A 1003677-nucleotide genomic window follows, 5' to 3' on the forward strand; every position below is an offset into this window, starting at 1 on the left:
TAGTTCCCTTCGAGTGCCTCCCCCTTTAAAAAATTACGTGTATTTAATTTGTATATATTTTACATATAAAATGATATGATATAAGATTATATTGTCTCCCTTGATGAAATATAGACTCCCTGAGGTAAGGGACCATTTGATTTTATTTTTTAATCTTTATATCCCTAGTGCCTAGGAGTTTTAATAAGCCTAATAATGTGATAACTTAAATTACTGTTTAAATTTTAAATGAGTAAGGCACCAAATGGCAAGAGTAGGACTTGAACCCAGGTCCTCTACTATAAAACAAGGGCATTGGATTAGTCGGCATATTGGGTCCCTTCTAAGATTCTATGTTGCTGTAAAACGTTAGCCATAGTTCTAGCACAGTTTAAGGGAACTATGGCTGTGAAGCTTCTACTTGCCACTAGAGGGCATTGCAGTGCTAGTCAGAGGAACCTGGCCACTTGTATGATGGGATACCTATTACTGCAGAGCAGGTGTTTTTACTGAAGCTTCAAGTCACATTTCTTCTTTTTTCCAAAAATCCACAGGGACACATGGATGGGAATACGGATCCCCTTGCTCTCCCTACCACCCAGGCAGGTGTATACCTGTAGATGCCATATCCAGGGAGAAGGAACTGTCTGACACTTAACACCTGGGACCTAGACCAATTGACTGTGCTTTTCAGGTATATGATTCCTTATTTACAAAAAGAGACGGTTGCATTAGATAGCCTTTAAGATATCTTTTCACCCCAAATGTATGATTTTGTGCCTGTTTTCTTCCCACTAGAAGGTATTTCTTTCTCTATTTTCCTGCTAAGCTGAGCTAGCTACTAAATTTCAGTGGTGCAAACTAGCATTTATATGACACTCATTTTAGCCTCACAATAACCCCATGGGAGAGATACTGCAATTATCTTGATGCTCCTTTTGCAGATGAAGAAACAAATATTCAGACAGGAGATGTGACTTGCCTACTATTTGAACATAGCACCTACCTATTTCCTGTGTCACCTGCTTTTTCCACAAAGGGAAAGTGGGAAAACATTCAGGCAATATTTACAAAACAATACTGGGGTGTGCTGGTAATATTAAACAACCAGATTCTCAGGGGGGGGGGGGAATGAATACATGTGCACATTTTTAAAGATTAAAAATGTATAATCACATGAAACGTATTTCCACATTAGTCATGTTACAAAAATAGAATTAGAACAAAAGGAAAAAACCATAAGAAAGAAAACAACAACAACAAAAGCAAAAATGGTATGCTTAGATCTGCGTTCAGAATCTATAGTTCTTTCTCTGGATGGGGATAGCATTTCCATCACAGGTTTTTTTTTTTAATTGTCTTGGATCACTGTATTTCTAAGAAGAGTCTATCAAAGTTCATCATCACATAATGTTGCTATTACTGTATACAATGTTCTCCTAGTTCTGCTCACTTCAGTGAGCACCAGTTTATATAAGTCTTTCCAGGTTTTTCTGAAACATGCTATAGAATACAATAGTATTCCATTACATTCATATACCACAACTTGTTCAGCCATTCTCCAATTGATGGACATCCACTCAATTTCCAATTCTTAATTCTAGCTGATCAACAAAACGCTAAATCAAGATCTGATTTGTAGTAGATTGCTAGTTACTAAGGTATAAATGTATACACTGGAAAATTTAACAATGGACTCTTCTGGGTTCAAGCTGACTCCAGCTTTAAACTCCTGCTTGAATCCATCCACTGAGTGGAGGCAGGGCAACCCTTTAGCTCCTGGCTTGTAATTTAGCATAACCAGTCATTATCATCCACTGTGGGATCAATAGAATAAATCTTTTCTTTCCACTAATAGGTGTAACCTCAGAAAGATTATTTGGGAAGGGTAGGGAAGGAGGAGTAAAAAGGGCTGAATGTCTTAAAAGTCACCCTAGCTGTAGCATTTAGCTAACATTTATTGTTTTGCAAACATTAAGATATCATTTAAATGAAAGATTGTTGTTGTTTTTGTTGTCATTATATGGAAACAAGGGGAAGGAATCAGATTTTAGCTTGGAGGAGGAGCTGTTGCTAAAGGAGAAGAGAATCAGAGAATTCTAAACTGGAATTATTTTTGTCTAGCACTTTTGTCTTTCCAGAGCAGCCTCAATGGACCAGAGGTAAGGGATCTAATGAATGAGGGCAAATGGTTTTCCATTTCTCATTCAGATTTCTTTAATTCCATGGCACTTTGGAGTGGATGAATGCTGCTTCTCTTCAAAATTTGTCCTGGTTCTCCTCCCAACCCCTCCACATTACTTCATCATCAGTTACCAAAGGAACACACAGGTTCCATCCCAGTTCTAAAAATCTACAATTCTATATACAGAATTGGAAAATTACTATTAACAAAACTTTATTGATCAATTTTTAAAAAGACTAAATTACAAATTGCTATCAATGGATAGCAGAATTCATACCAGAATTTCCTCATACTGTTGTGCCACAGCTCCCATTTATTGTCCTGCCTCAGTTTCCCTAGTTGTCCTGCCTCAGTTCCTTTCATTGTTCTGCCTCAATCCCCCTGGCTGCAACCCTCCTTCCTGATCATTAGGACTAAGATAATTAAAACTTGGATATCTGGGCACTCTGACATTCCAAAAGAGTCATAAAACTCCAAATGGCCTATCTCAGATACCTAATTGGTATTCTGTATCTTTAAGTCCAGACTTCCTGCCTCTAGTTTGACTGTCTCCTTTACTCCCAATTAGTAAGAATTTATGGTCCTACCCCCAACTTGTCAGAACGAGATTGAGGGTCCCCTTCTTGGAAATTCCCATTCTCAGAGTTCTGATTCCACCACTGCCTCTATCTACCCTGGTAGCTTAGAACCATGGGAACCTCACATTGGCTGCTGGATACTTTGAGATTTATTCAGCCCTGGGAGCAACATGGATCCTGTTTTGCCCCCAGCACAATCTCTCCCTCTCAAATAAAATATTAAAAACTCTCTAATCTCTATCTTGCCTCAGTTTCTCAGGTGTTACAATACTGGTAGAATCACAGGTCCAAATGTAAAACACACACAACATATTATACTGGAAAGCACACTGAATTTAAAGTAAGTGGGCTTTGATTAAAATCTTAGTTCTGATTTACTGTTTCTTCATAGATTTAAACTAGAGTATTACTTCTAGCTTTAATAAATCCCAAATCTAACCTATCCTCTCCATTTCCATGTCCTTTCCCCCACCCCTTCCCCCATTCAGGACAAGTTAATCTTTTTGAGATCAGGAATCATTTTGTTTTGTCTTCATATGCCCAGTGGCCAAAAGCACTGTACCTGATATATTATAGCCATTTAAAAATGTTTGTTGATTTGGATGATTATCTGGTAATTTGCTTTCCTCTCCTGAAGTGTAAGTTTGAAAAAAATCTTGGTTGCCTTTCTTTCAGAATTAATCAAGGTCCAAGGTTTTTTCCATATCTTTAGTGTCTTTCCCTCCTTCAGATATCTTGTATATCGATTCTTCAATACTCTTACAATTGTATTGCCTCCAGAACAAATTTCTTTCTGTACTTTTCCAATCCAGTTGCTTTTCTTGTCTTTTTTTGTTTTAGTGTTATTTCCACATGTCTATAAGAATTTGTAAGATTGTGATGCTACAGTTCGAGTGTAGTAGTTGCCTTGTCATTAATGGAGAAAAGTTTGTTAAGATGATTTTTACAGATCTTTTCCTCTGTTGTCCTATCTTTATACTTATATGAACTGGGAATGATTTTGCTTAGCTGGGTATCTTTGCAAAGTTTTCTTTAAATTGGCTTTTTACCTTCCACCATTTTTCTATTTTATAATATGATATTGATCATAATCATCTATCAATTTTGGAGGGTAAAACTTCACAAAATTCTAATTCCATGTTGCCTTTGGCAACTATCTTGACTTTTTGGACTTTTTTGGTGGTCTTGTGGCAACTAATATATGTTGGTTAAACTTCTTTATAAAATCATTTTTACTAATACTAATGTCATCTTTGTTGTCCATTTCCTATTTTTGAGAACAATTTTAATTTAAATATTAGAGGGTTAAATTGTTTCCATTGTGTGTGGTATATTTTTTTATTACTACTTTTTTTGTTTGCTGAAATCAGAAGAAATGACAGTGTATATGAGGAATAGACTTGGGAATTCCCTCTCAGGGGAAAATGCCCAGGGCTAGCCCTATTTCTATAGGCCAGATGTGATTTCTTTCATTCTGGGTGGACCACCTTTTACTAGAAAGGAATTTTCTAGGTTACCAGAGAAGTTCTAATAGCAAACTGATGAATCACTGGGACATAGCACCTGTGGGTGTGGTCAAATGGAACTAATTCATAGATTCTTTGCAGAATACTTTTATAGATTTGGGGAACTTTGGGAGGACTTATTTCTACAGACTCAACTCAATTCCCTTTATTGGATCCATAGTTTCCTTTGTGGAGTCATACTAAACATACTACTTCTCATTCCTTTTGGGGATATTAAGAAATAATATTAGGACAGAACTTTTGTCTAAAGCCCTTAGTCTAATCAGAACTTTATCAGCAATAATCAATTCAGTAGAATTTTTATTCAGCATCCCTAAGTGACATGTGCTTGGAAATCTCCAGTGATGGATAACTTACTACATTCTAGAGAAGTCCATTCCAATTTTGGACAGTTCCAATTGTTCAGAAGTTGTATTTTATGTTGAGCTAAAATCTGCTTCTTGGTAACTTAGTATCATAGATTTAGAGCTAGAAAGGATTTCAGATGCTCTCTAAGCAAAGCACCTAATTTTAAGATGAAGAAATGAAATGCCAGAGAAATTAATGTTGAGGCAAGATGTTCAGTAGGATAACAAGAATGACAAGCCTTTTATTGAAGAAAGATGAAAAGTTTCAGGAATAGTCCCTGCAGTGAGTGGGAGAATGAATTGAGTAGGGAAGATTATCTTGCTGTAGTGAGGGCTCACTTGAAGTTACATTGCATGGAGCTTGTAGGCACAGTTTTGCAATTTGTTCCCCCTCCATTTAGTAGAATTGAATAGGAACAGAGGTGGTAGATGGTAATAGTGATATGATAGTAGAATTACAGTCTAGGAACCAGGTGACCAAATTCTAGTCCTTTTCCACTAACTCATTCTATGACCTTGGGCAAAATACAGTATCCCTCTCTGGGCCTTATTTTACATTTGATTTCTGGGGTTCCTTCCAGCTTCAACATTCTACACTTTTGTGATTATGTGTTTATCATGACATTTTCTCCCTAGGGTGGTGGCTATTGATTCTGTGGAGCCTAGTAGGGCTGAGATTTGAACCCTGTTGTTCTGACTCCAAAGCCAAATAAATTCCATTTCCACTCCACTCTATTACTTCCCATCCATTGTTCTAAATTATGTTCTCTGCAGACTATCAGAACAAGAATTTGAAGATAGTTTTCATATCTCTTCCTCTTGGATCTTTCAAAGAATTCTTACATATCAATTTCTGACCCCCTCTATATTTTAACTGCCCTTGTTTGGAATGTTCCAGCATATCAATATCTTTCCAAAATGTATCCACAGAGAGCACAATACTCCTATAAGATAGAGTGCATTAGGGGTTACCCCCTTCCCTGTTCTGTATACTTTTAGTTGCAATTTCAGACTTAAAAAGCTTTTTTTGGCTTTCAGTCACCTTGGTGACTCATTGAGCTTGTTCTTTGCTGCTGATGTCTTCATGCTTCCCTGTTCCATTTGGGATGGGCAAAGTTAAGATGACACACATCTGTTGCCAGAATGGAAACCCCTAAGGTTGGATTTTTACTTTAGTTCTCTGCTTTTCACCCCCAATACCCTGTTATACAGTCCCAATCTCTCCATCTGTCAAGAGTTCTCTTGGGAAATGGGGCAATGAAGCTGCCATGCTCTATAGGTGTTAAAACTGAAGCTGTAGTCTCTTTGGGGGAGGACAGAAGATATTCTAACTTAATTCAGTTTTGCCTCATGCCTGTTTAAAACAGTCTGGGAACTTGACACCCTATCAAGCCCACATGGCCTTTCCCACACTCTTCCTGCACTAATGGATGCTGTCAGTAGCCTCTGAGCTCACTACTTTTTGCTTCCCTGCCAAGAGTGGCCCCACATTAGGAAGCAGGGATTGATTTTGCAGAATCCTGGCAGCCTAGAGCAAATAACAGTGGAAACTAGAATTTGTCAGCATCCTGGTTACCTGGAAAACCTTCTTCCCCAAGGAATAGTTTTGTCTAGAATGGCTGGCACCAGTCTGAAGCTGCAGAGGATGTGTGGGGAGGGCATAAGAGGTAGAAGTCAGAGGATCGTAGATTTAAAGCTGCAAGGAAATTGAAAATTTACCTAGTCCAACTCTTTCATTTTATGTGAGTCTAACTCACTTTTCACTGAGGTGACTGAAGCCCTGAGAAGGGAAGTGATTTGCCTAAGGTCAAATAGAGAGTAAGATCACAATGGATAGAATACCCAGAATGACTCAAAAAGATCTGTATTCACATCTAGTCTCAGATACTTACTAGCTGTGTGACCCTGGGGAAGCAACTTAACCTCTATCTCAGTTTTCTCATCTGTAAAATGGGGATAATAATATCATCTACTTTTCAGGGTTGTCATGAGGATCAAATTTGTGAAGCTCTTAGCACAGTAGCATGGTGAATAGTAGATTCTGTCTCAATGTTAGTTATTATTATTATCTTCTGATTCTAAATCTAAGAAACTTTCTACCATGCCCTACTGGCTGACTGGACAAAAGGAGTACCAGAGATTAGGGAGGCAGCAACGTGATGTAATAGAGAATGGTCTTGTTTTGGAGTCAGAAGATTTTGGTTTGAGTGTCTGCTCTGGCATGAATTGATAAATGAATGAAGGGAAGGGACAGCTTGATGACATAATGAATAGAGCATCAGCACTGAAGTTAGGAGGACGTAAGTTCAAATCTGGCCTCAGATACTTAACACTAACTTTGTGACTCTGGGCAAGTCACAAACTTAATTGCCTCACTGAAAGAAAAAAAGAAAAAAATGAATTAAAAGGTATTTATTAGGTTATTACTATTTGCAAAACACCTTGCTAAGTATTGGGGATACAAATAAAAAATATACAACTCTGTCTTCAAGGAGCTCACAGTCTAACAGGAAGAGACAGCACATCTAAAAGTCAAATGGAAAAGTACTTAGTTGCAGTGTGGCTCTAAGCAAGCCTCTTAACCTCTCCATGTATGTTTCTTTATTTGGAAAATGACTGTAATGATTTTGCTTTACCAATTGCTTTACACAGGTGTTGGGAGAAAAGCACTTTGTATATAAATACTTAAAATGAGAGAAAATTATGAACTATTTTTTCATAAAGAATAGAATCCTAAGGAGATAACCTAGGTTAATACTACATGTAGTAGTTCAGGTCTGACCCAGGATTGCCTAGTACTTCAGATTTGATGTTGAACAAAATGAAACATTCCTAAGAACATCTGACAGTTAATTAAAAGATTGATTTAGCTCTAGCAGTGGAAAGCTATCCAAGGCAGAAAAAAGATGTTCCAAGAGGTTCCATCCTTAAGTTAGATGAGTTCAGCTTCCTGGTCCCTGGCTTGCCCATGTTCTGTCTGCCAGAATACTTGTAGAGAAGTCCATTCCAGCTTTGGACAGTTCCAATTCTGAGCTGCTACTTTTACTCTGGTTTTTGTATCTTTAGTGCTTAGCACAGTTTCTGACACATAATGACTGCTTAATAAGTCTTTGTTAAATGGAACAGTTTACCTTATATTTTAGTATGGTCCAGTTTTGAGAAGATAGGTTGAGGAGGAAACAGTACTGGCTTCTCTGCTTCTGTTATTCAATATACAATATATAGGATTAAGAACAGCACCATGGAGAGGGATCTCAGAGAAAGCAAGCAAGTGGCCTGCAAGACTAAGATTTTGCCAAGACTTTTTGGAAGTGGAAATAGACTGTAAGATAAGAGCAAAGTCTAAAGGGATCAACTTTTCCAGAGGCTTCATTCTCTTCTCTTCATTTTTTTTTCACTGTCAGGTATTTTTTTTTCAGTTTGTTCAGCAGCCAAAACATTTATTTGGTGCCAGGTTCTAGCCTTATGAATTGGAGACATTACCTTTCTCCCTGGAGGAAAGAGAGCCCAGAGGAAGTCCAAATGTTCTCAAAACTGTCTTCACAATATCCTATTATAATAGACTGGGCTAATGAATGTGATAGGATGTGATTTTTGCCATAAAAATGATGAAATTCTGGAATTCAGAGAAAAAAGCGAAGACCATGAACTGAAATAAGTAAGCAGAACTGGGAGAATAATATAACAATAATTATGATAATGTAAACAAAATAACAATAGAATGAATAAAATGAAGTTTGATCCTGTCAAAATTGGCTAAGTATGCTAAGTTCTAGGGATGCTAATACAGAAGCAAAAAGAGTTCTTGCCTTCAGTGAAGATAGCATGAATAGAGGAAGAGTGGCCAGAAGGGAATATTTTTATTTGGAAAGATACTGGAATCTGTAAAGCTAAAGTGGAGAAGATTATCATATCTTTCCCAATAGCAACGGTAATATTATGGTTCCAGACTTTAAAAGTAGTAAATGGGGAAAAGGTTGTAGCTCAAAGGCAGCAAAGCAACTAGCAAAAAGAAGAGAACACTGGGAATAAAGTGAAGCATTGCCAGTAGCCTGACTAGACATAGCAGGTCACTCAAAAAAGTTGGAAATTGATAAGTTTCTTAGACCAGTTTCTGGATTAAAGATCTAATTGTGCATCAATTCAACCTTGTATTAAATTTTGACCCATCTTTTATTGATGTATTTTATGTTCCCAATTAAGCCTTGAAGCTACATGTGAAACTGAATTACCTGCATACTTCTCTCTCCCATCTCTCACACCCTGCCCAACTCACTGCTTCATATCTAGGCTCCCCTAACTCTGACTGTTGTCATCTTTACAACCTTAGGATGCAGGATCTTTTGATAAGTATATTAAGAGAAAGAGCTGTCTTTGTTTTTATATCTTCAATTGTATCCCAGTGTCATTTAATATATGCTTACTAAATTAAGCTAAATTTATCTTGAGGGAAGGGATGAATCTCCCCTTTGGCTCTTTGCATTGCTCTTCTACTCCTCCCTCAATTTTCTAAGATACACAATTCTATTGGTTTAAAATTTGTTATTTGTTTTCAATTGACAAAAATCTATTTTTTCAATCTCCCACATCTCTCACTCCCACATTGAAAAAAGAAAAAAAGTAGAAATTATTGCAGCAAATATGTAGAGCCAAACAAAAATTGACTTCACTGGATTGGACAAGCCCAATTGTATTTGTTAAAACTGAATCACTTTTCCAAGTCCCTAGAAACCTAACACCTGCCTTCTTTTTTCTTCCTCCCTATAGCACACATGGATCTATAGAACAAAAAGGATTTTTTTGGCCTGCTGTCACATCTTAATTAACTCAGCAGGTGAATTGCACTATAAAAAAATTCTGTTGGTTCAATAGAACCAGCTAAGGCTGATTCTTTGAAACCCAGCCACATTACCATTTGCTTCATGTGAGAGGAAGAGTTTACCACCTTTCTTTCAGATGGGATTCCTTCCCCATTTCCCCCCAAACACAGCTAAATGTTACACATTCCTTTTGATTATTTTCCTCTCTCTCCTAACTACCATTCATAGGTTGTGTCCCTAGGGAGAGGACTACTACATATTACAAGATACTTTGGGGATTCACTGTTCTAAAACTACAACTCATGAGTCCCTACTAGGGTATTTACATTGACTCGAATCTATTGGGGGACATAATTAGTTCAAAATGCAAGCATTTACTGAATGGCAAATTAAGAACAGTAGCAACAAAATATCTTCCTTCTTCTCCTATTCTTGGAGCACATACTCTTACAAACAATATCATTGAGAAGAATGGATGCACAAAAATTTCACAAGTAAAGATGCAAAACTTGCATGATGGCAATTCACATTCCAAGTGCTTTCAGGCCATAGGATTGTTGATGTCCTCACACTGCTCCTATCAACCATGCTCTCTATAGCTGCCAGATTTTCTTCCACTGGTTGCCGCTGGATGCTACTCTCACTAGATGTCCATATGCTGCTATTTCATTAATTGGTTGTAATCACCACCTCCAGCTTTGGGCTCAGCTACCATCCTGGTCTAAGATACTATTATACTTTTTTCAGAAAGAATTGAATCCCTTATATCCCAAAGAGATCTTAAGGAGGGAAAGGGACCCGTATGTGCAAAAACATTTGTGGCGGCCCTTTTTGTAGTGGCTAGAAACTGAAAATTTAATGGATGCCCATCAATTGGAGAATGGCTAAATAAATTGTGATACATGAATGTTATGCAATATTATTGTTTAAGAAATGATCAGCAGGATGAATATAGAGAGGCGTGGAGAAACACACATGAACTGATGCTAAGTGAAATGAGCAGAACCAGGAGATTATATACTTCAGCAACAATACTATATGATGATCAATTCTGATGGATGTGGCTCTCTTCAACAATGAGAGGATCCACATTAGTTCCAAATGATCTATGATGAACAGAACGAACTACACCAAGAGAAAGAACACTGGGAAATGAGTATGGAGCATTTCCACTCTTTCTGTTATTTTGTTATTTTTTGCTTGCATTTTTGTTTTTTCTTCTTGGGTTATTTTTACCTTCTTTCTAAGTCTGATCTTTCTTGTGCAATAAGATAACTGTATAAATATGTATACATATATTGAATTTAACATATAATTTAACATATTTAACCTGTATGGGATTACCTGACATCTAGGGGAGGAGGTAGAGGGAAGGAGGGAAAAGTTGAAACAACTTTTTTTTTGCAACTTTTGCAAGGGTCAATGTTGAAAAATTACCTATGCATATGTTTTGTATATGAAAAGCTATAATTAAAAAAAAAATTGAAGCCCTCAGGTTGGCAAGGGTTTCAGCTCTAGACCCACCACTTCCAAAGCAGGAATCCAGTTCCAGACAACATCCTAATGTCCTCCATTTGCCCACCAGTGAGTATTCACAGAATAGCCACTGGTGGTCTGAAAAGGGCAAAGTTTGAAAGAGACTTTATCCCACTATGATACCAGTATCTCCAACCCCAAATCCAGTTCCTTTTCTCTCATACATACCTTTACAAAATTGTTGTTCAGTTATTTCAGACTCTTTGTGACCTCATTTGAGGTTTTCCTGGCAGAGATACTGAAGTGGTTTGTCATTTCCTATTCCAGCTCATTTTATAGATGACGAAACTGAGGCAAACAGTTAAATGACTTGCCCAGGGACATACAGCTTGTAAGTATCTCAGGCTGGATTTGAATTTAGGAAGATTAATCTTTCTGATTATAAGGCCAGCTTGCTATCTGCTTTACCACTCAGCTTCCATCTCCAAAATTATACAGATATAATCCTCTCCTTTAGGGAGGAGAATAGGGCCAAACGACTTCTATCCAATAGTCTGGATATATTCCTCTGGTGCCAATCCATAAAGAGAAGTATACTTGGATGGCCCTGCCCCATGATTTATTCAAAAACCATTTATTAAACTCCTACTCTATATGTAAGGTACTTTGCTAGGCATTAATAATTAGCATAATAATAGTTAGCATCTGTATAGCACTTCAAACTTTGCAAAGTATATTACATATATTCTCATTTGATCTTCCCCCAAACCAGGGGAGTTAGACATTATTATCTTCCCTTTACAAATGAGGAAATCAAATGTAGAGATACAAGGACAAGAATCAGATCCTTCTCTCAAGGAGTTTACATCCAATTAAATCAGTAGAGTTCTGGGGCAGGATTCAATTAGCCACCAGTATTTTATTTCTTCTCTTCATATATACACTGCAAAAAGTTTAGATTACCCTGTATGCCTTCTGGGGCAGTCTAAGCCTTAGACTGGATCAAAAACCTTTAAGGGTGAGGGAAGGCATTAGAGGATTTGCTGGTACTCTCAGCCAAGGTATTTATTCTCTGTTTTTTCAACCAAGATCAGGCAGCTTAACTAAGTTTATTGAAATGCTGCCAGCAGAGGAGAGAAGGAAGGGGAAGGTCTATTACTGCTGGCACTTGTCTTAGAAGCAGTGGCTTCTTATCTAGTGAAGGGTGAGTCATTGCCATGTTTCCTTTAAAATGTCACTGTAGCCCTCATTAGAGAGTAAAAAGTTTGCTTCTCCTAACTGCCAAAGAAAGTGATGAGAGCTTAGAGCCAATGGAGACATATACCTGACTGCCTGCAGGGGGAAATTGATCCTTTATTGTCCTGAGCTGGCCTATGTGTGAGCCAATAATGGGCCCAACAAAAGCTATGCATTGCATGGCTTCCAGATTAGGGAGTGATTTTCCTTCAACTCTATCTAGAGCCACAACTGTCCTGGGGATCCAGATTTTTGCCTTGACTTGGGGTTGGGGGCCAGCTACTAATTCCTCTCTATAATAACTGATATTCTAGCTCCTCACCTCAGAGTTCTTTATTGGCCTTCAATGTCTCATGATGCCTTTAGGCACATGCTTACAAGGTTCAGTCAACATGAGACCCTTACCCTAAGACCAACCTTTTTGCTCAACTCCAACTGACACTTATGGATGTGTCATTCCTCTATATACATATGCACACATACTTTCACACAAGTAAATCTGCCACCTATACATAACTTCCTAAAGATAACTTTTCCCAGTCCTCATTTGTAAAATGAGGGGATTTGCCAAGAATGATCTCCAATTATTCCTTCTAGAATATATTAATTAAAAGTAAATGATATTTAATCAAACAATTTAGCAAATAAAGTGATTTTACCCACAGTGGGTAGAGCCTACATGCAGAAGATGTGACTAGCCAGCATATGTGGAGAACATCCATAAGGGGAAGATGTGAGACCAAGGCACATATATGGATGGAGCATATGTATATATGTAGCAGAGACCTGTAGCTAGAACAATTGATCCCTCAGATCCTACAGAGTCACCTATGAAGGTGTCCTATGAAGAGCTTGCACATAGGATGCAAGAGATACTATATAATAGCTTGTCAATAATAGTAATAATAATGATGATGATAATAGCTAACACTCATATAGTGCTTATTATGTACCAAACTGTTCTATCTCATTTGATCCTCACAATCACTCTAGGAGGGAGATGCTATTATTATTATCTCCATTTTACAGTTAAGGAAACCAGAGGCAAATTGCTTGCCTAAGGTCACAGAGCTAATAAGTATCTAAGATCAAATTTGAACTCGAGGAGGATTGACTCTAGCCCTGCATTGTATCCACAATGCCATATGGTTATTTTTCGGATTGACAAACCATTTGATTTAGGATTAGAAAAATTCTTGTATATTTAGACAGATATTTTGTGCCTCCAAAAGAAATTTTTGGATCTTGCCAAAAAAAGATTCCATAGAGTCTGGGTTTAGGAAGATTGACTTGCTCTCCAAATCTGAAAAAGGTACACAAATTATATTGAGAAGGCAAAAACCAAGCAAAGAAGGCAAGATCATTTTTCTCCACATTCCAGGTTCACCTCCCTGCCTTTATTATGAAAGTTATCTTCCTAACTTGCCTGAGAGATGAGATCCTGAATGGTGTGCTGGACAGAGAGAAACTAAAGAATTAACCCCTGAGGCAAGCAGAGAGAAGGCACAGAAAGAGATCAGTTTAGCTCCATGGTCCCATCCTCTGAGAAGGTCATCCCGTCAGTCATCCAAGTTATATCATACTCCTGAAACCCTTCTCTGGAAGGATCTCATGCAGTGTCACCTTGCCATGTCCTATCAGAAATCCCAGTCATGTCCCTCAGGTTAAATTTTCTCTATAAAATCTACTTATGGTCCATCCCATGTCTGCTGCCTTCCTTTGGGTCAGTCTATCATGGCATTCTGCCTCATGGTATCTTTCTCCTTACTCCTCCACCCCATGCCACATGGTTTCCCCCCTAACTCCACTATGTTTCTCAACCCCTCTTCTCCTTACAGCTAATTCTTTTTGAATGCTAAGTCCCTTTCAGAATTTACCTTGTTAGCATGCCTCAACCTCATGGGTTGCTGCTCCCTTTCCACTTGGTAATTGTGAGTTCCACTGAGGAACTTGCTTTTCATATACTCTCCCATTCTATTTCATGTTTACCATTTCTATTGTATCCCTTCATTTTGTCTGTAACCTCTTCCCCTAAATGAATTTACCCTTTGCCAAAGAGTATGGCCATTGTGAATTCTTCACACGAGCAAACCCCAACTTTTGGTGCCTATGATTGTTGGGGTTCAAAGAAGAACCCCAAAGATTGGGATTCTAGACTGGTGTTGCCAGGTGTCTCAACAAAATTTGCAGGCTCAGACTCATCTCTAAATCAAGGGACAAAGTTTATTATAATTGTAATGCCAATTGAAGCAAGCTAAGTTCCAAAAGAATTTTGCAAAAAAACAGGAGCAAGAAGATAAATTTATAGAAAAAAATAGAGATCATGTGCTTCATGTCACTGATATGCTAATGTAATTATGCTAATTCTACCTCTAAGGTAGAATTGAGGAGTGTTTTTTGAAGTAAAGTTGAAAAGTCTTGAAATTTATGGCTTAGAGGTGAAGTTGCACCCCATAATTGAATTCTATAGCTTAGATTGTCTCAGAAACCTTATTAATGACCAACAGATTGTTATGTGACAGCCAGAATTGTTTGTGGAACTAATAATCCCAAGGCCAGGTGATTTTAGGCTTATTGCTAGGAACTATACTACATCACCATCATCTGGAGTCTTCCTCATCTACATCACTAGGAGCACACTTTCCCCTAATTTGCTTTTGTTCTCTAGATCAGCTAGAATTGATTCGAGGGATAAAACAAGAATGGGCTCCTCCTGCTGCCTTGACTTACTCCCTCTTTTTCTTACCTCCTTGTTCTTTTGCAGAGCTACCAGGTGGCAACAATCATGACTGAGGCAGAACCCCTACTTACATTAAGTTTCAGCTCCCCTGCTGAGAGGAAGGCTTCCAAGTGTTCTTCCTGCCTAGAACAGATGCAGCTCTCCCTTCCCCAGAGCATTCATGTTGAGACTAGGTACCTTCATTCAGGCTATATTTTTTACCCAGGGAGTGGGAACACTGACAATTTCCCTTTCCAAGAGAGTCCCAGTCACCACCTTATTTGTGCAGGAGCTGACAGAACACCCCATTTCTCCCTAATTATCTATCTTAAATTCCAAAGAATCTCTCTGAGGCAACTGAATAAGATTATTCAAATCCCCCTAAGCTATTACCAGCCTTACCTAAAATGCGTAGGTAAGAGCTAGTTATGCATTCTCCTGACTTGCTCCAGGGGCTTAACTTGTTGGGGGTTAGAAGGAACAGTCCTCATAGATACAATTATGCTACACAGGGATTCATGAATGAATGAAGTACCCCTGAACGCTGAATGAATGAATGACCCTTCTCTGAAAGCGTATATGTAATGGTGGATCTGGTCCTGGATACTGTTCCTTTTTTTTTTTTTGCTGTTATTGTTCAGTTGTTGAGTGACACATCACTCTTTGACCCCATTTGAGGTTTTCTTGGCAAAGGTGGTAGAGTGGTTTGCTATTTCCTTCTCCAGCTCATCTTATAGATGTGGAAACTGAGGCAAACAGGGTTAAGTGACTTGCCCAGGGTCACACAGCTAGTAAGTGTCTGAGGCTGGATTTTAATTCAGGAAGTTGAGACTTCTGATTCTAGGTCATGTGTTCTATCTACAAAATAAACAAGAATTCAACAACCACTGATAATGTTAATATGTAGTATTCTAAATTAGTTCACAAGGATCTTTATAAATAATTTAGTGGCCCCTTTTATATTTGAACTTGATACCAATGCTCTAGAAGATCTCCCACCATTTATACAGATCTAGAGCCAGGATGGGGCACCTCTGATCGCAGGGACAGAAGAAGCCTCTGCTAGACAGTCCTGCAGAAGGAATTGAGAAGGGCAAAAGAAAAAAACAAAAACAGCAAATAAAAGAGCTGGAATGCCAGCTAGGCATCCTCCAAAAGAAAAAGGTCAGGAGAAGATGCTCTATAAGATAGTTCCTTTTGTTGTGCCACAGTTCTCTTTTATTGTCCTCCCTCAGTTTCCCTAATAATTGTTATGCCTCAATCCCCTTAGTTGCAAATCCCCTCTGGTTCATGAAGACTGATATAACTCAGGGCTATTTACTCTAAGGTTATAAATTGTCAATGTGTAAACTCTGAAAGGGGAACTCCAGACATTGTGTCTAAAGTCTGACACTTTCTTAACTCCTAGATTGTTAGAATTTATGGTCCCCCCCCCCCCCCAGCAACCTGTCAGAGACAAGTTGATGATTCCTGCCTGGAAATTCCTGCTCACCAGAGTTTGGACTCCATCCTCCTGCCTTTGTTTAGCTACTGTGTATAAATATGTCATTGAGAACTCGAATTGGCGGCTAGATGCTGGATTCTTGGAGACAATAGTTTCATTCAACCCTGGGACCAAACCATGGATCTATTTGGTCCCAGTAAATCTCTCTCTTTCAAATAAAATATTAATAACTCCCTAATCTCTATCTTGCCTCAGTTTCTTCAGTATTAAACTTTCCTGTGTGGGTTTACATTCTGAGAGAGAAAGAGAATACCCAGGGTTAGTAGTGGACAGGAAGAAGAGTGTTTTGGTCTGGAAGTCACAGATTGGTGAGCCATTGACTGACAAAGTCCTTTCTTGGAAAGGAAGGGTAGATTTACACTTGAGCTTTCACCGACTGGCCAATAATATCTTCAGTTCAAGCTCAGTTCTTACTATTTGTTTGAGTTTTGAAGACTGAGTGTAAATAGCAATTGTTTCTGTTATTGCCAGAAACTCTAAGGGTCTTCTCCCAGACTGGTTCTTTTGGGAAGGCAATCTAGGCCATCTTTTGCCTCACTTCTTACTTAGTTTTTAATTAATTAAAAACTGAATGGTCATTGCCTCAGGAAAAACTAAATCCCGGGAAAGACCTTAGCTTAGAAAGGCAAGGTCTCCTACTGCCTCCCAGGCAGTAGCTATAACTACATCTATAACAAGCTATACCTGTCACTGGACTCTGATAACTGGAGAGAGAAGTTTTCTCTCACTTAAATCCAATTCATTTGCAAGTGAAGACATCAACCTCCTGATGTCATTGGTCCTCCTAGAGAATGAAAGGATGAACAGCAAGTGTTGATTTGATCATGGTTACAAGAGCTAGAAATGGAAAGACTGGGAAAGAAAATGCACATGAGTAGTAGCTTAGTGTGACCATGGTCAAGAGGAAACAGCATTTGGATCAGACTGTTAGATTTGGTGAAAACCACCCAACCAATAGCCTACTGACCCAGGGAGAAAGCTACAGTACCAGGGCAGATATGCAGGCTAGAGTACAAGAGAGCAGCATGGAGATTGTCAAGGAGCAATAGCACTTTGGCAAACTCAAAAGTGTAATCCACATTTTGGGGCTCCTCCAAAAGTCTTGGACAAGGAGCATGAGGAGATGAGTGGCAGGTGGCCCCTTTCCCAGCATTCCTTCAGCTGAACTTGACCCACTTTATGGGTAAAAGATGTCAGCCCTAGCAAACAAAACACAAGGAAGCAAACTGAGAGCAGATGCCATCAGGAGTTGTGAAATTAGAGGCATGAATGGCCAAGATTTAAAGCAACTATTAAAGGTGCTAAGTTAGGGTGGTGAGAATATTTAAGGCATGAATTATATCTTTGGCAAGTTGAAAATTCCTTGCTGATGACCCAGTTTGGGCTGAAAAAAAAAAAAAGAGAGATGGATGACCTTCCTTCCTGCTTCCCTTTTCCTTCTCTCCAGATAGGGTCAACAGAACTGTAGCTCATTTCCTCTTTCGGTTCTTGCTTCCCATATCTGATTTATTTTTTCAGCTAGCAAATATGATGAAACTGTTGATGAAATTCAAAGGTGAGTGTTGTGTGTCTTAATGAATACTTACAAATATAGAGCTGGAAGAAGAGATAGAGAATGTTTCTTATGTTAGAGATACAAAATATTTGGTTCAGACTGAAACCAAAGGAAAATAATTTAGAAGAGTTGAGTAAAGTAAGAGGTTGGTATTGAATACATTGCCTGGCATATAGTTGGAGCTTAATAAGTAGATTGATTGTGATGAGCCCAGCAATGAATTCAGAAATAAAATTGTGGATTGTTAAGAAGAGCCGGTGCAAGAAAGCAAAAGATAAATACATTTCTTTTCCTTTTCCATTTTCTTGGCAGATAGTTGATATCTGGGCCTTGAAAAATCAAGCTCCCCAGGGGGAGGCAGTACCTTGGAAAGGGAAAGCTACACTCTTGAAGAGGAGTGAGCTTCTAAGGAAGCACTCCTGACATGAAAGGAAGGGAGGGAGCTGTACCATAACCCTCAACAGGATTCTGCTGAAAGAGATGCTCAGAGTATCTAGCTCTGCAGGACCACTTGATGCTTACAAAAGGGCTATAAAAGCAGCTGGGTGGCAAAGTAGGTAGAGTGCTAGGGCTGGAGTCAGGAAGACCTGAGTTCAAATGTGGCCTCCAACTCTGTGATCCTGGGCAAGTTATTTAACCTCTGTTCGACTCAGTTTCCTGGTCTGAAAAATAGAGATAAAAAATAGCTCCCAGGGCTACTGTGAGAATCAAATGAAATAATTATAAAGTGTTTCGCATAGTGCCTGGCACATACTGAATGTCATATAAATATTAGCTATTATTGTTATTATGAATTATAGGATAGATGTTCCCTACAGAATTCTTTCTGCTCATAGGCAAGTTCTTACAGAACAGGAAGGGCCCTCTGCTGAACTATACTTGCAGATGTGGATTCTAATACCAAAGCCTTTATTTTGCTTGCCTTAATTGAGAATCAGAGTCATAACTAGTACTAGTAGAGTGTTGGACCTCAGAAATATATTGGGATTACAGGCTGGTGCAGGTATCTCAAAAGAATTTTAGGCTTAGATATTATCAAGCCCTTACGAGCATGGCTAAATCCATATGGGCTTCTTAGCAAAGAAAAGAGGTGTTAGCAACCAACAAGGAAAAGACAGGAGCTAAGTTCTCTAGCAGAACTCACAGTTAACCAGGAGGAAGATGCCATTAGGGAGAAGCCTCCATTAAGGTTTGGCAAATGTCATTGAGTAATGGGTTAAATTCCTAAAGAAGTTTAGCCACTGTGTTGCTTAGCAAATGGACTAACCCTAAAAAGAAGTAGCTGGAAATTACTATACAGTGGTCTTTTATAGGGGAAATATTACCTCGGGCAGGGATTGATAACAGAACTTGGCTTTCTGATTGGATATAGTAAAATTGTGGGGGTCATAAATGATGTTGTCCATGAAAGGACAGAAGTCCTGAAGAACTTTTAAGATCCACTTAAAGCTGAGATGATGATTCTATCAATGTTTTTCTTTGCTAGCATCAGGTAATTACTTGGCTTCTAGATAGTTTGCAGTAATTCAGACTTTCTCCAGATCCTAACTATGTAAGTTCTGGGGTCTTCATCCTCATCAGTACCTGAGGCTTTGCCACAGGACACAGAAATATAAAGGAGACTCAATGTCCTTACACTTCTTTGGCAGGTAAAAACCCACACTTAGAATGTTAGCAAGATTAATTAAGTAAAAGCAAGCTACTAAATGTTTCACTTTCTCTCTGGCATGACTCTTTTTTTTTTTTTTTAATTTTAAATTTTATTTTATTTAATAATAACTTTGTGTTGACAGAATCCATGCCAGGATAATTTTTTTACAGCATTATCCCTTGCACTTGCTTATGTTTCGTTTTTTCCCCTCCCTCCCTTCATCCCCCCCCCCAAGATGGCAAGCAGTCCTAAATATGTTAAATATGTTGCAGTATATCCTAGATACAATACATATTTGCAGAACCGAACAGTTCTCCCGCTGCACAGGGAGAATTGGATTCAGAAGGTAAAAATAACTCAGGAAGAAAATCAAAAATGCAAATAGTTCACATTCGTTTCCCAGTGTTCCTTCTTTGGGTGTAGCTGTTTCTGTCCATCATTTATCCATTGAAACTCAGTTAGGTCTCTTTGTCATAGAAATCCACTTCCATCAGAATACATCCTCATACAATATCGTTGTCGAAGTGTATAATGATCTCCTGGTTCTGCTCATCTCACTTAGCATCAGTCCATGTAGGTCTCTCCAATCCTCTCTGTATTCATCCTGCTGGTCATTCCTTACAGAGCAATAATATTCCATAACATTCATATACCACAATTTACCCAGCCATTCTCCAATTGATGGGCATTCTCTGGCATGACTCAATCTGCCTGCTCCTAGCTCCTCTTTATCTTGCCCTGTGTTGAACAACCAGCATATGGTAGTTAGGATTGAGGTCTGGGGTCTTTCTCAATCCCCCTCCTCAAATTCACTCCTCTACAATTGAATTTATCTTAAAAATTTGAAAATTAAAAGAGAATGAAAGGAGGTGCTTTTGACAAGTATGACTCTTTGGCTAAGGGAAGAATTCTTAACCAAACAAAAGAGAAAAGATCATTTTAAAAATAGACAATTCTGATTATATAAACTTAAAAAAAAAAAAAAAGAGAAGAAAACAACTTTGGCACTCCCTCCAGAGACTCATGCAGGTAGGCTAATTAAAGGATGTGTTAGTAGGGGAGGGGTAGGGGGAATGGGGAAATCTTTGCATCAAATATCTCAGATAAATGTCTAAGATCTAATCAATATATGTTGGGAGCTTATACAAATATATACCTCAAGATTTATTCCTAAACAAATGATGAAAGGATATTAAGTTTTCAAAAGGATTGTAAACTATCAACAATCATATGAAAAATTGGAACAAATTGCTTATGCCAGGAGAAAGACAAAAGACAGAATGCTCAATGTTGGAGAGGTTGTGGGAAGATTGTACACTCATACACTGTTGGTGGAACTATGAATAGGTCCGATTATCTTGGAAAACAATTTGGAATTATGCACTTAAAGTTATAATCCTATCTAGTCATATTGTTTAACCCAGATATCTCACTACTGTGTGCATATACTCAAAGAATGTCAAAGACAGAAAGATAGGTTCCATATATACTAAAATATTCATAGCAACTTTTTTTTGTGGTAGCAAAAAACTATAAAGTTCTGTCAAGCTCATGTAACCTGCCTACATTCTCTCCCCACTTAATTTCCCTCTAGCTAGAGACCAAGTGTCCAGACAAAAAGTGCATTCAGATAGTGGCCTGAGATGTTGAGTAGAAACTCAGTAAAGGGATGTCTGGCATCCCATCTTGCTAGTTCCAGCCTGTGGTTATTAATTCTTCATTTTTATGGGTACCCCATTTGCATTCAAGATTTAGGGACAAAAGAGAATTGATTCTAATGGGAAAAATATTATCCCTTTCAACTTTAGCATGCACCATACAATCCTGCATAAAATGCAATTGTTACTTCTTATTTAAAACAAAGAATAATTTAATACAGTTGTTTTGGCTGATTAGACAATGTAATAACACAGTTGCACCTTCAGGGTTACCATGACAACAACTGCTCGTTCCTTTTTTGCCAAGCTCTAGCAATCTACCATGTCCATAAATCTTAAGCAGGCACGGTTGGCTTTTGAACATTCTTCTTCAGGTCTCTTGGTGCTGCTGAATTTCATGGAATTCAATTATTGACAGACAAAGCACACAAATACTGACAGGATTCTCTTTGGCCCCCTGGCATATTCCTGGCAATCTAAAGTCCACCGAATGGTGATAGATTCACAGGCCAAGGGGTGGCAGTCTGCCATACCTCCAGTCACCCCTAGGAAGATGAGAAATCATTTGACATTAACTGCCTGCATTGACCCTATCCAAGCAAAGCCAGCAGATGTGACAGCAGGCAATTTGAGAAAGTTTGGCATCTCACCTTTCATCTGATTTTCTCCTCCTCTCTTCTCTTCTCCTTCAAAGTAGAGGAGGAACAAATTGTTTCTCACCCCCAGTGTCACCAGAACAAATCCCTAGACTTTGATTTCAGAACTTTCTTGTGGAAGGCTCAGACTGTGTCTGGAAGCTTGTGGACTCCAACCTGCTTTTACATCAGAATCTGTAAGTGTGGTGAACTTCATTTGGATTACATTGTGTTCTTCTCAAGGACCACATCCAAATACATTAAATAAATCATATCTTGACTCACACTACCTATCCAATTTTACTTACTGCTCCCTAGTCTAAAGCAGGCAGTTCTCCTTTCTGTTCCCATCCTCCAATTCTTATTCAAAATATCACTATTTTCTTCTTTTGGTCCTACTCCTCCAGAATTCTTTCTCTTTTGTACTTCTTCAATTCTCTAAATCCTACCAATTCTTTTCATTCATTCATTTATTTTAGTTTTTATTTTGTTGTGTACTTGTCCATATAGGTTTTTTGTTTTGTTTTGTTTTTTTGCTGAGGTAATTGGGGTTAAATGACTTGCTCAGGGTCATACAGCTAAGAAGTGTTTAGTGTCTCAGACCAGATTTGAATTCAGATCCTCCTGATTTCAGGGCTGGTGCTCTATCCACTGCACCAACTAACTGCCTCCCACATAGATTTTTAAATACAAGGGCTAAAGAAAGTATAAAAAAATATATTTTAGAAAAGTGATTGTAAATAATTGTACATGCAACAGTATGTTTGTTATTTACTGAATATTAAATAAAAGCTATGTGTGATATTTATATGGCACCAGTTTTTTGAATGCTGCCTTCTTTTAAAAAAAAAAAATCCATAGTTGTAGCCAGTGTGTATACTAGTCATTGATTTTGCTTGTTTTACTCTATATATCTTATCAGTCTTTCCACATTTTTTGAACTGTTCATATTTGTGGTTTCTTACAGCATGACAATTTCTTTACATTAATGCATTCGTGATTTAGTCAATCATTTTGTAACCATTAAGCATATAGCAATAGCCTCCTCAGTTGTCTCCTTCTACGTGATTTTTCCCCTTTCCAATTCATCTTTCTCATAGCTGTCAGAGATATTTTGTGCAGAACTGGTTCTGTTATTTCTCTGCTTAAGCAGTATCAGTGACTGCCCATTGCTTATAGGATAAAATATAACTTTTCTGTTCAGTATATAAAGCCATTTGCAAACTGCCTCTAGCCTCTCACTCATTCATTCAAGGTTCCAGTCAAACCAGCCCAGTTATTATTCCCTATATATAGAGCATTCCACCTTCTACTTCCATGCCTTTGTAAAGATTGTCTTTCATACCTTCAATGTTTTACAGTTATCCTTTTCTACATCATGGCCCATGTGATCTAGAAAAATCTGTGTAAAAAAATTTTACCCCTCCCTTTAAAACTGAGAAGTCTGAATTATTATGCATTAAAAGAAAAATATGTTGCTATTATACATACTCTCCATATATTTTATGCATTTCTGAGTATCTAAACTTTTTCTGTTGTTTTTCATGTGTTGTCTGCAGATTCTGCACAGCTCTCTCCAAATTTCCATTTCTTATACCAACCTGCAATATATGAAGACTATGATGGGGAAAGTCATGATGTGGAAAGGATAAATGTAGTTCTTTACTCTGCCTCTCAGAAGCCCCAACTCCCTTCAAGATTTAGTTCATTTCCTTTAAGGTTCTTTTCTGATTCTTCTACTGTTAGTACCCAATCTATTTGGGGGGCTACATATTCCATATCTATCTATCTGGAGAGGGAGAGGTGATCAAGGGACCCCTTATCAATTGAATCTCTCAGGAAACAGACAATGAAGTATTAAGGTTTTCCTCCTTTTAGACATTAAATGCTTATGATTATAGCTTGTAAAAAGTATGAAAACTTGATGGGCTCACATCCTGAGTGGCCTGTTCCCAGGTTTTAAAGGTAGAAAACCCATTCACAATTTGTGGAAACAACCCATTCAGTTTACAGAGAAAATAATGGAGGGGAGTGAACTCTGAAACTGTGTCCCCTTTAATCTGTAAAAAAAGGGAGATTTGGGGTCTCAGATTCCAGAGAGTCTGGGAGGGGGCATACTTTCCAAACAGGTCTTTTCCCAGGTAAGTGGCTCATTCAGTTGGAAATCTTAGTCAAAACACCACCCATTGATCTTTGGGGGTAGCCGGATCCCCATTCAGGAAATTCCAAATTCTGGAAAAAGCCTTCAAAGTGATTTCATTCAATTGGGAGATCTTGGTCTGATAATCAACTCAAACTGCTCCCAACCCCCAAGATTTGCTCATAAAATAGGTTTCTGTTAACACATTCTTTGTGAATTTCCTTATTGAGGGATTTGTCCACTAAGAGAGAGCTTCTTAGTGAAAAATAAACCTTCCTTTTTGCCACTGATTTTGGAGTTTGGAAATTCTTTCACATTTGGACCTGCTGTTATGCCACAGTTTCCTTTGATTCCTTTGATAATCACTAAAACCATACAAAGAATCTCTGGAATTACACATTCGATACTGGATACTTGGAGACGAGAGTCTGATCCACTCAATTAATTAAGCTCTCCAGGAAATAAAATATAACTCTCTAATCTCTATCTACGGCATTACACTGTGTCTCCAAGTAGAAGGGATCTCTCCTCCCTTGTTACCACACCGCATCAGTAAGAAGATAAAAAAGTGCAATAAAGTTCCTTAACCAAATTTGATAGACTTGTAGGGCAGCCAGTTTATTGGCTCTCCTCAAAGGCATCTTGTGGAGGAGAAGCAGAGATACAGCAGGGAGCAGCCTCAGAGGGTTTCCTTTCAGAGTCAAATGGATCTGTGATGACTTGCCTAGGAATGCCCTGGATCATTTCAGTAAATATCTTTGCTTCCAACAAATTGTGTGCTCTAGCTGCTTTCTGAAAGTCAGTGGGGAGTGTGGGGGGGAGGATTTTAGATGTGCAGACCCACAGGGCACCTTGGATCTGGGGTAACTGTGTCTCTTCCCCCAAACCTATGGGTATAAGTTGAAAGTGTATACCAGAATGAGTGTGAATGTGACATCCTTAGAAACATGTACCTCTAATGGAATTTAAGCTTCTTGAGGACAAGGACTTGCTTATTTTTGAATTTGCCCATTACCCAGCACAATACCTAGAACACAATAGGTACTTAATAAGTGTATGCTGATTTATTGATTGATAATTTGTTTTCAGTTTTTTTGCTATTACTCATGATGCTGCTAGGAGCATTTTTACAGATCCACAAAGAAGTCATTTTCTCCTCTATCAAGAACATTCTTATGGTATAAATCTATCTGGTCATAAGGTATGAACATTTTATACTTTTATTGCATGATTTCATAGTATTTTATCAAAAGACTGAAACTATTCACAGCTCCAATAGTATGTCAATTTTCTACAACTCCCACAGCAGTGAACTTCATTGTCTTTTAAGATTTAAGAAGCCTTAAAATCCCCACCCTCCCACGAAGCCTTTACTGGACATTCTTTGGACTTGTATACTTACTGTTATCATGATTCATTTTTATACACATATGAGACTGGCAGGACTGTCTTGTAATGTAATGTTATTCATCTGATTTGTGCCTCTTCTCTACTCTCTTCTCTACTACTAGTTCATATACTTCCTAAGGTTAGATAGCATGTCTAAATTTTTTTTGGCATCCTTGGGGCCCCACAAAGGGCTATGTAGATAGTAGGTGGTAAGTAAATAGCTGTTGAAATTTGCATTAGGTATGACAAAACCCTAGATCAGTAAAGTCAGATGAGCTAATGGATATCAGGTCCTTTGAAAATTTTAAAATGCATTGTAAATGGAAGCTATTATTTTTTCTTGTATCTGAAAAGATGGCTCATTTTGCACCTCTAATATCTCAACTCTCAGCCAAGAAGTGGGACTCATGATTCATCTTCAGTCTTAAGTCTAAGTTGTTTTCCTTTGCATTATTGTAGTTATTGCATAAATTGTTCTCTTACTTCTTCTCACTTCATTCTGTTCAATAGTCTCTGAATCCTTTCTTTTCATCATTTCATATGGTACATTAACATCCTTTTGTATTAACAGGAGTGGCAGTGTAACATAGCAGATAGAAAGCCGGCCCTTTTGTGTAAATTTTGTGTTCAAATACCACTTTTGACACATATTGGCTTACCAGGTCTCCAGGTAACTTCCTAAGACTTGAAGTTGCAGAGAAGGTGTTGTGCCAGAGTTTCCCTTTTAATGTCGGGACCCAGTTTCTCCAATTGTCCTATTTAGTTACTCTGCCTCAGGTTATAACCTTTCCCTCTTAATGTTTGAAGAGCTAAAGGTCTACCTCAGTTGCTCTGCCCCAAAATTCCAGGCTATAATCATTCCTTCTTAAATGGTTGATGGTTTTATACCTATAGGTTATAGACATTCCTTCTTAATGTTTGACAGAATAAAGGTTTATCCATTTTAGATGTCATAAGAATATCAGTAACCTCCCTCCATTGTGTCATCCTAGGGGCCTCCCCCACCATTAGATTATCCCCATCTAGGTATTTCCCCATTATGTCACTGTTCTTGTTATCTCATGGCTAGACTCTTTGAGATGATAGTCTCGTGTAGCCCTGGGATCAAACATGGATCCATTGGTCCCAGTATATATCTCCATTTAATAAACTATTGAATTGGTCTCTAACCTCTGTCTTGCTCAGTTTCTTCGGCATTACAATGGTAACTGTTGCACTGAGAGGGGGAATTTTCTCCTCTGGGAGTTTCCTACATCAATGAAATCACAGGCTGTATTCCTAAATTTGTTCTTGATTCTTTTCTAACCTGTACTTCTGTGACTCGCCTGGTTTTTCTTTAATAGTGCCCCAGAAACCTGGAAGCTCACTCTTCCTCGGGACTTCACACAATGGAAATATCCTCTGCCCCTTGTCCTCTCCTTCCATTTAGCTGGTTCCTTTGAGAACCTCCATTTTTAGGAGAAGGCCCAGGTCAGCCAAATCTTTATTCCTCTTCTGTTTGCACTCCTGACTGTTCTCCAGGCAGTTATTATTGTTTTTTTAAGCTATAGCATGTCACAAGACCAACTGTTTAGGAACAAAGTTGCAATTTGTATCAATGAAAAGGAGTATATACAGGAATGAAACTACATATTTTTGAAGACATTTACCTAAGTATAAGTTTTAGACAATTAATAAAACACTGTTAACTTAATTGATTTACTGAATCCATTCTATAAGAAAATCCACTAAGAGTGATGAGAAACCATTTGTCTAAAGAAGAGGACTGGCTACGACAATCAATAGATTAGGGTTGACAAGTGTTTAAGGACGTTAGCTGGTCTATGAATTATAGTTTGCAGTATGTTCTTACAGGTATGAGGTAAAATGGGAAGCATAGCCAGTGCTCTAGCTCGGGCCCTTATCATCCCGATTGTAATAACTTTGTTGTCCAACTATTTGGGCAATTTTTAAAAATGCTTAACAAAGTATCCTTCTGCTTTAATATATATATATATATATTATTAATGCCAGTTGAATGGGAAGCCTGAAGAAACTTTCTCAAGGAGAAAGCTACCTTGAACTTGACCTCCATACCCCACCCAGACAAACCTGATAACCAGCCTCATTCTGTAATCCCAGAGACCAGCCCCTATTGATTGATAACACCCACTACTGGTTTAGCTTTCTATAGAGTTAAACAGAAACCTATTCAATTCCAAAATTCCCCATTGTTTCAATAGTCCCAAACTCTAGGATCTTCCCATAAAACTAAATACCTTCAACAAACCTCTTCACAAAATCTCCTGATTGTATTAGGGTCTTTTGTCCACAAAGGGAGTCTCTTTCTTAGTGATATTCAGAAATAAACTTTCCTATTCTTTTCCACAGAGTGAATTCTTTCACAAGAACTCTCGCCTTTCTTGCCACATCCCATCATTTGGTGGCCTGCTATGGGGACTTCTGACAGAGCCTGTCCAACAGGTAGATAAGCCCCCCTCCTCTATAGCTGTTGGCAGCCAAAAATCCGGATTAATTTGGCCTGCTGGAGCTCTACGATCAAGCAGAGTTTTTTGGGTGGGGACGCTCATGGCATTAGACTCCTGTGATTTGATTTTCTCTCTCTTAAGGGACACCTTAGAGAACGAAAAAGCTATAAAATCAGGGAAGTCTGGGGCCTGAAGCTTGTGGCAAGAATGGGGCAGCTTATTTCATCTATTCCTAAAGATTCACCTTTAGGCTATCTCTTAAAAAACAGAGACAAATTCAGTTTAGGAGATCTCAAAACCAAAAAGCTCATTTATTTTTGCAATACGGCCTGGCCTAAATACCTCTTAGAAAACCAGGAAAAATGGCCAATTCATGGCTCACTAAATTACAGTACTATTAAGGAACTAGACTCATTTTGCAGAAGACAAGGGAAATGGACTGAAGTTCCTTATATTCAGGCCTTCATGACTCTGGCACAAGGCCCCAAATTAAGATTAAATTGCAGAATGCTGCTTGTCAAGTTTAATGGAGAAGAACTGGAGGTAGAAACTGACCTTTTAGATCATCCCCTTTTTTCACTCCTTTAGGGGCGCAAGAAGCGTCTGCCCTGCCCCGCGGCTCTCAGCAGAACCCTTGTACTCCAGAACCACCCCCTTACCAAAAACAGGACCCTGGGTCTCCAGATATATGACTCCCCTCTCCTCTGGAGTCAAGTTCTGGGATTGCCCAGCCCCCACTTCTTAGCCCTTCTCATACATGAAGTGGGCTCTCTTTTTCCTCAAACCAATCCCCCCAGCCTCCCTCTGAGGGCCGGCCATCCCCAAGGCCTCTGCCCTTCTCTTACCGAGGTTGGAGCTCCTCTTTCTCCTCCACTGGAGCCTGATTCAGCCACAGCTGCTACTCAGGACCCTGATTTGGGTACCTCTAAACTCTTCCTTTGAGGGAAGTTGCTGACCCTGGTGGGGGAGGGTGGGAAACGACTCTTAGAGTGCAGCTGCCCTTTTCCACGTTGGATCTCTCCCAAATTAAGGTGAAACTGGGCAGATACTCTGAGAACCCCACATATTGAGGGGTTTAAAGCCATTATCCTCCAGTACAATCTGTCCTGGGGAGATATTCACATCATTATTTCCTCTTGTTGTACCATAGAGGAGAAGAGGAGGGTCTGGGACCTGGCCCAGAAGTTTGGGGACATGGCCGCCTCCTCCCCTGCTAGATACCAACCAGGGGCCACAGCCGTGCCAATCTTAGACCCCTCATGGAACTACCAGGAGGGAAGCAGGGACAGGGAGAGGGGAGATCACCTACTGAACTGACTCATCGAGGGCATGAGGAAGGGAGTTAAAAAGCAGGTTAATTACAACAAACTAAGGGAGATTACTCAAGCAGCTGAAGAGAATCCTGCCCATTTCCAAGGCCACTTGGTAGAGACTCTGAGGAAATACACTAATCTGGACCCCACCTCTCCAGAGGGGACCACTGTCCTCGGCATGCATTTTATCTACCAGTCTGCCCCGATATAAGACCGATTACAGAAATTAGCTCTGGGGCCCCAGACTCCCATGACTCAATTACTGGAAGTCACTTTTGGTGTGTTCAATAATGGAGACCAAGCAGCAGCAGTGGAGGAGGATTGCAGGGCCAGAGAGAGAAACAAAGATCAGGCCCAACTTTTAGCTGCCGCAATTTCCAGAGAGCACAGGGATTCGTGCTTTAGATGCAAAGGGCAGGGGGTCATTGGGCACGAAGATGCCCTCAGAACCCCCCACCTTCCCCTCCGCCCCTAGCCCGGAATGCAACAAGGAAGGGCACTGGAAGAGGGACTGCCCAGAGAGAGGTAGAGCCACTGTCTCGGACTTCGCCCTCTGCTCTCCTCAGGACCAGGTTCAGTGAGGCCCCCCCTTTCTCCATCAGCACCACCAAGCCCACGGTTACTTTGGACATAGCAGGTAAGCTTATCTCCTTTCTTTTCAACACAGGGGCCTCTTTTTTGGTTCTGCTATGGCACTCGGGTCCCATTTGCCCCATAAAGTAATGGGGATTGAGGAAAACCTCCAGATTTGCTTGGAAACTCTCCCCCTGCCTTACAGTTTGGGGACTTGTTTCCACATTCCTTTTTAATTATTCCTTCCTGTCCCACCCCATTATTGGGGTGAGACTTGATGGTGAAGCTGCTCTTCAATTCTCCCTGCTCAAACCTCCAATTGATCTTTTTTGTGCTCCTTTCAAGACTCTCCCACATCCTATGAAATCTGGGAGGACAGTGACTGCTCTGTGTGGGACCAGGGCATCCCAGGAAGAGCCATGCATGGGACCCCAGCCCTCATTAAGCTGCGGGATCCTAGTATATTTCCTCTTAGATGCCAATATCCAATTAAGCAGGAAGACAGGATAGGATTGCAGCCTCTGATTGGCAAGTTCCTTAAGTTTAACCTCCTGATCCCCTGCCAGTCTCCTTGTAATAGGCCGATTCTTTCTTGTTAAGACAGCGAACAGAATCTCGGGGTGATTAAGGAAGCAGTTATCTCAATCCATCCCATAGTGCTTAATTCACATACGATCTTCACGCAGATTCTGGGAATGCACAATGGTTTTCCACCTTGGATTTTAAGGATGCCTTTTTCTGCATTCCTTTACATACAGACTCCTAATTTCTCTTTGCATTTGAATGGGCTAAGCCAGGGAAACTCCCCCACCAGCTAACTGGACTCTTCTGCCTCAAAGCTTTTGGGATAATCCACACCTGTTTGGGCAAGCATTAGCCAAAGATTTAAGGGAACTAAAGCTGCCCGGGAGCAGCCTTATCCAATATGTGGATGATAGTTTGCTCTGTAGCCCCACCAGAGTGGAGTCCCTAAAAGCAGCCACAAAGACCCTAAATTTTCTAACCCTGAGAGATTACAGGGTCTCCCTACCAAAGGCCCACATAGCCTGCCAGTCTGTCAAATATGTGGGCCACAATCTTACCCCCACCTCTTGCTCTCTAACTGAGGAAACAGGCTATCTTTCCTAAGCCTGCCAGACCCTGCCTCAAAGAAGCAACTGCGTACCTTTTTTAGGCATGGCTGCTTCTGCAAGATCTGGATTCCCAATTTTGGGATTATTGCCAAACCTCTCTATGATTCTATTCAGGGTCCTGATAACCTTCCTCTTGAATGGGGACTTGAATTGGGCCAAGGCTTTTAAAACCCTGAAAGCCAGACTGACTTCTGCCTTCGCCATTATCCACCCTGACTTACAGAAACCTTTTACTCTATATATGGATGAGAGGCGAGGGCAGGCTTTGGGAGTCCTTACTCAGCCTCTAGGACCTGATCCCAGACCTGTGGCTTATTTCTCAAAAACACTGGACTCGGTTTCCCTAAGATGGCCTTCCTGCCTCAGAGCAATGGCTGCCACAGCCCTTTTAATTGAGGAAGCCTCCAAACTGACCCCGGGTCAGGCATTAGAGATTTTAATCCCCCACAGAGTCCAAAGCATTCTAGAAGCCAAAGGGCATCAGTGGCTCTCCAGTGGGAGGCTTACTAGGTACCAGGCCCTCCTGCTAGATAAGCCTGATCTAACTCTTCAAGTCTGTCACACCTTAAATCCTGCCACCCTGCTCCCTGACATCTATCAGCCAGAAGAGATTGTCCATAATTGTTAGAAAGTTATAGATTTTGTCTACTCCAGCAGATCTGACTTAAGGGACATCTTCCTTGAGAGTGCAGATGGGGAGTGGTTCACAGATGGATCTAACTTTCTTGAAAATGGGGAGAAAAAGCAGGCTATTTAGTGGTATCTCTTCATAGCACTCTGGAGACTAAGCCATTACTTCCTGGGACTTCTGCTCAAAAATCGGAACTCATAACGCTGACCAAGGCATTAGAACTGGGGAAGGGGATGAGAGTGAACATCTATAATACTGACTCCAAATATGCTTTCCATATTTTACATGCTCATGGAACTATTTGGAAAGAAAGGGGCTTGTTGACAGCAAAAAACTCTTCCCATTAAACATGTGGGGAAAATTCTGCATCTATTGCAAGCTGTCCGTGAACCCAGAGAGGTCTCTATTATATTCTATAAAGGACACCAGAAGGGAGATTCACTTCAGGCTAAGGGAAACAGGCTTGAAGATTCAGCTGCTAAAGCAGCTGCCCTTTTGCCACTGACTGTGGCACCTTTAATCCCCCAGCTCCCTGATTCTTTTATCCTTTCCTATAGTTCACAGGAAAAAGCTCTTGCAGAGGAAAGGGGGTTCACCCTTTCTCCCTCTGGTTGGTTTCAAACGCCCTCAGACCACCTCTTAATCTCAGAGGCAAGTCAATGGAAACTGATCTCTGATCTGCACCAGGCAACACACCTGGGGAGAAATGCTCTCCAATCCTTGGTAAAACGCGTTTTCATAGGCCACAAGCTGTGGGCCTCCCCCCCCCCCCCCCTTCCCTCCACTGCCTCCAGATGGCAGGTTGACCAATACATGTTAAATATGTTAAAGTGTAAGTTAAATACAACATATGTATACATGTCCAAACAATTATTTTGCTGCATGGCACTCATTTTAGTACCAACTCAACTCACTTTCCAGGCTACTCTATCTCCCCACCAGCTGCTGGCTCTCATCTCCACTGCCTTCCTTTATTATTCCTCCTGATTTCTAGTTTGATTTTATGTTTTGTCTTCCCCTACTAAAAGCAATCTCTTTGAGAAGGGACCATCTTTTCTCCAGCATTTAACATAATTCTTACTATGTGTTATGTGCTTAATAAGTACTCTCTTATCTCTAGCTCTCTAATTTAATCTCCCCTTAATAGAAGGTAAACTTCTTGAGGGCAGGGATTCTCTTGATTTTATATTTTTATAATCCCCAATGTTTAACATAGTTCCTGACCTGTGCTTTTCATTCATTTTTTCATAGTGGAGAAAGAAGTCCATTCCAAATACTGAGGAAGGAATTGGCAAAGGCATAAGTTGAGAGAGTATTGTGCGGATGTTTGACTGATGCAATTTCCCCACATGGAGAATCTGGGAGATGGCTGCAAAAACAATTGTGATGGACGTATGAGGGAAGTATTTTGGAGAGTCTATGGAACATGTATGGACATTCTATAATTTGTTACAATTGGCTAACCATGGAGGTTGGGAGATTTTTTTGTTTGTTTGTCTGTAAAGAACTATCAGTGTCTTCAAAGAACCTTAAATCAGCCTTGGCTATCTCTGTTTCATTTCCTTCTGGGGGAACTCAGATTTTTCCATGTACAGCTTCTAGTGACAGACTATGTGGTGAAAAGGCCTTAGGAGTTCAGCCCTCTGAATCTATATGACTCTTAAAAATGGGCTTGGGGCTTCAGCCTTTTTGTTCTTTGTCTGTTTTAGGTGAAGGAAAGCAGAGCTTTGTGACCTCCTGAGTTTGAAAGCTCAGCATGAGTGAACTCTGGCATACTGAAAATTAAGATCCCAGGATCCAAGATTCCAAGTATTGCATCTAGCAGCTAGCCTAACATTGATAATACTATGAGGGGCAAGAAGCAATCTGTAGAATCGACTTTTTGGACCCATGCCAGTAATAGCCAAAACAAAGATGATGCTACCTTTGGATGGAAATTTGTAGGACCTGTGCTCTAGAGGAAATGAGCTAAACTTTGAGCCTGTACTTTCAGAGACATTATATTTTCAGTTTCAGTTATATAAGAAAGAGTGTACATTGGAACTATGGGAGAAAATGTTTATATATTCAACAAGTCATGGAAACAATTACTTGTATGGAGAGAGAATCTTTATAGGAAGTTATTCTGATATTAAAAAAAAATTGACATACACTTATCAATGTATTTCCCAAAAACAAGAGATGCAAATTAAAACAAGTTTTGAGGTGTAATGCGTGTGTATACTTTGTGTATACTTTATAGTAAACATCCCTGCCTCTTTAACTTCCTATTTCAGTGGAACTGGTGCTGGTTGCCAGTGATTTGCACTGGTCCCTAAGAAATGAGGGGGAACATAGCTGGGGAGTATAAGTGTTAAGGGACAGGTCAATTCGCCTAGAGCCTCCACAGCTGTGGATCATAGCATCTGAAAGAGTTGCAGGGCAGCCTTTGCTGACACAGGTGTTGCGGACTAGGAATGAGATAAATTGGAGGCAGAGGGAAGAGGAGAAAGGTCAGACAATGTAACTGCCTCTCAGTCTCCTTGTATTAGCCTTTCACAAGAGGAGATCCATTCTGGGTTGGATCTCCAGCAGCCACTGTCAGGGGGCTCCCGTGTATTCCAACATGTAAGCCTCTGATAACAGAGACATTCCAATCCTTCAGACTACCCTACTTCTGAGTGGGAGATATAGCAGGCTTGGCCCTTAGATTAGAGCCCAGAGTACACACAAAGCACTTCCTTTTGTGGAAATTAATTTGTTAAGTTTATATCACGCCCTTGGTCCTTCTGGTGGCAAAAGTTCCATGCAGAATCACAGAATCTTGTGATTGAAAGGGACCTCAGAGGCCATCTAATTCAGTGGTTTTCAAAGTATAGTCCACAGAATCTTGTGTGTCTCTGAAACTCTTTCAAAGATCAACAAATTCAAAACTACTTTTTAATTTCTAATATGGCAAATATCTATAAACATACTACACATAAGCAAAAAATCTTTGGATGAATCCTTAATAATTTTTAATAGTATGAAGATACTGAGAACAATAGTTTGAGAATCACTTGATCTAGTTCAATTTGTACCTGAAGCAAAGATTCTCTCTCCAATGGGTCTGAAAAATGGATACCCAGTTTTTACTCAAATGCCTCCAATACTAGGAAACTCACTGCTTCTTTATACTATTGAATGAACTGTGCTTTTAGCCTACATGAATAATTAGAATTGTTTTCTTTGGCTCCATAATTTTTTCACATTTTTTTTTTTTTTCATGTTGCTTCTAGTTTTGTTCCTAGTAGGGAAGAACAAATGAAACCAACGGTCATTTTTCTTCAACATCATCTTTGCTAAGTTGCTAAATGTAAGATGGAATTTCAGACTTGTTTTAATTTGTATCTCTTATTGGGAAATATAATCATAGGTCAATTCCTTAACTTGCTACAAAGATTCTTTCCTCATACAAGCAGTTGTTTCCATGACTTGTTTAAGCTATTGTCTTTTAATAATTATTGCTTCTAATTTTAAATGTCCACAGACTATTAAGAAACTAATATCCTAACAAGTTTCCAGAAATAAAAATCAAGCTCATAGGCTTGTGATTTGAAGACCAAGTGGTCATCTATTCCCGCCGCCCCCCCCCAAAAAAAATTGGGGAAACATTTGCTGGTCTTAAGTCTTGTGATACCTTTTTGTCCTTGATTTTTCAAAAATCATTGACAATGGTTCAGCCATCACTTCTACTTAGAATTTACTCAAATTCACAGTTCTTTCAGCATTTTGGAATGTAGTCCATCCCAGCCTGCTGACTTTAACTCATTGAAGGTAGTGAATTTTCTATTACTAATACTTTACTTACCTTCGACTTGGACTTCTTGCTAGCCATTTTTGTTTTTTTCCTTAGCAGTAAAATTATTTCCACAGAACTTAGCATGGTGCCTGGCACATTCTAAGTGCTTATTTATTGAACATTATGCTGATTCAGTTATTCACTGTTTCCAGACCTACTTGTTTGGGTTGGAAAGAGGTGTTTCCAGTCATCTCTTTGCCGTGTGGTCGTCACCCCCTCCCTGGAAATTGTCACATACTCCTACCTTGGGGAAGAACCGATTTGCAAGGGCTCAACCTCTTTTTCTAACTGAATTGTCTATCTCACTTTAAAAACCTGGTTCAATCAGGTAGTCAGTGTGTTACTTACCTCAAAGTACAAGTACAATAAACTCCTTTTAATTCTCTATCCTGTTTTGCCTCATTAATCAAGGGGAAAAAACTAAAGAATTTTCCTTTCAACATGTTGAGTGATTTTCATTAAGAAAATAAGAAAAATAAGAAAAGAATCAAAATAAAAAAGTTGGATGGTCCTATCAATTACTTTGACAGTCTTCTGACTGAAAAGTTTAAAAGTCCCCCCCCCCCCTTTTTTTTTTCAAAGTGATGCTCTTTGGCAGTCATCATCTCTATTTATTCTGAATTTTGGAATTTCTGACTGTATTCTTATAGGAATGATCATACTACCATTTTATATTCACGCTCACCTGCTTCTTGCTCCCACTGTCTATACATGCACTGTTAATTTAAGATGGTAGCTATGTATCTTTTGCAACCACTTTGGATTCTTTAGATATTACCTTTTTTTTTTCTAATCAATCAGAATTATTTTGGATTGGCTTTTCCTGTAGAACTTCAAGCACTAAGATTCTATTTCTCCTTTTTCTGAATTCTGAAACCCATTATCCCCAAAGCTGAAGGTTCTCTTAACATGTCAGACTTTTCTCTTTTGTGTCAAGAATTCCAAGAGGTAAAGATCCCTTCCCAGGGTTCCAAACATATTTACTTTAGCAAATAGTGTTCCTCTTATCAGTCAGAATCATAGGTCCAGAATGGCAGTTCCCTTGTTGGTCCCACATTTTGAAGGATGAGATCTACACCTTTCATCAAAGCACAGTAAATGATAGCTGGTTTGCTTTAAGCAGAGACAGCAAGAAAGCAACAATAGATGTCTGGAGAGTTGAAGGTCCTCATGCCTCTGGGACATATTTGTGATGTTTTCTTGACTCCTTCTCTATTGCTTCTCTGTGTCCTCATGACTTATAATGCTCTCATGCAAAATTGCTTTCCTTTCTCTTTTTAGTGATCCTCATCTAATTGTTTTTCCTTTGGTACCTGAATTCCTTCACAATTCAATCTTTCTAATATACAGTGTTACTCTACTGATTCTTTTACTTGTTATTTTAAAATTAGGCATATTCTTTAAAAGATATTCTATTAATGAGTTCCATCTCAAGTCTCAGTGACATTTATATGGTAGAATTATATATATATATATGTGTGTGTGTGATTATATATATATATAATAATAATTAACCAGTTTACAAGCATTTTCCAAAAGGCAATGGGATCCAGAAAAACTTCATGTAGGAGGTGGTGCTTGAGGTAAGTCTTGAAGAGAAGCATGGATTGTTTTCTGCGGTTAGGAAAACAAAAGCTAAGACAGTCCTTGTCTCAAATATTGCTAAAGAAGAGAGCTATAGTATAGGGAAATAGAAGTCAGGGAGGGAAATTCTGGATTTATAAAGCTACTGGGGGAATGTGACTAGAAATCCAAGAGTAGATTGACATGCCCTTTTTAAGTGTAAAGAATTTTTTGCTTCAAGAGTTGGCTCAAATAAGAGAGTGCATTCTAGGCACTGGGACAGCCAGCACATAAGCTTGGAAATAAGTTGTGTTTTATGTGAGGAACAAGAAACCCAATTTGGCTGGATTATAGAGAGCCAGAAGGGAATGTATGATGAGGTTGGAAGGGTATGTTGGGGATAGGTTGAACAGGGATTTAAAAGCAAAACAGTAGTTTATATTTAATAGTGGGAGCAATAGATTATCACTAGAGTTTGTTGAATAGGGGTGTGACATTGTCTATAATAGATTAGAATGGAGAGACACCCCTGAGGTAAGAAAATCAATTAGAAAGCTATTGCAATAGTCTAGACAAGGTAATATGGGACTGTTCCAGTAGTGAAAAGGGGATGCAAGAAATATGGTGGAAAAATACAAAAATGAATGAATGGCAAAACTTTAAATTCTTACTATGTGCCAAGCACTAGAGTTAGAAAATAAAAATCAAAAAAAGTGTTTGCCCCCAAGGATAGTTAAAGGGGGAAGTTCTGCTTATAGGAAAGGATAGCCAGGGAGGGGTGTTGTGGATTGGAAAATTACTGGGGAAGGGTGAGTGGGAATAGTAGAGCAGTGGCAGTGTTGAACTGATTAGGTTACAGTTCTAGAATTGAAAACTTTGGGAGAGGAGGGAGGAAGATAGATAATAAAGTGAAGATAGTTGGAGTAACTGGTTTCTGTAGGGAGCTATTACATGTGAAGCATTCAGACCTGAAGGCCTCCAAGGTAGGAATTTCACAGGTGAAAGGCTTTAGTTTTTTTAGGACACAAGGGAGAAGGGAGAGGAAATAAAAACCATCAGATTTAGCAAGTGCACATCTCCTATAAAGGAGAAATAAAAAATCTTTTCTGCTACATCCATTAATGGAAGTATCTCTTGAATTCATCTTTGACCAGCTGGAAAAAGGAATCCTCAAAGGAAGTGGTAAGAGGGATTGAGTCATTTTAGGAAAATTATTCTCCAAGGATGTGACAAAATATTTAGTCACTTGTTCTGTCAGACAAAGCAAAACTGTTCTCATTGGGGAATCTGGTTTACTGTTCTGCATAATCTAATGAATTTGGAAATGGCTTTGTATTACAAAATTTTTAGAATCACAGGATGACTTTACCTGTCTTTGGTTCTCTTTCTAAATGGAAGTACTTACATTAGGCTAATCTCAATGAACAAAAATTGTTTCTGGCCCACTTGTGCCTAAAATAAAGAGCTTTCTTCCACTTTGCTCCCATGTTTCCAAATATTTTGAAGGAGCAAAAAGCTGTTGTGTTTACCATCCTAGACTAGTTCATAGTCAATAATTTAGAAATGAGGTTTTTTTTTTTAAATGATGATGTTATATAGTGAACACCTTTTGGAACTTGAATTTCCCAAATAGAGGGCATGTGATTATTTAAAAAGGTCATTGTATTGCTGGGGTCTACCATCCAATATAAGGGACTTCTTTTTGGCTATCTGCCATAGCACGAGTCAGGGAGAATCAGCACTGCCTTCTTAAGATTTCTAAGCATCCAAGGAAGACTTGTAAAGACTTTAAATAAAAATTGTAGTATCATGAATTGAGGGAGAATACAATGTTATACCCAGAATGACTTTTATGTGTCTGATGAGGGGAACCTAAAATATAGCTCTTTATTGGCATCTGTTGTTTCATTCTTTGATGCATCTGTAGGATGTTTACCCTTGCAACAGCCTCCCATTCCCACTCCAAACCCCAACCCCACCCCTAATATTGCTTTGTCTCCACTGTTCTCCAATAGAGTTATTTTTGGACAAGTCTATGACCCTTTGCTTCCTCATCTTGTAAAATGGGCACCATCATAACTGTACTGATTCTCTTATGGGACAATGAGGAAAATGTCATAAATTTCCAAAGAGAGATTCCTTGATGATATTATGTTATCAAGCAATTCTGTCTCTTCCAGGAGAAAACTGATGACCAGCTATTTCTGCATTTTATTTTTTATTAACAGTTTATTCTTTGTCATTGCTCTTACTTTCACATTACAAGTCCATTTTTAAAAGTCTTTTTAATTTTAATTTTTGTAAAATAAATAGATAAATGAACCTTTAGGTAGGATGCTCTCTAGAGCCTTGGTTAACTTCATGATTGAATTTTCGCATCAAACCTCTGAAAATACAGCCCACGTGCACAAGCACACACACGCACACACACGCACACACATGCACACACACACTAGATGAAAGCTAATTGTAAAAGTTACTTACTCCTGGCTGTGCCAACTTGTAAAAGAGTTGGGGACTGCAGGCAGGAGGCGGAGAAAAATCTTTTTTCTCCTTCTGGTACTATCTACATTTTGCCAGGTAATGGTTTTGTCTCAGAACAAAGAGAAATGCATATAAGGTTAAAAATCTCAACTTTGTTAGTCAGTTATTTGCAGATTAGAAGCTGTATTAACACCTAGTGGTGGATCCCCCTCAGGACTTTCCCTGAACCTCTTAGTTCAGTAGAAGCTGGTGGGTTCAATGCTAACTTTGGACAAAATGAATGAAGACAAGCATATTAGCCTGATAGACACATCATTCGTATAGGTTACCAACAGTCTACCAGCTACTGCTAAATTTATCACCTACATTTAAATAAAGTTCTACAATGTTTGCTATTTGTCCTTCTCCAGCCATGGAGATGAGTGGGGAACCCTACAGCCCTCTTGATACCAAAATGATTTTATCCCAAGCTGATCTAGTCTTTCCTATAGAAGGTCAAGGCAGTCAGGAGGATGAACTGGATTCTGGGTAGGGAGGCAGTCTCCCTCCTCATGAATTTCAGCATCAACATCTTACAATCACTTTTCTTTTAGCAGGTACGTATTTATTACAGGGTGGCTAGAAGGGGCAATTCATTTGCCCTCACCTCCCCAGGAGTACCCTCATAGCTAACTCACCAAGGGACAACACAAGACAAGGAATTTCCTTGGCATTTGACCCATGACAATAGAGTCATAACTCCATCAGACAGAATCCTGCAGGTGAGGTTGAACTGCCTTCCATAATAAAGAGAACAAAAATATTTCATCACTTTTTTTTTTTACCACTATTATTGGTCTCATTATTGGCAGAATTAATTAGGCCACTACACTAGCCTATGAATAATCGTGATACCCAAAGAAAAATGGAAAGAAAAAAACCAAAAAGTTTTTCAATATATCATCATTGTGGTTAAGTTTGGCAAATGCCATTTTTGTTCTCAAACACTGCTTAAGATTACATTTTTCTGGCACCTAACAGGGGAAAAAATTATCTTCATACTTGTATCTCTTTCTCTCAGGCTTTGCACTTTACACCCACACACACCCATACCCACACACACCCACACACACCCTATACAACCATACTCTAAAGCAATCACCCGGGAAGTCTCTTTTGCATTACAGACTGCAAGATGCATATCTTAGTTATACCGGGATATGGGAGAGAAGGACCAGGAACAAGGGAATGTGTTGTCCTGAAAAAAAATTACCCATCATTGACCCACTGTGACTCAAGAGTACTGTTGCTCTTCTATTCTTGTACACATAAGCATGCATACGTGGGCACACAAGCTGATAGGCATGCTCCTGGGCATATAATTACCGAGCCTGCCAGTAATCTGAATATTAGCACTTCTGCAAGAAATGAAACCCAGTGGTTTAAGGCAGCAGCTATAACAACCAAGGGATTCTGTCATCTGTCCAGAGCCAGCAAAGCGCCTTGCGCTGATGGGATTTGTTTGTGTGAGGAAGGAGAACGACTTTAAAAAAAAATTCAACTTGATAAATAACAGAGTCAGAGTAGAAATTTCAGAAAGGTGGAAGGTGAACAATCCTGTCCCTCATCATGCCCATACAGGTAATCCCACCAACAAGGGAAAGTCTTTCAAATACTCATTTCCATTTCCTAATATTAAAGTAGCCTTGCTTGGGGTTCCCATTCATATGCATAGTGCAAGTAGGATATTTCCACTTGATCCTTTCCTTGGTCTTTCCAGCCTCCTACCCTGAGAATCTTTATTCTCAGTAAGCAGAGCACATTCCTGACTCTAGGAAGGGAGAGAAATGAGCAGAAGCTGCATGGATGGCTCATGCTCTCCTTGCTTCATCAGAACTGCCCAGTTTCTGGGGCTTATTCCACGGATGGCCAAATCAGGTATTACTGTCCGCAGAGACAAATGGGAGGGCATGTTTGCTCTGCCCTTGCATGTGAGCCCCTGGCCATTCTGGACTTCAGTCTTTCAGCTATTTGCTAGCTAATATTCTAGCAAAATAAAAATACACAAAGCTAATGGGATCCTCCCCCCTCCCCACCCTAAAAAACCCAAACACAACAAAAATCTCAACCAAAATGGTAACAAAAACAAAACAGGTGTGGTTTGTCCAAGTCCTTGGAACCCGGAAGTTGTGTTCTTAGCAGAGAAGCAACCATCAAAAACAAAAAGAATAAAAATCCCCTTCCTTTCCTGTACTTTCTAGATATTATAGCAAAAACAAAAGAAAGCAGGCATCTGTCTCTCCTCAAATCATCAGTAGCTAAGTCAGAAGAAAAAAATGTTCAAGTTACAGGTTGCAGCAGCAGCCAACACTAAACATTCAAGTCGATCATTTCACTATGTACATGACAGGAGAGATACAGCCCTGCCTGGGAGGGACTTCCCCATCTCTGGGGAGACTGCAGGCTCCTGTTATCTGATGCGCTTCTCCACGGAGTACACCGAAATGTAGTAGTCATTGCTTCCAACTGCCAAATGAGGCTGTAGGAGAGAAAGCAAATGAGAGAGGAATAAACAGCTTGCTCAGCCCACGCCTTCACACATGAGCCCATGCCCAGAGATGCAGAGGACAAAAAAGCGCTATGGGCAGCAAGATGCAAATCAGTCATGAAGTCATCTGGTTACCTTGATCCTCAATGGAATTGAGAAGGTGCAAATTGCCATGGTGTGTAATCTGTCTTTCACCTAAGGGTTTTCGTTAATGCTGCTATTCACATTGCTATTCCAAGCAGACCCAGAAATGATGGTGGGTATTAGCTGCCAGCTTGTAGTTGGGACAATGCATTACCTGTCCTCCAGTAGAGGAAATTTGCATATTACCCATACTGCCTAGCATTTTTTTTCTAGGTTAATCCAATGGGGACAAATTTCATGTATTTCATCCAATACATTTCAGCAGAAATCTAGGGGCTAGAATCCTCCAGAGTAGGGGTTCTCAACCTGAGTCAGTAATATTTCAAAAACATTATGATAATAGTACTTTAATACAATTAATTTTCATTGTAATACTTATGTATTTTATTTTTGCATTTAAGAACATTATTCTAAGAAGGGGTCCATAAACTTTGCCAGATTGCCTAGCGCTCATGATACACAAAAAACCTGAGTTTGAGTTTCAAGTTGGAAGAAAGCAACTTAAAAAAAAAATACAAGATGTGACTACATGAATGGATTATTATTAGCATCAAAGCTAATAAGCTACTGATTCTGTTGGGTTGCTTTTATAAGGAGAAAGAAGGACAGGGAGATAGTCTAATATCACTTTGCTGAGGGGATTGATTTTATTTCATGGGAGGGCCAAGTGAAGCTGATTTTTCTGCTCTTGAACCTAGGTCAATGTAGTCATAATAGTGTCTGTCCTGAAGAGCTCTAAAGATTGTCTTTTATCCAATAATATAGTCAGCTTCTTAGGATTCTCAGGAGGTAAATGGGAGCAGGAGAATATGGATACAGATCATGCCCTAGAACTCAGGGTATGTGAAGCTAGGGTTACCCCAGGAGCAAAGGTGAATGGATGTTGCTGATTATTACAGGAAGAAAAGTGTTAGTTCCATTCAGGGGGTCAGCACTGGTAAATTTAACAGAGCAAAGCATTCACTAAAACCACAGAAATCCCAATATAAGATACAGACCCAGTGCGGGTGGAAAGCTAAACAGCTGATGGCTCCAACTCTTTGTCCCATAAACCCATCATAGTATTTGATGTTGTTGATCAGCTCTCCATTCCCATTGTAGATAGCCGTGAACTGATTCATTGAGCCACTGTAGATCAGGAAAGAGAACATGTATAAACCGAGATTGTTTATTTTTATTTTTTGCAAGTGTGTGTGTGTGTGTGTGTGTGTGTGTGTGTATATGAAGTTGGAGCAAGAAAATTCCTTTTCTCCATGTCTTGCCTCAGCCATTCCTAAAAATGGGGTTTGTCTTTAAAATTGGGCAGAAGAGGTGAACAGCAAAGCAGATAAATAGATCTTTCCAATTCACTTTGATACTGCTGGGAAAAATATACTGCTGGGGCTAGATTAAAACTGCTTTTCTTTAGAATAACACTGTGCAGTACAGAAGACCAGAAGATAGACTTTTGTACCTTTTGTTGATACCTTGCGGACTTTTGAATAAGATCTCTCTATATAAAGGGTCTAAAATTCAATTTCAGTGGATGGGGAACAAAACCAGAGAGGCCAGGCTTTAACTGACTGCTCAAAAACTACTATTCCCCCAAACTCCCATCCTAAGTTAGATAGAGGCATTTGGTTACTGTTTTTGTCATCTATCATTTCTTTCTTCTCACCTTTGAATTTGTTAGGATGCTTAAATTCCTAGACCTTTTTTAGGGCAACAAGGAAGTAGAGACTTTACATCCCTAATTCATGATATTATTTCCTTGTTAGTGCATCTTCTATTTACACTGAAGCAATGAAGGCGGAGTCCATGATATATAGGAGCTCTGCATAAAGTGGGACACAAGGACTCCTCTTTCTCTTCCTCTTGGGGACTTAACAGTGTGGGAGTATGTGGCGGGAATGGGAAATAGAATGATAACATTTTTTTCTCTGTCTTGTTGGGGAGGGAAGAGAGAAGACTGGTACCTACCATGCAAACAAATTTGCCTGTGGGTGAATGTCAAGGGCCGTTAATCCTTTTACTATCTGGAGGACATTCACAGATTCAGGCATCCGGGGGTCGAAGAAACGTACATCTCCATTGACACTGCCAAGAGGGAATATTTTCAATTATTAAGATTTAGACCAGTCTGTTGAAAGGGATCCTCTTGACAATGGAGCTGACTGTGGGTACTTTTCTAAGTCAGGACACTTTACCAAGAATTAAGAGCCAGGACTGCAGGAATTCAGGTGCAATCTCAAATCTGGAATAAGACCCTTCATTCTGTCACTTAATTCTGGTACATGAGAAAAAGACTGATTCTCTTATTTACATATATATTGCACAAGGCCAAAATATCCTGAACTCTGAACAGCATGGAAAATTTGGCATTCTTTTAAACGCTACTTCTCCGGGAAGCCAAGGGTGAATTACTCATTTTTTTTTTCTTCTTATTTAAGAGAAAGAGGGGTGGGGTGGCTAGGGAGAGCCACTATCATTGTCCCTTTAGAAAGTATCATTCCCCTTTGGTTCTGGAAAAATACCAAATAAACTGCCAGGCAGAAGCATGAATTATTTTTCTTATATTTTATAAGAAGATTAGATTCTGTGGGATTGGGAGCAATGATATGACAGCATACATCTGACAGCTATGGTGTTAAGCCCCCTTTCCAATATAGGAGAGTTTTAATACCCACCTGCCTTCCACAAATAAGAAAAAAGAACAACTCTGTGAAGAAGGTGTAGTGGCTTTGTGATAGTAAATTATATTCTGCTGTCCCTTTAATGGGCAAATAAATATTCACTGCTCTCAGCACAGTATTTACCAAGCAACAGACATGGATTTATGAGCAGAAAATTGCTATATGGTGAAGTAATCCTGCACAGCAATATGCCCAGCAGACATGTACTGCTCCTTCTTCTTCCTTATAGTCTGTCTGCCTAAAGTGTGGAAGGGAAGAAGGGCAGTTTTTGAGAAAGGGGGACATTTTACCTGCTCCCTTGGGGTTCTCTTTACTGTTTGCAATGAAGCTTAGCCAAGGAAAATGCCTGAGAATTGGATAAGCAATTCTAACCCAGCTGAAAGACACATGGTTTTCCTCACTAACCTTTTGCCCTCATCAGTGACCCTTTGGCCAGTCCCAAGCAGAAGTTAATGACTGCCCTGAAATGCCAAAATGAAGTGCTATCATTTCCTGGCTGCTTAAATACCAGACTCATATTTTTAATGGAAAGGAAAATAATGTTTTTACAGCCAAATGTCTCATAAATATTCCACCCTCATTACCTGACGCTCATGATGTGGCCCTCGGGATGTTTCTGGAGGTGTGCTTTCACCACCCAGGCAGTATGCTCACGGTAGGTCATAACTCGGCTAGAGAAAAAGGAGAAGGTGAACTCTTGACATTTAATTAGCAGTTAGAATACTTGGGTACAATTTAGGAATACCTAGGCTCTGTCTAGACTTGTGGTTCTCAGTCTTGAGGGATACAATGAAGAGGCTTTTCATGGAAAAACCACCTGAGCATTTCTTCTTAGCATAAGAGTTTGGGAATTGCCTAGTAAAATATCATAGGAGAAAAATAGATGTATACTTTTCCCTTGTTACCCAAGGTTCAGGAATTGAAATGATATGAAACTCTGGATAGTTCCTTGTATCTTAACTCCATTTTAAGGGTACTGGAGTAACAAATCAGAAATAAAAGAAATAAGCATTTATTGAGCACCTACTATATATCAGTCTTTGTGCTGAGCACTGTGCAGACATCTCATTTGATCTCTGAGACAACCCTGGGTGCTACAATTATCCCTGTTTTACTTTTAGTAAACTGAGACAGGCAGGGGCAAAGTGACTTACACAGTGTAGAAGGCAGGAACACTGAAAAGGTATACTTAAGGCTTAGTATGATTGATTTAATCCTACAACAATGGGTTAACCATTGATGAGACAATGGTTATCTAGTTTACATATACTTAGTACTTAGCATGGTGTAATAGAGTATTTAAACTGAGAACAAAGTCAGTCACATACATTCCATCTTTGATCAGCTTTGTGATGGCTCTCCTGCCTCTTGCACTTTGAGAGATACTGGTTCAGACTGGGAGACTGAAGGAGACAATGAAGACATTGGACTTTATCCCTGACTATTCTCATAGTGATTATTCTACTGAAATCAAGGCTCATTCCAGGAGACCTCCAGAGAGCTAACTAGAACATTACATTTTGACACCCAAACCTGGACTAAAGGACCTACATCCAACTGACAAGATCTTGAGTTCAGTGGAGAAGTCTCTGTGACCCAGAAATAGGGCGAGTACAAACATAGACAAGCAAGAAACTTTACTAAGAACTAAACTAGTGTTTCAGCTGAAATGGGTCTGATGCTTAGAAAAGAACCTTCCTCACCTCAAGGGAAATGTGTAGGGTGTAGTTAAGTTAATAAAAAATACCAAGGTTTTATTGTAACTTGGAAGCAGATCAATGAACTCTTAGAAACTTTACAGTACATGTCTCCTTAGTTCTCTAAGGAAAAAAATTTAGAGCCAGATAATGGAAACTAGTAGGAGAGCAAATAATTGAATATTACAATGATAATGGTCCTGATTCAATTCCCCAAGAAACTTTCTCTATATACAACATAATACAATTGGCTTTAGGGAATTACATAAGTTTTAGAATAAGAAAAAAGAAGAAAGCTGGGGGGGAGGGGATGATACTGACAAAATAGCTGAAAAGCATGAAGAATTAGACAAGAAAGCAGTTAAGTACAGTACTGATGAAATTAAGGAATGTAGTGCTGCACAGCAGGAGCCATTAGAGCATTCCTCATCCCTTAACCCTCCCCACTCAATTTCCCTTTGTGGGTGGAGAGAGGAGGAGGAGGGGGAAGGGAAGTGACACAATCAGCACCACCCATGAAGCAGCTTTGTACACCCCCTATAACATGATTAGAAATGGCACTAATTAAAGCTAAAAAAAAAAAAAAGGACAGGATATATCTAATTTAAGAATAGAAGCATATCCTGTGATTGAAGAGTTTGATTCTTCAGGTCAAGCCAGGAGAAGATACACTCCTTTAGATCTGGAAATTATCAAAGACTTGAAAAAGGGTTGCACTCTTTATGGGGCTACATCGTCTTATGTTAAGATGGTATTGGAGAATTTGGCTTTTGATTTTAACCTCTAGTGATTGGAAATCTATAGCAAGGACATGTTTAGAACCTGGAAAAAACTTGTTGTGGCTAACTCCATGAAAGGGATTGGTCTAAGCAGTTATTCTAATGAGTCACTGGGGAGCTGATGGGTAGCATTCTTTCCAGCAGGCCTGGGCTGGTTAATGAAGTCTCAGGATCCTCAACTTTCTCGCAAATGGAAGCAAGGCTTTGACTATGGGGTATGATACATAGAGATTTAAGTAATGTCCTTGCTATAGATTTCCAATCACTAGGGGTTAAAATCAAAAGGGCAGTCCAGTGCAAGCAGCTCCAATATAATCGCCAGGTGATGTGGAGCGAGCCAGAAAGTGGTGAATGGAAGGGACCAGATAGGTTAACTACTTGGGGGAAAGGGTTTGCTTGTATCTCTACAGATGGAGAAGGAATCAGATGGGTGCCAATGAGCCATATTTGCCTTGTCCTTTGGAGAGAGACAGAAAAAGAGAAAAAACCTCGAAACAAAGGAGAAGACCTAAAAACATCTGACACTGAAAAAGCATGGTTGATAATGAGACTGTTGCAGGACTTTAAAACCAGCAGGAATCATTGGATTCCATAACGCATGAAGTAATGGACAATAGATTGGTTTTAGACTATCTCTAGGGCTTATATGTAAAAGTGAGAGAAAGGGAATGACAGAAGGAGCAATCTACTAGAGGAGAAGAAATGGGATCAATTATGCAAGTAGAAGGGTCACTTTGTGTGAAATCTGAGGGAAGGAAGAAATAGTGGCAAAAGATAACTGTATGTGAGATAGAAGTGAGAGGGGAGACATCTCTCCCTAAATGGACTAATTTTTTCAGTGCAATATGAAGCAAGATTCTTAGGGTGAGGAGAGAGGGAGCCAAAGGTACTTGAGAAGGGACAAAAGGTTTGGAAGAGATGCTGCAGAAAGTGGGATATTGAGTCGATAAGGTAATTATAGTAAGATTACAGCAGTGAGGGCCCAATTGAAATTGTGTAACATAAATCTGTAGTGCACCCAATCATGATGATTGTGCATTTTCCGCAGCTTTGCTCAGCAGCGCTTGTACAGGAGTGAAAGCAGCAGATGGTGGAAGTGAGGCCTGGCTGGGTGTAATCCATGATATGATAAGGAGGCCAGGAAGAGATAAGAACAGTATAGAACTGTACTGGTTCCCTAAGGATTTAGGATGGGCACTGTGAGCAGCAGTTTTACTATTTTTTTCTTGCTCCCTATGCAAAGTACCATAAGAAAACCCATCTTACCCCACTACACATTCATATGACGTATTAGTTCATTTCCCACTGACAACTTGGCCTACCTTCAGATTGGCTCCAGTTTGCCCTATCTTAAAAATCCCTTGTCACTTGGCACTGCTCTTCTTCCTAGTTCCTGTCCACACTTGGTTGGTCCTTCCTATCACCATCTAACTTCTTGAACCTGCCTATTAGCCTATTACTTCTAGGCTCAAATACAAAATTCTCTGGCTGGATTTGAAAGCTCTCTACTACTTACTACCAACATAGCCTTCTCTCTTTATCATATATTCTTCTCCTTCCTAGACTCTACAATTCCAATTCATGAAAAATCAGTTACTTCTCATTTCCAGGACTTTGCACAGTCTGTTTCTCAAGCCAGGTATGCACTTTTTTCTCTTTTGATCTGCAGTTTCATAATGTCACATTCTACATTAACCCTTTCCTAATTCTTCCATTTGCCAGTAGTTCTCTCCAAAAATGTTTTTCATTTATGTACTTATTTTAGACATATTTATATGTAAACATATGCTGTCTTCCTTATAAAATGTAAATTTCTTAGAAATAGAGACATTTTTGAAATCTTCAAAGCCTAGCACAGTGCATGGGATAGTAGATGTAATAAATACCTTCTGAATGATTGATTAGCAAGGCATAGAACGGATATACCAATCAACAAACTTTTGTTAACCGTCTATTATGTATCAGGCATTGAATTACTGAGCATATGAATAGAAGAATGAAACCAAGACTTTTTATATGGATCTTGCATTCTAACAAGAGACAATTACATAGAGTATAAAAGTACATAGAGAATAAATATAAAGAGAATAAGTACAGAGTAGTTAATTATAAAGTGGTTTGGGAAGCAGTTTGGCAGCTAGGTGGCTTTGTGGATAGAGTGATGGGCCTGGAGTCAGAAAGATCTGAGTTCAAATTCCAACTCAGATACTTCCTAGCTGTGGGAGCCTAGGCAGGATACTTAACTTTGTTTCCCTCATTCACTGCAGAAGGAAATATAGCAGACCACTCCAATATCTTTGCCCAGAAAACCCCCTGAACAGTGTGGCCCATGGAGTCAAAGAGTTGGACATGATTGAGCAACACGTTTGAGAAGGAGGGTATTGGCGGGGGAGGGATTGGAAAAGGCATCATGTAGAAGATGGTGCTTGACTCCTAATTTTAATTAATCTAGCCTGAATTTTTCTTTCTAATCATATGAACAATCAATGTCAGTCCAGTCTACCTGGACTCCCCCATTAATTCTCCATTTTCTGTCTGTAGTTCTACTGATGCTCCTGTAGCAGGTACCTTCTGGGGAAACTCTCCTCCTCCACATTCCACTTTTTTGCATCTTGTTTTCTTCCACTAGATTGTTAAGCCCCTTGAAAGCAAGGACTGTTGGTTTTGTTCTTATTTTTATCACCAGGGCTTAGCACAGTGCCTGGCATATAGTAGGTGTTCAGTAAATGTTTACTGAACTGAATTACTGAATACAAATAGTTTAGCACTGAAGTGTTACCAAATGTTTTATTTCTCCAGTTTGATCATAAATTTCTGACAAGACATGTATGAGATCTACCTCTTTACCATTTTACAGTAGTTTTCTTACTTCACTACATCCTCTCTACCGTAGATATTGGAGCTTTTTTGCATTTTGCTTCTTTTCTCTACTATCCCTTTGACTTTGTAACTTTTATCATGCTCCTTTCCATAATAACATATTGGGTACATCCTCTTATGGTAAGTAAGGAATTAGGTAAGTTCCTACAAGAAAGAACTCTTTTCTTGGGATCTGTGTATTTACAGTTGAGCACATGGTAGGTTGTTAAGTGCCTTGAAATGAATTTTGAATTGAAGCTCTTATAGTTTCTATGAGATTTTTTAGTCCAACATTTATTTCCAGATACTCTAGAGAGTTGTGGTGCAAGGGGTGCATTCTATTGGCAGATCTCTGCCAAAAATGTATGGAGTCTTTTTCAGTGGGAGAGGGGAGGGAGGAAGGGAAGAAAGAGCAGTAGCAGAATAAATATCTGAAGTTCTGACCCCTTGGACATGGAACCTTCCTAGTCAACTTTTTGAACATTGTCCTGTCTTTCTAAATATCCCACATTTAGCAGTTGTGGGAGGTTGTAAAGTGAGTACAAGGAAAGCAGGCCCTAAAAATACAAAGAAAAACACTACTGAACTGACCCTGAATTTCCATAGGACCAGCTGGAGTGAGCCTAGCAGGAAAACCACTAACACTTGAGGGCAGGAGAATGGGCAGGCTCTGGTGAGTTACCATTCACTGAGTGCCATTCTCCTATCATAGACCCGAATAGAACCGTCGCCAAGGCCAGCCACAATGAGTGAGCGGTGAGAGTCACAGGAGAGGCTTGTCACACAGCTGTCTGCACCAGTGGGGATATCCTAAGGCACAAACAGAGAGATCACAATGTAGAAAATCGCAGAGCATCTGAGTGTAGTCTCATAAGTCCTCTTGTGAGAATGCTGAAGGAGAATTTTGAGCTGATTGATTCCTTATCACACTTTCCAAAAATAACCTGACATTGTATTTATTGATAAAACCTATCCTCCTCCTCCTCCCTTATGCGATATTCAGGACATGTAGATATGTCCATCTACAGAAGTAGTCAGAAAGTCTTGAGGAACCTCGGGGTAGAAGGGAAAAGTAAGAAACTAAGAGTACAGAGGAACTTGTCCCCACAGTATGAATGATAGGTCAATTGTACCTCAGCTTCTACCAGTCTGGAAAGGAAAAGCTATAAACATGCATCTCCCAGGAGGTCACAGAGCTCACAGATACAATTTAGTAATGACTGTCTTTCAGGTCCAATTAAACTTTCCAACAACACATTCCCGTCTTTCTAAAAAGAAAGACAAAGCATATTTGGCAGGGAAGAAGCCTTGTTATATCCCTCCTAAAACTTCTAATTAGTTAAGGAAAATCTCCAGGAGGAATTTTTCTTCTTATAAAGCATGCCTCCCCCTCCTTTCGTGTTGGTCATAAATGCTGCTGGAAGAGCAGGAGTGCTGATAAATGCTCTGTAGGAAAGAGCAGAAGACAAAAAAAATGGGTCCCGGGAGAGAAAAATGCTTTCAGGAATATAAAAAGATTTTGCAACTAACAGATATATAGAAAAAGAAATCCAACATATATGAAAAACAAGAGATCACCAATTTAGCCAGGAGCTTTCCATTAAAGAATACTATTTTTTTTATTCATCAACCCACAAAACAAATCTGTAATTAGTATCTTTATATCTGCATGAAAGAACATACTATCAGGGGACAGGAAGGGAAAACTCAAATAGATAAAACCTCTTTTCTATCTCTCTCGATCTGTTTTTTGCTTTAGCACAGGCCTTTCAAAGAAAGAAGAAGAAGAAACAGAACCTCTAGGGAAGTCAAGTTCTCTCTCTGGTTGAGTTCTACTTTCTCAGTATAGGAACTGTATTTACTAAGAAAAAAAATCTGTCATGGGGTGGGAGGAGGAGAAGAGACCTTTTTCTAATGAAAAAAACAACTCCCCTCCCAATTAGAGCTGTGCAGTTCCATTGGCAATGATTTAATACCAAGAGAGTGTGGGAACCAAAAGATGACAAACTTCAAAATAGAAGGCCAAAGATATTCAAAGGAAGAGAATGCAGAGTGTAAAGATGGTGCTATCAGGCCAGTGCCCCGGGTGGTAATTCTGCAGGTTGCAGCTCCCCACCAGGTGCACATATGGCCACCAATGAGAGTACTGCCTGCCACAGAAAGGAAATAATGGTAAGAAAGAAAAATAGTTTTAATTTAACAGCTACAAAAGGAAGGGCAGCTTCTAACAACTGGGAAATAATCAGGCCCTCCTCACTGCATTAGCTCACTTCACACTTCCTTTCTATTTTGGTTTTGAGAGCACATGTGCTACACCCTTCTCTCTCTGACAATGTCAGTTTTTGTCTAATCAGCCATCTTAGCTGGGGATTCAAGTCAGTCAAGGATGTAAGTTGGGGGGGGGGGGGAAGACTGGAAAACAACTATTTTCTCCTAGAAAAAAATCTCATCTCATAGAGTTCTGGGGATAAAGAAAACGGAAACCTCTGTATCCTAAATCCATGTCAAACACTGTTCTAAGAGTAGCATCTGGCTCCCCTCCCTCTGCTACTTCTGACCAGACCTGCATTAGCTATCTTCCCTCCCTTCTTGGACCTCTGTCAACTTTCCAGGGTGTCTTGAACAAAACTAATTTACTTCTCTCTCTCTCTCTCTCTCTCTCTTTTAAAACTGAAAATAAATGTTTTCAGAAGCACACAGTCAAATAATTAATCATTCTAATTTAAAATATTTTCACCCTACTGATTTCTGATGTTCCCTAATTTATACAGATAAAATAATATTTGGAAATAATTAGGATTAGCAGAGGCTTAATTATGCTGCAATGCAGGGTCAAAGTGTCATAATTAATGTTCATCCAAGGGTAATTAATTTCTAAAAGCTCTGAAGTCTAGCTTTCATTTGTCCCCAGGAAGGCTTTCTTCTTGTAGATCTTGCCTCCTCCCCTGAAATAATTTAAGTTTTACCACAATTCCCTTACTGATGATACATTACTTGGAAGGGTAGAATCTATTTCTCTATAATCACAAATAGAAGAGGGACCTTAAGAGAGTTTTGAAGGTAGAGTTGAACTTTCAGGAAATAAAGAAGAAAATGGAGATGATAATGGTACACATCACCTGTGAGGTATAGTGGGAAAAAGGCTGGATTTAGGAACAGAGGATCTGAGTTCAAATCCTGATTCTAACACTTGGCAAAGTCCCATCAACTTCTCAGGCCTCACATTTCCTCAACTATAAAATAGAAGAGAGAATGACTTGAAAATTCCTTCTATAGGAAAGAATCTATTATCCTACAACTGATGACCTAACATACTGCATCTGAAACACTTAGGTGTACAACTGATGTAGTTTCTTTGGCAGCACTAGGTTGAGGAAAATTGTCAGGGTTATAAAAGAATGACAAAAGGAGGAGGCTTACATGTTTCATGAGTCTTCTTGTTTTTGTCTTTTTAAGCAGAATGTTTTTTTTTTTTTTTTTTTACCTGCACTTTCATCTCTCTATCTGTGTCCCAGATTCGGATAATCCGTACATCTCCTGATGTCATGAGGAGGCCAGTCTCTTGCTCCCAGTCTACTACCATACCAGCTCCTAAGTAGAAACAAAAAATAAGTATGTGTTACATGAAGAATTCATTCAGCTTTGATTTGGAGAATCATTGCAAAAGCAAGCCTTGTGAATGCAATTAGGACATTCAGTTAAACACTTCCAAAAAATTCATCAAACTGGCCAAAATGACATTTATTCTCTGAGCTTAGGATCTAGATTCCAAAAAAAGGACAAGAATAAGCTTTTAAGGGATCCTTTTTCAAATTATAAAAAGTAACTTTGAGTCCTGTTTGGACTCCTATAATGCACATATCAAGTCAACAAGTATTTATGAAAAGTTTACAATGTATCAAGCATTGTGCTAAATATTAGAAACAGTTTGGGATAAATAACTTAAAAGAGAAAAAAAAATGCAATGACTTTGCTAGACTTTCAGGTTCAAGGATGTGATAGAAAAAATGGACTAATTTAAGAGACACAGCATTGGATCTGATACACTGATGAAACTGAATTGTCTGTCATGGATATAGAAACTTTCTCCAGTGGATCATGTTTTATTTATACCTTACCAGCATGTGTGTTAACATATTTTAAATACATTAAAATTCTTCTTCCATAAGTCCTCTGCTGTTGGTTTCCCCACATTTTGGGGCTCTTCCTTTTTGACACAATCTGTCCCATCAGTTATCCTTCACTTTGAACTCATGACTGACCTGCTTTCTTTTCTGGTCATAGACTTTTTCTTGGATAATAAATTTTATAATGCTTCCCTTTATAGTTCTTTGTGGGTAATATGTTGCTGCCTTGTCTCAATCATGTCAGCCAACACAAAATAATACACAAGTTTTCCATTCTCATGGAGCCATGGATTGGCTGGTCTGGGAACTCCAGAAAATATTATTGAACATTCACCAAATGAATTTTGGTGTGTGAATGAACATTAAAATACTACATTATTTCTTCTGAAGTATCTGATCTCATAGCATACTCTCTTTTAACTCTCCAGAAAACAACAACAAACTTTGGAATGGAATTTCAACCTTTGTGGGTAATCAAATGAGAGACCAACAAGGATTTATTAAGTGTTTATTCTGTGTAGGAAACTGTGCGTGGTACTGGACACACACACACACATTTTTGAGGTGGTCTGTCCCCTCAAGGAGCTTATATTATACTAGGGAATTACAATACGATCAAAGACAGTAAAGGTAATCAATTTGCTTGGAGGATAAAGCATGTGAGGGAGAGTAATGTGCAATCATCTTGAAAAGTTGATGGCTGGCAAGCTCACTTTCAGTGGTACTTAAAGAACTTTAAGTGCTACAACTATGAGACTGTATTTTAACCTCAAGACCTCTTGAACCAAGTGTCAGACCTAGTCAAACATAGTCAGACCTGGACTTTTGTACTATAATACCACTTTTGCAACTGTGTAGAAGATGGAATGGAGAAGTAAGAGAGCAGAAGCAGGGAAACCTATCAGGAGGCCTCTGCAATTATCCAAGTGGGAGGTAATAAGAACCTACACTAGAAAGGTTGCAGGATAATTAGAGAGATGTTAAAGTGATAGAACTGAAAAGATGGAGCAACTGAGTAGATATGTCATAGAAACCATTATCAGCAGTCTTTGAAGAGGTAGAATGTACTGGGATGACATCTTGCTCAGGGTAGATGTACGGGGAGTACTCACTTTTGGATAGCACCTTTGATTTGATCCATTTCTGATGTGAGTGGATTAATTTCTCTTTAAGTGATCTGGTGATCCTCTGCTCCCAGAGGAGAAGGGAAGGTAATAAGCATTGAAATGACTAACTACCATGTGTCATGAACTGTGCTAAATGCTTTACAGATATTGTCTCATTCGTATCTAATACTCCTCGGAGGTAGGTGTTGTTTTTATCCCTACTTTATAGTTCAAGATACCAAAGCAAATAGAGGTCAAGTGACTTGCTTAGGTTCACACAGCTGGTTCGTATCTGAGGCTGGATCAGAACTCAGATTTTCCAATTCCAAGCCCAGCATTCTAGCTATCTCTATTAATGTCCAATTTAGTGTAGATATCTGATTGAGTTAGTCCACTGCAGCTCACCTCATCATCAACTTATCCTTTCCAGGAAGCAAGGATTACAATTACCATTCCTGCCAGGAGACAGAGTATTCATTTATAAAACATTTATAGAGTGCTTACTATGAACAAGGCAGTGATGCGACAGACAAAAAACTATTGCAATCTGGGACAGCATTAATAGAAGCCTAGTACTGACACCAAAGTAAGTTATAGTCTCAATCTCTAGCTATTCAACAATGGAACAGTCTGCCCAAGAACTAGAGTAGTTGTCTGAGGACAGATGACCTGGACAGTCAGGAATGTGAGGAAAAGACACATAGGGGTGGAGAGGGGTAACTTTGGAGTAGATGACCTCTACCATTGCTTTTACCAATTAAAATCCTATAATTCTAACTCACATGTTTTCTTTATTATTATTATTATTATTAAAGCTTTTTATTTTTGAAACATATACATGGATAATTTTTCAACACTGATCCTTTCATATTTTCCCTCCTTCCCTCCACCCTCTCCCCTAGATGGCAAGTAATCCAAAATATGTTAAAACATGTTAAAATATATGTTAAATCCAATATATATATACAATTATCTTGCTGCACAAGAAAAATCAGATCAAAAAGGAAAAAAATGAGAAAGAAAACAAAATATAAGCAAACAACAAAAAGAGTGAAAATGCTATGTTATGATCCACTCTCAGTTTCCACAGTGCTCTCTCTGGATGTAGATGGCTCTCTTTATCAACAGACCATTGGAATTGGCTTCAATCATCTCAATGTTGACAAGAGTCATGTCCATCAGAATTGATCATCATATAATCTTGCTGTTGCTGTGTATAATGTTCTCCCGATTCTGCTCATTTCACCCATCATCAGTTCATGTAGGTCTCTCCAAGGCTCTTTGAAATCATCCTGCTGGTCATTTCTTATAAAACAATAATATTCCATAACATTGATGTAACTTATTCAGCCATTTTCCAACTGATGGGCAGTCACTCTAACTCACCAAGCTTTCACCAAACTTTTGGTGTGGGTGAATTCTTGGGTATAAGTGCAAGTAGAATTTGGTTACAGAAAAGTAGAACTACTTGAACTTATGAAAACTCAACTAGTATTTCCTAATTCCCCTTGTAAAAACCTGGATCCTACCAAGGTGCAGAATCAATGTCTGTTTCTTGCTAGGTTCTTAAGTAGTTAATGTTTTATTGGTTTTTGAATAGAATCAAAGAAATGCAAGTAATCAAGAAGTACAACTAAAAGTATCAAGATTATACTTTGGATAACCCACAGACATCAAAGAAACATATATTCACATGAAGAAGTAATAAACTGTCAACTATAAAGTTTGGATTACAAGATGAGAGGACAGGAATACAAACTGGACCATGCAACTCCTTTCTTTTTTAAAATACAGAACCCATAAAGCCTATACAGGCATTAAAAGCTAAAACAATACTTACACATAATTTATAGAAATATAGATCAATAGAGTTGAGCTAGCCTTTTGGACAAATGAGATCTCTTCGTACTCCTGAGTGGAAAACAATTCCTAAACACTTAATGGTTCTTCCTAGTGGGTATCCTATATCAGCAATACCTTTTTTTTTCTTCTTATAGGCAGGAAATATCTTTTATAATCTCTGCCCATCGAAATTCTTCAAGATTCAATTCATATTCTACTTCTCATTCCTAAATTTTCCAAGCCAGAATTCTTACATCTCTCAAACAATTCTAGCACTTTTTATTTCATCTTATGCCCTCTATATTGTGTTCATGTCTTACTTATTCTACTAGATAGTAAACTCCTTGAGAACAGAGACTGTATTTTATTTATTTTTGGATTTGTTGCCTATTAAAGAAGAGTAGGACTATTATAACCTTCCCTGTAGATACTATACTTTTATTAATTCAGCCCAAGTCTGCATCAGCTTTTTGGAGCCAAGTCATGACTCATATTGAGCTGGAAGACAACTAAGATTGCTAAATGTGTTTTTTCCCCATATTAATTGCTAAGTTATATGGGATTTTGCATTTGTTTGTATTACATTTCATCTTATTAAATCATCATTCCAGCCTTAAAGTTATTTTTTTTATCCTGAATCTTTTACCATTTTACTATTCTAACTTTGCATCATCTTTAGATTTACTAAGCATGTCACCAATATTTTCATCCAATGAAGAACATATTGGATAAAGTATCTGAGGATAGAACCTTAAGGCACACCTCTTATATAGGTATATATATAGTATAGGTATTCACCTATACTGACAGTGCTTCATTACTGATCATGATGAAGTTGATAGTCAGCATTTATATAGTGCAAAGAAAGTCTGAAGTTGGCAAAGCTGACATAACAGGAAAATGACAAATGTTGGAAAAGATGTAGGAAAACAGGTGTGTTCAGGGAAGATTAGTACCTCTGGGTGATGGCTGCCAAGCCTTTTATAGGGCTGCTTTCCACCTTTGGCGTCCACTTGATCCACACAACTATTATCAGTGGCTCCAAGAAGCTAGTATGCACAGTGGCCACACTGTTTAAGCAGATGGGTTAAACCAGGTTGAGGGTAACCAAGGGGTCTCAAACCCTATGGTGAATAAGGAGGTGTATGTGTTCATCCCAAGTATATGAAGACTTCCCCTGGTAGGATGGGTGGATGAGAACAATTTGTTCCAATGGCCACGAAGGCAGGGGAAGCAGGCATTGTGGAGCCCTTAGAACTTGGTTAGACATCAAAGATATCAAAGTCATCCACTGCATTTTAAGTCATCACCAGACATCTTATACTACACTTGATCTTAGCCAAAAGGCCGAGAAGCGATTATCACCAGACATCTTGATTCTGTGCAACCACTAGTCAGTGATGACTCTGGAAGAGAGAGAAAGGCTGACACCTTCATGTAACTCTGCCTCACTAAATCCAATTTACATAGATCAAAAGACATCCACCAAACCATTTTTCCCCATTTCTATCTATCTCAAAGTCCTGTGGCGATGGTCAATTGATGAAGCAGCAAGTATGCATATACTGGGAGTTATAGTCAAAATCCTGCACACAGGGAGCCCAGGCCATAGGGCCGTCTTCTCACTAGAAGCAGCAGTAGGATTTGGCAGCTCCTTGGATGTCTGAGCAGCCTTTTAAGGATTTCATTGCTCACCTCCAGGTGTGAGAAAGGGGCTCAGAAAAGTTGCCCTAAAAATCGTCTGGTTATCTAAACCTGGTTGGATTATGTGGCAGGTGGGGATCTTTCCCTGTGGTTGAAACATTAAAAAATGTACAAAACTTCTGCAAAGTTGATATTAGTCCAATGTTGGTGCAGTAGTGAATTTGTATGACCATTTCATATTAATTTTTTGTTGTTGTTGTTGAGGCAATTGGTTAAGTGACTTGCCCAGGGTCACACAGCTAGGAAGTGTTAAGTGTCTGAGGCCAGATTTGAACTCAGGTCCTCCTGACTTCAGGGCTAGTGCTCCATCCACTACACCACCTAGCTGCCCCTGTATGACCATTTCAAGAAGCAATTTGGAACTGTGGCCCCCAAAATTACTAAATTGTATATATTCTTTGACTTAGAGATACTATTACTAGATCTACACTCCAACGAGGTCATAGAAAGGGGAAAAGATCCATATGTACAATATTCTTTACAGCAACTCTTTTTTTTTTTTTTATGATGAATTGTAGACAATGAGGGGTATTTATCAATTGGGGAGTAGCTAAACAAATTGTGTCATAAGAAATAATGAAAGGGTCAGTTTTGGTGAAACCTGAGAAGACTTGTATAAATTGATATAGCCTGAAATGAGAGGAATTAAGAAAATAATTTATAAAACATCACCACCATTGTAAAAACAAAAATCTTCAAAAGACAATATGGTAAGTCCTAACATAGAAGATTACAAGGTTGTATAAAAAGGAGTGAACTCATCCAGCTTGGAAATGGAGCAGATGGGATTGGGTCCTTAAATGGGTGCTGTACTTCCTATGTGGGTGAATAGGGGAATTCAATTTTCAAAATTAATGAATAAAAAAGCAGTCTTCTTGACTCTTAATGTCAGGAATTTTTCTCTCCATGGAAAGATCTATTCTGATCTTACCTATTATTCTGTGATATGCTTTATTTCTCTTTCTGGTAGTATAGTGGAATGAGAATTGGTATTGGAATCAGAGGCCTTGGGTTTGAGATCTATCACTCAAGCTCACTTTCCTAGACCTCAGTGCCCTTCACCTGTAAAATGATGAGGTTGGATGGGGTAGCTTATGAAGTCCTTTCCAGTTCGACATCTTCCTATGATCTTTGAAACAAAATACTAGAAATGGGGAGATCATCTAATTTAAGTGCCTCATTTATAGGGATAAGGAAACCTTTTCCTAGAAGATTATCTGTCAGGCGCTTTCATGAACTTTTCCTCTCCTGGCTCTCCCCATGTTTGAAGCAAACTCTTTTTCTCAGTCATTTTAATCTTCACTAGATCTTCCAAGTAATCTTGAAAACTTTCTTAGTAGAAGTGGCAACATCAACAAATCAAGTTTCTAGGGGAAGAACATTGTAAAAAACAAATAAAAGTGCTCAGAGATGTACTACTGTAGTTTTCTTGAAAATCTTATACTTTATCTTTCTATTGCTCCAATTTATACTGAGAACTCTTAAAACCAGGAATATGTGTTCTTTCTTTCTTACAGACCCTGGTGTATAAACAGTTGTCAGTCAATCAATAATTGTCATGATAATAGAAGAGAAGCTGTGTAAAGGGAAAATAAAGTATTAGGTTGAATCCAAGCACTTCATTCCCAAGCCTCAAGATTTTTATTACCAACAAGAGTAGGAGGGAAAAAAGGAGCCTTGGCTAGCTGGAAAGCCTAGGGTATACTTAGAACTATCTCCTTGTCAATCTAATGAATCTGTCTTAAAGGATACAAAAGACTTATTTTCAAAATCCTGAATTTAATTTAAGTAGAGAAAAAAAAAGTGTCTTCAAAATATTCAACGCTTCTCTATTTCCATAAATTAAACAAAATGGCAGACTTTAAGAGAAAAAAGGAGGGCATAAAGAAAGGCATCTACAAAAAATAAACAGAAGAAAAATTCAGAAATGTTCATATGTGTCATTACAACATACACAAAAAGGCTTGAGAAGATTTTATTTTAGATTGTAATCTAAGTTACATGCCCAAAGCTCTAAGTCTATATGACTAAACTCCATTCTCTCTTTCATTTATGTATACATCTAGATTGATTGGTACATGGGTATGTGGATATAAAGTGATATCTAATAGGATCTACTCGGAAAAATGGCTTCATGCTTCTTAGATACAAAAGAGTAAGCACACTTTGATAGTGCACGTCAAGAAAAATCAAGCATTAAATCATTCCTGTCACATATAAAATAGAAAGCAAGGAGTTTAGCAAATTCACCTATGTTTTGTTGGGAATGTTGAAACAGTCATGTTGACTGAGTGTTAAACTGGCTTGGAATCCTTACTAAAGTCCCCTCTCTAAACCCCAGTAATGGCAAGGCTCAGAGCTTAATCTATTGTTTCATTCTGGAGCAGGAAATGCTGGGCTTCACAGCTTAGCTGACAGCTTATATCTTTATCTTGTGAGTCAAACTGATTGCTATTTTAGACTGCCTGGCACCTTAAAGTCTGCTACAGAACAGGAAGTAAGCAGACTGACAGTGGTGTTGATGATAAATGCCCCCAAAGTGTTTACATTTGTCAACTTGTTTATGGCCCATGAGACAAGATAACGCTGGCAGGCCTTAGATGGATATTGTCATTACATCACTGATTAAGTTAGGTGGACAAAGCTCTGTGTGGTAGTTTGAAAGCCCTCAGTTTTCTAGTTAGATTCTTTCACTTGAGGGCAATGATTTTCTTTAGTCTGATATGCTGTAATCATCACAAAAAAACATTTATTTTTCTCTGCTGGAGGATAAAAGGAGGACAAGAGAAGAGCCACAGGGCACATATCCTCTTCCTGGCTTATGGGGAGGGGCATAAACACTGAACAACCCATGAAATCATGGGTAAGGAAAGACTCACCCCTGGGAAAGTGGCCTAGGAAGGACTGTAGCTCTGGAGGGAACTCAGGCCATGATTAAGAACAAGCCCACAATATTTTGTAATCCCTAGGCTTGGCCATTATAAGAGTGGTCTTCTGAATTCCCAGTATAGTGGGGGATGACAGAATAATGCAGGGTCTTGTACCTTGTGAGTCAGGGATGCTAATCACCTTTCTGTTATCCAACTTGGGTATATACTTTGCCAATAACACAAATAATACCTATTAATTTCTGAACTACTGGTCTCCAAAAGAAAAATAAAGAAATTATTAAAGAGGCTATATGAATACAAACAGGGCAGATTCACTAGTTATTTAGTTATTTAGACTACTTCTGAAATATTATAGATAGCCAGTGTGGTGAACAGAGCATTGGAATGAGTTCAAAATCTATACCTCACATTCTTAGTAGCTGTGTGATCAACAAAAAGTTACTTAACCTCTTTGAGGCTCAGTTTTCTTATGGGTAAAATGGGGATAACAATACTTAGTACCTAACTTCAGAGTTGTAGAGCTCAAATTAAATAATGTTTATACTTTGCAAACTTCTGAGTGATATATGTCAGTTTTTATTCCTATTATTAATAGTAGCAGCCTTTATATGTGACACTGAAAAACTAGAGTTTCCAGAGAAAGTTGACTAATATAGCAAAGGGTCAGGAAAACATAAGATGAAGAAGAACAAATTCAAAACAAAAGTCAAAGCATCAAAGTGTTTTCCTCATAATAACCTTTTCTTCTGCCCATAATAATACTACTAACTGGGAATCATATCAGTTTAGATCTACAATGATTGCCATCTACTATGCCATGGAAAAAAACAGTTATGTGAATATAAAGGGGAACCTTTGTATTTGGATTGTTGAGAGTTTGCAGAAACATAGCTGAATCTCAAAAGAACAAATTTAGAGAGTATGAAGTAAACTAGGTCACTGAATTCTCTGTGTAGTTCCACAAGGGAGAACAAGTATCAATGGAGATAAGTTTATAAGAAGGTCAGTGTTTGGGTCAATAAATAAAAAAGAAGAATGAAAGCTGTCCAACAAAGGAACTGGCTGCCTGGTAAGATAGTGAGAGCCCAATTTCCAAAAGTGTTCCCTCAAAGGTCAAATGAATACTTATCAGAAATGCTGGATAGACGATAGGTTACATTAGATGATTTTTAAGTTTCCTTCCAATTTTAAAATCCTATAGTTATGATTAAGTTAAAAAAAAAACCTCGATTTCTAAAGTTATTAGCTAGGTCTTTTTTTGATGTCATTATAAATACATTTTTAATACTTTACAGATTGGAATATTCACAAGTCAGACATAAAGGCAAAGGGGAGTCAAGTTGAAGCTAATATTTCATAAAATAATACCTTTCATCAAGGTTTATAAAAGAGAAACTATTATGAAGTCTGCTCATCTAGGCAAAGACTGTTATGGGAAATTTCTCCAATCAAGAAATAGCTTAATTTCAGAATGAAAATTATAAATGTTACTCCTCTCAGTGGTGGAGGAAACCAACTGGGGAATGGTTAAATAAATCATGGCATATGAATGTAGTAGCATGCTGTTGCCCTATAAAAAGTGATGACATGGATAGATTAAAAAAAACCGAGGAAGATTTGTATTAACTGATGTAGACTGAGGTGAGAAAAGAATTATGATCAATGAAATAAGCAATTATGATTCCATAATTGATGATAAATTAAGCTTCTCACCTTCTTGCAGAGAGATAGAGATAGATACACTGGACATACAAAAGATGAAAAATACATTTTTAGAAATAACTAAGGTGCTACTTTATTTACCTTGACTAAACTTGACCAATCATGATCCTAGAGGGATGATGATGAAGAATGCTTTCTACCTCTTGACAGAGAAGTGAAGTTCTAAATATTCAGAATGAGACATCCATTTTTGGATATGGGCAATGTGAACATTTGTTTTATATTTTGTTTGAGACTTTCTTTCCCAGCCTCTTTCCTTCTCAGCCATGGCCATGTACCAAAAAATATTTTGCATTTGTTATAAGAGTTTTTTGTTTTTAAAGCTGGAATAGGGTGAGGAGAAAAAAAAATAAATGCCCAGTTAGTTGGGGCAAAAAACCCCAACTTAAATAAATAAATAAAAGTGAAAATGTAGGCAAAAGAGGAAACACAATAAAGGTAAAGTGCTAAAAACAAATATATTAAACTTAACATGTTCTATACAAAATCAAGCAAGAGGGGAAAAATCCAATTTCTTACTTAAAATTAAGACTATAATTTACGAATCACATGGAGCTTCTTTTGTAGAATTCACTAAGAAAATTTACCCTAGGAAGTGAGATCATTTCCTATATCAGATTTAAATGAATACCTACCACCAAAATTCTCTCCCATTTTCAAAACATGTACATGTGCATGCATGCTTGTATGTGTGCACACACACACATCCATACACCATTACAAAAAAAAAAAAAAGCAACAGCTCAATTATAAGCAATAAACAAATATATACTTAATTTTTTTTTTTTACTCTTTCTTAGCATATGGTCATCCCTGCTTCTGACATTCTGAGTTCTATCGTGATGATTTCAGGATATTAGCTGGTGCTTACAGAATAGAAAGAAAATTCAACCAGAGCTAAATAGACAAATTGTTATTCATTTCAACTGAGTCTTTCTCTCCTTGACCCTCTTTATAATGAACACTGCACTATACCATAGATTTAATTACTGAAATTCTGTAGATTAATTAATTGACTTGTCAGGAATATATGCAAGAAAATTGAGAGTGAGTAAATGGAAGACTAATAATGCCTATGATTTTACTAAAATACAGTTCTGCAAAGCAAATGATGTTGTTCAAAGGTTTTTACTATTCCATTTCCAAAAAGAGTTAAATGTCACTGTTTCTTTGTCCTTAAGTGAATTATTGTTGACCAGGGTGGGAAAAACTGGGTTTCATTCCTTTGTATTCCTTTGATTTTTTCAGATGAATTATGCTTGTTTTAATAAAAGGTTAACTCATATCTGACAAGCAAAACTTCATCCTTTCTTACTTCTGATTAAGATGGCTTTGTGACTGGGTCCAGAGAAACTCAACTTTCTCACATGTATTCTACTAAAAACCTAAGAAAAATGATACTGAAGAATGATCAAGAAATCTAGGTATGATGGTACATGTCCATAATACCTGCCATTAGTTGGAGTGTATATGGAAAGAGAGTCTGAGGTGGATGAATTACTTAGATTCAGGAATTGGCAACAACAAACAACATTTATATAGGACTAACTATGTGCTAGGTACTGTGTTAAGCATTTTAGAACTAATGCAGATTTGGTGTCCCCACTAAATCTGGCACCAGTTATGGTGAATCTTCAGGAAAGAGGAGCCACCAGGCTGTCTGAGGAGAAAAATACCAGATTGGAGAAACGCAGAAAATCAAAGCTTCCATCAAGATCAACACAGAGGTTAGCACACTATATACTTTTAGTTTGGGAAAGACAGGGAGACCTTGTCTAAACAAACAAACAAAACTCTTAAAAAAAAAAAAGGGAAATGACAGTAAATAACTTTCATTCAGTCTAGGATTGTAAAGTAAAAGACAGCCTTCAGGCAAGCATTTTATCAGAAAAGCCAATGTAAACAAGTTAGAGTCCTATAGGTATAGCATTTTTTTAAGCAGAAATCCATCCTTGGGTTTGGAAAAAAAGAACGTTAGAAGGTCTTGTACATATATGGAGAGGGAAACTTAAGGAGGCTTAGAAACTTGAAACTACTTCATCACTCCCACTAAAGACACATAGGCAGGAACCACCATTTTTAAGATTAAGATGCTCAGAGGTAGCAGTAATCTATCCAATAACATTCTACAGGTCTTTGAATATTATAGTAGTCTGAAACTGTCTGATCCAGAGGACAGTCTGAATCCTAGCAATATTATAAATCTAGTTATAAAAGGAGAATGGAAGTCTATAGCAAGGGTTACGGTAATTAAGGGGGGGGGGGAAGCAATTAAGCAAGGCTGGCCATTCTATCCAGAAGCATGGGGAAGAATGGAGCCTGACCCTGGCACAAGTCTCAAATCAGCAACTAAGACATGAGATATGAATAAATAAACAGAAGAAAACACAGAAAACAAAGAAGAAATATGGATCCAGAGACCGCTAAGAGGAAAAAAAAAATAGAAAAGTTATAAGCAGAATCACAGCAAAAAAAGGGCCTTAGACACAAGGACTATAAGAGTACATGAAAAAAATAAAGCAAGAAATGAAAAATAGAATTAGAAACTAAATAATAGTTCTGGATGAAATAATTGAAAGGAGAATAAATGCCTTAGAAGGTGGTAAAATTACCCAAATAACACTAAAAATTAAAATGAGCCAAATAAGAATTAATACTAACCCAATGGGAAATATGTAAAGTATTTACTATGAGAAGTAACTGATATGGAAATATGTGAAGGAGAGTAAGAATCATTTCATTGAAGACGCACATGAACTCATGCTGACTGAAGTGAGCAGAATCAGGAGAATACTCTACACAGTAATATTATGAAATATTGTGATTTAAGACAATTCCAATAGATTTGTGCAGGAAAGTGCCATCCACATCCAGAGAACTATGGAGACTGAAAGCAGAGAGAAGCATACTATTTTCATTTTTTTTTTTTTTGGTTTTGTTTCTTTCTTGTTGGTTTTCCTCTTTTGTTCTGATTTTTCTTTCACAACATGACTAATATGGGAATATGTTTAAAATGATCATACATGTATAACCTATATCAGATAATTTACTGTTTTGGGGGAGGGGAAGAGGAGAAAAATTTCAAACTCAAAATCTTATAAAAATGAATGTTGAAAACTATCTTTACACATAATTGAAAAAAAAAATCATTTTATTGAAGTCCCCTTCCAGTAACATTGACAACAAAAAGTCTGAGTATCCTTTTTTAAGAAATCAACTGATTAGAAATTATCATTAGAAAGCAAAGTGAAAATAGAAACTATTAGTCATGCCCTGAAAAACCTCAAAAACAGAACTTTTAGGAACATCAGTCAAGATCTAGCACTTCCAGGACAAAGAAAAGATTCTACATGCAACCACAATGAAAGAATTTAAATAACAAAGAATTAAAGTCAGAATAAAGACTTGGCAGCTAATACCATTTAGGAGAGGGAATTTTGGACTGTAATAAAGGCTCATAACCAGGAATTACCCTATAAAATGGAGTACAATTCTAAAGATAGAAAAATGGACTTTTAAGGAACAGGGAGCTTTAAAGTGTTCTTGAAGAAAAGACCAGAACTGAGTAGAAACTTTGAAAAGCAAACATAGGAGTCAAGAGAAGTCTTAAGAGATAAAAACATCTGGGAAATTAGCAAGAGTTAAAAACAGTGATGAAGCACTTACAATCTATGGGATCCCTAAAGCCTTTAAAGGTTACAGGTGAGTCATATGCACAACAAAAAGAGAGGAACTGGGGATGGTTTTGTTCTCTTTTGATGCTTTTAGGAAAAGAAAGAAAAAGGGAGGGAGAGAGGAATTATTTTAGGATTTGGTACACAGTAAAGAATAAATGCATATATCCTTCCTGCCTTCTCAGAAAAGAAACAAGGGGAAAAAAGGGAGCAGAAATTATTATTTTTTCTAACTAGAATAAGAGAAGGATAGTTTTCCTCTTCCTCTTTCCTTTCCTCCCTGACTCCCTTCCCCTTATCTCCCCATCTTTCCCTCCCAAGTTGATACAGAATTACTTTAAATTCAACAGAAAGCTTAAGATTTCTTTGTTGCAGTATTTTTCCTTGAGCTAAACACTCTGCATGTTGACTATGACATTCTTGGAAATTTTCATTTTGAGATTATTTTCAAGAGGAGGCCAGAATATTTTTTCTATTTTCACTTTGTTTCCTAGTTCTAATAGATAAAGTGTTCTTTTATGATTTCTTGAAAAATGATATTCAGGGATTTTTTTTGTTGTTGTTTGTGAAAGTTTTTAGGGACTCCAATGAAATAATTCTTAAATTATCTCTTTATTTTTTTCCCTCCATATCAGTTATTTCTCATAATAGACATTTTATATTTCCTTTAATTTAAAATTTTTAAAAATTTTCTTTTAACATTCCCCATTGTCTCATGGAGTCATTACTGATTTCTATTTGATTCATTATAATTTTCTGGGTTACTTGGGCAAAATTTACCACCTATTTTTAAAAAATGCAAATTTATTCTATTTGTTCTAATTATATGTGAAGACCATTTCAACATTAATTTTTTAAGATTTTGAGTTCAAATTTTTTCTCCTTCTGTCCCTTCCAGATGACAAGCAATCTGATATATTACTGCTTTCTATTCTAAGTTATTTATTTATTCCCCTTGGAAGTATTTAATACAGAGCTATTATTTTGCCTATAAATCTATTTATTACTTTTTGCTTCATTTATTCTAGATAATCTTGAAATCCAAAACATTTTTTCCCTCTCTTTCGCTCTCCTTGTAATTTCTATGGAGTTAGCCTCTTCTGAGTTTTTCCCTTGGACTTCTCTAGGTCAATATTGTCTTGTGACTTTTGCTTACTTATATCTCTAGTTTCAGTTACTGATTTTGGACTTTGAACCAAGACCAGGTTCTATTTTCTCCCATACTACTGAACATACTACTGTTGTGATCAGGTTCTCTTTGGTTCGTGTCATTGATTTCTACTTCCTTTGGTGTTTTCACTAAGAGTGGCAGTCTTCAATATCCCTGGTTAGAGAGGTGATTGGCTGTTGCTATAGTCTTTATTTCCCCTGGGTTTTTCCTAGGCAGGATGCTGCCATTTCTCACCCATAGGCTTCCCAATTTGGGATGCTGGTTTTTCTGTCTCTTTTGAGGTATTGCTGATTGGGTCATTAGAGATGCTCTTGTTAACTTCATTTCCCAGATCAGGATAGGTGGTTTTCTATCCCTACTTCAGTTTTCCTGATTATAGTGCTGCCATGGATTTCTGATTTCATTCTCTGGGCTCAATTTGGCTTCTCTTTTAGTATCTGAACTACAAAAAAAGGAAGGGGGGCTTACTGGTATTTCTTTTAATTTCTTGGTAACTGTTTCACTCGATACTTGTTTTTCTAGATCACTGCTAGAGAAAGAGAGAATTGGTCTAGTTTTTGATGTTTCATGTGGTTATCTTAACTTCCTTGCTTTCCTCAAAATTCATTCTCATCCCTCAATTGTTAGTGGTCTTCCCCTAAATTACTGTGTAACTACTTGGTAGATAATTTGTATTTATTTTTCTTTGTATATTTTGATTTCACTGAGTAAAATCATATAATCATAAATTTAAGGCTTGAAGGGATTTTGGAGGTCATTCAGTCCAACCTCTTATTTTAAAACAGATGAAAACAATGAAATAATTTGCAGAAGCTGGTTTCAAAATTAGATCTTCTGGTGTTTTGCAGTCTCTGGGAAAGATGGTGGCAGCCACAACCCATGGGATTGGTTCCAAAGTGGGCCAGAACCAGAGGGAGATCCGGATTCACTTGTGCCAGTACTTGGTCAGCAGTTAAGGAGTGAGATTTCAGTGATTAACACTATGTGGAGCTGAAGAAAGTGAATTCCTACTTCCCCTACTTTTTCATCTGTGAGTGCTCCAAGATGCAGCCCAAGCTATGAGTCTGTTCTGCTTTTGGCCAGGAGAAGAATATCGCCTTGAACAACCTCAGTAGTAAACAAATGGCTATAGCTCTAGTGAACATAAAGTCTCAAGAAAACATTAACAAAAGTTGCCTTGGAGCTTGGACTCTGATGGACTGAGAATGCAATATCCATATATTTTAAAATAATCTTTCCATGCAAATCTTATATTATAATGAACTATAACTTTTCTGAATGTTCCTTTTACTACTTCATCCCTAGACATATGGAGTTAGCCACCAACATTGTGATTGAAGAAATTTAATGTAATACAACTTTTCAATTCTATGAAGAAAAAAAAGTTAGATCCTCTGATTTCAAATTTAGTCCCATTCCCCCTGTGCTTTGATGTTTCCCACTTCTTGTGGAAGCTCTGTGGGGACAGGTGTGAGTTTCCCTTTTGGCTTTGTCAGTGCTTAGGCACTTTATTTTATTTTATTTTTTTTGGGGGAGGCTGGTGATTTTATTGGTGAAGAGAATTCTCAGTGAGGAAACTCAAACTATGTGAGCAATGTCTCAGTAATTTAATCATCTCAGAGTGTTGCATAGGGCATGGAGAAGTTAGGTTAAGGGATTTGCCCAGGGTCACACAACCAGAATGAGGAAAAAGCAATACTTGAACCCATGTTTTCCTGACACCAAATTTGTATAGTCTATATCACGCTGCTCCTTAAAACAAATGGCCCTAAATAAATACTTGTTGAATGAACTGAATGAATGATATATAAAAACAAAAGCCAATAATAATTTTTTTAGATAGAAGAAAAAAAAGATCCCCCAGGGAGAAGTCTCTTGACTACTTTTCATAAAGAAAACTGCCTAATGTCTGAGCACCAAGGTGCATTACTGATTGACTATTACATGACTACCGTGTTTCCCCGATAATAAGACCTATCCCGAAAATAAGCCTTCCCCTTACTGTGTAAGATTCCTCTAAAATAAGCCCTCCCCCGAAAATAAGCCCTATTGAGATTGCTACTGTAGTGAAGGTGACCCCCTGCGCTACACGCTACATTACAGTACCCTCTGTATGCACCCCACCCCCACCCCACCCCCGCACGCTGCGCTCCAAGCTGCATCCAACCAGAGCTACAGCAGTGAGCGCGTCATCCTGTTCTTCCCCAGTGATTTGCTTGCTGGCGCCATTGAGAGAAGTGCCGTGGAGGAGAGCTGAGGCAGGACAACATAAAAACCCGGTATGTAAGCGGTAGTGAGGGGGACATGATGGAGGATAAAAGGGGCATGATGGTGGATAAAAGAACTCAGGGGGCATGATGGAGGATAAAAGAACTCAGCCAGCACTCACTGTGCTAAAGAAATGAAGAACTTCCTTGCAGAGAGAAGAATAGATCAAGTAATGATTCCTGCAGGAATGACTGCCTATCTCCAGATCCTTGATATTGCAATAAACAAGCCATTCAGGGACCATTTGCGCTTGGAAGTCAATGACTACATTGAAAATAGAATGGAAAGAAATCAGCGTGGAAACTTTGTGAAGCCCTGTCTGCAAGAAGTCGTGACTTGGGTGAAGAAGTCATGGGATAAAATTACTGACAGCTGTGTCGCCAAGGCACTACGAGCAGGTTACCTGGACAAGACATGTTCATTTAAAGAGAGCTATATTGCTGGACATGACAGATTGGGTCCACTTCTTCTGAAGGAAATAGAGGCGCAAGACATCCAGGACGGAATTCAGGGTATGGACATTTATGACGATGTTGTTGAAGAAGATGACATGATCATTATTGAATAAAGGTACTTTTTTTTTGTTCACATTTACCTGTTTATTAAAATTGCTGTCAATGTTCATTAAAATAAGCCCTCCCTTGAAAATAAGCCCTCTGGTGTTTTTCTGTCCCCCCCCCCCCCAAAATAAGACAGTGTCTTATTATTGGGGAAACAAGGTATAAGCATGGGGTAGAGTTCTGGCCTGTTTGGCTTCAACAGCTTTGATATTACAATACAGTCAGTAGTAAAGGCAGTAGAGTTGTCCTCAACTTGCTCTGATTTCCTGCTCATGGAGCGGGGAATTCCCTTTGATCAGGTTCTGATAATTTTAGACTTTATATTTGCCTATGAATTTCTTTTTTTTTTTTTTAATTTTTATTTAATAATTACTTTATATTGACACTCGTTTCTGTTCCAATTTTTTTCCCTCCCTCCCTCCACCCCCTCCCCTAGATGGCAAGCAGTCCTTTATATGTTGGATATGTTGCAGTATATCCTAGATACAATATATGTTTGCAGAACCGAACAGTTCTCTTGTCGCATAGGGAGAATTGGATTCAGAAGGTATAAATAACCCGGGAAGAAAAACAAAAATGCAGATAGTTCACATTCGTTTCCCAGTGTTCTTTCTTTGGGTGTAGCTGCTTTTGTCTGTCATTTATCAATTGAAACTCAGGTCTCTTTGTCAAAGAAATCCCCTTCCATCAAAATATGTCCTCATACAATATCGTTGTCGAAGTGTATAATGATCTGCTGGTTCTGCTCATTTCACTTAGCATCAGTTCATGTAAGTCTCGCCAGTCCTCTCTGTATTCATCCTGCTGGTCCTTTCTTACAGAACAATAATATTCCATAACATTCATATACCATAATTTACCCAGCCATTCTCCAATTGATGGGCATCCATTCATTTTCCAGTTTCTAGCCACTACAAACAGGGCTGCTACAAACATTTTTTGCCTATGAATTTCTAAAGAAACAGAAAGTGAGGAGGATAATAGTCCACCAGTAAATTCCTATAAGCTTCCTGATAATCAGAGGGAATGCAAAGGTTTCAAATTAAAGGATCCTGATTCATAACTTCCTTTTCTACTATATATTCTAGCAATCAGCACTTTTCTGGTAACCACAGTATTTGCATTTTAGTCCTCAGTTAATGAAGATTAATCAAAGATTTAAGATTTATCTTACTATATCACAAAGAGAAAAGTTTAAACAACTTCTTTAATGCACAATGCCATAATTAAAAGAGTAGAAGAACCCTTTATTTCCTTTAGGTCACGTATGTTTCAAGATTTTTGCTTTTCAAGGAAATACTGGGTACTCCTAACAAAGTAGTATTTGATTTAGAACTGGGTATTAAAAGGTTAGCAAAGATTAACACTATGAATTTCTTTTGAATTTACTTAGGGCAAACAATTTTGACCTATTGAAGTCACCATAATTTCATGCCTGCCCCCTCTGGCTTCCTATTACCAAGAATTCAATCAATTATTGAGCTGAAAAGGTCATCTAGTCAAGTTTCTACATTTTACATAGAGGTATGATTCAATACCTGAATCAAGAAATATAAATGTATTCCTTCAACAATGCTTTGCTACATGCTTACTGCAAATTAGGTACTATGGGTAGGCACTAGGAAAACAGAGCATAATTCCCCAAAGAACTTATTTCAGTGCTTAATCACACTTTCTGATTTAAAAAAATGCTTTTCTTTTGTCTAATTTAAACCTTTCCATGACAACGTAAACCTTTTTCTTAGGATTTTTGCCTTTGCACATGGTGATTCAGTGGTCAATATCTTTTTTTAGAACTTTTTCTATAGCTTAAAAATTTTAGATTTTTTTCACTTTAAACAAAATAATCCTAACTTGTAATGTTCTTCTCTAAAATATAATCTCCTCTGGGAGCAGGTTTCTTGGGGGGCTTCTGGGAACAGCCTTAAGTTCAGCTCAGTGTAATAATCACCTCAAATGCAGCCAGGAGTTAATGTCCAAATCCTTTATTGTCTCTTTTAAAATCTTTCTGGAGGCCGTCTGCCTCTTGGTTTCAGTGTTCTCCACAAGACAGCCTGCCACCACTTCTCTGTCTTCCTTAGTTCTGCCCAACTACCATCTCTGCCTTGTGAATCTCCTTGATTGAATCCTGGCTTATGAATCTCCCGGAGTGAATCCTGGTTGAGGCTCCTACCTTATATATGCCCTCTTAAAGGTGTGAATCTTGTGGAACTGTAGTACCATGTTTCCCCGATAATAAGACCTATTCTGAAAACAAGCCCTCCCCTTACTGTGTAAGATTCCTCTAAAATAAGCCCTCCCCCCAAAATAAGCCCTATTGAGATTGCTACTGTAGTGAAGGTGATCCCCTGTGCTACACGCTACATTAGGTACCCTCTGTAGGCACCTTCCTTCCCCACCCCCCAACCGGGTGAAACGCATGCCGCGCTCCGAGCTACATCCAATCAGAGCTGCAGCAGTGAGCGCGTCATCCTGTTCTTCCCCAGTGATTTGCTTGCTGGTGCCACTGAGAGCAGTGCCGTGGAGGAGAGCTGAGGCAGGAAACCCGTTATGTAAGCGGGAGTGAGGGGGCATGATGGAGGATAAAAGGGGCATGATGGAGGATAAAAGAATTCAGGGGGCATGATGGAGGATAAAAGAAGAACTCAGCCAGCACTCACCACGCTAAAGAAATGAACTTCCTTGCAGAGAGAAGAACAGATCAAGTAATGATTCCTGCAGGAATGACTGCCTATCTCCAGACCCTTGATACTGCAATAAACAAGCCATTCAAGGACCATTTGCGCATGGAAGTCAATGACTACATTGAAAATAGAATGGAAAGAAATCAGCGTGGAAACTTTGTGAAGCCCTGTCTGCAAGAAGTCGTGACTTGGGTGAAGAAGTCATGGGATAAAATTACTGACAGCTGTGTTGCCAAAGTACTATGAGCAGGTTACCTGGACAAGACATGTTCATTTAAAGAGAGCTATATTGCTGGACATGACGGATTGGGTCCACTTCTTCTGAAGGAAATAGAGGCGCAAGACATCCAGGACGGAATTCAGGGTATGGACATTTATGACGATGTTGTTGAAAAAGATGACATGATCATTATTGAATAAAGGTACTTTTTTTTTGTTCACATTTACCTGTTTATTAAAATTGCTGTCAATGTTCATTAAAATAAGCCCTCCCCTGAAAATAAGCCCTCTGGTGTTTTTCTGTCCAAAAAAATAATAAGACGGTATTTTATTATTGGGGAAACACGGTAAGTACGAAGTATATCTAGAGAACTGTTAAGCATCCTGCTAAATAACCATTGTCTCTATCAATTCTACTGACTTAGCATCTTGTAAGAATTCTAACACTAATCCTGCTAGTCATGCTTTATTTCCTATATTCTTCACCTTTTCAGCCCTAAATGCTTTACAAAATGTGGTTTCAGCATGTCTGTAGAAGTTTTTCAGTTTTCAAGTCTATGATTCTCACATCCTTAATAATTCTGAGAGTATAACTGAAGCCTAGAGTTTCCTTGGTAATCTTGCTTTAGCAGTCACACAGCTGGGAATATCATTTATGTCATTAGAGAGAAATGACCAACTAAAAGCTAGTCTATGACGAAACAGTTTACTTGAGGGATGATCACACAGCTCTGAAAATTAAAGGTGAAAGAATGTATTCATTCTCTTTTTAGTGAGCCTTAGAAAAAAGAAATTTTCTAAAAAAGTTTTTCTAAAACTTTCCATATAAATGAAAAAAGAACTCCTGTTTCAAATAGAAATGCAGTAGTTAGAAAGTTAAATATGTAAAATCAGTCAAACATAGAACTCTCTAACCAGCTATGGCTATCACTCAGATGTTCTAGTAATTTAGAATACCATTTATTTACAAATTCTGAGTTTATATGTGAAGTTTTCTGATAAAAACAGGTATTTCAAATAGCATAGAGTTTAGTTTAATGATACAGAGCCTTCTCAAACAGGTGGAAAAAAATTAGAATCCTTTCCAGATATGTTCCAATGGCTATATTCTTCCTAGTAAAGCATATCTAAAGCCAATCAGGATATTACATTCACCTGTAAATCATTTTACAAGAATATAGTCATAATGAAGTCAAGATTATTGGATTTAGATTTGGATTTTTTTTATGTTCCAATTCAAAAGTTAAGGGAAAAGGGTCTTGGGGAGATGAAAATAACATGAACTAGTTTCCTTCTATATAGAAAATGCCCAGTGGTTGGAGAGATTAGGCAGGAAAAATGTGAGTCACACACACGAGTAGTTATGAAAAACTAAAACTTTGAGCCCAAAGTACAACTTTTAGATGAAACATTTAAATCTCATTTTAAAAAGGTGGGTTTTCTTCTCAGTTCCTTATAATTATCCAATTTCTCCACTCAGACATGTCCTATCTCTTCTGTTCACGTAATAAAAAATGAAGCAAAAGAAGCAAATCTAAATTCCTTAACCTTGTCTCCCTGCAGCAAAAGAACCTAGAAGATGTGAAAAGGAATAACAACAACAACAACAACAACAACAACAACAACACTTTAAGAATCAACAAAATGAAGGCAAGTGTCGACAGTTCCATGGATGGTTGTAGGTAAGAGGAAAGAAAACACTCACCTCCCTGCTTACTTCGGTCAAGATAGATTGAAACCCTTCGGGCCAGACCTGTGAGGAAATAGGGATTAGGGGATTGGTGCTAAGGGTAAGCTGGTCAGGCAAAGCAAAATAAATTAAAACAAAACAAAGCAAGATTAGAAAGAAAACTCAAAAGAGAAAAGAAAGTGGAATGAGTGCAGAAGAGAATGTTCAAGTTCATAACATGCTTCTATCCAAAGGGAAAGGAATGACTTGGTTGTAACAACCTGCCTATAAAATCATTCTATTTTACAAACACAAAAATAATTAACACTTTCTGGCTAATAATACTGGTTTGATATCAAGTATTTTTCCAATTGTAAATGCCCTGGGTATCAAAGCTATCTGTGCAACATGTGTCGTCTAACTGCAACGTAAATGATCAATCTAACTAACTTTAATAAAATGTAGCATCAAGTAAGCCACATTTGAGGGTGGACCAAAGGCCAATAAGGAGCTGAGGGGACTGAGCAAGTTCTTTGGTAGAAGACAAGATAAGTAATTAGCATGTCCAGGGATAATCAAATTTATAGATGCTCTGTTTTGAGGGAATAAAACTATGGTGAGAAATTAGTAATGGAAAGAATTAAGTTCAAACCATAAAACAACAACAACAAAACTTCTCCTAGAAAGCAGGACAAATGTCAGAATGGTAGAAACTGACTGCAGTATAATGGAGCTCTGTTGGGATACATAAGACTTGGCTTGGTAAGGAAATGAAGTTGCTCCTTCTGCCAAAATAAATAGCTTTCTGCAGGCCAATTTCTGTGAAATGAGATCTTCTTTAGGAGTTGGAACAATAATAGATGGTAACCCAAGGGAATTCAAGTCAGGTTACTGGTTTCCAAAATGACTCTTTAGGTGGTCTCATCAACCATTTCCATTTCTCAATCTGGGTATCTAAGGAGAAAGATCTTGAACAAAAACCTCTTTTGATTTTCTGGTCACTTCTTGATTTTTGTAAGTAATTCAAGAGTATGTGAGAAAGTATACACAAGACTATGTCCTCATTGTGCACATGTGGTAGGAGTTGCTTCTGTGATGATGTAGAGGTTCTGTACATCTTTTGCATTGAAATCAAAGAACCAGAGGACCACTAGAAGAGAGTGTCACTCTTATCTCAGAGATCAATCTATCAAATCACTTTTTGAAATAGGCTACCTAGTGAGTAACTTAGAAAGCAGTCAGAAAGCTAGAGAATCTTTAAACTCCTGAAGACACTGCCCAGGGCAAACAGTTTTATTCCAAGCATATTCATGAAGAAGCAAGAACAAGGAATGAAAAATGGTATTTGGAAATCCTATCTCCTCCCTTTTCAGCTAGTTACTGTATGTTTATTTTCTGCCTTGGAGTATATAAAACTTCTATTTGAGAATTCTTCAGATTTGCACACTGATGGAAAATTTTTCTTATGTTATTTCCTGGAATATTGAGACAAAGACTTTTAAAAAACATTTTCTGAGAAACCAATAATTCTTACCAAGTTTGTTTGTCTGGCTCTGCTATTTTGATTTGTAGAAGTCTGTAGTCTCCCACTTTTGACATTCTGGTTTGATTTTATTGTTTGATCTTTTAATTTTATCTATCTTTTTTTTCTTACCATCTTTGAACCCCTGTATTCTACTATTTCATTAAGATTTTCCCACCATCAATAGGCATAACATTTTTTTTTTTTTTTTTTTTTTGCCAATTCTCCTGTCTGTGAATTCTTCTATCAGGGTTGTTATTTCCAGTGGTTTTTCCTTTATATCTCTTATTATGCCTCTAAATCTATAGGTTCCTGGGGCTTGTCAATTTTCTTTTCTGAAGGCTTATGGCTCTTAAGAGTTTTGTTCTTTCTTTCTGAAGATTTCTTCTGGCTTTCTTTTATTCATTACAATGGTGACTTGTTTGACGTACTCAGTCTTTATATTTTCTGTTTGTTTTCCTTTCATTCTTTCTTTTCTAATAATAGCTTTTTATTTTCAAAATACACCCAAAGATAGTTTTCAACATTCATCTTTGTAAAAGTCTTGTATTCCAAATTTTTCTCTTCCCACCCCTAGAGAGAAAGTAATCCAATATAGGTTAAACATATGCAGTTCTTCTAATCTTTGTTCTTTTTCTTATAAGACACATCTTAGGGAGTTGGGCTTAGTATACCATCTTGCTGAAGGAAGGTTTTCATATTCTCTCTTCTTGTTAGTTAATAAAAAAGCATCTATTAGGCACCAACTATGTGTCAGGCATAGACACTGCTGCTAAATACTGAGAAGACAAATACAATAAATAAAACTCTCCATTCACAAGGGATTTACATTTTAACATGGGAGAAAGCGAGTAAAAAAAAAAGCATATTCAAAATAAATGCAAAGAGAATAAATACAAAGTAATTAAGTACAAAGTGTGGCAAGATAATGTAGAAGGTGGTGTTTGAGCTGTGTCTGGAAGAAATACAAATGATGAGGTGCTGCAGATGTAGATGCAGGACACAGTTAGCAGTGTGAAGACATGGAGACAGAAGAGGGGTTGTTGTTCCAGTCCCTCTGTTTAGTTTTAAAACTCCTTTTTCAACATGTGTACAATCTATATTTCTAACCTCAAGAATTTTCATTCTTAGCCCAGCCCATACCTCTAGCTTCACTGTATATTAAAGAGGAAGGTCTCTGCAATATACTCAAATATCAGAGTTTAAGAAGGGGAGTAATGAGACAGAAATAAAAGGTTTGAGGACATGTGGTGAAGGGCATGGAAAGCTAAATAGAAGATAGTATATTTTCTCTTAGAACTAATAAGGATCCTCTGCAATTGATTGAGCAGGAGAATCATAATCAGATATTTACCTGAGAAAAATCATCTTGGCAGTTATGTGGAGTATAAAAGGATGAGGAGAGATTTAAGGTAAGAACAGCAATTAGGAGATTGAAATAATAATGAAATAAGTGAGAGATGATAAGGACCTGAACTGGTACTTGGTAGAACAGTAGATACTAGTAGAATAGAAAAAGGGGGTTACATGTGAGAGATGATGTAGATGTAGAAACCTCAAGATTTAGCAAATGACTAGATATGTGAGGTGAGAGTGAGGAGTTGAGAGTAACATCAAAATTACAAACCTGAGAGAAATAGTATTTATTTTATGATAGCTTAAAGGGATGAAAATTTCATCTTTTGATCTACTGAAATTTTTTTTTAAAGGATGGGCTACAGTTGTGACAAGACTGAAGATTAGAAAGAGTATGATTGACATTATAATTGGCTGGAGAAGATGGCAAGGGATAGGTGCAAGGACACATGTAGATAGCTCTTGGCAAGCGTGAGAAGTATTTTAATGTCAGAACCTAGGGATACAAAAAGAGCAGGAAATAAAACCTCAGGGTTTTGAGATGAAGATAAAGGGGAAAGAAGGAGCTTGTGTTGAATAACCTCAACATTTTCAGTTAAGTTAAGAAGTGAGGTCCTTTGCTGAAGGAGAGAAGAAAAGATTTGGAAAAGTTTTGATAAGGAAAGAGCTAGGGAATAGGTATGGGTGGAATTGCCTCACCAGGGGCCCAGTTGAAGTTGGATAACAAGAATTTATAATGTAATCACCATGGTTGTATGAATGGAGGGAAGAAGAAAGAGGATGGGAGTAATCCAAGGGTGAAGTTTGGCAAGGCATATATGCTAATAGGCAAGAGGACAAGGGATCTGAGTGTAGAAGACAGTGAAGGGTCAAAATTGGAGAGAAGAGAAAATGAAGATTAGGGCAGGGTTGACGTACTGAGGGGTAGCCTGGAGATCCTGAGGGAGGTGAAGAAGAGACTTAGAAGAGGTGAGACATAGGGAATGAAAGACTAGGAGGCTCAGAGAAATATCAGTTTTTGATTATGGAGGGGGACACTTGCTGAAAATGGTGAGATCCTAGGTGCATGAGGAAATGGCATGGGTCTCTATAGATGTAGAATCTTTCTGACTCTTGCCACTTAATCTCTTCCTAGGACTCAGTGATCTTGATGAGTACAGCTTCTAGAGGTACATCTAGAGATGAGGTACATAGTAGAAAGGAGATTCCCTGACCTTAGAGTACTACCGTTCTGACAATCTGTCTGTCAATGGTTGTAAAAATCTTCTGGCCTAGAAATATAATAATATTTCTTCCCTTAGACTTTAGGGAAGATATATTAGTCATCCTGAGGTCTTCTGACCAAAGTGCTATTGTTCTGACAGTCTGTCAATAATTCTAAAGTCTTCTGGGGTGGTCTATTCACTATTGTCTCAGGAATTTAGTTATCACTGACCAACAGATTATCTATCTGACAATCAGTAATGTTTGTAGGACTTTTCTAAGGCCAGAAGACTGGAATTTATTTGTGTGCCGCAAATTTCTTCCTCTCCTCCATCTAAATCCTTCTTTTGTCCATCCATGAAGTTACAAATCTTCACCTGTGATTTGATTGCTATGAGATTGTTGTGGTTCAGAAGGGACCCCAAAAGGATAAGGTTGCAGATCAGTGTCGTGAGGATTTGCAGACTTAAACCCATATCCAAGTAAAGAGACAAAGTTTATTGTAATTATAATGCCAATTGAAGCAGGCTAAGTTCCAAAAGAATTTATCAAGGAATCAAGATAAAGAAGATAGATTTATAGGACAAAGTTAGACAAGAGCTAACTTTATCCTATAAATCTATCTTCTTTCTCTTGATTGCTAATTTTATGGCTTACAGGGAAGTTTGAGGGGTGGTCTATTCACTATTGTCTCAGGAATTTAGCTATCATTGACCAACAGATTATCTGACACTCAGTAATGTTTGTAGGACTTTTCTAAGGCCAGATAGAGGAGAGGAAGAAATTTGTGGCACACAGAACAGAAATTGAGAACAAAATAATGTTGCTAATATTACTGTCCTTTGGAACCTAAGGAAAGGGGAGCATCACTATTACAAGACTTTGAATTACATTTATTTATTTTCATTAACTGAAAGTATTCTACAGAACATAGGCAACATGAGACTGTGAGAGGATAGAGTAGGAAGAGTGTTGGATTTGGAATTAGAGATTCTGGGTTTGAATTCTAGTTTGTGTGATTATGGCTAGGTCATTTAATATCTTTGGGCGTCTGATTCCCTTTATTTACATCTGCAAAAAAGAAAAGTGCCTTTCAGATTCAAATCTAAGATTTAATATTGTATTATCATCACTTTTAGTCATGGAATATTAGAATTGCAAGGGATCCCAGGGATTTAATCCAGTTTCCTAATAATTTTGCAAAAGAAAATGGGAGTCAGAGATGTAAAGTGAATTGTCTGAGGACATACAGCTAGACAGTGGCAGAGACAGGGAGGAATCCCCCATCTCCAGAAATCTAGATGATTCTTCTTTCTGCTCCTTCTAAAATGACTAGGCCGAGCTTTCTTAAGAAGATTTTTTTCAGTGTTTCAGAAAGGTTACTTCCTGGAACTTTAGTAAAGTTCCTTAAAGGTCTGTCCTTTCTTGGAAAACCCTATTATGATATATTTATCATACCTCTACCCCCAACAAGAGAAAAGTGTGTGAAAGATGCCCAAGATCAGAGATGGCTCTTCTAAGCATGGCTGCCACTGTACTTTATCCTACTCTATGACATTCCTAGATAATCTTACTCATCTCATCAATGACTTTGCCACATCAAGCTCTGTTTCTTCGTTCACATAATAGGCAGATTTTCGGAAAGATAAGGGAGGGTGGGGCTGTTTGGATGAAAAGGAGATGAGTGGCATAAAACTGAAATTCTCAGTAATTATTACCTGCTCTGAATTCTTGAGTTCTTCAAGAAGTAAGATATTAATGGGAACTACTGTTACTTGATCTTACTGGCTTAGGTAAACTTCATAAAAAATATATCTACATATCTCTATATATCTATATATCAGGTTAGAAAAAAGCACCAGATTTATTGAGGAGGTCATTGCTTTTTAAAAGTACCTCTCAAAAGTCAACAAAACTTAAGGGATGGGAGTCTTAAGACAAAACTTATTACCTTTTCCCTAAAATCTTTCCCTCGACCAAGCTTTCTTCCTTTGGTAAAGGGTACTTCTATCAATCTCATTTCCCAAGTTTATAACTTCATTGTTATCCTCATTCTCTCTTGGCCAATTAAGCACAAATTCTTGCCATCCTAACATCTCTCCTTTCTGACCTCTTCTCTTTATAAGCAAAGTCACCACTTGGTTCAGGCTTGCACTGTTTCTGGCCTCATAATTAGTCTCCTAGCCTCAAGTCTCCCCACTCCAATCTATTTTTCATATAGTTGCCAAGATAATTTTTCTTAACTGCAATTCTAACTATGTCATTCCTCTGGACAATAAACAGGCTCCAAATCAGGACCATGGGTCCATTGCAAATTTATGTTACATAAACTCATCTGAGCCTTCACTGCAGTATTATAATTCTTTTACTCTTCTATTCTTCAAAATTGTTCTTTACAAACTTTTTCTTCTGTCCTCAAAGTCCTCATTCACTTTTCACTCCCCTCAAATATCTCTCAAGGTGAAGTTTTGAATTTTTTCCAAGAAAATCAAGGTCATTGACCATAAATTCTTTAACATTGTCATGACACCCCAAACTCAATATCATTCCTTAAACTTTCTTTCACTCCTGTTATAATGAAGAATTAGATTTCTTTCTTGACAATTTCTCTACATGTACCCTTGATATTATGTCTTATTAGCTGCCTAGAAAATTGCTCTAACTTGCCTATACTGTCTCTTAGTAGTCTTTAGTATTTCCTTATAAATGATTTTTTCATTGCTCTTTACAAACATGCCCAAGTCTATTCTGTCATCAAAAAACTCTCACTAGAGCAGATTACGCACCTCTCCTCCCTCTTCCAGTCAAAATCCTTGAAAATAGTTATTTATCCCAGATATCTCCATTTCTTCCCATTTTCTTCTAACCTACTAAAGTTTGCTTTTGCCCTTATCATTCAACTGCAATGGAACTCTAGTAAGTTATTAATGATCTCTTACTTGTAAAAATCTAATTAACCTCCTCCCCCTCCAATTTTAATAGTTCTTGACTTGTCTGACTACTTTTGACAAGCCTCTCCTCCTGGATATTTTCTCATTTCTGGATCTTTATCTTTATTGAGCACTCTTCAGCCTCTTTTGCTGATTTATCATCCACATCACATTCCTCACTGAGGGCCCTCTTCTCTCTATATTCTTTTATTTCGCGATCTCATCAGTCCCATTGCTTCAATTATCAACTCTATGCAGATGACTCCCAGATCTAGCTTTAGTCTCTCTTTGGAGCACTATTCTAGCATCAAAAACTGACTACTGGACATCTTGAATTGGATGTCCCTAAGGTATCTCAAACTCAAACAGAATTCATTATCGTAGGATTTGAGAATTCAAATCAAAATCCATATGGTTCAATCCAAACATGCAAGGAATGCCTATTATAACATAGCCAATATGTATCATCTGGCTTCAGTTTAGAGACTAATGAAGGGAAACCCATCATCTCTCAAGGCAAAGTATTCTACTTTTGGATTGTTCTAGTTGATGGGAAATATTTTCTTGATATTAAGGCTAAATCTGCAACTCCAGGTTCTGCTCTCCATGATCAAGGAGCAAACAGATCAAACAGAACAAGTTTGATTCTTGTTCTCTATGACAAGCCTTCAAATACTTGAAGACAGCAATCATATCTAATATGGGTCTTCTTTTCTCCAGATTAATTATGCCAAGGTTCTCCAAATGATTCTCATGACAGACTTAAAGTCCTATGCCATCCTGTTGTCTTCCTCTCTTGAACTTATCAATATCCTTCTTAATTCCCAAAACTAAACATAGTAATCTAGAGGTTCTGATGAGGATAGAATAGAATAGAAGATAAAATAAAATCACTTTCCTAATCCTGGAAAGTAAATTTCCCTTAATGAGAACCAATTCTGCATTAGCTGTTGTGGCTTATATCAAACTGTTGTTTTATGCTGACCTTGCTGTCCAATAAAGCTCTCAGATCTTTTCAAGTCTAATTTTCTTTTCTTTCTTTGTTTCTGCTTTTTATTTATTTATTTATTTAGTTTGTTTTAATTTTTTAAACATGGTAAAAAGATATAATAATTATATGTTAAATCCAACATATGCATACATATTTATACAATTTGTACAACTTATACAATTATTTTATAATTACAATTATCTTTTATACAAGAAAAATCAAATCAAAAAGAAAAAAGAAATGAGAAAGACAATAAAATGCAAACAAACAATAACAAAAAACGGTGAAAATGTTATATTGTGATCCACACTTAGTTCCCATACACACAGTTTCATTCCCTGGGTGTAGCTCATTGGAGCTGGCCTGGATCATCTCGTTGTTGAAAACAGCCTCAGTCTAATTTTCTACCTAATTATGCCTTCTCCATCATATGCATAAGTTGATTTTTTATACCCATGGGTAAGACTTTTTATATTTATTCCTATTGAATTTTACCTTATTAGCTACATAACTATGCTCTAGCCTAAAGTTTTAAAGACACTTATGACTACTGATTCTGCTATCTAGTATTCTGATTTAGTTTCTTTTAGGAATTATTTGTTCTTCCTTATAAACTGGAATGTATTTAGGTATTCTTTGAGTCCTTTCACCTTCTTCAGAAGGGAGTTCTGTTCTACCCTTGCAACACAGATGAGGGTCATTTGGCTATGGTACAAATACCTAAAGGGCTAAGATGGAGTTAGGGTAAATTGTGGGATCAAAAGTGTGATAAGGACTTCTTCATAGCATCCTAAAGGTTAACCAGCCTGTGCAGTTAGAAATTAAGTAGGCCAATTCAAGTTTTCTGTTCTATTACTTCTGCTGGTTTCAAGTTCTTCAACAAATATATTTGACTATTACTACTTCCAATATGCTTTTAAAATCTCTTTGCAAAGGATATTGGTTGGGAGTGGATATAAGGAATCAGATAATAGATGTGAACATTTTCTGATTTGCAATGAGGCACACTTTGGAAAGATTCCCCTTGATTGAGAAGGCCCCTGGCATCTGGCTCTTTCCATCAGACATAAGAACAAGTCAGAACAGCACCCTTTAATATCAAGATTTCAAAAAAATAGAGAGAGAATCTACTAAAAAAGCATTCCTTTAATTAGATGCAAGAACAATACCTGAAAGAGGAAAGCCATCAAAGAAAACATGTTAAAGGTAAGACTAAATATCAAATCTGGTTACAGAAATAAATTATAAATGAATAGAGAGAATGAAAGGGAAAAGGAAAAAGGTATTTTTTTGGGAAATGTTTTTTAAAAACTAGGATTAAATCTAGAGATCATCTTAAAAAGAAAATAACACTCAGATTTCAATTACTTTAATCTAGTAGATGAAACCTTATTAACAAATAGCTTTAGTCTTAAGTTCTAAAGGAAATGCTGCTAATGCACACATTTCTTATTCTTTGAACAAAGAAAGCAAAGAAAATATCACTTACGTCCTAAAGCAAGAGTTGCAATTGTTCTTGTATGCTAAACTTTGTTGTAGCCTCTTCTAACTGAGCTGACAGCATTTTATTTTCTTATCTAAGCTTCCCAGTCTAGTTTTAGGTGAAAAACAGACTAGAATTATGTTGTTCCTCTATATCTTTAAACCTGAAGAGAATAGCAAGCAGATTAGAAATGACTAATTCATGTCCAAACTGGAGACAGGCAATGAGCCGAAAGCAGCAATGCAAAGCTGTGCAAAACATAGACAGGTGATCCAAAATGATGGTGAAAGTAAACAGTTGTAATCACACTGACTAAATTCAGAGAACAGGAATACTGTTCCCTATTAGTTCAAGCTGGGCAAGTGGTCAGTAAACTTATTCTTTAGGTCTCAGAGAGCAAAAAGAGATACATCCAGGATAATCATTTTGCATTCTAGTAGTACCAAGATTGTTTTCTAAAAATGGGAACATCTAGATATGAATATTTGTAAAATGGCTTATGACTCCTCCACTCACATGGAGATGGTTTGGAGTTTTTAAAGTCTATTCTAGTGAAGCATAACCAAGGGAAAGGTCTTACCAAACAGGAAAGGCTTTGGGTGGGTATAAGTCACATAACAGACTACTGTCTGAAGTCCAATCTAGTCAAGTTTGGAGAACTCATTATCAGAGAGTTGGCTAGTAAGTGGTGAATATATTTGGATAGAGAAACTCATGGAACCATCTAATAAAGAATAAAGAGATTGTCATCTGTATCAATGGAAGCAATAACCACATTGCTGAAATCACTGCTCTTTTGAGGTACTAATAGAAATGTTCACAACACGTTAGGCATCTGTGAGTGACCAAAAAAAGCATAATCTAAAACTGGAAAAGCCTGATTCTTCTCTCCGTCTTAATCATCAATCAGGAAACATTTTCTCCTAGGAAACATCCATCTCAGTTTTAAGCTACACTAAAGATAATGACATAACTTCCCACATATCAATGAAAGAGGCAAGTAAGTACATAAATGCTAAAGGGTTGAGATTCTGACACTACTGACAGAAACCACACCAAAACACTCTTATGTTATATTTATCAGATACTATAGTGTTTTTGACAAAGAACCAAGTTAGTTTTGTGTTACCAGGAAATCCCAAAATGAAATAGACACTACTGACACTGCTGGAGGAGGAATGGAGCCATATGGATCACTTCATCCAATTCTGGAAAGGCATCCTTGGGTGATATGCTTCAGGCTCTAAAAAAAAATTTGATGTAGACCTACCTCTTGTTGTTGGTAGCATGTCTGAAAGCCCCTGCCAGGCAGTCACCATTTCAGGGTTCTTTTCTACATCTGCAAAATTTTTCCACACCCTGATGGCACCGTCATCTGGAAAAGAAAAAAAAAAAAGGCTGTCAAAGACACTGTCTCTTTCAGACTCTATTCAGGAGTTTGGGGGAGATAGGAAGTCAAATGACCTGCATTTGATTTGCATTTGACCTGCAAATGAACTGCAAAAGAATGAATATGTTGCCTCATTTGGTAGTCTGACTGATAAAGAAATGGACCTATACTTCTTGATTTGTTCCTTTTTTCTTTTTCTTTATGCTCCTCTTTTTGCAACCCAAATTCCCCCCCCCCCCCCAAAAAAAAAAAAAAAAAAAGAAAAAGAAACGAAGGCAGGCAGGCAGGAAGAAAGAAAATCATGCAGCAAAGAGCATGTGAGGGTGCATTATTATTTTCCTTTTCATAGGCAAACATACGTAGTTAACTACTGAATAGGTTCTTGAAACAATTTTAGCTTCTCCAGGACCTGTGATTTATTTCCTTTTTATTAGTATTGAAGTACTAAGTGTAAAATGCTTCAACCTGTAAGAATAACCATGATAAAGCCCAGACTCTGAATATACTCTTCACTTTGTCTATTCTGCTCCTCTATGATTTATTTTTTTCTTAACAAAAAGTTAACAATCATTTCTAAGGAAAAAAAAATCTTGATGCCCTTTCACATCCCCTTCCTACCATTGCTTAATTATGGTCAATGCACAAACTATAGTTTCAATAATGGAAACAACTGAAACCAGCTGGACTGTCAAGATTAAGAAACTGAATTGAGAAAACTATTGTCAGTTCTCAAAGTCTACTAAGCAGAGAAAAGCAATTCTTCATGAATTTTATTAAGGGAAGACATACGTTTGTCACTATAATGAGGTGGGTTGTGGTCCTTTTAAGAAACTGTATTTCCTATTGATCTGTGATTCCTTTCAGATTCTCAGCCCCTCCTGGCTGAGGCATATCCTCCCCAGACAAGTTGTCACTTTTGACCAACTAGCTGGGGAAGGTCAGTATAGAGAGTATTCAGAACAGATTTATTATCCCATAACAGTGTATGAGCAAATTTCTAAGGCTGCAATAAAAGTTTGGAATTCTCTTCCTGGACAGAAAGATGGAAATAAAGCTTTCATAAAAATAGAGCAAGGTCCCAATGAACCTTTTGCAGATTTTGTGGGATGTTTGTCAAAAACACTATAGTATCTGATAAATATAACGTAAGAGTGTTCTGGTATGGTTTCTGTCAGTAGTGTCAGAATCTTTGATTCAGTTACATATCTTGGTCAAAAAGCATCCCTTTGAATTCCAATAGGAAATCCAGGCTTGTCCCAGCCCCCATTCTGACTTACTTGGGCCATCCAACCCCCACTAGTTCTGATCTGATCTGGCTTCCCAACCCCCACTAAGATACCCAATATAATAAGCTTACATGAACTAAAGTCTTTGCAGATGGACCTTGGTAGCTCCCTTTTCTGCTAGGATCTTCTGTCCACTGAGAACTGCATTCTCAGAGCAAAACTCCATTTTCCATAGTTCTGCCACTGTAGAAGTCAGTCTCCGGGTAAATTGATTTCTATCTAAGAATAAACTTTCATTTTGCAACCAATATTCGAGAATGAGTGAATTTTTTCACTCATAAAACCTGCGGCCTATTTAAAGGGGATTCTTAATAACTTTCTTATAGCCGCTAACCTCTAGATCACCAGGAATCTAGACCTCTACACCTCATCAATTTCATTTTCATAGAAGCCCACCAGAAGAGTGAGGGGAATGTCTGCCATGGCCTAAGTCTGATAGCCAGCCTTTAATGCCAAATAGAACACTGAAAAATAAAACAAAACCTCATATGTGTGTATTTCTTTCAGCTTCTCATCTGTTTATTTTGACTCATTTTTCTCTTTTTGTATTTGCATTATTCAGAGCTCATTAGTTTCCTCACCAAAACCTTGATGATTTCAGTACCTTGAACTGTCCAAGGGATCCACAGATTGTAGCTTACTTCATATTTGGGGAAAAAAATAGTTTATGCAGTGGGCACTTTTAGTAAATTTTTGTTCAACTAGATGAAAAATTCTCAATTTAATATTAACTTGATCTTCTTCATGTCCTTTCCCTTTCCTTTGGTTTTGACTTTTCAGTGATTTCTCTTTCAATTTGAATTTTTCTCCTTACTTTCTTCCTCATTAGCCAAGAACATTTAGTTTATCCTGTCTTTTTTTTCTCCACCCTTACTATTAATCTGTCCTCTTGAAAGTACTTTCTTGATTTCTAAAGGTACATTCCAGTCTCACTTACACTAAAGTACACTTTTGCTGATATGACTGTCTCTTCTCTACATTGAATTCTTGAGCAATTCCATTCTACATAATACTCTATATTCAAGACCTTCGACCTCTCATCCTATTATTGATCATGTCTTGCTAAATCCCAAACCTGTTTTACTCTACTCTTTACTCCTTTGCTCATATTTCATGAACTATGGAATGAAGTTGGAGAAAGGCACAATACTGTGCTGTGTCCATTATAGATTTATGCTATATAATATCAACTGGGATGCCAATATAACAAAAGGCAATTATTTTATGCCTTCCTAACCAATTTGTTCTCCTTTTTTATTTTATTTTGTTTTATTCCTTCTTAAACTTCCTATGACATGCCTCCTATCTTCTCAGTTAAAGAAAAAAAAAAGAGGTTAGCTTTTCAAACTGATAAACTTGAGACCATTTGCCATGAGTTTCCTCTTCTTTCATTTCAGGTCAAGCAGATGATTTCCACCAGTGTTGGAATCTTTACAAACTGCTAACTCATTAGAATTGATGTTTTGGGCCAGAACCTGAAACAAGGTATTAAGTAGAACTAATTGATACAATGCTTGTGTTCACATCTTTACTCATTGGAGTTCACACGTTTGGGAGATTTCAGGATTTAGTATGAGATATCCGAATTCATACTTCCCTTGAAGCTCTTAGGGCCAGAGAGCACCATGGGAGAAAACCCATAATCCCTCTCTCTCGTATCCCACAATTCCTCTCTCTCATATATAAGAAACAGACGGAGAGAGATTCATTCCATTTTCCACTTGGCTGGCTGGTGGCAGAAGAGAGTTCAGCTGAAGATTGAGAAGGGAGCATCAGTTCAGTTGAGGAGAAGCACTCTCTCGGAGGCAAGACAGATTCAACTTGGTGCTGGCTTTGGAGGCTGAAGAAAGCAGAGGCAGAAGCAAAGGACAAAGCTGCAAGAGCTCTTAGAATCAAGGAGAGAGAGAGACCTCTTAGAAAAGCTAACCGGGCTATATTGGAGATTGAGAGCCAGAAGCAATCTCTCTGAAGCAAGAGAGATCCATTCCATTTTCCACTTGGTTGGCTGGAGGACTGGAGGGCAAACCTTTGGATTTGAAGACATTTGGAGGGAGCTCTTGGAACCAAGCAGAGAGATAGGCCTCTAAGCTAACTGGGCTATATTGGAGGCAATAAAAGATTTGAACTTTTATCACCCTGGCTGCATTTTTGGTGATTATTTACTCTTAACTGATACTAAGACTGCCTCCAGAAAACCTCCCTGTGAAACCTGCTCTCTCCCGGGGAGAACCATTATTTTATTTAAAAGAAGAAAATCACCATACACCAGTATCTCCTCTTTTGCTGATATCTCATTTAGAGATAGTCCTCCTCTTTGTCAAAACTCTCTACATGCATGAGTGATCTCATTCTACCTCAGTTTCTCCAGCAGATTGCATCTACTATGATCCCCACTCTCTATCTTTAATTACTTCCTGCTCACTGGCTGTTTCCCTGATACCTAAAAACATGCCCATGTCTCCTTCACTCTTGAAAACAATAAATGAAAAACCCTCACTTTATCTGAACATCCTTGTTTTTTTTTCTCCAATTTTTGCTAAAAGTCTTGAAAAAGTCATCTATACTCAGTGCTTCTACAGTCTCTTCTTTCTTCTACACCTTTGTTAGTTGAAGTTCTCACCTCATCATTCAATTAAAACTGCTTTCTTTAGTCACTTCTTATTTGCCAAATCTAAAGGCCTTGTCTTGATCTTTATTCTTTTTTTGACCTCTCAAAAACCTGCTATATTTTCTCCTTGGCTTGATACTGTTTTCTTCTGGTTCTCCTCTTATCCATCTGATTTCTTTGCTAGATCTTCATCCAAGTCATAGTGACTGACTACACATGTCTCCTAAAGTTCTGTCATGGGTCTTCTTTTCCTTTTCTTTCTCTATTATCTCAGGTAGGGTTCTCATCAGCTCTCATGGATTCAATGATCATTTCTATGCAATGATTTTCAGATCTACTTATCTCATTACACTTCTCTCCCAACCTCCATTCATATATCTCTACCTTCTCAATGAATATCTTGAATTGATATCCTATGAAACATCTTAACCTCAACATGTCCAAAATAGAAATCATTATCTTTCCCCTTAAGTTACCCTCCTAACTTCTCTATTGCTGCCAGTATTACTACCATCCTTTTGGTCATCTAGGCTCACAACTAGGTGACATCTTGGACTTCTCATTTTCACTCATCCAACACACTGAATTTGTTGTTGCCAAATCCTGGCATTTCTACCTTCCCAATATTTCTTATATATGTCCACTTTTCTCTTGCTGTTTAGAGCCTTTCCCTATTCCAGTCTAGTCTCATACTCAACTGCCAGCAATCTCAAAGCACAGGTTTTATCTTATTCTTCACTCTTAATGCTCCACACTTGTCACACCTGCCCTAAGAATAAACTCCAGTGAGTCCCTGTTATCTCCAAGATCAAATGTAAAATGCTTTGTTTTTAAAGCCCACCAAAAGCTAGCCCCTTCCTATTATTCTAGTCTTCTTTTTTAAAAAATTGATACAGAATAAGAAAAAGAAAAACAGAAAAGGAAAGCAAAGCAACATTGTCAAGTGCTAAGCTAAACCATCAAGGAGGATTCAAAATATATAACAATAAATTACCAGTTCAAGAAAGGCTATATATAGGTAGAAGAAATTATATTCATGAATGTCCTTTTTTTTTTTTTTTTTTGCTTCCTTGTAGGTTATTGTTTTATTCTCTGCTGTGCACTTTTTTAACCTTATTGTTATTTTCCCCCTTTCATCACTCCCACTTCCCCTAAAGCTAGAGTTAAGCACAGATATATGTTATATGCATATACAGATATGGACATACATATATATACGTACTCATACACATTTATATGTAAACATTCACATCAGCCCACAGATGCACTCATATACATACAGTTATATACATACATACATAGAGCAACATGCCTATATATCTACATATAGTCAGACATATATAGACACACACAATTATCCATATGTAAACATGCCTCTAAAACAATATTAATATTGTTGGCATATAATGTAGATTTCACTCTTGATTGAATGTTTGTCTAAGATCAATGATTACTGGCCCAACTTTTTTTTTTTTTAATAAATTCTATTCCTGATCCTTGTTATAGTGTTTGTGTATATCTCTTTTTTCCTATCCCTGCTAACTCTTCTGCTTTAATTCTGCTTCTTAACTTGCCTTGCTATTATTTAACCTCCTTTCACTCATGGATCTCTCCCTTGTTTTCTCCTCCATGCTTTGCTTCCTCCTTCATTCATCTCCCCTTTCTTATTTCTGTCTAGAAGGAGGATCTTTCATGGTATATATGTAGTGTTGCCTATTTAACCTTTTCATGATTAGTGAGTAGGTTTTCAGAACTTTCTTCTTCCCACTCTAATGCTTCTGTATCTATTCTTTCTCTGCACCTCATTTGCTTAACATAATTATTATTTTTACTTTTTTTTTTAGGTGGCTTTGCTTTTTAGAGACAGATCATACTCAATTCTGCCCTAATCTTTCTTTTAAGTTATCCAATCAGTGGATAGCAATATATGGTATACATTTCCATGTAAAACACATAAACAATTTGTCCATGTTAAGTTCCTTGAAATTGATCTTTGATATTGGTTCTCATAGGTTAAATTTTCTATTGAGTTCAGGTTTTGTTGAAAGAAAGTCCTGAAAATTCTTAAGTTTGTTGAATGTCCATTTTTTTTTTAAATTTAATTTTATTTAATAATAACTTTGTATTGACAGAATCCATGCCAGGATAATTTGAATGTCCATTTTTTTCACTCAATATGAATAATTTTGCTGGATGATATTTTTGTCCACAGGCCTGGTTCTTTTGATTGCTGGTATGTAAGATTCCAGGACCTGTAGTCTTTTATTGTGGCTGCTGATATGTCCTGCATAATTCTAATTGCAGCTCCAGTGTATTTGAATTGCTTTTTTTTCCTTATTTTTTGCAAAATTTTCTCTTTGATTCTGGGGTTTTTTGAAATTTTGGCAATAATAGTCCTTTATGTTTTCTACAAGGGATCACTGTGAGGTGGTGATCAGTGAAGATTAGTGGACTTTTTCTATTTCTACTTTCCCCACCTGCTCTATCACTCCAGGACAATTTTTTTTTTTTTTGTACCAGTTTTCAATTATTGTTATATTTTTTTCTTTATGATGTATTCTCCTGATCTGTTGTTTTTCTTATGATGTTTCACATTCTGTTCTATTATTTCATTCTTTATATTTTGTTTTGTTATTTCTTGATTTCTTATAGTTACACTGACTTCTCCTTGCCCAATTCTAATTTCCAAAGAGCTAATTTCATTTTTAAGATTGTGTATCTTCTTTTCTAGTTGGTTAACTTTTTTTTCATAAGCTTGTTTTTCTATGATGGTCTTTTTTTTTTTTTTCAATATCTCTCATTTAATTTTTAAATTCTTTTTTGAGTTCGTCTACAAATTCTCCTTAGGGAGGGAGCCATTTAACATTACTCTTTGGGGTAAAAGAAGCTTTTTTACTTCATTGTCCTCCTCTGAAGATGAACGAACTCCTATTTCTATAGTAGGTTTCTATGATTTGGTTCTTTCTTCTTTGGCCTCCAATTGTAAGGTGGGGAGGATGGTGTCTTTTAACTTTATCTCAGCTCTCCCCTCTGATCTGGAATCCCAAACCAAGAGCTCCTCCCTCCTATAAGTACTGGCAGTCAGCAGCAACCCTGCCTCATTGCCTCTGCACTCACTGGTGTGCTGGTTCCTTTTTGCCTAGAGCTACACCTCTGCAGCACAACTGAGCCTGGTGTTCCTAATCAGTCAAAGTTCCCTCAGTCTTCCCGGACTCAGATTCCTGACTCCTCATGCTGTGGGAGAAGTAAAAGTTTCTGTGATTCCTTCTAAGGCTCCAGCCAAACCCAGCTAGTCTTCCTACTGATTAATCCTCAGCCTCTGATCTTTCTTTGGATCTTCTTGAATTGTGGCAAGAGGACTCCTGTTGTGGCCCAAGTCTTCTTGACACTAGTCCATATTCACTTTGAGGCACAAATTTGTTTTGTTTGTGGGGGAAATCTTGAGAGCTTGAAATTTGCTGACCTACTCTGCCATCTTTCCAGAATCCTCACCATTCTAGCCTTCTTACACTTTATCACCTTCATATACTTTACAATCCAGGGACATTGGCTTTCTTGCTTTTCCTTTCATAAGACCCAATCTCTTGATTTTGTTACTTTTCCTAGGCTGCCTCAAGGCCTAGATTACTCTTTTATCACTTCTGCTTCCTGGCTTCCTTCAAGACTCAGATCAAGTTACATCTTTTGCAAGAGGCCTTTCTCATTCTCCTTTCGTGTTAGTAGCTTTTCTCTGATATTACCTGCAATTTATCCTGTATATATCATGTAAGTCCTTAGTCATTTGCATATTGTCTTTCTTCTTGGGCATGTGAGTTTCTTTGGGGGGATAGGACTGTTTCTCTATTTCTCTGTATCCCTACATATCACTGTGCCTGGCACGTAGGAGGCATTTAATAAATGCTTGCTGACTTGACTGATCATTTTCTCTAACCAGCCCTTTGTAATCACTTTCATTTCCTATAGCAGGAATGGGAAAACTTCAAAATGTAACCTCAAGCTGATTACGAGGTGAAATTGTTCTGATCATGCTTGTTATAGTCCAGAGAAAAAGTTCTCTTATGGTAATAGACTATTGTGGTTAAAGATTTCATGGCAGAGCCTTAAAAGGTTCTTAAGAAACTGAAGAGCAATGAATTTGAGTTACTGTTTAAATATCCAATATATTATGAAGCACATAGTCCAAATCAGCAAAAAAGGGTAGTTTTACCTCCATCCCATTTTGTTCTCATTCCCACAATCTCTTAATGATTCCTTTTTTCTCTAAATATTCACAACAAAATCACCAAAGTTTTGAAAATATATCTGAATCTCAACATGTCCAAAACAGAACACATCATCTTTGAACCCAAAACCTCTTCTCCAAACTTCCTTATTTTTTATAGACATCACTATTCTCTAGTCAACCAGGTTTGTAATCTTGAACATTCCCTCTTCCTCACACTTTATTTACAATTGCAACTCCACAATGTTCTCCCCTTCCTTCTCCTTTTCTCTTTCATGGCCACCACCCTTCTCTCCCTGTGGTACTGCTGTACAAAGCTTCATAATTGGTCTTTCTGCTTCTATTTAACTTATCCACATAACAATCAAAATAAGATGAATCTGATCATATTACTCTTAAAAACAACAAAACATTAAATTACTTTCTTGCCACTAGTATAAAATTAAAAATTGTCAAGTCTGGCATTTAAGGCATCCTACAATCTGGCCTCAGTTTACTTTTCCTGATGTATCAGATGTTATTTCCTTTCACATGCTCTGTGCTAAAAGTTCCTGTATGTTTCCATAAACTGTCTCCTGTACCTAGATTGAACCCCTACCTCAGCTCTACCTGTCAAAATACTTATTTCTTGAGATCCCTCTTAATTAGTAGTTCTTTCTTATTTTTCAATCTGCCTCATAATGTAAGATTATACCTTTCCAGGAGAATTAAGATTCCTTGAGGGCCAGAACATTTTGGTTTTGTCTTTGGTCTTTCTGTGTGTTAGTGCTTATAAACATCTGTGGAATAGAATCCCACCTCATCATCTTCCTAAATCTGTGCCTTCTTTTGACTTAATCATTTCTGTTAATAGTACCACTATTCTTCTAAAAATGTATCCTCAAAACTGTAGTTTGTTTCCTCTCCCTCCATCCTTCAATATTTTTTTGGGGGAACAATTTCAGTTATGTATTAAGTGGTTTCTCTGTTCTAATCTATCCTTAATCAAACACTAATAATCAAACTTTCCCAATATATGTGATGATGATGAGACTTCCTTGCTCACAAAGAATCAATGGCTTCCACTGCCTACTGGATAAAGTAGAAACTCTTTGTCCAGATACTCACATCTCCCTAGTTAAGTTTCAGTTTACCTTTCTATCTTATTTCAAATCATGCAGCTTCATCTACTCTCTACTTAAGTAAAAATGGAATTTAACAAATTCCATGAGTATGTCTCATACTTTCTCATTTCTAATCCATTGTTTCTTATGCCAGAAATTCCCTATTTCCATCTCTATGTGTTAAATCCTATCTATTCTTTAAGATGTTTTTAAAAGTTCTCTTTTCTCATGAAATTTTCCTGATAATTCCAGTTAGAAATTATTTTTTTCCCTTTCAAACTCTTATAGTACTCATGGCACTAAATTGTTTCTCTCATGCATATTTGTTAAGGGTCTTGCAAAGCTGGAGGTGTTAGATATAAGGGTTCGTTGGCTAGTTATTATTCTCATCAGGTTATGTTTGGCATTAGTTAGTTGTGTATAGCTCAATTCTATCACTAGAATATAAATTCCTTGAGGTCAGCGACCACTATCTTCTGTATCTTTCTTAGTTACTAAATAGTGCTGAACACTTACTGAGTGGTTCAGTTTTTAACTTAAAATGTGAGTGAATTAAGCATCTTATGTTTCTCTGAGAAAAATTAAAATAAATTGCTTTTTGTGTCTTGTCCTTGATTTTTAAAAACTTCTTTGCTCTGTGAACTTTGATAGAAAAAAATGTCTTCTGTTAGTGTGCCAGAGTATGCATCCATTCCAACCTGATTTTAATTCATCTTCTTAAATGTCTTCCTAGATCCCTTTCCAATTCTTCAGTTAAGGTTCTTCATATGACATTTTACATCAATAACCCTTGTCAGGGCCAATAAAAACATCTCCATGATTTGATCCTTGGTTGTTTTTTTCAGTACTTCTTTATAATTTTCAATATTATTGTCTCACATGTTTCTTATCTGAGGTATGAAATATTTTCTAACTTCATATAATCTTTGTTTTATGCTTTTTCTCTGCAGCTACTTTTTTTTCCCTTCAATTTTATTTCCACTGAAAGTAAACATTTTTCCAGATTTCACTTTTTTTTTTTTTTTTGCATTACTCTTGTGTTTTAGTTCCTGTTCCCAGGAACAAGAACTTCTTCTACTCTTACGGTTTCTAATACTAAAATCATCCCCATAAACAAGTACTTATTCATCTTGTCTAGCCAGTAGCTTAATCCGGTAGCATAGAAAGAGTATACATTTCTCTTTATACCTATTAACATTTCACTATATTGAATCTGCTCACAACATTCTTGGTCTTTTCGTCTGCAAGCAATTCCCCCTCTAATCCAGTATAGAGGACTACTTATGAATGACGAACAAAATTCAAATGAAGCTGTACTTTCTATTTCTGGATGATGACATGAACTGGTATTGATGGTTCAGCAGAAACATACTATTGGGGAAAGTCTTCTTGCTCAGTCATTTCAGTCATGTCCAATTCTCCATGACCCTATTTGGGGTTTTCTTGGCAAAGATACTGGAGTGATTTGCCATTCCAACTTTTTAGCTCATTTAACAAATGAGCAACTAAACTAAATAACAAAACTAAGCTAAACTAAACTAAACTAAACTACACAGAACTAAAGCAAATAAGGTTAAGTGACTTGACCAGGGTCAAACAGCTTGTCAGGGCCTGGGGCTAGATTTGTACTTAAGAAGGGAAGTCTTCCTGACTCCAGGTTTAGCATTCTGTCAACTGTGCCATCTATGCCCTGAGGAAAGTCTTACAATATTTCAATCCCAGGGCAATTAAAAAAACATACAGGCTATGTTTCTGCCTTTTAAATGATATTTAATATTAAGGTCATTTCCTTCATAATTCTGTGGCATTTTATGATGACCACCTCCAATCAAAGATCTTTTTTTCATTAGGAAGAGAACAAACATAAACAGGACAAAAAGTATCCTGAAATAGCAAGCATGGCTACCATTTTAGCTCAGGAGTCCCAGGATCCCAAGTCTACTTGTTAATGTTCCTGATGTAATACTTCCCCCTGCTTCCATTTCTTTGACCAAGTGGAATGCAGCTTACCTGTGGCTGTCAGTAGCAACGAACAATCCTGGCCATTCAGATACTCCATGGCAGTGACTCTTGTATAGCGAGGATTTCCATTGTGAAAGTAGTCCAACTTTTCCCCTTTTTCCCAGTCCCAAAAACTTGAAGAGTTTAAGGATAAAATAGGAAATGAAAATGAGAACAGTATCTTTTTTATTAGCAGTACAATGAAATCTCTATTAAATCAGTACCTTCTCAATTATAAAGGTTTATACTTATTACACATTAAACTTGTTTTTCTCCTTGGAGAATTTGAATGTTTGTTTGTTTGTTTGTTTGTTTTTAATTAATGACTTTTCATAACATCTCTTGCTTTTGAAGAGGAAGTAATAAGATTAAATCTCCATTACAAGTCTTTCCGTTACAAATTTAGTTTTGATGAGAATATTATATGCACACTAAAATCAGGAAATTGCTTTATCTTTATATACAGTATAAAAATAACACGTCAAAAATGTAACATCTGATTCACTGTCCATTAACCTACAATTATTACTTTGAGACTTCATCCCTTTATAATTCAACAGTAGTCAAGAGCTATAGAAAGGATGCTTTCAACCTTCAAGAGATTAGAAAAGTAATGAAGGGTATCTCATAGTCAATTTTTGGGACCTCTCTGTTTGAAATAAAACAAAAGAGCCCTACATTCAGAGATGTAGATAGAGTATACAACACTTCAGCATCCTTCAAATGTTGAAGAATCAGTATTTAAATCAGCAGTTAAATCATGAAGAAGTTAATATTTAGTTAATACTTGATGACGTCAGCAGAGTAGTTATCATAACTCTTACCAAATGCTGTCTTTATCAGCTACAGCTATGCAAGGAGTGAAGGGATGGAATTTGACCACTGAAGGAACACCAGGATTCCTATTAAGGAAGATCTGATCATCTAGTCTTGTAATACCTACAAAAAGAAATAGAGAAGAAAGTATTTGGTAATTAATCTGAATTTCTATGCTTATATCTAAGAAATTGAATATAATACCTTAAAGAAAATACAACAGAATTTATGCTCATACATGAATGAAATGTAAGCATATCTGAATTCTATAGCAATAATAGTATATGCTAGTATGATTGTATGTGATATTACTCTTATTTTTTATTTATTGCAAAGCTTATTAGACTATAGATTTCATGAGGTCAGGAATTATGTCTTCTATTTCTTCATATAGGAAATGTCCTCTGGAAAAACCTCACTACATGTACCTTTGTTCCATCCCATCCCACTTTCTCTAGCATATTACACACATTATCATCCCTATTCTCTAATTTATCTTCAATCTCTCTTTGACCTCCAGCTATTTTTCTGGTGCCTACAAACATGTCTATGTTTTCCCAAACCTCAAAAAAAACCCTCCCCATATAGTTAGCTATTGTCCTATATTTTTCCTCCTATTCTTGTCTAAACTCTTTGAGAAAGCTACCTATACTTAGTGCTTCCACTTCCTCTCTTCAATACTTCTGGGTGTCTTTCCAAGCTCTGAAACTGTCAGTCATCCTCTGTTCTGGGAAACTTTTTCCTCTTCGTGCATTGCTCTTTCCTGGTTTTGCCTCCTACCTGTCTGAACACTTCTGAGTCTCCTTTAATGTGATGCTCTCTCACCTCATCTAACCCTGATTTCCTTCTAGGCAGAATAAATAGCAACTTTTGGTTCTGTCTTTCCTCTCCACTTCCCCATGCCTGTCCACTGAGTTTATTTTCCATTTACACTGTATGTATCTTTTTCATATTGTCTCCCTTATAGTCATTTTAGAATGTGATCTTTCTTCATATCCTGTCTTTAGTTCTGTGCCTGGCATATAGTAAGTAATTAGTAAATGCTTATTACTTTAAAAATGCATGGAGGGGAGATTAAAAGTGTATAAGAAAGAGAAAAAAAAAATCCAGAATCAATAAAGGGAGGTGGGGGAGGAAAGAGAAGCCAAATAAAATGTGGTGTAAGAATGTAATGGAATATTATTAGAAGAAATAATGAAAATGATGATTTCCAAGAATCCTATATAGCTCAACTTCTTAAACTGTAGCTCAAAACCCTAATGTGGGGGATGAAAAATTATGATTTATTATCAGTATAAATGTTTGATTTCTGTATCTATTTTAGATAACTATACATCCAGGGTCATAAAAAAGTTTTTTGGTTGAAAAGGGATCATGAGTGGAAAAAGTTTAAGAAGCTCTGCTATGTAGTATTAGGAAGTGATACTGAATGATGTAAACAGAATCAGGAAAACAAGAATAGCAATGTGTTGAAGAAAAACAACTTTAAAAAACTTTTAAAAACTCTGATCAATGCAATGACTAACCTTGAATTCATAGGATATATGATGAAGGATGTTATTTCCTTCTTAAAAGAGAGGTGATGGACACAAAGAGACATAACATTTTGGATTTGTTTTGGTTAACTATGCTGATTTGTTGAAAGGCTTCTCCCCCACTCCCTTCTGTGAATTTTTAATAAGGCAGAAAGACTGGAGAGAAAGAAGTTAGAAACAATTACTCAGAAGGTAAAGAAAGAGAAGGCAGAGGAAGAGGCCACTGTAGCAATGAAAAATGTACAGATGAAAACAATGAAGTTCCAAAAGAAACATAAAAAAAATAGGACAGTTTTGAAAGTAAAATGTAGAATATATGTGTGTGTATTTGTTAAAAAGCAAGTATTATGCGTGATTTTACACCAAATCCTTTTGTTTTTGTTATGCAGAAATGTTAAAAAAATTTTTAATGCCTCAGTTCAGAATAAAAAAGGTCTTGAACCATTAGAATTAGAAAGAATTTATTGAAGTTACTTTTCAGAAGTACAATGGTTGTGAAACAGATAGACCTTATTACTTCAAAAAATGGCATAGGCTGATAATTTAAAAGAGTTCAAAAAAGAGTTGGATGTGGTATTATTATCCATGAAATGGTCAATCATACTTTATAGCAGTTCTTTCAGATTCAAATAGAAGCAGATCCTAGTAGCTATATACTGACTTAGAAAGCCACAAATTAACATTATCTATGTAGCATTGTATTTTTTGTTTGTTTGTTTTAAGGCTTAAACATTAATGTTTAAACACTACCTACTTATATTTTAATCTGCTTCTCACAAAACTGTGGATTCTGGCCCACATTGGACACTTCTGCTCTTTAGGATGCAAGATGATCTGTTTGGAGATCTCGTATGGGATACAGGCTAGTATTTCTTACATTCAGAAATTCTCTTGAATATGAGACAAATTTTGAGGCAATGACAAAATAATGAAAATATTTTACTCTTTATTAATTCGCCCTTCTGAATTCTGAGATTCCAATATGGTATGCTTGGAAAACTTTTGAGACATTTAAGCATCTCCTATGCAGAAGAATGAACTATACTCTCTATTATTTGGAAATCAATTTACTTTTAGAGCAGAAGACCAAATAAAGGTTCCAAAAGAGAATTGGCCTAACATGCAGTACTAAGTAATACTTGCCACAGTAATGGTAACTTGAAATCCTGTATGAACCAGAACTACATAGACAGATGTCTGTAAATCTTTAAAAAACTTTAAAAATTCATTTTAATTGATGATAAACATTTATTTTCACTTCCTCCCAACTTTCCCTTCCCTCCCCTTAAAACAAAACAAAATGATTAGTAAAGTATAAAAAATTTCTATGTTGTCTTTATTCAAAAACAGCTGTCACTTTCTCATGTGATTCCATTACTTCTTCTACAGGAGACAGGTAACATTCTTCGTCACCAAGGCAGTTAGGTGGCACAACATATAGAGAGCTTGGTGACAGCAAGAACAGAATTCAAATCTAACCTCATACACCAGTTGATACTGGGCAGGTTAACTTTTATCTATCTCAGCTTATTCAAATATAAAATACAAGTATTCCTAGGTTTCTATGAAATCATCCATTGTTATTTCTTATAGAATAATACTATTCCATTATATTCCTATGCTATAAGTTGTTCAGACATCTTGCCAATTAATAGTAAGTTTCCACTAGTTTTGCTACTATAAAAAGAGTTATTATAAATATTTATATAAATATGTGTCTCTTTCTTCTTTCTTTAATGTCACTTTAATAATAGGAGTATAGGCCTAATATTCTTGTTAATTAAAAAAAAAAAAAAAGTACTGACAATTTGTTTACTTTCATTTCCAAATCTCTCTCACCTCAGCTCTCAACCCAGGGAGCGATCCTTTATGACAAAGGATTAAAAAAAAAGTGAAAATACTATTTAGCAAAACTAACAAACATATAAAATGAGTCTGACAATATATGTAATATTCTATACCTATAGTTCTCTACCTCTATAAGGGAGGGAGCTGCTTTTTTCGTCTCTTTAACGATAAGCTTGGTCATTAAAATTTCTTACAACCAGGATTTTTTTTTTTTTAAAGATCCTTTTTATACTGAGAGTCACTATGCTATAAGTATCTCTGCATTTATTTCTAAGTACCACTAAGTGGTGATGCCTGGCCATAAACTAAAATATACACACACACAGACACACACAATCACACAAGCACGTGTTTTTATATGATGTCATCCTTATGGTATGTAAAAAAAATACCTATTCTTGAAAGCATTTAAAAAAAATTTAGCATTCTTTATTCTTTGTACTTAAAGAGGCCCAATGACATCATGATGTTGGAATCAAGGTTCACAGTATTTATATATATTCATTCTCAAAAGTACTTGAAAAAAGCTGGCTAGATAAGGGTATGTTAAATGGTGTTAAATGGTTTTGATAACATTATTTTTTTTCTTTAGGCATCTAAAGTAGCATATATTATCATCAACTTATGAGCATCCATCCTAGTCTCATTTCATCCTTATGACAAAGAGGTTCAAGTTGATCAGACAAAGGATAACTAAATTATAAGGTTTCAATTATTTAAGCTAATCAGTACAGTTTTTGTGTGCTCTTCATTTTCATTTTAACATTTTAGTGGTAAGAACTCTAGATATAGTTTTGATGTAAAGAAATTAAAGAGAAAGGTGATACTTTAGTGATACTTCAGATTCTCAAATTATTAAGAAATGATATGTACATTTTGGATGTTTGCATAAGAGATCCACTGACATTGAGGATGCAGCTGAAGGATGGAGCAAGAGGGAATAAAGGGAAATGAATCATGGAATAAGGAAAATGTAGAAAATTAACCACCTGGATATATAACTGTCATTGATAAGAATGCTCCATTTGCTGATAACAGATTTTACTTATTTGGTTAATCTGGTTCAAAGTATTAAATTTTGCTTATTTCAAATAAAGGTATTACTGAACCCAGACTCTGAATATGATAAATATCTGAAAGAGGACAGACTTAAAATTAGTGTTCAATCCTTCTCAGTTTTAAGTATACATGTGTTATTTTGACATTTTACAATCTCTCATTTGCTTATTTTTATAGCAGTTCAACAGTCCTCCTGACAAACACACCTCATCCCATTTTATTAAGTCTGAGAAAGTAAATCTAAATCTGGTTTACACAAAGATGGCCTAGTCTGTTTGCAAAATACCAGTTTTGGTTTCCTGACACTCAGCTCTGATTTTACTATTTAATTCAGACCTAAAACATTACAGTAGACATTCTTTTTTAATGTCATAGGCCCGGATAGCCTCTAACTATTAATTGTCCAAGGCAGACTCAGCAGTAGATTGTCTTGAGCAATAGGTTAACCAATTCATTTGAGGAATCCAAACTAAAAGGCTGAGGTTTCAAAGAACTTCCATTCTCCAAGGAAAACAATTTCTAGAATTCAGAAAAATAAGGTGTTGAGCACTAGTTTCAGAGAATGGTCTTGTTCTACTTTACCTGGAAGGATATGGAAAGGTTTTCTGGAGGAAGTGACACCTGAGTTTAGACTTGAAGAGAAAGATTTTAATAGGTGAAGATGGAGACTGTATTCAAAGCAATAGAGGATGGACTTTCAAGTAAAAGATGGCAGAATTAGATTGGCTACCATCTAACTTGGCTGTCATATAGAATGTGTGAATATGAATAATGTAAAATAAAGCTAGAAAGGAAGATTGGAGGTAGATGGTAAATGGGATCAATGGGGTAAAGGGGAGAAAAAGCATATTTATTATTTCACCACATGCCAGGCATTGTGCTAAGCCCTTTTTATAAATATTATCTTGCCCAAGGTCACACAGCTAGTAAGTGTCTGAGGTCAAATTTGAACTCGTGTCTTGTGCCGCTTGGCATAGCATCCTATCCACTGCACCACCAGCTGCCTCTAAGATGATAAATGTCCAAACATTTGTGAGCTTTATCTAGTTTCCTGACTGCTACCTCATAAAGACATGAAAAGTTATTTAAAAAACCAAGATTAGCTTTCAATAGTGCATGAGTATACCTGTTAATGAAACATGAGCCAAAGATATAATAAAAAGAAAAAAAACTATAAGTGTAAATGAGACTATACATAAAAATGTTTCGGAAATGTCACTGAACTTGAGAAGTAAACAATCATTTGTTATGCTCAGTGGATCAAGGGTGTATACTAGAGCCATTTAGATGGCTAGTGAATATTACGAGATCACATAATTCAGTTTAGCTAAATAACTTGGTTTGGAGGGATGAATAATTGGAATGACATTTGACAAAGGCCCCACTCTGACTACCCTTTTAGCTCAGTTAAGAGCGACAAGAGTTTATCTTATTGACCCCTTCTTATGGCTTTAAAGAAGTAACACATATTATTCATCAGAACCTTATGGAACAGGAAGAAAGGTCAAAGTGGTAAATCAATAGAATCTGTTAAGAGTTTCTAAATTATTCATTTTATGCCAGATCCTTTGGCAGTGCTGTACCTATCATCTATAATCAGTATAGTTCCTGAAAGTTTTGGCTGCTGACTTGCAAACCAAGGCCCTTTAGAGTTCCTGCATTTGCTTAAAATGATACAATTGTATTATTTCCCAAAAGGGGAAAACCCACTCTTAATTTACTAGCTCACAGTGAAAAAAAAAATTGTAACTTTTATTTTGGTGCTTATTCTGATTAAATCAGGCTTTTTCATCATTAGATTTTATTGAGTGTACTGTATTTCTCTGCAAAGAATATTTCTGTACTTATGATGGTTATGGCTAACAAATCTGCAAATACACCATGCTCTGTAATGTTCAGGAATAATATATATCATTTGTTCTCCCCTCCCCCCACTTATTTCTGATGCTTACCTAATGAAAAGCTGTTCGATATAGTGTAGTGCTATATTTGGAGATAAGAAGAAACTGGATCCAAATTCTTCCATAAACATGTCCTACCTGGATGATCTTGAGAAAAGTCATTGGTTCTCTATGTGCTATAATTTACTTGTTTAGAATATGGGTAAATGACATCTATACTAATTCACAGGAAATGAAGGTCAAGCGAGATAATATAGAATGGATAACATTTGGATAAAGATCAAAGAAGGCAGCAACAGAGATGATACTGTTAGCAAAGAATACCACAGACTACCTAGATAGAAGGAGAAAACCAAAGAAGAGTTTAGGAAACTTCCCAATCTTGGCACAGAGCCTTAGTGAAGGAGAATTTGAATTCTCCAGTTATATATGGAAGCACCCTGGGAAAAGCAGAGTAACTAATAATTTTTTGGTTCTCCTTAATAATAAGTCTAAATTTCTAAAACTAGAATCAATCAGAGTCAATAAACATTTGTTATGTGTTAAGTACCATGCAAAGCCCCCCAAAAATTATTTTTACAATTCACACATAGAATGAGTGACTTGCTTGGGGTCGTCCAGGTAGAACATATCTGTGGAAGAATTTGGATCTAGGTTATTCCTGATACAAATACAGCACTCGCTACACTATAGCAAACAACTTTTTATCAAGTAAACATCAGAAATAAGTATGGAGAAAAGAACACATGATTTATATCATATCTATATTATTCCTGACCAGCACAGATCATAGTATATTTGCAGATTTGTTAGCTAAAGACATTTTCTGCCCTCAAGGAGCTTACAGACTAATGGGAGAAGACAACACAAAGAAAAAAGTTCAAAAGTCAGAGATAGGAAGGAGAGGAAGCTACCCAGCATGTGGTCAGGGCAGAAAAGATCTGAGTTATGAGTTTCAAAGATCACATTTTGCAGAATGATGAGATTCTGGCAATTAAAAAGAAAGTGACTTCCCTGAGTGCTTGCCTCAAAGTGAGAACTGGAAGCAGCTCTCACAGGTCAATCCCCTACTTTCTCCAGGCAGAGGGGAGGAGAAGCCCCAAGGGAGAAATTGTGCATTTCAGAGTTGATTTCTTTTTGAAGATGAGAAAACAATGAACAAAGTGATTACTTAGAATCACTAAGGAGTTACAAGTTGTTGAAATACAAAGGATGAGAACTCTAGGAGAAATGATGGAAGAGGAAAGGAAAGTTGGTCATAATCTGATATGCACCCTAGATTTTAGAAGAGTAGATTTTAATGGTTTCAGAGAGGATATATATGATCCTATTAGCTCAGAAAGACTAGAAACATATTCTACAATATGTAATTCTAATGACACAAGAAAAGCAATTCCAATGAGAAAGGGAGAGTTTTTTTCTAATAGGATTGCTGTGAATGCACATAGAATTTAACAACCAATTTAGACTTAAAAGATATGTATTACTGTATCATAGTACTAGACAAGAACTATTGCTCCAACTTTCAAAATATGAGAAAAGATATTGCTAATGATAAGCTAGAAATTTTGATGTGGATGTCTGGCAAAATGTAAAATGTATTATTAAAGAGAAAGGTTGGACTAGATCACCTTCAAACTACCAAATTCTGTGTTTAGTGCTTTGAGAACAGGAAGCCGTGACCATCAACAGCTGACATGGGCTTATTAATAAAATGAGTCACATCAGACTAATATCATTATTATTATTATTATTTTTTGGACAGGATTACTTGATTGGTAGAACAAGGAGCTGTAATATTTAGAGATTATCTAGATTTTAGTGAGATACTTTATCACGTTCTCATGTTATTCTTGATCAAAACAGGGAATGTGGGCTAAACAATAGGACAATGAGACATTTAGAATTGATTGAATGGTTTGGCACAAAGAGTAATTAATGGGTTCATTGTCAATTTGTAAAGCAGTAGCTAGTGGATAGATTCAGGGATCTGCAGTAGATTCTGTGTTTTTTAACAAACTAATCAATAACTGAAAAAGGTAACATGTCATGCTTACAGAATGAAACAAAGCTACAGGGGATAATTAACATGTTGGATAATAGATTCAGAATTGTAAAGTGTTTAGCACAATGTTTGGCACATAGGAAACATTATATAAATGTTAACTGTTATTTTATAGCATTTCAACTGGCTAGAACACTGGACAGAATCCAAGATTCTGGGAGAAACATAAAGTCTTACACCTTGCTTTGAGAAACTCAGTTTTTCAAATATAATACAAGAAGGGTATAGCTAGAGAGGAATTTTTATGAAAAAGATGGGAATTCAAATATAGTGGCAAAAACATGGAAACTACAAGAAGGCTATCAATTGGATAATGGCCAAACAAGTTATGGTATATGCATGGAGCAGCACTCTGACATAAGAAATGATATAAGGAAAGCAATTTACTTGATATTAACATTGTAGAGACAAACAACACTGAAAATTTTAAGAACTCTGCAGTGCAATGCAATGACTAATCACAATGAACGATATGAGGTGAGATCTTTTAAGACAGTTGTGAAAATCGAGTAAGGCTTCATCTACTTCAGAGTTTGAGTAGGCCTGAAGGACTTAAAGCATTGAGTTAAGGGTATACTTAAATCCCCTTGCTGCTATCCTCCTATGACATCAGTGTCTCCCTATTTCAGTCAAATATGGGCAACTATGTACTTATTGGTGAAGTTCAATTTCTTGGGTAGTTCCCTCGTTTAGAATGTAAGATCCTCAGCCAATAAGGATGAGGGTCAGTGGTGGGAGGGGGTATTTGCGTTAGGGATTAAAAGTGTTGACCCTGTTCCCAATGGTGCTTCCTATTTTTGACTGTTTGCTGGAGGGATGGGATGCCCTTCTAGCAAGAATGTATAATAAACTTTGCTTTGCTTCTAGCGATCTCTCCAGCTTTTTTTTTATTAAATGGTGACCCCTCATCATTTCTGAACCATACACAATTATGGAGGCCTAATAATGAAGCATGCTAATCACCTTCTGTGAGAGAGGTGAAATCGATAATTTTGGATAAAGCTAGTGTAGGAATGTTCTGCTTGACTATGTGTATCTATTATAATTTTTTTTTTTTTTTTTTGGTTTCTTCTCCCTAGCACAGGTGGAAGTGGGAGGCAGGAGAAAAAAAAGTTCATTAATTAACAAAGAAATCTAAAAACCCAGAACCAAAACCAAAATAGCATTTATGGTTGTAAGCATTTGTGTAAAATTTTAAAGTTTGCTGAACATTTTACATGTTATCTCATTTGATCCTCATAGCAACCCTGTCAAATAAGTATGAATAATATCCCCATTTTGCAGATGAGGAAATTGAGGCTCACAACAGTTAAATGACTATGGGCAGGTAGTTGGTGTAGTGGATAGAACACCAGCCCTGAAGTCAGGAGGACCTGAGTTCAAATCTGATCTCAGACACTTAAACACTTCCTGGCTATGTGACCTTGGGCAAGTCACTTAATCCCAATTACCTCAGCAAGAAAAAAAAAAAGTAAAATGAATTGAGCAGGGCCATAAGAGTCAGTATAGAGTGACAGACTTGGACATACATTTTCTCTGATTGCAAATCCAGCACTCTACACACTGAGACATCCAGTCATCTTAACATCTTAACAAACCAAAAAAAAAAAAAAAAATAAACTGGTGTTTTAGATCATTGCAAACTCAATATAAATTAATAGCAGCAGCCCTGAAAACCTCATCATGATGTGGCGGTAATCCTGGTTTCTTGAAGACTATATCAGTGGTGAGAAAAACCCTGGCACCATAGGTCCTAATTATCCCATTCTATGCATGAGGGACCCTAGGCCCACATTTGGGGATGGATTTTCTTATTTGAGCAATGGCAAAGAAGCCAGTGTCACTGAATTGCAGCGTATATTAAGGATGAAGGTGGCAAGGGGGTGTAAGGTTTAAAACTGGAAAGATGAATGGGGGGAAGAGTTATAAAGGACTTTGAACACCAAACAGAGGATTTTACATTTGATTCTAGAGGTGATATTAACTTTAGCAGAAGTTGACTAAGCAGTAGGGTGATGTGATTAGACTTGTACTTTAGGAAAATCACTTTGGAGTGAAGGATGGATTGGAGATTTTTCCAGAGGAAAACTGTTACAATGGAGAAGGTACAATATCATAAGAAGATTGGCTGAAATCTTGTGAGGTTTAGTCTAGACAGAATTTGGCAGGGGAAAAGAGAAAGGAAAAGGAAAGGAGGGATAGGGAGCCAGAGTGGTCATGTTAAAAAGTCTTGAAGTACATAAATGACCATGACAGTTTAGACCTATTTTGCGTGGTCCTGCAGGACCAATCTAGGAACAATTGTTGGGATTTTTAATGAAGGAGATTTAGAAATATTCTAAATTAATACTGAGTGGGGAAAGGCAAATTAAAACAACTCTAAAACATTTTATCAGACTGGATAATATGACAGAAAAAGAAAATGACAAAGGCTGGAGATAATGAGGAAAAATAGGGACACTAATGTACTATTGGTAGAGTTGTGAACTGGTCCAACCCAAAGAGTTATGAAAATGTGCACAAAATATTTTTTATCCAACAATACCACTGCAAAGATCTGTATCCCAAATAGATCAAAGAAAAGGGAAAAAGATCTAGAGATACAAAAATATTTATAGTGGCTCTTTCTGTGGTGGCAAAGAATTGGAAATTGATAGAATGCTTTTCAGTTGGTGAATGGCCAAACAAGATGTAGTATATGATTGTGATGAAATATTACTGTGTATAAAAAATGACAAGAGGAATGATTTCAGAAAAAAACTTGGGAAGCCTTAAATGAACTGAGAAGGAGTGAAGTGAGCAAAATTAGGACCTCATTGTGTACAGTAACAGCAATATTATAATGATGATCAACTGTGAAAGACAGCTACTTTAATACAATAATCCAAAACGATTCTGGAGGAATGCTATTCACTTCTAGAGAGAGCTGAGTATATATTTTTCATTTTCTTAGTTTTTCTTATGATTTGGCTAATGAGGAAATGTTTTTACATGATTTCACATGTATAATTGATCTCATATTGTTTACCTTCTCAATGAGTGGGGAGAAACTGGTAAGACAGAATTTAGAATTCAAATTTAAAAAGAAATGTTAAAAAAAATGATTTTTTTTAAAGGCAAAAGGAGATTTAGGAAAAAACTCTTTAATAATTAGAGCTATCCAAAAAGGAGAATGAACTGCTTCAGAGGAAATCTGTTTCTCTCTCCCTGGAGATTTTCAAGCAAATACTGAATGAATAATTATTGATCATTTTATAGAAGCAATTCTTTTTCAGGCTAATCTAAATGACCTCAAATCTCTTTAATCTGAGATTCTTTGATATTCAGGAGTTAGGGAATTTGCAAAGCAGATGGACAAATTTCAATGGTACTAAAATCATTGAGGAAATCTCTTAGGGGTTCTGTATACTTCTGCTCCTGCCCATTCTGGACTATGAAAAGTACATACTGTCATAGAGGTTTAGAGGGAAAGGTCCAATTTTCCTCAGTGATCCATCTCATTTGTTTCCTAATCATATTACAATGATGCTTTATCATAGCATAAAAATATTTATGGTTTCTTAAAGACTATATCAGTAAAGTGCAAGATGTGGCATATTATACCTAGTTCATGATATTTCAAATAAAGATTCAGTGACTGAATGTTGATCTATTTCAAATAGATCAACCTAAATCTGTAGGGATTCAATAGCAGATTGGCTACATGGTGATGAAGTTCTTGGTCAAAGCAAACCATGAATGTCATTTATGAAAGCACAAAGAGCTTGTGATCTGCATTAGTTAAATAAGCATCCATACCAAAGAAATAAAAAGATACTTAATGGGTGGCTTTCTTCAACAGAAAAAAAAAAAGTCTCCTTTACATTAGAAAAGAAGCAAATCAAAGATAGCATTTAAAGTATTATATGTATGGAGGCCCCACTTACCCTTCTGGATGATCTGCTGTGCTTGCTTTCTTACACGTGTATTGCGTAGAAACCGCCACTCCCGTTCTTTTCGGATTTGGCTCTCCAGATCATGTTCTTCTGGGATCTTTGAACAACAACAAAAGATGAAATCAAACTCAACTGCCTGAAGGAACATTAAAAAAAAAAGTCTTCTTCCTTCAAGTCTTCCATAAATGCTAAAATAAATGAGTTAGTCTGGAGAAAATGGCATTTTGGTCAGGACCAAATGTCTTGATGTGTAAAAACAGATGGTCAGTATTTAAAAGGCTTTACATCTTAAAGTCCAGTGAGTAAGTAGCTAATGGAGAGCCATTATATTGCAAAGTGGAGAAAGAGGAAAGTATACATGGAGCTAATGAGAGCCATTATATTGCAAAGTGGAGAAAGAGGAAAGTATACATGGTGGGCAGCTAGGCAGGGCACCTGAGTCTGGTGAGTACATGCAGTAAGTAATGCACTTTGTAACCCGGGAACTGGGTTAACATTCTAGCCTTGAATTGCTGTATAACACTGAGCAAGTCATTTTACTTTCTGGTTGAGAATTGTCTCAATTAGGGAAAATAATATTTGAACCATCTACTTTCCAGGGTAATAAGCACTTTATAAACCTTAAAGGGCAATACAAATTTGAGTTGATATCACTATCAACATTATTATTAACTCCTCTCATCTTTTTGAGGGACTTCAGATAGAAATAGCAAGGAGAAGTCATTACTACTATTCTTTTATATTTGACTTTTGGGAGGATACTATTATATACATGGATAAAATATCTACTTTTGAAATTGAGCTAAGTGGCATGGTGCATAAAGTATTGGACCTAGATTCAGGAAGGCTCCTCTTCCTGAGTTCAAATCTGGCCTCAGACATACTTACTAGCTGTGTGTCCCTGTAAGTTTCCTAACCCTGCTTGCTCTAAATCACTATTGATTAAAGAAATGCAAAGTGAGGCAATTCTGAGGCATCATTTCACATCTAAGATGACAGAAAAAAGTAATGATGAATGTTAGAGGGGATGTAGAAAAATTGGGACACTAATGCCTTGTTGGTGGAGTTGTGAAATGATGTAACCATTCTGGAGAGCAATTTGGAACTTATGCCCAAAGGACTATAAAACAGTGCATAATCTTTGATCCAATAGTTACAATTGAGCCTATATGCCAAAGACATTATAAAAGAGGGAAAAGGACTCACATGTGCAAAAATGTAGTAGTTCTTTTTGTGATGGCAAGGAACAGGAAATTGAGTGAATGCCCATGAATTGAGGAATGGATAATATATTATGGTATATGGATGTATTGGAATATTATTATTCTATAAAAATGATGAGGAGGCTAATTTTAGAAAAGCCTGAAAAGACATACATGAATTGATGCAAAGAGAAGTGAACAGAACCAAGAGAATCTTTTATATAGTAATAGTAAGATTAAGAAAGACTTAGCTCTTTTCAACAATCAGATGATTCAAGGAAATTCTAACAGACTTTTGATGGAAAGTACCATACATATCCAAAAAAGGAACTATGGAGAATGAATGTGGATGAAAGCATAGTATTTTCACCTTTGTTACTGTTATTTATTTGCTTATTTTTTCTTTCTCATGTGTTTTTTTCTTTCCATTTTGATTTGATTATTTTTCCTCAATACGATGAATATGGAAACATATTTAGAAGATTTGCATATATGAATTGCTTGCTATCTTGGGGAGGGGAGAAAGGGGGAAAATTTGAACACAAGGTTTTACAAAGTTGAATGCTGAAAACTATCTTTGCATGCATTTGGAAAAATAAAATACTACTAAAATAAAAAAAATTAAAACATATATATATGTATGTATTTGTAAAAGAAAAACATAGCTTGAAACAAGAGATTCCAAACTACCCTCTTCTTCTTTTTCTTCTTCTTCTTTTTTTTTTTTTGAAAAAAAAAAATAGAAACAACACTCAAAGTGGAGTTGGGAGAGCCTGAAGTATGAATCTTGCCTCCAGTACTTACATACTAGATAATTACAGGTATATTATTGCAGAAAGACACCTCTGAAGCTGATGAGCTTAGTCTTCTTTCATCACACAGACACAGGAAGGACTTATGACCTCTCTATAGTCACATGAGTAATAAGTATCAGATAAAGGTGGGATATGAAGCCAGATCTTCTGACTCCAAAGCCAGTGAACCTTTTCCAGTGTGTCACTTGAGCCTGATTCTTCAACATAAAATGGGGATAACAATACCTCACAGGATGCTACTGAGGACAAAATGAGATAATGTATTGAAGATTAAAAATTTTTTAAAAAATACTCTTGGAATATTATTAATGTCTATGAACTTAACCCAGAGAATTATAATCACATATAACCACTGTACACCTTTATTTCTTTAATTATAATAAACTCTCAATTCCTTATTTTTCATTTTTGTAACTGGGTATATACATCATTGCAGGCATATGCTAAGTCTATAGAATGGATGTTAGCTTCTGAAAAGGATGGATGAAGTCAGTGTCTTCCACAGAAAGTACAATCATGAATTAGAATTTTGTTATATTCTTAAGGAAGATCATCTATGGCCAGAAAAGACAGAAGGCAGAGTTGCTCAGTCTTTATTTTGCTTCCATTTTCTCTGCCAAGGAGAATGACTTCGCACAGGAAGGCAAAGCAAAAATGATTAACAGGGAATTGATATTCAAGATAAATAGGGAAATAGTAAGAAAATACCTAGTTGCTCTTGATGTATTCAAGTTAGTTGGCCAAAATGAACTACATCCTTGGATCCTGAAAGAATTGGCAGATGTCACTGCTGAGCCACTGTCAGGGATATCTGAAAATGTGAGAGGTGCCACAAGATTGGAATTGGGAAAATGTCCTATTGAAAAAAATTTAAGAAAACAGAATCTGCAAACTATAACCTAGTAAGCTTAACCTTAATTACTGAAAAAAATCTAAATGGTAAGATATAGATTAGATGATTAAAAAAATTTAGATTGATTTAGAACTGGATGAGTAACCAGAATTAATGATTTAGTATCAATGAGGCAGGAGATTTCCAGTAGAGAATTCAAGGGGTTCTGAACTTAACCTTGTGTTATTTACTACTCATAACAATGATCCAAATAAAGATATGGATAGAACACTCATCAGAACATTGATGAAAAGCCAGGAGGGATAGCTAACATATATGATAAAGATGTTGACATTGAAATGGGCTAAGTTTAATAAGTGGAAATTAAATAGAACTGAATTTAAAGTCTTACATAATAGTACAATAAATTAATTTCACAAATATCAGAAGGGGAAGATATGTTTAGAAGCAAGTGTTCTGAAAATGAGCTGGAGGTTTTAGCAGAATGAAAGCTCAATGTGAAAGCAGTGTGATGTGCCTGCCAATTAAGCAAATATGACTGAAGGCTCTTTTAAGAGGCCTTGATTCCAACCAGACCTCAACCATAGTATTGTGTTAAGTTCTAGGCCCAATGATATTAAAGACATTGATAAGCAGCAAATCCAGATTGAAAAAGGTCTTTGTACCTAAGATTGGGTGAACAAATTGGACATTTTTAGCCTGGAAGTGAGACAAGATAGCATTGTTCAAGTATCTGAATGATCTGATTGTCATATGGGGGAGAAATCAGTTTTGTTTTATTTGGTCCCAGAGGGTAGAATCAACAGGAATGGATGGAGCTGAAAGGAGGCAAATGTGGATTAGATTTCAAGAAAAAAAGTTCTTAAAAATTAGAACTGTCTAAAAGTGGTATGTATTCCCTTGAGAAATGGTTGAATTTTCTCTCTTTGCATGTCTTCAAGTAGATGGTCACTGATCACTTACATGTTACCTCATAGAATTCCTTTTATGACTTCACTTCTGACCACTCTCATGCTATTAGAATGTCCAGAAACCAAGTCCTGGAAGATATAATCCTTTCGACCCTGGATAAACTGCCCAATTGAGCGTGGCCTCAGTCATCTAGGACATCTAGCTAAGATTCTAATTACACCGCGCTCCTGAGCTATCTCCTCACTTACGTTCCATTGCATACACTTGCCTTTTCCTGTACCTTTCTAGTTATTGAACCATAAATAAGTTATTCCTAAAATGAATGCCACTCTATTCCTGCTATAGCTCTATTCATCATCCCTGTAACTTTCATAACCAAAATATCCTTCCCTGGCCACAATACCCTTTTGTCTTATTTCCCTCCTTAAAAGCAAGGAGTGTCTTTGTTTTTTATATTGATATTTTCAGCGCTTAGCACAGTGCTTGATAAAAAGTAATTGCTTAAAAATGACTTTTAATTAATTAACTGATTTATTCATTTCTTTAGGAGTTGAACTGCACATACATAAACACAGACACAGACATATAGACACAGACACACATAGAGTATTGCTTGACTTTCAATATTTTGGGGAGATGTTGGATGGTGAGAATTTAGAATTAAAAATAAAAAAAAGGTACCTTTCTGTTTACACACAAAGCCACATATATAGAACATGTATATACACATATGCATATATTACACATGTATGTACCTATGCTTGTGTATGCATGTGTGTGTGTGTGTGTGTATACATACACACATATCATAGTTTTTAAAAGTTATTTTTGGTTCCAAATTCTCTCCTTCCCTCTAACCCTACCCCAATCCACGAGAAGGCAAGCAATATATGATATTCATTATATGTGAAGTCATACAAAACATATTTCTATATTAGTCATGTTGGGAAAAAAAAGGTAAGAAAAAGTGAAAAAAATATGCTTCAGTTTGCACTCAGTGTTGATCAATTCTGTATCTGGAGGGGTATAGCATTTTCATCATGAGTCCTTTGGAATTGTCATGGATATTTATACTGATCAAAGTAGCGAAGTCTTTCACAGGTGTTTATCATTACAATATTTTTATTACTGTGTACAATGTTCTCTTGGTTTTGCTCATTTTACTTTGCATCAGTTCATTTAAGTCTTCCCAGGAAAAAAGATAAATATTTTGAAAAAATAAATCTTAGAAACCATCTGATCAAATTCCATTCTACAAATGAGGAAATGGGGCTACAGAAATTAAATGACTTGGTCAAGGTCACTATCTCTATCCTTTGTATTATGTTTATATTGGGTAGGGATTATATGTGAACAACTATGGTTGAACTGTTGTCCTTTTTACAATTTACATCGTTTCTTTGCAGGTGGCTACAATCTCAGTTCTCAAATTGACAGGTGCATGTCACTCTGTCCCTTTACTTTTGCTTTGTAATTGTCTTTGCTCCAAAATCACTACATTTGATTTTTTTGTTTACCAGGTTGTTCTGTTTGCTGCTGTTTGAACTCATTTTGCAAAAATGTTCAGCATTCCATGGCTAAGCTATACTTAAAAAAAAAAAAAAAAAGTTGTGTCAAAAACTCCATTGAGAAATTTATTGATTAAGAAATATCCCCAAGTGGAACATGGAGGCAGAGTGTGGATTTCTAACCACTGATTGTATTTTGTGACAATCTAGTGTTTATCCAAAAAGAAATGACAAATGACCAATAGTGGTACAAAAAACAAACCTGGATAAAAAGTATTAAAGCATGTGTAGGAGCTAGGATATTGAACTTTAATGGAAATCTGGTTTCTACAAGAATAAATTAGAGAAAGAGATCTAAAAGGCTGTTTCAACTAGGAAAGGGAGAGGGACATGATAAGAATTTTAAGTTATTGGATCAGCATTCCCTGATGGTCCCAAAGCTGGATTATGCAGAGCATGTCTCTCCCTGATAAGAGGGCAGAGCATCACAGATGGTACAGAAAATTCTGAGAGACTTAGTTTTTAGCTCTAAAGATAATGGAGTCAACATTTTTTTTTTTCCTGAGGGATGAGGGACATAATATTGTTTGGAAGATATATTCTAGATGGGAGGTAGTAGACTATGACAGAAGTCTGTGGTCAGAGATGAAGTGTCTGCCTGTTCTTGTCACTGACTGCCATGGAGGAAGGAGTGGGGGGAATAATTCTCCCAGGGTTATAATTCTAGGTAATCAAAAGGGATGGGGACAACTATTGGGGGAAGAGGAATGTAATAACATTCTCATTTGTCTTTTGTATTTGATGCTGTGGGACTGAGTATGTTGACAAAGTAAGACTGCCTATGAGGTATACCTTTCCTCACTACTTGGAGAACTGCAGGGTGGGATCTGGATGCGTTCTTCTTTTTTGGCTTTGCTAAACTGATAAAATATACTTTTACAACTGGAATAATAAACCTGTTCTATGCTTTCAGGATATGACTACTATTGGTCAAAGTCTAGTTTGAATCAGATGAAACAAGAAAAATAGGAGAACCAAAGGGGGAGGAAATAAGGAGAAGGAAAGAAAGGGGAAAGGAAACAGGAGAGGGGGAACATAGAGAAAGTAAGAAAACACATGAGAGAAACAGAAGACAGCAGACACAGAATCATTAGGGAGATGATGTTATTGAACAAGATGAAAAAACCCAATGAAATTATTTAACCACATATTTCTGTCCAACAGAATCTTTTAATCAAGCATTCTGGTTCCTCCTCCTCTCTACGCTATTTTTCTTTGAGCTTTCCAGTAAACAAAAATCTAGTTTCAGCTTTTGCTTAGCTTTCCTCTAACCAGAGCTCCCGGAGGTATGTGGGTGTTTGTAATAGTGTTACACGATTAGGATCATGACACTCCACAGATTTCTAACACCTTTTGGCTTCTACTCAGACAGAAACCAATTATTATTCTGAAGTCCCCTACTGAGACACATCAGTCGAAAGCCAATGAAATTCATATCCTTTAATTCTCATGCCTGGCTCAAAGAACAGTTTGGGGTTTAGGAAAAAGAGGAAAGCTGGCGTCTCCCCAGAGGATTTGTGGGGGAACATCAGTTCCCTATATGTTTGCTAAGGAAAATATGCTGCATAAGATGAATTTGTGAGTCACAGAAACCAATTCTCAGTTAGTTCTACCATTCTAATATTTGAAGAAGTTCAAAGGGCATGGAAGTAAGAGGTATGACTAAGGTACATGGATATTAGGAATGAAAAAGGCCCAGTTCCTCATATGTGCCAATGCCAAGATAGTTAAACATCAAGGTCTACAGAACTTTTCAAGATTGTTGCTGTTCATCCTCCTAGCGAGCAATGTTGTTTGTACTAAATGGAGAATGATTGAGTATGGTTCTAAATTCACTCAAAAGACATGTATTATTTTGTTCCTGAGAATTTAAATAAAAACAGGGATGAGTTTGCTAATTTGCTCATCATGGCTCTGTACAGTGCAAATATCTTCGAGGATTAACATTCTGTGTTTTTGTATGTCCATGCTATTGTTGACTGTATATCAGGCAACAGAGATAGTCAACTACAGGCATTTTTTTGAGGGCAGTAACCTGCATAATCATCATTTTCATTTGCTATTTGGTGAAAATGGTGATTTTAATGTAACAAAAAAAAATGCTTCACAAGTCACCAACCAACTACAATAGCAGGATTACAATAACAGAACTTTAATCATTCTTCAGAGAAGGATAATTGGACCCTTCAAAACAATATGTCAGGTTATAACCTGGAACTGAAATTAGTTCTTTTGACTCTCAGATCAGTGCTCTGATCTGAGAACATACTGATACAAAACAGGCACATTTCTGTCCCCAATACTGTAGCTGCTTCTATTTTCCCTCTTTTTCAAGCATTTCATCAGAATTAGAGGGAAACCCTGTAGGAAAAGTGGGGAGAAAGGAAGGCCATGTTGCTAAAGTTATTTTCTGACAGACTAAGGCAAACATTTGGCAGACTTTGCAGCCATTATTTGCAATTTGTATATTAGGCCAGAAGTGACTCACTCACAAGGACCTTTCATCACATTGCATATCAAACAGAAGGAGGACAAAACTTTTCTGGAATGTAAAATATTGCTGTTCTGCAGCAATTTGTTAATAGACCACTGAGCAATCACAATAGAACCTGCTCACTCTAAATGTATTTGATTTAATCACCAATAAATCAAGAGAACTCTGACTGTCTAAAACAAAATCAGTAATTCCTAAGAAAAATTAATATTGACATAATTGTGGAGTACATGCTACCAGATCCTTTGCAGGAGATGGCAAGAAGGTGATGCCAGACAAAAGAGTAGCAGTTCAGGGTGTGTGTGTGTGTGTGTGTGTGTGTGTAAGAGGGAGAGAAGAAGGGAGACAGAGGAAGGGAAAGACAAAGAGAGAGGAAGAGGGAAGGAGGGAAAGAGAGAAGGAGGGAGGGAGGGAGAGAGAAAGAGAGAGAGAGAGAAAAGTGTGTGTGTGTGTGTGTATGTGTGTGTGTGTGATGATATCCAATTTGCCTCATAAACATGAACAAGAATGTATTTCTATAAAAGAATGGTAAGTCAGCTGCTAGTGAACCACTGGCATGTGTGTATGTGTGTGTGTGTGATGATATCCAATTTGCCTCATAAACATGAACAAGAATGTATTTCTATAAAAGAATGGTAAGTCAGCTGCTAGTGAACCACTGGCACTGTTCAATATGAAATCATGAAGTAGTAGAGTAAATGAGCACCCCTTTCCTCTCAATTTCTCCTTGGATAGCATGAAAACAATATTCTAGCAGTTTCTCTCAAGCCTTCACCGAACTGTATGTACACTAAATAAGTTTTCATCAGAAATATTTTTTTGATGCAAAAATTTTTTTTTTTATTGACAGAACATATGCAACAATTTTTCAACAATGACCCTTATAATCACTTCTGTTCCAACTTTTCCCTTCTTTCCTTCCACCCCATCCCCTAGATGGCTGGCAGTCTCATACATGTTAAACATGTTAAAATATATCTTAAATACAATATATGTGTACATATCAGAAATATTTTTTTCTGTTTCCCCCTCCACCACCACCACTGGGCAAAAAAGAAATTGGGTCTGCTTTCTTTCTGAACTGTTCGAGAAAGAATCAAAGCCTGTATTTTTGGAATATAAAAATAGGGTGACATTAGTTGGGATAATTAATATGATGCTGAAAATTCATAACTAACTGAACTGTTATGAAACAGTCCTGACTTCCCTCAGTCTGTCACTGGCACCACCATTCACTTATCATTAAACCTGAGTCAATTTTGACTACTTTCTTTCAATCAACTCCTCTATTCAAGTAGAGATCTTCTAATTCTGCAAAACCTCTTGAATCTGAACATTACTTTTCATTCTCACAACCACATCAACTTAGGGCTTCTACTTTGAATAAGTTACTACTCTTGTCCTCCAAGTTTATTTCACTCCACTTTAGTCTTTCTATTTTTGCCAAATGAATCTTTATTATTTGATCTTGTCATTTTTATACTAAAAATTCAAGAATAAATTCATTTTTTAATTGGCTTTAACTTACACTAAGCCCTAACACATAATTTACCCCAGTCATACTTCTTTACTTGCTGTCCCCTGAATAATCTCCTTATTTTCCTCTTCAAGCCTTTGCTCCTGGATTACCTTCTTCTAAGAACCATCTTTTGAATTCTTCTGTATTTTAGAAGACTCAGTAAAATGTCATCACGTCTATGAAGCCTTTCCTGACATCCCTCCAGAATTAGAAAATAACTTTTCATTATTTTTGCAGATCAGGCTGTTTTTTCCCCCATCATAATTGCTTGTTTTCTCTCTTACTAGACTAAAGTGCTTGCCAAGAGGAAAGAGTTGTGTAGTATGAAAATAGCAACTCAGATTTCTATAGCACTTTAAAGTTGAAAAAGTCCCATTTCTCACAGTGACCTTTGGAGATCAGCTATGAGGAACAACTAGGTAGAGTAGTGAATAAAATGCTGATAGGACTCAGGAATACTGAAGTTCAAATCTTGCCTCAGATTCCTAGTGGGTGTGTGATCCTTAAATAGCAAGTCATTTAAGGTGTCAGCCTTAACTTCTTTATCTGTAAAATGGGGATAATAATAGCACCTACCTCATGGAACTGTTTTTAAGTTCAAATAATTTAATTGTCTAGAAAGTGCTTTAGAAAGTACTTGGCACAAAGTAAGTATTTAATATTGTTCCTTTTATCTTTTCCTTCCCTTATGAGATAAAAAGGGGTGTTTTAATCTTCATTTTATAGATGAGTAAACTGAGACTCTGAGAGGTTAAATGCCACTCACATAGTTTCTAAATTTTAGAGGTGGGCCTCAAACCTAAGTGTCTTGACCTTAAGTTTATCATGCTGGCTCTTAATGATTTTTATACTTCTCTCAGTTTGTGCACCAGTGCATGCGCCCATACACACCCACCCACACACTCACACACATGACTGACTTTGTACCCAGTAGGTCCTTAACAAATGTTTGCCAAAATTAAATTAAAATAGTCCATTGCGATTTTACGGTTCTGACATATCAGAACTTCATGAACTAATAACTTTCAAGTTTCCTAATGCATGTATCAGTTACATAAATTAGCTGGTGATAAGCCTATAAAAAACTTAACAAAAAATGGGAAATACTGAAGTACAGAGTTGTGGGGGAGGCATGAGCAAACAGGTCCATCCAGCCCAACCTGTAAATCAAGAAGAATCTCTTTCCCAACACATCCAAATAAATGGTTATCTAATCTTGGCTTGAAAATTTCCAGTGAGGGAAAAACCTTTAATTCCAGAAGCAGCCCATTTAATTTGGGGAATTGCTCCAGCCATTAGGAAGCCTTTCATATCATAAAGCTTGAGTTTGTTGCTTTTTGATTTCTGCTCATTTTTCCTAGTTGTCTTTAGTAACATAACCTATGTACAAGTTGTGATTGTTACTTTCTGAGCAGCTTTGTGTTTCTAGGAGTGCTCATCCTTTTGGTCATTAGAAGATGCAACTTTAAGAATTTTTGGAAAAATTTAAACATTTATTAAGAATTTCTGTGATCTGAACATCAAACTACTTTCAGGCTTGTTAAGTGTTTTGGGATTTTCTTTTATTTTCTGAGAGTACTTTTTTTTTTTTTTTTTAAATTACCAACTAACTTGTAGGCTGGATTGCCTAGTAGTACAGTGGATAAAGCACCAGGCCAGAAAGACTCATCTTGCCAAGTTCAAATCTAGCTACTTACTAGCTATGTGATCCTGGGCAAGTCACTTAGCCCTGTTTGCCTCAGTTTCCACATCTGTAAAATGAGCTGCAAAAGGATATGTCAAACTACTTCTGCCAAGAGAACTTCACCAAATGGATTCTCAAAGAATCAGATATGACTGAAATGACTGCGCAACCACAAACAAACAAGCATGTAAGTTCACTGAGCATAGGGACTTTGTATATTCCTCAATGTCTAGTTCAGTGTTTTGCAAATAACAAAGATTTAGTGTTTATTGAACTGAATCTAGATTATTTTTATTTTACATGAAGAGAAGCTTGATCAAAATAAGTTTATGATATTTCTATGCAATAAAATACATAGAGGTTTTTTATTTGTTTTGGTCAGCTTCCACATGAAAACAAAATTAGATTGATAAGTATCTTGATGAATAGTCAACTCATGGAAGTACAAACATATTTTTAAAGACAGAAAAAAAGCCTTGCATATTCCGTGCTTCATTTCTTAACTAGAAAAAAAGAAAAAAGAAAAATTGTAAAACCCCAAAGTACCCCAAAAGTTATCATTAATAGTGGAGACATAAGCACATTTTTAACTATAGCCAAAAAATCTAGGGCTGGCTAGATTTAAACTAAAGGTCAGAAACAGATTATTTTCTAAAATGTATCTAATTGAATTTAAAAGAAAAAAGTAATATATTCTTTTAGTTGTAAAGCTGACAAAGCATCAGTAGATTTTTTTTTCCCCAACCATGTTTTCCCTTCTATCATGGATACTAGATTTAATGGCAAAATTAGGACCTCTCAGTAGTGGGGATCAACATTGCCTTGAATGTAGGGAGTGGTAGGTTCTAGTCATATATGGTAAGACAAGATTTACTAGGGTCCTTTTACATAAGAGTTGGCTAATTTTTCCTAAAGAATTGCTACCTTGGCTAGGATAACTTTTTTTAAAGGTTCTACTTGCCACAGGCAAGGCTACTTTTCCTTAAAAGTTTTGAAATCCTCCTTGAAACTTAATTGGTCCAGGGGTCCTAAGTACAAAAGAAGGTACAAAAGTACTACATGAAGAGTGAGGCACAGCATCATCAGATTTGACAAGTGCACCAGGATGGCCAACAGATGGGCAGAGAAACTGTGCTCAATGAAATCAATGCTCTATCCTGACTTATCTTTTTCATGATAAATATATCACCTTTTAATATGACATAGTACTGAGTGTCTCATTTTGTTCCAGTCTTGAACATGTTGTCACTAGACTGTCTTGAAGTAGACTTGGCCAACAACATTACAGTTTGGTCACTGAATAGTTGTATTGGACAAGTCACTTAAATTCAAAAACAAACATTTAATAAAACACTTACTATGTGCCAGTCACTGTGCCTTAAGCTCTAGCTACACAGATAAAAATGAAAAAGGGAAACAACATGGCCACTATAAATATACATATGATATATACAAAATAAATAAGAAATATTTTTTTGGGGGGAGAAAAGAACATTACAAGAAAAAATGGAGGAATGAGAGTACTTAATACTTGGAGAGACCAATACAAATTTATTAAGGAACAACTGTGTGCTAGGTGTGTGAGGTCCTGTTCTGGGCAATGGAAATACAAAAACAAAAATGAAAAAATAGCTTTTATCTTCAAGGATTTTATGTTCTATTGTGGGAAACAGCAAAAAAGTTTATATGATAATTTGAGGAGAGAGCAAGCAGTGACAAGATTATCAGAAAAAGATTCATGAGGGATGTAGGAAGAATAGAGCCATGAAGGAAGCCATTTTATCCTTTTAAATTTCACTAGATTAATTGGTAAAATGAAGGGATTAGACTAGCTGATCTGTAACTACTAGATGGCTCAGTAGATAGAGCACTGGACCTGGAGTCACAAAGGTCTGAATTCAAATTCAGTCTCAAACACTGTGTGACCCTGAACAAGTCATTAAACCTCTGTTTGTCTCATCCACTGAAGGAAATGGCAGACCATTCCAGTATCTTTGCCAAGAAAACCTTATGGAAGTATGGTCCATGGGGTCACAAAGAGTGGCACATAACTGAGCAACAACAGCTACTTTCCAGCTCTGACCTTTTTTAAAGAAGATCAGAAGAGATTTTCATGAAATGCTAAAAGGTCACAGATGTGTCATTTTGAACTGACTAGCACTTAGTATATTTAACATTAAATTAGCATTTTGGTGTCTCCTCCCTTTTAAAAAAGAGATAGCTTTTTGATAATAGCAACAACAAATTGTTCTCAAAATTATTGCTGGGACAGGGACATACAGTACAAAAAATGTGCTTCATAACTGGAAGAAAAAAGAAAAAAGGTGTCCTGTCTTTTACTAACAAAAAGAGGACCCTTGTGCTTTTTTCCTTGTAGCACAAAGAATCACAGAATTGTGCCAACTAATTCAAATCCCCTTTATTACTTTAGTGCTCTGAAAACAGTTTTTCACTAAGAAAGAATGCACCAGCTCCAGAGGCAATTTCATTTGGGGAAATTTCTGATTTTTGAGGAGTTCTTCCTTATATTCAGGGCAAATTTTTCTCTGCAACTTCTTATCCACTCCTCCTAGTTCTGCTCCATGGTATGTAATCTATATGGTAAGCTGAGATGGCCTGTATTTGAATCTAGTTGACACTTGTGCTTCTAAAGATGAGTTTGTAAATAGATGTTTTGTTGAATAAATTTGTCCCTTTTTTAGTGCTGTTGGCATGGATTTATCTCTCTACGAGAAATTCTAAACTATCAGCTTAGAGATCCCCAACCTGGGAATAGCTATCTGGGCACACTAGAAATTTGTCATGGGAGAACAGTACAGGGAATATTTGATAAATGACCATATTATCCAACTGCAATATTCCCAAAGTAGTAAAAGTAGTAAAACATTCTGTAGAGGGAAAAGGAAGAAGTGCATCTAAAAAATTGGAAAGATATAGTTGAAAGAATAAACTCTACTGACCAAAATCAGATGAATGTGGGATTTAAAATGAAACCCTTTTTATATTGAGTTAGGACAAAAAAAATCAGCAACAACCCAGTAAAAGTTTAACCAACCAGAAACTATGAACTGACTTCCAATTGATGAAATTACAATACTTTTAATGTACTTTTGGAGAAACATCTCATTATTACTAATGTGCTCAGAGGTTCTAATTCTATTTATAACAACTTATCTTTGTGAATCAGGATTATTGATCTTATTCTCAAATCCAAAGAAACAACTGCAGGTTGAACATGATATGCAGGAATCTCCCCCCAAAAATTAAGAGTAAAATTGCTTGTTTACAAGAAACAGAATCAAAGGTCTCACTATTATTGGACTGTGTTCTAATAAACATTTTAAAAATTTAAGATACAAAAAATGTTATATACAGAATAATTTTCTTCTTGAAAAATTAATCCTTTTATTTTATCTCATGTACTGCTGCATATTCTTTTCATATTTCTTAAGAATTATGAAAAGGTTTGCTGAAAACTAAGAAGTCTAGGAATTAAAAAATGCTAGCCTCTATCCTAGATAAATTGAGTTTCATCTTGTGAATATGTACTTGTGCTTATCTCATCAAGCTACAGTTGTCTTGTGAGGTAGTGACTGAAAGCTAGCTCATCTAGGCTTACCATAGATGAATTATATTAGAACAAATCTAGTCCTTATTCCCTAATAAAGCAGGAATTGGTAGATGAATACTAGGGACACATTTATCTCCCAATCCAAAAGCCTAATCAGGCTCAATAGCCAGACCATTTAGCATGTACATAACAAAGGTAACCTGTCTTTATTTTGCACAGGGCTTTGATTATCAGAAATAATACATTAGGTTGCAGTAGAGATCTCTGTAGATAATTCTTGATCCTCTATGATAAAGTGGGATGTATGTGGGTATAGATTTCTTCTCAAGCTGCCAGCTAATGTATGCTTAAGAAACGCATCAAATTTCAGCCCAACTAGAATATATTTCAGGAAGGCAAATCTGCTTAAAAACTTACTTAAAAACAAACAAACAAAATGTGATTCATGCTTAATTTTTAGATTATCAATACCAGTGGACTGCAGGGCTTTAAGAGAGTCCATCAATAACTGTTACTTGAAAAAAATATAGACACTTTGGGGCTATAATTTTAATGAGAAGTGAAAATTAATTAGCAATATTTTTTTTTTCCTCTTCATATTTACCCATTAGTTGCAAGTGCCTAGGTAAAAGGTGAGACAAAACGTTAGTCATATTAAAGCTAATCACGTTTAGCTTTCAAAACATCAAAGTTAAAAAATTGTCTTCCCATCCATAATACTTAAGATGGTTCAGGAGCCCTCTGTCTTTTTTCTGTTATAATTTAGGCAATATTGGTTCTCATCAAGCAGAATTTTACTTCCCCCTTTTTAAGAGGAATTAATCTACTTGTAATTGAAGAAAGATTCTCTTTTCAGTTGCTAGCTCTAAATCTTTAACTCTAAAGTTACCCAAAGATCAACATAATGTGGGGTGGGAGAGATAGTGCTGACCTTGGGACTGAATAGCCATTATCTATACAGTTGACTCAGAGATTTCATTGGGCTTGTTTTAAAACAATTCATTAAGAAAATGGAAAACATTACTGAAAAGACCTGCTCCTCTTACTGAGCAAAAGGAATCTGATAAAAGAGAATTTAAAAATTTTGCTAAAGACTATGACATTTGGATTTTTTCTCAATAAAAAATCATTTACTGATAGTTGAGAGAAGCATAGGAAAAAGAAACAATGATTGATTCAAATAAAATTTGAATGACTGAATTTTGAATCTGGATATAACAGATGGAAGTATACATAATGTAAATTTTAAACTGACAAAGGGAAAACTAAAAGGAATTCAGTTTGCAGATTCTAAGAAAAGTTATCTGATTGTACAAATACAAGTATATAACATTTATTTTCAGATTGCAGCTGGGGATATTGTTGGGGAAAATGAAAGTTTTTTTTTTCTTCTAATTTTAGGAAGGAACTTTAAATTGGGTAAAAATAGTATGATATGAAAGGATTCATGACACAGACATTTCTTTTTTTCCTGGGTTTCTATTCCAAGGAGACTGGAGTAAGAGGTCTTCTAGTAAAGTCCAACCACCTCCTGCTTTGTCTTGCAGGGATGTCTGTAATGGACTGAAGTTCTTGAAGCTCTCATTACACTGAGGTCCCAAGCACTTGAGGCTAATTAGCATTTGGAAAATACTCTATTAATATATGTTTGGAGAAAGAATGGCCCTCCCCACTCTACAAGTTTGATGTGTTGTATAGGAGATTGCGTAGAGGATTTGGGGGGTGGAGTGTGAGAGCCAGAGTAACTGCTGGCCGGATTCTTGTCGAGATTGCTCTCACTTTGTATCGCCATTCCCCTTCACCTCTTCAAAGAATAAAGATCAGGGATTTTCCCTTATCCTGACTTACTGACTCCAGATGATTTAAAAATACAAGATCATCATATTTGATGTCCATCGTGGAACCAAGCATCCTACTTTCACTGAAGAAGTCTCTGGTGACCAGAAAATTAGGTGAGTATTTTAAAAGACAAACAGGGAACTTACTTTGTTAAAGGCTAAACTAGTAACCTTTTCTGGCTGAAATGGGGCAGATGTTAGGAAAAGATTCTCCTCCATCCCCACCCCCAATCCCACCCTGAAGGGGCGCTATAGAAAGCATGCTTAAGTTGATTGAGGGACAAGGCTTAATTATAACTTGGGAACAGATCGCTAGACTTCTGGGTACATTAAAATGCACTTCCCCTTGGTTCTTAGAGGAAGAGCAAATCTCTCCAGATAAATGGAGATTAATAGGACAACAACTCTTGAATATTACAACAAAAAAGGTCGTCGTTCAATTTCCATCGAAGCATTCTATGTATACAAAATAATATAGTTGGCTTTAAAGAATCCTGCAAGTTATAGAAAAAAGAAAAGTTCTATGAATAGCCAGATGAGGAGTGGGGAAAATGAGGAAGACAATGAACAGATTAATGACCATATCCCCACAGGACACAGAGATTTAAGTGAGGCTCAAGGTTGTGGTGACTTTCCATCCCAAAAGGCAGCTTCAATACAGCCTATGGAGCAGATAATTGACTCTCCTTCATCAACACCACCTTCTGGGATGGAGGGAGGAGGAGTAGTGGGAGAGATACCACCAGCATTTCCCCCCCAGCAAGCACCCCCTATGAGTAGATTGCAAAAGGAACTACACAAAGCCGCAGAAGAAGGGAAAGATGTAAGTGAGTTACAACCACACATTTTTCCTTTCTTCAGGTCAAAAAAGTAGAAAATATGCTCCTTTTGATATAGAAATTCTCAAAGACCTGAAAAAAGCTTGCACTCTTTATGGGGCTATATCGGCTTATGTTAAGATGTTATTACAGAATTTGGCTTATGAAATCTTAACCCCTAATGACTGGAAATCTATAGCAAGGGTATGCTTAGAACCTGGCCAAAATTTGTTGTGGCTTTCTGAATATAGCGAGCTCTGTAAGATACAAGCCCAACAAAATAGTCAAAGTGGAGTTCATGCTGCAATCACCAATGACCTACTAACAGGTATAGGTTCCTATGCAGACGTCGCAGTACAGATTAATTATTCCATAGCAGCATATGAGCAAATTGCTGCTGCTGCTATCAAAGCATGGGCTTTTCTCCCCAGTAAAAACGACAAGATTGAGGTCTTCACAAAAATAACACAAGGACCAAATGAACCCTTTGCTGATTTTGCAGCAGGGACGTTTGCAGACAGCTATCACACAAACTAATGGTGAAAATGCAGTAACAGACATTTTGATAAGACAACTTGCTAAGGAAAATGCTAATGAGGTTTGTAGAAGAATTATACTAGGACAGCACAAGGATGCTCCTTTAGAGATCATAAGACGCAATGCCACAGTGGGCACAAATGCCTTTTATAGCCAGGCTATGATGCAAACTTCTTAAGATCCCAATATGGAAAGATAGGGTCCCTTTTGGCAAGGGACTTCCAGGGATACTTGTTAATGCTTTCAGTATGGAAAAGTAGGGCATCTGAAAGCTCAATGTTGATATAGAGATAGAATGGGAAAACAAGGTGGGAGAACAAGACCCAATACCCCATGTCCAAAATACAACAGAGGCTTCCACTGGGCCTCAGAATGTAGACAGATTCAGGAAAATGGGATGAGGGATCCAGCCCCAGGGTCCAAGGCAAAAAACACTTGGGGCACAATGGTAGCCGATGGTGTACCCAGAGAGTGCCTAGAAGTCCAGTACCCAGACATGACCAATCAGCCAGGAAGCCATATGATGGGAGAAGGGGATTACACAATCAATCAGCCAGGAAGCAACCCGATAGAGCTGTATGCAGCTGGGACAACTGAGATATCCCCTGGAGAAGTGAAATCTGTTCCTTTCCAGCCTATGGATCCCTTGCCTCCAGGCACAGTAGGCTTGACCATTTCATCTCCCAAGAGTACATACAAAATAATGTCCATGCACACACTGATATGGGAAACTCGGGAATGTGTAGATAATATCCCAGTCACTAATACAGGTAGACAATGTGTGACTTTTCAACCAGGAGAAGTAGTAGCATCAGGTTTACTGATATAGACTTCTAATAATCAATCTGGTGATAGTCACTCAGATTCTGACTCCAAGCCACAAAATCCAAGAATATACTGGACAGCAGCTGTGACAGCTGACCAATCTATGCTTACGATCTATATAAATGGCCCACCATTGGAAGGATTGGTAGACACTGGTGTGGATCGTGCAGTCATTAGAGGTGCCAACTGGCCCAGTCACTGGCCAAAGATTAAAGCAGACACCTACATGTCTGGAGTAGGGGGATCAATAGCAGCTGAAGTTAGTCCTGCCCCTATGAGATGGACTTTTGAAGGCAAAACAGGAGTTTTTACTCCTTTTATAGTTGAAAAAATCCCCATCAATCTGTGGGGAAGAGACGCTTTACAACAATTAGGGTTAAAAATGAGTACTTTGGTTTTTTAGACAAGGCTGCTGTTGAAGGCCTGCTAACACTTTCACCTGTTCCTATCCAATGGAAAACTGATATACCAGTGTGGATAGAACAGTGGCCCTTAGGTAGCAATAAAATTCAGGCTTTATTAGATATAATACAGGAGCAATTTGACCAAGGACACTTACAACCTTCTCTAAGTCCTTGGAATTCCCCAGTATTTGCTGTAAAAAAGAAATCTGGAAAATGGAGGATGCTGACTGATTTAAGAAAAATAAATGAACAGATGGAAATTATGAGAACTCTTCAGTCTGGGCTTCCATTTCCTACTCAATTGCCTAGAGAATGGCCTCTTTGGATTATAGACATTAAGGATTGTTTCTATTCTATCCCTCTGGATAAGGAGGATATGAAAAGATTTGCCTTTTCAGTGCCCAGTGTTAACTTAGCTGAGTCTTATAAAAGATATGAATGGACAGTTTTGCCACAGGGAATGAAAACCAGCCCTAGTATGTGTCAAATGTATGTTGCTGCTGCTCTTACTCCAGTAAGAAAAGCATTTCTAAAAGTTATATTATTACATTACATGGATGATATAATGGGATGCAAACCTGAGGAATAAATATTAGAAGCAGGTCTACAAAAGACCATGGAAACACTAAGGAATTACAAATTGCATATAGCTCCAGAAAAAATTCAAAGACATGCTCCTTTTAAATATTTAGGATATGAAATATACCCTAAGGTGCTTATAGTACAAAAACTTTCCTTTAGAACAGAGAAGCTAAACACCTTAAATGACTTTCAGAAATTGATAGGAGATATCCAATGGATGTGTCCAGTGTTAGGCTTGACTACCTATCAATTACAACCATTATATGACATTTTAAGGGGAAACAGTGCTTTAAATTTACCACGCCAGCTTACAAAAGTAGCTCAAGAGGCTTTGAGAGAAGTTGAAATGGCTTTATCCAATGTGGTTGAAAGAGTCAAAAAACCCTTGGAAATATCAGTTTTTGCTACACAAGAGGCACCCACAGCAGTCCTTCATTAAGGAGATAGTGTGATAGAGTGGGTGAACCTCCCAACACAACCAGAACAAAGCCTTACCCAGTGTTTATGGCTAGAATTTTATTAAAGGTCATTAAGTGAATAGTACAATTATCTGGAATAAGACCTGACAAGATATACACCTTTAATACTAATGAACAAATTAACGTATGCTGTGAAACCATCCCAGAGTGGCAAATTTCATTAGCCATGGCTCCAAATTTTACACATGGGTCTCCATTAAAGATAACCAGACTATTACATAATTGGAGATGGATTCTTGAAGAAAAGGTTTCTAAAATTCCTTTTAAAGGACCAACTATCTTTACAGATACATCCAAATATAATATTTGCGCTGTATACTCCCATGACTTAACTATAAAGAGAGTAGTCAGAACTCCTTTTCAGTCCACTCAGCAGAATGAATTGTATGCAATCATTCTAGCTCTTTCTTATTATCCAGGAGATATAAATATAATATCTGATTTGGCCTATTCAGTAGGTGTGGTACAAAGTATTGCCACAGCCCAAATAAAATTTGTAGCTTCTAATATATATCAGCTCTTTAAGAAACTTCAAGAGCAAGTGAGAAAGCATCCAGGTACAATTTATATCTTGCATGTCCACTCTCATAGTGGACTTCCAAGTCCTATTTTTGATGGAAATTCAAAGGCAGATTGCCTTCTAACTATGTTGGTTAATACTCCTTTATTTCAAGAACCCCAGGAATCTCATTCTAAATATCATCAGGCTGCTTGAGCTTTATGTTTATAATTTGCAATAACAAGAGAGGAAGCTAGGAGCATAGTAAAAGCCTGTACAGCTTGCCTTCCTTTCCATGCTCCTATACTGCCTCCAGGGAAGAACCCTAGTGGTTTAAGACCCAATGAAATCTGGCAAATGGATGTAACCCATTATAAATCTTTTGGTTGCCTGTCTTTTATCCACGTTGTGGTAGACACTTTTTCAGGATTCACCTTTGCAATACCAGCAGCAAAAGAGACAGCCTGAGCGGTCACTGAGTTCCTTATTCAAGCATTTGTAATTATGGGTGTGCCACAAGCAATAAAAACAGATAATGGGCCTGCATATACTTCTAAACATTTTGTACACTTTTGTGCACAGTATCAGATTTTGTACACCACTGGCATACCTTTTAATCCTCAAGGACAGGCAACAGTAGAGAGGAGACATTAAGACGCTCCTCCAAAAACAAAAGAAAGGGGGAGCCACAAGTAACCCTAGAGAACTTCTAAATCTAGCCCTTTATACTATTAACTTGTTCATTTTTGACAAAGATGCACTGGCTCCGGCAGACAGGTTTTATAACCCACCGGAAGGGCAGCGTCCAGTGTGAGTGGCTCCACTATCTTTAGATAATCACCAGGAGATGTGGAGAGACCCAGAAAGTGGTGAATGGAAGGGACCAGACAGGTTAACTGCTTGGGAGAGAGTGTTTGCTTGTATTTTTACAGGTGGAGAAGGAATCAGATGGGTGCCAAGGAGCTGTATTCACCTTGTCCATCGCAGAGAGACGGAGCAGACCCTTGAAACGAAGGAGAAGAAACATCGGGTGGTTTCGTTGCTAATTGTGTCCACCACTGAAAGAGCATGGCAGTTATGGCATTTGACTCATGGACATAGAAAATTGTTGACTTGAAAACCCTCAGGAATCACTGGATTCTCTGAGACATCATAAGATTGTTGTAGGACTTGAAAACCCTCAGGAATCATTGGATTCTCTGAGACATAAGACTGTTGTAGAACTTGAAAGCCTTCAGGAATCACTGGATTTTTCTGCTACAGGACTTCAAAATCTGCTGGAATCATTGGATTCCCTAACACATAAAAAGACTGTTGCAGGACTTCAAAAACTTGGGGGGGATCATTGGATTCCCTGACATGTGAAGCAAAGGACAATAGATTGGTTTTGGACTATCTCTTGGCTGCTGAAGAAAGTGTATGTGTGACTGTTGTTTACATACACTCCTTCTAGGACTTCTGGAAATATTTTACAACACCATGTTGATTTATATTGTTTGTTATACCGCTACTTGCATGTACAAATTCATGTTTGTTACACCACACAGAGCCTGCACTGGTTGTGGGGAGAGTCATCACTAATGCTACGTTATTGCTATGTGCTTGTGTAATACCTCCCATGCTGATGGGTTTGTGCATACCTATTTCTAATAAGACCCTTCAGCCCAGAAACCCACTAGCAATCCCCACTTCCCTTTGGTGCTTTTCATCTCCCTTCCTGAAATGTCAGGGAGGGCGTGATCATCTCCTTTTTAGTGCTTTCACCTCCCTTCCTGAAAAGTCAAGGGGGCGTAATCACCTCCTTTTTGGTGTTTTCATCTCCTTTCCTGAGAAGTCAGGGAGGGTGTGATCACCTCCCCTTGGGGGCTCTCACCTTCCTGAGAGGTCAGGGATGGTTGTGTTCTAAAACAAAAGAAAGCAGAGATGTATGGGCTGAAGCTCTTGAAGCTCTTGTTGCACTGAGGTCCCAAGCACTTGAGGCTAATTAGCAACTGGACAATACTCTATTAATATATGCTTGGAGAAAGAATGGCCCCGCCTACTCTCTGTGCAAGTTTGATGTGTTGTACAGGAGATTGTGTAGAGGATTTGGGGGGGGTGGAGTGTGAGAGCCAGAGGCACTGCTGGCTGGGTTCTTGTTGCGATTGCTCTCACTTCGTATGGCCATTCCCCTTCACCTCTGCAAAGAATAAAGATAAAGGATTTTCCCTTATCCTGACTTCCTGACTCTGGCTGATTTTAAAATATGCGGTCATCACAGATGTCAACAATCAGAGTTTGTCACATCCATTTCTGAATTTCTGAAGGAATTATTATGGCAGGAAAAATCTCCTATTACGATTACTGCAAAATTAGAACAGAGTGAAAGACAATCTGGAAGGATAACCAAATGCTTTAGAAATTGGTCCCAAAGAAGATGTTCTCCAAAAAATTGGCAAAGTTTAATGGCCCCAATAGGGTCTAAGTGGACTGGCCTAAGGCTACTCAGTGCTACTTTCATAAGTGATGAAGACAAAGCATTTGACATCAGCAAGAACAAGAATGGCAAGATTGTGCATTTAGATAAGGCCAGAAGGTAAAAATAATGACACTCTACTCCCAGTGTAGAATATGCATGTATCCCATAACTAAGAAATAAATGTTAAATCATGCTGGACACAATAGTATCAGCGTTAAATGCATTAATTATTTTTTTTCACTTGAACACCACTCCCACTCTCCCATTCAGGAATGTAGCATTAGGACTCCCATTGCTTCTCCCTTCCTGACCCCACAGAAATTGATCATGGCCCTCCCTGATGAACAGGCAGAATGGCCAAGCTAAGAGGGAAATGGGAAACAGATCTAAGCTGGTACTTTGAGCATGGGATATTTCATGTACATAATTATTCTGTTAAGAATGAAAAAGAGCCAATAACTGAATAACACTGGCTCAGAGGGATAAGGTTTTAAATATGATTTTAACAAATTTTAAAATATAGTTAAGAGATCCACACTTAAAAGTGGCATAAGATTTGGGGTTAGGGATATACAGAGGAAAAAAAGGAAAGAAGCATCATGAGTATTAAATGCATCTTTTTATGTTAAGTGACAGTATTTGCTGACATGGGAATCTGAGAGGAACAGAATAGGACCAGGAATTTAATGCAAATCAGCAAGACCAGTTACCTTCATTACTGGCTGGGCAAAATATTTGGCACTCCAATCACAGAATCCTGTCTGCATTGTGGCTGAAATGAAACTTTTGTGTCCAACAGTGTCATCTGCATCATCAGTGGTCTTCCAAGAGGAGAGAAAGAAAGAATAAAGAAATAATTTTCAATCTGGCATCCAAGAAAACCATTACTATGTGCTTCTTTCTATTATTTTATGTTTCATTTCTGCAATTAAAAATTCGGATATTCCTGAATCTGACTGTAACTTCTTATTATTTCATCTTTCCCTATGCCTCAACTCCCGTAAATCCATTCTTTGCCCTTCTTAATGCCTTTAATCCATTCACTCCTTGGTAGGTTGAAAGGCCATTATCCTTTTTCTGATTCATTTTCCTCTATTCTTGAATCCCTTGGTTGTATTACCATATATCCCTTGCCAAACCTCAGCCCTGAATTATTCTCACTATCTAATTCCTAAACTATTATTCACATGCTGCAGAATAGAGGTGATGGAAGTCATACAACTTCCTCTGAAGAGATACATTATACATGTATGTTGTTCAGCTCCATCTGGCTCTTACTGTGGTAAGGAAATCCTCTGAATTTTCTCTAATTGTTTCTCGATTTCACTTTTTACAAAGGCTATTTTAAACTTTCTCTTCTTTCCTCAAATCCGAATATCTCTAACCCACTCCTAACCTCTATAACTGAGGACCTGTCCTTTTCATTTATTGAGAACATTGAGGACATCTCAGATAAGCTTCCTCTTCATTTCAAAACACTCTGACATGATCCTCACTTCTCTTGCCTTTCCTTCAGGTTCTAGCAAAGAAGACCACTCTTTCCATGTACCCTTGATTATATATTCTTTCTATTCTCCATGAAAATGAAATTTTATTAATGCTTCCCCTCAATATTTTTCTACCTACTGGTTCCTTCTCTACTGCCTTCATTCATACTCAAATCTTTCCCCTCTGTCTATTCTTAAAAAAAAAATCTTCATTAGACCCCAATTTCTTAAGATATCTCTTCTCATTCTTAGCCAAGTTCCTAAAAATTATTTCATGAACTCTGCTTTTATTTTCTCCTTTCTCATTCCTCTACCTTTTGTAATTTGGCATCTAAACTCATCACTTATCTGAAACTGATTTCTCCAAAGTTCTCTAAACTATAAAATCTGATGGCTTTTTCTTAGTCTTAATTGTTCTTGATCTACTTGATGTATCTGACAGTGTTGACTTCCTTCTCCTGGATACTTTCTCTTTTCTCAATTACCGTGACTCTATTCTCCTGGTTATCATTACACTTATATGACTGCTCCTTCTCAGTCTCTGTTGCTAATTCATAATCCATATCATTATCCTGTCTGTGTGTTCTTTTAATAATCTATCCTAGGCTCCCTACTTCTCTTTTTCTATACTCTCTCTTACTGAACTTACAGATTTCCACGGTTTAATTATCAGTTCTATGCAGGATACTCAAAGATTTCTACGCCCAGCTCTCTTCTATGAGCTTTAACTACACAACAATAATAGCCTATTGCACATTTCACACTATGTGTCAGAGAGACATTTTAAGTACCATAAATCCAGAATTGAACTCTTTACTGATCTTCCCAAACTTTCCTTTCTTTCAGTCTCCCAGGTTCATGACCTGAACATTATCTTTACCTACTCCTTCTTCACCTTCTTTTCCACCTATATCATCCATTTCATCTTCAGTGACCAAATCCCTTCCACATCCCTTCTACCTCTGACCCTTTCTTTATTCACATAATTACTATGTTAGTTCAGGTCCTTCACACACTTAGATGACTGGAACTGTTTCAAGTCTCTCTCTATGTCAGGCCATTTTCCACTCTTCTGTCAAGTGATTTTCCTTAGGTATGAGGTGCTGACTATATGATTCCTCTACTCAATCAACTCCAGTAGTTTCCTTTCCCTTCTTATCCTTTCTTTCTAGTATTAGTAAACATCACTATTCTCTCACATGACATGATCTAGCCAAACTAACTTTCCTCTCTGTTTTCACTACCTTTTACTTATTCTTTATATTTAATCTGTTTCTATGCATATACATGCTGGTTGCTACCATATTAAAACATAAGCTTCTTGTGAGTACAGATTCTTTGCTTTATTATATGTATATCCCCAGTAGCTAAAACTATGTTGCCTAGAACATAGTATTGCTTAATAAATACTTATTGATTCTTTAATGATAAGCAACTAGACTTGGAAAATACACAAGAGGGGGTAAAAAAAAAAGAACAATTTTTTTCAGGTAGGATTTGAAACTCAATTATGGCAGCAATTTAGGGATGTGTTTGTGTTGGAACAATCAAACAAAATGTCTGTTGCTACTCATGCCAAAATTGGAGTCCAGAAATGTTAGCCAATGATAAATATAAATACAAGCTTACATCTGGCTTGATTTCTTGATGAGATGAAGCAGCAGCTGCCATTATGTCAGGTTTTTTCCTTAGGATAGCTAAGCCTCACACTTGGTGCTATTTGGCAATCTACTACTGAGCAGCCTAGGATTGAATAGCAAGTGGTACTTTTAGTTAGGAACAAGGTACAGTTGCTGCATGACATTTGTAAAATTTTGTCCTGCCAGCATCATGCTTAGCTGGTATGATAACCACTTTTTAATCTACTGAGCACAATGACTCTCTTCACAGTTGTTTTCCTTCTCCCCCTTTCATCATGGACTCTGCTAACTCCTACACTATTCAGAGATGCAGAATGCATCTCACAAATATGACCATGCTATAGCCTCACTCAATTTACATAGATGCATTTGAGATAGCCTGAAATCTCATTTGTCCCAGTGATCTTGGCATAGGAAGCCAGAAAAAGATCACACATATTTGTCAGGAATCATTTTATGATCATGTAATAGACATGATCCTGACATGTTCTCACCATGTGAATTAAAACATGAAGCTGTCTTTTCGGAATGTCTTTTGAAGTGTGTTGAGAAGGAAATAGCATCAGTTTATGCAAAGCAATTGAATGTTTAAGAAAAATATGCAGATTAAATGATTCTATTCAATGTTAAAATTGTCCCATCAAGTGTTGTAAAATATTTCTTCACAAAAAGAAAAATCATTTTTACTATTTGGCTTACTTTATAGAAGTTATTAAGAAGAGAGCTGGACTAGTGGCAGCAGCATTAAGATAAATGCATAGTGCAATATAATATTTATAAAGGATATGATGCTTCAAAAAATAGGGCAAGATGTGTATGTATGCAAAAGACAAAGAAAGGAAGGGGTAATCTGACTAAATGGACTAAGCAACAGAAAAGACTTGGATGAGTTGTAGGAAATATGTTAGATACAAACTGAGTGATGTGAAGTTACTTATATCCTAATGCCCTTCTTTTAAAATCTGAGAAAGAGGGACATCAATCCTTGATTATGCACTAATTAGAATGGATCTAAAGGACTTACAGTAAAATAATGAGTCCTAAGAAGGCTTTGTCAAATAGTAAAGGTGATTGCTGATTGTTGTTTTTTACCTGATCTGGGCCCTTGTCAAACATTTTTCGTGTCCTGGGGAATTGGTGGGAGTGAGGTGTATATTGTACACCCATGGCACCCACATTAGCTGGTCTTCCTGATGGGATGTCCCGACTGCCTGGCTGCTTAGTCACATCATTAGTGAGGCTGGAGCTGCTGGTACTGGATGTTGGAGGGGAGCCTCTGCCAGAGGGAGAAATGTAAGAAATGAATATGATGTTTTACATAAAACATTTTACTTAAAAATAAAACCTTTCATTATACCCCACCTAGATCTCATAGAGAATCTAAGAGGTCATTAGTTTAGCCCCTTGTCTCTAAATTGTTGAATATTACTATGTAGTGTAACAACTTAATTCCTTTCCCAACTAAGTCTTTTTCATAGAAAATTAGTATAGCAATATATAGGCAAAGAGCAACCAAATTAACAGCCAAATGAATCTTCTATTTTTATTAGTAAGAAATACAGAATAATTTATGATGTTTTATCTGCATCTGTCATTCAATTAAATTACTCCATGAAATACATTATTGTCATAGGGAAAAGTCTTGCCATAAGATTTCTAACTGGGGGGTGTTACTATTGCCTTTCACAATTTTATAAGAACACTAAGGACGTATTTTACTATTATATTATGTGCAAACAATAAACTAACCTCAACTTGGAGAAGACCTCTGGGAATGAGGAAAATGTATTGGTGGGAGAGAGAGGAAGGAAGATTATGGAAGATGGAGATGGGGAAGAAATAGACAGTATAAAAAGAGATCACAGAAAGAGAGGAAATACTAAGAAAAAAATAAATTAAGGGAGTGAAAGGCTCTAAATCAGTAAAACAACTTACCCAACTTGGTGAATGTGCATGCCCTTGTTGGTAGGGCTAGCTGGGGCAGACTGAGTAAGAGAAGAAGTGTCAAGGATGCGCTGAGGACGGGCATTGACAGTGGCCTGTAGAAAAAAGGAACAAATGGCGTTAAAGGCTAATCAATCAATGTGCAAATATTTATTAAGAGCTTTCTAAGTGCCAGGCACAAATATAATGAATCTTTCCTCCCAAAGAGTATACTTACATTCTAATGGAGGAGATGACAAGGATAAGCAGAGGGACTAAGATAGGGACTGGACCTATGATTCCATTAGTGAAGGAAACTTCCTATACCTACCAATTCAGGTGGTACCTTCTTAGTACTTTCAGTCTTTTAGAGTTGCCTGAGGAATTTGAAGGTTAAATGAATAGCCCAGGCTGATGCAGCATATGAAGATAAATCCAGAATAAATATAAGGATAAATATAAATTAATACATAATTATTAAATACCATGTAGTTTGGGAAGGAAGACACTAACAGTTTAGGGAATCAGAAGATTTCATATTGGAGGTGGTGCCTGAGCTATGTTTGAAAGAAGAGAGGGAAAGAAGAGTAACAAGGTCATTGGTTCCATTATATATCTCTACAATTACAAACTAATAAGCATTTTTTAAAAAGAATTTTGTCTCTAATAATACATGAGCTGTGAACAAGGTGCAATTCTTGATTTTCACTTACTTTATTATTTTCAAATTCTAAATCAATCTGATTTAACAAGTATTTACTAAATGCATATTCTGTGCAAGGTCAAGTACTAAATACTCTATACTAAGTACTGGGGATACAAAGATAAAAGGAAAACCAGTCCCTGTTCTTACAATTTACTAATTTTTCAGTTGGGATCCAATAAGTTTTAATAATAGCAATTATTTGAAAATTGTTATATACTATTTTAGTTTAGACTTTTCATCACCTCGTGCTTAAACTACTGCAATGGTTCCTAAGAAACATTCCACTGCTCTCCTTTCTGAATTCTATCTTTGAAAACAATATTTCCAGACACTGTTACATTGTTGGTAGAATTGTGAATATATCCAGCCATTCTGGAGAACGATTTGGAACTATGCTCAAAAAGTTATCAAACTGTGCATACCCTTTGATCCAGTAGTGTTACTACTAGGCTTATATCCCAAAAAGATCTTAAAGAAGGGAAAGGGACCTGTATGTGCACGAATGTTTGTGGCAGCCCTCTTTGTAATTGCCAGAAACTGGAAACGGAGTGGATGCCTATCAATTGGAGAATGGATGAATAAATTGTGACATATGAATATTTTGGAATATTATTGTTCGGTAAGAAATGACCAGCAGGAGGATTTCAGAAAGGCCTAGAGAGACTTACATGAACTGATGCTGAGTGAAATGAGCAGGACCAGGAGATCATTATATACTTCAACAACAATACTATATGATGATCAATTCTGATGGACGTGGCTCTCTTTGACAATGAGATGAACCAAATCAGTTCCAATAGAGGAGTAATTAATTGAGCCAGCTACATCCAGTGAATGTAGTGTGGGGGATGAGTGTGAACCACATAGAATTCCCAATCCCTCGATTTTTATCTGCTTGCATTTTTGATTTCCTTTACAGGTTAATTGTACATTATTTCAAAGTCCGATTCTTCTTGTGCAGCAAAATAACTATATGGATGTGTATACATATATTGTATTTAACATATACTTTAACATATTTAACATGTATTGGTCTACCTGCCATCTGGGGGAAGGAGGGGAAGAAGTGGAACAAAAGGTTTTGCAATTGTCAATGCTGAAAAATTACCCATACATTTATCTTGTAAATAAAAAGCTATAAGAAAAAAAAAAAAGAAAATAATATTCCTAGGACAAAGGCTGAAATATGTCACTTCCCTAAACACACACTCTCTGGTGGTTCTCTATTGCCTCTGGCATAAAATTCAAACACCTTACCCTAGAATATGAATTTTCTACCATTTGGTTCCCCTCTACCTTTCCTACCTTTCATTCATGATATTACTCATTACACTCTCTCTTTTTCCTGAACTTGGCTTCAAACCAGTAGTAAATGATCTTTCTTTTCTTAAAGTACTTTTGCATTTACTTATTTGTGCATATGTAAGTTTCCAGAAATTGTTTTGTTGGGTATTGGGTATCTCCTACACTAAGCACAGAACCTTGGACATCCTATTTATAGGATATGTTGAATTGGAAAAATAAAGTTACAAAATGGTTAAAAATGAAACAAAGAAAAAATTGCAAGGGTGGTAGGAAGAGTTTTAACTTCTGGAGCAATAATGAGCTGTTCCTTCTCAAATGCAGCAAAAAGTATGTCATATGTCCTATCACATACAAGCATGTGTTATAATTATTTATTTTGTAGGACATGTCTTTGTCCATCCTCTTTTCTTCCTCTACCTATGTGTATTAGAGTGTATAAGAGATTGGAATAGACACTAATTATGAGACTATTATAATGACTTAGCCTAAGGTAGTAGTCTTGGGGGATGCTAGGGAGATAGAATTGATGAGTTAGGAAGTAACTGGATAGGGAAAGTAAGGTTAAGGCAGAATTGAGAATATTTTTGAGATTGAAAAACTAGGTGACTAGAAGAATGGTGGTATCCATAAAAGAAATATAGAAATATCTAAATATAGAATAAGAAGAGAATATAATGGAAAGCATTGAGAGCAAAGCTCTGTTTATGCACTCACAGCCCACTGGAACACACAGCAAAAGGCAGTAGCTGTATTTAAGACTACTTTCTATCCCTACATTTCTCAGTTCTCTGAGACAAATTCTCAATTTTCATTTCTCCTCTTTTTTCCTCCTCCCTCAGATGCCTAAGCTCTCATATCACTTTTGCTTTCAGACAAATCCTCTTGAATATTGTGGTTCTCATTTTAAGAACATATGAGTAGAGGCAGAGTCATATAATATATCGTGTATTACTCAAAAAGGAAAAAAACAGAATGTCTATGCTCTGAAGAACAAAGTTGGGCACTTGAGTTGTCTTGCAAATGTATTATCTGCCTCTGTTCTTGTTTAAAGCCATTTGAATATGATATCTTTTGCTCCTTCCTAAAAATATAGTTCTTTTAAGAATTATTTTGCCTTTTCTGTGAATGGGAAAGTTTAGTATGGCACAGAAATAATTATTTGGGAATACAAAAGAAAATACATATTGGAAATAGTACCTAGAACTATAATTAAGTCAGAAATTCAAGGCATGGGACCCATGTCCCAAGCTAGATCTCTATCATTTAAGGTGGTTTATATTCATTTTGCTCCCCAAGAGATTTACAAAATCCTTGGAGAATTTGGTTAAGGCAAACAACTATAATAAAGAGTTTTCTACTATTTTTTTCTTGAAGAAAAAAAGAATTCATCTGCAAAATAAGCTCTCGTGTCTCAGTTCCGTGACTTAGTGAGAAAACACTTGTTCATCTTAAAATAATCTATTTCATGCCACAGAATTTTTTTCTTTCTGCATTCTTTCTTCATTAAAAATATAATTTTTGCCTATAATGCCTGAAATAGCTTAAAAAAAAAAAAACCTCTGAATACCTGCCCCAGGTTGATATAGTATAGACCAGGAATTACTTGTGAAAGTTCTGATCTGAATATGTGCAATATGTAACTAGGGAAGTAACTGGAAGGGTAATTAAGCCCCAGGACTTTTGAAGGAGCACATTGATGGAGCCATTCTGGGAAGTTGTTTCATTAATGAGTCAAACCCATGAAGTTCTACTTAAAGAATCTAAGGCTTTCTATAATTGTATCCAACTGTGTTGCCATTAGCATTTGGAAAAACTAGAGAAGACAATCATTTTCATTTTTGTTTTTATTTTATCTATTTTATGGATTTAAAATGTTTTCTTCAGATTTACTTTAATGCTGAACATTGTGAATGACAGGAAAATAGTCAATATTGTAAAGCTTCCTTCTTCTGGAGCTTGCAGGATTCAAAATTCCAATACAGAAAAATAATCTATGCCAGTTTAAAACTTGACATTCAGGAGGGCAGGACTTCTTTGTTTTGGAATTTAGTACAGATTTGAAAACTTGAAGTCTGCTTTAGGGTTTATAAATGGTAGGGAAATAATAAATAAACAGGACTGTTTATTGGCAAGTGGATTGCTTTTATTTTTAAAACATTAAAACATTTGCAAAGTTTTTTTTTTTTTTTTTTTTTTTTAAATAATCAGCCAGCACAGTTTTAAGGGAGAAGCTCAGATCCACTCTGGATATCCAAAGTCATTAAATTTCAAGGACTCTCATGACACCTGCTTTTAAGGGACACAGCTGAAGAAACAATGTCAGATTAAAAAAAAGAAAACCCCAAACCAAAACATCTATTTAACAAGACCTTTAACTGGCAACTTCCTACATATCTCTATGTCTTCATGAATATATAACATCTTCCAAGTAATCTAATTTTTCATTCACAAGTGTCAATTAGTAGTTAAGAACTTTGGAAAGGCAACCAGGTTCATTTTAAAAAAGACAAATTAATTACAAAATTCTTCATTTAAATAGCATCAGAGCTTACAGGATTCAGTTTAGCAAACATTTATTAAGTCTACTTGCTGTGTACAGAACACTGAGTTAGTCAGAACTGGAAAGAAAATAAAATTAAGGTAAGACAAGGTCCCTGGCTCACAGGACATGGCATATACACAAAATGCTATAATAGAAAAACAATATATGAGAGGTACAAAAATGCTATTTTGGCAGTAAGGTTGCTATGGCCAAAAATGAAATAAGATTCTTTAATATAAATAAAAATCTTTTCCTCTGTAGAATGTAAGCTCCTTGAAGGCAGAGATTTTAAATTTTTGTCTTTGTATCCTGGGTTATTAACATAGTGAGAGACACAAAGACACTAAATAAATGTGTATAGAATTGAATCCTTGCCATAAGCCTGGAAACCAGGATTTAACAAAATAACTTCATCTCACGCTCCTCTCCAAAGTCTAAAGAGAAATATATTTCAGATATAGGGGAGAAATTTAAACTAAGAAATTGTCATTTCATCTCACATTGATCATTTGGGAATAATTTTTGACTGCTCTTCTCCACACTTACAAGAAAATAGTTAAAGCCAGAGGAGGAATACTTTGTTGTTGAACTGCAAGACTTCACCAAAATTCAGCAACCTTTCAATTATTTAGGGAATATAAAAACTCCAACAATCACTGCCTTAGACAATGACTCACTACCCAACTTCTCAGACACTCAAGAGATGATCCCCTTCTTAATGCGCAATTCCATTCTACTCTGTGGATTCATCAGCCCCACAAAATCTACAATGAAATCCCAACAAAAAAAATGAGTGGGAGGTACCAGGTTCTTAACTCACTTTTCTACTTCAGGGCTTCCCAACATCACTAAGGAATAGGATTTCAGCCTTGCGTGAATGGATTTTTGTTTTTTCCTGGCTTCTACCTTTTCTGGATCATTACTATTATTTTAGAAAGTAAATTATAGTAAGTTTGCTTTTTAACTTATCTGACTTCTTTAATGACGTCTTCTGATTGATCTGACAATCACAGACTGACAACTAATTCTTTACTGGTTCAATTAACATTTATTACTTTTTTACTTAAAATAGTGATATCAACCTCAAACAGAAACAGGGTAACTAAACTATACATAAGAATTCCTAAATGCTACATATTGACTCAGAAAATCACAAATTAACATTATTTTTGTTTCACTGTATTTGTATTTATTTTATGAAATATTTTCCAGTTACATTTTAATCTGTTCCATGATGGGAGTGTCAAGCTTTGTGTGTGAAACCTCTGACTTGCATGTAATTAGGCACAGAAGACAACGATTAGGTCTCAGAACCACTAAAACTAGGTTTTATACCTCTGACATATATTGCTTGTGTGATCCCATATAAATCACTTAACTTTTCAGTGTTCTAGATAATTCCTTAATATTTGAAGTTTCAGAGAAGGTGGTAAACTGCATGATAGAAGAAGTTACTTCATTTGGGAGTTTCCTATACCAATGAAATCACAGGTTCAACAAGGCTATGCAAGGATCAGTGTTGAAAAATTATCCGTGCATATGTTTTGAAAATGAAAAGCTTTAATAATAAAAAAGAAATAAAATAAAAATTCTTAGCATTTTCTTTTTCACCAATTATATGTAAAATTATTTTAACATTCATTTTTAAAACTTTGAGTTAGAAATTTTCTCTCTCCTACCTTTCCTTCCCCACTCTTTTCACTGAGAAGGCAAGCAATTTGATATAGGTTGTACATGTGTAATCATACAAAACATATTTCCATAAGTTATATTGTCAAAGAAAACACTAAAAAAAAACTCTATAGAGCTTAAATACTATGTCATTATAATGGCATAGTAGAAAAAGTGCCAGATGAGAAATCAGTAGACCTTAATATAAACCTTAGTTCAGATATTCATTGGTTACTGATGATGAACAAGTCAGTTATTTTCTTTTAATCCCTATTTTCATCTGTGAAATGAATATAATAATAAATGTTACTTCACAGAGTTGTAGGGATTTGTGAACCCTAAAAAAAAGAATTCACTCAATCGATATTTATTATGTACTATGTGCTGGGCACTGTTCTAGGTGTTGGAGATACAATACAAAGAATAAAGCTGGTTCTACTCATAAGAGCTTCTATAAAAATAGAAAAATAAAGTGTTTTTTAAAAGCAAAAAAAAAAAAAAGAAAAAAAGAAATCACAGGTTCAGTTTCTATGCACATTCAGTTTCTACTCACAAGGAGTTTCTATAAAAATAGAAAAATAAAGTTTTTTTTAAAAGTGAAAAAAAAAAAAAGAAAGAAATCACAGTTCAGTTCCTATTCCTATTCTTTTTATCAGTCTTTTAGATGAGAAATACTTAACTATTGTTTTTATTTTAGGGAAGAGCTAAGGTGAAATATCTATTTCAAGAAAGAAATATAAATAAGGAGGAACTTTCCAGGAGATAATTTCAGATTCTAGAACTCAGTAGACTAGATGCTCCCTGAACCTAAACAGATAAGGACTTATCTATGACATATTCTCCTTGTCAATTCTTGCTTTTGCTTTTCTATGTATACTTTATCCTGGATTTAGCCATCTTAATAAATGGCACCATAGAATTCTTTTAGCATTTTGTGGCTATAATCCATACTTTTCCCTATGTAATAAGCTAACTTCCCTTTCTGATCAGATATGTCCTTGTGAATGCCTTGTTTTTCTTATCTCCCACAAATCTTTATGGCTGTCACTTACTTATACTAACACTGAAATTTCCCATTTTAATTTGGGATCATTTGCAATCTTTTTTTTCTTCCAAGAATGATAATCATTAAAAGAATATGGTAGTAATTGAAGGGATGCCCACCAATTGGAGAATGACTGAATAAATTGTGGTATATGAATGTTTTGGAATATTATTGTTCTATAAGAAATGACCAGTAGGATGAATACAGAAAGACTTGGAGAGACGTACATGAACTGATGCTCAGTGAAATGAGCAGAACCAGGAGATTATTATATACTTCAACAACAATACTACATGATGATCAATTCTGATGAACATGGATCTCTTCAACAATGAGAGGATCCAAATCAATTCCAATTGATCTGTAATAAACAGAACCAGCTATACCAAGAGAAAGAACACTGGGAAATGAGTATGCACCACAACATAACATTTCCACTCTTTCTGTTACTGTTTGCTTGCATTTTTGTTTTTTTCTTCTCAGATTATTTTTACCTTCTTTCTAAATCTGATCTTTCCTGTGCAACAAGATAACTGTATAAATATGCATGTATATATATATACATATACATATATATATTATATTTAACATATACTTTAACATATTTAACATGTATGGAACTATCTGCTTTCTAGGGGAGGGGGTGGGGAGGAGGAGAAAAGTTGGAACAGAAGGTTTTACAAGGATCAATATTAAAAAATTATCCATGCATATGTTTTGTATATAAAAAGCTATAATAAAGAATACAATTTAAAAATAATAATAATAAAAAAAATTATGTAATTGAAATAAATGTAAAATGATGTTTTTTCAAAAAAAAAAAAAAGAATATGGTAGTTAAATTGATTATTGAACATTTTTTTTTCATGGTTGGATTGCCCATGACTTTTTTGTGTGTTTGAAAATCTCTAAAAATATGTAGATATAGATCTAGATCTATCCAAATATAAACACAAAATACATTATTTTAAGACTGTATTTTGTTTGAGTCTAAAGTTTTTTCTATATAGTACTATCTTATATTTTATGAAAATGGATCAGCTATGTCTCCTATCAAAGTGCATGGTATTTACCTCTCAATTTTAAAATAAATCATGAGCTATTATAATATTCCATTATATGGTATAGTGGAAAAAGTCTTGAAGCCAAGAGGACCTGAGTTCAAATTGGTCTTAGATATTTATTAGCTATGTGACCCTGGACAAGTCACTTAACCCCAATTACCTCAGCAAAAAAAAAAAAAAAAAAAAAAAAAAATTTAAAAAAAGCAATAAATTAGGTCTGTTGACCCAATAACCCCTATAAATCCCAGAGAAGGCCATCAATCAGAAGGGTGAAACTTACAGACTCAAAAATATTTAAAGAAGCATTTTTTTTCCAGTAGCAAAAAAGTGAAAACAAAAGATGCCCATAATTGGGAATTGGTTGAACAATTTATGCTATGTGAATGTAATGGAAAGTTATTCTATAATAGTACGTAACAATATAATCAAATCAGAGAAACCACAAAGAGGTAAACTGATGCACTATGAAATGAGTTGAAGCAGGAAAACAATTTATATAGTACCATAAGAAAAAACAACTTTGAAAACATATCAGAGCAATCAATCATGACTAGAGAAGAGTAATGTTGTTAGTCACAAGTTGGAAAAATGATGATGGAGTAGAGGAACAGAATTAAACAGATTCTGAAGTATATACAATGTAGTGAATTGTATGGCTTGACTACATTTATGTGTTGCAAGAGAAAGTTGCTTGGGGGGAGATAGTGGGGATTGTGACAGAAATGAAAAAAAAAAAACAAAAAGAAAAGAAAAAAAAAAACAAAAAAGTTATTTTTAAAAAATCTGTTAAATTTAAAATAACAATAAAAACCAAATGAACAACTTTATAGTTTGCTGTACAATTTTTTTTTTTTTTTTTTTTTTTTTTTTGCTATTGTACTCTGGAATGTTTAAGTCTGCTGGTCATTTAAAAATTTATAAAAAACATTTAAATTTAAAACAGAAGGTATGGAATCAAGATTTTTTCACCTTTGCTTAAGAAATCTTCAGCCTCTTTCATTCTTGGATGTCGAAGCACATATTCCAGATTGTTGCTGCTGTTGCTATATTCCCTTGGTCCTAGCTTCTTATTGAAGTCACAGAGTATTAAAAGTAATTCTGACTTAGTTTGATGAGTTATATCAAGGTGCTCATGTAACTTCCCTACTTCTTTATCCTCTACAATAGATGTTGGTGCATTAGCTGCAATTGTCTTCATGGAATGTTGATACCAGTTAGCATTTATATAGCACCTTAAGGTTTGTTTGTAAGGCATGTTATATATTATCTTATTTGGTTCTTACAATTAGGTAGGTTAAATGTTTTATCATTATCCCTATTTTAGAGACGGGGAAAATGAAACCAAGAGAGTGGATAAGGGATTTGCCCAGGGTCACACAGCTAATAAGTGTCCTGTTGAAACTCAGTTCTTCTTGACTTCAAGTGTAGTACTCCACACTATCTAGCTACTTATAGTCTATATGAGAAATGTAAAGTGGGAAGAACAAATGTATCAAGAAATAATCTTTATTAATACAAAATAAAAAGGCACAAGCCTTTGGTACAAAATGAAACTACTAACTCCTTTAGCAGTTCTCTGTCCATTTAATTGTAACTTTTTTATGTCTTCTGGTTTCATTTATAATAAGAATGTCAATAGTGGTATGCTTCAGTTCCTTCAGAAACTGGACAGTTTTTCCTCTCACTGGTTGTAAGCAACTATATATCAAGAATATGGTTAAAATGATGCTTTTTTAAGATTCCTGTCATTCTTAATATCCTCTGTCAATTTTCAATCACTCTGCTATTAATAATGTAAATGTGAAGAGGATGCTCAGGTCCGGGACTATTCTGTACATTTGTCCACTTCATGGGTTTCCTTGACCAAAAAAATCCATCACTTAGTGATGCTAAGCTGCATCATATTTAGCTACGTTAACCTTGGGACAGTAAATACAATCTAATGTATACTTGAAAGCTTTCCTGTTTGTGTTCTCTTGATAAAGCATTCAAGACTCAGGGTCACTTCCATATTATTATAAAAAACTAGAGTCGGGATTTTGACCAATTACAGTGATTAGGTGTGAGGAATAGTGTGTTGTATGAAGTGAGTCTTTGGGTCAATACATCCAAATATTCAAATATAAATGCAAAAATGCTTTTTGAAGCCAAATAAATTATACTGTTTATTACTGACTTCTTGAGAATATACCACAATTCAGCTCTCTTATGTTAATGAAGACAATTGCAAGTGAAATGGTGTACATTCCTGTTTAAGAAGTAATACTAATTCTACTTTCTATGTTTCCCAATTCTTCATAGTAGTCAATTCAATGTGGAATGGCTATCACTAGGATAATATGTTATCACATAGAAAAAAATATAAAGGCTATATGTCTAAGTCCAGCAGCAAAGAGAAATAACAAATCAATACCACTGAATGGGTCTGAGTGAGCACTAGATTTCCTGTTGGACAAACGGAAACAGTCCATTTTTAAGCTACTAAAATAAGCTTTTAGCTATGTTGCCTTAAAGACAGCAGGTGTTCCAGCACAGAGGAATCAAACATGAAGCCCATAGTGCTCATGAGTGCAGCCTAAAACAAACTTTCAACCAAAAAAACATAAATAATGATTGGTTTTCCAAGTGAATATGAAGCTTGCAGGGATCTTTTGTACAGTTTAGTGGTTGCCAGTTTTATTTGAGTTTGTTCTATTAGACTTTCTAGTTAGTTTTTTTAAATTTAGGATATGTATTCACTATATTGATTCCTGAAGGGAAAATAAAGGATTTATCTTAGCTTGCATATACTAGTAAGAGTAATTGTAATGCCTCAGACAGGCAGCATTTACACAGGGGAGAGAAAGGGAGTTGTAAAGCCAGAAGACTTAGATTCAAGTTCCATTTCTGATACATATCAACTGATTAACCCTATGCAAAGTCATTAATCTCTCACTCTTATAAGTTGCTGAGATATAGATGATGCACAATGGCAAAGGTGTGCATCACCAGAAATTCCCCATATTAATGAATCATAACCATAACACTATATAATAGCTAACATTTACATAATGATATAAGAATTTTAAAGTGATTACATTTATCATCTCATGATAACAGAAAACAGAAATGGAGGAAAATGTTTACATTTGAAAAATGATGGTGTGAGAGAGGTTTTGGATGTAAGGATACTTTGAATGCCTGGTGAAAGAATGCATATTTTCTTTAACTAATAAGAGAGATGTGGAAGGGTTTTGAGCTAAGGAGTAACCCAGTCAGATGTGTTTTAGAAATATTATTTTTGGAAGAAGTGTGAGAAGCAAACTGATAAAAAAAGGATTGTGCCTAGAGAAAATTCATTGGGAGGTTACTATTAGTCCAATTGAAAGGTAATAAGTATTTGAAATACAGTAATAGCAAAGAGGATGGAAAGAAGGGAGGGGTAAACTGGAGAGGTATTTAAAGTCTTTGGCAGGACATAGGGCTGAAAGAGAGAAAGATCAAAGTTGGTTCTAAAGTTTAGACTCAGAGTAAGTGTAAAAATGGTGATACCATCAAAAGATAATTTTGTTTAGAGATATCATTCTGACTGCATCCAGCTCTTTGCTTACTGCAGCACTTCTTCAAAAAAATCCAAGGCCACCCAAAACAAGATGAGCTGAGCAATTCACACAGAGAAAACTGAGTTGAAGGAGGACACATGTTGCCCAGATTATGACACCATGGATAGGTACTGCAGATGAACAATGAGATAAACCCAGAACTGAAGAGGAAGAGAGGGGAATGGGTTAAATTTGGGGAATTACACAGCACTTTCAATCATCCCAAATTGTTGTTTGACAGCAAGGTCTAATTTTCTAAAACTAATATTCACTTGGTGATGCTAGTAGCTTTGCTGCTAGCTAAAAGCTGCCAAATTAGCATGAGCTTTCAAGTTGCAAAAGGATCAAAATTTGAGGTGACCTAAAGATTAAGAAAAGGATGTATGATGGGTATAAGTAGAATTTTGCAAAAAGTGAGATTTTCAGGATAAGTGGTATAAAAGATCATTATAAATATGGCTGCCTGAAAGAGACGGTGGGGCCTATCACGCAGGAAGAGAGAACAACAGACAGAGACTCAAGTGTTACACTGGCATTTATGAAATATAAGAAGACTTAAAAAATAGTCAATAGAAGAATTTCTAAACAATAAGACAACAATCACACATATTGAGAAGGCATGAATGTGTAAAAATTGACACGAGAAGAGCATCCCTACATCTATTAGGTCCTAGACCCAGATATGCTTTAGGATTAAGATGTTTCTATCTCACAATCCCATTATGTAGGTGAATCTCAAAGATGGCAAGATTGTTGAATGATAAACTGTGCAATAAGGACTGAAAATAGCATTGGAAAAGGAATATAATAGCAATAAAAAAGGAGTAATGGCTTAGGCGTATATTCTCCTAATAATAGGCAGGGGAATTAGGAACACAAGAGATAGAGCTTTCAATTCTAGTATCTCTCTCTTGTATTGGACTTCCATGGCCATTCTTTTAGATACTGTAATCATCTTCTGGCTGGTTTTCCTGTCTCTACCTTTTAGAATCTTTCCCTCACTGCCAAATCAGTCTTTTAAAAATTTTTATTAATATCTTTTGTTTTGGCATCACCTTCACCTTCAAATGCATCCCTCCATAATCCCTTCCTCAGAGGGCCATTGCTGTAACAAAGAATGAAAAAGAGGGAAAAAAGTGATTGATTCAGCACCTAAGCCTGACAATATATGGTACTTCATACCCATACTTCCTCATATCCAAAGCAATTTTTCTAATACTGAAATATTTTGTACTAATTCAACTGTTTGTTGAATTAAAATAATTCAGAGTTCATCAAACCATAGATATGGAGTTAAAAGTGAAACCAGAGGTCATTAAAAAAAAAATCACCTCAGTAACTGATTCAGTAATTGAATCACCAAAATCATATAATTTTAGAACTTGGAGGACTTGAATGTTCTAACTCTCTTAGAGATGAAGGAAAGTTTGATTTAAAAATCTTAGTAGCTTCCTATTGCCTAAAAAATAAAATACAAAGGATAGTTTAGTATTTCAGGTATTGCATAATCTGGTACAAATTTACCCTTTTAGATTAACTTCACATTCTCCTTTTAACCTCCTTTTAAACATTCTATATTCCAGCTAAACTCCCTGATCACGTCCTGTCTTCTTCTCTTACCTCCATGTTTTTGTACTAGCTGAACAACATGCCCCTGGAGCTTAGCCTGCTGAAATCCTCCAGCTTCCTTTAAGGCTCAAGTCAGGTGTCACCTTTTCTCTGAAAATTCTTTGGTCCTTTCCAGCTAAAACTAATCTTGGCCTTCTCAAATATTTTTTATCATACTTGTCTGGATTTTTCCTATGATCTAATCACATTATGCAAGCATAATACAGAAGTATCATACTTACTTTTATATATTTATATATGTGTTATTCTCCTGTAAGAGAGTATAAACTCATTGAGACCAGAGATTGCTGCTTTTGCACAAAGGGATAAATTGAATATGCTTAATTGTGAAATAGAATTATAACAAACCTTCTAAATTAGCTACAAAATTTTCCTTTTTTGGCATAGCAATGTGCAAGCTGAAAAAAAGTAAACTTTGTAGAAAAACTATCCTTGTATTATGATATAAGGAGAAATGATACCCACGAGGAGCATATCTTGAGGTCAATAAGCTCTAAGATCCATGCACTTATTTTTAAAAAATAGGTTGGTCTAGGTGGGGCTAAAATAATTTGAAATGAATATTAGTTGGATTTTACAAAAAGATTTTTAAAATATAATTTGGCTGAACCAACAACAACAATCTGGGTTTAATTAATAAAAAAAGTTCAAAACTACAAAGCTGGTTTGGTTTCAAATTATAATTTTTGTCACCAAATTTGCTCCTCTTTCTGAATTCTCATTTTTTGTTAATAATTTCATCCTTGCAAGTCAGTCACCCATTCTTCAAACTTCAGTGTCTTTCCTCTTTCTTATTACATACATTTAATCAGCTGTCGAATGCTATTGATATTACAATCATCATGCTTTTCACATCTATCCTCTCCTTTCCTCTCAGCTGCCACCGTTTTCATTCAGACCCATCATAACCATGGAACTGTACTACCAAAATATGGCTTCTAGCCTTTCTAAACCCTTCTATTAAAAAAATTTATTTTTTTTAAATTATGAAAGTGACAAACATTTGCAAACATAAACATTTCAATATGCAAAAATGTATTTATATATAAACTACGAACTTCTATAAGATAGTGTGCTTTTTAAAAAAGTATATTAAATTTGATGTAATAATGACAAATTGCTCTGTTTCAGTATGTTCTCTTTTGTATATTTTAAATGTTTTGATCTTCCTACCTTCCTTCCTTTCTTTCTTCCTTCCCTCTGAATCTGTCCCTTTAAATAATTTTTAATAGTGTAATAACATCCCCAAATTTTTATGTATAAGAATCATTTGGCTAGTCTTCAATTAATAGGTACTCCCTTTATGAGTTATTTGCTTTCACAAAAAAGGACACCTATAAGGTTTTGTTTTTTGGTAATATGGGTCTCTCTCTGTCTTTGAATTCTGGGTGAATAAGCTTAGTAGTGGTATTGAGGGATCAAAGTTTAGTGACATTTCAGGATATAGTTCGAAATTGCTTTCAAGACTCATTGGATCAATTCATGGCTTTTATCAATCCCTCCAACAATTGTGATTTTCTTTTTCTGGCCTTTTTGACAATTTGATGGTTCTGAGATGGAAGATCAGAGTTATTTTAATTTGTATTCCTATTATTATTAATGATTAGTGGCATTTAAAATAGTGGCATTTAAAATGGTGCAGTAGATAGAGCACCAGCCTTAAAGTCAGGAGGACCTGAGTTCAAATCTGGTATCATACACTTAACAATTCCTAGCTGTTTGACCCTGGGCAAGTCACTTAATCCCAATTGCCTCAGCAAAAAAAAAAAAAAAAAAAAATCTTTAAAAAATTAATTTAAAAATTTTTATTTTCTCTCTCTTATATCTCTTTCTCCCTCTCCCCTACCAGGATACACAAAAAGAAAGAACAACAAAACCCTTGCAACAGATATGCATAGTCAAGCAAAATAAATTCACACATTAGCTGTGTCTAAGAATGTGTGTCTCCATCTGAATAATCTGTCCACCTTTGTTCAAAGATGGGTATCATTTTTCATTAGTTCTCTGGAATCACTGTCGGGAATGCATGGACCAAAGTTCTTAAAGCAGCTACTGTTCTTGATTGTGTAGATAAACATATTTTACATATGAGACCTTTAGCAGAAAAATCTGATGCAAAGACTTTATTTCCAGTTAACTGTTTTCTTTCTAATTCTAACTGCATTGGTTTTGTGTATAAAAGCTTTTCAATTTTATGTAATCAAAACTGTCCACTTTATCTTCTGATTAGTTAAGAACTTTCTATATAGCCAGAGCTTTGAAAGGTATTTACTTATCTTCTCTAATTTATTTATGATAAGAGTTTTTATTTTTAGGTAGTGGATCTATTTTTTACAATACATCTTTCACACTGCTGCCAAAGTCATTTTTCAGATTATTATCAGCACATAGTCTTACTCTCTTGCCTAAAAACCTTGAAAACCTGCCTAATTCTTAGTGAATAGAAGTTCAAGATTTTTAGCACTGGTATAAAAAGAGCCTCCAAATGTTCAGGTTTCAGCCTATTCTGGGAGCTTTTTCTTATATCGGACCACTTCATATTTTTTATTATTAAGCCAAATCAAAACACGTGCCATAGATATACCAACAACATTGCCTAGACAGCTAAGACATAGTGTTGGACTTGAGGTCAAGAAGGTCAAGAAGAAGTTTGATTCTTAACTTGGATACTTTATTAGCTGTGTGACTTTGGAAACATCAATTAACCTGTTTTAGTCTTATTTTTAAAATGGGAATAATACTAGCATCTGTTTTGGAGAGTTGTTGTGAGTATCAAATGTGATTTTACATATTATATATTAATTATATATTAAGTTTTGTAAACTTTAAAGTGTTATATAAGCTTGCTATCATTGTTATATTATATATGTAGTATAATTATATTCTACACTTTTCCCTCATTATGCCTTCACTAACATTGTTCTTAATCCCTGGCATACCATTCCCCTATCTTTATCTGCTGAAATTGTATCTATCTCTGCAAGCCTAATTCTAATGCCATCTAATTCCATGAACAATTTTCTAGTGTCCATAAATAGAAGTAACTCTTCTCATTTCAAAAGTTGTATAACAAATGATTTGTACCCTTTGTAATGAGCTTATGTTTTATTTTGTTTTATGAGCCAATATGACAGATATGTAAACCATATGGTTGTTCTTGATCTATGTGAGACTTGAGCTAAAATCATGCTTTGAGACTTTTCTTTCTAACTTAGAACCCTTAACTCTGTTCTTTGTTTTAACTATTACTTTAAACCCCTCCTTCTACTTCTCTAGTTTTTTCCTAAGCAATCTTTCTCGTACTGATTACACTCTCCTTCTTCTCCTATTCTAGCACTTGGTAAATCAGTTATACTCTATATAATCCTCTGTGCTTGAATTCTTTCTCCTTTGTCTTATTACCAATTAGACTGCCAAACCTCACCTTTCAATTACTGCCTTTCCTATTCCTGTGCTGTTGAATGGAGCTGAAGAAAATCTCAAAATCAAGCCAACTGGGTCCATTACAAATATATATTACACAATCTCAATTGGACCTTCTTTGGAGAGGTAACTCATTTGTGTTTCTGGAATCAGCTGATTCTTCCACTCTCCACAGAGGAATTCCAAACTTATTTATTTCTTTTCAAGGGCACTCATGGCACCTACTTCTGCTACCTTCTCAGGTAAGGACCTTGCTTTATATTTCACCTACAAAATAAGATTCAGCTCCCTGATTTGGTCTACCAAACTTTAGTGCTTCTCTTACCTCCAGGATCAAATATAAAACCATTTACAACCTTACCCCTTCCTATTTTTCTTAATTATGTCTTACTTTCTTCCCTAGGCTTTCTTGTTGTTTCTCACACATGGCATTGTATCTCTTGGCTTTTCATTGACTATCTTCCCGTGTCTTGGAATGTTCTCTCTCACTTCCATCTCTGGTTTCAAGACTAAGCTCAAAGTCTGTCTTCTGTAGCAGGCCTTTCCAAGTCATCTTTCCTTCCCTACTGTTTTCCTTTTAAGATTATGTTCTCTATAAATGTCTTATGTGTAAAATAATTGTGAATATGTTTTCTCCTCCAGAGCTGTCGGAGGGCACAGACTGTTTTTACATCTCTTAATAACCCCAGTATTTAGTACAATGTAATAGAATGCTTAGCTCAAATAAAAGAGGCTTGTTAACTAACTGAAAGAGAAATACTAACTCTGTGATGCTGGACAAATCATTTAATTTTTGCCCCAGGCAATTCCTTTAAGACTTACATAATAAATATGTCACTCACCAAGTATTTTGGGCAAAACTAGTCCCTGTCCTAAAGGGCTTGTATTCTACAATGGGAGAAAAACATGAAAATCACATACAAGATGTATAGAGAAAAGATGGAGAGTAGTCTCAGAGGTACTAATAAGAAGGGAGGGAGAGGACTATGAGAGGTATCTTGTGAAAGATTAGACAAATTTAGTCTTGAAGGAAATTAGGGACACTAAGAAATGAATTAGAGAGCAAGCATTCTCAGTCCAGGGGGCAGTCAATGCAGAGGAATCCCAAGTTGTTCAATTTGGTTGTAGAGTATGTAGAAGGGAATCAGGATCAATTAAGATGGAAAGGTAGGTTTATAAAGGGTTGTAAATGATCTTCTGTCATAAGATCTTTCTTTTGATCTTTGAGTCAACTGGAAAACATTGGATTTTATTGATTATGGGGGTATTAATATGGGAGGTATTCTAAAGTCAATACTTTGAGAAAATCACTAGGGTTGTGGTGGTGAGCACAATGGCATAGAGTGGTGAGCAACATGTGGTAGGGAAATCAAGACAGGTTTCTATATCTATTTAGGCAATAAGACCTGAAGTACAGCAATTGCTGTGAGAATAAAGAGAAGGGATGCATCTATGAAATATTATGAAAAGATGACAAAATTTGGCAAAAGAAGAAGAGTCAATTGGAGAATGGCTGAATAAATTGTAGTATGTGAATTATATGGAATATTATTGTTCGGTAAGAAATGACCAACAGGATGATTTCAGAAAGGCCTGGGGAGACTTACACGAACTGATGCTGAGTGAAATGAGCAGGACCAGGAGATCATTATATACTTCAACAACAATACTATATGATGATCAGTTCTGATGGACCTGGCCATCTTCAGCAATAGGATGAACCAAATCAGTTCTAATGGAGCAGTAATGAACTGAACCAGTTACATTCAGCGAAAGAACTCTGAGAGATGACTAAGAACCATTACATTGAATTCCCAATCCCTATATTTTTACCCGCCTGCATTTTTTATTTCCTTCACAGGCTAACTGTACAATATTTTGGAGTCCAATTCTTTTTATATAGCAAAATAATGGTTTGGACATGTATATTTATTTTGCATTTAATTTATACTCTAATATATTTAACATGTATTGGTCATCCTGCCATCTAGGGGAGAAGGTGGGGAGAAGAAGGGGAAAAATTGGAACAAAAGGTTTGGCAATTGTCAATGCTGTAAAATTACCCATGCATATAACTTGTAAATAAAAAGCTATTAAAAAAAAAAAAAAAAACGAGGGAAGAGTCAGACCAATAGTGCAGCAATATTCCTGGGAGACTGGGAAGATGGTGGGGAGCTATCAGTAATAGGCAAGTTCACAAGAAAGGGTGTGAATTCTTTTCAGTAGACAGAATCTGGATTAGTAAAGGGAGCTTCCACATGGAGAATTCCTTAGTCTAATGGAATCAAAGGCTGAGAACCCAAGTTAATTGTCTTAAGAGTTATTTGATTAGATGCAAGTATTCTCTCTCCTACTATAATGTTAGCTCCTATAAGTAAACTATTTATTTACCTTTTTTAAAAGCTCTCAAAGTGCTTAGCACTTTGGTGTATAGTTAATAAATATTGACTAAATAAGTGAGGTAATATTCTAATCTTTCAACGGACAATAATAAGGCAGTACAAAAGGTTTTATATGTCAGTGATTTGCACCCATAGTTTGTAAATTTGCCAAGCACTTCTAAATTTGGAATGTAAAATTGAAAAACCTAAATCATTTTTGTATATATGTGTAAAATTTTGACACATACAAGAAAAATTATTTCCAACAAATTTGAAGAGTAAAAATAACAATGGGAAAACTGTTTCCAAGTGCAGAAGGATCCAATTAAGATTATTAGAGGTTCATTAAAATTTCTAAGTAAGATGATAATAGGTGCTAACTTGATTTGAATGTCATATTGTAAATAAACAGTAAACTATGATGTGAGCACATTTAGAACATATCCTACTATGCATTTATTTTTTTTTTCTTGTCTTTTCCCTCCTTAACTCTAGCTTTGCTCACACCAGTTGTGTAGCCATTAATGTCTACTTGGCACTATGTCTATATTTCTCCTAAGTGTTTTTTTGTGTGTTCTTGTCTCTGGCTCTTTTTCTTCTCCTTTCTTTCTCTTTCCCACTCTACCATCTGTCTTTCTTCTTTAATATGCCATTATATGAAACTGAAATGTATTTTTCATTATTTGCTTTACTTGATAGATTTTATGTTTTCAACTCTTAATTTGAAAAGCTGAAGAGTAGTATGTTTTATATTTTTCTCTTTGAAAAAGAATTTCTTAATGCTGGAATAGAAAAAAAAATCACCTCTATTTGGCTGTTATTCTTCATATAATTTTGGCTTTTCAAGTTACTTAATTTTCTTTCACTTAGATTGATAGAGCAGAAAGATGATTCTCTTAAGTGTTCTGGGTGGGAGGGCCCATCTGTGATGAAAATATCAAGTACATATAATCCATAATGGAAATTTCCAGGTTGACTTATTATCAGATATTTTAGAAGAATGCCATCTTTTTGATGGCAAGGGATTCAGAGAAAAACGTCCTGTGAAAGCATTTATTTTCTGTTTCTAGGATGCAGTACCATCTCTCAGAGGATCCTAAAATTTTATGCCCCAAAGGGGTCATCAAGGTTATCTGGTTCAAGCCTCTCATTTTACTGGTGGAAAAACTAAAGTCCAGAAAGGGTTTGCCCAGCCTGAAGAAATCAGAATTTACATCTGCATTATTCTTATTCTTTTTCTTTTTAAATGGAAAGAGAATAATTGCTAAGATAAGATATTAAAACTTGGTTCACAATCCTGCATGTGATGCATAAGTTTATTTATGCTTAATAGTCAGAAAGCTAAATAATTAGCATTATTAATCAGAAATGAAAAGCCAATTTTCATTATGCATGCTCATTTAAAAAAAACACAGGGGTGCTTATGGGTACACAGGATGCCACTTTAATTGTAGATAATGCAATAGTTTTCTTGCAACAACTAGTTCAGGCTGACTGCACAGTTTTATATGCGCTGATATCATCTGATATAGTACTGAAAAACATGGGAACTCCTCCTTCAGCCTTACTTCTTGTCTGAACAACAACAGTATATCCTTCCTGCTGGAGATAATCTCTATATGAAATATTTCTTCCTCCCATTTTTCTGATAGGAGCTGAAACTGATTTTGATCTCTGAACAGTTGGAAAAAATGGCATGCAGGAGACTGGGCAGAACAGAGACAATAGAACACAAACGTAAGCTGTGGTAAGTCAAAGTCACAATGTCAGTGTGTGTAAGAACATAGAATCACAGTTATTGAGCTAGACCCAGGGGCCCTCTACTCTCTTCTCCCTCCCCTTCACTTCTGCTTCTTCCTTTCTACAATTAAGGATTCATTTGTAAAATGAGTTGTGGGAAGTGGATGAGATTTTGAATCAGGGTATTTAACTGGGTTTCAAATCCCATGTTATTAATTATATCTGTGTGACCCTGTGTAGTTCATTCAATTTCAACCCTGTGCAGTTCATTCAATTTCTTTGGGCCTTAGTTTGCTGGGTAAGACCTCAAAAGTATTTCTAGCTCTAGTTTCTATGATCTCATATATCACCCACTTGGTTTGTAAGCAATGGGAAGGTAATAGGAAAGTATTATATTCTTATATTGATAAATTATTGATAAGATTGTATAAGTATATTGATAAGATACTGAAGTTGTTAGCTATCATAATGAAACTGAAATGAAACTCTATAATTAAAAAAAAAATCCATATAAAAATCTTTCTTAACTTACTAAAGGGATGACTCACCTTAAAGAAATTGCTTTCTTACTAAAGTAGGCCATAACTATGTTTTATTGGGGAAAGGTAATAAGCATTTATATAGCATCTACTATGTGCTAGGCAGTGTACTTAAGTCTTAATTATTTATAATATTTCCATATCTCAGTTGATCTTCACATTTTTTTTTTGGTTATTCCATTTTACAGTTGAAAAAACTTAGGAAGACAGAGGTTAAGTGACTTCCCAGGATCAAACAGTTGGTGTTTGAGGTGAAATTTGAACTCAGGTCTTCCTGACTCTAGTTGTGCTATCTGGCTGTCTAGAATGTTAAATGAACTTCTTGAAGGCAAGAACTACATATGTATAATGCAGATGCCAACAGCCATGATTTATAATGTTAAAGGCTTAGTCATTAAAATCCATTCACCTAATTTTATATTCTACTTCTGCTGCACCCATGATGATCACACCCTTCATTTGATCATCACCAACAAAATATCCCACTTTCATGTTTAAGAATGCTACAATTCCTTTTTATGATCATAACATTTTATCAGGCCATCACTTCCTAAGGTTTATGACCTCTAACCCTGTTCTTTTTCTTCCCTATGACCTCTAATCCTTCAAACTCCAGATCTTTTCTAGGCTATTACCTTTATTATACTCTCCATATTTTCTTAATGATCCAATGGTGAAGCAGCTGATTTCTATGTTATTCTCTATTCTTCAAGCTCTTTCTTCCTAATCCTGCTACCAACCATTTATCTGCTGCCAATCATTTATTGAAAAACTCTGATCTTGGGTTCCTCATGCCAGGATGATGATTACTCATCATGGATTATGCTGCCTCCTTGATTTCTATTAACATGTTGTGGAATGGAGCTGCAGAAAACCACAAAACCACTATATGTTATCTGTCCTCAACTGCAAAATACAATACCTACTTCCAGGTACTGCAAAAAAGCAATCCTACACCTTCTTCATTCATGAACCACCTCATCCACTATTCCAAATACAGCTATTCCAGACTTTTTCATTCTTTTTCAAGGTACCCACAACACTCTCTCTTCCATTCTCTTAGCTGTGAACTTTACTGGATACTTTGCCTCAAAATCTGAAGCTGTTTGCTCTTTCTCCTCTCATCCAAAATCACTCAGAACTCTTCCCTAACTCTTAATTCCTCATTGACTCTTAGGAAGAGGTAGTTTTCAGGATAATGCTCTCTCCCCCAACTCTTTTTTGCTGGATCTTTATCCAGATTATTCTCCATCACCCATGGGTGTTCCCCAGTGCTCTCCCCTGGCCTTTCCTCTTTTCTTCTTTTATTTTATCTCTTTTGATGACTACATTTGATGACTGGTCATTTGGTGACTCTTATTACCATATCTATGAAGATGATTCCCAGCTCTAATTTCCTGAGCTCCAATCCTACATCTCCAATTTAATAGTAGACATTTCTTATTGTCTATACCGTAGGCACGCCAATCTCAAGATGTTTAAAACAAAACTCATTATTTTTCCCCCCTATACTTAAGTTCTCTATTACTTAGAGAAATAACACTATTCTCCAAGTTAATGGGTTTAATGATCTGGCATCTCAACTCCTCACAGTAATTCATTTACATGGCTAATCTGTTGCTAAATTTTGCTTTGTGTGTAAAATTTCTCCTTTCTATACATACAGCTACCACCTTAGGTCAAGCACTTATCATCCCTCAACTAGACCATTTTAAAAGCTTTCTAATTCCATTCAAATGCCAAAGTGATTTTCCTAATGAATAGAAATATACTAGGAATAGTAACTATGTTACTCCCTGTTACCTAACCCTTCAAGAAACTGTGTGGCTCCCTATTATCTATGGGATCAATTATAAAATTTTCCTGGCTTCCTCTCTTCTGCTTCTCCCCTATTTATGATCCATCAATCTTGAAAGTTCATGGTACATAATCTCTTTGATTAGAATGTGAGATCTCTGGGGGCAGGTATTGCATTTTTCCCTTTCTTTGTATTCCCAGCACTAAGGACAGTATCTGGCCCATATTGCTGGTTTAATAAATGTTTGTTGAATATTTACTTATCCTTCTAACATGGATCAAAATATAATTTGGTTAAGGAAAATTAATTTGGTTCAAGAAGAATTCAAATCACATTTCTTGCTTCTGTTAGATCTGGCCAATGAATGATTATGCTTCTTATCAGGGAGGGATCTAGATTTGGTGGAAGAAGGTATTGAAGGATTGGAGTGAGACAGGGGGAAAGAGGAGAAACAATGAGTCACTGAGAAATAATATTTAGTAAGTATACAAAAAAGAAAAGAGAATCTTTGGATTCACAATGTCTGAGTCAGGATTTTTACCCATAGATCACTACTTAATTTTATATAGGCCTCAAGTCTGTTAATAAAACACTCACAAAAACATGAAAAACAGAATTCAAGATCTTTAATAAAAGTAATTCTGGATCAATGGGCCTACCTTATAGGCGATGCTGTTGAGCACTTTCATAGCCAAATCTGAAACATCTGGATATGGGTCAGCAGCCAGATGTAGTAGGACTCTCCAAATTTGTGTGTAAACACTATTGAAGGAAACTCCTAATTAAAAACAAACAAACAAAAAAGAAATGTTGGAATTAGATTACTTCTTGGTAGTTCCTTTTCTGATGTCTCTAGGGAAAGTAAATTTCTTGCAAAATGACAATATTGGAAAGAGTCAAGCAGTGACAAAAGATTTCAGTATTATGTTCTTGAATAGGGTTTGGGAATTAAGAAATCCCAAAGCAGCAAGACAGCATAGTGTGAAACTGGCTGATGCAATCTATTTGCTAAGCTTGTATTTGATTTCTTAAGGTTGAAAATTTAGGATTAAAAAGCAGAGAGAAAAAAGAAGAAATATCCTCATTTTATAAGATAGCTTAATTTTTCTGAGATTGATAATGACAGGAATAATAATTTTACTATATTTTATATATATCTCATCTGATAAGGGTAATTCCATGGATTAAAACATGCTCTTTAGATGTCATTATTTTGTATACCTCAATGCTTCAAATTTGTCCTTTACCCTTTCAAAACAACGAGCAGATTGTTTTCATGAAGAAGAAAGGAAAGAATAAGAAAGAAGACAATCTTCCCTAGGCTCCAATTTTTGGAGGCTGTGCCTTGGTGAACTTAGACTGTACCTTGGACAATAGATGTTTCTGAGGTTCTACCTGAAGACTTTTGGTTTGATAGGATCAGCAAGAACTGATACCTCTATGGGAAGAGATTTCAAAGATGCCCATTTATTTCTACTTCATGATGAAGCATAGGAATGAGATGTTGAACATTTCAATTTGTTAATTTAAAATGCATTTATTCTCTTTACTTAATCCAACTAGTGTTACAAAGTGTTATCAGAAAGGAAAAAAGGAGTAGAAGTCATGGTTACTGCCTTTAAGGTGGACCTGTTGGGAAAAAAAGAAACTCTGAGTTTTAATAGGCTAAGAGAGGAAAGGGCAATTCTAGGAAGGAGCAGCAATTTAAACAAAGAATGAAGCAGAAATGGATTTGGCCTTTTCACAGAATATTTACAGACCTATTCACATGATAAATTCATCTTGTTGGAGTAGACTGCAAGTTGGATTACAGTATGAGACAAAGTTGAGTAGACAAAATGTACCCTTTCTTCTGTAGCCCACTGCCTAACTTGGGAGATAAGCAATTTACCTGTTGAAATGAAGAGCTCTGGTTCATTACTAAAAAGTATATTAAAACGAAACTAAAAATGTGTGATATTAAATGGATAGCTAATTAGCAGAGTGCTAGTGAATCTTTCTGACATGTTTGGTAGATATTTAAATGTAATAAGTTTTTTAGCAGATGTTATCTTGAATGGATTCTACACCTGTTGTTCTCCAACTTTAGCCTATATTCAACAATTTGTAAACTCAACATTACCATCCTGTTTTCAATCTTACTATAATAATTTTTATGTACAAGGTAGGACAATAATGGACTGAGATTAAGTTTAAAAAGTAAGAATACCAGAATTTAAGCAGGCAAATTAATATTTTCTCTCTTCAAAGTAGACCTTGGAAACTATGCATTTATTTCAATCATTCTTCATTGATCAAAACATTTTTGGATTTTCTCTATTGCAATTATCATTAGAGTCTGAAGCAAATCCCTAATAGTGGGAAACTGTTGTCCTTTTAGGGTAGATTTTATGTTTGAAAATCATTATTTTGAAAGCAAATACAGAGACTAAGGTAAACAATTAAGCTGGATAATGACATTTGGGCCTCCTGGTCAATTACTATTATGAGGACAGATGTTTATATGTAGTATAAACTGTGTCACTAATATTCCCAGAGTTGATGTTTATTTAATCACTGAGAGGTTAAAACTCCCCCCCCCCCCAACAAATCCCAACATTCATTTTGAAGCTGACATACATTACTGTTTTAATTGGTTATATATCTTGCATTCAAATTTTCTCCCTAGTCTTATTATATAAGTATGTTAACTAAGCAAAATGCATTTTTTCCAGCACTATGATACATAAATATGTAAAATGCTTCAAAAGAATTAAACAAGAAACTTGGACGTTATTGAAGAAATATTGAAAAATTTCTCCCTAGAAATTAGAAGATATTAAGCTATATTGAAATTAATCAATTTGAATAAATCACTGCATCATTTACTTTCCACTAATCCTTTGATATAGTCTCAATTTGGGAGTAAAAGGTAGTTGGAAAAACAGGAAAAATATGTGGAAATATCATCATCCTGAAAGTTATCCAGCTCAAAGAATTTTCCTGAAAAAAGAGAAAAATAATCTGTCAAAACAGTTAAGAAACCATTGGAAAATCCTCTAAAATCCACCTTTCTCTCTTAGCAGGGGGTCTCTCAAGGTGTCTGGTTCTGTGATACAAGTTACATTAAAACCACCAGGAAACTGCTACATTGTGATTTCATTTAAGAAGGAAAGACAAATATAGGGAGGAGAGAATCTACTTCTTAGAATTACCTATTATAATATACAGAAAGGATGGGGTAGGTGAATTGGATTATACATGTATTAAGTATAGTAGTCAATCATCAAAAATAAAAATAAAACCAAAAGACTCAGTTATTTGATTCTTCTTCACTATAAGAACATAAAAATTATTTTTAAAGGATGTCTCAAACTCATTAGAAGTGTTGCTTTAGGTTTTACTCCCCTCTTTCTTTTCTTTCTTTTCCTTTTGATTGAAAATGAAAATGTGGTTTATAGTCCTGATTCAGTTCAGTGATGTATCTGAAGCAGCATATAGTAAGCCTGTATTGCTATGACAGTGAAAATGTTGTAAGGAACAGCTCACATGCTAACAATCGCAGTTTGACTTAACATAATAAATCCTCTGCTTTTAAAAACATGGGAGAGAGGGAAAGACTAAGAAATAGATAGGATTATAAGAGCAAGAAAAATGAGGGGTTTAAATTAGATGATCTCTATGATCCCTTCCAGTTTAGAAGTGTTCTATAACTGATGGTATATGTGAATAAGCAAATTTAAAATAAGCACTATCAATGGAAGTGAACAGTTTGAAAAGTGTACTAAAAAAATTGAGATGATGATGAGGGGAAAGACAGTATAGTTTTAGTGACCACTGGAAGACACTGACTTTTCTTGCAGAATATTCTGAGTTTTTTTTTTTTTTTTAAACTTTTTATTGACAGAACCCATGCCAGGGTAATTTTTTACAGCATTATCCCTTGCACTCACTTCTGTTCCAATTTTTCCCCTCCCTCCCTCCACCCCCTCCCCAAGATGGCAAGCAGTCCTTTACATGTTAAATAGATTACAGTATATCCTAGATACAATATATGTGTGCAGAACTGAACAGTTTTCTTGTTGCACAGGGAGAATTGAATTCAGAAGGTATAAATAACCTGGGAAGAAAAACAAAAATGCAAGCAGTTTACATTCATTTCCCTGTGTTCTTTCTTTGGGTGTAGCTGCTTCTGTCCATCCTTGATCAATTGAAACTGAAGTAGCTCTCTTTATCGAAGAGATCCACTTCCATCAGAATACATCCTCAAACAGTATCATTGTTGAGGTATATAATGATCTCCTGGTTCTGCTCATTTCACTTAGCATCAGTTCATGTAAGTCTCGCCAGTCCTCTCTGTATTCATCCTGCTGCTGACTTTCTTTATTATGGAAAAACTCATAATTCAATTCAATTGAAATAATTAGCACAAAACAGAAAATTTTGATTTTTAAATCACTTTCCCTGACTACAGTGATGGGCACAGCTGTTCATTATGATAAGATATAAATGAGGAAAATGAAAAGGAACTAGTATCTAATCCTTTTTTTTTTTTTTTTTGCTGCAACATTCTCACTCCCTGGGTCACTTATAGCAACTATCATGAATTAAAATATGGTGTTTCCAAAAACAGACATAATTCATATCACACACATCAGAGCAGCAGCAACACAGATTGGGAGCTAGACATAACTAACTCTAGTCTTTCCTAAGTGGTAGGAATTCTTAAATGCTGCCTTGCACACACACACACACAAAAATCCAACAACCAGGATACAAGGATGGATATGAGCTGCTAGATGTTAAGAAAGGGCTTTGGTATCTGGAAGTAGTTGAAACCCCTAAGTGACCTGAAAGTTCTGAAAACATTTCCATGTTTAAAGTGATACAAGATCCATCAGATGGTTTTTAGGATTATGCTTGAGAGCTTTGGTCAGAAGTGTTTCAGTCAGCTGATCTGGAACTATTTATCACCAGAGAATTCAGGGAAGTGCAAGGGGGCTGTCCATTATTTTTCTGAAAAACAGATGATTCAGATTCAACTGTTGATAGACATCTACAAATTTATTTGGGAAGAAATATAGTACAGTAGAATGAAGGTGGGGTTGTGCAAGAATCTCAGTTCAAAACCCATTCTATCACTTTTAGGGCAAGTCATAGTTCCTATTTAGGCATCAGTTTCTTAATTTATAAAATGAGGAGTATGTATTAGGTGACCTCTAAATGACTTTTTTAGTTGTAAATCATTAATCCTAAGTGAAGGGTTTTTCAATTCCTCAAAAGAATTAGCAATAGCTATTTCCCTTTGAGATTATGGTCCTTAAATTGACATTTTTCTCTGCTTCCATGAGGTAATCAGAGTGATAAGGTATTCTTTCTCCCACCTCAAATTCATATTATAGAAAGCTGTAGGATCTGGCTCTGGCTCATGGCATTTGTGTTACCATTTCCTAGTTCCTGGATTTTAGGGAATATATGACTTGCTTCCTCCTCTTCATAGGGTAGTACAAACTTTATTCCCAAACTAGTTCTTTTATCAGGAAGAGATGATGTCTGACAGTTTATATTCTCTTACTATTCGCTACCTGCTGGGAACTACTGTCCCTTTTCAATACATGGAAGAATTAAATTGTTCACATGGGGAATAGAATGTCTTCTATTCTCTCTAATCACAGACAGCCAACGTGCCTCACATAATCTTTTCAGCAAAGATCTTCAGTCTCACAATGACATGCTTAATGATGGCCTTTAATCATGGATTTTTGCTATAAAAACATAATTAATCTTGTGGCATAGGAAAACAATGTTGTTCATTTTCTCAGTACTTTTTTCCGACATGAAGAGATCAGATTAATGGGTTGTAAAACCTTCCCTTCAAATATTCTTCAGTTCCTTCTATAGAAGTACTGGTTATATTCCTCCTTAGTGAACAAGCATTCCCTTCTAGAGGCTAGAAACCAACATCTTTTATAACTGGAGCAAAATAAGCCAGTAATTTAAAAAGCACAATTATAGGACCTCTAGAATTATAGAATGGTTTGGCATTAACATAGCTTAGGGTCTTTTCTTTAAAAAAAAAAAAAAGTACCCATGGAAGTTTGAAAAGGAAAAAAAAAAAGGAACAGTGCTATCACTATGGTTTCAAATATTCATTCATGTTAAAATAAGACAAGACACCCAGCAAGTAGAAAACTGAAAGAAGGCTGACTTGGGGTAGCATAAAATATTTAAGGAAAAGGATTCCATCTGCAGGTGGTAACTATGGAGATTTAAAAAGAAAGCTTTTTATTATAATTATTATTGTTCAAGAGTAAGATTACAGATAAGGGAGTGCTAGAATTTCCTTGCTCTTTTACAAAGATAGAAGGAAAGGATATGAATGGTGGCAGGAAGTATGGGAAATGGTGGGTATTTAAACATGATTCCTTATAGAATCTCCAAAAGATCATGCTCCTACAAACACTATTCAAAAATCAATCTGATGTAGTTATAATTTTAGAGTTCTTTTACAAAGTCCTTCTAGGGGAAAATACTTGTAGTAGCAAATTAAATCCAATGGCTTATTCTAACTAGTCTATTGTAAAATATGTTTAAATAAATGTGCCATTTAAAATGGCATTAGATTCAGTACAAAGTCATTTCATTTCATCCTACTTCTATCCCATTATTTCTTGGACCATCTATTTCTGGACAAGGATTTTTATTTATGAACAGTATATTTAACTGTTTTTAATACTGTCATTCATTAAACAAATCCCCAGAAGTGGAATTAAAGTGATTTGTTAGCATCCATTAGGGAAAGGTGAGGAATCATTACCAATAAACATTTACTGAGCACTTGTTAATGAAAGGCATTGTGCTAGTCAATTGAGCCTACACTGAAATATAAAATAGAGACCCTTCTCTTCATGAGCCTGAAATATAATTTGACCAAACAAAAACCAACAGACAACATATGCTCAATGTTAAATGACTGACAGTAAGTAATAAATCATTTCAGAGGAGAGAACACAGTGGATTGGTCAGCCAAAAAAAAAAACAAAAAAAAACAACAACTTCACAAAAGAAGCAGGAATTGAGGTGGACCTTGAAGGATAAATAAGAGGGGAAGAGGATTTTACAGAGAAAGAAAAATGACATGGGTTCACCAGACAAAGAGTAGGCTTAGTTTCATTGTAACATTAAGACTATCTAAGAGAGTATGGATAGATAAAATTGCAGGGAACCAGAATGTGAAAGGTCTTAAATGCCAAACTAAAAGCATTAGGTTATGAGTAGTAGTGAGCCACTGAAGTTTTTGGTGCAGGGAAGTGATGTACAGAGTTGTATGGGAGGAGGATTAATCTGGTAGTGTTGTATAGGAGGGATTTTGGGAGGGGGTGGTAGTGATTAGAGGTAAGGAACTAGTTGCTAGATCAATGTGAAGTGATAAGGGGTTGAATGAAACATTAGGAATTAAAAGCATCACTTAGAACTGAAGCATCAATGTAGAATGTGGGGAATGGGTATTGAAAATGAGGGAGAAGAGGTTAAAAAAAAAAACACAGAGACTGATAGGCGCACAGCTTAGTGAACAGAGAATGTTGCTACTAATAGTAATAAGAAGCTTACCATGAGGAACTTGCTTTGTTGATGGCTGAGGGAAAGGGTATGTAGGGAAAGAAGAAATGATAAGTTTGATGGGATGTTCTAGGGCTACCAAGATTTTGAAAATCTTTCTTAGCACATTCAGTGAACTAAGCTAAGGAGATTGCTATTTTTTGGTTGAAATGAAAAAAAAAAAAGACTTTAAACAAGCAAATGGTGAAGGTAATGGAATTCTCTCTAGGTTATGAATTTTAAACACTTACATAAGCACTGTCATTTACAGGTAGATATGAGCTCTATCTGATTGAATATGAATGAGGCGAGCTTTGGAGAGTAGCTACTTTGTTTTCTTAAGTTTCCTTTCCTTACCTCTACTATATTTTGGGACATTTCCTACCAACTGTTCTAAAGCTTGTCAGAACCATAGATAAAAGAGTAGTTTTCTCCAGCACAAATGTTCAAAGAATCATATTCAGTGAGGAAGAAATGATCAGAGGTTTGAATCTTAGAAAAGGGAGGAAAAAGTAAGGAAGGGCTGGGGAAAAATAAGTAGTGTTGTAACTTACTTAGGCAATGAGTGATTAAACTCTAACCTCTCTAGCTTGGTTGTATGATCCTAATTTCAAAAGCAAAGATAAACATTTTGTTTTTGAATCATTAGGGATAAACATTAGGGAGAAACCCTAAAAAAAAAAATAGGGTTTTATTTACATTTTGGTCTTATTCCTCTATTTCTGTTCATCCTATAAGCTCTTTTCCACCTGAAATGTTACTGGCTAAACAAATCTCCAATGTGTGCAATACATACAAAAGCACATCATTCCAGAAGATTAGTATCTTCAAACTACACAAGAGACTTCAACTTACAGTAATCCTCAATCTCTGTAGTTTCTACAGGAGAAAATCATATCTTTCTGAGCCGTGATTGTTTCTTTTCTATGAGTAAAGTCATTTGGTAGAGGTTTATAAATTAGCTCTAATGACATGGATTCAGAACAGGTCAGGATTGGATAGTATTTCTTACAGGGTGCTTAGGAAATCAATGCATATGCAGTAATAAGTATCAGAATTCCTCCCCCCTCATCCCCCAAAGAAAACAGTTTGGGAATAACGAATGTAATAAGATTTGCTACTATGTATTTGAAACAGATTGGATTGAAATCTTATAGGTTAGATTTTTTTCATTAAATACTTACATAAATTTGCATGGAGATTCAGCTGAAAAACTTATCAGTACAGATGAATAAGTTTTAAAATCTGAATTGGAAAACAAAGGATGGAAAATAGTATTCCAATCTTCCTTTTTTAGCAGGGAGTTTAATTTACTGATCAAAAGCTGACAGAAGGCAGAATACTTCAAGAAATATTTCCAAATAAATGTTCACAGGCTGACACCTAGATAAGGAGGGCCCTAGTGGCTAAAAAATTGTGACTCAAAAAAAATTTTTTTAAACTAATGGCTGTATCTAGGAAAGCTGTTAAATTGTCTTAGAAAAATTTTCACCTTTTCATTTTATATATGCAGAAACAGAATGATCTTTGGATTATTTGTTAATGATCATAGAATGAGACAATAGCCAGGACAGTCATAGGATCTCTCAGTAAACCAGGCAACTCTTTGATACTCACTGTTATTGAACAGATGTCAATCTTTTCTGGTAATGAGAATTTCCAAATATCATTATGCCCAAAGGGCTATCAAACTGTGCATATCCTTTGATCCAGCAGTGTCTCTACTGGGTCTCTATCTCAAATAGCTCATAAAAAAGGAAAAAGGACCCACGTATGCAACTGAATGAATGCCCATCAGTTAGGGAATGGCTAAATAATCTATAGTATATGAATATAATGGAATATTATTGTTTTATAAGAAATGATGAGAAGGCTGATTTCTTTTTTATAATTTTTTTCTGGTCATACATGTATATTAACTTTTTAAATACACATTTCCTTATGAATTGTGTTGGGAGAAAAAAATCAGAACAAAAGGGAAAACCATAAGACAGGAAAAAAAACAAAACAGAAAAAAGAAGTGAACATAAGATTTGTTGATTTACACTCAATCTTCATAGTTCTCTTTCTGGATGTAGATGGCATTTTTTATCCAAAATTTATTGGGGTGCCCTTGGATTACTAATCCACTGAGAAGAACCAAGAGCTAATTATTGCACAATCGTGTTGGTACAATGTATTCCTGGTTCTGCTTGTTTTGCTTAGCATCAGTCTGTGTAAATCTTTCCAGGCCTTTCTAAAACCAGCTTGTTCATCATTTTTTATAGAACAATAATATTCCATTATTTTCATATACCATAACTTATTCATCTATTCCCCAAATGATGGGCATCTCCTCATTTTCCAATTCATTGCCACCACAAAGAGAGCTGCTACAAACATTTTTGCATATGTGGATCTTTTCCCCTCTTTTATGATTTCCTTGGGATACAGACCCAATAGTGGTACTGTTAGGTCAAAGGGTTTTATAACAGTTTTATAACCCTTTGGGCATAGTTCCAAAAATAGTTCTCTAGAATGGTTGGATCATTTCACAATTCCATTAACAATGCATTAATGTTCCAGTTTTCCCATATCCCTTCCAACATTATCTTTTCCTGTCATCTTAGTCAAATTGAGAGGTGTGAGATGGTACTTCAGAATTATTTCAATTTGTGTTCCTCTAATCAATAGTGATTTAGAGAATTTTTTCATGACTATTAGACGGCTTTAATTTCATCATCTGAAAATTGTCTGTTCATATCCTTTGATCATTTATCAACTGGGGAATAACTTGTATTTTTACAAATTTGACACAGTTCTTCATATATTTCAGAAATGAGGCCTTTATTAAAAACACTAGCTGTAAATTCCCCTCCCCCCATCTCTGTACTTCCCTTTTAATCTTGTTTGCATTGGTTTTGTTTGTGCAAAACCTTTTTAATTTAATGTAATCAAAGTTGTTCATTTTTCATTCAAAATGTTCTCTAGTTCTTCTTTGGTCATAAATTCCTCCCTTCTCTAGATATCTGACAGTTAAACTGTTCTTGATTTCTGAAAAGCCTAGAAAGACTTACAAAACTGATACTAAGTGAAATGAGTAGAACCACAAGAACGTTGTACACAGCAACAAGATTATGTGATGATCAACTGGGATGGACTTGGCTCTTTTCAAAAAATGAGGTAATTCAAAGTAATTCCAATACACTTGTGATGGAAAAAGTTATCTGCACCCAGAGAGAGAACTATGGAGACCAAATGTGGATCAAAGAATATTATTTTCACTTTTTGCTGTTGTTTGCTTGCTTATTTTTTCTTTTTCATGGTTTTTCCCCCCCTTTTGATCTGATTTTTATTTTTTGCATAGCATGATGAATACGGAGATAGGTTTAAAAGAATTGCATATGTTTAACTTATAGTGTATTGCTTGCTGTCTGGGAGAGGGAGGAAGAAGGGAAAACGTTTGAAACACAAGGTTTTGCAGAGGTGAATGTTAAAAACTATTTTTTCATGTATTTGGAAAAATAAAAAGCTATAAGAGAGAGAGAGAGAGAAAATATGAATGTTTCTGATATCATGGAAATTAAAGGTCTGGAAGCTCACATCACCTTTACAAAAAAGGCTAGAAATTAAGTCTAGTGTTTAAGATCAGGGAATTTAACTTATTATGCCAAGAAGAGTCAAAGATTCAATCTTTTAGGTTTTAGGGAGAGGAAGGATTATTTGTATGAAGCAATCAATGGTAGCAGAATGGCAAATCAACAACAGACTAGACTTGAGTTGAGGAAACTGCAGTTTGTGTCCTGACTCAGACATTAACTGTGTGACTTTGATTATATTAATAGGTTTAAAGAATTTTAAACTGGGAAGAACTTGAGAAATAATCTAGTATTACTCAAGTTCTGACTCTCTTTTCCAATTAAGCCAAAAGCTGACCTTTTGTATAAATGGACTTTAACCTCAGTGAAAAGCCTGACTATGACCTATAACTAGGAATTTCTGGATAGGAAAGCATTATGATGTAGATTTACAAAACACAGTTCTCTAATTTTTTTAAAAAATACAAATGGTATTCAATATACATTATGTATTAGAAAAGGTTTTTAGTGGGCTAGAAAAGTTATGTATATGCATAAAATATATGACAAATGGTCATTCAACATTTGCTAGCAGACCTCCAATGAGGAAGACACCTTTGGAGGCAGTCCAAATCTCTCTTGGACAGCTCTAATGCTTAGACTCAATTGACCAGAAATTTATGAATTTTTCATTTTTTTCAGGGATAATATTTTTGTCTTTGACTTTATTTCTTTTCAAGCAATATTAGTAAATGTTTTGATTGATGTTGAATTGTTCATTTTGATCTTTGTATTCCTTGATCTCCTTGTATCTTTACTTTTTGACTTTTGATTTCAAAGAATCAATAATTTCTGTCATGGTTTTGTATTCTGTATTCATTTCTGCATTTTTTTTTCTTTATATTGCCTTTAATTGGACATTATAGCATTTTCTACTAAGAGAAGTATCTATGGGCTAGATACTGATATCTTCTTTCAATTTCTTACTATAGATTCTCAATAGTTCTTTCAAGTTGCTTCTGCCATGGTAGTGTTTAACATCTTTCCTAAGGAGTATTACTTTAATAGCGCCATTTTTTCCCCCCCTATAGTTCTCCACAGCAATGGCTCTATATAGACTATTATGTGAAGGACCTGAAATGTTTTAATGCTTTCTGTCAAGTACTGTGCCAGAAAGTGTTTGTTCATGATGATAAGAACAGATACCAACTTAAAAAAACAAACAAACACTATTTTGGTAAAAATCAGTTGTCTATATCCATTTCCTTTGCAAAATCATTGGAAATAGTGTTGGTCTTTTGATCATGAACTTTATTATTAGGTATAATTTCTGGAGTTTGAATTAATGGAAAATTTTGTATAACTTCAGTGTCTTCATCTTCTCCTTCTTCAGATTTTAGATTCTCTTATTGTTATCTCTCATTCTGTTTAAGCTAGTTTTAGGGATAAAATTATTTCTTATGAGTGATTTGTCCTGGTCAGTAAAATGCTTCTGTGACTTGAAGCTTAGAGGACGGTGGATAAAAAGCAAGTTTGAAGACTTTGCCTACAATTGACGAAATGTATTTTCATTTTGATATGATATAGTTGTATCACATAATAATAAGTCTATTTCATGTATAAATGATTTTACTTTAATGATTAGAGTCATCAGAATCAAACCATTTCTAGCAGGTGGGGTATTGATGTTTCTGATTTGTTCCACTCTATCTTCAGTTCTAGTGGTATCAGAACATAAAAGAGCATTACTTGCTTTAGAATCTATTGTTTTAATCTGATCATCCTGACCATTTTGAGTAGGGCCAGCCTATGCCACCTGATCTATTTTTTGGACTCATAGAAGTAATTTCATCACATATCGAATGGTATGCTAACCTAGTTGATAATATCACTATGACCTAAATGGTCAGAATTTTAGAAATTAATTTAATAATTTAGAATTTATTGTCACAGCTGTAGGGCATATAGAGTTCTTAATGGAAATCATGCTGGCTAATAATACTTTTTTGACCATTGAACTTCCTTATAATCCTTTACAAATTGGATGATGGGTTATAATTTGAGGGGGTTGTCCATTTTATTATCTTTCTCTCATTTTTAATGGGTTCAGATAGATATAGTTCTAATTCAAGGAGCTTGCAGGAAATATTAAAATAACCAGCTATTTTAAGATGTGAGTTGATCTTCTGAAGGTTTGCTGAAAGCACGCACACACACACACACACACACACACACACAGACACACACACACACACACAATGATACTAGCTATACACTGGACAACATACATTATTTCTCTTCTTCTTTTCACCTGAATTTGATTTCCTTGTGTAAGTCTCTATATTTTGAAGCTTAGAGCTATTGAGTATATGATATAATGACAACTTTTAACAACATTATTCTTATCATGTGTTACAGAATTTCTATCATTACATTAAATAATCTGAATTCCTCTAAAAAAGTATGAACCTTCTCTTCTTAAGCTTCTCACATTCTCTCCTTTTCCCACTCTTTGAGCTGAGAACCATATTTCTGAGTTGAAAAAAACGAAGCCATAAAACATGGCTGCCCTTTCCCCCTTTTCTCTATCAAAATTCTATACTCCACACTCTCCTCTTTTTTTCTAATCTCTTGACTGTGAGGTAGTACTTTGCTAATATCAAATCTTTTACATATATCCTCGATCACATGTCCTCTTAATTGCTCTATAAGACTGAAATCTTCTATTTTAACTTCTCATGTCTTAGTTCCTTCCTTAATATTTTCAAATATGCCTATCTCTTCCATCTTTAAAAACCTTCACTAGACTCTATGATTCCCTCAAGACACTGTCCTGCATCTCACTTTTCTTTCTCTGACAAACTTTTAGAAAACCCCCAAAGTATTAATATTTACTTCCTCTCACATCTCAGTTCTTTGTAATTTGTCTATCATATCACTCAACTAAAAATTCTTCTCTAAAAGTTACATGTGAGCTCTAAATTGCAAGCTCTGACAATTTTTTCTTGGTCCTCATCTTTCTCCACCTGTTGTTACATTTGATACAGTTGACTAGCCTTTCCTCCTGAATGTTCTCTTCTCTCAATGTCTCACAATGCCACTCTTTCCTACCTGTCTAATTTCTCCGAAAGCTCTTTTTGTTGGCTCATTATCTATATAATACAATTTTTAATTGTGTCTGTTTTCTAAGGCTCTGTCCTGGTCCCTTTTCCTTTCTCTGTCACTCACTCACTCTTGGTGTAGTTATTACCATGGATTACAATGGATTTTAATGATCACTTCTATTAAGATGATTGTAGGATAACTAGGTGGCACAGTGGAAAGAATGCTAGGCCTGGAGTTAGGATGAGCTGGTTCAAATCCAGATTCAGACATTTACTTAGCTTTGTAATGCTGGGCAAATCAGTTGATCCTGTTTGCCTCAGTTTTCTCATCTGTAAAAAAAAAAGTTAGTCAACCAGTCCAGTATCTTTACCAAAAAAACTTTTATGAAGAGTTGGACACAACTGAAAAACAACAACCAATCTACACAGGTGACTCATATATCTATATAGAGATACTGACTCTTTAGTATTGTATCAGCATGTGTATTGGACTCAAAATCAATATAACCAAAACAGAATTAATATTCTCCCCCTAAAACCACTTCTTTGGGGAAGGCAACATTATTCTTTTAGTCTCTCAGGTTTATGATCTTGGCTTTGTCCTCAAATCTCTTTCCCTCAGTCAACATATCTAATTGGTTGCTAAAATCTCTTGTGCCTGACCCCTTCTCTGAACTCAGAGCAGTGAACATTGTTCTTCAGACCCTAATTACCTTTCATCTATATCAGTGGTTCTCAGCAGGATGACCTCTTTATACTCTGAGTTCTCCTCAAAGAGCTTTTGATTATGTGGACTAAATCTAACACTATTTACCATACTAACATCATTATGAAATGAATTAGCATAATTATGAAAATAGTTTTTGCTTTATAGACCCACTCTATCCAAAAGAATATGGGTGCCCAGATCACATATTAGGAACTGCTGACCTAGATTATGACAATGGGCTCCTAATTAATCTTCTCATCTCATCTTTCCCTATTGCAGGCCACTCTCTCAACAAAGCTATAGGAATGATTTTTTAAAAAATACAGATCTGTGTATAAAACTTCGTAACTTAAGGTTCTCCCTATAGATTTTAGTATAATAATAGAATCACAAAATTTGAGAGATGGAAGGGATTTTAGTGGCTATCTAGTACAGTCCAAAGAAGATGGAATCCCCACTGTAACATACTTGACAAGTAGTCATCCAGTCTCTGTCTGAAGACTTCCAAGGAGGGGGAATTCATCACCTATACAGGAATGCCATTCCACTTTTGGACAATAATAATTGTTTAGATGTTTTTTCTTCCCCAAACCCTAAATTGGACTCTTTATAGCATTAGATCCATTGCTCCAATTTCTTCCCAAACAAAAACAATTCCAGTAACTTGTTTACATGATATTACTTAAGAGATATCATGTCCATTCCAAATCTTTTTTTCACTAGGCTAACCACTTCTCATGTAATGGACTCAAGGCCCTTCATTAATCTGGTTTTTGTCCTCTGGACTCCCTAGCTTACCAATACTCTTAAGCCACAGTAGCCATAACTGAACACAAAACTCCAAAGCTCTAACAAGGACAGAATACATTAAGATTATCACCTCCCTATGCCTGGAAGTCAAGTCCCTCCTAATAATCTGCTGTTTTGGGCTGTCGTATCACACTGCTAACTCATGTTGAGCTTGTGATCTACTAAAAGCCCAAGATCCTTTTCAGAACAATTGCTGTAGACGCATGTATCCCTTAGACTGTACTTGTGAAATTGATTTTTTTGTGCCTAAGTGCAAGACTACATGATTTCCTATTGAATTTCATCTTATTAGATTCAGCTTGATGACGGAGCCTGTCAAGAGCTGACTTATTTAGCACAAAAGCTTATTCCTTTCACTTAAAATAAATTTCTCTGTTTAGTCTTTACAACCTTCATAATCTAATCTCACTCCAACTTAACTTGTGCATCTTATTATGTTTTATTCCCCCTTTGATATTCTGACACCCCTTGGAAGATTGGTCTTTTTTTCCATTTCTAGGACAGGACATATCTCATTTCTTTAGGGTTGCCTCCCATGCCTCTTCTTCCTATTCTCTGCCTCCTGGTTTGTCTTGTTCAATTCAAAAGAACAAAATTCTACCTTTTACAGGATACCTTTCTTTTGTCTCTTTAATGTTAGTGATTAACCTTTGAGATAAACTCAAATTTATCCTGTGCATATCTTAATTGTTTAAGTTGTTTGCAGGTCATTTCTCCATTAGACTGTGAGCATCTTGAGGACTGAGATTGTTTTAGCTTTTTAAATTTTTTTTGTATCCTCAGTGTTTAACACAGTGCCTAGCAGATGATGAATAAATGAATGTGATTGAAATGACATCTAAATGAGAATGTTTTCTTCTGGATTGCATATATAATAATAGAATTCTTAGAGGCAATTATTTTGAACACAATAAAATTTAGCATTTCAAAAATTCTCAATCAGAGCATCAAGGATAGGAAAAAAGTCAATCTAACCTTTGTAACTTTTATCTGGAAGATGGAAGATTTCAGTATACTTTTACAAATTAAATTCTTACATATCCATCTATCCTGGTCATCCTTGAAATTATATGCTCAACTATAAATGTAAGAAAGCAGGTAGGAAAGCATCTTTACAAAAAAAGGGGTTAAAGTATATATGGGAAAAGTATAAAGAGAAAAAATACAGGGTATTTAAGGAGAGGGCAATGAAGTATATTGTCCATTTCAATTCCTGATTACTTCCACATAATGCTTGTTCATTTCTCCAAAATGAGAGAATTTGAGGAACTGATCTATTCAGTTGGTAAACTGTCTAATGTGGAAGTGCTGTGGAAAAGTTTGGTTTTGCTCTACAGGGAGTATCTTCATAGTAATAAGAAAGCACAAAGAATTAAGTTGGAGAAGAGTTACAGAATCACGAATTTCTGAGATGTAAGGGCTCTCAAGAGAAGAAAGCAAACACACAGCTTACCTATAAGTGAGTTTAGTGAGGAGTAAGAGCTGACTCTTCTCATCTTATCGATTGTCTCGAATGAAAGGATGTATTCTTCGTTTTCAGGGCTGCCCAGGGTGCTGCTAGCACTGCTACTGGTGCTGAGATTGCCTGGAGAAAATGCAACAGAGCTTCCAGCTGTTCAAAAGCGAGGCAGGAGAGAAGGAGAAAAAGTTAAGTTTTATTCTCTAGTAGCCAGACACTTGGTCTTACTCAATTGCATGCTTTTAAAATATATAACTCATCTAAAAGAGGGAAAACATGCATACATACATACATACATACACACGCGTGCAGAAACATACAAGCAGAGGTTATGCTTCTTTTGAAAAGAAATGTACTCCTAATAAATATTGTATATACTTAATGTCTACTAATTATAAGTTAGAAGGTATGGATTATCCACTGGTGGTTAAAATGTGTCATCAAGTTGGATTTGTTTGCTGGCTGTATACGCAGATCATCCTAGAAGTTAACTATAATTACTCTGGAAAAAACGTATAGTCAATAACTGCTAGTAAGATACTGTATATGTGAGCAGTTGGCCAATAATAACAGCAAGTGGCATTTCGTGTCATATGTATACCAGTAGAGAAGATAAATATGAGGGGCTATATATAGAAAATATAATAATGATAAACCCCTTTTCTACATAGAAAATTATATTATCTTACATTCTTCTGTCAAGCTCAGATTCTGCAAAGACTTGTTCAAACTTCTTGCTGTGGTAACTGCTCTAATATTTCCATAGGAGCTGACTGAACGAAGTCTAGGTGTACATGGACCATCTCGCACAGGTGTCAAACTTCCCCCCTCTAGTTAGAAAAAAGAAAAAAAAAACATACGAGAGAAAAAAGTGTAAATTGCAGACTTAAACACAGTGAAGTAACGTTTTCCAACTTGTGAATTAGGGGGCGACAATTGTAAAAACAAATGATTTCTGAAGCAAAAGGTCAAACAAAACAAAACAAATGGCTATCAATGCTAGATTCCAGTGTTGGAAATCAGGTATTTCCTGATGTAGTTTAACAAAGCAAAAAAGCTCAATGATCAAGATAAAAATGGAACAAAATGAGAAGACAAATTTTGTAGCTCAGAGAGATGTATATTATTTTACTCTAATGAGAGTTGGTCATAATTATTTCTGGAATGGATGACCTCTAAGAAAACAGTATATGATAGGAATGCTATTAATAATGCAGGTAATGGTTCATTTCCTTCTGACTCACTTCTTCAACTGTGACTCAGCAAGGCATATAACCCTGGTATTCTGGTGGGCTTTCAAGTTTTGCTAGTTGTAATCTGCCTCTTTAAATTTCACTGTCTGTTTTCACTAGACAAGTTTATTTGTCTTCTAATTCCCAGAGTTACTAAATGCAATTGTACTGGTATAAACAGCTGGTCATCTTCACGAGAGTTGGATTTTAGAAGCAAAGAAAGTTCTACCTTTCCTTTGAGTTTCTTTTAGGAATGAAATGTAAATGTTAAAGATGACTACAATTTGCAGTTAAAAGGACAAATAGAGGAAAAAGATAGCTTTCTAACATGATTCACAGTTACAGACAAAGGAATGATTAAATCACTCATCACAGGGAAAGTTCAATTTTCTCTTCCTCAAGTTCCTGTTGTGGCAGTTGTTATCCTTAGAGATTTTTCAACATATGCAATTTCCAAAATGACATTAAATAAGGAAAAAAAAAGCAGGTCAGTGGCAATTCCTTTTTCTTCCCTAACTGAAGCCAAACACAGAGAACAAGGGAAAAAAAGAAAATAGCATATGGAACAGTTGGTGAATACTCAAAGTGAGACAAATAATCCAAAAGCCTGTGAACACACCATTCTCTCGAAGGAGGGGTTAGGAAAATTAAAAAACCCACAAAGAGGTAGCTTTTTTGGAAACTAGCCTTACTGTTTCAGAATAACCATTATTCTGGGTAGGACAGAATTTTTCCAGAGTTATAAAAAGATATACCTGTGGCAGCTGGAGAAGGCAGAGGGTAGTTCTTTTCTTCTTCAATAAATTGCAAGGCTACTGTGCAGAAATTACTCTCATACTGAACCACAAGATGACTCAGAGCTACCACCAGTTCCTGAAGAGAGGGAGAGGGAAAAAATAACACTTATCTGTAGCTAAAATGATTGGCTTGCAAAAAACTCCCATTGTGGAACACCAACCTAATTTAGCCAATAGACTAGGCTAGCTTCTTGACCTTAAGAAGCTGAGGAAGTACCTAGAAACAAAATTAAGATTAATACAAAATTCAGTTTGCAGTTGAAAAAAATAAGACTCAGCCTTTACATTGGAAACAACTCTGTTACATCTTGCAATAGTTGTCATGAAAAGGAATATCTGAAAACCAGAATATTATTGAGATAATGTAGTTGTTTCCACAGAAAAAATCTCCATTGAGAGACAATGGCATCATGTCCAATTTAGAGCTCACCTATTAGTAGCAGGATATGATTAGCAAATTCTAAATGGAAATATTAATGAGTTATATACATGCGGAGAAGAAAAGGAATTTCAGAGCTCAATGCTTGTTATCACCCATACTATCACTCAAACTGCAAAGCTTATCTATTTATTAGAAATGATGTTTATTGTATTCATTTTTATTTTTACTAAAATCATATCTGAAACAAATAGTTGTATAAAGACAATATGTAATTTAATCTTTAAAATTTCCTAGAGTTTCAGGGCAAAGAAGCCCTGGAATAAAAAAATGTTCTTTAAAGTTCAATAACTTTACTATCAAGGAAAAGTATCTACTGTATCTATCTACTTTAGAACAGAGAATACCACAATAAGGGTACTTCAAGATTTGAAAGTAGAAATTTTGTGATACTCTTGCTTCTTTATTCATTCAAGATATTAATCAAATTTCACCTATTTTTTTTATTTAATAAAACACAAAAAATAGGTTCTTTAAAGCAAAACCTTCAAGAAATAACTTAATATCTGTGAGAATAACTAGACAAAGAGTTGCAAGGTCAAGAGAAAACTACCATCACATTAAGTTCTTGTAAGTCCTTGAAAAAAGCAAAATTCAAGGAGTGATCCCACTCCACTGACAGTCTTTAGTTATCTATGTCAAAGGCACAGCATGTTAAGTTGCAAAGCCTGAAAGAATTTTGCTGCCAATGAAATAGCTGGTAAGACAAGGTTTATTTGACACAAATTCTGAGTAATTAATCTAATAACTCATACACTGCAGCAAGGTTTGGTAAGTGCTTTTCTTATAACAATTTTATTAGGTAGGTAGTATAGAAGTCATCTTTAAAAATGATAACGTTAGAGGAACAGGAGTTACTTCTAGGGTTTCTCAGGGAGAGAGAATGAAGCTCTGGTGAAATGCAATCTGTGACAAAGTAAATATCTACCTGCAAGTATAAGAAAGAGAAAGAGAGTGTGTGTGTGTCTAGATGTGCACTTAATCATATTTTCTTCTATTATCTCAATCAGATTATATCCTCAATCAGAGCTTCTCTTATATGATTTATTATCAGCTCTTTTACAGCCTTTTTTCTCTGTTTTCTTTAAGCATTCACGCCGATCTTTCCCATCTTTAAAAATATTCATGAAATCCTATCATCTTCTCAAGCCATTATCCTATATTTCTACTTTCTAGTCAATAGTCAGCAAATATTTATTAGTATCTACTCTGTGCCAAGCAATATGCTAAAAGTTGGGGATAAAAATACAAAATGAAAAAGATAGCCTCTGCTCTCAAAGAATTTATAATTAATTGAATGAGGGGAGCCAAACAAAGGAAGCTAGCGGGAAAAAGGGTATGTAACTAGGAGGCATAGTGGACAAGTCAGACAGGGAAGTCTCAAAGTTAGGGCAGTCAGGTGAGAAATAAGGGGACTTTGGAGCTAGAGCTCTCCTCTTAACTTCTTAAAAAACCCAATTTCTACGGCCTATCACTTTCATTAGTTCTTCATAATCTATCTTCCTACTGCATCATTTGATAGTTCTTTTTTGGGGGATGCTTTTTAAAAAAAAGTAGTAATTTATTTCCCTCCCAATTACATATTAAGACAATTTTTAATATTCATTTTTACAAGATTCTAGAGTTTCAAATTTTCTTTCACTGTCCCTCTACTCCCTTCTTCTCAAAATGGAAATTTGATATAGGTTATACACATGTTATCATGTAAAACCTATTTCCATATTGGTCACAGTTGTGAAAGAAGAAACAGATCAAAAGGGGGAAAAATATGAAAAAGAATAAAGTAAAAAAATATGCTTTGATCTGTATTCAAAGTTCATCAGTTATTTTTCTGAATGTGGGTAGCATTTTCCTTCATGAGTCCTTTAAACTTATCTTGGGTCATTGTGTTGCTGGGAAGAGCTGAGTCATTCATAGTTGATTATAATAGAAGGTTTTCCCTAGTTCTGCTCCTTTCACTTTGCATCAATTTATACAAATCTTTCCCGATTTTTCTGAAATCTGTTCATTATTTTTTATTGTACAATAATAATCCATTCATATAGCTTGTTCAGCCATTCTCCAATTGATGGCCATCTCCTCAATTTCCAATATTTAACCACTACAAAAAGGGTTATTATAAATATTTTTGCACATGTAGTTCCTTTCTCCTTTTTAAATGATCTCTTTAGGCTATAGATCTATTAAAATAGTATTGTTGGATCAAAGGAAATGTACTGTGACTGCCCTTTGGGCATGGTTCCAAATTGCTCTCAAGAATGGATTGGATCAGTTCACAACTCTACCAAGAGTGCATCAGTGTCCCAATTTTCCCACATATCCTCTAATATTTGTTATTTTCCTCTTCTGTCATATTAGCTTATCTGCTAAGTGTAATGTAATATGTCACACCTAAGTTGTTTTAATTTGCATTTCTCTAATCAATAGTGATTTAGTGTATTTTTTTCATTTGACTATAGCTTTAATTTCTTTACCTGAAAACTGCCTGATCATATCCTTTGATGTCAATTGAGGAATGATTTGTATTTTTATTGTTTACAATGGAATGGAATTTTGCTTTCTATCTCTTGCTGCTAGGCTTTTTTGATCATAGAAAGAAGTGGTTTATGTGGGTTTATCTTACATCCTGCAACTTTACTAAATTTGTTAATTATTTCAAGTCATTTTTTTACTTGATACTCTAGGGTTTTCTTAGTATAAACTTACCATCTGCAAAGAGTGATAAATTAGTTTTCTCATTGCCTATTCTAATTTCTTCTGATTTTTTTCCCTCTTATTGCTATAGCTAACATTTCAAGTAGTATACTGAATAATAGTGGTAATAATGGGCATCCTTGCTTCTTCCTGATCATATTGGGAAGGATTCTAGCTTATTCCCATTACAGATAATGCTTGCTAATGGTTTTAGATAGATATAGCTGGAATGCTCCCTTTATTCCTATGCTCTCTATTATTTTTAAATAGGAATGGGTGCTTTATTTTGTTAAAAGCTTTTCTGCATCTATCTATCCATTTGTTTTCATTATTGATGTGGTCAACTGTGTCAATAATTTTCCTATTTTTGAACCAACCCTGCATTTTTAGTATAAATTCCATTAGGTCACAGTGTATAAACTTTGGGATATATTGCTGTAATTGCTTTGCTAGCATTTTGCTCAAAGTTTTTGCATTGATATTCATTAGGCAAACTAGTTTATAATTTTCTTTCTCTATTTAGCTCTTCCTAGTTTAAGTATTTATAATTCTGTTCTTTTTTTATGTTGCTGACATAAGAATGAGAAATAAAACTTCCCTTAAGTACTGCTTAGGTTACATTCCATTAATTATGGTATGTTGTTTCACTGTTTGCATTCCTTGATGAAATTTATTTTATGTTTTGTTCTTTGACCTACTTATTCTTCCCCAATATTTGATTTATGTCTTGTTGGCCATTTGCAGTATTGTTCCTTGACCTGATAGTTCTGAAATTTCATTGTAAGTTCCTCGGGATTTTATTTTGGGATATCTTTCCTGCATTGATAGGTGGATTCTTTCAATACCTATTTTGTCTTCTAGTTCCAAGATATAAGGACAGTTTTCCTTGATAATTTCCTGAAAGATGTTGTTCAGGTCTTCTTTCTTGATTATGGATTTCAGGTAGTCCAGTGATTCTGACATTGTCTCTCCTGAACATATTTTCCAGGTCAATGGTTTTTCCTGTGAGGAATTTTACATTTTCTTTTATTTTTTTCATTCTTTTGAATTTGTTTGATTCTTGAGGTCTTAGAGAGTTATTAACTTTCATCTGCCTAATTTTAACTTTTAAGGAGTTTTTTTCCTTAATTAGTTTTTATATTTTCTTTTCTATTTGGACAGACATACAAAAAAAGTTATTTTCTTCAATGGATTTTTGTATCTTCTTTTTAATTTGGTGAATTCTATTTTTTAAGTAGTTTTCTTTTTCCAAATTGTTGACTTTTAAAAAATTTTTGTGTCACTCTCATTTCTTTCCCCAATTTCTTTTCTGCCTCTCTCATATGATTTTTAAGCTTCTTTTTGAACTCTTTCATGAGTTCTTTCTGGATGTAAGACCATTTCCTGTTTTTCTTTGGGGCTTTGCCCATTGGCGTTTTGATATCATAGCTCTCTTTTGGGTTTGTGTCTTGATCTTCCCTGTCACCATTATAATTTTCAGTGGCCAGATTCTTTTGTTGTTGTTGTTGTTGTTTTTTGCTCATCTTTTTTGGCTTTTTTTTTTTTTTTTTTTTTTTTTTTTTTTTTTAATTTTAGCCCTGTTCCTGGGGTGGAAGGGGCACTGCCTCAGGGTGTAGTCCCTGGCTATTTATTTAATGCTGCACTGATGTTGTCCTGAAGCCAAAAGAGACCTTTGTGTTTGGTGCTATGCTGAGGGGATGGAATGGAGGGGGTGGCTGGTACTGCAGTTCTCTTGAAACTAAGCTCCGGTCCTGGTGGTATCTGGTGTGTGCTGAGGCTGGGGGGATTGGGGGTTGGAGAACAAAAGGGATTTGCATTTTCCTGCCAATCTCCCAAATTTGTTGGGCTCAAAGATTGTTTTACCCCATTTATTTTGAGGCATGATTTTATGGTTGTTTGAAGGTGAATGTGGGAGATTTACTGCTTACTTCACCATTTTGGCTCCCTGAAGTGTGAAGTACTTTTCTTGATTGAGTTTTCTCAGTTCTCTATAGGCTCATTCTTACTTTTATGTAAATATATGTATTTAGCCTGCCTCTATAATTTTTAGTATTGCATATTGTCACCTTTTTTTTTTTTTTAAATAACTTTTTATTGATAGAACCCATGCCAGGGTAATTTTTTACAGCATTATCCCTTGCATTCACTTCTGTTCCAATTTTTCCCCTCCCCTAGATAGCAAGCAGTCCTTTACATGTTGAATAGGTTGCAGTATATCCTAGATACAATATATGTGTGCAGAACCGAATAGTTTTCTTATTGCACAGGGAGAATTGAACTCAGGAGGTATAAATAACCCGGGAAGAAAAGCAAAAATGCAAGCAGTTTGTATTCATTTCCCAGTGTTCTTTCTTTGGGTGTAGCTGCTTCTGTCCATCTTTGATCAATTAAAGCTCTCTTTATCGAAGAGATCCACTTCCATCAGAATACATCCTCAAAGAGTATCGTTGTTGAGGTATATAATGATCTCCTCGTTCTGCTCATTTCACTTAGCATCAGTTCATGTAAGTCTCGCCAGTCCTCTCTGTATTCATCCTGTTGGTCATTCCTTACAGAACAATAATATTCCATAATATTCATATACCACAATTTACTTAACCATTCTCCAATTGATGGGCATCCTTTCATTTTCCAGCTTCTAGCCACTACAAACAGGGCTGCCACAAACATTTTGGCACATACAGGAACCTTTCCTTTCTTTAATATCTCTTTGGGGTATAAGCCCAGTAGAAACACTGCTGGATCAAAGGGTATGCACAGTTTGATAACTTTTTGAGCATAGTTCCAAATTGCTCTGCAGAATGGCTGGATGTGTTCACAATTCCACCAACAATTATCAGTGTCCCTGTTTTCCCACATCCCCTCCAACATTCCACATTATCTTTCCCTGTAATTCTAGCCAATCTGACAGGTGTGTAGTGGTATCTCAGAGTTGTCTTAATTTGCATTTCTCTGATTAATAATGATTTGGAGCATATTTTCATATGTAATTTCTTTGTCTGAGAATTGTCTGTTCATATCCTTTGACCATTTATCAATTGGAGAATGGTTTGATTTCGTATAAATTAGAGTCAATTCTCTATACATTTTGGAAATGAGGCCTTTATCAGAACCTTTGATTATAAAAATGTTTTCCCAGTTTATTGTTTCCCTTCTAATCTTGTCTGTATTTGTTTTGTTTGTACAAAAACTTTTCAATTTGATATAATCAAAATTTTATATTTTGTGGTCAGTAGTGATCTCTAGTTCTTCTTTGGTCATAAATTCCTCCCTCTTCCACAGGTCTGCGAGGTAAACTATCCTATGCTCTTCCAACTTATTTATAATCTCATTCTTTATGTCTAGGTCATGAACCCATTTTGACCTTATCTTGGTGTACGGTGTTAAGTGTGGGTCAATGCCTAGTTTCTGCCATACTAATTTCCAATTTTCCCACCAATTTTTGTTAAATAATGCATTCTTATCCCAGAAACTGGTGTCTTTGTTGTCAAACACTATATTATTAAAGTTATTGGCTGTTTTGTCCTTTGAACTTAACCTATTCCATTGATCAACTAGTCTTATTTCTTAGCCAATACCAGATGGTTTTAGTAACTGCTGCTTTATAATTTTAGATCTGGTACAGCTAGGCCACCTTCATTTGATTTTTTTTTTTTTCATTAATTTCCTTGAAATTCTTGACCTTTTGTTTTTCCATATGAACTATGTTGTTATTTTTTCTAGTTCATCAAAGTAGTTTTTTGGGAGTCTGATTGGTATAGTGCTAAATAAATAGATTAATTTAGATAGTATTGTCATCTTTATTATATTTGCTCCCCCGATCCAAGAGCATTTAATATTTTTCCAGTTGGTTAGATCAGACTTAATTTGTGTGGAAAGTGTTTTGTAGTTTTGCTCATAAAGTTTCTGATTTTCCCTTGGCAGATAGATTCCTAAATATTTTATACAATCAGTAGTTACTTTAAATGGAATTTCTTTTTATAACTCTGTTGGGTTTTGTTAGTGATATATAAGAATGCTGATGACTTATGTGGGTTTATTTTGTATCCTGCAACTTTGCTGAAGGTGTGGATTGTTTCTAATACCTTTTTGGTAGAGTCTCTGGGGTTCTCTAAGTATACCATCATATCATCAGCAAAGAGTGATAATTTGGTTTCCTCATTGCCTATTCTTATTCCTTTAATCTCTTTCTCAACTCTTATTGCCAAAGCTAGCATTTCTAATACAATATTAAACAGTAACGGTGATAGTAGGCAACCTTGTTTTACTCCTGATCTTACTGGGAATGGTTGCAGTTTGTCCCTGTTACATATGATGCTTACTGCTGGTTTTAAATAGATGCTACTGATTATTTTAAGGAAAAGTCCATTTATTCCTATACTCTCAAGTGTTTTTAATAGGAATGTATGTTGGATTTTATCAAATGCTTTTTCTGCATCTATTGAGATGATCATATGGTTAGTTTGATTATTAGCATATTGCCACCCTTAATGTACCTTTCAAACCAGTTATCTTGAAGATATTCCAAACATGTTCAAACATTTGTTTTCTAAACCTCTCTTTTTCATGGAAGGCATTATTTTTCTTTAAGTTTCTCAGGTTTGATATCAAATTTTCCCTCTTCTTTAGCATACTTCTTTGTTCAGGGGCCAAACTTCGCCAGGTTTTCTATCTTTTTTTTTTTTTTTTAAATCTGATCTTCTCTCTTATCACATAAGAGCTCCTCTTATTTCATTTCAGCTCCTTTTCATCTGTTGTTTAAACTGTTACAATGTACCACTTATTCATCTTCTTGCCTTATATTTCCACACTCAAGCATGTCAATTATACTACTGCCAAAGTGAATTTCTGTTAGTGTAGAATAAAAATGTTATTTTATTATTCAAAAACTTCAATGGTTTCCTATTATTTCTAAAACAAAGTACAAAGCTTTTCAAAAACCTATTTTTTAATCCTCATTATACTTCTCTTCCTGTATTTTAGAACAGTGCCAAATTGATCTTTTCTCTATTCCTCAAATAGGATATTCATTTCCTGTCTTTCTGCCTTTACACCAGCTCTCCTCTCAACCTAGACTGCTTTCTCCTCTCTTTGCCTCACTTCACAGAATCCACCTCTTCCTTTAAGATTTAGCTCAAGAGATTCATCAAAACCATTTGATACTGGTTAAAAAATATGAGTCAATCAATAGAATAGATTAGGTTCACAAGACACAATAGTCAATGACTATAGTAATCTAGTGTTTGATAAACCCAAAGACTCCATCTTCTGGGATAAGAACTCACTATTTGATAAAAACTGCTGGGAAAATTAGAAACTAGGCATTGACGCACACCTAATACCATATACCAAGCTAAAGTCAAAATGGGTTCATGATCTGGAAAAAAAGAATGACATTATAAACAAATTTGGAAAAGCATAGGATAATTTACCTCTCATACTGTGGAGGAGGAAGGAATTTATGACCAAAGAAGAACTAGGGGTCATTATGAAATGCAAAATGGATAATTTTGATTATACTGCATTAAAAAGTATTTGTACAAACAAAGCCAATGCAGACAAGATTAGAAGAGAAGCAATAAACTGGGAAACATTTTTTGCATTCAAAACTTGTGATAAAGGCCTCATTTCTAAAATATATAGAGAATTGACTCAAATTTATAAGAATTCAAGTCATTATCCAATTGATAAATGGTCAAAGGATATGAATAGACAATTTTCAGATGAAGAAAATAAATCATTTCTAGTCATGAAAAGGTGTTCTAAGTCACTACTGATCAGAGAAATGCAAATTAAGGCAACTCAGATATCACTATACACCTCTCAGATTGGCTAAGATGACAGAAAAAGATAATGATGAATGCTGGAGGGGATGTGGGACAACTGGGACACTAACACATTGTTGGTAGAGTTGTGAACTGATCCAACCATTCTGGAGAACAATTTGGAACTATTCCCAAAGGGATATCATACCCTTTGAGCCAGCAGTGTTTCTACTGGGCCTGTATCACAAAGGGATCATAAAAAAGGGATTCTTCTATATATATTTCCACAATTATCATGCTGTATATGAAAGATCAGTTCCAAAAAGAAAATAATGAGAAAAAAATACAAACAAACAACAAAACAAGTGAAAATATATGTTGCAATCCACATTCCGTCTGCACAGTTCTCTCTCTCTAGGTGCAGATGGCTCTCTCCATCACAAGACCATTAGAATTGGCCTGAATCATCTCATTATTGGAAAAGAGCCACTTCTGTCAGAATTGATCATTGCATAATCCTCTTGTTGCTGTATACAATGTTCTCTTAGTTCTATTTACTTCACTTAGCATCAGTTCAATATAAGTCTCTCCAGGTCTTTCTGAAATCATCCTGCTTATTGTTTCTTTATAGAACAATAATATTCTAAAACATTCATATATCATAACTTCTTCAGCCATTTCCCAACGGATGGGCATCCACTCAGTTTCTAATTCCTTGCCACTATAAAAGGGCTGCTGCAAACATTTTTGCATATGTGGCTTCTTTTCCCTTTTGGTGATCTCTTTTGGATACAGGCCCAGTAGAAACACTGCTGGATCAAAGGGCATGCACAGTTTGATTGGTTGGATCAGTTCAAAATCATCCTTAAATATCTTGTCTTTATTCTTTCTATGCTTATGCCATACATTCTTACATATATACTTGTTTCCATTAGAATGAAAGCTCCTTGACAGTAGAGATTTATTTGTATTTTTAATGTTCACTACAGAGCTTAGCATATAGTAGATGCTTGAAAAATGCTTTTGAATATTGATTAATTGAAGCAATGACCCATTTGTATTTTAACACTAATATGTCCTATAAGAAAAACAACTCTTCCAAACAAAAAGGCCTGAAAATTTTGAATAGTTTTTATCCTACTTCATTCAACTGCACTACTGTCAAACTGTTGTGCTTCCATTATCAGAAAAAAAAGTAAAGCTTTCTCTTCAAACACCAATGTCATGCAATGAAATGATTTAAAAGTTCACTGGTATTTAGCAACAAGTGGCTTCTGTTCTTGTATATTTACAGGTCACTTATACATTTATATACCTTGGGATGAATTAAAAGTTGGGATGAATTTACTAGAGTCTTTTTCTGGGACTCCCATATTAAAGATCAAAAGTTGGTCAACATCATAGATATATTATGATTTTTTTAAGATTTAATTTTAAGGTTTTGCAGAGTTTTAGTATATGTAATACGTTTTTAATTACATGTTTATTATCTTTGTAATCTAGTAGCTTGAAATGTATATTTGGAATCTGTACTATATAATTTTTTCAATAAAGATGATTGATAAAATTAGTATTATTTTTCTATTAACTTAAAAAATAAATTTAATAAGATAAATACATATTCAATTTAGGGAAAAATAACAAATGACAACTTAAGATATACTCAGCCTCAAAAAGTCAAGAGTACTTGAGTTCAGTTTCTACTTTTGATAATACTAACTGTGTGACTATGTGACTATGTTCAGTAACCAAATTAACTTTGTAAATTGCAATCGGTAAAGAGAGGTTCCTTAAAAGGAATGGTGTAGTCAAATAATAACACATCAGGCCAAAAACAAACAAACAAAAAAACTTTTCTCCAACTTAAGTGAGGCAGTATCTATTCTATGAGAAGGGACAACTATAGATGTGCCTATTAGCATAAAACTTTAAATTAAAGGTCTACACTTAATTTAAACTCTTTGGCTTAAAAAACCAAAAACAAATGACACAGATGTAGCAAAATTCTTTCTTTCATTTTTTATTTTTGGTTCCATGACTCGTCCAAGGTTATATAGCTATTAAGGATCAAGTGTCTGAAGCCAGATTTGAACTCAGGTCCTCTTCATTCCAGGACTGGCATTCTAGCACCTATTTGCCCCCAAATGTGTAAAATTCTAATTTAATGGAGAGGGTTTAATTCATTAATCATGTTTCATGGACGCAGAAAATAGCTGGCTTATAGCAGGTAGACTGCTACTATTTTCTAGACCAAATCAGGAATGGCAACTGTTCAAAACATAAAGGAGAAGAGTCTGTACACACACACACACACACACACACACACACACACACATCATCATCATCATCATGAACTGATTCACACACACACACACACACACACACACACACACACACACACACACTCACACACTCTCTCTCTCTCTCTCTCTCTCTCTCTCTCTCTCTCTCTCTCTCTCTCAGTCTAGTTCCATGTCCCAACAAAGAAGACTAACTTAGACTATTATTCTGGTAACTGGGATACTAAAAATATCCTTTTAACATGATTATGGAGAATTAAATATGTGCCCCTGAAGGGAGTAAGCAAACTGGAAGCATACTATCACAGTCTATTTTCCTTTCATAAAGATTGGGAAAACGACTAAATATTTATTTGGTGAAGTTATCATGTTTCTTCCCCTATTCCCCTAATGCATTTCCTCCCTAAAGGCTGTCACAAACTTCCATGTTTCCAGTAACAAATTAATATTTAGCATTTAATTTATAATTCAAGACTTCCTAATGTAAAAGTGTGCCATCATAATAGAGATAAAACAAAACAGCATAATGGAGGAAGGTGAATATATTTTGTTTCTAAGAAGAGTAACACAAAGTTAGCCTTGGATTCCTAAGAGAATAGGCTCCGACCTAGTGATTTGACTCAATTGCTTTGGTTTTTTTAATCTTCTTTGTAGCAAAGACATCAGTTTCCTAGTACTGAAGCAAAGGACAATTTCTTTGTACTTTTAATCAGTTTGATTCAAGGCAGATATTTAGTTAAGGGAAATAAAATTGTGCTCAACTTCTCTGCTATATTGCAATATTTATTTCTGTGGGTCAAGATGAAAACCAAAATTAAAAGAAAAATGACAAAACTGCAAGGAAAGGAGGGAATGGACTATATCTAAAATCATTCCCTCTTACTTTTAGGATCAAATATAAAATCATCTATTTGGGGTTCAAAGCCTTCATAATCTGGTCCCCACATCACTTTAAGTACTTCCCATTCCTTCAAGTCTTTTTATACCTTTTTTGTGGACTCAATGATCTGATGACACTGGTCTTCTGGCTCTTCTTCCCACAAGACACTCTTCCCAAACTTGGAAATTTAATTGACTGTTGCCCATGCCATTTTTACCTCCTGGATTCCTTTAGGTTGCAGCTAAAAATTTCATCCTATTTTATAGGAAATTTTTCCTAATCTCTTACTCTCTCCTTGTCCCCAGATTCCTTTCCAGTGGTGTGAGGTTTACAGAAGTGGAATAGTGTATACATTTTCAGACTTTTTCCATGTATTGATTAGTTTTGCTGATTGTTTTTCTTTTCTTCCTCTTCCTCTTTCTTTTTTTTTTTAAATTTAAGGGTCTGAGGGAGTCACTTTTCCTTTGAAGCAGAGAAGAAAGGTCTAGGGGTACATGGCAATCTTATTGAACAATTAAACAATTCCAAACAACTTTAGACACCATTCCTCATGAATCCCTGCTCTTAGAAAAAAGTAACACAAGTTTGAATATATATTACTTAATCCCAATAAATGAGTTATTATTTTATAAAGAATATAAAATGTAAGGGATAATGCACAGGCTAAGGTCACAGAATATTATAATTAGAAAAGACCTTAGAGAGGCTTAGAATATAAAACTCCTTTTACAATTGAAAAAGTTAATGGAATAGAAAGATAAGGAAGTCTAAAAATGAAAAATGAGTTGGCAAAGGTGACATGGCTAGTTAGTGTTGACTAGGCCTAAAAATAGTGATTTCCCTAGTTAGAGTCTTGGGTTCTTTTTTCACTACTAAATTGCTCTTCAAAAATGCAAGCTAAGTGCTTTGGGGAAAATTCCCAAGGTTATTTTCATTAGAATCTGAAATGTTAAAACAAAATTTAAATTATTTATTGATTTAAGCTGAAATCTTAGAATAAGATATACTTTCTTTCAATTTAAGTTGACACTTAAAACTAAGCAGTTTTCATAAAACTATTGCATCTCACAAAGGAGGGGGTTGGAAGGGAAATATTTTTCTATTTTCTATTTTTTATTGCTCGTCTGAAACACAATAATGTGTTTACATGTTATTCCTAGTCAGGAAAGAGTCTACTATAATTATAAACTGCTAGGAGATGCAGCCTATCCAAATGTTTCTAAATGAAACAAATATGTCTGTGCAATGAAGAAAAGGAATTTAGAGGAATTTTAGAATTAAAAGATCTCTTTCTTAAATGAGGCACAAAGACAGAAAGTGAATGGTTTTTGTTACTGCTAATGGAACTACCAAATCTCAAATCCCTACTGTGTTGCTGAAAGGCTGTGGTACAATTCACTTACCTTTCTAACCATAGGGCTTCCATCATTGATAAGCTGAGCTAACATCATAGCCACATTGTGATCAATTGTGGTGGAGTGATCAGTCCTCTCTGTAGAGTTACCCACAAAAGTGCCAAGGGCAAAAACTGCAGCACAACGAACCTGAAAAGCAGAGGGAAATCATTGAGACTACTTTCTGCTGTTCCCTAATTTCTGGATTTGGATCTCTTTCGAAATTTTCTTTCAAATTTAATTCAACTCAACTCAATATGTAGTCAATGAATACTATTTTATGTTCTGATCTATCCCCCCCCCCCAAAAAAAAAACCTCATATAAATAGTATGATCTTTGTGCTCAAGCACTATAAAATCTTGTTATATACTCAGAAAAATTAAATAAATGATTGCAGTATAATATTAAATGGAAAAATGTACAGTACCTATAAGCACTAAGGAAGTTTGGACAAGGAATGAATAGACTGTGTGGGGCAGGACTTTATGGGAAAACTGTAACTTGACTTTGAAAGATCAATAGAAATCTCAATAGGTATAAAAATGAAAACAGAATACTTCCGTGTGTGTGTGTGTGTGTGTGTGTGTGTGTGTGTGTGTGTGTCTAACAACACACATATAAATGGGGAATTCAGAATGATCTTAATGTTCCCCTTTCTTTAAGAAACTTCATTAACTCCCTATTATCTTTTAGAAAAAATACCAACTCCTCAGCTTAGCATCTGAAGCCTTCACAATTTGGCTCTAGCTTACCTTTTCAGGTTTCTTTCATGTCATACCTCCTCCCCACCTCTACTGTGTCTAAATTCCAGCCAAACTGGCTAAGCTGTTGTTTCCTGAGCTCAGTCTTTCATCTTCTATTTCCATTTTTTTTTTTTTTTGGACACTAGCTGGGCAATTCAGAATTGGCTACTATCCTATGTGCCCATGTAGTTTTAACTAGTAATCACTTCTGCTTCGATAATAGAAAACAGTCAAAAAATGTCTTCCTGTTTCCCCAATTGTAAATTCAAAGATTGTGTGTGCATGAAGACCCAAATAGCCCCAGAGCACCTGGGATGGATCAGAAGAGGATAAGCTCCTTTTCTTCTCATGTGATAGATATTCTGAAGTAGAGAAATAAGTATTTCAGTCCTATACTCTCACTCCCTTAAGACAATTATTGCACTCAAAAGATCCCAAAGGAAAGACATGGAAGCAAAGGAATTATAAGCTGCACTTCAGTCTGTTCATTTTGGTAGTTCAGATTCTGAATAGAAATAAAATGAAGTAATGCAGACTATCTGACAATAAATAAAAGGAACTTGATTTAATATGGAAAGAGTATTCATCAAGGATATTACATTAATTCAGTTGGGAGATTTTCTCCTTATTTTTCTTTTGCCATGAAGGCACATAGGACAAAAGTACGTGTGAAGTCTCTTTGTGTATGTGGGGGAAGGGGGGAGAGAGAGGGTGGGGTAGAGATACTCTATGCTCTATATTGATGAACAGGGAGTTATAGAAGTAGTTAAAGCTTTAAAATCATAAAAAAATGAGTTTTGAGAACTATAAAACCTTTTAAAGAAAAATTTAGACTAGTTTATATGAGACAAATATTACTCTAACTATAGAAGGTAATAGAGAATACCTTAATTCTCACCAATCACCATCTGTAACTACTGAAAGGGGAGCATCTTTAATACATGTAAGAGATGGGATTTTCCTATGCAGAAAAGGAAATCTGGGAAGCGATCATGGGAATAGCACTAGGTGGTGCAATGGGCAGAATACAGACTTGAACTCAGGAAAATCTGAGTTAAAATTCTGTCTCAGATGCACACTAATTGTGTGACATTTAACCAAAAAGAGATTTAACCTGTTTGCCTCAGTTTCCTCATCTATAAAATGGAGATTCTACTTCCTCATCTATAAAATGAAGTACCTACTTCCCAAATTTATTGAGAGGAAGAAATGAGACAATAATTGTAAAGCACTCAGCAAGATACCTAGAACAAATTAAGTTCTGTATAAAGGTTAGCTATTAGTTATCATTGTCATCAACTCAATTTGGGTGTAGATTTGGAAATTAACTTCAATTCCTCTGAGGTGTACAGAATATCCTCTATTACATTCTTTTCATTGAATAAGTCTTGTATGTGGGCTTTCAACTTCTTTCCTTTCTAGTGCAGATGCTGGGCTATCACATAATCATTCATTTGGAGAGGCATTTGCTGCCAAATGGAGGAAGCAAAATAGGCAAAAGAAAGTGATTAATTTTTCCTCCCATTTAAAAAATCTTCAAATTCACATATAGATTTCACATTCTAACTACTGCAATAAGTTGTTTTAGTTTAATTTCCTATATCAAATGTCTTTCAGGTCATGTACAAATTACACAGATAGCTCTGAAGTTTATGCATAAGTCCTCAAAGATCAGGCTATATGGTATTTTTTTTGAAAATCTCTCTCTATATATTTAAATTACATTTAAAACCAGTTTTTAACTTTCATTTTTAAAAACGGAGTCCCCAATTTTTTCCTTCCTTCAGAAAATAAGCAATTAGATCTAGATTATACATTTTCAGTCACGCAAAATATCTTTCTATATTAACCATGTTGCAAAAGAAAACAAACTGAAAACAAAATAAATAAACAAAATAACTTTCAAGAAAAATAAAGTAAAAAAAAAAAGTGCTCTGATCTGCATTCAGACTCCATCAATTCTTTTTCTGGAGGTAGATAGCATTTTTTGTTATCTTTTGGAACTGTCTTATATCACTGATTTCTGAGACTAGTTAAGTCATTCAGAGTTGATCATCATATACTATTGTTGTTATAATATACAATGTTCGCTTGGTTCTACTCACTTATTTTGCAATACATTTTCATGTAAATTTGAGGGTTTTCTGAATGTGTCCTGTTCATCATTTTTTATAGTACCATAGCATTCCATCACAATCATATACCAGAACTTGTTTAGTCACTGCCCAATGCTCAAGAGATTCCAATTCTTTGCCACCACAAAAAGAACTGCTATAAATATTTTTGTACAAATTGGCCCCTTTCCCCTTTCTTTGATCTTTTTGGGATACAGATCTAATAGTAGTATTACTGGGTCAAAAAGTATGGGTGGTTTTATAGCCCTTTGGGTATAGTTCCAAATAGTATATGATATTTCTGATAAAAAAAATTTTGGATACTTTTTCTGAAACAGCTTAGTAAAAATAGTAAAAATATGGGTGGTAAATGAGTGAGAAGTTTGGAGTATAACAAAGCTAGAAAAGGGTGATAAAGATGGCATCTATAGACATAAAAGACTGTGAGAGAGTATGTCCTGTTACTCAAGTTCTAGTAGAGAAACAGGATCAGACATTGTACCTTTCTTTGTAAGTGTAAAAATAATAACTTTTTATTAAGTATGGACACACACCAATCTTTTTTTTAGTCAAGATTTCCTATCATCTTTAAGTTTTCTCTTTCTAGATATATTGATTGTTCTTGAGTTGCTATCACTGAATGTTTTAGTTATCTTTACAAGAAACATTCATTTGGGGGGCTGATCTGTCAGGGAAATAAAATATGGCTTCATTTGGATTTCTCCAAGGTCATGTCAAGTTTGCTGATTTAGACAAATGACACTGAAGAATTTTTACTGAAACATTTGGTAAATCCTGATGAACAGACACAACATTTTCAAGGGCTTAAGTCAATTTTGTTCTATTGTAATATAAATGGGATATGTCTAAACAACCAGAAATGTTAAGTCAAAACTATAAAAGCTTAAACAGTAATCTTATCTAGAAAGGACTGATTTTTATTTTTTCCCTTAACTGAAAATCCAGATAGCTCTATAATTCCAAATGTAACCAAGAAAAATACTTGTAACTTTTTTTTTTTTTTTTTTAATATTAGAGAGCGATCTGGAAAGTTGAATTGGTAATACTGGCTCTTAGTAAACTGGATGAAACATTTTATGTTATATTTGTAAAGATAAGTAAGAATGGAGACCATTCTTATTCATTTCCTTTCTAGAGGAAAAGTAATTATGTGACCTTCAGTATGTTAGCTCAGTTTTTTCATATGTACAATGGAGATAATTCTTCTTCCTCCCTTCAAGAAACATAAATTAGATGTTTTTAAAAGAACATTGAGTGCTTGGGGTAAAATCTAAATCACAGTTATAACATTATGTTACCAGTACCCAAATGAGTAAAAAATTTCTGGAGTATGCTCAAGAAATCACAAGAATTGAGGAGAAAGCTATGTGACCTGAAATTTTTATTATGAGAAGTTGTTTGCTATCTCAAACATGCTAAATTAGCCTTGTAATTCCTAAATATCACTATTGATCTATGACTTTTTGTATAAAATTGAACTAAACCTCTCTCTCCTTAACTTCTTCAACTATTTCTTAATCTTCTATTTATGATATCTTTTCTGTAGTCACTAGAATTCTGAATCTTTTCTCTAGATCTAATTTTATAAATCTCCCTGCTTCTATTTTCTTCTCTTCCCAAATGACTCCACATAAGAACGTCCCAACTTTTAGTTGCTGTTGTCCTGAACTTCAATATTAATGTGGTGAAAACTATGGAACTCATTTCAGGAAAAAAATAAAAATACATGGACTCATAGGATAACATAGGATACAAGTGAAAGGAGTTATATAAAAATAACTATCAAATTAGAAAAAAATTTTAATTAAAAAAATTCACAGGTTAAAAGCTTTACTACTCATTACTTCCAGATAAATCTTCTTAAAATTAAAGCAGATATTATCATTTTATATCCACTGCTCAGAAATCCCAAGGTTTCTATTTTCTATAGGATAAAGGTAATACTCTTTGTCTTGACATTATTAAGACTTAATAAAGTCTCAACCTAGAACCCAACCATATGTGTTTTTACTCCCTAATGTTTGTTCTTGAAATGCAGTCCAAACATTCTATACCATCCCAGAAAAACAGGTACCCCTTGCCTGTGTTGGTTTGCTTGCATATAATGTTGGAAAATATCACAGGCAAAGAGAGCAGCCCATGCTAAGGTCCAATGATAAGATGGACTGTCTTATATGAAGAACAGCAAGATGAATTTAGATGTTAGAATTCAAGAAGGTGAAAATAAATAGAAAAAAGAGAGCTATGTATCACTAAGAAATAAATGCTTATGGCTATTATTAAGGAACATAAAGCACATGATGCAGAATCTAAAATGATCTGGCTCATGAAGAGTAAAACAAAATATTGTCGTTTAAAAATATAATAGTTTACAAGGTGGGAATCCCACATGCAACATCTCTAATAGTCAACCATCCTTTGCTTGAAGACCTGTACTGTGAGGAAGATCTATTACATCTAAATGGAGATTTTTCCCCTTTAGCACTAATTGTTTATAAACTTGTGCTTATATTATCAACCGTCTGCTCATGTACAGAAATAAGCTAGCAGAAGTCACCCAAACAAGCTGAACATATTTCCCAGAAATTTTCTATGTAATCTCAATGGGCCCTCACTAACACAAAGCAAATCTCTTTCTATAACCTACTCCACTTAGGACTTCACTTCATACATTACTGAGAAAGTACAAGTGTTTTGCTAGGAATTCCCTCTTTGCCCTTTCTCTACATGCCATAACCCCTTCACATCATACTCCATTCTCTCTTCCTCTACTCCTCATCAAGGAGGGAAGGAGGGAAGGAGGGAAAAAGGAAAAGAAAAAAGAAACCTATTTGTCTGGAGCAACTCATGACTTTATCTGGCAGGTTGTAACATCCTGGGCCTTTTTAGAGACAGTGATATTATGACCCTCATGGAAACCATGAGGAAAACCACTTCTCTATTGTTTGGCTTCCCTTGCGGCCCCAGGGCGCCGTAGCAGTAAAACAACTGAATCACTGAACTAGTGTCAGTTTCTTTTAATATACAACAACCCTTGGCAAGATGCTGAGAAAACGTAAGGCTTTTTAAAGAAAAATATATCACCTATGTACAAAACAGTTTCAAAGCATGTGTTTCGCTTTCTCCTTCCCCATTTCTTAAGCTACAGAGAATAATACAGTACAAAACAGTCACCAATTATAAAGTTTCCTTCTCAGGCTGCAGATGACAACAGAAGACAGAAAGCCAAGATGGATCTTGGAAGCAGGTGATGCTGATTTCCTCAAATCGGATCCCAGCAGCTGCAGAACCAATCTGGCTTCACTCAACTCTCTCAGCCAACTCAGCCTTTTTCTAGCCAATAAGATCTCAGCAAAGCAATGTCTCCCTTCCATGGCTCCCGGCAAAATAGATGCTTAATTTGCCTGTCAGCTCAACTCCTATAGCTATATTTTGTTTTTTAAACAAATTCTCCCTTTATCTTCTGTGTCTTCTATTCCCAACTCTATCTTCTTTTATATAACTGACTACTACATTCCTCAACAGCAGGGGTTCTTAGCTTACTTTTTCTTTTGACTGTGTCTAATCTTTTTGGCAATGTCTAGTTTCACTAGAAACTACAAAACCTTTCTCAAAATAATGATTTTAAAAGCATAAAATAAAATATGGAAATAATTTATATTACATATAAATATAAGATATACAAATTTTAAAAAAAGAAAAAAAAGGAATCCTTGCAGTATCAATTGTAGTAGCTCATGTCAAGGTTTCTTCACTTATAAATAGTAACTCATTTCTAACATGGTAAACTCCAAAAGACTATTTTCTTTCACATGTGATTATCAATTGGCCTTCTATAACCATCCTAGATTCTCTAACATTCCTCAACCTTCCCCTGATCATAAGTCTCTGTCTTCTGAGGAAAGGAAAGTACAGATAACTTCCATCTGCCCCACAATGACTCTCCTTGTATTCAAGATTTCTACTTCTTGCTGTGTCCACTTGATCTTTAGCCTCAGATTAAAAAAGAAGTCAGTCTTTTCAAGCTCCTCATGTTCTTCTCCAAGGGAAACTAGTCAAGGACCAGGCTGACTTCCTGACTTCCAACAACTCAATCCCTTTAAGAGTCTTTCACTTCTTGCTGCCAAATCTCCTGCCTGTGATGTGGAAGACTCCTTTGTTGAGAGAAGTAATCTCCCTTTTGACTTTGGGCCTTCCACAATGCTGCAGTCTCCTGACTACTTTTGAAGTTTCTGAGGAAAGAGTAGTAACAAAACTGGGCCTCTTATCTGATCATCGGACTATACCTTCCATCTTGTGCTGAGCTTTTCTCCTGATTGATCTCCAGCCTCATCTGTGTAGATGAAAGCTGTCTTCTACTCAATGGTTGAATTTAGGTGGAGAAAATCCTGCAACTATTCTGACTGGCTCTACTACAAATATATGATATACAACCACAACTTTGTCTCAAGGCAGTCTATCTACTTCTCCTTTATCAAATCACTATCTCACTCTCAAAGTGGTTCTTCCAAACCTTTTCAGTCCTTTTCAAACCTCCCAGGGCTCTCCCTCCCTCACTCTCACAGCAGAGAACTTTCCTCTTATTTTACAGGAAAAACGGAAGCTGTTTGCTGTGAACTCCCTCTTTTCTCCTCTTCCTCATCTCCCAAGGGATGCTTTCTGCCACTGTTTTTTTCCTTGAATTTTGTCTCAGATGAAGAGCCGGCTTTACTCCTTACTAAGGCCCAAGCCTCCACCTGCACAATGAATAACAACACCATTCCATTCCATATTCTCCAGCAGACTGCCCCTCTGTCAGTTTAACTATTAAATTATTGTCAATTCTCTGTTTACTGGCTCCTTCCCTACCCCCTAGAAACATGTCTATTTCTTCCCCATCCTCAAAAGATCCTCACTTGATTTTTCCATCCCTGCCAATCATTATCCCATAGCTCTTCTGCCCTTTGTGGACAAAGTCTTTCAAAAAAACGATCTACAAGAGATCCTTCCATGTTCTCTGCTCTCACTTCTTAATATGCCTTGCAATCCAGTTTTCCACATAATTTTACCAACACCACTCTCTCCAGTGTTACCAATTACCCCTTTTTAAAATAGCTTTCTATTTTTCTAAATATATGCAAAGATAGTTATCAACATTCACTTTTGCAAAACCTTGTATTCCACATTCTTCTCCCTCCCTTCCTTTAGACAGGAAGCAATATGATATAGATGAAACATATGCAATTCTTCTAAACATATTTCCATATTACCCATAACCTCCTAATTGCCAAATACTATGGCTTGTTCTCCCTCCTCATTCTTCTTGACCTCTCTGGAGCCTTTGACATAGTTGATCACACTATCCTCCTTGACACACTCTGCTTTCCAGGCATTCAAAACAAAATTCTCTCCAGATTCTCATTCTACTTCTCTGAGCACTCCTTTTCAGCCTTCTTTGCTGGGTCCTCTAACCATAGAAATTCTTTAGGGATCTGTCCTGAGCCTCTTTTTACTTCTATATACTTGGGTGATTTGAGCTGTTCCCATGGATTTAATTACCATCTTTTAGACACTTCAAATTGAATGTCTGGCAGACATTTAAATTAAATACATTCCAAACTGAACTCATTACTTTTCCTCCTGGATCCCCCTTCTCCTTCCTACCTAATACATTCTCCCAGTTCTTTAGGCTCTCAACCTAGAAATCATCCTTAAGGCCTCATTAGCTCTCATTCCCCCACTCCCCAAATTCTACCTGGTGCCAAGGCCTATCAGTATCATCCTTGCAATATCTCTCCAAAACACTACCTTTCTCTCCTGACTCTGCCAACATTCTAATACAGTCCTTTATAACCTCATGTCTAGACAACTGGGATAGTCTGCTGATGGGTCTCTCTGATTATTTAGCTACTGAAGTGATTTTCCTAAAATACAGGTCCAACTATGTCACCTCCTCTACTCAATAAATTCCAATAGCTACTTAGTGCTTTGAGCATCAAAACCAAAATGTTCAGTTTAGCATTCTAAGTTCTTTATAACTTATCATTCTCCTCGACTCCTAGTTTTCCAGGCTTCTTATACCTTTCTTTCCCCCATGTAGTCTTTGAGCAAGTGATACTGGTCTCCTGGTTGTTCCATGAACAAGATATTTTTTGGCTCTGGACATTTTCTCAGGCTGTCCTTCAAGCCTAAAATGCTTTTTCCCTTATCATCGTTTGTAATGCGCTGAGGCTCGAGTTGATGTACTGAGGTCCCAAGCATGTGAGGCTAAATAGTAATTGGACTATACTCTATTAATATATATGCTTGGAGAAAGAATGGCCCCTGCCCACTCTTTGTGCAAGTCCTGATGTGTTGTATAGGAAATGACGTTTTTGGTGGGTGGAGGCAGGGGAGTGGAAAGGGAAGCAGAAGAGAGACTGCTGGCTGGCGTCTTGACACAATTGCTCACAGTGCTATCGTGACCCTCCTTCACCTCCAATCCCCCTTTCACCTCTGCTGGCTGACTTCCTGTTGCAGCTGTCCATATTGCTATCGCAATCCCCCTTCACCTCAAAAAGAATAAAGATTGAAGATTTTTCCCTTAACCTAAATTCCTGACTCTGGCTGATTTAAATACGCGGTCATCACAATCTTTATCTGCTGACTTCTTACAAATCCCAATTAAAATTAATTTTTCTACAGAAAGCCTCTGATTTCTACTGTCCTTTTTCTAGTTATTTCATATTTATCACATGATATATATGTATAGTTTGATTATATACATTTATTTTATATAATATATTATGTATGTATATAATTTGTTTATAAATATTTGTATGACTACATCAGATTACCTTATGTTTGGGAAGAGGGAAGGTAAGGAAAAGAGGGAGAAAAATTTGGAAAAATTGAAAACTATCTATATATGTATTTGGAAAAATAAAATACTATTTAGAAAAGAAAATATTTGCATGACTCTTGTCTCCTTATTTAGAATGAACTCCTTAAGGATAGTGACTGTCTTTCTGCCTCTTTTATATACCTAATGCACAGTACTCTGTGCATAGTAGGCACTTAAATAATCACTGGCTGATCCAAAGAGTTAGTTGATTTGTAGTTTATCAAGTACATTCTCCAAAACTCTGAAAAGTTATATATAAATAAACCAATAGGCCACAATATATTGTACCTATTATTTATGTAGTCAGTGTTCTGGCCTGAAATAGGTCTCTCCATTATATTTAGCTGAGAGTAAAGGATAATTTTCTCTCAGTTCCTCAGTTTGTATCTTTATATAATATTTTAATATAAGGGGCTGAGTTTTTTCTCAGTTGATTTTCCTAGAATCCTTTATGCAAATATGCTTTTTTTCATTCTCTTTCAAAATTTAAAATATTCATATAAAAAGGGAAAATACCCAATGTTCTACCCACAAGTAAACATTTGCATACAATTGCAAATTTAAAATTCAATATAGGAAATATATAAACAAAACCCAAATACACAGAAAGTCAAAATATAACCAGATCCAGCAATGTGACTACTGGGTCTATATCCCAAAGAGATCATAAAAGAGGGGAAAAAGAAACACAAGTGCAAAAATGTTTGTAGCAGTTCTTTTTTTGTGGTAGCAAGGAACTGGAAATTGAGGGCATTCCGATCAAGTGGGGAATGATTGAATAAGTTATGTTTTATAAATGTAATGGAATATTATTATTCCATAAGAAATGATGAACAGTCTGATTTCAGAAAAGCCTGGAAAGACTTACATAAAATGATGTTGAATGAAGTGAGCTTATAACTAAGAGAACACCGTATACAGTAAGACTATCTGATGATCAACTATGATAGACTTAGCTCTTCTCAACAATACAGTAATCCAAGACAATTCCAATTGACTTGGGATGGAAAATGCCATTTGCATTCAGACAGAGAACTCTGAAGACTGAATGTAGAATGAAAGATACTATTTTTACCATTTTTTAAAAATCTGATTTTTTCTTATGTTTTTTCTTTTCATAAAATGACTAATATGGAAATATATTTAAAATGACTGTACATCTATAATATAAATCAGATTCCTTGCTGTCTTGGGGAGGAAGGAGTTAGATAGAGGAGAAAGGGAGGAAAAAAAAATTGGAACTCAAAAATCTTTAAAAAAAATATCAAAAACTTTTTATATTTAATTGGAAAAACAAAATACTACTGAGAAAATTAAAAAAAAAAACAATTAAAAATCACAATCAAGACATTTTTACATTGAATCAAGACAAGATAAAAATTTCTCATTCAGGATACTGAATATATAAAGATACATAAAAACATTTCACATAAGCCACAGAAATTATTCTTATTGATGAAATATATAAGAAGAAATAAACAATTTTATTCATGAACATCAAAATATATGGCACATAAAGAATAAAATGTAGAACTCAACTGTAGTTATCTAAACATATACTATAGATATGAAGAGGATTACAAAAAACACACACATAAGCATTTTATAAACAGTTAAAAAAACCCAATTTTTATAACAAGTTCTATTAAAAATTGAAATGTAATTGTTTATATTATATACATACCATTACATAATCTATCTTATTCTATGAATAATCATATCTCCTGCTTTACCTAATGCAAGCCTAATGACTATTCATTAATTTAATGCTTTTAACATTCGAAACCTATATTTCTAAATTCTAGATCACTGATTATTAATTATTGTTTAAAAATGTGTTTTTAAATAGCTCACCTGATTATTATAATCTTTAGAAGGTGTACTATGTTCCCTGCCTTAAGCTTTAGCACAGGGAAAAATGTGAAATAGATTTAATTCTCTCATCATTTGAATTGGCATTCCCCTGTGAAAATGACAAATGTGATGCAACTATCATATGTACAGCATGATGTCAAGGGAAAGGAGCAAAAGAGATGGGGACTAATATGCCACTCTTATTGTCATCTAAATTTGAATACTCTTCACTTCAAGGAATATTTGGGGGTTTTTTGAAAACTACATTTTCATTAGTTCTATATGTTGACTTTTAGAACAAGCTGAGTATCTATAGTCTTGGGATATTACTTCAATATATCAATTCCCTATGTTGTAGCTAAAGAAATTTTAGCCTTTTAAACCCATCATTTTGTAATCTACTCTTTAACTGTGATCTCATTTGAGCATTTCTGCTTATTTATTGTTTAATCTAATATTTTCTGAACAACAACTCAATCTGTCACCATGAGAACTTGGACCATATATAGAAACCCATTACTTGATACAGGTTCAAAGGGCATATTTAGATAGAAGTGCACTTAAAAAGTTTATGAACAGCTGACAAACAGTTATAACATAAGATAGTTCTACTTCTTATGGTATTTTGTCTTGCCTCAAATCATAGTAGCTTAATCGAGGATAAGGTAATTTTTAATGTCTTTGGGTCATGACAATCTTTCTCCTGAACTACATTTTTATTTCCTGAAATCAACACTTTGTAATTCAATTTTTCAGAAAATGCTCTGAGACCAATAAAGTATACTTTCAGACCTTAGAAATGTATTACACTTGGGTACACCATCTTTAGCCTAAATGTAAATGCTTCCTCATGTTTTATTGCTCCTCTAGATATCAGTCTTTGTGGCTTTATCTCTTTGGGCATATCACAGTGAAAGAAATTTGGTTATGCTTGTTAAGTTGTTCCATTCACACCAAATTGCCTTTTGTAAGTTTTCTGATCAGGAGGCTATGAGGTATGTGGTTTTTATCCTGAACACAATTCTAAAAACTAAGTTTTTAAGATATTCTAATGATTAACTTAGTTTTTTTCTACTTTATATATCTGCCAATATTGTATAGCTTGAGTTACATTTCTAGCCCAAATATCTTGTTTCTCCTCCTGGAAGGGTCAAGGATCCTTCCCATAGAAAAATCAGAATCTAAATCTGTGATCCCACAGCAATGTATTATTGTATGGTATTGGGAAAATCAAATGTGCTTATAATTTTTTGTGCTATTTCAAAGAGATTTTCCTTTAAAGTTAACTCAAGGGGTGTGAACCACAACATAGCATTTCTACTCCTTCTATTTTTGTCTGCTTGCATTTTTGATTTCCTTCTCAGGTTATTTTTACCTTATTTCTAAGTCTGATTTTTCTTCTGCAGCAAAATAACTGTATGGATATGTATACATATATTGTATTTAACATATACTTTAACATATTTGACATGTATTGGTCTACCTGCCATCTAGGGGAGGAGGTGGGGGGAAGGAGGGGAAAAGTTGGAACAGAAGGTTTTGCAAGGGTCAATGCTGAAAAAATACCCATGGATATATCTTGTAAATAAAAAGCTATAACAAAAAAAAAATTTAAAAAAAAAAAAAAAAAGAAAGTTAACTCGAGGGGAAAGGGATAAGACAATAGGGAGGGTGGAGCCAAGATGGTAAGTAAAGCCAGGAAGCTGCTTGACTTCTCCCAGGTTCCCTTGAAACTGAGCCTTGGAACAGAGACTGACAAAGTGAAACCTCTCTCCAACTCAAGATAGGTTAGAAAAACTTCAAGAAAACTCAGTCTTGGGCTTATATCTCAAAGAGATATTAAAGAAGGAAAAGGGACCTATATGTACAAAAATGTTTGTGGCAGCCCTCTTTGTAGTGGCCAGAAACTGGAAACTGAGTGGATGCTCATCAGTTGGAGAATGGCTGAATAAATTATGTTATATGAATGTTATGGAATATTATTGTTCTGTAAGAAACGACCAGAAGGATGAATACAGAGAGGTTTGGAGAGACTTACATGAACTGATGCTGAGTGAAATGAGGAGAACCAGAAGATCATTATACACTTCAACAACAATACTATATGATGATCAATTCTGATGGACATGGCTCTCTTCAACAATGTGAGGATCCAAATCAGTTCCAATTGATCAATAATGAACAGAACCAGCTATATCCAGTGAAAGAACACTGGGAAATGAGTGTGGGCCACACATAGCATTTATACTCTTTCTGTTATTATTTGCTTGCTTTTTGTTTTTCTTCTCAGGTTATTTTTACCTTCTTTCTAAATGCGATTTTTCTTGTATAGCAAGACAATTGTATAAATATGTATACATATATTGTATTTAAAATATACTTTAACATATTTAATATGTATGGGACTGCCTGCCATCTAGGAGAGGGGATGGAGGGTAGGAGGGGAAAAATTGAAACAGAAGTTTTTGCAAGGGTCAATGTTGAAAAATTACCCATGCATATGTTTTATCAATAAAAAGCTATTAAAAAAAAAAAAAAAAAGAAAGCTCAGTCTCACTGAGGTGAAAAAGGTGATTAGCCCAGATCAGACAGACTCTGGGAAAGCCAGTGAGAGGGTCTTTATCACAGAACATCAGCAACTAAGATCCTCAGTCCTGGCTCAGTAAAGGAGCACAGCAAAGGGGCAGCTTCCAGTCCTGGCTCAGAAGGCAAACTCTGCAAACACAAGGGGGTGCTGTGTTCAAAGCCAAGGCTCAGAGTTACACAGGAAGCTTGACAGTACCCCCTGAAACCCAGGAGCAGACTCAACCACCAAAGTTAAAAAAAAAAAAAAAAAGGAAATGCTAAAAAGAAAAAGAAAGAAAATGAGCAAGGAACAGAACAGACCATGGAAAGCTAGTAGGGTGATTGGGCAGACCAAAACACCAACTTAGAGGAGGAGAAAATGTCTGCAAAGGAAATCTCAAATAGTGATATGAATTGTTCTCTGACCTAGAGAAGCTTCTTGGCAATGTCTATGAAAGGCTTTAAAAGGCAAGTTAAGGGGGGGCAGAGCCAAGATGGTGGAGAGGACACATGCTTCATTTTTAGCTCCCTTCTATGCTCACTTACTAATTACCCCATTCAGCCTCAAAAATAGTGCTTGACTGGTAGAATGCATGAATATTGGGACAAAAAACTGCCAGCTGAAGATAAATTGGAAGATTGCCAGAAAAGGTCTGTCTTGATGAGGGGGAGGAGGAGACTGGTACAGGCAGGGAGGCAGAACACAGAGGCTAGCCCACACTGAGTGGACCTCGGGCAAGGTGTGGTCTCCACAGTGGGAGAATTTTCAGGGAGGATTCTCCCACAGGTTGTCTGCTCTGCTTTGATTGCAAAGCAGTAAATCAGCAGAGAAGTTACACAAATGCCAAAGGTAGGGTGTACCCCAAAATGCCAGTGTTTAACAGGACCTGGCCACCCCCACCCAGCACTGGGAGTGACTCAGCACAGACCACAGCGGCATTCCAAGCTCAGGGCTCTGCCCAGGGCAGTGACACTTCCGCAGCAATGTGGCCACTTTTCACAGCCTTCCCAGGACAGCTACTGTCTGTCCCTGTTCTGTAGAGGAAACTGAAAATCTTCTTGCCCTGAAGGCAGACCCTAAGGGCTTTTAAAAAAAATGAGTAAAAAAGCCAAGCCAGCTCTAACTATAGCTTCTATACAGAAAGAGAGCAGATTTCCAACCCTGAGGAGACTAATAGCAGACAATCTCCAGACAAAACCCCAAAGGGGGGTATAACCTGATCCCCATCCCACAAGGCTATCCTAGAAGAAATTAGAAAAGATCTTAAAAGAGAGCTAGAAGAAAAATTGGGAAAGAAAAGAGAAGCTTTGCAAGAGATTATGGAAAAGGCATATATATAATTCATTAAAAGAAAGATTTGAAAAAGAAAGCAACTCCCTGAAATATGAAATGGAAAAAGTAAAGAACTTCCAGGGAAACAAAATTTGTGAATGGAAAGGGAAAATAACTCATTAAAAAAAAAATTAGTGAAATGGAAAAAAATTCCATAGAGCAAAACAACTCATTAAAAAACTCAATTGGACATATACAAAAAGAAGTAAAAAAAAAGTTAATGAAGAAAATAACTCATTAAAAATCAGAAATGAACAAATAGAAATGAACGATTAGTTGAAATATCAAGAATCAGTCAAGTAAAACCAAAAAAATGAAAAAAATAGGAAAAAATGTTAAATCTTCTTGGAAAAATAACAGACCTGGAAAATAGATCTAGGAGAGATGATCTGAGGATTATTGGACTTCCTGAAAATTATGATGAAAAAAAAAAGCCTAGACACTATTTTACAGGAAATCGTCAGAGAGAGCTATCCAGATATATAGAATTAGAAGGTAAAATAGTCATTGAAAGAATTCATCAAATACCTTCTGAAAGAAACCCCAAAATAAAAACTCCAAGGAATATTGTGGCTAAATTTCAGAACTATCATACCAAAGAAAAATATTACAAGCAGCCAGAAAAATAATTAAAAAACCAAGGAGACACAATAAGGATCACTGAAATATGATATTCCGGAAGGCAAAAGAACATGGAATGCAGCCAAAAATAAACTACCCAGCTAAGCTGAGCATTTTCTTCCAGGGAAGAAGATAGACATTCAATGAAACAGGTGTATTCCATTTATTCCTAATGAAAAAACCAGAGTAAACAAATTAACAAAAACCATATGATCATCTCAATAGATGCAGAAAAAGTATTTGATAAAATCCAAATCCATTCCTATTAAAAATACTTGAGAGAATAGGAATCAATGAGCTTTTCCTTAAAATAGTAACATCTATTTAAAATATTAAGCATCATATGTAATGGGGATAAACTGGAACTATTCCCAATAAGATCAGGAGTGAAACAAGTTTGCCCACTATCACCATTACTATTCAATATTGTATTAGAAATGCTAGCTTTGGCAATTAGAGTTGAGAAAGAGGTTAAAGGAATTAGAGTAGGTAATAAGGAAACCAAATTATCACTCTGCAGATGATATGATGATATACTTAGAGAACCCCAGAGATTCTACTAAAAAGCTATTAGAAATAATCCACACATTTAGCAAAGTTGCAGGATACAAAATAAACCCACATAAATCATCAGCATTCTTATACATCACTAAAAAAATCCAACATTAGAGATACAAAGAGAAATTCCATTTAAAATAACTGCCAATAGTATAAAATATTTGGGAATCTATCTACCAAGGGAAAGTCAGGAACTTTATAAGCAAAACTACAAAATACTTTCCACACAAAGAAAGTCAGGTGTAAACAACTGGAAAAATATTAAGTGCTCTTGGATATGCCGAACGAATATAATAAAGATGACAATACTACCTAAACTAATCTATTTATTTAGTTTTATGCCAATCAAACTCCCAAGAAACTATCTTGGGATAGTTTTTACTGATCTGGAAACAAATAACAACAAAATTCATCAGGAAGAACTAAAGGTCAAGAATTTCAAGGGAATTAATGAAAAAAAATGTCAATAATCTTGTGATGAAGAGAACCATTTATATCCAGAGAGAAGACTGTAGGAACTGAGTGTGAAAACACTCTTTTTGTTGTTGTTTGCTTGCATTTTATTTTCTTTCTCATTTTACCCCTTTTTTGATTTGATTTTTTCTTGTGCAGCAAGAGAATTGTATAAATATGTATACATATATTGGATTTAACATATATTTGTGCCATGTTTAACATATATTGGATTACTTGTTATCTAGGGGAGGGAATTAGAGGAAGGAGGGGAAAATTGGAACACAAGGTTTTGCAAAGGTTAATACTGAAAAATTATCCATGCATATCTTCTGAAAATTAAAAAGCTTTAATAAAAAAAGTTTAACAAAAAAAATAAAGTTAACTTAAAGAATTTATCTACCAATAATCTGCATGAGATGGCAATATTTTTACTCTATTAAGTATATTTTCATTCTTTCTGAAAGGTATAAGTTATCAAAGTTCACTTACTTTTTGAAAGTCCTATTCTACTAGGAATTTTGGAGGTATCTACAACATTAAGTAATTTGGAGAAACATATATGGTTTTATTTTTTCCCCTTTATATCTCTTGTTCTCCAATTCCCTCTATTTCCAAGAGTGTTTTATAAAATATCCTCAATATCCTGCATTTTCTATATTTTCAGGAGAATTTTATAAAGCATCCTCAATATTTTCATTGCTTAATAGGGTATTCTCTTGAGTATAAGTCCTCAGTGTGGCTTTATCTTCATTGTTAAGCATTTACACATTAGACATGGTAATCATTTTTACTCATGTTAACCTGTATATTTAATAATAGGAGCAGTAAATCATTTGATATTAATATATTAAAATAATCAAAATTATATTGTAGAAAAAATTGCAAAAAAAAAAAAAAAAAGAAGAAGGAAAACTGTTTAAAAATACTGCCAATTTTTTTTTTTTGCACTAGTTGATCCCTGATAGACATTAGGATTTCAGATAAATCTTGGAGAGATAATCTCTCCAGTAGATGCCTGACAATGCAAAGGGCATTTTAATAAATCCTTGATAGAGCTCTATAATTCAGTGTAGCTGTAATGCTGATATGGCAAATACAACTTCTTTTGCTGTTTGGTTTGGATTCATTATTCCAACCTGTGCTCAGGCTAGTAGGTAGCTGGGAGGATATGGTGGGAAGAGGTTGGCTTTTAAGGTTGAGAGGAAGTGGCCACTGGCATGATTATGTCAATCAGGATAGTATGGGGAAGCTTGGGGTGTAGGGGATACACTTATACTACTATATTAGTGAGCTTCCCATTTACACAAATTCAGTAATAATATCCTTGAGTGTTAAACATAAAACATTTATGACACAAAAAGGTAAAAGGAAGAAAAAGCCCAACATTTACCCAATTGAAAGTAAAGGCAATAAGAATCAAAATATAACATTTCAACAATAAAACTGGTTCATGTTCTCTGATTGATGTACAATTTATCTGTAAAGAAAATGAACACATGAATAAATCTCAAAAGAAGGCATAAAAGTAGGTAAATGTATAAGTTTGCAGCTGAGAACTCTTAACAGAATGCTCTAGCAAAATAGCCTCCTAAATTGTTCTGCCTCCCTACAGTCTTGCTTCTTCTAATCTATATTACAAAAACTGCTAAAGTGATTTTTCAAAAGCATAGATTTTATAATTTATAATTTAATAAATTCCATGACATTGAAAGGTTTATAAACTCCTTTGTTTAGCATTTATTTAATGACTTTTTTACAAATTGGACCTGCAAGGCTGCCTTTAGATTTCCACTATTCTCACACTCAGCAGTCTTTTCTGATCCTTCTTACACCTCCTCACTGGCTGTTAATAGCTTCTGTGCAAAATTACCTTGCTTTTATCTACCATAGGTGTTAAACCTCTTATGGAATAAAAACTGCTTGTTAGTAGGTATTATTTTGTACGTTCTTATTTATATACATGGCAATTGGTATGATGCCTAACATATAGTAGGCATTAAATAAATGCTTATTGACTTATTGTATCCTAATTTGTCTCTCTGCACTTCCTTACATTACTACTAGTTCTGATTATTGGAATACAATTACATATTGAGAAATCAATCAGTAAAACTCAAGGCTATACACCTGAGAGGTCCTTACTTTTTAGGCAGACATCTGGTTCTAGGTAGTTTTGTTGCATAAATAATTTAATCCTTAGTTAAATGGAAAACTTAACTGAGAAAATCTCCATACTAGTTAACTTATATATAATTACTTTAATATTACTATAAGACTTTGTACATTTTCCAATTACTAAGACAACAATCCTATATAGAATAGGCACTTGATGAAAATATGCTGAATTGAACTATAAGGCCTAAGATGATGGGAATTCTTTTTATGACACTTTCTAAAAATCATAGCACAGAATTTAATGTTTTTTCATAATGACAGCTGAATCTATCAAATCATTTAACACTTGAATTTTCATATTCACTAATAAACAAACTTACTTCAGGAATGGGATCAGAGAGAAGACTGTAGAGTTTCTCATGGGCACTGTCTCTTACACCACACCATCTTGCTGAATCAAAATTTTGCCAAATTCGTCCCAGGCAGATGGCCACCCATTGACGCAACAAAGGGTGAGGATCATTCAGTTGCTCCAGACAAATGGCAATCAGGTTGCCTTGAAGACAAGCTTCCTAAAAAAAAGACAAAATAATGATTTCTCTTTTTTATGTAGGAAAAATTGTGAAGAGGCTTTATATATTATTTCCCTAATACTAAAAATTTTGGCTAATAAAGCTTTCAAGGTCTGTTTCTTATGTCTTACTTTAAACTGTGACATTCAAAATAGTGATCTCCATGTTTTAAATAAAGAGAAAGGAGCAAGTTTAATAAAATTTTCTAGTTTCTTTTCCATGTCAAGTTATTATTCTTTTATAATACTAGCACTCTTTTGGATATGTGACTGTTTTATTTAATGTCAGAGCAACAGTTTTACCTAATCACAAAACAAGATAGCTAATATTATATCTCTTTTTCTGCTTGTTGATCCTAAAACTATTTTGAAATTATTCCGGGTCTCCCCTGCAGCTAGTCCCTTCCCTCTGAGATTACCTGCCCTTTAAACCAGACATATCTTGTAGGTACATTATTATTTGCATGCTGTCTTCCTTGTTAGAATACAAGTCTGTGAAATCAGAGACTATTTTTGCCTTCTTTGTACTCCTAATGTTTAGCACAATTCATATTAAGTGCTTACTTGATACCTGAACATGAAACATTTGACAGAATAAACCAAACCATATAGCAAATTAATTTATTAACTGTGATTCTTAACCTGAAAGTGACAAACCAGTAGGGTAGCTAGAAGAAGCAAGCTTGTTGATACTCACCTGTCCTGTGTTATAGCTGTTGACAATCACAGCCAGAATAAAAGCTGTCATGGTCCTATGTTCAGCCTGAATGAAATATAAGATATTTCGTTTTAAGTCATGCATTTGTTTCCTTTTGGGGTAAAACTCCTCCAGTCCTATAGCTGACCAAAGCCATCCTGTCAAAACTTTTATGATACAGTTATGGTTTTTGATCTATTCAAAAACTAAACAATAAAACAAATAATAAACATGACAGCATTATGAGAATACCTTCATTTCTAAAAGGAGAAAAGCTGTCTCCCAGAAAGACTAATAATACAGAAGAATAAGGAAGTTGATATCACAAATTATCTTGATTAAGTATGAGATTTAGTAGGTCTTTTTTTCTGTCCCATTATATAGCAGTATGCTCTCATATTTGGGTATAATGTTCCTAAAATGCAGAATTAGCATTTTTCCTATTTGTTTTAATGAATTCTAATATGTGAGATATAAGGATAGTGATTATTTACAAAGATAAATTAAGAATATACTAATCTTGTTTATAAATTAACTATAAATGATATTTTAATTTAAAAATTGAAATTAAAGAATACAAGTAATTATTCTCAAAAAACTTATTTATAATTCTTTCTTTCCTTGGAAACATTTGTCAGGAAGCATACAGTATAAGGTTTCTATTTTCTGGAATGATTACAGTAATGGAGAGTTCTGGTTAATCAAATATTTTAGTTCAACTAAATACAATTTAATAAGTATTAGATTAAGTATCTACTATATACTAAAAATTGTATTAGGAGTTTCAGGAGAAATGCAAATATTATAAAACATGGTTAATAGTTACCATGTGTCTAACACATTGAATGATCAATTTTCAAAGAAATATAGTCCAGTCTTTTGTGATGACTCTGGAAATAATTAATGATATAAAATATCTCTAAATGTAAATATCATTTTGTTGTAGATGTACAATTGCTATTTAATAGAGTTCTGTTGATAAAATTCTAGATGAATTACCTTTTCCTACATTGCAATGAAAATGTTAACGAGAACAGATTTTTTAAAAGAAACTCATTTGTCCCATTTAAAAGCAGAGATGAAAAAGTCATTGGCAAAACATAATATTAAGCAAAGAGTGCTGTTAATAGTAGCTTGGATTTCTTGTGGCTAGATATGAAAACCACCAGATCTTTTTCTTTGATGAATGAGTGATTTGAGGTCTGTAGTCCTTACAAAACCAGATATTGCAATTATGTAACATACAGTCAGAGAAAAAACACACTAATTTTTGAGAATATCTGAAAGAAAAATGATATTTGTTTCTTACTGGCATATAAGGGTCTGCCAAGACAGAAAGGAAATATTTGTGACCGTTGTCCTTCACGAGATCAGCTTGGCATGACTAGGGAGAAAAAAAAAAAGAAAGAAGGGAAAACAGTGAGCACAGTTACCTGAAGGGAATTTCTTTCTGCTTCTCATGATATATGAACGAATGAATGTACCATGAATATTTTATGGCTTAATCATTTTCTCCCCTCAAGTCCAATTTTCATTTGAAAAAATAGTGAAAATTGTTGCTTGCAGACAAATTCTCTGTGGCTATGGATAAGTGACTAGGATCTTATGTGTTCTCAGAATTGAAATGGCCCTGTGCTATATTCTCTGGAAAACAACAACAACAACAACAAAAACGACACATGATCTTTATAAAGGAAATAGGCAAAGGCATGAGAAATTATTGGGAACAGCTTAATGACTGGGGGACAATTTGAGAGATGGCATATTGGCAAAGAATATCTTTAGAGATATTCTTACTTCCTATATAATCAATTAATCAACAAGCACTTATTAAAAACTTACTAAAAACCAGGTATTGGGCTAAACCTGGAAGATACAAAGAAAAGCAAAAATACTGACTGTCCTGGCCCCTAAGGAGCTAACATTCTAATGAGGGAGCCCACATGTAAATTACTATGCACACACAAAATATCTAGTTATAATTAGGAAGTGATCCCAAAGAAACTGGGAGAGGAGAAGAGACAAAGGATTTGGAAAGGCCTCTTGCAGGACAGAAGATCTGAGCTAAGTCTTGAAGAAAGTCAAAGAAGCTAAGTAGTAGAGGTTGGAAGGAGAGCATTTGAGGGATAGGGAGGACAGAATTAAGAGATGAAAGAAATAGCAATAAGACTGATGTTAATTGATACAAAATTAGGTGGAAGGGAATAGAGAGAAAAAGACTGAAAAATTAGGAAAAGGCCAGATTGTAAAAGACTTTAAAAGTCAAAGAGAGAATAAGCCAATAAGTCCCCAAAAAGAACAATGAAAAAGGGAAAGGTATTATGTGAAAAAAAACCCAAAAAACTTATTGTCACTAATTAATTGGAGAATGGCTAAACAAATATAATGGCACATGAATATAATAGAATACTATTGTGCTGTAAGAAACACCCAAAGGTCCAGTTTTGGAGAAAGGGAAAGACTAATAAACTGATGTACAGTACAGTGAGCAGAACCAATCAATATAAAAACAACATTCTAAAAATCAACAACTTTGCAGGGCTTAAAAACTCTGATCAATGCAATGATCAAATAGGATTCCAGAGGAATGATGATAAAGAAAACTACACAGTTCCAAATTGAAAGATGGCCAAACTAATCCAATTTGATAAATATTTATATAATTATAAAACTACAGATGCAAAATGAATCCCATTTTTTTTGACATGGCCAATATGGAACAAAATTTTTTTTTTCTCAAAATTTTTACCTTCTAAGAACACAGGACCCCCAGGCTTCTTAATTTTGGTTCCTACCCTTTCTAAAAATATTCAGTGTTTTATATTCTGCTAAACATGGTTGGCTTACATGGTAGTTCAGTAAACTAATAAAGATATTAGATAGATGGTTTTTAATTTTTTTCTTATAAACTTGATACAAATGTCAATAAATACAATCACTTTCACATATAAAGAACAGAAAAAGAGATTGTGACACCGTAAATCTTTACTGAATGTAGCATTTTAAAAATATATATAATAAATTGAACACAGAAGTTACAAAACCATTTTGGTTAACTGCCATTTGTTCTTGATAGTACTTATTAAAAATTAGTTTTCACAGTTGGATTTTAAAAAAAATAGAATTTTATTTATATTTTCTGTTTCTTATATCACCCTATTATCTATTTAACCTTCCCTGCTATAACTATTGGTATAAATATTTCTGTAGTACCTATGAGGTCCTTTGACTGTTTGAATTTCTGGGACAGGTACCAGGTAGATGCTATTATTAATCCATGTTAGAGATAAGGAAACAAACTGAGGAGTTGAATTATTTATGCAGGATCATAAAAATAGTAAATGTCTACAGAAGCATTTGAACTTGGGTCTTCCTACTTCAAAGTTTTACATTACATAGACTATTCCATCAAATGAATTTTATGGTATTAAAGAAAACTGGGTCTACATTGTACTGAAATCTGTCCTGCAGAGAGTGATGTATGATATGATTTAGACAAGATTATGGCAGTATATTCCTGAATCTTAAGAAGATGCAAAACAGTGACTTATCTACATATTCTACTTTAAAGTACACATGAATATCATTAAAATAGTCTAGTTCTAAACTACAAAACTCTAAAACTATAGCAAAAAAATTGTTCTCAATTATGGAAAGTTTTGTTTAGCTATGATCCAAGGCAGTCTATTCATTTCATTTTTCCTAAATTTACAATGTATGACATACTTATTCTTGTGGTTCATCCTTAAGACCGGTTTTTTTGGGAGGGGGGGGTGGGGAGGGAAGGGGAGGAGAAAGGTGATGAATAGGTGACAGATTTTAAAGTCATTCATTTATTAATATGTGAGGTTATTTAAATATTCATTTATTGTATGTGTATGCCTATGTACCAATATATACATGGATTCAAATATATACATTCTAATGTTTTACCTGGACTTGTATATCAAAGATCCTAGAAATAACTATTTATTAAATGCTTATGTGCCAAGTAATGTGCTAAATATTGAGGATACAAAAAAAAATCATTAAAACAACAACAAACCAATGTCTATCTACTCTCAAGAAGTTCAGAGTAATTAGAGAGAAAACATGCAAATAAGTATGTACAAACAAGATATATATGGTATAAATTAGGAGTAGAGAAAAAGCATTTAAATGGAGGACTGGAAAAATTTTCTTACTAAAAGTGAGATCTTAGCTGATACTTGAATGATGCCAGGGAAACTAGAAGGAAGTGATTAGGAAAGAGAGAGTGCTAAGCACTGGAGATAGTAAAAATATCCAGAATTAGGAGATGAAGTTAAAAAAATTACATCCATGATCCTCTCCAAAACTACTATGTTTACAATGTCGGTTCTGAAAAACTTCTTATCAGATTCAACAAAATGTCCTTAGTTAAGACTATAAATTGTGTACAGGATACAATTAGGGTTTCAGGGAAAAGTGAAAGAAATGTTTTCTTTAAATTTTTTACATTCTATTTATATGTGGACACTAAAATTAAAAACTTTTTCAAATCAAGGGCTAAAATATTAAGATATCTTTCAATATGTCTCCTGTTTCTAGGTCAAATTTGTAGAACCAAAGACTTAAGAGTTGGAAGAGATGATCAAGTTGAACACCTTCATATTACAGTTAAGGAAATTGAGGAACCTGGTCAAAGTTTTATAAGCAACTGGGATTCATCATTTGACTTCAAATCCATCTTTCTTCCACTATATCCTACTGCTGTCAATTTACTTTTAAGGGATTTTTATGTAGATAACAAGGTTGTGATAACAAATAGGTTTATTCTGAAGTATTATTTGCTAATTTATTTTCACTTGAATGATCAGGTATGTAAATGATCTTGGTTTGATAACTATGTGTACTTGAAAACTGTAACAACTCTATTTAAAAAATATATGATTCATGCTTCTAAGTCAGAATGTCTTCCTTTCTTTTATTCTAAATTAGTAAAATAATTTCACTAAATTAATGAAATAATATTATACTATATTTCATATAAATAGTTAATAACTTTTTCTTTATGCTGCACAATAATGGCATGAAAAAAGCACTAAACAGCATGTTTTGATTTGACTCCTTTATTAAAAAGCACCATACCCTTATTTCTACCTATGATACTTGCCTATTAGGAAAAGAAAACAAACCTTCCAATGGAAAAAACAAAACAAAATAAAAACATTCAACTAGCATCTGACATTTTATAAAACACTGGGTCCACTAGAGACTTGGGGGTTCAGAATAAATGAAGCAAAAAAGCCTGGCGGTTTTATCTGCAAAGAAATCTTTTTTCTTAAGATTTTGCTTTTTCCAGATCAAGATTTAGGCATGGCATACTAAGGTCAGAGTAAGAGAGAGAGAGAGAGAGAGAGAGGAGAGAGAGAGAGAGAAGGAATCTGATTATGAATGCACATATTACTGTTTTCCTAAAACAAAAAGCAAACAAACAAACAAATAAACAAAACTCTCACTTAGGTTTTGGCTCCATGGCCAACTGATTCTTCTCTGTGTCTTAGGAGACTTAAAGGAATCACACTTTAAAAAAAAAAAATCAGAAATGGGGTTGGGGTCAGGTTGGGAATGAACAAAGGCAAACTATGAGAGTAGAAAGATAAAACACATTGGGGTTCTAGCAGTTAATGATGCAATTTGCAAGTAACCAGGTACCAGTAGGCAATGGAATTGAGGCCAAGTGAAAACTGAAAGTTTGAAGGGCCTTTTTATTCTGCTACTAACATAAAAAACAAATTTTACTATTTGGGCAAAAGAAAAAAAAGATAAACAAAGACAAGGGGAAATACTTAAATCCCTTTCAGTTTATTTAATATCAAAGTGATACAACAAACTATTCTATTGGCTCTGGGCATTTTTTCTAGTTGCCATCATGCATAGAAGATATTCCCTTTTTTCTGAATGGTTTCACTGGCTTTCTTCACATCCCAACTAAAATCCCATCTTCTACATATATTCTTTCGCAACTCCTCTTAACTCTAGTACTTCTCCTCTTTTAATTGTTTTCTATTTATGTAGTTTATGGCTTTTTTGCATATATCTGTTTATTTGTTGCTGCCTGCATTATACTGTGAGGGCCAAAAGGGCAGGGATTGTCTTTTGCCTCTTTTTGCATCTCACTTAGCACAGTGCCTCGCACATAGTAGGTGCTTAATTTTACATATTTATTGACTAACTCATAATTGTCAAATTTGGCAAGATGGTACAATTTTAAAGAAATTGTAGGCATAAACAATGACTCAATTTTTCAAATATCACAAAGAATACCGAACAAAAGTAGGAAATAACTTTATTACACTTTGTCCTTAGATAGGTCAAAATATTCAGTGAGTACATTTTAAAATTAACAAATTTGCTCTAGAGATACATCTAATTTGATCTTTTTAACCAACAGAAGAATCACAAAAGCAAAATGATATTTTTAGTGGACTGTTACTGAGTGAGTTTAAAAACAGATGTATGGCTATGATGAAATGGCAGTTGCACATCCAGCTTTTTAAAAAATATATATAACTCCTAAGACTACTTTCTGTGAAAAAAAAAAGGTATTTATTGCAAGACTTTTAGTTGTACAAAGAACTAAGAATAAAGAGGACATCTTAAGAGGGTATGGTTGAACAAATTATGTTATATGAATATAAATGGTTATTATTGTACCCTAAGAAATGAAGGGATGGGTTCATAGAAACCTGAAAAGACTTATATGAATCAAAGTGAAACGAACACAATATTGTAAAGAAAAATTGTGTTGATAGACTTAAAAACTGATTAATATAATATCTGACAAGGATTGCTGATGATTGTTGCTTCTTTGCAGGTAGCAGAAAAACAGCAAGCTATTAGAAAGATTATTTAGAAGAAAAAAAAAAAGAGAATGATTGAATGGGACAAAATCCTGGAAAACATGGTAAGAGATGGGATCAGGAACACAAGGTGGGGGCTTATTTTTGGTGAAGAAATAGGTCATCTTTTCATAAATGACTGGGCTAAAGAAGGATGAAGTTGTAGAAAGGTTTTGAGGTGTGGTGTAGTATAGGGAAGATGACAAAGTTAATTCATTTTAGAAGGTCTAAATTTTCTTAGAAAATCTAGAGGCCTTGTCATCTATTGAGATGGTATTGAGACTTTAAGGAGATGAGGAGGCTTCCAACAGCTACTGTGAAGAATTACATATCAGTTAGAGAAGAATATAAGGATTGTTGAGCAGTAGAGAGCAGTTCAGATCAGATAATTAGAATTGAAAGTGGACTGGAGATACAGAGACTGTGGTACAAGTTTCATGGGAGTTTGCCTGCTCTGTTTAATAGTGATAATCTGACTTTGATTGTACAGTGATTCAACACCTGTCATTCTGGTAACTTATTCCACATTATTAATATTAAATTAATAATTCCATGGCCCAAGCTGCCTGAAGTAATATTTGATATTGGAACCACAAAAAGAACTTGAAATTCTAATTTCTAATCCTCTCTAAGAGTCACTAACTTTAACAGCTTTCAATATATGTTAAATCTGCTTAGGGTCATCAGGTCAAATATTACTGTTAGTGAAAAATGAATGTACTGAGGATAAGAATGCAATAAGAAATAATATCTGGTGCTGCTGCCTTCAGAGCTATTCAATATGATATCACTTTTTCAAATCAATTGTTCAGTTTTAAGTCACTAGGAAATATAAAAAAAAAGGCATAAATGAACTAGTATTAATATGGGATGGGGAAAGAAAGTATTTTTTTATGTTGCTACTTAAAAAATGGGTCTGTTTCTGAAGGCAGGATCTAGATAATTTATAGAGTGCTAACATACTAAATATGTCTAGTGTGGGAATATACTCAAGAGCTGAGCAGGTTCCTACTTCTCTCCCTGCTCTAGTTCAACACTGCAGTAATAATGATTCAGTGCAGTCTAACCATTAATCATTATACCCTTCAGTCAACACTGAAAAACAGCCTCCCTTGATTTCCCTGAGCATCTAGGATAACATTTTACTTACATTTACAGGGCAGTCATTGTTTCTCCCATTAATCAAAAGGAAAATCTATAAAAGCACCACCACAAACTAAGTTACCTGTAGAGGGCTGAAACTCCAAAAAGGTATGCTTGAATCAGATAACCAGAGTACTTAAGGCTAACTACCTATTCAATGTGAGACAATGGCTCTATATACATATTTAGATGAGATGGTGATGTGATGGCTCTCCTCATCATTGGTGCTTACTGAATGTTTGGTGTTGAGATAATCATAGGCAAGGATTGGAGGGCAGAGGGAGAGAAACCAGAGTCATTTGGCGGCAGGATGAGGAGGAGAGAGGCTGGAGACTCCAGATTGCAGAATCCAGAATACATCTTTGGCAAGCTGCCTCTTTCACTTCTACCCCTAAAGACCAAGGACTTTGATTTATCTTGACTTTGGCTGACCTGAGGCCCTCCAGGGAGCTAGTCCATACTTTACAATTACCATTTAGACATAGTGGGTTGAAATGGACAAAAGCAGCATTACGCTGATGTGGCCACTACATTATTGTAGTCTAAAGACAGCAATTTATAGAGCTTCTGCCTCTTCCTCCTCTTTTGGCTTTTCACTTTAGGAAGGTGTTGATGTTTTTAAAACTTCATATTTGACAATCCAGAAGCTGAAAACAAAAAACCTTTAATATTGTACTCTTCATTTCTCTGGGTATATCTCTGGTAAATCATGGCCCAATATATCCAAATGATATTTGGAAGAAAAGTGCTTGGCTGTTTTTTTTTCCCCTTTTCTCTAATATATCACAAATTCTCAGGTTGCCTTTCTCCAAGCAGGCTTTTTCTTTGTACAAAACTACAGTGTTGGGAAAAATAGTACAAACCCATTCTATGTTTCCGCAGATGTGTTACTGAGATATTGGAGCATCTGCTTTGGTGTGTATAAAACATGATACATGCAAATATCTCTCTTAACTGAGAGCAGGAAAATCTACTTAGGGGTTCTTCAATAAACAACAAGCAACCTTAACCAGTATATTATAGCTTACATTTCAATGACCAACAAATGAAAAAAAATTGCAAATAAACAAATATAATATTCATTCTAGATTATGTAAAATTGTTTCAGAGGTAAAATCAGGAAATCTCCAATGGGGTTCAACTAACTTTACTACAATACACATTCTAAATGGAGCAAGGAGATATTATAGCAAGTTAAATAAGTTAACAAAAAAGAGCACAAATTGGAACTGCAGACCAGGTAAAATCCTGAGCCCTGAATACCCTGAGGATAAGTGACAATCAAAAGATTAAAAAAGGTACTGAAAGGTGATGAAAACAACAGGATATTCTGATGGTTATAGGGATGGAAAAAAGATAGGGATGAGAGAAGAAAAGAATGTAGTCTCTCCCTCACAATTGCAAAGAGGAGGGTAATTCATGCAGGATCTAGCAAAGGTTCCATTGATTTCTATGGCTTCTCTCAATACCATAGGCTTTATATCAGAGGTTTATTATATGAAGCTGTTTTGATGAATTCAAATTTTGCTTAAGGGAGTCATCATAGGATGCTAGACAATAATTCTGAAGAATAACAATCTGCTTTTGTTTTTAAGTTGGTTGGTTGTTATCCTTCATTCTTGAAGAGGAACAGGCTAATCAGACCAATACAAGCTCGGAATGCTCTGCCACAGGATGGAAACAAATAGTATCTATGAACATCTGGGGTGGCTTTTTAAACTATGCAGCTTGTGTCTCTTCTGAGCTGCTTCAATTCTGCTTTGCTTATAGAGAACAGTATCTTCCTTGATGAGGGCACACCATGTTGGGTGATCCGGTATTAATGTATTTTATGTCATACAATCAATTCTAAAGTTTTTAAGAGAGACCTTGAAAGTGTCCTTTATATAGCCTTTTCTGATCAACTAGCTAATACTTTTATTGTGTGAGTTCTTTATAAAATAGTCTTTTTGGCAAGTGTATGTTTGGCATTTGAACTCTGTGACCAGCCCAATGGAGTTGTGCTCTCTGCAGCAGAGTTGGGATGCTTGGTAGTTTAGTTCGAGAAAGGATTTTAAATGTCTGATGCTCTTCAGAATGTTTCTGAAATAAAAGCAATTCGGTTTCCTGGCAGGGCACTGGTATGCTGTCCAAGTTTCACAAGGATGCAAAAATGAGTTCAGAACAATGGTGCTGTAGAGCTTCCGTTTGGGAGTTAGCCTAATACCTCTCTTCTCCCACACTTTCCTTCAGAGCTTCTCCAACACTGAGCTAGCTCTGGCAATGAATGTGTCAATCTCATTATCAATGTGGAAATTATATTGTCAAGATAAGAGAACTTATCTACAGCATTCAAAACTTCTCCATTTGCTGTAACTGATTGTTCTACATATAACATGATGTGGTGCTGGCTGATGGAGTACCTGTGTTTTCTTGGTGTTAATTGTTAGGCCAAAATTAGTATAAGCAGCAGAGAATTGATCCATAGTTTGTTACATCTTGACTTCAGAGGCTGCATTAAATACAGAATCATTTGCAAACAAAAAAGCATACAACACTCCCTCCACTTTAGTTTTGACTTGTAGTCTTTTCAGGTTGAAGAATTTGCCATCAGTGTGGTAGGTGACTTTGACTCTATGTCAATTACCTCATTGAAGGTATTTAACTATGTGGCTGAAAACATCACACTAAAAAGCATGGGAGCAAGTACATAGCCTTGTTCATTCCATTGGTGACTGGGAAAGTTCAAGAGCATTGTCCATTGTTCAGATGTTGGGCAAGCATCAAGAAACTGGTGGACTATACTAATGAACTTCTCTGGGCAATCAAACGTTGATATAAATTTCTATAAGCCCTTATGACCGACAGTAACAAAACTTTGGACAGACCTATAAATGTTGAATACAGACCTTTGTTCTGCTCCTATGATTGTGACAGGACAATCTATTCCCTTTATTTTTATAAAGATGAACAATATAGGCATCCTTGGATCCCTAGGCATAACCTCCTCTTGTCATATATCAGGAAAATTTTAATTAGCTCTTGAATGAGCAAAGGACCTCTCAGTTTATAAATCTCATCTGGAATAGAATTAGTACCAGGTACTTTGCCACATAAAAGAAGCCTAATGATCTCAAACCCTACAGTGAGTTGGGGAATGTCTATTCTAAGCATGTAAAGACTTCTACTGGTGTAATGGGCAAATGAGAACAATTTGTTCAAATAGCCATGAAGGCAGATGAAGCAGATGTTGTAGAGCACTTAGAGCTTGGTTACAAATTGGTTAGACACGAGAGCATCCACTGCATCTCAAGTTATCAGCAATCATTTTGACTCTGTCCTGCCATTGGACAGTATTGATTCTAGAAGAGAGTGAGGCTGATGACTTTGTGCAACTCTGCCTCATTTAAATCCAGTTTTTTATACAACTCAAAAGAAATCATCATACTGTTTTACTATTTCTACCTATTTCATAGACCTGTGGCAATGGGCAAGTGACAAAGCAGCAGGTGTGGATATACTGGGAGCTGTAGTCATAATACTGCACAGAGGGAGCCCAAGCCATATAATCACGTTCTCATAAAACCAACTTTTAGTTTTATTTGTTAATTCAATAGTTTTTTTTTTTTTACTTCCAATTTTATTAATCTCTCCTTTTATTTTCAGAATTTCAAGTTTGGTATTTGAATGGAGGTTTTTAATTTGTTCTTTTTCTAGCCTTTTCAGTTGCAAGCCCAATTCATTGATTTTTTCCATTTTATACAAGCAAGCATCTAGAGATATAAAATTTTCCCTTACTACCCCTTTGGCTGCATCCCACAAATTTTGATTTGTTGTCTCATTATTGTCATTCTCTTGGATGAAATTATTAATTGTGTCTATAATTTGATGTTTCATCCTTCATTCTTTAGGATATGATTATTTAGTTTCTTTTTGGTCTATTTTCTCCTAGCCTTTGTGTGATTTTTATTGCATCATGATCTGAAAAAAAAATGCATTTACTATTTCTGCCTTTCTGTATTTGATTTTGAGATTTTTGAGATTTTTAATCCCCTAACATATGGTCAATTTTTGTATAAGTTCCATGAACTGCTAAGAAAAAAAGCAAACTCCTTTCTGTCTCCATTTAATTTTCTCCAAAGATTTATCATACTTAACTTTTCTAACATTTTATTTACCTCCTTAACTTCTTTCTTATTTATTTTGTGGTTTGATTTATCTAGTTTCTAAGAGAACAAAGTTGAGATTCCCCCATTAGTACAGTTTTGCTGTTTATTTCTTCTTGCATCTTTCTTAACTTTTCCTCTAGGAATTTCCATGCTATAACCACTTGGTGTATATATGTTTAGTATTGATATTGCTTAATTATCTATGGCAATCTTTTGTAAGATATAGTTTCCTTCCTTATTTCTTTTAATCAGATCTATCTTTGTTTTTACTTGATCTGAAATCAGGAATGCTGCCCCTGCTTTTTCTTCCTTACCTGAAGCATAATATATTCTGCTCCAGCCCTTTACCTTCATTCTGTATGTATCACTATGCTTTAAATGTGTTTCTTGTAAACAACATATTGTAGGATTCTGGCTTTTAATCCAGTCTGCTATCTGCTCCTGTTTTATGAGGGAGTTCATCCCATTCACATTCACATTTAAAATAATTCTGTATTTTCTGCCATCTTATTTACCCTAGGTTAATGCTTTTCTCTTTCCTATCCCCCTTCCCTTCTCCCCAGTATTTTGCTTTTGATGATTACCTCCCACAAACAGTCCTTCCTCTTTAGAACCCCTCTTTCTTTTTTACACCTTTCCCTTAATTCTTTTGTTTTCCTTTCTGTTAGTCTTTCCCTTTCTTTTCCCCCTTTCTCTCCAACTTCCCTATAAGGTGAGACAAGTTTCTTTTTTTTTTTTTTTTTTTTTTAATTTTTTATTTAATAATTACATTATATTGACACTCATTTCTGTTCCGATTTTTTTTTCCCCTCCCTCCCTCCACCCCTTCCCCTAGATGGCAAGCAGTCCTTTATATGTTGGATATGTTGCAGTATATCCTAGATACAATATATGTTTGCAGAACCGAACAGTTCTCTTGTTGCATAGGGAGAATTGGATTCAGAAGGTATAAATAATCCTGGAAGAAAAACAAAAATGCAGATAGTTCACATTCGTTTCCCAGTGTTCTTTCTTTGGGTGTAGCTGCTTTTGTCCGTCATTTATCAATTGAAACTCAGGTCTCTTTGTCAAAGAAATCCACTTCCATCAAAATATGTCCTCATACAATATCGTTGAGACAAGTTTCTTTATGAAACCAAATATATCTAATATTCTTTCTTAGAGCCAAATTAGATGAGAGTAAGAGTCACACAATATTCATCCCCCTCCCTTCTTTCCCTCAGTTATAATAGATTTTCTTTGCCTCTTTGTGAGATGTAATTTCCATTATTTTACCTCCTTTTCCCCTTTTCTTCCAGTATAATTCCCTTTTCACATCTAGTTTTTTTTTTCATATTATCATAATAAAATCAAATTATACCTGCATTCTCTAAGTATATCCATAAAAGAAATATAGTTCTCAACTTCTTTCCCTTTTACCTTTTTATTTTTCTCTTGAGTTCTGTGTTTGGAAATCAAATTTTTTGTTCAGTTCTGGTCTTTTCATTAGAAATAGGTGAAATTCACCTATATCATTGAATGTCCATCTTCTTCCCTGAAAAATAATGCTCATTTTAGTTGGATAGCTTATTCTTGGCTGTAATCCCAGTTCCTTTGCTTTTTGTAATATCAGATTCCAGGCCCTTTGATCCTTTAAGGTGGAAGCTGCTAGGTCCTGGGAAATCCTAGTTGTGGCTCCTCGGTATTTAAATTGTTTCTTTCTGGCTGCTTGCAACATCTTTTCCTTGGTCTGATAGTTCTGAAATTTAGCTATGATATTCCGTGGGGATTAAATTTCGGGGTCTTGTTCAGGAGGTGATTGGTGGATTCTTTCAATGCCTTTTTTATTTTCTGATTCTAAAATATCAGGGCAGTTTTCTTTTATGATTTCCTGTAAGATAGGTTCTTTTTTTCATCATGTCTTTCAGGAAGTCCAATAATCCTTTGATTGTCTTTCCTAGATCTATTTTCCAGGTCAGTTGTTTTTCCTAGGAAATAATTCATATTTTCTTCAATTTTTTCATTTTTTGTTTTTGTTTTTGTTTCATTCTTGAAGTCTTATTAAGTCATTCATTTCCATTTGTTCAATTCTAATTTTTAGTGTATTATTTTCTTCAGGTAATTTTTTTTAGCTCCTTTTGCAATTGCAAATTGCATTTTTTGAATTTGGCCAATTAAATTTTTTTGTTCATTGCATTTTTCCCATTCCTTCTTGCAATGATCTCATTTCATTTCCCCATTTTTCTTCTAACTTTCTTTTAAGATCCTTTATGCAATGTTTGAAGAGAGCCTTGTGAAATGGGAACCAGTTCATGTCTCTCTTTGGGGCTTCTTCTGAAGTTGCTTTGCTTTTAGGAACCTCAGAATTTGAAGGCTGTTATTCTCTCTCTCCATAAAAGCTATCTATGGTAAGAGTTCTTTTTTTGCTTTTTATTCTTTTTTTTTTTTAAGGCTTGAGGTCTGTTCAATGCAAAGGGCAAAGGAGAATGTCCTGAGGCAGTTCTGTTGATTGATTTCCAGTGCTGGGTAATGGCGGCTAGGTCCAGGACAGAGTGGCCTAAGAGGCTCACAGAATAGTCTCAGGTGTGTGAAAGCTACAACACTCTCTCTGTTCCAGCTTCTTGCCCCTGTCTCTCTATGCTGCAGTCTAGTTTAGCAAATTGTCACTCTGCCTGATTGAAACAAATCTCTTCTGAAGTTCTTCCAAGGTATCTTCTTCTAGAAATATATTGTACTCCAAATATTTGTGGATTCCTTGACTTCAAAACCAATTTAGAGGCTAAATTTGCTGTTGATTTGAGAGAAGGTTAGAGGAGGTTACAGAGAGTTGTGTCTGCTCTCCACCATCTTAGCTCTGCCTCCCATAGGAAGCAGTGGGATTTGACAGCCCGGTGGGTATCTGAACAGCCTTTTAAGGATTGCATTGCTCTCATTATTAATCAGAGAAATGCAAATTAAGACAACTCTGAGATATCACTACACACCTCTCAGATTGGCTAGGATGACAGGAAAAGATCATGCTGGATGTTAGAGGGAATGTGGGGAAACTAGGACACTGATACATTGTTGGTGGAATTGTGAATACATCCAGCCATTCTGGAGAGCAATTTGGAACTATGTTCAAAAAGTTATCAAACTGTGCATATCCTTTGATCCAGCAGTATTACTACTGGGTTTATATTCCAAGGAGATCTTTTTTTTTTTTTTTTAATTTTTATTTAATAATTACTTTATATTGACAGAATCCATGGCAGGGTAATTTTTTTTTTTTTTAACAACATTATCCTTTGCACTCATTTCTGTTCCAATTTTTTTTCCCCTCCCTCCTTTCACCCCCTCCCCTAGATGGCAAGCAGTCCTTTATATGTTTGATATGTTGCAGTATATCCTAGATACAATATATGTTTGCAGAACCGAACAGTGCTCTTGTTGCATAGGGAGAATTGGATTCAGAAGGTATAAATAACCCGGGAAGAAAAACAAAAATGCAGATAGTTCACATTTGTTTCCCAGTGTTCTTTCTTTGGGAGTAGCTGCTTTTGTCTGTCATTTATCAATTGAAACTCAGTTAGGTCTCTTTGTCAAAGAAATCCACTTCCATCAAAATATTTTCTCATACAATATCGTTGTCAAAGTGTATAATGATCTCCAAGGAGATCTTAAAGAAGGGAAAGGGACCTGTATGTGAAAAAATGTTTGTGGCAGCCCTCTTTGTAGTGGCTAGAAACTGGAAACGGAGTGGATGCCTATCAATTGGAGAATGGCTAAATAAATTGTGGTATATGAATGTTATGGAATATTATTGTTCTGTAAGAAATGACCAACAGGAAGATTTCAGAAAGGCTTGGAGAGACTTACATGAACTGATGCTGAGTGAAATGAGCAGGACTAGGAGATCATTATATACTTCAACAACAATATTATACGATGATCAATTCTGATGGATGTGGCTCTCTTCAACAATGAAATGAACCAAATCAGTTCCACTTGTTCAATAACGAACAGAACCAGCTTCACCTAGGGAAAGAACTCTGAGAAATGAGTATGAACCACTACATAGCATTTCCAATTCCTTTGTTTTTGTCTGCTTGCATTTTTGATTTCCTTCTCAGGGCAATTTTACATTATTTCAAAGTCTGATTCTTCTTGTGCAGCAAAATAACTGTATGGATATGTATACATATATTGTATTTAACATATACTTTAACATATTTAACATGTATTGGTCTACCTGCCATCTGAGAGAAAGGGTGGGGGAAGGAGGGGAAAAGTTGGAACAGAAGGTTTTGCAAAGGTCAATGCTGAAAAATTACCTATGCATATATCTATATCTTGTAAATTAAAAAAAAAAAAAAAAAAGGATTGCACTGCTCACCTCCAAGTGTGAGGAAGAGACTGGACAAGAAAAATTGTCTGTTTATCCTAAATATTATCTGTTTGCCCAACCCAACTCAATTATCACGGCAGGCTCTACACGTTTTGCTTGTATGAAAATTTCTGCAAATTTGATTTTGCTCACACCATTGAGCATGAAATGTGTGTGTGCTTACAGACAACATGAAATCCAGTAGACCTGGAAAGAAAGAACAGCTCTTGTAAGAAAATTCAACAGGTATCACATCCAAATAGCATCACTGAGTGAAACAAGGCTAGCAAATGAAGGCCAGTTTACTGAAGTAGGAGCTGGATATATGTTTATTCTGGAGTGGCTTCAGTGAAAGGGAGCACTGTGAAACTGGTATAGGTTTTGCACTCAAAAACAATCTAGTGAACAAGCTCAATGCTTTTGAAAAAGAGTGAATGACAGGCTCATGACAATGTGACTGCCACTTGCAGGAAAATGCCACGCCATGTTTTCACCATGACAAACCTTGATGAAGTCAAAGAAAAATTTTATGAAGACCTGGAGACCTTTATCACTCATGTGCCAAAAGAAGACAAGCTTAAAATTTTGGATGACTTTAATGCTAGAGTAAGCCCTGATTACCAAACATGGGAGGGAGTCCTTGGGAGTTGGAAATACCAATAGCAATGGTCATTTACCACTGAAGACTAATCTCATCACCTAAATGCAATAAAATTTCATGTTACACTCTTGCAGCAAACATAGGTATTTAATAGACTATGCGATTGTAAGGAGAAGAGACAGACAGGGTGTCAAAGTGATGAAGGCAACGTGTGATGCAGAGTACAGGGCTGCTCATAGACTTATCCTCTTCAAGCTAAATATGTGCATTCAACAAAAGTTGAAATCCCAAGGCAAAAAGACTAGTAGAAGAATTAATGTCAGCAGATTAGAGAAATTTTCTAAAAGGGAAGTCTATTGTCAATTTGGAACATAAGTTGAGCCAATACAGTTTGGCAACATCAGAGCAGTAAAGGAGTGGGCAAACTTTCAGAAATTCAGGATATATTACTGCATTGCTCATGTGGGTCAGAACACTCACAAACATTGGACTGGTTTGGTGAAAATGAAGGGAAAATTCAAAAGCTGCTAAATGAAAAATAAGAACTCCACAGGGTGTACCAGCTAGATAATTCATCCATTTCTAAGAAGGCAGTATTTAATTCCATCAAAAGTAAAGTATAATCAAAACTTAGAGATGTAGAATTCTTGACTCAGTAAAAAAGATGAAATTCAGTTTTATGTTGATAGTAACAATCCAAAGTGTTTACTTACAGGCCAAACACTTATGGTGCATTTCAACTACTCAGTACTGGAGGAGAATCAATAGATAGGATACCACACAAGACAGAAGTAGGATATTTTAAATTTCAATATATATCTCCACAATTCTTTAATGGACTACCAGATGAGGTCTTGGGGTGAGAGGGTGGGTGGGCAGGCAGACAGGCTCTTGAGTAGGGAAGAAAAAGCTTGGAACAACACTTGTGGAAATTGGGATTGCATCAAATTAGGAAGAAACAGATTGAAGCCCCAGTTGAGATTAGATAACAAACTTTTCTTCACTTACTGATTCTCTGTCTGGACTTAACAGCCCAGTGATTAGCATATTCCTCTATAGTATCCATACTACAGTGGCAGTGCCAATTGCCTATATCTCTCTTTTGCTAAAGGTTGTATCTCACTCTTTCTTTAAAAAAAAAAAAAGACCATATTTTGTGAGCTTCTCTTCAATACTACACATTAAACCATTAAAGCATCGTCTCATGTCCTCTCCTTTGCTCTATCCTCAAAGGATGAGATATCTGTGTTAAGGACCATGCCTAAGTGAAGGGGCAGGTCAATTCTCTTGTGGATCATTACACTTGAAGAAACTGCAAAGCAGCCTTTACTGATGCAGCTATTTGCTTGTGTATTGGGAATGAAATAAACTGGAGGCAAGAAGGAAGAGGAGGGAAGTCAGAGAACGCAACTGCCTCTGTCTCCTTTGTATCATCATCATCCTCTCACATGAAGAAGTCCATTCTACAGGTGTGAGTCAGACCTCCCAACAGCCACTAGCAAGTGGCTTCTGTATCACAACATATCTGTTTTTGTGAACATTAATCCCTTCATCTGAACCTTTTAACTCATTCACTCTCAAAGTTTTCTTCTTAAATCAACTCCTTTCCTCTCCCTAATGTCCAACTTTTCCTTATGCACTAGGCTTTTTCTCTCCTTGCCTATAAATAGTACCAACTCTCTTTGATCTTTATTGGAATCTGTCCGTCTGAGTTCAGTAAAACATGATCCACAAAAACATGTTTTCTAGTCCAGGAACCCAGTGCTGTTGGCTTATCTATCTGTCTAATATCACTCCTGCTGGCATCAGCCCTGGATTTCTCCCAGCATGCGTGTGACTGACTTTCATTCTGTCTATACCTCTCCTGTAATGTGTCTTCTTTTTCCCCTTTTGGAACAAGAGGAACTAGTTTCCATAAGGACTTGATTAGAAGAAATTTGAGGAATTCCCTAGTTACTGGTAGCTTGTTAGTCTTCAGAATTCTATAAAAATTACTTAAGCGTTGTGGAGAGAAATAGAAGTGATAAGAAATTGGATTAGATACATGACACAGTATCCTGGAAGCCGAAAATATTGGGGATATCTTGTATATATTTTTATTTCAGCAATACATTTCATCATTCATAGACTCAGTCTTCTCATTGATCTCAGTCTTCTAATTAAAAAGAATCCAACGGTTTATTATTTTTATATCTTATTATATTTTATATCTAGTATGTACTATGAGGAAGTCCATAAGTAAAATCTGAATTTATCAAAACAGTCTCAGATAGTCTTAATATCTTTCCTGCATATACTATCACAACAATTGATCATCCTGTCTCAGTGCAATTATTTACAACCAAATTCCAAGAAAAAACTGAAAACAAGTATTTTCCTTTGTCATTCCCATTCACTTTTTAACTTTCTATAATCTGGCTTTCCTCTTTATCACTTTAACAAAAATGATCTCTCTAAAGTTATCAATAATATATTTATCTCTCTAAATAATGGCCTTAATTGGGGAGGAAATTTCATATTGAAAAATATTGAAAATATTGAAAAATATTGAAAAATAAATTCATTCTTTGGCATTCCCATTCAGACTATGCCATAAGTCTTTTTAAAAGCATTAGCTTTTCCATTACATTTGTTCCATTCTAAATTTTCCTGTCTGTTCGTCTTTCTGTTAGATTTGTCCAAAATTAGGGACATTAGTCTCCTATGACTATTGTAATACTATCTATATCTTCTTGTAATTCATTCACAAAAATATAGTAAAACATCCAGGAAATTATTCAGTATGACCAAGTTTGATTTATATAAGGGATGCAAGGACAGAAACATTAGGAAAACAATTAATTTAAATAAAGATATTAAAATCACATGATAATCTCAAGAAATGTAGTAAAAGCCTTTGACAAAGTAGAAGATTCAGTTATGTGAAAAACTCTTTAAAGTATTTTGATGTTATTTGATATAGTTCTAGAAATTTAGCAATATTCATAAGTGAAAGAAATTAAATATGTAAAAATAGCTAAAGTGGAGATAAAATAATGATATGATGGTTAATTAGAAATACTAAGAAATCACTGATGAAAAGACAACTTGCAGTGGTGGATGAATTACCTATGGCTACATGATCTGTTAGTGGAAGGATCAGGAATAGAACTAAAGAATAGACTCCACTTAGAACTCAAGATAAAACAGCTAAGAAAGTAGGATGGCCTGGGATTTGGAGACTCTGGCACTTTTAGAAATTTGGCACTACTACATCTTACTCTGCAATAGTAAATTGAAACCCAGTGATCCTAAGGATGATATTTTTTTCTCAATAACGATGAGCTGATTTGGAATACAACTCTGAAATTTACAACATGTATATACTACTCAAGTGTTAGAGAACCAATTAAAGAACACCAATTATGTATCACATATTGTGCGAAGATGTGAAAAAGTGCAGGGAAAGATGAGTACTCAGAGACAAAATCAACAGCAAGTAAGGCAAAGGAAATTATGATTATAATCAGAAATAGATGCAGAAAGAGGGGAGGGACTCACAGGGCTCAGTTTGAAATAGGAGAAATTTCAAAATTTTTATTGACAGGAAAATCTTTTAAATAAACAAGTGTTCAAGCTGGTTAAGAAATCAAAACTATCTAAAGTAGCTCATAGAGACTTAGAGAACATTATAGGCTATGGCATTTCCAACCAGGCTTCAAAAGTAGTTCTTTAAGCATGAATAAATATTTCTTTCAGTATGATGAAAATATTAAAGATAGTGCCCTTATATTTTCTCACATGGAGTCAAAAATGAAGGAGTACTGCAACATATCACTTGAATATTTTGGTCCCTAGATATAAACAAGATATAAGATACGTTGTCTTTAAGACAAATGAAACCAAGAGGTAATTTTAAATCAGATTTCTTAAACTAAAATATCTTCATACCATTGCAATGGGACACTAAATCCAAACTTGGTAAAAAAAAGTGCCAAGCATATATAAAGGAAGAAAATCTTCAGCTTGGTTTAAAGAGAGGTAAAACCAATATAAGCATAAAATTAAAAGCCAAAAACACAAACTATACTCAAAGTATAGAAAAGTGAGGTTAGCAAGTGCTTAGTGGTATCATATTTTAAAAAAAAATATTGTGCTTTGTTTTTGCATTACAAATATTTACAGATTATCTTCCCTGACTTCCATGAAAGGTCTCTCCTAAAAAAACCAATATATTAACAATAGTGAGTTTACCTAAAAGTACATTCCATAGTCTTTCCACACTTAACTATTCTTTAAAAATTTTTTTATAAATTAACAGAGATCTATTTTATCTTTCACCTATCCTACATATCTTGAGAAATAAGAGAAAAATAAATCCATAATATAGGTAATATTATCATAATTTCTTATCTGGAAGGTCACTGTCCTCATCATAATTGCTACAACTTTTAAAATTGCATGATTTTGTAGTTGTTATTGTAGGAAATGTTCAACTGGATCTGTTTATTTCATTTTATGAAAGTATTTAATAGTATTTTATATTATTATTATAATTTCTTCTGGCTCTACTTACTACATTCTAAAGAGCTGCTATTAAATACTTTTTAAAATATAGGATTTTCCTATTTCAAATTTTGCTAATTTAGTGACGTTCAGGAATTGTTTCAATTAATTTTTTAATTGAATCATTAAGGTTCTTTAAATATACTATTATATCATTTGCAAAAAAAAATGATACATTTGGCTTGTTCTTTACCTATGCTCATTCATTCAATTTCTTTTTCAGGTCTTATTGCTATAGCCAGAATTTCTAACTATGTCAAAGAAGAAAATAATGGACATCTCTGTTACATAAAATGGTAGCTCTTTGTTTCAAATAAATGTATTTATTACTATATTTTATAGTGTTGTTTTTTAAAATAGAAATTGGAGTTGTATTTTGTCAAAAAGCTTATCTGCATCGATTTCTGATTATAATCATAGGAACATTTTTCATTATAACCACAAGATTTTTGTTCATTTTCTTAATAATGTTTTAAAATTAATATTTAATTAACATGATTAGTTAAGTTTGTAATTTTTCTAATATTAAAATATCCCTAACTTCTTGGTACAACTCCTACTTGGTAACAGAATTGGATATAATCTTTGTGGTATTTTGCTTTAGCCTCTTTGTACGCATTTTATTTAAAGTTTTTACATCAATGTTCATTAGGTATGTTGAACTATAGATTTCTTTTTTTTCTGTTTTAGCTGTGTCACAGACAAAATGTGGTAGGATAACTTCTTTGGCTGTTTATGCAAAGTTTATAAAATATTGGAATTGTTTTTTGAATGTTTGCTAGAGTTCACTTGTGAATATATATGTGTTGCAGTTTTAAAATTTGGAATTTATTTAAGCCCTGTTCAGTTTCTTCCTATGAAATCTGTTTGTCCAAATTACCTATTTCTTGTTCAGCTGATTTATATATTTTATATTTTTATAAATATTTATTTTAAGTTATCAGTTTTAAGGCACAAAGATGGGTAAAAGAGTCTCTAATATCCATTATTTCTTCTTCAAAATGAATTCTCTTTTTTTCACTTCTGATACAAGTAATGTGGTTTTCCTCTCATTTTTAAAAATAAAATTAGCTAAAAGGTATTTGTCATTTAAAAAAATGCTTCTAATTTTATTTATTTGTTTTCAATTTTTAAAAATATCTTCTTTGATTTTCAAGGTTTCTAATTTGGTGTTTAATTGGGATTTTACAATTTGTTGGTTTTCAAGTAGTTTTAGTTTACTCTTACTCTTTCTGTCTCTCTCTCTCTCATTTGGCTATAAAGTATTTAGAGACGTAAATTTCTACTTAAGAACTACTTTTGCTATATCCAACATTAGGGCAAACTGTCATGCTTTCATCTTCAGTGAAATTTATCTATCATTTCTCTAATTTGTTTTTTCACTTGCCAACTTTTTTGCATAAAGTTCTTTAATTTCCAGTTGATTTTTAGAACTTTTTTTCAGCAGTCTTTTATTTAATAATATTTGCTGCACTAAGATAATTGTAACCTAAGCTATGATCAATTTCTTTAAGCCACAAAGAAACTCTCAAGAAATATGCATACTCCTTCTAATTCTATGCAATAATTTAATAATGACCTGACACTGAAGGAGCTATATATACAATTCTGGTTGCCACATTTTAGGAGAAACATTTTCAAATGCACTAATCAGGATCGTCAAAGCTCTAAAAAACCCATTCCTTGAGAGAGCTGGCTAAAGGAACTAGGGATAAGCATGGAGACTTAGTTTAGGGAGAACTACATAGTGGTCAAGTGGTCTAAGGATTATCCTGTGGAAGAGTCATAAAGACTTAAACTCCTAGGCCAGAGGTCCTAAATTTTCTATTCTCTTCCTTAACTACTTTTTTTTTTTTTTTTAATTGGCTGTTTTAAAATTAAAAAAAAAAAAAAAAAAAAAAAAGCTGATTGAGGTAAACTAAAGTTCCCCATTATTATAATTTCTGTGATTGTTTTTCATAAATTTTAAAATAATAAAGTCAACAGTTATCATTAGTTTTATAACACTTGCTGTTACCAATCAAAAACATGTCTGTGTATTTGACTTGAACTACTAAAATTGCTTCCTAACTATTCTCTCAAACTCTCTGTCTTCACTTAATCTAGTAGTATATGCAACAAACCTAGATTAAATTTTTCCCCAAAGAAAACTCCTCACTGCCAACCAAATTATAAAACTCCTTGGCAACTATTCAAGGCCCTTCATGCTGCATCCAATCCTGACCTACTTTTCTAGCCTTATTTCCTGTGCTCTAGCAGTGTTCCCCAAATACACCAACAAACCTTATTTTCCCAGAACTGGGGCAATCATTGCTCAAGATATACCCCCTTCTTTGAATGTTCTTCCTTAAAAATCAAAACCCAAACATACATGAAGCATTCACGTAAATTCAATTTTCTCCATAAAATCATTCCTAATTTCTGACATCTTTTGTCTTTCACTATTTTTGTACTTAGACCTTATGTTATAGTTGTTTGTACACTTTATCTCAACTAAATTATAACTAACTTGAAAGCAGAAAACATTATTCATGTGTCTAACTACTTTTCCCAAGTAGTTTCTCTTCTTCTAATTCAAATTTTAATACTGCTTTCCTCCTTCTTGTCTCTCAAACAGTCATTTCTGGATAGATAATCCCTTCCTCCCTTATAGTGATATTTCTCTTATAACAAAGAAAAACAGTTAATCAATCATTGCAATGGCCATGTATGAAAGATATGTAACATTCTGCATCCCTCTCCTTTCACGTCCGTAAAGAAGGAAGGAAGGTATATTTCATCAACCCTCCTCCAGTGCCTAGATTGGTCAATACATTTACATAGAATTTGAATTCCTTAAATAATACTTTTTGTCCCAATTATTTTTGTAATCTTTCATTTTATTTCCCTGGTTCCATTATCGCTCTGAAAAATTTAATGCCAGCTTTCCCATGCCTTTCTAAATTTCTCAAATCAATCAATTCACATAGACAAAATTATTTTATATTTATATAAATACATATTTATTTTGTTCACTTTGTTTCCAGATCTTTGCTAGCACAAAAAGTGTTGCTATGAACATTTTGTTATATAGTGGAACTATCTTTGCCTTTCTTGGATTACGGGATAAGCTAAATCAGTATTTCTGGAATGATTTTTTAATATAAATATTAAAAGCTATTATTTTTTATATCCACCATCATATTGCTCCCATTTCCTTATAACAAATAATTTTTAAAAGAAATAAAAATAAAGAAATCCAATAAAAATTCTCAACATATAGAAAAAAAAAAGGTGTTATTTACTATTTTCTCCAAAGGGATAAGGGGGTTGTATTCGCATATCTCTTTTTTGTGGACAAATTTGTTTTATACAATTTCACACCATTCAGATTTGATTGTTTTGTGGTGATTGTTCTAAAGAAACTTGGAAAGACACAGATGAACCAATATTGTTTTTCTTTTAATATTGTATTTTCCCCAGTTACATGTAAAACCTTTTTTTTTTTTTTTTTAATAATTGTTCTTCCTTCCTCCCTTCTCCATCCTTTCTTCTTCACTGAAAAGGCACATGTGAAGTTACGCAAAATATCTCTGTAAAAGTTATGTAGTAAAAGAAAATATAAACTCCCCCCCCAAAAAAAACCCTCAAGAAAAAATTTTAAAAAGTATGCTCCAATCTGTACTAAGATATAATCAGTTCTTCCTCTGGGTATGAATATCATTTTTCATCATAAGTCCTTCAGAATAGTTTTGGATCATTATATGCTGAGAATAGCAAAAGTCATTCATAGCTGATCATCCCACAGGACTATATTACTTTGTACCCCAGTACATTTCACTTTGTATGAGCTCATGGAAGAATTTCAACTAAGAGCATCCCGCTAATTGTTTCTTATAGAACAACAGTATTCCATCATATTTTCATGCCATGTTTTATTCAGCCATTCCTCAACTGATGAATACACTCTCAAACTTTCAATTCTTTGCCCTAAGAAAAGAGTTTCTTTAAATATTTTTGTACACATAAATTTTTTTCATTAAAAAAACCAAACAACATATCTTTTGGAATATATGCCTAGTAGTAGTATTATTAGGTCAAAGGGAATGCATGATTTTGTAGCCCTTAAAGCACAGATCTTATTAGATAAACTGATACAAAGTAAAATATGTAGTCAGGAAAAACAACAACAACAAAAAATAACTATCTAATGCAATGGTAAGATCAATCACTTCTCCAAGCAAATATTTATGGAATAAGTGAATGCTTGAAGAAATAGTAAAGCAATTAAAGACGTGAGACTGAAGATCAGAGAATAGAGCCAGAGACATAGATTACAAAATCATATAGATATCTCCTGAACTCTCTGAAACTGAGAATACAGAAAAAAATACTTATCAAATGTCAAATTCTGGGGATAGCCTATATGTATTGTGAAATGGGAAATGGATTTATTGAAAAAGGAAGAAGAGTAGGCAGAAGACTAGATGACAAAAATAGAGAGGCAATATCAGAAGAATTCCAAGAAGGAGGGGGTAGTCAATAGTATAGACTATCACAGGAAGGTCAAGGAGAATGAAGACTAAAGATGAAATCACTTTATTGATTAGGGGGCCATATTTTCAACAATGACGGAAGTCAGAGTATGGTTAAATGTGGGTGGAAATGAAATGGATACAACAAATGTAGAACATTTTTTTTCAAAAAATGTAAACTACAGAGACAAGGGATAGTTAATGAATGTAGCATAATTAAGATGAGTCTCTCCTCTCCCTCTTTCCCGTTTAAAGGACAGAAGTCAGATGTATGTTTTCAGATAAAAAAGAAGAAACCATTGGAGAAGAAAAGACTTGAAGATGGGAGAAAACAAGGGGATAGATAACTGGTAGTATAAAACCTTAAAGGAGTTGGGAAAGGATAGAAGGGAAACCATGGAAAAGAAGATAATAATGGTAATTACAAACGAAACCAATGTTTGAATATTAAAAAGTCAGAAAAGTCCATTTTAACTGAACCTATGCCTTCTAACTCTTTTATCTGACATTTTTAGGGAGAAGAAACTTAGGATGAAAAAAACCAGCAACCTAGTAAAATTCCAGGAAAATATAAACATCAACTAAAACACATTATACATAAAGTAAATATGAGATTACTCACACTGTCCACAGCTAGAATTTTGGCCCATATGAAAACAAGAAGTGGTCTTAGTTCTCTGGCTGAGCTCTGTAGCAGTTTCAGCACATATGGGAAGATGCCAACTGATAGAGCCTAGGGGCAAAACAGGAAAAAAAAAATTAAAAATTACCAATGATCTCACTGTAGGTTCTACATAGGAAGTAAGTAAGTGGCACTGGTGGCAGAACTGCAGAGCTCTGGGACACAGATGCAACATAATTTTCAGCACATTTGGGAAATATGATTAGAATGAATATCCCTGATTTACAGTAAAGAGGGATTTCCTCCAGTTTTATTCATCACTGATTTAATTCCTTAAAGTTGCCAGGTATTTACAGACTCATCTGGTCTGCAGAGATCTAGAATTAATCTAGTGGCACCTTTTCCTCATTACAATGAATGCAGCTTTGTGCCTGAAAACATGATGCTTTTCATCTTCAAAAAAAGCTGTTGGCTCTCAGTGCACTTGGGTATGTATACTCACATTACATACACACTCTCACAAACAGTGTTTCTGGAATTCTCCATAAGCATGTGAAATATTCTGGTATGCCTCTTGCCACATTTTGTCAACTATACATGATAATACACATGCAGATATTTGAGAACAATCTTGAGAGGCTGATATTTTGGGGATGAGAGCTTGATGCTCAGTTAATATGGTGCGAGGGAAAGCTGTTGGCCCTCGCAATGGCTTGATACCTCTCAGAATTTTTGGTGGGATATCCACTAGTGGGGGAGCCCCTTAATTCAAAAAACACAGGGGAAATGGGAGGATTGCAGAACCTCTGTGAGAAGTTTCATTATTTTTAATTGTGTAAGGCTTTGCTGTCATCTTACATTATCACAGATACAATATCAAACAATATCAAAACAAAACAAAACAAAACAAATTTTAAACCCCAAACACCTGATATTTGTAGTTCAAAGACATTCCTCCATCACAAAAGAAGTGTACTTGGCAACCATGAGAGATGACACACTGAGCTGAAGCCTTAGATCCAACTGTAATATTGTTGAGGGGTGGGGTAGGAGGGGTGTTGCTATTCCTATTTGCACAGAATGCATCTTTGCCTATAGGGATTTCTATTTTATTGGACAATGTCAAGGAAGGATTTTTTGCTTATACAAATAAAGCAGGCCCCTTATTTTTTAAAACTAAATTTTATGTTTAATCACTTAGGAGTGAAATCTTTCTTAAATGCATTATTACACACATCCCTGTCTTCTTATACTGAAAAGATTGAAAATAATTAACTTCAATGATTTAAATTTATCATTGTGAATATCAATGATTACATTGGGTTATATAATATAGGAATGCTTTGTGAGACTGTTAAAATATGTAGGAAAGGAAACTTAATACTAAATGGCCTAAAACTAATAAACTATTTGAAATCCTACCCACTTTTGATGTTTTTGTACTATGTTCCCTTGATGTAAGCTGTCATTTCTTATTCCTGTCAACATGCCTATCTCTTACAGTAGTGCCTCCCTCTTCCCCTGTCCTAATTTGCCCTTAATTTTCTGTGATTGTGAAACCAGACAACCAAGCTTGACTCTGGGTCTAAATTCAGAGCAAATAGGCTCAGAGTAGGCACCTAAATGGCTCTTCCATGAGTAGAGTGCTAGGCTATATTTCATGGACTTTATTATATCTAATTTGGTTGCTCAGAGGCCTTTTTTTGCTTACTTCCGGGTTCTTGGCTGTGTTCCGGATAGCTGAGATTGCCGGATAATGGACCTCCAGATAAGTGAGTAAGGTGTTACTGTACTTTCTTTTCTGCAAAGGCTATGGGTAGGTGCAATCTCAGATGGAAGAAGAGGGATAAAAAGTGAATAATGGTAGTTGCTTTGGCCCACTGAGAACACATTTCAAGTACATTTGGCAGTTTCCAAATCCTACTGAATACAGCCAGATTTGAAATTGAACTTAGGGATATAAGGCTGTGGTCAGTTTTGAGACATTCAATAAGCTCACAAAAGATTTCCCCATTCCCTTCATGTAAGAATGACTTATTATACACAGTCTACATATCAACTCATTTGAAAGGTTCTTTTCCCTTCTGTGAGCTAATGCAACAAGTACACACCAGGCTCACTGCCCAGGGGCCCAAGTCTAAAAACCTTCCCAGTAAGTCGAGAGCTCTCAACCGATGAACTTGGCTTAACAGCACCTACAGAAAGAGGAAGAAAGAAATATTATTGCAAAACCTTATAAGTCCAAACCCTAAAAAAAGACCCCCTATTCCTAAATAAGTACCTGAGTAATAAAGGCAGGAGTTTTAAATCACTAATGATTTTGATAGATGAGAAAGGGAATTTCACTCATCTCCTCTGGATCCCAGCCACTTTTCCCAAATGTACAGCTTATCCTGTTACTTTCCATCCCACTCATGTACAATTCATAGCTGTACTATATGTTGACTAAAATTTGCATTTCTTGCAGCTCAAAATTTAAAAAGATATGTAATTTATCTCTCAGAAATATTTTGGACTAATGTTTTTATTCAAGACTGCTACAATTTATTGTAACATCCTAATATTTTGACTAACATGGATTTAAAAGTCTTCAGGTGACAATGGGTAAGGGCATCTCCTGATTTCCCAAGTTTGAGCAAGTGGGAGGGCCCAATCACAGCAGTAGTAGCACAGCAATTCAAATACATCAAATTTTATACATGATGAACTCCAAGACCAGTAATATTTCTCTCATTCATCCTACTTCTTAAAGAACTCTAAATAAGAGAACTTTATTTTCCTTGCCAAAGAATTATAAAAGCACTTGAAAAAAGAAGAGATAAATCTAACAATACTCATCATCAAAACTTTGTTTACAACAGTGAAGTGCCAGCTTACAGAGGCAGCTTGGGATATTAGAGATCTGGTTTTTAAGATAGGAGGACTACAACTGATGGATACTGTTTCCTCATTTGTAAGATGGGGATAATATAATTACTTCATAGCATTATTGTGAAGATCTAATGAGATAAAACATATAAAAAGCAGAACTAAGCGATAAAAAATATCCAAAAGAAGATTCCAATAGCATTTAAAAAATAAACAAGAAAGCTAATTCACAAGGAAAAAATCACTACAAAAATAATTACACCAAATTTCTTAATGGAGAGTATCCTTTCTGTTTATTGAACAATCAACAGAAGAAGCAGTATAGAGTATTAGAAAAGAGTACTTGATTTAGAATCGGTGAAACTGGAAAAGAAAGAGATAAACTAGATAACTCTTATGATCCCATTAAACATATAGTCTAAATAGATAGAACTCTCTTAGTTACTTGACTCTCTAGGAGTTGTAGATCTAATGGTAGCATTCAAAATCTTTTGTTGTTTCTGTAATATATTTCTAAGTCAATCTTGGTGCAGAATTCAAAAAATTCCACACTAGTGATTTGATGAGTTATTCCACTAACTTTTTCCTCTGGCAATCTAAAGTAAAGAACAGATATAAGCCTGTCTGACAATTCAAATTAAAGCCATATTTGTCTATGGCAGTGATTCATTAAGGAATACCAGACTGAAATGACAACACATTGGAGATAGGAACTAGAAGGACCCTATCAGAATTAAGTAGTAGATAGCAGAACAATATTCCAGCTTTAAATTTATATTACTTAGTTTCATTAATGTTATAAATTAACAAAAGCAAATACAATTTTGTAAATAAAACTGACTTAAGCCATCTTCATGAAATAGTTATATTTATTTTTATCAACTACAAATTTTTAATTAAAGTGGGTTTTTAGTATATTAAGTTATATAGGAGACAAATTTCTTTCCTTTATCAGTTCTTTCTATTTCTATTTATCTTCCTCATTTCTGTGACTCCTTCATAAATATTACACTTGAAACAAATTAGGACAGTATCTGAAACCCTTGGGTACTGCTTCATCAAAATTGAAGAGCATATAAAAATGAGAAGTAATTTGTAGTTTTGTTCTGTAGTTAGAGGACAACTCTATAGATATGACATATAATAAACCTCCAAAAACACCAATTGATATACAAACAAATATTATCAATGAACATCAAAATTATTTTTAATGTGGATAAATGTAATTTTTTCCCCCTACATTTGACTTTAAAAGAACCCATAACATTGCATAAGGGAAAAGTATCTTAACAACAGTTCACATGAAAAAGGAATTGGAAGATTTAGTGAAATATTAATTCAAAGTAAGTCAATCATATGCTATAGTGGCCAAAGCTAATCAACCAACAATTATTTATTAAGCATAGTCAATAGGGATACAAGTAACAAAGTGAGACTATTCCTTTCTCTTAAATTAAGCTCTCTTGAACTTAATTTTTTATTAATTTTTATTGGCGAAAGGGAAGAATCCTATAATTATCTTGGTAACATTTGGAGGCAAGTATCTAGAGTAAGGGAACTGAGGGCTTTACTACATTATTCCATGGTCAGGGTATGTATAACTGGGGATTATTAGAAGGAATTTTTTTTTAAAGGAATAACTTAAGATGGACATTGATATGCTTGATAGTTTCCAGAGGCTAAAGGAGAAAAGAGGTTGGAGACTAATAGATAAAAGGATTGATTGAAGGAAGTGGAGATGTTTAAATCAGAGAAGAACACTATATAATCTATTTCAAGTATTTGAAAGTCTTAGAATACTAGAAGTATTCTGTTTGATTACTGAGCAATGAATGGAAGTTGTAGAGAAACAATTACAAAGAATAAAATCCCCTAAATCAGAACCATCTAAAACCAGAACAGATCACAGAAGGGAGGAATAATTATGTTTGAAGGTACTTCTCCCCTAACTGGAGGTTTTAAATGAGTAGCTAGATTTCCATTTTGGCTGACTTCATAGAAGAGGTTCTTGAACAGATATATATTGTACCAAAAGTCTTTGAAATTCCTAAGCAAGGGGTGTGGAAACTCTACTTCTGAAGACACTATTGACCAACAGGGCAAAATGATAATTTTAATTTGAGGGACAGTGAAGCAACTGCACATTAAAAAGATACATTTTAAAGCTGCTGACTAACCCAGGACACCCATCAACTTCTGCCTTTGGAGGTGAGGTAAAAGAAATTTTGTCCATTCATATGAAAAGAAAAGCAAACTGTTAAAAGTGAACAAGTCTCTGAATTAAAGTTTCTGTTGCGCAATATTTAAAGAACTGCCAAAGTACAGTTGGACAATTTATGGATTATAGGGTCTAGGCTTTGGCATTATAATAAAGCTTTTCGAATAATGCAAGGTAGGGGAAAAAACATGTCAATGAGACACCAGCTATATTATTACGGAATAGCAACAAATAAAAAAAGTACTTCTGTGTATTTTGTCTTGCCCAATTTCTAAATGGAATATATATTAATATTATCCATTTGTACTGGTAAAGAACTAGAAGGAAAGCCTTTAGCAAAAATTAAGAATTTTCTGTTTATGCTAGTTAGAATTGCACTGAAAACAAACCAACCAATAAACCCATTTCTTATATTTTACAAGGGAGTTTTTTTTCTTTATTTTGGCAACAAGATATTGGCTCCGTTAGGTCTTCTTCCCTGAGGGAGTGTGGATTGTAAATGGAACATTTTAAAACAAGTCAATAAAAAATTATTTACATAAGGATTCTCTAGGTTTGGTCCCTAGAAGAATCAAGTTTAACTTGTGTGGCATCCTGTCCTTATGACGTAAAGGTTCTGGTTTACTACACAATAGTATCAAGAATAACTAGAAGATTATTGTGCTGTTTCTGGATAAAAAGGTATAGTTTTCTGTGATGGAAATTTGTAAATAGAGATTCAAGAGAAATTGAACAATGTTTCTCAGCTTCCTTGGATCCTCTCCCTTTTCTTCTCTTAGAATTTATTTATTCAAATAACAATTACCAAGGGTTAGGTACAAGTGACACAAATACAAGTAAGAAATGCCTGATCTCAAGGACATAATTATATACATAATCACATTGTGTTCTATGAAGAGAGAACACAAAAATATTAAAAATTTCCATAGTCTGGCTCCAATCATCCATTCCATTTCATTTCATATTACTCCCCTTTATACAATTAATGTCCAAATCAAACTACTTTGATTCATGGTAACTGTTTACAAGGCCCAGAATGGATTCTCTTCAACCACCATAACTCTGATATACACCTGCATGCCAAAGGTTTTCTTCTCAATCTTACCTCTTGAAATCTTTTTCATATGTAAAAGTTTTCCATATTCTGAACAGTTAAAAGTGACCTTTCCTTAAAATTTTTTTTTAAAGTTTTTTGTGTTACGTGCACTCTCCCTCCTCCACATCCTATCACATTAAACGGCTTTGTTTGAATATATATTGTGTCAGCTCACAACAATCTAAATAGACTGTTAGTTCCTTGACTATAGAAATTGAATGATTTTTCATCTTTGTACCCATAGCAATAAGTTAGCGTGCTCTCTCTCTCTCTCTCTCTCTCTCTCTCTCTCTCTCTCTCTCTCTCTCTCTTTCTCTCTCTCTCCTTTCTTGCCTGATCAATGAATGGTTCTATTTAATGCTTTTATTTCTGTACTACATTTAAACTGACCCTTTCTTTTCTCTCTTCCTTGTCTTACCATGGGAGATTCTTGAGGGAGGTTCTTGTACCAGATGAAATTTCAGAGTTGCAAGATTAATTATGAATAAAATCCTTAGTTGCCAGTTAATATTATGACACACCATAGACTGAATACTAGAGAGAATACCTGCCAACTTCCATTGTAAGGAAAGAGATAAATTCATCTATTTTTTAAAAGTTCTCTTAAATACAGAACTACTGAAAAACAAATGTTTGATCTAAAAAAGACTGATAGTCCTGTTCTTTATATTGTAATTAGTAGCATTTAGTAGAGAATGCACAATTCTTTCTATTAGAAAGGAAGTGAAGCAGATATCCTTGGAAAGGAAGATAAAAAACAAATTTCTGTCTTACAATATGTAAAAGAACCAAATCACTGTACTTACAGAAAGGCACTAATTTTATTCTGGCAATTATTATATTTTTAGTATATAAAGTATATAAAGCCTTTTAGAGATGGGACTCTTCCCATTAGGCACCTAAACTAAAAATAGGTGCAGATAGAGCCCAAAGAATGGCCTTACTACAAGGAAGGAAGCAATGAAGAAGCGAAGAAAGGAAGAAATTAAGGAAGGCAGGAAGGAAGTAAAGAAAGGAAAGAAAGAAGGAATAATTAAAACAGAATGAAAGATTGGATATAAGTATGAGTTTTGGGAAAATATATAAGATATGTATGAAGGATTCTTTGAAACTGCTATAATTCTGAAATATACCTTTCTGCCAAAGAGGCAGACAGATCTCCAGCAGGAATGGGTGTTTCTGTGTTAATGGTCAACCAACAGACAATAGGTATTGTTTCCCTCTTAGAATTTAAAAAAATTGAACCTTACATTTTCTTATGAGAAAGAAAGTATTCACAAGAACTATTTGCCTCATGTGTTCAAAGCAGTTTATGGTTTAAAAGCCAAAGAAGGGGGAGGGGAAGCAACACAGCCATTAGGATACAATAAAAGAGAGTTATTTTCATATTCATATTTTCAATTCAAAGCTCATTGTGATAAGGAATTGGGGGAGTGACAGGGAAGGTAAAGATGGGTAAAATTTGATATTTTGGAACAGACTAATGGACAACTTGAATTCATATTTAATTGGGGGTAGGGTAAATTCCATGCCTCCAGGAATATACAAACAACTAGTTCTAATTACTCTTGAAGGAATAAATATAATTAATTTACCCCAATACTATCTAGCCCAGAGTACTGCAGTCAGCAGGTACATGTTTCACATATTTCACACCACTTCACAAAAACTAGACCACTGAGCTTAGAGCTATGAGTTCTTTTTTTTCTTTCTTCCCTTAGTTACATGAGGTATGACCAATCAAGCTGTGTGAACAAAAGAAATTTACCTGTAAGACTATGGGAAGCTGTTCTGGTGGATTCCTGTTCTCTACTCCCATTGTGAGCCACACCTGGAATGCAGTCAACTGCTCAGCAAAGAATGGGCTGTGCTGTGAGACAAAACAGAAATAGTGGTGAGTTTGTTCTTCTTTTACATGTGTAATAACTTAATTAAACTTCTATGTGTACCTCATATATAAATGAGATAGTGCATTTTGATTGGAACAGTGAAATATTGGTAATGAATCTTTCCAAATAAGCATTTTAAAATTCTTTTTCTCCCTTAGAGGACAGAAAAATTTTTCAGCAACTGCTTGTATTAACTGATAAAGATGAAGACTGACAATAAATATGTGGGACATAAGAGAACATACTTCCTTTTTATATAGGAAAAAGAGTTGGTCATTTTCTTAACATTTCTTCATGTAGATCAAAGTGATTTTTTTTTCTCACATGTTCAATTTTTCTTATACACATTTTTAACTTTCCTGAGCACAAAATGAAACAATAGAAGATGAATGGAAAACATACTGTTTTTCTTTTGCCAAAGAATTTTAATGCTTTCCTGGGGGATAGGGGGAAGAGGAAAGAGGGAGAAGGGAAGGAGTGGATAATTTTAAAGGCAAAATAAAGTTACCTTATCTAAAAGATAATATAAACTAGAATAGTTAATAGTAATGATTTCTATTTGCAGTCCCTAAAATTCTAAAATTGTGGGCAACATGTGAGGGTATGACTCATAGCTTAGGGAGTCATGGTCCCAAGAGATCTACTGGAATAAAGTGAGCATTGAGAATTCTGTTTCATATTTTAAAAAGAATAACTTAAGGGTATGAACAGCATTATTCTTGAATATAAAAAAAGCTTCATTAGGAAAGAAAGTCCTATATACTTTTTTTGGTGGTTTCAAAGAGCTGAAAAAAAAAAGAGAGATGCCCAAAGACTGAGGAATGGCTAAATAGTGATTTAACAATGTAATGGAGTTGTACGATGCTGTGAGAAAGAATGAATATGAAGAAATTAAGGGAAATTGGAAAGACTGATATGAATGAATTGGTGGTGAGTGAAGTTAGCAGAATACGGAAAACAATATACATGGTTTTCGATTGTATTAATGGAAATAACAAGAAAAAAAAATAGATTATAATGACCCAGCCTGGTGGCATAGAAATAACAGCAAGATATATCACCTTCTTTGCAAAGGAGAACAGTGCAGATATCAGATTTAGGTGGTGTGCTGGTTAGTTTTGTGAACTGCTTCTTTTTCAATTTCTTTGTTGTAAGAAATGGCTCTCTGGTTAGGAGAAGAGTGATGCATTTGGAAATGAAGGTAATGTAAAAAAAAAAGAAAAAAACCCCAGAAAAAATGAAAGATGATAAATGAAAAAAGGTGTCGGTATAAAAAAAAAAAATTAGGGATTAATTCTGATGGAGAGTTAGCCAAAATATGGTTAATTATACTTGAAAGGCAATTTATGATTAAGGAAAGGCAATGTTTTTCATACTTATATGAATATAAGATACTCATAAATTATTTTTAAAAAAGAAATTCGGTAAGTAAATATAAGTTAAAAGAAAACTAGCAGACTGGTTTTTCTTCAGGTATATTAACATAATTAAATCTCCCTTTCTACCTTCATTTAAAAATCAGTCTTGGTCTATGGATTTTTACATGCTGCTCCCTTTGCTAGTAATGTCTGCTGGGTCCTGTATATGGATATATAAAAGAGGAAGAAGATTGTTATCTTCAACAAGGGAACTAAAACTGGCAAAGGAAGAAAAAGCTCTCCCAGCTCAGTGTGACTGAGAGAGTTGGTCTTGTTTTCAAAGACTCAACAGAAGCTTAACATGGAGAGAAAAAGCATCTTTTAATGATGAAACAGGCTCTGGACTTTGAATTATGCCAAAACCATGTCATAACAGAGGCTCCTTTTGTCTCTCAAAACATTGCCCAAAGCAGATATTCCAGAATGACCAGGCTTCTTTTTGGTGTCATTGCAACTGAGTGTCAGGGCTAGTATCCTGTTCTTAGGTAAATACCACAAACACAATTGGCTCATGCAGGAGCCAATTCCTCTGGACTAGGAGTACCAAAAAAAAAAAAAAAAAAATGTTTACTAGTATTAAGGAATTCCTGTTCCCAATTTTTTTTTTTTGTTTGTACAAAGATGTTAAAAGAAGGGAAATGGGAGAATTCAGACAGTTTGCAAGTAATACTCATTATTTAATCAAATAACAGATTTTTTCATCATTATTACAAGAGAAAGCCACAGCACCTATTGAGTACTGTCTAATCATTCTCAGTTGCCAGTTCTTTTTTTTTTTTAATGTATTTAAAATATAAATACAAAATAGAAAAAAAAAGATAAAGAAAAAGAAAGGATTGTCTAGTGCACAGCAGAATGTAAGAGAAGAAAATGTGTTACAATAAATTATCATTTCAAGAAATTACACAATAGAACGTATATTCAAAGCTGTCCATCTTTGCTTTCTTGGTTTTTTTTTTCTTTCTTTTCATTATTTTCTCTGCTGTGTACTTTGTACTTTATTCTTTTTTCCCTTTTCTTTAACCCCAAGAAGGCTAAAGCCAATCACGGATATATATATATATATATATATATATATATATATATATATATATATATATACACACACATACACACACAGACACACATAAGCATAGATACATATAATCATACACATATATTCATATACATGTATGTAAGATTTATTATGCTTATCTGTCCTCTGTCTGGGAAGTAAAAGTTCCTGTGGCTGGGGCTAACATTACCTTCCAACTCAGATAACTCCAGAGCAGAACTTGCTCTTTTAGTCCTTGCTATTTGAGTGGAATAGCATGGAGCTGTTCATACTTTATAGAGACCAAATCTCTATCTCTATATCTTTCTTCAAATCTTCTTCGATGGTCCCAAGAGGACCACAGTTCTTCCCCAACTCCTATTTGTTTTTAATTTGGTCTGGGGCAAATCTGTGGGAGAAATCTGGAAAGATTAGAATTTTCTGAGCTACTCTACTATCTTTCCAGAATTCTTTCTCCCTATCATGTCAGTTACTAGTTCTAAACTAAAAAACTCAAATTAGATTATATCTTTCTTGACAGGGAATTGCCATGTTTGATGCATACCTTGCTACCTCAATGATGTGTAATGCATTAAATTTTAAGAAGTGAAGGTGACTAAGAAGCAAAAAGTAAATGAAGAATATTTAAATATAGATTACAAAAATTTGCTCAAGATTCTTGGCATACATATTTAAACCTACTCTTCAGTATTAAGTAGTATGCATAGGAGTCAGGAATCCTAGACTTGGAATAAGAAAACTTCATGTCTGAAACCTGATTTTATCACTATGTAAAATGTCTATAGAGAAAGCAGAATCTCTTAGGGTCTTAGTTTCCTCATTTTAAAAATGTACCATTATATATACAATATTTTTTTTATCAATATATTATTTTCCTGTCAGGGTTGTTATTTGGATGAAATGAGCCATTACAAATAAAATGTTTCAAAAACCTCAGGGTGTTGTATAAATGCAAGCTTTTATTAATACTAAGAAAAGTAACTTACTCATCCACTCTGTTGGTACAGATATATTTCTTCCCACCCTCTATGTCCATTTGATAAAGATCCACATTCAATATAATTCAAAATTTCTAAGACTGGCTTAGCTGCTTAAGTGAATTGCTTAATTTTTAGCAACGAGAAGAATTGAGTCCTCTTACATCTATGCATAGGAGATAGTCTTTTTTAAAAATGCAAATAAAAAACTTTTAGGTAATTGGAGCACTAAAGTTAAAGACGTACTATTTAGTCTTGTCCTAGGTAGGAAGGACAAGTTTTTCCCCCACTTCCCTATTTAAATTTACTTACTTATTTAATATCACTCCCCAGTTACATTCAAAACAATTTTTTATTTACATTTGTTTTTAAGATTTTTGAGTTCTAGGTTCTCTCCCTTATCCCTACCCACAATTAAGAATCACATGAAGTTATGCAAAACATTTCCATAAAAGTCAAGTTGTAAAGGAAAACATAGATCTTACACCCTAATGAAAATAAAAACCCTCAAGAAAAATTAAGTTAAAAGAGAGATAGAGAAATAGAGAATGTTTCCATTTGTATTCAGACACAATCAATTCCTTCTCTGGGTGGACATACAGTCTAAACTAAACAACAGAGGCACTCATAAAATATAAAGTTTAATCATTGTAACCACTTTGTAATATATAACAATAATATATTACTTACTAATCAAGTAACTTTACATGAAATTGAAAAGTGTCTGTTCCAAACTAATAAACCTAGCATAAGAAGGGAAGTAGTTGAATGGGAAAAGGAAAATTTTGAATCAAATTCCTTGTTAAGAGTTTTCTATGCAGATATACATACTTACATATACATATATACACATATGCCATTGCCATTCTCAAAAACAGATTAAACAGTCAAAGGACATGAAAAAATAATTTTCAAAGTAAGAATTGTGAAGTATTTACATATTTACAACTACATGAAAGAATGTTCAATTCACTAATAATTAGAGAAATTCAAATTACAACAAATCTAAAATTTCATTTCATATCCATCAAATTGGCAAAGATAAAAAATATTGGAAAGTTGGTAGAATAACAAGCATACTAATACATTATTGGTAGAGCTGTAAAATGGTATTGTCATTTTGGAAAGCAATTTGGAATTATGGAAATAAATTGATTAATACGTCTATATACTTTGTACTATTAATATTGGGATTATATCCCAAGGAATCAATAGATTAAAAGAAAGCCATCACAGACACTTTTTATGATAGTAAAGTGGAAATGAAGTGGGATATCCATTGATTGGGGAATGTCCAAATAAACTGTGGTATTTGAATGTAATGAAAAATTACTTTAAGAAAGGACATATTTGATGACTAGACATAAGAATGAAAAGACCTAGAGGAACCAATGCAAAGTGAGGTAAGCAGATATAGAGGGCTGGAACTCTGGAAAAATATACTTGAAACAAGGTGTTAACTCAGTAAATTGATGGGATATATTTAGTACTTAGTATGGTGATGTAATGGTTCCCTAAGTTCACATATAATTAGTACCCTGTTATGATGTAATTACAATAAGGTATATAAGGGCTAAGAAGGACTGGAGGATGGACATTCTATCTTTGACCAGCCTGATTGTGGCTCTCATGCCTCCTGCACTCCAAGGCTGGTCCTGAAATCCTCCAAAAAGCTAGCCCGAACACTACATGTACATTATGTACAATAATGACAACAACACAGATTAAAAAAACGTGAATTAGCAAACTTATAAAGACTGGTTGGTTGGTTGTTGTCCTTTGTTCTCAAAGAGGACTGAGATGGCATCATTATGTTAGTCAAGTTACATTGTGTCCAACTATGGCTGGTTGAGACCAATATGAACTCAGAAAGCTACCACAAGGTAGGGCATAAAGAGTCCACGTGAACATCTGGAGAGGATTCTCTAAATTTGCACATCTCACATTTCTCTTGAGCTATTTTAATTCTGCTTTGCATATAGAGTATAGCACCTTCTCTTTGATAAGTGCATGCCATGGTGGGCAGTCCTGTGCCAGTGTCTCCCATGTCACACAATCAATTCTAAAGTTTTCCAAAGTTCTTGAGAAACTTTGGGAGTATCTTTGGATTGCTTTTCTGATCACCATGTGAGTGCTTGCCCTTTGTAAGTTCTCCATAAAATAGTCTTTTTGGCAAGTGTTTATTTGACATTTGAATAATGTGACCAGTCCAACAGAGTTATATTATATTCTCTTCAGTAGTTGGAGTGCTTGGCAGTTTAGTTCGTGAAAGGACCTCTGTGTCTGGTGTATTATCCTGCCAGATGATCTTCAAAATATTTCTAAGACAAAAGCAATTCAGTTTCCTGGCACTTGAATATTGTCAGGTTTTATAGGATACAAAAATGAGGTTAGAACAATGGTTCTGTAGAGCTTCAGTCTGGGAGTCGGAATCTAAAACCTCTTCTCTCCCATACTTTTTTTGGAGCCTCCCTAACATGTCAGTAAGTGAACTTATCCACAGCATTCAAAACTTCTCCACTTGCTATAATTGACTGTGTGGTGCTAGCTGATGGAGCACTTCTATTTTCTTGGTGTTCCATCAAAATTAGGCACAAAGAACAGAGAATTGATCCATACTTTGTTGCATCTCTGCTTTAGAGGCTATGTTGAATGCAGAATCATTTGCAAACAAAAAATCATGCACCAACGCTCCCCTCCACTTTAGTTTTGGCTGATAATCTTTCCAAAATGAAGAACTGATCATTAGTTGCCATATTTGTCCTCACACAAGGCATTTGACAACATGGCTGAAAATATCATGCTGAAAAGCATGAGAGCAAGTACATAGCCTTGTTTCACTTTATTGGTCACTGGGAAAGTGCAAGAACAGCATCCATTATCCAGAACCTGAGTAAGCATGGCATTGTAAAAGCTGATATACAATACTAATAGCCATTTCTGGGCAACCAAATTTTGACATAATATTCCATAAACCCTAGCAATATAAATTGGAAATAAATTGTTCCTTGTCAGAAAATTGTTCTAATCTGCTAACATTAATTTTTCTAGTAGTGTTTTTGCCTCAGGGGCACAGCTTTTGTTGAATGAGAATATTCAGTGTGGAGAGGATAAGTCTATTATTGGTCTAGCACTCTGTACCACACACTGTCTTTGTCATTTTCACATCATATCTGTTTCTTTTCCTTACAGTCACATAGCTTATTAAATGCCAATGAAGTTTTATTGCATTTACATCCATGAAGTATTATTGCATTTACATAAACAGAATACAATGTTGGTGATGAGGTCACGAAATGCACAAATATTTAGTATCGAGAAACCACTTCTGTTGCTGTTTCCAATTCCATTTCTCCGAAGATTCCCTACCATGTTGAATAATTTCAGCCTATTACAGCATTAAAATCACCGAGAATTACATGTTCATCCTCCTTTAGCATGCTGGTGACAAGAGTCTTCACATCGTCATAAAATTTTTCTTTGACCTCAGCAGGATTCACATAGTGAGAACAAAGGCACTGATGAGGGTGATTGGTGGTGTTCCTGCAAGTAACCATCTCATTCTCACAAGCCTGTTGTTTACTCCTTTTTGGCAGACATACAAGTTTGTTGACTGGATTAATTTTGATTCCAAAACCCACACCAGCTTCATAGCGCTAACTTTCACTGCAGCCCCCCCTGAAAAATGGATATCTAAGTCCAACTTCCGTAAGCTAGATTTCACTTGCCAACCTTGTTTTACTTTCTATTTGAATGCAATACCTACCAAATTCTCTTGCAGCAAGAGCTGTTCATCTTTCCAATTTATTGGATTTTGTGTTATTTATAAATGTGCAACACATTCCATGTGCAGATGGTGAGCAGAATCAATTTTGCCCAAGTTTTTGTCTTTTTTTTTTTGGTGGAGGGAGTAAGACTGCCAGTGGGACTCCCCAAATGCTATGGTAATCAGGCCCGGATTGGATAAGCAAACAATTTTTAGGGCACCTTTTCTAGTCTCATCCTTACAATAAAAGGTAAGCCATGTGATCCTTAAGACCACTCAGATATCCAGGTAACTGTCGATTCCCATTGCTGCCTCCATTGAGAAGATGACCCTAAGACCTGGGCTGCCTCTGTGCAGGGCTGTGACTACAACTCTCAATGTACCTGCACCTGCTGCTTTGTCACATGCCCATCACCATAGAACTCTGAGATAGGTAGAAATGGTAAAATAGTATGGGTTGATGTCTTTTGATTCATGTGTAAATTGGATTTAAGTGAGGCAGAGTTTCATGAAGTTGTAGACCTCCCTCTCTCTTCCCAAGTCATCACAGTAGTAGTAGGACAGAGTCAAGACCACTGGTGATGGCCTTGGTACCACCAAGCTCTAAGTGCTCTACAGCTACAGCTGCCTTCATGGCAATTGGACCAAAATGTCTTCACATGCTTGGGGTGGACACCTCCTAACTCACGAAAGGGTTGGCGACCCCTTGGTTACTTTTGACATGATTTTGCCTGTCTGCCAAAATGGTTTACTAGGGTGTGGCCACTGAGAATGCTATAGCTTCATAGAGCCTGTCTGTCACAGGCAAGAGTTAGGTGGATCAACTGGATACCAAAGGTAGATGGGTAACTCTGAAAAGGAATTGACAGTTCTCACCTCAGAAGAACTAATCTTCCCTGAACTATACCCTTAAAGATCAAACATGATTCAAATGAAGGGATTTAAGGAAATATATTCATTACAACTTGTTAAAATCCTAGTGTTAACTCAATGGAATTGATACAATGCTTATTGGTTCATACATTAGAGCAAATTCTTACAAGGTGTTAAGTCACTAATATTGATAGAAACAATGCTTACACCTTTGGGAGAATTCGCACATTAGAGCTCACACCTTTGAGAGTTCACACATTAGCTTACACATTGGAGTTCACAAGTTCGGGAGATTCACAAGTCAGAAAACCACAATCCCACTCTCTCAGAGGAGGAGTTAACCTTTGGGTTCACACCTTTAAGAGATCATATATAAGAAGCTCTTAGAGCTTTAGTAAGGCAGTCAGTTCGGATGATTACCAGGAGTCGGAGTTGAGCTAGAAGCAGAAGCTGCAGAGAAGCAATGCTAGAGAAGCATTGCTAAAGATTAGCAATGAGAGCTCTCGGAACCAAAGAAAGCTCAAGTGAGTTCAGTTAAGGAGACTGATAAACTAGAGACTGCAATTGGGCAGAACTGGGGATTTGGGAGAGGCCTTTAAGAAAGCTAACTGGGCCCAAGGAAAGAGACAAGACTTGGAAGGAGAAAATAAACGTTTGGATTTTATCAGCTGGCTGCCTTTGGAGTGATTATTACTTTGAACTGAAACTAAGGCTGCTTCAGAAAACCTCCCCAAGAAACCTGCTCACAGAGAGAATGATTATATTATATAAAAGAAGAGAACACCACAACAACTCTTCAAGGAAGTGGGTGGCCTACAGGTATTAAGCATTGCACATATTTTTGGATTTTTAAAAATGTATCGGTCAATTTTGCTTATTTAATTTTTTTTCTTTTTTTTTACCTTTAAAAATATTGTCATATGCTTACATGAACTGATGCTAAGCAGGACCAGGAGATCATTATATATTTCAACAACAATACTATATGATAATCAATTCTGATGGACGTGGCCCTCTTCAACAATGAGATGAACCAAATCAGTTTCAATAGAGCAGTAATGAATTGAAGCAGCTACATGCAGCAAAAGAACTCTGGGAGATGACTGAACCACTACATAGAATTCCCAATTCCTCTATTTTTGTCCACCTGCATTTTTGATTTCCTTCATAGGGTAATTGTACAATATTTCAAAGTCCAATTCTTTTTGTACAGCAAAATAACTGTTTGGACATGTAGGTACATATATGTATGTGTATATGTATATGTATATATATATATTATTTATTTTATACTTTAACATATTTAACATGTATTGGTCAACCTGCCATCTGGTGGAAGGGGTGGAGGAAAGGAGGGGAAAGGTTGGAACAAAAGGCTTTGCAATTGTCAATGCTGAAAAATTACCCATGCATATATTTTGTAAATAAAAAGCTATAATAAAAAATATTAAAAAATAAAAATAAAAAAAATTGTCATATGGGATGGCTTTTAGATAGTGGCAAGAATGGTGAAGATAGCTATGATGATGTAAAAAACAGAAGATATCAATAAAAACTTATTGAAAAAAACACACAAAATAATATCAGTTACAAAAAAAAGAAAGAAAGAAAATGACTTTGGCAAGTCAAATAACAAATGTTGCCTTCTCTTTTCCTTTGTCATGAAGACTTGTGTCCAATTCTGTTTGGCCATCTTTGTCTTAATTAGAACATTTTAATTATTGTAGGTTAAAATGAAGAGTTTGTAAGAAAGTCACTGGATATATCTGAAAAGCAAAAATATCTAGAATTGCATATGAGATCTAGAATAAAAAGGTGACCAACACAAAAATATACAATTTCTTCACATGTCAGTGAAACCTTTTATGTGGAAATCAGAACAAAGACATATTTCTAGCTAAATACTGAATGGAATATGACATGAGAATAGTGTTTAGTGCTTATACTTATAAGGACTTACCCTAAATGCAGTTCCTTCCTCTATAATGGTTGGCAATTGGGAGAGACAAATATCAACTGCTAGGTCCCAAGCTTGCCTGGAAAAATAAAAAGAGGAAAACATAAAGATGATTATTTATTTTCCTTGGATAATGGAAGAAAATCCACCACAAAATGAAAGATGCTTTGATATAGTCTACATAAATGTTCTCTTTCCTTGATTATTTTATAATTTGAGAAAAGGTATAGGAGTAAAACTACTACAACAGATTTAGAAACATGATGACAAAGAACCTTTTAACCAGTGAAATGCATGAAGAGCTGTTCACCAGTGTCAAAGGTCTTAGTGTAGCTATTTACTAAATTTTGGCTTGTTTTTTGTGGTATATGAAAGATATACTAATCTCAAAAGGGGAAATCTTACCAATTTCTAAGGCAATTAGGCCACTGGAGGCAATCTAGCTAAATCATTGGCCAAACAGGATAGAGATTTACATAAGTGAATCTGGTTTGCTCAAAATGAATTTGTGTGATAATCGGGTGAATGTGGAAATATCATGAATTATTAAAGAAAAACCATATCATGGTTACTGCAGGCACCTGGACTCCTATCTAATTACTTCTAAACTTGAAAGGCAGACAGAATCATTCTTAGCCCTAGAGAAAAGCAAAATAAAACAATTCCTATGTAAGAATTTTATTGCTCTAAGGGGTCTGAAGTTAAAGCAATCAAGTTCCAGGTGGCATAAGGGCAATGTGACAACTTAACCATGTGCCAGAGTGAGTACTAAGTAGTAATAAGTATAGGTAGCACCTACCAATCAGTCACATAGCTTTAATTTCATCTTTTGCTTATAAATAGAAAATGAAGCACTGTTTATTCTTGTTTTAATGACACTAGCCTCTCTTTAAGTCAACTTGACTAAACTCTTTAGTTTCTCATCATAGCTTTATTAATAGTCAGCACCAGGTCATGACTCAACTTCTTCCATCGCCTCAAATCCTAAAACACAAATATACTATCTAAAATGTTGAGTACATTTTAAAAAATACTGAGTTTTCACTCTGTTAAGAACATTGATCTCTTGAATAAAGCACAAAGTACCAGCCAGCTAGTCAGCCTGCAATGATTATCACATCTCTTAATTCAGCTCTGAGACCAGCATTTCAATTTAACTCACTAAATAATCCTGTGTCTCAGACATAAAAACATGATGATTTCTACAGTTCCAAAAACATTAATTCTTAAAATAACTCGAGATATAGTGAACCAAATTCTCTGAATTTTTAGTTATGCCCTTGCTTATGTTTCTCTGGAAAGTAATGGTAAATAAGGTGACATTTAATTGTTGTTGTTTTTTAAAGCAGTAATTTATAAATGACCTGGAAAAGACAAAATGTCTAATTTATGAGAGAAAATAACTAATGAAGTGGAACAATTTAGATGAATCAGGGCTTGACATTTTCAGCTGTCACATCATAGATTGCAACCAGGTTGAAAATGTATGCTTAGTATCTGGCTGCTTAACATCGTTCCTACAACTCAACTGTATCTTGTATCTTAAACTATTCACTCAAACTTTCAACTGATAGGCCAAAATGAACTTCTGAGGTTATCAAACTGACATTCCTCTATGTAACTGCTTTCCTGGCATTTTAACTCACTAGTTATATGGTTGTCGGCAACTTATGTAATTAAACCTCTTTAATTAAGTTTTGTTCATCTACAAAATGAGGGTTGGGGTGATAGGATGAGATGTTTGAATATACTACTCCTTAAGCAACTTAGAGCATTTAAATAGATGATCCTATTTTATTCATTTCACTTTTCTAGTCTGTCTACCCCATTATAACTTTAGTAATGCAAATTTAGTAATAAAAAATACTGATAGTGAAAAAATTAATTTCTGGATATAAAAATGCTTACTAAGCTTGTCCTGAATACCACTATATAGATGTAATATGAAAAAACTCTCCACAAGATTGTAAATTCTTTGAGACAAAAACTGTCCAACACCTTTCCTTTCATAGCTAACATTTAGAACAGTATATGGAACATAGTAGATAAATATTTATTTACTGTTATTGTTTTACTGAATTATTCACTATGAAGTATGATTATAGAAATTATAGAACTGGTTTGAAAAAAATCATTACCAAAAAAAAATCTAGATCAGTAGTACTGTTCTATCAAAGGCTGTATTGTGAGAGGCTAGACACATTCTAGATGTAATTACTGCTAAAAATCTTTTTGAAATAATCTAAAAAACTGAAGGCAATTGTTTGCATAAGAACAATATCCACACATACATACACAAAGCTAATCACATTTATTGGGTGCACTGAAGTTGGCAAAATATTGTGACATAGGAGGTACAAGGATTATTATTCTCATTTTGCAGATGAGAAAACTATGGGTCAGAGAGGTTTGTCTTACCCATGATTATAAGCTAGTAAGTACTTGATATGAGATTTGAATTCTAGATTTTTTTTTTTACTATCTGTCCATAGCTTGATGTCTCTTAAACTATGTTAGGTCATTCTTTGGGGGTGGATATGACAGGCACAACTTATTTGAACATAAGGCTGATTAAAAAGTAAGATAATCAAGCTGAACAATATTATTTTACATTCCAAAATATGTGATAAAAAAAACAAGACTGCTTTTTTGCTCTGGTGGTAAATTGGTTCTCAAATCAATTGAATAGTCTTGAAAATATACAGAATAATGCTTACATCATTGGAATAAGTATCTAAACTTCCAAAGATCACAACTCTGAAGGGCAGCAAAACAAACATTTGAATGAGTAAGCTTTAAAAAGTAACTCTAAACAAGTCATTTCTTTAGAATCCAAGTTAGTATATAAAAATTTGGTATCTTTTTTTCCTCCCTGTTCCTGTCTATGGTTTTCCCATCACACTCCTTATACTAAGGAAACAGCTATGTGTTTCAGTGGATAGAGAGACCTGAGCTAACCATTCCAATAACAAAAGCTTACTAACACTTGGTTAAACTAAAATCAAAGAAAAGCAATACACTCATGTTGTTATTATTGCTATTCAGTCTGACTCTTGGTGACTCTGTGGGCCATAGCAGAGTGCATGTCAATACTGTGCATGGAGTTTTCTGGGCAAAGAAACTTGCCTTTTCCTTCTCCAGTGGATCAAAATAAACATCAATTAAGTGATTTGCTCACGTTCACACAGCTAGAAAGAGCCATATTTGAATTCACATCTTCCTGACTCCAGCCCCAGTATTCTATTCACTATGGTACCACCTAGCTGCCCCAATAATACACTAAAAATTATCCTGAAAAATAGTGATACCAGACAATTGAAAAGCATTAACTTTCCATTAGATTGTAAACTCCTTGAGGCAAAATTATCTTATACCTTTCTTTTTATATCTGGTGTTTTAAAAATAGTGTATGGCACATAATAGGTGCTAAAGGAATGACTTTTCCTTTTCATTGATTACTCACAAGGCCTTTGTTTTTACATTTGCAATATCATTTATAATACCTTTATATTTTCTGCACCTACTTTAATCACCTTAGTTCAGATCCTCATCTTTTCCTGTCTCCAGTAGCTACCTCTTTAATCTCAATCTACCCTGTTTACAATTCAATATGACGAATACAAAGAGACATGGGAAGACTTAAATAATTTGATGCAGTGTGAAGAAAGCAGATCCAGATAAATAACATATGACTATAATCATGTAAACAGAAAGAACAATACAGAACACAAAATTGAAACTGAATACTGCAGAATTACAAAGAAAAAGTATGGTTCCCCAAAACAGATAAAAGAATCCCTAATTTTTGCCAGATGTGAAAGGTCCACAATATAAATGTTAACTCCTGTATTTGAACTGTAAAGTTTCTACACAGTTTAGTAATGCTTAGAAGTTATGTATTCTATTGAAGGTTCATTTTACCTGAGCAGCATATTCAGTTTTGATGGTTACGTTTTTAATTTGAAGTCTAGGTTCTTTGTCTTCTGAAATAATGTATTCCAATTACTCCACTGCTTTATGGTAGGGGCTGGTGAATCTTCTGTGACTGTGGCTCTGGATACTTTCAATATTTTTTCTTTAACTTGGAAATTCTTTATTTTGGCTAGAATATTCCTGGAAATTTCCATTTCTTTCAAGAATTGACCAGTATATTCTTTCTATTTCTACTTTGTTCCAGGCTCTAAAGAATTTGAACAATTTTCTTTAAATATTTTTGAAAACTGACATCTAGGTTTTTTGTTTTTTGTTTTTTTTTTGGTTAATGCATTCAAGTAGACCATTGATTCTTAATTTCTTAATTGTTTTGTCCCTGAACATGGGGCAGATCAATTGTTTTTCCTATATTATATTTTACATTTCCTTCCCCAGTCTTTTGACTTTGCTTTAAAGTTTTTTAAAGTCTCATGAAGTAACTAGCCTCTATTTAGTCAATTCTAAAATTTTCAGGGAGTTTGTTGCCTGGGTAAAGTTTTGTACCTCTTTGCCAAACTGGTAATTCTATTTTCAATTAAAAGAATGATTTTTCTTTTCTTCTGTAGCTCTTATGTCTTTCCCTCCACTCCCCCATTTCTATTGAGTTAGTGCCAAAGCTCTATCTGTCTTTGAGGCTTTGGGAATAGATGTTTTGGAGTGATGATCTTTTTTTTGGTTTCTATCTTGAGTATCCCTGTAACCATAATTAAGTTTATAGTGGGTTATCTTTTTGTTTGCTCATTCTAAAGTCCACTTTCTGATTTCAGACTTTATGTGAGGGCAAAACCATGTGCTTTGGGGGGAAAGATCTGAGTTGGTCCTTCTGCTGTATATTTTTGGAGATTGAGTGTTATGTTCCAGAATTTCAGCGACAGCCCAGAGTGAGAAGTTACAAGCTTTCAGAGTCAGAGGTACACACCTTTATTGAGTGTCTACTGTATTCCAGGTACTGTGCTAAGCACTGGAGAAAAAAAATTTCCTGCCCTCAAGGTGCTCAAAATCTAATGGAGGAGACAATATATAAAAAGAAGCTGAAAAGGAGGAAGAGGAGGTAAGAAGTGAACTAATCTGGGGACATGACTAAGTACTACAGTTAGGATGGAGAATGATCTGAGAAGGTGTGAGTTTCAAACTTGCCTTCATTTGCTAGAATGATGAGTTTCTGGAGATGTTGAAGTCCAGGACAGTAGGATAGTGGGATATGATCAGAAGAGTTCCTAGGGTGCTTTCCTTAAATGAAGGAGATGGGAGGACCTCCCAAATGTCTACACCTCACCTACTCCAAATAGATGAAGTCCTAACATCTGTTTTAGGACAAAATCTGATTTCTGTCTCAAGACTCAAGCTCTACAAGATTCTGACCTGGATTTAGATCTAAGCAATAGTTGACTGCTACTAGACTCAGCCACTGTAAGCCAGGTAGGAATCTGCTGGTTCAGAGTACTTCAGGCTCCTCCCCCCTACTTAACTCTGGTTGCCAACCATATCATTCAATTGAAAATGATCTTTCCAAAATTATCAATGATTTATTAGCTGCCAAAACAAGTGGTCTTTTTTCAACTATCATACTTATTGACCTCTGCAGTCTCTGCTAATCACCTTTTTCTTGATATCCAACTCTCACTAAGCTTTTGGGACCCTCCTTCTTCTTCCCCCACTCCTCATCCTCATCTTCTGCTAGATTTTCACACAGATCACTGGTTACATCTCCTAAAAGTGGACATCCTCCACCCCTCTGTCCTGAACCCCCTTCTCTTCTCCCTCTATACTATTTTACTTACTGACTTCAAAACTCCCATGAATTTAATTTTCATCTCTATGCTAATGATCTTTCTCACAATGTTTCTGCTAATCTCCAGACTCCCATCTCCAATTGTCTTTCAGACAGCTCAGACTGGTATATAGCAGACATCTTGAATCCAACATGTCCAAAAATGAACTCATTATCTTTCCCTCAAATTTCTCTCTTCCCAATTTCCCTTTTATTATAGAAGGAATATGGTCCTCTTAGTCATCCTCACTTGCAATCTAGCTGTAATCACTGATTCTTCACTCTTTCTCATTCTCTAGAACCATTTTGGTGTCCAGCTAAGGTTTGTCGATTTTACTTTCCTAACATTTTTAGCTCCCTTAAGTAGGAAAGAGATCTCTTAATTCCACTAATTCTATTGCCTCTTTCTGTTAATTGTTTTCAATTTTACATATAAGTATATAATGTACAATTGTTTGGATTATGTATACATATGTATGTGTAGATTTGCATAGCTATGTATAATTGTTTGCCTCATTATTCCATGAGCTTCTTGAAAGAAGTGTTCATTTAGTATCCTTGGTGAATCTCCAGTACTTATAACACAGTACCTAGCAAATAGGACGTATTTCATAAATGTTTATTGTTTGACTGATCTTTCCCAATTCCTCCAACCTCCACCCCTAAAGCAAACTTAGCCCTGATAAATCACAAGAAAGAGAAAGGAATTAGGTTGGCTAACAACGATCCTAAAGGCAGTGGATCTTGGCCTGAGGGAAAGAGTAAGAGAAACAAAACCAGAACCATTCATTACATTTTTTTTTTTTAAGGTGAGGAGGTTATGGCAGTACTGCCTTAATGCTAAGTCAAAAATTAGGACTCAATGCAGAATAAAGAGTGTTCCATGCAAAATTAACAAAACATAATTAATAGATTAAAAAAATACAAGATGAAGAATCACTCTAAAGAAGTTAAACTACTTTTGAATCCACTTTGCTACCCTGAGTTTACCCCATTCACATTCAAGAGAATAATAACTGTGTTTTGTGTTTTTCCCTCCTTTTCTTCCCATCCCCATTCAAATAAAGAAAAAAGAAGTTTAGAAAAGATAAGAATTAACATTATTAATCTACATAACAAGTCATTTTGCCCTTTCACACTTCATCAAAGCATTGGATTCTTAAACTTTCTTTCTCTATTTTTAATGTCTCCTTTATCATTAGCTTTCATTAGATGGACTTTATTTTGCCTGATACTATTCCTTTCCCAACTCATAATGCCCTCTCTTAAGGCCTTTTAATCTCCTATATCCCTTCATATAACACTGTGTTGAATTTAATATATTTCTACATAAACTTTTTGGGTATAAAAGAGTGCCTAATCTGAATAATTAACCCCTCTTTGCCTGGCTTAGTAAAGTTAATGAAATGGTCAGTCTATCAATCCCAAACCCCATGACTATAAACTCTTTCTCTAGACTATCTAAATTATGGAAGAGTAAGTTCCTCCATTATCAATTCTTTCCCAGAGTATTCATTCTCCCCTCCCTCCCCACCCCCCTTTTAAAAAATTTCTCTCTTAAAATAAACAAAACAGAACAAAGACACACCTAGGTCCTGAGTTTGTCTTTCTTTATTCCCTCTGTGTCCCTTGAAGACAGTGAAGATAGTGGGGTTCAGAAAGTTCACCTGTCTCTTCTTTGCCTATTAGAATATAAGCACTCTATTACAACATATTGTTATGTCCATTTCTGTAAAGACCATTAAATAAAACTGGCTCAGGCCCAAAGGATTAATACTTTAAAATGAATCAATTTAGACTCTGAATTTCATGTGATATACTCAAGAATTATAACAATTTATATTTAAATAAATTGGATTTATATAACATTGCTTCATGAGATTAAAAAAAAAATATTTAGGGATACTGGCCATAAAATGTTAACTTTCAAAGACAATATATATATATTTTTTCTCATGCTCTCTCTAACTTTGTATGAGGTGATGATTTATACTTTGGATTTTAATTTTTTGTTTTAATAGCATTTTGTCCTTACCAACTAGCCTTCTGAGAGCTTAAAAGTTCTATGCTAATTTAGAGATATGAAAAAAGTGTTTGCATGGTAGAGGAAGAAAAAGAAAGCACAAAAACTTCATCTTTGTTAAATTTTAAAATGCAATCAAAATATAGTTGAAATTAAAAAGATCTGGAGAGGGCAAGGGAAGATCTTTAAGATTCAAGATGAACAAAGATGAAAAAGAAAACTACTCCATTTGTGAATACTCCAGAATATGAAATAAGTTTCATTTCTTCCACCCTTAATCCCATTGATATTCACTTTCCCATGGACAATGGGCTGCCAATATAATTAAGAGGTAATCAGGACATAATCAAAACTGCTTCAAAGTACAGCAATAAATAGTTCTCTTATGTTCAATAAATGCACTGACTTTAGGCAAAATGGTTATTCAGCACTGATAAAGGAGATATTTATTTTAGGTGGAGGCAGTAGGAAAAGTCAATTATTGTAATTAAATTCAATATAGATCCTTTAAATTTGACCAAAGTGGAGGGAAAGTTAATTTCAGGGACTGGAAGAAGAGAAAGGTGTATATAAATTAGAGAGGGCACTAAAGGATCAAGAAGGAAGCATCTTATAAACTATAAAGGTGAAACTTTGCAAGAAGCTGACACATAGAGGAAAGAACTAAGTATAATATTTAGCTGCAGTTTACTACATAAGAGAAACTCATGTCAAATTATGTTCCTCCAAAATAATATTGCATTGGTCATTACTGTAAAAAGTCATAATATTACAATGCTGTTTATTTCACCAAAGTTCATCTGAGGCAAAGAGTGCTACTGCCTGACAATTTTTTCTTTTGCATTTCTGGAAGGTCATAAAATGTTATCAGAAGAAACAAACTGTATGGGAAGAAAAATTCTTTTTATCAGAGAAGCAATAAACTGGGAAAACATTTTTACATTCAAAGGTTCTGATAAAGGTCTCATTTCTAAAATATAGAGAGAATTGACTCAAATTTATAAGAATTCAAGCCATTCTCCAACTGATAAATGGTCAATGGATATGAACAATTTTCAGATGAAGAAATTGAAACTGTTTGTAGTCATATGAAAAGGTGCTGCAAATCACGACTGTTCAGAGAATTGCACATTAAGACAACTTTGAAATACCACTACACACCTGTCAGATTGGCTAAGATGACAGGAAAAGATAATGATAAATGTTGGAGGGGATGTGGGAAAAGTGGGACATTGTTGGTGGAAATGTGAACAATCCAGCCATTCTGGAGAGCAATTTGGAACTATGCTCAAAAAGTTATCAAACTATGCTTACCCTTTGTTCCAGCAGTGTTTCTACTGGGTCTGTATCCCAAAAAGATCTTTAAGGAGGGAAAGGGACCCACATGTGCAAAAATGTTTGTAGCAGCCCTTTTTGTAGTGGCTAGAAACTGGAAACTGAGTGGATGTCCATCAATTGGAGAATGGCTGAATGAATTATTGTATATGAATGTTATAGAATATTATTGTTCTGTAAGAAACAATCAACAGGATGATTTCAGAGAGGTCTGGAGAGACTTAACATGAACTGATACTAAGTGAAATGAGCAGAACCAGGAGATCATCATACAGAGCAACAAGACTATATTATCAATTCTGATGGACATGACTCTTCAACAATGATATGATTCAAACTAGTTTCAACTGTTTAGTAATGAAAAAAGTCATATACACTCAGAGAGAGGACTGTGGGAACTGGGTGTGGACCCTAAGACAGCATTCTCACTCTTTCTATTGTTGTTTGCTTGCATTTTGTTTCCTTTCTCAGGTTTTTTTCTCCCTTCTTGATCCAATTTTTATCATAGATAACTGAATAAATGTGTATACATATATTGGATTTAACATATGTATATATAAGATGTATGGGCCTATCTGCCATTTAGGGGAGAGGGATGGGAGGAAGGAGAGGAAAATTTGGAACAGAAGGTTTTGCAAAGGTCAATGTTTAAAAATTACTCATGCATATGTTTTGTAAATAAAAAGCTTTAATAAAAAATTCTTCTTATCAAATTAAATCATCAAGTTAAATTTAATTATATTTCCCTCTATTTTCCCATCCCTCCCTCCCATTCCTACCCTTTGCACTAGACTTATGATTTAACCTGTATAGCTTCTTTTACTTGGGCAACCTGACATTTTCTTTACCTCTGGTGTACTGAGCAGTTAAATATTTAGTCCAGAAGCATTTAATCATTATATTCCAGAGAAAGGACTTGAATTATGGACCTCCTAACATTGAGGCCGGTCCTTTTCACTGTCATTTTTTTTTTTAATTGATCTCCTACAAATGGAAATATTAACATGAAACAAACTTATTGTCAGAGGATTCAAATCTTTTTTTTTAAAGGGTGACCACAGCAATAAATCTTACAAAAGTAGCACTAGATGTACTGACATGAAATGGCAATAGAGTGTGTGTTTCCTTCACTTTGATGTTACCCAGTCATTTTGTGTGAATTCAAAAGACCATGTCTTTAGCCACATTGGCTTAGACCATATACATTTATTTGTTCAGGCCAATTTGTAAAATTAAAGAACCAAAATAAGAAAATCATGGGGGCAATTAGATAGTGCAATAGATAGAGAGTTGGGTCCAGGGTCAGGCAGATTTGAGTTCAAGTACAGCCTCAGATATTTACTAACTGTATAACCTGAGACAAATCACTTATACCTGTTTGTTTCAGTTTCCTCATCTATAAAATGAAAGCAGCAAATAAAATGGCCAACTACTTCATAAAATAAGCAAACAAAAACAAAAAAGGAGTCACACAGAGTTAGACACCTGAAATAACTAAACAAAAAACAACAAAAAGAAAACAACAGAGAGAAAACCAATTGGAATGATACACACAGACTGTGATGAATAAGCAGTAGTTGAACTGAATGACTTACGAAGAATAAGAACAAGAAAATGATGTTTTCCTACTTTTTGAAAGGGGCTTGAGAGTACAGGCAGAGGAAAAAGAAAAGAAATAATTTGCCAGCTTTTTAAAAAAAACCTAGCATAAAGTGGGAAGAAAATGAATACAAAGAAAAATCAGCAAAAACATACTAAGTTTCTATTTAATCATTTGAAATTTCATTGAATTTTTTTCATGAGTAAGGTTTTATACTTGTTCCCAGCTAATTCATTTTCTTTCTACTTCATTCATTCATGATCTCATTTTCTTTCACATAAATTTCTTGAGCTTTTTCATTTGGTTTTTAAAAATAAATTTTTAGCTCTTTTTTTTCTAGGCAAAGAACTGAAAACTAATGGAATACTTGTCAACTGTAGAACAAATGAATAAATTATAGCATATGAATGGACTGGAAAACTATTTTAAGAAATAATGAAAAGGAAAAATCCCCAAAACTTGTATGAACTGATGCAGAGTGAATAGAACCTGGAGAAAATTTATGTAAAAAATGACATTGGTGAAAAGATCAAAGGCGCTGAAAAACTTAAGAACTCTAATCAACACAGTAACCAACAACAATTCCAGAAGAATCAAAATGAAAAATTCTCCCTATCTCCTGACAGAATGGGGTAGACTACAAGATTTATTATGTTTTGGGGGTTTTTTTAGTTGTAGGTTGGGGAGAAAAATAAAGTGTTTTTTAAACCCTTTTGGTTTTTTTGGGTTTTTTAAAGTTTTTTATTTTTTCTGGTTATACATGTACACTCATTTTAAAAAAGCATTTCTTTATGAATCATGTTGGGAGAAAAAAATCAGAACAAAAGGGAAATATGATGAGTGGGGGAAAAAAAGAAGAAAAAGAAAAAAAGTAAACAGAGCATGGTTTATTTACAGTCAGTCTCCAGAAAATCTCACTAGATGGGAATGGTGTTTTCCATCCAAAGTTTTTTGGGATTGCCTTGGATCACTGAACCACTTAGAAGAACCAGGTCTTTTATAGTTGATCAATGCCCAACCTTGCTGTTGATCTTTAGAATGTATTCTTCGTTCTGCTTGTTTTGCTTAACATCAGTGTAAATCATTACAGTACTTTCTAAAATTAGTTTGCTCATCTTTTTTATAAGCCAATAATATTCTATTTCTTTCATATACCACTTATTCAGCCATTTCCCAATTGATGGGCATCTACTCATTTTCCAATTATTTGCCATCACACAAAAAAAGAGCTCCTACAAACATTTTTGCACACGTGGGTCCTTTTCCTTCCTTTAAGATTTCCTTGAAATACAGAACCAGTAACAGTTTAATAGCCCTTTGGTCATACTTCCAAATTATTCTTCAGACTAGCTGGACTATTTCATCACTACACCACCAAAGCACTGATTTTACATATCTGTAACAAAAAATTTTTCCCCCCTGGCTTTCTTAATAGAGAGAAGGAGAAGGAAAAAATGAGTATCTAAATAATGACACTGAATTTTAAAAAGACAGGGAAAAGAATACATTAATAAGCAAGTCTACTGTTTACAGTAATTCCCTACACTTAACATTCAAAGCAAGAAAAACACAAGAAAAACATGTGAGGCAATGTAACAGAAGTGAAAGAAATCTAAATGAGGAACCAAGGGATCTGGGTTCTACTTTTAATTACAAATAAGTAATTTCAACTGTCATGGCCTTAGTTTCCTTCCTTTAGTAAGGCAGCAAAGTACAGTAGAAAAAGAACTATTGGAATTAGAACCCAAGTTCTCCTGAGTTGTATTGCTTTAAATTACTTAAATTCTCCTGTTTGTAGGTTCTTTAGTAACAAAATAGAAGGTGTTTATGGGAGTGGGGGAGAAGCAGACTAGATGGTCCCTTCCAGCTTCAATGCTGATCTGTGCTTAATTTATAGTTATGACTATTTCTGAACCAAATTATCATCACAGTCCAGTCTAGCTTTGGGCTATTTAGTAACATGGCAGAAGTACCTAGCTGCAAGGTCTCTAATAACAGAATATCTGCATATACAATTAAAAGATTTTCTTATCATATGAGAAACTAAATATCATATGAGACTAAATGTCTCAGAATAAATTCCAAAATTTAATTTGTGGTCTGCATATGGAATTCTGAGCTTCAGAAAAAGAAAGGGAAATGATACACTGCAAAAGTTTAGGGGACATTAAACTGGGTTTAAGAAACCAGTGCTGTGTGTTTTGGCACCTGAGGCAACAGCAGAAGTTAAGAAGGAGGTTAGAAGGTGTCTGGATTAGCACTTCCTACACATTGCTATGATACAACCACACTGTACTCCCCAGGAAAGGAGAGCAGCATGGTTACTTGTTTTCAAAATAAGATTTGGGAGGGAGGAGAGAGGCGGGATGGGAGAGGAGGAGTGACTAGATGTGACCAGAGGATCTGAAATTCTATACATATTCCTTCCCTCAACAGCTTGGAACAATGTGACTTTCTAAGCTGCTTGCAACTGTGATGACTCATAGGACCGAAAAATATGCCAAGCAGGCAAGAGCTTTGGTTTTCAGGAAACAGGCACTAGGATGGCAAATGCCCAAGGAAGAAGTCTAGAAGGAAAACAATCCAAGCATATGCAGAACTTCCATCTGCACTGATCAATCAATCCAAGGCACCCTCAATGGGAATAGAAAGTACAGGCTATTACCTCGAAGAAATGCAAGGATTTTAGGACCTGCAGAAATTGAAAGTGAAAGGGAATGACTCCCCCATGATTTTTCATCAAAAATTAACCAGGAAATGGACTTGTACTTCATCATTTATTTTTTCTCTCTTTTTTCCCCTGAGCAAAGCCTGAACATATTTTACTTTATGTTTTTAGCCTCAATTTTTGTTACATCTTGTTCATTTTTCTCCTACAACTTTCATTCCATGGACTTGCTAACATGTTTCAACTCCCTTCCCTTTCTCATTTTTAAGGGTCCCCTTTTCTGAATGGTGAGTACCTCCCCAGATTCCCATTGTGAGGAATTGACTAGACTAGTCATTCTTCATAGTCCTGAGGTCCCTAAGTAGTTTCTTTCTCCCCTCCTTTCCCACCTATTTCATTCCTTTTATATGCTGTTTTATCCCATTAGAATGTAATCTCCTTAAGGACAGAAACTATATTTCTTTTCCCTTGATTTCTATCCCTGGTATTTATTTGTACAGTTCCTGGCACTGGTGCTTGCTGACAACTAAATGTTTCATACTATCATCCTATTAAATTCCATGGCCCAAGGAATAAAATCAATTGAACTTTAACATATTAACTCTAATTTACTTATTATGATTTTTATTTTGAGTTTCTTGGGAAACTTCAAAATTTGGACTGTTTAGATTTAAGTATTATTTGAGTAGAGGGAATATTAAAAAATAGTAGAAAGTAATTAAGCTCTCTGATCACTGCAATGACTAATCAAGACTGCAGAGAACAAAAACAAACAAGCAAACAAACAAACTACACACTCCTGAAAAGGAAGATGATGGTTACTCAGGGTGCACAAAATGTATAAGAAGAGTAGCACTTCTGGTATGAGGACTTGCTGACCTCTTTTTAAGACTGCTCATCCACCTCTGGTGTCCAACTGATCCATCTAACTTTCACTTATGGCTCCAATAAGCTAAAACAGGCACAGCGGCCACACCTTGGTAAATGATTTGGGTATATGGGCTTCAACAGGTTGAAGATAATCAATAGCCCTCAAAACCATTGATGAGTTGGGGGATGTGAAGATTTTCCCTGACAGAATAGACAGATGAGAACAATTTGTTCCAATGTCCATAAAAGTGGCTGAACTAGGTGCTGTGGACCTCTTAGCTCAAAGATGCCTATGTCATCACCAGGCATCTTGGCTTTTGTCTTGCCACTGCACTTTGATGACACAGGAAGAAATGGTGAGGTTGACAACTCTGTGAAACTTTGCCTTACTTAAATCCAATAAATATACAGGTCTAGCCATCAATCATGCTGTCACTGGTCCTCTTAGAAAACAAAGAACAAACAACAATATAACCAAAATGAATTTTGTTTGGTTGACTATGCTTGCCTGCCACAAGGAAGATTTTACTTTCTATCTATTAAAAAAAAAAAAAAAACTTGAGGAGGAGGTGAAAATATACAGCAGAAGAATGGAGACGGACATGTTAAAAAAAAAAAAAAAAAAGAGGATCCTTGAAACATGTAACAAAAAGATGAACATAAAAGGAAATCCAGAGAGAAACAAACAAGCTGGCCAGCTTTAAAATCAACTAGTTGAATTGTATGCTTTAAAAAAAGCAAGCTATTTGTAATAGAGATTCATTTTCATATACACATTTGCTTTTTCTTTCTTTCTTTCTTTCTTTCTTTCTTTCTTTTTTTTTAATAATTATAACTTTTTATTGACAGAATGCATACCTGGGTAATTTTTTACAACATTCACATTTGCTTTTTCAAATGAATTGGTATTTTAAGTTCAAAGTATCCAAAATGAAAATTATTAAAAGAGCCAAACAACAACCAAAAAAAAAAAAAAAATCAGTAGAAATTCTGTTGTCAAGTATATGGAACACATTCCTTTTCCTCTTTCTCCTCCTATTTCTTTATAGGGTTGGATAAATTTCTATACCCAACTGAATGATTAAGTTATTCCCTCTTAGAGCCAAAACTGATGAGATCAAGTTTCAGAGAGTGCTCATCTCCCTTCCTTCTTTCCCTGGATTATAAGTCTTCTGTACCTCTTTATGTGAACTAATTGTCCCATTACACCTCTCTTTTCCTCTTTTCCCAATACAGACTTTTTCTACACTTTAATGATTTTTTCTTTGATATTTTCACATCAGAGTCCATTCACAAACATACTTTCATCTATGTGATGCCACCCTCTTTCTGTCCCAGTGACAGATACAGTTCTCAAGAATTACACTTATAGTTTTCCCATCAAGGGATGCAGTTTAACCTTTCAATTATACACACCCACATACACACCCACACACCCACATACCCACATCCTCCCACACCCAGCCTTTTACCTTTCTATGCTTCTCTTGAGCCCTGTGTTTATAGATTAAGTTTTCTGTTTAGTTCTGATTTTTTCAATAGAAATGATTGAAAGTCTCTGACTTCACTGAAGATCCATAACCTCCCCTTAAAGATAATATTGAATCTTGCTGGGTAGTTAATTCTTGGTTGTAATGCTAGGTCCTTTGCCTTCTAGAATATGGCATTCTAGGTCCTCCGATTCTTTATTGTAGAAGCTGCCATAGCCTAAGTAATCCTGGCTGTTGTTCCTTGATATATGAATTGTTTTTGTCTGGCAGCATGCAGTATTTTTTTCCTTGAGATTGAAAATTTAGAGTTTTGCAACAATGTTCCTTGGGCTTTTTCTTGTGGGATCTCTTTCCGAAGGTGATTGATGGATTCTTTCAATCAGTATTTCCCCTCTCTGTTTCTAGAATATTGGAACAATTTTCCTTATAGAATCTCTTATAGAATACTAACCAGGATCTTTTTTTGGTCATGCCCTTCGAATAGGCCAATAATTTTAAAACTGTCTTCTCTAGATCTATTTTCCAGGTTGGCTATTTTTCCAATGAGGTATTTCACATTTTCTTCCATATTTTCATTCTTTTTAGTTTATTTGACTGATTATTGCTGTCCTACGAAGTCATTGGCTTCCATTTACCTTGTTGTAGTTTTTAATGTGTAATTTTTTTCTGTTAGCTTTTGCTTATCTTTTCCCATATGGTTAATTCTACTGTTTAAGGAGTTGTTTTCTTCAGACAACTTTTTTCTTTCCTTTTCCAGGCTGCTGACTCTTTCATGCCTACCTCTTATTTCCTTTCTCATTTTTTTCTTCTACCTTTCTTATTTGTGTTTGAAAATCTTTCAAGAAGCCTCTTTATACTGAAGAACAATTCATACCACTCTTTGAGATTTCCTTTGTGGATATTGTACCCTCATCTGAATTTGGGTTTTGGTTTGCTTTGTCACCATAGTAGCTTTCCATGGTCAAGCTTCTTTTCTGTTTCTTGTTCATTTTCTTTCCTTTTTCTTTTCATTTCCTCCCCCCCACCCCAACCCCTACTTTGATGATTGAGCTCTGCTCCTGGGGTACAGGGAGCACTGTCGCAAGCTTCCTGAACAGCTGTGAACTTTGAATTTTTGCACAGTGCCCTCTTGTGTTTGTAGGAGGTAGCTTTGCCTGCTCTGTGTAGGAAACAGCCTAGTTTTCTAGAGTTTGTCTTCTGAGCTGAGACTGGAAACTGCCCCCCTGATCTGCTCTTGTACTGAGCCAGGATTGGAGATTTTAGTTGCTGATTTACTGTTGATTAAGAGCCTCTTAACAGATTTCTCAGAGTCTATTGGGCTGGGCTGAACACCTTTGTCACTCCAGTGAGATTGAGCATTTTTTCAGTTTTTTTTCTGTTTTTCTTGAGTTGGAGAAAAGTTTCATTCCATCAGATTCAGCATCTTGGTTTCATGTGGTTTTTCAAGGGAAATTGGGAGACCATGCACAAAAATTTATTTTTAAAGCAAGTAAACTAACAAATAATATAAGCAGAAAAGAAAATAAATAGAAAAACTCATGGTAACAGAAAATGTCTGAGAAGCCATGGATGAAACCTCATCATACCCTGTTTATAGGTTAATCATTATTTTATAGGAGATTAAATTATAGAACAGGAAACACACAAAGGGGAGATAGGAAGAAGAAAATACAGGGTAACACATGATGTACTTTAATTCAAGTTCATGGTAAATAAGAAAGTGACAAAGTTTTAAAGGTACACAGAGAAAGTTTTTCAAGGTACTTTAATGTGAGAAAGACAAAAAAAAAAAAAAAAAAAAAAAAAAAGGAAAGAAAGAAAAACATCTACTACCACAAAAAGACACAAATATTTCAGAAATTGCTTATCCACATGCATACTTTTTTTTTTTCTCTAACAGAATCTAATCCAGAATTGGTGCGGTCCTCTTGGTGTCCAGGTTGCAGCCCATTCACTTTGGTCAGTGTTTTGCATAGCCCTAAGAATGATCTCATGCAGGTTTTAAAAAGAGCAATAAAAAGCATGCCATCCTCATGCTTTTCGTTTAATTGTTATTATAGGGGGCAAGATAGAAAGCTAGAAGCAAATAAAAGAAGGGCTCACAGATAGAAAATAACAAGATGGAACACAGATATCTTGGCTTTTTTGGACAATCTGGAGGAGAGGTCATTCATTTTATAATAGAAAAGTCACAAATTTATTTTGAACAGACTTCTTTACATCCAAAATCAAATAATTACCTAAATTTTTTGCAAAGCTAGTGCAAAATTAGGCAATGGAGCATATATGAAGTACCTATACTCAATGAGGTTACAAGCTTGAAATTCAGTCACGTGTGATTCTTTTATGACGCCATTTGAGGTTTTCTTGGCAGTGGTAATGGAGCGATTTGTCATTTCTTTTTCTAGTTCATTTTACACATGAGGAAACTGAGGCAAACAGGGTTAAGTGACTTGTCACACAGCTACTAAGTGTTTGAGGTCAAATTTGAACTCAGTTTTTCCTGACTTTCAGGCCTGATGCCTGTGCCATTTAGCTGCACTAAGTTTTTAGAGCTGGGTGAGTAAAAGTACTAAATAAAGTAGTTGTAAAAGCAGCCTTGATAGTTGAGAATGTTGAGAAAGTTGAAAATGAACTTGTTTTACAATGGTTTTTAGCAACAGGCTATCCTAGCTAATGTGGTATTACCTTTTGTAGCATGAAAGTAAAATTCACTAATCTGTAATTTTTAGAATGTTTCTTACATTTATTTACATTCATGTTTCTAAGTTGTTAGCACTGGGACTATCTGGTTAAGTTACACACTTGGTCAACAGAGCAACATAACAACATGTTATTCACCATCAGCACTTCAAATGAATCTAGGAAATGCAAGCATATTCAATATAATTTCACCTGTATAACCTCTAATCTATCTATTTCAAAAGGTAACAAAAATATATTAAATCAATATGGGTTCTTTGGTATTTCCTTTTTATCAATGATTTTCAAATATTAACTCTGATTCCTAAGATAGTTTTCTGACAGTGATGCATGTAAAAGACCTCTTCAAATTATAAGAATGTGCCTTCATTACAGAGGTTGGAGGAGGAGGGGATGTTGCATATAATTTCATACAAGTAGGTTAATTTTGCTAACCTATTTCTGTATCCTCTTCTCACTGCCCCCTCTTTACCCCATACTATATTTTTTCTTAGAAGGAAAGACTGTCTTGAAAGGATATATTTGGAAATGAAGACAATGTCAAATAACTTTTTAAAGTGAAAAAAAATTAAACTTCATAATGGCATAATGATGTAGGAATTCTTTTTTTCACTGATTTTTAAATCATTTCTTAAAATAGCTTGTTGCTAAAGTTCTAATTATATAATTTAAGCCATCTTGACTTTTCTGGACCATTTATTTCATTTTCTTAATTTTTTTTTTAAAAGAAACTTTTTGCCTATAGATGTTTAATTTTATCAATTAGGTAATAAGAGTTGGTTCTTCTACCATGTTTAATCTCTGCCACAAATGCAGAATTGTTTTTTGTTTGTTTGTTTTTTGATACAAAGCATCAGTTTTTTCAAGACTTCCATCTGGTATTTAGAAATAGTTTCTTGGATTTTACAAGTTATTTACATTTTAAACTTCTTTTCTTCACCACTGAATGGCTAAAAAATTAAGTTTTCTCTATTTTAAATGAATTATCATAATAATAAATGGGCCAAAAGTTTAATATTCAAACCAAGCAAAATGAAAATAATTCAAATCACATAATTCCCTTTTGGCAACACAAAGGTAAAATCTTTGCTGAAAGGATGCTATTATAAAGGATGTTTTTATAGCATATAACTTGGTGCCACAATAATAATACTTAAGTAATTTAGTTACAAGGGATTCTCTACAGCAAATAATTCAGTAAAAAAAAAAAAAATTTTTTTTCTAGCTCAATTAACATAATCTGTCCCAAATAACCAGGACAGTGTTCTTCACAACACCTAACTGTGTTACTATCAAGGAGAAATTATATTTCAGCACTATATATTCCATATAATTTAGCTGTCCCTCACCCATCAAAACAAATCGCAACATTATAGGACAAAGGACAAAGGCTTTAGAGGTTGAAAAACTTGGGGATGAAAATGTATTTTCATTCCCTATCTTTATGTATAGAATGAAAAACACCTGTATTCATGTAATATCTTACTACAAAGAGGTAGAGCACTACTGACTTTCAGCTCAAAATGCATGGGAAAGTTCTTAATAATTCTAGTTTAAGCAGGTTCTTATAACAAAATTCCACTTCCGAGAAAAATGAAACAATTTAAAAATCCCATAGAATTTATTAAATTGGGATTTTACCTTTACTGTAATTGAAATGTGTGTTGTTACCTGCTGCAACAGGTCTACTGTCACTGTGATAGCTCTAAACAAGGACTGATGACAAGTTCTGCAAAAGCAACTAGAAAGAAAATAAGCTCTTTTGAAATAGAAAAGGAATTTTGTTTCTTGGAAACAGTGTAGGTGTAAGCTAGGATTGTGAAACATTACAGCTGGATGATTCCATTCTATTCTTCCTAGAGTCGAAGAGAGACAACAATAATTCAGTAAAAGACTGACTAGTAATTCCCAGAAAGGAAAGTTAAGCTCTAGCTTTTTACAGGGCAGTGGGTTGTAACTGATGAATCAGTAAAGTATATTTAAATCTTCATTGTGGAAAGGGACCCAAGAGGACACACAAATCAATTTGGGGAAGCTGAAAAATAATGAAATAGGAAAACTTCAAGCATAATTTTATGACTATTATAAAGCAATTCTAACTCCCTTGGTATATGAATTTTGATCACTTTCCAAAATATACTTTAACTATCACAAATTTTCATGTTATTCCATGTTCCCCAAACACACATAAAAAAGATTTACACTAGCATTATAATGCTGTGTTAAATTCTCATACTAAAATGCTGTATTCCTATTTTAAGTTGGAAAAAGCACTAGTAACACAGATAAGGAACTAGGCTATTAACACAAATCAAAATAGCATTAAAAGGATCCTAGAATTAGAAAATAGGAAAAATTCCAAATAACAGGGAAAAATATCTCTAGCATACTAAATAAACAAGAAGTTTTCTTAGTCTATCTATAACAATAGATTTTCCCCCCCATTTCCTAGCACTGTCAATTTGGTATCAATCACCTATTCCTATGCTCTAAGAACTTTTTATTTTCCTTGATTCTACTAATTAAGGGATACTTTCTATTCCTATAGGTTTTCAGTTTCATAACAGTCTATTTCTTTGACTAAGCATCCAAAGAAAATATGGAGTGAAAACAACACATTAAATGTACATGGTTTGAAAACTGAAGAAGGAATAATGCCACTTCTCTCATACTTTTAGTAGCAAATAAATAAATTTAACATTCTTCATTCCCTTCTCCACTTTGTTCTTCACTGGCCAACATAACTCCTCAAGTCTTTAGTACAAGTTTCTTTCTTGTTCAGAGGCAGCCAGTTATTATGATTATTTCCCTATCAAGTAATTAGTTTTCAGTCCTTGACCAAATCAACACTGAAATAACCCCAAGGCCATTAAAAAATTTTTGAATTCTGAAAAAAAGACTAATCTCCAATGTACCAGCAACTACTCTCTAAAGGACTCAACAACAGACAAGATTATTCTTTTATGCAACCCTGCTGGTTTGAGGTTCCTTCAATCACTAATTGTTGATTAAAAAACCCACAAAACATTAGAGTAATATTTTCCTATTATCTGGACATTTTAAAAAAGCATTCCATAGGATTCCATAACAGCTACATTAAAAAAAATTCCTTTATTTAAAGGATAATAAAAAATTAAATGAAAGAAAATAGTCAACAGTCATGGGTTCATCATCTCTGGGCTGATAAGTTCCTGATCTAGACATTCAGATCTAGTCTGTTCATTCTTACATCACTAACTAATTGCCTACTACACATTTCAAACTTGATGTCCTATGGACATCTCAAAATCAGAATGTCTAAAACAAAACTCTTTCCCAGCCAAAATTACCTTTCTTCACAATTTCCAAGTTTCTACTGAGGTCACCACCATCTTTTCATTTGCCTAAGTAGTCAGCTACAATGTCATCCTCAACTCCTGATTCTCATTCTATATCTGTTTCTAATATTATTTCTAAATGTCAGTTATTCTAATTCTGCCACATTTGTTTCCTTCTCTTCATTCATATGATAGCCAGTCAATCCCTCATCACTTTACCTATGAACTACCGTAATAGCCTTTTAATTGGTCTTCCAGACAAGAGTATCTTCCCAAACCAAACTTTCCATTCAACTATCAAGGCATTTTTCTAAAACCTGTTTGACCATGTTAATTACATCACAGAATAAGCCACTGGTCCCCTCTAACCTCTAAATCAAACATAAGTTTCTCTATTCTACACCCAAAGAAAGAACACTGGGAAATGAATATAAACTGCTTGCATTTTTGTTTTTCTTCCTGGGTTATTTATACCTTCTGAATCCAATTCTCCCTGTGCAACAAGAAAACTGTTCAGTTCTGCACACATATACTGTATCTAGGATATACTGTAACCTATTCAACATGTAAAGGACTGCTTGCCATCTGGGGGAGAGGGTGGAGGGAGGGAGGGAGAGGAAAAATCGGAACAGAAGTGAGTGCAAGGGATAATGCTATAAAAAATTACCCTGGCATGGGTTCTATCAATAAAAAGTTATTAAAAAAAAAAAGAGAGAGAGAATTGCCTCCGATTATGATTCTCATATTTTTTTAGGGGAGGAAGGGCAGTAAAAGCTCTAGACCTGTGATTTCATCAATGTATGTAGGATTTTTACAGAAAATAAATGTCTTTTGATATTCCATGTCAAAAAAATAAATAAATAAATTTCTCTATTGTATATTTAAAATTCTTTACAACACTATTCTTTTCTATGTTTCTAAACTGATTATACACCAACCACTTTTCTCTGTACATTCTATGATTTAGCTACATTAATCACCTCGTAGTTTTTTACACATGACAAATTCACTTCCTGTCTGATGACTTTGCACACGTCATCCCTCATACCTGGAATATACTGACTTCTCAATTCTATTGCTTGAAATTCTAAGATTCCTTTTAGACTCAGCTCAATCTATACTTTTTACCTGTGGAGTTTCCTGGTCACCTAAATCACCCCCAAGGCTATTCTGTATCTGTTTTTTTTTTATGTAATTATTATCTCCATGGCTATAAATCTCCTTTCTGGAAAATGTAAGTTTCTGGAGGGCATGGTAATTTTTGGCTTTATATACCATAAGTCAACAGTTTCTGATATATAGTTATATATTTTTAAAAGCTGAGTGATTGATTAATCTTTCATTTTGATAAAATATTATTTCATTCTTCTATATGGGATACACATACAGTAGTCTGTGACATCTCTTTTTGTTTGTATATGTTGTTATGTATAAGTGATCTTAGCAAGGGAGAGACTATTTCAACTTTTATTTAGGGTTCATCACAGAGCATTCTACATGTTATAGGTTCAAAATACAATCAAATACAGGAAACCCTTGGTTATTCATTTGTGAATTATATGCAGCAAAGTTTTGATAGCCACACTGTTTTTCACTGCCAAACAAAATGCTTCTGGGCTGCCTTCTATTTATTGAAAGCTGATGTATTTTCAAAGAATAATTAATTTCACTAAATTAAGATAAAACTATTGCTGAAAAATTAATCAAATAGATTCAAAAACAAATATACAAGGTCTGTACCATTTCAGATATTTTCTCTATTGTTTTATCCACTGATATATGTGCTGTCAAGATAATTTTCTTATTGATCAGTATTCAGGTTCAGTACAAAGTTATAGAACTTTGTAATCAAACTATGCAGAAGGTTTTGCTGAAGAAGGCCAGATGTCAAGAATGAAAACAAACAAAAGTCTTCAATCAAACTAACTACACTAACATTTTTTCAGTCTGAAGAAGAATTTCCCAGGATCAGGGGAAAATCAGTTAAATCAAGAAGGAATCATAGTTAAGGACTGACATTAAACCAAAATTTACACTTACACTGCAATCACAAGTACAGAGTAGTTCAGATGGTAAAGTGTTTCCCAACCCCACTTCTGCCATTCTCCAGAATCCATTTGCAGAAGGCCTAGCTCTTTTCTGGAGTATGGAAGAATCTTTGGGTAGAAACACTGAGATTCTTCAGCCTTTAAGCAGCAAATATTGAAATTATCCCAGGTATAGATAGTTCTTAGTACTTTTATAAACATATTCTTGGGTCTCTAATAGTGTCACTAAAATCTTCTTATATTTTTAATTCTAAGCAATGAAATTTCATAAATTCAAAAAATATCAATTATAGTAATCAAAAAGCAATAGACATTCAGTTGTTGAAGACTTACCACATTGCATGCATATAGGTAGGAGGTAGGCGAGGACTGCTAACGGGGGTACAGTTATATGATCTCATGATCCTTTCTGCCAACAGAAAGTTACGAAAAAGACTTGCCACCAAGAGATCCTGTCTGAAAAGCTTTTGGAAGAGATCTAGAGCCAACGAAAGAGAATAGTATAGTACTATGTTAGTCAAAATCAGCATGCAAAATCAGCTCCACACACACACACACATCATCCCCAAAACTGAACAAGCAAAATTCAACTAACTGCCCAAAAAAGGATAAACATGCAGTACCAATTTTGCTACAACACACCAGAAGAGAGCCAGTGAGTTGAGGAAAATGCATTCTGAATTTGGCAATTTCTCATTGGAGAAATACATATATACTTGCTACCTTCTCACTGCGTCTGACACTTCATTAGGTAATCTTACTTGACATCCCTTGTGACCAAATGTGAACTCTTAAGTACCTTGTGTTCTTTCAACCTAGTTGTCATCCCACCCTTATCATGAAATTATCCTCAAAGTTAATTTTACACATTCTTTATCTACTAGAGAGATTCCAATTATTCCCTGATAACCTTACCCCTGGGCAGCACATTCCAAGCAATGGTATCTGTAATTGCAGTGAATATCCAGTTCAGTTCTCCCAGAGGAGTCCTCCTGTCATTGAGCCTGCCAGGAATCCTATAAAATATAGGACATTTTCATTATTAACACAAGTTGGGGGAGGAGGAAGAGGTAGCAGAGACAACGTCACATTAAAAATCCAACAACACAGATTCAGCCCCCATCACTTGAAGCTTAGACCACTTAATCTAATCAACTTATTTCACAATTATCCAGGTTGACTAACTTGTCCAAAGTCACAAAAACAGTAAGCACCAGAGATAGGCTGGATCCTAGATCTTCTGATACTTTGGCTCTTTGAAATATCTTAGTACAGTAAATGCTGTTAGACAAAGAAATTGCACAATAAGAGATGACTATGACTTTGCCATAGTTAACTGATTGGGTCACTGTTAACAAACTAAAGAATGCAGATATTATCCTGGAGAAAGATGCAATGCTATCTTCCCAGCTTTGCCAAAAAAAGGCCCTTTGTTATTCTTGCCAAGCACCCAAACTAATTCCAATATCATACTTTACATTCTACAGATCTGAAAATGACCTTTTTCTTTATCTTCAACTGGCTGTCTAGCTTAATTTTATCCAGCTCTTAGTAATACAACCTAGTTAATTAAAAAAAAAAAATCTTGATGCTAAGAGATGAGTCTGAATGTCTTCTCAATATATTCATACTGTCCTTGCCTCCAAATTATAGCTGAAAAGAAAAATCCTTTCCATTTTCCAATTTCAATGGCACAAAAATCTAAAACCTGACAGAAAACTAAAACTCCTACTAGCTTTACCTACCTTTTTATTTTGTTTAAAGGTAAAGTTTTATAGAGTCCAGAGGCTAGAGAACAGAATATCTGCCACTTATAAGATGTAAAAAACTAGCAGCTTAATTTTACAGAGCCCAGTGGAAGTAAATTATTAATGGCAAGGACATTCCCTATGTGTTCACAAAATGGAATCATAAGAGAATGTTATGAAACTACAACAGATGGTTGCCCATTCTTTTAAAGCAATAGAATTTCTCCCATTTGCTTAGGGTTAGGACTATTCAAACAAACTAGATGAAAGGAAAAAAAAAATGTTTGGAAGGAAATGATTACATAATATAATAATGAATAATTGAAATCAAGCAGTACTGGTAGAAAGCAATTAAATAATTTTCTACATTTTCAATTTGTGAAATTTAAATGTTCTATGCTGATAGAGGTCTTGCAGCCTTGCAAGTTGACTTGCAATAGTCAACTATTAATTGTTCCTGTTAATGATAACGGCTAGAAAAAAATCATTTTACTTGGCTCTGGCATGCCTTGTGCTTACACTTGAATATGGGTATGCCCACTGCTATAGATAGGAATCCTTAAATTTTAAAATTGTTGTCTAATTCTAAATATGCTCTCCCCTTTAATTATGCTTTCTGGAATTCCATAATTAATATATTTTTCTTCACTGAAAACATCTTCCTCTCTTTGTTCTTCTTGTCTACTTTACTTTTTACTACTATATCACATCTACTAATTGTCAAAGTCCCCCAAATCCCTATGCCGAGTCTTCTTCCTTATATCCAATTTCACTTGGTGATCTCATCAGGTCCCATGGATTCAAATACCATCTTTGGGAAGATGATAACTAGATCTACCATATATAATAATAGATCTACTAAACATAACCATAATCCCCTATTTTCCAATCCTACAACACCAAATACTGTCAGACATTTTGAAATGAATGTTCCATTGGTATCTCAAACTTAAGAAGTTCAAAACAGAATATATTTTCCACTAAATCCTTTCCTTTTTCCACTCACAGAGCCAAACTTTGTTCTAACTCTTTAAATCCAAATCACTCTGGGCTTTCATGGAAAGATTATAGTCCAAGCCTCCTACTGCCCACTATTTAGGTCTTGACTGCTTAGAGTGGGCACAAAGAGCAATTGTTTTCAATTCTGGCCAGAAACTCTGAGCATCTTTGCCTCTCAAACTGATCATTTTGTGATGGTAAACTAAGCCATATTTTGCCTGGATTCTTATCTAACCCTTTGTACTAAGACCTACAAATTCTCAAAAGAATTGAAAAGTTTTTACAACCATTGAAAACTACTCCAAATCATTAATAATAAGAAAAATGCAAATTAAAGCAACCCTAAGGTTTTATCACATGCTCTGCAAATTGGAAAAATGATCCCTGTAAAAGGCTGAAACTTCTGAGTTCATGCACTAAGGTCAGACAACAGAGCACTTAAGGCTAACTACCGATTGGACAATTCTCTATTACCATATGCTTGGAAAATGGCCTGCCCCTCTATTCTATGCTAGTTTGATCTGTTGGTGTATACAGAGAATTGGAGGAGGGATTAGAGAGTGGAGTAAGACAAGCCAGAGTGACTTCTGATGGGGAGATGAAGAGGAGCGGTACAGAGATTCCTGTGCCCATTCCTCTCACTTTGACGAAGAATAAAGACCACGGACTTTTGCTTATCCTGACTCTGGCTGATTCTAAGGTATCCAGGGTGCTAACTCGGTCCTCACAGACTCCAAAATGGCAACAGGCCATTAGAAGGATTGAAAAAAAGATAAGCATATTAATCCATTGTTGGCAGAATTATGAAATGTTACAACCATTTTGGAAAGCAATTTGGGCTTATACAAATGAAGTGACTTTGGCCCAAAGGCTCCATCAATTATCAACAGTAATAAAGGATGCATAAAATTTCAAAATATTAATAATAGCATTTTTTGTGATAGATAAGTAATGGAAACAAAAATGGAATACAGAGAAGCATCCATAAAAACTTATGCATAGTGAAGTAAAAAGTACTAAGAAAACACTATGCAGTGATAGCAACAATGGAAATGGAAAGAACACACCAAAAAACCTAAAGTAAGTGTTAACAAAACTATGACCATATGAGATATGTGGAAGGGGAAAATCTGTAAGTATTACATATTGCACATGGTTTTTAGACTTTTTCAAAGTATCAATCAGGTGTGATGATAATTTTTCCTTCCATTTATATCATATGGAATGACTTCTCTAGAAGAGCAAAGTGGGGTTGGGGTGAAGGAGTAGGGACAGAATACATGGGTACAATGGCTACGTAAAAAACAGGAATTATGAATAAAAACTTATGAAAAAAATTGAATTATGCAAATTCATCTAAGTCACAGCAGTTTAGACTTTACAAGTTAGTTATATAGAAATTACTGCTTGCATCAGAGTAAAAATTATTATTAATAATCAAATTGAGGAGATCCAAAGTTCCCCTTTTTTCTAAAGTCTTGATTTTTTAAAAGTTCAGTCGTTTGAAGGACATTGCTGATAAGGAGACTAGACTAACTTTCAGATTTAAGACATCACCTCAGAGAGTAGCCAATGTGTTCTTTCAGGCTGGGGTAGGGCATAAATTCTTTGAATATACTGCCCAAGGTTGGGAGTTTTGGGTATAGCGAGATCCTCTAAAGGTTGACAATCACAACCTTTCACTGAAATATTATTGTTAACCAATCAGAGTCGGATGCCACTTCTCTTCCAAAAGAACATATATAAACCCCGAGTCCATTGTCATGACTGTGTGGCCTAAAAATGATAGCCAAATGACCCTCCTTTTATTAATAAACATGCTAGTCTTATTAATAAGATGATTGATTTATCCACAAATTATGTCTTTTGAATTTCTTTAATCACTATGAAAAAAAATTGGGCAGTTGGGGAAGAGGGATAGAAAGAGGGACAGTAAATGGAAATAGCATTATCATTAACAAGAATAGAAGCATTTATTAAATTCTTGTTCATGAAAGGCACTATACTAAATGCAGGTGATAAAAAATAAATACATTAAAAATGGAAAACTGGGGAATATTAAAGAAAAGATTTATATGAAGGCATAGGATGATCATATAGAGTATTAAACTTATGGATGAAGGGAACAATAAGAAACTTTCTAAAAATTGAATATGATGTGAAAAAACTCTTTCATACCTGTTTTATAGAATTTAAATCAAAAATGTATATTTTATTTTGCCAATGGCTATTTATGCATGTACTAAGGAAACTGCATCTTTTTGCTTTTAATAAAATTAAATATGTTATTTTCCAAATTTTGGAACCATACTTGCATCCCTGACACAAAGACAGATGTGCCAGAGTAAATAAATGACTGGACAAACTATGATAGTCTTCTTTTGTTAGGATTTTATCTGTAAGTGTTCAATCAATATTCACTAATAATATCTAAGAATACCTTTTTTTTTGGTTTTATCTTTTCCCTGTTTAGGTAACAGGTTTATTTATTTCATAAAAAGAAGTTTGATGAAATATTTTCTTTTTCAGATTTTGCAAATAATTTTTATAGTACAGATATGAATTTTTCTTCAATGTACTTACATAATTCTGCTGTAATATATGTAGCCCTACTTTTTTTTTGTAAGTGAGGGGACAGAGAAGGTAATTCCATTATAGCTAGTTCAACTCCCTTTCTTAAACTGGTATATTTAAGATCTCTATTAGATGCTGTTACCTTGGATATTTTATATTTTTATACTGATTTTTATTTTTAAAGTTTTTTCCTGTTGATTTTTCAGAGTTTACTGAAGTCATCTGTATAGTATGTTCTAATAATTGTTTTTGTTTTTTTCTGTTGTGATTATACATAGTTTATTTCTTATTTTATTCAATTTTTGTCATTCTTTTAAAATAAATTTATCTTAAATGAAAAACTTTATAGTACTTTCACAATAAATTTTCTTTTGAAAACTGTCATTTTGGAAACCAAAATCTGTTTTTTTAGCAGATTGAATGTATTTTGTAGAAGGCTGAAATTACTGAAGTCAATGCACTGAAGTCAGGACTGCTGAGCACTTGAGGCTAACTACTGATTGGGCATATGCTTAGAAAATGGTCCTTTCCACTATCCATACTGGCTCAACGATTGGTGTATAGAGGATTGTAGGAGGGACTAGAGGATGGAGTAAGACTAGTCAGGGACACACGCTTGGTGGTAGACGAGGGAGAAGGCAGTCGCTGGAAATTCTGCTTCCATCCTGTTCAATCCTGAGTCTAAGACCAAGAATAAAGATGGACTTTTGCTTATCCTGACTCTGGCTGATTCTGGGGTCTCCTGGGTGTTAGTGCGGTCATTACAGTATTTAAATATAGAAATATTCTAAACCTTCTCATTTCCTCTATTTATAATGAAAATTAAAATTAAGAGAGTTTAGAAATTGTTCTTTTCAGGTTTATTTTTGTCCCACAATCTATAGAATATCAAAACACTATCCATTCTGGAAATCACATATAATTCCTAGTACCAGTAGATAGAAACAAGATGTACAGAAGATCAAAGAGAAGAGAAACATTTCTTTTTAAAAGCTTCCTTATAAAGCGGGTTTTGTTCCCTTTAAGAAACTACATTTGTGATTATGTCTTTCTGATTCCCAGTCCTTCCTGGCTGATGTATTATCACTTCAGGAAGATAGGACCTTTGATGCACAAATCCCTGGACAAAAGCACCCCTCTGAATTCCAATAGGAGATTGAGGTTTATCCTAGCCCCCACTGGATCTGAGCCAATTTAGGACTCCACCCATGGCCCCCCTTTAGCTAAATCTCTCATTATAAAAAGCCAAACTAAAATCCTCTCTTTGCAGAAATTCCAAACATGCCAGCCCTATGCTTGGCACCCCAAGGAGCTTCTGCCCACTGGAATACTGTTTCCAGTGCCATCCTCTCTTTATCCTCACCTATTTCCTTAACTAGACTTTAACCTTACTTCCAATCCCCATAATAAACCTCTTTTATCAATATAGGTTTCGAGTCTGTAAATTCCTTTACAGAGAATTGCTTGTGCTGCTAGAAGGGAGTTTCCCAAAACTCACTACCCTTGTGCTGATCCCAAGGGGTTGCAGGGAAGCCAAACCTACTCTGTACCCCGAACTTACCACTAGACCTTATTTAACTCCCTGACCACCAGAAACCCTAATTTCATTTGGGTACCCCAAATCTAAACCTCATCACTTACACACCCTAAAATAAATTCTTTAATGTTCTAAACAGCTTATAAAATTTATATCTATATTTATTATTCAGTGGCTGAATTTCCCATAGCATAAAGTGGTATAAAATTATAGTAATTCAGACAACAAAATTCCAGCAGAATATTTTAATATCATGAGTCACTAACCCTACCCTTAAAGATACAGCATGACAAAATGAATAGAAGCCTGGGCTGGAAATCAGGAAGGCCTAAGTCAAAGATTTACCTGTGAAAAATAATGGCAACATAATCCTGCCGATCTGCATTGGTAGAGAAAGTTCTTCCCCTGGTAAAGGAACACTTTTTAATTGAATTGATACAGGTAGGTCATTTATTTGTTTTTTATATTTTGCAATTATTTTGAATAGGATTTATCTTTCTCATATTGGCTTGTGGATTTTGTTATATGGACATGCTGTTTATTTTTGTACATTTATTTTGTTTGCCTTTGTCCCAATTACTATCATTGCTAGTTCTCCAGGATTTCCAAACTATCATGTTATCAGCCAATAGGGATAGTTTTAGCTTCTCTTTTCCTAATATTCAAATTTGACTTCCAGTCAAATTTACTTCTCTTTTCTTTGCTGTAAGCTCTTGAATTCTATCAAATAATAGTGAGGAGGGAATATGTTTTACTCCATAGTTACTGAATAAATATCTATGATATTGCTTTTAATTATTTTCTTTACCAAAGCATCAATGAGCTTATTACTTTATCAAAGTTTGGGATTTTTTTTTTTTTTTTTTTTTTTGGGGGGGGGAGGGGGAGGAGGAAAGAATTAAACACTGTGATTCTGTTTTTATTTTTAATGTTATGATGTTTTCTTAATTTTGAACTCATTCTTATATCCCTGGTATAAATCCATTTTAGACTTTCCATAGTAAATAATTTCTGAGAAGAAAGGTAGATAAGTAAAATAGAAGAGAAAAAAGAGAACTAGAAATAGATGGACCTCAATAACCCAGTGTTAAAGCTAAAAATTTAAGATATTTAGGAAAGAATTCTGGATTTGATAAAAACTTCTGGGAAAACTAGAAAGCATTCAGATAGAAACATCTTATGCCATATTACATAATAAATTATTATCTAAATATTATGCAATAAAAATTGAAGAGAAACAGAAAATATGCTTTTCACTATTAAGAACAGAAATATTCTTAAACAAAGGAGAAAAAGCAATTATAAATACAAAATAGATAACTACAAATGATATTACTGAAGGATAAGAAAGCAAATGGGAAAATATTTGCATAAAATACCTCAAATTAGGGGTAAAGACAATCAAAAACATAAAATAGATAACTGATTAAAATGAAAAAAAATTGTATGAACAAAATCAATAGGACTAGGATTAAAAAGTAAAGTAGTTGAAAAGGGAAAAATCTTTGTTATTAAATATTTCTGATAAGGATCTGATATCCAAGACATAGAGAGAAATATAGGAAACTAAAAAATATTCCAATAAATAAGTAGCCAAAGAATGTAAACAGTTCTTAAAATAAAATCTGTAAACTATTAAAATCACATAATAGAATGATTTCAAATCAAGAGAAATAAAATTCAAAATAATCTTGAAGTATCAGCTTTATTTTTGCATTTCAATAATTTTTCCAGCATCTCCTCTCACCTTCTTATACAGCTATCCCATGTAACAAATATTTTCAAATAACAGGAAAAATTAATGAAACTGTGCATTGGTAAATCAGGGAAATTATTGATTTTGTATTAATTGCATATATGGTATACTTGGCTTTGTTTACTGTGCTTTACATCAAATCATATAAATCTTTTAATGCTTTTCCATAAGTCAGGATATTCATCATTTCTTACATCAAAGCATAATTGAAATGCAAAAATAAATTTAAAAAATAGTCATTAATGTGTGCAACATGCACATACAGAAGGCCAGGAGAAGAGTAATTTACCAGAGAAGTAATATAATAAGCCAGTAAAAGATTACATATTTTTTTAAAGGTAGGAAAGTTAATATAGATTTATTAACGTACACATGCCCACATTCCCACATACACTTCTCTAAACTGATTACCTTTACTTGAAAGGGACAGAAGGCTATGATGAAAAAAGTTCTGAATTGGTCATTAACTAAAATTATGTATTCCTGGGGAAAATATGCTGATAATATGTGGAATATGGGTTGTTCTTTTGCAAAATTAAAGTATTAGGGAATATCATCTTCAATGTCTCTTCCACTATTACCATTCAGTTTTTGCCCTCCAGATTTTCATTTGTTCATGGTAATTTATATTCCTAGTCTTTAATTCATAATTTGCTGGAGTAATCTTTTTAATTGTACTTTTTCATTTACATTCATTTTACTTTTTCATTTCATTTACAGAAATCCTTAACTATTTTAGAATCCTTTAATTCTATTTTGAAACTAGAGAAAAATATTAGAGACTGGAAAAAAACCCGAAAGAAGTCAATGTCACAAGATTACAAAGGAAAAGCACAGTCCTAAAGAAGAAATGTGAAAAGACATTAGCTCTACCTTCTTTTAAGAGGTTCAGGGGAAATGGAACTGGAGATAGTGTTAGATTTTTGTCAATATACTGATTGATTTTACTAAATTTTTTCTACGTATTTTAAAAAATCTTGACTACAAGGAACGGTTTTCTGGGAAATCTAAATAATGAAGGGAAAAAAAAACCACCAACCAAAAAAATTACTATTTAAAAAAAGGAAAAATAAATGTAGTTTTTTCATGGATTACAAATTTTTTTTTAAATAAAACTTACAGGGAATTGCATTATAGAATTCTCTATCAATTACAGTAAATGCCTAATTTTTAAAACTTAATCATAGTGTCATATGTGAATAATCCAAGGTCCTCAGCATCAGAATTCACTTGAATATATCATGTTATTAATTTTAATTCAACAATTATTAGGTACTTATTATATATAAAATTACTTTGGGATAATTAAAAGTCAAATGAAACAGAGCTTTTAAAAGTGACAAATATGATGAATGTAAAGCATAGAAAGATTCACACTACTTCAACAAAATAAGGCTAAAAATTATTAAATAAACAAAACAAAAAACCTCACAAGTTTGGCCCCAAAGAAGATATGAAAATGAAGGGGGAGGGAAAGTGTTCCCTTTACTGAAGCTGTATTCCCTTTAAGATTATCACTCTGAAACTGTGTTCCCCTTTGCTCTATGATCCCTTTTGGAGTCTCAGCTCCTCCTGGGGACGGCATATACCCCCAGATAAATTACCTTTCAGGGATGCCAGAGCCTTTGATTCAATTAGAAATCTTAATAAAAAATCAGAGCAGTTTCTGGGCTCACTCCTTGCAGAGGCCCAAACAGTTTGCTAGGACTCTCTGCCCGCTGAGAAGGCATTCTCTTCTTAGTGCCAGACTCCATTTCCCTAATAGGACTTTGCTACTATAGAAGTCAGTCTCTTAGCAAACTGATTTCTATCCAACAATAAACTTTCATTTTTGCCAATTAATAATTTGGGGTTTCATGAATTCTTTGGAAAAACCTGTGCTGACCAAAAGGGGATTTTAACAACTCTCTGACTGCCACTAATCTCATCAAAAAGACACCCTTATTTCACTCTTTTTGAAAAAGGGGGCAGCTCATGGGTAGGGGAAATTAATTTCATTCATGTTCTTGATCTTTTTAGAGCTATCAATCATTTTTGTAGACTGTTTTTCCTCTTTTTCAAAAATATATTATGCTGTACATGCTGGTTCTTTGAGGTGGCAAAGAAGAGGGATACTAGGAGAACATTTTACAATGTAAAGGTAAAATTTATCAGTAAAAGTTAATGTATTAAAAATATTATTTGAGAAATAGCCAAGAGAAATGAATGCAAATGAAAAATTTAGAAATGACAAGACCAATTATGAAGTTACCACAATGGTATATGCAAAAAAATCAGTCTATAATCTCAAACAAATCTGATTAGCTACTAACTGCTTCAATTTTTAAATTTTATTTTACACACACACACACACACACACACACACATATGTATGTATATATGTATTTGTTGAGACATTTGGGGTTAAGTGACTTGCCCAGGGGCACACAGCTAAGTGGTGTTAAATGTCTGAAGCCAGATTTGAACTCTGGTCCTCCTGACTTCAGGGCTGGTGCTCCATCCACTGCACCACCTAGCTGCCCCTTACTTTATTTTTAAAAGATAAACATAATTGTTTGGATTATTCTTATATAAATATTGGAGAATAAACACATAAGAATTAAATATTTTTAATATTCTGGTCACTAGCAGTAAATGTCATTTCTTCTCAGTTTCAGAATAAGTAAGGAGTTGATTTTATATATTATTTCTGCTTGAAAGTCAGATGAACTTTTTTGTAAGATGGCATCCTGTATGTGATACCTGGTGCTAACAGTCAATATGTTAGAAGACAGACCAAAAAAGTACATCTTTAAATCACATAAGGATTAGTTCTTTTTTTGAAAGGATAGAATGAAGTGATAGATAAAAGTTTTGGCTCTTAAACTTGCTATGATATTTGCATAAAACGGGGAAATAATACTTTCATTTTACCTGCCTCAGAGTATTGTTGTGAGGGAAATATTTTGTAAAATTAAGTGTGACTTATCATCATTAACCTCAGAATCCCTCTCAACTCTTAAATGCTATAATGACAAATGAATGTGTGTGTATATGATTATTATACTATTATGTTACTTTAAACCCTATTAAAATGACTTTTTAATTATACATTCACTTTCATTTGTAGTGTTTGTTTTTGAGTGTGAAGATTAGCAACTCAAAAAATCACTTAATAGATTATGGAAATATGAACTAATGAACATGCACTATTCAATTCTTTATTAGCATTTTCCAATGTAATTTTAAAATTAATTTCTAATCTGTCCTATATTTACTTTTTTTTTGTTGTTGTTATTTTATGTATACATTATCTCTCTGAGATCAAACAGTGTTTCATTTTTGTCTGTTTTCCCAAAGCCAAGCAAACTTTTAATAAATGTTTGTGAATTAAGTAAAGTATACTTGTCTTCTTGTCCCTTTTTTCCCTTAGAAAGAAAATGAGCCAATCTCAAATGCTGTGAGGAAAAGGAAAAAATCTAAAAGCTGGGTTTATAGAAATATAGTATTTAAAACTGAAAAATTATCAGAGCCATTTATTCCAATCCCCTCATTTTGCAAAGAAAAGAGGCAGGGATAAGTAAAGTGACTTGCTAAATGACACAGAAGTAGTAAGTTACAGTATTTGATCTTCTGATTCCAAATCAAGTCTGCCTTCCACCGTCACTTCAGTCTTTTGCAGACTAAGAAGAAAATAAAAGGGCAGGAAGGGAATACAAAAGAAGGAGAAATGCGTCAAGTTCTTTTTAAAAAACTGCAAAGACTCCAAGAAAGTTCAAGGGAAGGGAAGGAGAAGAGATTTAAAATATTCTTTTCTTGACTACACAGAAGATCCTCAGAAAATACTTAGCAATCATCAAAGAACAAAATATCAAATAAGGAAAAATACTGTTATAAGAAAGGATAACCACAATATGAATGGTAAAAGACATTAACAGGCTCACAATGGGAACTCTCACCTGGAAGTCTGCCTTCAATTAAGACAAGCTGTCAACAAAACAAACCAATCTGAAGGCACTGAACTTACACTGATAAAGGGCATTTGTCAAAGGCATCCAGAAGCACATATTTTTTCCAAGACACCAGGAGGGCACCATGATGGAGAACAAGATGAAAGTACTGCTACCTTATGCTAGCAATCACCTTACTAGACTTTAATGGATCTGATTTGATGACACTGGTTTGCTATACTTTTGTGAAAGAGATGGAAAAGTCTATGTGCTATGCAGTACTCTTCTTGAAGGCACTCTCTAAAGTCTCCCTTTCTCCCAACCTCTGACATTTTCACTTGTCAACTCACTCATAAAATCATCTCCCAGCTAAGTTTTCTTTAAAGTTTGTTGAGTCTGACAAATGATGAGCTGCTTTGCTACAGTGTACAAATGACTACAAAAAGAAAAATAAAAGCTCCTCCTTTTCTCTTTTGACCTTCTAATAATATTAAAGTGTTATGGAATATTATTGTTCTGTAAGAAATGACCAGCAGGATGAATACAGAGAGGCTTGGAGAGACTTACATAAACTGATGCTAAGTGAAATGAGCAGAACCAGGAGATCATTATACACTTCAACGATACTGTATGAGGATGTATTCTGATGGAAATGGATCTTTGACAAAGAGAAGATCTAACTCAGTTTCAATTGATCAATGATGGACAGAAGCTGCTACACCCAAAGAAAGAACACTGGGAAAGGAATGTAAACTGTTTACATTTTTGTTTTTCTTCCTAGGTTATTTTTACCTTCTGAATCCAATTCCTGTGCAACAAGAGAACTGTTCGGTTCTGCACACATATATTGTATCTAGGATATACTGTGACATATTTAACATGTATAGGACTGCTTGCCATCTTGGGGAGGGGGTAAAGGGAGGGAGGGAAAAAGTTGGAACAGAAGTGAGTGCAAGGGATAATGTTGTAAAGAATTTTTTTTCAAAATTAAAAAAAAATAATATGAAAGAAGATTGAGAGTGGAAAATCTAGTGCACCAGCCTTCTGTGACACTTTGCCTCCTTTCAGATGTATAAGTTAAAAGGTAACTCTGATTAATTATGACTCTAGAGGCAGAGAGGGAAAGATTTTGTTTACATTACAACATTTCAACATTTTATCCAACTTATTCATATTCTCATATTCACACCTTACAGTCTCTTTGGGTTTTACTTCCATCATCTCATTTCTAAATTAGCTTAGTGAATCATTACTCATCTTATCCATGACTGGCAGATATTAGAGAATTACTTCCTCCCCACTTTGGACCAGCCTATAATATTTACAAGAAAACACGAGTGGTTTTTGTTTTGTTTTGTTTTGTTTGATATCAGGACAATTATCCTCACTTGTTTTTCTCTTAAATTTCAAGGCATAAAGTAATATTTAGATCTGCCAATGGAATCAAATTGATTCAAATTCTGCAATAGGTAGGACCTAAAAAAGTAGGAACAATATAAGGTTTTCCAACTTCACTAGGGACCTTCAACTAGGTTCCATCATCAAGCTTTTATCAAGGAGTTATTACTTTTCTTTTCTATAGTAATTCTGTCTTTTGATCCCCTCTTAGGAGAAGTGTATAATATTATATTAAGCTCATGAAACACCTTTCTGATAATAAATACATGGACAGTCCAGAATTATTCCCTAGTGCAGCCCTAAGATTTAAGCAACCTCAAGAATATTAGAAAATGAAAAATTTGAAAAGCTTAATTTGGCAAAGGACAGAAATGTAGTCAAAAGCAGGAGCAAATCTAGAAGTCTAAGCATTAGGGTATTAATTTGCTGTTTTCCTATTAATTAAAGGCTAATTATTGTGCTTAGGTTTTTAAAATAATTTTTAAATAATCAAGCAAAATACATCAGAATCATAGAATTTAAGTTCTGGAAGAGACCCTAAAGCCACATGAAAAAGGAAATCTCCATTATAACACACAAATGAGGAACCCATTACAACTCCAGGGAATCCATTCAATTTTTGGATAACACTAATCATTGGGCAATAAAACTCAAATATCCTTCTTTGCAATGAATTCATTTTGCATGGATAAATAAAATTGAGCAACTCCGTAATTTAATCCTGCACATTGCTGAGGCTTTACAAGTACCCTTATATACTTAGCAATTTATTTTAATGTTTCTTTACTTTGTTTCAGTGCTGAAAAATACTACTTAGTTGTCAAACATGGGCACTATCTCAAAAGACTCATAAATATATGCTTTAGCAGCAACATGCTTATTGATCAGGCTCCTAGGCTAACTTGGATAATTAGGAATCAGGCTTGCTCAAAAAAGGATTTATGTCCAAACTCTGTAGCTTGAATAGAAAATAAATACTTTCTTCAGCTAAAAAAACCATCCCACAATTCTAATAGCCATATACTGCCTGGATCTTCTCTCCAAACTGGTCTTGGTATATAACAAGTGTTCTCTGTAAATAATAAATGTGACAGATAAAAGGCAGTATGAGGTTGGGGAGAAAAAAAAAAAGGATAAATGGAGAGTATTTTATTTTCTTTTTTGAAAACGTTAAGTTTTTTTGTGTAGAGATTGTCTAGGCAGTATGAAGTATACCATATTGTGAGTTTGAAGATCTTAGATCAAATACTACTTCTTATATTTTAAGACTACATACATGATCTTGGGCAAATTACTTCCATTCTTCAAGCCTAAATATGCTAAATGATAGAGTGAAGGGAGTAGAAGAAATGATATAAAAAGTCTGAAGCTCTAACCTGATGTTATGATTTGAGATAGTTTTTAACTACATAAAGCTACCTACATAAAAGTTTAAATTCAGAGACTCAGAGTAGAAAAGTACACTAAGTAGACCTGTTTGCCTTGAATACCAAATATAAAAGATCAATCGTAATGTGGAGTGTGTGTGTGTCTGTGTGTGTCTGTGTGTTTAACTTGTGACAGCAAGAACTTTCACTGACAAAAAAAATTTATGCTTTCAGTCTTACTTTCATCCATTGGTAAAGTAAATTCTGGAAATCAAAACCATTTAAAGATATGGCAGAAACATCCCCATCCACATAGCTACTGGCTCTTACCCTTCCACTTTTATATGGTGAAATATGAAAAGCAGAACAGATTTTAGAAAGCAGGTTTTTAATAATCTGAGATTTTAAAATGACATAAATGTTTATGTATAGATCAATAACATGAACAGATTCTTGTACTTTTACAAAAATCACTGAACTATAATACTTTTATAACAACCTCTCTTCACAAGTATAAGAGTGTTGGCAGATCACTTAACGATCTTCACATAGATATAAACCTGACCTTATGGTCTGGAGGTGACCTTGAATTCTGGAATACCAAGCCAGCAAAGAACAACCTCATACAAGTCTAACAAAATAACAAAAGGCTGTCAGATGGGTCACATCAACAGGCCAAGGAAAATGTGAAGAATTTTATCAAGTGAGCAGTAGAGTTATAAATTTTTGGGCCACAGCAACTTTCCAAATCTGCCTATTAAGGTGCTCTACAATTTGGGGTGATCTGTGTTGTCGAGAGTATTTACACAGATGAAATCACAGATATTTGGGGAATTTAAAAATTTATTTATATATTTTTATTGTTTGAATATAGGATGCTTTAAGTGTTTTTATGCTCAATGCAAACATTTTTGAGAATTAGTGTTGTAAATTTTGTAACTGCTTTTGCAAATTCTTGAGTATCTAAGTAAAAGTACTTTTTCAACCAAATTTTATGTTTAATTTTGTAAAATTACAGTTTAAAGATATATTTTATAAAACATTTCTCCTTTTCAGCAAAAACAAGATTATGCAATGATCAATTCAATGCAATAATATATCTGCATCCAGAGAAAGGAATGTGTGGGGACTGAGTGTGAATCACAACATAATATTTTCATCTTTTTTGTTGTTGATCTCTTGCTTTTTCTTTTTCATTTTTTTCCTTTTTAAGATGAAGTTTTATAAATAAATTAGAAGAATTTCAATTATATGTCTCTATCCTTCACATTCCTTGCAATGTTCTTCCCCTTCAGCTTTGTCTCATAATAGTCTAAGAATTCATTCAAGGTAAAGCTCATTTGTGATTTCCTATGAAAACTCTTTTGTGATGTGCCAAGTTTTTCAAGATATTAGCTATATATTTATCTGTTTATCTTTTATATACCTTCAATATTAATTGATATGGGGAAAATCACTGATAAGGGGAAAAGAGAGGAAGTGATTTTCCTTTTGGCTATTAAAAATGGCAGAAAATCAAGTATGTCCTTCTAGTTATGCCTCTCATACAGTTATGCTATAATTTGTTTACACTGGTAAGTTAGGTAATGTTAATTAATTTACAGATTTAACACAAGCATAAATGGTAGTTATTTCCCTGGGGCTTATTAATGAAAAAGAAAATTATAAGCATAATTGAGCATTGAGAATTCTTGTAAAGCTGGTTAAAGTCAATGACTTAGGAAGTTAAAGTTTTGCTAATGCTATGTTTGTATATCATATAGTTAAAATATGTTCGTTATAAATTTATATAATTTCAAAATTGATGTAGGTAGCACAGAGCAACTTTTTAGCTGATTTTTTTCTAACCACCTAAAGTATTTAAAAGTCTATTCAGTTTAAAAGATATAAAATAAAAACAGATAATCAAATAAAAACTGAACAATGCTGTATTTTGGAATTTTAGAAAACTACAATGTAGCAGGAAGTAGGTAAAGGTTGCTCTTGTATGATGTCTCGTCTATTTTATTTTACTGTGATGGCAATATCCCTCAGTAAGTTAATACCAGAGAAATCAAAATGATGGATGCCCTCTGTCAGTTTTGATTCAAGGAAATTGGAGCTCCATTTCTCTCATACAGGAGAAACATTCATTGAAATGAGACATATGGGAATATCACCAAGCCAATTATTTCTCTCTTCCCCACCCAAAATCCCAAAACTGGCTTCACAGCTATTCTGATAGCTTTATCAATAGTGTGTATGTTTGTATATAACCTATATTAGATTGCCTGCTGTCTTAGGGAGAGGAGACATAAAAGTGGGAAAGGGGGAAAGAAGAGGAAAAAATTTAGAACACACAAAAAAATGAATGTTGAAAAGTAGCTTTATATGTATTTGGAAAAATGAAATCATATTGAGAAAAAAAATAGTGTGTATGTTTCACTAAAATTGCCACACTATTCAAAATGCTATTTTTAAGAAAATGTGCTGAGGCTCTCTCAAATTTTAATCTTTTAAATAAAGAAAAATTTCCCAATTACTCTTAATCCTTAGTCCCCAAGATATCTGGACCAGGTACAAGCTTTCAGCTCTGTTACTGTGACCAGGAAAACCAAAAGAATTAGATGACATACCTGGGATGGAGCCCAAAGTCGAGTAGCCAGTTCAGGGAGTGCTAACTAGGGATGAACCTATAAACTCAAACAGGTGGGCATTTATGAGACTATACCCTAGATCAGATTGTTGGGGCTTTGTGAAAGGTAGAATATGATATTTCCAACAGCAAAAGATATAAGTTTATGACCAAGAATATCTTGGCAAGTAAAACTAAGTTTATTCCTAGAGGAAAAAGTACAATGGACTTTTAATGAAATAGAAGCTTTCTCAGGATTTCGGATAAAAAGACCAAAGCTAAGTAGAAACTCTAAAATATAAACATAGTATTCCAAGGAAATGTAAAAAGGTAAGTTATTTACAATGAGCAATCAAAAGGGCTATCAATCAAGACTTTCTTTAAGAAAAAAAGTACTTACAGGCAACTATTTTACTTATCTATGTTAATACTTTAAAATTTTCTAAGACTCAGTTATACTCATTTGCATGAATTTTGCAAAACCACTTTCTTTTTTTGAAAATCAAGAAAATCACTCTATCTTCAGTCATGGGCCATACAGTGTTTTCTATACAATTTTCTAAACACATTTCAACAATTTTTCAACACATAACTGCAAAAAAAATCCGCAAATATCATCTACCACACTTTGTTGAATTAAATCCATTAAGTTTAACAACACCATTGCCTATATTATCATCTTACTTATTTTGGGATTCTATCACATCATTTCTTTCAGTTCAAGCTCATTGTCTTTGATAAAGAAAATAGAAGAAAAGAGATCTGAGTAAGTATATCTTCCCTCCATAGTCCATTTATCAGTCTCCTAGCCACTAAAGCAGCAATCCTATGCCCTCTTTCCTGTATTCTCTAGATCATTTTAATAGTGTAATTGTCCCTACTCTGAAAAAACTTTTCTATTATTTTTTTAAAATTAGGGCATTTCCTTCCATTGACATGTTTGAGCAAGGAATCTATCAAGACTTGAGTGGGATAGATATCATTATTTTCTCATTTGTGGCTCCATTATTAACATTTCAATATCTGATTTTATGTGCCTTAAGAAGACATTATCATAATTGCTAAATTGATCTTTCCTAACCTGTCTCTCACTACTTCATTCCAAAACAATCTTTTATAGCAAAACTCTTTCATGATAAAGTAATTTTAAAAAAAAAATATCATCCTTATTATACCCTTATAATCCCAAAGAAGTAGTATGGCATATAATGGATAAACATTAGCTGGTGTGTGGAAAATCTGAAATCAAATCTCACTTTTGGAACATATCAGTTTGGTGATCCTGAACATTGCAATTTCCCCCAAGCTTCAGTAAAGCAAAAGATTAGGATTCATTAGCCTCTAGTGTACCTTCTAGCTCTGAATCTAAAATCCAATGATATAGTAAAATATTCAGACTAAAGAATACATTTTATTCATCTCAAAATATGGTCACTACTTAATAAAAGGGCTTGTACATATACACAGTACTGAATATTCCTTGAATGAGTCTCCTGTTCAATTTCAGGATATAATCCTAATTCAGGAATCCTGAAGAGAATAGCACCATTGCTGTTATATGTGCAGATAGAGAGAGTAAATTCAAAAACGTGAATAACAACTAATACAGAATGTTGCTCAAAAAAATTGAGAAAGTTGCTTATAATAAATGATAAAAAGTTATAATAATAATCTTCAGATAGCTATTTGATGAAAGGCAGCAATAGAATGCAAATCTCCCCTGTACCTAATACTGCCTTATTATATTTATTTTCACTATTTTTGAATGGGTCAATATCAAAATTAGTAATACATTATTTAAAGAATTATAATTAAAAACAGTAGGTGATCCTAAATGATGATAACTATTAAGTAATAACTTCAATTTATAAAATACTTTTCTTTCCAAAACATAAATAATATTAAGTTTATTTTATAGGTGAAAAAAAGAGAAGAGGTAAGGTCATTACCACCTTATTTTGTGATAGAGTGATATAGTGATATAGTGGGTAAAATTGGAAACTGCGATCAAGCCCATTTGACTCGAAGTATATTATCACATTGTGTTTTCTCACAAAGAAGATAAGAGATAAAACTGACAATTCAACCACAAATATTTAGTGAAGAATAACACATGAATGCATGTAAAAATGGAATATTAATTTTTTTCAGATTCTGTCACTCTTAAAAAGTATTTATAATCCTGATCCATTATATTATTCTTTCTTGATGTGTATGCATGTGTATATATATGTATGTGTATGAGAGAGAGACAAGAGAGACAGAGAAACAGAGAGGGAGGGAAGCTGTAAAATCTGCTATTTTTGCTGATTGTTTTTTATCAGATTTTGTCAAAAAGTCCATATACAAAAAATTGTTAAGTACAAATTCTTACCCACTCCTCTTGACCACAAAAACCCCAAAACAAAACAAAAAAAGCAAATTCAAGAATGATTTCAAAGAAGAGACATCAGAAATTATCAGTTCACCATTTGGCTGAGGGGAAGATCCAGGAAGGGTTATCTTGCAAATTTCAGATTTTTCATACTAATACATTGTTAGTGGAATTGTGAAATGATCAAATCATTCTGGAGAGCAATTTGGAACTATGCCCAAAGGGCTATAAAACTGCATACCCTAAAGGGTCTACATGTGCAAAAAAGTTTGTAGCAACTTTTTGTGGTAGCAAAAAATTGGAAAAGGAGTAGAAGCCCATCAATTGGGGAATCACTGAACAAACCATGGTACACAAAGGTAATGGAACATTATTGTTCTATAAAAAATGATGAACAAGCTGATTATAAAAAAGCCTGAAAGATTGACATGAATTGATGCTGAGCAAAACAAACAGAATTAGGAATACATTGTACACAATAACAGCAAAAATGTGTGATGATCAACCATGAAAGACTTGGTTCTTCTCAGTAGTTCAGTGATCCAAAGCAATTCCAATAGACTTTGAACAGAAAATTCCATCCCCAACTAGATAAAGAACTAATGAGACTGAATGTAAATCAACACATGCTATGTTCATTTATATATTTTTTTAATCTCTCCCATGATTTTTCCCATTTGCTCTGATTTTTCTTTTCCAACATAATTTATAAAACAATGTTTATTAAAAATAAACAAACAAAAATAAATAAATAAAAGAGTGAGGGGGCAGTTAGGTGGTACAGTAGATAAAGCACCAGTATTGGAGTTTGGAGGATCTAAATTCAAATCAGTCCACAAACACTTAGGAGTTATATGACCCTGGGCAGGTCACTTAAAACCAATTGCCCCAAAAATAAATAAATAAAAGAACACTTAGAACTAATTTATAAAGTCAATGACAACACAGAGAAAGGGAAGAAAGTTAGATTATTAGATTTGTTTGCAATAATATACTACATATAAATGTATACACACACACACACACGTATATCATACTATGTTGTTTTTTATGCCTGTATATGTAATTGTAGAACCAAAAACAAGTCTGCTTTTTTATCACCACTTTGATTTCACTTGCCTATATGGCAGCTGGAAAAAAAGCTAAATATTATTATTATCAAAATTTTGTTGGAATAGAGATATTTCTTAGGTAAGATATAAATATTAAAAAACTAAAACAATTAAAAACTAGATATAAAGAGCTTCTTTTATTCTTTTAAAAATAATTTAGGTAAGTATTGAATAAATTTTTTTAACTGGTAAAAATAAAACAGCTGAGAAAAGGAGTTATCACCTGTGAATATAATTAAATTTCATTTGCCATTTCTATGTGCCATAATCCAAGATCATTTTTATTAAAGTATATGGTCATAAACCATAGCAATAACTATAAGACTATAGAAAAAACAAAGGAAATTAAACTATCTTATTGGCTGATGATATGACGCTAGAAAATTCCATAGAATTCCATAGAAAAGCTTAGAGAATCAGATATTAATGGAGATAGTTAATAATTTCAACAAGGTTGAAGACAACAAAATAGATACACAAAATTCAACAGCATTTCTCCATAATAACAAAATCCAAGGGTCTTATTTAAAAAAAAAAAAAAAAAAAGGCTACAAAGATATTTGGTGGTAAATCCACTAGTGAACACAAAATATGGCTTAAGTTTCCATTACAAAGTATTCCTTATACAAACAAAAAAGAAAAAGATCAAAAGGATTTCAGGAGGTACCTCCAAAACTTCAGTTTTGTCCTATCAATTGATAGATTTAAAAAAACAAAAACAAAAGCTGTACATAAAAGAAACTTTTATGTACTTTATGGCTTTAAACTTGGTTATTATATAATGTTCTTTGTATTATGGAAATATCCATATGTTTTTCAGGTTTATAAATAAAGTGAAAACAGAAAGAAATTTTTAAAAAAGAAAATCCAATAAAATCAGTATAGAGATTGAGAAAATTAACAGCTTTAGGAGATTTATAGGCTACAGAATATATTACTAGAAAAAAGAAATCTAACCAATTTGATAAAATGTTTGTAAATTAATCAAATAAAGCTTACTAAATATTGATATACATTCAATTAAAGTGATTCTTAGGGAAATAAATAATTTAAATAGTTGGAGGAATATTCAGTGTTCATGAATAGGCCATGCAGATATGTTAAAGATGATAACATTAACAAAGTTAATTTACATTTTTAATGCTCTGAAAATCAAATGATCAAAAGAGAAAAATAATAATAAAATGCATTGGGAGCAATAAAAGTTCTTAAGTATCAAGGGAAATAATGGGAAAAAGTGAGGATAAAGGCAAATAGTATTTCCAAAGCTCAAAAATTTTTTATTGATTATAGAAAAGCAGATGAAAAAATTAAGACAAGACAGGGGAAAAACAGTAAACTTGAAAACTCAAAAAACCAAGGAAAGAATTTACTGCTGCATAAGAACTACTGGAAAAATATGAAAAGTCTTAATAAAAATCGCTAAGATCAATTTAGATTAATCCACAATAAATTCAAAATAGTTACTGAATATTCTGAATATAAAAGATCATACCATAAAATAACTGAAGAGAAACAGGTCATATTTCATATGCATATTAGAGCAAAGAAGTTATTACAAAAGGTAAAAGTAATTTTGATAATACAAAATTTTTTAAGCTTTTGCTCAAATGAACTTATACATCTGGATAAGAAGGATGGTGATCCAATTGGGGGGAAAAAATCTTTTATCATATTTCTAACATAAGAATTTGGTATAAAAATACTAAAAAACCCTAACTGATAAATACATAAAAGGCCAAAAGCCATTCCTCAGAAGAGAATTTATCAAGGGATATGAATAATTTTCAAAAGAAGAATCACAAATTAGTAGTAACTGTATGAAATAATGTTCCAAATCACTAAGAAGAGAAATGCAATTCAAAATAACCCAGACAACTGGGAATGATGATAATAGATAGGAATAATCTAAGTTGAAGGAGTTATGGAAAGATAAACTAGTGAATTGTTAATGAAACTGTGAATCACTACAAACATTCTGGACATTCATTTCTAATTATGCAAATAAAGTGTCTAAAATATTTATATCCTCAGAACTAGTTATTCTACTACTAGCTACAAACCCCAAGAAGATACATATACTATACATACCAAATTAGTTATAAAAGCACTTTTCATATTAGCAAACAACTAAAAGCAAAATAGAAGCCATCAACTGAGAAATGGCTAAACAAACTGTGGTATATGAATGTCCTATATGTGTTATAAGAAATGATGAATATGATGATTATAGAGAAGCATGGAAAAACTTACAAAATGATGACAGCAATACAAATGGAAACAATAACCACAAAACAATGGAAAGCAAATGATGTAAAATAACAAAAAACAAGCATGGATTTAAATACTTGTTTTTATAAGAAATCTCTTCCCAGTTTGCCAGCACAGGCAATGTCAATGCATATAGAACAGTGCATTTATGTTTGGTTGTTTTTTAAATAATTAATTGGGTTCTGCTGATTTTTCTGCCCTGTTCTTCCTCTAAAAAATTCATGGATGAAAATTAATTTTTTAAGTTTATGTAATATCAGGCTTTACATTAGTCTTTCTCTTCTTACTTTTTTTTTCTTGTCTGGTTATTTTATTTTATTTTTTTATTATAGCTTTTTATTTACAAGTTATATGCATGAGTAACTTTACAGCACTGACAATTGCTAAACCTTTTGTTCCAATTTTTCCCCTCCTTCTCCTCATCCCCTCCCCAAGATGGCAGGTTGGCTAATATATGTTAAATATGTTAAAGTATAAATTAAAGACAATATAAGTATACATGTCCTAACAGTTATTTTGCTGTACAAAAAGAATCGGACTTTGAAACAGTGTACTATTAGCCTGAAGAAAATGAAAATGCAGGTGGAAAAAAATATAGGGATTGGGAATTCTATGTACTGGATCATAGTCATCTCCCAGAGTTCTTTTGCTGGGTGTAGTTGGTTCAATTCATTACTGTTCTATTGGAACTAATTTGGTTCATCTCATTGCTAGAGATGGCCATGTCCATCAGAATTGATCATCATATAGTATCGTTGTTGAAGTACATAATGATTTCCTGGTCCTACTCATTTCACTCAGCATCAGTTCATGTAAGTGTCTCCAGGCCTTTCTGAAATCATCCTGTTGGTCATTTCTTACCAAACAATAATATTCCATAATATTCATATACCACAATTTATTAGCCATTCTTCAATTGATGGGTATCCACTCAGTTTCCAGTTTCTGGCCACTACAAAGAGGGCTGCCATAAACATTCTTGTACATACAGGTCTTTTTCCCCTTCTTTAAAATCTCTTTGGAATATAAGCCGAGTAGTAACACTGCTGGATCAAAGGTTATGTATAGTTTGATAACTTTTTTAGCATAGTTCCAAATTGTTCTCCAGAATGGCTGGATGTATTCACCACCAACAATGTATTGGTGTCCCTGTTTTCCCACATCCCCTCCAACATTCCGCATTATCTTTCCCTGTCATTATAGCCAATCTGACAGGTGTGTAGTGGTATCTCAGAGTTGTCTTAATTTGCATTTCTCTGATTAATAATGACTTGGAGCATCTTTTCATATGGCTAGAAATAGTTTCAATTTCTTCATCTGAGAATTGTCTGTTCATATCTTTTGACCATTTATCAATTGGAGAATGGCTTGATTTCTTATAAATTAAAGTCATTTCTCTATATATTTTGGAAATGAGGCCTTTATCAGACCCTTTGACTATAAAAATGTTTTCCCAGTTTACTGCTTCCGTTCTAATCTTGTCTGCATTAGTTTCGTTTGTACAAAAACTTTTCAATTTGATATAATCAATTTTTTCTATTTTGTGATCAATAATGATCTCTAGTTCTTCTTTGGTCATAAATTCCTTCCTCTTCTGCAGGCCTAAGAGGTAAACTATCCTGTGTTCCTCTAATTTATTTATAATCTCATTCTTTATGCCTAGGTCATGAATCCATTTTGACCTTATTTTGGTGTATGGTGTTTAGTGTGGGTCACTGCTTAGTTTCTGCCATACTCGTTAACAATTTTCCCAGCAATTTTTGTCAAACAGTGAGTTCCTATCCCAAAAGCTAGGGTCTTTGGGCTTGTCAAACACTAGAGTATTAAAGTTATTGACTGTTTTGTCCTTTGAACCTAACCTATTCCACTGATCAACTAGTCTATTTCTTAGCCAATACCAAATGGTTTTGGTAACTGCTGCTTTATAATATAATTTTAGATCTGGTACAGCTAGGCCACCTTCATTTGATTTTTTTTTTCATTAATTCCCTTGAAATTCTTGACCTTTTGTTTTTCCATATGAACTTTGTTGTTATTTTTTCTAGGTCATTAAAATAGTTTTTGAGAGTCTGATCGGTATAGCGCTAAATAAATAGATTAGGTAGTATCGTTATCTTTATTATATTTGCTCATCCTATCCAAGAGCATTTAATATTTTTCCAATTGGTTAGATCAGACTTAATTTGTGTGGAAAGTGTTTTGTAGTTTTGCTCATGAAGTTTCTGATTTTCCCTTGGCAGACAGATTCCTAAATATTTTATGCTATCGGTAGTTACTTTAAATGAAATTTCTCTTTGTAACTCTGACTGTTGGATTTTGTTAGTGATATATAAGAATGCTGATGACTTATGTGGGTTTATTTTGTATCCTGCAACTTTGCTCAATGTGTGGATTATTTCTAATAGCTTTTTAGTAGAATCTCTGGTGTTCTCTAAGTATACCATCATATCATCAGCAAAGAGTGATAATTTGGTTTCTTCATTCCCTACTCTAATTCCTTTAATCTCTTTCTCAACTCTTATTGCCAAAGCTAGCATTTCTAACACAATATTGAATAATAATGGTGATAGTGGGCAACCTTGTTTCACTCCTGATCTTATTGGGAATGGTTGCAATTTATCCCCATTACATATGATGCTTACTGATGGTTTTAAATAGATGCTACTGATTATTTTAAGGAAAAGTCCATTTATTCCTATACTCTCAAGTGTTTTTAATAGGAATGGATGTTGAATTTTTATCAAATGCTTTTTCTGCATCTATTGAGATGATCATATGGTTTTTGTTAATCTGGTTATTAATATGGCCAATTATACTGATAGTTTTCCTAATATTGAACCAGCCCTGCATTCCTGGCATAAATCCTACTTGATCATGGTGTATTATCCTGGAGATGATTTTCTGTAGTCTTTTTGTAATATCTTATTTAAGATTTTAGCATCACTCTTCCTACTTAAAAAAAAATTTTTTTTGACATAAAGGTTGGGCACTTCAGCTAAAGATGGTGGATGGATGGTTGGGGAAGAGATAGGGAGAGATACAATGTAGGCAACTTAAGAAAATTAAATTTTTTAAAAAGCTTCTTATTTGGCAGTTAAATCTCTGGGAACAAAAAGACAACAAAAATAATATTCAAGTATCTAAATCAACTTTTGTCAAGTAATATGGTAGAGTTGTCATGTAGCATTTCAAATAATCACAAAACTGCAAAAAATACTTGGGAATCATCCTACCAAAGCATATTAAATACTTAGATAGAGTGGACTATAAAACATTCCTTAAAGAAATAAAAACCTACAGAGAGGCTTGGAGAGACCTACATGGACTGATGCTAAGTGAGATGAGCAGAACCAGGAGATCATTATACACTTCGACAATGATATTGTATAAGGATGTATTCTGATGGAAGTGGATTTCTATGACAAAGAGACCTAACTGAGTTTCAATGGATAAATGATGGACAGAAACAGCTACACCCAAAGAAGGAACACTGGGAATACGAATGTGAACTATTTGCATTTTTGATTTTCTTCCCGAGTTATTTTTACCTTCTGAATCCAATTCTCCCTGTGCAACAGGAGAACTGTTCGGTTCTTCAAATATGTATTGTATCTAGGATATACTGCAACATATTTAACATATACAGGACTGCTTGCCATCTTGGGGGGGGGGGTGGAGGGAGAGAGGGGAAAAAACAAAACATAAGCGAGTGCAAGGGATAATGTTGTAAAAAATTATCCTGGCATGGATTCTGTCAATACAAAGTTATTATTAAATAAAATAAAATTAAAATAAAAAAAAACAAAAAAAATTATTATCATACCCATTTAATATATAAGGAAAACCTTGGAGAGGTTGCGTCTTGGAAAGAACAAAGGGATTTTCTGACTTTAAAAATAAAAATTGCAAAGTTCTTTTAATGATAAAAAAAAAAAAAGAAAGAAATAAAAACCACTTATATAGTTGGAGAGCTATTCTAAGCTCAAGACTGAGCTGTGCCATACAACAAAAATGACTATGTTACTAAAGCTAATTTATAGATTTGATGTGCTACCAATCAAACTATCAGATGAATACATTATAAATACTACATTCATTTGGAGGAACAAAACATTTAGAACATAAGGGAAATCATGAAAAAAAAAAATAAGAATAAAAGGAATACCAAATTAGAGCTAAAACCCTATTATAAAGCAAAAATGAAAAATCTGGAAACATTGGACAATTATATATTCTAACTTAGTAAACTAAAGAAATAGAAGTTGGTTTTACTAGAGTACTTACAGTAACCAACTATCTGGTCTACTCTAATTTAAAATAATGCATTCTCAAATGTTTATCATCTTTTAAAAAACTCACCAAATAAACTTCCCTCTCATTCCACTGTCTAGAAATTAGTTCTAGCTATGAGTCAGAAGTACAGAACCTATCCTCTTCCCAGATTAATTCTGACAACAAGCATTTCTAAAAGGCAGCAATCCCTGAAATCTGAATTATCTTTTTCAATTACTTACTCTGACTTGGATACTATATTCTAAAAGAAAGTGGCATTGCTTGGACTGAATAAAAGAAGGATCCTTTTAAAACCCATTATTTTCTCACTCTGAAGTTTTTAACTACAAAACAACAAAAAAAAATCTTTGAGAACATATAGAACAGTTCCACATATTCTTACTGGGACTTCAGGGGAAGTGCTTATTTGTTAGGTGATGAAATATGAGGACTATTAGAATAGTATTTTTTTTTAAATAGGCAAAACCAAGCATTTTTATAAACAATTTATAAACAAATTTTATAAATAATTATATACTGAAGATTTTTCTTTTTTGCCTGAAAATATTTAATAAGTAAAACTGATATAATAGTAAAACTCTCTAATGGAAATTATTAACTTCTTGCTGTGTTGCAAGATCTAAGATACAAATGTAATTGGGGAAGAAAGGACCTCAATATAATAAAATCAGAATTAGTTATATAAACTCTCATTCTAGTCAATTTGTTAAGTATATATTAGAGGGGAATGGTAATGATAAACATATATATGGTATAATACAAAATGACAAATATTCAGTGAAATTAGGGAAAACATGGTACTCATAAAAAGCTAAAAAGGGAAAAGATCTAAATTGACTGGATTAGGAGACACAAGGATCAAAAAATGTTTCATGGAAATGGAATCTTTTAACTTGGGCCTTGAATGATAATGAAGAGAATTTGAACCAGGAAGCCTATTTGAATTTTCAGCTATTCCATGAACTTATCATGCCCATTTCCTATCTGTACCAGGTCTTATATTACCATTCTTCTATCCTACTGAAATCATTCCTTTTCTTAAAGGTCCCAATATATAAAATTTCCTGCAGAAAGCCTTCTCTAATACCTCATCCCTCATGTGGTATTCCATATCAGATTATATTTTGCCCTTACCCAGAATCTAGACTTCAATAATTGGTTTCACATTCACTGCTACTTCCTAACCTTGTGATCCAAGTCAGGACTTTACCTCTGGAGCTCATTTCTCTAAACTTTAATATCTCTGCTTTAATATCTCTGACCCTAAGTAATTATTTTTGGAAAAAGTGAATGGGGAAGAAATCAGGAGGGGCATGCCTTGTACTATTGTACCTTGAGTCATCTTTCTCTGCAAATATAGTATTAAGCTGAAGCTCTTTGAGGAAAGTGAAGCTGTAATTTTCTACTTTTATATCCTAGTCCATAATAAGCACCTGATAAAAGTTTTTTTTTTAAAATTTTTCATATAAAGTGAATTGATGAAAAATACTTTAGATTTTCTGCATTTAAAAACTCTAAAATTCAGACTGATTACAGCACTCAACTTGATTCTTCTCTGTTAAGAGATTTGGGGGGTGGGGAACGAGCACTTTTATATAACACCTACAATGAGGCACTATGCTAAGTACTTTATAAATATTGTGTTTAATCTTCACAACAATTCTTTGAGGTAGCATTTATTATTATCCCCATTTTAAAGATGAGGAAATTGAGTACTAAGAAGTGAAATGAAGTGTCTTGTTCAGTCACAAAAACAATTAAGGTAAGAACTTGACTCTAGGACCAGAACTCTATTCACTGAGCCACTTCTAATAAATGCTCTCATATTTGATCCTACATGAGGTAGGTGTTACTATTATATACACTTTACAAAGGCAGCTGTTTGCTCAAATGACGACACAATGATAAAATGATGTTTTTCTCTATATATACAATCACCATTGCTGATTTCAGTTTCTTACCATTGTTTCAAATAATGTAACTCCACAAGTAATTCTCAAATCAACAGACTGAGTCATAATATCTGTCCTAAATTCCACTTCTACATTGCCAACTGTTGGGTAACTATCACCTACTAGATTTCTACAGGTGTCTTGAATAGAACATGTCTCAGTTTGGACCCATAATCTTATTCCCACAACCTCCTCTTACTCCAAACATCATTATTATTATTTTTTAATAGCTGAATTTCTTTGATGATACTCTTTATTGTTTTATTTTTTTTTTCTGTTCATACATTTACATTCATTCTTTAAACACATTTCCTTATGAATCATGTTGGGAGAGAAAAATCAGAGCAAAAAGGAAAAGCCATGAAAGAAAAAAAAAAAAAACAGAAGAAAAAGAAAAAAGTGAACATATTAATTTACATTCAGTCTCCATAGTTCTCTCCTGAAAGTAGATGGTGTTTTCCATCCAAAGTTTATTTGGATTGCCTTGGATCAATGAACCACTAAAAAGAACCGTCTATCACACTTGATCATTTCATAATTATATTGTTGCTATGAACAACTTTCTATTGGTTTACTCACTTCATTTAGCACCAGTTCATATCTTTTCAGGGTTTTCTGAAATCAACTTGCTCATCATTTCTTAGAGAACAATAATATTCCATTACATTAATACACTAGAACTTATTCAATCTTTCACTAACTGATAGGCATTTACTTAATCTCCAATTCCTTGCTACTACAAAAAGGATTGCTACAAACATTTCTGCATATGTGAATCCTTTTCCTCCTTTATGATTTCCTTGGGATATATAAACCCATTAGTGTCACTGCTGATCAAAAAGTATGCACAGTTTGAAAGCCCTTTGGGCATAGTGCCAAATGACTCTATAGAATGGTTGGATCAGTTTATAATCCCACCAATAATGTATTAGTGTCCCAGTTTTCCAACATTCCCTCCAACATTCATCATTATCTTTTCCTGTATCTGATAATATTCTTTATTCTAGTTCTGATGCATGATTCTTAACCAATAATAGATTGTCACATATTTATCACCACTATGTACCACAATATTTTTTTAGGGTTTATCTAAAACTTTAATGATTTGAAAATCATGATTAGCAGTTATATAGCATCCCTAGATGAATACTGAAATTCAAAAGATGGTACTTTTCAGGAAGAAGCTTAGGGACATTGAAAGTAATATATATTTCTCCTACTTTTTTGTAAAGGAGAGGAGGAATATCAACATATAACAATATGTATAATGTCAGACATCTTTTTTAACATTTACTAGTTTTGTGGAACTTTTTTGTTTCTTTTTCTATTCTTAATTTTTTGGAATGGATTTCTGAAATGGGAAAAGTATAAATATACATTACGTAATTTACATGAAGTATAAACAAAATATATCAATAAAAATTTTTATATTTTAATAAACCAAAAATTATAAAGAAAATCCAATTATTTATCTTCCTATTTTATACTTGGCTCAAGTCACAGTTCAACTAGATTGTAAATATAATATTTTTTTATATACAATAGTTTTTTATATACAAAACATACGCATGGGTAATTTTTCAACATTGACCCTTACAAAAACTTCTGTTTCAACTTTTCCCCTCCTTCCCTCCACTCCCTCCCCTAGACAGCAGATAGTCCCATACATGTTAAATACGTTAAATACAATATATGTATAAATATTTATAGTCATCTTCAAACACCATTATTTTTGTTGAAGGAATCACTATGTTCTAATTCATACAGTTATATAAGTTTGGCATATGACCTTAGATTCTTTTCCCAGCTCATTTTAAATTCTCTCCCCAGAACACCTAACATTGATTTTCTCTCTACTTACCTTAGTCAATGATCATAATTCAGGACCTCTTACACTCTTGCTTGGATTATAATCATGTGTTATTAATTACTTTAGCAGATAGCTTCCTGCTTTTACTTTTTCTTTTTACCCATGCTTATTTCATGTCAGAGGAGGCAGATGATGTATAGAAAAAATATAGAGAAATGTGGTTTTTTCTGCCTTGATTTTTAGTTTGAAAAATGCTAAACAGGATTCAGAGGTTACATTGTGGAGTACATGGAGAGCTGGCCTCAGAGATGGGAAAATGTGATTTAAGTTTCTCTGACACAGGCTAGCGGTGTGACATGGGCAATTCATTGAATTTGTGAGGGCTCCAGCTATGGATAAAAGAGGCAAAGAATCTACTGACTTGGACTGGTAAATAGAATTTCCCTATCTGAAAGTTCTGCATATTAATGAAATCAAAGGCCCAGGTCCAATCCCTTCTCTTCATCATAAATTGTTCTGGCAATAAATGTTAGTACTTCACAAAAACTGGCCTTAATAACACTAAAAAGAACAGGAGAACACAAATCCCCCTGAAGATGTACGAGAAACAATCCTACATCAGCAGAAAAAAATTCCTGCAAATTAAATATTAAACAATAAGAAATAATGTCCCACTTGTCTTAAAAATCAAAGTTATTCAAGCATATTAAAATCATGCTTACTTCTCTATTAAATCCAGTGTGACTCCAGGCACCAGACTGACACACTTCTGCATGCAAAACCTGTAGAAAAGAAAAGAAAACCACAATACCAGAACATTAAGTTTAAAGAAAGCAACAGTACTATGTTGGGGAAGAAGATGGGGGGGAAGAATTAGGGATATTTGCAATAAACTATTCAGATGCAAAAATGATAATCAGTGGAATTAGGAAAACTTGAATTAATATAAACAACAAGTATATATTAAAGACCAATTATATACCTACTTCAAGTCTTGTCTCAGCCACTGAGTCAATTAAAATAGGAAAAATAATTTAGGCTTTCATTGAAAATGCCTAAGTGTGAATAAAGTACCCTTTCTCCTCCCAGAACATCAGTCAAATAAGAATTCTGCATTTCTGTCTCCCATTATCACCCATCTTTGTTCCTCTTGAAAAAAAAAAAAATAAAAAAGACTGTTAAAACAGTCATACACAATTCTCTTTATGTAGCTATTCTTGGGTTCATATCAATCTTTTGACTGGTTAAGTGTCAGGCTGGTAAGTATTTCAATAAAGAGACGGGACAAGGAATTTGTAATGATGTATATTAGAGTCCCTGAAAAGGAGCACCAAGACATTAAAATGTGTGTGTGTGTGTGTGTGTGTGTGTGTGTGTGTGTTTAAAAGAATGTGGATAATCTGAGTTTTCTAAAGAAATGTAGAAATAAAATTTCTCTACAAGGAAAGTAAAACAGAAAGGTATATTTAGAGGGCTGCAGATAGTGGGGGAGCTCTGAGTAAGGTTTAAGACCCTTCAGCCCAGAGGGAACCTGACTGACAATATCTGGTTTGGCTACCCATTTCCCTTTGGTACCCATCTCCCTTCCTGAGAAGTCAAGGAGGGTGTGACCACCTGTGTTTACTTGAAGCAAGAGATACTTACAGTAAAAGGAATTCACATATCAATAGCAGGGTGCTTATAGTTAACATATGCGCAGTATGCTGTGGTGATGTGATGGTTCTATAGGTGGCACATGCTCAGTGTGCTGTAACAATGTAATTGTACTAAGGTATTTAAGGGCAGAGAGAACTTGAAATAAACAGACTCCATCTTTGACCAGCCTTGTGGGTTTCCAATCTTCTTTACTCCTCCACTAAGACCAAGAACTCGGGCTGATCCCAAGATCCTCCAGAGAACTGGTCAAGATGGTATATTTTGGCACCGCAGCCTGGGGGCTCTAGAAAGCACTGTGAATATTGAGGGAAGGAGAGACTGAACAGTACAGGTATACAGTATTCTGTGCCAAAATATATCATTAAGAACAAAATATAAAAAGCCAAAATTCTATAATATGTTGTTTATGAGAAACATATGAAACAGAGAAAATCACACAGAATAAAGTGAAAGACTGGAGCAGGTTATATTGTGCTTTAGCTGAAGTTAAAAAAAAAAAAAAAAAAAAAGCACAGGTAATGATTCTGATCTCAAACCAAGCAAAAGCAAAAACAGATCTAATTAAAAGAGATAAGAAAGGAAACTACATATTGCTAAAGGGTGCCATGTATCTTGAAGTATTATCAATGCTAAATATATATTCATCAAGTGGTATAGCATCCAAATTCTTAAGAGTAGTTAAGTGACTTGCAGGAAGAACTAGACAGCAAAACTATACTAATGGGGGATGTCAATCTCCCTTTTTCAGAACAAGATAAATCTAACCAAAAAATAAATAAGAAAGAAGGGGAGGGGAATAGAATTTTAGAAAACTTAGGTATGAAAGATATCTGGCAAAAATTGAATGGGGATAAAAAGGAATAGACCGTTTTTCTCAATGGTACATGACACCTACACAAAAATTGAGCTCATAATCAAAAGCAGAAAGGCAGAAATATTAAATGCACTCTTTTCAGATCATGATGAAATAAAAATTATGTATAATAAGGAGTCATGAAAACATGGATTACTAAAAAAATTTAATCTTAAAAAATGGGTGGGTAAAACAATAAATCATTTCACGTAAGAGAATAACAATGAAACAACATACCAAAACTTATGGGATACAACCAAAGCAGTATTTAGGGGAAATTTTATATCTTCCAGATGCTTACAAGAACACAACAGAGAAGATACAAGATCAATGAATTGTACATGCAATTAAAAAAGCTAAAAAAGAAGCAAATTGAAAACCTCAATTAAAATCAAATTAGAAATTCTGAAAATCAAAGCAGAATAATAAAATTGAAAGCAAACTATTGAACTAAAATAAATAAATAATATCATTACATAAATCTTAAATAAATACTATTTATAAATAGATAAAACTGAGTGTTGATTTTCATTTTATAAAAAACAACAAAATAACTAAACCTGTAGTTAATTTAATTAGAAAAACGAAAGAATTACCAAACATCACCTTATCAAAAAATGAAAAGGGCAAATTTATTTATCAATGAAGAGGAAATTAAAATAATTAGGGAATGCTTTGTCCAACTATAAACCAATAAATCTGACAATCTAATTTAAATGCAGATTTACAGAAATATAAATTGCCCAGTTTAACAAAAGAAAAAATAAAATATGTAAATAATTCCATTTTAGAAAAAGAAATTCAACAAGCCATCAATGAACTTTCTTAAGAAAAATTCTACATAAGCCAGATGGATTTACAAGTAAATTCTACCAAACATTTAAAGAATTAATACCAATACTCTATAAACTATTTGAAAAAACAAGAAAGTAAGAAGTCTTATCAAATTCCTTTATGGCATAGCTATGGTACAACTACCTAAACCAAGAAGAGCCAAAAATAAGAAAGAAAATTATAGACCAACTTCCTAATGAATATTGATACAAAAATCTTAATATTAGTAAAGAGATTACAGCAATTTATCACCAGGATAACATATTATGATCAAATCAATGATGACATGGATTTATACCAGAAATCCAGATTTGATTCAATATAAACAAAACTATCCACATAATCATATCAATAACAAAACAGAAATCATATATTTATCTGAATAGAAGCAGAAAAAGAATTTGACAAAAGACAGCATCCAATCCTAAAAAAAACACTAGGACATAGGAATAAACGGAATTTTCCTTAAAATGATAAGTAGCCCCTGCCTAAAACCACCAGCAAGCTTTATATGTAATGAGTATAACTTAAAAACATTGCCAATAAGATGAGAGGTGGAATAAGGATGTTTATTATCACCACTAGTATTGGTTTGTACTAAAAACAATAGCTTTAGCAATAAGAGAAGTAAAAGATATTGAAGAAATTAGAGTACACAATGAAGAAACAAAACTATTACTCTTTGGAGATGATATGGTGGTATATTTAGAAAAACCGAGAGAATCAACTAAAAAAGTACTTTGAAACAATTAACAATGTTGGAAAATTTGAAAGATTTAAAACAAACTCACATAAATCACTGGAATTCCTAAAAAACAAAGAGTAGCACCAAGAGATAGAAAGAGAAATCCTAGTTAAAATAACTGTAGACAATATAAAATATTTGGAAGTCTACCTGCCAAGACATAGCCGGAAACTATATGAACACAATCACAAAACATTTTTCACACAAAGTCAGAAATTAGAAAATGTCAATTGCTCATGAGTAGGCCGAGCTAATATAATAAAAATGGCAATTCTACCTAAATTAATCTACTTATTCAGTGCCATACCAATGAAACAAGAAAAAAAAAACACACACACACACACACACACACAAACCTAAAATTGTTTATGTATACTAAAAAGAGCTAGAAAAAAAAATAACAAAATTCACCTGAAAAAAAATACAAAAGAAGGTGGCCTTGCAGTAATGGATCTCAAACTATATTTTAAAACACCAAACATCAAAACCACTTGGTACTGGCTAAGAAATAGAGTGGTAGAGTAGTGTAATAGGTTAAGTACACAAGATAAAATAGTGAATTACTATAGTAATCTACTGTTTGATAAACTCAAAGACTTCAGCTTCTGGAATAATAACTCATTATTTGACAAAATTGCTGGAAAAACTAGAAAAAAGTATGGCAAAAAATAGGTACATACCAACATCTCACACCCTCTATTAAGATAAAGTCAAAATGGATTCATGATTTAGACATAAAGAGTGATACAATAAGCAAATTAGGAGACCAAGGAATAGTTCACCTGTCAGATCTTTGGAGAAGGGAGGAATTGATGACTAAACAAGAAATGTTTTGCATAAATAAAATCAATGCAGTCTAGATAGAAGGGAAGCAGCAAGCTGGAAGCAATTTTTACAGTGTTTCTGATAATAGTCTCATTTCTAAAACATAGAAAACCGAGTCAAATTTTAAAAAATATATTATTTCCTAATTGATAAATGGTCAAAAGATGTGAAAAAATAATTTTTAGATGAAGAAATTAAACCCATCTATAGCTATCTGAAAAAAAGCGCTCTAAATCACTACTGATTAGAGAAAGGTACATTAAAAATAACTCTAAGAGAAATGCAAATTAAGACAACTCTGAGGTACCACTACATACCTCTCAGATTGGTTAAGATGACAAGAAAAGATAATGACCGATGTTGGAAGGGATGTGAGAAAACTGGGACACTGATACATTGTAAGTGGAGTTGTGAACTGATCCAACCATTCTGGAAAGCAATTTGGAACTATGTTCAAAGGGCTTAAAAATGTGCATACTCTTTGATCCAGCAGTGTCTATTGGGCTTATATCCCAAAGAAATCCCAAAGAGAAAGGGTCCCACATGTGCAAAAATGTTTGTGGCAGCCCTTTATGGCAAGAAACCGGAAAATGAGTGGATGCCCATCAATTGGAGAATGGCTGAATAAGCTATGGTATATGATTGTTATGGAATATTATTGTTCTACAAGAAATGATCAGCAGGATGATTTCAGAGGCTTGGAGAGACTTACATGAATTAAGTGAAATGAGTAGAACCAGGAGATTATATGACAATCAATTTCAATGGACATGGCTCTTTTCAACAATGAGATGATTGAGGCCAGTTCCAATGATATTGTGAAGAAGAGAATCATCTACACTCAGAGAGGACTGTGGGAATTGAGTATGGCTCACAACATAGAATTTTCACTCTTTTTGCTGTGTGCTTGCATTTTGTGTTCTTTTTCATTTTTTCCCCTTTTTGATCTGATGTTTCTTGTGCAGCATGATAATTGTTCAAATATGTCTACATAGATTGGATTACTTACTATCTACGGGAGAACATGGGGGGAAGTGGGAGAGAAAAATTTGGAACACAAGGTTTTGCAAGGATTAATGTTGAAAAATTATCCATACATATGCTTTGAAAATAAAAGGCTAGAATTAAAAAAAAATAAATAAAGGAATAAAAAGAGAAAAAAAATAAAAATAATTCTGAGGTACCATCTCACACCTATCAAATTGGCTAAGATGACAGGAAAAAGGTAATGACAAATACTGGAAGAGATGTGGGAAAACTGAAACATTAATGCATTGTAGGTGAGTGGTGAAGTGATCCAATCATTCTGGGAAGTAATTGGAAATTTGCTCAAGCTGCTATAAAATTGTGCATACCCTTTAATCCAGCAGTACCATTACTAGGCCTCTGTCCCAAAGAGATCATAAAAGAGGAGAAAGGACTCACATCTCTGATAATAGTTTGATAACAAATATAAGAACAAAAGCTATTGCCAATTTAAAAAATGGTCAAAGGATATGCATAAACAGTTTTTAAAAGAAAAACTTCAAATTATTAATCAGCGTGAAAAATGTTCCAAAAATTAATAGTAAGAGAAATAATAAAAACAACTCTGTAGTTTGACTGATTTGCTTCATTTTCTGGTATTTGTTCCCCCCTCATTGAGTATATTTCTTAGCACAAAACAGGAGCCTAATAAATATATATTTATTGAATACTTGAATAGAAGCAGGGATAGATGAAAGCAAAGATGAACAATATCTGATCAATCTATAATGGTTTTTGTTGCATATTTGTAATACTGTTAACAAATGGCATAGCCAGTAAGTTTGATGTTTACTTGAGTTAAGATTATGATTTTTGAAACATCTTAAAAAATATAAGCAACTGCTTAAGAGAAAAGAGATTTCTATAATTCATTAAATAAATAACAATACATATAACTGAAGGAAAAAGGAAAACCCAAGACTGACTGATTAATGGGAGATTACAATTATGGGAATTAATAGGGAAATATTAAAATATATTTCTAGATTTCCTTAGATACCAGAATAATGAGAATGAATATGGAACCTAGTAGAGTAGCAGGCTGAGGATTGTGATTACCTTATGTAGATTACATAAAAATGCAGATGACTGAAATACTATTACAGAAATAATCATATGGTTTTAAATATTTTTTCATATTACTAATAAGGAAAATTGTTTTTCTAAGGGTAAACCACCATTGACTGTGGCAATAATACAACTTGATCATACTGCTCTATAGTCCTTTTGACATCATTTTATTTAATCAATACTCATTAAATATGTTTGATTTTTTCTTCTTTATTCTCAAAGCTCTGTCCTGAGTCATATCTTTTTGGGAACCTGATCTGCTGAGATGCTTAATTATTATTTCTAAGATGATGTCTCAAAGATATATATTTCAAACTCTTTCTCCTCTCAATATTTCTTTTTCCATCATTCTCTGAAACCTTCTTCACCCCAGAAAGATGCCTCCATCATCATTTTCCACCAGTCCTCTCATCCTTCCCCCCTCCATTGATTTCTCAATTCACTGCACATATTTCAGCTTCTTTTGAGGGGTTGTTTCAAAGTTTGCCATCCCACTCTACCCTCCTAATACAAGAGGGTAGAGACTCTATTTATGCTTCAATTCTATTCCCAGTAAAAATCACAGTGTCTGGTACATAATAAGTGCTTAAAAATCCTTTTTGACTTGTCTTGATACCAACTGACATAGCAACAAGAGTGGATTGGACATTTGGATCTAGTTGTCCCATTATCTCAATTAAACGTCTATAAAAATGAACTTAAAACGTTTTATACCAAACCTACCAACTTTTGGCCTCTATTTCTATAGACAACATTAACAAGTTTGACAATCTTGGTATCATCTTCAACTTCTCACACACACTCTACATTTCTACTTAGATACCAATATTTTTATTTTGATCCCTTTGACACTTGTCTCTTTTTTCTCCACTCACAGTCAACAAACTGGCTCATTTAAGCTTTCATTACATAATCTCCAGTCTGTTGTCTTACCCTTCAGTAAGTTTCTCTGTCTCAATTTTCTGTCCTTGACAATCTGTCCTTCTAAAAACTGTGAAACTGATCTTCCCAAACCTCAAATATCAATTTCACCACCAAATGCAAATAGGTTAGTGCCTCTCTGTTACTTTAAGATCAAATATAAAGTCTTTCCTTTGGTATTTAAAGTTCTTCACAGGCCCCAAACCATATTTTAATACATGTACACACACACACACACACACACACACACACACACACACTCACTATGGATTAGTCAAATGGATTTTGCTATTCCTCATATATGAATTTGAATTCACATGACTTTAGATGCAGTGTCAGTTTAGTATTAGTATTGGTATAATGTTTATGATTTTGTGCATAATATGACTGTTTAGCATTACAATAAGCAAGGAGGTATACAGATTCAACAGAATAGAAGACCATTAAAAGATCAATTTTACACATAAAAAGTTTATGCCGTAGGCAGTTAACTTCCCTGAGGAAATGAGTTCTGATTTTCAGTGAACTTTTTTCTGATGCAAGAAAAGGATGTATATGCAAGCTACAAGGTACTCAGGCTTATTCTGGATATAATGTTTGGTTTAACTCATGTTCCTAATAATATGATTTTATATTTTTTGTCTTTTGACATGAATGAAATTTCAGCTTAAAAAAAAATCACCTGGTACCTAATAAATTTTGTTTCAGCATTTGTATCATATGTCTTTCTTTTATATAACAAATTATTTATTTTTGTTTTCTCTTCCATTATGTTAATGCATTCACATTTAAAACCATGATTGTTAGGCTTGTAACACCCTCCATTTTTATTTTGTGGTTTATTTTCTCCTTTAAATCAATATTTTATTCCTGTGATAACTTTTTTCTTACACTAACAGAAATGAAATCCATCACACCTAGACCATCAGCAAGGTTGTAGTATTGATTTAATTAATTAAGTATACACAAATTAGATTCAAAGAGTAGCTACATTGGCTTTCATGTGAACAGAATAGGGATTTTGAGACCTAAGTAGAAAAGATGAGTGAAACCCTTTCATTAGAGAGGAGAAAAATGAAATTCAGATGAGTTAAAAGACATGCCAAAGTAACACCATTAGGAAATGTCTAAGATGGGAAATGAATTTTGGTCTTACTGACTCTTAAGACCAGCCTTCTAATAACTAATGGATAACAAATTTTAAATAATTGTTTAATATTTCTGTCATGTAGGCAAAGACACCAGAAACCAAATTTTAAAACGAATTTCTTATGTTTAGAAGAACTGCCCATGTTTAACCTATATTGTATCACTTGATATCTAGGGGAAGGAGGAGGAGAGAAGGGAGGAAGAAAAATTTGGAACACAAGGTTTTACAAAGGTGAATGTTGAAAATTATTTTTGAATATATTTGAAAGAATAAAAAGCTATTATTAAAAAAAAAAAAATTTAAGCAGCATTGACTTCCTTAACAGTTACAATAAAAATGACCACTTCAAAATAAGACTTCAAGCAAGCTCAGTCTCACTGGGTGAAAAGGATGTTCATCCCAGATCAGACAGACTCTGGGAAAGCCAGTGAGAGGGTCTTCATCATAGTAAATCAGCAACTGAGACCCTCAGTCCTGGCTCAGCAGTGGAGCACAGCAGGGGGGCAGCTTCCAGTTCCAGCTCGGAAGGCATACTCTGCGAAACCAGGCTATTACCTGCATAGAGCAGGCAAAGCTATCCTCTGCCAACACAAGGGGGCGCTGTGCTCAAAGCCAAGGTCAGAACTGTATAGGAAGCTTGGGACAGTGCCCCCTGTAACGCAGGAGCAGACTCAACCATATAAGTAAAAAATAGAAGAAATGCCAAAAAAAAAAAAAAAAAAAAGACAGAAAATGAGCAAGAAACAGAAAATAAACTTGACCATAGAAAGCTACTACGGTGACAAGGAAGATCAAAACACCAACCTGGGACAGAATATCCACAAAGAGGGAGATCAATTGGTCTCAAGCCCAAAGAGGCTTCTTGAAAGAGCTCAAAAAAAAAAAAAAAAAAAAAAAAAAAAAAAAAAAAAAAAAAAAAAAAAAAAAAAGGCTCATTCAAAAGCCTAGAATCCTCTCTCCTCTCATCTGTTTCCCAATTCTCTGTCTTCCTTCAAATTTCAGCTAAAGTTCCACTTCTGCAAGAAACCTTTCCTAGTTTTCTCTTAATCTTGGTGCTTTCTCTGTGAGATCATGTACATTTTATTATGTAGATACATATATAGAGAGATTATATATCTATATATCTATACATATATGTAGGCATAAGTATATGCTATATATAAAGAGAGCGATCATCTCCAATTTATCGTGTGTGTACACTCACAAACATATATACAAGATGATCTCAGAAAGTACACACACACACACACACACATATATATATGTATATGTGTGTATATAGGTATAATATATAATTGATACCTATATGTGTATGCATGTGTAATAGATCACTTCCACTTTATCTTATATATTGGATTAAATTTACTAAGAATTCTCTCCAAAACAGCCTTGTGAGGTAGGAAATACTTCTTATCCATAAGACTAGAGTAACTAGAGTAAACAGTACTACAGACATATTCAAAGGCTTTACAAGTCATCTAATCAAAACCCTGTTTTTAAAAATAAGGTAAATGAGGCACAAAATGTTTTATTTATATGTGTGTGTGTATGTATATATACACATAGGACAAAATGGATATGATCTTGGAGAGAAAGCACCAAGATATATCTATCTATATTTAAATATGTATCTATGTCTATATCCAGCTATATCTATAGCTGTAACTTATTTGTATTTAGTTACTTTGTTGTTGCTGTTCTTCCCTATTAGATTAAGAAGGCCCAGAAGTCAGAGACTGTGTAAACCTTTCTTGGAACACCAGCATTTATCACAGTACTTGTCACATAGAAGGTGCTTAATAAATATTTATTGACTGGTTAATATCTAAATGGTGTCCCATCTCCAACAACAACAATAGCATTCTGTACTCAATAAGTTGTTAATAAATGTTTAGTACTTAATAAATGTTCTGTACTGAATAAGTTCTTAATAAATGAACAGGAAAAAAATACAATTGGACAAATGAAAAAAAAAAAATCCACTGAAAAAAAAAAACAAAACCTTCAAAAGTAGGATTAACCAAATGGAAAAGGAGCTACGAAAGCTAACTAAAGAAAATCACACATTAAAAACTAGAATGGGACAAATGGAAGCTAATGACTCTATAAGACATATATATCATAATGACTAATGACTCTATAAGACATATAATCAGTCAAACAAACTAAAAAGAATGAAAAACAATGGAAGAAACTCTGAAATAACTCACTGGAAAAACAGCCAATTTGGAAAATAGATCCAAAAGAGATAATTTTAAAATTATTAACCTACCTGAAGTCCATGACCAAAAAAAAAAGGGCCTAGATAATATTCTACAAACAGAGGGAGAAAACTCATTGAAAGAAGCTATCATTGTTTCAGAAAGTAATCCTACAAGGAAAACCCCAAGGAATATTGTTGATACTACTCTAGAACTACAATCTCAAGGAAAAAATATTGCAAGCTGACAGACAAAAATGATTCAAATATCAAGGAGCGGCAGTCAGAATTACCCCAGACATGGCAGCTTCTATATTGAAGGATCAGAGGGTTTAGAATACCACATTCCAAAAGGACTTGGGGTTACAACCAAGAATTAACTACTCAGTGAGACTCAGCATCATCTTTCAGGGGAGGTGATGGATCTTCAATAAGGAAGAGACTTTCAATCATTTCTACTGAAAAACCAGAACTAATCAGAAAATTTAGTCTACAAACACAGGACTCAAGAGAAGCATAGAAAGGTAAATGGAGAAAATATTTGTTATTTAAAGGTTAATCTGTTTACATCCCTAGTTGGGAAAATAATATTTATAATTCTTGAGAACTGTATCTGTCACTGGGGCAGACAAGAGTGGGACATCACATAGATAGGGTGTGACTGTGAATGAACTCTGATGTGATATATCAAAGAAAAAGACATTAAGAGGAGAAAAAAGATCTGTACTGTAAAAAAGAGGAAAGAAGAGGTATAATGGGACAATCAGATCACAAGAAGAGGCACAAAAGACCCATTATAACCAGAAAAAGAAGAGAGGGGGATAAGGATTGTCTGAAGCTTGATCTCATCAGTTTTGGCTCTTAGAGGGAATAAACTGAAGCATTCAGCTCGGTATAGAAATTTATCTAACCTTATAAAGAAGTAGGAGGAGAAAGGAGAAGGAAAAAGAGAGTCGGACTAGAAGAGAGGGTAGAATTACTAGAGAAAAACGGTAAGAGAAAGGGAGAAAGGGTGATAGAACATAAGGTAGTGGGTGGGATTGGGTTAAAAAAACTATTAAGGATAGGATGGAAAGAAAACAAAAGTATATACAAAGGAGAAAATAGGAAGGAGGGAAATACAGAGCTAGTAATCATAACTGTGAATATGAATGGAATGAATTCTCACATAAAACAGAAGCAAATAGAAAAGTGGATAAAAAAAAGAATTCTACAATATATTGTTTACAAGAAAGACATGTGATGCAGAGAAACACATACAAAGTAAAGGTCAAAAGCTGGAACAAAATTTGTTATGCTTCAATTTAAGTATAAAAGCAGGGGTAGCAATTCTGATTTCAGATAAAGCAAAAGTAAAAATAAGTCTTATCAAAGGAGACAAGGAAAGACAGTACATTTTGATAAAGGGTACCATGAACAATGAAGTAGTAAAGCTACGAAATGTGTACACATCAAATGGTAGAGCAACCAAAATTCCCGGAGAAGATTTTAAGCTAGGTACAGGAAGAAATAGAAAGTAAAATTATACTAGTGGGGAACATCAACCATTCCATTTCAAAATCTGACAAATCTAACCACAAAATAAACAAGAAACTAAGGAAGTTAACAGAATCCTAGAAAATCTAGATATGATAAACCTCTGGAGAAAACTGAACAGGGACAGAGAAAAATACACCTTTTCCTTGGCATATACCTATTCCTACACAATAATTAATAATGTATTAGGGCATAAAAATCTCACAATCAAATGCAGAAAGGCAGAAATCATAAATGCTTCCTTTTCAGACCACAATGCAAAAAAAAAATTAAATTCAATAAAGGGACAGAAAAGATAGACTAAAAACTAAATGGAAATTAATTAATCTACTTCTAAAAATTAAGTGGACCAAATAACAAATCATAGAAACAATCCATAATTTCATCCAAGAAAATAAAAATAATGAGACAACATACCAAAACCTATGAGATACAGCCAAGGCAGTTTTTAGGGGAAAGTGTATATCTCTAAATAGGTATATGAATAAAAAAGAGAAAGAGGAGATCAATGAATTGGGCGTGCAACTAAAAAAGCTAGAAAAGAACAAATTTTAAAAACCCCAAATTAAATACCAAATTACAAATTCTGAAACTCAAAAGAGAGATTAATAAAATTTTAACTAAGAAAAGTATTGAGCTAATAAATAAAACTAAGAGTTGCTTTTATGAAAAAACAACAACAACAAAGACAAATCTTTGGTTAATTTAATTAGAAAAATTAAAGAAAAAAATCACTGGCGTCAAAAATGAAAAGGGTGAACTTCCCAACAATGAAAAAAAAATTAAAGTAATAATTAGGAACTATTTTGCCCAACTGTATGGCAGCAAACCTCACAATCTAACTGAAATGGAAGAATATTTACAAAAATATAAATTTCCCAGATTAATAGAAGAGGAAATAAATACTTAAATTTAATTAATTAATTAATTAAATGTAAATACTTAAATAGTCCCATTTTAGAAAAAAAGGAATTGAACAAGTCATTAATGAACTCCCTAAGAAAAAATCTCCAGGGCCAGATGAACTCATAAATGAATTCTAGTAAACATTTAAAAAACAATTAATTCCAAAACTATGTAAACTATTTTGGAAAATAGGCAAAAGAATCCTGCCAAATTTCTTTTATGACACAAATATGCTTCTGATAACTAAACCAGGAAGAGTCAAAACAGAGAGAGAAAATTATAGGCCAATCTCCCTAATGAATATTGATCAAAAATTGTAAATAAAATATTAGCAAAGAGATTACAGCAACTTATCAGCAGGATAATATACTATGACCAAGTGGAATTTGTACTAGGAATGCAGTTCTCATTTAATATCAGGAAAACTACTACTATAATTGACCATATCAATAATAAAACCAACAGAAAACATATGATAATCTCAATAAATGCAGAAAAAGCTATGGACAAAATGTAGCACCAATTCCCATGAAAAACATGAGACAGCATGGGGATAAAGGGAGATTTCCTTAAAATAATAAGCAATATCTATCTAAAACCAACAACAAGCATTATTTGTAATGAAGGGAAGCTAGAAGCATTCCCAATATGATCAGAGGTGGAACAAGGATGCCCATTATCACTGCTATTATTCAACATTGTACTAGAAATTTTAACTTGAGCAATAAGAAAAACAAATTAAAAGAATTAGAATAGGTAATGAGGAAATAAAACTATCACTTTTTGCAGATGATATGATGATATACTTAGAGAATCCTAAAACATCATCCAAAAATCTATTGAAAACAATTTACAACGTATTAAACTATATATTACTGACAAAGCCTATCAGCAAAAGACAGAGAAATTCCATTTAAAATAACTATAAACAAAATAAAATACCTGGGGAGTTTACCTGCCAAGACAAATCCAAGAACTATATAAACATGATGGCAAAACATTTCTCACACACAAATAAAGTCAGATTTAAACAACTGAAAAAATATCATTTGCACATAGATAGCCTGAGCTAATATAATAAAAATGACAATTCTGCCTAAATTGGTCTACTAGTTTAGTGCCATAGAAATAAAACTGCCAAAAAAATATTTTATATAACTAGAAAAAATATTAACAAAATTCTTCTGGAAGAACAAAAGGTCGAGAATATCAAGGAAATCAAGGGGGGAAAAATACAAAGTATGGTGGTTTAGCAGTACCAAACCTAAAACTATTACAAAGCAACAGTCATCATAACCATTTGGTACTGGCTAAGAAATAGATGGTGGAATGTGCAAAAATATTTGTATTAGCACTTTTTGTAGTGTCAAGAAACTGGAAATTGAGTGAACACCCATCAGTTAGAGAATGGCTGAATAAGTTATAGCATATGAATATTATAGAATATTACTGTTCTGTAAGAAATGATCAGCAGGATGATTTCGGAGAAGCCTAGAGAGACCTATGTGAACTGATGCTAAGTGAAATGAGCAGAATCAGGAAGTCGTTATATATGACAAACAGCAAGATTAAAAAGTGATTAATTCTGATGGACATGGTTCTTTTCAACAACAAATAATTCAGGCCAGTTCCAATGATCTTGTGATGGAAAGAGCCATCAACACCCAGAGAGAGGACTATGGGGACTGAGTATGGATCACAACATAGTATTTTCACCGTTTTTACTATTATTTGCTTGCATTTTGTTTTCTTTCTCATTTTTTTTTCTTTTTTGATCTAATTTTTCTTGTACACTATGATAATTGTGGAAATGTGTATAGAAAAATTGCATGTGGCTAACATAATTGCTTGCCATTTTAGGGAGGAGATGGGGGGAAGGGAAAGAAAAAAAAATTTGGAGCACAGGGTTTTGCAAGGGTGAATGCTAAAAATTATCCATGTATATGTTTTTAAAAATAAACAGTTTTAATAATAAAAAAGGGAAGAAATAGAATGATGAATCAGTGGAATAGATTAAACACACAGCACAACAATTAAGGTCTATAGTAACCTAGTATTTGATAACCCCCCAAACTCCAGCTTCTGCAATAAGAAATCACTATTTGACAAAAATTGTTGGGAAAATTGGAAAATAATATGTCAGAAACTCAGTACAGACCTATATCTCACACCCAAACTAAAATAAGGTCAAAATGGATACATGATTTTGATATAAAGAATGATAGCATAAATACATTAGGAGAACAAGGGATAGTTTAATAGATAGATTGTTGGAGAAGGGAAGAATTTATGATCAAAAAAGAACTAGAGAACATTATGAAAGGCAAAATGGACAACTTTAGTTACATTAAATTAAAAAATTTTTGCACAAACAAAACCAACAGAAACAAGATTAAAAGGCAAGTACACATCTCAGGAAAAATCTTTACATCCAGTGTTTCTGATAGAGTTCTCAAAGAACTGTCAAATTTATAGAAATACAAAGTATTTCCCAATTGATAAATGGTCAAAGGATACAAATACACAATTTTCAGATGACAATGACAACATTAAAGACATCTATTTTTATATGAAAAAAATGCTCTAAAGCCCTAAATGCAAATCTAAGATGACAGAAAAGATAATGGCAAATGTTGAAGGGAATGTGAGAAAACTGAGACATTAATGCATTGTTGGTGAAGTTGTGAAATGATCTAACTATTCTGGAGAGCAATTTGGAATTATGTCCAAAGGGCTATAAAACTGTGAATACGCTTTGATCCAGCAGTGCCATTACTGATTCTGCATCTCAAGGAAATCATAAAAGAAGGAAAAGGACCCACATGTGCAAAAATGTTTATAGCAGCTCTTTTTGTGGTAGCAAATAATTGGAAAAGGAGTGGATGGGGAATTGGAGAATGGCTGATTAAGCTGTGGTATATGAAGATAATGGAATATTATTTTTTTATTAAAAAAAATGATGAGCAAGCTGATTTTAGAAAGGCCTGGGAAGATTTACACAAACTGACACGAGCAAAACAAGCAGAACCAGGAATATATTATACACAATAACAGCAAAAATGTGCAATGAAAGACTTGGTTCTCCACACATGATTTATAAAGCAATGTATATTAAAAATAAATTAATTTAAAAAAAAAAAACCTGAGAGTTTGATTTTGTTTTGGTGGGGGGGGGGGGGGGAATCATTTATTTATTTTTGCTCCCTTTTCTTTTTTTTTTCTTTATTAGACCTTTTTATTTTTCAAAACATATGTATGGACAATTATTCATCATTAGCCCTTACAAAATCTTGTGTTCCAATTTTTCCCACTCTTCCCCCACCCCCTCCCTTAAATGGCAAGTAGTCCAATATATGTTAAATATGGTAGAAATATACATTAAATCTATTATATGCATACATATTTTTACAATTATCTTGCCTCATAAGAAAAATCAAATCAAACCAAAGGAACAAAATAAAATGCAAGCAAAAAACCCCAAAAGAGGGAAAATGTTATGTTGTGAACCAAACTCAATTCTCACAGTCCTCTCTCTTCTTCACTAAACAACTGGAACTGGTCTGAATCATCTCATTGTTGAAGAGAGCCACATCCATCAGAATTGATCATCATATAATCTTGTTGTTGCTGTGTACAATAATCTCCTGGTTCTGCTCATTTCATTTAGTATCAGTTCATGTAAGTTTCTCCAGGCCTCTCTGGAATCATCCTGCTGGTTGTTTCTTAACATTCATATGCCATAACTTATTCAGCCATTCTCTAACTGATAATCAGTTCTAGTTTCTTGCCATCACAAAAAGAACTGCCACAAACATTTCTGCACATGTAGGTCCCTTTTTCTCCTTTAAGATCTATTTGGGATATAAGCCCAGTAGAAACACTGCTGGGTTAAAGGATATTCAGAGTTTGAGAACTTTTTGGGCATAGTTCCAAATTACTCTCCAGAATGGTTGGATCTGTTCACAATTCCACCAACAATGTATCAGTGTCCCAGTTTTCTCACATCTCCTCCAAATTCATCTTCATCTTTTCCTGTCATCTTAGCCAATCTGAGAGGTATATAGTAGTATCTCAGAGTTGTCTTAATTTGCATTTCACTGATCAATAGTGATTTAGAGAACATTTTAATATGACTAGAAAGTTTCAATTTCTTCATCTGAAAATTGTCTGTTCATATCCGTTGACCATTCATCAGTTGGAGAATGGCTTGAATTCTTATAAATTTGAGTCAATTCTCTCTATATTTTAGAAATGAGGCCTTTATCAGAACATGTGAATGTAAAAATGTTTTCCCAGTTTATTGCTTCCCTTCTAATCTTGTCTGCATTTTGTTTGTACAAAAACTTTTTAAATTAATATGATCAAAAGTATCCATTTTGTGATCAATAATGATCTCAGAAACTGAGTTTCTTTAGCAACATTATTAGATTCTGAGATGCAGTAGCGATAGATTATCCAACCAAGACACATTCAGATACCAAATTTCCCTTCCAGAAAAAAATTCTATATTTAATTCCATTTTAAATGCATATGTCAATTGTCAATTTAAATGCACTCATGCCAATGCATAATGTGTACTTGAATGACTTCAAATATGTAATTTATTTTTAAAAGCACCCAAAGAAGGGATTTCAATAATTTCCTTTTAAAAATGCCCAACAAATTATAAACTTGAGATATTTTCCCTAGTTAACTGAAACAGAATCCTTTCATTCAGTTAAAACCATAGGCAGCAAAAGATAAGACTTGCTATTCAAAAGGATATCTGAATATTTAAACTATATTAATCAAGCGGGGTGCAACTGCAAGTAAACTACAAAAAATGACTTTAAACTCTTTACAATCCAAATATCAAGGACTAGAAACCTGATCTAATGAAGATATGCTCATCTCCATCCCTCCTTAGATCACAGTCCAACCATCTGAACACTCTAAAATATGACATGAAGTAAAGGGGACTTCTTATACATTTTGGGTTTTAAAAAACTGTAAAGGAGAGAGCTAAAAGTGAAATAAATAAATATTATTGTAAGGACAGAAGGAATAGAAATTAGATGAGAATAGCATTATTATAACGATGATTCTCTAGGAAGGAATAAAGTTAGAAATACCTGAGAAAATTCAAGCAACTGAAAAACAAAACATACTAATAAAATCGTTTATCATAAAAAAAAAAAAATTTAAATAGAACTTAACTAGAAATTCCTGGGATATGTCCTAAAAGCAGAATCTTCAAATTTGTGAATATTATCACTTTAAGTAACCTATTCATTTACTATATCATTTCCTAATCTGTAAAGAAAATTCATTAATGATGAACTGTATTAATTTAACACTTTTTTTTGGCGTTAATAGAAAAAAAAAAAAGATAAAAATTACTCCAAGGTGTCCTGTAATTGGGTTACAAACTATTCTAAAGATCAAATTGCTCCATTTGAATGAAATGTGGACATTTTTTATTGTTTCTTAATATGTTATGGCACAATTTTTTTTTTAGGGGGGGAGTTACTATCTCAATGAAATTTTTTTTGTGTCCAATCTGCTAATCTGCCTTCTAGGTTTAGAAACCGATTTGTCATTTAAAGACTTGTAGTAATAGACTACTTAGCCTTCCTATTTTGTCTATCATAATTTATCCTATGAAGCCTTTTCATATTTAATGTCTATAATCACACTACAAGGTATCTTTCTTAAAGAATTTAACCTACTATAATTTCTTTTTTTCCACAGCACTTCACTTTACTATTTTGCTACTATTTTCAGCATATTTATACTTCTAGAGACATTTAGGTGATGCAGTGCATAAAATGCTGTGCCTGGAGTCAGGAAGAATCATCTTCCTGGGTTCAAATTTGGCCTCTGACATTGTTTGTGTGACTCTAGGCAATCTGTTTGCCTCAGTTTTCTCTTATGTAAAAAATGAGCTGGAGAAGGAAATGGCAAACCACTTCAGTATCTCTGCCAAGAAAACCCCAAATGGGATCATAAAGAGTCAGATATAGTTGAAAATAACTCAACAACAACATAATTTTAACCAACTTTAGAAGATCATAGACTTAATTTTCTATGAGGTAAAATATATTAATCAATGACATAAATTGCTAAATTATGGAAGCAATAGATGCTTATGAACTGTTTGCAAGGTACCCATCAATTTAGTAGAATTAGATGAGTATAATTATAATTTTTAACACTGCTGACTTAAACAACTGGTGGAATTTTGTTAAGAAAATCAAGAGAACTTAAAAGAAAAAAATCTTAATGAAGAAAACAAGATTTTGAGTGTATAACTACTGCCACATCAGGTCAGAACAAGTAAATTAATTGTGGATATTGTAAATAAAACTTCCCTTCTGTAAAATGTGATAAAAAAAAAATTAACCAGAAGACAATTTATGAAACCAACAAATTTCATGGAATTTTTTGTAGTAGAGAAGATAAGCCAATTCACATGAAATTTTCAATTAATTTCAAAAAGTGAAGTCATGTTTTACTCATTTAAGATACTTCCTGCTCTATTCTGCACTAAATGGAAGGTTTGATTTCATGCACCAAGAAACATACTTACTTTAGTTACTAAGGAGACATTTTTTCTGAATGCTTCCAAACTGCATTTTAGACATCATCCTGTGAATTTCTAGATACTCTTGGTGCTGGAATACTCTCTTTAAAGACAAAGTAGATTTTTAAAGATTTCTTTTATAAGCTGGGACTGATTCAGAACAGACCTTTCTGATATTTGGAGAGAAAGGAAGTTTGACTTGGAAAGAAACAGATTCTATACAACTAACAATTAAAAAAAAGAAATCTGTTTTGTCATGGAATAAGAAATTACATTTAAATTTATAGAACTGATTCAGTTAGGCACAGCTTTCCCACCTCTATGTTGGTGATATTGGTAGCTTAGTTAATTTTGAGGGAAAACAAGTCCTGACTGTAGAAATACGATATATCAATGACATAAGCCTTATTTTCAGATTTCAACATTTTAAACAAACTAGTAATTGTAATTGCAATTATAATGGAAGACATTATTCTCAACATAATTTACTAGAAAATATGTCCTAGTGGGAAAATCTGCTGCATTATCGACCCTAGGGCAGTCAGCTAGAGGCCCTGTTGTCCTGAAGAGGAAGCCTAGGAGCAGAACTCAACCTTTATATATAAGTAAAAAAGCAAAGAGTTCTCACCATAGAGAGCTATTATGGAGACAGGGAATACTAGACCACAAGCCCAAAAGAGAACACCAAAGACAAAATGCCTCTAGGTGAAACCTCAAAAGGGAATATGAACTGGTCTCAAGCTCAAAAAGCTCTCTTGAAAGAGTTCTAAAAGAATTTTAAAAGAGAGTTACAACAAAAATGGGGAAAAGAAATGAGAGCTTTGCAGGAGAGTTTGAAAAATGAAACAGAGAAACTGACTGAAAAAAATAGCTCCTTAAAAAAATAAATTTGGTGGGGCAACCAGGTGGCATAGTGGATAGAGCACCAGCTCTGAAGTTAGGAGGACCTGAATTCAAATTTGGCCTCAGACACTTAACACTTATTAGCTGTGTGACCTTGGGCAAGTCACTTAACCCCAATTGGCTCAGGAAAAAAAAAAATAAAATGGAAATGGAAAATATGTCCCATATGCCTAAAGAATTCTTGATGCTCTTACTCTGATCAAAAGATAATCTTGATAAAACTTAGTAAAGTAGAAATTCAAAGATACATGTCCTTTATCAATAAAATCAATTAAGCACTAAACATATGCTAAGTACTGTGATAAGTGATGAGGATACAAAAGGAAGCAAAACATTGCCCTTGCCTCAAGGACCTTGATGCATACAAATATATATAAATGATATACCAGATAACCAGGAAAAGATTATTAATAGAGGGAAATTACTAGATTTAAGAGATGGGGTAGGGAAAATTAAAAAAAAAAAAAGGGAGGGGGATTTTGCTTGAGACTTAAAGAAAGAGAAATCACTGGGTAGAGTTGAGAATGGAGGACATTCCAGGCAAGGGAAAGAACTAGAGAAAATACCTGGGGCAGTCAGGAAACCAATATTACTGGATCAAAGAGTACATGGTGTAAGAAGACTACAAGTTTGGGGAGGAGGAGATGGAGGATTGGTTAGAAGTTAAGTTATGAAGGGCTTTGAATGCCAAACAGAATTATTTGATAGTGGACGCAATAAAGAGCCAGCAAAGATCACTGAGAGGAGTGGAGGGGTGAGACAATTTGACTTGCACATTAGGAAAATCACTTTGGGCTGAGTGGAGGATGGAATGGATTGGGGAGAGATTTGAAGTAGATAGATCATCAGGATTTTCCTAAAATCTACGAAGTGATGAGGGTCTGCATATTCAAGAGATATTGCTAAGGTAAAATCAACAATCCTGGGGAAACAGACTGGATGTTGCAGGGAGGAAATAGTAAGGAGTCAAAGAGGACACCCAGGTTATAAACCTGAGGGACTAGAGGAAGAAAGGTAGAAGATGGGAAAGGTTTAGGAGGAAAGATGAGTTCTGTTTTGGACATGTTAAGTTGAAGATGTCTTTTGTATCTATTTTAAAATGTCTGAAAGACAAATGGAGATGCGAAATTTGTGAGGCAGTGCTATTACAGTTGAGGAAATTGGGTCAAACAAAGCTTAAGTGACTTGCCCAATGTCTGAGGCCAGATTCGAACACACTTTAGGGCTGGTACTCTATTCACTGCACCATCTAGCTGCCCCTACATGTAATATATGTTACAAAGAAAGTTCAAGTCTTTCCTGATTCCAACTCCAAGTTTCTTGCTTTTTATTTTTCTTTTTGTAAATTAAATTGTATGTGTTGTCAATTAGCAATGATCTTTCTTCTTCCCTACGACCCCACCCCTAAATAAGAAAGAAAACTTCCTGTTAAAAATATATATAATCAAGAACAACAAATTTCTGCTTTCCTCAATCCTATTCCTCAACCTCACCCCCATAATATGTCTATATTCTGAGACTTTTGCCTATGTCTTAGGAAGTGGTTAGTGATAAAGCACTAATATGAAAAACTTAAAAGAGATTTAGCTCTTAGTCAAAAGAAGGTCCTTTATTTTGTGAAAAACACACAGGCTAACCAAAGTGGGTCTAGTGAGGGCTGAAAGTAAAGAAATACTGCTTAAAAGTAAGAGGCAGAGAAAAGGGAAGCAATTCAGGGTCTGGAGAGTTAGGAAGGATCCTGGTCAAAAGCTACCTCAGCAAGTGCATAATGAGAATCCAAGAACAAGGCTATGCTAATGTTAGATAAACAGTTGATGTTGCCTTCCTCCAACAAAATGTGTCATTGGATAAAGGTATGCTCTAGGACACCTGTTCAGGAGGAGGGAAAGTCCTTCAATTTCAGAGTCCATGCCAATTTGTGGGAAGTTTGATAATGGGGCCTAACAATGGACTGGGTGCAAGATAATGGCCCGGGGTTTTGGATGAGATATTTGATGGTCAGCTTAAGTTACAAAATAAAACAAAGACATCAGGCCCAACTCCCTTTCTTTCACACACATTCTCCAAGATTACATCCCTCCCAATAGCTATATTACTAAAGTGACTATGTCCTTGAAAAGTACTGGGGTCTCTACTGCTATTAGGATTTCTACTACATCATTCCTCAGAGCTCCACCATATCTTGGCAAGTTTCACCATAGTGTTCTGGAATCATGAACTATGATTATCAAGTCATTCAAAGTTGTTTGCCTTTACTATATTCTTGTCTTTGTAGAAATTGTTCTCCTGGTCCTGCACTCTTCAGTTCATGAATGTCTTTCCTGGTTCCTCTGAAACCATTCCTTTTATCAATTCTTAATGTACAATAGAATTCTAATCACACTAACATACAATTTGTTTAGTCATTGTCCAGTTGATGGGCACTTACTCAGTTTCTATTTCTTTTCTATCACATAAAAAATTAATATTTTCTGTACATCCTTAGAGCTTGTTTTGCTCATGACCAATGTCTTCCTCAATACACTATTCTTCTAATTCTCTGGTCTTGCTTTTGTCCCTTGTTTCCTACATTCCCATTGAGATGTACCTCTGCTCTCAACTCTGTTTGTGTGTGTGCTCCTCTGTAATTTGACCAACTGAGATGAAAATGAGGTTGCAGTGTTAGCCAGTCTCACCAGGCCCTCCATATATGTGAACATACAATTCTGAGAAATTTTATCCTAATCTTCCTTTCCCTTTTCTCTCTAAAATATTCTTCTTTCCATTTTATTTTAAAAGAACAACAATATATAACAGAAACATTCCCAGGCCTTCTGTCCAATTAGACCCCTTCTGTGATCAATGATGATGATAGAGTTCACATAGGACACGTTTCCACATAAAATATAGTTTATCCTTGCTTAGTTCTTCACAATTACTCATGCTTACCTTATTTTTTTTTTCTTAAATTCCTGTGAATTAAAGTTTCTGCATAGCTCTGGTTTTTTTAATTAAGAATGCTTAAAAGTCATCTATTGCATAAAAGTTCCTCTCCCATTCTCTCCACCCTCAAGATCATCCTCAGTTTTGCTAATAAAATTAATTCTTCATTGTTATCTTGTATTATTTAATTTTTGGAATAATTTATTTTAAGATTTCTCTTCCTTATGGTAGTGGCTGAAACTTCTTGACTGTAGCTCCTTGATACCTGAATTTTTTCTTTTTGCATTTGTTTTTTGACCAGAAAACTATGGATTTTGACTAAATATTCCTGAAGATTTTCATTTTGGGGTTTCTTGCAGGAGGTGACCCATGAATTCTTTCTTTAATTATTGGGACACAATCATGGGTTATTAGTTTACTCACTCAGTTAATGTCTGAGGTTGGATCTGAACTCGGGTCCTCCTGACTCCAAGGGATGGGGCTCTATCCTCTATACCATCTATTAGTTTCAACCAATGAATTCTTTTTATTTCTACTCCACTGTCCAGTTCTAAGAGATCTGACTCTTATTTTTTTGAAATATGATGTCTAGACTTTTTTTTAGGGGAGTGACAATGGGAGAGTCATGGCTTCCAGGTACTCCACTAATTTTTAAATTTTTTCATCTCAATCTCTTTTACAAGTCAGCTCCTTTTAGGATACGTAAATATGCAATATCTTACCCATTTTTTTCCCCAGTACTTTGACTTTGTCTTAATATTTCTTGCTGTCCCATGGAGTCACTGGTTTCTACTCAGTCCATATTAATTTTAAGGGAGCTTAGTATTTAAACAAGATTTGGTACCTTCTTGCTAAGTTGAATTCCTTTTCCAAATCTTTATTCTATAGCATATTGGTAAAAACGGGTTTAAATGATTTTTTGAACTCTTGCTTCATCTCTTCCAGGAATTCCAGCGCGAATTTTGCCTAAGTTGTATTCTTCTTTAAGTGTTTATTTATAGATGTTTTGGAAACATTCTTTTCCTTGTTGTTGTGTTTTGTTGTTGTTGTTGTTTTGTGGAGTGTCTGTCATCAACAACTTTTGTGGAGTTATAATTTCTACATATAGTGAGATTCTTTTTCTCTTCACTCAATTTTCCATTGTACTTTTTGATCTTGGACTTTATGTTGTGACCAAGCTGTTTACTTGTTAAGGTTATAGAGATCTAGATTGTTCTTTCTGCTGCTGTCCTAGAGTATTGTGTATTCTCTTATTACAAAATATAAATTAAGACTCAATCTGGGGAGCACTGAGCTTTCAGTGCTCTTAAAGTGGTCAAATCTAGGCTCAAATATTGTTCTGACCTATACAAGTTCTTGACCTATATTTGACTGAAAGCAACAAGTTTATGGGCTTGCTCATTTTGTAGTTTCAGTAAACTGTTGATGGAGTCAGCCATCTTTAAAAAAACAGAAAACTATAGTGGTTCAGAATGAGAACTGGGTTCTCATTATTCTTCTACAAGTTTCAGATTGGGCTAGAGGCTCTCTTCCTGGCCTCAAGGACACTCAAATGCCTCTTGCCTCTCTTAAAAGTTCTCATTCCACTGAATCAAAATGTCTCTTTGTTCCACAGACATTATTATTTACAAAATTCAACCTGGCAAGGTTATACAAGTTGTTCCCTTCCCTAAAGGCAGGAGAATAGCATATTTGCCTTTCTCATGACCTCAGGAATACCTCAGTCATCTATTGGGCTGTAGTTTTCTCTGTTCCACGAGGCCCCATGATTTTACCATTTTTTATCTCAAACAGAATTCTATTCATCTGTGTCTAAATGGTATAACAGGTCAGGCCAAATACTTGACTATTTTCTCTCAGTTTTGAAAAAAATTTGGGTGGATAATTAAAAATATTTCCATTTTAGTTATTCTGGAGGTTACTTTCAAAAATGTACACAAGTCAATTCTAAACTGAATATAAATATTACTTTTTCTAGCCTATTTTCCATAATCAGTAATATTTCTCTGTTCCTATGCATTGATGTTTTTGTCACCTAAGGCAAATTTATGCTGTTTTAAAGAAGATTGACATTTGACTCTATATTTTACATTCTTTTAAAACAAAATTCTAAAAGCTATTGCCATGAAAAGAAAAACTTTTAGGTTCTAAAAAATGAAATAATGTTCTATGGTTTGCCATTCTTAATTTTAAAACATATGCTTCATATATGTGTATTTGAAATATTTAGAATATTAACTGTTTAGCCTAAATATAATTTGTGTATTTTGATAGATTACTGGTTTAAGAGTTCCTGAATTAACTGACAACTGCAGTTACAAAGAAGAAATCATAGCAATTGTATTTTATAGACAAGAACATGTAATAAGAATTTCCCAAATTTAATTTTATGTTTTTCAAAGACAATTCCTAATTTATTCCCTTTTTAAACGCTACTCATCTATTTTTGTTGAAACTGTAGCTCCAAGGAGAAGCAAAAAGTATCCTGAGAGCACTCTATGGAAAATTTCACTTCTTTGACCTTGAGATTGAGTGTCTTTTTGCTTTAGCTTCCAAGTAGGAAAAAAAAAAAAAATTCCAAAAAAATTCTTTTCTATTTCTTTAAAGAGTTCTAACTAAAGAAATAATATTACTCTATTCTACAAAAAACTTCTGGGGAAACTAAAAAGTAATCTGGCAAAAATTAAGTATAAATCAGCACTATACAATACACCAAGCTCAGCTTCAAATGGGTGTATGGAAGAAATAAAGGGTGACATCATTAGCAAATTAAAAGAATCACAGAAAAAAAAAACCTGTCAGATGGAAGAGTTTATGAGAAAGTAAGAAACAGAATGATTCACAGAGGACAAAATGGACAATTTTATTTGTATAACATTAAGAAGGTCTTACGCAGCCAAAATTATAAATCAAGTAAAATTTGGGGAAATAGTTTGTAGCAAATTTCTCTGATAAAGGTGGAATCAAATTTATATGAATTAGAGCCATTCTCTAACTGATAAGTGGCCAAAGATTATGAAAAGTCAGTTTTCAGAGAACATATGGAATAGAAGCTATAAATAGTCACGCACAAAAAGAATGCTCAAAATAACTACTAATTAGAGAAATTCAAATTAAAACAACTCTGGAGGTACCAACTCATACCTATCAGATTGTCAAGACTGACAAAAATGGGAAATGATAAATGCTGGAGAAACTATGGGAAAACAAGTGCTTTAATATATTTGTTTTGTTGAAGCTATGTTGGTTCTGGTATTCTGGAAAATAATTTGGAACTCTGCCCCCAAAGTTATGAAGCTGTGCTAACCTTCAACCCCAAAAAAACCTATCACCAAGCCTATACCTCAAAGCAATCAAGCAAATAGAACAATATCTAACTGCACATAATACTTGTAACAGCAATTTTTCATGATGGTACAGAATTGGAAACTGAAGGGAAGCACAACAATCAGGAAATGGCTACCATGAACATGAAACAATGAAACAATGAAAGGCATGGTTTCAGAAAAACTTAAGAAAACTTATAAAAACTGTTACAAAGTCAAGTAAACAAAACAACGAGAAACTTTTATATAGTAAAAACAATATTATAAAGATAAACAACTATGAAAGACATAGGAACCACAATTCCAAGGGACTCATAATAAAATATGCTATCCATCTCTAGATAATTCTTTTCTTTCTTTCCTTTTTTTGCATATGGTTAATGCAGGAATTTGTTTGACTTGTCTATAAATTATTTGTAAATTGTTTTGCTTTTTTGCCTTCCAAATGCATTAGGGATAAGAAGATAAGAAAAGAATTCAAAACAGAAAATAAAATAAAATTGGGTGGGGGAGGAGGGAGAGAGAAGTAATGTGATTTAAAAAACAAACAAACTCTTAAGGTAGACTTACTCTAAATGTTAAATTTCTATCTTGCTAGCAAATAACCTGAAATTCTAATACTTGTTTTCCCAACTTGGCAGGAAGCATGATTTGAACCATTTAAAACTCTAAGGACAGAAAAGACAAAGAAATTGCCTACCAGGGTCATACACAGTTAATTATTAAATACATGTTTAAGTCACATGATCTTATAATTAGCATATTCTTCATAAGTTAATCATATAAAAATGGATTATTTGATTGATAATATACTTGAAGTTGCATAAAAATTAATTCTTATGGAAAACTCATAAGGGGATAGGTAAATTATCCCACCCATTCTTAACACCTATTTTTTCTATCCCAGTAATTCTATTTGTTTCACAGAATCCTAAATGTAAAAGAAGATATCATAGAAATAATTTGTTTTATGGACTTGGAAAGTGAGTGCCAGAGAAGTTAACCAGAATTTCCATGTCATTTCTTCAGTTTATCAATGGAGCTATGATTTTATTAATGGAGATATTCTTTCTTTGGGGCAGAGTTCAACATATCCAATTATTGCTTATGATCTTCTATGAAGAATTTTCTCACTGCACTAGAAGCCCTCTCTAGATCTATATTATCTTAGAACAAGGCCAGTAATTACCATTTTCTGATCATATTTTATCTTGTATCCTTTATACTTCTTATTCATAAATCAACCTCAAAAGTATATTTATTTTAGTCTATTGCCATCACCCATGAGACTTTCTGTCTAACTTTCTTTGGCTAATGGTAACTGATTCCTCAGAAGCTCTACTGTGCCACAGTTCACAACTTTGCACCACTTCTTAGAGAACATTTACTTTAAAAGGATGGCTTTGTGCCAGGGAACAGCTTGCCATCATTAAAAGCACTGCACAATTTTTCATATGCAATTCAGTTGCTCTCTTTTTCCTATTCAATTTTCAGTGTTCATCTGCAGTGTCTTTCCTGGATATATAATCAGTCTTCTTTAGTGCTTGATTAGAGGACAAGCTATCCAACTATATAGCATGGTTTGAACAGACATTTTTCTGTATGAATTATTAGTTTGACTTGCCTTTTTAGTCTTTATGAATGTCACTGAATATATTATTTGGAAATTTGATATAATCATTCAGGAACATTTATAGGACTTTGACATCTATGGGACATTGCATTTGAGTCTTGCTCAATCTTAAGTCACAGAAGATCTCCTTTGGTAAGTGGATATTCCTCTACTTTAAAAGTCTTATGTGACAATAGTTGTAGGTTTACATTTGCCAATGAATACTAAATGGTTTTAAATTATTCCAATGTGACTATATTTATAGACTTGCATATTTCCTCCAACAATTCAGGTTATAATCTCTACCTTCTTGTGCATCATGTGTGGTTAATTTGTTAATATATTCCCATAAGCTCACCACAGAAAATCCATCCAATTTACTTAAGACTTCCCTCACCTTTTCTGAATATTACACAGATGTAACTAAGGAGTATAGGATAGCTTATTCTTCATTCTGTTCATGTGACTATCCTACTTTTGAAATTAGTTAAAAGTATCTTAACACTCATTGAACAAACACAGGAAGAAAACTCAATTTTAAAAAAAGTCTTTGTTTTAGAAGGAAACATGGAATCATTGAAAGAACTCTGCAGTTTTCCAATGGCAATCTGTTGTTATTTACACATCAAATTCTGAGCCCAGAAGTACTGAAATACTTCTAAGTTTTCTAACAATGCTAATTGTTTTCTATCAAGTATTTTTCATCCACTTGATTTTTCTGGGGTGGAAAGTTGGGCCAAATGCTTTGATTTAATTATGAAGATTATCTGGCAGTATCTGAAATGTTTTCAGTTTCCATACAATCTAGAACATGAGTAGGTGAGAAAAATTTTTAGGGTGAGCCTTAAAAGCTAAACTAGGGATACTGGGACATATTAATAAACAAAGAGAGAGGATTTTTGAACTCCTATGATATGCCACAAAAATATGGCAGCCAGGTAAAGATGTAAAAATAAGAAAGTAGGCCTATAGAATGTTATTTACAGAACTTTTCTTGATGCATTTTGGAGTTATAATATATGTTTTCCACCATTCATTTGGTACATTCTTCTCCCTAAAATATGTTGCAAAATGACCCCTCAATGCTTTCAAGATTATGATACCTCAAAAATAGATTTCCATACTATATGCTTTGTTTGATCAAATTGTTCTCCCCTTCTTTTTCAGTACTATTTAAGTTCCAGCATGCTTGGTACTTAAGGTACTTAAGGATCAGGGTCTAACTATACAGTCAGTTGTTGACAAAGAATATAGGTTTTTATTATTAAAATGTGGGCAAATATTGTTCTACCTTTATATTTGTTATTTTGTCAGTTTCATTTATTAGACATTTCTGGAATAAGATAACTAAATGTATTCTGCTTTTTTTTTTCTACTGCTTTTGTTTCAATCCACCCATTCCTCTATACTTATATACCTTTGCACCCCCATTTTGTAAATGGTTTTTGTATTTTAAACTCCCATAAGGAAAAATGTAATTTCTTGAAAGAAATAGCTCATTTTTCCATTTGTATTTCCAGTGCTGACAAATAGTAGGTGCTAAATGAAAATTTGTTAATTATTGGTATCATCTCTGCTTTTATATTTCTGTTTGGCAAGGAGATGAAGTATTTGTTGCCTAAAGTGATTTCTGGATTACTTTTACCTTCTTGTTGTGGCTACTATTTTATATGAATTAATGGCTTTAAGGAAATGGTAAAAATCAAGATCTATATTACTTTCTTTTCTTTCTCCATTTTCAGCAGTGATGATTCATCTGAGTAAACCATAAAAAAAAAAGCTGTTGTAATAGTTCACAACATTTTGTCTTTGTCATTTTTAAAATTTGACTTTGATTTTAACTTTTTCTTTTAACTGTTGAATGCACAAAGATAATTGTTTCTGATGACTCCAAGTCTGTAACCAATTGTTTCCTACCTTTTGCAATATACTCAATTAAAATTGTGTGATAATGATCAATATTTGCTACAATCCAGATGTTTTGAATATTTTTTTCTAGAAGAAACAATTCATGATAAATAGGCATGAGATTTTCTAGGTACTTGGAGATTTCTGGCTTCTTTCACTTCTCAAATCTGAGGCCAATGTTATACAAAGATTGAAAGTAACAGAGCTGAGAAACATATATAATGTATTTTACTTCTAAATATTTTATGGTATATAATCTTTAATATTAAGGTCCCATGTCCATTTATAATGGGTGTTGGTCTAAGCCTAATTTCTTCCAGACGACTTTTCCGACTTTCCCAGTTTTGCAAAAGTAATTTATGTTTTCTAGTTTATTAGATACTAGGTTATAGAGTTCCATTGCTTCTCATTCTCCCTTGTCCAATTTGTCCCACTGTTCTATTTCTATATTTTTAATCAATACAAAATGGTTTTGATGACTGTTACTTTGTAAAGTTTGAGTTCTCAAAGGGCCATTCTTTCTTCATCCACATCTCTTTCATTATTTCCCATGATATTCTAGATCACATGATTCTCCAAATGAATTTTGCTGGATTCTGTAAAGTATTCCTTTGTTTCTTTAGTGTATTATTAATTCCATAAATTAACCTGGGTAGATTATTAATTTTAATATACTTGCATGGCATCTGCAAGAGCACGGAGAATACAAATTTAAAGGAAAAAGAAAGACAAATGCTTATGTTATTTCCAATTACTGATAATGTTGGACACAATTTTTAAAAGAGACTACAGGCTTTTTCCAAATAATAAGAGCTGTCTAAAAATGGAAAGAGCTGTGCTGGGAAATAGATTTCCATCACCAGTAGTATTTTTTTTTCAAATTTTTGAACTTAAGCATCAAATACATTTTCATTACATATATAGGGAAAAATAAACAAGAAAGGGACTTAATGAGATTGGAGTGTTTGCATTACTACACGGGAAAACTTTCTCGTTATTGGGGCAATTAAAAGGTACAGGAGTTAGTTGAATGTGAAACAATGATATCTAAAAAGATTAAGTTAAGGGGCAAGAAAGAAATGTAGTGGGAGAGAGAGAAAGGGAGAAGCAGAAATGGAGTAAATTATCACAATCATAAGAAAAAGCTTTTTACAATGGAAGTAAAGAGAAGGAAAGTAAGGGAGAGTTACTCTTATCAAAATTGCCTTAAAGAAGAAATAACATACACACTCAACTGGATAAAGAAATCCACTCTACCCTACAGGAAAGTAAGAGGGGAAGGGAATGACAGAAGAGGGGTGTGGAGAGAGAGAGAGAAAGGAGAGTAGATTGGGGGAAGGGGTAGTTAGAAGTGAAATGCTTTTGAAGAAGGACAGGATGAAAAGAGAAAAGGAGTGGAATAAGGGTGGAGGAAGGGGAGGAAATATAGTAAATTATGAGTAATTGTGAAAAAAAATTGAAGTTTCTCTGATAAAGGCCTTATTTCTTGAAACAGAGAACAGAATAAAATTGTTTAAAAAATTTTTTTTCAATTCATAACTGATCAAAAGATATGAATTTTCAGATGAAGCAATCATATGTAGAGCCATACTGAAAATGCTTTAACTCACAATTAATTGGAGAAATGGAAATTAAAACAATTCTGAAGTATTATCTCATATCTATTAGATTGGCTAATAGGACAGAAAAAGAAAATGACAAATGATGGAAGAAATGTGAGAAAAATGAGACATTAATGCACTCTTGGTGGAGGTGTGAACTGATTCAACCATAATATGGAGCAATTTGGAACTATGCCCATATATAAAACCATGTATACCCTTTGACCTAGCAATATCCCTACTAAGTCTATGTCCCAAAAGAGTTTAAAAAACAAAAAGGGAAAGGACCTATGTGTACCAAAAAAAAATTTGTATCATCTCTTTTCTGGGGATAATGAATTGAAAATTGAGAGGATGCCTCTCAATTAGGAAATGGCTGAATAGTTGTAGTGATTGTGATTGAATACTATTATGCTATAGGAAAAAATGAGCAGAATATTTTAGAAGAACCTGGAAAGACTTCAGTGAGCTGATATAAAGTGAAATATACTGTGTACGAAATAAGAGTGATACCTAAGATGATCAGCTCTGAATAACTATTCTCAGCAATTAAGAGTGTCTGAATGCAGACTGAAGCATAAAATTGAAGCACTGTTTTTTTAAACGTTATTTTTCTTGAGGGTCTTTTTCACTTTTGGTCTATTTTTTTTTAAAATAACATGACTATTATAAAAATGTAAAAAACAAACAAACAAATAAAAAATAAGAGGTCCTCAAATGAATTCTGATATTACTGTTTTGTTCTTCAAGCATCCCCTCACAATTAAAAAAAAAAGAAAAAGGAAAATTCTTGCTTTGGGAATCTGATGACACAGATTTATACTTAGGCTGAATAAGATGATCAATGATATTGTTTGCACATATGGATTACATGATTCAAAGTTTAGGAATTTTCAGGTTAATTACACAGTAGACAGTCATCACTTATGACAAGATAATACAACTTATCTGCTACAAACCAGAGAATAGTATCTAGGAGTTAAAAACTAAGGTTAAAAGTTCTAATGGCTTGGAAGAAAATCCTAAGGTCTAAGATTAGAGATGGATCTAAGAAGATATCATTAGTCCTTTGTGACTAGTCATTCCACTGATCTTACTTCTAATGTCTTTTAATACTACTTGTTTTTAAATTTACATTTATACTATATATATATATATATATATATATATATATATATATATATATATACACACACATACACACACACACACACACACATATACACACACACACACATACATATCACATTTATAGTTTAGAAGAACAGTTTACACATTATTTTACAAACATTTCTTTTCATTACTTAGAACAGCTTAATAGTACTCTATCATGTCCATATACAATAATTTGGTCAATTGAGGAGCACTCTCCAGTTCTTTGTTACAACAAAAAGAAATGCTAAAGCATATATTTTGGGACACAGATCCATGTTGCTTTCCAGAATGGCAGTTTAAAATCGAGAAAAGAGTTTAATAGTTTTATGAAATCTGTATGTTTTTGAAGATCATGAGACTACTGAGAATAGACATTAAACTCTGTTAACTACTCTGCTATTTATCACTGCAGGACTTAGAAGGAGCTCCATACTTGGCACTTCTCAGAAATTGAGCTTATGTATATAATCCTTCTGGTTGCCATCTATAGAAACTGGAAATTCACTGCTCATTATCTCTGCATGCAATTTATCAATACAATTAGGAAACCAGCCCCCTGCTTAGCCCACTGTCAAAATAAAGAGGACACATACCTGGGGAAGGGAGTCACAACATAGAGGAGTAATAGATAGTAGAACTACAAACCTTGCAGTGATAAAAAGCAGAGTTTGTAGTTTTATGATCTTTTCCAGCTACCCTGACCTCTCACACATTAGGAACAGATTAACTGTTGGTTGACTTGACATGAAATTCTAAACCTGTTTTTTCCCCCCGCAAATGAATTCTGAAATTACTGTTTTGTCCATCAAGCATCCTCCCACAATTAAAAAAAAAGGGGGGGAGGGGGGAGGATGTTTATCAGTCAAAAAGCATTAATAGAGGAGAAAAAATATACGGATGTTTCAGATTTAAGTCAGACAGAAAGACCCCAGTGGTTCTTAGGATGCAGCAATAAAGCAAATCCAGGAGCTAGGGTAGAATCTGGACCTGTGGTGTAAGGAGCACTAGCATTCTCTAGGCTTTTGGAATTACCTGTCCATCAGTGGCAGTTGGTCAGTAGTTGATACTGATGGTAGTGAGGAAGATGGACTCCTTCTCCATAGAAATTGCTTCTTCTGAAGATGACTGTGGGGGGCCAGACTAAAAATAAGGTTAGTAGTTTTAATGGGGAAGAACAATTATATACTACAGGCTCCTGAATAAATATTCTGGAGCTGTCTCCATGGTTTTCTATAGGAAAATGGTGGTCAAAATAATAACAATGATCACCTGGCACATGTGGCCTTCTCTCATTAAGGCTACCTTGCTGCTTCTGCTTGGCTAGCCTGCTTATGCCTGTGAATGGCAGTTGGTGAGAACAGCTGGCCACTAGCCCATGGAATTGCTTCACTGGAGGACAGGTACAGAGCCTAGCTGGAAGCACAACTAGCAGTTTGGTGGCATTGCGGTTCTTGGAGCTCCTGGGTTCATGTTCCAATTTTCACAGTGGGAGTTGGTTAATAATAATGCCAAAGAAGTGAACTCCTTATCAACAGTAATTGCTTTTCTCAATAATAGCTGCTGGGGCCTAGCTGTAAACAAGGATAGTGCCTGGGGGTCACTGATAATTCTAAGGGTTCTTAGGTTCAAAGTCTTGGGCTACCTACATTGGGGACTAAAGGGAAGTGATAATTATGGTAAAGTAAGTAGCTTGCTTCATTAGACACATGAAGCCCCAGTCTTTCTCTTCCTCAGATTGCCTTCTGGTTCAGTTAGGATGACTCGCCTACTCTCTGATTAGTGTAGCACCAAGTCAATAAATTTTTAGATTGCATTATCATTTTTTTATTATATTGACATGGTCCAATCTTGAGCAGTGAGTATATCTTCAATTACTAAAGTCTGTATATTTTTATTATTATTATTTAGTAGCTGTATTCATTCAACTCTTACATGTATGTTGGTAAGTTAACATCTTAATATTCTACATATTTTTTAGTTATTTTGAATAGGATTTAAAAACTATTTCTTCCTGGGTTTTTAGTACTGTAGAGAAAAATTGATATTTTTTGTTCTGCTATTTTGTTAAACCTATTGTTTGTCTTAGTTTCTTCAACCATTTTCTGACGTTCTGTAAGGCCACTATCAAATTACCTGAAAACAGGTAATTTCATTTAATCTTTGTCTATGTTTTACATCTTTAATATTATTTTGTCTTACTGCTATAATTGCACATATATATATATATACGCACACATAGATATAAGTATGTATTAATGTGAAATTATACACACATTTGAAAACTATGTAGAATAATGGGGGAAAAGGAAAATTATTGCTTTTTTTGTGCACATGTCAATTTATATAAAGCTACTGAGGAATGTTAAGAAATATTTAATTCAGAAACAGGTCAAATTAAGCTTATCCAACAATTCATTATTTTATATTTTTCTTAATATGCAATGTTTTGTTAGATTTATCAAGCTCTGAAAAGGTAACATAAATATCTTTTATTATTATTGCATTAATACAAATATTTTCTTCCAGTGGATTCACCTTAAAAAAAAAAAAAGGAAGAAAGGCACTTGGTATAGAAATACTACTATTGTCAATTGATCGAGATGGAAAGATGAAATAAAAAAAAAAAAACAATAAGAATAACACACACACACACACTAAGTTTCATCCTGTCCATTTAACCAAGTTCTTTCTTCTTCTACAGTCAGCATGTTCTAAAATATTAATAGGCTGATCATTAATATAATTGGAAAGAAATAGGTCCAATTTATTACAAAATATTGTTCTTGTGAAAACATTTTAATTATTATAATGTTCAAAACATTTAATACTGAAAGAAAGCTTAAAGTCTAAGAATACAATATCTATTAATCTGTCCTCTGTAACCTATCCAAACAATACTAAAGCAAAGAAAAGAAATCATGAGAATTGCAAAAAAAAACGACAAGATGTAAGAAAACTGACATTGAGACTGATGTTTTCCAAACTAATTTACACTATTTAAAAAACAGTACTAGGGATACTGTGTTACCATCTGCTCAAATTTAAAGAGTAATAGGATTAGATGGATCATTTGTGAAAGAGACAGCTATTTCCAAAGGGATTTCGAATGCTATTTCCCAATGTTCCCAAAGGTCTATTGGCACAGTGGGCAGGATGCAGATGTGAATGTCCTAAGCTGAATTACTTACTCTACATAATATTCAGTACCTCCCATCAAAACCCTGCTTCCCTGCTATCCTGATGACAGTGAATTCCCATTAGATCTGATGTTGTCAGTGCACCAGCTATTTCTGATGCAATGTGTACTTAATATTATTGACTCTACAGATAGTCACGAACATACTCATACACACAAATCACACAGGAAGCCAAGCTAAGCAATCACACCCTGAATGCCCAGCAGTCCAACAAAACACAAGCAGAGAAAACGATATTTTAGTTGACTTGTACGTTATAATGTGACAAGCCTCAGAAATCATTTGCAGAATGGTATGTGACAATATTAGAGTAGCATAAGTAACAATTATTCCTCTTGCACTAGTCAATACTAAGCAAGGATTTGTACATTTTTAACCTATTTCTCTATTCTAGGATTACATTAATAACTCACATGCATTAAGAGTTCCCAAGCAATTTAAATTACATATAATGTCTATTCTATTCAGACTGTCTCCTTAAAAGCCTATTTTGTAAAATAAGCTTGCTAGTTTTCCTGCATATATACTAATTACATTCAAAATCTTTTATATAAAAACAACTTTAGAATCATTTGACTGCAAAATAATATACTCTACATGGTCTCAAAAAGTAGAACTTCCTTAGGAAAAATAGGTAGAAGTAGCAGGTCAATTTAGATTCAAAGTATGGGAAATCTTCCTAATAATGAGAACTATCCCTAAGAAGTTTGGATTGTCTATCAAAGTAGTGAGTTCATTTTCACCTGATGAAAAGCTGATTGAGTACATAAATCTGGTAAGTTAGTTAAGGCATTCTTTATTAATTATAGCTGAAATGGAAGAATATTTCAAGCAAAATTAAGATGAGGATGCTAAAAAGTTGAAGGAGCAAATGATAAAACTAGGAGACTGATCAAGGTATGTAAGAAAGGAAGATAAGTGATGGAATACAAAATATTCTGTGAATTGTAATAGTTGAGAGGAAGTTTGCAGATTATCTTTAAAAGGATAAAATAATAATGTATAATGGATAAGAAGTTGTACAAGTGCTTTCATTACTTCTTTTCCTCATTGTGTGCCTGAAATAACAAAGTTTCTCATGGAAAAGTGCTTCAGGCCTCACTGCCCTTCAGGACAGCAATAACTAACCAACCCATAGTCATTTATAATAATATCAGATTTCTAAAAGCACAATAAAAAAGACTAAATTAAGAGTCTTATTCCACACATTTCATGACTTCAAGCAAAAACCAGGTAACTACTTGTTGGGTATATGATAGAGAGGGTTCTTATCCAGAAAACAGTAATTTTGATTCAGTGACAGTTTTCTCATTACTTGAATATGGTGAAGGTAGGAAATAATGGGAATAGACAAAATTACTGAGTAAAAAAAGAATCAGATGAAGCTGTAAATGTAAAAGGACTAAGTTAAAAAAAAATTCTTTTATAATGTAAAAGACATTGACTTCTGAGTAATGTTACAGAAGCAATTCTACTCTAGCTTTGTTAAAAAAAAAAAAAAAAAAAGCCACACCTCCCTAAAAATCTATAGCCTGATGAGTCAATATTTATCCACTGATTTAGTAAAAATCATATTTATTAATATTAACTCAAATGGTTATATGATGGATGAAATAAATATTTAAGTACTTAACCGTATGTCAGGCAGCACATTAAATACTTTACAAATACTATCTCATTTAATGAGGAACAGTGTACATCCTTGGGACTGAACAAAAATATGTGTTCCTCTGCAAAAGGAATATTCCTGTTAAAAGGTTTGTAATTCACATTCTTAGAAATAGCAATGTGCTTTCTCAAAGCCTTTTGTTAAAATTTTTATTTAGTGTCTACCTAAGATGTAAGACTACCATGGCTACAAATATGAAAAAATAATGGAATACCTGTCTTCAAAAAGCTTGAATGCCGTGCTATGAGGAAGGCAATGAAATGTGAAAAAGTAAATATTAAAAGTTAAAAGGAGAAGAGGAATAAAAGCTTTTATCCTGTACTTAATGAGCCATTGTAATTTTTTTTTAAGCAGGGAAGAGGCATGTTCAGACATGTATGTTAGGGAAGATTAATACGGCAGGAACATGAAGGATTATTACAGAAGAGAACAGAGGCAAGAAGATCAAAGAGGAGGAAAAATAAACCTCAGAGACTAACATTTGTTCTTTAGTCAGTCAGTTGTATTTGATTTTTTGTGACTCCATGAACACCATGGGATTCATGAAGCTTATCAGGCCCTTCTGTCCTCCACTAATTCTCAAACTCTGTTCAAATTCCATATTCCTTGCTTCCATGATACTATCTATCTACTTCATCCTCTGCTATCCCTGTCTAATTTTGCCTTCAACTTTTCCCAGTAACAAAATTTTTTGTAATAAATCCTGTCATCTCATTATGTAGCCAAAGTATTTAAGATTAAACTTCAATATTTGTCCTTCCAAGGAACAGAGTTAATTTCTTTTTTAAGTATTGATTTATTTGATTTCTTTGTTGTCAAAGGAACTCTCAAACATCTTCTCCAGTACAAGAATTTGGAAGCATCAATTTTGTGGCACTCAGCTTTCTCAAACACTTACAAACATATACTACTACTGGAAAAACCATAGTTTTGATTATATAGAGAGCTTTTTTTTTTTTTTTTTTTTTTGTCAAGGTGATCTCTCTGCTTATAAGGATGCAGTCCAGATTTGCCATAACTTGTTTTTTAAGAAGCAAGTGTCTTTTAACTTCATGGCTTTAGCTGCTGTCTAAGATAACTTTTGAACCTAAGAATATAAAATCTGATACTGCTTCCATTTTGTCTTCCTCTATTTTCCAGGAAGTGATGGGATTAGTTGCCATGATCTTAGTTTTTGTTTTTTTAATGTTAAGCCCACTCTAGGTATGGCACAAAAAAGTCAAAATTAGAAATGCAAGTTCTATACATAATGTTTTATAAAAGCATACTCTGATACAACAAAAAATTTTTTTAAAGTAGTTATTGTTAAATAGCTAAAAATACCTATGTATACATAACATTATCATATAAGAAATGAAAATTAAAAAGTGTTCATGAAAATATGAGGATAATGTTATAAACTGATACAGAGCAAAATAAACAGAAACAAGAATATGCACAATGAATGAAATAATGTAAGTTAAAAGATAAAAACTATAAGGAACTAAACAATCAAAACCATGGAAAACATAAGTTCTTAATAAATAATACATCATTCTTCCTAAGGAAGAGAGATGATGGAAAAGGCAGGGTCAATCATGCACTGTGTGTATGGGTATGGAATGTTTTTGCTTAATTTTTTTTCTCATGATTGAAAGCTCAATCTAGTGGGCTTGATGAATGTTAACTAACTTAAGGCTGCATGACTGTGACATGAAAAGGAAAAAATTTTAAAAACAAAAATAAAATTAATTTCCTAAAGGAATTGCTGCTGTCCCCTAGTCACTAAGACATAAAGAAAAAACACTTCTTAGTGAATGAGAGAGAATATGAATAGATATGTAAGACTAAAAATCATTTAGTTCAGCTAGATAAAATGATACCAAGCCTTTTCCTTCTTATACTGTACTTCAGCTCTAGGACATTCTTGCATTTGCTGCCCATCAGTCACTAAATAAGGTAAACACAAGTGGAAAACTTTCCATTATGGAAAAAAGCACATTAATACTTTATCACTAACATTTAAGCACCTTCAAATCCTTCTATTTAATTGATGGAAAGGAAACAAACCTCTTACCCTCCATCCAATTCAAAATAATAGCTATCATTTTCATTAATAGACAATAGAAATGCATATATATGCTGCAATAGACATAAATCTATTTTACAAGTACCCTAGTAAATTAAGTGCCACTGAATTGTAATTTTCTGTTGTATACAATATACACATAATAAATTCAGGATTGTGTTATACTGCTCAGAAAAATAGGAACCAGCTAGAGGAAAAAATACATTTTGAATTGTGATATTATATTGAAATATAGTGAGAAAGGAACAAGAGAATAGTGTGATCACTCAGTCCAGGGTTATTGAAACCATAGATTTCAGAAGAATAAGACTGACTGAACCCAATATTAAGCTGTCAAGGGCCTACATCTTCTACCAATAACTTTATCAGTTAACAATGGATTTATTGACACATTCTACTGTAATTTTTGTACACATAAGTAAACAGCATCTTCTTCAAGTGAAAATATAGTTGTGCTCAACAAAGATATACCCTTCTTTGATCACTACTTTCCTATCTTATTTGATAAAATCAGAATAGATGATAACTCACACACAAAACATGAAAGCATATTTATTAGTTAAGTCAGTACAAGACTTAGGAAGAGCTTCTTCATCCTGTCATAAATCAGCAATGTTTTTTTTTACATTTCACTACCTATAAAAAATGACCACCACCTGCTTCTCCTCCTGTTCATTTTTGGGGAATGAAAGACTCTTGAGATAATTTAAAAGCCCTATACATACTCATTGCTTAAAACACAGCATCTATTTATAGCTCAAATTCTGGTTTCTTATGATGAAGATAAAAGTTTCTGATTATTCATCATTAAAATGTTTACCTCAATGTTAACTGTATTCTAAAATCTCATCCTTAAAAATACTTTTCTCCCAAATTCTAATTTTGATCTCTATATTCTGAAATCAAGCTCTATTCTCTTCTTAAGCTGCATTTATTGATTTTAAAAGCTGACTCCACAGAAGTACACATTTCATTTAATTATGACTACATAAAATGTAATATATTGCTCATTTTAGGCTAATAGCATTCAGTAAGATTTATCTTTTTTCGAAGGAAAAACTTTGTCAAAAATATCCTCTTATAGGACACTGTTAAATTTTTCTGGAGAGCAGCTATTGCATGCAATTGTGCCATATTGATTTTGGATATACTCCTGTAGGGAAAATATTTTTGTGTTTTATCTATAGATGAGAGTGTCTGGCAGTGTTAAACAAGGTAGAATCAACCAGTAGTGATGTCAGGTAAAAATTCTACCACTTGGGGGAAACAAGCAAAAATTTCAGTAGGAGCCAATTTTCCCAAAGTAGTTATCAGAATGTGTATTGAGAAAACAATGAAAATAGGGAGAGATAAAAGAGAAATTCAATGAGACATAGAGATTTGACAGCTAGAATACTGAAAACAGAACTGGAATGAGGGATTATTAGGCAACATGATACATATAAAGCCTAATTTCAGGTCCTGTTTTGCTTTTCCACCCCATTGTTTCTTCCAGCAATTAGGAGATTTGTGCAAGAGAGAATACTAATCTTGTAAAAATGCCAATGCCACTGTGAAAATGAGGTAGGCTTTGAGAGTGACAGGTAAGATTGGGGAAAATAGTGGATAGACTTGTGTTGTGTGAGTATATTTTTATGGCTATAAATGATATGTGTATGATATGTTTGTGTGTGTGTGTGTGTGTGTGTGTGTATATATATATATATATACATGTGTATATATACACACACACACACACACACACACACACACACACACACACACACATATATATGTATGCATAGGGCAACAGAAAGTAGTGCAAGATCTAGAGAAGAAATTTAGAATAAATTGTGGGGCTAGAATATGCTTATCCCAAAATAGTAGTAGATAAAAGAAATCTCTAGTGTAAATCAGAACAGAACCCCTCACCAGTCTTTTTTCTATGATCTTTCAAATGTCTTGCAACAATTCAGGAATAATTCTGCCAGTCATTCAGGAAGGATCCAAGGAGGTAGTGCATCTGGGCTAGGTGACTTGAATTCAACAAATAAGGTCAGATTCCTTCTTAATATTTCTTTACTTATCAATTCCCTATTGGTTATGGTTTCTGTTTCAGGGTGTTTTTTCCTCACGACAATCATATGCAAAGTGCTTTCTAGATGACAGGCACTGTCCTTATTTTCCTTTGTAGAGAAAAATTAACATACGAATTTAGCAGCTTTGCCTTCACTCTATAGTTATCACTGTATCAAGTAAAGTTCTTATCCTTTCTTGTAAATGTCCTTTTCCAACCAAAACAGCTTTTTAAAAATGTTACACATCCATTCTGTTGTTCTTAGGAAAAGGAACATTGATGTACAGAAGTAGATGTATAAGCAATCCAATAGTTCTCAAAGTAATTTAGGATTATACTCCCAAAGTCACCAAACTGTATATATTCTTTGAATAAAACATAAGAGAACCAAGACATAGGGATATGTACAAACATATTTATGGCCCCACTTTTTCATTGTGAAGATTTAGAAACAAGATGGAGTTCATCAATTTGAGGATAAGCTGAAAAAATTATGGCATATGAATATAAATATTATTAAGATGTAAAAATAACAAAGAGATTCAAAGGATCTTAATATGAACTGATACAAAATGAACTTTGAAGAAACAGAAAATTTTATTAACTAGCTACATTATTTAAAGGGATAATTTGATCAATGCAATGACTATTTATTTAGAAGATGAGGATGAATCATGCTTCCTGCCTTTTTACTGGAGAATTAATGAACTCTCATTATAGAATGATAATATACCTTTTAAGATTATCTATTAAAAATGTTTTTTATATTAAGTATTAAAAAATGTTTATTTGATGAAATGAAGGGTTTACTTGGGGAGGGAATTCCATGGATGGGGAGTGGGGAAGGATAATTAATACACCTCAAAAAACCTAAACAAAGAAAAAACCATGAATAAAATATTTTTTAAATGTACAGCAGATAGCAGATTGAAGTTCAACCAGTGACAGACAAAAAAGGCAAGTGTCAATATTTTGATGTAAAATTTAATGAATAATGAAAAATTTGAATATAATTTGTCTTATATATCCCACAGATCTCTGAAACATCTAATATGTCCACTTTTTTCCATTTCTGCAGATACAGCTGTAAGGAATTTATCACCTCTTGCTGGACTTATTGCAACAGTCCTTTAGTTGCTTCCCCTTTCTCAAAATTTTCCTCTCCCTACCTATCTTCTCCTCAGCTGCCAAAAGAATTTTCCTAAAGAGCAAGTATAATTAAAATACCTTTACCCCAACCAATAAATTCCAATAATTTCTAATGACCTATAGGATCAAACATAAAGTCCTCTGTCATATGAAAGCTCTTCATAAAGTATCTCCTTACTACTATTTGAATCCTCTTTTATTTTTACATCATGCACTGTTAAGATACAGCTACATTTGCCTCACATGTAATGTTCCATCTTCATATTCTTATTGTTGCATGAGCTGCCTCAATACCTGAAATATCCTCCCTCTTAACCCTTACCTCTTAGGTTCCTAGATTCCCTCAAAACATAGCATAAAAATCCCATCTTCTATGAGAAGCCTTAGTTAATGTGAGTTATTATTATTATTATTCCCTTCTACTTGCAGATAACTTTCCACTATCTCTGTTTCTATGTGTAAAATCTCATATACCAAGTCATTTACATTTTGTCTACCCAATAAGAATGAAAGGTTCCTGGGAAAGATATTTGTTTTACTGTCATATTCCCAGAACTTAATAGTGTCTGCCAAATATTAAATACTTAAATGCTTCCTGACCAGGATGACTGATTTATATATGATGCCATTCTCTTTTTGTATACTTTGTATGTGGAAATGATCATGTTTGCTGATGACTATCAAGTTCATATTAATAAAAGAATTAATAGAACTACTTAAGTTCTTCCTTTATTGTTTAGTTCCTTAAGAAAGCTACTACAAATGTGTTCTGAACAAAAAAATTAACTCCATAAAAATAAAAGGCTAATTATTAAAAAGTAACACAATGGTCAAAGAAAAAGAAACCTAGATTAGAAAGCAAAAAATAGGTAACTTTGTCACTGATTTATGGAATTGTAAAGAAGGTATGCAATATTTGTAATCATCATAGGAGAAAATGTTGGTAAAATGTTCTGAAATTCTAAGAAAGGTACTAAAAATTAACAAAATAATTACCAATAAAATAAAAAAAAGTTATTCTAAATGAAGCACATATTGAAAAAGATATATATTTCACGTTAGCCTTCAGGTTTATATATAATCCAAGTTCTAAAACAAGCGTCTTTGGTGCTTATGAGTGAGCTAGAGCCCTTTTATAATGATACAAATTTATAAGGCTAAAATATATTCTTGGTGCTTTAAGTATACATATAACTAGTCTCTGAATAAACAGATTATCATAATATCTAGGAGTAAATCTCTTACTCTTGGAAAACATAAATAGCAATCTCAAATCTAAAATATATAAGGAGATATTGGCACTTTTATGGCTTTGGGTAATAAGATATTGTCTAAGCAGCATTCTTTAAAGCTACTTAAATGACCAATGCTAAGAAGCATAGTACGGTGCAAATATCTGGGTCAACAAATTCATTAACCTAGAATTCCTGTCTCACCAACTATAGACACTTACCATCTGAGCGCAATTTTGATAGGTGTTGTAAGGCATGATGTGAAAAGGTCAGCTGGAAGGTCAGGGATCATAGGTAGTAGTTCATTAGCTTCACATGCTGCTAGCTGAATGCAGTTTTTCATTGATGGGGGCAAAGGCATCTGGGCAAGTGGATGACTTGGGTTAATTGCAGCTACCTACAGGGCAGAATGTTAAAGGAAAAAAAAAATGACTCATTTGGAGAAGGATTTAGAAAATATATCTTGAGTACAAAAGAATGAATCGGCTATCACTAATAGCTTTGGACTTTTCTCTGAATTTTTTTATGTACTGATTCAGAGGTTTTTTTTTTTTTTTGAATTCTGAATTGATTTCAAGGGAATAAATAATAGCAAGACTTGCCAATAAGAATATGCCATTCCAAAATTCTTTCTTGTCAGCTAGCAAAGCTGGATTAAATTTAGAATCAAAATTCAAATATGGCAAATTTCAGTCTAGCAAACATTATAATCAGCCTTTCCAATTTGAAAAACAAGGAATAATTTACTACTTTCTCAAAAGCTAGATAGTGGAACCAACAGAAGTATTTATAACCTAAGATTCTGAAACATATATAGGTAAATAACTCATTTGGCAGTTTTATCAAAGAACAATTATTCAATTTTATATTAAGATACTTTAATATTAAAGTTAAATGCTTTTTACTAAGTATTCCAATTGGTAATTTGGAACAAGATATCAGGTAATTCTGAAGAAGAAAACATTAATAAAATAACAATCTTGTCTAAATAAAACTATTCTAGTTTCATTATATAGTAATATATTGGTTTTGCTGTACAAAAATTAATTTACCAGTAAAGCAGGAGTGTTAACTGCTCTTTAATTCAATAGGAAGGATGTTAGAAAGCATTGTGAACAGTTAGGCAGGAAAGCACTACATAAATCCAAAATATTATTTTTATTTTCTCATGATTATATGAAGTAAAATCTCCAGGTGTGAAATGAAACAATTAGTTCTCTATAACCAATTAAGTTGCTTTAAATGCAATGCTGTAGAAGGCCAAATTTCAGTTAGCAAATGAAATTCAACAAATGAATTTATACACACACACACATACACACACACACACACACACACACACACACACACACACACATCTGTGGTTTAACAACAGCAAAGTTAATATCCACCACTCAACTACCACAGTCTCAAGCTGCCAAAAAAGATGTGCTCAAAGAATGCAAACTAAATCTACTCTATGCTAAACAAAATACAATTAAGGGAGTAAATCTGCTTTGAAATCTTGCAATGCTTTGTGCCTTGTCACTCCATTATTTGAAGTATAATCAAGTATTTACTGCAATAAAAGAAATTCCATTTATCAAGTAAATAATAGTACTGTATCAATGACATATTAAAAAAATTAAATTAAACAAATTTACCAGGTAATGATTTCTGATTTTCCTTACCATTTATTTTGTACTACTAACCAGGAACAATATCTGGCAGTGCATAACAGGTTGTTTTTTGTTATTTTAATCATTTATAAAAAAGAATGAGATTCACAAGACTATATGGCATGTCAGTATACTGTACTGAGGGTTATATATGAATAATAGATTTCTAGATTGTGAAAATAATTGTGCAGAGAAAAACTTAAGAACTAGTTTTGTTGGGGGAAAAAATTACTGAACTGAATTGAGCAAAGTAGACATATATAAGAAATGATTTGCTTTAGAACTGGCCTGTGAATCACTATCAGGATATGTGGGATCCACAAAGGGAGTAATTTATGATCTGAAGTGAATACATCAGAGCTGGAAAATCCCAGGAATCACTTAAGAAAATAAATTTATAAAATACCTGCCCAAATATATGTACCATGAAATGGAAATATAGAGCATGAAATAAGTATCATCATAGCCAAATGAAGAATGAAATGCTTCAAAAAGTTAGGTCCTCTTTTATCCTCTGACACTAGACCACTGTATCAAGAGTCCCACTGTCTTCACCATTACTTATAGAATGTTCTCCCCCAGTTCCCAGCTGAAAGCTAGAACATGAAGGTATAAGCTATATAGCTAAACTTATATATCTACTGCTACATTTTTCACAGTACCTCGAAAAAGCAAAATAAAAACCTACAACCTTATTGATAATTCACAGAGCAAATATTATTTACAAAATGAAAACACGCATATTAATTTCCCCTAGAGCCAGACAATTTCAAAAGAACAAAGAACAAAAAACAAAAACTTCTAAAATGAACAATTTGGTAGGGAATAATTCTGAGATCTGTGCTCTATTCCCCTCTACCCATACCAAATGCCCACCATCAAGGATATTCAATTACTTGAATAACTAGAAAGATGTTATTATAATACCTATGGGGTAATTTTATCAAGAAGTACTTGGAATATCATGTTATATTAGCAAATATTTAACTTTTATGATGTTTCCACATTTTATACCAGTGTGCTGACATTATAGGACTCCATCACAAACAAGCAGGACATTTTTGAAACTTACATGCTAAATAAGAAGAGTTGCAATCTATTATCAATTATTAAAAAATATATATTCCAAATAACTAATAGAAGAAATGAAAACTCAAAACAATTCTGTATTTTCACCTAACACTTATCAGAGGGGACAATCAGAAAAACATGCCAGTAAGACATATATTATGGGTGGAATTGCAAATTGGTACAACCACTGTAAAAAACTGTTTCTGAATTATGCATACAAAATTACTAAAATATCATTGCATTGAGAGATATAATATATCCTAAGGAGGACATAGACAAAAAGAAAAGCTCCATATTCACAATATCATTTATACTAAGTAGTACATCTTGTTTCAGCAAAGAACTGGATACAAGGTGGTATCCAGTGGGTAGGGAACAAATACTGGAAAATGAATGTGATGGAATATAACGGTGCTATAAGAAAAGTTGAATATGATAACTTCAGAGAAGCAAAAAAAGTCTTGCATAAGTTAATGCAGAGTCAGAAAAGTGATATAAATGATAAGTATCAATGTAGATGAAAAGACCTTAATATAACTTAAAATGAATGTTGTGAAATTATATTATATATATATAAAATGAAAGAGTAAGCCTGGCCCCAAAGAAGATATATGAAGATACCTTTCTTTGTTCCTTTGCAAAGAAGTCCATTATATTCAGCAATACTGAATATAATTTTTGTCTGCATTGATTGGTCATTTCATATTTTTAAAATATTCATTGTTATAAAGGATGGCTCTCTTGAAGAAGAGAAAAAAACCAGGTGATATAAAAATTATTATTATAAATATATTTTAATAGGTATAAAATTTTAATGTTTTCTAGCTTCAAAAGAATTTAACTTATATATAAATTTCTCTAAACCTTTTTTTAAGTATCAAGTGCTTAAAATTGTTAATTTATCATAATAACTTCTTTCCTTCACCCTCTTTCCTTCTCCTTTTTCCCTACTTTCTCCCTGCCAGCCCTATACAAATACTAATTATATTCTCATAACTCAGATTATCACCATTTACTATATGAATATATATAAACAGCAGGGTGAAGTGACTTATCTAAAGCAAAAAAATTACTTGGAAAGACAAAATTAAAATCTAGGTCTCCTGTCTGTTGGGACATTTTCTATAAAAATGTGCTTCTATCTTGAATAGGGATACTATGTGCCAAGAAATAATGACTAAATACTATTGAGTATTTATAAAAAGATATATGTATATATTAAATGAATTGTACATACTCAGTAGGGTATAAATCCATATTATATTACTGTATTATAATAATACAATGTTATTAATGCCTGAACTTTCCAAACAGGGAGCACTGAACACATTTCATTAAAACTCATCCCCCCTATAAGAACAAAAATCCTAGGACACAATGGTACACTTAGAAATAAACCAAAGCTCAAAGTTTGCTATAAATTGTTTAAATTTTAATACATTTGCTTTAAAAAAAAAAAGCTGAAAGGAAGCATTTACAAAAAAAATAAGGCTCTTCTCTAGCTATACAAACTAAAAGAGCATCAGGAAATCCAACTTGTATTACTCAGGAAATTACTTCTTAGGTCCACTGTGACAACCCTACTAAGAAACAAGATTGATTTGGGCACAATTTGAGTCTAAAATCTAAAGTCTAAATCTGAGTCATGAAGAAAGCTACGTGAAGTTTAACAGATGTGTCAGAAGACGCTTCACACACAAGTATTCTGCTGATGGAATACATTCAGCCAGAGGCATCCTTGCAAAAGCATCCAGAAAGTTGCTTTTGCATAAAAACTACTCACCTCTTTCATTCTCTATGCTGTATGAAAATAAATGCCAAAGTGGCCTCCCACCAAACACAGGCAGAAAAGGCAGGAAAAAGAAATGAACAGGAAATATGTGAATGTGGAATATGAAGGAAAACTGGGATAAATCTCAGGAGAATGAAGTTTACTGGCCTCTAATCTGAAGTTGAGTCATTTTGAAATAGCTTTGCCTTGATCCATAAGGAAGCAGACTGTCATTATTAATGAAATATTACCACTACTGAGGCACAGTACTATAAGAATGGATTGCACAATTATTAAAAACTATCAACTTCTAGGAGCCAAGATGATGAAGTAAACATTAAATCACCATAACTCTCCCATAATCCCCTTCAAATAGTCATAAAAATAGCACCCCGAAACAAATCCTGGAACAGCAGAACCAGCAAAAAGACGGGGAAATCTAGTAACAAAAACTTGGGATGATTGCTAGAGCAGATGTGTCTCAACAGAGGGATCCCAGTCAAGGACAAAAAACATCCCTGCAAGCAGGCCCCTCTCAGCAAACTAGCAGTAGATTCTTGGCCCTAGGGCAATGAAGTAGGCAAAAGGTCACACCAGGCCTCTCCACATGCCTCAGCCTGGCCAGGGGAAAGGGACAAGTTCTAAGAACTGCCAGGTGCCTCAGCACAGTCCCAGCCAAACTTCTAGCAGCCAAATTTCTATGCGCTCCAATGTATCCCTGGGAAATGCAGAAACCCAGCACCTTAGCACATGTCCAACACTACTAAGACCAGAGCTCGGTGCCATGTAAGATGCCAAAGCACTAGAGCCTCCCACAGTACCAAACCCACCCACAGACCCTCATACACATCATGAGGCTGCCTTATAGGCCTCAGGTTAACATCAGTGTAGTACCCAGTAACCAGCCAGCATTTAGAACTTCTGGAATAGAAGCCTGAGGCAGTGACCCTTCCACCCCAGCAAAAGTTAATAGTCTCAAATTCATAAATAATTCATGGAAGAGCTTAAAAAGGAACTTAAAAATCATATGAGAAAAGTAGAAAAATTGGGAATAGAGTTATACAAGAGAAGGATGAAAAAAAGCCAACAGCTTGGGAAAAAAAATTGGCCAAATTGGCCAAATAGAAAAGAAAGTACAAAAATAGAAGAGAAAGTACAAAAACTAATTGAGGAAAACTCCTAAAAATTAGAATTAGACAAGTAGAAGCTAATGGCTCTATGAGACATCAAGAATCAATTGAACAAAAGGATGAAAGAAATGAAAGAAAATGTAAAATACTTCATGGGAAAAACTGACCTGCAAAATAGATCCAGGAGAAACTATGTCAGATTTACTGGATGATCTGATAACCAAAGCAGGACCTAGACAGCATCTTTCAAGAAATTACCAAGGAAAACTGTCCTGATGTCCTGGAACCAAAGGGCAAAAAAGGCATTGAAAAAATCCACTGATCACTTCAACAAGGAGATCCCAAATAAAAACTCCAAGAAAGGTTATAATTTCAGAATAATCAGGTCAAGGAAAAAATACGGCAAATGGCCAGGGAAAAAAATACAAATAACAGGGAGCCACAATTTATTAATTTTTTAAAATATAGGACTTAGGAGGTACAACATTAAAATATTATCAACATAACTAACCATATCATTAACAAAACCAACAGAAATATCTCGATGCAAAAAAAGCTTTTGATAAAATACAACCGTTTTTCCTATTAAAAAAACAAAGGAGCACACAGGAATAAAGGGAATATTGCTTAAAATGATAAGCAGTATCAATCTAAAACCATGAGCAAGCATTATCTGTAATGGGGAAAAGCTAGAAGCCTTCTCAGTAAGATTAGGTGAAGAAAGGATGCTCATTATCACCTCTATTACTCAATATAGTGCTACAAATGTTAACTATAGCAAGAAGAGAACAAAAAGGTCAAAGAAATTAGAATAGACAATGAGGAAACATTTTCACACTCTGCAGATGATATGATAAATACTTAGAGAACTCTGGAGAATCAGCTAAACTACTTGAAATAACTTTAGCAAAGTTGCAGGATATACGATAAACTCACATAAATCAGTATTTCTTTATAAAACCAACAAAGCCCAACATCAAGATAGAGAAATTCCATTTAAAATAGTGGTAAACAACACAAGACACGTGAGAGTCTACCTGCCAAGATAAACTCAGGAATTACATAACAAAATTACAAAATGGAAATGAGGGGAAAAGAGGGTTTTCTTGATAGAGAGTTACAATGGTGTGTTATCCTATGAGAAAAGAGATGATCTATGAAAGGAGATGAAGACCACACAATGGATATGGCTTAAGGGATTTGGTGCTTGAAATTTGGGATAATAAAGGAATTGGAATCCTTTGGGGTAAATGTTATCTGGGAGAATGGGAGAATATGGACCCAAGAAGGAGATTTTGAGGTAAACATTTATTTAAAAAAAAAAAAAAAGTAATCAAGGGAAGGTAGAGGTCAATGGTGGAATGCATAATAGGGAACATATACAGGAGGAAGCCTTCCATGGGACAGTGTCTTCTCTTACACCTGCAGTAATTAGCCAGTTCTGAGAGTACACCTAAATTAGGGTAAACCTAAGGACAGATACCTTGAAACTTGAAGAGGTATGAGAAGATACTTGTAGAGGGCTGGAACTATTTGAATCTAAAGACAGCAGAGCACTTAAGGCTAATTTACTACTTTTGTAATTGAATTACAATTGAATGTAATTGAAAATTACAATTGAATTTGAAAAGATTGAATTGAAAAGATCCCCCTCAATCTATGGGGAAGAGACATCTTACAACATCTTACAAATGAGTACTTCAGTTTTTTAGGCAGGGCTACTGCTGAAAACCTGCCAACACTCTCACCTGTTCCTATTCAATGGAAAACTGATACACCAATGTGGATAGAACAGTGACCCTTAGGTAGCAATAAAATTCAGGCCTTATTAGATATGGTACAGGAACAATTTGACCAAGGACACTTACACTCTTCCCTATGTCCTTGGAATTCACCTGTAAAAAAAGAAATCTGGAAAATGGAGGATGTTGACTGATTGAAAAGTAAATGAACAGATGGAAACTATGAGAACTCTTCAGCCTGGGCTTTCATATCCTTCTCAATTATATAGAGAATGGCCTCTTTGGGTTATAAACATTAAGGATTATTTCTATTCTATCCCTCTAGATAAGGAAGCTATGAAAAGATTTGCCTTTTCAGTACCTAGTGTTAACTTAGCTGAACCTTATAAAAGATATGGACAGTTTTGCTCCAGTGAATGAAAAATAGCCCTAGTATGTGCCAAATGGAGGTTGCTGCTGTTCTTACTCCAGTAAGAAAAGTACTTCCAAAAATTATGTTGTTACATTACATGGATGATATATTGAGATGCGCACCTGAGGAACAAATATTAGAAACATTTCTACAAGACCATGGAAACATTAAGGAACTACAAATTGCACATAGCTCCAGAAAAAATTCAAAGACATGCTCCTTTTCAATATTTAGGATATGAAGTATACCCTAAGGTGCTTACAGTACAAAAACTTTCCTTAAGAACAGAGAAGCTAAACACCTTAAATGACTTTCAGAAATTGATAGGAGATATCCAATGGATATGTCCAGCGTTAGGCTTAACTACCTATCAATTATAACCATTATATGACAGTTTAATGGGAGACAGTGCTTTAAACTCACCATGTCAGCTCACAAACGAAACTCAAGAGTCTATGAGAGAAGCTGAACAGGCTTTATCCAATGTGTTTGAAAGAGTCACTCAAAAACCCTTGGAAATATCAGTTTTTGCTACAAAAAAGGCACCCACAGCAATTTTTCATCAAGGAAACAGTGTGATAGAGTACGTGAACCTCCCAGCACAACCAAAACAAAGCCTTACTCCTTACCCAGTGCTTGTGGCTAGAATTTTATTAAAGGACATTAAGAGAGTAGTACAATTATCTGGGATAAGACCTGAGAAGATATAAACCTTAAACCAATGCACAAATTAATATATGCTATGAAAACATCCCACAGTGGCAAATTTAGTTGGCTCCAGCTCCAAATTTTACACACAGGTCTCCATTAAAGATAACCCAACTATTACATAATTGGCGATGGATTCTTGAAGAAAAGATTTCTAAGGTTCCTCTTAAAGAGCCAACTATCTTTACAGATGCATCCAAACATAATATTTGTGCTGTATACTCTCGTGACTTAACCAGAGAGTAGTCAGAACTCCTTTTCAGTTTACTCAGCGGAATGAATTGTATGCAATCAATCCAGCTCTTACTTATTATCCAGGAGATGTAAATATAATACCTGATTCGGCCTGTTCAGTAGGTGTGGTACAAAGAATTGCCACAGCTCAAATAAAATTTGTAGCCTCTAATATATATCAGCTCTTTAAGGAACTTCAAGAGCAAATGACAAAGCATCCAGGTAAGATTTATACCTTGCATGTCCACTCTCATAGTGGATTTCCAGGTCCTATTTTTTGATGGAAATTCAAAGGCAGAGAGCCTTCTAACCATGTTAGCCAATACTACTTTATTTCAGGCAGCCCAAGAATCTCATTCTAAATATCATAAAGCTGCTTGAGCTTTACATTTACAATTTGGGATAACAAAAGAGGAAGCTAGGAGCATAGTAAAAATATTGTACACCTTGCCTTCCTTTCCATACTCCTCCACTTCCTTAGGGAAAAACCCTTGTAGTTTGAGACCCAATGAAATGTGGCAAATGGATATGACCCATTATAAATCTTTTGGTTGTCTGTTTTTTATCCATGTTGTAGTCAAGACCTTTTCAGGATTTACTTTTGCCTGAGTGATCACTGAATTCCTTATACAAACATTTGCAATTAAAGATGTGTGTCAGCAATAAAAACAGATAATGGACCTGCATATACTTCTAAACATTTTGCACACTTTTGTGCACAGTATCAGATTTTACACATCACTGGCATGCCATTTAATCCTCAAGGACAGGCAATAGTAGAGAGGAGAAACAGAGATATCAAGACGCTCCTTGAAAAACAAAAGAAAGGGGGAGCCACAGGTAACCCTAGAGAACTTCTAAATTTAGCTCTTTATACAATTAACTTCTTTATTTTTTGATAAAGATTCACTGACTCAGGCAGACAGGTTTTATAACCCACTGTAAGGGTGGTGTCCAGTGTGAGCAGTTCCACTATCTTTAGATAATCACCAGGTGATGTTGGAGAGATCCAGAAAGTGGTAAATGGAAGGGACCAGATAAGTTAATTGCTTGGGGGAAAGAGTTGATTCATGTTATTTGTTATATTACTACTAGCCTGTGTTATATTGCTATGTGCTTATATATTTTATGTATGTAATTATGTGCAATGCCTCCCATATTGATGGATTTATGTATACCTTGTTTCATACCTGTTTCAAGTGAGCCCCTTTAGAAACCTGCTAATCTGATTTGATTTTCTATTTCCTTTGGTGTTTTCATCTTCCTTCCTGAGATGTCAGGGAGGGTGTGACCACCTTCTTTTTACGGTGTTTTCACTTCTATTTTGAGCAGTCAGGGAAGGTGTGATCACCTTCTTTTTGGGGTTCTCACCTCCTTGAGAAGTCAGGGAGGTCATGACTGCCTTATGTTCTAAAACAAAAGAAAGGGGGAGATGCTGGAATCTTTACAAACTGTTATTAGAGTTGATAGAGACAATAATTATCTAATTTAGCATGGTTCAGTATGACTGATCTGATCCTACATGGAGATGTTATGGGTCAGAAGAAAAAAGGTACTAAGTGGAACTGAGAAACAATACTTGTGTTGACACCTTTACTCATTGGAGTTCACAAGTATGGGAGATTCACAAAGTTAACTTTGTAACTTTGTGAATTCACACCTCCCTTGAAGCTCTTAGGGCCAGAGAGCACTCTGGGAGGAAACTCATAATCCCACTCTCGTATCCCACAATCCCACTCTTGGAGAAGAAGCATGTATAGAGCTTCAGGAAGCCAGTCAAGTTAGTTACTTCGGAACATTGCCAGGGGTTGGAGAGGAGCACTCTGGGAGGAAGCCCACAAACCCACTCTCAGAGGTGGAGTCAGATTCATTTTCCAACTTTCACTTTGGTGCTGGCTGGAGGCTGAAGAAAGCAGAGGCAGAAGCAAAGGACAAAGCTGCAAGAGTTCTTAGAACCAAGGAGAGAGAGAGGGGCCTCTAAGAAAACTAGCTGGGCTATATTGGAAACAATAAAAGATCAGAACTTTTAGCACCTGGCCGCATTTTGGAGTAATTATTACTTTTAACTGAAACTAAGGCTGCCTCCAGAAAACTTCCCCAAGAAACCTGCTCCCAGAGAGAACCATTATATTTTAAAGAAGAAAAACACAACAATGCAGGACTTCAAAACCCTCAGGAATCATTGGAATCCCTGAGACATGATAAGGCTATTGCAGGACTTCAAAATCTGCAGGAATCCTTGGATTCCCTGACATGTGAAGTAATGAACAATAGATTGCTTTTGGACTATCTCCTGGCTGCTGAAGGAGGCATATGTGATTGTTATATACATACCCTCCTTCTAGGACTTCTGGAAATCTCTTACAATACCATGTTGATTCATGTTGTTTGTTATATCACTACTTGCATGTACAATTCATGTTTGTCATACTACGTTGAGCCTGCATCGGCTGTGGGGAGAGTCATCACTACTAGTCTGTTTATATTACTATGTGCTTGTGTAATACCTCCCATGCTGATAGATTTATGTATACCTGTTTCAAGTAAGACCCTTCAGCCCAGAAACTAGCTAACAATATCTGGTTTGACTCCCCACTTTGCTGTCTTTCATCTTTCCCCCTGAGAAGTCAAAGAGGGCGTGATCACCTCCTTTTTGGGGTTCTCACTTCCCTGAGAAAACTGAGAGGGGATGACAACCTATTCTAAAACAAAAGAAAGCTGGAGATGTAGAGGGTTGGAACTCTGAAAAGGTGTATTTGAATCTAAAGACAGCAGAGCACTTAAGGCTAATTGCCTACTCAAGATGTGATAAGGGGTATATAAACAAATGGCTCTCCTCACAATTGGCGTTTGCTGAACATGTTGTGAAGAGGTAATCAGAGGCAAGGATTGGGGGGCTGAGGGAGAGGTTCAGACTCTCTTTGACACAGCATGCCGAAGAGAGAGAATTCAGGCTCTAGGCTCCAGAGCGCAGGATCCATCTGTGACGAGTCACATGGCAGCTTGCCTGCCTCCTTCACTTCTCCTCCTAAAAATCAAGGACTTTAACTGATCCTGATTCTGACTGATCCTGAGGCCCTCAAGAGAGCAAGCCCAAACATTATAGAAACTCCCAATCTACCCCTTTGTGGAGATGATATACATTGCACATGTCTTCAGACTTAAATGTATTGTTTATGTTTTGATATATTTTTTAAAATATCTGCCATATTGAATGATTCCTTGGAAAAGAAAGGAAGGGAGGAATATTTGGGAATATAAAAAACATAAAATAGCAATAAAAACTTATTTAAAAAAACAAAAATTAGCTTTGGTTTGCTTGTTAGATATTTACTCTTTTTCATATCTTAAGTCAATAAGTATAATTAAGTGCCCATGAAATTCTAAGGGGTACAAACAAAAAAGAAAAAAATAAAGTACTCACTATCCTCAAAAAGCTCACATTCTAATGAGGGAAGCATCATAAAAACAACTATGTTCCAATAAATCAGACTAAATAAATTGGAAATAATCTTAATAGGAAGATCCCAAGATTAAGGAGAACTAAATCACTTCCAAGTGTAGCAATTTAGAAATTCTGCATTCTGAGAAGACAAAAGGCCTTATAAGTTAAGTAGTGGCACAAGAGTAAAGGGGAAGGGAATCAAGAATATTGTTTCTTGGGTAAAGAGTTGTTGAGTAAATGAATAAATATACCAAAGGGATCATTGACAGGTACATTGATTACCTGATATTTTCCTTAAGATAAAGTGAATGTCAATGAAGAAATTAATTTTAGTTATAGTTTGTGCCTCAAGCACAATTATATGTAATTATAATATTTCAGACTAATCTAGCACCTTTCATTAAAATAACTTGAAAGTGTGTTTCTAACATTTATTCATTTCTTCTTATAAGCTATAAGGTAGACACTAGAATATAAAGCTTTATTTCAGTGATACCTGGAGACAATAATCCTTTAACATTCTGATATTTAAAGCAACAGTACTCACTGATAAATGATTATTTTTAGTTGGCTACCACTGGGTTATCAAAAATATGAGAATTCAAATCCAACTGATAGGAATTGTTGTTTATACTTTTTCTGGTTTTCTAATTGACTTACACTATTGATCATTTAGAGTAATAATTTTTTCTACATCTACTTGATCATTACTATCACAGCCTTTTAAATATCAAATTTAAAATATAATATCTGATAGTGACAAGAACAACAACATTTATGTCATACTTTAAGGTAATAAAGTGCTCTAAAAATATAATCCCAATGACTCCTTATGGAGTAGAAACTATTATAATCTGAATTTTGAAGGTGAGGAAACTAAATCCAAGAAAAGTTAAGTGACTTCTCACATAATCAATGTGTAAGCTATGATAAGAATTTGGTTCTTCTATTTCCAAGTCCCAGAGTTCTTCCGCAGCAAGATCTACCTAGTTGTAATCTTCAACTAAATTAGGGACCATAATAAATATGTCAAATATCAAAAAATATTTTATTCCTATAAAGCAGTGGTTCTCAAAGTATGGTCTAGAGAACCCTAGGGATCTCTGAAATCCTTTTAGAGGGTCTACAAATTCAAAAATAATTTTTATTTCCAATATGGTAAATGTCTATAACTATAACCCAGATAAACAAAACCGCTTTGGAGAGATCCTCATTAATTTTTAATAGGACAAAGATACTGAAAACAAAAGTATGAGATCCATTGCTATAAAGCTTACCATCTAGATTTTATGTGTGTTATAACAGACTCCTATACTGCCATTAAGAATGACAAATATGAGGGCCAGGTAGAAATATAAAAAGATCTACCTGAAATAACATAAAGTGAACAAAGAGACCTCACAATGTGATACACATTAATTATAACTATCAAAATAATGTATTTGCACATAGAATACTGAAATCATAACAGATATTAGAAGTCACTTGTTCCAATCTTTCCATTAACATAAAAACTTAAATTTTTATCATAACTACCCTAAGGAAAAAGACTAAGTATTCCAATTCTCTTAAGAGGAGATAAATTGTTCTCCAAAATAGAATTTGAGACATGTATTATCAGAAAAATAAGAGGAAACAGGAATGAATAGGAGATGGTAAAAACAAAAGGTTTTCATGTAGAAGGGGGAAGATGAAAAAACTCACTAAAAATAAAATGTTTAAATTTGAAGGACCTTGTACAAGTTACTTCCCATCTCTGGGACTCTATTTTCTTAACTGAATGATTAGGTTTTTCAACTGCTTGAGTAAGACACATTCCCACTCTTAAACAGAGGGAAAGTGCAGGTCAAAAAACACTTTAAACTCTCATTCTTTTTCTAATGTTCTATTTAAATGTTTATTTAAAATCAACATTGAGTGCAAGTAAAATAAATTCAGGCAGAATGCATCTAAAAGATTGCCAGGACAGCTTATATGTTAAGTATCCAAAAATTAATTTGATTTCAAGATGAAGAAATCAAAACCACAATTTGACAAATTCCTTCATTTTTATTAAAATGTACTATGCTATGTTTGAGTTTTTCAAAAGAAAGAGAAAGCAACATGTTTCATAAAACCTATACTCAGTTCTGCAAATTCTAATACAAACAAGAAAACCAAATGACACTGCTAAGAACAAAAACCCCAGGAGTCAAATCAAAGAGGCTGAGAATAAAAAATAAATATTACAAAAACTAGACTAAATATATAGGTTATAGGATGCCTGTAATGACAAGGAATCTATGTTTCACAGCCTCTACTCCAAAGACAACTAATCAGCTGATATACAGAACAAAAGCTTATCAAAATTACACTAGCAAATTAAATCAAATAAATTAACATTTAACTACATTCATTTTAAGAGCTCTCAGTGGATTTTCTTGAATTCAAGACTTCTCTGAACTGCATAGATTCCTCCATCTTGCAAAACTCCTTAATTAATTAGAAATTAGAGCTGCATCCTACTCTTAGAATGCCTCTCCAGAATAGAAAAGTCAGGGTTTAGATTTTGGTTAAAAAAAAAAAAAAAAAGAAAAAAGAATGATCTTAAATAATGATATTACTTTTTGAGTTCTGGTAGCAGGAGGCCAGTGTTATTCATTGGCTTATTACAAGAAATGAGACCCATTTAATACATTTTGGTATTCTCAACGTCTTTTTAACATGCTACTAAAATTTCCACAAATTTATAAAAACTTGTTATGATTTCAAGCAACAACATGTCTGGTATACAGAAAGCTAATCTCAGGAAAATGTCTAAAACATTCTTCAGTGGTCTTGGGGATTTCACTGAATTCTTTTATGTTCTGTGTGTAGCTAAGATCATTTAAGACAGAGATGGTACAGATTGTCACCTGATAATTGGGGAGATCCCTATCATTAAAATCAAAGGTGCGGTTTCTTCCATATCCAGGCCCCTTGTATTGTTCAAAAAGCCCTTTTGTTTTCTAAATGCTGTGCAGCAGAGTTAGGATGATTTTAGCTTCAGATTCTCAAGATGAGAGGGAAGGCCTATATATTTGGGGTTCTCCTTTATCCCAAAGAAGCCTAATTTACTTAGCCAATAGGAAGTTTTGGTTTCATAAATTTAAAGTGAGAAAGGGCCTTAGATGTCATCAACTATAACCCCTTTATATTGCTTGATAAGGAAACTAAAGCAAAACGAGATTATAGGATATATAAGTAATAATGAATATTTAAACACAGAGTTTCCAATTCTGATCCCATTTCTTTCACTATACAATGTTGGTTTCTCAAAAAGGGAAAGCTATGCATGCATGAAGTATGATTACTGAAATCACTAGACCTCTGGGCTGAGCATTATGCAGAAGATAATTACATTTCTGAAATAGTGTGTAATATTTATTATATGTGAAAACCAATCCAAATTGGAACAGATTTTTTTCCATAGAATTAAGATTACGTTCTTGCCCCAGAAAATGATGATGACCAACTTTATTAGAACAGTGTCAATGCTATAAATTGCAAAGTGGCACCTTGGATAGATCAATGGGCCTGGGGTCAGGAAGACTAGAATTCAAATTCTGACTCAAACATTGGCTAGTTGTATGACCTTAGAGGCAAGTTATTTAACCTTATTCAGCCTCAGTGATCTGAAAAGTGAATTTAATATTAATATCTATTTTATAGGTTTGTTTGTGAAGATCAAAAGAGACAGTATCCTTGACAATAAAAACCTTTTTTTTTTTTTTTTTTTGGGGGGGGGGGGAAGAGTCAGATGGTGTAGGGGCTGGAGTGCTAAAAACTTGCGTTCAAATTCTGACAAACATTTCTTAGTTATTGGCCTGACCAAGTCATTTAATTTCTATTAGCCTCTGTTTTCTCGACTTAAAAATGAAGCATTAATTCACAAAAATAAAAATGGGGATAATAGTAGCTTCTGTCCCTAAGGTTACTATGAGATAACATTTATAAAGAGCTTGGTAGAAAATTTGACACATAATCAGCATTTAAGAAATGCTTATCTTATTCCTCTTTTTTGAATTACATATGGAATAAAAACTTTTAAAATTGTACATAAAACGATCAAGCAAAATGCCAGTAAATTTAATCTCATCAAATTTCATGGTTCACAAAGAATATGATATAAACCAAAATTCTGAATGTTAGAATATTACAGAGAAATGTTAAAGAAATAATGTACAAAATAAAAACAGTCACTGAGTTCAACTTACAACATTTTTCACTGAAAAAATTTTCTCTTTGACACACAGAATCTTAGCAATATGTAAATAAACGAATAGAGCGTTTACTGAATACATATCCAACATCTCAAAGGATAAAACAATCTTCTCATTACTTTGAGAAATAAATATTCATTGTACATTATAAGTAAAATAACAAAAAATGGTAATTTTTTGCCACATATATAGGTGTCCTGATAAAGTAGTTAAAATAAAACTGATTTTTGACTCTTCTTCCTCTTTTTTCTTTAAAAATATTTTTTGTCATAAATGAAAGACTGATGATCAAAAAACCAAAGATATGAATACAATAAGAAATATCAATTTTTAAAAAAAATTTGTTCCTGACACAAAATTTTTATAAATGTCAATGTTGAAAATTAGGCTAACTATATTGACATTTTATTTACATGAGCTAAATCAACATGTTCCTTATTACTCATTTAATGACCTAGGGGTGTCACTCAAAGCTTTTGGCTTTATTTTTGTGCTCATTAGACAATCTATCTCACCATTAGTGACTAACTATACGAGAATCTGAAGAGGGAAAATACTGCTCTTCTTTCTTCTTGTTATAAAATGAGGGAAAAATGATTAGCAGAACCTGATGGGATTTTTTAAAAATGAGGAGCTTTATATTTGTCAGTCAACCTTATGTAATAATTCTGAATGAAGCATTAATTTACAAAATTAAAAAATGACATTTCAAAAACCTTAATTATATATATATATATGACCAAACCAAATTTCAAGTGAATAGCAGAACTCAAAAAATTCTAATCTTATTAAAAATAAATCTATCTTAATAATACATGTGAGATCATGAGTTTTTTGCTCCTAATTATGTGTGCTCTGACTACTTAGAATTCATCTATTCCTTGAGGATCATAGTTCTCCTTCTTCATGATCCTTATGGTGACAGTACTATGCATCCCAGAAGGGGAAGGTCTCTTAATTGAAACAAATTTTAATTTCTTTTTAAAATTTACCATTTAATACAGGTAACAAATATTAATTATAACAACTAAGGAAAGATGTTTCCTTATTATCAGAACACAATTGTGATTCTCTAGTCCATTTGTTAAAATCCACTAATGGCAACTCTGTGTAGGTTGGCTTTATATCATTTAATTTTTTTTTTTTTAAGGAAAAAGCCAACATATTTGGTAAAATAGCAGATATGCTAATGAAATCAGAGCATGTATCCAGACATTGGAATAGTCGTATAAAAAATGTGTCTCACACAAATTTGTGTGTGACACACAAATGTGTGTCACATTTATCTTAGTGGTATAGACCACTGAGGTACTAACTGACTCTTATGAATGCTATCGCTTAATTCACATTCAAATTAAAATTGACATTAAATACAATAGAAAATAAGTCGTATGACTCCATTTCAATATCAAAGGCTCCAGTATCAAATAAGCTTATCTTGGCACTGTGAAAATTATTAACCCTATCAAAAAACAAACAAAACAAAAAAAAAAAAAACTAAAAACAAAAAACAAAAAACAAACAAAAAAACAAATTAAACAAACAAAAAAACAAAACAAAACAAATAAAAAATGCCCCAACCTATCTCCTAGAGACCAATCAGGGGGAAAATCCCAAAAAACTTAATCTTAAGAAAAGTTTTTCTGTTTTAAAATGCCTCACCTCTAACTCTTGCTCCCTTTGTAGTGCAAACTGTTTGAAGGACTTGACAATAAGGCCAGCATTAGAGCAATCATAGACGAAAATGGAAGGGCTACCCATCCAAGTCTGCAGATCATATATGGACAGTGGAATATATTGAGTGTAGTTCTGGAAAACAAAAGAAAATAAATATACATTACTTATGCATTAGAAAAACCATAAATACAGTTCCCTTCTCCAGATCTCATTTTTAAGGGCGTCTGTCAAAATTATGAGTTTTAAATGTAAAATTTTGCAACTGTGAAAAGTACAGTACATACATATTAATCTCAATTTTCATTCATTAAAAAAAGGTCACTATTATGTTTTGCTATACTAGACTCTGGGTAGTTTTGGGGGAGACACATAAAGTAAGCAAGATACAGTCTGTCCCTGTAAGGATCTTATAATCTCACATGAAGAGATTTTTTTTTCCTGATTGACTTCTGGGAGGAGGGAGGTTGAGAGTAAGGGGGGGAAGAGAGAAGGAACCCTCCTACTCTAAAATATTATAAACTCAATAGATATAATCATAGAAGATGAGATATAAGTGTGTTACTATGAGCAAAGAAAAAAATTGCTTTGGAGAGAATTAACACTTAAGTATTCTAGGACAACAGTAGATCTAATGTAACTAACAAGGAGAAGAATGTGTTTAAAAGTGGAACTATTTACCCAGGAGATACCTCATAAAGCAATTAACAAGTCAGTTGAGAGAACATGAGATCTAGCTGAAGGAGAAGAGACACATATTCCAGCCAGACATGTAACTGGAGGCCAGAATTAATCTCTTAAGAAGACAGAAAGAGAAAGCAAAACCCAAAAACTAAGAATTGAGCTAAAGGTAGGAGCAGACTTGGGAATATGGTTAAATGACTAAGACAGCAAAAACTGTGTAAAGAGGAAAACATAGTGAAAAGTTGACAGAAAAGAAATTACTTTTAAGTCCAACAGAGCCTTAGTACTGAGTGGCCTCAGTCATATGTATTCTGTACATTTATGTCTCACAACCACACAACTGTTTATGACCATTCTTCCCCAAGATGCTGCACATATTTCTGGGAGTATACTTTGATTTATGGGTATTTTTTGCACCTATTATTTTTGCTATGCAGTATTAGTAATAAATGCCTCTGCTACTGGAATCAACTGGTAGGCTGCCAACATAAAACACTCCCCTAGGGGTTTGTCAGGGAAAGGAATCAGCAAACAATGTGCTAAACATTTTTTTACAAAAATAACTCATTTGATTTTCATAATAAACCTTGTAAAATAGGTGTTATAATTGAGGAAACTAAAGCAAAAAGATTATATGACAGAGCCACAAAGTTATTAAGCATCTCAATCTAGATTTGAACTCAAATCTTCCAGATTCCAGGTCAAAGGCTCTATCCATTGTGCCAAACAGTTCTGTGATTCACAATACCTAATAAAAAGAAACTGCACACATAGCAGGTACTTAATGAATTAATTGCAACCTAAATTATGTAATAGTATGTATTATAACACAATAATGAACTGACCTGTCCCCCTCCCCCCAAAAAATAGAAGAAATGAGAACAAAAGGCCAAATGAGAAGAAATCATCTCTTAGAAGAACAGAATTATAGAAATACAGAGTTTGAAAGGCTGCAGCTTGCCTTCAGAGAAGGCAAGAGAAGAATAATTCCACAAAAATCAAGTGACTTATCAAATTTGTTAGAAGCAGAACTAGAATTAGTCAGGTCCCATGACTATGGCTCACTACATCAGACTGTTTGTTGCTGTTCAAATATTTTCACGTGTGAGTTCTGTGTATCCTTTTTGCCATCTACCATACTGAAAACTCCTTGTAGATAAGGCTTTTTACATTAGTTCTACCAACCCTTCAATAGTGCTTAGTAAAATTAACAAATATTATTTTTGCTTATAATAAATGTAGAGAAACTATAAGGAAGGGAAACACTATGTAAAACATAATTCTTTTTTTTTAATTTTATTTTATTTAATAATAACTTTGTATTGACAGAATCCATGCCAGGATAATTTTTACACGACATTATCCCTTGCAATCACTTATGTTTCGTTTTTTCCCCCTCCCTCCCTCCTCCCCCCCCCCCAAGATGGCAAGCAGTCCTATATATGTTAAATATGTTGCAGTATATCCTAGATACAATACATATTTGCAGAACCGAACAGTTCTCCCGCTGCACAGGGAGAATTGGATTCAGAAGGTAAAAATAACTCGGGAAGAAAATCAAAAATGCAAATAGTTCACATTCATTTCCCAGTATTCCTTCTTTGGGTGTAGCTGTTTCTGTCCATCATTTCTCCAATAAAACTCAGTTAAGTCTCTTTGTCAGAGAAATCCACTTCCGTCAGAATACATCCTTATACAATATCGTTGTCGAAGTGTATAATGATCTCCTGGTTCTGCTCATCTCACTTAGCATCACTCCATGTAGGTCTCTCCAAGCCTCTCTGTATTCATCCTGCTAGTCATTCCTTACAGAGCAATAATATTCCATAACATTCATATACCACAATTTACCCAGCCATTCTCCAATTGATGGGCATCCATTCATTTTCCAGTTTCTAGCCACTACAAACAGGGCTGCTACAAACATTTTGGCACATACAGGTCCCCTTCCCTTTTTTAGTATCTCTTTGGGGTATAAGCCCAATAGAAACACTGCTGGATCAAAGGGTATGCACAGTTTGATAACTTTTTGGGCATAATTCCAGATCGCTCTCCAGAATGGCTGGATTCGTTCACAACTCCACCAACAATGCATCAGTGTCCCCGTTTTCCCGCATCCCCTCCAACATTCATCATTATTTTTTCCTGTCATCTTAGCCAATCTGACAGGTGTGTAGTGATATCTCAGAGTTGTCTTAATTTGCATTTCTCTAATCAATAGTGATTTGGAACACTCTTTCATGTGAGTGGTAATAGTTTCAATTTCTTCATCTGAAAATTGTCTGTTCATATCCTTTGACCATTTATCAATTGGAGAATGGCTTGATTTTTTATAAATTTGAGTCAGTTCTCTATATATTTTGGAAATGAGGCCTTTATCAGAACCTTTAATTGTAAAGATGTTTTCCCAGTTTGTTACTTCCCTACTAATCTTGTTTGCATTCATTCTGTTTGTACAAAGGCTTTTTAATTTGATATAATCAAAATTTTCTATTTTGTGATCGGTAATGGTCTCTAGTTCATCTTTGGTCACAAATTTCTTTCTCCTCCACAAGTCTGAGAGATAAACTATCCTATGTTCCTCTAATTTATTTATAATCTCGTTCTTTATGCCTAGGTCATGGACCCATTTTGATCTTATCTTGGTATGTGGTGTTAAGTGTGGGTCCTTGCCTAATTTCTGCCATACTAATTTCCAGTTATCCCAGCAGTTTTTATCAAATAATGAAATCTTATCCCAAAATTTAGAATCTTTGGGTTTGTCAAACACTAGATTGCTATAGTTGACTATTCTGTCTTGTGAACCTAACCTTTTCCACTGATCAACTAATCTATTTCTAAGCCAATACCAAATGGTTTTGGTGACTGCTGCTTTATAATATAATTTTAGATCAGGTACAGCTAGACCACCTTCATTTGATTTTTTTTTCATTAATTCCCTTGAGATTCTCGACTTTTTATTGTTCCATATGAATTTTGTTGTTATTTTTTCTAAATCATTAAAATATTTTCTTGGAAGTCTGATTGGTATAGCACTAAATAAATAGATTAGTTTAGGGAGTATTGTCATCTTTATTATATTCGCTCGGCCTATCCAAGAGCACTTAATATTTTTCCAATTATTTAAGTCTGACTTTATTTGTGTGAAAACTTTTTTGTAATTTTGCTCATATAATTCCTGACTTTCCTTTGGTAGGTAGATTCCCAAATATTTTATGCTATCAACAGTTATTTTGAATGGAATTTCTCTTTGTATCTCTTGTTCTTGGATTTTGTTGGTGGTGTATAAGAATGCTGAGGATTTATGGGGATTTATTTTGTATCCTGCTACTTTGCTAAAATTATGAATTATTTCCAATAGCTTTTTAGTAGAATCTCTGGGGTTTTCTAGGTATACCATCATATCATCTGCAAAGAGTGATACTTTGGTTTCCTCACTGCCTACTCTAATTCCTTTAATCTCTTTCTCGACTCTTATTGCAGAGGCCAGTGTTTCTAATACAATATTGAATAATAATGGTGATAGTGGGCAACCTTGTTTCACTCCAGATCTTACCGGGAAAGGTTCCAGTTTTTCCCCATTGCATATGATGCTTACTGAAGGTTTAAAATATATGCTCTTAACTATTTTAAGGAAAAGTCCATTTATTCCTATGCTCTCAAGTGTTTTTATTAGGAATGGCTGTTGGATTTTATCAAATGCTTTTTCTGCATCTATTGAGATGATCATATGGTTTTTGTTTGGTTGGTTGTTGATATAGTCAATTATGTTAATAGTTTTCCTAATATTGAACCAGCCCTGCATTCCTGGTATAAATCCTACTTGGTCATAGTGTATTATCCTGGGGATGATTTTCTGTAATCTTTTTGCAAATATTTTATTTAAGATTTTAGCATCAATATTCATTAGGGAGATTGTTTATAATTTTCTTTCTCTGTTTTCAGCCTACCTGGTTTAGGTATCAGTACCATATCTGTGTCATAAAAGGAGTTTGGTAGGACTCCTTCAATCCCTACTTCTTCAAATAGTTTATTTAGCATTGGAGTTAATTGATCTTTGAATGTTTGATAGAATTCAGATGTAAATCCATCTGGTCCTGGGGTTTTTTTCTTAGGGAGTTGATTGATAGTTTGTTCTATTTCTTTTTCTGAGATAGGAGTGTTTAGGATATTTACTTCTTCCTCTGTTAGTTTAGGCAAGCTATATTTTTGGAGGTATTCTTCTATTTCATTTAAGTTGTCGAATTTATTGGCGTAAAGTTGGGCAAAGTAACTCCTAATTATTGCTCTAATTTCCTCTTCGTTAGTGGTGAGTTCTCCCTTTTCATTTTTAAGACTAACAATTTGATTTTCCTCTTTCCTTTTTTTAATCAGATTTACTAAGGGTTTGTCTATTTTGTTGGTTTTTTCATAGAACCAACTCTTAGTTTTATTAATTAATTCAATAGTTTTTTTACTTTCAATTTTATTGATCTCTCCTTTTATTTTTTGAATTTCAAGTTTAGTGTTTGACTGGGGGTTTTTAATTTGTTCCTTTTCTAGCATTTTTAGTTGCAAGCCCAATTCATTGACCTTCTCTTTCTCTATTTTATACAAATAGGCCTCTAGAGATATGAGATTTCCCCTTATTACCGCTTTGGCTGCATCCCATACATTTTGGTATGATGTCTCATTATTATCATTTTCTTGGATGAAGTTATTAATTATGTCTATAATTTGCTAAAACATAATTCTTAAGGAAATATTTAATGGTGTTACTTACATAAAATAAGCATTATACAAATTATGTAATACTATGTGATCTGTGATTCTCCAATATGACATCTCAATAGTTATAAACATAGCTTCTGAGACATGGTCAAATCAATTGGTTAGCCTGAAAACACAAGTCTTTATTTCTCCTTGGTATACATTAAGAATTTCCTCATAAATATTTACACATACTGAGACCAAATGACATTTTAACATCATTGGTGTACATGAAACAATTAATAAAATACTTGGATCTAATCTTTCTATAGCTTAGGAATCATGTATATCCAAATTTAGATGAGATGATAATGGATTTCAGGATAGGCAGAACCATCATGTGCTTAAACTGCTTCCCTAAAAAACATCAATTTTGTGAATTTTCTTGACATTACTATGTTAGTGAAATTTTCTTTTATTAAAAAGAACAATTTTCCACTTAAACAACAAATACACTAGCATTCTAAAGATACTTAAGTCTACTGTAAATATCTGTGCTACATGAATAATCCATAAATATGTATCAAAGTCAAAGCCTTTACAACAATTAATAATGGAATGGAAGGAGAGTTATTATACTAATGGGCAGCTTTGCTAATAATTATGAAAGAAAAAAAACCTTTGGAACCTGTCAAATTATTTACAATATTCATTTCCCTCCTCAAATAATACGTTGCTTTCATGAATTTAAATATATTTTTTAAAAATGACAAAAATTGTGAATGCTTTGTTTCAAGTACATTTACATATAACTGGGCAAAATTTGAAAGGGCCACTAATCCTTTATTTTTTGGTAAGAAAAATGAGGACAGATTTGTATGAAAGAAAAAACTGGTAAAGTGCTTTGCTAGTAATAATCACTGTGAAATAATAGTGAATTATTTGCATCTTTGGAAATGATAATTATAGATCTTATTAAGGTAGGGTTTCAATGATCTCTCAATGCTTGCTTTTCTGTTGTATAGTAAACTAAAGGCTGTGCATAAACTTTCTATTTCTTATTTAACTTTCATTCCAGTAAACATGGATAAACAGAGATGTTCTACATCATCTTCTGGGGTTTTTTTCCTCTTTAATTTCTTCATTTCTCAAGCTTCTAAAAGTTTTTGAGAGATACTGAAATGTTACTTTGTTCTCTATAATGCTTTTATTCTTTGTATATTTAAAATTTTTGAAACTGTTACTTTCAGTAGCTGAATACAGAACTCTAGAATCTCTGGTGGACTTTTATTTTTCAAACATATTTCCATGTTTCCTTTGTTATTTGTCTCCCTTAATTGGGGAATACCACATTCGGTTTTTCTACTACATATTCCATCAGCTGGATGTGACAGTTATTAATTCACAAGGCAATACCTTCTTCAGGATTCTTCTGCTATAGTGGTGTCCTTAGGAGTATTCCATAGTTCTACCATCTTTCATGGTATGATTCTTAAGACTAAAATAGCATTTGGTATGTTAGTTGGATTCATGTTATCAAATGCAAAAAGGACTATTCAGATTTATAGTTTATGCATTTCCCCTCTTTTACAAAATCACATGCTACTTATCAGCTGATTTATTTGGGTACACTTTTTGTAATTTACATTTTTAATGACCTTAGGATCTTCAATTTTGCAGAACCCTTCAATTTCATCCCTTGGTGCAACTGAACTAAGGAATAAAATTATTACTTTATGATTGCCTTACCCTTGTTAGCAACTTCTACGAAACAGCTAAATTTTGTCTATCAGTGCATTTCAGCATCATCTCTGCATCTTCTAACATTAAAGAATTGCACCTGATTAGGTGCCCCTGCTTGTCAAGCTGCCAACTTGGACGTTTTCATCTATTTCTTAGATTTAGAACTAGCTTTATAAGATTAGCTATAGTGCTAATCCAATTAACACTAACACCTTAAATTAACTGGCTAGCATTTTAGAGTTTATACCAAATTAGTCTTGTAGAAGATAATTTTGCTATAAAAATAAACTGGCTGGCATTTTCTTACTGGCTCTTTCCCCCAACTGTGTGTGTGTGTGTGTGTGTGTGTATCTGTCTGTCTGTCTCTTTCTTCATGGACAAAAGATTGGGCTTGAGCAAATTCTCATCACTGTCATTATGCACCCATTAAAATTTAACAATATTAAAAACAGATGTTCTGAAAGATTCTTTATATTTTCAATTCCCTATGCTTCTCCTTTTCATTACTGATCTCTCTCTTGATATTGTTATAAGTATTGAAGCTGAAGGATAATCCAATGCACCTAGATTTAGATCAAAGTTACAACATGGTTTCTTTAGAAATTATTAAGAGTGGGAACATTGGAATACTAACTATAAGTAGAGTTGTGAGCTACTTCAAAAGCTATAAAACTGTGCATATCCTTTGACCCAACAATACTATTAGTTCTAGATCTGTATCCCATAGATAACAAAAAAAATTGAAAAGGATCTATTTGTATAAAATATCTGTAGCAGTTCTTTCTGTAGTAGCAAAAAATTAGAAATAAAGGGGATACCAATCAATTGGGGAATGGCTGATCAAATTTAGACATACGATTTTGATGAAATACTATTTTGCTATAAAAAAGTGACAAGCAGGATGATTTTAGAAAAATCTGGGAAGTGTTGTATGAACTGATGCTAAGTGCAGTGAGCAAAACCAGGAGAACATCGTACATAGTAACAACAATATTTTAAGAATGATCAACCATTAATGACTTAGCTACTCTGATTAAGAAAATATTCCAAGGCAAGTCCAAAGGACCTATGCTGAAAAAATCCACTTCCAGAGAGAGAAGTGACAAACCCCAAAATAAATAAATAAATAAACAAACGAATGAATAAATGAATAAATAAATAAGCAAGCAGTTAAATAAATAAATAAATGAATGGATGAATAGTACATAGCTAGATGGAGAGAGAGAGAAAAAGACAGATAAATGGGCAAGCCAGTCAATTTAGTGAAAAAAAGAAAGGCTATGCAGATTAGAAAAAATGAAGCCAGTTCCAAAGCAAACCAATGATAATATAAGATTAGAGAGCTAAAAGATAGGAAAAGTGAGTTAAGCAACAAAGTGAGGAAAAAGATTATTCAAGGACATGGTAGTTGTCAGATACTGTTTATAGTTAGTTTATTTATAAGAAGCTATCTTAAGCTAATTGAAACAAAGATTTTAAACTATTCTCATCTTGCCATATTGATATATACATAATCTTCTTACCCTGATTGAAAACAATCCAAGTTTTGTATTTCCTTTACATCCCCTCAGCACTTTGTGTGAAACAAACATGAAAAAAAAGTGTTCATTGAATGCCAAAATGCAATTCTATTTTCCCCTTTCAAATTAGGAGGAATATAGCATCATATCCTAAGAGAATAGGAATTTTACTTTCATCAACCAGATCACCAAAACCTATCCTTACCTGTGTCCACATTCTGGCCATGTAGAAGAGACTTGCTGCAAACTTAAATTGTGCAGTTATTCTCCATAATTAGAAAAAAAGAATAATAGAGCCATTATTTAAAAGACGTAAAATAAATGAAGAATATCTTCTTTTGAGATTATTAAATATTAGGCATCATATAGAATATACAAACAGAAATTGTCATCTTTACTATATTCGTCAGTATGCCTGAAAGAACATCAGAAACAATTTGGAAGAATATAATAAGCAAAGTACATCAGAGTCAATCAATCAACAAATATTTGTGCCAGGTACTATACTAAACACTAGGAGTACCATAAGAGACAAAAGGCAGTGTCTTCACTCAAGAAACTTACAATCTAACAGAACAGAACAGGCAAAAAGAAAAAATACAGACAGAACAAACTACAAATTTACAGTATAAATAGGAAACAATTTAATAGAGGGAAGGCACTAGAATTCAGAGGAATTGGGGAAAACTTCCTGTAGAAGACAGGTTTTAGTTGGGACTTAAAAGAGCCAAAGCAGTTAGAAATAAGAGGGGAAGAGAAAGAGTTTCCAGGCATGGGGAATAGTCTGAGAAAATTCTTGTAATTGAGACAGGAAATGTCTTGTTCCTTGATGAAAGAGTCCAGAGTAGAGAGTAAGGTGTAAGAAGACTGTAACAGGAGGAGGGAGATTCAATATGAAGGGTTCTCAATATTAAATTAAACATTCTGTATTCAATTCTAAGAGCAAAAGAAAGGCACTTCAATTTATTGAGTTGGGAGAAGAGGGTTATATTGTCAGAAAAATCACTTTGCTTAGATGAATAGAAGATACACTGCAGTGGAGAGAAACTGAGGCAGGTAGATCTAATCCCAGCAGTCTGTTGTGATGATCCAGGTGTAAGATGATGAGATTCAATAAATTCTAGTCTCACTCTGCAACAGAGTGATTTGGGGCAAGTAACTTCTCACTTATGAGCCTGAAGTTTCCTTATCAGAAAGTGAAGAGTTAGGATTAGACAATCTACAAATTCTCTTCCAGCTTTAATATTCTCATGTCCTATGATACCATCAAGAACTAGAATAAAGAATTTATCATTATCTTCCCCTTCTAGGATACAATCTAAATTTATTTTTTGATATTAAAAAAACCTATAAAACATTATACCAACTTTCAGAGATATCAAGTTTGGTGATTGTCCTTGTTTTTGAAAAAAACCAAAATGGCATCACTATGTTAAGAGCCACAGTGTGTCCAACTGTGGCTAATCAGACCAATGTGAGCTCAGAATGCTTTGCCTCAGATTGGACACAAATAGTCCTTGTGAACATTTGGGGTGTACTCTCTAACTTTGCAAATCTCACATTTCCTCTGAGCTAATTCAATTCTGCTTTACTAATAGAATACAGCACTTTCTCTGATAAGAGCACATCATGCTGGGTAGTCCTGTGCCAGAGTCTCCTGTTTCACGCAATCAATTGCAAAGTTCTAAGAGACCTTGAGAGTGTCCACTTGATCCATCTAACTATCACTTGTGGCTCCAAGAAGCATGCACAGAACCATGCACAGTAGCCCTACCTGGTAAACCATTTTGGCAAATGGGCTAACCAGGTTAAGGATAACTAAAGAGTCTCAAAACCTATCATGACTTGAGAAGAGTTTATCCCAAGCAAATGAAGAATTCACTTGGTAGAATGGGCATATGAAAATAACTTGTTTCAATAGTTATGAAGGCTGGCAAAGCAGGTATTTATCAAGTAATTAAAAGTTCATATACATACTAACTGTGTGATCCCCAGGCAAGTCACTTAACCCTTTCTGACAAATGAGTTTTCTTATCTGTCAAATGAGCTGGAGAAGGAAACGGCAAATTACTCCAGTATCTTTGCCAAGAAAACTCCAAATGGAATCATGATGTCAAACACAACTAAAAAAAAAATACTAATATGTATAAAGAACCCATGACAGAAATTTCCCTATGATAGGATCTTTGTTCATGCCCTGGAGTAATTTTAACTGACACAATAACAATGGGGTATGCTATGGAGTTCCTCCTCAACACTGTAAATCAATGAGACAACAAAACTTGAATTTCTGGAAGAATTTAAAGACTGCAAATCACATTTATATGGTATATCTTTTAAGCCTCACAAAAAATCTTTGAGATCAGTACCATTTTACTAATCAATTCCATTGCTCAGAAAAATTAAGGGACTTTTCAGTGGCCACAGACCTTCAATTCAGGAGCAGAATTTTAACATAGGTCTTCTTGACTGCAAGAATAACACACTATGCACTCTACCCAATGTCTCTTACTCAAAGAGAGGATTATATGTTAAGAGTTATGGAAGGCACATAATGACCACTCTGCTGGAGTTAAAGCTTCATGAAGACAGGAAAAAGGAGAAATGGTCTTTTCAAGTGACTTGCCTAATTCATTTTCTCTCATCAATTAATCAACAAAGAAGAGAAAGTGTGGTGGAATGGAAGACCTAGTTTCAAATCCTGTCTCTGACATATTTCGGCTGTGACCCTAGACATGTCTGAGACAAGATTCTATTATCTTAATTAGTAAGAAAGATCAATTTCTCACTAGAAGTAACATATAGTAAAGAGAAAAATAGACCCCAAAATGAAGAACAATTCTTGTTATTTTAGTTTATCATTTAATCTTTTCTAAGTTTGATTCAATTGCTAATCAGCTCCTTAAAAACAATCAACTTTGAACACCAAATTAACTGAATATATAAAGATGAAAAACATATCCAGGACATCTGGATGACACTACCAAGATATAAAGACCTGTGCTCCCTGTTTTAAAACAGTTTGCAAGTAATGGGATTCTGATTATTGCTCCCAGTCTCACTCTGGCCTCAGCTCCACTTCCCACATGAATAATTAATCATGTTTTTCTTGTGCTGATATTTGTGGAAATATGTATAAAAGAATTGCACATGTTTAATATATATTGGATCACTTGCCCTCTAGGGGAGGAAGTGGGGGGAAGGAAAGGAGAAAAAATTAGAACACAAGGTTTTGTAAGGGTGAATGTTAAAATTTATCTATGTATATGTTTTGAAAATAAAAAGCTTTAATAAAAAAGGGAAAATAATGATAAACTTTAAATCCAAATTAATCAATAAAAAGCTGAATTTATCAAGAAAAAAATTAAGTATAAATCTCACTAGAACAATGAATAGATCAACATATTCTATAACCACATCACCAGACTACTATGTAATGGTTTATCAAAAAACATAACATAGAAATCAGCTAATAAGAAAGCAGAATCAATAAGACGCATAACAGGACACTAGACTGCAAACCTCAATAAACCTTTACCCTGACATGGCACTTGTTTAGTACTCTCTTCTTTACATCCTTGGGTGAACATATGTTACTTATATTATCATTTCTATTAATTAATATATTAATATCCCCCCCCCATCCCATGAGCCAAGTGAGCTTTTCTAAATGCATTCTGGGTAATCATATCTTCAGTTCCACTGGGGCTTTAGGATCTCCCAATGTAAGCAAATTCCTCCTATAATCTCAAAATTCACATATCCTATGATGTAATAAGCATCATTTACCCTATAAAAATCTAAGTTACTTTGATGGGCTGCTGGCTTTCAGGAAGCTTGACCTATGCACTGAATGTGTAAATCTCATTAAAATACTTTTGTTGGGTTGCTCTGGGCTTGAATTCTTTGAGAGGAGGCACCATTATACATACCTAATACCTCAACACCACTCTCTCCTCTCTTCCATGCTATAATAACTGTAACTATCTACAAATGACAATAAATTGTTTCCCTTGAATAAAATGATTAAAAAAATCAAATGTGAATCTGTTCAGATTAGCAATGCTGTAGAATCTTAGAAGACTACATTACTTTTCTTGCTTGGAAGGGAGGAATAGTCACACAGTGTGAAGAGAGGGAGAGAAACATCTATTTCATTAATATAAAATAAGAAAAATGACTTTGGGGGCAACTCTGTTAAAAAATTGAGATATCCCAAACCATATTAACCTACCTCAAAAAAGCAAATGTTGTTTGTCAAACTGAAGAACAGAATTACAGTCATGTAATCTTCCAGTGACCTAAAGAATTACAGATTTTACCCTGCACTGAAAAATTCTCGATTTGGGTTTTTATTTATTTTGGGAGAGGAGACAGAAAAGTAAAACATGAAAAAAAAAGTAGAAAAAAAATGAGAAATGTGATTTTTCTTTGTGCTGTCTCTAAGAATCTGAAAATTCATGACACCTAACTGAAAAAAAAAATTATGTAGTATTTTTAATGTTTGACACAAACACCCAAACTTTGGAATATAGCTGCTACGAATACTTTACAGATAAAGAAAAGGAAGCTAAGATGTTTAAAGTTACTTACCTACCTAGGGTCATACAAACTAATAGTCTTGCCCTCGATAGTTTTATTTTAATTTCTGATTTTTCTCAATCTCTGCTCCCTCTTATCTCTTACTCACACATTGAGAAGGCAAGAAAAAAAAAATCCATTACAAAAAAGTATAGCAATGCATAAAAATTGCCTTTTGGCATTACCCATATCTCCCTCCCTCTCTCCCTCCCTCCACCTTTTCTCCCCCTCCCTCCCCACCCTGGCCCAAAAGAAAATAAAATATGTTTTCAATCTGCACTTTAAATCCATTTCTTCTCAACATGGAGATGGGTAGCATTTTTCATCTTGAGTACTCTGGAATTATGGCTGGTCATTGTGTTAATCAGAGCTAATAAATTTTTCAAAGTTGATCATCTTTACAAAATTGCTGCGATTGTAGAACTTTTTCTTTTAGTTCTGTTCAACTACATTACATTAGTTCATACAAATATTTCCAGGCTTTAATAAAATTATTCCCTTCATCATTTCTTTTTGCATATTAGTTTTCTATTGCATTCACATATCAAAACTTCAGCCTTTTCCCAACTGATGGACATTTCTCAATTTCCAATTTTCTGCCATCACAAAAAGAACTGCTGTAAATATTTTTGTACATGTCTTTCTTTTTTCTTTGATCTCTTTGAGACAGAGACCTAGATGAAGCATTGCTGGGTCAAAGTGTTTTCTCAGTTTAAAAGTTTTATGAGCATAGTTTGAAATTGTTTTCCATAATAATTGGACTACTTCACAGACCCACCAAAAGCACATTAGTGGATCTGGACTTGTTTTCCTCCACCCCTCCATGTGATTTTCCTTTTTGTCATCTCAATCAATTGGATGGGTGTGAGAGGGCATCTCAAAGTTGTTTTAAGTGATACTTCTCTAATTATGTATCAATCATTTTGTACATTTTTTCATATTGTTGGAATTTTTACAAAGTGTAAAGTCATTAGAGTTGATAGAGACAATAATTATCTAACTTAGCATGGTTCAGTATGATTGATCTGATCCTACAAGGAGATGTTATGGGCCAGAAGAAACAAGGTACTAAGTGGAACTGAGAAACAATGCTTGTGTTCACACCTTTACTCATTGGAGTTCACACATTTGGGAGATTTCAGGGTTTAGTAAAACATCTGAATTCACACCTCCCTTAATCCCTGACTTCAGAAGGAGGAGTCAACCTTTGGGAGATCTTATATAAAGAGGCTCTTAGCTTTGGGTTAGAGAGTTTTACTTCGGAACATTCCCAGGGGTTGGAGAGGAGCACTCTGGGACAGACACAGAGCACTCTGGGAGATTGAGAGCCAGAAGCTCTCTCTCGGAGGCAAGACAGATTCACCTTTGTGCTGGTTGGAGTCTGAATAAAGCAGAGACAGAAACAAGGGAAAAAGCTGCAAGATTTCTTAGAACCAAGAAGAGAGAGAGGCCTCTAAAAAAAACTTACTGGGTTATTTTGGAGGAAGCAATAAAAGATCTGAACTTTTAGCACCTGGCTGTATTTGGGTGATTATTACTTTTAACTGAAACTAAGGCTGCCTCCAGAAAACCTCCCTGAGAAACGTGCTCCCGGAGAGAACCATTATTATTTTAAAGAAGAAAAACATTACACATATGGCTATTAATAGCTTGGATTTCTTCCTCTGAAAACTATGCATTCATATCTCTTGAGTATTTATCAGTTGGGGAAATAATTTTTTCACGTAAATTTCACTAGGCTTTTTAAACATTTTGAAAACAAAATCTTTATAAGACAAACTTGCAATAAAAATTATATCCAGATTTCTTTTTATTTTAACTGATTTTAGCTGATTTTGTTTATGCAAAATATTTTAAATTTTATATAATCAATAGTTTACATTTTGTTAACCTTTCTGATTTCATCATAAACTCTTTCTCTATCCATAAATCCAACATTTAATTTCTACAGTTCACTAAATTTGTTTATGTCATCACCCATTACATTTAAATAATTTACATATTTTATATATATCTTGGAATATAGGGTGAATTGTTGGCCTATACAAAATTTGTCAGACAACTTTCAAGTTTTCCCAACAGTTTTTGTCAAACAGTAAGCTTTTGCCCTAAGAGTTGGGATCTCTAGATTTATTAAACACTGAACTACTGTGCTCATTTGCTTCTACATATTATACACCAAACTGTGAGTTCAAGTATTGGTAGTCTCCTTCCCTTTCCTCTTTTCTTTTTTATTGATTCCCTTGATAGCTTTGAACTTTTGCTCCTCTAAATGAATTATTATTTGATCTCACTCTATAAAGTTAATTTTTTGGAAGTTTAATTTGGTATGGCACTGAATAAGTGTATTAATTTCGCTAATATTGTCATTTTTATTAGATTAGCTTGTACTACCAATAAGTGATTATATTTTTCTAATTATTTAGATTTGTCTTTATTTGTATGAAGACTGTCTTTTTTTTTTTTAATTTTTATTTAATAATTACTTTATATTGACACTCGTTTCTGTTCCGATTTTTTTTTCCCTCCCTCCCTCTACCCCCTCCCCTAGATGGCAAGCAGTCCTTTATATGTTGGATATGTTGCAGTATATCCTAGATACCATATATGTTTGCAGAACCGAACAGTTCTCTTATTGCACAGGGAGAATTGGATTCAGAAGGTATAAATAACCCGGGAAGAAAAACAAAAATGCAGAGAGTTCACATTCGTTTCCCAGTGTTCTTTCTTTGGGTGTAGCTGCTTTTGTCCGTCATTTATCAATTGAAACTCAGGTCTCTTTGTCAAAGAAATCCACTTCCATCAAAATATGTCCTCATACAATATCGTTGTCGAAGTGTATAATGATCTCCTGGTTCTGCTCATTTCACTTAGCATCAGTTCATGTAAGTCTCGCCAGTCCTCTCTGTATTCATCCTGCTGGTCATTTCTTACAGAACAATAATATTCCATAACATTCATATACCACAATTTACCCAGCCATTCTCCAATTGATGGGCATCCATTCATTTTCCAGTTTCTAGCCACTACAAACAGGGCTGCTACAAACATTTTGGCACATACAGGTCCCTTTCCCTTCTTTAGTATTTCTTTGGGATATAAGCCCAATAGAAACACTGCTGGATGAAAGGGTATGCACAATTTGATAATTTTTTGGGCATAATTCCAGATTGCTCTCCAGAATGGTTGGATTCGTTCACAACTCCACCAACAATGCATTAGTGTCCCAGTTTTCCTGCATCCCCTCCAACATTCATCATTATTTTTTCCTGTCATCTTAGCCAATCTGACAGGTGTGTAGTGGTATCTCAGAGTTGTCTTAATTTGCATTTCTCTGATCAATAATGATTTGGAACACTCTTTCATATGAGTGGTAATAGTTTCAATTTCATCCTCTGAAAATTGTCTGTTCATATCCTTTGACCATTTATCAATTGGAGAATGGCTTGATTTCTTATCTTTTAACTGTGTTCATGTAGTTCCTAGGTAGACTCACAAGTATTTTATAATATCTATATAAAATGAAATTTTTCTAACTTTCCTGATGGGACTTGTTGGTAGAATATGGAAATGTGGATGATATATGGGGGCTTATTTTATATTATGTAAATTTGCTAAAGTTGTTCATTATCTTTTGATTAATTTTTTAGTTGATTCAAAGATTCCCTACATAAATCATAATGTCACCTGCAAAAAGTAAGTTTTGTTTCTTTGCTGCCTATGCTTGTTCTTTTCATTAATTAAAAAAAAAAAGCACAAAACTTATTGCTATAGCTAACATTTCTAATACAATATAATGGAGATCCGTGCTTGACCCCTGATCTTAATGGAATGGCTTCTAGCAGATTATTCCTAATACTCTTGTTTTTGATGGATACTACTTATCTTAAGGAAAGCTTCTCTTATTCCTATGCATTCTACTGTTTTTTTTTTTAACAAGATGGAAGTTGTATTTTGTCAAAGTTTTTTTTTCTGCATATGTTGAAATAAAGTGAATATTGTTAGTTGGTATTAATATAGTCAATTATATTTATAATTTTCCTAATAGTGATCCAATTCAATATTACTGACATAAATCCAGTGTGGTCATAAAGTATGATCTTTGTAATCTATTGCTATAATATCTTTGCTAGTATTTAATTTGGATTTTTTCACATGGATATTCATTAGGGAAACTGGTTTATAGTTTTCTTTCAGTTACTTATCAAGATGATATTTCTGTCAGAGAAGGAATGTGGTAGGGCTCCTTCTTTACCTATTTTTTTTAATACAGTTTATGTATATTAGAATTAATTGCTCTTAAAATGTTTGATAGAATTTGCTTATAAATCCATCTAGCCCTGAGAGGTTTTTGGAGAATTGATTTACAATTTGTTGAATGATTTTTTTCTAAAACAGGGCTACTGAAATATTCTGGCTTTTTGTTCTATAAGACTGGGCAATTTATATTTTCATAAATATTCAATTTGACTTAATTGTGAGCTTTATTGGAATAATGATGGGCAAAATAACTGCTAATAATTGCTTTTTTTCTTATTCATTGATTGTAAATTCATCTGTTTCATTTTTGATAGTGATAATTTGGTTTTTCACATTAAAGTGACTGGACTATTTTACTATTTCCTCTCACTTCTCTCCATCCCTTAAAGCTTCTACAATATTATATATAATTATCACTTCCACCTAGCAGGGCTTAGCCACATGGTACCTCCTACAATCTGGAAAATCTACATCCCTTCACCTTAATTTTCCTTTGGGCGATCATAAAAGAACTTAGTCTTTTCTAGTATGATGCCAAGTCTACTCAAATGTCTTTTAAACTTAATTTTTAAATACAATCCTGTATTTTCAAGGTTCTGAATTTTTCCTTATGTCATCTGCTAGCTTTCATGTGTCACCTGCAGCTTCCATAAAACTTGCAAAAATAAAATTCCTCTAAAATCTTTTATGCCTACTCACAACACATTGAAACCATGAAAGAGAAGGTTACAATGTGGAAGGAATCACTGTAATTCATTTTGTTGGTTTGTTTTACTTTAAATTTTACCATGCACAGCTGGGAAATATAGAATCTTTCCTATTCAATGACTTTTCTAAAAAAAAAAAATTCAGTTCTGTATATTTTATTTTATTGTTAGTTATTTATTTTTTAAATTTTTGCTTAGTTTAAATGTATCTAAGTCTGAAAGGGGGTAACTGAGGTTTCTCGTTAATTATAATTTTATTGTCTGTCGCTACAAATTTTTAAAACTTTTTCTTAAATTTAGATGCTATGCCATTTGGTACATGCGTTTAATATTGATATTAATTCACTGTCTGTGGTACTATTTAGCAAAATGTAACTTGTTTTACTCTTTTAATTAAGTGTATTTTTGTTTTTACTTTGTTTGCAAATAGGATTACTCTCTGCCTTTTTTCCCTTGAACTGAATGAAGCATAACAGATGTTGCTCTAGTGTTTATCTTTCTGTTTCATGTGTGTTCTTGTAAACAACATATTGTTAGAATCTGATTTCTAATCCATTTTGATATCTTCTTCTATTTTATGAATGAGTTCATCCCATTCACACTCATGGCTATGATTGCTGTGTATTTCTTTTATTCTATTATCTTATACTTATTTCTCTTTTTTTACCCTGTCCCCTCTTAAGAATCTATTTTGCTTCCAAATGATGTGTGGTTTAACCCATCTACCCTCTTAGTCTCTTTCTTTCAATTAGCCCATTTCCTTCCTATTTTCTTTTGGGTAAGATGTATTTCTTTACCCAACAGTTTGTTTATATGTATTCTTTCCTTCTTTAACCAATTCAGATGAGAGTGATTTTCAAGTGTTATGTGCTGTGGGTCCCTTTTCCCCTCCCCCTGCCTTTATTGTAGAAACTCTAGAGGTAAATTTTGAACCAAAGTGTTCCTGACTCTAAGTCTATATCTCTAACCTATTACACAATACTGTTAACAATTTTCTCAAAAGTTTTAGATATGTTATTTCTCCAGTAGTAACAAGACATAATCGATTCTCATTAAGGATATTGTTCCTTTTGTTCTTAAAAAATATACAAGATATTTTCATTCGTTCCAAATAAAAGGAAAAAGCTTTTAAAAAAAACAACTAGCTTTGCTTCATAAAGGATTCTTAAAAGATTAAACTATTCACAAAGGTAATAGTATAATAACAAGAGCTATATCTCAGTTCTAAAAAATTAAATTCAGGCAAAAATAGAAGGTTTTTCTAATATTAGGTTAATGTGACTATTGATCTATTAGCATCTTTAATCTAAATTGCTTTAGACTTTCTTAGGGATCCCTTGGGAAAATAAACCATGTATAAAACAAAACAGCTTGAGATTTGAGAGTTTTTAAGTTGAAATGAATTAGTCTGAAATAATACTTCCTGATGGCTTTATCCTTTTTAATCTACATGTCAGAATGTGTAATGCATAATCCCTCATAAATATATTACTGTCATAAAAGAGGGGATCTCAAAGTCACACAATACTAATGGAAATCTAAATGCCTCTGGCATAAAGGAAGAGAGATACTTGCTGAGTCTGGCAGAGAGCTGTAATTCTATTTACAAGTGTTACAATTAACATAGAAAAGACAATTCCTTTGTTTTTCCCAATAATCCAAATAGAATGTGAACAACTAAGAGAGATACACTAGAAAATATCCAATGTATTATTTGACCATAAGTTCCAATATGTAGTAGCTATCTGAAAATATCCAGTTGTTACATACAAGTAGCATAGATTAAAGCCTAGCCCTAGGTCAAACTGAGAAATTTGGCATCCCAGTTTCCCTCTTCTGGTGGAATCAGATCATTCTAAGATTGAAGTTTAAGAAAACCTGACCTTTAAATTTAAATGTGTATGTAAGACATACAAACTTAAAGTAATTATAAAAAATGAAAAATTAGGTGAAATCAAATGAATCATCCTGGCATCATTAGAAATTACTTTTTTCACTCCAATGTTTCTCTAGGCTCCAAGTAAGAATTTGTGGACCTCAATAATCATCTTGATATTTAATATTTTGATAAATCTAAGTTCTCTCATCTAATCAAGAAACCTCCAGATCACTGGAAAGCTCTTGGTATTTAACTTAAACGTCTGTATTAAGAATGCTTTTCTTCCCTGTCAAGGTGGGTACTGTTCAAACATTTGCTTAAAAGATATGATTATAGTTTTTCCCAATAGCAAAAAAAATATAACAATAATTAAAAAGAAAAAAATCACTACTAAAGTTCACAAAAAGACAATGATATTTAAGCAGGTGACTCAAATCCATTTTTAATCAAGAAGAGCATGCCAGTTGAAAAAAACAAGCTAAGAGATCAGGGAGAATATATGTATCATCTATGTGTACCTAATAAGTGAATGATAACACCCAACATCCAGAGTTATAAAAGTCTGGACAAAAGAAAGATGATATGGTTTTAGAGTGTGCAATCATAACAATTCAATAAATTACCTACTAAGATTTATATGAATAATAGCAATCTACATTCATGTAGAATAAAAACTGAACATTGCGTAGATGTGCCAAAAAACCAAAAAACTTTTAGTGACTTAGCAATAGGCAACATTATGTAGAAAACAAAACAAAGGAAATAAAATAGCAACCTAAGTATTTTCAACATTTCCACTTCAACAAATAATTCAACAATTTTTAACTGACTAACATATGTAGCATATAGGACACCAGAATTAAGAGACCAGAGATATCATACTTCAACAATGCAGATACTTTCTTCTCCACTGGTACTACAACCATACCTACTCCTAATCTATAGTCATTGCTACGGAAAGAATCTATGATATATTATAGAATGTATGTCAATCTGCAATCATGACCGTACTAGACTACAGAAATAGAAGGATCTTGGCTAGCTCTTTGTCACCAAAAATATCTATCTAAAAACAAAAGTAAGCATTACATGTAAAATAGTGATATACTAGATTTCCCAATAAGTAATGAGGAAAGCGAAGATGTCTGCTCTTTTTGTTATTATTTGATATAGTTCTAAAAATACTAGTAATAAGAAGGCAAGAGAAAGAAATAAGATTTAAAGAGGAGATAAAACTATCCTTATCTAAGGGTGAAATGAGATTTATTTAGAAAATCTTAGGGAAACAACAAAAACAGTTGACAATAACTTTAGTAACAATATGCTAATTACAAAATATACTCAAAATAATCAACAAGTCTCTGAATTAAAAAAAAAAAAAACAAGAAGCAATAACAGAAAGATCATTTTATTCTAAAAACATTGGGGGCCAAGTAGATAAAAGCGCATATAAGTTCAAATACAAGGTATTCCTTAAGGAAACAAAGACCAACTCAAATAGTTGGAAAAACATATAATGCTCATAGTTGGGCTATAACATAATATAATCAAAAGTAAATTTATAGTTTTAATATATTATCAAGCTACAAAAGAGATATTTAAAGAAATGCATGTAAGAAAAAAGAGATGTAGAATGTCAAGAGAAATAATGAAAAAGGATAGAGATAATGAAGGATTAATATTGCCAGCCCTCAAATTATTTTACAAAGAAGCAGTCATAAAACATTTTATTTTAATATTGTTAAAAAATAGAGAAATGTCAAAGTAACTCTAAAAAAGATAGATTCAGAAATTATGAAACTCAAAAATTCAGTGTTTAATAAACTCCAAAATATAAACTACTTTAAAAAGAGTTTCAATTAATAATAATAAAAAAAAACCTGCTAAGAAAACAATATTAAAAACCATACTGTTAAAAAATTAGAAAGGGAACAGATCATATCAGTTTTAGAGCTATGACAAGGGAAGCAATTACCAAAAAAAAAAATTTAGTTACATGATACTAAAAAAACTTCTATAAAAACAAAATTAATACATCCAGAATAAAAAAGAAATCAAATGAGAAGAAAAATTTTCATATTAAGTTTCTCAAATAGTTTATCACAGCCAAGCTATAGAAACAATTACCAAGATATATAAATAATAAACAAAAATCATTCCCAAATGTTCAAAAGGATATAAATAAACATTTCTCAAAAGAATTGTAAACTATGAACAATCATAGTGAATACTTCGAATCACTAATATTAAGAAACATGAAAATCAAAACCATGCTGAAATTTCATACTTGTCATGGCAAACATGGAAAAAAAAAAAAGATGAGAATGGTAAATATTGGGAAGGGTTAAGAAAAGATAATTTGTGAGGGTTTATCATGCACAAAAGGTTTAGAGAATAATTTAGTAGATTAAATAGTGGTAAGAGCGATATCACTTAATTTCACAATGCTAATTGTGAATACAGTTATCATCCATTTAAAGGACTTAAAATCATGACAACTTGGGCATAAATTCTAACTGAGATAACTTACTATCTATATATGCCTACACAAAGTACTTAATGTTTCAGCCCACCAGTTCAGTTATTTGTAAAATGGGAAGGGGAGTTAACAATTCTGATTTTTTAGAATGTATTGGGATACATCTGGAAGTTGCTTATTCTGGTATTTTTCAATTTTAAATGTGTAGGCTTATTCCAAAATTCCAAGAAGATAGTAAGTGACATAAATATGGGACTGCAAAAGCCCTCTGAGACCAAAACCAGGACATCTCTAAGTACAACAAAATATAAAAGCCAAAAACCCTCAGATGAAGAGAAAGAAGAAATGTCTATTGGACTTTGCTTCGAGCAGGATAGAGAAACTGAGAATGATTATGCAAGACTGACAGATAGTATACTTTTGACTATGTTCATTAACAGAAGGATTTAAAGCATTGAGACATATGACAATTATAAAGAAATAACATATCCAACCATTCTGGAGAGTAAATTGGAACTATACCCAAACAGTAATAAAATTGTTTAAACCTTTTGATCCACCAATACCAATAATGGGTTAGTATCCCAAGAAAATTATTAAAGGATGGGAAAAGACCCACATGTGCAAAAATGTTTGTAGCAGCCCTTTTTGTGGTGGCAAAAAATTGGGAAATAAGTAGATACCTTATCAATTGGGGAATGGCTGAACAAGTTGTGGTATATGACAGTAATGAAATATTATTGTTCTCTAAAAAAAATGATGAAAAAGCTGATTTTAGAAATGCCTGGAAAAATTTATGCAAACTGATGTGAGTAAAATAAGCAGAATCAAGAATACATTGTACACAATACCAATTGCAAGAATATGCAATGATCAACTGTGAAAGACTTGGTTTTTCTCAATAATTCAGGAATCCAGAGTAATCCCAATAGACTATGGACAGAAAATGCCATCTGCATCCAGAAAAAGAACTATGGGGACTGAATGTAAATATACACATGGTATGTTCACTTCTTTTTTCTGTTTTTTTCTCTCCCATGGTTGTTTCTTTTTGCTCTAAGTTTTCTCTCCCATCATGATTCATAAAGCAATGTGTATTAAAAAGAAATAAAGTTTTAAAAATAACATTTATCCACAAAGAAAAAAAGATATATTTCATGCCAATCCCCAATTTAAAAAAAATTAATTCAACAGTACTATCACATTGTAATCATTCCCTCAAACACTAATAAACAATCTACAAGTTTTAATGAAGTACTAGTTCAAAGATCTTAGATAAATATTCAAATAATGACAGCCTGATAAATATAATTTAAATCTATAGGTACACACTCTACTATGTGACTCAGGATTGCTTTTTTATACTAGTCATAACTTTTAGTTAAAAACAGTTAATATTCTGGTATACTAAATATTTTTAAAATTCATTCTACCTTAAAACTATGCATCTACCCATTCTTCTCTAACCTCTTGACAATTATAGAAAATGACATTAAGAACTTTAAATTTAATAAATAATACAAACTTAATCAAACTATATTTTTATTTTCCTGACAAATAAAAATGTTAACAAATTAATAAAATATGGATCCAGACAAGATCTTTTGGAAGTTTCTCTGCAAAAAGAATGTCTTAAATCACTAATAATAAAAGAAATGCAAATCGAGGAAAACAAGGAAGTTAGCAAAGATGACTAAAAAAAAACAACAAGAGTAAGTGTTGCACCTGTCAGATTAGCTAAGATGACAGGAAAAAATAATGATGAATGTTGGAGGGGATGCGGGAAAACTGGGACACTGATGCATTGTTGGTGGAACTGTGAACGAATCCAACCATTCTGGAGAGCAATCTGGAATTATGCCCAAAAAGTTATCAAATTGTGCATACCCTTTGATCCAGCAGTGTTTCTATTGGGCTTATATCCCAAAGAAATACTAAAGAAGGGAAAGGGACCTGTATGTGCCAAAATGTTTGTGGCAGCTCTGTTTGTAGTGGCTAGAAACTGGAAATTGAATGGATGCCCATCAATTGGAGAATGGCTGGGTAAATTGTGGTATATGAATGTTATGGAATATTATTGTTCTGTAAGAAATGACCAGCAGGATGAATACAGAGAGGCTTGGAGAGACTTACATGAACTGATACTAAGTGAAATGAGCAGAACCAGGAGATCACTTTACACTTCGACAACGATATTGTATGAGGATGTATTCTGAAGGAAGTGGATTTCTTTGACAAAGACTCAGTTTCAATTGATAAATGATGGACAGAAGCAGCTACACCCAAAGAAAGAACACTGGGAAACGAATGTGAACTATTTGCATTTTTGTTTTTCTTTCCGAGTTGTTTTTACCTTCTGAATCCAATTCTCCCTGTGCAACAAGAGAACTGCTCGGTTCTGCAAACATATATTGTATCTAGGATATACTGCAACAGATCTAACATATATAGGACTGATTGCCATCTAGGGGAGGGGGTGGAGAGAGGGAGGGGAAAAATCAGAACAGAAGCGAGTGCAAGGGATAATGTTGTAAAAAAAAAATTACCCTGGCATGGATTCTGTCAATATAAAGTTATTATAAAATAAAATAAAATATTTAAAAAATTTAAAAAAAAAAACAAGAGTAAGTGTAGGTGGGATCATGCAATGCACACTAATACACTGTTGATAAAACAGTGAAAATAATATGACCATTTTGGAAAGAAATTTGGAATCATGCAAAGAAGTGACAAAAATACTTGAAACCAGAGACCCCATGGGCCTATATGCCAAGGAAGACATCAATAAGAAGAAAGTTCCATAAACTTCAAAATATTTAAATTAAAACTTTTTGTGATAGCTAAGAACTAGAAGCAAAGTAGATGCCCATCACCAGAAGTATGCTGAAACAAATTATGGTACATGAGGAATATTACTGTGCTATAAGAAATTATGTATTTGATGAATACAAAGAAAACAGAAAAAGCTATATGAACTGATGCAACATGAAGTAGGCTAAACCAAGAAAACAATAGCATATATTAACTATCAATCAATCAACAAACATTTATTGTTATTATTGTTATTATTCAGTATTCAACAAGTACCAGTCATTATGCTAAGTTCTAAGAACACAAAAAAGATTAAAAATGCCAGCCTTCAAAGAGCTGAATGTCTAATGTAAGTCAACATGTAAACAAATATATACAAAACAAATAATATTCAGGATAAATATTGTTGTTATTGTTGTTGAATCATTCATTTGTCTCTGAATCTTTATGACCCTAAAGACCATAGCATATCTGGCCTTTCTATCTTTTACTCTCTTCTCCAAGTTGGACAAGTCTGTCCAACCTCATGTTCCTGGTTTGCAAAATCTATCCATCTCATCTTCTGTTGTCCTTTTTTCCTTTTGCCTTAAATTTTTCCCAGTATCAGTCTTTTCCAATTGAATGGGACTGATTGGATGAAGTATTTCTCAGTATTGAATTACATGATCCCTGTCCCCAGAAGGGACCTTGGGGGAGGTCATTTGATCTCTAAAGGAATGAACTTTGAACCTGGAGATACAGGAAGTTGCAGGAAGTGACCTACCTGCAAGAGTCGGCCAGCATTGGTGACCATTGGTCAAGGATGGCTACATCCTTTTAGTCTATCCAATGAGAAGGCTTGAGACTTTTGCTTTTAAACCTTGGACAAGCTGGAAGATGGCCAGGTTCCAGGAGCACATGGCGGAGTTGGGATGGTTCCCAGGTATGCCCGGGCCTCTCTCTGCAGGGATTAAAATAATGCTTTCTCTTTGTACCTGATGTTGTCTTTGATTAGTTAACTGGGAAGGTGGTCTTGTACCAGACCTGTCCCACACAATAAATACTGTCTTTTCTTAGCCTGTCTTATGTGGTCAAAGTATTTAAGCTTCAGCTTCAGTATTTGATCTTCCAATGAATAGCCTGAATTGATTTATTTAAGTTTTGGTTGATTTAATTTCCTTGCAGTTGAAAGGACTCTCACAAATCTTCTCCAGAACAATATAAAAGGGTTCATTCTGCAGCACTCACCTTTTCTTATAGTCTCTAACTCCCAACGGGAAAAACCATAATTTTGACTATCTGAACCTTGGTTAACAAGGTGCTGGCTCTGATTTTTAGAAAGCGTTCATATTTGTCATAGCTTTCCTTCCAAAGAGCAAGCAATTAATTTCCTGTCTACAATCACCATCTGTAGTGATCTTTGAGTTCAAGGACATAAAATCTGACATTGGTTCTCCCTAGGAAGAAAAGAACAGCTGCCAAATTCTTTGTTTTTTGTTTATTTGTTTTGGTATTAAGCTTCATGTCAGTTTTTACACTCTTTTCTTACTCTTTAATTTCTGACATCAAAATGCTAACATCTGCAAATCTGAGATTGTTTATATTTCTCCTGGTATCCTTAACTCTGGCTTTTGATTCAGTCAACCTGGCAGTTTACATGACATACTTTGCATATAAGTTAAATAAATAAGGTTTTAACATATAGCCTTGTGCTCCATTTCCAATCTTAAACCAATAGTTCCAAGTTCAGTTCTAACTGTTGCTCCTTGGCCCACATACAGCTTTCTTAGGGGACAAGTAAGACAATCTGGGACTCCTATCTCTTCGAGGACTTCCCACATTTTGTGTTCCACAGAATCAAAAGAGTTAATGTAGTCAATGAAGCAGAAGTAGTTGTTTTTCTGGCAATCCTTTGCTTTCTCCATAACATAGTGACACTAGTCTCTAATTGGTATCTAATTCAACATCTCTTCAAAAACCACCCTGCTTTTTGGGTAATTCTTGGTTCATATATGCGTAACTATGCATAACTAGCTATGCATAACTTTGCTGGAGGGTAAAATGAACATATTTGTTCAGTGATTTGAATATTCCTTGCCTTTCTTTAGGATTGAATTGATCTTTTCCAAAATAGTGGCCACTGTTGAATTATTCAAATTGGTTGGCATTTTGAATACATTTTAACAGCACATTTTTAGGGTTTTAAATAAATCAGATAGAATTCTATCACCTCCACTAGGCTTAATGTTAGCAATGCTTCCTAAGGTCCACTTAACTTCATTCTCTGTGGCTCTAGATCAGTAACCACACTGGTTATCAGTGATGCTATAATCTTTCTTGTATATTATTTTGTATATTCTTGCCAACTATTCTTAATCTCTTCTGCTTCAACTTTTGTTTTTTATCATGAGCATTTTCACACAAAACATCTCTTTTATATCTCTAATTTTCTTGAGGAGATCTTTTGTCTTTCTCATCCTGTTGTGTTTTTCTCTATTTCCTTACATTGTCAGTTAAGAAAATCCTTGTATGTCTCCTTGCTATTCTCTGGAATTTTGCATTCAAAAAGATACATCTTTCCCTTTTTCCTTTTCCTTTTACATTCTTTCTTTCTTTCCTCACATTTTGCTTTCTTGATCTCTTTTTCTTTGGAATGTTTTTTGTTGGTATCTCCTGTACAATATTGTGAATCTATCTATCAAATCCAATCCCTTAAATCTATTTATTATCTGATGGTTTTCCTTATTTTTTCAAATTAAGTGTAAATTTTGCAATAATAAGAAACTCATGTATGATCCAGAATTAGCTTCAGTTCTTCATTTAAGTGACTGAATAGAGCTTCTCCACCTTTGGCTGTAAAGCATATAATGAATCTGATTTCTATATTAACCATCTGATGATGCCCGTATGTAGAGTCACTTTTGGGTTTTTGAAAGAGTGTTTGCTATCTTGACAAAACAATATTAATAGTCTCTGCCCTGCCCTCATTTTGTATCCCAAGGCCAAATCTACCTGTCATTCTAATTATCTTTTGATTTCCTACTTTAGCATTCTAATCTCCTAAAATAAAAGTGACTTTTCCTAGAAGTGTTATTCCTAGAAGATATTGTAGGTGCTTCATAGAACTGATCAACTTTGTCCTCTTCAGTATTGGTATTTGGAGCACAGACTTATATTGCCATGATATTAAATGGTTTATCTTGGATTCAAACAGATATCATCCTGGCATTTTTCAGAATATATTCCAATATTTTTTTTCTCACTCTTTTAATTACTATGAGGGCTACTCCATTTTTTTTCCTCCTGAGGGATCATTGCCCACAAGAGTATAAATAGTGATAATCTGAATTAAATTCATCCACTCCTGCCCATTTAAATCCACTCTACCCAAGATGTTGATGTTGAATCTTTCCATTTCCTTTATGATCACAAGATCACTGCAGTTTGCAGTGATTCATAAATTTTGAATACACTAGAATTAAGAGGAGTTGATGGAGAATTCCAGTAAAGGAAATGATTTTAGTTCGTACTTAAAAAAAGAAAGAAAAGCAGTACTTGGAGCAGAGGATGGAGACCATTCTAGGATTGAATGACAGCCACAGAAAATATCCAGAGCAAAACAATGAACTATCTTGTTCCTGGAACTGCTAGAAGGCCAGTATCACTGGATCAAAGAATATGTGATAAGGAATAAGGTGTTAACACACTGGAAGTTTAGGAGGGCTATGAAGGCTCTGAATATCAAAGAGGGCATTTTACCTTGATTCTGAAAAAAATCACTTTAGTGGCTGAATAGAAGGATGGATTGGAATGAAGAGAGATTTTGGATAGGCAAACCCACCAAAAATAGTCCAGAGGTAAGATAATGAAGGTTTTTACTAGAATAAAGATGGTGTCATATGAGATAAGGGGCCTATTTGTGTGATATTGCAAAGGTGACACTGACAATTCTTGACAAAAGGTTAAGAAATTGGGTGTGACAGATGAGTAGGTGAGAATGACTTCTAGGTTGTGAGGTGGAAACACAGAGAATGGTATTGCTATCCAGAGCAATAAAGGTAGGAATGAGGGAAATTTTAGAGGAAAAAGTGATGATTTCAGTTTTGGACATGGTAAATTTAAGATGTCTATTGCACATCCAGTTCAAAATGTTTAAAAGGCAGTGAGAGATGCAAGACAGAAGATCAGAAGAGATCTACCACAATATAAATGGAAAGAATAAAATTAAAATATTTGTGGCACCCCTTTTTGTAGTGGCTAGAAAGTGGAAATTGAATGGATGCCCATCACTTGGAGAATGGCTGAATAAATTGTGGTATATGAATATGAATGTTATGGAATATTATTGTTATGTAAGAAATCACCAGCAGGATGATTTCAGAAAGGCCTGAAGAGACTTACAAGAACTGATGCTGGGTGAAATGAGCAGGCCCAGGAGATCATTATATACTTCAACAACAATACTATATGATGATCAATTCTGATGGATATGGCTCTCTTCAACAATGAGACGAACCAAATCAGTTCCATTTATTCAATACTGAAGAGAACTAGCTACACCCAGCAAAAGAACTCTGGGAAATGAATGTGAACTACAACATAGCATTTTACTCCCTTTGTTTTTGTCCGTTTGTATTTTTGATTTCCTTCTCAGGTTAATTTTACCTTATTTCTAAGTCCGATTTTTCTTGTGCAGCAAAATAACTGTAAGGATATATATACATATATTGTATTTAACATATACGTTAACATATTTAACATGTATTGGTCCACCTGCCATCTAGGGGAGGGAGTAGGGAAAAAGAGGGGAAAAGTTGGAACATAAGGTTTTGCAAGGGTCACTGCTGAAAAAATTATCCATATATCTTGTAAATAAAAAACTATAATAAAAAATTAAAAGAAAGAAAGAACACAATCAAAAACATAACAAAAGTATAAAGATTAAGCAGGATTTGAATGAAATAAAAAGACAGCTCTAACTTATCCCTTCAGGATCCGCTGATGTTAAACAATGCACATTTATTCTGAATTTTTCATCTATCTTTCTATATTCTAAATTTTTCATGTATCTATCTATATATACATATACATAAATAACATGTCATAAGGAATAGCTTCCTGAGAGGGAAAAGAGGATAGACAAATGATAATGCTGATGGCAACAATTGATCATTAAGGTGATATGAGAAAGACGATAGCAGTTAGGAATAAAAAGAGAAGACCAATCAGAACAATCAGTTTATAAGCCTACTTAAAATTCACCAACCTTGTTAAAGACCCAGATTTCTCCATTTACTGTGGGCCTTGGTACACCATGACCATTGTAGTGAAAGAGTACCCGCTCTTCCTTGGCATTTCGGCGCAGGGATGTGCAAAGCTTCTTGACTTCATCCACTGTTGGATCAAGACTTTGTTTGTAGCGGGCCTATTGAAGTAGAAGAAATTTTAAAATTATAATGCATTCCAAAATACATATATTACTCTATAAAACTCAGGATTCCTTTTGATATTGATCATAATTTTTTTCCAGGTAAAACTAAATAATCAAGACTATTATTCTATCAGTCTGTCATGCGGTATTCAAGTCAAGAAATGATGATGTTATTCATACTAAATATTTTTAAAGTTAAAATGACAAAAATGCTGGATTTGTCTGCTACCTTTCTACAGATGAATGTTGGAAACATATTAGTATAGAAAGTACCTGAAGCAGTTAAACACTTGAATGGTTGCAAAGGTGAGAACAGAAATTAAGAAGCATGGAAGAATCAGTTAAACACTGTAATATTTACAAAGGTGAGAACAGATATTAAGAATCATGCAAAAAAAGCCTGCTACATAAAACTTATCTTCTTTATGAGGAATTCCAACATCAATAACAATGCCAATTTGAATTCTGATAAGAATGTATGATCATACAACCATACAAGAAAAATATTAGCTGTTTCAGAGAAACTGGGAAATACTGTATAAAACAGAATAAAGTCTGAACCAGATATAACATTGTTATTATATAAAAACACAAAAACCAACAATTCTAGATGACCAATTATAATGCCAATTGACGTCTGATACATGTAATATATAATGTCCGAGCTAGCTCTCTGGAGGGCCTCAGGATCAGTCAGAGTCAGGATCAGTCAAAGTCCTTGGTCTTTTGGAAGAGAAGTAATGGAGTCAGACAAGCTGCCAACTAGCTCATTAAAGATGAATTCTGGACTTTCTAGTTTGGAGCCTGAAGTCTTCTCTCTTCAGTATGCTGGGGCAGAAAGACTCTGATCTCTCTCCCTCAGCCCTCCAATCCTTGCCTACGATTATCTCACCGCCACATATTCAGCAAGCTCCAGTCTTGAGAAGAGCCACCACATCACCATATCACCTAAGTATATGCTTATAAAACCATTATCTCTCATTGAGTAGGTACTTAGCCTTAAGTAATCTGCAGTCTTAGATTCAAATACACCTTTTCAGAGTTCCAGCCCTCTATAGTAATGGATTCAGATAATAGAATGATATATATATATATATATATATATATATATATATATATATATATATATATATATATATTTCTCGGACATCATAAAAGTAGGAATTTGTTTTTCTTAGCTATGTATATTGGGGGGAGGGGTTCATTCTTACACAATGTTAGAAGGATGAAGTAAGAAGAAAACATAATTCTTTGTTCATGGAAAAAAATTAAATTAGAAAACATCTTAAAGAAATTTTAAAGTGTATTAATAGTTAAAAGATAAACAATATTACCTATGAGTGTACTAAGACAGTTGAGGAATGCAACTGTCAATCCATGAAATACTGTATTTTAAAGTGAGGAAGACCTATATGAGACACTTACTAGCTGTGTGACCCTGAAGAATTCATTTAACAATTGTATGCTTTAGTTTCTTTAAGTGTAAAATAGGGATAATACAGCCACCAAACCTACAAGGGGGTCAGGAGGAAGAATATGAAATAAAGTATGAAAAGACTTTGAGAAACTTAAAATGTTATATAAATATTACAATTTTTTTTTTTACTTCTTAAAAGGGCTACAAATATTAAAAGTACTCTACAAATTGAAAAGTATCATCACAATGTAAAATAAGGATGTATTTTTCTCATTTTGGAACTTTTTATTGTTAGTCTCTATTTCAATCTCATTGAAAAAAATATTCAAAATTTCTACTAGATATATGAGACACTGCTTTTCACAGAACAATTACATACCACAAGTCATACATCTGAGAGAGAATCAAAAGATGGAGGCAGGATAGAAAAATCGAAGGCAACAACAAAGTTTAGGTTAAAGATCTTGCATTCAAAACAAAACTCTCCTACTTGTGATTTTGAACAAGTCACTTAACTTTCCTGCAATAAAAAGCTCTGGAGATAAGATGCTAATGCTGTTACAAGAAATGTGGTAGAAAGGAAAAAAACTTTTAAAAACAGCTGTATTAGTTTGATTTAGTTTGTTACCTTCTGAAATTTGTTAATATAAGTTATACTTTAAATTCCAGTTCTGCTGGACATGTGTGGGTTTTGTGGAGGTTTGGGTTCACCATAGGGTGAATCTTACAATTTTTTGAAGGGAAAAGGAAAGAGGAATGCAGGTGATTTAGGAAGGACTGATTTGTAAGGGAAATTAAAGGTCGCATGGTGTTAGGAAGGTGAAAGAAAGACTTTTGGAAGTAGGTGAAGAGGTGGGGGAAGGAGTCACCCACCCCCACTGCCTTCTGCTACTTTACCAAAGGAGCATCTGGGAAGGAAAGTTCTTTAAGGAGATTGTTTAAGTATGTAGTCATGGGGAAAGAGAAAGTTGGAAATGGGTGGATTTGGGAAGAAACCTGATATTGGGAAACTGATGGGTTAAATCTTGAAAAGGATCCCCATGTAGGAAATTGAGTGGGGAACCTGAGGGAAGTTTTTCCTAGGGGTCAGGAGTGGGGGAAGGGTGGCCAGGTGGAATCCTCTTCTCCCCTCTCCTCTCTAAGTATGTTCCTGCCGCTTTTTTTCTTATCTGATTGCGGCAGTGCAGCAAAGTGTGATTTTTAAGGACATGCTTACTTTAGATAATTGATTGAATATTTGTTTCTTGATACATAAATGTTTTTTTTGGTTAAAAGAGATATGGTCATAAATGTGATCCATACTTTGGTCTGAGTATTTCTAAAAGTTTAATTGCTATGTTAAAAAACCCTTGAATTCTTTTATGTGGAATTGGGTATTTTGTATAAAGTTTAAATTGATTGTATTGGGTCATCCTGAGGTTATTTAAAGGCCTCTGAACATAATAGTTTTTTTTTTTTTTTGTCCTTTTGAAAATTTTTGATTGGACAATATGCAATTTGGGATGTTTTTCTATGTATTGGGTATTTTAAAAGCAAACTGATTTGTATGTACAATGTTCACTCATGTAACATCTACTTAGATATGATAATTGTTCTAAGTTGTGAACTTAACTGAGGCGAAATTTCTTTCTGTTATTACTGTAAGTTATGATAACTGTTTAAGATTTATCAGAAATTTGACTAATGACATTTGTTATTGGAGGTAAAAGTTTTTGGGCTTAGAGTTAATTAGCTAATGCTATTTGGGAGTTTTAAAGCTCCACCCTGTGACAGTTACTGGGACAATTGATTGATAAGCTGTTAAAACTCAACTGCTTATGTTTCTTCTTGAATTTTTTCCTTTTGTAACTGATCTCTCTCTGATCAGACCAATGGTCAATAGAACTGTTATTGTATCCTAAATGCTTGGGCAACTGAGTATTTCGCCTGGTCATCTGTCTGTTACTGGATATTTGTGTTTTGTTCCTTTAAGGTTTCTACATGATAAGTGGACAATTAACAGGGGTCTGTAAGACTGCACCCATTTGCTTGGCCTGTAAAGCAAACTCATCTCTTCACATAGGAAACTGCTAGCCAATTTATTTTGGCCTCCTCATGTTTTGCAACAGTCTGGTGAACTGAGTCTTTCTATCTGAGACTGATCCAATCTTTATGTGTTAGATTTGTGTTTTTGTTCTAGATTTTGGTCAAATTACAGATATTGACTTGCTTCTGGAACCTGGATCAGCTTTGATCAGCCTTGATTGTCAGCATGACGCACCCACTCTACAAGGAATGAGAACCTCCTATCACTTCACAGCCTGAAGCAGCAGTTTTAAAATGAGACCATGGACTTCACCCTGCATCGAGTATACTTTGGACTGATATGAGGGACTTTGGGAATGGTTGATGACTGACTGTTAAACCTTACCTGGATCATCTATTACTGTGTGTTTAAGATTTGATATGGATTTGTTAAAACTGTAATTATTGCTGTTATGTTTGAGGGCTTTGAAGGAAATGCTACTGTATTAGTCTGTTATGTATAGGGATTTTGATTTGCTCTTGGGATTTATATGGGGAATGGTCATTTCATAATTCCTTTCCGTGAGAGGGGAGGTAGAGATAGAACATTGGGGAAACTGGTATATTTTTTCAAAATTCCAAAAAGAATCGGAACCCTTAGCTCCTATTCATTTTGCCTTAAGCACTTTTGCCCCACCCCCTCCTCATATCCATACAAGGTCTGGTCTCAGGTATTGCCCCCTCGCATTCAGTAGATAAGCTTTGGGTGAATCAATGACAGGATTATTGTGGCCCCATATTTCAGGATCATCATACCCTCTGGCTGCAGGAACACCCAATGACGGGATTATTGTGGGCCCGTTTTCCAGAAGCACACCCCGGAAGTTTGATGCTGGGGTGCTGGGATGGATGCCGCCCACATAGCCTAAGACAGGGGTTCTGCCCTTTTCTGGCCTTTTAAAGTCGGATTACTTGGGTACTGAATATGGATGCCGGCCACATAGCCTAAGACAGGCCTCCCACCCATATATAAATAAAGAAAGGGGGATATGCCAGAGACCATGTCCTTGGAGGCAGGAGACAAAGAGCTAAGAAGAACATGACTATGAGTAGCAAACACCCTAAATTCCTGAGATTAGATAATGTGTGTCCCAAGAAATCGGTCATCTCCGCCCAGGATCTAGATAACAGTATACCCCAGGATTTCTGCCACACCTATGGTCCGACATTCTTCTCATTGTAACCCCCCACTCAGAAATCATATTTAATTAAACCCTCTTCATTCATTAAACAGAGACATTCACCATCTTAAATCTTGAGTTGCCTCTCTGTCTCTCCGATCCCGTTCCCAGGCACATTGCGCCTTCCCAGACTGTTGTCTTACGGACCCTTTGCTCCCCCTCGGCCCCGGCTCCCCTCGATGACCCACTGTTGATGTCCTGCTGGACAGGACACTTTCCTAGGTCTTACTTTTCATATCTATAAAAATGAGTGGATTCAGTTAAGAGGACCTTTAGGGTTTTTAAATCCCAGCTCCAAAACTATGATTCTATGATCTTATCTTAGTCAGAATTTATAGCTCAAGGAGTATGTATACATCTGATAAGATCAAAGGATATAAATGCTATACCATACACTAAGTGCTTTTGAAGGAGAAGCCGAAACAGGATTTTGACATGACAAAAGGAGAAGAATTATGTCCAGTGGGGACACAGTCATATCTGATGTTAGAAGAGCTTTTTAAAAACCCTTATTCAAGGATTTTGAATAAATTAGGACTAGATTAACTTGAATAAGTTAGGACTATATGGAAAATGGAGAATGTAAGAGATAAGACATCAACTCAAATTGTATTTCACATAACTTATTAGATTATTCCATGGACCAGAATCCAAAATCCATAAGTAAGAAACATATATGCTAAGAATTTCATTATCAAATTTTTTTAGCTTTCCCATTAAAATCATACTTCAAAGTCTAATTTCCACCACAAAAGTTTGACCAACAGTTCCCCTAGGCTCCAGAAATCTAGAAAATAATTTGGCAAAATCTAATTATAGACCAATATACCAAGGGATAAGCTTTCTTATGTTCTTATGTTCCTTAAATACCAAGATACAATCAAAGTACATGATTTAGACATAAAGGATGATACCATAAGCAAACTGGGAGAGCAAAGAATAGTATGCCTAACAAATCTATGGAGAAAGGAAGAATTTTTGATCAAACAAGAAATAAAGAATGTTATAAAATGCAAAATAGATAATTTTGTTTATATTAAATTAAAACAAGGTTTTGCACGAACAAAACCAATGCAATCAAGACAAGAAGGAAAGCAAAAAGCTGGAAACAAATGCTAAAACCAGTGTTTTTAATAAAGGCCTCATTTCTCAAATATAAAGAGAACTGAATCAATTTTTTTTTAAGAATACAAGTCATTCCCAAATTGATAAATATTATGACAACACTTTTCAGATGAAAAAATTTAAATTATCTATAGTCATAAGGAAAAAAAAATGCTCTAAATCACTACTGATTAGAGAAATGCAAATTAAAATACCAATCATTCTGGATAGCAGTTTGGAACTATGGAATCTGAAGGTAATTCAAAGCATACTATTTTCACATTTTTTTCTTTCTCATCATTTTTGTCTCTTGTTCTGAGTTTTCTTTCACACCTGGCTAATGTGGAAAAATGTTTAACATGAGTGTACATATATATAACATCAGATTGCTTGCTGTCTTGGGGAATGGATGGGAAGGAAGGAGGGGAAAAAATTTGAAGCTCAAAATCTTACAAAGATAAATGTTAAGAGTAGGTAATGAGGAAACCAAATTATCACTCTTTGCAGATGATATGAAGGTATACTTAGAGAATCCCAGATAATCAACTAAAAAACTATTAGAAGCAATCCACAACTTCAGCAAAGTTGCAGGATACAAAATAAATCCACATGAATGATCAGCATTCTTATACATCATTAATAAAAATCCAACATACCATTACACACTTGTCAGATTGGCTAAAATGACAGGAAAAAATAATAATGAATGTTGGAGGGGATGCAGGAAAACTGGGACACTGATGCATTGTTGGTGGAGTTGTGAACGAATCCAACCATTCTGGAGAGCAATCTGGAATTATGCCTAAAAAGTTATCAAACTGTGCATATCCTTTCATCCAGCAGTGTTACTTCTGGGCTTATATCCCAAAGAAATACTAAAGAAGGAAAAGGGACCTATATGTTCCAAAATGTTTGTGGCAGCCTTGTTTGTAGTGACTAGAAACTGGAAATTTAAAGGATGTCCATCAATTGGAGAATGGCTGGGTAAATTGTGGTATATGAATGTTATGGAATATTATTGTTCTGTAAGAAATGACCAGCAGGATGAATACAGAGAGACTTACATGAACTGATGCTAAGTGAAATGAGCAGAACCACCTCAACAACAATACTGTATGAAGATGTCTTCTGATGGAAGTGGATTTCTTTGACAAAGAGACCTAACTCAGTTTCAATTGATCAATAACGGACAGAAGCAGCTACACCCAAAAAAAGAACACTGGGAAATGAATGTAAACTGTTTGCATTTTTGTTTTTTTTCTGGGTTATTTCTACCTTCTAAATCCAATTCTTCCTGTACAACAAGAGAACTGTTCGGTTCTACACACATATATTGTATCTAGGATATACTGCAACATATTTAACATATATAGGATTACTTGCCATCTAGGGGAGGGATTGGAGGAGAGAGGGGAAAAATCGGAACAGAAGTGAGTGCAAGGGATAATGTTATAAAAAATTACCCTGACATAGGTTCTGTCAATAAAAAATTATTATTAAAAAAAAAAAATCCAATAGCAAGAAATACAAAAAGAAATTTCATTTAAAATAGTTGTCGATAATATAAAATATTTGGGAATCTATTTGCCAAGGGAAACTCAGCAACTATATAAGCTAAACTACAAAACACTTTCCACACAAATAGTCAGATCTAAACAATTGGAAAAATATCAAGTATTCTTGGATAGATAGAGCAAATATAATAAAGATAATAATACTCCCTAAACTATGCTATTTATTTAGTGCTATACCAATCAAACTCCCAAGAAACTATTTTATTGAAGTAGAAAAAATAACAACAAAATTCATCGGGAAGAACAAAAAGTAAAAAATTTCAAAGGAATTAATGAAGAGAAAAGCGAATGAAGATGGCCTAGCTGTACCAGATCTAAAACTATATTATAAAGTAGCAGTCATCAAAACCATTTGGTGCTGGCTAAGAAACAGAAAAATTGATCAGTAGAATAGGTTAAGTTCACTGAACAAAATAGTCAATGACTACAGCAATCTAGTATTTGACATATCCAAAGACCCCAGCTTTGGGGATAAGAATTCACTATTTAACAAAAACTGCTGGGAAAATTAGAAAATAGTATGGCAGAAACTAGGCATAGACCTACATCTAACACCCTATATCAAGAAAAGGTCGAAATGGGTTTATGATCTAGACATAAAGAACAATATTATAAACAAATTAGAAAAACACAGGATGATGTACCTCTCAGTTCTGTGGAGGAGAAAGGAATTTGTGACCAAAAAAGAACTAGAGACCATTATTAATCACAAAATAAATAATTTTGATTATATTAAGTTAAAAAGTTTTTATACAAACAAAAGTAATGCAGACAAGATTAGAAGGGAAGCAATTGTGGTATTCTTCTTCTTTTGTATGACATATGATAGTTCTCTGGGAGAGCAGGTTTCTTGGGGAGGTTTTCTGGAGGCAGCCTTAGTGTCAGTTCAAAGTAATAATCACTTCAAATGCAGCCAGCTGATAAAATCCAAACATTTATTTTCTCCTTCCAAGTCTTATCTCTTTCCTTGGGCCCCATTAACTTTCTTAGAGGCCTCTCTCCCTTCTTGGTTCCAAGAGCTCTTGCAGCTTATCTTTTGGCTCTTTCACCTCTACTCTAGCTCAACTCCAACTCAATCTCCTCCACTGACTGACTGACTGAAGCTCTAAGAGCTTCTTATATATGATCTCTTAAAGGTGTCAACCCAAAGGTTGACTCCTCCTTTAAGAGAGTGGGATTGTGGGTTTCTGATTTGTGAATCTCCCAAACTTGTGAACTCCAATGTGTGAACCCTCAAAGATGCAAATCTAAGCACATATACATTGCTTCCATCAACTCTAATGAGTTAATGCTTTGTAAGGATTCTAACAAGCAATGAACTGGGAAAATATTTTTACTTCCAAAGAATCTGATAAAGACTTCATTTCTAAAATATATAGAGAATTGACTCAAATATATAATAGTTCAAGCCATTCTCCAATTGATAAATGGCAAAAGGATAATTTAAATTATTTGTAGCCACATGAAAAGATACTCCAAATCAATATTAGAGAAATGAAAATTAAGACAACTCTGAGATACCACTACACACCTGTCAGATTAGCTAAGATAACAGGAAAAGATAATGATTAATATTGAAGAGGATGTGGGAAAACTGGGACACTAATACATTATTGGTGAAACAGTGAACGGATCCAACAATTCTGGAGAGCAGTTTGGAGCTATGCTCAAAAAGTTATCAAACTGTGCATACCCTTTGATCTAGCAGTGTTTCTACTGGGATTATATCCCAAAAAAGATCCTAAAGGAGGGAAAGAGACCCACATAGGCAAAAATGTTTGTGGCAGCCCTTTTTGTAGTGGCAAGAAACTGGAAACTGAATGGATGCCCATTAATTAGAGAATGGCTGAAAAAGTTATGGTATATGAATGCTATGGAATACTATTGTTCTTTAAGAAATGACCAGCAGAACAAATCCAATCATTCTGGAGAGCAATCTGGAATTATGCCCAAAAAGTTATCAAACTGTGCATACCCTTTGATCCAGCAGTGCTACTACTGGGCTTATACCCCAAAGAGATACTAAAGAAGGGAAAGGGACCTGTATGTGCCAAAATGTTTGTGGCAGCCCTCTTTGTAGTGGCTAGAAACTGGAAATTGAATGGATGCCCATCAATTGGAGAATGGCTGGGTAAATTGTGGTATATGAATGTTATGGAATATTATTGTTCTGTAAGAAATGACCAGCAGAATGAATACAGAGAGGCTTGGAGAGACTTACATGAACTGATGCTAAGTGAAATGAGCAGAACTAGGAGATCATTATACACTTCGACAACGATATTGTATGAGGATGTATTCTGATGGAAGTGGATTTCTTTGACAAAGAGACCTAACTCAGTTTCAATTGATAAATGATGGACAGAAGCAGCTACACTCAAAGAAAGAACATTGGGAAACGAATGTGAACTATTTGCATTTTTGTTTTTCTTCCCGGGTTATTTTTACCTTCTGAATCCAATTCTCCCTGTGCAACAAGAGAACTGTTCGGTTCTGCAAACATATACTGTATCTAGAATATACTGCAACTTATCTAACATATATAGGATTGCTTGCCATCTAGGGAAGAGGGTGGAGGGAGGGAGGGGAAAAATTGGAACAGAAACGAGTGCAAGGGATAATGTTGTAAAAAAATTACCCTGCCATGGATTCTGTCAATATAAAGTTATTATTAAATAAAATAAAATAAAATATTAAAAAACAAAAACAAAAACAAACAAAAAAACAAAAAAAAGAAATGACCAGCAGGATGATTTCAGAGAGGTCTGGATAAACTTACATGAACTAATGTTAAGTGAAATAAGCAGAACCAGGAGATCATTATACACGGCAACAAGAAGACTATATAACAATCAATTCTGATGAACATGGCTTTCTTCAACATTGAGATAATTCAAACCAGTTCCACTTGTTCAGAGATGATGAAGAGAGCCAACTATACCCAGAGAGAGAACTGTGGGAACAGAGTGTGGAACACAACATAACATTCTCAATCTCTCTGTTGTTATTTGCTTGCATTTTGTTTCTTTTTCAGTTTTTCTTTTCCTTCCTTCTTAATCTGATTTTCTTTGTGCAGCAAGATAACTGTATAAATATGTATAATACAACATAATAAATATGTATTATACAACTCATTAGAGTTGACAGATTATTGATCTGATCTTACAAGAAGATGTTTTGAGCCAGAACCTCATTGGAGTTCACAAGTATGGGAGATTCACAAAGTTAACTGTAACTTTGTGAATCCACACCTCCCTTGAAGCTCTTAGGGCCAGAGAGCACTATGGGAGAAAACCCATAATCCCTCTCTCTTGTATCCCACAATTCCTCTCTCTCGTACAAAAGAAACAGACAGAGGCTCTTGGACAGATTTCAGCAGAATTATGCCAGAAGCCCTCTCTCCAAGGGAAGAGAGATCCATTCCATTTTCCATTTGGCTGGCTGGTGGCTGAAGAAAGCAGAGGCAGAAGCAAAGGACAATCTGCAAGAGCTCTTGGAACCAAGCAAAGAGATAGGCTTCTAAGCTAACTGGGATATATTGGAGACAATAAAAGATCTGAACTTTTATCACCTGGCTGCATTTTGGGGTAATTATTGATCTGAACTGATACTAAGGCTACCTCCAGAAAATCTCCCTGAGAAACCTCCTTTCTCCCCCAGAGAGACACATTATATTATATATTTTAAAGAAGAAAAAGAACATCACATTTTGGCGCCATGACCGTGGGACTGATTCAGATCCTGATCCAGTGGAAAAGCCTCTGATCCTGATCCAGTGGAAAAAACTCCTCAACCCAGAAATTAGGGTGAGTGCAACAAAGAAATTTTGTTAAAAGAGTTAAAGTAGAATTTCATCTAAGATGGGACAGATGTTTAGAAAACAGCCTTCTGTTTCTGTTCAAGGAAAATGTTTAGAGAGCATTGTCAAAGTTATGGAAAGCCAAGGTTTAATTATAATTTTACAGCAGATCACTGAACTTTTACAAACTGTAAAGCACATATGTCCTTGTTTCTCTCTAGAAAAGGAATTGGATCTAAATGAGTGAAAATTGGTAGGAGAGGATCTTTGTCAATTCTCTAATAAAAATGGGCCTGACTCAATTTCCAAAGATATAATTAATACATATAATTTAATACAATTGGCTATAAGAAGTTATTTAAGTGTTAGAATGAAGAAAAAGAAAGTGCAGGAGGAAGAAGTGCCAACTTTACTAGGTGAAAAGGAGGACAAGTCAGATGAGAATGGAGTTAATTACAATTTTGAGTGTAATACTTGGCAGCAGGAGAAATTAGATCATTCCACATCTCATGACCCTCCCCCCTCAATTAACCCTCCATGGGTAGAAGAAGAGGGGGGAGGAAAAGAGGCAGAAACATAATCAGCATCTCCTGTAAAGCAGAATATGACAAGATTAGAAGAGGCATTAATTAAAGCAAAAAATGAAGGAGAAGATATATCTGATTTTATAAATGCATATCCTGTGATTGAAGAGCTCGACTCTTCGGGTCAAAAAGGGAGAAGATACACTCAAAGATTTGAAAAAGGGTTGCACTCTTTATGGGGCTACATCATCTTATGTGAAGATGTTACTAGATAATTTGTCTTATGAAATCTTAACCCCGAATGATTGGAAGTCCATAGCTAGAACATGTCTAGAACCGGGACAAAATTTATTGTGGCTTTCGGAGTTTCATGAATTATGTAGGATTCAAGCCCAATGCAACAGGCAAAAAGGAGCTATTGGAAAAATCACTTTTGACCAACTGGCTGGTGAAGGTCAGTATGCAGAGAGTTCAGAACAGATTTATTATCCCCTAACAGTGTATGAGCAAATTTCTAAAGCTGCAATAAAAGCTTGGAATTCATTATCCCATAACAGTGTATGAGCAAATTTCTAAAGCCACAATAAATTTTGTACCAGTTCTAGACATGTTCTAGCTATGGACTTCCAATCATTCGGGGTTAAGATTTCATAAGACAAATTATCTAGTAACATCTTCACATAAGATGATGTAGCCCCATAAAGAGTGCAACCCTTTTTCAAATCTTTAATTTTTTCCAAATTAAAAGGAGTATAAAATGTATGTTGCTGCTGCTCTTGCTCCAGTAAGAAAAGCATTTCCAAAAGTTATGCTATTACATTATATGGATGATATATTGGGATGTGCACCTGAGGAGCGAATGTTAGAAGCATGTCTACAAAAGACCATAGAAACACTAAGAAACTACAAACTTCATATTGCTACAGAAAAAATTCAAAGGCATGCTCCTTTTCAATATTTAGGAAATGAAATATATCCTAAGGCACTTACAGTACAAAAACGGTCTTTAAGAACACAGAGGTTGAACACCTTAAATGATTTCCAAAAATTAAAAGGAGTGTATCTTCTCCCTTTTTGACCCAAAGAGTCGAGCTCTTCAATCACAGGATATGCATTTATAAAATCAGATATATCTTATTTCAACATACTTAACATGTATTAGACTACCTGCCAGCTAGGGGAGAGGGTGGGGGGAAGGAGGTAAAAATTTGAAACAAAAGGTTTTGCAAGGGTCAATGTTAGAAAAATTACCCATGCATATGCTTTGCAAATAAAAAGCTTTAATTTAAAAAAAAAAAGATAAATGTTGAAATTTTTCTTTACATTTTAACTGGAAAAAGATAAAATACTTTTAAGTAAAAAAAAGAAGTACACATAAATCAGATGTATATATGTACATATTATATAAAATCAATAAGTATCAAATAATTACTACTTACTATATACTGTGCTAGGCAGGAGATTTAAATTAAAAAAAAAAAATCCCTGCATTAATTTCTGTGTATACTACTATTAAGAGTCAGAGAAGACAAAGACATACCAAAAATGCAACAAGTTCCAACAAAACACTAAGATGAACAAAACTACTTTGGGAAATTAAATACTTTATAGGGTTTTAAAGTTCACTTATCTTCATATCATGAACTCTTTTCTTGAAGTTCCTCTTTCAATTAAATATCATCTCTTAGGGACTGGCATTCTTATCATTTAAGATAGCCATTTCTATTTTTAGACATCTTAATTGCTAGGAAGTTTTTGTTTTTTGTTTTTGTCTTTTAATTACATGAGCCTAAATTTGCCTCTGTAAAATCCATTGCTTCTAATACAGTTTTGTGAGGTCAGGAAAAATGAATTCTCTTTCCTCTGCCAAATATGAAGATAGCTATCTTCTTCTGTGTTTGAAACTAAACATTCATATTTGTTTGTTTGTTTGTTTTTAAAATGGATCCTCAACTGGCTTGAATCCAGATCCTTCAACATTCTGATTACTCCAATTTAAAGTTTTTTTCAGCCTCTCAATGTACTGCAATGCCCAGAAATAATAAATACAAGTAAAGCCTGAACAATAGAAATTATCAGTTCCCTCTCATTCTCTTAATGCTAACTCACATTGGGCTTGCAGTTCATAAAAACTGCAGAACTTTTTGAGGGGAAGTATACAAGCTCTAGAATTAGAAAATCTAGCTTCAAATACTGCCTCTGATGTTTTTTATTTGTACAAGTTAAGGCATTCTATGCTAGTTTCCTCAGTGATTAAATAAAAGGTTGAACTAGGTAATTTCGAAGTTCCCTTTTGCTAGATGTATAAATCAGTGAATTTCACAGGAATGTTACACATGCAATTCACCTAATAAGAGAAATGCAGAAAACCAATGTTTTTACATTCAACTTCTAATTCATTATTTTCAGGTTCCAAACTTATTAGCCCGGCTATTTTTTTTTTTTTTTTTTTTTGGAAGCAATTCAAACTGATAGAGAATTCATCTCCCTGAGTGTAGTTATATGTATGAACAATTATTAGCAAGGGGGTAATCTTAAAGCATTTTACTATATGCCACATTTATATTAGAAGTTTCCAATTACTGGAAGACATGGTAATGGGGAAAGAATAAGACCTTTCTAACTTTCATCAATATTCTCTCCAAACAATTTATCATGAAGATACAACCCAAAAGTACTTTATAGGTTTTGAGTCATGAATCATAAAAAAAGCACAATCATATTCAGCATAGTAGCTATCTAGAAGCCCTTGTCAAACTAAAGGTATATTTTTCAAAGAGAAGCCCAGAAATCAGCATTATATCTGTAAATAAGAATTAAATATAAATTATAGTAGCAGAGACAAAATGATATCTAACAATGACAGATGATGTACCCTAAATGTGGAGAACTAGCTATGCTTTACATGTTAATTCATTTCTTCCTCACAATGACCCTTAGGTAATATTATTATCCCCATGTTACAGATGAGGAAACTGAGGCAGAGAAAGATAAGAAATTTAATCACGATCATATAGCTAGTAAACATCTGGAGTGGGATTTGAATTTAGGTTTTCCTATCCCCAAAGTTCTACCTTATCCACTGAACCACCTAGCATTGCAACAATAGAAACATTTATTTTACTGAATACATCTTACCTTATAAAACATAACTTGGTTTGACTTGAATATAAGGTGTTCTGTTTTTGTTTTCATTTTTTTTTTGAGGCAGTTAAGTGGCTTGCCCCAGGTCACATAGCTATTAAGTGTTGAGTCTAAGGCCAACAATCTTATCTATTGCACCATCTAGCTGCTCCACTTAATTGCAGATATGCTACTTACTAACTGTAATTCATATCATTTATTTTACTGAATACATCTTACCTTATAAAACATAACTTGGTTTGACTTGCAGATAAGGTGTTTTGTTTTTGTTTTTGTTTTTTGAGGCAGTTAAGTGGCTTGCCCCAGATCACACAGCTATTAAGAGTTGAGTCTAAGGCCAATAATCTTTTATCTATTGCACCATCTGGCTGCCCCACTTAATTGCAAATATGCTACTTACTAACTGTAATTCATATCAAATTATAATGCTTAAATTTTAGATCCTCATTTGTAAAATCTACATAACAATAAATACTTTTACTTCCTATTCCAACAGAGTTTTCATGACAGAAACACCATGTAAATTATAGTTTTACAGATGTATATATTATTAGGATGATGATGAAATCTATCCTCACACATTGCTCTTAGCATCTGTTGTAGACCCTTGCCTGATTCCAAGCAATTCTTAATAATTACCAAATTCACAGTCTTAAAAAATACCATAAGGGCTATCTAGGCTTACCCTAGAATGTGAATCTAATCTATCTCCTAAAAAATGTCAACTAACTTATTTGAACACCTTTCATGAGTTTCAACCTACTATCACCCAGAGAGTGCATTCTATTTTGGACATCTCTCAAGATTAGAAAGGTATATCAAGCTAATTCAGTCTTTTTGCAGCTTCCATCAATTCTCTTAGTTATGCTTTCTGGGAGAAACTTGTCATCTTCTCTTACGTGGCTAGCCTTTCATAGTGATTTGTAACAAGTCAAAATGCTTCATTCTTTCTAATTGGGTGTAGTCTTCCAGACTTTGTAAACATTATGCAATTTTTATTTAATTTTTAAATTTTAGTTTATTATCAAAAAAAAAAATGGAAAGATTGTTTTCAAAATTCACTGTTGCAAAATCTTGTGTTCCAATTTTTTTCTCTTCCCCTCTTCCAGAGAGCAAATAATCCAATATATGTTAAATGTGCAATTCCTCTCTATATATTTATACAATTATCATGCTGCACAAGAAAAATCAGATCAAAAAAAGAAAAAAAAAGAGAAAGAAAACAAAAAGCAAGCAAACAACAAAAAAAGTGAAATACTCCGTTGTGATTCATATTCAGTCTCCACAATCCTCTCTGTGGGTGCAGGTGGCTCTCTTCATCACAAGTCTAATGCAATTGGCCTGAATCACCTCATTGTTGAAAACAGTCATGTCCGTAAGAATTAATCCTTACAAAATTTTATTGTTGCTATGTACAGTGTTCTCTTGGTTCTACTCGCTGCACTTAACGTCAGTTCATGTAAGTCTCTCCAGAGCTTTCTGACATCATCCTGCTGATTGTTTTTTGTATAAAAATAATATTCCCTTAATTCATATACCATAACATATTCCAGTCATTCTCTAACTGATGGGTACCATTCAAGTTTCCAGTTTCTTGCCACTACAAAAAGGGTGGTTTTAAATGTTTTTGCCATGTGAGTCCTTTTTCCTTTTTTATGATCTCTTTGGGATACAGGCCCAATAGAGACAACGTATGCAATTTTAAACATAAGCATGTTCAAAAAATGTACTTCCTTCCTCATTTATAGAGATGATGGATACTGTAGATATTGAATATTGCATATAATTTACATATTGAATATTGAGAATTATATCTGATGAGTTCATTAGTTTATTAAAGAACTTTATTTTCTTTCCTGTTTTGTTTTGTTTGGTTTGGTTTGGTTTGGTAATGTTTCTCAGTGACAAAAAATCTTAACCTCAATATATTTAAATCTTGAACTCAATACTTTTGCCCCAAAACCTAAATGAGAAATATGATAAATATAGAGATTCTGGAAAGACAGTGTATATATTTTAAAGATTTTTTTAAATGATTACTCTATTTCTTTTCTTTGAAAATATTCTTTGTACATCAGATAGTTTTTTGGTAGAGGGGAAGGAAGAGAAGATGAATACTTGATCCAGAGACTCCATTACCAGGCATATACCTCAAGGAAGTTATTAACAGAAAGACTCTACATAACACTGTCAGAAATACCTCATCTCAGAATTGAGACTATTGTATGTTATAAATTGTTTTCTTGTACATACAAAGTTTTCTGCTCTTACAGAAACATCATAGTTTAATTACAGAAAATAAAGACTCTTAATATTTTCCTATCATTCCTCAGTATGTAAGTTTCAAATTACTATTGAAGGTATCCCAAAACTCTAAGGAGAGTTTGTCTGTGGGGACATTGCCCAAAGACAAACACCTTCATTCTGTAACTTAGGTGGGGCTGGTTGAGTTCTGAACTGGAGATATCAATCCCATTGAAATGGAGAAACACCCATTCAATTCTAAGATTTTCTCAATTCCAGTTCAAGCTGAAATCCAGCTTGAAGAAAAAAGAGCCAACTTGGAACTCCACCCACTAGCCTCATCAAGAGGAACCCCCAGCTTGTAGCCAAGGCTTATAAAAACTGCAACTTGGAACAACTCTTTGCAGAGGACTTGATATGCTAGACTATGCCATGCTATGCCAAGGAAATCTCTGCCCACTGGGATGATATTCTCTTCCAGTGCTACCCTCTCTTTATCCTCACCTATTTCCTTAACAAAACTTTATGCCTCCTTGTCAGGATTTCTCTACGAGAAACTTTACTTCCAATGCCTATAATAAACCTCTTTTATCAATCTAGATTTTCAGGTTTGTAATCCTTTACAGAGAATCCCTGCACTGCCAAAAGGGAGTTCCCCCAAACTCCCTACCCTTGCGCCAAATTCCAAGGGTATGGTGTAGGGGAGTCAAACCTCTCCATTTGGTTCCCTGAACCCTGAACCTGCCACTAGACCTTATCATTTAACTCTCTGACCATCAGGAAACCTAATCTCATTTTAGTTCCCTAAATCTAGACCTCATTATTTGGTTCCCTGACAGAAGGGAACCCCAAAACCTAAACCTCATAAGTACATCTTTGGATTATATTGTATTAGAAAGTTCAAATTTTTAAACTGTTGTTATTTCCTCTTATAGAAACACAAATGTTTAATTTCAGCAAGTAAAGACAAAAGCCCGGTAATAATATTCTCCAGCATCACCACTATGTATGTATGTTAAGTGTGACATCAATTTTTAAAATTAAGTACAAACAAATGCAATTTCACAAATCAAAATTAGTATTTATTTGAGATAATATTAACAATATTTATTTCTATTTTAGGACAATTTTTTTTATTATGGATAAGTGACCAAATTTAGACAGAAGTAGTAAAAACAATGATGACAATGTGGCAGAATCTTCATGACCAGGTTGTAGTACACATAAATTGACAAGTAAAAGAAAATAAGTCAAATCAGTTTTGCAATATGGATTTACTTCTAAGAATGATATTGATATGGGAAAATCTGTTTAATTTGTAATGAAGATTTGGCTGTGGAGAGAATGGAATCAGCCAAACTAAAATAACATATTAACATCAAGCATATAGCATACTCAATAAACCAAAGGAATATTTTTAATGATTTTTAAAATTTTTAAATAAAGGGAAAAAACTATATTTTGAGAAATTTGTTAATATCAATGAAAAATATTTACTTGCATCTTATAAAATTTCTTTAACAACTAAAAAGCCATTTGTGACAGTTCTTGTTACCTCCTGCAATTTTAAAATATCAGAAATAGTCCATAGAGAAAAACATATGGGGATGAAATTAATAAAATTCCTTTCTCAAATAAAAAAAGATAATATACACAAAAATATTTTTAAAAGCACTTTTTTGTGGTAGCAAAACATTTGAAACAATTGCTGTCCAGCAACTGGGGATCATTTAAACTATGATAGGGTGAACAGAATGGAATAATAATGATCATTAAGAAAAGATGGATAGAAAGAAGTAGGAAAATGACCGGGTGCAGCTTCTAGGAGAAATATAGCAATAATTTTAAGGTTGAGTGCTTATATTCTAACCATTTGTACTTTAGAATCAGTGACCCTGACATTCCCCCAACCTTAGAGTGCTATAGCCTAACAATCAATGATTGTAAAAGTCTTCTGGCCTAGGAATATAATATTTATCCCCTAAGATTTTAAGGAAAATATAGTAAGAATCTGTCTTTAGAGTGCTATCCTTCTAACAGTCAGTGATTCTAAATCTTTTGGCTCTGGAATCTGTAATCCTGAGTTGCCTCTTCATTCTCAGCCCCTACTAGACTCCTTTTGGTTAGCTTTTGTAACTTTCAAGAAATAAAGCACTCTTTTTTGACTATGATAACTTCTTTGTGAATTTTTCACATTCCAAACCACTCTCCCAATCTAGTGTTTCATCAGTGTCCCAAGTTTTCTATATCCCTTCCAGCATCTGCCATTTTTCTTTTCTATGACGTTAACTCATCTGATAGACATAAGATGGAATCTCAGAGTGGTTCTAATTTGGATTTCTCTAAATAAAATGACTTAGAAAGATTTTTTTTTTCATGTGACAATTAATAGCATTGATTTCTTCTTTTGAAAAATCCCCATTCATGTCTTTTGAACATTTATCAAACTAGAATAGCTCTTACTGTTTGGCTCGGGTCCCTATATAATTAAGAAATGAGAACTTTATAAGAGCAAAATTTTCCTGGAAGTTTCTTGTTTTTCTCCTAATTTTGGCTGTTGCAGTTGTCTTTATGCAAAAGTTTTTAAATTATGTGTAATCAAAATTATCCATTTTATTTCCTGTAATCCCCTCTATCTCTTATATGGATATAACTTTCTCTCTCATCCATAGATGTGATGGGTATTTTTTTCCATGCCTCCCTAATTTACTTATGACATCACCCTTTATGTATAAATCATTTATCCATTTTGTTCATATCTTGGTATATTCAGTGTGAGATGCTGGTCTATCCCTTAGTTTCTGCCAAACTGCTTTGTAGTTTGCCCAGCAATTTTTGTCAAATGACAAGTTCTTATTCCAAAAGCTTCAATCTTTGGGTTTATAAAAACTAGATTACTAAGGTCAATTAATATAATAACTGTATTAAACACCTAATCTATTCCACTGATGTACCACTCTACTTCTTAGTTTGTACCAGATAGTTTTAATGATTATCACTTTGTAATATAGTTTGAAAACTGGAACTGGTAGGCTATCTTCCTTCACATTTTTTCCTTTATTCCCTTGAAATTCCTGACATTTTGTTCATCATCCAGATGAATTTTATAAGTATTTTTTCTAAGTACTAAAAAATAATTCTTTGATAGTTTGATTAATAAAGTACTGAATAAATAATTAGTAGAATTGTCAAATGTTAAATTTTGACCAAAATAATTATGAATCTCTTTTCTGGTACTGTCCCTCTATTCTAAATGATATATTATTTATGGCATTAATAAATGGCAAGTATTGCTGAAAATAGAATAAAAGATATTAATTTCTATGAAATATGTTAAATCTCTGAAATTAGTCTCTAAAAATGGATAAGCCATATGGTATTCCTCCACCACCCTCCACCCCACCCCCCAAAAAAGCCAAATACTTAGGTGAATTATTCAAGATTCAAGATATGATAAGCAAATTTTACTACTTAGCAACATAAGAGCATAGATTTAGAGCTAGAAGGGATCTCAGAAATGATCAAATACAAACTTCATTTTATATAAGAAAAAACTGACTCTAACTACAGATTAAGTGATCTGCCCAAAATCAATCAAAAAAGTGACCTACCAGAGGCAAAGCAATAATTTGAATTCATCCTGTATTCTGATCCCAAATTACTATCCATTATACTTATCCTAATTTGTTGTTTTCTAAAATACTTCCTAACTGAACTGTTTTGGGAGCGCTTATTGATGAGGACAATGCAGCCTCGCCCAGAAGAAAATCTACATTCCCTGGGAAAGACTCTATTCCCACACATTATGCACCTTTTGGATGCAAAACCTACATTCCCTGGGAAAGACTCTTTTCCCACACCCTATTTCAAGTATGTTCCTTTTGGATGTAAAATCCAAATTGTTTTGTTTCTGTATAAGAGTAAACCCAGAGAAAATGTCTTTTGGCAATTCTTTGACACTGCCCACAAAGAGAACATCTTGGTATCTCTCTCTTTAATAAAGTGCCTTTTCTTATCATAGCCTTTTGTGTAGCATTTCTCGCTGTGAACCCGCCCTAATTTGGTGATCCATATCTCATCATTATCATCCCATTCTTCGAGATTTATGGACTAGAAATGAGTGTGTGTGTGTTTGTGTGCGCGCGCCCTGTGTATACATGTCAAATGATTTGCAGAAAAATAAAGAAATCAAGGCAGTGAAGGGGAGATGATGGTGGTATTGGTGATAAGGTATCATGAAAGAATAACAACATTAATTCACAGATGACATAATGTAATTAATTCAAAGAGTGTTGCATTTACAATTTTAAAACCTGGATCAAAAACTATCTCTTTTACTTATACTGGTGAGACCTTGAATAAGTGTAGTATATAATACATATACTCTCAAATGGACTGATAACTTTGCTGATTTTTTCCCTTCTTCCTTTTCTATACTTAAAAAATATTAAATGAGATGGCTCTGTGGCAGAAAGAAAGAAAAGAATACTAGGAGAAATGTTGGTGATATAAAAAAATTTCAATAAACATGTATTTTTAAAATAAAAACAGGTCTAATTGTTGTGTGAAAAATTTTAAAGAAACAAAAGAGATTTTCATCTCATATTTACAAGTTCAAATATGACTTATGAGGAAATGCCAAGTACTTGAAACTTTGTGAAGACATTTCCAGGTAATTTACTAAAATTGAATACAAACTGACAATTTCTAAAAGGAAAGTTCTCTTTTATTTTACTGCTAAACAGGGCAGGCAGGGTCAAGGTAAAGAACTATATATCACATAGGAGACTCTGGGCAGGGTTTTTGCAAAACAAAAATACAATGAAGAGTGACTTGCTTTGCAAGATTGGCTAAGCATATGTGTTATTCAAGGTTTCAATCAAGCTTTATAGAAAAAAGGATTTTTCTTCAAGGAAGGGATATGGAGATGTAGTAGTATTCTGCTAGGCCTTGGGTCATAGGATGGAAGCAATTTTTTTAAGATTTAAAAATGGACCTTTTTCCAAGTATTAATACAATGAGGTTCCCCTTTTTCTATCTTCTAGATTGTCAGATTTCAAGAAAAACAAACAAAAAATAACATACCACACCAAATACCAAACCAAAACAAAAGGTCCTAACATTTTAAAAGTTTAAATGGGGCATTCAAGTCCTTAAAATATAGAGGGAACAGAAAAAGCCAATGTTCTGATCTATAAATCTGCTGCAACAGCCTAGTCAACTCCTAAGGGAATTCTGAGTAATAAGGTCAAGATCTAAATACTGCAATTGCTATGATAGGTACTCAAAGGAAATCACTGCTTTTGTAGCTGATACATAGCTAAAACCTCATAAAACTCCATAGCCTAGGAAAACACAAGACGACATTAAGAGCATTTCCCAACCACATTGGAAATCATCAACAAGCTCTGTTTTCTAGAAGCAAAATGCACAAAATTCCACAATCCTCATAGACCAATTGAATAGAAATCTGTGCTTTCCTCCTCTCTTTTCTTCCCTCTCCTCCCCCCATATTCTCACAGATTCTCACAATCTATAGTCATTTTGAATTGTTTGGTTTCGTTTTTTAAAAGCCAATTTTATTCACAAATGAAAAGGGTGTCTTTAAAAATGAGCCAGATGAGACCCACCATTACAAAAGTCCTATATTACCAACTAATCTATTTCCTGATTGAAAGATAGCATAAACGTCATTTACAGGTTCATTTGGCCATATGATAATCTTCTGACCCTATATGCTATTCAGGAGGCACCATTGCTTTGAACATGGAAAAAGATGCCATGAATATTCAGCTCCTGATAATCAAAAGATTATCAGTCTTTTAAAAATTCTATTCTATCTTATGCTTAATTAATTTAAAAGTTGGTTTATGTTACATAATCATTATGTTGAGGTCTAGCTTTGGGGTACCTAAATGAAATTAGGGTTAAGGTCTAATGGCAGGTTTGGGGTACAGATTCGGCCCAAGGGGGTCTAGTAGCGGCTCGAGTTCCCAATAAAAGCATTTATTGGCCCAGAGAGCTAGATTGATAAAAGAGGTTTATTATTAGATAAGCAAAGTTAAAGTATAGGCGAAGGTAAGAGATAAGGAGGGCACTGGACAGAGGGTCCTCACATGGTAGCCATGTTTGGAATCTCTGCAAAGAGGGGTTCCCAGCGTGGCCTTTTTATAATAGGAGACTTAGCTTGAGGGGCTTTCGGGTATAGCCCCAAAGTTGGCTCATATCCGGGTGGGGCTGGGAACAGGTCAGATCTTCTATTGGAATTAAAAGGGACCAGGATTTGTGAGTTAAAGGGCAATTTACATTATTAACTAGGAGAGGGTGGGAATCTAGAAAGGAATCTTTCCCGCATCATTTACATATTAATTCGCTGCATTATTTTAAATGTTTTAGGTCTTTTACACAATTTTTCAATTGTATGGATTTTTAAAAATTCTGGTTTTGCACATTTCTTTGCCTTCCTCTGAATTATTTTTCTTTCATTTTTCAAGGTCCCTTGAAATGAAAACAGCACATCCTGTTCTAGCAATCTGTTCAGCCAATTTCACAGAATCTAGTTTGCAGATGACACTAAAATTTACAACTATTTTCCTGCAAGATTTGCCAAGGGCTATGGTATCTCAAATGATGCTTTGATTTGGTTGAGATTAAGCCAACTGAATTGCTTTATTACGTACCAACCTTTAGGCATTTAGGAAAATTAAAACTGACAGTCATTTTGGCTGAAGTCAAGTCTACAAGATTTTATAAAGTAAAAAACTAACATGATAACAATAACAAAAATTCAATGAATTTAGATGGATCTGAATTTTCAATAAATATGCATCTTTTCTTTACTTCAACAAATTATTTTCTTCCCATATATAATCTTTATTATCTTTTGGGATAGATAATTAGCTTCTCTATCTGTTCTCTGAAACTAGAAAGATTATACATTTTAGAACAAGATCAAAGTGACATCAGGTAGAATCAATTATAGTATTTTGCCACTAAGTCTCTCATTACAATGTTAAAATCTATTTTCATTTTTTAAAAAAGAGAAATAGTCAGGACCTCAACACAGGACACACTGAAAGTTTGTCTCTGTTAAACCAATAACTGCTTAAGGAAATAGGTTTTGTCCTATGACACAACAGTGTTGTGAAGTCAGTAATCAAAAGTCATTCCTTACTATAAACTTTCACTACACAATTGAAAAGGCACAACTGGTAAAACTGCTCTCTTTTTACACAAAACCTGTTAAGTCTGCCAATGAAGTTGCTACAATTTTAACAATCCAAGAGGTATCTTGTTTGAGGAGAGTCTTTAAGACAGTCATTTCACTTAACCAAATAAAATATTCTTTTATAGTTCAACAATAAGCCCAGTGAGATTTTGTATTCTCAGAACCATTTAGTCACTTTTGTAACTCCCAAAAATGTGATTTGTAGTACAAATATCTATAAAAGACATATAAAAGAACAAAACCCACTCCAATAGAAGTAGTCTTGGAATATAAAAAGTTCTCAAAAGAAGTGCATACTACTACTAACTATCATATGAACAAATGATCCCAAATCACTAATAATAAGAGAAAAACAAATCAATAAAAATAACAAAAGATAGGAATAGTCACTGTTACAAGCAGATGAGATGAAGACAGCCACACTAATACTATAAAATAATATAGTGATTCTGGACAGCAGTTTGAAATTATATTGTTAGTTTTCATTACTACCAAAATATCACTTTTGATGATATGAAAAGACTGGAAAAGACTGTTATAAGTGATAGTTCTCTGGGCTAGAAAAATATAATAAATATAAAAACAAAACAAAAATTTACCAAAATAAAAACAAAACAGAAACAAAGTGCTTTTGAGAAGGCAGAGGAGAAACATCTATAATTTCAAAAACCCTTTTTTTCTTAATTGGCTCAGACTTATAATTCCATTGGTCTAGAGAACTCATAAAATTCCCTCTACAACATAGAAAAGCAATGTACTTGTCTTGAAGAAGTATCTAGGAGACTATAAGCCAAGTGTCATGATGAGAACAATAGAAACAATATGTACTTGATTAGAAGATAAACCTAGTTTTAGTCTTACTGTTAAGACTGGCTCTTTAACCATTATGCCATACTAACGCTCTACTACAAATTCTCAGATAAAGAAAAATAATAATTCACAAACCAAATTCATATTATTTACATACAAATAAATATTTAAAAAATAAGGATCAAAGAACCAAGAAGAATGGTCAGCCCCATTATACTAAATCTAATATGAACACGACTATTAAAAGGTCACTTGACATGATGAAGTTCACACAACCAATAAGTATCAAATGCAAGGGTTTAATTTGGATCTTCCTGATTCTCTGTCCATCATGGTGTGTTCTCTCTCCAACTACAGTCCAGTAAAAATACAGTAAGGAGGAACCCATGCTATTTATATAGGAAAAAATGTCCCAAAGAGCCCAAAATCTAGAAGATGGTAGATCATGTTATGCTAATTAATATAAATATCTTTTAGACTAGTATTACTATTATTATCAGATTTATGGGCAGGTATACAATCATTTACAATTTACATTTACAGAAATAATTTTTTTGTTTCATCTCGAGTGCATATTTTTCTTATGTCCTTTTCTTATCTACTATGAATATGAGTAAATGTGAATAACTATTTTTCAACTGAAATAAAAATAAAATTTTTAATGATTTACCACATGAGACACAATAATTGCAGTATAATGTATAAAGTTAGTTTACTAAAAAGTAAAAGACTACTTCTCCTTAAGAACTTTAGAGGTATGAGTATGTTCTACATCAAAATCTATTTACTAATACAGCACTCCTTAGGCTTAGCAAATGATTACAAGAGTTATTGGGATATGGCTGGATCAAAGATTGTGAATGGCTTTAATATCTTTGGGGTCAAAGAAGGAATAATGGGAAATGAATGTGAACTATTTGCATTTCTGATTTTCTTCCCGAGTTATTTTTACCTTCTGAATCCAATTCTCCCTGTGCAGCGGGAGAACTGTTCGGTTCTGCAAATATGTATTGTATCTAGGATATACTGCAACATATTTAACATATATAGGACTGCTTGCCATCTTGGGGGGGGGAGGAGGGAGGGAGGGGTAAAAATGAAACATAAGTGATTGCAAGGGATAATGTTGTGTAAAAAATTATCCTGGCATGGATTCTGTCAAAACAAAATTATTATTAAATAAAATTAAATTTAAAAAAATATCTTTGGGGTCATAACTAGTTTCAACCCAAAACTTTCCAGAGTTCTGACAACTGAACATTGGTTCAGTATATCAATATACTGATTCTTCCACAGCCTCTCCAACATTTGTCATTTTCCTTTTTGTCAACTATACTCAACTGAGGTGTGAGGTAGAAATTCAGAGCTGCTTTAGTTCGCATTTTGTTAATTATTAGTGATTTGCAGAATTTTTTCATATGGCTGGTCATAGTTAATGAAGGTTTCTCCTCTGAATCTGAATCAGTTACTTACATATTTAGGAATTTTTATTCTTTAGGAATATTTATCTGAGATACTTGCTGTAAAGATTCTCCCTCCCCTCAATTTTCCTTCCTAATCTTAGCTACACTGGATTTGTTTGTGTGATTTTTTTAAACTTTTCTGTAACCAAAAATGTCTACTTTTATCTTTTGTGATCCCCAATTTTTTATTTGGTCATCAACTCATCTTTATTCATAGATTAGAATAATCATTTCTTCCAAGTTTCTCTAATTTGCTAAGGGAATGTACATTTTGATCAATATAACAGAGCCAGATATCTTGGGGTTTAAGGACTAGGACCATCCCTTAAAACCAAATCATTAGAAGTCTCATAAATTGACCAATAATAACTAGTGCCAGACCAAGCATTACATGTCAGGGTTTGGGCAAAAATTAGTTCAGAATGAAAGTTAATAGCAATTATTTTTGTTTTATTCAGAAACCCTAAGGATTTTCCCCTTAACAATTGATATTTTTCTTCTTATGTAAAGGAGACCATTCTCAGTCTCATTTCTTACCTAGTCTTAATCATTGATTGAGCATTACTTCAGTCAAACTTTAAAAGGCCAAGTTCTCCCACATATGCTGATCTATATCTGGCCACTGGACTCAGATGACTCCAGACAACCAAGTGAGGCTAGTGACTTTGCACAGCACTCCCTCACTGAAATCCAATTCATTTGCATGTCATGGCTTCACCTGATGTCATAGGCCTCTAGAATAAAGAAGGACAAACAACAGCAATTTGCTTATCCTTAAGGAATGCTACTTACTTCTATAACGATGACATTATAAAATGACAGGAGGTGGACTAAATATGTGGCTAATATGGAAATCTGTTTTAGTTGACAATGTACATTTATTACAAGGATTTTGATTTAATTTTTCTCTAGAGGTGAGCAGAGAGAGAATGGAGAAAAAAATAATGTTTGATAACTGAACAGGATTATTTAAAAAAAAGTCATTGGAGCTAAAAAAAAAAAAAAATCCTTTACTTAGTGCCACTCCTCTCCTTAAAACTACAATAAACTTACCTTTACTGGTCCTTGAATGGCAGTTATTCACTAGGCCTTGAGTCTGGCATAATCTTTGAGAATTCATGATCACTTCTATAACACAATGAGGTCAGAGACTTTTCTAACTTAGATGATGAAAAATTATGTTTTGCACCAGAAAATCATCATATTAATTTCCATTAAACAATACAGAAATTTAACCATAAAAAGAGTAATCAAGATATTGTACCCTGAGCTCATCATATTTTTATCATCTCTGAAATGATACAATACTCACTAATCATATCATTCATTGGCAGTTATCATAAATTGCCACATATTAACTATTTATAATCTCAAAACTGTAATGTAATCTCTTTCAAAGTCAAGATTTCAGCTTCAAATTTTTGTTATATGTTTAGGAAGCAATATAAATTTGTTTTCTATTAAACTGGAAAGATGGGGGAGTAAAACAGGAAGTGTGATTCGAGAACGAACCATTACACTTAATCCAAATAAAAAATAAAAAAAAAAAATCCCCAAATCCAGAAGAGAGAAACTAATTTAAAGGACATAGTATAATATAAGTGTTATTTTTTGTTTTGGTTTGGTTTTTTGGGTTTTTTTAAGGCACTAGAATGAACAAAAGACTTAGCTCTGCTTTTTAACTAGATGCATGATGTTTGGCAAGGCCCTTAATCCCACTGGGTCTCATCTTTCCCATCTTGAAATAAATAAGTTGTGCCAGATCATCTCAAATTCCCATCTGAACCTGAAGTTCCTTCTTCTATCATAAATGCTAAGAAACATGTTATATCTGAAAAAAAAAAAAAGGTTACAAACATGGGCAAAGTATTACTAACTAACTCATATAGAAAAACATCAATTGAAAAAATATCTTCTCGGTGTGAAATTTAAACACAAGAGAAATTAAAATAGAATCAATGTCCAATGAAAGCCAGTGTCCTGCCATGCTTTATAATCATCAGTTAATCAACTGATAAACATTTATTAAAGTATCTGCCTAATAAACTAACATAGGACCTGTGTTAAACTTAGGAAATACAAAGAAAAAAAAAGACACATTTTAATGGGGAATCAATATGTTAGTAACTAGAAAGATAAAGAATAGATATAGAGAATATATAAAAGAGAAATTAAAAGAGAAAGGCAGCTAACTAAGATGATAGGAGAAAAGAACTGCTGTAGCTGGAACAAAAGATGAGTATTGAAAGAAGCAGCAAAACCAAAATTAGGAAATAAGGGAGAAGAGAATTCCAGATAAGAGACAACAGCCAAGATCTACCAAGTAGTCAATGTAGCAGGAAGCTAGGATGCATGAAAGAGAAGTTATATAAACACACTGTAGGCATATATACATACATATCTATATCTCTCTCTCTCTCTCCATACACACACACACATACACACACACACACACGCACATATATGTATGTATGTATGTGTGTGTATACATATATATATACACACACACATACACACACTTTTTGTTCCTATTTTGGTAACCCAAGAAGCATCCAGTTATTAATTTAGTATTTTTTGACCAATATACATACATACATACATACACACACTTTTTGTTCCTATTTTGGTAACCCAAGAAGCATCCAGTTATTAATTTAGTATTTTTTGACCAAGAGTTCAAGGACAGGAGCCAAGTGTGAGAAGACTAAAATAGGACAGATTATAAAGGATTTTAAATTCCAAACAAAAGACTTTATATTTGATTCTACAAATAAGAGAGAATCACTGGAACTGACTGCATAGGGTTGAGAGGGAAGGAGTAGGAGTGACATGGTCTGACTCCCTTTATGAAAATCACCCTTCCAGCTGAGTGAAAAGAGTGGAAAAGAAAGAGAAAAAGCAGGGAGATTAATTAGAAAGCTATAAAAATAGTATAGACAAGAGATGTTGAGAGAATGCAACTAAGTATGGGGTGAGTGTAGAGAAACCTGCATAAAGAAGAGTTATTATGATAAGATTTGGCAATGAACTGCTGAATGGAAGTGAGGAGGATGGGAAGATTGTGATCCTGGATGACTGCAAAGAAAATGAGGACCTCAACAATAGCAGACTTTGCAAGAGGGCAAAATTTAGGGAAAGATAATGAACTCTGTTTTGAACATATTAAGTTTGAAATGATTTTTGGTTAGATGGCTTGAGATATCTAAGCCTAGAGTTGGTTATTCACGCTTATAGTCCAGAGAGACTGCATCCGGATACACTTGTCTAGGAATAATCATCACAAGGTTGATAATTAAGCCTATGGGAGCCAATGAAATCACCAAATAAGATAGTTATAGAACAAAAACAGCAGAGGGCTTAGGACATAGCCTTGTGGGACATCATGGTTGAAATGGACATATAAACATGAAGCACGGGACCAGCAAAAGAGATAGGGGAAAACTACTAGGAGATCTATCTAGAAGGAAAACTGTGAGACACAAATCAAGAGGGGAAATCAATACTGTTAAAGACTCTAAGGAAGGAGAAGAATGAGGATTATATTGGCAATTAAGAGATTTTTGGTAACTTTGGAAAGAACAGTTTCAGTTTAATGAGATCATAAGCAGAATTTAAAAGGGAATAAGAAAGAAAAAAAAACCTTTGAAAGAAGTTTAGTCCCAAAGGGAAGGACATATAAAAGTGGATAGATGTAGATATGGATATAGATATAAAAATGATAACTATCAATTTAGAATTATGGAATCAAAACTAGACTAAACAAAGCAAAGCACAGGATTTCATTCTCTGGCATTACACCAGCAATGAGTAAAAGACAAAATCTCATGTCTAAAATGCAAAAAAAAGATGGTTTTCCATCTTTCAATTATTAAGCCTGGACTTATTAACCTAGAAATCTAATTTCTTTTCAAGGTTATATTTAATAATCCTAATTACCTTCTTTCTAAATCATAAATCTAAAAGTACCATTATATATCTTTGGGTAGTTATGAACTGTTACCTCAACTAATGCCATGAAAAGTAATGTTAAAAAATTTCACTAAACTTTAAAAATGCCGAAGAACCTACTTGAGCAGAGGTCATGTTCATGGAATTATGTTCATCTAGTTTGTTTAACGTCTTCCATGATATTTCCCTCAATACTTATATTGGCCTTTGGCAAAATTGGCCTTGCTTTTCTCAGCCTTTATCTAACAAAATAATCTGGATATCCATTCCTATGCAGATAAAAGCCAGCTGTATCTGTGGTTTCCACAATGTTAGTCTCAAAGCTATCAAACTCCTGGCTGATGTGTACCCATATTTGAATTAGAAAATGCCAGTGTCAATATCATTGGCATTCCATTTAGTTTAGTACTTTACAAGAACAAAACATCTAAAGTTTCACAAGATATATCATCCAACTGAGTACAGTGATATACACTAAATCTGCAAGTGTACTGTTTGTTTTTCTAAGAAATCTTTAGGTTATAAGGAAAGATAATGGCACAAAACAATAGATTTTCTTTTTCTAATGTTGGTTAGTTTTGTGGTTCGTGTTGTTCACTGTCTTAATCAGAAGGCTGAAATCATTTTCGTAAACATGCTTTCATGACTTCCTATAAAGTCAAAAGAAGCATTATGAAAAGAATGGATGACAGGATGAAAGATTTCAAGCACAAGATGTCCAATCAACAAAATATGCAATGAAGCATACAATTCTTTTATTTTGTAAGTCTCAGACAGTTGATCTTCTTACCACAAAAAGAGCATTTGTATATTGTTTTTCTTTTTTACCCAGAGGATTGAAACTGCTTCGACTGTTCAATGCAAAAAAAAGGGCCAATTAATTACAGGCATATATATCATAGATATACATACACTGGATTTCTCTTTATAAATATTGATTTTATGGTCAAAGGATATGAACACTCAATTCTCAGATGAAGAAATTGAAACTATTTCTAGCCATATGAAAAGATGTTCCAAGTCATTATTAATTAGAGAAATGCAAATTAAGATTAACTCTGAGATACCACTACACACCTGTCAGATTGGCTAGAATGACAGGGAAAGATAATGCAGAATGTTGGAGGGGATGTGGGAAAACAGAGACACTAATACATTGTTGGTGGAATTGTGAATACACCCAACCATTCTGGAGAGGGATTTGGAACTATGCTCAAAAAGTTACCAAACTGTGCATACCCTTTGATCCAGCAGTGTTTCTAATGAGCTTATATCCCAAAGAAATCTTAAAGAAGGGAAAGGGACCTGTATGTGCATGAATGTTTGTGACAGGTCTCTTTATAGTGGCCAGAAACTGGAAACTGAGTGGATGCCCATCAATTGGAGAATGGCTGAATAAATTGTGGTATATGAATATTATGGAATATTATTGTTTGGTAAGAAATGACCAGCAGGATGATTTCAGAAAGGCCTGGAGAGACTTACATGAACTGATGCTGAGTGAAATGAGCAGGGCCAGGAGATCATTATATACTTCAACAACAATACTATATGATGATCAATTCCAACAAGGAGATGAACCAAATCAATTCCAATAGAGCAGTAATGAATTGAACCAGCGAAAGAACTCTGGGAGATGACTATGAACCATTTCATAGAATTCCCAATCCCTATATTTTTGTCCACCTGCATTTTTGATTTCCTTCACAGGCTAATAGTACACTATTTCAAAGTCCAATTCTTTTTGTACAGCAAAATAACTATTAGGACATGTATACTTATATTGTATTTAATTTATACTTTAATATATTTAACATGAATTAATCAACCTGCCATCTCGGGGAGGGAATGGGGAGAAGGAGGGGAAAAATTGGAATAAAAGGTTTGGCAATTGTCAATGCTGTAAAATTATCTATGCATATAACTTGTAAATAAAAAGCTATAATAAAAATTAAAATAAAATAATTTTTTTAAATATTGATTTTATATATACTGAGAACTTCTGGCCAAGTTATTTATGCTGAAGAAAACCACTCAAAAGTATTAAATGTTTGTTATGAAAGCAGCTTTTCCAAACAAAAAACAAAAATATCACCACCAACAAAAAACAGCATATACAGTTTATTTGTAACAAATAACATTTATAACATAGTAACATTTTATAAAATTTTGAATTTCATATTTTTCTCTTCCATCCTCTCTCCCCCATTCCAAGACAGCAAGTAATTTGAAATAGGTCATGATATTAAGCATATTTTCACATTAGTCCTGGTTTTTTACAATAAAGTGTGAATATATTATATACACATACATATACATACATAGATATCTATAAGCATACACACACATATATATACTTAAAGCACACATGTACATTCATATAAATTTATATAAGTCTGTATTATAAGTGCTTGTCCACTGTTTCTCTGAAGGTAGATAACTTCATTCTTCTTAAATGTGAGTCTTTCCATATTTTTCTTTTTTCAATTGTAGTAAGTTTATTTTTTTAAAATACATATTGCTTTATGAATCATCATGTTGGGAGAGAAAAACCAGAGCAAAAAGGAAATATCATGGGAGAGAGAGAAAAAAAAAAAAAAAAACAGAAAAAAGAAGTAAACATAGCATGTATTGATTTATAATCAGTCTCCTTTGATCTTTTTTTGAACACAAATAGCATTTTCTATCCAAAGTCTGACTGAACCTTTTAGAAGAACCAAGCCTTTCATAGTTGATCATCACACATTCTTGATGTTATTGTGTATAATGTATTCCTGATTCTGCTTGTTTTGCTCAGCATCAGTTCATATACATCTTTCCAGGTCTTTTTATCAACAGCTTGTTTATCATTTTTGATAGAAAAATAATAATCCATTATCTTCATATATCATAACTTGTTCAGCCATTCCCCAATTGATGGGCATCCACTTCTTTTCCCAATTCTTTGCTGTCATAAAAAGAGCTGCTACAAACATTTTTGCACATATGAATCCTTTTCTCTTCTTTAAGATTTCCTTGAGACACAGACTCAGTAAGGACACCACTGGGTCAAAAGGCATACAGTTTCATAAATCTTTGAGCATATATGGTTCCAGATTGTTCCCCAGAATGGTTGAATAATTTCACAACTGTACCAACAATGCATTAGTGTCTCAATTTTCCCACATTGCCTTCAACATTTATCATGTCATTTTAGCCAGTTTGAGAGATATGAAGTATACTTCAGAGTTGTTTTAATTTAAATTTCTCTAATCAATAGTGATTTAGAGCATTTTTTCATGTAGCTACAGATAGCTTTAATTTTGTCGTTTGATAATTATTCGTGTCCTTTGACCATTTATCAATTTGGGAATGACTTGTATTCTCATAAATTTGACACAGTTCTTTAAATATTATAGAAATGAGATCTTTATAAAAAATACTAGCTATAAAGATTTTTCCCCCAGCTTTGTACCTTTCCTTTTAATCTTGTTTCTGTTGATTTTGTTTGTGCAAAACTTTTTTTATTCAAGCTTTTTATTTTCAAAATATATGCATGGATAATTTTTCAACACTAACCCTTACAAAACCTTGTGTTCCAAATTTTCCGCTTCTTCTCCCCACCCCCTACCCAAGTAATCCAATATATGTTAAACAGGTTCAATTATAGGTTGAATCCAATATGTTTATACATATTTATACAATAAACTTGTTGCACAAGAAAAATTGGATCAAAAAGGGAAAGAAATGAGAAAGAAAAAAATGCAAGCAAACAACAACAAAGAGTGAAAATGCTATGTTGTGATCTATACTCAGTTCCCACACTCTTCTTTCTGGTTTTAGATGGCTCTCTTCCTCACAAGATCATTGAAACTGGCCTCAATCACTTCATTTTTGGAAAGAGCAACATCCATCAGAACTGATCATCATATAATCTTGTTGCCATGTATAATGATCTCCTGGTTCTGCTCATTTCATTTAGCATCAGTTCATGTAAGTCTCTCCAGGCCTCTCTAAAATCATCCTGCTGATCATTTCTTATAGAATAATAATATTCCATAACATTCATAAACCATAACTTATTCTGCCACAATCCAACTGATGGGCAAACACTCAGTTTCCAGGTTCTTATCATTACAAAAAGGGCTGCCAAATATATTTTGTGCAAAACTTTTTTAATTTAATGTAATCAAAGTTGTCCATTTTGCCTTTCAGGATTTTCCCTAGTTTTTCTTTAGTCATAAATTCCTCCCTTCTCCAAAGATCGGACAGGTCAATTATCCCTTGCTCTCCTAACTTCTTTATGACATCATCTTTTATGCCCAAATCATGTGCTCATTTTGACTTTATTTGGTATAAAGTGTGACATATAAATCTATGCTGAGTTTCTTACATATTATTTTCCAATTTTCCTAACAATTTTTGTCAAATAATGAGTTCTTATTCCAGAAGCTGGAGGGTAGGGATTTATCAAATTTTAGATTGCTATACACCTTGATTGTTGTGTTGTGTGTATTTAATCTATCCTTCTAATCCACTATTCTTACTTCTTAGCCTGTTTATCTCTGTTCTATTTCATGTTTGTAACAGGAATGACTGCTGTATTTTGTCCAAAGCTTTTTCTACATCTATAAAGATTTCTTTATCATATGATTTCTCTTGGTTTTGTTATTGATATTGTCGATTATAGTAATAGTTTTCCTGACACTAAACAAGACCTGCATTCCTGGTACAAATTCCAATTGGTCACAGTATATTATCCTACTGATGAATTGCTGTAATCTCTTTGCTAAAATTTTATTTACAATTTTGCATCAATATTCATTAGGGAGATTATTCTATAATTTTGCTATCTAGACCAGACAAAAAAATTAAAATATTCCTAAAAAATGAATTTTTGATCTCTACTATTTGATGTTTTATTTAGTATTAATATTCTGTATATTTATACAATACTTTTTTTTTTTTTTTAGCAAAAGTGGTGGCTAAATACAGTTAAAATGATGAATTTATCAGTTGAAGGCCTTTAAAAGGACTAAAATTTTTCTACTTAAAAACTACACAAGTTCACATCTAAATGTGAGTTACTATTAAATTAGCTTCAATAGAATAGTTCCATTTTCAAAGGAAGATGAGTTATGACAACATTCCAAAGCTCTATTACTTCCAAATTATGAGTTTTCTCAAGATTGGTTTCCTTATTTCTCTAAGTAAATAAAATATCTATCTACAGATCCTGATTTGTGGATATATATACAATCTCTCTGAGATGAATCTTGCCATGAGAAAAATAAGTGATTTTTCATATGCTAAAGTCCGATTCACAAACCTGAAAGTGTCACCATTTATATTTTTGTCTACTTTGAAAACATTTTATCAAATATTAAAAGGGAGGTCAAATAAGATTAATGGGTGAATTCTTTAGTTATTTAAAAATTCTGAATATCTTAGAATTATCATACTCCACACACGTCTCAAAATGTAATTTCCTTAAGAGATAGCGGTTCTGCCAAGATGGCGGAGAGAACACACGTTTCTATCTGGCCTTCTCCTACAAACCTCAACTAATTAGCAAATCCACCATCTGAACAAGCTCTGGACCTGCAGAATTGACAATTATTGGGAGTGCAACAAATTACCAGCAGAAGATAATTTCAAAGATCACCAAAAAAAGTCTGTTTCAATTGGAAACAGGAGGAAGGTAGCAAAGCACAAGCAACTGAGCACAAAGGTCAGCACAGACAGCACAGAGTTCGGGGCTGTGCAGATGAGGAACAATCTACAGCAATGTTGCTCACTCTGCCCTGGTTGTAAGCTAATAGATCAGCAGAGAAGTTATAAAATATCTTACACAAACACAAAAGATCAATAGTGAACCCTGAAATGCCAGAACCTCACAGGATCTGGCCACATTTGACAAAATGGAAAAAGAAACAACTCCCAGAAAAATAGAATTTGTGAAATAGTAAAAGAAAACAAAATTTTGAAATGGAAAATGAATATAACTCCGAGAAAAACAGAATTTGTGAAATGGGAAAAAAAATTCCATAGAACAAAACAACCCATTTAAAAATTCAACTGGACAAATACAAAAAGAAGTAAAAAAAAGTAAATGAAGAAAATAATTTCCTAAAACTCAGATCTGAAGAAATGGAAATGAATTTTGTCTCAATGAGACAGCAAGAATCAGTCAAACAAACACTCTCCTCTCCACACACACACCCCCCCCCCAAAAAAAAAAGAAAAAGTGGAAAAAATGTAAAATACCTAATTGGGAAAACAATAGATTTGTTTTCCTATTCACAAAATAGGAATTTTTTGGTAATTTCTGGAAATTCCAAAAATTGGAAAATAGATCTGGAGAGACAATCAAAGGATTATGGGACTCCCTGAAACACATGATGAAAAAAAGAGTCTAGACACTATCTTTCAGAAAATCATCAAAAACAACTGCCCGGATATCACAGAACCAGAAGGTAAAATGACCACTGAAAGAATTCACTGAACACCTTCTGAAAGAGAACACAAAATTAAAACCCCAAGGAATATCATGGCTAAATTTCAAAACTATTAGACCAAGGAAAAAAATATTACAAGTAGCCAGAAAGAAACAATTCAAATACTGAGGAGCAACAATAAGGATTACTCAACACATAGCAGCTTCCATTTTAAAAGATCAAAGAGCCTGGAATCTGATATTCCAAAAGGCAAAGTAACTTGGAATGCAGCCAAGAATAAATTACTTTGCTACACTGAGTATTTTCTTTCATGGAAAAAAAAATGAACATTCAATGAAACTGGTGAATTCCATTTATTTTTGATGAAAAGATCAGAACTAAACAAAAAATTTGACCTCCAAATATAGAATTCAAGAGGAGCATAAAAAAGGTAAAAAGAAAAAGAAAAAAAAATTGTAAGAACTATATTTCTGTTATGGGTATACAGAGAGTACATGTATAAACTGATTTTACTGTTATAATATAAAAAAGAAACTAGAAATGGAAAGGGGGATTGTAACAGAAAAAAAAAGGAGAAAGTAGAAGTAAAATGAGGGAAATTACATCTCAGGAAGAGGCAAAGAAAATCTATTATAATTGAGGGAAAGAAAGAAGGGTGATGAATATTGTGGGAATCTTACTCTCATCAGAATTGGATCAAAGAATAATAAATATATTTGGTTTCACCAAGAAACTTCTTTCACCCTATAGAAAAGTGGGAAAGGAAAGGGGAAAAGAAGGGAAAACAGAAACAGTAGGGGAAAAGTATATGAAAAGGAGAGAGTCTCTAAAAGGAGAGGACTGCTTAAGGCAAGTAGTGCTCATAAGTAAAGTTCTGGGGAGGAGGAAAAGGGGAAAAGGGGAAAAGGAAAGAGAAAAGTATAATTTGGGGTTAATAAGATGGCAGGAAATCCAGAATTAGTAATTTTAACTGTAAATGTGAATGGGATGAACTCTCTCATAAAGAGGAGGTGGATAGCAGACTAGATCAAAAGTCAGAACTCTACAATATGTTGTTTGCAGGAAACACATTTAAAACAGGAAGATACATACAGAGTAAAGGTAAAAGCTGAAGCAGAATCTATTATGCTTCAGGTGAAGCAAAAAAAAGCAGGGGTAGCCATCCTGATCTCAAATCAAACAAAAACAAAAACTGATCTAATTAAAAGACATAAGGAAGAAAAACTATACCTTGCTAAAAAAGGTACCACAGATAAGGAAGCAATATCAATATTAAACATATTATTATATATTAAACATATATACATATACATATATATTAAATATATAAACATAAACACACATATATATTAAACATATAAACATAAACACAAATATATTATATATTAAACATACCAATAAACATATTATTAAACAATATTAAACATATATGCACCATATATGCCACCAAGTGACATAGCATCTAAATTCCTAAAGGAGAAGTTAAGAGATTGGCAAGAAGAAATAGACAGCAAAACTATAAAACCTTGTACTCTCAGAATTAGATAAATCAAACCACAAAACAAATAAGAAAGAAGTTAGAGGTAAATAGACTATTAGAAAAGTTAGGTATGACAGGTCTTTGAAGAAAATTGAATGGATACAGAAAGGAGTACACTTTCTTTTCAGCAGTTCATGGAACCTATATAAAAACTGACCATATATTAGGACATTAAGACCTCAAAATCAAATGCAGAAAGACAGAAATAGTATATGCATTTTTTTCAGATCACAATGCAATAAAAATTACATTCAATAAAAGGCCAGGGGAAAATAGACCAAAAAGTAATTAGAAACTAAATAATCTCATTCTAAAGAATGAATGGGTGAGACAGCAAATCAGACATAATCAATAATTTCATTCAATTCAATCAATAATGAGACAACATACCAAAATTTGTGGGATGCAGCCAAAGTGGTAGTAAGAAGAAATTTTATATCTCTAGATGCTTACTTGCATAAAATAGAGAAAGAGAAGATCAATGAGTTGGGCTTGTACTTTAAAAAACTAGAAAAAGAACAAATTAAAACCTCCCCAATCAAATACCAAACTTGAAATTCCAAAAATAAAAGGAAATCAATAAAAATTAAAATTAAAAAACTATTGAATTAATAAATAAGAGTTGGTTTTATGAAAAAAACCAACAAAATAGATAAGCCTTTAGTTAATTCGATTAGAAAAAGGAAAGAGGAAAATCAAATTGTTAGTCTCAAAAATGAAAAGGGAGAACTTTCCACCAATGAAGAGGAAATTAGAGCAACTAATTTTTTTTTTTTTTTGCTCCTTTATGCTTTGCAATTAACTACTGTAAGAAATATCCCATGACACTATTAATTTATTTGTTTAGGCAAAGAATTGGCCACATACACTTTTTGATTCCTACTATAAACCCTTCTGAGATTACAGGAGACATTAGAAGTAACATATCTTGGAAAAATCCTTTTCTTTTTGGAAAATTGTAGGTAAATTTCTCTACTTTCTCTTTTCTCCTTAAGTCTCTCACACCATTCTCTCCCCATAAAAGTCATATTTGTTTGAAAAAGTGGAGACTATTACAGCAGTTTCCCCTTCTTTTTAACAGTACTTCAAGTGTTTGAAAAGGTAGCTGTATACAGATGCCATACTCCTACCTCTGGGAATCTCTAGCTTTCTTCAAAATACAACTGAATTGCCACTACCTATTCAATTATGAAAGCTCTTTTATCTCAAGTCCTTAATTACTAGTACCTGAAAAACTTACTTATTTTAATCCAATTAATAAAGAGAACTTATACTTTATAAAAAATAATGGGAAGAAAAAGATTTAAAGGGGACCTTAACTTATCTTGAAAGGTAAAACAAAAATTATGAAGATAAGTTTATTTTGCTTTATAATTAATAAAATATAGGCTATGGTTGCAGTTATGAGCTAATTCTTAGAACAAAATGTGTTGATTGCTTTTTTTTTTTGGGTGTAATTTCGTCAATAAAGTTGTATGATAGATCAATTCATTGATCTTAGAGGGCCACTAATTCAAAAGGCTTCATCAATTTTTCCAAGGACCTTTCTTACTCTTTTGATATTCATTCTTTCAAAATGCGTACTTATACATCCACAAGAGACTAATTAAAAAAAAAAAGGTCATAGATTGGATGAGACCCTTATGTTTTGAAACCAGGAGGGATGTTCTAGAGGCAAAACTTTTGTTATGACCCCTTTTGCTTTCCTCAGTAAATGTGGCATAATGGATAAAGAACCTGACAGTCTCTGGAAGGCAGGGGTTTAACCTTGCCTGCTACACAAGTCACTTGGACAGGTAGGTAGCATAGTGGCTATAGTTCTAGGAATGGAGTTAAGAAGTCTCATCTGAGTTCAAATTTAGCCTTAGACACTTAATACCTGTGGAAGTCTGGGCAAATCACTTTTCCCAAAAAACTCCAAATGAACAGTCTAAAACAACTCAACAGCAACAATAATAACAACAACAACACACAAGGCACTTAATTCAGTTTTTTAATAACTATAAATGTCAAAACAGCTACTGAGTTTCTAAGCCCAGGGAGTTTTGAATAAAGTGGCAATACAAGACAAAATTGGGGTAACTGGTTCATACATTAAAGCAGTGATTAAATGTAATGGGCTGAGGCTCAAGTTGATGCACTGAGGTCTCAAGCACATGAGGCTAAATAGTAATTAGACCATACTCTATTAATATATATAAGCTTGGAGAAAGAATGGCCTCCGCCCACTCTTTGTGCAAGTCCTGATGTGTGATATAGGAAATGATGATTTTGGTGGGTGGAGGCAGGGGAGTGGAAAAGGAAGGGGAAGGAGAGACTGCTGGTTGGCGTTTTGACACAGATGCTCACATTGCTATTGTGACGGCCCTTCAGCTCAGACCTCCCTCTGTTAGCTGGCTTCCTGTCACAGCTGCCCATATTGCTATCGCAATCTTTCTTGCCCATATTGCTATTGCAATCCTTATTCACCTCTTCACTTCAATAAAGATTGAAGATTTTTCCCTTAACCTGAATTCCTGACTCTGGCTGATTTTAAATACACGGTCATCACAATTAAAGAGTTCTATGATGACATTGTGACACTATAAGAAAAGTCCTTAATGCAGAAAAGGCTGTCTTATGTGCATACAGTCCTTTACAACAGTCATGACAAACTATATTAAAATATTTGGCTCTCAGAAGACTGTCTGAAGCACCTGCATTCTATGAACTTAAAGGGTTCCCATCAAAATCTCTTTGAATTGTGTCCCAAAGACGATAATACGGAAAAGTATATAGTTCCTAGCCAGCCATGATAGAATTTGTGTTGATGAAGATTTTGGGAGTATGAAAATTAATACCATATTTGTTAAGCTTTTGCTGCAAGACATTTCTCTTGTCCATGAAGTAACTTTGTTTGGAAGAATTCATCATTTTAAACAGTTATTACAGGATTGGCAAGCAAGTTATGAATCCTATATAAAGCGCCTTTAAAAACAAACAAACCTTGATTTTTTACATAAGCCTTTGTTTAGATTGCTGCAAAAAGTATATAGGATGCAGTCAATGCTTTACTTCAAAGAGTTTGCTTCTCCTTCCTAAGCTGAAAGAATTTTTAGAAGTCTGTATTGATGTTATTAAGAAAAAGGAGTTAGAATTTCTAAACAAACCACTTTTAGCAAAAGAAAAGCTGACCAAATTTATTTAAAAAAAAAGAGTACTAAAAGTTCCTAAAAGATAAACAAATGAAGATAAAGGTAACAAATAACATGACAGGCAGTATGGAAGAGGAAAACCTTCAGAGAAAAGTCATCGGGATTTGACATGAAGGTCTTTGATCATTTGATCAAAGTATGATCAGGTATGGCAATTTCAAGTTTGCATATTCTGAAATAAAAATACAAAAAGCCATCAGTTCATTCCAACTACTAGCAGGAGTCCCTAACACCAAAAATTTATCTAAGAATCTCAAAGGTATAATCTTTCATACGACTTGCAGAAGAAAACAAAATGGTCATCTTCTGGTATAGAAGCAAAAAACTGAAATGTAAAGTCACCTTCCTAAGTAACCAATTTCTGAAAGGTGAAAAACTTAAGCATGTGATAAATCAATTAAACTACATAAAAACATCCATCTGCAACTGCCTTCTCATGGATAATAATACTTCAAAGTGCCATCTAAGACAAATCAGTTCACAAAGGAAGCCACAAAGAAAATTATAGCCAACTGTTTTAAAGCAAATTCTGCAGTTTCTTCATCAGATTGAGAAGGATGGGAGACTTCCGGCCAAGATGGCGGAGAGGAAATACACTTCTGTGTAATCTCCGTGTTTTTCTCTCACTATTCATTTCATTTCATGCCTCTGAATTAATGCTCGACTGAAAAAAAAACCATACAATTACTTACCAAGAGAAACCATCCTTGAGACTCGTCAAGAAAGGTCTGTTTTTGCGCGAGGGCGGGGACGGTATTTGGAAGCAGTCTGCGGGTAGCAGCAGCTGCAACCAGAGCACAGATAGCAGCTCAGAACCGGGTGGAGTGGAGAGGGGGTAGGACCGCAGCCGTCTCTGCGGTGAGAGCTTTGCTATAGGAGCAAGTCAGCAGCCCAGCAGAGAAGCTAAAAACACCGGGGGTGAAGAATACAATCCCAAACAGCTGGAGTTTCTAGGGACCTGGCCACCCCTCCCCCACAGTGTCTTAGCCCGCTCGGATCTCAGAGCGCTCGGATCTCAGTGCGCAGGCGCCATAGCACAGTAGGACCTGTGCCTCACGAATACCCTGCCCCTCCCCCAAAGAAAGCAGCCTCCATTCAAGGGGTTTTTTTTCCTTCTGTTTCTTTGATAGTTTGTCTTTGATAAATAGACAGAATGAGCAAGAAACTGAAAAAGAATTTAACCCTGGACAGCTTTTATACAGATAAAGAGCAGACTCCAAACCCTGAGGAGACTAAAAACAAACAGTCCCCAGGTGAATCCCCGAAGGAGGAGACCTTATATCCCTCAGCACAGATGAATCTCATGGAGGAAATTAAAAAGGCTCTCACAAGGGAGCTAGAAGAAAAATGGGAAAAGGAGAGGGAGGCTCTGCAAAAGGAGAGGGAGGCTTGGCAAAAGAGCCTGGAGAAGTCAGTTAAAGAGAGAGTGGATAAAGAAACCAAATCCTTGAAAAATAGGATTAGTGAACTGGAAACAGAAAACAGCTCTCTAAAAAACAAAATTGGCGAAATGGAAAAAAATTCCACAGAACAAAAGAACTCAATTGGACAATTAGAAAAAGATCTTAAAAAAGTGAGTGAAGAAAATACCTCACTGAAAATCAGGGTCGAACAATTGGAATTGAATGACTCGAGGAGACAAGAAGAATCAGTCAAGCAAATCCAAAAAATCAAACAATGGAAAAGGATGTGAAATACCTTCTGGGGAAGACAACAGACCTGGAAAACAGATCCAGGAGAGACAACCTGAGAATCATCGGACTTCCAGAAAAGTATGATGAAAAAAAAAGCCTGAACACTATCTTCCAGGAAATTATCAAAGAGAACTGCCCAGAAGTCATAGAAACAGAAGGTAAAATAGACATTGAAAGAATTCATCGATCCCCTACTGAAAGGGATCCTAAAATCAAAACACCAAGGAATATAGTGGCCAAATGCCAGAACCCTCAGGCAAAGGAAAAAATACTGCAAGCGGCTAGAAAAACCCAATTCAAGTATCAAGGAGCCACAATAAGGATCACCCAGGATCTGGCAGCATCCACATTAAAGGATCGAAGGGCCTGGAATATGATATTCCGAAAGGCTAAGGAACTTGGTATGCAACCAAAAATAACTTACCCAGCGAGATTGAGCATCTTTTTCCAGGGAAGAAGATGGTCATTCAACGAAATAAGCGAATTTCATCTATTTCTGATGAAAAAGCCAGAACTTAACAAAAAATTTGATCTACAAGCACAGAACTCAAGAGAAATCTAAAAAGGTAAAGATTAATCTTGGGAACTATATTTCGGCTGTAAAGATGTATAAAAAATACATGTATACCTTGTTCTAGAAACTAGTTGAGGAAAGGACATTGTACTAGAAAAAAGGGAAAGTGGGGGTACTACATTTCATGAAGAGGCAAAGAAAACCTAGTATATCTGAGAGAAAGAATGGAGAGGAATGAAAATAGTGAGTATTTTACTGCTTTCAGAATTGGCAGTAAGAGAAGAATTTTAGACATATTCAATCTATGGTGAAACTTCTCCCACCCCATTGAAAAGTGAGAAGGGAAAAGTGAAAAAGGAAGGAATAAGCTAAGTGGAAGGGAATACGGGAACTGGGAGGGAAAGGGGTAAGTTGGGGGGGGGGGAACTCTAAGTGGAGGGGAGGGATACTGAAAAAGGGAGGGCTGTGAGAAGCAAGGGGAGCTCACAAGCTTAATACTGGGAAGGGGGGTAAGGGAGGGGGTAAGGAGTAAGAAGGGAGAAAAGCATAAACCGGGGTCAACAAGATGGCAAGTAATACAGAATTGGTCATTTTAACCATAAATGTGAACGGGGTAAACTCCTCTATAAAGAGGAAGCGGTTAGCAGAATGGATTAAAAGCCAGAATCCTACAATATGTTGTATACAGGAAACACACCTGAAGCGGGGTGATACATGCAGGTTAAAGGTAAAAGGTTGGAGCAAAATCTACTATGCTTCAGGTGAAGCCAAAAAAGCAGGGGTAGCCATCCTGATCTCAGATCAAGCTAAAGCAAAAATTGATCTAATCAAAAGAGATAAGGAAGGGCACTATATCTTGCTAAAGGGTAGAATGAATAATGAAGAAGTATCTATATTAAATATATATGCACCAAGTAGTGTAGCATCTAAATTCCTAAAAGAGAAATTAAGAGAGCTGCAAGAAGAAATAGACAGTAAAACTATAATAGTGGGAGATCTCAACCTTGCACTCTCAGAATTAGATAAATCAAACCACAAAATAAATAAGAAAGAAGTCAAAGAGATAAATAGAATACTAGAAAAATTAGATATGATAGATCTCTGGAGAAAATGTAATGGGGACAGAAAGGAGTACACCTTCTTTTCAGCAGTTCATGGAACTTATACAAAAATTGATCATATATTAGGACATAAAAACCTCAAACTCAAATGCAGTAAGGCAGAAATAGTGAATGCATCCTTTTCAGACCATGATGCATTGAAAATTACATTCAATAAAAAGCCACAGGAAAGTAGACCAAAAAATAATTGGAAACTAAATAATCTCATACTAAAGAATGATTGGGTGAAACAGCAAATTATAGACATAATTAATAACTTCATCCAAGAAAATGATAATAATGAGACATCATACCAAAATGTATGGGATGCAGCCAAAGCGGTAATAAGGGGAAATCTCATATCTCTAGAGGCCTATTTGTATAAAATAGAGAAAGAGAAGGTCAATGAATTGGGCTTGCAACTAAAAATGCTAGAAAAGGAACAAATTAAAAACCCCCAATCAAACACTAAACTTGAAATTCAAAAAATAAAAGGAGAGATCAATAAAATTGAAAGTAAAAAAACTATTGAATTGATTAATAAAACTAAGAGTTGGTTCTATGAAAAAACCAACAAAATAGACAAACCCTTAGTAAATCTGATTAAAAAAAGGAAAGAGGAAAATCAAATTGTTAGTCTTAAAAATGAAAAGGGAGAACTCACCACTAACGAAGAGGAAATTAGAGCAATAATTAGGAGTTACTTTGCCCAACTTTACGCCAATAAATTCGACAACTTAAATGAAATAGAAGAATACCTCCAAAAATATAGCTTACCTAAACTAACAGAGGAAGAAGTAAATATCCTAAACACTCCTATCTCAGAAAAAGAAATAGAACAAACTATCAATCAACTCCCTAAGAAAAAAACCCCAGGACCAGATGGATTTACATCTGAATTCTATCAAACATTTAAAGATCAATTAACTCCAATGCTAAATAAACTATTTGAAGAAGTAGGGATTGAAGGAGTCCTACCAAACTCCTTTTATGACACAGATATGGTACTGATACCTAAACCAGGTAGGCTGAAAACAGAGAAAGAAAATTATAGACCAATCTCCCTAATGAATATTGATGCTAAAATCTTAAATAAAATATTAGCAAAAAGATTACAGAAAATCATCCCCAGGATAATACACTATGACCAAGTAGGATTTATACCAGGAATGCAGGGCTGGTTCAATATTAGGAAAACTATTAACATAATTGACTATATCAACAACCAACCAAACAAAAACCATATGATCATTTCAATAGATGCAGAAAAAGCATTTGATAAAATCCAACAGCCATTCCTAATAAAAACACTTGAGAGCATAGGAATAAAAGGACTTTTCCTTAAAATAGTTAGGAGCATATATTTTAAACCTTCAGTAAGCATCATATGCAATGGGGAAAAACTGGAACCTTTCCCGGTAAGATCTGGAGTGAAGCAAGGTTGCCCACTATCACCATTATTATTCAATATTGTATTAGAAACACTGGCCTCTGCAATAAGAGTCGAGAAAGAGATTAAAGGAATTAGAGTAGGCAATGAGGAAACCAAACTATCACTCTTTGCAGATGATATGATGGTATACCTAGAAAACCCCAGAGATTCTACTAAAAAGCTATTAGAAATAATTCATAATTTTAGCAAAGTAGCAGGATACAAAATAAATCCCCATAAATCCTCAGCATTCTTATACACCACCAACAAAATCCAAGAGCAAGAGATACAAAGAGAAATTCCATTCAAAATAACTGTTGATAGCATAAAATATTTGGGAATCTACCTACCAAAGGAAAGTCAGGAATTATATGAGCAAAATTACAAAAAAGTTTTCACACAAATAAAGTCAGACTTAAATAATTGGAAAAATATTAAGTGCTCTTGGATAGGCCGAGCAAATATAATAAAGATGACAATACTCCCTAAACTAATCTATTTATTTAGTGCTATACCAATCAGACTTCCAAGAAAATATTTTAATGATTTAGAAAAAATAACAACAAAATTCATATGGAACAATAAAAAGTCGAGAATCTCAAGGGAATTAATGAAAAAAAAATCAAATGAAGGTGGTCTAGCTGTACCTGATCTAAAATTATATTATAAAGCAGCAGTCACCAAAACCATCTGGTATTGGCTTAGAAATAGATTAGTTGATCAGTGGAAAAGGTTAGGTTCACAAGACAGAATAGTCAACTATAGCAATCTAGTGTTTGACAAACCCAAAGATTCTAAATTTTGGGATAAGATTTCATTATTTGATAAAAACTGCTGGGATAACTGGAAATTAGTATGGCAGAAATTAGGCAAGGACCCACACTTAACACCACATACCAAGATAAGATCAAAATGGGTCCATGACCTAGGCATAAAGAACGAGATTATAAATAAATTAGAAGAACATAGGATAGTTTATCTCTCAGACTTGTGGAGGAGAAAGAAATTTGTGACCAAAGATGAACTAGAGACCATTACCAATCACAAAATAGAAAATTTTGATTATATCAAATTAAAAAGCCTTTGTACAAACAGAACGAATGCAAACAAGATTAGTAGGGAAGTAACTAACTGGGAAAACATCTTTACAATTAAAGGTTCTGATAAAGGCCTCATTTCCAAAATATATAGAGAACTGACTCAAATTTATAAAAAATCAAGCCATTCTCCAATTGATAAATGGTCAAAGGATATGAACAGACAATTTTCAGATGAAGAAATTGAAACTATTACCACTCACATGAAAAAGTGTTCCAAATCACTATTGATCAGAGAAATGCAAATTAAGACAACTCTGAGATATCACTACACTCCTGTCAGATTGGCTAAGATGACAGGAAAAAACAATGATGAATGTTGGAGGGGATGCGGGAAAACGGGGACATTGATGCATTGTTGGTGGAGTTGTGAACGAATCCAGCCATTCTGGAGAGCGATCTGGAATTATGCCCAAAAAGTTATCAAACTGTGCATACCCTTTGATCCAACAGTGTTTCTATTGGGCTTATACCCCAAAGAGATACTAAAAAAGGGAAGGGGACCTGTATGTGCCAAAATGTTTGTAGCAGCCCTGTTTGTAGTGGCTAGAAACTGGAAAATGAGTGGATGCCCATCAATTGGAGAATGGCTGGGTAAATTGTGGTATATGAACGTTATGGAATATTATTGCTCTGTAAGGAATGACCAGCAGGATGAATACAGAGAGGCTTGGAGAGACCTACATGGACTGATGCTAAGTGAGATGAGCAGAACCAGGAGATCATTATACACTTCGACAACGATATTGTATGAGGATGTATTCTGATGGAAGTGGATTTCTCTGACAAAGAGACTTAACTGAGTTTCATTGGAGAAATGATGGACAGAAACAGCTACACCCAAAGAAGGAATACTGGGAAATGAATGTGAACTATTTGCAATTTTGATTTTCTTCCCGAGTTATTTTTACCTTCTGAATCCAATTCTCCCTGTGCAACAAGAGAACTGTTTGGTTCTGCAAATATGTATTGTATCTAGGATATACTGCAACATGTTTAGCATATATAGGACTGCTTGCCATCCTGGGGGGGGGGGGGGGGAGGAGGGAGGGAGGGGAAAAAACGAAACATAAGTGATTGCAAGGGATAATGTCGTGTAGAAATTATCCTGGCATGGATTCTGTCAATGCGAAGTTATTATTAAATAAAATAAAATTTATTAAAAAAAAAAAAAAAAAAAAAAAAAAAAAAAAAAGATTGAGAAGGATGTCACAGACATTGGTGCTAAAAGAATATTCTCAGTCTTTACAATTCAAGAACTGAAATTCAATTAAAAAAAAAAAAACACTTCTTATTGCAAACTAATTTTACATTGAAGTCACTGACGTTGGCCCAAGTAAAGGAAAATAGTATTTCAGAACTTTAATGATAAAGATTAGACAATTTTTCTTTCAGAGTTTAGATGTATGTATATGTGAAAATGGTTAAGATAATTTAAAAAGGAAGCACTTTAGTAGGTATGGTTGCTAGATGAGCAATGATATTGTTCTTCTGCGTGATAGGAATTCTATGTTGGACTCAAAGTTAAAGGGCATCTCCATCAATACAAAGTTGCTCCCCAAATCCTGAATTGGGAGGTCCAAATAACCCAAGAACCTGAACTACTTTAATTTACACAAAATTTAAGGACAATACTTTGAGGAAATGCATTATTTTGGAATAAATCAGTTATCTAAAGGATTGCCTTGGTCAGGATCTATACTCCCAGGCTGGCTCAAATGGACCTAGCATGTACACTGCAGAATTGGAGGATAGAGCTATCCAAAAGATTACTGTTTGATTTACTCATTTAAATATGATATAATGAAATGATCTTTTAAAGTATATTTTTCTTCTGTGACAATAAACATGTATATGTTTGAAGAATTACAGGTAGTATGTATGTTTCAGCATCTATTCAAAATCATCATGAACACGTACACAATTTTGCTATTAGTACAGTGATTACATCAAACTCTTAATTGCTTCTGACTTAGCATATGCTCTTGCACTTTTTTCAATCTATCAAGTTGTTTCCAAATCATCAAAAAGATTCTACAGTTTGAGTGTAAACACTTGAGAGTAACATTTGAGTGCAAACTGATTATTAAGAAATGGTCAGGCACATACACATACTCTCACATGCATTCCATATTTTGGGATGTGTCATCACATTATCAAGAAGTTATGAACATTTGTATTCATTTAGTGAAAATGTCAGACTTCTTGAAATTCATGTTCCTTGGACATGTACATTTCAAGCTACACTGAAACCATCATGAACCATCACAAATATTCTACAAACCTCTCATTGCAGTACTAAGGAAATTTTCTGATTTATATCTATTCTTTGCTTACTGTTAGATTGGTAAAACCAATCAGTCATTCGGCAGCATTTCTTTCAGAGTACAATCAGAATGCTAGTGGCAGAAGAGGAAGTAAACTCTGAAGAGATTCTTTTCCTACAAAGGTTTTTATATATAATGTTTATATATTGTTTATATAGTTAGAATACATATTACATATTATATTATTTATAACGTTTATATATGTTTATATATAAACATTGTTTTAAAATGAAGCATTATGTAAAATTGTGCTTAGATTTATTTCACCTATATTTTCATATGGTGCTTTTCATTAGCCAGTAGAAAAGTAAATATTTTATGGGTGGCACAGTAGATAAGAGTGCCAAGAGTCAGAAAGACCTAAATTCAAATCCAGTCTCAGATGCTGCCAGCTGTGTGATACCGGATAGACCACTTAATCTCTGTGTGTCTTAGTTTTCTCTTATGTAAAACAGGCTAACTATGGCACCTACCTTTCAAGGTTATTATGAGGATCAAATGAGATAATTATTATAAAATGCTTAGCACAGTAGCTACCATATAGTAGGCATTATATAAATGTTTGCTATTATTATATATCATAACTGCTCATTTTTGCCATTTGATTAGATAGCTAAAAATAAAAAGATACATTTCCATCTTTCAACAAGACAGATAATAAAATTTTTCTACCATTTTCACTACATAGTTTTTATCTTGTTTAAAGCAAAATAGTGAACTAAACTCAATGCAAAACCAGATTTAGGAAATTGGTATTAAGCCAAATATTGTAATTTTTTGTTTAAAAATAATCCAATATCAAATATATGATTGCTATGTTGTTGAACATCTTCCAAGTTACAATTTATTTTACTAAAAATGTTGTTTATATTCAAAAATTAATAAAATAAAGAAATTTAACATGAAATCTTGTAGATAATAAAGTATATGAAGTCTTGCTAGATTATTTCTTTTAATTCTTACAGAATGTCCCACATAAAGTATTGATAATTGCTTTATATAATTAGTTTTCATAATTATGGCTTGAATAAATTTTGTATTTTATAATTATAATTTTATAAAGCTTAATCACTATAGTTACTTAAACATTTAATGAATAAACATAAATTAAAAAATATTAGGAATAGTATATTGTTCTCCTGGGGGTTTAGCAAACTTTTTTTTTTTGGTCACTGAAAAGAGTTCATGGAATAAAAAACATTTGGAACCACTGACCTCCCCCAGTGAAATCAAAGGTCCCTCATCTTAAATAATGACTGTCTTTAATTTTATGGCATTTTTCTAAATTCATATTACAGGCTCTCCCACTGGTTATACATTCTTTGAAGACAAAAGGATTGTATACCCAGCAAGTAGCACAGTCCTTAGTAAATAATTATTGAATTTAACAAATCTTATCTAGTTACTTTACTATATTTTAAAAGTAAGGAAAATAAGACCCTGAAATCTAAAGTAACTTTTACAAGTCCAATGGAAGTTAGAGTAAGGATAACCTTTAAAGTCAAGTGCAAAAATAGAATTATCATAGGTTAAGTGAACTATAGATAGGAAATTTCTAAATTGAGGACAAAACTTTATCTTCAATGTTAAATCTATATCCTCAATCCTAATTCAAATGTAACTTTTGAATATCAGCATTTATGGATGCAGTTGTGTGTATATCTAAGGGTATACTTCAGTAAAGATAGTTTTGAGGAGGATTATAGGTCATGACCATCAAACTGGAAAGAACTTCAGCAATGAAAATTCCTCATTTTTCATTGAGGGAATTGAAATCTAGAAACTTAGTGACTTGCCTAAAGTCTATGTTAGGTAACATATATACTTAAAAAGAAATAATACTTTTGCTTGTTGGTTAAATGCCAAATGGAACATAACAATTTATAAAATATACTTTTTTGGGGACTAAACCTATGATTTCAGTATAATAAGATACATCAGACAAGGAAATTCTCTCTACTAATAGAAGTCAGTACATGCTCTGCAATTTAAAATCTTAAATAAGATTTGCCTTGAGCACAATAAGACAAGAGTGACAAGAATCACAAAACTAGTTTGGGTATCAATCACAACTTGAATGCAGACCTTCCTGCCTACTAGACCAGCTCTCTGCTCACTATACAACTTCTCTTTATATACAGATATGTAAGACCCCACTATGATAATATTACCTGAAAGCTCAAGCATAACTCCATCTATGTGGCACATGATCAAGATTACAAAGCTAACCAGTGTTGGACCAGCCCTTTTTTTTTTTTTTTAAACCCTCTTAATCAGTTCCAGTGGCCCAAGTCTCGGCTTTAGAAGCAAGACAAAAAATATTCAGTAGGGAATCAGAGATAACACCTCCCAAAAGTGATATTCCTATGTATACTTACTGGGAGAGAGTGAGGCAATACTTGTATACATAAATATGTACACACACTAACACATACATATACACACACAAAATACATAGAATGAGCATTTATTAAGCATTTAGGCACTGTAACATTCTAGGGATACAAATACAAATAAAAGCAAGCAAGATAAAACCCATCCGTAATGAGCTAGCAATCTAATGAGAGAAGACAATATATACAGATGGCAGTGCTAGAGAGCCAGGGAGTGGAGGAAGCCAAAGAAAAAGGGATGGCATGCAATTTGAGAGAGACTTAATATGATAGGAAAAGAGGGGGAAAAAAACCCTCTAGAGCAAAGGTTTCCCAAGGTGTTAATAAGGAGAAGTCACTAGTGCAGAGCTTTCTCAGGATAACATATCCTTAAATAAAGTACATCATGATTGTTCTTTAATTTCCAAGTATATGGGCTCCAGCTTATCATGCAATAGGAATTCACATAATAGGAAATGGGCAAGAAACTGACCTGATCCACAGGTTACTAGCTTCCAATATAGAAAAAGTAAAAGAACCAAAATTCAATCTTTGATCCTCTGACTCTAAATCCAGCATGTTTTCTACAAGTAATATGACTATTCTACCAATAATATAAAAATATGACAGGGTAAGTTGTTTGCTGATCTTTGAGTTTGGAAGAGGTTTCAAAAATCAGGCAGGAAAAAACCATGAAAAAGTCTAATAAGTAAACCTTGAGCAATTGCCTCATTTGGAAATCAAAAAGAAAATGTACCACTGGAGGAAAGGAAAGGAAAAAACCCATAATAAATATTATTTTCATTGAAGCCAAGAATCTTACAAAATAAGAAATCCATTCAATAGTGTCTAGTGCTTCAAGAAGATTCATAGATAGTTCTAATAGATTTGGCTAACATGAACATCAAGGTTCTCTTATGAAACACTTTGGAGGAGAGAGGGAAAGAAGGGAAGAAAGGAATTGCAGTAGGAGAAAACTAGACTGTAAGACATTAAGAAATTAAATGGAAAGAATAAGAATAGGATCATAAATCTGGAGTGGAGAAGGATCTTAAAGGCCATAGAGATGAGCTCCTAAGGAAAGTGAAGGTAAATGACTTGCCTCAGATCATAGAGCTAGCCTAGGAAAAGATTTGAATCTTTCTGACTCTCAATCCAATGCTCTATCATACCAAGATGCCTCAAACAAGATGCAGATGATAAAATGGTTTGTTTAGACAATATTTATCCAAAACAATTTGAATAACTTAAAATAGTAAAAGTGTATAAAATATACAAAAATTAGCCTTACTCCCTACTCCTTCCTACCAAAAGCAATATAGAAAAAAAGAAATGTGATTAAAAATAACTTACCAAGACACACAGAAATTATATTAAAGCAATTACAAGGTATTTTAAACAGAAGTAATGGCAAATGTAAGGACTAATGAGATATTAATTACTCATAACCAGAACAAGCCTATTTAATACAATGACAATACTTCCTAAATGATTTACTGTGACAAACCAATTAAATTATCAATGCAGTTATTTTAAAGGAATAGGGGGAAAAATCATAATAAAATTCATCTGGAGAATAAGAATCAAGAATCTCAGGAAAAATAATGATTGGTATAGCTTTAAAAGTAAAGTTGATTAGCTGAACAGGTTAGGTACTCAAAGTAACCAAAAAAGCAAAGGATTTCAAAATTTATTTTATTCTGAACTTGAGAAATAAAAAATGTATTTCCATAACATAGTAAAATAAGGGAGAGGGAGAGATCATTATACATGAAACTCCAAATCTGTCATGTAAAAATTGGTACTCCTTTTAAATATATAATAAATATGTACATAACATGTAAAATCATTCTATACATACTTCTTTCTATACTTCAGATTAGAACAAAGACAAGCACAGCAATACCAAAATTACGAAATTTGAAATATCCCAAAGAAAAAAAGTCCAAAGTTTATGTCATAAAGATAAGAAGTCCAAATTTTACTTCATAAAAATTGACAATTTCATATATAGTTTTCTTTCTATTCCATGTAAATGTCTTTATTGCTGTTTGTCAGTCATAAAAAAAGGGAAATTAAAACAAAATTAAGATATCATTGGACTAGATGATCTCTAAGGTCTTTTTCTTCCAGTATTAAAAGAGTATGATTACTAGTCAAATGAAACAGATCTGACTTCCTTTGAAGGGCAGAAATTTTGTATCAAAATAAAAATTAAGAGTAAACCTTCTTTCTGCTTTGAAACAAGAAACAATTAAAGGTAAAATAAATGCATTTGGTAAAGACAGGTGATCCCAAATCCATGAATCCCTTCCAGGAATGGTAAAAAACAACACAACAACAACAACAAAAACACACTGCTTTAAATTAAAACATTACAATCATAGAAACAATATAAATCTATTAGTTAAACCCTAAGGATGTTAAAAAACACTTTAAGATCCTTCAGTACCAAATAGTATATTCTAAATACCAATAACAAGTCAAGGTTGATGCACATGTTAACTCAAAATGACATTTTCATTTGATGTTAAATAAATCTAAACCAGTTGCCAACTTGGAAAATTAGTGGCATTTTCAGCTCTGGTTTTTGTAGTTTCTGGGATCCATGTGCACCAAATTCTTCTGTCTGAAAGCTACTTTGCTCACAGATTAGAGCTAATAAGAGCTGTCAGTGGTTGGCCAAATGAAAAGGATTTTCTTAGTAAGATGCTTTTGCAACAGATTCTTGATTTGGCTTTAGAATGCTAGATCACTGATGAGTGCAGAATGAGATTATATTACAAATTGGTAAATTTTATATCTATAGTTATAACATTTAGCCCATTCAAATTTTCCAAATCACTTTTCAGGATACTGAAAGTGTAAGGTTCATTTAATTCCTAAAACAAAGACTAAAATTCCTAAGTTCTATATTATGATTGAAATCTTTAAATGAACAAGCTACAGAAATCAAATTAGTTGGCAAAGATGACAAAAGGTAGAGAAGCAGTAGAAAGATAGGTCAATCAATATAGGTGTACAGTATATCATATACATGTGTGTGTGTGTGTACAGTTATCCCTCTTCTATACATAAACACTAAAGAGGTCAATAATAAAAAGACTCCACATATACCAAAATTATAGAAAATTATAGAAATTTTTTTTTAAAATAAACATCTGAGCTATGGTTTTATAGAAATCTTACATTTTCTAGTTAGCAAAAAACTGGAAATAAAAGTATATGCCCAATTGGGGACTATCTAAGTAAGCCAAGGGTGATGAATATAATGGGATATTGCATAAAATATGCATTAAAATGACTATAATGGATGCTGAATTTATTCTTAAAACTTAATTTCTCATTAGTAGAACTGATGTAATCTATAAGCCTTCCTCATTCTTCTCTATGTGACCACTTCTGTTGTTGGCTGAAGAAACTTAAGTTTTAACAATCAATCCTGCATTCTTTCTCATCTAAATATTCTTCTTAAAGACAGCAGGGAGAATAATAGGTAGAGCAGAAAGAGAAGAGCTTTTACCAACAAATTTTAATTTGCTGACTTTTATACAAAAATCAACTCAAATAAATCAAAATTAGAGGTTTTAAAGGAATGTCCATGTTCTATATAACTGAAGAAAGACAAGTTTTACATTAAATTTACACTTCAAGTAGAAACAAAATGTAGTATTATTTCTAAAAGGCTTACTAAAAATAACCATTTCTCCACAGAAACTGATTGGCTTCTACAATGTTAGATACCTAAAACAAGTGTATACACAAACACACACGTGCACACACAAGGAATGGAGAAAGAATAATAATTTTAGGTTTAATAGGCGAGCAAGAGTTCCTATTATTTTATATCATTCTAAAAGAAAAAAAAAAGCTGTTCAGAAATAAATTAGAGTAGTGATTTGAATGTAACTTAGTAATTAGGTTATGTGTTCAATTATCTTTCAGGCCTAACTTGCTACTTTTTAGGAGCTGCTGAAACTTTGAAGTGGAAAGCCAGCATACCTTTTAATTAGGATGACAGGCAATAATACTAAAGCATGAAAGTAGAGAAAACAAATCAAAGACATATAAAGGAGAGAGGCCACAACATCAACAAGGAATGAATGTAAAAATGGGCAAAAAGTGACAATTCAAGAATAGTTGGCTCAAGCTTCTGGCCTGATTCTAATTCAAATGAAGATAAAACATTTTCATAAAGGGAGGGGGGGGAGGAAGGTAAGAAAGAAAGGAGGAAAAAGATGAGCACTTTTGATCCCTCAGAAACTTGGCAAAGAAGAATACAAAGCAAATCAGTATTCTGAATAAAGAACAAGGAAAAGAAAAAACAACTGATGAGCCCAGAAGATCCATTAACTTGGGATCTGCCTTCCTTGAGAAAAGAAATCTCTGAGTTTTTGTTTTTGTTTTTTTAATTTCTGTACTTGTATTCATAGTACCTAGCACATTGTTTTGGCTCAAAATATACGCTTAACAGATGTTTGTTCAAGTGAACTAACTTAGAAATAGAAACCTATTCTATGTCAGCAGATCTCATATAAGAGAGATTTCATTTGGGCTTGTTCTAATGATAATAAAAACTGGATATTTTTTGTTTGTGGTTGGGGTGTGAATTAGGGAAGCCTGAGCCTATAATTTCATTTTATCCCCAGTTTTCTCATCTGTGATCTTATGATAGTATTTTGTAAATTTTATATAACTAAACAATATTAAGGATGCTGATGCTGAGGCTGCTGATTGATGATTCCAGATCACAGATATGGCATAGCACCTCTGTATCCTGTCTTAGTTTCCTTGGAACATTAAAGGAGTAAATGATTCAGAGGCAGTTTTGAGTTGATTAGTCATGCCCTCTGAATTATAACATCTATGTAATTCTGGATAGCTATGTAGGAGGTATTTAAGTAGGTAGGACCATTGATTTGAGGGCTTGCTGAGCCCTTTTCTGGATTGTTCATCCACCACTGATGTCTGCTTGACACTAACCTCTCACTTGTGGTTTCAGGAAACTGTAGCATGTGCAATAGCCACACTATAGTAAACCAGCTACACCAGTGTAAAAGTAACTGACTAGACTCAAAACTATTAGGGGTTCCCCTAGAAGTATGGGCAGATGAGAACAATTTCTTCTAACAGCTAAGAAGGCAACTGTGAAGCAGATACTGTAGAGTGCTAAGAGCTTGGTCAGACATCCAAGATGCCAAAGCTATTCACTGTATCCTGGGCCATTGCCAATCATCTTAACTTTTGTCTTACCACTGGACTTCAATGATTCTGGAAGAAAGAGAGGCTAACAATTCTCTGCAACTCTACCTTGCTTAAATCCAATTCACATAGCACATCACCTCATGATGTCATTGGTCCTCCTTGAAAATGAAGGATAGACAACAACAATCCTAGACAAGTCCCTTAAGATCTCTGAATCTGTTTTTTTAACTGCCTAAAGATGTTCAACTAGATCACCTCTAATGCCTCACTCAGGTCAAAATTTATTATTCTATGACTTAATCTTGGTTACATAACCAATATATGTCATATTCAAATCCAGGTCTTCCTGATTCGAAGTTCAGTATTCTTAGCCATTTGGAAATGCTGCCAATAAAATGATTAATGAATTTCCTCTATAAGCAAGACACAGACATGATCTCAGTAATTCCAGTCAAGTCATTTGTCTCAGATTTCTTTTATTTGCAAAATGGAAATTATAATAATAACAATAGCACCTACTTCTAAAACTCAAATTTCTAAATATAAATGAACAAATTGGCATCAAAACCATCAGATATTGATTTAAAAAAAAATAGAGATAGGAAGCAGACTAAAAACAAGAGAATCAGAAACAATGGAGCATTAATACCTCTGCAGCTACTGAGAAAATTGGAAAATAAACTATTTAGGAAAGAACACTCTACTTGATGAAAACTTCTGGGAAAATTAGAAAGCAGTATGGCACAAATTGGGCGGCACAAATTACAATCAGGGGTCCTCAAACTTTTAAAATAGGGGGCCAGTTCACTGTCCCTCAGACTGTTGGAGGGCCGGACTATAGTAAAAACAAAACTTTGTTTTGTGGGCCTTTAAATAAAGAAACTTCATAATCCTGGGTGAGGGGTTTGAATGTCCTCAGCTGTCGCATCTGGCCCGCGGGCTGTGAGGATCCCCACTTTACATCATATAATAAGACCAATATGTCCCCAAAGCAACTTTCTTACTCCCACCCATGATATGAAAAGTGGAGAAAAACTTAAAAAAAAAAAAAAAAAAAAAGACAAAGCCTCGCAGACCTAAATGCCCTATGTGATTAGCCACAGCTTCCTTGATGCAGCTTCTTCCCTCAATTTTACATCCCACACTTCCATCTTTCATCAACACAGGATAAACCTAAGACAAAACTATTCCAAAGACTTGATTCACATTGGCTTCCAAGACATTTAAGGACATTAAGAAGGGCCAGTCACCTAGAATCTAGGCCTGTTAGACCCAATGGATTTCTGAAGCACAAATGAATAATGTTTCCCTGCCATGCAGACTAGACAATTTTCATATGAAGGAAAGAGGAGCCTTGTCTAGGGAAACCAAGAAACTGTATCCTTGTTGCGTTATGTTAAATATCCAATGATTTACAAGGGCCACATTGTGTCCCAGTGTCAAACCTGAATTAAGAAACTCCTGACATTAAGAATCATACCTCTGGGACCCACACTTGAACACCGTACATCAAGGTAAGATCAAAATGGGTTCATGATTTTGGCATAAAGAACGAGATTATAAATAAATTAGAGGAACATAGGATAGTTTACCTCTCAGACTTGTGGAGGAGGAAGGAATTTGTGACCAAAGCACTAGAGGTCATTATTGATCACAAAAATAGATAATTTTGATTATATCAAAGTAAAAAAGCTTTTGTACAAACAAAACTAATGCAAACAAGATTAGAAGGGAAACAATTAACTGGGGAAACATTTTTTACAGTTAAAGGTTCTGATAAAGGCCTCATTTCCAAAATATATAGAGAACTGATTCTAATTTATAAGAAATCAAGCCATTCTCCAATTGATAAATGGTCAAAGGATATGAACAGACAATTTTCAGATGATGAAACTGAAACTATTTCTACTCATTATAAAGGGTGTTTCAACTCACTACTGATCAGAGAAATGCAAATTAAGACAACTCTGAGATACTACTACACACCTGTCAGATTGACTAAGATGACAGGAAAAGAAAGTGATGAATGTTGGAGGGGATGCAGGAAAACCGGGACACTGATGCATTGTTGGTGGAGTTGTGAATGGATCCAGCCATTCTGGAGAGCAATCTGGAATTAAGCTTAAAAAGTTATCAAACTGTGCATACCCTTTGATCCAGCAATTTTACTACTGGGTTTATATCCCAAAGAGATATTAAAGGAAGGAAAGGGACCTGGATGTGCAAAAATGTTTGTGGCAGCCTATTTGTAGTGGCTAGAAACTGGAAAATGAATGGATGTCCATCAATTGGAGAATGGTTGGATAAATTGTGGTATATGAATGTTATGGAATATTATTGTTCTGTAAGAAATGATCAGCAGGATGAATACAGAGAGGCTTGGAAAGACTTACATGAACTGATGCTGAGTGAAATGAGCAGAACCAGGAGATCATTATACACTTCAACAGCAATACTTTATGAGGATGTATTCTGATGAAAGTGAATATCTTCAACAAAGAGAAGATCTAATTCAGTTCCAATTGATCAATGATGGACAGAATCAGCTACACCCAGAGAAGGAACACTGGGAAATGAATGTGGACTACTTGCATTTTTGTTTTTCTTCCCAGGATATTTTTACCTTCTGAATCCAATTTTTCTTGTGCAACAAGAGAACAGTACAGATCTGCACACATATATTGTATCTAGGATATACTTTAACATGTTTAATATGTATAAGACTGCCTGCCATCTAGGGGAGGGAGTCAAGGAAGGGAAAGGAAAAGTTGGAACAGAAGTGAGTGCAAGGGACAATGTTATAAAAATAACCCATGCATATGTTCTGTCCATAAAAAGCTATAATTAAACAAAAGAATCATGTCTCTGATATGCCATACTTCAAAATATTCTATATAAACACATAGCCTCAAGATCAAAGACTTTATTTTAATAAATTAAAAGAGAATTAGATGATAGATCCCCTCACAGCAATGAATAGGTGATGTATTATTAACTAAGCAAGGGATAGAGGCAATTAAATAGACAAAATAGATAACTTTGATGGCATGAACTTGAAAAGCTTCTGTACAAATCAAATTAAGGCCCCTATAATAAAGGAAGAGATCAAATGCAAAAAAACTTTGTATCATATGTCAGATAAGTGAAAGTTTTAGTATTCAAAATATATAAGGATAGATTGATATGACATTTTATAAATGTATATGTAAATGTTTATGCATATTATATATATACATATTAAATATAACATAAACCATTTCTCAATATATAAGTGGTAAAACAATGGGATACATAGTTCTCAAAAAGAATTACAAAGTATTAACAACAATATGAAAAAATGTTTGAAATCAGTAATAACAAGAAAACTTAACTAAACAAATTAAAAAACTCTGAAGTTTCATTTTACACTTTAAAATTCACAAGAATGATGTGAATAGTTAATGCTGGAGGTTTATGAGACAATAGGCACACTAGTTAGTAGAGCTGTAAATCATATGATCATTTTGGAAAGCAATTTGAAATTGTGCAAATAAAGCAACTAAAATGCCCATATCTTTTGACCAAGAGATTCCATAATTAGCCTGATATCCAAAAAAAGTAATTGGTAAGAAACAAGTTATATGATAAATTTATTTTTAAAAAGGAAAAAACTCCACTATGTAACCTGATATTTATGAAATTATTATTTTTTATTATAGCTTTTTATTGACAAAACATATGCATGGGTAATTTTTCAACATTGACCCTTGCAAAACTTCTGTTCCAATTTTTCCCCTCCCTCCCCTAGATGGTAGGTAGTCCCATACATGTTAAATATATTAAAGTATATGTTAAATACAACATATGTATACATATTTATACAGTTGTCTTGCTATACAAGAAAATTAGGATTTAGAAAGAAGGTAAAAATAACCTGGGGAGAAAAACAAAAATTATGCAATTATTTTTAATAATATTGAAGAACAGAAAACAGAGTAGATACCCATTGACAAAGGAATGGATGAACAAATTATAGCATCTGAATAAAACAGAATAGTTCTGTGTTACAGGAAATGATGAATATAATGAATAAAAAATATAGAAGGATTTATATGATACAAAGTAAAGTAAGCAGAGCTAAAGAATCTGTATATTCAATGACACTACTACACACCTGTAGTAAGAAAGAAATTAAGTGGAAAGAAAGCTCTCCCCCAAATTAAAGTTAATATTATAAAATTGTCAAAAAGAAGCAGAACTCAAAATTTCTATCCCAAGCCTTTAGAGAGAAACTGAGGTCCCACCACTATGCATATTTCACTTTTTAAATGTATTTAGATGTCATCCTGACTTGTTCTTTTTCTTTTTTGACCTGAAAAATACTATTTGATATATGGAAGTGTGAGAGGAAAGAAACTTGGGGAAACCATACTGATATTTCAAAAAATAACATCAATAAAATGTATTATAAAAAAACAGTAATGATCTCACAAAAGTGTTATAAGGATTGAAATAGGATAACATAGTACTTTATTAATTTTAGCTATTATTATTAAGAAAAATAAATCATAATTAAAAATAAACAGTCAAAGATAAATATCTGAGTAAAAAATACATTCTAAGGTAATAACAAGAAGAATAATATATTTTTAAAAAGGGAGAAACATACACAATCAAATAAAGTCTTCTGAACCAAGTTTCAATCAATTTGATTTGAAGCAGGTATACAGCTTAATAAAAATGTTGAATAATATTTTATCTAAAAACAAAAGAGTAGATAAGGCAAACACTAAATTATTCTATGTGATTGCAACAAGATGACAAGAAAACCTTTCCTAACTTGCAAAGGCAATGCACAATGAGGGGTGCAGTAAACCAAAAGCATTATTAAAAACCAGCAGTCTTATTCAAGCCCTCTCAAGGATGTTGCTATGAGTACTTTGACCTTTGGGATAAGTAAAGACAGGAAAAACTGAAACTATGGATAAAAAATGAACTTCTGGCTGTTGTCATTAGTTCTTCATTTTAGAGGAGGAACAATGGCATCACAAGATGATGTTTTAACTTGCACATAAATTGAATTTAAGTAATAGAATTGCACATAGTTGTCAGCCTCATTTTCTCTCCAAAATCACTCAAGTCCAATGGCAAAATAAAAATCAATACAATTGATGATGGGTGGAATATAGAGGATCTTCAATAGCTCTAAGCACTCCACAGCTCCTCCTTTAGCTATCTTCAAGGCCACTGGAACAAAGTGTTTTTAATACACCTATTCCAGGTTAAACAGAACAAATCAGAATTCTCCCTGAACACAATGTACCTATTACACAACTCTCATGCTGCCAAAAGATGGAAAAGAAAGAAAAACACACAGTAGAGCCTGAAGTGCTTTTAAGGTCAGACGTTAAAAGACAGTTGGATTAGACACTGATGTACTTCATAGTCTAGGTAATGAGGAGTTAAATAAAAATAAGCTAAAAATGTGACCATTAACCCCAAATGATAGTATATTTTCTATAATGTTATACATTATAGAACATTATAAACAAAGTGAACTAAGTTCAATTTTAAGACCCTTTTTAAGTACACTATTTCTCTCCATTTCCAACCACTACAGTGATTTTGGATTTCTTTGGATCTTTCCATAATGTTTTCCTTTCTCAGGAAACTCATCACTAAGAAATCTCATTGGGGAATGAATCTATTTATCCACATTTAGTAGCCTCTCCAGCCTCTGATTTAAGATTGGGGTCAGTGGCTTGAAGGTTACTAAGAAAAGGATTCAGTGTTATGGAATATTATTGTTCTGTAAGAAATGACCAGCAAGATGAATATAGAGAGGACTGGCGAGACTTACATGAACTGATGCTAAGTGAAATGAGCAGAACCAGGAGATCATTATACACTTCGACAACGATATTGTATGAGGACATATTTTGATGGAAGTGGATTTCTTTGACAAAGAGACCTAACTGAGTTTCAATTGATAAATGACAGACAAAAGCAGCTACACCCAAAGAAAGAACACTGGGAAACGAATGTGAACTATCTGCATTTTTGTTTTTCTTCCCGGGTTATTTATACCTTCTGAATCCAATTCTCCCAATGCAACAAGAGAACTGTTTGGTTCTGCAAACATATATTGTATCTAGGATATACTGCAACATATCCAACATATAAAGGACTGCTTGCCATCTAGAGGAGGGGGTGGAGGGAGGGAGGGGAAAAAAATTGGAACAGAAACGAGTGCAAGGGATAATGTTGTAAAAAAAATTACCCTGGCATGGATTCTGTCAATATAAAGTAATTATTAAATAAAAATTTAAAAAAAAAAAAAAAAGAAAAGAAAAGGATTCAGTACAGACCCTTCTCATTCTACCAGGTACACTGGTTTTGAAGTCATTGAACTTAACTTATATTTAGAATGTCTAACATGTCTTCATGTTAAGTTCATTTTCCTACCTTCCCCTTACCTTTTCAGCTTCCTTTTTTGTGTTGTCTTCCCCCATTAGATTATAAGCTGCTTGAGGACAAAGACCATGTTTTTAATTTGTAATTGTGCTCCTAGCACAATTGCCTGGCACATATCAGACATTTAATAAGTGTTTAATGACTGGCTGAGCTTTGGGAAGGAAAACAATGAAGAAAAAGAAAAGGGAAGACATTAATGAGAGGAAAATAAGGCAAGAAAGACAATAGGATCATAAATTAAGAGCTGAAAGAAACTAGTGGTCACTCAGTTCTCTTTTAGCAGAATAGGAAACTGAGGTCCAGAGAAATTAAGTAATATGCAGTAAGTAAGTAAGAACATGCAGAAACATAGTGACAGAACTAGAATTTTAATGTCAGTACTTTTTCTACCATATTATGGTGACTTCTACAGATGAAAATATAGGATAAAATAGCAGATGATGAAGGCCTATTTAATGAGCTAAACTGCTCATTTTGTTTGTGGAAAAATCCAGAGCAGTTACCCAAAGTAAAATTTTGAGTTAGGTTCTGAACCTTCCAAGAAAATAGCTTGCTTTTCCAAAGATACTAAAATGATCAAAGATTTATGATCTCATCCCAGCTGTACCAGCTATGCTCATCCATGACTGTTTATATGCCTCTGTGCTTTCTCCCAATATAATAAATATACTAGTAGTGGAACATTCCACCTGTCTATCTCATTCTTGCTACTTAATAAGTCTATCTTCTCTTCTTAAAACACAAATCTTTGATGTCATTCTTTATTCCACTTTTTCTTAGTAGTTTCTTGTTGGTGATTTGCTCCTATCTGCCATGTGCATCTTCACTGCTCTCTGTATAATATGCACGTTTGGTTGCTAAAATATAGTGGTATTCTATATCTTATTGCCATATGGCAAAGACTAGTAAAATGTTATAACTAAAAGATGCCACCAATTGTAGCTACTTATTAAAGCATTGAGAGAAGTTCTAAGAAAAAAGTCTACTTTTTCACCAAACACTCCAGGTGGTTCCTGTCTATTCATAGATAACAGTATAATACAATTAACTACTTTGCTACCCAAATTTGTAGCAACCTGAAACTAGTTTAACCACAAAGAGGCTCAAGATTAACTGGAGAGACAGAATACAATAATCTAAGACAATTCCAAGTGACTCATGATGGAAAATGCTGACTACATTCAGAGAAAGAACTTGGGAGTCTGAAAAGCAGATCAAAGCATACTATTTTCACCTTTTTTGTTGTTTTTTTCTTTTTCTTTCTCATGGTTTTTCCCTTTTGTTCTGACACGTCTTTCACAATATGACTAATGTGGGAAAATATTTAACATGATTGTACATGTGTAGTCTCTATAAGATTGACTTATCTAGGGGAAGAGAAAAGAAAAGGAGGGTGGGAGAAAAAATTGAAGTTCAAAATCTTCCAAAGATGAACATTAAAAACTGTCTATGTAATTGGGGAAAAAATAAAATACTATTAAGTTAAAAAAAATACAAAGACCTGGTTTCTACTCAGTTTCTATACAATTAGAAAGATCCCCTAATAAACTCATTATTTGTCAAAAAATCCAGAATTTTAAAGACTCAATTTTGTTTTCCAAACTAAAATTTCTAAAACCAATTAAAAAAAAGATTAACTGGAGAAAGACATAAAAGTAAATCAAAACAATGAGCCAAATCTCTTTCAAAAAAAAAATGTATGGATTTTAAACAACTAGAAGTCTAAGCAATTGCAAATATACTCCTAACATTTCATAAAAAGTAAGCTCCTTAAATATTATTGTTCTATAAGAAACAAAATGCAGGATGATTTCAGAAAGACCTGGAGTGACTTACATGAACTGATGCTAGGTGAAGTAAATAGAACCAAGAAAACATTGTATACAGCAACAACGATATGATGTGATGATCAACTATGATGGACATGGCTCTTTTCAACAATGAGGTGATTCAGGCCAATAATATTGACTTGTGATGGAGAGATCCTTCTGAATCCAGAAAGAGGACTGTGGGGACTAGATCATACAACATAAAAATTTCACCCTTTTTATTGTTATTTTCTTGCCTTTTCTCTCTCTCTTTTTTTTTTTTCCTTTTTGATCTTATTTTTCTTGGGCAGCATGATAAATGTGGAAACATGTATAGAAGAATTATTCATGTTTAACATATATTACTTGTATCTAGAGGAGAAAGAGGGAAGAAGGAGGGAGAAAAATTTGGGACACAAGGTTTTGCAATTTTGAATGTTGAAAACTATCTTTGCATGTATTTTGAAAATAAAAAAGCTATTATTAAAAATAAATAAACTCCTTAAAGCTAAAGAAAAGAGAATCACATGGACCTTACAGGCCCAAGCTTATAACTACCTAATTATTCTAATAGAATGTTATATGAATGTCAAGTGAAACGAGCATTTTGACTATATTATAATGGAAAAGAGAAAAATAGATTGTACATGGAACTGCAGGATTCTTTTGTACAGTTAGTTTTTAAACATAGTGTATGAAATATAGATGGCATGCCAAGTGCAGAGTCAGAAAGAGTCATCTTTCTGAGATCAAATTTGGCATAAGACACTAGTTATTAGTTATGTGAGTCTGGGCAAGTCACTTAACCCTGCTTGCTTCAGTTTCCTATCTGTAATATGACTGGAGAATGAAATGGCAAAACTACTCCAATATTTTTGCCAAGAAACCTCTAAATGGGGTTACATAGAGTCTGACATGACTAAAACAATTCAACAACAAACATAAAATAAACTGGATATATAACATTCAATATTTTCCTAATTGCCTATTTGCTTGAAGTTTTCTTTTCTCTTTTTGTTTTTTTTTAAATACTTTTTAAAAAATTTCAATGATCTACTTTTCTTTATTTCATTTTTGCAATCTTATCATTCCTATCAATATCCAGCCAATGAAAAAGAATCTCATAATGTCTTTAGAATCATAGTTGGTCACTATATTGACCAAAATTTGTCTTTCAGAATTATGTATGTTTTTCTAAATGTATATATATTGTTTTTGTTTGTATAAAGAATGTTCCTGTGAATAGAAGCAGGAGAACATTGCACAAAGCAACAGCTTTGATATATGATATATCATATGATAATCAATTCTGATGGGCATGGTTCTTTTCAACAGGGAGGTGATTCAGGCCAGTTCCAATGATCTTCTGATGAAGAGAGCCATCTGCAACCAGAGAGAGGACTGTGGGGACTGAGAGTGGATCACAACATAGTGTTTTCACCCTTGTATTGTTGTTTACATTCATTTGGTTTTCTCATTTCTTTTTCCTTTTTGATCCTATTTTTCTTGGGCAGCATAATAATTATGGAAATATATATTAAAAAACTGAACACGTTTAACATATTAGATTACTTACCATAAAGCGGAGGTGATGGAGGAAAGGACGGGGAAAAATATGAAATACAAGGTTTTGGCAAAGGTGAAATGTTGAAAATTATTTATGCCTGGGTTTTAAAAATAAAAAGCTTTACTCCAAAAGGAAAGAAGAAAAGAAATGCAAAAAATAAAAAAATAAAAAAATCCTGGTTCTATTTACTTCACTGAAGCAGTTCAATTAACTTGGAACCATCTTTTCAGTTATTATAATGCAATATATTTCAATACATTTATATAACTTGTTCAGTTATTCCCTGATAGGTATCCCTTAATTTCTAGTCTTTCCTACAATAAAAAAGTAAGCTTTTATTTGTTATTTTCATTTTTGGTTATGTTTGTCATTCTGATAGATGTGTTAGAATGCTTTAATTTGTACTTCTATACTTATTAGTTTTGTGATTTCTAATAGCTTAAATTTCTTTATGAACTGCCTGTTTATATCCCTTTTAAACATCTATACATGGGGGAATAGCTATTATTCTTATAAATTTGAAATAGTTCTTTACATATCTTGGAAATAATAAGGCTTTTATCAGAAGGTTTTGCTGCAAAATTTCCTGCCTGTCTCTCCCCCGACCCAAGATCTCCAGTTAACTATTTCTTATTTAATTTTAATTCAGTTTTATTAATGCAAAAACTTTTTTATTTCATGTAATAAAAGTTTATTTTATCTTCTTTGATCTCTACTTCTTGGTTGGTCATTAATTCTTCCCTAATTCATAGTTGCAAAAAAAGTATTTCCTTTTATGCCACAAGAATTTATGATATGATTGCTTATATCTAATATATGCAATTGTAGCTTATATAATACATGGTATCGTACATTTATCTAAGCCAAATTTAAGTTAAAGACACAGACAAAAAAATGGACTTAATTTCCATTAGACTGCTATTTAGTTTTTATCAGATAATGAGCTCTTTCCTCAACAGTTGGAATATTTGAAATTAGTGAACTTTATTCCATTGTAGGTGATTACTTCTAGGCCTTGTGTATAAAATATGTTTCACTAATATATTATTCTTTTTTTAACCAATATGAAGTAGTTTTGATGATCTGGTATAGATCTCGTGTTGTATATTTTGTTTCGCTGGACAGATTTCATTATTATTTTAAAATAGCATTCTAAAGTAATCTTATTGGTATAGCCTTAATAAATAAGTTACTTAATTTGGGCAATGTTATTTTTATTTTATTGACATAGCCTAACCATGAGCAATTACTATTTATTTATTTGAACCTGTCTTTATTTCTGTAAAAAGCATATTGCAATTATATTCATAGTTCCTCTGTGTGTCTCGATAAATGGTTTCTCAAATATGTTCATTATACATATGTTATATTGTGATGACCGCGTATTTAAAATCAGCCGGAGTCAGGAATTCAGGTTAAGGGAAAAATCTTCTATCTTTATTCTCAGTAGGGATGAGGGGGGATTGCAATAGCAATATGAACAAGAAGGATTGCGATAGCAATATGGGAAGCTGCGACAGAAAGCCAGCTAGCAGAGGGGGATTGGAGGTGAAGGGCCTTCCCAATATTAATGTGAGCAGCTGTGTCAAGACGCCAGCCAGCAGCCTCTCCTTCCGCTTCTCTTTCCACTCCCCTGCCTCCATCCACCAAAATCATCATTTCCTATACAACACATCAGGACTTGCACAAAGAGTGGGCAGGGGCCATTCTTTCTCCAGGCATATATATTAATAGAGTATGGTCCAATTACTATTTAGCCTCACGTGCTTGGGACCTCAGTGCATCAACTCAAGCCTAAGCTCATTACATTATATAATTGTTTTAAATGGAATTTCTCTATCATTTTCTGCTGGATTAGTTGAGTATTTAGGGATTTTACATAAACCATAACATCATCTAAGTGAAAAAACCACAATAATTTGGTTTTCTCATTGTGTTTATTGCTTAATTGTTTTTCCCCCTCTTATTTTGCTATAGTTACAACTATATTAAATAACAGATCATCAAATATCTAGAACCACATTAAATAAATGGTGATAATGAATGTATTGAAAAAATCTCTATGTAATATTGGCCCTTCATTTTAGATAGATAATATTTACCAGATTACGGTAAAGTGATTCAAATGCTTTTTAGTGATTTTAAGAGGAGTAGATATTCAGTACTTTGCAAAAAAATTCTTCAGAATCTTTTGATATATTCAATCTTTTTATTTTTATCAATATGAATGTGGTGGTATATTGTGCTTACAGTTTCCCTGGTCAAAGAATAGAGTCTTTTAAATATGTTTTGTAACCTTTGTGCTTAATATTTTTGCATCAATATTCAATAGGAATGTTGGTCTATAACTTTCTTTCTCTGTATTGTTGTTCTCTGATTAAGGTATAAAAACTATGCCAGAGACCATGCTCTTGAGGATATGCCAAGAGACCATGTCCTTGAACACTGCCAGAGGCCATGTCCTTGGACGCAGGAGACAAAGAGCTAAGAAGAGTAGCAAACACCCTAAATTCCTGAGATTAGATAATGTGTGTCCCAAGAAATCGGTCATCTCCGCCCAAGATCTAGATAACAGTATAATCTAGGATTTCTGCCACACCTATGGTCCGACATTCTTCTCATTGTAACCCCCCACTCAGAAATCCTATTTAATTAAACTCTCTTCATTCATTAAACAGAGACATTCACCATCTTAAATCTTGAGTTGCCTCTCTGTCTCTCTGATCCTGTCCCCAAGCCTTGTGCTTTAAAGACTGTTGTCTTACAGAGCCTTTGCTCCTCCTCGGCCCCGGCTCCACTCGATGACCCACTGTTGATGTCCTGCCGGACAGGACAAAACTATAACCATATTATTAAAGAAGTTTGGTAGTATTTCATAATTTTCGAATTTGTGTATAAAATTTATATAATATTAAAATTAATTATTCTTTCAATGTTACATAGAATTACATATTAGTCCCACATTGTCTTCACAATTATATGATCTCTTAACACATAAATAAACCAATCCTATTCAGTTACTTTGCTTTGCTTAATGCCATCATATCTAGTATATATTATATAGATGTATATATGCATATATTATATCTAGTGTGACTGAGTATCATGGTCAAAGTGTAGTATTTCTGCTATTCTTGACGGAAAAAAATCTGCTAACTTTTTTTGTAAATCTTTTCCATTTCTCTTTTGTAATTTGTGCCTTATCTATTTTCATCTTTGAATGCCATTCAGGATAATTTTCATAGTTGGACAAGCTTTCCATAAACTTGTCTTACCCTTTATTTTTTCTTTACTTTATGAGAAAATAGTCAACCTTATAATCAACCATCACTTTTCTTTCTAAATTACTGCGCATTTAGATGGTAAATCTGTATTTCTTCTTACAGACATCTCTTTTTGTTTAACAAGTCAAGCATTTGTTAATAAAGATACTTTCTGAAATCTTCTGGTCTTCTTATGAAATTTATTTCCATTGTTTTAACTTCTCGACAAAATGATTATAACTGACACATCATTTTCTGATGTCCATTTCCCATTTTAAAAAATAACTTTTAAAATACTCAACTTGAGGCTGGGCAGAGCCAAGATGGCGGAGAAGGCACACACGACTTTCTAAGCTCCTCTCATTCCTCTCATAACCAACTATTTAATTCAGCCTCAAAAATAGCTCTTCACTGCTTAAATTCATGAAGTTTAGAAGCATGAGATAATCTAGAAGACTGCCAGGAAAGGTTTGTCCTGAGAGGCCAAGAACAGGCCAGTGCAGGCAAGGGAGAGACTAGCGTCTGGAGCAGACCACTGGCAGGGGTGACCTCTGTGACTAGAGATGATTCGCCCATAGGCTAACTGCTCTGCCTTAATTATAAAGCAATAAACTGGCAGAGAAATTAAAGCCAAAGAGAGAAGGTACTCTCTAAAAAATGCCAGAACCTAACAAGATCTGGCTGTAACCACTCAAACCAGGAAGTGACTCAGTCAGACTGTAACGCAGCCCTGCAGCCACATCCTGCAGTTCAGGGCTTTGTGGAGGTAGTTATAAATTTGCAAGGCAGGAGGGCACAGCCTAGATAGCCTCTAATCGGCACAGTGGGGGTCTCTGCCTGGGGCAATAGAACTTCCCCAGCAGACGGTGTTTCCCCGGGCAGGGACACTTCTGGTCCCTGCAAATCCATCCATTGCTCAACTGCTAATACCCACAACCTCAGGGTGGGCTTTGGCTTGGGGCAGTGAAACACTCACTGCTCAGCATCTAGCCCTAGGGTGGTCGTTATCGCACACAGCTGGGGTTCTTTACAGGGCACTTTCCCAGCTCAGCCCTGCAGAGTTACTTCTGGGTGGGGAACTCTTTTCCAGAGCACTCCAGTACCTTGCTGCTTTTTGTAGCTGGCTGGCAGGACAGCTACCCGTCCCATACACCTATCACTGCTCTGCAGAGGAAGCTGATAACCTCCTGGCTCTGAAGGCAGACCCTATAGGCTTTAACAAAATGAGTACAAAAATCCAAAGGATGATTGATAGTTTCTATACAGAAAGAGAACAGCTTTTCAACCCTGAAGAGACTAACAGCAGACAGTCTCCAGACAGTTGTTGGTCCCAATACAAAAGGCTCTCTTGGAAGAGACTATTAAAAACCTTAAAAGAGAACTAGAAGAAAAATGGGGAAAGGAAAAAAGAAGCTATACAAGAGAATAGAGAAAAGGCATATAACTCACTAAAAGAAAAATTTGATAAAGTGGAAAAAGAAAAAAACTTCCTGAAATGTGAATTGGAAAAGGTTAAAAAACTCCCAAGAAGTAAAGAGAAACAGAATTTGTGAATTAGAAAAAGAAAATAACTCACTAAAAAAAAAAAAAAAAAAAAAAAGAGTGAAATAGAAAAAAATTCCATAGAGCAAAACAACTCAATTGGACATATAAAAATGAAGTAAAAAAAGCTAATGAAGAAAATAACTCACTAAAAATCAGAACTGAACAAATAGACATGACTGATGCACTGAGACATCAAGAATCAGTCAAGCAAAACCAAAAAAATAAAAGATTGGGACAAAATGTCAAATATTTACTTGGAAAAACAATAGACCTGGAAAATAGATCTAGGAGAGATAACCTGAGGATCATTGGATTACCCGAAAATTATGATGAAAAAAAAAAGAGGCTAGATACTATTTTACAGGAAATCATCAAAGAGAACTGCCCAGAAATAATATAACTGGAAGATAAAATAGGCGTTGAAAGAATTCATCAAACACCTTCTGAAAAAGACCCTAAAATAAAGACTCCAAGGAATATTGTGGCCAAACTTCAGAATTTTCAGACTAAAGAAAAAATTTTACAAGCAGCCAGGAAAAAACAGTTCAAATACTGAGGTGTCACAATAGGGGACATGCAAGATCTGGCTGCCTCAACATTAAAGGATCGAAGGGCCTGGAATCTGATATTCCGAAAGGCAAAAAAACTTGGAATGCAGTCAAGAATAAACTACCCAGCTAAGCTGAGCATTTTTTTCCATGGAAGAAGATGGACATTTAATGAAACAGAGGAATTTCATCTGTTTCTAAGGAAAAACCAGACTTAAACAAAAAATCTGATCTCCAACAACAGGACTCAAGAGAAGTAGAAAAAAGGAACTCTTGAGAACTATATTTCTGTTGTGCATATACATAAAAACCATATGTATAGTTTGATTTTACTGATATAACATAAAAAAACTTCCATAAAAAAGGGAAGTAGAAATGGAAAGGGAAAAGGGGAGATAAAAAGAGGGAAACTACATGTGATGATGAGGCAAAGGAAACCTATCATGTCTGAGGAAACTTAGAGAGGGGAAGGAACATTATGTGAATCCTACTCTCATCAGAGTTGGCTCAAAGAGGAAATAATTGACATATTTGTTTTGCAGAGAATCTTCTCGCACCTCATTAAAAAGTGGGAGAAGAAAAGGGAAAAGGAAAAAGAGTAATAAGGGAAAGGCACAAGAAAGGGGAAGGGATTCAAAAGGAGGAGGGAAGAATATTAAAGAGGGAGAGCTGAGTGACACAAGTGGGACCAATAAGTTTAACACTAGGGAAGGGGGGAAAGAGGGCAAGAAAAAGAAAAGCATAATCTGAGGATATTAGGATGGCAGGAAATACAGAATTAGCCATTTTAACCATAAATGTGAATGGGAAGAACTCTTCCATAAAGAGGAGGCAGATAGCAGACTGGATCAAAAGTCAGAACCCTACAATATATTGTTTACAGGAAACACATTTAAAATAGGGAGATACATTCAGAGTAAAGGTAAAAGGCTGGAGCAGAATCTATTATGCTTCAGGTGAAGTAAAAAAAGCAGGGTAGCCATCCTTATCTCAGATGAAGCAAAAGCAAAAATTGATCTAATCAAAACAGATAAGGAAGGAAACTATATCTTGCTAAAGGGTACTATAGACAATGAAGCAATATCAGTATTAAACATATATGCACCAAGAGGTATAGCATCTAACTTCCCAAAGGAGAAGTTAAGAGAGTTGTGAAAAGAAATAGACAGCAAAACTATAATAGTGGGAGATCTCAATCTTGCACTCTCAGATTTATATAAATCAAATCACAAAACAAATAAGAAAGAAATTGAAAAGGTAAATAGAATATTAGAAAAATTAGGTATGATAGATCTCTGGAGAAAACTGAATGGTGACAGAAAGAAGTATACTTTCTTCTTAGCAGTTCATTGAATCTACACAAAAATTCACCATATATTAGGACATAAAGACCTCAAAATTAAATGCAGGAAGGCTAGAAATAGTAAATGCTTTCTTTTCAGATCACAATGCAATACAAACTACATTCAACAAAAAGTTAAGTGTAAATAGACCAAAAAGTAATTGGAAACTAAATAATCTCATCTTAAAGAATGATTGGGTGAAACAGCAAATTATAGACACAATTAATAATTTCACTCAAGATAATGACAATGGTGAGACATCATACCAAAATTTGTGGGATGCAGCCAAAGCAGTAAGAAGGGGAAATTTTATCTTAGAGGCTTACTTGAATAAAAGAGATTAAGAGAAGATCAATGAATTGGGCTTGCAACTTAAAAAGCTAGAAAAAGATCAAATTAAAAACCCCCAATTAAAAACCCCCAATCAATTACTAAACTTGAAATTATAAAATTAAGAGGAGAAATTAATAATATAGAAAGTAAAAAAAACTATTGAACTAATAAATAAAACTAAGAGTTGGTTTTATGAAAAAAGCCATTAAAATTGACAAACCTTTCGTAAATCTGATTAGAAAAAGGAGAGAAGAAAATCAAATTAGTAGTCTTAAAAATGAAAAGGGAGAACTTTCCACCAATGAAGAGGAAATTAAATAAATAATGAGGGGTTACTTTGCCCAACTTTATGCCAATAAATTTGATAACCTAAGCGAAATGGATGACTACCTCCAAAAATATAGGTTTCCCAGATTATCAGAGGAAGAAGTAAATTGCTTAAATAGTCCCATTTCAGAAAAACAAATAGAACAAGCTATTAATCAACTCCCTAAAAAAAAAAAAAATCCCCAGGACCAGATGGATTTAGATATGAATTCTACCAAACATTCAAAGAACAATTAGCCCCAATGTTTTATAAACTATTTGGAAAAAGGGAATGAAGGAGTCCTACCAAATTCCTTTTATAACACAGACATGGTACTGTTGAAAACAGAGGTAGGTTGAAAACAGAGAAAGAAAATTATAGACCAATCTCCCTAATGAATACTGATGCTAAAATCTTAAATAAGATATTAGCAAAGAGACGACAGAAAATCATCTCCAGGATAATAGACCATGATCAAGTAGGATTTATACCAGGAATGCAGGGCTGGTTCACTATCAGGAAAACTATCACTATAATTGGCCATATTAATAACCAAATTAACAAAAACCATATGATCATCTCAACAGATGCAGAAAAAGCATTTAATAAAATTCAACATCCATTCCTATTAAAAATACTTGAGAGTATAGGAATAAATGGACTTTTTCTTAAAATAATCAGTAGCATCTATTTAAAACCAGCAGGAACATCATATGTAATGGGGACAAACTGCAACCATTACCAATAAGATCAGGAGTGAAACAAGGTTGCCCTATCACCTTTACTACTTAATATTGTATTAGAAATGCTAATTTTGGCAATAAGAGTTGAGAAAGAGATTAAAGGAATAAGAATAGACAATGAGGAAACCAAATTATCACTTTTTGCTGATGATATGATGGTATACTTAAGAGAACCCCAGAGATTCAACTAAAAAGTTATTAGAAACAATCCATACCTTTAGCAAAGTTGCAGGATACAAAATAAACCCACATAAGTCATCAGCATTCTTATATATGGCTAACAAAACCCAACAGAGTTACAAAGAGAAATTCCATTCAAAGTAACTACTGATTGTATAAAATATTTAGGAATCTATCTGCCAAGGGAAAACTTTATGAGGAAAACTACAAAACACTTTCCACATAAATTAAGTCTGATCTAACCAACTGGAAAAATATTAAATGCTCTTGGATTGGGTGAGCAAATATAATAAATATGACAATAGTACCTAAACTAATCTATTTATTTAGCGCTATACCAATCAGACTCCTAAAAAAACTATTTTGATGACCTAGAAAAAATAACAACAAAGTTCATATGGAAAAACGGTCAAAAATTTCAAGGGAATTAATGAAAAAAAGAAAATCAAATGAAGGTGGCCTAGCTGTACCAGATCTAAAATTATATTATAAAGCAGCGGTTACTAAAACCATCTGGTATTGGCTAAGAAATAGACTAGTTGATCAATGGAATAGGTTAGGTTCAAAGGACAAAACAGCCAATAACTTTAATAATCTAGTATTTGACAAACCCAAAGACTCCAGTTTTTGGATAAGAACGCATTATTTGACAAAAATTGCTGGGAAAATTGGAAATTAGTATGGCAGAAACTAGGCATTGACCCACACTTAATACCGTACTACCAAGATAAGGTCAAAATGGATTCATGACCTAGGCATAAAGAATGAGATTATAAATAAATTGGAAGAGTATAGGATAGTTTACCTCTCAGACCTGTGGAAAAGGAAGGAATTTATGACCAAAGAAGAACTAGAGATCACTATTGACCACAAAATAGAAAATTTTGATTATATCAAATTGAAACGTTTTTGTACAAACAAAACTAATACAGACAAGATTAGAAGGGAAACAATAAACTGGGAAAATATTTTTACAGTCAAAGGTTCTGATAAAGGCCTCATTTCCAAAATATATAGAGAATTGACTCTAATTTATAAGAATTATAAGAATAATTTATAAGAAATCAAGCCATTCTCCAATCCAAAGGATATGAACAGAAAATTCTCAGATGAAGAAATTAAAACTATTTCTAGCCATATGAAATTATGCTCCAAATCATTATTAATCAGAGAAATGCAAATTAAGACAACTCTGAGATACCATTACACACTTGTCAGATTGGCTAGAATGACAGGGAAAGATAATACGGAATGTTGGAGAGGATGTGGGAAAACAGGGACACTGATACATTGTTGGTGGAATTGTGAACACATCCAGCCATTCTGGAGAACAATTTGGAATTATGCTCAAAAAATTATCAAACTGTGCATACCCTTTGATCAGCAGTGTTTCTACTGGGCTTATACCCCAAAGAGATAATAAAGAAGGGAAAGGGACCTGTATGTGCCAAAATGTTTGTGGCAGCCCTGTTGTTAGTGGCTAGAAACTGGAAAATGAATGGATGCGCATCAATTGGAGAATGGTTGAGTAAATTGTGGTATATGAATGTTATATCGAATATTATTGTTCTGTAAGAAATGACTAGCAGGATGAATACAGAGAGGAGTGGCGAGACTTACATGAACTGATGCTAGGTGAAATGAGCAGAACCAGGTCATTATATACCTCAACAATGATACTGTATGAGGATGTATTCTGATAGCAGTGGATTTCTTCGACAAAGAGATCTAACTCAGTTTCAATTGATCAAAGATGGACAGAAACAGCTACACCCAAAGAAAGAACACTGGGAAATGAATGTAAACTGTTTGCATTTTTGTTTTTCTTCCCAGGTTATTTATACCTTCTGAATCCAATTCTCCCTGTGCAACAAGAGAACTGTTTGGTTCTGCACACGTATATTGTATCTAGGATATACTGTAACCTATTTAACATGTATAAGACTGCTTGCCATCTGGGGGAGGGGGGGAGGGAGAGAAGGGAAAAATCAGAACAGAAGTGAGTGCAAGAGATAATGTTGTAAAAAATTACCCAGGCATGGGTTCTGTCAATAAAAAGTTATTTAAAATAAATAAATAAAATACTCAACTAAATAATTGTAATGTTTTGTTCTTTTTCTCACATTACTTTTAAATTTTTAATAGATTATTATCTTACCTTTCAATGCACAAAGAAGTGACTCAAAGATAACTCCCATAGGACAGGTAGGTGGTGGAATGGATAGAGAACCAGCTCTGGAGTCAGGAGGATCTATGAGTTCAAATCTGCCTCAGATATTTGATACTAATTAAATGTTTGACCCTAGGCAAGTCACTTAACCCTGATTGGTATACACACACACCCCAATAACAAAAAAAGATAACTGCTATACAAATAATAATGCAGTCAATTATATTCTTTGTTGTAAACTTCTGCATAATTTTCAAATATTTTAGCTCTTCTATTTCTTTCTCCAGAACCTACTTTCCCACATATTTCTCCCTGCTTTCTCTTTTAATCACCACTGCACTGAAGTCATCAGTGTAATTTGAAGAATCTTTATCTAAGATATCAAAATAACAATAATGGTTAGAAAATATGAATTATGGATAAGTAAAAAGCTTCTTCACGTTATCATAACTTACCCTATCAACAAGTAACTTACACAAATCTCGTGGACCATTAAATCAAACTATATAAATTTGTGGACCATTCCAGTAAAACTCTGAAATAAACCTTAGCTCTGGCTTTCCAAAAGGCAGCTAATCTGAGAAATAATAAAAGCAGCTGATATTTATACAGTGCCAAACCACTATATATTGACATTAAGTCATTGTGCTAAGTACTTTACCAATATTACATCAGCAGATCACAATACCAACGGGTAGATGTTATTAGTATCCCCATTTTACAGATTAAACAAATGACCAGAGGCAAATGCCTTGCCCAGGGCCAACTAGCGACAGAATGACTGGAATCAAATTTGAATTTAAGTCTTCCTTTCTCCAGGCTTGATTTCTCTATACATTGTATCACTTGCTGTTCCCATTAATTGTCAATGTAGATTTCTGGTCAGTCCAGAGCATAGATAAAATCTACATCTATTCTATTATCAACAGAACATGATATATCCATTATGCAACCATCAATGCAATATGATATATACATAATGCAACATTATGCAAATAAAACTATTTGAGTCCTGCAGAAATCACATCAGTAGATAGAAAGCCTAGATAGCTCTGCTAGAGCGAATCATGAATCTTAAGAAGCACAGAATACAAATATCAACCCTACACCAATACTATGACTAAAAAAGTCTTCAAGTCTTTATGCAAAAGTCACTAGTCTTTTTATCCATTTCACACCTAGAGTTAATACTCTCTGAATCATTTTCTTGAACCAGGTACACAATCAACTCTCAATTAATAAATACTTGATAATAAAGAGGATCATTAAGCAAGGGAAAATTCCATCAAGCAGATAATGTATTTTGAATGTAGCTCTGAAATGTAGCCTTGTTTTTGTTTAGGTTTTTTGAATGATTGATTTCTCTTCCTAATTATATTTTGCTTAGTTCTCATCACTAGCCCACAAAATGAGGCCTAAGCAATAAGATAGAAATGATAACAACCTAGAATTTTAAATCTGCCAAGAATAATCCACAAAGTATAAAATTCACAAGTGGATACTCAAAAATTGACTAGGTGTGCTATAATGTATTATGAGTAGCATCTGTAACCTGAAAGAGGGGTCGACTAGTAAATTGTCTGGAACCTTTCAGGATAGTGAATCACCACACCAATAGGATGAGCTGTCAAAGCTCAGAAATCTTTGTGCTCAATAGCCTCTATAAAAAACTAAAAAATATGAGATGTCTGTTCAGCATTTCCCTAAAGTCCATGGCTAATAACAAAAGTCCCAGATACATCAAAACCAGTAATAACTTGCCACCTTCTTTATTCACATACTTTGGCTAAGGTGATAATGGAATATTCCCTATATTACATACAGCATCTAAATGTCTAAGTCCCTCTAAGTGTTCTCATTTGGGAGAAACATCATATGCTGACACCTTTCTTTTGATCAATTTCCTTCATCTATTTTAGTATACTATAAATATTTTAATCTAAATCTATTTAAGTCACCAGGGAGAACTAAAATTAAACACAAGCATATGTGTCATGATTTTAGCTACATGATTTGGAACATATTTTTGGGGGGAGCCAGGTCAAAAGGAATGGGGGACAGAGGAAAGAAGAGAAGGGAGCATAGGAGAGAAGGCTTTCGCCACTTGCTCCAGCACCTAAATTATCTCCACACTGAACTGACAGAAATTCTAATCCATTAGGAACATTTTTGAGAGGGAAAGAGAAAAATTCTTTACACTGTGCCCTAGTTTTATAATCTCTTGTGCCCATCTCCCAATAAAACTTTCATTTGAGACTTGGAATGAAATGAGTGAGTTTTACTTAACTGCAGTATTGTGCAGCTGAAACAACACTGGGCATGTGTTTTTTTCCCTCCTTATTCCTCTTGCAGTATACAAATTTATATCCCTACAAGGCAATAAAACAAAACCTTAAATTTAATCATAAGTACTTCAAGCAGTGGCAAACTGTTAAATTATTTACAAAGTAGTTCAATATGGTTGGACAAGGAAATACATGCCAGAATCAGAGTCTGGGAACATTCAGAAAGGAATATGATCTACTTGAATCATTAATTTTTTTATAAATCAAAATTACCCTATAATCAAAATACTATAAGACATTAGTTATAGCTTTAAAAAGTAAGAACGTAAGGTGAGATCTTTAGTACCTGTACAGTAATAAATCTTCAAGCTTCTCTTTCTGGGGTTAAGAGAGTCAGAATTCACTGGTCAGTTTTCTGCTTATATATATTTGAAGAAGCTCTTAAAAGTGTAGTTACTTCCTAATTCGTTTCTACCTACTATGACCTTGAGGGCAAGCAACAATTTCAATATGACTAGATTGATTTTATTTTTGATTGAGTAATCTTTCTTGAACTTTTAAAATAAATAATAAAGACAAAACTAGCTCCATTAATATTTACATCAAAGTGGGAAAAGTATCAGACACAAGCTGACACTTTATATTTGATTAATTTTCTTTACCTATTTTATTTTAATGTAAGCATTTAATTTTATTTTTAAGTAAGATAGATCTAAAATCAAATCGAAGTAAGTATCATGATTTTCATCTAGACTTACATAAAGCAAGGTAGGGAAGAGAAGTACAGTGGAATAAAACATTTTTTTTTTAATGTCAACTCTACTATCTCAATTACTTCTATTCTAAACCGCCAGAATTCCTAATTCATTAAGAAAATTCTGGAGAGAAATAAATTCAAAAGGAAATTCAATAATGTCCCCATTGTTTTATTGCAGATAGTATATCAACTTCTCTTTATTACTGCAGAAAACTCAAGAGCTCTGTTGAGTGCAATAAAGTGGTACGTGTTTAGTTTTGCAATGATTCCAAGACTAGTGATTTACCATGTAGAGCCAGCACCTTGCACACAAACATCTGAGCTTGGTAACTGCCTGAAGTTTAGTGCAAACTCTATAAGACAGCAGGAGGTCTGCCCACACACTGAGTACTTGCTGCTACTGGAAGCCAGTCCTCTCACTCTGCTTTACTGTAATTAAATTGAGTTATTAAACAGAAAAAATATACTTTCTTGTGCACCAAACTATTTGTCTATTACTATAAGGGAGATACAGTTATCATCATTAGAAGAAATCAGTGTGTCTTTTTAAATGAAAGACAACGAGTATAATTTGAAGCAGGAACATTTAAAGTATTTTTTATAACTGAAAACATGTCTAATTTGTCTTCATGATCATGAAAAAAATGTAATATGGTTTTGAAATGAAGGTGAAAGATTGTACTCTGGTATATATGGACCTATTCCTAAATTCTTTACAAGATCTTCCCACAAAATAGATTTGACTGCTGTCATTAGTCGACCATGTAATCTCACTACTGTACTGATACTATTTCTAGTATCTAGTATTTCAAGTATAAAGCATACTTGAAATAGCATACACCACCCTAGAAAGCAAAACAGGCCTTTTTTGCACAAAAATCTGGCTTGTTTTATTTTCTTTTTCTAGCTAAAAGCCATTCAATCGGCACTTTCAATCTTCACTACCTATTAAATTTTTATAATTAAAATTTAGGTTCACTAGTCTAAAAGACCTATTCTACTTTGCTTGTTATAAGAGCTTTCCTTGTTGCTTTGGAACAAATTAGTGCCCCAAATAGCATTCAGAGAGAGTTTTAGTTCAGACTTGTTTAAATAGTTACACTGACTATGCATCTACATAAACATATTTTCTTACTTATTTGATTAAATTAATATTAAATCTATGACTCTATCCCAACTTTTAGCAACCTAAGAACATAGAAGATCCTAAAGAACAAAAGAAAGAATTTTGGAACAAATACCAACAGATTGTATTTTCTTATAATAATAGCAATTTAAAAAACCAGTTAGTAAAACCTTTGAGAATCATTCTCTAGAGGACTTGATCAGGAGATCTAAATTCATGGTTTCAAAAAGTTTTTTAAAGTCCTTCTCAAGGTAAAAATTGCAGTATAGAGGCATATTCTTGACAACTACTAAATCAGAAGGAAAGGGAGAAAATAGAGTGTCTATTAAGGTTAACTCCTTTAAATGTAGCTGTAAATGTTAATATACACTAAAACCACAATAATTTGAAGTGTTCATTATTATTTCATTTGTTTATAGACAAGATGAATGGTCCTTTTAGACTTAAAATGCTTTTCTAGCCCCATTCATGCTTACATTACTCTAGTCTCATTTGAAATTTCATTGCACCCTTAGAAGTTCTTCAAGAAACCACTTTCCATTGATGATAATAAGTTTCCTTACTATTTCTAGATAAATAATTCATTAAAATACTTCTGTTCACTTTACTATGTACACCCCCACATTTCTCACACCAACTGTTAAAGAATATCATAGTTAGACAAGTACATTAAACATGATCTTGGATTTCTATACGAGACACATTTCATACACAAAAAAAGTACTAAAAAGGGCATGCAAACTGCTTTTGGAAAAGCTAAAATCCATTATTATTGATTTAACAAATAACCCAAATACAAAATACAAGTGATATGTGGATTCTTACTAACCAATTAGTCTGTTATCAGTTTTGAGCAACACCAGAAAAGATTTAAGGGCACTAGAAAAAAGGCCAAATCCATCTATGACATCACTTTACTTAGCAGTAAATAAAATAAAAAAGAATTTCCTAATATCTAGGACATACTCATAAACTAACTGAAATCTGAAGCAGATATATTTGTAAACAGTATTGTAAAATGTTGTTTACCTATAGATTCACAGGACAAGAAAATACAGAAACCCTTTATCTATGATATGTAAAAAGCCTGTCACAAAAGGTATATATTTAATGGTTGCTTAAATTGGTCACTTCACAAACTCTCATTGGAAAGACCTATAATATTATAATGTGGTGGGAAAACACATAAATGAAAATGGAATCAGGAAAACAGGCTTATGGTTGGAGTTGTTCTTGATTAGCTGTGTGAACTGAAGTTAATCACTTCATTTCTCCAAATCTCAATTTCTTCACTTCAAAATGAGAAGAACTGCTGAAGTTTCTTCTGAAGGCTAAAATGTTTGATAAGTATGTGAAGATACTGCTAAATATAACAGTATTTATTTAATTATTTAATAATTATATTATTATACAAATAGTATTTATGTAATAATATTATATTTCAAAGTAAAGCTTTGAAATTTTCCACCAAATTTTTAAACCAGCTAATGAGAAAGGTGAGATGAGAGGAAAGACTTCTAGTTTCTTATAAAGAATTTAAGATCTTAAAAAAAAAAAAAAAATTTAAAATCTGGGGCAGCTAGGTAGTGTAGTGAATAGAGCACCAGCTCTGAAGTCAAGAGGACCTGAGTTCAAATCTAAACTCAGGCACTTAATACTTTCTAGCTGTGTGACCTTGGACATGTCACTTAACCCCAATTGCCTCAAAAAAAAATTTAAGATATTAAAGATAAGATGACAAAAGTATATTTTATAACATTTATCTAAAAGAACATAAACACTATAAACCATAAAAACCATGGTAATTGGTAAATGAGCCCCTCAAAAAACTTTTCTTCTGAACCAAAGAGAAAGCATCATAAGAGATGTCAACTATACAATGTTGGGCATTTCTTCATCTGCTCCCACAAAATTGTTTTGGAAAAAAAATACTGCAAATAATAATCAAGTGTAATCTGGCTAAGACTAAAAAAAAAAAAAAAAAAAAAAAAAAAAAAAAAAAACCAAAGTATCTTCCTTGTGGTAAAAGGCAGCCATGATTAAGGGGAAACACAGACCACTACAGCAATGTTTCTTTATGGAAAATTTTAAAAGTTAAAAAGGAAAATACATCAGTGTGACAACCTACATATCCTGGGTCAAAAGCAAGTTAAACCATATGGTTTGTGATTATCAAGACCGAAAAGATATGAGACCCAGTAAGCTCTAGTACTCCCATGAATAGCTGGGCAAGCAATAAATGAGCACCTTTTGCAACAGGTAAAGGAGATCTATAATATTCTCATTTAAAGTAATATTAATTAGGATCCTAAAATCCACATTACAGAAAAATGGAAGAACAAAAAAAAAAAAAAAAAAATCCAAGCTTACCCTTGGCTGCCAATTTTCATATTGTTTCTGTAAATTTGCACCAATAGTTTCCAAAGCTTTCTGAGGACCCATTGACAGAGGATCTAAGGGAAAAAATTAGGAGAAAAGAAGTCATTATATAAATCTTCATATACTAAATTGTTTTCAAAGGCAGTTTTTTAATTACATAATTAATTTCTATACTACTTTTGCACTAACATAGCCCAAGTTTTCATTATATAGCTGGCCAGATTTTTAGAGCTAACTAGTCCAAACTAGGTTCAAATATCCAAAATTAGTTTCCTCCATAAAATGTATTTTGCAATAGTTTTATTTTAAAAAATCATGTTGTGTTGATAATAGAAGAGTTTACACATAAAAAACTGACATTTACATCTTATTATATGGATGGTAAGAAAACAGACAGACAGAAATTTTAAAGTTATATTCTTTGTGGCAGCTGGAAAAAAAAGTTATATTCTCAGACATATATCTCTTCTTTAAAAGCACATTTCATAAAAGAACACATAAATGTAACTCAATTCCTTCGAGAATAACCTAAACTCTAAAATAACTGATAAAAACATAACATTTAAACTCATTTAAACTTTAAAAAAACAAACAAACAAAAAAAGATGGTACCTGCGGTAAAATGAACATTTTTTTTTTTACTTTTTATCCGTAAACATTATTAAATCTCCATTTTATTTAATCCAATGATCAAAAAATTTACACTAAAAAGAATTTCATATGGATACAGCTCTTTCTCAATAATGTGATGACATTCATATTCAAAGTTATTTCAATAGATTTGAGGTAGAAAATGCTATCCGCATCCAGAGAGAAAATTTTAGTGACTGAATATGCCTTGTAACATAGATTTTCATCTCTTTTTTGTTTGTTTCTTTCTGGCAGCTTTTTCCTTTTTGGTCTGATTTTTCTTGTACAACATATCAAAATATGTTTAAAAGAACTGCACCTATTTAACCTATAATGTTGCTTGTGGTCTTGGGAAAGGGGGAAATAAGGGAGAGAAGGAGAAAAATGAATGATGAAAACAATCTTTATTTGGAAAAATAAAACATTTCTAAAATTTTTAAAAAAGAAGAAAAAATAAAATTGGAGATTAAATATGTACTAAACTTTCTAATAATAATAATAATTTCATATCCATAATTATAATATCCTTCAACAAAATTCCATCTAGAAAGAACAAAAGAGGATTCTAATGAATCATTGGATGTAGGATACAAAATTATAATTATTTAAAATAAAAAATACCTTCTAATAAAAGTATCTCTACCTGTAAAATGTTCATGGTACAGTGCTACTAAAGTCCCTATCAAGCCATATTCTCTTTAACTAATTTGTCATTCTGCTTCCTAGTCTCCCTAAAATGGCCAGCTTAACATGAGCTATTCCGATTTAAAAAAAAAAAAAACAAAAAAGGCAGCAAAACTTAAGTCATATCTCTTTTTTAAAATAATAGCTTTTTATTTTCAAAATATATGCAAAGATAGTTTTCAACATTCACCCTTGTAAAACCTTGTGTTCCATATTTTTCTCCCTTCTTTCCTCCCATCCTCTCCTCAAGACATCAAGTAATCCAATATATGTTAAACATGTACAATTTGAAGTCATAGTTTTAAAGGGTTTTTAAAAAAATATTCTACTATGATGCTAATGTGCAGAGTTTTATTAAATTTCTTGATAACAAATATTTCCTACACTGAATAATTCACTTACAGAACCAAAACCGTTCCATATTTTCTTTAAAAAAAAAAAAAAAAAAAAAAAAAAAGTGTGCCACTGAGGCTTTCTCATTCTTTTTAATGAATGGACCAAGAATTATTCCATCAAGTTTAGAAAAGAAAAGAAAAGGCTACTGACTAGTATCTTGCTAACTCTATCTAGTATCTTGCGCCCCCCTCTCCACATATAGAATATTTACTTCAAAATCCCTTAATATCATTCCCCACTCTTTGCCTTAGACTCTGACAATGAGGCAGTCCTCTTCAACAAGGCAAACCATTCTACATCCCCTTTCACTTTTTATTCAATAGACTGAAACTTCAATCATTACTTATCTATTTCTAAGATTCAATGCTTCACTATCATACTAATTCTTTCCTTACAGTCATCAAACACACTCAATGTCTCCCACCCTAAACAAAAAACAAACAAAAACTCCATATGATCCTTCTATCAGCTCAAACTATCCTACCATATCACTTCCCTTTCTTAACCAAACTCAAATTAAAAAAAGCAAAAAACAAACAAAAACAGTCAAAACTCATTGTTTCACTTCTCTCTATTCTCAACACTTTGCAATCTGGTTTCTCAATTTTATTATAACTGAAACTCTTCATAGTTAGATATGCTCTGGTATGATGGTCTTTTCTCAGATCTCATTCTTCTTTACCAAAAAATGCTGCATTATGTGACACCATTGACTACCCTTTTCTCTTAGATACTTTCTTCTCCCTAGGTCTTTGTGACACTGATTCTATTCCTATCTATCCAATTGCTTTTTAGGTTCCTTTGCTGACTTAACACTAACATCATGTCTCTTAATCTTAAGTGCTCCCTTAAGGCTCTTTTCCCATACCCCTGCACTCTCAGCAGCAACCTCATCAGAACCCACAGGTTTAATATTAACTATGCCAGTGACTCAAAGATCTGTCAGTTAATGTTTACTTATGAAACACGTATTATCTGCCAGGCACTGTGATAAACACCATAACTTTGCTGAGATCTATATATAAAGCCCTAGTCCCTCAAAACAAATGACGGGGATGAATTATGAAACTGTGTCCCCTTTAATCTGTAAAATAATCACTCTGAAACTGTGTCCTCTTTGATCTGTAAAAGAAGGGAGATTCGGGGTCTCAGACTCCAGAGAGTCTGGGAGAAAGCACACTTTCCAGACAGGCCTTTTCTAAGGCAAATCATCCCCTCCCACCATTGATCTTTTGGGTAGGCGGATCCCCATTCAGGAAATTTCAAATTCTAGGGAAAATCCTTCAAAGTGATTTCATTCAATTGGGAGACCTTGGTCTGATAATCAGCTCAAACTGCCCTCAGCCCACCAAGATCTGCTCATAAAATAGGTTTCTGTTAACACATTCTTTGCAAGTTTCCTCATTGAAGGATTTGTCCACTAAGAGAGAGCTTCTTAGTAAAAAATAAACTTTCCTTTTTGCCACTGATTTTGGGGTTTGCGAATTCTTTTGCATTTGGACCTGCATCTTCCAGCACAGGGGATCTCTTCCCTTTCCCACACCACATCAATTTCAAACTGGATGTTCTAGAGACATCTCAAACCCAACATGCCCAAACACTGTCTCCTCTTTTCTTCCCAATTCACAACTCTTCAAAACTTCCTTCTTACTGGTGAAGGTAACCAAATTCTTCCAAATTCCCATGTTAAATCCCCACTCTTCACCCAAATAGCCAATGAATTGCTAAATCTTTTCAAGTCTGCCTCTGCAATCTGAGTTTTCCTCTCTATTCACAGAGCTGCCAATTTATTTCAGTTTTATCCTTTGCTTAATTATTATAACTGCTTCAAAACTCTCTCCACTCTAATTCACCCCCAAAACCCTGCTAATGGAAGGTATGACCAAAACACTCCCCTATTTAATAAATTCTAGTGACTTTCTTGTCTCTAAGATCAAACATAAACTTCTATTTAGCTTTAGTTTAAGCCCCAACTCATTCCCTATCCTACACTATGCAATCTAGACTAAACTTACCTTCTGTTTATTCCTCATATACAAAACTCCATTTCCCTTCTCCAGATCTTTGTATAGATCATTCATCATGCCTGGAAAGTACACCTTCCCCATTTTCAAAACATAGTTCACTTATCTCTCTACCAGTGCGTTCTCTTCTAAATTATCTTGTTATTACTTTGTATTTATTCTCTTTATAATTATATATTTATATTTTGACCTGTCTCACCTATTAAGATGTGAACTCCTTGAGGGTAGAGCATTTCATTCACTTTATTTGTATTTCCAGCATCTCCAACATTATCTGTATACAGTAGGTGCTATTTTTATTGATGTTGATTGACTGACAGATAAAAGAAGAGTTGTGGCTCTAACATATGCATATGATATGCAACTGAATAAATGATGACTTTTTCCTTAAGAGTCCCTACACTGGGAAAACCAGTGATGCTGCTACTGTTAAAAATAATTACTGAACATTTTTGGTAATTTCTCTCAAAGCCGAATTACTTGGGATAAGGGCATTACAAACATTATTTTTCTCATTCTACACATGAAGAAAATGAGGTTTGGAGAGAGTTTAAAAAGTTTCTCTATAGTTATACAATTATTAAGTGTCAAAGATAACATTCCAATCCAGGTTATTTAAGAATCATTTCTTTGAGACCTTTTTTCTTCTAGGTTCTATATGGAAAAGTCTACATATACTTAAATGACAGGCTAAAGATGTGCTCTCCATTTCCTATCAGCTATACCGTTTTTAAACTTCTTTGGCCCACTACAGCCATCAGTCTTCCCAAGGAAACTCATCACTGAAAAATCTCATTATACTGCAAGACTGAAAATGTGCTTGACCCTCACATCTCATCAGCACTCTCTGGGGCCATAGGCACCAGAATCTCTATTTAAAAAGGGGGTTCAGCACAGTTTTATCCCCATTTCCTACCTTGCCATGGGGACATCACGCCCCCATACCAGGTATTTTCCATTACTTTCCCCTCACCTTTCCAGTTTCCTTTGTGTTATTTCCCCCCATTAGACTGCAAGTTCTTAGCCTTTGTTTTCACTTGTATCCTCAGAACTTGGTAGTACCTGGAATATACTAGGCACTTAATAAATATTTACTGAGTGACTGACTAAAGAGATTATATTTTTTCTCAAAGAGCCTTCTCTGAACAATGCATTTCCTAAATAGGGGAACAACATGGTCAAACCCCTGATTTAGGAAAATTATTTCTTGTCACATAAAAAATTAGAATAGAGAGAAAAAGGAAAATTAGTAAGAAAGATTTTACAACAGTTCAGGTCAAATGTGAGGACCTGAACTGAAGTGGTATCAGTGTAGATAAGAAATAGTTCAGAAAAATTACATGATGTGTAACCAAAAGTGTTATACCACAGTTCCCTTCTAATTGTCCTGTTTTCCTTAATTGTTCTGCCTCAATCTCCCTGGTTGCAACACCACCCTTCTTTCCTGATCATTAGAACTGATATAATTTAGGGCTGGCTACACTAAGATTATAAACTGTAAATGTTTAATCCAGATAAGGAGAAAGACCTTCTATTTTAGACATCATGACTCCAGACCTGCCTCCCCCGATTCTGTCATTGCTCTTCTTGATCCCAACTTATCAGAATGTCCGGTGCCTCCCCCCACCTTGTCAGAACTGGATTGAGAGTCTATTCCAGCTCTCCATGCTCTGACTCCGCCCCTACCTCAGTTTATCCCGGCAGCTTGGAGCCGTGTGTGTGTGTGTGTGTGTGTGTGTGTGTGTGTGTGTGTGTGTATTTCATGGGAACCTCACATTCCCTGATGGATGCTTTTGAGATATCAGCCTTGGGGGCAACATGCCCCCAGCAAAATCTCTCCCTCTCAAATAAAATATTAAAACTCTCTAATCTCTATCTTGCCTCAGTTTCTCCAGTATTACAAAAGAACTTGATAACTGACTGTATGGGGGCTAGGAGGTAGGGGTGGGGGAGTGGTGAGAGCAAGAAAACTGAGATTTCAAGCCTAAGTGACTAGAAGGATGGTGCTAGTACCAACAAAAAAGGGATTCCAAAAGAGATAGTTCAGGGCAGATGATGAATTCAGTTTTACATAAGTTGTTAAATAGTTAGAGTTCAAGATCAGGGTTCAAAGAAGAGACTGAAGTTAGAAAGATCTTTAAGAAATCAAAGAGTATTCACTAAGTGATGAAGTGACTCAAGTTTGTGCTTTATGGAATCTACCAAAGATGGGGATGTAGAAAGTGGGACAGCAGGAAAGCAGAGTTATGCTACCTGCATCCATATTTAAAGCATTGTGGTCAGTTCTGAGAACTAAAGTTTGAAAGAATATTTATAAGCTTAAGAACATCCAGACGAGGTCAATAAGAACAGTGAAGAGGTTAAAGAATGGCCATGTCATGATGATCAGTTCAAAAAACTGTAAAGATTTAGGATGGAGAAGACTTGGGGGAAACATAACAGCTTTCTCCAAGTATTAGAAAAGGTCTCGTGTGGAAAAATTGTTCTGTTTGACTTAAATAGTAGAACTAGGAATAACCAGTGGAAGTAGCAAAATGGCAAATTTAGGCTAGATATAAGCCAAAATATTTAAGTATCTAAAAGTAGAATCAGGAGAGAGTGGGCTCCCTGTATCTCTCATGGTCTCTAAGTCAAGGCTATATAAATGCTTGTCATGTCTGTTGTACAAAAGATTCTTCTCTAAGCAAGGTCAGTCAACCAGCATTTTTTAAGCACCTATTTGTGTTTCAGGCACTATGCTAAGCACTGGGTACAACGAAAGACTAAATTACTAGACTACTGCTTACTGCTAAACCTTTACAATTCTAAACTCTTGTGATTCTGTGATCTCCTTAGCATCCTGATCAGTTTCTTCTGGTTATACAATAGTTTATCAAATTCCTAAAATGTGATACCCAGAACTAAACACAATATTTCAAATGTGGTCTGACCAGGGAAGGGCAGTGAGACCTTCATCATTTCCATTATGGATACTTTGCATATCAATCTTGCCTAAGATCATGTAGTGTATTTTTCTGTTACCATCTGATTAACTTGTATTGAGTTTATCATCCACTGAAGGCCCTAGATATTTTCAGTCCAGTCATTCAGCCACATGACAGTTCTACCATTTTGCCTATATATATATATATGGATCATATATATATGATCATATATATATATGCATTGATCATATGCATAAGGATAGTAAACGGGATTGCTTGGGAAAATGCTTTTATGACAGTTAGCTATACTAGACTCATTGTATTCTTATAATCTACCAGTCAAGTAACCTCATCATAAAGAAATGAAAGTCTAGGGGTATAATATACCCTCTACCCAAGATATTAGAGGAAATATTTGAACTAAATTATTTCTGTATGTTCAAAGTAAATATCTCTCTGCTTAATAATAAGATAATAGTGTTGATTGTGGTAGTAATGGTGAACATGATCAAGATGATGATGATGATGATGATGAAAAGACAATGATAATTGCAATGACAACAATGACAATGAGGAGGAAAAGAACAATATGAACTTAGTAGGGATGACTTACTCTGGATATGGTCAGGATAGAGCTCTTAACAGGCTAAATGTCCATAAATTATCTCTGTTACTAGACTTACCCACAAGAAGGAAGCACTAAATGGCAAAATATAGACATTCATCCAGGACTGACAATTACTCCAGTATTCTTTTTACAATTACTAGAGGCTCTACTAGAGCCAATGTCCTGTGGAGGGAAAGAACAAGGGGAAAACTGGAAAAATTAGATTTTCCCCACTATTAAGGCAATTAAATGTAAACTCTAAAATTCAAGAAATTAAAAAATATCCTTTACTTCTTCAACAGAAAAAAAAAGTGAATTATTAAGATTGGCATTCTTAGACAAATTATTGTATTCAAAAGTATCCTGTCCAAGTCTCCAAAAAAATGTAATGACTAAAATAAAGCTTTTTGTTACATAATGAACCAATTGAATACATTAAGAAAAATATGAGAAGGAACTGGATTTGGAAAGATAAGAATAAAGGTCAATTAAAATACATGAACATTAAGTAAACATTAAGTAAGTAATCCAGTTTTTAAAACATGAATCAATCATTCTGCCATCTTTCCAAAATGGAATTGATACTGCCCAAAAATAACAATCAAAGCTGACAATTATAAAGCACTATCAATTTGCATAATGCTTCTATACATCATTTAGTCTTTTCAATAATCTGATAAGTATTACATATATTATTATCCCCATTTTATTTATTTAAGAAATATGAGGCTCAGAATTTCTTCAATATCCTTCAATCAGTACTTGTCAGAAGCAATATTTAAAGCCATTTCTCATCTACCTCAAATCCAGATCTCCTCAACAGTGACAATGGATTTTCAATGCACCCCAAGTTTTCTAGTCATAGAATTCAAAGTTGAAAGGGGGAATGCTTTGGTCAAATAATATTAGTTCTTTTCCAGGACCCAAATAAAGAGAAGGAGCTCAAGAAGACTTTTTTTAAAAAAAGATTGTGTTTTTGTTTATGAATCTCAAACTAATTAAATTAAATTTTATATTCTCCTCACCTCCAATTAAATCAATAACTTTGTCACCAAAAATCACATAAGAGCTCTATTTTAAAAATATATAATAATAATTATAAACATTCCAGGCAGAAGGTAGAAGAAAACAAATTCTGTTTTATTTTTATAGCACCACTAATATTCTAGGTACTGTGTGAGGTATATTACAAATACACTTTCATTTATTCTTTATGATAACCCTGGAAGATAAATGCTATTATCTACACTTTACAGTGGAGGAAACTGAAGCAGATAGAAATTAAATGACATGCCCAGGGTCATATTAAGTGCTTAGGCCAATTTTGAACTCACTTCTTCCTGACTCTAGGCCAGTATTCTAACCTCTGAGACACCTTCTATAAATTATATACTCTATAATCTTCTCCCAACCATTTCCCTACAAAATTAGTTTAGCCCCAGTGATTCCCAATTGTCTATCCACATTTTTCCATCAAAATTACTACAGTAATCTCCTACATGTCCTTTCTGATGTTCCTTTCTAGTTATTTCCTCATCCAATCAACCCTGCATCTTAATACCAGATTTCTATTCCTAAAACTATGCTTTCAGGGTGGTGTGACTCCTCTAAAATCTAAAACTGGCATATATTTTATCTTATACTTTTCTCTCTTCCCACTGAACTTGGCATACTATCACATTCATAGTATCTGATTTCCTCAATAATTGACTAGCCCGTTATTAATCTTAATTCCATTACCTGCTTTTCAAGAGCTATTTTGCTAAACAGTAATGTGATCCTGAAGAAGTAATTTAACCTCTCTCAGCATGCACATGACATTCCTACAATCAAAGAACTGAATTTTAAAATAATCCCCAAGGTACCATCTAATTTCCTGAATATATTATAAATAGCTTCCATAATCCAAGTCCATTCTACCTAAACTTATTTCACATAATTCAAAGACAGTTTCTTGCTTTCCTAATCAAATATCAAATGCTGTGGAAAGAAGAAAATTAAGGAACAAGAAAGTCAGTACCATTTATGATAAATTACAAATCACTGGTACCTTTAAAGAAATCATATTCAGTAGATAAATTGGGATAGGAACCAGACTGCAAGGGCTTTGAACAATGAGTATGTGGCAAGGAAGTGGAAACCACAATTTTCTAAGAATTGTGATGATCATAGAAAAAATAGTAATTAGATGTAACGGTCCATGTGTCTAGACACAACCACATTGTTCATGTTGACAAATTAAGTTTCTAATAGACAGGAAACGATTAAAAATATAAAAAAAGAGAAATACAGAAGCTCACATTAAAAGCTTCAGAAGAGTAGGTACTATAAATTACATTTATTTTATATTCCCCACTGTACTTGACAAATAAGTAGATTCTCAATAAACAGTCATTTCTCTATTATCTCATAAATATACCCTTAATGAACTGTATGAGAAGGAAAAAAGAGAATCTGCAAAGAATAATTATTGTAAAAAAAATAATAGAAAACAACAAACAATGAAATAATACTTTGGGATAAAGGAATTTCCAGAGGTCCTCACCAACTTCAGCACTTTTACCTTTTATGATATGCAGTAATGGACACTATCCATTAAGTGGTTCATAAAAGAAATTTCAGCAAAATTATACATACCTATGTTCAGCATTTAGCTCATTTATACCACAATTTAAAATAAAAGTAATTCTCAAACAAGTCATGGGACATACATTTCTTCCACTGCAATCTTTCAATATTATTGCTGCATCATTTAATATCTAGCCATAAAACAAAAACAATCATTCCACATCCTCATCCAAAAATAGACAAGTGTCAAGAGAGAAAGAGAGAAAAGCGGAAAGGGAGAGAAAGAACAGAAAATGCCTTATTACCTAGGTTGAAGACAGAAGAGTAATAATAGTTCCTGACCTACATTTTTATTTGCCACTTTTACACTGACATTTCAAATTCACCATGTGAAAAATTTAACTCATTGAGCCATTTCTTAAGGATCTGTCTAGAAAATAAATAAAAGAAAAAAGCATCACTGTTCAATCTAGAAAAATTTCATGAGTTCTATAAGCCAGTTGCTCACTTTGCTATAATACCTGTCTATATATCTGTTCTGACCCCAATTTTCAATGCTGTGGATTCAATTTATTGAATGAAAGAAGTAGCTGCTTATAGGTAAAGTCATGAAATATAATATTTCTCTTATTGATTAATTATTGATTAAGCTGCTACCAAAGGTGCAGGTCAAAATAAGAAAAGCCTGAAGAGTTATTTGTATAACCTGATTTATACAGCTGTTCAGTGCTATGCCACTCAAAGTATAACTCTCCTGTTTTTAGGAATTCCTATGTTCAGCATTTAGCTCATTTATACCACAATTTAAAATAAAAGTAATTCTCAAACAAGTCATGGGACATACATTTCTTCCACTGCAATCTTTCAATATTATTGCTTTTTTTTAGGAATATTCCTTGCCCTTTTTTGGTATCACTGTAGAAAATACATATCTATTTACCTCAGCAAAGCTATGCCTAAAACTGAATTCAGAATCTTTTACTTTAAATTTTCCTTACTTCCTAACTTCCTTAGCACTATCAAAGGTACCACCATCTTCCCAGCCCCTCAGGTTCACAAGCTAGGAATGAGCCTTGGTTTTTCACTCTCTTACTGTCCATATCCAATGTATTTCCAAGAACTTAAAATTTCACCTTTGCAAATACACACTCTTAAAACACAGCTTTCTCTCCTCTGATAATGTCATCACTACAGCAGAAGCTATCATCACCTTATGTCTGGATTACTGTTATAACCTGCTGATGGGTCGGCCTGCTTCAATTATCCTCCCAATCAATTACCAGTGATTTTCCTAGGGCTTACTAAGTCGTCACCTACCGCAACAAATTCCAGTGGCAGCCCATTATCATCAGAATAAATAGAAAAATGTTCAATTTGGCCTTACATAACATAGCCACCTCCAACTTTTCCAATCTTATTTCCTGTAACCTACTCTTCAATCAAAAGACACTGCTTTCTTTGTTGTTTTTCAGTCTTTCATTTATGTCCAACTCTTCAAGACTCTATAGATCATACCATGCCAAGCCCTTCTATTGTCTTTTTTCTTAAAGTTTATCCAAGTTCATATTCATTGTTTCTATCTAGATCCAACTCATCTTCTGCCATCCCCATTTCTTTTTTGTCTCCCCCAACACCAGGATCATTTTTCTTTAGTCCCATTTTCTCATTATTAGGTTAATAAACTTAAGCTTCAGTTTTAGTATTTGAGTTTCCAGTGAACAGACTGAATTAATTTAGGTATCAACTGATTTGATCTCCTTGTCATCTAAGGGACTCTCAACAATCTTCTCCAGCAATACAATTCAAAAGCATTGATTCTGTGATGCTCACCTTCCCTTATAGTACAACTCTCACAACCATTGTGGTTGTTGTTTGTTCTTCATCATTGAAGAAGACTATGACATCAGGGAAGGGATGCCATGACATGCAAGTGAATTGGATTTAAGTGAGGAAGAGCTGTGAAAAGTTATCAGCCTCACTTTCACAAATCTCAGTTTAAACGGAGCAACATTCAATCAGTGATTAGGGCTAGATAAGAAATGAGACAGAAAATTTTTATGTATGTATGTATGTATGTACGTATGTATGTATATGTGTGTGTGTGTGTGTGTGTGTATACACATGTATAAAATCTGGAAGGAGATTTGTGTTTAAGGTATGCTCCTTAAGAAAAAAAGAAAAAGAGAAAGCATGTAAACCCCAAGATATCTTGTGATATTCAGCAATTTAAACTGACATTTCTTTGGGCAGAGTGCCTACAGGTAAGGGTATGATCCCTTATTTAGACAGAGGGAAGGAAAAGAAGAGTTTCTTGAAATACTGACCTGATTTGATCTCCATGGTGTCTAAAGTACTCTCAAAAACCTTCTCCATACTTACACGAACTGATGTTAAGTTAAGTGAGTAGAACCAAGAGAACACTGTATGCAGCAACAAGATTATATGATGATCAACTCTGATGAACGTGGCTCTTTTCAATAATGAGATGATTCAGGCCAATTCCTATAGACTTGTGATAAAGAGAGCCATCTGCATCCAGAGAAAGAGAGGACTATGGGGACTGAATGTGGAACACAACGTAATATCTGCACTTTTTTATTGCTGTTGTTGTTTGCTTGCTTGTGCTTTCTTTCTCATTTTTTTCCCTGTTGATTTGATTTTTTTTGTGCAGCATGATAAACATAAAAATATATTTAGAAAAATTACACGTTTAACTTATACTAGATTACTTGTAAGTCTGAGGGGAGGGGCAAGAGGAAGAGCGAAAAATTTGGAACACAAGGTTTTACAAGGGTGAATATTAAAAATTATCTTTGCATGTATTTTAAAAAATAAAAAGATATTATATTTTTTTAAAAATCTTCTCCATGACTACAATTCACAAGTGTTGACTATGCAGTACTCATCTTTACTTATAATCCAACTCTCACAACCATACACTACAACTGGAAAAATCAGTTTTGACTATACAGACTTTGTTGGTAAGGTGATGTCTCTGCCTGTTAGTATGCTGTTCAGATTTTGCTTTAACTTTCAGTCCATGGAGCAAGCATCTTTTAATTTCCTAGCTCCAGTCACCATCTGCAGTGAACTTTGAACCCAAGAATATAAAATTTGACACTGCTTTCATTTCCTCTTCCTCTATTTGCCAAGAAATGATGGGCCCAGTTGCCAAGATCTTTATTTTTTGATGTTAAGCTTCAAGTAAACTTTTACAGACTTCTTCACCCTCATCTTCTTAATTACTCTTTAATTTCTCCCATCAGAATAGTATCATCTGTATATCTGAAATTGTTTATATTTCTCCTGGAAACCTTAATTTTGGCTTTTGATTCAGCCAATCTGGCATTTCACATGATATCCTTTGCATATAAGTTAAATAAATAAGGTAATAACATATAACCTTGCTGTCTTCCTTTTCCAATATTAAACCAATCAGTTGTTCCATGTTCAGTCCTAATTGATGCTTCTTGGTCCATGTCCAGTTCTTCAGGAGACAAGTAAGGTGATCTGGAATTCCCATCTTTTTAACACAATTTGTTATGTGTTCCACAGAGTCAAAAGTGTTAGTATGGTCAATGAAATAGAAGTAGATATTTTTTTCTAAAAATCCATTGATTTCCTATAATCCAGCAAATATTAGCAATTTGATTCCTTTATCTCTTAGAAAACCAGCCTATTCTTCTTGCCATTCTCCCTTCCCATACTGCTAAAGCCTATCTTGCAGAACTTTAGTCATTACCTTGCTGGCATGTGAAATAAGTGCAATTGTTTTATAATATGAACATTCCTTGGCATTTCTCTTCTTAAGGATTGGGACATAATCTAATATTTTTTCAAACTGATGGCCACTGTTAATTTTTCCAGATTTGCTAACTTATCAAGTGCACCACTTTAACAGCATCATCTTTTAGGATTTTAAATAGCTCAGATGGAATTCCATCACCTCCATTAATCTTATTGTTAGTAATTTTTCCTAAGGTCCACTTGACTTCATTCTCTAGGATGTGTGACTCTCGATCAGTAACCACACCATAGTGATTATAAATGATGTTATGATCATTCCTGTTTAGTTGTGTATTCCTACCACTTTTTCTTAATCTCTTCTGCTTCTGATAAATCTATGTAATTTTTGTCTTTTATCATAACCATCTTTACAAAAAACATCCATTTTATGTATCTAATTTTCTTAAAGTGATCTCTTGTTTTTCTTATTTTACTATTTTCTTCTATTTCTTTGCACTGCTTTTTTTAAGAAAACCTTAGCTCTCCTTGCTATTCTCCGGAATTCTGCATTCAGCTAAGGTATATTTTTCCCTTTCTATTTCCTTCTTTCCCTAGCTATTTGTAAAGCCTCATCAGACAGCCATTTTGCTTTCCTGCTCTACGTTTTTTTGGAAATGACCGCCTCTTTGCTATTCTCAAAAAAGACACTCTATCTCTAGACTTCGGATATTTTCTCTGCCTAGAATGCTCTCCCTCAGAATCTTTAACTATTTCCTCCAATTCTCTACTAAAATCTCATCTTCTACAGGAAGCTTTTCCCAATCCCTCTTAATTCTAGTCCCTTCTCTTTGTTAAGTATCTCCTCTTTATCTTGTTTGCTTGCTATCTCCCCCATTAAACAATACATTCTTGAAGCATACTGCCTCTTTTTATCTCCCCAACATTTAGCACAGTGCCTAGTACACACAGCAGATACTTAATAAATATTTACCAATAAATATATCATGTAAAAATGATATATAAATATTGCTGATGAAAATACCATCTATCTTCTCTCCTCATCCTGACTGAAGAAATTATGAGTGAATCATTCAAATTGCTACCTAGTAGACAATATTTCACTTATAAAATAAAGTTTCAAGCAAATTTCATTCAACTGGGCAGTTATTTGTTGTGGATATTCAACCCTAATTTAATAACTATCACTTAGTAACTTTGGTTTAAAAAGGCATGTTTATTTTTCCACTTACTGCCAGCAGGCCAAGAGGTATGAAACACACATATAAACAGTAGAGTATCTAACATATTTAGTAGTGATAAAATGCTGAAGTAAACCAAGTTCAAAACCAACTTAGAATCTTAACTATCAGCTTTCCATAAAGTAAGATTTGTTAATGAGCCTGAAAAATTTTGATTTCTGGTAAAAATATAATGGTATAATGAATATTAGTGCTCATATTATTTAAAAAGAAAAACCAGAAAAGAATTAGAAAATTAGAACAGAATTATCTTTCACAGCATGGCAAGGGGGAAAAATTCTTAAATAAGGGATAAAGATTATCTTTGTAACAGACCATGTAGACAAGCAAAACAAATTGGCCACGACCAGTTTGTCTCATTCTATATCTTGATTGCACCACTGCTCTATCAGGAGAAGAAAAGTACTTTCCATCAGCAATTCTTAAGAAATGAGGTTAGTCACTACATTGATAATAAGATTTGATAAATCGCTTAAAGCTATCTACTTTTTCAATGATGATGTACAATTATTCTCTGGATTATGCTCACTTCACTCTGGCTCACTCATTACAAATCTTCCCAGGTTTTTCTGAAACTGTCCCTTTCAAAGTTTTGAATCAAAGATCTGATTATTAAGCAAATTGGTCAGTGACAAAAAGAAAGGCCCCATATACACTAAAATATTTTAAAGCATTTTTCATAACAACAAAGAAGCGACATGTGCCTACCATCAGTGATATGTCTGAACAAATTATGGAACAAGATTTTAATACAATACTACTCTGTTATAAGAAGAAATAATGAATACATACATGATGAAATATGCTTCCCACCTACTAAGAGACAAGTGATGGACTAAAAATACAAAATGAGACATTATCTTTCATGGGTAATGCAAAGATTTGTTCTGCTTGACTATACATGTTTATTAAAAGGGAGGTTTATTTTGTTTGTATGTATGCATGGTTTAATTTTGAGGGGGGAGAAGAGGAAATGGAAGGGGAGAGATAATGTGACAATAGTCATGAAAGGGACAAAAGTATCAATGAATTAGTAAAAAAAAAAGCATGAAAGAAAGAAAGAAAGAAAGAAAGAAAGAAAGAAAGAAAGAAAGAAAGAAAGAAAGAAAGAAAGAAAGAAAGAAAAGGACAAAAGATAAAAAAAAAAAGATTTCAGACAAATACCAACAAGTAGGACAGCTTTGAAATCAATTTATGGAATTTATTCTATACTTTAAAGGAAAAAAATTAGGGTGAGTGGGAAGGCAAAGGGGCAGGGCAGAGTGAAGAGCTACTATACCATATACAATCCTCTTTTTCTGGGTTTTCTTTTTTTGTATATGGAAATTCTTGTGTTTGTTAGTCTTGTCAAGTAAAGAATATCAGCAAATCAATAAACATTTATTAAGTGTTAGGCATCCCTAAGTATTAATATTTGGCACAAATATCAAAGGAAAAAAGAACATATATATGTATATATGAAGATGCATCTCTCTTCCATCTTTGCAGATATGGTGACCAACTATGAATGTGAAACATTGTATATAATGTCATGCTTAACTGATATATGCTAATTTACTTTGGTGAACTTTTTTCTCTTTTGTTTTCTATTATGTGATAGATCTCTTAGTAAAGGCGATAGGTGTTATACCATGAAATAGTATCATAAAAACAAATCAATAAATTTAAATATGTATATTATATGTGTGTGTATGTGTATAAAATTGAGAAATATTAAAATAGTTACAATATCTTGCCTACGGTGGATGGTATAAATGCAAATTAGAATTATAGATTATCGTTTCAGCCCAACCTTTATTCTATTGATCTTAGTGAGACTTATGTTAGGCATAGGTAAAAGATATTATCAATTATATCCCTTGATTAGTGCTAGAGCCTAAACTGATGATCAATCAATCAATATATATTTATTGAGGACTAACTATATGCAATTTGCCAGACTATGATCTGAGGATACAAAGACAAAAATGAAATAATCCCTGCAGACAAGGGACGTTTTAATGGCAAGAATGTTTCAAATGTCTTTTTTGAAAGAAGTTCATCTTTTTTTTACTGATGATTTCTTGCAAATGAAGAAAAAATAGGTTTTTCCAATTGTCTTTCTTCATTATCAAAAGTCTTCTTCCTGACAACTTGAAATATCTGTTATTTTTTTACTGAAATGGTGACATTTAGTTGGAATTTGAGATCTGGAATTTTTTCTATCAGCAATTCTATCAATCAGTACTTTCTGTCTATACTCTAGAAACACACACACACACATATAGATGAAAACAGTTACTTCGTTTTTGTCCCTGTTTCCCTAAGCCTAACACCGTGTACAGAAAATTGCACAAAAAACTTTGAAATATTTGTTCATATATACAGTATATGTGTATGCATACAAACATACATAATCAATAAATACTAATTGTTTACATATCAAATATTAAACACACGTGTGAATATGTATTATATATAAGTAGATATAGATAGATAGATAGATAAAAACACACACACAAACATTTCCAAAAGAAAGACTTTTAAAACTATACATGACTAAAAGAAAAAAGCAAAGCAAAATATTTAGTCTGTACATACACACACACACACACACACACACACACACACACACACACACAGCTTTTATAAAAGTACAGTAATTTTGTGACTTGCATAAAACATAGATAGGATGATCTCACATTGATTTTAAGGATAGGGGCCAAGGAACTTACAACCAAGTGTTCATCCTTGAAGTCCTCCAGATGGCCTCTTCATGACAGATGATAAGAAAATTCACACTTACCAATCCAGCACTCTAAACGGGCACAGGGAGTTGTCTTCACCACATCCGGAGGATCCACACCTACATTTAGGCACAAAACTAAGGCAACGCTAACCGTCTTCATCTGGGAACACAACAGAGAAACCAAAAAGAAAAATGTTTTCATGTGGACACTGATATCATCTGTTTTCTATAATCAGAGGACACTGCTCTGCCTTCACATTTTAGCAAGACTCTTCTAATCATCTCAAAAAATCTTTATTAAGCGCTTACCATATGTACCCATATGTACTTAGGTTTGGGGTTACAAAGGAAGGATGTTGTTCCAGTCAGAGCGCTTATAGTCTACTACATGGAATACAATTTGTCCTCAGGTAGGCATAACACAAGATAAAGTATGATAAAGGCAAAGAAATGGACAAGACAAAGCACTCAGGGAACCTAAAATAAAATACTTTTAACAAGAAAGAATCAAAGCTTTGTGAAATTGTTAGTTATTGTTGCTACTGGTTTTAATTAAAGTAATTCCATGAGGATGTATAGGAAGTCCCTAAAATATATAAAACATAAACTAATTCTGTTCCAAATGTTCACTTGTGAGATTTTTTCTTTGAAATGATATGGTAATTAAGTTCCCAGATTAGTCCATAAAAACTCATTTAAACCATAACACAAAAATGCTATATAAATGTATATTTGAAAATAAATATTGTTAGAAACACAAAAACACATCATATAGTATAATCTTTTAGTCCTGTAATTTCTGGAAATAAAGGGGAAAGTATCAGGAAAAATTGTTAAACTGACATATTTCCTGTTATTCCTGTATTATCTCAAGTAGCAACCTCCCAAAAAGACTGCCATGACAGTTTAAGTGGAAAAGAATAACAAGATTGCCATTTCTAGCCTATTTCTTTGCAATTATTTGCATTTCCAGTAGGATTAAGGTTAGCAAGAATGGAGGGGTTTAAGAGAGTAAGTTTCTTCAACAATTTTTTGAGATCATGCCACCTGCTGCCTTCCAGCCATCTCTCCAAAACCTCTTTTCTTTTCATTTGTACCTGCAGTGTATACAACACCCCTATAAGAACCAACATTGGCCTTGGTTTTCCAGAAGAAACTCTTCGGAATGAGAAAGGTATAAGAAAAGAGAAATGTTGCTTACTCTTCTGTCTCTTCTAGAAATATACAGATGCAAGCTTATCTAATATACAAGATTTTCTTTGACTTTTGAGTTCCACATTTTCCAGGCTCTATAAAATTCTCACTAGTTCCACAATCACCCCCATTCTCATCAAAAGCATGATCACAATCACGATAATTAACATTACATAAAGCTTACAGGTTAGCCAAGAGCTTCACATATATTAATATATTTAATCTGTACAACAATCTTGTGATGGAGATGGTACTATTATCCCCATATTTTAGATGAGGAACTCAAAAGTTTAGAGAAGTGGTATAGTTAGTCTGAGGAAGATTTAAATGCTGTTCTTCCTGACTACAGATCCAACATTATATCTGAATGTCTCATTCCTGTAGTCTGCTGTCTTGTGATCCAATAACAAATTGATTCAATAATTTTGTAAACTATCAAAGTACTTTACCTTCTGAGAAGAGAGAATACCAATAAGTGAATAAGAGTGAGATTGTGTTGAGAAGGAAGAGAGAGTTCGGGTTTTCTTAATTTCTTTTAACTAAACACAAATACCTCTTGGTGGAAGTATATTGAGATACAAAGCAGCCACAAAGGTAAACAACATATGGAGAACATAATTGTCCCTTCGAAATTCAAAGATAATATTTACATTTGTTACTTCCTTTCAAATTTTCAGGTCCCAAAATGAAATTAATTTGGATATTAAAACACTAAACCTGATGTTCTGGCCTCACAGTATTAAAGATAAGTAGTATAAGTATGCTCAATAACCCTATACCAAGAGCCCAGAGACAAGAGGCAGAAAATTAAAAGAAGAGAATAGAAGACTCAAAAAGGAAGGCCAAAGTAATGTTTCCATTTCCCCAAAGTATAGCCAGTAGCAAACAGCTTGCCTACCTTCAACTTTCCAGGCTTCATATGAATAAACTAGGTACCATTTAAATGATCTTCTGATGATAAACAATCTTACAGAATTAAGAATGAGAGTTAGGAGATCAACCAATGTGGAGGTCAATGAGTAGGGCATGATAACATGAAACGGAGTTTTACAAAGGATTTCACTTAAAGAATAGAGGTGCTACCATTGCGGGAAAGCTGCTGAGACAGAGGTGTAAAAATAGCTGGAAGAACAGATGCTGAGATGGATTAGAAGTATTGTCATTTTTATTCTCTTGGTGTAGCCTAACCAAAAGCACTAAATAACTATCCAGATATTAGGAAATGCACTGTTCACCTTCTCACAAAGGAGAAGAAAGAATAAGAATAATGAAGACATATTTTTGGACATGCCCAAAGTGGGAATCTGTTTTATTTTTCTATGGATATTGTTAAGACAGGTTTTTTTCCCCTTCCTTTTTTCCCCCAATGGGTGGATATGGGAAGAAGAGAAGAGAAATTCTTGCTAAATGAAAAAAGTTTTAAAATTTGAATACTTACTTGAATTACACTTTATGAATGATAATTTTTATTCCATTATGATCATTAAAGGGTATGTTTAATTATTTTACTTTTTTATATTTATTTGTAAGTTTGTTTTACCCTAGCACATAGTTAATTTTCATAAAGGTGACACACAAAACTGAGAAATATCTCTATTGCCTTCTATTCTTATTCAGTAATGATCAATGATCACAAATCTAACTTCAAAAATTCGTTCACATCCTTAACTTTTCTTACTTTTTTTTTTAAGATAAAATATATTAGATTTAAAGAACACATAGATTTTTTCTATGTCATTGTTCAGTTATTTTAGTCGTGTCAAACTCTTAGTGACCCCCATATGGTTTTTTGTTTTGTTTTGTTTTGTTTTGTTTTGGCAAAGGTACTAGAATGGTTTGCCATTTCTTCTCCAGCTTATTTTACAGATGAGGTAATTGAGGTGAACAGAGTTAAGTGACTTGCTCAGGATCACACAACTAGTAAATGCCTGAGGCCAGATTTGAACTCAGAAAGATGACTCTTCCTGACTCCAAGCAAGGTACTTTGTCCATTGTTCCATCTAGCAGCCAACTATTATAATTTTTGCTAATTCTTCAACTAAATATTTTCTTTTTTAAGTACCGTAAGTGCAAGTAATTTATGAGATGTTATTAGATGATTCTATTATCTACAGTACCTTTAAGTATAATGTAGTTACTCTACTGCATTTTTCCCTTAATCATACAGTTTTTACTTTTGCTTGAGACCACAATTGTTACTCCCTACTTTTTTTTTTAACTTACTAGAAGCATAATAAATTCTATTCCATCCTTGAATATCAACTCTCTGTAAGTCTTTAATATTTTTAGTGTGTTTCTTGTGAATATTGATAAATTCTGCTTTCTACTCCATTTTGCCAACTTCTTCCATATCTCATCACATTGATTGTTATGACTATATGTTTTCCTCTCTTTTCCTCCAAGCCACCACATCTTTGCAGAAAGAAAGAAGAGAAAGAATTTAATCAGCACAACTTATATCTTTGTGATTTATTCAATATTCCTTGGTTTCTTGACTGCCCTCTATTAAGGTCCAAGTTTTGATTTTTTTCCCTATTATTTCCAAAATGTTGTCTTGCCTCTTAAGCCCTTCTTCCTTTTTCCATTCTTATACTGTTTCTCAGTTAAATTTAATGTATTACGAACTGATGCTAAGTGAAACGAGCAGGGCCAGGAGATCATTATATACTTCAACAACAATACTATATGATGATCAATTCTGATGGACCTGGTCATTTTCAGCAATGAGATGAACCAAATCAGTTCCAATGGAGCAGTAATGAACTGAACCAGTTACACCCAGGGAAAGAACTCTGGGAGATGAATAAGAACCATTACATTGAATTCCCAATCCCTATATTTTTGCCTGCCTGCATTTTGGATTTCCTCCACAGGCTAATTGTACAATATTTCAGAGTCCAATTCTTTTTGTACAGCAAAATAACGGTTTGTTCATGTATACTTAGTTTGTAAATTTATACTTTAATATATATAACATCTACTGGTCATCCTGCCATCTAGGGGAGGAGGGAAGGGGAAGGAGAGGGAAAATTGGAAGGTTTGGCAATTGTCAATGCTGTAAAATTACCCATGCATATAACTTGTAATTAAAAAGCTATTATAAATAAATAAATAAATTTGATGTATTTCTATAGGAAACTAGATATTTAATTTTCCTTTGTCTAATTCAGATAAGAATGAAGTACATGATATGTCCACTGACCTCATTAATTTATTTTCCTTTTCTTTTTATAACCCAATTATGCAGAATGGTAAGTTTCAAAACTTTCCTGGTATATTGCTTTTTATCTGCTTTTTCTCTCTTCTCTTAAAATACTTCTGGCCAATCAACAATATAAAAACTAGAGTCTCTTTATGCTACTGTAATGCCGGAGAAAATGAGGCAAGATAGAAATTAGAGAGTTTTTAATATTTTATTTGGATTTCTGAGAGGGAGAGATTGTGCTAGGGGCATGATGCCCTCAGGGCTGATATCCAAAACATCCAGCAGCCAATGTGAGTTCTCAATGACATATTTAAAGCTCTTAGCTCATGTAGTTAAACAAAGGCAGGGGATGGAGTGTAAACTCTGGTAAGCGGGAATCTCTAGTCAGGGACCATCAATGCGGTAGTGACAGATTGGGGGATAGGTTCATAAATCCTTACAAACTGGGAGTTAAGGATTTAACTTAGAGCCAGGAAGTCTGAAACTTAAGAGTTATAAACAATGCCAATTAGGTATCTGAAATAGGACAGCTGGAGTCTTATCTTCTGGAATGTCAGATCTTCACAGCCTTAAATTATCTCAATTCTACTGGGCAGAAAAGGAGGGTTGCAACCAGGGAAATTGAGGAAGAACAATTCAGGAAAACTAAGGCAGAACAATTTAGGAAAATGGAGGCAGGACAATTAGAGAAACTAAGTCAGGATAATAAAAGGAAACGGTGGCACAACACTACTTAACTGTATTCCTCTATGACCCTTTATGACACTGAGATTTCAAAGAAACCCTTGTCTCTTCTCCCCTTTTAAAAATGTAAGACTTCATAATTTAGCCCTTCCCCAAAACTCAAAGATATTTAACTTTAAAGTTAATATTAAAGCCAATGGAAGCAGCTCAGCCCAACTTAGGAAAACAAATGTACATCCTTCTTTGTGCTAAAAAGACACAGAAAAAGTATTATATTACCTGACATTATCTTAAAGCCTACCAATGAATATGTGCTAAAATAAATGTGACCAACCAAGCCAATTTTTTTTTTTAAGCCATTCCTTAGTTGATAAATGGTGAAAGGATAAAAACAGTTTACAGAAGAAATCAAAGCTATCAATAGCTTTACCAAAAAAAATGCTTGAAATAACTACAAATTATGAAATGCAAATTAAAACAACTCTAAAATAACCACTTTACAATTATCAGATTGGCAAACCTGATAGAAAAGGAAAATGACAAATCTGGGAAGGGATGGAAGGTAAATGGAAAAACAGGGACACCAGAGCACTGCTGGTAGCTGTGAACTAGTCCAACCATTCTGGAAAACAATCTGGAACAATACCCAAAAGGCAAAAAAAACTATGCATACTCTTTAACCAACTATTTCTATACCCACTATATCCACTATTAATTCCATATGCCAAAGATATAAAAGAAAAGGGCAAAGTACCTATATGTACAAAAATATTTATAGTAGCTCTTTTTATGGTAATAAAGAATTAGAAATTGCAAGGACATCCATCAATTGGCATATGGTTGAACAAGTTATGGTATATGATTGTGACAAAATATTATTGTGTTATAAGAAATGACAAGTAGGATGGTTTCAGAAAAATCTGGAAAACTTATATGAATTGATACAAGGTAAAGTGAGCTAAAACAGGAAGACACTTCAGTAAGAGCAATATTGTAATAAAAATCAATTGTGAAAAACATAGCTATTTGGATTAAGACAATGATCTAAAGAACTAAAGGGCACATGATGAAAAATATTATCTGTCTCCAGAGAGAGAAGTGATGAACTTTGAATAGAGATTGAAGCATACTTTCTTCACTTTTGTTAATTTTCTTGCATCTTTTTTTTTTTGCAACATTAAGATGGAAATTTTTTTTTGCATCATTGTACATGTATAATGGGTATCATATTGTTTGCCTTTGCAATGGCTAAGGGAAAGAATAAAGAAGGAAGAGAATTTGGAACTCTAAATTTTTTTTTAAATGAATATTAAATAAATAAAAAGAGTGGAAAGGAAGATAAAATAAAATGAATGTAACCTAAAACTTGGTCTCTAAGTAAATTCCAAAGTTGGGCAATGATAACAATCAGTAAATAATTTAAACCAAACCCTAGTTCATTAATAGTTCTAACAAGAAAAAGGTCATTATCATAAGGAACGATATATAAATTGATGTGTGGATTTTACAAATCAGTTCATAATTATGAACTTCAATCTCTATAATGAGAGAGTTAAACTATGTAATTTCTAAGTTTCCTTCCAATTCTTATATTCTGTTGATCTATGATTCAAAATTTGCTATTCTCAAGCTGGATGGTAAGTCCTTTGAAAACAAGACCTAGTGTTGGATGGAAACCAGTTCTCAATCTGGCTTAAACAATAAAAGGTAAAGAGGTCAGGAGGAAAAAAAACAAATGACTAGTTAAAAGATTATTTATGTCTATCTCTCCCTAATCAACAGCAATAAGATTATCTCTATCTGAATGAAGTCAAGTAAATTCACTTCAGAGTTCTTTACGATTGTCTTACATTTATTTGATAAAAACAATACATTGCTTTAAAAGTAATTATTTGGCACAATAAAACCTCCCAATTTTTTAAATGAAATTAAAATTAAAATCAATTTCAAGTTTCTATTTTCATGACATTATCTAAGATCTAAGCTTTGTTCATCAAAAGTGCTTAATAAATGTTTCTTTAATGAATGAACAAATGATTCAGCACATAGAAATGACATCAATTTGGAGTCAACTGCCTTCTTTTACTTGATGAAATGATATTGTATAATTTTTTTTCCTCCCATCTTTCTACTAAGAAGTTTTCTCCACTAAATAACTGAGCTCTAGAAAGGAAACTAAAAACAATATTGTGGCTTACCTATTTATGTCCAAAGTATTCAGTATTCCCTTGCTTGTCTGAAGCAAAGCCACCCCATTCCTCAACATCCCCGGGAGTATTCATTAAGATTCAGAGCAGAAGGCAAAAAACTTTCAGCAGCACAAGCACCATACAAATGTATAATTTATTAAGTAAGCCAGTAACTAGAATATACAGCACAACATAGAGTAATGGAGGAAAGAAAAATCCCAGTTGAAAAAGATAAAATTTAGTTTGCTCTCCAATATCATCTCAAATATTGTTAGGGAGGCAAAAATTGGTAAAAAATCTAAACAAATCTGCATATCAAACTATATTTTTGCTCTTGAAAGCTTATAATTTGGAATGTTGTAAAATTTAGTTATCACCATCAGAAACTCTGCTCTACTAAGTCAGGTTTCTAATACTTAAAAGAAATATTACACTTTCTCAGCAGCCTCTGATTTCAATTCATACATGTAAACAAGAAGAGCTGTAAATGCTATCAAATATTCAAATGGATCTGTAATCTCAAAGATTTGGAAGTTTCCTCCATTGATGAAAATCAAGACCCCCCTGGTGTCCACCCATCCTGTATAAGTCTTAATTATGTCTTTCATGATTTCACCACAGAGATAAATATACTGGAGCTCTTCCTCATCTGAAGAGGATTAACAATGGTATACATTTACTTTCCATTATCTATCATGCCTTCCCTTTATTATGTGATCAATTCATGCTCTCTTCCTATTATAAGATTCCTTCATGACAATTTTACTCCTATTGTTCCTTGATATTCCCCATTGGAACAGCAAACACACCAGCCTAAATACACCATGCTTCCTTAATCCTCAGTGACACTCAGCATATCACTGCTTCAAGGCCATTGCAGTACACACCTCTCCTCTTGTTCAACTCTGAGGCTAGCTCACTATTTGACTGTGCTGTTTGTCCCCAAAAGACATATATTAGGCATGAACTATAGGTTATCCATCTAAATACATACTGTATGTAACACAGTATAATATCACATACCAGTGGCAGATATTTGTCATCCAATTGGTCTTTTTTATGTGGATAATCAGGCCACACTTCTCTGAGTAGTTAACCTTTAGAGAGATTGCAATATTCTGAGATTTAATTTAAGTTGCATAATGTCATTCACATATAGCCAACAATGAAGAATTTTTTTTCAGTTGGATTTCCTCCATCAGTGGCAAATTCCTTTGGTAAGACATATCTCTTATGTTATGCCTGACTTGATGTATATGATCAAAGGATAAATGAACAGTCATTTCTTTTGTTCTATCTTTGAAGACATCTTAAGTGACTTTTGATATATACCTAGACAAAAATGCTTAAAGGCCACATTTTTTGCTAAGATCGATTTTTTTCATAATTAACATTTTATATTTCTCTATATATTCTGGTCACCTGTAAAATAGTAATAACATGATTCATTTTTGAATTAGCTTTTATAAAAACCTGATTGGGCTCATGACAAATGTGAGAAATACAGAGGAACAAGAAAAATAATACAAAACAAAATACAGGAAAGCAAAATTAAAAAAAAAAAACCACATAATTTGGAAATAAGTATATACCTTGATTATAGTCACATAAATTGTGTATATAAATATGTTCTAATTAATAAATAATTATTATGAGCAAGTTTCTTTTAAATATGGTACTCAAAATTTACAAAGCTCTTTTCTTTCAGCAATACTGTGAAATGAAGAGTATAAATATTATAACCTCCACTTTATAGATAAGGAAAGTTGTAATGTCCAGGCTAATTATGTGGAGGTCCTCTGAAGAGGCCTTGATCTAAGCAGGATAGTCACTTAAAGGAATAGAGTCTAAGTCTTTATTGTCTCCTTCACAGTCTGTTCACACACTGACTGTGTCCCCAGTTCTCTCAGCCCTTAAATACCCTATTACAATTACATCATTAATACTAATGATATTAGTATTCACACATATACTAAATATGTGTGAACTAGAGAACCAATTCATCACCATAGTAAGTACTAAGTATATGTAAAGGGAGAGACCCATTAGTTCATCAATTCCACTAAGTTAACACCTTGTTGTAAGTATTCTTGTTTTAAGTATACTTCTCCAGAGTTCCTGCCCTTTACAGAAAATGAAGGTCAGAGGAACTGTAATTTGTACAAAGTCAGGCAATTATAGCTGGCAGTCAGGATTCAAACTAGCTAAGTAAGAATCAAAGAAATCTAAGAAATCGGTACTAAATAAAAGAGAGAAAAGGCAAAAGTCAAGAAAGACAGGAAAAAAAAAGGTAAAGATGCCCTTTTTTTTCCTGAGGCATTTGGGGTTAAGTGACTTGCCCAGGGTCTTATAGCTATTAAGTGATGTGCTGAAAGTAGAATTTGAACTTAGATCCATCGTCCTGAACTATCCACTGCACCATTTAGCACCCAAATTTAACCAATTACTTACTAAGATTGTGTTACATCTGTTTTGTTTTGTTGTTGTTATTGTTGTTGTTGTTTTTTCAGAGATAATTATAAATTATTTTGCTAGTTTCTGCCTCATCAAAACTTTTCTATATTCATAGTTGTGTTTGGTTTGGGTTTGTTTTTTTTTTCACTAAGAGATGATGTCTACACTCTATACAGTTAAGTTAGAGAGAGGTCATGCTAGAATAAAGCAATTTAATGTATTAACTATAGGAAAAGCTTTAACAAATCCAAGGGTACACAAATAATTCCATGTTGATAAGAATATATGTTTTGAGCCTGGAAGTGAGTGAAATATCTCTACAAAGAAAAAATCCCATAATATGACAAATATGGAAAAAGCTTTATTTAGAACTCAAAAATCATGACAAAGCCCATATTAAATAAAAATGTGTTAACTGTAGGGAAAGTTTCTATTAGAAATTAAATCTTTAGTACAGGATTAAAAATGCAGATTGATCTAATGGAGCAGTAATGAACTGAACCAGCTATACCCAGCAAAAGAACTCTGGGAGATGACTAAGAACCATACATTGAAGTCCCAATCCCTATATTTTTGCCCACCTGCATTTTTTTATTTCCTTCACAGGCTAATTATACAATATTTTAGAGTCCTATTCTTTTTGTACAGCAAAATAACTGTTTGGACATATATATTTATTTTGTATTAAATTTATACTTTAATATATTTAACATGTATTGGTCATCCTGCCATCTAGGGGAGGGGGTAGGGGAAGGAGGGGAAAAATTGGAACAAAAGGTTGGCAATTGTCAATGCTGTAAAATTACCCATGCATATAACTTGTAAATAAAAAGCTATTAAAAATTTTAAAAAAAAAATGCAGACTGATTCACATGCTCTCCAAAGAGGCAATGAAGTAAAGAATATTACAATTTTTTTCTTGATTAAAAGATTAATTTCATTTTAATGTAATAAATAATAACATAAAAATTCTCAATATCATCAAAATGAAAGCTTACTGCATGTCAAGTATACATTGAATTACTTATTTTAAAATTTGTCTATGTAAATTAAATGTTTGGATTACACATTATACTCAAACTTGACTATAGAGAATTTTTGTTTTTGCTTAAACTGTTTTAGGAACACAAACATGGCTATGCTTATTTGTATTTCTTTTGTAACTATATTTTAATGCTACATCTATTTAATAATTATGAAGAAAAATTAGGCATGTTTTCCAAAAGAAAGTATTCAAAAAGCACATTGATTTCCTAAAGTGAAAAAACAAGAAGAACTCACAGGTTGTAAGGCAGAATAAAGCATTCTTTAAAAGAACAGAAGAAATGCTTCAAAAGAATCCCAAATATGAAGAATCTGAGAGGAAAGGAAGAATACCATGCATAAAAGGAAAGGAATACTAAGCACTACTGAACTACTGATGTTATGAAAAAAGTACAAAGCTTTGGAGAGTAGAGCAGAAGTTTCTAAACAAGTTGCAGATAAATGTGCTCCATAAAATGAGAGAAGCAGCACAGGGGCTACCAAGAATGAAAACATCATCTTTGTGGACACACAAAAAAAGAGACAAAGATACATTATAGAGTTCAAAGGAGATCCCCTATTTGACTGGAGCAATCTGAGGTCACTGTTCCATGCATCCAGGATAAGATAAAGAGCACTACAATTGAGTCCTTAGCAGAGCAACTAAAAAGTGATTAAATAAAGACTTCTTTCTAGAAATGTGAAGCATAATCTTTTTTTTGTTGTTGTTTTTTAAAATGGGATCAATGTAAAAGAAATTTAAACAAATGATACACAGGTATAACTAGCAATTCAAATACATTTTCATTTGTTCTAAGTTCCTCAAAGTAGATCTCATTTTAAAAAATGGTTATCCTTGAAAAAGAAATACAAAAAGATCCTAGTTCATCATTTTTTTCCTAATAATTCTACCCTGCTTAAAACATTACTCAAAGGATAAATCTTCAGCTTCTGTAATGGAAATATCAATTCTCTAAGCAGCCTGGAGGAGTAAGTAGAGGAGCAAAGGAGAATTTCAAAGAAACCTGAATTACAAGAAATTGAGCTGAGTAAAGTGAACAAAACTAGAAATAAATGAACACAGTATAATAAAGCCTATACTTAGTCACTGAATGGGTGCAGCCTCAGTCAAAATGAGATCTATTGAAGACCTTAATTTCAAAAGGCGAGTACCTCCCACTGCATCCAGGGTCATCTCCAGTCATCCTGCTCTATATCTGACCTTTGGACCCACATTGCTCTGGAGGGGAAAGTGAGGCCAGTGACTCTGCACAGTCTCCCTCCCTTAAATCCAATTCTTTTCCATGTCATGACATCACCTACCTGATTGTCATGGTCCTCTTCAAGAATGAAGGACAAACAACAATAGGTAAAGTTAAACGACTATGAAAGAATTAGGAAAAGTAGTATAATTTTGGTCATTATGATCCCAAAGGATTGATGATAAAACATGCTACCCAGCTGCTTAAAAAAGAAAGGAAAGAATAGAGAAGGAAACATGTGTTGTTTTGGATGTGGCCAAAGTGGAAATTTGTTTTGTCTATATGTTTTTGCAGTAAGTTTTATTTTTCTTCAGTTTTCAATTGGGAGATAAAGGTAAGGATAAGAAAATAGATTTTACTGACTGAAAAATATTAAATATAATTTTTGGAAAGCAATAGAATCAGTGACAATGAAACCCAAAGAAAAATTAAAGTTGAAGCTAAGAACTGACAAAATATTGCTTAAAAGAAAAAAAAAAGCTAAATCAATGCTTGGAAAACAACTTCTGAGGAAACTGGAAGCTAAAGCGTGCAGGAGAATTGTTGCGGAGGAACAGGGAACCTTTTTTCTTCTAAGGAAATTTTGGATACTTATAATATTTGCAGACTATATAAAATTATTAATTTATAGAACTCAAGCAATGGGAGGTTGTCGTACCTGGCTTTCAGTTCATCATCACCTGCAATTGGTGTGTGTGTGGTGTTACACCAGCACCTCCAGTGTAAGGGAGTAACTTTCCAAGGCTGTTTTTCCACCTTTGGTATCTATTTGTCACCCAACTCTAAACAATGGCTCCAAAAAGCTATATAGTATATACAGCAGCCATATCCTTAGTAAAATTTTGCAGGAAGATGGGCTTCACTAGGTTTGGGGTAACTAACTAGGTGAGTTTAGTTTCTCATACCAATGAGAACAATTTGTTCCAGACATGAAGGTAGAGTAAACAGGCACACTGTGGAGTGCTTAGAACTTGGTCAAACAGCGAAGACACCAAGATCATCCCCTGCATTCCAGGCCAATGCCAATCATCTTCACTTTTGCCAAGGGACTTTGATGATTTTGGAAGAGAGAGAGGCTGACAACTCAGCACCTCTGCTTCACCTACATCCAGCTCATTTGAAAGTCAAGACATAGTCCTATGATGTCACTGCTCCTCTTCAAAAAAGAAGAATCAATAACAGAATGGCATATGATTCTTGAAATGTAAAGATTAGCAAGAAGACCAGAGGCAAAAAAAAAAAAACAAAAACAACTCAGCTCCCTAACTTACTATGAAGGGAGAGGAGAGGAAGCTTATCATGGGCAAGAAAAAAGAAAAACTGTAAAGAAAAGTAAGAAAAGGTCATTTTTCTTTTTCTTTTTTTTAATTATAGCTTTTTATTTACAAGATGGGTAATTTTTCAGCACTGACCCTTGCAAAATGTTCTGTTACAACTTTTCCCTTCCTTCCCCCACACCCTCCCCAGATGGCAGGTAGACCAATACATGTTAAATATGTTAAAGTATATGTTAAATACAATGTATGTATACATATCCATACAGTTATTTTGCTGCATAAGAAAAATTGGACTTTGAAATAAGGTAAAATTAACTTGAGAAGGAAATAAAAAATCCAAGTGGACAAAAACAGAGGGAGTGGAAATGCTATGTTGTGGTTCACATTCATTTCCCAGAGTTCTTTTGCTGGGTGGAGCTGGTTCTCTTCATTGTTGAACAAATGGAAATGATTTGGTTCATCTAATTGTTGAAGAGAGCCATGTCCATCAGAATTGATCATCATATAGTGTTACTGTTAAAGTATATAATGATGTCCTGGGCCTGCTCATTTCACCCAGCATCAGTTGATGTAAGTTTCTCCAGGCCTTTCTGAAATCATCCTGATGGTCATTTCTTACAAAACAATAATATTCCATAATATTCATATACCACAATTTATTCAGCCATTCTCCAATTGATGGGCATCTATTCAATTTCCAGTTTCTAGCCACAATAAAAAGGGCTCCCGCAAACATTTTTGCACAAATAGGTCCCTTTCCCTTCTTTAAGATCTCTTTGGGATATAAGCCCAGTAGTAACACTGCTGGATCAAAGGGTATGCACAGTTTGGTAACTTTTTAAGCATAGTTCCAAATTGCTCTGCAGAATGGCTGGATATGTTCACAATTCTACTAACAATGTCCCAGTTTTTCCACATCCCCTCCAACATTCAGCATTATTTTTTCCTATTATCCTAGCCAATCTCAGAGTTTTCTCAATCTGCATTTCTTTGATTAACAATGACTTAACATATTTAGATATGGCTAGAAAGTTTCCATTTCTTCATATAAAAATTGTTCATATCCTTTGATCATTTATCAATTGGAGAATGGCTTGGTTTCTTATAAATCAGAGTCAATTTCCTATATATTTTGGAATTGAGGCCTTTTCCAGAACCTTTGCCTGTAAAAATGTTTTTCCAGTTTATTGCTTCCCTTCTAATCTTGTCTGCATTAGTTTTGTTGGAACAAAAGTTTTCAATTTGATATAATTAAAATTTTCTATTTTGTGGTCAATAGTGATCTCTAGTTCTTCTTTGGTCATAAATTCCTTCCTCTTCCACAGGTCTGAGAGGTAAACTATCCTATGCTCTTCCAATTTATTTATAATCTCATTCTTTATGCCTAGGTCATGAACCCATTTTGACCTTATCTTGGTGCACAGTGTTAAGTGTAGGTCAATGCCTAGTTTCTGCCATACTGATTTCCAATTTTCCCACCAATTTTTGTCAAATAATGCGTTCTTATTCCAAAAACTGGGGTCTTTGGGTTTGTCAAACACTAGATTATTAAAGTTATTGGCTGTTTTGTCCTTTGAACCTAAACTATTCCATTGATCAACTAGTCTATTTCTTAGCCAATACCAGATGGTTTTAGTAAACCGCTGCTTTATAATATAATTTTAGATCTGGTACAGCTAGGTCACCTTCATTTGATTTTTTTTTTTCATTAATTCCCTTGAAATTCTTGACCTTTTGTTTTTCCATATGAACTTTGTTGTTATTTTTTCTAGGTCATCAAAATAGTTTTTTGGGAGTCTGATTGGTATAGCGCTAAATAAATAGATTACTTTAGGTAGTACTGTCATCTTTATTATATTTGCTCACCCAATCCAAGAGCATTTAATATTTTTCCAGTTGGTTAGATCAGATTTAATTTGTGTGGAAAGTGTTTTGTAGTTTTGCTCATAAAGTTTCTGATTTTCCTTTGGCAGATAGATTCCTAAATATTTTATATTATTGGTAGTTATTTTAAATGGAATTTCTCTTTGTAACTCTAACTGTTGGGTTTTGGTAGTGATATATAAGAATGCTGATGACTTATGTGGGTTTATTTTGTATCCTGCAACTTTGCTAAAGGTGTGGATTGTTTCTAATAACTTTTTAGTAGAATCTCTGGGGTTCTCTAAATATACCATCATAGTATCAGCAAAGAGTGATAATTTGGTTTCCTCATTGCCCATTCTTATTCCTTTAATCTCTTTCTCAACTCTTATTGCCAAAGTTAGCATTTCTAATACACTATTAAATAATAAGGTGATAGTGGGCAACCTTGTTTCACTCCTGATCTTATTGGGAATGATTGCAGCTTGTCCCTGTTATATATGATGCTTACTGCTCAGCCTATATTTTTGAAGGCAGTCATCCATTTCACTTAAGTTATCAAATTTATTGGCATAAAGTTGGGCAAAGTAATTCCTAACTGTTGCTCTAATTTCCTCTTCATGGGTAGAAAGTTCTCCATTTTAATTTTTAAGACTAACAATTTGATTTTTCTCTTTCCTTTTTCTAATCAAATTTACCAAAGGTTTGTCTATTTTGTTGGGGTTTTTTATAAAACCAACTCTTAGTTTTACTTATTAATTCAAGTTTTTTTTTTTTAAACTTTCAACTTTATTAATTTCTCCTTTCAATTTTAGAATTTCAAGTTTAGTATTTGTTTGGGGGTTTTTAATTTGCTCTTTTTCTAGCTTTTTAAGGTGCAACCCCAATTCATTGATCTTTCTCTATTTTATAGATATATAGTAAGCCGCTAGAGATATAAAATTTCCCCTTATTACCTCTTTGGCTGCATCCCACAAATTTTGGTATGTTGTCTCATTGTTGTCATTATCTTGGATGAAATTATTAATTGTGTTTATGATTTGCTGTTTCACCCATTCATTCTTTAGGATGAGATTATTTAGTTTCCAATTACTTTTTGGTCTATTTACCCCTAGCTTTTTGTTGAATGCAGTTTTTATTGCATTGTGATCTGAAAAAAATACATTTACTATTTCTGCCTTTTTGCATTTAATTTTGACATCTTTATGTCCTAATATATGGTCAATTTTTATGTAGGTTTCATGAACTGCCGAGAAGAAAGTGTACTCCTTTCTATCTCCATTCAGTTTTCTCCAAAGAACTATAATATCTAACTTTTCTAATATTCTATTTACCTCTTTATCTTCTTTCTTATTTGTTTTGTGGTTTGATTTCTCTAATTCTGAAAATGCAAGGTTGAGATCTCCAACAATTTTGCTGTCTATTTCTTCTTGCCAATCTCTTAACTTCTCCTTTAGGAATTCAGATGCTATACCACTTGATACATATATGTTTAGTATTGATATTGCTTCATTGTCTATGTTACCCTTTAGCAAGATATATTTTCCTTCCTTATCTCTTTTAATTAGATCAATTTTTACTTTTGCTTGATCTGATAAGGATGGCTACCCCTGCATTTTTTACTTCACCTGAAGCATAATAGATTCTGCTCCAGCCTTTTACCTTTACTCTTTATGTATCACCTTGCTTTAAATGTGTTTCCTGTAAAAAACATATTGTAGAATTCTGGCTTTTGATCCAGTCTGCTATCCATTTACACTTTATGGGAGAGTTCATCCCATTCACATTTACGGTTTAAACTACTAATTCTGTATTGCCTGCCAACTTATTATTCCCAGATTATGCTTTTCTTTTTCTTTTCCCCTCACTCCCATCCCCAGTATTAAACTTATGGGCACCATTTGCCTCACACAGCTCTCCCTCTTTAGAATCCCTCCCACCCCTTCAACTACTTTCCCCTTTCTTATACCTTTCCCTTTTTTTTTTTCTGTATTCTCTTCTATTTAGCCTACTTTTTTCCTTTTCCCTTTTCCTCTCCCACTTTTTAATGAGGTGAGAGAAGTTTTTCTGTAAATCAAATATGTCTAATATTTTCTCTTTGAGCCAAATCTGATGAGAGTAAGACTCAGACAGTGTTCCTCCCCCTCTCTAAGTTCCCTCAGATATGGTAGGTTTCCTTTGCCTCTTCGTGGGATGTAATTTCTCTCTTTTTATCTCCCTTTTTCTGATATAATCCCCTTTCCCCTTTAATTCCCCTTTTTTGGGGTATTATAAACAGTAAAATCAAGTTATACAGATGTTCTTTATGTATGCCCATAACAGAAATACAGTTCCCAAGAATTCTTTTTATCTTTTATCTTCTCTTGAGTCCTATATTTGAGTTGTAATGAGTTATATGTCTTTTCCATACTCTCTTCCAGAGCTTCTCTTTCCTTTCCCCATTTTTCTCCTAGCTTTTTTTAAAGATCTTTTATAATTTCTTCCAGGAGAGCCTTATGTGATGGGGACCAGGCTATATCTTCCTTTGGGGTTTTGTCTGGTACTGTCTGCTGTTAGTCTCCTCAGGGTTGGAAATCTACTCTCTTTCTGTATAGAAGCTATCTATACTTAGAGCTCACTTTTGTATTCATTTTCTTTAAATGTTCTTGGGGATCTGCCTTCAGGACAAGGAGGTTCTCAGCTTCCTCTACAGAACAGAGACAGATGGACAGTAGCTGTCCTGCGAATAGGCTGAAAAGAGCAGCTGAGCTGCAGAAGTGTGACTGCGTTGGAAAGAGCCCAGCTATGGTGGAAGTGTGACTGCCCTGGGAAGAGCCCCACCCAGCAGAAGTGCCAGTGCCCTGGGGAGAGCTCCTCTGTGCAGAAGTGTGACTGCCCTGGGCAGAGGCCCCTTTCCCCCACACTGTGTGGAAGTGTGACTGCCCTGGGAAAAGCCCCCAGCTTTAGGATGCGGTTGTGCAGCTGTGCTGTGGTCTGTGCTGAGTCACTCCTGGTGCTTGTCCAGGTCCTATTAAATTCTGGCGTTTTGGGGTACTGTTGGAATCTTTACAAACTGCTAACTCATTAGAGTTGATAGATTATTGATCTGATCTTACAAGAAGATGTTTTGGGCCAGAACCTGAAACAAGGTACTAAGTAGAACTAATTAGTACAATGCTTGTGTTTACACCTTTACTCCTTGGAGTTCACACGTTTGGGAAATTTCAGGGTTTAGTATGAGATATCTGAATTCACAACTCCCTTAAAGCTCTTGGGGCCAGGGAGCACTCTGGGAAGAAACCCATAATTCCTCTCTCTCATATCCCACAATTCCTCTCTCTCGTATAAAAGAAACAGACAGAGGCTCTCGGACAGATTTCAGCAGAATTACGCCAGAAGCCCTCTCTCCGAGGCAAGAAGAAATATTTTCCACTTGGTTGGCTGGTGGCAGAAGAAGAGTTTTCAGAGGAAGAAGCTACAAGTCGAGAGTGGAGCAGGAGATTGAGAAGGCTCTCTGTGGTGGCTGGGCTCCTGCACTTCCCCCACTGAGACCAAGCTGGTCTGAAAGACTCTCCAGAAAGCTAGCTGAGCCCCAAGTGAAGGAGACAAGAGATTCATTCCATCTTTGTGCTGGCTGGAGGCTGAAGAAAGCAGAGGTAGAGGCAGAGGCAGAGGCTGAAGGACAAAACCTTTGGATTTGGAGACATTCGGAGGGCTCTAAGCTAACCAGGCTATATTAGAGACAATAAAAGATCTGAACTTTTATCACCTGGCTGCGTTTTGGGTGATTATTACTTTCAACTGGAACTAAGACTGCCTCCAAGAAAACCTCCCTCAAGAAACCTACACTCTCCCCCAGAGAGAACCATCATCTTATATTATACATTTTAAAGAAGAAAAAAGACCACCACAGGGTACACTCTACCTTTGGCTTTTGTGTAACTTCTTTATTGATCTCCTGGTTTGCAATCAAAGCAGAGCTACCAACCTGTGGTAGAGTCCTCCCTGTAAATTCTCCACCTACAGAGACCGTACCCCACTCCAGTCTCCTCATCGTGAACTAGCCTCCATGTTCTGCTTCCCTGCCTGTGCTGGCCTCCTCCCGCCCAATCAGGACAGACCTTTTCTGGCAAGCTTCCAGATTATCTTGTGCTGGTAATTTGTTGTACTCCTAATATTTGTGGATCCTACCAGTCAAGCACTATTGTGGAGGCTGAATTTGGTAATCAGTAAATGACAGTAGAAGGGAGCTCAGAATAAAGGATGTATCCTCTCTGCTATCTTAGCTCCGCCCCTCCCGAAAAGATCATTTTTTTAATGTCAAAATTTATTTTTTCATTCAAGACAAGACTGCTATCAGAAGAAAGCCAAGTATATTTAAGATCTAGGAATCCTGATCAGACTACAACAAAATGTTTTGGGGATTTTTTTTTTCACTTGTAGTTTGCCTAGTCCTTCTGAGGACTGCTTTAATGAGGTAATTATGAATTCTGATAAATACACTAGCAAAATTAGAAGCCGAATTGTTCCCAAATTACAGAAATTTCCCAATGGAAAGAAAATATTGTAGTACAACCTCAGAACAGGTCCCATTATCACAAAATGTAAAAAAATATATAAAAGATAAAAGTAAACATACTTAACAAATTGGGAATTTGCCTAATTTAAACCCTATTAAAAATCCATAGAATTACAATTATAGATTACAATTGCTTGCATTGGAAAACAATCAAAGGTATATGCTTAATATCCAATGTAATAAAAGTGATGATAATTAGGAATTGCAGAGCATCAAATCCTTTTGAACTAAATGCCACATCACATAAAATCAGTGACTATAGTCAAAAACAAAAATACATTTCATATAGTGTTGTAAAAATGTAAAAAGTTATAAGATTTATTGTATAAATTGTCAATTTAATTATTTTATTTTGCTTCTAGTTAATTCACACTTCTGCACAACTACTTTTTTGTATTTATGTCAAAATTTCCTTAGCCTAAGTCACAGCACTCCTGAGTGTTCCTTCCAGACTTCATAGAGTTCTTCAGGATGCTACAATTAAAAATAGATGGACTAGAGTCTGATGATGGATGAAAGAATGATCCAACAGATAAATGTGACTCAATCAAAGTCCCACATTAAAAACAAACAAACAAACAAACCAAGGTTCCCATGAAAGAGACATAATCAAAGTAATGTTTTAGAAAGACTTATCTTGGGAAAAGAAATAACAATAACTACAGTTGGTAGAAAATGGGAAGAGATCAATGAAAAACATAATTAACATATGTGTTTATTTAAAAGACAACTGATAGTTGGGATACTCTTGTAAAAGAAAGAATCAAGAGTACTTGGGGAGTTTGAAATAGTTGATGGAAAAACATTAAAGATGATTCAAAAGCATTAAGCCTAGCTTTTTAGAAAAATTCTTCCAAAATTTCTTCTAAAATTTAAAAGACTATTTGTAGAAAAAATACTAAAAAATTAGTAATGTAAATTTCAATCTGCTACAACTTTAAAAGCACATTCCAAACTGCTACCATCCATCCCACTGAAAAACTGTTGATTCTTCCAAATCAGAGTAGTGTGAAAGGAAAGAAGAAAATCATAGAAATTATTTCTCATGTAACAAAATTTTACTGTTTCTCATGAAACAAAAACAGTTTATATTTATGTAGTGTTTTATGAATATAAAATATATATTACCTCTCTGACTCTCACAGGTGTGTAGAGTTCAATTTTTTTTTTCCTATTTTCCTACAGCTTAAGAAATGAGCTCAGAAAAATTTTAAAACCTAGGTACTATCATAGAGCTAACATGAATCTAAGTCTTTTCATTCCAAAACTACTGGTTTTAGTTCAGGTAGGTGGCACAATCAACCAGCCCTGGAGTCAGGAAAACCTGAGTTCAAATCCAGCCTTGGACACTTGCTAATTGTGTGTTCCTTGGCAAATCACTTAATCTCCAAAAACAAACAAAACTAGTGGTTTTTATATTAACCATCATGAATATTTCCTAGCCTCAATATACAAAATATTTTGAACTAACATGTGGATATCATGCAAAGACCATATTTTCAAGAGACATTTCCCCTAAGTATAACTAAAAACAAAACAAACAAACAAAACCCTTTTTAGCTCTGAATACCTACAGAAGGACTAAGCAATGTCACTGGGCTTCTATTCTAGCTCTAAAGTGATATTTTCCACTTCAAATTGCACAAGTTACATAAAATACCTAATTATCTACCAAACTCCTCCAATCTCTATAGTCTCATGCCAATGAATACATAAGCTCCTACTAATGGTCCAAGTGATGAGGTTTGGCTCCCTTCAACTCCCCATCAGGGAACCAAAAATGATGAGGTTTGGCACAGGGCAGGGAATTGTAGGAACCCCCTTCTGGTTGGCAAAGGTCTTTCGTAAATGAATTTACAAACCAAAAAGTTACACTGGCAAAAGAAGTTTATTATTAGGACTGGGAAGTCAGCTTTTGCGGGCTGACTTCCTTAGTGGCAGATCCCGACAAAGAAGTAAAGATATAGCAGAGAAATTCTCTAGCAGAGAAATGCTGAAAGAGAGGTGAATATGGTCCTGTTAGGGAAAGAGATGAGAGAAATAAAGAGGGAGTAATGCTGAAAAGAGAACGTCTTTTCAGAGGGCAGAGGGTCGCAGCTATGCCAAGGGGAGAGAGAGATTTCTTAGCATGATTCCTGCTTTTGGCCCTCTGCAAGGAATTGAGCTAAAGGAAGCTTGTTTTATGGGCAGCTCTTGGTGGGAGCTGGGAGCAGTTTGAGCTGGAATCAGAATAGAGAATCTTGGAGTTGAATGAGTGTTCCTGGACTAATCTCCAATTCAATAGAATTGGATAGAAATCTTGATCTCCAGCTCAGGCTAAGTAGGACTAGTCCCACCCAGATAACAGAATGAAAACCACTTAATCTTAATTCCCTGGGGGCGTATCTCTCAGAGGAGAGTTTCTCTGAGTGGGGGGAGGAGAGGGGAGAGCAAAATTATTACATATGTTGGCAAGTAAACTACTGTATTGGCTGCTTTTAATTGTTTTTCTTTCTAACAAAAGAGGTTTCAATGGGAATGAAAGTGGAAGATAAAAGAAATTTCCAGGACTTAGTATTATATATAAACAGGAGTGTGTGGGAAAAGATGAAGAACTTTACAGATTAAGCACATATTGATCAGAGACTTAGCTAAAGTAGATCAAGCCTATAGGCCTCAGCTTTGTCTTCTCTGGAGTCACGTGATTTTAGATAAGGCCCGGACTACATTCCATTGTCCTACAAAGGGAGCAGCCAAAGAAGCTGTATATCACCTTGTCTACTACTACCTTCCACTGACCAACTAGCAGAACAGTAGACTTATGTGACCAATCACAACATATAGAGAGTAGGATTTTGGAGGTTCTTTGTCTGAAATGTATAAAAGCTGTAAGCATTTTCAAGGCTTTGGCCCTATCCTGCTATAAAATTTGGTTCAAAGACCAGGATGGGGTCCGCTTCTCGAGATTCTAATAAATAATTCTGCTTTCTATGAGTGATCTCTGTAGTAGTCAATTTGGGTAGGCCTTTTTGTCCCAAACAGGAGGGATCAATGAAATTTATCTTCCCAAATGTTTTAAAGAAAAAAAGAATTTAGAAGTGGGAATATAAAGAGTAAGAAAAATGGTTTTTCTTTTCTTTTTTTTTAAGTTGAATTCTCAAAAGTAAAAATTTTATAAAGTGGGGGGAGGGGGAAAATTGCTTTCCTATATGCTTCTCTGATTGCCAATACCCTGGTGCCAACCTTCTCCACCTCACACCTGGATCACTACAACAGGATCCATAGTCTCTTTGCTTCAAGTCTTTTCCCATACTACCTTCCATTTAGCTGACAAAGTGATTTTCTTAAAGTACAAGTCAAATCATGTCATCCTCTTCTCCTATTAAATAAATTCAAAGTTAGATTCAATTTTCACTAGGTCTCTCCTGACTTTTTCAATTTTTTTTTTAATACCTTGCTCCTCTCCACATAATCTAAGATCAAAGACCCATTTCCCGTCTGTGCATTTTCACTAGCTATCTTCCAAACCTAGAATTCTACTGTCCCAAATCTTACTAAACCTTCATTGCTGTTTTCAGTCATCTCCCTCCTCATATTCTGACTTCCCTGGCTTCCCAAACCTCCTTCAAGACCCAGATGAAAATCTACCTTCCACAAGAAGCTTTTCCAGTGACTTATTAATGCTGGTAACTTCCTTCCGAAATTCAACTCCAATTTATTATTTATTTATCTTGTCTTTATGTAGTGCTTTGCATGTAATCTCAGTGAGTTCCTTGTTAAGGAGGGTTTTGCCTTTCTTTGTATTCCCAGTGTTTAGGACAGTGTACAGAGCACACATAGTATACAATAAATGCTTGATGACTTAATCAGCATGTAGGTATGGGTGACATCTAAAGAACAGATGAGAAGGAAAAAATGGGGGAAGGGTAAGAGGAAGCAAAGTAAAACAAACAGGAAAACAGAAAAGGAAAGAGACGATGAGAGCCATATACAATGGCAAATAATAAAGAGCAACCAAGTATCACAAGGAAAGCATAGAGGATGATCTAACCACAGTTTTAAATGATTCTCTTGGGCAAAAGTGACAGCGATTGTTTGTTTAACCTAAATAAAATCATCCAAAATGTACACCTAATTGTTCAAATGAACTTTCAATAAAGAAGGGCTGCAAGGCAGGGACAATAAGCAAGGAAGAATGAGGAAAAGAAATATGAAATGAAGAAATTCCAATTCCTTCTAAGCCGGGATGATCAAAGTGATAGTAAATACACATTTCCCTTGGGGAATAGTGGACTACTTAACAAATTGAACAACAAAACATAGGACACAATACAGAAAGTGCAAAGGTGCATTAACAAAATGCATTATAGCAAGGAATTTCATCACTGATTTCAAAACATAGGAACAGCTAGAACTATGTGTGAGTGAGTGAGTGAGTGTGTGTGTGTGTGTGTGTGTCTTCCTCAATATTTTTGCAAGTGAGGGTCTTAAAAATATTATTGTTTGCCTAGACCACGTAATTTGTCTTCTCTTTATACTATGAAGACTATCCAAAACACAGATGAATGTTAAGGAAAAAAAAACAATGTTGTGTTTTGTCCTCATCAGAACTAAACAACAACATTATCATCATAGCCTTGGAAATTTCCTATGCTTTTTTTCAGATAGCTAAGGAAGTACAAGACAAGTGAGTTTCTATTGGATATACAATAGCAGCTAATGTTTTCATCCAGTAGTTGGCAGATTTTTACAGCAAAAAGCACTAATCTACATGTAATGTTATCACAGAATTATCTTGATCTGTTAATAATTTCAAAGAAAAATCCCACACATAATCTTCAAAACCCCTTAGTAACAAGCCCTTTTCTAAGCAAGTACAGGCTTTAAAAAAATAAAATAAAGAAACTCAGTGGTAAAGAAAGAACTTACTCCACACCACAGCAGTATCTTCAATAACAGCCCTCTCCAAATACAATAATAAGAAATTCAATATTCTCCTATGGTGCAGTGTCAGAAAATCCACTTAATGTAGACACTAGAACTCAACAATACCTGGTTAAGAAATGAAAGCTCTGATGGAAATTTTGTAACCTTTACACCACAACCCATCTAGAACATGTACCTTGGCTCCAATTTTAATATTAGCTCAAAAAATCTTTTCAAAAGTCCCATTTGTTAAGTGATGGATTATCAACTGTACCTATTTCATTTCACCTTAAAATGACTGCATATAAATAGTTATAATGCATAGCTATAAAATATAAATGAATATGAAAATAATATAAAGTCTCATTTCAGACTGTAGGATATGAGAGTTTTGGATTTGGGTTGATGTGGGGGGTTTTCTCGCTTGTAGTTTCAGGGTTATATGACCCTAATTTTTAAATGAGTCATACTGTGAAACTATGAAACTAAAAGTAATAAACACTGTGTAATGTGTTACATTGAGTGCCATCTAAAGCCAAAACTATAAAGTTATTCAATGACCATCTAACAAATATCACTTCGTTTGTCATACAAGAGTTAGATTTAAAAAAAAAAAACTCATAAAAAATTTAATTCAGCTGTTCACTGATGGAGAACTTTTTTCCAGGTCCAAAACTAGTAATAGCAAGTATCAAGCAAGAAGGGAAAATTCTATTTTTTTTTTATTACCTGAAATTGTTGTCTTGGTAATAAAATGTTATTTAGCTTTCTGAAAAGGAAGACTTCTGAGTCATTTAACAGAACATTAGTCCCTCTCCAAAGCAAAGCGGACAAGAAATACAAGTGTACAGCAATATTCAAAAATTAATATTATTTTCACAATGACCAGCAGCTCAGTGAATAATATAACAGTGCCTTCAATAAAACATTCATTATTTGCCTATTATAGGCAAAAGGGAAAGACCATATTCTAAGGGATAGGACAATTAATGTTAGTTATTGTCTTTTGATTATTACATCTTTTGTAGCCTGCTATGATATAAAATTCACTTACATATTGCTGATTTTCCTAAAGCAAAGGTCCTGACCATGTCACTCCTCTACTCAAAAAACTCTAATGAATCCTTATTACCTCCACAATCAAATATAAAATTCAGTGCTTGTTTTTAAAGCTTTTTATAATCTGTTCCTTCCTACCTTTTCCAGTTTTCTTATACTTTACTCCCTTCAATGTACTCTGATCTATCAACAATGGAATCTTCATTCTTTCTTACAAATAATTCTTGTGATTTTTCTACTAGCTATCCTCCATGTCTGGAATGCTCTCCTGGAGCTAAGTGGCACAATGAGTTCTACTCTAGGCCTGGAGTTAGAGTTACTTACATATAGTTACTTATCATTAACTAAGAGCTCATAAAAGCTCTTTAAAAAAAACCATGGTTTTGCTTTTCTTTGTATTCTCAGAGCTTTGCACATAGTAAAGCTTGAATAAATGCTTGCTGGATAAAAACTGCTATTGTAGCAAATTCTCACAGTGGAGAAAAGCTAAACTATTATTACTTGATAACCATGAAAGGAATTATTCTGGCATGTTTCCAACAGACCATAAGGCATTCTACCCTTCTCACAAAAAGAAATTTAGTGTTTGCCACATTGAAGCCAAGCCAATTAATATTATCATTCTAACCCTGTTTTACCATGCCAATGAGATGGCAAGCAGCATTACAACCTAATTATTTTTAAATTACCATACAAGTAAATTGCAACTTATTGGTTCCTTCTTACTAACAGAAAGTTAACAGTCCTAATTCAGGCTTGCATATGTTAATGAGCTATAGTAATTGACTATAATGGCATTTACATGCAATTATAAGAACAAAATTTCAGCAATGCTTTTCTGTACACATTCTCTTTAAGTTATAAAACAGCAGTTCTCTGGAAAGCAGCTCTCCTTAACTACAGGGAAAGAAATGTTACCCAACAGGGCTCTCACTGAAGCAAGGCAATCCTTTTTTCCCTCCTCATTTAATTCATATTTCCCTCTACACCAAAGATTTCTCTTTCCTCCTTAATCTTCCCATACTTCCTCCTCTCCATTTAAGAAAGCTGAAGATTTTGTCTCTTACACTGCTGAGAAAACTGAAGCCATTACTTGAGTTCTCTCTTCCATTCTCTTCATCACAATATACCTTGATGTATCTCCCCTTCTTTCTCTGTTCCCACTCTCTAACAAAGAAATGGCCCTTCTATTAGAGCACTTGACTCATTTCCTTCCCAAACTATCCAGTAGACCAGACCCTTGATCATTCCTCCTCTCTTTTCAATCTTAAACTTCTCCCTATTCACTGGTTCCTTCCTTATTGGCTTCAAATATGCCCAAGATTTCTACATTCAAATCTTCACTTAGACTTATCATCCTATATTTTTATATTCTTTTCTCAAATAAACTCCTTAAAACGTTATCTACCTTCTCTTTCTCTCTAAGTGCACCACAGTGCCTGCTTTAGTCACTTTCACAACTTTTAGAACAGTGTTCACATCCTCATTACCCTCACCCAGATTTAGCCCATCTGCTAAGATGATGTGACCACTGTGCATGCTACAACTTCTTGGAGCCACAACTAAGATTGGAGTGCCAGCCGAACACCAATGTGGTAACCCTGAAAGGGGCTCAAGCAAGCCTTCGTATCAGAGGTGCTAGTCCTCTTAAACATCCCATATACCTTTACTTTCTCTTCTCCTCTCCCCTCTCATTCTTTCCTCAACTTTCCTCAATAATAACCAGCCCCGGATAAATCACTACCTTCATATCTCTTGAATCCAACCTCTTCTCTCCAGATTTCTATCACCTCTCCCAGAGATTTTTGCAACAGTCTCCCTTACTTCACGTCTCTTCCGACTCTCATCTATCCTCATGCTGCTAGCAAAATTATTTTTCCTTAAGTGCAAATATAATCATATAATCCTCTATTCAATCAACTTCAGTGGCTCCTTATTTCCTCTAGAATAAAATATAAAGTTCCATTTAGTTTTTAAAGACCTTCTCAGACTCACTGGGCAACCTCCAAAAGTTTGATATCCAGACAAGCTGGCTTTCTTTCACTTCCTGATACATGACACTCCAAAACCTGTCTCCATATCTTTGTATGGTCACCTTGCCCCCTTTACATAAAGGTGACTCCATCCTTACTTCCGTATAACAGAGTCTCTTCCTGTAAGAGCAGCTCTAGTTTACAAGGTTTCCTAAGCCCCAACCCACTAGTTCCCTCCTCAAACTATCATGTATTTAAATATTTTGTGTATATTTAAATTTGTCTTTATATGTATATTGATGTATATATGTATGTTCATTGTTTTACAAATTAGAATGGTAACTTTTTGCCAGCACAAATTGTTTCAATATCCCCAATAATCATAAGTAAATGTTAAACTGATTGACTATAATTTTTACTAATGAAGTCCTTGTGGGTATAATCAAACATATACTTAAAAAAAAAAAAAGAAAGCAGATAATCGAAAAGGAAAACAAGCTTATTAAGGTTACTGCAAACACCTAAACATGAAAAAAAAAAAATGCAATGCTTTTCTAAGACATTATTATTTATGCTTCCAAATGTATATGTTTGTTTAATGTGTCCATTCTCAACATACTCTTACTCAGTTCCATGAATTTCACTGTTGAAAAACTGGCTACCTTCAGGAAATAACAGAGATCAAAAGTGAAATAGTGCAGAAATACATAAAAATGTAGATCATGTACAATTCCAGTGTTGTTAAATTAGTTGTATTTTATAGCACTAATCATTTTTTATTTTAAAATTTCATTGTTACAATCATAATGTCACATTGCCTCACAATAACTTCCTTTTTAAACTAATTCTTTCTATACAATGTCCCTTAAAATACACATACACATTATTTCCCAGTATAAAGCTCTAACTGGCTCTTCCTACAGAAAAGCTTCAAATGCCTTTAGTCCTAAATAACTTACATTAATGTGAAGTCTACTCTTCTCCAGAAGATAGACTTTCCACTAAAACTGAAACATTAAACTAATTACTGTATTTCTAGGGCTGAATTTTTCCTTTCAGCAACAGCCCCTCAAAATACAAATTCACAATCTCTGAAAAATCTTCTGTTCTGCTCAAATTACAAAATTATATATTTAAAAGATACTAGTACTAAAAATGTCAAATACAGCTCATTTAATCGGGTTACTCTCACCATGAAAAAGCATTACAGAGTAGTCAAATTTACTTAATAATGTGTAAGGCCTTCCTGTAATGGGCTGAGGCTTGAGTTGATGCACTGAGGCCCCAAGCACGTGAGGCTAAATAGTAATTGGACCATACTCTATTAATATATAAGCTTGGAGAAAGAATGGCCCCCGCCCACTCTTTGTGCATTTTTTGGTGGGTGGAGGCAGGGGAATGGAAAAGGGAGGGGAAGGAGAGACTGCTGGCTGGCGTTTTGACACAGTTGCTCACATTGCCATTGCAAAGGCTTTTCAGCTCAGATCTCTCTCTGCTAGCTGGCTTCCTGTCGCAGCTGCCCATATTGCTATCACAATCCTTCTTGTCCATATTGCTATCGCAATCTTTTTTCACCTCTTCACTTCAATAAAGATTGAAGATTTTTCCCTCAACCTGAATTCCTGACTCTGGCTGATTTTAAATACGCGGTCATTACACCTTCCCCCCAAAATTAATCAAAATTTGATCCCTCAATATATCAAGGACTCCACTGAAATTCTTGAAATGTTCACAACTGGGTGCCTAGATATATTTCATATATTATGCTAACCTGGACAAAAGAGGTTTCACCCTGAAACTCTCCCCCTTCACTTTTGGGAGGAAGCAATGGGGGTGAACTCTGAAACATTCCTCTGATAGAGATCCACCCTTCAGGGCAGTTAAGTGGTTTCATTCTGTTGGAAATCTTGGCAGGGAGTAGCTACACCCTCTATTGACCAGCTGCAACCTCTATTGAGTTGAAGATTAGCCCAGGACCACTTCTAGTAGCTCGAACTTAAGTGGTCTTATTCAGTTGGAGATCTGGGCCTGATATTCCTATTGAGTGGCTAGAAACTCCAAGATAAGTATTCTCTTTTCAACTAGAAATCTAGGCCTGGGAGCATTAACTAGAAGCCTCAGTCTCAGACGTCTTATAAAAAGAAAATTCTGAACTCCAAATCTCTGCAGAAGTAGGATTATGCTTTGCCAAGGGACCTTTCTTCCTGGCACACCTGCCTGCCAGGATTCTTGCCTGCTGTGAAGATACCCTCTTCTCAGTGATAACCTCTATTTCTCTGGCAAAGCTGGCTTCTCAGTACCAATAAAAATCCCTTTTGCCATTCAGACTTTTTGGGTTCGTGAATTCTTTCATATTGGACCTGTATGCCGACCAGAGGAGATGCTAACACCCCAATTCTCTACCACTAGAACTGCAGCAATTATATTAACAACAACAATATAAAAGTATTTCATATTTCCAAGGAACTTTTCTTAAAGAACTTTCAGATACTTAAGGAAAAATCTTCCAATATACCAATGAAAAAGAAAAGGTAATAAATCATAATATGTCACTGCTAATCAAGCAACCGATGTTCATTTAAATCAACAAATTAATAGATTCTGTATATTTCTATATTCAACCTAGTGATATTATCAAAAGACTCAGTGGAACTCAGCAGGATTGGAGAGTAAGCAACGTACTTTTAGAGTGATAGAAGAATTCTTTATTCAGCAATTCTCAAGAGAAGCAGGTGTGCTTATTGGAAAGATACACACACCAAATGCAAACACAGGAGCAAGCTTTATGCTATTAGACTCTTCAAGGTTTCGACTGATTGGTCAGATTTATAATCAGAGTTACAATTGACTGGATTGACAATCCTCCTTATTCACCTATTCCATAAATCAAAAGGTCCATGTCCTTTTACTGACCCTAGCCGTTCTGGGCCAACCTGAGCACCTTTGTCAGGACCTTTCTTGTTTAGCCAGTTCCTTGATTCACAAGATGATTGATTGGAGATATCTTAACAAGATACTTCACCCCTCCCTTCATTCTGTTTTGACAATATCTGTGGAAACCTAACTTCTTATATTCCTCATATTAGCAAACAAAAGGAATGGTTTCAAAAAGGTTAAAAGGGAAATGGCATAATTCTTCTTTAGGTTCAAAGAACCCTCTTTTGGTATGTTAACTATCCCTGAAAAGAGAAGAGTCCTACCAGTTTAATCACTATGTTAGGAACACCAATTTCTACGAAGGGATACTTTATGCTATGAATTACCAAACAATCTCCAAAGACTCAAAATTACAGATGTGCCAAAAGCATATTGCCAATGATGATATATACACACAAGTGATATAAAAGCTATCCAGAAAATAGGACTGGCAAAGTATGTGGGTGAATCATGTATTTCGAATTAGGAATAACAAATAGATAGCCCAAGGGCTTCACTAGTATGGAAGTAAGCATAAGAGACCTTTTCCAGAGGAAGGCTCCAGGGCCTTATATGAAAGACACCAACAAGAATTACAAAGGATGAGAAAGTGTGGTTTGGGTTACAATTTTAACAAGGAAGAGAATACCTACAAAGATCTATAAGTTGAGAACTAAAATATTTCACAGCTAGGTTGAAGGAAGGAGAAAAAAAAGATTGAGGGGAAAGAAAAGGGGTGTGTATGCTTTTTTTTCCCCAAGGTCAAAAAGTAGGTGGAAAATACTAACACGAGTCCCAATCTCCTGTCTACCAATCAGGCAAGCCTGTCTGAGATAATTCTGGATGTTACTATGTAGTTTTATAGTGAATATGAAGACAGAACTCAATTCAGAAAACTTTGGTCAAGGATAACACAATAATTCTTTTTTCTGGCACAAAAAGTGCAAATATTCCTTCCTTGAGTGTCAAAACTAAACAACACACTAAAATTTAAAATAAGTACAAACAGTAAGCTATGAGATTCTCCAAAGAAGAACACATTGATAACTGTACCAATTTTGTCACAAAATACCAAAGATTTACAGAAGCCCACAGGTAATAAAGGAAAGGAGAGTGCTGGCAAACCTATGGTTCAAGCAAACAAGGTGGCAGCCTCCAGGACAGAAGAAAAGGGTCAGAGTGGCACGTAGCCTCATAGCATGGCTCTGCATCAAGACCCTTCCCCTATAACCCTTTAAGCCTAAAGAGATCATAAAGCTTCAGGGTAGGGACATAAGAGACCCTGGAAAGTCTAAGAGAAAGCCCAGGGTCCTGAATATAGGCCTGGGATACAACAGAAGATCCAGAAAATTCAGAGCTCTAATTTTTAAATATCCAAGATGGTTATCTAACTTCAAAAGAAAGCAATCAGTGCAGAAATCCAGTACTAGCAAAATGAAGGAGGATAGGATAGATACAACATACTTTTAAGCTTAATTTGCATTGTTAATATTTTCTCCACCACTTTTTGAGGTGTAAATGCTCACTGAAAATTTAACAACTGCCAGTTTGGCATTCCTGTACCTGATGATCCACAGAAAGACAAAAAAGGTCAATCACCTCATCCAAAAATACAAGGACCAGTCAGACAAATCTCCAATTTAGAAACGAAAGATGGTAAATAAAACAAAATGAGATACTTACAAATTTATACTTGTATACAATTATCATAGAAACAGAAAATCCCAAAAGTTTTAAACTGAAACAGATAAGCAATGGAGAAGACAAAACACACACACACTCTCTCTTTCTCTCTCTCTCTCTCTCTCTCTCTCTCTCTCTCTCTCTCTCTCTCTCTCTCTCTCTTCCCTTCCTTCTATCCCCTCCTGACCACAGGGAATGTCATAGAGAGTAGATACAAAGAAGAAGAATAACTAAGATACTCAGAACTTCACAAAGGGGGAAAAAAAATCTATAAAAGGAGCCAGTAGTAAGAGTCTTGGATTCAAACACATTATAAATAATCACAAAGTTTAGACAACAAAGTCCTAACACCAAAAAAAAGACAAATTTGAGATAATAGTATTGATGAGCCTTAACATAAAACATGTCAGGACCACAGCTCTAGTTGGACACAGTTTATTCAAAAAAATATGATAGGCAAAGGAGACTGGATATGAGGGGATGGAGAGAAATATATATTAGGAAGCTATATTCAACATAAGAAAATTCAGAACTGGGATGGAAGGAGAGCAGCAGAAAATAATCAGATAAAGATCAATGGAGAGAGAAACATGATTTTTTTCATTGGAGTATATTAGACAGATACCTCCCCCTCATTATGCAATTGACAAAAAGATGTAGAGAATGCAATATCCTACTGTTCTTATTTTTAAAAAAAAATGTTTGATTCATCTGACCAAACTGCCACCTTAAATTCTTTCAACAAGGAAATTTCTAATGAAAATCAAAATTGCATAAGATTTCTAGAAAAATATAACAGAAAACACTGGCAACCCTCTAAAAAGAGATATTAGATTCTCAAGGTATAAAATAGGGAAACACAAAAAGTTCACTACTGTCATGGAAGAAATTTGCATCAAAGTTCAAGTAAAAGAAGTGTCACCTCTGGATGTTCCAGTTAGCATACAATATTGTGCTGAATGTATCAAGACCCAAAAAAACTAAAGGATGAAGAATACCTATTTCCAGATTATAATATGCAGTTGAATGAACTAATATCAGGGTCTTGGAAAGATGCTGAAAATGGACAATGAGTTGGAACCACAATTAAAGATGTTTTTCTATATTATAAGATAGACACTATGATGATAGGGAAGAAGAAGGGAGGAGAAGGGGGAGAGAAGGGAGGAGAGGAGTGAAAAAGAAAGAGGGGAACAATGAAATAAAAACAAACAGTATCCAGAAAACTTCTCAGAGAGAAAAAAAATGCATGAGCTAAAAAGAGGTGGAGAAAAAAAAGATAAACTGACAATCTATATTCTCCATGGACATCCTCTTGGTGCCTTAAAAAAAGGAAAAAAAAAAAAAAGACAGGTAGGCAGGCAGGCTTCTATCATGTTAGATGAACCATAAGTACACTTTATAAGAGGACAAGGACTGGAACTACACAGGATGGTTAACTGATTTTTATTTGGATCACTGGAGAAGATTTCCATGGCAATATCTTGAATATTTAAATGTTTGAGGTTGTCAAACATATATTACAAAATACATTCCCAAAAATTTTCCCAATTTGGAAAATAATAGAAAAAAAAATCAAATGCAGAACTAGCTCTAGAAAGAAAATTCTATCACATTTCTAATATGTTGAGAGCATATAAATTGAGACCCTATAGATTCCATTTTTAGTGATCATTAAGTAACCTACAAAACTTCTGTTAAAATAAAAATCCCCAGAAATTTTCATATTTTTGAAACTCTAAGGGATTGCTGTAGAGTGGGAGTAGAAGACAGCACATTTTATTTCTAATGTTTTATTTTTAATTATAGATCACATAACTGACATTCTTTGGGGAGCAGGGAATATTTGTTCCCTCCTAGGTAGAACTAGTTCACTAACATCTTTACAACAATAATATACACTATATAATTAGAGTCTCATAGCAATCTATGAAATCATTACCCTGATTTTAAAGCTGAAAATACTGAGATCCAAAGGTGTGATGGAAACACAAACAGGGTAGAAAAGGGAACGAAACCATTAGTATAGGATATGATCTTTATAAGTGATTTCTAAATTTCCTCTCTTCCTTATGCTTTTGTCTAGGGCCAAGTGACTAGAATCTCAAAAAACAAAGCTATACATTTATACAATGTGGAAATCCCATATCTCTCCCTACTTTCCTGGCTAAACTTTTTGGGAAAGCCCTCTACAATAGGAGCATCCATTTACTTCAAGTAGTATCTTGAATTATTATAAATCTAACTCCATAACAAATAGAACTAGAAACTTGAAGGGAAAAAAAGGATTTTCCACAAGGAGTACGTAAATGCCTAGAAGAAATGAAATAAAAGATAGAGATAAAGGATGAAATGAAAGCTCGTGAGGAAAGAAATGGAAGGAAAATAAGTAGTAAAAGAGAGAGTGGTACAACTTATTCAAAAATGGATTCTTAGAAATGCAAATTAAAACAACTTCTAGGTATCATCTCACATCTATCAAGATTGGCTATGATGACAGAAAAAAAAAAGATAAATGTTGGAGGCGATGTGTGAAAACTGGAACACTAATGCATTTCTGGTGGAACAGTGAACTGATCCAGCTATTCTGAAGAGCAATTTGGAACTACACTCAAAGGGCTATCAAACTACACACTCTTTGATATCCCAAAGAGATCAAAAAAGAGCCAAAAGGATTCAAGCAAAAATGTTTGCACCAGCTCTTTTCGTGGTGACAAGGAATTGGAAATTGAGGGGATGTTCATCAATTGGAGAATGGCTAAAGAAGGTATAATATATGAATATAATGGAATATTATTGTTCTGTAAGAAATGATGAGCAGGCTGATTTTCAGAAAAGCCTAGAAAGACTTAGATGAACTGATAGTGAGTGAAGTGAGCAGAACCAGATTATTGTACACAGTGTCAGCAAGATTATATGATAATCAACTATGATAAACTTAACTCTTCTCAGCAACATGAGATTCAACACAAGTCTATTGACTTGGTATAGAAAATGCTATCCACATCCAGAAAGAGAACGAAGGAAACTTCTGAATGTGGATTGAGGCATCCTATTTTCACCTATTTTATTTGCTTCTTTTCCTCATGGTTTTTTCCTTTTGTTCCGATTTTTCTTTCACAACATGACTAATATGGAAATATATGGAAATATGTTTAAAATAATTGTGTGTGTGTGTGTGTGTATATATATATATATGTATATATATATAAAACTTGTATCAGAATGCTTAGTGTCTTGGGATGAGGGGAGGGAAAGAAAGAAGGGAGGAAAAAAATTTGGAACTCAAAATCTTACAAAAATAAATGTTATAAACTGTCTTTCCATGTAATTGGAAAAAGAAAATACTATAGCAAATTGCTCTACAGAATGACTGGATCCATTCACAGTTTCACCAATAATGTATCAATGTCCCAGTTTTCCTACATCCCCTCCAACATTGGTCATTATCTTTATCTGTCATCTTAGCCAATCTGAGAGGTCTCTCAGAGTTGTCTTAATTTGCATTTCTCTGACCAATAGCGATTGAGAGCGCTTTTTCAGATGACTAGAAATAGTTTCAATTTCTTCATCTGAAAATTGTCTGTTCACATCCTTTGACCATTTATCAATTGGAGAATGACTTGATGTCTTATAAATTTGATGCTTGCTGATGGTTTTAAATAGATGTTACTGATCATTTTAAGCAAAAGTCCATTTATTCCTATACTCTGGTGTTTTTAATAGAAATGGATGTTGGATGTTATCAAATGCTTTTTCTACATCTATTGAGATAATCATATGGTTTTTGTTATAGAAATAGTCAATTATGCTAATAGTTTTCCTAATATTGAACCAGCCCTGCATTGCTGTTAAAAATCCTATTTGGTCATGGTATATTATCCTGGGGATGACTCTCTGTAATCTCTTTGCTAATATTTTATTTAAAGTTTTTACATCAATATTCGTTAGGGAAATTGATCTATTGTAGAGAGCAACAGATAGTGGGGGAATTTTTGGGTGAGCTATAAGACCCTTCATCCCAGAGCAAACTTGCTGACAATGTCTGGCCCAGTTCTCCATGTCCCCTTGGGGCATCTCCCCCTTTCTGAGAAGTCAAGGGATGTGTGACCATCTGTGTTCTACTTGAAGCAAGGGAAACTTACAGTAAAGATGCATTTACATATCAATAGCAAGGTGCTTATAGTTAGCACTTGAGCAGTGTCTGTGGTGATGTAATGGTTCTATAGATGGTAGTTGCTTAGTGTGCTGTGGCGATGTAATCACACTATAGTTAGCACATGCTCAGTGTTCTGTAGTGATATAATTATACTAAGGTATTTAGGGGCTGAGAGGATTTGAAATAAAGGGACTCCATCTTTGAACATCCTCATGGGTTCCAGCTTTATCACTCTTCTACTAAGACCAAGGACTTGAGCAGGTCCTGAGATCCTCCAAAGAGCTAGTCCAGATGGTATATTTTGGCACCTCAGCGTGGGGATTCTAGAAAGCATAGTACATTTTGGCACCCCAATTTGGTTATTCTAGAAAGAACGCTACAATCTATAATTTTCTTTGTTTTCATCCTACCTGGTTTAAGTATGATGTTAGTTTTATATTCATTTTTTTTACTAAGTCCTCTAACAGATTATGTTATTGGATTACCTAGAGGAAAGATTGATCAATGTAATTTTTTTTTTTTTTTTGCTAAAGCATCTAAGAACAAACAAAAAGATCTGTAGTAGCAATACCTACTTTCCTAAGAAAAAGTAAACAACCAGGAGAGCCACCAGAATGTATAGAATAGATAATCTCCTTATATGGAGAGTTCTCAGACACTTTAATACAATTCAATATATTTTTATTAGGTACCATGAACCCCTCTGGTGATATGATGAAGCCTGTGGACTCCTCAGAATGATATTTTTTTAAACATATAAAATAAAATACATTGGATTACAAAAGAAATTAATTATGTTGAAATACATCGATAAAAACAGAAAGAAATAAAAAGCCAAAATCACAGACAACTGTATTTAAGAACTCCCAAAATGATTTTTGAGATTTCTTCCAGGAAGTTTCAAATTCTATGATACATCAATGGATTCATAAATGGAAATTTTTGTTCGTTTGTTTGTTTTTTTGCTGAAGCAATTGGGGTCACACAATTGCCCAGGGTCACATAGCTAGGAAGTGTTAAGTGTCTAAGACCACATTTGAACTCAGATCCTCCTGACTTCAGGGCTGGTGCTCTACCTAGCCTTGCACCACTTAGCTACCTCAATAAATAGAAGTTTCTTACTATTAACTCCAATCTCTCCATTTACTTAAATAAAACAAACTAAGAAACTTAATGATTAAAAACAAATACACACACACACATTCTTAATTTCTGCAAAGGCTTAGCATTTTTCCATAATCCAATAAAAATGCTTTCTGTGACTATGGAAACAAAGTTCTGGTTTCCTTTCAGAAGTTCTTGCCCCATCCCCCCTTTTTTAACCTTTGTGTTTTGTACTTCTGGCAGAAAATAGCTTAGAAGCACATTAGTTCCAAGATTCTTCCTATTTTTAAAGTTTTACTAAATGAAAGCAACTACTGAAAAAAGTTCAAGGACAATCAGTAATGCAAGCTTAGTTCTTTCTAATAAAATGGATTTTTAATGGATGGATTGCATTTTTCCTTAATGGCTATTGTGGATTCCTCTGAAAGCTACATTAGGGTTACATCAATCGTTTTATCATACAAACACAATCTTCATTTACTTCTCTGAGTAGAAGCACTTCTTCCAAATGTATAAAAGGACAGTTTTAACAGTGGACATAAAGTCAAACACTGAATTTAAATATTAAGAAAGAACTTCCAGAAATCTGGACTAACTGGCAGAACTATCTTTAACAAGATATTGTTAATAACAACTAACTATATAACACTTATATAATGTTTTGTATACATTATCCTATTTCAACTTTGTAAAAATCTTGGAAAGTGACGGCTACAAATATTATCCTTAATTCTCTCCTCAAGCATGCTCCTATTTTACAAATAAAAGGCCATTTTCCATGAGCAATATTCTCTTCTACTTTATTCTACTTAGCAAAAAAAAAGCCTATTGTCTTTTTCTTTATTCAACTGAAGAAGTAGCCCTCTCTTTGATAACTCCTCTATAAATATTTTTGATATCATCCCTCTACAGCGATTCCTTTATTTTCTGAACTTCAAGCTCTTCCCATCTGCTGACTTTCTTTGCTGCCTATAAACAAGTCTAGATCTTCCCAAACTTGAAAATACCTTGACTTGATTCTATGATATTCTCAAGTAGACATTCTATTGAATGAAGAATCATGATTATATCTTCCTTCTTAGAATCAAACTCTACACATTCTTTCCTCTCTATTTTCAGACTTTTGTTTGCAATCTGACACCTAATACCTTATCACTCAACTAAAACTGCTCTCTCCAATTTTATTGATGGTTTGTTAATGACAAATCTGAAGGACTTTTCTCAATCTCCACTCATCTTTTTTTTTTCTTTTTTACTTCTAGGAAGCACTCAGCATTCTTATATAAACTATTTGATAGGATATCCTCTCCTCTCTGAGTTTTCATAACATTCCTTTATCTTCCTACCTATGTGTCTATTCCAGTCTCTTTTTGCTTATCTATGTCCCATCCCCTATGTATTGGTGTGTCCTGAAATTCTAAATCTATTATTTCTATAGAGAGTACCCAATCTTGAATTCTTCCCTAAGTCCTCTTTTCTTCACATTACCTCCCACTTATTAGCTGTTTGGGCAGATATCTCAGAAGGATGTGTGGTATGTGCAATGTGTATACTTATCTCATTCTTCACCTCCACATCTCATAAGTTAGTCAATAAACACTTATCAAGTGCTTACCAGATACTAGATACTGTGCTAAGGTCTAGGGACAAAAAGACAGACTTTTAGGTCATATGAGCCAACAAGATAGTGGAATAGACGTTTGCTCCACTTCCCACATTGTCTCAAACATCTCCAAAGTAAAAATTACATGACAAAGATAAAGCAATCTCATCTGTTTCCATGATCTAAGACACCCAGAATCCAAAAGAAGATTAAAAAAAAAAAAAACCAGGAATGAATAGTCACTGACCCTTCACTAACTCAGTACTCCTTCCTCTCTCCTCGCCCCCATCTCTGACACTACCAGCAGCAAAACATCATTAAGCAGACCTGCAAACACAACTCAAGCATACACTTTTATACACAGCAAAGCCTAAAGGCTTTGGAAGTTTGTTCAGGGACAACCATCTTTGCCAGGCTTTAAGGAGCAAAAGCCTGCTGAGATTGCAACACCTTAGCACCAGCACTACAAAACTCTGAAGAGCACTACCAGGGATAGCAAATTCTGCCAATGCCAGGAAAAGCAGCTGCCGATACCCAGCCACAAAACTCAGGAAAAGAGGAAATGGATAAGTCACCAAGACAGGGATATATGCAGCATTCCACCAGACCTAAAGGAGAAAGTACAGCATCAAGCTAAGACCAATTCTGATCATCCATAAAACAGTTGGGGCAGACTTTTAGTAAGCTATGAATTTTCCAGTGTGTGAGGAGATTGAGACATATTTTGACATTCAGCTATCAAGAAAACCACAATCAGAGGGGAAGGAATTAATAAATTATTAATAAGAAAATATGCAAGGGGAAGAAAATATGCAGGGGAAGAAAAGAAGACGGGGTTAAGGGTCTGAAAGTACCAGATTTTAGGAAAAAGAAATCTCAAAAGACTTTGAATATAAACAAATGAATCAACTGGGAAAAAAAAAAAAGGAAATGAGTTCTCCAAAGCTAGTAAATGAATTCAGGCTTCAATAAATAAATATCTAAAATAAAAGGAAATGGGCCTAGATAAGGGAATAAGGTAAGGAACTCACTTGAACTCTTTCAAATCTACCTCCAAACAACTATAAAATTAAAACTCAAAAGAGGATAACAATGTCAAAATGTCTACATGCAATGGTCAAATAAAAATGTGAAATGGTCTCAGACCCAAAAAGAACTCTTGGAAGTGCATAATAAGGATTTTTGGCAAACAGACAGAAAGAACTAATTTAAAAACTGAGAAGTCACAAGTCAAAATTACACAGATTTTAGCAGCTTCTTCATGTCAGAATTAGAGATCTTGGAGTATGATATCAGGAAAGGCAAAAGAGCTAAAATTACAACCAAGAATCACCTACTCCAGTGAAAATAAGCATTATATTTCGAGGGGGGGGGGGAGGGAGAGGGGAAAATGGGTCTTCAACGAAATAGAAGACTTTCAAACAATCCTGATGAAAAACCAGAACTGAACAGAAAATCTTGATTTTTAAAAATAAGGCTCAAGAGGTGCATAAAAAGGTAAAAAAGAAAAGAGAAAGCATAAAGGATTCACTTTATTGAATTATTCTGACATTATTGAAAGCATAAAGGATTCAATAAAGTGAAACTGTTTACATTCCTACACAGAAAATTGATCCTTATAAATTCTAAGAACTTTATTACTATTAAGACAGTGAAGAAGTTACATAAACAGAAGATATTGACTATCATAGGACTGACCATGAATTAGGTCATAAAAACCTCACAATCAAATGCAAAAAAGCAGAAATAACAAATTAATCCTTTGCAGATCATGTGGCAATAAAAAGTATAGTCAATAAAAAGCATTGGAAAGATACATTAAAAATTAACTGATAACTAAATAGTCTAATCAAAAAGAAAAATCATAGAAATAATAATTTCACTGAAGAGAATGACATCAATGAGACAACATACCAAAATTTATGGATTGAAGCCAAAGCAGTACTTAGGAGAAATTTTATTTCTTTAATTCTTACATCAATAAAATACAGAAAGAGCAGATCAATGAATTGAGCAAGTAACTTAAAAAAAAAAAACTAGAAAAAGAACAAATTAAAAATTAAAAAAAAAAAAAAACCTTAGTAATCTAGTATTAGATAAATCTAAAAAATCCAAAATTTTTAGACAAAAACCGTTAGGAAAATTGGAAAACTAGCAAAAATGAAGCATAGAACAAAACCTTAAACTGTATACCAAGATATGGTCAAAATGGGTACATGATTTAGACAAAAAGGGTGATATCATAAGCAAATTAGGGGAACATGGAATAGTTTATTGGTCAGATCTATGGAGAAAGGAAACATTAACAATTAAATAATATAGAGAACATTACAAGATATAAAATAGGTAATGTTCATTATATTAAATTTTAAAGGATTTACATAAACAAAATCTAATGCAACCAAGGTTAAAAGGAAGGGAGAAAGCTAGACAACAATTTTACAGCAAGTATCTTTGTTAAAGGCCTCATTTCTCAATATATGGAAAACTGGGGCAAAAATTATTTTGTATGTTTATTTTTTATAGTTGCAGATATTATATTTGTATCTCTTTATATGGGTCTCTATTATTTCTCCCAAAAGAATGCACACTCTTGAAGGCATGAACCATTTGGATTTTGCTTTTATGTGAAATGTACATATTATTTGCTTTTTAAATGACTGCTTTATTGAATTTGGAAGAGAAGCTTGTCTGAGTATGGGAATCAAAGAGGAATATAGTTAAAAACAAATGTGATATTAAAATGAAAGGCTTCTCTTAGGTGTTTTTCTTTAAAAAAAAAAAAAAAATTCTCAAAGAATGCTAAAGGAATTTCCCCAGATGAATTGATCATTTTTCTACCTTTGGATCCAATTTGAACAGGGAATAATTATTTTGTTCAGATCAAATCACATCTCACATATTTTAGATGTTGCCGTCAAAAGTGTCTTTAAAAAAAAACAAAATCAGCAAACAAAAGAACATCCATAGAATGGCAAATTAGATGAGGAAATATCTTTTTTAAAAATATATTGAAAATATTTAATTAGGAGATGGGTATATTAAAAAGAGATATGATAGCTATCTTCAATATGTGATAGCTGATTATGTAAATGAGGAAATAGCTTTATATTATATAGTTTCATAGGACAAAACTAGGACAATGTATAGAAATTACAAAGTAATATTCAATAGAAGAAAGAATTTTCTAACAAAAAGAGCTATTCAAAAATTGGAATAACCTATTTTTTGAGGTCATGAATTGACCATGATTGGGAATGTTCAAACAGAATACACATACATCAAGGACTGTTAGAGAAGCTATTTTTCACTGACCGGAGGGGTTAAACTAGATTAAAAAAAAAAAAATCATAGTTTCTGCTAACTTTTGTTTTCTAAGAATCTGTAGTATGGGTATGAAGTCTATTCTCAAGCATGAAACAGAAAGTTCTTTCCTTAAAATGAAATCTAATACTGAAAGAAAATGTAAAACAAATTACTAAGTAAATTGCTTCTGGTATAAATATTTTTTATCTCAAATATGTTCTTCTTCAGTACACTTCTAAATTAAAAAGCTCTTTCAATTTCACATGTAAAGGCTACTATTTAAAATATTATTCAGTTTTAAGTAATATATAAAGTGGTGTGGTACAGTGGAAGGAAAGCTGGCTTTTGATTCAAAGAAAGAAAGAGTTAAGGCTACGTTCTGCCATTTATTATATCTGTACAGGATAAGCAAGTCATTTAAACTTACTGGGCTAGAGGTTACTCATCGATAAAATGAGGAGATTGAGTTAGATAGCTTTTAAGGTCCCTTCTAACGCTAAATTTATGATGCTATGAATACTTAGAAACAGTAAGAACCGATAAATCTAATTATAGCTACTGGAATCCATCCAAAAAAAAATAATAATAATAAGCCATTTCAACTGGTACCTCTGCAGGGGCCCAGCTACTCTTGGAGTTCGATTCTGTCAATTTTTTTTTTTTTCAGTTACGTCTGACACTGTGATCCCATTTGGTGTTTTCTAGGCAAAGACACTGGAATGACTTGCCATTTCCTTTTCCAGCTATTTTACAGATGAGAAAATGAAGGTAAATAGAGTTAAATTGACTTGCCCAGAGTCACACTGCTAGTAAGTGTCTGAAATCAGTTTTGAACTCAGGAAGACAGGCTTCTTGACCAGGCATAGTATGTTACTCGCTAGGAGCCACCCTAGAAGCCTATAATAAACTTCAATAATAACAAGAGACAAAAAAAGCAGGGCCAACTTGCTACAACACAAAAATATTTCTAAGACGTATCCAGAAAACATTGAACAAAAATCCAAACATGTTGATATTATTGCAAAAACAATATAATATTCCAACCTAGACCCTTTAAAATAAAACAAATGTATAAAGATTAAAAACAATTTTTTCAGATAAGATACTGTGTAACTCAGTAAACTTTTGTTTTTTAAGTAATTTTTTTAAAAGATAGTGCAGCCTATATAGTATCTAGAAATATGGAATACCTGGTTTCAAATTGTGCCTCTGGGATTCTAGGCAAATCATTTAATCTTTTTCAGTTCTCTACGCAACTCCCTAGAAATAAGAATAGCTAATCTGACTTAGAAGGAGGAAAGGCTGGAGAGGGGAAGAAAAAAGAAAAAAAAAGAGAGACAGACACAAACATAGATATAAGAGAGCTCATGGCTTTCATTAAATATCTGGTGCCTACCAAGGGTCAAGCACAATACTAAATACTAAGTATAGAAACAAGGTAATCTCTACAGGGGGGAAACGACAACTAAGGGAAAAGAAAAGAGAAAAGTATCCATTAGAGAGCAAGACAGCTGACCAAACCAATTTTAAAACTGGAAACCTGTTTAAAAAAACAACAAACTCAATCAGAGAAGCATGATAAGCCTTAAAGGAAATGATAGAGTGCAGTAAATTGAACCAGAAAAACAACATATACATCAATTATAACAATGAAAATAAAAATTACAAAAACAAAGCATTACATAAGCATAATGACACAGCTTGTCCCTAAAAAAGAAATTATACTTTTTTCCTTTCCTTCTTCGCAAAGGTAGGGGATTAAGGGTGTGAAACACTGTCAGCTTGAAGTGGCCTTTTGGCTAGTATTGCTGAACTCCTTTAACTTTTTTTTTTATTCCCCTTCTTTTAATCTAATTACAAAAGATGTCATGCTAAGTAGGGTAGGAGAAGATATATTAATGGGAAGGGAGTGAGGAAGGGGAGGGGTGAGAAAGGGGGAAAAGATATTTTTTAAAATAAGCAGCTAAAAAAAAAAGGCAGCTAAATTGTGCAGTAGATAGCACTGAGCTTAGAATCAGGAAGACTCCTAAATTCAAATCCAGCTTCACATATTTACTAACCTATGTGACCCTGGGCAAATCACTTAACCTTGTCTCCATCTACTGATCAGTAAAATGAGCTAACAAAGAAAGTACAAAACACCTCAGTATCTTTGCCAAAAAAACCTCAGAGGCACTAATGAAAAACAATTTTAAAAAATCAGAAATAGTTTTTAATTTAAAAAAACAAAAGTTTTACAGTACCCCTCCTTTGAGTCCTTTTTCAAAGAGTCACCACGTAAAATCAATTAAACAATCAGTAAGTATTTGTTAAGAACCTAATAGATAGTACTATGCTAAGTGTTGAGTATAAAAAGAAAATCCCTTTTCTAGCAGATCTCACAGTCTAAAAGGGGAAAACAGCACTTAAACAACTATGTACAAACTAAATAAAAAATAATTAACAAGGGGGAGATACTAGAATTAAAGGCGATTGAGAAAAGCTTCTCATTGAAGATGGGATTTTTTGCTGGAACTTGAAGAAAGCCAGAAACTCAAGGTAACAGAGTATTCAAGGCGCAGGTGACCACTAAGGAAAATGACCAGAGTCAAGATGAATTGTTCTATACAATGAGCCATTGTTACAAGATTGAAAACTACATAGAGAGACAGTACATGGTACCTACACAAAAATTGACCATGTATTAAAACATAAAAACCTCACAATCAAATGCAGAAAGGCAGAAATAGTAAATGCTTCTTTTTCAGACCAAAAATGCATGAAAAATTATATTCAATAAAAGGGTAGGGAAAGATAGACTAAAAAATAATTGAAAAGTAAATAATTTAATTCTAAAAAAGGAATGGGTCAAATAACAAATCATAGAAACAATACAAAATTTCATCCAAGAGAATGACAATAATGAGATAACATACCAAAATCTATGGGATGGAGTCAAGGCAGTTCTTAGGGGAAATTGTATATATCTAAATAGCTACATGAATAAAAAGGAGATCAACGAATTGGGCATACAACTAAAAAAGCTAGAAAAAGAACAATTTTTAAACCCCCAATTATATATCAAATTAGAAATTCTGAAACTCAAAGAAAAGATTAATAAAATTGAAACTAAGAAAACTATTGAAGTAATAAATAAAACTAAAAGTTGGGGGTTTTTTTCTTTTTTTTTTTTAAATAACTTTTTATTGATAGAACGCATGCCAGGGTAACTTTTTTACAGCATTATCCCTTGCATTCCCTTCTGTTCCAATTTTTCCCCTCTCTTCACCCCCTCCCCCAGATGGCAAGCAGTCCTTTACATGTTGAATGGGTTACAGTATATCCTAGATACAATATATGTGTGCAGAACCGAACAGTTTTCTTGTTGCACAGGGAGAATTGAATTCAGAAGGTATAAATAACCCAGGAAGAAAAACAAAAATGCAAGCAGTTTATATTCATTTCCCAGTGTTCTTTCTTTGGGTGTAGCTGCTTCTGTCCATCTTTGATCAATTAAAGCTCTCTAAAAGTTGGTTTTATGAAAAAAACAACACAATAGATAAACCTTTGGTTAATTTGATCAGAAAAAGGAAAGAAAAACTAACATAATGCTGGAGAAAGTGAAACAAGATAGAGATTAGAGTTTTTAATATTTTTTTGAAAGGGAGAGATTGTACTGGAGACATACTGCCCCCAGGGCTGATGTCCAAAGCATCAAGCAGAGTATGTGAGTTCTCAATGACATATTTTTACACAGTAGCTAAACAAAAGCGCGGGGAGGAGGGGGGGATAGAGAGAGGTAGGGGGATGGAAGGGAAGGGGTCCAAACTCTGGTGAGTGGGAATCTCCAGGCAGGAACAGATTGGGGTGGAAGGGGGGTGGGGGAAGAGGAGGTCAGGACCATAAATTCTAACAAACTGGGAATATGCAGCTTAGAGTCAGAAAGTCTGGACTCTCCCTTATCTTGAGTTTGCACATTGACAATTTATAACTTTAGAGTAAATAGCCCTGAGTTATATCAGTCTTAATGAACCATAGAAGGAATTTGCAAGGGGTGTTTGCAACTAAGGGGATTAAGGCAGAACAATTGGGGAAACCAAGACAGGACAATTAGGGAAACTGAGGCAGGACAGTTTAGGGAAACTGAGTCAGACTAACATTTAAACATCACAACACTAACATCAAAAAAGAAATTAAAGTAATAATTAGGAGCTATTTTGCTTAACTATAAAATCTGACAATCTAACTAAAGTGGATGAATATTTACAAAAATATAAATATAAATAAAATATAAAATTTACAAAAATATAAAAATAAAAATACAATATTTACAAAAATATATAAAATGTAAATGCCCAGGTTAAAAGAAGAGGAAATAAATTACTTAAATACTCTTATTTTAGAAAAAGAAATTGAACAAGTCATTAATGAGCTCCCTAAAAAAATCTCCAGGCCTAGATGGATTCATAAGAGAATTCTACAAAACATTTAAAGAAGAATTAATTCTAATATCATGTAAACTATTTGGAAAAACAGGTAAAGAAGGAGTACTGCCAAATTCCTTCTATGACACAAATATGGCACTGATACTTAAACCAGAAAGAGGCAAAACAGAGAAAGAAAATTACAGACCACTCTCCCTAATGAATATTGATGCAAAAATTTTAAATAAAATATTAGCAAAGATATTACAGCAATTTATCAACAGGATAGTACACTATGACCAAGTAGGCTTTATATCAGGAATGCAAGGCTGATGTAATATCAGGATAACTATTACCATAATTAACCATATTAATAACAAAAACCAACAGAAATCATATAATCTCAATAATCAAAAAAGGCTTTGGACAAAATACAACAACAGCAGTACCTATCTAAAACCAACAACCAGCATTATTTGCAATGGAGAGAAGCTGGACACATTTCCAATAAGAGCAGGGATGAAACAAGGATGTACATTATCACCACTATTATTTAATATTGTACAAGAAATATTGGCTTTAGCAATAAAAAAAGAAAAAGAAATTAATGGAATTATAATAAGCAATGAGGAAATAAAACTATCAAGTTTTGCAAATGATATGATGAGATAATTACAGAATCCTAGAAAATTATCCAATAACCTGCTGGAAACAATTAACAACTATAACAAAATTGTGGAATATAAAATAAAACCACACAGCATCAGCATTTCTAGACATTACTGACAAAGTCCATCAGCAGGAGATAAAAAGAAAAATTCCAATGAAAATTACTAGAACCATATGAACCCAAGTACTATATGAACATAATTACAAAACACTTCTCACAAAGTCAAAGCTAAACAATTGGAAAAATATCAATTTCTCATGGGTAGGCCAAGCTAATATAATAAAAATGATAATTTTGCCTAAATTGGCCTACTTGTTCAGTAACATACCAATCAAACTGCCAAAAATTTATTTTATAGAAATAGAAAAAATAATAACAAAATTCATCTGCAAGAACAAAATACCAAGAATATCAAAAGAATTAATGAAAAAAAAATTACCAAGGATGTTGGCTTAGCAGTACTAAACCCAAAACTATATTATAAAGTAACAGTCATGAAAATCATTGTAATGCTGGAGAAAATGAGGCAAGAAAGAGATTAGAGTTTTTCATAATTTATTTATTGGAGAGCTTAATTGATTGATTGGATCAGACTCTCATCTCAAAGTATCCAGTACTGAATAAGAGACTCCAAGGATTTTTATAGGAAAGTGAAGAGAGGAGAAGAGAAGAAAAGAGGGGAAGAGAGAGGAGAGGAAGGGAGAAGGGGAGAGAAAGGGAGGAGAAAAGGAGAGAGAAGAGGAAAAGAGAGGGGAAGGAGGGAAGAAGAGAGGAGAGGAGAGAAACAAAGGCAGATAGCAGAGAGGAGACCATAAATTCGGTCCTGACAGATTGGGGGTGAGAACTATATATTCTTACAAATTGGTACTTAAGGAGGTAGTCAAACTAAAGACAGGAAGTTTAGAGAGACAGGGGTAGAGGATGCCAATTAGGTATATGAGATAAAGCATCTGGAGTCTTATCTTTTGGAATGCCAGAATGGCCAGATCTCTACAATCCTAATTATCTCAGCCTTAATGAACAGAAAAGGGGGGGGAGGGGGCATAGCATCTTAACTCAGGGAAACTAAGGTAAAACAATTCAAGGAGACTGTGGCATAACATCATTTGGTACTGGCTAAGAAACAGTGTGGTGGATCAGTGGAATAGATTAGATACAGACAGTACAATGATCAAGGCCTATAGCAATCTAGTATTTGATAAATCCCCAAACTCCAGCTTTTGGAATAAAAACTCACTACAAAAATTGCTGAGAAAACTAGAAAATAATATGTCAGAAAGTCAACATAGACCTCCATCTCATACCCCATACCAAAATAATGTCAAAATGAGTACATGGTTTGGACATAAAGGATGATACCATAAACAAATTAGGAGAGCAAGGGGTAATTTATCTATCAGATCTTTGGAGAAGGGAGGAATTTATGACCAAAGAAGAACTAGAGAACATTATGAAAGGCAAAATGGACAACTTTGATTACATTAAATTAAAAAGCTTTTGCACAAACAAAATCAACAGAAGCAAGATTAAAAGGGAAGTACAAAACTGGGGAAAAAATCTTTACACACAGTGTTTCTGATAAAGGTCTCATTTCTAAAATATATAAAGAACTGTGTCAAATTTATAAGAATACAAGGCATTCTCCAATTGATAAAGCATAGGAACAATTTTCAGGTGACAATGACAACTTTAAAGCTGTCTATTGTTATATGAAAATATGCTCTAAAGCCCTATTGAGCAGAGAAATGCAAATTAAAACAACCCTGAGGTACCACCTCACAATTCTCAGATTGCCTAAGATGACAGGAAAAGTAATGATAAATGTTGAAAAACTGGGACACTGATGCATTGTTAGTGGAGTTGTGAAATGATCCAATTGCTCTGGAGAGCAATTTGGAGCTATGCTCAAAGAGCTACAAAACTGTGCATACCCTTTAAACCATCAGCACCCCTATTGTATCTGTATCCCAAAGAAATCATATAGGAGGGAAAAGGATCCACATGTGCTAAAATGTTTGTAGCAGCTCTTCTTATGGTAGCAAAGAATTAGAAAATTAATAGATGCCCATCAATTAGGGAATGGCTGAACAAGTTGTGATATATGAAGGTAATGGAGTATTACTGTTCTGTAAAAAATGATGAACAAGTTGATTTTAGAAAGGCTTGGAAAGATTTACACAAACTGATACTGAGTAAAACAAGCAGAACCAGGAATACATTGTACACAATAACAATAAGAATGTGCTGATTGATTATGAAAGACTTGATTCTTCTCAATGGTTCAGTGATCCAAAGCACCCCCAATAGACTTTGGATAGAAAATGCCATCTGTGTCCAGATGCTATGTTCACTTCTTTTTTCTGTTTTGTTTTTTTTAATCTCTTCCCTGGTTTTCCCCTTTTGCTGATTTTGCTCTCCCAATATGATTCATAAAACAATGTATATTAAAACAAATAAATTTACTAGAAAACTACATGGAGTAAAGGGGGAGAATTGTAAGGTGTGATAAGACTAGAAAAATAGAAACAAAGGACCAAGTTATCAAGAGCTTTGAATGCTAAACAAAAAGTTTTACATTTGATCTTAAAGCTATTAGAAAATCAGCAGAGTTTACTCAATAGAGAGAAGCTTTTAGATTAATTTAATGGTTGAGTAGAAGATGGAATAAGGTAGGGAGCAGTTTGTAGTAGGAACACTAACTAGCAGACTACAGTAATATTCCAAGTGTGAGCTGATCAGAGTCTTCCACAGACAGGGTTGGAGCTTAGCACCAGCCTAAGCTCCTCACTCAGTTCAAATATACAGTTTGCCAAAATACAAAACAGAAGAGATCCATAACCAAACTTTCTGAACACAATTTCTTTAATTAATAAAAACACAAATGAACTAAGAATAAAGCTATAAAGCTGTATAATGGATCAGTTTTGGGGAGTCTGTAGTTTTACTCAACTTAAATGGTTATCTAAAAAAAAATCCAGTTTAAAAACAATAGTAAAAAATAAAAGATTAATAACTGTCTCCCAAGTCACTCCTTTGTATGCTTATTTTTGGCTGTGCCAAGTGAGGTATTTACTGTATCTTTCTAAAATGTTCAAATAACCTTCCTGTCTTCAACTTCTGAAATATACATGATGCCAAAATAATGCAGTGATAGTTGTCAAAGGAACAGATGTTGCCGTTTTCTCTCCAAGAGCTTTATATGAAGCAGCCCACTACCATCTGGCTATTTACCACTGCACTAGAGTGCAACCACTATTTATTAACGTTTGCAATACTTGAGAAATCAAGAGAAAAGAAGAGTCACACTGTGATGGATATTTTTAATTAAAATATTCAATTTCCAGTAATGGATAACTTCATCTCTTTCAATTTCAAGAAGCTTTATTCTTACTTTGTGCCTGAAAGCTTAAGCAAAGCTTTCTACTGTCATACACAGAGGGGCATCAAGAGCTTTTTTTTCACAAGACAGCCTTGATTTAAGTAGCAATAGGAAAATACTGCAACAGTGGGTGGTTCTCATGCTGGTTTTATTTGGCCAAGGTGACTAATTCTACCCAAAAGAAAGCAGCTTCTCTTAACACATTACCTCATACATTAACATAGAAAGGAGACAATCTTGGAGGGTGGGGCAAGAAATAATGTTTTTGTTTTCTTTGGTCCAAGTTAAGAACAAAAGCTAAAATTTTCAGTGATTTTTACTACATTTCCTTGAATGTAAAGGATGTGATTTTCCATTCTTGACACTACTGAATTTTTTCCACTTATTTTTCATATTATAAGAACACTTAAAAAGCAAGTATTCTTGGAAGGTTTCTGGATGTAAGATTTTTTGGTTCTGTTAGTACACAAAATTATCACAGTAGTAAATTAAAAATCACAAAACATTTCATTGAAATCTATGTGGCCAAATAAGTGACACTGATGAGTTTAAGATATCTATAAAACATTCAACTCAACATGTCCAATAGGCAAGTGGAGATAGGAGATTAGAAATCAGACAACAGGTAAAAATGAAAATTATCAGCATAAAGATTATAACTGAATCTATAGAAGCATATGAAATTATTGGGGCTCAGGGGGACCTCAAAAATATTGGGTTTCCAGACCAGTTGCTCAGACTCATCTCCAAGTCAAGGGGCAAAATTTATTATAATCATAATACTATTGATAATGAGCTAAGTTCCAAAAACGCGCTAGCAAATAAGCAGGGGGCAAATAGCTACTTTTACAGGAAAAAGTGAAAAACCAGATGTTTCATGTCACTTATGTGCTAATTTTATGGCTTAGAGATGGAGTTGAGGAATTATCAGATTCTTAAAGGAACATGCTAGTTTTGACACTTTGTGCCCTGGCACCTAAACCATAGTTCACCCATGGGGGTGGAGGGAAGGCTATTTTTAGACCTAAAACATCACTAGGGCAAGTGGTGGGCATCCAATTTTGTACTGCTTGTATAACTTTAGGCACTTCCCTTTCCCCTTATTATTCCCTTTTCCCTTATTCTTTTCCCTATTTCCCTTATTTCCCTTAGCTGATTATATCCTAACTTTTGATCTCATCATTCAAATGAAAACCACTTCCTCTAAAAGTTACTGAAGATCTCAATTACCCTATCAGTCTTCATCCTTTTTGACCTCTAGCATTTGGCACTATTGATCATGATAGCATTCATTTAAAAACTTTCAGTTTCAAATTCTCTCCTCCTACCCCTCCCTCACTCATTGAGGGGATTCAACATCCAGATGACATAAGATAAACTAAAGCAAGATAGCCTAAGGGAAAAAATACATCATTCCTAAGTCAAGATAGCCTAGGATCTGTACTATCTAAGGCCAGGTAGTTTGGGAGTAATTACAACATTCCTAAAGACTACACCATATCAAGATTATCAAGCAGAGGAGGTCCAGGACAAAGTCCTTGGGAAAGCCAAGCTAAGTGGGCATGACTTGTTTCAAGATTCAGCAAATAAGAACAGTTAGAAAGGAGGAGAACCAGGAAAAAGCTGTGTAATTAAAATAAGAGAGAAAATACTTAATAAGAGGGTGATCATAGTAATAATGATATTGTTACAATAATCATCTGTGAAAGACTTACTTTTATCAATACAATGATCCAAAGCAAATTCAAAGTACTCATAATTTAAAATCCTGTCTACTTCTAGAAAGAGAGAACTGATGTACTCTGAGTGTAAATTAAAGTATACTTTTTTATTATCTTTATTTTTTTCTCTCTTTTTCTTTTTGCAACATAGTTAATATGGAAATTTTTGCATAACTTCACATGTATAATGGGTATCATATTGCTTGCCTTTTCAATGAGTGGGGGAGGGGTAAGAGGAGAGAATTTGCCTATGGGACTGGCCACTATTTGTATAGGCACCATGGAAGAGCTGGGTGGAGTGTGGATTAAATTTTGGAGTAGAATGATTAAAGGGGATGGAAATAAGGAATTGAGTAGGAGGTGAGAAATGAGGCTTGGAAGATAATCTACAGGAGGAGTTTAGAGTCTCTGGGAAGTAAAGGGTATGATCATTGTGAAAATGTTTCTTATTGAGTGGCAAGTGTCATTTCTTATTGTGTCATGTTGTGTTCTACACTCTGTTCCCACAGTTCTCCTCTGGGTGTAGATGGCTCTCTTCATCACTGAACAAATGGAACTGATTTGAATCATCTCACTGTTGAAGAGAGCCATGTCCATCAGAATTGATTGTTGTGTAGTCTTCTTGTTGCCATGTATAATGATCTCCTGATTCTGCTCATTTCACTTAACATCAGTTCAAGTAGGTCTCTCCAAGCCTCTCTGAAATCATCCTGCTGGTCATTTCTTACAGAACAATAATATTCCATAGCATTCATATACCATAAATTTATTCAGCCATTCTCCAATTGATGGGCATCCACTCAGTTTCCAGTTTCTTGCACTACAAACAGGGCTGCCACAAACATTTTTGCACATGTGGGTCCCTTTCCCTCCTTTAAGATCTCTTTGGGATACAATCCAAGTAGAAACACTGCTGGATCAAAGGGTATGATGTACAGTTTGATAACTTTTTGAGCATAGTTCCAAATTTCTCTCCGGATCCACTCACAGGTCCACCAACAATGTATCAGTGTCCCAGTTTTCCCATATCCTCTCCAACATTGGTCATTATCGTTTCCTGTTGTCTTAGCCAGTCTGACAAGTATGTAGTGGTATATCTGAGTTGTCTTAATTTTCATTTCTCTGATCAGTAGTGATTTGGAGCTTCTTTTCAAGTGACTACAAATAGTTTCAGTTTCTTCATCTGAAAATTGTCTGTTCATATCCTTTGACCATTTATCAATTGGAGAATGGCTTGAACTTGAAAAATAAATTTGAGTCAATTCTCTATATGTTTTAGAAATGAGGCCTTTATCAGATCCTTTGGATGTAAAATGTTTTCCCAATTTATTGCTTCCCTTCTAATTTTGTCTGTATTAGTTTTGTTTGTACAAAAACTTTTCAACTTAATATAATCAAAATTATCTATTTTGTAATCAATAATCTCTAATTCTTCTTTGGTTACAAGTTCCTTCCTCCTCCACAAATCTGAGAGGTAAACTATTCTATGTTCTTCTAATTTGTTTCTAATATCATTCTTTATGTCTAGATCATGAACCCATTTTGACATGATCTTGATATACAGTGTTAGGTGTACATGTCTACTTTCTGCCATGTTAGTTTCCAATTTTCCCAGCAGTTTTTGTCAAATAGTGAATTCTTATCGCAAAAGCTAGGGTCTTTGGGTTTGCCAAATACTAGATTACTATAGTCAATGACAAATGAATATTGTATGAACAAAATACTGTTCTGTGAACCTAACCTATTGCATTAATTACCTGCTATAATAATGAAACCAGCCTTCTCCTAGATAACACAACCTCCTTGGCCACTCTTTCCAGTATTGGCTGTACCTTCACTCATTCTCAGTTTGCTGAACAAGACAGAAGAACTATAATACTCTTGGCTCCCATTTTCAGGTTTTCCTCTTTCTTTTTCTACTCAGGAACCTCTCTTCCCTATTCATATCATCCACTCAATCAAAATCCTAGTGGTTGTTGTCTGCATATCCCTAGGTCACTCCTCTTCCTTCCTCAATGAATCTCTGGTTTATAATTTTTCTTATAGGTTCAAAAGCATTCCATAGTCCAAAGAAGTTGGAAGAAAATTATCACAAAGTCCCTGAACATCATTTAAAAATGCCTAAAGTTAAAATTAATATCAATAATTAAAAATTTTTATCTCTAACTCCTCAACATTTTTCCTAGTATATTCTTAAATTTATGAAGACTACAAATAAGAAAGCTGGGAATAAGAGAAAGAATACCTTACGACTTTGCAACTGAACCAGATAATGAAATCTATGCCAGAAAGTAAAGACTGATGCCATCACAGATTCTTAAATTACAGCTTCTCCACCCCTTCATCTGTCTAGCTGCTTCTGACCCACAGTATGATATTTAGTAAAAATGTTTCAAATATACAAATGAGAACTAGAGAGTTAAGAACATAGGATCAGAGATTTATAGTTGAAAAAAAACTTAGAACCTGCTAAGTCTAATCACCTTATTTAAAGTTATGAAAACTCAGGATCTGAGAAATTAGGTGACTTTCTCAGGACAGTATGTATGTACTGCATTTTACAACTCTAAACTGATGAATGCTGAGTAGAGTGAGATGCACTTAAAAATATGAAAAAAATTTAGAATACAGATTACTTAAGCATTTCCTTTTAATGATGCTCTCTATAAAGACTTTGCTCTCTGTGCATTAATATTAATTTGATTTAAGGAGAATACATATACACAAAAACCTAATCCACAAAATTAAAGTTCTAGCTTAAACCATATCAGAGCTCCCTATTTGAGGGGATGATTTTCTTATAACACTATCAACAATTCCCATCGTATCTCTGTTTTAATGTTTTTAAAGTCCTTTCCTCACCCTTATCTTCATTTCACTGATGAGAAAGCTGATGTTCAGCAGATAAAGTGATTTACCATGGATCAAAAAAAAGTTTTAAATTTTTAAAAAAACTTATTTATTTTTAATACACATTGCTTTATGAATCATATTGGGAGAGCAAAATCAGCAAAAGGGAAAAACCAGAGAAGAGATTTAAAAAAAACAAAACAGAAAAAAGAAGTGAACATAGCATGTGCTGATTTACATTCAGTCTCCTTAGTTCTTTTTTCTGGACACAGATGGCATTTTCTATCCAAAGTCTATTGGGGGTGCTTTGGATCACTGAACCATTGAGAAGAATCAAGTCTTTCATAATCAATCAGCACATTCTTATTGTTATTGTGTACAATGTATTCCTGGTTCTGCTTGTTTTACTCAGTATCAGTTTGTGTAAATCTTTCCAAGCCTTTCTAAAATCAACTTTTTTCATCATTTTTTACAGAACAGTAATACTCCATTACCTTCATATATCGCAACTTGTTCAGCCATTCCCTAATTGATGGGCATCTATTAATTTTCTAATTCTTTGCTACCACAAGAGCTGCTACAAACATTTTAGCACATGTGGATCCTCTTCCCTCCTTTATGATTTCTTTGGGATACAGATACAATAGAGGTGCTGATGGTTTAAAGGGTATGCACAGTTTTGTAGCTCTTTGGGCATAGCTCCAAATTGCTTTCCAGAGCAATTGGATCATTTCACAACTCCACCAACAATGCATCAGTGTCCCAGTTTTTTAACATTTATCATTACTTTTCCTGTCATCTTAGGCAATCTGAGAAGTGTGAGGTGGTACCTCAGAGTTGTTTTAATTTGCATTTCTCTAATCAATAGGGCTCTAGAGCATTTTTTCATATAACAATAGACTTACCCAACATCATAAAGGTGTCAGTGGCAGAACCAAGATTCAAATCTATCACTCTTCCTATTGTGCCTTGTATTGAAGCCAAATTGAATGGATTCTTGGTTCTACTGAATATTATACTTTCCAATAATCTCAAGATTATACAATTCATCCTTAATCATAGCCAGTCATCTTGACTTTAGTCCTGTCACTGGGTATCAATGACTTAGGAAGAGAAAGTGATTCTAAAGATTGCAACTCTGCCTCACTTAAATCTAGTCTATTCACAAGTTAAAGACATTGCCCATGATGTCACACTGGTCTTCTACCAAAAGGAAATATGAATAACCACAAGAAGACAAACACACAAAATATGTGTGCCAGTATCAGTGTGCAGTCTTCAAAACACTGCATAGAACAAAAATCTAAATTACTGGAAAGTATAATATGCAGTAGAACCAAGAACCCATTCAATATGGCTTCAATACAAGGCACAATAGGAAGAGTAATAGATTTGAATCTTGGTTCTGCCACTGACACCTTTATGATGCTGGGTAAGTCATTTAACTTTTCTGAGTCCATTTGGCAATAGGAAAGAGGGCCTACAAGCAACGTCACAGGATACCAGGATTGGTAGGTCAGATCATCCAAACAGCCTACAAAGCTCTGTGGTTTGAGTCAGTGAAAGCATAACCTTCCCCAGAGAAACCGCTGAGTTTTGGGGGGCTTCTTTGGGTGGGGGTGAGGGACAGAAGGGAAGTGGTACAAGAAGGTACAAGAGGAGCAGAAAGCAACAGGATAGGGACTCTGGAAGCCCCGAGGAGCAATGCACTCAGATCATATCTTAGGAAAAGAATGGAAAAGAAATTATGGAACAGCAAAGTCAAGATATGGCACTGAGAGATGTGGATTGAATGAAAGTAAGGAATCAAAAGTGCTGAAGTTATAACTGAGCCAAAAACAATATAAATATAAAATCTGGCTATAATCTTCTCTTTTGCGTTTCTTGTATTTAAGAAATCAATACAAAATGTTGCTCAATTTAAATGTAAAAACTTCGATAGCAACTTGCAAGTAAAATTTCTACATATCTAAGGTCTTTTTATTTCAATCAAGTTTCATGAGAATGAAAGCTGTGAGAATTAATTCAGAATTCAAAGCATAATTCTTACTTTTTCATGATAAAAAATTTCTCTAAATAAATAATAGATCAAAGTAGTGACACACTTATGGTGCACATATCCTGTACAGTCAACAAAGTAGAAATATTAATGCTATAGACATTCAGTCTTTTGGCCAAAAAGGAAATTACAAAGAAATAATGAAAGAAAAAGGCTTAGAAAAATTGGGAGTATAAAGAGGACTTTTGATTATTGTTTTTTCTTGACACAATAAAAACTACTAAGAACACAAAAACAAAAGCATATTCCCAGTGTCCGTGCCAAGTTGGACTTGAAGAGAAGGTTTCCATATTCTTCACATAAGATTCTTTTTTCTTTTAAAGGAAACCTCAAATTTATATTGTGCAGCATATTTTATCATTCTGCCCTCTCTAGAGGCATTAAATTTCTATGGTTTTTCCTAAATCAAATTAAGTTTAAACTTTTACTTTTCTTGCTGAGGCAATTGGGGGTGGGGGGTAGGGGAGGGGAAGGGAAGCAGCTAGTTGTTGCAGTGGCTAGAGTATCAGCCCTGAAGTCAGGAGTACCTGAGTTCAAATCTGGTTCTTTTTACCTGTGTGACCTAGGCAAGTCACTTAACCTCAACTGCCTCGGGGGAAGGGAGGGGAAGTGACTCTTTCAAAGACTGTTTCTTTGTCTGGGGGACAATAACTTCACCAGATTTTTATAAGGACCAGATGAAAGAAGACATAGAAAGTGCTTTATAAATCTTTATATATACTAGTTGTTATTCTTAATTTATTCCCTCCTCCCTTGTAAAAATAACTTAAAGAAGCATTATATTCAGAAAAAAAGAGATTTTTCTCATTTATGAAGGATTTGATAATATTGCCTTTATTCTAGATCCATAGCTGCAAACATTTTCTCTACTGAGAAACAACCATATTACATATCTCCAGCTACTACATTAACTTCCACTCTCCTGTTGTATGCATTAAATCAACATATTCTTTGTAATGAAAGTAATCCATAACTACTATCTCACATTAAGGGCAAGGAGAAAATGAATGGTTAAGACCTGTGTCTAGTCTTATTAAAATCAATTGGGAATATATGTCAGATTAGATATGATATGAACATGGAATAGTAAAGGAACAAGTTCTAAGGGCCTAGTAAAGAATTTTCTGGTTCCTACTCCCCCCATGTGGAAAGTAGAAACTTAACCTAAGATCTAATCTTCTTCTTCTTAGCAAAAGGTCTTTTGATTCTCCTGTCTATTATCTCCTAATTATATATCTGTGGTGTAATGAGAATCATTAGAGAAGCATATAATAATATCAAGCATTTATATAGCATCTTTTCTCCAATGAATTTATAGCACTTTACAGATAATGTCCAATTATTCCTTACCACATCTTGATTAGAGGTAGATATTATGGTTGCCATTTTACAGATGGAGACTTAAAAACAAAAAAAAGTCAATCAGTTTGCCTAATGTCACAAAAGGTAGAGTCCAGAAGAAAATACCAGATCCCCTCTCAGTTCAACAAACTCCAGACTATAATACTAGTGACCCAGAGTATGATGTATTTCAAAACAAAATGACTAAAAATCTCCAGTTCTTATTTTTTTTAAACTTTACAACTTAACCAGCAACATCCTTCAATTTCACAGAGGACCTTGCTTTTCACAATTAAACAAATGTCTAGAACCAATAATCTTATAGTTAGAAAGAACCTTGGATGTCCTCTTTCATGTAAACAGGAATCCTCTCTATGGCATTCCTGATACATGATTATCCAGCTGCTACTTGAATTCAATTCCAATGATTAAAAACTCACTACTTTGGAGACCAGCAGTTGTACTATTTGGAAGGATCTTGTTTAATAGATGTTACTTCCTTACATAAGCCAGAATTTAGGTGATTCTATTATCAAATGCTTTTATCATTCCTTAGTTGTAAAATTATGAGGGACAAAACATCCCTCCCACTTCAAGAACCATTTTCCCCCTCCCAGGTCTAAAGCTATAATCCTATTAAAGATATACTTAGAGATATACATATAATATACTTGGTATATTGAAGATATATCTAGATCTACCACAATTATAACAAAATTAGTTTGGCAAGGTTCACTCTTAATAAACCCATATTAGATCCTTATTATGAATATGGCTTTCTAAACATTTATGAATCATTTTTTTAGTATCTAAATTTCTAAAATATAAAAGAAGCAACAGCATAAACTATAACTAGTTTTCCATCCTTAGAATCATTGTATCTGAAAACTACAAAGGTTTAGAATCACAATCCAAAACTGAGAAGGTAACGTTTAGTTATCTAATCAAATCTTCCACCAAGGTAGGAATCCCCTCTATCTCATATTTATGATAAATAATGATTCAGAAATAATCTTTTTTTCCCCACAGTTTATCTATACCTTCCAAAATGAGAAACAGAACTTACACATAAACAGAACTTATACAAATAGCAACAGAATAGAGCTATAATAGATACTCTTGGTTTTAACTGTCCAAGAGCAGATTTTTCTGAAGTTATTACTAGAAGTCATATATTCCATGTTTACATTACTAATATTTCTCTTCCAACTATATTTGCATTTCAGCTGATTTTCAATAACTCTTGATGTTAGTCTCAGTTTAAACAAGGCTGACAGCCAAGTTTCTATATATAGATTATAGCATTTCTAAAATTATGTAAAAGAAAGATCAAAGATTGCCTTCACAATATTCTTTGTAATTATTAATTATTCAATATTATTGTTCTGTAAGGAATGACCAGCAGGATGAATACAGAGAGGACTGGGGAGACTTACATGAACTAATGCTAAGTGAAATGAGCAGAACCAGGAGATCATTATATATCTCAACAACGATACTGTTTGAGGATGTATTTTGATGGAAGTGGATCTCTTTGATAAAGAGAGCTAATTCAGTTTCAACTGATCAAGGATGGACAGAAGCAGCTATACCCAAAGAAAGAACACTGGGAAATGAATATAAACTGCTTGCATCTTTGCTTTTCTTCCCAGGTTATTTATACCTTGTGAATCCAATTCTCCCTGTGCAACAAGAAAACTGTTCGGTTCTGCACACATATATTGTATCTAGGATATACTGTAACCTATTCAACATGTAAAGGACTGCTTGCCATCTGGGGGAGGGGGTAAAGAGAGGGAGGGGAAAAATTGGAACAGAAGTGAGTGCAAGGGATAACTCTGTAAAAAATTACCCTGGCATGGGTTCTGTCAATAAAAAGCTATTGGAAAAAAAAAAAAAAAAGAGTTGCTAAATAAAGGATTCTTCTTTCACTCTAAAAAAAAAAAATATTAACTATTCAAAAAGGGCTTACTAATAAGCCAATAGAAAGACTGCCCTTCTCTATCAAGGAGGGAAGAGACAGAACAGGTTCCTTCCTAAGTCCAGAAAAGTCAAAAGAAAGGAAGTTTAAAGAAGCAAAGAGAAGAGACACAGACAGACTGGAAAAAATGTCAAGAAGTCAACAGTCAGAGAAAAAGCCAGCTCAGCCAGTCAAATAAGGAGATCCAGGATCTCATCAATATAGATATATCCTTTAACCATAAAGGTTATAATCTGTCCAGGTCTGGCCACCCTATATAACTTTCATCCCTATCCTCCTATAAATCTACTGGAAAGAATCCTCATTCAATATATGGAAGGTTTTTCTTTCAGATTCTTTAGGTGGGTGAAGTTTCCATAAGTCAGTGGATTTCTGTGAATGATTGACAAAATTTAACTAAGATAGAAACAAAGTCACGTAAAAAGAATTAGATTAAAAGTTTAGAATACATCATGAAGTTAGTTACACATTCTTAAAAACTAAAGCAGAATTCAACATGTAAAGGACTGCTTGCCATCTGGGGGAAGAAGTGGAGGGAGGGAGGAGAAAAATCGGAACAGAAGTGAATGCAAGGGATAATGCTGTAAAAAATTACCCTGGCATGCATTCTATCAATAAAAAGTTATTAAAAAAAAAAAACAAAACACTAAAGCAGAAAATATTTCTGTGGCTAAAAAAAAAAATTAATTACCTGTAATTTCCCAGTAGAAAAATTGGATTTGAGATCCCTAAGAAAATTATTCTCATATGCAAGACATTCAGTAGAGGGGAAAAAAGTACAATTAAAAGATATGATTTGAAAGAGATTAATAAATTAATAATGTACCAAAGAAAGGGAAACACTAAATCAATCCAAAGAGAGATTCAATTCTATGGCTCTCAAAAGAATCAGTTAATCAAAAACTGAAAAAAAAAGAATTTAAGGAAATGAAAGTATGCTTAAATTGGAGCAAAATAATCCTGAATACAATGAGAAACAGCAGTGATGTTCTTAAAAGTAGAAAACATGTGTGACTATGTGGAATTAATTGATTTAGAATTAACTTAAGCCAGTGACTTACATTTTTTTTTCTCAGCCAAAGGAAGATAAAATCAGTGACTTACTTAAACAGAAACCAAAACAAAATCCTCCGTTTTGAGGTTGTTTGTTTTTTTGGTGGGGAGGATTTTTTGGTTTTGTTTTTGTTTTTTTGTAAGAGATACATGGGTGAGCCAGTTGTGACAGTCTCAGGAAGAAGTCCAACTGAAAAGTAAACAGGAGGGCAGAAAAGATTATAGATAAGTTGCAATATAAGTTTAAGAAAGCTTCTAGACCACACTGAAATGAAAATAACAAAATGAAGAGATTGCTATGCCAATAGAGAGAACTCTATTTGAATAAATGACTTATAAATGTGGGATGCCTTATTACAGGGAGAAAGCAATGACTACCAACTATCAAAAAGTTAATACTCAAAGAATTCACAGAGAATTTTAGATTCAAAAGGGCATGAAGAAAATCTAGAACAGATTGGAAAGGAACAGTTCAACCAAAAAAAAAAAAAAAAAAAAAGGAATCTGTTACAGGAACTCTATCTTTTAGAAACAGACTGGGACAGAAGAATGTCTCTGAAATGAGATCCTTCCTGATCCCCACCTCTCAGGATTTGGATTTGAGATTTCTAATGATATCCAAGCTTAATTCTCAATAAGATCAGGGGTAAAACAAGGTTGCCCAGCATCACCATTACTACTCAATATTGTCTTAGAAATGTTAGCTTAGTAATTAGAAAAGAAAAAGAAATTGAGGGAATCACAGTAGGTAATGAGGAAACAAAATTATCACTCTTTGCAAATAATAACATGATGGTATACTTAGAGAAACCTAGAAAATAAACTAAAAAAAAAACTATTAGAAACAATTAACAACTTTAGCAAAGTTGCAATATACAAAGTAAGTCCATATAAATCATTGGTATTCCTATATGTTACCAATAAAGTCCAGCAGCAAGAGAAAGAGAGAGAAATACCATTTAAAATAATTGTAGATAATATAAAATATCTGTGAGTCTATCTGCCAAGACAAAGCCAGGAATGATATAAACATAATTACAAAACATTTTCCACACAAATAGTTACATCTAAACAACTGGAAGAATAGCAAGTGACCATGGTTAAGCCAAGCTAATATAATAAAAGTGACAATTCTACCTAAATTAATCTACTTATTTAGTGTCATACCAATCAAACTGCCAAGAAATTACTTTATAGGGCTATAATTTAAAAAAAATTCATCTGAAAGAACAAAAGGTCAAGAATTTCAAGGGAATTAATGAAAAGAAAAATGCAAAAATGGAGACCCTAAAACAACATTATAAAGCAGATATCAAAACCATTTGGTACTGGATAAGAAACCAAAGCAGAAAATATTTCCTTGACCAAAAAAAAAAAATTAATTCCCTGTAAACCTGTAATTTCCTAGTAGAAAAATTATACAATGGATCATTGGAATAGGTTAGGTTCACACAATAGTCAATGGTGTTTGATAAACCAAAGACATCAACTTCTGGGATAACAACTCATTATTTGACAAAAATTGCTGGGAAAATAGGAAAATAGTATGGCAGAATTTAGCCACTGATCAACATCTAACAACCAACATAAGGTCAAAATAAGTTCTTGATTTAGACATAAAGGATGATACTATAAGCAAATTAGGAGAACAAGGGATAAGCTACCTCTTCTGTAGGGAAAAAAGGAATTTATGGCCAAAGAAGAACTAAAGAACAATATGAAATACAAAATGGATAATTTTTTTTATTAAATTAAAAAGTTTTGATACAAACAAAACCAATACAGCCAAGATTAGAAGGAAAGCAGAAAACCAGGGAAAAAATTTTTTTTACATTACATTTCTCTGATAAAGGCCTCCTTTCTAAAATATAGAGAATTGACTCAAATTTATAATACAAGCCATTCTCCAATTGTTAAATGGTCAAAGGATATGAACAGACAATTTTCAGATGAAGAAATTAAAGCCATTTCTATGCTTATGAAATGCTCTATGAAAAAATGAAAAAAAAAATGCTCTAAATCACTATGGATTAAAGAAATGCAAATTAAGACAACTCTGAGGTACTACTATACACGTCTCAGATTAGCTAAGATGACAGGAAAATAGAAAGATAGAAAGATAGGTTAGACAGACAGACAGACAGATAGATAGATAGATAGATAGATAGATAGATAGATAGATAGATAGATATAAGTGTTTAAGGGGATGTGGAAAAACAGCAATACTATTACATTGTTGGTGGACTTGTGCTCTCCATGCTGGAGAATAATTTGGAACTATGCCCAAAGGGCTATCAAACTGTGCATACACTTTGATCCAGCAGTGTCTCTACTAGGTCTGTACCCCAAAGAGACCATAAAGAAGGGAAAAGTACCCACATGTGCAAAAATGCTTGTAATAGTCTTTTTTGTACTGGCAAGTAAGTGGACACATGAATGGATGCCCATAAGTTGGGGAATGGCTGAATAAGTTATGGTATATAAATGTAATGAAATATTATTGTTTTATATGACCAATCAGCAGAATGATTTCAAAAAGGCCTGGAGGGACTTACATGAACTGATGCTAAGTGAAGTGAGTAGAACCAAGAGAACATTGTACATAGCAACAAGATTATGTGATGATCAACTCTTTCCAATAATGAGGTGATTCAGGCCAATTCCAATAGACTTGTGATGGACAGAACCATCTGCATTCAAAAAGAGGACTAGAGGGACTGAATGTGGATCACAATGTAGTATTTTCATTGTGTTTGTTGTTGGTTACTTGCTTTTTTTCTCTCATTTTTTTCTTTTTTGATTTGATTTTTCTTCTGCAGCATGACAAATATGGAAATATGTTTAGAAGAATTGCACGTTTAATCTATATTGTATTACTTGCTGTCTCGGGGAGGAGAGAAGAGGGAAGGGAGCAAGAAAAATTTGGAACACAAAGTTCTAAATGTTGAACTCTATCTTAGCATGTATTTTAAAAATAAAAAACTATTATTAAAGAATTTTTAAATGATTTCCAAGCTTAATGTGAATTCAAATGCTGGTATATATTTAGATTTAGAAAAATATCTGAAATCATACAGCAAGATTTAGAATTGAGTAATTTTATAATTTGGATTTAAATTCAATTGGAAAGGGGCAGCTAAGTGGCGCAGTAGATAGAGTACCAGTCCCAAAATCAGGAGATCAAATTTGATCTCAGACACTTAACACTTCTTAGCTATGTGACCCTGGGCAAGTCACTTAACTCCAATTGCCTCAGGGGAAAAAATTCAATTGGATAAATTAATTGGGAGCAATTATTATTCATGACATGGTTGATCTATGTTCTGAATAATTATATCACACCTTGGTAGGTATGAGATTAAAAATAACAAAGAATACAACCAGCATAGAATAATATCAAAAATGAGAATTTACTAAGCATTATGCTAGATACTAAGAATGCAAATACAAAGACTGAAATAATCCTTGATCTCAAGAAGCTTACATTATATTAGGGGAGATAAGTATATAGAAAAATGTATACAGCATAAATATAAAGTAAATAAATACAAATATTTACAAAGTAAACATAAAATCATCTGAGAAGGAGGGCACTAGTAATTGGAGGGATTAAGAAAGGCTTTTTGCAGAAAGTGCTTATGAAAAAGTACCATACTCTTAGGAAGACAGGAATTCTTAAGAAGCTAAGAAAAGGAGATAAAGTCCATTCCCAGCACAGGGATTGGAAGCTGTGAGGAGCATCTATAGTGTGAGGAACCTAGAAAAGGCCAATTTGGCAAAATTGCAGAATATGGAAAGGAATGAATTAAGTACTGGAAGCAACAGGAAAACATTGAAGTTGTTGAATATGGTCAGCCCTATGTTTAAGGAAGATTACTTTGGCAGCAATGTGTAGCATTAACTATCCTGAGGAGAGACTAGAAGCAAGAAGCTCAATTGGGAGGCTATTGTAATTCAGACAAGACATAATAACTAGGAAGTAGCCTACAAGCTGCCTAACAAATCAATGGATAAATTAAAGAATAAATTATGTACTACTACAGATAAAACCTTCACCTTGACTATAAATGCTGATGAAGACACTCATATTTAAAATGACATTTTTTATTTTATTAATATTTTCCCCCAGTTACATTCCAAACAAATTTTTTTTTCCACTTGTCTTTAAAATGTTTGAGTTCTAGATTCTGTCTTTTATTCTCTTCCACAATTAAGAAATCACATGTGAAGTTATGCAAAACATTTCCATAAAAGTCAGGTTGTAAAAGAAAACATAGATTTCCCACCATAATGAAAGTAAAAACCCTCAAGAAAATTTAAGTTTTGACACAATCAGACACAATCAGTTCCTTTTCTGGTTATGGATAGGAGTTTTTATCATAAGTACTTCAGAGTATTTGACTCTACTACTGAGAATAGCAGTTATTTACAGCGAATCATCCTAGAACATTGCTATTACTTCATATAAAGTACATTTCATTTTGCTTGAGTTCATGGAGGACTTTCCAGGTGTGTGTTTGTTTGTTTTTTCTGAGAGCATCCTGTTCATCATTTCCCAAAAAACAATAATATTCTACCACAAGCGCAAAGCACAATTTCTTGAGCCATTCCCCAATTGATGGACATCCCCTCAATTTCCAATTTTTTTGCCCTGAAAAGAGAGCTGCAATGAATATTTTTTGTACATGTAGGTATTTTCCTTTTTGTTTTTTCTGAATCTTTTTTGGTATGCATACCTAACAGTGGTATTGTTAGGTCAAAGGATATGCTTGAATTTATAGCTCTTTGGATACAGATCATCTCTTTTGATCACTTACAGATTGGGGCGTGGCTCTTTTTATAAATTTGATTCAGTTCCCTCCACGTTTGAGAAATGAGGCCTTATCAGAGAAAGGCCTTTTTAAATTTTTTAAAATTATTGCTAACTGTAGTTACCCTCCTTTATTCTCTTTACGTTTCTCCTATCCCTCCTCAAAAATGTTTTGCTGATGACCACTCCCTCCCCCATATACCCTCTCTTTTATCACCCTCCTGCCCTTCCCATATCCCTGTTACTTCCTATTTTCCTGCAGGGTAAAATAGATTTCTATACCCCTACTGAGTATGTATATTATTTCTCTCTGAGCCAATTCTGATGAGATTCAGGCTCATCACTCATCCTCTCCTCATCTTCACTATAAAAGTTTTTTCTTGCCTCTTTTTTTTTTTTATAGAAGATAATTTGCATCATTCCCTTTCTCCTAGTACATTCTTCTATCACACCTTCATTTCATCATTTTTAAAAAAGATATTATCCCTTCATATTCAACTCACATCAGTGCCCGCTGTCTTTACATACTCTTCTAACTGCCATAATAATGATAAAGTTCTAATGAATTACAAATATCATTCTCCCATGTAGGAATGTAAAGAAATAAATTATTAAATCCCTTATGCTATCACTTTCCTGATTATCTCCTTATGCTCCTCCAGAGTCCTGTATTTGAAAATCAAACTTTCCATTAAGCTCTGGTCTTTTCATCATGAATGCTTGAAAATCCTCTAATTCACTGAATGACTGTTTTGCTGAATAGATTGTAATCCAAGCTCCACTGTTCTCTGGAAAATCATATTCCAAGCCCTCCTGTCCTTTACTATAGAAACAACGAAATCTTGTGTCTTCCTGATTATGGCTCCACTATACTTGAATTGTTTCTTTCTAGATGTTTACAATATTTTCTTCTGGAATTGGCAGTTCCAGAATTTTGCTATAATATTCTTGGGAGTTTTCATTTTGGGATCTCTTTCATGAGGTGATGGGTGGATTCTTTTAATTTCTATTTCACCCTGTGGTTCTACAATATCAGGATGGTATTCCTTGATAATTTTTTGAAAGATGCTATCCAGGCTCTTTTTTGATCATAACTTTCAGGTAGACCAATGTAAAGAGCTGAAACTCTTGAGTTGATGCACTGAGGTCAGACAACCGAGCACTTAAGGCTAATTACCAATTGGACAATAAGCATATGTTTGGAAAATGACCCTTCCCACTATTCTGTGCTGGCTCGATAATTGGTGTATACAGAGAACTGTAGGAGGGACTAGGGGGGAGTAAGACAGATAATTGGAAACTAGTAGGAGATCAATTATGTGAATACTACAATGATAAAGGTCCTGGTTCAATGTCCAAGGAAACATTCTATATATACATATATACAGCATAATACAATTGGCCTTAAAGAATGCTGCAAGTTATAGAAAAAAGAAAAATTTTAAGAACAGCCAGATGAGGAAGTGTAAGGAAAAAGAGGAAGACAAAGAACAGATTAATGGCTCTATTACTGGAGGTCATGAAGAGTTAAGTGAGGATGAAGGGTGTGGCAAAGGGTGTGGTGATTCTCACTCTCACAAGACAGCTTCAACCTCCCCCAAACCAGAACAGGTTATTGACATGACCCTATCAACTCCACCTTCCGGGATGGAGGGAGGAGGGGCAGAGATATCACCAGCACTTCCCTTCCTCTCCCCCTCCCCCAACAATCACGCCCTCTTATGACTAGATTGCAAAAGGCACTACTTAAAGCCACAGAAGAAGGGCAGAATTTAGCTGATTTGAAAATAGGAATGTATCCTGTGATTCAATAGTCTAACTCTTCAGGTCAAGAAAATAGAAGATACACTCCTTTTGATATAGAAATCCTCAAAGACCTAAAAAAAAAAGGCTTGCACTTGTTATGGGGCTACATCAGCTTATGTTAAGATGTTATTACAGAATTTGGCTTATAAAGTCTTGACCTCTAGGGACTGGAAATCTATAGCAAGGTCATGCTTAGAATCTGGATAAAACTTGTGGTTTTCTGAACACTGTAGGACACAAGTCCAATAAAATAGTCAAAGTGGAGTTAATACTCCAATCACCTATGACCAACTAATAGGTAGGTTCTTATGCAGAAGTTTCAGTACAGATTAATTACCCCATAGCAGCATATGAGCAAATTGCTGCTGCTGCTATCAAAGCATGGGCTTTTCTCCCCAGTAAAAAAGGGTGAGGCCTTCACAAAAATAGCATAAGGGTGAAATGAACCTTTTGCTGATTTTGTGGGACGTTTGTAGACAGTTGTCATACGAACTAATGGTGAAAATGCAGTAACAGATATTATGATAAGGCAACTGGCTAAAGAAAATGCTAATGAGGTTGGTTGAAGAATTATACTAGGACTATGCAAGGATGCTCCTTTAGAGGAGATCATAAGACGCTGTGCCACAGTGAGCACAAATACCTTTTATAGCCAGGTTCCCAGGCTCCAAATGCAGACTTCCCAGGATCCAAACATGGGAAGACAGGGTCCCTTTTGGCAAGGGACTTCCAGAGAGACTCGTCAATGCTTTCAATATGATAAAGTAGGGCATCTGGAAGCTCAATGTTGGCATAGAGACAGAGTGAGAAAACAGGGTAGGAGAACAAGACCCAGAACCCCATGTCCAAAATGCAACAGAGGCTTCCATTGGGCATCAGAATGCAGACTGATTCAGGGAAACGGAATGAGGGGTCCAGTCCCAGGGCCTAAGGCAAAAAATACTTGGGGCACGATGGCAGCCGATGCTATATGCAGAGAGTGCCTAAACATTCAGTACCCAGACATGACCAATCAGCCAGGAAGCAAACTGATGGGAGAAAGGGATTACAATTGGGGAGAATAGAGTTGTATGCAGATGCGACAACTGAGATACCCTCTGGAGAGGTGAAATCCATTCTTCTCCATCCTATGGATCCCTTGCCCCGAGGCACAGTAGGCTTTACCATTTCACTTCCTGAGAGTACTTAGAAAACAGTGTCCATCTACACATTGATGTGGGAAACTGGGGAATGTGTAGATAATATCCCAAGTCACTAATACAGGTAGACAATGTATGACTTATCAACCAGAACAAGTAGTAGCATCAGGTTTACTGATACAGACTCCTAATAAGCAATCTGGTGATAGTCACCCAGATTCTGACTCCAAGCAACAAAATCCAAGAATATACTGGTCAGCAGCTGTGACAGCTGACCGACCTATGATTACAATCTATATAAATGGCATACCAATAGAAGGATTGGTAGACATTGGTGCAGACTGTGCAATCATTAGAGGTGCCAACTGGCCTAGTCACTGGCCAAAGATTAAAGCAGACACCTACATGTCTGGCATAAGAGGATCAATAGCAGCTGAAGTTAGTGCTACTCCTTTGAGATGGATATTTGAAGGTGAAACAGGAGTTTTCACTCCATTTATAGTTGAAAAAAATCCCCATCAATCTATGGGGAAGAGACATTCTATAACAATTAGGATTAAAAATGAGTACGTTGTTTTTTTAGGCAGGGTTGCTGTTGAAGGCCTGCCAACACTTTCACCTGTTCCTATTCAATGGAAAACTAATACACCAGTGTGAATAGAACAGTGGCCCTTATGTAGCAATAAAATTCAGGCCTTATTAGATATAGTACAGGAGCAATTTGACCAAGGACACGTACAACCTTCTCTAAGTCCTTGGAATTTCCCAGTATTTGTTGTAAGAAAAATCTGAAAATGGAGGATGTTGACTGATTTAAGAAAAGTAAATGAACAGATGAAAACTATGGGAACTCTTCAGCCTGGACTTCCATCTCCTACTCACTTCCCTAGAGAATGGCCTCTTTGGGTTATAGACATTAAAGATTATTTCTATTCTATCCCTCTAGATAAGGAGGATATGAAAAGATTTGCCTTTCCAGTGCCCAGTGTTAACTGAACCTTATAAAAGATATGAATGGACAGTTTTGTCACAGGGAATGAAAAACAGCCCTACTATGTGCCAAATGTATGTTGCTGCTGCTCTTACTCCAGTAAGAAAAACATTTCCAAAAGTAATGTTATTACATTACATGGATGATATATTGGGATGTGCACCTGAGGAACAAATGTTAGAAGCCTGTCTACAAAAGACCATGGAAACACTAAGGAACTACAAATTGCATATAGCTCCAGAAAAAATTCAAAGACATGCTCTTTTAAATATTTAGGATATGAAGTATACCCTAAGGTGCTTACAGTACAAAAACTTTCCTTTAGAACAGAGAAGCTAAACACCTTAAATGACTTTCAGAAATTGATAGGAGATATCCAATGGATGCGTCCAGTGTTAGGCTTGACTACCTATCTATCAATTACAACCATTATATGACATTTTAAGGGGAGACAGTGCTTTAAATTTACCACGCCAGCTTACATAAGTAGCTCAAGAGGCTTTGAGAGAAGTTTAACTGGCTTTATCCAATGTGGTTGAAAGAGTCAAAAAAACCCTTGTAAAAATGTTTGTGGCAGTTCTTTTTGTAGTGGCTAGAAACTGGAAACTGAATGGATGCCCATCAACTGGAGAATGGCTGAATAAATTATTGGTATATAAATGTTATGAAATATTTTTGTTCTGTAAGAAATGATCAACCGAATAATTTCAGCGAGGCCTGAAGAGACTTATAGGAACTGACGCTAAGTGAAATGAGAAGAACCAGGAGATCCTTATACACAGTAATAACAAGACTATAAGATGTCAATTCTGATGGTCATGACTCTCTTCAACAATGAGATGATTCAAACCAGTTCCAATTGTTAGTGATAAAGAGAATCATATACACCCATAGAGAAGACTATGGGAACTGAATGTGGACCACAACATAGCATTTTTACTCTTTCTGTTGATGTTTGCTTGCATTGTTTTCTTTCTCAGGTTTTTTTTTCCTTTTTGATTCGATTTTTCTTGTGCAGCAAGATAACTATATAAATATGTATATTTATATTGGATTTAACATATATTTTAACATATTTAACATGTATTGGATTACCTACCATCTATGGGAGGGGATGGCAGGAAGGAAGGAAAAATTTGGAACAGAAAGTTTTCCAAGGGTCAATGTTGAAAAATTATCTATGCATATGTTTTGTAAATAAAAAAACTTTAATAAAATTAAAAAAAAAAAAAGAAGGGCTATCATTAAACAGCAACCCCCCAAAAATGATTATTGCCTCATTTAAAATTTAAAGAATGAACAGGAAGGAAAAAAACAGGCAGTTTTTAGATGAAGTCATACTAAAAAATGCTCTACATCATGATGAATTAGAGAAGTACAAATTAAAACAACTCTGAAATATCATACACAACTATCAGATTGGCTAATATGACAGAAAGGGAAAATAATAAATGATGGAGAAAATGTAGGAAAATTGGAATACTAATACATTGTTGATAGAATTGTGAAGGGATCCAACCATTTTGGAGAGCAATATGAAACTCTGTCCAAATAGCTATAAAACTGTGCTTACATTTTGATCCATCAATACCACTACTAGGTATATCCCAAAAAGATCATAAAAAGGAGGAAAGGACCTACATGTACAAAAATGTTTAAAGCAGTTCTCTTTTCATCAGAAAAGAATTAGAAATTGAGAGAATGCCCAACAATTGGAGAATAGCTGAACAAATCGTGATATGTAAATATAATAGAATACTATTATTCTATACGAAATATTGAGCAGGTTATTTTCAGAAAAACCTGAAAAGACTTACATGAACTGAGGCTGAGTGAAGTGAACAGAACTAGGAGCATATGGTACACAATGACAGCAACATTGTGTGGCACTCAACTATGAATAACTTTTCTCTTCTTAGCAATACAATGATTTAAGACTCACGATGAAAAATGCTATCCACATCCAGAGAAAGAACTATGGAGTCTCAATGCAGATTGAAGCATACTATTTTCATTTTTTAGTTGTTTTTTCTTTCTCGGGATTTTTCCCTTTTGTTTTAATTTTTTCTCACAACTTGATTAATATGGAAATATTTATAATATGATGGTATATGTTAATCACTGTCTTGAGGAAGAGGGAGGGAAAAATAATGGAAATAAAAATATTATAAAAGTAAATGCTGAAAATTAATAAATAAATTTTAAAAACAAAATAAAACAGTATAATTCTGTTGCTGTACAGAAAAACATTAAAATGTTTGTAAATTTCTAATAAGTTCTTTAAAAATTTAAAGACATCATAAAACATCATCATGTTGCTGAGTTAATATTATTAACATGTTTTAGTTATCTATCAGTCAATCATGTAAAAGAGACAGGGTAGCATAAATTCAAGCCAGACACCAATAAATCTTATTTTTACCAACAGTTTCAATTTCTTTCCATCAGACATTTTCTGAGAACTGTTAACAAGTAACAACTTGTTACTTATTAGATCTTTCTTTTCCTGATCTTCTTAGTGAAGATATTGACAAATGGTACAACAAAAAAAGTGAAAATTATTAATTAGCTTCATACTAACTGATGGGCTTACCATGTGAAACAGCTATTTTTTCTACTACTTCAATTGTGCTACAATTCACGAAAACTTAAATGTGACATCCTCAATTTTAACCTAGAATAGATAAATGTAGTAGCTAACAAGTGGAAAAAAGAAAGCAGAACCAGCTTGTTGTAATTTCCCTGGATAATAAAGGAAATGCAATATTTTAATTGACACACAAAATACTTTCAGGCCTTTAAAAGTGTGTACGTTTCAAAAAAAGAGGCCACTGATTGATATAATAGCTTTGACCTCTGAAAATGCAAGTCTGTGGATTGTTATTCAGTAGTATATATATTTATAATATAAAGACCTTCTTAATTTAATTACCAATGTTGTTAGAAGTATTAGAGCATAGGCGAGAGCCAGGGGTCCTCAAACTACGGCCCTCAGGCCAGATGTGACAGCTGAGGATGTTTATCCCACTCACTCAGGGCTATGAAGTTTCTTTATTTAAAGGCCCACAAAACAAAGTTTTTGTTTTTACTATAGTCCGGCCCTCCAACAGTCTGAGGGACAGTGAACTGGCCCCCTATTTAAAAAGTCTGAGGACCCTTGGTACTCAATCATCTGTCAGGGGTTGTCTTGAAGAGACTCCTGAATTAAATAAGAGGGAACTTATATCCTAAAAAGATGACATTAACTCTTAATTCAAGCATACAGCATGAGGAAGATATAGCCTAATGTACCTACATGTTTCCTATACCAAAGAACTAGCTTTTAAAAGATTCTAGAATCCATTCAAAGCTCAAGAGGTAATTTTCACAAGCATGACAATTTTTAAATGAAATATACAAAAAAAATATGCTGACATTACAACAGCTATAAGGAAAGAACTTCTGCACTAAGCACTGAGAATCAATTTAATGATCTCAGAAGTCTTTTCTATATGTTCAATTCTTGGAACTTCAAATAGTCTTCTTTACAATATTACTCAACTGTGTTTTAATAATTATTGTATTACATTTTTACTTAACTTTTCATATGACTATATATTGTCTCTTCAATTTAATTATTTCACTTATCTCTGGCCTGCCTAACAGATTGAAGCAGTCAGTCAACAAGAATTTATCAAGTTTTTACTATGCATCAGTCACTTTGTTCTGCATGTGAGTATTGCAAGTTAAGGATGAAGTATAAGGAAACAGAAAAATTCAATGTTGGGTTTTATTTTGTTTTTTCTGAACGTGATAGTTGAATTCTTAATTCTAAAATTAAGAATATCTGCATTTGGTCAATGATTTTTTTTTATTTTAAAAAAAGAGAACTTCTTTGAGAACTTTTATATTTAGCTCCTGTAAAAAATCATTATCTTCTTTTTTCAGAAAAAAATGTCACTTAAGTTGCAATGTGCATTCCTGTTCTATCTCTAACAGTTCTAAATTCTCTACAAAGGTGCAACTACCAGCATCTGATGTCAGCCAGCTCTTTATCTCTAAAAATAAAATTAAAACATTAACATTATGTCATGCTTTCACAGAAATAGCATTTCCTAAGTATCTAAATCATTCTAAAAGAAGATGTTAAAAGTAACCCCACTGGAACAAGTGCTGTGGATACAAAGTGAATTTTTGTCAATTTAAATAAAAGGTGAACAGAATAAAAAACTGTAGGTTAAGGTGGACAGGCAGCCCAGCAAAGATAACATTTGACACTAATGATCACTGTCTCCCTCAAAGAGATATTTTCTCCTTCCTAGGCTTTTATTATACTACTCTTGGTTCCCCCTTAAGAATAAAAGATGTAAAGAACAAGCTTTTTGGCACAGACAAGAAGAGAACTAGCTCTCAAAAGAGAGGACATGGAAGAAAATTCTGCCTCTAATGCTTACTACTTACTAACAGTAATACTGGGCAAGTCAATTAATGTCCCTGGATCTCAGTTTTTTCCTATGTAAAATGAGGGAAACTGGACTAGAATTTTTTCTAGCTATGATCTCATGATCCATCTATATATAACTACTTGTATTCTTATTAAAATATCAGCCTTAGAATTCTACAAAGTGATAAAGAGAGGGAAAAAATGCTCTCATTCATTTCTGAACTCACAAAGAACACTTGAGCATCAGATTTTCCCATTTTGTTTATGTGACTAGACAAAATACAACCCATGAGAGTATGGTGATAGTGAAAAATTTCTTTTTTTACTGAGGCAATTGGAGTTAAGTGACTTGCCCAGGGTCACATAGCTAGGAGGTATGAAGTATCTGAAGATAGATTTGAACTCAGGTCCTCCTGACTTGAGGGCTGGTACTTTAACCACTACACCACCTCACTGCCCTTGTTCTATTACTTTCATAGTTGTTCTACACAAAGGCATGTCTGTCTGTCAGGGATCTACATCCCACCCTGTACCATGCCATATTACTTTCCTTTCTGGGTCTTGCTGGACTAAACAGACTCTAAGGCTGATACCAACTGTAAATCTGTGATCATATGCACCTGAGTGCAGTTAGGTACTTAATAAGACTCTTTGATGAGTATAATGTTCAATTAACCATAGTGAAAGATACCTTAGAGCACAATGGAATAGTCTGGCCTGTATTCCTGGATTGTTCAAAGTTGTTTCTCTAATGAAACTTATTTAAGTTACATCCTCTCAAGTGGCTGGTGGGAGAGTAGTCATAAACCTGATTTCCTAAGACTTCTTTGAATGGAAAGATATTATTAGATTTTGTAATTACTTCAAAAGGTCAGATATGACAAATTTTCTGTGCATACTATTTTCACAGCCAGTGATCCAAACATGTACTTATCTTCTTCCTAGACTTCCTTATTCTTTTTAGTAAAATATTTAAAACTATGGATTTTTATTCTTCTTCTTGGTATTTAAAAAAGAGCTTATTAAGGAGTTTTGCCTTTTTCATTTAATATTTTAGTTTTAAAAAATCAAAATCAAAAGAAATCACATTATTTTTGGCCAGCTGAAGCAAACTTAAAGCAGTAACTACATTTCACAACAAAACTACTCATTAAGACTTTTTCTATCAAGATGTGATGCTTTTGCAGAAAAGAGCTAGATGCACAAAGATTATGCTTAAGAAATTAGATGGATTTGCTTTACAAAATATTTTTATTGAACAACTCACAGCAATCACAAGAACTATGAAGCCTTTAAATTGCATCAAGGATATACATTAACTCCACAAAATGTCCATAAATTCCTGAGATCTTTTCAGTTATACTTCAAATTATTTTCTGAATCATGCAAGACCTTTTCCACTTATTTCATAAATAAAAAAATAAAATGCCAATATTACCAATGACTAGATAAATGAAAATTTTTCCTATATAGTTTTATACCTATTTGTTGTTGATATGTTTAAGGGAATACTAAAGATTTCACCAATAGGGAAATCAGATTTAAATGAATGAGGAAAAGAAGTTGGAAAATGGGTAGTCCAATTCATCTTCTTTGATTATTATGATGAAAGTTATGAACATATGCAAAGCATATGAATATCATCAGATAGAATAGTACTAGCAAACTAATCAATCTCCTTCCCACTGGCCTCCCAAAGTCACTGCCAATACAAGTAGTTTCTTCTCTCTTCACCAGAAAATATTAGTCTGGCTCTCCAATTCACCATATAAATAAATTCCCTGTATAGAAGTCTTCTCTCCAATTTCCTGTCATGTAAAATATGGAAAATTTGGAGTCTTAACATATTAATTAGAATGTTAAAATAGATTGTCTTGAAAACAAAGAGGCTGCATGGAATGATGAATATAGAGATGCCAGGAATACAGGGGTTCAGGTCTACTACATGCTGGTTAGAGCAAGTCACCTCTCAGTGCTCTATGCAAGTTGCAGAAGTGTAAACTTGCACTGCTATATTGAATTTTCCTCAATTAGGAGTTCCCTATAGCAATAAAATCACAGATCTAATTCTTATCTATCTTGAAAATAAGTTTATCTACTAATCTCTGGCAGTGTTCTATTTTCTATAACTTAAATTTATTTGTGGCCCCATGTGATTAACCACATAATATTGACTTTTTCATTTTAATAATTAGTAAAAGTAAAAAAGTAAACTAGCCATCTAATTATAAGCATTAGTTTATAGTTTGTAATTGATTCTTCTCAGTGTCAGAATGGCATTGAATATGTTGCTTGAGATGTATACAAAATGATAAGCATAAAGTATCTTTCTATATTAATTCAACTTTAGAAAACACTGGTTTTCAGACTGATCTTTCTTTAAAAAAAAAAACAAAAACAAAAACAAAAACCTAGAGCCTGAAATACTACTAAGCAAATAGTAGAGAATATATATGAAATGTGACTGGTAGATAAGACATAATAGCACTAAATCCTGGATATTCCCTGTGACTTTACAAGGACTAAACTGAGTTCCCCAGAGGGAAAAATTATAACATTTAAAAAAGGTGCAATGGACATTTATTTACCCGGTCCTTCATCCTCCAACTCTGGGCCAAGGATTTGGAGCCTTCAATCTTCTCGCAGTGCCTCTTCTTCATGAAAGTCAAAGGCAGATTCCAGTCGGTCAGGTCGGACTCGTCCTCCTCCCCAAGTCCGAGAAGGGGCGACTGCAGCATCTCGGACTCCATGAGGGTGGGAGGAGGTGGGGGAGTCCTGGGGAGCAAACGCTCGAGAACCTCCAGCCTTAAAGAGTTGTGGGCACCAAATGGGATGAAATAGGGGAACGAGGAGTGGATGACGAGGAAAAGGGAGGATCGGTGAGGCCGTCCTAGTATGGAGCGGGGAGTGAGCCAAGTTCCTGATGCTTATCTCCGCGTGGGAATACCGAAAACCCCAGGGCCAGGAGCAAGGGGAGGTGCGCACACTGGGCCCGCGAAGCCCCACACCCCCCAGACTTCAGGTCACTCCGGCTTCTCCGCTGACTGTGGGATCGGGCTCCGAACTGGCTTAGAATAGAGCTGTCAAAAGCGTGGGAGCCCTTGGGCCTTTGGATGACCCTGCTCCAGGCCACCTCGGCCGGATCGGCCTCCAGCCGATCTCTAGAAGGCGGGCAGGAAGGTCGCAAGCTATAGCTGACTGCGGCCCGCCGGCCAGCCGGATGGAAGATACGAGCGGAGACTAGGCGAGGAGAAACGGGGGGCGGGGATCCTCTTCGGGTTGCCTCTCAACCCTGAGGACCCCGCACTCTCCGGAGCAGTTGCAGCTGAAGCCAAGATCGGCCCATAGTGTCCGCCTTCGGGAGGCTTTCCTCAAGTCTAGCCCGGGATCCCGAGGCCTGGTTCGTCTTCGCCCAAGGGCCTACGCCGCTTCCTTAGGCCTGAGCTCAGAAAGGTGGGAAACGCCAGGTACAGGACCCTCCTAGACGACTGGGAAAGTGATCGTTTGGGTTGAGGAATCTCCCCTCCTTGTCCAGAGACAGAGAGATAAACTCCGCTCACCAGCACACCAAGGGGGACGCCATATTGCCAAGGCCCACAATGCATAGCGATCTACGGAGCCCCCAGAGGTCAAAACTTTCTCAGGAAATTCCTGGAGCTGTCCGCCTCCAGCAGTAGGAAGGGAAAGATCTGTACTACTGCCATACATCATCTCAGTGATCAAGGGGAACAGTAGAATAATATTAAGGGATACATTTTCTTTTCTTTTCTCTTTTATTATTCTTTTTCTGTTGTGGGAAGACAGAAATATAGATGAATAGTAGATAGATTTTTATAAAGTATGTATTAGGTACTAAGATGGAAAATTTAGTGACCATCTTTCTACAAAACTCACAAAAAATTTCTTGAACTTAGGTAATACCCAGAATCCCATCTTTAAAGAATTCTACTGTTTGTGACCGTTTTATTTTGGGAAAGTATTAATGAAAGAAAATCAAGATATAAATGTCTATGATGACTTTCTAGTGATGCCAGTAAACCCTGGAACAATTTATTTCACCCTCCTGGAAAATTTCTTCACACACACACACACACACACACACACACACACACACACACACACGGCAGAATAATGTGTTCAAAAAAGTCCTTAATAATACAATCCCCTCTTGCCTACCCTCTCCCCATATAGTCACTATAAAGAAATAGAGTGGTTTATTTGCTTCTAAAAGGATTGGCCACTCAGACTAAGGTCAGAACACTCTTTGACTTGGACTTGGAGGGAAATTTTTTTCATCTTACATTTCAAAACTTTTTGACCTCATCTCTCATTGTCTCCCATATTTCTCCTTATTCAAGCAAGTCTAGAAACATTTGTTAAGCAAGTATGTTGGGGGTGGGGGAAAGGAAGAAGTTCACAAATGGAATACTACAAAAGGCCAAAAAAAATTGTCTCTGACCTTAAGGACAACATACTGAGCCTGAAGTCAGGAAAACTTCTCTTCCTTTAATTCAAATCTGACTTCAGACACTAACTAACTGTCTGACCCTGGGAAAATCACTTAATCCTGTTTGCTTCAGTTCCTCATTTGTAAAATGAGCTGGAGAATCCCTCTATTATCTTGGCCAAGAAAACCCCAAATAGTGTCACAAAGAGTTGTATATGACTGAAAAATTACTGAATAACATATGGGGGAAGGGAAGGATATGATTATATTTGCCCTTTAGTAAAATCACTTTGAAAATGGAGAGAAGGATGGATTGGAGTAGGGAAAACTTGAAGCAGACCAGAAAGCTCTTGCACCAATATATGAATGAGATGATGAGTCTTGCACCAGAGTGGCCAATGATATATATGATATGAAAATAGAAATGTTAGCTAGGTGGCACAGTGGATAGAGTTCCAAGCCTGGAGTCAGAAAAACCTGAGTTTAAATCTGATCTCACATACTTAGGCAAGTCACTTAATACTGTTTGCCTCAGTTCCTCATTTGTCAAATGGATTTGAGAAAGAAATGGCAAACCAAGAAAACCTCATATGGGGTTATAAGAAGTCAGATACGACTGAAAGAACTGGACAATAGAAGTGATAACATTTGGCAACAGACTGAAAAAGTATAGTGAATGCAAGTAAGACAGGTTCAGAACCTAGTCGACTTGGAAAAATGGCAGTGCCCTCAAAATTGATATGAAAGTTGGGAAGAGTTTAAGTACATAATGAGTTCTATTTTGAACATGTTGAGAGGTCTAATAGGTTATTGGGAGATAATTGGGAAAAGAACTTAGAGAGCTGAATAAATGAAGTCATTAGCATAGAGATGATAACTAAATCCATCAGAGATAATATTGCCAAGAGAAATAGTGTAGAAGAAGAAAAAGGACCAGGGCAACACCCAAGTTTAATGGGTATGACCTCAATGAAGATACAACAAAGGGGATAGAGAAGGAGTAGTCAAACAGGTAGGAAGAGAATCAAGAAAATACAGTGTTATGAAACTTTAGAGAGGAGAGAGAATGTAAGAGAATAATAATAAGCTAATATTCTTATAGCACTTTTAGTCTAACATTTTATAATATACAGTTAATGTCTGGGTCAGATAGATGATACAATGGATAGAGTGCTAGACCTGGAATTAGGAAAAGTAATTTGGTCTCAGACATTAGCTATGTGGCTTTGGACAAATCATTTAACATTGTTCACTTCCAATTTTTCACTTGTAAAATGAACTAGAAAAGGAAATAACAAACCACTCCAGTTTCTTTGCCAAAAAATCCCAAATAGGGTCACAAAGAGTAGGATACAATAGAGAAATGACTGAACAATGCTAATGTTTGAGGCAGGCATAGAGTTAAATCTATCCCAGGATCCCAAGGGCCCCTGCTACTTCCTCTGCCTGGGGTCAGAAAAGTGGAAACTCCAAGTACAGGGACCCTCCTGAATGACTGGAAAAGAAATAATTTGAGTTGAGGAATCTCCCCTCCTCCAGAGACAAAGAAATTCTGCTCTTTTTGAGTCCAAATTCAGAACTCTATCTACTGTGCTACTAAGCTATGACTGCTTTCCCCACCCCCACCCCTTGCCAATAAAAGGCAAAAAAGGAGAATATCAAAGGCATTTGAGGAAATATGAGGATTGAGAAAAGGCCATTAGATTTAGGAAGTAAGAGGTCATCGATAATTTTGAAAAGGACAGTTTCAGTTGAATGATACGTTTGTTAGCCAGACTTCAGAGGGATAAAAGAGAATAAGAGGAGAAGAAATGGAGATATTATTCTATTATAGAGAAGAAAGAAAGGACATTGAAACCCTGAAATTTCAGAGCTGTGATTTGCCTTGACCATGTGTTCCCTACACATCTTCCCTACACTTGTATTCCCATATGTTTGCACATTGCACATTGCTTTGTAGTAGTAGGAAAATGCATCCCAAGTTTGTGGGGAAATGCTTCATAGTTTCTGGCCTTACTATGCCATGTAGGTAAATGCTTTTCTTAAGAGGTAATAATAATAACAGCTAACATTCATATAGCATTTACTGTGTTCCAGGCACTGTGCTAAGAACTCATACATTGTTATCTCATCTAATTATCATCTAATTATTATCCCAATAACCTGTGAGGTAGGAGCTATTATTATCAGGAAACTGAGTCAAACAGAGGTCAAGTGGCTTGCTCAGGGTCACACAGACAGTTACTATTTGAGGTTGTAATTGAAGTCAGATCTTCATTGCAAGTCAAGCAATCTATTCACCATACCACCCAACTGCCCCCAGAAGAAAGCTGATAAAGGCTCATGAGTTATTAGTTCTAAATCTTAAAAATACTAATACTGTAGTATTATGAATAGGTGCCAACAAGATAAACCCTAAAACCCAAGGCAGCAGCTACACTCTGAGAATCTAATTTAGTTTTCCTATGCCCAATTTATTTAGGATTCTGGTCTATTATAGCAACTTAACTTTGTGAAATACTTTCTAGGCATGCATTGAATTGAAATTACTATCCAGATTAGTAGAGGGAGTGCCACAGATTGCTAAAGATTCCAGATTTTCCTGTATTTTTATATTCTTATTATTATGTATTATTTTGGTAGCTTTTCTTGTTTTGTGCCAACCTTGCTTTCCAGGAATAAACCACATTTGGTCATGGTGGAGATTTTGGGATATGTTGTACTTTGTGCTAAGATTTAATTTAGTATTTTTGCAACTAAATTCAAAAGAAAAATTGATGTATGGTTTTCATTTCTAGCATCATCTTTGTAAGATTTTCAAATCAAAAACATTTATATCATAAGAAGAATTGGATCATATACCACTGGGGTCTGTAGTCTAGAATAGTTTATATAATATAATGCAAAGGGACCTTAGAGGTCAAGTAGTCGAAGAGGAAGTGCCTTAGCCCTAAGGCACAAAAGGGATAAGTAATTTACTTAAATATTATTTGTTCTTTAAATATTTAGAAACATTCTTCAGTGAGTCATTATGTTTTCTCAAAAAATTATTTGACAATTTCTCTTCTTTCTTTCTTTTTCTTGATCTATAATTTTTTCCATATATCATAGTGGTTTGGACTATTTTAGTCCAATTTTAGACATTTTTGTTAGCCTTATTAAAATCCTAAATATATTAGGTTAGATTTGCTTCAATTGTACTTCATGGTTTCTTTTATAAAGAAGAGAGAAAGGACAATATTTCTTCTAATTTAGTATTGATTTTTATCCAATAAGCCAGTTGTCTGACCAAAGATAATTTGAAAATGATTTCCCAAACACTGATGAGTCATTTTCTTTATATTAAAAATAATTTCTCTTTTGTAATATTCTTCTATAGACTATGATATGTTTGGACAAACAACCCATAAAGTCAGTTCATCAGTTTTGGGGAAGCAATTGGAGTTCAGTGATTTGTCCAAAATTACTTAGCTAGTAAATGCCTGAGGATGGATTTGAACTTAGATCTTCCTGCTTCTAAGGCCAGTGAGCTATGTCTTGTACCATTTAGCTTTCCTAAAGATCTATTTCTATAATGCTGATATTATTTCAGTGATGCTTTATGGCTAGAATCATGCATGTCCTTGAAAAATTAAAATTGTGATTCTTGTAAAGGAAAATGGAAAAGCACACGGTTTTACCAATGAAGACTTGTTCAGAACAAATTGTATAAAAGGTATCATCACAGAAATGTATGAACAGAAGAAAAAAAAAATGCTGGATCAGCTATGTCACAAGTATGAGAGTATAACCAATGATCCAATAGCCAGCAAATGTGTTCTATTGGCATACAAGGTCAAGAAAAAGATTTCCAGCATGTTGGGTAATTCCTTGTAGACGATTAGGGGAAGATAGATGGAAAAGTCATATGGGATGAGAAGGTCAAGTGAGATTTTTATCTGTACCTTTGGAGGGAGTATTTATATTCAATTTTCAAATATTAAAAGTATTTTTTTCAGAAATAATTACAAATTTACCCACTGAATTTATTGCTGAATGTTTACATTTTGTTATAAACAGTTACAAGAAACTAAAATCTAATGAATACTGAGTCTCTTTGGGTTTGATAAGTATAATGATAAGATACAAAGTTTAAAATTCTGATAACAGAAGAAACCATTAATATGATAACAACATATTCCATGGAGCAGTTCTTGCATTTTCTACTCCTTACTGGCAAGTTTGGTCCCTACAGGACAGCTATTATATATACTTCACAAAGGTTCTTGATATTTCCCTGAGGAGCTAAGAGAAACTTTTGTTGTTGTTGCTGTTAAATCTCATAAGCCCCTACTATTTTGTTTCTACAAATGATTACCAGTTGACATCAACTAGGCAGGCAGACTTTAGTAAATACCACCTTTCCAAAAACTAATAAAGTTGTATAATTTAAACCATCCCACTTATATAATCAAAGTATAAAGGAAAATGGGCTCAAGCTTAACATTTGGCAGTGGGATAACACATGTATCCTAGTTGCTAGAAATCCCTTTTTTCTCCTTTGTGGAATACTCATGAAGTTCATTTTAGGTATGTTGTAGCTTTCTTCTAGGTTCCTTGTAGAATCTTTTGTCTGATTTATCCTCAGCTCCTAAGGCTACTTCTAATCACTATTATTCCAGGGATATTGCTACAAAGTTGATGAAGAAATCCAAATCTTCTGGTTTTTCAAAGTTCAAAGTTCACTAGGTCTTCATTTAATCAAAGATATAGGGAGAAGAGCCCAAGGATTTTTTCCTCATCTCTCCCAAGTGATTCCTCAGGGGCTTGACTGGAAGGCTTCTAACATTTTGCTTTCAGATTCTTAAATTCCCAGGTTTCGATTTTAAAATAACTAACTGGTGCAAGAGAGAGAGCACTAGATCTAGAGCCACAAAAGCCTCAATCCAAATCCTGCTTCAGACACATATAAGTTGTGGAATTGTAGGCTTTTAATTTTTGTTTATCTTAGATTACTCATTTAGAAAATGGAAATAATAACAGTACCTACCTCCTAAAGTTGTGGTAAGGATAAAATGAAATAATTTTTGTGAAGTACTTTGCAAATTTTAAACACACTGATCATCATTACTAGCTATTTTGAAGTGGCTTGCTATATGACAACACAATGGATAGAATACTGTGTTCAGGAAGGCCTGACTTCAAATCCAGATCAAACGCTTGTCTGACCCTGACCAAGTCACTTGACCTTTATCTTCCTCAGTTTCTTTAAATGTAAAATGATAATAATAATAGTACCTACCTCCCAGAGTTGCTGTGAAAATCAAATGAAATAATATTTGTAAAGAAAGTGCATTAGTATCTCAATTTCACACATTCCTTCCAATATTGTTAATTTTCCCTTTTTTGTCATATTAGCCAATCTGATAGATGTGGGGTGGTTCTAAGTTGCATTTGTCTAATCAATAGAATATCAGCTATTTCTACTTCTTCTAATGCTTCATTTTATCATCTTAATGTGCTTCAGAAAACTTTAGTTTTGTCCAGATGAAAATAAGGTTTGATAGGCTATCACATGTTAATTAATTCTAGATTTGGTGTAAATGTTGTCAAATATTGACTAATTCTTCTCATATACTGCAGAGAATAAAAACCTCCAAAGCAGCCAAGAAAAAAGAGATCTTTAAATACTGTAGCATGTGGTGTTTGCCACAATGTTACAAGATGTTTTACTTTGAATCTCTGATTCAAAACATGAATTGTCTTTTTTTTTTTTTTTGCTGTTTTTAAATAAGATCTTCCACTTTAATTTTTTTTCTGTGCTTACAGGGGGAAATGTATTATTAGAGAGATGAAGCATCGATGGTGATTATAGATTTCTCCTATAACTGGAAAGATACCCCTTGGAATCAGGAGAACCTGAGTTCAAATCTGAGAAAAACCCTCATGAATAAGCTTGCACTGAGGAAAATAGCTGTCCCCCTTTATCAAATGCAAGAAAAAGAATTGGAAATGGCCACCTTTAGATCAATTTTTTGCCCATTGGCAAAATGGATTATCAATAATAAGGTACTTCCCTCCTGTTCTTTTGGGGAGTTTCTTTGATGAGAAACAATGAATATATTTTCAGCTTTTTTTCCCCAATGTACTGATCAGTTTTGTTGACTTTTTCTCTTCTTCTTTTGATTTCTTTTTAAAATAAAGAGTTTTTTTTTGGTTGGTTTGTTTTAGCTCTCTAGGAGAGGAGAAATGAAGAGATGCACGAGAAAATTTATGCAATATAAAAATGAAAGCTATCAATACATTGTTAGTTTTTTGTTTTTTTTTTTTTTAACATACAGATCAGTTTTGCTGACTTTTTCCTCTTCTTCTTTTTTTTTACCTTGATAATTTTTTTTTCTTTTTTACATCTCTCTGGAAGGGGAAAATGAAAAGATGCAGAGATGAAATTTAGATGATATAAAATCCAAAGATATTACAATGTAAGTTTCTCTGTTATGTTACCTCACTTTCCACTGCCAAACACACATACAAAGTACCCACTTGGAACTCTGAGAGGATTGGTAGTCTCTTTTTTCTTCAAAAAAGGCTACTTTGAATTACATTGTTGACAAATGCACAATACATATGCACATGCATATTCTCATGTTATGCCAGTTCTCTTTAACTGTCCTGACTCAGTTTCCCTGTACGAGTTTCCCTTGTCTCAGTTTCCTTAACTGTTTCTGTCTCAATCTCTTTAGTTGTAAATCCCCCTCTGACCCAGTAAGACTGGGGACTATTTGTTCAAAGGTTATAAATTAGCAAGATAAACAAGAGAGTAGGCCTCCTGACTTTTCTGTCCTCAAGGATTTACAATATCCCTCTAAAATATTCCAAGATATCAATGAGATATTCAGACATCCTGTCTCTGGGTTTTCTAGGATTTATTTTCCCTCACTTCTTACCCCTTCCTTTGTTTAGAGAAAAGGTATTTAAGAAGTTGGGGTTCCTCCATTCATTGCTGGAGGCTGGCAGCTGGCGGCTGGATGCTGGATGCTGGATTCTTTGGGATGACAGTCTCCTCCAGCCCTGGGACTAACATGGATTCCTTGGTCCCAGTATATCTTTATCTCTGTCTGACTGGATAATTTGAGACAAGAGTCCTGTCCAGTCAATCTTACTCTCCCATTAATAAAATATTAAAAACTCTCTAATCTCTCTCCTGCCTCAGTTTCTCCAGCATTACACTCAGTCCCCAAAGGCAGATTCCCAGTATCTTCCACATGAGTTCATCTTAAGTGTTCTGGATTCCTCCAAGCACCCCCATCAAAAATATTAATATCTTCAACATAAATATTATCATAATAGCAATACAATTTGCTTAAAAAAAAAAAAAAAAGAAAATATTTATCAACATGCAGGCAGAATCTTCTGAAAGAATCAGGTTACCATTCCAAAAGGAAAGTACAACTTTGACTGCCAGGCTTGGCAATTCAACAACTAATTAACCATTTCATGTGTGTAGAGGACCCATACTTATTCTTAAGAAGATTCAAAATGGAGATGAAAAAGAATCCTTGCCTTCATGTCGATCATAGTCTTATGAAAAAAGTTGTCTACAATCATCATCTCCAATTTTTCTCACATTACTCAGTCATTTCAGTCATGTCCAACTCTTTGTGACCTCATTTGGGGTTTTCCTGCAAAACATACTGGACTGGTTTGCCATTTTCTTTTCATTTTAGAAATGAGAAAATTGAGACAAAAAGGATGAAGTTATTTACTCAGGGTCCACACAGCTAGTAAATGCCTAAGGCCTAGATCTATCCCTGTACCATCTATGTGTTCTTTCCTGACCCCTTTGCAATCTGACCTTTGAATTTCTCAATTAAATAAAAGTACTATCTCTAAAGTTGTCTTAATTTACAAATCTGAAATCTAATGGTCTTTTCTTAATTTTAATCTTTCTTTACTTATCTTCAACATTGGCACTACTGATATCCCTCTCCTAGATATTTTTCTCTCTTTTTTCATGATATTACTCTCTCCTGGTTCCTTTCTATTTATCTGACCATTCTTCAGTTTCCTTTGTTGTATCATTTTCTGCATCAAATTCTATAACTATGTATTTCTTTCAATGTTCTTTCTTAGTCTGACCTCTTTCCTCTCCCTCTCCCTCTCCTTTTCCCTTTCCCTCCCCCTTTCCCTCTCTGTTTCATTAATCTCATCAGCTTTCATGGGTTTAACTATCACCTCTATGCAAATAACTCCTACATCTACATAATATATAGTCCCAGATTCAATGTTGTTCTTCAGTCCTATATCACCACTTGCTTAGTGGACATTTTAGATTGAATGTCCTAGAAACATTGCAACACATTCAAAACTGAACTCTTTCTGTAATGCCAGAGAAACTGAGGCAGGAGAGAGATTAGAGAGTTTTTTAATATTTTATTAATGGGAGAGTAAGATTGACTGGACAGGACTCTCGTCTCAGATTATCCAGTCAGAGATAAGTATACTGGGACCAAGGAATCCATATTGGTCCCAGGGCTGGAGGACCCAAAGAATCCAGTGTCCAGCATACAGTTGCCAGATGCCATTCTCCAGCAATGAATGGAGGAACCCCAACTTCTTAAATACCTTTTTGGAGACAAAGAGAAAGGGAGGGAAAGTTTTTATCAGGGAGGGGGAGCCACAAAACCCTAAAAAATCCGGAGACAAAGAAGTAAAGATATGGTGGGTTATCTTGGAATATTCTAAAGGAATATTGTAAATCCTTGAGGACACAAAACAGTCAGGAATCTACTCTTTTATCTTGCTAATTTATAACCCGAGAGCGAATAATCCTTAGTTTTACTGGGTCAGAGACAGAACAGTTAAGGAAACTGAGACAGGGAAACTGAGTCAGGACAGTTAAAGAAAACTGTGGCATAACATTCCACACTCTTTCTCTCCTAAATATTCAAACCTTTGAATCTTAGCACCTTCCTCTAGATATCCAGGAGGTCTTTGTCCCACCTTATGTAAAGCAAATGAGCCAAAAATAAAACTAGAAAAATGTAAGGACTCATATGGCAAGAGCAAGTCTCTCCCTGATAACCCCAGAGTTAACAGCTGTACAAAGGCTCCCTTGTTGCAACCATGTCAGGTCCTTTCCAGTTCTGGAGCACCATCTCAGCCAGAGAATCCAGTTTTAGATGGACAGTTAGGTCTGTGGTCATTTGTGCACTTAACTCAGTCTCTGCTTACAAAGCAGCAGGGTCCAAGGCCCATTCAGAGAGGCAGCCCTCTCCATGGGGGAAGGATGAGGCTTGTAGTAGCTCCACCCGTCCCCACCCAGAGAAACAGGACTGCTATTAGAATACAGATTTCTGAGCAGATTATGCAATTAGACCATCAAGGCAGGCAAACTCCAAACTTTTTAGGTGCCTCAAGCCAAACTTCAAGGTCCTTTGAAATGCTGAAATACTTAATGAACTGGGGTTACAGGAATGGAAAAACAGATCAGAGAGACTGCCAGTGTCACAACAGGTGTCTGATTTCTAAAACTTTTCTAAAAAAATAATCCCCAAAACTGAGTCTGCCAGGGAAATTTTAACAAAATAAGGGATTCTAAAACTAAAGCATCCAAATTCAATCTGAACTAAGTGAGATAGAGGGTGGGGCAGAAATGCCTAAGGCAAAGTGAATAGGAAGCTAGGGGTTCCCATTCTTTCAGGTATTTTGAAAAAAATATACCAGTTTCCCCAATGTTCTATCTCTACCTCCCCTTTTTTTTTTCCTCACGGAAAGGAATTATCAAATGACCATTCCCCATATAAATCCCAAGAGCAAATCAAAATCCCTATACATAACAGACTAATACAGTAGCATTTCCTAAAAAGCCCTCAAAACATATCAGCAATAATTACATAGTTTTAACAAATCCATATCAAATCTTAAACACACAGAAATAGATGATCCAGGCAAGGTTTAACAGTCAGTCATCAACCATTCCCAAAGTCCCTCATATCAGTCCAAAGTACACTCGATGCAGGGTCCAATCCATGGTCTCATTTTAAAACTGCTGCTTCAGGCTATGAAATGACAGGAGGCTCTCATTCCTTGCAGAGTGGGTGTGTGCCTTGGTGACAATCAAAGCTGATCAAAGCTGATCAAAGCTGATCCAGGTTCCAGAAGCAAGTCAATATCTGTAATTTGACCAAAATCTAGAACAAAAACACAAATCTAACACATAAAGATTGGATCAGTCTCAGATAGACTCAGTTCACCAGACTGTTGCAAAATACGAGGAGGCCAAAATAAATTGGCCAGCAGTTTCCTATGTGAAGAAATGAGTTTGCTTTATAGGCCAAGCAAATGGCTGCAGTCTTACAGACCCCTGTTAATTGTCCATTTATCATGTAGAAACCTTAAAGGAACAAAACACAAATATCCAGTAACAGACAGATGACCAGGCGAAATAGATCCCCAAGCATTTAGGATACAATGATTACATATAACCAACCAGACTAAAATAGCAAGGCATTGTTGAGGTCTAGCTTTGGGGTACCTAAATGAAATTAGGGTTAAGGTCTAGTGGCAGGTTTGGGGTACAGATTCGACGCAAGGGGGTCTAGTAGCGGCGCGAGTTCCCAATAAAAGCATTTATTGGCCCAGAGAGCTAGATTGATAAAAGAGGTTTATTATTATATAAGCAAAGTTAAAGTATAGGAGAAGGTAGAGATAAGGAGGGCACTGGACAGAGGGTCCTCACATGGTAGCCATGTTTGGAATCTCTGCAAAGAGGGGTTCCCAGCATGGCCTTTTTATAATAGGAGACTTAGCTCGAGGGGCTTTCGGGTGTAGCCCCAAAGTTGGCTCATATCCGGGTGGGGCTGGGAACAGGCCAAATCTTCTATTGGAATTCAAAAGGACCAGGATGTGTGAGTTAAAGAGCAATTTACATTATTAACTAGGAGAGGGTGGGAATCTAGAAAGCAAGCTTTCCCGCATCATTCCCCCCTCAAGCAGTTGGAACTTAAATTCATTTAAGGAAAAAGAAATAGGGCAAAGTCTCTTATTGAGACAGAATTGAAGATTTTCTCCTTCCAGGATTTTCCAAGTTCAGGGGTCCCCTCTTCATCCCCCCCACTCAAGCAGTCACCTCCAAAGGCATGTGGGAAAAGGGGCGCCGATCTCCTCTTAACTGCTTCGAGCTGGCAAGGGTCGTAGAGATTTGGGGGTTCATGCCAGGAGGTGAGGCATGAGGTGTGGGGTTTGGGGATGGCAGGTGTGCATCTAAGGGGTGTGTGTCTCGGTCAGTCATTCCCAGTCAGTTGTCCCATGTTCTCCAGGCTGAAGGGCGGTTGAGAGTCCAAAGGTTGAAGCCCAGATCTTGGGAGCAGGTTAAAACCGGGGTGTCATCCATGGTGGAGATGGAGACAGCAGGAGATGCATCAGGTCCCTTCTGTGGGCTGCCTGTAAAAATGCTAATGGCCCATCTAACAAGGAGAAGTAGGAGAAAATGCTGGGAGCAAAAGATTATTTGTCTATAGTAAAAAGTATTAAGTAGCCTCGAATTTAGCCCTTTCACTCTTAATTTCCAGGAAAGCTAATTTCTCCTGGTGTTGGTCCAGGGTGTAGACTAAGAAGTCAGGGGAAACTGGAGGCCTATAAATCTAATCAAGATAAGAATGCAATTTAAGCTCTTAGAAGTCTTTTAACTGTGCTGCCTTTCTTTAGAGTTGGTTCCTCAATAAGCAAAGATCCTAAGCCTTCCCCCCACTTTCCCCACTCTTATGGGGGAGGGGTGGAAGGGGTCACAGGGAATGCAAAGTATCTCAGCACTGCCGATCCAGCTTACGGGCCCCTGAGGTGTTGGGACTATCCTGGGATAAAAAGGGAAACAGGGCCAGACCCCAATTCCCTACCGGGGAGCAGGACGCCGGGGGCCAATTCAGCCCCTGTGGTGTGACGCAGTTTCTCGTTGTTCCTCCTGCTCGAACTCAGGACAGAGACTGGGGTCTCCTCGGACAGTTTCCAGGGCACCTACAGGCCTAAGTCTGGGAGAGATTTGTATTAAACGGCGCTTCCGCTCCAAATATTTTTCAGGAGGCAGAACTTGTTCTGAGAAAAGAGCTCAGTGTCTCAGGTTAGAGTTAAAGGGAAACCAACAGCTGTTAGCAGCAGAGTGGAAGAAACATTGAGGTTTGGACCCCGAAAAAGTTGGAGGTGGTGGGAGGGTCCTAGGTTTCACTAGGCTGAGTCTTTCAGCTTTAAAAGAGACAAGAGTGCTGGGTGTGTTTTGGCTCGCTGCTTTTGCCTGAGGGCATAAGTGTTAATCAGTCCCTAAAGGATGGACTTGTCCAGAGAGATTGGGAATTCAGCTAATCTATTCAGAGTTCAGGTGTTGAGAATGAGGCATTTTTCTCGAGCCCAGTGTTTGTCTCTGCATTAAGAGACAGCTTAAAATCTCCATAGGGATGGGGTGTAGACAGGTAAAAACTTTTATTCTTCCAAATCCTTGCAGCCTCCCTCATATCTCTTAGAGATAGAGCCGACAAAAGAAGGCCTTTTGTCAATCCGCAGCAATTCTTAAAAGAATTGTGCCAGAGCTTAGAGCTCCCAACGACGACCCAAGCTGGACTGGAGGGCTTTGGGTGTCCACTGCAAGATAAGGAAGGAGAAAAAGTCTTTTACCTTGTCCAGAATTAAGAAAGCTAATTCATGGCAAAACCCCAAAACTTTCGCATTCTATAACGTAACCTTCCTAGACGTCTCTAGAAGGTGTCACAAAGGGCCCTCCCAGAGGACCGTTTGCCAAAACAAAACAGGATTTCGACCTCACAGCGTCCTATGAGCGACAAATCCCCCCAAGACTGCCAAGAGTCTCCCAGCGAGCTCAAATTAGCCCGGGCATTTGAGCTGCCCCCGTTATAGAAGCATGACATGGTGGGTTTGCCTCAGTGGAAACCTCCTAAGAGGGCCACCAACATTGAGGGCAAGGTAGCAAAGGAGAGATGTGGTAGGGGTGGGCGTGTTCTCCTTTCAACAGCTCCTCTCTTAACACTAGACAGTATGCATATTCTATAGCCCTGGGCTCCTGGAGCAGCAAGTCAGGGGCCTAGCTCTGCCTTCCATCAGCATACAGTGTAAAAGGCTCTAGGCCTAAGCCTATTCAGGGCGATGAGATTCCCAGCTTTCTCAAAAGGCAAGGTGGGAGTGGCCCCAAGTACTTGGGCGAAGTAAACCTTAAAGAAACTCTAGCCCCAGGAAGTAAAAAAGCTTAGCAGCAACCATAGTGTGGCCACAAATTACAATAGCTACTTAAGGCAGTTTTACTTCTGGTCTATGCAGTCACACCTGAACTCAAAACTCCCAGCAAATATTAGCTGCAGTCCCAAAGGATTTCATCTTCTACAATCAGTTATCATTAATCAAGGACTTCAGATGAATCTAGTTCAAGAATCACAGTAAAGGGTTTACAGCTTCTACAGCTATCTTTCTTATCTAAGTAGACAGTTTTAAATTTAACATTACACAGATCTTGAAGTTCACAAGTAATTGAACCAAACTTCATATAACTTATAATTGCCCAACAGAGATGACAAATTTTAAGGCATAACTCAGTTACAAATTACCCAATACCTCTAGAAAACACACCATCTAAGTAGGAAAGTAAACGATCCCATCTTAGTCCCTCAGCATCTCAAATGGGGGAGGGAAAACAGGGAACAAGTCTAGAGAACATAGAAAAGCACAAGGGAAAGACAGACTTCTTTCCTAAAGGTATTCACCGAATTCTTAAATGGCTTCAGTTTCTCTCATTAACTCATTTCTTGCTGCAGTCAAGGAATGAGGGGAGAAAAGAAATAAAAAGCCATCTTCCAAAGAATTTAATTTGCCTTGACCTGAAAGTTTCATTCCCAGCCATCATTCCAAAGGTCTTTCTTGAAGCTGCAACCTGGCCAGGGTTGGAGCCCAGGAAAAAACCCTTTGTTGGCAGGGACATAGAATGCCAATCCAGAAAAGAATAGAACCGGGTGTGCTAAGAGCAAAAGGTCTTAGGACTGAGAAAATTAGTAGCAAAAGAGTTCCCACCTGTAGGGTTAGGTAGGAAAGCGTGAGACAGACAGACCTAGCCTGGTTTACCTAGGTTATCTCTCCACAAGCAGCTAAAAAAGTTTTAAGTAGTGCCCTGAGGCTAAGAAAAAAAACCGAGAGCAGTTTAAAATCCCGTCTTTGTAGACAGCCGTGTGAGCATGCGAAAGCGTAATTCTGAGGCTTCTACAGACGCAGGATGACCAAATCAGGGAACTGAGTCCCGTTTAAAATATATGGGATGAGCACACGTCCTGAGGGCTGGAAGCTGTGGCTTTAAGAGCCAGGTAAAGGTCTGGAAGGGGCGCGGCTCACTTGTCCAAATTGCTAGCAAATTTCTATTTTAAAAGACAACCTTTCCGGAGATTTGAGAAGATTAAGATTGAGTCCCTAATCTCCCCACTGTACAGTAACCCCAAGAAGGGGACAGGATAGGAGCATTTAAACGGCAGGTTGCCAAGCCACATGGGAGAGGTCCGAACCAGGCCTCAAGTTCTACACTCCCCACTCCATGGAAGAAGGGGGAGAAAAGGCCAGAACGAGGGTGGGGGAGGAAGAGATGCCATCTTACCCAGCGCAGTGCATCTTGAATGGCGAGGGCTCCTCTGGCAATTCCACGCTGGAACTTGAAGGCGGGGCAGCTCATCTAAGCCCCCAAATCTTGCTGGGAGAGCAAAACCTGAAGGGAAGACCGCTTACCCCTGTCCAGGGAGTAGCTGCCGTGGGCAGAGACATTCTCTAAACTCACTCCAATTTACCCCCTTTCTCCTCGTGGCTACAGCCTGACCATTAGAGACTCCATTGCATTTAACAGTGGAGTGGGAGAAGGGCTCAAACACAGTTCCTCTTATTCTCCGGCTATCTCCCCAGAACAGATCAAAGAGAGCGCTGGCCTGGGACCCCCGAGAGGGGTGGGGTTCCCAGAACAGCCACATGACCACTCTTTGGTCTGGGGTGGTGTTAAAGAGACACTTCCTCTCGTGTCTCAACAGTTCCTGCTGGAGAGCTGGACTATCTGGTGACGGGAAAAAAGATTAGAAATGCATTGAGATGCAAAGGAAGGGCCTTTCTCTCTCCAAAGGATTTGGTCAGTGGGAGTTTCTTCAAGCAAAGCATCTGCTCCAGGAAAAGACTTTAGAGGCAGGGGAGTGTCTAGATCAAAGAAGCCTTTTCACCTGAAATGGAAGTAGAGTGAGACGGAACACAGATATTCTCCCCACTACCTTTAGAGATAGAGTGAGACCAAAGAAAGAATGCAGATTCTTCCCGGAAGAATACTGCCTGAACAGCTCAAAACCCAGATTGGTTCCGAGTGCCCCGAAAAGGTTGGGGTCCAGTTTGATCGCCAAATTATCTAGCTTCCGGTGTTCCTGGTCAGGGAACCAAATGTTGAGGTCTAGCTTTGGGGTACCTAAATGAAATTAGGGTTAAGGTCTAGTGGCAGGTTTGGGGTACAGATTCGACGCAAGGGGGTCTAGTAGCGGCGCGAGTTCCCAATAAAAGCATTTATTGGCCCAGAGAGCTAGATTGATAAAAGAGGTTTATTATTATATAAGCAAAGTTAAAGTATAGGAGAAGGTAGAGATAAGGAGGGCACTGGACAGAGGGTCCAGTGGACAGAGGGTCCTCACATGGTAGCCATGTTTGGAATCTCTGCAAAGAGGGGTTCCCAGCGTGGCCTTTTTATAATAGGAGACTTAGCTCGAGGGGCTTTCGGGTGTAGCCCCAAAGTTGGCTCATATCCAGGTGGGGCTGGGAACAGGCCAAATCTTCTATTGGAATTCAAAAGTACCAGGATGTGTGAGTTAAAGAGCAATTTACATTATTAACTAGGAGAGGGTGGGAATCTAGAAAGCAAGCTTTCCCGCATCAGCATGACATAATTGAATTGCAGTAACAGTTCTATTGACCATTGCTCTGATCAGAGAGAGATCAGTTACAGAAGGAAAAATTCAAGAACATAACTATAATATAACATAAGCAGTTGAGTTTTAACAGCTTATCAATCAATTGCCCCAGTAACTGTCAGAGGGTGGAGCTTTAAAACTCCCAAATAGCATTAACTAATTAACTCTAAGCCCCAAAACTTTTACCTCCAATAACAGATGTCATTAATCAAATTTCTGATAAATCTTAAACAAAGATTTATCATAACTTTACAGTAATAACAGAAAGAAATTTTGTCTCAGTAAGTTCACAACTTAGAACAATTATCATATCTAGGTAGATGTTACATGAGTGAACATTATACATACAAATCATTTTGCTTTTAAAATACCCAATACATAGAAAAACATCCCAAATTGCATATTGTCCATAACAAACATTTTCAAAAGGACAAAGAAAAAAAATTATTATGTTCAGAGGCCCTTTAAATAACCTCAGGATGACCCAATACAATCAATTTAAACTTATACAAAAAACCCAATTCCACATAAAAGAATTCAAGAAGGTTTTTTTTTTTTAACATAGCAATTAAACTAGAAATACTCGGACCAAAGTATGGATCACATTTATGACCATATTCCTCAACCAAGAAAACTTTTATCTATCAAAAAACCAAGTATTCAATCAATTTAACCTAAAAGTAAGTATGTCCTTAAAAATCACACTTTGCTGCACTGCCGCAATCAGATAAGAAAAAAAGCGGCAGGAACATACTTAGAGAGGAGAGGGGAGGAGAGGATTCCACGTGGCCACCCTTCCCCCACTCCTGACCCCCTAGAAAAAAAATTTCCCTCAGCTTCCCCACTCAATTTCCTACATGGGGATCCTTTTCAAGATTTAACCCATCAGTTTCCCAATATCAGGTTTCTTCCCAAATCCACCCATTTCCAACTTTCTCTTTCCCCCTGACTACATACTTAAACAATCTCCTTAAAGAACTTTCCTTCCCAGATGCTCCTTTGGTAAAGTAGCAGAAGGCAGTGGGGGTGGGTGACTCCTTCCCCCACCTCTTCACCTATAGTGAATAACCCAAACCTCCACAAAACCCACACATGTCCAGCAGAGCTGGTTTTAAAGTATAACTTATGTTAACAAATAACTCAATATATTTCAAAAGGTAATAAACTGAATCAAACTAATACAGCTGTTTTTTAAAGTTTTTTTTTTCTACCACATTTCTTCTAAAAGCTATTAGCATCTTATCTCCAGAGCTTTTTATTGCCCAGGCCAGGCTAAGCTTGAATTTTATTGCTCTTTACTCTAGTAGGCTTTTCCTAAAAAAAAAATTTTAAATCACAAGCAAATTTTCCTTAATCATTGTTCTTAAAACTTAACAAAGCTCTTAAATCAGCAAACAGACTAGGGGCTGTTTCCAGGACCTCCACTCCCAGAGAGAGGTATGTTTCACCCTGAATTCCCTTTTCCCATTCCAGAATCCAAAGGGGCTTCTGTGAACTTCCAAGCCCATTTAGTGCTTTTCTCTGCCTTCACAGAGAATGACTAGATATTCCATTCAAATGTCTTTCCTTTAAATGTTAGCATACTGCTGTATATTAACTTTCCAAACTTTCAAATCCCTTTCAATCTATTTTTTTTTTCCTTTTTTTCTTCCTTTCCCTTTTCTCCCTTTTTCTCACAGGCTGCTGCAATCAGCCAGAGACAGAGAGAGAGAGAGAAAGATTTTTCAAACTTCTTGATATTTTCTAAGCCTGCAACACAGAGGCTGAATCCTTATCTCTTACAAGCTTATTTTAACTTTTAACACAGACACACACAAACAAACGTGGAGCTCCAATTTACTATGCACAGTTGCAACGTTGTTTTCCAACCAACAACATAACAGACAAACTACACAGAACATAGAACATATATCACACAGACTACACAGTTACAACATTAAGCAAACATATAACATACCCAGAGGATATTTTCCAGCGTCCCAGAAAATACCCATCTCAAAATTTTTAAACCCGTCGGTATTTATTCTGAGACCACAGGTTGCTAGCAACAGAACAGACCAGAACCAGAACCAGAACCAGATGGTACCCCAAAAGGTACCCAGACAGACTTACTCTCCCGAATGCCGAATCAAATGCCAAATCGATTTCGTTGTCCACTGTAAGCCGGACTGAGGCTGAAGAACTGCTTCCTTTTCCTAGGAGGCTCTGGGGGGTAGCCAGAGTGGTGGTTTTTTTTCTCAAGGAACAGACCCAGGTCCTGAGCCCCCCTCAGGCCTAGATGGAGACCGAGAGGTCTCTAATCTCTAATCCAGTTCTCAGTTTCTATTATCTCGGTAGGACCTCCAAATTATAATGCCGGAGAAACTGAGGCAGGAGAGAGATTAGAGAGTTTTTTAATATTTTATTAATGGGAGAGTAAGATTGACTGGACAGGACTCTCATCTCAGATTATCCAGTCAGAGATAAGTATACTGGGACCAAGGAATCCATATTGGTCCCAGGGCTGGAGGACCTAAAGAATCCAGTGTCCAGCATACAGCTGCCAGATGCCATTCTCCAGCAATGAATGGAGGAACCCCAACTTCTTTTTTTTTTTAAATTTAATTTTATTTAATAATAACTTTGTATTGACAGAATCCATGCCAGGATAATTTTTACACAACATTATCCCTTGCAATCACTTATGTTTCGTTTTTTCCCCTCCCTCCCTCCTCCCCATCCCAAGATGGCAAGCAGTCCTATATATGTTAAATATGTTGCAGTATATCCTAGATACAATACATATTTGCAGAACCGAACAGTTCTCCCGCTGCACAGGGAGAATTGGATTCAGAAGGTAAAAATAACTCGGGAAGAAAATCAAAAATCAAATAGTTCACATTCATTTCCCAGTATTCCTTCTTTGGGTGTAGCTGTTTCTGTCCATCATTTATCCAATGAAACTCAGTTAAGTCTCTTTGTCAGAGAAATCCACTCCCATCAGAATATATCCTCATACAATATCGTTGTCGAAGTGTATAATGATCTCCTGGTTCTGCTCATCTCACTTAGCATCAGTCCATGTAGGAATCTCCAAGCCTCTCTGTATTCATCCTGCTGGTCATTCCTTACAGAGCAATAATATTCCATAACATTCATATACCACAATTTACCCAGCCATTCTCCAATTGATGGGCATCCATTCATTTTCCAGTTTCTAGCCACTACAAACAGGGCTGCTACAAACATTTTGGCACATACAGGTCCCCTTCCCTTTTTTAGTATCTCTTTGGGGTATAAGCCCAATAGAAACACTGCTGGATCAAAGGGTATGCACAGTTTGATAACTTTTTGGGCATAATTCCAGATTGCTCTCCAGAATGGCTGGATTCGTTCACAACTCCACCAACAATGCATCAGTGTCCCCGTTTTCCCGCATCCCCTCCAACATTCATCATTATTTTTTCCTGTCATCTTAGCCAATCTGACAGGTGTGTAGTGATATCTCAGAGTTGTCTTAATTTGCATTTCTCTGATCAATAGTGATTTGGAACACTCTTTCATGTGAGTGGTAATAGTTTCAATTTCTTCATCTGAAAATTGTCTGTTCATATCCTTTGACCATTTATCAATTGGAGAATGGCTTGATTTTTTATAAATTTGAGTCAGTTCTCTATATATTTTGGAAATGAGGCCTTTATCAGAACCTTTAATTGTAAAGATGTTTTCCCAGTTTGTTGCTTCCCTACTAATCTTGTTTGCATTCGTTCTGTTTGTACAAAGGCTTTTTAATTTGATATAATCAAAATTTTCTATTTTGTGATCGGTAATGGTCTCTAGTTCATCTTTGGTCACAAATTTCTTTCTCCTCCACAAGTCTGAGAGATAAACTATCCTATGTTCCTCTAATTTATTTATAATCTCGTTCTTTATGCCTAGGTCATGGACCCATTTTGATCTTATCTTGGTATGTGGTGTTAAGTGTGGGTCCTTGCCTAATTTCTGCCATACTAATTTCCAGTTATCCCAGCAGTTTTTATCAAATAATGAAATCTTATCCCAAAATTTAGAATCTTTGGGTTTGTCAAACACTAGATTGCTATAGTTGACTATTCTGTCTTGTGAACCTAACCTTTTCCACTGATCAACTAATCTATTTCTAAGCCAATACCAAATGGTTTTGGTGACTGCTGCTTTATAATATAATTTTAGATCAGGTACAGCTAGACCACCTTCATTTGATTTTTTTTTTCATTAATTCCCTTGAGATTCTCGACTTTTTATTGTTCCATATGAATGTTGTTGTTATTTTTTCTAAATCATTAAAATATTTTCTTGGAAGTCTGATTGGTATAGCACTAAATAAATAGATTAGTTTAGGGAGTATTGTCATCTTTATTATATTCGCTCGGCCTATCCAAGAGCACTTAATATTTTTCCAATTATTTAAGTCTGACTTTATTTGTGTGAAAACTTTTTTGTAATTTTGCTCATATAATTCCTGACTTTCCTTTGGTAGGTAGATTCCCAAATATTTTATGCTATCAACAGTTATTTTGAATGGAATTTCTCTTTGTACCTCTTGCTCTTGGATTTTGTTGGTGGTGTATAAGAATGCTGAGGATTTATGGGAACCCCAACTTCTTAAATACCTTTTTGGAGACAAAGAGAAAGGGAGGGAAAGTTTTTATCAGGGAGGGGAAGCCACAAAACCCTAAAAAATCCGGAGACAAAGAAGTAAAGATATGGTGGGTTATCTTGGAATATTCTAAAGGAATATTGTAAATCCTTGAGGACACAAAACAGTCAGGAATCTACTCTTTTATCTTGCTAATTTATAACCCGAGAGCGAATAATCCTTAGTTTTACTGGGTCAGAGACAGAACAGTTAAGGAAACTGAGACAGGGAAACTGAGTCAGGACAGTTAAAGAGAACTGTGGCATAACATTTCAAAGTCTTCTCTTGTATTAAAAAAAATTTAAAAATCATTCTTAGTTCTCATGGCTGTACAAAAACATGCAATGGACCTCATTTTGCCCTTGTACTTTACTCTTACCTGGCAGAAAAAAACAGTAAATCAAGGTCTAATTTGTAACAGTTACTGATTTCCATGGTGTAAATGCTCACAGTGAGAATTTAATAATCAGCCTTCCTGAACTAGCTCCAGTACCCCCTCTGGGTAAGAGAATGTAGAGTTGTAGAGGACAGTGAGATTTCCAACTGGGAGACCAGGAGGGTGGTTGTAGCCTCAGCAGTAATAGGAAAATTTAGAAGAGGGAAAGCTGATGCCTTGTGTTAAGGGGAAAAAATACATCAGGCTTGTGTCTGAATCTACAAGAAAGCTGATAAAGTGATTAGGTAGTTTTGTCCCTCAGGGTCATAGTGGTGTATGAAGATAGGGATGAAGGGGGGCAGTCTGCAATTTATTTCTCTCTCTTCTAATCAGAAAAGAGGTATGGCAAAAGCTTCACCTTCTGTATTGCCCTTTCTCTGTCCTCTGGTCCAGTCAGGAAGAGCTTTCTCTTCTAGTCCTTCCCCTTAACTCTACCTCCCTATTAAGCTAGAGATTTGGGTGGAAAGGAAAGTAAGGAATAATGTTTTATATCTGGGTCATCCAGCTTCTTTCTTTCCCAGTGGGGCCCCACCTAGTGCTTACAGACACGAAAAATGAGAGATTGGCATTCTGAGGAACAGATAGAAAACTTAGGCATGGAGCATATAAGATAAATGCTAATAAAACATACACCCAGGTGATCTTCTTGACCACAAAACTCTTAGCTTACATATTCTGTGAAATATAAAACCTTTTCAAAGTTGTCTCCTGCAACCACCCCTTAACATTCAGAGGGCATTTACATTTTTAGTTAGCAAAACAATAACAAACTCTTAATATAAATAAATTAGGTTTTGCAAAATCATTTTGTACAGTGATAGATGCATGTAAACACTATAGAAAGTTCTAGGAGGAAATCTCCCTCTTGACAAAAATAGAAGGGAAGAGAGTAGAAATCCTCAATCCCTTGGCTAAATGAAGTGGACATTTAATCTCTGTAGAACAATCTCTGTCTCTCTCTCTGTGTCTGTGTCTTTTTGTGTTTCTCTCTGTGTGTCTGTGTCTTTTTGTGTTTCTCTTTGTGTGTCTGTGTGTATCTCTGTCTCTGTCTTTCTCTATTTCCCTGTCTCTCTCTGTTAATCTCTCTCTCTCTCTCTCTCTCTCTCTCTCTCTCTCTCTCTCTCTCTCTCTCTCTCTTTCTTCCTATCCCTCACCCATCCCAGTGCCCCTAAAATTTAATGCCACTCCAGGATTATAACTCATCTATCACTATCACAAATTAGAGCCAATAATTATGAGTTTTATTCAGCCTCTAACATTTTCAGTTTTACAAAAAAAGCTAGTCATTCAGATACCTGAAAAAAGTAAGGGCTTTGTTTTTCAACATATTAATAGTAAGAGAGCCTATTTATCAGCTGATCCCTTTTGTTTAATTTCCTTTCTTTTCAGATCTCTACAATATTTTTTTTTTAACATTTAATTATTCTGTTCTTATGCTCCTGTTACTTCCTATATTATGTTAACCTTTTGGCTTTCACTTTCAATTGCAGATTTGAAGTCTCCGGTGACCAGGAACTGAGTGAGTACAACCTTTTTTGGCGAAAATGGGACAGATCCTAGGTAAAGATTCTCCATCCCCCACCCCAACCCCACAAACCCCAGCCCCACCCAGGAGTGGTGCTATAGAAAGCCTGCTTAAGCTGATAGAAGATCAAGGGCTACTTGTAACTTGGGGACAGGCAGCTAGACTTCTGGCTACATTAAAACGCACCTCCCCTTGGTTCTTAGAGGAAGAGCAAATCTCTCTAAAAAACTGGGCATTGGTTGGTCAACAGATCTCTGCATATAACAATGAAAATGGTCCTTGTTCAGTTTCCATTGAAGTATTCTATTTATACAATACGATACAGATGGCCTTAAAATACCGTACTTGTTCTAGGAGAAAAGGAAAAAACTAGGGATAGCCAAAGGGGGAAGCCTGAGATAAAGGAGGAAGACAAAGAACAGATTAATGGCCATATCCCCACAGGGCAGGGAGACTTAAGTGAGGCTCAAGGGTGGGGTGAATCTGAGGCAGCCTCAGCCCCACCTGAGGAGCAGGTAATTGACTCTCTTCCATCAACTCCACCCTCCGGGATGGAGGGAGGAGGGGTAGTGGTGGGGGCAGTGACAGCACCAGCACCTCCCCCCCAGCATCCAGCACCTCCCCCCCAGCATCTAGCACCTCCCCCCCCCAGCATCCAGCACCTCCCCCCCAGCATCCAGCTGCTCCTATGAGTAGATTGCAAAAGGGACTAATTAAGGCCAGAGAAGAAGGGAAAAATGTATCAGAATTTCAACACCACATTTTTCCTGTAATTCAACAGTTTAATTCTTCAGGTCAAGAAAGTAGAAGATACTCACCTTTTGATATAGAAATCCTCAAAGACCTGAAAAAAGCTTGCACTCTTTATGGGGCTACATCAGCTTATGTTAAGATGCTATTACAAAATTTGTCTTTTGAAATCTTGACCCCTAATGACTGGAAATCTATAGCAAGAATATGCCTAGAAACTGGACAGAACTACTTGTGGCTTTCTGAATATAGTGAGCTCTGTAGGATACAAGCCCAACAAAATAGTCAAAGTGGAGTTCATACTGAAATCACCTGTGACCTACTAACAGGTACAGGTCCTTATGCAGATGTCGCAGCACAAATTGGTTATTCTGTAGCAGCATATCAGCAAATTGCTGATAATGCTATCAAAGCGTGGACTTCTCTTCACAATAAAGACGACAAGGGCAGGGCCTTCACAAAAATAACACAAGGGCCAAATGAACCCTTTGCTGACTTTGTGGGACGCTTGCAGACAGCTATCACAAGAACAAATGGAGAAAATGCAATAACAGACATTTTGATAAGGCAACTTGCTAAGGAAAATGCTAATGAGGTTTGCAGAAGAATTATACTAGGACTGCGCAAGGATGCTCCTTTAGAGGAGCTCATAAGACGCTGTGCCACAGTGGGCACAGGTGCCTTTTATAGCCAGGCTATGATGCAGACTTCCCAAAATCCAAACATGAGAAGACAGAGTCCCTCTTGGCAAGGGACTTCCAGAGAGACTCGTAGATGCTTTCAGTGTGGAAAAGTAGGACATCTGAAAGCTCAATGTTGGTATAGAGATAGAATGAGAAAACAAGGTGGGAGAACAAGACCCCAAACCCCATGTCCAAAATGCAACAGAGGCTTCCATTAGGCCTCAGAATGCAGACAGATTCAGGGAAACGGGATGAGGGGCCCAGCCCCAGGGCCCAAGGCAAAAAACACTTGGGGCATGATGGCAGCCAATGGTACACCCAGAGAGTGCCTAGAAGTCCAGTACACAGACATGACCAATCAGCCAGAAAGCCATATGATGGGAGAAGGGGATTATACAGTCAACCAGCCAGGAAGCAACCTGATGGCAGAAGGGAATTACAATTGGGGAGAATAGAGCTGTATGCAGCTGGGACAACTGAGATACCCCCTGGAGAGGTGAAATCTGTTCCTCTCCAGCCTATGGATCCCCTACCTCCAGGCACAGTAGGCTTGACCATTTCACTTCCTTGTATATACAAAACAGTGTCCATCCACACACTGATGTGGGAAACTGGGGAATGTGTAGATAATATCCCAGTCACTAATACAGGTAGACAATGTGTGACTTATCACCCAGGAGACGTAGTAGCATCAGGTTTACTCATACAGAATCCTAATAAGCAGCCTCGTGATAGTCACCCAGGTTCTGACTCCAGACCACAAAATCCAGGAATATACTGGACAGCAGCAGTAACGGCTGACTGACCTATGCTCACTATCTATATAAATGGCCTACCATTGGAAGGATTGGTAGACACAGGTGCGGATCGTACAGTTATTAGAGGTGCCAGTTGGCCCAGTCACTGGCCAAAGATTAAAGCAGATACCTATATGTCTGGAGTAGGAGGATCAATAGCAGCTGAAGTTAGTGCTGCCCCTATGAGATGGACTTTTGAAGGCAAAACAGGAGTTTTTACTCCTTTTATAGTTGAAAAAATCCCCATCAATCTGTGGGGAACAATTGGGGTTAAAAATGAGTACTTCAGTTTTTTAAGCAGGGCTGCTGTTGAAGGCCTGCCAACACTTTCACCTGTTCCTATCCAATGGAAAACTGATACACCAGTGTGGATAGAACAGTGGCCCTTAAGTAGCGATAAAATTCAGCCCTTATTAGATATAGTACAAGAGCAGCTTGAACAAGGGCATTTACAACCTTCTCTAAGTCCTTGGAATTCACCAATGTTCGTTGTAAAAAAGAAATCGGGAAAATGGAGGATGCTCACTGATTTAAGAAAAGTGAACGAACAGATGGAAACTATGGGAACTCTTCAGCCTGGACTTCCATCTCCTACTCAGCTTCCTAGAGAATGGCCTTTTTTGGTTATAGACATCAAGGATTGTTTCTATTCCATTCCTCTGGATGAGGAGGATATGAAGAGATTTGCCTTTTCAGTGCCCAGCATTAACTTAGCTGAGCCTTATAAAAGATATGAATGTATGGTTTTGCCACAGGGAATGAAGAACAGCCCCACTATGTGTCAAATGTATGTTGCTGCTGCTCTTGCTCCAATAAGAAAAGCATTTCCTCCTGACTTCAGAGCTGGTGCTCTACCCACTGAGCCATCTCCTCCCCTTCGAGAAAAGCATTTCCAAAAGTTATGCTATTACATTATATGGATGATATATTGGGATGTGCACCTGAGGAACAAATGCTAGAAGCATGTCTACAAAAAACTATAGAAACACTAAGATACTACAAACTTCATATCGCTACAGAAAAAATTCAAAGGCATGCTCCTTTTCAATATTTAGGATATGAAATATATGCTAAGGCACTTACACTACAAAAACTGTTTTTAAGAACAGAGAGGTTGAACACCTTAAATGATTTCCAAAAATTAATAGGAGATATCCAATGGATGCGTCTAGTATTAGGTTTAACTACCAATCAATTGCAACCCCTATATGACATTTTAAGGGGAGATACTGCTTTAAATTCACCACGCCAGCTTACAAAAGAAGCTCAAGAGGCCTTGAAAGAAGTTGAACTGGCTTTATCCAATGTAGTTGAAAGAGTAACTCAAAAACCCTTGGAAATATCAGTTTTTGCTACGAAAGAAGCACCCACAGCAGTCCTTCATCAAGGAGACAGTGTGATAGAGTGGGTGAACCTCCCAGCACAACCAGAACAAAGCCTTACGCCTTACCCAGTGCTTGTGGCTAGGATTCTTTAAAGGCCATTAAGCGAGCAGTACAATTATCTGGGACAAGACCTGACAAGATATACACCTTATATACAAATGCACAAATTAATGTATGCTGTGAAACCATCCCAGAGTGGCAAATTTTATTAGCCATGGCTCCAAATTTTGCACATGGATCTCCATTAAAGATAACCAGACTACTGCATAATTGGCAATGGATTTTTGAGGAGAAGGTTTCTAAGGTTCCTCTTGAAGGAACAACTATTTTTACAGACGCAGCCAAACAAAATATTTGTGCTGTATACTCTCATGATTTAACCGTAAAAAGAGTAGTCAGAACTCCTTTTCAGTCCACTCAGCAGAACGAATTATATGCGATCATGCTAGCTCTCACTTATTACCCAGGCAACATAAATATAATATCTGATTCAGCCTATTCAGTAGGTGTGGTACAAAGAATTGCCACAGCCCAAATAAAATTTGCAGCCTCTAATATATATCAGCTCTTTAAGGAACTTCAAGAGCAAGTGAGAAAGCATCCAGGAAAGATTTATATCCTGCATGTCCACTCACATAGTGGACTTCCAGGTCCTATTTTTGATGGAAATTCAAAGGCAGATAGCCTTTTAACTATGTTGGCCAGTACGCCTTTATTTCAGGAGGCCCAGGAATCCCATTCTAAATACCATCAGGCTGCTCGAGCTTTGCGTTTACAGTTTGGGATTACAAAAGAAGAAGCTAGGAGCATAATAAAAAGCCGTACAGCTTGCCTTCCCTTCCACGTTCCTACACTGCCTCCAGGGAAGAATCCTTGTGGTTTGAGACCCAATGAAATCTGGCAAATGGATGTGACCCATTATAAATCTTTTGGTCGTCTGTCTTTTATCCACGTTGTGGTAGACACCTTTTCAGGATTCACTTTTGCCATACCAGCAGCAAAAGAGACAGCCTGAGTGGTCACTGAATTCCTCATTCAAGCATTCGCAATTATGGGTGTGCCACAAGAAATAAAAACAGATAATGATCTGGCATATACCTCCAAACATTTTGAACACTTTTGTGCACAGTATAAGATTTTACACACTACTGGCATACCCTTCAATCCTCAAGGTCAAGCAATAGTAGAAAGAAGAAACAGAGACATTAAGACACTCCTCCAAAAACAAAAGAAAGGGGGAGCCACGGGTAACCCTAGAGAACTTCTAAATTTAGTTCTCTATACCATTAATTTTTTAATCTTTGACAAAGATGCACTGGCTCCAGCAGACAGGTTTTATAACCCACCAGAAGAGCAGTGTCCAGTGCGAGCAGCTCCACTATCTTTAAATAATCGCCAGGTGATGTGGAGAGATCCAGAAAGTGGTGAATGGAAGGGACCAGATAGGCTAACTGCTTGGGGGAGAGGATTTGCTTGCATCTCTACATGTGGAGAAGGAATCAGATGGGTGCCGACAAGCAGCATTCGCCTTGTCCATCACAGAGAGATGGAGCAGACCCTTGAAACAAAGGAGAAGACCCAAGAAATATCGGGTGGTTCTGTTGCTGATTGTGCTCACCATTGAAAGAGCATAGCTGACAAAGAGACTGTTAAAAAGACTTAAAATCTTCAGGAATCATTGGATTTCCTAACACAAGATGAAACTGTTTTAGTTCTTGAAAAACCAGCGAGAATCATTGGATTCCTTAAGATGAAAAATTGTTGATGAGACCTTTTGCAGTATTTCAGAGCTTACAAGAATTATTAGATTCCTGGCACATGAACTAATGGACAATTGAATCCTATTGGACTGTTTCTAGGACTTATGGACATGTGTAAATTTTCAGGATGATTCATGTTATTTGTTACATTACTACTAGCCTGTGTTATATTGCTATGTGCTTATGTAAATTATGTATAATGCCTCCCATATTGATGGATTTATGTATACCATGTATATCTGTTACAAAGTTCTGGCCAAAATCTTCTTGTAAGATTAGATCAACTCTAATTAGTTAGCAGTTAGTAAGGATTCCAACACATATTAATAGTAAGAGAGCCTATTTATCAGCTGATCCCTTTTGTTTAATTTCCTTTCTTTTCAGATCTCTACAATATTTTTTTTTTTAACATTTAATTATTCTGTTCTTATGCTCCTGTTACTTCCTATATTATGTTAACCTTTTGGCTTTCACTTTCAATTGCAGATTAAGACTATCTACAGTTTTTTTATTATCCTTATGATTTCTAGATTTCATTTTGTCTGTTTATTTTTTGTTACTTTTAATCTAGCAGTATGGCATTGACGTGTCCTACTGCATTTATATGCTAGATATTGAGATCATCTTCTAAAGTCTTTTCACATATCTTCAGTAGTTCTCTCCTACCTATCTCTTTTATCTTGGTGACATATACCTTTCTTTTGAGTGAATCTATCCCAGGATTGAGCAATAGGCACATTGCAAGTGCTGTGCTTCAGAAATTTTTGATTATAATTAATGTTACTTTGTCATTCTCATCCTTTTGAAAGGAGTTCTGATGGAAATTATTGCAGTAAAAAGTGAAGATCCTGTTTTTATTCCTTTGTGTTGGTGATCTTTGGACTATTTCATAGATTAATAAAATAACTGTTTTTTGTAAGTCAACCAATCAGTTAAGAATATTTATTAAGTACTCACTATGCACCAGTTATGGGGGTAGCTAGTTGGCATGATAGATAGAGCACAGGGCTTAGAGTCAGAAAGATTTGAGTTCAAATCTGGCTTCACACACTTACTAGCTGTGTGACCCTGGGCAAGTCACTTAACCCTGTTTATTTCAGTTTCCTCAATTGTAAAATGAGCTAGAGAAGGAAATGGCAAACCACTCCAGTATCTTTGCCAAGAAAATCCCAAAAGGGATCTCATGAAGAATTGAAAACAACTGAAATGATTCAACAACAACATGTCATATTGTACTATGTGATGACCGCATATTTAAAATCAGCCGGAGTCAGGAATTCAGGTTAAGGGGAAAATCTTCAATCTTTATTGAAGTGAAGAGGTGAAAAAGATTTGCGATAGCAATATGGGCGAGAAGGATTGCGATAACAATATGGGCAGCTGCAACAGGAAGCCAGCTAGAAGAGGGGGATTGGAAATGAAGGGCGTTGCAATGGCAATGCGAGCAGCTGTGTCAAGACGCCAGCCAGCAGTCTCTCCTTCCCCTTCCTTTTCCACTCCCTTGCCTCCACCCACCAAAATCATCATTTCCTATACAACACATCAGGACTTGCACAAAGAGTGGGCGGGGGCCATTCTTTCTCCAAGCTTATATATTAATAGAGTATGGTCCAATTACTATTTAGCCTCATGTGCTTGGGACCTCAGTGAATCAACTCAAGTCTCAGCCCATTACAGTACTAGGCAATGGAAATGGAACACAAATACAAAGAATCAAACAATCCCTACTGGCAAAGAGCTTCTTTTCTTCTTCTTTTTTTTTTAATTTATGGGTAATTTTTCTAACAATGACCCTTGCAAAACCTTTTGTTGGTAAAATTTCCCCTCCTTCCCCCACCCCCTCTCTTAGCTGGCAGGTAATCCAATACATGTTAAATATGTTGAAATATATGTTATATCCAATATATGTATATATATTTATACAGTCATCTTGCTGCACAAGAAAGATCAAGAAGGAAGGAAAAGAAAACAAAATGCAAGCAAGTAACAACAGAGAAAGTGAGAATGCTATGTTGTGTTCCATACTGTTCCCATGGTTCTCTCTGGATGTAGATGGCTCTCTTCATCACTGAACTGGTTCAAATCATTTCATTGTTGAAGGGAGCTATGTCCATCAGAATTGATCATCATATAGTCTTGTTGTTGCTATGTATAATGAACTCCTGGTTCTCCTCATTTCACTTAGCATGAGTTCATGTAAGCCTCTCCAAGCCTCTCTGAAATCATCCTGCTGGTCGTTTCTTACAGAACAATAATATTCCATAACATTCATATACCACAATTTATTCAGCCATTCTCCAATTGATGGGCATTCACTCAGTTTTCAGTTTCTTACCACTATAAAGAGGGCTGCCACAAACATTTTTGCACATGTGGGTCCCTTTCTATCCCCCAAGATAGGAGCTTAAATTCTAATGAGGGAAACAACAAACACATGTAAAAATGTATGCAACATAATTATAAAATGAATAAATACAAATATGTGCAAATTAAATATATTTTAGTTTGAAAGGGAAAGCCTGGACAGTTAGGAAGAAGATGGTGCTTGTGTTATGTCTTGAAAACAGAGAGGAATCCTATAAGGCTGAAGTAAGGTAGGGGCTGCATTCCAGGCATGGAAGATGGGATCGAATGGCTTATATGAAGAACCAAGAAAAAAACCTATTTCGCTGGGTTTGAAATGTGTGGAATGAAGAGAACTTGGAAAGGTAGGTTGAGGTCAAGATATAGACTTTTAAAAGCTTTTATCCTAGAGAGAATGGAAGTCACTGACATCAACTGAGTATAGAAGTCATATATATGGTCAGATGCATGTTTAAGAAAAGTTACTAGGGCAGCTGTGGGTAAGATGGACTATAATGAGGACTATAAAGAGACCAATTAGAAGATTATTAAATATTCTAGGTGAGAATTGGATTCTGTGTGAGTTTGGATGTGAAAGATTTGGATTGAGAGATGCTGTGAAGGGAGAAAAAGCAATATTTGGCAACTGATTAGATACAAAAGGTAAGGGAGAATGAGGACCCAAAAATAATGCCAACATTACTTGCCCAGGAGACTGTAAAGAAGATAATATTTTTAGCAGAAATTTAAAAGTTTGGGAAAGGGGGGTGTTTTGGAGAAATAAATTACATTTGGGACATGTTGAGTTTCAGATATCTCTGGAATACCCAGTTGAAAATATCCACTGGGCATAAATTCAATATAGAGAGGATGTGGATGTCTTACAGATTTGGGAGTCATCTACATAGGCACAGTAGTGAAACCCATAAGACTGATGAAATTTTCAAAGGGGGAAAAAGTATAGCGGGATAAGAAAAGCTAGACTATGACAGATGTTGGGGAACACCCACAGCTAGGTTTTATTAAATAAATGTGTTGGGGTATAAATTTATCTTCTGTAGGCTCACCAGAAGCATATCTAGAAGTATCATGGGAAAGGAAAGGAAAGGAAAGGAAAGGAAAGGAAAGGGAAAGGAAAAGGAAAGGAAAGGAAAGGGAAAGGAAAGAGAAAAGGAAAAGGAAGGGGAAAGGGAAGGAAAATAAAGGAAAGGAAAGGAGAAAGGAAAGAAAAGGAAAGGGAAAGGAGAAGGAAAGGAAAGGAAAGGGAAAGGAAAGAGAAAAGGAAAGGGAAGGGGAAAGGGAAGGAAAATAAAGGAAAGGAAAGGAGAAAGGAAAGAAAAGAAGAAAAAAAAAGGGAAAGGAGAAGAAAAATGAATGGGAAAAGAAAGAAAGAAGAGAGGAAAGAGGAGGAGGGGAAAAGAGAAGAGAGAAGAAAAGAGAGAAGGAGAAGAGAGGGGAGGGAAGGAGAATTGTCCTGTCTATAGTAAACACAGTGATAGAAATGACATTTACTCATGAACTTTGGGTTCCTTTCACTAGATTTCTGTGTTTTGTAAGCTTTGATCCTTCATACATTAATAAATATGAGTATTTGCTATGTTGACTTCTATTAAAAATGTGGTTCTTAAATATTTATAGATCAATATTATGTTTGGCAATTGTGGGCAACAATTCTGTCTGTGATAATGTTCTTTTTTTTTTTTTTTAATAACTTTTTATTGATAGAACCCATACCAGGGTAATTTTTTACAGCATTATCCTTTGCATTCACTTCTGTTCCGATTTTTCCCCTCCCTCCCTCCACCCCCTCCCCAAGATGGCAAGCAGTCCTTTACATGTTGAATAGGTTACAGTATATCCTAGATACAATATATGTGTGCAGAACCGAACAGTTTTCTTATTGCACAGGGAGAATTGAATTCAGAAGGTATAAATAACCCGGGAAGAAAAACAAAAATACAAGCAGTTTACATTCATTTCCCAGTGTTCTTTCTTTGGGTGTAGCTGCTTCTGTCCATTTTGATCTATTGAAACTGAATTAGCTCTCTTTATTGAAGAGATCCACTTCCATCAGAATACATCCTCAAACAATATCATTGTTGAGGTATATAATGATCTCCTGGTTCTGCTCATTTCACTTAGCATCAGTTCATGTAAGTCTCGCCAGTCCTCTCTGTATTCATTCTGCTGGTCATTCCTTACAGAATAGTAATATTCCATAACGTTCATATACTATAATTTACTCAACCATTCTCCAGTTGATGGGCATCCATTCATTTTCCAGCTTCTAGCCACTACAAACAGGGCTGCCACAAACATTTTGGCACATACAGGTCCCTTTCCCTTCTTTAGTATCTCTTTGGGGTATAAGCCCAGTAGAAACACTGCTGGATCAAAGGGTATGCACAGTTGGATAACTTTTTGAGCATAGTTCCAAAGTGCTTTCCAGAATGGCTGGATGTGTTCACAATTCCACCAACAATGTATCAGTGTCCCTGTTTTCCCACATCCCCTCCAATAGTCCACATTATCTTTCCCTGTCACTCTAGCCAATGTGATAATGTTCTAATTCCAATACAATTTATTTGTTGGATTTTCAAGAATGGTTTCGGTGGCTGTATTTGTAACATGAGGTTTGTGATCTACTAGTTTTGGAAGGATAATAAACTTCTGGTATGTAAGTTTGATAGCCTGATAGCCTTGTCTTTCTAAAATTTTGGTAGATGCCAAAATTTTGCATTTGCAATGAAATTTGCATATTATCTACTTGTATACTTGCCGTTGACCAATTAATTCAGACTCCTTACAGATAATCTTTATACATTTTTTTCAGTGGTGATGAGCTGATCCTGAATTGCTATCAAACTCCTACATTGTATCAAAACAAACCATGACAGGAATTTATTTTCCTGCTTCTTTGTCAATATAGTGGTGATCAACTTCATGTGAATATCATTCATGGAGAGCCTTTTGATTCTGCTCTTAAATCTTAGCTGTTAAATAGGTGCCATCCAGAGGTAAACCACTTTTATTTAACTTGGCAAATAACAATGTAACTGCTAAATTACAGGTTGTTGTCAACCTTTGCTATTACCTTTCAAAGTGTGGCTTGTTTGTTCCAAAATAAAATTTTGACCTATTGATAGCATGCTTTGAGAACATATCAGTTCCCTTGCTCCCTTTTTCAGGAGAAATGTCGATTTTTTAAAAAATAGCTGTTTTAGGGTGATTAGTCCTATTTTTCACTCATATTGTCCAGAATTTTGTTAGAACACTTTTTTCCTTTCTTAGGATACTTCATCTCTCAGCTTTGGCAGTGTTCTCTGATTGTCCTCCATGTTCCCTCCTCTGTTCCAATTACTGGTCTCCCTGGCTTCCTTTAAATGTTAACTAAAATCCCATCTTCTACAGGAAGTTCTTTCCAACCTCTCTTAATTACAGTGCCTTTCTGTTGTTAATTATGTATTATTTTATCTTAATAAGCATCAGCATCAACAACATCAACATCATCATTATCATTATCAAAGTAGAAGCATAATTTAATGGATAGTTGACTTCAGAACCAGAAGAACCTGGATTTATCTTTTATCTCTTGCAACTCCCCATGTATGTAAAATCATTCAGGTAGATCGTTTAACCTTTCAATGAGTGGTCTAAGCAATTCTCTAACACCATGTGTTACAGAAAAGGTGCCAACATGCCCTGGTAGAAAGAGTTTCCTTACTGGAGAATTCCCTATAACAATGAACTCACAGGTTTAGTATCTATCCCTACTATCTTTAAATTCAGGGATTGGCACTGGATTTGAAGTTGCATGATCTGCATTAAAATCCTGCCTTAGATATTTACTAGCTTTGTTGAATCATTTTCAATTGTGTCTCACTATTTATGACCCATTTGGGGTTTTCTTGGCAACTATACCAGAGTTTGCCATTTCCTTCTCCAACTCATTTTACAGATGAGGAAACTAAGACAAACAGGGTAAAGTGACTTGCTCAGAATCATACAGCTAGCCAGATTTGAACTCAGGAAGAGAAGTCTTCCAGGCTCAGCATTCAGTGTCTTGCGCCATTTACTAGCTGTGTGATCTCAGGCAAATTATTTCATATAGCCTCAGCTTCTTCATCTGTAAAATGAGGCTAACAATACTTAAAATTTTAAATTTATCTTTCACTTCCCCTAATCATTGTCTTTTCCCTTGTATTAGGTCTTAGATGTGAATAGAAGGGACCATATCTTAGCAGTCATCAGCAACTGAGGAGGAGGGGATAGATATTTTCACCTAAAGTCAACATGATTCTTTACTCCTGCAAAGTCATACTGCAGCATAGCTGCTGGCCAAGACAATTGCTACACCTTCTCTGTTGATTGGCTTTGTTTTATATCTTATCAGTAGTTTAAAAAGCCACCTGTGTGTAGCAAAATTAATTTGGCCTGGAAATGACATTTTAAACCTATTCAACACTAACTTGTATTTCTTTGAGGAAGTCATTTAATCTCTCTGTGCATCAGTTTCCTTCTATATAGAGAGATTAGATTATATGACCTTAAAGGTCAGACTCTGGCCCTATAAGTATGCAAATCTATAATCAATTTTTCCATTTTAGCTCTGTGGTGCTTATTATTAAAAATGGTATTCTTAAAAATGTCATGGGAAAGAAAAATCTCTAATACCCATATAGATATTAGGGAGAGGTATTCACATAAACTGCACAGAATTAATTTTATAGATTTCCTCTTGGGGAAAAAAATGCATGTTCTTTTTTTCAACAACAACAAAAAAATCTATTTTCTCTAGTAGTGAGGTTTTCTTATGGAAACATCCCTTCTTCCTTCTAAGACTTCCATTTTGGGGAATATCCTAGGCCAGCAATGCTTCATCCACCTCCAGGCCCAAGCCTCTTTAACCCTGCAACACCTCTATTAGGCTTTTTCAATTTCTTTTTGTATGCTATTTTCCCCCATTAGAATGGAAGTAAGTTGAAGACAAGGACTTTCTTTTTACTTAGCACTGTGCTTACACAGTGCCTGCCATTTCTTAAATGTCTTAAATCCTGCTTGATTTGCCTTGCCTCTTCTTTCCACTTTTCCCCTCCTCACAATAGAAAAAAGAAAAGAAGGGGGAAAAAAAGGAAAATAGAACCCTACTAACAAATATGCACAGTCATAAAAAACTAATTTCCATATGGATCATGCCCTACTCCCACCCCAAATAGCTCCATTTGCACCAGAGTCCATCACCTTCCTGTCTGGAGGTGGGTTACATGCTTCCTATTATGTCTTCTACAGTCAAGGAGTATATTAACAAATTGATATGATGATAATATAATTGATAACTTCAATAGAGTTTTAATTCTTTCAAAGTTATTTTTCTTTACCATGCTGTTATTATATAAATTGTTCACCTGGTTTTATTTATTTAACTTTATATGAATTTTTATCAATCTTTCTTAGTTCTTATCTAATCAATCTTTCAACGGGATCTAGAATCAGAGACTTGAGTTTAATTCTGACCTTAAATACCAGACATATAACCCAAAGCAAATTACCTCATCTCTGTTTGACTCAGTAAAATTTGACATTTTGACATCTGTAAAATAGGAATAATAATAGCACTGATCTTCCAGAGTTGTCGTGAGGATCAAATGAGATAATTTTATTTTATTTTACTATAGCTTTTTATTTACAAATTATATGCATGAATAATTTTACAGCATTGACAATTGCCAAATCTTTTGTTCCAATTTTTTCCCTCCTTCTCCTCACCCTCTCCCCACAATGATAGGTTGACCAACACATGTTAAATATGTTAAAGGGTAAATTAAATACAATATAAGTATACATGACCATACAGTTATTTTGCTGTACAAAAAGAATTGGACTTTGAAATAGTGTACTATTAACCTGTGAAGGAGATCAAAAATGCAGGCAGACAAAAATATAGGGATTGGGAATTCTATGTAATGGTTCATAGTCATCTCCCAGAGGTCTTTTGCTGGGTGTAACTGGTTCAATTCATTACTGTTCTATTGGAACTGATTTGGTTCATCTCATTGCTGGAGATGGCCATGTCCATCAAAATTGATCATCATATAGTATTGTTGTTGAAGTATATAATGATCTCTTGGTCCTGCTCATTTCACTCAGCATTAGTTCATGTAAGTCTCTCCAGATCTTTCTAAAATCATTCCTCTGGTCATTTCTTACAGAACAATAATATTCTATAATATTCATATACCACAATTTATTCAGCCATTCTCCAATTGATGAGCATCCACTAAGTTTCCAGTTTCTGGCCACTACAAAGAGATTTGCCACAAACATTCGTGCACAGGTCCCTTTCCCTTCTTTAAGATTTCTTTGGGATATAAGCCCAGTAGAAACACTGCTGGATCAAAGGGTATGCACAGTTTGATAACTTTTTGAGTGTAGTTCCAAACTGCTCTCCAGAATGGATGGATCCATTCACAATTCCACCAACAATGTATTAATGTCCCTGTTTTCCCACATCCCCTCTAACATTCCACACTATCTTTCCCTGTCATCCTAGCCAATCTAAAAGGTGTGTATTGGTATCTCAGAGTTGTCTTAATTTGCATTTCTCTGATTAATAATGACTTGGAGCATCTTTTTATATGGCTAGAAATTCTTTTAATTTCTTCATCTGAGAATTGTCTGTTCATATCCTTTGACCATTTATCAATTGGAGAATGGCTTGATTTCTTTTTTTTTTCTTTTTTCAAATCTTCTTTGTTATTTTTCTTTCTTTCTTTTTTTTTTTTTTGAATAATTATAACTTTTTATTGCCTGGGTGATTTTTTATAACATTATCCCTTGCTCTCACTTCTGTTCCAACTTTTCCCCTCCTCCCTCCACCCCCCTCCCCCAGATGGCAAGCAGTCCTATACATGTTAAATATGTCACAGTATATCCTAGATAGAATATATGTGTGCAGAACCGAACAGTTCTCTTGTTGCACAGGACAAATTGGATTCAGAAGGTAAAAATAACCTGGGAAGAAAAACAAAAATGCAAACAGTTTACATTCATTTCCCAGTGTTCTTTCTTTGGGTGTAGCTGCTTCTGTCCATCACTGATCAATTGAAACTGAGTTAGATCTTCTCTTTGTCAAAGAAATCCACTTCCATCAGAATACATCCTCATACAGTATCGTTGTTGAAGTATATAATGATCTCCTGGTTCTGCTCATTTCACTCAGCATCAGTTTATATAAGTCTCTCCAATCCTCTCTATATTCATCCTGCTGGTCATTTCTTACAGAACAATAATATTCCATAACATTCATATACCACAATTTACCCAACCATTCTCCATTGGATGGGCATCCATTCATTTTCCAGTTTCTAGCCACTACAAACATTTTGGCACATATAGGTCCCTTTCCCTTCTTTAGTATCTCTTGGGGGTATAAGCCCAATAGTAGCACTGCTGGATCAAAGGGTATGCACAGTTTGATAGTTTTTTGGGCATAATTCCAGATTGCTCTTCAGAATGGTTGGATTCGTTCACAACTCCACCAAAAATGCATCAGTGTCCCAGTTTTCCAACATCCCCTCCAACATTCATCATTATTTTTTTCTGTCATCATAATGGCTTGATTTCTTATAAATTAGAGTCAATTCTCTATATATTTTGGAAATGGGGCCTTTATCAGAATCTTTGACTGTAAAAATGTTTTCCTAGTTTATTGCTTTCCTTCTAATCTTGTCTGCATTAGTTTTATTTGTACAAAAATTTTCAATTTGATATAATCAAAATTTTCAATTTTATATCAATAATAATCTCTAGTTCTTCTTTGGTCATAAATTCCTTCTTCCTCCACAAGTCTAAAAGGTAAACTATTCTATGTTCTTTCAATTTATTTATAATCTTATTCTTTATGCCTAGGTCATGAACCCATTTTGACCTTATGGTGTATGGTGTTAAGTGTGGGTCAATGCCTAGTTTCTGTCATACCAATTTCCAATTTTCCCAGCAATTTTTGTCAAATTGTGAATTCTTATCCCAAAAACTGGGGTCTATGGGTTTGTCAAACACTAGATTATTAAAGTTATTGGCTGTTTTGTCCTTTGAACTTAACCATTTATCAACTAGTCTATTTCTTAGCCAATACCAAATGGTTTTGGTAACTGCTGCTTTATAATATAATTTTAGATCTGGTACAGCTAGGCCACCTTCATTTGATTTTTTTTTTCATTAATTCCCTTGAAATTCTTGACCTTTTGTTTTTCCATATGAACTTTGTTGTTATTTTTTCTAGGTCATTAAAATAGTTTTTTGGGAGTTTGGTATAGCGCTAAATAAATAGATTAGTTTAGGTAATAGTGTCATCTTTATTATATTTGCTCGCCCTATCCAAGAGCATTTGAAATTTTTCAGTTGGTTAGATCAGACTTAATTTATGTGGAAAGTGTTTTGTAGTTTTGCTCATAAAGTTTCTGATCTTGCCTTGGCAGATAGATTCCTAAATATTTTATATTATTGGTAGTTACTTTAAATGGAATTTCTCTTTGTAACTCTAACTGTTGGATTTTGTTAGTGATATATAAGAATACTAATGACTTATGTGGCTTTATTTTGCATCCTGCAACTTTGCTAAAGGTGTGGATAGTTTCTAATAACTTTTTAGTAGAGTCTCTGGGGTTCTCTAACTATACCATCATATCATCAGCAAAGAGTGATAATTTGGTCTCCTCATTGCCTATTCTTATTCCTTTAATATCTTTCTCAATTCTTATTGCCAAAGTTAGCATTTCTAATACAATATTGAATAATAATGGTGATTCACTCCTGATCTTATTGGGAATGATTGCAGTTTGTCCCCATTACATATGATGCTTACTGATGATTTTAAAATAGATGCTACTGATTATTTTAAGGAAAAATCCATTTATTCCTATACTCGCAAGTGTTTTTAATAGAAATGGATGTTGGATTTTATCAAATGCTTTTTCTGCATCTATTGAGATGATCATATGGTTTTTGTTAATTTGGTTATTAATATGGCCATTTATACTGATAGTTTTCCTAATATTGAACCAGCCCTGCATTCCTGGTATAAATCCTACTTGATCATAGTGTAGGGGATGATTTTCTGTAGTCTTTTGCTAATATCTTCTTTAAGATTTTAGCATCAATATTCATTAGGAAGATTGGTCTATAATTTTCATTCTCTGTTTTCAACCTACCTGGTTTAGGTATCAGTACCACGTCTGTGTCATAAAAGGAATTTGGTAGGACTCCTTCATTCCCTATTTTTTCAAATAGTTTATATAGCATTGGGGCTAATTGTTCTTTAAATGTTTGGTAGAATTCACATGTAAATCCATCTGTTCCTGAGGGTTTTTTCTTAGGGAGTTAATTAATAGCTTGTTCTTTTTCTTTTTCTGAAATGGGACTATTTAAGCAATTTACTTCCTCCTCTGTTAATCTGGGAAGCCTATATTTTTGGAGGTAGTCATCCATTTCACTTAGGTTATCAAATTTGTTGGCATAAAGTTGGGCAAAGTAATTCCTTATTGTTTCTTTAATTTCCTCTTCATTGGTAGAAAGTTCTCCCTTTTCATTTTTAAGAATACTAATTTGATTTTCCTCGCTCCTTTTTCTAATCAGATTTACCAAAGGTTTATCAATTTTATTGGTTTTTTCATAAAACCAACTCTTAGTTTTATTTATTAGTTCAATAGTTTTTTTTTTTTTTTACTTTCAATATTATTAATTTCTCCTTTTAATTTTAGAATTTCAAGTTTAGTAATTGATTGGGGGTTTTTAATTTGGTCTTTTTCTAGCTTTTTAAGTTGCAAGCCCAGTTCATTGATCTTTTCTTTCTCTATTTTATTCAAGTAAGCCTCTAAGGATATAAAATTTCCCCTTATTACCGCTTTGGCTGAATCCCACAAATTTTGGTATGATGTCTCACCGTTGTCATTATCTTGAGTGAAATTATTAATTGTGTTTATAATTTGCTGTTTCACCCAATCATTCTTTAAGATGAGATTATTTAATTTCCAATTACTTTTTGGTCTATTTTTATCGTTAATTTTTTGTTGAATGTAGTTTTTATTGAATTGTGATCTGAAAAGAAAACATTTACTATTTCTGCCTTCCTGCATTTAATTTTGAGGTCTTTATGTCCTAATATATGGTCAATTTTTGTGTAGGTTCCATGAACTACTGAGAAGAAAGTATATTCCTTTCTGTCACCATTCAGTTTTCTCCAAAGATCTATCATGCCTATTTTTTCTAATATTCTATTTACCTCTTTAATTTCTTTCTTATTTGTTTTGTGGTTTGATTTATCTAATTCTGAGAGTGCAAGAGCACCAGTTTTGCTGTCTATTTCTTCTTGCAACTCTCTTAACTTCTCCTTAGGAAGTTAGGTGCTATACGACTTGGTGCATATATGTTGAATATTGATATTGCTTCATTGTCTATAGTACCCTTTAGCAAGATATACTTTCCTTCCTTATCTGTTTTGATTAGATCAATTTTTGCTTTTGCTTCATCTGAGATAAGGATGGCTACCCCTGCTTTTTTCACTTCACCTGAAGCATAATAGATTTTGCTCCAGCCTTTTACCTTTACTCTGTATGTATCTCCCTGTTTTAAATGTGTTTTCTGTAAACAACATATTGTAGGGTTCTGACTTTTGATCCAGTCTACTATCTGCCTCCACTTTATGGGAGAGTTCATCCCATTCACATAGAATTACTAATTCTATATTTGCTGCCATCCAAATATCCCCAGATTATGCTGTTCTTTTCCTTGCCCCCCTTACCCCCTTTCCTAGTATTAACCTTTGGGTCCCACTTGAGTCACTCAGCTCTCCCTCTTTAGGATCCCCCCTCCTCCCTTTGAATCCCTTCCCCTTTCTTGTACTCTTCCCTTATTACTCTTTTTCCTTTTCTTCTCCCACTTTTTAATGAGGTGAGAGAAGATGCTCTGTAAAATAAATATGTCATTTATTTTCTCTTTGAGCCAACTCTAATGAGAGTAAGATTCACACAATGTTCCTCCCCTTTTCTAAGTTCCCTCAGATATGATAGGTTTCCTTTGCCTCATTGTGGGACATAATTTCCCTCTTTTTATCTCCCCTTTTCCCTTTTTCTGACACTGTTCCTTTTCCATTTCTACTTTCCTTTTTTATGTTATATCAGTAAAATCAAATTATACATGTGGCTTTTATGTATATCCACAACAGAAATACAGTACTCAAGAGTTCCTTTTACCTTTTTCTGCTTCTCTTGAGTCCTGTTGTTGGAGATCAAATTTTGTTTAAATCTTGTTTTTTCCTTAGAAACAAATGGAATTCCTCTGTTTCATTAAATGTCCATCTTCTTCCATGGAAAAAAATGCTCAGCTTAGCTGGATAGTTTATTCTTGGCTGCATTCCAAGTTCTTTTGCCTTTTGGAATATCAGATTCCAGGCCCTTTGATCCTTTAATGTTGAGGCAGCCAAATCTTGAGTGACCCTTATTGTGGCACCTCAGTATTTGAATTGTTTTTTTCCTGGCTGCTTGTAATATTTTTTTAGTCTGATATTGGCCACAATATTCCTTGGAGTTTTTATTTTGGGTCTTTTTCAGAAGGTGTTCGATGAATTCTTTCAGCGCCTATTTTACTTTCTGGTTCTATTACTTCTGGGCAGTTCTCTTTGATGTTTTCCTGTAAAATAGTATTTAGGCTCTTTTTTTTCAATCATAATTTTAATAGTCTCTTCTGGGATAGCCTTTTGTGTTGGGGACCAACAATTGTCTGGAGACTGTCTGCTATTAGTCTCCTTGAGGTTGAAAACCTGCTCTCTTTCTGTGTTGAAGCTATGGATAGTCCTTTTGATTTTTTCACTCATTTTGTTAAAGCCTGTAGGGTCTGCCTTCAGGGCCAGGAGGTTATCAGTTTCCTCTGCAGAGCAAGGATAGGTGTAAGGATGGGTAGCTGTCCTGCCAATCAGCTACAAAGAGCAGTGAGGTAAGGGAGTGCTCCGGGAAAGAGTTCACTGGAAGTAACTCAGGTTATCTCTCCTAGATCTAGAAGTAACTCCGGCCTTCACTGCAGAGCTGCAGAAGTGCCTTGCAAAGAACCCCACTGTGCAAGTTAAGGACTGCCCTGGGGCTAGAAGTTGGGCAGTGAAAATGTTACTACCCAAGGCCAAAGCCCAATGTGGGGGTGTGGGAATTAGTGGCTAACCACTGAATAGACCCGCAGGGATCAGAAGTGTCCCTGCCCAGGGAAGCACAATCAGCTGTGAAAGTTCTATTGCTCCAGGCTGAGCCCCCACTGTGCAGATTAGAAGCTGCCCCAGGCTGTGCCCCTCTGCCATGCAGATTTATAACTGCCCCTGCAAGAGCCTCGTACTTCAGGATGTGGCTGCAGGGCTGTGTTATGGTCTGAACTGAGTCACTTCCGGTTTGGGGTGGTTATAGATAGATCTTGTTAGGTTCTGGCATTTTTTAGAGAGTACCCTCTGTTTTTGGCTTTAATTTCTCTGCCAGTTTACTGCTTTATAATTAAGGCAGAGCAGTTAGCCTATGAGAGAGTCGTCTCTAGCCACAGAGGTCACTCCTGCCTGTGGTCTGCTCCAGATGCTAGTCTCCCTGCCTGCACTGGCCTGTTTCTGGCCTCTCAGGACAAACCTCTCCTGGAAATCTTCCAGATTATCTCCAGCTGGTAAATTGTTGTACTTCTAAACTTCATGGGTTTTACCAGTCAAGCACTATTTTTGAGGCTGAATTTAATAGTTGGTCATGAGGGCATGAGAGGAGCATGTGCCTTCTCCACCATCTTGCGAGATAATAATTTTAAAGAGTTTAGCACAGTGTCTGGCATATTTTATTCTTTGAAATAGACCTAATAATGAGTGATATAACTGGGTCAAAGAGTATGCACAATTTAATAACTTTTGGGACATAGTTCCAAATTGCTTTCCAGTATGTCTAGACCAGTATATATACCCACCAATAGTTGCCAATAAGCCTATTTTCCCATAATCCTTCTAGAATTTGTAATTTTTCTTTTTTGTCCACTTTGCCAATCTGATGGGTGAGGTAGAACTTCAGAATTGCTTTAATTTGTATTTGTCTAATTATTAATGATTTGGAGCATTTTTCATATGCCATTTATAGATGGAATTTCTCCTTTGAAAAATGGCCATATCCTTTGGCCATTTATCAACTGGATAACAGTTCTTATTGTTTTAAAAAATATTTACTTAAAAAAATTAATTGCATTTAAAACAATTTTTAAAATTCTTTTAAAAAATTCTTGTGGGGCAGCTAGGTGGTGCAGTGGATAGGGCACCAACCTTGAAGTCAAGAGGACCTGAGTTCAAATCTGGCCTCAGATACTTAACACTTCTAGCTTTGTGACCCTGGGCAAGTCACTTAATCCCAATTACCTCAGGGATAAAAATGCCTGAGTTCCAAATTTTCTTCTTCCTTTCCTCCCTTCTCCTTTCTTGAGAAGTCAAGCAATTCGATAAAGATTATACATGTGAAGTTATGCAAAACATATTTCCATATTAGCCATGTTACAGAAGAAAACACATAAACATACACACACACACACACACACACACATATACACATCCATGAAAAATACAGACAGTTAAAAAAAATGTATGCATCAATTTACTTTCAGATTCCATCAGTTCTTTTTCTGGAGGTAGCATTTTTCATCATGAGTTCTTCAGAGAAGTAGATCATTGTATTGTTAAGATTTAGCTAATCTCATAATCATTCACAGCTAATCATCAAATAATATTGCTATGTACATTGTTTTCTTGGTTCTGCTCACTTCATCTAGCAACAATTCATGTAAATTTTTCCAGGTTTTTCTGAAAGCATCCTGCTCATCATTTCTTATAACACAATGGTATTCTATTACATTCATATGCCACAATTTGTTCGGCTATTCCCTAATTAACAGACATCTCAATTTCCAGTTCTTTGCCACCCTAAATAGAACTGCTATAATTTTTTTTTGTACATATAAGTACTTGCCTTTTTTTTTTTTGGTAAAATTCTTTATTGGATATAATTTTATTATATTATAATAAAGATATGTTTATTATTTCTGCTTTTTATTTTTCCAATTACTTTTTATTTTTTAATTTAATGAAAAATAGAAAGACAGAAAAGAAAAACAAAACAAAACAAAGCAGAACATTATTATGTGTTAGAATCCTAGTGTTAACTCAATGGAATTGATACAATGCTTATTGGTTCACACCTTAGAGCAAATCCTTACAAAGTGATAAGTCAGTTGCCTAATTTAGCATGGTACTTAGCACTAATGTACTTAAGTACTCATTGGAGTTCACAAGTATGGGAGATTCACAAAGTTAACTTTCTAACTTTATGAATTCACCCCTCCCCTAATCCCTCCCTCAGAGGAGGAGTCAATGTTTGGGAGATAAATAAAGAAGCTCTTAGCTTCAGGTTACTCAGTTTGGAACATTGCCAGGAATCGGAGAGGAGCACCCTGGGAGGAAGCCCACAGGCCCTCCCTTGGAGGTGGAGTCAGATTCATTCCATTTTCCACCTTTGTGCTGGCTGGAGGCTGAAGGACAAACCTTTGGATTTGGAGACATTCAGAGGGAGCTCTTAGAACCAAGCAGTTAACCTATCTAGTCCCTTCCATTCACCACTTTCTGGATCTCTTCACATCACCTGGCAATTATCTAAAGATAGTGGAGCTGCTCTCACTGGACACTGCTCTTCTGGTAGGTTATAAAACCTGTCTGCTGGAGCCAGTGCATCTTTATCAAAAATTAAAAAATTAATGGTATAGAGAACTAAATTTAGAAGTTTTCTAGTAACCCATGGGTTATGTGACCAGCAAAATGTCAGGGAGGATCCAAAATATAACAATGAATTTCCAGTTCAAGAAAGGATATATAATAGTAAAATAAATTATTTTCCTGAGTATCCATCTTTTATTTTCTTGTAGGATATTCTTTTATTCTCTCCTGTTCACTTTTTTTTTTAACTTTGTTCTCTTTTTCCTTTTTTGTCCTCTCACCTCCCACAAGAGGCTATAGTTAAGCACAGATATATTGAATAGACACACACATACACATTTACAGACCCCTCCCCACACACACTCCTACACACATACACACACAAACATATTTATACACACATGTATATACACACACATACATAGAGCAACATATTTACATATGTTCAAACATACACACAAATATATATACACACACATTTACCCATATGTAAACATGCATATAAAACAATATTAGTATGCTTGATCTATAATATAAATTTCTCCCTTAAATGAATCTTTAAGCTTGATTGTGTCTAAGATCAATGAATACTAGCTGTACTCTTTTTTCTAATAAATTGGATTCCTGATCTGTCATAGTATTTATGCACATTTCTTCTTTTTCTGCTAAAATTTCTACTTTCAAACGAAAGAGTTTTTTTTGTTGTTGTTGTTGTTTTTTACTAAAACTCTCCTAAGTTTTCTACTTTAATTCTGTTCCTTAACTTGCCTTTCTACTTTAATTCTGTTCCTTAACTTGACTTGCTATTATTTAACCCTCCCCCCACCTATGGATCCCTTCCTTATCTTCTTCCCCTTCCTTTTTATTCCCTTCCCCTTTTCCCTTCCCCCTTATTTTTTATAGGTTTTGGAGGGTGTTATACCCTTCATGATATATTTGTAGTGTTGCCTATTTAAACTATTCCTGATGGGAATAGGTTTTCAGAACTACAAGTCTTCCTCCCCCTTCTTGTTGTGCCACAGTTCTATTTTAATTGTTCTGCATCAGTTTCCCTAATTGGCCCTGCCTCAGTTTCCCTAAATTGTTTTGCTTCAGTTTCCCTAATTGTTCTGCCTCAATCCCCTTAGTTGCAAACCACCCTTCCTCTCCTCCCCCCTATTCATTAAGACTGGTATAACTCAGAGCTATTTACTCTAAAGTTATAAATTGTCAATGTGTAAACTCAAAAAGGGAGAGTCCAGACTTTTCTAAGTTGGACAGCTCCTTAACTCCCAGTTTGTTAGAGTTTATTGTCCTACCTCTCCCTCTTCCCCCTCCCCCCTCCAACCTGTGAGAACTGGATTGATGGTTCCTGCCTGGAGATTCCTTCTCACCAGAGTTTGGACTCTACTCCTTGCCTTTGTTTAGCTACTGTATAAATATGCCATTGAGAACTCATGTTTGCTGCTGGATTCTTGGAGACCATAGTCTCATTCAGCCCTGGGACCAAACCATGGTTCCTTTTAGTCCCAGTAAATGGATCCCTTTCAAATAAAATATTAAAAACTCTCTAATCTCTATCTTGCCTCAGTTTCTCTGGCATTACATTAATGTCTATGTATCTAGTCTTCCTTTGTACCTAATTTACATAAATTATTATTATGGCTGCTGGTAAGTCCCATACAATTCTAATTGTATTTCTAGTATATTTGAATTGTTTTTTGCTTGTTTCTGTAATGGGCTGAAACTGAGTTGATGCACTGAGGTCTGAGCACTTAAGGCTAATTACCAATTGGACAATACTCTATTAGCATTTGCTTGGAGAAAGAATGGCCCTGCCCACTACTCTGTGAAGGCTTGATCTGTTGGCGTACAGAGAGATTGGGTGGAGGATTTAGAAGGTGGAGTAAGAAAGCCAAAATGAAGCCTGGCTGGATTCATGTCACCAAATCTCTCACTTTATATCACCATTGTGTTCACATCCACAAAGAATAAAGATCAAGGACTTTTGCTGATCCTGATTCTGTCTGATTCTAAAGTATCCAGAGTGCTAATGTGGTCATTATATGTTTCTTGCAAAATTTTCTCTTTTATATAGGGGTTTGAAATTTGGCAATAATATCCCAATGTATTTTCCACAAAAGACCTCTTTGAATTGGTGATCAATGATTTTTTTTTTTTTTTATTTCTACTTTCTCTTCATGATTTATCACTTCAGGACAATTTTCTTGGATTATTTTCTTGCATTAATGTGTCAAGTTTCTTTTTCAGTCATAGCTTTCAGGTAGTCCAGTTATTCTTATATTTTCTCTTTTTTTCTGGTGTCTTTTGTCATTTTCTTTTTGTCATTTTCCTTTTCTATTATTTTAATCAATCTGATAAGTGTGAGGTAGTCTGTCAGAATTGTCTTAATTTGCATTTCACTAATCAATAGTGCTTTACAGCTTTTTTATATATGACTATAGATAATTTTGATTTCTTCTTCTGAAAACAATTATTCATATCCTTTGACCATTTAGCAACTAAGGAATGACTTATATTCCTATAGAAATGACTCAGTATATTTGAAAAAATGAGGCCTTTAATATTTATCATTCTCTTTATCAGGGAAACAATGCAGAATCTCTTTCTACTTCATGATGTCATATGTGGATAGGTTTTCTTTTTAAATTTTCTTTTAATTTTAATAGCCTTTTATTTACAGGTTATATGTATGGGTAACTTTACAGCATTGACAATTGCCAAATTTCTTGTTCCAATTTTTCCCTTCCTTCCCCCCAAACCCTCCCCCCGATGGCAGGATGACCAGTAGATGTTAAATATATTAAAGTATAAATTAGATATACAATAAATATACATGACCAAACCATTATTTTGCTGTACAAAAAGAATCAGATTCTGAAATATTATACATTTAGCCTGTGAAGGAAATAAAAAATGCAGGTGGGCAAAAGTACAGGGAATTCAATGTAATGGTTCTTAGTCATCTCCCAGAGATCTTTCACTGGGTGTAGCTGATTCAGCTCCATTGGAACTGATTTGATTCATCTCATTGCTGAGGATGGCCAGGTCCATCAGAATTGTTGTTGAAGTATATAATGATCTCCTGGCCCTGCTTGTTTCGCTCAGCATCAGTTCATGTAAGTCTCTCCAGACCTTTCTGAAATCATCTTGTTGGTCATTTCTTATGGAACAATAATATTCCATATTATTCATATACCACAATTTATTCAGCCATTCTCCAATTGATGGGCATCCACTCCATTGTGGATAGGTTTTCAATGGCCCATTTTCCAACCTGTAAAAAGAATTAGACTGAGAAAAGCATTTACTTACAAAATAAAATTTGTAAACAGCCTAGTTATCACCTTTGATGGTTGCCTTTCCTTTCCTGTCACATATTTACTCAGCAGCAGCTAAGTATCTATATTATCCCTCCCCTTCTTTTCACTCACAAGGGAAAATGAAATTGAGAGAGTTAAGTGATTTGCTCAGGGTCACAAGGCTAGTAAATTTGAGGTAGAATTTGAAATCAAATCTTCCCAAATTCAAGTCTTTTTTATCAATCCACTGTACTAACCAATAGTCTTACATTAAAGCAATCTATAGTTTCTGAACCCATTTTTTTCTTGTGCAACAAGAGAACTGTATGGATTTGTACACATATATTGTATCTAAGATATACTTTAATATGTTTAACATGTATGAGACTGCCTGCCATCTAGGGGAGAAGGTAGAGGGAGAGAAGGGGAAAGTTGGAACAGAAATGAGTGCAAGGGACAATGTTGCAAAAATTACCATGCATATGGTCTGTCAATAAAAAGCTGTTAAAAAAAACAATCTATAGTGACTTCCCAATATCCTCCAAAGGAAGTATAAACTCTTGTTTTAGACATGTCAACTGGAAACCATTTTAAAAATTAATTTAATATTCTAAATTCAATGATTTCCAAAATATCCAAACCAAATAGTCTGCCTCATCCCCTTGGATATCTCTCTACCTTAAGACAATTCTAAGTAGCATTTATAGGAATTTTTAAGGAGGAGAGGTTACAATGTTTAAAATTTGGGGTTTGGGCTTAATATTCCAGAATATTCTTTAACTAGAACTACTAGTTCCTACTAGAATTCTTGACCACTCCCCTCAATGATTAAAAGGAACTTTTATAAAAATGGCTATCTGCGTCCAGAGAAAGAACTAATGAAGGAAAAAAAAAGGATTTTATAAAAATTTTTGTATCTAATATTAGCAGTCTCTAGGATGAAGGAGAGAATTTTTTTTTAAAAAGGAAATCAGTTACTTGATAACTATTATATATTGAAAAGGAATAGCAAGTTGTACATAATCAATTTGCAATTTCATGTTCAAACATCTTTTTTTTTTTTTAATTCTACTTTCTTGTGGAAATGCTTGTTTTATTTCATAAATTAAAAATAAAAAAATATATATTTTTAAAAGAATGAATATCAATATCTTATTAATCCATGAATGGAAAAGAGGATTCCCTTAGGCCAGTCCTAGGATCTATGCTTTTGAGGATAAAGCCATAAACCTTACTGGGCATTTTTTGTTCACCCTTAGTCCATTTTTTCTCCTCAGCCTCTGTCTTTCACCTTTAACACATTTTCCTGAAGGGAAAAATCTGGAAAGAATTTTTAGCTGAAGAAAATATTTCTTAGTATTTTAGTTGAACCAAAACACAGATTTTTAAAGACATTTCCACACTAATGCTCAAAATCCTCCACAGTCTGACCCCAATCTCTCTCTGCAGCCTTTCCTCATATAATTTCCCTTTCCTTTCTTTTTTTTTCCCTTAGCCAAACAGGAAGGCTTCTGATTACTGGTGAGATCTTTTGGGGAGGCATTCTCACCCAAGATCATAGGATTTAAAGCTAGAAAGACAGATCATTTAATCCTGTATAGCTTTACATTCAAATGAAGAAATTAAGGCCTGAGAAATTAAATTACATGTGTGGAGATACAAAGACAGTGCATAACTAGGACTGTTCTTCATTTTCCTGTACATCAGGGAAAAGTTTGAGATAAGCAAGTAGACCAATCAGAAAATAAGTGAAAAATAAGTACAACTAGGGCTTAGTGGTATACTAGAGTCATGCTAAAATAAAGATTAAAAAAATTGTTAAATTTTTAGTGTGAGAATTTTTACACTTCATATATCAGCAAATACTACAAATTAGATTAAGGCAGCTACATGGCTCAGTGGATAGATCACTGGTTCAAATCTGAACTCAGACACTTGCCAGCTATTATGGCCCTAGGCAAGTCATCTCACCATGTTTGCCTCAGTTTCTTCATTTGTAAAGGGAGCTGGAAAAAAAATGACAAAGCATTCCACTATCTTTGTTGAAAAAATCTCAAATAGGGTCATGAAGAGTTGGGAACAACTAAAAAACATGATTGAACAACTGCAGACAATATAGATGCATTAGGCAACATGGTGAAGTGAAAAGCATGCTGGCATGAAGTCAGGGGACTTAAGTTCAACTCCTGACTCTCAGATTTGCTAGTTGTGTGAACAAAACACAAGTGAGGTTGTCAGAACAATCTGTAAAATGAAGACAATAATACTTACATTGCCTATCTCGGATGGCCCTCTGAGCATTATGTAAATTATAAAGTACCATAGAAACATAAATGATCATTTTTAGGTATTTTTCTAAAATTATTCTTTAGGAATCTGTAGAACTGAATCATAAAAGAATATTTCTTTCTTCCTTTCTTCTCTGTCTCTGTCTCTATCTCTGTTTCTGTCTCTCTTTCTCTTTCTTTCTTTCTGTCTGTCTGTCTCTCTTTCCTAAACTCTGAAGAAAGGAAAAAAACATAACAAAACAGTGAAGATCCTGGAGAGCTAAGGAAAAATCCCTCTTTCTTCACAGCAGAGAGCTGAGGATTCCTAGGACAGAATATTATATGCATTGTTAGACAAATCTGTTTGTACTTTCTCATTTTTCTTTATCTCAAAGGGTGGGTTAAATCTGAAGCTAGAAGTTGGAAAGTGACTAAGATTTTTAAAACCATCTATATATGTTTCATATATATAAAATATTGTTTAAAACTTTTTTTTAATTTTTTATTTAATAATTACTTTATATTGACACTCGTTTCTGTTCCGATTTTTTTTCCCCCTCCCTCCCTCCACCCCCTCCCCTAGATGGCAAGCAGTCCTTTATATGTTGGATATGTTGCAGTATATCCTAGATACAATATATGTTTGCAGAACCGAACAGTTCTCTTGTTGCATAGGGAGAATTGGCTTCAGAAGGTATAAATAACCTGGGAAGAAAAACAAAAATGCAGATAGTTCACATTCGTTTCCCTGTTTAAAACTTTTAAAGAAAATTGTGGAATGTTTTATAAAGGCAAAATGCCAGAGGAATGGTTGAAAATAATAATTTCTAATTTTGTGGCATCAAACTATCCTTTTTGATTATGATTATGATAACATATCATATCACAGCATCATAATTTCATATGATACAACCAGCACAGGAACAGAATTTATAAAGGGAGAATGTTATGAGCCAGAAATTGAAACAAGGTGTTAACTCACTAGAGTTGATAGAAACAATGCTTAGGTAATTGGTTCACATATTAGAGCTCACACCTTTAAAAGAGTTTACACACATTAGCTCATACATTGGAGTTCACAAGTCAGGAGATATCCAAGTTGACACCTCCCATAATCCCACTCTTGGAGGAGGAGTCAACCTTTGAGTTTACACCTCTAAAAGAGGATAAAAGGAGCTGAGTCAGCAGAGGAGATAGTTGCATTAAGGAGATTGAGAAACTAATTTGCAGTAGGGCAGAAGCAAGATACAGAGAGTGCTGGAGGCTGAAGCTAGCAACAAGAGCTCTCGGACCCAAAGAAAGCTAACTGGACTATTTTGGAAGAAACAATAAAAAACTACTTTAACAGCTGACTGCATTTGAAGTGATTATTGATCTGAATTGAAATTAAGGCTGCCTCCAGAAAACCTCCCCAAGAAACCTGCTCCCAGAGAACCATCATATATTATACAAAATAAGAGAAGAATGCCATTTCAAAGGCAAAGTATTGACTGTAATAGGAAAAATTAGAAAGGAACAAAAGGACCCAGAAAAGAAGAGAAAGTTGAACGGGGAGGGAGAAAGGTGGCAAAAATAAAAAAAAACCAAATAAGAAGCTTTTAAAAAGTCTAGTTCAAATAGCACCTTATAGGTCAAATGTCAGGGATAATGAGTCTTCACATCTAGATTATTCAACTAATTCTTTCTTAAACCAAAAGATCATTAAGTCTTATGCATTTTCATTTGCAAGCAAGATAGATTGTTTTCCATCTAGCAGTAGTGCATTTTCTTCACTAAATCAATCAAGGGCATTGAATGTGTTCTTTCATCAAGAACAGGGGATAGACTTGAGGTTAGGCAACTTGAGAAAATCTGCTACCTAGCTAAGCCATTGTTTTCACAAAAGGGAGGTTGGCCACCTCTGGTCTTTTCCAGAGAAATCTCTGCTTAGCTAAAAAGAAACTAGAATTGATTGAGAGTACTTGGCCATCCTTCTTTCTTTGTTTCTTTGTTTTTGTTTTTTTTTTTAAACAAAATCCAAAACTTCTCTCTTCCTCCTCTCCCTTCCTTTCCTCCCTCTTTTTTCCCTCTTCCCCTCTCCCTCTCTCTCCTCCCTCTCCTTCTTCCTCTCCTTTTCTCTCTCTCTCTCACCCTGGTCCTACTTCCCTCCCTCCCTCTCCTTCTGTCTTTCTGTCTAATCTTTTGATCCTGCCTTTCATATTCTCCCCTAAGTGAAACTGAAAACAAACTCCCAGCATGGAGTCTACTACCTAAATTCTCTTAATCCCTTTTCTTCCTCTCTAGGCAATAAGAATTTGTGCTCTGATATTACTTAAAACTATACAAAAATCTTGGGGATACTTTATATTTTGTATATACCTAGTTATTTACATATTGTCTTCTCAATTAGAATTTGAGCTTCTTTAAGTCAGGCATTGTTTTTTTTTTTTTTTTTTTTTTTATTTTTTGTTTTTGTTTTTGATCTTTTTGAGTATGTCCAGCTTGTAGCACAGTGCCTGATACAGAGTTAGTCTTTAAATGTTATTGACTGATCAGAACCTTTCCCACTCAAAGGAAAATTACCAGATTACATAAAAAATTATTATATTGGACTAGATCAGTTCTCAAATTTTTTATCTCCAGACCCCTTCAATGCTCTTGGAAATTATTGAGGATGTCCCTCCTAAAGAGCTTTTATTTTTGTGGGTTCTATTTATCAATATTTACTATATTAGAAATTAAAACATATTAGTATTAGTATGAAAACATAATAAGTCCTTTTAAATGTTTATTGGCTGAATGACTTCATAGATTTCTTTAGTAGGGTCTCAGGGATCCTCAGCAATATCATACATTAAAATCTGCCAGACTAGTTGATCAAGGTAAGTTCTAACTCCACCAGTTGGTTGAGGACTCTGACTGCCAAATTGACTGGTTTGGATATTACTTTGTTGGCAATGGACAGCTGCTGACATTTTCTTTTGTTTTGTTTTTAGAGAAAGGGAATGGTATAAAATAGTATTTTCAATTTCCTTTTCTCCTTCCAGGAAAACAAATCAAGAGGGAAAAAAAATTCATTTATCTACCTTAAGTTCATATTTCCCTTAAAGAAGGCTTTAACAAATCCAGTGACCAAATTTGTTATGCCTAAACCTACAGAAACATCTATAAAGTTTGCATTTTTAAGAATGAATCTTCATCTACCACCACTGATAGTTACAGATTATGTTGAAGGAATAGCAGAAATATGAAACAAATCACTCATGAAACAGATTCATGAAGCCCTGTTAAGTCAGAACAGTGAGGACTTAGTCTAGTCTCAACCAGAGAGAATTATTCATATACTGCATGGGCTTTTGAAAATGTGGTATCTTTCCATAGATAGTCTCTGGTGAATAGCAAAGAATTTGCAAATGTAAATTGCATCTTGCATTTCTGTAATATTTTTGGTCATTATTTTTATATTATTGAATATGAATACTGAACTATTCATAATTTACCCAGATTTTCCCACACCAAGTTTTTAATCAGTTGGATAGGTGAAATCATGAATTTGAAACATCTTGCCTCCTTCATAATGTACTTTGTTGTGGTGGTGAATGCTGTGAAGGAATATATCCTAGGACCTTTGGGAAGAGTTTATGTTTATGATATACTTATTTTTATTGACTTGCTAGTGAAAGTGATTGCTGGAGTTTAGCTCTTTCTTAAATACATATTTTCATTCAATTTCTTTTGAGTATAGTTTGAATTTTTATGAATCTTTCATTTTATGTGTCAAACTTAGGAGAAAAAATAAACCACTCTCCTTTTCTGATCCTGAAGGGCACGACAGTGGGTCTTTTAGGAACCACGGGAAGAAAGAAAACCATTCTTCGCCTGGGGTCAGGAAGATGAATTTTCCCATTCCTTCAAAAAAAATCCTATTGAAGCTTTTTTGCTAGGTTTGTAACATATCCCATCCTCCCCCAATCTCTGGGTAAGAGAATTGGGCTGAAATTTAAACTGGACTGGAAATGGAAAGCACTTCTATTTATCATCAAACTCATTTAAATTGGGTTATAGGGAACTGTTACAGCAAAGACGGGATTGACACTAAAACTAGCTACCAGAGAAGAGATGGAATCTCTCTTCCTCTCTTTCATAGGAAATTTAATGATTAATATGCAGGAATAGAAACATTGAATAGAAATTAAGGGATTTGCCTACAATTCTGTATATTTGGTAGCATAGCTTGTGTCTATAAGCCTTTCCTCCCTTATTGCAAGCTGCTAAAAGATGCCCCTCACCCTTGCTAAACATATATAGCATCAGATATCTCCAATCTAGCCACCTATCAGCTAGGTTAAAGCATGGTATGACTGAGATAAAGGTTGCAGATGTTGGTATTTAGTGAGCTTTTCAAAGAAAGTTTTCTCATGGCTTAGTAGTAAGGGACAATAACTGACATTTATTCATAAATTACTCAACATAGATTAGCTCATTTGATTCTTGCGACTACCATTTAAGATAGGTTAAGTACCACAAATATCATTGTAGCTATTTTGCAGACAAAAAAATGAAGGCTCATAGGGATGAAGTAATTTGTCCACTGCAGAGGCAGTATTCAAACCTTCCTACTCCATCACTTCTAAATCCAACAATTTAGTTGCTGTCTCTAAAGCCAAAAGACTGATAAGAAAGAGGCAATGATAAAAAGAAAGATTAATCCACATTCTCTGTGGTAAAAATAAAATAAAATAAAATGGAAAGAGCTGGAAATTGTATTAATGGGTTAATAGTATTACCTCAGCACATTAAGGAACATGCATTGTAAAAAATATATTCTTATCCTATGAAGCATAGGAACATATATGCAGAGGTTTATGTAATATATTCTCTACATTATATACACATACTCTTATCTTGGCCATTCATTCTAGGTAACTCTTGTTTTGTCCTTCAGAATCTGTCTTGACTACATGCCTGTCACATCCATGCCAGATAAATATAAAATTGGGGCAGCATTGTTTTCCAAAAGATTGCTGGATTCACTTTTTCAATATGTGGGATTGAAAAAGATGAAGCCTTCTTTTGTGCATTGGAAGGAATGAGTTAATTTCCAAATATACAGGCTTCTTAACAGATCTTTTGTTGTATAAATAATCACAATGGCAAAATATTCTTCTTGTTCTTTCTAAATTTCTTATGATGTCATTTCTCTGCTATATATATATATTTCCCCTTGTGGAGATATAGTTATATTCAAATATACAGAGAAATCCTTTGTTATAGTCAAGAGAATACTGACTTAGAATAAGAAACTTATATTCTGGTCTTGATTCTATGATTTCTTATTCGTGTAATTTTGTGCAAATCACTTCAACTTCCCCATCTGGAAATGAGAGTAATAAAGACTAGACTTATGATTTCATTGGTAGAGAAAATTCCCAGGCCATTACAAATGTGCATATCATTTAAAACAAATTCCCACATCAGCCTTGTCCAAGAAAAAAAGAAAAGAAGGAAAGAAAGAAAGATAGGTGAGAAGGAAGGAAGGAAAGAGAAAAAGAATGAAGGAAGAGAGGAGGGAAACAAAATGATAGGAAGGAAAGAAGAAAGGAGGGAAAGAAAAAAGGAAATGATGGAAGAAAGGAAAAAAGGTTGGAAGGAAGGAAGAAAGGAAAGGAAGAAGGAAGAAGAAGGAAAGGAAAGGAATTTTTTTTTATCTGTACTCTAAGTCCATTACTTCTTTATCTAGAGATGAGTAGTATGTTTCATCATGAGCCCTTTGGACTGTGTTTGGTCATAATTATCAAGTCTTTTGAAGCGGATTATTTTTACAATAATATTGTTATCTTATAAATTATTCTCCTGATTCTGCTCATTTCACTCTGTATCAGTTCATATAAATTTTCCAAAGTTTATCTGAAACTATCCTCTTCATTTCTTATCTATCACATTCATATAGTATAACTTGTTCAGCCTAGTTGATGTCTACACCCTCAGTTTTTAATTCTTTGCTACCACCAAAAGAACTGGTATAAATATTTTTATTCATATGATTCCTTTTCTCTTTCTTTGATATATTTGGGGGTATACCTAGTAGTGGTATCATAACATAATGATATTTCAGTAGATCTAGGTAAACCAATTTATTTTACCATTCCCAGTGATGGACTTCTATTTGATTTCCATTTCTTTGCTGGCACAAAAAAAATGCTACTATGAATATTTTGGTGTATTTGGGATCTTTTTTCCCTTCTGTTTTTAGTCTTCATAGTTCTCTTTCTGGATGCAGATGATTTTTTCCATTCAAAGTTTATTGGGATTGCCTTGAATCACTGAACCACTGAGAAGAATCAAGACTGTCTGTCATAGTTGATCATCCCACAATCTTGCTTTTATTGTTAACAATATATTCCTGGTTCTTCTTGTTTTGCTCAGCATCAGTAGTATAAACCTTTCCAGGCCTTTCTAAAAGTAGTTTTTTCATCATTTTTTATAGAATAATAATATTCCATTGTTTTCATATACCATAACTTACTTATTCAGTCATTCCCCAAATGATGAGCATCCATTCATTTTCCAATTTTTTGCCACCACAAAAAAAGCTGCTACAAACATTTTTGCATATGTGGGTCCTCTTTCCTCCTTTATGATTTCTTTGGGATATAGATCCAGTAGTGGTGCTATTGGTTTAAAGGGTATGCACAGTTTTATAGCCCTTTAGGGATAGTTCCAAATTGCCATATGCTTGCTGTAGATTTTAGAGAACAGTTTTATTAAAATGGAATATTGTGAAATTCTTTCCAGAGGATTGGTTGGATCATTTCACAACTCCACTAACAATGCATTCGTGTCTCCATTTTCCCACAGCCCCTCCAATGTTTGTCATTATCTTTTTCTGTCATTTTAGCCGATCTGAGAGATGTGAAGTGATACCTCATAGTTGTTTTAATTTGCATTTCTCTAATCAATAGTGATTTAGAGCATTTTTTGGTATGATCATAGAAGACTTTAATTTCTTCATCTGAAAATTGTCTATTCCTATAATTTGACCATTTATCAATTGGGGAAAACACTTCATTTTTTAGAGGAGAAGAATGGCATGGTAAATAGAGGGCAGGTTTTGCAATCAGGGTCACCTAGAGTCAAGTCTCACCTCTGACAAGCCAGTTATGTGTCTATTTGCTTGTCATTTAACTCCTCAGTAAGGTATAACTTGCAGAGGGACCACCCCATGGAAGGGAGTTTCCACAGAGAAGTTCTCCTTCCTTTCACTAATAAAGTCCAGACCGTTAATGACAGTTATAATCTAAGTTCCAACTTTTTTCTGTGCCACCAAAGGATTTGAAGTACTATGAGTATCCTTTAAATTTTGACACACTGGGGAGAAGCCTTCAACATCCCTGCTTCAGGTAGATCTCTGCCTCTTTTGCCAATTAGTTTAGAAAAACAGTAGTAATTACAGCAAAACCATTAGCCCAGGCAGAGGCAGAAAGAGAACCTATAAATGGTAAAGGGAGTTGTTCCTACATTATGGTATGAATGTGTAAGCAGGTGATTTGGAGGCCAGGGAAGATAATAAAGGAAACAACTAAATGTCCTGGAAAAGAAATCTCCCAGCAATCTTTAAATCACCAGGTTTATATCAGACTATACATTTTTGAACCCAGACTGATTCTTGCCAGAGCTTTACGTTTCAGAGCTCTCTGACTACTTTAACCTTTTGACCACTATAAGATAGAAATATGAGCTATAATGATTAGGCCTTCTAGCATTCACCAACAGATCCCATGCAAATCAATACAAGAGCATTTGTTTCAGTTTCTTGAATCTGATGTACTTCCCCTCAGATAAATGTAATCACTTCTTTGTAATGTGATGTGTGGGATGGTGGCACCTGATGAATTTGTCTTTAGCTTTCTCCAGGGTACCTTTCTTTAGCCCACTTCCAAAATCCAATAAGACCATGATAGCCACAACACACTTCATACAAGCATCCCTTGATAACTTTGGGGAGGATTTCACAATATTCCATTTTAATAAAACTGTTCTTTAAAATCTACAGCAAGCATATGGCATAGACACTCTCTGGCTGCATTTTTTTCCCTCCTGCAAATCTAACCCCTTTCCCTCCCTCACCTAATTTTCACACCAATCTTTGGAGGCATAAATCCTGCTTAGAGACTTATCTTAGAAGGAATTATCAATACATATGTGAAATATGTAAAAACCCAAGATAAACATGCCAGGTATTACCTTGTGAGGATCAGTGCTTGGGATTTTCTTCAGTAATCCCTAGGCTTCACAAGAAAAGCCAAGAGTCAGGGAATCTGCAGCAATATCTGACAAAAGCAATCCATGACAGCAGATCCTAGAGCTTGGAAAATGTCCACAAACCAGCACAACAAACAGACAAGCAACAACAACAACAACTGAATATCATCTCCCTCTCCTAGTTTCCTTCAGGTCCCGAAAAATTCTTTTATAAGAAGCCTTTTCTAATTTCTCTTAATTCTAATGATCTCCCCCCACCCCCAACATTGATTCTTTCCTATTTATACTGTATATGGTTTGCTTGTATCTAGTTGTTTACATGTTGTCTTTTCCAGTGGGCTGTGAGCTCCTCAAGGACAGGGATTGTATTTTGTTTTTCTTTATATCTTCAGTGCTTTAGTTACATACTTAGATGCTTAATAAAAACTTATTTTCTGACTAATAGCACAGGGAAAATTCCAGCAAGCTGCCTTCTACCCTATTTTGCCAATATAGCTAAATTCTGTTTCACAAACAATGCCTGTTTTAGTCTTTCATCTCACATACTTTTGTTATTATCCTTCAGACTCACCATATGTTATTTAATTCAAGCATCAGAGCAACCCTTGGAAAGAGGTATTATTATTATCTCCATTTTACAGGTGAAGAAAATGAGGCAGAGAAAGGGTAAATGACTTGCCCAGGATTAAGATAATTATCTCAGATGGTATTTAAAATCAGGTTTTCTTGATTGAGCCAAATACTCCTACCTACCTAGATGGCTTTTAAGGTTCCTTCAAATATCAAAGTTCTCTGGTCTCTGATTTTTTTATAATACCTTTGATAGTTGGTCATCTAGCACCAAGGCCACAGTGTTGCTATGAGCCTCAAATGAGAAAATATTTATAAAACTAGCATAGTTCCTGGCATACATTAAATGCTTAGTAAATGCTTATTGTTATTGTATGTATATAAAGAGATTGGGCTGCAATATGTTCCTATGGGGAAAGTGGAATGAAACTCACCAGCTTTTTCAGTCTTCTTCAACTGAGAAGAGATATAACTTTCTCCTGTAAAAGAGAATCTTATTAATTGTTATGGTAAAGAATTCTGAACTTGAAACAAGGATTCTTACAAGGTACTAAGTGGAATTGATGAGACAATAGTTATCTAGTTTAGCATAGTGCTTAATAGTTCTCTAGTTCAGTATGATTGATTTAATCTTACAATAAATAATGCTTTCCTAATGATATAATGATTGGTTTATACTCAGCATATAAACTGGGAGCCTCAGCTAGGTTGATAGAGAGAGCTAAGACTCGGATTCATTCATCTTATCTCACAGCACCTTGGTGGCAGGCCTGTCCTCCTCCATTTTCTCCACTGAAACCAAGACTCTGGAAGGCCTTTAAGAAAGCTAACCAGGCCCCAGGAAAGGAGACAAGATTTTGAAAGAGATAATAAAGAATTTGGACTTCAACCTCTGGCTACTCTTGTGGTGATTACTGAACTGAAAAGATGCTGCCCTCAAAACCTCCAAGAAAACCCAACTAAGCACATTACAATTAATCACAGAATTCCTATTGTGTGATGAAAGAGATATTAGTTGACTCTGAAAATAAGTGGATAAATAAAGACCATCTAGAAAATTAGAGTTATGATGTTCTGTAGGGAACAGCAAAGATATCAGACTTGGTGGAGAGCAGCAAAGAAAGAAGTTGGCCCATCAAGAGAGCCATATAATAACATTACTAGCAAATATTGATAATTCTGAAGTATGAGAGGCATGTTATTGCTCTTTGTGGGTGTCCTGCTCACATGTTCCTTGAATGTATTTTTTCCTCTCATGACCCTTATGCATATACATTTTTCATATCAAGGATATATGCATATATGGGACAGAACATTTAAAGATTATGAGTGGAATGTTCTATCATTGTTAGTACTATGCTCTTTCATTAAATGTCTTGCCTTGAACTAAGTGTGTCCTCTGGTTGACTAGCTCATAGGGTGAGGTCTGATGAGGATTCTGACCTTCAAAGAACCTAATACCTGGGGTAACTTCCTGGCAGTACATGAATAAAAGGGTTCTGAACTATTTTATACATACACACACACACACTATACATATGTGTATGTATATATACATATACACACACACACACACACACACACACACACATATATATATATATATATATATATATACAGAGAGACAGAGAGAAAAAATTATGTTAGCATTGTAGCTAAAGGTTCTTTTTATGTACATCTGTAAATAAAGTACAAGATACCTAAGTGCATAAACTGTTTTTATTTCACATAATTACCACAATGCCCTAGACAAACGGTATATTGCATTAAATTGAATTGTTGTTGAGAGTCCAATGGCTATTTATTTGAATCATTAAACTCTTAATGATTAGAAATGTTAGATGTTAGAAGGACTTTAAAGGTCATCTAGCAGCACCTTAGCCCTATTTTGGAAGTGATATTGTATGATAGTCATAGACTCAGGAAAAAAAGTTATTGCCCCTAAAATCCTTGATATTGTCAAATGATACAACATCAGAAATAGATATAATTTTATCAATAGATACAATGCTAAAAATTTGCTTTATCATTTTTCTTGCCCCTGCTTCTTAAAATCATTTTGTCTTTACACCTGTGCTGTAGTAGAATCATCCTTTATATGTTGTTTCTCTCTATTAAATGATGAGATCCTTAAAAGCAGAGACTGTTTTTCATTTCTTTCCATATCAATAGTATGTAGCACAAAACCTTACATATAGCAAAAGTTAAACAAAATAAATGTTTCACTTATTCATTCTCTATAGTTTGTGTTTAATCAGGAGAATTATTCAGAAGAAGGTAGAACTAGAAGCACAAGTAGGATTTGACTCTATAGAGAGAGTAAACTGCACATTTTAGACAGCTTGAGCAAAGGCATAAAAACAGGAATGAATATGGCATATTCTCAGCACAGTGAGGAAGCTGGATCTGGCTGGATCATAGTTGTTTAAAAAATTGCCTCACCATGTCTTCCTTTTTCTTTTCCTATATGAGAGGATGAAATGACTCTCTTCCTAATCAGGAATAACATTTCCATTTGTACTCTTGATTTCATCCCTTTCTGCATCCTCTGGGATTTTATTTCATCAATTATTGCCTCTTCTTTGCCTCCATCAATTTCTCCCACTTTTGTCTGTTTCTTCTTGACCTACAAACATGGTCAAGTATCCTCTATATAAAACAAAACAAAATAAAAGTAACTAACCCAAATCTTCCCTTGATCCAGCTGCTCAAGATCCTCCTCTATATGTATGCTGCCCCCTTTCTAAAGATGAGGTTAATAAGAATAATATACATTTATAAAGCATTTTAAGATGTGAAATAATAGAATATGAGCTCCTGAAAAGTGCAAACTCTTGCTTTTGTCTTTATTCCTCCATGCCTAGGAGAATGTTTGCCTGATAGTAGGTGCTTAATAAATGTTTGTGGACTGATTAATATAAATCACTGAAAGACTTAAAGAATCTTCAGATTTTAGAAAATCAATCCAGCTCAATTTTGTTATCTTTTCTGGTAAGAGTTGAAGAAGAGAAAGAAATAATAATCAATATTTGTAATAATGATAGTTAGCATTTACATAGTACTTTAAGGTTTATAAGAAGTTTCGTGCGTTTTATCATATCTGATTCTCACAATAACCCTGTGGGAGAGGTACTATTATACAGATAAAGAAACTGAGGCAGACAGTGACTTGTCCAAAGTCAAGCAGCTAGGAAGTATTTGAGGGTGGATTTGAATCCAGGTTTTTCTGATTCCAACTCCCCTTATTATCTTTACCACTCCACCTAGCTGCCAATCTGAATCATGGTGCAGTAGAATAAATGATGGATTTAGAGTCAGAGGAGATGGATTAATTTTTTTTCAATAGTATTTTATTTTTCCAAATATATGTGAAGATAGTTTTCAACATTCGTCTTCAAAATTTTTCTCCCTCCTTCTCTTCCTTCCCCCTTCTCCAAAATAGCAAATAATCTGATATAAGTTAAATATGTGCAATTCTTTCAAACATATTTCCATATTTGTCGTGTTGTGTGAGAAAAATCAGAAAAAAAGGGAAAAATTCATGAGAAAGAAAACAAATTAAAAAGTTGAAACTACTATGTTTTGATCCACATTCAGTGTCCCTAGTTCTCTCTCTGTTCCAGCTAGTCAGTACTTGAAGTTCTATTTCAGAGGATAGGGTACTGAACCTGGAGTCAGGAAGCCCTGAATTCAAATCCAGCTTCAGGTACTGACTAGCTGTGTGATCCTCTTGGATAAGTGTCACTTAACCTTTATTTGTCTTAATTCACTGGAGAAGGAAATGACAAACCACTCTAGTAAATTTACCAAGAAAACCCCATGTACAGTTCACAAGGTTATAAAGAGCTGAACATGACTAAACAATAACATTTATATGTGTTATATATGCCATATGAGTCTATATCATCTTCAACTATATCATTTATATTTATATAGCTATATTGCTATACATTGCTAGTTAATTTATCTCCATCCTGAGTGATTTCAGTCCCATTCCCATTGAACAGGATACTTTAGCATGGGAAAACCTACCATTATGTGGTTTTATTCCTTGACTGTTCCCAATATTGCAAACAGAGAGGAAGCCAAACCAGAAATATATAGTTAACATTTATAGAAAATGATTACATGATAATTTTGTTGTATATTTGAAAGGAATAACAAGGTGTTCATAGTAGATTTTCAGTTTCATGAAATCATTTTTTTATGATTCTGTTATAGAAATACTTATTTTATTCTGTAAATATAAAATAAAATAAATGTACCAACCCACAGGGCCACAGAGCTGTTGTGTAGTGAAAAGGACTAAGTTGCTGGGTTGTAATTCTGAATCTTCTACTTGGCGAGATCACCTAGCCACTTTAAAGCAATATCTCAGGTTTCTAGGTCATAAAATTGTTAAAACAACTTGTAATGGAGATTTGGCATGCATTCAGACTAAATAAGATGGCATCATCTATGTGTAAAGCTCCCTGAAATAGGGTCCCTTGAGGACTGGAGCATATGTGGATGTTCTGTATTGGACTACCAGGCTGGTTACGGGGCAGTTTTTCCCCCTTAGTTGCATAGCTGCAACAGTCGGTGTTTATAAAATGGTCTGACAGCATCAGCCTGGGCTTTTGCAAGATTCCTATGATCAAGGAGATCACTCCTTCACTGTACTGTAGAGAGGAGGTTTTTAGCGTTGTCTCCTTCCCTTTCCTGAGAGCTCATGTCCCCAAAAATGGACTGCGTCTTAGGCCTTTTGTTTTGTTCTTTTCTAATCTAGATTCAGAGAAGTAGAATTTGCTCTAGCCTACAAACCTGGAAGGGATCCAGGAATCCAAGAATCTGGGCTAGGTATTTCAGCCTGGTTAGCAGATAGGCTCCTCCCAGGAATCTATTCCAGCAAAAAATAGCAACAATACCACATTTAGCTGTTAATTACCCTGGTTCAAGATGTTTGATGGATCCACACACCAACAATAGCTAATGAACTCCCAAGAAATGACAGGGTACAACTGATTCAAATTCTATGTAGGAAGTGATGTAAGCTAGAATCGCATCTTCCTTTTCCATCCGATCCTACCCAGATGTCCCTGAGATGTTAGGGGAATGTTTGCAGATATTTGTCTTGCCATGTGTCAATGAACAATGACCTGAGCTTAAAAAGACCAAGGTTTCCTATTGCATCCAGGGCCATCTCCAGCTGTTCTGATCTGTATCTGGCTACTGGACCAAATGGACTTTCTGGAGGGGAAGGTGAGGCAGGTGACCTTGCCCAGCCTCCCTCACTTACATTCAATTCACTTGCATGTCCCTGCATCACCTCCCTGATTTCATGGTTCTATTTGAGAACAAAGGACAAAAAAAGGAGAAAAAGAACAAAACAACAATTGTCAAAGTAAATAGTCCTCTGTAAGAAGTGAATCCCATGTTAAAGGATTAATTAAATTGTTATATCAAGTCACTGGGTCCTTAAAATGGAGAGAACATAGCCAGATGGGTTTTGAGTCATTGGTAAAATGGAGTCAATCCTCAACTCCTCAGTGTCTGAGAACCTTAAAGGGAAGGATAAAATGTAATCAATCTGACCCTGAGAAAGTAGGACTGAAGTCAACCATGTTACAGACTCAAACAAGATGATGGATGTAAATGCTTTGATAAACTAAAATGTAGTGCAAATATAGCAGTACTGGTGTTAAGAAAATAAATTGAGTTTCAAACTAACTTTTGAAATCTGCCTCGAACCTATTCACTTGTAGCACCTGGACCACCTCCTTTTATGTATTTTGTTGTTGGGTCATTTTTCAGTCATGTCTGACACTTTGATTCCATTTGGATTTTTTTTGGCAAAGATATTAGAGTTGTTTAGCATTTCTTTCTCCAGCTCATTTAAAAATGAGAAAACTGAAGAAAAGAGGTCTCTGTGACTTGCCCCAGGGGTCATCCAGTTAATAAGTTGTCTGAGGGTGGCTATGAACTCAGGTATTCTTAACTCCAAGCCTAGTGTCTATCTACTGTCCCAACTAGCTACCCCTTTTCCATGTAGGTCTTCTGGAATAGTGAACCTAGATTCAAAGTATTTGGTGGGTCTACAAGCACTGAAAGAAATAGCTAATGAGCTCCTGACTATGTGCTTTCTTTTTCAGGAATCAGCCAGAGAATACAACTGATTCAAAGCAAATACATTTATTTTTTTTTAATTTTCCAATAGTATTTTATTTTTACCAATACATACAAAGATAGTTTTCAGCATTCACCTTTGCAAAACCTTGTGTTCCGAATTTTTTCCTCACTTTCTCTATGGACTCCCCCTTCCCAAGACATCAAGCAATCTGATATAAGTTAAATATGAAAGTAAATGCACTTAATGAAGTACTATTGTACGAAAATTTACAGTGAAACAAGTATCCCTACCCTCATCCCTCTATCCAAAAACCAAATTTAAGACTCACTCTCCCACAAATATACATTAGAGTCAAGAGGGAGCAGACTTAAAGATCATGAATAAATTGTGCAAACATGGGGGCTATAAGAGGAGGGGGAACACAGACTTCCAGTGCTCACCATTGTGCTGTTCCCTCTCCTTTGTATGGTGTCTCCACTGGACTGAGCTCTGCTAGGTTCAAGGTGACAATCTAGCATATAGTCTCTTCTAGAAAGTTGTTTTTCTGATGCTGAGTGAAATGAGCAGAGCCAGGAGAACATTGTACACAGCAATAGCAAGATTTTATGATGATCAACTATGATTGATTTAACACTTTTCAGCAATGGGGTAATGCAGCACAATTCCAGTAGACTTGGGCTGGAAAATGCCATGACATCCAGAGAGAGTATTATGGATGCTGAATGCAGATCAAAACATACTATTTTCACTTCTTTTTTGTTGCTTTTTCTTTCTTGTGATTTTCCCTTTTCTTTCACAACATAACTAATATGAAAATATGTTTAAATGATTGTGCATGTATATAACCTGTATCAGATTGTTTGCAGTTAGGGAGGGAGGGAGAAAAAAAATTTGGAATTTAAAAATTTCTAAAGAATGAATGTTGAAAACTATCTTTACATGTAATTAGAAAAATAAAATATTATTGAATTAAGAAATTTATTCTCATGGTATCTTTAACATGCTTGTCCTATAGTTCTACCTGAGTGTTACTCTGATAATTGTTGGGTCATCATTCTGCTAAGTGCTACTCTCTGCTAATGTCTTCTGGGCTCCTCTCCTTGGAATCATTTAAGGCACCAGGCTATGGAGGCTTTCAGTTGGGCTGTTTAGCTTATCTAAGGAAAATGCTTGTCCTATCACCCCAACCCACTTCAGTTTGCTAGGTTATGGTGCCCAGAACCTCTCCCTGACAATGGTTTTCTACGATTAGCTTCCATACTCAGTTGATAAAAAATAGGCAAGACTTTAATACTGACTATTGTTATTGTTGAGTCATTAAGTCATGTCATACTCTGTGACCCCATTTGGAGTTTTCTTGGCAAAGATATTGGAGTGGTTTGCCATTTCTTTTCTAGATCATTTTACAGATGAGGAAACTGAGGCAAACAGGGTTAAGTGACTTGCTCAGGCTCAGACAGCTAGTAAATATCTGAGGCCAGATTTGAGCTCATTAAGATGAATCTCCCTGGTTTCAGGGATGGCATTCTATCCACTGAGCCACATAACTGTTCAAAGACTGACTAGGTAAGCCACATATACACTTACATATACATAGGCACACATATTTATATGTAATACACACATGTTTACATATATATGTATGTGTATATATATATATACTATATATATATATATATATTTACAAAGCAGAAAACTGAGGTGAAGAAGATTTGGCCAGGATTACACAGTATCAAGGGGAAAGTAAGGGCTATGATGTAAAAGAACAAATCTTGAGCTTGATCTCCACTATTATTGTTAATTATGCAGATCTAGGGGAAGGAAGATAATTCTTCTTCTTTCCAATGGATTTGTTTCAGGATCTTAGATGGAACTTTTTTTTTTTTTTTTTTTTTTTTTTTGCCTACCAAAAAAATTGGGTTTAAGAACTTAGTATTATTGTTCAGGAGCCTTGAACTTGGAATTTCTTTCTTTTAGGAAACTTGGTCCAAGAACTCCTACATTCAATAACTTCTCTTCCAGCTGCTATTTTATATGACTATGACATGGCTTTTCTCAAGACTGATCTCTCTTTCAGTTATCTTCACTGAGCTGTTTATGTGCACTCAGGACAAGGAAACACACTCCCATCTCAAGTATGTTAGGAAGGGTCCCTTTGATGCCTTGTTTAAGAAAAGATCTTCAAAGTCAGAGCAAACGCCTCATCCTCTAACATCGTTAAATTGACTGGACTACTCCTGGTCATTTCCCTTAATGCAAAACTCCTTGAAGTTCTTTCTTTGGGGTTCTTAGTAGACATACTCCTATAGACAACAGGAGCCAACACCTCCTTTTGGAACTGGTTATAAATCATTTGTCCTTCAAATTTGAAACTAGCAAGTTCATTTTGGGCACCTGACCAGAACAGTGACAGTTTAAATTCCTGTTACTTTTTATGCATGACAGCTCTATGAAAAGGGCATAGCATTTACTTTAGCAAATTTGGAAATAGGGATTGGCGAACTGACCAAAGTCTGTAAATATCAAAGGTAAAAAAACTGGTCTCAACATTATTAATCTGGTAACATGTTGCTGAAATGCATATATCAACCTTTACAAAGGATGGGACTGTGGGGCCAGCTTGGATCTAGGTTATAGAAAGATTCCTTATTTTTTGTACTCTGAGAATAAAATGATCAAACACTCCCACACAGCTCCCCCAATCCCCTACTAGCTAGACTCCAGGGACACCTGAAGCATAAAAAATGGCTCTGATATTTTGGGGGACCTTTCAGATAGACACAATAGGCAGAAATCTATAGATTGAAGATTATAGAATTTAGTCAGAAGGAACTCTAGTCATCTAGTCCAACTCCATTACCTAATGAAGGTATGTTTTCCCAGCCCAATCCTTCCAGAGTAGATTCAACAGATATTGGTGGGAGTGAGCTATTCAAAAAAGGATATTTTTAGACCCTTTGTTTTAGGCACTTATGATGTAGGTGGGGAAGAAAACTAGGAATAGCAGTGCAATGTAGTGAAAGGTGTAAGCTTAGAGCCAAAACCTATAAAACCTGAGTTCTAATCTTGGTTTGGGCTTCTAGGTGATGCAATGGTCAGAGTGCTAATCACAGAGTCAGGAATATTCATCTTCCTGAGTTCAAATCCAGCCTCAGACACTTAACTACCTATGTGACCCTGGACAAGTCACAACCCTGTTTTCCTTAATTTTTTCATATATAAAAATGAGCTGGAGAAGAAAATGGCAAACTTTGTCAAGAAAACTCTAAATAGGTTCATGAAGAGTCAGACCCAGCAACCAACCACAAACTACTTTTTTCTTCCAATGGACTTGGGGAAATGATTTTCTTTCTTGGGGCTTCTGTTTCCTTAATCCACTGAATGAAAGGGTTCAATTTAGTATTTCCAAATTTTCTTATCAACTAATGATTTAATGGTGTATAGCATAAGCCTCACTATCAAAAGGTTAGTTTTATTATCTAGTTCAGTCTCCATAGAATACTCCAGTTCCCTGAGGGAATTAGGAAGTCTCATCTCTATTATCACTTTTTTCTTGTTTTCCCTATTTTAGGGGCCCAGTGACTAACACCCCACTTCTATTTAACCCTTAAAGATCAGATTTGTTTTTATAAGGGGATATTTATTTCAAAGATAATAAAACTAAACATACAAATATTTATCTCAATCCTTCAGGGGCATAATGTCTTCTAGGCTCACAACTCAAACTAGGTTCACAGCTTAATTTAATTCTTATATGGTATTTGTCCCATGAAATTCAAGTCCCTGTTGAACTAATTATTATATGTCTTTGAATCCTAGACTCTTGGATTCTTCTGGGTTGTTTCTGGGTTGATACCACCCCCACACCACCCCATCCCTGCCCCTGCCCCATACCCATACCTGAAAATTGCTTTGTGGAAAAAAAAAAAAAACACCAAAAGAGGGTTCTGGGAAGATCATTGAATAAATCAGAAAATTCCAAGCTCTCCAGATTTCCTCCAAACAAGACAAAATAGAGCCTGGGCGAATATAGAGCAGTAAAAATAAACAAGAGTTGGGGCAGAACAGTAGTCCTCCTGGGAGAACTGGAGATCTGGAGAAAAATACCAGGACAGAAGTTTGCCCCAAGTAAAGTGTATGAACCTCCGGACTAGTTCTGTAGAAACAGCAAGGTTGTGAACCCTGGGGCCTGCTGGATTAGGAGGTATCCTTGGCTCTAGCCACGAATTCTCACTCTTTGCACATTGTGGGGAGTAGGGCATCTGAACCTTTGGCTGCTAAGGAATACTAGGCCCAGCTGTGCTGTAGAGAATTGGTTCTGGATAAAAAATTGAAATGGCACACTCCCAGTGAATGCAGAAGCACTGCAGCAGAGAAGGTGGAGTTCTTGGTTTTGGTTCCAGGCTAGAGGGGAGGATTGAAGGAGGACTTGAGGTTAGAGACAACATCACCCACAACCCAGGTCTAGAGGTGATTATAATAACAAGCATATTATATACATATATGCTTGTTATTATAATCACCTATATATATATATATATATATATATATATGTAAAATGAGTGGTCGAAGGATAAAGAACTCAATCATAACTTCTTATGATACCAGAATAAATACTGGAGTTCATCTTCAGAGATTGGAAGAAAAAAAAAGACCATCCATCTGTCCAAAAAGAATTCATAGAGGAACTTTTAAAATGAAATTAGAGTAATGGAAGAAAAAATTTTAAAAAAAAGAATACTTCAAGAAAAACAAGATTATGAAAAGAGAGTCAACCAACTAGAAAAGGAAATCCAGAATCTTTAAAAAAAACTGGTTAAATTTTTTTAATTGATGAAGATTTTTTTGAGTATTAAAATTAATTTGAGATAAATACAAAATAGAAAAAGCAAAAGCAAATATTTCTATGTGTACAGCAGAACATAAAGATTTAAAATATTAGACAATGAATTTCAATTTCAAGAAAGCCCATAGTATTTATTAAAATACTACACATTATGTTGAGCTATCTATCTTTTTTTCCTTCCTTGTAGGTTTTCTTTTATTTTTTTGCTGTGTATTTTTTACATGAATTCTTTTTTCCTCTTACCTTCCCCCACACCAAAAAACATATGTGTATAAATATATAAATATATATATAGAAATCTATAATTATACACATATTTACACACATACATTATATACATCTATATAAAGTCTTACTATTTGGTTATCCTCTGTTTCTCTAAAGGTGCATCATACTATCTTTCGTAAATCCAAGTCTTTGCATATTTTTCTAAATCTGCCAATTCATCATTTCCTATACCAGAGCATTCTAATCTTATACTGTCTAGTTATTTGAAATAGTTTAAAACAATATTGATCAATGTAGCTGATACGATAATTTCCTTATTTTTCTTTTGATTAAATGTACTTTAGCTTTAATTTTGTCTGAGATCAATTATTACTAGCTCTGTTTTTTTAACCTACTAAATTCTATTCCTCATCATTATTATTGTTTGTGTATATCTCTTATTTCCTATTCTATTTCTAACTTCTACCCATAACTTAACCTATCCTGCATCCAAGGATCTTGCCGTTAATCTCTCCCCTATCCTTTTTCCCTTTTTGTCCCATTTCCATTCATTTACACTCTCTTCCATGATCCTCCATCCTGGACACTCCCCCGCTTATTATTTTATAGACTTAGAAGACTTTCCCTTTTAGAAATGTGTATTGTTCCTTCTTTCCTTCTTAACCTATTCCACATGTAAGGAGGATTCCACAATTCCAAGACCTCTCTCCCCATCTAATTCTTCTGTGTCAGTTATTGCTCTCACACTTCATTCATATAACATAACATAACTCTTTTTACCTTTTCCTACATACTTTCATTTTTAGAGTCATAATGCTCAGTTCTACCCCAATCTTTATTTTGAACTATTAAATTACCAATAAGAATCTTAAACATATGGTTTACTTTTCTACATATAAAACATAAACAGTTGTCCTTATTGAGTCTCTTGATACTACTCTTTGATGTTTACCTGATATTTCTCTTGGATCTTATGTCAAATTTTTAAAAATTAAATTCACTTCTTTTTGCCACAAAATTCTAAAAGTCTGGCAATTCATTGAAAGTCAATTTTGTGTTTCATTCAGGATTTTGTTTAACTTTGCTGGGTGTGATATTTTTAGCCACAACATTTCTCTTGTTCTTTAATATATAGTGTCCCAAGATCTGTGGTCTTTTAATGTCGCTGCTGCTAAGTTTTGTGTGATTCTAGCTGTAGTTCTGTAGTATTTGAAGATTTTTCTTCTTGTTGCTGGTAATATTTTCTCCTTGATCTGGAGGTTTTGGAATTTGAATCCAAAATTTTATTTTTAGATTTCTTTAAAAAAACATTTTTTATTTTCCCCCTAATTACATGTAAAACCCTTTTAACATTTACTTTAAAATTTTTCTTTTTGTTGTGGCCTGCTTTCTAGATGGGATGACAAAACATATTGTGCTTTCCAGAGCCCCCACACTGGGGTGATTAAAATATTGTGTCCTGTTTTCTAGAGCCCCCAAATTGGGGTGACAATACCTACCATGCTTTCTTAGTGGAGAAGTGGTGAGGTGAGACTGCCAAGGGTGGTGGAAAAATGGAGTCCATTTATTCCCAGTTCTTTCCCCTTTTTATACCCTCATACTCTTATGTAACCAAAACAACACTGGGCATGTGCTAAGTATATATTGTGCACATGGGACCTCATAAACAACTTGCTATTGTATGGAGATTGCCACTTGGTATCACTCTTTGCCACCTGATATCACTGCTTCAATCACTACATAAGTTGTCATCACCTCCTGACTTCTCAGGAAAGCCAAGAACCCTTAGAACAGATGGGAAACTGAACCAGACATTGTTAGTAGATTCCCTCTGGGCTGAAGGGTCTAATACCTCATCCAGAGTTCTCCCATTGTCTGTGACCTTCTACACTTTTAGTTCAAAATTCTCTCTTCCTTTCCTCTCCTCCTATATATAAAATGTTCTCCTGGTTCTGGTTGATTCACTTTGTGCCAGTTCATGTAAGTTTTTCCAGCTTTCTCTGAAAGCATTCTGCTTATCATTCTTATAGCACAGTAGCATTTCATTAAAATCATACACCACAATTTGTTCAGTCAATTGGCATCCATTTAGTTTCTAATTCTTTGCCACTACAAAAAGAGCTGGCATAAATTCTTTTTTATAATTTGTCTTCCCTCCCCTGTCCCCCTTTAAAAATTTTTTTGGGATAAAACCCCAGTAGTGGTATTGTTGAATCAGAGAGTACGTATAGTTTGGACAAATTGATTTCTTTCTTTTTTCTTTTTTTGCTGAGGCAATTGGGGTTAAGTGACTTGTTCAGGATCACACAGGTAGGAAGTGTTAAGTGTCTGAGACCAGATTTGAACTCAGGTTCTGCTGACTTCAGGGCTGGTGCTCTATCCACTATACCACCTAGCTGCCCTGGATTAATTGATTTATAAGGTCCCTTTCAGGCTTGACATTCTGTAAGTGTCTTGACTCTCAGAATAAAAAGCTGCTTATTAGATAACTCATCTTTGAGTATAGCTATACAAGGCCTAACAACATTTGTTCACACTCACAAAACTGATAACCTTCAAGTCTATCATTGATTTATTTACCTTGAATACCATCCCATGTAATAGTCTGTGCTTTTTTCTAAAGATTTAGCACTCAGCTTAATTTTTCCAATATACCTTCTATTGATGTAGATACCACCCTAGTATCACTCTTTGGTATGAAACAAATTTATTTTCTAATATTACTATTGTTATTAATGATGGTCATCAATATACCATTTTTTCTTTTTTTCTTTGTCAATAGTATTTCATTTTTCCAATAATATATAAAGACAGTTTTCAACATTCATTTTTAAAAGATTTTGAGTTCTATATTTTTCCCTCCCTTCTTTAATTCTTCCCTCCTCAAAACAGGAAGCAATCTGATACAGGTTATTTATGTACAATAATTTTAAATATATTTTCATATTAGTCATGTTGTGAAAGAAAAATCAGAACAGAAGGGAAAACTTATGGGAAAGAAAAAACAAACCAAAAAAGATGAAAATTATCTGTTTTGTGATCATTAATGGTTTCTAGTTCTTCTTTGGTCATAAATTCCTTCCTCTTCCACAAATCTGAGAGGTAAACTATCCTCTGTTCTTCTAATTTATTTATAATATCATTCTTTATGCCTAGATCATGAACCCATTTTGACCTTCTCTTGGTATATTGTGTTAAGGGTTGGTCAATGCCTAGTTTCTGCCATACCAGTTTCCAATTTTCCCAGCAGTTTTTATCAAATAGTAAATTCTTATCCCCAAAGCTGGGGTCTTTAGGTTTTGTCAAACACTACATTGTTATAGTTATTGACTATTTTGTCTTGTAAACCTAACCTATTCCACTGATCAATTAGTCTATTTCTTAGCCAGTACCAAATAGTTTTGATAACTGTTGCTTTTTAGTTTTAGATTTTTTTTTTCATTAGTTCCCTTGAAATTCTAGACCTTTTGGAGGATTGTGAGAAGCAAGTGGTGCTCACAAGCTTAATCCTGGGGAGGGAGAGAAGGGGGAAGGAAAGGAAAAAAGCATAAGCAGGAGTTAACAAGATGGCAAATAATACAGAATTGATCATTTTGACCATAAATGCAAATGGGGTAAAGTCCCCCATAAAGAGGAACTGGTTAGCAGACTGGATTAAAAAGGCAGAATCCTACAATATGTTGTCAATAAAAAGCCAGGGGAAAATAGACCAAAAAATAATTAGAAACTAAATAATCTCATACTGAAGAATGATTGGGTGAAACAGCAAATCATAGACATAATTAATAACTTCACCCAAGAAAATGAGGATAATGAGATATGTGGGATGCAGCCAAAGTGGTAATAAGGGGAAATTTCATTTCTCTAGAGGCCTACTTGCATAAAAAGAGAGAAAGAGAAAATCAATGAATTGGGCCTGCAACTAAAAATGCTAGAAAAGGAACAAATTTAAAATCCCCAGTCAAACACAAAACTTGAAATTCTAAAAATAAAAGGAGAGATTAATAAAATTGAAAGTAAAAAAAAAAAAAACTATTGAATTAATTAATAAAACTAAGAGTTGGTTCTATGAAAAAACCAACAAAATAGATAAATCCTTAGTAAATCTGATTTAAAAAAAGGAAAGAGGAAAATCAAATCAAAAAAATGAAAAGGGATAACTCGCCACTAATGAAGAGGAAATTAGAGCAATAATTAGAAATTACTTTGCCCAGCCATATGCAAATAAATTCGATAGCTTAAATGAAATGGAAGAATACCTTCAAAAATATAGCTTTCCTAGATGAACAGAGGAAGAAGTAAATTGGTTAAACAGTCCCATCTTAGAAAAAGAAATAGAACAAGCTATTAATCAACTCCCTAAAAAAAAATCCCCAGGACCAGACGGATTTATATGTGAATTCTACCAAACATTTAAAGAACAATTTACTCCAATGTTATATAAACTATTTGAAAAAATAGGGATTGACGGACTCCTACCAAATTCCTTTTATGACATTCATGGTACTGATACCTGAACCAGATAGGTTGAAAACAGAGAAAGAAAATTATAGACCAATCTCCCTAATGAATATTGATGCTAAAAATATTCAATAAAATATTAGCAAAAAAATTACAGAAAATCATGCCCAGGATAATACACTATGACCAAGTAGGATTTATACCAGGAATACAAGGCTGGTTCAATATTAGGAAAACTATCAGTATAATTGGCCATATTAATAACCAAATTAACAAAAATCATACGATCATCTCAATAGATGCAGAAAAAGCATTGATAAAATCCAACATCCACTCCTATTAAAAACAATTGAGAGTATAGGAATAAATGGACTTTTCCTTAAAATAGTCAGGAGCATCTATTTAAAACCATCAGAAAGCATCAAATGTAATGCGGATAAACTGGAATCTTTCCCAGTAAGATCAGGAGTGAAAGAAGGTTGCCCACTATCACACAAATAAAGTCAGATGTAAATAATTGGGAAAATATTAAGTGCTCTTGGATGGGCCGAGCAAATATAATAAAGATGACAATACTCCCTTAACAAATCTATTTATTTAATGCTGTAACAATCAGACTCCCAAGAAACTATTTTAATGACCTAGAAAAAATAACAGCAAAATTCATGTGGAAGAACAAAAGGTCAAGAATTTCAAGGGAATTAATGGAAAAAAAGCAAATAAAGGTGGCCTAACTATACCTGATCTGAAACTATATTATAAAGCAGCAGTCACCAAAATCATTTGGTACTGGCTAAGAAACAGATTAGTTGATCAGTGGAACAGGTTAGGTTCACTGGACAAAATATTAAAAAACTATAGCAATCTAGTGTTTGACAAACTCAAAGATCCCAACTTTTGGGATAAGAATTCATTATTTGACAAAAACTGCTGGGAAAACTGGAAATTAGTATGGCAGAAATTAGGCATAGACCTATACTTAACATTGTAACCAAGATAAGATCAAAATGGGTCCATGATTTAGGCATAAAGAACGAGATTATTAATAAATTAGAACAGAACAGTTTACCTCCCAGACTTGTGGAGGAGGAAGGAATTTGTGACCAAAGAAGAACTAGAGATCATTATTGATCACAAAATAGAAAATTTCAATTATATCAAATTAAAAAGCCTTTGTACAAACAAAACTAATGCATACAAAATTAGAAGGGAAGTAACAAACTGGGAAAATATTTTTACAGTCAAAGGTTCTGATAAAGGCCTCATTTCCAAAATATATAGAGAACTGACTCAAATTTATAAGAAATCAAGCCATTCTCCAGTTGATAAATGGTCAAAGGATATGAACAGACAATTTTCAGATGATGAAATTGAAACTATTTCCACTCATATGAAAGTGTTTCAAATCACTATTCATCAGAGAAATGCAAATTAAGACAACTCTGAGATACCACTACACACCTGCCAGATTGGTTAAGATGACAGGAAAAAATAATGATGAATGTTGGAGGAGATGCGGGGAAACTGGGACACTAATGCATTGTTGGTGGAGTTGTGAACGAATCCAATCATTCTGGAGAGCTATCTGGAATTATGCCCAAAAAGTTATCAAACTGTGCATATCCTTTGATCCATCAGTGTTACTACTGGGGTTATATCCCAAAGAAATATTAAAGAAGGGAAAGGGACTTGTATGTGTCAAAATGTTTGTGGCAGCCCTTTTTGTGATGGCTAGAAACTGGAAAATGAATGGATGCCCATCAATTGGAGAATGGTTGGGTAAATTGTGGTATATGAATGTTATGGAATATTATTGTTCTGTAAGAAGTGACCAGCATGATGAATACAGAGAGGCTTGGAAAGACTTACATGAACTGATGCTGAGGGAAATGAGCAGAACCAGGAGATCATTATATACCTCAACAATGATACTGTATGAGGATGTATTCTGATGGAAGTGGATCTCTTCAATAAAGTGATCTAATTCAGTTTCAATTGATCAAGGATGGACAGAAGCAGCTACACCCAAAAAAAGAACACTGGGAAATGAATATAAACTGCTCATATTTTTATTTTTCTTCCTGGGTTATTTATACCTTCTGAATCCAATTCTTCCTGTGCAACAAGAGAACTGTTCAGTTCTCTGAACTGAACACATATATTGTATCTAGAATATACTATTATATATTTAACATGTATAAGGTTGCTTGCCATCTAGGGGAGAGGGTGGAAGGAGGGAATGGAAAAGTCAGAACAGAAGTGAGTACAAAGGATAATGCTGTAAAAAATTACCCATGCATATGTACTGTTAATAAAAAGTTATATTTAAAAAAAAGAAATTCTAGACCTTTTGTTCTTCCAGATGAAATTTTTTTTGTTATTTTTTCTAGGTTAGTAAAATAGTTTCTTGGGAGTTTGATTGGTGTAGCACTAAATAAATAAACTCCCTTAGTTTAGGGAGTATTGTCATTTATTATATTTGCTCGACACATTCAAGAGCACATGATATTTTTCCATTTGTTTAGATATGACTTTATTTGTGTGGAAAATGTTTTGTAGTTTTGCTCACATAGTTCCTAACTTTCCCTTGGCAGATAGATTCCCAAATATTTTATACTATTGACAGTTATTTTAAATGGAATTTCTTTTAGTATTTCTTGCTGTTGAATTTTGTTAGTGATATATAAAAATGCTGATGATTTATGTGGATTTATTTTGTATCCTGCAACTTTGCTAAAGTTGTGAATTATGGGGTTCATCTGTCAACATACTCTAATTCCTTTCATCTCTTTTTCATCTCTTATTGCCAAAGATAGCATTTCTAATACAATATTGAATAATAATGGTGATAGTGGGCAACCTTGTTTCACTCCTGATCTTATTGGGAATGGTTCCAGTTTATCCCCATTACACATGATGCATACCTGATGGTTTTAAATAGATGCTACTCATCATTTTAAGGAAAAGCCCATTTATTCCTATACTCTTTAGTGTTTTTATTAGGAATGGGTGTTGGATTTTATCAAATGCTTTTTCTGCATCTATTGAAATAATCATATGATTTTTGTTAATTTGGTTATTGATATAATCAGTTTATACCAGGAATGCCTAATTGATTATAATCCTAATTGAACCAGCCCTGCATTCCTGGTATAATTCCTACTTGGTCATGGTGTATTATCTTGGGGATGATTTTCTACAGTCTCTTTGCTAATATTTTATTTAAGATTTTTACATCAGTATTCATTAGGAAGATTGCTCTATAATTTTCTTTCTCTGTTTTTGTCCTACTTGGTTTAGGTATCAGTACCATTTCTGTGTCATAAAAGGAATTTGGTAGGAATTCTTCATTCCCTATTTTTTCAAATAGTTTATATAACATTGGAGTTAATTATTCTTTAAATGTTTGGTAGAATTCACATGTAAATCCATCTGCTCCTGGGGATTTTTCTTTACAGGTTGTTTAATAGTTTGTCCTATTTCTTTTTCTGAAATAGGACTATTTAAGCAATTTATTTCCTCCTCTTAATCTGGGCAATCTATATTTTTGTAGTTATTCCTCCATTTTATTCAGGTTGTCAAATTTATTGGCATAAAGTTGGGCAAAGTAACTCCTAACAATTGCTCTGATTTCCTCTTCATTGTTGGAAAGTTCCCCCTTTTCATTTTTAAGGCTAACAAGTTGATTTTCCTCTTTCCTTATTCTAAACAAATTTACTAAAGATTTATCTATTTTGTTGTTTTTTTCATAAAACCAACTCTTAGTTTTATTTATTAATTCAATACCTTTTTTACTTTCAATTTTATTTTTAGAATTTCAAGTTTGGTATTTGATTGGGAGTTTTTAATTTGCTCTTTTTCTAATTTTTTTAGTTGCAAATTCATTATCTTCTCTTTCTCTATTTTATGCAAGTAAGCATCTAGAGATATAACATCTCCCCTTATTACCACTTTGGCTGCATCCCACATATTTTGGTATGTTGTCTCATCATTGTCACTCTCTTGGATGACATGATTAATTGTGTTTATGATTTGTTGTTTCACCCATTCATTCTTTAGGATGACATTGTTTAGTTTCCAATTACTTTTTGTTCTACCTTCCCCTGGCTTTTTATTGAATATAATTTTTATTGCATCATGATCTGAAAAAAATGCATTTGCTATTTTTGCCTTTCTGCATTTGATTTTGAGGTGTTTATGTCCTAATATATGGTCAATTTTTTTATAACTTCCATGAACTGCCAAGAAGAAAGTGTACTCATTTCTGTCTCCATTCAATTTTCTCCAAAGATCTATTATACCTAACTTTTCTAATATTCTATTTACCTCTTTAACTTCTTTCTTATTTATTTTGTGGTTTGATTAATCTAGTTCTGAGAAAGCAAGTTTGAGATTTTCTGGTACTATAGTTTTGCTGTCTATTTCTTCTTGAAGATTTCTTAACATCTCCTTTAGGAATTTCTATCCTATTCCACTTGGTGCATATATATTTAGTTTTGATATTGCTTCATTATCTATGGTACCCTTTAGCAAGATATAGTTTCCTTCCTTATCTCTTTTAATTAGATCATTTTTTGCTTTTGCGTGTTCTGAGATCAGGATGGCTATCCCTGCTTTTTGTTACTTCACCTGAAGCATAATAGATTGTACTCCAGCCTTTTACCTTTATTCTGTATGTATCACTCTGCTTTTAATGTGTTTCTTATAAACAACATATTGTAGGAATCTAGTTTTTAATCCAGTCTGCTATCTGCTTCTGCTTTATGGGAGAGTTCACCATTTACAGTTAAGACTACTAATTCTGTATTTCCTGCCATCTTATTATTCCCAGATTATATTTTTCTCTTTCCCTTTTCCCTTTCTCTTTTCCCCTAATATTTAACTTATATGAGCACTACTTGCCTCAAGCAGTCCTCTCTTTTTTGAATCCCTCCCATTTAGAGTCCCTCCCCCTTTCTTATGCCTTTCCTCTACTATTTCTGTTTTCCCTTCTATTTAACCTATCTTTTCCCTTTTCACCCTCTCCCCTCCCACTTTTCTATAAGGTGAGAGAAGTTTCTCTGTGAAACATATATGTCTAATATTTTCTCTTTGAGTTAAATCTGATGAGAGTAAGATTCACACAATGTTCCTTCCCCTCTCTTCTTTCCCCCAAATATAATAGATTTCCTTTGCTTCTTCCTGAGATGTAATTTCCCCTCATTTTACCTCCACTTTTCCCTTTTTCTGGTAAAATCCCCTTTCCACCTTTAGTTCTTTTTTATATTATAATAGTAAAATCAAATTATACATGCACTCTCTATGTATGCCCATAATAGAAATACAGTTCTTAAGAGTTGGTTTTTTTTTTTTTTTTAACCATTTTTATGCTTCTCTTGAGTCCTATATTTGGAGGTCAAATTTTTTGTTTAGCTCTGCTCTTTTAATCAGAAATAAATGTAATTCACCTGTTTTACTGAATGTCCACCTTCCCTGGAAGAAAATGCTCAATATAGTGGGATAGTTTATTCTTGGCTGCATTCCAAGTTCCTTTGCTTTTCAGAATATCAGATTCAAGGCCCTTTGATCCTTCAAGGTAGTAGCTGTTAGATCCTGGGTGATCCTTATTGTGGTTCCTTGGTATTTGAATTGTTTCTTTCTGGCTGCTTGTAATATTTTTTCCTTAGTCTGATGGTTCTAAAATTTACCCACAATATTCCTTGGAGTTTTAATTTTGGACTGTCTTTTCAGGAGGTTTATAGTGAATTCTTTCAATGGCTATTTTCTGATTTTATGACTTCAGGACAGTTCTCTTTGTTGATTTCCTGAATCATAGTGTCTAGGCTCTTTTTCCATCATGCTTTTCAGGCAATCCAATAATCCTTAGATTGTCTCTCCTAGACTTACTTTCCAGGTCAGTTGTTTTCCCAATTAGGTATTTTACATTTTTTCTATTTTTTCATTTTTTGGTTTTGCTTGACTGAATCTTGATGTCTCATTGAGTCATTCATTTCCATTTGTTCAGTTTTGATTTTTAGTGAATTATTTTCTTTATTTACTTTTTTTTTTTTTACTTCTTTTTGTATTTGTCCAATTGAGTTTTTAAATGAGATGTTTTGTTCTATAGAATTTTTTTCCATTTCACAAATTGTGTTTTTCAGGGAGTTGCTTTCTTTTTCCATTTTGTCAAATCTATTTTTTAATAAGTTATATGCCTTTTCCAAATCCTCTTGCAAAGTTTTCATTCCCTTCTCTGCCCCCCCCCCTTTTTTTTCTAGCTCTTTTTAAAAATTCTTTTAAATTTCTTCTAGGAGAGCCTTATGTGATGGGGACCAGATTATATCACTTTTTGGGGCTTTATCTGGAGAAATCTACCTTTAGTCTCTTCAGAGTCTGAAATCTGTTCTTTTCTTCTCACCATAAAAGTTGCCTATCTACAAAGTTCTCTTTACTTTTTTACTCTCTCTTTTTTTTAATTTGGGATTTGCTTTTAGGGCCAGGGAAGTTTTCCAAGCTTTTTGTATAAGTGGCTGTGGCTCTGCTGGGTCAATGCTGACTCACTCCTGGTTATGGGTGGACATGGCCAGGTCTTGGAGAGTCTGGCATTTCAGGGTTCACTATTTATTTTTTGTATTTGTGTTGGATGTTTTATAACTTCTCTGCTGACCTACTGGCTTGCAATCAAAGTAGAGTGGCCAACACTGCTGTAGATTCCTCCCCATAGATTCTTTGCCACGTGGAGTTTGCACTGCACTGTGGAGTTCGAATCCCTCCCTGCGTCTGCATTGCCTGTGCTTGTGCTCATGCTTGACTTACTTGCACCTAGTCACCTCCCTCCATGCTGGACCAAAACAGATCTTTTTTGGTGATCTTTGAAATTATTTTCTACTAGTAATTTGCTGCACTCCCAATATTTTGAATTCTGCCACTTTAGAACTAATTCAGAGACTGAATTTGCTAATTAATTGAGGGTTTTAGGAGAAGCTCAGAAAGAAGTGTGTGTTCTCTCCATCATCTTGGCTCCACCCCCATCATAATACAATCTTGCACTTATTGGGTATAATGTTCTCCTGGTTCTGCTCATTTGAATTAGCATCAATTCATGTCAGTCTTTCCAGGCTTTTCTGAAATCAGTCTGCTTTGTTATTGAACAATAATATTCCATTACATTCATATATCATAACTTATTCAACCATTTTCCAACTGATAAAAATCCAATCAATTTCCAGTTCCTTGCCAGCAAAAAAAGCAGCTGAAAGCTTTTTTTTTGCATATCACAGGTCCTTTTCCTTCTTTTATGATCTCTTTGGCATACAGACCCAAAGTGTGACACTGCAGAATCAAAGGATAAGCACAATTTTATAGCCCCTTGGACAAAATGTGGATTTGAAATTTTAAGAAAAAAATGACTCCTTGAAAATTAGAATTGGAAAGGGGAAGCCAGTGAAGTTATTTATTTATTTTTTTAAAGGGCATGGGTACAAGTTTATTATTCCTCAGAATCTTGATTTAAGTAAGACCTAAGGGAAGAGGAAACACATAGCATAAAAGTGATACACGATTAACAAACATGATGGCTGCCATAACAATAAAGACACTATAACAAACAAATAAACGACATACAACATACACAATCACAACTCTGAGGAAGCATCAACATCTGAATTTTTTGGCTGGGAGAATCCATGCTCACAACTATTCAGAGTTTTGAATGGGAGGCATTACTAAGCAAGCTGTACAGTATTTCCTAGTTGAATTCTCAAAGTCCTCTTCCACAAAGGGGTTTTTATAAGCTGAGAACAAAGAAGGCAGTATAATAAATATTCTCATTTGATATGTGATTCTTGAGCTGGAGTAGACTCCCAGGTATAGAATGCTCCATCTCAAGAAGCCCACTAATGAGAATATTTGTTCATTTCTTTAGAAAGACTATGGTTTTTTTTCTGGTAAATTTCTTTATTTTTAATATAAATTACTTTATGAATCATGTTGGGAAAGAAAAATCAGTGCAAAAGGGAAAACCATGGGAAAGATTTTAAAAAAAAAAACAGAAAAAAAGAAGTGAACATAGCATATGTTGATTTCTGGTCATTCTTCTTAGTTCTTTTTTTAGAAACAGATGTCATTTTCTGTCCAAAGTCTCTTGGAATTGCTTTGGATCTCTGAAGCACTGAGAAGAACTAAGTCTTTCATAGCAGATCATCACACATTCTTGCTGTTATTGAGTATGACATATTCCTGGTTCTGCTTGTTTTTCTCAGCATCAGTTCATGTGAATCTTTCCAGGCCTTTCTAAAACCAACTTGTTCATTATTTTTTATAGAACAATAATATTCCATTATCTTCACATAACACAACTTGTTCAACTATTCCCCAATTGATGGACATTTACTCATTTTCCAATTCTTTGCACACACAAAAAGGACTGCTACAAACATTTTTGCACATGTGGATCCTTTTCCCTCCTTTAAGATTTTCTTGGGCTATCGACGCAATAATGGCACTGTTGAGTCAAAGGGTATACACAGTTTTATATCCTTTTGAGAACAGTTCAAAAATGCTCTCCAGAATGGTTGGATCATTTCACAATATTATTCACTAATATATTAGTGTCCCAGTTTTCCTACAATCCCCTCAAACATTTTTCATTATTTTTTCCTTTCATCTTAGCCAACCCTAGAGGTGTAAGGAAGTAACTCAGAGGTGTTTTAATTTGCATTTCTCTAACCAGTAGTGGATGGCTTTATTTTCATCATCTGAAAATTATCTGTTCATATCCTTTGACCATTAATGAATTGGAGAATGCCAGTGAAGTTATAAAAGACCAAGAAGTATTAAAACAAAATAGAAAGAATGAAAAAATAGAAGATAATGTGAAACTTACTAGGAAGCAAAGAAAAAATTGTTTGTTCTGAATACAATGTGTAGTATTTATTAAATAGAATTGCTTGGAATGGAAATTTATTGCTTTGTATTTTGAATCTTCTCTTAGGTTCTACTGTGAACATGGAAATTTTTTTCTTTTTTTTCTTTTGCATGTAAGTTTTAAATGAATTAATTAACTAAAAAACCCCATTAACCCCATTTCTTGGGGCCACACAGTCTAAAGCAAGGGAGAGTAGCTGTTAGCCTATCTTGCATTGTTGAATGGTGTCACCTGTTGTGAGTAAAGAATTCTTTTTCCTTCAGAGATGAATAGAGGAAAATGCCTCTCCCATACTCATTTACCATGTTTCCCCGATAAGACACTGTTTTATTATTATTTTTTTTGGATAGGAAAACACCAGAGGGCTTATTTTCAGGGGAGGGCTTATTTTAATGAACATTGACAACAATTTTAATAAACAGGTAAATGTGAACAAAAAAAAGTACCTTTATTCAATAATGATCATACCATCTTCTTCAAAAACATCGTCATAAGTGTCCATACCCTGAATTCCATCCTGGATGTCTTGCTCCTCTATTTCCTTCAGAAGAAGTGGACCCAATCTGTCATGTCCAGCAATATAGCTCTCTTTAAATGAACATGTCTTGTCCAGGTAAACTGCTCGTAGTGCCTTGGCGACACAGCTGTCAGTAATTTTATCCCATGACTTCTTCACCCAAGTCACGACTTCTTGCAGACAGGGCTTCACAAAGTTTCCACGCTGATTTCTTTCCATTCTATTTTCAATGTAGTCATTGACTTCCATGCGCAAATGGTCCTTGAATGGCCTGTTTATTGCAATATCAAGGGTGTGGAGATAGGCAGTCATTTCTGCAGGAATCATTACTTGATCTATTCTTCTCTCTGCAAGGAAGTTCTTCATTTCTTTAGCGCGGTGAGTGCTGGCTGAATCCCAGATTATCAGACCTCTTTGGTTACCTCGCATAACAAGTGGCAGCATTAAATCAACCCACTTTCTTATAATGGCTTGTGTACACCAGGCTTTTTCGGTTTCAAGAATGTAAATGCCTGATACACGTTCAATCTTATCTTTCTTGCCCTTACTGATGAATAGAGGTGTGGCTTTCTTTCTATCCAAACGAATTGCCAAAACACAGGTGACCCGTGCAGACAGAATAATAAAATTATGACCATCAGTCCTTCTTTTCACTCCATCATGCCCCTCAATAATGTTTTAACCCCATCATGCTCCCTGAGTGCTCTTCTATCCTCCATGATGCCCCCTGAGTTCTTCTTTTATCCTCCATCATGCCCCTTTTATCCTCCATCATGCCCCCTTACTCCTGCTTACATACCAGGAGTTGTCCTGCCTCAGCTCTCCTCTGTGGCACTGCTCTCAATGGCGCCAGCAAGCAAATCACTGCGGAAGAACAGGATGACGTGCTCACTGCTGTAGCTCTGATTGGATGCAGCTCGGAGCGCAGCATGCGTTTCACCCAGTGGGGGAGGGAGACAGTGCATACAGAGGGTACCATAATGTAGCGTGTAGTGCAGGGAATCACCTTCACTACAGTAGCAATCTCAGTAGGGCTTATTTTCGGGGGAGGGCTTATTTTAGAGGAATCTTACACAGTAAGGGGAGGGCTTATTTTCGGGATAGGTCTTACTATCGGGGAAACACGGTAGGTATTTTAAAAAACTCACACAGTTATGGCAATGCAACTAATGGAAAAAGGCTGCTTGCAATCATGTGGTTTTGTTGATGTTCAGTTCTGACTGTGATTCCTTTTGGAGTTTTCTTGGCAAAGATACTAAAGTTCATTTTATAGATGAGGAAACTGAGACAAAGTTGTCCAGGGTAACACAGCTAGGAAGTTTCTGAAACCAGATTTGAACTCCTAACTCCAAGCTCAGCACTCTCTCTACTGTGCCATTTAGTTGCTCTGATTATGGAACAGGACAATGCAAAGTGTTTGTGACATGTTAGTTTCATGGTGTGCTGTTTTCCTGAAGCAGGTCCTCTAGCATTTTCTATGTGAGTGACACCATCTTTTTTTTTCACCTTTATAATATTTTTATTTGTATTTTTCTCACTCCCACTTTCCTTCCCTCTCTCTCTCCTCTCCCAAGATGGCAATCAGATATAAGTTATGTATTTACAATCATATTAAACATATTTCCCCATTACTCATGTTGTGAAAACAGACTCAGAACAAAAGGGAAAAATGACAAGAAAGAAAAAAACAACAAAAAAGTGAAACAATATACTTTGATCTGCATTCAGACTCCATAGTTCTTTCTCTGGATGTGGATAGCAGTTTCTATTATGAGTCTTTTGGAATTGTCTTAGAGAGTACACCATCTTAAGTGATGTGTACCAAACCTTCATTATATGTAAAAAGTTAAATAATAATACAAGACAGGTTTGTTTGTGATTCAAGGTACAAGTACTATGCTCTTCAAAATACAAAAAAGTGGCAACTTCTATAGTCTTTTCGTGATTCTGTAGTTTGTGTCTTCTAAATAGCTCTCCTTTCTCCCAGTTCTTTCCAAGGGCTGTCTCCCTCATCTAATTCTACCAGTCAGGTGCAACAACCTAAGGGCCCTTGCTTTCTTCTCTCTTCCCTTGTGTTTACAAGCCAAAGTCAATATTTGACACTTCTCTGATTAAGTGACTTGGCATAAACACCAGACTGGATAATTCAGACCATGAAAAAAATATATAAATAAGTAAATTTATATGTTGTACAAGCCCTATTATGGATTTTTTTTTTTGCTTGATTTTTTCAAGTCAAATTATATTATAGAATGTTGTGCTATGAAATTTCAGGGCATGACAGTTTAAAATTGAAGAGGAGAGGGAAGATGAAAGCAGGGGAGGAGAGAATAAATGATGCAAAAAGAAGTTATAGTTTGGTCTTTCAGTTAACTAGATGGTATGAAAGGTCAAAACATTTCCATATATGCTCCAGAAATTATGTAAAGAGAAATATTAATTCATTTCATATAATCTAGAACTATACCAAAAGATAGCCAGAAACCTCAATCACTAGAAAACAGATCTGTCAAGGAAATTAGCATGCAGTTAAGACTAAAAGCAAGCAGAACTACCTGACTGAAGATAAAAGACTATAGCAATATCTTGATTGGGACAGCATGACAGGTAAGAAAATCAACAGTAGAACTTGACCATTGACCAAGCAATACCCTAACTGGGAGCAGCTGTCCACAGAGCTCTGAATAGGGAACCTGAGCTTTGTTAGAATGCTACATGCAGACATACAGGGAAAATAGAAGCTAGAGTAGGATCCCAGAAAATTGAGGTCAAATCTCCAACTATATTGTGTACAGAGGACTAGAATCTGGTCTTATTACAAAGTCTCCACTTAGAAATTAAAACAGAAAAATGAGTAAACAGATGAAGTAAACATTATGAAGAAATCTTATGGGTCAAAAAGTGCTCAAGAGGTAAACTCAGAAGAGTGTAATTGTATATCAGAGCAATTTGGAGAACAGAACCTTAGAGGAAAAAATGTCTTGGATACAAAGTCTATAATATAAGCACCTGGCAGAAAAATGAAGCAAATTATTAAAAATGAAATAAGAGCTCAAGAAGAAGGCAGGGACAAGATGGCAGAGAATAGACAAGATTTTGCCTGTGTTCTTCCTGGCTTTTTTCAAAATCAAAAATAGGTCAATCTCTAAATGGGTTTCAGAGTGACAGAACCCATAAATATTTAGAGTGTAACAAATTTCCAGCAGAAGATATCTTGGAAAGACTTCAGGAAAGGTCTGTTTCAGTTAGGCAGAGGGGATGTGGCATAGCACAGGCACAGCACATGAAGGCCCAGGGAAACCCAGGTTTGTAGTCAAAATACAGGCTACTCTGTCTTGGTTCAGAAGGCCAGAGGATCAGCAGACTGGCTGTGAGCCCTCCATTGTAGCTACAGATGGCAAATAGTGAGCCATGAATCCCAGCATAACAGATGGGACTTGGCCAAGCCCACTGAGAGCAGTGGGGAAGCTTGCCACATTGTTCTCCATGGCAGCATGAAACCCCTGTCACCCTTTAGAGGAGAATCAGTACAATCTTCCCCATGCTCTAAGAGTAGATCCCAACCTTTAAAAATAAGCAAAAAAGCAAAAAGAGTTCTGACCATAAATAGGTATTAGGGATAAAAGGAAAAACAGAACACAAACCCTGAGAACACTAAAGGCAAAATACTTCCAGATGAAGCTTCAAAAGGACACATGAACAGGTATTCAACTCAGAAAGCTCTCTTAAAAGAATTAAAAAATGATCTTAAAAAAGAGTTAGAAGAAAAATGGGAAAGGAAATGAAAGCTTTGCAGGAGAGTTTGGAAAAGAAAACAGAGAAACTGGTGAAGAAAACAACTTCTTAAAAATGTATTTGGTAAAAGAGATTTTAAAGAAGGGAAAAGGACCTGTGTATGCAAGAATGTTTGTGGCAGCCCTCTTTGTAGTGGCCAGAAACTGGAACCTGAATAGATGCCCATCAATTGGAGAATGGCTGAATAAATTGTGGTATATGAATATTATGGAATATTATTGTTTGGTAAGAAATGGACCAGCAGGATGATTTCAGAAAGGCCTGGAGAGACTTACATGAACTGATGCTGAGTGAAATGAGCAGGACCAGAAGATCATTATATACTTCAACAACAATAATATATGATGATCAATTCTGATGGACGTGGCCCTCTTCAACAATGAGATGAACCAAATCAACACCAATAGAGCAGTAATAAATTGAACCAGCTATACCCAGCCAAAGAATTTTGGGAGATAACTGTGAACCACTACATAGAATTCCCAATCCCTCTATTTTTGTCCACTTGCATTTTTTATTTCCTTCACAGGCTAATTCAAAGTCCGATTCTTTTTGTACAGCAAAATAACTCTATGATCATGTATACATATATTGTATTTAACTTATATTTAATATGTATTGGTCAACCTGCCATCTGGGGGAAGGGGTGGGGGAAAGAAGGGGGAAAATTGGAATAAAAATTTTGCAATTGTCAATGCTGAAAAATTGCCCATGCATATATCTTATAAATAAAAAGCTATAATAAAAAATGTATTTGGTGAAATGGAAAAAATATAATGAAGAAAATAACTTTAAAAAATAGATTTGGCAAAATGGAAAAAGAAAACAATTCCTTGAAAGATAGAATTGATGAAATGAAAAAAGAGAACAACTATTTAAAAAACAGAATTGGTGAAACGGAAAAAAAAATTAATGAACAAAACAATTCCTTTAAAAGTATAAATGGCCAAATGCAAAAGGAGGTAAAAAAGCTAACTGAAGAAAATAATTCACTAAAAATTAGAATTGGACAAAAGGAGTGACTTACTCAATCAGATATTAAGAATCAGGCAAAAAAAAAAGTAATAGAATGCTTCATTGGAAAAACAACTGGTCTGGAGAATAGATCCAGAAGAAATAATCCAAGAATTATTGGACTTCCTGAAAACAGTGGTGAAAAAGAGATCATTAAAAACATCTTTCAAGAAATTATCAAAGAAAACTTCTCTGATATCCTAAAGGCAGAGGGCAAAATAGACATTAAAAAATACACCAATCACCCCCTGAGACCCCAAAATGAAAACTTCAAGGAATATTATAGCTAACTTTCAGAACTGTTAGATCAAGAAGAAAATACTGCAAGCAGCCAGAAAGATACACTTCAAATATCAAGGAGCCATAATTAGGATTACCCACACCCTAGCAGCTTTCACTTTAAAAGATCAAAGAGTCTGGACTATGATATTAGAGTAGACAAAGGAACTTGGACTACAGCCCAAGAATCAATTACCTAGCAAAAGTAAACATTGCTTTTTCAGGGAAAAGATGGACCTTCAATGAAATAGGGGATTTTCAGTTATTTTTTAATGAAAAGACCAGAACTGAACAAAAAAAAATTGATCTTCAAATACAGAACCCAAGAAGTAGAAATAAAAAGAGAAGGAAAAAATATGTTTTTTAAAGGTTAAAAGGTTTATATGATATGTGTAACTCTTGAGAATTGTATCTTTGTTAGGGCTATACTTAGAGGATGTAGGTATAAATTGATTTAAATGTGATGATATAAAAAAGAAACTAGGAATGGAAAAGATATTGTTCTGGAAGAAGAGGAAAGGGCAGGTAAAATGGGGTAAATTACATCACATGAAAAGGCAAAAAAAAAAAAAAAAAGCCTATTATAGTTGAAAGAAAGAAGGGGAGGGGAGAAGCATTGTTTGACCATTAATTTCATTGGATTTGGCTCAAAAAAGGAATGTTATACATATTTAGTTTGGTATAGAAACTTGTCTCATTCTATAAGGAAGTAAGAGGGGAAAGGGGAAAGAAAAGAGGGAGGCTAATAGAAGGGAGGGAAGAAATAGAAGGGGAAAGGGATAAGAAAATGGGGAGGGGCTAAAAAAAGGAGGATTAATTGAGGGAAGTGATGATCAAAAGCAAAATACTGGTGAAGAGGGGAAAGAGAGAAAAGTATAACTTGGGAAAATAGAATGGTAGGAAACACAGAGTTAGTAATTTTAAATATGAATGTGAATGGGATGAACTCTCCCATAAAACTGAAGTAGTAGTAGAGTGGATTAAAAGTGAGAATCCTACAATACAATGTTTACCAAAACCACATTTGAAGCAGAATGATACATTCAAAATAAAAGTAAAAAAGTGGAGCAGAATCTATTATGCTTCAGCTCAAGTTAAAAAAAAAAGCAGAGGTAGCAATTCTGATCTCAGATCAAGCAAAAGCAAAAATAAATTGAATTAAAAGAAAGAAGGAAGGAAATTACTAGTATAGCATGCAAATTCCAAGAGGAGAAGTTAAGACAGCAAAACTAAACTAGATAAATCTGACCTCAAAAAATGAGAAAAAAGTTAAGGAGATAAATAGAATTTTAGGAAAATTAAATATGATAGACTTTTAGAAAAAAATTGAATGGGTACAGAAAGGAATATACTTTTTTTTTCTCAGCAGTACCTACTAGAAATAATTAACAAGTTAGCAAAGTTGCAGATTATAAAATAAATCCACATAAATCATTGGTATTTCTATGTCACCAATAAAGTTCAGCAACAAGAGATAAAAAGAGAAATTCCTCTTAAAATAACTATAAATAACATAAAATAATGAGGAATCTACCTGCCAAGAAAAAGCTAGAAAGTATACAAACACAATTACAAAACACTTTTCAAATAAAGTTAGGTCTAAACAATTGGAAGAATATCAAGTGCTCATGGGTAGGCCAAGCTAATATAATAAAAACGAAAATTCTATGTAAATTAATCTATTTATTCAGTGTCATATGAATCAACCTGTTAAGAAATTACGTTATAAAGCTAGAAAAAAAAATAACAAAATCCATCCATGGAAGAACAAAAAGTCAAGAATTACAAGGGAATTAATGAAAAAAATTCAAAGGAAGGTGGCCTAGACCTAAAACTATTTTATAAAGGTAGTCATTAAAAGTATTTGGTTCTGGCTAAGAAACAGAATAGTGGATCAATGATACAGGTTAGGTTAAGAAGACATAATAGTCAATGACTATAGTTAATGTAGTGTTTGATAAACCCAAAGACTCCAGCTTCTGGGATAAGAACTCACTATTTGACAAAATTTCTGTGTAAATTGGAAAATATTATGGCAGAATATAGGCATTGACCAACATCTAACACCCCATACCAAAATAAGATCAAAATGGGTTCATAATTCAGACATAAAGGATGATACTATAAGCAAATTAGGAAAACAAGGGATAGTCTACCTCTCAGATCTGTGGAGAAGGAAGGAATTTATGACCAAATAAGAATTAGAGAACATAATAAAATGCAAAATAGATAATTTTGATTATGTTAATTTAAGTTGCTTTGTATAGACTAAACCAATGCAGCCAAGATTAGAAGAGAAACAGGAAACTAGGGAAAAATTTTATATCCAAGTTTTCTGATAAAGGCCTTATTTCCAAAACATATAAAGAATTGACTCAAATTTATAAGAATACAAGCCATTCTCCAATTAGTAAATAGTCAAGAAATATGAACAGACAATTTTCAGATGAAATTAAAGCCATTTCTAGTCATATGAAAAAATGCTCTAAATCACGATTGATTAGAAAAATGCAAATTAAGACAACTCTGAGGTACCACTTCACACCTCTCAGATTGGTTAAGATGACAGGAAAAGATAATGATAAATGCTGGAGGGGGATATGGGAAAACTGGGACACTAACATCTTATTGGTGGAGTTGTGAATTGATCTAATCTTTCTGAAGAGCTATTTGGAACTATGTCCAAACGGCTATAAAACTGCATACACTTTGATCCAACAGTGTCTCTACTGGGTTTGTATCCTAAAGAGATCATAAAAGAAGGAAAAAGACTCACATGTGCAAAAATGTTTATATTAGCCTTTTTTCTAGTGGCTAGAAACTGGAAAATAAGCCCATCAGTTGGAAAATGGCTGAATAATTTATGATATATGAATGTTATGGAATACTATTATTCTATAAGAAATGAGCAGCATACTGACTTCAGAAAGGCCTGGAGAGACTTACATGAAGTTATATTAAGTGAAAATAAAGAGAACATTGTACACAGCAATTGCAAGATTATGTGATGATCAATTGTAATAGATGTGACTCTTTTTAATAGTTAGGTGATTCAAGCCAATTCCAATAGATTTGTGATGGAAAGAGTCATGTGCATATAAAGAGAGGACTATGGAGACTGAATGTGTATCACAACATGATATTTTCACCTTTTGTTGTTGTTATTTGCTTGCTTATTTTTTCTTTCTCATTTTTCTTTTTGATCTGATTTTCACACACATGATAAATATGTGCACAGCATGATAAATGTGGAAATATGTGTAGAATTGTACATGTTTAACCTATATTGGATTAGTTGCTGTCTAGGGGAGGGAGGAAGTGGGGAGAGAAGGAGAAAAATTTGGTTTTGCAAGGGTGAATGTTGAAAACCATCTTTGCATGTATTTTGAAAAATAAAAAAGCTATTACTAAAAAAAGAATGAAAGCTCATTGGTAAGGAACCATATTTGAATTTCCATTGCTTAGCACAGTATTTGGCCCATAGTAATTCTGTAATACATGCCTTGCTTGTTAATTGATTAATTAACTCATTTTAATTGATTAATTAACTCATTTTAGAATTAAAGAAACAAATCTTCAAGAAGAAAATTGGAAGGGGGATTAAAAGGCTTGGGAGACAAAGTGAAAAATCTTTACCTAAGTATTTCAGAATTAGAATGAATCAGCTAGAAACCAATGATTGGCAGAGAAAATGAAATTTTAGAACAAAATAAAAATTTTCTTTTAAAAAGAAAATGTAAGCTATTTACTGTTTTTAAAACTTGAACCAATAAACAGATCAAAGAGAGTTAATTTTTAAATTCATTGTGCTTTACATGATAAAAAAAGATTTATATGCCACATTTCAAGAAATCAAAATGAAAATTGCCCTTATTTACTAGAACCAGAGCAAAAGTGAAATCTAAAGGATCTACCAGTTACTTCATAAATTGAATCCTAAAATTAAGGCTCCCAGATAAAATCCAGAACATCAAGATCAAAGATAAAATATTGTACTATGTCAGAAAGAATTAACTTGCCAACTCCTACAGTCTTAAAGATAGGTAAAGAGGAGATAAAACTCACCCTGAATGACATGATGGTATATTTGAAAATTTCTAGGGAATCAACAAAGATACTAATTCAGACAATTAATGACTTCTTCAGAGTTGTAGACCGCAAAATAATCTATCAAAAAATCAACAGCATTTACATAAAAAATAAGAAAACCCAAGAAGATAAAACAGAAATGGAAATTACATTTCTTACCACAAGATGTATAAAATATCTCAGGATTAATCATTCAAAGCACCCAAAAGACTTATATAGGTTCAATTACAAAATATTCCTTGAAAATAAACATCTCAAATAACTGGAGGAATATTCAGTGTTTCTGGAGAGACCATGCCAATAAAATAAAAATTACAATACTTCCAAAGTCAATCTATACTTTTAATGTATAATCAATTTACCAAATTATAAAGAAGTTACTTTATAGAACTTGATAAAAAAAAAACCCAAAAGATATAGAATATTAGGAGAAAGGATGAAAAGAAATAGGAACAAGTGAAAATAACACTTCCAGACCTCAGACTTTAATACAAATATAGTTTGTAGCAGTCATCAAAATCATATTATTTTGGTTAAAAATAGAGACATAAATCAATTAGATGGACTAGACAAGGGACATTAAGAAATAATTCAATAACCTAATGTTTGATAAAGTGGAAAAACATACATTACCTAGAGAAAAACTTTCTTCTTTTGCTGAGATAGGAAAACAATTTAGCAGAAATTAGACTTAGATAAACACCTTAAATCCTACTCCACAACATATTCTAAATAGAAATGTAACCTTGATAGTCAAGATCATAAAAGACTAGGGGAAAAAAACAGATCCTATACCTCTCTCAGAAATGGGTAGGAGGTTTATCCTTAAGCAAACCAGAGACAGAGGCAGTTAAAAAGATAAAATGTATGTGATTATATGAAACTGAAAAGCATCTGCAAAGAAAAGATTAATACACTTAGGATAAGAAGGAACTGTTTGAATAGAGGGAAAAATTCTTATCATTTTTCTCTGATAAGATATTGGTATCTATGTGTGTGTGTGTAAAATAACTGGAATACTTGTATAGAAAGATATATAACTGATAATTAATCCACAGCAAATAAATAATCAAAGGATTTGAACATATATTTCACAAAGAATTGTAAAGTACTTACAATCAATAAAGTACTCACTATTAATTATAAAGAAAATTTAAATCAAAACAGATTTTAAGGTTTTATCTCAGAACCTGCAAATTGGGAAAGGTAGCCAAAAAATGTCAATAGGCTATGAAGGCAGAGCCAATGTGTCTGAGAGAAGCCATATCCTCAGTTTCTCTCAGAAATAATTTTAAATCAAGCCTTTAAAAGAATTCTGGAGTTACAGAATCTTAAAAGAGACAGATTGAAACAATTTTCCAGCTCAGGATACCTTAGAAGGACTTCAAGGTTTGTCTCACTTGAGTAAAAAGGAAGCAGAGCTTAAGGCATGGTGGTATCTGAGAACACAATGGACCACAGACTGAGAAGACAAAAAGGGAAGTAAAAAAAAAAGCTAACTGAAGAAAATAATTCTTTAAAAATTAGAATTGAGAAAGTAGAAACTAATGACCTTATGGGACATCAAGAATCAGTCAAACAAATTCAAAAGAATGAAAAAAAAAATAGAAGAAAATATAAAATGCTCAATTGATTTGGAAAATAGATCTAAGTCCAATAAGAATTATTGGACTACTTGAAAGTCAATGATCAATTTTTTTTTTAAAACCTGAACAGCATCTTTTAAGAAATTATCAAGAAAGACTGCCTTAATATCCTAGAATTATAGGGTAAAAATAGTCATTGAAAGAATCCACTAGTCAACTCCTGAAAGAGATCCCAAAATGAAAGCTGAAGAAATATTATAGCCAAATCCCCAAACTACTAGGTTAAGAATAAAAAACTGCAAGTAGCAAGAAAGAAAAACAATTCAAATCTCAAGAAACTGCAGTCAGGATTACACAGGATTAGCAGCTTCTATAATAAAGGATTAGAGAGTTTGGAATGTGATGTTCTGGAAGGCAAAGGATCTCAGATTATAAATAATCATTAGATTTTACTGAAAGAGGGAATAACATGTATTTAATTTGATATAGAAATTTGCCTTACTCTATAGTGTAGTAGGAGAAAGGAAAGGGGGACCCTAATAGAAAGAAGGGCAGAAATAGAAAAGGAAAGGAATAAAAAAGGGTAGGGCTGATAAAGGAAGTGCAGATTGATGGAAGTGGTGATCAGAAGTAAAACAATGGGAAGGAGAGAAAGAGAGAAAGGAGAGAGAAAAGTATAACTTGGGAAAAATAGGATGGCAGGAAATACAGAGTTCAATAATCTTAATTGTGGATGAGAAAGGAATGAACTCTCTCCTAAAACTGAAGTGGATTAAATGTCAGAATCCTACAATTTTATAAGAAACACATTTGAAGCAAAGAAACACATAAACAGTAAAAGTAAAAGGGTGGAACAGAATATATTATGTTTTAGCTGAAGAGAAGAAGAAGCAGAAGAAGCAGAAGAAGCAGCAGAAGAAGGAGAAGGAGAAGAAGAAGAAGAAGAAGAAGAAGAAGAAGAAGAAGAAGAAGAAGCAGAAGCAGAAGCAGACATAGTGATCCTGACCTCATATCAAACAAAAGCAAAAATCTAACTAAAAAAGATAAGGAACAAAATTGCATCTTGATAAAGGGTACTATAGATAATGAAGTAATATCAAAACTAAACATATATGCACCAAGTGGTATAGCATACAAATTCCAAAAGGAGAAGTTAAGAGAGTTGCAAGAAGATATAGAGAGCAAAACTGTAGTAGAGGAGGATCTCAACCTCCCTCTATTAGAACTAGATAAATCTAACCATAAAATAAACAAGAAAGAAATTAAGGAGATGAATAGATTTTAGAAATGTTCAGTATGATAGACCTTTGAAGAAATTTGAATGGGGATAGGAAGAAATATACCTTTTTTCTCAGTGCTATCTACACAAAAATTCACTATATATTAGTGCATAAAAACCTATCAAATACAGAAAGGTAGAAATAGTAAATATATCCTATTTAGATCATGATGCAATAAAAATTATTTGTAATAAAGGGCCATGAAAAAATAGGCCAAAAATTCACTGGAAACTAAATAATCTAATTCTAAAGAATGTGTGGGTGAAGCAACAAACCATAGAAACCATAATTTCATCTAAGAGGATGTAAATAATGAGACAACATAGCAAAACTTATAGGATGTAGCCAAAACAATTCTTAGGGGAAATTTTATGTCTCTAGAAGTTTACATGAATAAAACAGAGAAAGAGAAGATCAGTTAAACTGCAATGCAACTATAAATGCTAGAAAAAGATCTTTTTCAGGAGGTGATTTTCAGGAGGATTCTTTCAATGACTATTTTACCCTCTGGTTCTAGAATATCAAGGCAGTTCTCCTTGTTAATTTCTTGAAAGATGCTGTTCAAGCTTTTGAAAACATCAACCTACTTACTCAGTGCCATACCAAACTGCCAACAAATTACTTTATAGAAGTAGAAAAAAATAACAACAAAATTCATCTGTAGAAAAAAAGGTCAAGAATTTCAAGAAAATTAATGGAAAAAATGCAAAGGAAAATGTCTTACCTATACCAGACATAAAACAATATTATAAATTGGCAATCATTAATTTGACAATATAAATTAACATTCACCATTTGGTACTGGCTAAAAAATAGAGTAGTGGATCAATGGAATAGGTTAGCTTCACGAGACACAATATTCAGTGATTATTGTAATCTAGTGATTAATAAAGTCAAAAACTCCATCTTCTCAGATAAGAACTCCCAATTCTAAAAAATTGCTGAGAAAACTAGAAAACAGTATGGCAGAAACTAGGCATTGACTAGCATCTAACATCCCATCTCAAGATAATGTTGAAATGGGTTCATAATTTAGATATAAAGGATGATACTATCAGCAAATTAGGAGAACAAGGGATAGTCCACCTCTCAGATCTGTGAAGAAGAGAGGAATTTATGGCCAAAGAAGAACTAGAGAACATTGTGAAAAGCAAAATGGATATTTTTATTACATTAAATTTAAAAGTTTTTGCACAAATAAAAGCAATGCAGTCAAGATTAGAAGGGAAGCAGGAAGGTAGAAAAATTTACACCCAAGTTTTCTGATAAAGGCCTCATTTTAAAAATATATAGAGCACTGATTCAAATTTATAAGAGTACAAGCTATTCCCCAATTGATAAATGGTCAAAGGATATTAGCAGATAATTTTCAGAAAAAAATTAAAAGTTATTTCTATTCCTATAAAAAATGCTTTAAATCATTTTTGATCAGAGAAAGCAAATTAAGACAGTTCTGAGGTAGTGCTTCACTCCTCTCAGATTGGCTAAAGATGACAGGAAAAGATAATGATGAATATTGGAGGGGATGTGGGAAAACTGGAACATGAATGCAGGCTGATTTTTTAAAATCCTGGAAAGATTTACATGAACTGATGCTAAGTGAAGTAAGCAGAAGTAAGAGAACATTGTACGTAATAGCAACAAAATTATATGATGATCAACTGTAACGGACTTGGCTCTTTTCAACAAATGAGATGATTCTAGGCAATTCTACTAGACTTTGAAGGGAAAGTGCATTTTATACAGTGTACATCCAGAGAGAGAACTATGAAGATTGAATGTGGATCAAAGTATAGTATTTTTATTTGTTGTTATCGTTGTCGTAATTTGCTTGGTTTTTTTTTTTTTTTCCTTTTTCATTTTTTTCCTTTTGATCTGATTTTTTTCTCAGTGTGGCAAATATGAAAATGAGGTTAGAAGAAACCCACATGTTTAATCTATATCAGATTGCTTCCTGTCTTGGGAGGGGGACAAGCAAAGAGAGAGAAAAATTTGGAACACATTTTGCAAAAGTAAATGTTAAAAATTATCTTTACATGTATTTGAAGACATAAGATAGCATTTTAAAAAAGAATTATTGGACTAAAGTCATTATTAAATTTTTGAAAAGCCTGAACAACATCTTTTAAGAAATTATCAATAAAAACTGCCCTGATGTCTTGGAATCAGAGGGTAAAATAGTCATTGAATGAATCCACTGATCACCTTTTGAAACAGATTCCAAATTGTGAGCTCCAAGGAATATTGTAGCAAATTCCAGAACTATTAGGTCAAGAAGAAAATATTGCAACTATCAAGAAAGAAACAATTCAAATATCAAGGAGTTGTAGTCATGATTGAAGGATTGAGAGCTTGAAACATGATATTGTAGAAGACAAAGCATCTTGGATTACAACTAAAAATCAACTACCCAGTAAAAACAAGAATAATCTTCCAGGGTAAAAAATGGATACTCAGTGAAATAGGGGACTTTAAAGCTTTCCTAATGAAAATACCCAGAGATGAATAGAAAATTTTACCCTCAAATATAAGACTCAATAGAAGCATAAAAAATAAATAGAAAAGGGAAAAAAACATGATATTCAATAAAATTAAATTGGTTACATCCCTACACGAGAAAATGATACTTTTAACTCTTAAGAACTGTGTCTCTTTTAGGACAGTTAAAAAAAGTATGCTTAGACAAAGTGTAGGGGTATAAATTGACTTTGATGTGATGGTAAAAAAATTATTAAGGGGTGAGAAAAAGAATTGTACTGGGAGATGAGGAAAAGGGGAGGCAGAATGGAGTAAATTATATAACATGAAGAAGCATGAAAGACCTTTTACAATAGAAGAAAAGAATGAAGCATTGTTTGAATTTTACTCTCAATGGATTTGGCTCAAAGAGGGAAAAACATATGCACAAATTTATTTTTCTCTATAAGGAAGTAGGAGGGAAAGGGAAAATATGTATGTGTATGGGGGTGATAAAAGAGTGGGCAGATTGAAGGAGGTGGTGATGAGGAGTGTGAAAGGGGAGAGAGAGAAAAATATAAGCAAAAGGAAAATAGAAGTAAATAGAGTGGATAAAAAATCAAAATCTTTAATATGTTATTTATAGAAAATACATTTGAAGCAGAGACACACAGAATAAAAGTAAAAGGCTGGGGCCAGAATACATTACACTTCAACCGATGTAACAATCCTGATCTGAGACAAAGCTAAAGCAAAAACAGAACTAATTAAAAGAGACAAAGATGTAAACTACATCTTGCTAAGAATTACCATAGTCAATGAAGTAATATCAGTACTAATGGGGTGAAATTAAATGAGGTGCAGGAAGAAATAGACAGCAAAACTATTTTAGTGGGAGACCTCAACTTTCCCTTCTCAGCATTAGATAAATGTAACCACAAAATAAACCAAAAAAAAGTTAAGGAGGTGAATAGAATTTTTTAAAAGTTAGATTTGATAGGCCTCTGAAGAAAATTGAATGGGGATATAAAGAGCATAAAAACCTTACATTCAAATGCAGAAAAGGAGAAATATTAAATGCATCCTTTTCAGATCATGATGAAATAAGTTACATGTAATAAAGAGCCATGGAAAGAAATCTTAAAGAATGAATGATCTGAAGAAAAAAAAATCATAGAAACAACCAATAATTTCATCAAAGAGAATATTGAAATAACAAAATTTATGGAATTGAGTCAAAGAAGTATTTATAGAAAATTTAATATTTCTAAATGTTTACATAAACAAAATAGAGAAAAAGCAGATTGATGAATTGGGCATGTAATTGAAAAAGCTAAAAAAGAAACTAATTAAAAATCTCTACTAATTAGAAACTCTGAAAATAAAAGCAGAGATTAATAAAATTGAAAGTAAGCAAATTATTGAATTAATTAACAAAACTAATAGTTGGTTGATTAGAAAAAGAAAGAAGAAAAACAAATTACCAGTATCAAAAATTAAAAGCATTGAAGAGGAAACTAAAGAATAATTAGGAGGTATTTTGCCCAACCCTATGCCAATTAATTTGGCAATCTAAATGAAATAGATGAATAGTTACAAAAATATAAATTGCCTACATTAACAAAAAAGGAAATAAAATATTAAATAACTCCATCTGAGAAAAAGAAATTGAATAAGCCATCAATGAACTTCTTAAGAAAAAAATCTTCAGAGTCAGATGGATTTACAAAGGAATTCTACCAAACATTTAAAGAACAATTCATTCCAATACTATATAAACTTTTGGGGAAATAGATGAAAAAGGAGTACTATCAAATTTCTTTTATGACACAAATATATTGTCTGATGTCAGGAAATCAGGAAGAGCCAAAACAAACACAAAATTGTAAGCCAACTTCCTTAATGAATATTAATAAAAAATTTAAATAAAATATTAGCAAAGAGCTTACAGCAACTCACCAGGATAATAAACTATAATCAGATGGAATTTATAACAGCAATGCAGAGCTGATTCAATATTAGGAAAACTATTAGCATAATTGACCACATCAATAACAAATTCAACCAAAATCATATAATTATTTTAATTGATGGCCCCCCTAAAGCTTTTGACAAAATGCAGTCCCCCTTCCAATTAAAAACACTAGAGAACATAAGAATAAATGTAACTTTCCTCAAAATTATAAATAGTATCTATCTAAAAGCACCAGCAAGCATTTATCTGTAATTGGAATAAATTTGAAGCCTTCCCAATAAGATCAAGGTTGAAACAAAAATGTCCATTATCACTACTATTATTTAATATTGTAATATAATTGTTAGTTTTAGCAATAAAAGAAGAAAAATAAATTGATGGAATTAGAATAGAATTCTATTAGAATAGAATTAGGAGGAAACAAAATTATCACTCTTTGTAGATGATATGATGGTATACTTAGAGAATCCACTAAAAAACATTTGAAATAATTAACATCTTTAGCAAAGTCAAACTATAAAATAGACTCACAAAATCAACATATTTCTACATATTACCAAAAAAGCACAGCAAGCAAGAATTAGTAAGAAAAATTCCATTTAAAATAATTGTACACAATATAAAATATTTGGGAGTCTATCTGTCAAAACAAACCCAGGTACTATATATGAACACAAGTACAAAATACTTTTCACACAAATGAAGTCAGATATAAACAACTGGAAAAATATCAGTTTCTCATAGGTAAGCTGAGCTAATATAATAAAATGATAATTTTACATTAATTTACTTATTCAATGCTATATCAAACTACTAAAATTGTTTTATAGCGCTAATAAAAATAATAACAAAATTTATCTGGAAGAACAAAAAGTCAAGAATATTAATGGAAAAAATGCAAAGCATGGTGACTTGACTGTAACAGATGTAAAAGTATGTTACAAAGCAGCAATCATCAAATTTGTTTGGTACTAGCAAAAAATATACATTGGTAGATTAGGTACACAAGACACAGTAGTAAACCCAAATACTTTAACTTCTGATATAAGAACTCTCTATTTGACAAAAATTGCTGAGAAAACTAGAAAATAATATGGCAGAAACTAGGAATAGACCAACATCTATACCCTAAACCAAGATAAGGTCAAAACAGGTATGTGGTTTAGATATAAAAGATGATACCATAAGCAAATTAGGAGAGCAAGGAATTGTTTACCTGTCAGATCTATGAAGAAAGGAAGAATTTATAACCAAATAAGAGATAGAAGACATCATAAAATGCAAAATGGATAATTTTGATTACATTAAATTAAAAAGGTTTTGCATAAAAAATGAAATGCAACCAAGTTAGAAGGAAAGAAAAAAGATGGAAAACATTTTTTACAGCCAATGTTCTTAATAAAGACCTTATATCTCAAATATATAGAGAACTGAATCAAATTTATGAAAATACAATTTATTCCCCAATTCATAAATAGACAAGGATATGAATAAGCAGTTTTCAGGTGAAGAAATCAAAACCATCTGCAGACACATAAAAATGTTCTAAATCACTATTAATGAGAGAAATGCAAATTAAAACAATTCTGAGGTACCACTTCATACCTATAAGATTAGTTAATATGACAGAAAAGGAAAATGATAAATGTTGGAGGAGATGTGGGAAAATTGGGACACTAATGTATTGTTAGTGAAGTTGTGAACTGATTCAATCATTCTGGTGAGCAATTTGGAACTATGCCCAAAAGGCAATCAAACTGAGAGAATTCTTTAATCCAAAAGTCTGTAATACAAAGAGATCATAAAAATAATTTTTAAAAAGATGTACAAATATTTATAACAACTCTCATGTGGTGGCAAAGAATTGGAATTGAAGATATGTCCATCAATTGGGGAATGGCTATATTGTTGTGATATATGAATGGAATGGAATATTGTAATTCCATAAGGAACACTATAATGTAGTATAATGTATATATACATGTATATATGCATAGATACTATAGAATATTATAATTCCATAAGAAATGATGAGTAGTTGGATTTCAGAAAAATCTGGAAAGACTGACATGAACTGATGCCGAGTGAAGTGAGCAGAACCATAACACTGTACACAGTGACAGCAACATTGTGCAATAATCAACTATGATTGACTTAGCTCTTCTCAGTCATAAAATGATACAAGACAATTCCAAAAGACTCATGATGGAAAATGCTATTCACATCCAGAGAAAGAATTATGTGGTCTGAATGCAGATCAAAACATTATTTTCACCTTTTTTTTTTTTGCTTTTTGTGCATTTTTCTTTTTGTTATGATTTTTCTTCTACAACATGAATAATATGGAAATACGTTTACGTGATTGCCCATGTATAACCTATATCATATTGCTTGCCATCTTGGGGAGGGGAGATTGGAGGAAAAGATGGAGAAAAATTTTGGAACTCAAAAAAATTTGACAAAATAAAATATCCATCTCTTTTTAAAAACTTATAAAGTATGGGAATATAGGAACCTTTACTTTCTATGAACAATTGTATATCAAGACAAGAACTAGAATAATATTAAATGGCAAACTCTAGAGGCATAATTAATAATATCAAAGGTAAAGCAAAGATGATTATTATCATTTTGTATAGTTCTACTAATAGTGGTTTTAACAAGAAAATATGAAAAAGATATTGAGACAATGGGAATAAGCACAGCCAAAGAAATACAATCATTACTTTTTACAAATACGTTGATAATTTTTTTCTTAAAGAATCATAGAGATTAGACTAAAAAATTAATTAAAAAATAGCTTTAGAAAAGTAACATGATTACTTCACATATTATTAGTTTTTCTGCACATTACCAATAAAACACATCAGAAAGCTAGATAGAGACATTCTACTCAGAAACACTACAGATTGTATAAAATATTTTAGAGCTAAGTCACTTACATGGAGCCAAAGAATTATGTGAATATCACAATAGACCTTGCTTTATAGAATTTCAGACACAAATAATCAGAGATACTTATTGCTTCTGTCTGGGCCAAGCTAATATAATAAAAATGATGTCACCACCTAAATAAATTTACAGATTCAGTGTCATATCAATCAAATTACAAAGAAATTACTTTATAGAGATAGAAAAATTATAATAGGAAAAATAATGGTAAAAGTGGGAAGGAAGGGGATGAGTAGTTTCAGATTTCAAACTACACTAAAAGCAGTAATGAACAAAAACCATTTGATACTGTTTAAAAATTGGAATGTTGATCAGTGGAGAAGATTAGGAACTCAACATCTAAAAGCAAATGCATATAATTGCTATGTAATTATGAATATCTCATTTTTTGTACTCATCATAATTCTAAGAGATATGTTATAATTATACTCATGTTACAGATGTAGAAACTGAGGTTTACAGAGTTTAAATGACATACTTAGGCTCATAAAGATAGGAAGTATATCAGGTTGAATTTGAACTTAGTTTTTCTGACTCCAGGCCTAGTGATTCATGTGGAAGCCTCCATAAACTGAAGGATAGCATAAAAGATATATTAGAAAATTGAATCTTAAATCATGTCATTTCAAGAAATAATCCAGGCTTCATAGTGCAATTCTTGCTACTGGAGCAGGCAAAGGTTTCAGGATTGCTTGATTTATTTAAGATTATTCAGATAGGAAGGGTAAGAGGCTGGATTTGCATTTGATTCTTGCTTACTCCAGGTCCTGAGATCCAACTCAGTAGTAATTGAGATGAAAAGTCATCTGGTATCACTGAAGCAAATGGACACAAATTTGATGGGACTAGTGCTTCACAGAAACTGTTAAATCTGATCTGCTCTCTTCTAAGTATTCTTTTGGATAGAGTATAATCATGAGATGTTGGGGCAAACGTTCATAATTCTATTCTTGCTGTATCTTTGAAGTTTAATATTCCTAAGTAAAAGTTAATTGATGATAATTGGTTAAACAGAACTGGGATAATAGTCACTAGTTGGTTAGCAGTGGGGAAATACATCTAGAGTGAAGACTACAAAAGAGACCATTAAAATAGAAAAGAGATATTCAACCCTTTGAGGATACTCCTATCATTTTAAGGGGTGGATGCAATCAGCATAATTCTAAGAGAATGGGCCCAAAAAAGAGTACTTGCTAGAATGAGAACTTTTTAAAAACCTCAATAAAAATTAACATTAGAAAAATTAAAATAAGCTGTTTATTATTTTCAGTTAAGTCAATGTAATGGATTGCAAGGTAGTTTTGTTTCTGTCTGAGAAAAGAAACTTTTTATGGATTCATTGTAGGTCTATTTCCTTTTAAGTCTTTATTTTTCCTGTCAAGTTGTAGCTTTTGGTTAAAAATTTTGAGTCCAAATCATACTATACTGAAGTTTTTCTGCTATTTAGGAAAAATTGAGATGGAGTAATTTAGTATCTGAGCCCTGGAACAGAGCCAGAAATAGCAGCTTGGTGCCTTGGGCAAGTGATAGGAAATGTACCCTCAATTCAACTTTGTCATTCTGTGATATGAAAATATAAGAAGTAATTAAGACAAATTCAGTTGAGTAGAAGGGGGAATTAGTAACTATAATGACTTAGAGATGGGTACATCTTGTAGCTTTCTATCTTGCTGTTGTTCAATCGCTTCAGTTGGGCCTGAATCTTCATGACCCTATTTGTGGTTTTCTTGGCAAAGATACTGGAATGGTTTGCCATTTTTTTCTGCAACTCATTATATAGATGAGAAAACAGACAAATGAGGGTAAGTGACTCAAAGCTGGTGAGTATCTGAGGCTAGATTTGAATTCAGAAAGGTAAGTCTTCTGGACTCCAGGCCTAGAACTCTATCCACTGTATCACCTAGCTGCTTCTAAGCCTTCTACTTTAAATAATCATTATTGCTCAACTCAGTTGTTTTTTGATTGTTGAAATTATATGTTGAATTTTTGCTCCCTACATGTTTTACCTTACCCTAGTTACAACTCTAAGTGAGAGGCAGAGGGCTTAATGTCATTCATTGATATCATTAGTAAGTCATTTAACTTCCTTTTGCACTAGCTTCCCTGATCCTTGAGTGGACATAATATTTACCCCGTGTTTTCCTCATAGCAACCAAAAAGTATATTTTTTCCTGGGAGAAAATTGAGAAACTTTAGATAATTTCATTAATTTTAAGGCCATTTGCATTTTCTAACTAATAACAAAAAATCCATGACTTCAACTGGCATCCAACGAATCACTGGCACACAGAAAAAAAAAAAAATCTTATTCAATTTTATAATTATCCAATCTGTGAAATCCTTCATGGCCTGTCAGGTTGACTATTTCTGTTCTTACTCCAAGGTGTGTTCTTTCCTTTGGAACAATTTCACTGATTTCATCAAAGGCTGAGAAGGGGAATAAAGAGGAACACAAATCCATCATTTTATCCCCCTTTTTAGCAAGCTAGGAAGAGTCTGGGAATGAATAAGGTTGAAATGATAACTACTACTTCATGAAACTTTCCTGGAATTCCTTTCTCCACAACAGTTAGAAATAATCTTTTCTTTAATAAAGCTAAAAATCTACCTTTCCTACAACTTCTACCAATCATTTCCCTTCTTTCCTTGGCTATTTAGAAGTCTGATCTTTCTTCCTCATGACAGCTCCTCAGAGTTAAATATCTCCATTTCCTTCAATCTGCTTTCACAAAAGATAACCTGAAAGCCTCTTACCAGACTTTTCCCCTGAAAAGTTTGTTTCAATAGAGCACTTGCCATGGATATTTTTTAAAATTGAACTTTTTTGCATATTGATTCATAAATGACATCATTTTTATTCATAAAGTTAAACAACTTTAAAAACATTAGCAATTCTGCCTTTTTAATGACAGGGAAAATGATGGGGTGGGGAGAGAGGGTAAAACTATGTCCCCTTTAATTTGTAAAAAAAGGGAGATTGGGAGTCTTAGGCTTTCCTCTGGGAAAGGATACTTTCCCAGACAAGTTAAGTGGCTTAATTCAATTGGAGATCTTGGTCAAATCACCCTCCATTGATCTTTTGGGGATGGCCTGAATCCCCTTCAGGAAATTCCCAGACTCTGGGAAAAAGCCTTCAAAATGATTTTATTTAATTGGAGATTTCTGTCTGATGACCCTTTATTGATTAGTCCAGACAGCTTCCAGTCCAAAGCCAACATTTTGCTCATAAAATAGGGGTCTGTCAAACACACCTTTGTCAAATTCCTCCTTAGGAATTTGCCTGCTAAGAGAGCTCCTTCTTAGTGAACAATAAACTTTCCTTTTCTGCCATTCAGATTTTTCAGGTTCGGGAATTTTTTCACTTTGAACCTGCACCTAACCAGAGGGGATTCCTCACGCCAATTCTCATAACTCTCTGTACTGCCCACTAACTGCATCAAAGGGGAAGAAGGATGGAAGAGAATTCGGAACGCAAAATTGTAAAAAATTAAGGTTAAAATTGGTTTTAAACATAATTGGAAAAAATAAAATATTAAAAAGGACAAAATTAATAAATTAAGTTTATTTTAAAATGCAAACAAAAATGGCATGTGAAATATCACTTCTTTTTTGCTTCAGAGATGACCAGATATAAATATACAAAGATTCAATTAATTTTCATGATTTTTATCTTTAAATAATAAGCTAACTCAATTTGACCAAAATAGATTAAAACTTCATCATTATCCAAATGTGATGGATTTAAAATTCTCAAGTACATTAATTCAATTAGCTAAGGAAGCCAACTCTTGTTTGTTGAACAAGATCACAAGGGAGTTATAATATTATTGGGAAATTGCACTTCTTTGGTTTTTACATATGATAGTTTTGAAAAGGCTCTTTCACATAGCTAGGAAAAGATAAGAAAAGCATTGAATAGACTTGCAAAAAGCCTGGAGCACAAAATATTTAGGTTATTTCTTTAGTACATCAAGCTGCTCTCTGATGGGGCTTGTATTATTATTAGTTGTAACAGAACCATTAGAAATCTGAAGCAATTGGGCTTCACTTTCAAAATCATACAAACACATTTTAAATTTATTGGCTGTGATTCTAACATTGTCTCTGCCATTGTCTAAACTAAGCATTTTTTCCCCATTACAGTCACAATTTGATATTTCTCTAGTTTAAATTTCTGGTCAATGTGGTAATTCTTTATTCTACAAGTGGGCAAAATGAGGTTATTTTGTACTGCTTTTTTTTTTAATAACAAAGAGTTTTTGGGGCGCAAACACATCATTAATACAAGTAGACATTTTTCTCCTCTTAATTGGTGAGGGATTGCTACAATTTTTTTCTCCACACATTTTCATACTGTCATTGAAATTTTATTGAAAATGCTCTGGAACTCTTTTCATTGCAGTTAAAGAGTGATGCAGCCAAATAGCTCATTGTGTAGAGCACTGAACTTGGAATGAAGAAGATCTGAGTTTAAATTGGGATTCAGACACTAACTAGCTGTCACCTGGGCAAGTCACTTAAGCTCTGTTGCCTTATTCTACTGGAGAAGGAAATGGCAGCCCACTCCAGTATCTTTGGCAAGAAAACATGGGGAGGATTCTGGGAAGATGACAGTGTAAGTTGGTAAATTTCAAGCTCTCCAGATTTCCCCACAAATAGAATAAATTTGTGTCTCAGGGCAAATTTAGACTGGTGAAAAATCAAGAAGACTTGGGGCAGAATAGGGGTCCTTTTGATACAAGAAAAAAGATCTGAAGAGAGACTCGGTACTGGGGATTAAATTGTATGAAGTGCAAACACTTCCAGGTTAGCTTCCTAGAAACATCAACTGGGGACCCCTCAGGCTAGCTGGTTGTGGCTGGAGCCTCAGCAGAAGCCACAGATACTGTCACCTCCTGGACTGTTTGTCAAGTTGGAGTTTTTGTCTAGGAAGATGAAGTGACTCTTGGAAGTGAATCTTGACTGACTGGGAATGCCAGACCCAGCTGTGTTGTTGAGACCTTGTCCTGGGCGAGAAGGAACCAAGACCCAGGGTGAGTGCAGAAGGACTAAGGCAGGGAAGCTGCTGGCTGTAGGCACTTGCAAGAGGGGGGAGCTCTTGGTTTGGAGTTCCTGGTCAGAGTGGAGAGCTAAAGGGAAATTTGAGGCACCATCTCCCCACCCCACGATTAGAGGTACTTATACTAATACCTCTTATTTTAAAAAAATGAATAGACAAAGAAGAAAGAATCCCATTATTGAAACATATTATGGGAACAGGGAAGATCAGGGTTCATCTTCAGAGGAGTTCACTTTAGTAAAAAAAAAAAAAAAAAAAAGCTTCTGCCCTAAAGAGTAATGTGAAATTTGCCTAGAAAGAATTCTATCTAGAAAGAATTTATAGAGGAACTCAAGAAAGAATTCAAAAATTAAATAAGAGACATTGAGGGAAAAAATTAAAACCACCCAAGAAAAACAAGAAACTTATGAAAAAAAATTAACCAACTAGAAAAAAATAGAGTCTCAAAGATGAAAATAATACTTTGAAAAATAGAATTTTTATTAAAAATTAGAGAATTAACCCCAATTGCCTCAGAAGAAAGAAAGAAAGAGAGAAAATAGAAAGAAAAAAAGAAAGAAAGAAAGGAAGGAAGGAAGGAAGGAAGAAGGAAGGAAGGAAGGAAGGGAGAAAGAAAGAAAGAAAGAAAGAAAGAAAGAAAGAGAATAAAGAAAATTAGAATTGGGCAAGGGGAAGCCAGTGAAGCTATGAGAAATCAAGAAATAATAAAACAAATTATAAAGAATAAGAAAATAGAACACAGAATGTGAAACATCTTATTAAAAAAAATGACAAATCTGGAGAACAGATCAAGAAGAGAAAACATAAGAATAATAGGACTGCCAGAAAGTTGTGACCAAAAAGAGAACCTTGACACAAAAATGCATGAAATAATCCAAGAAAATTGTCCTGGAGTGATAGAACAGAATTTAATTAAAGAGACAGCAGGGATAAGAAAGACTTGTATACATTGTGTGTGTGTGTGTGTGTGTGTGTGTGTGTGTGTGTGTATGTATATATTCTCATACTTATACATAAATATCTTTTCTTATTCTCTCACTTCTGGGGATGGAGCCAAGATGGTGGAGCCAACATATTTCTCTCCAACCTTCATCTACAGCCCTCAGACCAATTAAGTAAATCCTATCTCTGAATTAGTTCTAGATCAGCAGAACTCACAGATATTGGGAGTACAACAAATAACCAGCAGAAGATAATTTCAAAGATTGCCAGAAAAGGTCTGTTTCACTTGGAAATGGGAGGGAGGCAGCCAGTACAAGCAGCTGAGCACAAACGCCAGCTCAGACAGTGTAGAGTCCTCTGGGGCAGTATAGACTTTGAGGGCTGGAAGTCACAGACTCCAAATGGTAGAGAATCTACAGGGAGGAAAACAGACCAGAAAAGATCTGTTTCAATTGGAAATGGGACAGAGGCAGCCAAGTATAACCAGCTGAGCATAAACGCTAGTGCAGAAATTCCCGAATCCTATTTTGCAGGGAATCAACAAAGAGAACTGCCTTGATGTCATAGAATCAGAAGGTAAAATAACCATTGAAAGAATTCACTGAACACCTTCTGAAAGAAACCCCAAAATTAAAACTCCAAGAAATATTGTGGCTAAATTTCAGAACTATCTGACCAAGGAAAAAAATATTACAAGCAACCAGAAAGAAACAATTCAAATACTGAGGAACCACAATAAGGATTACTCAGGATCTAGCAGCTTCCACTTTAAAGGATTAAAGGGCCTGGAATCTGATATTCCAGGTGAATATCAGATATAGGGAAGGAACTTGGAATGCAGCTAAGAATAAATTACCCTGCTAAACTGAGCATTTTCTTTCAGGGTAGAAGATGGACATTCAATGAAACTGATGAATTCCATTTATTTTTGATGAAAAGACCAGAGCTAAACAAAAAATTTGATCTCCAAATATAGAACTCAAGAGAAGCATAAAAGTAAAAAAAAAATAAAACAAAAAAAAAAAAAACAAAAACAAAAAACAAACAAACCTTGAGTACTATTTCTATTATGGATATACATAGAGAATACATATATGATCTGATTTTACTGTTATAATATAAAAAAGAAACTAGAGGTGGAAAGGGGATTGTAACAGAAAAAAAAGGGGGAAAGTGGAGGTAAAATGGGGGAAATTACATCTCAGAAAAAGGCAAAGAAAAACTATTATAATTGAGGGAAAGAAGGAAGGGTGACAGATACAATGTGAATCTTATTCTTATAAGATTTGGCTTTAAAAAAAAAGAATATTAGATATATTTGGTTTCACTGAGAAACTTCTCTCACCTGATAGAAAAGTGGGAAAGGCAAAAAGGGAATGGGTAGCCTAAATAGAAGGGAAAACAGAAAGAGTAGGAAAAAGGTATAAGAAAGGGGGAGGGTCTCTAAAGGGGGAGGACTGCTTGAGGCAAGTAGTATTCATAAGTAAAATACTGGGGAGGAGGGAAAGGGGAAAAAGAAAGAGAAAAGTAAAATACACCTGTGCCTACCAATCCTTCTAATAGTGTGCCATTTTATAGATAGTGAACATGGGATGGTCAGCTGTCACAGGTGCTATCCAGAATGTGCCTATATTCTGTTGCTTGGAGTCAGAATCTGGGCAACTATTACCAAATTGCCTATTAGAAGTATGTATCAGTAAACCTGATGCTACTACTTCTCCTGGTTGATAAGTCACACATTGTCTACTTGTATTAGTGACTGGGATATTATCTACTTATTCCCCAGTTTCTCACATCAGTGTATAAATGAACACTGTTTTGTAAGTACTCTCAGGAGGTGAAATGGTGAAGCCTACTGTGCCTGGAGACAAGGGATCCATAGGCTGGAGAGGAACAGATTTCATCTCTCCAGGAAATATCTCAGTAGTCCTAGCTGCATGCAATTCTATTCTCTCCAGTTGTAATCCCTTTCTCCCATCAGGTTGTTTCCTGGCTGATTGATTATATAAATTCTTTTCTCCCATCAGATTGCTTCTTGGCTGATTGGTCATGTCTGAGAACTGAATTTCTAAAGACTCTCTGGGTGTAGCATTGGCTATCATGTCCCAAGTATTTTTTGTTTTGGGTCCTGGGGCTGGGCCCCCCATCCCGTTTCCCTGAATCAATCCACATTCTGATGCCCAATGGAAGCCTCTGTTGCATTTTGAACATGGGATTTTGGGTCATGTTCTCCTACCCTGTTTTCTCACTCTGTCTCTATGCCAATATTGAGCTTTCACATACCCTACTTTATCATATTGAAAGCATTGACGAATGTCTCTGGAAGTCGCTTGCCAAAAGGGACCTTGTCTTCTAGGAAGTCTGCATCATAACCTGTGGCACAGTGTCTTATGATCTCCTCTAAAGGAGCATCATTGTGTAGCCTAGTATAATTCTTCTACAATCCTTATTAGCATTTTCTTTAGCAAGTTGTCTTATCATTTCTGTTGCTGTATTTTCACCAATAATTCATATGACAGCTGTCTGCAGACATCCCACAAAATCAGCAAAAGGTTCTCCTCTATTTCCACGAAGGCTTCTCCTCTGTCCTGTTTACCTAGAAGATAGCCCCATGCTTTGATAGCAGCAGAAGCAATTTGCTCATATGCTGCTATGGGGTAATTAATGTGGGCTGAAGTGTCTGCATAACAACCTATACCTGTTAGTTGCTCACAGATGATTGGTGTATTAATTCCAGTTTGCCTATTTTGTTGGGCTTGTATCCTACAGAGTTCACTATATTCAGAAAGCCACAACAAGTTTTGTCCAGGTTCTCAGCATGTCCTTGCTATAGATTTTCAGTTACTACAGGTTAAAATTTTATAAGACAAATTCTGTAATAACATCTTAACATAAGATAATGTAGACTTGTAAAGAGTGCAAGACTTTTTTAGGACTTTGATAATTTCTAGATTAAAAGGAGTGTATCTTTTCCTTTCTTGACCTGAAGAGTTAAGCTGTTCAATCACAGGATACATTTCTATTCTGCCCTTCCTCTTTGGCTTTAAGTAGTGTCTTTTGCAATGGAGTCATGGAGGGGGTGGTCGCTGGGGGGGTAGGTGCTGGTGATATCACTGCCCCTCCCACTCCTCCTCCTCCCTTCACCTAGGAAGGTGAAGTTGATGGGGGAGTGTCAAGAGCCTGCTTAGATGTAGGTGGAGTTGAAGCTGGGCCGTGAGAGTGAGAATCACCATGTCCTTTAAGTTCACTTAACTTCCCATGCCTTTTGGCAATATTTTCATTACTCTCTCTCTTCTCTTCCTCTTTCTCCACAGGATTCTTTGTTTGACTGTTCTCCTTAGAGCTTTTCTTTTTTCTAGAACTTGAGGGATTCTTTAAGGCCAATTGTATTATGTTGTATATATAGAATGTTTCCTTAGAAATTGAATCAAGACCTTTATCATTGTAGTGTTCACATAGTTGATCTCCTACTAGTTTCCAATTATCTGCCTCTATTTCTTCTTCCTTGAAGAACCAAGGGGACGTGCATTCTAATGTTTCCAAGAGTCCATCCATCTGCTCCCAAGCAAACCTTGCCTCTTTATTAATCTAAGTATGCTTTCTATAGTGCTCCCTTGGGTTAGGGATGGGGAAGGGTGGGGGAGAATCTCTTCCTAATATCTGCCCCATTTCAGCTAGAAAAGGAAAGTTACTAGTTTAGTCCTTAACAAAGTAAGTTCCCTGTTTGTTTATTTTAATACTCACTGTATTTCCTGGTCACTGGAACTTCTTCATTGATATTAGGGTCCTTGGTGCATGTTATATGCCAAATGTAAAGTATGGGCTAGCTCCCTGGAGGGCCTCAGGGTCAGTCAGAGTCAGGATAAATCAAAGTTCTTGGTCTTTAGGAGGAGAAGTGAAGGAGGCAGGCAAGCTGCCACGAGGCTTGCCAAAGATGTATCCTGGATTCTGGAGTCTGGAGTCTTCAGTCTCTCTCCTTCTCATCCTGACGCCACGGTGCCTCTCACTTCTCTCCCTCTACCCTCCAATCCTTGCCTACGATTATCTTACTATCAAACATTCAGCAAGCACCAAGGGTGAGGAGAGATATCATTCATATATATATATGCTAATAGAGCCATTGTCTCACATTGAATAGGTAGCCTTAAATGCTATCTTGCCTGATTCAGAGTTTCAGTCCTCTATATAGCAGTGTTTTTACAAGGCTTATATCCCAAAGAGATCTTAAAGGAGGGAAAGGGACCCGTATGTGCAAAAATGTTTGTGGCAGTCCTTTTTATAGTGGCAAGAAACTGGAAACTGCGTGGATGTCCAACAGTTGGAGAATGGCTGAATAAATTATAGTATATGAATGCTATGGACTATTATTGTTCTGTAAGAAATGATCAGCAGAATGATTTCAGAGAAGCCTGTAGAAACTTACATGAACTAATGCTGAGTGAAATGAGCAGAACCAGGAAATCATTATACACAGCAATAGCAAGACTATACAATGATCAATTCTGATCGACATGGCTCTCTTAAACAATGAGAGGATTCAAACCAGTTCCAGTTGTTCAGCGATGAAGAGAGCCATCTACACCCAGAAAGAGAACAATGGGAACAGAGTGTGGAGCACAACATAGCATTCTCACTCTCTCTGTTGTTATTTGCTTGCATTTTGTTTTCTTTCATAGTTTTTTTCTTTTTCTTCTTTCTTGATCTGATGCAGCAAGATAACTATATAAATACGTATATATATGTTACATATATATATATATGTATATATAGGATTTAACATGTATTTTAACATATTTAACATGTATTGAACTACCTGCCAGCTAGGGGATGGAGTTGGGGAAAGGAGGGGAATATTTGGAATAACAGGTTTTGCAAGGGTCAATGTTGGAAAAATTGCCCATGCATATGCTTCACCAATAATTAAATAAATAAGCGAATGGACAAATGAAAGAATAAATAAATAAATAAATCTTTTCTTAACTTTAGCTTGCTTGGGAGTGAGGGAGATTGAAATGGGGGAAAAGGAATAAAGTAAACAAAATGAGCATTAGAGAACAAAAGAACAATTGACAAGAAAGTAAAGAAAAATTGATATTCATGAATACAATTTCTTCTAATATATATTATCTTGAACTGGTAATTTGTTGTTATATATTTTGAATCCTCGATGCACTCTATTTTGGTTTTTATTTCTTTTCTATTTTTCTGTTTTTCTTACTCTTTTTCAAATAAAATAAATTTTTAAAATTACAAAATACAAATAAAAAAAGTGTTGAATATGACTGAACAATAACAAAGAATAATGCAAAGTTTTCATTCTGTCTTTTATGGAAGAAGATTGAACACTGGAGAGAAGAGAAGCTTATTCATTTTTATCATCATCTCTTGAACAGAGTGTATCACCTAAAGATAGACCACTTATTAAGTGTTTACTATGTGATGATAATAGTATTAATTCTTAGCATTTATATAGTACCTACTATATTAAGCACTTTGCAAATATTATTTCATTTAATCCTTGCAACAACCCTATGAGGCAAGCTCTATTATTTTTCCCATTTTATAGTTGAGGAAATCGAGGCAGACAGAAATTAAGTGACTTGTCTAGGGTTATACTAGGTGATGCTAGATTTAAATTCATGTTTTTTGACTCTATCTCTACTGTTCTACCCACTGCTCTACACAGCTATGTTAGCCACTGTGCTGAGCATTGGAAATATTTGTTGTTCAGTTGTTTCAGCTGTATCTGACTCTTTGTGAACCCACTTGGGGTTTTCTTGGCAAAGATATTAGAGTCATTCACCATCTCCTGGTCTCTTTTTTCTTTTAAACAAATGAAATGAGGCAAATAGGATTAAGTGGCTAGTTAGGGTCTGAGGCCAGATTTGAACTCATGAAGATGAGTCTTTCTAATTCCAAGCCTAGTGTTCTATTTTCTACATCACTTAGCTGCGGAGAATTGGAAACATAACTACAATCAAGATGGTTCCTATCCTTGAGTTTACCTTCTAGTAAAGAAATTCAACATGTAAAAGAGAACTGGAAAATAAAAGAGAAGGGTAGGGAATGGATAGCTTGATTTGGAGTTGGCAGCTGTAAAGTAGGAAGCCTAGTTCTGGATAATTTATGGAAAACTGCTGAGTTTAAGGGGCTGAGTCTAAGGTTCTTATGGGGAACAGGTTGGAATGATAGCTGGATAGGAGGTGGCTTTATATGCAAAGCAGAGGGGTAGCTAGGTGGCGCAGTGGATAGAGCACCCCTCCTGAAGTCAAGAGGACCTGAGTTTAAATCTGGTCTCAGACACTTAACATGACCTAGTTGTGTGTCCCTGGGCAAGTCACTTAACCCCAATTGCCTGAGCAAAAAAAAAAAAAAAATGCTAAGCAGAAAAGTTGATAATAAGCCACTGGAATTTATAGAGTAGTGGGATAAAATATTAGACATGCAACTTGGGTAAATAATTTAGTGTCTGTATGGAGAATTGATTGGAATGGGAAGAGGATAGAAGCAGAGAGAACCAATCAGAAGCCATTATAAAGAAAAAGGTGAAGAGGGCCTCAATTAGGGTAATGGTTGCATGTGTAGAGAAAGAAATAGAAATAAGACATCTTGGAGATAGAAATGATGAATTTGAAATCTAATTGGAAATAAAGAATAAGGGAGAATGAAGTTTCAAAGTAGACATTAAGATTGTGACTAGAAAGATGCCAGTGCACCCAACAGTAAAAAAACAAGCCTTGTATAAAGGCAGGACTTGGAATGGAAAGGAAAACTGAACTCAGTGAGAAGGGAATGAGAATGTCCTAGGAGTTTTTAAGTAACAACTGGCAGTATTTAGGGTGAACTACAAAAAAAAAAAAAAAAAAAAAAAAAAAAAAGCATTGGTGAGTGAAGGCAACAGGGAGAGAGTATGGTAATGGCAGTGGGATGAATGGAGTATTCCTACTCCCCCTCCAATCTCAATGAGTCAAGGTGTATAAAAACTGGTGCAAAAAATACTTGAAAGGATACAGTATCATCTGAGAGAACTGGATTCTAATAAGACTGATCTAAAATGAAGAGAAGATAGAAGTCACACATTATAGCATTTCCTCATTTATAACTTCACAAACAGAGATGCTGAGACTGGGAAGGGCAGCAACATTGAACACAGATTATTAACCTCTTCCAAGAATGCAGAAAAAGATGGAGCTTAGTCTTGGCATATAATTCTTATTTAGAAATTGAAACCAGAGATATTATAAAACAAAAGAAAACTATTACAGAGAATGAATATAATAGGTTAAATAGATATGATAAACAGATAGAAAGATAAGTAAAGATCAGAAGAGATAAATAATAGGAGTGATAATATAATTATGAGTAGAGAAAAGAATGGATTCCAAGAGTAGCTAGAAGAAAGGAAGCATAAAATAAAATTAGATATGAAATCAGAACTCTTGAGAAAAACAACCGAAACAAGAATGAATAGCTTATTGTAGAAGGTAGAAAATTTTGCTCAAATAGTAAGCTTCCTGGGGAAAAAACCAAAATAAAGTAAATGATCTCAATATTTTGTGAGATGTCAAAAAATTCTAAAGCTATAATATATCTACCAAAAAATACAACTGATCTGGAAGAAAGATAAAGGAGACTCATCTGACTCCCTAAAACTTTGATCAGCCCTCCTGTTTTCCTCTTCTGGATGCTATATATCGAACAATCCTAAATGAAAACTGTCCAGAAACATTAGAATCAGAAGCAAAGTAAAAATTAAAATAATCCATTATCACCACTTAAATCAGAAATCAAAAATATCTAGGAAAGATATAGCCCAAATCCAAAATATTGTTGAACAGACTTAAACTTCAGTCCAACAATTTTCATTCAAGTTTCAAAATTCAATAATGCACTGTGACTTATAAATTTTAATTAAAACAAACTTTATTAATAGATTAAAAAAATTGAGGATGATGCTAAATCAAGATAAAATAGTCACCTTCTCTTTCAGAATCAGCACAGGAAATAATGAACTAGATAAAGAAAATATTCCTTAGAGAGTCAAAAGAGCTGAGGTGAATCTATTTATTTAGCGCTATACCAATCAGACTCCCAACAAACTATTTTAATGACCTAGAAAAAAATAACAACAAAGTTCATATGGAAAAACAAAAGGTCAAGAATTTCAAGGGAATTAATGAAAAAAAATCAAATGAAGGTGGCCTAGCTGTACCAGATCTAAAACTATATTATAAAACAGTGGTTGCCAAAATTATTTGGTATTGGCTAAGAAATAGACTAGTTGATTAGTGGAATAGGTTAGGTTCAAAGGACAAAACAGTCAATAACCTTAATATGCTAGTATTTGACAAACCCCAAGACCCCAGCTTTTGGGATAAGAACCCACTGTTTGATAAAAATTGCTGGGAAAACTGGAAAGTAGTATGGCAGAAACTAGGTATTGACCCACACAACACCATACACCAAGATAAGGTCAAAATGGATTCATGACCTAGGCATAAAGAATGAGATTACAAATAAATTAGAGGAACACAGGATAGTTTACCTCTCAGGCCTGCGGAAGAGGAAGGAATTTATGACCAAAGAAGAACTAGAGATCATTACTGATCACAAAATAGAAAATTTTGATTATATCAAATTGAAAAGGTTTTGTACAAACAAAACTAATGCAGACAAGATTAGAAGGGAAACAATAAACTGGGAAAACATTTTTATAGTCAAAGGTTCTGATAAAGGCCTCATTTCCAAAATATATAGAGAATTGACTCTAATTTATAAGAAATCAAGCCATTCTCCAATTGATAAATGGTCAAAGGATATGAACAGACAATTCTCAGATGAAGAAATTGAAACTATGTCTAGACATATAAAAAGATGCTCCAAGTCATTATTAATTAGAGAAATGCAAATTAAGACAACTCTGAGATACCACTACACACCTGTCAGATTGGCTAGAGTGACAAGGAAAGATAATGTGGAATGTTAGAGGGGATGTGAGAAAACAGGGACACTGATACATTGTTGGTGGAATTGTGAATACATCCAGACATTCTGGAGAGCAATTTGAAACTATGCTCAAACAGTTACCAAACTGTGCATACCCTTTGATCCAGCAGTGTTACTATTGGGCTTATATACCAAAGAGATCTTAAAGAAGGGAAAGGGACTATATGTGGAAAAAATGTTTGTGGCAGCCCTGTTTGTAGTGGCCAGAAATTGGAAACTGAGTGGAGGCCCATCAATTGGAGAATGCCTGAATAAACTGTGATATATGAATGTTATGGAATATTATTGTTCAGTAAGAAATGATCAACAGGATGATTTAAAGAAAGGCCTGGAGAGACTTACATGAACTGATGCTGAATGAAATGAGCAGGACTAGGAGGTCATTATATACTTCAACAACAATACTATATGATGATCAATTCTGATGGATGTGGCCCTCTTCAGCAATGAGATGAACCAAATCAGTTCCAATGGAGCAGTAATGAATTGAACCAGCTACACCCAGTGAAAGAACTCTGGGAGATGACTGAGAACCATTACATAGAATTCCCAATCCCTATATTTTTGTCTGCCTGCATTTTTTATTTCCTTCACAAGCTAATTGTACACTATTTCAGAGTCTGATTATTTTTGTACAACAAAATAACTATTTGGACATGTATACTTATTTTGTATTTAATTTATATTTTAACATGTTTAACATGTATTGGTCAACCTGCCATCTGGGGAGGGGGTGGGGGTAAGGAGGGGAAAAATTGGAACAAAAGGTTTGGCGATTGTCAATTCTGTAAAATTACCTATGCATGTAACTTGTAAAAAAAAAAAAAAAAAAGCTATTTTTAAAAAAAAGAGCTGAAGTGAGACTTGTGATACAATTTTCCCCTAGGCTGATCCACTTACATTTCAAGGAGCAGGGGAAAAACAAAAATAAATAGCCTCCTTTTCCTTTGAAGGATCAGCCTAATTCACAAGAGTGATTGTCCATTGTCCATCTAGTTTACAGAGGACTAAGGAGGGCTACTCTTAAGAAAAAAGATAAGAAATAAGGATGAGATGAAAGGGAAAATGAGGAAGAAAAGGATCCAGCCAAAGCTAAGATGAGTTGTAAACAGGACTCCCGTCTCAGTAATAACTAGGCACAGCAGACTGTTCTCTTTTCCCCAGTGAGAGCTCTCAACACTTGATTCTGTTTATACAAATCCAGTACAACCTATTAAAGATTTCAGGTCAAAGGAAAACAAAAATATAGTAAGCATCAAGAAAGAAAGGAACCATTATGAAGATCACAAAAGACCATGTTGCAAACATAATAAAGGAGAGGAAATCTTAAAATATGACCCCAAAAAGGCTTATAACCAAAATAACTCATTCTGCAAAATTGAATATAATCTATAGGGCAAAACCAAAAAAATTTTTTTTACATTTTTTTTTATTATAGCTTTTATATACAAAACATATGCATGGGTAATTTTTCAACACTAACCCTTGCAAAAACTTTTGTTTCAACTTTTCCCCTCCTTTCCTCCATCCCCTCCCCTAGATGACAGGTAGTTCCATATATGTTAAATATGTTAAAGCATATATTAAATAAAATACATGTATACATATTTATACAATTATCTTGCTGCACAAGAAAGATCAGATTTAGGAAGAAGGTAAAAATAACCTGAGAAGAAAAAACAAAAATCCAAGCAAGTTATAACAGAAAGAGTGGAAATGCTATGTTGTGGTCCACATTCATTTCCCAGTATTCTTTCTCTGGGTGTAGCTGGTTCTGTTCATTATAGATCAATTGGAACTGATTTGGATCCTCTCGTAGTTGAAGAAAGCCATGTACATCAGAATTGATCATCGTATAATCTTGTTATTGCCATATATAATGCTCTCCTGGTTCTGCTCATTTCATTTAACATCAGTTCATGTAAGTCTCTCCAAGCCTCTATGTATTCACCCTGCTGGTCATTTCTTTTAGAACAATATTCCATATCATTCATAGATCATACTTTATTCACAAAACCAAAATTTTAATAGAATAGAGCAGAGGTGTCAAACTTGTGACTCCAAAATTGCTAAGGGAATCCCAAATCCCATTATAATATAATTTGGAAATGTTAAAATAAATAAGAATACAAGTAGATAATGTTAATTTATGTTTTTCTAAGTCAAGATGGTGTCAACAGAGATTCATTTCTATTTGAGTTTGACACATTTGAAATAGAGAACTTTCAACTATTTCTGATAAAAAGATCACAGTTGAATAGTATCTTTGAAATGAAAAGATAGGAGAAAATATATTTGAGCAATGGAGAGTAAAAGAAATATGTTAGGAGGAAATCTAGGAGAGGAAGAAAAAGCTATTTTTTATAATTGGGATGGATGACAAACAGTTTACAACATGGAGGAAGATGTACAGGAAACAAGCATCTTCTGAATTTCACTCTTTTCTGAACTGGGCAAAACAGATGAGGAGAGAATCGTCAGAAGCAATACAAACCAACTTCAGAGGACAAATCATAAAGGGAAAATTAAAAGGAGAGAAAGAAGGTGTAACAACTATTGATGAGATCTGAGTCTGGTAGAGAGAAAAGGCAGAGGAGTAATATTTACCTAATTTAATAATGAAGTTTTCACATTGCTTTGCTTTTTAAAAATGTTCTTTTATTATCAGGAACTTAATGACCATCAATAGACATGAACATTTCCAAATACAAAAATCAAAAAAAGATCATAATATACAAATCCATGGATTCCAATTTCATACAGCTTTAAAAAAATTTTAATTTAATTTAATTTTTAATTTATGAAATATAACAAGAATTTTCATGACATAGTATAATAAAATGATAACTGAACATGAAATTACAAATCTATTATGAACATCTTGTTATTCTTTTTAAATATATAATAATATTATTATATTATTAACATAAATTAAGTTGTCCTTTGCATTTCTTTGTTTTTTCTTTGTTTCTCTTTTTCTCTTTCCTCCCTTTTCCTGCCCTAGATATGGCTATTATTAGACACAAATATGTATGCATATACTTGCTTCTATTTCTTAGTTCTGATGCAGATAGCATCTTCCTTGATGTGTCCTTTGTAGTCACTTTTTAAAAAGGATATAAAAAAATTAATGTAATAGTATTAATGTGGTCACAATCCTTTTCTTGGAAGTTCTCAAAACCTCTATTTTTTTTTTAATTTTTATTTTTTTCTGAGGCAATCGGAGTTAAGTGACTTGCCCAGGGTCACACAGCTAGGAAGTGTAAAGTGTCTGAGGCCAGATTTAACTCAGGTCCTCCTGACCTTAGGGCTCTTGCTCTATCTACTTTGCCACCTAGCTGCTCCCCAAATCTCTATTTTGGGGAAAGACTCACTCCAACCATTCTTCATTCCCTGGGGGATGCTACAATACCTCTGAGCAGATACATTATCTTCTCACCTTTTTCATCCTCCATTTTATTTGTTATCTGCCCCCATTAGAACATAACTTTCTTGAAGTCAGGAATTATCTTTCTTTTTTTACTTGTATTTGTATTCCTAGTGTTTATCATAGTTCCTGACATTAAGACATCACTCAAAAAAAGCTTATTGATGGAAAGGCTCAATAAAGACAAAGATAGGAACAATTATAAGAGGATATAATGAAGGGAACAAAACAATTAATAATTATAGCCATGAATATGAATGGCATGAACTTATTAATAATAACAACAACAACAGCTCACATTTGCATAATGTTTCCTATGTGCCAGGCACTATGCTAAGCCCTTTATAATTATTATCTCATTTAACTTTCACAACCACCTTGAAAGGTAAATTCCATTATTATCCCATTTTTACAATTGAGAGAATTAGACAGGTAGAAGCTACATGTTTTGTCACGGGTCACATAACTAGTGAGTATCTGAAGCAGAATTTAAAATTATATTATTTCAAGAAATTTCCCAGTCTTAGTGGCATGATTCCTACTAGTGGAATAGGCTGAAGCTGATAGATCAATTGAATTTAGGAGTTCTGAGTTGCAGTTGGATTAAAACCATAACTTATTCAGCCATTCTCCTGATGGCATCCATTCAGTTTCCAGTTTCTAGCCAAAAAGGGCTGCCACAAACATTTCTGCACATGTGGGTCTCTTCCTCTCCTTTAAAATCTCTTTGGGATATAATCCCAGTAGTAAAACTGCTGGATCAAAGGGTATGCACAGTTTGATAACTTTTTGAACATAGTTCCAAATTGCTCTCCATATTCGCCAGATCCATTCACAACTCCACCAACTATGTATTAGTGTCCCAGTTTTCACATATCTTCTCCAACATTCGTCCTTATCTTTTCCTGTCATCTTAGCTGGTCTGAGAGGTGTGTTGTGGTATCTCAGAGTTGTCTTAGTTTGCATTTCTCTGATTAATAGTGATTTAGAGAACCTTCTCATATAATTAGAAATAGTTTTAATTTCTTTATATGAAAATTGTTCATATTTTTTGATCATTTATCAATTGGAGAATGGCTTGGATTCTTATAAATTCTCTATTATTTTTAAAATGAAGCCTTTATCAGAACCCTTAAATGTAAAAATGATTTCCCAATTTATTGCTTCCCTTCTGATCTTGTCTGCATTAGTTTTGTTTGTACAAAAACTTTATAACTTAATATAATCAAAACTATCTATCTAGTGTTCAATTATGAGTTCCAGTTCTTCTTTGGATACAAATTCTTTTTTTCTTCACAGATCTGAGAGAGAAACTATCCTATGTTCTTCTAATTTGCTTATAATATCATACTTTATGACTAAATCATGAACCCATTTAGATCTTATCTTGATATGCTCATCTACAGTTTAAATAATACAAACGCATTAAAATTTATGTATTATGTAACATATTAAGTAAATATATTCCATTGACCAAAGCTATTTGGGTACCCACACCAAGTTTGGCAAGGAGTCACCAGACTAACTAAAGAGGGAGAAAAGGCAGACTAGGTCAGAAATCAGTTTCTATGATGATGAGCAATGGGAATAGGCTGGCAAGTGGACACTATAATTTCAACCTGGGCAAGACAGGAAAAGTCAATCTCCACAAACAAAAAATAATAAGAAAGATACTTTTAATATAAAAAATTTGAACTCTGCCTTTTAGACCCTCTTTTCTTATATGTGAGTTTTGACCTTATCTTTCCTGGAACCAGATCCCTACACTAATTTCCTATCCCCTTCCTAGGTTTTTCCAAACCATGCCACAGTATGTATACCCTCATTCTACCCCTTTCCAATTCTAGCTTCCCTTTTAATGTTAACTTCCCCTATTAGAATGTCAGCTTTTTGAAGGGAAGGACTATCATTTTTATTTATTTTGCTCTCTCTAACTATTAGCACAATGCCTAGAATATAGTAAATACTTAACAATTTCATTCATTCATAAAAAAAAAAAACCCTCATAAACAAATGCAGGAAAGTCATTTAGTTACTTCAATTTCACAAAAATTGTAATCAAAGGGCATTTGGAGAAAGAATTCAAACTTTAATAGGACAAAAATATAATTCTTAAAAATATATAGATCAAAGAACAAATATAACAAGAACAAAATTTCATCAAAGAAAATGATAGTAATGACACAATCAAGACGCCAACATTTTTGGAATGTAGTCAAAGTAGTCATTAGAGGGAAAATGTGTATTTCAAAACACTTTCATCAACAAAATATAGAAAGCACAGATCAATAACTAAGGTATACAACCAAAAAGACTTAAATATTAAAAATAGAAATTAAAATCAGAAATTAAAAACAAATAACCATTGAACTGAAAAATGAAACTAGAAACTTTAAAAAGCATCTAATAAAAAAGACAAATTGTTTGCTAATTTGACTTTTGAAAAGCAAGGATTCATACCACATACTAAGATAAGGTCAAAATGGGGTCATGATTTAAGCATAAAATGTGATTTCATAAACTAATTAGGGGAGCAGGTAATAGTTTACTTTTCAGATCTACAAATGTGGAAAGAATTTATGACCAAATAATAGATAGAGAACATTACAGGATATAAAACAGATGATTTTTATTACATCAAATTAAAGAATTTTTGCAAAAGAAAACAAATGCAGTCAAGATTATTTTTTTTTCTGGTTATCCAAATGTTCTTCTTTTTTTTAAATAGCTTTTTATTTACAAGTTATACGCATGGGTAATTTTACAGCATTGACAATTGCCAAACCTTTTGTTCCATTTTTTCCCTTCCTTCCCTTCCCCCCCCCCCTCCCCTAGATGGCAGGATGACCGGTAGATGTTAAATATATTAAAGTATAAATTAAATACAAAATAAGTATATGTGACCAAACCATTATTTTGCTGTACAAAAAGAATCGGACTCTAAAATATTGTACAATTAGCTGTGAAGGAAATCCAAAATGCAGGCAGGCAAAAATATAGGGATTGGGAATTCAATGTAATGGTTTTTAGTCATCTCCCAGTGTTCTTTCGCTGGATGTAGCTGGTTCAGTTCATTATTGCTCCATTGGAACAGATTTGGTTCATCTCATAGCTGAAGATGGCCAGGTCCATTAGAATTGATCATCATGTAGTATTGTTGTTGAAGTATATAATGATCTCCTGGCCCTGCTCGTTTCACTTAGCATCAGTTCGTGTAAGTCTCTCCAGGCCTTTCTGAAATCATCTTGTTGGTCATTTCTTACCGAACAATAATATTCCATAATATTCATATACCACAATTTATTCAGCCATTCTCCAATTGATGGGCATCGACTCAGGTTCCAGTTTCTGGCCACTAAAAGAGGGTGCAGTCAAGATTATAAGGAAAGAAAACTGGGGGAGATTTTGATATCAAGTTTCTCTATTAAAAGTCTTTCTTTCTCAAATATATTAAGAACCAAGACAAATTTATAAGAATACAAGTAACGGGATAGATAGGTGGTGCAATGGATAGTTACTAGTCCTGGAGTCAGTAGACCTGAGTTCAATTCTAGCCTCAGGCACTTGGCAGTTATGGGTAGTGTGTCCCCCAGCAAATCATTTAATTCCTTGCAAAACTAAGAAACAAGAATATATCATTCCCCAATTGATAAATAATTAGAGGATATGAACAGAGAATTTTCAAAAGGAATCAAAACTATTTATTGACATGAAAAAAATCTCTGAAACACTATTGATTAGGAAAGCAAATTAAAACAACTGGGAGGTTAATACTTTACACCTAGCAAATAGGCTAATTTAACAGAAAAGGAAATAACAAATGTTGGAGAAAATGTGGAAGAATTAGGACACTAATGCATTGTTGATGGAGTTGTGAACTAAAATAATCATTCTGGAGAACAATTGGGAATCATGCCCAAAAGGCTATAAAACTATGTATATGTCCTTTGACCCAACAATAGCAATACTAGGTCTTATCCCAAAGAGGTCAAAGAAAAAGGAAAAGGACCTATATGTGGAAAAATATAGCAACTCTTTTTGGATGGCAAAGAATCAGAAATTGAGTCAATTAGGGAATAGCTGAACAAATTGTGGTATATGACAGTGATGGAATACTGTTATGCTATAAGAAATGATGAGCAAGATGCTTTTAGAAAAACCTAGAGAGACATGAACTGATATAAAGTGAGATGAATAGAATCAGGAGAACATTGAACACAGTAGTAGCAATATGGTATAATGATCAGCTTAGTTATTCTTAGCAATAGAATTATTAAAGACAATTCTAAAGGACCCATGATAAATAATGCTATCCTCCAAAGAGCTGATAGAGTTTGATTGCAGATTAATTTTACACTTTATTTTTCATGGAGGGATTTTTGTTTATAAAAACCTATATCAAATTTCTTGCTTTCTCAGTGAAGAGGGAATGGAAGAAGGAAGGGAGAGAATTTGGAACCCACACTTTTTTTTTAATTTAAAAAAATGCTATTAATTTTAAATTTAAATACTAAAAACAAAAAACAAAAAGGAGAACATTTCTGTGTGTACAGCATTACATAAAAGATAATCCAATATAAAACCAGGAATTACCACTTCACATTGTTTATCTAAAAAACCCAGCCCCATGTAAGAAATACTAAGTATCACTTTCAAAGGTATACTGCTTTTCTGTTTTCTTATGAGTTTTTCTTTTCTTCTCTGTTATGCACTTATTTTTCTTCCTCTCTCCTCATTTCAGCCTAGAGAAGGCTACCACTAGACACAAATTTTGTGTGTGTGTGTGTGTGTGTGTGTGTGTGTATAAAACCATATTATACAGAATGGGATAAAGACAGAGGGAAAGGGCGGGATGGAGGGAGAAGATAAGAGAGAGATCCTTGGTGTAGTTGTGGGGTGAGTGTAGATGTTGAGTAATAACTAGGCAATATGTCAGTCATATTAATACTATTTTAGATGTATGTGTATGTCTGTATATGCATAGGTATATATGTGTATATGTATATATATATGCAGGTGCAGATGAATGTGTATACATATGCACACACATAAATATATCTGTGCTTAACTGTAGCCTGCCTGGAGGGGGCGGGCGGGGAAGAATCAGGAGAATGTAAAAAAATATATATATATATATATATATAAAGTAATAAGTGAACAGCAGAGAAAAAAAGAAAACCTGCAAGAGAGCAAAGAAAATTTCTGAATATATCTTTTATTATTACATATGCTTTCTTAAAATGGAAATTTATTGTTATATACTATGAATCCTCCTTTATATTCTGCTGTGCACAAGACAATATTTTTTTCTTTTTCTGCCTTTTTTTCTTTTTTCTATTTTGTATTTGTTTTAAATAAATAGATGTTTTTTAAAAAATCACATTGCACCTATTTTTATTTATCAGTTCTATCTTTGGAAATGGATAGCATTTTACTTCATATGCTATTTGTAATTGATTTGAGTATTTATAATACTAAAAATGATTTAATTTTTTAAAATTGTTCTTAGAACAATATTGCTACTGCATACAACTTAGTTTTAGTTCAGATCATTTCATTCTTCATTATTTCATGCAAGTCATTACATGTTTTTCTAAAATCAACCAGCTCATCCTTTCTTATAGCACACTAATATTCCATTACAAGCATGTACCATAACTTGTTCAGCTATTTCCCAATTGACTAGCATCTCAATTTCCTGTTCTTTGCTGCCACAAAGACAACTGTCATAAATATTTTAGAACATATAAGTTCTTTTCCTTTTCCCCTAATCCCTTTGGGAAACAGACCTAGTTAGTGGCATTGCAGCTCAAAGGGTAGAGCGGTTTAATAACTCTTTGGGCATAATTCCAGATTGCTCTCCAAAATGGCTGGATCAGTTCACAGTTCCACCAACAATGAATTAATGTCACAAGTTTTCCACATCTCTTCTAATACTTGTTGCTTTCTCCTATCAATTTATTTATTTTGATAAGTGTAAGATGATATCTTGATATAGTTTTAATTTGCATTTCTCTAATTAATAGTGATTTAGAACATTTTTATATGACTGTAGTTTTTATTTCTTTATTGAAAATTGCCTGTTCATATTCTTTGACTATCAATTGGGAAGTGGCTTGTATTTTTATAAATTCTTATAAATATATATAAAATATATAACTTCTTTATATATCTGAAACATAAGATCATCATTTGAGAAACTTTCTATGATTTTTAACCAATTTTCTGTGTTTTTTTTCCAATTTTTGGCTATATTGGTTTTATTTTTACAAAGATGTTTTAATTTCATTTAATCAAAATTACCTATTTTATACCCCACAATGCTCTCTATAACTTGTTTATTCATAAATTGTTTTTCCTATCTTTAAGTCTTATAGATGATATATTCAATGTTCTAATCTTCTTATGTTATTCTTTTTACATATGGGTCATATTTCCATTCTGACCTTATTTTTGTAAATGGTATAAACTATTAGTCTATGTCCAATTTCTCCCAGCTTTCCCAACAATTTTTTTTTACCAAATAATGAATTTTTATCCCAAATTTAAATTTTTACATTTGTCAAATACAAAGTTGCCATAATCAATTGCTTCTGTAAATTGTACATCTACTCTATTCATTGATCTATCTTTCTTAGATAGTACCCAGATAGTTTTGATAATTACTGACATAGTATAGTTTAAGATCTGGTACTACCCAACTTGCTTCCTTTTCATTGTTTTGCATTAATTATTTTGCTTTTCTTGATATTTTGTTCTTCCAAATGAATTTTGTTATTTTTCTAGCTCAGTAAATAATTTTTCTGATAACTTAATTGGCTTAGTATTAATAAATAGATTGGTTTAGATTATATTGTATTTTTTTATTATTTGGCTCTGCTCATTCATGAACAACTAATATTTCTCCAGTTATCTAAATCCAGCTTAATTTGTATAAAAGTATTTTATAATTATATTTATATTAGTTCCTAAGTTTGTTTTGGTAGGTATACTTCAAGGTATTTTTTACTGTTTACAATTATTTTTCTCCTTGCAGGGGTATGGTGATGATATATAGAAAATTATGTGGGCAATTTATTTGGTAATTTATGTGGGTTTATTTTTTATATCCTGCTATTTTGCTAAAATTATTGTTTCCATCAACTTTTTAGTTGAATCTTTAGGATTTTCCAAGTCTGTTATTAAATTGTCTGCAAAAAAGAGATAGTTTTAATTACTTCATTGTCCATTCTGATTCCTTCAGTTTCTTTTTTTCTCTTAGCACTATTGCTAATATTTCTAATACAATATTGAATAATATTAATGACAATGTGCATTCTTATTTCATTCCTGATTGTAATTGGAAGATTTTTTAGCTTGTTTGCTAAACACAATGTTTACTGATGACTTTAGGAAGATGTTTCTGATCATTTTAAGGGAAAATTCTTTTATACCTATATTTTCAAGTATTTTTAATAGGAAAAGTGTACTTTATCAGAAGATTTTTTTCTGCATCTATTGGGAGAATCATAAAATTTTTGTTACTTTTGTTATTGGTATAATCAATAATCACTAAAAAATTAGTGATTTTTCTTATGTTAAACCATCCCTGCATTCCTGGCATAGATCTCAGTTGGTCATAATGTATAATCTTTTTAATACATAGTTGTAGTTTCATAGCTAACATTTTACTTAAGACTTTTGTATCCATATTCATTAATGTAATTGAGCTATGATTATCTTTCTCTGATTGTGCTCTTCCTGGTTCAGGTATCAGTATTGAATTAATTTGTTTCTGAACTGAATTGTACTGATTTTTATTTTTTTCATAAAGGAGTTTTGTAGAAGTCCTTCTTTGTTTATTATTCCAAATAATTTATTTAATATTATAATTAATTGATCATTAAATGTTTGATAGAATTCACTTGTAAATCCATCTGGTCCTGATATTTTTTCTTAGGAAGTTCATTCATGATCTATTCAGTTTCTTTTTCTAAACTAGGTTTATTTAGCTATTCTGTTTTCTTTTTTCTTAATCTATGCTGTTTGGTTTGCATTTTTTGAGGATATTTTTCTATTTCACTTATATAAGTGAAGTTTATTGACATTTAATTGGGCAAAATAATCCTTTGATTTCATCTTCATCAGTGACATAGTCATCCTTTAAATTTTTCCTTTTTTGTAAGGTAACTGGGTTTAAGTGACTTAACGAGGGTCACACAATAAGTGTTAAGTATGAGATGAAAGATTTGAATTATCATGTTCCTGACGCCAAGGCTGGTGCTCTATTTACTCATTGGACCATCTAATTGCCCCTACCCTTTTCATTTTTAATACTAGTGATGTGATTTTCTTCTCTCTTTTTAAAAATTGTAGAGCGCTGGAACTCTGGAGAAGTATACTTGAAACAAAGTGTTAACTCAGTGGAATTGATGAGATAATGGTTTTCCAGTTCACATATGTACTTAGTACTTAGTATGGTGATGTAATGGTTCTCTAGTTCACATATATTCCGTATACTGTAATGATGTAATTATAATAGGGTATTTAAAATGGGAACAAGGTCAGACTCCAGGGGAAACTGGTTGAGACTGTCAGACTGTCAGACTGCTGGATGAGACTGGGTTAGACTGAGACTGAGTCAGACTATGACAGACACAGACTGTGTAAAAAACAATAAAGACTTTAGACTCTATTCTTGTCCATTCTCTTAGTGTCTATCCTGCTGAGACCAAGGCCCTTCCAGAGGACCTCCACAAAGCTAGCCCAAACATTACAAAAAAGGGTATTTATTAACCAGTGGTTTATCTATTTATTTTATTGTTTTTTTCACAAACCACTTCCTAGTTTTATTGATTAATTCAATGGTTTTCTACATTCAATTTAATTGATCACATCTTTAATTTTTAAGATTTCCAAGTTGATGTTTAGTTAGAGATTTAAAATGTGTTCCTTTTCTAGTTTTTTAAAAATTGTATAGGCAATTTATTGAACTATTCTTTTTCAATTTTATTGATATAAGCATTTAGAGATATACTTTTTCTTCTGATTACTGCTTTAGTAGCATCCCATAGGTATTGATATATTGTGTTATTATTGTCATTCTCTCTAATGAAATTATTGATTATTTCTTTGATGTATTCTTTAATTCACTAATTTGTTTAGTTTCCAATTTGTTTTTAATTTGTGTTTCCCTGGTCCATTTTTAATTTAATTTTTATTGCGTTGTGATCTGAAGAGGGTGCATTTAATTTTTTCTGTTTTTCTGCATCTAACTACAAAGGTTTTATGCCACTTTGTCCATGCTTTGTCATGATGCTTTTTACATAAGAAATTCTTACGTGATTCCAAGTATATAGATATGTAAAAAACAAACTGAACATTTACTGATAATCAATCATAATTTTGCAACTCCCAATTCAGTTATAAAACCCCATGGGGTCATGAATCCACACATATTTATTTACCCATATTCAAGAAGCTAGGCCCTAATACATAGTTAGTTTTTGTAAAGATATCAAATACCACTGAGAAAAAGGTATATCCCTTTTTATTCCCATTCGGTTCTCTCCAAATATCCATCTTATCAGGGTTATCTATGATTTTATTCACCTTCTGGACTCTTTTCTTCTTTTTGCGGGGTTAGATTTATCTAATTCTGAGAGGTAAAGGCTAAAGTACTACTCACTATTATAGTACAACTTATTTCCACATGTAAAATATATTATTTGGTATAAGTTTAGCATTGATATTGTTTCATTTTCCATGGTACCTTTTATCACAATGTAGTTTTCCTATTTATCTCTTTTAATTAAATCTATTTTATCTTCAATTTAGTCTGAGATAATGATTGATTGATACCCTTGTTTTTTTTTAACCTCATCATCTACTCCGCCCTTTATTTTAACTCCATGTATATCTCCCATTTAAAATGTTTTATAAACAATATACTGTTCAATTCTGATTTTAATCCATTCTATCTATGTCTGTTTTATAGACAAATTCATCCTATTCACATTCAAAGTTACAATTACTTGTTGTGTATTTCCACTCATCCTATTTTTTTCTGTTTATTCTTTTCATCCTCTTGTTTAATCCTAACTCCCTATAGTCTGATTTACTTCTAACCGTTTTTTCTTTTACCTTCCTAATCTGAATCATTTTAAAAATCCTTCTTCTTTATCCTCTGTTAAACATGTGTACTTCTGTTTAGAAGAACACTTTATACATTTGTAGTTGTATATGTTTTTCCCCTTTTTAACCAAGTTCTGATGAGAATAGGGTTCTAGCACTACCAGTCCTCCAACTCACCTGTTTTCATTATAACAATTCTTCCATCCATGCCTCATTTGTATGAGCAATTGCTCCACTTCTGTCTATCCAATTTTATTTCCATTATACACAACTCAATCCCAAGCCTTCTATTTATATATGTTCCTTCAAACTACTCAAGAATGATAATATTCTTAAGCATATGGGTGACATTTTCCCCATATATGAAGTAAACATTTTGATTTTATTGAGTCCCTTATAATTGAGGTTTAATGATTATCTTATTTTTCTTCTAAATCTTATGTATATCAAATTTTCCATTGAGTGCTAATATTTTTGTCACAAATATCTGAAAATGTTTCAATTTATTAAATATCTTTTTCCCCCCATTTAGGATTATACTCAACTTATTTGGTTAAGTTATTTTTGGTTGCAAACCCAGTAACTTTGCTCTTTGAAATATAATGTTTTACAGGGCAGGAAGGTGGCACAGTGAATAGAGCATTGGCCTCTGGGGACAGAAGGAACTGAGTTCAAATCTGCCCTGAGATACTTGACATTTACTAGCTGTGTGACCCTAGACAAGTCACTTGACTCTGATCGCCTCAGGAACATATCTCTTTCTATATATATATATTCCAAACCTTTCTGTGTTTTATATAGGAGCAGCTAGATCTTGTCTTATACTGACTTTAGTTTCACAATTTTTTTTTTTCTTGTTGCTTATACCATTTAACTCTTAACTGGGAACTTCAAAACTTGGCTATGATGTTCCTGTGAGTTTTCATCTTGAGATTTTCTTCAGATTGTGATCAACATTTTTTCCTACTTCTAGAATTTGTTTTAGAACTTCAGAGCAATTTTCTTTGATGATTTCTTGCAATATCATATCTAGATTCTTTTTAAAAATCATAACTTTCAGGTAGTTCAGCAATTCTTATATTGTTTCTCCTTGATCTGTTCTCTAGAGTTTTTTTAAAATTTTTTTTATTTTACTCCAGTTACATTTAAAACATGTTTTTACATTTGTTCTTAAAACTTTCAGTTTCAGATTCTCTCCCTAATCCTCATCCCCAATTCCCATTAAGAAAGTACATGTGAAGTTATGTAAAACATTTTCATTAAAGTCATGTTGTGAAAAAAAACAAATCTCCCCCCGAAAAAAAATACTTTCAAGTCTGTCTGTCTCTCTGTCTGTCTGTCTGTCTCTCTCTCTCTCCTCTCCATAATAATAACAAAGGGACCCTCAGGGAATGGGATAAAGAACCGATCATGCAACAAAGTCTGCAGAGGTGACATTAAACACTTCAAATTCAGCTTTTATCAGAAGAATAAAACCCAACATTAACCCTAAATATAGAAGAAGAAATTGTTAGGAGGAGGACAAAGCTTGGAGGACATTTAATAGGAAGGTATATTAATAGGAAAGAATGACATTTTGGTCATAAAGGAAATTACTGGATTCCTTAGACTTGTTTTACTGTATTCTTCCTACTTCATTTTTTACTATAATAAATAGCATACTTGGAATTACCACTATCATTACTTTGATGATGATAATAACTACTACTATTCCCATTACTACTACTAGAATTTACATAGTACTCTGGGATTTGAAAAATGTTTTGCCTATTATTTGTCTTTTAGTTTTCATCCTTGAATGTCCTTTGAATGACTTTAATTAGTTGGATAACTTGCCAAATTTTCTTTAAACAGGTTTTGTCCTCCACTGCTTTACTTTAGGAGTTAATAGTGATTGTTCATCAGCTTCTCTTCATAAGATTTTACAAACAAGATTATGCTACAACCCAATGTTGCCTTTGTCAATAAGCCAGATGTTTGGTGACTAAAATGATTTATGGATTCTTTTGATCTCCTTATGAAAATTAACATTAGCTTAACTTCTTGATAAAATTATTATAAGTGGTATTGATATGATTTTTTATTTCATTGTTGTGATATGAATAATTATGGGAGTTATATGATATATAATTTAAACTATTTAAGCCTGAATCATTGAATAAGTTATTAAAAATTAAAAATTGACAATTGACAATAGACATAAAGGAATCACAAAGAAATGTAAAAAGGCAAGCATAATAAAAAGCACTCTTTAAAAACCATAGGTAAATACTATAAGATATTTAAAAGGAAATTAAAAACTATGCTATGAAAATTAATCTTTAAAATTAGACACAATGGATTTCATCCTTTTAGGAGAAAAATATGATCATAGTATTCAAACTTCAGAAGAAAAAGAAAAAAAAAGAGAAAGATACAGACCAATATCACTAAATATATATATATATATATATGTATATATATATATATATACATATATATATATATATACATATATATATATATATTATATATATATATATGTATATATATATATATATATATATATATATATATATATATATATATATATATATATATATATATATTTGAGATAATTGGGGTTAAGTGACTTGCCCAGGATCATACAGCTAGGAAGTGTTAAGTTTCTGAGACCAGATTTGAACTCAGTTCCTCCTGCTCCCAGGGATCAGTGCTCTATTCACTGCAAGCAGCATATATTTTTTAAAATTCCCTAAAAACAACTTGAATTTGTACCAAGGATACAAGGATGATTCAACATTGGAAAAATTATTATTATAATTGATCACATAAACAGTTTCAATTAAATATTGGAGACAGATTACAAAGAATTGAGAAATGACTGATAGGGTAAGAAGTTGAGGCAGCAAATGCAGATAATTTATTCTAGGATTTGGCCAGATAATTTAGCTGAAAAAGGATGACATGCATATATATATGTTTATATATTTATATATGCAAATATATGCCATTCTTTCTCAAATTCCTGAAATAAATGTGTGTATATATGTATGTATAATATAAATAAAACTGTATATAGTATGTATTATATATGTGTATACACATATATGTGATAGTTTGACAAGGTGGTAGAATCTTGTAAAAGTTGTTTTTTTCTTTTTTTTGGTTAAGATTGAGGAATCTTAGGTGAATTTTTAGGTATCAGGGAAGGAACCAGTAGATAGGAAGAGATGAAGATTAAAGAAAGGGAAGGATGATTGTGAGACAATCTACTGAATCCTCTGAAATCAGCACAATTTTCAAAGTTAATTTAATAAAATGTTTATCTTAAAGAGGGAAAAATGAAGAATGGAAAAAATCAGAGATAGTAATATAAAAAAGGAAGGCAATCTTTATCCATATATTTGTTTTTCAATATTCAAAAATGAATATGCTCTCTGTACATATCAAGAGAATTTGAACTCAGGTCTTCCTAATTTCAAGTCCAGTGCTCTATATACTGTCCTGCCTATCTTAAATGAGATAACACATATAAATCACTTTGAAAATCCAAAAGCAGCATGCAAATGTTAGATATTTGTTTTAGCTAATTTTCTAAGCAATTTACCACAAAACAAAACAAAATCTTTTTCATTTCATAGAGCAAAAGATTATCAAAATGTTACCATAAACATTCTCCCCCAGGAAGATGCTTTTCATGTATGATCATCCCACAAAATTCTTTTTCAGATCATATACAAAAATATCATTGTTTAGTAAATGATGACTTGGTTATCAATATAAAATCAGGATATGTATAAAATAGGCATAAAATAATAAAGATGATAATACTCCCTAAACTAATCTATTTATTTAGTGCTATACCAATCAAACTCCTGAGAAACTATTTTACTGAACTAGAAAAAATAACAAAATTCATCTGGAAAAACAAAAGGTCAAAAATTTCAAAGGAATTAATGAAGAGGAAAGCAAATGAAGGTGGTCTAACTGTACCAGATCTAAAACTATACTATAAAGCAGTGGTCATCAAAACCATTTGATACTGGCTAAGAAATAGACTAATTGATCAGTGGAATAGGTTAAGTTCACAGAACAAAATAGCCAATAACAATCTAATTTTTGGCAAACCAAAAAACCCTACTTTTTGGGATAAGAATTCACTATTTGACAAAAACTGCTGAGAAAATTGGAAACTAGGATGGCAGAAAGTAGGCATAGACCCATACCTAACACCATATACCAAGATAATGTTGAAAGGGTTCATTGTCTAGATATAAAGAATGATACTATAAACAAATTAGAAGAACATAGGATAATTTACCTTTCAGATTTGTGGAGGAGGAAGGAATTTATGACCAAAGAAGAACTAGAGATCATTACTGATCATAAAATAAATAATTTTGATTATATTAAGTTAAAAAGTTTTTGTACAAACAAAACTAATGCAGACAGATTAGAAGGGAAGCAATAAACTGGGAAAACATTTTTACATTCATAGTTTCTGATAAAGGTATCATTTCTAAAATATATAAAGAATTAACTGAAATTTATAAGAATCCAAGCCATTCTCTAAATGATAAATAGTCAAAGGATATTTTCAGATATTTTTCAGAAAATTTCAGACAATTTTCAGATAAAGAACTGAAACTATTACTAGTTATATGAAAAAGTGCTCCAAATCACTATTGATCAGACACACGCAAATTAAGACAATTCTGAGATACCCCTACATACCTGTCAGATTGGCTAAAATGACAGGAAAAAATAATGACGAATGTTGGAGGGGATATGCAGGGGTCAATGTTGGAAAAATTACCCATGCATTTGCTTTGTGAATAGAAAACTTTAATAAAAAAAAAAAAAGAGAGAGAGAGAAATAAGGATTGAGAAAAAGCTGTTAGACTTTGCACTTAAGAGATCAGTTAGATGGACAGAAGCAACTACACCCAAAGAAAGAACACTGGGAAATGAATGCAAACTGCTTGCATTTTTGTTTTTCTTCCCGGATTATTTATACCTTCTGAATCCAATTCTCCCTGTGCAACAAGAGAACTGTTCGATTCTGCAGACATATATTATATCTAGGATATACTGTAATCTATTTAACATGTAAAGGACTGTTTGCCATCTGGGGGAGGGGGTGGAAGGAGGGAGGGGAAAAATCAGAACAGAAGTGAGTGCAAGGGATAATGCTGTAAAAAATTACTCTGGCATGGGTTCTGTCAATAAAAAGTTATTTTAAAAAATTAAAAAAAAAAAGAGATCAGTTAGAATAATTATTTGAAGGAATTTGGAAAGGTTTGGGGAAGAGCTCAGGTTTTAACCCCACCATCTTGGCTCTGCCTCCCCCACTTAAAAGATCATTGGCAACTGTGGAAAAAGCTATTTCAGTGAATGAAATCAGAAGCCAGACTAAAAAGAGAATGAAAGGGAAGCAAGTGAAGAAACCAATCGTAGACAACCCTTTCAAGATTATGAACCTTAAAAGGGAACAGAGATGGGACATAATTATAGCTAGCAGAGATGGACTGATCAAGGAATGGTTTTTTTAGGACGAGTGAGCCATGGATATTAGTGAGACAATTAGACATTGATTAGTGAAGGAAGCAGACAATAGATAGGGAGAGATGAAAGATGATGTAAAGGGAAATCTACTGGTGAAGACAAGATGGAATGAGATCACTTGTGTATGTAGAATTGTTAACCTTGGCAAGGAAAAAAATCTACCTCTTCCTGTGAGACAGGGATGAAGGAGAAAGTATTCAAGAATGATATGATATGAAAAAGAGGAGAGAAGAGAAACCTCTTAGAAAATGACCTCAATTTTTTTCAATACAAGGTTCTCTGCTGAGAGAATGGGGGAGGGGAAGGATCTATGAGAGGACTGAGGAAGAATGAAAAGGTTTGGGAAAGCTGCTCTGGTGAATAGGATTGTAAATTGATCTGAGAAGAATTGCCTTCCTGTAGTAAAAGCCCAGTTGATATTAATAGGATAAATTTGTAGAGGACCAAGTTAGTATGGTTTTTAAAAATTTACCCCCTGTTTCTTTTAGTAAATATGATAGGAACAAATGCAGCAGATGGTAGAATTAATCCTTGGCTGAGCCTTGGCAAGGCAAGATCAGTAGTAAGATAAGGGGGCAAGGGATTCAAGGGAATAGGATATTGTAGAGTTGAACCAGTTCACTACAGGGTCAAGATGAGGAAGAGAGAAGGATATAGCCAATGCAGGCAGGGGTGGTGATCTGGAAAAGTTGGGTCATGGAGGGATTGGAGATCATGGTGAGAATGAAGGATTAGTGGTTGTAAGACAAAGGGAAAACTGAAATGATAACACATTATGATTTTAAAAATTTTAGAGTTTGTGAACATGGATGTAGAACATCTGAGAGTGATAGAACAATCAAAGGTATGAATATTTTGTGTAAGTAGGTGGAGTGGAGGAGTAGGCCATTAGGACATTAGGATACTTATGTCTACATAGACATAAATGGATAGATGTGTGTGTGTGTGTGTGTGTGTGTGTGTGTGTGTGTGTATCCTAGCATGAGGATAAGTGAGACATGAGCAATTTGTGAGCAAGAAAGCAGCCAATTGATAGGGAGGGATGAAAAATGATGTAATGGGAAATCTGTTGCAGAAGACAAGATGGAATGAGGTCACTTGTGGAGGGGGAAGGAAGGAATGGGAAAAGGATTTATTAAATACCTACTATCTATCAGGCATATTATTAAGCACTTTAAAAATATTATCTCATTGAATACTCACAACAACAGGTAAATCCTGTTATTATCCCATTTTACATTTGGCCTAATGACTTGCCAAGGACTATAGAGCCTTTAAGTATCTGAGTCTATATTTAAATTCAGGTTTTTCTGACTTAAAGCCCAGAGTTTTAGCAATCAACAAGCAATGTTAAGCACCTAAGATGTTCCAGGCATTGGGCTAAGCACTACAGATAATAGAAAAGAGGTAAAAAACCAGTCTCCACCCTTAAGGATTTCATATTATAATGGAAGATACAAATATGTAAGCAAACAAATATATACAAACATACAATCTATGGGATAAGTAGGAAATAAGGAAATAAGAGAGGGAAGATGCTTGAATTAAGGGGAGTAGGAAAAGGTTTCCTAAAGAACAGATTTTAATTGGGATTTAAACCAAATGGAGCAGGTAGGTGACCCAATGGATAGAACACTGGAGTCAGGAGGACCTGAGATCAAATCTAATCTCGGACACTTGACAATTACTAACTATATGACCTTGGGCTCTCCCCCTCACTATCCAAAAAAAAAAAAAAAAAAAAAAAAAAAAAAAAGGCAATAGATGAAGTGAGTAGGTAAGTAGTCCAGGCATGGGGAACAGTCAGAGAAAATGACTGGAGCCTCTATGAAGTATCTTATTTTTGGAACAACAAGGAGGCCATTGTTACTAGATCCAAGAGGATATGGCAGGAAATCAAGTGTAAAAAGACTTGAAAAGTAGGAGGGAGCTAAGTTAAGAAAGGCTTCGAATGCCCACAAAGAATTTTGTATTTAATCCTGGAGGTGTTTGGGAACCACTGGAGTTTAAGTGAATTGGGAAGAAGATGACATTGGTGGATCTGTGCTTTAGGGAAATCCTTTTATTTGTTGAATAAAAAGTGGATTGAAGTGGGGGAGAGACTTGAGGCAGGAAGACCCACCAGAAGGCTATTATAATAAACAAGACATGAGTTATTGAGCACCTGCACTAGAGGAGTGGCAGTGTTAGAGCTGAGAAAGGGGAACATTTAAAAGATGTTGCAAAGATGAAATTAAGAGATCTTGGCAACAAATTGGATATTTGGGATGGTGGTGAGAGACAGTGGAGAGTCTAGGATGATTCTTAGGTTGTGAGCTTGAAAGATTGGGAGGATAATGTTGCCCTCTTCAGTAGTTGGGAAGTTAGGAGGGTAAAGGATTTTGGGGAAAAATAATTAAGTTCTTTTTTAGATAGGTTTAGTTTAAGATTTCTACTAGACATTCCATTGGAAGGAAGGAAGGCAATTGGATATGTAAGACTGGAGGTTAGCAAATGTAGATTTGAGAATCATCAACTAAAAATGGTAATTAAATCTATGGAACTTAATAAGATCATCAAGTGAAGTAGTATAGTGAGAGAAGAGAAGAGGATTCAGGGCAGAAGCCTGAGAGACATCTATAATTAGAGGGAATAATCGGAAAGAGTATTCAGCAAAAGAGACTGAAGAGTGGCTAGATAGGTAGGAGGAAAGTCAGGAGGGAGTGACTCCCAGTGTCCTACAGTGAAGAGCATCTCAATGAAGTGTCAAAGGCTGCAGAGAGAATGAAGACTGAACAAAGGCCATTGGATTTGCCAGCTAAGAGATCATTATAGTAACTTTAGAATGAGAAATTTCAGCGAAATGATAAAGTTTAAGACAGACTATAAAGGGTTAACAAGTTGTAGATAGACTTTTCAAGGAGTCACAGAGGGCAGAGGAGATATAAGATATTAGTGGAGATAGAATGATCAAATGAGAGTATTTTTCCCAATGAGGGAGACATGGGCATGTTTGTAAGCAATAGAGAATGAGTCAGTAGACAGAAGGGATTGAAAATAAATAATAGAGTGGGGATGATAGAGGGAGCAATCTGTAGGAGGAGACAAGATGAAATCTCTCTAGAAAGATTGTGAGTAGGTTCTATACTCATTGAGGAAGGATAGTGCCCTGGAGAAAGGTATATTCTGGCTATCAGAATGTTGATTAGGTGATAAATATGGAATAAGAATCAAAAGAAGAGAGGAAGTGGCTTTTCCATCCCCTCACTATGACTGATTGGGGGCTAAGAATGAAAGTGTTGGAGAGGCTGACCAGGAAAGTTTTGTCATCAGAAGAGAGCTGTTTTATTGAGTGCAAGAAATGGGAAAAGGAAGAAAGGGAAAGGTTTGCTATGGATGCAAATATGTTACCTATAGAGCAAGCATTCCAGAGAGTATGGTGGAAAACGTGGGTAATTTTGATTTAGAACGGTATGGATCTCTGTGTGTATGTGTGTGTGTGTGTGTGTGTGTGTGTGTGTGTGTGTGTGTGTGTGTTGGGTGGGGAGAGAGTCTGCTTGAAGGGGATGGAAACACAGGTGTGAGCAGTGAGCTACAGGCGTCAGTATTTATACAATAAAGGTAAGGAGTCCAGAATCATGGCATGGGGAAGTTATAGCAAGGAGTGAGTGAGCTAATCATCGAGAAGTAAGTTCAGGCAGGTTGTTATTATCTCCAGGGGTCAGACAGGTAAATGTATAGCAGGTGGATAGAAAAGAGTGAACACTGAAGCTAGGTTTTCTCAGGATATGGAAGTCTCAGGTAAGAAATTACCAATTATTGAGTCAGTCTCAAGAGTCCTTCCAAGGTGAGAGCAGTGGTATAAGGAAAGGAGACCATTTTTCTTCCCCTGCCATGGGTGCAAGGCAGTTGGTGTGAAGTAATAGCAGACCAAAAAGGATGTCAAGCAAATCAGTGGATCAGTGATCCAGGCAAGGACCAGGATGTTACTTTTATTTTTTTTCTTAAACACAAATTACCTGGTATAATGAAAAGAGCACTGAGTTTAAATCCTGGCTTTCATATCCTTACAGGGTGAACTTGAATAAGTCTCTTAGTTTCTCTGCCTCTCACTTTTCTCATATGTAAAATGTAAATAATATTATCTTCCACAATTGCTTTACAATTGTTGTGAGGAATAAATAAAGTACTTTGTAAACCTTATGGTGTTATCAACAGCTATGTGTAGGTTTTTTTTTTTTTTTTTTTTTTTTTGCTTGGGTTTGTTTTTTGGGGGGAGGGAAGGCAATCAGAGTTAAGTGACTTTCTCAGGGTCACACAACTAGTAAATGAAACTACTAATAATTTGAATTCAGATTCTCCTGATTCCAGGGCTAATGCTCTATCCACTGTGCTCCCCTACTATCCAAATTTAGTGTGTGTGTGGGGTTGTTTTGTTTTGTTTTGCTGAAGCAGTTGGGGGTAAGTGACTTGCCCAGGGTCCCACAGCCAGGAAATGTTAAGTGTCTGAGGCCAAATTTGAATTCAGATCCTCCTACCTTCAGGGCTAGTGCTCCATCCATGACACCAACTAGCTGTGCCATTTTAGCGCAATTTTAAATATGAAACTGCTCTAAGATTTTTGTAACACTTTGAACAAATGTTAGCTATCATTACTTATTGTTGGGAGAACGGGAACAAATAAAATAATAAGGGCACCAATAGTTAACATTCACATAGCATTTCAAAAGATGTACAAAATGCTTTTACATAGATTAGCTCATTTGATCCTTACAATAACCTAAAAGTATTAGATTGGCTAAAAGTTGTTTATTGAAAGCGGTCAATTGACAAGTTCTTCAGATCTTCTATCAAGATCTTCTGTCTGTTTTTTTTTAATGTGGGTTACTTACTCAGCAGGGAGTTCAGTATTAACCCTGAGAAGATAAAATGTTCATCACATGGCTTGAAGAATTATAGTGAAAGGAAGACATTTCTGGGATTTGATGCTTGTCTCTGGAGATCTGTGAAGAATTGTACCCATCCTTGAAAAGCTTTTCAATAATCTCCCTCATGGATATATAGTTGAGAAGCATAAAAGCAGAAAGGGGGAAACCTGATCTGGATCTCTGGATATTTTTGAGAAAAGAAATGTAAGATTTTGTTTAGCTGTCTTACACATGGCTTTTACCTTTCCAAACATCCGTTTGTGCTGCACATTGACAGTCCACCTCCTCCTCCCCACCCCAACCCCTAGGCGGCTTGGGAACAATTTTGTACCACAAGAGTAATGATCACCAGAATCTTATTGCATTTGCCAGTAGGGGACTCACTGACAATGATTAATCCCACATATAAACTATATTTCTTAGCCTTCGAGTGAGTGGGCTGTCACTGAAAGTTCTGAAACTATGTTCATGGAGCATGATTCCAAGTATGGATGAACAATAACCTCTTGCCTCATATCCTACAAAGAACAAAGAACTATCCAGAGATGAATTACAGTTTTAGCCAATATCAATTACTAGTCAAAAAGAGCCAACATAGATGCTAATACCTTATCTTCTAGGTTCTATGCACCTGAAACCACAATAATCCCCATGAGAAAGGTGAGGGAGAACTTAGATATTCAGGGAGCTGGAATCAAGAAAGCACATAGTTGTGAATTATGAACTGATCCAACCATTTTGGAGAGTAATATGGAATTACATACAAAAAGCTGTTAATGTGTCTATACTCTTTGATCCACAGGAAGACCACTACAGAATCTATTTCCAAAGATGATTAGGGAAAAAGGAGAAGAACCTATATGTTCTAGAATATTTATAGCAGCGCTCTTTATGGTAGTAAAGAATTGAATGTCGCATGGATGTCAAATGGGAAATGGCTGAACAAGTTGTCGTATATGACTGTGATAGAATACTACTTTGCTACAAGAATTGATGAACTCAATAATTATATTAAAACATGGATAGACTTACATGAAATAATGAAGAGCAAAATGGGCAAAACCAAGAGAATGTTGTATGTAGTAATAGCAGCATTATTTTTTTTCCTACGTATATTTTTTATTATTATAGCTTTTTATATACCAAACATATACATGGGTAATTTTTCAACATTGACCCTTGCAAAAACTTCTGTTTCAACTTTTCCCCTCCTTCCGTTCACCCCCTTCCCTAGATGGCAGGTAGTCCCATATATGTTAAATATGTTAAAGTATATGTTAAGTACAATATATGTATACATATTTATATAGTTATCTTGTTGCACAAGAAAGATTGGATTTAGAAAGAAGGTAAAAATAAACTGAGAAGAAAAAACAAAAATGCAAGCAAACAATAATAGAAAGAGTGGAAATGTTAACAGCAATATTATTTTAACAACAACTTTGACAAAGTCATTTTGACTGTTGTAAATATTCAAATTAACAAATTAATAAAAAAAAAATAAAGAAAAATGCTATGTACTTCCAGAGAAATAATTGATAAATTAAAGTATAAATAAATTGATTTTACATAGATACAATATACATTAAGGGGAGTATAACACCTCCCTGGGAGGTACCTTCAAAGGCCTCTGATCTATATATTGTGAACATGTTGGGAGATATGATTTTTGATTGACTGAGAGAAAGCTGAGTTTAAAGTTTTATCCTTGTGAAGGAGGAAGACCCTTTAAAAGTTGAGGAATTTTGAGAGAAGATTTCAAGGGAAGTGATGAAGAAAGAGATGAGATATTGATTGCTGACTGGCATATTGAGCCATGTACATCTATAAGAAGTTAGACTCATCATGTCCCTTCATCTCTAGAGTTTGGATGGGAGTGGAATTCCTTTAGGTGAAAAAGTTCTATCTCTATTTGTATGAATTGAGATCTTTTCTTGCTCCCCAGTCAAATAGAGTAGTGGAAAGAGCATTAGTCAAGAAGATCTGAGTTAAAAACTGGCTTCAAATATTGAAGATCTGTGTAAACCAGGGACAGCTAGATAGCACAGTGGATAGAGCACCAGCTCTGAAATCAGGAGGACCTGAGTTCAAATGCAGCCTCAGACACTTAAACTGTGTGACCCTGGGCAAGTCACTTAGCCCCAATTGCCTCAGCAAAAATAAATAAATTACTTAGCCTCTACATGCCTCAGTTTCCTCAACTGTGAAATGGATATACTAATAACACCTATTTTACAAAGTTTCTATGAGAACGAAATGAGATTATATTTGTGAAATATTTTATACACAGTGCCTAATATTTTAAAATGCTTATTCTTTTCTTTACTGTCTTGTCTATTCTTTGGTATATCCAATTTCTATTTGGGTTTTACTTAGGTAAATGAATTTTCTTACTATTTATTCCTTGTAATAGCCTTTTGTGGAATTAGTGTTTGGTGGGAAGGGCCTAAACTGGCAAACAAAGAGTTACCCTCCCTATTAAGAGTGATCCGGGGAAGCAGCTTTCATTCTGAATCCAAAATTGAGGTGCTAGACTAGAGATATTTGAAGGAGTTGGCAGTTGGCATTCTAGTCTGATACCCTTCTTAGAGAATAAAAGATAGGCTCTTGACAGCTCTGGATTCTACCTGCCCCTCCCTGGGAGACCAGTACTCTTAAGTATTCTAAGGAAGATGTTATAGCCAGGAACTGCTTCTCTCCAGAATATAATCAGCAACAAAGTTTTGGAGCTAGTGAACATAAATTCTTGGCTCTGGCAGGGAACAGGAAAAAGAGATGTATCATTCTAATGGTGATGGACCCCTTCACCTGGGACACATGGACCTATCCAATCAGGAACTAGCATTCTTCCACAGCAGCCAAGTTGTTAAGGGAAAGGAATTTTTCAGTCTATAGATTTCCTGCCAGAATGCATTCTAGCCGAATTCAATGTTTTGAGAGCAAGCTACTCAAAGTTGTTTTTGGTCTGGCAAGAATAAAGAAATCTAAGGCTTCTCCATGCCATCTTTAAAGAGACTGAACATTTGAATGATGCTCTTTAAAAAAAAAAAAAATTTCTCAACATGCAAAGACAACTTTAATATTCTAAAAAAAAGTGGGTTTTTTTGAGTTTCTCATTTTTTCCCTTCCTCTGTTATCTCTCCTTTCGTTGAGACAGAAAGCAATTTGGTACAGATTATATATGTGCAATCCCGCAAAGCATATTTCCATATTAGATTGTGAAAGAAGACACAGACCAAAAGAAAAAAATAAACATGAACAAAAGAACGAAGATTTTTAAGTGTGGTTTGATTTTCATTCAGGTTCTATCAGTTATTTTTCTGAATGTGGATTGTGTAATAATAGCAGAATTACATAAATTCATGGAATATTTAGGCAAGCCTCATTTGCATTAATCTATGTTTCTGAATCTTTGAAAATGGAGAAAATCACAACTGCTATGCTACTTGACTGAGCAGTCATTTGAAGGAGGTCTACCTAGTCATGAACTCATCTCAGAAGAATATAAAGAGTCAAGTAATATAGAGTTTGGCTATATAATAGTATGCTGGGAAAAGACAGGATAAAAATTGAACAGGTAAAAAGTTATCAGATACCAACTAATAATAACATGCCCATTTATAAAATAATTATAGATCAGGGACCATGGGAAAGAATATAGAGATTTATGCTGGGAGCTTGGGAAGGGACGGAGCAGTGGAGTTTGCTATGGGTAGCCATCTCCAACAATAGCTGACAGCTATAGGGTTGGCTGAAAACTCTCATCTGCCCTAAGAGAATAGCTTAGTTTTCATAGGACGTTAGACTCTACAATTGAAAAGAAATGTAGAGATTACCAATCAACTATTTAATTAAATGATCAAATTCCTCCTCCATTTATAGAGGAGCAAACTGAGGCTCAGAAATATGAAGGGAATGCCTAAAGTCACTCAGGAAACTCAGATTCTTTAGGTCTAAATTCAGAGATGTTTCCATTTCAACACACCTCTTTCCTTTTCTGTGCCTCTGCTTTTTCCTTGTAAAATAATGGGGATAGACTAGAGGTTCTTTTTTTTTTTAAATTTTTATTTAATAATTACTTTATATTGACACTCGGTTCTGTTCCGATTTTTTTTTTCCCTCCCTCCCTCCACCCCCTCCCCTAGATGGCAAGCAGTCCTTTATATGTTGGATATGTTGCAGTATATCCTAGATACAATATATGTTTGCAGAACCGAACAGTTCTCTTGTTGCATAGGGAGAATTGGATTCAGAAGGTATAAATAACCCGGGAAGAAAAACAAAAATGCAGATAGTTCACATTCGTTTCCCAGTGTTCTTTCTTTGGGTGTAGCTGCTTTTGTCCGTCATTTATCAATTGAAACTCAGGTCTCTTTGTCAAAGAAGTCCACTTCCATCAAAATATGTCCTCATACAATATCGTTGTTGAAGTGTATAATGATCTCCTGGTTCTGCTCATTTCACTTAGCATCAGTTCATGTAAGTCTCGCCAGTCCTCTCTGTATTCATCCTGCTGGTCATTTCTTACAGAACAATAATATTCTATAACATTCATATACCACAATTTACCCAGCCATTCTCCAATTGATGGGCATCCATTCATTTTCCAGTTTCTAGCCACTACAAACAGGGCTGCTACAAACATTTTGGCACATACAGGTCCCTTTCCCTTCTTTAGTATTTCTTTGGGATATAAGCCCAATAGAAACACTGCTGGATCAAAGGGTATGCACAATTTGATAATTTTTTGGGCATAATTCCAGATTGCTCTCCAGAATGGTTGGATTTGTTCACAACTCCACCAACAATGCATTAGTGTCCCAGTTTTCCCACATCCCCTCCAACATTCATCATTATTTTTTCCTGTCATCTTAGCCAATCTGACAGGTGTGTAGTGGTATCTCAGAGTTGTCTTAATTTGCATTTCTCTGATCAATAATGATTTGGAACACCCTTTCATATGGGTGGTAATAGTTTCAATTTCATCCTCTGAAAATTGTCTGTTCATATCCTTTGACCATTTATCAATTGGAGAATGGCTTGATTTCTTATAAATTTGAGTCAGTTTTCTATATATTTTGGAAATGAGGCCTTTATCAGAACCTTTAACTGTGAAGATGTTTTCCCAGTTTGTTGCTTCCCTTCTAATCTTGTTTGCATTAGTTTTATTTGTACAAAGGCTTTTTAATTTGATGTAATCAAAATTTTCTATTTTGTGATCAGTAATGGTCTCTAGTTCATCTTTGGTCACAAATTTCTTTCTCCTCCACAAGTCTGAGAGATAAACTATTCTATGTTCCTCTAATTTATTTATAATCTCGTTCTTTATGCCTAGGTCATGGACCCATTTTGATCTTATCTTGGTATATGGTGTTAAGTGTGGGTCCATGCCTAATTTCTGCCATACTAATTTCCAATTATCCCAGCAGTTTTTATCAAATAATGAATTCTTTTCCCAGAAGTTAGGGGCTTTGGGTTTGTCAAACACTAGATTGCTATAGTTGACTATTCTGTCTTATGAACCTAGCCTTTTCCACTGATCCACTAATCTATTTCTTAGCCAATACCAAATGGTTTTGGTGACTGCTGCTTTATAATATAATTTTAGATCAGGTACAGCTAGGCCACCTTCATTTGATTTTTTTTTCATTAATTCCCTTGAGATTCTCGACTTTTTATTGTTCCATATGAATTTTGTTGTTATTTTTTCTAGGTCATTAAAATATTTTCTTGGAAGTCTGATTGGTATAGCACTAAATAAATAGATTAGTTTAGGGAGTATTGTCATCTTTATTATGTTCGCTCGGCTGATCCAAGAGCACTTAATATTTTTCCAATTATTTAAGTCTGACTTTATTTGTGTGGAAACTTTTTTGTAATTTTGCTCATATAATTCCTGACTTTCCTTTGGTAGATAGATTCCCAAGTATTTTATGGTATCAACAGTTATTCTGAATGGAATTTCTCTTTGTATCTCTTGCTGTTGGGTTTTGTTGGTGATGTATAAAAATGCTGAGGATTTATGGGGATTTATTTTGTAGCCAGCTACTTTGCTAAAATTATGAATTATTTCCAATAGCTTTTTAGTAGAATCTCTGGGGTTCTCTAGGTATACCATCATATCATCTGCAAAGAGTGATAGTTTGGTTTCCTCATTGCCTACTCTAATTCCTTTAATATCTTTCTCGACTCTTATTGCCGAGGCTAGTGTTTCTAATACGATATTAAATAATAATGGTGATAGAGGGCAACCTTGCTTCACTCCAGATCTTACTGGGAAAGGTTCCAGTTTTTCCCCATTGCATATGATGCTTACTGATGGTTTTAAATATATGCTCCTGACTATTTTAAGGAAAAGTCCATTTATTCCTATGCTCTCAAGTGTTTTTATTAGGAATGGATGTTGGATTTTATCAAATGCTTTTTCTGCATCTATTGAGATGGTCATATGGTTTTTGTTTGTTTGGTTATTGATATAGTCAATTATGCTAATAGTTTTCCTAATATTGAACCAGCCCTGCATTCCTGGTATAAATCCTACTTGGTCATAGTGTATTATCCTGGTGATGATTTTCTGTAATCTTTTTGCTAATATTTTATTTAAGATTTTAGCATCAATATTCATTAGGGAGATTGGTCTATAATTTTCTTTCTCTGTTTTCAGCCTACCTGGTTTAGGTATCAGTACCATGTCTGTGTCATAAAAGGAGTTTGGTAGGACTCCTTCAATCCCTATTTTTTCAAATAGTTTATATAACATTGGAGTTAATTGTTCTTTAAATGTTTGGTAGAATTTACATGTAAATCCATCTGGTCCTGGGGATTTTTTCTTAGGGAGTTGATTGATAGTTTGTTCTATTTCTTTTTCTGAGATGGGACTGTTTAGGATATTTACTTCTTCCTCTGTTAGTTTGGGCAAGCTATATTTTTGGAGGTATTTTTCTATTTCTTTTAAGTTGTCGAATTTATTGGCATAAAGTTGGGCAAAGTAACTCCTAATTGTTGCTCTAATTTCCTCTTCGTTCGTGGCGAGTTCTCCCTTTTCATTTTTAAGACTAACAATTTGATTATCCTCTTTCCTTTTTTAAAATCAGATTTACTAAGGGTTTGTCTATTTTGTTGGTTTTTTCATAGAACCAACTCTTAGTTTTATTAATTAATTCAATAGTTTTTTTACTTTCAATTTTATTGATCTCTCCTTTTATTTTTAGAATTTCAAGTTTAGTGTTTGACTGGGGGTTTTTAATTTGTTCCTTTTCTAGCATTTTTAGTTGCAAACCCAATTCATTGACCTTCTCTTTCTCTATTTTATACAAATAGGCCTCTAGAGATATGAAATTTCCCCTTATTACCGCTTTGGCTGCATCCCATACATTTTGGTATGATGTCTCATTATGATGTCTCATTATTATCGTTTTCTTGAGTGAAGTTATTAATTATGTCTATGATTTGCTGTTTCACCCAATCATTCTTTAGTATGAGATTATTTAGTTTCCAATTATTTTTTGGTCTACTTCCCCCTGGTTTTTTGTTGAATGTAATTTTCATTGCATCGTGGTCTGAAAAGGATGCATTTACTATTTCTGCCTTACTGCATTTGAGTTTGAGGTTTTTATGTCCTAATATATGGTCAATTTTTGTATAGGTTCCATGAACTGCTGAAAAGAAAGTGTATTCCTTTCTGTCTCCATTACATTTTCTCCAGAGATCTATCATATCTAACTTTTCTAATATTCTATTTACCTCTTTGACTTCTTTCTTATTTATTTTGTGGTTTGATTTATCTAATTCTGAGAGTGCAAGGTTAAGATCTCCCACTATTATAGTTTTACTGTCTATTTCTTCTTGCAGCTCTCTTAATTTCTCTTTTAAGAATTTAGATGCTACACCACTTGGTGCATATATATTTAATATAGATAGTGCTTCATTATCCATGCTACCCTTTAGCAAGATATAGTGCCCTTCCTTATCTCTTTTAATTAGATCAATTTTTGCTTTAGCTTGATCTGAGATCAGGATGGCTACCCCTGCTTTTTTGACTTCACCTGAAGCATAGTAGATTTTCCTCCAACCTTTTACCTTTAACCTGCATGTATCTCCCCGCTTCAGGTGTGTTTCCTGTAAACAACATATTGTAGGATTCTGGCTTTTAATCCATTCTGCTAACCTCTTCCTCTTTATGGGGGAGTTTACCCCATTCACATTTATGGTTAGAATGACCAATTCTGTATTACTTGCCATCTTGTTAACCCCGGTTTACACTTTTCTCCCTTCTTTCCCCTTTCCCCCCTTCCCAGTATTAAGCTTGTGAGCACCACTTGCTTCTCACAGCTCTCCCTTTTTAGTATCCCTCCCCCCCGCCTTAGAGTTCCTCCCCCTATCTTACCCCTTTCCCTCCCAGTTTCCGTATTCCCTTCCGCTTAGCTTATTCCTTCCCTTTTCACTTTTCCCTTCTCACTTTTCAATGAGGTGGGAGAAGTTTCACCATAGATTGAATATGTCTTAAGATTTTTCACTTAAAGACAATTCTGAAGGCAATAAGATACCCACTATATTCATCCCCCTCCATTCTTTCTCTCAGATATAATAGATTTCCTATGCCTCTTCATGAAATGTAGTACCCCCACTTTACCCTTTTTCTGGTACAATGTCCTTTCCACATCAATTTCTAGAACAAGGTATACATGTATTCTTTATACATCTATATAGTCAAAATATAGTTCCCAAGATTAATCTTTACCTTTTTAGATTTCTCTTGAGTTCTATATTTGTAGATCAAACCTTTTGTTAAGTTCTGGCTTTTTCATCAGAAATAGATGAAATTCGCTTACTTCATTGAATGTCCATCTTCTTCCCTGGAAAAAGATGCTCATTCTCGCTGGGTAAGTTATTTTTGGTTGCATACCAAGTTCCTTAGCCTTTCGGAATATCATATTCCAGGCCCTTTGATCTTTTAATGTGGATGCTGCCAGATCCTGGGTGATCCTTATTGTGGCTCCTTGATACTTGAATTGGGTTTTTCTAGCCGCTTGCAATATTTTTTCCTTCATCTGAGGGTTCTGGCATTTGGCCACTATATTCCTTGGTGTTTTGATTTTAGGATCCCTTTCAGTGGGTGATCGATGAATCCTTTCAATGTTTATTTTTTCCTCTGTTCCTATGACTTCTGGGCAGTTCTCTTTGATAATTTCCTGGAAAATAGTGTCCAGGCTCTTTTTTTCATCATGTTTTTCTGGAAGTCCAATGATTCTCAGATTGTCTCTCCTGGATCTGTTTTCCAGGTCTGTTGTCTTCCCCAGAAGGTATTTCACATTCTTTTCCATTGTTTGATTTTTTTGGATTTGCTTGACTGATTCTTCTTGTCTCCTCGAGTCATTCAATTCCACTTGTTCAATTCTGATTTTCAGTGAAGTATTTTCTTCACTCACTTTTTAAAAATCTTTTACTAATTGTCCCATTGAGTTCTTTTGTTCTGTGGAATTTTTTTCCATTTCGCCAATTTTGTTTTCCAGTTCACCAATCCTATTTTTCAAGGATTTTACTTCTTTATCCACTCTCTCTTTAACTTTCTCCAGGCTCTTTTGCCAAGCCTCCCTCTCCTTTTCCCAAGCTTCCCTCTCCTTTTGCCAAGCCTCCCTCTCCTTTTCCCAAGCTTCCCTCTCCTTTTGCCAAGCCTCACTCTGCTTTTCCCATTTTTCTTCTAGCTCCCTTGTGAGAGCTTTTTTAATTACTTCTATGAGGTTCATCTGTGCTGAGGAACAGATGATCTCCTCCTTTGGGGATTCACCTGGAGACTGTCTGTTTTTAGTCTCCTCAGGATTTAGAGTCTGCTCTCTATCTGTATAGAAGCTGTCAGGGGTTAAAGTCCTCTTCAGTTTCTTGCTCATTCTGTCTAATAATCAGAGACAAACTAGCAAAGAAAAACAGAAAAAACTGGAGTCTTTCTTTGGGGGAGGGGCTGGGTGTGTTATCGAGCTTCCTCTCCAGACTGCAGGGGGCAGCAGTGAGGCACTAGCAGGACTGTGCTGCGCCTGCGCTCTGAGATCCCAGAGCTGTTGAGTCACTGTGGGGGGGGAGGGGGAAGGAGGGGGCGGCCAGGTCCCGAGAGACTCCAGCTGTTTAGGGTTGTATTCTTCATCCCCGGTGTTTTTAGCTTCTCTGCTGGGCTGCTGACTTGCTGCCTGGGCAAAGTATCCAATCCTGTAGCGACGCTCTCCCCGCAGAGACGGCTGCGATCACTCCCCACCCTCTCTCCAGTCTGCTCCCATGCTCTCACTGCCGCTGCCCTCAGCCTGCGCCCGATCTAAAACCGTCCCAGCCCTCCAGTAAAGACAGACCTTTCTTGGCGAATCTCAAGGATGGCTTCTCTTTGTAACTATTTGTGGGGTTTTTTTCAGTCAAGCATTAATTCAGAGGCTTGTAATGAAATGGATAGTGAGAGAAAGCGCGGAGCTTATGCAGCTGTGAGCCTTCTCTCCGCCATCTTAACCGGAAGTCTCTAGAGGTTCTTTTTAAAAATAATTTAAAATAAATATCTTATTTTTCCAAATATATGCAACAATTTCAACATTCATCTCTGCAAAACCTTGTGTTTTGACAATAATTTGACAATAAGCAAAAAAAAATAGGTTAAATATGTGCAATTCTTTTAAAATATGATTCCACATTCATCATGGTGTGCAAGAGAAATCAGATCAAAAGGGGAAAAACATGAGAAAGAAAACAAAAGCAAATAAACAATAACACAACAACAAAAAGGTGAAAATACTATGCTTTGATCCATATTCAATTTCCATAATTCTCTCTGAATGCGGGTGACATTTTCCATCACAATAGACTAGAGGATCATAAAGTTCTTAACAGTACTGAACACTAGGGTTCTAAGAGAGTGGGAAGCTCTATTCTCACTCCCCTTCCACCTAACCCTGACAGAGTCTTTTCATATTGAAAGGGTAGTCTCCTTTCTAGAATGTCTGTTACTAAATCTTTTGCCTTGTGCCAAGTGAAGAGTGTGTGTATAGGGATGGTGGTGAAAGCAGTAGCACCTCGTCCCACAGCAGGTCTTAGCCCTCTCTCTCATAAGCCCTCCATATCTTCTCTCAGCATGTAGCTCAGTCAAGGATTGATTAGAACCTTGACAGGTTCACACTTGTTTTTTCCAAAACCCTTTCAGCAAGTGGACTGAGGGAGAAACAGATACCAATCAGTAAAAAAGACTACTTACCCAAAGGTTCCTGGAACTCTGATGTCTTTGCTGGTCAGAATGAGGATACTAGATCATGCAGTATGAGAATGACCACAGCACAGCTAATATTACATCTAGAATAATTTTCTTTTAAACAGGAATATGTCGGAGCAGAGATTTTTTTTAAAAATTCATTTTTACGGATACCTTTTGCTTTTTTTTTGACATCACTAGAATTTCTCAAAATAGCTTTCTTCTTTTCTACAAGTCAACCTATGTAACAAGTAAGGATTTTATTTTTCCTTTTATTTATTTTAAAAAATAAAAATAGCATCTTCTTTTTCAAAATACTTGCAAAGCTAGTTTTAAATAGTCACCTCTGCAAAATCCTGTGTTCCAAACTTTTCTCCTTCCCTCCCCATTTTACCTCTTTCTTAGACAGCAAGTAATTCAATATAGGTTAACCATGTACAATTCTTCTAAACATATTTCCACATTTATCATGCTGCACAAGAAAAACCAAAAGGGGGAAATGAGGAAGAAAAAAAGAGCAAGAAAGAAAACAACAATAAAAAAGTGAAAATACAATGTTGTTATCCACATTCAGTCCTCATAATTGTCTCTTTGAATGCAGATAGATCTTTCCATCACAAGTCTGTTGGAATTGCCCCGAATCATCTCATTGTTGAAAAGAGCCAAGTCCATCACATTTGATCATCACATAATCTTGTTGCTACTGTGTACAATGTTCCCTTGATTCTCCTCACTTCACTTAGTATCAGTTCATGTAAGTCTTTCCAGGATTTTCTGAAACCAGCATGCTGAGCATTTCTTATAAAACAATAATATTCCATTACATTCATATGCCATAACTTATCTAATCAGTTTCCAATTCATAGGTCTCTACACAATTTCTTGTTCTTAGTCACTACAAAAGGGCTGCTACAAACAATTTTGCACATGTGGGTTCTTTTCCCTTTTTTATGATCTGTTTATGACCTAGTAGAAACACTAGTGGAATCAGCAATTTTATATAGGCCTTTGGGCATAATTCCAAATTGCTCTTCAAAATGGTTGGATCAGTTCACAACTTTACTAACAATGTATTAGTATCCTAGTTTTGTCATATCCCCTCCAACATCCATCACTATCTTTTCCTGTCATCTTAGCAAATTTGGGAGGTGTGAAATAGTATCTGAGCATTGTCTTATAATGATTTTTAAAGAAAAAGAATTTTAAAATCCACAGAAACCATCAATATGTTGAAAAAAATCTGAAAATGCTTCCTATCTGTGCACTTTCTACTGCTCTTCTAGCTCTTCTTTGGAGACATACTTAGTCTTTATAATTTTGTAGCATTCACTTATTATTGCTTTATGGTGGATCTTTTTTTTTTACTTATTTCTTTTTAAAATGTTTATTTATTTAAGAAATAAAAAAACAAAGTAGAAAAAGAAAAATAAATAAGGAAAAGAAAGTTAAAAAGAAAAGAAAAATTAATAAAGGAAAATTAAAAAACAAAAAAAAGACAAAGAAGAAAAATTAAAAAGCAAAACAAAACCTTGTCATGTGCCCAACAGAACATCAGGGAGGATTCAAAATATGTAACAATAAATTTCCATTTTGACAAAGTGTATATAATAATAGAAGAGATTATATGTTCACAACTGTCCATCTTTTCTTTGCTTCATTGTAACTTATTATACTGTTCTCTGCTGTGCACTTTTAACTTTATTCTTTTTTTCTCCCTTTCATCTTTCCCACCTCCCCCAACCTGGCTACAGTAAGTATGGGTATATTTGTATATACATACATACATATACGCACATATCTATAGAAATACACATACACTTACATGCATACATGCACACACACATATATAATATGCATTAACACGTATGTAGACAGGCATTTAAACAATAGTAATGTGGCTGATATATAATGTATATTTTCTTTCATGCTTAAATCTTTAAGCTTGACTTTTTCTGAGATCAATGATTACTAACTCTATTTTTTCCCTAATAAATTCTGCTCTTGATTCTTATTATAGTATATAATTGTGTATAATTCTTATTTCCTATACCTGCTAACTCTTCTACTTTAATTCTAATCCTTGCCTTGTGTTATTTAGCCTTCCCCATCCCTAGATCCTTTTCTTGTCTTCTCCACAAATCTTTTTGCTCCCTCTTTATTCCATTCCCATTAATCTACAGATTTTATTCCACTCCTTTAATTTAAACACCCTTCTATGCCACACCTTATCCTATGCTACCTTTTCCTTCCCTCTTTATCTCTTTTGCATTAATCTACACACCTTCTCCCATTACCATAAATCTACACAGCTTTCTATACACTTCCTTATCTTATGTGGTTCTTTTTTTGTGTGTGTTTGGTTTTCTTGTCTCTCCTTACTTCATTCTCCAAAATGAAGGTCTTGTAAAACATTCTGTGCTTCTTTGTAGTCATCACAGAGATAATTTCTTGTCTTTTGTTTTTAATTAAAATTTTTTAATTTTCAAAACATATGCATAGATAATTTTCAACATTTACCTTTGCAAAATCTTGTGTTCCATTTTTTTTCCTTCGCTTCCCCTCACTGTTTGCCCTAATATGTGAAACATGCAATTCTATTCATATTACTACTATTATCATGGTTCTGTATGTGCCAAAATGTTTGTGGCAACCCTGTTTGTAGTGGCTAGAAAATGGAAATTGAATGGATGCCCATCAATTGGAGAATGGCTGGGTAAATTGTGGTATATGAATGTTATGGAATATTATTGTTCTGTAAGGAATGACCAGCAGGATGAATACAGAGAGAATTGGTGAGACTTACATGAACTGATGCTAAGTGAAATGAGCAGAACCAGGAGATCATTATACACTTCGACAACACTATTGTATGAAGATGTATTCTGATGGAAGTGGATTTCTTTGATAAAGAGACCTAACTGAGTTTCAATTGATAAATGATGGACAGAAGCAGCTACATCCAAAGAAAAAACACTGGGAAACGAATGTGAACTATCTGCATTTTTGTTTTTCTTCCCGGGTTATTTTTACCTTCTGAATCCAATTCTCCCTGTGCAACAAGAGAACTGTTCAGTTCTGCAAACATATATTGTATCTAGGATATACTGCAACATATCTAACATATATAGGACTGCTTGCCATCTAGGGGAGGGGGTGGAGGGAGAGAGGGGAAAAATTGGAACAGAAACGAGTGCAAGGGATAATGTTGTAAAAAAAATTACCCTGGCATGGATTCTGTCAATATAAAGTTATTATTAAATAAAATAAAATAAAATATTAAAAAAAACAATTATCATGGTTCAAAAGAAAAACCATAAAGAAAAGGAAAAAAATGAGAAAGAAAACAAAATGCAAGCAAACAGCAATAAAAAAAAAGGTGAAAATATTATGTTGTGATCCACACTAAGTTCCCATCGTTCTCTCTCTGAGTGCAGATGGCTCTTTTCATCACATCTTCATCACTGGAACTGGCCTGAATCATTTTGCTGTTGAAAAGAGCCATGTCTTTCAGAATTGATCATCATATAATCTTCTTGTTGCTGTATACAATGTTCCCCTGGTTTTACTCACTTCATTTAGCATTAGTCCATGTAGTCTCCTCAGGCCTCTCTGAAATCATCCTGCTGATCATTTCTTATAGAAAAATAATATTCCATAACACATATACTATAACTCATTCAGCCATTCTCCAACTGATGGGCATCCACTCATTTTCCAGTTTCTTGCCACTACAAAAAGGGCTGCTACAAATATTTTTGTACCCATAGATCCCTTTCCCTTTTTATGATCTTTTGGGATACAGATTCAATAGAGACACTGCTGGATCAAAGGGTATGCACAGTTTGATAGCCCTTTGGATATAGTTCCAATTGTTCTCCAGAATTGTTGGATCAGTTCACATTCTCCACCAACAATGTATTAGTGTTTCAGTTTTTCCACATCCCCTCCAATATTCATCATGATATTTTTCTGTCATCTTAGCCAATCTGAGAGGTATGTAATGGTATCTTAGAGTGGTCTTAATTTGCATTTATTTGATAATAATGATTTAGGGCATTTTTTCATATGACTATAAATGATTTTAATCTTTTCATTTGAAAATTGTCTGTTCATATCCTTTGGCCATTTATTAACTGGAGGATGGCTTGAATTCTTATAAACTTGAGTCAATTCTCTATATTTTTTAGAAATGAGGCCTTTATCAGAACCCTTGGATGTAAATTTTTTTCCCAATGTATTGCTTCTCTTCTAATCTTGTCTGCATTGGTCTTGTTTGTACAAAAACTTTTTAATGTAATGTAATCAAAATTATATACTTTGCATTCCATAATGTACTTTGGTTCTTCTTTGGCCACAAATTCCTTCCTTCTCCACAGATTTGAGAGGAAGATTCTCCTTTGTTCTTCTAATTTGCTTATAATATCACTCTTTATGTTTAAATCATGAACCCATTTCAATCTTATCTTAGTATAGGGTGTTAGGTGTGGATCAATGCTTAGTTTTTGCCATACTAATTTCCAATTTTCCCAACAATTTTTGTTAAATAGTGAATTCTTATTCCAGAAGTTAGGGTCTTTGGATGTATCAAACACTATATTACTATAGTCATTGACTATATTGTATCTTTTGAACTTAACCTATTCCACTGATGGACTACTCTATTTCTTAGCCAGGACCAAATGGTTTTGATGACCACTGCTTTATAATATAGTTTTAGGTCTGGTGCAACTAAGTCACCTTCATTTATGCATTTTTCATCATTTCTCTTGAAATTCTTGACTTTTTGTTTTTCCAGATGAACTTTGTTATTTTTTTTCCTAGTTCTGTAAAATAATTTCTTGGGAGTTTGATTGGTATGGCACTGAATAAGTAGATTAATTTAGGTAGTATCGTCATTTTTATAAAATTAGTCATGAGCTACTTGATGAGCCTACCCATGAGCACTTGATATTTTTCCAATTTATTAGAACAGAGATAATTTCTTACATAACAGCTACATTCACGTACCATAAAATTTTCAATTATTTCTCAATTGATGGCATCTATTTTGTTAGTGTAAGTGCTATTGTAAATATAAGGAGATTTATTTCTTATCTGTGACCTATTTGGGGTATCAACCTAATAGAGGAATTTCTGCATCAAAGGGAATAGACATTTTAGTCATTCTATCCGCAAATTTTGAAATTGCTTTCCAAAATAGTTATATTGATTCACAGATGCATCAAAAATGTTCTAGTTTACCTATCTTCTCAGAACCCCTCCATTATGGATAATTTCATTTTTTGTCATCTTTGACAATTTTCATGGTATGGGATGAAATTACAGAATTGTTTCATTAGCTTTTCTCTTATTAATTAGTTATTTGGAGTTTTCTTTCATGTGGTTACAAATGCTTGGCAATTCTTCTTTTCAGAACTTTTGTCCAAAGGTTGTGCCCTTTGATCTCTTATCTCTTAGAGAATGATTTTTGGTCATATATTTACATTTTTAATTTTAATACCCATATATAGATATATCACTTAGACACTGAATCTTTATCTGAGAAATTTGATGCAAAAAATGTTTTTCCTTTTTGACCATTTCCATTCTTATCCCAAATGTATTAATTTTGTTTTAGCAGAAGCCTTTCAGTTTCATGTTATCAAAGTTATTTATTTTATCTTGTGCAGTTGCCTTTATCCCTTGTTTGGCTAAGAATATATTCCTTATCCTAGTTGTGAAAGATATAGCATCTGCTTCTCTTTCATTTTTTATGGCATGATCTTTAATGGTCAAACATCCATTTTGTTTTTGTTCATTTTTCATAGTAAAAGATATTAGTCCAAGCCTAAATTTGAGACAGAACCTTCCGTGGGGATATAACAAATTCACTTTGTCTCAGGAAGAATTATTACTATACTGGAGTCCTGCATTCAGTCAGTTAGTAAACATTTATTAAGTACCTATTATATGCCAAGCACTCTGTTAAGCATTAGAGATATAAATATAGGGGGAGGGAGACATTATTTGCTCTTAAAGAGCTTACAATCTAATGGGGGAAGATAACACACAAAAAGGAGATAAAGAAATATGGAGGAGTTTGGAAGAGAAGGATGCTGGGAAAGGACAAAGTAGAAAGGTTAGAGAAGTTCCAAAGTTATTCAACTAGAAAAGAAATGAAAAGTGAATTAGTCACTTTTCTTAAATGGAGGCTTTGGAGTGTATAACTCCACCCTCCAATCAGAGGGACTGAGATGAAGGAACAAGAGTTATGGGATCTCACAGGATCATGAGTTTTTCCCAATAATGAGCTTCCTGATGAAAAATTCTGAGAAGTCTTCTTTGGGATCCAGTCTTAGTTCTTTGACTTACTAATCATTTTATCTTGAGTAAATCACTTTATTTTGCAGAGCTTTTGACTCTTCATCTCTATCTGATGATGCCATGTCATATAGAACAGGAATTGTCATATAGAAGAAGAATTAGATTTGTTTCATTTTTCACTCAGAGCATAGAACTGGGAGAAAAAAATATAATGGATTTATAAAGGCTCTACATTAACTTCCTAAAATTATAGTTCTCCAAAAGTGGGATGAGAAAGGTACTATCAAATTCCCCCTTACTTTTAGTCTTCAAGTCAATGAATCAATCAACAAGTATTTATGATTTTTTTTTTTTTTTTTGCTGAGGCAATTGGGGTTAAGTGACTTGCCCAGAGTCACATAGCTAGGAAATGTTAAGTGTCTAATACCAGATTTGAACTCAGGTCCTCTTGACTTCAGGGCTAGTGCTCTAAGCAATAAATATTTATTAAACTCTTAATATACATATGGGGTGTCAGGGAAGACTAGCTCTTCTGGTATTTGCTGAGCCTGCTTTCCACTTTTTGTGTCCACCTGATCCTCCCAACTCTCACCTGTGGCTCCAAGAAGCTCTAGCATGTACAGTAGCCACACTATGATAAAACTCTCTCAGCAGACTAGTTAAACCAGATTGAGGGCAACCAATAGTCTTCAAACTCATCAGCGAGTTAAGAGGATGTCTACTTCAAGCATATGAAGATTTCCCCTGATAGAATGGGTGGATGGGAACAATTTGTTCTAACAGCCATGAAAGCAGCTGAATCAAGTGTTGTAAGATGCTTAGAGCTTAGTCATACATCAGAGATGCAAAGGCCTTCACAACAACATCATTTGTCTTGACTTCTGTCTTGCCACTGAACTTTGATGACTTTGGAAGAGAGATTTAAGCTTTGTGCAATTCTTCCTCACCTAAATCCACTTCACATGCAAGTCAAAAACATCACCTTGTGATGTATTGGTTCTCTTCAAAATGAAGGAAAACAACATCTATGTGCCAGCACTGTGTTGGACACTGCCAGAAAGTAAAAAAAGAGAGTCCTGGTCCTATAAGATATATTCAATATGACCTATATTCAAGATGGCAGGTAGGTGGTACATTGGATAGAGTGCTGGGCCAGGAGTCAGGAAAACATGGATTCAAATTTGTTCTCAAACACTTACTAGCTGTGTGACTCGTGGCAAATTGCTTTACTCTGTTTGCCTCAGTTCCTCATTTGTAAAATGAACTGGTGAATCACTCCAGTATTTTTGTTAAGAAAACCTCAAATGGGATCATAAAGAATCAAAATGGAACTCAATAACAACAGAATAGATGAAAGACAATAAGAGATAAAATATTGGCAGTGAATGTTGTCATTTGAGCCAATCTTTAAGGAAGCCAGGGAATCCAAAAGATAGAGGTGAAGAAGGTGAGCTTTTCAGGGATAAAAGACAGTCATTGAAAAGTCAGTGAAACTGGGAGATGGAAGTGCCCTGTGTGAGCAACAGCAAGGAAGTCAATGTCATTAGATGGTAAAGTACATGGAGGGGAAAATAGAGATTAGACTTGAAGCAGATTATAAAGGTATGATGGCAACAAGTTGTGAGGGACTTTTAAAGTCAAGCAGAAATTTTTATTTCATGCTGGAAGTAACAGGGAGTTGCTGATTTTTATTGAATGGAGAAGGGTGGGATGACATGACTAGACTTGCACTTTAAAGAAAATTACTTTGGCAGTTGAGTGGAGGATGAGAGAGAAGTAAAGATTGAATGACCATTTATTGAGCATGTTGCAGAATGAATTATTCTTGGGGATCCCTTTGGACCAATGATCTCATTGAGGTCCCTTCCAGTTTTGAAATTATAAGCTTCTATAAAAATAAGATGGTTGGTCTATATTGTCTTTTTAAATCTTTTTTGATTCTGGGTTTCATCAAATTGTTTGACTTGTGAAAACTACGTAGACAGGAGTGCATTGGGAAAGTCATTTTTTATTTGTTATCTCCTCAGCCACCCCTCCTGCCCAAAGTTCTGATCTCTAATTCCAAAACCACCTTTGCTCTGTCCCATATCTACCCCAGGCAGATCAGTCTCTGTACTGTAGCTACATAAATAATAGAACTGAAATCATCCTTAGTTAAAAATAGATATTCTTCTTAATGAATATTTTACTTTCTGTCTTTAGGATATAAAATTCCCTTGGCTGAAATGTTAAAGCAAACCCTGTTATTGGACCCAAAGAATTCAGAACCAGCTCAGGTCTGGTTCTACAAATATAACTGGTGTGGCCCAGAGTTTTCCTTTGATATATTCCCATTTGTAGGAGAAATCTGATGCAAACTCTTGGCCAATTATAGCAGCTCTCTGTTGCCTAAAGGCAGTTTGGAAGTTCCTGAGTATGTTAGTCACCTTTTAATTTAATTGAAGCAAATTAATTATAAAATGCCCCTTGGATGTTTATAAATAATTCCCTTCTCTAGGTCTTTCCATTACTGGATCAGCAAAACCAAAAGCAGCTGTTTCTTTGGTCTTGTATAAGGGGTTCTGCTAGAGATGGAGGCACTATGGTACAGTGAAAAGACCACTACCTGAAGTCTAGAAGACATGGTTCAAATCCCATTTCTTACACATAACTGATGTAAAGTTAGCAAGTCATTTCACCTTCACACTTTTCTCATCTGTAAATAAAGGCATTTGGACTAGATGTCCTCTGAAGACCTTTCTACTTTTGAATCTTGTGTCAGGGAATAGAGGTAAATTCCAATATACCATAAAGTTGAAAAGGTAACTTCTATTGTTCAAATTTTTTCAGTCATTATGACAACAAAGTAGTAGTAACTTGGAGAAGTTCTCTTGGGAGCTAGGAAAGCCAAAAATTAACTTCATATATGACCTTCTTCGGCCTCCATTTTCTCATTTATGAAAAGATAATCTGTCAATTTTAATAGACTTGTAATGGAAAGAGCCATTTGTATCTGGAGAGAAAAACATGGAAACTGAATGTGGATAAAAATGTAATATTTTCATCTTTGTTGTTGTTTGTTTGCTTACATTTTTTCCTGTCTTGATGTTTTGTTTTGTTTTTCCCTTTTGATCTGATTTTTTTTGTGTGTGCAGCATAACAAATATGGAAATATGTTTTGAAGAATTGCACTTGTTTAACCTATATGGAATTGCTTGCTCTCTTGGGGAGAGGAGAGAAGCGAGGGAGGGAGAAAAAATTGGAACCCAAGGTTTTGCAAAAGTGAATGTTGAAAACTATTTTTGCATGTATTTGGAGAAATAAAAAGCTATTTTAAAAATTGTTTTAGTCATGTCCAACTTTACATGATTTCATTTGGGGTTTCCTTTGCAAAGATACAGAAATGGTTCACCATTTACTTCTTCAGTTCATTGGAAAGATGAGGAAATAGAGGCAAATAAGGTTAATTGACTCTCCGCCCCCAGTGTGGGGGAAAGTATCTGAGGCTGGATTTGAATTCAGGTCTCTGAGCACCCTGTCCATTGAACCACCTAGCTGCCTAAAAAGGGAATTTTGAAAAGGTCAAATTAGGGAGCAGAACTAGATAATCTCTAAGGGTTTATCTTGCTCTAATGTCTAAATGTACCTCCTTTAAAATCACACTCTGGGGGCAGCTAGATGGCACAGTGGATAGAGTACCAGCCATGAAATCAGGAGGACCTGAGTTCAAATTTGACCTCAGACACTTAACAGTTCCTGGCTGTGTGACCCTGGGCAAGGCTTCCATTGTGTCCCTGTGATAGTTTGAGGACCAGTCTAACTAAATTCAGAAAATCTTGTCACCAGTTTGGCTTTAACAAGTCCACTCATGAATGACATTAAGTAAAAAACAACCTGCCTCAGTAGAAGAAGTACACCTACCAAGGAAAGTCAATTTTCATTGAAATATTAATATGATGCTTCAATTTGCTCTCGGTCCTTTCATTTTATAGATAAAGAAACTGAAGTCTGGAGAGGAAAGTACCTTGCTTCAGGCTATACACTAAGCTAATGATAGTGAGGGATGGGGGAATGAATAGGGGTTTCTAAATTGCCTCAGAGGAAAGCTATTATGAAAGAGAAATCACCAGACTAGGGCAATGGATGAAAGGACTTAGATCAGGACTATTTAGGAAGATTTTAAATATACAATGGAGGCATGTTGGAAAGAAAGAAATATATTTCTCATGAGAATTTAAACTTCAAGGACAAGCTGATTGAAATTCCTAGGACTTCAGTTCCCATAAAGCCATATGCTAACTTTAGTAAAAATCAGGAGGTCTAGAACTACACTATTCGAACAGCAAGGAGGTTTGCAGATAGTATATTTTAGTAATATTTATGCATGTCTTGGAAAACTAGTGGAGTTGACATGTTGTCCATGTGGCACTTATGCATGTAAATTTGTATATGACACTAATAATTTTTTAAAATTATAACTTTTTATTTTTCTAAGCACATGCAAAGATAGTTTTCAGCATTCACCCTTGTGTACCAAATTTTTTTCTCTCCCTCCCCTCCCCTAGATAGCAAGTAATCCAATATAGGTTAAATGTGCAATTCTTCTAAACATATTTCCACATTTATTATGCTGTGCAAGAAAAATCAGATCAAAGGGGGGGGGTTGTGGGTAAATGAGAAAGAAAAACAAGCAAGTAAGCAAGCAACAACAAAAACAACAAAAAGGTGAAAATACTATATTGTGATCTAGTCAGTCCCCATAGTCCTCTCTTTAGACGCATATGACTTTCTCTATCACAAGTCTACTGGAATTGCCTTGAATCACCTCATTGTTGAAAAGAGCCATGTCTATCACATTTGATCATAACATAATCTTGTTGTTGCTGTGTACAATGTTCACTTCGCTTAGCATCAGTTCATGCAAGTCTCTGTATGCCTTTCTGTAAATAGTCTGCTGATCATTTCTTATAAAACAATAATATTCCATTACATTCCTCTACCATAACTTATTCAGCCATTCTCCAACTGATGGGCATCCATTCAGTTTCCAGTTCCTTGCCATTATAAAAAGAGCTGCTACAAACATTTTTGTCCAGGTGGGTCCTTTTCCCATTTTTATGACTTTTTTGGGATACAGATCCAGTAGAGACACTGCTGGATCAGAAAGTATGCACAATTTGGTAGCCCTTTGGGCATAATTCCAAATTGCCCTCCATAATGGTTGGATCAGTTCACAATTCCACCCACAATATATTAGCACACTAAGAATTTCACAAGTTTTATTCCATTTGCCTTCTATTGTTTGGTCAAGAGTCACAGGTGCCCATTGTTCTGTGTTTTAGAGTTTGCAATGATAGGGAAAATGTGTCCATCATTCTCAAAAGAGTTTGATTGAAGGGGATAGTAAGTTCCAAGATCTGATTCTACCTCTCTTGATCCTATTCATGCCAAGCACAAAATTGGTCCTGGTCTAAATTGGATATTTTTTTGGACCCTTACTTATTACCTTCTTGGTGTCCCAACTCCAAAGCATCCCCATGCTATGTATGTATCCCAGGATACCAAATGCCCCCAACAACATAAAAATCCTGTCCTGCTACACAGTGGACAATATCCTGTGTTCTGGAACTATTCTTGTCCCATCTCCTTTATTAATCAATCAACAAATATTTGTTAAGTGTGCCTATTATGAGCCAGTCACGGGGATATAAAGAGAGAAATGAAATAGGTCCTGCCTTCACACTGCCTACATTCTATCAGAGAAGATAATAAATACACATTTAAGTATATAATTTCTTGTTCAGAAATTCAGTTAAGGTTTTCTTAGCAAAGATATTGGAGTGGTTTGCCATTTCCTTTACCCACTTTTTTTTTTTTTTTTTTTTAAACAGATGAGGAACTGTTGCAAACAGGGTAAGTGCCTTACTTAGGATCACACAGCTAGTATATCTGAGTCTGGGTTTGAACTCTTTCTGACTCTAGGTTAACACGTTATCCACTGCACCACCTAGAAATATAAAAATCAACTCAAGGCAATTTCTTGGTGAGCTGGGGTGGGGAGGAAAATGTTAGCTTCTGGTTGGAAGAAGACACAGAAAGTCTTCATTGTAATAGGTGGTACTGGGGCTGAGCTTTGAAGAAATCAAAACTCTTCTGAGTCAGTCTTTTGGCAGCGAGGTGGTGTAATGGATTGAATGCTAGATCTTGAATCAAGAAGACCTGAATTCAAATGCAGTCTCAGACATTTCCTAGCTGTGTCACTCTGTCTCAATTCCCTCAAATGTGAAATGGAAATCATCATAGTAGCTACATTACATTACAGGGCTGTTTGCAAGATCAAAGGAGGTAACATTTGTAAAAGCATTTAATGCAATACTGGGCACATAGTACATACTTAGTAAATGTGTATTTCCTTTCTTTTTCATGCTGCAACATCCACAATTCCTTCCCAGATCACCTTAGACTAATATACTCTTTTTTTCCTCTGACCTCCTGTGGACCTGAACATCTGTTTCCCTTGTTTGGCAATAATGTCCTGCCTTGTGACAGCCCTTCTATTGCATTCTTGAGCAGTTATGACAAGAATAATTCATAGAGATACTGCAGCTAGGCTCATTTTCACAGACTGCATTACTGAGTGAACAGAGAGATGGCCTTCAAGCTGAGAAGATCTGGATTCAAATTATACCTCTGACACATACTAGCCATTTAATCTTGGGCAAGTCATTCAACCCCTTAGTGCTCTGGGTATCTCTAAGACTGGAAGTTGTGGAAAAGCTCTGCACTGGTAGAGGGATTTCTTCATCCAGGAGTTCCTATGCCAATGACATCATAGGTTCAATCTCTGTTCCTGGAGACCTATAAAATGTTAAAATGTTATCAATGTTATAATATAATATTTATATAATTATATAGATAATTATTCTAATGATGTAAGATATGGTATTATTATTGCTTATTATATATTAATACTACATTATAATTATATTGTGTGCCATATTATGCTGTCATTTCAGTCATATCTGACTTTTTGTGACCCCATTTGGGATTTTTGTGGCAAAGATATTGCAATTATTTGCTATTTCTTTTTCCAGCTCATTTTATAGAGGAGGAAACTGAGACAAACAGGATTGTGCAGGGTCATACTATCAGTTAAGTGTCCAAGGCTGGATTTGAACTCATGAAAATGAGTCTTCCTGATTCCAAGCTCAGCATTTTATCTATTGTGCCATGTAGTTGTACCATTTAAATATATCATATTATTTAATACCAATAATAATTTATTATATTAAATTGTGCATATCATGTTAGATATATAATATACATATATTATACCATATTAATAATAATAGCTGACATTTATATAGCTCTTTAAGATTTTACAAAATACATTTTCTTATTTGATCCTTACAATAACACTGTGAGGGGGCTACTACAGCTGTTATTATTCCTGATGAAGATGAGACTTTTAAGAGATACTTTGCCTATGATTACCTAACTAAGAATTAGAGCCACTCACTCTAAATGCGATGCTCTTTCCACTCCTTCATTTTGTTATGTCTTCTTAGCTAAATGGTAAATTCCTTGAGAGCTGATTGTTGCTTCTGATCTCTCTCTCTCACCCTCCTCACCCTTTCTTTTTTCCCTCCTTTCTTTCTTCCCCTTTTCTCTCCCTTCCTCTTCCTTCCTTTTCTCTCTCTCTCTCTTTTTCTCTCTTTCTCTCTCTCTTCTCTCCCCCTCTCTCTCCACCCCCATTCTCACACACACATGTACACACATACTTAAGAATATATTGTACAGCACTTAACAAAAATCACTTGTATTTTTAGTACCCTCATATTGAAAAAATGCTTTCCTTATAGCAACCCAATATTGTATGTTATTATCTCCATGTATAGGTAAGAAAAACTGAAAATCAGAAAAATTTCCACTTGCTGGTAGACACCCAGCTAAGAAATATCAGCACTGAGTTCCAGACCTGAACAAGAGCAGTCTGACTCCAAATCCATTGCATTTTTCTATGGCTTCATATTCCTTCTCTTAACACAAAATAAATGATTAGCAATATTTACAAATGGGATTGAATAATCACTAGGATGCCCATTTCTTAGGAAGCTAAAGAAATGCTCTCTAATGGAGATTGTCCATCTATATATGGCAAGTCTGAGTGGAACTCAGAATGTATTTCCCCTAAAGCTGTCAGGTACAACGAGAAGCCAAGAGCTGCCATAATGAGGAAATTGAGAACTTTGGGGCTCAGGAAGCACTCTCTGTTGCTTTAGTTCATTCACATCTGTTGGCCTTGAGGCTGACTTCTCAATTGAGTGGTGCAGGTGCTTTAGAATATCTCCCTGCAGAGTAACCACCATCACTGGCATGTCAAACTAAGCAATATAGCTTCACAGAGCCATGGAATGTGGGAGCTGGAAAAGGATTTAGAGATGGAAGCCAGGAAATGGGAGTTCCAGCTGTCCTTCTCATCACAGAGGCAACACAATAACACCAGCATTAGCATAGTGCCTCAGAACAAGAACTAGATGTGAAGTAGGGAGATCTGGATGAAAATCCTAGTTCCAATACTTCCTAGGGAAAGGAGAAGAAGCATTCATTAAGTGCCTAATATGTGCCAAGTCCTTTACAAATATTACCTCATCTGATCCTCACAACAACACTGGAAGTTAGGTACTATTATTATTCCCATTTTGCAGTTGAGGAAACTGAGAAAGGCAAAGGTTAAGTAACTTGCCCAGGTTGATATACCTAAGAACTGGGAAGTTGGATTTGAATTCAAATTTTCCTGACTTCAGTCTCAGTGCTCTATTTACTGCACCACTTACCTGCCTCTAAACTAGCCTCTTACTATCAGGCTTGAATAAATCACTTAACCACTGTCAGAGCTTCAGTTTCCTCATTTATAAAATGGGTCTGATAATAAATAATTCTTATATTATCTATCTAATATAGCTGTGGCAGGTAAAATGATTTTTAAACCTTAAAGCCTGACTAAATATAAATCGTCTTCATCTTTCCTCTCTCCCTTCCTATCTCCTTTCCTTCTTATTTAAGATTTTAGCATCAATATTCATTAGGGTCCTTTCCTTCTTCATTCCCTCCTTTCCTTCTTTCCTTCCTCTTTCCTTTCCTTCTTTTCTTCTTCCTTTTCTTTTTCTCTCCTTTGTTTCCTTCTTTGTTCCCTTCCTTCCTTCTTTCCTCCCTCACTCCCTTCCTTTCTCTGTAGCCTCATAATTCAGTGTCTCATGATGTCGTAACTTCAAAAAAGGCAAATAGTTCTTAGTGTTTCCACAAACTTGAATGAATTCCTAGGTAGTTTCTCCAGCCAGAGGGAGCTAAAAGGCCTTATGATCTTAAAGAGACATTGCCAAATGGGTGACTGGTCCCCATAGAGATTCATTTAAATTAATTATTTAGTGATTACTTAATATTTTAAGAGTTAGTACAATCAGAGAAATGGAAGCATTTTTATAAATTTCTTCTTTGCTTTAATGAAAGCATTTTTTAGGGTGATGATGGTTATTTATAGCTTATAAACTTGACCCTCTGGGTATTAACTTAAAGATAAATTCAGGGAATGTATCGGAAAGTCATGTTTTGCCTTTTGTTAACTACAAATAAACCAGTTCTCCCCCAGCAGAGATTACTCTAACTCTATTTGCTGCTAAGAGTTGCAGTCTAAACCAAACAGCATGGGACAACAGCTCATGCATGTGATTTAAAAACACAGAAGATGTTCATATAGCTCATTTGATCCTCACAGTTATTCCCATTTTACAGATAACGGAAATGAATTTGAGGTAGGTTGAGTGACTGCTGAGAACATATAACTAGCACACATCTTAAGGATTATTTGAATTCAAATCCTCCTTACTGTTTGTGGGGTTTTCTTCAGTTAGATCCAGTTGTTCTGAGTTGCTTTCTGCTTTGGTTTCAGTGATCTATACCTAAATGCATGACTTTGAATCATACATAGCCCATACTTTTTGCCTCCTACATTGCTTTCTGTCTATAATCTTTGTCTTTATTTTTCTGATCGATAAAATCAGTTCTGTATCAGAGGATAGGATTGTTTCTGCTGTTCCCAAAGCCACAGATTCACCAATAGCCATCATCTATATTCCCCTTGAGTACACGAATCTGCTTTATGTAGTTCCACATAACCACTCAGAGATAATTGTCTTTTTGACAAGTCTTTCCAACCTCAGAACAAAGTAAGAGAGCTTCTGTCTCTCCCCTAGAGAAACAGTTAAGAATTTCACCTATTTTCTGAGCTCTCAGAGCCAGGGTCAGTATTGCAATACTGTCACCTTGAGGCATTACATCTTCAAAAGCATGTATAATGTCAAAAGTGAGCCCCACTGAGGCACTCTAATAACTACCTGCCTTTCTGTAATGTGTCTATGGTAAGTTCTAAACTAGGTACAAAAGGCTTTTTTTGACAAGCCACTTTGCAAACGGTCATATTTATCTATAGTGGTCTCCTTGTTCTGTACTATTTGAATGACAAATAATCTCTTCATAGGGATAAGTCCAGTCTCTCTTGGTTTAAAGTTACTGGCAATACTAGGAGGATCTCAGTATATAGCACACACTGTACTCTGCTTTGTTTATAAAAGACTTTTTTCATTTAACCATTCCTAGTCAGAAATAGTATTGATTTCATCCTCAAATATTCCCCTTTCATAGTATCTTTTTGGGGAAACTTTTGAAAGCTCTGGGGTTTCAAGCAGGTTATATAAGACATTAGTTTACATTGAGACCCTTTATGAATACTGTAATATTTTATATGCTGCACCCTGCCCAAAGAGTTCTCAGCATTGTATAGTCTTTTTAATTATGTCCTTAATACAATTCATAGGCAGCTCCAAAAATCAACACTCCTTTTTTTGCGGGTGAGCTGTACTTAATAATGTATATCAGTTTCCACAGAGTAACCACTGCTTGTTAAATGGAATCTTTCCCATACTGTTGCTGTCTCTAAGGAAGAAAGAGGAAACAGTATGAAGGGATGGACAAAAGTGTCAAAAACTAGAAGACAGGGGCAAGAAAGAAGAGCACTTAGAAAAAGGAATTTAGATTTATCAGTTAAGATATCATCAGCAAAATGATGAAGCATGTTATTCACTTCCAATAGAAAGATAATGGACTAAATATGCAGAATGTGACACAATTTTTTTGACTTGGCAGATATGAGGATTTCTTAACTTGACTAACCATGTTAGTTTGCAGGTCTCTCCAGATTGAGAGAAAGAAGAAAATAAATGCTTAATAATTGCCAAAAAAAAATTTTAGTTGACTATCTCTAGCAACTTTTGAGAAAGCAGTTTTAGTAGAATTGTGATATAAAAACCAATAGTTGAGGGGTAGATGACATAAAAATTTAGACAGGAAGGACAGATGCCTCTTTCTAGAAGTTTGACAGTGAAATGAAGGGGAAGAATGGACAAATAGCTTAAGGGGATATCAGGTTCAACTGAAACCTAAAAATGTTTGGCAGTTAAGAAGAAAGTGATGGTAAATAGGTTAGATGACAGAGTGAAGGGCCTAGCTAAGATGTGATTAGTTGATTTAGAGGAGGGCTTTTTAAATTTTTTCCACTCACAACCCTTTTTCTCCTGAGAAATTTTTATACAAACCTGATATAGAAGTATATAAAATAGATATACAAATCAAACATTTACTGATAATAGGTCATAAAGAAATTTATTTTAAAACAATTCTTTGGTATAGATATAATTTTACCATTTATTAAAAACAAAAGTAAATTTTCACACTAATGAAATGGTTGTTCTTTTTTATTTTTGCTTTGAATTAAATCTTGAAAGAATATTTGATACCTTTTATTGTTGCCAAATTTTTTGCAACCCCCACATTCAGTTATGTGACCCCACAAGGATTTGCAACCCACAGTTTAAGAAGCACTGATTTAGAAAATATGCATTTAATAGTGAACCAAGGAGCGGGTAGATTGCATAGTGGAGAGTTCTTGACCTAGTTAGACTCATCTTCCTGTGTTTAAATCTGGCCTCAGATACTTACTAGTTTTTTGACCTAGCCAAGTTACCAAATCCTGTTTGCCTCAGTTTCCTTATCTGTCAAACAGGCTAAAGAAGGAAAATGGCAGATCACTCCAGTGTCTTTGCCAAGAAAACTCCATATAGAGTCATAAAGAGTTGGACATGTCTGAAACAACTGAACAACAACAGTGAGGTTCAATGACTTTTGTGGAACAAAGAAACCAGAGTAGTGGCAACTGAGGGTTGAGCTCGAATGATTTAAGACCAATGAAACAAGGTTCAAATGTGGAGGACAATTTGCATGGTTTATTGGTTAATTACTTGGTCAAGACTATAAAAGGAGGATAATAAGATCAGAAGAGGGTGATAGACTGGAAAAATAGAGAAGAATAAAAGGATGAAAGGTCATGGTGAGAGCAAAGGACAGAATTAAGAAGAGATAGAGATGAAAGGATAAGGGAATTAATGTTAGAGAAAAGAATTTCATAGTTCAAGATTAATTTTAGATGATGATAGGTTTTAAGATATGACCACCCTATGATGCAGGAATTTTGGCTAGCAAGGTGGAAATAGAAGTTAGGGAACTGAGAAGATTGAAGAACTAGGAGTTTAAGATGTTTGTGGGAGGAAACCGTAAATATTTATATTCTCAAGTTGGTAGGAGTTGGGGTGGAGAAGAATTCTGTGGGTCAGCTACTTAAATCCTGAGAAAGGATAAAAAGTGATCTGGAGATTGGTAGATGATTAACAAAGAGTTTGATTGGAAAAAATAGAGAAAGGAATAGTAATTGCTGAAAACAAAGTGGATGAAATAGAATCTGGAAACGGCAGTGTTTATTATTATTATGTTTATAAGGCATGTTTATTTTTCCTCTTGGTTTGGTGTGTGGTGATTTGCAAGGAAAGGAAAAACCATTACTGGAGGAGATGATCAAGGATAAGATGTCAGTCCCAGAAAACTAGGAATGATAGAATATGAAAAGACTATAGTTGGAAGAGACTCTAGAATGAAGAGGAATTTACTAATAATACACTGGGTATTCCAGAAAACAGAGTGGAGATAAGAATAGACTAGGAACTGGAGAGAAGTAAGAGTTGATCAGGATAGAAATGAGAGCAAAGAAGTTATTTTTTCACTTATTTCACAACTATTTTATTAAATCTGTAATATGTTCCAGACATTGCCCTTGACACTGAGGATACAATAACAAAAATTAAATAGTACCTGCTCTCAAGGAGTTTATTTCATTAGGGGAAAAACATGAGTATGTGGTACAGCAAATATATCCAAAGCAAATGCAAAGTAACTTCCATCTCTTTCTAGACTCTTCAAGATCAAGAACCATGAAGTTTTTTTTTTTTTTAATTTGGTAATAACCTCTCAGATAACCTATTATTCTCTAATCCTCACCATGAATTATAATCCCTCTGACCTCTCAGTACTATCCCTCTCCATTTCTTCATTTTCTTCCATTCTTGATCACAATCCTTTAATTGACTAGTTCAAATCTATGATATTCCCTATAGTTGAATTCGTTCTTCCTTCTCCTACTATTAATCTTTTCTTGCTAAACCTCAACCATGGATTATTCCCACTATCCAATTCCTCTGCATCTACTGATGGGCAATTGAATAAATTTGAGGAAAGTCATACAACCATGCTGCCTGGATCCACTATGAATCTAACCTTATTTGGACCCTAGCTATAGTAAGCAATTATTTTACTCAGTACTAATTTAAACATTCTTTTCTACTCTTAAACTTCCATACTACCTTTCTTTCCACCCTCATAGATGAAGATCTTTCTTTATATTTAAACAAGAAAATAGAGGCCATTCATCATGAGCTACCTCTTTTCCCCTTCACTTCACAATTCTTTACATCACATTCCATTCTCTCCTTCTTTGCTTCAGATTCTGAAAAAGAGATGGTCTTTCTCCCTGCCAAGGCAAACTCTTCTGTATGATCGCCTCTCTTCCTAATCTCCCTGACAGATTGCCCCCACAATCATCCTTTCCACTTTAATTTTCAATTCCTCCCCATCTATTGCCTATAAACACTCCCAAGTCTCTCCCAAGTCTCACTAGGCCCTACCATCACCTCAAACTAACTTTCATTAGCTCTACTTCTTCTCAGTGCCAGGTTGGGGAGTGAAAGGGGAAAGCTCTTTATACTTATTGTGATTATTTACTCTTCTCTAATTTCCTTCTAATCCCAATACAATTTGACTCTGGATCTTAATCTCTCTAATGAAATTGTCCTTTCCAAATTGACTGGTGATCTTGTTCATTTAAGATCATATATAAGGCACCTATTTATTTCCTCCACTAAAAAAAAAAATGATACTTAAAACAAAAGACTCAGATAAGTGTTTACTGACAAAGACTGAAAAATGAAATAACTTATAACTTTTAATATTCACTTTCAGGAGGTTGAGATTTAAAATATCAAAGCATGAGACATGTCTTCTAAATTTCCTTATCTCTATCAAAGGTGCCACTTAAGTGTTCTTGATTCCTCATCCTCTTTCATCCCCTATATCAAATTGCTGGCTGAATTTTGTTGATTTTTCCTGCCCAATCTTTCTCACATTTGCCCCCTTTCCCCATTTATTCTATAATTAGCTTAGTTCAGGCCTTTATCTTCTCTTACCTAGGCTATTGTGATAGTCTTTTAGTTGGTATTTCTGCCTCTAGTCTCTTGTCACTCGAACAGATTTTCCATTCATCTTTCAAAAGGATATTCCTAAAGTACAGGTCTGACCATTTACTTTCCTGCTCAATAAAGTCCAGTAGCTCCCTATTAATTCTAGAAACAAATATAAATCCCTTTCGCCTTTAAAGTCTTTTAGAATTTGTTTAAAAAATACCTTTAAAGTAATTTTATACTTTATTCTCCCACATACACTGTTAAGTCTGACTTTATTGTCGCTCCTTAGAAAAGACAATCCATCTCCTATTCCCATACTTTTATACAAACTGTCCCTGTTCCCAAATTGTAATCCTTTCTCATCTTCACCCTTTTAGAATTCCTAGTTTCTGTTAAAGCGCAGTTTAAAAGTTACCTTCTATATGATCAAATTCCTTTTTGTTTTTAATATTTTATTTTTTCCAATTACATATAAAATTTTCTAATAAAAAATGAATTTTAAATTCTCTCCCTCATTTGCTTCCTCACTGAGAAGGCAAGCAATTTGATATTTTATACATGTGCAGTCATGTAAAATGTATTTCCATATTAGTCATGGGAAAGAAAACACAAACTAAAAAAATAAAAACACCAAAAAAAATTAAAAAGTATACTTCAATCTATATTTAGATTTAATTAGTTCTTTCTCTGGAGGTGAATAGCACTCACAACTCATCATACTTATTGCTGCTACTGTCTCCAGTGTTCTCCTGATTCTGCTCACTTCAGTTAGCATCACTTCATCTAAGTCTTCTCAGATTCATAAGCTCTTGATTCTCTCAGTTACCTTGTATTTATTTGACATATACTTATATGTGTATGTATTATACATTTTACAGTACCCCTAAATAAAGAATATAAGTTCCCAAGAAGGCAGGAATTGTTTAATTTTCACCATTGTATCTCTTACATAATGTGGCACAATGACTGGTACATAGTAAGTGCTTAATAAATAAGCACTTTCTGACTGATTGATGGAGTAATTGAGTAAAAAGACTTATTCTTGAAAAGATCCCCACTATTGTTTGGTCAGTTCCAATTTGTGGTGACTTAGTATTGTTTTAACCTCTGACTTCTTAGAACAGTTAAAAGAGATGGGAGCAATAGTTCCATATCCTCAGTATTGTGAACCATTACGCTCTCATCTTAAAAAGAAAAAAAATCTTAGTTTCCCCTCCCCCCCACTCCCCAAACCCACATTGTCCTCTGAATAGTAAAGAGGGAAATAATAAAAGGTGAAGGAAAGGATGAAAAAAATTGAAGCCCATAAATGTATAAGAATAAAAGGAAGTAAGGGAAAAAATAAAAAATAGATATGAATAGAGAAAGGAAGGGGCATAAATATTTAGTTTAATCCCAAAGGGTCTTTGGATAAAAACTTAGGAGTCACTGGAATAAGAAGGATTCTTTCAGCCAGGGGGAAGAATTTAAGGTCGCTTGTACTCCCAGGCAGAGTTGTTGGAATGCTTTAGCTTCAGAGATTGACAGGCAGCTCTCACTGGCTCAGATCATTTGGCACAGATGGCCAGTAGCAGCAAGGGGCATCCTGACCTTGTAGTGGGCAATGGTGGCTGATTTCAGCAGCTGTCTATTCAAGATGGATTCATTCTGTCTGTTAAGGATGGAAAAGACAAGAGTGTTGCCCCAGGCTGTCCTGGTCCTGGTAGTTTGTAGTTTACCATGGCAACCATTAAAAGTTAAGAGAAAAATGAAAAGCCAGAAAAAAAAAATTAAGATCCTTGATGCCAGAACTCCATACTTGGGAAGGAGTTGGGTCATGATTTAAGATACTCTGATATGGAACCTACAGCATCCCCCAATAAACCAGACTATCCCAAGGTCACAAGGCACTGGAATTCCTCCTACTGACTGAATTCCACAACTACCTTAAAGAAATGATCCTATATTCAGAAAACACCAGTCACCTAAGTATATGAAAATGACATCTCTATTTCATGGAATTATGGTTCTTTAAGTCCTAAAAGGACCTGACTTACAGGTATGTTAGATTTGAGATGATTTGAAGAAGAAATGTTAGTTTATATTCTATTCATACCCTTCTCTCTAATTTAGCCAACCACCAACCTAGATCACTCCTTTATCACTTTTTACCTGGATTATATAATATCCTTTTAATTGAACTTTATGCCAAAAAGAAAGAAGGAAACCTCTTTGAATTAAAGTTCTCAGAAAAATGTGCATGGAAATAACAGAGGAAGGAATTGTGGAAATCCAAGTTATTAAAGATCCTGTTGGATTGAGAATGGGTAATAGTGAGTCTGGGTGATGACCCAGAACTGGCAGATAAAACCTTGGTCAATCAGGCTGATATCAAAATGAATCCCCATTGTAAGTCAAAAGTTTGGCCAGACAGATAGGAATCAAGACAGATTATTCAGACCAGTTAGTTTTGAGCCAAATCTGTTCAGCACCAAGGAGAACTCTTTGTGAGACTGGTTCCAGTCTCTTCTTTTTCCAAACCATCCTAGGTAGAGTTGCCAAAATTATCTTCCTAAGGCACAGACCTGACCATGTCATACCCATACTAAAAAACCTCCAGAGTCTCCTTATTTGGCATTTAGTATCTCTCACATTCTGGCTCCAACCATCCTTTTCAGTTTTATTTCATATTACTTCTCTTTATACACTTTTTGTGCCAGCTGAACTGGAATACTAGTTGTTTCTTGAACATGAGTTCCATCTTCTGCTTGTATATATTTGTACAAATGGTTTCCCTTTCCTAGTTTGCACTCTCTCCCCAATCTTACCTTTCAGAAGCCCTTTTTTCCTTTAAGATTCAGCTATGAAATCTTCCCTGGATTCAGTCATTAAAAGACTCTTCATTCTCAAACCACCTTGTACTCAACTGTATACATACCACATCCCCTCAGGAAAATGCAAACTCCTTGAAGTAAGAGAATATTTTGTTTTTGTTTTTGTACTTCCAGTATCTAGTACAGCCTAGATAGTTAATGAGTATTTATTGAATAGAAATGACTTGAAATTGCCTAAAGATTTTTAGTCAAATAATAAAATTTTAGGAAGTTGTTGATATTGGACAATCCTGGCTCAAATCTAACTTGTCTGAATGATCTGTGTTGATTCCTATCTATCTGGCCAAGCCTTTAACTTACAATGAGGATTCATGTTGATACCAGCCTGCTTGACTAAGTCCTGGGTCATCACCTGGGCTCACTGTTACCCAGTCCCAAACCAGCAGAATCACTAATAACTTTTGGGTTTCCATAATTCCTTCCTCTGTTATTTCCATGCACATTTCCCTAATAACTATAATTCAGAGACAGGCTTTCTTATTTCTTTTCTATAAGCATCTCCAGGCTTTTACATAGGTGTCTCTTATGCCTGAGATACACATCTTCCTCATATCCACTTTTCAGAATTCTTAGTTTCTTTTAAAGGTCAGTTTAAACCCTGAGTCCTGAGCTAAGACTATATAAAAATAAAAATACAGAGGGGAGATACAATGGTCAATGTTATAGAAGGTAAGATTTGGAATGAACTTCAAAGGCAACCTGTACCTTCTAAAACAATAGCCCTGATCATTGCTTAAAGGATAATGTTATATATAAACTATTTCAGGATGCTTACCATTTCAAGGAGAGGAGGGAGGGAGAAGTAGAATTTGAAATTCAAAACTTTAAAAAGTTTTTAAAAATTGACAACATGTAATTTTGAGAAATAGAACATTGTGTTTTTCTAAAAGAGTAATATAAACTTTTGGTCAGCTCTAATTCAGTGTGATCCAATGGAAAGAACAATGAATTTTTATTTGGAAGACCTAGGTCCAGGCTTTGCTACTTTCTACCTATGCGAAAGTAGGGGGAAATCATTTAAAATTCTTTGGATCTTTATTTCTTCATCTGTAAAATGACTTGGTTGGATTAAAAGACCTCGAATGTAATTTCTATCTCTGAATTTATGATTTTATGTGTTGTTAGGCCATTTTCCCCTTGATCAAGCCAAATCTCCATATGCTATCTTTACCCATTAGTTTGTGTTCAGTTTTCTGAGGCCAGGCAGAGGAAATTTTATTTTTCTTCCACATATAAAGGGGTGAAATATCCCATCAAAATTTCAGAAAAGTCTAAAAGACAAAGATATAGAAAAGAGGAAGATTTCAGCTACAAAATAAATAGTCCCCTTCATAGAAAATTTGGAAATATAAATGGAAAGGACAGAAAGAAAATCCGTGTATCACCAGGGTATAGATTATATTAACAACCTTGTCTTTACCTATTCATCTCTATAAAATTTCTACCTCCACCTACATAGAAATATGTGAGGTACAAATGACTGCCTTAAAGCTACTACCCTAGTGCAACGTAGAGTGCCTAGTCGAGGGAAGGAACTTCCTATCCCTAAGTAAAACTGCTGAAAAGAATACAGTACCCACACTTCCCTTTTCCCCCCACCCCCAGCTCAGCCAGTGTTAAAGATGGAAAATAATTACAGCTGTCCATTGAAGAACAAGTCCAGGAGATCAGCAGATTGACTGTCCAGCTGTGACATTGCAGCCTGTGAAGAACACGCAGTTGAGCACCTGCCTGACCTAGGAAGCAGCAGCAGAGACACGATACCGGCAAAGAGCCAGCCCAGCTGCATGAAGACCCTCTGGAAAAAGGAAGGGCACTGGAATACAGGAACTTCATTACCATAATACTTTAACTCTCTTCCCAGATTCCCCTCTTCTGGAATCTTGAAGTATTTTGGGGAGAGTTTATCCTTGATAGTTGGTAGAAATGTTTTGTGGCTATTCTCCTTAAATGCCTTTGCTAAAGAACTGATTCTACTGGCTGATTAAGGGGAAGCACACTAGTGGGGGCACGTGACTTAGCATTAGAATGGAACCTGAGAGTAGTGATTAGCCACCCTTCAGTGGACCTAATTTGTAAGTGGTAGCACAAGTTGAGCCATTCAGCCTCAAAGGGGAGGATAAACATAGGATGTAGCCCTTCAAATACTTTCCCAAGCCTTCTCTTTTCTAGATTAACTATCCCTAGTACCGCCAAATTTTCTTTTAATGTGCTAAGATAAGCCTTTTCCCCATTCTTATCAGTTCTATATCTATTTAAATTTACCAATGTTCTTCCTAAGATTCTAAAGTGCACACAATATTCCAAATGTAGCTTGGAACTTTCACCTTTATTCTTCTGGATACTATTTCTTTATTAATTTCAATTGATAGCGCATTAACCTTTTGTTTCTTTGTTTATTGTTGCCCTATTGATTTATGTTTCTAGGGATGATTTATGATTATACTAATCTAAACATCCATTGACTGACATATAGAGTCTAACATAAATTGGTAGCAGAGGGGGAAAAGAATAAAGATAAGCATAGGTAATAATGACAGGGGGAATGAAGAAACTTCAGTTCCCCACAACTAGCTGAATAAAAAAATCCTTAGTCCTTTATGTTCTTCTTCCAATATAATTCTCAGCTTTATCTCCATGCATTTTATATTACAGAGAAACTCATCATCCACCAGTATTATTCTGCCTTCTCTTGTTACATTCTTTTGGGAGTACAGTGGAAAAAATGCTAAATTTGGAGTCAGAGAACCTAGATTTAAATCTTGGCTCTGCTGCTAGCAAATTGTATGACCTTGGCCCAGTCACATAATCTCTGGGGGTATTAGTTTTCTCATCTATAAAATAATGGGATTGAACTAGATGACTTCTTATTACCTTTCCACATCTAAATTGATTATCCTAAGTATCCTGTGATTCTTATATTATTCACCCTGGCTGTAAATAGTGCTTTTCACATCACCTCCTCTTCACTGCTCCTAATCTTTGCCAATTAAAATTCTCATTCCCTTTGAGGATCAACTAATTTTTCATTCCCAGCACAGAAATATTCCCTGATCCTTGCAACTGGGAGTGAGTGCTCCCATATTGGATCCCCCATGGCTCTTTGTTTGGATCTCTCTGCAACATTTATCCCATTTTAATTTATATTTTCCTTATTTGTGTTCATATTCTTTCATCTTTGTGAACCCCTTGATACTTCAAATTGCAAAACTTTCATCTTTGTATGCTCTGCTCCTGGGAGTCATCTTTCTATTTAGATTCAACTTTCTTCTTCTTCTTTTTTTTTTATTGTAAGAAATTGCAGCTAAATGGAAGCAAGGTTTATAGGTGCTCCTTGAAGTCCAAAAAAGTTGGCATGTGGTCTTACCTTACTTCAAAGTCAACAAGAAATATTATTTCGTGGTACTTTTACCACTATGTATTGTGATATATTGAGGATAAGTATTTGCAAAAAGATTACCATGAAAATAATTCCAGCTCATAGCGTAACATCCATTATTAAGGATAAAGAGGTAGAAAAATCCATGCTCAGACCAGTTCCAATGATCTTGTGATGAAGAAAGCCATCTGCACCTAGAGAGAGGACTGAGTATGGATCACAACATAGTATTTCACTCCTTTTGTTATTATTTGCTTGAATTTTGTTTTCTTTCTCATTTTTTTTCCTTTTTGATCTGATTTTTCTTGTGCTACATGATAATTGTGGAAATTATATATAAAAAAAATTGTACATATTTAAAATATATTGGATTACTTGCCATCTAAGGGAGGGGAAGGAAATTTGGGACACAAGGTTTTGCAAGGGTGAATGTTGAAAATTATCCATGTATATATTTTAAAAATAAAAAGCTTTAATAAAAAATAAAATTGCATTAAAAAGGAAAAACTCCAGAAAGAACTTAACAAGACTCTTCAAATTAAATCAGCAAACTGTCACTTGGTGACTTCAATGCAAGGATAAGGAGAAGCATTTAGGAAAGCATAGTGCAGAAAGACAGACAGAGGCCAAAGACTTATAGGAAACACTGAAATATCACGCCTTTATATTATATATATTTCCTTTGAGAAAAGATTTGGTAGGTGCCAGACATGGTGAGCACCAAATAACATTGAAGAAATTTAACAGAGAGAAAAAGACTTGTTATTGATTTTTATCCCTGTCTAGTTTGTATTGAGAGACATTTGGCTGAACCCACAGTAGATGGGGTATTCATCTCCCTGTTCTTTACCCACTCATGTATTTAGAATTCAGTAGAGGAAAGGCTTAAATTCCAATTAGAACCCCCATTCTCACATTCATTAGCTAATTAATAAACTCTTTTTCTTGATTGGATGCAAGTAAATAGGGAATTAGTACAACTTGAAAGGTAAGGGTTCCTTTCAAGAAAAATAGTATCTATAAGAAGTCAAAGAAAAACAGTGGCCTTGGTTATTCAAGAAACCAGTTGTCTGCAAGTTTTCAAGTTTCACATAAGAAGAGATTTCTTTTTCTTCAACCAAAAAACAGGTCAGATTCCTTTTTTTATTTCTAATACAGAAAACATCTTTGTGCATGGACTATGCTTAGCACAGAGAACATAAATAGCATGAGAAAGCAGTTTAAGCACAGAAAATTAATCATTTTTCTTCTATGATAATAAATTGCTCAGATCATAATGTGAATTTGGATGGATAACCTAGAGAGCTTGTCAATCAAGTATCATGTACCTGTAAAATACATATAGATGTATCTATGTATGCATATATGTGTATATATCTAATCAAATCTACTTTGAGCCATCTTCTCAGAACCAGGCTACCACTCAGGGTTCTTTTTTTGAAATTTATTTTGTTTTTATTTATGGAATAGAAACATTTCCATAACATAGTACAATAAAAAGATGATTGCACATGAAATTGCAAATTCACTATGTATAACTAGTGATTCCTTTAAAATATACAACAAAATTATCATGTAGATTTTTTTACTCTTTTTTTCTTCCCACTTTTACTCTAGACATGGCTATCATTAGACACAAATAGGAATATACATATACAAATGTATGTATACAAACATACATGTAAATTATATTTGTACTTCCATTTATCAATTCTTTCTCTGGATGATAGTGTCTTTCTTCATACATCTTAGAGTTAATTTGGGTATTTATGATAGACCACATCACTTATCTGATCAGTTATTTTTTAATAGTATTTCATTTTTCAATTCTGATGGACATGGCCCTCTTCAACAATGAGATGAACCAAATCAATTCAAACAGAGCAGTTATGAATTGAACCAGCTACACTTAATGAAAGAACTCTGGTAGATGACTATGAACCATTACATAGAATTCCCAATCCCTCTATTTTTGTCTGCCTGACTTTTTGATTTCCTTCACAGGCTAATTGTACACTATTTCAAAGTCCAATTCTTTTTGTACAGTGAAATAACTGTATGGACATGTATACATATATCATATTTAACATACTTTAACATATTTAATATATATTGGTGAATAGGGAATCTCCATTTTATTAGTAAGTTCATTTCAAATCATTGTAAGAACGTGACTTTCCCCATGTGAACCTAATCTCCATCTGAACCATGTGAACCCAATCTCTATGTGAACCTAATTCCCATGTGAACCATGTGAACCTAACCGAGGTAGGACATGACTCCCCCTATGGGAACTTGACCATTCCCAACCCATCACAACAGATGTTTTAGCCTTTACTCCCATGAGAACTTGACCATTTTTTAACCTATAAGATAGGCACGTACCACCTGTGTTTTAGCTCCAAATACGTAATTCCAGGAACTTGCCACTCCTTGGAACCGTTGCTGTTGATAAGGACTGGCCCCCTTGTCAATACAACATTTGACTAAAACCACCTGGAGCCCTCGTCGGTATGTCCTTGTCTTACATGAGGTCTTCATTTGGCCCAAAGCCTTCTTTGTCCTGATTCCTATAAAAAGCGGGGCTAAGCATTCTCCATTTTGGAGCCTCACCCACGGAGATATTCATCTGCCTGGGACCCACTTTTCCCGATCGAGTTGAAGGCTGCAGAATGGGGCCCCCAGCCACTCTAATGTTTCTTCGAATCAGTGAAGTATTCTCTATCTCTTTCCTCTATCCTAATCATAATCCTCATCATTCTTTGTCTATTATGTGTTATTTGCTGTATTAGTTGTTATTGCAAGCAATCTATTCAGTGTATTGTATAATTAAATTTTACTTTCACTTTAATTGAGTCTGAGAGCATCATTTTGTAGGAGCAAATCTGAACCTATCCCTAAAATCACAAAACAATTGGTCAACCTGACATCTGGGGGAAGGGGAAGAAGGGGAAAAGTTGGAACAAAAGGTGTTGCAATTATCAGTGCTGAAAAATTACTCACACATATATCTTGTAAATAAAAAGCTATAATAAAAAAAGTTTTAAAAAAAGAGATAAAAAATAGTATTTCATTTTTCCAAATACATGCAAACATAGTTTTTAACATTCATCTTTGCAAAACTTTTGTGTTCCAAAATTTTCTCTCTCTTCTCTTCCCTCCCCTCTTACCAAGACAGAAAACAATCCAAAATAGGCTAAACGTGTGCGATTATTTTAAACATATTTCCATATTCTTCATGCTGAGCAAAAAAAAAAAAAAAAATCAAAAGGGGAAAAAAAAACCACAAGAAAGAAAAAAAAAGCAAATTAATAACAACAGCAAAAAAAGGTGAAAATACTATGCTTTGATCCAAATTCAGTTTTCATAATCTCTCTCTGGATATGAATGACACTTTTCATCACAAATTTATTGAAATTACCTTGAATCACCTCATTTTTTGAAAAGAGCCAATTCTATCATAGTGATCAAAGTAATTCTTAAAAAAAATTTCTGTTACTGTACACAATGCTCTCTTGGTTCTGCTCATTTCACTCTCCATTATTTTGTGTAGGTCTTTTTCTGTTTTCCTAAAATCATTGAGCTCATCATTTCTTATAGTGGTATTCCATCACTCTGATTCAGCCGCTCTGATTTTTGTAGACTGTCTCTGCACTGCTATTGGCTCCAGCCCTCACTGATTGGTCCCCTTTTTTGTTGTGGACCAGTGACGGGTGCTCTGTTTCATTTAATCACAAGTCATTATAAGAATCAAATGAGATAACGTGTGAAGTATTTTGCACACCTTTATGTAAATTCTAGATATTATTATAAAGCACAAAGCTCAGAACTTTTTCTTCTAATATTCCACTGCATAGTCCATCTATGGTGTGAAGGAGAATTTGTATTTACCCCAGAAAATGGAGGGAAAAGAGGCTTCCCTTACCACTCCATGCCTTCCTGTCTGTCTGGCAAAATATGGCCATTCAGTGTGTCAGGGTAATCTTGGGCTGAAACTCCACATTTCTTAATGGCAAAGTGATTGCTTTTATTTATGACCCTCCATGGTGATATATGAAGCTCTTCAGAAGCAAAAAATATATGAGACAATAAATAAAAGTCAGGATTCTGGTCATAGAAAACTCCACAGAGGAAAGAAAATGAGAAGAGGTGAGCCTTAGGTCTCTGGACAAGATTGGACAGGAAGCTTAGGGGAAGCCACTTTCCAGGAGACTTCTTTAGAGAGTGTTGACATTAAAGAGAGGGCAGCCACAAAGAACAGAAAAGAAGCAATTGAGGGCAAAGGCTAGGATGGAGTTCAAGGAGAGGGTCAAGGTCTGCAATGTGATGTATCTCCCCAGGTCTCCAATATTACGCCTAGAGCTCATCCTCAGCAAAATTTTTAAGTAGATAAATATTCCGTTAGTGCCCCTTCCTCTCCCCTGCTATTTTAGGCTTTTCTCTTCTTCCTTCTGCCCTGCCTATGCCCTCCAACTCCCTTAACATTGCTCTTGTATTCCCTTCTCCAGACTTTGTTTTCAACTGATCCAACTTATTCCTGGTAAGATGCAAATTGAGAACAATTTAAAGTATTATCTCTCCCAGTGGTGTTTGATTTTTAATAAGGCATTAGAAGATTAAGCAGCTTTCCAAATCCAAAGGACTTATTTTAGTTGAGAGTTACCTCCTTGGAAACAGAGTCAGATTTTCTCTTGGTTTTTCTAAAATACTAGCCCAATGTTCTGTACAACATAAATGTTCAATACTAATACTGTGACACAGCCTCCTCACTGTAACTCATGTAAGAAACTCCATCTCACAGCTCTTGACATTTTCACTGGCTGTTTCCCATTAACTGAAATTTTCTACATTTTCATCTCTGTCTCTTGTCTTCCCCAGCTTGCTTCAAATCCCAATTAAAATCCCAGTTTCTATAGGAAACCTTTCCTATATAAGTCCTTCTCGATGTTGATTATTTTCTATTTATCCTGAATCCACCTTGCTTGTACATAATTATTTGCAAGTTACTTCTTCCATTAAACTGTTAGCTTCTTGAGAATAAGGGATTTTGAGGGGGCTTTCTTCATATCTCCACTGCTTAGCACAATTCTTAGTACATAGTAAATACTTAATAAATGCTGGTTGACTTGATTTGACTTAAAATTTTTTTTTTAAAAATTAAACTTTTAGTTCTAGCTTTTTCCTTATACTTAGCCCACAGTCATTCTGGCTGCATCTTCAGCTCTCCCCACTCTGTATTGATTCAACCCTGTCAATGAAACATCTAAGAGGAAGAGAGTTATTAGAAGGGTACAATGGCATTAGATTAGTTAGAAATGTTTTCAATCCTCATGGCTCTGAGGTCTATCACTAGTAAGAAAATAAGAATTGTGTCTTTTTTATTTGATTTCTCCCTTTTATCTCATTCAATCAACTTTCTTCTTGTCTCACTTTCATTCTTATTCAGGTTTGACCCTAAGATCAGTTACTTCAATAATGCCTTGTTTTCTATCATTGACTTCCTTGCTCCCTCATTGTTTCTCTGTTCCTACTCTACTAACCCTCAACCCTGGCTAATGTCTACCATCTGCTGCCTTCACTTCTTCCTGAACAGGCTATCATGCTGGAAGAAATCAGGAAATCTTGTTGAATGAATCCTCCAAAAACTTATGCTCAACAAATTTATGTAACCTCATCTGAGCCCTCATTTTTGAAATATTTATTCATGTTAGATAGAATATTACATTCTCCAAACCATCTTCCAGAGAGAGAAGGAGAGAGGAAAGGAGAGGAAGGCCAACAGACAGAGATAGAAATAGAGAAAGAGAGACAAAGACACAGAGAAATACAAAGATACTGAAACATAAAGAAACAGAGATATAATAAGAACAAAGATGGAGCTAGAGGGAGGAGGAGGAAAGAAAAGGGAAAGCGAAATTGAGATACAGACACATAAAGAGAGAGAGAGGGGCCAAGAGAAGAAAAAGAGGTACATGTCCTAATTATCATAAGATATATAAATCTGAAAGAGATATTGACAAGCCAAATTCTCTCGATTTATCGATGAGAAAATCTGAAGCTTAGGTGACATGACTTACTTAAGACCCCAAAGGTAATAAGAGAAGAGTTGGTATTCTAGTTTAAACTCTGTAAATATACATCCTATACCATAAATTGTCAGCTTCTAAACTGAAATTCTTGTAGGGCATAACTTGGGATACATGGAGAGTTTATGAAAAATTCAGTGAATATTAGAAGTTAATAAGCTGAGATCTATTTAAACCTTGACAATTATCTATCCCTATCTGACTGACATGCCTAATTTCTTTTCTAGAGTTCTCTCTCTGTCTTGTCTTTGTCTTTGTCTCTGGCTTTCTGACTATAGCTCTATATACATAAATATACATATACAAATTCTATATGTACACACATGTATATGCAGTCACATGTATAGTAATTTTTATAGTATGGAGCAAAGGCAGAACTTTTATTGTTCAACCATTTGCATTGTGGACCACTCTTTGTGACCTGATTTGGAGTTTTCTTGGCAAAGGTACTGGAATGGTTTGCCATTTCCTTCTCCAGTTTATTTTATAGATGACAAAACTGAGAAAACACAATTAATTCCAGGGTCATACAATAATACCTGAGCCAGATTTGAATTCATGAAAATGGGTCTTCCTGACTCCAGGTCTAGCACTCTATCTATTGTACTACCTAGCTGCCCCAATATATATAGCATAGGGTAAAAGCAAGGCTAAATCTCAGGTATTATGATTCTGAATTCAGTGCTTTTTATTTTAAACAACACTGCATCCTTTGTCCTGCTCTGTCTCACATAGTATTTTTTTTTAATTTTTTGCATCTCTCCAATAATGTAATCAAAATCTACAGAGAATCTGTCATCTTGATGGGCAGGGGCAACAATCCCTCCAGTGACATAGATTGTCAATTCATACTCCTTTCTTATCCTCAAATACTTGTCCCTGTCCTGTTGTAAATCTGCTTCAGGGATGATCTGTTTATCTGCTTATCTGTTTTGACTTTATCTTGGTATGTGGTGTTAGGTGTGGGTCAATGCCTAGTTACTTCCATATTAGTTTCCAATTTTACCAACAGTTTTTATGAAATAGTGAGTTCTTATCCCAAAAGCTGGGGTCTTTGTAAACCATCTTTTTCAAGTCAAAGATTTCTCTGCTGACGTCCTTTACATATTTAATGTGCTTTTCATGTAACATTGTATTATTGTAACAATGAAAAGGATTTTAAGGATTATCTAGTTCTATCCTTTCATTCAATAAATTAAGAAATTGAAAGGTCCTTGCCCAAAGGTATGCAAACAAATAACATGGCAGGGATTTGAACCTCGGGTTCCTTAACTGCAAAGTTAGTGCTCTTTTCATTGAACAATATTGCTTTGGAGGAAGTTACTTGTGCAAGGTCATACATGTGGCAAGTAGCAAAAATTGATGCAAAGTTTTGTACCCTTTTAACTGCACTGTATTGCCTTTCAGTTGAGGGGTTCAGATTACCCCATCAGTGGTTTTGACCTCTGTCTCTGCTCTCTGAGATGAAGAGATGTTTGTTTCTTCCAAAAAGTTTTTAAGATGCAGAATTGTCTTTAAATATAAGGGCAACTCTTCCTTAGGCTGGTCCTGATATTGTGTGGATGATTAGAAATTTAGTTTGTGTTTCTATTGATGGCTTTCTCAACATCAGATATGTATACATATATATATGGGCAGTTAGGAATAAGAAAAGATAAAGAAATTAAAAGAATTAGAATAAGCACTGAAGAGATAAAACTATCACTTTTTGCAGATAACAAGACAGTATACTTAGAGAATCCTAGAGAATCAACCAAAACTTACTTGAAATAATAGCTTTAGCAAAATTGCAGGACATAAAATAAACTCAGACAAAATTATCAGCATTTCTATATATTATTAACAAAGCCCAGCAGCAAGGGATAGAAAGAGAAATTCCATTTAAAATAACTGTAGACAAAATAAAGTTTTTGGGTGTTTACCTGCCAAGACAAACTCAAGAACTAAACATAAACACTTCATACACATAAAGGCAGATCCAAACAATTGGAAAAATATCAATTGCTCATGGATATTATAATAAAAATGACAATTCTACCTAAATTTGTCTACTTTTTCAATGCCATACCAATAAAATTGCCAAAAAAATATTTTATAGAGCTAGAAAAAATAATAATAAAATTCATTCGGAAGAACAAAAACTCAAGAATTTCAAGAGAATTAATGAAAAAAAATTCAAAGTATATTGGCCTAGCTGTATCAGATGTAAAACTCTGTTATATAAAGCATCAAGCATCAATCATGAAAAACATGAGGTACTGACTAAGATAGAGTGGTGGATCAGTGGAATAGGTTAGATACACATGTCACAAAAATCAATAATTGTAATAATCTAGTATTTGATAAATCCCCAAATTCCAACTCTGGGATAAGAACTCACTATTTCACAAAAATTGCTGGGGAAATTAGAAAATGATATTTCAGAAATTCAGCATAAACCTACATCTCACAACCCATTCCAAAATAAGGTAAAAAATGGATACATGATTTAGATGTAAGGGTGACACTATAAACAAATTAGAAAAGCATGGCATAGTTTACCAATTTTATCTTTGGAAAAGAGAGGAATTTATGGCCAAAGAAGAATTAAAGAATATTATGAAATACAAAATGGACAACTTTGATTACATTCAATTAAAAAGTTTTTGCACAAACAAAACCATCACAGCCAAGATTAGAAGGAAAGTATAAAGCTGGGGAAAAATTTTTTATAACAAATGATTCTGATAAAGGCCTCATTTCTAAAATATATAAAGAAGTAAGTCAAATTTATAAGAATACAAGTCATTCTTAAATTGATAAATGATGAAAGGATATGTATGAACAGACAATTTTCAGATAAAGAAATTAAAACCATCTATAGTCATTTTTAGAAATGCTCTCAATCACTATTGATTAGAGAAATGCAAATTAAAACAGCTCTAAGGTACCACCTCACACCTCTCAGATTGGCTAAAATGACAGGAAAAGATAACGATAAATGTTGGAAGGGATGTGGGAAAACTGGATACTAATACATTGTTGGTGGAGTTGTGAACTGATCCAACCATTCTGGAGAGCAATCTAGAACTATGCTCAAGGGACTATAAAACTGTGCATACCCTTTGACCCCAGCAGTACCATTACTGTGTCTGTATCCCAAGGAAAAGGATCCACATGTGTAAAAATGTTTGTAGCAGCTATTTTCTGGTAGCAAAGAACTGGAAAATGAATGTAGATGTGTATCAATTGAAGAATGACTGAACAAGTCGTGGTATATGAAGATAATGAAATCTTATTGTTTTATTAAAAATTGATAAACAAGCTGATTTTAGAAAGGCCTGGAAAGATTTACATGAAGTAATGCTGAACCAAATAAGCAGAACCAGGAATACATTATACACAATTACAAGAAGAATGTGCAATGATCAACTATGAAAGACTTGGTTCTTCCCAGTGGGTCAGTGATCCAAAGCAATCTCAATAGATTTCAAATAGAAAGTGCCATCTGCATCCAGAAAAAGAAATGAAAAATGGCATTAATTTTGCAAGAAAAGTCCAAATAGGGTCACAAAGAGTCAGACTAACATATAATACACATATAAGCCCTCTCTTATCCCCTTTGGTAAGTTCTCTTTTGTTTCTCTTGTATTTGAATAATGAAACACATAGATCAGCAATGCAATAGTTAATTTCCTTTATCTCAAAATTAACTTAAAAGAAAAGCTGAATAGGAAAGCAAATAAACTTTAAGGAAACAAATATAAGAATTAGAAGTAGCATATAACTTCTCAGGACAGACAGAAGGTAAGGGGAGGAGAGGAAGGAAGATTTGCCTACTCTAGTCTCAGCAACTCAAATGGTTCCAACAATTTAGCATTGCTTTGCATAGTTTGCAGATAGTCTAATCTCATAGCTCCCCTCCTAAAGTCTCTTTCTGAGATCTTATGGTTGGTGCTTCATCACCAATATCCCCTATTCCTTAGAATGGGAGAATTAGCTGATTAGTTATTGGGTCAAAGCCAGACGATTAAGGAAAGAAGAAATACTGGTCAGGATTTTTGCCTAGTCTGTAAATTTTTCTTTCTAGGACTATTATGTCTTTGACAGTGCCAAAAGCAAGTCTACATTTCTTTAAGCAATTTAGGTATCTACATTTATGTTTTATCAATCCTTCCTACACCCCCTCCCCAACTATGCCTTAGCCCCACCCTGATTTACCACTTTAAAGTCTTAAGACTGGGAACCCTACTTTTATATAAACTGATGAATATTTGGTAAACTTTTTCTGTAGTATTATAGAATGATAAATATGTGGGATTTTGTGGGCCAGGAAACAAAATCAAGGATGTTATATAGGTACTTATATAATAAGAGAAAAAAATTTTCACACATTTTTTATTGACAAAAATCAAAATATGATGAGAATAATTATAACCTTATTCTAATAAGGTCTAATAAGAAGGTCTAATAAGAAGAATGGAATACTGTTTTGGGGAATAACATTTCATTTAATTGTGATTCAAAATTAGTCTTGCCTATATAATCAAAATTAATTGCAAATGTTCTTTTGTTAATGTTGATCTGTATTGAGATTTTATGTATTTTATCTTTGAAAATGTCTTTTCATAAAGATTGGTATTACTAAATACTGATATTAATCCTTGAACATATGATTCTAATTGAGCATATTCATTGCTTGGAAGGCATTTATAGAATTCTATTAGATTCTCCTCTTGAAATTTGCCTTTTAGCATTGCTGATTAATCACTTACAATGGAAGGTTAGGTAAAGGCTCCATAATTATACAGTTAAATGGATTTTGAAATTGGAAATTTCTTTTGCACTTGTTTCAAGGCCCAAAAAACTCAGCTGAAACTATAGTTTGAGCTGAGAATATACATCTACTTCTTGTTTTAGCTTTTGACAGCACAGGATATACATAAAGCAAATTCACAATACAAATTGACTTCACTGCGGTATAAATTTCATATCTAAGTGCTATTTTGCCTTAAATTTTTAGGTTGAATTCATTAAGAAATATTATCAAGTCTACAGCAAAACCTAATTTCCAGAGTTATTCAATGTTTAATAAAAGTGGTTGGGGACTGGTTCTTATTTTTTAAAAATTCAATCATAACCTCAAGCTCAACTAATCTCAATAAAATTGTTTTGTAAAACAAAACAACAAAACTTCTTTTCTTTTTTCTACATGATGGGTATGTCCAGGCAATTTAAAAAAATAAAATGTTGAGATATAGCAATATACAGGACAATCAAAATACTGTCAAATTATAAATGTCACTGTGATTTGTGGTGTGTTGAGTAGCGGTGCACAGTGATGAGAATGCCACATTAAAAAAAAAAAAATGCCAGAGCTATTCAGCTCTGCTGTTATAGATGGAAACAGGCACAGATATGTGTAAACTAATGAGCATAGTTGAGTTCCAATAAAACTTTATTTAAAAATATAAAAAACCATTCTTAGCTCATGGGCCATACAAAAAAAAATAGTGAACTAAATTCAGCCTGTAGGTCTTAGTTTGTCAACCCTTGATCTACACTTTGTATTTCCTCAAGCATCCAACAGTATTGAATTTATGTAAAACAACTAATAAAGGTTTTTAAGCTAACTTTGCAGGAGAAAATTTGGTTCTGCAGCCCATGATTATTCTATCTCTAAACATGGAGAAACTGATCCTAAGTAGCTTGCTCTAAGTTCCAGATTTTTAAACTGTGGTCTCCTTACAAAATGTGGGGGCTGTCAAATTATGATTTCTTATCAATAAATATTTGATTTGTATACCTGTTTTATATACCTAAATTCTCAGGGACACATAAAAATTTCTTGGGCAAAAATAGGTCATGAGTGGAAAAAGTTTAAGAAGCCCTGTTCTAGGTTACTTTCAAATCTAATTAATAAAAAGTTAGTCAATTGTCCTCCCTCAATGGAAAATGAATTCAAAGTATGTCAGTGTATCTGTATGCATTGTCCTTAACATACTGGACTCCACACATTGAGTCCACATATTGAATTGTAATCTCAAAATATAGGAGCCTTTCATGTTTCCCTTATCATAATACATCCAGCCTTTTATCACCCTTGTTGATTGGTGAAGTTCAGCACCTACCAGGCTTTAATTTGTAAAAAAAACCTAATCTCCACTGATGAAAATCAGTGAAATATGTATTATATCTTTTTAAGTCTAGCAAAAGCAGTATAAAGGAGTTGGCCTTTTGTAAACCTAATCATAGAAGAGGCTGAATAATGAGGTATTAAACTGTGAAGATTCAGCCTCACTCTAAGTGATCCCTTTATGAAACAGAAATGAATCTCCTGAATGAATCAGAAAGGAAGTAAGACCTAAGATAAAGAATGACAAGTCACAACTCTAGATGACTTTAAAAGTTAGTTCAGGAAATCCAGGAAAAAGACTCAAAGAACAAAAGTACTAGAGTAGCAAGTAAAAGACATATGGAATTAAAGATAAGCTGTAAGAGACCATGAGTTGGGAAAAAGGTCTAGGTAGAGACAATTTTACAACAAAGGGACTAAAAATCTTGTAATGAGGTTACTTGGGTCAATCAAGCATGAAAGACATCACTGTAGAAGCCCACTGCTAGACTCTAGATGATAATCTAGTATCTCATTTCTTCCCTTGAGTCTTTCATTGTAGCTTGAATAACTCTATTTTTTTGGGGGGGGGGAGAGGAGGGGAAGGTAAAATCTTTTTATTTTTTATTTTTTATTTTTGTTTTAAATGTTTACTTTGATTTAAATCCAATTCATGTGTAAGGCAAGACATCATCCTGTGACATCGGTTTTCTTCAAAAATAAAGGATTAATAATGATCAAATGCACCTTCCCAGAAAAAGAAACTAGACCAATTATCCTACTTGTCCAGAATTCAGTTAATTAATTAAGAATTTAATATTTAGAAAGGAACTTTTATCTGTGACTTGAACAGTGCTTGATCTTGCAAATCTACACTAAGAAAATTTATGGAACATGAGAGGGACTGTAATCTAGCTCAAAGCTTTAAAATCTCAGTTTTCTGTCTTTGATTCTCATAATAGCTCCCTAAGTAAATCTGTTCCCTTCCATTCATATCACCTAAACCACCTTCCTTGGAGGTGAGTTCTTCAAAGCCCATCATCTTAGGGATTTCTTTGATGAAATAGAAATGCATTGATTTAGAAAGACACAGTCTTATAACAGCAAAGTACCTTGAAGTGTCTAGTCTGTCCCCATCGATAGAACCTTAATATAGTCAGCTAAGCACATCACCAATACTGATTGTAAATGATGCTTCTAAAAGTCTATGACCAAAGGCATAAATGTTTTATAGGGTACTTCCAGGATGGTCTCTTTTCTTCATAGGACATCTGCTTTGTGGTGTTTTTCTTCTTTAAAATAATGGTTCTCTCTGGGAAAAAGCAGGTTTCTTGGGGAGGTTTTCTGGAGGCAGCCTTAGTTGCAGTTGAAAGTAATAATTACCCAAATACAGCCAGGTGATAAAATGCAAATGTTTATTTTCTCCTTCCAAAATAGCCCGGTTAGTTGAGGCCTATCTCTCTGCTTGGTTCCAAGAACTCTTGCAGCTTTGTCCTTTGCTTCTGCCTCTGCTTTCTTCAGCCTCCAGCCAATACCAAGTTGAATCTGTCTTGCCTCCAAGAGAGGGCTTGTGGCTAAACTCACTTGACGGTCCTCTCAATCTAATTCAGCTGAACTCCCTTGACTGGCTCACTGAAGCTCCATTTATGCTCCTTCTCCAAGAGTGGGATTGTGGGATACGAGAGTAGGATTATGGATTTCCTGCCAGAGTGCTCTCTGGCCCTAAGAGTTTCAAGGGAGGTGTGAATTCACAAAGTTACAAAGTTAACTTTGTGAATCTCCCATACTTGTGAACTCCAATGAGTACTGGTGTGAACACAAGCATTGTATCAATTAGTTATACTTAGTAACTTGTTTCAGGTTCTGGCCCAAAACATCTCCTTGTAAGATCAGATCAATGATACTGAACCATGCTAAATTAGATAATTATTGTCTCTATCAACTCTAATGACTTAACAATTTGTAAAGATTCCAACACTACTTATTTTCTAATTAATCAAGACTAATTTTGAAATTTACATTACACTTTACATTTTATTTTATATTTTAGGTAATGCCTAGTACACGGTAAATTCTGACTAAAGGATATCTATTGGTGAATCAAAGAAAGAAGGGTCAGAAAAGACATACTTCTACTATTGGATTAATGTTTAATCCCCAGGATACTGTCTTTCTCCTGAAGGAATGTAAGTCTATGAAAATTACTTGGTGGTAGTACTTGGAGAAATTCAGTAAAATCTGGTGACTATAAGCCTCTTAAGGAAAAGGAATCATTATCTTATTTTCCTTCTATTTTCTTCTCCATATTTCTATTGGAACTATGTTAGTACCAACCAGAGACAGAACTAGGAACTTGAGTACAAGTTGAGGGGCTTCCAAGTGGGGACATATTATAAATATATTTTTCCTGCCATAAAATCTTAGTCTTCAAGGTCCATAGTTATTTATGACAAATCAATTCTGAGCCTCAGTTTCTTCATCTATTAAATGAAGGCATAAGACTAGTTGTTTTCTGAGTTAGTTTCCAATTCTAGACTATGTGTAACATATGTGCGGGTATAATACACACACATATATACAGCAATCTAAACACACGCAATACATATATACATATTTATATAACATATATATAATTTATATATATTTATATATATGTGATATATGTTTATATCACATATATAAAAATATATATCAATCTATTTATCTACCTATCTATCTCAGAAGAGTATGTATATACAAAACCAGCTTTAGGCAATATTGTGAAATAGAGAGTCTTTCTTTTCTTTCCACTTTTCCCCACTTCCAAAGAACCCTCCTTTCCCTATCTCTGGCTCCATGTCCCCATTTCTTTCAGGCTATCACTATTTCAGGCCACCAAGTCAACTAATAAACTAATTCACATCTTGGCATTAGGGACTTATTGCGTTGCATTTTAATGGGGAGATGTACATTTCAAAATAGGATACACACAGTGAGATTAAGCTTTAGCTATGATTATCCTTCTATTTCTTCATCTATCTCAGTCTCATCCCTTCCTTGCCAAGGATAACCCCTTCACTTGTACCTGAAATCCTTTTCCCATCTCCCTCCCCTGGATTCTCTCTCATACATCTTCTGTCTCTCCTTTTTCACTGACTCTTTCCCTATTGTCTACAGACTTGCCCATACTTCCTCTAGCCTATCTTCCATTAGGCTATGCTGTCTCCTTAAGTTATCGTTTTAAACATTGTCTCTTCTTCATGACAGACTTCTAGGAAGAATATTTATGGTTGTTTTGCTCCATTTCCTCTCTACTCACCAACTCTTAATTCCTTATAATGGCTTATGACCCCATGATCCTGATCTCCCTAATTGTTTCCTGACTCCTTTTTCTGAACCTTTTTTTTCTGACACTTCTTTCTCTGGCTCTTCTTTCTGTCTCAATATCCCAGGCTACATATTCCTGTCTTCTTTTCAGTCTCTGGTTTTTTCCCTTGGTGTTCATATCTATTTCCATGTTCTCAATGATTATTTCTATGATAATAACTTCTGAATCTAGATTTCTGTCTGTATCCAGTTATCAAATTTCTGATAAGAAAAAGAATAAACTTGCTTTTGAATCACCAAAATCTTTATTAGGGATTCAAAAATATATAACAATTCCTGTAATGGGCAGAAAGAAAAACTCCATATTTACCAGGGTATTCAATTATTATAGTAGCAAATAAAATAAAATTTTTTTAAAAAACAAGAAAAATGGATTGGGGAATGGTTGAACAAATTGTACCCTATGAATGTCAGTCATTCTTAGTCAATAAGCATTTATTAAGCACCTATCATGTGGCAGGCACTGTGCTAAGTGTTAGAGATGTGAAGAAAGACAAAAGATGGTCTCTGTCCTTAGGGAGGACACAGTCTAATGGGACAACAAACAAACAAATATATATGGATAAATAGAAAATAATTAGTAGAGAGAGTAATTGATAGAATTAAGAGGGGTTGGAAAGGCTTCCTATAGAAGATAAAATTTTTGTTGAGGAAGTCAGGACAAAGAGAATCTAAAAAGCTGGAGTCTTTGAATATCTTTTAATCAATCCAACCCCTAAGTGAAGCACACAATCCCCTCTCTGTCCCACAAATGGTCCTCCAGACTTACTATGTATCTATATTCAGGAGTAACTTATTCCATTTTGAAAAATTCTTATTGTTGAAAGTTTTTATTTATATAGTAAATTACCCTTAATCTGTTTCTCCATTGATTCTAGCTCTGTCGCCTGAGTCCAAGTAAAGCAAATTGAATCCCCCTGTCATGGATTAGATATAAAAATATGGATTTATTCCCCCTCTTAGCTGATCTTGTCCCAGAAACAGAGAAGATACATGAGGTAATGAAGTATAAATGTGTTATACTTTTATAAGTGTGAACTTCTTTCTCTGACTGACTAAGAAGGAACAATGTGATTGGTTGGGCTGAAAATGGGACATGACCCTGGGGGTTTTAAATTGCTAAGCAGTTTCAGGAAGTACAGGTCAGGAGCTGTCTACAGGAGATCCCATTATTAAGGAAAAAGAGGATTTGTTAAATTGATCAATTGTTTTGGGGAGTATGTAAAGGGTAGAATCAGGAGCTCTGACTCATAGGATACTGAACAAGCTAAGGAAGTGGAAGCTGATGTCTGGAAGCTCACCCCTCAAGTGTAAGGCCAAACTGGAAGAGTAGCCCAGAAAGAGTGATATACTTATCCCTTCATATCACAGGGGTTAAAGACCTTATGATTTGGGAAATCCATGTAAAATTTTTGGCTCTTTAGAAGAAATCTTAATTATTATGGTATGAAAAGATAATATATGTTGGTATTATACAATATTATGCACATTTTTCTGTATTTCTTAGTTTCTAAACTTTTTCTGTGTTGTCTACCAGCCTTCATATGCTGTCTGCAGATTCTGAAAAACTCCCCCTAAAATTTCTTATTTAATTTCTTATGCTGATCCATGATATATTTATATATATAGGGATAACTTTACATATACATGTATACTTCATATCTATTTAATTCATATATATGTAAAAATACACACATATATTTATCTATATAGATATATAATAATAATATACACTTTAAAATTAGCCAGGTATTTTCCTCATAATAACTCTGGACTGGGCATAATAGGTATGAATTCTAGAGAGTAAAATTATTTACCTACAAATGTAATGCTTTACTTTTTTATATTGATGAAATTAGTTTTATCTTATAACATAGTTATTTTGTGATATACTATTCCTAGGATTCATCAAAACCTCATATAAGAAAGGAAAAATTAAGCATGACTGAGGAAAAGGAAAAGGAATCATATTTGACAATGAATGTATGCTACTTTCCTCACCTTTCTTTCAAGAAGAAGAATATGTGTAACATCCTCAATTTTCTGTAACTGAGAATGTTCATTATAATTAATTTTAATTGCCTTCCTTATTTCCTTCTATCTACATTGCTTTTAGACTTTTTTGGACTTCTCCATCATGCTTTTCTTCCCCCAGGAAATGCATCATTGGGACATCTCATTATCCTGCAAGATTGAATTTCCTTGAGCAATCATATCTCATCCATAACCTTTGCCCCTTTAATTGAACTCTGACTGGAGGATGCTCCTCTTTTAGCTCCCCTAAGCTTCTTAAGGGCAGGGACTCCCTTTGTTTTTATTTATATTTGCCTCCTCCATACTTAATACAGTGCCTGGCACATGGTAGGAGCTTAATAAATATTTATTGACTGACTGACCTTTAGCATTGTTTTCATTTATTGCAGTTATTTTGTATATTATTTTCTTGATTTTGACTTTCTTCACTATGCATTAATTCATTTGTCTTTTCATGTTTCTCTGAATTCTTCAGATTTGTTCTTTCTTATAGTGCAATAATATCCCATTTTTTATATCATAAAGAGAGTGACTATTTATCTATTATTTATTATTTGTGCTCCTGTCCCTGAGTTCCTCCCTTAACTGGTTGGAAATGGTGGAGGGTGGATATTAGGGAACTCCTCTTTGATCATCCACCATTTAAGGAAGACTGAGAATTCACTTCATCATTTCTCACTGGGTTATGTTCTTGGACTTCATGATCTCCAGAAAACCCTCATTTTGCAAGATGAAATCAAGTCTGAAATTCTCATCTCCTCAGATCATTCCCTTCCCCTGCTTCAGGACTTCATCATGTAATGATGCATAATGCATTTACCCTGAAAATGTGTAGTCTCCCTCCCTCCCTCCTTGTCTCTCCTCTCAAACCTTCTATTTTTCTGCTTTTTAAATGTTGCCTTCCTCCATTAAATTGTGAGCTCCTTATCCGCAGAAATTGTCTTTTACCTTTCCTTGTATCTCCAGCACATAGCATAGTGCTTGGCACATAGTGGTATTTAATAAATGCTTTTTGATTCTGATTCTACCACTCAATGGCAATCATTTATTAAGCATCCACTATATGCCTAAGGCTGCTAGGTGACACTATAGATAGAGAGCCAGACTTGGAGTCAGACACTTGCTCTCAGATACTTACTAGCAGTGTAACCCTGAACAAGTCACTTAATCCTATTTACCTCAGTTTCCTCGTCTGTAAAATGAGTTGGAGAAGGAAATAGCAAACCACAATACAGTGAATTTGTCAAGAAAACCCAAAAGGGGATCACAAAGAGTTGGACACAACTGAAAACAGCAAAATAACATGTGCCAGGAACTCTGCTTGGTGCTGGAGATATATATCCATATATATATATATATAGAGAGAGAGAGAGAGAGAGAGAGAGAGAAAGAGAGAGAGAGAGAGAGAGAGAGAGAGAGAGAGAGAGAGAGAGAGAGATCATCCATATATATATATATGGAGATAGCATCCTCTTAACCAGGGCATCTGGTCTGGATGCCTGTGAAATGGGACAGAAATTCCCAGTGTGTTCTGAGAAGCTGAAATCTCCAGGGAAGCATGAAGCATGCAAGTGTATCAAGGATGGGAGGAATGTATTCAAAATTATTAGAAGATAATTTGTGGAGGGGGATTTTAGAGGTTGGGGAAATCAGAAAAGGCTTCATTTAGAATGTGGTATTTGATATGTGTCTCCAAGGAGTCAAGGAATTTTAAGGAATGAGATTGAAGAGGATGAGCCTAAGGGATAGCCAGGGCAAACATGTGGAGATAGAAGGAGTTGAACTCGGTATAGGTAGAGAAAAGAAATGTATAATAAGACTGGAAAGATATGTTGTGGTCAGATTGTGCAAAGCTTTAAATGTCAAACAGGAGAAGTTATATCTTATTTTAGCAATCACAGGAGCCACTAGAGTTTTTAAAGTAGGGTTCAAACTATGTCTTAAGGAAAATCACTTTAGTAGTTATGAGGAGGTTGGATTGTGGAGAGGAGATATGTGAGGTGGGGAAACCAAAGAGGAGGTTATTATTGTAACAGTGCTAGAGAGAGGTGTGGAGGGTCTGACAAGTGAGTGCTGGAGCCAGTTTCTACTGGCTCCCAAAAAGCTAATTGTTAAAATTTCAATGTGAGTATTCACACTTCAGAAATTAGCAAATGCTACAAATCACAGCTTGATTGTTTTATTGACTCAAGAAAGTGACAAAGAAAATGTTAATAATGAAAGATAAGGGGCAACTAAGAGGTACAGTGGATAGAGAGCCAGTGCTGGAGTCAGGAGGACCTGAATTGAAATCTGATCTCAGACACTTAATACTTACTAGCTGTGCGACCCTGGTCAAGTCAGTTAACCCCAAATGCCTTGCTAAAATAATATTATTATTAATAATAATGAAGGATAAACCTAAAAGTTTGCAAATATTACAGTATTGCTGTTGTTTTGGAGAGCAGTTTGTTTACATTTATGTTTACATTTATGAGCACACTACTATCCTGAACTAGTATGGTGATAAAATAGAAAGAAGGAATAGCAGCAGTGTCTCTAATGGGCTTATATCCCAAAGAGATCTTAACAGAGGGAAGGAAAGAGACCCACATGTGCAAAAATGTTTGTGGCTGCTCTTTTTATAGTGGTTAGAAACTGGAAATTGAATGGATGCCCATCACAGGGGTCCTCAAACTACAGCCAGCGGGCCAGATGCCGCATTTGAAGACGTTTATCCCCCTCACCCAGGGCTATGAAGTTTCTTTATTTAAAGGCCCACAAAACAAAGTTTTTGTTTTTACTATAGTCCAGCCCTCCAACAGTCTGAGGGACAGTGAACTGGCCCCCTATTTAAAAAGTTTGAGGACTCCTGAATTAGAGAATGGTTGAGTAAATTGGTATATAAATGTTATGGAATGTTATTGTTCTATAAGAAATAAGAATAAGAAAGCAGGATGATTTCAGAGAGGTTTGGAGAAACTTACATGAACTGATGCTGAGTGAAGCAAGAAGAACCAAAAGAACATTGTACACGGTAACAAGATGATTATGTAATGATCAACTCTTTTCCAAAATGAGATGATTCAGGGCAATTCCAATAGACTTGGGATATAAAATGCCAAATATATCCAGAGAGAGAACTACAGAGACTGAATGTGGATCTAAGCATAGTGTTTTCACTTTTTTTTTTTTTTGCTGCCTTTGTTTCCTTGTTTCCCCCCCCCCCCCCCGTTTTGATCTGATTTTGCTTTCACAATATGACAAAAATGGAAATATGTTTAAAAGAATTGCATGTTTTTAATTTATATCAGTTTGCTTGCTGTCTTGGGAGAGGGAAGGAAATTAAGGAGGGAGGGAGAAAAATTTGTAATATAAAGTGTTACAAAGATGAGTATTGAAAACTATCTTCACAAGTATTTGGAAAAATGAAATACTATTTAAAAAAAAAAAGAAAGAATAAGATGTGAGAGACAACAAAAAGATAGAAAAGATAAAATTTTGCACCTGAGCAGATATGTGGATTGAAGGATAATAAGTAGTCATGGAAAACATGGAAGACAAAAAGGCTCAGTAGAGAGACCACTGGATTGTAGAGCATTAACAGTTGTGTGATTTCTCTTGCAAAATTCTGAACTACCTTCCAAACTAGTTGGACCAATTTACAACTCTGTCAACAGTATAATAGTCCTCCACATGAAATAAAAATAAAACGAATTTACTATTAGGTGATAGGGACTTCCCAGAATATTATAAAAAAATACCAAGAATATTTTTGCAATTTAAAAAAACAATAAAGTTTAGGGGTCTGGAGTCAGACCCATCTTTTTGAGTTTAAATCTGGCTTAAAGCACTTATTAGCTATGCATCCATGGAAAATTACTTAGTCCTGTTTACCTCAGTTTCCTCAACTATAATATAATCTGGAGAAGGAAATGGCAATATACTTTGCCAAGAAAACCCTATATGAGGTCATAAAGAATCTGACAGACCTGAAAAGATTGAACAACAAAACAACAACAGTAAAGGTTAAGAAACAGTGTTTAACACAAAGAAATGAGTAGAAAATGGTAGAATTTCAAGCAAAATGTCAAAGGTATCGGCATTCCCTGCGTTTGGATGAGTGTGTATAAAATCAAATCACCCCATATATAAATAACCATGATTCCTAATGTTCGTTGGTTGCTGGCCCTCTTCTACTGTGTCCACTATAACCTCACCAATTCCCTTCCTTTCTTGGAGAAATTTATACTGTGGGCAACATCTTGACTCAATGATGACTCCTTCTCTTGGATTTCTACTTCTAGAAATTTCTCAGCCATGCTTTACCTAATCTCCCTGACATTTCCTTCAGTCTTCCTCCTTTAAGGCTATCCTTTCCTCATCCTCATCCTCAATTTTCCATTTATATCCGTGACTCAGGATCAAATTTTGCCATTTTTCCTAGATGGTATGTGTCAATCTACTTCATTACAGCTCTATTCATCATCCTCATAACTTTCTGGATCAAATAATCCTTCACAAGACATCATTTCCCTTTCTGTGTTATTCTGCCTGTTAAAATGCAAGCTTTTTGAAGAGACAGACTATCTTAGTTTTTTGCATCTGTTTCTCAAGTACTTAACACCTTAAGTGGCACAAAGTAAGTATTTAACAAATGCTTTTTAAAAAAAAATTCACAACTCCCCCCCCCCCCCCAATCCCTTTACTAAATGGATGAAAATCCTATTTTAAAATAGCTCATGTCCTGGACCCACCCAGGTTTTTGGGACTTCTAATCTGAAAAGGAGGAGCTACTTGAAGCCACAGAAATTGGGAAGTTCCTTCTCTCCCTCACTTCAGAGATGTATAACTGAAATCCTTCCACTTCCTTTCCAGTCTACCCCTCCTCCAGCTATGCTTTTAAGGGAACACTGCAGATTTAAACCATGAATTAAATTTTTAATGAAGCTGCATAACAGTAGTGCCCAAATGTGATGCAATATTGATAAGCTCAGAGTGTCCAGCCGGCAGGAGATCACCCCAGAAAGCTTTTTAGAATGTTATGCAATATGTAGCTAAATTAATTATTTGCAACACAGGGATCCGTCTCCCTATGGCATTGCTGAGGCCCACAGAGTGTAAAAAGGACTCCTTTCATTATTCCCAGCGATAAATGTCATTTGGTAGAAGGTGTATGTGTATATAGGGAAGGTGATGACTTCTGGGACCCAGAGACAATGTGTATGAATGAGGAGAATCTCTATGAAAGTGTGTGTGTGTGTGTGTGTGTGTGTGTGTGTGTGTGTGTGTAAGAGAGACATAGACATAGAGATAGAGACAGAGAGACTGAAAGACAGAGAGAGAGAACTGAGGAAGAAAGAAAGAAATGAGATGAGGCAAAGAAAAAGCAAAGAGGGAAAAAAAGAGGGGGAAGGAGGGAGAAAAAGAATGAAAAAGGCAAAGGAAGAGAAATAAAAATAAGAAAGATGGGGGGGTGATAGAGAGACAGAGAAAGAGACTGAGACAGACAGAGGCACAGAGAGACACAGAAATGAGAAAAAATGAGGGAGATGAGAGAGAGAAAGAGCAAAAAGAGAAAGAGGGGAAAGAAAAAGAGGGAGAAAGAGAAAGGGAGAGAAAGAAAGAAATGAGAAATGAGAAGGAAAGACAGAGAGAAAGAAAGAAAGAAATGAGAGAGATAAGAGAGAGAAAGAGAAAGAAAGAGATGAAGAAGAAAGAGAAAGAGAGGAAGGGAAAGAGAAAGAGAGAGGGAAGGAAGGAGGGAAGGAGAAGGAGAAATAGAGAGAAACAGAGAAAGAAAGAGACAGAGAGAGAGAAAGGGAGGAGAAAGAGAGAGACAGAGAGACAGAGAGGGGGAGAAGCAGCAGAAGCAGCAAAATGCAGGAAATATCTGCTCCCGGGAGGGACATTGCCTCATGGCCTCCTGCTTCCTGCTCAGTTTTCAATGAGGCAGCAAGCAGTGTATTGGAAACCCTTAGCCCCAACCGTCATTCTGCCATTCTGTGGTTTTTGCCTTGCCTTTCAGTCTCTAGCTGGAAAGAGGATTTACGAGAAACAGGAGACTTCTCTGACTAACCTCTCTCTGCCAGCTCATCATTCAGTTCATTGTTGCAAGTTTGGCCCTTGGTCACTGATGGTAGCTTGCAGTCTATTTTTTGGCTTCCCTTCCTAGATCTCTTTGCAAGTATTTCCTCATCTCCCTTATTAGTCTAGACACTCTTACATGGTAGGAAATGAGCCTTCCTTGCCTTTGCAGCCTTCCTCAGTGCTTAGCACAGTAAGCTGTACCTCGGAGCATTGATCAATATGTTGACTAGTTGACTCACCTCCTGGAGCTCAGTGAAGGCCAGGGGACCACTGACTGGAAGGATGGTGCCCTTTTCTAATTCAGAAACACTCTCTGTTTCTGGGCTGGGGGCTGGGCTGGCTTCTTTCTGGATCACATCAACTTAAACAACCCATCCCTGTACACTAGCTATGGCAGCATTTTGATTGACCTCATTCACCCTTCTACTCCCAGATCAGCTTGTGAAGTTCACATGAGATGATGTATAGAAAATACTTTACAAGTGTTAAATGTCAGTGATTATTATGGTGGTGTAGCTATTTTTGAAGACAAGACTCTTGCTACTGATAGGGTCTTATATTCTTTCTTTTTCTGACCAAGATCAGATCAAAGGAAAATATGTGCCTTGATTTCTAGTAATGGGGATGAATTGTGCTGAGCCCCCTCTCCCTTGGTGCCTTTTGTGGTCTAAGGTAAGAAATTATTTAATTTCATCTCTGAAATTTAGTTTCCTCATCCATAACATAGAGATGATCAAAGATCTTCTGTCTTCCCTACCCCCATTGGTGGAGGTTCAAATAAGGTAATGAATATGAAGCTACTTTATAAACTGTCAAGTGCTATATAAATGTAAGCTATTAGGAGAAGGCCCTGGAAGGCAGCCTGTAGCCTTGGAACACAGCAAAGCTAACCACCCATATTTTAAATAAAGGCAGCCAGGAAAAGACTAGAGAGAATTGCCTTAGAAAGTTGTTTTGGCAATTTAGAGTGGTGAAGAGGGGAAAAGGAAAGGGAGGGAATAGCCAGACTTCAACAGGTCTGAAAATGAGACAGGTTAAGGTATTTGATCAGAGTGCAAATAGCACCTGGTCCAGATGGCTTCTGGAGGTGTCTGAAAAGTAAAATCCAAACTCTTTTTTCTGGTTTTCAGGCTCCTTAATCATCCTCATTCCTCCACCCAATCCAAATTTATCTAATCTCCCAAAGTTCCCCAGGATTCATCTTCTGCTACAGATAGACTGATTTCCTCACTGTCTGCATCCTGATCTCCTATGCTTTGCTGCTCTGAGACAGTTAGGTACACAGAGGATAGAGCACTTGGGCTGGAATCAGGAAGACTTAAGTTCGAATCTAGGCTTAGATACATCAGCTGTGTGACCCTCAGCAAATGACTTAATCTCTGCCTCAGTTTTCTCAAATGTAAAATGGAGATAATAACATCACCTAACTCAGAGTTGTTGTAAGGAACAAATAATCTAATATTTGTAAAAAGTGTTTTGCATGTATCAGGCATGCAGTAAGCACCATATAAATGTTTATTTCTTTACTCTTTCTCTTCCCCCCATGTCTATTCTTTCTCCCCATTGGCTTTCCCAACTTTAAATACTCTTCCAAGATGCAATTTAGGTCTTACCTTCTTTAGGAAGCTTACTCTAGATATCCCAGTGTCCTCTAATCTGTCTCTTGACCTCGTGTAACTCTGTAGCCTATTCTGTAGTACCCAATAGTAACAACACAATAATCTGTTAAATTATATTAAATGTCATTTAATATAGTAATTAGTTACATTATATTCATCATATGGAGATTTATTTAGGGCTATAGAATTTAGAGGAGGAAAGAAAGAAGAAAGGGAGGGAAGGAGTGAAGAAGAGAGGAAGGAAGGAAAGAAGAAGAGGAAGGAAGGAAGGAAGGAAGAAAGAAGAGAAATAAGGGAGGAAGAGAGAGAAGAAGAAAAGGAGGGAGAAAAAGAGAAGGAAGGAGGCAAGGAGGGAGAGGAGAGAGGAAAGGCAGAAGGGAGAGAAACTGTTTTAAAAAGTGAATGTTAAAAATAAACCAAATTTTTAAAAGGTCTTTTTGAAGCTATCTTGAATCCTTCCTAAAGAGATGACTGAAATTTCTTCTAATTTTGTTAGTGGACTAGCACTAGTTACAGAATGTCCTGTGCATGCTCTCAAGTCTCTCCAATGTACACCCTCTGCATATCATCATGTCTGTCCTAGAAATTGGCTCCTTGGCTCCTCTTCATGGAGAAATATTGTCCCAGGATTTCTCAGCAAGCATTAGATCCCTCCTGTGCTTCATTTCTTCTATCTACTCAAGGAGTTCTTATGGTAACTTCATGATATTTTTTTTAGGTTTTAATTGTAGTTATCTGCAATTTCTTTCATTTAAGCTTTTATTGTAGTTTGTTCATGTATTTAACTTCAATTCTTAAATTAAAAATTTAGAACAGATTTAAGATCTTTGACCTCCTATATTATTGGGTGGGTTAGGTAGACTTAGGTCATACTTAATATTGTGGTCTGAAAACCACTGTCCTACTTCATTCCTGAATGAGGTGGCTGGGTTTTGGTCCTACTTCCCTCATGGTGGCCCCTGAGTAGGAAGAGTCTTAGCCTAGGAGCTGGAATTAGTTGCTATTTGGGGACCGAGTTCTTCCTACTGCCACAGTTCATAGCTTCCATCTGTCATCTGGGATGTCATAAGACCCTGGTCACCTTGAGCTTATCTGTTGGTGCAAGTCACAGATCTTCAGCTTCATGCCAAAGATGGGGCTGCCTTTAGGCTAGTCTTCTAGGACACAATCAGACCCTTATTCCCATTGTCCTTGGCCTAATTTCTTTGCATCATCATTTACTAGAAGACTTGGACTCCTGGAGCAGTCTTTGCCGCAGTCTCTTTGTGTAATCTTTTATAAGGATGGAGGAACTCAATGATGTTTTTCTTTGGTTCAGTCATCCCATATGGTGCTTCTTTTCATTGTTAGTAGGTGTTTCTCAAGGGAGCTAGGCTTGGCTGGCATTTTTCATGCTGTAATATTAGCCAGAATTCTCTGTCTTTGCATCTCTCATCTTCCTCTAGGGCAGCCAAAACTGACTTACAAATTATCTTAGGGTTGCTTCTTGGAAAGATCTCTAAAAGGGAGAGGGGAAGTGAAGAGCTGGAAATTCCCAATAGCTGCTGCCAAATGAGTGCTTGTAACTCAAAGAGAGAGAGAAAGAAAGAGAGAGAGATCTATATTCTTATTTCATAATTTTCTAAGTTCTGGTCAGAAGATCTATCTAGAAGACCAGATCTCCAAAACCAAGAAGCTACTTCAGTACAGCTAAAGACTCCTAGGAAATTGAATCAAGGGAAGCACAGGGACTTATCAGGTTTTGGGACAGCTTTGTTTGTCCTTTAGGGAAACTAAATTCCATCCATGTGGAGAAGGGGAGAAGCAGTGAGGGAAACCCTGAGAGATATTAGTCTTCATATATACATATATATATATAATATATATAAAGATAATAATCATTTACATTTAATATTCTATGTTATATTGCATAGGTGGAAAGAATAACTGCCTTTTATAATTGATAATCTAATCTAATATAAAAATAAATCATTAGTATTTATCTTCCATGGACTCTCTGAAAGAATCCTTAGTACATCTTTACTAGCAAAAGAACAGAAACAATATGTCTAAAGTTAATCTCATGTAATTTTGATCCTCTTTGCTAGAATTCTATATTTTGAAAGCAGCTCAGCTGATGTAGCTTGACAATCATGAGTATTTGGCTTGGCAATATCTATTAAAATGGCATTCTCAAGTTTCTGGAAATCAATGTTATATCCAAGTAATTGTGGGCAACACTGATAATGGTGCAAATCTAATGTAGTTTGTGATCTTTCCAAAGCTCAGGTCTCCGTGTCATACATATGCACACATTCAACAAACTCTGACTCCCTATCACCCCTAGAATCAAATATGAAATCCTCTCTTTGGCTTTCAAAGCTATTCATAACCAATCCTATGTTCATTCCCACCCACCTGCTATTTCCAGCCTTCTTATACCTTACAGTACAATGGATTCCAAATTTGAAATCCACTAATACTATCTTCCTTGGTCAAAAAAAGACACTCCATCTTAACTGGGCATTTTCACTTGCTTTCTTCCATGCCTAGAATTTTTTCTTTCCTCTTATCTTCCTGTCTTCCCTGGTTTTCTTCAGGTCTCTATTAAAATTCCATCTTCTACAGGAAAGCTTTCCTGATCCCTCTTAACTCTACTGCCTTCATTCTATTAATTATTTCCAATTTATCTTGTTGTGTTTTTTCATTAAATTGCAAGGTCCTCAAAAGCAAGGTCCTTCCTTTGCTTCCACAGAACCTTTCTATTTATTTATTTTTGACTAGATAAAAGAGGCCACTCTTTGCCTCATGTCTTACCTAGTTTTAATCACTGATTGAGCATTGTCTCCATCAAAGTGAGACCTGTTAAAGACCTAACTTTAAAAATGCCACTGTTTCCCACTCCAATCCATCTTTAGTCATCCTCATCTATAGCTTGCCATTGGACCAGAGGACTCTGGAGGAGGTGTTTGCTTGCATTTTATTTTTTTCTCACTTTTTTCCTTTTTGATCTGATTTTTCATGTGCAGCAAGATAATTGTATGTATATATACATATTATATTTAACATATTATACATATATTGGATTACTCACCATCTAGAGGAGGGAATGGGGGGAAGGAAGGAAAAACTGGAAAAAAAATTTTGCAAGGGTCAATGTTGAAAAATTATCCATGCATATGTTTTGAAAATAAAAAAGCTTTAATAAGAAAAGAGTAATCTTTCTGTAATTTCTGGTGGTGATGACCTTGCATTGAACTGCCATCATAAATTCTTCCATTTCCACAAAAACAATCTGCATTACTCAGTCACTTGTTTAATACTTTTTTTTTGTCAACATAATGTTGTCTGAGTTTATGCAAATCTTACTCAGGTTGGGATTTTTTATTCCATTCTTGGTTTTTAACCTTTTCATCTAAAAATATCAGAGTCAGTTACATTTGTCTTGTGGACCTACTGTTATCAACCATTACTATTGCTTGATGAGGGGATTTCTGATTATTCCAAAAGTATTTCTGTTGATTCTTTATCTGCTTATTAGGTACTCTAAGAATTCTTATCAATTATCTTCTTTTTTTTTTTTTAATGAGGAAATGTTAATTATTTCTATTGTTGTCTTAGGGTGATAAGCCTTGTGTTTTGTTAATATTACAGGAGTTTTTATTATAATGGCTCTTAATTCCTTTATGGTTCCTTTTATATTTAGTAAAAGCATGTGTAAAACTAAAACTACATAGTTATTAATTGCTTGAAATACATTTTTCCTATTTAATTTTGATTTGAGAATAACTTGTGGCTCTTTTAGTGTATTCAGTGTTGGTCAAATAGAAACCCAGAACTAAAGAAAGTTTTAGAAGAAATTTAATTGTCTGGCAAAGGAGAGAGCCAGAGCAAGTGGCCCATTTTCCACAAACTTCTGTAAGTTTTACATGACACAGAGTTCATTAAAGGAGCAAAGAAACAGTGATCTGGTCAGTCTAGAGGCAATTTCCAGATAAGGTACATAGATTAGAAATGTATAATGGGAAGAAATTTCTTACATTCCTTGCACCAGTCTGGGAAGATTTTTGGGTCAGCATAACCTGGGTTCCTCAGTTAAATATTGTGTAAGTCGGGTCTCAAAGCAACAGGTCTGCTCTCAGTTACATAGGGTTGGGTTCAAACAATTAATGAAGTTTCTCCTTTTTGTTTTGAAAATATATTATTTTTACACTTTTACCATTTAAAAGAATTTTGAATGCCAAATTCTCTCCCTCTTATTCCCCCCCCCCCACTGAAAAGGCAAGTAATAGAATATCAATTATCTGCGTGATGTCATGCCCAACATTTTCATATTTGCCATATTGAAAAACATCAAAAAAAACTTAGAAAGTTCTCTTGTGTTATTTCATTGATCATAATAGTCATATCTGTCACAGATGATCATCATTAAAATATTGCTGTTACTAGACAATGATATCCTTATATTTCTCACTTAATTTTTGCTTCAATTAATGTAAGTCTAAAAAGTCACAGATTCCAAGAAGTATCTCTGAAAACAGCTGCACAAAACCCCTGAAGCTTGGGACAGTATAACTAATCTCCAACCTAGAATCAGAGTTCTACTTTTACAAATGGTTAAAAGTCAAATAATAGTCTAAGAAAAAGATTCTAAACATAGAAAGTTACTATAGTGACAAAGATCAAAACAAACATTCAGAAGATAGCAAAGTCAAAGCTTCTAAATCCAAAACTTCCAAGAAAAATATAATTGTTTCTAGTCTATGGAAGAGCTCAAAAAGGATTTTGAAAATCAAATGAGAGAGAGGAAAAAATTGGAATAGAAATGAGAGTGATGCAAGAAAATCATGAAAAAGAGGTCAATAGCTTGATGGAGACACAAAAACAAACTAGGCCAAATGGGAAAGGAATTACAAAAAGTTAGTGATGAAAAGAATGCTTTAAAAGCTAGAACTGGCCAAATTGGGAGAGAGGGGAGAGGAGGAGAAATCCAGATAAGAAAATAACTCCTTTAAAAGTAGAATTGGATAAATTGAAAAGAAGATACAAAAGCTCACTGAAAAAATAATTCCTTAAAAATTAGAATTGAGTGATGAATTTACAAGTGACTTCTACCAAACATTTAAAGAACAATTAATTCCAGTATTATATAGATTATATCGGAAAAATAGTAAAGAAGGAGTTCTGCCAAATTCCTTCTATGACACAAATATGGTACTGATACTTAAACTTAGAAGAGTCAAAACAGAGAAAGAAAATTACAGACCAATCTCCCCAATGAATATCAATACAAAAATTTTAAATAAAATATTAGCAAAGAGATTACAACTTATCAGCAGTATAATACACTATGACCAAGTGGAATTTATACCAGGAATGCAAGGCTGGTTCAATATCAGGATAACTATTGACATAATTGACCATATCAATAACAAAACTAACAGAAATAATATGATAATCTCAATAGTAACAGAAAAAGCGTTTGACAAAACACAACACCCATTCCTATTAAAAATACTAGAGAGCATAGGAATAAAGAGATTTTTCCTTATAATAATAAGCAGCATCTATCTAAAACCATCAACAAGCATTATTTGCTGTCTTGGGGAGGGGGAGAAAAGGGAAGGTAGGAGAAAATTTTGGAATCCAAAATCTTACAAAAATGAATGTTGAAAATTATCTTTACATATTTGGAAAGATAAAATACTATTGAAAAAATTTTAAGGGCTAAAATATCTTCTTTCAAGAAATTATCAAGGAAAACTGGTCTGGCATTCTAGATAAAATAGAAATTGAAGGAATCCATCAATAACCTCCTGAAAGAGATCTCAAATAAAAAAATCCTGTGGGTACACCTTCATCCTGATGTTACAGATCTATCCTGTGGACCTCCTAAGTTTTCTTAGTTTAATTAAGTCTCTACCTGAACTTTTGTTGGCTCTGTCACTCCAAAATTTTATTTGCAACATTATTTTAAAATTGTTTGGAAGGGAATATTGAGAGAGTTCACCTGGTTTGTTGCCTCTAATCTTGTTCCCTATAGTTCCGTATTTTTAGCCTTTTTTAAAACCAACCATTCTTGTATTAATGGAAGTACAATTATAGAAGCAGACAACTAGGTTAAAGTTTCAAAATAAGTTCATTAAAACAACCTAAATTGATGGAGGCATTTTCTTCCTGGTTATCCCATTAAGAACTTGATAGAATTTCTTCAAACCATTCTCCAATTGATAAATGGTCAAAGGATATGAACAGACAATTCTCAGATGAAGAAATTGAAATTCATAGACATATTTATAGACATATGAAAATATGCTCCAAATCATTATTAATCAGAGAAATGCAAATTAAGACAACTCTGAGATACCACTACACACCTGTCAGATTGGCTAAGATGACAGGAAAAAATAATGATGAATGTTGGAGGGGATGTGGGAAAACAGGGACACTGATACATTGTTGGTGGAATTGTGAACACATCCAGCCATTCTGGAGAGCAATTTGGAACTATGCTCAAAAAGTTATCAAACTGTGCATACCCTTTGATCCAGCAGTGTTTCTACTGGGCTTATACCCCAAAGAGATACTAAAGAAAGGAAAGGGACCTGTATGTGCCAAAATGTTTGTGGCAGCCCTGTTTGTAGTGGCTAGAAACTGGAAAATGAATGGATGCCCATCAATTGGAGAATGGTTGGGTAAATTGTGGTATATGAATGTTATGGAATATTATTGTTCTGTAAGGAATGACCAGCAGGATGAATACAGAGAGGACTGGCGAGACTTACATGAACTGATGCTGAGTGAAATGAGCAGAACCAGGAGATCATTATACACTTTGACAACGATACTGTTTGAGGATATATTCTGATGGAAGTGGATCTCTTCGATAAAGAGAGCCTTAATTGATCAAAGATGGACAGAAGTAGCTACACCCAGAGGAAGAACACTGGGAAATGAATAAAAACTGCTTGCATTTTTGTTTTTCTTCCCGGGTTATTTATACCTTCTGAATTCAATTCTCCCTGTGCAACAAGAAAACTGTTCGGTTCTGCACACATATATTGTATCTAGGATATACTGCAACCCATTCAACATGTAAAGGACTCTTGCCATCTGGGGGAAGAGGTGGAGGGAGGGAGGGGAAAAATCGGAACAGAAGTGAATGCAAGGGATAATGCTGTAAAAAATTACCCTGTCATGCGTTCTATCAATAAAAAGTTATTTTAAAATTTAAAAAAAAAAAGAACTTGATAGAATTTCTTTAAGGAGTAATAGAGTACGGATTGGTGAACACTTGTAGTCATGAGCAACAGGACTTCTATCAGGAACAAGTGCACTACACAATATAGAACATTTCCCGCATATTTGACCAAAAGTTTTTAAAAAGACAGATTCATAATCTCGTACTTCTTTCAAAGTCATAAAAATTGAGCACACTTAGTTAAGCAGTATCATAATATGCACATACTCTAAAGATTAAAAAGTTAAACAGACTTTACAGATAAAGTAAGTCAGATTCTGGATTAAATTACAATTAATCAACTTATTTCATCGTGGATCTTAAATGTCTCATGCAACTATTTAATCCTTGAAAAATTTCCTTGGAAACCCAGAAGAAATTTCTTACATTCTTTACAATCCAGAAATTCCCAGGCATATCCAGAAGGGTTTTACTCTTAAATATGGTTCATAGGTAAAAACTGATCCAAACCTTATGGAACTAACTTTATATTTTTGTCATTAATGATAGAAAGAAAAAAAATTGTCTTAATAGAAACATTTGAAAGCCAATTACATACCTATACCTTAATTCTTGGAAAAAATTATCTAGTTGTTTTCTCAAAGTAAAGTGTATACTTCATATACTACATAAAATTTGAAAGTTAAAATGTTTGGATTTTCATTACATTACATATTTTTCCTACTTCTCCTTTGACTGTAATATATTTGATAATATAAAAATATTCAGAATGATATTCTTTAATAATCTAATATTAATGCATATTAAAATATTACATATTAGTATATAAGTATTACTGACCACAAATTCAGAAGAGTAAAATGAAAAAGAGTAGGGTCTTTCATATTTACATTCCATTATAGTAACTCAGAGATGTTTTGAGTATTATAACAAGGTATATGTATGCATGTATATACATATGTGTATTTATATATATTATATATATAAATATATGTATTATATACATGCATATATGTATGCATGTATATGTACATATGTTTATGTGTGTGTATCTCCATATCTCATTTACAATTCACTCTCTCTAATTATAGAAAATTATGAAACATAAAAGGGAAGATATGGTTAGAACAATATTAAGATCATCCCTTCAGGGGTCCAAACTAACCTGATATGAGCACAAAAAGATAAAGTTTCTTCACTCTGTTTGATTTTAGGTTTGGATCATTGTTAACCTTTGTTTTAGGACAACAATCATGTAACAAAGTTTCACATTATTCACAAGGTATAATAGGCTTAGAATTAACCATGTGGTAAAAATTTTCTGTTCAGAAAGGAAATAACCAAAAGGTGAAACTGAGTCATAAGAATCTTACCATTACATTTTTAAAGTCATTCTATTAATCTTCTTAGGCATAGACATCTCCCTGTAGCACTTCTCAGATCACACCATCTTTGAGCAGCATATACAATTTCTGTTAAATGGTGAATAATTGGCTTACTGACAATTCAGACAATCATACCTGAATTTAAAATTAAATTACAGTCCAAGAGATTTTATTTCAAATAGCAAGTTTAGTTTAGTGCTAGATAGTTATCATTATTAGTTTTATTGTATTATTACAATAACAGTTAACAATAAACACATATACCTTATATAAGGCTATACAGCCTTATCCTATTCATTTTTTCTAGTTTCAATTGATCCTAGAGCAGAAATCAGTCATTAAAAATTAAGAACATAATCATGTTTTAGAGTTTCATACATAAGATGAATGAATGAATGATAGTTCACTCCAAATCTAGAAAAAAATCTGTCTACTTACTGTATAAGCTTCTAAGCTGACATATCTTTATTGGAAGGTATTGCATATTAACCCTTAGGGTAAAAATTAAATCTTTAAATCTGGAATTTCTTGAAATTAAATTGGCTCAAAGATACAACTTCAATACATACTATTCCAGGTGCACCTTCATAATTTTCTATTAGATAAAAATCACTCTTTATAAAGTAAACTTGCTAGCTTCTTTACTTCAGCTGTGAGAAATCCTAGTTTTTCATTAAACAGCTTCATTATTTTACAACTTCACAGTATTCTTTCAAAAAGACTGATAAGATTTTCTGATGTGGCCCAAATAGAAAGTCCATAGGAATCTGATAAATCCCTGAAGAACATATATATTTACACATATATTTACAAAATCTTTAGTGTTTTCCTAAACTCTAAGTAATTATTACTATTAATTATAAAGCAAAATATACCCAGTTTAATCACAACAAAAACATTTTCTATCATAAGATGAGTTAATTTTCTTTTTTATAAAGCTTTTTATTTTCAAGACATATGCATAGTTTTCAACATTCACTCTTGCAAAACTTTGTGTTCCAAATTTTTTTCTCCCTCTCTTTCCCTCCCTCCTCCCCTAGACAGCAAGTAATCGAATATATATGTTAAACATGTACAATTCTTCTACACATAGTTTCACAATTATCATGCTGCACAAGAAAAATCAGATCAAAAAAGAAAAAAATGAGAAAGAAAACAAAATGCAAGCAAGTAACAACAACAAAAGTGAAAATATTATGTTGGGATCCACACTCAGTCCTCTCAGTCCTCTTTCTGGGTACAGATATTGGCTCTTTCCATCATAAGATCACTAGAATTAGCCTGATTCAAGAGGAGTTAATTTTCCAATAATATAGTTGCATAACTCCTAGGGTATCATTTTTCAAATGAATTGCATTTCTTATACAATCATTTCCCAAAAATCATAATGTAAGTAAAACGAGAAGCCTAAACCATAATGCAAACTATCTTATGGATTTAAAAACATAACAAAACTTATTGCCAGTCAAATAACATCAATTCAATTGAATACATTTCTGGAAATGCATAGAAAATAATTTTACCCATTTGTCAATTTGACATTTTTTTTAGTAATCACATTCAAAAACAGGATTGGCAGTTGAAATTTTAATTCTTATTCATGTGATTTCTAAATCTATGATCTTAATTTGTTGCCGACTCTTCATGACCCCACAGACCATACTATTCATGAGATTTTCTTCAAAAAGATACTAGAATGATTTTCCTTTTCCAGTGATTAATTGAAATTAAGTGACTTGTCCAAGGTCACAAACCTAGTAAGTGTCTGAGCCTAGATTTGAGTGCAGGACTTCTTGACTCCAGGCTCACTGTTCTAGCCTCTGAGCCATCTAGGTGCCTCTAGACATTGTTTACAACATACTTAACATTACACAAATAAAACACTTAGCACTTCAAGTTCAAAAGTCCTGGTCACACTTCCTTCTAAATACTTATTCCAGTCAGAACTGAGCTTTATCACTTAAGTTTTGGACATTCTTGGTTAAGAATTTTCCCCTTGTCCCAAGCTTTTAACAACTTGCCTAAATAGGAGTCAGCAGAAGTTTATTCTGTGCCAGTATTATATGGATCCCCTTACTTTATGATAATCTAATATTGGGCAAGACCATTTTCTTGCCTTATGGAAACCTAGTGCATTTAATGTTGGACTAGACCATTTACTCATCACCAACCCCTTTCTGCATGCTCTGCTCCTTTTCTTCAGGTACAAATGAGAAAGAACTCATTTGGGGCTTAGAATCTAGTTATCCTTATCCTTCCTTACTTTGAGGAGTTGAATTCTTTGACCACTTCTTGACTGACTACCACTGACAGAGTCTACTCTGACTTGTGATCAAACTCATGCAGTGATAATGTGGGAGGGGGAAAAAGGTACTTTCATGGTTGCCAAGATTGTTTTTTTTAAATCTTGATTTGAGACTCACTTTGATTTATTAAAGGCAAACTCAGGAAATAAGACAAAAAGAGTTTATTGGAATCAGCCAATTGTAAAAGGACTAGCCGTTCCATTCACTGCATTCCAAAGGAACAGAATGTTGTTGTTCTTCAGTCATGTTCAATGCTTCATGATCTCTTGGACTAGTCTATGGGGTTTTCTTAGCAAGGATACTAGAGTAGTTTGCCATTTCCTTCTTTAGTGAGTCTCCATTTTATAACTGAAAAACTGAGCAAATAGGGACTTCCCTAGGGCCACATAGTAAGTATCTAAAGTGGAATTTGAACTGAAATCTTCCTGACTCTAGTCCCCAGCCTCTATCCACTGCACACTTGGCTGATTTGTCACCTTAATGCCAAATGTCAAATATATTTTGTATTAAGATCTGCTCTACTTTTAGAGGGTCAAACAACACAAATATATCACTTTGAATGAGACTAATTATAATTTACTTTTAGGACAAATTCAATCAAGTCAACTCTGGATTTATAATAACAAATGGTATTGTTCAAAATCTAAATTTTCCCAAGGGCCATTTGCTGCCAGCTCCTCAAATTATGGAATCTGCTGCTTTCAATTAGCTTAGTTCCAAAGATTTATAGTGGTATTTTCATATTCTCATTTCCTTAAATTATTTCAAGATTTACAAAAAAATTTTAAACGATAATTTGGAAACTTACCACAAAGATCTACAAACCAAGAAATCATTTTCTTGCTTGTTTGACTTTATTTCTGCAACCCCAATCTGACCAGCACTGAAATGATAAAAAGTATCTTGTGAATTTTTTTCTTCTATGTATATTCTAAAACTTTAACTTCTGCTGAAAGTCTGATCAAGTTGATCAGTGTAAGTCCTATTTATCAAGAAGGAAAGCCAGAACAGCTGTTTTAAGTATAAAACTTCATTAATCTTCTGTTCTCTTTCTGCAATTTTTTTTTGGTTTTGATTTTTACAACAGTATTTATGGTTCATCTCAGTTTTCCCCTCAGAAATTTCTAAGGAAGCAGAATGTATGAACAATACTAGACACAACAAGGGACAAAGGTTTTCTTGAGAAGCTTGTAAGGAAGAAGAGGCAGATAAAAATGGATTTCCTACTCTTAGGTTATGAGTATTTGACTTATAAAGCCCAATTCTAGATAATAATTTATTTGACTTCCCTCATTAACCTGGGGTGTCATTCTAAGTAAAATGGTACAGGTCTGATGTTAGGGAATTGGCTCATTGAGGTCACTCAATCAATTAAATATTACAAAGTATGACACAACACAAATAGCTAGTAAAGAATTCCCTTCCAGCAGTTCATACAATAGATTGGTAGTCCTTGTATTTGAATCCTAGATCAAAGTACCATATTCATTAGAATATGGCTGCCACCAGGAGTTATAGAACTATTGAGGAAGGAGGAAGGAGGGAGATGGCAAAAGTGAGAGCAGACACACACAGAAACAGAAAGAGAGAGAGAGAGAGAGAGAGAGAGAGAGAGAGAGAGAGAGAGAGAGAGAGAAAGAGAGAGAGAGAGAGAGAGAGAGAGAGAGAGAGAGAGAGAGAGAGAGAGAGAGAGAGAGAGAGAGAGAGAGAGAAATACAGAAACACAGGGAGAAAAACACAAACATACAAAGAGAAAATCTTTCAGACAATGGGCTAAATTTCTCAGTCTAAGAGGCCTACTAAGATAAGGGTACCTATACCAGTTCTAACCTAGCTTAAATAATTCCCTAGGTCAATGTATCACACTGATCCTAGCTTTGACTATATTCCTCTCAAACTCTAAGGTTACTCATGGGGTTATTTCTTGGCAGGAAGAGTGATTCTGTATAGCTTAGTTATATTCTCCTTCAACCCTAAGATCATGGAGACTTAGTAAACATTTATAGTCCAGATAAGCATTCAGGCTTCTCAGGTCAACCATCAGAGATTCCACTTTTAACATCAAAATTGTTGGTTGAGAACAAACCCAAAGGTGAAAAAAAAAATTACGGTTTATTTAATCATCTGGCAAAGGGGAAAGTAAAAAAAAAAAGTTTTCTTCCAAGTCTTAGTAAGTTTTATATTATATAGATTTCATAAAGAGGAGCAAAGAAAGTCATCTGAATGGCCAGCATAAAATCAATTTCCATGGAAGACATTTACAATATTTTGAGATGTATAATGGGAGGAAACACTTTCCATGCCTATCATCAATGATTGCATCCTCTGGAAGATTTGGGAAGGTCAACATAGCCTGGAGGTCCTGAGTTAGGCATTAATTGGTCTCAAAGCAACAAGTCTAGTCTCTCAGCCATGCAGGGGTAGGTCCAAACAGTGCAATAAAGTTTTTTTTTTCACAATAGCCATAGACTTCTCCTCGACATCTTTATGCTTAATGTATTTGCATGAGTAGACAATGGTATCTGTGAATAACCTTTTTATTCATCTTTTCAATTTGACCTCCAGCTTCAAGATCAAATCATTCAGCCTCTATTTTTCCTTAGCATATTTTTTATTCTTATTGTATCCAAATGACATTTTGATATCATTGTAGAAAGATTCCACTAGATGAAGGAATTGTTTATTATGTTTTGGGAAAGTAATGTAACTTGTCACCCTTGCATATGGAGTAATTAATATTAAAGTCATGATACACATCCCTCTTTAATTTGGAAGCCATATTTAGTTCTACTTAGGACATATGATCATGAATTTGGAAAAGAACCATAATGGACTTGAACTGCCTCCTATAAAAATGCCATATTTTATATCAATTGTACTTGTTATTATGTTAGTGGCATATTTTAAATAAAAGAACAGTTTTCCATTTGGACATCAAATACTCTAGCATTCTCACTAGTCTTGGGGCTATTTTATATCAGTTCAAGAACAAATCATGAATACAGGATAGAGTCCAAGATTTTTCATTAATCAATAAACTGACGGTAGATATAGCAGTACTTCTGGTATTTTTCCCCAATAATTAACAAATCAATAATATTGTTCTTTATATCCCTGATACTTTTTTGGCACATCTTTTTTGTTGCTCCTCCAAAATATTATTTTGTTTGTAATGAAAGCTGTGAATTCTTCATAAAAAGATATATAAACACACAAATGACCTAAATTTGGAGAGATTATTTGGTGTTCTCATCTTTTAGTAGTAAATATGTCATGATTTCTGTAAAAAAAAAAAAAAGAAAGAAAGAAAGAAACAAAAACAATGGGATCAGGTTTGCTGTCTGCAAGAAAGGTAGCAGAATGTTTTCCTGATAATTCTTGCTCTATTGTATAGCATTTGAGCCAAAACTATGAATCTTATCCAGTCTGATTATTTACCAGTTTTTCAGAGAGACTAGCAGTTCAATCACCTCTCTTGACATAATTCTGTTGTCCATTATATTAATGGTCTGCAAGCTTTTCATTTCTTATTTGATCCAACTTGCCTTTTTATTATGTTAGGTTTCTTGTGACCATATGGAAGATAAGGAATTTTCCACCTTCTTCCTTCAGAGGTTTTCTCTCTTATGTAATTTCTTTGCTTCTTAAGCTCCTGCAGTAATATTTTTGTTTGATGTTGAATTGCTTATTTTGTTCTCTGAGCTTCTTGTATTATTGTAACCTTTTGACTTTTGATTCTAGGATTTCTGTTATGCATTTTCCCCTTGGATTCTGTTCCACATTTTTCTTTTTTGTTGTCTTTAATTGAGCAATATGGCATTTCAGCTTTTTACTGTGTATACTAGCTGGTGATTGATATAATCTTCTAAAGTCTTTCCACAGATCTTCAACAGTTCTTTCACTATCATTCTGCTATAATGCCGTTTGATTCCTGATCTTAAAAGCATTTCTTGATGGCACTTGCCCTCATTTTTATTGTAGCAACAGTTGCCTCACATACTGTTTGGTACAAATCCTGAAATAGCTGTGGGTTATTTTTTTCATTTCTTTCAAATATTGTGGGAGAATACATTGGTTTCTGTTAGTGGTAACAAATGCTAAACTTTATTGAATTCTATTTTGATATATTAATGCTAGTTATATCCATGTCAATAATATTTTGTAAAAAACTTCCAAAATTCTATTCTAAATATGTCCTTTTTTTTCAAAAACAAAAACAAAAACTTGAGATATCATTATTGTTTTATCATCAGTTTCATTTTTTTTAAAATTTGTAATAGCTTTTTATTTACAACTTATATGCATGGGTAATTTTACAGCATTGACAAATGTCAAACCTTTTATTCCAATTTTTCCCCTCCTTCCCCCCACACCTCCTCCCCTAGATGGCAGGATGACCAATACATGTTAAATATGTCAAAGTATAAATTAAATACAAAATAAGTATATATGTCTAAACTGTTATTTTGCTGTACAAAAAGAATTGGACTCTGAAATATTGTATAATTAGTCTGTGAAGGAAATAAAAAATGCAGGCGGGCAAAAATATAGGGATTGGGAATTCTATGTAATAGTTCTCAGTCATCTCCCAGAGTTCTTTCGCTGGGTGTAGCTGGTTCAATTCATTACTGCTCCATTGGAACTGATTTGGTTCATCTCATTGCTGAAGATGGCCACGTCCATCAGAATTGATCATCATATAGTATTGTTGAAGTATATAATGATCTTCTGCTCCTGCTCATTTCACTCAGCATCAGTTCATCAAAGTCATTCCAGGCCTTTCTGAAATCATCCTGTTGGTCATTTCTTATCGAACAATAATATTACATAACATTCATATACCACAATTTATTCAGCCATTCCCCAATTGATGGGCATCCACTTAGTTTCCAGTTTCTGGCCACTACAAAAAGGGTTGCCACAAACATTCTTGCAAATACAGGTCCCTTTCCCTTCTTTAGGATCTCTTTGGGATATAAGCCCAGTAGTAACACTGCTGGATCAAAGGGTATGCAGAGTTTGATAACTTTTTGAGCATAATTCCAAATTGCTCTCCAGAATGGTTGGATGTATTCACAATTCCAACAACAATGTATTAATGTCTCTGTTTTCCCACATCCCCTTCGACATTCCACATTATTTTTCCCTGTCATTCTAGCCAGTCTGACAGGTGTGTAGTGGTATCTCAGAGTTGTCTTAATTTGCATTTCTCTGATTAATAATGACTTGGAGCATCTTTTCATATGGCTAGAAATAGTTTCAATTTCTTTGTCTGAGAATTGTCCATCAGTTTCATTTTTATGTATAATTTCTGGAGTTTGCATCAAGTGATAATTTTCGATAACCTTATTTTTCTTTAACTTTTCCCTTTTTAGTTGGATCTCATCTCTAATTCCATCTAATTTGGAGGAGAAATTATTAAAAATAATTTCATAGAAAAAATTATCTTTTATTATTTCTATGCATTTGTCAGTTTTACATTTTTGTATATATTGGATGACTGACAAAAAGTAGTATGAATTCTTTATGTATAACCGATAAAATTTTGTTTCTAATTTATGATATACTACTGTTGCATGTTGAAAGTACCTTTTCTTTAGTATATTTTATGTGCACATGTGGTCTGTTCACTTTGGTGGTTAGTTCCATAGCATTAAACCATTTATAGTAATGAATGGTATTTCCTATTTGTTCCAGTTTACTTCATACCAAAATGATCATAATGAGTTTCAAGTAGGATGAATATGCAATTCTACATCATCCAACCTATATTTTAATCTCTAAGGAACTGTTGTATCACATTGGCTGAAATACTAACCCAATCAATAGTATCACCAGAATCTACTTCACTAAAGTCTCTGGTTCTTGCCAAACTCTAAAAGTTAACATTTCATTGACAATAACCACAGTGGCTAAAAAGGATCACAATGATATATACCTTAATCTATTTTCCCATGATTTCACTCTGTTCTGCTAGGTTTCTATGTCTGATAGAATTTTAGTCTATATATTTTGGAGATTATGAGTATTTGTATGATGACATCTATTAAATATATTGGTTTTATATTGTTTAGCTTGATTTTATGTTTGAGCAATTGTGAGCAAGAGTTTGGTCTGTGATGTAATAATCCAGGCTCCTTATAGTTTATTGGTTTATTGGTTCTCCAGGATATTTTGATGCCTATATTTATGATCATGGGGATTTATTGTTTTCTAGTCCACAAAAATAACAAGATTCGTGTGTGTGTGTGTGTGTGTGGGTGTGTGTATGTGTGTGTATGTACAATTTTAGATGTCTGAAATTCTGATGTATAATTCTAGCTCTCAGATCATATCTTGCTAGATATTTGGTAGGTACTAAAATTTTATACCATGAAGTCAAGCACTACAGAGTTTCTTCTGTTTCTTTGAATTATGAATTAATCATTTGCTCAATGATTTTCTGTTAAAATATTGTTAACTGAGCTCATGAGAATGTCATCCATGATTGGTCTTTTAATTCCATTCTTGGATATTTGCTCCATCCAGAGAATTACCTTTTCTTTTCTTTTTTATTTATTATCCTTTTTCTTATATATACAACTTTTATTTGCATAGTATTCATCTGTAAGGAACTTCATGACATCTAATCCATCTCTACAATATCCATGAGAAGAGATTAATTACTGAATGCATTCATTTTCCAGAGGCAGAAAAAATGAAGTTTAAGGTGGGAGTAGAGAGAAGGTTGTGAACTACTCAATATTATCTAAGTAATCTTTTGGGATATAACTGAGATACATGAATCAATATAATCTAGGTATCTGATTTTCATTTGGAAACCTAATCCAAGCAGCCATAGTCTTTCTTTCCTATGGAATAAACTTCATACTCCTAAGCTTGGAATGCAAAACTCTATAATTTGCGCTTATTCTTACCTCCAGGTATTCTTTGATTTGTACCTTTTGCTCCAATGAAGCTTATATAATAGTCATAGAATCAAAGGATTGAAAGCAACAAGGGATTTTAGAGATTATCCCCCTTCAATTCCTTAATTTCTCTTTCCCATCTCCTACTTTTTACTCATCTCTCCTTCCTGCTATTAGTGTATCCCAAATTTTCCTATTCTCCAATATCCAGAGTAAGTCTCATATTGCCTATGTAGGCTTTGCTAACCATTTCACCTCTCATTAATCTGTCCTTTCTGTGATCTCACATTTTATCTATGACATATGCCATCATACTGTGGTATCTTGAGGTATACTTGAGGAGTCTTGTGTTATTTTTTGTTTTATATGTTTTTATCTTATCTCTTCCCACTACAGACTGTAATTTCATTGAGAAAAGAAATCTTGAATTTTTTTTTATATATTCCATTGTATGAAGCACAAAATTAGTAGTCAATAATCTTTTTAAAAATTTGAGTCCAAAATGACAATTCTACCTAAATTGGTCTACTTGTTCAGGCCATAACAATCAAAAATTATTTTATGGAGTTGGAAAAAATGACAAAATTCCTCTAGAAGAAGAAAAGATCAAGAATATCAAAGGAATTAATGAGGGGAAAAAACAAAGGATAGTGGCCTAACAGTACCAGACCTAAAACTATATTATAAAGCATCAGTCATTAAAAGCATTTGGTACTGACTAAGGTACACATGACATAATAATCAATTACTTTAGTAATCTAGTATTTGATAAACCCCAAAACTCTATCTTTTGGGATAAGACCTCACTATTTCACAAAAATTGCTTGGAAACTGGAAAATAATATATCAGAAACTCAGCATAGCAATTTGGAACTATGCCCAAAGGATAATAAAACTGTACTTACTTTTTGATCCAGCAGTGCTACTACTAGGTCTATATCCCAAGGAAATCATTTTTTTAAAAAAATGGAAAAGGACGATGATATGAAAAAATGTAGCAGCTCCTTTTGTGATGGCAAAAAATTGAAAAATGAATACATGCCCATCATTTAAAGAATGAATAAATTATGGCATTTGAAAGTAATGGAGTATTATTGTTCTATAGAAAAATGATGAACAAGCTGATTTTAGAAAGATCTGGAAGGATTTGCATGAATTGATGTGGAACAAAACAAGCAGAACCAGGAATACATTGTTCTTAGTAACAGCAAGATTATGTAATTATCAACGATGACAGACTTGGTTCTTCTAAGTAGTTCAATGATCTAAGGCAATCTCAATAAACTTTTATAGAAAATGCCATCTGCATCTAGAGAGAGCACCATGGAAACTGCATGTAAATCAAAAGATGCTATGTTTATTTATTTTTTATTTTTCTTATGTCTTTTTTCTCTTGTGATTTTTTTCCTTTTGTTCTGATTATTCTCTCCCAATAGGATTCATAAATTTTTTATAAATTCATATTTATATGGATTATAAATTATATATTTATATATCATATATCATATTGTATCTAAATCATAAATTTATATGAATTACAAATTCATAGATATTTTTTAAATTAATGTACATGTGTAACAAGAAAAAACAAAAAGAAAGAAAAAAGTAAAATTTTTTATTCCTTTTGAACTTAAATAAAATCCAAAAGAAAGTCTATATACACAATACAAAACAGTATTCAATATAAAACCATGAATTACCATTTCATAGTCTACTTTTTTGAAAAACTATGTAACAAATACTATACATCATTCAAAGCTACTCTACTTACCTGTGCTTCATTCTAAATTTTCTTTTGTTTTCTGCTATGCATTTTTTCTCCCTCCTCTGCCAGAGAGAAGGCTATTATTAAACACAATGTGTATATGTGTGGTGTGTGAAATCATACCATATATACTTCTCTTTATCAGTTATTTTTTTGGATGTGGAGAGTATCTTCCCTCATAGGTTCTTTGTAATTGATTTGAGTATTTATATGACAGTCATTAAAAGTTGTTCTTAGAACAATACTGCTGTTTCTATATACAGGTTCTCTTGGTTCTGTTCATTTCACTCTTCATTATTTCATGCAAGTTTTTCCATGTTTTTCATAATCAATCAGTTTGTCATTTCTTATAGAACAGTTAGGATTTTATCACAATCATATGCCATAACTTATTTAGCCATTCCCCAATTAACAAGTAGGCCCCCAATTTCCAGTTCTTTGCCATCACAAAAAGACCTACTATAAATATTTTAGAATATGAGTTTTTTTCTTTTTCTCTAATTACCTTGGACAACAGACATAACAGTGTTATTGCTGGGTCAAAGGATACACACAGTTTTATAACACTTTTGGCATAGTTCCAGATTGCTTCAAAATGGTTGAATCAGTTCAGAGTTGCACCAATAGTGAATTAGTGTTACAGTTTTTCCATACCCCTGTTGGAGTTCAAATGTTGTCGTTCTTGTTCTTCTTTAAAATATTATAAAAGTTCTCTCTGGGTGCCTTCCCTGGAATCAGGATTTTGTCGGTCCCTGTTCGGGCGCCAAAATGTGGTGATCTTGTTCTCAAAACACAGCCAGGTGATAAAAGTTCAGATCTTTTATTATCTCCAATATAGCCCGGTTAGCTTAGAGGTCTATCTCCCTGCTTGGTTCCAAGAGCTCCTTCCGAATGTCACCAAATCCAAGGATTCTGTCCTTCAGCCTCTGCCTCTGCTTTCTTCAGCCTCCAGCCAGCTTCACTCTTCATGTCATTCCGGTAAAATCTCCCAAAGTGCTCTGTGTCTGCACCAGAGTGCTCCTCTCCAATGCAGCTGAACTCTCTTCTGCGACCAGCCAGCCAAGTGGAATATATTCTCTCTTGCCTTGCCTCGGAGAGAGGGCTTCTGGTGTAATTCCGCTGAAATCTGACCGAGAGCCTCTGTCTGTTTCTTTTATACAAGAGGGATGAATTGTGGGATACGAGAGAGAGGGATTATGGGTTTTCTCCCATAGTGCTCTCTGGCCCAAAGAGCTTTAAGGGAGGTGTGAATTCCCAAAGGTACAAAGTTTACTTTGTGAAGCTGGCATACTTGTGAACTCCAATGAGTAAAGGTGCAAACACAAGCATTGTACTAATTAGTTCTACTAGTACCTTGTTTCAGGTTCTGCCCAAAACATCTTCTTGTAAGATTAGATCAACTCTAATGAGTTAGCAGTTTGTAAGGATTCCAACATACCCCCTCCAATATTTGCTGCTTTCTCCTTATATCATTTTAGCCACTCTGACAGTTATAAGAAAATATCTCAAAGTTGTTTTAATTTGCATTTCTCTAATCAATAGTGATGTAGATCATTTTTAATGACTATATTTAGTTTTGATTTCTTCATTTAAAAGTTGACTATTCATATTTTTTGATCATTTGTCAATGGGGGAATGATTTGTCTCATTATTAATTGGACAAAGTTATTTATATGTTTGAGATGTAAGATATACTGAAAAACTGTAAAAATTTTCTTCTAATTTTTGTTTTCCTTTTAATCTATTTGTACAAAACCTTTTTAATTTAATGTAATGAAAACTAGCCATTGTACATCTCACAATCTAGTCAATAAATCTCGAGGGAGCTTATGATAGTATTGCCTAGTAGGATAAGTAGATGCTCATTTGCATAGTATTGCCTCCATCAAATGTGATGGGAAAAGATTGCAGAAGGAAGCATATTGTTGCCAGGTCACTGTGCTCCCTTTCCTTCATTAGCTATTTGCTCTATCTGCCAGAGGATTGGGGCAAAAATGCTGGTTCAATGAAAACAAAATCACATATGTTTCTGGCACATTGTTTGGTAGAAGTCTGTCACTCTGAGTTACACCACTTGCCCTTCTGTTTCTCAGTTTTTTTCAACTATATACACATGAATGAGACCATTTAATAATATAGCAGGGGAATATGATAAATTATTACCAAATTCTAAAGAAGTCCTTTAATTTGAGAAAATTGGCAATTTTCTCTAGCTGATCTGATACTTTTATTAGTCTTCTCTACTATCTTCCCAGTGTCTTTCTAAAGTTCTAAAGTTTAGTTTCTAAAGTTGTCTAGGTATATATAACTATTACCTCCATCAGCCTTTGAAAAAATGTCCCTGAGATGCCTTGAGTCATGTACTCAAACTGGTAAAGTTCAGTTGAGTAAATAAGAGAATTTTTTTTCCCTTGTCTTCCTTGATCTTCAGAATTTGAATTCTTAATTCAAATTCAGCTGTCATCCAAAACCAGAAATGCAAGCATGATGGAATCAACCCCATGGAAAAGACCTATGGAAAAGATGGGTCTCATAACAGCAGTACTAAAGAAAGAGCATGAAGTGTTTGTCAAGGTGAATTATATGGACAAGATTCACATTAGAAACTATGAGATACTTCACCCCATCTCCAGAAGATTATGGGAAATAGCTCAAGCTCTTGCTCTGTGAATACTGCCTGAAGTACATGAAGCTTGAGCTACTATTTCCATTTGGGGCAATGCCATGGAGGCAAGGAAATCTACTGAAAGAATAATGTCTTGATGGATGAAATGGATGGCAAAGACTATAAGATTTAATTCTAGAACCTCTGCCTATTTATTAAGTTTTTCCTGGACCAAAACCTTGTACTTTGATGTGGAACTTCTTTTGCATTTTGACCAAGGTGGACAGACAGGGGAACTATACAGTGAACTACTTCTCTAAGAAGAAGAAGATGAGAATAATGTGGCCTGTATGCCGATTCTCCCCATCCCCATTGGTACTGAGGCTATAGCAAATTTCTCATTGACTTCAGTCATATGAATTGTAGAAAGTGGAGAACATAGTGCTTTCTCCAGAGAAGCCTCTGTAAGATCTTGTCCAAATAAGCTATTATAGTCACTGCTCTTAGGTACTACTGGAGATCCTTAAGGACTTCTGGAGAACATTATCCATCAAAGACTTTAGCTAGATGACTTGCAGTATCACATAAAATGTATCATCTACACTCTGCAGTCACTCAATATGGTGAAGTACTGGAAAAGGTAGCATATCATTTATTTCACTTCTAAGTTAGTAAAAGAATAAATGGTATAATAAGTCACTTATAATGGTGAACTCCATTTGTCTCAAGTGGGTACCATCCTAGCATTAATAAGTAAAACTGTCCAAAAAGCAAGCAATGCTCAAGCCAATTGACTTTTTCCCTCCCTTCCTCCACTGTTCTGCATCCTTATCCAAAAGTAGTCTTAGGTCTGTAACGATGCCTCTTTTCTCAATTTGTAAATATGTACAGACTTGTCTACTTTCCTACGAGCCTCAAAAAATTTTTTTAAATAAAGAAACTTTAGTTTGTTAGTGTAAAAAAAAAAAAAAAAAAAAAAAAAAAAAAAAAACCTCTCAATCTGAATACTCCAATTCAAAACCAAGAACCACTAGCTACCTTGCAGAAAGTCTAGGTCATCTTGAACCTGAGGTATATTCACTTCTTTTATGTTATTCAGCATATTCAGTAGTTTACTCATACTTGTATCCATTATTTTTGATACTACTTTTAAAAGTAGTTTATATGGTCTGCTAGACTCTATAGGTTGTTCCTTGGGTACATCTCACATCTCACTCTTGCAATGTAAATATATGTCTTTTTCTGAGCTTTTGCCTCAGTCAGTCCTTCTATTCTTCTGGTAGTAAGGAATGACCCAAATCAAGTACTTCAGTGTTGGAATCTTTATAAATTGTTAAGTCATTAGAGTTGATAGAGACAATAATTATCTAATTTAGCATGGTTCAGTATCCTTGATCTGATCTTACAAGGAGATGTTTTGGGCCAGAATCTGAAACAAGGTACTAAGTAGAACTAATTGATACAATGCTTGTGTTCACACTTTTACTCATTGGAGATCACACATTTGGGAGATTTCAGGGTTTAGTATGAGATATCCGAATTTACACCTCCCTTGAAGCTCTTAGGGCCAGAGAGCACACTGGGAGATATCTCATAATCCTACTCTCTCATATATAAGAAACAGACAGAGGCTCTCAAAGAGAGTTCAGCTGAATTAGATTGAGAGGGGAGCGTCAAGTGAATTCAGCCAGAAGCCCTCTCTCGGAAGTTAGTTACTTCCGAACATTGACTGCCCCATCAGAGAGGAGCACTCTGGGAAGAAGCCCACAAGCCCTCTCTCCGAAGCAAGAGAGATTCATTCCATTTTCCACTTGCCTGGCTGGAGGCTGAAGAAAGCAGAGGCAGAAGCAAAGGACAAAGCTGCAAGATCTCTTAGAACCAAGCAGAGAGATAGGCCTCAACTAACCAGGATATTTTGGAAGGAGAAAATAAACATTTGCATTTTTATCAGCTGGCTGCATTTTGGGTGATTATTACTTTTAAATGAAAAACCAAGGCGGCCTCCAGAAAACCTCCCTGAGAAACAAACTCACTCCCAGAAAGAACCATTCTTATATATATTTTAAAGAACAAGAATACCACACTTCAGAACTCTTCCCTGAGTTTGAAAGCCACAATTTGTGTCTGTTCTCCTGATAACTTCAGCACAGAATACATGGATGGTCAAGGAGCATTTGGGTGACAGTACTGGGTGACATATTATTGCTTGTAGCATTCTGATAATATTTTAGTAGAATTTAATTGGTTCCATTCAGTCTTGACACTTCAGTGAAATTAGAAGTCTAAATATACCAAAGCTATATTGTCTACTTTTCTATTGACACCAAAAAACTTATTTAAGTAACTTCAGACTTATCTTGATAAATCCCAAATAAGGATAGTCTTTATCACTCAGTCCATCAACTCTTAGTCTATTTGTGGGCTTTAAAGGAACTTTCCTCAAATATCTAATTACTGATAAGTTATAGTAATTTGAAATGCACTATCTAAGACATCCCATATTCTTTCTTAACAATTGTCTCTTCATGAAATCCTATGAGTCCAGGCAGAATAAACCTATAAAGGATTAGAAAATAAAGTCAATATCACTGTTACTGGGGTCTAGGCTGATTTCCTTCCATGGCCCCACTTCTTTCTTCTGATGCTGGCACAAGAAATGTCATCTTCTATATAATCAATACTTCCTCCTTTTCTCTAGTATATGGAGAAATAAAGAGGCAGGGGGTGGGAGGGAGGAAGAGAGAGATTTGATCCACAATTGTAGCAAAAAAATTTTTTTTTATGATTATCTTTATGAAGTCTTTTTTGTTCAGGCCCTTTACTATTCTAAAGAGAACATTTTTTGTCTGTTCTTTATCTCTCAGCCAATTCTCTGTGGGCTTCTGCCTTTCACTCTGCATCTGCAGTATGGTTCTCTTACATGGTTCCCACTTAAGATAGTCCTGAACTTGAGCCATTATTTGCAGAGGTATTGTGATTTTCCATGTTTTTACTTCTTCTTGGATAACTACAATGGTGACAGATCCATTTATGCATATAAAGCTCAGGCTTTTGTATCTTTATTGAAGTCTTATTTTATCTACTTTATCAGGTTCTACTACACCTCTCTATATTAGTCTCTGCAATTAAATATTCATTCTGACTATAAACACTAAAAAGTAGAATTGATACATAAAGTATGTGATTTTGAGGTAATCTCCCCCATGTTACACAGTTGGTTTTACAAATGGGTCTGTCATAAGATTCTAAACTTTATTGCATTAAGGGCCTTCACAAAGCCAAGAGCAGTCCCTCTAAGAATCTCCATCTATTCTTTTCTGACTCTGTTGACTTCCAGTACTATAATATATACAAGATTTAGCTAATCTAAGTCTCCCAATATTGTTTTCCAGAGAGATAGAATTCCTGTCCTGGAAGTGTCACTATTTTGGTTCTGCAGTATCTTTCTCTAGCACAGGAGGACTGGCCTCTCAACTTTATATGTAAGAGAAATGTCTTTTTCAGACTTGGAAGTGACCAGGAGTATGCTAGTGAATGTTTAATAAATGTCTTGAGGTGAGAGTGCAGAATGTGCAAACAAAATTTAAATTAAATCTGATTATTAACATTTCTATCATTATCTTCTTAGGTTTAGATAATTAAGAAAACAATAAAGCAAGCACTAATTTGCAGTATTTGCCAACGTCTTCAATGTAAATGCTCATGCCAAAAAATTTAGATAAGTTCTTGACTATATAACAGTACATTCCTAGATATAATTTTCATTTTTTTGTGGGAACATCTCAAACATGTTTGAATTATTGAGCACATCATTCAGAATGCTTCTTTTATGTTATTATTATTCTACAATTTTAAAAATCTTTAGTGTTTCTTTGCAATATTTTACAATAACATAGCAATCTTATATAAAGAATATAATATAATAAATATAAAACATGAATAATATATTATATAAATATAATCTATAATGAATATAATAGTATGTAAATAATACGATGCGTAATTAACATTATGCATAATATCTAATTATTGATAATGATATCTAAATATCATATAAATAATATTATAATAGTCATAATCTGAGCTTACTCCTAATATTAGTAGGCTTCTATGACTTTCAATAACTACAACACAACAATAAATTTCAATCATTTCAGTACCTATTTTTAAAAGAGATTTTTCCATGTTTAAGAAATTTAACGAGAATGGTAATGTTAGCAAGCTATAAATATGCAAGGTTGTACCAAAAATAGTACTTATGTGGCATATGACAAGGGCATACACAATTAATCATGTTACATAAACAATAAATAAGTATGCAAATCTATATCAAGGCAACAGGAATAAACTCAAAACCATTAAAATCAGTATGAACTTTTTCATATACCTACATATTGAGCCAAAACCTGCTTCTAGGCATATGATACATCAACTAAAAGTATCAATTGCACATTTTGCATAACAATGTTATCATGATAGCCACAGTTAGATAGTGAGAGAAGGGGTTGTCTGGGTGAAGCTTTGAGACTAGTCTTTCAATAATGGAAAATCAAATTAGAAATAAATAGAACTTTCCTAAAATAAACCTCATCAAAATTACAATAGAGAACCAGGAAGTATAATTTTTTAAAATCCTGAAAACCAAGGAAATTGAAAAAATACATTCAAAAATATTAGCGATAAAACAAAAGAGAGTATAAAAAGACAGAATCCAAGCAGGATTTTGTACAAACACACACACACAAACACACACAATAACAAATAGATCAAATGATATTTAAATTTAAACTAAAGCATAAAAGCATGAGGAAGATGAATAAAAGAAGATTCTAGCCAACAACAACAAACCCTGAGCCAGGGAACAGCTCAAACCATCCCATACACAATAGAAGATTAAAATGACCTTCAAAAAAATAACAAAAATGGAAATTCCAATAATGGCTGAGGGAAAAAAAAAAACTTTCATACTCAATTCTCATAGACAGAGTTCTCACATGTAAAGTTGAATATTCATAGTAACACATATACCCCTTCCTTGGTCTTGGTTCACTTATACCTAAAATGTTTTACCAGCTCTAGGGATTAATTTATATTCATGTTATTCACCTCTCTCTGCTTATAAACTCTCCTATTTATGATACTTAGGTTGGCTTAAGGGTACTATCTCAAAATATCTCTATTGCATTATGATTTCTAAGTGGAGACACTATTTGCTTCTCCTATCCCAGTGCCTCAGGCTGAAGCTGGTATGTTTCTCTATATATCCAGTCTAAGTCTCCCCCGCCTCCCTCCCCCCTCCTCCTCCTCCTTCCTTCCCCCCCCCCCCCAATCTCTCAATCTTTACTTTCCATCATTAATCACATAACAATGATTCACATGAATGTAACATCCTCTTCTGTGCATGTGGGATGGGCAGTTCTTTGAAGGATGCTGTGGGCTGCATATGTCTAAGTGATTCCTGATTGGTTGAAAAGTTTCTAACCATTAACTAAGCAGATTTGTGTAAATGAGAAGACGTGCTTTGGAGGAGGAGGTTGAGAAAGCTGGACTCCTGGACTCCACATCATCAGGTACTTCTCGAAGTTGAGTCAACAAATACATATGCTTTCAGGACTGGGTCTTCATTATCTAGTCCCTATATATATATATATATATATATATATATATACATATATATATACACACACACACATATATATATATATATACACATACACACATACACTGATACAGAGATGTGTGTGTATGTGTGTAGAAATATATAAATCTGTATGTGATATGTTAAGTGTCTGTATTTGTTATTGTTGTTCAAACATTTTAGCTGTATCTGATTTAGCTGATCTAACTCTTTGTTAACCCCATTTGGAGTTTTTGGCAAAGATACTTGAGTGATTTGCCATTTCCTTCTCCGGCTCATTTTGCAGATGAGGAAACTGAGGTACACAAGGTTAAGTGCCATGTCCAGAGTCACATAGCTAGAAAGTGTCTGAAGACAGGTTTGAATTCAGGATGATGAGTCTTCCTGACTTCAGAAGGTCCGGTATCACTGTGCCACCTAGTTGCTCCTGTGTATGTATACACCTGTGTATATACATATATGTGTTTATATATAATATATATGTTAATATATATTATATAAACATAAATATATAAAAACATATACATATATACACAAATGTATATATATATATATCACATCAAAGAAAGAAAAATGAATAATTGGAGAGGCATGAATAATTTGGCTAGAAAGCAATCAGTTTCAGCAGACAAATAATAAGGAAGTCAAGTATGATGATCATGAATGGGATATATAGTATATTGCCATCTGAAAGAGGAAATGTCTTTGTTATATGGCTCTTTACATTTAAGAATCTTTATAGATTTTACTTAACTATTGTGATTTTATTGATTTCCTTTCAACATCTGGCTTTTCTTCAGTAGTTTCCATAATTAAAAAAAAAACCTAAATAAACTATTATAATGAGTTTGTGTATGTTTTTTTAATAAGCTATGTGAAGCTTAAAAAGTTACAATTTTCTGAATGAAATACTCAGATCTTCACAGCCACACAATTGACTGATGATTTTACTGCAATACTACTTTTACTATGCAATGGAGACCTGGCCATAGGAGCACTAACTCTTTCTGTTGGTAGCCCATGGAGAAGAGGCTGTGCTTCCAGAAAGGCTTGAAGATACCTAATATATAAATTCCTGCTGCATGATTCAGATGTGAGTCTCTGGACCATTTCCTGTTCCCTTATCAATTTAAAGAAGAAGAGCCATTTGAAGATCTGAGTCAGAAATGAGAATCCATTCAAATGCATTTTCTCTTTTCTGTCTTGTCTATGTTCCATTGAGATGTTGAACCTCCAGATGAAAAGAGGCCAGCTTCTCTCACCTGAGGTCAATAGATAGCTCTTGAATAAGGCTCTTTTTCTTTATCTTTTTTTGGTTCTTTATTGTTTTAAGGTGAAAAATATCAGAGATAGTTTAAAACCTTGTGAGCTTCTGAAAGATTGGAATTTGAGTACCAGAATTCTGAGAGCTAAAGCCTATGCTTGCATTTGCTAAAGGTGATTTATCATAGATCTATTTATAGATAGATAAAGAGACACTAAGGTCCTAAAGAGTGACCTTCGACCCAGCCCAGTAGTAGGAAGGGAGATCAATTTATATATCACCATATCCCATTCAGAACTTAAGTCAGTAGGCAAATGCTTTGTAGAAATAATTATAAGTCTGAGCTCATTGTCTTCAGCGACTGAGATATTTTAGAAAGGGAAAAGAATGTCCTCCAGGATTTGGAGGAAAATGTTTATATTTCTGTTCTAGCTGTATCTTTGAAGCAAAAAATCCCTTTGTGAAAGCTAATTAATATTGTCTCAATGATTCTGGGGTATAAAATGCCAAACCACTCAAAATTTGCCAAGAAATCCCCAAATAGGAAAATAAAGAGTCAAATCTTAACTGAAAAGTGACTGAACAGTAATTGGAGAGAACATCCTGGAATGGGAGCTCAAGCCAGTTATGTTAGAAAAACTTTCTAGGAACCCCTAGAACTTTTAAAGAGAGATGTAGCCAACTTCATTCTAGAAACTGAATCTTCTAGAAGGTCTTTGTATAGAGGTGGGAGGGACAGGGAATTTAGAGAATAAGTCCATAATTTCAATATAATTGATTACAAAAAAAAAAGAATCAGTGTTAATTATTTCCCTGAAATAACATAACTTTCATGCATATGATACATTTATATAAGATTTCTTCATAGATGCAATTATTGAGATAACTGTTTAATAATCATAACAGTGAAAATGTTTGGATAAAGAACAAAACTTTCTCTTCTGGTTCCTTGACCTCCTCACTTGTGTAGACGGAGCCATTTTCCCAATTTTCCCCTCAGATATCCCCATGGATGTGACCATTCTCCTAGTTACTGTTCTTGATTCCCCTCCCTGGGATGAGGAAGGAAAAAGGTGAGACTCTAAACCTGCTCCAAGACAAGGGTCCTATTAATATAGTGCCAAGAGCACTGTAGTTTGGCTATTGCCATGACTTTGAGCTTACAAGAGAAAAATACCCAGAATAAGAGGGTCCAACTTTCCTGGTCAAGTATGGACTGTATTAATGAAACTATTTTTCCCTCCTTCAACTTCATATTGATTCTCCCACTGGGGCTATTTCCCATTACTTACATCTTTTGAAAAGTCTGGTCACTTTCTATATTGGTCAAGTGTTCTCAAAAAGAAACTAGTTTTTCTAAAATATAATTTAGTGTATGGAAAAGGACGGAAGCAGTATCTTTGTGGGCATTAAAAGAAAGCATCTAGCGACTCAACACAAACAAAACAGATATTTGCTGAAAGTTACTGAAAGCATACTCTGAAATTAAATTAAAGCATATTCTGAAAGCATTCTGTTATACATTCTAATATCTATAGTTGCATGTGTGTATATACAAATATATCAGAATATATATATCTCTATATAGCCTAATACATGTGTATATCAATATATTCTCATTATGTTGTATATATTAATATATATATAGAAAGACAGAGTTAGAAGATGATCAGTGAGTTGGGCTCAGAATTGAAAAGGGAAAAGAAATGGTTTGCTTTTGGGAAATTGTTCAGACCTTCCAGTGATTCCAAACTATTCCCTAACATTCATATAAGCCATCTTTTTAACATCAGTATCTTTCCGTGATGTTTTACGGCTATAAATCACAGTACTCCATGATCTCAGAGGACTCCAAATTGCAGGTAATTCAAAAAGCAATGGAAAGGAAAAGGGTGGTACAAGGACGAGGCTGTTACAATGATGATGCTTGTATGGAAAATGGCACAAAATACATCACCAAGGAAGCCAGAAAAACAAGTGGGTTGGCCATGTAGCAAGAGTGGAAATTAAAATGGATAGTTCAGTGTTTTCATGGTATCCTTGAAATATTAAAAGACCCAGAGACAGATTCATAGTAAACTTGGGAGAACTTCTGTGGAGTGTTTATGTCTAATGTGGGGGAGAGGGTTCTTGATTAGAGTAGAGCCTGTAAGAAACAAAAGCCCTCTGGGGAGGGTGGGTGCAAGGGACTTTAATACTTGAATTGGCTAATAGTAACCATAGCAACCTAAGCTGTTTCAGTGCCAAGGTACCCTCAAACGAAAATTATGCCAACTCCCTGAAACCACATGAGTTTGGGGCTCATTTTCTTATAAATTTCCCCAATTTAGAAAAACAAAGGTCTGGAATGTGACCTGAACATATGTAAACTTTGGAAAATTATTACTAATAGTAAACACATTCACTCATCAGCTCCACATATATCTAGATTACTCTGGAAAAGAAAAATATTTTTCCCTATGGAATCTGTCTTCCTCGCCCTTAATTCTTCTTTGTATTTATAGTCAGAAAAACTCATATTCATTAGCCATCTAATATTTCAATGATAGCTTCAAATAACATAGAAATGGGAACAACCAATTAAAGGAATAATGTTTCCAAATTCCTTCTGCATTTGTTTCCATAGGGAACAAATTACTTTCTCCCTTTACAACCTCCCTCTTAACTGGTTGGAAGAAAAGAAGAAAAATGGAAAATCAGTGATACAGACAGGAAGTGAATAAGGTAAGGAAAGTAGTTATTTGCACTTTCAAGATGGAAGGGAAGAAATAAGTACTGTGAACTATGCTTGAGTACCTCAATGGCTCCCAAAGTCTGCTAGTTCCACTTGTAACCAGCCTCTAGTCACTTTCTCAACTCTACCCTATCCTTACCTTGTGCCTTGTCACATATTTTCTTCATATTTTATCTCAGCCTCTTCAGCTTTCCTGCATTTTGCTCCTCTCTGCCACACCCCCTGGCCATTAGGGATGGTCATCAAGGAACATGAATGAGAGCTGATATGGACTCCCCAAGCAGAGCTCTTTCTGTTTCTGTCTGTCCACCTGAATACCCAGGATTCTCTCTTGAAGTTTTTTCAAATAAAAAAATTCACAGGAACCCAAAAAATCCTGGGTAATGTCTGATCATTCTCAAACTGATTTTTCCAGCCTATCAAGTCTCCAGTTCTTACAATGCTAGAGTTGGTCAGCATGAGACAAAGATTATAGAAAGAAATGTACGAAAATTGCACAGGATGAGAAGGCATTTTGGGTGGCAATCTATTCTAGTGGAAGGAGATACATAATGATGAAATCATGGCTCCATTGATGTACTAAATGGATTATACACACACACACACACACACACACACACACACACACACACACACATATACACATAGGTATGTATACTCACACACATATACCCCTATTCTAATGCTGCCTTGGAAGCCAGATGTCTTTCTCTAGAATGCTAGATCTTGATTTAGGGAGCATTCAGTCTCGCCTCAGATACTTATAGTTGTGTCATTCTGGGCAAATCAGTTAAACCAGTCTTCTAAGAGTTGCTATAGCAAACAAACCAACAAACCCATCACTGGGTATCAATCCTGGCATAATGATTCCCACTGAACTTAGTGAAACTGGTCCTCAGACAGTAAACGTATAGGTCTAGTAACTAAAGACTGGGATGTTGCAATTATGCATTTATATCTCCAGTGCTAGTATTTGTCACATCTTAAGATCTTAATGAATTCTTTTTGAATGACTGGCAGAAGGATTATCCAGTCAGAAGAAATCGTTGAGGTCTTGAAGCTTTGATGTGTAATATGTTGTCAAATCTGCAAACAAATGACAATCCTGACAATGTAAATAATACTTTTGTTCCAAAACCTTTTTATAACTCATCTCATTTGATCCTTACAATTTTTCTTTGAAGTAAGAAGGCAGAAGAATAGTTAAAGGACAATAGATTTAAAGATTCATAGAATTCTCCCTCTTCCTTCAAAATGACACTCAAGCACTGCCTTCTATATAAAATCTTTCAAGGTCCCCCTGAAATTGCTAATGGCCTGCTCCTTCCCAACTAATTTGTAACTAATTATTTTGTATTTATTTACATAGATTCTCTCTATATACAAATACTTGATGTCTCCTACATTGAAAAATGGACATCATGAAAGTAGGAATTGTTCATTGTATTTACATTCCCAATACTTGCACTGTGGCTAGCACATGTTAGATGCTTAATAAATAGTTGCTGGCTGATTGAAGAGACTTAGATTTGAAATTTGCTTCTCTTAGTTTTGTCATCTGAAAAAAAGGGCCAGGCTAAAATAAATTCAATTCAACAAAAACAAACCAAAAAAAATTGTGTGACAGTTATGTACCAGGTGAGAGTCACATGCATGGCAGAGTAAAGAAAGAGTAGGTCATAGTGATGAGGTTAGTGGCAGTCAAAGAGCTGTTAAAATCCCCTTTTGGTTGGCACAGAGGTTCAATGTGAAGGAATTCATGAACCTGAAGAGTTTTAGGTGGCAAAAATGGAAGTTTATTGTTGGATAGGAAGCTAGACTTGCTAAGACACTAACTTCTTTAGCGGAAAAGTCCAATTAGGGAAACGGAGGCTGGTATTGAGAAGAGAATGCCTTCTCAGCCAGTAGGGTCCTAGAAGCAGAGCGAGCTGTTTTGGACCTTCTGCAAAGAGTGAGTTCAGAAATTGCCCTTTTAAAAGGAGTTTAAGGCTTCAGGTTTCAGGATGAAAAGAAAGCCAAAGTTCCCAGGCCTAGATGCTTACTGGAGGTCCACATCTCCATTTGGAATTCAAGGGGTCTGGCATTCCCAAAAGATCAAAGGGGTGCTTTTTGACCAAGATTTCTAATTGAATAATGACACAACTTATCTGGGGAGATATACCTTCCCCAGGAGGGCCTGAGACTCACAGATCAAAAGGGAACACAGTTTCAGAGTGATAATTTTAAAGGGACTACAGTTTCACTTCCCCGTCAATAGAATCAGAAAGATCCATGTTCAAGAATGGCTTCTGGACGCATGTAGCTGTGTAAGTGTGGGCACAGACAAGTCCCAGACATGCTTCTTTATGCTTAGAAGTTACATGCAGTTGCAGTTCTGTATCAGCAGAAGATATTTCCATATTAGGGAGTAGGTACCTTAGCCTGTACAACTAATAACATAGTTCTAGGCCAAAACAAACAAACAAAACTAATTAGCTCATGTACTAGGAGGGAGCTGAGAATTGGTCCACTCTTTTTGCAAAACAATTTGGGACTTTTTCCATTACTAATCTGTATGTACCCTTTGATACAACAAAATGCCACTTCTAGGCCTGATAGCTCAAATAGAGAAGTCACTATAAATATAAATATATCATAATGGTTTTTTATTTTTTTGGTAGCAACAACAAATGTGAAATTTATGTCCATCAATTGTAGAATGGTTGGACAAATTATCTGTATATGAAAGTAATAGAATACTGTTGTATTGGGCAACATGACAAGAAGATTCAGAGTAAAGTGAGGAGGAATAGGAAAACAAATTATTCAGTAACAACATAGAAAAAGCAAACAACTAGGAAAGTCGTAAGAACCTAAATCAATACAATGATCAATCATAATTTCAGAAGACTAATGATACAGCATACTACCTACATCTTGACAAAGGTGATAGACTCAAGTTGTAGAATGAGCACATTTTTGGACATGGCCATTTGCTTTGCTTGACAGAGCATATTTCTTATAAGGGCTATGTTTTTCTTTCTTCTTCAGTGAAGTAGGGAGAAGGATGGAGGAAAATGAGAGAGAAAATGGATCTTTGTTCATTTTTTAAAAATTAATTTTTTTAAAAAAGAAAATGGCAATTTGCTTCACAAGATATACATTCTACTGTGATTCCCAGATAAATAAATACACAATATATGCAAAGTAATGTAGGGGCTGGAATGACTTGATAATGACTTCTTGGTTCTCTTCCAATTCTACATACTATGATCCTAAGGAGAGAAAGGTCTTATTACCATTTGAAAAATGGAGAAATTGAGGAAACACAGAAAAAAATTAAATAACATTTCTAAGGTTACCTAAGTCAATAGCATTTCAATAGAAGTTGGCCAGTGGGACTCCATTCTGCCAGTCTCTTTCCAACTGCTTTAGGTAAATGTGAACAATGAATCAAATTGAGTTTAGGATTAATCCTAAACTTCTCCAAATTCAGGGTTTCAACATAGAAGCTGGGATTGGAAGTAGACAAAGCAGACAAAGCTTCCTAAAGTAAAATGTCTGGGTGGAGGAGGGGAAGTACAATGAGGTACACTTTGAATATTTTCTTTTTGTAAATGCAAATATTTTTAATGCCAGAAAAAAATTCTAATCTCCACTACATATAGGTATTTTTACCTTGTGATCATCCAAAATTTATGTGTTAAAGTGAGGTCTCAGAGCCTCAGCTGGATAACAACACAGAGTGGTATAATTTTCAAACTTATCCAGGAAGCAAAATGTCTTGCCCTGGCTTTGCTTCCATGACAAATCCATTGTGGGTGGACATACTAAGCTTGTGCTCTGTCTGACATTTCCAGGACATTAAATGCACAAGAATCTATGACTTGCAATGAAATCCCTGCTTGGAGAGACATAAGTGTGCCCAGCCAGAGAGCAGCATGGATTCCAATCTTTGCCTGGAAATTCTGACACTGCAAAAGCTATATCGATCAGTGACCCTATGAAATGGAATTCCACAGGCAGCCAACTTCAATCTCTAGCTAGGCTTGGCTTAATGCAGGAGTCCTGAGGTTTTTCGATGAGTTAGATGTCAAGGATGAAAATCAATCAACTAATCAATTGACCAGCATTTGTTAAGTGACTATTAAGTGCTCAGTATTGTGAATGCAAAGGCAAAAATGAAAGTTCTTGCCCTGAGGGAGCTTCCATTCTATAGGTTGGAGACAACATAAAGGTAGCTAGGTGGTCCAGTGGATATAATTCTGTGCCTGAAGTCAGGAAGACTTGTATCCAGTCTCAAAAAAGTATTACCTGTGTGATTCTGGCAAAGTCACTTAACTCCAATCTCTCTGTTTCCTCAACTATAAAATGAGGATGTTTGTCTCTCAGGGTTGTTATAAAGATGAAGTTTGATATTTGTAAAGTGTTAAGCACAATTTTTGACAGATGCATAGTAAATACTTCTTACCCTCCTTACCCCTCCCCACATAAATACAAATTAATTTGAAATGGAGGAGGTGAATATTAATAGCTGAAAAGGTATTCGAAATATACCTTTCTATTAGCTGTATAAAGTATATAAGGTGTCACAGTGGATAAAGTGCTGGACCTGGAGTCAAGGAAATTCATCTTCTTAAATTCCAATCTGGCCTCAGATACTTACTAGCTATGCCAACCGAGGCAAGTCATTTACCCCATTTACTTCAATTTGAATGAAAATGTCAAACTACTCCAGTGTCTTTGCCATGAAAACTCAGATAGGGTCATGAAGAGTTGGACACAATTGAATGATAATAGATGGGGGCACTTATTAAACTTTTTGAAAGAAACAGATTTTTAAGGAGGTTGAGCATGGGGGAAAGCCAGAGCAATGCATGGCAATAGGAAGTGGAGTGCCAGTGTGTGAGAAAGGAATAGCAAGACTAATTTGACCTGACTGTAGACTAATGAAGAAGAGTAATGTGTAAAAAATCTTGAAAAAGGAGTTTGGGACCAGACTAGGAAGGACTTTGAAAAGCCAAGTGTTCTGTTCCCCCTCATTGGCTGGAAGGAAGCCCAACCACTGACCTGGCTTTTCCTATAGAGAAAGAAATTTTCAGGGAAAGAAGAAAATGTGTTATTGGTTTTGAAGCTACTGGCTGTGCTTTCCTTCTGGTAAGCCAAGAAATCTGGAGGCTCAGAGTGAAGCCCAGCTGTCAGTTGCTAATTACCTGCTGCAAACTTGTTAGAATCACCCAATCTGTGGGTTCAGCTCCATTCACACAATGGACACTAATTTGTAAAAACAAACAAACAAACAAAAAACCTGTAGCTAAATAAAGCAGCTGAAAACAAACCAAAGAAATGCTTAAATATAAAGGGACATCCTGCCAAGAAAAACACAGAGGAGACCCCAGACTTAGGTTGCTATTATTTTCCAAACACAAAGAGGAAAGGGTTGTACAAAGGGGACATCTTCTCTGGATTTCTCTCTTTTTTTTTTACCCTAATTATGCATGAACATTTAAGCCAGAGCATGCTGATTTCATAGCCAAGAGTGGTAGGTCCTAAATCACTTCTCTAGGCTTCAATTTTATAACTAAAAATGGAAGTGGGGATGGAGTAAGGATTTGTAATAGATGATTTCTGAGGTCCATTCCAACTATGACATTTAAGGTTAGCCAGCTGAACATAGTTACAATTACTTTTCCTTTCTCTTGGTCAGGGGAGTCCTAAACTTCCTTTTCAGAATTTTGTAGACTATATAGCACTATAAAAATATGAGTGGGGTGAAGGGAGAGAGTGAAGAAGATTATAGCGTCACAGGTTGATGCCCAGCTTAGAGGATTGCTTCCATCTTAATAATAATGGCATCTGGCTAAGAAAAACTTTTAAAAATCATTTTGATAAAAGAAATTAGGCATTCAGTGTAAGGTAAGCTAAATCTTGCAAAAATTGAAAAATTGTTTCCAAATGATTAAGAATGATAATGTACAGGTCATTGCTTTCTTGGTGGAATGGAGGGAAAAATAATAGTAATAATAGCTAACATTTGCACCACAGACTGCTTTAAGATTTGCTTTAAAGTTCACCTAATTCCCTTGGAATGACAAATCTTACTTTGACTAGCCTCTGTCTAGTACTTCACAGCAGGTTAAAACCTCATTTCCTCTTTAATGTATTGTAACTTGTGGTTGGGGCCTGATCAAGAGATTTATCCACCAACACAGCCGACAGAGCTGGCCAGAAGATTGACTGATATCAGCCTTTCTGAGTGGCCCTGGAACTACCAGGATGAGATAGGGGGCAGCAGTGACTGCAGCTGTCAAACACACTTGCGAAAGTTGTGTGTGGAATGGAGAGATAAAGTAAAGAACTTACAGGAATGTGTGAATTCTTTTTCTATGTTTTATTTTCATTATTTCTGTGTCTCTGTGACCTGCATAAGTACAATATGTGCAGGCCCATACTTACTTGAGCCTTGTCCAGCTATAAACATATTTATTTAACCTGAGCTGATGACATTTATCGATATTTAGACTATTAGTTTAAACATTGTCTGTTTGATTATCTAAAGCCTGATTTTCTATTTCCTAGAAATCAGGTGATTTCAGGGAAATAGAAACCTTTCATTCCAATCTCTCAGGATAGCAAGAACTAATTAGATGCCTCCCCCTCCCCTTCTCAGTGCTCTCTTACTTGTGATATAATTTCTTGTATAAAAGCTGTGTATCTTTACTACTTCTTTAGCCCTCCTACTGTGAGCTTTCTCTTTCCCTTGTCTTGTGGTGGGACTGCTCATCCTCATGAGGATTTAATAAATAATCTTTTTGTTTTCTACTTTGAGTGATCTCTGAGTAGTTCTATGGGGTAAGGGTCTTTTTACGTCTCACACAATTGCCAGATCAGCTGCAAGCCTACATATAAGGTCTCAGTTATGCATACCAAGGTGAGTCACAGTGAACCTTTCCAGATGGGGATGGGGTGTGAATGTTGGCATATGGTCTTGCCATTGACCTACGGAGTCTTATTGCATAGATGTTTAATAATATTGGCCATTTTCAGCTTTAACTCTAGCTTGCAGACCCAATCACACATGCCCTGGTGAAAGAACAATGTGAATTTTTATCTTATCGCCTAGATTATTTCTCCCTTCTGTTTTGAGAAGGGGCCAATGTTTAACATACATTTGACAGCACATCTAAGAAGGATAAAGCTGAAGAAAGTGTGCGAGAGTCCCTTGTAGGCCATCTACTAATTGGCTTCCTCTAATAACCCTGTATTTCAATATCCACCTTGGTGCTTCCACAGATACCCTAAACTTACAATTTTTCAGCCCCTTCAAATCCCATCACCTGTTCTTTTTCTACTTTGTTAACATAGAGACAATCCAACACTGTATCTCATCATTAACCACAAGGGTGAGGAATTTTTTCTTAGAGATTCTAACTCTCCACTATCTGACCATAATGTCCTAATGTTTCATCTCTGACTTTGCCTTCCTCCACTTCTTTACAAACCCATTTGGGGTTTTCTTGGCTAAGATACTTTGATGTTTGAGGCCGTATTTGAACTCAGAAAGATGAGTCTTGCTTACTTCAGAACTGGTACTCTCTCACTGCTCTTTCCATAGTCTATTCACCTTCACTATGACTTCCAAGCCCTATACCAATCCTTTAATTGTTCTGTCATCATTTCTTTTTCAAGTCTCTAGCCTGTAGTTAACCAATTCAATTCTATACTATCCTCTGTTCTCAAATCCCTAACTCCCCATCCCTTCGCAACCCCAGTCCTAGGACAGTCCTACAGAATAGACAGCCCACTCATAGGCCACTAACTGGAGCCAGAAAACCACATACCCATGTTGACTAGAGACATTATACATTCATCATATTCAACCTCTTCTGGGCTCTCACTGCCATAAAGCAATCTCTTTATTCCCTACTAATCATGTCTCTATTTTATTTCCCTAAGAATTTATACCAATCTTTCCCTTCCTTCTTCAGGCCTCCCATAATCTGCTCCACATGACACTCTTCAGCTGAGGACTTTGCTTTTTATTTTACTAAAGAAATTGAAACCATATATGGCCTCATCAAACAGCTCCATCTTCTGCCCTTCTCTATGTCTCAAAACCTTGACATCATCCCACACTTGCATCTCCTTTCCCCTTAAAAAAGAAGTGGGCTTCTTTGTTGTCAAAGCTAACTCCTCTTCATTTGCCCTTGATGACATTCTTCCTCTTCTCTGAAAGTTTGAAATCTATCTCCCACTGCTTTCAAATATGAGAGCAAATGTCTTTAAGGAAAAAAAAACTTCCCTAGATTCACTGGATTCTAAAATTCCCTCTCTGTCTTGCTTAGCCAAACTCCCAGAAAAAGCTATCTACATTTGCTGCCTCTCCATTCATTCATCTCTGAAATCTTTGTAATCTGACTTCCAAACTCAAAAATATGCAGCTGAAATTTCCCTTTACAAAATTAACATTGATCTCTTAATTTCCAGATCTGAGGATCTTTTCTTAGTTCTCACTTTTTTTTTTTTTTTTTTTACTTTTTCTAATGTGTTAGAAATCATTAACCATCTTTTCTTCATGGACACTCTGGATTTTTATGACCTACCTTGTCTACCATTCTTTCCCAGTTTCCTTTGCTGGTTTATCATCCATATGTCCTCTATTGTAAGTGGGTTCCAAGCTTCTTTCATAGGTCTTCCCTTCTCCCTCTGCATTTTTTCAGTGACTCCCATTGTTTTCATGATAATTTTTGTGAATATAGCTTATGGATTTATATATACTTTTACTTGAGCTTCAGATCCATATCACAAGTTGCCTATTGCACATTTCAAACTGTCTCAACAATATCTCAGATATATATCCAAAGTCAAACTTATTACCTTTACTTCTAAATCCCCCCTCTTCAAACTTTCTGTAGAAGGTGCTACCAACCTTCCAATTTCCCAGATTTGTAACTACATTATCCCCAACTTCTTTTCCTTACACATCCAGTTTTTATGACCTACCTGTCTATCATTCTTTTGCCAAATATTGCCATTTCTAACTCCAAAACATTTTTCATATTCAATCTCTTCTTTCTGCACACACAGATTAATCACAGCTTCTCATCTGGTCTCTCTCTACTCCAGGCCATCCTCCACACTACACCAAAATTATTTTCCTTTAGCATAGATCTGATTAAATCACTCCCCTAGTCAATCAACCTCAATAGCTCCTGATTGCCCTTAGAATAAAATGTAAATTCACCAACTTGTCTTTTAAAGTCCTTCCCAACCTTGCCCCAACATATCTTCCATTCTCATTGTACATTATTTCATTCCCCTATATTTCCATCCCAACAAATTGACCTTCTCTCTATTCTTCACATAAGACATTCCATCTCTTGACCTTATATAAGGTCAGTATATACTGGCCAGCCCCCAAGGTTAGAATGAAGTGTTCCTCACCCTATCCTTTTTTGGACTCTTCTCTTTCTCAGGGTAAATCTCAAGCCCAATTTTAGTATAAAGACTTTCCTTATCCCTCAGTCTATCAATGCCTTTTTTTCCCATCCTAACTACCTTGCATTTATTTTCTCTGAATTTATTATGAGCAGCACATAGAGCACTTGAATTCAGAACATCATGAGTTCAAATCTTGCTAGATACTTCTGCATCTAGCTGTACGAATGTGGACAAGTCACTTACTCTCTCAAACTCAATTTTTTCATCTGTAAAATTTGGATAATAATACTTCTTCAGAGGATCATTGTGATGTTCAAATGAGAAAAACACTCAAAAACCTTAAATTCATATATAGATGCCAGCCATCACTATATATATGTATATATATCATTATTGTCTTCCCCATTGTAATATAGGTGTCTTGAGAATGTACTATTTCACTCTGTGTTTTTATCCCAACCAGCTAGCACACTGCCTGGGATACTGCATATTGCTGAATACATTATTGTTGATTGATTGATTGTTAATATAGCTCCCTTGTTCCCCTAGCAGAAGTGGGAGGTAGAAGTGGGACTATGACTTGGAAGGCAGAGAGAAAAGTGGAAAATGGAAAAGGAAAAAGGAAATCAAATAATAGTGATAGGGTCTGAGGACAGGGTAGTGTTAGGAAATTTCTCAGTCTAGCTTCACAACGAGCTCACAAAGAATTTTGCCCATCAGTGCATCCAAAGACAGGAGGTCAAATAAGGAAAATAGTCAAAATGAAAGGAAAAGAGATTTATCAGCATGCTAAGGAAGATCACTGGCTAGTTGTAGCTTCAGACTCTAAAATTTCAGTCTTGGTTTCTATAACCTGTCTGGTCCTTTTACAGTACACAGGCAATCAGCAGCATTCTGTGGCAATTATTGCAGCAATGGAGTTTTGTTCTTCCCTACAAAAAACTGAATTATTGGACTCCCGTTATGGAAACTTCATCTGTTTGTAGGGGTCATCTGTTTATCCTACCAGATTATCACTGCTCGAGTCCTGTTTTGAGATTTTCACAGATGGTTGGTAAGAACAAGATTGAAATTTTAGACACAGAACATTTTTTTTCAAAATTATATGTCTTTTTTTTCTTTCCATAGAGGTAAGGAGTTAAGAAGATAAAAGGAAAAAAGGACATATTTATTGTGGACCATGGGAAAATGACCTAAACAGATTTTCAGGTTCCTATCTTAGAAGATTAAGAAATTAAAGGGACTTTACTATCATTATGTTTCACTAATTTCCTAATTACCTCCATAGGCTGACAACCAATCATATTCTTATCTATCTCATGGTTTAAAAGTCATACTCAAAATTCCTTATTCTGCTAATCTACTATGGTGATGGGTCATCATGCCTTATCCTTTCATCCCCAGCAGGATCTGTTTGCATGAATAGCCCTGCTTGCTAATAGCTGCTGGGACTGCCCCATTTTTCTACTCATACTTCACCAATTGATCTACCCAGACATGTAAGGTGGTCTGGTGGTGAAAATCTATAGTCTACATGATATGTTTTTTTTTTTTTTTTTTTTTTTTGGTGGGGCAGGATCTATGCTCAGAAGACATGATCTAATTAAATCTAATTAATCATAAAGGCTTAGAAAGAGATAGGGTAAGGTTAATGGAAGGGAAAATAAATCCAAATCATCAAACCTATCTCTTAAAATTTTTACTTTTTTCTTTGCCAGCCTCCATCAGGGAAATGACCCAGAGAGAAATATTTCTGGAACTAAACGTGCAGATTTCCCCACATTATCCATCTGAAAGGGCATAAAGGGTGTTCTCTATGTGAAATCTCCAATTGATTCAAATGATTTTGCAGGAGCAAATCATCTGTAGGCTCTCTCAGTCCACGGAATTCTGCAGCACTAAATCCTCCAAATCACCCCCATCAGGCCATACCCTCATTAGCCAGTGTTCTAAAGTTTTCCTGCCTGTTAAAAATTTCCCTTTCAACCACCCAAGTTCCTTAAAAGGTTGTCTACTCTCTAACTCCTCCATATCAAACCTTCCCTGAGAAATAGAATGGGGAGGATAGTAATAAGATAAGGTTGAATCTCTTTTACCACCTGCTCTGATTCCCAATTATGTTTACCCTTATTAGCCTGTTTTATAGACCTCAATTTCATAGGCTCAAAAGCATTCTCCAGAGAAACCTCTGAGTCAGAAAGCCTGCTTTTCTCCAATAGCCTAATTTGTTCCTGCCTCCCTTATCATTGACCTCTTTATCTGTTTAATCAGCAAATCCATTAGACTAGCCCTCTGACTTCAGAACATTTTTTAAAATTAAAAGCTTATTTACTTCTGTCTCTATTTTCTTAATCCTTAAAGACAACTTATATTCTTTTTCCTTGCACTTGCAATATATTTCAATAGATGTCAATAGGAGACAAACATTTTTCTGGCATTTTTGCTTTCCTCTAATATAACAATTCTGTGGAATTTAGAGAACTTTTCTCAGTACATCTAAAAGGAAATTCTTCATACCTGTTTCTAACCAGCCCATCACCCAGGACTCCCATTCTCCCACATCTTTCCCGCATTTAAAAATGAAATTAACCAAGAGGTCACTGTAAAAAAAGAAAACAAACCAAAAACCCTCTGCTCACGTATGATATACTGTGAGATAATGCTTAAATTTGCCATGGACCAGCAGATAAATTCAAGATTTTTTTAAAAAGCTACAAATCCTCATGAACCATAAAATTTAATTAAAATTCACTTTATAATCAAACATCAGAAGCACATAATTCAAGAATAAAAAAGAATATTAAAATAGAGTCTCCAAATCAAGAACTCAAAGAAGTGACCTGAAGGCAATAAGAGCTCAGGAAAAGATTTCTGAAAACCTTTCCATCCATGTCACTCAATTGGGGAAATGGTTGTGTTGGAATACTATTGTGCTATTAAAAAGGACAAGCAGGATGCTTTCAGAAAAACCTGAAAAGACTTACATACACTGATGAAAAGTGAAGTGAGCAGTCCCAGGAAAACACTGTAAAAAAACAGTAACAGCAATATTGCATGATGATCAACTGTGAACGACTTTGCTATTCTCAGCAATACAATGATCCAAAGCAATTCTGAAAGACTCTTAATGAAAATTCTATCTACTTCCAGAGAAAGAACTGCTAGAGTCTAATGCAAATTGCAATATACTTTTAAAATTCCTTTATTATTGGGGGTGGAGAGTGGGGAGGAGAAGTGTTCTGTTTTCCTTGACAACATGTCTATGGAAATATTTTGCTTGACTGCACATGTAGAATCTATATCAATTTTCTTGTCTTCTCAAAGAGAAGAGGAAGAGAGGAAGGGAATGAATTAGGAACTCAAATTTTTTTGCTAAATGAATGCAAATATTTTTGTTTACCTCTAATTCAGAAAAAATAAAAAGTAAATGTTAAAGAAAAGAAAAGCTTCCTCTCCAGTCTAATCATTCTATGGTTCAGATTATCATATGTGTATGGCACAATGGGACAGAATAAGTTAAGCAATGGAGTTGAGTCAAGGAGCATCTGGCCACAACAGCTGCAACAGCCCCAGGAACCTGCCCAAGCTCCCCTCACATGTGAAGTCCCTTTATACAACTTTCCCTTTATTCAACAACCCTGTGAGGGCCATATGACAGATAAGGAAATTGGAGTTCAGAAGTTAGTTGACTTGATCAAGTTAACACAGTAAGTGTCTGAGGCAACATTAGAATTCCCAGTCCAGCCCTCTGTTTACTCCTTCTCCTCTGCTTTCTAGAAGGGAAATTCTTATAGGCAAGAATTTCCCAGATATGAAAAGATTTAACAAGGGTAGAGAGAGGCCAGGTAGAGAGAGGCCACCTGGAGGACCTGGATTCCGAATCAGAAAGAGCTCGATTCAAATGCTGCTACTCTCCATACTGGTTTTGTGTGTGTGATCCTGGGAAAGTTAAGTTTCCTACAACATTGTAATCAAGGGTCCAAACCAAAAAATATACACAAGGGTAGCAAGGTTCAAGTGGACTCCCTGATGGCAGTCCCTTCCTTCCCAGCCCATTTGGATAATAAAAATAGTGACTTAAGGTTTTGCAAAGCATTTTTACAAATATTATCTCATTTTATTCTTATAACATCCCCAAGAAGAAGGTGCTATTCTTATGCCCATTATACAAATAAGGAAACTGAAGCAATTAAATGATTTGCTTAGGTCTATTTAGTTAAGTATTTGAGGATAGAATTCAGGTCTTCCTGACTCTAGGTCCATCAATCTATATTACTGTACTACCTAGGGCAGGGGGTTGTACAATGTTTAGATAAGAAACAATTTCTAATTTCAAGGAAGTCCTAATGTATAGTACAGGATACCATTAGGTATCAGGGATACACATTAAACACATCACCAGCATGAGAAAAAATTCACAGAATACATATGAATATGTGTGTATATATGCATATACATACATATATTTATATCTTATACTATATATACACACTTATATACATACATGTGTATATACTCTCATAGATATGATTCTATATATTATATATGCTGTTCATTCTTTTTTTTAAAGGACCAATGACATCACAGAGTAATGTCTTGATTTGCACATGAATTGGATTTAAGTGAGGCAGAGTTACACAAAATTATCAGCTTTACCCATTCTTCCAGAGTCATCAAAATCTAGTGGTCAGATAAAAGTCAAGATACCTGGCAATAGCCCAGGATACAGTGGATGCCCTTGGTGTCTTTGAGATCTGACCAAATTCTAAGTGCTTCAACCATCTTCATGGTCCTCAGAACAAATTGTTCTTATGTATCTGTTCTGTAGAGGGGAAAGGAGGCGTCTTCTTATACTTGGAGTAGACATCCCCCTAACTCATTGACAGGCTTGAGGTCTCTTCACCTGATTTAATCCATCTATTGAGATACTTTAAGTGGAGTGTGGTTGCTATACATGGCTATAGTTTCTTAGTACAAGTAAGAATTGGGTGGCAGGTGAACACCAAAGGTAGATGAGAAGCCTTGAAAGGGGCTTAGCAAGCCTTCATACTAGAGTCCTCCCTAAACATCTCTATATACATTTATGAAGGATGATAAATTTAATATTCTATCAGAGCATAATTATTTTGATCTCATCTTTTAACTATATGCAAGTAACTTTTTAATAGGGTCATTCTAAGTTTTGTTTTATTATTTTTATATCATAGACAGATGTCAACTTTATGTGTATATATAGAGTCTGTTGGTTATTTATCTTGCATCATTATTTATTTAGAAGGAAATTTTTAGATGGAATCATTGAAGTGATAAAGCTTGGTTATTTGTTGCAGCTTTAAAAATATTAATTAAATAAATTCAAAGTATTCTTTGGATAATATCTATTCACCTCCTCTGCAGGATGTAATGACCTCTTCATATAATAAAAAAAAAAAAAAAAAACCATGATATTTGGAACTGAAAGATGGCTCAGCACTCACCATCTTGGATAACTGAAGTAAAGATGGGTTAATTCAATTTAATTCAAATCAAATCAATTATAAGTATTTTTTCTGTGCCTCCCTAGTAGAAAATACTGAGAACAGAAAAATAAGAATAAAACAATGCTGATTTCAAAGAGTTTTCATTTTAGTAGGAGTGCAAGATATAATACTGAGGCAGTAGATAGAGCACTGATAACCAGAGAAATCCAGAGAGGCTGCAGAGAGTAAGTCCTAGTGGGACTGGGACATAATAGAAGGCTAGGATTCTGAAGAAGTGTTTCCAGGCATGGAGAATGGCTTATGTAAAAGCAATGAGATGGTAGATGGAAAGAGTCACACAAACTCTCTGAACCTCAAAAAATTAATGTGAAGAAAGTGTTAAGTATTTATATTTAATTAGCTTTAAGGGAGTGAACATTTTAAAGCACAGGCCAGATAGTAGAGATTTCATAGATAAAAAATACATAGTTATGACTGTGCAATTTAGTTACATTGTAGCACTTTCTTCCTGTTTCCTCCTCCATTCACTATCAACAGAGAATAGAAACCTATGGTTTAAAGCTAGAAGGAACCTCTGGGAGCATTTTGACAATACTCTCATTCTAGAGATACAGAAGTAAGACAGAATGTGATGAAATGATTCATCTAAAGTCAACTAAGTAGAACAAAACTGGTCCAAGACTTGAATTTAGGTCTTTTTATCTTCCCCCAAAAAACCCTCCCATCCTCCACCTTTTCTATTTCTATAGAGAGCAACAGCAATCCTAGTTTCTCAATCTCACAACCTAGATCTTATCATACTCCCCTGACTCAATAAATTCTAGTAGCTCTCCATCACCACCAGGATCAAAGGCAAAATTCTCTGACATTCAAAACCTACCCCACCTCCTACCTTTCTAGTTATATCTTATTTCCCAACTCTTCCATCCAATGTCACTAGTCTCCTTGCTACAAACAAGATCCTCCTTCTTCCTGGGGATTTTTCCTGGAAAATTCCATTTTTGGAATGCTCTCCCTCCTCAAGTCCACCTACTGCCTTCCCAGGGCCTCATTTGAGTCCCAACTAAAACCCCATCTCTTCTTGGAATACCTTCCCAAATCCTTTTAATTCTAGCACATCTCCTCTCTTAATTATTTTTTTAGTTATCCTGCATATAACTTGTTTCTTGTACATATTTTTTATTTGTTGTCTCCCCCATTAGACTGTAGCTCCTCAAAGACAGAAGCTATTTTTTTTTTTTTTTTTTTTAGTTTTTCTGTATCCCCAATGCTTAGCACCATGCTTGGCACATAATAGGTCACTAATAATGTTTATTGACTGTTTATTGGCACATAGTAGGTCAATAATAAATGTTTATTGACTTCTGACTCAAAATTCAGTACTCTCTCTGCTACTCTTGATAAAGACAACGCCAAGATTGAGAGGAATTGCAATAAGGAAATTCTGAGGTAAAGAGATATCACTTTCTAGAAAGGCTTGCCAGAAGGAGGTGCCAGATACACCTTGAAGGAAGGGAAGAGTTTGCGATAGAAAGGGTAGGCATTTGAGATGCAGTTTTTCATTAATGCAGAGAGGAGCAACGGGGCAAGGTGAAAAGTTAGATAGTTGATTGACTAGATTATTATAGTGTATGAAATAAGATCGGAATGATAGATTGGGATCAGATTTTGGAAGGCCTTAAATTCTAAGCAATGAGGAATCACTGACATTATTAGAAATTTTTTTCTTCATTTTTCAGGCATGTCTGGCTCATCATGACCCCATTTAGGGTTTTCTTTTTCCATTTTCTTCTCCGGCTCATTTTACAGATGAGGAAACAAGGTTAACTGACTTTTCCAGGATCACACAACTAGAAAGGATCTGCAGCCACATTTGATTTTAGAAAGATGAGTCTTTCTGTCTTCAGGCCCACACACTATCCACTTCATCACTTAGTTGCCCCATTAGAAGTTTAGAAATATTAATCTAACAGCACAATATGATATTTTCTGTGGGCTAAAGAGAATCATTGAAAGTTTTTGAGGAGAGTACTAGCCAGAGATAGACATAGACATTACTTTCATGTCTCCTACTCTTAAACCTCTAGTCCTTTCATTGTCTCTGCACAACCAATCCCTAGCCCTCGCTCACTATCATTTGCTTTCTGCGCTCCTTCTCTTGAGGACTGGGGGAGGATGTCAGAAAAAGATATTGAATGCATTCATTCATTCATGTGAAAAATGGTTTTGAGAAAGAAGTTAATGCTAGCTAAGGAAATCAGATAAAATGCTAGTAATAAAAATCTGAGAGAGAAGTTAGGGAACTAGGATCATAGAAGTGTGAGAAGTGATTAGGGCTATGAGGTAGCTCATGCAATGTAGAGCAGACATGGATAATTAATTGGATGTTCAAGATGAAGGTAACTAATGTTTGATCCTGCTTCTTAGTTTGAAAGTGACTAGAAGGGGCAGCTAAGTGGCATAATAGATACAAGGCCATGCTTGGAGTCAGGAGAAACTACAGTCAAATCGGCCCTCGGACACTAGTTGTGTGACCCTAGGCAAATTCCTTAACCCTGTTTCTTAATTCCTGATTTGTAAAATGAGATGAAGATGGTATCTTTGCCAAGCAAACTCTAACTGGATTCATGATGAGTTGAGAATGACTGAAACAGCTTAACAATAAGAAGGAGGGGTTGAATTTGAGAGAGAAATGATGGGTTCAGTTTTGGATATGTTGAGTTTGAAGTACTATTAAGATCTTTTAGTAAAGATAATAATAGCTAACATTTATATAAAACTTATTATGCTATTTTCAGGCACTGTGCTAAGTGCTTTACAATCATTTCCTGATCATAATAACCAAGAGAGGCAAGTAGTATTGATACCCCATTTTACAGATGAGGAAGGCAAGTAAAAGTTAAGTGGCTTCCCTAAGGCTACTCAGCTAGTGTCTGAGGTCAGATTTGAATTCATAATTTCCTGAGTGCAGATATAACACTTTATCTTAGTTGCCCCATAGCCCCTTAGAAATGTGGGACTAGACAAAAGTTAATATTTGGGGATTATTTGTAAGAAAATGATCTTTGAAGTTTAGGAAAAGGTATAGAGAAAGAAGACTGCTATAAGGGATACTCATACTTAGGGGGCATGAGGGTGGTAGGATACCATAAAAGGAAACAATTTTGAGGCTTGAAGGAAAAGAGATGAAAAAAAAATTCACAGTGGATGACCTAAGCTGGAGTTATTAGCTGAGACAGAAGTAGCGTTTGGGGCTTAAGAGGTAAGCTGTAGGACACAACTACTGGTAAAAATAGTTAAAAGAATTGCTGTGGGATCAGTAATGGTGGGGAGGGGTTATAATAAATAGAACACTAATCCTGAAATCAAGAGGAACTGAATTCAAATATGACTTCAGCTCTGACTAGCTGGGTCATCCCGGGCAAGTCACTTAACCCTGATTGCCTCAAAAAAAAAAAAAAAAAATTTTTTTTTTGCTGTGTAGCCATGAGGGCCCAATTAAGGTTAGATAATGAACGCATTCAACATCTTTTTCTGACATCCTCCCCCAGTCCTCAAGAGAAGGAGCACAGAAAGCAAATGATAGTGAGCAAGGGCTAGGGATTGGCTGTGCAGAGACAATGAAAGGACTAGAGATTTAAGCGTAGGAGACAATGCTGACCATAAGGCCAAAAGTGAAAAGACTAAAAGGAGATGAGAACAGAAGTAATGAACTGGAGAAAAAAGAACAGTTTGAGGATGATTACGTTTGAAGGTATAGATGACTGAAATAAAATGGAGGTAGAAGTTACTGGAGTTGAGGAAGTTGATGAACTGAGAGATCACCAATAACAGTGTGGTCAGATAGTGAAGTTGGGGAAATGGTGTATGAATGTGAGGGAATATTATTGTGCCATAAAAAGTCACAAATATAATGCATTGAGAAAAACCTGGGAAGACTTGAATAGACTGATTTAAAAAGAAATAAGAAGAACCAGAAAAATCATATTGTAAAGGAAAACAACTTTGACAGTCCCAGAATTCTCATCAACCAAATGACTAGTCACTATTCCAAAAGACTGATGATGCATCATCCTTCCCATCTCTTGGCAGAGAGGTAATGAACTAGAGATATAGAATAAGAATACATTGCAGGCAGGGCCTCTGTGTTGGTTTATTTTATTTGGCAATACTTATTTGTTATGATAGAAGACTTTTGGGAGGAAGGAGAGAAGAGTTATTGGGTAAGGAGTGGGAAGAGTACTAATTGTGATGCAGGCAGAGAGAGAGAGAGAGAAAGAGAGAGAGAGAGAGAGAGAGAGAATATAATATTATCCAGGAAACATTTAAAAATACACAGAAGAGAACAGAAGGAAGTTCAGAAGCAGATATAGACAAGAAATGAAGTGTCAGTATTATAGCGTAAAATTTTTGATATACTTTAAAATAACCCAGTATATAATAAAGATCTTCAGTTTCATATATCATCATCTTTTTTTCTAAACATACTCATGTTTATTGATGTTTGTCAAGTTCCTAATAGAAAAGAAAATTAATTTTAAAAATAAGAAAATGATAGTGAGCTATCTGCTTGAGTTATTGAAGAAAGCAGAAAATTTACCTGGGTAGAGTCAGTGACATGAATAGAGTAGGTAGTGAAATGAATCTTGATAGAGATTAGGAATGAGAGTTAATTCTAGAAGTTATTTTAAAAGGGGGGAGAGAAGAGTCAAATCCCCAAAATATTCTGATATTCCATGTGTGACCTTGAGCAAAACACTTTTAACTTTCCTATGCCTCAGTTTCCTCATCTGTAAAATGAGAGGATTGGTCTAATCAGGGCCCGTGGGCCAGATGCGGCAGCTGAGGACATTTATCCCCCTCACCCAGGGCTATGAAGTTTCTTTATTTAAAGGCCCACAGAACAAAGTTTTTGTTTTTGCTGTAGTCCGGCCCTCCAGCAGTCTGAGGGACAGTGAACTGGACCCCTATTTTAAAAGTTTGAGGACCCCTGGACTCTAAATGGTCTCCTTCCAGATCTATGTCTTTAATCCTATGGGATTCTTTAAGCCAATTAAACTGAGAGTCTAGAGATGCTACTGCCCAAATAATAAAATTATTATTTTAATAAAGCTTTTTATTTTCAAAACATATGCATAGATAGCTTTCACCATTCACCTTGCGAAACTTTGTGTTCCAAATTTTTTTCTCCCTCTCTCCCCCCACTCCCTCCCCTAGGTGGCAAGTAATCCAATATATGTTAAACATGTGCAGTTCTTCTATACCTATTTCCACAATTATCATGCTACATAAGAAAAGTCAGATCAAAAAGGGAAAAAATGAGAGAGAAAAAAAATGCAAGCAAACAACAATAAAAAAAGGTGAAAATACTATGTTGTAATCCACATTCAGTCCTACAGTCTTTTGTTGGATGCAGATGTCTCTCTCCCTCACAAGAGTACTGGAAGTGACCTGAATCACCTCACTGTTGAAAACAGCCACATCTGTCAGAATTGATCATCATACAATCTTCTTGTTGCTGGGTACCAGGTTCTCTAGGTTCTGCTCACTTCACTTAGCATCAGTTCATGTAAGTCTCTCCAGGCTTTCTTAAATCAACCTTCAGATCATTTCTTATAAAACAATAATATTCCTTGACATTCATTTACCATAACGTATTCAGCCATTCCCCAACTAGTGGGCATTCACTCAGGTTCCAGTTCCTTACCACTACAAAAAGGGATGCTACAAATATTTTTGCACATGTGAGTCCTTTTCCCTTTTTTAGGACTTTTTTTAGAATACAGACCCAGCAGAGACATGCTGGATCAAAGGATATGCTTAGTTTAATAGTTCTTTGGGTATAGTTCCATATTGCTCTCTAGAATGATTAGATAAGTTCATAATTCCACTTACAATGCATTAACGTCCCAGTTTTCCAACATCCCCTCCATTTATTATTGTATTTTCCTGTCATCTTAACCAATCTGAGAAGTGTGAAGTGGTACCTAAAAGTTGTCTTAATTTGCATTTCTCTAACCAATAGTGATTTAGAACATTTTTTATATGACTAAAAATGGTTTTAATTTCTTCAGCTGAAAATTGTCTGTTCATATCCTTTGACCACTAATCAATTGGAGAATGATTTGTATTCTTATAAATTTGAGTCAATTCCCTATATATTTTAGAAATGAGGTTCTTTATCAGAACCTTTGGATGTAATTTTTTTCCCTAGTTTTCTGCTTCCCTTCTAATCTTATCTGCACTGGTTTTGTTTGTACAAAACCTTTTTAACTTAACATAATCAAAATTATTCATTTAAGAAAATATTTTAAATGCTAGTCACCTAGCCCCTACCCTTACCAGACCTTTGTAGGAGGCTTAATACCTCTTTGAACTCAAAATAAGGATTAAAGGTATTTTAAACTAACCTACTCTCTGGAGACTTCTGGATTCTTTTCCTATGATCCATCCCCCAACCAACCTAGTTTTTAAAAATAATAATAGCTTTTGATTTTTTAAAATACATTCAAATATAGTTTCCAACATTTACCTTGTATTCCAAATTTTTCTCTCTCTTTACTCACTTCTCCCCTCCCCTAGACAGCAAGTAATTAAATATAAATTAAACATGTGCAATTCTTCTAAATATTTTTCCAATTTATCATGCTGCACAAGAAAAATCAGATCTAAAGAGGAAAAAATGGAGAAAAAACAAGCAAACAACAAAAAAAAAGATGAAAATATTATCTTGGGATTCAAATTCAGTCCCTCTTTCTGGATGCAGATAATTTTCTCCATCACAGGTCTATTCAACCAAGCTCTTTTTTAAAAACAATCTTTATTTTTTAATTTATGGAATGAAAGAAGCATTTATATAACATAGTATAAAAAAAGATGACTGCACATAAATCCACAAATCCACTATAAATAGCTTGCTATTCCTTTTAAATATACAACAAAGTTATCATGTAAATTTCCTTTTCTCCAGCTTTTTCCCCATTTCTTTCAAGAAATGGCTGCTATTAAATAAAATATGCATATATTTGCTTTATCACCTCTCTGCTAAAAAGTGGAAAGTATGTTGCGTTATCAGTCCTTTGAAATAGTGACTAGTCATTTGGCTTATGAGAGTTCTGAGTCTATCAAAATTGTTTTTCTTTATATTAAGATTTTCCTGGTTCTCACTTTTTTATGAATCAGTCCATACAAGTCTTCCTAGGTTTTTCTAAATCCATCATTTTATACACACACACACACACACACACACACACACACACACGTATATATACACATATGCATAAATATATACACATGTGTGTAAAATTATTCTATACATACTTCTTTTGGTTGGTTCTCTTTGCATGCAGATAGTTTCTTATTTCATATGTCCTTTGTATTTAATTTGTATATTTATAATAGTCAAAATAGATTGTTTTCTCAAAGTCATTCTTAAAATAACATTGCTGTTACTCTATATAATTTTCTCTTGGTTCTGCTCATTTTTTTTCTTCACTATTTCCTCTAAGTCTTTCCATGTTTTTCTAAGATCATTGAAATCATCATTTCTTATATCACAATAAGAATTCTATCATAATCACATACCACAACTTGTTTAGCCATTCCCCAATTGATGGGCATACCTGCAATTTCCAGTTCTTTGGCACCACAAAGTGCAATGTTATAAACAATTTAGCATTTTTTCTATCTCTGACTCTTCACCTATGATTTAAAGATCAAAACCCTTAACATGTGTGATCATTACTGAACATCCACTTTGTTATAGAGCCGTAGGGAGGAAAGGGGGGATCCAAAGAATACAAAGATTCTGGGTTAGAATTTTGATTAAAGGGAATGAGAGAGTTTCTACAAGTTGATTTGAATTCTTGGGTAAAACCTGTACCTACCTCCCTTTCTGCACCAGTGAAGTTGACAGCCTGGGCTTTTCTCCAACTGGCCATAATAACCCCAAAACTGAATTGTTCAGCCTGGGGGATTCTCAGAGGCTAGATCCAGCTGCAGCAGGCAACTGAGCAAAAACCTTAGTACCCCCAATATCGTTTCCTTTTTAAAAATCTGTCCTTCTTTTACTTTGAAGACTGGAAAGAAGAAGATCTGGATGAAGGGATCAGATACAACATCCAAGAATCAGAAGATATTTCTATCTTCATAGATGATGATTTTGGCCAGCTGGAAAAAAAGTTCAATGAACTTGTTGTCAGTAGACAAGAGGTCAGCATCTCATAGCCTCAAAGTAGAAATGCAGAAAAATCAAAGAGGATGGGAAAGGCAACTTACAGGAACAGAGAAAGGAGTTCTTCTGCCACCAGGAGGCAGAACTTGCAGAAGCAATTTTTTTTCCTGAAGTACCACGAGATAGGAGTATGGGGGTCAAGCCCTGAGTTCTAATTCTTTTGCTAGGATGGGGATGGGAAAGGGAAGTTAAGGTTACAGAAAAGTGACAGAGGACTGTAGTTTCCTTTTAGATAGATTTAAACTGAAAATGCCATCACTTCTATGAAATGTTATCTCTGCTCAAGTTTGGGTCTGCATTATCAATATTTCTATGCTTAAGGAGAGGGATTAACTGAAACATCCTGCTAATATACTAGAAAGTTGGATCTATTTTTGACATTGCTACGGAATAACTCTATGACTTTGAGCTTTGCTTATGAGACATAGTTTCTTCATTTGTCAAATGGGGATAATGAGTATAATGAAGGTAATTGAAGGAACTCTCCACCCTTAATTGCTGGGCATGGTTCCAGAGAAACACATTTTCAGCCTCAATACTGAAGAATTTGTGCTTTAGGATGATAAAGCAATCCCCTTATTGGTCCCTAGATACTCATGGAGGAGGGAAAAGGAAAGAGTTGATACATCAATGAGGACTGGGCATTTAGGAGGAAGAGTTACCCACTAAGTAAGTAGTCTTTAAAAGAAAAAGCAACTTCACTTATCATCCTCTGTCTTCATATATGTTGGATATATAGAACTTCTTGAACCTTTTTTTTCTGACTTTCATCTAGATAGAAGGAGATATTTCTTCTCTCCCCTTTCCAGCAATGTTGATTGCTCATAAAAAATATCAAGGAATAGTTGCTCAGGTAAGCTTGGTGTGGACCTCAAATCTCAAATTGTCTCTTCTTTGTTTTTCTTTCCTTGAGTACAAGTGACTCCATCAGTCCTGAAATGGAGGTTTCTAATCCCTTGAATGAAGTTGAAGAAGTCAAGGACTGTTAGATACTACTTAATATGGTAGTAGAAATGTTCACTATACCTCTTTGAACTCAAAATAAGGGTTAAAGGTATTTTAAACTAACCTACTTAACTATAGAAATAAGAAAAAAAAAAGAAATTGAGGGAATAACCGGGTAAGAATGAGAAAAATAGGATTTTTTGCATATTATATGATGATTTACTTAGAGAATCCTAGTGAAACAATTGAAAAACTGAATGAAATTATTAGTAACTTCTTCAAAGTTGTAAAATATGAAATAAACCCACATAAATCTTCAGCACTTCATTATATTGCCAACAAAATCCATCATAAAGGGATAAAAAGAAAAAATTCTATGTAAAATATCTACAGAAAGAATGAAATACTCAGAAGTTTGCCAAAACACACATAGGAACTATATGAATACAACAACCAGAGATGTAAGCAAAGAAATAGAAAAATTACTTAGTTTTTGAACTAGCCCCAAACCTCACAATTTCTTATGAAAATTAGTGACTGGAAGCATATTCCTACAAATGGACACCCACATGTGAAGCGAGGATTCACATATTTCGTGAAGGCTTCATTATGTGGTTCAGAGGGAGATGGAACAGATATCTCTTGCCTCTTCTCTTCCCCTGCTCCCATCACTCTTTTCCAAGGAAGATTTTAATTCCTGCCAGGAGGCCAGAAGTCTGGTCACTCTGATCTTACAGAAAAGATATTTTGTTGTTGTTCAGTTATCCCTTAATGGAGATGGATCTCAAGCTTTATATCCAAGAATTGACTCCCTTCTCACCAAATACTAGTTCTACAATGAACGTATACATGGCAAAATATTAAAGAAACTCATTTAAGTCAATAGTAAAATAGAAATCAGAGAAAGGATACATATGATAATATATGCCAAAAAATAGAAAAAGAAGGGACTCTTCCTTTGGACAACTCAGAGGAGGGGGGAGGGAGAGAAAGAGATTCAGAGTCCCAGATTTCACTTAAATGTCTCCAGTGCAGCAAGTTATTAACAGAGATATGATAGATACTGCCAGGTCCTCTCATTTCAGTTTCTTACAAGGGTCTTAGCCTAGAATTTCATACACCCTTAAATCCCAGTTATTGGAATAAGAATTCATTATTGGACAAAAACAGTTGGAAAAACTAGAAAGCAGTCTGGCCTAAGACAGACATCTTAGACAACATCTCACATCATATACCAAGAGAAGCTTCAAAAGTTATGTTACACCATAACAAAAATTAGAAGAGCAAGAAAAACAAATTACCTATCAGATCTTTGGTTGGGTGGAAGTTCATAACCAGAGAAGAAAGAGATAAATATAGACTAGAGAAGGTAGAGAGGATTACAGAAGATAGAATGGACAATTTCAGTAGTATGAAATTTTAAAACTTTTGCACATATAAAATGAAGGCAGTTGAAAAGAGAAGAGAAATAGGTGTATTGATTCCCTTTCTCCTCATTTACCTATTTCTCTTCTCAGAAGAGATCCATAATTGGGAAATGGTTGAATAAGTTACATCATATGAATGTGATGGAATACTATTGTGTTACAAGAACATCATTTCAAAAATCCTGGAAAGATTTGTATGAACTAATGCAGAGTGAAGTGAGCAGAATCAGGAGAATAATTTATACAGTAGCAATTATATTACACAACAATTGTACAGATGCAACAATAAGGCAATGACAAATGACATTGAAAGATCTAAGAATTTTAATCAATGCAATAATCAGTCAGGATTCTGGAAGACTCATATTGAAATATGCTACCCAATGAACCCAATAAAATATTTTTACAGTTAAAAGTTCTGATAAAGGCCTCATTTCCAACTCTATAAGAAATCAAGCCATTCTCCAACTGATAAATGGTCAAAGGATATGAACAGAAAATTTTCAGATGATGAAATTGAAACTATGTCTACTCATATGAAAAGGTGTTCCAAGTCATTATTGATCAGAGAAATGCAAATTAAGACAACTCTACCACTACATACCTGTCAGACTGGCTAAGATGACCGGAAAAGATAATGACGAATGTTGGAGGGGATATGGGAAAACTGGACCACTAATGCATTGTTGGTGAAGTTGTGAATAGATCCAACCATTCTGGAGAGCAAATTGGAACTATACTCAAAAAGTTATCAAACTGTGCATACCCTTTGATGCAGAAATGTTACTACTGGGCTTATATCCCAAAGAGATATTAAAGAAAGGAAAGGGACCTGTATGTGCCAAAATGTTTGTGGCAGCCCTTTTCATATGGCTAGAAACTGGAAATTGAATAGATGCCCATCAATTGGAGAATGGTTGAGTAAATTAGTATATATGAATATTATAGAATATTATTGTTCTGTAAGAAATGACCAGCAGGATTTATAGAGAGGTTGGAGAGACTTTACATGAACTGATACTAAATGAAATGAGCAGAACCAGGTGATCATTTTACACTTCAACAACAGTACAATATGAGGATCAATTCTGATGGAAGTGGCTATCTTTGGCAATGAGAGGATCCAATTCAATTCCAATTGAATTGATGAACAGAACCTGCTACACCCAGGGAAAGAACCCTGGGAAATAAGTATGGACCACAACATAACATTTACATTCTTTCTGTTGTTGTTTGCTTGCATTTTTGTTTTTCTTCCCAGGTTATTTTTTACCTTTTTAAATCCGATTTTTCTTGTGCAACAAGAGAACTGTATAAATATGTATACATATATTGTATTTAAGGTATACTTTAACATATTTAACATGTATGAGACTGCCTGCCATCTAGGGGAGGAGGTAGAGGGAAGGAAGGGAAAAGTTGGAACAAGTGTTTGCAAGGGTCAGTGTTGAAAAATTACCCATGTATATGTTCTGTCAATAAAAAGCTATAATAAAAAAAAAGAAATATGCTACCCAACTCCTGATAAATGATAAACACAGAATGCTGATTGAGACTTTTTTTAAGTGTAGTCAATGACAGAATTTATTTTCCTTCATCTGTTTGTAACAGGAGTTTTGTTCACTTGCTTGGGAATTATGAAGAGAGAGAAGTGAGAAAGAAAAAAGACATTTTCATTTTTTAAAAAGACCTCATTTTATTGCACTTTGCAAAAATTGCATTTTCTATAAGCTGAAGGTTTGTGGCAAACCTGTGTTGATCAATTCTCAGCATCATTTATCCAAGAGCATCTGCTCACATAGTGTTTCTGTGTCACATTTTGGTAATTGTAGCAACATTTCAAACTTTTTCATTATTGTTATATTTGTTATGATAATTTGCAATCAGTGATTGTTGGATGTTATAATTATAATTGTTTTAGGGCTCCTATGATTCACACCCATATAAGACCACAAAATTAATCAATAATTATTGTGTGTATTCTGAGTGTTCCACTGAACTTTTCTTCTCTTTTTTTCTCCTCTAACTTCCCTGTTCTCCCGATGTTGAAATCAGGCCACTTAGAATGTTCTATAAATGTTCAAGTGGAGTTAAGTCAATCAATGTGGCAAACTTCTCTATTGTCTTATTTCAAGAAATTGCCACAGGTTCCTGAACTTTCAGCAGCCACCATTCTGATCTATCAGTAGTCATCAACATTGGGGCAAGACTCTCCACCAGCAAAAATATTAAAACTCTCTGATGGCTCAACTGATAGCACTTTTTAACAATAAAACATTTTTAAATTACAGTGTGCACATTATGGTTTTTTAGATATAATAAAACTGCACTTAACAGACTACAATATAACTTTTCTATGCATTGGAAAACCAAAAAATTCATGTGACTTATTTTATTGTAATATCTGCTTTATTGTAGTAATCTGGAACTGAACCTTCACTCTCTTTGGGATATGTCTGTACAGAGCCAAAGTGAAGGAAAAATGTCTATTCAGCAGTCCTCCAAAGTCTTTCGTGTTTTAAGTATCAGTCTTCTGGGAGAGTATAATAGAAGTTATGAGTTACTGTGTCATGTTTTAATTATTCTGTCACTGCATGCCTTTGCATTTTAAAGATTTCTTTTATTAATAATCAACAAACATTTATCAGGAGCCTTCTATGTGAGGCACTATACCAAGTACTGGGGATACAAAGAAGAAAAAAAAAATGAATCCCAATCTCAAACAACTCATATTCTAATGGGGAAGAAATGTTCAGTTAGTCATCCAGTAATAAATTATTTAGTGCTAAATCCTAGTCACTATACTAAGAACTGGGAATACAATACAAGCCAAAAAGAAAAAAGAAAAAAGCTCTTGTCCTCAAAGAGCCTACATTCTAATAGAAGACAACATTGAAAATAAATATGATAGAAGGAAAAGGAAAAATAGGACCAGGGGAATGATAGTGGAAGTCAGAGTACAGCCTGGAGATAAATGAGAAATATGATTGACTTGGCTGCCTTCCTTAAATGAAAATTCTTGGAGGAGCCATCCCATCAGAGGGAGAGGCCATATCAAATACTTTTTCTAAGGTATGACTACTAAGCTTAAGAGGTTTCTGCAGTATGATAGAGAAAGTTTTGAGTGCAGCAGAATAATATATGACCATGCAAACAATCATATACATATAAGATATATACAGTGTAAATAAAAGGTAATCTGAAAAGGAAGTCACTAAATTGGTGGTGGAAATGGTGGTGGTGGTGGTAGTGGGAATGCATCAAGAAAGGGCTTCTGAAGAAGGTAGGATTTGAACTGATTCTTGAAAGAAGCCAAGAAAGACAAGTGCTGAAGGAGAGGGAGACCTTTTCAGATAGAAGGATAGCCAAGGAAAAGGCATTGTTATGTGCCAAAAAAAAAAAAAGATTGTTATGTGCAAAAAGTGGTACTGTAGCATAGAGTCGGTGGAGAGTTGTAGCACCTCTGGAGTTTATTAAATGAGGGGAGAGGATAACATGAGCAGGACTAAGCATTAGGAAAATCCCTTTGGCAGCTGAATAGAAAATTGGGGAAAGACCAAACAGGAAGGCCAACAACCATCAAGCTGACAGTAGTCCTTTTGTGTGGTAAAAACCTGGCAATATCAGAGAAGAGAGGGAAATATATATATATACCAAAGGTGTTGTACAACAGAAAGTAAAAATGACATTACTTAACAATAGACTAAATATGTGAGACAAGGAATCAGGGATGATATTTGGGTTATAAGCTTAAGTGACTAGGAGGAAAGTGGTGAACTCAACAGTAATAAAGAGGTCTGGAAGAGGTAATATTTGAGAGGAAAGATAATGAATTCTGTTTTGAACATGTTGAGTTTAAAATGCCTATAAGATATCCAGTTTAAGATGTGCATTAGATAGTTGGTGATGTGAGAGATCCAGAAAAAGGTTAGAACTAGATAAATAGAGCAAGAATCATTTGCATAGATGTGATGCAGGAAATAAAGAACTATTCTCTACCTGATCTACTTTGTACACTGAATACCTTTTTAGAAAAGACTGTTAATGCCTTTGGGGGATATTTTAGACATGAGCCATTTTAAAATTTTAAGAAATTTTTCCTGAAATTCTCAAAGTAGGAGCACAAAGAGTGAAGGATCGACCCTGATCTTTGTGACTGGGATCCTTCAGAACTAAATCCAGTCCATATGGGTTCAGATATGGAGTCTAGTGGGTGCAATCTAGTCTGTAGGATTTTATATAGTCTTTATGCTATCTCCCTCATTAGGTTTTTTCTTAAACTGTGAATTAAGCAAATGTTGTCAAACATGAACATTTCAGAAGAAACTGTGAATGTCCATTATATATAGTTTGTTTTTAAATATATATTAAAATTTAAGTGAATATTAAATTAAATATGGTAATAACAGAATCACCCTGTTTCTCTGTATCACTTTCTGAACTTTCTTGTGATGTCTTACATGTTTTAAATGTTTTATTGATGTTCATTTCCTTTCCTCTTTTTTTTTTTTTTTTAACTCTATCACCTATCAACACTCTACTCCCCAGATATAAGCCCTTCCTCATTCCAAGACTAGTCAAGCAAAACAAATTATCCCATTTGGCCATGTCTGAAATTTTGTTTTCATTCTGCTCTAACCTATCACCTCCTTGTCAAAGTAGTATTAAGCATGTTTCATAAGCATTCTTTTGCAGTCATGTTTGATCATTACATTGATCAGAGTTATGAATTCTTTCAAAGTTGTTCTTTACTAATGTAATTGCATTGTGTTTTTATATTGTATTGTGGTAATTATACAAATTGCTCTCATTCTGCTCACTTTACTTTGCAACTGTTCATATAACTTGGCAAAAATAGTAGTTCTTTATGTTAATATATTACAGTGTGTCCAGCCTTTCCTCAATTGATGGGCAGCCACTTTTCTTATTTTTTTGCTACAGTGAAAAGCATTGCTACAAAAAATTGTGTTCATATTACTTCTCTATTTGACCTCTTTTCACTGGCCATCTTGTAGGGGAATGGTTGCGTCAAAGAGTTTCCACAGTATGGTGACTTTTGGAGAGTAGTTCCAAATTGTTCTCCTTGATGGTTTAATAGATTCATAGGTTCAACAACAAGAATTAATCTTTCTTCTTATAGTGCCTCCAACAGTTGTCATTTTATTTTTGTCATCTTTGTCGATTGGATGAGTATAATGTGGAAATCTTTATCTCTCTCCCCTATAAGATTTTTTCCAGGGAAAATCTAAAGTTCCGCTTCCCCCTCCCTCCCCCCAGCCATCTCCTGTCAGAGTAACTGAAATTCTAGAATGAACAAAAGCTTTTTGTTGGACCTGGTTACATAAAAAAGATAACACTCAGTTGTGGCTTTGTGATGTATTTTTCTTTATCTGCTTGCTTTGCTAACAGCTAGGTGATTCTTAACCTTTTACTCAAGTAATAAAATTTCCTATTTTTTTTTAAAGTTCTAATCTGTAATTCTCTTATTATTGATGATTTAGAGAATTTTTTATGTGGCTATTGAACCACCTATTCATATCCTTCAACCATTTATCCATTGAAGAATGGCTCTTGTTCTTTTTTTTTTTAAATAAATTTTATTGATATAGTTTGTCTTTTATATCAAAAGCATTTCTGCCAAGCACCTCTTTCAGAAAAACAAACTCATATAACAAATAACATTTTTGAAGGAAAAAATAAAGAGAGGGAGAAGAGATAAAATGTCGGTAAAATTGATTAATATATTGAAAAAAATCTGAAAACTCTACATCCATGGACCTTTTTTCTCTGGAAAGGAGTGTGTTGAGTGTTTTCTCACATGTCTCCTTGCAACCATACCTGTTCTTTGAAATTTTGAAATATTCACTTTTGATTGTTTTGTGGTTTTCTTTCCATTTATATTGTTGCAGTCATTATTTCTATTGTTTTCTTGACTCTGTTTTGAGGTCCAGAGGTCTAGGACCCCATTCTGAAGTGTGTGCTGACTTGAATACAGGGAAGTATTATGTGCAGTTCCCCTGATAAACATGAGACCCGGAGCATGCTGAGGTTGTTGTGATGGGGACAAACAGTCACAGTGACCCGAAATAAGTATGTTCCAAGAATTGGCTCTGTTATCAGGAAGTGAGCTCCATGACTTTCCTGATCAACTCACATCAGTATAAAGTACTTCCTTAGGTTTGACATGCAGGGTTGGGGGATAAAAAGAGGGAGCTGGAGAAGAAGGGAGAGAGATAGGGATGTGGTTGTGATGGAACAAGCCACAATAAAGAGCACCTTGATTTCATCTCTTCTGGCTTGTGACTCTCTTTGGTGAACACACTGGTTGGTGTCCAGATGCTCACTGAGAATTGTGGGAAAGTAAAACCCAGCTGCCCCAGGTGTAGCATCTGGCATCTATGGATATTGTTTTATATGTTTATATCAATTCTTTAAATATCTTATATATAAGATAAATTTAATACAGATATATTTTCCCAATCATCAGCTTTTCTTATAATTCTCATGCATTGATTTTGTTTATGCAAAAATCTTTTCAAACAACTTTAAAAGATGTTAGAATTGATTAATGAAATGACAAACTACAATTCCACTGGACCAAAGATGAAGCATAACACTCTTGCACATGAGTGACTCAAAATGCATAATGAGATATGCTTTTGGAAATAATGAGAGAGGTTACTTTGTCTGACTATGCATGTTTGTTATGAGGGTCTTCTTTTTATTTTCTTTTATTTTTTGTTACAATTAGGAAGAGAGAGAAAAAACAAATACTTTTACATCAAAAACATGAAATTAAATAAAAAATAAGATGTTTCAGTTTTATATAATCTAAACTGCCCATTTTATGTTCTAAAATCACCTCTATCCCTTGTTTAATTAAGAATTCTCCACCACCACCACCACTCATTATAGTGAAAGGTAAGGAAATATCTTTGATTGCTTCTGGATCTGTGTACCTGACCTGTATTTAGGAGATAAAATTTTTCTTTTTATTTCTTGTGATCATCTCTATTCTTTGTTCAAGAAATCTTTCCTTTCCATGTCATTGTAAGATATAGTTCTTTCTCTTCTAATTTGCATATTGTAGTCATGCATCCTATCCATTTAGAGGAGTGTATATGAAGTAATTATTGATATAAATTCCCTTTCTGCCAAATTATTTTCTAATATTCACAGTTGTTTTTGTTGAATAAGAAATCCCTACCATAGTAATTGGTGTCCTTAGATTTATTGAACACTATGCTACAGTGTTTCATTTCTTCTGTGTCTTTTGTACCTAATCTGTTCCAGTGATTGGCTTTTATATATTTTTAAACAATACTAATCATTTTGATGACTACTGCTTTGTTGTATCTGCTACCATTTGTTATATCTGCTACCATTAGATTTTCTTCTTTCCCACAGTCTTGGTTAGGATGCCTGAGCTCAGATTTTGTTCTTGGGTAAGTCCTAATGCCAATATAGTTGTCATAGTTTTTCATGAGAAAGCTGGGTCCTATTACCCTTCTATTCTTATTTCTGCAGCCCTTGTGCTGAAGTTCCTTGGGGACCTAGGCCCAGAGATGGCTTTTGTCTCTATCTCTTGTCTCTCCGCCTCTGGGTTGACCTCTTGTATGTGTTCTTTTTGCATTCTTGCACAGTCATCGACTCTTGGGACTATGCTTTTAGGCAGGTTTTGGCTTATCTTCCCAAAGTGTGAATAAGCTTACACTTATTGGAGCTCCTTCTCCTGCTTATCTACTAGGAGGTTTATATTTTTGGCTTCTTGGGAGTGTAGACTTTAATCTGTCTCAGTCTGAGATCACACTAACTTACTTCACAGATTGTTACAATAAAAGCATTTTTGTAAGCCTTAAAGGATTATGGATGGGTGCTATTATTATAGTTATTCGTAAAATGAAGTTAGCCTAAAATGGAGACTCCAAGGTCTCTTCCAGATTTGCTGTGATTGATGCTTTCAATCTCATGTAAATAAGGGTAGTTTTAGATGGGACAATGTGTGTGGATTTGAGGGATCCCATTAGTATAGCTCTGTGTGATGATTTATGTGAATTACATGTGTAACTCCAGTTTTACATCTTACACTGACATGCAGATTTTGTGGATAATTTGCCCATTTCCCCCAACTCCAAGAGACCATATAAAAAAGACAAGAGAAACTAAGCTTAACCTTTAATCTTAACTTTAACCTTAATAGTCTATTGTCTGAGTAGCAGGTAAAGTTCCAGTTGAAGACCATGGAACCCCAAATAACCTATAACAGTTTAGGGCTGACAAGACTTGTGATAGGAAATCAGGAGCAATTATAGTAAGCAACAACAGCTTGTGGGAATTAGCCAAGAAACAGAGCACTGGACCATTTCCCCTAAATGCTGAAGGTCACTAGCCAGTATATTTGTGTGTATCTGTCAGATGTGTGAATGATGACAGTGTGGTACCCCATTTATCGCTTGGATTTGTATTTTTCAAAGCTTTTTTTCTCCACCCTAGTCTACCTGATCTATCCCATTATCCTCTAGCAAGTCAAATGTATACCTCTAAATCCTGCAGCTTCAGAGAAGCAAAGTGCTGAACTGGAAAGATGGGAAGCTAGGTGGTGCAGTGGATAGAGCACCAGCCCTGAAGTCAGGAGGACCTGAGTTCAAATCTAGCCTCAGAATTTAGCACTTCCCAACTGTATGACCATGGGCAGGTCACTTAACCCCAATTGCCTCAGCTAAAATGAAATGATGAAAAAAAAAGATGAGGAATTCTTAGATCCTCTTAGAGGATCCATGTCTGTCACTTAATACCTATGTGATGTTAAAACAACCCAATTTCTGCCTGCCTCAGTTTCTCATCTGTAATGTGATGGAACAACTATGAGGCCTCTTACAATTCTAAATCTGAGAGCCCTTTAATATGCCCCACCCCTAGACTTGGTGATGTGGTTGGAAGCTTGATGGCTCATTCAGGTATAAGCAATATAAGTGTCTGTACACGCAAACAGTCTATCAGCACCTCATCCACTGAGTTACTCATAGTCCTTAACACGATTCCCCTGCCTCCCCTCCACCTACACACACACACACACACACCACACACACACACACACACACTCATATTCATCCTACAGCAACCCCACCTTATTTCCCTCCCTCCTCATCCTTTAGTGGGAAATAGCTTTGTGAATTGGAAATGGCTTCATTAAGCCGCAAGACTATTAAACCAGGAAGAGGAAATGAGCCGTTTCTAATCTCCGCGTTCATCCTTAGCGCTCAGGGACTTCTACTACGCTGCTGAAAACCCGCGCTGATTCCAGCTACCCGGAACTCGAGCCCCAGAGATCTGCTCTATTTGCTGGAAAGGCAAACTGTTTGAATTCCGGCTCTGATAAGTTTCATAGAGCTCATCCCGGACCATCCTTTCCACTCCATCACTCCCCAACCCTCCTTTCTTCCCCCCACCCCTTCCCGCCCCAAGACACTCATACCCTCACACCTTCATCCTTGCTGGCAGGACTAGCGGTTCTCCAGAGTTCATATTTTTCCCTGCTCACTGGTTTAAAGAAGTGGCCCTGGGGGGTCGAGGTGAGGGAGAAGGGACTAAAATAATTCTCAAACCTTGGAACCCGGGATTTATTTCAACGACCCCCACCCAACCCTCATCCCTTATGACTATCCGGAATAAAACTGGCAGGGGTGTGTGTGTGTGTGTGTGTGTGTGTGTGTGTGTGTGTGTGTGTTCTCCTCATCCCCTGATCTAGAGACAAGTTAGGGGAGGAAAGATAGGAAAAAGAAACTCAGCAAGAGTATCGGGAGCGAGGCAATGGAAATGGGGGGGGGGGCACCTGTGCATTTTGTTTTGTTAACAATGTTGTTAACAATTAAACACCTATTAAATGCAGAGGCATCCCCATCTCCTACTCCCACCCTCACCTCGAGCCTCACTTGAACAGAGCCTAAATAATTTCCTGGTACCTTTTCACTTCCCATGCCCCGATGGAAATTCTGGGAAAGCACATTAGCTTTTAAATCCTAATGGTTTAAATCACAGGGAAAGAGGATTTGGGTCTGAAGCATATGGGTCCACCTTCAGCCATTTCTTACCCTATCTGAGCCTAAGTTTTTTTTCATCTGTATACTAGGTATCATCAAACCTACATTAACTTGAACCTAACCTGTATGTATATAGGAGATATACCTCCTCTCAGGGTTAGTGGCAAAAATCAAATGTTATGTTGTCTCTGGAAGCTCTTTGTGAGCAGGAAAGCATCGTGTAGACATGAAGTCCACTTGCCTTGTTCCCCTGTCCCAAGCAATTCATAGTTGGGTGGGTGGGAGGAGTGGGAGGAGAGAACGAAGGGCCAGGTTCAACAGATGGGGAAATAACTGGGGCGGAAGGGAGGAGCTAGGAGAGAGGAGGAGGAGGTGAGGGAGAGGAGGAGAGTGAAGGGGGTTGTAAGGACGTTTGGGAAAGAAGGGAGAGACCCAGAGCATCTCTTGGGGATGGGATGAGGCGGGCGGAAGAAAAACCCCTTTTTTCACCCCCGTTCTTGACAGATCCCCTTCCTCTGGCATGGAATGGGTCACTAGACAATTAAAATGGGATTCCTGCCTTGATGACGTCCGCACGGTGAAGGCCCCTCCCGCAGCAGCATAAAAGGCTGTGAGGTTCCGCAGTCTGCTCGGCAGTTAGGGGGTGGACTGACAGCTCCACGGCTCTGAACTCCCAGGCACCGCAGCACGCAGACTACTGCGGGAGACTCCGGGAGTAGGGAGGACTTGTTCAGTCCCGGGAACACTGGGACCCTTCCAACCATGCCGGGCGGTATCCCGTGGTGCTTCGTGGTCCTCTTCGCTGTGTGCCTGGAATGCCTGGCCCAGAATTTCGGGCAGACCCGTTTTATCTGCACTTCGGTGCCGGTAGATATGGACATGTGTACCTCGGTTCAGAGCAGCGGCAGCGCTGAGGACCTCAAGACCAATGTGTTACAGCTTCGTGAGACGGTGCTGCAACAGAAGGAAACCATTATGAACCAGAAGGAGACTATTAGGGAACTGACCACCAAACTGGGCAGGTGTGAAAGCCAGAGTTTGCTGGAGAGCGGACCCAATGAAGCCAAGTCTGGAGCGGGCAGAAAACAGACAGGCTCCGGGAAAAATACTATGGGGGATCTGTCCAGAACCCCTGCTGCGGAGACTCTCAGTCAACTCGGGCAAACTTTGCAGTCCCTTAAAACCAGGCTAGAGAACCTTGAGGTAAGTGCTCCATCTTCTCATAATGTGGAGATGGCTATTCTCTGGCTGACTTCTACAATTTTTTTTCTCCTCTTGCTGAACCCCTTTCAGCAGGTCTCTCCTCGACACACGCGCGCGGGCTCGCACACACCACACACCCAAACATACACACACACACACACACACACACACACACACGCCTGTGTTGTCCTTTATTAGGTGTTGTCTGGGTAATTCCACAAGGTTTGCATGAAGTTTCTTTGTGGGCTCCTAAGTGCAGAAGCTCAGATCGATTCTCTAGAAGACTGTCTCGTCAATTAGCTTCCAGGGAAGCCTAGATACTGGACAGCTCCATCTCGCCTTTTAGCTCCGCTTTCTCCCCAAGCGTTCTTTACTGTACAGCTAATCATTTTTGTTGTTCGTTCCCCCACCCCACCTCCCTTCTACTCTGTGTCTCTGCAGCAGTACAGTAGACTCAATTCTTCAAGCCAGACCAACAGCCTTAAGGACATGTTGCAGAACAAGATCGATGACCTAGAGAAGCAAGTTTTGTCTCGGGTGAATAGTCTGGAGGAAGGGAAGTTGAATCCCAAGAATGAGACTGAGGAGAGGGTCAAGATAGAGAGCACTCTAACATCCCTCCATCAAAGGATCAGTGATCTGGAGAAAGGTAAACACTACTTGGGACAGTAGATGTGGGTTATAGACTCGTCTTTGGATTGATGATCTCGATGCAAAATTATACTGCAGAAATGCCCCTTCACCTAGATAGATACCTGCTGCAACCATCCTCTCCTCAACCCCACCACCTTCATTTTTACTTTCCTTCCTTCACTGAAGTTCTTAATCTTTTCTTTTCTCCATAATGCCAGACCCTAAAATTATCCAGGTCTTAGCACTAATTGCTGTTGACAGCAGTAAGGGAGAGTAAACCTTCTCTGGATCAACTGATTTTTTTTTAATATCCTGAACTCTTAAAACTTATCAAACCTTTATTTGGTTGATTTAGTCCAATCTGTCCTGGGAAACCCCACCCAGTATGTTCTGTTCTTGACACATTTTATCGGGATTATATATGGGCTCTACCAACATTCTAACCTAGTCCTCCCCCTCAATAAGATTCCATCTAGGCTATATAATAGCATTTTATCTGAGTTTCCTTGATGTCCTCATGGGATTCTATTGGCACTTCCCATCCATTCACAGTGCCTTAATGCTCTCACAGACACAATCTGCAGTTTTTCACTCTGTGTAACATAATCCCGGGTATATTTTGCTCTCCCAAAAGATTCTGTTTCTCAAACTTCAACAAGCTGGGTGATTATTACTCTCATTCACTCAGTGCTCCAACATACCACGCCTTGGGCATATTGATTAGCAGGAGCAACTCTGTGCTTGATGTCAGAAATCAAATAAGGTTGTAAAAGAGAGAGAGCTGATTCCCAGAGCTCGTGACACGTGATAAGGATTAGACTGCAAAATGTGCTGGAGGGATTTAAACACTGCCATCTTAAGGCCTGTTATGTAACTGGAGGGGGGGGGGGGTGAAATAGATCATTAGAAAGAGAGAAATCAGAATAGGGAGGTAGGAGGGAAAATGCAGAGAATGTGCTGGGGGTGAGGGGGAAATGAAACAACAAAACAAGAAAAGCTAGAGACTTGGAGTCAGCCAAACAAAGTGGGAATCTGCAGACCTAGAGAGAAGGATGCTTGAATGAGGGAGGAAGTACAGATGGCCGAGAGATAGATGGAAGTAGGGGGTGAAGAAGGGTTAGGAAAGCCACTCAACTGAGTAGAGTGGCCTTGCTCACGTCCTTCAAGCTTGCTGGGAGGTAGGAGGAGGGATGCGGAGGCGGGATGTCCTCAGATCTTGCTCTGCCTGCTATGCCTCCCTCAGGGAAGTCATCAGGCTTTTCCCAGTTTTCTTAGTCCAGAGTGATCCAGCCTCCTTTCTCTTTCCCTTGTGTAGGAGTACAAAAATCTGAGTCCCTATTGTATACAGCATGTAGCCTGCAATTTGAACCCTGCTCCTGTGTGTGTATATGTCAAGGCTCATCTGTTTATACACAGAGTGGAAGTGGTTGTGATCAGTCACTATATGCACACACTAGGACGTATTGATACAGGGAACTATGCTTATATGTAAGGATCCCTAGGTTCACATATCTGGGAGTGATGCTATGTTTGTTCAGAGTCTGACTATAAAATATTGTGATTCATTAAAAAAAAATCAACTTATACATCTAAATAAGTCTTATTCCTTCCAAGTAGTTTCCAAAAAATTATATAAAATGCTGCTCAAAACATTTTGGATACTCCTCTTTGGTACTGTCTTCACAGTTTGACATACATTTTGGGAATATTTTCAATGCTGGAAAATGGAATTTCTTTGAAGGGGAAATTGAATTTTTTTATTTACTTATTTTGTAAATAGTCAAGAGTTCTCCACAGTTATATCTGATGAATAAGGTGATTGATAAGGATGGGAAATGTTCTTTCGGATAATAAAATTGCTACAAAGTTGTGAGACTGATTTGCTTCTAAACTAGCACTGAAGATGATTTTCAAAGAAGCATTTTGATTTGCACTAGTATCCCTGGAAGTAGCTGTCTAGCCTTCTGATCCAGTGCTCTGGAAGGGAACAATCTTCTTTGGACTAACTAGAAACTCTGGTTTATTTGATTACAAATCATTCTCATTCCTTAGTATTCCTTTCCACTCAAACTTTGCACAAAACAAGCAGTTATAGGTATTTTATCCCATGTGTTTTCATGTCTATGAATGAATTCTAGGCATATAAGTTGTTCCACCTGCTTGTCTGTAGAGTACATACATACATACATAGCTCAGCTCTTCTCTATTTTTTCCCCAGGTCAGAAAGACAACAGGCCTGGGGACAAGTTCCAGCTCACATTCCCACTTCGAACCAACTATATGTATGCCAAGGTGAAAAAAAGTCTTCCAGAAATGTATGCCTTCACTATCTGCATGTGGCTAAAATCAAATGCTTCCCCTGGAGTAGGGACTCCATTTTCCTATGCTGTACCAGGCCAGGCTAATGAACTAGTCCTGATTGAATGGGGGAATAACCCAATGGAGATCCTCATAAATGACAAGGTAAGAGTCCCTGTACCTCCCACCCCTCCCCCCTTACAGACACTGGACTTATTAAAAAAAAATTCATAGAATGCTTTTACAGGTCTAGGAAGTGCAATGATTCAAGGTCCCACAATTAATAAATAATAAAAAGAGAAGGAAACTTCGGTATGCTAGGCAGATCATTCAGTTTAAGGATCTTCCAGGTGAGCTGACAATTCTAGAACCAGGTACTAAACTGAGAGGGTTCTATGCCTTGCATTGTTACTGGAATAACTGAGTTTCAAAGAAACATGAAGGGGGAAGACTACTCTTTCTCTTTAAATAAAATTCCCTCCCTCTTTAATTAGACTTCTTAGAACAAAGTGGAATTGAAAACACCAAATGGAAGCTTCTTAAAAGTGGGATATGTGCTGTATATGCTACTTAACATAAAGAAATAAAAGTCTTTGTAGAGCTTAGTTAAGGATGTGAAAGAAACCAAAAAGAGATGGATTTGTTTAAAATCCCTTCATCACCTTAAGGTCAATATGATTCTGGGCCAATCTTGGGCTAGAATCCAAACTCAAATAATTCCAGGCCAGTCATTGGACATTACCAATACTAAATATCCTGGGTCATTTCCAGAGCTGTGCTAGGAAAGAGAAAAAGGCCCAGACAAATGGATTCCTCATCCTTTCCCAAAGCAATCCCAAGATTGATAAGATTGCCCCTTGAATCTTCTAGCCTAGAGATGTCCAAGAAGTATACTGGATTCCTTGGAAATTCTAGATACCCCACCCTGACCCCTTGTTTTTTTCACTCTTCCAACCTCAGTTTTCTAAGGGAGACTGACCCCTCATTGTCAGTGCAGTGGTTATACTAATAGACTTGGAGATAGAAGATCAGGCTTAAAGCTTGGTACTGATACTTATTAGCAGTCGGACTACAGGAAAGCCATAATCTCTCTGTAAAATAAGAATAATATTGTGTGTACCATCTCCTTTTTACACCTTACAGCTTTTTATACCTTAAAGCAGTTTATAAATGAGAATTGTTATTCTTCACGAATTCTTCTATGACAGTCACCAATAAGTTCTTGAGTTAATTTATCAATCATTAAATATCCACCTTATCCAGTGCCTAAGATTGATATTAAATGCAGCTTAGGCTGGGAATCTTAGGACACATTAGAATTTATCCCTACACTTTTCCTGATTGTAAGATCTTAAACCAATTGTTTGTCACCTCTGGACCACCATTTAATCCTAAATATGAAGAATACACTTAATAATAAATTTGTGTTATCATAATATCCTTCCCTCTCCTCTCACTCTAGAGGAAAGTTGGAGGATTAATGAGATCACAGATGGAAAAAGGGTCTGCGCGTTTAGACTGCAGTGCCATCTATGTTGATGCGCTGATTTCTTTAGCACCTTTTCTGCAGAAGCTTAGGACTCGGAGAGCACTAAACCTGGGATATCTAATAATTAAAAAACAAAAAATCCTCAGAGAGAGGCAATCCAGGAAGAGAAATATAGAATAAAGAAGGCATTGGTGAATTCCAGCCCCAGCCCCATGATTAGCCAAAGCCTTTGTTTTTCCAAGTTGCTGCTGTCAACATTCTTTTTAGAATGATGTACTTTTGAGAACAAATGGACCTAGGCTAGCTCTTACTAGGTTCTCCTACTAGGGATATTTTGATAGTAAGAATTAGGGTGTTGAACAAAAGATGAAGAAAGGAGACATATCAGAAGGCCTATCAGATGCATCTCTCTAACCCTTACTCCTCTCCTTTTCTTCTCCCCATCCCAACTCACTCATTTGCCTTGTCAACCAATTTAAAGGGTTTATTATTTGGCAATGGATATTTTGTATATACTGTATCCTAGGACTGATATGTATCTTAATATCTGGGTTAATATTTCCAGGCTTCAATGATGAGTCAAATACAACATTTGGCCACTTAATAAATTTTTTTGTAACTGACTTAATAATAATAATTGATATTTCCACAGTGCTTTAAATTTAACAAAGCACTTTACTTATATGTATCATAACAACCTTGTGAAGTATGGGCATTAGCATCCCCATTTTATAGATGAGGTTATTAAGGCTTAGAAAGCTTAAGTGATTTGCCTGTGTATCTACCACTGACAAGTAAACATTAAGGGCAGAATGTGGGACCCAAATCTTCTTGATTCTATATCCATCACTCTTCCCATTATACCACACTGTCTCTTTTGATAGAACTAAAAATAATCAGTATGAATAACAAGGCAAATGAAAGCACAGTGCCTTGTTTTTGGAAGGGAAATGGTTAATCAATGTTTGCTGAATTAATGATTCAAACAGAAGTGTCAAAGTTGTGCATACTGTTATAATAAGCTAAGACCAAATGGATTTAAATTGTGAAAAGGAATAATAAAATAACTATTTTCCTTTTCTGCCTCAGGTGGCCAAGCTACCCTTTGTTATCAATGATGGTAAATGGCATCACATCTGTATCACATGGACTACTCGGGATGGTGTCTGGGAGGCCTACCAGGATGGTACACAAGGAGGCAATGGAGAGAACCTGGCGCCCTATCATCCAATCAAACCACAGGGCGTGCTTGTGTTGGGCCAAGAGCAGGTACTGGTCAAATGGGCACTGGGCTAACTGGAAGGGCACACCTAGGGAGGAACCCTAGCTGTCCATGGATGATCAAAAATTAGAGCTCTAGGCTAGAAGGAAAGAATGATGAAACAGGAACCATTTTCTTCTGGGAACCAAGAGTCACACAATCCTCCTCTTTCCTTCCCTCCCCTTTCCCCCTTTCTCCTCCTCCCCCTCTTTCTCTCACTTCCTCCTCCTTTTCTTCCCTCCTTTTTTTCCTTCCCTCCTTCCCTTCCCCTCTCTCTGTCTCTCTATTCTTCCCCTCTCTCTTTGTATGTGTCTGTCAATCTGTCTGTCTCTTTCTCATATATATATATTTCATATTTATGTAGAATTTTAACACTCAAAAATACTTTAAGTTGCTAAAGGTGAAAAGAGATTTTAATAGGGATAATAATATTCCCAATAATTCACCCTTCAATAGAATTTTCAGGTTTACAAAATACCTTTCTCATAACAATCCTATGAATAAAATAGTGTAAATATTATTTCTCCTTTAGAGATGAGGTAACAATGTCAAAGAGTGACTTGATTTGGCAAAACTCCTGATTTTGTTGGCATTATAGGGAACTCAAGTACAAGTAGACTGTGGACTCAGTGCTCCTGATAATCACTGTTATTGTCATTATTATTATCATGATTGAATCAGGAAGGAAAAAAAATTCTGTTTTTGATATATAGTAGTTGTGTGATTTGAATCTTGAAACCTCAGTTGCTTTAAGTTAAAGATATATAGATGAGTCACTAATCTCCATAAGTGTGGAAGGAATTTCCACATTGAAAGTTCCCCATACTTATGTAATCACAGGTCTGAACTAACAAAAATTATTATTATTACTTTGATTTAGAAATAAACAAACTTCTAATTCATAATATCAATTTAGTTCCACATAGAAAAATGTTTCATAAAATCACATTTTAGTCTTTCTTTTTTCACACTTGAGTGAAAATTTCCTAGTGTAAAGATAGGAAGATGCAAAAATGCAGAGACCATAAGTAGGAATGAATTAAGCCAAGATATAAAACAAAATACTTTACTATGAAATACTGAAAAAAAGTTTATATTTTTTCATTAGCTATTCTAATTATAAAATTACTAGCTTGAGGCTTCATTTTATTTGGTTTTGATACTGAAAACTGATCTGGCTATTATCTTATAAATTAAAATAAAAAATAAAATAATTTTCCTTTCTCTTTGTCTCTCTGTCTCTGTCTTTTTCTGGTGGCATCGAGAGTTCCTAGGATTATAAACTCTTTTCTGCTAGTTCCATGTAGCAAGACTCAAAACATTCATTCCTGGATTGAGAAATTACAGTGGCAGAGACAAAAAGAAATAACATAGGAAATGATAATCAAGGAAAATAGCTTGAATGGCCCTTGTTCTTGTTAGATCAGCCCGTACACCAAGTTACTGGCTCTAAGCTCCAGCTATAGAAAAGCTAAATTCTATTATATGTCCTCCCCATAGGATAATACATCAGGAACAGGGAAAAGACTAGAGACATTTCTATCCCCTGTGATCCCTGTGGAATAAATAGAGGAAGACCCACACAGAGAACAGTAACAAAGATAGAGGCAGATCATATAGCCAGTCAAAGTTAAACTCACAGATAGACTCCAGACAGAGACAAAGTAGACAGTTCTTTTCCCCACCCCCTTCTTTCTGTATGTCTTTCCTTCTTTCTCTGTCTCTCTCTGTGTGTCTCTGTCTCTCTGCCTCTATCTGTCTGTCTGTCTCTCTCTGTCTGTTTCTCCCTCTCTGTCTCTGTCTGTATCTCTGTTTTTCTACCTCACATATAATATAGTTTATATAGAATTTTAACATTCAAAATATCTTAAGTTGCTAAATAGAGAAATGTGGATAAATAGGAAAAAATACACAATGTATCTATAGACATCCACATTCACACAGAAAGACATTTTTCACAATTAAACAGAGAGAAAGATAATAAGCAGAAATAGAAAGGCACATGGAAGGACAAACAACATTAGGATGACAACATTCCTAATGACGCAGCAAGCCAGAACTGAAATTTCTCAGGGCCACCCACTTCTCCAGCCTTCATCTTAATTATTATCCTCCATTACTATGTTCTCTCTTTCTTTGAAAGGATACTTTGGGTGGTGGGTTCGATGCCACACAAGCTTTTGTTGGTGAACTGGCTCATTTCAACATCTGGGATCGAAAACTCACTTCTGGGGAGATCTATAACCTGGCCACCTGCAGCACCAAAGCTCTGTCTGGGAACGTCATTGCCTGGGCTGAGACCAACATTGACATCTATGGCGGGGCCACCAAGTGGACATTTGAAGCTTGTCGTCAGATCAACTAATTGCTTTGAAGCTGCCTCTCTCCCTTCTTCCTGCCTGCCCTTCCCTCCCATTCCCACTATCCTCCCTGCTTAAGCAGTTCTGACCCAGTTGTCTTTTCCACTCCTCCTTCCTGAAAACTTAATTAAGGACATTTCCACCTCCTCCCCAAAAACACTTCTCCTTGTTTTGTTTGTTTCTCTCCTGAAGCAGAGTCACTTGTCTTGTCAGTCCCCAAAGAACTACTCATTTCTCTCTAGGAGCCTTGGACTCAGTTCCTCAGGCATCCCCTCTCCACGGTAAAAGCAACGGCATCAAACTTTTGAACCATGCAAAAGTAGGTGAAAAGTTTTTTGATTTTTTTTTTTTTGGTCAGGGGAAAGGGGCTTTTCTTTTGGAATGAGGCTTTCTGTTTTTCCTACCTTCTCTTTTTTTTGTGGCTTTGGGAAATTTCACAACTGGTCGAATTCCTATATTTGCCAACTTTGTTAGATGCCTGAGTGCCTTTGGGCTGGTGCAACTTCTTGAGCACATACATTTGTCTTCATTTGCAATCCTTTTTAAGAAGGACATATCTCTATATTGATATAATAAATGTCTTTTACGCAGTTTGTTAAAGGCCAGGACACCTCACCATAGACAATTTTTATTTTGTATTAAAAATGAATTCTCTTTAAATGACTCCTTACTCACATGGCACTTTGATTGACTCTGCCTGCTCCCATTGGGAGAGGAAGAGATAACTCTGGTGGAGGAGAAAGAAGGATACTATTGGCTTCAGCATTCTAACTAACTCTGTTGGCAACCATCAGCCCCTAACCTGTTCCTCAGCTATTTGCTTCTGGGGATACACCAAAACTAGGGAAGCCAAAATACTCACTTGTTTTTTTGTGTGTCAGGCTCTTTCCCAGGACTAGAAAAGTATTGTGCCCCTTTTGGGTAACACTACGGAAGTCCTATAGAAAAAGCCTTATTCTTTTCACTTCACTGTGCTGTACGAGGCTGTGGCTTGCTCCATGCCATTTAGCTGCCATGTGGGTCCCAAGTGCAATGTTCCAAACCTGGTAACCCACAAGAGAGGAATACTCCATCTCATGTCCCAGGGGGGCCACATCTCTACTTCCTCCCCCTCCTTCATACTTGGTTGGGTCTTAGGATCATAGTATTTGGAAGTAAAAAAAAAAAAAAGACCTTAGATATGACCTAGTCCAACCATTTCATTTTATAGATGAGATAACTGAAGCTCACAGAAGTGAAGTAATTAAGCCCAAGGTCACTCAGCTAGTGAGCAGCAAAGCTAGAATTCAAATCCAGATACTCAGACTCAAATTATGGTGTTCTTGCCACTACACCATGCTATTTGGAGAGTAAAAGGTCTGAGTAGATTAGTTTAATGGGAATCTCCCCCTCTTTCCCATTTTATAAGAAAATTTATATATGGCTAAGATCCAGCCCCTTTCTAATGGGGCTCAAAACCCAACCAGGCAACCCAGGAAGGCTTTTTATTTTTTCTCTTGCCTTCCATTATTTGTAGATCTAACCTGCAGGAGTTAAACAAGCCTTCACAAAGCAAGGATGATCTGGGTTAGGTTTCTATTGAGGAGATAGGGGTTCAAGTATATCCTCTATGGGACAAGTTTCAGCAGCTTGGTCCCTTCATTCCCACTTTAGTTTTGTGGAACCAAGTCCAACAAAGCTAATCTTCCTTTGGTTGTGTGGCTCTTTGAGCTGCTATCTGAATAACCAGAAGGCCTTTCTCCCCACTTTTTGATGTTATCTAAAAATTCTCCCCTTGACCTTCCAAATAGAAGGGGAAACTGTGTGTGTGAGTGCGTGCATGCATGTATATGTGTGTGAATGTTAGTGTGTGTATGCATATGTGTGCAAGAGTTAGAAGAACCATGCCCATGTTTAGTGTGAGCTCTGCTTTTTCAGCATCTGGAAGTTATATACCCTGAGGGCACTTCCCAATGCTGTCACCAGAGTCTAATGAAAAATGGGCTTGTACATCTTTCTAGAAATTCAAGTATTACCACCTGGCTCTTCTGCAGCTCCGGACATTTCTGCAGCAGATACAGGTGTCTAAGTCTTATGTTCCCTAATAAGGTCACCTGTATCCTTAAACACAGGTTCATTTCATGTTTAAAAATGAGTATGTGAGGGTGTGTGTATGTATGCATGCACACACTTTGTGTATATGTATGTACTTATGTATGTCTGCTCAGCACATAGCCATTGGTTCTGAGATACATTTCTCTTATTTAAAGGGCATGGATTGAATGACAAGATGTATGTTGTTACAAATGTTGATTGACATTCTTCCATGGTTATGTTTCCTCAAAACCTTGTGGCTTGTGACACCCTTGGATTTAAAGATGGCTTCTGTGTTTGCATGTTTTTCTGGATGTTGTGTTCCTTGCTGCCTTGGTCTGATGTGTTCATTCCTTTGTCTGCATGGGTTCTTGCAGAGTTGTGTTGTTTGCTGAGCTCCCTCTCAAATGTTCTGTGATCTATGTGTAGCAATCAGAAATGGCTGTATAATCCAGGCTAAGGGATAGATAAAATCTTCTCCCCAACACACACTCACACACACACACAAACATACACAAAACACATACATATGCACACAAACACAGAAATGAAGGTAAGACCAAGCTCAAATGATACCCAAAGCAGGGAGAGAGAGCTTGGGATTGTCCCTCTAGTCCAAGAAGGCCCTGCTCCCTCACTTCTCTCTTTGTGGAGCTGTTGTATAATGTTGGTGAAGGACCCAAAGTGTACTCGGTGCTGTCCTACCTGCACCTACCACCAGCCCCAGCCCCTACCTACTGGACCCCAGACCACCCTCTGCCCCTAACCAGGCAAGGTGGGAGCTGTCCATTCAGGACCACAAGCCATTCTCTGTCTCTAACTAGATAGTCAGACAGAGCTTATCCCTTATGCTTATGCCTTTCCATCATCTCAATTCATTCTCTTCACACCTTTACCTATATTTCTCCTCCTCACCCCCAACTCCCACCCACCCCAAAGCTTTGGAGCTGTTCAAAATGGTTCTAAAACATCTTCTCACCCATCTTCCTTTCCTTCAAGCTCTCCTAGAGATACACAGGATGGCCGGGACTGAGTCCTCAGCACCCTTCCTCATCCCCTAATTGGGGTCAGTGCCAAGCTCCTCAGCTCCCTCACTGTGTTTGTACTTGGCATGCTGCTTGCCCTAGGTAAGGCAGATGACAAAGCCACCAATCTAATCCACTCAGTTTCCATATACTCCTTAATCCGATTGATGTTCCCTCTTGCACTGAATAATACATGCCTCTCTCAGGTAATGCCATTTTATAAAATAAGGAGATAAAAAAAAAAAAACACTGTTGAGACAGTGTTTGTTTTTGCCTAGCCAGTGTCCGACAGCTCCCAGAGGCATCTGAAGTGGGAGAACTGTTGAAATAGCCTTTCTGGTCTCTTGGGAGCTAAGATCCCACTTGGATTTTAAGCCTTCTTGCTTTTGATAACACAGTATTATCTCTCTTATTGTAGAAGAAAAAAGTTTATTACCAAACAAAAGTATTTTTATGAGAAAAAAAGACAAACATATAAATTAACATATAATTTCTCCCTTGAAAATATTTTTCAGGCTCTACCAAAACTTAGACTGGTATGTGTGTATTTTGGAAGAAAGATAGTAGATTTTGTATGTTTCCCTCCCTTTCGCAGACTCCCTATTTATTTTCTAGGACTGCAAAGGTTATCAGCCCTGGGACCTGAGGCCAAGGGATTAGGATTATTGGGGGGGGGGGCAGAGAGGAAAATGGGTGGTAGGATGTTTTAGAGTCATTTTGAACAGCTCCAAAGAAGTTCTGCCTGTTTATCAAGAGTAGGGGGGACCAAGACAAAGAAGAATTTAAGGTGAACCCTTTGTCCCAGAGCTGTTTCCATTTAAGTGGAATGAGTTGGACATTTGAATGTCTATTTCATCCCCTTAAAAAAATAAAGTAAATAAATTGGGGCTATTGTTTTAAACAACAGCAACAAAAGACAAAAACTCATAAATATAAAAGAAAAACAAAATAAAATAGAAGTTAATCTTTAAAACTTGCCATGACCAAAATAGTTAACTGGAAGCCCTAGTAATTTGATCTATTGAAATATTTTACAATTTACATTTGATCAATAAAGGACTGGAAATATATTGCTTCAATAAGCAGTGAACTTTAAGTATAATTTGATGAAGGGGGAACAAATCATTGAGGAGAAAACAATTTCAACTCAAATAGTCCCAATTTTGTCTGACTTGCAAAAAAAAACCCTCAAAAAACCAACAACAGCAGTCCCACAAAATAGCTAAAAACTCCCCAACCCTTCAATGGTTGCTCTTGATACAATGTAAATACTGTATAGTGTTAAAGAGAATCTGTGTATCTTACTTTTTCATTATTTGCTAACCAAAGCTGTACATTTTTTCATATATGATCTGCAGCCGTTTGGGTTTCAAATAGGTCAGAGTCATGGGACCTGCCACCTCCCATCAGCAGTTCTGGAAATGCATTGTTTCTATTGGTATTTTTGCTTTCTTTTTTTTTCATTTTCTTGCAGAAACTACATGAATTGTTGAGTTTATTTTTACACAGTAAAGAGTGATGAAAGACGGTGGTCTTCTTTCTGGAGTATTATTTCACTTTTCTAATGAACTTGTACATAATCCCTGATAACCTTACTTCAAATCAGGTTACAAAACCTTTATATACATTATTTCATCTGACCTCCATCACATCCCTATGAGATACTCAGGGAAGATATTACTCTTTGTTTACAGGATTGTAGAATTTATAGCTAAAAGAAACTCTGGAGATCAGCTAATTCAACATCTTTATTTGACAGATTAAGAAAATGAAATCCCGAAAAAAGTGATTTATATGTAATATTCAGTTTCATTCAACAAACATTTATTAAGCACCTATTATGTGCCAGGTAACGAATTAAGAGATGAAGGTGTTTTCTGGTTGTTGTTTTTTGTTTGTTTGTTTTTAAAGCACGACTTTATTGATGAAGAACTCTTAGTAAAGAGACTTCTTTTATCAGTACAAGTCAGCAACTGTTCTGCTTTTTAAAGTACCTCCTAGAGGCATTTAGTGGTTATACAACTTTCCCAGGGTCACATTGTAAGTATACCAGAGAGAGCACTTGAAATTCTGTTTGTTCTTCCTGACGTTGAGTCTGATTCTCTATTGACTTTACTGCTTCTTTACTGCAGATACAAAAACAAAATAAAATAGTCCCTACCCTCAGAGAGCTTACCTTCTGTTAGAGAAAATAAAAGTTATATAAATATGCACAAATATATGTTTGTGTGTATATACATACACACACAGTGAAAATACAATGTAAGTGTCATTGACTAATTTTACAAATGGGAGTGAGTTGTACTAAGTCATCCAGTAAGAGTTAGAGCTCCATTCTTTTAAGTATTTTTCACTATTCACATGGAAGTAATGAAAGAACAATTCCCCTTATTTCTAAACCTTTTTTATTTTGCATAAAGCTCATTGCTGCTAGCTTCACAAAAATCCTATTAAGCAGAGAATGGCAATTCTATATATAAAGAAATTGAGTCCCAGAAAGATGGAACAATCTACTCAAAAATGCACAACAAATTAATGGAACATCTAGGTGCTAAGACTCAGGTTTTCTCATTCCCAATGAGTACTCTTCTGATCATTTCTTATCTTTGGACATCTACAGTAATGGCAGCAGGGCTAGCATGATTCACCCAAGACCCTTGGATTAATTATTTTAATAACCCCTTTTACTTTTCTCCTTTGATCCAAGGATAAATGATTTTTAGTTAATGTTCTGATGTCTCTTACTCTTGGTATTATCCTTACTTGGTTCTCTATATTTATATAGAGAAGCCCAGTATTTTCTACATTTAGGTCAGAAAAAAGGAAGTCATTTTCTTGGGGGAATCTAGATATTCTATGATCCTACATAGTCTATGATTTTTCATTATATCATTGCCAAGCAGACAATATCTAGGGTCTTAAAGCCTTTCTCCTAGAGCTAAAGAATAGCAAAATTATATGGAACCTTAGGGACTATTTACTCTTATCCATATAAATACTTTCAAATTTATAAAGTACTATCTTCAATGCAACCCTGTGTAGTAGGTATTATTAGCGCCATGATTCCTGTTTTATAGATGAAGAAATTGTATCCAAAGAGAATGTCAAGCCTTTTACACAAGTCATACAAACTATTGCATTCAAACAAAAAAGGTCAAAGACTCACAGAATTCCCTAATACATTTAGGAAAACTCATCAGAAGATGATTAATTCAGCAATCTCTGAAACTCGGAATCTAATGAAACAGTCATATAGTTTTGAGGAGATTAAAGGTTTCAGAATTCTAGTAACTTAGTCCTTCCTTCTCCCCTTTCTCCTCCCCACTCCACCCTCTGATAGTGATCATGTCTTTTAGTGAGTTTCAGTCTGGCTATGCCTGGAAACAAAAACAAGGAATTGGAAAATATAAATTATATAAAAGAATAGTCGATTTGAAAATGGTTAAATGACTAGATTCAAAGGCTAGTTATTAATAATACTTTGAAATCAACTAGGAAGGTGATCTCTAGTGAAGTGTCTCGGAGATCTATGCTTTTGAGTAGTTTCATCAGTAAATTAGATACAGGCTTAAATCATATGGTTCCCAAATCTGCTTATGACATAAACCTGAGAGGGATAGCTTGTGCATAGAGGGACCAACATAGGTTCCAAAGATACTGGGCCAAATCTATTAAGATGAAAGTTATCAAGTGTTATAGGTTACACCTAACTTAGGCCAGTCTAATGGTTCAGGTTCAGAACTAGAACAGAATAAGACATTTTTAGATTATCTACCAGTTGACAAAAGAATATTAACTTAGCACTAGCATAGAAAAAATATTCAGTAAGAATACAGAATTGGTTCAGTTGGGCATAGACTTCCTGTGTTTGAATTTGTCGTGGTGGTACACCAGTATGCAGGGAAGAATTCCTGCCTCCTTTTGTGCACTGACTTTTGAACTCAGAACACTAAGAACCTACATCAGTAGTTAAGGATTAGCTCCTTGGTCTAGCTAATTTTCAGGATGGTTTCAAAGCATTTGGAAGAAAAACAAGCCTACTCTTATCAAACAGCAGGACCTTCGGAAAAAAATATCCCTGCTTATATGGCAGAGCCTTAGGAAATACTAAGGACCCTAGTAGATATTGCCCTTACTAAAATGGGGATCAGTGTAAAGTTTTACAGTTGGGTTCAAATAATCATCATCACATAATTAAGACAGAGAAGATGTGATTAGACAGAAGTTTTCTGGAAAAGAGTTGTCTTTAGTGAACTCCAAGGTCAATATGAATCATAATTTTGGTATGGTAGCTATAAAAGCTAACATGACTTGTAACTGCATGAAGAAAAATATAATATCTAAGGTTAAGGAAGTTATCCCTCTGAAATCTTCCCTAGTCAGACACCATCTAAATTATAATGTTCCATTCAGGACACTAAAGGATTAGGAAGGACATCAACAAACTAGAGAATAGTCAGGATCAATCAAGCAAGCAAGCATTTATTGATTGCCTACTATGTTTCAGACAAAAAGCATCACTAGGATGGTGAAGGACTTCAAGTTCATGCCATTTAACAATATAACAAAAAAATTTATATAGTCTATTAAATATCAATCACTTTCATTATATTCTCACAATAGGTGTGGGGTAAGTTTTATTATCAAACACCTTTTTACAGATCTGGTTACGAGAGGTTAAGTCACTTGCCCAGGATCACCCGGCTAATAAGTATCTGAGGCTGGAACTGAACTCAAGTCTTGCTGATTCCAGACCCAGCATTCTATCTATTGCACCATCTAGATGTTTGATAATACTAAGGATGTTTAGTTTGGAGAAGAGAAGACACATTCATTGTCTTCACTTATCTAAAGGATTACCATATAGAAGAGTATATGTTCTGCTTGGCTCCAAAGGGCAGAAGTAAAAGCAATGGATAGATGTTGCAAGAAGGTAAATTTATGCTTGATGTAAGGAATAAATTCCGAGTGATTAGAGTAGTTCAAGAGTTGATGGGCTATCTTAGGAGTTATTGAGTCCATCTTCACTGGACACTTTCAAGCAGAGGCTGACAATAATTATCAAAGGAAGTCTTTTTTAGCCCTGGGTTTAGCCTCTGAGGTCCCTTGCTTAAAATGGTGCTACTCACCTGTAATTTTTGTTATTGGGGAAATGGATCATTAATAGCTCTGTTCAAAGTTCTTATCTCCAGTATAACTAAAACTAATGGATATCTTCACTAAGTCTGGAACCAAATGGTAAGCCTGTAGGAGTGGTTGCCCAAGGAGGTTGTAATGACCCAATTAAGAAAAATGGAGCAATTTGAAGCTTCCATGCTGATCAGTAATAAGATAGGGTCACTACATTTCAATCTGAATAAAATAGGGAGATCGAGTCTCACAAAACATTAGTTATTATTATAAGAGATGCAGCATGTGCAATGAATGGTAAGCATGCCCCATTAGGAATTAGGAAACATCTGGATTTTGAAATCCAGCTCCACAACTGAATAGTTATATGACCTGGGAAGCCAAAGGAACTGAACTTCAGTTCCTGAAAAAATAGGACTAATACTATTTCCTCTATCTTCTTCAGAGAATTATTGTGAGGAAAATGTTTTATAAACCTTAAAGTAGTAGATAAATAAATAATAATGGGTATTTATATGATGCTTCACTGTTTACAATAAAGAAACAGAGATTCTGAGGTGAGTTTCCCAAAGATACACCTGGTAATGGACAAAACTGGAACCTAAACTTGGGTCTTCTTGAACTCCTTCTCTTGACTCACAAAATGGTACATGAATCTTACCAGATTTCTAAGACTTAAAAACCATGAGCAACAGAGGAAGAAGGAAAGACTACAACTTAGCAGCAGACCTAGCCTTGAGTAGTTTCAGAGGTCCAAAAAGCCTTGACATCCTTAGTGAGAATGGAGTTTTAGTCATACTGCATTGCTTGTTATGGTTGACCTCTACCCACCTCTGCAATGCCATCCCATCGCTACTCTTGTAGAACTGAATTATAGGAATCTCAGACCTAAAAAATCTGGGGGCATTGAGGCTGAGGAAGATAGCCTCTCTTTGTTTTCTCTACTTGATCTGCTTGAGGCTGAGCTCCTCCTTTCTATATTTCCCAATTCTACTTCTCAAAAGCAGTTGCTGGATCAGAATCTTTCTTTCCCCATGTCGAAATAATTAGATCTCCTGTTTTCCCTGGTGGCAAATGCCCTGGGCAGTGTCCAGGTTCATGGTGCTCTTCTTCAACATCAAACATTACTCTCCTTGTCACTGGTGAAGTACCTTCTCAATGAATTTTGCAGTCTGGCAGACAGGTCAATTTTCCCCAAACTCAATTGTCACACATTCTTCTCAGAATGGACACTTCAAATAAATTGTTTCTAACAACAGTATTCTTAAAAGCTGAGAATCATCTCATTTCTCAGTTCCTCCAAAGAAGAAAATTTGCATTTTGAGGAAGCGAATCCTAGTTTCATTGTTCAGCCTCCTATTCTTTTGGATATATGAACACAAGTAGCATCCCCCAACTGAAGAGAGTTGGAGGGTGAAAACCCACACTATATAAGGGCACAGTTTTAGCTCCTTAACCTAATAGGAGAACTGAGATCACTTAACCTAGCTGGTCAGATTTAGATGTGTTCAATATTAGTGTTCTGGGGGAAGGATAGTTAGGCAGTGCAGGCAATAAGTATTTGCCAAGTACTTAATATGTGCCAGGCACTGTGCTAATCACAAAGGATACAAATACAAGCAAAAATAGTCCCTGATTTCAAAGATCTTACATTCTAATACTGATAAAACAATACATAAAAGGCAACTAAAAGGAGATGAGGGGAAGGAAGAATTATGGTGATGAAAGTCCAAAGTCAGAAGCATAGCTAGGAGGGTTATGAAGCATGGTGAGACTGGGCCCATCTATAAAATGAAGACCGTGGAAGGAACCCAACAATGGGAGAAGGAGCTCAGCTAATGGAGAGATGTTACAGGTTAAAGGCAACTGTGTTATGGTAGTGAAATCTGAAGAATTGGCAATACAACTAAAAGGGGAATGAGAATGTTTCTTGGACCAGAGACTGAGGTAGAGGAGGGACTGACTTTTTTTTTTATTAAAGCTTTTTATTTTTAAAACATATGCATAATTTTTAGCATTCACCTTTACAAAACTCCAAATTTTTTCTCCCTCTTTTCCCCTACCCCCCTAGATGGCAATTAATTCAATATATTAAATATGTGCAATTCTTTTGTGGAAATATTTCCACATTTATCATGCTGCACAAGAAAAATCAGATCAAAAAGGAAAAAAAAAATGAAGCAAGCAAACAACAACAAAAAAAGTGAAAATACTATGTTGTGGTCCACATTCAGTTCCCACTTTCCTCTCTCTAGATACAGATGACTTTTCATCACAAGACCATTGGAACTGGCCTGAATCATCTCATTGTTGACAAGAGCTATGTCCATCAAAATTGATCATCATATAATCTTGCTGTTTGTCGTGTTGGAGTTCTTGTTCTTCTTTAAAATAATATAAGAATGGTTCTCTCTGGGGGAGAAAGCAGGTTTCTTGGGAGGTTTTCTGGAGGCAGCTTTAGTATCAGTTCAGATCAATAATTACCCCAAATGCAGCCAGGTGATAAAAGTTCAGATCTTTTATTGTCTCCAATATAGCCCGGTTAGCTTAGAGGCCTATCTCTCTGCTTGGTTCCAAGAGCTCCCTCCGAATGTCTCCAAATCCAAAGGTTTGTCCTTCAGTCCTCCAGCCAACCAAGTGGAAAATGGAATGGATTTCTCTTGCCTCGGAGAGAAGGCTTTGTCCTTTGCTTCTGCCTCTGCTTTCTTCAGCCTCCAATCCAGCTCCAAGTTGAATCTGCCTTGCCTCCAAGAGAGAGTTTTTGGCTCTCAGTCTCCGAAAGTGCTCTGTGTCTGCACCAGAGTGCTCCTCTCCAATCCAGCTGAACTCTCTTCCGCCACCAGCCAGCCAAGTGGGAAATATGGGAATGAATCTCTCTTCACTGGGCTTATATATGACTCTTCTGAGAGAATGGGATTATGGGTTTTCTCCTATAGTGCTCTCTGGCCCTAAAAGCTTCAATGGAGGTGTGAATTCACAAAGTTACAAAGTTTTCTTTGTGAATCTCCCATATTTGTGAACTCCAATGAGTAAAGGTGTAAACACAAGCATTGTACTAATTAGTTCTACTTAATACCTTGTTTCAGGTTCTGGCCCAAAAGATCAACTCTAATGAGTTAGCAGTTTGTAAAGATTCCAATAGTTGTGTATAACGATCTCCTGATTCTGCTCATTTCATTTAGCATCAGTTCATGTAAATCTCTCTATGCCTTTCTGAAAACATCCTGCTGATGGCTTCTTAAGGAACATTAATATTCCATAAAATTCATATACCATAACTTATTCAGCCATTCTCCAACTGATGGGCATCCACTCAGTTTCCAGTTCCTTGCCACTACAAAAAAGGGCTGCCACAAACATTTTTGCATGTCCCTTTTCCTCTTTTAGATCTCTTTAGGATATAGGCCCAATAGAGACACTGCTGGTTCAAAGGGTATGCACAGTTTGATAGCCCTTTGGGCATAATTCCAAATTGTTCTCTAGAATGGTTGAATCAGTTTACAACTCCACCAACAATTATTAATGTCCCAGTTTTCTCACATCCGAGAGGGGACTTCTTAATGAGTTCTCAGAAGACTTCTGAAAGAGTCTCTGTAGATTTCAGGGATATAAAGGCAGGTAAGGATCAGAAGAAGGAGCAAGATCATCAGATCCATCCTCCTACCTCTAAGCTGGGGAAATATCTTTACCTGTCTAATGGGATTTAAGAGTAGGGTCATCAATATCATTGAGACTGCCTCCTATCAGTTAAATTCAACTATCATTACAAAATCCTTCAGGGAATAGGAAAATTGTTGCCTTCCCCAGGCAACCCATTCCACTTGTGAACAGCTTAAATGGCTAGTAATCAAATAAAACTGTTTCTCTGTCATGTTTCCGCCCATCTCTCTTACTAGGAGATAAAGTACAGGAACTGTAATTAGAAGGGCCTGGGTTTAAAGGCTGCCTCATATACTTATTAGGTGTGATATTCTTGGCAAGTCATTACCTTCTATAAATTTAATTTTTCTAATCTGCAAAATGGAGATAATAGCACTTACCTCACCTGATTGTTATGAGATAACATTTATGAAGTACTTTGCAAACCTTAAAGCTATATAAATGTTGTTGTTCAGACATATCCAACTTTTCATAATTTCTTTAGGGGTTTTCTTTCCAAAGATACTGTAGTGGTTTGCCATTCCTTCTCCACTTCATTTTACAGATGAAGAAAGAGGCAAACAAGGTTAAATGCCTTGCCCAGAATCACACAGAAAACACAGAGTATTCGAGGCTGGATTTGAACTCTAGAAGATGAATCTTCTACTCTATGTACTTTGCCATCTAGTTTCCCTAATATTATTATTAACTCTCCTAGTTCTATCCTTCAGGTCCAAGTGAAACAAGTGAAAATCACCTTCCATATGATATACAATCAGTTCATACTGCCTCTCCCAATCCAGGGTGCTCTTCTCCAAACTAGGAACCATATCCCTACTTGAATAAATCCATTTATGGACTATTTTTCATTTCCCCACCATCCTAGCTGCTCTCTTCTGCACATGCCCAGAGAGGAGACACGAATACACTCTAAATCAGACCGCTTCTTGATCTCAAAAGGAGAAATATCAACAAACATTTGAAACTGACCCACACTTATTAAATTCAAGTTTATTTATTGTTCTGTGACTAGAACTATGCCTTCTTATGGAAAAGATATATGAAATATGGTACCCACCCTTAAAGACAGATAAATAATTACACATTAGAAAAAGTAAGATTATGTATAGCATGTATTCAAATAATAAAAAAGGGGGTCTAAAGTTTTAAGTGCTTTTAGATACAGGGTAGGGATAGTCAATATGAAGCAAGTGAGGGGGAAGGTGAACTGAAAGGGGTGAAGGTTTTGAGTTGATGGGTGGGGGATCTGAAAGCATTCTAGACTAAAAGAATAACAAAAGCTCAGAGGGGAGAATGAGTCTAATGTGTTTGTGGGAAAACAGTAAGTAGATTGGTTTGACTGATATATGGAGAACCATAATGAAAAAATGTTGGAAAAGTAGAATGGGCTCTATCTTTGGACATATAATGAAACCTTGGAGGTGATAAAGTATTTAAGTGCTTGTACAGTACTATGTATTTAGGATACGAGGCAAAAAATAGTCCTCAGGTACTGTATATTCTAATGGGGAAGGCATCTTATGTATTGGGTCACAGTGAAATAAATACAGATTAGAAAGAGGAAAGTTATTTGTAAGAGGAAACTAGCAGGTGGGAGAACTGCTTTGTTTTTTGTTTTTTTGGTTTTTTTTTCCATTTCAGTCTATATTCTACTCATAGATTTAAAATAATCAAATAATCTTCAAATTAGTCTGATCTGATCATGTCATCCTCCTATTCAAGAAATTCCACTTGTGGCTTCTTATCACCCTGAGAATCAAATATAAAATCCTCTGGTTAGCATTCAAAGCCTTTCGTAATCTGGCCTCCTCCTACCTGTCCAGTCTTATCATAATTTATTCTCCAACCCAACTACTAAGTACTCTGGCGTACAGAGTTACCTCTTGGATATTCCTCACACAAAACACTCCATCTCCAGACCCTGGGTATTTTCATTGACTGTCTCTTATACTTGGAATACTTTCCCTCTGCCTCCTAGCTTGTGTTCCTTTCAATCATAGCTAAACATATATTATTTTTTCAAAATGCTTACCATTTTAGGAAAGAAAGAAGGGAGAGAAAAAAGGGAGAAAAATTTGCAACTCAAAATTTTGTAAAAAATAGTGCAAAAATTTGCACAGAGTTGCAAAACTTAGAGAAATGAAATTCAAATTCAGAGAATTAAAACTAAAACCTAAAGGTTAGGCTGACATGGAACAAAGGAAATAAAACTTATAGAGGGAAGCCATAAAATGGAATAAGAAATATACTATGAGATGTAATTAGGGGTAGAGATTCACCACAGAGGAATTAGGATCTCCAAATAGGTTGTAATTCTGTAGTAACCAGTCAAAATAGAATGGGAGGGTGGGACTTACATTTTGGGAACAGGGTATAAAGTCATGTTTTAGTGGTTTGACTGCCAGTTTCCAAACATTTGGTCTTACAAGATCATAAATAAAAATCATTTCTTGGTTTTATTAGTGGGTCTATAGAGTTCTTGGTAAAACATTTGTTTCTTATAGACTATGAGCTCCTTGAGAGCTTTTTTGTATCCCCAGATCTTAGCACAGTGACTGGAAGTTGATAGTCAATGTTTAATAATCATGTATTTACTGGCTATTTAGGATCAATTGTTTCATCAGAGCTCTCTTAACAGTGGTGAAATAAAAAACTATGTCCTTTACCCAGCTACTCAGTTTTGGAGACCAATTCCTGGAACATTACAATTACCCATGAAAATAGTTTGCTATCAAACTGGCAGGCAAACAGGAATGGCAAGTGACTCACTAGCTTTCTGGTGGTGAAACTGATTGAAGTTGACCTTTGAGTCAATAAGCTTCTAAACAGAACATCAGAGAGTGAAACCCCCAAACCCAAGAGAAGTTGGTCATATGGGGATGTATATTACTCTTATATCAAACAGGTTTTTAATGACCATGAGAATATAAATACTGGTCAGGAAAGGGAGTGAGATATCTGAAATCAATCAGGGAGAGACTTGTCAGTCAACCCAGTCAAATAAGCATTTATCAAGCTTTTACTGTGTACCAGACACACTGCTAAGCAATGGGGATACAAAGAAAGGCAAACTTAGTTCCTGCTTTCAAGAAGCTCATACTTTAAAGAGAAAAATAATGTGAACACAGCTACATATGCAATAGATAGTTGTTGTTTAGATATATGTGTGTGTGTGTGTGTGTATACATATACATATACATATATATATATGTATATATATATTATGAATGGCATCAGATTTCTAATTATAATGGGATAACTTCCATGAAACAGATTGGGAAAATTCCCCAAAGACCTGCTACAGTTGCTCTGTCCCACTCTCAAGAAGTACATCTTCCCAATGTTCCTGTCAGAATTATTAATTTTCACTTGTTTCAGTCATGTTTAACTTTTTTTAACCACTTTCAGGAATTTTTGCCAAAGATACTTAGAGTGCCATTTCCCTCTCCAATTTATTCTACAGTTGAGGAACTGAGGCAAATAGGTTTAAGCCCAAGGTCACCTAGCTTGTGTCTTGAGGTCAAATTTGAACTCAGGTCTTCCTAATTCCAGACCTGGAGTTCTAATCCATTGAACCACCTAGTTGTCCTCCTGTCAGCGTTAGGATTTAGATTTATGGTCATACTAAATTTTCTTAACTGTGTAAGAAAGAGTTGCCCCATAAAGGAAATACCTGATGTTTCAACATCTCTTATACCTTCATGGTTACCTCCTGATTTTAAAGTAAAAATTTAAATTTGAAAAAGCACTTTATGAAGGGATGGAGCTAAGATGGTGGAGAATAGACAAGTCTTTATCTGAGTTCTCCCAGGAGTTCCTCAGATCAACATCAGATCAAGCCTCTGAACTGGTTTTGAAGTGACAGAATCCACAAATATTTGGAGTGTAGCAAATTTGCAACAGAAAACATTTTGGAAAAACTTCAGAAAAGATCTATTTCAATCAGACATGGGGATAGTGGAGAAGGTGGCCAAGTGCAAGCACAGTGCAGAGTCCCAGGGCAGTGTGGCATCTACCAAGAGGTTCTTAGCCAAAATACAGCAGTGCTGGCTACTCTATCCTGGTTCAGAAGTCAGTGGATCAGCAGATTAGCTGTGAAACATCCAACACAACTACAAAAGGCAAATAGTGAGCTCCTGAGCCCCAGAATACAGGGGACTTGGCCTCATTGAAAAAACAACTGACCTGCAATGAATTGGGCTTGCAACTAAAAATGCTAGAAAAGGAACAAATTAAAAACCCCCAGTCAAATACTAAGCTTGAAATTCTAAAAATAAAAGGAGAGATCAATAAAACTGAAAGTAAAAAAAACTATTGAATTAATTAATAAAACTAAGAGTTGGTTCTATGAAAAAAACCAACAAAATAGACAAACCCTTAGTAAATCTGATTAAAAAAAGGAAAGAGGAAAATCAAATTGTTAGTCTTAAAAATGAAAAGGGAAAACTCGTCACTAACAAAGAGGAAATTAGAGCAATAATTAGGATTACTTTGCCCAACTTTATGCCAATAAATTTGACAACTTAAATGAAATAGAAGAATACCTCCAAAAATATAGCTTGCCCAAACTAACAGAGGAAGAAGTAAATATCCTAAACAGTCCCATCTCAGAAAAAGAAATAGAACAAACTATCAACCAACTCCCTAAGAAAAAATCCCCAGGACCAGATGGATTTACATGTGAATTCTACCAAACATTTAAAGAACAATTAACTCCAATGCTAAATAAACTATTTGAAAAAATAGGGATTGAAGGAGTTCTACCAAACTCCTTTTATGACACAGACATGGTACTGATACCTAAACCAGGTAGGTTGAAAACAGAGAAAGAAAATTATAGACCAATCTCCCTAATGAATATTGATGCTAAAATCTTAAATAAAATATTAGCAAAAAGATTACAGAAAATCATCCCCAGGATAATACACTGACCAAGTAGGATTTATACCAGGAATGCAGGGCTGGTTCAATATTAGGAAAACTATTAGCATAATTGACTATATCAATAACCAAACAAACAAAAACCATATGATCATCTCAATAGATGGAGAAAAAGCATTTGATAAAATCCAACATCCATTCCTAATAAAAACACTTTATAGCATAGGAATAAATGGACTTTTCCTTAAAATAGTCAGGAGCATATATTTAAAACCATCAGTAAGCATCATATGCAATGGGGAAAAACTGGAACCTTTCCCAGTAAGATCTGGAATGAAGCAAGGTTGCCCACTATCACCATTATTATTCAATATTGTATTAGAAACACTAGCCTCTGCAATAAGAGTCGAGAAAGATATTAAAGGAATTAGAGTAGGCAATGAGGAAACCAAACTATCACTCTTTGCAGATGATATGATGGTATACCTAGAGAACCCCAGAGATTCTACTAAAAAGCTATTAGAAATAATTCACAATTTTAGCAAAGTAGATGGATTCAAAATAAATCCCCATAAATCCTCAGCATTTTTATACATCACCAACAAAAACCAACAGCAAGAGATACAAAGAGAAATTCCATTCAAAATAACTGTTGATAGCATAAAATATTTGGGAATCTATTTAACAAAGAAAAGTCAGGAATTATATGAGCAAAATTACAAAAAAGTTTCCACACAAATGAAGTCAGACTTAAATAATTGGAAAAATATTAAGTGCTCTTGGATAGGCCAAGCAAATATAATAAAGATGACAATACTCCCTAAACTAATCTATTTATTTAGTGCTATACCAATCAGACTTCCAAGAAAATATTTTAATGATCTAGAAAAAATAACAACAAAATTCATATGGAACAATAAAAAGTTGAGAATCTCAAGGGAATTAATGAAAAAAAAAAATCAAATGAAGGTGGCCTAGCTGTACCTGATCTAAAATTATACTATAAAGCAGCAGTCACCAAAACCATTTGGTATTGGCTAAGAAATAGATTAGTGGATCAGTGGAAAAGGTTAGGTTCACAAGACAGAATAGTCAACCCAATCTAGTGTTTGACAAACCCAAAAATCCTAACTTTTGGGATAAGAATTCATTATTTGATTAAAAACTGCTGGGATAACTGGAAATTAGTATGGCAGAAATTAGGCATAGACCCACACTTAACACCATATACCAAGATAAGATCAAAATGGGTCCATGACCTAGGCATAAAGAACGAGATTATAAATAAATTAGAGGAACATAGGATAGTTTATCTCTCAGACTTGTGGAGAAGAAAGAAATTTGTGACCAAAGATGAACTAGAGACCATTACTGATCACAAAATAGAAAATTTTGATTATATCAAATTAAAAAGCCTTTGTACAAACAAAACTAATGCAAACAAGATTAGAAGGGAAGCAACAAACTGGGAAAACATCTTCACAGTTAAAGCTTCTGATAAAGACCTCATTTCCAAAATATATAGAGAACTGACTCAAATTTATAAGAAATCAAGCCATTCTCCAATTGATAAATGGTCAAAGGATATGAACAGACAATTTTCAGATGATGAAATTGGAACTATTACCACTCATATGAAAGAGTGTTCCAAGTCATTATTGATCAGAGAAATGCAAATTAAGACAACTCTGAGATACCACTACACACCTGTCAGATTGGCTAGGATGACAGGAAAAAATAATGATGAATGTTGGAGGGGATGCGGGAAAACGGGGATGCGGGAAAACTGGGACACTGATGCATTATTGGTGGAGTTGTGAATGAATCCAACCATTCTGGAGAGCAATCTGGAATTATGCCCAAAAGGTTATCAAATTGTGCATACCCTTTGATCCAGCAGTGTTTCTATTGGGCTTATATCTCAAAGAAATACTAAAGAAGGGAAAGGGACCTGTATGTGCCAAAGTGTTTGTGGCAGCCCTGTTTGTAGTGGCTAGAAACTGGAAATTGAATGGATGTCCATCAATTTGAGAATGGCTGGGTAAATTGTGGTATATGAATGTTATGGAATATTATTGTTCTTTAAGAAATTACCAGCAGGATGAATACAGAGAGGCTTGGAGAGACTTACATGAACTGATGCTAAGTGAAATGAGCAGAACCAAGAGATCATTATACACTTCCACAACGATATTGTATTCTGATGGAAGTGGATTTCTTTGACAAAGAGACCTAACTGAGTTTCAATTGATAAATGATGGACAGAAGCAGCTACATCCAAAGAAAGAACACTGGGAAAGGAATGTGAACTATTTGCATTTTTGTTTTTCTTCCTGGGTTATTTTTACCTTCTGAATCCAATTCTCCCTGTGCAACAAGAGAACTGTTCAGTTCTGCAAACATATATTGTATCTAGGATATATCACATATCTAGCATATATAGGACTGCTTGCCATCTGGGGGAGGGGGTGGAGGGAGGGAGGGGAAAAGTTGGAACAGAAGCGAGTACAAGGGATAATGTTGTAAAAAAAATTACCCTGGCATGGATTCTGTCAATATAAAGTTATTATAAAATAAAATAAAATATTTAAAATCAAAAAAGAAAAAACAACTGACCTGTAAAGTAGATCCAAGAGAGACAATCTAAGAATTATGGGACTAAAAAAAATAAAAAGGAAAAAAAAAAGAATTATGGGATTACCTGAAAATCATGCTTAAAAAAAAAAAAAGCCTACACATCATCTTTCAGAAAACCACCAAAGAAAACTGACCTGATGTCCTACAACCAGGGGATAAAATGGTCTTTGAAAGAATTCATTGATCACTTCCTGAATTCAAATATCACAGAATCACAACCAAGATTACCCAGGACCTAGCAGCTTCCACTTTAAAAGACTATAGGACACAGTTCAAAGGAACTTGGATTTCAGCCAAAAATCAACAATCCAGCAAAATTAAGCAGTCTTTCAGAGAAAAACATAAACATTCAATGAAACAGTTCTATTTTATTTATTTCTGATGAAAAGACCAGAGCTGAACAGAAAATTTGATCTTTAAATACAGAACTAAAAAGAAAGATAAAAAAGGTAAAAAAAAGAAAGAAAAATAACTTTCTTTTAAAAGTTAAAAAGTTTACATCCCTATATGGGAAAATGATATGTTTAAATCTTGAAATTTGTATCTCTGTTGTGGGTATACTTACAAGGTGCAGGTATAATTTGATTTTATTGTGATGATATAAAAAGAAATTAGAGATGAAAAGGAGATTCTGCTGTAAAAAAAAATGCAATTAAAATGGGGGGAGGGGAATCTCATGAAGAAGTCAAAAAAATCTATTACAATTGAGGGAAAGAAGTGGAGAAGATGACATCACATTGTGTGAATTTTAATCGTATCAGATTTGGCTCAAAGAGGGAATATCAGAATATCAGACATATTTAGCTTCACAGAGAAATTTATCTCATCCTATAGAGAAGTAGGTGGGGAAAGGGGAAAGGAATGGGGCAGGCTAATAAAAGGAAGAACAGAAGTAGAAGAGAAAAAGTCAAAGAAAGGGGAAAGGGCTGTGAAAAGGGAGGGCTGTTTGAGAGAAGTAGTAGTCAGAAGCAAAATACTGGGGAGGAGGGAAAGGAGGAAAGGAAAGAGAAAAGCATAACTTGAGGGAAATAAGATGACAGTTAAGTAGTTTTAATTGTGAATGTGAATGGGATGAACTCTCCCAAAAAACAGAAGTGGATAGCAGACTGGATTAAACGTGAGAATCCTACAATATGTTGTTTATAAGAAATACATTTAGAGCATAGTGATACAAAAAGAGTTAAGGTAAAAGGCTGGAGCAGAATCTATATTATGCTTTAGCTGAAACAGATCTAGTTAAAAGACATAAGGAAGGAAACTACATCTTGCTAAAGGATACCATAGATAATGAAGTAATATCAATACTGAGCATATAGGCACCAAGTGGTATAGCACCAAATTCCTAGAGGAGAAGTTAAGATTGCTGCAAAAAGAATTAGAAAGCAAAATTATTCTGGTGGGGGATCTCAACCTTGCTCTCTCAGACCTAGATAAACCAAACCACAAAATAAATAAGAAAGAAGTTAAGGAGGTAAATCAAATTTTTAAAAAAGTTAGGTGTGATAAAACTTTGGACAAAACTGAATGGAAACAAAAAGTAATATACTTTTTTCTCAACAATGCAGGTAACTTACACAAAAATTGAGCATTCATTATGGTAAAAAAAAAAAACCCTCAAAATCAAAAGCAGAAAGGCAGAAATAATAAATGCATTTTTTTCAGATCATGATATGATAAAAATTACATGTAATAAAAGGTCAGGGGAAAATAGACCAAAAATTAATTGGAATCTAGATAATCTAATCCAAAAGAATGAGTACACGAAACAACAAATTATAGAGACAATTGATAATTTCATGCAAGGGAATGACAATAATGAGATAACATACCAAAATTTAAAGTATACAGCTAAAATAGTTCTTAGGGAAAGCTCCAGATGCTTACTTGCATAAAACAGAGAAAGAAAAGATTAATGAATTGGACACGCAACTAAAAAATTTAGAAAAAGAACAAATTTTTAAAAACCAATTAAATACCAAATTTGAAATTCTGAAGATAAAAAGGGAGATTAATAAAATTGAAAATGATAAAACTATTGAATTGATTAAAAAAAAAAAACAAGAATTGGTTTTATTTAAAAAAAAATAGATAAACCTTAAGTTAATTTGATTAGAAAAAGGAAAGAAAAAAATCAAATTGTTAGTATCAAAAATGAAATGGAAGAACTTTCCACTAATTAAGAGGAAATTAGAACTATAATTAGGAGTTATTTTGCCCAACTATATGCCAATAAATCTGATCATCTAAGTGAAATGGATTAATACTTATAAAAATATAGATTGCCCAGATTAACAGAAGAGGAAATACATTAACTAAATAGTCCCATATTAATAAAAGAAATTGAACAAGCTTTTAATCAACTCCCTTAGAAAAAATCTCCAGGATCAGATAGATTCACATGTAAATTCTACCAAACATTTAAAAAAACAAATAATTCCAATATTATGCAAACTATTTGGGAAAAGAGGGAAAGAAGGAGTCCTACCAAATTCTTTTTATGACACAGACATGGTGCTGATATCTAAACTAGGTAGAATCAAAACAGAGAAATAAAATTACCAATTTCCCTAATGAATATTGATGTAAAAATATTAAATAAAATGCTAGCAAAGAGATTACAGTAATAGCACACCAATACAGAATAATATACCATGACCAAGTAGGATTTATACCAGCAATGCAGGACTGGTTGAATATTAGGACAATTATTAGCATGATTGATTTTATCAATAACCAAACAAACAAATCATATGATTATCTCAATAGATGCAGAAAAAGCATTCGACAAAATCCAAAACCCATTCCTATTAAAAATACCAGAAAGTATAGGAATAAATGGAGTTTTCCTTAAAATGAGCAATAGCATCCATTTTAAATTATCAGTAAGCATCATATGTAATAGGGATAAGTTAGAACCATTCCCAATAAGATGAGGGGTAAAATAAGTCTGCCCACTATTATTCAATATTGTATAATAAGTGTTAGCTTTGGCAATGAGAAGAAAAATAAAGGAAATAGAGTAGATAATGAGGAAACTAAATTAATACTCTTTGCAGATGATATGTTGGTATACTTAGAGAATCCTACAGAATCACCTAAAAACTATTAGAAACAATTCACAAATTTAGCAAAGTTGTAGGACACAAAATAAATTCACACAAATCATAATCATTTTTTATATATTACCAACAAAGTCCAGCAGCAAGAGAAAAAAGAGAAGTTCCATTTACAATAAAGGTAGATAATATAAAATATTGAAAGTTTACATACCAAGGGAAAGTCAGGAACCTCATGAACATAATTACAAAACACTTTATACACAAATAAAGTCAGATCTAATCATTTGGAAAAATATCAAGTGCTCATGGGTAGGAAGAATGAAGATAATAAAAATAATACTACCCAAATTAGTCTACTTATTCAGTGACATACCAATCAAACTCCCAAGAAATGCAGAGCTAGAAAAAAATAATAACAAAATTCATCTGGAAGAATAAAAGATCAAAAATGTCAAGGGCATTAATGGAAAAAAATGCAAATGAAGGTGGCCTAGCTGTATCTGACCTAAAACTATATTGTAAAGCAGTGGTTATTAAAATCATTTGTTACTGGCTAAGAAATAGAGTAGTCGATCATGGAATAATTAGGTTCACAAGACACAATAGACAATGACTATAGTAATCTAGTGTTTGATAAACCCAAAGACCCCAGCTTCTGGGATAAGAACTCACTATTTGACAAAAACTGCTGGGAATTTTTTTTTTTTATTGGAAATTAGTGTGTCAGAAACTAGGCATTGACCCACACCTAACACCATATACCAAGATAAGGTTGAATTGGATTCATGATTTAAATATAAAAAGTGATATTATAAGCAAATTAGAAGAACCAAGGAAAGTTTACCTCATATCTGTGGAGAAGGAATTTGTAGCCAAAGAAGAACTGAAGTACATTATTTAATACAAAATGGATAATTTTTATTATATAACATAATAAATTTTAAAATGAAATATATTATGTTAATTATTAGTAATATTAATATAATTGACTTAATGTTAAAAAGTTTTTATACAAACAAAACCAAGGCAGATAAGATTAAAAAAGAAGCAATAAATGGGGGGAGGGGTAGAATTTACATTCAAGGGTTCTGATAAAGGCCTCATTTCTAAAATGTCTAGAGAATTGATTCAAATTTATAAGCATTCAAGTCATTCTTCAATTGATAAAGGGTTAAATGTTAAGAACAGACAATTTTCAGATGAAGAAATCAAAACCATTTCTAGTCGTATTAAAAATGCTCTAAATTACTATTGATCAGAGAAATACAAATTAAGTCAATTCTGAAGTATCATTACACCTTTCAAATTGGCCAAGGTGACAGGAAAAGATAATGACGAATGTTGAGGGGATGTGGGAAAAGTGGGATATTAATACATTATTGGTGGAATTGTGAACTGATTCAATCATTTTAGAGAGCAATTTGGAACTATGCCCAAAGGGCTATCAAACTGTGTATACTCTTTGATCTAGCAGTGTTTCTGCTGGGGTTGTGTCTCAAAGAGATCATAAAGGAGGAAAAGGGACTTGTGTGCAAAATGTTTGTGGCAGCCCTTTTTGTAAAAAACTGGAAAGTTTGTCAGAAACTTTGGCAAGAAATTGGAAACTGAATAGATGCCCATTAATTGGAGAATGGTTGAATAAGTTATGGTATATGAATGTTATGGAATATTATTGTTCTATAAGAAACTATTAGCAGGATGATTTCAAAGAGGCCTGAAGAGCTTACATGAACTGCTTAGTGAAGTGAGCAGAACCAAGAGATCATAGTACATGGCAACAGCAAGATCATATGATGATCAATTCTGATGGATGTGGCTCTTTTTAACAATGAGATGATGCAAGCCAGTTCCAATGGTCTTGTGATGAAAGAGCCATTTATACTCAGAGAGAGGACTGTGGGAACTGAGTATAGATCACAGCATAGTATATTCACGCTTTTTGGTTTTGTTTGCTTGCATTTGTTTCCTTTCTCATTTTTTTCCTTTTTTGATCTGATTTTTCTTGTAGCATAATTGTAGAAATATGTCTAAACGAATTGCACATGTTTAACATATATTGGATTACCTATTATCTAGAGGAGTTTGGAAGAAGGGAGAAAAAAATTTGGAACACAAAGTTTTTCAAGGGTGAATTCTGAAAATTATCTATGCATATTTTAAAAATAAAAAGCTTTAATAAAAAGATTAAAAATTTAAAAAGCATTTTAAGTTATATTTCAAGTATCATAACAACCCTATGAGTTAGTCTCTAACTCCATTTTAATAGATGAGAAAACTGAGAGATTTATAGACTTGTTCATGGTCCCACAGCAGAGATGAACTCAGAACTCAGGTCTTCCTGACCCTTCTAGTACTAAATAATTCTGCCTCCTTCTTATACAATCCTAGATCCTCTGGGGGAAGTGTAACATATGTTGGACTTCCATTCCTAATCTTTCCCTCAGCTGACATGTTCCCAGTCCTATTTATCCTTTCCCCCTCTCCCATTCCTATCCAGAGGGAGAGAATCTGGAGCTGAAGGTCACAGATTATGAAGAAAGAAGAGAGGATGAGGGAATGTGATTTCAGATCCAGAACTTTGGACTCCATCTTCTCAGTCTTTTGATACAATCAAGGAAGGACATAAGGACTCTGCTGATTTCAGACTTGTGCTATTTTAGGGACACATCCCTGCATGGGGACTTAGGATTTGAGGTTCAGAGGCAAATGATGAGAAATCCTAGGTTAAAGTTCTAAAGCTACCACTTACCAGCTGTGTGAATTGGAAGATGTTTTTAACCTCTCTTAAATCTCAGCCTTTTTATCTGGAAAATGAGGGAAATAACAACAGGCTAGTTATGAGGATCAAGTGGGTTAGCATGTGGAAGTACTATACAAAATTATTATTGTTGTTGCTGCTGATCCTATAAAACAGAATTGTATGTGAAAATACTACACAAAATTGTTGTTGTTATTGCTGATCCTATAACAGGATTGTTTTTCACAGCTCTTCCCACTCCTTGACCACCCACGCTTCCTCCAGCTTCCATGCTTGTTACATACTGTCCTTCTCTTCACTCCTCAGCAATCATCCTCTGTGGAATTTGGCTTAAGGTGATGAGATGAGACCAGGGCAGTGACAGCTCCATTAGTAGCCCTGAAAGAAACAGAAAGTGAAAGAAACAGAGAAAAAGAGAAAGAGTGGTGTCAAATTCAAGTAGAAAAGAACTGAACTACAGGCAGAATATTGACTTAGAAATTGACTACATATTAAAATTATCCATGTTCTGTTATATTTTTATTTTTTCATTAAATATTTCCAAATTATACTTCAATTTGGTTTTAGGGAGTATGGCATAGTTTCACATCTCTGGAATAATGGATAAAGTGCTAGCTGAGAGTCAGGAAGTCCTAAATTTGAATCCTGCCACAGGTACTTACTAGCTGTGTTTTTCTGGTAAGTCACTTAACTTTACTAATCTCAGTTTCCTCATCTGAAAATGGGAATAATAGTAGCAACTAATGTGTAGAGAACTGGGTCTGAAGTCAGGAAAACCTGAATTCAAATCTTACCTCAGATATTTACTAATTATATGACCCTCGAAAGTCTTCTTCAGTTTCCTCAGCTGAATAAGAGGGATAATAATAGAAGCTATCTCCTATGGTGGTTGTAAAGACAGAATGAGAGAGACTTGATATAATAGGTACTTAATACATGCTTATTCCTTTATTCCTTTTATTCATGGGGAAATCCAGGTTCAACAAAATAAATGACTTTTCCAGGGTCACCCCAGGTAAAAAGGATCAAAGGCAGGATTAAAACCAAATACACTGATTCCAAGTTCAGTGTTCTTTTTGTTGGCCCATACAAATGAGATGATGTATCTAAAGTGTTTAAAGTCCTACATAAATGTCAATAATTATTATTATCATGACCTTCCCAAGGCCTTTAACTTAGGCAGAGAAAGAAAAATGTTAAAATGTCTCCCCCAATAATGATGAAATAGATACCTTTGCCAATTCCCACTTTGATTTATAGAGACCTGAGGTCAAATTATTACTTCTCAGGATGTGACTTTAACATTGTTTAAGTCAATACCTTAAAAATCTCACTGGTGAGAATACTCTCTCCATTAATGCAGTTCTTTAGGACTCTTGTCTTTATCTTTCCATTAATCTTCCATAGGGGACCCACTCAGGATTGTGGGATAGTCTTTCTTTCATTTTCTTGACATTGCAATGGGGAACCTAAGATGTCTATGTCTAATGTGGATCTTCTTTAAAATGCCTTTTTGGTGGCACTTAGTCTTTGTTTTAAAATATGTTTCACAGTACTCCCTCCAATTATTTCTTCTTTTTTACTTCAAGTTACCATGATTTCATCTAGTAGACTTTAAAACCTTCTTGAAGGCAGAATTCAGTTTTCACTTTTCTATCTCTAGTGCCTAATATTGTATCTTGTACATAATAGGTACTTAATAAATGTTTGTTAAAGTAAAATTAAGTTTATGGGGAATCCTTCCACCATATATGGAAGTTCCATCCCTCTATGCTTTAATAAGATGTCTTTATGAATTATTGTGACTCTAATTATCTGATGGCCACTCAGAGTCTATTCCACATATAATGAAGCCTCAGGAGCACTTCAAGGAGACATATCAAAGGTTTGAAAATAGCTCAACTTTAGGTTATGGCTCCTTTTTCATTTCCCTTCCCTCCCAGGGCAGGAGCCCAAGCCTAAAGTCATCAACAGTCAGCATAGTTTCCCAGTGAAAGATCTTAATTTAGTACATTCAAGGTCATCTTGATTCCCTCCTATTCTTCTGTAGGTGATCTGTAGTTCATAGACTCAAAGGGGAGGGAAGCAAGATAGTTTCAAGGTTTCTGTAATCTGATTTCAGTTAAGCCACTTTTCTTTTCTTGTCCCCAGCTGATTTTGCCAAAAGGCAGGAGAAACCCAGAGGTGGACAGAAAAAAAGCATTGAGCAGTCATCAGAGAAAGGTCCACAAGGATGCAGAAGGGGAGGATGAGTTATTAATTTTTCTCTGGAGAGTCTTCTAGGTCTGTCTCAAATTTGAGACAAGGAGAAAATAAGAAATCTTTACTGGGGGCCCCAAGAAATAATTATGTATGAGTGTCTGAGGATATTTAGGACCAGAAAAGCAGGAAGGAAATAGAGTCAAGTGTTAAGACCCCAGTTAAGTTGATGAAATCACATGATATGATATTAATGTGTTAATGCGGTATTACTATCTTATCATTCTTTTTTGAAGTATGAATGGCCTGATTGAATTGAAAAGGACAGTACCATAGACTAGGCTGAAAATTGACTCTACCTATGGAGATTTTAAATAGCTAAAGCTGCCAACAGTTAATGAAATCAAGCAGCTTGAATCAGTTCAGATCAGGAATGCTTTGTAGAATTCGACCCTGCTGCAGCAGGCAGGCCAAGAGAATTTCTCTCTCTTCCTCCCCCTCTCTAGTCCTCCTCACACCACCCCACAAACCATTCTGCAAAACAGCAGAACAACTTGCCCAGAGGAGAACCCCTTCCAGCATTTGAAGTTATTTCTAGAGAGGATTAAAGGCACAGCTGAGGGAGCAGAGACACACACTCTCCTGACAGTCATGGATGCAGAAATGGATGTAGTCATTCCAGGCAGATTCTAGGAGCTTTTATGCCTCCAGTCTCTTCTCTCCCAAAACACATCTACCATCCTACATTACATTATCTGACCATTCCCCATCCCAAACATAAGCTTTGGTGTCCTCCGGCTGCTATTGAATTTTCCTTCACATAGAATGATAAGGCAGGAGGGGGGGTTGAGGGAAAGTATTTTGGAGTGATTTCTGGCTTTTGCTGGGCCTTCTCCCAAGGGTCTTTGGAATCACCTTCTAGCAAATAAATTGCTCCCAAACCAAGTGAATGCCATCTGAGCTCCCATATTCGTTGTAGATATTGGAAAAATAGATGGGCGAACCTCTAGACAAAGGTGATAGAGAATAGAAGGGCAGAATGAAATACACTTTGGGACACAAACAGTATTATGGATCTGCTTTGCATGACTATGCAAAGTTGTTACAAGAGAGGTGGTTTTTGTTTTTGTTTTTTTAATGGGGGAGGGTGATAGCAACGTAAGAATAAATAAACCTTGGACTGAAAGAAAGGAGAGAAAAAAAGGGGAAAAAGAAGAAAAAAAGAGCAAAGTGAAGAAAGAAGAAAAAAGAACATTAATGTCAGCTTAGAGAGAAACACAGACAAGCAGGACAGTTTTTGGACCACACTGAATTCCATCCAAAACAAAAAGTAATGTAATGAGATTCATGGTTTCTTATACAATACTCATTTTCTGTTCTTCTTAGTTTTGGGAAATGTTCATATTTGTTGCTATCTGTCAAGTTCAGGATAATGAAAAAAATATGTAAATTAAATGGAATATGGGAGAGTGGGGCCAGGATGTCAGCATCTGGAGATTTGATAAAATCTTAAAAGGATAAAATGTGTGTGGGTGTGGGTGTGAGTGTGTGTGTGTGGCCTCTGCCTGCAGCAGATAGAAGCACAATGTATTATGCTTATTAAAATGGTCTTATTCCCAAGGAAAGATTTTAAGGACTGGGGAAGTATAAGAGAACATTGTTATTCTGGAAAGGGGGGGTGTGATTTGGAGGAAGAGTGAGGGGAGGGTGAAGAGGAAGTGTTTATAGGGGAAGGAGGGCTAGGGTTGCCATAACAACAAAGTAGAGGAAGAGCAATTGGTTGGGGGCTGGGGAATGCACTTTTTTTTTTTTTTTTTTTTTTTTTTATAATAAATTTTATTTTATTTAATAATAACTTCGCATTGACAGAATCCATGCCAGGATAATTCTACACGACATTATCCCTTGCAATCACTTATGTTTCGTTTTTTCCCCCTCCCTCCCTCCTCCCCCCCCCCAGGATGGCAAGCAGTCCTATATATGCTAAACATGTTGCAGTATATCCTAGATACAATACATATTTGCAGAACCAAACAGTTCTCTTGTTGCACAGGGAGAATTGGATTCAGAAGGTAAAAATAACTCGGGAAGAAAATCAAAAATGCAAATAGTTCACATTCATTTCCCAGTATTCCTTCTTTGGGTGTAGCTGTTTCTGTCCATCATTTCTCCAATGAAACTCAGTTAAGTCTCTTTGTCAGAGAAATCCACTTCCATCAGAATACATCTTCATACAATATCGTTGTCGAAGTGTATAATGATCTCCTTGTTCTGCTCATCTCACTTAGCATCAGTCCATGTAGGTCTCTCCAAGCCTCTCTGTATTCATCCTGCTGGTCATTCCTTACAGAGCAATAATATTCCATAACATTCATATACCACAATTTACCCAGCCATTCTCCAATTGATGGGCATCCATTCATTTTCCAGTTTCTAGCCGCTACAAACAGGGCTGCTACAAACATTTTGGCACATACAGGTCCCCTTCCCTTTTTTAGTATCTCTTTGGGGTATAAGCCCAATAGAAACACTGTTGGATCAAAGGGTATGCACAGTTTGATAACTTTTTGGGCATAATTCCAGATCGCTCTCCAGAATGGCTGGATTCGTTCACAACTCCACCAACAATGCATCAATGTCCCCGTTTTCCCGCATCCCCTCCAACATTCATCATTGTTTTTTCCTGTCATCTTAGCCAATCTGACAGGAGTGTAGTGATATCTCAGAGTTGTCTTAATTTGCATTTCTCTGATCAATAGTGATTTGGAACACTCTTTCATGTGAGTGGTAATAGTTTCAATTTCTTCATCTGAAAATTGTCTGTTCATATCCTTTGACCATTTATCAATTGGAGAATGGCTTGATTTTTTATAAATTTGAGTCAGTTCTCTATATATTTTGGAAATGAGGCCTTTATCAGAACCTTTAATTGTAAAGATGTTTTCCCAGTTAGTTACTTCCCTACTAATCTTGTTTGCATTCGTTCTGTTTGTACAAAGGCTTTTTAATTTGATATAATCAAAATTTTCTATTTTGTGATTGGTAATGGTCTCTAGTTCATCTTTGGTCACAAATTTCTTTCTCCTCCACAAGTCTGAGAGATAAACTATCCTATGTTCCTCTAATTTATTTATAGTCTCGTTCTTTATGCCTAGGTCATGGACCCATTTTGATCTTATCTTGGTATGTGGTGTTAAGTGTGGGTCCTTGCCTAATTTCTGCCATACTAATTTCCAGTTATCCCAGCAGTTTTTATCAAATAATGAAATCTTATCCCAAAATTTAGAATCTTTGGGTTTGTCAAACACTAGATTGCTATAGTTGACTATTCTGTCTTGTGAACCTAACCTTTTCCACTGATCAACTAATCTATTTCTAAGCCAATACCAGATGGTTTTGGTGACTGCTGCTTTATAATATAATTTTAGATCAGGTACAGCTAGACCACCTTCATTTGATTTTTTTTTCATTAATTCCCTTGAGATTCTCGACTTTTTATTGTTCCATATGAATTTTGTTGTTATTTTTTCTAAATCATTAAAATATTTTCTTGGAAGTCTGATTGGTATAGCACTAAATAAATAGATTAGTTTAGGGAGTATTGTCATCTTTATTATATTTGCTCGGCCTATCCAAGAGCACTTAATATTTTTCCAATTATTTAAGTCTGACTTTATTTGTGTGAAAACTTTTTTGTAATTTTGCTCATATAATTCCTGACTTTCCTTTGGTAGGTAGATTCCCAAATATTTTATGCTATCAACAGTTATTTTGAATGGAATTTCTCTTTGTATCTCTTGCTCTTGGATTTTGTTGGTGGTGTATAAGAATGCTGAGGATTTATGGGGATTTATTTTGTATCCTGCTACTTTGCTAAAATTATGAATTATTTCTAATAGCTTTTTAGTAGAATCTCTGGGGTTTTCTAGGTATACCATCATATCATCTGCAAAGAGTGATAGTTTGGTTTCCTCATTGCCTACTCTAATTCCTTTAATCTCTTTCTCGACTCTTATTGCAGAGGCCAGTGTTTCTAATACAATATTGAATAATAATGGTGATAGTGGGCAACCTTGCTTCACTCCAGATCTTACCGGGAAAGGTTCCAGTTTTTCCCCATTGCATATGATGCTTACTGAAGGTTTAAAATATATGCTCCTAACTATTTTAAGGAAAAGTCCTTTTATTCCTATGCTCTCAAGTGTTTTTATTAGGAATGGCTGTTGGATTTTATCAAATGCTTTTTCTGCATCTATTGAAATGATCATATGGTTTTTGTTTGGTTGGTTGTTGATATAGTCAATTATGTTAATAGTTTTCCTAATATTGAACCAGCCCTGCATTCCTGGTATAAATCCTACTTGGTCATAGTGTATTAACCTGGGGATGATTTTCTGTAATCTTTTTGCTAATATTTTATTTAAGATTTTAGCATCAATATTCATTAGGGAGATTGGTCTATAATTTTCTTTCTCTGTTTTCAGCCTACCTGGTTTATGTATCAGTACCATATCTGTGTCATAAAAGGAGTTTGGTAGGACTCCTTCAATCCCTACTTCTTCAAATAGTTTATTTAGCATTGGAGTTAATTGATCTTTAAATGTTTGATAGAATTCAGATGTAAATCCATCTGGTCCTGGGGTTTTTTTCTTAGGGAGTTGATTGATAGTTTGTTCTATTTCTTTTTCTGAGATAGGAGTGTTTAGGATATTTACTTCTTCCTCTGTTAGTTTAGGTAAGCTATATTTTTGGAGGTATTCTTCTATTTCATTTAAGTTGTCGAATTTATTGGCGTAAAGTTGGGCAAAGTAACTCCTAATTATTGCTCTAATTTCCTCTTCGTTAGTGGTGAGTTCTCCCTTTTCATTTTTAAGACTAACAATTTGATTTTCCTCTTTCCTTTTTTTAATCAGATTTACTAAGGGTTTGTCTATTTTGTTGGTTTTTTCATAGAACCAACTCTTAGTTTTATTAATCAATTCAATAGTTTTTTTACTTTCAATTTTATTGATCTCTCCTTTTATTTTTTGAATTTCAAGTTTAGTGTTTGATTGGGGGTTTTTAATTTGTTCCTTTTCTAGCATTTTTAGTTGCAAGCCCAATTCATTGACCTTCTCTTTCTCTATTTTATACAAATAGGCCTCTAGAGATATGAGATTTCCCCTTATTACCGCTTTGGCTGCATCCCATACATTTTGGTATGATGTCTCATTATTATCATTTTCTTGGATGAAGTTATTAATTATGTCTATAATTTGCTGTTTCACCCAATCATTCTTTAGTATGAGATTATTTAGTTTCCAATTATTTTTTGGTCTACTTTCCTGTGGCTTTTTATTGAATGTAATTTTCAATGCATCATGGTCTGAAAAGGATGCATTCACTATTTCTGCCTTACTGCATTTGAGTTTGAGGTTTTTATGTCCTAATATATGATCAATTTTTGTATAAGTTCCATGAACTGCTGAAAAGAAGGTGTACTCCTTTCTGTCCCCATTACATTTTCTCCAGAGATCTATCATATCTAATTTTTCTAGTATTCTATTTATCTCTTTGACTTCTTTCTTATTTATTTTGTGGTTTGATTTATCTAATTCTGAGAGTGCAAGGTTGAGATCTCCCACTATTAAAGTTTTACTGTCTATTTCTTCTTGCAGCTCTCTTAATTTCTCTTTTAGGAATTTAGATGCTACACTACTTGGTGCATATATATTTAATATAGATACTTCTTCATTATTCATTCTACCCTTTAGCAAGATATAGTGCCCTTCCTTATCTCTTTTGATTAGATCAATTTTTGCTTTAGCTTGATCTGAGATCAGGATGGCTACCCCTGCTTTTTTGGCTTCACCTGAAGCATAGTAGATTTTGCTCCAACCTTTTACCTTTAACCTGCATGTATCACCCCGCTTCAGGTGTGTTTCCTGTATACAACATATTGTAGGATTCTGGCTTTTAATCCATTCTGCTAACCGCTTCCTCTTTATAGAGGAGTTTACCCCGTTCACATTTATGGTTAAAATGACCAATTCTGTATTACTTGCCATCTTGTTAACCCCGGTTTATGCTTTTCTCCCTTCTTACTCCCTTACCCCCTCCCTTACCCCCCTTCCCAGTATTAAGCTTGTGAGCTCCCCTTGCTTCTCACAGCCCTCCCTTTTTCAGTATCCCTCCCCCCCCTTAGAGTTCCCCCCCCCAACTTACCCCTTTCCCTCCCAGTTACCGTATTCCCTTCCACTTAGCTTATTCCTTCCTTTTTCACTTCTCCCTTCTCACTTTTCAATGAGGTGGGAGAAGTTTCACCATAGAATGAATATGTCTAAAATTCTTCTCTTACTGCCAATTCTGAAAGCAGTAAAATACTCACTATTTTCATTTCTCTCCATTCTTTCTCTCAGATTTACTAGGTTTTCTTTGCCTCTTCATGAAATGTAGTACCCCCACTTTCCCTTTTTTCTAGTACAATGTCCTTTCCACAACTAGTTTCTAGAACAAGGTATACATGTATTCTTTATACATCTTTACAGCCGAAATATAGTTCCCAAGATTAATCTTTACCTTTTTAGATTTCTCTTGAGTTCTGTGCTTGTAGATCAAATTTTTTGTTAAGTTCTGGCTTTTTCATCAGAAATAGATGAAATTCGCTTATTTCGTTGAATGTCCATCTTCTTCCCTGGAAAAAGATGCTCAATCTCGCTGGGTAAGTTATTTTTGGTTGCATACCAAGTTCCTTAGCCTTTCGGAATATCATATTCCAGGCCCTTCGATCCTTTAATGTGGATGCTGCCAGATCCTGGGTGATCCTTATTGTGGCTCCTTGATACTTGAATTGGGTTTTTCTAGCCGCTTGCAGTATTTTTTCCTTTGCCTGAGGGTTCTGGCATTTGGCCACTATATTCCTTGGTGTTTTGATTTTAGGATCCCTTTCAGTAGGGGATCGATGAATTCTTTCAATGTCTATTTTACCTTCTGTTTCTATGACTTCTGGGCAGTTCTCTTTGATAATTTCCTGGAAGATAGTGTTCAGGCTTTTTTTTTCATCATACTTTTCTGGAAGTCCGATGATTCTCAGGTTGTCTCTCCTGGATCTGTTTTCCAGGTCTGTTGTCTTCCCCAGAAGGTATTTCACATCCTTTTCCATTGTTTGATTTTTTTGGATTTGCTTGACTGATTCTTCTTGTCTCCTCGAGTCATTCAATTCCAATTGTTCGACCCTGATTTTCAGTGAGGTATTTTCTTCACTCACTTTTTTAAGATCTTTTTCTAATTGTCCAATTGAGTTCTTTTGTTCTGTGGAATTTTTTTCCATTTCGCCAATTTTGTTTTTTAGAGAGCTGTTTTCTGTTTCCAGTTCACTAATCCTATTTTTCAAGGATTTGGTTTCTTTATCCACTCTCTCTTTAACTGACTTCTCCAGGCTCTTTTGCCAAGCCTCCCTCTCCTTTTGCAGAGCCTCCCTCTCCTTTTCCCATTTTTCTTCTAGCTCCCTTGTGAGAGCCTTTTTAATTTCCTCCATGAGATTCATCTGTGCTGAGGGACATAAGGTCTCTTCCTTCGGGGATTCACCTGGGGACTGTTTGTTTTTAGTCTCCTCAGGGTTTGGAGTCTGCTCTTTATCTGTATAAAAGCTGTCCAGGGTTAAATTCTTTTTCAGTTTCTTGCTCATTCTGTCTATTTATCAAAGACAAACTATCAAAGAAACAGAAGGAAAAAAAACCCCTTGAATGGAGGCTGCTTTCTTTGGGGGAGGGGCAGGGTATTTGTGAGGCACAGGTCCTACTGTGCTATGGCGCCTGCGCACTGAGATCCGAGCGCTCTGAGATCCGAGCGGGTTAAGACACTGTGGGGGAGGGGTGGCCAGGTCCCGAGAAACTCCAGCTGTCCGGGATTGTATTCTTCACCCCCGGTGTTTTTAGCTTCTCTGCTGGGCTGCTGACTTGCTCCTATAGCAAAGCTCTCACCGCAGAGACGGCTGCGATCGCGTCCTACCGCCTCTCCGCTCCACCCGGTTCTGAGCTGCTATCTGTGCTTTGGTTGCCGCTGCTGCCCGCAGACTGCTTCCAAATACCGTCCCCGCCCTCGCGCAAAAACAGACCTTTCTTGACGAGTCTCAAGGATGGTTTCTCTTGGTAAGTAATTGTATGGTTTTTTTTCAGTCGAGCATTAATTCAGAGGCATGAAATGAAATGAATAGTGAGAGAAAAACACGGAGATTACACAGAAGTGTATTTCCTCTCCGCCATCTTGGCCGGAAGTCTGGGGAATGCACTTAAGAGCCTTACCCAGCAGGAGCATATGGTCAGAGCAGCGTGAGGAGAGCTCCATAGTACCTGACTAGTCTTAACTCAGGGATGCCCAGTTCTTGCATTTTCCTAAGCACTGAAATGATCACTGCTCTTCCTTGGGGGCTGGGACAAAGTCCACAATTTCTGCCCTATAAAAGAGAGGCGGGGAGGAAAAAGAGGGAGACAGAGATAGAGAGAGAAGAAAGAGAATGGGACGGAGACACACACACACACACACACACACACACCACACACAGAAAGAGACAGAGGGAGAGAGAGAGGAGAGAAAGAAGAGACAGAGACAAAGATAGAGACAGAAAGAGCACTCATAGGAAGATTCAGGGCTAGATCTTAACCTATTACAATTCTTTCATTTTATAGGTGAGGAACTGGGAACTGAACTGGCTCAATTATTACCCCAAGGTCAAATAGGTAATAAATGTCAGAGCTAATCAGATCCTCCCATTCCAAATCCAGCATGCTTTCCCCTGCACCACAGTATTCCTTGGCAAAAAGGGATCATCACTTTTCTGCACCAAAACTTGGTGTTTCATTATCTTGCCATGGTTTATTATTATTATTACTTATGAAAGAATCTGAAAAACTCACATTTATATAGTACTTCACAATTTACACTAGTATAGCAAAGGAACCAGGCCTAGGCTGAAAACACGTTGTATTTTATTGAAGATAAGTTCACACTGCATTCAATGTTTGGTGCACAATTGCAAAATTAGTGCAGCTTGTGAGAGAGCGTGGGAGTTTGTGGCCAGGCAATTCAATACAGTTTAATACATCATTAATGCCTACTCTATTCAAGTCAACAGTAAGATTAGGAAGCTTGCAGCAGCAAACTGTATTGGTCTAGGGTTACTTTCTCATTGTGTCTGGTTGCTTCTGGCTGCTGACTCTCTAGGGAAGACAGTCTCTTGTAGCAGTAGCCTGGTGTACCTATAGATGGTCAGAAAAGAAACAGTTAAATGTAGGAGTAAGGGCACTGGAATTAAAGTCTTAAAGCCTGAACTCTGCTTTATAACCTTAGACTATCCTCTCTGGATTTTTTGATCTGCAAAATCAAAGGGATAGACTAGATTTAACCATTAAGGTCTCTTTCATTTTTGAATTCTGTGATTCTGTGAGCCTAACTCTAATTTTCCTCAGTCTCTCAGAAACAATGTCTAGTGATTGATCTCACATATGAAAATAAGTGGTGAAAGTGGGAGAGCTTGCTTATTTTTTGATTAAATCTTATTTTTTCAGTTCTAAATTCTTTCCCTCCCCATCCCATCTTTCACCCTTTCAAAACATTTCAAAATTGTTTATCTTTACAAAATTATTGTTATTGTATAAATTGTTCTCCTGATTCTGCTTGCTTCACTTTAGATCAATTCACAAAGTCTTCCTAGGTTTTTCTGAAATCATTGCCTTCATCACTTCTTACAAAACAATAGTATTCCATCACATTCATATACCAGAACTAATGCAGCCATATGCCAATCGATGGGCATTCCTTCCATTTCCACAAGAACTGCTATAAATATTTTTGTACACATAGATCTTTCTCCTCTTTCTTTGATCTCTTTGAGGCATAGATTCCAGTATCACTGAATCAAAGGGTATGCACAATTTAATAGCTTTTGGGGCATAGTTCCAAAACACTTTTCAGAATAATCAGAATTACAGTTCATAGCTCAACCAATAGTGTATTAAAATACCTGCCTCTCCATCATTTGTCATTTCTCTTTTTTTGTCAATTTTATCAATCTGATGGGCATAAGATGGTACCTCAGAGTTGTTTTAATTTGAATTTCTCTAATTATTAGTGATTTAGAGCATTTTGTGTAGCTGTTTATAGCTTATATTTCTTTCTTCCTTTAGAAACTGCTTATTCATATTCTTTGACCATTTAACATTTGGGGACTAGGAAAGTTGACTTATTTAAAAGTCAGCTGCTTTGGTTAAAGTATATGAACCAAATTTTTCAAGAGAATTTCAAGCTAATAACAATCATAGCAAAGAACATTTCAAATCATTAATAAAAAGAGAAATGAAAATTAAAACAATTCTGAGTTTCCCTTCACATCCAGCAAATTGACAGAAATGACAAAAGACAGTAATAATCAATGCTGAGGGGGTTGTAGAGAGATGGGAATATTAATGAACTGTGAATTGGTCCATCCATTCTGAAAAACAATTTGGAATTGTGCAAATTAAATGACATCAGTGTACATTTTACTTTCATATCTTCTGACCCAGAGATACCATTATAAGGCACACATGTCCTCAAAGAGGGTCAATTAAAAAGCAAGATTTAGTAGAACAAAATATTTATATCAGTACTTTTTGTGGTAACAAAGAACTAGAAAACAAGTAAGATGGATGGAGAAATGGCTAAACAAATTATGGTACATTAATGTAATGGCATACTGCTTCTGCAAGAAGCCTTTCACAGTCCTCCTTATTTTTAGTGCCTTCCCTCTGAGACCACCTCCAATTTATCCTGTATATAACTTGCTATATGTAGTTGTTTGCATATTGACTATGAGCTCTTTGAGAGCAGGGACTATTTGGGGAATTTTGCTTCTGTTTTTGTCTTTCCAGTGCTTAGTCCAGTACCTAGTACATAAAATACAATTAATAAATGGCAGTTGACTGACTACTATGTTTTAAGAAACAAGGAACATAATGAATATAGAGAAATATAAACAGAGGCAGAAAAACTATATACAAAATGACCATAATAATGCAAGGGCATCTAAGTGGCACTATAGTGCAGAGACCACAGGGGAGCCATCTTCCTGAGTTCAAATCTGGTTTCAGATACTTACTAGTGTGACTCTGGGCAAGTCACTTAACCCTGCCTACCTGTTTCCTTATCTGTAAAATGAGTTGGAGAAGGAAATGGCAAACTACTTCAGTCTCTTTGCCAAGAAAACCCTAAATGGATCCCAAAGAGTCAGACATGACTGGAAAAAAAAGACAAAATAGAGATAGAAATGCAAATGGTAAGGGATCACAGTATCAAAGGGAATGCAGAGAGACAGAGCCAAGATGGAGTAAAAGTAGGAACTTGCCCAACTTCTCCCCCTAACCTCTCCAAATTCTTTTAAATAATGACTCTAAATATATTGTAGAGCAAGATCTGTGACATCAGGATAGAAGTCTGGTGTGCAAAATCTGGTGCAGGCCAGGCCAGCACAGCTCCTACCTGGCTCCAGCCTAGGTCCCAGTGTTAGCATGGTGGGACTTCTGAATCAGCAGCTAGAGACTTCTGGACCTCCCAGCCCTGGGGGACATCAGGAAGGACTTGGTGGAAGACACCAGTGGAGATGGGATGATAGTTCTGCCTGTAGTTCTAATGTAGGCTATGTCAGCACTGCTTCAGCTCCAATTCTGGCCCTGGTATCAGCAAAGTAGGATTATATTCCTTTTAGCAAACTAGAATTTACAGCCACAGAGGAGTGGGGACACTCCTAACAATTCCAAAAGAGTGCTTTTGGTCAGGTCCCTAGGAGGATCTCTGAAAATGGCTGCACAAAATCCCTAAAGCATGGGATAGTGCAGCTTCCACCTTGCAAACAGAGTTCCACTTTAACAAAGTTAAAAGTTGAGTAACAGGCTAGGAAAATAAGCAGACAACAGAAAAAACTTCTGACCATTGAAAGTTGCTATCGCGACAAAATGGATCAAAATACACACTCAGTAGATGATAACAAAGTCAAAGCTCCCATATCCAAAGCCTCCAAAACAACAACAACAACAACAACAATTGGTCTCAGGGTATGAAAGAGCTCAAAAGGGACTTTGAAAATCAAGTAAGAAACTCTGACTCTTTTTATACAGCAAAATAACTGTTTGGACATGTATACATATATTGTATTTAACTTAGACTTTAACATATTTAACATGTATTGATCAACTTGCCATCTGGGGGAAGGGGAGGGAGAAGGAGGGAAAAAGTTGGAAAAAAAGGATTTGCAACTGTCAATGCTGAAAAATTACCTATGCATACATCTTGTAAATAAAAAGCTATAATAAAAAAAAGAAAATCAAGTAAGAGAGATAGAGGAAAAATTCAGAAAAGGATTTAGAGTGGTGCAAAAGGAAATATAAAAAGCTAATGAGAAGAATGCCTTAAGAAGCAAAATTGGTCAGTTGGGAAAGTAGTACAAAAGTTCAGTAAGGAAAATAATTCCTTAAAAATTAGAATGGAGCAAATGGAAGCTAATGAGTGTATGAAAAATCTAGATGCAATAAAGTAAAACCAAAAAAATAAAAAACAGAAAAGATGTGAAATATCTCATTGGAAAAACAACTGATCTGGAAAATAGATCCAGGAGATATAATTTAAAAATTAATTGGTTGGGGCAACTAGGTGGTATAGTGGATAGGGCACCAGCCCTGACGTCAGGAGGAGCCCTGAGTTCAAATCTGGTCTCAGACACTTAAGACTTTCTAGGTGTGTGACCCTGGGCAAGTCACTTGACCCCAATTGCCTCAGCAAAATAAATAAATAAATAAATGATTGATGAACTTGAAAGTCATGATCAAAAAAAAAAGGAGTTTGGACATCATCTCTCAAGAAATTATCAACTTTCCTGTGAAACAAGATAACTGTATAAATATGTATACATATATTGTATTTAACATATACTTTAACATATTTGACATCTATGGGACTACCTGCCATCTGGGGAAGGGGTGGGGGGGAAGGAGGGTAAAAGTTGAAACAGAAGATTTTGAAGGGTCAGTGTTGAAAAATTACCCATGCATATATTTTATATATAAAAAGCTATAATAAAAAATAAAATTAGAAAAAGAAATTATCAAGAAAAACTATTATTCTAGAACCAGAGAAATTGAAAGAATCCATTTCCCACTTTCTAAAAGAGATTCCAAAAGGAAAACTCCCAGGAACATTATAGCCAAATTCTGGAACTCCCAGGTCAAGCAGAAACCACAGTCAGGAGAGTACAAGATTTAGCAGTTTCTACATTAAAGAACTGGAAGGCAAGGAATATGATATTCCAAAGAGCAATGGAGGTAGGATTACAATCAAGAATCATCTACTCAGCAAAACTGAATTTAATCCTTCAGAAGAAAAAAGTCATTCAATGAAATAGAGGATTTTCAAGCATTTGTGATGAAAAGACCAGCGCTTAATGGAAAGTCTGATTTTCAAATACAGGATTCTGGAGAACATAAGGAGGTTATCAGGAAAGTGATATCATAAGGAACTTAAGGTTTATCTGTTTAATTCCTACATGGGAGGATAATACTTGTAACTCATTAGAATTTTCTCATTATTATGGCAGTTAGGAGGAGTAAATATAGACAGAGGGTACAAGTGTGAGTCAAATAGGAAGGAACAATATCTTTTTTTTTTTTTAAATGATGAAATTGGGAGCAGCTAGATGGTACAGTGGATAAAGTGCAGGCCCTGAAGTCAGGAGGATCAGAATTCAAATCCAGCCTGAGACAATATATTTTAGCTGTGTGACCCTGGGCAAGTTACTTAACCCCAGTTGCCTCAGGAAAAAAAAAAGATGAAATTAAGAGAAAGAGAAAGAGAGTAAGGGAAAGGGAGAAGGGGAATGGTATAAATTATCTGCCATAAAAAAAGAAACAAGAAAAAGGTTTTATAGTAGAGGGGAAGAGGTGAAAGAAAAGGGGACTAAGTGAATCTTTGGAATGGTGCAAATTATCTGCCATAAAAAAAGAAACAAGAAAAAAGTTTTATTGTAGAGAGGAAGAGGTAGAAGAGAGGGGGAATAAGTGAATCTTACTCTCATCAGAACTGGCTTAAAGAAGAAATAATATACATACTCATTATAGGTATAGAAATCTATCTTATGCTGCAGGAAAACAGAAGGGGAATGGGATACAGAAAGTGGGGAGGATGATAAAAGAGAGAACTGGGAGAGGGAGTGGTCAGTAGTAAAACATTTTTGAGGAGAGAACAAATGGGGAGAAATACAGTTATCAATAGTAATTATAAAAAGAATTTTATAGTAAGTTTCTCTGATAGGGTCTCATTTCTCAAACACAGAAGGAACTGAATCAAATTTAAAAAAAAAATCCATGCCCCAATTGATAAATGATCAAAAGATATGATCTGCCAAAAGATATGATAGCCAAAGGGGTATAAATTCATGCATACCCTATGATTTAATAATACCACTACTAAACATGAATACCAAAAGAGATTAAAAAAAAAAAAAAAAAGGAAAATGACCTATGTATACAAAAAAACCTGGAAAGAAAGTCAAAGGGTATGCAGGAGACTTCCGGGGGCAGAGCCAAGATGGCAGAGCAGGCACACACAACTCTCTAAGTTCCTCTCATTCCCCTCATAACCAACTATTTAATTCAGCCTCAAAAACAGCTCTTCACTGCTTAAATTCATGAAGATCAGAAGCACTACAACTTATCAGCCAAGTCAGTCTGGAAGATTGCCAGGAAAGGTTTGTCCTGAAGGGGCCAGGAACAGACCAGCACAGGCAGCGAGAGACTAGTGTCCTGAGCAGACCGGGGTGGGGGTGACCTCTGTGGCTAGAGAAGTTATAGAGAAGACTCTGCTATAGGCTAACTGCTCTGCTTTGATTACAAAGCAGTAAACTGGCAGAGAGATTAAAGCCTAAAACAGAGGGTACTCTAAAAAACACCAGAACCTAACTCTGGCTGTAACCACCCAAACCAGTAAGTGACTCAGGCAAACTGAAATGCAGCCCTGCAGCCACATCCTGCAGTTTGGGGCTTTTGTGGGGGCAGTTACTAATCTGCACGGCAGGGGGGCACAGTGTGGGGTTAGGCCTAGGGCAGTAGAATTTCCCCAGCAGACGGTGCTTCCCAGACAGACACTTGTGGTCCCTGTAAATCCACTCACTGCTCAACTGCTAATATCCACAGCCCCAGGGCAGGCTTTGGCTTGGGGTAGTGAAACTCTCACTGCTCAGGGTCTAGCCCCAGGGCAGTCGTTATCTCACACAGCAGGGGTTCTTTGCAGAGCACTTTCCCATCTTGGCCCTGCAGGCCTGAGTTACTCCCGGGTTTGGGTTTGGGAACTCTTTCCCAGAACATTCCAGTACCTCACTGCTTTTTGTAGCCAACTGACAGGACAGCTACCGGTCCATACACCTTTCACTGCTCTGCAGAGGAAGCTGGTAACCTCCTGACTCTGAAGGCAGACCCTACAGGCTTTAACAAAATGAGTAAAAAAATCAAAAGAACGATTGATAGTTTCTATACAGAAAGAGAACAACTTTTCAACCCTGAAGAGACTAATAGCAGACAGTCTCCAGATAATTGTTGGTCTCCAACACAAAAGGCCCTCCTAGAAGACACTATTAAAAACCTTAAAAGAAAACTAGAAGAAAAATGGGGAAAGGAAAGAGAAGCTATACAAGAGAGCAACAACTTCCTAAAATGTGAATTAGAAAAGGTAAAAAACTCCCAAGAAGTGCAGGGAAACAGAATTTGTGAATTGGAAAAAGAAAGTAACTCACTAAAAAAAAAAAAAAAATAGTGAAATGGAAAAAAATTCCACAGAACAAAACAACTCAATTGGACATATACAAAAAGAAGTTTAAAAAGCTAATGAAGAAAATAACTCACTAAAAATCAGAACTGAACAAATAGAAATGACTGATTCATTGAGACATCAAGAATCAGTCAAGCAAAACCAAAAAAATGAAAGATTGGGAAAAATGTCAAATATTTACTTGGAAAAACAACAGACCTAAAATAGATCTAGGAGAGATAACCTAAGGATCATTGGACTACCCTGAAAATTATAATGAAAAAAAGAGCCTAGATACTATTTTATAGGAAATCATGAAAGAGAACTGCCCAGAAGTAATAGAACTGGAAGGTAAAATAGGTGTTGAAAGAATTCATCGAACACCTTCTGAAAAAGACCCTAAAATAAAGACTCTGAGGAATATTGTGGCCAAACTTCAGAATTTTCAGACTAAAGAAAAAATTTTACAAGCAACCAGGAAAAAACAGTTCAAATACTGAGATGCCACAATAAGGGTCATGCAAGATCTGACTGCCTCAACATTAAAGGATCGAAGGGCCTGGAATCAGATATTCCAAAAGGCAAAAGAGCTTAGAATACAGCCAAGAATAAACTACCCAGCTAAGCTGAGTATTTTTTTCCATGGAAGAAGATGGACATTAAATGAAATAGAGGAATTCCATTTGTTTCTAAGGAAAAAACCAGACTTAAACAAAAAATTTGATCTCCAACAACAGGACTCAAGAGAAGTAGAAAAAGGTAAAAGGAACTCTTGAGAACTGTATTTCTGTTGTGGATATACATAAAAACCATATGTATAATTTGACTTTACCGATATAACATAAAAAAGGGAAGTAGAAATGGAAAGGGGATAGTGTCAGAAAAAGGGAAAAGAGGAGATAAAAAGAAGGAAACTACATCCCACAATGAGGCAAAGGAAACCTATCATATCTGAGGGAACTTAGAGATGGTGAGGAACATTGTGTGAATTCTACTCTCATCAGAGTTGGCTCAAAGAGAAAATAATTGACATATATGTTTTACAGAGATTCTTCTCTCACTTCATTAAAAAGTGGGAGAGGAAAAGGGAAAAGGAAAAAGAGTAATAAGGGAAGGGTACAAGAAAGGGGAAGGGATTCAAAGGGAGGAGAGAGGGATACTAAAGAGGAAGAGCTACGTGACACAAGTAGGACCAATAAGTTTAATACTAGGGAAGAAGGGAAAAAGGGCAAGAAAAAGAAAAGTATAATCTGGGGATATTAGGATGGCAGGAAATACAGAATTAGTAATTTTAACTGTAAATGTGAATGGGATGAACTCTCCTATAAAGAGGAGGCGAATAGCAGACTGGATCAAAAGTCAGAACCCTACATACAGAGTAAAGGTAAAAGGCTGGAGCAGAATCTATTATGCTTCAGGTGAAGTCAAAATAACAGGGGTAGACATCCTTATCTCAGATCAAGCAAAAGCAAAAGTTGATCTAATTAAAAGAGATAAGGAAGGAAACTATATCTTGCTAAAGGGTACTATAGACAATGAAGCAATATCAGTATTAAACATATATCCACCAAGAGGTATAGCATCTAACTTCCTAAAGGAGAAGTTAAGAGAGTTGCGAGAAGAAACAGACAGCAAAACTGTAATAGTGAGAGATCTCAATCTTGCACTCTCAGATTTAGATAAATTAAATCACAAAACAAATAAGAAAGAAATTAAAGAGGTAAATAGAATAGGAGTATACTTTCTTCTCAGCACTTCATGGAACCTACACAAAAATTGACCATGTATTAGGACATAAAGACCTCAAAATTAAATGCAGGAAGGCTAGAAATAGTAAATGCTTTCTTTTCAGATCACAATGCAATAAAAACTACATTCCACAAAAGTTAGGTGTAAATAGACCAAAAAGTAATTGGAAACTAAATAATCTCATCTTAAAGAATGATTGGGTGAAACAGCAAATTATAGACAAAATTAATAATTTCACTCAAGATAATGACAATGGTGAGACATCATACCAAAATTTATGGGATTCAGCCAAAGTGGTAATAAGGGGAAATTTTATATCCTTAGAGGCTTACTTGAATAAAATAGAGAAAGAGAAGATGAATGAATTGGGCCTGCAACTTAAAATGCTAGAAAAAGACCAAATTAAATACCTCCAATCAATTACTAAACTTGAAATTCTAAAATTAAAAGGAGAAATTAATAATATAGAAAGTAAAAAAACTATTGAACTAATAAATAAAACTAAGAGTTGGTTTTATGAAAAAACCAATAAAATTGATAAACCTTTGGTAAATCTGATTAGAAAAAGGAGAGAGGGAAATCAAATTAGTAGTCTTAAAAAATAAAAAGGGAGAACTTTCCACCAATGAAGAGGAAATTAAAGAAATAATAAAGGGTTACTTTGGCCAACTTTATGCCAATAAATTTGATAATCTAAGTGAAATGGATGACTACCTCCAAAAATATAGGCTTCCCAGATTATCAGAGGAGGAAGTAAATTGCTTAAATAGTCCCATTTCAGAAAAAGAAATAGAACAAGCTATTAATCAACTCCCTAAAAAAAAAAAATCCCCAGGACCAGATGGGGGATTTACATGTGAATTCTACCAAACATTCAAAGAACAATTAGCCCCAATGCTTTATAAACTATTTGAAAAAATAGGGAATGAAGGAGTCCTACCAAATTCCTTTTATGACACAGACATGATACTGATACCTAAACCAGGTAAGTTGAAAACAGAGAAAGAAAATTATAGACCAATCTCCCTAATGAATATTGATGCTAAAATCTTAAATAAGATATTAGCAAAAAGACTACAGAAAATCATCCCCAGGATAATACACCAAGATCAAGTAGGATTTATACCAGGAATGCAGGGCTGGTTCAATATTAGGAAAACTATCAGTATAATTGGCCATATTAATAATCAAATTAACAAAAACCATATGATCATCTCAATAAATGCAGGAAAAGCATTTGTTAAAATCCAACATCCATTCCTATTAAAAACTCTTGAGAGAATAGGAATAAATGGACTTTTCCTTAAAATAATCAGTAGCATCTATTTAAAACCAGCAGTAAGCATCATATGTAATGGGGATAAACTGCAACTATTCCCAATAAGATCAGGAGTGAAACAAGGTTGCCCACTATCACCGTTACTATTTAATATTGTAATAGAAATGCTAACTTTGGCAATAAGAGTTGAGAAAGAAATTAAAGGAATAAGAATAGGCAATGAGGAAACCAAATTATCACTCTTTGCTGATGATATGATGGTATACTTAGAGAACCCCAGAGACTCTACTAAAAAGTTATTAGAAACAATCCACACCTTTAGCAAAGTTGCAGGATACAAAATAAACCCACATAAGTCATCAGCATTCTTATATATCACTAACAAAACCCAATAGTTAGAGTTACAAAGAGAAATTCCATTTAAAGTAACTACTGATTGTATAAATATTTAGGAATCTATCTGCCAAGGGAAAATCAGAAACTGTATGAGCAAAACTACAAAACACTTTCCACACAAATTAAGTCTGATCTAACCAACTGGAAAAATATTAAATTCTCTTAGATTGGGCAAGCAAATATAATAAAGATGACAATACTACCTAAACTAGTCTATTTATTTAGTGCTATACCAATCAGACTCCCAAAAAACTATTTTGATGACCTAGAAAAAATAACAATAAAGTTCATATGGAAAAACAAAAGTTCAAGAATTTCAAGGGAATTAATGAAAAAAAAATTAAATGAAGGTGGCCTAGCTGTACCACATCTAAAATTATATTATAAAGCAGGAATTATTAAAACCATCTGGTATTGGCTAAGAAATAGACTAGTTGATCAATGGAATAGGTTAGGTTCAAAGGACAAAACAGCCAATAACTTTAATAATCTAGTGTTTGACAAATCCAAAGACCCCAGTTTTTGGGATAAGAATGCATTATTTGACAAAAATTGCTGGGAAAATTGGAAATTAGTATGGCAGAAACTAAGCATTGACCCACACTTAACACAGTACACCAAGATAAGGTCAAAATGGGTTCATGACCTAGGCATAAAGAATGAGATTATAAACAAATTGGAAGAGCATAGGATAGTTTACCTCTCAGACCTGTGGAAGAGGGAGGAATTTATGCCCAAAGAAGAACTAGAGATCACTATTGCCCACAAAATAGAAAATTTTGATTATAACAAATTGAAGAGTTTTTGTATAAACAAAACAAATGCAAACAAGATTAGAAGGGAAACAATAAACTGGGAAAACATTTTTATAGTCAAAGGTTCTGAAAAAGGCCTCATTTCCAAAATATATAGAGAATTGACTCTAATTTATAAGAAATCAAACCATTCTCCAATTGATAAATGGTCAAAGTATATGAACAGACAATTCTCAGATGAAGAAATTAAAACTATTTATAGCCATATGGAAATATGCTCCAAATTATTATTAATCAGAGAAATGCAAATTAAGACAACTCTGAGATACTACTACACACCTGTCAGATTGGCTAGAATGACAGGGAAAGATAATGCTGAATGTTGGAGGGGATGTGGGAAAACAGGGACATTGATACATTGTTGGTGGAATTGCAAACACATCCAGCCATTCTGGAGAGCAATTAAGAACTATGCTCAAAAAGTTATCAAACTGTGCATACCCTTTGAGCCAGCAGTGTTTCTACTGGCCTTATACCCCAAAGAGATACTAAAGAAGGGAAAGGGACCTGTATGTGCCAAAATGTTTGTGGCAGCCCTGTTTGTAGTGGCTAGAAGCAGGAAAATGAATGGATGCCCATCAATTGGAGAATGGTTGAGTAAATCGTGGTATATGAATGTTATGGAATATTATTGTTCTGTAAGAAATAACCAGCAGGATGAATACAGAGAGGACTGGCGAGACTTACATGAACTGATGCTAAGTGAAATGAGCAGAACCAGGAGATCATTATATACCTCAACAACGATACTGTTTGAGGATGTATTCTGATGGAAGTAGATCTCTTCGATAAAGAGTGCTAATTCAGTTTCAATTGATCAAGGATGGACAGAAGCAGCTACACCCAAAGAAAGGACACTGGGAAATGAATAGAAACTGCTTGCATCCAATTCTCCCTGTGCAACAAGGGAACTGTTCAGTTCTGCACACATATATTGTATCTAGGATATACTGTAACCTATTTAACATGTAAAGGACTGCTTGCCATCTGGGGGAGGGGGTGAAGGGAGGGAGGGGAAAAATCGGAACAGAAGTGAGTGCAAGGGATAATGCTGTAAAAAATTACCCTGGCATGAGTTCTGTCAATAAAAAGTTATTTAAAAAATAAATAAATTTTAAAAAAATTCTCTAGGAAGAACAAAAAAAAAAGGGTATGCAGAGTATTGTCACATTTCTTATATAATTTTAAATTTATATTCAGAACAATTGCACCAATTCACAGCTGTACCATCAGTGCTTATTTGTCTTCTCAAAGTCTGCAATATACATACACACACACACTGACCTTTCCTGGAGGTTTTATTGTTGCTGTTATAGCTGTTTTTGCAAATTTGCAGGGTCTGAGGTGACACCTTGAACATATTTTCATTTCTATTTTCCTTACTATCAATTTTCTGAAGCATTCAAAACAAATATATTTTCATTGTTGATAACAGTAAAATAACCACTTTTGGATACTGGAATGGTTTGCCATTTCCTTCTTCAGATCATTTTATAGATGAGAACTGAGGCAAACAGGATTAAGTGACTTGCTCAAGATCATATAGCTGCTAAATGTCTGATCCTAGATTGGATCTTACTTTTATCAGAATTGGCTCAAAGAGGAAATAATATATTTTTCTATATATAGAAATCTCTTACCCTGCAGGAAAATAGGAGGGGAATGGGATACAGAAAGGGGGGAGGGTGATAATTCTTGATTCCTTAATACTTTAAGAGCAATACCCCTACACACACACACACACATACACACACAAAATGGGTAGAAGTATTAAAATTCTTAACTTGAACTCTATAAAGGGATAGAGAGGATATAAGCTGAAATGTAGATGCTGTAAAACAAAATATCAATAAACTATTTTTTAAATAAAGATACCTTGCTGAAATGACAGAGGAGACCAAAAATTCTAAGAGTAACTCTACAAACAAAAAAAGTGATCTAGTAACGAAAGTCCTGAACCCAAAATAGCAAGTTTACCATTACAATTGAGCAGCTGTTATGTTAACTATGTTGTCTTTTTACCTCTCATTTTGGGTCCCAGGATCTCATTAATCCCAGAACTTTGAAATCTGGAAAAATCTTGCCAAGCCAAGGTCCAGTCACTCATATTGCTCTTCTCCCCCAAACAAAAGTCTTCAGCATAAAGTATCCTTTACAATATAAAGGAGAGTAACTGGCATTTTAGGATTCATGGATTATTCCTTCTATGCTGGGGTGCTTTCTCTGATAGATAAGCAAGAAACTCCCTCTTTTTCAAGCCTCTCCAGCAGCAATGAAAATGAAAAGAAGATTTGGGAAAGTTGTTTCAATGTTCCTGAAATAACAAGTAGTAAAGATGTGGTGAAGCACAGCAATTTATAAGGGAGTATGTAGAGGTCCCCATGGAAAGGAAGAGAAAAAGTCTCTTATCAATATCCACAGGGAGCTCAGCTACTGACTCTGTAAATGAGTAGCCATCCCGAGCATAGCAAAGGTGAGCAATCTTCTGTAGTCCCTAACATGTCTTGAATACTGAGTTTCACATAAAAATTGGCCTTTTTTCTTTCTTCTTTCCTTCCTTTCTTCCTTCCTTCCTTCCTTCCTCCCTCCCTTCCTTCCTTCCTCTTTCTCTCCCTTCCACCCTTCCTCCCTCTCTTCTTTCTTTTTCCTTTTTTTCTTTCTTTCCTACTTTTTTCCTCCTTTCTTTCTTTCTTCCTTTCTTTTTCCTAACAAATAAGATCATTTTGCTTTTTATTTATTTTTTTAAAGAACTATTGATATTTTTGCTTTTATATATCCTTCTTTTCCAACTGTATCCCTCAACTCCCAGAAAGCCTTCCCTTTTAATAAAGAATAAAAAAGAAAAGGAAAAAAAATACATCAAAATTAACCAACTCATCAATTGCTTCTGATAGCATATGCAATTTATTGTTCCCTCCTCTCAGATAAAGAGAGATTATTATTATTATTTAGTCATTTCAGTCATGAGCCCATTTGGGGTTTTCTTGGCAAAAAATGCTATAGTAGTTTGCCCTTTCCTTTTCCACTTCATTTGACAGATGAGGAAACTGAGGCAAGCAGGGTTATGTGACTCATCCAGGGTCCCATAGCTGGTAAGTATCTAAGATAAAATTTAAATTCAAGATGAGTTTTCCTGACTCCAGTCCAGCACTCTATCCATTGTGCTACCCAGCTACCAAATAAAGGGAAGATTCAAGGTCATTTTCTTCTCTTCAGTTACCAAATTTAATCACAATAATTAGTATTCAGTTTCTTTTTTTCTCTTTTTTTTTTCTGTTTACAGTGTTGTACTCATTATGTGTATTGTTTTGCTGGCACAACTTATTTCATTTTGCATCAATGCATTTATGTCTTCTATTACTTCCCTGTCATCTTCAGACTTATAATTTCTGATGGAGGGCAAGTCAAAGAAGTCCGTAAAGAATTCACTTGTGACAGGTTTAAGCTAATTCTAGAAAAGCAACTTCTGCTTTTTGAAAGTGCTGTTATGTTAGAGTTAGGAAGACATGGATTCGAATCTTGTCTCTGACATTTAACTAGCTATGTGATGCGGGGAAAGTCACTTCACTCCACTGAGGTTCAGTTTCCTCGTACATAAAATGGGGATGATAATAATAGCATTTACTTCATCAGGTAACTGTAAGAGTGGAAAAATCTAATGCACATAAGGTGCTTTGTAAAATCTAAAGTACTATATAAATGTTAGCTATTATTGCTTTATAAGAAATAGTCAGAAAGAATTTTCAAAATGCTTTTTAAGTGGCAGGTACTGTGCTAAATACTAGGGAAACAAAGAAAGGCAAAAACAAATGTTATCAATGACATCATTGTTTAATTAACTGGAGAACTTGCAAGACCTTGAGAGCATATGAATATTGCCTATCTTTGAAACAGTGCCCTGTTCTGTGTTTATGTTTATGAGCAAAAGCATTGGCTTGGGAGGGAAAGAAGGGAAGAAGGAAGGAAGGAAGGAAGGAAGGAAGGAAGGAAGGAAGGAAGGAAGGAAGGAAGGAAGGAAGGAAGGAAGGAAGGAAGAACTATGTAGAGATTGAAGATTAGCACAAGAGAAGGGATGAGGAAAGAACATCTGATGGAGAAAAAAGGGAGTTTGGGGGTTTAAGGATATGGTGGGAATACTTATAGACTTTAAGGAGGAAGCCATCCTTGATATTTGGGTAGCCTATAGGACTAGAGTTATAAAAAGTCCAGTGTATGGGTAGTTGGTATTCCTAAAGTTTAAATGCCCTGTGGAATGTTCTGAAGTCATTGCCATGGAAAATGCATAGACAAAAGGGATAATGTCTCTTTTAACAATTATGTCTTTTTAATCCTTTGTTATAAGTAGTTTATGACATGTTATGTATGATCCATGAGTGTTTTATTGTGTTCTGATCCTTAGCCTGAATCACTGGAAAAACCCCACTTAAACTTAGTCCAAAAATTTGGTGTTGGTTAGCAAAATCGGGTTGCAATGACTTCATGGTTAATTTCATGGTTGAAGTTGGGAAAGGGCGATTCATAAGGAGAAAAAAAAAAGGAACTTCCATGATAAAAAAAAGCTAGCATCTGTGCCTATGATGCCTTTAGACACAGAGAGAATGTATACAATGTGGCAAATAGGGGACTTTCCCACTGTAGGATTATCCCAACAGGTATTCAAAGAGCATGATAAGCAAAATAAAAACTTTGTATAAATTGATATCCCTGGATTTTACTAGCTGTAGAAAAGCTGGATAAAGAAAATAAAAGGGAAGGAAGAGAAGAGGACATGGAAGTTTTTTTTGGTGTGTGTGGCAATTGGGGTTAAGTGACTTGGCCAGGGTTACATAGCTAGAAAGTATTAAGTGTCTAAAGTTGCATTTGAACTCAAGTCCTCCTGACTTCATAGCTGGTGCTCTATCCGCTACACTATCTAGCTGCCCCTATACCTTAAGGTTTACAAAAGACTTTACAAATATTACTCTTTTATCTTCCCAACAACTCTGGGAAATAGTATTATTATTCCCGTTTTACAGACAAGAAAACTGAGTTACAGAAAGGCTAAGTGATTTGCCCAGGATCATCCAGTTAGTGTCTGAGACCAGATTTAAACTCGACTTTTTTACTTCAGATCCCACATTCTACTCACTGTGGATGTAGCTGCCTATATGAAAATGGAAATGAATTGCCTTATGCATTTAGAAAATGGAGAGAGACACTTGGTTCTTAAAGGCTTTTCCCCTAAGGCAAGGGGGCAGTTGACAGACTTATTAACAATATGAGTGAAAAGAAGGTCTTAGGCACAGGAATTTTTAGGCTGTAAAGGAAAAGCATAGTCTCTAGCCCAGATGTCTTAATGAAAACTGTTTTAAATTTCACTGAAATTAGGTATGGGAACTCATATGAAAGAGTGTTCCAAATCATTATTGATCAGAGAAATGCAAATTAAGACAACTCTGAGATACCACTACACACCTGTCAGATTGGCTAAGATGACAGGAAAAAATAATGATGAATGTTGGAGGGGATGCGGGAAAACTGGGACACTAATGCATTGTTGGTGGAGTTGTGAATGAATCCAACCATTCTGGAGAGCAATCTGGAATTATGCCCCCAAAATTATCAAATTGTGCATACCCTTTGATCCAGCAGTGTTATTTCTGGGCTTATATCCCAAAGAAATACTAAAGAAGGGAAAGGGACCTGTATGTGCCAAAATGTTTGTAGCAGCCCTATTTGTAGTGGCTAGAAACTGGAAAATGAATGGATGTCCATCAATTGGAGAATGGCTGGGTAAATTGTGGTATATAAATGTTATGGAATATTATTGTTCTGTAAGAAATGACCAGCAGGATGAATACAGAGAGGACTGGCGAGACTTACATGAACTGATGCTAAGTGAAATGAGCAGAACCAGGAGATCATTATACACTTCGACAATGATATTGTATGAGGACATATTTTGATGGAAGTGGATTTCTTTGACAAAGAGACCTAACTGAGTTTCAATTGATAAATGATGGACAAAAGCAGCTACACCCAAAGAAAGAACACTGGAAACGAATGTGAACTATCTGCATTTTTGTTTTTCTTCCCGGGTTATTTATACCTTCTGAATCCAATTCTCCCTATGCAACAAGAGAACTGTTCGGTTCTGCACACATATATTGTATCTAGGATATACTGCAACATATCCAACATATATAGGACTGCTTGCCATCTAGGGGAGGGGGTGAAGGGAGGGAGGGGAAAAAAATTGGAACAGAAATGAGTGCAAAGGATAATGTAAAAAAAAAATTACCCTGGCATGGATTCTGTCAATATAAAGTAATTATTAAATAAAAATTTAAAAAAAATTATACCTGGGGGGAAAAAAAAGAGATTAGGCATGGGAGCAAAGAGAATAAGATTGGGGGTGAGAATAAGAATTGGTAACTATCAGAACATCAAAAAGAATTTCTGGTTTATCCTATTACTACCCATCCAACAGAGTGATTTTCTTGGCACAGCGGTGGGTATATGGGAAGATTTTTAGCACTAAGGAACTTGGGACTTGGGAAATTTTAGGAAAAATTTTAAAAGAATCCTGGCTCTCATTACAACCATGGTTATTAAGAGTATGGTCTAATGGAAGTAATGTGGAGTTTCTCCTGGCTACAGGGTTCCATTACCCAGAGGAGCTCACAGAAAATATTCTTTTTAAAAGTCATTTAAATTGATGCTAAGTGAAGTGAGTAGAACCAAGAGAAAACTGTACACAACAGCAACAAGATTATGTGATGATCAGCAGTGATGTGATTCAGACTACTTCCAATAGACTTGTGATGGAAAGAGCCATTGACATTCAGAGAGAGGACTGTGGGAACTGATGTGAATCACAACATAGTATTTTGTTGTTGTTTGTTATTTTGTTTTCTTTTTCATTTTTTTCCTTTTTGAGCTGACTTTTCTTGTGCAGCATGATAAATGTAGAAATATATATAGAAGAATTGCACATGTTTAACATATATTGAATTATTTGCTGTCCAGGGAAGGGGTGGGGAAAAGGGAAGGAGAAAAATTTGGAACACAAGGTGAATGTGTGTGATGTTGAAGTGAATGTTGAAAGCTATCTTTGCATATATTTTGAAAGTAAAAAGCTAATATTTTTAAGAATTAAATGAGTTAAAAGCCCCAAATGAGAAGTGTCTTTGTCTGTTTTTAGATAACTAAAATGGGAAATTCTACATGCCTAACTCCATAAAGATGAATTTTCTCTGCACCCTATTTCTCAGTGGGGTTGGCAAAGGAGAGAGATAAATTTCTAAAGAGGGGAGGAATAGGAGTGTATATAGCACATTCTACATGTCAAACATCGGGTTAAAGATAAATATTATCTCATTTGATCTTCACAACACTGTAGTCATTCATTTTCAATCAGATTCATAACCTCTTTTTGTTTTTCTTGACAAAAATACTGGAGTGATTTGCCACTTTTTTCTCCAGTTCATTTTACAGATGAGAAAACTGAGGCAAACAGGGTTAAGGAATTTGTCTAGAGTCACACAACTAATATCTGAGACTGGATTTGAACTCAGTCTTTCTGACTTCAGACTTGAGGTTCTATCCACTGTACCACTTAGCTACCCCAGTGAATCTTTGTGACCCCATTTGGGGTTTTCATGGCAATAATGAGGCTAACTAACTGGCCCTGGGTCACACAATTAATGAGTATCTGAGACTGGATCCAAAATCCAGTCTTCATAACTCCAGGCCCAAGGCTCTGTCCACTGCACAAATGAGGTGCCACTAATGAGATGGGTTTGGTGACTTAGATTTATATTGTCACCACCACTACAATTCTCCACCTCTAAAAGGAGGTCAGGAACAGCTAAATTCTGCCTTCTGAATAGAGCCCCACCTGAATAGAATCAGGTTTTAGCTATGGACCTTCCCTTCCATATCATTATATAGGTCTGAGCAGATCAATTCAAGAAATTTGAGCAGGAAATTAGAATATCCCCAGAGATTTTCTGAGCAATCAAAGTTATCCACCTTTATTTAAATAAATTTATGTGGTTAAATATAGTTTTAAAGTTATTATTATTAAATAAATAAATATATGAAATAATGATGATATATGACAAAACTTATTTAAGCAAAATATTATTTCTTTTTAACGGGGCAAAGAAGCCAATCTTGAGACCTAGTAAATCTATAGGATGAAGAGTATTAAAAACCCAGACTATGGGGAGCTGATATTCTTGAGGTTTGGCATGGTTCCCAGTTCTGTGTATCAATGTTCTTCCAACTTTGAGAAACCTATTCTGTATTATAGAGAAACCTATACCATTTCCTACAGTATCAACTCCTTTTGAAGGTTTTTATGTTCTCTGATGGATAATTAGGATGTTTCACAGCTGTAGTTTTTATCCCTCCTTGGCATTATATTGTTAGCTGTTTTGTTGGGTCTTTTTTTGTTTTGCTGAGTTTTGGTTACATTTTCTTTGCACTTCAGCACAACTGACCCTTTTTCATCATTGGCTCAAATGATTCTTGAAACATTTGAATTTCACATATCAACAGCCACAGAAATTATTCTAGTATTCATTGAAGTGTGCTTGCTCTCTCTCTCTCTCTCTCTCTCTCTCTCTCTCTCTCTCTCTCTTTCTCTCTCTTTCTTTTTCTCCCTGTCTCTTTCTTTCTTTCTTTCTTTCTTTTTTTTGCTAAGGCATTTGGGGTTAAGTGACTTGCCCAGGGTCACACAGCTAGGAAGTGTTAAGTGTCTGAGACCAGATTAGAACTCAGATCCTCCTAACTTCAGGGTTGGTGCTCTATCCAATGTACCACCTAGCTGCCCTGAAGTGTGTTTCCTAAGAGCTACAAATTTTAAGTGTCCTCTTAAATTTTTTTAAAATTAAATTAAATTAAGGAATAGCCATTCTTTAATCACAAAATTAAAAATACAACCAAAAAAAAAAGTAACAATGAAACATGAAAACACAAAACCCAGTTCTCAACTATTTGAAAGAATCAACTCAAGGAAGAGAAATCGGTTCAATCCAGTTTAAGCAAGATCAGATGTCCTAAGTGATCAGTACAAATACATGACCATTTCATAAAACAAAATCTTATCAAAATCATAGTCCCAGATAATTCAAATATTAATGTAATTCTATTGGAAGCAGGTTGTTCATAAGGTGTAGTCGTTCATAGAGATGGGATATAAATCCAATCTACCAAACTTATCTTCTTTAGGACTTTCACTTCATCCATTGTTCTTACTCATTGGAGAAAGGGCCATAGAGGAAAGTCACCATGGTGGACCCAAATATGGGAAGCTCTTCATTTCTAGTCACCTAAAAGAGGACAAAAGACAACATGCATTTGGAATCTTTAACTGATTCAACTGTTTTTGTAGAATAAATAAATCTTCTAAAAGTTCCCTAAGCCTGATGAAACTCCAAAGCTAAAAGAAAACACACATTAGAACACATTGACAATTATCCCAATGTCTGGACTTGGAGGCAGCTAGGTTACAGAATGGGTAAAGTCCCAGGTCTAAAGTTAGGAAAACTCATCTTCCCGAGTTCAAATCTGGTCTCTAGCTGTATGACCCTGGGTAAGTCATTTAACTGGCTAAGTGGTACAGTGGCTGAACTATATCAGTTTTCTTGCTGAAAGATGAGCTAGAAAAGAAAATGACAGAGCATCCCACCATCTTTGCCAAGAAAACCCCAAATGAAGTCACAAAAAGTTGGACATGACTAAACAACAATGACAGCACTAGCTGTTTAAATTTTTCCTGTCCCTTCTATAGCGCCTTAGTTTCAAAAATTCACCCACCTTCTAAAGGAATCAACCCCCTCCCTCCAGTATTTCTATAGGGAATAATGGGATAATCTCAAGACTTTAACACTAGTTATGATGATGATGATTATAATAATAATGATAATGACATTAGCCAATATTTATATGGTGATTACTATTTGCCAAGGCAAGCATGTGATCCTCAAAATAACCCTGATAGGTAAATGCTATTATTTTCCCATTTTACAATTGAGGAAGCTGAAGCACACAATGATTAAGTTATTTGCCCAGAGTCACACAATTAGTGAGTATCTGAGACCTCACTTGAACTTGGGTCTATCCTGATTCCAGGACCAGTAGTCCAGCCACTGTACCAATTAGCCATAGGATTTCTCTCTGATTCTTCACTAACAATAAGAAAGTCTGTAAACTTGTGAAGAGGTGCCACCTGAATTATTGATGGTTGCCAATGCCTGCATCAGTAATGCCCATCACATCTGCCTCCTTCAAGGCAAATTGCACCAGTCTATATAGAACACTGTTTCTGCCATATTACATCAAATCTGATCTATGCTCCTTTTGCTTTTCTATAGGATCAAATAAAAACTCTTTAGCCTGGCATTTAAGGCCATCTCATTCTCAGCCACTTTTATAGCCTTTATCACAATACTCCTCTTCACATTCACATTATGTTTCAACCAAACTGTTTCTCAGTCTTGTCCTGCCCACGTGCACCTCGACTGGCTGTCCCCCATGCCTGGAATGTAATCTCATCCTAATCTCCATTTCTTGAAATCTTTCTTTCCTTTAAAACCCCATGCCTGGAATGCAATCTCACCTCTATTTCTTGAAATCTTTCTTTCCTTTAAAACGCAATTATTGGGCAACTTCTTCATAGGGTTATTGAATTATAGCTTTAAAGTTAGGACAAGAGGAATTTTGACCTTAGAGAGCATCCAATCAAAGGTTCTTAATCTTGTGTGTCATGGACACATTTGGCATGTTAATGAAGCCTATGAACTCCTCAGAATAATATTTTAAAATACATAAAAAATGAATCCATAGAATTAGTTACAAAAGAAACCAATTATGTTTAAAAATGTGTTCATGAACTCCAGGTTAGGAACACCAGATCTATCTAATTTCTTCATTTTTAGTTGTGACATTTTAAAACTCTGAGACACAATTTCTAGATAATTAATCATTTTATTAATAATGATAGTATTTTATTAATAAAACAGATCAGTGATACTCTTTAATATCAAAGACCCTCATTGTGAGGAGTTCACAGTTTATATGACTTTGGAAAAGTGGATGATCCTGAAGATAGTCATCAACTCTGATTGGTTAATAAGAATATGAATATTATAATAAGAAGTAGATTTATTCCAATGAGGGGCTGAGAGAGCATGTCATTGGACAATCTGCATCCAGACCACTCCCAACCTTGAGCAATTTAGACAAAAGTTTCTATCTCTAAGCAAATTTACTTGAGTAAAACCAGATGGGCAGGAATTCATCATAGATGAGAAATCTGGTTTAGTCCGATGGAGTAATGGTACCCAGAATGAGGAGAATGTTGATCCTATCTTTCATAAACAGTGAAAAGAAAGCCATGGAAAGATTGGTTTCAGGCAAGGAAATAGGGTAGAGAAAAAGCTTGGGTCCCTCAAATTTGAGAGAAATAATCTCTTCTATTAATAATAAAATTGAGATCCACTAAATTTAAATGATTTTCCCAAGGTTACACAGATTAACAAATAGCAGATCTAGAATTCAACCCTGGACCCTTTGATTCTAATTGTAAATACAAATAGTTAACAATTATGATTCTAGCTTGCTTTCCATTATACTACCCTGCTTTCCATACAACCTTCCTTCTTCCTTCAACTGGAAGTGTCTTCTCCTTCTTAAAATATTTAATAATATTTTGTGCCTTTTCCCTTATCATGTTCTACCTTATTTCATATTTATTTGTGTATATGAGATATCCTTCTATTAGATTGTAAGCCCTTTATAGTTAGAATCTATGTCCTCGCTCTTTTTACATCCATGTTGTTCTTGTTATCATTGTTGTTCATCATTTTCAGTCGTGTCCAACTCTTCATGGTTCCATTTGAGGTTTTCTAGGCAGAAATATTGGAGTGGTTTGCTATTTCTTTCTCCAGCTCATTTTACAGATAGGGACACTGAGGCAAACAAGGTTAAGTGGCTTGCCCAGAATAGACAAATAGTAAGTGTCTGAGGCCATATTTGAGTTTTCCTGATTCCAAGTCCAGTATTCTATCCACTGCATCATCCAGCAGTCCCTCTAATACAGCCCTTAGGACTTTCTAAATGACCAAAGAGGGAAAAAAAAAATAGAGGTGTCCTTTCTGCACTCTTTGCCCAGGCCCTTTATTAACTACAGCTATTCAGGTGACCAGTCACAGTGCAGATGGGGCCACTCCTGATGGTATGGTTGAGCAGGAGGGAGTTGTCAGGGGAATAGACCTGGCTATAAGAGACAAGCCCTCACCAGCTTTGTTCAAGCAGAGAAGAACAGCAGCTGTGGGGATACTCCTTGCCAAGGCCAAGAGAAGATTATGTGGGGGCCAAAGTCAGGAGACTCCAGAGATATGGCATATGGAGCTCTGGGAAAGATTCCAGAAGCATGGGGGGAAGGAGAAGGGAGGGAACACAGGGTATGACTGAGATTAGCAGCATGCTTTAGGAGATGAATCTCTATGTAGGAAGATTTGATGAATGTGCAAGGAAGGTTCTACCAGAGGCTTCAGCAGTACCTCAGCCCTGTGCTTTCTCCTTCCCTAGAAAATAGTAACGGAAGCTCATATATATTTTAAAATAAAATTTTATTGATATCTTTTATTTTCATATAGTCTAATTTTTCTTTATCCCTTCTCCTTCCTGTTCCAGAGAGCCATCTCTTACTTAAATAATAATAATAATAATTTTTTTTAAAGACAGAGTCTACCTTTGGAAATAACTTTTCCCACAATGGCTCCATTACTATCTTCATTATACAGAGAAGAAAAATGAAGCTCACCTAGAGTCCAAATAGTATTTTAATCCACATTTCCTGACAGCAGAATTAATGCTATACTATCCTAACTTCTCTAGCAAGGACCTGAGAATAGGCTAGACACGACTTGGACCATGGCACCCATTACTGCCATCACCAGAATGATAATAATAATTAATAATCACAGTAAGTCACATTTATATGTGAGGGATTTTCTTTACAACAAGTCTGTGAAGTAGGTAGTGCAAATAATATTTTTGTCCTCATTGTATAAATGAGGAAACTGACTCATTACATTGATGATTTACAGCAATAAGAGGTGAAGTGACTTAGTTAGCAGATGTCCAACCTCAGGTTTCCAAAATTCTAACTCAGCCCTCTTTCTCCTATATTTCTCAATAATGTACCTCAAACCCAGCCTCTCTTATAGTTAGCACCTGTGTGACTCTGCACAAATCACTTAATTTCTCCAAGCCTCAGTTTCCCCAAGTTTAAAATGAGGGGGTTGAATTCTGATATCCTTTTCAGCTCTAAATCTTTGATCTTCTGTTCATTTGAGTCTTCCAGCAACCTAGGGGTAGCTACTTGGTATAATGGATAGAGGACCATTCCTGGAGTCAGGTAGACCTGAGTTCAAATCTGGCTTCAGAATCTTAAAAGAGTCATCCTATTGACAACAACCCTATGAAATAAATCCATTAGTTTTTACTATTGCCATTTTACAGATCAGGAGATGAGCAAGTTCAGTGGTTTGATTATGGTCACTAGTTAATGTCAAAGGCAAGATTTAAATCCAGTTCTTTCTGGATTTAGATCAGGACTCGATCTACTATGCCATGCTCCTTTTCATCAGGGTCACTGTGATACTCATCATTACAGTCACCTAGATTTCAATCCCATCTCCATAAAAAAAAGAATAGCAGTGACCTAGTCCCAGAGCCATAACTAGAACACTTGGGCTAAATTTGTGCCCATTGCACCAGTGAGGTCTGAGGCACCATGTTCCTCTGAAAGCCTAGAATCACCAGGGAGATCAATAGTAAAAGTGGCGTGCTCCATCCCCCACTCAAAAGCAAACTCAGCTCTAGACTTCCTCTGCCCCACTTTCTCTCGAGCTCTCTGGAACCTTCCCCAATTGTTAACAAATTTTCTTTTATTCTAGATCTCTTTTTCTCCTGTTTCTTTCATCTTATGGTTCCCCCCTGAAGGTACTGTCATCCCTTGGCACCCTCTCCAAGGCTGGCTGCTCCCTCCCTTACATTCCCCAAACACAGGGCCAGGAGGAGTTGTCATCTCTCTGTACCCCACTGTCACTTTCAGACCCACCCTCTGTCCCCATCATTTGGCAACCGCTTCTCCTCATCTGAAGCCATGCCGTGTTCGCAAGATTCGTGATGCTCTCATCTGTGGATCACTAGGTCATATTCTCTTTCCCCAAAGAATTCCAGGTCCTTTTTAAGAATCTTCTTCACTACTCAAATCCCTGTCCCTTTTAACAAACTAGCCTTCCAATTCTTTAGATCATTCCTCCAATCTCTATCCTCAATCCACCTCTCCTACCTTAACTAAATCTGTTCTAGTTATAGCTCTGTTCACCCTGCCTCTCCCCATGGCAGCAATGAGTGTAAAGCTGGCTCCAGGGGAGGAAAGGATGCTAAAAAAGCATGTAGCATCATTCTGAATCACAACCATGTGTACTGACACCACGCTTTCCAGGGCTGGGCCCTGAGTAGATGAGCAATTACAAGGGCACGCAGGGTAGAACCATCTAAGGCAAGCTGAACAGCTTGCCAGTCCCTCAGAGAAAGTGAATGACACATACCAACCCCAGTTACCAGATGCCTGCTCCTGCATTGGTATTAGTATGCCAAAGGCATTTCTATAAGGAGGGGAATTTAAACTCCCTCCTCCCTCCCTCTCCCCCTAATTCCCACAGATCAGGTTCAAGTCACGCCATTCGGTAGTATATTTCTGATACTGGGCATTGTTGCTATAAAATGGTATTCCTGATCGTTCCAGCCCCCACAGCCTGACAAATAGTAACCGGGAAGGCTAGACCCCAAGGGAGAAGTATGTTCTCTTCCAGGAAGGCCAACTGATGCAGCATCCCTGGCACTGGGCATCCCTGGCATCTGAATTGGTGACTGCTGAGGTTTCCTGCTGGTCACCCTCTGCTATTGCTGTATTGTACCAGCTTCTCACCTTTTGCAGGGAGGGAATTGGGGAATCCTCTTAGGACAGATGGAGGGAAAAGCAATGGACAAACTTAGACTCTTTCAGAAAAAAATCAGACATTTAACCAAAGTTCTGAATATAAGTAAGGACTTTTTTTTTCCTTTTTTGAGATTAGTTTTCCTATTTTGGGACAGCCAGGTGGTATGGAGCATCAGCCCTGAAGACAGGAAGAGTCATCTTCCTAAGTTTAAATCTGGCCTCAGACACTTAACTAGCTGAGGGATCCTGGGTGAGTCACTTAACCCTATTTGGCTCAGTTTCCTCATCTGTAAAATGAGCTGGAGTAGGAACTGGCAAACCATTCCACTATCTGTGCCAAGAAAACTCTAAATGGAGTCACAAAGAGTTGGACATAAATGAAAAAAACAAACAACCACTCCTCATTTTTCCCAAACTGGAAGCAGTCACTCACCATCTGATCCCACTGTTGATTGGTATGGAAGCTTTATTCTGCTCCATTTTTCTTATTTTATCCAGGTTTCCACACCCCCTTCTCATGTAGCTTGAAGGCCCTCAGTCTCTGAGGATCTTACTATATTAGCTCTAGAAGAGGCAGATACCTATTTATCCTTAGTCTTATTGCAGCTCAGAATGCTTAGATCAAGAGATCCACCAGCACCAGCCTCCCCAGCAGCACTCAGTCCCAAAATCTTGGGTCCTTTTTTAGTAGCATGAATTTCTAGGGGTATATTTGGAAGAAATGATTATATTCTAGTCCCAAGCTGGGCTAGGCATATAAATATCAATAGAATATAGTAACTTAGAAATCTATAGCCGCGGTCTTTCCCTATTATCTTCTCAGCTCTGCCTTGCCCCCCTACCCCCCCATCTATCTCTTTTTCTCTTACAGATAGAAGAAATGAATTGTCAGAGAAAGCTCAGAAGAGAAGATATGTAATTTACTCATCCTTGAAAGGGAGATGTTAAAGGACCCTGCTGGACAAATAGAGCCAGACAAAGAAAGGTTGGACAGCATATCACATTTCTTAATCTCCGAAATATTAAATTGAATGAACTCAGTAACCTAGTCCTCTTAATAATAAATTTTATCATCAATGGAGGCAATAGGATTTAATAAAAATATCTCTGGATCTGAAACCAAGCTTGTAAGTTTAAATTCAAACTCAGCTATCTCTCTTTAGATTGGATTGGATGAGCTTTGAATCTAAGATCCACTGATTCTTAAGTAACTTACAATTACATTGTTTTTTAAGGTTTACAAAGTATATATATATATTATCTCATTTGATCCCGACCTTAATCACCAAGAATAAGTGGATGATGATGAATTTATTGAATGTTTAATGTGTGCTGGGCATTGGGGATGCCAAACTACAGAAGACATGATCCATGCCTTCAAAGGAGTGTATTTGCCACTATAAAATGAAAGTATACATTGGTCTTAATTTTGTGTTAGTGTACATTGGTCATTGGTTCAGCTGCAGGGCAGACAGCAAGACCCTTCTTCAGAATACATTGGAAAGAAGGATTGATAGCAATAGATGGCATTGGTAAGAAAGAAAAGGAAGAAACAAGAATATATAAGCGTCAGGAAGTATGCTAAATACTAAATATTATCTTATTTGTTCCTCACAACAACCCTGGGAAATAGGTTCTATCATTAAACCCCATTTTAGAGATAAGAAAACTGAAGGAAACAGAGGTTAAGTACTTGCCCAGAGTCTACACAACTATCTGAGGCCAGATTGAACTCACATTTTCCTCCAAGATCATTGTTCTATCCATGGCATCACTTAGTTAGAAAACATTATGGCAGGGTAGGTAGTAAAGGCCTGGGTCTTAAGGCACAATAGGAACAAGGCAGATGATAAAGTCCAGTGGTCATTAATCTAACTAAAAGGTTCTATTTGATCATCTGCTCATCCAAGTGCTATAGGTGGTCATGTCCCAGAATCAGAAGTATCAGAGCCACCTAGCTTAGCATGGAAGCAGCAAAGGATGTGCCTACAAATACTGTTAATATTCTTGTCATTATCATATCATTGATTGTTTGGGTCCTGATTGACTTAGAATGAATATAAACAGCAATCATTTCTGTCTTGGCCAGAAACCCTAAGGGTCTTCCTCTCCCAGCATTACTGATTTATTTTTCTGTTGGGGGACTTAGGTGAAAGGAGCCATTCTTTGTTTCAATTGCTACCCAGCCTTAATCACTGAATGAGTGCAACTTCAATCAAATGGAGACCTGTTAAAGATCTTAGCTTAGAAAAAGACCAAGATCTCCCATTACATTTAGGGCCATTTCCAGTCATCCTGATCTATATGTGGTCACTGGACCTAGATGGCTCTGGAGAGGAAACTGAGGCAAGTGACCTCACACAGTCTCCTTTACTTAAATCCAATTTACTTTTGCATGTCATGAGGTTACCTCTCTGATGTCATGGTCTCTTTGAGAATGAAGAACAAATAACAGCTAGGTACTTCAGTGGATAGAATACTGGACTTGGAATCAGGAAAATATGAGTTTAAATCTTGCCTTTGATATTTGCTAGCTGAGTGGCCATCAGTAAATTACAACTTCTGCTCAATCTCAGGTTCCTCATCTGTAAAATGGATTTAAAGATAGTACTTTCTTCCCAGGGCTAAGAAGATTAAGGGGTAAACAATGATTAAAAGATTTAACAAAATAACATCCTTAAAGCACTTTGCAAATCTTAATGTGCTACATTAATGCTAGCTTGTTAGTAGTAATAGGGGAGTAGGCGTGGTACTGTCACATTAGGAAGGGTGGAATAGTATAAGGGAGTAATCAGAGAATAGGAAGGATTTAGAGCTTGGTTTGGAATCCCCACCTCTAACACTAAACTTGTGACCATGGGCAGTTTATCTAACTTCTGAGACTCAGTTTTCTGAGTATAATAAGTATAATACATAGAGAGGACCATGTAGACTGAATGTGGATCACAACATAGTATTTTCACCTTTTTTGTTGTGATGGTTGTTTGCTTGCTTGTTTTTTTTTTTTTCTCATTTTTTTTCCTTTTTGATCTGATTTTTCTTGTGCAGCATGATAAATGTGGAAATATGTATATAAGAATTACACATGTTTAAACTATATTGGATTATTTGCTTTCTAGAGAAGGGGGGAGGAGAAAAGGGAGGGAGAAAAAATGGAATACAAAGTTTTGCAAGGGAGTTGATATGTTGAAAACTATCTTTGCATATATTTGGAAACAAAACCCAAAGCTATTACAATAAAAAAGGTCAGATGTTATTTTCCAAAGAGAGAGTATACAGAACTTGAGAGTATACTTGTGTACCTTTTCCTGACCCCTTTTGTGAGCACTTGCCCTGTTTGAATTCTCCCTAAAATAATATGTATATGTGTATACCATATACATATATGTATATAGTAAATGCCTATATGTACTTATATATGCATTTAAAGTTTTATTTAAGTATATATAGGCACAGCTATATAATCTATACAAAGTTATAAGCATTAATTGAACTTTTTAGAGTAGAGCAGTAGGAGCCTCAGCTTATGAACCTTGTACAGTTAACCTAATCTCCTAGAAATGCATGTGTCTGGCCTGCTTAGGTGAGCATGCCCTTTCATGTGGTATCTCTATCATCAGAGATGTTATTGTTCTGAACCTCCAGTTATATTTTGCAAAAAATAGTACCACTGTGGACATTCATCACGTAGGAGGTGTTTTGCCAAATGTTTGAAAGGGGAGGGGGGAGGGGAAATCACTGTTTCCTTGTTTATTTTTTTCCCTATCTATTTTTTGCATATTTTTTTCTAGATGACAATTCCTCTAAGGATTTTGCGGGGAGAGGATCCATTTGTAAAAAAGAAAAGGGAGGAGGAACCCAGAGAGCTAAAATGCCATAGGAGAGCAGTCAGAACAAGGAAAAGAGAGGAAAGATATCTAGTAGACAAGGTAAAATACAGAGAGAGAGGAAGGCCTGTAAAGCCTTGAAGCCTTGGGGAAATGTTAAGACTGATATTTCTTTGTACTAGCAAGCAGGAGGCCATCTACAACAAAATAAAGTGGATGAGAGATTGAGCTTGGAATCAGGACATCAGGAAGCCCTGGTTTCAAATTTTATCTCAGATACTCTTTGTAAGACCTAAAACAAGTGATAATCTCTGAAACCCTCATTTTCTTCATCTATGACTTGATTTCTAAGGTCTTTTTTAGTTATAAATCTATGATTCAATAGGCCCCACTTCCCCTCCCTACTTAGATCATCCTGAATTCTACTCCTGCCTCACTCTTATTTCATCCAGGTTCCTTTCATTTCTCTGCTCTGATGTCTGGCCCAGAACCCACAATGGAACTGAGAGGGCCTTTAGATGCTATCAAATTTCAGGGGGATTGGGTCCCCAGGCCAAACTTCTCATTCTCTTTATTCTAGGAATACCAATGTGTTTGTATGCCGGGGTTTGGGGATGCTGGTGGAAGAGTAGAGGTGCTAAGAAGTGGAAACATACTTTCTAACTTAGGTGTCCCCACAGAAATAAAATAGGACTCTTAGTCTTAGTTTTTGGAGGAATTGGGGTTGTCTTTAACATCAAAGGACATAGTTCTGAATTCTGATTCTTCTACTTACTTCTCCCTTTTGGAGTCTTGGGCAAATGTCTTAGTAGTAATAACAATTCACTTTCTTTAAATTTTGCAATAAGACAGCTATGTGGCACAATTGATAGAGTGCCAGGCCTAGAATCAGGAAAACTCATCTTTATGAGTTTAAATCTGGCCTCAGACATATACTAGCTGTGTGACTCTGGTCAAGTCACTTAGTCATATTTGCTTGAGTTTCTTCATCTGTAAAATGATAGACCATTCCAATATCTTTGCCAGGAAAAACCCCCAAACAGAGTTATTAAGAGTCAAACATGACTGAAAACATTGAACAAAATTTTGCAAATCCCTTTATATATTCTGTCCTATTTGAGCTTCACAACAGCCTAGTGGGGTAAGTTATCCAAGTATTATTTCTTTTACTTTACAATAAGGATGTGTCCTTTTCACACTTTGTCTATTTTAAAGTTTAAAAAGTAAAAAAAAAAAAAAGCAAAGATAAATATGAAACTTGCAAATGAAAAACACTCAGAAAGCAATCTGCCGTGACAATGCATTTACTTAGGGCCATATTCATTAACATAACTGGGAAACTGTACCCCAGAGCTACCTTGTGATTATTAGACAAATATATGTCTCCTAGTTATGGCTTAGCCATCAGCATTCAGAATTTGGTGATGTATGGTTAATCTCCACAAAATAGAGGGAACTCTCACTGATGGACCAGGAAGTCTGGTTTAAGCAAAGACCTGGTAAAAGAAAAGTTATATCTGTCTGCCACCTGGAAGAGATAATTGAGAAGAAAAGTTATACCTCTCTAAACTGCTACTTGCTGCCTGGGAAATAGAAACCCCTCAGAGATTATCCAGTAAAATTGGAGAAGCTTCTCAACTCATAAGCAAAGGGTCTCTTCCCTTTCTGAAAGAGCACAGAATCACCCAACCTTATACCCAACCCAACAGTTCAATTTAACAAAAGAAATTACCTGGTCTGCCAGGTCCTGTAGTGGACTGGTCCTGGCCAGAATCAGAAATATCAGAACTATTCAACTTAACTGTGGAGCCACCAGCCCAGCACAGAAATCCTACCTATTCATGCACTTTGTAAGAACAGTTACTAGAAAAGCAGACACCAAGTCAACATTCTTGAGTTGTGTGGTTCCTTGGCCACATATGCTCTCTATCCTTTTTTTTAAACCATTTTAAAATTACTTTGCTTGTGCTTGCTCTCCCTACAGACAGGATGTGTGATTGGGAGAAAACTGCATCCTGCTTTCATGGATGGAGTGTTTTATAGTTATTATTCTTACTTTGCCTTTTGAGTAAATGCTGTTCATAAGCATTGAGTTTCCATTTTCCTATTGATAACCATGTGGGGAAAAAATGTTCCAAATTCAAATTAGAGGAATGTAGATTAAAGCAATTCTGAGATTTCACCTCATACCCATCAGACTGGCTAAGTTGACAAAAAAAAATTAAAATGACAAATGTGAAGAGACTGTAGGAAAGCAGGCACATTAATTCAAAGCTGGTAAAGCTTTGAATTGCTTTAGCCATTTTAGAAAACAATTTGGAATTCTACATTTTGACCCAATGATATCAGTACTAAGCCATACCTAAAAGAGATTAAAGAAAAAGAAGGACTCATATATACAAAATATTTATAGCATTTCTTTTTGTAGTATCAAAGAGCTGAAAACTAAGGGGCTGCCCATCAATTGGGGAATAATTGAAAATATGAAGTCATATGAATGCAATGGAATATTAGTGTGCCATAGGAATGATGAAAGAAATGGTTTCAGTGAAACCTGTGAAGACTTAGGTGAAATAATGTAGAATGAAATAAGCAGAACAAGAACAATTTATGCTTCATAATTCACTAAAACTTTTCTCTTTAAAGTTATCAGTTATCCTTTAATTGCCAAATCTGATGGCACTTTTTTAGTTCTCATCATCTGGCTATCTCTGTCTGACTCTCTCCTAGACACCCTCTCCTCTCTTGAGTTCCCTTTCCTGGTTCTCTTCCTATTTGTACCATTGCTTTTTCTTGGTCTCTTTTAATGGATTTCCATCCACATCATACCTCCTAATTACTGATGTTCCCCGAGGCTCAGGCTTGGGTTCTCTTCTTTTGCCTTTCTACACTCATGTGCTGATCTTATCAGTCCCTGTGGGTCTCATAGCATCATAGATTTAAACTGGAAGAGAATTTGGAGTCCATTGAATCTAATCCTCTTATTGTACAGATGAGGAAGCTGAGGCACAGTGGTAGAGGGAGGAGAGTGATTTGCCCAGGATCACACTGTGTCTGGGGGTTGGATTTGACCTCAAATTTCCCTGACTCCAAGCCAAATGTTCTGTCTTCCATGCTCTACTGTCTCTGATTTAATTATCATTTCTAGACAGATGACTCACAGACCTATATATCTAAACCCAGTCTTTCCCCTAAGTTTTATCATCATATTACCAGCTATCTCCAGGATATTTCAAACTTAACATCTCAAATTCTACATGTCCAAAATAGAATTCAGTATCTGAATCCCAAATCCACCCTCTTCCAAACTTCCCTGTTTCTTTCAAAGGCACTTCTAGTCACCCAGGCTTATAATTTTATTGTTATATTAAACTTCTCACTTTCAATGCTTATACAATTCTGTTACCAAATCTTATTATTTCTACCTTCACAAGTTCTGAGTTTGACTAGTTGTGTGATCCTAGGTAAGTCACTTAATCTCTTCTAGTTTGGTTTGTACAACTCAGAAATGGGTTATTATGAGGATTAAATGGAATAATATTTGTAATAGCACGTAGCTCATAGGAAGCACTTAAAAGTCCTTTCTTCCCTATGTCCTTTTCTTTTTCTTCCTTTCTCCCTTACTTCCTTGATTCCTTCCTTCCCTTTTTTCTTCTTTCTTTCCCTACTTCTTTCCTTTCCTTCCTGTCTTCCTTCTTTCCTTCCTTTCTTCCCTACTTCTTTTCCTTCCTTCCTTTTCTTCTTCCTTCCTTTCTGCCTTCCTTCCTTCATTTGTTTCTCCCTCCATAACAACACTCATTTCTAGCCCCTTCTCTTTCCTCATTCAGCTATCATCTCAGTTCAGACCTTCCTCATCAACTCTTGTCTAGTTTATTGCAGTGTTCTACTAATTGTTCCCCCTGCCTCCAGCCTTTCCCAACATAGATAATATTTCTAAACTTACCAGTATCTTTCCTCTATTCAATCAACTTTGGTGCTTCCCTATTAATTCTAGAATTAAGTACAAAATCCTCTTTTTAGATTTTAAAACCCTTTTGTTACCTGGCCTCAATTTATCTTTCTGACCTAATTGTACATTATTCCCCTCCTACCCTATGTGATCCTATCAAACTAGCCTTCTGTCTCTGTTCTTCACACAGGGCACTCTAGTGTATCATCTTCATGCCTTCTTCACTTCCTCCATTTAAAATTTTTTTTAAGTGCCCCTCACCCCTGCCTTTTTCAAGACATACCTTCAAGCACTTCCTTCTGCAGGAAGCCTTTCCTTATTCCTCCAGCTGGCTGTGCTTCCTTTTTTAATGGCCCTGTATTTAACCACTTTGTACTTATTTGTATTTATTATGCATATATGTGTAGGTGCTTGTCCTCCCTCTCCCTCACTGGATGGAAATTCCTAGAGGATGGGATTTTTTTTTTTTATTTATATTCCCAGAACCTAGCATAGTACCTGGCACATGGTGGTTTCTTAATACATTATTGTCGATTGATTGATTGTTAATTTAGTCCTGAGTGCTCCCTAGTTCCCCTTGTGGGGGTGGAGAGTAGAAGAAATTCGATTAAGCATTAGAAGGCAGAGGGAGCAGTAGAAAATGGAAAAGGAGAAAAGAATTCACAGAGTAATGTGGGGATCCAAGAAGGGAAGGAGAAAATGAGGGATAGAGAGAAAAAAGAAGGCAAATTCATGGAGCCCCAAACAAATTTTCAGAACCCTAGCTTGAAAGATTAAAAAATTGAATCTCATACAGTCTCGAATAGAGGCAACTGATGATGCAATGGATAGAGAACTAGGCCTGCAGTCATGAAGACGTAAGTTCACGTATGGCCTCTCTGATACTAGATGATACTCTGATACTAGTCTCTAAATCTCTGACTCAATTTCCTTAATTTTAAAATGGGGCCAATAGTAGCACTTACTTCTTAGGGTTATTGTAAGGATCAAGTGAGATAACATTTGTAAAAAAGCACTTTTAGTATGGCTCCTGATACATAGTAGATACTACATAAAAATGATTATTCCCTTCCTCTATATAGATTCATAGAATCATGGAATAGAAGAACTAGAAGGAACCTTAGAAATCACTTAATGTGCTATCCTTCCTGTCATTTTACAAATGAGAAAACTGAATTAGCAACAGATCCCAGATTAAAAACTAGCTCTGCTAGATTTTTAGAACTAAGCCAGGATCTTTTCCACCACTTCACACAGAACTTTGTGTTATTCTATTTCTAAGCAATTATAGAGACATTAGACATTTGATGAACTCTGTCTATATAAGCCAGAAGACTATGTATAGAAACTACTGATATAGACAATATAGCATTATTGATTTTGCACTAGTTATCCTGCCATATGAGAGAAGCATTACTGAGAAGCTGGAGGACTGAAGGAAGATAAAGAGAGAAGGTAATGCTGAGTCATATCCAAAAAGTCAAGCTTTATCCAGCATATTCTGGTCAAGGAGACAAAAGCCTAGGAATGGAGGGGAAGATTATGACTGAGGGGAGTGAAAGGGAAAGAAGGGAATTAGGAAAAGGGGTGTGGATTCATAATTTCAAGAAATCACTGTGACTCCCCCATCTCTACTCTCCTAAAATTCAATCTGATTTGATTCAACAAAATTTATTAAGCTCTTTCTGTATGTAAAATATTGTGCATAATGTTGTTGATACAAAGATGAAACAATGAAACAAGTCTCTTCCTGGAAGAACTCATATTTTCTGGAGGGCTACAACTAGTACACAGATGAATGTATAAGGGGTGAACCCCTTCCAGATTTCAATAAATTTGCATACTTTTGAGTAGGCTTATTGACTTCTCTCACAGGGTAAATGTTGTTGAATAGTTTATTGGTATATGAAAAGACTAATACAATATAGATTGTATCTGTATTTTTACCAAAGCCACTCATCTACATAAGTCCAACCAGAGAACCTTAGAATTTAAAAAACTAACTGGGGAATCCAGAAGGACAGAGCTTTTTGCTTATTACTGGGTAAATTGCCATAGCTAGCAGAAATGAAGTTTGGGGAAATGTGTTGGATAGTCAGCGTGAGTTAAAATGAGGTCCCTCACTAAAGTTTTACATCAGATGATCCTTATGAATTGAAAATTTGTGGAAGTTTGAAAGGAGTAACATAAATATAAAGATATAATATAACGAGTAAATATTTATAAGTAAATACAAACCCACTTGAAAAGGGAGAAATTATTAATAATTAGGGGGATAAGAAAGATCAGAGAAGGTTATAACTGAGCCAAATCTTGAAGGACACCCAGGATGTAGAGATAAAAAGGAAGAACATTGCAGGCCCCAAGAGAGAATCTGGACACGACACAGAAGGTTTGTGCTGAATTCAGGGAACAGCCAACGGGCCAGTCTGGCCGGAATCAAACTAAATAATACTTGCCAACTGATCTTCCAACCTTTAGTTGGCTTCTAAATAAACTCCTGAGAACGTTCTGTGTTCCTACAACTAAGAAGGAAAAAGACAATATGAGACTGTCCCCAGGAGGAAAGGAAGCACTGATTGGAGTCAGCTGCTGTCTTGTCACAATCTATATCTCACTAACCTTGGAAGCCAGGATGGCCTGCAGGAAGATTATCTCCATGGGGCTGGCTACCTACAATCTCTTCCTATCCAGCCACCATACCAGGGGTTGATTAAGAACTTGGATGGGGAAGAAAAAAATTACACTTTTATTTTCTATTAATCTATTAGTAAAAAGAAGCATTTCCTTAAATAATTTAACATTTTCCTGGGAAGGCATATACTTCACCAGACTGCCAAGAGCTATGACTCCCAAAATATTTAAGACTCTCTGCCCTAAACAGTTGGATCTGTCAAATTTGTTGTTCCTGACTGTCCTAAGAGCTAGTCCCTTCTTCTTTTAGGGTATAGTAGAATCAGGCAGCCAGCCAAGGAGGCAGTTCTAGGATGTTAAGGAACAGAGGTCAGTAGGAATTTTTCTATCTTTCTTCTCTCTCCCTCCTTCCAGTTTTCTAGAATTGGAGCAGATTAAGTTGGCAAGTTTCTGGAGACTCTAAGAACTTGGACTACTGTTATTTCTTCTCTCCATGGAAAGTGTGCATATTCTAGCTTCCTAAGAAAGGATGGCAGCAGAGATGACCAGTTATTAACAACAACAGCAGCAGTATCTATATAATACTTTAAGGATTGCAAAGCACTTTATAGATATTATCTCATTGGTTCCTCACAACTATCCTAGGCAGTAGTTGCTTTTATTATCCTCATTTTACAAATGAGGAAACTGAGGCAGGTAGAGGTTGAGTGACTTGCACAGGACCACACTACTAGTAAGTTTTTGAGGCAACATTTGGAATAAGTCTTCTAAACTTAGATCTATTCACTGTGCAACCCTGTTTTGTAAAGCAAGGTTACAGAGATGAAGCTAGCTAATGTCCAATGAATGTGGGAAACACATAGTGGCCTGGATCTGGATTCAAGCAGACTAGGTTCAGACCAGGGGGACCCTGGTTCTCAAAATGAGGGTATTTGAGTTCTTTCTCACCTCTTCTAACTCATAGAATCCTAGAAATGTCTCAAGCAAATTTAAAATATAATTCATATTTCTTTTTTTCCCTAAAAGGATTAACAATGTCCCTTCAAGAAACATACTCCCAGTGCAAGATAGTTAATCTCAGGTGGTTTGGTTTTGTTTAGTTGTTTTTTAGTTGTGCCCAACTCTTCATGATCCCATTTGGGGTCTTCTTGAGAAAGAATGGTTTGCCATTTACTTCTCCAGATCATTTTACAAATGAAGAAACTGAGGCAAACAGGACCAAATCACTCATAGTCACATGGCTAGTAAGTGCCTGGGGCTGAATTTGAACTCACAAAGACAAATCACTTCTGATTCAAGGTCCATTTGTCATCCACTATGAAACCTAGCTGCCACCACTGTGAAACCTAGCTGCCCTGATCTCAGGTATCTGGCAGGTATGTATTATCTCTACCAGGAAAAAAATGCTTGAAACACAAAAACCTAATAAAGACATATTGACACTTGTAATTCCTGTTTTAGTTTTCTGAGAAGAATGTGTATTCATTGACAACTTTTGGGACTTTTGAACAGATTTCCACATTCACCTTGGATTGATACTGTCAGAGCAGCAATTGAAGGGCTATACCTTCTGACCAACCAGGAAGGCATGGTTCATCCTCCTGATAATGATGCTCATTCCAAAGAAGTCTGCTTTTGCAAGCTCCACCTCCCACTGCCAAACTCTTGAGATCTCGATGACAAGGTTAGAAACACACCATCACTCACTGCTTTGTCACTTGTGTGTAGGGAAAGAAACAAAGTAAAAGAAGCAACCAGAGATTTGCAATGCAATTTCAGGCTTACCTAAGCAAGCATATGTTCTTTTTTTTTTTTTTTTTTCTAATTTCACATTTTATTATGACAGATTGCAGAAAAGACAAAAATAAGCTGATAATAGGGAGAATAATACAAAAGTCATAGTTAATCCTTTCTGGTAAATTATAATACTGAAGAATAAAGGAAAACATCTAGAATTTTAGCTATGAAAATTATTAAGAAGTCTAAATACATTCTGCTAGTTTCAGAATAGTTGAAAGCTACATCTGAATCTTGCTTTGATAGTTTATGTGAAGTTTGTTCATCAGAATGGGAAAAGGAATGAGCTAAGAAAAGCAAGAATGTTGTAGATTGAGATTAAGTGACTTGCCCAGGGTCACATGGATAAGAAGTATTAAATGTCTGAAATCAGATTTGAACTCAGATCCTCCTGACTTCAGGGCTGGTGCTCTTTGCACCATCTAGATGCCCCCTTAAGACAAACTTCTTTACCTCAACTTCTTAGATACTTTTATAGTCTTACTCTGATTCTGTGTCTCCAAAATAATAAAACCCAGCAAGTAAAAGACATTTGGTGAAATCGAGAGGAAATAATGAGTCAAATGGGAGGGAAAAAACTGGATATGTTTTTAAAATAAAGCAGAAGGATAGGGGGACCAATAAAAGATTCATAATAATGTCTCTTCTACCACCAAACTTAAATATACAAATCACTGGAGATTATATAGTAAAATGTCACATAAGGGAAGCAGATCTTGCAAGATGCAGCATTTTCATTTTAAACTAAGTCATCAGCAGTTAGTATAATAATGATCTGGCCTGAATCTCTAGACTTTGAATCACTTCCCCTTAACTTCCACAAAAGAGAAATAGGAAAAAACGAACCACAGTTGGCCATTTTCTCACAGATAGCATAGGCTGCCACCAATTAATTAGATGTATTCCCAGAGAGAAATCCCTGAGAGATATACACTGGGTTCGCTGTCTTATGAATGCCTATAGTTTCTTGTAAGTAGAGCAAGGAGAATAAGTAACACATTGAAAGTCTAAGCCAGAAGCTCCACCTACATTCTCTACCTTCCATCTTTGGCTCCCTGAGTCAACAGCAAACATATGTTCTTGCTGCCCCACAGTCATCATTGCTACTGTTGACATAGAATATTTCTCAAAAAGGAAGCCATCTCTTCTTTCTCCTGGAGTGGATGAGTGGCTCTGTTGTCAGTTCACTTGGTCACAGTTTCCCCATCCCTCATCATGAGGAACAAAGAATAAACCAGGATTATTTGATTGTGCATGCCCTTTTGCAAGGGTCCAAAGAACATGTAGGGAGACAGCTAGATGCACAGTGAATAGAAATTGAAATTGAAATCAGGAAGAATCATTTTTCTGACTAGATGTGTGAACCTGGGGAAGTTACCTATCCCACTTGCCTCAATTTTGCATCTGTAAAATTAGTTAAATAAGTAAGTGGCAAACCACTTTATAGATTTGCCAAGAAAACCCCAAATGGGGTCACAAATAGTTAAATATAACTGAACAATAAAAAAGTTGAAAGTAGTCAAATCCAGTTGGGTCTTCATGATGTTCTCAGAACTCATTCTTCCCTGGAAAGTCAAGACATACCATCTGTCCATCCTCCAAGCTCAGAGTGATAGAACAGGACCCCTAGAACAAACCTCAAAAGGAAGGAACACCTTCTAGTTTCTCACCACAGCTATTTCTCTGGGTAAATGCCAGCCTTTTAAGAACGGTCTGGTAGTGAAGGGTAAGAGTTAAGGGGGACCAATTTCTTCTTCAAAGAGCATACTCTTAGGACTAATAATAGCTAGTATTTAGAAAGTGATTTTAGGTTTGCAAATTATTTTAAGAATGTTATCTTTTCCATATCCATTGTTTCCATGCCATCTCTGGCATGATATATATATATATATATCATTAATACATGCTAATAAAACCTAGGAAAAAATTATAAGAAAAACACCAGGGTTCCAAACCTCTCATATGGAATCCTGCACTCCTATCTCACACACATGTTCCATTTCAGGGAAACATATTTTTAGATCTGATGTTCCAGACATTATCTTTTCTCTTGTCCTATTTTAGTCACCATTGCCCAGCCATACCTGTGCCCACAAAGCAGGGATGACCCACTCAGGCCTTCCTCCTCCTCCTTCCCCCAACACTGCCAAAAACTCTCAAATTTCTACTAAACATAACTACAACTAGAATAAAGGTTGATTTAAATCATCCAACTCCTGTCCTGTGATTCTTAGATAGTGAAGTTTTAAAAGTCTGATGAACAGTTCATTAACTGATTCAAAGTGAAATGAGCAGAACCAGGAAAACATTGTACACAGTAAATACCAATATTATATGATGAACAACTGTCAATGACTTAGCTATTCTCAACAGTACAATGATCCACAGCAATCCCATAAGATTTATGTTGGAAAATGCTATCCATCTCCAGAGAAAGAACTGATAAGGCAGAATACAGACCAATGCATATTATTTTTCTCTCTTTCTTTTTTTCTTTCTTACTTAATTTTTTTCTCCTTTCTTCATTCTTTCTTCTTTCTTTCTCTTTTCTGTTTTCTTCTACAAAATGACTAATATAGAAATATATTTTTATGATTGTATATGTATATTCTATATCAAATTGTTTGGAACTCAAAAAATGTTAAAAATTACTTTTGCATATAATTAAGTAGAAGAGGGAGAAGAGAATACAATCTTATTTAAAAGAAAAGAAAAAAGAAAAGAGTAGCCTCTCTGGCATAGTAGAATAACTTAGAATCTAAATATATGGTTTCAAATATTAATTGATTCTATCATCTATTAAATAAATCTATTTCCCTTCTCTGGAGCTTAGTTTCTTTATTATAAAACAAAGAGATTTGAGTAGATGATCTCTAGAACCACTTTGAGCACTAATACTTGGGAAATAATGAGATTTGGCCTTTCCAAGGGTTCTAGTTGCCATAAGTGTTTGTTTTGACTTCCAGGGTGAGCTCTCTCTTCCATCATATACCTATGGTTACTTGCTAAGGTCTTCCCTGGTTATGTAAAGGAAGAAGTCCCTCAGTGAATTTTTAACCTCAACTATTACTTTTGTTACATCTTTATTCTCTAAAATGGTGATGACATTTTTCATCTATAACTGAGACACTCTAGGCTTCTCCCAAAAGTAAAGGCTCATCTTTTTTTTATTATTATAGCTTTTTATTTACAAGATATATGCATGGGTAATTTTTCAGCACTGACAGTTACAAAACCTTTTGTTCCAATTTTTCCCCTGCTTCTTCCCACTCCCTCCCTGAGGTGGCAGGTTGACCAATACATGTTAAATATGTTAAAGTATATGTTAAATACAATATATGTATACATGTCCATACAATTATTTTGCTGCACAAGAAGAATCGGACTTTGAAGTAGTGTACAATTAATCTGTGAAGGAAATAAAAAATACAGGTGGCCAAAAAGAGAGGGATTGGGAATTCTATGTAGTGGTTCATATTCATTTCCCTGAGTTCTTTTGCTGGGTGTAGCTGGTTCAATTCATTACTGTTCTTTTGGAACTGATTTGTTTTGTCTCATTGTTGAAGAAGACCATGTCCATCAGAATTGATCATCATACAGTATCATTGTTGAAGTGTATAATGATCTCCTAGTTCTGCTCATTTCACTCAGCATCAATTCATGTAAGTCTCTCCAAGTCTTTCTGAAATCATTCCACTGGTCATGTCTTACAGAACAATAATATTCCATAACATTCATATACCACAATTTATTCAGCCATTCTCCAACTGAGGGGCATCCACTCAGTTTCCAGTTTCTGGCCACTACAAAGAAGGCTAAGGCTCATCTTTTTAATCTTATAATCATTGTGTTATCATATAACTAATAGAAATTTCCACCATATTGTGGCACATCCCTAAAGAATGAAAAATGAAGCTCATACAGGGCAGAGAAGGGGTAAATGATGAATATGAGCAAGCTTCTCTGTTATTAATTGTCCTTCATTTTAGAAAATGACCAATGACTCATGGGATGATGTCTTGATTTATGAGTGAATTGGACTTAAATAAGGCAGAGTGGTGTAAAGTCACCTGCCTCAATCTTTCTTCCAGGATCATCAAACTCCAGGGGCAAAACATAAGTCAAGAAGACTGGCAATGGTCTGAGATGTAGTGGGTGCCCTTGGCATCTTTGATGTTTGACCAAGCTCTAAATGCCCCATGGTGTCTACTTCAGTCACCTTCATGGCTGCCAGAACAAATTGTTCTCGTTTACCCATTCCACTGGGGATAGACATCCCCTTAACTCACCAATAGGTTTGGGGTCTATTAGATAACCTCAATTTGGCTTAGCACATCTGGCAAGATGCTTTACCAGGATGCAGTCACTATGCATGCTATAGCTTCTTGGAGTCACAAGTGAGAGTTGAGTGCCAGGTAGACACCCAAAGTGAACGATCAGCCCTGAAAAGAGTTTAGAAAGACCTCATACCAGTCCTCCTTGAATATCCCATACATCCCACAGGTGTCTTTACACTTTACAATAAGCTGTAGAGCTAGATGAGACCTTAAATATTATCTTACAGTTCCCTAATTTTAATCTGAAGAACCTGAGACTTTCAGAATTAAGTAATTTAAGTGCCCAGTTATGCAACAATTCCAAAAATTTAAATTTTCTCTTCATATAATTTATGTAGAACAAATATACTAGTCTACTTCAAGATTGGTCACATTCAGCATAGATATAAAGCTGGCAAGACCCCAAAAGCCCTTCTTCTTTCTTCTGGATAATACATTTGCTGAAAAGAAAAAGGACATTCTTGAAAAATGAAGTAAAAACTGTCATCAAAGAGACATATGAACAAAAAAAGATTTGCTGCTGAGTCAAGTCAAATTGGCTAACATTTATTAAGCACTCACTATGTGTCTGGAACTGTACTAAGCATTGATAATACAAAGAAAAGTAAAACAAAATACAAAATAAAACAAAAACAAACAAAAAACTACTCTCGAGGCATTCATTGTCTCATGAGGAAAGACAACACAATTAAGAACTGCAAAAGATATATATGTAGTATTTAATGACTTAGGAATTTGTAATGGGAAATGACAAAGAGTTGTCTAATTGGCCATAAAGTTAGAATTCAAAAAATATACAAAAGAAGCAGACAATCCTCTACATTTTTTCTCTTTATTTTGGCTTCAAAGGGTAAAGATTGCTTTATGCTGTCTTCTGAGAGCAGGTGAGAGGGAAAAGGGCAGCTTGTCCCCTTCCTCTACTCAATTGCTATGTCTCTGTGTCCACATGGTCATCTCTGTCTCTTTTATTTTTATTCTTTCCTGATATTAAATAAATGATCATCCTAGGAGGAAGAATCCAGGTGACTTAGTGAGTTCCAGAAGATTCAAAGATCTTGAGAGACCTGGAAGTCAGTATCCATGGTATTCCTGAAAAAGAACAGGAGAAATGTCTATACCAGGAGCACAGAGACAAAAGAGAATGAATAGAGATAATTTAGATAGACTAGAGATAGCGATAGGCAACTTGAACCATCATGATCTCTCTTGGCAGATTAAAGTATGAATTCTAGTTTTAGGAAAGGAACCAATCCTTAGAGCTAAATTAATCAGCCTGCTTAGTAGAGAGCTAAACCAAAGAGAATTTTCTGAGAATTCTTCAGAGAAAAAAGGGCCATTGGAGCCACACAGTTTCAGACTTGTGAATTGGTTTGATCACATATCTTCTCTCCATGCATGTCTCAGTGTCATTATACTTTTTCTCTCCCATGGACTCTTTATTTGAGTTAGTCTACTGGTTGGCTACTGAGCCTCAGATACAAGGCAGTCAACCACCCTCTGGGAACCCAAACTGTGAGTAGTAAGTTCAAGCAGGAGACTGAGACCAGATGAGGCATTATAACTTTTATGATTAAGAATTTTTTTCATATATATATATATCCTTCTCCCTCTTCCTTTCTCTCATAGAGAGTTATCTTTTACAGCATATAACAAAAGAGGGGGGGAATCATTTTCAGCAACATTAATCAATGCATCAACCAAGTTTGACATTATATGCAAAACTCTACCCTCTTAATCTCTCATTTTTGTAAAGGAGAAATATATATTCTCATATCTCTTCTTTGGAGTCAAGCTTGGTGGTCATTATAATTTCATAGCACAATTATCCCTTCCACATCACAACTTTCTCCATCATGGGTCAACATAAAAAGTTAAATGGAAAATTTTGGGTAGTTTTGTGAAAGTTGTAGGTGACACAGAACCTATGACCAAATACTTAACACAAATTTTATAATAAGGTATTGTAAACACTCCATAAAAGGAAAAGAAAAAATTCAAACTTTTTCTCTAGCACAAAGGGAGGTTCAAAAAATCTTATGTTCATTTTCTGTATTGCTGGGGCATAGTACTCCTAACCTCTACAATGTGGAAGGGACAACTATATTTAGTTTGAGTGTTGTTTTTTTTTTGGTTATTCTTTCCATTAACATTATTGTAGTCATTTTGTATATTGATTTCTTGGTTTTTCCCATTTCATTTTGCATTAGCTATGTTTCTCAATATTCATATTTTCATTTCTTTTGGAACAGTAATATTCCATTCTACACAGTAATATTCATGTACTGCAATTTGGTTAGGTATTTCCCAATGGATGAGGATAATGTAAAACTTAGTTTACAATTCTTCATTACTGCAAAAAATACTTGATGAGAGCTAGCTTTTCTCCTTCAGTCTTCTCTTCTCCAACTTAAAGTCTCTAATTTCTTTAAGCAGGCCTCATATGATATAATCTTAAGACCTTTCACCATTTGGGTTCTCTCTCTCTTTTTTTCTTTCTGCCTATATAAACACACACACACACACACACACACACACACAGCATCTTACCTAAAATGTGGTGTCCATTATTTAAAAGTTATAATAAGACTGCTGCTTTGCGTTTCATAAAATAGAATTGTGGGTCCTCTTAAAACTTTGAGGTCTGTGCCCTGTGATATTAGAGCAGTAATGTTTTCCCAGAACTTTATTTTTTTCTTCATCACCCCCGACACACACATCCACACACATATACAGACAGAGAAAAATGGCATATGAGTCAATAAAAGATTATCTACAAAACATTTTATTTAGAAACAGGAATAAACTTCCCAAAGGCAATCCAGCCCACTCTCTGTGTCCTGTTTGAGTATTTGAGTATACATTATTACAAATCCTCATTAATGTGCCTGAATATGAATTATTCATAGTTTCTTTAATGTATAAAGTTGGCTGATTTTTCATTCCTGTTTCTAAAATAAAATATTCTGTAGATATGCTTAGTTTCACCTTATTTAACTTAAATACATGTGTAAATGATAAAATATTGAACAAATCTTCTAGATCTAAGATCACAGGATCAAAGCATTTAAATTCTTTTTTAAATATTAAATTATTTAATTAACAGAAATCTATTTTCTTTGCTATATTTCAGATTAATTTGTCCCTCTCACTCCTCTCCATTGTGCAAGTTTTTTTCCCCAGTCCCCCAAATAAATTCCTTTTAGTCTAGCAAAACAAATTTTCACATATCCAAAAATATATCTCCTTCACCTTAGTTTGTCACCCCTCTCAACATGAGGAGAATAACATATTTCATCTTCATTCTTTTGGATAACTGGTTGGTTAATCATTGTTTGATCAGAGTTCTAAGTCTCTTCAAATTCTTTTCTCTCTAAAGTTCAAATCTGGTTTCAGAAACTTCCTAGCTATGTTACCCTGGACAACTTTGTCTCAGTTTCCTCATCTATAAAATGAACTTTAGTATCTTTGCCAAGAAAACTCCAAAAGGAATCACAGTCAGAACTGAACATCAACAAAACCACATGATTGCAAGCAGTCTTTTTCCATTAGTTGCATTGCCATAACTGTGTGAGTTTTTTGAAATACCTACCGTGTTTCCCCGATAATAAGACCTATCCCGAAAATAAGCCCTCCCCTTACTGTGTCAGATTCCTCTAAAATAAGCCCTCCCCCGAAAATAAGCCCTATTGAGATTGCTACTGTAGTGAAGGTGATTCCCTGCACTACACGCTACATTATGGTACCCTCTGTATGCACTGTCTCCCTCCCCCACTGGGTGAAACGCATGCTGTGCTCCAAGCTGCATCCAATCAGAGCTGCAGCAGTGAGCGTGTCATCCTGTTCTTCCACAGTGATTTGCTTGCTGGCGCCATTGAGAGCAGTGCTGTGGAGGAGAGCTGAGGCAGGACAACTCCCGGTATGTAAGCAGGAGTGAGGGGGCATGATGGAGGATAAAAGGGGCATGATGGAGGATAAAAGAAGAACTCAGGGGGCATGATGGAGAATAGAAGAGCACTCAGGGAGCATGATGGGGTTAAAACATTGAGGGGCATGATGGAGTGAAAAGAAGGACTGATGGTCATAATTTTATTATTCTGTCTGCACGGGTCACCTGTGTTTTGGCAATTCGTTTGCATGGAAAGAAAGCCACACCTCTAATCATCAGTAAGGAAAGATAAGATTGACCGTGTATCAGGCATTTACGTTCTTGAAACCGAAAAAGCCTGGTGTACACAAGCAATTATAAGAAAGTGGGTTGATTTAATGCTGCCACTTGTTATGCGAGGTAACCAAAGAGGTCTGATAATCTGGGATTCAGCCAGTACTTCCCGCGCTAAAGAAATGAAGAACTTCCTTGCAGAGAGAAGAATAGATCAAATAGTGATTCCTACAGGAATGACTGCCTATCTCCAGACCCTTGATATTGCAATAAATAAGCCATTCAAGGACCATTTGCGCATGGAAGTCAATGACTACATTGAAAATAGAATGGAAAGAAATCCGCATGGAAACTTTGTGAAGCCCTGTCTGCAAGAAGTCGTGACTTGGGTTGAAGAAGTCATGGGATAAAATTACTGACAGCTGTGTCGCCAAGGCACTACAAGCAGGTTACCTGGACAAGACATGTTCATTTAAAGAGAGCTATATTGCTGGGCATGACAGATTGGGTCCACTTCTTCTGAAGGAAATAGAGGCGCAAGACATCCAGGACGGAATTCAGCGTATGGACACTTAAGATGATATTGTTGAAGAAGATGACATGATCATTATTGAATAAAGGTACTTTTTTTTGTTCACATTTACCTGTTTATTAAAATTGCTGTCAATGTTCATTAAAATAAGCCCTCCCCTGAAAATAAGCCCTCTGGTGTTTTTCTGTCCAAAAAAATTAATAAGACAGTGTCTTATTATTGGGGAAACATGGTAATTCTTCGCTCTTTTGTATGCATTAGTCCATAGTGTTCTTCCTAGTTTCTTTTTAAAATTGTCCATTTTATCATTTCTTATGACACAATAAAATTCCATTATAGTCATATACATATATATTTTGTTTAGCCATTCCCTAATAAGAGGATAACTCTAATTTCTAACTTTTGATTTCCACAAAATTTCTGTATATATAGGTCCTTTTCTTCTTTCTTAAATTCTTTGGAGGTATAGACCCCAAAGTGATAAAGCTGGATCAAAGGATATCAGAACATGTAGTTTCAAGTTAATCTGTGATTATATTTCCCAAAGCACTTGATGGTTGGTTTCGACAGCTCTCTCTCTTGTGTGGAATAGCATTTTTCCTGGATTTGTTTTAAATCGTATTGCACAGAGTACCTATGTCTTTCACAGTTGGTTATCATTACAAATTTCTGTACAGTGTTCTCCTGGTTCTGCTCACTTCACTTTGTATCAATTTATATAAATCTTCCTAGGTTTTTCTGAAACCATCTTCTTCATCATTTCTTATAGCACAAGAATATTCCATCACAATTATGTTACACATAATGAACAATTATGTTGTTCAGTCATTCCTTAATTGATGGACATCTCCTCAATTTACAAATCTTGGCCACCACAAAAATAACTGCTCCTTTTCTCTTTTCTTTGATCATTTTGGGATATAGACTTAGCAGTAGTATTATCAGATCAAAGATTTGATAGTCCTTGAGTATAGTTTCAAATTATTCTCCAAAATAGTTGGGAGTTCATGTTTCTGAAGAAAAAATATATCAGAAATTTGGAGAAGAATTCACAAACCTGACACAACAAAAGTGCTTGATAAATACTTATCTATTGAGTTCCATGTACATCCACATAAGTCTCTTCAGACAACTCTTTTTTCTTTCCTCTTTGAAATTGTCTTCCTTTATGTCTTCAGAATTTCATACTTGAACTTCTCTTATCCTTCTTGGTTTGACTTCTCCTGCTGTATTTTAAGCCAAGTGATCCTATTTCTTTCTTCTAACTTTTTAATAATTGCATTACAAAATTTTGGGTACATGTCAGACTATAACTATATTTCATCTCCTCCATCATAAATCCAGGAATGGAGTAGTCACTTCCCTCCAGAGTTCACATCATTTCCACCCAAGCAATAAGTTTTTCCTTTTTAGTGAGGACCAGCTCCAGAATATAATTTCCCCATTTTGGTTCAGCCAGCTTTGAAGAATAAAGTTATCACTAAGGTTAGAAATTATTAGTTGCTCTACTTTTATCAAAGAGATATATGGTGAGGATGAGGCAGACAGATAGAGAAACAGAAAGAGATGGAGATAGAGACAAAAAGACAGAAAGAGACAGAGACAGATAGAGAGAGAAAAAGAGAGAAATGTGCTCCAAAGAATGTCTGCATAAGTCAAGTCCCCCATTAGTACTATATCATAACTCTGTCCCAGACTTATGATGTTTCCCATTTTTCCCACTCATTCTCTTTCTTGCCTTGTGTAATATGATATACTCCTATAATTAAACCATTTCTTTCCTTCTTTGTTTGACTATCATTCAAACAATCTTAATTAGGTTTCCACCTCTAATTCCTGGAATTCCTTACATGGATTTCCTTTTAATCTAAAATGCTATCCTACTCCTTTCCTGTTTACCTTATTATATTTCTTTTAAATAAGATGTCCCCACCTAAAGTCATATCTGTAATCCCTTTGAGTCTCAGTGACATCTTTATGGTATAATTTATATATAAATATATAATATATTATATTTTTATTATTATAATAAAAATATTAAAATTATATGTAAATATAGATACCACCTTTCACAAGGATTTCTAGTTTCTCTCCTTCATTGCCTAAGTTTTAAGCATTTGCATATAGACATTTGACGTTGTGGGTTTTACTACTGGATCTCTTCTTGGCTTTTTGTCTCCTATGAATTTCTGAATGTGTCAGAAGCTATTTTTCTTTTTCATTCTTTGTGACTGCTTTCCATAATGTCCAACTTAGAGGATATACAAAAACAGCCTTTTCCTTCTCGGATCCTTTTTAGTTGAAAGCCTTTTTGGATAATTTGCATGACACTATATAAATACATTCTTATTAGTTTTTCTTAGGTGTAATCCATCTCTGGTCAGGAATCTGTCACTCTTATATTGTAAGCCATAGTATAGAAATTCTAATTCTATTCTCAGATATCACCTTCTTATCCAGCTGTTCACTTCTCAAATTAATTTTTCTCTTCAACATCCTTTTCTTTCAATGAATAATAGTGAGGAAAACACAACCTTCACCCTTATGGTCTTCAGTTTCTTGTCCAAGATTTCATAATCATTGCAATCATTTTAGGATCCTTTATAAATATAATTTTGTGCCCATGTGAATCACCAGAAGCAAAGAATATTCATTGGTTTTGACAAGTCTTTGAAGGAGTTAATTGTGTTTTGAATAACCAACAATATCCTTCTCTTTTGTTTTATCAGGCAATGAATATCTCAGACTCTCTTAATGCCTCTGACTATGGAATTACAAACAACTATTTCCAATTTCCTATACATCTGACTCTTACTAGATTATTTTTCACCTGGTACTTTCTGTATTATATCATTCTGTGGGATAAACAGTTTTTTCATCTAAGAGAATCAAGCTTCATCCTCTTCAGGAAGAGCCTCAAATCTGATTTTAAGTTATTTCTTTCAGCTTTTTCCCTTCTCTTTCTTCTGAGATACACCCTTCCAATAATCTCAACAAAGGACATTGAACTTCCTCCACCTCAGATTCCCTTTTCCCCCATTGAAGTCTTTCTTTGCAAGTAGAGATACAAATATTGTACCTTCAATGCTAATCCTCCACATTTTCTCCTGCTTTCTAGTAATGGAAATTTAAAGCCATCTTTTACTACTTGTAGGTATTTATACCTCATCCCTAGATATCTAATCAAAACTTTTGCAGCCAAACATAACCTCTTAACTTGATAATCCTGATCAAATTCCTATCCTTCCTCTCAGCAATTCCCCCTTCCACATTTAAATCCATCTCCTTATCAAGACTTACAAGTTTCTAGTTTAGTAGTGTGTTCCATCTGCCAGGTCTACTTTATTAATTTGCTAAACCCACTTACTCTGCCTGATTTTGCCAATTATCTCCTTGAGTCTACCTAATAAGGTTCCCTCCCTAATATACCTCTGAACTTCCCACTCCTGGGACTCCAGATACAGACCCAGACTATCCATTTTATGTCTCAGTCACTTCCATGCCCTACTGTCCCAAAATTTTCTAACCCTAGCTCTGAAAACAGTAATTAGATCAAAGATTCCATTCTGGAAAAGACATGTTAAACAATTATACAGGGTATCCACAAAATATTAGTGCAATTATGCCCTGTACCATTATTTTAATCAACATTTCCATTCACTTTTCTTTCCAAAACACTATGGCTATGTATTGTTAAGATATAAGCTTCTTAAGGGCAGGTGCTGTCTGGCTTGTGTGTATTTGTAGCCTCTTGGTGCCTGGGTCACTTGATGAATTTTTCATTCATTTGTTTATTGATCTTCCTTAATCTTTTTTTTTTTAATTCTCCAATTATGACTGATCCTTCTCCTCTTTTGAAACTCCAAGTGGATTCTGGCCCAGAGATTGTTCTTACTCAATTTTCCTTAATGTCTTCCAAGTTTTGCCAAATTTCTCCTCCTCAGATTCAATCTCTGTCCTACTTCACTAGTCCAAACCTCTTCTCCAAGTTGTTTACACAATCTCTCTTTTCTTCCCAGTTCAGCTCAAATCCTTCTTTCTACTTCCACTTCTTTCACAACCTTCTCTTACAGAAGCCACAAGTGAAAGATATAGTTAAGATTATTATTTTCAGTTCCTCCAGTGTTATACTCAGTTATTGAAGAAGGTCTCACAGTTAGGATCGTTGTTTAGTCATATCTAACTCTTCATAAATTCCCGGACCATAGCATGCTAATGCTTTCCATGAAGTTTTCTTGGCAAAGGCAATGGATCAAAGCAAACAAAAGTTAAGTGGCTTGTCTAGGATCACAGTAAGTATCTGAGGCTGAATTTGAACTCAGGTTTTCCTGATGGCTCTATCCACTGAACTACCTATTGCCTCCCTATTTAGGTTGCCAACTGCTAATTTTTCCTTTCCTTGAGCCATTTTCATTATACATGATGGAGGAAACCACAGAAGACCGAATGAAAGCTGGTTTCTGCTTTTCTTTTTTTCATGGATTTCCACAGTCAAAGAAGTCACCCCCAAATTGCCAACCTACTTAATGATGACAAGAGTCTCCAAACTTCTTTAGACTGGATCAGATCATTGGCAGAACCACATTGAAAGTCTTTCATCATAGAAAAACTTGCCAGAGCTTATACTCTTTTGGTATAATTTCACAGAATTCAGAGTTACTTCCATGCCATAGTAAAGAACTGGAGTAAGACTTCATGGATGTTATAGAACATTCTAAAATTTTCAAAGCATTTCCTATACATTATTTCATATAGATTTCACATCAACCCTCTGAAATAAGGACTACAGATATTATTTTATCCATTTACCAAATCGAGAAACTGAGGCTCAGAAAAGTTAAGGGATTTGCCTATGGCACTTAGATAATGTCAGTGGGGAGATTCCAACTTTAGCACAATGCCTACTACCATGCTACATTTACTCTCATGAGATGTGTCAAATCCTCATCCATTGGGTTAAATCAAAGACTCTAAGGGACAGAAAAACAAAGAAACAGTTTCTTTCCTTCCATCTTCAGAGAAAGAAAGGCAAAGACTGATGACATAATAGCAATTTCCTGGATCTACAGCCCCATAGCTGTGCTAAGTCAAGAAGAGCAGCAGGGAAGGAAATTAGAATCTATTCTAAGGTTCAGCAGAAAATCTTCCAATTGAGAGATTCCCAAAGAGGCGGCAGGTCCTATGCTCAGGGATCTAGGGATCAGGAGTCAATACTGTTTGCATATCAGGGTTGAGGATATTAGTAGTGGTCTCTGCCCTTTGACTCTTTCCTCTAATCTGACTTCCTAAAGTGTTATCCATCTACATTGGATAGGATATTCACCATTTGTTTACTTAATCTCTTAAATTCTGAAGGCAAAATTGAATAGTCGCGTGGTCTTGAATCTTTTCCTCATCCTTTTGGACTCTTGTTGCCTGACATGGAAAAAGCCCAAGTCCTTTGTGACAGGCATATTTGATCAACATTGCTTTTTGATTCTTTTGTCCACAAGTATATGGGAACCTATTCTATCACATGTCCCATTCTGTAGTATCAGAGAATCAGAAAATTGCAACAGACTTCAGAGGACATTTAGTCACTTAGCCAGCTAACTAAATAGAAATTCTCCAAAAAAATCCTCAATTAAAAATCAATAAATTTGGCTTAAAGAATTCCAGATGTGTGGTATGAGAGAAATCACATTGCATATAAAGTTAAAAGCCTAGTTTTGAGTTCCTGTTACAATATTTATTGGTTATGTAATTTCGAGTAAGTCCCTTAATCTTCTGAGTTTGCTTTCTCATCTATAAAATGGGGAGAATAATATTTTGGCCATTTTCTTCATCTAGGGCTGTTGTGAAGAGAGATGTAAATACATTTATTTTCATTTTTCACACAACAAATATTTATTAAATTATTTTATGAAATTAAAGTATTAAAGTATTTAAATTTAGTATAAATTAAATTATTATACTTAAAGCACGGTGCCTTACATGGGAAAAATTTTTTTAAAAACAACAGCGTGGATAGACAAAAATGAAACAATTCCTGTCCTCCAAGAGCTTATTTTCTATCAGGGGGATAGGATGTACACAGATAAATCAATACAAAACATACCAAAACAGTGTTTGTCAGTCACTACAAATTGGAGGATTGGGAAGATGGATATAGAATTAGGCAGGAATTCCAGAAGGTAGAGGTGAATAATAAGTGACTTCTAGGAGAAGGGAGTGGGATGGGAAGCAGAGAAAATTGCCTGCATGGAAACAAGATGGAATAATAACAAGTGGGACAGCCTAACTGGAATGAAGAATGTGAGGAAGATAATATGAAATCTATCTAGAAAGACAAAATGGAGACAGAATGTGAAACATTTTAAATGCCTGATGTGAGTACCTTGTATATTATCCTGGAGGCATTAGGGAATCATTCTGAGCTTGGAGGGACATGGTCAGTTCTGAACTTTAAGATAAGAATTTGGTAGCTGCTGTTACTGTTGACTTGTTCCTATTACCATTTTTGTTGAGGTCTAGAGGGCAAATTATTTATCTTTCTATCATCCTTTTATAGGTAATTTTTTGTGTACACTACTATACATAATACAGAGGTAAATAAATATTGGGAATATTGGAAAGTATGCTCATTTTCTGGGTACAATCTAAAGCTTTTCATTCTATGTAACGTGAAAATTATATTTATGCAATATGATAACATTTAACCAATCAATAAACATTTATAAGTGCCAATTATATGGGACTAGTGTTTTCATTGTTATGGATTGATGTAACATTGGAAAGATTGTAGACACACACTCTATTCACAATTGCTACAATTCTAATAATTTGTTTGCTAAGATTACAAGGGTTTGTGATGTTGGTCATCCATTAGTTTATTTATTTGTTTGTTTGTTTTTTGCTGAGGCAATTGGGGTTAAGTGACTTGCCCAAGGTCACACAGCTAGGAAGTGTTAAATATCTGAGACCAGATTTGATCTTAGGTCCTTCTGATTTCAGGGTTGGTGCTCTATCCACTGGGCCATCCATTAGTTTATAAAGGAAAACAAGATGGGACAGATGGGGCTTGGCCAAGTATTGTTTTCTTCTCCTCCTTTCCCCCTCTTTTCCTTTTCCTGTTTTTTGTTCCTTCCCAGACAATTCAGTGGATGCACAGAATAGGAACAAAGATCATAAACGGACATATAGTGGGGAAAGGCCCAGGGAACCAGAAAATGAACAAGATCAAGCAAGACCAAGGCTTTTGTTGCTGCTGTTGCTGATTTTATTTACAGAACTGTAAGCAGTATGCCTGCTGTCTTTTGGATTCTGCTCCCTTCTCCCTCTAGTGTTTCTTAGATATCTTCCCATTTCCCTCTGTGTTCATCATGTTTAGCAAGATGTGTAATACTCCAATTCATGCACCATTCTCCAACTAATGGAAAACAGAATTTATAGCTCTCTCTATGTAAATAATGATGGTACCAGCCTGTAGCTTCTACAGGCAAAAATGGCTCTCCTTTGAAAAGAACCTGGATGGGAGACCTAGACAACTCGCCATAGTTGTCAGATATGTCCCAAGTACAGGGTGCTTCTATATTGTCTATAAGAGACTGCCATCTATTGCAAGGGTTATTTTTTGGATGATGAACTCATAGTCTGCTAGAGCCTATGGCTACATTCTCAGAAAAAATGTTTTAAAACAATTATAGCAGATGCTAAAATTCTCTTAAAGATTAGTGGAATCAAAGAAATGATTGGTTGGTATGTATGTAGATCCCATTAACTGGCTTAGCTGATGTATCTCCTCCATAGAGAGGAGGTTAGGGAGTTTGCTTCTGGGTGAATCAAGATGATTTGTAAAGTAAGAGCTTTGGAGACACTATAGAACATGTTATAAACATTCTGTAACTAATTCTGATTGGCTAACTATATGCTGTAAAAGAGGTTCTTTGAATCACTATAGAAACATTCAAAAGGATCTCTTAGATCTCCTTTGTTCATTAGGTCTACTGACAAATCATATTATGAAGAGAATGGTCCCCTCCCCTCTGAGGTCATATGGCCCTGAGTAACAACAGTTCTTGGTCCTTAAACTTTTTGTTTGTTCTTTTTCCTAAGTGAAGGGAGTAGAGTCTCATACAAGGTCATTAGAAGGACATACTAGTGTTCTGACTTTCTAGGGTCTGGGGTCTGAGGAGTAAGGAGTGACCTTTGGTACCTCAACCCATCAGAGGGACTTATCTATAAATCATATAACATCTAGGCATGTATCTGAAATGAATGCCATGTAAGAACTAACCGGGGTTTTGAACTACACCTCTAAATATTGTTGTTTGTTCTCAAAAAGGACCAGTGGCACTGAGGTCCAGAGCTTTGTAAAGTCCTCACTCTTTCCTCCAGGATCATCAAAATCCAGTGGCAAGATAAAAGTCAAAATGACTGATGATAGCCCAGGATGCAGTAAGTAACTTTGATCTTGAATTAAGATTCTTTCCAGATCTCATTCTGTATGAGGCAACACTCATCCAATGACTAAGGGCCAGATGCTAATTGAGACAAAAGAGAATTTAATTTACCATTACAAAAATATCAATTTGGGAGCAAAAGACCCTCAAAGTGTCTGGTTAGAATGGAAATAGTTGTTATTTATACTCATTCTAAGTCATCAAAACCTAAATAATGAGCCACAGGGGCTTGGGCTGGGGGCTATTATTGGTTATTCAATGAAAGATCAAGGGGAAAGTATGCTTTGGAGGAATTATGGGAAATGTTTGTGTTTTGTTCTAGTTATATTTCATTGCAAAAGCTCCTCAAAGATGAGCAAAGGAAATAATATTTGTAAAAAGTACTCCCTTCTCTATCCAATGTTAAATAGTCAAATGGAATTATGGTTACAACTTCTAACAATGGGAAGGGGGGGAACATAGCCCATAGTTGTTCAGGTGATAGAAAAGTAAGAAACAAGACATTCTGATCCTCTAGAACTCTGAGAGAAATGTAGTGGGCCTGGTTCTGGGAGAGAAAGCCAGAATGCCCATGGTGTATATAATCCTAGCCAACAAACATATCTTTCTAAGTAAGATGCTAATTTTTTCCAATCTGCAATAATTTGTTGTACCGTTTCTATCATTTCATTGTATATTCTCCATCAATCAATAAGTCTGGGCTCCTTAAAGCTAACCTTTTTGTCATTTCCAGTGGCAATTACCTCATCCCAAGTTGCTATAAAAAACCCTTGTTTCTATAAATGAATCCTCATGACTCAGTCATTTGTTCAATGCTTATTTGTCGACATATTGTTGGTTGAGTTCATGTGGATATTGCCCATGGAGCACCTTTGGATTCCATTCTTGGATCTCAGCCACTTCATGGGCTCCATCTGGAAATAAACCACCTTCAATTACATTTAACAAATCCAGTGGCATATACCTGTTGTCATTCTTTATTACATATCTTTACTGAAGATAGATTTGTAGGCGTCAAAATAAGTTTTTAACCAGTTTATTAGCATGGGGCCTAAGATTTGTTATCATAAACTTTTCATTACCATCATCATTATTACTATTGGTGAGATCAAGGTAGCAATACTTCGTTTGAAATAAACATGTGACAAATTCACAATGGCCATTCCCTTTGCCAAAAGGAAGGTTTACTTAGGAGAAGAGTTTATAGACAAAAATAAGAGGTAAGATAGACACCAGGAATGTTAAATATGAAATACAGTTGGGAGAGCTTATAGTTAGCAAGGAAAGGAATTTGGAAAAATCCATTAAAGGAATATGCATGAGGCCTAAACATGCCATTGACTGACAGGTTAGAATCATAGAAGAGTTTAGCAGACTAATCATTTTTTCCAATTGTGAATATAGTCAACAAACTTCTGAAAAGATATCTATCCACATTCTTCACCAGACTGCCAAAGGAGTCCATAACATAAAAAGTTAACTTTTTGCCATATATGAATTCTCACCTTCTCCTCTCAGCACATCCAGTTTTTTCTGTCTGAATTATCAACCAGTCCCTCTCCTGCTCCTCCCCCACTCCCCACATAAATAATTTTAATTTAGGTGGTTATGTTCAGTCATTTTTTTCAGTCATGTCTGGCTGTTCACAACCCCATTTGGGGTTTTCTTGGCAAAGATACTAGAGTGGTTTGCCATTTCCTTGTCTAGTTTATTTGACAGATAAAGAAACTGAGGCAGAGTTAAGTAACTTACTCAGCTAAAAAGTGTCTGAAACTGGATTTGAACAGGAAAATGGGTCTTCCTGACTCCAGCACTTTGTGCCACCTAGTTGCCCATTGTTAATGCCCAATTGTTAATTGAAGCACTAGCTCTGAAGTCAGGAGGACCCGAGTTCAAAAATCATAGAAGAGTGTCACTTAACACTTAACACTTAACACTTCCTAGCTGTGTGATCCTGGGCAAGTCATTTAAACCCAATTGCCTCAGCAAACAAACAAAAAACAGAGGAAGGTATACTACAGGACATTTTCCTCTCACAAATCTGGCCTCAGACATTTAATACTTTCTAGCTGTGTGACCCTGTGACTTCACTTAACTCCAATTGACCCAGCCCCCCAAAAAATTGTTAATCAATTAAATGATAGATGATCTCACAAGGGAAATTTGGGAATCTTTGCTGTCATTACCTAAGGTTTACTCTCATTCCTTCTTTATAAATACTGAGCTATAGCAGGACATTGGCAAAACAATGATTTTTGAGGACAAAACACTCATTCATACTTCTTTTATAAAGCTTTATGGACTATTGCACAGGTGGATAAGATAATTGCTTTTTCATAGTGTTAAAAATATGCAAATGTATCTTCTCCTGTGGAGGCTTACTGAAAATAATCTCATCACAACTACAGGAGTAGACAGGACAACAGAGATGACATGAACCTTATCTTGTACCCACGTGATTGTGCTCACTTCTTCTGGGTCTCTATTTTGAAAGTTGTTTGTTTTACACAGCTTGGAAGTTGTGTGTAATCGATATAGTAACATGTTAAAAATGTTCTGAAGATTTTATATATCAATGTTATGGCTTGGTGATAATGAACAACAACAGTTTCATCTTTATAATGGTTCAGTGACAAGACATCTTATTGATTGAGTTCTCTCAAATATTTTGAGATATCTAGACAAACTAATGCTGTGTCTAAGGAATGGGGAATATTGTGCCTATTTCATGTTCTTCATCCAGATATGCAATTTGAACTAGTCAGTCAATAAACATGTATTAAATCCCTACTATATGCCAAGCATGGTGCTGAGCACTGGGAATAAAAAGAAAGCCAAAAGATAGATCCTACTCTCAAAGTCCTCACAATATAATAGGAGAGACAACATGAAAACTGTACAAACAAGCTATATACAGGATAAATAGGAAATACTCAACAGAGGAAAGGCATTAGATTTAAGGGAAGTCCCTGAGGAACCTGTTTCTAATAAGAGGAATGAGGCTCCTTCTTCTCAGCTAATTAAATCCTCTACTCCAATGCCACTGGGATGAGTTTATTTATGGATCAAGCTTAGGACCTAAAAAGGTATTCAACATATAATATGAATTGGATATAGGACAGGTAATTTATTCCTACAAATCCAGGAAAGGCCATACATAAAAGACTTTCAAAGGTATATTAACAAAATTCAGTATCCACTTGTAACTATTATTACCATCTATTGGGAGGCTGAAATTCAACCTCATCAGAACATGCAACAGTTTGCAAGACTGTTCATTAAGCATTTGACATTTCACTTTGGCTTCTTACTAAAGAAACAACTCTTGGCACATTTTTTCCTGGTAAGACAGCATGGCTTGGGCCAATCCTTGTGTCAATGACTTTCCTCTCTGATGCAGAAACTTTTTCTACCATCTGCTACTTACACTGTCTCAATCAATTGGTTCTCTCACTGAATCCAGGACCTCGGGACTTCTTGAACTCTATAAGGGAGGTTCTAATCCTGATCATACCCATCTCTGGATAGGGATGACAATAATAACAATGACAATGGCAGCAGGAACAAGGAGAGAAAGAATGAGAAGAAGGAAGGGAAAGGGAATGAGTAGAAAAAGAAAAAATGAAGAAAAAGGAGGGGGAGAAAGAAGAAGAAAAAGAAAGAGGAAGAAAAAAGAGGGGGGAAAAGAACAAGAAGAAGACAAGGTTTGCCAGGATAGACATGTTCTTTAGCTGCAATGTGCTCATGGCTACATGGACTCTGAGATGAAGAATAGAGCCAGCTTTTTCTTCCCTACCTGATTCTTAGGAAATCATTTGAAACAGACCTGCAAAGATTGGCAGACCGAAATGAAAAGAGAAGTGATGGGTTGGGCTCTTCCATATTGTACATCCACAAAGTCATCAGTTCTATATGAGGGGAGTCTTAAAACTTTTGGGTCACACATGTCCAACAGCAGCTTGCCCAAAGATTCTATGAGGTTTCTTGAAACCAAGAATGACAATTTTGAGCATGTTCCATTGGGGAAGAGGAGAAGAGAATAGCCCTGGTGAAACAGTATGGTTTGTAATGTTATAACCACACCTGTAAACATTATAACAGGTTTAACAGTGGCACACTCCAGGCATTCTATAGGTTCAGGTTCTCTTACCTGTGTTGTGCCTCTCTCTTTTTCTATTATTTGTACTATGCTCTTCCTCCAGAGCTCTCTCTCCCATCTTCAAGCTCAAAGCTAATTAATAACAATTTTTAAAACCATTCAAGTACTTGAAGATCTCCTTAAATTTTTCAGACCTTGACGCAAAGTGTTGGGATGTGGCAAGAATAGCTTCTGTTTTCTAGATATCCTTTAAAGTGTTTGTCATTCATTAATAGGCATTTATTAAGAATATATTACAGGCCAACCACTGTGGTAAGTGCTGGCAATGGGAAGAAAACAAAAAACAGTTTCTTCTCCCAAGGAGCTCACAGCATAGTAGAAGAGAAGGTACAAAAACAACCTTACAAACTGTATGACTATATATAAACAAGCTTTATCCAGGATAAATTGGATATCATCTCAGAGGAAGACACGAAAATTGAGAAGAAACAGGAAAGGCATCTTGCAGAAGTTGAGATTTTGAAAAGGAAAAAAAGCATTGAGTTGAGAGACAGACTATTATATTCAAGGAGCAGCAAGAAGACTAATGTTACTGGATCATAAAATATATTGGGAGGAGGGAAGAAGAGAGAGAAATAATATATAGGAAGATAGGAAAGAGTTAGGTTATGAAAGGCTTTAAAAGCCAGACAGAAGATTTGATATTTGATCCAGGAGGTGATATGAGTCACAAGTGTTTATTGAATGGTGGGAGAGGGTGACATGGTCAGACTTGAACATTAGGAAGATCGATTTGATGATTAAATACATGATAGACTGCAGAGGGATTGGAAACAGGAAAAGTTACAATAGTTCAACCACTGTAATCATCCAAGTATGAGGTAATAAGAACTTGTATCAGAGTTAGTGGCAGTATCAAAGGAGAAGAGGGGCAGATGCAAAAAAAAAAGTACTGCAAAGGGATAAACAACAATAGTAACTGATGGAATTGGGGTTGGGGAAAGGTAAGAGAAACTGAAGAGTAAAAGATGACACTTAGGTGGTAAGTCTGGATGACTAAGATGATGGTGGTACCCTCAACAGTAATAGACAAGTTAGGAAGGGAGAACGGTTTGGAGAAAAGATAATGAATCCAGTTTTAAACATGTAGAATTTAAGATGTCTATGGGACATCCAGTTGAAGATATTTAATAGGTAGATGGAAAAATGAAATTGGAAATCTGGGGGGAGATTAAGGCTGAATAAAAAAGTCTGAAAATCATCTTGAACAGAAATGTTAATTGAATCCATGGAACTGATGAGATCACCAAAAGGAAAGATATAGAAAAAGAGAAGAGAATCCAAAAGAGAGCCTTGGGGTACACCCACATTTCCTGGACATGACTTAGATGAAGAGTTGGGAGACTGAGAAGGAGTAATCAGATAAGTAGGAGGAAAACTGAGAAAGAACAGAGCCACAAAAGCCTGGAAAGAAGAAGTTGTCAAGGAGAAAGTGATTGTTTCAGAAGGTTTCAGATTGCAGAGAGATTAAGAGGGATTTGAATTGAGAAAAATTCATTTTATTTGTCAATTAAGAGTTTAGTTTGGAGAAGTCAGTTTCAGTTGGGGGAAAATGGTATTTACATAGCATTTTAATGTTTGCAAAGAACTTTACAAGTTATCTCATTTGATACTCAAAACTATCCTATGAGGTAAGTGATATTATTATGTTCATTTTACAGATGAGGAAACTGAGGCTGTGAAAGCAGTTAAGTAACTTGCCAGCAAATGTCTGAGGTAGGTCTTTACTCCAAATCCAACATCCTCTTCACTGTGCCATATAGCTGCCTCACAGGTAAACCACTTTGAGTTACAATCAACAAAGCCATCAGAATGTATTTTATTAAATTTACAATCACTTGGTGAAGTGATAGCTATTTGTTCCAAAAGTTTTTCTGCAAGTTTTTGTATTTGTTTATCATGTTCTCACAGAATGTCTATCAATCCTCTTCCTCCTTTTGTGTAAGGGAATCTTTCTACTGCTGCCTTAAGTCCACAGACTCTCTGTGGACTCAATTTGGACAGGTTGTTTCTTTGTTTTCTCAAAGAGACATTCCAAATATATGGTGGTCCGTTATAAAATTCCAAAGGGGCATGTGGTAGGTATTAATTACTTGTCACCATCACCATCACCACTACCACCATCATCATCATCATTTTCACCATCATCTCATTCTCATCTTTTTCTAGGGCTTCTACATCAAAATCATCCTGGGAAAATACTCTATCCTATCATTCTTTTACTTTGAGAGTTCTATGGAAGATTTTCAACCCAAGTGGATAAGATAACTGATTTCTGTAGCTAAATAAAAGCATTAGAATGTGAGCTCATCCTCTGTAGACTCACTGACAGCATTCTCAGTGCCACTCCAGCAGCACAGAGGACAACAGGGATGACATGTGCCTCCCCCTGTGCCCACGTGATTTTGATTGCCTCTGTTAAGTGTCTATATTTTGAAAACTGTTTGTTCCATGTAACTTGGAAATTATGAGAATTTGGTATGGCAACAGCTATTAAAAAAAATGTTGTTCTTAAGTTCTTATGGATAAATTTTACATTTGGGAGAATGAGCAACAGTGCAACAAAATCAGCTAGTCAGAAGCAGGGAGAATGAAGGGACTTACATGTAGAAAATTTCCACACTTGATTCTGCCATTGTGATCACCAACATGTGATTACATTAGGGGGGCTGAAGCGGGGTGACTCTAACACTCACCATCTACCTTAAGAAGAAGTAGGGTTGGTGATAAATCAGGAAACCATTTGATGTGACATTGAGCAAATCCTTTAACTGCTTTAATCAGAATTATCTATGGTAATCGAAGGGACCAGAGTGGGTAGGTAGAGCCCAGAGCTGAAATTCAAATCCAATTTAAGACACTAGTCATGTAATCCTGAGCAAGTCATTGAACTCCATTTGTCTTAGTTTCTTCATCTGTAAAATGATTTGGAGAAGGAAATGGCAAGCCACTTCAGTATCTTTGTCAAGAAAACCTCAAATGGAGTCATGAAAAGTCAGACATGACCGAAAAAAATGGCTGAACATAATCATCTAAATTAGAATTATTTATGTGGGGAGTGGGGAAGGAGCAGTGAAGGGGCTGATTGATATTTCAGACAGAAAAAAACTGGATCTATTGAGAGGAAAAAGTAGGACTTCATGTATGGCAGAAGTTAACTTTTTGTTATGGACTCCTTTAGCAGTGTGGTAAAGAATATAGATATCTTCTCAGAATGTTTGTTGACTACATTTACAATTGAAAAAAATACAAATCTCAGTTCAAAGTCAGTGAAAATTAAGATGTCATTTTTTTCCCTCTAAGTTCACAGATCACCCTATCCCCAAAATCTATGCCTGGACCCTAAGTTAAGAACTTTTGCTCTAAGTGACTATTCTTATTCTGCTATTATCAGTTACTTCCCAGTAAAAAGCTCCCACAGATGGTTAGGCATCTGTTTACTTAAGGCTTCTGATTTCACAGGATCATAGAATGTTAGAGCTAGGATGTCATAGATCCTCGAATTCAATTTCTTCATTTCACAAAGGAAAAAAATGGGACTTAAAAACAGGAACTAAACTCCTCAAGGTCACCCATTTAGTGAGTGGAACTCAACCTCAGATCTCATACTTTCCAAAGCAATATGCTTGCCACTGCCCAAGTCTCCTTTTTTCCTCTCTGAGACTTTCTTTCCCCAATAACTTTCCTGGAGAATCAGCATGTGGTACCATGTGTTACCTTATCGCTGAGTGTTATGTATGCAGTTCTAAATCCCAACTGCTCCCTTCCCCCCCACTTGCCTCTTCCCCTTCTTTGCCTGTCTCTTCTGCCCCCACACTCCTGTCGGGTAGGGGTTCCTCTGGCACCCCCTCCCTCGCACACACTTAGCTCACTGGCAGCCCATCTGCACCAAAACAGCAAGCAACAGATGCTGAGATGCACAGTGGTGCCTGAAATGAGGTCAGCCTGTGGCAGATTGGAATATTTATCTCCCCAGCTCAGTAGCTCACTGAGACCAATATATGGAGCCTTTGGGTAGCCCAGGGTTGGCCAGCTCATAGTATGAGGCCCCTCTACCCTGAAATAGAAATTATAAACTGGCTACCCCCTCTTTGCATCCGGCTAGAGGATAAGATCTTTGTAGCATACAGGAGACTAGGATGGGAGACACAGGCAGCCCTCCCTTAGACCCCAGAGGAGGGCAAGAAAGGAAGGAAGTTTGAAAGTGCTTCTGGAAGAGACTAATGGGTTTGGGATATGGCCAAACCAGAGAATGTTGATTCTGTCCCCTGAAAGCTAAGCTTTTGGGCACAGCGACTTGGGCTTTTAGCCACTGTTCTTCCTTCCTCCCTCTAGAAAGTATCATTGGTGCTGATTACTGTGAACCACCAGCTTCCTGCCCTACTGATTTCTAGGGAAATTCTCCACTTCCCTTCTGTTTTGTTCAGTTGTTTTCCGTCTGCTCAACTCTTTGTGATCCCCTTTGAGGTTCTATTGGCAGAGATACTGAAGTGGTTTGCCATCTCATCCTCCAGATCATTTTACAAATGAGGAAACTGAGGCAAACAAGGCTAAGTGACTTGACTAGGGTCACGCAGCTAGTAAGTGTCTGAGACCAGATTTGAATTCAGGAAGATGAGTTTTTCAACTCCAGGCCTGGCACTCTATTCACTGTACTGCCTAGTTGGCCCTGACTTCCCCTCTACCACATTTTCTCTCTCTCTCCTTTTTTTTTTCTCATTGCTGTTGCTAGCCATGAGTTCCTTAGGCTCTGCCTCAGCCATGTTCTCAATAATCAGCACAATATGGGGTAAAAGCAGATGAACAGTTTTAGTAAATACAGGTGGAGAAAGATGACAATATTTCCATGGAGATGGGAAGGTTCAATATGAAGTTTAGGCCAATAGAGGGCCTCCCTGGTAGAGAAAGACCACCATTATTGATAACCCTGGCTCAATTGATGTAGACATAGAATATAATCATAGATAATGAGTATTAATTTGGTAATAGGTGTCAAGACCCAGTGATTCTTTTAAATTGTGAACACCTACTGAAATTAAAGAAAGTCTGACCACTAGAGGAGGGGAAAAATGTGACTCCTGAGAGCTAAGTCCTAAAGATAGTGGAACAGTAGAGGCAGAGGCAATTTGAGAATTAGACAGTTGAAGAGAGAACCAAAAGTCAGGGTAGACCCTGCTCTTCATTTTTGGGTTAGGGAGGAACAAGAGAGAGAGTAGGGTGAAGGAAGGGATTTAATCTCTTATCATCATTGGCTGATGATACTACTTGAGACACTTCATCCAAAAGTTTACTGGTTCAGAAAAGTCCAGATAAATGCCAACAATAAAAAGGAAGTACAAATTCTTCAAAAAGACACAGCTACAGAAAAACAGAAGTCAGAAACATCTCCAAAAAGCATGACCCTTGGCAGCAGAGAAGAGAGCCCAGATATAAATTCATAAGAGTGCTATGATATGCCCTGTGAGGAACAGATTTGGGAATCCAACCAAGCAACTTGCCTGACAAAGACATCTTACCAAGTGGGGAGCTTTGTGATGACTATCCAGGAGAGGAAGGATTTTAAAATTGTTTGTCCTTTGTTTTCAAAGAGGACCAATGACATCACAGGATGATATCTTGGCTTGTGTATGAATTAGATTTAAGTGAGTAGAGTTGTACAAGATTGTCAGCCTCAATCTCTATTCCAGTCATAGAAGTCCAGAGGTAGGGCAATAGTCAGAATGACTGGAAACAATGGCTTCACGATGCAGTGGATGACATCAGCATCTTTGATGTTTGACCAAGTCTTAAGTCTTCCATAATGCTTTTTTAATTCAGCCACCTCTATGGTCACTGGAACAAATTGCTCCCATCTGCCCATTCCTCCAAGAGAAACCTTCAAATATTTAAGGTAGATAACCCCCCTAACTCAACAATGGGTTAGCCCATCTACCAAACTGATTATCAGATAAGAGTTGAGTGCCAAGTGGACACTTAAAGTGGATAAACAGCCCTAAAATAGGGTGTATGAGGGGTTAAGGAGGACTAGCACTTCTGTTGTGAAGGATTTTGAAGTACAACAGTACCAAAAAAGTTAGTAGCCTTGACTATATGTATACTCTTTGGCCTCTCATCCCATAGTTGTTAAGTCTGTTAGTGGGAAAGAGGACCAGGGCTTATGGAGGTAATGTTTTATAGCTATGGTTTTACAGTAAATGCTTTTTGCTAAGAGTTAATTGTACCTATTAGTCTACTATTAAGGGAAAGCACAATAATGGGGGCATATCAGCTATATAGTTTTAGGAGTACAGTACCACAAGGTAACTTTAGAACTTATGGATTGACAGTAGGCTTCTAGGGAATGTCCCTGAATGAATGTTAATAATATCATATTTTAATTTAATAAACTTATCTAATATTGTCAATATACATATTTGTTTTGCTTTGCTATGTATATTTTTTACAAGGGAGGATTTTAAATGAGGGGGGTGGATTTAGGGGATGGGAAAACTTATAACATGATTCCCAAAAAGAGAGAAAAGAAAAGATTTTTGAAGTATTTTTAATGTACTAAAGAAAACAGAAGAAATTCAGAGGGAGTCACAGAGAATCATAACAGCTTTGAAACTAATGGGCTGAACTTATTACATACACTTTTTAAAAAGCTACATATAATAAATTCTTAGTTCTGATATAATCTCCCTACTCTGCCTCCCAACAAAATGCATTTTAGGAAAAAGGCATCAATAATTTAAAAAATAACTGTACTCAAGACTCTACTTTTCACTAGTGGGAAGATATGATTGGTGAAGCACAATTTAGCCCCTTGGTTCTAGCAGTAGAATCTGTGCTGAATACTAGTGAATGAGCTAAAGATGGGAGCAGAAGAACAAATTAGCCAGTAGAATTCCCTCCTGGCTCCTGGCATCTTGAAAATTTCAGAAGGGAGGGGTAGAGTGTGCTCTATATAGACTCCATGACATCTTCATTTTCACTAATAGTAGGGCAAGGAAAAATGATCTTATTTGCAGCAGCAAGATCTTAGATTTAATGTCAGGTCAAGAAATCCCAGGCTAAGAAGGACCATCTTCTTTTTGTTTTCAGACACTTATGTCTGATTTTAAGACTGCCCCAAATTCTTCCAGTATCCTTCCCCTCTCCCATATGAAAACTAATAATGGGAAAGACCAATTTCTAATTCTCAAGACAGCTAGCTGGTACAGTGAATATAGTGATGGACCTGGATTCAGGATGGTTCAACTCATCTTCCTGAGTTCAAATCTGCTCACCCACTTCCGAATTGTGTGACCTTATTTACTCCAGTCTCCTTATTTGTCAAATGGCAAGCCATTCAGTATCCTTGCCAAGAAAACCCCAAATGTGGTCACAAAGAGTTGGACATGCAGATCTAAACAATTGGAAAAACATCAATTGCTCTTGAATAGGTAAAGCAAATATAATAACTAAGACAATACTACCTAAACTAATCTATTTATTTAGTGCTATAATAATCAAACTCCCAAGAAACTCTTTTACTGACCTAGAAAAATACCAACAAAATTCAACTGAAAGAACAAAAGGTCAAGAATATCAAGGGAACTAATGAAAAAAAAAAAAATCAAATGAAGGTGGCCTACCTGTACCAGAGCTAAAACTATATTATAAAGCAGCGGTCATCAAAACTATTTGGTATTGGCTAAGAAATAGAGAAGGTGATCAGTGGAATAAGTTAGGTTCATAGAACAAAATTGTCAATGACTATAGCAATCTAGTATTTGACAAACCCAAAGACCTCAGCTTTGGGGATAAGAATTCACTATTTGACAAAAATTGCTGGGAAAATTGGAAACTAGTATAGCAGAAACTAGGCATAGACTCACACCTAACACTGTATACCAAGATAAGGTAAAAATGGGTTCATGATGTAGAAATAAAGAATGATATTATAAATAAATTAGAAGAAAATAGGATAGTTTACCTCTTGGACCTGTGGAGTAAGAAGGAATTTATGAGCAAAGAAGAACTAGAGATCATTACTGATCACAAAATAGATAATTTTGATTATATTAAGTTAAAAAGGTTTTGTACAAACAAAACTAATGCAGACAAGATTAGAAGAGAATCAATAAACTGGGAAAACATTTTTTATATCCAAAGATTCTGATAAAGGCCTCATTTCCAAAAATATATAGAGAATTGACTTAAATTTATAAGAAATCAAGCCATTTTCCAATTGATAAATGGTCAAAGGATATGAATAGACAATTTGCAGATAAAGAAATTGAAACTATTTCTAGTCATATGAAAAGGTACTCCAAATCACTATTGAGCAGAGAAATGCAAATTAAGACAACTCTGAGATACTACTACACATCTGCCAGATTGGCTAAAATAACAGGAAAAGATAATGATGAATATTGGAGGGGATGTGGGAAAACTGGGAAACTGATACATTGCTGGGGGAACTGTGAACAGATCCAACCATTCCGGAGAGCAATTTGGAATTATGCTCAAAAAGTTATCAAACTGTGCATACCCTTTGACCTAGTAGTGTTACTACTGGGATTGTATCCAAAAGAGATCTTAAAGGAGGTAAAAGGACCCATATGTGCAAAAATGTTTGTGGCAGCCCTCTTTTTAGTGGCAAGAAATTAGAAACTGAGTGGATGCCCATCAGTTAGAGAGTGGCTGAATAAGTTATGGTAAATGAATGTTATGGAATATTATTGTTCTGTAAGAAACAAGCAGCAGGATGATTTCAGAGAGGCCTGGAGAGATTTATATGAACTGACGCTAAATGAAATGAGCAGACCAGGAGATCATTATCCACAGCAACAAGAAGATTATATGACGATCAATTCTGATGGACATGGCTCTCTTCACAATGAGTTGATTCAAACCAGTTCCAATTGTCCAGTAATGAAGACAGCCATCTACACCCAGAGAGAGGACTATGGGAGCCAACTATGGACCACAACGTAGCATTTCCATTCTTTCTGTTATTGTTTGCTTGCATTTTTGTTTTCCTTCTCAGTTTTTTTTCTTTCTAGATCCAATTTTTCTTGTGCAGCAAGATAACTGTATAAATATGTATACATATATTGGATTGAACATATTTAACATGTATTGGACTACCTGACATCTAGGGGAGAGGGTGGGGGAAAGGAGGGGAAAATTTGGAACAGAAGATTTTTCCAAGGGTCAATGTTGAAAAAATTATCCATGCATATGTTTTGCAAATAAAAAGAATAATAATAAAAAAAGTTTTAAAGAGTTGGATATGGCTGAAATGACTCAACACAAAAAAAAAAAAAAAAAAAAAACAAATCTGAATTAGTGAGTCTTTCTGTCCTGGAAGCCTTTAATAACATCTGAGACAGTGTGGTATAAAGGACATTAGATCTGGAGGAAGAAGTCCTGGATTCCTGGCTCTGTTGCTTCCTGCTTGTGTGGCCTTAGTTTTCTAATCTATCAAAGGTTGCTCTCTTTGTCTATGTAATGTTCATATAACATCATCATATAGTATAAATAAATATTATATAATTCATAAATAAATATTATTATATATTATTGTATTTTTCATAAATAATAAAAAAGCCACATAATCATCATCATTCTTACTAGAGGCAGAGGAATGGTGAATTGATTTCTCTCAATCCCTGTCAATCTGAGACTTCTAGATTGATTTGAAAAAGCAAAGGCATCCCAAGCCTTCCACTCTTACCTCTAGTTTATTCATTGTTTTTCTTTAACCACTCTTTCCCCTCTCTCCCGCTTCTGCCCTCACTCATATACTGCATTTGCTTCTTTACCAGAGCTCTATTAAGGACAGGCAGCTCTCTTAAATTGGCAGTTCCCTCATTGTCTTCCCTCCCCCATTAGAGGTGCCATATGTCAATGTCATGAATAGGCATGAGATTCCAGCTCAGGAGCTTCTGGGGAGAGTGGGAGAAAAACAGCTGTCAATCACTCTCCAAAAAGGGTATGGCCTTTGGAGGACAATAGGGAAAGAAGAAAAGCCCCAACTAGGAGTTTCAGGTTTAGGGCAAATTTAGTTGATGGTGAGACTTTCAGAGAATAATATATCTGGGTCATGTATTCCGGGAGACCCCAGGAGCAGGTGAGCTTAGGTGGAAGAGAGGATCTTAATCCTAACTCACTTAGTGTAAGCTAGTAAAATGAGGAACTGAAGAGAGAAAGATTACTCATGTGGGCACCCTGAGGCAAAGCACTGATTGCCCAGCCCTAGTTAAGGTTCTGATGGGAAGGAGCATGCCAGTGATAGACCTGCCAGAGAGGCCTTCTAAGAGCTTATTTTTAAAGGACTAGATTCCCTAAACCCAACTGCTACCCTAAGCAGAAAGGGTTATTCCTGTTATCTGCCAATATAAGATTGACTCCTCCATTAAGTCTTCCCTGATTCATACCATAACATCAGATATTTAAAATACATTGACTTGTTTTAGATCCCCCCATTCTTCTTTTTTATTAATTCACTATAAGGAGGAAGAGAGACAGGCAGAAAGAGAGAGAGGGAGAGAAGGAAGGAGAAGGGGGGGGAAAGGAGGGGGAAGAGGAAGAAGAGAAGGAAGGAAGGAAGGAAGGAAGAAGGAAGGAAGGAGGAAGGAAGGAAGGAAGGAAAGAAGGAAGGAAGGAAGGAAGGAAGGAAGAGGAAGAAGAGGAGGAGGAGGAGGAGGAAGAAGAAGAAGAAGAAGAAGAAGAAGAAGAAGAAGAAGAAGAAGAAGAAGAAGAAGAAGAAGAAGAAGAAGAAGAAGAAGAAAAGAATTTTTTTTTTAAATTCTACTAGATACTGATCTGAGAGACAATGCGCCATATAGAATTTGGAACAGTAAGACTGATTCTGCCTCTTGCTTTCTATGGGACTTTGGGCAATCATTAATTTCCTCCTCTATAAAATGAGGTCATAGGGCTGGGGGATCTCCAAGGTCCCTCAAAGTTCAAAATCCTATGATACAGTCTCTGTTATGCTATGTATCTCCCCAGCATTTTGGAAGTGAGCTTGTAACCTGATCAAACTAAGTCTCTTACCTGCACCAAATACAAGAGAGACAAGAAAACTTAGAGATCATTGAATCTAACTTTCATTTTCCAGAGGTCAACTGAGACCCTGAGAAGGAAAACAGTGATGTAAATTCTCACAGCCCAGGTGTCACACAGTTGGGATTTTAATCTGTGTCTATTGTCTTCAAATCTAAGGGCTTTTCCATTTCACCACACTTCCATGTATGAACCCCTGTTATTTTATTTTAGTTTTGAATTCGGTAACCCTACTTTCCTCCCCAGAAGAGCATCACAAGGAACATGGCATTTTTTTCTAGGAAGGAGGGAGCAGTAGGGTTCTGAGGCCGTGGCTACTCTACCTGAGAGTCTGACATAGTAGGGATGTTTTTTAACCAACTTCATTTCGGAGGTGAGTAGGTGGATGAAGAGGAGAGACAGACCATGCTGCTGAATAAGATAGCTGCCTGCTGAGTGTCAATCAGTGGAGGAAAGGAAATGCCATTGCTGACTGTTGCTTGGCTCAGATTATTTGGGGAAGAAGGGGGACAGCACTAAGCATGCAATTTCTCCTTCATTAATAAATCTGCCAAGAATTTTAAAACTAGCTCCTGACACTCATCCGATTAACCACTTCAGGTTAATTGGCTACCCACTCCCTGCCGGCAAAACAGATACGAGCTGACATTTCCCCAGACAGCTAATTGATACCTAAGCAATTTGTCATGGAGACCTCGTTATATGTCAGTTGGCTCCCCTAAGCCGCTAGCTTCTGTGCCCCAGAAATGAGGCTGGAGAGTTAATCATGGAGCCTTAATCACATTGTCCCCCGCTGGCAATAGAATGGAATTATCTGGAGACAGATTGATCACTGTCTAGAAAAACTGAAGGTCTCCCAACTCCTTGGGGTAGAGGAAAAAAGCCTCAATGCCTCTTCCTCAAAAGGATTCTGAATTGTGAAGACAGGTCTTAGTTTCATTAACTGTAAAATGGGAAGAAGAATCTCCATTCTAACTCACCCTACAAGAGCTGTTGAGAAGCAGCTGAATTGTAGATGTTAAAATGGTTTTTAAAAGAAATACCATAAATATACAAGCAGTTATTATTATAGTTTTTTAAATCCCCAAAAAACATTTCCCCAGCCTACTGAAAGTCTGGGGTGGGCCTCTCCACCCCTCTCCCCCAGAAGACAATAGGGGCATGTTCATAGGATTTAAAGCTGAAAAAGAAATTGGAAATTGCTGGATTGCCTTCATTTTACAATTGAGGGACTCAAGGCCTGGTGACTAAGTTTATACAAGTAGCTCTTTGTATCCCATTTAGTCGCATCTGCCCCTATTTGAGTGTGACACTGATAACTTGCATTATTTGCAGAGAGTAGCAGCAGCCCAAATCTTGGGATCCTCCCTTAGTAGTCTTGTTCCCTGGAGACTTTGGCCATCTCACATGGGATGAGCTGCTCTACCTCATTTTCAACATCTTAGCAGTGAGAGCTCTGACATTCTTGAAGGATGTAAGGGGTTGATTTCCAGTCAACCTCAAGAGGCTAATCCCTTTTGGGAACTGTAGAATTTGAAGACAAAAGTAATAAATACATAATAAGGCTGGAAAGGTCAAGTGCGACCAGGTTGTAAAGATCTCCAATTGCCAAATTAACCTTCCTGGGCTAATTTCATTTGTTGCCTATGAACCTCTACACTGGCTATCCCTCTGAAATATTAAAAAAGCTCAAGAGACATGAGCAATTAATAATTTTATTAATACTGCTAATATTTTATTAATAAAAGGAATGGTCATTTGGATGTCTCTCTCTTGAACCAAAGTCAACTCAGAAGTGGGCTCACAATTTATATGCCTTTGGAAGAGTGTCAATCCAGAGGATGGCAATCAACTCTAATTGGTTAACAATGAAAGAATGAATATTATAATGATAGGTGGACCCATTCTAATGAAAGGGAGGAGGTTACTTCTAAATTGCCCAGCTTTGGGCAATAATCAAAAAGTTTATCCCCACCCAAACCTGCACAAGGGGCTTTCCATCTTAGATTAAATTCCTTGTAAAGTTGGGTGGGGTCCGACCAAGACTGAGGAGAGGATTAACTTAGTCTCATTATTACTAATGTCCTTCAGAAACTGAATTTTGAAATGAGGACTTTAGAAAAGGGGGAACTGGGGATCTGTCCAAAACATTGATTACTAATAACCATTTCTCTCATCACCATGCCTAGAATAAGTTCATCCCACTTTATCTCAGTCTCTCAGAATCCCTGATTTCCTTCAAGAGTCAGCTCAAACCCTCCTTTCACAAATGTTCTTTACATGTTGTCTCTACTTTTAGAATGTAAGTTCCTTGAGGTCAAGGCTGTTTCATTTTTGTCTTTGCATCCCCAACATATAATTCCTGACTCATAGTAGGTGCTTATTGAGCAATTCAAATGATTGGGAACCCTATATATCTTTAGGTCTTAAGTTTGATTTTTTTAAAGATACCACACTTATCCTAGAGTGAAACCCAGAATCTTTGGAGGATCCTAGACCACTGACTATATTTTGGGTTTTAGTTTCTATAGTTTCATCTATAAGAGGAAAAAAAAAACTTATTTTAATAAGTATTTCCAGTTCTCTTAATCTAACATTTCCTGGGGAAATATTGAGTTCCCTGGAAATAGTTCCTAGAGAGCTCCCAAGAAGATCCTGGAGGAATGTAGGGTGTTGTTATTCTATTTTTAGGGCTCAGGAACAACCCCTTCATACGAATATTGGGACAGCCTGCTATGCTGTTCATCGGATAAATCTATTTCTCAAATGGTCTCTCTCACTCAAGGAAAGAAACCCTTGTCTTATCATCTCCACATCACACTGTCTTGAAACCAATATTCTTACATTCCCCTTTTCCTTACCAGAATCTTGGCATCCTACCCAGGATCTTAGGCTCTGATTTTTTACTTTATCTTGCCCAAACATAGGCTTCCATACCATTGTTTAGACAGTTCCATAAATGCCCCTCATTTTTTCTGCTCACCTTTGGGTGTTGTTTTTCTCATTTGCTTAATATTTATACCCCCTAGAATCTTCTTAGCACTGTGACTGGCATTTAGGAAACATTATCTAGCTATCTATATCTATGTCTGTCTGTGTCTATGTCTGCTTATCTATCTATGTCTATGTCTGTCTACCCATCTACCCATCTATCCTATTTATCTATCTATGTCTGTTTAGCCATCTATCCATCTTTGCATCATAAGCTCTAAGACAATATGGTATGGTACAAAGAGCACAAAATTCGGAATTGGAGGATCCAAGGTTTGAATCTTGGCTCTTCCCTATACTACCTGTGTGAACTAAAAAAGAAAATTTATCTCTTCTGGACCTCACTCTTCTCATCTGAAAAATAAGAAGGTTGGACTAAATAAGGTCCTATTAAGCTCAAAATTTATATAAATCCACACTTAAAGGAGAAGTTAGCTGGCATAGTGGACGGAGTGATAGTCCTGGAATCAGGAAGTCTCACTTTCTGAATTAAATTTGGCTTTATACATTTACTGTATGATCCTAAGCCAAAATTTCTCCTTTTTTCTGGAATCCCTAAGGTAAAATTGGAACAAGGACTTAATTCTTACTCAGCCTTAATCATTAAATGGGTGCAGACTGAGTCAAACCTATTAGACCTATTAGAGATCTTAGCTTAAAAAAGCCAAGGTCTCCCACTATATTCAAGGCTATTTCCAGTCGTGCTGATCTCTATCTGGCCACTGCACCCAGATGGCTCTGGAAAGGAAAGTGAAGCTGGTGACCTTGCACAGCCCTCCCTCACCTCAAATTCTTTTCTTTTCTTTTCTTTTTTTTGCACCTCATGGTATCACTTCCTTGAAAGACAAACAATAACAAGGATCCTGAGCAAGTCACTTGACCTTGTTTGGCTCAGTTTTTTCATCTGTAAAATGAGCTAGAGAAGGAAAAGGCAATTAGGAAGATCCAAGATCTAGTATCTTTGCCAAGAAAACCTTAGAATCATGAAAAGTCAGTCATGATTAAACAACAATGAAGGCAAAGACATTCAAGATTCTACCACTTACTTTTGTCAATTCAATTTCTCTGAGTCTCAGTTTCTTCATATATAAAAGAGATTATATAGCTAAAGTCTCTTGTAATAAGTAATAATAATATCTAACATTAATATAGCATTTTAAGATTTGCAAAACACTTTAATCCTTACAATCACCCTTATCATACCCATTTTATATCTGAGAAAACTGAGGCAGAAGGAAGTTAAATGTCTTTTCTAGGGTCACCTAGCTAGTGTCTAGGCCAGACTTGAACTCAGGTTTTTCTAACTCAAAGTTCAGCCTGCTATGCTTTATGCCATTTGTTCCTGTTCTAGTATGGGATGTGGAGAGAACTATTTGGAGACAGTTCTTAACCCCTGGATGTTGCCAGGATGTGCTTTCAGTGAGGGGAAAAGAAGGCCTGCTCTTCTCTACCAACATAATGATGGTAGGGCCATGACTCCCCTTATGAAGCAGATTCAACAATTGAGTTTATGTAGGAGTTCCTACCTTCGCCTCTCATGTGTTTCCTTCCTTTAGCATAGATCTTGTAAGGATCGAAAGATCTAGAAATGGCAGCCAGTATCTTTTCCCTGAGTAGTAAAGGAGAAGGGAGTACTTTGACAGTAAGAGGAATGATCTGGCACCAGGGGAAAAGTAGACATTACAGAGAGAGCTCCAGAAAGATCAAATGTGGCTAGTTGGACAATGTTGAATGCCCTTCTCTACCCTTTTTCTAGCTCTACTTTATATTTGGGCTTCTCCTATTAGAGAGTAAGTTTCTTGAGAGAAGGATCAATCCTTTCTTGTTTTTATATGTCTAACACTTAGCATGGTGACTAGCATGCAGTAAGTGCTTAATAAATGCTCTTTTAGTACAAAGGTGAAATGGCTACTTAGCAGACTTGCAAAAATTATCTTATGTCCCAGTAAAGCTTGATTATTATTAGCATCCTAGCTGACTATATAAGTAGTAATAAATTAAGCTACTGAATTATATTCTAATTCCATAATGTAACTATGCTTGTTTTGTTTTTTTTTTAATGATTATCATTGCTTTTATCAAGTAGGAATAAATCATCTATCCTATACTCAAGGCAGCTGGGCAACACAGTGCCAGGCCTGGAGTCAGGAGGATCATTGTTCACATCAGGTTTCAGACATTGATCAAATCACTTAACCCTATTTATTTCAGTTTCCTCAATTGTCATATAAGTCAGAAAAGGAAATGGCAAACCACTTCAGTATCCTTGCCAAGAAAAACCCAAATAGAGTCACAGAGAGTCACTAGTGATAAAACAATAGATCACAAATGATAAGAAATAATTCAAATCATATTTGCACAGTAGCCACGTCTTTTATTTCCTCTTTTTTGGGGGAAACCCTAGACCACAGCTAAAAGTAGAATCTTTCTTGTTGTAAATATGGCAGAGAGAGAGAGAGAGAGAGAGAAAAAGAGAGAGAGAGAGAAAAAGAGAGAGAGAGAGAGAGAGAGAGAGACAGAGAGAGAGAGAAAAAGAGAGAGGAGAGAGACAGAGAGAGAGAGAGAGGAGAGAGACAGAAAGACAGAAGAGAGATAGAAAGAGGAGGGAGGAAAGGGGGGGAGAGAGAGAGAGGGAAAGAGGAAGATGGAGATTTAAGGAAGAGAAAGAAGAAGAGGGAGGAAAGGAAAAGGGAGAGGGAGAACAGAGGGAGAGGGAAAGAAGGAGACAGGAGGAAACAAAGACACAGAGGGAAAGAGAGGTGGGGGGATGGAGGGAGGTTCTATTTTCACCATTGCTTCATCATTCTTTCTAGCTCAGAGCTCTATCTTCTGATCATACTTTATCCATGGACATCTCTGGTCCCCCCGGAGGTGCTGCCCTCCCAATTAGCCCAGTCCCCATTCTTTTACTGAGAAATCAGGCTCCAAATGAATCCCAGGGCAAACCACAAGGTCTACATAAAAGCTAAGGGCTGGTCCTAGTTGCCCTAGGGATACACTGAGTCTGATTGCCTTTAGCCTCCTTTCTAGAAGAGGATGCTATAAAGAAAAGATACCATTTGAAAAAGAGATCTGCTCTTCCAGTCATATTTCAGTCCCATCTGATATTTTTCTTTACTTAGTTCTAAGTAGAGGCCACATCCCAGAGCTGCAAAGAATGGCTAACAGCCCTATTTGTAGTAGCAAGAGACTGGAAACTGAATGGCTGCCCATCAATTGGAGACTGGCTGATTAAGTTATGGTATATGAATATTATGGAATATAATTGTTCTGTAAGAAATGACCAGCAGGATGATTTCAGAGAAGTCTGGAGAGACTTACATGAACTGATGCTGAGTGAAATGAGTAGAACCAGATCATTATACACAGTAACAGCAAAATTATATGATGATCAATTCTGATAGACATGGCTCTCTTCAACAATGAGATGTTTCAAGGCAATTTCAATCTATGCAAACTCAATGTGGATGAAGGCATAGTATCTTTACCTTTTTGTTGTTTGCTTGCTTGCTTTTTTTCTTCTTCATGGTTTTTCCCCCTTTTGATCTGATTTTTCTTGCACAACATGACAAATATGGAAATATGTTTAGAAGAATTGCACATGTTTAACTTTAAAAGAAAAGAAGTTTATTATTGAGCAAAAACACTTTCCTCTCTGGATCTCTTTCTTCATTTGTAAAATGAGAAGTTTGGATCTCATGATGACTTTTAAGGTTCTTTCTAGTGTTAGCTAGCAACTGAGATGATTGAAACAACCAAGAAGGCAGAAGTCATTATTCTAAATGCAGATTTGTAGCTTTTGAGAGAAGGGCAGCAGTGGTGTGGGTTTGAAATTAGAAGACTCAGGTTTGAATCCTGAGTCAGAGATTTATCTCTGTCTCTAAGACTTGCTACCCCCTCATTTATAAAATGAAGTGGCTATATTAAATGACCTCTCCATCTTCACTGATTTCATGGCTATGTATACCCTAGCAAAGAGCATGGTGGATCCTAGCAGCCTCCCTTCTTGTCTATTCCCGCAGCATCATTCCCTACTGGCAGTGGCAGGATCTGGAAATGGTTCTCCCATGCAAGTCCACCATACAATGTTTACTGATTTTCAGATAGCTCTCCTTGTTTTACAACTTCCCCTCTAGTTCAGTCAATTAGTCATTCAGTAAGCATTTAATTAACCTCTTACTGTGAGCCAGACACTGTGCTAAGTGAGCACCTTGGATACAAAGAATGGCAAAAATATACCCTGCCCTTGAGGAGGAGTTCAACATTCTTGTCATTCATTCTAATAGGAAAAGGGGAGAGAGAAACAACATATAAAAACCATAAATGTGCAAGACACATGCGGGGGTAAATTTGAAGTAAGCTCAGAGAGAAGGCCCTAGGAAGTCCTGGCTTCCCACTTCTGATTCAGATCTTGTACATTTATCTACCAAGGAAACGCTGGTTATTGACCTGGCTCAGCTTGTAATTTCTTTCTTGGACGCTGATTTGTACCTCGCCTCTCTTTCCCCAGGAGGGTCTTTTTTCTCTCCAGACTTGTTTGTCACCCTAATCACTGGCATGTGTGGGTCTCTGGTGGATGCAACATCACCCCATCACATTACCAGCAGCTTCTGTTTATCAGCTCTGGCATGGCAGCTGCATCCCTCCCACTCCCCACCAACGTCCCCATCTCCCCTGCTCCTCAGAGAGAACAGGCTGGCCCTGTGTGTTGGGAACAAAATAAGATAAGTTTTTTCTTTCAATCAAGGGAGGTGAAATTGGGATAGAGTGGTCTGAGTTTTCCATCATCATTGATAGCACCTCTCTTAATTACCATGAGCGCTATTCATTTCTGTGTCAGAGCTGCACCCAGAATTTGCCAATAATTAATAAGTCCTTAAAACTTGTAGCCAGGTTTGCTCAGGGAAGTCTGACAATGATGGGCTTTGAGTGCAAGGGAAGGGAAGTGGGGAAGGAATCACAAGCCAGGGAGAAACTTGAGCAAATGCCCTTAGGGAAAGTAATAGCATAAGAGAAGTCAACTACCCTACCTGTCTCTCTTGGCAGTATCTCCTGATTTAAGAATCTAGAATAAGTAGAATTGCAGCTTCCTTGGAAGAAGGTTTCTTTGGGGAACCCTGGGGAGTGACTGGCCTTTCCCATGTACATTTTGCTTGGGCAGAGCTCCTGGTCACTCTGTCAAATGGTCTGGTCTCCTGAGCATAAATTTATTTTATTCTAAAATCCTGGCCTGGCTGATGAAGCAGATGTGAGCTGAGGAATAGAATGTCGGGGGCTGTGGATAGCCAGGCCTGACCTGAGCCCACAAGACATGAATGTGAACTGGTTCTTAAGGGGCCTCCCTATCTATAACTTTATCAATGGCAAGGTGACCACTTAAGGATTTTAGAGGGGACAAAGGAGCTTAGTCCACAGAACTGGTGTGTTTCAGAAGGGTTAGATTTGAAGTCCAAAGACTTGAATTCAAATCCTGCCTCTTCTACTTACCAGCTGTGCAACTTTAACGAATTTACTCTGTGCTAGAATTTTTTCATCTGTTAAATGAGATGTTAATTAGAAGGTCTTTCAATTCTAACTCAATAACCCTAAGAATCATCCACCTGAGCACTCTGGATCCTAAGGAACAAGTATTTACTAAATGCCTACTATGTGTTGGGCACTCTACCAAAAGCTTTACAAATATCATCTTACCTGATCCTCAGGTCTATTCTAGCCCCCTCATTTTAGGGATGATGAAACTGAGGTCTTGAAGTAGCAGACCTCATAAAAGTGAGATGATGTTCTAAATCTAGAACAGTCTCATTTGGGGACAGAATAGGAGTGGTTTAGTGTTGTTTTTGTTCAGTTGTTTTCAACTCTTTGTAGCCAAAGAGATACTGGCAGAGATACTGAAGTGATTTGCCATTTTCTTCTCCAGCTCATTTTACAGATCAAGAAATTGAAGCAAAAGGTGTCACACAGTAAATGTCATCAGATTTGAACTTAGGAAGATGAGTCATCCTGACTCCAGGCCTGGCATTCTAGCCACTGAACCTGGCTGCCCTTTATTGAACCTAAGGAACCAAGGGCCAACCTGATCCCAGGGAACTTAAGCTAGAGAACAGCTTACCCATTTTGGGTGTATTGGTCAAGCTGTCCTAGATAATAGAATATACATTCACTTCAAGTGTTTTCAGTCTTACTGATGATATTTCCTGTATACTACCTTCTTCCCTTTTCTTAGGAGGCAATATTGGAAAAGAGAGTTGATTCCAAGACAGAAAACCTGTATCTAAGTCCCAGTCTTACATTTATTGACTTCATGATTTTGCTCATTTTCTGTCTGAGCCTCAGTAAATCTGAGATTCAGTTGATGATGTATAATTTTCATCATCATCATGTTATTCAGTACTAGAGAAATATAAGTAATTGTGCTTAATAGGAAATTTGCCATTGTGGTCTGAAACACATAGTGGCAGAGAGAGGTAAGATGGAAAAGAGGAAGTGGGAGCCAAAAGGGAGAAAGATAATTAGCTATCAGGATGGTAGATTTCCAAACTCAGAGAGGCAAGCAAATTTAGCTTAGAAAACTGGCTTTTTGGTATCCTTATCCAGGTTTAAATACAACAGTAAGGGAGGTAGTCCTTACAAGCTAAATGGTACTATGGCTAGAGTACTGGAGTTAGAGCCAGGAAGACCTGAGTTCAAATCCAACCTCAGATACTTTCTAGTTGTGTGACCCCAGCACATCACTTAACTTCTGTCTGTTTCATTTTCCTTGTAAAATGGAGATAATAATAATATCTCAAATAAGATCATACTTAGCACACTATTTGGAAAATACTAGGTACTTAATAAATTCTTGTCTAAAAACAAAACACGATCACCACAGCAACAGGACTGGGCCAGAAGTAAAGGTTCTTTGGGTAAGTTCTGTTTTTATTGTTATTTGTCCTGTCTTTTCAGAGAAGATCAATTATATCACAGGCAATGTCTTAACTCATGTGTGAACTGGATTTAGGTGAGGTAGAATTGTACCAAGTCATCAATATCATTCTCTCTTCTTGAGTCATCCTAGCCCACTAGTCAGACAAAAGTCAAGATGAGTGGTGATGGTCTGGGGTAGTCTGCAGTGGATGATGTTGGTGTTTTCCATATCTGACCAAGCTCTACAGTACTTGCTTCAGCTGCCTTCATGGCCATTGGAACTAATTGTTCTTATCTCCTATTATACAGGGGAAAATGCTTGGGTAAATATCCCCCTAACTCACATGGGTTTGAGGCTGGTCAGTTATCCTCAGCTAGGTTTATTCCAACCACTTGAATGGCTTGCTGAACTGTGGAGCCACCACTGAGAGTTGGGTGAATCAGGTGGACCCCAAGATGGTCCTGAAAAAGCCTCAGCAACACCACAGATGCTAGTTCTCCTGAATACACCATACACCTTTGATAGCTTTTAAGAAGGACCTGAGTCTCCAAGAAACTAATATAATCTGCAGGGCCCACATTTTTACAGCAAAACCTTTATAGAGGTTTTATAGAGGGCTCATAGCTTTTGGATCCTCTGGGACTCAAGTAGCCAAGTGATACATGAGATATGACAAGTGCCACAGGCTGGATATCCTGGGAGGCAAAGAACTGTGGCTCTAATTGTATAAATTGGAATCATAGTGAAATGACTAAAGAATCTAGCAGTGGCCCAAGCTCAAAAATCCTGAAGGACTCTTACTGCTAATGATATTGCCAGATAGAGACAGCATGATGGCATATTAGAAAGAACATTATTGAATTTGAAGTCAATTTGAAGAGTAAAGCCTAGCTCTACTACTAAGTCTAGACTAGCTGTGTAATCTCAAACAAATCACTTCTTTCCATTTTCCTTCTCTTTAAAATGAAGGGATTTTGCTTCAGAGTGAAGGATTTTGGATATGGAAAATTACATATAAAATCAGATTTTTTTTAATATGGTGACTAGTTTTACTGAACTTTTTTTTCTTTCTTATCCTCTTGGAAAAGACAGAAGAGGAATTCAATGAGAAATATAATTCGTAGAAAAAATAAGTTATCAATAAAACTTGACTTAAAAAAAAAACAATTAATTGATGGGGTTGAAATGTGAACCTCTAAAGTTACCATCAGGCAACTAACTAGGTGGTACGAAGAATAGAGTTCGAAACTTGGAGTCAGAAAGACATCTTACTGACTTCAAAACTTTCTCAGACACTTACTAGCTGTGTGACCTTGGGCATGTCACTTAACCCCATTTACCTCAGTTTCCTCATTTACAAGATGAGCTGGAGAAGGAAATGGCAAACTACTCTAGTATCTTTGCCAAGAAAAAAACAAATATTATCACAAAGAGTAGGATACAATTAAAACAACTCAACAATAACAAAAAAAAGTTACCAGCTCTAAATCCAGAGTAGCAAAAGGAGTTGTAGCTAAAAGAAAATGAAGTCTAGAAGTGTATGTACTAAGAGAGATTCTCCCCAAGATCTCCATCATTTCTGTTTCTCAGCAAGAATATATACCCCAGAAAAATAGGGAACCATGGTACCAAAACTACTTTTCCAATAACAACACTCTCAATAACATTCCAAGAAGAGAATCAACCAATCACAACCACTGTCACAAAATGAATGAATGAAAGAGGCCAAGAATCAAAACTCATTTTCCCATATCCAGAATTCCATTTCTCCCATCTGTGCCTTTGCATAAATGGTGCTTCATGTCAAGAATCAAGAATCAGGAAATCAGGAGTCTAAGCCTTGAGATAAAAGGAAAAAAAAGGCAAAAAAAACTGCTCATGCTCACTACTCTCAAGTAATTTATATTAAAATAACGGGAGATAATGTACACATAAACTGATACATAGAAATAAAGAATAGATGGAAGGTTGTCTTAAAGAAGGATCTAGTAGTTGGTCATTTTGAGAAAAGACTGTAGAAAGTGACTTTAAGCTGAGTCTTGAAGGAAGCCATGAGTTCTAGAAAGAGAAGTAGGGATGTAGAGCATTCCACATATAGGAGACAACCAAGACAAAGGCAGTGTCCTCTGTGAAGGACAGTGAGAAGACTAACATAAAGTGAATAAAGGGGAATAAACTGGAAAAAGACTGGAAAAGAGAAAGGAGCCATATTGTGAGGAATTTTAAATGTCAAACAGGCCTTTTATAGTTGATTCTGTAGGTGAGAGGTACCAGAGTTTTTAGGGATGGAGGAAGAATATAGGGACTTATATGATCATGTCTACACTTTAGAAAAATCACTTTGACAATTAATCAGAGCATGAATTGCAGTGGGGAACAAAACATGAGGAGAAAGACCAATTAAAAGACAATTAGATAATTTAAGAGATATGATATGGACATGAACTACGATGGTGACTGGAAAGAAGAGAGTATATGTGAGAAATGTTGTAAAGGTAAAAATGACAAGATTTGGCAACTTATTAGAATGTTCGATGAATGAAAGTGATGAGTCAGAGATGATATCAAGGTTGTGAAACTTGGTAAGTAGGATGATGGTGGTCCCCTCAATAGTAATAGAGAAATTTAGAAGAGGAATGGTTTTGAAGGGTAAAATAATGAGTTCTGTTTTGAACTTATAAAGTTTGAGATGACTATGAGAAATATAATTAGAAATGTCTTACAGGCAGCTGGCAATATGGGAATGGAGCTCAGGAGAAAAATAGCACTGAATATATATAGATTTAGGGATCACCTTCATTGATATTATCATTGAACCCATGAGAGTTGGTGAGGTAGATAATAATAATGACAATAATGAAGATAACATTTATATAGCATCTATTAAGTGCAGGCACTTTGGGTAGCATCTAACAAATATTATCTGAATTGATTCTCACAACTCTGAGAGAGAGAGAGAGGCTATTATTATCTTCATTGTATTGATGAGGAAACTGAGTCAGACAGAGTCCAAGTAACTTGGTCAGCAATTGTCACACAGAAATAAGTGTAGAGAGAAAAGCTAAGTGAGCCCAGGACAAGGTTAGTGAGTGCACCATAGTTAGAGATCCAGAAAAGGAGATTGAGAAGGAGCAATCATCCAGGGAAGAGGAAAAGCAAGAGGGGGTGTCACAAAAGGGAGAATATCCAGGAGGAAACAAGACACTATTTGTTAGATTTAGCAATTAAGAAATCATTGCTAGGAAGAAAGCAGTTTCAGATGCATGAAAAGGTCAGTAGTTAGTAGAGGGTTTAGAACAAAGTTACAGAACAGGACATAGAATCACTGAATATAGACGACTTTTTCAGGTAGTTCTACTAAAAAAAGGATGAGAGATATAGGATAACTATCCTTTCCTCTTGAAATTATTTTGTATTATTATTTATTTATTGTGACAAAGGCATTGAGTGTGCTCAGATTTACCCTTCCTGATGGGTTAAATAAAGAATGCACAGATATTTGCTGCCTGATGTTAATCCACTAACTGGGACTTTAGGGACTATGTGTATGACTGAAGAGTTTGTAGTATGTGATGACAAAGCATTCTGCATTTGGTTCCTGAACTGCAAGAAGTGATGATTCGGAGGTTACTGAGCTGAAACTGAGTAGTTGTACAAAAGGCATGACCTATCCCTCCATCACTCTCTTTAGCTATGAATGAATTGTCTCCTGAAAATAGGGTGGAGGACAGGCAGCTATCCTGTCTCCTACTCAGCCATGACAGCTATGATCACTCTCTATTTCTTTGTATTTATCTTTTCCTAATAATAGATAAATAAATATGCTAAGAAAGTGCCCAGGCAATGAGCTCGTGAGTTCTGAAAGGTCTGAATGTCTGCCCCTGTGACAGTGGTAGCATCCATTGGCATGGCATTGGCTAATGGAAGAGAAATCACCTGAATTATGAGCAGAGAAACTTTCTAAGAATAGATTACTTCAGAAAGAAATCATGGAGGAGAGATGTACCCACTATAGTTTATAAGGGCACAGAGCCTCAGAGCCAGGCAAAGAACTATAACTAAGGAGAGCTGCATAAGTATTTTACAAAGGGATTTCTTCCAAAGTCAGGAGTTTTAAATTATCCCTTTGTCACACATGTTCTCTATAAGTAGTTTCACTACCATTGTGTTCAATATTTGTTCCCACCTTCTCCCCCAATTGCATTGTGAGATTTGTGTACACACAGGATTTGAGGGGAATATTTTATACCAACTTTTCTTAGGCTGCCCTCTAAGTAAATGACTTTTTATAAAAACTGAGACTCCAGGCTGATTGTTAATAGGGAGCACACTGGTGGGGATGTGTTAAAAGCACAACTCATTAAGATTATCCTTAAAATCATGTAAGAAGAGCAATAACATTTGCCCTCTAGCAACCCCAAACCTTGAGTGTTTTTGCAAACTTAGGGAGTGGCCCTAGAGGGGATGCTACATATATTTTGTATTTACTTATTATATTCCCTTCCAAACTATCAAGGACAAAAAAAATTGAATTTTTGTCTTTCTATTCCTAGGACTTAGTTTTATGTACAAAGTGGGTGCTTAATACATGTTTGTTGAATTGAAATGATGAGATTTGGAGGAAGGTCAGTCTAGTGGATTTCTGCATTGCTTTTTCTCTTTGTGAAAACTGGAAGAGTCTGGGTGATCCCATTGGGAAAATGAATCATGAAGCCTTTGGACACAAGGCTATGCCAGATATTTGTTCCCAATAGAAACAAAGTTGTACGAGTGGACAGAAGATGTTGAGATTTTTTGTGTGGGCACATATATATGCCTTTTCTCTCTGCTTTTTCCTTTTCTGTCCTTAAGGGATCCCCCTGTCAACCATTTCAGCACAGGGAGCTGCAACTTCCTATTTGCCACATAGGCTGCAGATCTGGGGAATGGAATTTCTTATGGACTTTAGCCTTCACCTGCAGCAATCTCAAGAACTGCTGGTAGAACTGTGTGCTTCTCTCAGATTTAAAGAAGAGATGAAAGCTGTTGAAATGATGGAAATCAGCCTTGCCTATGGGGATTCCAGAGTTCCAGCAACTGTCAGGTCCTCATGGAACAAAGAGAAATACTGAACCAGAGGTGGGGAGAGAGACCTTTCTCCTCATTCTACTGTAGCATTGCTGTTTAAATTCTGAGGTCCTTCCGGGGTTAAAGTTCAACACACACAGACAGAGAGAGACACACAGACTCACGCACACACTCTGAAGGTGTTTGAGAGGAGTTGAAAGATGGCTGGAATACAGTCCAAGCAAAAGCACTGTCATTATTTCTGTAGAGACTGTTCTGATTTCACTCTTTCAGAGTAAGCATGGTTACTTCATTCCCTCAGGGTTTTACCAGTACCATGAAGGGTTGGGGGGGGGGTCTCCTTCTCTAATACTATCAGCATGATTTCCCCTCTCCCCAAATATTAACTGTCAATGCCCTGGTTCTATTTAACTCACTAATATCACTTTACTTTCGCAAAAGGGTATTTATGAGTTATCGAGGTGACGCTAGTAGATAGAAAAAGAGACCTGCCTCAGTTTCCTTATCTGTAAAAGGAAGATAATAACAGCACCCACCTCACACGGTTATCATGAGGATTAAATGAAATAGCTGTAAAGTGCTTAGCAGAGTACCTGGCACATTATTGTTATAAATATTACTTCCAAAATTTGGCTAGAACAGAAGCACAAACATTTCATCTTAACATTTCAGGAACACATTTTCCCCTGTAGGCTCAAGACTTACCTCACTTTCTATACTCTATTGGTTCCATCAAGTTCATACCCCAACATAGTATTGCTTCTGGATGAATCCTTGCCTTAATTATCTTGGGCTGGGTCCTTAAGATACTTTATTTCCCCTTGAGGCATTGATGCTGGAATGGATACAAAACCTTCCAGATCTCTTGATGTTCTCCTGACCTTTCACAATTCACAAGGTCATTGCCTGCCATCTCCTTCAGCCTAAAATGAAAGAATAAATGCTGAGATCCATATTCTCAGGTTGCATGTGAGAGAAACAGCCCAATTGACTCTTTTCTCTCACAGAAGCAATGTCAGGCAAGAATACATCAAAACAAGAGAAGGGTCAGACTACTGTGGACTGATAGCCTTTGAATCTACTCTAGTTTTGGTTATAAAAAAGCAGATAATAAAAAAGCCTTTTTTCACCCCATGGTTAGAGAACTAGAAAGTCCGTTTAGAGACCCAGTAGAGCACTCTGCATGGGCTCATAAGGACTAGGCTTATTGGCCAATTTCCCATTACATTTCTTTCTTCTTTAAAAAAAAAAAAAAACAAAAACAAAAACAAAGAAAAGAGTAAAATAAACTGTTTGGCTGATTCTTATAAATATGGAAATACAGACTGAGTGAAGGGAGAATCCAGATATAGAATGAGCTTTTTCTACAATTTTCCTATTTTAATCAAAAGGCAACATGGCAAAGTCTACCCTCAGAATCAAAATGACCTAAGTTCAAGCCTCTTCTCCGGCAAATACTAGTGGAGTGACCCTGAGAAAACCATTTGACCTCTTCTTGTTCCTAGGGACTAGGCAGTTCTCTAAGATTAGGAACTGGAAAATGGTTGCTGCTCTGTATCAGTGGAGGTCATTTCCTCAATTGGGAGTTACTTCCACCAATAAAATCACAGGTTTTGGTAGCTTTGGTAGCCTAAAATGCAGAATGTAGCTAACGTGGGCTTTTAAAACTGTGTAGAGTCCTACAGCTTGGCAATCAGGAGGCTTGTGTAACAGCAAAAGAGATGGGGCTGTTCAAGCAAGCCAGAAAGACGAGGGGAACCACTTGGCTGTAGCTTGAGCATAGTGCCTCCTGGTGGACAAAGCAGATAGTATGTATTTCTACGTTTAATACAGAAATAGTGGATGGGAAGAAGGTAAGTCAGCGTAAGCTGCTTAACTGCCGCAGTGTCCCAGGAGTCACGTGAACCCAGCAGGTGTCACAGGCGGTCCACAAGTGTATGTCACAGATCTGACCGCAGCTGTGGGCTGGCTATGTGGTCAAAGGCAAAATCCTGACCTTGCCTGAGTTTTACATTTACCCCTAAGCATCCTTAAGCCACCTCCTGGTAGGAAGGGAAGGGAAAAAACGAAGGGAGGAAGGGAAAGAGAAAGAAAGAGAAATGGAGGGAAGGAGAAAGGGGGAAAGAGAGACAGACACATACACACAGAGACAGAGACAGAGAGGAGAGTAAGGAAAGGAGAAGGGGAGGGAAGCAAGCAAAGGGAAGGAAGGGAAGGAGGGAAGGAGGGAAGGAAAAAGGCAGGCACTAATTAGGTAGTGAACTATGGGGCAGCTGGTGATCCAGAGGAAAATATGGGCAACAGTAGGGAAAGTGATACAGAATCAGGCCCAGGGCAGAGAAGATTTATTTTGATCTTTCTTGAATTATTAAGAGTCTCCAGGCTGATTTTTCACACTGTGGGGCCTACACAGTCTGTGGTCTTTGGGAGTTGGAAGTCATCACAGCCTTTTTAAAGAGACACTTTGTGGAAAGGCACAAAGATATCATAGCATTCAAGGACACCCACAACTTCAGCAAGTGGGGTCTCGACAGACCCATTCAGAGTAGGTGTAAGGCTTTGAGAAGGGAAGGATACGGGATTGGGGAAAAGGTGTGCTAGTCAGCTTCCTTGAACTTCCTCCTTCCAGACATTTTCACAGGACAAAAAATGCATGTTAGAGGGAAAAAACCTGAGCCCCAAAGGGGTGCTCTAAGAAGGGTTAGGTCTTGGAGGAACAGTTAATTTTCTTTCCTTTTTAATTACCAGTTTTCCAGCTGAGAGCTCAGACTCTGACACTCAAGCCCAGGAAGCCCTGAAGAGACCATGGGACAGACAGTGCTCTGATGCTTCACTAGCCAAGTAGCTCTCTCTGGGGGTGGCACAGGATATCCATGCTGAGAATGGATTAGGAGTCAGGAGAGATGATGGGTTTAGAAGCCTGCTTCTGCAACCCCCTCCTCCCTTCCTTCCCTTTTCATTCCATTTTAACCTCCAGCAAGTCAAGATTTCACCTGCTCAGCATATAAACCAATTAGACTAAATTCCTATTAATCTCCCAGTGTGCTGGAGGGAGTGGGGGAGAGAAGACTAAAAGGAACCCCTGATTTCAGCTCTAGATAACTTCAAACTATATTTAGAAAATTAATTTTATTTTAAATTAATTTTAATGTTATTCTTATTTTTATTTTTTTTAAAAGTTTCAGTGAATGCTCCAATGCTCCCCTCATATTACTCCCCCATCCCATTGAACCCTCTTTTGTAACAAAAGTAAACAGCAGATGCTGCTGTGAGGTATTTTCAACTTCCTTTCAGAAATCTCAAATTGGATATCTCATACTCATCATCTCCAAAACAGAACTAATTTATTTTCCCCCTAAAGCCTGCCCTCCCCTAAATACCTCACTATTGCACAGGGCAGCAACATACCCCTGCTTCCTCTGGTTCACCACCTAAATCATCCTAGATTCCTCACTCCGAACCCCACTCCTCTCTCAGCCTCCATCCACGCTATTGCCAGAGTTTATTGATTTCACCTCTGCAACCTCTTTCAAATTCTTCCAATTCTCTTTTCTAACACTATCATTCTCGTTCCAGCTCTCATCATCTCATTCTTAGCCAACTGTTATAGACTATGGGTCTCTTCCCACTCCAATCACCTTAAAGTGATTTGTTAAAGAGAAGGTCTTGCCTGGTCCCCACCCCTACCCCCAACTCAATAAATCCTATTGATTCCTGATCACCTACAGGATCAAATGCAAAATCTTTTATTTGGGAGTTTTAACCCTAATTGCTCTAGCTTTCTTATACCTTACACTATACTCTTCTATCCAGTGATGTTGTCTCCCTGCTGTTTCACAAATAAGATATTCCATCTCACAGTTTCTAGGCATTTTCTCTGGCTAGAATGCTTTCCCTCCTCATCTCTTCCTCCTCCCTTCCGTGATTCAAGTCTCAACTAAAATCTAAGTTTCTACAGGAAGCTTTTCCCAACCTCTCTTAATTCCAATACCTTCCTTCTCTTAATTATTTCCTATTTACCCTGCATATATTTACCTTGTACCTATCTGTTTATTATCTGTCTCTTCTTTTAGGTTGTGAGCTCCTTGAGGACAGGAATTATCTTTTGCCTCTTTTTTATATCTCCAGTGCTTATCACAATGCCTGGCACATAGTAAGTGCTTGACCAATGACTGACAGAATAGCTTCCTACTCCCTTCCCTTTTAGAATTGGGGTGATTTCCCAAGAATGTAGGCATTCTTTTCATACTACACCTTTCTACACCCACTGGGAGGTGAATGTGTATGGGACTAGATTGGAGAGGTGTTGAACTTCCCTTGGTCCACATTTCTAATCTTTCTGTCTCTCACTCCAGAGGCTGGAAACTTCACTGAAATGCTTGCTTACTCATTTATTCCATAGCTTGAGGTAAAATGGAACTGAATCATTTGGTTCATTTATCTCTGCTATTTAGATGCTTATAAAACTTATTCATAAACTAAAAACCATAAGATTCTTTCTCACTTGTATTAGTCCAAAATTGGGGGGAGGGGCAGTGAAGAAAATACTTTTCTATTATTCTCTGCCTCTTTATTTCTAACAAAATAAATACATCTTCCTTTTCAGTTTATCATGTATATACATGACATGCATGTACTTGTTTGTATAGTTATTTCCTATCATTTCACCCAATAGATTATGAGCTCTTTGACAAGAGATTTTCTTTTGCCTTTATTTATATCCCTAAGTATCAGCACAGTATTTTGCACACAGTAAGTGCTTGACGTTTATTGAATGATTCAGGCAGCAACTGTCCAATGTCTTAAGCCAACAGGCTATATGCCCTATTCCTGCAACATTTCTTAGTTTAATTCAAATGGAGATTGGTTTATTATATTGTACTTACGAAAATAAATGATGATACTTTTAACTTCCACAGAAAGATTTAACTTCAAGTTTGTGCATTTCTTATTCAAATGCAATAAAATAATTCACCTATATGATGAGCTAATTACTTGATAGTGAAGCTGACAGACTGCACCCAAATTGGCTGACTCAAATTTGACTTTGTTTGCTCATACTATATTAAATAATCATTGCAATGCTATTTACTGTCAGTTAAAGTGAATTCAAAGGGTAACTAATAACAGCACTTCTATAGCACTTTAAAAGGGAGGGAGGGAGGGAGGGAGAAAAAGGGAGTAAGTAGGAGGTGGAGGAGGAGTAGGAGAGAGAGAAAGAGAAAGGGAGGGAGATCATTTTATCCTCATAATTTTGGGAGCAAGATTCTGATGATATTGTGTATGAATGAGATCCCTTCCACTCAGAGACGCAGCTCAGAAGTGAAAGAATTCCCTAACCCCAAAGTCTGTGGTAAAACTAGGAGGTTTTATTTTTCACTAAGAGGCTTTTCATTAACAGGCATATTACCTAATGAAATTTTTGCAAAGAATGAGCTGGCAAAAAACTATTTTATGAGCAAATCTGGGGATAGTTTGAACTGATTATCAGACCAGGATCTCCCAAATGAATGAAAATAGAGTTTCCTGAATGAGGACGTAACTCCCCAAAAGATCAATGGGAGTTGATTTGCCCTGGAATGATACTGCTTATCTCAATCTGGGAGAATTTGCCTTCTTTCTAGACTCTGGAGCCTGGGAGACCCTGATCTCTCTTCTTTTGAAGATCAAAGGAGATATTGTTTCAATGATTATTTTACACAATTTTTGCAAAGTTCACTCGAGTCACTTCTATTATCCTCATTTTACACATAAGGAAATTGAGGTAAATAGACTTGTTTGATTTCACATAAGTAATAAATGTCTAAGATTGAATTTAAATCTGGATATTTCTGACTCCAAGTCCAGTGTCTTCTACAGAAAAAAAGTTCAGAAGAGCCCATGGGTTTGGGGTAAAAGATAATGAGATCTGTCTTGAACATGTTGAGGCAACCAGTTAGAAATATCCCAATGTCAGATGATAATTAAAGTCTAGAGCTCAGAAGAGGCAGAGGCTGAATGCATCAAGCTGACAATGGTCTGCATAAAGATAATCATTGAAAGTATAAGAGCTGATGAATTCCTCTGCTCCTATATATTGTCTCCCTGAATTGGACTGCAAGTTCCTCAAAGGCAGAAGCCAGTTCACTTATCTTTCAATCCTTGGTATTGCACACAGTACCTGTTAGTTAGTAAGGGTTTATTAAATGTTTGTTGGCCGATTCTCTTTATCTCTGACCATTCCTGGCCAGTGCTTTACCTATAATAGACACCATGTCTGTTAAATTGATAAGAGCTGTTCATTTGGGGTAGGGAGGAGTAATGTAGATGATGCAGTTTGAATGGTCTCAATTCCTAGTGGTCAAGAGGTTAGTGGCAATAACAGCATTGTTAAAATTTCCCCCTTTAGATTGACCACAAGTTTATTTTTTTTTTAAACTTTTTATTGACAGAACCCATGCCAGGGTAATTTTTTACAACATTATCCCTTGCACTCACTTCTGTTCCGATTTTACCCTTCCCTCTACCCCCTCCCCCAGATGGCAAGCAGTCCTTTATATGTTAAATAGGTTACAGTATATCCTAGATACAATATACATGTGCAGAACTGAACAGTTTTCTTGTTGCACAGGGAGAATTGAATTCAGAAGGTAAAAAAATAACCTGGGAAGAAAAACAAAAATGCAAACAGTTTACATTCATTTCCCAGTGTTCCTTCTTTGGGTGTAGCTGCTTCTATCCATCATTGATCAATTAAAACTGAGTTAGATCTTCTCTTTGTCAAAGAAATCCACTTCCATCAGAATACATCCTCAAACAGTATCATTGTTTTGGTTTTTTTTAATAACTTTTTATTGATAGAATTCAT

At 35.0% G+C, this 1003677-nt stretch overlaps 2 protein-coding genes and 1 pseudogene across 4 annotated transcripts; 2 read left to right on the forward strand and 1 right to left on the reverse strand.

Annotated features, from left to right (window-relative positions):
* Positions 1–39100: 39100 nt before the first annotated feature.
* RPTOR (regulatory associated protein of MTOR complex 1) lies at positions 39101–590496 on the reverse strand. 3 transcript variants are annotated; one of them, XM_051995399.1, is made up of 35 exons: positions 589470–590496; positions 511896–511998; positions 494284–494366; positions 409909–410067; positions 379299–379445; positions 361446–361621; positions 316864–316923; positions 285323–285423; positions 284741–284885; positions 260614–260689; positions 250445–250546; positions 244606–244689; positions 242495–242605; positions 217023–217097; positions 215714–215779; positions 214826–215017; positions 195212–195352; positions 181689–181806; positions 180391–180531; positions 179696–179854; positions 163144–163262; positions 139073–139176; positions 138230–138413; positions 134721–134831; positions 110944–111049; positions 98618–98732; positions 97803–97927; positions 86454–86558; positions 75735–75782; positions 53546–53652; positions 50744–50871; positions 45311–45397; positions 44014–44130; positions 43053–43182; positions 39101–41901 (listed from the first exon to the last, which is right to left on the reverse strand). In XM_051995399.1, the coding sequence occupies exons 1-35, from the start codon at positions 589629–589631 to the stop codon at positions 41833–41835; spliced, it is 4056 nt and encodes a 1351-aa protein (XP_051851359.1). In that variant the 5' UTR covers positions 589632–590496; the 3' UTR covers positions 39101–41832. The 3 variants fall into 3 exon arrangements, with proteins under 3 accessions (XP_051851359.1, XP_051851361.1, XP_051851360.1); XM_051995401.1 differs by lacking the exon at positions 180391–180531; XM_051995400.1 differs by lacking the exon at positions 75735–75782.
* A 229333-nt stretch (positions 590497–819829) lies between these two features.
* On the forward strand, positions 819830–820782 carry LOC127561384 (histone acetyltransferase KAT8-like; annotated as a pseudogene).
* A 44898-nt stretch (positions 820783–865680) lies between these two features.
* NPTX1 (neuronal pentraxin 1) lies at positions 865681–879149 on the forward strand. The gene is made up of 5 exons (XM_051995419.1): positions 865681–866483; positions 866925–867132; positions 869335–869579; positions 871993–872172; positions 874308–879149. Exons 1-5 carry the CDS (start codon positions 866043–866045, stop codon positions 874527–874529), a joined length of 1296 nt encoding a protein of 431 aa, XP_051851379.1. The 5' UTR covers positions 865681–866042; the 3' UTR covers positions 874530–879149.
* The last annotated feature ends 124528 nt before the right edge of the window (positions 879150–1003677 follow it).

Source organism: Antechinus flavipes, chromosome 4 (assembly GCF_016432865.1).
Source record: "Antechinus flavipes isolate AdamAnt ecotype Samford, QLD, Australia chromosome 4, AdamAnt_v2, whole genome shotgun sequence".
NCBI classification, from domain to species: domain Eukaryota; kingdom Metazoa; phylum Chordata; class Mammalia; order Dasyuromorphia; family Dasyuridae; genus Antechinus; species Antechinus flavipes.

Excerpts from the sequence above, each read along its gene's own strand:
- NPTX1 (XM_051995419.1), top strand. The coding sequence starts at position 866,043 with ATGCCGGGCGGTATCCCGTGGTGCTTCGTGGTCCTCTTCGCTGTGTGC. Across the intron at positions 867,133-869,334 it reads GATCAGTGATCTGGAGAAAG|GTCAGAAAGACAACAGGCCT; the intron begins GTAAACACTACT and ends TTTTTTCCCCAG. Across the intron at positions 869,580-871,992 it reads AGATCCTCATAAATGACAAG|GTGGCCAAGCTACCCTTTGT; the intron begins GTAAGAGTCCCT and ends TTTCTGCCTCAG.
- RPTOR (XM_051995399.1), bottom strand. The coding sequence starts at position 589,631 with ATGGAGTCCGAGATGCTGCAGTCGCCCCTTCTCGGACTTGGGGAGGAG. Across the intron at positions 244,690-250,444 it reads AGCTTCCCATAGTCTTACAG|GTGCTGTTAAGCCAAGTTCA; the intron begins GTAAATTTCTTT and ends CTCTTTCTGTAG. Across the intron at positions 41,902-43,052 it reads TAGCTTTCCACCCGCACTGG|CCTCATTTGGCAGTTGGAAG; the intron begins GTCTGTATCTTA and ends TCTCTCCTACAG.